Source organism: Chiloscyllium punctatum, chromosome 12, assembly GCF_047496795.1.
Source record: "Chiloscyllium punctatum isolate Juve2018m chromosome 12, sChiPun1.3, whole genome shotgun sequence".
NCBI classification, from domain to species: Eukaryota; Metazoa; Chordata; class Chondrichthyes; order Orectolobiformes; family Hemiscylliidae; genus Chiloscyllium; species Chiloscyllium punctatum.
Window position 1 is genome coordinate 28,299,767 of NC_092750.1, and position 1,153,433 is coordinate 29,453,199.

The 1,153,433-nt window shown below is 39.8% G+C and overlaps 6 protein-coding genes and 1 long non-coding RNA gene across 18 annotated transcripts; 2 read left to right on the forward strand and 5 right to left on the reverse strand.

Moving 5' to 3' along the window:
- Nucleotides 1-1,991: 1,991 nt before the first annotated feature.
- efcc1 (EF-hand and coiled-coil domain containing 1) lies at nucleotides 1,992-95,924 on the reverse strand. 2 transcript variants are annotated; one of them, XM_072582207.1, is made up of 7 exons: nucleotides 94,510-95,923; nucleotides 29,196-29,341; nucleotides 25,145-25,280; nucleotides 18,107-18,272; nucleotides 17,342-17,500; nucleotides 16,998-17,067; nucleotides 1,992-3,920 (listed from the first exon to the last, which is right to left on the reverse strand). In XM_072582207.1, exons 1-7 carry the CDS (start codon nucleotides 95,598-95,600, stop codon nucleotides 3,787-3,789), a joined length of 1,902 nt encoding a protein of 633 aa, XP_072438308.1. In that variant the 5' UTR covers nucleotides 95,601-95,923; the 3' UTR covers nucleotides 1,992-3,786. The 2 variants fall into 2 exon arrangements, with proteins under 2 accessions (XP_072438308.1, XP_072438309.1); XM_072582208.1 differs by lacking the exon at nucleotides 1,992-3,920 and adding an exon at nucleotides 3,971-4,090 and having other exon boundaries at nucleotides 94,510-95,924.
- A 12,839-nt stretch (nucleotides 95,925-108,763) lies between these two features.
- On the forward strand, nucleotides 108,764-188,659 carry cfap92 (cilia and flagella associated protein 92 (putative)). The gene is made up of 19 exons (XM_072582210.1): nucleotides 108,764-108,832; nucleotides 108,949-109,047; nucleotides 109,145-109,436; nucleotides 112,116-112,297; nucleotides 121,024-121,228; nucleotides 122,092-122,211; nucleotides 127,605-127,677; nucleotides 131,226-131,329; nucleotides 145,757-145,891; nucleotides 150,247-150,431; nucleotides 163,576-164,480; nucleotides 165,612-165,806; nucleotides 169,167-169,437; nucleotides 170,541-170,705; nucleotides 174,252-174,464; nucleotides 177,174-177,318; nucleotides 178,720-178,922; nucleotides 187,511-187,692; nucleotides 188,521-188,659. The coding sequence occupies exons 1-19, from the start codon at nucleotides 108,797-108,799 to the stop codon at nucleotides 188,633-188,635; spliced, it is 3,825 nt and encodes a 1,274-aa protein (XP_072438311.1). The 5' UTR covers nucleotides 108,764-108,796; the 3' UTR covers nucleotides 188,636-188,659.
- Nucleotides 188,660-188,818: 159 nt separating this feature from the next.
- acad9 (acyl-CoA dehydrogenase family, member 9) lies at nucleotides 188,819-239,782 on the reverse strand. The gene is made up of 18 exons (XM_072582211.1): nucleotides 239,563-239,782; nucleotides 236,669-236,762; nucleotides 232,249-232,350; nucleotides 231,976-232,082; nucleotides 230,698-230,798; nucleotides 219,154-219,232; nucleotides 217,745-217,919; nucleotides 214,460-214,533; nucleotides 207,668-207,743; nucleotides 207,027-207,097; nucleotides 203,436-203,555; nucleotides 202,681-202,809; nucleotides 201,975-202,054; nucleotides 200,058-200,184; nucleotides 198,581-198,658; nucleotides 194,533-194,661; nucleotides 190,731-190,803; nucleotides 188,819-189,035 (listed from the first exon to the last, which is right to left on the reverse strand). Exons 1-18 carry the CDS (start codon nucleotides 239,737-239,739, stop codon nucleotides 188,935-188,937), a joined length of 1,893 nt encoding a protein of 630 aa, XP_072438312.1. The 5' UTR covers nucleotides 239,740-239,782; the 3' UTR covers nucleotides 188,819-188,934.
- Nucleotides 239,783-255,426: 15,644 nt separating this feature from the next.
- On the reverse strand, nucleotides 255,427-739,752 carry iqsec1b (IQ motif and Sec7 domain ArfGEF 1b). 9 transcript variants are annotated; one of them, XM_072582212.1, is made up of 15 exons: nucleotides 739,255-739,752; nucleotides 621,159-621,188; nucleotides 343,840-344,122; nucleotides 321,234-322,516; nucleotides 296,852-297,013; nucleotides 291,705-291,827; nucleotides 284,192-284,358; nucleotides 282,031-282,170; nucleotides 276,246-276,275; nucleotides 270,090-270,215; nucleotides 265,301-265,400; nucleotides 264,982-265,143; nucleotides 264,525-264,701; nucleotides 262,651-262,700; nucleotides 255,427-259,215 (listed from the first exon to the last, which is right to left on the reverse strand). In XM_072582212.1, the coding sequence occupies exons 1-15, from the start codon at nucleotides 739,506-739,508 to the stop codon at nucleotides 258,631-258,633; spliced, it is 3,672 nt and encodes a 1,223-aa protein (XP_072438313.1). In that variant the 5' UTR covers nucleotides 739,509-739,752; the 3' UTR covers nucleotides 255,427-258,630. The 9 variants fall into 9 exon arrangements, with proteins under 9 accessions (XP_072438313.1, XP_072438322.1, XP_072438315.1 ...); XM_072582221.1 differs by lacking the exon at nucleotides 739,255-739,752 and adding an exon at nucleotides 645,209-645,225; XM_072582214.1 differs by lacking the exon at nucleotides 621,159-621,188.
- A 33,908-nt stretch (nucleotides 739,753-773,660) lies between these two features.
- On the reverse strand, nucleotides 773,661-886,203 carry nup210 (nucleoporin 210). Its single transcript, XM_072582222.1, has 40 exons — nucleotides 885,502-886,203; nucleotides 871,257-871,393; nucleotides 870,115-870,246; nucleotides 865,381-865,477; nucleotides 860,455-860,605; nucleotides 854,101-854,233; nucleotides 843,830-843,988; nucleotides 840,999-841,067; nucleotides 839,014-839,120; nucleotides 837,524-837,664; nucleotides 835,166-835,303; nucleotides 833,441-833,596; nucleotides 831,736-831,934; nucleotides 826,112-826,257; nucleotides 824,299-824,520; nucleotides 822,853-823,026; nucleotides 822,079-822,271; nucleotides 821,867-821,973; nucleotides 821,587-821,691; nucleotides 821,400-821,501; nucleotides 819,451-819,579; nucleotides 818,492-818,619; nucleotides 818,197-818,332; nucleotides 817,923-817,985; nucleotides 817,034-817,213; nucleotides 812,349-812,429; nucleotides 811,966-812,097; nucleotides 811,624-811,782; nucleotides 807,027-807,118; nucleotides 802,915-803,089; nucleotides 800,288-800,463; nucleotides 794,944-795,164; nucleotides 794,430-794,566; nucleotides 789,315-789,441; nucleotides 787,839-787,985; nucleotides 787,345-787,595; nucleotides 785,449-785,665; nucleotides 779,659-779,778; nucleotides 779,506-779,580; nucleotides 773,661-775,140 (listed from the first exon to the last, which is right to left on the reverse strand). The coding sequence occupies exons 1-40, from the start codon at nucleotides 885,657-885,659 to the stop codon at nucleotides 775,022-775,024; spliced, it is 5,691 nt and encodes a 1,896-aa protein (XP_072438323.1). The 5' UTR covers nucleotides 885,660-886,203; the 3' UTR covers nucleotides 773,661-775,021.
- A 17,495-nt stretch (nucleotides 886,204-903,698) lies between these two features.
- Nucleotides 903,699-1,026,513, forward strand: hdac11 (histone deacetylase 11). Of its 3 annotated transcripts, XM_072582223.1 has the most exons (13): nucleotides 903,702-904,163; nucleotides 910,986-911,025; nucleotides 913,039-913,107; nucleotides 913,526-913,674; nucleotides 913,991-914,091; nucleotides 948,771-948,797; nucleotides 954,271-954,387; nucleotides 972,432-972,474; nucleotides 976,022-976,098; nucleotides 983,615-983,677; nucleotides 1,003,360-1,003,456; nucleotides 1,019,754-1,019,932; nucleotides 1,021,175-1,026,513. In XM_072582223.1, exons 3-13 carry the CDS (start codon nucleotides 913,073-913,075, stop codon nucleotides 1,021,337-1,021,339), a joined length of 1,053 nt encoding a protein of 350 aa, XP_072438324.1. In that variant the 5' UTR covers nucleotides 903,702-904,163; nucleotides 910,986-911,025; nucleotides 913,039-913,072; the 3' UTR covers nucleotides 1,021,340-1,026,513. The 3 variants fall into 3 exon arrangements, with proteins under 3 accessions (XP_072438326.1, XP_072438324.1, XP_072438325.1); XM_072582225.1 differs by lacking the exon at nucleotides 983,615-983,677 and having other exon boundaries at nucleotides 903,699-904,163; XM_072582224.1 differs by lacking the exon at nucleotides 948,771-948,797 and having other exon boundaries at nucleotides 903,704-904,163.
- Nucleotides 967,462-1,007,670, reverse strand: LOC140483742 (uncharacterized). The gene is made up of 4 exons (XR_011962027.1): nucleotides 1,007,601-1,007,670; nucleotides 985,940-986,070; nucleotides 974,769-975,203; nucleotides 967,462-969,832 (listed from the first exon to the last, which is right to left on the reverse strand). It is a non-coding gene; the product is annotated as an uncharacterized lncRNA (long non-coding RNA).
- Nucleotides 1,026,514-1,153,433: the final 126,920 nt, after the last annotated feature.

The following is a 1,153,433-nucleotide window of genomic DNA, read 5'->3' on the forward strand; positions in this document are numbered from 1 at the left end:
ACAGCTCCAGGCATCGAACATGAACCAAGAGTGGTTGAGACAATAAGGCACTCAGATTACTGTTTTAACTTTTCTGTGTAGGGTGTGCAGAGCATTTGATGTGCTCATGCACATAACACAATTACTTCTAAATCAATAATAATTTAATAATTAATGCCATTGTCCCACCCTCCTCCCCAACCCCTCCCGCCCACCAACCCACAACATGCCTCGAGCTGCCTGTAATAGCGGAGCATTCTCTACAATCCTAACCCTCCCCTTTAGGTGGGACTGCTATTGGGAAGCCCATTTGCACCCTTCAGTTACTGGTTCTCTAACTTAGTTTAAATACCATGTTCTCCAATGACATTGTGCAATCTTGGTGAAGGGCCTATTTGGTACAATAGTGTCTACTGAAGGTTTCCATGAGTAATTTCTCTCATTTGCAGATTCCTATTGAACAAGTAAGTTTGAGAGTGTGCTGGCAGACTGAACTTCTTTTAAAAATGCCATTCATTCACACAGGTGGATAGAAAATCATGGAACTGAACTTGAAAGGTTAACACTGTTTCTTTCTCCACAGAGGCTGCCTGATGTGTTGAATGTTTCCAGCCAAGTTCTGTTTTACTCCCATCTGTAAAATCCAGCCCATACTTACTTAGAATCATTGAAACGCTATAGTGTGGAAGTAGGCCATTCGACCCATTTAGTCCATATTGAACCTCTAAACAGGATCACACCCAATACCTGTAACCCCACATTTACCATGACTGATCTACCTAGCCTGCACATCCCTGGAGAATATGGGACAATTTAGCATGGCCAATCCACGTAATCTGCACATTTTTGGACTGTAGGAAAAAAACTGGAGCAACCTAGACACGACAAGAATGTGCAAGCTCTACATAGGGAGTCACCTGAGGCTGGAATCAAACCTGGGTCACTGATGCTGTGAGACAGTAGTGCTAATCACTGAGCCCAATTAGTATGTATCAAAAAGTAGTCAAACATTAAAGTTAGCGTACAGAAACTGAATTTCTTCTTTGGCCCACTTACAGATCAAATGAACAGAATGCATCCTTTCCAAGCGAGAAGCCCAGACGTCAGCCTGATATTGGGTTTCAGACCATCTTAACATTATTGTTGGGAGTTGGTGGGCATATGTTGTACTTGAGAAGAAGCTCATCCACTACCAATGGATCAATTTAAAGCCACATGCCTCACAGGTAGTGACTCTGAGGTAAGTCACAGGAGTGTGGTGGGGAGTTGAAGCTATGGATAGAACAATAGGAAGATGGATGAAGGAAAGCTAGCAGCAATCTTGGCAGTGCTGCAAAGCACTCTTGCTTCTGCTGGTTTTACAACTGCCTGCAAAAAGATTACTGTGCCAAACGGCAGCTCAATATCCTAGAACGGTCCTTGTTTTAATTTCCTTTTTAGTACATGCATGGACCTTAATGCTGATCTTAGGTAGCTGGCTTATACACCTGAAAAATGAGTGAACCAAAAATGGTTTGGAAGATGCTTTGGAGCACAGGATATTGGTCTCTGAAACTGGCCTTGTGTGCATCCACATTTTGGCCGCAAAACAGGCAAACCAATGGCTATATTCTACCTAATTACTTACATTTTAGCACCTTTCTTCCTGAAGACAGGAAGAGTATAAAGTGTGGCTGTCAATAAAACATTGAAAAGAAGGAAAACATAGAAAGGGAGTTGGAAAATGAAAAGGATAACAAGCAAACAATGCTATTGACAGCATGCTGATTTTTCACAGTTACCTTATTGAGCGCAGTCACCATGACATATTGCAGCGTCTTGCATGAAATTACCTGAACTTATTCCATTGAAAATAAATCCATTTATTCTATTGTTTGGAAACTGATATTGGAGATGTCTAATGTGTCTATCATATTTCAATTGTCATTTCTGTTGTCTATGGAGACTGGATTGGGATCTTGCCACAACAACCAATACTCACTGCAAACAATAATCCAACACGACAGCGAAAATAAAAGCTGTTGCATTTATTTTAAAAGTCAAACATATAAAATAAAGAGCTTGTTATGTTCTGCCTCACTCTCAAAGTGCAAAGCAGATAATGCAGTTGGCAATGTATCTACCCATCTTCTCTGATGTGAATGTATAGCACAGACTTAATTTGTACATGTGTCTTGAGATTTGATTGGTAATGCACACAAAACAGCTGCCACTTTGCACATACAAACTACTCCCTCCAACATTCTTAAGCCTTGTCTATGTTTTCAACCCAGGACTTTCTACTTCAGATTTCCTCTTAGTTAGTACAAATCCTATAATGTACAGCCTTCACACATAGTCCTGAAGGATACTGTAGCATATTCTGGTCCAAATTCAGGACAAGCCAACTAATTGTTAGTTAATTTTCTCAATAAATGTTGGGCTTTGTGAAGGTCTGAACATATTTTTGTAAGCAATCAGGTGGACCATTCACTGTTTCATCTGGAGAACTAAACCACAAACACAGCCAAGCACCCACAAGCTTTAGTGTTAAGTAGAACCAAGCAGCCACCCTGGAGCCAGTTACAGCTATTGTTTGTTGCCAAAATAATACTGTCAGGGCAACCTGCCATGAGCTGCATTGTTTGGAGGAAGAAATTATGGCTGTGCCTTGATGCTTGGTTATTCACACCAACAGTCACAAAGCTCCCTTCATTTTTTGACAAATTCACAGCAAGCAGGGAAAAATGTCAGGAGCATCAGTGCAGTATAGAGTTGTTAAATAATTTCAGCTCCAGAGATCACATCATACTGATGTGGTGCCAATAAATTTAACTTTAGCTTGGCTACCAGAACCAATAGAAATAACTGGTAGAATCAAAATTGTGGCTTGGAGTTGCTTTATTCTGCTTATAAACTGCAAATGTTAGTTGCAGCTACTTAACAGCATCTGAAAAAGCAGGTCGTTCTGCTATAATGCATGTTTTGTTAATGTGAATTCGCTATAACACTGTTGACAAATTGAGGGCACTTTCCAAAGCACAAATGTTTAAAGTGTGTATTGGTTATAATATGATTCTGGCCCCGTAAGTTTAAATGGTGCTGCTATTATGCAATTTTCTTACAATATGGGCTTGCATGAGAATGGAACCACTGTGTTATAGTAGAACTGACTATTGCTAAATCAGAGCAATGCCATTCTTTAAACTTGTCAGATTTGTTTCCTTCCATAATATGGCAAAGGAATAAATATATATATTTATATACAATGCTGTAAAATAACAATTGGACTATTAGCAGTTACCTGATATTTAAAAAAACAAATTCCTCAGTTTTGACTGATACATGCCATAATGTACCTAGATTATGGCTGCAGCATTTCATTTCACAGCTGCCTTTCTATCCATAGTTACTTCTACTACACTGACTTATGTCACATGGCCTAATCCATTAAATCTAATGTGGCACGTTTTATGACAAATTCTACCCAACATTGAGGTCTTCCTTATTTTAATACTTCTATGGTTCACATAATACTATTGAAAGACACAAGCATTTCTGTTGAACCACTGCATTTGTCAAATGCAATTTCATGAATAAATCTTGAGTACTTGGTTCTTCAAATAGTAAAGATTATCAGTTAAGGAACTAACACCATATAGTGTCTGTCTACTGAAGCAAATTATTTTAGATGATAAGTTTAACATTGTGTTAAGTAAGGCACCACATGTCATTTTAACAAATTCGCAGAGAGTACAGGAATTATAGATATACAGGAAATGTTTGAAGTGCTCGATGATCAAAAAGGAAAAGCCAGTCTGCAGGTCATCAGCATGATATAAGCAGTGGATTCACCAGGGATTGGTGACTCTGAGCATTTTCCAAAGGCTTTCCAGACAGAAGCTCACAGGCAGCAAGTTCACGATACAGGGCATTCAATACCTCCAGGATGTGAGCTTTTCCTGCAAGAAACAACCAATTATAAGACATTTTTTGTTGAAACAGTTTATCAGTTTTCTCCCTTCGCAGATCTGCCCACCATCTGTATTATTTTCCTCACATCAGGAGACTGCTCAGGTTTTCCTTCCACAGATTTTCATAATCACAATGAAAATTCTTCCAAATTGACTGACTGTGGGGGTGGAGAAGGATGTGGTTAGATGTGAACACATAACCAAAACCAAAAAGATTTCATGGTGGGAAGAAGCCCAAGAGACAATTTTATTGAAAATTAAAATTCAAAGTTCAGGAGTTGCTTTACAACCAGCTCTTCTTTAGGTTATAATGCATCTGATTCCATGCCATGATTTATTTTAGTGGTAATGGAACAGGTACAGCATACAGCACATACAGGAAAGTCCTATAAATATCATTGACATGAACAACTAATTATCTTCGATGATTTCAATATTCCCATGTCCCTCCTTGGTCTCTATGCTCAGAATTAATTTACCCAGCTGTCCTCCATAAATCTCATGCAATTCATCTCCATGAACATTGTCCTTATCATGGCAAGCTGCTCTCGTGGTACACCACTCCTCAAATAAAGGAGATCTTGTGGTACAGTAGTAGCATCCCTACCTCTGAACTAGAAGCTCTGGGTTCAAGTCCCAGCTCTGGATGCGATGACTACAATGTGGCCAAACAAGTTAATGATCAATCTTTTTGATGTGCCCATGGCAGCCATTAAGAGAAGGAGAATTTACTGGTCACTTATGTGCTAGCCGCAATCAAATGGCCTCTTCACATTAAAGAACTGTAGGTTCAGGCTTGTCCATGAGCAAATGTCGTCTTTGTTCTGAGGGTTACCATGCAATCTAGGATATTGAACTTTTGTGAAAAGCCCCAAGTCTCCTTGACTTCCTTATTTCCTTATTTCTAGACTTTTATTTCCCTTTCAAAGGCCATCTCAAAACTTACTTTTTTGACCATAAGTTTGATAATTTCTCTTCATATGCCTTCTTTGCTTCCTGGAATTTATTGGACGTTTTTTCTACAGACATGCTAGAAATTTTTTTAATAGTCTGTTTCTTGACCAGAACGTTGTGAAAGTATTTTGCTCGTCATTAATTTGTGTTCCTGGCTCTTTAGCACCCAGTTCAGCCATGCGGTCAGATAGTGCTTTTGTTTAGCATCTCATTTGAAAGGTGACTGCCTCCAATAATGTGTTCATTCCTTGTTTCCTGCTTATCCGCGCACACTAATCTAAATTATAAACTCAATCTTTGAATATAAAAATACAATTTTCTGAGGTCAAGATGATGCCATGTACGAATAGGCAAATTATGTTATGTTTTAAATATTGGCTAGAGCATTTGCACCTACAGAAGAACCTCGATTATCCAAAGACTCGATTATCCGAATAAAATACTCCCCGCCTGTGTCGATCGGATAATCGAGGTTCCTCTGTATTCATATTATTTCACAATTAGTTCTTTGTATAATTGGAACCACGTGGATCTCGTTGACAATGAAATCCTTGATGAAGGTTGTTAACCTAGGCCAATCAGGAAGCCCTAGCTGACTAAAATAAATAGTGGATTTAAAATATTGTGGCTAAGTACAATGTGATACATTCTGAACCCTTTCAGTGATTAATGCAGCTAACATCTGAAGTTATCCGACTATACTGTTACATAATATTGCCAAGGCTTTTCTCTTGTGTCAAAATTACATATCTTTACTAGTGTTCATGTATATTTAAATTCTGCTGCTTAGATTGCATGAAAAATAAACAATTTATTGTGCATAAAACACTGTGTTCTCTTATTTATTATGATTTGGTAGTCAGCCTAAATAAAAATACTATTGAAAAAAAAATAAACAGTGGATTTGTCTTTCACTGTGTCTCAAAAAAACCCAAAAAATGTACCTAGGAGATTTACATCTATTGTCTTTCACTGCGTCTCACACATGTACACATGCAAACAAAATATAACCAGGAGATTTAGAGCCTCCTCAGTTAGAGCAAAAAAAAAGAAAAATAAATAACCAGGAGGAAAAAAAAGTGGATAATCTACTCAGTTTAGGGAACTGACTCTGAAAGAAGAAAAGAAGAATATAAACAGTAGATTTGGGGGGTGGTATGGTAGTTCAGTGGTTAGCATTGCTGTCTCACAGCACCAGGGACCTGGGTTTGATCCCAGCCTTGGGTGACTCTCTGTGTGGAGTTTGCACATTCTCCCCAAGTCTACGTGGGTTTCCTCAGGATGCTCTGGTTTCTTCCTAACAATCCAAATATATACTGGCTAGATGGATTGACCATGAGAGTTACAGGGATAGGGGTGGGTCTGCGTGGGATGCTCTGTGGAGGGGCAGTGTGGACCTGATGGGCTGAATGGCCTACTTCCACACTGCAGGGATCCTATGATTCTATTAATAAATAAATAAACAGTGGATTTAGAATCTCCTTAGTTCAGGGGTCTGACTCCAAGCTGGCTGGCCACAGCCAGTGTACTGTAGACAATTAAATAAAGGGTGACTTAGTGATGGATACCCACCGCTGTGCAGTTACTTCAGTAGTGATGGGAGAAAACAGCACATGCCTAAAGAATATTCATTTGCAATAATCATCTTGGAGTTGGGGTAAGCATTTCTGGAATCATGCCTTCATTTGGGAAGCTTGACTTGTTTGATCCTGTCGTTGAAGACTGGGCCCAGTCAAGCAGAAAGCACAATCCAAGCATTGAAGGTAGGCTTAAAGAAGATGCCTACAGCATCACTCAATACCATACCAAACTGTCCCTGTTCCTGTTCGATTATAGGACCATCCCTCACGCACAACAGAGATAGCTCCAGCAGAGTTACTGATGGGGAGAAGACTCTGTACCAGATTAAACCTAATATTCCCAGATGTGGGGCAGGGAAGGTGAAATGGCAGCTGGAACACCAATGCCCACCACATGCCTCCTCTAAGTGCGAAGGACAATTTAGGGATTAAGTTTGATGGAAATGGTCCTGTATAGGTACGAGGCAAGGTTGGTGCAAGGTCAGGTCCCATGAGTTACAAAGTTTGAGCAGGTGAGGTGGTCTTGAACAAACATGTGGATCACCTGAAAACTGTTACCTCGCAAACGGGGTAGCAGCAAAACAAATCTGCCCCCTCTGAACCAGCCCGTGTGAAAGTGGCCCAGGGTAGTCCTGTCAGTACGCAGGGCGACTGGGAGTTGGGTGGTCCATGACCAGCCTGGAGGAAAGCAGGCCTGGGGAGGGTCAGTCAGCACACATGGCGGCCAGAGACCGGAAGGCCGACAACTGTCCTGCAGGAACGCTAGCCAAGGACGGTCTGATCAGTATGTGGTATGGACGGGTGTCAGGTGTCTTTTATATAGTTATATTGGGTCTGTGTTCTATGCACTGTTTCTCATTTGATTGGACTGTCTTGTTGGTGTTTGTTACTAATATCTTTGTGATAAATGGAAGTGGGATTTGAGGTTTGTCCTCACCTCCCTGAAAACTGGTTAAACATTGGGTTTTGGCTTTGCTGCTCTTGCCCCTGTACATGGTGGTTTTTTTGTGAACTGCTGCTTTCTGTTTATTGTTAACTGTATTTCATACTGTTCAATAAAAAAAACCAGGAGATTTGGAATCTCCTCAGTTTAAGGGACTGACTCTGCACTGGCTGGGCCACAGTCAGTGTGTTACTGCTGCTTTGGGTTTCTGCTTTTTTTTGGCGAAACCTGATTCCTGAACTGGCTGAATTATATTTGTTAACTGGTATTCCTTTTTTATTGAAGACTGATTTCTAAACTGCCTGATTTACACAGTCAATGTGTTTCAGGTGTAACTCAGTTCTCATTAGGGAGCTGTTGTTTCACTGGCTGCCTGTGTTACTCTTTTACTTTTAGAAAAGGACTATGTTGATTTTGTGGTAGGGCTTAGCCCTTGCATTCTGACTTTCTTTTTTTAGTGTTTGAACTGAACCCTTGTGAAAAAATATAATCTTTCCAGGTGAGCTGGTCCTGTATGGGTAGGCCTCTGTAAAGACTGAACGCCTGTGTGTGTACTGGGTGGTGAGCAATTTTGCTGCATCCTGGAGTGGACCCAACCCCTGTGAGTTAACTGTGCCTTTAAAATGTACTGTGTTCCTGTGAGTGGGTCTGGTGCTTTGGATGGACCAAGCCTCTGTGGAGACTGAACACCTGTGAGTGCTGTGGACTCTGCCTTGGAGTGGACCAAACACTGGTATGTTAACTGCAGCTTCACAGTGTACTGTGTTCCTGTGAGTGGGCCTGGTTCTCTATGGATGGGCCAGGCCTCTAAAGAGACTGAACACCTGTGTGTGTGCTGCTAGGTGTACATTTGCTGCCTTTGGGTGTGGACTCTGTCTTCAGGTGTGACCTCTGCCTTGATACTGGAAACTGTATTGTGAGGATTTTGTGAATTCTGTTAATGGGTTTTGTAATTATTTGTCTTTGAGTGTGGGTTAGTCAGTAGGTGGGGCAACTGGGAGCTGGAGGGTCAATAACCAATGTGGGGGAAAAGCAGGCTGGGTTGTCTGTTAGTACGCAGGGTGGCTGAGGACTAGGCAGCTAACAATGTGCCTGTTTGAAAGCTGGTCAAGGGAGGGGCAGCCAGTATGTGAGCTGGTGGGGGTCAGAGGTTGATGACTAGCCTGGAGTAAAGTGGGCTGGGAGGAGCTTGTCAGTATGTAGGTTGGGCAGAGCCAGGCAACTGATAGTGTGCTCACAGAAAAGCTGGTAAAAGGCAGGCCAGTCAGTACTCAGGGAGGCTGAGCCTGGCGGCTGATGGCAGCCCGTACGCAGGGAGGCTGGGAACCAAGCAGCTGATGGCTAGTCCATAGGAAAGCTGTGGACCAGGCAAGAGGATTGGTCAGTATGCAGGGTGGCCAGGTGCTGTAAGGAAAGCAGGTTGGGGATGGTTTGGTTAGTACACGGGGCGGCCGGGAGCCGGTGGCATGCATCCGTCCTGGAGGAAAGTGGGTTGGGGAGGGTCAGTCAGCACTCAGGGCGGTCGGAGACTGGAAGGCCAACAACCAGAAAAGCTGCCCAGGGAAATCTGATCTGTACACAGGGTGACTGGGAGCTGGGTGGTTGATGACCAGCCTGGAGGAAAGCAGGCCTGGGGAGGGTCAGTCAGTAGGCAGAGTGGCCAGAGGCAGGAAGGCTAGCCAAGGACGGTCTGATCAGTATGTGGTGCGGACAGGTGTCTGATGTCTTTTTTTAATATATAGCTATATTGGGTCTGTGTTCTATGCACTGTTTCTCATTTGATTGCAATATCTTGTCTGTGTTTGTTACTGTAATCTTTGTGATAAATGGAAGTGGGATTTGAGGATTGTCCTCATCTCCCTGAAAACTGGTTGAACAGTGGAGTTTGGGGTTTGGCTTTGCTGTACTTTCCCCTGTACATAGTGTTTTTTTTCTTGAACTGCTGTTTTCTGATGTTAACTATGTAACTGTGTATTATTTTTTACTATTTCATAAAATATTAAAAAAGACTTAGTCCCCTGAACTAAAGGGATTCTGAGTTAGAATTGGCTGGCCACGGGCAATGTACTGTGTACATGTAAACAAAGGGTGACTTGGTGAGGGAAACAAATTAAACAGAGGATGGCTGGCTACAGCCAGTGGCACTGCTGGTTTTATTTCTTTGCCTTGGGAAGCTGGCTTTTCAGCTGGCTAGTTGCAACCAGTAATATGATTATTTTGGAGAAGGTGTGGGAGTGGAAGAAGCAATTTGGTGAGACTTATTCTTTGTCAGCTGTTGGGTCTGAACTTCTTACCTGCCCTATCTCGATTACTAGGCATGCACTGAACCGCAGTGGTGGGCCCAACCTCACTGAGTAGGCCGATTCGTTGTATGGGTGCTAGGCCTCCGGGTGCAGATTGTGGTGAAGTGAGGGAGCCGGATCTCCATGTGTGCCCTGCCGAGGGGAGGAGGAATTCCTGTCGGGAGGAATTCCTGTCCTGACTGAAGCAGGTTCCCATTTGGGAAGTGGATTCTGGGTCAGATGTCAGACTATGGGAGTGGACTCTGCCTCATGCATGGACTCTGCCCCTTGTGGTTTGCACTGTAACCTTATGTGTACATTGTGTTTGCGCTGTACCTTGTAGGTTGTAATTGAATCGTGTTTTCGTATGTACATTGCATTTTGTGTATCTCTGGGGAGAGTTAATTTCGCTGGGTGTGCTGGCGTGCGGGTTTCCTTTTTATGTGCTGTTTACCGGCTGTTTCTGTGTGTTTTTATTTGGAGGATTGTGATGTGGTTTATCTTGGTTCTGTGTACTGCTTTTTCTATTAGTTATAGGGGGCCTTGAGGCATTTGTTTTTTGAGACCTTGTTTCTTTGTTTTACTGTTAACTGTTAGTGTGTCATGTGTATTGTCAATTTGTACAATGCTGAATTTTAAAAAAACACACAGGATTTAGAATCTCCTCCGTCCACGGGACTGACTCCCAGCTGGCTGGTCACAGCCAGTGTGCTGTGCACAAGTAAATCAGGGGTGACTTGGTGATAGGATACCAACCTCTGAGCAGTTATTTCACTCTGCTTGGCAAATTATTACACGAAAATTCAAAGTTTAAAAAATCACAACACCAGGTTATAATCCAACAGGTTTATTTGGAAGCACTAGCTTTCGAGCTGCTGTCTCTTCAGGTAGTTGTGGAGCAGGACCATAAGAGACACAGAATTTAGAGCAAAAAGGTTTACATTGTCTTTGTGTGTGTTATGTCCCGTTCCACAACCACTTGATGAAGAGGCAGTACCTTGGTGTTGTGTAATTTTTAACTGTCCACCCCAGCCCAACACTGGCTCCTCTACATCATGAAAATTCAAGATTTGATAAGCAAGATGATGTGGCACTAAAATGACAAAATGAGCAGAGAAAGACTTAGAGGAAGCTAAAAATTAGTTGGTTGAGCTTGTATCCAGGATTTCCTTCAATCTGAGTTTCCAAACTCAGTTATCCTGAGCAGTCAATCTTCCACACTTCTTAAGGAATGTTTCAAGAACACTTTTTTTTGGCAGAAGCTAAGAAGTGATCTTTGTCTCAGGGACTGGAGATGATGATGTATGGATTGTGGAGCCTAAATAGGGTGCAGATGTGGCAAGTCCAGTGCCAGAAAAAAAAAATACACTGAAATATATTAAAAGGAAGTCTAAAGAATACAATGACATGTTATGGCTGTTTTGCATGCATTTGTTTTACAATTAAACTGGATAAACCAGCAATGGAGGACAAAGAATGGGAATGTTGTTGACCTGCTTGTCAAAACTATGGATGACAATCTCAGTAAAATCTGCTTTATGTTAACCTGAATACTTTTTAAAAAATGCCATTACATAACATCCTGTCTGACTGAATAGTTCTGCAGCTGTTTATGTACTTGAAGTAATCCTGGAATGCAAGACATAAAATCCATTAAACTTCCATTGATGTTGTGCTGCAGAACAAAAGTCTCTCCTTTTTATAGTATACGAACTGCATTCTAGGATCATGGAATCACAAAGCACAAAAGGAGGCCATTCAGTCTGCCATGCCTGTGCTGGTTGTTTGGTACAACTGCCCATCAATTTCATCGCTGCTCCTTCTTCAAGATGCTGTACTCATTTTCTCCAAGTATTTATTCAATTATCCTTTGTACGTTACTATGGAATGACTTCCACCCGTTCAGGTAATGCCTTCCAGAGCACAAATAGTTTGTGTGCTGGAATTTACTCCATCTCTGGAGATAGGCTAGGAGGCCTCACTTACAGTAGGTTGATGGTGTTGAGAGGAGACTCCAACGTTTTTATCACTAGCAGGAGCCTCAGCAACATGGACACCCATAATGCAGCCAATTAAGTGGCCTAGTATCAGTCTCCTCTCGCCCTACAGGCATTTTAGCTGTGTTGGGAGGTGCTGCCATCATGTGGTGAGACTGTTTGTTAAAGCCTGGTGTCTCCCAGTGGATTCCCAAGAATCACTTTTTATGGCTGCTTTATGGACTACAGTGGGCCTCCCTGCAGTAATGGGCCACGTTCGATGCTGTCACCGGAGGGTTGCAGTGCTCAAATCTGAGACCTGCCTGGACTTGGCATGTTGAGTAAAACAATCTTATTTGAACTGAGAGCATCTCAATATTGGGCTGCCCTCTTCCTTTTGCAGTCTCAGCTGTATCCAACTCCATTAGTGAAAAGTGTTGAGGGTGCAAAGTTCCAGCAGCCTGATTTAGGCCACTATCTCTAGAAGAGGAGCAGATCTTCTTAATTATATAGTTTTTTTTCATTGTACATCACCAGTAAAATGCCTCCCTCTGTCCCACTGCCCTCCAGCATGGTGTAAAGTTTTACTTTCAGGACTGGAAACGTGACTACCTGTCTTCTGAAAAAAATTCCAGCACTTGTGCCGAAAAATGTTTCCTCATGTCACCTCAGGTTCTTTGTCAGTTAATTTAAGTTTGTGTTCTCTGGTGACTGGCTTTTCTATCACTAGGAATAATTTTTCCTACAGTATTTATGATATCTAAATCCTTCATGATTTTAACAACTCTGCCACATGTCCTTGTATCCTGTGCTCCAAGGAGATTGACACTAAATGCTTCAGTCACTCCTCAAAACTGAAAAACCACACTTTATTTTCAAAAAAATTCATTCATGGAATGTGGTGTCGCTGGCTGGGCCAACATTTTGCCCATCCCTAGTTGCTCCTGTGAAGTTGGTGGTCAGCTGCCTTCTTGCACTGCTGCTGTCCATTTGTAGTAGAGATACCAACAATGCTGTTAGGGAGGGAGTTCCAGGCTTTTTTCTTTGCTAAGCTTATAGTAAATTATTTATGGACCCTCTCTATGGTCTTCAAATTTCCTGAAAATAAATTTACCATTTTTTTTTTTCTCAATTTGTTAATGGAATGTGAGCATCACTGCGAAGAACATCATTTGTTGCCCAGCACATTACCCTTGGGAATGTGGTGGTGAGCTGGTTTCTTGAACCAGTGCAAGTTATTTAGTGTAGGTACATAAACAGTACTGTTAGGGAATGGGTTCTAGGATTTTTCAGTGGATAAGTAAGAATTAATCACATTGTTGTGGTCACATCTAGGCCAGGTTTGGTCAAGACAATAGATTTCCTTCCTGAAATGATTTCGTAAATGAAAAGGTTTTCACGATGATCTAACAGTTAAGTTGTAACAATTACTGATTCTGACTTATTGTTCTGAATTTATTAATTAACTGGATTTAGTTTTCCAGGATGTTATGGTGGCATTTGAACTGCTGATTGTTAGTCCTCACTTCTAGATTACTCATTTGGTAATGTCATTAGACCATTTTCAGAAAATCATTTCCCAAGCCAGCATTGGGGCTCACTGGTTAGCACTGCTGTCTCAGCGCCAGAGATCTGGGTTCGGGTGACTGTCTATGTGTATGTTCTCCCCGTGTCTGTGTGAATTTCTTCCAGGTGCTCTGGTTTCCACCCACACTCCGAAGAGTGGGCCAAATGGCCTGTTTCCACACTGTAGGGATTCTATGGAACCAAGCCTATTTCCAACCTGTCATTTTCCCAGCGTTAACTCCAACTTTGGGATGTAACTCAACCCAAGGAGGTAAATGGCAGTCTTGCATAATGATGATGTAGGTATGAGTGTCATTGCCATTCTGCTTTTGGTCTTTCACTGCTGTTGGCTAACCTGGCATCATCTTAAAGGTGAGAATCTGTTGATTTATCAGGTTACTGCTTTCACGCTTACCCCCTGGATACAGGTATTAGAATGGAGGGCTTATGCCTGAAACATCAAATCTCCTGCTCCTCGGATGCTACCTGACCCGCTGTGGCTCTCCAGCACCACGCTGTTCACCCCTGGATACAGGTGCCAATCTGTGAATTCTCTTCGATTGGGACCACAGCACACTGTGTTCAAACTCCTACCAAGAAGTAGTTTTCCCCTCCTGCTACCACCGGGCCTTAATTACCCCCATCCCTCACATCCCACACCACTGGTCTCTGGTTAATTCCCTACATTCCCCACCCGAGTGCTGCTGGGTTCACTAGTTTCACCTGCACATCTACCAATGTCATTTGTTGTATCCGTTACTCCTGATGCAGTCTCCTGTACATTGGGGAGACTGGACGCCTTCCCTGCTTCAGGGAACATCTCTGGGACACTCGCACCAATCAACCACACCACCCCATGGCCCAACATGTCAACTCCCCCTCCCCCTCTCCCTCTGCTGAGGACATGCAGGTCCTGGGTCTCCTTCACCGCTGCTCCCTCACCACCCGACACCTGGAGGAAGAATGCCTCATCTTCCGCCTCAGAACACCTCCTGACCTGTCCGACCTGCCAGTCTCCCTTCCCACCTCCCTGCTCCACCCTCCCCTCTGACCTATCCCCTCCATCCCCACACCCATTCACCTATTGTACTTTGCTACCTTCTGCTGCCCCACCCCCCATTTATATCTCCACCCTGGAGGCTCCCTGCCTCCAGTTCTGATGAAGGGCTTTTATCCAAAACATCGATTTTCCTGCCCCTTGGATACTGCCTGACCTGTTGTGCTTTTCCAGTACCACTCTGATTTAATCACTAGTGTCCTGTACAATGGCCTTCCACTATTCAGGAACTGACTTCTTTTCTCAATCCTGGAAGTGCCAGCCCTGTCTAGTCCTCCCTAATCTGGTTGTCCCCTGCTTCTAGACTCTACCCTGTTACTTGACACATCGCTTAACCCTCAGGACCTTCCCCACTTCTGGTCAACTCCACTCTGGCAGGTTGATCCTCCCTTCTGTTGGCTGTCTTCCCAGTAAGGAACCTCATCACCTCAGGATATCTCCCATCCACAGCTTCCAACCTCATAGTCCAGGAACCCCGCACTGCCTGGTTCTACCTCCTTCCCAAGATTCACAAGCCTGACCACCCTGGCCGACCCATTGTCTCAGCATGCTCCTGCCCCACTGAACTCATCACTACCTACCTCAACACTGTCCTATCCCCCTAGTCCAGGAACTCCCCGCATATGTTCGAGCCTCCACCTCTTCCTAGACTTCCATTTCCCCGGCCCCCAACGCCTCATCTTCACCATGGATATCCAATCCCTCTACACCTCCATTCGCCATGACCAGGGCCTCCAAGCCCTCCATTTTTTCCTCTCCCGACGTCCCCAACAATACCCTTCCACCGACACACTCATTTGTTTGGCCAAACTGGTCCTCACCCTTAACAATTTTTCCTTCGAATCCTCCCACTTCCTCCAGACCAAAGGGGTAGCCATGGGCACACGTATGGGTCCCAGCTATGCCTGGCTCCTTTGTTGGCTACGTAGAGCAGTTGATCTTCCGTAATTACACCGGCACCACTCCCCACCTCTACCTCCGCTACATTGTGGTGCCACCTCGTGCTCCCACAAGAAGGTTGAGCAATTCACCAACTTCAACACATTCCACCCTGACCTTAAATTTACCTGGACCATCTCTGATGCCTCCCTCCCCTTCCTGGACCTCTCCATCTCCATTAATGATGACTGACTTGACACTGACATTTTTTACAAACCCACCGACTCCCACAGCTACCTGGATTATACCTCTTCCCACCCTACCTCTTGCAAAAATGCCATCCCGTATTCCCAATTCCTCCGCCTCCGCCGTATCTGGTCCCAGGAGGACTAGTTCCACCACAGAACACACCAGATGGCCTCCTTCTTTAGAGACCGCAATTTCCCTTCCCACATGGTTAAAGATGCCCTCAAATGCATCTCGTCCACATCCTGCACCTCCGCCCTCAGACTCCAACCGTAACAAGGAGAGAACACCCCTGGTGCTCACCTTCCACCCTACCAACCTTTGCATAAACCAAATCATCCGCCGACATTTCCGTCACCTCCAAAAAGACCCCACCACCAGGGATATATTTTCCTCCCCACCCCTTTTCCGCCTTCCGCCAAGACCTTTCCTTCCGTGACTACCTGATCAGGTCCACACCCCACCTCCCACCTCCCATCTCCTTCCACAGCCATCAAAGTTTTACCTGCACATCCACTAATATCATTTATTGTATCCGTTGCTCCTGATGTGGTCTCCTCTACATTGGGGAGACTGGACGCCTCCTAGCAGAGCGCTTTAGGGAACATCTCTGGGACACCCGCACCAATCAACCACACCACCCTGTGGACCAACATTTCAACTCCCCCTCCCACTCTGCCGAGGACATGCACGTCCTGGGCCTCCTTCGCTGCCTCTCCCTCACCACCAGACGCCTGGAGGAAGAACGCCTCATCTTCTGCCTCGGAACACTTCAACCCCAGGGCATCAATGTGGACTTCAACGGTTTCCTCATTTCCCCTTTTTCCCCCCCACCTCACCCTAGTTCCAAACTTCCAGCTCAGCACTGTCCCCATGACTTGTCCTACCTGCCTATCTTCTTTTCCACTTATCCACTCCACCCTCCTCCCTGACTTATCACCTTCATCACCTTCATCCCCTCCCCCACTCACCTATTGTACTCCATGCTACTTTCTCCCCACCCCCACCCTCCTCTAGCTTATCTCTCCATGCTTCAGGCTCTCTGCCTTTATTCCTGATGAATGGCTTTTGCCCGAAACATCGATTTTACTGCTCCTCAGATGCTGCCTGAACTGCTGTGCTCTTCCAGCACCACTAATCCAGATTCTAACTACATAGACTGGCTAGGAGAAAGTGAGGACTGTAGATGCTGGAGATCAGAGCTGAAAAATGTGTTGCTGAAAAGCGCAGCAGGTCAGGCAGCATCCAAGGAGCAGGAGAATCGACGTTTTGGGCATAAGCCCTTCTTCATAGACTGGCTTCCCACCTGCCTTATGGTCCAGGTTTTAATCAGATTGAGCCTATGGGTGGGGAACTAATAACGAACATCATTACAATAAAAAGCATCTGACAGAATCTTAAATGATGGGTTATCCTTGATTTTCTGATTGACTTATTTCCTATGGGACAGGTCAGTAAAAATTCTACCCATTCAGTGACTTTGATCTTTTGTCATGTCCAATAATTCAACTGCATACTCATTTAACTTATTGGAATGCATGGAGCAATCAGGGCTTGAATGGAAAATAAATTGTTAACTCACCATGTTGAGGATTACTGCAGGACTCCAAAGTGCTGAGCAAGATTTTTCCTAGCGATCTCCTTGACACATTCTAGATAAAATAAATAACATCTTATTGATTACATTGTGAAATACAAATGCATGTACTCTAACGATTTGGCTTTCAAGCATCTTTAAAATTGCTCTTAATAACATTCCACTGCATTTACTTCTACATAGGCATTTCAGTCTCTGCCTCTTCTGAAGTTTAGACGATATTAAAAACTATCAATCACGGCTAATGTGCAATTGGAAATGAGCTTCTCCTTGTTACAGGAGACTACTGCAGTAAATTACTGAAAATTGTCAGAGCATCATTCTCTTACAAGGTCACGTAGCTGCTGCAGGAGCTGTAATACATCCATCAGCTTTTCTTCAATTAGTGACAGTCGCACTCTCTCTGTCTCTAACATTTGCAGCTCCATCTGAAGCAGATCCGTCTCATCCACTTTCCGCTGTAATTCACACAGTAAGGACCCTTTCAGCTGAAAAGCGCAGATGAGAAAAAAAATATATGATTTTTAAATGAAAACAAAAATGACACAGTAGATCAGAGGATTCACTGCTTTATAACAAGGATGTTTGACAGTTTTAGGGGACAACATCAGCTACATGAGTGAATCAGAAATTCCATTCTGCTTTGGGGATTTAATGTTATAATTCACTTACTATTGAATGGAACTGTACATGAATACGATATACATTTATATGGATATTTAATTTTTATTCCCTTTCATGTCTTTTTGTTAAAATGCACCAATTAGAGCTATTTAGGAATTCCTACAATAGGGTTTAACTGCACTTCGGGACTGGCCAAGTAGCAATGGGGAATGGTGCTAGGGTTTGGCAACCGTGAGGTAGAATTCCAGGGCTTGGCAAAATAGGGGTGGAAGAACTAGGGCTGCGGGGGTTCATCCTGAAAATATTGGTAATCAAAAACATGGATATCCCTCCACAATATTAAAATGGTGCACTTGACACAATTTACATCATTGCACCACATTTACCAAGTCTTTTTCATGACTTTGACATTCACGTAATTTTAGTGGACATTAAATAAAAGCACCGCACTGTTCAGATTTTTCTTTTACCTGATCCATGCTTGTCTCCATTTGCTGGGTTTTATATTCCTTTAATTCCAGTTGCTCCTTTAATTTTGCCACTTTCTCAACCAGTTCTAGAATTGCGCTATTGCTTTCATCACTCCTTATGTTCCCAAATTCCGACAGTAGCTTTTTAATAGTCTTATCATCACAACTGTGAAAATACAACACATGAATCAAACTATGATAAGACAAAGTGTTGTGCATGCACACATATTGAAAACTGTTAATTACAAAGTGAAAGGTTGTGTGTATAATAATACAAAATAACTGTAGCTGCTGTTCATATGTTAGTACAATAGCAACTGCAAGGTAGAACAGTTTAAATGCAGGAATCCAAAAGTTGCTCTTTGAAATGCAAGGAGAAAGTGAGGACTGGAGATCAGAGCTGAAAATGTGTTGCTGGAAAAGCGCAGAAGGTCAGGCAGCATCCAAGGAGCAGGAGAATCGACGTTTCGGGCATCAGCCCTTCTTCAGGAATGAGGAAAGTGTGTCCAGCAGGCTAAGATAAAAAGTAGGGAGGAGGGACTGGGGGGTGGGTGGGACGTTGGGAATGCGATAGGTGGAGGGAGGTCAAGGTGAGGGTGATAGGCCGGAGTGGGGTGGGGGTGGAGAGGCCAGGAAGAAGATTGCAGGTTAGGAAGGCGGTGCTGAGTTTGAGGGATTTGACTGAGACAAGGTGAGGGGAGGGGAAATGAGGAAACTGGAGAAATCTGAGTTCATCCCTTGTGGTTGGAGGGTTCCCAGGCGGAAGATGAGGCGCTCTTCCTCCAACGGTCATGTTGCCATGGTCTGGCGATTGGAGGAGTCCAAGGACCTGCATGTCCTTGGTGGAATGGGAGGGGGAGTTGAAGTGTTGGGCTACGGGGTGGTTGGGTTGGTTGGTCCGGGTGTCAGAGAACACCTCTGGGACACCCGGACCAACCAACCCAACCACCCCGTAGCCCAACACTTCAACTCCCCCTCCCACTCCACCAAGGACATGCAGGTCCTAGGACGACTCCATCGCCAGACCATGGCAACACGACGGTTGGAGGAAGAGCGCCTCATCTTCCGCCTGGGAACCCTCCAACCACAAGGGATGAACTCAGATTTCTCCATTTCCTCATTTCCCCTCCCCCCACCTTGACTCAGTCAAATCCTTCAAACTCAGCACCGCCTTCCTGACCTCTCCGGCCTATCACCCTCACCTTGACCTCCCTCCACCTATCGCATTCCCAACGCCCCCCTCCTCCCTATCTTTTTATCTTAGCCTGCTGGACACACTTTCCTTATTCCTGAGGAAGGGCTGATGCCCGAAACGTCAATTCTCCTGTGCTTTGAAATGCAACACTCCCACTTACCCTGACAGAAACATGTGGCACTAACAATTGAAATGCATTGAACAGTGTGACGCTGTTGTAGTTGTGTAATACAGTCATAGATTAAAAGAGTCGTACAGTATAGAAACAAATCCCTCAGTTCAATGATGACCATAATCCCAAACTAAACTGGTCCCACCTGCCTATGCTTGGCCTATAACCTTCCAAACATTTCTTACTCGTGTATTTATCTAAATGTCTTTTAAATGTTGTAACTATACCCATATCCACCACTTCCTCGAAGTTCATTCCATACATGAACCACTCTGTTTGTTTGTTTTTTAAAAAAAACTCCTTCCTGTCTTTTTAAAAATCTTTCTCCTCTCATTTTAAAAATGTCTTCTAGTTTTGAAATCCCCCACCCTAGGGAAAGGACACCTGCCGTTTACCTTGTTCTTACCACTCATCATATTATAAACCTCTATACCCTCAGCCTCCTATGCTCCAACCTATCCACCCTTTCATTATAACTCGCCCTCCATTCCCAGCAACATCCTGGTAAATCTCTTCTGAATCCTCTCCAGCTTAATAGTACCCTTTTCTATAACAGGTTGACTAGAACTGGACACAGTACTCCTGAAAAGATCTCACGTCCTGTATAGCCTCAACATAACATCCCAACTCCAATACTGAAAGGTCTGAGCAATGAAGGCTAGCTTGCTAAATGTTTTCTTAACCCCTCTATCTATATGTGATGCAAATTTCAAAACAAATATGGACCTGAACCCCTAGGTCTCTGCTCTACACTCCTACACAAAGCCCTACTTTTAATTGTATAAGTTCTACCCTTGTTTGTTTTTGCAAAATGCAATATCTCACAATTATCCAAATTAAACTGCATCTGCCTCTCTTCAGCCCATTGACACAACTGATCAAGATCTCTTTGTAATCTTAGATAACCTTCTTTGCTGTCTACTATACTACCAATTTTGGTGTCATCCATCATAGTGATTTAGTAATACACACTAAGTGATCTCATAGTAAATGATTCTCTAGGGAAGAGTGATCATAGCACGCTAGAATTTCACATTAATGTTCTGGCGTTAAAGAAAGGAAATTAAATAGGCATGAGGACAGATCTGGCTCCAGTTGTCTGGTTGGGAAGACTAAAAGGTAGGACAGTTGAGCAGTGGTAGATGTTTAAGGAGACACTCAATTGCTCCTATAATATATTTGCAACTATAATATATTCCAGAAAAGAAGAAAGATTGTAAGAGTGGAAAAAATCAACCATGGCCAGGCAATGAAGTTAAAGATATTTTAAGACAAAAACTAAGGCATATCCTATTGCAAAGGTGAGTGGCAGGCTGGACAACTGGGAAACTGGAAGAATGATCAAAAAAAGTTTACTAAAAGAGTAACAAAAAAAAGGTAAATTATGAAAGAAAACTACATGCAAAATAAAAAAAAAACACAGATAGCAAACACTTCTATGAGTTTAAAAAAGATGGAAGAGAGTGGCTAAAGTTAATGTTGGTCCCTTGAAAGGTGAGACTAATAATAAGGAACTCTGAAAAAGCAAAGTCATTAAATCAACATTTTGCTTCAGGTTCATGGTGTAGGACATTCGTATCATCCCAATAATAGCAGGCACTCCAGAGGAAAGGAGAAACTTGGAACGATTGTCATCATTAGAGAAAATGTACTGAGCAAACTACTGGGCTTGAAGGCAAACAAGTCTCCAAGACATGATGGCTAATATCCTACGGTCTTAAAGGAAGAGGTAGCAGAGGTTGCTGATCCATTGGTTATAATATCCCAAAATTCCCTTTTATGTTGGAAATGTGCTGGTGGATTGGAAAAATGCTCACATGCCCTTATTCAAAATAGGAAGGGAGGCAGAAATGAGGAAACTATAGACTATATAGAAACTATAGTTTCATATGTTATTGGGAAATTGCTAGAATCCATTATTAAGTAATAACTGGACATTTGGAAACACAATCCATCAGTCAGCATGGTTTTATGAAGGGTAAGTCATGTTTGACAAATTTGCTTGAGATCTTTTGAAGATGTGACAAGCAAAATGGATAATGGGGATCCAGCACATGTCATAACTTGGACTAGGATGGACTTCCAGAGGGCATTTGAGAAGGTCCCCACACATAAGATCACATGGAGTTAGGGTTCATTTATTAGCTTGGATAGAAGATTGGTTAACCAACAGAAAGCAGAAAATTGGAATAAAATTGGTATTTTTGATTGGCAAAACTTAACTAGTGCAATGCCATCAGTTCAGTATTATGGTCCCAACTATTTAGAACATAGAACATAGAACAATACAGCACAGAACAGGCCCTTCGGCCCACGATGTTGTGCCGAACTTCTATCCTAGATTAAGCACCCATCCATGTACCTATCCAAATGCCGCTTAAAGGTCGCCAATGAATCTGACTCTACCACTCCCTCGGGCAGCGCATTCCATGCCCCCACCACTCTCTGGGTAAAGAACCCACCCCTGACATCTCCCCTATACCTTCCACCCTTCACCTTAAATTTATGTCCCCTTGTAACACTCTGTTGTACCCAGTCTAAATTAATGACATGCAGGGATAGAATGCACTATAGCCAAATTTACAGATGACACGAAAATAGGTGGAAAGTTTAAGTTGCAATGAATAAATAAAAAAATAATAAATTGGTATGGACATATTAGGTGAATGCTCCAAAATCTGGCAGATGAAGTTTAACATGGATAAATGTGAAATTATCCATTTTGTCCTATTATCTAAATGGAGAGAAACTTCAGAATGCTTTTGCGTAGAGGGATGGGGGTGTCCTCATGATGAATCACAGAAAACTAATATGGAAGTACAGCAGGTAATAACGAAGGCAACTTGAATTTTGGTATTTATTGCTAAAGGAATAGAGTATAAAAGTAGAGGAGTGTTGCTGCAACTCAAGGCATCCATAAGACTGCACCTGGAGTACTGCACATAGTTTTGGTCCCCTTACTTGGGGACAGATGTAGTTACATTGGAGGCAATTTAGAGGAGGTCCATTAGATTTAGTCAAGAGATGAAGGGTTTGACTTATGGATAGATATTGAATTGTTTAAACCTATGCTTGCTGGAGTTTAGAAGAATGAGAGGAGATCGAATTGAAGTATCTGAGATGCTAAATGGGATTGGTAACCTAGAAGTAGAGAATGCTCCCTCATATGGGACAATGCAGAATGAGTGGTCACAGTTTCAGGGTAAGGGGTAATAGATTTAAAACAAAGATGTGCAGAAATTACTTCTCTCAAATGATCATGAATCTACAGAGGTCACTAACCCAGAATGTGGGGGATCCTGGGACATTGAGTAAACATTTAAGGAGGATATAGACAGATTTTTAATTTAGTTACACTCTGAAGGGTTATGGACAGAAGAGAGGAGTTGAGTCAAAATGAGATCAGCCATGATTGTATTAGATGGGGGAATCAGGCTTGAGCTGAATTGCTTATTCTTGTTCCTGGTGCTCATGTTCTAAAGCTGTCATTAAATTGCAAATCTTGTCCATTTCAGTCTAAGTACCTTTTTTAATAACCTAATTGTTTATCACTGTCAAGCAAACTCTCTGGTATTCATGATAAGTTATTACAAGTGTGAAATTTCATATTTTAACTGTTTGAAATTTTAAGAAGTTAGTACTTCAATTATTTTTCTTTTCTCTTTATCTTAATCCTTTCTTTCCTTTTCTCCATTTTTTTTTTCCCCCTCTATATCTCATTTGACATTAACTTTATGCATTCTATTTTGGAATTCCATCTCTGTCCTTGGGTGGATATTTCCAATCCCTACCATAGTAAGTAAAATAGCAGAAGATGAACCCAACCAGGTGTGAAGTCAAAAGTCAGATGTGGCCAATTAACTTCTCCTTCCTCAGGTTGCTGGTTCAATTATGTTGTCAGCAGGTGATGGGAAGCCTATCTCTATGTATTTGCATCTCATTACTAACTGGTGCTTCAGAAACCAACCAACAACAAACAGGAGTGTGTCTGTCGAGTTGCATTTCTTCATTCACTTCAGTATAAGCACTTGTACTTTGTTCTTGTATTGATGTGGCTTTTAAATGAGATATGGGCTGGACCAGCATTATTACCTATCCCTAGTTACCCTTGAGACGAGTTGCCTTCCTGAACCACTGCATGTACTGTAGATACTTTTTATAGAGGGAGGTCCAGGATTTAGCAACATCCTAACAACTTCCTAATACTTTCCACAAATTACCTTAAAAATAAATAAAACTTGCAAATGACACACATTGATCCAACTTCTACTGTTTACCTCAAAAAGGACTGTAATACGGTCAGTATGTTCAAGTATCCAAGTACATTCCAGGATTTTGACTCAGTGATTCGTGCATAATATCTCAACCTGATTGGTTAAGATATGCAATTGTTATCCCACTCCAGCCTCAGATACTCCATTTCTTCCCTTACTGTTACATTATCCACTCATATATTTTCAGTAATTTTTAGGACAAAATATCATTGCAGTTAAGGGCAAATGTAACTAACAGCAGATGCTGTCTTGTCTTGTCACAGTAGATTATTGCCAATACTGAATATTTCAAGGAAGTGACATAATATGCTAAACTAACTGAAACACCTGCTCTCAAACTTTAACATACTAATCATACTGGAGCTCTGATTTGAGGTATACATTAGAAGTTGGATCAATATGTATCATTTGCAAGCTTTACTTATTCTTTCAAGGTATTTTGTAGGTAGTATCAACAAATTATCCAGATGTTGCTAAAACCTGGTCTTTCATAAAAATTATGGTTTTACACTACTTCCAGACTGATAAATAGTGATATCAAAAGCACAGTCAAAATTTGTAAAACAAACATTTATTAGCAATTTTGAAATGATTCTACTGTTTTCAATCACATTAATGTATATCTTCAGATTAAATGTTTTAATTCTTAATGTTCAGCTGACAAATTGTGAAAAATGTCCTGTTATATTCTGTGTATTGGGATCAATTAGTATTGATTTTTAAATTAGAACATAGAAGAATACAGCGCAGTACAGGCCCTTCGGCCCTCTGTTGCGCCGATCAAAGCCCACCTAACCTACACTAACCCACTATCCTCCATATACCTATCCAATGCCCGCTTAAATACACATAGAGGGAGAGTCCACCACTGCTACTGGCAGGGCATTCCATGAACTTACGACTCGCTGAGTGAAGAACCTACCCCTAACATCAGTCCTATATCTACCCCCCCTTAATTTAAAGCTATGCCCCCTTGTAATAGCTGACTCCATACGTTGAAAAAGGTTCTCACTGTCAACCCTATCTAACCCCCTAATCATCTTGTACACCTCTATCAAGTCACCCCTAAACCTTCTTTTCTCCAACGAAAACAACCCCAATTACTCACCGCTTCGTTCATTACTTTGTCTATATTAAATCACACAATGAAACGGTTCTTATCTTAAATAGGTGTTTCAGAAATCCAACCTATATTGTGTCGATATATGCATTTTACCTACAGCATTTGACAATTAGCAAAATTTAGGGTTGCATAATTTTGTTTGGAGGTAACAAAAGAAAGGTAATTACACAGATACTGAGAAGGAATTCCAGTTAAATTTCAACAATAAGTCAGCAATCTGATACCTAATGCAACTAAATAACTCAGCGTTCAATTGCCTGAAAGAGCTACTTACCCATTCCCACAGCAACAAAGCCTGGTCAGAAGTTTCTTCAATTCTTTCACCTGACTCTTCTGATCTTCAGTCCACTTCTCATCCTCTTCATCTGAGGCAGCCTGTCCTTCTACTGAACGGAATAGTTGTTCTTCAACTAGTAAATAAACAGGGAAATAAAACACTTGATTTAATCTTTTTGAATTGCAATGACATTTCAAGCCAAATAGATTGTACTAAATTTTCTGGTCATTTTCCTGCACTCTTCTTGTTTTATTCCAGCCAAGAATATCTATTCACCTATTGGTGAATAGTTTTCCAGAACAGAAGTTTCCAAAACATGCTATGAAATTTTATTAGATCTTATGCATTGTTAATTTTTGAGCTAAAAACCTTAGTTCACTACAGGTACAACATAAACAAAACTAATCAGCCTTTTCATGTGCTTAATTTGCAACTTAAAAGTAGAACAACGTAACGATTGTTCATTATCTCACCATAACAAATATCTAAACTTAGTTAAGACACAAAAGTGAATTTAATGTTCCTGATGAGCTGACTATGATATTTGGCAACAAAAAAGCAAATGTTTGAACTCTCTCATTAGTCAACACAATTGTATACACGGTTGCTGCAACACAGTTTATATGATGAAATAACCTATGCATTGAACGGTTTGAAATTGTATCTAATTCTTGTATTTTTCACTAGCTGTACACGAAACATAATTTACACATTTCTTTGGAATTTAATTATTCAAAAATGAGACATTATGAAATCAATTTCAACACCTATCTTAAATTTAGGCCAGATGTCCTGCACTTCCTACAGCATAACACTCTTGAATTCTTGTATAAACCATGCCACAGCAAGAAACCACAATGATCACTTCAGGAGACACACGGGTTGTAACCGATAGGGTACCCTTTGTTGTCCACTACTTCCCGGGAGCCAAGAAACTATGCTATGTTCTTCGCAGCCTGCAATGCATTATCGAAGAGGATGAACATCTCGCCAAGACCTTGCCTACGTCTCCATTTCTTGCCTTTAAACAACTGCCAAATCTTTAAACAGATCACTGTTCGCAGCAAACTGCCCAGCCTTCAGGACAATATCGACCACAACACCTTCAATCCTGTCATGGCAACCACTGCAAGATGTGTCAGAGTGTCAACACTGATACCACCATTACCCTTGGACACAACCCATCCTCTACACTGCAAGTACTCATGTGACTCTGTCAATGTTGTCTATCTCATATGCCCCAGGCAAGAATGTCCTGAGGCAAGTCACATTGGCAAGACCAAGCAGAGGTTACAACAACCAATCAACAGACAGGGGTGTTCCCTCCCAGTCAGGGAGCACTTCAGTGGTCAGGGACATTTGGCCTCGGATCTTCGGGTGACTATCCTCCAAGATGGACTTCAGGATAGGCAATAACGCAAAGTGGCCAAGAAGAGGCTGATAATCAAGTTCAGTACCCATTAGGATGGCCTCCACCATGATCTTGGGTTCATATCACACTATGGGTGACCCCACTACACCCCACACTGTCATGCACACGCACACATATACACTCTCTCAGTCAGTCTCCCTCTCCCACATATACATGACACACTCTCACCCTCTCAAAGGGTTATGCTACATCACACCCACACATACACACTTTACCAAGCTTTCACGTATGCAAACATACACTCTCATATGCACTCACACACAAATGCTCACTCACTCACACACTGTCTGTCTCTCATGTGCGTGCACACATTTGTATTTGCGGAATTATATTTGCAGTTCCATTCTATTGTGCATCTTTCAAGCAAAATCTATAGGCAGTCAATCCACGTAATATTTTGTAAATTCCACTTTGTGAATAGAAGCAGTCTGACTCAAGATTGGGATACAGGCAAACTCTGACCTCCACCATTTAATGCATTATCTGAGCTGAGATGTCATCTTTTGTTATAAAACATTAAGTTATCTTGAAGGTGATTGAAAAGAAGGTCTGGGATTTTCATATTAATAAACTGAAACTTGCAACCCATTCTAAATAAGGGAAGACTTAACAATCTAGGTTTGTTCAATATATAATTTGTCTCATGACACTATAAACTTTTGCTATAAATTTTGTGTCTTATGATCTTATACTCCACAATCACCTGAAGGAGCAATACTCTGCAAGCTAGTGCTTCCAAATAAACCTGTTTGACTATAACCTGGTGCTGTGATTTTTCAACTGTATAAAACAGGATTATCAATCACTAATACAGGTCCAGATGCATGCCTGCTTGTATTTAGGCTATTGGCTTGATTACTATAAACAAAAATACAGATTGAATTGTCCTAAAACTTAAAATCAGTCTTGATAGTAGTCACATGAGAAATATTCTGGCCTCTATTGCTTAATTTTCTCTGAATGGAATTGTGGCTTTTCATTTGGAACCAGGCAACAGGCAGTTTCCAGTAGTAATATTCCAGTCAACAGTAACAATCTATTTGAATGTCTAATGAATCTTTAGCACACCATAGTATAAATAAAATGTAGCCGGTCTTTTTCTTGAACATTTGTTTTTCAACTCTGCACTTCAAACAATCCTGAAGCCTTTATCCCTTTCAACTTTCCCAAGAATGAATGTTGACACTCATTCCTTTGCTATGACGTTCATTATTTTCCACTTGGTATCTTAACAATGCAAACATAATAACTAGGTTAGAGTGGTGTGGAGAGCACTGGCAATTTTTGTATTCTTATGTATGAATACATTTAGATGCATTCTTTCCTGCAAAGGTAGTACAGTCTGGTGTAATTTGAAGCATTTCTTCCTTCCCTTTAAAAATATCTTTCGCATTGAACAATGATTCCTTGCACAGAAGTTTGCTTTCTGCCCACTGTTTCAATATTGCTTCATTTCAAGACTGAGATCACAAAGTTTTAATCTCTAATAACCATTCTTCTGTAAGCACAAGATAAATTTATATCAAAGTTCAAATAAAAATTTAATTTGCCTGAAAGTTTCATTCTTATCTCTTCCACCCTTCCTTCTCATGCTGCAGTCTCTCCAGTGCTTATCAAACCAGTACGGATAAACCCCAAAATTAGGCTCACTGTATTTTTAGGGTGGAGTCTTAACTATATGACCATCAGATTCTGTATATTTTGCAAAATATACAGAAGAGTCTGAATACACACAGACTTCACAAGGTGGCAGTCAAGTTGTTATGTGCCAGATATAGTATCATGTTGAAGAAATGTTAACTATGAAAGCAGCTGCACTTGCCAAAAAATCTGTTAAATTTGATAGAATGATGCTCACCATGGTAACTGAATTTGCAGATTTTGAATGTTAGATTTGTGCACATAAAATGTAGTGAAAAATGGGCAGACAACACAAATATGATCATTCTTTTGACTCTTTCACAGAGCTAAACACTTATTTAGCTCCCAACATATTGGTCTGATGACTTGTTTTTTCTTTGTACTGAAGTGAGCACAGCAGATCTTTTCAGGGGAGATGACTACCAATCAAATTGTGGCAAATAGCCAGGCAGTATCATTACTTCATTGTTATTCAGGGTGTCTGGTTAAATTACAAATGCAAGCTAGCATCTTGATTTGAGAACACCCACAATAGAGCAAACAAAGAGAAGCCATCTCCCTGGAATCAGGCGCTTGAAACATCACTCCAACACAAAAAAACCTGGATAATATGCATTCTCCAAGTATTGAATAATGTTTGAAATTTGGCCAACAGTTTAAGGCAACCTGTCTGAACTTGCTTTTATTGTCAAACTTTACATTACCCAAAGCAGATTATAAGATTTACTCTCCCAGGCTTGGGTCTAATTCTGGCTCAGCCTCATTGTATGAACGTTTTCTCCTCCTGAATGTGAGATTAGGAACATCTTTTTAAATGGCCACAGCTAAGAAAAAGCACTGAAATATTAAAACTAAACATAATGATAAATCATAATCAAACATGGAAAACGGATTGGAAGAAATAGAAATATGTGACAGCACAATGAATGTTAGTTTCCGAAACAAATATCACTTTTTTTTTAAAATTGTTCTTACCATTGTAAGCTGATGTTTCTGTATCACCTGTTGGGGATCGTCGTTCCTGGTGCACAGGCACACAACCCATCCACTCATAGACTGCAAGAGGGGGCCTCCGTTCTGAAGCATTTGCCTGCAGAAATTGAAGCTTCCGGACCTCTGATCTGCAAGAGAAAGAAAACCGAAATTAAAAATAAGCAAAATTCTTTAAGTTTATTCTGGTTATTTTGTGAGGTCTTTGGGACATCTCTACCCTTCATTGGGCTTTAAAAACTTACATTTATGGAAACACCAAACTCTAGTAACTATGCTAAAGAAGAGTTGGCAAATAGCATTGAACTTCCCTTAATTCACAACGTTGTCATTTTTACTATCATGAAATACTGCCTTCTAAATGACTCGTCTGGTTTTTCGATTATTTTGGTAGACTTTTGTTAAAATGACATTGTTATTGCTGGGTATAACAATTAGACCCTAAAGTTAAAGTAAAAAGCAAACTGTCTGTTGATAATCAGCACTGATTGCTAAGATGTTTGTTGAAACTCCCGTTTCATTCGATGAAAAGTCAACTAATTTCACACCATGGCATACAAAAATTCTTACCAAGAACACATCACATAAACAGGAAAAGATTAACTGCTATTGAACCAACTTATTGTTATTGATATCCAAGAAATGCACACTATTGTAATGATCTAAACTGATGAGAACACTGGACAAAATCACTCCGCTCAGTGAAACCTGTCTTGAAACCATAAATTTTATTTTGCAACTTGGTTACTGTGGTGATCAGTCACTGAGCATCTTTGCACAAGGCTATCAAAGTACTTTTGACAAAAGTACATATGGCTATTTCTGTGTAATAACCTTATGTATAGAGACAACATTTTGGAAAGATCTTAACATAAATAGCAAAAAAAGTCAACGATTTTTCCCAGCATTATCCTGTTAAAGATGCTCACCATCCATGAAGTACCTCTCCTATCTTCACTTAAATTTCTTACTCCTCAGACAAAGTCATGAGTGTTTCCTTTCAGCACATGCAGCAGAAGCGATTCTCTCCATGAGACAGATGCATGTTAACTCATTTGACTTTTTCCAATTAATTCTAATAAACAAAGGGCTGCTTTAAAAAAAAAGTTTTGTTTCAGCTCTGAGCTGAAGACTGCCAAAACTTGCTATCCGTCTGCTGATAGGATATTTTCTTCAGAACTCTACCTGCTTGTGGCCCTTGGCTCCTCTTCTCTGTCTGACACACCAAGGCCAACAATTTGTGTGAACACGTTCGCGTTTCTGATTATGTTTGAAGTCCTATTTTAAATTGAACCCACCAACTGAATATCAACACTAAAACTCTGGTCACATTGCTTTATTCTTCCATGGGATGTAGGCATCACTGGCAAGGCAGGCTTGTGTTGTTTGGAGCTCAGTGGTTTGCTAGACCATTTCCGAGCGCAATTAAGAGTCAACTACTTCCCTAAAGGACATGAGTTAACCAGATTTTACAATAATTCATAGTTGTCATGATCAGAAATACTGAAACTACCTTGCATTTCCAAAGTTATAAATACCGCATATACTTGTATATCGGTTGAAGACTGTTTTTTGAGCTGAAATTAGGGGGTCGACTAATACGTGAGGTACTGTTGTTGACAGGATGAAATTCATGCTTGGTATGAGTCACAAATGAACAAACAAAAGCCAGATCTCTCTCTAAAATAATAAACACCAAAAAGAATGGGCATTATTGAATATTTATCTATAAAATAACTGTCTCCATTCTGCCTGCTATGGTAGAATGGTACAGTAGTTCCTTTCGTACCTTCAGGGAATATGTTCCAAAACCTACTGCGGAAGCCAGAAAACACAGGAAGGGTGCAAACCCTTTCATTTGAATGGGAAATCTACAATCCCGGCAGCCTCCTGGTCCTGGTTCTGGAATGTTCCAGAAGAATCTCAATTATCCAGCATTCAATTATCTGGATATTGGATTATCCATTGCAATGTCCCAATGCTTGGCTAAGCTATGGCATTTGATTATCCGGAATTTGATTAACTGAACGAAATACTCCCCGCCCACATTCTTCAGATAATCGAGGTTCCTCTGTAATATGTTTGGGTTGTGGTAAACTGCAGAAACTGACTCCATGTATATGACAATCGCCCTACTGTTGTACCTTTACAGTAATTCTGAAAACCTGGAGAGGAGCGAAATTGCTGGCGGACCAGTGGACCTGGAATGGATTGGTACAGCCAGCAGACTGGAAAGCCGAAGCAGAGTGCAACAGGCAGGCACACTGACTCAAATGTTGATCTGTGACTGTAAAGAACTAGGGTCGACTTATACACAAGATTGACCTATATGTGAGTATATATGGGTATGAATTAATATATCACCAGTTATTGTGGTGCGAATTAAATTCATGTCGCCACAGTATTAGTCTGATCCTATAGATTACTAGCCCAATAATGCTACCACTATATCATCTTCCACTACACTTTCTATGTTGATTAAACCCAACATTAACCCCCTAATTTTTTTTTTGTTTTCTGTTTTACCTTCTAATTCATCATTCTGAAAAAAATTATGTCTCGCCTTTAATCTTTTTTGCTGGTGGATTTTGTACCAATACTATTTTAATTACATTACACAAAGTACTTTGCATTTCAAGTCAATCAAGCTTTCGATCCAACATCCTAATGAATAGAAAGCAGCAAAGAAATCCTCCCTACATTGAGAATTGCTCTAGGGAATAGTCAGAAGAGATAATCCTTTAATAATAAAGACGAAGTTTGTGGGATGTATGACATAGAAATAAAATGAAAATGAGAAAAATTACCATGCAATGCTTTCACTCATCCTCCATTATTGTAGCTGTCAGTGTATTAACTATTGTTAGTGGGAGGAGGGGAGGGAAATTCACCAGTAAAGTTGAACAACTGAGGCCAAAAGAGTGTCGCATTAATAAGCCAATGTTAGAAATAATCCTGTGGAAAATTTGGAAGAGTTTGATTTGGAACTAATTGAAGGATAAAGATGTTGGAAGCTCACACTTTTAACTAAAGCAGTACAGAAAAATGGTGAATTTAGAACATTCCAGCTCCTCCACTTGAACCTTTAAAGGTCAGTCCAACTGTTTGATTTCTAAAGGGAAATATCAATGCTGTGTGTTTCTAAAAAGGACAGTTACAGAAAAGAAAATTGATAGCAAAATGCTCAGAAAAAGATGGTGCAACAGAAAAATGTGATAAATACTGAGGAAAAGAACATTGCCAATGGACATTTAAAAGTAAAATGAGATAAGGTGTAACAAAATCACGAGAACCCAACAGTACTGTATTGAAAGTGTGCATCTCACATTGAACCTTCCCTCCACATGCCTTTTGCATTTTTGTAACAGTGGTGATAATTATGCTCCAGTATCAAACCTATCACCCCTGTACTTTACAAATTGAGACTTTAGATGAACATCAAAACTACCAAGTCAGAATTTATTCTAAAATTAATTGAATGCCACCACAGGCATAACACAAATATTTAGGATATTGGAACATACTCAACTGATTGAACTTCTTTAGTCCTTAGCAATTTTAAGCTATCCATTCTTTCATTATGCATTTTCACTTACTTGTAGATATTTAAGAAGAAGAAACGGCCAAAGACTTTGAATATTTAAAAGGAAGTGGGAAGAAAAACTAAATATCAGGTTTGTGAAATTTACACGTGGATCCAAAATCTATCAATGCTTCCAAATATTGGTTAATTCTGTCACATAGTTTAGAAATATCAGCCACTTAAAATTACCCAAGCATTCCTCCTTTTGATATAAATCCCATTGTTAAGCACCTGGCAGAGCACAACTAGTGTTAACTGACATTTCGACTGTTTTCTTGAGTGAGCTACAGAACAAATTTAAACATGTCAAAAAGTGGCAGATAAACTCTTCCATAAAAACACTCCTCAAATAATCCAGTTCAACTGTTAACAAAGCCAGTGGCAGCAGTAAGGATAAAATCCATGCGGCAATATCAGGACCTCATTTTGATGACATTCAGAACTGCTGGAGATCCTGATAATATGTCTGAACTTAAGCAGTGTGAAGTGAAGTCACCATAGTGAGAGACAAACATCTCTCATTCCTTTGTGCAATAAAAGTAAGCTGCTTTAGACTTTGAAAAATATGTCAGAGTATGAAAGAGTGTAAAGTGATGGCTTCTGAAATATTACCCATGACTAATTGTATTTTAATTAATGCTCTTCAGACTGTATCAGGGCTTGAAGCAGCAAAGTAACAGCCAAATACTAAGTTAACCAATATTCTTCACTGTAGTTACAGCAATTCATTCTCGAATAAATAATTCCTTTTTCTTGTTATGGAAAATGAGAACTAACTTACAGTATTTAACAGGAACCATACAGCAACATTTTACTGAATAATTTAAAAACTCTGATGGATTATTACCCTCTTAATCTTAGGAAATGATCTTAGGTATAATGTTTGCAAATAAAAAATAAATCTACAACAACTGAATTGCATGTTGTCCCTTGACCTTGCTACATGGTTGAATCCATTGGTTAAAATGAGTCTAAAATAAAGCTATTTCTTGAATTATTTCCCTTCGTCTAAAGTGCAAACAAAGTCTACAGCTTCAAAGTTCAGCTGATATCAATATAAAAGTTTATAAAAGTTCATCTATATTTCATGGGAAAATTACTTCAGCTGATAAATTTCATAGGCTTAGAGCATTATGGTAATTTCATCACAATTATCACAAAGTTGACATTTGGTTCTGAAGGTTTGGAATTCTCAATCCAATTTCTACTGGTTGTAGATCACAAGTAGGTCACAAGAATTGATCATGCACAGGACAGAAACTCATTCAGTATTCTCCCAATTTGGGAATGTTTATTGCCAAACAGCCCCAAACCCTGCAACTAATGATAGCGTAATTTTGAAACCGGAGAGCCTAAATTGGATTTCATTTTAAAATGACAATCCGTCTGGATCTTCAACATTTTGGACCTTTACTCCTAAAATACTGGCAATTCTTAGTTTGATTCCACATCAGATTTCAATATTGTGTAAGTGAATGTACTTTGAATAGGTTAGAATCAGAATTCTGTTGATTTTTTTAAAAAGCCTTTGAGTTTATTGAATTATGACCATATGAATTCAGAGTTCATCATTTTGAATTTGATGAATTTACTTGGGTTTACAAGGATGCAATATTTTATGTAGCTTTTTCTTTCTCAATGGAATTATGAGGTACTCAGAAACAATATTTTTTATTCACTCCAATATAAAGGGTTAAAAATAAAGGTTGATTGTCAATCATCATCATCTGCCCCCTCTAGCTTTCTTTTTCCTTGTTAGACTTCAATGTTAAGCTCCACAAGCTGCAAACCACACACTCTGTCATACCCTGTGAGATATCCACTATAATATAATCGATTTTCATCTCGCATTCATTGATTCCAATCAGTCTTTCCTGATTGCTCCTGGTAATGTAACTGCTTGTGCAACTTCCATCTTGCAGAACTATTCCATTTGGCATTTTTGAAAATTTATTGAAACATTGATTTTTCAATATCCACTAAAAATGGACAAGATATGAACTGGTAAGAACTTCGAAAATCTACTTTTGTGGCTTTCCTTCAGTCACCTTAACCCAAGACTGCTAAATATTTAAGTTAATTTTCTAATATTCTGTGTTAGAGGTAATGAAATCTTCCATATAAATTCCTCACATCGCTGTTTGACTTTTGAAAAGTAATCTACCAACTGAAATCCCAGTGAGAAAATGTATAGCTTTTACCACTGGTGCATGAAGATAATGTCAAATAGATGAAAATAGACAGTGATTGGACATTCACTTTTCACATCAGAAGATTTAATAGGAGAGGGAATTCCAAGGCAGCGGCGATACATGCTGAAGCATCAGAGGTAATGCTAGAAAGCGCTCAGATACTGGCAGCATAATAAGGCAAGTGAAGTCAATGAGGAAAGCAGATGGTAGAAATAGTTTCATCAATACGTTTGAGAGCTTTTGGAAAAACTGAACTCAAATTAACCTTCAGGATTATTCAGAAAATGTACCACAATCTACATAGAGATCAATAACTTTAAGTAAAAAAATTCAAGTTTCCAACTAATAGTTGAAAGAATAACATGACAAGATTTCACATTTTAAGACTATGACTGTAATACCAGACTAAATATCGCCATTGACTAATATTTTTGCAAACCATAGATACAAAGTTTTCCCTTTTATGTTAAGCACAATCAGGGGAAAAAAAAATTTAACTGGAATACTTTACATTGTTCTTTAATAGACATATTAGTTCTCCCAGGAAAATGTCCAAGACAACTTTTAGCTCCTGAAGATTTATTTCAGTTCTTTAACTTTCGCAGTTCAGTGATTTCTAACCCAATAACTGTCTTTCACTCAGAGTATTACTGGAGTTTCTCCTTCTAATGCAAACTAGGCAAATCTTTCAGCCTTCTTTTAACTTTTCAGAAATTTTGTCTTTCCAAACCAAGTGCAGGATACCACCACTCATGAACCATAGAGACTTGCGTCATCCAGCTGCTTCCTCAGTCAGACACTAGCAGACTAACCAGTCCATAATATTCATTGATATTTTCAGAAAGCCTTTAACTGTATATCACAATGATCCCTCCCCATCTGAAAGCCTATTGACTCAGTGAAGTAAATCACTTGAGTCTTATATCCAGGTAGAGATGATAATTAGCTCTCCTTGTGACCTCAATCTCTCAACACTGAAGTAAACAGAGTTTAAGTAACTTGGCATTCTCAATACTTTTCTGGTACTTTGAAGGCGGATAGTCCACGTCCTGTTAGCAGACAGGCTGCTGCCATTGTCTCCACATATAATCACTTTGTTTTACTGTTAAGACTTTGCAATCTGTCCCCCTTTAATCTCCAGCAATCAAACAACTAGATTGCCAGGCAGACTTTGACACAAGTCAAATGGCTTCTTCGTTTAACTCCAAATTTGAAGATACAGTCACAAAACATCGTAATCGTATAAACCTCAATAATTATTTATTATTTAATTATTAATATTAAATTTGCTAGGAAGAACAATGAGGATCAATTAAAATAAAGGTGAAGTGAGCAACTTCTGTTGAAAAACTGGCAATAGTTCACCAAGTATGGCATCAAGGAGCCTTAGCAAAACTGAAGTCAATGCGACTGGGGAAAACTCATCACAGGTTGGAGTCCTGCCAACACAAAGGAGTGATTGTGGTTTTTACAGACTGATCATCAGAGCCCCAAGATATTGTTGAATGAGTTACAGCAAGCTACAATGCCACATCAGAGACTGGGAATTTGTTGGTGAGTAACTCACCTTATGGTCCTTTGACTTGCAAAGCCTACTCAATATTCACACACCAGTTCAAAGTATTATGATGTATTCTCCACTTGTCTGGATGTTTACAGTTTCAAAAAATATGGAAAAAACTTGTCAGACAAGACAAAGTAATCTGTTTGATCAGTAATCTGTTTGATCAGCACCCTATTCACCACCACAAATGTTCAATCCTTTCAACGCCATTGTGGCAGCAATATGTATTATTCGTTCAATGCACTGAATCAAAACAACATCAAGGCTCCTTTGAGAGCACCTTCAAAACCTTCAATTGTTATCACCTGGAAGGACAAGGGCAGCAGACACAAGAACATCACCACATACTAGTTCCTCTCCAAGTCACACACCATCACACACAGCCTGCCTTCATTGGCAATGACTTAAAACCTTGGAATATACCAAGTGACCTGCAGCATTCAAAAAAATGGCTCACCACCATCTTCTCCAGGGCAATTAGGAATAGGCACCAAATGTTAACATTGTTAGCGATGATCACATCCTATTAAATAAATAAAAAGGATATGACTCTAATAAAGATGCTGGAGCAGAGGGATCTGAGGTCTATTTGCACAAATTATTGAAGGTGGCAGAGCAGGTTGAGAAAGCAGTTAATAAGGCATACGAGATCCTTGGCTTTGTAAATAAAGGCACAAAATAGAAAGCAAGGAAATAATAGCATTTGTGAAGAATTGATTCAGATTCAGCTGGAGCATTGTGCCTAATTCTGGATAGCATACTTCAAGGATGTAAATGGTGGAGAGGGTGCAGTGAAGTTTCATGAAAAAGTTAGAGAAGCTGGGGCTGTTCTCCTGAGAGAAAAGAATGAGAAGAGACCTTCAAAACAATGAGGGGTAAGGCCACAATATATAGTGAAAAACTTTCCGTTAATGGAAGAGTTGAGAACCAGGGGACACTAATTTCAGGTGAATGACAAAAGAACCAAAGGCAACACAAGGAGAAGCATTTTCACTAAGAAAGTAGTTAGTCTCAGGCAGTGCCTTCTAGGTTCTATGGTGGAAGCATTCAATAATGGCCTACAAAAAGAAACTAGATCACTATTCGAAGTGATAGAATGTGCAAAGCTAAAGGGAAAAGGGTGGGGGAATGGCACAAATTGAATTGTTGTTGCAGAGAGCCAGCATGTAACAAATCTATGATTACTTTTAAACTGTTTTTAACTGTGTTATACAGTGAAATCACAATGAGTCAAAATTGAATAATTGGTTCTGTTGAAGTGATCAGCCATTTCAGCTGGCAGAATAGGAAATTTTAAGGATGTCTGAGGTAATCTGAAGTTTTGGACTAGTAACTCTGAATTAGCCAAACTCTCACTATTTTGTGATGTGACCATATAAACTCACTGGTTGGAATTAGACCATGCTGCAGCATAAAATCATAGCAAACCATAATTTGACATCAAGATCTTTCTTCAAGAGAAGGTTGCTGACCATTTAAGAATCCAATGAATGCCCACTTGCTCACCTCTCTGTCTCCCTCACTGAAGCTGCAAATTTATGGAGATGTTCCAGGATTTTGTACTAGAACATGAAATGCAGAAAAGACGTTTGACAGTACAAGAAAACCAGGGACAGTATTGTACTTGTCTGAAGACAACACATTGAACAGAAAAGATTACTGAGTTTTTCCAGAGGGAGCTTTGAAACATTTTCAATAGCATTTACTGCAAAAGGTCAAGCCATTGTAAGGTGTAAACAATTTGAAAAATAATGAAATTTTTGGCACACTACTGAATCACTAAACCTTGCCTAATATTGACTCAGTATCATATTTTTTTGCTGAATTTTCATAGAGGGTTTCTCTTGATGAGACCTAGTGCAAGAAAACTTACTAGCATCCCAAATGTGTCTCATTATCATTACACCACACCCCTAAGGTGCTCCACTTGTCCAATGCTTGTCTGATTCTCCCACTCTCTCTTGTTGGGGCAACCCAGGATTGACAATATATTTAAAAGCTTGTTGTGCACTGTTATTTGTTGGCAGTCTGGAGGTGCTCTGCACTGTTCATGATGTTTGCCTCAGATTTAGCAGATACAAGGAAACTCGTGTTTGGTTTTGTGGTTAGGGAGCTGGAGGACTGGGTGGAGGTGTAGTGCAAAAGGTGGGGAGGGGAGCATCCTTGTCCCCCGGGACCAGCAGCAGAGTCCATGGAACCAGGCCCTGCCAGCCTGGTCCTAGGTTACCACCCAAATCAGTGCAATTTCAATCACCTGAAAGAAATGACCTTCTCCATTCCAACAGGGCAAGTGCCACTATTTTTTGTTTCTGTAACCTAACACTGTGTCTAGCTTTGCTGCTGTATCCAACTCCTACTAACACTCATGGTCTACTACTCACACTACTACATGCAATGTCTTCCCTCATTCACTCTCACCTACCCAGTCTAATAATCCTGCACGCCCTTTGCTTTGCCTCCACACACCACCTTTCTGCACCTCCAACAACACCAAAAGCTGTGTTAGCCATATTTACCTTACTCAATCCCTCTCTTTGTCTGATTCTAGGAGAAAATGGTTCTTAGGTGGGAGAGAAAGTACCAAGATTCTTGGTGCCCAACATTCAGCTTCTCACTCCATACAAAGAGGATCCTGACCATGTCTGTCCCAAGTGGCCAACTGGTCATGCTCTAGCTCCAATATTAACACCAGAGGTTGCTCTTGATTTACTCTGCTGGGAACTCCTGACTGAATGGTATCTCCCCTAGACTTGGTTAAGCATACTCCCCTTAGGCTTTGAGACTTTGCCATTTGGCATATGCTAATGCATTTGCAGTGTGTTTGGCATGAATGCAGCTGGCCTATGTTGGAGGTGTAAATCTGGCATAGCATGGTGTGGTACAACAAAATGTCCACCCTTCACTGATGATCACTGACGTGTAACAAGCTGTCTGGTTTTATGTCAGTGCAAAAAGGCAAGGCAAGATCGCTTTTAAGTTCTAGCTGAGGGGGCAAAGTGCAAAGAGGCAGGGCAAAACAGAAGTGTTGTCAGCATTTAGACTCAATGTGAGTGAGTGTTAAGAGTCCAAGTGAGGATGCTTGAGTTGCATCCTGGTCCAATCTATAAGATGGATTCCACCCTATGCACAGTGTCCTGACAGCAGTGTTGTAATGAGAGATGCTGGTGTATTCGGAAGTATAGTACTGACATCCTAACTGGTACTACAAGTGGATTGGAGATGTGCCATGATGGTTGGCATTTTATCAGATGCCAAGGCTGTGGACATGAGCTAAATATAACTGCTTACCATGCAGTGTGCCCTGAGATGCTGATACCTGGTGTTCAATGTGGAGCTTCATGTGGATGTTCTCTGAAATGATCTGCAAGTTGGTGTCCTGTCGATGTAGAAGGAGACCACATCGGGTGCAACGGATACAGTAGAGGACAGTTGTGAAAGTACAGGTAAATTTCTGTCGGATATGGAAGGACCTTTTGGGGCCTTGGATGGAGGTGAGGGGGGAGATATGGGCACAGGTTTCGCACAAATTGCGGTGGCAGTGGAAGGTGCTGATTGGGTGTGGTCTGTCGGGGGTGGGGTGGGGAAGAGAGGTGCATGGATCTGACAAGGAAGTCGCGGAGGGAATCATCTCTATGAAATGCTGATGGGGTGGGGAGGGAAATATATCCCCAGTGGTGGGATGTGTTTGAAGGTGGTGGAAGTGGCGGAAGATGATATATGGAGGTTGGTGGGGTGGAGGGTGAGGACTGAGGGAGTTCTGTCCTTGTTGCTTTGGGAGGAGTGGGATTCAAGGATGGAGGTGCGGAAGATGAAGGAGATGTTTTGGAGGGCATTGTTGACCACTTGGGAGGGGAAATTGTGGTCTTTGAAGTAGGTGGCCATCTGGGATGTTCTATGGTGGAATTGGTCATCCTGGAAACAGATGTGGGAGATGTGGAGGAGTTGGGAATGAGAAGTAGTGTTTTTGCAGGAGGTGGGGTTTGAGGAGGTGCAGTCAGTGGGTTTGTAGTAGATGTCCGTGGTTAGTCAGTTGCTGGAAATGGAGATGGAGAGGTCCAGGAAGGTGTCTGAAATAGTCCAGGTGAATTTAAGGTCAGGGTGACAGATGTTCATGAAGTTGATGAACTGTTTAACCTCTTCATGGGAACATGAGGTACTGCTGAAACAGTCATCGATGTAGGGGGAGAAAAGGTGAGGGATGGTACCGGTGTAGCTGCGGAAGATGGACTGTTCCACGTACCCAATAAAGAGGCAGGCATAGCAGGGGTCCATGCATGTCTATGGCTACCTCTTTGATTTGGAGGAAGTGGGATGCTTGGAAGGAGTCGTCGTCGTCGTTGACCAGTTCGGCCTTGCAAATAAGGGTGTCAGTGAAAGGGTATTGGTTGGGACAGCATGACAGGAAGTAATGAAGGGCTTGGAGGCCTTCATCTTGGCAGATAGATGGCACCATGTGCCTTTGGCTTACTCAGTAGCCTCCTGTGTGGAAACTCATCAAAGGCATTCTTGAAGTCCAGGTAGATCATATCCATTGGTTCTGCTCATTACTTGCTCAACGAATTCTTGCAGATTTCTCAAGCATGATCTCCCCATGCTGACTTTTCTCTATTTTAACCATACACTTCCAAATATTCAGAAATCTCATCGTTAACAATGGATTCTAGGATCTTACCCACAACTGAGTTTAGTCTAATTGGTCTTTAATTTTCCATTTTTGCCTTACTCCCTTTTTAAACATGTTAGGTGTCATGTTAGCATTTTCCAGTTCTCTGGGACCTTCCCTGACTCTGGTAATTCCTGAAAGATCACCACTAACACCTCCACTATCTCTTCAGTTATCTCCCTTTGAATCTGGGGTGTAGTCCATCTGGTGCAGGTGATTTATCCACCTTCAGGCCATTCAGTTTTTTGAGCACCTTCTCCTTGTTGATTGCCAACATACTCAGCTCTGCCCCCTCACTCTTTTGAATTTTTGGGATATTATTTGTATCTTCCACCATGAAGACTGACGCAAAGTAATTATTAAGTTCCTCAGCCATTTCCTTCTTCCCCACTACTATCTCTCCAGCATTATTTTACAGCAGCCCAATGTCCACTTCTGCCTCTCTTTTGTCCTTTTATATATTGAAAGAAACTCTTCTTTTCATTTTTATATTACTGGCTAGCTTACCCTCCTATTTAATCTTCTCCCTCTTTATTTTATCGTTGCCCTCTGTTGGTCTTTGTAAGCTTCCCAATCCTCTGGTTCCCCATTGCCCTTTGCGAAATTATATGCTTTCTCTTTTGCTTTTATGCTATCCCTGACTTCCCTAGTCAGCCACTGTTGCCTCATCCTCCCTGTACCATGCCTCTTTTTCCTTGGGATGAATCTCTGTTGTGTTTCCTGAATTACTCCCAGAAATTTCTGCTAGTGCTGTTATAATTGTCTTTCCTGCGAGGCTTCTCTCCCTGTCAATTCTACCCACCCACTCCCTCATGTCCCTGTAAATGCTTTTATTCAGTGGAATACCCTTACCTCTGATTTCTATCTTCTCCTTCTCAAACTGCAGAATAAATTTAATCGTATTATGACCACTGCCTCCTAAGGGTTCCTTCACCTTAAGTTCCCTTTATCAAGTCTGCCTCAAAGCACAACACTAAATCCAGTATTGTCTGTCCCCTACTGGGCTCCATCACAAGCTGCTCCAAAAGGCCATCTCGTAGATATTCCACAAATTCCTTTTCTTGCAATCCACTACCAACCTAATTCTCCTAGTCCACCTGCATATTGAAATCCTCAATGATTACTGTAACTTTGCCTTTCCTACGCAGCTTTTCTATCTCCTGATGTGTCTTGCACCCCAGCTCCTGACTATGATTTAGAGGCCTGTACATAACTCCAACTATGGTTTTTTTCACCTTTACAGTTCCTCAATTCTACTACACAGGTTCTACACCATCTGACTCTACTTTGTTTCTTATTATTGATTTTCATTTGTTACGAATAAGGCAATCCTACCCTTCTGCCCACCTGCCTATCTTTTTGATGGGATGTATATTCTTGAATATTCAGATCCCAATCCTGATCCCCTTGAAGCCATTTCTCCATGATGCCCACCATGTCTGTGCCATAAACTCATTTACATTATTCCTTATACCTAATTTTTGATCCTAGTCTCTCCTACTTGTGGAAACATTTTTTTTTCCACATCCATTCTATCCAGGCCTCCTAAGTATTCCATAAGTTTCAACCAGATCCCTCTCTTCCTTCTAAATCCCATTGAGTACAGACTGAGTCCTCAATTGATCCTTATATGACATGCCCTTCACCCCTCCCGTGTTAATCCATGAAAACCACCTTGGGACCCCCACCAACACCAGCACATTCTTCCTTAGATATGAGGTCCTAAACTACTCACCATATTCCAAATGTAGTCTGACCAGAGCCTTGTGCAGCCTCAGCAGAATGTATTTACTGTTTATTCTAGCCTTCTTGGAATGAATGGTAACATTGGATTTGCCTTCTTAATTGCCAACTGAACCGGCATATTAACCTTAAGTGAATCCCAAACTAGGACTCCCAAGTCCCTTTGCATTTCAAATATTTGAACCCTTTCTTGTTTTAGAAAATAGTGTACACCTCTATTCTGCCTAGCTCACACCTTCCCACATTGTACTCCATCTGTCACTTCTTTGCCCACTGTACTGGCCTGTCAAGTCCTTCTGCAGCTTCCCTACTTCCTCAACACTGTCTCTCCACCTATCTGCAAACATAACAACAATGCCTTCAATTCCTTCACCCAGATTGTTAAGTGTGAAGTGAATAGTTATAATCTCAACACTGACTTCTGTTTAACTCCACTAGTCATCAGTTGGCATTCTGAAACAGACTCCTTTATCCCTACTCTGCCCTCTGCCAGTCAGCCAATCCTCTATCCATGCCAGCACCTTGCCCCTAACACCATGGGCTTTTATCTCTTTTAGCAGCCTCCAGTATAGCACCTTGTCAAAGATGTCTGGAAATCCAAATCAACCATGTCTACTGGCTCTTTTTCAGCCAACTCACTTGGTAACTCCTTAAATAGTTCTATTAAATTTGTCAGGCATGACCTCCTCCTGATGAAGCTATGCTAACTCAGCCCTACTTTATCATGCACTTCCAAGTTCTCTGTAATCTCACCTTAATAATGGATTCCAAAATCTTATCAAAGACCAAGGTCTGACTAACTGGCTTATAGCTCCTATCTTCTGTCTCCCTCCTATCTTAAACAGAAGCATTACATTAGCCATTTGAGCTGTTTACCATGCTTATTGAAAATTCATACAAGTTAACTGATAAAACTATAAAGATCAAAGCCATCCAGCTGCAAAAAGAAAATCATAGGTTTTACGGTCAGCAGGAAGGATTTAGTAACCTCTGTGGTGAGGGCCTTTTCTTTCCCACTGTTGGTTTGAACTTGGAATCAAGTCAAAGGGATCTATAGGCAGCATCATGACATGTAACCAACCACACAGAAGTATTCTCACATGCAGCAAACCAGGAAGTAAAAAAAAACAAACGTTATCCTGCACTTTGAATGATGTTTTAAAGAGAATGAACAGATGATTGGAAAATTGACTGGGATTAAAGCAAAAACTGAAATTAAGTTTTCTTTGTGTAAAAACTTAAGAAGTAGTTAGATTTCAAAAATTTGAGAAATTTGACATAATATAGTAGAATTTTGAAGCCATTGAGGCTGCATTGGAGCAATTATAAACTGAAATGCCTTTAAAACCCAGCTACACCTAATATATCAATCTGTAACTCCTTCAAAGGTTTCTACATTGTGACTAACAGCAAAAAAAGGGTTAGCTTTCATCAGTTCAATGATTAATTGATTGCAGTCTGGTGGGCTTCAGCAGTGCATTCTGAAGAAAAACCATGAATAATGACTGCAATTTCTGAATTTTCATGTTTAACTCCACATTTGTGGACTCCATAAATACTTGTCAGTTTGACAAGAGTGCAGAGAGTGAACAATAACAGTTTTGCTGTCATTACTGCTGCAGAATATAGGTCACATGTTTTACTTTGATGCATTGATTACCCCGACGATGCAGTCTCTGTGAACCTGTAAAATACACTATCTCACAACAAAAGTAACAATACCTCTTTGGGATTGACAGTGGCACTTCTGTAGCAAGAGCAAGTTTGAAAATCTGATGACAATGGTTCAGTTTATTTCAGTGTGAATATCTGGGTTTGCTTTTATTTTCGGGAAGAGTAATGAATCAAACCAATGTTAGTTCTGCTTGGGGACTTCCACACCTAAGAAAACATGTAACTTGGCATGCGTTAGATCTTGTGCATGCACCACCGCATTTTTGAAATTTCCTTAAAATTTTAAAATAGAAACCTGTAGACACAGCCAATGCTTGTTCTAAAATATGTAATGGGACATGTACACTACAGTATTCTTTTTTAAAAAATCCAAAATGTGGATTACTCTATTCAAGTTCAACTGAATTCAGAAAGCTTAATTTGGGTAACAAAGTAATCGTAATGTTTATTGAACTGCAATAATCCCTTTTTCATGATCTGTCTCAAAAACACTGAGCCAGACCTATGAACCTCCGGTGGCTTGTTAATCACTGTTTCCGCGTGACCGAATATAACTCCTTAATTCAATTCTATAACATTTAGAATTCAAACTTTGAGAAATACTATTTTAAAGCATGCATTTTGGAAACATGAAAGAAAATAAAATAGTTGATTAAAAGAAGTTTGAAAACTGAGGCAGTTTCTTGCAATATTAAATTTTAATCTCCTGTTTTAAATATTAATGCTGCCCTTCCTAATGTTTTTATTATCTACATGGAAAGAAGGGCACTGTTGCCATTATTCTTTCACTCTTGGTACTAATTCAATTACTGTAAGAGCTGGATTTGGTGTTCACGATGCTATGATCCCTTTCCTTGCGATTGCTTAGTTGTAGAATATTCATCTTGTGTTCAGTTACCTATCGTGAGGACTTCAGACTACAGAATTATTATGGTGCATTGGTCAAATTATTATTTGGTCAATTATTATATCTGCTGTTATGAGGGTGCCATATTGGTATCAGGGCTGCTCTTTACATACTGTCACTAGGATTTTCTGGCTGACAGGTGCCTGCATGGACTTCAGGGAAGATCTCCCTCCGCTAAAAGATTGAGACATGATTGCACATGCAGTGTGTTGGTCACGTGAGCTACTGGCACATGGTGCAGGTATGAGATTGATGTAGCACACTGCCGTACAGCAGGATGCATGCCTCCTTGTTTGAGGACTGTTGACCAGCAAGGCAAGTTGCCACAAAGTGTGGCACTGGAAAAGCACTGCAAGTCAGGCAGCATTCGAGGAGCAGGAGAATAGACATAAACCCGCCATCAGAAATGAGAAGGACTAATGCCCGAAATGTCGATTCTCCTTGCCCTCCGATGCTGCCTGACCTGTTGCGCTTTTCCAGTGTTACACTTTTTTCGACTCTGACCTCCAGCATCTGCAGTTCTTACTTTCTCCCAGCAAGGCAGGCTGCCTTGCCTGGCTTTGGAGCTACGTTAATTGGCTTGATAATGAATGGATGGCGCAAGCATGCAGGTAGGTGCTAAGAGAGCTAGCGCTAAAAGAGCAAGTGAGAAATTTTGAGATGCAGCCTAATCTATTCCGTGAGCTGGGTGCCTGTCCATGCACAAAGTGTTCCTGACGCAGCATTTCCAATGCTAGTTGCCAATGCACCCTCCAGTGCAAGTCTGTGCTTCCTAGTGGATAGAGAGGTACCATGATAGTTGCGAGTTGTTAGCAAAAGCTGAACACAAATATCTGTAGCTGAGGGAGTGATGCAGTGGGTCCCATGTATCCTGTCCTGAGTAACATGGAGGTCCTATGGAGCAAACCGTGAGGTGAACTTTCCAGATAACCTTTCAGAATTCTATGTTGAAATTTCTCAATGTCCAGCTTGGTAAGAGAGGAGACTCAATATTAATGAGGTGAATTGAGGTGAAGATGCAAACAAACAATCATTTTTCTTAACTTGCAACTCGCCACCCCGATCTGAAACTCATCATGCTGCTCGGAAAATCCACGAAATATGCAGCAAGATTTGCTTCACTGGATGTCCTGGCCAATTCTGCCATAGCCCATGTTGTTCGGGCCACTGTAAGATTCTACCCGTCTGATCTGTCCAGACATCTACCTGATTTTGAACACTTTCACCAAATTTCCACTCCGCCTTCTCCTCTTCAATGAAAATGATTTTTGCTTTTCCAATCTATTCTGATAACTAGATTTCCCCAAGCTTGGTTGGCTGAATTTTGTGTAGCTTTACTGGTTGACCAGACAGACAGTAGTAAATTGAACTGGAGGGTTGTTTTGGGTTAACAGATGGATGAAATTAGTTTTTGCTTAGGTAACAATGTTGGAATATTACAACAATGAAACACCAATAAATAGTAATAAAGCTTATGAAGTAAGCACATGTCTCAAGGCGCTTCACAGTAGTGTAATCTGACAAAAGTTTACACTAGCTAAGGAAGATATTAGAAGCAGTAACCAAATGCTTGGTTAATGAGGTATGCTTTAATGAGGGTGTAAAGGACTAAGAGAGAGCTAGAGATGGTAACACATTTAGGGAGGGAATTCCAAAGCTTATACAGCTAAAGGCAGAGGCCTCTCTATGCTAAATGGCTTAGTTTTATACAGAATTAGTTTAAGAATTAAGATAGGTGGACGATAGCTAGTGATAAGGAAGCCGGGAGACTGCAGAAGGACTTGGACAGGCTCGGAGAGTGAGCAGAGAAGTGGCAGAGGGAATACAGTGTGGGATAGTGTGAGCTCATGCTCTTTGGTAGGAAGAATAGAGGAGTAAACTATCTTCTAAATGGGGAAAGGCTTCAGAAATCCGAAGCACAAACTGACTTAGGGATCCTAGTTCAGGATTCTCAAGGTTAATATGCAGATTTGATTAGCAGTTAAGAAGGCAAATATAATGTTAGCATTCATTTCAAGAGGGCTAGATTGCAACAGGAGAGATGTACTACTGAGGCTGTATAAGGGTCTCGTCAGACTACATTTAGAATATTTAGAGGAGTTTAGGGCCCTATATCTAAGTAAGGATGCGCTGGCTTTGGGAGGAATCCAAAGGAGGTTTACAAGAATGCAGGACTTGTCATATGGGGAGTGATTGAGGACTATGAGTCTGTACTCAAGGGATTTTAAAAGGATGAGTGGGGGATCTGATTGAAACTTACAGAATACTTAGGGCCTGAATAGAGTGGACATGGAGAAGATGTTTCCACTGATAGGGGGGAACAACACTTTGGAACTGAGATGGGGATGAATTTCTTCAGCTAGAGTGCGGTTAATCTGTGCAGCTTATTGCTGCAGAAGCCTGTGGAGGCCGAGTAATTGAATATATTAAAGGTAGAGACACATAGTTTCTTGATTGGTAAGGGAATCAAGGGTTACAGGGCGAAAGCAGGAGAATGTGGTTGAGAAACATCTCAGTCGTAATTGAATGGTGGAGCAGACTCGATGGGCTGAATAGCCTAATTCTGCTCCTTATGGTCTTATGGAACAGCCAAGTTAAACTCACTCGATACTGTATGTAAAGAAATAATGCAAATAAAATCTTTCAATGCAAAACATGGGCATGTTTGTAACTGAGCATTTTTCATTGATTAGAGTAAAAGGTGTTACAATGTATATTTGAGCATTTGCTTCACATTTCCTTTTCTCTAAGTACAGTATCCTAAGTTATTTGAGGATCCCTTATGCATATGTTATGCTGTGATTTTACTATTATCAGGATGAGGATGTAGGTCCCAAGTCTAAATCAGTTGAAATGGAGAATAACTTCCATGAAACGGTTGCCATTCTGAACCACATGCTAGCTGTCCAGCCAACTAAGCTAAGCCACCACTCCCCTTTTGATGTTGAATGACCATACAACCTTGAGGAAAGATACAACAGCATGCTTTAAAAAGCTCTTCAATAAATTTTTTGTAGGGACATATCAACATTCTGATTAATTTTTCCTTCACTTTTTTCCTTCAGGTTGCTTATGCAATTAGTCTGTCACATATGTAATCAGTTTAAGCATAATTGCTTTGTTTGCCCGACTCATAGGATTCAGCTTATCTGCTATCCACTAGCAGTCAGAAATGCTGCAGGCATCCAACTGTGGGCCTCCTGTCACAAGTACTTCCATAGCAATCTTCAATAATGAGCCTGCTGATTTCACTTCACTGGAACAGTATTGTTACTTTTAATCTATACGTGGAGAATGAATAAAGCAATTGAATATCTGTGAGGAAATTACGAAAAGGTGTATTGTAGTATTAGATATTAAAATTTTATATCTATGTATTAGTTTACAAAATTTATCAAGTTAATATTAACCTTAAAGTTCTGCAGAAACAACATTAGCAAAATTAGATATACAACATTCTGATTCATGAACTGAGCAAAACATCTTAAAATTAGATGGACCAGGAAGCAGGATTTCAGCAATTTAGATTTATCACTAATGGATTTCTTTGAGGAGATGAGATATTGTGTGGGTTAAATTCTTAAATGGGGTGCATGTGAACTCTCAGTAAGCGTTTGGTCTATCTGGGTGGACTGTCCACCGTATATAGAACCTGTCCAATTTGCACTTTACTGATTTTAACGGTTATGAAAATTGTGCAGGTTACCATTCCACCTAGATGGCAAAAGCAAAAATCTAAATGATGTCTTTGAATGCCACATTTCAAAGTAAAATTGGGGTTGTGTGCTTCAAGCTTTCATATACTAAACTATAATAAGCTCAGTATTTAAAAATGATCAGGTATGAGAAATGTTCAATTTAGCCACAATTAGCTTCAATCTGCTAATTGTAAATTCCAAACTGTGTAGCCTGCAGTATTTCCATACATCTGCCAAAGTTAGAGTTCAGACAAATCCTCAGTCTCTGGGACAAGCTGGCAAATATAGTACTTGCAATGTGTGTAGTGACCACAAATGAAATCACTTGGGAAAGAGAGAAGACAATAAAGCAGCATCTTTCTGTTTCCTCAAGCTGAAGACTAATTACAATTGACTAAGATGCTTAGCTATTCCTTGAAATAGTTTAACTGCTAATTATGGTAACCATAGTGAAATACTTTGGTAATGCACAGTAGAGAAAGTGTAAAGCATTTGTATAGTTTCTCTGAAAATATGTCATGGTCAGAATAATTTGTATTTTCAGGCACTGTCTCTGGTGGAAACGTCAGTGGGGAAAATAATTATAATCTATATTTTCCTACTGAGTTCACATTTATAAATAACTAACTTAGATAAATGTGCTTCTGAGAGAATGAGGATCATTATACTGTATCTCAGCATATTTCTTTAAAAGGGTCTCACAAATTCCTCTTTGTACATAATCTGCCATAGAATGGCAGAATTGTTTGGCCCATCGTATCTGTGCTGGCTGTACTAATATATCACATCAAATTATCAGTATCGAATGCTTTTTGAGCAGAAATCTCCTTCAATGAAATAGTTAGAAAACTGAAGCCATTACTTTCAGTTTACACTCCAAACTATTCCCTAACTATTGACTCCCTTCTTCAGTAACAGGGTCAGATCAAGCCAGTCTGTTCACAACCTTGGTATCGCATTTGATCCAACCTCCTATTCTTCCATCTCATAATCACCTTCTGTATCTCGAAAACATCATGTGACTTCACCTTGTCTCAACTCATCTATCACTGAAATCATCATCTATGCCTTTGGTTACAAATACTCTTGACTATTACAGTGCACTCCTCATTGATCACTAACATTTTAACCACTGTAACTTGGAGGACATCCAACATTCTGCTGCACAAAATCACAGTAAGTCCTATTCCTTTATAATTAATTTGCTTGTTGACATTCATTGGTTGACAGTGGAGCAATGTCTTGATATTAAAATTCTCATGCTTGTTTACAAATGCTTCCATGGCTGTGTTCTTCCCTGTCTCCACAATCCTCTCCAATCAACAACCCTTGATTGCCGAGGCTTCAAGCTCTGGAATACAATCCCTACACCTCTGGACCTCCAACTTTTTTTTTTCTGTCTCCTTTAAGACCCTTCTTAAAAGCTGCCACTTTGTAGGTCATATGACAAACCATTCAATCAATCTCCTTATGCACCTTGATTTATAGGTAGTTTTCTAATGCTCCTGCAAAGTGCCTTGGGATGTTTCATCACATTAAGGATCAAATATAAATATAACTTATCATTCTTGTTGTTATTGTTTGGTGATAACAGTGATTATTCATAGCAATCTCATTTCCTTGGGTGATTTTGGAGAAAAAGGTTGAACACCTGCAGTTGAATTCCAGGCAGAAGATGGAGTCCCAATGTCTCCATAGCCACATTAATAAACGGGGCACACATTTTACTTAGTCAAAGGATTAACAAATGGGGTGGCTGCTTTTAAAAGGAGGTTGACCAACTACACTTCAGGACCCTGAGCCTGGAGGAAACATGCTTTAAAACTCCTGGGTTTGGAAGCACTAAAATGAAGAGTTGTTGTATAAGCCATATGGACACATGCAATTCAAATGCAAAATAAATCAGCCCCACTAATGACAGCAAAAATGAGCTGTATTCTCAGTCCTATGTTCATAATTTTTACTTCCTATGGTGGTATTCTGGTCTCCTCCAGGAAAAGAGGTATTACAGTGACAGTTAGAATTGCTTATCTCATAAACCAGCCACTTTTCTTAATTCATTCACGAGATGTGTGCATTATTAGGTAGGCCAGCACTTCCTATCACTTATCAGTAATTGCCTGTGTCTTCTCGAACTGCTGCAGTACATGTGCTGAAATTAGACCCAGTGTTGTTAAGGAGGGTATTTCAGGATTTTTACCTAGCCAAAGTAAAGGAAAGTAGATATAGTACCAAGTAAGTATGGTGTGTGGCTTGGAGGGAAAGTCATAGATGGTGGCGTCCCCATGATCTGCTGACTTTTGACTTCTGGATAGTACAAATGATGGGTTTGGAGGTTCAGCTGTCTAAGGAGCCTTGGTGAGTTCGTGCAGTGCATGTTGTAGGTGGTATACCCTGCTGCCACTGTACATATGATATGAAGGAAATGAATGTTGAAGGTGGTGGGATATGTCAAACACATTGTATTGTTCTAGATGGTGTCAAATTTCTTGAGTATTGTTGGAGCTTCAGTCATTCAGGCAAGTGAAGAGTATTCCATCAGACACCTGACTTATGCTTTGTAAATGGAGAACAGGATTTGAGGATTGTCAGGGAAATCTCAGCCTCTGATCTGCTCTTGTAGCCACTGTATTTATGTGGCTGGCCCATTTCAATTACTGTTCAATAGTTACCCCAAGAATGTTGATAGTGGGAGATTCAGTGATGGCAATGCCATTGAATGTGAAGGGGCAATGGTTAGATTCTCTCTTGCTGGAGATGTCATTGCCTGATCTTCTGTAGCGCCAATGTTACTTGTCACTTCTCAACCCAAGTCAGAATCTTGACCAGGTCTTGCCGAAGTTGACCTAAGACTGCTTTAGTATCTGAATGTTAACCAATGTTGCTGAATATTGTAAAATCATTAGGGAACGTCATTATCTTTGGTCTTATTATGGAGTGAAAGTCATTGATGAAGCAGGTGAAGACAGTTCTGCCTAGGGCATTCCCCTGAGGAACTCTAGCAGAGATGATCTGGAAGAGAGAGGATTCACCTCCAACAACCACAAACATATTTCTTTGAGCCAGGTATAATTTCAACCCAGACAGGTTTCCTCTGATTACCATTAACTTCAGGTTTGTTAGGACTCATCAAGTGCTGCCCTGAGCTCAAGGGCAGTCATTCTTACATCTGTCTTGACTTCAGCTCTTTTGATCATGGTTGAACCAATTGTAATGAGGTCAGTAGAGTGGGCTTGGTGGGATCGAATGGAGCTGTAAGTAAGGAGGCCATTGTTGGGTAAGTGTCTCTTGATAGCAATGTTGACAACACCATCTATCACTTTGTTGAACATTGAGAACAGACTGATGTGATGCTAATTGATCAGTACGGAGTTTTCCTACCTTTTGTGGGCAATTTTCCCCATTGGCAAGTAGATAACAATGTTGTAGATGTACTGAAATAGCTTGGCTCGGGATAGTTGTGGAGCACGTGTATTCAATACTATTGCTGGGATGTTGTCAAGACTCTCAGCCTTTCCAGTATCCAGGGCTTTCTGCCATTTCTTAATATATCGCAGAATGAATCAATTTGGCTGAAGTTTGGTATCACTGATGCTGGGGATCTCTGGAGAAGCCAATGTGAATTGTCCCTGTGGCATTTTTGACTGAAGATCCTTGCAAATGCTTCAGCTTTGTCATTTGCACTGATGTAGCATCATCTCCACGTTTTTTTTTCAGCAGCTGTTAACATGATTGGAGCATTATATTGATTATTCTAACATTTTAGGGTGTAGGTTTGCTCGCTGAGCTGTAGGTTTGATATCCAGGCGTTTCATTACCTGGCTAGGTAACATCATCAGTGGCGACCTCCAAGTGAAGTGAGGCTGTTGTCTCCTGCTTTCTATTTATATCTTTCTCCTGAATGGGGTTCCTGGGGTTTGTGGTGATGTCATTTCCTGTTTGTTTTCTGAGGGGTTGATAGGTGGCATCTAGATCTATGTGTTTGTTTATGGCGTTGTGGTTGGAGTGCCAGGCCTCTAGGCAACCACAATGCCATAAACAAACACATAGATCTAGATGCCATCTATCTACCCCTCAGAAAATGAACAGGAAATGACATCACCAAAAACCCCAGGAACCCCTTACAGGAGAAAGATATAAATAGAAAGCAGGAGACAACAGCTTCACTTCACTTAGAGGTCGCCACTGATGATGATACCTAGCCAGGTAATGAAACATCTGGATATCAAACCTACAGCTCAGCGAGCAAACCTACACCCTAAAACTCAACCTGAGCTACAAACCTTCACAAACCTTGTTCTAACATTTGTTCACAATCACAATTTCATGCTTTCATAGTTGATCACATTGGATCCAATGTCAGTCCAAGGATATTTGTCTTGATTCTGGTGGGATTGGAGGGAGGTCAGGAGTGACACCATCCCAGGATAATTTTCTAGGACTGGAAGAGCTCCTGCTTCTCCAGGCCAGATGGAAATAATTTATAACTTCTTCTAAGGCTTCATGTATAACCAGTGAAACTGGTCAAAAATTGCACAGTTGACCAGTTTTCTCTGAATATATGTCCCATTGAGATATAGGATTTGAAGATCAAAGTGCCAATTTACTAAAAGAGCTAAGCAGTTCATCTGCTGGGCCGTTGTTCTCTCTAAGAAATGTGGTTGATTATTGTTGGTGTTAATAGTTGTTTGTCCACTAACCCAGCTTTGACACTGTTATCTCCTGTTAAGATGTGCAGATTAGGTGAACTGGCCATGCTAAATTGCCCATAGTGTCCAGGAATATGTAGTGCATTAGTCAGGGGAAAGGTAGAGTAATAGCGTAAGGGAATGGGCCTGGTTGGGTTACTCTTCGGAGGGTCAGTGTGGACTTGTTGGGCTAAATGGCCTGTTTCCACACTGTAGGGATTCTATGATGATTGAAAGCTAATTCTAGCAAGTTTAAATTCATCCTTCCACTTTGACCCAATTTCTAGCCATTTGGACAATGAGGGAGAAGGAATGGTGGTAGATTTAAAGGGAAACAATGTGTTGGGGCGAATGGCCTGTTTCTGAGATGCACATGCTGGAGGTACTCGATCAAAAGAAAGGGTGGGGGTTAGCCGTCCCCACACAAGGTAAGTTTAAAAGATTTTTACAAATTCTCACATTTCTATTATGTTCTGGTTCAATGATCAAGGTGCAAAGCAATCTTGAAGTCACTTGACACTCTGTAGAATTTTAATTGGCTGGAGGGGAGACTTCAGATCCTCACTCAAAAGTAAGTGCCACCTCAGAGGGATGGCCAGTCATCTGATGGCGAACAATTCTGTAGTCCCAGAAACTGTCAGCCGAGGTGGTTTTTGCTGGGACTCCAAGCAATCCCACCAGACTAAGTGCTGGGGCCTGATAAACTTGGGGTCTCACAGTGGGAGCAGGAGGGGAGCCCAAGCGGATGGATGAAGATGGCTTGGGATGGCAATGCCAGACACACAGAGCACCTGGAAACAGGGCTGATCCTTTGGTGATCTGGAAAGAGGGTGACTGATTGGGGCATCCTTCCCTCCTGAGGCCTAAGTATGCATCTTCCCATGCCGGAGTTCTTGCAGTTGGCCTTGCATTTTAAGGCAGGTAGAAGTCTGCCCTTAAATGGCCAATGATTGCACACTAAAGGACCTCAGCTGAGATAAGGTAGACACTCCACCTCCAGAGTTTGTCCACTGCCCCTTCCTCCCTAACTCTGTAAAACAGCAAACCACTGGGGATTCAGAAAATATAAAATTGATCATAGCTGTATTTGGAAGACTTTTTTTTTCTGAAAGCTTTGGAGAACCTGGAATTTACACAAAGCTTGGAATAATATATTTATTAAAGGGAATTACGAGTTTAATTTTCCTTCAAATTTTAATTAAATGGGTTTCAGGTCTTCTTAAATGATAGAACCATCCGTGTTGGAGAGAACTTTTATTGAGAATATCGAATCACAGACCATTTTAACTGTAGTCCTATCAAGCTTGACAAAAGAAAATATAATTAACAGCATATTATAATGTGGAATGTAACCATGACAAACTCAACAGGATTCTGAGCAAAGCGTTGCTTTAATAATTGACCCATGCAGTGTATTATTTAATTTTCTACAACCTTATATTCAGCAGGAACAGTTTGGGTTTTACTTGCCTGGATATTAACGTGTTGAGCTAATGTGTACAATGTTCCATATCTTCCTAGTTACATTTAAATATTCCATAAACAGATGCATAATTTGGATAACAGAAGCACAGTTCATGTGACTGCCAAATAAACTTGAAAGGTATTTGAAATCCTCTTCCTGAGCCCTCCACATGTATTATCTTTTACATCAAAGACAGTCAACAATAAACAGCTTGATATTTTACACTTTTTTTTGGGTGGCATCAAAATTCGAGAGTGCAAAAAATCTAAAAGAATTCTTGCCATCCACCACTCTTCACTCCAGCATGTGAGGTTCATTTATACTTTTGTAAGCCAAGAGAACAAAATTTAGCAGGAGCATACAATCGATTGCATAGTACCTTTCAGAGTCTGGCATGATTGCCAGCTCTTTCTTCACATTTATTTCATTACCACAGGCTCAGGATCCTTTCTAGAGAGCAGCAGAAGCTTTGTATAAACTCTCTCTTATTATCAGAAACTGAAAGGCTCTGCCCTCCTTTTGCGGCCCTTCAAACATACAGCTCTGTGTAATAAAACAAGAAACAAATGGCCGAGTGTTTCAGAATCCTCCAGATGGCATCCCCTTTTACCTCTCCAAAACTGCGCCTCTCTTGTTTTGGATAGAGAGCATGTTTTTCATCAGTCACTTTGACTGTTTGATTTAAACACTGCTGCTCTGCATCAAGAAAAAGCCTGCCGAAATGAAAGGGAGAAAAGGTGGCAGTGCACTGGCCTCTGCTTTCTCAGTAATGATCCAAACTGGTTTTTTTCCCTTGCTAACATCTCTCCCCTAACCACCCCCACTCCAGCAGGACTAGTCCCTTAATCCCTTTGTTAAGGATGAACTCAAACTCTGGGAGAAAATCAGCTATCAGTTGAGGGAGGATTTTCCAGATGCTAAAGGCATTTTTTTATGTGCTCACATCAAAGTAATGAAGTTATTGCAGAGTTCTTTCTCTCAGTGAATTTTAAAATATGCTGCTCCAGTAATAATAAAACCATTAGAAAGCATTAGATTTTCTTAGATTTCCTTTTTCTGTTCCTTATTGGAAAATAGATGCTCAATTAACTTACTTAGAGAACTACTTAGCAGCACAGTTCTAGCAATTGCTGTTTTCTCTTAATCACATGCATATTCTCTTCGAACTCAAAGAGGAGGTGCACAATATCTGCCATATCATGGAATGATATGAATCAAGGTGCCTTCCTCAACAATGGCAACGCACAATTCTAGACGACCTCTGACTACAAGATATTCTTACCCACAAACTATTATGAAAGGCTGAATCACATGTAGTTGATAAACTTGAGTGTCACTTAACCCTTGACATAATGGAAACCACCTCTTGTATAATGCCTTCCAGCAAGTTCCTTATAACCTGTCAAGCTGACAGATATATGATTCTTCAGAAGTGTTTATTTTCCTTCTCAAATAAAAGGAACTGTATGAATCTTTCTGCAATCAATTGGAATGTCCACAGCCTAATTGTTCTGTGCAGGTAATATTTATTCATTATGTAATCCATTTCCATTTTTTTTTGCAGAACTGCACACAAAGGCATTACTTATCAGTGAGTAAGGTCTGTGCTTGGAAGATGGAAGCTATGACTTGATTATGTTTTTTGAAGTGGTCAACTAGGAATGATAATTACACTGATTTTGTATACCTCTGGAGTTATTTACCCTAAATAGTGGGAAACAAGCATAATCAGTTCAGTCCCTACTTTACATCTGATTTTGAGGTTACTTCACTGCCATGTACTCCTACAGCTTAATGCCAGACTTAACAATACTTCACTACTGAGTGTGTAGGCTAATGGCACCTTAGGGGAAATGATTGTGCGTTGGTAATATTACTATACCAGTAATGCAAAGCCTTGTACTAATACCACAGCCATCTTCCTATGTGGTAGGTGTAACACTAACCAGCAGAAAATTTGTAGCCAATGCCTATTGATTTCAGTTTTTCTAGGGCTCCTTGACCCCACATTTGGTTGAATGTGGTCTTGCTGTCAAGGCTGTCATTCAAATTTATCTCGAGAATTCAGGTCTTTGGTCCATATTTGAATCAAAGGTGTAATGAGGTAAGGAGCGGAGTAGTCCTGATGGAACCCAAAATGGGCAACACGGAGCAGGTGCTCCTTGATAGGAGTGTCGATGACACCTCCCATCACTTTACTGATGATTAAGTGTAGACTGATGGGGTGGTAATTGGCTGGGTTGGATTGGTCCTGCTTTGTCCATACAGGAAATACCTTGGCAATTTCCCACATTTGTTGGGTGGATATCAGTGTAGTAACTGTATTTGAAGAGCTTGGCTCGGGAAGTGGCAAGTTGTGGAGCACAAGTTTTCAGTACTATTGCTGGAATGTTGTCAGGGCCCACAACCTTTGCAGTATGCAGTGCCACCAACAGTTTCTTGATATTGAATGGAGTGAATCAAATTGACTGAACACTGGTAACTATGATGCTGGGGACCACTGGAGGAGGCCAAGATGGATTATCCACCCAGCACTTCTGGCTTAAGATTGATTAAAAGCTTCAGCCTTACTTTTTGCACTGATCTGTGGGCTCTTCTATCATTTGAGGATGGGAATATTTATGGAACCTCTTCCTCCAGTGAGTTGTTTAATTATCCACTACCATTCACACTGGATGTAGAACGACTGCAAAGTTTAGATCTGATCTATTAGTTGTGAGATCACTTAACTCTATCACTTCCTCTTTATTTGTTTAGCATGCAAGAAATTCGAGTAGGTTGACAACTCTAAGCTTCCTTCCCAGCACCCGCACTACTTGGAACCGTTTCACCAATTCTTTACTCAAAATGTGGAAATCTTTCCTTGACAGTACTGTGGGCATATGTATATCTCAAGGACTTCAGCAATTCAGGAATGTAGCCTCCCAGAACCTTTTCAGGGGAACTTCGAGATGGACAAGAAATAATAGCCTTATCAGCAACACCATTGTACCATAAGTAAATAAAAATAGCAGTTATATTTAGCATTGTAATCAGCTTCAAGGGTCTTAATCCAAGCTAAGATAACTTCTGCAGTTACTTCTCCTGTTAAGAGTCTGGTTCCCTGTCTTTCCACAGCAGAACAGTTTTAAACATCCGAATGGAGCTATCAAACAGATTTGATATTAATCCAGATAAACAGATGTTAGGGGAGATGACCAAAAGCTTGGCCAATGAGGTAGGTTTGAAGCTGCATCTTAATGTAAAAAAATGAGCTAGATGTTCAGAAGCAAAAAGTTTCAAGGTATAAATTCCAGAATTTCGAGCCTAAGCAGTGGCTTTCACTCCCAGGGCAAGTAAATTAATGGATGCGCAAACAGCCAAAATTGGAGCAGCTCTCGTAACAACAACAACAACAACAACAACAACAACTCAAAAAACAGAAGGGAAGTAGAGGGCTTGGTGATGTGGTATAAAGAGAAAAATCTCTCTAACGTTAGCAAAACTAAAGAACTGATCACTGACTTCAGAAAGAGAGGAGGAGAACATGCCCCCATCTACATCAATGGTGCTGAGGTTGCGGCAGTGAACAGCATCAAGATCCTCAGAGTGAGGATAACCGCCAACTTGTCTTGGACTTCCCACACAGATGCGACTGTCAAGAAGGCATAAAAATGCCTCTTCTTCCTCAGGTGGCTCAGGAAATTTAGCGTGTCCATAAGGATCTTCACCAACCTCTGTAGATGCACCATTAAAAGGACACTGTCCGAGTGCCTAATGGCCTGGTTTGCAGACTGCTCTGCCCAGGACCGGAAGAAACGACAGAAGGTTACGTGCACAGCCCAGACCGTCACGGAACCTTCCATCCACACACTCCATTTACTTGGCTCGCTGCCATGGAAAAGCTGCCAACACCATCAAAGACCTGTTGCACCCCAGTAATGTTCTTCTACAACCTCTTTCGTCAGGCACTAGATATAGAAACCTGCTCACAAGCACCAGCAGGTTCTGAAACAGCTTCTTCCTGGCCATTAACAGACTGATGAATGGACTCACTAGCCTCAGATAAAGCTGATCTTGCTAATGTTAATCTCACCTAGCGCATTCTCTGTTCAATTTAACCTGTATGCTTCTGTCTGTCAAGTCTTTTTGATCTGTACATCCTTGCTTACTGCCTATACTGCTTGTAAACACAACTTTTCATTGTACACATGACAATAAATCATGCAATCTATTACTGAGTGTAAAACAAATGACCTTTTTAGATCATTCTCCATAATCTTTATTATCAGCACTCTGGTAAGTCCCTTAAATCAACAGAGCAATTTTAGAACATTTCTGAATTGCAACGTACCTGAAATAACGCTGTGCAACTACTACATTTATCAGCTATCCTTTTTTTCATAATGCGCAAACATTCTGAATAATAGCTTCAGATATTCTAAAATTTTTTTTGCTGATGTAATTTCTTACGATGTAATTTCAATATTAAATATTTTGATAGTATGACTATTATCATTGTGTGGGCTTACATATGTTTTCAATAGAAGTACATAATTATAAATTGGAATCAGAAAGAAGTTAACACAGTTTTGTTTGGCTTATTGCCAGGATGAAGAGAGGGTAACGTAAGGACACTTAAGCCTCTGCCAAATATTTATAAGGGCTTCAACAGCTTGCCCTTTATTCTTACTAACTTAAATTAAGGAGACACCATTTAAGCATTGAAACAATAGAACAAGAAAATTTCCCCAGAAGTTGGGAAATTTACGTCTAATTAAAATCTGCAATATAACTTTCTGCAGAATTTGAATAGTTATTACTTTCGGGATGAGCCTAATCATTCTAAAGTTGAAAGAAAGTGAATAATCATTTTGGAAAGAAAGGAGGTTCATAGGACTATTTCTCATTTGATTACCTTTCCCACCATCAACAGACTCATTTCATAAGCCCAAATGATGAGCATAATTTATAACATTTAGTTAGTGTACCAGGACTGATTTCAAGCAGTCAAAATGACCTGAACTTTTCTCCCTATGAGCTTGTAGGGACTGAATGTTCTTTATATCTTACTCTGTAAATATGTGATTTGAGGAATAGCATCAAAGTTCTCAATCCATTTTCCTTCATCCATCACAGCTCCTCTCTCTCCTGGAAGCATTGCCTGAATTATAGCAGTAAGCCTTGGATAGTTGCATCAATGGCTCAAACTATGACAAAACATTGGTCAAGATTCTTGTACCAACTTTCTTGCTCTCTAATGCTCTATCAAGCCTTTACTGTGCCTGGGCCATTGTGTCAAGCTAAACCAAGGTCTTCAGTGGATGATTCACAAGAGTGTTAGGGGCTCTCAGCCAATGTTCCCTCTAGGCTGAATAGCAATCCAAAGGTTCCTGCAGAAGCTGCACACAAGTTGGTCCTTTATGTCATCGCAAATGCATGATCATGGAAAAAAAACCATAAAGGTTCCATGCACTTAAAGAAAAGGACAATACACTACAAAAAAGAAGCTAGACAGCACATTGTTCTTAGCCTATTTAAGATTCCTTCTCCCTTCCCTGGCACCGCAGCAAAGTTCTTACTGCAGCATCACCTTCGTTTCTCTAAGGGATAATGCTGAGCTACTCCCTTGCTGGCAGGATTCCTGCTAGGAATCATTCAGAAATATCTGATGAATCCCCTACCCCCAAACTTGGAAACTGGTAAGTGATCAAGCCAGTTTATGGAACTCCCATTTAAATCAGGCTGTGGTAGACTCTTTAAAGTCCAATTCTAGTGTATCTCTCTACTCCATTAAACTGCTCGGATTCATTTTAAAAAAGCGCTTTACAACAGCGATTGAGATGTCTGTCATTTTTAGATTCCCATTCTGCTAACTTTACGTTGTCTCCTCCTGTCTATTAATCCATCTATAAGGCTGATAAAAAGAATCCCAGCGACTGACTGAATTCAAGCATGGCTCACAATTTGGGTAGAGACTTGATATAGTGATTCTCCTGAAAATATTAGATAATCACTACATATTAACAGCATTTCATTTACATGTGTTTCAACACTGACATCCAAGCACAGTTTCAAAGGTTGATTTAAAGATCCACCATTAAACATGTGTCACAGTTATAGGGTTTTTGCAAACTGTACAGATGACTGCAGCTGTCAGATGACAGAGTAAAAATATAGAAAAAGAGCAGTAAATAGGGTCAAAGGTAGACAAAATAGTAAAACAACACAATTAATACCTTTTCACTTGAATGCACATGTATTCAGAACTAAATAAATGAACTAATGGCACACAGAAGTTAATGGATAAAATCTTAGAGCTATTATAGAGCAAAAGTTACAAGGAGGTCAATGCTGGAACTAAATGTTCAGGGACATGTGACTTTTCAAAAAAATAGGCAGGAGGGAAAAGATGGTGGGGTAACTTTGTTAGTACAGCCTCTGGTGCATGGTGCCATGCAAGTGGGAGGAGGAAAAAGGAAGGTAGTAGTGGCAGGGGTCAGTACAATTAGGGGGATAGACACAGTTCACTGTACCAGTGCGCATTAATCCCAAAGGCTGTATTGCCAACCAGTTCCAGGAATAAGGACATCTTCTTGTGGTGGAGAGTAACTTGGAGAAGGGAGAGAATCCATTTGGCATCATCCAAGTTGGCACTAATGAAATTGATAGGACTAGAAAGGAGATTATACTGAAAGAATTTGAACAGTTGGGAGCTAAATTGTAAAGCAAAATCCCCAAGGTAATAATCTCTGTGTTACTGCCTGAGTTACAGGTAAATTAGCACAAGGTAAATAAGGTCATAGAGTCAAATATGTAGTTCACAGATTGGTGTAGATGGAATAGGTTTTATTGTATGCTGCACTGGCACCAATACTGGGGTAAAAGGCTGCTGTTCCAGTGGGACCAGGACTCATTTGAATAGTGCTCTGGCTAATTGAATAACTGCAGAGAGGGCTTTAAACTGATGGGTGGAGGAAGTGTAGGCTTAAAAAACAAAAGGATATGGCAACATTGTAGGGTAACTATTTGGATAACAACACCCAAAGTGACAGAGGAAAGGACAGAGTAAAAATAAAGAAAACAGCAGTAAATAGGGTCAAAGATAGACAAAATAGTAAAATAACACAATTAATACCGTTTCACTTGAATGTACATATAGTCAGAACAAACTAAATGAACTAACAGTACACAGATAGAGGTTAATAGATAAAATCTTAGAGCTATTACAGAGCAAAAGTTACAAGGAGGTCAATACTGGAACTAAACGTTCAGGGATATGTGACTTTTCAAAAGAACAGGCAGGAGGGAAAAGATGGTGGGGTAACTGTGAGTATGGGATTGAATAAGAATGAGACCAATAAATGGTCTTGGATAGGAATATATAAAATCCAAATGGATGATGGTAAGAAGTCACAAGGGAAAAAAAGACTGTAGTTTAGAGGGTTCCTAACACGGTGGGACAGAAAATAAACGAGGAGATAAGGAGGGCATGTAAAAAACACAGTACATTAAGCATGGATGACTTTAATCTTCATGTAGATTAGGAAAGTCAAATTGGGACAGTTAGGCATAAGGAATAATTCATAGTATAATTTGAACAGTTTCTTGGAACAATATATTGTAGATCTAACCAGAGGTGAGGCTATTTGGGTCGTAATGTGCAATAAGTGATCTCTGAGTAAAAACCCCCAAAAACAAGAATCCTATCATGAGATTGAGAAGCATGGATCAAAAATCCTATCATGAGATTGAGAAGCATGGGTCAAAAATAACTGTGTGCTAAACTTAAATAAGGTTAATTACAAAGTAATGAGCGAAGAGTTAGCTGGAATGCACTGGGAAAGGAGTTTAGCAGCAAAGACAGTGGCAGAAATAGCGGCAGAATTTTAAGAAACGAGTTCACGCCTCACATCAAAGTCAATTTCCAGTTAGAAAAAAGATTCTAGGAAAGGGATAAACAATTGTGGTTAACCAAGGAAGTTAAAGCTAACATCAAATTGAAACTAAAAATGTACAAGGAAAGATTAGTGGTAAACCAGAGGATTAGAAAAATTTGAAAAACCAAAATAATTGACTAAAACGGGGGGAAGAAAATAAAGTTTACAAGTAACATTGCAAGTAATAACAGGACAGACAGCAAGAGTTTTTAAAAATATATAAAAAGGCAGAAGCTAAAGTTAACCCAGGTCCCTTAGCAAATAGAGCTTGGGAAATAATAAAGGCAAACCAAGAAATGACAGAGGAGTTCAATAAGGCTGCATCTGCTGACACCCTAGAGGATGTGCTGCAGTAGTGAAATATCCAAATTAAATTAGAATAAAGAGTGTTATAAATCAGGCAAATGCATAAAAAAACATTCAAAAAATTAATGAAAAATTATACAATTGAAGTGAACAAACTATTAAAGAAAATAAATATTCTTAAAAATCAGTTTTATATTCATATAAAGTCTTTTTAAAAAAAACAAAGCAAGCATGTGCAGTCAGAATTCATCATTGTACCGTTGGGTGCAGGCACATAGAAACACATAGGTACTCAGTTTAGATCTGATCAAAATTAATCTGATGTAACCAGGACCTTGTAGCAGGACACACAACACAATGGGGTGTCTTCATTGTGAAAATGAGACTTTGTCCCCACAGGGACTGATCAGTGATCAGCTTTCTATTTAGTGATAAGTAAATATGTGAGGACCGATCACATTTTTTTCTCTCGTTACCTCTTTCACAACTTCCCACAGGCCCAAAGTGGTAGATATGTTCTTCAGCACCCGCCCAGTTTGGGCTGCATTGGTAGTCAGCCACTCTTGGTGATGAATAGTAAAATCTCTCAACCAGTACACATTTGTGTTTTTGCTACCCTCAGCACTCCTGCCAACGCATGTTCAAAATGGAAGAACACTGATCATTCATCAGCTCGGAGAGGTAGTAATCAGCAGGAGGTGTGTTCTGATGCCATAAGAGTGCATGGGATCTGCAGTCAATGTTGAAGACTCCAACTTCAACTGTCACATACTATATTAATGAGCCATCATCTCTGGTGAAATTGTGATTATCTGATTAAAACAATTCAAGATTGACATTATTAAGTAGTAGAATATTCCCTACGATGTGTTAAACATATGGATTAATGCAAAAAAAAGCCTTTCCAAGATGTTTTGCAACAGTCTGGCTGAAAATTGATCACCAAGAAATTAGTATTATAATGAGCTTGTTTGCTTTGGCAGACCTGCACCATTAGCCCAGATACAAAGAATTTGACTGAGAGTCAGATACTGAATTGTGAAATGTGTAACACAACGGATTACAAAGTCCCAGATTATTGATTTATTCTCATTCTTTTATCGTTCCTCACCATTGTGGTTTTCTTCCTCGGGATTGTCAAGCACATAAATAATCAGACCGGAATCATTTCTTCCCCAATATTCTGATCAATCTTTAGTCGCACAGAATTGATTTTTAAAAAAGTTTAATTATATAAGATGCTTAACTCACTGTTTGCCTACGTGGAAAATAGTAAGAATATTTTCTACTTTATCTGTTTGGTTAGTAATCTGGAAAGGTACATTACTCAATTGTTATACAATCCATTTGATTTTCTTACCATTCCAATCAAAGCAATGTCATTACCTGACTAATCATGATGTTGAAAGTTTATTTGGCAGCATCCCAAAAAAAACTATGTTACTGCATTAAAGAAGGCATGACAGGGTGGTGACGAGCTGGCATTGTGGATTTTGCCACACTGATTCTACCCCTAACCCTATCGCATGCAGAGATGCCATCAACTATTTCAACATACCCTGAAAAGCAAATGGTATGTGGACCTTAATTCAAGACAATTTGAATGTAGCAGCAAAGATATCTTGCTTCAATTGCATAGAAAACTGCTCAGTCTGCATCTGGAGAACCATGTGCAGTTTTGGTCTTGTAATGGAAAATTAACAAATTTAACGTTTACTATGAAATCTGAAAGAGAGTGCCTTTCTAAATTTAATGGTGTGCTGAGCTGTTCAAACAATACTTCGCTGAGTTCTGCAGCCAGGAGACAGCTTGGCTTTGTTTGAATTCAATGTGACCTTGCGACAGTCGAATTCAGCGAAAGCTGAGGAAAGCATAAAAACAGTTATGTTCATGACCAGGGGATGAGAAAATAACAACTTGGGTTTTCCCAGTCTTTGCCCTTGAGAGCGTGATAAGAATAGTATAAGAAGAGTATCTGAATCATACTCAGGTGCCTCTTACATGAGGCATCTGGCCGAATGTATTGGGTCAGTTCTGCAGAATCTCTCCAAAAGCTTTTTTCTTTGCTCTTGCTAACAGTTGAGTCAAGTCGATTTAATTTCCACGACCATCTCCTTGCCGAAGGAAAGATATACTTGCTTTAGAGAGTGCAACAGAGGTTCATCAGATAAGATTCCTGGGATGGTGGGATTATTGTAAAGAGATGGAAAAAATTGGGCATGTATCCTCAAAAGAATGAGACACAACCTCATAGCAACTTGCTGAATTCTTAAAGTGATAGACGGAGTTGATGCAGAAGCAAGATTTCCCTGGCTGTCCGGTCTAACTAGGGGATGCAGCCTCAGAATAAAAGGAAAGCCATTTAGGACTGCGATGGGGAGGAACTTCTTCACTCAGAGGGTGGAATTCTTTACCCCAGAGAGTTGTTGATGATCAGTCAATAAGTTAATCACAGAGAGTGATAGATTATTAGTTACTAATGATATCAAGAGCTTTGGGAATGGAATAGGAAGATAGCACTAAGATAGATAATCAGCCATGATTTAAAATGATGTGGAATGGTGGAGCAGGCTCAAGGAGCTGAATGGCCTACTCGTGCTTCAGTGCTCCTAAAACCTACCTGAGAAAACCACAATAAACTGCTGCCTTGGTGTTTGAGTCAGTAAATGCCAAGTTCTACCTGTTGTATGTATGCTGCAGCATCTATGCAGTCTCATGAGATTGCTTTTGTGTAGCAACAGCAGCTTTCAGCTATGATCTGAAATTGGGCAACCCTTTCTTTTTTTTAATAGAAATGCTTTAATGTTACCCTATGGAAAGGTACAGGGGTATGGCACAGTGGGCAACCTTTTGTTTTGTGCAGCAACATTTCTCCAAACTTTTTTGACATTATGATGAGTGGTGGTTATTCCAGCTCCATCCATCTAATTGGTAAAGTTCTGTTGTTGTTGCTGTTTTATAAATACATGATTTGACTAAATCAAGCGCATGCTATTTACGTATCTGCAAATCTAATGTGTAACTAATGCTAACCATTAAAAAGTGTGATAAACAACACAAGTCAGACATATTTGATAGAATTTTTGAGGGCGGCAGGGGGCTTGATGTTCTCCATCAAAACAGGCAGTACCCTACTATCCCGATCTCCAGGAGCCCCAAGGGAATTGATGGCAGGAACCAAGGCTCCCAGCTCCACTGGGAACATCCAAAACAGGATTTTCCTTAGGAGGGTGGAAATCCCACTTCCAAGGGCTACTAGCCAATCAAAGGCTGTTGGCTCTCCATTTCTGGCAAAGATACTGACAGCTCTCAGCTGCCCCCTGGATCCCAACACCAGGTCCCTCAGTCAGGCACAGAGTGCTTTTCAACAAGGGTTCTTCCCACCATCAAAGCAGCTGTTGGAAAGGGCTTTCATTTCTCACTTAAGTTGCTCAAATTACCACCTAATTAGAAAAGCTGTTTGCATGTTTTCCAATTCTGGATTTAATAGAACATAGAACATAGAACAGTACAGCACAGAACAGGCCCTTCAGCCCACGATGTTGTGCCGACCATTGATCCTCATGTATGGACCCTCAAATTTCTGTGACCATATGCATGTCCAGCAGTCTCTTAAATGTTCCCAATGACCTTGCTTCCACAACTGCTGCTGGCAACGCATTCCATGTTCTCACAACTCTCTGTGTAAAGAACCCGCCTCTGACATCCCCTCTATACATTCCTCCAACCAGCTTAAAACTATGACCCCTTGTGTTAGCCATTTCTGCCCTGGGAAATAGTCTCTGGCTATCGACTCTATCTATGCCTCTCATTATCTTGTATACCTCAATTAGGTCCCCTCTCCTCCTCCTTTTCTCCAATGAAAAAGGTCCGAGCTCAGTCAACCTCTCTTCATAAGATAAGCCCTCCAGTCCAGGCAGCATCCTGGTAAACCTCCTCTGAACCCTCTCCAAAGCATCCACATCTTTCCTATAATAGGGCAACCAGAACTGGATGCAGTATTCTAAGTGCGGTCTAACCAAAGTTTTATAGAGCTGCAACAAGATCTCATGACTCTTAAACTCAATCCCCCTGTTAATGAAAGCCAAAACACCATATGCTTTCTTGACAACCCTATCCACTTGGGTGGCCATTTTAAGGGATCTATGTACCTGCACACCAAGATCCCTCTGTTCCTCCACACTGCCAAGAATCATATCCTTAATCCTGTACTCAGCAATTGGGAGGAAGGAAGGGGAAAGCTGGCATGGTCTTCACCACACTCTTCAATACACTCTCCCAGCATCCCCAGACCTCCAGACTTGTCTGGGTTTGATAGGTAATTCTGTTCATCAATTTTAAAAGGTAAGCTCACAGACAAAATGTTTTTTAAAAATTGCATCTTTCTTTTCCTGTAATTGTCATATGTGACTCTTGTTTCTATTCCACCACGAGCTGGAATTTCTGTAGCTTCACTATAGCACCAGGAGGATAATGGGGTCAGCATGTTGACCCAACAGTGGCTACATCCAAAACAATTACAACACTTAAAAGGCATCTGGATGAGTATATGAATAGAAAGTGTTTAGAGGGATATGGGCCAAGTACTGGCAAATGGGACTAGATTAATTTAGGTTGCCTGGTTGGTGTGTACAAGTTGGACCAAAGGGTCTGTTTCCGTGCTGTACATCTCTATGGCTCTATGACTCTATAACAAGTACATGATCTTTAGTATAAAACAGTAACTCTCGATACCATTTGTGAAAGTGCAATCACGTCCACTCCACTGATCGTCAGGAAAATCAGAATGATGTTTACGTTGTCAAATATGGGAAAAGGGCTTTTTGACACTTCTTTTTATAAATGCTTAAAAGAGTGTTCAATTTCCAACCCCGGGCTCTTTCCTGAAGGCAATCAATCATTTGGCAAAGGTGGCATTAGGCACCCTGCCACTTTGGTAATTTATGTTCACCTTTTTGACTGTAGTAAAAATTATCTGGTGGAATTTCTGATGGTAATGATGTTAAACTGGGAGCAGTTTGAGTGGGAGACATGAAACTCCCCACTGGAACTTACCATTGACAAAAATAGAACCAGGGAGTCAGAATAAGTATCACACTCTAAGTTCATGCCACTCCTTGAAATCCACACCCTTTTCTCAATACAACCAGATTTAAGTCACTCATACATCCTTTTAGATTCAGGACTTTAGAGATCCTGCTTTGTCGTGTGTTTTCTTTGCTAGCAGCATGTTGCCACACACATTTCACATTGTTTTTCTTTTCTACAATCTTATTATTCCCTCTTACTACTGTGATTTGATTAGAGTTGCAATTGAGACAGATGCAAGTGTTGCTCCAAATGACTTTGTTTAAACAAGCATGCAGACATTGATAAAGTTGGATGCTGCCTGAACTGCTGTGCTCTTCCAGCACCACTAATCCAGTAATTGATAAAGTTGTGACTTTCACTGATTTCATGCTGAGACAACTTTCCTATCAGTTATGCTGCAGGATTATCTTCATACATATCATTAGAAAGTAGCACTTGATGAAATTCTCTTTTAGGAACAGGTATGAAAGGTAGTCCTGACTCATGACTTGCTCAAGGTTTATCACATCCTACAGCTAACCGATCAACTTTCAAGGCACTCACTCACAAATAACCAGCTCACACCATTAAATGAAGAATGTTGGATGACATATGAGGTAACCTGGAGCATGGGCTGGAACAGTAAAGAGAAGAAATATGCCAAGGATGAAGAAGAACTAGGAATGATTAAATCCATCTGTAACTAGCTTGAAAACTGCTGCAGCCAAAGCATGATGTAATAAACAAAACCAGTTCTCAAATGTAAGCACTGAAAGACTGATAGGCTAAACTTCCAGCTCTAGTTTACATTTTCTTCAAACAATTACTTCATGCTTAAACAGATATTTCTTTTGGAGTGCCTCAAGGATATATCGAACCCTACATTTATCAGCAAACAGCTGTGTTATAATCTCTGTGAGGTTTAATCTAGTGTGGCACTATCTCAACATTATTTCAGGCTACTTTGTTTTTCAGGACATTCTCATGATAATTCCTTCTCCAAAGTGCAATAAATCTCAGGAGCTATTGGGTTTGGTGATTTTCTCAATGACAATGCATATTTGCATTTGTTTGCATTCGCAGATGGTATTCTGACAAACTCTTGTGAGGAATCATGGGTTTTACAATGACAAACAGCACTGGTCTGTGAGAGAATTCCAAATTAGGAAAATGAGTGGAATTTATTTGGAACTCTTGATACTTTTACATTCATTCCTGACCACTCAGTTTAGCAAAGTTCTTAGTTTATTAAACCATCCATATACAAAATGAGCATCTTTCTTCTCAGTTGCTTAGTATCACTGCTTTAACTAAAATTCAGTCTAGTCTTTTGTTCATTTTATAATTTATCGCTTTTTTGTAAACCATCAACTTTCGCTTTTGTTTTAATATGGATTTAAGAGTTCAGGTAGGATAAAACTATAAAGAAAAATCAAATTTGACCTTGGTGTTAGCAGGAGCACTGACAAATGTATAATGAGAAATTGCAAGGAAGAGTGATTGAAAACTACAACAAAGAATGAGGGCATAGCCTTTTTGCTGCCATTGCCAGAGAGCAGAGTTGAACTCTGGTTCAATGAAGAGTATAAAACCGTATGCCAAGTGCAGCACCATGAATATTCAAAAGTGAAACTGTTGAAGTTACAGCATAGGTTTCAATATGAGCTAAATAGTGGAAAAGTGAGCAAGGGGATGTGATGGATGGCAATTATAGGAAGAGGGGAAAGACTCCGATATAGTCACATAGATGGAAAGGTAAGAGACGTAGGCAGCTAGTGCATGAGTCTTCTGTGGCTGTCCCCATTTCAAACAGGTACGCTGTTTTGGAAGATGTAGGGGGGTGATGGATTCTCAGGGGAACTTAGCACGAACAGCCAAGTTTCTGGTATTGAGACTGGCCCTAATGTAATGAGAGGTACGACAGGTTCTAAGCGATCGATTGTGTTAGGCAACTCTCTCTAGTCTGAGGTACAGACAAAATGTTTCTGTAGCTAGTAGTGAAAATCAGAATGGTGTGCTTCTCTGGTGCCAGGATCAAGGAAGTCTCCGGGAGGGTGCAGAATGTTCTCAAGGGGGAGAGGGGCCAGCAGGAGGTCATTGTACACAATGGAACCAACAACATAGGAAGGAAAAAGGTTGAGATTCTGAAGGGAGATTACAGAGTTAGGCAGGAATTTCAAAAGGAGGTCCTCGAGAGTAGTTGGGAGCCAGGGAGATAGTGAGAAAGAGATCAATCTGAGACTGGTACAGTTGAGCAAAGAAGTGAGTCAAACAGTCTGAGCAGGCAGGAGCGAAGCAGAGAACAAGGTAGGACTGATAAATTAAACTGCATTTATTTCAATGCAAGAGGCCTAACAGGGAAGGCAGATGAACTCAGGGCATGGTTAGGAAGATGGGACTGGAATATCATAGAAATTACAGAAACGTGGCTCAGGGATGGACAGGGCTGGCAGCTTAATGTTCCAGGATACAAATGCTACAGGAAGGACAGAAAGTGAGGCAAGAGAGGAGGGGGAGTGGCGTTTTTGATAAGGAATAGCATTATAGCTGTGCGGAGGGAGGATATTCCCAAAAATACATCCAGAGACGTTATTTGGGTGGAACTGAGAAATAAGAAAGGGATGATCACTTTATAGGGATTGCATTATAGCCCCCCTAATAGTCAGAGGGAAATTGAGAAACAAATTTGTAAGGAGATCTCAATTATCTGTAAGAATAATAGGGTGGTTAAGGTAGGGGATTTTAACTTTCCAAACATAGACTGGGGCTGCCTTTATGTTAAGGATTCGGATGGAGAGGAATTTGTTAAGGGTGTACAAGAAAATTTTCTGATTCAGTATGTGGATGTACCTACAAGAGAAAGTGCAAAGCTTGACTTACTCTTGAGTAATAAGGCAGGGCAGGTGACTGAGTTGTCAGTGGGGGAGTTCTAAATTGGAGAAAGGCCAATTTTGACGGTATTAGGCAAGAACTTTCAAAAGCTAATTGGGCACAGATGGTCACAAAGGGACGGCTGGAAAATGGGAAGCCTTCAGAAATGAGATAACGAGAGTCCAGAGAAAGTATATTCCTGTTGTGGTGAAAGGAAATGCTGGTAGGTATAGGGAATGCTGGATGACTAAAGAAATTTGGGGTTTGGTGAAGAAAAGGAAGGAAGCATATGTCAGGTATAGACAGGATAGATCGACTGAATCCTTAGAAGAGTATAAAGGCAGTAGGAGTATACTTAAGAGCGAATTCAGGAGGGCAAAAAGGGGACATGAGATAGATTTCGCAAATAGAGTTAAGGAGAATCCAAAGGGTTTTTACAAATATATTGAGGACAAAAAGGTAACTAGGGCGAGAATAGGGCCCCTCAAGATCAGCAAGGCCACCTTTGTGTGGAACTGCAGGAGACGGGAGAGAGATACTAAATGAGTATTTTGCATCAGTATTTACTGTGGAAAAGGACATGGAAGATAATGGAATGTAGGGAAATAGATGGTGACATCTTGAAAAATGTCCATATTACAGAGGAGGAAGTGCTGGATGTCTTGAAAAGCATTAAAGTGGAAAAATCCCCAGGACCTGATCAGGTGATTCCTGAAGAAGGGCTTATGCCCGAAACGTCGATTCTCCTGTTCCTGACCTGCTGTGCTTTTCCAGCAACACATTTTCAGCCCTGATCAGGTGTACCCTAGAACTCTGTGGGAAGCTAGAGAAGTGATTGCTGGGCCTCTTACAGGGATATTTGTATCATCAATAGTCACAGGTGAGGTGCTAGACGACTTGAGGTTGGTAACATGGTGCCACTGTTTAAGAAAGGTGGCGGACAAGCCAGGGAACTATAGACTGGTGAGCCTGATGTCAGTGGTGGGCAAGTTGTTGGAGGGAATCCTGAGGGACAGGATGCATATGTATTTGGAAAGGCAAGGACTGATTAGGGATAAGCAACATGGCTTTGTGTGTGGGAAATTATATCTTTCAAACATGATTGAGTTTTTTAAATAAGTAACAAAGAGGATTGATGAGGGCAGAGCAGTAGATGTGATCTGTATGGAATTCAGTAAGGTGTTCGAGACGGTTCTTGTGGGAGACTGGTGTGCAAGGTTAGATCTCATGGAATACAGGGAGAATTTGCCATTTGGATACAGAACTGGCTCATAGTCAGAAGACATAGAGTGGTGGTGGAGGGTTGTTTTTCAGACTGGAGGCCTGTGACCAATAGGGTCGGTGCTGGGTCCACTACTTTTCATCATTTATATAAACGATTTGGATATGAACATAAGAGGTACAGTTAATAAGTTTGCTGATGACACCAAAATTGGAGATATAGTGGACAGCAAAGAAGGTTATCTCAGATTGTAATGGGATCTAGATCAGAAGTAGTGACCATAATACAATAAGCTTCAATCTGCAATTTGAGAGGGAGAGGGTACAATCGGAAGTGACAATATTTCTGTTGAACAAAGGGAACTATGGAGCTATGAAGGAGGAGCTAGCCAAAGTTCAATGGTGCAATACTTTAGCAGGGATGACAGTGGAGGAACAATGGCGGATATTTCTGTGTATAATGCAGACGTTGCAGATCAGTTCATTCCAAAAAGGAAGAAAGATCCTAGGAGGAGGCATGGTTGGCCGTGGCTGACGCGGAGTTTAAGAAACATATAAAGTTAAAAGAGAAAAGGTATAACATAGCAAAGATGAAAACGGAGGACTGGGAAGCTTATAAAGAACAACAGAGGATTACTAAGAAGGAAATATGCAGAGAAAAAATGAGGTATGAAGGTAAATTGGCCAATAATATAAAGGAGAATAGTAAAAGTTTTTTTAGGTATGTGAAAGGCAAAAAAAAGTTAAGACTAAAATTGGGCCCTTGAAGACAGAAACAGGGGAATATATTATGGGGAACAAAGAAATGGCAGAAGAATTGAATTTGTACTTCAGATCTGTGTTCACTGGGGAAGACACAAGTAATCTCCCTGAGGTAACAGTGGCTGAAGGACCTGAACTTAAGGGAATTTCTATTTGCTAGGAATTGGTGTTGGAAAGACTGTTAGGTCTGAAGGTTGATAAGTCCCCGGGGCCTGATGGTCTACATCCCAGGGTACTGAAGGAGGTGGCTCGAGAAATCGTGGATGTGTTGGTGATTATTTTCCAGAGTTCGATAGATTCGGGATCAGTTCCTGCGGATTGGAGGGTGGCTAATGTTGTACCACTTTTTAAGGAGGATGCGAGAGAGAAAACAGGAAGTTATAGACCAGTTAGTCTGACCTCAGTGGTGGGAAAGATGCTGGAGTCTATTATAAAGGATGAAATTATGACACATCTGGATAGTAACAATAGGGTAGGTCAGAGTCAGCATGGATTTATGAAGGGGAAAGCATGCTTGACTAATCTTCTGGAATTTTTTGAGGATGTAACTCTGAAGATGGATGAGGGAGATCCAGTGGATGTAGTGTACCTGGACTTTCAGAGAGCTTTTGATAAGGTCCCACATAGGAGGTTAGTGAGCAAAATTAGGGCACATGGTATTGGGGGCAAAGTATTAACTTGGATTGAAAGTTGGTTGGCTGATAAGAAGCAAAGAGTAGTGATAAACTGCTCCATTTTGGAATGGCAGGCAGTGACCAGTGGGGTACCGCAGGGATCAGTGCTGGGACCGCAGCTTTTTACAATATATGTTAATGATATAGAAGATGGTATCAGCAATAACATTCGCAAATTTGCTGATGATACTAAGCTGGGTGGCAGGGTGAAATGTGATGAGGATGTTAGGAGATTATAGGGTGACCTGGACAAGTTAGGTGAGTGGTCAGACGCATGGCAGATGCAGTTTAATGTGGATAAATGTATGGTTAGTCACTTTGGTGGCAAGAACAGGAAGGCAGATTACTACCTCAATGGCATCATTTTAGGTAAAGGGGCAGTACAGAGAGATCTGGGTGTTCATGTACACCACTCAATGAAGGTAAGCATGCAGGTACAGCAGGTAGTGAAGAAGGCTAATAGCATGCTGGCCTTCATAACAAGAGGGATTGACTATAGAAGCAAAGAGGTTCTTCTGCAGCTGTACAGGGCCCTGGTGAGACCGCACCTGGAGTACTGTGTGCAGTTCTGGTCTCCAAATTTGAGGAAAGACATTCTGGCTATTGAGGGAGTGCAGCGTAGGTTCACGAGGTCAATTCCTGGAATGGCAGGATTACCTTACGCTGAAAGACTGGAGCGTCTGGGCTTGTATACCCTTGAGTTTAGAAGACTGAGAGGGGATCTGATTGAGACATACAAGATTATTAAAGGATTGGACACTCTGGAGGCAGGAAACATGTTTCCGCTGATGGGTGAGTGCCGAACCAGAGGACACAGCTTAAAATAAGGGGTAGGCCATTTAGGACAGAGATGAGGAGAAATTTCTTCACCCAGAGAGTGGTGGCTGTGTGGAATGCTCTGCCCCAGCGGACAGTGGAGGCCCAGTCTCTGGATTCATTTAAGAAAGAGTTGGATAGAGCTCTTAAGGATTGTGGAATCAAGGGTTATGGAGATAAGGCAAGAACAGGATATTGATTAAGGATGATAAGCCATTATCATATTGAATGGTGGTGCAGGCTCGAAGGGCAGAATAGCCTACTCCTGCACCTATTGTCTATCGATGGGCCAATGGGCTGAGGAGTGGCCAGAGAGAAAAATGGCTATGATGACAGTTAATTATGTCAGTTTTAGAACATCACTACAGGGGCTCCTCAGGTCAAAAGTTTGAATCTTTGGCAATAATTGCAGTATTCAGTTTCATCAGCAACTCCTTAGATAAAGCACACTGCACCCACATGCACCTACGTATTGTTAGTAATCAAGACTGGAAGATAGCAAATGTCCTCTTGTTCAAGAGAGGAAGTAGAGACAAACCTTGTATATATAGACCAATGAGCCTTACTTTGGTTGTGGGTAAAGTGTTGGAAAAGGATATAAGAGGTAGAATTTAGAATCATTGAGAAAGGAATAAGCTGATTAGGCATAGTCAACATGGTGTTGTGAAGGGTGGGTAATGCCTCACAAACCTTATTGATTTCTTTGAGAAGGTGACCAAACAGGTAGATGAGGGTAAAACAGTTGATGAGGTGCAAATGGATTTCAGTAAGGTGTTTTATAATGTTCCCCATGGTAGGCTATTGCATAAAATACAGAGACATGGGATTGAGGGTGATTTAGCTGCTTGGATCAGAAATTGGCTAGCTGAAATAAGACCGAGGTTGGTGGTTAATGGGAAATGTTCATCTTGTAGTTCAGTTACTAGTGGTGTACCACGAAGATCTGTTTTGAAGCCACTGATGTTTGTCATTTCAATAAATGACCTGGATGAGGATGTAGGAGGATGGGTTAGTAAATTTGTGGATGACACTAAGGTTGGTGGAGTTGTGGATAGTGCTGAAGGATGTTGCAGGTTACAGAGGGACATAGATAAGCTGCAGAGCTGGACTGAGAGGTGGCAAATGGATTCTGATGTGGAAAAGCGTGAGGTGATTCACTTTGGAAGGAGCAACAGAAATAGAGAGTACTCGGCTAATGGTAAGATTCTTGGTAGTGTAGATGGGCAGAGACATCTCAGTGTCCCTGAAAGTTGGCACCCAGGTTGATAGGGTTATTAAGAAGGCATATGATGTTTTAGCTTTTATTGGTAGTGGGATTGGGTTTCTGAGCTTGAGGTCATGTTGCAGCTGTACAAATCAGCAGCCACATTTGGAGTATTGCATACAGTTCTGGCCACCACATTATTGGAAGGATGTGGAAGCTTTGCAAAGGGTTCAGAGGAAATTTTCTAGGGTGTTGCCTGGTATGGGTGTGACATTTTATGAGGAAAGGCTGAGGGACTTGAGACTGTTTTCATTAGAGAGAAGAAGGTTGAGAGGTGACTTAATTGAGACTTTTAAGATAACCAGAGAGTTAGATAGGGTGGACAGTAAGACCGTTTTCCCTCAGATGGTGTTGGTGAGCACAAGGGACATGGTTTTAAATTGAGGGATGATAAATATAGGACAGATGTCAGAGGTAGTTTCTTTACTCAGAGAGTAGTAGGGGCATGGAATACCCTGCCTGCAACAGTAGTGGACTCACCAACCTTAAAGGCATTTATATGGTCATTGGATAAATAAATGGATGATAATGGAATAGTGTAGGTTAGATGGGCTTCAGATTGCTTTCACAGGTTGGCGCAACATCAAGGGCCTGTACTGGGCTATAATGTTCTATGTTCTAAGTTTGCATTGGACAACAGGTAACAATTAAACCATATAAGTGCCGTACAATGATACTCTTTAATACAAGATTGTCTAAACACCTAGCAATAGCATTCGATGACATTATTATTGATGAATCCTCCATAATCAACATCCTGAGTATTAACATTAATCTGAAACTTAACTAAATCACCACATAAATACTTTGACTACAAGAGATTGGTAATGTGTGTTACTCACCCCTTTCCATCTTCAAGGCCCAAATCAAATGTATGATGGAATGCTCTCAATTTTCCTGTACAAATGCAGCTCAAAAACACTCAAGAAGCTTAACAGTTTACAAACTAAATAAGACCATTTCATAAGCATTCAATGCATCACCTGAAATCCATCTTAAACACCCACCAACAGCATACTGAGAAGTGCCTCCCAAACCCAGCATCTTTACCATCGAGAAGGGGAAGGATAGCAAGAATATGGGAACACTTTTATTTACATGTTCCCCTCCAAGAAATACATCATCCTAACTTGGAATTATACCAACATTCCTTTACTGCTGCCAATGGCACAGTCCTGGAATTCCCTTCTTCACAACAACTCTTGGGGCTCCTGCACTACATGGATTGCAGCATTTCAAAAAGACAGCTCATCATCACTTTTCATGCACATTTATACTTATCTTGCCAGTGAAACCTACATGCTTTGACTGAATTGAAGAAAGTCCCATTGATGGGCAAAATAAATTTATAATCCAAGTACAATTATATACTTACAATTAAATCCTTTACAAAGATATCTTCAAAGGGAAAAATGTTTCCTTCTGAGTTCAGAAAATAGAGACGCAGGTAGGTAGGCCAGTGAAGAAGGTGCTTGGTATGTTTTCCTTTATTGGTCAGAGTATTGAGTACAGGAGTTGGGAGGTCATATCAAGATCCCTGTATTTTGAAATACATCTAACATATGTTCAGTAACACAAATATTTGGCATTCTGTAGTCTGTTGGGACCGATGATCTCATTAAAATTGTGATATCATTGTGCATAATATGTATTTAACCTGAGTCAGCACTGTCCAATATAATATAGGTACTTTTAAAACTATTCTTATTAACATATACATGGCAATTAAATACAAGCACTGGTGAGAACAAATGCCTCTCTATCATTTTTCAATTTGAACTTTTCACCATTTTTATCTGCCTTCAAACCATGAACTCCCAAAGTGGCACAATTGTCACCAGGATCATGTCACAGTTCTGCAAAAATTAAAATGTTACAGGTTCAGGTTTTTGTGTTCTGAGTTGAATTGAATGAGCTTAATTTATGCAATATTGCATGAGCATGGAATCAAATGAAGACAGAATCATTCATTGCTGTTAAGTCCTTCATTGTTAAACGTACCATCAGGATCAACTCTCTGGGATCAAACCTTAAGATAAAGTGACTGGAATAGAGCCCATTTTGTATACTGTATATAAATTAAGTGATTCTACACAACTTAAAATGCTTTTGTTTATTCTCAAACTTCTGTAATTATCATATAAATCTTCCTATGCAACTTACTTCAAATAATTGCATTAATTTAAATTTCCATCTATGTTTGCATCATTTACTGTGTTTCATATTCATTTCTTTTCTGACCAACATAATCCTCATTTCTAATAATATTTAAAATATACCATAATAATACTCTCATCATTACACTAATGTGTTCGTAGGATTCTGTGAGCAACTCCATTGTGAATCATTACTTTTACAAGAAGAATCAGTATCTCTTGAAGAAGTTGTACACATGAGACATTATCATTTGTCAAAAGAAGGCACTGGTTAATGTTTCTGTACTATCATTATTGATAAAATGGCAGGGCAGGGACTGCCCAGTTAAAGGGCTCAACTAAAATGATGACAACCTTGACACCGCAAGAACTGGGTAGCATGTACTACAATTGCATTTTAATCATGTTAACATTCCATTCCTTTCTAGCGGTGGGAATAAAGACCAGTCCCCATGTCTCAAAGCTGGCCGTGGACTAAATAATATTGCAGTTACCTTCATACTGGAATAGGTTTTTCTCTTCAACCAATTATTAGGGGAGCTGATCATTCGTTTTACAAAACAATCTAACTTTCAAACCATTTGACTGGAATTCATGGAAAATTGATTTGTTTTTTCACATTCAGGAAGTCATTCATAACAGATTTAGACAGTAATTAGTGTGATACCCTTTTTAAATAATTTGAATAATGTTGATGATTTTAAGCCACATGAACTATTAGACATTTCCACTCTATGTTTATAAGACTGTGATAGTGCAACTGCCTTACTGGATTTTACTGGCATATACAGCACTAACTATGCAATTACATCAGATTGTAGACATGATACTTTAAAGCAGTAAGACAGTATGAAAGATCTTATGACAGTAAAGGTGTACTTTTTCACCCTTTCTGTCAAGCTAAAATATTCACTTAAAAGGTATCAGTATTTGGTGGAAGTATTCCTAGTAGTTTTTTTTCTGTTTGTGTCAAAGCAGATAAACAGCTAATTCAACTCTTTTTGCCTTTTTCTGTTAAGTGGTGATAGCAGTAAGAGATTTAAAATAAGTTTTAGTGAAAACAAGTATGTGATATAAAGCTGTCATTGTCATTTAGTTGATCTAAATAACATAACAATATTTCTTCATTCCAAGTTGAAAATAGCTTGTCTGAATGAATCACTGAATGTAAAACTTTTGAGGAAAGCGACAGTGAACTACTAAAACCTTACGACTGTGAATACAACGGACCATTATGACAACAAGAAACCGTGCACCATGAAAACATTCAATCACAATCACAATTACGAGGGAACAAAATAAAGTTTGCTTCAAAGTGTTTCCCACAGAGGGTCACTGGATATCATCTATCTGCCACAAGGCCACAGATGTGGGTGCGTGGAAGTGTCCTTCTCCATAATGATGGCCTGGCATTGTGGCCACAAATAATTAAAACTTTTCATTTACATCTTCCCAGAGTGGCAGTTCTGCTCTTTGCAATGGCAGTGTGCTCCTCTCTCTGTGGGGCTGCTGGCAAGACATTGCTGCAGACCTTTGACTGGACTAGCTGTGGTATGTGTTCTACCCAGTGTCCTTAATTAAACTGTGCTTCTGAAGGTGGCTTTCTCAAATTGGCTGCTTCCGGTTAGATTGTACAGATCAACATCCAAGTGTCACTAGCAGGACCAGGATATGCTTTTGGACCTGAATTCTCACGCAGACCTTTTGCCCTCTATTTGAAGTCATAGTTCATGTCAGCAAAAATTGTGCCGAAACATGACTAAAGCCTCTGCATAAAACAAAAGAGTATGTCATAAAATGATAGAAAAGAATAATGTTGAAAAGGTAGTCTAGCCTTGGGTTCAGATAGAGTCATACAGTACAGAAACATATCCTTCAGTCCAACTGGTCCATGCTAATTATTTTCCCAAACTAAACTAGTCCCATCTGCCTGCGCTTGGCCTATGTCCCCCCAAACATTTTTTATTTGTGTACTTATCTAAATGTCTTTTATAACTGTACCCAGATCTACCACTTCCTCTGGAGGCTCGTTCCACCCATGAACTACTCTGTTAAAACCATTGCCCCTCATGTTCTTTTATAAATCTTTCTCCTCTCTGCTTAAAAATATGATGCCTAGACTTGAAATTCCCCACCCTAGAGAAAAGACACTTGCCATTCACCTTATCTTTAATTTTATAAATGTCTGTAAGGTCAACCCTCAACCTCCTATGCTCCAGTGAAAAAAATGGTTATAATTTTGAATCTGTGAAGAATCTTACATGCGATTATTTCTGGTACTAATGCCCATCTTTAACATTCCCTCAGGATTAAGGATGACTTGTTTTGATTCCAGACTGATTAAATTTTGAGGTGGCTGATATGTCCAATGTGTGATGTACACACGCTGGTCAGTCACTCTTTGGATAGTCAGGTAAATAAGTTAATGGATTGTTTGTGTAATCCCTTCAATTCTTTGACTTTGCCTCTGAGTTCTCAATGAGGGCTTTTGACATGTATAGTGCCTTCCAGAATAAACCTTGTCCATTTTGGTCAATCACAAAGCAAGTCGATAGGGATGCCTGAACTTTGGATTTGATCTGGATTCCGAGCATTTCCCTGAACCATTTTCATTATGCTCCTGGATGTCTGCTCCCACAAGTTCTGAATAGATCAACTGCAGATTATTTGGAAATCAATGATCATCCTTACTTCCACCTCCCTTCTTGGCAACAAGTTATAAAAGTATTTCTAGATTCCTCCTACATCATGTCCTCAAAGCCATACATCTGTGTCCCCAACTCCATGCACTATCAGCTAATGGGCACAGATTTTCTTTGTCCAAATTGATTTATACCTTGTTGATGGTGAAAAGGCTCTTAGGAGTTAGGGAGTGAGTTACTCACTTCAGAATTCACAGCTACTTATTGCATGGTATCTTGTGGTTGGTCCACTAAAGCTTCTGTTCAAAGGTGACCCCTTCCACTATGTTATTTATGATGGCAGCAGCAATGACAATGCCATTGTATGTCAAGAATAAATGGTTAGTTAGCATCTTCATCAAGAGGAAAAAACTAAGTGTCCGGCACTTGTTTCATGCAAATGTCAGTTCTCATTTATCTGCCCAAGCATAAATGTTGTCCAAATCTTGCTTCAGAAGATAAAAATTGTTTCAATATCTGAAAAGTCATAACAGAAACTGAACACTGGACAATCACCAGAGATGGTTTCATGGGCTTTGATGAACCAGTTGAAGATTTTGGCCGAGGACACTATCCTGAGGGAACTCAGGTGCAATGTATGACTTCCTGAACTAGCAGTAATGTAGCCACTAAAGCAAACTTAAGAGTCCTCCTGTTCCTCAGTAGCAAAGTAAACACAAGTTGTAGCACAACAAGCATTGTATCCATTACCTGAGATAGCTTCTTGTGCAGTACAGAATATGATATCATAGAATCCCTACAATGTGGAGGTAGGCCATTCAGCCAATTGAGTCCACACCAACCCTCTGAAGAGCATTCCACAAACCTTCACTCCCACTAAACACCCCCCCCCACCACTTCCCCAATCCTGCATTTCCCATGGCTATCACACCTACCACCCTGCATATCCCTGGACTCTCCAATTTAGCATGACCGATCCACCCAACCTGAACACCTTAGGACTGTGGAAGAAAACTGGAGCACCCGGAGAAAACCTACGCAGACACAGGGATAGAATCGAACCCGGTTCCCTGTCGTTGTGAGGCAGTAGTGCTAACCACTGAGTCACCGTGGTGTTCTGCAGATGTGCCCACTGGAACCTTGCAAAGAGATGATGGCAAAACGTTTCAGGTCTATAGTGACTTTAACTCCCACTAACAATGTTGGTTACTGATTTTCGTCATTTATATAATTGATTTGGATGTGACTGTAGAAGGTATCGTTAGTAAGTTTGAAGATGACATCAAAATTGGTGGTGGAATGCACAGCAAAGACAAAGGTTACCTCCGAGTACAATGGGATCTTGATCAGACAGATCAATAGGCTGAGGAGTGGCATGTGGAGTGTAATTTAGATAAATGTGAGGTGCTGCATTTTGGAAAGGCAGATCAGGTCAGGACTTATGCACTTAATGGTAAGGTCCTGGAAACTGTTGCTGAACAAAGAGACCTTGGAATGCAGGGTCATAGTTCTTTAAAAGTGGAGTCACAGCGAAGAAGGTATTTGGAATGGTAGCCTTTATTAGCCAATGCATTGAGTATAGGAGTTGGGAGGGCATATTATGGCTGTACAGGACATTGGTTAGACCATTATTGGAATAATGCATGCAATTTTGGTCTCCTTACTATAGGAAGGATGTTGTGAAACTTGATAGGGTTCAGAAAAGTTTTACAAGGATGTTGCAAGATTGGATTTGAGCTACAAGGACAGGTAGATTAGACTGAGGCTATTTTCCCTGAAGCATCAGAGACAGAGGGGTGACCTTATAAAGGTTTATAAAATCATGCGGGTCATGGATACAGCAAACAGACAAGGTCTTTTCCTGAGCTTGGTAAATCCAAAACTAGAGGGCATAGGTTTAAGGTGAGAGGGGGAAAGACTTAAAGGGGAAACCTTTTCATGCAGATGGTAATGTGTGTATGGAACGAGCTGCTGAAGTGTTGGGAGGCTGATACAATCTTCTAGGAGAAAGTGAGGACAGCAGATGCTGGAGATCAGAGCTGAAAATGTGTTGCTGGAAAAGTGCAGGAGGTCAGGCAGCATCCAAGGAGCAGGAGAATTGACGTTTCGGGCATGAGTCTGAAGAAGGGCTCTCAAAGTTGATCTCTCATACAGGCCTTCTCACACAATTCAAATCATGTGCTAATTAAATAGGGATGGTGACTGATTCTTAAAGGGTTCCTGGCACACAGCATATTTTCTTTCTTCAACCACTCCATATGTACCTATATGCTCCCTCCATGCAGGTTAAAATTCCTTCTTCCTCATTCTATACAGCTTAAAAAGTGATTCAAAAGGTAACTATGCGGTAACCAGGCCTTAATGCTAATTAAAATAGCCATGGGAAATTGAACAGATATAGGAAGAATATATAATATGCCTTCATTGATGTTACATTGAGAATTGTTCAGTTGCATAGCTTTTGGAGATGTAAAATAAAGAGAAATATACAATGACTTATTTTGAATACTTGTTGCTATGAGACAGCAGAGAAAGTCTTATCTAGTAGACACACCATATAATGACAGATAAAGGAAGTGTCTGGTGATTGATGGTATTTCTCATTCTGTATAGAATCTGGTCCTCTGCACTGAATAGAAAGATCCGGCAATGCGCCACAGCTATTGTGTCCCTGTGAATTACCATGAACACAGTGAATGCTTCCAGGCAGGAGAAAGACAATCATTTAATAAGATATTATCCTAAGTCTTCCAACCACCATAACTATTGGACTTCTCAAAACAGGTCTTGATTGAAATACAATGTACAAAAAAGAAATGATCAAATTTATTGCCAATAATTATTTTCACAAGTTGCATGAGTTTTATTTTTAAATATTATGTATAAGACACAGAGGACTGCCAATTTACAGTATGCACAAGGAATGGGTTCTAAAGTTAGTTCAAATATATTTGTTGCTTTTCCATTCCTCACTAATATTTTCTATCTACCTGCATATTGCACAGGGATTTTTTAAAGTTAATTGTATAACTTTTTCCTTCTTTCCAATACAGACCATAATACAGTGGTACTGTTCAATGTTATTGTTTCTTCAAACCCTCAATTGCCAAACAGAGTCACTGAAGACCTCATGGCTTTTCCGGCAATCATTTTGGAATGGCTACAGAGCTGCAGCGAACTTTTAATAGATCAGTTGTACAATTGTAGGTCTGTGTGGGGATATTTTCCTCACATTTTACTGGTACTGATGCCTTATTTATAAAACTCGGTGTTCAGGGAAAATGTTTACATTCTTTGTAGTTTTTCATACACAGAAAAGGAAATTGCCTGCTGAAGTCACTTTGTTGTGACATAAACAATGGAAATGTGTTTGCTGCAGCTACTGGTGAGTGAAATAGATGAAAAGGCAACTCATCAAATGCTTTACATTTCACATCTCAGTTTAGGACAATTTATTAAAAAAAAGAAGTAAATCATTGGCGTGACAGATATATTTGGGATTATTAGCACTGGATTTGCCCAGCAACGATCGCAGTCAACATAGGAAGTAAAAGGGACCAAGAAATAAGTAGCCATTGGCTTAAAAATGAACAGACATATCTTTTTAGTTTAGTGAAATCTTTATTAAATTAGGATTTAATTAGCTTTAAAATTTTCATTAGTATTTTGTAAATTGTTAGGGGAAGAAATACATTAGCATCATTAAATTGACACAAACTTTGTGCAGAAAGGGTGTCTTTAAATTTCGTTGCCAGGCATAAAGCAGGTAATAGTGATCTGAGAAAAATTAGCTCAACCAATGTTTTTTCTATTGAACCCTAAACACTCATTAGCATATTTAAGAGTATCTAAGTCAGACCACCAGATACCTAAACACAAAAACCTTTATAAATATGGTGGTGACCTTAATATATCTGCAGAATGCCTGCAGAATATTACAGGCTGTTAGGAATGTAGGACAATAACTGCATAGGATATAAGAGCCGGTGCAGGCCACTGGACCCCTTGGTCTTGCTCTGCCATTCAACTAGATCATTGCTTCTACTTCAATACCATTTTCCTGTACTATCCTCATATCCCTTGATGCCTTTTATGTGAAGCAATCCATCAATGTCTGTCTTGATTATAATCAATGACTGAGCTTCCACAGCCATCTGGGCCAGAGAATTTCAAAGATTCATTGCCCTTTTTAATAAAGTAATTCCTCCTCATTGCATTCCTAAATAACCTATCCCTTATTTTCAGACACTGTCCTTTGGTTGTCGGGTCCAAGCCAGGGGTGACATCCTTCCTGCAGCTACCCTGTAAGAAATTTGCAAGCTTCAACTATCTTATATCTTATTATTCTAAACTAAGGATAGTGGGTTGATTTGAAGAGCACCAATGATGATAAATTTATTTTAGTTTACCTTGGCACTTGGAAACGCTACTATTCATTGAAGGTTTTATTGCAGTTCAGCAAGTAATCCGACTTCACAGAGAAGGTGATTACATTGCTATGCTTTGTAAATATCACACCTGTCAACATTTTGACACATTTGTAGACTTCAGACTGCTTTGGTAGATTTCCCATGCTGTGGCTTGCAAGGATCCACAGATATAAAGATTTAAAGCATTACTTGGAGAGGACTATCATGAAATGGGAGTTATTTGTAGAGGTAGCAAAAGTGTCTTCTCATATGCCAGGCCTATAAATGAGTAGCAGATGTCAACATAATGCATTAGATATTGCCTCATCCATATTTGATTTTAACCCATAATTTTTTATCTTCCACGTTTAGAATTCTGCTGCCTATATCCTAACTTATGCCAAATTCCAATGACTCATTACCATTATGTGCTGGCAATTTGTTTATGTTGTGCACACATGTTAATTCACAGATGTTGACTTCTGTGTGGTCTGTACAGGAATGTTCAGGTTGATGCAAAAAGAACTCTGTGGGAAGCAAGGAAGAGATTGCTGAGCCCCTTGTGAGATATTTGTATCATCGATAGCCATGTGTGAGGTTGGAGGTTGGCTAACCTTGTTTTACTATTTAAGAAAGGTAGTAAGGAAATGCCAGGGAACTATACGCCGGTGAGCCTAATATTGGTGGTGGCCAAGTTGTTAGAGGGAATGCTGAGGGACAGGATTTACATGTATTTGAAAAGGCAAGGATTGATTAGGGACAGTCAACATGGCCTTTTGCATGGGAAATTGTGTCTCACTAACTTGATTGAGTTTTTTGAAGAAATAACAAAGAGGATTGATGGTGGTAGAGCCGTGGATGTGATCTATATAGACTTCAGTAAGGCGTTCGGCAAGGTTCCTCATAGTAAGCTGGTTAGTAAGGTTAGATCACTCAAAATAAAGGGAGAACTAGCTACTTGGATACAGAACTGGTTCAAAGGAGACAGAGGGTGGTGGTGGAGGGTGCTTTTCAGACTGGAGGCCTCTGACCAGCAGTGTGTCATAAGCATCGGTGCTGGGTCCACTGCTTTTAGTTACTTATATAAATGATTTGGATGTGAACATAGAAGGTATGGTTAGTAAGTTTGCAGATGACACTAAAATTGGAGCTGTAATGGACTGTGAAGAAGGAACCCTCAGAGGACAACAGGGTCTGATCAAATGGGCCAATGGCCAAGGAGTGGCAAGTGGATTCTAATGGGAATAAATGTGATTTGCTGCATTTTAGAAAGGCAAATCAGGGCATGACTTATATACTTAATGGTAAGGTGCTAGGAAATCTTGCTGAACAAAGAGACCTTGGAGTGCAGGTTCATAGTTCCGTGAAAGTGGAGTTACAGGTAGATAGGATAGTGAAGACGACATGTAGTATACCAGCCTTTATTGGTCAGTGCATTGAGCATCGAAGTCGGAAGGTCATGTTGCAGCTGTAAAGGATATTGGTGAGACCACTATTGAAGTACTGAATGCAATTCTGGTCTACTTCCTATCAGAAGGATGTTGTGAAACTTGAAAGGTTTCAGAAAAGATTTACAGGGTTGAAGGGTATGAGCTATAGGGAGAGGCAGAATAGACTGGGACTATTTTCTCTAGAGCATTGGAGGCTGAGGGGTGACTTTACAGAGGTTTATAAAAATCATGAGGGGATGCATAGAATAAATAGACAAGATCTTTTCCCCAGTGTGAGGGAGCCCAAAACGAGAGGGCATAGGTTTTAGGTGAGGGAGAAAAATACAAAAGGGACCTAAGGGGCAACCTTTTCACACAGAGGGTGGTGCATGTATGGAATGAGCTGCCAGAGGAAGTGGGGGAGACCAGTGCAACTTATAACATTTAAAAGGCATCTGGATGGGTATGTGAATAGGAAGGGTTTAGAAGGATATGGGCCAAATAGAGTCATAGAGATGTACAGCATGGAAACAGACTCTTTGGTCCAACTCGTCCGTGCCAACCAGATGTCCCAACCCAATCTAGTTCCACCTGCCAGCACCCAGCCCATATCACTCCAACCCTTTCTATTCATACACCTATCCAGATGTCTTTTAAATTTGCATTTGTACTAGCCTCCACCATTTCCTCTGGCAACTCATTCCATACACGTACCACCCTCTGCATGAAAAACGCTTCCCCTCTCATCCGAAACTTATGCCCTCTAGTTCTCGACTCCTCCACCCCAGGGTTGAGAGTGTAGTGCTGTAAAAGCACAGCAGATCAGGCAGCATCCAAAGGCCCTTCATCAGGAAAGGCTTATGCCCAAAACGCCGATTTGGCTGCTCCTTAGATGCTGCCTGAGCTGTTGTGCTTTTCCAGTACAATACTCTCGATTCTGAGCTCCAGCATCTGCAGTCCTCACTTTCTCCTGCCCCACCCCAGGGAAAAGACTTTGTCTATTTATCCTATTCATGCCCCTCATATTTATCCTATTCATGCCCCTCATGATTTTATAAACCTCTATAAAGTCACTCCTCAGCCTCCGACGCTCAAGGGAAAACAACCCCAGCCTATTTGACCTCTCCCTATAGCTCAAATTCTCCAACCATGGCAACATCCTTGTAAATCTTTTCTGAATCCTTCCAAGTTTCACAACATCTTTCCAATAGGAAGGAGACCAGAATTGCACGCAATATTCCAAAAGTGGCCTAACGAATCTCCTGTACAGCTGCAACATAACCTTCCAACTCCTGTACTCAATATTCTGACCAATAAAGGAAAACATACCAAATACCGCCTTCACTATTCTATCTACCTGCCACTCTACTTTCAAGAAGCTATGAACCTGCACTCCAAGGTCTCTTTCTTCAGCAACACTCCCTAGGACCTCCCCAAATAAGTGAATAAGTCCTGCTAAGATTTGCTTTCCCAAATGCAGCACCTCACATTTATCTAAATTAAGCTCCATCTGCCACTCCCCAGCCCACTGGCCCATCTGATCAAGAAACTGTAGTAATCTGAGGTACCTTCGTCGCTGTCCACTACACCTTCAATTTTGGTGTCATCTGCAAACTTACTAACTGTATCTCTTATGCTCACATCCAAATCATTTACATAAATGACAATAATAGTGGACCCAGCATCAATTCTTGTGGCACTCCACTGGTCACAGACCTCCAGTCTGAAAAACAACTCTCCACCACCACCCTCTGTCTTCTACTTTTGAACCAGTTCTGTATTCAAGTGGCTCGTTCTCCCTGTATTCCATGAGATCTAACCTTGCTAATCAGTCTTCCATGAGGACCTTCTCGAACACCTTAATGAAGTCCATACAGATCACGTCTACTGCTCTGCCTTCATCAATCCTCTTTGTTACTTCTTTAAAAAACTCAATCATGTTTGAAAGACATAATTTCCCAAGCACAAAGCAAAATCATGTTGACTATCCCTAATCAGTTCTTGCCTTTCCAAATACATGTACATCCTGTCCCTCAGGATTCCCTCCAACAACTTGCCCACTGGTCTATAGTTTCCTGGCTTTTCCTTACCACCCTTCTTAAACAGTGGCACCACGTTAGCCAACCTCCAGTCTTCCAGCATCTCATCTGTGACTACTGATGATATGCATATCTCAGCAGGGGGCTCAGCAATCACTTTCCTAGCTTCCCATAGAGTTCTAGGGTACACCTGATCAGGCTCTGGGGATTTATCCAGTTTTATGTGTTTCATGACATCCAGCACTTCCTCCTCTGTAATATGGACATTTTTCAAGATGTCACCACCTATTTTCCTATATTCTATATCTTCCATGGCCTTTTTCACAGTAAATACTGATGCAAAATACTAATTTAGAATCTCGCTCATCTCCTGCGGCTCCACACAAAGGCTGCCTTGCTGATCTTTGAGGGGCCCTATTCTCTCCCTTTTGTCCTTAATTATTTGTAAAAATCCTTTGGATTCTCCTTAACTCTATTTGCCAAAGTTTGATTAGATTAGATTAGATTCCCTACAGTGTGGAAACAGGCCCTTCAGCCCAACAAGTCCACACCGACCCTCTGAAGAGCACCCCACCGAGACCCATTCCTCTACATTCACCCTTTACTAATACACCTAACACTATGGGCAATTTAGCATGGCCAATTCACCTAACCTGCACATCTTTGGACTGTGGGAGGAAACCGGAGCACCCGGAGGAAACCCACGCAGACACTGGGAGAATGTGCAAACTCCACACAGACAGTTATCTCATGTCCCCTTTTTGCCCTCCTGATTTCCTTCTTAAGTATACACCTACTGCCTTAAACGCTTCTAAGGATTCACGCTATCTATCCTGTTTATACCTGACCTGTGTTTCTTTCTTTTTCTTAACCAAACTCTCAATTTCTTTAGTCATCAAGCATTCCCTATACCTACCAGCCTTTCCTTTCACCCTAACAGGAATATACTTTTTCTGGACTCTCGTTATCTCATTTCTGAAGGCTTCCCATTTTCCAGCCGTCCCTTTACCTGCGAACATCTGCCCCAAATCATCTTTTGAAAGTTCTGGATTAGTGGTGCTAGAAGAGCACAGCAGTTCAGGCAGCATCCAAGGAGCAGCGAAATTGACGTTTCGGGCAAAACCCCTTCATGAGGAATAAAGGCAGAGAGCCTGAAGCGTGGAGAGATAAGCTAAAGGAGGGTGGGGGTAGGGAGAAAGTAGCATAGAGTAAGCAAATGTGGCTGTGGTACCGAGTTTGTTTCACAACATGGTTGAAGAGCTTCAGGGCAGAGGAAATGACCTGGGAGTTGCAGTGGGAGAGGGACTCCCTGATATTCTTGTAGAGAGAAGAGGAAAACTTCTTCAAGGCAGGCATCCTTGCAAGAGGATTCGCAGTAGGGTTAAAATCAACTAGGTAAAATCAATGACTGCAGATGCTGGAAACCAGATTCTGGATTAGTGGTGCTGGAAGAGCACAGCAGTTCAGGCAGCTTGCCTAATACCATCAAAATTAGCCTTTCTCCAATTTAGAACTTCATCTTTTAGATCCAGTCGATCTTTTTCCATCACTATTTTAAAACTAATAGAATTATGGTCATTAACCCCAAAGTGCTCCCCCAGTGACACCTCAGTCACCTGCCCTGCCTTAATTCCCAAGAGTAGGTCAAGTTTTGCACCTTCTCTCATAGGTACATTCACATACTGAATCAGAAAATGTTCTTGTACACACTAAAGAAATTCCTCTCCATCTAAACCCTTAACACTATGGCAGTCCCAGTCTATGTTTGGAAAGTTAAATCCTCTACCATAACTACCAAAACTTCCCTGGATGTATTTCCAGGAATATCCTCCCTCAGTAAGGCTGTATGCCATCCCTTATCAAAACATCACTCCCCCTCCTCTCTTGCCTTCCTTTCCATTCTGCCTGTAGCATTTGTATCCTGGAACATTAAGCTGCCAGTCCTGTCCATCCCTGAGCCATGTTTCTGTAATTTCTATGATATCCCAGTCCCATGTTCCTAACCATGCCCTGAGTTCATCTGCCTTCCCTGTTCGACCTCTTGAATTGAAATAAATGCAGTTCAATTTATCAGTCCTACCTTGTTCCCTGTTTTGTTCCTGCCTGTTCCAACTGTTTGACTTGCTGCTTTTCTCAACTGTACCAGTCACAGATTGTGCTGGCAAATGGGACTAGATTTACATAGGATATCTCGTCAGCATGGACTATTTGGACCAAAGGGTCTGTTTCCAGACTGAACGTCTCTTTGGCTGTATGATACTAAAGTGGCACAATCTAGCAGGGCGATTGTCCATCACACGAGTTCATTGACATAAAAACAGAAATTGCTGGAAAAACTGGCAGCATCTATTGAGAGAAAGTGGAATTCATGTTTCACGTCTAATGACTCTCCTTCAGAACAGAATTATCCAGCAATTTCTGTTTTTGTTTCAGATTTCCACTATCCACAGTTCTTTGTTTTATTTCATTGATATATATTGGCTTCCAGGGAACCAATGCCTCATTTTAAAATTCTCATTCATGTTTCAGATCTGTCCAAAATCTGATTCTTTGTATCTCTAAATCTTCTTTCAGCCTTACAACCAAGATATCAAGAATCCAATTCTGGCCTCACAAAGCATGTCCAATAACAACCATGGTTTCAGTTGCCCAGCTAAGTTATAGAATTACCTCTCAAAACCTCTTGGTCTCGCTGTCTATTTTCTGCTTTTATGAAACTCCTTAAAACTTACCTCTTTGATTCAGCTTTTCCCCATTTTCCTTATGTGGCTGATGTCACATTTAGTTTGACAATGCCCCAGTGAAATGCCTTGTAATGTTTTTACTGTATGAGAGATCCTATATAAAATACAATTTGTTGATATTGTGCTCTGAGCTTTTCCTTTGCTGCCACTTAATTATAGCAACAATTAATTTACTACGACCAAGAGGTCATAACAGAAATGGTGCCCTCACAGCAACAAAAACTAATGGATGGAACAAAATCCTGTTAAACATCAATGTCTGTTGATAAAATGTCATTGTGTAGAACTTACACAGCTGTTGACAGGATCTGCCAGTGCTGTTTTGGTTAACATTGATGAAAATCCCAGAAAAATAGCATAAAAGCTATTGACATTATTTTTCTTGAGTTTTTACCAACTTCAGCTAAAGTAATGACAGAACATGAGAAAAACTCCTACAGAACTTCCAATAATTGTATCTAGATCAGAAACAGAATGGGATCAAAGATGGATCTTGGGATACTCCTGAGATTACACTAAAGGTCAGAAAAGACACCACTGGGGGAAATTCATTGTCAATGACCAGACAGGTGAGCTGGAAAGCAGGCAAGGCCAGTCTCATTTAGGTGTACAATGGAAGAGGAACATTCGAGGAGGATGAAGTGGTCAAATACTGCAGAGTGGGTGGAAAATGGGAGGGGAAATACCCATTTGGTCATACATATTTCAGTGCTCAGGCATGACAAAATCTAATTGATGGAATGAAATATGAAATTACAAGAAGGATGAGAACAGATTTGGGACTGTGGTGCTGGAAAAGCACAGCAGGTCAAGCAGCATCCGAGAAACAGGAAAATTGACATTTCAGGCAAAAGCCCTTCATCAGGAATTGTCCAGCACCACACACTCGACTCAAAACTCCAGCATCTGCGGTCCTCACTTTTGCCCAGGTTTGGGAGGTGACAATACCTTCTGTAATTTTGGACAAGAATGAGAGATTGGGGATGGAGTGTAGGCTTGCAGAGGCATAGAGGGGAATATGATGTGTTGTGGATGCACAGCAATGGGAGTTGGACACATTCATAATTTCCTCTACCATGAGGTCAGGGAAATAAATGATTTGCTGGGAATGTAAAGGGAACAGGATGAGGATATCAAGGGTGATATCAAAATAGAAAGAGGTACAGAAGAGAATCTGGAGAGATAGGTTCAGGGTTAAGCAGATGATGCAAGCAGGTGGAGGGTGTAGTTGCATGAAGCTTTGTTTAGTGTGCAAAGGAATGTAGCAGAGACAATTGAATGAAGATTCCATACATAGGATCAGAAGAGGTCCATAAGCTCTTGCTATTGAAAGGTGCACCTTGAAGGCCATTGCTGGCACTGGGTAAACGGATATAGAATTTATAGGATATCAAAACTTGCAAACAATACAGCCTATTGTGGGCGGCACGGTGGCACAGTGGTTAGCACTGCTGCCTCACAGCGCCAGAGACCCGGGTTCATTTCCCGCCTCAGGCGACTAACTGTGTGGAGTTTGTACATTCTCCCTGTGTCTGCGTGGGTTTCCTCCGGGTGCAACGGTTTCCTCCCACAGTCCAAAAATGTGCAGGTCAGGTGAATTGGCCACGCTAAAATTGCCTGTAGTGTTAGATGTAGGGGTAAATATAGGGGAAGGGGTATGGGTGGGTGCGCTTCAGCGGGTCGGTGTGGACTTGTTGGGCCGAAGGGCCTGTTTCCACACTGTAAGTAATCTAATCTAAATCTATACTGTTGCAAATGTTTAAAAAGTAGAAAATGCAATTGCATGAGAGAGGTGACATAATAGGTTCAATTGTTTCATGCAGTTATAGTCATACAGCATGGAAATAGACCCTTTGGTCCAACTCATCAATACTGACCCGGTTTCTCAAACTAAACTAGTCCCTCCCAACAGTTCCTCCACATGTACCTGTCCAAATGTCTTTAATTGTACCGGTCTCTACCACTCCCTCTAGCAGTTCACTCCGTACAAGCACCACCTTCTGTGTGAAAAAGTTGCCCCTCGGGTCCCTTTTAGACCTTCCCCCTCTCACCTTAAACCTATGCCCTCTATTTTTGGACTCCCCTACCCTAGGGAAAAAACTTGGCTATTCAGCTTATCTATGCTCCTCCCTATTTTATAAATCTCGATAAGGTCACCTCTCAACCTCCTAAACTGGGGCGGGGGTGGTGAGGGGGGAATCCCAGCCTGTCCAGCCTCGCTTTATAACTCAAACCCTCCAGTCCTGATAGCATCCTTGTAAATCTTTCCTGCACCCTTTCCAGTTTAGTAACATCCGTGTTACAACAGGGCGACTACAACTGCACATTACTCCAAAAGCAGCCTCACCAATGTCCTGTACAGCCGGAAAGAGACATCCCAACTTCAATGTCTCAGAATTTCGTTCTAAAGCGCGAACTGGAACATTTCCAATATTAATTTACGATTGCATCAGGAAGTTTTACTTAATGTATATAATCTGTTGTTGGCATCTTACCTTTCAATGACAGATTCGCTTTGATAGCTAATACGAGGTAAAAACAATGACTGCAGATGCTGGAAACCAGATTCTGGATTAGTGGTGCTGGAAGAGCACAGTAGTTCAGGCAGCACCCAAGGAGCAGCGAAATCGACGTTTCGGGCAAAAGCCCTTCATCAGGATTTAGCCTGACGAAGGGCTTTTGCCCGAAACGTCGATTTCACTTGATAGCTAATACGTTTGGTGGTTGTTCAGTGCAAATCTTAAATGGATAAATTAAAATGGGTCATGGTACGATGGTATCCTTTATCACGAATCCTACCTGTAATATTGCAGCTCTGAATCCAATTGTGCCACACTCCTCTGTAGCAATGGAACTTGTTTCGCTGTGGTCTCCAGACCTTTCACTTTCTCGAGGCTCCCCAACAAGGCTTGGCGCGCCTGTTCGACCCTTTTCCTCATCTGCAGCTGCTCCTTCCTCAGGTTCCTGTTGCACTCCTCCAGCTTCAGCAGAGCTTCCTGCGACCTGCTCAGCTCCCTCTCCACCTCCTGGCTGAAGCGGATCGCCTCTTCGATCTGCCCGTCCCTGGAGCTGCGGATCAGCTCGATCTCCCTGAGGACACTCCGCAGGCCCTTGTGCTGCTGCTGCTGCTGCTGCTGGCGGGCGGCTCGCCCGGTGCTGCTGGTGGCCGCCCTGCTCCACGCCAGGAAGCAGTGCTGGGACGGGTGGCTGGCGTGGCTCTTCCACAGGCCGACCTGGAGGGCGAGCGAGCGGGCGTCGCTGCTCTGCAGGGCGGCCCTCATATCCTCCACCAGCTCCCGCAGGCTCTCGTTCTCCAGCTCCAGCTTGGCGATCTTGTCCTCCGCAGCTTCCAGGGCCACTATGTCCTCGTAGCATTCCCGGCTGCAGGAAGCGTGCTGCTTCCCGGAGAGCCCCCTGGGCTGGCCCGGGGACGGCCCGGGGCTTCTCTTGCGGCGCCTGAGCGGACTCCTCAGCCGGATCTGGGTCTCGATGTGCTGGCTCTCTTTGGCCACCAGCAGCCGGCCCGTCTCGTACTGGCAGCCGGCCCTGCTGCTGAAGTGGCCGCACAGTCTGGCGTGGAACTGCCTGAAGCTGAGCTCCCGGGGCACCTGCTCCAGGGTCCCCGCGCCCTCCTCGGGATCCGAGCCCTCGTCCAGCCCCAGGATCTCGCACAGGGTCCGGAAGTCCTCCCCGGGGATCCTGCCCTCTCCCTCGCAGTCCAGGTGGTGGAAGATCTCCTGCAGGTACTGGTCCAGCCCGGTGGCCAGCACGATGATCTCGTTCTCCACCCCCCGGTCCAGGCCGTAGTGGTAAGCCAGCGCGCTGACGATCCATTGGGTCCGCCGCGCCGGGCACCTGTAGGGATCGCAACTCTCCGGCCTCTCCATCATCTCCACAACCCAACCTCTCCAACAAAGAACACACACACACACAGAGACACTCACTAAAGTTCACAACCCCCTCCTCCCCCCTCCCCCTCTCAGCCGTTCAGGGGGTCGGGGTCGAGCTGGAGTTTAAAGGCACAGGGTGAGAGGCACTGTTCCCATCACCCATGGTGGTGAGTTGTGCAGAAGATGCGCTCCCAGCTCGGGCGACTCTTGTGACTGGGACTGGAGTTGCCCGATGCTCTGAGTTTTCAGCGTTCGCTCATTCGCGCTCTCTCCGCTGCAATTGGAAGCGATTATCAAAATAAAAGTGCACGCGTTCTGTGTGACGCCAGCCAGGGGAGAGGGAGGGAAGGAGGAGGAGGAGGAGAGGTGGGGGGTGGGGGGCGGGGAGAGAAGGGGATGGGGAGGGGATCCAGGATGAAGGGCCAAAGCTTGGTTCGAGATTTCTGATGCTTTGCTTTAATCCTCTCCTTAGCAGAAACGCCCCCGGTGGACCCGTGGCTCTGTAAACGCACACGTTTGCCGGTGGACGGTGTCGAAGCCGCCTCCTCGATTCTCTGACCACTTCACGGCACACCCGCCCTGGGCACTCATAAAAGAGAAATCGCAGAACCAGACGATAGTTGCGGTGGAGCGAAGTGGCCATTCGGCCAGTCGTGTCTATGTCGGTCCACTCTCCCGCCTGTCCGCTGTAACGTGACAAATCATTCCTTTTCTGGCTATCACCCAATTCCCTTTTCGAAGAGTCCACACTATCAGGAAGTGCATCCGAGATTTAAACACTGTGTGAGAAGAGATTTTCTCATTGCCATTGTTTCTTTTTGTCCATTACCTTAAATCTGTACCCCCTGCCTCTCAATCATCTACCACTAGGAACAGCTTCTCCGTATCTAATACCATATAGCAAGCCCTCAGATAACAATCTAGTTATCTTCCTTTAGATGGATTAACGATAAGTGAATCAAATTTCCCCAATTTAAAAGGTTTAGTTGTGTTCTGTAGGTCCTTTCCAATCAGAAAAAAACATTAAAACTTTATAATCTGCAATTTTAAATTCTGTACATTGCTAAATTGTTGCATTCATAAATTACAAAGCTTAAAAGTACAATAAAACATTCAACTGTTTGCCTTCAACTCCTGCTCGCTGCCTCTCCCACATGAGATCATACCAGAGTGATCGCTGACCCTTCGATTGGCTGACCTATCAACTCCATGACCCTCCTGTTGGGTTCCCTGTTGGCTGACTTTTCTGCTCAACACTTCTCTCTCCCCCACTGTGAGCGAGGGTGATGACTGGCTTGGAGGCAGGAAACAAACAATGGAGTCAGAACAGCTTGGGGTTAGTAGGGTACTGGGGGTGGGCCACAAACAAGTGGTAATCAGAAGATCAGGGTGCAGGAGAGGCCAACCTAAAATTTAAAAAGTTCTGAGGGAGGGTCAGTGGACCCGAGACTTTGATTTCTCTGCATAAATGCTGCCAGAACTGCTGAGCTTTTCCAGCAATTTCTGTTTTTGTTTTCAATCTAAAATTTGTCTGTCATGGCATGTCACCTTTAGGATTTGCTGCAAATGTTAACTTGTCTTTTTTTTCAATCTTACATTTCTGGTCTTTTTTTTGAAAAAAGGTAGTTTGGGAGTATGGACATTACTGGCATGGCAAACATTTATTGTCCATAGGTCATCACCCCCACATAAAACTGTGCACCTTCTTAAATGTGCTCCAACTGTACTGCTAGGTAGGGAGTGTGAGGAAAACTAAGGTGAGGACTGGAGATGCTGGAGGTTAGAGTCAAGAGTGTGGTGCTGGAAAAGCACAGCAGGTCAGGCAGCACCTGAGGTGCAGGAAAATCTACGTTTCAGGTAAAAACCCTTCATCAGGAATGAGGCTGGGTGCCTCGGGGGTGGAGAGATAAGTGGGAGGGGTGTTGGGCTGGGGGCAAGGTAGCTGGGAGTGTGATAGGTGGGGTGAATGATGATAGGTCAGAGGGGAGGGTGGAGCAGACAGGTGGGAAGAGAGATGGACAGGTCATGAGTGCGGTGCTGAGCTGGGGGTTGAAACTGGGATAAGGTTGGGGAAGGGAAATGAGGAATCTAGTGAAATCCACATTGATGCCATGGGGTTGGCAGGTCCCAAGGCAGAAGATGAGGCGTTCTTCCTCCAGGCGTCGGGCGGTTTTGGAGTGGTGATAGAGGAGGCCCAGGACCTGCATGTCCTTGGCAGAATGGGAGGGGAAGTTGAAATGTACAGCCACAGGCATTGGGTTGGTTGATGCGGGTGTCCCAGAGAATTTTACTCGGGGCAGATGACAAGGAATGTTGCTATCTGGTTGATGTATGAATTGAAGGGGAACTTAGAGATTATGATGGTATTGACATAAATATTGTCATAAATGTCTCTCCAGGGAGTAGGCTTCACAGGTTTGGGAGGTGATGGCTCAGAAATTTTGGTGAGTTGCTACAGTGCATTGTGGAGATGCTAAGGAGCCAAGATGAAGTGAGTGGACAGCATATTGATCAATAGGGCTGATTTGTCTTGAATGGTTGCATTTCATAAGTTTTAATAGTGGTACATTCATCCAGGCAGTATTCCAGACTTTCCTTAAAAGTAGTGCAGTGGCTTTGGAAAGTGATTATCTTAGCCAAAAGGTGCAGAATGTTCAGCCCCTAGCCTTCTCTGATGGAAACAAAGGATGGGAAATAATGCAATTTAAAGAAATAGTAAATTGGGGTGAAAATGCAAACAGTTTAATCTAACATATGTAAATGAATAACACAAACACCAAATCCAAATTTTCTGGTCTGAAGATAGTTAGAGACTGAACATACAACCCAAGATATACATTGAGACCCTCATAAATCACAAAACATTGATTCTGCAGGAATTGCCCAGGAAGTTTGAACTTTTCACAATCTTTGCTCCCCAAAACCCTGCAAAAAGTCTCCAAAACTAAGTTTGGGTCAGAATCTGTGGACAATTCCAATTAAGGGACAGGCTCCGTTCTCAGTTCTCAATAAATAGAAAGCAGGAATCATCAACAGTGCTTCGCCCAGAGGCCCACTGAAGATGTTACCTAGTATGGTGACAAAACATCTGGAAATGAACCTTCCAGCTCAGCGAACAAACTTACATCCAGAGTCTCAACCTGAGCTACAAATCTTCTCAAAACTTGCTCAGTTCTCAGCAGCTGAGAATGAGAGCACAAAATGCTGTCTACCTGCCCAATGTCAGAGTTCATGGACATCATCTTCAGGCTGGAGAGGAATGTCTGGTGGAATTCAGTTGTCATATCCACATAAGTACTAACAACATAGGATTTGAAAAGAGATTCCACTGAGTGAGTATAAGTAGCAAAGATGCTAAAGTAAAATGCAGAATCACGAATATAATAACGTCTGGATTACTACTTGAAGCACAAGCAGATTTGAATCAGGTAGATAACGTGATTGCATCCCCAAACCCCCTTCCCCTCAGTCTTGTTTGTGTGGGTTTGCTTTGAGCAGAGCTGACCAATTTTTTGCAAATAACAGCTACCATTAACACCTACTCCTCATCAATGTTCCTTAATCTACACTGTTCATTTATATCCATCTCCATTACCAATAGCACTGTTTTTGCCTTTTGCTCTAGGCTCTTTATCCCATCTGTTCCACTTGCTTTGCCTCACCACTTATATTTTTTTTTAAACAGAATAAGAACCATCACTTTTTCAGCACCCACCTCAGTTCTGAAAAGGGTCATATTGGACTTGAAATGTTAACTCATTGCTGCTATTCACTATACATGCAAATGATTTGAATGTTAGGATGAAATGTAACATTTCCAGGTTTGCTGATAACATAAAACTAGGTAGGAAAATAAGAAAATAAAAAAATAAGAATCGGATACAAACGTGCTTCCAGGGATTTAGATGGGTTAACTGAGTAGGCAACAACATGGTGGATGGAACAGTATGTGGAAACTTCGATAGGAAGAACAGAAATGCAGGGTATTTCTTAAATGGTGAGAGATTGAGAAATGTTGATTGTGTATTCTTGTGTATTCTTGTTCCTAAGTTACTGAAAGCTAATATGCAGGTGCTGCAAATGGTATGTTAGCCTTTATTGAAAAAGGATTTGAGTACAGGAGTAAAGATATCTTGCTGTAGTTGTCTTGAACCTTGTTGAAAGCACACTAGCATGTTTTGTGCTGTTTTGGTCTCCTTAGCAAAGGAAGGATACAATTCCCAAAGAGGAAAGGAAACAAAGGTTCATCAGACTGATCCCGGGGATGATGGAATTGCTCTATGAGTAGATATTTTTTTAAAAATTGGACATATATCCCCTAAAGCTTGGAAAAATGTGAGGTGATCTCATTGAAGCATACAAAATTCCTATAGGGATTGTTAAGAAGAAAGGATGTCTCCCTTGGCTGGGTGTCTAAAATCAGAGACATAGTCTCAGAATAAGAGGTAGGAATGGGATGAGAAGAAATGTTTTCACTCAGAGGGTGGTGTATTTTTGGAATGGTTTGCTCCAGAGGGCTTTGGTAGTTTAGCTGTTGAGTGTATTCAAAACATGGATTGGTAGATTTCTAGATATCTATTAAAGATATTGAGGGATATGGGGATATTGTGGAAAATTATATTTAGACAGAAAATGAGCCATTATCTAATTGAATGGCAGTGTAGGTTTGAGTGGTCAAATGGTTTGCTCCCACTTCTATTTCATATCTTTGTGTTTACCTTCCTGAATCGTTACTCAAGAAATGATAAATGGAAAAATCCTAGTCTAACTCCTGGATAACTGACCCTTTCCCCTTATACTTCCACCACCCCCATCCAACCAACTCCTCTCTGACCTGATCTGATTAGTCCCAACATGACAACCCTTCTCAACCCATATGCCCACCTCACACAGCTGCCACCCTACCCACTTATCCACCCACCCAGTCCTCTTAGTCACCCACACATTCATTCATTCACTTAGCTATTGTCTCATATAATCATCATGAATACAATGAAAAACTATTTTAATGCTCCCAATTTTTTTTTTGACGTGTTGATTAACATTTACCAGAATATGGCAGCTTGTGCCAAAAAATGGGGCATGGCTTAAATTCCTGAATGATCCTGCACCATGAGGAAGTAGTTCAATTTAATTCATGCTCAGCATCTCCAAAGGACATGGGATTAGGAGACATAGCCAAAAATGTGGCATGCAGTCATAGTGCAAAAGATAGGGATGGAGTGGTAAGTGAGTGCCATCAATTAGAAGACTTAGGCCAAGAAAATCCAAATTCTGTTCTTCCCTCAGTCACAGCAGATTTGTTCATTGTTCAATTTATTTGATAGAAACGTCAGCACCATCTGTCCATGGGCATGTTTTGAAGGACAATGTGGTCTAGTTATGGACAATGTAGAACTTGAATAATTAATGTTGATAATTCATTTGTGAATGCATTTTTTTTTAAAACAGACAATATATAAAGTAACAAACAAATAATGATTTGGAGGTGCCAGTGTTGGACTAGGGTGTACAAAGGTAAAAATCATCAGGTCAACCACCTGATGAAGGAGCAGCGCTCTAAAAGCTGGTGCTTCCAAATAAACCTGTTGGACTATAACCTGGTGTTGTGTGATTTTAAACAAATAAACAAGGTCTAATGAAAGGCCAAATATGGGAGGTTAAGGTTGATAATACTAGTGGGTCTTCAAATATTATACTTAATACTTTTTCTATCTTTAATTGGAAGTTCCTGATTACATGAGCTTGCACTTTAAGTCCCTTTCACTTTTAATGAACAATACAGCTTTCATTCATAAGCTAGTTACAATATACTCCTAGGGAAACTCAACACCCACACACAATATAAAGCAGGACGGGCAGCATATCAATCTTTAAAAAAACTCCTGCAATAACCAGTAAGACATAACATTTCATAGAATTCCAGTAGAAATATATATTTTGAGATTCATTCTGTTCATTAAGAGACTACTTTAAAGCAATTTGCATAAAAACAGTTAGCAGAGCAGCTGGAGCAGTCAACTCCAGCACTACGTGATTGACCTTACACACAGCAGGCTAGAGAAGAGTTGTTCTGGCCACCTCCTCCCTCCCTCTGCCATAAACATGCCAGAATAAATTTCTCATGAGCACCTGCAATTTCCACCAGAGTTATATGGCAATAAAGAAACAAGGCATTTTAGAAAACATTTGGCCTTTTGTGGAGCTGTTTCATGAACCATCTGCCTGCTTTTAAACCTTGTTAAATTGAATAAATGGCGCAATATATCCATCAGCATGAACTGTGAGAGGATCCAAATCCAATTTTGTGCATATACTGCATGAAACAAACCCTTAAAGGGGTATGGTTGTGGGGGTGGGGTGAGGGGAGGGGTCAATTATTGCTCACACCAGCATTAGTAGGGCAACAAGGACCTGATGGATTCAATTGGTTTTCCGTTAATGTTGATGCTGTGCCTGCTGTCACTTTTAATATAGAAATCAGATCATCGAATCTACGGAGGATCCCTTTCTAATTTTAACACAGAACTGGTTGAGATGTGCATCCCATCTGATCTGATTAGTTTTTATCAGCAAGTGAGCTTATGAGGCTGCCAAAATGTAATTTTGTGATTAACTTTTTGGGGCTAGACTCAGGAGTACATAAAAGGTCTGTGCTACCAAAGTCTACATTTCCCCACTTGTCTGTCAGAAACATCCTCCTCACTTCCCTTGTTGCCAGTTGGGCATGCTCCACCAATGCCCCCCCTCCCCCGCACACACACACAGACACAGACAGACACACACACACACACACACACACACAGTCTCTCTCTCTCTCTCTCACTCATATCTAAAAATCACAGGTATTGGTAGAGCTCAGGTTTTTAAATGCTGCTTTGTAGCTTCTTCTTTGAACAGGAAGGACAGAGATTCTTTTCTAAGCAGGAGGTGACCAAATAGATAAATATCATGAACACTGTTTGACGATGTGGCTGCGAGTAAATAGAAATTTTACAAAACCTGATGAGGGCTGTTAATATGAGATTCACAATTTTCATTTGTCTTGCTCTCTGCTGAGTTTAACCTCATATGTAGTGGTAGCACTTAAATGTCTTCCCCTTCCTTCCTTTCAGTTTCCTCCAATCATAATAGCACACTTGTCTGAATTCCTATACTACTCACAGTTACATCCTCTGCTTTGCTCAATCTGTGTCATTTTTCATCCAAGATCCAGATTATTCTAGAGTTGAAAAATGTGATGTTGGAAAAACACAGCAGGCCAGGCAGCATCCGAGGAGCAGGATGCTGCCTGGTTTGCTGTGTTTTTCCAGCATCACATTTTTCAACTCTGGTGTCCAGCATCTGTAGTCCTCACTTTCTTCCAGATTATTCTATCCTAATATGCATATATTGCCGAAAGCTACTTACAACACGCCATCTACTTCTTGGAGAAATAGCTGAGACACAATACCAGGGAGCAACCATGGACAGAAGGACAACCACTATTGCCCACCTGGTCTACATTGGAGGAAGGGTGCTAATTATTGTAGATGGAAGCATATGAGGCTGTTTGATGTCAGTTAAGGTTGAAAGATTCATTCTGTCTATAATGATATTTTCTGTTGTTTTATATGCACTCTCCACTAGGGCTTTATGAATCAGTGTCTCTCAAATTTTCAGCTTTAAAAAAAAATCGACCTTCCTGGAATTGGAACCAACATTTTAGTTTCAGTAGCATTCATTTAGTTAGTAAGATGCAATTGTAATATGGGATAATTATTAACCCAGGTATTCCTCAATGTGGAGATCCGACTAGGGGCACGCTTTGAAAATTACAACAAGGTAAAATGCAAATGCCTCCATGATTAAAGGAAATTGATTTACATATTGGAAACATAACATTTTATGTGTAATCAAAAAGGCTTGTTAGTACTTTTTAAATGCATTTAGATGCCCTTAAAGCTCCAGAATTGAGCCACTTTATACAGTGATAATGGTGGGAAATGGGGTTAAGAGAGCAAATCCTGTTATCGAAGGTGCTTTAGTCACTGGGGACTCCATAATTAGGGGGACAGATAAGAGATTTTGTGGGAACGAGGGAGACTCATGGTTGGTGTGTTTCCTCCCAGGTGCCAGGGTCATGATGTCTTTGATCATGTTTTCGGGATCCTTGAGGGAGAGGAGGAGCAGCCCCAAGTTGTGGTCTACATAGGCACCAACGACATAGGTAGGAAGACAGATGAGGATTTAAGGCAGAAATTCGGGGAGCTAGGGTGGAAGCTTAGAGCTAGGACAATCAGAGTTGTTATCTCTGGTTTGTTGCCCATGCAACATGCTAGCGAGGCGAGGAATAGAGAGAGAGAGAAGTTGAACACGTGCCTACAGGGATGGTGCAGGAGGGAAGCTTTTGGATTCCTGGATAATTGGGCTCTTTCTGGGATAGGTGGGACCTCTACAAACAGGATGGTCTTCACCTGAACCAGACGAGTACCAATATCCTGGGTAGCAATTTGCTAATTCACTTCGGGTGGATTTAAACTAATTCCACAGGGGATGGGGCCCTAAATTGTAGATCGAGTATACAAGAGGATGAGAGTAGTGAGCTCAGAAATAAGGTTTCAAGGATGAAAGAGGGCACCAGCAAGCAAGAAGTTGGTTTGAAGTGTGGCTACATCAACACCAGGAGCATCTGGAATAAGGTGGGTGATCTGGCAGCATGGGTTGGGACCTGGGATTTCGATGTTGTAGCCATTTCAGAAACATGGGTACAGCAAGGACAGGAATGGTTGGTGCAGGTTCCGGAATTTAGATGTTTCAGTAAGAACAGAGAAGATAGTAAAAGAGTGGAAGGGGTGTGGCATTGTTAATGAAGGACAGTATCACAGTGGCAGAAAGGATGTTTGATGAGGACTCATTTACTGAGGTAGTATGGGCTAAGATTAGACACAGGAAAGAAGAGGTCACCCTGTTGGGAGTTTTCTATAGGCCTCCGAATAGTTCCAGAGATGTAGAGGAAAGGATAGCAAAAATGATTCTCGATAGGAGCAAAAGTGACAGGGTAGTTGTTACAGGGCTGAATATTGACTGGGAATACTATAGTTTAAGCACTTTAGATGGGTCAGTTTTTGTCCAATGTGTGCAGGAGGGTTTCCTGAAACAATATGTAGACAGGTCAACAGAGGGTGATGCCACATTAGATTTGGTACTGGGTAATGAACACAGCCAAGTGTTAGATTTGGAGATAGGGTGATAGTGACCACAGTTTGGTTATGTTTACTTTAGCGATGGAAACGGATAGGTATATACTGCAGGGAAAGAGATATAGTTGGGGGAAAGGCGATTACAGCGCGATTAGGCAAGATTTAGGATGCATAGGACGGGGAAGGAAACTGAAGGGGATGGGCACAATTGAAATGTGGAGCTTATTCAAGGAACAGCTATTGTCAGGCAGGGAGGAAGTTGTTGAGTGTGGGAGCCGTGGTTTACTAAGGAAGTTGAATCTCTTGTTAAGAGGAAGAAGGCGGCATATGTTGGGATGAGATGTGAAGGTCAGTTAGGGCACTTGAGAATTACACGTTAGCCAGAAAAGACCTAAAGTAAGAGTTAGGAAGAGCCAGGAGGGGAGATGAGATTCAAAGTTTGGGAGAAGATTTGTAGCTCGGAAGCAGCAGAGACAGGCTACTATAAATGCTGGAGGAAACAGCACAGAAGCGCTTCACAGGAGGCTCCCAAGCACTGAGGATGTCACCTAGACAGGGGATGAAACGTTTGCAAGACAAATTCCCAGCTCGGCGAACAGAACCACAACGGGGAGATGAGAAGTCGTTGGCAGATAGGACCAAGGAAAAACCTAAAGCTTTCTATAGGTATATCAAGAATTAAAAAATGACTAGAGTAAGATTAGAGCCAGTTCAGGATAGTAGTGGAAAGTTGTACATGGAGTCAGAGGAGATGGGGAGGCTCTAAATGAGTACTATTTGTCAGTATTCGCACTAGAAAGAGACAATGTTGTCGAGGAGAATACTGAGATACAGGCTCCTAGACTAGATAGGATTGAGATTCACAAATAGGTGTTAGCAATTCTGGAAAGTGTAAAAATAGATAAGTCCCCTGGGCCAGATGGGGATTTATCCCAGGATTCTTTGGGAAGTCAAGGAGGAGATTATTAAGCCTTTGGTTGCAATCTTTATGTCATCATTGTCTACAGGAATAGTGCCAGAAGACTGGAAGATAGCAAATGTTGTTCCCTTGTTCAAGAAGGAGAGTAGAGACAACCCTGGAAATTATAGGCCAGTGAACATAACTTAAATTGTGGGTAAAGTATTGGAAAAGGTTATAAGAGAGAGAGGATTTATAATAATCTGGAAAGGAATAAGTTGATTAGGGATAGTCAATACAGTTTGTGAAGGGTAGGTTGTGCTTCACAAACCTTATTGAGTTCTTTGTGTAGTCACAGGTGGATGAGGGTAAAACAGTTGATCTGGTGTACAGAGGAAGCTCGATTATCCGAATATCAATTTTACGAATTTCAGATTATCCGAAGGTGATCTCAAGGTGCCAAGAGAAACATTACATCAAAGAGCTGTTTCAATCCTGACCATGTCTTTTGTTTACAGGTACAATGTTTAAAAACTAACTTGGCTCACTGAAATGCTGCCACGAACAATCCTGGACAGTCCAGGCACTGTCTCTACATGACTGACCTCCTGCCCTCTCTCTTCTCTCCCCACCTACCCCACACTTTCCCTGGAGTTCGACATAGGGGTGAACCGTAAAGCCCCCTTCCCCAGATAATCTCTCCAACATTGTCCTGCACAGGGCAGAGGTGGAATGTGTCAAAAAGTTAGCAGTAAAAGTTGTGTGCGTGTGTGCTATTTGGAGACTTACCCCACAAAGGCAGCAGCAGTCTGACTGTTGGTGTCCAGTCTGGCTGCCCGGGGTGGGGGCGTGGATGGGGTCAGACAGTGGGTGGAGGTGAACGGTGGGGTGATATAAGGGCAGACAGGTTTGGGGCCGGGCGGGATGGGAGCGGATGGGTTGGGGTTGGGGGGGGGGGGCGGAGTCTCGCACACAGTGAGCTGCTGCCTAGTCTCCTGAAAGGGAGCAGACTTGACAGAAAACTCTGAGCCGCAAAGAAAATCAATTAACCAAATAATCAATTATCCGAATGAAATAGTGCTTGTCCGTCTCATTTGGAAAATCGAGGTTCCTCTGTATATGGATTTCAGTAAGGCGTTTGATAAGGTTCCCTGTGGTAGGCTATTGCACAAAATATGGTGGCATGGGATTGAGGGTGATTTTGTGTTTTGAATCAGAAATTGGCTAGCTGAAAGAAGACAGAGGGTGGTGGTTGATGGGAAATGTTCTTCCTGGAGTTCAGTTACTAGTGGTCTGTTTGGGTCCACTACTGCTTGTCATTATTATATATGACCTGGTTGAGGGCGTAGAAGGATGGGTTGGTAAATTTGCAGATGACACTAAGGTTGTTGGAGTTGTGGGTAGTGTGGAAGGATGTTGCAGGTTACAGTGAGACATTGATAAGCTGCAGAGCTGGGCTGAGAGGTGGCAAATGGTGTTTAATGCGGAGAAGTGTGAGGTGATTCACTTTGCAAGGAATAACAGGAATGCAGAATACAGGGCTAATGGTAAGATTTTTGGTAGTGTAGATGAGCAGAGCGATCTCAGTGTCCATGTACATAGATCCCTGAAAGTTGCCACCAGGTTGATAGGGTTGTTAAGAACGCATATGGTTTGTTAGTGTTTCTTAGTAAACGGATTGAGTTTCAGAACCAAGAGGTCATGCTGCAGCTGTACATAACTCTGGTGCGGCTGCACTTGGAGTATTGTATACAGTTCCGATCACCGTATTATAGGAAGTATGTGGAAGCTTTGGAAAGGGTTCAGAGGAGATCTTCTAGGATTTTGCTTGGTATGGAGGGAAGGTCTTATGAGGAAAGGCTGAGGGACATGAGGCTGTTTTTGTTGGAGAGAAAAAGGTTGATAGGTGACTTAATTAAGACATATAAGATGATCAGAAGGTTAGATAGGGTGGACGGTGAGATAATGATGGCTAGCGTGAGGGGACATAGATTTAGATTGAGGGGTGATAGATATTGGACAGATGTCAGAGGTAGTTTCTTTACTCAGAGAGCATGGAATGCACTGCCTGCAACAGTAGTAGACTCGCCAACTTTAAGGGCATTTAAATGGTCATTGGATAGTCATATGGACGAAAAATGGAATTGTGTAGGTTAGATGGGCTTCAGATTGGTTTCACAGGTCAGCGCAACATTGAGGGCTGAAAGGCCTGTACTGTGCTGTAATGTTCTGTGTTCAGCTTTGTCAGGTTAAAATGGGATATTACTCAGAATCTTCAATTCCAAAATGACACCAAATTAGTATTGTATGCTTGGCAGTTTACTTTATAACATGCCCCAAAACTTTGCAATTTTGGAGGGGGGGTGGGGTGTCCAACCATAACATGAAATATTGGCATTGATGATCTGAATTTCATGTTGATAATTCCTGATTGTTAATATAAATGTGTGAGTTTTCTTCATATTTATTCATAGGATGTGGACATCACTGGCTGGACCAGCACTCATTGCCATTGCTAGGCAGTGATAGCTGAACAGTCAGTGGAGAAGGAACAAGAGTGGATGGGGAAAAAAAATCAAGAATGAGTGGGGGATGATGATGCTGAGAATTTCCCCATTCAGATACACTAACAGTTACAAATAAGGGACAAGACTAGGCCACTCAACCTGCCTGTTCTGCCATTCAATGAGATCATGGCAGATCTGATTTTAACCTCAACTCTACATTCCTGCATATCCCCAACAGCCTTCTATCCCCATAGTCACCAAAAACCTACCAATGCCTTAAAACAAAACTAAAAGATTCTGCATAAACAAACAGAATGACCAGAGAGTTTTTTTTTAACCAAACAGTGAATCAGTTGGGCCACATTAGAAAGTAGCACACTGTCGGTGTGTTATCCTTCAGGTTAAAGCCTGGCCGCGCTAAGTCTCACATGGATGCAGGTATTTATTTCACCTGTCACCTCAGTCAGCGGAAGGATATTGGATGTGGCGCTCGGCGGTTCGGCGTAGAATGATGCGGCCTGTTGCTACGCGACGGGAAGTTGCAAATGTGAAACTTTGGCATGAGGTTGAGCTGAGTGGAGAGGGAGGGAAAAGGTTGCAGTGGCCGGAATGGTGGTTTTGGCAGGAGGAGGAGAACAAGGGACAGTGAGCTGCAAGTGAATCCTATCTTCCTGTGCTATTTCTCTCAGATTGATTCGTGCTGTTTCAGTTCTTGCTTTAATTTGACTTTAAAAATAACCCTCTTGTTTAAACTCTTTCAGCCCTCCCACTCCCAGCGATTTAAAAGTAATAGTGAAGGTCTCGGTCTTAATTCACCAGTTCTCAGAATGGAAATGCAGAGCCCGGGCGGAGCACACAGTGTAAGTGCTAGTCAAGAAACCCTGAACTGACAGTGGGGTGAGTGCTGCCCCTTGAGTGTTCAGTAACCTTTCCACCTTTTCCATCATTCTTCCACAGGACGATTCTGACGAAGCAGTGGACGACCTTCTCAACACCGAGCACGACAGTGACGCCCCGACAGTCGATGGAGACCTTGTAAGCCGGGTCAGTGACACGGGAGAGAGGACACCAGAGCTTGATCTGAGCGAAGTCGCCAGCTCGGAAGACTTCGGCCAAACTGCCCTACCAAGGAGCACAGAGCTCAGCATGGCGTTGGCCGAGGCTCAGGGCAGCTCACATGACAAGAAGTACCCTGTTGCCTCGCCTCTTGTCAAATTCACTGTGACCCTGACGCTGGCCATTCCGGAAGGTAAGGTGACTCAAAGTCACTTAAACAGGGAGAATACTACAATATCAATCGCAATTTAAAACACGTTTACTGTTGATCGCTTATCGCCGTAAAATATATAAAAAAGTTACTTATTAAAACTTTTTTTTTGTAATTCATATATTTACAGTCATTTAGAATTTTTGAAAAAGTTGAGTGGGAGTAATCTGGCTGCAAAAATCAGGGACTCCCAGATTCACCTGCAGTGACTTTCTATTTCCTCTCTGTTATTAGAGCTCCAGCTTTATGTCTGAAAGCAAATTGTTTTAATAGTTAGTAGTAGGAAAAACTTTTTGACCCGATTAAGAATTAGCTGACAGAATCACATAATTCATATCTGTTTTCTGAAAATGTCACGGTTTGGTTATGATCTTATTGTGCTTCACAGCTCCTTCATTTGTCTGCTTTGTTCAAAATGCCAGTACTCCCTTATCCTGTTGAATCTTTTAATTTTAATGGGAGGCAATGTTACAGAAAGGATAAAAATAACTAGAAGTTACCATTGTTGCTATTAGTAAACAAATATTTAAATAAAGTTCTCTTTCTGCTATTTTAATGAAGGCATCTTATAATAGCAAAACAGGTTTTGCTAATGTTGCCAACTATATCTTTTCAGAGTGCAAAATAAACATCTGATGAAAACAAGCACAAATGCACATCCATATCACAGTGCAGCAGACACAGAATTATTGGTTATGCTGTGATTTGAAAAACAAAAATGGACTAAATTTAGCACTTACTTGTGATGACTGCTAAATTTATATTTTGTATTTTATATCTGTAGAATTGGGAGAAGGCAACAATGTTTGTATGTGAATATTCCACCATGCATCTCTAATTTCATTAGTGATAATAATGTATTTAAATTATTTTTATTCAGACAATGACATTTGTACCATCTGAAAATGCCTTGATATGGAGATCCTGATATTGGACTGGTGTGGACAAGGTCAGAAGTCACACGACACCAGGTTATAAGCCAACAGGTGTATTTGAAATCACAAGCTTTCAGAGCGCTGACATCATCTGACAAAAGAGCAGCACTCCAAAAGTTTGAGATTTCAAATAAACCTTTTGGACTATGGAACGGATCGTGGAATCCCCACAGTGTGGAAACAGGCCATTTGACCCAACAAGTCCACACTGAACCTCAGAAGGGTAATTCACCCAGATCTGTTCCCCTATCCTATTACTCCACAACATTGACACCGAACAAATGCACCTGACCTACACATCCCTGAACACTATGGCCAATTCACCTAACCTACACATCTTTGGACTGTGGGAGGAAGCCGAAGCACCTTGAGGGAACCCACGCAGACACCGGGAGAATGTGCAAACTCCATACAGACAGTTGCCCGCGGCTGGAATTAAACCCAGGTCCCTGGTGCTGTGAGGCAGCAGTGCTAACCATTGAGCCATAATCTGGTGTTGTGTATCTTCTAACCTTGAAAATGCCTCTAGGGAGAAAAAAACCTAATCTGTGTGGCCTTATTTATAAATTTATCCTTTGATTTCAATTGTGTTTATGAACAGTGTGTCTATAGTTTCATAACAAGTTTTGAGAAGATTTGTAGCTCAAGTTGAAGTTCTGGATGTAGGTTTGCTCGCTGAGCTAGAAAGTTCATTTCCAGATGTTTTGTCATTCTACTGGGTAACCTCTTCAGTGGGCTTTCTGGTACTTTTGATAATTCCTGCTTTCTATTTATATGTTTGGGTTTCTTTGGGTTGGTGATGTCATTTCCTGTAGTGATCTCATTTCCTGTTCTTTTTCTCAGGAGGTGGTAGATGGGGTCTAATTTGATGTGTTTGTTGACAGAGTTCTGGTTGGAATGCCATGGTTCTAGGAATTCTTGTGCATGTCTCTATTTGGCTAGTTCTAGGATGGACGTGTTGTCCCAGTTGAAGTGGTGTTCTTTCTTATCTGTATGTAAGGATACTAGTGAGAGAAGGTCATGTTGTCTTGTGGGTAGTTGATGTTCATGTATCCTGGTGGCTAATTTTCTGCCTGTTTGTCCACTGTAGTGTGGTCTGTATAGGCAACAAGCAAAACTAATGTAATTTACAAAATACCATACAAGAACTGTGACAAACAGGCAGAAAATTAGCTACCAGGCTACATGAACTAGCTACAAAACAACATGACCCTCTCTCACTAGTATCTCTTACATACAGATAAGGAAGGACACCACTTCGACCGGGACAACACATCCATCCTAGGACAAGCCAAACAGAGAGACACATGAAAATTCCGAGAAGCATGACATTCCAACCAGAACTCGATCAACAAACACATTGAGTTAGACCCCTCATCAACCACCCCCTGAGAAAAAGAGCAAGAAATGACATCACCAACCCAAAGAAACCCAAACTCAGAAAGCAGAAATCATCAGTGTTTCGCCTGGAGGCCCACTGAAGATGTTAACTGGTCGGGTGATGAAACGTCTGGAAATGAACCTTCCAGCTCAACAAGCAAGCCTACATCCATAGTTTCATGAATTAGCAGCTACTATATACAAAAATCTCAGTAGCAACCATACATGTGTCACTAAGCTCTGTTGTGGTTTATGTTGTTTAACTTTTGATATTTGAAGCACAACATGGTTTGTGGTAGTAATTGTCTTTGGCAGCTTTTAATTTTATGGAACACATATTTCCTAGGTTTTGAGGGTGGCAGAAGGAAATCACTCAAAAAGTCCAAATCAATGAGGTCACTGGAAGCAACAAAGCCCCTCAAATATTATCACATCGAATGGACTCTTCTTCCAAATGGTGAAGTAACAAAACTAGATATAGTGACCTTTGCAACAGCTGCAAAAGCCTATGTGGGAAATGACAGCCAGGTAGGGCTTTTTTAGAAGTCAAATAAGTGTTATCAATTCAGGAAGAATGCACGGTGCATATGAGTGAAAGCTAGAATTCCATGTTCATTTTATCCTCCTGAAGAAGTTTGAAATCTTTAGAAAAGATCCAAGATCTCTACACTTTACTGGCTACATGCTCATTTTCATAGCTCCTCATGCTTAATACCATTGTCAGTCCACTAACTTCTGCTGGCTGCTAGCCCTTTCTAGGTCTTTTCAATCTGTAACTCCAACTACCCAGTTCTTCTTTCCCATTTTGGTGTCATAGAGTTATACAGCATGGAAATAGATAGTTCAGTCCAACTCATCTGTGCCACCCAGATTCTAACTGATCTAGTCTTATTTGCCAACATTTGGCCCACATCCTCTAAACCCATCCTATTCATCTACCCAACCAGATGCCTTTTAAATGTTGAATTGTACCAGCCTCCTCCTCCCACCTCTGCAACTCATTCCATATGTGCACCATCCTCTGTGTGGAAAAGGTTGCTCCACAGGTCTCTCTTAAATTTTTCCCCTCTCACCTTAAATTATGCCCTATAGTTTTGTGGTGGGTCAGCCCATTCTTAATAATTGCTTCCTCTTGTCATAGTCTGCTACAATGTAAGACATCAGGTACTCTGTCCCTTTATTAGATAATATTTATAACTTCATAACACAAGAACATAAGAAATGGGAGCAGGACTAGATCATGATGGCAAGTCAAGCCTACTTTGCCATTCAGTATAATTATAAAACCATAAGAAATAGGAACATGGGTTTGGCCACATGAACCCATTCCATTATTAAATAGGAACATTCATTGCACCCAATTTTTCACCGTTTCTCCATAATGCTTGACTCCCCTACTGATCTAGAATCTATCTATCTCAGCCTTAAATATACACAAAGACTCTGCCACCACAGCTCTCTGTGGCAAAGTATTCCAAAGACTCTCAACTCTCTGACAGAATAAATTTCTCCTTGTCTTAAATATTTCTTCCATTTTCATGAGCCTATGCCCTATGGTCCTTGACTATCTCACATGGAGAAACGTCCTCCCAGCATTTATCCTGTTAAGTCCTTAAGAATCCTGTATGTTTCAATTAGATCATCTCTCATTCACCTAAACTCCAGTGAGTAGAGTCCCCCCTTTTTCAACCTGTTCCTTACAAGGGATCATCCTCATAAACCTTCTCTGATCTGCCTCCAGTGGAATAATATCTTTCCTTGAGGGAACAAAACTGTTCATAGTACTCCAGAAGTGGTCTCACCAGTACCTTGTACAGTTACATTAAGACTTAGTCATAGAGATGTACAGCATGGAAACAGACCTTTTGGTCCAACTCGACCATGCTGACCAGATATCCTAAAGCAATCTAGTCCCACCTGCCAGCACCCAGCCCATATCCCTCCAAACCCCTCCTATTCATATACCCATCCAAATGCCTTTTAAATGTTGCAATTGTACTAGCCTACACCACTTCCTCTGGCAGCTCATTCCATACATGTTCCACCCTCTGCATGAAAAAGTTGCACCTTAGGTCTCTTTTATATCTTTCCCCTCTCACCCTAAACCTGTGCCCTCCAGTTCTGGATTCCCCGACCCCAGAGAAAATACTTTGTCTATTTATCCTATCCATGCCCCTCGTAATTTTGTTAACCTCTATAATGTCACCCCTCAGCCTCCGACGCTCCAGAGAAAACAGCCCGAGCCTATTCAACATCTCCCTATAGCTCAAATCCTCCAACCCTGGCAACATCCTTGTAAATCATTTCTGAACCCACTCCAGTTTCACAACATCTTTCCAATAGGAAGGAGACCAGAACTACACTTAATACTCCAACAGTAGCCTAACTAAGATCCTGTACATCCGCAACATGACCTCCCAACTCCTGTACACACTATTCTGACCAATAAAGATAGTCTTCTTCACTATCCCATCTACCTGTGACTCCACTTTCAAGGAGCTATGAACCTGCACTCCAAGGTCTCTTTGTTCAGCAACACTCCCTAGGACCTTACCATTTAAGTGTATAAGCCCTGCTAAGATTTGCTTTCCCAAAATGCAGCACCTCGCATTTATCTAAATTAAACTCCATCTGCCACTTCTCAGCCCATTGGCCAATCTGATCAAGATCCCGTTGTAATCTGAGGTAACATTCTTTTCTGTCCACTACACCTCCAATATCTTCTTACTCTTATACTCCAAGATCATGTTTTAACGCCACCTTCTTACCCACTCTTTATATCATGATCCCTATCAGTAGAGAAAGATACAAATTGTCAAATTGAATCCCAGCTATTTCCAGCATTATGAAATATTTCCAGTTATGACCTCCCCCGACTAACCACAATTAATATAGGCTCCCAGAACCCCTTTCCCATATAGATCTTCCTGTCACTGAGAAGTATACCCATCTCTCAAACAAAAACCAACAGCTTGTCCTCCCCTGCCACCAACCCTATCACCAGGGTGCTGAGCCAAGAAGCTCACAGCCACTGGTATTCAACAAATTGATATCCTTTGAAGACTTGAATAACACACTTGCTACCATGTTATCTCTAAACTGAGCAGCTGAACAGTATTCCAGATATTTCTGTACCGACTGAACACAAGTCATCCCCATTGATACAGTAGTCCCCCCGTACCTGTAGGGGATACATTCTAAAATCTACCGCGGATGCCTGAAACCGTGGATAGTAGCGAATTGATTTATTTAAATGGGAAATTTACCTCCCTGGCAGCCTCCTGGTTCTGGAATGTTCCCTTGTAATATGTTCAGGCTGTGGTAAATCGTGGTTACTGGACCCATGGATGTAGTGGTCACCCTGTATATCATTTGTGCGTGGCTGCACAAAAGAATTCAAAGAACCCACTCACTTAAATAGGCTGTGCATGGGGGGATCTAAGATGGCGGCGATCTGAGAAGATCACACTGCAGAGCTTCGCATTGCAGCAGGAGCAGGACGGTCCTTTAACCCACCCAACCCAGGCCATCAGGATTTCTTGGGGTGTTGGAAAGATTGTGGAGCCCCAAGAAACATTTAAAAACTGACTTACCTGTATTTTCAGAAGTCCAGAAATGCCTAAAAAGGGAGGAGGAGCATCCGAGGCCAGGTCTGCAGCTCAGCCTGCAGCAGCCTTGGAGCCAATTACTGTCCAGGACCTGGACAACCAGCTCTCGAAATCTCGCAAGATGTTGGGGAAACAGATTGAAGATAAGCTGGCTCCAGTCTCTCTCATGCTGCAGAAGCATGAGCAGCAGCTGGGAGACCTGGAGAAGAGGATGGATGAGGTGGAGCACAGGGTCACAGTGGTGGAAGCTGATGCCAGTTCATTCAAGGATGAGATCCAAGCCCTGAAGATGTAGGTTCGTAATTTGCGTGACCAAGTGGATGATCTTGAAAACAGGGGCAGGAGAAAAAACATTCGGATCATCGGTCTGCCTAAGGATAAGGAAGGTGAGCGGCCTGCAGAATTTGTTGAAGATTGGCTTCCGAAATTCCTTGACTTGGAGACTGGCATGAGAGGATTGAAGGTAGAGAGGGCTCACCGGATCGCAGCACAGCGGTCAGGTCTGTGTCAACACCCTCGTCCTTTCCTGGTGCAGTTCCATCATTACCGGGATAAGGAGAGAGTCATGGAGGCTTCCAGACTCCAGGGGAAGGATCCAAAGGCCCTAATTTACGAGGGATCTAAGATCATGTTTTTTCAGGACTTTTCAGCTGCGGTGATCCAGAAACGAAAATTGTATGATGGTGTCAAGAGAAGACTGAAGGAGCTTGGGATTCAGTACATCAGTACTCCCTGAGATATCCGGCAGTGCTTCGGATCATCTTAGATGGATCCATGCATCTTTTTGACACATCGGAGAAGGCAAGAGACTTTGTGGACAAACTAACCTAATTTAAACAATTGTAGTATGTATAAATATTGTTGCTTGGGTATATGTTTATCATTCTGTGAAAGAAATGGAGGAAATAACGGTTGGAGCTTTGTTTTTCCCTTTTTTACCTCTATTGATAATAATTTGATTCAAACTATGTCTGGCGGTGGTTAAGATGTACATTTTAAATTTCTAAGTTAGGACATACCAAAGGATGAGTGGGGTATTTATTCCCCTTTTTTTTAAATGAAAGAATTTATTTTATTCATATTGATATTCTGTGGGGTGTTTATTCTTTTTAGCTTGTGCTTGCGATGCGGCTCTAGCTGGGAGAAGTGAAGGTGGTTGAGATGGTTAGATGTCTATTTATGGGCAGTTTGGGACAGGTAGTTGCCCCCTCCGGGCAGGGGTGAGTTCCCCTACTCAGCGCTATTGGCGCTTTATATGTTGGTTTGTTTTCTGGTTTTTGTTGTTTTTTATTTAATAATTTCGTATGTTTGTTAAATGTAGTGGTTTCAGTTTATGTAGTTTTTATATTTGGTGGACCATGTGACACTAAGGCTCAGTAATTTGTGGTTTGGTTTCCTCCTCTCTGGAACTTAAATGTAATTGCAGAAGATTATGGCTAATGATTTGATTAAATGGTGTACCTGGAATATCAAGGGAAGTCACTCACCAATTAAGAGGAAGAAGGTATTCTTGAGTCTTAGAAAGGAGAAGGTGGATATTGCTGTGTACAGGAGACACATTTGGATGACAAGGAGCATCTGAAATTACAGCAGAATGGCTTTGACCGAGTTTATTTTTCATCATTTAATACCAGAAGTAGGGGAGTGACTATATTGGTTAGGAAAAATCTCTCATTTAAATTGTTGGAATGTGTTAAGGACACATACGGGAGGTTTGTAATTCTTAAAGCCTTGATAAATGGGGAAGAATATGACATTTTAAATGTTTATTGTCCCCCAGCTCATCCTCTTAAATTCTTGGTAGATGCGTTTTCTAAACTGATAAGTCTCAAGTCTCAGCACATCATTATAGGGGGAGATTTTAACTGCCTCATGGACCCCACAGTAGACAGGTTGCCTAAAGGTCCCTTGATACCCTCTGCACAAACTAAACAGTTATTGGGTCTGTGTGGGGAATTAGGGTTGGTGGACGTCTGGAGGTGTCTCCACCCTACAGGTAGGGATTTCACGTTTTTCTCCAATCCGCATAGATGTCACACGAAGATTGATTTTTTTTTTCTGACCCCCTGCGGTAACCCTGGATCTGGTGGTATCCTGTACGATTGGTAATATTGCCATCTCCGATCATGCTCCAGTGTACCTCATGGTTACAATTAAGGATGTTACAGTGGATTCAAGGTACTGGCGAATGGACCCCTTTATTCTCATGGACAGTAAGTTTGTGCAGTATTTCTCTAGGGAATTTTGGGCATTCCTAGACATCAACATAGGCTTGGTTGATAGCTAATCTGTTCTCTGGGAAACTGTCAAAGCTTATGCCAGAGGATTAGTTATTTCATATTCCAACAGTAAGAAGCAGCAGAAGGGTGAGCAGCAACGTCTCTTTGAAGCATTGTTGAAGGCAGCCGAGAAGGCCTATTTTGACAGACCCTCGTTGGTCAAACTACAGAGGATTACGGCACTGCGGTCTACACTAAATTCCATGCTCATGCAGACGGCAAAGAAGGAGCTGGCTTTTGCAAAGCAAAGGTTTTACGAGCAGGTGACAAGCCAGGCAAATACTTAGCATACCTTGCCAGAAGGAGAAGTGCCGCACAAACCATTACAACGATTAGGGAAGGGACTGGGAACCTAACATGTGATTCTAAAAAGATTAATGTGGCGTTCCAGAGATTCTACTCTAAGTTATATCAGTCTGAGAATTGTGAGGAGGGGCAGGTCAAAATGGAATCCTTTTTTAGAGATCTGAATCTCCCGGGTGTGATTCCCGAACAACAGTCCTTTCTCAATGCCCCATTATCAGAGCAAGAAGTGCAGGAAGCTGTGAGGCAGCTTCAGAGTGGAAAGGCAGCCGGTCCCAGTGAATTCTATAAGGAATTTATAAGTATACTGTCAGGCCCGATGCTGAATATGTTTAATGATTCATACAGTCATGTTTGTCTCCCACCATCTCTGAGAGAGGCCAATATTTTACTTGTCCTTAAAAAGGGGAAGGATCCGGAAGACTGTGCTTCATACAGGCCCATCTCACTCTTAAATATGGACTTTAAGATCCTCTCTAAGGCTCTTGCATTAAGGCTGGAGACTGTGTTACCCTCTATTATTAAAGAGGATTAGACGGGCTTCATAAAGGGTTGCAGATCCTCCAATAACATTCAGAGGCTGCTTAACATAATTCAAGCATGCCAACAGCAGTCAATACAGGGATTGGTGATTTCTTTAGATGCAGAGAAGGCATTTGACCGAGTTGAGTGGCCGTACCTTTTCTATATTTTGTACCGGTTTAGTCTGGGCAAAGTTTTCATAAGATGGATAAAGGTTCTCTACAGTGTACCTCTCACTGCAGTCATCACCAACGGGCTACGATCAAACAATTTTAATATTTCTAGGGGCAGCCGGCAGGGCTGTCCCCTTTCACCATTACTTTTTACGTTGGTGATTGAACCGTTGGCAGAGGCCATTCATGGGGATCTCAATATGTCAGCTTCAGAAGTGGGGTCAAAATTACATAAGATCTTGCTGTATGCAGATGATGTTCTAATTTTCTTGACAAATCCAGCAGTTTCAGTGCCTTGCCTGGTACGATGCATTCACACGTTTGGCGCTTTTTCGGGGTATAAGATTAATTTTGCTAAATCAGAGGCTATGCCTATGGGGTGGTCATACGAAAGAGTTGGCTCTTGAGAGGGACTATCGATTCCCATTTAGGTGGTCATGGAGGTTTTGTGTATTTGGGTATATTCATTACTCCTTCCGGAGTAGACCTTCCGGACATTAAGAATTACCAATTAAGCTCACTTTTGACCTAATAAGTGATTGGGTTTGTGGGGACCCTCCTTCAATATGGCCAGATATTGAAGTCTCCCAGGCAAGGTGCCCCCTTAGCAGTTTGCTGCTTTTGTACAAAGTGAGGACAGTTAGGGAATATTGCCATAATCCAATAGTCATCAATACTGTTAAAGCATGGAGGGCAATTTGGCAGAGGGAAGTAATATTGGCAAAATATCGTTGTTTACACCTTTAGTGGGTATGTCAAGTTTTCAGGAGAAAGTGAGTACGGCAGATGCTGGAGATTAGCGCTGAAAATGTGTTGCTGGAAATGCGCAGCAGGTCAGGCAGCATCAAAGGAGCAGGAGAATCGACGATTCGGGCATGAGCCTGAAGAAGGACTCATGCCCGAAATGTCAATTCTCCTGCTCCTTAGATGCTGCCTGATCTGCTGCACTTTTCCAGCAACACATTTTCAGCTCATGTCGAGTTTTCAACCAGGTATGATAGCTTCAGGATTTAAATGTTGGGAAGCTAGGGGTATATCTTGCATGGGTGATTTATTTGAGGGAAATGTAATGATGTCCTTCAGTCAGTTAATACGGAAGTACGAGTTACCTAATAGAGACCTCTTTCATTTTTTTCAAGTTAGGGATTTTATTTTAAAAAAACACACTTTTGACTGATCCCTACAAATCTGACATAGAAAGAGGGGGTACTAAGGGCTAAGAGTACACTCTCTGTCAGTACTCTATATCACCAATTGGGGGGTGCCACCTCAGATGAGTCTGATCGACTCTGCAAGATGTGGGAAAGAGAGCTGGGTATTGAAGTTTCTTCAGAGGCATGGGAGGATATTTGAGAGAATCCAAGGAAGTTATCAATTTGCAATAGGACCCATGCTTTACAGTTGAAGATTCCCCACAGGGTCCACTTAGCCTCAGACTGTTTGTCAAAATTTAAACCAGGGATATCTTTTGCATGTCCCAAGTGCAAGGTCTGTACGGGTACTCTTACCCATTGTCTTTGGTCTTGTGACAGGCTTCAAACATATTGGAGCGCTGTGGTGGGTGCAATGGAGAGGATTTTAAGTGTAGGGTTGGAGAAGGACCCTATTTTGCTGCTTTTGGGCCTACCCATTGCATTTCCTACAGATTTGCATAAGGAAAAACTTTTCAGTATTCTTACGTTCTGTGCAAGGAAGAATATCTTGCTAGGTTGGATATCAGAAAACCCCCCAGGCCTGTCGGGTTGGCGGAAGATTGTTATGAAGCATATTCCCTTGGATTTTCTCACAAATATGGTACACCACAAAACTGAGAATTTTTACAAGACATGGCAACCCTTTTTGAAATACCTGGACACAGATTTATCTGCCACACTAACAAGGGCTTTTATATCACCGTAATGATTGTGTTTCATGAGTCCAATATCCAGGGAGGTGGAACTGTGAATATGAGTGTTTTCTTTGGCTGGGCTGAGTTATTACTATTTATTTGTTTGTTGTTAGGTATTTATTTAGTTAGTTAAATAGCTAGTTTAGGTTTTTTAATTTTATACTTTTCTACATATGTTTATACATTCGTATAGGAGGGTGGGTTGGGGAATTCTTTTTATTATTTGGGTTTAGTTTTGTACTATTTTTGTACTGTTTTGAATTGCATTGTTTTGTATTTGTTGTAATATTTAAAAATCTACTTTTTCTTAATAAAAATATTTTATAAAAACACCAAAAAAAAGGCTGTGCATACCATAACAAAATAGGGAGCATTTCCCCATCTATCCATTATCGTCAAAAAGTTACAAATGTATGCATTTTTACTATGAGATACAATTAAGGTATATTTAAACTGATTCCTTTCACTGCAACATATGTAGGTTCTGAAGTCATGGTATGATGGTGAACAAATGTGGTTGGTCTTCAGTCATAGTGTGGAGCTGCCAGTTACTAAAGAAATACTGTTAAAACTTAGCTCTTATGTGATGACACTTCATATATGGGACAGCAAGGATAGAGTGAGCTCCAAGGCAAAGTTTGATCGGCCCAAGGCTTTACGTCTTTTCATGGAGAGCAAAAATATGGGTGAGTAGGAGGCTGCGAGATGTTCTCCTGTTTGAACATGTCCAAATTCTAATTAATGAAAGAAGTGCAGATGCTGGAAATCAGAAGCCAAAGCAGAAATTGCTGGAAAAACTCAGCATGTCCAGCAGCATCTGTGGTGAGAAAGCAGAATTAATGTTTTGGGTCCAGTGACCTTCCTTCAGAACTACAACTAAACGTTAATTCTACTTTTCCCCCCTTAGGTACTGCCAGATCTGCTGAGTTTTTCCAGCAATTTCTGTTTTGTTTCTAATGTATAATTATCTGTTTTTAATGGGAGACTACATTTGACAAAAAACTTAAATCATTGAATACAAAAAAATGTAATTTGCTTTAATAGAGCCAATGTTAATATGTGAATGCTATAATTAATATGTGCTGGATCTAGTAGTCCATTTTAATTTCTAAATACCTGAACTTACAGGATTCTAGTGAGGTGGTTGGGTTTTACAAAAAGAAATAGACTGGATCTTAACACTGTCAAAGATAAAATATCTTTTGTTAGCTAATGTTCCATTGCAATTAACAAAATGGGTGAAAAATAACTTTGGTTGTCCAGTAGATAGGCTCAGCAACATATTTTGCTTTAAAGTGAAAATTGTTTCTTAGCTGTGCCTTCAAAGTAATCACAATATCGAGGGCTAAGAATTCACTCGAAAACATCAGTTAGATTTTGCATTTCTCATTTACTCTCCTTACATGGAAAACAAAATTCTGTTTCATATCTTAATAGAAAATTTGTCAGGGCAAGAATTGTCATAAGGTGTACTTTGGTAAATGAACAAGGCACTCATTATCACAACACCACAATAATGATAATAACTGATTAATCTTTCTTTTGGCAGATGAAGAAAAACATTTGGTTCAGGAGCAGTTAAAACTGTTAAAAGACAGTCCTCTCTTGACAACCTATAAAGAAACTCATGATATACACCCTGAAGATCTCTCTGAAAAGCTTGGAGAAGGTAAGAATCAGATGATAGTGTCATGGTTGATGCTGGATGGTGTACTTAAACGAAATGAAAGGGCTAGGAAAGCCCAGCATATATCAAAATATCCCTTTAGCCCATGGAAATAGCAAGGCTTTTTTTTAAAGGTAGGATTATGGTGTTTTTCTTTTGCAACTCAATGAACTGTTAGGTAACATTTCATTTTCCTTTTCTTAAAAAAAAGATTCTCAGTATGTAAGTTAGCTTGCTCAGCTTGAAGGTTTGTTTTCAAATGTTTTGTCACCATGCTAGGTAACATCATCAGTGAGTGTCTCCGGTGAAGCACTTAAAGAAATAAGTCAATTTTACATAAGATCTCTTGTGACCACAGGATAGCTCAAGTAGTTTGCACCATATGGAATACTTTTGACATGTCGTCACTACTTTATTGTAGGTAAATACAACAGACAAAAGACACATACTAAGATCCCACGACAGCAATGATTTTATTGGTGGTGAGTGAGTGCTAGTTTGCTAGAGCACCAGGAGATTAGATAAGATTAAATTCCTGGAAACAGGTCCTTTAGCCCAACAAGTCCACGTCAACCCTCCAAAGAGTATCCCACCCACACCCATTTCCTTCTGACTAATGCACCTAACACTATGGGCAATTTAGCATGGCCAGTTCACTTGACCTGCACATCTTTGGATTGTGGGAGAAAACCAGACCACCCGGAGGAAACCCACGTAGATTAGGGGAGAATGTGCAAACTCCACACAGACAGTTACCCACACAGACACTGTGTCACCCTGTTCTTTTGATAAGTGCCATAGGATTTTACATATTCACCTAAGAGGGAAGAATTTGTTACAATTTATCTCTTACATTTCTGGTCAGCCAAATAGCCATACAGGAAATGAGTGGTAGACCATAACTGGATACTCTTGGGAATGGTTCCTAGTAAACAGGAGAAAGAGGAAGCCAGCAATTTGAATGGATGGGAGAGATGGAGGTGTCAGCTACAATTGCAATGTGGGCTGGCTGGTACTTGAAGATTGGGAAATGGATGACATCTGCTGGAGGTGGAAAGTGAGGACATCGGAGTCAAGAGGGGACCAAGCAGTTATCGTGGCAGTGGGAAGAGGGAGGCTGCAATTGTTCGAGGAGTGGCTTCAAGATGCTGGGAAGAGCACTACAAAATATTTTGGCCCACAATGTAAAATGCCATTAATTTGTCAAGCCAGTAGCTCTTACTTCCCATTCCCTGTCAAGCTTCTTAAGCCCATATAAATAAACCAATAAATTGAACAGTGTGTCCCCTTTTAAATATATCAACTACACCTTCCTCCTCTCCATGACAGAATACATGGACACCATGAAATACACTGTTGTGAAAATGGATAGGTTGATTTTTGTGTTGCACTTAAAATTTTTAACACTACCCACCGTGGAGAGATTACCATCAAGGCAAATAAGTCTGTTTATTAAAAACCCTAAGTTTGAGCATTCAAGAGGAAGTGCCTCACATTTTGCTGGTTATACCCTACATTTGGTATTTCAAACCTTTTCAAGCTTAAGGATGGTTTTAACGATTGAGATTTCGAGTTGATATTGGAGACAAAAGAAAATCTCATAACCAATGTTATTAAGGGATTCTGGAAAGTAGATTTTGGTAGTTATAAACTACATTGGCAAAGTTAGGATTAATTGAAAATGAACAAACACAGTTACCACCTGACTTAAAATACGTATTGCATTTTTTGATCATTCATGAGTTGTGGGCATTACTGGTTTGGTGAGCATTTAAAGTTTATCCTTAATTGTGCAGAGGGCAGTTAAGACTCAACAATATTGCTGTGGGTCTGGAGTTACAAGTACACCAGATTAGGTAAGGTTGGCAGATACCTTTTCTTCAAGAACATTAATGAACTGATGGTTGCTTATGACAATTGATAGTAAGTTCATAATTCCAGATTTTTATTGAATTCAAATTGCACAATCTACTATGGTGGGATTCAGACACATGTTTCCAGAACATTAGTATTGGTTTCTGGAGTATTAGTCCCCTGCTAATATCCCTATGCCACATTCCTGCATTACTTAAACATATACAATTCCACAATCATCATCTTTGAATCTTGGGATGAAGTGCAGAAGATGTGGTTTTCTCCTATCCAGAGGGAACAAGAAAGGTGGTGAGAAAGGGAGATATTGGGCAAGTTGGTAACAGCAACACTCCTGTACATGCCACACTAGCAATTAAGTTCTGGGTAAGAAGGTCCATGGGCAATTTTCTTGATTTACCATCAATTAAGTCCTTTAGTACTCAATGGCCACTTAAAAGTCTCAGCTTGTCATCTTTCCAGTCACCTACCTCCCCCTGCAGACAGGAAACGGTGGTAGTTAAAGGACATCTTCAGTTAGTCATCATTAGGACAATTGGAAGCACAGATGGCAGGCAAGGGCATGGCGTCTGAAGCCACTCTTATCTCCAACATCGCTGACCGTCTCCTCACTTCCCTAGCAATACCCCCCCCCCCACCTCCAAGAAGAACAGTGGCATTCAGCTTCTCACCATTGGATTCCCTGAGGAGTAGGCCTCAACCAGTAGATTTTAGGACCTTGAAGAGAGGCTGGCAACCAGAATCTCCAGTGTTGAAGGCTGTGATAGGGTGAGATACATTCCTTCGTCTGCCCATCAGTGTGATTGTGACTTCTCTGACCAGTGGGAGTGGCATGTTAGCTACCACCCAACATGCTTTCTCCCACACTTAGGTGAAATTTTGCTGTTTTGTTTCTAACAAATCTTCTTTCCAATGTCTGTTCCAGGCGCAGTTGCTCTCAAAGTTTTTTTTTTAAATCTTCGATCTCTGTTACACTAATACACATTCAGAATGGGAACTCTTCCAGAAAAGGAAATTATTGGAATCAGAATACTTTAGCTCCTTATTTGACATTATCTTTCATAGTTTAAAAAGGGACTAGAAAATAAGGGCACTAACCTAAGATTGTCAAACCTTTTGGATTGTCCCCTGTTTTCCAGAAATTGGAGGTTAATCTTCAATACTATTCCAAGCAACTGTGAGAAAAAATTGGGACAGTGAAAAAGTTACTTTTCCTTAAAGAAAGGCCTTAAACAATTATGATTAGTTTAAAAATATCAGAAAAAGAAGGTATATTACTGGGCAGAGTACTTGGAATTGTAAGTTCATGTGATGAAACCTCCAAGGATCTCCAACCAGACCTAATACTGATTTGTAATCTGAAAAGCAATTACACTTAATGAGCTTGACAAGCATTTACAGAAATTGTCTTAATGAAAGAGAATTTCTGCAGCTCATATCTTGATTGTCTGCTGCACATTTGGCAAATTTGCAGAAACTTTGGACAAGTATGTTTTTCACAGAATGTCCAGCATGAATTGGGAGAACCTCTTCAAACATTCACAGGTTTTGTGTGTGCAAGTGTATAGAGCTCTGCTTTTAGTAGTGGAATAATAAATTGTGTTATGTGAAATTCTACACCTATTGCTAGAATGTGGTGGAAAGAATCCCTACATTGCTTGATTCACCACATTTCACAATGAGCAAAAGCAATAGGAGATCCATCCATTAGACACCTTATTTTCTCTCTCTCTCTCTCCATGTTGTGTTTTTGTTGTCTGAGAGTTTCTTATGCCATGAAGTCATATCGGGCAAGGCAAGGAGCTAGGGCCCAAAAACTATTTCAAACATCACTGGGATTGAACCTGTTATGTTGGCATTATTCTGCACCACACAGCAGCTATCAAATCCAGGTGTTGTCATTTTTAAGGCTCTGATACTGTGCCCAGTGCATCATTATGGAAGAGCCAATGTTGCATGGGCTGTCAGAAGATGCTGAGGAAATCATGGTCTGTCATTACTTGTACAGCATTAGGTTAGGAGGACAATCTGGACAGGGACCATTGGATGTGACAGACGATTGTGTAAGAACAAGACATTAGGAGATTGTATGGATGTGGATTGGAGGCCAGAGGAGGGGAGAGATGAGAGGATGGGCATGACAGAGACTCAGGATGGCAGTAAAGTGGTAGGAGCACTCCTGCTACCCTTTACAAGATGGCATTCAGAGCTGGCTGCAACAGGAGCAGCTGGCATCCCTGCAGATACCCTAAGAAGTGTGCAGAGCTACCAAATTCATGTAAAGTTCTGAAAGGATTTAAAGCTAGATAATAATTGTAGCAGGAAACCTGACTTTTCGACCATGAGATTGGATTTCCTGATGCTTTGAGACATTATCATTAAGTAGTGAGGGAAAATATTGAGCAAATAAAGTTATTTCAAAGATTTAATACTGTGGTTTGAGGTGACACCTTTTTATCCATCTCAAAATATGCTGGTTAAAAACATTTATGGAACTAAAACCTATAGTAAAATAATCTGAGTAAAGATTGGAATATTTATAGTGTTGCCTTTCTTACATTGTAAATCTTGAAAAAGATTTCCTTCTCAACCCTTCCCTTGTTTCAGAAAACTTGGTTGTGGATTTTGAATACTTAATTTGAGATGTTGTTTTGAACTTCTAAATTTTGAGCTTTTCTTTTTTTGGTGAAAGTGGAAGCTCAACATGCAACAGAATTATTGCTAATATTATTTGCTCTGTATTTGCTTTTATTGTCACATTGCAGACAGTATGCTCTAGCTGAGTCATTTACCTGTCAGTATTATTTCTGTGTTAGTCTGTGTGTAGAAACCATAGTGGTTTTTTTCCTCATGTCTCCGCATTTAATATAAGGTGTCTTACTGAACTATTACCTTCTCTAGTACCAGCATGCACCAGGATTCCCCATCAACTGCTTCAAAGCCCAAACATGCTGTTTGGGCATGCACTGTTAAACTCAATGACCTGCTCTTCCAGTAACTTAAAAATGTAGGACTCCCTACATTGCTGTCAATTTCCAGTTTTCCACTTGCTGCTAAACCTCAAGATTCCAATTCTTCTTCATATCTTTGAATATTTCTGAAGCCTAGGCTAAGTCCAAGTGCTTCCAAATGTCAGTAATTCCCCCAGTGCAGTAGATCTATGCCCCTCACAGAGAAGTGACAAACCCACATTACCGCTCCATCCAACCCCGCCCCATTAAGTGGTATCAGATATTCAAGGCTCAGCCTGACTGACTGCTTCTTAACCTCAGACCTTTTCTTCCAGATTCCCTCTTTGAGCATTCCCAGATGGCAGCTCTCTCTGCTGATGTTCTAAAAATACTGCCTTCGTTCTTCTGATGCCTTCTGGTTCTTTGTATAGCCTCTGTCCTCAGGCCTAAACATCCTTCAGCTTTTCTATGACAGCCTGTATCTGATAGCTGTTGTTAATCATGTTATTTTGAACACTTTTTTTTTAAGTGTATTGATTCTTTTTTCCTTCTTCTTTCTGTGATGCTACACAGGTCCTGTCACCTCATCAGACCAAGCCAATCTTGAGCATTTAGAATCTGCTGGTCATGTTCAAGAACAACAAAGGTAAACTAGCCATTCACTTTCTTTAAAGACTATTGTTAAATGTGTATTGGACAATAAAGACACCAAAGACCAATTTCTTTATCCCCATGAAAAAATAATCAAATATTGAAATGAACTTTGTTTGTCTTACAGACAGTTGCACCGTGTTTTACTACCACAGTACTTTGGGCTTGGCTTTAGATGTTTTACACTCACAGGGTGGGATTTGATAGGCCCTATAAGGATCTTGCCCACAGATCATGGAGCCAGTGGGGAACCTCTATTAGTTTCATGAAGGAGGCCCAAAGGTATAAAGTGCCCACTATGAGGCCTTCCCTGAGATTCAGGATCCTGATGGCACACATTCTGCACAGTGAGAGTAACTGGTCACTCCAAGCTTCTTATTGTTGTCAGTACCTTTGGGACTGGTGTCAATTGCCAACAGTGCATCCACCAAATGAGTGAGTGTGGAATTAGAACCATACGAGAGGTTGGGGTAAAGAAGTTGAGGTCCAGCCAAGAGGTGGTTTCCAGTGACCGTCTTCTCCACTGATTAGTGATCAGATACCATGAATGTTGTAAAGTGCCTGATAACAAGGGGCACTACCTGGGAAGCTGGTGGCAACTTGTGGCCTGCAAGAGGCTTGAGAAAGCTGTATGACCTCAGCTAAACAATGAGTTAGTACCGAATTGCAGTATGCTCTGGGATAATTGGTTCATTAATTAACAGACTACCACCAGTAGCCAGGAATCCTATGTCAGCACCCTCTGTCCTCCAACTTAATCAGACAAAGATTTACTGTTGCCAGGAGACTGATGCAGTGCCTGTCCCACGATTAGCTGGCACTGACAGCATTGTTCTCACCAAAGATAACTGGATTAAATTATATCGTTATAGTTGAACTGTCAAAATGATGGGCTGACAAACTGTAATTTATGCTCAGAGAATATTAATTGTAAATTGATGTCAGTACTCACTAAGTAACAGGAGGGAGTTTTCAAACAGGGACTGTTACCAAAAGACACAAGAACAAACATCAACTATATTCAAAATGTGACACATGTAGTGATTGTAACAAGGTCGGCCAGATAGAACTCATAAAATAGGAGATCTCTGATTGGGGCTGTTAAGTTGCCTCAATCAGGAGCCCTGGCTGAGGGATAAGTACAGATGTGTCAGAGTTTCTGTTCACTCTAAGAAGTGGCTCTGAGGATGCTGGATCAGTGTCAAAGACCCTCCACATATAAATAAAAGATGACTTGATGATGAGATACTGTCCCCTATGAGCTATATCAACATAAAATCTGATGTGTGTTTCTGTACTATAACTGGTACCTGGATATAGATTCTTTATTATTTTCTTAAATGAACTATGTCGAAGTTAGTTTTTATGTGATGCTTGGAGGTGTATGCAGAAAAAAATTCTCAGCCTCAATGATTCAAATGATGATTTGAAAAGGCCATTTCACTGAATATGCCTCAGCACCAAATATCATCATATCCCTTGGATGCCTGGGAAGCATCCAAAGTTCGCTTAATGTTTGAGATTAATGTTTTGCTGAATGACAAATATGTACTGATGGTGTGGAGCCTCCGCTGCTGGCTGAATGTATTGGAAATTCATAGGTGGGTTGTCAAGTGCTTATTGCCATTCTGCTAAAGCACTGCCAAAGTTATGACTGGAGCTTACTGTAATGGCCAAGCAGTTTCAGAATCAATATGTTAAAGAATTTGCTAAAGACAACCCAGAATATTTTTTTAAAAAGTATGAGTTGATAGAACTCATTTCTTAATGCTTTGTGTTATAGCCCAGAACTCAACTTCCAGTAATACCAGCGAGATTTTCTCTGAAGGCTTTTATACAAGAATGTAAGAATATGAGAGCCTGCGTTGACCCTGCAGCCTTGTTTGCCATTCTAGATTGTGGTTGATCATCTACCTGTAGCGTTTATTTCTACCTGTAATATGGAGACCCACCACATTGAATTTTGCCTCTAACTTTCCTCCTTGCTCCCAAGTGCTAACATTACACTTAATGGTCTTGTGCACTCCCCTCTGTGGAGGGCACGATGATGGTCATGCCTATCAATCTCTCTCCAGGAGCCTAATATGCCTCCGATACTATTTCATATTTCACCCTTAGAGCTTGATTATTCTTCCCTAACCATCCTTGTCTCTTCAATGTGTGGCTCTGCTCCACACCCACCACCTTTTGGCAATAAGCCTCCCTTTGCATCTAGAGTCTACCTTGCTCCCTCCTTAGTGATCAATGCATGAAAATCCAGGATTGCGTTTGTCCTAGACGTCTGACTGACTTCAACAAACCGACTCTAAATATATTGACCAGACCCTCAGTCTGTTATTGCAGCTTCCTGACTGATGATTCCCCTAACTGCTTGTGATTGCCCTAAAGAACTGATTGTTGGCAATTCCCTGGATTGTAGTTGGACGTAGCCCCTGGCCCATATCGAGAAATTAGCTTGGCCAAGCCCTTGGTCTATGTGCATACTGTGCTTGTGATTTATGGTCTGAGATCTACTTTCTGACATGGCCATTAATTTGCATAGTATGTTTGCTACTCAGGCAGTCGGAACATGCCATAGGTTTTAGATTGATATTACATTATATTGAACACGGTGTTCTATTTTTCCTGTCCATTACTTGAGCAGTCCCTTTCATTTACGTATTCTGGGACCTGCCCTATGTTTTGGTTACGCATCGTGCATGACCAGAAGTTGCATGTATCAGTATGGCATCTGTTGAACATCCCATGGAGCATGCCACAAAATTCAAAGCTCTAATGCCAACTGTAAATTCTGCCAAAAAGCTAAATAATATTGTTTGTGCCTTTACGAATACTTAAAGTAATTGTTCAGAATATTTGCAGGAATTGTGCCAGGACTTTTATGTAGACCATCTGAAATAACTTATGATCAGCTTCTCGCTTAACTCATGATGTCAGGAGCTGTGATGTGTTTCATGGTGGTCTTCACATTAATTTAGTGGTCCATTCCTTCTGAACTCATTTTTGCCACTGTGGCAGTTTGATGTTCTGTCGTTCAGCTTTCAGGAAGCAGATGGCCATGCATTTTTTTTTTGTGCTAAGCATAAGTAGGAAGGCAAGTGTGCCTGTGTTAAGCAATGACATTGTTAAGGTCCAGTTGTATGGTTTTTCCTATTATTCAGCAGAGGACAGACATTTAATATGTAATATCTACTGTTTGAGATTTGTCGCAACATTGCCGCAAATTATATAAGACCGGTTGTTATAGAAGCTGTCTGAATTAGTAATAGGCTATACTTTTTCAAAAGAAGAGTAATTGACCTCTTAAAAATGTCCCAATTAATCCCAGCCCTGATATTCTGGCTTCAAAGGAAGCCTTTTTTGATATTTAGCTTAACTGTCTGACACAAATTTGTTTCTAATGTCCAATATAATGTGCAATAGTTAATTGAAGCATCATGGCAGTGTGCAATAAATATTCAACAAAGTAGTTCATCTCCAATAAATAAACGTATATTGAATTTTAGTAAGTTCATACAGTTTGTCATATGATTGCTTATTTAGTGAGGAAGAACCATGTGCACACCTCAGACAAAATAAACTAATGAAGAAAAAAAAGACTTTAACATCATCTGCAAAAGGAGTTTCTCTCAAAACAGAAACAGAAGGTAAGTGAAGGTAATATCATGTCATTTAAGTTAATTTGAAAGAAGACTCTGGGTAATTTTCATCTCGAACAGGGAGTGGATGGAAGATGAACAGGGTGATAGTGACCACTGCTGAGAGGAGTCAGCAAGGGAGAAATCTGCATTTCTGCATCCCTTCATAGTTTCAGGTAACCTGCTGATGTAGAACAAGTTCCCCATATGCATCTTCGAAAAGTGTGGCGCTGGAAAAAGCACAGCAGGTCAGAAAACATCGAAGCATCAGAATAAAGGGCTTATGCCTGAAATGTCCACCCCCCCACTCCGCCGCTCCTCAGATGCTGCCTGACTTGCTGTGCTTTTTCCAGCACTACACTTTTCGACTCTAACACTCCAACACCTGCAGTCTTCATGTGCATCTTGGCAAATAAGAGATGGAAAATGTTTGTTGTCATAGGTCTTAACAAGTAAAAGAGGGGTTGTTTGTGACTAAACCAGAAAAAAAGTGCCGTGGATCTGAAGGGAACATTCTTTGTGTTCAGCATGCTTTCCAAGATGACTGCAAGATTTTCAGATACAGCCTGGGAGATTCTGTGAAGTTGTGTAAGCACAAGAAAGCTGAATCTCTTTCAAGCAGATGGTTGGTGGACAGTATGGAAAATTAGTGTGTATATGACATAAGAAGCAATTAGCAGTTTGTCCAGGATCTGACTGCAGAGATGGACAATATTTAATAACTTTACCAGGTTATTAAAACCTCCAAGGTAGAACTTCCTTACCTCCTGAACAACCCTGGAGAAGTCTCCCTTTGCCTTGACCCTTTCAAACCTCAATTCAGTTGCTTTCTGCTCTGATTTCGTGCTTCAAATGCCACTACTACCACCACAATGTCTTCTCCTATTCCGCTCCACACAGTGCTTCTTCCTATTATCATTTACACTATAGTAATTAGGTTCATGTATGTCAAAAACACTTGGCTAGGGCACTTTCATTCTCCTTGCGCAAGAATCTGATACCCTAAAGGGAGGTCAACAAACAGTATAGGAGGAGGCCCTGCCAAATATCAAGCATTCACTAAAAGACCACCATCAGCATAATTGCAAGACACAGTTTTCACCATTGAATATAGGGAAACTGAAAGGACCTTTCCTTCATATTCTCTTCTGTTTAACACTTTCAGATCCATACAAAATGCAACAGTCTGGTAATACATTGACCTGCTATTGCTTTTCCTTTTCACAGAATCCCTACAGTGTAGAAGCAAGACATTAAGTCCATACTGATTCTCCAAAGAGCATGCCCCCTTCCCCCCCCCCCCCCCCCCCAGCCCCCAACGCCCAGGCTCACCATGCTACACTTTCCCTCTAACCCTGCATTCCCCATTGCTAATCCACCTAGCCTGCACATCCCTGGACATTATGGGCAATTAACCATGGCCAATCCATCTAACTTGCACATCTTAGAATAGCTTAAGAATATTCAAACAAGCACTAGGGTCTTGCACCAGGATGAGGAATACCTGGTGGGCATTTCTGTAAGTCAGTAGAAGCTGGGTTTTCAAATGTACAATTGACCCGCACTCATTCAAAGTGATACAAGCACCATGCAAATATTACGCAACCTGCAGTTCATGATTGTAGCATGGAGCCCAATAGTAATTGTACCACTGAGTGTTACTGCATGCCTTGGTTGGGGTTCCAGGGGGGGTTTTGTGTAAGGCTAGTACCAGTTAATGCTGTTCAGCACTATTTAGATTTAAAAACATACAGCACCTATTCTGGTTATGGTCAACATTGTAAATATGGATATTCAAGTTCCAACGTCTGATTTATTTTAATTGTTTATGGGGTGTGGGCTTTTCAAGCTAGGTGAGTATTTACTGCCCTTCCCTAATTACCCTGGAGAAGGTGGGGACGAGGTGCCTCCTTGAACCACTGCAGTCCTTGAATGTAAGGATACTGGCAATGTTGTAACGAAGGGATTTCCAGGATATAGACCCAGTAACAATGTGTGAATGGCAATATAGTTCTACATCAGAATGGCATGTGACTTGAAGAGAATCTTGCAAGTGGTGATGTTCCTATGCATCTGCTTCTCCTTGTCCTTCTAGGTTGTACAGGTCTTGGTTTTGGAATTTTAATATGATACCTTTGTGGACTAAAGTGATTTTTAAAGAGGACAAATGCAACATTCTTGTAAATTTGCTTTGTACTCTCTCCTGAGCAATTGTGTTCTTGTAATTGTACACATAATTCCAGCTGTGGCCTAACCATTGTTTTATCAGTTTCAGTGTTGCATCCCTGATTTTATATTTTGTTTCATCCAATAAAGGAAGCATTCCATAAACTTTGTTTAACTACCTGTCCTGCTATCTTCAGGGCTTTTGGGAATGCACTCAAAGGTCCCTCACTACCTCTACCCATCTCAACATCCTCCTGTTTATTATGTATTCCATAGCTTTGTTTGTCCTCCCAAATGCATTTCCAAACACTTCTCTGGATTAAATTCCATTTGTCATTTTTCCATCTACTCAACCAAGCCATTGATGTCATTCTGGAGTTGACAGCTATTCTCTTCACTAGCAACTACATCACCAATTTTTGTGTAATGTGTATGTTTCCCAGTTGAGTCTCCTATATTTACATCAAAATTATTAATATACACAACAAACAGCACAAGACCCAACACTGACCCCTACTGAATGCCATCAGAAGTTCCTTTTCGTGCACAAATAAATTCACTACCAAATACCCTTCTTGTCCTGTCACTAGCCCAACTTCCAACATTCCTATATTCCATGGACTTTTATTTTTCTGACCCATTTGCCATGTGGGATCTTGCCAAATGCCTTACTAAAACCTTTTGCAACATCCCCTGCACTTCTATCATTCCTCTTTGCTAATTCCTCAAAAAATTCAATTACTTTCCCTTAACAAAACCGTACTGACTATCCCTCATGAATTCAGCCCTAAGTCTCTTTCAGTATTGATTCCAATGATTTACTCATTACTGAAGACAGACTGACCAGCCTATAATTGTGTGGCTTTTCCCTTGCACCCTTCGTAGAGAATAGTCGAAAATTTGCAGATTCTGCATTCTTCCCACAGATACTGACAGACCTGCTGAGTTTTTCCAGCAATTTCTGGTTTTGATATAGAAGCAGAAATTAGGCCAATTGTAATATCCAGTCTGCTCTGCCATTCAATCGTAGCTGATCAGTTTCTCGACCTCATTCTCCCACTTTCTCCCCATAACTTTGATCCCATTGGCAATCAAGAACCTATATTTGTCTTGAATGTACTCAATGACTTGGCATCCACAGCCTTCTGTGGCAATAACTTTTATAGATTCACCACACTCTGGCTGAAGAAGTTTCTCCTTGTCTTTGTTCTAAAGGATCTTGCCTTTACTCAAATGCTGTGCCCACGGATCCTAGTCTCTTCCTGTTAATGGAAACCCCTTCCAATGTCCACTGCGTCCAGGCCATTTGGTATTCTAAGTTTCAATTAGATCCTCCTTCATGCTTCTAAATTCCATCGAGGATAGACCCAGAGTCCTCAAACATTCCTCACGTGTTAAACCTTTCATTTCTGGGATTTTTATCAAATCTCCTCTGGATCTGTCCCAGGGCCACTACCTCCTTCCAGAGATATGGGACCTAAAATAGTTCACAATACTCTAAATGTGGTCTGACCAGAGCCTTCTAAAACCTCAGAAGTACATCCCTGCTTTTATATTCTAGTCTTCTCGAAATAAATGTCAACATTATATTTTTCTTCCTAACTACTGACTCAACCTGCAAGTTTACCTTAAGAGAATCCTGGACTATGGCTCCTAACTCCCTTTGCACTTCAGAAATCTGAATTTTCTCCCCATTTAGAAAATAGTCTATGCCTTTATTTTTCCTGCCAAAGTGCATAACCACATCGTATACCATCTGCCATTTTTATTTTGCTCCCTCTCCTTACCTATCTAAATCTTTCTGCAGCCTCCCTGCCGCCTCAATACTACCTGTCACTCCACCAGTCTTTGTATCATCTGCAAACTTAGCCAGAATGTCTTCAATTCCTTCATCTAGATCAGTAATTCATAAAATGAAAAGTTGTGGTCCCAACATTGACTCTGCAGAACACCACTAGTCACCAGCTGCCATCCTGAGAAGGACTCTTTTATCCACACTGTCTGCTTTCTGCCAGACTGCCAATCCTCTATCCACACCACTCCCTTGCCTTTAACAATATGGGCCCTTATCTTACTCAGCAGCCTCCTTTGCAGCACACTCAGTGAAGCTGGAATTGAATGATTAGTGTCCTAATAGTGGGCGAAAGGAGACCGTCAGCATTATCTGGAAAAGTGAGTTGAGGAAGTCACTGAGTGACACTCTGCACCATATTTCTTTAGTAAGCAGAGAGAAACAGAATGAGTTTGAAACATATCAAAAACATATTAAAACAATCAAAAATCACAACAAGCACATTCATTGATTGTGGATCAGGAGGACAGAGGGCTCCCCTGAGACAAGCAGTCAGCAGCACACAATTGTACAGTCTTAAAATCAAAGCAGGTTCCGAGTATAGACTAAGTAGTGCTTCAGATAAGGCCCTTAGTATATGTTTAATATTCTTTAAACTAGAAGAAATAAGTGCTCTTTCCTTCTGTCAGCCAAAGGCTAACTTGGAACATTGGAGGTGACTTTATCTTTGCATCTAGTTTCTCAATTTTTCCAAAGTCAAATTACATCTCATATACCTGTAATTGGTGTTGTTTGAGTTTTAAACACTGGTCTTGGATTTAATCATGTCACTGAAAATTAACATTGAAATCTTATCATATTAAGATCATTCCCAAAGAGTTCTTTACAGTATACTTACTAATTGTTTCTATTGCAATATTTTGTCTAAAGTCGCCTGTACCCTGGTTGGTCACTCATAATGTTGCTCAGAAAATAATGGTCTCAAATGCATTCCATAAATTTGTTACAGTATTGTAGCTTACAAGACAAATTCAATTTCAGAAAGGACTTAGTGGCACTGTTAGAAAATGGCAAGTAAATGTAATAATTATCTATATTCCCCTGTAGCTGTTGGCCATGAATTCATCCATTTTTAAAGTCAAGAAAGAAGTGAGTGACAGTTGTAATTCATGAAAAATCTCTATAGGCAACATGAAAAATATCTTAAAAATCTTCAATAGTTTCTATATAATGGCAACATAGTAACTGCTGAGTTCAAAGAGATATTAATCATCAAAAATGCAAAGTAAAATGCAAGCTTCTACAAAACAAATATATAAGACAAGATGAAAAAGGAATGTGTAGAGAGGAAATAGCTTTCTTTTATTACTTTATTGTAGTTGGGATCTGAAAAGCTGAAACTCTGAGAAGAACATGTTGCATTACTTGGATAAAGAAATCCTTGTGGCATTTGGAAATTGGCCAGCAGCAATAAATGAACTGTGCTGTTTAACAATGCACACATCCTCATTTTTATGTCAAACCTGCCACAGACAATTGAAACATCTTGCTAAAAGAGAAAACCAGTTGTTGTAGAAACTTAACTAATCCCCTCAAGGAAAGATTCTATTAGAAAACAACATGATCTCAACAAATGCAAAAATACTAACTGGAAGCCAATGAGAGATGATGTTGATCATAGCCTTGCCAATTCTCAACACAAAATCATTCATATTACTATTTTTGTGCCTTGACTTTAGTTGAAACACTGGTTTCATTTTTTTTTGACTGACAGATTTGCACTGTGACATATGATAGTTTATCAAACTAAAGTCTAACAGATGTTAAAATAATCACCTTAGTGAGTTTAGGGGACAGAGATTTGCTTTGTTTCCCAAAGCTCACACTATTTCCTGTTTGTTATCTTTTACCAATCTCCACATTTCACAAGTAAGCAAATTAAGTACAATTAAGAAAAAGACCAACTACAAGTATAAAGCTAATTTTATTTCTAGGATTGACAAAACAACTTATATGGGGTCTCTACACTGCTAAAATGTCCCAAGGGGAATTACTGGCGTGTTATAAAACACATTATTACACCATGCTACAAAAGGAGATATTAAGTAAAGCTTAATTTGCTCCTGTTTAGTCAAAGAGGTAGGTTTTAAGGTGTATCTTAAAGAAAAAAAAATCAAGATCGAGAGCTAGTGAGCTATAGGAAGGGAATTTTAGAGCTGAAGTTCTATGCAACTAAAGGACACAAAGGTTTAGTATCAGAATTAGAAAGTGCAGAGTTCTTGAGGTTATGGAGTTGCAGGAAATTTAATAATTAGAGAAGGATTAGACTACAAGCAGATTTTAAACAAGGATGTGAATTTTAAAGTTAAGCTGTCCCTTTCAGGGAATCACAGTAAGTCAGCAAGCAACAGGATGAACATGACTTGGTGGAAGTTAAGATATGAGCAGCAGAGTTTTGGACAACCTCAAGTTTATGGAGGGTAGAGTGTGGAAGAGCAGCCAGGATTGCCTTGAAATGGTCCATACTGGAAGTAACAAAGACATCAGTGAAGGTTACGGCAGGAGTAAAATCAGGTGAGGAGGCGGAAATAGACAGTCTTAGTGATATAGTGAATCATCTCAGTGATCAGAAACTCATTTCAGGGACCAAGTTTGTGAACAGATTGGTTCCACATGAATAAAGTGCAGAATAGTTATGAATACATACCTCGAATATTGTTCAAAACAGATACATTTGTTGAAGCTTTTCATCTGGCATTCATCAGAATATTCATAAGTTTTCTTTTAATTTAAAGAGGGCAGGTTGATGCTGGTTGGTCAAAACAGTATCCTGAGAAATGACCCTATTTTCATAAACTGAAATGGGTGCAGTTGTGTATTTGTTAATTCTTTCTATAATAAATAGGGTCCTGTGTTATTATATAGCTTCCAGTATGTGAAAGTGTGCCACACTGTGTTAACGTGCCTGATTTAAAATTAAACAAAGCTCGGCAGTTAATTGTCAGTCATCATCTAGTCGGTGCATTCCATATGGCAATCCCTCTGTCAATTAGAGCCCATTTCCAATGAATCCGCTGTCGTTTTACATTCAGGATAAAATGTTGTTCTCCTTTCCATTGTTGTTATTACAAGCATCTTGATGAGTGCAAGTTGGAAATCTTCAAGAAAAATGCCCTTTTTCATCAAAACTGGAAAGTATTGAATTTACTCCCATCATGTGAAGTCTGCTTCAAATCATAAAGACTTATGGCACAGAAATCGGATTGGTCCTCCCTAGTTGTGCTGTTTTCCTCTTTTAAAAAATTATATCTAATTCACTTTTGAAAATTGAATCCGATACCTTGTTGATTTGTGGAGTCCGTCTTCTGTTTTTACTTATATTACTATTTGACAGTGTAGAAAGTCAGGGGTATGCATTTGGTTTGAAATTTATATCCATGTGAAACCCGAACCCAAGCTCTAAAATTTGGAAAGTTGTACGTCTTTCTTGATGCTCAAAGTAGGAGAGCCGGAACCATTCAGAGTTCTTCCTTTAGTTCTTGCAAGTATCAGCTATACTTAGCTTGACAGGTTAAAGATTTAGGCAATTTAAATGAAAGAAACTGTAAAGATTAAAGGAAACAGTAGCTGCATTTTAAGTGAATAGAACAAAGGATTATTTTGGAATTGACCATGACCATTAGAACAATCAGAATGCTGAGTTTATATGCTACTGCCTGTAACACATTTCCAGAAATCTATTTTTAAAATACACTTTCAAATTTCTTATCTTTAAGTAATCATTACCATCCTAGTTCTGTCTTTGTATACTACCACAAAGTGGTTGTGTTTCATTCTGGATCCCACAATTTTCTCTATCACTTTTCTTATCACCTGATAATGTGGAAAATTTGTCCAGAAATGGTCTGTCCACGAAGGGCAGGATAAATCCAACTTGGATTTGCAACCCATTAGTCTACTCTTAATCATCAGTAAAATGATGGATGAACTCATCAGTTGTGCTATCAAGCAGCATGTGATAAGTTTTCTATAGGTATGTTAGGAATAAAAGAATGACTAGGGTAGGAATAGGTCCAATCAAGGATAGTAATGGGAAGTTGCGTGTGGAGGCTGAAGAGATTGGGGAGGCACTGAATGAATACTTTTCGTCAGTATTCACACAGGAACAGGACATTGTTGTCGATATGAATACTGAGGCACGAATAAGTAGAATGGATGGCTTTGAGATATGTAGAGAAGAGGTGTTGGAAATTCTGGCAAGGGTGAAAATAGATAAGTCCCCTGGGCCTGATGGCATTTATCCTAGGATTCTCTGGGAAGCAAGGGAGGAGATTGCAGAGCCATTGACCTTGATTTTTGTGTCCTCTTTGTCTACAGGAGTAGTGCCAGAGGACTGGAGGCTAGCAAACGTGGTTCCCTTGTTCAAGAAGGGGAGTAGGGATAATCCTAGTAACTATAGGCCAGTGAGTCTCACTTCTGTTGTGGGCAAAGTCTTAGAGAGAATTGTAAGGGATAGGATTTATGCACATCTGGATAAGAATAATGTGATCAAGGATAGCATGGTTTTGTGAAGGGCAGGTCGTGCCTCACAAACCTTATTGAATTCTTTGAGAAGGTGACTAAGGAGGTAGATGAGGGGAAAGCGGTAGATGTGGTGTATATGGATTTTAGTAAGGCGTTTGATAAGGTCCCCCATGGTAGGCTACTGCAGAAAATAGAGATATGGCATTGAGGGTGAGTTGGAGGTTTGGATTAGGAATTGGCTGGCTGGAAGAAGACAGAGGGTAGTAGTTGATGGCAAAGGTTCATCTTGGAGTGCCGTCACTAGCGGTGTTCCGCAAGGCTCTGTTTTGGGACCATTGCTGTTGGTCATTTTTATAAATGACCTGGAGGAAGGGTTAGAAGGTTGGGTGAGCAAGTTTGCGGATAATACAAAAGTCGGAGGAGTTGTAGACAGTGAGGAAGGATGTAGCAGGTTACAGCGGGATATAGAGAAGCTGCAGAGCTGGGCAGAAAGGTGGCAAATGGAGTTCAATGTAGCTAAGTGTGAGGTGATTCACTTTGGTAAGAGTAATAAAAAGATGGGGTACTGGGCTAATGGTCGGATACTTGGTAGTGTGGAAGAGCAGAGGGATCTTGGTGTCCATGTACACAGATCTCTGAAAGTTGCCACCCAGATAAATAGTGCAGTGAAGAAGGCATATGGCGTACTGGCTTTTATTGGTAGAGGAATTGAGTTCCGGAGTCCTGAGGTCATGCTGCAGTTGTATAAGACTCTGGTGCGGCCGCATCTGGAATATTGTGTGCAGTTTTGGTCGCCATACTATAGGAAGGATGTGGAGGCACTGGAACGGGTGCAGAGGAAGTTTACCAGGATGTTGCCTGGTATGGTAGGAAGATCCTATGAGGAAAGGCTGAGGCACTTGGGGTTGTTTTCATTGGAGAAAAGAAGGTTTAGGGGTGACTTGATAGAAGTGTACAAGATGATTAGGGGGTTAGATAGGGTTGACAGTGAGAACCTTTTTCCACGTATGGAGTCAGCTATTACAAGGGGGCATAGCTTTAAATTAAGGGGGGGTAGATATAGGACTGATGTTAGGGGTAGGTTCTTCACTCAGCGAGTCGTAAGTTCATGGAATGCCCTGCCAGTAGCAGTAGTGGACTCTCCCTCTTTATGGGTATTTAAGCGGGCATTGGATAGGTATATGGAGGATAGTGGGTTAGTGTAGGTTAGGTGGGCTTTGATCGGCGCAACATCGAGGGCCGAAGGGCCTGTACTGCGCTGTATTCTTCTATGTTCTATGTTCTAAAATGTTCACAGAGGATTGGTTTGGGTTCCATCAGGACCATAAACTCCAGGCTAAAATAACTGAACTTCAAAAGGGAGATGAAAGCAACTGTCCTTGACATCAAAGCAGCATTGGACAGTGTGTGGCATCAAGAAAGTTTTAGCAAAACTGGAATCAAAGGAAATCTGGTTTGGGGGGATGGGGATGCAGTGGGGGGTGGGGTAACTTGTCTAATGGCTGGAAGTGAAAAGAAAGATGGTTGTGGTTGTTGGAAGGCAGTCAATTCAGAAGCAGGACATTGCTGCAGGAGTTCCTCAGTATGGTATCCTTGGCCCAAAGATCCTCAAATGGAAAAGCACGTCTTGGATTTTTCTGAGGAGCATTGCAGATGGAGGCTGTCCCTGGCCAGTGCAGTCACACTGTGACAGCGCTCTCAATACCATCACCATCCTTAACATTTTCCCCTTTCAGGTTCACAAGCGTTAGGGACATTGCCCAGATCCTTCAATCTAGGAATTGCAGTTGCATCATACAGGACATCTCTCATGGATGTGAATCTCTGCAATTTGAAGCAGCAGTCAGCCTATATTGTGTTGACACCATCATAAACTGCACTCATGCAGCTAACAGGACTACAGAGGATCAGGCAACAGCATATGTGAACAGGAAAGTTTTCTGTCACCAACGTTCAGATGGTGTGGGATCATCATTGAAGGATACTGCAATTTGGCACCAGTTTCACAGTCATTCTGGGATACTCATTCACCCAGCAACGTCAGAGGATAGCGAACAAGGGAGATCCCCACCAAACCTGATTGATAACACCTCTCCACTACCATGCAAATGAATTACAGATACAGTGCAACACTTTTTTTCTCCCCTACTCTATAAAGTAAAGGGAACATAGAACATAGAACATTACAGCGCAGTACAGGCCCTTCGGCCCTCGATGTTGCGCCACCCTGTCATACTAATCTGAAGCCCATCCCACCTACACTCTTCCATGTACGTACATATGCCTGTCTAATAACGACTTAAATGCACTTAAACTTGGTGAATCTACGACTGTTGCAGGCAAAGCATTCCATACCCTTGCTACTCTCCGAGTAAAGAAACTACCTCTGACATCTGTTTTATACCTATCTCCCCTCACTTTAAAGTTATGTCCCCTTGTGTTTACCGTCCCAATACTTGGAAAAAGGCTTTCCCTGTCCACCCTATCTAACCCTCTGATTAGCTTGTATGTCTCTATTAAGTCACCTCTCAACCTTCTTCTCTCTAACGAGAACAGCCTCAAGGCCCTCAGCCTTTCCTCATAAGACATTCCTTCCATACCAGGCAACATCCTGGTACCCTTTCCAAAGCTTCCACATTCTTCTTATAATGCGGTGAACAGAACTGTACAGAATACTCCAAGTGTGGCTGTACCAGAACTTTGTACAGCTGCAGCATAACCTCCTGGTTCCAGAACTCAATCCCCTATTAATAAAGGCCAAAACACTGTATGCCTTCAAAGTTTGGGAGAAGATTTGTAGCTCAGGTGCTCGTTGTGGTTCTGTTCGCCGAGCTGGGAATTTGTCTTGCAAATGTTTCGTTCCCTGTCTAGGTGACATCCTCAGTGCTTGGGAGCCTCCTGTGAAGCGCTTCTGTGCTGTTTCCTCCGGCATTTATTGTGGCCTGTCTCTGCCGCTTCCGGTTGTCAGTTCGAGCTGTCCGCTGTAGTGGCCGGTATATTGGGTGCAGGTCGATGTGTTTGTTGATAGAGTCTGTGGATGAGTGCCAACAAACACAATCAACAAACACATCGACCTGCACCCAATATACCGGCCACTACAGCGGACAGCTCGAACTGACAACCGGAAGCGGCAGAGACAGGCCACAATAAATGCCGGAGGAAACAGCACAGAAGCGCTTCACAGGAGGCTCCCAAGCACTGAGGATGTCACCTCGACAGGGGACGAAACGTTTGCAAGACAAATTCCCAGCTCGGCGAACAGAACCACAACAACTGTATGCCTTCTTAACAACCCTGTCAATCTGGGTGGCAACTTTCAGGGATCTGTGTACATGGACACCGAGATCTCTCTGCTCATCTGCACTACCAAGAATCTTACTATTAGCCCAGTACTTTGCATTCCGATTACTCCGTCCAAAGTGTATCACCTCACATTTGTCCACATTAAACTCCATTTGCCACCTTTCTGCCCAGCTCTGCATCCTATCTATGTCTCTCTGCAACCTACTACATCCTTTGTCACTATCCACAACTCCAACAATCTTAAGTGTCATCCCCAAATTTACTAACCCACCCTTCTAAGCCCTCATCCAGGTCATTTATAAAAATGATGAACAGCAGTGGACCCAACACTGACCCTTGCGGTACGCCGCTAGTAACTGGACACCAAGATGAACATGTTCCATCAACTACAACCCTCTGTTTTCTTTCAACAAGCCAAATACTGATCCAAACTGCTATGTCTCCCACAATCCCATTCCTCTGCATTTTGTATAATAGCCTACTGTGGAGAACCTTATCAAACGCCTTATCAAACATATACACCACATCAACCGGTTTACTCTCATCTACCTGTTTGGTCACTTTGTCAAAAAACTCAATAAGATTCGTTAGGCACGACCTACCCTTCACAAAAACATGCTGACTGTCCCTGATCAGATTATTCTTTTCAGATGGTTATAATCAGATGGTTATAAATCCTATCCCTTATAACCTTTTCCACCACTTTACTAACAACTGAAGTGAGACTCACTGGTCTGTAATTACCAGGGTTGTCTTTACTACCCTTTTTGAACAAGGGAACCACATTTGCTATCCTCCAGTCCTCGGGCACTATTCCTGTAGACAATGGTGATTTGAAGATCAATGCCAAAGGCTCGGCAGTCTCTTCCCTTGCTTCCCAGAGGATCCTAGGATAGATCCCATCCGGCCCAGGGGACTTGTCTGCAGTATTTCTAGTACCTCGTCCTTGTGAACCTCAATCTCTTCTAGTCTAGATGCAAGTATCACTGTATCTTCCTCGCCAACATTTTCATTTTCTATAGTGAACACTGTCCAAAAATATTTACTTAGTGCTTCCCCTATCTCCTCTGACTCCACACAAAACTTCCCACTATTATCCTTGATTGGCCCTAATTTAACACTTGTCATTCTTTTATTCCTGACATACCTATGGAACGCCTTAGGGTTAACACTGATCCTATCCGCCAATAACTTCTCATGTCCCCTCCTGGCTCTTCTGAGCTCTCTCTTTTTAGGACTTTCCTGACTTCCTTGTAACCCTCAAGCGCCCTAACTGAGTTTTCACATTTTGTCCTAACATAAGCCGCCTTCTTTTTCTTGACCAGGGATTCCACTTCCTTAGTAAACCACAGCTCACACATTCTATATCTTCCTCCCTGCCTGACAGGTACATACATATCTAGGACACACAGGAGCTTTTCCTTGAATAAGCTCCACATTTTTAATGTGCTCATCCCCTGCAGTTTCCTTCCCCATTCTACGCTTCCTAAATCTTTTCTAACTGGATCGTAATTTCCCTTCCCCCAGCTGTAACTCTTGCTCGGTGGAGTACACCTATCCCTTTCCATCGCTAAAGTAAACCTGACAGAATTGTGATTGCTGTCTCCAAAGTGCTCACCTACTTACAAATCTAACATCTGGCCAGGCTCGTTACCCAGCACTAAATCTAAAGTGGCTTTGCCCTTTGTTGGCCTGTCTACATACTGTGTCAGGAAGCCCTCCTGCACAAACTGGACAAAAACTGACCCATCTATAGTACTCGTACTGTAGTGATCCCAGTCAATATTTGGATAGTTGAAGTCCCCCATGACAACTACCCTGCCTCTCTCACTTCTATCGAGAATCATCTTTGCTATCCTTTCCTCTACATCTCTGGGACTATTCGAAGGCCTATAGAAAACTCCCAGCATGGTGACTTCTCCTTTCCTGTTTCTAACCTCAGCCCATACTACCTCAGTTAACGAGTCCCCAAACATCTTTTCTACAACTGTAATATTGTTCCTGATCAACAATACTACACCTCCCTCTCTTTTAGCATCTTCTCTGTTCTTACTGAAACATCTGAATCCCAGAACCTGCAACAGCCATTCCGATCCCTGCTCTATCCATGTCTCCGTAATGGCCACAACATCGGAGTCCCAGGTACCAACTCACGCTGCCAGTTCACCCACTTTATTTCGGATGCTCCTCGCGTTGAAATATACAGACTTCAAACCAGGTTCTCGCTTGCCAGTGCCAGATACTTGATTATGGAACTCCCTACTCTCATCCTCTTCTGTACCTGTCCTACAATTTTGGTTCCCATCCCCCTGCTGTATTAGTTTAAATCCACCTTAACAGCTTTAGTGAATTTCCCACCCAGGATATTGGTACCCGTCTGGTTTAGATGAAGACCATCCTGCTTGTAGAGGTCCCACCTACCCCAGAAAGAGCTCCAATTACCTAAAAACCCAAAACCCTCCCTCCAGTACCATTCCTGTAGTCACGTATTCAACTCCTTTCTCACCCTATTCCTCACATCACTAGAATAGTTGACACCGAAAATATTTTTCTCTGTTGTTCCCTTTAATAAATGAGTAAGTTTTTAAAATTATTCTAAAGTAGTCTAGGAAAGGCATATCGTGATTCTAACTGAACCTAACCATGGCCAGATGTCATTGCAGCTGAATCAAAAACAAAGTCCAAAAGCAAGATTTTACATGAAGCACCCAAGAAGCCAAGTCAGAAAAAGAAAATGCTGGAAAAATATACCTCAATAAAGCTGGATATGAGGCTTCTTCTTGCAGGTGAGTGACCACTGGTAATCATACAGTAATCATATAATAGAACAGATATGTTATTAAAATTCTAACTTCCCTGTAGCTTTAAAGCTTATGCAGTTGACAGTCTCCTTTGTTGTCTTCTGGTTTCTGTCATTGCCTTATTTTGAAGGAGAACATTTTCTTCTAACTAACTAAAATTACTGTTTTTATTCATCATTTATTGTTTATTTTTCTCTGTAGGATTTGTGCATTATGTGGAATAGTTCTAGTATTTGTTTATGGTGGATATTAGTTATGATTTTATGCTGAAGATGAGATAATTATTTCTATATTTTAACTTCATGGTTTTGAAAAATATGCAATGGAGAACTTTGGACCTGTATTATAATAACAATTATTACCATATCTTATTTATTCATCCTCCTTGGAGCTGCCAAATGTTTTTTGGGGAAGTGCATTATTTTTGTTGAATGGCACTAATTTCAAATCTATTAATGTCAAAATGCTGCCTTTATGATCTGCTGGAGTTCTTCTCATTTGAACTGGAATAAAAATACAGATTTTTATCAAAAAGAATGCACGAGCATTATCCCACATCCTGTGACAAATTAGCAACACATGTTACACTTCCTAAATTCTTTAGCATTACTTTAAAGATTTAATTATCCTTATTTGGAGGCTGTGTTTACAGCTTGACTTTGATGTCTTCTGCGGGAGGTAAGGATGGAAAGTTTTAATAACTGCTTGCAGACTAGTACCAGACCTGGCCTGTCTCCTTGACAGCTTTCTTTTGATGTAGACGTTTACTAATTGCCACAGCCATTAACCTTGAGAAAACTTCTCTTGTGAAAACAATGTTATATACCTAAAAGGAATCTGACTTATCTCAATATGGTAACTATTTAACTGGCCTAAAATAACTAGAAAGTATGTCTAAGCAGGTATATATACAGGACTGAATTTTAATTCTGAGATGGGAACAGAATAAATCATGCATCGGGAGTAGCAGTAGCTGATTTAACAGCTAAAACTCATTAATAAACCGTTTGATGACTTTGGGGACATGTGGCCGATATGCTAATGTCTGCTTGGCTTTTAAAACTAGACAACATGAAGTTATTACTGTGGACCCAGGGCACTATTGCAGGTTCAAGGTAGGTATTCTGGGAAGAGAATCTCAGGTGACAGAAAGAAGTTTAGGTCACAGAGTCCCAATGCTTTATTGTGGAGAAACATAGGAGAACTCCAGCAATTCCTGAACTACAATAGTGCCACAAACACAAGTTTGACTTCACCAAACTTTTTTTGTTCTGGCATGGCATCTGTCCCAATGAGTTTTCCTACTGCTGCTTCCTTGTTCTGGTTAAAATAGCAGATCATGCTGTGATGACATCATTGAAGCTCCTACATATTTGAAAAGTATCCCATCAGCTCAAGGAAGGTGTCCTTTTCATCTATAGTTAACAATTGGAGCTAACCAGACCCAAGATGGACTCTTCATGATCACTTTTCCTAAAGTAGGAGAACACTTGGCATGTACACTGTTTGTGAGGTATTGATAAATAGATGTCATATTCTGATAGTACCTTTAATAACCTAACTTCCTTCCAATTTTATCTCCCCTTCCCACCCCCACATTCTTCCAAGGAACAAAGAAGTATTCTTTATAAGTAATTAATTGCATCTTAGCAAAAAAGGTTGAGGAGAGGGTATTAATTGGCAAACTCTGGGCAAATAATCAAGTAGTTCGAAAAAAAAGCATATAAAACATAATGTTTTAAGAAGACTTAAGAAGCTGTTCCTTTAGATTAGATTCCCTAAAGTATGGAAACAGGCCCTTGGGCCCAACAAGTCCACACCGACCCTCCAAAGAGTGACCCACCCATACCCATTCTCCTACCCTGTATTTACCCCTGAGTAATGCACCTAACACTATGGGCAATTTAGTATGGCCAATTCACTTGACCTGCATATCTTTGGATCGTGGGAGCAAAGCCACACATGACATAGGGAGAACGTGCAAACGCCACGCAGCCAGTTCCCCGAAGTGGGAATCAAACCAGGGTCTCTGGCACTGTGAGACAGCAGTGCTAACCACTGAGCCACCCATGCTGCTCCTAAATTCAGGATCGCACATGACACTATTAATTTTGTACGAGTGTGATTAATGCTCAGCAAGTAGAAATAATGAAGCAGATTTTCTGCTGGTCAGACAGTCATTATCCTAATGTCCATGGGAATTAGAGTCATAGACATGTACACAGAAACACACCCTTCGGTCCAGCTCGACCATACCAACCAGATAGCCAAACCTAATTTAGTCCCATTTGCCAGCACTTGGCCCATATCCCTCCAAATCCTTCCTTTTCGTATACCAGCCCGGATGGCTTTTAAATGTTGTAATTGTGCCAGCCTGCATCACCATTTTGAGCAGCTCATTCTGTACACACACTACCCTCTTCTGGGGTAGAAAAGATAATTTCAAATGGGGTGTGTTTCAGCTGAACTGGAAAGGAACCAATATCATGGTGGGGATATTTCATCATTCTGTTTTGGGAGCCTGTAAACTATTAGGAGGCATTCATAAGTATCAGTGAAAATAAGAAGACAGCTGAGGTTGGTTCTGAATCAGAAAAGAGCAAGTGAATTAGAAAAGACAGATGAGCAAATCAGAGAACAAGGTAACTCTGAAGAATTAGACTGCACTTATTTCAATGCAATGGGATCTTGCAAGTCAGGCTGATGGATTCAGGGCATGTGTTGGAACATGGGACTGGGACATAATAGCTATTACAGAAACTTGGCTGAGGGAAGATCAGTACTAGATTAGTGGTGCTGGAAGAGCACAGCAGTTCAGGCAGCATCCAACGAGCAACGAAATCGACATTTCGGGCAAAAGCCCTTCATCAGGAAAAGAGCTTTTGCCTGAAACGTCGATTTCGTTGCTCGTTGGATGCTGCCTGAACTGCTGTGCTCTTCCAACACCACTAATCCAGTATTTGCTTTCCAGCATCTGCAGTCATTGTTTTTACCTAAGGGAAGATCAGGACTATCAGCTCAATGTTCCAGATTTTCAATGCTATGGGAAGTGTTACAGAACAAGGTAAACCCTCCTGCTTAACTTAACACAGAAAAGATTTCCCATGCAGTAGTCTGAAAATTTGAGAGGCCAAGAACTAATTAAAGTAAAAATTAACAAATTTATTTCTTAAAGTGTAACAGAGAATAGTTAACTAACAACTATTTACAGCTCCTTCCTCTAACCTATCTTTTACCTTCCCCTTCTACAATACTAGTCCGATAAAACCCCTGATTAAGATTTACCAAAAATTCAAATTTCAAAATGAGCCAGCAATCGAATCTTCTCTTTGGGTCTTTCTCTGTCTCCTTTTCTTCTTCTTCAGAATTATGTTTCATCGGTCACTGATCGATAAAGGCACCTTTTGAGAGATAGTCTGCAGGCAGCCTGTACGTGTGGTGGCTTGGCAATTCTCTCTCAACTGTTCAGTTTTTCCCGGTCTTCAATATACTAATTTCAAACTTGATTGGAGTTTAGTATTTTTCAGGGTATGATTTAAACTGATTGGCCTAATTTGAACTTGTTTTGTCATCTCCAGACCACCAGCTACCCTAGCTGCTCGTTATATCTTATTCAGAACACTTGGTGCTGTCAGGTTGTTCTGCTAGCTTTTAACTCTTAAAGATACAGTATATCCACATCTTCACAGGATAAAAATCAAGGCAAGAGAGGAGGGAGAGTGGCATTTTTGATAAAGGAAAACATTACCACTGTAATTAGAAAGGATATTTCTGAGGAATTGTCTAGTGAAAATATGAGTTGAAATAAGAAAAGGATCAACACTTTGATGGGATTTTAGTATAGGCTCCCCAATAATCAAAGGGAAATTGAGAAACAAATTTGTAGAGAGATTGCAGATATATTTAAGAATAATAGGGTTGTAATAGTAGGGGATTTTAATTTTCCAAACATCGCCTGGATTAAATGTTTGCATGGCAAGGAATTTGTTAAATGTGTTGAAGGAAATCTTCTTTATCAATGTGTAAATATTCCTACTAGAGAAGGAGCAAAACTTGACCACTTCCTGGGAAATTAAGGCAGGGCAGGTGACTGAAATGTTAATAGAAAATTCATGCAAGGAGAGGTAAAGGGAATAAAACCACTCCTGAATTGTTTTAGCAAAGAACGAGCTGATACTGGATTGGTAAAATATCCTACTTCTTTATTGTAAGCTTTATACCTTTACTTAAATGAAAGTCTCACTATTCAACAACAGCAAGAGCTAAATGACTGTAATTCACTGCTTATCCTTCCATCCTACACTTGCTTTTGATAACAATTCTCCTCATTGCACCACCAGGACATAAATCAGTCACAAATAAAATTGATGACAGAATGCCTGGAATACGGGATGCTATTTTCACAGTATCAGTGGATAATTCACTCATGTCTGAGGAAATGGAGAGGGAATTGAATCCAATGGTCATTCGTATTATTTCTGCCAGCTCAATGCCATCGACTCCTGTCCCAATCCATGTGCTAGAGGTAAGCTTGACTGTTCACTTTTTTAAAAATTGAGCTTAAGGTAACAGTAGAAAGAAAGACACATTGGAATTTCACTGGATTGCAATGGGAAGAGGGTGGGCTGAATGGGACTAGCAGAGAGCTGGCACAGGAAGATAAGCTTTTTCTGGAGACTACATGTGAACGCAGGTCTAAAGTAGTATATTCACAGCATTTTAAAGTGATACATATCATCTTTGTCATCATTATTATTGCATGATGTTGAGCTTCACAATATTGCACCCCGGGATAAAAAATATAAATTAATGTACTTATCCCCTCAAATAATAAATCATTCATGAAGAGTTTGAATGTCAAGTGAAATTTCTTGGAGAGTTTACATTGAAAGGATTAATGTCTATATGTTATGCAAAGAATGACCATATAGTGCCAGAAATTCCTGTACTCTAGTTGTGGATTTATGGAGTACTGACAATTCTGGCAAAGTTGGCATTTTTTCAGTAGAATTTCAGAAAGTTCTGCTTGTTTTACAAAGTAAACGTCTAAGTCAAACAATCAAAGTGTAAAAGATCTGACTAGTCATAAATGTTGATGTAAGGCAGTATATCAAAATTATTTAGATGTCCAAATATTGCTTTCATCAATTTGGCTTTAACAATTCAGCTTGCTGTAATCTACTTTAAATATTTAAGGCTAAGGTGTTCCATTTTAAATTTAAAGTAAGAGAGCAAGTACTTCCGATGGCATCATAACAGCCAAGGCCGAGAGCAAGATGAAATTGTTATCTGTATGATTGAGATGCTGCACAAGTGCCTGCATTGAGGAACCACAATGTGCTAGAGAACCAGAAGTCTATGCCACTGTTGGAACCTTCTAGAGTCAAGGATTGAGATGCCATCTTCGCTTACAAGCTGGGAGCATTTCAGGGGCTGTGGTGATTATCTCCAGTGATAACTGAGAATCCTAATGCCTTTGCTGCGAAATTTCTTGCACCAAGGGGTAAGAAATGAACAGGTGGCTCTCATGAAGATAGTGTTACTGACTTCCCGAATGCACTTAAGTTTTAAGGACTGTAAAACACTATAGAGGTTTACAATAGCTCCTGGATAAAGTCCACTGGCAAACAAGTCAAGGAGATGGCCACATTGTTCTCATGACTACAGGTCCTCATCCATGAGCTGCCATAAATGTGACACAATGGCTCAGGATATCCTGAATTTTACTCAAGTTCTCACTCATTTACACCTGAGCCTGTAGATCATGTTTCATAGAATGACCTACCTTCATTTCACAAAAGAGCCTCCCTTTGATGTGGTGGCTCTTGTCCTGCTGCTTTCCCTTCTGCAGACTGTGCAGTAGCTAGTAGCAGCTGTTGCCCCTGTTCTCAATGTTATCCTCTGTGGTAGTTCCTTCACGCAGTATGATTGCAACACTGACTGTTAAGTCGACCTCTGCCATGCTTCATTCATTTTCAGCACATCTAGGAGAACAGTAAGTGTAAGGCTGGAGTCTTAGTAAAAGGATGTTTTTTAGCCTTGATATCCTTCCCCATGAAACTCCAGGTTATGTCCTCACAGAGATTTGTCTTGCCTCTGACCAAGGCCTCAAGCAGCACATGCTTCATGTGATTCTGCATTACCTTGGTTCTTCAAAGGGCAGCTCCTTACCATCAATATTCCAGAGCTTGGAATCATCAGACACTGCAGCATTACTGTCCTGCCTGACAGTACCTGTTTTCTTGTAGGTTAGTCGTCTTGACCTCATGTAAGGTGAACTGAGGAAGTGTCAGTGTGGCCGTGACACGAAACAGCTGCCAAGGGGATTCCCTCTACCAAACCTACAATAGCAGTCTTCTCTTAGCACCCTTTGACATGTGTGTGTGTGGGTATGGCAGATTCTGTGTAATGGCTTGAAATCAAGAGACTGTGTGCCTTGGCCAACAGAGAAGATGAGTTTTTTTTTAAATCAATGTGCCTTGCTCCATTGTCTCTTGTTGAGCTGAGAAATCAGAGCTATCAATCAGGCCACAATGTACACTGTGTCTGCTTTCTGGAATTAGGCTAGAATCAGGTTTGTGAGGGCGCAGGTTTCTTTCAACGAGAGAAGCAGAATCTTCAGAGAAAAGAGATATGCAAAAACCACAGTGCAGTTCAGCAGCCTCCAAAACATATGGGCAGAAAAAAGGTTGACCAGTGGCCGAGAAGTTAGGAAGAGTTCCAGAAATAGGAAGCTTTATGTTATCAAAAAGGAAGCCTTTCTATAAGATTGTTGAATGCATGGACTTACAGAACATGTGTTGAGGAGTAAGTGAACTGTGGTTAGCAGTTTGTTTAAATGTCTCAAGAAATACATTAACTAAGCAAGATAACATTGAGTAACTGCACAAGTTTTCCTATAAAGCCATGCCGACAGAACAAAGCAATTTAAAGTGGAAACAGGGCACTGCTTCATTGAGATATCGGTATCTGTAAGATTGTTCAGGGTAAAAGGGTTGTACCTTTCTTTCTGATATTTGTCATAAGAGCATTGCAAAAGTTTTTACATAGTGTAAATAGTATGTTTTTTTTATATTTGTGTGTAATATATTTTTATATTCTTTTGTGAAAAGTGTACTGGCAGCCTCTTGTGAAAATGTTCACTGACCACCACGGTAAATAAGTTGCAAAACTAAAATTATGGACTGTCAAGCCATGTTTTACTCTGAAATGACTTATCCAGTACTACCATCTGATGGGATCATAACAGCCTTGACTCTCTCTACCTCATCCTCGATATCCCTGGGTTAGGGTCACAGGCTCTCCATTGATAACAAAAAGTGCAGATATGTTCCTATGTAACTCACCTATGTACAAGATTGGACACATTAGTGAACAAAGAAAAATGGGGTCTAGGACCAACCATGAGTAGATGGATCCATGTGTAGTGGATCGGGAGAAAATAAGAATGAAGCGTATTTCAAAGGTCTCCTCATCATATTTCAAATCGTCAGGTATAATTTCCAAACTCATCTCCTTCCCTCCTACTGCCCCAACATCATTACAAAGTGGCTAGCATTCAAGAGAACCTTGTTTAATGAGAATATGTTCATAACTATTTTCATTGCAAACAATGACAATAGAATAATTTGTATCATTATGGTGGAGTTTTGATGTCCGAAATGGAATTCAACAAACGTTTTAGAATCTTTATTTTAAACTCTGCTATCCTGATCTGTTATGACATCTGTCACTGCTCTCCTCACCTCTCATCAAACCCTCTGGAATCCGAGAACAATACAGAACACAGTAAAGAAAAATTGGTGCTCTACTCTATGTAACTCTGCCAGCCTCTACTGTCTGATCAACAATCCAATTTTAATAACTTGATATAGATGCAATAGAATTTGTGAACTAAATAAACCTCATTGTCAGTGCTATAAAGGTGTTTGATCAGAATGTTAAGCATTTAACTTAGGTGAATTCATCCCTGTGTTAGTGACAAATTTGACTGTTGTTATGACCATGGCTAGAGGCAGGCACTATTTTGTTCTAGTCTGTCTACTCCATAAACCTAATATTTTTAATACAGTTTTCAATATGATCAGTCATACACTTTCTTTACATTAGACTTAAAAAAGTCACCATCCAGGTTTCTTTAATAAACCCTTGACTATTAATTTATTATAAAATAAATATATTTGAGATGCAAAAAACTCAAGCTTATATGTTTATGATATAAAAATTTAAATGTTTATCCCTCTAAATAACCCAAAATGCAAACATATGCACATACCAAGTTAAGGAAAATAAAATGGATCTCCCTTTGCAGAAATTTATTTAACAAAACACTTTAGGCCAATAAATCTTGAGGGCAAAAATAATAAGGTGTGAACAGTTGAGATGGCTATCAGAATGGCACCTGGCATGCAGGTGTCAGTCAACTTACTTAGGTAGTTATCTCTGGGATCTCCTCCATGTTCTACATTAGAAGAATCAGGCTTCACAATGGAATTTTCCAGAAATAGAAAAGCTGATATGGGGCGCTTTTTTATTTCAGCAAGTGTCCCCTCCAACTGAAAATCCAAACAAGCTTCAAGCCTGGAAAACACCACAATCTGAACAGTTATAAAACCCAGGCATCAAAACAGTCAGCTCTTACTACTGAAGTGAGCTCGAACAATCACGGCCAGCAATCATCTGGAACCTCATAAAAGCAAAGTTCCAGTATGACTTTTCATTGCCCTTTTTAAAACAAAATCTAAGTTTCTCCACAATGGTTCAAACTCAAGTGCACACAAATGATTAAGCATGAAACTGTGACAAGCTCTCACCATGAACCTATTGTATGAAATATACAAGTTTTAATGTACCAGGTAAGCATCATTTCTTTTTAAATCCAGAAGGTAGATCCTTTGAAACTACATAAAAGGAATTCCTTTTCTTGCAATTGTTATTGTTTTATCTGATGATTATAATGAACAGGTTTTTATATTTTGTTTACTGCCATGTCGGTCACTTAAAATATTCACAAGAGGCTACTTGTAACAAAAGAATATAAAGAGTTTTTCATACACGAGAATGTTGCTGGTGGGCCAGCATTTATTGTCCATTCTTAGTTGCCCTAGTAAATATGGTGACGAGCTGCCTTGGTGAACTGTCATGTGCTGTAGGTAGATGAATAATTCCTTTAGGGAGGGAGTTCCAGGGTTTTGACCTAATGATGCTGAAGAAACAGTGGTATATTTCCAAGTCAGGATGGTATGTGTCTTAGAGGGGAACGACAACTGATGGTGCTTCATGTATCTGCTCCCCATGTCCCTCTAGATGGAAGTAATCGTGATTTGGAAAGTGCTCGATGATGTATTGAAACCCTGATGAACATCGGCAGTGCATCTTTTAGATGATACAGTCTGCTGCTGCTGCTGAGCTTCAGTGGTGAAGGCAGTGGCTGTTTGTAGATGTAGTGCCAGACAAGTGGGCTGCTTTGTCCTGAATGGTGTCAAGCTTCTCGAGTGATGTTGGAGCTGCACTCATCAGGGAAAGAGGGCAGTTTTCTATTGCACATTTGACTTGTGCCTTGTAGATGGTGGAAAAATATTGGGGATTCAGGAAGTGAGTTACTTGCTGCAGGATTCCTAGCCTCTGATCATATTCTTTTAGCCATGTTTTCATATGACTAGTCCAGTTTCATTTCTGGTAATGCCCAGGGTATTGATACCGGGGATTATATGATGGTATAATCATTTAATTATACACAAAATAAAAAAGAAACACTATAAATCCAGAACAAAAACCTTACAAACAATCAAACCTCAGTGAATGGTCACCCCAAGTTTAAGCAAGGTTAGAGTGGTGCTGCAAAAGCACAGCACGTCAGGCAGCATCTGAGGAGCAGGAAAATTGACATTTCGGGTAAAAGCCCTTCAACAGGAAACCCCCAAGTTTAAACTACTTGTTCAGCTAGAACAGCTATAATTGTTTTCTTTTTGGCAAATTTATGCAGTCACTCAATGCGTTTTTTTCTGTAGTTAGTATCTTTTCTTGAATACCTTTTTTAAAAAAACTACTAACTCTGCTGACTTACTACTTAACATGCTCCTTGTCCACATGTCGTCTTCATCCTTGTAGGGTGTCTTCCTTTCTGACATCTCGCTGATCTTGTGTTTCTTCCAGTTTTTCTCTTATTAACTCCTAAGCCACCTAGGATTTATCAGCCAACACAGCTTGGAAACTGTAAATAACAGGACCTCTGTTGTTAAGATGTCTTCTTTCTGAATGAACCTGCACACTGCTTGATTTCTTCTGAATTGTTTTGATTTTGACTGTTACTGGACACCTGTCATTAGGCAGCAACAGTATATTTTCCACTTTCCTGTCATGTATTTTGTAATGCAATGAACTGTGCCCTTCAAGGGATTAATTACCTCCTTTCAATTTATTTTAGCAATGCAAGTCTCCAGGTATCCTAGATAACTCCAGAATCAAACCTTAAATGAAATTTAACAAAAATGCCTTTCCCTCCTTAACCCACAAAACTGAAGAAAGCAACTGAATTGCAAATCTCTCCTCTTATAATTCACCTCACCCTTTAAATGTAATCCAGTTTATGGAGCTGGACTGCTTCTCATCTTTCCTACAGGAAGCCAATGTTTCAAATGAGTTAATGAGCATGTTTTTCTCAGGGTGATGTGTCATTTTACTTTTATCAACACATATAATACCAATGTATGCTACAACGCCGCCTTCTATCAAATGTCAAATCCTTAGCTTGACCCGAGAGACAATCAAATGAAACTCTCACTTTAGAAAACGTTTCTTTGATTTCGGTGTCTCGCCTCAGTTATGTGGAAGAAAACATCTGACCTGGAGATACTCCTGCAGATTTAAGTTCAGCTACTCAAATTTTCCACACCCAGAACTACACACTACAGCCCCTTGTGCTGCCATTCTTATGATCACTTGTTATAATTGCTATTTTTATTTGCCTAAATCTCTGATCAACAACTTTGCTTTACAGATAGCCCTGAATTCTCATTCTACCTAAGTTTCTACTTTTTAATATTCTGTTCTCACCTCACATTCTTGTACTACTGATGCACACTCATCATTTTATGTTGCTAACAAATTAGGTCACAAACCAATTTTAGCTGCTCAGCAACCCAATTACATTGTAGATTGACTAACACTCATTGAGTGATGAATAATTATTTGCTGTCTGTTAACTACCAATTCACAATTTAAATATGAATTTCTTTTGGAAAGTGAGCAAACACACATAAATGACATGCAGTGAGATTTAACCCTTCATAATTGAGTGAGTGGACAATTAGAATTGAAATTATTCAGATTGGAGCAAAAGCAGTTGAAAGGACTTTGACCCTCAGACTGCAGGCCCCTTTATGTATGACACACAATAATTGAATTGGCGAAATCCTGAAGAAAATTAAATAACCAAAACCAGATGCAGTAAATTAGAAAGACATGGTGGATCAACTGGCCCCTCCTTCTCTAATTTTATTTGGTGATTATTTCTATGTAAGTTAATGTACATTTTGCTAATGAGAAAAAAATACATAAAATTTGGGTAATTTATTTCTACTTTTTCTGCAAGACTTTGTTCATATATGATTAAATAGAATAGACTTCTAGTCCTGATATACAGTGAGGAAACTTTACATGAAATATTTCTTCCCCAATTTACAGTGTAGCCAATTTTTTATCGTACAAAACATTTCAATCATAATTATTATGTGAAAGAGACATTTTAACCTCTTGATTTACCTAATTTATTAAATAGCAATGTAACAGGAAATCCAGGCATATGGACATCCCAAATATTCATTCAAAAGCTAAAGCTGGGATTCTTTATTCCTCTGGCATCAGATTGGTATAATCATTATAAACCAATTAAGGCCAAAACCAGGAGGATAGAATATTTACATTTGGTCAAGCTTATGATTGTATACTTTGGCTGTGGAATTATTTGTCTCTGTCACTTACTCTCTTGTTCTGCCCCCCAGCATGACAAAGACACGATTTCCTTGAGGGAGTATTTTCTGAGAATACCCATTGGTATTCTTCCTCACTGACATCGCCTCCTGCTGATGGCTCCCCCTGCAGCATAAATTACTTATTTCTCCTCTTTCAGGAACATATTCTCTTATTAAATGAATAAACATAGTTTTTTTTGTTGATTTCTGCTTTGTTTGTCGAATAATCTATATACTGGATGATATCTGCCATTACCGTCTGCTCAGAATATCTCCTAGGCTGCAATTCTGCTCGAGGAAATATAACACAGAGATCCAAATATGATGAGACTTACACTTGCTAACATTTACTCAGCAATGTTCCCAGGATTTTCCAAAGAGTCCTCATATGGTTATTCATGCCTAATTTCTGGCCCATTCAAGGCCTGGTGCTGGGAGCTCTGCAAATGTTGAGAGGGAATACACTTGGCTCATCTCGACAGTTTCTGTTTTTGAGAAGCAACAGCTGAATTTAAAAGAAAAAAAACTGCTAAAAGGCTATAATTATTTTAGAAATATATCTCAGACTGGAAAGTAGCACATAAAAGCCAGTTGCCACTAAATCAAAGGTGGACTATTGGGCAAGTATTAGAGCACCTAGAATGTCCATGACTGCTGGTGGCATGCAAGAGCTTCAGATGAGTTTGGAGTGATGATGTTTGCCTTGTCTAGCATTTGAACGCACCTTCCCTAATAGACAATACAACAGAAAGCTTCGTAAAAAATAATCACAGCTAGGTGGTACAATACCTGCATTATACTTCATGAGTTGAATGGCATGTTTTATGTTGTAATATTCTAATATTAAGAATACTGACAGTTGTGTTGTACCATTCACAAACTCAATGCATCCTAAAGTGCTTAGGATCAAAGAATCGCAGAACATATACAGTATGGAAGGATGATGTGGAGAAGCTGGTGTTGGACTGGGGTGAACAAAGTTAAAAATCACACAACACTAGGTAATAGTCCAACAGATTTATTTGGAAGCACTAGTTTTTAGAGCGTTGCTGCTTCTTCAGGTAGCTGTGGAGCAGGACCATAAGATACAGAACTTCTAACAAAAGGTTAGAGTCTTGCAACTGAAACCTAGATTGCTGTTAAGTCCTTCATCCTTTAGAATTAGTTGTGGATTTTGGTTCATTAATACATACATCCCAGAACTTCTTTTAAGTCACGTTCTCAAGATAACTTAAGGTTTTATTAAAAAAAAAGACACCTCAGCTCAGAGGTTAGTGTCTGTCTGTACCTTGTGCCTAACAGCATAGAAGGAGGTCATTGAGCCCATGATGTCCATGCTTGCACTTTGTAAAAGTAGTTTCACTCCTGTGTTTCCTCTTTTGTGTATTCAACTTCTTTTACATTTGAAGTGCAGTGTCTGTTAAAAAATGTAGGAAATATTGCAGGCATTTTTTCACACAACAAGGTCCCTCGATTAACAACAAGACAATGACCACTTCATCTATTTTTTTGTGTTGGTTGAGAGATAAATATTGGTCAGCATACTCCTGTGTTCTTCTTCAAAACAGTGCTGTAGAATATTTTACATCCACCTGAGAGGCTAGACAGAACCTTAGTAGGATGTCTCCTCTGAAAGATTGTATCTCTGTGTGTCATTCCCTAGATGACTAGTTTGCAATACAGCTTGGCACCGACAGCGTGCATTCAATTCCTGCACTAGCTGAGGTTACCACGAAGGACTTTGCTTCTCCAAATATCCACTCACCTGAAGCATGGTGATGCTCAGTTTAAATACCACTAATCATCTCTATCTAATGAGAGAGAAGCCCTATAGTCTGCTAGGAGTACGCTGACTTTGTGTTTAGTGGGAAAGAAAATAAGTGTTCAAAGTTTGTGAGAAGATTTGTAGCTCAGGTGCTTGTTGTTGTGGTTCTGTTCGCCGAGCTGGGAATTTGTGTTGCAGATGTTTCGTTCCCCTGTCTAGGTGACATCCTCAGTGCTTGGGAGCCTCCTGTGAAGTGCTTCTGTGATCTTTCCTCCGGAATTTGTAGTGGTTTGAATCTGCCGCTTCCGGTTGTCAGTTGCAGTGGTCGGTATATTGGGTCCAGATCGATGTGCTTATTGATTGAATCTGTGGATGAGTGCCATGCCTCTAGGAATTCCCTGGCTGTTCTCTGTTTGGCTTGTCCTATAATAGTAGTGTTGTCCCAGTCGAATTCATGTTGCTTGTCATCTGTGTGTGTGGCTACTAAGGATAGCTGGTCGTGTCGTTTCGTGGCTAGTTGGTGTTCATGGATGTGGATTCAATCAATAAGCACATTGATCTGGACCCAATATACCGACCACTGGAACTGACAACCGGAAGCGGCAGATTCAAACCACTACAAATGCCGGAGGAAAGATCACAGAAGTGCTCTCCAGCTGCCAGTAATTCAAAGAATTATTCCATATTCCAATTATTATTGATTAAATCCAATCTTCGAGATATCTGTTATTGTTAACAATTGAATACAGTAGGTTCCTCAATGGATATTTTATTGATAATGTAGGCAGAAGGTCACTTACAATCCCCAGGAGAGCCATCATCTTTGGTGAGTTTCACAGACTTGCTATCTCGACTCAATAGGGTCAGCATGCAGGGGTTTCAGGGATTTGGATTCAACAAAAACTGTCTTTTAAAATGAGTTGAACCATTGAGTTCAAAATTAGTATTTGATATAGACATGTCTTCTTCACATTTGGGTTCATTTATGTTCCATATATGGACAAGCTTGTACTGTATTTGGAAATACAATACAATTTTGCTTGTTAGGATCACAGTTTACTGCACCAAGGCATATAAATAGGCATAACCTTCAGGAAACCAACAGCAGCAAAGAATAAGGAAAATGCAAGTCCACAAATCTCCTTTTGCTTAAAAGCTGCTATTCTAATATAGGAAGATAATTCCACACAAGAGCCAGCATTCAACACTGAAAGCATGTTGATAATTAAAAGCAGTGCAGGGATGTCGCCAGTGTCAAACAAAATATCATTGAAAAACATTATTGCTGGGAGTTTCTTCATTTTTCCTTAATTAACCCCCTGTCCCCGCAGCTGTCAAATCATGTACCAACCAGCTAGTATTAACAAGCCAGCTTCTCAGTCTGACAAGTGCCTCACCAGGGATGTCTTCATCCTGCCTGAAGCCAACAGCCACGAGGAGCTCGAGAGAGTTGTTGGGAGGCCATCTTTACCAACACTAAGGAGAAGCTAAGCATTTTTTCTGCAGGGGATAGCGAGGAATGAGGTGTAACTGGGAATAGGTTTGGGAGCTTTGCAGCAAAGGCAGGGGTAGGTTTCACTGACAGCCCCCCCACCTCCACCCCAAAACCCAAAGTGTGTCCCTAATTACCCTCAGATTGAGGCAAATCAAGGTCACCCTACCACCCCCCCAGCGGGCTGCCCTGTCTTCCCCCTCAGGAAATCGGCCACTTTTCTCATCTGCTGGGAAGGCAGGCATCTGGACATTGAGGGGAATGAAACCCTTAATGGTTATTAGTGAGCGCTTACGGACTTTAATTGGTGGCAGATCGCTGTGGACCTTGCCGAGATTACAGAGATAGTGAGAAAAGGGAGGTATCTCGCTGGCGTGAACTTTGTTATTTTCCCTTTCAGCCTCCTCCCCACTAGAAAGGGAAAATTCCTGCCCTGTGCATCAGGCATGATCCAAGGATTGCATAACCATCAGATATTCAAACTGAACATGTCACAACCCAAAGTACTGAGCATCCTGCTCCAAGGCACAGTGGCTTAGCACTGCTGTCTCACAGCGCCAAGGACCCAGGTTAGATTCCTGCCTTGGGCGACTGTCTGTTTGCACATTTTCCCTGTATCTGCATGGGTTTCCTTCCACAATCCAAAGATGTGTAGGTTAGATGAATTGGCCATGCTAACTTGCTCATAGTATTCAGGGATGTGTAGGTTAGGTGCATTATTCGGGGGAAATGTAGAGGAATAGGGTAGTGGACTAGGTCTGGGTGGGTAACTGTTCGGAAGGTTGGTGTGGACTTGTTGGGCCTAATAGCCTGTTTCCACACTGTGGGGATTCTATTCTACAACATTGGAGAAAAAATAGTTCCCAGTACATTAAAACCTTATCTCCTATGTGCCATATTACCACATATTGAATATGAAGCTGCAATATTTTGATTTACAGTTTTGACTTATAGCTCTTCCTTGTTTGTGGAGAAGAAATTTAATAGCTTCACAGAAAAGAGATAAAAATTTGCTGTCTAATCAACTGCTTCTTAGGACCGAAAGATATGACTGTGATTTGTGCTGGAGCTGTATGATTTGAGGATTTGCTGATGTGAACGATCTTACAGCAGCCTAGGTATTGATCCTTGAATTGAAAATGCTAGTTTCACAGCTCCATACCTGTTAATGTACAATCTCTACTTTTGGCAACAGATGCAGTGTCCGTTATTAGCAATGAAATTTTAATAGAAGGGAAACACAACAAAAAAAAAAGTTTGTGAAGTGTTTTAAAGTTTCCATTAAATGGCAACAGTAGCGGGCAATACTAAATTTACTGCAACTGCATGGTATATATGAATCATAGGCCTCAGACTATTTAAGAGCTTTACTACTAGGGATTCCCTTGGGCCTACTCTAGAGAGATCAAGGGAATGCCCAGCACAATGTTCTCCTAAACAAATGGAAAACGATACTAGACTTTATAGATAAAACATTTAAACTCGGGTTTTTCTTTAAAGAGGCCATAGCTAATCCTGCTAAACTACTTACCAGAAAGTTTAACTTTGTACTAAACTCATGCAAATTTAGTTCTATTGATCTTAGGTCCTGGGAAACCATAAAATCTGTTGTACTTCTGCCTCACTGGCAGAAATACTGAAAAATATACACTTAGGCATTTAGAGTGACTTTCCTCATCAATATTAATAATGCACTCTTGGGTTGTTCATTTCAACATTCATTCTTAAATGCTATCCTATAGATAGCAAGAATGGGGAAAACTAATTTCATTCTTATTTAATCTAGTTTCTTGTGCTGAGAATAAACCGGACAATAAGCTTGTGGCAAGGTAACTCCAGAAATATTTACACAGTGTAAATGGTTTAAAATGATAGCCTGATAAAATGGAAGCTTCTCTCAGAAGGTGGTGCTGGATAATGTGAGAGTGTAAAATCAGATCACTAAGTTCATCTATTAAAGAAGAGGTAAAAGATAAAAAAGGTCAATTACTTACAATTTCTATTTATGCCAATGGAATAATCTAGATTGACATAAAATTTTAAAATTGGATGTAGATAAATTCATTTTAAAAAAGTGAGGATTGGTAGGAATTTGAAATGTTTGATTTGGTATTTTGGGATTTTGTAAATAGGCAGAATGTTAGTTATCTTGTACTTGAAGGTAAATTTATGAAATGAATTTTCCCAAATTAAAAAAGATAAAGGAAATCGTAAAACTAGTTCAGTACAAAGTAATTACACATTCAGAACAATAGATCTAATATTTTAAGGATTTCATTATTCTAGCATAGTTAGTATTTTTAAAAATCTTTTTGTAGCTATGGGTGCTTTACTTGTGATTTTACACCAGCATCTACGTGTATATCTTCTAAAAATTTAAATCTTGACAATAGTATGAGAAATACAATCTCTAATTTTCTAATTTTTTTTTTTCCCCAAGGAAAAATGTGGCCCTGTGTACTGTCAGTATCAATTCTATGACATGCCCTGTCATCGGACAAAAGCTAGAGGGCATGGGTCAGAGATTTCTTTTAAGGATGTGAATGTGATTCTAACAGGGACCATCAAACCAGATAAACTCAAAGAGTATCTACTTGGCCCTCCACTAGAGATAGAGATTCATGACCGTGACAGAAGATTGGTGCTCCAGTCCGAACCACCAGCATTGTTTGGAACTGAGGCAGAAGATATTAAACTGAGCAATGTCAGTCTTGCTAGCAGTAAGCGAACTGTCCATGATCCTTTCACAACTACAAATAAATCTTGGGATCCTTATGGCATTGCGAAGCTGGCCTTCTCTGACCTTGTATATGGTGAAAAGTGCTTGAATCTTGCTGTATCTATACAAAACAGTACTACACCAGATCCAACCGGTTACAAAACAGATGGATTGGATGGACGTATTGTAAATGTTTCAGGAGCTATTGATGTTCCAGATGAATGCCCGTTACCTAAAGGAGATTATTTGGAATCAAACTCTGTGCTTAATATAAGAATTGAATTAGCTTATCCATTAATGGGAACCACAGATGTACCACTTGAAACTGGGGAGTGCCAATTTGGTCGCATTATTTACATTTTTGACTATAAAAATACAAAATTTCTTAATGAATTGCTGGGAACAATTAATTCAGTTAATTCTGCAGCACTTTGCCTGGATAGTTTCTCAAATGATGGAAGTGAAGCAGCTGATACAGTACTTAAAGTGGAGCCTGAACTAAAAGAGAGCTCCATACAGGATATTTTGACAGGTTTTCACTTAATGGATGGAAAAATGCATCTCTTTGTTTTGGAGGGACTGCGAAATGAAGGGCTCAGGAAATTGTGGAAAAATGTACCAATCAGGTGAGATGATCCAGTGCAACAAAATGATATTTTACAAAAACAAAGTAACTAAAAATGTCTGCTTAAACTATATGGCAGATTGGCAAAGGGAAAGGCTGCTGACAAAGTGAAATTAAATCAGGAAAGAGACAAAGGTTGAAACACTAATGCATCTTAAACAAACTTTTCAAAAAACAGTAAAATACCATAATTATGGTACCAAGCTACAGGAGCCATTCCCAGACAAAGCATTCCCAACTTTCTATGGTATTTGTCAATGAATATCTAATAGCTAGTGTGACATTTCACTTTCTGATTTTCTGTAGAATGTCAATTCACTATTCTTAATTATCACCAAAAAAGGAAAGGGAGGTGCTGACAATCTGCTTAACATTTGGATTATGGTCAAACAGGATTGGTTGGTGTTGATAAGATGAAAAAGATAGTGTACAACATCCTCTGAATTAAGAGAGACCTCCATGTTCTGGGGTGTAAAGCAATCTTTTCATAAAGTAAATTGAGTTTACTGCTCTTTAACAGTGAGGAAAAGCCTGATCCATATTAAAGCAACAATACCCAGAAAATTACAGTCGTGGACAACTCTTCAAAAGTGAGCACGTAGCAATAAATATAAGAGAATTCTGAGAAAAAGTTGTAATTTTACAAAACCTTTAGTATCAGTAGTCCGAGACACACTCACAGTGAATAACAGCCTTTTATCCACCATGCTTAGTGGAAATGAAAATGGATCCCTGTATAAAGCAGGATGTCAATAAGCACATTTTACCAGGATCAATTTCACCCTTTTTTTAAAAAGAAAATTATATGTCACAGATTATAAATGATTTATGTATACCGGATCAAAGAAAGTTATCCCAAAAGTATACCACTATTGATAGTGAATAGTAATCAAGTAAGAAATTAAGTACCAAATATACTTATTTGTGTAAAATTGTGTACTGATAATCTGACATCCACATACATTCCCATTTACAAAATATTACCTCCTGTTGTGAGAGTGATTAAATTTCTCAATGAAATTTCCACCATCATGGTTATGGAAGGAACCAGTCAAATTACTTATGCGGCCCCTCTGCTTAAGAATCCATTTGTAAGAAATAATCTTTCTCTTTATATTTATACTTTTTTTAGATCTGTGGCTCCTGAAGAAGAAAGGATTAAGATTCTATACAATAGTAACTTCAGTTTTCATCAGAGGTTGTATGCAAACATGGACGATAATGTTTATCATCTTCATCTCCGTGAGCCAGTGCATGATATTATAAAGCAACCTTTGCTGTATATTAGGGATATGACTCCCCAGGATTGCTTTCAGGCATTGTGTAGGTGAGATCTTGCTTAGAGGATTCCAGTAATTGAAAAGTTGCGTTTAATGAGTAATCTGAATGAGATCATCAACATTTTATATTTTCTTTCTTTCGTAAGGACTTCATTCTTGGACAGTGTGTGATAGCACTTCTGGGTATTAAAAAACTTTAAAAAAAGGAAAACAAAAATGTCTTCATTTTTGTCCACTCTTAAACTATCTCTCTGCAATGTAGCTGTTAACCTGCAAGAGAAATTGGAGATAATAACTTCTTGGAATATTATTACTTCATCCAGCTTTGAAATTTTATTTTATGTGTTAATGTGAGATGGGAGTTGCTGACTGGGTCAACATTTATTGCCCATCCCTAATTGCTCTTGAGATGATGTAGTGAAATGTTCAGAGGTCATTGCAGGATTTTGACTGAGCTACAGCGAAGGAGCAGCAACATATTTCCAAGTCAGGATAGCGTGTGAGTTGAAGGGGGACTTGCAAATAGTAGTGTTGCCATGTGCAAGAAAGGCCTCAGGCATCTTATCAACTAACTTGGAGGAGTGGTGAGAAGAATGAGGGTGAGGGTGAGAGTTTGTGCCTCCCCCTCTTCTCTTTCCTCTCCCCCCACCATTCTCATGGCCCTCTCCACACCAATAACAATTACAACCTCCCAATCCCATGCTATTCACAATAGCACCCCTCCCCACACATTTGTCCAGCATGTACTGTTTAAACCCAAACCCATTTAAATACACAAATCTAAATGACGCTGTTATGAAGGTGTAAGGGGTCCTGTACCTTTGAGAATTAAAAGCCAGCACAACTACCTGACAGCACCAAGTACTCTGAACACGATATAACATAACATTTTGGTCCATTAGCTAAGGTTGCCTGGAGACAAAAACAAATTCAAATTAGACCAATCAGTTTAAATTGTACCCCCAAAAAACAAACTTCAATCAAGTTTGACTTGAGCATATTGATAATCTTAAAAGCCAGTGACACAATCCGATGCTTTGGGGGTATAAAACCGGGAAAAATTGAGCAGTTGGGAGAGAAAGACCAAAAATGACTAACAGATGTAGGCTGCTAGTCAGAACTCTCTGAGAGGTCCCTGACTAGAGGAGTTTGCACAGAGAAAAACACAGACCTGGAGAGAAACTGTACAGAGGAAGATATAATGAGAAGATTCGACCGCTGGCTGGTTTTGAAATTAGAATTTTTCAGTAAATCTTAATCGGGGGTTTTTATTGGATTATAATTATAGAAGGGAAAGTAAGGAAGAGGAAGGAGTTGGAAATAGTTGTTGGTTAATTATTCTCTGCTAAACGTCAAGAAATAAAGTTGTTCATAGTTCTTGGCCTCTTGGATTTTCACAGATTACTGCACGGGATAAATCTTTTCTGTGTTGCTGGTTTAAATTAAGCAGGAGGGTTTACCCAGTGTCGTAACAATGCACAGCATACAACAGCATACGTACACAATGGTGACATGACTAACATTTAATGTCTGTTGGGTAATGCCTCATGTAGCGAAAGAACAGAAGTTATTGTATTGCTAAATCACAGGCACACATATGGTCCAAAACCAATAATTTGGGTTGGTTAAACCAGCAACTGTATTTCAATTGTTATACTCTAAGTGGAGTTGAATGTAATTAGTTGGTAGTAAGGAACTTGATTGTTGCTAAAAGGAGATACAAGCTTTCCCTTTTGCACTCATCAGGACTAATACCAAAGAAAGCAAATTTTAAAAGGGAATATCAGTTTATTTTACATGCAAAGAGGATGATAATTGGGACTATGGTAGGTGTGGAGATCCAACAAGAACTGTTAACTGTCACTCTAAGTTAGCCAATTAAACTCAGACCAGGAAGGCAGACTTGACTGTTCAGGGCATTGATATGGGGAATGCTGTAGTCATTGGCAATATCCATAATCCTTGCTTCAATTGAAAAAATTCATTTTGGCAATGTAGAAAATTATCCTGTCTGTGAATATGTGCCAAGCAATATGTTGCAGCCATATTTGCAGCCAGAATATGCAAGTATAGCACAGCCAATGACAGTGAAGGCTGATGGGGCCATGTATTTCTCCACATGTATCTCTTTCCAGGCTAGAACAAGTGACATTTCCAACAAGCTCTAATGCAAGCACAGCTGAATGTATATCATTCTCTCCTGCCACTGATACAGATCATCAGATCTGGGGGAATTTGCCATTTAATTTTTCTAGTGTTTTCCCTCTACTGGTATTAATTACTCTAAGTTCTTAAGGCTTATCCAATAGTTTTGGTATAGGTTTCATGTATTTGACTGTAAAGCCAGATGCAAAGTTTGTGTTTAATACCTCTGCCACTTGTGATTTGTATCATTTGAGCCTCTAACAGATCAATATACTTTTGCTACTTCATTTCTTTTTACACACTTGGAGAAGTTCTTACAATTTGTTCTTGCAAGTTTAGTGTCATTTTTTTAAATCAACTTTTTGGTCATGCTTTTCTGGTTTATAAGATTCACCCAATTTGATGCTGTTGTACTTATTTATTCAGACACAATGTCTCCTTTTCCTACAGTTTTTATCTCTCAGTAGGATGCATTTTTCATTAAGAATATGACATTATTTCTTTAAATGAGTCATTGCTCACCTCTCTATCTTTTAATCTAGTTTCCCCAATCAATCTTAGTCAACTCATTCCACATTTTTCTATAGCTGACTTAATTTGACTCTTCAGATTTAAGTGTGTTGCTCTCAAAGTTAACTTTTTAACAATTCATTTATGGGATGTATGTGTCAGTATTAACGTCAGTATCATTGTACATCTTTTAAATATAAAACTCTATAATACTATGATCATAACTCCTAGAGGCTGATAGCACTGTTGATCACACCTTCCATTACCTTGTGGCTGAATGAAGGGTGGGGATGGTGAATCAAGCAGTGCATGAGACTAGTAGGTCAGTTGGTATAAAGATACATTCACAGGCCTTATTTGTGTGACATCATTGAACATCTTGATGCACTGCATCTAAATGTTGAGTCTTTTTATGGAGTGAGAAGTGGTTCAAAGGCAGAATAATATGACTTTGAACATAAAATAGATTACATTAAAAAAGGACAGCAAATTTCCCTTACAGTCTATTATCTCGCTGTTTGAGGTAATATACATAATTCAAAGGTGTAAAAATTTATGATGCCCAATTTAGGTGTCTCAAACTATGAATGACAGTATAAACTACTTATAATAGAGTGCCACCGTGCACTTAAGGCAGCAGCAGAGCATATTGATGCTTCCATGTCGAAGGCAGGCTCTGCTGGGTTTTTTTTTTGCATAATATACCAACTGCACCAGTTAATTTATGATTTAGACATTGCTTTGTTTCTTAGACTTCAACATATGTGCTCTGCCAAAAAGTTGAGACAAGTCGTGCAGGCTGACCTCTTCCCAGCTGCAGACATGCTAAAAATACTGAGTCGTGAGTTTGGAATCCCAGCCTCTGAAACAGGCCCACTTACGACCAAGACTGTGCCATCCATCACAACTGAACCTGCTTCCAAACTTAAACCCACGAAACGGGCGCCCTATTCTCTACTGGACATTTACAATGAAAAATATTTACAGAGGAAAAGGGATCAAATTTTCCCAGATCATGTTCAGGTATGAGGCAAAATTGAAGTTTGCATAGAGACAAACAGAATATTCCAAATATGTGTGAAAAAGATAAAATATAGAATTTTCCTACTGTCTTTGCTGTACTGTCCAGTATTATATCTGAGGTTAAATCTAGGTGAAATGTCTGATGCGACATTCATGTCTTTATTTATGGGGTTGTGAAAATTAGGAATGATCTACCATACACAGGTGTGGAAACTCAGTTGTTGAATAGATTTAACAGAGCTAGATTTAACATCTAAGAAATCAGCTAATATGGGGAGTAAGCAGGAAGGCAGCTGTAAGGCGGTTGATAACCCACGATCATACTGAATGCTACGATAGCCTCAAAGATTTACTTTTGCTTCTATTTCTTGTGTTGTATTCTTATTTTAGATATAGAATGTGGTGAGCCTGTGGTTATTCGTTAACACAGAAAGCAGTTGAGGCCAAAACATTTTACAATTTCAAGATTGAGTTTGATATAATACCTGGGGCTAAAGAGAACTGAGTTATGGTAGAAAAGCAGGACCAGACTACTGACTTGGATGATTAGCCATGATCATTGGGAATGGCAGAGCAGACTCAAAGGCCAAATGGCCTAATCCTGCTCCTACTTTTGCTGATTCTATTATCACGATCAAGACGCAAAGGCCCAAGTTTTCACTGTTAGGTTGTGAATAAGATGCTGCAAAGTTAAACATGGATGTAATAAACAGAAACTGAAGCTGGGCCTTACTGGTAATAAGTGAATCCATTCACAGTGGTAATTCAATCAAGTGAGAAAAAAACAAGTAATACCAATTTACACTTTGCTACCACTTGAATAGGAAACATTTTGGACAACACAAAGTTAGCATCAAGCCCATTGTCCTAATATTCAAAGGAGCACTTGTCATTGACTGCAACTACCTATTATTTAGTGAAAGCAAATGCACTTCTATGATTTTAGGCTGCAGAAGCCTCAGATTTCAGATATTACAAGACATTCTGTTTCAAATGAGTTATAGGTTTTGCCTAGGAAGGTAAAATAGTTTCAAGTGCGAACCTTCCCACTTTTTCAAATGCAACAAAAAATAATTTTGGCACAAAATATTCTATTGTTGTAGGCTAACATTGATGCAGTTTCCCAGGCTAACAAAACGCTGAAGAAACCCAAGCTAGGAACAATTACGGCGGTGTATCCTGAAGGCAAAGCAGTGCATATTTACTCCAGTCAGACCTTGAACTCTGCTCAGCGGGCAAAGGAACTGCTGCACCAAGAAATAGCTAAGGTGGGGAATCAACTTATTTGACACAAGTTATACCCTGGTAATTTTCTCATTTGCAAATTAATAATTTAATAACTTAGCATTTGTTACAATGAAGGAATTTATATCAAGAATTAAAACTAAACAGCAATGGAAGTTAGCAAACTTAAACATGGGAACAGTAGTTTCAAGAGACAGGCAGTTGGTGCATACATCTCTCAAAATCATTTTCTAAGCTCTGTGTCTGCATGAGTTAATGCAATCTATCGAGTCACTGAGCCATCAAGATCAGAAAATGTTGACCTGGATTGATTTGAGCAATAAGGTTAATTGAGTGTTAGCTGTTGACTTAATTTATAAATTGCACTCTGTTGGATGCCAGAACGTATTTAGATATGGTACCCAATCCTGTACAAAAATACATCTTTGACATGAAGAATAACCACTTCGATGGGGTCCCAAAGAGCCAGCAGAGAATTAAATGCCTACCATATCAAGGCTAAACATTTTTGTTTGCAAGTAACAGACCTTAAATAATTTAGGCTCAGAACCTGTTGCAGGTGTTAAAACAGAGTTCCTCTCTAAGGCGAGTGAATAGAATCAGAGTCATAGAGATGTACAGCATGGAAACAGACCCTTCGGTCTAACCCGTCCATGCCAACCAGATAGCCCAACCCAATCTAGTCCCACCTGCCAGCACCCGGCCCATATCCCTCTAAACCCTTCTTATTCATATACCCATCCAGATGCCTTTTAAATGTTGCAATTATACCAGCCTCCACCACTTCCTCTGGCAGCTCATTCCAAACACGTCCCACCCTCTGCGTGAAAAAGTTGCCCCTTAGGTCTCTTTTATATCTTTCCCCTCTAGTTCTGGACTCCCCAACCCCAGGGAAAAGACTTTGCCTATTTACCCTATCCATGCCCCTCATAATTTTGTAAACTTCTTTAAGGTCACCCCTCAGACTCCGACGCTCCAGGGAAAACAGCCCCAGCCTGTTCAGCCTCTCCCTATAGCTCAAATCCTCCAACCCTGGCAACATCCTTGTAAATCTTTTCTGAACCCTTTCAAGTTTCACATCTTTCCAATAGGAAGGAGACCAGAATTGCACGCAATATTCTAAGAGTGGCCTAACCAATGTCCTGTACAGCCGCAACATGACCTCCCAACTCCTGTACTCAATACTCTGACCAATAAAGGAAAGCATACCAAACGCCGCCTTCACTATTCTATCTACCTGCGACTCCACTTTCAAGGAGCTATGAACCTGCACTCGAAGGTTTCTTTGTTCAGCAACACTCCCTAGGACCTTACCATTAAGTGTATAAGTCCTGCTAAGATTTGCTTTCCCAAAATGCAGCACCTCACATTTATCTGAATTAAACTCCATCTGCCACTTCTCAGCCCATTGGCTTATCTGGTCAAGACCCTGTTGTAATCTGAGGTAACCCTCTTTGCTGTCCACTACACCTCCAATTTTGGTGTCATCTGCAAACTTACTAACTGTACCTCTTACGCATACTTGACAACCCAAAGATCCCCAGTAGGCTGCTGACAAGTTGCAGTTTTAAGCTCCTTCTTACCTGTGGTTCCACCAGAGAAAACTGTGTGTTAGTATACAACATGTGGAGGAACAAGACCGAGGATAATGAGGAATTCCATCAGGTGATGTGAAGGTACCTTTTACCAGTTCAGTTTGTAAGGGTTCAGATTTCATTGTCATCCATCCCATCTGCACAGAAAACCCTGGTGTACATTATTCTTTCTGTCTGTCCCAGCCCATCTCAATTGAGGAATATTTCAAATTCAAAGTCCAGAAAAGATTCAGGTCCAGATTTGGATTTCATTTGAAGACCCTCCACTTTAGTTTGATCGCAGAGAGTTCAATACAATAAACATTGTGTGGCTGAGGCTGTTAGTTCTCTTACACTAATTAATGACTTAATGCTTGTTTGATGTTGAACTGAATATTTTGGAAAATACTGAAAATATTCCAAGGCTTACATTGCAATTTTCTTTCAAAGTCTTCATGCAACTTTTCCAATTCCCTTTGCAACAAAATCTACTTTTAAAATAAGATAGTTTTTAAAACTAATTTCTACTGGAAAACACTCTCATGGATTCTATTTATTTTAAATGTGAGGCCATATCAGAATTGATTCAATAAGTCAACTTAACTGAACAAAGCATGAGAATTGTTATAGAGAATAAGACAAGTATCACATTTAATAACAAATGTGCATTATTCTTATACTGTAAGCTGTAGATTTTTCTCTCTTCCTTTCCCTCCCCCCAAAAAAAAGATACATTCATGATTAACCATTCTACAGTCTGTATGACAGACAATGGAAAATTGGACAAAGTATATATTTTTCCTGTGTGTGCATCTTTTCACTGTTCCACCACAGATCATTTATATTAAGCTGTACATGCAGACTTGAACAGCAGGAATTGAAATAACATTGTTGACAAAAGATGAATCAATGAGATGGGAAGTTAATTATAGTAGATAATGTTGTACATGTTATGAGTGATTTTCATCTCACTGCAGCCATTTTTCTACATCAAAGCAACAGTGTCAGGTGAACTATTGAATCTATAATTCACTTTCCATTCAAGTACTGCCTAATGCAATTATTGAATCTGCTCTTACTTAGATGTCTCGCACATTGTTCAAGACAGGCAGGTTGCAATTTTTAAAAGTTAAGGTTTAGTCTTATGCTGAGCCAGCATCATTCTGCACATTTTAGTGGAATTAGTGGGTGGCACAATGGTGAGCACTGCTGCCTCACAGCCCCAGAGACCTGGGTTCAATTCCCGCCTCAGGTGACTGACTGTGTGGAGTTTGCACATTCTCCCCGTGTCTGCGTGGGTTTCCTCCGGGTGCTCTGGTTTCCTCCCAGTCCAGAATGTGCAGGTTAGGTGAATTGACAATGCTAAATTGCCTGTGGTGTTAGGTGAAGAGGGGAATGGGTCTGGGTGGGTTGTGCTTCGGCGGGTTGGTGTGCACTTGTTAGGCCAAGGGGCCTGTTTCCACACTGTGGGTAATCCAATCTAAATGTGGATTGGCTTAAACAAAATGTTAGGAATAACTGTAAGCCAGTCCAGCAGGATTTGAGATAAGCATTTGTAAATGTGTTTTGTGGTGCCAATAGGAATACGCAAATCTGCTCTCGGCCCCACAAAGATCATTTGGCCAGTGACCAGTCCCTCCTTTGCCACTCCATACAGGATCTGTGCCAGATTGGCTCTAGACCAACCATTGGATTTATTGTCTTTCCTTTTGCCCATCAGCACTCCTTTAGCTGCGTGCCTTTATTTTTATTAAGCCTGATCACAAACAACATATGGTACATGGTATGGTCAGCCTGTTATTCACTCAAGATGAAAAATCACCTTATAACCTTTAATACAAGAACAAGCATGCACTAATGTTTTCTAATCGTTACACATACACAATCAATGTAAGAGTCAAACATGTTTATTTCTGAACATGTACATATATAAGAAAAGTTTTTTAATATCCTGTAACAAATTAATTTCCATTGTAAATATCTTTTCTCCCTTAGAAGCAAAACAGCTACTTTACATACAATCCAGAATTTTTGTCAGCATTGGTGGCTCCTGTGGATCCAGAAACTGAGAAAAAGAAAGCAAAGGAAAAGTCAAAGGCAGCTTGGCTAACCTTTGAAGGATTCAGGTTTTATGAATTCAAAAGCAGTCTAGAGTCTAATGAACACCCAAAAAAACCTGATAAAGCACGGATATGCGACCTTCAGAAGGTGACGTCAAAGTTCTGATCTTTCAGTAACTGCATTTTCAGCTCCAGTGTAAAAGTAGTTTGTTAATGAAATGAACATTTACAAAGTATGAGTAATAATTGTCAACTCCCAAGGCTTTTGTAAAAGCAGAATAGTATACCTTGTAAAGTATTGAGAGGTCTAACAGGGGAAGAATTTGCACATTGATGGTAGATTCCAGGGAGGGCTGAGGTACAAAGGGATCTTGCTGTACAAGTCCAAAGTGTCAGGTAAAGAAGGCCTCCGAGATGCTTACCTGCTCCTATATTCTTCACCTCACTTAATGAAGGCAAGTCTAATATCGGTTAGGTTGTAGATGGAATACTCTGTGTAGTTCTAGTTGCCATATGGTCAGAAGGACCAGATTGCATTGGAGAGTGTGCAGAGGATATTAACTGAGCTGTTGCCTCGGATGAAATGTCTCAGTTATAAGGAGAGACTGGAAAGGCTGGGTTTGTTTTCCTTGGAGCAGAGAAAGCTGGGGTCGGAAGGAGGTGGCAATGGCAGGGACATCTGATTGAAGTATATAAGATTGTGAAAGGCACAGATGATATAGATCATGAGAATTCTTTCCCTATAGCAAATGTGACTAAGACTGGTGGGCAAAGGTTTAGGTGAGGACTAAGTAGTTTAGAGGATATCTGAGCAAAAATGTTTTCACACAGATGGTAGTGGAAATATAGAACACACTGCCCGAGGGGGCTCTGCAGGCAGGCAGGTATTCTTGCAACTTTTTAAGAAGCATTAAAATAAGCACTTAAAATGCCAGAGCATAGTAGGCTATGGACCAAGTGCAGGTGAATGGGATTTGTATAGCTTGGTGTTTGTTGGTTAGCATAGTCATGGTAAGCTGAAGGGCCTGTTTCTACACTGGATGACTATTTTACAGGACAAATAATCATTCCACAACTAATCAAGCCACTTTTGAGATATGAGGGAAGTAATATGTGTGAACAATGAATTTTCTCATGATTTTTCATTAAATTCCAAAGATTGGTAATGTAAGGTAATTTATTGTGACCGCAAGATTTGATATATGACTATCATTTCACTTATATGGGACATGTAATTTACACCATTAAAAACAAGAAAATAAATATTTCAGTCAATTGTGTTAGAACTCTCCTATTATATATAAACAAATTTTATATGTGCATGGAAGGAATGATTAAAATCCTGCAAATTGTGACATGCATAAAATTGAGTGTTCTATATTGGATGGAGAAGAAATGCAGATAGAATCTACTCAGTTTTAAATGCTGCTTCAAATCTTGTCATGTCGGTGTCCTCCCTTATAGAACAGTCAGCAACAATACAATAGATAACCCCTGCCTATTTCAGATAGCCCTGCAATGTTTTCTTGTTCAATAAATGAACCAATTCCCTTTTGAAAACTAACTCCATTTCCACTGTACCATCAGGCACTGCATTCCTGACTGTAACCAACTGTTTCATGAAAACAAATCTTCCTCTCGTTGCCATTGTTTCTTTTGCCCGTTACTTTAAATCTGTGCCTTTTCGATCCTTCCAACAGGAATAAATTCCCCTTATCTAATTTGTCCACTCATGATTTCAAACATCTCTATCAAATCTCCTCTCAATTTTCTCCCAATGAGTCCCAACTTATGCAATCTTTTTATTCACTGTACTCTTGTATAGCTTTTGTGCATCCTCTCTAATGCTGTCACATTTTTCCTAAAGTGCAGCTTACTGACTTCAATGTAATACACCAGTTGAGGCCAAACCAGACTTTTGTACAGCTTTAACATAGCTTCCTTGCCTTTGTGCTCTGTGCCTACAACCTGTACATGGAAAACCAAAAGGGAAAGGAAATATTATTGGATTGGAAGACATGATCGTAATAAGACATAAGTTACAGAAACATTAATTGGAAAAAGATATTTAAGAAAGCTTTACAAGCAGTATTCAGTCATTGACAGGTTTGAGAGCTTATTTCCAATGATTAGTGAACTGTTAATAAATTAAACCAAGATTCACGGTGGCACAGTGGTTAGCACTGCTGCCTCACAGCACCAGAGACCTGGGTTCAATTCCCACCTCAGGCAACTGTCTGTGTGGAGTTTGCACATTCTCCCAGTGTCTGCGTGGGTTTCCTCCAGGTGCTCCGGTTTCCTCCCACAGTCCAAAAATGCGCAGGTTAGGTGAATTGGCTATGCTAAATGGCCTGTAGTGTTAGGTGTAGGGGAATGAGTCTGGGTGGGTTGCTCTTTGGAGGGTCGGTGTGGACTTGTTGGGCCAAAGGGCCTGTTTCTACATTGTAAGTAATCTAAATCCACAATCTAGTGCTTTAAGTATAAAGGAAATAAATTTTTTTTCAAGCAGGGTTTTCAAAAAAATTATGGAACAAGTGATGTTATAGCCTAGTCAATTATGACATTTTTGGGAGGAAATTAGATAAACACTTGAAGAACAAATACACTAAAGGTAATTGTGATAAGGTGCTAGCACAGACATTGTAGGCCATATGACTGCCTTCTTTGTCTGAGTCAGCAGAACTGCAGATCGCCTGGACCAGGCTATGGCTCATTTTAGTCATTTCAGTTAGATCTCAGGATGTATGCAGTCTATCCTTGGTCCTCCTTTCTAAATGTATATCCAGTACACCACATGGAAGTCATTTGCATATCACTTCCTTATTCCTGTTGATGGTTTGAACACTTTTTCTTTTAGGCCTGGAAGGAGCATATTCTGTATGGTAACCTATTTAAACCAATCCTACCACGTGGCAGATGGAAATGGAGTGAAAGACACAAAGATTTTGAATTATACAAGAAGTTAACTTATGCACCACCCCCCATCAGTGTTCATTTGGCAGGTATGTGTTTTAGATATCAACAATAATCTCAGGAAAAAATCTGCACCGTCAGATTTTAAATATTTAAGCACTGCTATGCTTTTTTGTATTTCTTGAGTTAAGTTCCACAAATGGAAATAAGATTTTTAAAAACTTATATTAAAAAAAAAACTTAAAATTAGTTTGTAGGTGTACAATGCCTAATTGGGGCAGCACAGTGGCTCAGTGGTTAGCACTGCTGCCTCACAGCTACAATGACTCAGGTTTGATTCCAAGTCTCGGGTAACTGTCTGTGTGGAGTTTGCACATTCCCCTCTCTCCCCCACCCCACCATTTTACATAAACTATAATAATAGTGGATCCATTCAAGTGTTTGAGGCTCTTCAGTTGTTCAATGAGACTATGCCAATCTGTATCCTGACTACATTTAATCTGCCTTGATTCCTTATTTTTAAAATAATCTTGTCTCGCAAGAAAACATCAATTTCACATTTAAAATTATTAATTGACCTAGCATCTGTTATTTTCTGTAGAAGAGAATTCTACATTTAAGCAGAGTTTACATGCTTTCTTAACATGTCTCCTGCATGGCTAGGCTCTACATTTAACATTATGTCTCTTTGTTCTGAACTCCCACAATAGTAGTAAAAAGTTTGATTTTGTTTATCAGACTTCCCATGAGTTACTGGCTAAATTTGACTGGGAAATAGCTTTTATGACCATAAAATGGATATGGTTGCAGAATGAGAAAATAATAAATGCTAGGTTTTATAAAATGTGTTCTATAAAAATCATACCTAAGATCATTAAACTTTGCATCTGACAACCAAAATTGCAGGCATTTAAATAAAAATGACTGACTTACTAGAACTTAATGAATTTACAACTGATACCTGAAAAATGGGATTTTATATTGTAGTTTTTCTCAGTAAAAGCAGCCATTTCAATGTAAATCCGTACTGAATTATTGTTCAAGGAAAATTATAACAGAAGAATGCCAAAGCATTTAAGCATACCTGTAAGTTTGAATACAGCAAGTCCTAAGTCCATTTTCCTAATGGAATATTCTCATGCCAAATTAAAATAATTCATGGTACACTATCGAACTTGAGCATTTAACCATCTACGTGCAGTTCATTGAACTGTCAGCTTTATTTTCCAATAACTTTCGCATTTTTATGCTATTTTGCAATTATAAATATCTTGCATTCTATGAAGTGTGAGAAACATTAGTTCCTTCCACTTTATGCTTTTCTCAAGTGATTTTATATATATATATCTTAGTGGTAGCAAATGTCCAAGTGCTGAAGACATCATGATTGTACGAGAAAGCAGCTGTTTCATTTACGTCTGGTATTTTCATACAGAATGGTAGTTATACCTTCAATGAAAAAGAACACTGTACAAAATTTTATATTTCAGGCGATACTTTAAAAGCTGAACAACTTGAAAGTATTTACAAAGATTATGAGGACTGGCGTTCAAAACTTTTAGTAAGCAAAATCAAGAACAAATGTTGCAGTTTTACCAAAACGTTTGAGTTAGAGACAACTGGGCCAGAAGCAAACAAACAAGTAGACAAGTCCGTGATATCCTCTGTCAAACAACCCATCTCTATTCTAAAGGTACTGTATATACAGTTTATATATAAGCATCATTTTTTTGAAAGAACTGTACCCAAACTATTAAATTGCTTGTTCTCTTACTAAGTTGTTTGTAAGTACAGTTAAGATTGCCTTTCAAACCATTAGATAGTCCACGTGCACCAAAATCTTAAAATTTACATCCAAGAGTTACTGTGATAACAAGCTAATCAATTAAGGAAAAAGGTCAGCTGGTGTTCCATCCCCTCTCCTGCCATTCATCTGTCACTGAACATGGTGCAGTGATATTGTAATGCTTTCATGTCAAATGCCAATATTTTGTTCAAACAGTTTCCACAAAATGAACAGCTTTCCACACATACTTTACCAAATCATTAACTCTCAGCAAACATAGATAATTAATCTGTGAACTGAAAACTGCTAAAAATGCTGTTGGTAAGTATGTGTGAACTTATAGTAATACATGTTCATAAACTCCAGCCCTGAAGTTAACCAAAGATGTTCAGGTTAAGTGAATTGGCAATGTTAAATTGCCCGTACTGTTAGGTGAAGGGGTAAATGTAGGGGAATAGGTCTGGGAGGGTTTACTTAGATTAGATTACTTACACTGTGGAAACAGGCCCTTTGGCCCAACAAGTTCACACCGACCCACCGAAGCGCAACCCACCCATACCCCTACTTTTACCCCTTCACCTAACATTATGGGCAATTTAGCATGGCCAATTCACCTAACCTGCACATCTTTGGACTGTGGGAGGAAACCAGCGCACCCGGAGGAAACCTACGCATACACACGGAGAATGTGCAAACTCCACGCAGTCAGTCGCCCGAGGCAGGAATTGAACCTGGGTCTCTGGTGCTGTGAGGCAGCAGTGCTAACCCTTATGCCACCGTGCCGCCCAAAAGGGTTGCTCTTCGCAGGGTCGGTGTGGACCTGTTGGGCCGAAGGGCCTGTTTCCAAACTAAGTAATGTAATGCAATTTTTCTCTGGTTAGATTAGATTACATTACATAAAATGATGTAAGGTTACAAGCTGAGCTTTTATCCTGCTAAGTCAATGCAAAACGTATTCTGATCTCCTCTTAACCAACTCACCCTGTTTTAAATATTTACCAGTTTTAGAACATGGAACAATACAGTGCAGTACAGGCCCTTCAGCCCTCGATGTTGCGCCAATCTGTGAAAGTCCATCTAACCTACACTATTCCATTATCATCTATATGTTTATCCAATGACCATTGAAATGCCCTTAAAGTTGGCGAGTCTACTACTGTTGCAGGCATGGCATTTCACACCCTTACTACTCTAAGTAAAGAATCTACCTTTAACGTCTGTCCTATATCTATCATCCCTCAGTTTAGAGCTATATCCCCCCGAGCTAGCCATCACAATCTGAGGAAAAAGGGTGGACAGTGAGAGCCTATCTAATCCTCTGATCATCTGGTATGACTCTATTAAGTCACTTTTTAACTTTTTTCTGTCTAATGAAAACCTCAGCCTTTCCTCTTGAGACCTTTCCTCCATACCAGGCAGCATCCTGGTAAATCTCCTGTACACACTTTCCAATGCTTCCACGTCATTCCGAAAATGTGGCGACCACAACTGTTTTCCATAAAAAGGACAGAATGATCTCTGTGCCAAACACTCATTAGTTGTACCTACTTAAAACAATAAGAGACAACGTTTTCACGCAAATGGTGGGAAGTGTATGGAATGAGCTGCCAGAGGAAGTAGTGGACCCTGGTACAATTACAACATTTAAAAGGCATCTGGACGGGTATATCAAAAGCAAGGGTTTAGAGGGATAGGCCAAGTACTGGCAAATGGGACTAAGTTAATTTAGGATATCTGGTTGTTCTGGACAAGTTGGACCAAAGGGTCTGTTTCCATGCTGTACATCTCTATGACTGTATAATTGAGGAAAGAAAATTTGTTTGCTAATGGGAATAACTATTTTCAGTAAAGGGAGAAAGTGCTTTTTTTTTGTCAAACTCATTCCATATTATTGCATGTCATAAAATTAAAAATTGATTGGGTGGGAAGGAAACCATAACAACTATGCGTGATGAAGAGAACATGCTTTGGTTCTATGGTAAGTCAGAAGGTGGTAACTTTCAGATGGATGTAAAAGATTTCATGGCACATTTGAAGTGTCAAGATCTTTTGGTACCACTGTCAGCTCAATGAATTATTTGATCAACCACTTAATTGTTGTTTGCAAACCTTGCTGTTTATAATTTGACTGTCATGTTTCCCTACAACACATTCATATAGATATTCTTAGATATGGTTCATAATGTAAATATGATTCCAGCCTAACATTTGGTTGATCTTGGTTTATCCACCTAGAAATTCTGTAGTGCTTCATCACTCACCAAGGTGGCCAATTGTTTGTTTTAAATTCCCACATTTATTAGCAATAACAATAACATTAGTAAATTTGCTGATGATACTAAGCTGGGCGGCAGGGTGAAATGTGATGAGGATGTTAGGAGATTACAGGGTGACCTGGACAAGTTAGGTGAGTGGTCAGATGCAGTTTATTCATGTTGGTGGCAAGAACAGGAAGGCAGATTACTACCTAAATGGAATCAATTTAGGTAAAGGGGCAGTACAGAGAGATCTTGTACACCAGTCAATGAAGGCAAGCATGCAGGTACAGCAGGTACAAGAAGGCTAATAGCATGCTGGCCTTCAGAACAGGAGGGATTGAGTATAGAAGCAAAGAGGTTCTTCTGCAGCTGTACAGGGCCCTGGTAAGACCACACCTGGAGTACTGTGTGCAGTTCTGGTCTCCAAATTTGAGGAAAGACATTCTGGCTATTGAGGGAGTGCAGCGTAGGTTTACGAGGTCAATTCCTGGAATGGCAGGATTACCTTACGCTGAAAGACTGGAGCGACTGGGCTTGCATACCCTTGAGTTTAGAAGACTGAGAGGGGATCTGATTGAGACATAAGATTATTAAAGGTTTGGACACTCTGGCGGCAGGAAACATGTTTCCGCTGATGGGTGAGTGCCGAACCAGAGGACATAGTTTAAAAATACGGGGTAGACCATTTAGAACAAAGATGAGGAGAAACATCTTCACCCAGAGAGTGGCGGCTGTGTGGAATGCTCTGCCCCAGAGGGTAGTGGAGGCCCAGTTTCATTTAAGAAAGAGTTGGATAGAGCTCTCAAGGATAATGGAATCAAGAGTTATGGAGATAAGGTAGGATCAGGATACTGATTAAGGATGATCAGCCATGATCATGTTGAATGGTGGTGCAGGCTCGAAGGGCAGAATGGCCTACTCCTGCACCTATTGTCTATTTTTCCTTGCTCTTGTGTTTGAGAATTAATGCAAATCTGCTGTTTACACAAAGTCCTAAAATTTTACTGATTTGAACCTGTGTCATTTTTGTATTTCTCAGTTTTCAAAATATTGCTCCATATTTTGTGTCAATATAGTCAATTCCTTAAACCAAGAATACAGTCTCCAAGCCAAATTACCTATGTTAAGATTAGAGTTGCGGTCTGATATGATACTTTTTATGATTCAGAGCTAAGTCTATATATTTCAACATTCTATTCACTTTGTTGATTTTTATATTACATAACTGGACTTTTTAAAATTTGTCCATATTAGCCATTGTTTGGTTAAACTCATTAGTTTGTAAGCTGCTTCTTCACAATTAATTGCCTCACTGAGATGACAGTTTCTAAATTCAATGTTTGGACAAGTTTGAAACTTGTCCAAACAATTCTTGTGATGCTGCCTTAAACAGCAGTGTAACTAGACTAACAAATGTACCTTTCTGTTTATCAACAAAATTCTTCATTTTAACTCAATCTTGCAATGATTATAGGGTAGTAACCTGGCATGATTTACTTTGACAAGTCTTTAATGGCAATCTTGGCATACCTAATTTGATCAATTTAGTCTATTGTAGATTTTATTTCCTCAAAAAAATTATGTTGGTCAAGTCAACTCCATAACTTTTGGTATCAGTGCAAAATTATTGCATGTTTAGTTGCATGTATCAATTTTGTCACTGTTTTTGAAAATGTACTTCACAGTCAGTTTCCAGTGTACATGGAGTTTCTCAGTGTTCATTCAATTTCATTATGATTACCAAGCTCTCATAAATCTATTGGTATCTTAGTACTCTGGGATGAATAGTATTGATCTTAGGTCTTCAATTAATATTGATCCCTTTTAACTAATCTTCAATTCCAACTAACTTAAACTGAAGCTGTTAATTGTAGTTGGGTTAATGCCGTTTCAATTATACATCACTCAGATTTCCTTGAAATATCTAGAACAATATCAGTTACTATATCAATTATTTTATGCCTATCTTTTCACTCCATGCTACCTTTGGTTGGTTTTCAATTCTGCCTCTACTGCAATTATAGAACTGATAAGACTGTCTTGGTGGTGTTCTATATTTATTCTAGATCTACATGCTTATGTAACAACTCTCATATTGATGCTCATCCATATATTAATCACAGTAACATTTTCAAATTTCTGCCCTCAGATTTATTCTGAAATAACTTGAGTGATGGTTTGTTTGTACTATTAATCCTATTTATCTAACAGGTTCAGCCTTGATCCTGCACCAACTGTTCCACTCTTCACAGTACAAAAGTTCCTTGATATTTGAACATGTAACAGCCACACTTGCTGACTCCAAGAAGCATTTGTATTAGCATCAATGTCTTATAGTTACAAATATTACCAAATACCAATTAGATACTATTTTAATGAAGGAACATATCTGGTCACAAGGAAAAAAAACATAAAATGAATGTAACCTTAATATTAAATTTTAAAAGTTTAGTATCCTGTACATGTGCAGTAATCAGCATGTGGATAAAAAATACCAATTAAACATACAATTTTAACAAATAAGTATATTATGAAAATGATATTCTACAATGGTAATTCAAGTACAATTTTTCTTTTAATGTTCACTGGTCATTTTAATATTATGCACATTCATTGGTGTCAGCAAACAGATCTCAATGTATGTTATATATTTCTCATCTTAAGCATTTCTTTGCTCTAATCATTTGTATTTTAAATAAGACTATTTAGAACTTGACCATTTTAGGATTGCCTACACTAATGAGTTGAATAATATCTATTTGCTGTTATTTCGGTCATTCACCACTGTCAAACCAAGATATATATTGCCTCTTAAAATGTTTTAAACATGCTTCACGAGACAGTCATAATGCATTATAATTGCTAAATGAGATTCATTTACTTTGATTCTCCCATAGTTAGTTGACTAAAATCATAATACTGTTCCAATTTCACACTTCATTTTTAATGTTTAGTGGTTCTCAGACGTAACCCAAACCCATTTAAAAATGTCTGACCACAGCAGCTTATTGCTATCTTCATTGATAGTCATAGGTGAGGTGCCGGAAGACTGGAGGTTGGCAAACATGGTGCCACTGATTAAGAAGGGTGGTAAGGACAAGCTAGGGAACTATAGACCAGTGAGCCTGACCTCAGTGGTGGGCAAGTTGTTGGAGGGAATCCTGAGGGACAGGATGTACACGTATTTGGAAAGGCAAGGACTGATTCGGGATAGTCAACATGGCTTTATGCGTGGGAAATCATGTCTCACAAACTTGATTTGAGTTTTTTGATGAAGTAACAAAGATGATTGATGAGGGCAGAGCAGTAGATGTGATCTATATGGACTTCAGTCAGGCGTTCAACAAGGTTCCATCTGATGGAATATAGGGAGAACTAGCCATTTGGATACAGAGCTGGCTCAAAGGTAGAAGACACGAGGGTTGTGGTGGTGGAGGGTTGTTTTTCAGCATGAAAAATGACTTTTTGTCATTTACATAAATGATTTGGATGCGAGCATAAGAGGTACAGTTTATAAGTTTGCAGATGACACCAAAATTGGAGGTGTAGTGGACAGCAAAGAGGGTTACCTCAGATTACAACAGGATCTGGTCCAGATCGGCCAATGGGCTGAGAAGTGGCAGATGGAGTTTAATTCAGATAAATGCGAGGTGCTGCATTTTGGGAAAGCAAACCTTAGCAGGACTTATACACTTAATGGTAAGGTCCTAGGGAGTGTTGGTTCATAACTCCTTGAAAGTGGAGTTGCAGGTAGATAGGATAGTGAAGAAGGCGTTTGGTATGCTTTCCTTTATTGGTCAGAGTATTGAGTACAGGAGTTGGGAGGTCATGTTGCGGCTGTACAGGACATTGGTTAGGCCACTCTTAGAATATTGCGTGCATTTCTGGTCTCCTTCCTATCGGAAAGATGTTGTGAAACTTGAAAGGGTTCAGAAAAGATTTACAAGGATGTTGCCAGGGTTGGAGGATCTGAGCTACAGGGAGAGGCTGAAGAGGCTGGAGCTGTTTTCCCTGGAGCGTCAGAGGCTGAGGGGTGACCTTATAGAGGTTTACAAAGTTATGAGGGGCATGGATAGGATAAATAGACAGTCTTTTCCCTGGGGTCGGGGAGTCCAGAACTAGAGGGCATAGGTTTAGGATGAGAGGGGGAAGATATAAAAGAGACCCAAGGGGCAATTTTTTCACACAGAAGGTGTTATGTGTATGGAATGAGCTGCCAGAGGATGTGGTAGAGGATGTGGTAGAGGCTGGTACAATTGCAACATTTAAGAGGCATTTGGATGGATATATGAATAGGAAGGGTTTGGAGGGATATGGGTCTGGTGCTGGCAGGTGGGACTAGATTGGGTTGGGATATCTGGTCGGGGTGTGGACGGGTTGGACCGAAAGGTCTGTTTCCATGGTGTACATCTCTATGACTGCATTGTGTTGAAAAATATAGGGTTATGATATATCCTTTTTGTACATTAGTCTGAGAAATATCGACCTTGTTTTATTACCATTCTTGCGCTTCAGCAAACTGTGTCATTAAGGAACTAAAACAACAGTCTTTATTTCAGCTAATCTCTACCTTGTCTTTGGTTCTCAATTGAGATTAGTTAGATGAAATATGCAAATTGAAAAACTTTTTGCTCATCTTTCTAATGCTTTTAAAAGTTTGTCTAATTAGAATAATCTGATATACAATGATTAAGCTAACTCAATGACAAGAGTTTCTTTATGTTCTTCATTCATGGACTGTGGACATTGTCAACAAAGCCATTTCTTGCCTATCCCCAAGTGCTGTTTGAGTGGTTTGCACAGCTTTTTAGAGTTAACCACTTCCACCCTCTCTGGTAGGCACTGGTTACCTGCTATTTCAGAAATTACTAGCACTGCATCTACTGGCATTTAACTATTTGAAAGTTAATAAAATCATTTTTTTTTTACACACAATGTAAGACAGCAGTGGGTATTTTTAAAAATTTGTATAAAGATCAGAAAAGCAGCTGCAAATTCAGGCCAGTTGTGGCTACTTTTTCACATTCATAATTTGTGCAGTTTTTTCCCCACAAAGCTAAACCTTCCCCAGACTCCCTTCTGCACTAATTATATACTTGTCTATTTCCAGTGTGTTGTTTCCCTTCATGCTTTCTCTAAGCCCACCTCATTAACTGGAGTGACCCATTGGCTTCCATACTCCATTGCCAGCAAATTACAGACCAACATTCCTCCCTGGTCTTCACTGTTAGCTTATGCGAGCTTGATAATTCTGAAGGCAGTAGTATTCATTTACAATCTCCTCAAAATAACTTGATTCCTAATTCTGTATACACTACATTGTCATCTCTCGCAGCTGTCAAATATTTGGAAATATCACTGAGTCAGGATGTTTAATACCATCAGACTCCACACACACAAATAGGTTGATTAGAAAATACCTACTGTACCTGACTGTAACCTTTCACTATTCCAAGATGGACTTCCGACCCTTTATACTAATCACAAATGTTATCTAAATTCAGCAACATTTGTTGTAGCAGATTTCCACACTGCTTCAGCCCATCTGAAACTCATCCATTTTGTTTTATCTTCAGGTTCCATAACTTCAACGATGTCCTAGCTGGCCTCCAAGCCTCCACATTTCATAATCAGCTTATCCAAAATTCTCTTGCCTGTATCCTGTTCTTGGCATAAATATCACTCACCCAACTAATTCCCAGGAAACAAATTTAAAGTGACAATACTTGTGATTAAATTATTATAATCTTCCCCTTCACTGAGGCTTAATCCTGTTTCAAACTGACTATTGTACTCTTCCATTCCTGGTTCTGACCATTTCGATTTGCCTTCCCTTCTATCTCACCATTGTCTCTTCCGCTGCCGAAGTGTTACGATTGAATATTCCCCCATATTCTCCTCCAAAAACCAATTTCTATATTCCAACTGTTGCTCACACTTCCTGATATTTCCCATTTGGCTTCCTTAGTGTTTTTTCCTTATGTTCAAACTGTTTCATAGAAGCAAATTGTACATTATCAATCATTATTGATAATGATGAACATAGAGGTTTAACAAGACAAACAACATATTAAATTCTGGATACTGAAATGTGGAACACACATTGAGAAATGTAAAGACTTCCGGAAATGTTCCCCCGAGCATAGAACTGCTAATGCATGCAGCATTTCTTTTAAAAAATGGACTTAAATCGATTTTGCCTTCAATTTTATGATTAATGTATTATTTTTGCCCTAGCAAATAACTTACTCAGATGTTGGAGATTTGCTAAACTATAAAGCCCCACAACAACCAGAAGTCACTAAAGGATTTGCCCCTGGTTTAACTGTTAACCGTAGCTGGAAAATAAACGCAAATATAATTCCTCGGTACGACATGGAGCACAAAAAGTTCGCTGATCTCAAAGGAAATGATTTCAAGTAAGAGAACCATGACTATAATACTGACGCTTTGGTAAAATTGATTTGAAACTTTATAATAATAATTACAAAATTAATTGGCTTAACTTTTGAAAGTTACATGTAATTCATGCAACCGCATTAATGGTAAGGCACTTAGTGAGGAGCTGAAACTCAGAACAACAGCTATAACATTGCACGCTAACAGGAGCAATTTCTGATTAAGCAATTGCCTATAGAAGAGGCAATGGGAAAACAGAGTAAAATATCAGTTTTTAAATAAATATTATTTCAGGGGATATGAACATCACTTGGTCAGTTTTGTTCATCCTTGGTTATTATAAAAGTGGTGCTCAGCTACAACCACTGCAGTCCACTTTGTGGAAGCATTGCTGTTAAGAAAGACGTTCCAGGATTTTGGTCCAGAGTAAAAGGAACTTCAAATTCTTCAAAGCTGGGATTTAATGAACTCTGCTGGCAGCCTCTTGGGAAACAGATAGGTACATTAGTTAATTGATCAGAGCTTCCCACTAATTGGTCTTAAATATCAGCAGAGGCCAACAGTTTATAATCAGTGAACAAAGCAAAGATCCATATAACCAGAGAGAAAGTTTTTATCCTCAGTAAATGTAAGATAGTTTAACACTGGTCTCGGATCCAAAGGTGTTACGTTATGAGCTCAGACGCTGTCACTTCATTTCAGTTTCCTACTAGTCTAATTTCCCAATTTAGCGAATAGTCTTAATCCCTGGATGAAGCCTGTAATGATTTCTTTAGCTTACACTAATGCCATACTTCATTGATTTTGTATAGTTCATATTAACCCATTTTTACACTGTCTTTCTTCAGTGTATATTGCAATAAACACACGTGTATTTACAATCCTAAACTCAATCCACGCAATGAGGAAATGGAGAAGACCCACCTGTTCCAAACAAACAAGCCTGCGACAGAAGTACTCTAATCCACTCCAAAAACAGAAATGGACATACAGCTGACCTGATCATTTATGACTGTTTTTGTACATTTCATTGGTAAAACTGATATCTGCTGCATTTGAATATTGAGCCGTGATGAATTTTCAATCATTTTTACCACTGAAGTAATTTTTTTTAGAATTGCTTTAAACTTGTTAATACAAGTGCTGAATGATTGAAAAACAATTTATAAAGTATTTCATAATTTTACAGTTGAATTATAGTTTTAGTGCTTGCCATTAATATCCATATTGTATGCACACGTAAAAATTTAGAGTCATATGTTCTAAAACGTTCGGTCAAGTGGATGTGAGCAGATATATGATCTCTTATCCAGCACTTGCTGTGCTATTTTCTTAATGCTGTCGTCAAGATTTTCGGAAGAATCTAAATGATAAAATAAAAAAATTGCAAATATATTAGGGAGAAATGCAGGTAATTCCAGCTTATGTTACAATTGATAACATTATCATCTTCAAAAATTATCCAATTGAATGGTACTGCACTTGACTGGTTCCATTCTTATCTAATTGTAGCTAGAGAATCACCACAAGTGGCTTATTTTCCCTTCACATACATTTATATTTAGCATTCATCAACAAGGTACTATTGGACCCCTCCTATTTCTCATCGACATCTACTTGACAATATCATCTGAAAATGCAACAACTTCCATATATACGCGATGACACCCAACTCTACATTGCTCCCAACATTTGACACTCTCTCTAAATTACCAGACTACTTAACTAAAATCCAACACTTATCCATCATCAATAATTTTACCCCTCTCTGGCACCTTTGAGGCTGAACCAGACTGTCTGCAACCTGAGTGTTATATTTAACCTTCGTTTTAGTGCAGATCTGTTTTTGGAGATTTACCCAAGACCCACCTAATTCCAACTACGTATTACTGACATTTCATCAACTAATGATGATGACGTTTTCATCCATGTCATTACTAACACTAGTCTTGATTATTCTAACTCACTTGGCCCATCTCCCACATTCTACCTTCCTTCAATTAAGGCAACCCTGCCTGTGACTTAGTGTAAGTACAGTGCTGTTCACTTGTCACACAGTACTCACTGAATGACTTGGATCTCAGGTAAACAGTGCCTCGATTTTGAAGTTTTGTTTTTCAAACTCTTTCATGGCCTGGCCCCTCCTCATAACTGTTACCTTCTAGATCCTCACAATCTTCCCGACATCATTATCTCTCCACCTGTCAAAAACTGTATTTCCTATCATCATAAGAATGGTTCACTGCAATTCATGTTCTTGTGCATAGTCTCTGATGGCATCTAATTTACATCTGGTGTGTTCTATAAGAGCTTCATTAATTCATATATTGCAGATGCTTTAACCTGTAATCCAATGCAATGATGCCAAAATCATGGCACCCAGTGCTGGCTGGATACACAACAGTAGCCAGCTACATTTTCACAGTGTGTCCCTATTTGGATTGGTATTCTGCTGCAGAGATTGAGAACACAATAGGTCATTCTATAATTTACCAATGACTGTTTCTGATAACAAGGATCTAATATATAATTGCTATGAGAAGAAATATGACACTTCAGATTCCTCTGCCAGGGAGGTGGTTGTTTTTAATTGGGCAGAATAGGAAGGAATGAAAAGAATGCTTTGCATTTCAAGTAATTCTCCACATCTTTTCATCTTTATATAATTCACAATGAAATGATTGATTTTAATGTTCATTATTACTACTTTTCACCTTTAATAGTTCTCCAGCTGATGTAAGTGATGGAAGCTAGATAACTTGTGCAGAATAAATGCTTAGTTAATTCATCCTACAGTACAGTTACACTGGATACTTCATGCACAAGGGACACCAGCCACAAATCAGCCTCTCAAAATCTGGATTATTTTATTTTCTGTTAAAATGGGATATTAGTTTTACATTGTTTAAACTTTGTAATTGGAAATATCCTAAGTTATATTACCACAGATTACAGATTTTAGTTTCAGAACAAAATGCCAAGGTCTGTTTTATGCACATGAAATAGACAGTCAGTTCTTAGCAGCAACTGCCATCAATTAATTAATGAAATAACTCACTTTTCTGTAACTGAGCCAAGAGGTAATTATTCCGGAAATAGGCCTCAGAGCAAAAGGTGTTGGCAAGTAAAACCTGGTGAGAGAAACAGAGAACATCTGGAAAAGCCTTCAGGAAATAATGTCAAACCAAAAAGGAAGCAGATGCTGTCTGTATCTCTATTACTCCTGTGGAAAGCATGCTTTCAAAAATGAAAAAAGCATATGATTCAACAGAGATACTGAATTCAACTCCTGCAGCCACTGTAAACTAAATATTGAACAAACGTGTTTAAAATTTATTAATGAAAAAATTTGCATAATATTTGGAAAGAACTGGATAGTAACTTCAATTTGAATCAGCATTGTGACAGAAACTATATTTATGGCTGGTAAGTATAACTGTGATGAATGCTTTAACTGATCCTTTGTAATTTTACATCTATTATCAATCTCCAGAAAATTAGGATCTGTTTTATTTTGTGACTTGCCCACTTATTTAATAAATCTACTGTACCCGCTTCTATATCCTCAATCTTCCCAACATTATCTCTCCACCTGTCAAATTGTATTTCCTATCATCATAAAAATGGTTCACTGCAGTTCATGTTCTTGAGCATAGTCTCTGATGGCATCTAATTTACATAATGTGTGTTTATTAAATAAAAACAATTCTTCAAAATATTTAATTTTAGGAATCAGTATAGGTGGTGATTTACTTTGCAAGTTTGATTGGACACAAGTACAGTTTGCAATCATTTGAATAAATTAAAATTATTATTTGGAAGTCCTACAAATTCTAACATGCATAACTGTTCAAACGTAAGAAGGACTATATTGAATTATGGATAAAATTTCCACCATTTATTTGACAGAAAATCAACCAGGCATTTAAAATTAACTGAAGTAAACTAACAGTTTAAAAGCACAAAACATAACGGGAGGACTTTGTAGGCTTTAGAAAAAAAGTCATTATCAGCTCACTTACCTAGTTGGAGTATTAAAAAGAAACTGAAACCTTGTTAAAGTTTTAGTCTGGTATTCATCAGGACAATTTGCAAGAAATAACAATAGGGAAATATTTATACTGCATGAGAGAAGTGTAATTTTTGACTGGCAGGCGGAATTTGATTTGTAAAGATGTTACTTTGCAGAATGCACCAGTAATGATGACTGACAGTAAACTGCCAAGCTCTGTTTAAGCTTTAAACCCAGGCTGGTTGACTGATTAGTTTCTCAGGGCAATCTTTAACCAATCAGAAAATGGTTGTCACTATTTTGTCCAGTACAATGTGAATTGGGCCATCTGCATTAATACAGAGGAACCTTGATTATCCAAACGACATGGACGAAAAGTATTTAATCAGATAATCGAATGAAGTATTGCTTGCAATTTTGGTCTCCTTGAGAAAGGATGTACTGGCACTAGAGGGGAGTGCAGAGGAGGTTCACTAGGTTGATTCTGAAGTTGAGGGAGTTGGCTTATGAGGAGAGACTGAGTAGAGTGGGATTATATTCATTGGGATTTAGAAGAATGAGATGGGATCCTATAGAAATATATTAAATTATGAAGGGAAAAGATAAGATCGAAGCAGGGAGGGTCATTTCCACTGGTGAGTGAAACTGTAACAGCCTCAAAATTAGTGGGAACGAGTTTGGACTGAATTCAGGAGGAACTTCTTCACCCAAAAGGTTGTGAATCTGTGGAACTCCCTGCTCAGTGAAGTAGTTGAGGCTTCATCACTTAATGTTTTTAAAGCTAAGATAGATAATCTTTTGAACAGCAAAGGAATTAAGGCTTATAGTGAGAGAAAGGGTAAATGGAGCTGAGGCCACAAAAAGATCAGCCATGAATGGCAGAGCAAACTTGAAGGGCCAGATGGCCTTCCTGCTCCTGGTTCTTACATTCTTAGCATTTGAATTTGAAAAAGTAGCCCACTGAATAACTACCAAGTCAGAGGCATCTTGGGATTGGTCCATTTCATACAAATGAATAAGAAAACTCAATAATCGGTCATCCAGATCACAGCAAACGTGATGTAGAGGATTAAAAAGAAAAGTATCATTTGGAACATGTATAACTGGTGAATAATAATTGACTAAATTATAATAAACATCAGTTTCATAAAGGAAGAATTAATAATTGACAGCAATGATTTGGCAAGAACAGCAAAGATTAGGAGGATGTACTTTTGGTTCCAAAAATATGGTATATTTTAATGCGGCTGTACAGGACATTGGTTAGGCCACTGTTGGAATATTGCGTGCAATTCTGGTCTCCTTCCTAGCAGAAAGATGTTGTGAAACTTGAAAGGGCTCAGAAAAGATTTACAAGGATGTTGCCAGGGTTGGAGGATTTGTGCTATAGGGAGAGGCTGAACAGGTGGGGCTCGTTTCCCTGGAGCGTCGGAGGCGGAGGAGTGACCTTATAGAGGTTTACAAAATTATGAGGGGCATGGATAGGGTAAATGGACAAAGTCTTTTCCCTAGGGTTGGAGAGTCCAGAACTAGAGGGCTTAGGTTTAGGGTGAGAGGGGAAAGATATAAAAGAGACCTAAGGGGCAACTTTTTCACACACAGGATGGTACGTGTACACAACAAGTTGCCAGAGGAAGTGGTGGAGGCTGGTACAATTGTAACATTTAAGAGGCGTTTGGATGTGTATATGAATAGGAAGGTTTTGGAGGGATATGGGCCGGGTGCTGGCAGATGAGACTAGATTGGGTTGGGATAGCTGGTCGGCATGGACGGGTCAGATTGAAGGGTCTGTTTCCATGCTGTATATCTCTACGACTCTTATGTGCCACATAGGCAATTGCAGGAACTGAATGAAATAAATGGAACATAGTCATTGTTAAATCAAGATTATTTTTTGGGCTACAATAATGCTATTGTGTAGGAATGTGGGGCAGTGGGTGTTCCTCCTACTATAAACTCTTCAAAAAAAAAGTTTTATATCTGGAATTCTATTCCTGCCTCCCCCATTGCCACACTGAATTGCAATCTTTTGCCTGCCCAGTTGGGGGACACACTGAGCAGAAGCCAGGAATTATTGTATGTAACTTAAAGAAACAAAACATTGAACAATTTATCCCAGGTTAGCTGCCTGTTCACCCCCCAGAAACCATTTAGACATAGAAGCAGATTTAAAACCAGGTTACTTTTAGGCAGATAATTGTCAAATTAAGAATGGAAGAGAAATTCAAAAGGGACCTACATAAAGGAAATACACTTAGAATGACAGATCTAAAAATGCTTATAATGAAAAAAGTGAATTTTTTTGGCCCAATATGTTCACAGTGTTTTAATTTTCCTCCATGCCCTCACTTCCCTGTGACTTCATTATTTCTTCCCTCATTAATTTTAAAAAATTAATTTCACAACCCATTTAATCTTTGGTAGGTCATAAACTGGCCATAATTAAAAGATTTTGAATTGGAACAACAATGAAAATAAGTCCCAATTAAATTTCACAGCAACAGACCATCTGTAATAATCAGATATGATTGCTGGCTTAATGTGAACTTTATAGACAACGGCTTTCCTTCTCCCACAAGACTTAATCTAGCTGCATTCAGCAACCGTTGAAAACAGAGAAAAGATTCCTTTTTACATTTAATTTTTCAAAACTTCTTTTCATTTTATTCTTGAAGACCATCTTGCTCAAAGTAAAATGCTACACAATTAGTGCATATTGCAATTTTAAATATTTAAAATGCTTCATGAAAATAAGGTTTTGGTGTCAGAATTTCAGAAATTGAATATAATTCAGATGGTCTCTGTGATTTAAAGTGACTGACTTTCATTGAATATAGTATGGACCTACCTCATGGTCATGATTGCGAAGTCCAATGCTGATAGAACGACTAGCTCTCGAGATAACTGCCGTCATGGCATAAATGTTAATGAGAACATCAGCCACTCTCTTCACTACCAATTGCTCTTCTACTATTGTCTGAAGAGGAAGAGGCACAATGTTTTTGAGAAACTTCAACAGAAATGTAGCAAAGGTTTACTCACTTCAGTCTCTTAATGTAGTTTGGTTAAATATGAAAAGAATTCAAAAAGTACAGTATGAAAAGCAAACATTTTGCTTTTTCCCCATAATTAATTATTCTTTATGTTTATGCAACATGTTCTACTATTCAAATCAGATAGTCCATACACAGGCATAGAGTCAAATTACTTTGTTAGCTTAACAACAAACAAAATTCCCTAAGATGGACACGTGAGTAAAAGAAAGGCCAAAGCTCTCCAAATTACTGTGATAAAGAAGCATTTTTTAAACTAGATCAGACTTTGTAGTCTATCTCTTAACCACTTCTCATGCTGCCATGACATAGGCCATGTGAGGAGACTATAACTAGACACGGCATTGTAGATAATGTCAAAGCAAAATATTATACAGGAAGACTAGTTTTTGTATTATATTGATTGGATCATCCTAGCTATGCATCCCATTTCATATGCTTTTGCTATTGCTATAGTCAATTATAATAAAACTAGATAGAATCATAGGTGATACATTCACAAACAAAACAAATTGCTGCAGGAACACTGAAGGTCTGGCAGCAGCAGTTGTTCAGAGAAAACTGTCTTTGGGACATTCTTCCAGAAAAGGTGATGGGAGCAGGCTCACAATGTTTTTAAGGTAACGAACAAAGAAAATCATAGCACAGGCCCTTCGACCCTCCAAGCCTGCGATGATGCAGATCCTCTATCTAAACCTATGACCTATTTTCTAAGGGTCTGTATCCTTTTGCTGCTCGTCCATTCATTTATCTGTCTAGATGCATCTTAAATGACATCATGCCTACCTCTATCACATCTGTTGGCAAAGCATATCAGGCACCGACCACCCTCGGTGCAAAGATAGCCTAGGATAACAAAAATCTATGAGGCTAGGGGTTATGATTGATTGCAATTCTGTGATGATGCCCACTTCGGAGTTTTGATCCTTTTGAAATCTATCTTGTGTAGCATGCTGATACTGCTATACAACATACATGATGGAAGGCACCCTCAACTTGAAGATGAGACTTTGTCTCCACAAGGATGTGTGGTAGTTACTCCTGCTAATAAGGAGATGCATAGAAGAATCTGTGTCAAGTACGTTGGTCAGGATGTCCAAAGATGTGCAGGTTAGGTGGACTGGCCTTGCTAAATCGCGCAATGTTGAGGGATAGTGCGGCGGTGGGTTTGGGTAGACTACTCTTCAGAGGGTCAGTATGGACTCAAGGCGTTGAATGGCCTACTTCCCACTGTAGGGGATTCTCTTCTTTGGATGGGGTCACAAATGCTTTTCCCAAGATTATTACTTCAGTGCTTGCTGCAGACCATGCAGCAGTTATGCCCTTTAACTCTCATCTAGCTTGGTCAATAGCAGAGTGACCAAGCCAAACTCAGTGATGGCCATTGATACACCCTAACCAGAGCAAATTCTATGCCTTTGCCACACTCTGTTGTTTTCAACTCGTGTTCAACTTGGAATATTCAAAATTCATCAGCCAGGAGGGCTGGCAGATGGGAATGATCAAGACATTTCCTTGAACAGTTTAATCTGATGAAATGAGACTTCATAAGATCCTGAGTCAATGTTGAGGACTCCAGGGCAACTTCTTCCTATCACTGGGTCACTACCTCTGATAATTTTGTCCTGTTGTTGGGACAGAATGCATCCAAGTGCAATATGCCTTTCTCCCCAGAGGATTCCCTTGTTGCAACAGTATAAACCTTTCAATAAGCTTGTTTAGGTCAGTTTCCAAATGATCTTCATCTTCTACAAGTAGCAGTGTTATGTGTCCATGTAAAGGTGTTCTTTATGTCATAAGGCCATGGCATGCACTCACATAAAGCACAAGAACCATGAGCAGCAATGAAGACTGCAATAATGCCAAAGCAAATGGAATCAGCCAAACAGGTAAGATCTATGTTCTCCACAATAAATGTGCTTCATCTCAATTTATGTTGCACAAAACCATGTTTACAACTCCTGGTGTTGAACCTTGACACATGACTAGTTGTGGTCTGGCAAATTCTCCAGTCTTGAAGCTGCTTGATGATGGAAGTACATCGCCACATTTTTTCCTTCTCGTTCATAATTGCTTAGTAAGAGTACAAATTGTTATCATTCATAAACATCCAGGCAGCTCCCCCCAACACCCAGAACCAGATTATTACAGATTGTAAAGATCATTACTGGGCCACTTTTTCAGGATGCAATACTTGTAAATAGAGAATCTATTGGTTTATACACATTTTATAATACTTTATACTACACACAACCAGACCCTTCATGATGTTCCCTAATTTGTTACAGTTCCAGACAGGAAATCCCAAAGTATAAATTTTCTGGCTAAGATCAGATGGACTGAAACTCCTTTATGCACCACCGCCCAACCCCCACACAACAGCCAGCCCTAGTTAGTTGCAGTGTAGATAATTTAAAAAAGATCCCTTCCCCTGTGGCTGCATTTCTCCCAGATGCAATGATTTTCAGCTTTAAAAGAAACTAATTTAACTAAGACAAAGTCTTTTCCCTGGGGTGGGGGAGTTCAGAAGTAGAGGGCATAGGTTTAGGGTGAGAGGGGAAAGATATAAAAAAAGAGACCTACGGGGCAACTTTTTCACGCAGAGGATGATAAGTGTATGGAATGAGCTGCCAGAGAAAGTGGTGGAGGCTAGTACAATTGCAACATTTAAAAGGCATCTGGATGGGAATACGAATAGGAAGGGTTTGGAGGGATATGGGCCGGATGCTGGCAGGTAGGACTAGATTGGGTTGGGATATCTGGTCGTCATGGAGAAGTTGGACTGAAGAGTTTGTTTCCGTGCTGTACATCTCTATGACAAGGAGTTTCTGGTTTATTTCAATCATTGAGTCTAATGTCTGCGCACTCTCTTTTTGGTTGTGGCTTTACTACTAGTTTCTCTTTTTTATCATTTGCTCCTTGCAAATAGTCTGCCCTGAACTGGTCAGTTTCTCATTCAATTTGCCCTACACTTGCTGCTTTCTTTTCAGGAATTGTTCTCTTAAACAAGACCTAAGTGAACAAAAAATGAAGTCCAGTATTTCACACAATTGAACTGGACTGTATAATTCAGCTCTCATCTGTAAATTCTTACACTTATATTTAAAATCAAATGTGTAATTATAAATTGTGGTCACTACATTGTGGCCCTCAAGAACAAATCTTTCATTCCCAAAACAGGTTGATAAATATTTTTTCTTAAGTTACCCATCCCAACAAGAGCGAACTTTGAGCACTAAACAATTGAACTGGACATACTGCAAACCAAAATATATATCAAAATAATAATGCCGCATGGTAAAATAGGTAAGGACAGCAAGGGCCATTTCTCACATTTCATTCATAACTTCACTTCTGAGACAATTTTCCTGTAAAGATATTCATTCTTTGTGAAGGTATTTTCTCTTTATTAAAAAAAAGTGCTCTCTGGTTATTCTCAAAGAAAATAAACGCACTTTATGTATGTGCTTGAATGTGAAATTTTATATATATATTTATATATATATTTTAATATCTGTGTACTCTCTCTGTCCAGACAATTTTACTTTTTAAAAAAACTGATCGCTTTTTAAAAGTAAACTCTCTCAACTGTAAGTGCTTACACTTATATTTAAAATAAAATATGTAAATACAGATTGTGGTCACTACATTGTGGCCCTCAAGAACAAATCTTTCATGCCCAAAACAGGTTTATAAATTTTTTTTTTAAAGTTACCCATCCCAACAAGAGTAAAAGACTGCATTTATTCAATGAATTGTATACTGTATCATTTAATAACATAAAATGTTTTACTCCCACATAAACATGGCTTTGCTCTTAAATAACAGCCATGTCCTAATTACCTTGCCATATCTGTACAATGTGTTTTCCACTGTGCTTCCCAGATAATACACATTCTCTTCCAATTTTTTGGCACTGTCCTGTAGGAAAAAAATTCAAGTATTTCCTTTAATATATGTTCACAATTTTACTGTCTCTATCACCTTTAATCACAAAAAGGATGGTATGCCAAACATTTGGAAAACACTGTTTGGTTGCAATGACATGACACTGTATCCATGACATTGCACTGCTATCTCTTTCCATCTAATGGTTGTCAGTTTTGTAAACAGGCTTAATACAACATATTTTATCGAACACCTTTCAGAATTCCACACACACACACACACACACACACACACACACACACACACATTAGCTGCACTGTTCTTCTGGGTGGTAGATCAAGTTCAATCAAGTTGGCGAGAAATGACTTGATCTTAACAGAACGTAACCATGTGAAAAATAAATCAGATAACCCAAATTCTGCAATATAGTTCATCTTATTACTAAAATAGGCGGTGCCTGCCTGATTCCAAATACCGTTACTTCCTTTGAGACAGCTGGGTACCCACATGTGGAAACTAATTGGCATACATGGAAGACTTCAAATCAACGCTCACACAAGGAACTTCTATTTACGCAAAACAGGGGAATCTTCAAAAAGAACTGATTTATAATATTGCGTGTTGTCACGGAATAATATTGCAGACCATCACAGGACATACAGGAGGTAAACAAAAACCTTCCCAAAAATTGCCAGTGTCTCTGCCATGTATCCAAATCAAAAATGTTTAGATGCAGGTTAGCAATAGCCAGGGCATTGCCTGTAACTTTTAAAATATAGTAGCTTATATTTTTAACCAACTACATGATGGAAATTTACTATTAGCATCATGGAAGGGGTGATGTAGGGCAGGTTGTAATGTTCCAGCATAATCCTGCCTCGCAGACAATGGCTGACAAAGTTGTATCACCAGGCACTCTGCCTTTATGTTACCTGAAATGAATATGAAAATGACTGTTGCACCTAAGGAAACAATGCAAGTAGGGGAGCTTTGGTTAGTATATGAGCCTGAAAGTTAGCATTTGGAATACATTCAAGATTTGGTGGAGGTACATTCAATCATGGCTTTCAAAGGGGAAAGCCAAGAGAAAGAAAACAATTGCAGGGAAATGGAAAAAGGTTTGAGGAGTATCTGAACTGTTTTTTAAGCAACACAGCAGAGGCACAAGAGGTCACATGGTCTCCTCCTGCGCTGTAAACATTCTGTGAAACTATGTGAAGTTCAAGTTCAAAATACAGTCACTCGTCATCAGCTGGTTTATCTGACTGCACATGAGAATCTTTGACGGTGATCTGTGTGCTTCTCTCAAGATGCTGAGTAACTACTGAATATTGGTTCTATTAATTATTGAGATGACAAATGGAAAATTATAGTCTAAAACTGATTTGTCTTGGAATAAGACCAGTAATAGTAATTTTATAGCGACAAGTACCTCCAAACTGGGGTGCACGACACCATTTTTGCCAGTGAGACCATAATCCACTTCTTTGAAAAAGGTACTTCCTAATCTTTTTCCTAAAAGTTCCAACACTACTCCAACGTTTCCTCTCTTCATCGCTCTGAAAGGAACCACAAAAACTGTGACAAAATGTTCAACAGAGATGAATCGAATTTCAAATGCCAATAAATTTCAAGTTATACTGTTACACATGTAACAGACAGTGCACAAGGACCTTGCAAACTGGATGACTATAAAATGGAATGGGATGGATGATGAATAAATTAATCTTGTCCAGTGCTGCTGGTTGAGGAATTATGTTTGCTTTTTTTTTGGTTTGGGTGGGGGGGGGGGGGGGGGGGGGGGAAAGTCTGGCATAACGGTTTTAAAAATTAGTGGTACCCCTCTATCAGCAAGGGGAAAGAGTTTTTTTCTCTCTAAGAAGGTTGCTGAGTTTGCGTACTTCTATTTCCCAGAGAGCACTGGGAGGCTGGGTCATTGAAGGCCGAGTTAGATAGATTTTTGATCAGCAATGAACTCAAGAGTTATGTCAGACAGGAAAGGGAAGTTGAGGTCACAATCAGACCAGCTATGATCTTATCAAATGGCAGAGTATGCTTGAGCTGCTCACAATTGTGTTCTTGTGCATCAAATATCAAGGTAGGAATGCTTTTAAATTCTGTATTAACGCTTCACTCTCAGCCTTCTGAATAGAAGGCCAAAGTGTTTATTGTTAATTTTATCCCAAAAGTAACAACTTCATTAAAACTTCAAATATGATGGTGCAATTACTGGAATCCAAAGTTATTAACTAAACAGTTCAGGGCATTAATCTATAGTAAAGAGAAATATGTACAATTTTGTTAATTTTAAGTTTGTGGTTGGCTTCTTGTTTTAAGCATACAGTCCATTATACTATTCTGTAACTTAGAAACATGGTAAAGCAGTTAACTACATTAAGTGGTCATCTTATATCACTTATGGTCTTTCACTTTAATCAATAATAATGCAACTGCGCATCAGGGAGGTAGGTACTTAAACAAAATTCTTTTTCAACAACTTTTAAAATAGGACATCAAGTGTTTCTACAATGGGTCGAAAAAATCTAAGAGAAAGGAAATTTTCACACTTATCAAAAATAGATATGAAAGAACACACTCCTCTTTGTAGGCAGCAGCTCCTTCAGCCCACTATCCAATGACACAGTATACATGTTCAATGTATTTAAGATATTGGAAATACTGAACTTCCTCAATCCATGCAGGTCTCAAAATAATGAAATGAAAACTTCAAGTATTAGCCCATTTACCCTAAATTCCTTACTTTAGCATCCTTACACTTTCATTTGATATAGATTTCCTGAATTCTTAATGGAACTGTCATCCAAGAACTGCACCAACACCATTCAACACTTTCACAAAATTTTTAATCTTTGTTACACGATCATATTTTGCAAATTATTATAATAAAGTTGCATTTTTGGCTTCTGTTAGGTCCAAAATTCAACCTCCACTGTGTTTTATTATTGTAAATCTTAATCTGGCCCTTTTCCAGGAATTTCACTTTATTTCGTGATTTCCACCAGTTTGAATGTTCATCAATGCTGCAATTATAGATTAAACACATCTTGAATCAGCTTCAATTTCCTTTTTTCAGAGAAATTGGTAAAATTAATTAAACTTTTATGGTTAAAATTAGTATAATAAGCTGCACCAGCACTAGGATCAAGGTTCAGTAAACGAGAGTCAAAGGTCTGTGCAACATTATTCATAGTTGTCTCAATATTAAGGTAAGTGCAACAAATTCTGCACTGCCAATTCTCAGTATCTGGGCAAGCATGGATTAGTTTTGGGATGTAGTTGAAAAGGAGAATCTTTAAGTCAAAGCAAAAATTACTTAAGGCCCACATACTTTATTTTCTCGGTAAGGACCTTTCCTGCATGCTGCAAACCAGTCAAGGCTACATACATCCGGAGAATTTCATTAGTCCCCTGCAATACATGGAAAAAATGAAATCGATACATTCAAAGATCATAGAAGCAGCCCAATAAAATGTTATAAATAGCTGTTACAAGATACATTTTGTACTTCAACTAGTAGAAAACAATTACAAATTTTAATTGTTCACCTATTTCATAATCCATTATATAGTTTGTATAATCCAAATCTATTCCCAGAGTGGTCAGCTTTCGGCAATTTGACAGTGCTATCAAATACTTCAGCCATGCTGCTGATCACACTGAGTGATGCTTATATTAATTTCTGTTATTGTTTAACGTGCACATCATGCCATTCCAGAGATTTATATTTTCATCAACATCACATTTACTGAAATTCAGATTTAGCAATATGTATGTGAAATATTAACCTCCACTAATCTGACAAAACACAAAGACCGGGCTCTATGGCATCACTGCTCCAAATGTTATGTGATACACAAAGACTTTGAATGGCACATGCCACTTTCAACAAGGTTGGTACAGCACCCTATGTTAGGAAGGACAGTACCATGGACCACCATGTGTGTGCCAAGATGTTAGGAGTGGTCAGGTCTTGCTGTCAATGTCATTTCAGCTGATTTGATGCACATAATGATAACTAGGGCCATTTAGCTTACCTCAAAAATTAGAAGAATTCGGCTATCCCTGAGCATTCGCTCATAGGGGTAATCTTTCATATAGCCAAGGCCTCCCAGAATTTGCAGAGCCTCACTGATGCATATCCAGGCACCCTCAGAACTGTAAATCTGACCAAAGTACTGACTCAGTTAGGAATCATCCAAATTAAGACACACTGTGTACATGGTTATGAAACTAGTTACACGTAGCAGCAAAAAATGTAAGTTTTCTTTTTAAAGTTGTTGGAGTTTAACAACATTTGGGAGAAGTTGTAATTATAATAAAAAAGAACAAAGTTACAATGATGGTCCTTTGTGGCTCAATTATCAGTTTGTGATGTATGTAATATAAAACAGCAACACCATAATACAGTATTTTGTTATCAATAGCTGAAAAAAATGTCATGTTCTGTGACTGGCCACTGACAACAAAATGGTAGGAAAGCAATATTTTTCCCTAACTCCCAACCTGTGCTTGGGGTCTGCAAAGGTTCATTTTAATCACATCCACAGTTGTTCAATCCATATAGTTCGTATTTTGACATTACGTGCTGTTGACATTTTACAGGTCTCCACATTATATCTGGTTATTGACATGGTAAAACTATATACAAAGGTATGCACATCTAAACTAATCCGTAAATAAAATAACATTTTTATATAACTTGCTCCCCTTCCTGCTCAAATGTCACAAATCACAAATGGAACAATTTAAACATGTTTCATAAACATAATGTCAAATTTGAGTTCACTACCTTCACCATGGCTGCTTCCACAGAACAATCTGGCTCTCCTGGACGGTCCATCATTCCTGCAGTCAAGTAAGCCATGCTCTCCATTACGTATGCTTGCACTGCCATCAGAGTAAACTTCTCCTAAAAGAAACCCCAACTGTACGATACATGAAAACTGCCTTGTAAACTGACTCATATCATCTGCTGACAACCAAAACACACTTCCTACTGCTGAAAATGGCAATACATTACACAACTTCAATCACGGACTCAGTAGTTAGCTTAAAAATTCAAACAAATGACTCAAGAACTGCAGGTGTTTGAGAATTGCTGAAAAAAGGCACATTTTGCAATCGCTTTCCTGTCAAAGTTCTGAAAAAGTGTCACAGGACTCAAAACGTTCACGCTAATTTCTCTTCACAGATGATGCCAGACCTGCTGAGTTTCTTCAGCAGTTTGTTATTGTTTGTTTCAATTTCATAATATTGTTAAATGTATTGTAACCAGATATCTCAATCCCAAGATGACTAAAAGAGTTCAGAGTTTTGATGCATATTGTGGAATGATTCAAATGTATTGATGAGAAATAAATTAAATCATCTTAAACAGCCATTGACTACAGGTCTCTAGTCTGCCTACACAAATCATGCAAAGTAATTAATGAGTTGGCAAATAGTTTGAGGTTCTGGGATATAAAAGGTACTGAACAAATGCAAGATCGTTTTTTTCATCTCTAAAAATTTAGACAGAAGGATGACTTGAGGAGCACTAAAAAGGAGAGTCTAATGACTTCCTTTTAAGTGAATAAGATCTATGCAAGTGAAAGAATCAAGGAAGGATAAAATGACAATTAGGGAATATGCTTTTGGCCTGGTCTGGATACATTAAAATATAAGTGTATATTGCCCACTAGATCTTGGATAAGTCAAGTGATGTTTTGGGGTGATTTTGGGATAGTGTAGGGGGATGAGCTGAGAATAGTTCACAGGCGGCACAACATCAAGGGCCTGTTCTGCGCTGTATTGTTCTATGTTTTCAATTTGTATTTTGTTGCAGTTAATCTGACTTACTCTGCAAAGATATCTGGAACTTCTAGGATTTTGACCCAGCGACAATAAAGGCATGGTGATTTAGTTTCAAGTCAGGATGGTGAGAGGCTTGAAAGGAAACCTGCAAATGGTGTTATCCCAGTGTGAGTGCTATCTTTGCCCTTCTAGGAGGTAGAGAAGTTGCAGGACTGAAAGATGTTTAAAGAATCACAGCAACTTATTACGATCATATCTTACAGATGGCATACTCTGCTAACTCTGTATGTCAGTGATAGTGATTGAATGTTTAAGGCAGCGAAGGGGATAGTGATCAAACAAACTGCTGTATCCTTGAGCTTTAGTGTTCTCAGAGATGCACTCATCCACACAGCAGAGAGAATAACATCACAGAAATTGGGCTGGCTTTGCGAATCAGGCAGTGTGTTACTTGCTGTAGAAGCCACAATCAAATAATTTGCTGATCAATAGACATGCGTGACAGTAAGAAGCTTGGTAATGATACTGCCGAATACTACTCTTACATGCTCAGTTTTAAGTTGAAGGTCTGGTCTGAATATATGTCTCATTTAGTATAATGAGAATGCCAGAAAACAATGAAGGATGGTCTCAATGTGTGAAGGGGGTCTTGGTTTTCACAAGGATGGTGTAGTGTATAATTTAAGCAATACTGTATATGAACAGAGGTATCAGTGACAGATAGCTTTGAGAAGATTAAGCAGGTTTTCCCCATTTCTGATTCGCTCAGCATCTGATATAAAACCTGTCTGACAGGTCCTTTGGGAACCTTCCAGTTTCATTAGTTCTAGTACATTATACATTTGTGTAAGTTTACACAATTTAAAAAAGTAGTAAGAAACTATCCATAGGACAGAGTGTATGGTTGCTGGGTTGAAATCCTGGAACTTCCTTTCAAACTGCACTTTGTAACTTGCTAACAGTGTTGTTTAGGTTGACCTGAAGGATTGCAGTGGTTCAACAAGGTAACACTCTGACACCTTATCAAGAACAATTAGGGATGGTAATAAGTGCCAGCAAGACCATATCCCATGAAAAGATGGGGGAAAAAAATGTTTATGCTAAAAAGCCACAGGAAACATGCGACAATGCAAGTAAGCTAGCTGTGTGTCAGGATGCCCAAGACTGTAGGGAGGCTGTGGAGAAGGTAGCACTGACAGGGACTATTTGCGGACACAGAGATGGGCTCAAGTGCGTATACTTCAACGCAAGGAGTATCAGAAATAAGGTGGGTGAACTTAAGGCATGGATCGGTACCTGGTAGGGTTCTTGGTCAGGTGGAGGAACAGAGGGATCTTGGGGTCTATGTACATAGATCTTTGAAGGTTGCCACTCAGGTGGATAGAGTTTGTCAGAAGGCCTATGGAGTATTATCGTTCATTAGCAGAGGGATTGAATTCAAGAGTCGTGAAGTGATGTTGCAGCTGTACAGGACTTTGGTTAGGCCACAGTTGGAGTACTGTGTGCAGTTCTGGTTGCCTCACTTTAGGAAAGATGTGGAAGCTTTGGAGAGGGTGCAGAGAAGATTTACCAGGATGTTGCCTGGAATGGAGAGTAGGTCGTACGAGGATAGGTTGAGAGTTCTCGGCCTTTTCTCGTTGGAACGGCGAAGGATGAGGGGTGACTTGATAGAGGTTTATAAGATGATCAGAGGAATAGATAGAGTATACAGTCAGAAACTTTTCCCCCGGGTACAACAGAGTGTTACAAGGGGACATAAATTTAAGGTGAAGGGTGGAAAGTATAGGGGAGATGTCAGGGGTGGGTTCTTTACCCAGAGAGTGGTGGGGGCATGGAATGCGCTGCCCGTGGGAGTGGTAGAGTCAGAATCATTGGCGACCTTTAAGCGGCATTTGGATAGGTACATGGATGGGTGCTTAATCTAGGTTAGAAGTTCGGCACAACATCGTGGGCCGAAGGGCCTGTTCTGTGCTGTATTGTTCTATGTTCTATGTTCTAATGTACAGCTACATTAACAACTTTCATAAAATAGTAAATAATAAGAAAACAATATTTATGTAATGGAAAATTAACATTTATTGTGAAATCTATAAAAGCATAGGGAAATAAAGAAGTAAGGACCTGACTGAAACTAGGGGCAAGTATTGCAGACAGACAGAAAAAACGTAAAGGCAAACAGACTTAACATCAGACTTACAAGGCCGTTAAACCGACCTAACAGCAGACTTACAAGGCCGTTAAACTATCATATCAACGGTCAAGGAATGAGAAAAACAACTCCATATATGGAAAGGAACTCGAATGCTCCTGGTCCCTGACCTCGAGGTGTTGAGAAGCAGCGAATTATAGTATAAAGGGAATATGTGAAAGCTATCGGGCGCCTTTTACATGAATCGTCTTGCCAATGTATCGGGTTCCTTTGCAGGGGTCTAAAATAAACTTTTTCTTTGCTCTTGCTAGCATTTGAGTCGAGTCAATTTAATTTCCATGACAATTTACAAAAAGTTTTAATTGCAAAAGTTTTAGTTTGTTAAGCAACCAGTCATACAAAGCAATGATTTACAAAAATAGCAGAATGAAAATGTACCTGAATCAGCCCAAACTCACTCAATTTTCTGTCAAATTGTTTGCGGGTACAAGCATACTCTGCTGTCATCTCTACAAAAAGCAAGAAAAACAAAATGAAGACTTTAAAATTTATATATTGCATTTCTCAGAATTACTGCACCATCTTGTAACTAAATTACAATCACGACGATGTAAACTAAAGGAGTAGCACAGCATGATCCCAATAAGCTGAGTGACCAGTTAATTTATTTTTAGAAGATATAGATCAGGAAACTGGTAAAACTCTTTGTTCTTCTTTGAATAGCACCATGGGATGCTCAACTTCTCCCCAGCTAACAATAATGATTTTACTTGAATCCCATTTAAAAGGACTATTTTTATTATACGGTAAAATAGCCCTCTGTTTATGGTACGAACAGATGAACTAGTGGAATAAGTAGCTCAGTAGCCTTGTTCAGGACTAATGCTTAAAATCTTGAAAGTTAAAATAAAGCACTGCAATAATCTGTCTGTCAGCTAGGAATAGGCAATGGGTGGTCACGTCAGTGTTAAACTTAAAAAAAATCACAAATTCTGCAGTAGGACCCAGATGTGGTTCAAGTTGATGCTAATTCAGATTTTGGTCTGTATATTATGAAGATTTATTTTTTGTAATCTCACCAATAAGTTTTTTAATCATTCCTGCAGATGCACTCCCCATGCTAAATCGTCCACTATTCAAGATCCTCATGGCCACCTGGAAAAGAATAGAAGAATTTGTTTTGTGTAAGGCATAATATTAATTCATTTATTTTCACGGGTGAGTCATTTATTCAATATTTAACATGAACAAACAATTTGTTTGGATGAACTACATACAAAAACATTTTATGTAGTCACCTATGCACTCCTTCCTACCACTGGGTCACTACCTCTGATAATTTTGTCCTGTTGTTGGGACAGAATGTATCCAGGTGCAATATGCCTTTCTCCCCTTGTTGCAACAGTATAAACCTTTCAATAAGCTTGTTTAGGTCAGTTTCTAAATGATCTTCATCTTCTACAAGTAGCAGTGTTATGTGCCCATGTAAAGGTGATCTTTATGTCATAAGGCCATGGCATGCACTCACATAAAGCACAAGAATCATGAGCAGCAATGAAGACTGCAATAATGCCAAAGCAAATGGAATCAGCCAAACAGGTAAGATCTATGTTCTCCACAATAAATGTGCTTCATCTCAACTTATGTTGCACAAAACCATGTTTACAACTCCTGGCGTTGAACCTTGACACATGACTAGCTGTGGTCTGGCAAATTCTCCAGTCTTGAAGCTGCTTGATGATGGAAGTACATTGCCACATTTTTTTTCCTTCTCGTTCATAATTGCTTAGTAGAAGTGCAAATTGTTATCATTCATAAATGTCCAGGCAGCTCCCCCCAATACATTAAGGATTTACTCCTAATATCAGGACACAGCTTGTAGGGAGCAGACAAAAAAAAAAAGTGGGGTTGAGGGGTCAGCCATGATCTTCTCAAATTCTGAAGCAAGCTGAAGTGATTGAATGTTTTACTCTTGATTCTCATGCTCACCCAAACACAGCTTTGAAGCAGACCAGCGAGCAGTACACCAATCTCCCAGTGTTTCTGATAAAGGCAGACTCTGCCCAAATACAGACTCCGTGACATACAGTCTCCTGTTTTGCAGATGGGATGATGGTATGCAACAACAGCATGAGGGAAAACCAGAGGATAGGTGGAGGACTAGGTCATATCATTTCCTCAGAGTGAAGGGGGAAATGGTCTTCTATGATCAGGAGTGCATTGAAGCCAGTGGTATCTTGCATGATTTTAAGTTGCTGCCTTATAAATCTTCCCCAGAGTCCCAATTCTCACCCTAAAGTATATCATGCAATGAAACTACAGATGGGAGTCACTGAATTTCTGATCTCCTCCTCACTCCTTTTCTGTTTTGATAGCTAAGAACTTCCAGCTGCTCAGTTCTTCCAAAAACAAGGCAAGGTGAAAGAGGAGAATCATAGACAGAAATCTGACCATCCCCTCAACCACCAGCTGAGATATTGGTATGGAACTGATTTTACAGCATTATGTAGGATTTGGGACCAGCTAGTGGTGTAATCATCAGGTTCAATGGGTTGCAACTAGGATGACGGAAGGGTTAGCTCGTATGTAACCTCCCTATAGAGAGAAGTTAACACCAGTTCTGCTGCAAGGAAATTAAATGATGACGTCACAAAGTTGAACATGTACAACAAGATACTTGGCAGGTTTGAAACAAAACTAAAACAGAGCCTCTTGAGATCTTGTTCCTGGCTCATTCCAATCGAGGACTCATGTTCCTAGAAGATCCTGCTGTGTGTGCTTCCTAAAGAGAGCCCTCCTTCCACTTTTCACCTCTTCCTGTGCATGATCTGCTCTTATTACACAGCAAGTGACTCTGCAACTGCTACTCCATACACATGGAAGAATATGTTTCACACGCCTCCAGCAACTCACCTCTGTGCTTCCACCAACTTTCTTTGCAGAATACCACTAAAACAAAAGCAGTTCAGGGCAAGTTATTGAATGGCCAAGCCTAGGGCTCATTTATATTGGGGGCTCTTGTGGCATAGTGGCAGCATCCCTGCCTTAAGCCAAGGGACCTAGTTCAAGTCTCTTTAATAACTCTGTATTAATGTGAATACCTCTGAACAGAATATTTAGAAATACCTAAGACCCATCTTTAAAATGTCTGTGGTGCAGTATCCGTACCTCTGAAACAGGAGGCCTGTGTTTAAAGTCCCAGCTCCTCCATAGGTTGCACAGTAACATCTCTGAACAAGAGTATTAGAAGATATCCAAGGCCCATCTATTCTGCTGATATTTTCTGTTTTAAGAGTGAATAAGGCAAGAGATCTCTACAATCTTACTGGCTGATTTTTTTAAATGTTTGTGAAGTCAAATTGTTGGGTTTTCAAACTCTTTGATTTATGCAGACAACATGAGCTGACTGACATGGGAATCAGTCTCCTATGCTACAAACACAGTGCAATGTTTTCTACACAACTGAATTTCACTTCCACAATGTTATCCCATATTCATTTGCTGTGGCTGCTGCCTTTATTGCTCACAACATGCTGGATGATAATGTGGAAATCTGATCCACAATGTGCATTAAAAAAGGAAAGGTATCCACACTTTCAAAGCATTTACCACCCCTGAGCTTGCTCAACCTGGGATAACATACAATGGATTTCTATCAATGAGAACACGATCACCTGTGGAATTGGTCAGCTGAGCCAGAATTACCCCACTGTCAGGGAATGAATTAGAAGAAAAGGAAGTTCCTGTTGAGTAGCAATTGAAAGGGTTTTGTTTATTAAATGCATGAAATGATTTGTTTTTCTCTTTTTATTGGTATGTTCGATACAGAACATACAAAAACAGTATCAAATAGCTACCATAAATCAACAACCCTGGATTGTTTCCTGAACTCCCACTTACCGTCTATTGGTGGTATCTGAGTAGAGGAGTGACATGATGGGTTAATAACTTTATTTAGAAGGTTTTATTTTAAAAAATTATTATTGTGGAACAGAAAAGTAATATGGTTAGACAAGTGATAAATCAGATGCACATACAGGAGCAAGAGATCAACATTTTAGAACATAGCACTGAGAAGCAAATTCTGCATGTTACCATTTTATTACAAAAATGTCAAGATAAATGCAGAATAAAAATCATGAGAGGATTAAATAATGAGACAATGGAGAACTAAATAATGAGAAAATCAGGCAGACATAAAGCAGTCTATCTTTTAAATTTGTTTTCTGAGCAGCACCAAAAGAGTATTGTATTAAGAATTGTTTGCAGTCTGTTTTTTTTTCCAACTAAGAGCGGGAACCCAGAAGTCGTCAACAGGGATTTCTGGGAAGGTAAGAAGTTTGAGTGGAGAAGGATGCCAGGGTCCGAGATGTCTCGGACTGTGTTTCAGGATCCATAAGAGGGAGGGTGTGTAGCCAGAAGTCGTGGTGCACATTGGCACCAACAACATAGGTAGGAAGAGGGGTGGGGAGGTCATTCAGGAGCTCAGGGAGTTAGGCTGGAAGCTAAAAGCTAGGATGGACAGAGTCGTCATCTCTGGGTTATTGCTGGTGCCACGTGACAGTGAGGCAAGTAATAGGGAGAGTGCGTAGTTGAACACGTGACTGCAAGAATGGTGTAGGAGGGAGGACTTCAGGTATTTGGACAATTGGACTGCTTTCTGGGGAAAGTGGGACCTGTACAAGCAGGACGGGTTGCACCTGAACCAGAAGGGCACCAACATCCTGGGAGGTAGGTTTGCTACCACTATTCGGGGGGCGGGGGGGGTTTAAAACTAATTTGGCAGGGGGATGGGATCCGGATTTGTAGTCCAGCAAGTAGGTTAGCTGTTTTTTCAGGATGTCCAAGAATTTAGGGAGGCTGTGGAGAAGGTAGCACTGACAGGGAATACTTGCGGACACAGAGATGGGCTCAAGTGTGTATACTTCAACGCAAGGAGTATCAGAAATAAGGTGGGTGAACTTAAGGCATGGATCGGTACCTGGGACTACGATGTTGTGGCCATCACGGAAATGTGGATAGAAGAGGGACAGGAATGGCTGTTGGAGATTCCTGGTTACAAATGTTTCAGTAAAATGGGGGGTGGGGGGGCGGGGGCTGGTGGCGTTGCTAATTAGAAATGGTATAATGGCTGCAGAAAGGCAGTTCGAGGGGGATCTGCCTTTGGAGGTAGTATGGGCTGAAGTCAGAAATAGGAAAGGAGCAGTCATCTTGTTGGGTGTTTACTATAGGCCCCCCAATAGCAGCAGAGATGCGGAGAAACAGATTGGGAAACAGATTATGGAAAGGTGCAGAAGCCACAGAGTAGTTGTCATGGACAACTTCAACTTCCCAAATATTGATTGGAAGCTCTTTAGATCAAGTAGATTGGATGGGGCGGTGTTTGTGCAATGTGTCCAGGAAGCTTTTCTAACTCAGTATGTAGATTGTCTGATCAGAGGGGAGGCCATATTGGATTTGGTACTTGGCAACGAACCAGAACAAGTGATGGACTTGTTAGTGGGTGAGCATTTTGGTGATGGTGACCACAATTCTGTGACTTTCACCTTGGTTATGGAGAGAGATAGGTGCATGCAACAGGGTAGGTTTTACAATTGGGGGAAGGGTAAATACGATGCTGTAAGACAGGATCTGAGGAGTATAAATTGGGAGCACAGGCTGTCAGGGAAGGATGTCGTTGAAATGTGGAACTTTTTCAAGGCACAGATATGACGTGTCCTTGATATGTATGTACCTGTCAGGCAAGAGAGAGATGGTCGTGTGAGGGAACCTTGGTTGACGAGGGAGGTTGAATGTCTTGTAAGGAGGAGGAAGGAGGCTTACATAAGGCTGAGGAAACAAGGTTCAGACAGAGCGTTGGAGGGATACAGGATAGCCAGGAGGGAGCTGAAGAAAGGAATTAGGAGAGCTAAGAGAGGGCATGAAAAATCTTTGGCGGATAGGATCAAGGATAACCCCAAGGCCTTTTATGCGTATGCGACAAACATGAGAATGACGAGAACGAGGGTAGGTCCTATCAAGGACAGTAGTGGGAGACTGTCGGAAGAGATAGGAGAGGTCTTGAATGAGTACTTTTCTTCAGTATTTACAAATGAGAGGGACCGTACTGTTGAAGAGGAGAGTACGAAACAGACTGGTAAGCTAGAGGAGATACTTGTTAGGAAGGAACAAGTGTTGGGCATTTTGAAAAACTTGAGATAGACAAGTCCCCTGGGCCTGACGGGATATATCCTAGGATTATGTGGGAAGCAAGAGAGGAAATTGCAGAACCGTTGGCAATGATCTTTTCGTCTTCACTGTCAATGGGCGTGGTGCCAGGGGACTGGAGAGTGGCGAATGTTGTGCCCCTGTTCAAAAAAGAGAATAGGGATAACCCCGGGAATTACAGGCCAGTTAGTCTTACTTCAGTGGTAGGCAAAAGTAATGGAAAGGGTACTGAGGGATAGGCTTTATGAGTATCTGGAAAGACACTGCTTGATTAGAGACAGCCAACATGGATTTGTGAGGAGTAGGTCTTGCCTTACATAGTCTTATTGAATTCTTTGAGGAGGTGACCAAGCATGTGGATGAGGGTAGAGCAGTGCATGTAGTGTACATGGATTTTAGTAAGGCATTTGATAAGGTTCCCCATGATAGGCTTATGCGGAAAGTCAGAAGGCATGGGGTAGTGGGAAGTTTGGCCAGTTGGATAGAGAACTGGCTAACCGGTCGAAGTCAGAGTGGTGGTAAATGGTAAATATTCAGCCTGGAGCCCAGTTACAAGTGGAGGTTCGTAGGGATCAGTTCTGGGTCCTCTGCTGTTTGTAATTTTTATTAAGGACTTGGAAGAGGGAGTCGAAGGATGGGTCAGTAAATTTGCAGACGATACGAAGATTGGTGGAGTTGTGGATAGTGAGAAGGGCTGTTGTCGGCTGCAAAGGGACTTAGATATGATGCAGAGCTGGGCTGAGGAGTGGCAGATGGAGTTCAACCCTGTCAAGTGCAAGGTTGCCCATTTTGGAAGGACAAATAAGAATGCGGAATACAGGGGTAACGGTAGGGTTCTTAGTAAGTTGGAGGAGCAGAGGGATCTTGGGATCTATGTTCATAAATCTTTGAAAGTTGCCACTCAGGTGGATAGAGCTAGTAAGGCGGCCTATGGTGTATTAGCGTTCATTAGCAGAGGGATTGAATTCAAGAGTCGTGAGGTGATGTTGCAGCTGTATAGAACCTTGGTAAGGCCACATTTGAAGTACTGTGTGCAGTTCTGGTCGCCTCATTTTAGGAAAGATGTGGAAGATTTGCAGAGGAGATTTACCAGGATGTTGCCTGGAATGGAGAATAGGTCGTACGACGGTAGGTTGAGAGTGCTAGATCTTTTCTCATTGGAACAGCGAAGGTTGAGGGGTGACTTGATAGAGGTTTATAAGATGATCAGAGGAATAGATAGAGTAGACAGTCAGACACTTTTTCCTCGGGTACAACAGAGTGTTACAAGGGGACATAAATTTAAGGTGAAGGGTGGAAGGTATAGGGGGATGTCAGGGGTAGGTTCTTTACCCAGAGAGTGGTGGGGGCATGGAATGTGCTGCCCGTGGGAGGGGAAAATTCAGAATCATTGGTGACCTTTAAGTGGCAATTGGATAGGTACATGGATGGGTGCTTAAGCTAGGACAAATGTTCGGCACAGCATCGTGGGCCGAAGGGCCTGCTCTGTGCTGCATTGTTCTATGTTCTAATTATCACAATTTACTCAACTGAGCATTACTCATTCCAAAAACGTACAACTCCTTTACGCTGCAATAAAAGTCCAACTATTATTTTGTCACTAAATAGGCAGTTTAAAATTAATATTTTGCATGTGTAATGTAAAGTGAATCCTTCCAATGTACCTTAAATCCACCACCAACCTCCCCCAAGACATTTTCTACTGGCACTTTGGTATTCTCAAAATGAACTTCACATGCTGAAAAAGTGAAAAAAAGGCAATTAGCATTTTGCAGAATGAAGAATATAATTTTTAATTTAATACACACCATACTTGTGATGCTTACTGAAATAATTAAAACATTTGCAGTTGGCAAATGTTTGCATCCATTTTCCACTTTTTTTAACCACAAATTAAGGGCCACAGAGAGAAAAGAAATGAAAATAATCCGAGACTTTGTTCGGAATGCTTATCGCAAGTGTATGAGCTGGATGAGAAGCAGTGGTATGGCATGCTCTTACCCGGAATGTTTGGTGAAGAGTAGAGCTGGTGCCAACCACGACACAGTTATAACATTTTACAGAGTAAACATCATAAGCCTCTAACTCAACCTGGTTAAAACATTAACTATTTCAATAAATATTAGATTACACTCTTTCCAAACATGATATTGGATGCATCCACCCTAACTCTCATTTCCTTTTTAGTCTACTTCTCCATTCTTCAACTTAAGTGGTTGAAGAAAATAGCACCCCACCCCCCCAACTCTGAGGCACCTAGCCTCATTCCTGATGAAGGGCTTTTGCCCAAAACGTCGATTTTCTCGGATGCTGCCTGATCTGCTGTGCTTGTCCAGCACCACTCTAATCTTGACTCTGATCTCCAGCATCTGCAGTACTCACTTTCGCCTAAGAAAGTAGACAGTTGGCTGCCCCATTCACTCAAGTCTAAAATTTAGTTTTCTTGTTGTACTGCCATAATGAGATATTTTCAGCAATTTGCTCCACAAACAAAATGTAAAAGCCTGGTACATGTGGAATATGTTTCCTGAACAGCAGATGTCACTAGTTGGCCTGCTAAAGCATCTTACAGCCCTTTCATTATTTTTAATTACTTGACCAACAGGGGGTTCTGACCATTTATTCTTAGTTAAAATTAGTTCAATGAAAAATGCACATGCAAGTAGTTGTAGATAATTCGTTTTCGTAAAAATTACAGTTCATAGAGTCATAGAGATGTACAGCACGGAAACAGACCCTTGGTCCAACCCGTCCACATCGACCAGACATCCCAACCCAATCCAGTCCCACCTGCCAGCACTTGGCCCATATGCCCCAAACCCCTCCCACTCATATACCCATCCAAATGCCTTTTAAATGTTGCAATTTTACCAGCCTCCACCACTTCCTCTGGCAATTCATTCCATACACATACCACTCTCTACGTGAAAAAGTTTCCCCTTAGGTTTCTTTTATATTTTTCCCCTCTCACCCTAAACCTATGCCCTCTAGTTCTGGACTCCCTGACCCCAGGGAAAAGACTTTGTCCATTTACCCTATCCATGCCCCTCAATTTTGTAAACCTCTATAAGGTCACCCCTCAGCCTCCGACGCTCCAGGGAAAACAGCCCCAGCCTGTTCAGCCTCTCCCAATAGCTCAATCGTCCAACCCTGGCAACATCCTTGTAAATCTTTTCTGAACCCTTTCAAGTTTCACAACATCTTTCCAATAGGAAGGAGACCAGAATTGCACGCAATATCCCAACAGTGGCCATAATGAGATACTGTACAGCCGCAATATGACCTCCCAACTCCTGTACTCAATACTCTGACCAATAAAGGAAAGCATACCAAACGCCTTCTTCACTATCCTATCTACCTGCGACTCCACTTTCAAGGAGCTATGAACCTGCAGTCCAAGGTCTCTTTGTTCAGTAACACTCCCTAGGACCTTACCATTAAGGTGTATAAGTCCTGCTAAGATTTGCTTTCCCAAAATGCAGCACCTCGCACTTATCGGAATTAAACTCCATCTGCCACTTCTCAGCCCATTGGCCCATCTAGTCCAGATCCTATTGTAATCTGAAGTAACCCTCTTTGCTGTCCACAACACATCCAATTTTGGTGTCATCTGAAAACTTACTAACTGTACCTCTTCTGCTCGCATTCAAATCATTTATGTAAATGACAAAAAGTAGAGGGCCCAGCACCGATCCTTGTGGCACTCCACTGGTTACAGGCCTCCAGTCTGAAAAACAACCCTCCACCACCACCTTCTGTCTTCTACCTTTGTGCCAGCTCTGTATCCAAATGGCTAGTTCTCCCTGTATTCCATGAGATCAAACCTTGCTAATTCGTCTCCCATAGGGAACCTTGTCGAACGTCTTACTGAAGTCCATGTAGATCACATCTGCTGCACTGCCCTCACCAATCCTCTCTTTGTTATTTCTTCAAAAAACTTAATCAAGTTGTGAGACATGATTTCCCACGCACAAAACCATGTTGACTATCCCTAATCAGTCCTTGCCTTTCCAAATACATGTACATCCTGTCCCTCAGGATTCCCTCCAACAACTTGCCCACCGATGTCAGGCTCACTGGTTTATAGTTCCCTGGTTTGTCTTTACTGCCCTTCTTAAACAGTGGCACCACGTTTGCCAACCTCCAGCCTTCCGGCACCTCACCCGTGACTATCGATGATCCAAATATCTCAGCAAGAGGCCCAGCAATCACTTCTCGAGCTTCCCACAGAGTTCTCAGGTACACCTACAGTCAGAGTCATAGAGACGTACAGCATGGAAACAGACCCTTCGGTCCAATCTGTCCACACTGACCAGATATCCCAACCCAATCTAGTCCCACCTGCCAGCACCCGGCCCATATCCCTCCGAACCCTTCCTATTCATATACCCATCCAAATGCCTCTTAAATGTTGCATTAAACCTTGTTAATTATTTTAAAACACAAATGATGTAATGTAAATATTCTAATACACTGTTAAAAGTGAGAAGTTGTGAGAAATACCTACATCTCAGGATATAATCTTTGCCAAATGGAAACCTTATTCTTATCTCTAGATTTCTCCAGCATTCCTGAAACATGATTCCAGCTTTACTCTTAGAATTTCCCTGAACATTCAGTGTGATTTGGAAGAAAAAAAATGTATTTTAAACATTCTCCCTCACCATCCGGTGATTTAATTCTTGTAAAAAGGAAAGCTTTGAAAATATATGTGAAAAAACCTATTTAGAACAAAGCAGTTTTTGCAAAAACTTTCCTATTTGAACAATTTCCTTTGATAGTCATAGCAAGAATTTATCAGCTAAAACTTGGTCTTCACAACTCAACCAAAGGTAAAAGCACAATAAACTTACGCAAGATACAGGAAACCAAAGTTCAGATTTTCAAATTCTTTATATGACAGCTAGAAAATTAAAAAAGTGTGCATTACAGCATTATGAGTGCCTTACTGTTAGATCCACGGATTCCGAGTTTGTCTTCTGGTTTCCCACTGGTAATTCCACCAAAATCTCTCTCCACCAAAAAAGCCGTGATCTTGTCCTTACTTGTACCATCTTTATCAATCACTTTTGTTCGTGCAAACACTGTGAAAATTTCTGCTATTCCACCATTTGATATCCATATCTGCAGCAGAAGCCAATGGACAACCATCAGGAATAAGAAAAATGGCTGCTGCTTCTCCCCCATCCTGACATCAACTGATTCCACTACCATCCCATCTTACATTGTCAGCTTAATTCTTTTGATAGCACCCTTGCCTCAGGATCAGAAAATATTGGGTTAAGCCTTTCTGGAGGAACTGACAACATAATCCAAACAAGTATGCCTGGCTCCTTCGATCAGATATTCTTTTATGTACTGAACTTCAATATTCAGTTGCATTGGTCAAAGTGAAACAGAAGACATTGTACAGTTTGAACGGAGCCTGAATTGTGTTCCACGACAGTTGTCCCCCCAGCCTCTCACATTCATTTCCAAACACTCATCGGTTGCATCCTAAGCTCCCCCCTTTTAAAATTGCGCCTTGGACATGTATCAATGTCTGCCTTTCTAATTAATATGCAGAATATTTATACACAATATGAAATTCTAATTAGAAATGTATTTTTTTTTAAACTTTAGGCAAAAATTTAAATTGAAGGTTCACATTTCCTACCAACAAAATAGAAGTAATAGTTAGGAACTTTCTACTTGCCTTTTTAAAAAAAAGTAGTTAGAATAGATATAGCTGATCATTATTTCAGTTTTGTTTGGACCCTTTTTCTTGTATTTTAAATTTAAATACCAATTATTTCCAAAACTATGAAAACCCTGTTCATACTCCAGGTAATGAGATTAATCCCTCACAAGTCAATGGATGGCCAAGAGGAGGAGATAGTGTTTAGAATTTTTCCCCACCACATCTGCAGTTCAATTAGGAAAGCCTAATGAGACCAGCTAACCTTAACTGACAATAGATCAAACCAAGGACTTTAATCTGTATGGCTCAATTATTAATTCTTTTTAATTACCTGACCAACAGGGGGCTCTTACCATTTATTCTAAGTTAAAATTAGTTCAATGAAAATTATGACACACACCAGAACTGCAGTCCACATTGCATAATGTTAATCTAAATACACAAAATATAATGGATTACTTATTATGTAACAATGGGAATGGAGTTTGTAAACTATTTTCAATGTAGAAAGATACAGAACATAGCTCTGTATTTTAACCTTTCATGAAAGAATAAACACACAGAAGAACATTATATACAAGTACTTCAGCATTTAGTATTTGGTTGATTCTTGGGTCTAACAATAAATTTAAAGACACAAATTTAGGATTGTCAAGATTATTTGTGCATTGGATTCACCTTTGAACCACTGAGCAAATAGTGTCGTCTGTCATCACTGAGAGTTGCCTTGGTCTGAATCGATGCTGCATCACTTCCACTGGAAAAACATGAATGAATACTTGTGACAGGTGTTAAAGAGCAGACATTGCCTATATTATTTATGCATGGTTACATTCAGCATGCATTTGCTTTCCCCAACTGGAACTAAAATTCATATATTACATGAGCCTGCCTCTGGCTAACCATCCATACCTATAGAGGTGATTCTACATATACAAGCTAGCACAAAGCTGACTCCTGATTTCTGTATGAGGTAGATAAAAACCATATCGACAAACATTGTAACTCAAAAGTAAAATTATTTATTACATAATGTAAAGTTTTGCCAAAGCAAAATAAATCCAGATTAAATAGGAATATACTTTTCTAAGTAACACTGAAATAAAATAAAATGTTGAATAAACAGCAAACTTACAAAGGGTCTTTAATGAAAAAAGAAAAAATCCACATAAAACTGCATTCCATAATGCTCACGGTCAATTATATGTCTAAGTGTTGTCACTATTGTTTCATAGGAAGATAGAGCAGCCAATATACGCTTGACAACAGAGTCAAAGAGGTGTACAGCATGGAAACAGACCCTTAGGTCCAACTTGTCCATGCTGACCAGATATCCCAACCCAATCTAGTCCCACCTGCTCGCGACAAGCCCATATCCCTTCAAACCCTTCCTACTCATATACCCATCCAGATGCCGTTTAATTGTTGCAATTGTACCAGCCTCCACCACTTCCTGTGGCAGCTCATTCCATACACGTACCATCCTCTGCGTGAAATAGTTGCTCCTTGGGTCTCTCTTATATCTTTCCCCTCTCACCCTCAACCTATGCCCTCTCGTTCTGCACTCCCCCACTCTAGAGAAAAGACATTGTCTATTTGTTGTATCCAGTGCAGTGCTAATCTCGGCTACGTGCTCAAATCCTGCACCTTACACTAAAAATGGCACATTGTTGTAGCATCTGCTTGGTCTCACCAATGGATGAATGGACACCGTGCAACAATCGCCAGGCAGAGGCTGATAGCCAAGTTCGGACGGTCTCAACCGGGACCTTGGGTTCAAATCACACTACAGGTGTCTCCACTACAAAATACACTCTCTCACACACACACTGAGACCCTCTCATTCATACACACACCCCACACTCGCACCCATACATACATCCTCACACAGGTTTATACTGTAACACTTATGGGCACACATTCTACCAAGCACAGAAAACACACTCTCTCCCACGCCTACTCACACATGCATTCTCTCTCCCTCACACACACAGGTCAATGGGGTGCATGTGCATTTCCAGATACATTCTTCTTTTGCTCAAAAAACACACAACTTGCAGGCAGTCAATCCATAGAACATTTTATGAATTCCTGCTTTGAAAATAGAACCAGTCTGACTCAAGATTGGGATACAGACAGATTCTAACCTCACACATTTAATACGTTGTCTGATAGGAGATGAAGTAGAATCATAGAGATATAAAGTGCAGAAACAGACCCTTCGGTCCAATTCATCCATGCCGACCAGATATCCTAAATAAATCTAGTTCCATTTGCCAGCATTTGGTCCATATACCTCTAAAACCTTCCTATTCATATAGCCATCAAGATGCCTTTTAAATGTTGTAATTGTACCAACTTTCAGCACTTCCTCTGGTAGCTCATTCCATACATGCACCACTCTCTGCATGCAAAGGTTGCCCCTTACATTTCTTTCAAATCTTTCCCCTCTCACCTTAAACCCACGCTCTCTAGTTTTGGATTCCCACACCCCTGTAATAAAAGGCTTGTCTATTAACCCTATCCATGCCCCTCGTCATTTTATAAACCTCTGATGCTCCAAGGAAAATAGCCCTAGACTATTTAGCTTCTTCCTAAAGCTCAAACCCTCCAACCTTGGCAACATCCTTGTTAATCGTTTCTGAATTCTTTCAAGTTTCACAAAATCCTTCCTATAGCAGGGAGATCAAAATTGCGTGCAGCTATACCACCAGTGGCCCAACCAATGTACTGTGACAGAATGTCACCATTTATTTTTAATAAAACCTAAGTTATCTCAAGAATGTGTCTTAAAAGAAGTTCTGGGATTTACACATTAATGAATTAAAACCTGCAACCCAGTCTAAAAGATGAAAAGACTTAACAGCAATCTTGGTTTGTTCAATATATAGTTTTAATTGCACAACACTGATCTTGTGCTATAAACAAGGATGTTTGGCATGCAGTTAACCCAAGTTGACACCCATTTGATGGGTGTCACTCAGAGGCGGTGTGTGTGTGTGTGTGTGTGTGTGCGCGCGTGTGCGTGTGCGTGTTGGTGGGGGGGGGTGGCCCTGCATGGCAGCCTCAATTCTGTTTCAAGGCCCACTTTACTCAGACTCACAGACTCACTTTTTGGTCCAACTTATCTGCGCCAACCAGATAGCCCCAACCCAATCTAGTCCTACCTGCTAGCACCTGGCCAATATCCCTTCAAACCCTTCCTATTCACATTCCTAGTGCTGCAATCATACTAGCGTCTACCACTTCCTCTGTCAGCTCATTCCATATATGTACCACCCTCTATGGAAAAGTTGCCCCTTAGGTCTCTTGTCTAACTTTCCCCTCTCACCCTAAACCTATGCCCTCTAGTTCTGGACTCTCCCCACCCCATGAAAGAGACTTTGTCTATTTATCCTATCCATGCCCCTCATGATTTTATAAACCTCTATAAAGGTCATCCCTCAACTTCCGACACTCCAGGAAAAACAGCCCTAGCCTGTTCAACGTCTACCTACAGCTCAAATCCTCCAACCCTGGCAACATCCTTGTAAATCTTTTCTGAACCCTTTCAAGTTTCACAACATCCTTCCGATAGGAAGATGACCAGATTTGCACACAATATTCCAAAAGTGGCCTAACCAAGGTCTTGTACAGCCTCAACACGACCTCCCAACTCCTGTACTCAATACTCTGACCAATAAAGGAAAGCATACCAAACACCGCCTTCATTTGGCTCGGAATATGTGTAGTTCCTGAGGACCAGAGGAAGACTTTCTGCTCGAGTGTTGTAGGTTCACCGCAGCAGACGTGTGCTGGCGGGGGAAGATACCACGGGGATTGTGTTGCGAGTCGTCAGAGCTGCTGGAGACCATTGCTGGATCGTGATTGGACGCTGGAGGATCATTTGGTTGTGCTGACCTGCTCTTGGTGGATCTTCATGCTGGCTTCGGCCTAACGCCATTTCAGGGACCAGCCAACCTCTGAGCTATGGCCTCAGCAGCCACTCGCTGCCCGGGCCAGGGCATTCAGAACACAGTCAGGGTGACTGTGAAGAAGGTGGAGGAGCACACACCGGTGGATCGGACGGTGTTTGTGAAGAAAGTTCTGCTGGAGTGTTGCGGGCTTGCAGCTGCGGACGAGGAGAGGGCGGATCCTGTCGAGCGGTTCCCTGAGCAGACTGTCAAAGCCATTTGGCAGAATGCCTCATCACCAGAACTTTCCAACAAGCACCAAGACGTGGCTTGGCTGGTGGTGAGAAGGGCTCTGCCTGTGAGATCCTTTATGCACGCCCGGACTCTCTGCCGCACTGCACGCTGCCCTCAAAGTGGCTGCGGGGGGGACGAGACTGTCACACACCTCCTTCTGGAATGTGCCTATGCAGAGGAAGTCTGGAGAGGAATGCAGTGGTGCTTGTCGAGGTTCGTCCCGAGCAGCGCCGTGACGCAGGACTCCATGCTCTACGGCCTGTTCCCTGGGACTCACACCGAGACGAACATTAACTGCGCCTGGAGGATCATCAACTCGGTGAAGGACGCTCTCTGGGCGGTCCGAAACCTGTTGATCTTCCAGCTGAAGGAGTTGACCCCGACCGAGTGTTGCAGACTGGCACATTCCAAGGTCCAAGACTACGTGTTGAGGGACGCGCTGAAGCTTGGGGCAGCTGCCGCCAAGGCGCGGTGGGGAAAGTCCACCGTGTAAGATCGGCCTGCCTAAAGAAGAACAGGGGGCCCATGCGGACGTTTTTTGGGCTCTGCTGATGCCTCAGCCAAATATATGCATAAGATTGAGAAATGCACAGACCTGTATATGACATTGATAAATTCGAATCTGTGTTTGTAAATGTGGACGTATGTATGTCATGACCAAATGTACAGACCATCAAATCATTTTATGAATAAAGTATATTTTTGAAATAAAAAAAAACACCGCCCTCATTATCCTATCTACCTGCAACTCCACTTTCAAGGAGCTATGAACCTGCACTCCAAGGTCTCCTTGTTCAGCAACACTCCCTAGGACCTTACCATTAAGTTTATAAGTCCTGCTAAGATTTGTTTCTGAAATAAACTCCATCTGCCACTTCTCAGCCCATTGGCCCATCTGATGAAGTGTGAGAGTCTGCTCCTCTGGTAAGATTTTTTATAATTTCATGAAACAGTCACTTATTCTGAAATTTGAAAAATTCAGAATTCCCAAAAACCAGCTGGTCCTGAACATTTCGGATAAAGGATTTTGCATCTGTGCTTCCAAATAAACCTGTTTGGACTATAACCTCGTGCCATGAGATTTTTAACTTTGTCCACCCCAGTCCATTACCTATATTTCCACATTACACTAAACATGACTAAGAAACTTGAGAATCTGCTATCAATGAACAACAACAAAATGAATAATTTGAAAAAAATAAATACGTAGAAGAACATGATTTAAAATTACCGAAAACAACAAATCTGGAGAACATAGTGGGTTAGCCAGCGTCCATGGAGAGACAGCAAGCTAACGTTTCAAGTCTAAATGACTCTTCATCAGAACTGAAGTGTGGAGGGGACAGCATTTATGCTATTGTTTGGTGTGGGGGGGTGGGGGTAGTGGGTGTAGGGTACTAGTGGAGAAAAGATGTTGATAGTTCAGATTGAGTGATTGGAATGTGAGAATGATCTGAACTATCAACATCTTTTCTCCATCAGCACCTACAAACACTACCTCCGCCCCTCCTAAACGGTAGCATAAATGCTGTCCCCCCCTCCACATTTCAGTTTAGTTCTGAGGAGTCATCATTTGGAATCGAAACATTAGCTTGGTCTCTCCATGAATGCTGTCTGACCCACTGTGATGTCCAGCATTTGTTGCTTTCAGTAGATTCCAGCATGTGCAGTAATTTGTTCCTATTATTTTGCTTTGTTCCCAGGATTTAAAATGACCAATAATTGCATATAAGATATGGCAAAGTATCAATGATTCAGCTGCTAAGGCTAACTAATATCAGTGGGCAAATTACATTAGTTAAGATTTGGAATTCCATTTTAAAGAAACTGAAACTAAAATGTTTGACCACCAACGGTGCGAGTATCAAATTATTTTTTGAAAGGAATCTTGAAACCTGTCTATCCCATAATAACATGTAGACTTTTAAATGCCCTTTGAAATGGATTTGCAAGTTATTTACTAACATCAAACTGCTACAAAGTTTATTGAACATGTTGAGATGTGCCTTAGAATTTGTTGCGTAATGTTTCTTTTGAAAGCAAGTGTTGTTAACTTAGAGCTGAGCTGTCTGCTGAGCCCAAAAGCTTTGTTTTTTTAAACTCTGGAACTATAGAAGCAGCATGAAGGGGTGGGGTCAAGCTCCCAAAGTACCAGGATTTTAGTTTTAACTTTCAGCAGTTGCTGGGATCTTGAAGTCGAATGTGGAAGCTGCATTTCCCCTCTCTGTTCCAGCTAAAAGCTTGGGTTCTCTTCCTGCTGCTAGAATTGCAAGTGAGACAATCTATTTTAATGAATTTGCATTTGTCAAGGATGCATTTAATGTATGTTACTATATTGGAACAGTTGCTATTTAGTAGTTAAATAATCTATTATTCTATTAAGTTTTCCAAGAATGTTATGTCATTCCAATTCTCCTTTCTTTTGTTTTATTTTTACACTACAGTTAAAATACAAGTGTGTTTTGCTTCAAGCCTGGTAGTTTGATCAATCAAATTGCATCCAGGACACTTGCCTTTAAAAATAAGAAAAAGTTGGGGTCTAGGCTATATTTGAATGGGGTTTGATCTGGTCCACAACAATGTGAAAGGGTAGCTGCCATCTCTTTTTTTTAAGAAAAGGCAAATAACTCTGCACAATAAATGTCAGTGATGCCACTATCTGAGCAACAAATTGAGATAATTAAGATTTGCTATAAATACCATACCATTTCTAAAAGCTTATTCTGGAAGTAACACATTTCAAATGCAAAATTTAAAGTTTCCATGAAACAGAACAGTTGGTGAATGTTGTAACTAGTCATTTCATGAGATGGTAAAATGCCAACAGACCAAAGCAGGTCAATCATACTACAAAATCTTTATTCTAACTTCATCAGCCTAGTCTTTGTTGTCGGGTTATGATGACAACGATCAATATTTTAGGTTAGAGGTGCATCTTTGGTGTGTTCCGCAGTAAATGCTGCCAAATATACTTACGGCAACCAATTTTCAATACTGGTTGAAGACAGAATCAGCTTAGTTATGAATCTTATAGTAAACTGTTCACTGACTTTAATATAAAGCTCAAGAACAACTAAAAATGCATTAATAAATTGCTCCGATAGAGGTGAAATAAGGAAGTGCTAATAAAATAAATCATAAGCAGAAGCGAGGATGAGAGTAATGAGTGGGAATGTCTGCATGGCCAGCACTTGATTAAGAAATGTAAGTATCCAATGAATAAAAGCTCAGATGTTATGTTCTAATACAAGTGGTAAACAATTTTAAGTTCCAAAGATGAGTCATACCATGGTCAAAACATTAACCCTGTTCCTAACTCCACAGATAGTGCCAGACCTTCTGAGTTTCTTTTTTTATCATTCATTCATGGAATGTGGGTATCACTGGCTGGCCATCACTTATTGTCTGTCCCTAATTGTTCTTGAGAAGGTAATGGTGAGCCCCCTTCTTTAACTGCCATAGACCATGTGGTATTGGTAGACTCAATGCTGTTAGAGAGTGTTTTGGAAGATTCTGACCCAGTGACAGTGAAGGAACGGTAGTATTTTCCTCGTCTGGATGATGAGTGGATTGAAGGGGAACTTGCAAGTGGTAGTGTTCACATGTATTTGCAACCCTTGTCCTTCTAGATGGAAGTGGTCACGAAGTTGCAAGATGCGAAGGCTCTTTGGCGAGTTTCTGCATCTTGTATAAATGTATACACTCCTGCTGAGTGTCAATAGTGAAGAAAGTAGATGCTTGTAGATGTGGTGTCAAGCAAGCAGACTACTTTGTCCTGAATTCTATCAAGCTTGATTGTTGTTGGATATGCACTCATCTTGGCATAGGGGGAATATTCCATTACAGTCCTCCGTTGTGCCTTGTAGATGTCGGCTTTGGGGAGTCAGGAAATGAGGTACTCACTGCAGGATTTTCCAGCATTCTCTGTGGCTGTAACCATTTTAAAACTTAAAGGCTATGCACCCGAAAAACTTATAGCTCTACAGAATGTCTCTGACAGGAAGTAATAGGAAGGAAAAGTTCATTATAAAACATATAAAGAGAAACTTGGGTTAATACCTAATTCATATTTAAGTACGCTGTTGTGAGTTAGAACCTAATTACACAGATGCTGATACAGATAGTCCTGTTAAAGAAGGCTTTTAGCTATCAGCTAGGTAACAAAATGAAAAATAGAATGGCAAAGGCTATGTGTATCAAATGTTGATAGAGAGCATTTTATTAACTACACAGTGATCACTGTTTGCCCTTGAATTGAGAGATTAATAACAGTGTCAGTCAAACCTGGAAGACAACATAGAACGGTGCAGCATAGAAAAATCCACTGTGCCAATATTTGAAATCGCCGCAATCAATCCCACTTGTCTTTTCCACACATCCTTGTAAACTGTTTCCCTTCATGCTTTCAGCCAACGCCCTTTTGAAAGATATTCTACCATCTTTTCAGCCATTGCATTCTAGATTATAACAACTCACCATGAGAAACTGTCTTCCCTAATATTAAAAATCACACAATACCAGGTTATAGCCCAACAGGTTTATTTGGAAGTACTAGCTTTCAGAGGGCTGCTCCTTCATCAGGTAACTACTGGGGTAGCATCAGAAGATGCAGAATTTATAGCAAAATATCACAGTGTCATGTAATTAAAACTATATATTGAACAAACCTACATTGCTGTTAAGTCTTTCAGCTTTTAGACTGGGTTGCAGGTTTCAGTTCATTAATATGAAAATCCCAGAACTTCTTTCAAATCATATTCAAGATAACTTAAGGTTTTATAAAAACAAGAGTGACATCTCAGTTCAGACAACGTATTAAAAGGTGGGAGGTTACAGTCTGTCTGTATCCGAATCTGGAGTCAGACTGGTTCTATTTCCAAAGTAGGAATTTATAATTGCTTTATGGATTGTCTGCCTGTAGGTTGCTGGCTTTTTGAGCAGAATATATCTGCAAATATAAATTCGTCCCACAGACTGGTGTGTGTGTGCGTGCGCGCGTGTGAATGCGAGGGGGAGTAATTCTGAGTGCGAGTGTATGTTTGTGCGCGTGCTTGGTAAAGTGTGTGCATGAGTGAGATGGAGTATAAGCCTGTGAAAGGATGTGCGTGTGCGTCCCTCAGAGAGAGCGTGAGAGTATGTCAGAGTGTGAGTGCATGCGTGTGAGAGAGTGTATAGTGTATTGAGGTCACCTGCAGTGTGATGTGAACCCAAGGTTCCAGCCATTCTCATGGGTACCAAACTTGGCAATCAGCCTCTGCTCAGCACCCTCCTACAACTCATCCACTTCATCCTGGACTACAACATTTTCATCTTTGACAACCAGTTCTTCATCCCGACACACGGAACAGCCATGGGGACCAAATCTGCAATCCAATATGCCAACATTTTCATGCACTAGTTCAAACAAGACTTCTTTGCAGCATGGGATGTCCAACCAGCACTATACATCAGATATATTGATGACATTTTCTTCCTCTGGACTCATGGTAAGGAGTCACTGAAACAACTGCACAGTGATATTAACAAGTTTCATCCACCATCAGACTTACCATGGACTACTCATTCTTCAACATAGGCATCTCCATCAAGTACAGTCACCTCAGTACCTCACTCTACCAAAAACACACTGATAACCTCATGATGCTGCACTTCTTTAGCTTCCACCCTAAACATATTAAAACAGCCAAGCCCTCCGTGTAACAGAATCTGTTCAGATGAGGAGAAACACAAAAGACACCCTCATGAGAGCAGGGTACGATGCTCAACTCAATCGATCGCCAGTTCCGACATGCCACAGCAAGAACCCGGCCTCCTCAGGAGACAGAGACGGGATGCATCTGATAGGATACCCTTCATTGTCCAGTATTTCCCAGGAGCAGAGAAACTACACCACGTTCTTCACAGTCTGTAACGTATTATCGATAAGGATGAGAACCTTGCCAAGACCCTCTCTATATTTCCACTTCTCGCCTTTAAACAACTGTCAAATCTTAAACAGACCATTGTTGGCAGCAAACTGCCCAGCCTTCAGGACAACGTTGACCACAACTCCATACAACCCTGGCGAGACCAAGCAGACGCTATAACAATGCACAACAAATCGCCAGCCAGGGGTATTCCCACCCAGTCAGGGAACACCTCAGTGGTCAGGAACATTCGGCCTCAGATCCTCGGGTGACCATCTTAAAGATGGATGTCGGGATATGCAACAACGCAGAGTGGCTGAGCAGCCGAGCAGAAGCTGATAGCCAAGTTTGGTACCCATGAAGATGGCCTCAACAAGGACCTTGGGTTGACATCACACTACAGGTGACCCCACTACACTATACACTCTCTCACACACAAGCCACAAGCACATATACACTCACACTCTTACATACTCTCACACTCATGCAGACCCTCTTTCATACACACACACTCTCAGACACACACCCCCACAGGCTTATACTTCATCACACTTATGCACACACTCTACCAAGCATGCACACATGCAACACACACTGTCCCACATGCATGCATGCACATGCGCACACTTAAGTCTGTGCAGTGAATTTGCATTTGCAGAATTGTATTTGTTGAGACATTATATTTTTGATCAAAAAGCAAACAACCTGCAGGTAGTCAATCCATAGAACATTTTATAAAATCTTACTTTGAAAATAGAACCAGTCTGACTCCAGATTGGGATACAGACAAGAACGTGACTCACAAGTAGTTCTAAGATTTACATAGTAATGAACTGAAAGCTGCAACCCAGTCTAAAAGATGAAAGACATAACAGCAATCTATTGTTTTAATTATGTGATACTGTGACCTGTTGCTATAAATACTGTACCTTATGACGCTGCCCTACTAGTTACCTGCTGAAGGAGCAGCCCTCTGAAAGCTAGTACGTCCAAATAAACCGGTTGGACTATAACCTGGCATTGTGATTTTTAACTTTGTCTGCACCAGTCCAACAACGGCACCTCCACATCTTCCCTAATATTGCCACTGGTTCTTTTGTCAATTTTAGAAGGTCAAAACAAAAATGTGGAGTCTATTATTGGGCACAGTGTAACACCACAAAACTTTGCATATGCTTTAGAGAAAACCATAATTGCACTGTTGCAATAACAATTCTGTACATTTAACATGACCTGTATTCCCTGCTTTTAGATTGCCTTTTTACTTTGTATTAAATAACTGGCCTCTAAATATGTTGCGTAAATGCTGTTTGAATAAACATTTAAGTAATTTGATGAATACATCAAAATAAGTGAAAAACAATGAAAAAACAAAAATCTAAAGTTTGAGCTTATCAAAACAGTTACTAAAGAAGAAATGACCAAAATTAACCGCAGGCTAGCAGAAGTATACAAAGGTAACAATATGTATCTCAGAATAGGCTTTCAAACTTGAGTCTCTCTACCCCAAAAAGATTCACAAGATCACCTCAGGGGTTAACTGAAGTCATTAGATTACAGAATATTTCTACTATTCCTGACATAAAAACACTTGGGTGTAAAGTTTTGTTTTTGAGTCAGGTACATTTCAGGGTCCCAAATCCACACTACAGTGGTACCTGATGGAATGTTCAAGACTAATTGATGACAAGCAGGATTCCCTAAATGCACACGAGACAAGCAAGAATGATGTTCCAACTGAACAATCATAATGCTTTCAAGCACAGGGTTGGGGAGAAGCATACCACAATACCAGTATTTCTCTTGAACAAACCTGTAATACGTACACCATATTCTGTTGTAACAATACAGTGAAATAAAGTCTGATAAATATCCCTACTCATACGATTACTCGTTATATGTACATTTTAAGGCCTGAGGCTACAATCACGACATTTGCATATTAAAAGACAGTGACACATCTTGGTGGTAACAATTTAATTTTTCACAGTTCATATTAGCAGAACACATCAAAACTTTACTTTGTAATATACTACATATTACACATCTTAAAAGATTAAAATAAATCCTGAGAGAAAAGGAATCTAACCCCTTTAATGGTTGATTGATCCTGTGAGTTCCCTTCTTACCTTCCTGGCTCTGTGAGACAAAAAGCTGCAACATGTTCTCCAGTTGCTAGTTTAGGTAGATACTTGGCTTTTTGTTCATCAGTGCCAACAATTAGAATTCCCTAAATAAATGCAAAAATAAACAAGGATCAGTTTCTGCTACACTTGTTAATTGAAACCACATATATTCAGAGAATATCTCGATCACTTATTTGATGGCATGTAGCTGTAGTCTCTATCACAGTGATATCATCTTTTTGACAATAAATATGTGTCCAAAATAGATCAGGGAGAAAGTGAGGACTGCAGATGCTGGAGATCAGAGCTGAAAATGTGTTGCTGGAAAAGCGCAGCAGGTCAGGCAGCTTCTTTTTAACGTGGCTGAAGAGCTTCTGTGGAGAGGAGATGACCTGGGATGTGCAGTGAGAAGGGCTGATGCCCGAAACGTCGATTCTCCTGTTCCTTGGATGCTGCCTGACCTGCTGCGCTTTTCCAGCAACACATTTTCAGCTCCAAAACAGATCACACCAGCTTGGACAGATTAGACAAACTTGATCTTTTTTCACTTGAACGTCAAAGGATGAGGAAGAGACCTGATAGAAATTTACAAACTTGAGAGGGGCATGGGTAGAATGGATAGCTTATTACACTATTGGTGCCACAGGAATACATCAAGCTATGTTTATTCAGGAATACCAAACTAAGAGTTCAAATACTGAGTCATAGGTCATAAGAGTTATACAGCAGAGAAACAGGCCCTTAGGTCCAACCAAGTCATGCCGAACATAATTCCAACCTAGTCCCACCTACCTAATCCTGACCCACATCCCTACAAACCTTTCCTAGTCATGTACTTCTCCAAATGTCTTTTAAATATTGTAATTGTACCCACATTCATCACTTGCGCAGGACGTTTATTGCACATGTAAACTATTCGCTGTGTAAAAAATTTGCCCCTCATGCCTTTTTTTAAAAATCTCTCTCACCTTAAATATGTTACCCCTAGTCTTGAAATTCCCCCATCCTAGGGGGGAAAAAATACACCTGGCTGAAAGAAACCACACAATTGTTGGAGAAATTAAATTAACACTTAGCAACATTTCTTTCAATTTCAACTTTATATGTTAATTCAATATCCAAAACATTTGTCAGCAAGTCAAAACCAATGCCAACAACACCACAACAACATTATTTTAGAAGATTTTCTTTAATGGAAGGAGACAGTTATTAGTCTTTTTGTCAATTCAAATCAACAGTTTACAATGTACTCAGTGAAAAATATCACAAATATTTCAATACCTTCAGTCCAATAGATTGATGAGCTGCTAGGGTAACAGCTATTGACCCATCCAAAGAAGTGATCTCACCAATTCGTGCATACATGGTGTTTGATAGACCGAGGCCACCTGCAGACAACATCCATCAACAGATTAACACAATTACTATATTTTGATGCCAAAACTCAAATGAGTGGTCAAAAGAACTATTTTATGTTAGGCATTGTTATGTGCAATGTTTTCATATACAAGGTTTGACATCAATGATTCTATCCTTCAATATTTACATACTCACCATACTCTACAGGAACCTGTTGTCCAAACAGACCCAGCTCTTTGAGTCCTTTCATAGTCCCTGGTGGAATTCTTGCATGTATATCAATGCTTTTTGAATCAACTAAAAAGAAAAACATCAATTCAAAACATTTATCTGAACATCTTTTAACAAATAAGATATGTGCCACTGTTTGTTAATTAATTTTACCTCAAAATGAAAAGGTAAACAGTGTTTCTGTTCTGATGTGTTAGTGTCTTGCTGATATTGGCATAATCCGCACAAAAGAGCAAGGAATTACAAACATAAATTAGATCCAGTGCACATGAAATATCAGTTCATAAAAACATAAATCAATCATTCTAAAAGCAGACCCCAAACTTAGGAGGAATCAACCCTCATGGGGAGTTTCCCCTGAGGAAGCTTTAAAACTTTTGTGTGCAAAGACATTCGTTTTTTTACGAGCTTTTTTGTGCAATTTTGTTTCTCATTAAAAAGCCGATTCCTGTACCCAAATATAACCAAACAGCTCTTCATATATTTTTAAAAATTATTTTCAGTAATTTAAAATTAAGTTACTTATGGATGATAGACTGATGTGAAAAGTTCTCATTTTTAAGTGTATTAATCACAGCACACCAAGTTATTAATCTCCAACAGATTAAGATATATACCATAAAACAAGATTTAGTAACTGAATTTTAAAAGTACCGAGCATGATTTGATCTCAGAAAATAAGGTGCTTCTCAAAACTGATACAATTTGCACAGAGGGCAATATTTGCATTCAAAACACGATGTCAATATCCATATCTCAAATCAGACTTATATAAACATCAATATTGGCATTTTCTCATCTGTTATATGAATCAACCCTCTTAACGATGAGGAAGAAAAACACTGGATAATAAAAAGGTAACCGATCAAAAAAGCCAGTGTACCAAATGTCATAATTCATATGACAAAACTCTGTTTTCTCCTATTTTCACTGACATGTTTCAGCAGTCCAAACCTGTTTTTATATTCCTTAGTTTTTAAGAAATATTGTTTTAACCTTGTAATAAAGGGCATCATTATAAGGTTTATATAATCAGCATCCAAATGAAATTCCTGTCCACTATCTGGCAATTAAGATTGCCATGACTACACACATGAAATAGGTGATTTTACCTCTGCACCATGTATCTGGAGGTCACTTACAGCAAAAGACAATTAAAGGTGTAAGCAATTATTACTATTACTTAAGGAGATAGACTTCTTATTCCTGAACTAAAACAAATTGAATAATCTTTTTACAAAGCAGAAATCAATAAAAAGTACTAAAATATACTTAGCTCCTAAAATTAACCAAACTTTAAGGCATGACAAGGGAAATTCAATTGTGACTTTCAAAGGGAGCTGATATAATTATCTAAAGATTAATTATTTGCAAGGTTCCAGGCAATGGACCAAGTCATTGATGTGCTCTTCCACAAAGCTTCAGTAGGCATGCAGGTTGAATTGCCTCCTGTGTGTGCTGTAACCATGTTATTATTCTACTTTCTAATGCCTGGATGATTATTTTCATTGCAATATTAATTTTTCTCGATAATTACACATATTTTTGTTATCAATACTTTTCTAGTCTCATTACTTAATGTTCAAATATTTTAGTCATCACTCAAATGCCTTGGCTCAAAAGAAAAAAAAAGATATATCTTGTATGTAATGACTTTGTACAGTTTATAACACCATTCTACCTCTGTGTACATACAGACAATAATGCATTACCCTCTTTACATAAATTATCACGCTGCTTTTAAAAGTGATTTTTTTTTTGCCAACTTTACTGGACATATAATACATTCTAAATCGCAAAATGTAACTGTCAAGCAAAGGAATCCTAACAATGTTACTCTAGTTAAGGTAGAGGATCACGGAAATCAATCACTTAAACCATTTTGGACAAAGTACAGAATTGGAAGTTGCCATTTTCCATGTTATGCCCGTGCCAACTCTTTGCAGGAGCTATCAGATTGCTCTTTCCCCATTTCCATTTCCACACAATTCTACCCACCCCCCGCCCAAGAAAGTGGCCAATTCCCTTTCAAACATCACTTCTCAACTTGTCTACACCACCCTCCTAGGTAGATCTTTTTCTGATCAACTCAGGGGATATGGACCACTGGCATGGCAATAATTTATTGACCATCTCTAACTGCCCTCAAAAAAGAATTCATTTGATGTGGGCACTTTGACAATATTGTTAGAGAAAGAATTCAGGATTTAACCCCCTGACAATGGCAACATTTTCCCAAGTCAGGGCAGTGAGTGGTTTGAAGAACATATTGGTTATGGTGTTCCCATTTATCCGCTGCCTTTGCTCTTCTAAACAGGGATAGGTAAAGGGTTTGGAAGGCCCTGACAAAGGAGTGTTAGTGAATTTCTGCAATGGTTCTGGGAGATGGCACACACTATTGTTACTTGAGCACTGGTGGTTGAGGGAGTGAATGCTTATGTGGATCAAGCTGGCTTTGTTCCAGTAATGTCAAGCATCTTTAGTGTTACTGTACTTATCCAAAGTAGTGGAGAATATTCATCACACTCTGGACTTGTGCTTTGTATATGGTGCACAATGAGAATGAGAAGGTGCTTTACTTGCTGCAGGATTCCTAATCTCCGACTTGCTCTTGTAGCCACAATATTTATATAGCTAATCCAGTTCAATTGTGGGTCAATGATAATTCCCTGGATGTTGATCGTGGAGGATTCAGTGATTGAATGCGAAGGGGTGACAGCTTGATTATGTCTTCTTGTTGATGCTCATTGCTGGACACTTGTGTGGCTTAAACGTGACTTGCCACTTGTTAGACAAAGCCTGGATATTGAGGCATTTGAACATGGACAGCTTCAAAATCCAAGAAATTACAAGTCGTGCAATACATTGTACAATCATTGGCAAACATTCCCATTTCTGACATTATGAAGGACGGAAGCTCATTGATGAAGTAGGTTGGACTTGTGAGGGTCAATCAATTCCCAAACCATTTCCCTTTGATCTATTTTTGATTCCAAACAACAGAGAGTTTTACCCATTGACTCTGGTCTTGCTAGAACTCCCTGTGCAATACTCAGTCAAATGCAGCGTTAGTGTCAAGAGTAGTCACTCTCATCTCATGCCGGGAATCCAGTTCTTTAGTCTATCTTTGAATTAAACCTGTAAAGAAATTTGGAATCAAGTAGCCCCAACAGAACTGAAATAGAGTACCAGTGAGCAGTCTATTGCCAAGAAAGTGCTGCTTGATTACACTGTTCATGACCTCTTCCACTAGTTTACAAGAGTAGACCACTGGGGTGTTGGTTGACTGAGTTGAATTAGTCCTGCTTTCTGTGCACAGAATATAACAGAGTAATTTTTCAGAGTGCCAGGGAGATGAATGCTGTGGCTGTAGTCTTCAGTACTACGGCCAGAATGTCACCAGGGTTCACAGACTTTGCAGTGTCCAGTGTCTTCAGCTTTTTCGTGATAGAGCAGGTGAAAACTAGCACCTGTGATGCTGGAGGTCTTTGCCAATTCTGGTTGAAAATTATTGTAAATATTTTGCCTTTATCTTTTGCATTGACGCACTGGAGTCCCTATCATGTGTAACTTTTCACAAGAACAGCCAAGATGGAAAGGTGGGATAGCTGTATTGGCACTAGATGGAATATGCACAACAGCAAGAAATGATTCTACATCAAAAGATTTAGAATTCACAAGGTGGAGGTAAGAAATAGCAGGCAGAAGACGACATGGTTGGGAGTGTACTTTCAGGCCCTAAGACAGAATAAATCAAGAGATGGTACATTAATCATAGGTGACAGTGACCTTCATTTAGATTGGGAAAAACAACTTGATAGAGGTAGCCAAATAAAGAACTCTATATGCAGGACAGTTTTCTCAAACAACATACTGGTGGATCCAAGGAAGGAGCAAGCTATTTTGATAATGAGGCGGGTTTAATACATTGTTTCTCAGTAAGAGATCTAAAAAACAGTAACCAGAACATGGTAGACGTTAGCATTCAATTTGACAGAGAGAAACTTGGAATGGAAACAACTACACTAAACTTCAATAAAGGGTCATTACAAAGAAATGAGGGCTGAGTTGGTTGGAACAGTCTGAGAAAGGCATTTGGCAGAAAATAGTCGATGAACAATGGCAAATATTTAAGAAACTTGTTCATGATGCAAAAATATACCCCAGTTAGGAACAGGATAAGCCAAACCATTGTTAACCAAGGAAGTTAAGGTCAGTATCAAATTCAAAGAATAAATATATAATGTGGCAAAGATTTGTGGTAAGGCAGCAAATTTGGAAAGTTTTAAAAGCATCAAAAAATTAACAGAGGGAGAAAATGACTGGAGGGCAATCTTAACTACTACATAAATTTATGCAAATAATATTAGGCAGAACAACACACCCTCTTCATTGAAAAATTTTTCCACAGGTGCAACAAGTTGATTAATCTCTTCCAATTCTTCATTACTGATCTCTGGATAAGGAAAAACTTCTTTCTGGAAAAAAAAACATACAACCCGAAATCCTTTATAATAAATGATATATTTTAATAATCAATTTAAAACAATGCTTTTCCCTCTTCAGTGTACTGTAGCATTTGACCCAAAGATGAGCTTCCAACCACATATTTAAACTATCACAAAGATTGGCTATTTCTAACTCTGAAGCATTGCACAACATTGCCCTTCAGCTGATGTGCTGCTGAAACCTTCAACCAGATCATCTTTACCTCCAGATTAGACTATTCCAATGCATTCCGTGCTGGACTCCCCTTTCCACCATCCGCAAATTTAAGCTCAAATAAATAAAATTACCCATATCCTAACATGTAACAAGGTCACATTCATCCAACACTCATGCTTGCTAACCTAGACCAACTGTAACATTGGGGAGACTGGACGCCTCCTCGCAGAGCACTTCAGGGAACATCTCCGGGACACCCGCACCAATCAACCCCACCGCCCTGTGGCCCAACATTTCAACTCCCCCTCCCACTCTGCCTAGGACATGCAGGTCCTGGACCTCCTCCACCGCCACTCCCTCACCACCTGACGCCTGGAGGAAGAATGCCTCAGAACACTTCAACCCCAGGGCATCAATGTGGACTTCAACAGTTTCCACATTTCCCCTCCTCCCACTTTACCTCAGTTCCAACCTTCCAGCTCAGCACTGTCCACATGACCTGTCCTACCTGCCAATCTCCCTTCCCACCTATCCACACCACCCTCCCCTCTGACCTATCACCTCCATCCCCACCCCCATTCACCTATTGTACACTTTGCTACCTTCTACCCAGCCCCAGCCCACCCTCATTTAACTCTCCACCCTGGAGGCTCCTCACCTCATTCCTGATGAAGCGCTTTTGCCAGAGACGTCGATTTTCCTGCTCCTCGGATGCTGCCTGACCTGCTGTGCTTTCCAGCACCACTCTGATCTAAACTCTGGTTTCCAGCATCTGCAGTCCTCACTTTTGCCCAACTGTTAGATAAGAACAGCCCACTTGGAAAACTCATCCTGCTCTCAAGGTCTTGCCTCTCCCTACCTCTATAATCTCCTCCAGTCAACAACCCTCAGATACATGTGGTCTTCCAGTTGTAGTCCCTCAGATCTCAGGTTCTTGACATAGCAGTGGCTTTGATTGCTCAGACTGTAAAGCTTTGAAATTCTCTCTCCACACTTCCCCACTGTAATAATCTTTTTCCTCCTTTAAGAAATTCCATAAACCTCAATCACCTAGCATTACGCAATCTTGAATATTATTTGATTCAATACCATACCTTGTTTAATAATGCTCACATGAAGCATTTTCTAATGTCTTACTATGTTAAAGGTCAATATATAGAAGCCACATCCCATCGTACTATCCTAAAAGCACTTCTGGTGTCCTGGGCAATAGTTATCCTGCAACCAATATCCTTAAGATAGATGATATAATCATTATGCTATCTTTACTCCTTATGTTATTGCTATCACATTGATTTTGCAAATTGTTTGCTATTTCCTGTATTGTAACAGTGGCTACATCTCAAAACTACTTGATATCAAACACACAATACAACAGAAACGTTTATAGGGAGCACCTAGGTTCTAGCAATGTCCTTTCAGAAGATCTAATACAATATGGGATCTATCAATTCTTGGCTTATTTCCCCTTCCCATCTCTGTAAACAACAGAGAGACCCATTTGCAATTTTCCAATTCTGGGACACCATTCAAGTGTGTAAAGAATTATTACAGGCCAGGGGACAGCAATTCAGTCCTTTGTAATCTGCACCAGCTCTCTGAATTTGTAATTCAAATCAGTGCTGTGAAACACCCCCCGCCCCTCAACACCCTCATCTCCTTCGCCCGACCCCCCCCCCCCCCAACACCCTCATCTCCTTCGCCCGACCCCCCCCCCCAACACCCTCATCTCCTTCGCCCCCCCCAACACCCTCATCTCCTTCGCCCGACCCCCCCCCCAACACCCTCATCTCCTTCGCCCGACCCCCCCCCCAACACCCTCATCTCCTTCGCCCGACCCCCCCCCAACACCCTCATCTCCTTCGCCCGACCCCCCCCCCAACACCCTCATCTCCTTCGCCCGACCCCCCCCCCAACACCCTCATCTCCTTCGCCCGACCCCCCCCCCAACACCCTCCTCTCCTTCGCCCGACCCCCCCCCAACACCCTCCTCTCCTTCGCCCGACCCCCCCCCAACACCCTCCTCTCCTTCGCCCGACCCCCCCCCAACACCCTCCTCTCCTTCGCCCGACCCCCCCCCAACACCCTCCTCTCCTTCGCCCGACCCCCCCCCAACACCCTCCTCTCCTTCGCCCGACCCCCCCCCCAACACCCTCCTCTCCTTCGCCCGACCCCCCCCCCAACACCCTCATCTCCTTCGCCCGACCCCCCCCCAACACCCTCATCTCCTTCGCCCGACCCCCCCCCCCAACACCCTCATCTCCTTCGCCCGACCCCCCCCCCAACACCCTCATCTCCTTCGCCCGACCCCCCCCCAACACCCTCATCTCCTTCGCCCGACCCCCCCCCCCAACACCCTCATCTCCTTCGCCCGACCCCCCCCCCAACACCCTCATCTCCTTCGCCCGACCCCCCCCCCCAACACCCTCATCTCCTTCGCCCGACCCCCCCCCCAACACCCTCATCTCCTTCGCCCGACCCCCCCCCCCCAACACCCTCATCTCCTTCGCCCGACCCCCCCCCCCAACACCCTCGTCTCCTTCGCCCGACCCCCCCCCCCCCCAACACCCTCAACTCTCCCCAACCCCCGAGCATCCCTCCCCGGTCACCAACCTGGTTGATCTTCCCCAGAAGCAGTTCCTTGGCGTAAGCCAGGCTCCGGCCACCAGACCTGAAGCCGCGGCGATGACGGTAGATAGGGAGCAGCCTCCCGGTGCCGCCACACTCCCGTAAGCGTGAGGCCGAGAGCAGGCGGCAGACGGACACACGGAATGACAGCGCTGCGTTCATCCTGCCCTCAAACTGCCGCCTGGCCTGTGACCTCTGACCTCTCAGCCCGCAGCGACCGTCGCGCGGGGTTGACGTCATAAAGGCCGGGACCGCCCTGCCGCTAGGGGGCAGCCGCTTGCCAACCGGGGACTCAGGCCCTCAGGCCACAAGGTACATGTGGGTTAACTCAGTGTCAGCAAATAGTCACCAAAACCATCCTGTTCTTTCTGAGGGTATCACTGTAAAACCTCACACAAAGGAAATTTGCAAACTTCTCCTGCCAGTCATACAGGCCTCAAGCCGTATACACGGTTAGCACAGCTGCCTCACAGCACCAGGGTCTCAGGTTCGATTCCAGCCCCTGGGGCGACTGTCGGTGTGGAGTTTGCACATTCTCCCCACGTCTGCATGGGTTTCCTCCGGTTTCCTCCGGGTACTCCGGTTTCCTCCCCCAAGGACGTGCAGGTCCTGGGCCTCCTCCATTGCCAAACCCTTACCATCCAACACCTGGAGAAAGAACCCCTCATCTTCTGCCTCTGGACCCTCTAACCCCATGGCATCAATGTGGATTTCACGAGTTTCCTCATTTCCCCTCTCTCCCCCCCCCCCCCCCCCCAACCTTATCCCAGGTCCAACTTTCCAACTCAGCATCATCTTCTTGACCTGTCCATCTTCCTTCCCACCTATCCATTCTACCCTCCTCTCTGACCTATCACCTTCACCCCCACCTTCATCTACCTATTGCACTCTCAGCAACTTCCCCCCAGCAACTCCTCCCCCCCCCCCCCCCCCCCCACAACACACACACACACACACACACACATTATCTCTCAGCCACTTGGCCCACAAGCTTCATCCCTCATGCCCAAAATGTTGATTCTCCTGGTCCTTATATGCTGCCCCAAATTCACTTCACAAGACCATCAGAACACAGACAAGACACCAGAAGGAGGTCAGGAACCAGACAAAAACCTCCAAAAGGAACAGTTGACCTGTACTTGTAAGCCCTGGGACAAATATATAAATTGCTGGAAAAGTTCAGCAGGTCTGGCAGCGTCAGTGGAGAGAAATTAGTTAATGTTTCGGGTCCAGTGACCTTTCCTCAGAACTGATGGCATCTAGGATGGGTGGGTGCTAAGGAGTATGTAGATGGAGTTGGAGCCCAAGGAGAGAGAGAACAACAATTCGACAAAGGAATAGATAATGATTAATCTAGGAGAATAAGGACTAGCTAGAGGAGTTTGGGTTTAGGTCAGGATCTCCTCCAAATTATTCTACCTGCCTTCAGGTAATGATGCCACAGGCACACTTAAGTAAAACCAGTTAATACATTTATAATTCCTGTGACTACAAATGTTAGAACTAAGATTTCTCCAAGATTGACAGTGTATCTTTTGCAATGTGTACATTTCGGCAGGAAGAACAAAACAAGCACTTTATCGAAGTGGTGAGAGTTTGCAAAGTTGGGTGCCCTTGTGCATGAGTTGCACAAATTTAGTATGCAGGTACAGAAAGTAATTAAGAAAGCTAATCGAATGCCATTATTTATTGCAAAGGGTATTGAATAGAAAGTGTGGAGGTTATGCTTCAGTTATATCGGGCACCAGTGAGACTTTACTCAAGAGTATTGGTAACCTTAATTTAAGAAAGGATGTAACTCCATTGGAGGCAGTTCAGAGGTTTACAGAAGAATACCTGGAATGGGTGGGTTGTCAAATAAGGAAAGGTTGGACAGCTTAGGCTTGTATTCACAAGAGGCAACTTGATTGAAATATACACAATCTTGAGGAGTCTTGACAGGGTACATGTGGAGAAGAGGTTTCTTATGGGAGTATCTTTAAAAATCAGGGGTTGCTAATTTAAAACAGAAATGAGACAAAAAAAAATCAAAGGGTTGAGAAGGTTGTGGAAGCAGAGTTTTTGAATGTTTTGAAGGTAGAGTTAGATTTTTGTGAAACAACATAGTAAAGGGTTATTTGGGATAGGTAAGATGATCTTACTGAACAGTGGAACAAGCTCAAAGTGATGAGTGGCTGAATGGCCTACTCTTGTTCCTGATAGTTGCTGTTCTTACAAGCTCAGTTCATGATTTAAAATCCTATTTATTTAAAAAAAACAACCAAAATTTTACAATGACATGGGGCCTCCAGCAATCGATGTAAAGGTGTGAAAGTGCACGAAACGAAGGAGTCAAGTGGTCCTGCCCTGGAGGAAAGTGTGTCAGAAAAGAAACTTCATGAGAAAGGGGGAGCAGGCAAAGGATTTCCTCACCAAATGTGAACTTAGTTCCATGTAAATACTCTGCTTTCCTAGTTTAACGTTAATTTCCCTACATGTTGACAATGATCAGATTTTATGATCTTCAGGCTGCCTCATTGCTTACATGATGACGACATTGAGTGTTACGACCTGGCGATTATGACTAAAGATGGCTGTGCACTAAAGATTCTTTGCCATCAGATTCCACGATAATATTAGAAGTTTAGGACGACCTGCCAAAATCTTTGGTGTGATTTGTTTTTGCATTTTCGTAAAAGAAAATTAGAAATTAGAATAGAATGCGGTAATGAGGCCCTTTAAGCCTCTTTTAAGTTCTGCCATTCAACAAGATCATGACTGATTTTCTACAATTTCTTCACTGTCTCACGCTATCTGCATATTCCTCGCCTCCCTTAGTCAAAGGGTGATAAGTTTTTGGATGCTAAGATATATTCAATGACTGAGCAATCACAAAACTTTGAAGATTTATGAGCCTCTGACTGATAAGAAAACTTCTTTTCATCTCAGTCCCAAATGTGCAACCTTCATTGTGACTGTGACCCCCAGCTCCAGACTACTTTTCCAAAATAACTTTGGTCATGTAAAATACTTAGTTTTTTGAATAAAGTTGACATTACATAAGGTACCAACCAAATTGTTTCCTTCCAATATCACTAACAATTAGAACATAGAAGAATACAGCGCAGTACAGGCCCTTTGGCCCGATGTTGCGCCGATTCAAGCCCACCTAACCTACACTGGCCCACTATCATCCAATGCCCGCTTAAATGCCCATAAAGAGGGAGAGTCCACCACTGCTACTGGCAGGGCATTCCATGAACTCACAACCCGCTGAGTAAAGAATCTACCCCTAACATCTGTCCTATACCTACCACCCCTTAATTTAAAGCTATGCCCCCTTGTAATAGCTGACTCCATATGTGGAAAAAGGTTCTCACTATCAACCCTATCTAAACCCCTAATCATCTTGTACACCTCTATCAAGTCACCCCTAAATCTTCTTTTCTCCAATGAGAACAGCCCCAAGTGCCTCAGCCTTTCCTCATACGATCTTCCTACCATACCAGGCAACATCCTGGTAAACCTCCTCTGCACCCGTTCCAGTGCCTCCACATCCTTCCTATAGTATGGCGACCAAAACTGCACACAATACTCCAGATGAGGCCGCACCAGAGTCTTATACAACTGCAACATGACCTCAGGACTCCGGAACTCAATTCCTCTACCAATAAAAGCCAGTACGCCATATGCCTTCTTCACCGCACTATTTACCTGGGTGGCAAATTTCAAAGATCTGTGTACATGGACACCAAGATCTCTCTGCTCATCCACACTACCAAGTATCCGACCATTAGCCCAGTACCCCATCTTTTTGTTACTCTTACCAAAGTGAATCACCTCACACTTAGCTACATTGAACTCCATTTGCCACCTTTCTGCCCAGTTCTGCAGCTTATCTATATCCCGCTGTAACCTGCCACATTCTTCCTCACTGTCAACAACTCCTCCGACTTTTGTATCATCCGCAAACTTGCTCACCCAACCTTCTAACCCCTCCTCCAGGTCATTTATAAAAATGACAAACAGCAATGGTCCCAAAACAGATCCTTGCGGAACACCGCTAGTAACGGCACTCCAAGATGAACCTTTACCATCAACTACTACCCTCTGTCTTCTTCCAGCCAGCCAATTCCTAATCCAAACCTCCAACTCACCCTCAATGCCATACCTCTGTATTTTTTGCAGTAGCCTACCATGGGGAACCTTATCAAATGCTTTACTAAAATCCATATACACCACATCTACCACTTTCCCCTCGTCCACCTCCTTAGTAACTTTCTCAAAGAATTCAATAAGGTTTGTGAGGCACGACCTGCCCTTCACAAAACCATGCTGACTATCCTTGATCACATTATTCCTATCCAGATGTTCATAAATCCTATCCCTTACAATTCTAAGACTTTGCTCACAACAGAAGTGAAACTCACCAGCCTATAGTTACTAGGGTTATCCCGACTCCCCTTCTTGAACAAGGGAACCACATTTGCTAGCCTCCAGTCTTCTGGCACTATTCCTGTAGACAACGAGGACATAAAAATCAAGGCCAATGGCTCTGCAATCTCCTCCCTTGCTTCCCAGAGAATCCTAGGATAAATGCCATCAGGCCCAGGGGACTTATCTATTTTCACCCTTTCCAGTATTCCCCGGACCTCTTCCCTACATACCTCAAAGCCATCCATTCTACTTAATTGTTGCCGATGTGAATACTGAGTCACAATGTCTTGTTCCTGAGTGAACACTGGCAAAAAGTATTCATTCAGTGTCTCCCCAATCTCTTCAGCCTCCACACGCAACTTCTCACTACTATCCTTGACTGGACCTATTCCGACCCTAGTCATTCTTTTATTCCTGACATACCTATCGAAAGCCTTAGGTTTTTCCCTAATACTACCAACTAAGGACCTTTCATGTCCCCTCCTTGCTTCTCTTAGCTCTCTCTTCAGGTCCTTCCTGGCTACCTTATAACTCTCAATTGCCCCAATTAAACCTTCACACCTCATCTTTACATAGGCCGCCCTCTTCCATTTAACAAGGGATTCCAATTCCTTATTAAACCACGCCTCCCTCACACGACCCTTTCCTCCCTGCCTGACAGGTACATACTTATCAAGGACACTCAATAGTTGCTCCTTGAACAAGCTCCACATATCAATTACGCACTTGCCTTGAAGCCTGCTTTTCCAAGCCACGCATCCTAAGTCATGCCTCACCGCATCATAATTTCCCTGCCCCCAGCTGTAACTCTTACCCTGCAGTGCACACTTATCTCTCCATCACTAAAGTAAAAGTCACCAAATTATGGTCACTGTCCCCAAAGTGCTCACCTACCTCTAAATCCAGAACCAAATCCAGTATGGCCTCACCTCTTGTTGGCCTATCTACATATTGTGTCAGGAAACCCTCCTGCACACATTGGACAAACACCGACCCATCTAACGAACTTGAGCTACAGCTGTCCCAATCAATATCAGGAAAGTTAAAGTCCCCCATAACAACCACCCTATTACTTTCACTCTTCTCCTGAATCATCCTCACAATCCTTTCTTCTACATTTCTAGGACTATTAGGAAGCCTGTAAAAGACTCCTAACAGGGTGACCTCACCTTTCCTATTCCTAACCTCAGCCCAAACTACCTCAGATGGCGAGTCTTCATCCATTGTCCTTTCCACCGCTGTAATTATCTCTTTGACAAGCAATGCCACACCTCCCCCTCTTTTACCCCCACTTCTGACCCTACTAAAACATTTAAACCCTGGAACCTGCAATAGCCATTCCTGTCTCTGCTGTACCCATGACTCCGTAATAGCGACAACATCGAAGTCCCAGGTACCAACCCACGCTGCAAGTTCACCTACCTTATTTCGTATACTTCTTGCATTGAAGTATACACACTTCAAGCCACTTTCCTGTTTACAGGCACCCTCCTTTGAGATTGATGCCATGTTCCTAACCTCCCTACACTCCAGGTCCTGCACCCTAAAGCTACAGTCTAGGTTCCCATGCCCCTGCAGAGTTAGTTTAAAGCCCCCTCAAGAGCACTAGCAAATCTCCCGCCAAGGATACTGGTGCCCCTCAGGTTCAGGTGTAGACCATCCTGTTTATAGAGGTCTTCCCCAGAAAGAACCCCAGTTATCCAAATACCGGAATCCCTCCCTCCCGCACCATCCCTGTAGCCACGCATTTAACTGTTCTCTTTCCCTATTCCTCGACTCTCTATCACGTGGCACGGGTAACAAACCAGAGACAACTCTGTTCGTTCTAACTCTGAGCTTCCAACCTAGCTCCCTGAAAGCCTGCCTAACATCCTCAGCCCTCCTCCTACCTATGTCATTGGTGCCAATGTGGACCACGACTTCGGGCTGCTCCCACTCCCCCTTAAGGACCTGGAAAACACGATCAGAGACATCACATACCCTTGCACTTGGGAGGCAACATACCAAACGTGAGTCTCTCTCGCCTCCACAAAACCGCCTATCTGTGCCCCGAACTATCGAGTCCCCAATTACTATTGCTCTGCTCTTCTCCAATTGCAGTTAATATTTGAAAGATTCATTATGTCAGACATAAAAGCAAAGGGGTTTTACACAGGATCCAGTCCATCTCTGAACCTGAGCTGAAAGACTTTAGACAGTGATCATTGAAGGTGTAGTGGACAGCGAAGAAGGTTACCTCAGATTACAACAGATCTTGATCAGATGGGCCAATGGGCTGAAAAATGGCAGATGGAGTTTAATTTAGATAAATGCGATGTAATGCATTTTGGGAAAGCAAATCTTAGCAGGACTTATACACTTAATGGTGAAGTCCTAGGGAGTGTCGCTGAACAAAGAGACCTTGGAGTGCAGGTTCATAGCTCCTTGAAAGTGGAGTCGCAGGTCGATAGGATAGTTAAGGCGGCATTTGGTATGCTTTCCTTTATTGGTCACAATATTGAGTCCAGGAGTTGGGAGTTCATGTGGCTGTACAGGACATTGATTAGGCCACTGTTATGTTGTGAAACTTGAAAGGGTTCAGAAAAGATTTACAAGGATATTGTCAGGGTTGGAGGACTTAAGCTATAGGGAGAGGTTGAATAGATTAGGCCTGTTTTCCCTGGAATGTCAGAGGTTGAGGGGTGACCTTACAGAGGTTCACAAATTCATGAGAGGCACGGATAGGATAAATAGACAAAGTCTCTTCCGTGGGGTGGGGGGAATCCAGAACTAGAGGGCATGGGTTTAGGGTGAGAGGGGAAAGATATAAAAGGTGGGACTAAATTGGATTGGGATATCTGATCGGCATGGTCGAGTTGGACCGAGGGGTCTGTTTCTGTGCTGTACATCTCTATGACTCCAACTATTTAGATGCGCACTTGCAATACAAAGGCATATGGCATATGAGTCAAGTGCTAGAAAATGAGATTAGAATAGTTAGGTTATTTTGACTAATGCAGACTGAATAGGCCAAAAGGGCCTTTTTCCTTGCCCCAGACCCCTATGACTTTATTTTGAAAAAGCAGCTTGTAAGAACCTCCACAACCCACAGGGGGAGATTAGAAAAAGGTGAAGGTGGAGGCCGAGGTAGGAGAAATTATCATGGCATTAGTAAAGATGTTAAATAAACATGCTATGTTTTCTTCACAGCAGAAGACAAATAGAAACAAATACTGTGAATCGACAATCTAACTAGAATGAGGAATTTATAATTATCAGTGGTGCAAAAGGTACTGGAGAAACTTATGGAACTGTTAATACCAACAAAGCTCTTAATGCCTAATTCCCAGGAGTAAAACAAAAGCCTGCAGAAGTAATAAGTGCATTAGCTGAGATCTCCCAAAATTGCTTAGTTCTGTAAAAGTGTCATTAATTAGAAGACAGCAAAAGAAGCATTACTATTCTCGAATGGAGGGAGAGAGAAAATGGCAAATAAAAAGCCAGTTAGCCCAATATTTCTCAAGATAGAACTGTTGGAATAAATTAAGGGCATACTGTGGAAAATTGTTTGAATTGGTAGAATCAACATTGTTTTTTTTAAGAAACAATATTTGACAAATCTATTAAAAATCATTGAGGATGTAACGAGAAGGGTAAATGAAAAGAAAACAATGGATGCAGTATATTTGAATTTTCAAAAAGGTGTTTAATAAAGTTTAACATAAAAGGTATTGTTGCACATGCTAAAGGTTTGAGATGATTACAGCATGGACATAGGATACCATAGGACAGTAATCAGGGAGTAGGAATAAAGAAGTTACATAAAGACATTGGTGAAGGGACCAAGTGTGACATATTAAAGGGGTGAACATTATGATAAGCAATATTTGTCTGACATAGTGCTTTGTATAATTTTGGTCTCCTTATCGAAGGAAAGACATATAATACTTGTCTTAGAGAAAAATCACCGGAAATTCTCCAAAACACGTGGAATGTTGCGGTTGATCTGTGCAGAGATCAAATCAGATGAACTTAAATCTCTTCAGATTTAGAAGGATCAAAATTGATCCAATTAAATAGTGTAAAATTCGAAGGTGGCTTGACAGAGTAAATCTGTGAAAAAGAGGGAACATTATATCAGGATGATTAAATTACTCTTTTGGACTGAGATGAGAATTTCTTTCATTTAAAGTAGTTGCAAATCTTTGGAATTCTCTACCCCAGGGGCTTAGTTGTTGAGCATATTCAAGGCAGAAATTAATAGATTTTTGACTCCAGAGGATATAGAAAATGGAGTTTAGATCAAGGGTCAGCCATGCTCATTAAATGACAAAGCAGGCTTGATGTGCCAAGTGGCCCACTCCTGCACCCATTCCTCAAGAGTAAAGAGTATAAGACTGTTCAACGTTTATTAAAACATTTAACCTCTGTTTTTAAACCATCCCACTTGATGAGAGCAATGGCACTACAGATCTGAAGTTGCCATTATTGGGTACATATTGCAGGCATGAGAAATCATTATGAGAATTAAGACACAAATGTTCTTCAAATCAACCTAAAGGGCAGAATTGAAAGATTTGAAAGCTGCAGAACGGGAAGTTTTAATAGCAATGTTTGCAATGACATTATGCAATTGTTTCAACTTTTGACAATGCACACTATTTTTCAGAATTGCTGACAGTCAGGTGGGGGATTCTCAGCTATCGTGCATAGCCATAGAGAGCTCTTCACGTGTAAGTAGATAGAGTCATAGAGATGTACAGCATGGAAACAGACCCTTCAGTCCATACTAATCCATGTCGGCCAGATATCCCAACCCAATCTTGTCCCACATACCAGCACCCGGCCCATATCGCTCCAAACCCTTCCTATTCATATACCCATCCAAATGCCTTTTAAATGTTGCAATTGTACCAGCCTCCACCACTTCCTTTGGCAGCTCATTCCATACACTTACCACCCTTTGTGAGAAAACGTTGCACCTTAAGTCTCTTTTATATCTTTCCCCTCTCACCATAAACCTATGCCCTCTAGTTCTGGACTCCCCGACCCCAGGGAAAAGACTTTGTCTATTTAGCCTATCCATGCTCCTCATGATTTTGTGAACTTATATAAGGTGACCCCTCAGCCTCCGATGCTCCAGGGAAAACAGCCCCAGCCTATTCAGCCTCTCCCTATAGCTCAAATCCTCCAACCCTGGCAACACCCTTGTACATCTATTCTGAACCCTTTCAAGTTTCACAACATCCTTCCGATAGGAATACCAGAATTGCACGCAATATTCCAACAGTGGCTTAACCAATGTCCTGTACAGCCACAACACGACCTCCCAACTACTGTACTCAATACTCTAACCAATAAAGGAAAGTATACCAACCACCTTCTTCACTATCCTATCTACCTGCATCACTTTCAAGGAGCTATGAACCTGCACTCGAAGGTTTCTTTGTTCAGCAACACTCCCTAGGACCTTACCATTAAGTGTATAAATCCTGCTAAGATTTGCTTTCCCAAAATGCAGCACCTCACATTTATCTGAATTGAACTCCATCTGCCACTTCTCAGCCCATTGGCCCATCTGATCAAGATCCCATTGTAATTTGAGGTAACCTTCTTTGCTGTCCGCTACACCTCCAATTTTGGTGTCATCTGCAAACTTACTAACTGTACCTCTTGTGCTCACATCCAAATCATTTAGGTAAATGAGAAAATGTAGTGGACCCAGCACTGATCCTTGCGGCACTCCACTGGTCACATGACTCCAGTCTGAAAAACAACTCTCCACCACCACCCTCTGTCTTCTACCTTTGAGGCAGGTGTGTATCCAAATGGCTAGTTCTCCCTGTATTCCGTGAGATTGAACCTTGCTAACCAGTCTTTCATGGGGAACCTTGTCGAACACCTTATGAAGTCTATATACGTTACATCGACCGCTCTGCCCTCATCGATCCTCTTTGTTAAGTCTTCAAAAAACCTGATTAAGTTTGTGAGACATTATTTCCCCATGCACAAAGCCATGTTGATTATCCCTAATCAGTCCTTGCCTTTCCAAATACATGTACATCCTGTCCCTCAGGATTCCCTCCAACAACTTGCCCACCACTGACATCAGGTGCACTGGTCTATAGATCCCTGGCGTGTCCTTACCACCCTTCTTAAACAGTGGCACCACGTTAGCCAACCTCCAGTCTTCTGGCACCTCACCTGTGACTATCGATGATACAAATATCTCAGCAAGAGGCCCAGCAATCACTTCTCCAGGTTCCCACAGAGGTCTTGGATACACCTGATCAGGTTCTGGGGATTTATCCACTTTTAACAGTTAAAACATCCAGCACTTCCTCCTCTGTAATATGGACATTTTTCAAGATGTCACCATCTATTTCCCTCCAGTCTATACCTTCCATATCCTTTTCCACAGTAAATACTGATGCAAAATACTCATTTAGTATCTACCCCATTTTCTGCAGCTCCACACAAAGGCTGATCCTTGAGGGGCCCTATTCTCTCCCTAATTACCCTTTTGTCCTTAATGTATTTGTAAAAAGCCCTTTGGATTCTCCTTAATTCTATTTGCCAAAGCTATCTCATGTCCCCTTTTTCCCCTCCTGATTTCCCTCTTAAGTATACTCCTACTTCCTTTATACACTTCCAAGGATTCACTCGATCTATCCTGTCTATACCTTACATATGCTTCTTTTTCTTAACCAAACCCTCAATTTCTTTAATCATCCAGCATTCCCTATACATACCAGCCTTTCCTTTCTCCCTAACAGGAATATACTTTCTCTGGATTCTCGTTATCTCATTCCTGAAGGCTTCCCATTTTCCAAACGTCCCTTTACCTGCGAACATCTGCCCCCAATCAGCTTTTGAAAGTTCTTGCCAAATACCACCAAAATTAGCCTTTCTCCAATTTAGAACTTCAACTTTTCGATCTGGTCTATCCTTTTCCATCACTATTTTAAATCTCATGGAATTATGGTCGCTGGCCCCAAAGTGCTCCCACACTGACACCTCAGTCACCTGCCCTGTCTTATTTCCCAAGAGTAGGTCAAGTTTTGTACCTTCTCTAGTAGGTACATCCACATACTGAATCAGAAAATTGTCTTGTACGCACTTAAGAAATTCCTCTCCATCCAAACCCTTAACACTATGGCAATCCCAGTCTATGTCTGGAAAGTTAAAGTCCCCTACCATAACCACCTTAGTATTCTTACAGATAGCTGAGACCTCCTTACAAGTTTGTTTCTCAATTTCCCTGTGACTATTAGAGGGTCTATAATACAATCCCAATAAGGTGATCATTCCTTTCTTATTTGTCAGGTCTACCAAAATAACTCCCCTGGGTGTATTTCCAGGAATATCCTCCCTCAGTACAGCTGTAATGCTATCCCTTATCAAATACGCCACTCCCCCTCCTTTCTTGCGTCCCTTTCTATCCTTCTTGTTGCATTTGTATTCTGGAACATTAAGCTGCCAGTCCTGCCCATCTCTGAGCCATGTTTCTGTAATTGCTATGATATCCCAGTCCCATGTTCCTAATCATGCCCGGAGTTCATCTGCCTTCCCTGTTAGGCCCCTTGCATTGAAATAAATGCAGTTTAATTTATTAGTCCTACCTTGTCCCTGACTGTATGACTCTCTGTTCTCAACTGTACCAGTCTCAGAGAGATCTCTTTCTTCACTACCTCCCAGTGTCCCACACCCCACCTTACTAGTTTAAATCCTCCCAAGCAGCTCTAGCTAATCTCCCTGCCAGTATATTAGTCCCTTTCCAATTTAGGTGCAATCCGTCCTTCTTGTACAGGTCACTTCTACCCCAAAAGAGATTCCAATGATCAAAATCTCTTCAGTTTTAAATTATATTCATTGTAGATAGAAATCTAACACAATTAATAATGTTTAGAAGGTCTACCTCTGAGAACGTGCATTACACAATGTTTTGGAGAAAGATAAAATGACTGAACAGATGTGGTGTTGTATTAAATGCATGAAAAGATACTTGGTGTCATATTGGAGCAATGTCCTCCCACTTATATGCTAATCAATTTTTCTCTTCACCAAGACCTCAAACAGCACATCCATTTGAATTTGTTTTAATGTTATTTTCAGAATGTGCGCTTTGGATTCAAGGGAAACGTTTATTGGCCATTTCTGAGAAATGGATTTACCAGGTCACTCAAGAATAGCCTTGAGGCAACCATGTTAAGGGCATCACAGGTCAGACAACTGCTGACCTTCGTTCGAAAGAATCTAATGAACTTTTTTTTTAAAAAAGGAGAAACTAACAGCTTTTACTCATGCTGTACATGATTCATAAAACTGATTTCACATATTAAAACTGCCATGTTGGGATTTGAATTCATTCTCAGTAATGTAACTACATGTACCTGCATATCAAATGATGATCAAATGATGACCAAATGTTAAACAGACTAATTTTGCATCCAGTAGAAAGCTGTGCAAATTGAAGTTCCTTTTCACATTTTGCCTTTCAACTGAAAGTGCCAGAATAACAAGTGGCTTACATTTTACTTTCAATCTTTGACTCCATTTTAAAATCATGACACTTGTACAAATTTCATTAGGTAGCAGTTTTAATACAATGAACACAATTTCTACAATTTACTGCCATGTTCTTATTTAAATGAATTATTAAGATTTCTTTTAGCAAGTTCACATATTCATCTTGTTTTTAGTTAACTCTATTTGTCTTTCATTGTAGTTTCACACATGCAGGATACTCAACCATACTTTACATTAACACAATATCATATTTAAGAATGTGATCTCAACAGATGTTTGGAGAGGAGATTCTTACACCTCAGCCCACAGTTGTTACTTCAAGATTAACACTTCGTTACGATTTTCCAAGTTTCAGATTAATCTTTGAAAGAAAGTTAAAAGCCTTCCTTCCAGAATATTACCGTATTTTAAATAGTTTTGATTGGACTATTCACTACAATTGGACCATTTGGTTAGTATGGTTTACATGTCTCCAACATAATCAGTGGCATTTTAATTGCATTTATTTCCCTTTAGCCCAAACAAATTAGGTAACCAAGTGCAAATCTGAGAAAATATCTGTAGAAAGGAGGCGGTTCAGTACATCAAACACACTCTTCAAATTATGCTTTCTTTTAATGTGATCTGGAAGAAAAAAGGATGAAAATCTGCAGCACTGCCAATGCATTTCCATTTTAAGTCGAGTAGATGCCAGAAAGAGTCAGAAATTATACCAGGGTCCAGTCTATATTTTAGAAACATGAATTACAGGGTTAGACAATGGGGACACTCAATGACTGGAGTTCCCATGGCCCTGGCTTCCCATCAGTTGGCACATAAATCAAACCAAGTCATCAAATCATGCGTGATGGATCCACTTGGGAGGTGGAGTTATGATTTTGTCTTGCTTCATCAAAGTTATTCCATTGGGCAGTGGAAGATTATTTTTAATACACCATACTTGCACTCAGTGCAATAAAATACGTATCAGCTTTCAGGGCATTGTTACCATGGCAATTAAGGAAATACTTGCTGTGGTCACGATGTATATCTTCAGTTGACACCTCTCACGCAACCTCAGATTTAAGGCTGACTATGTTACATAAATCACCAGTACAGAACCTGTGATGTTGTATATGACTCAGCTTAGGCCAAGTGTTATTCACAACAGCAGAGTATTGATTTACAGATTTATTCTCAACTTGAATAAGCTGTAATTTATTTCAGTTAAACATCAAGATCAGAGCCATAAGAATTAAGAATAAGTATTTCAGCCTACTTTGTGTCTCCTGTTACCAGTTTTGGGTCCAAACCACTGACTGTGTTAATATCGAAAAAAAACTTTAAAAACTGGATGGACAGATGCTAACAGACACTTAGAATGTTGGAGAAACCCAGCAAGTCTGGCAGCATTTGCAGAGTGAGAAACTGTTAATTTTTCCAGTCCAATATGACGGCACAGTGGGTTATGGTTAGCACTGGTTGGCTCTGGGTTTGATTCCACCCTCAGGTGACTGTCTGTGTAAGTTGACAAATTCTCCCCGTGTCTGTGCAGGTTTCCTCTGGGTGCTCTCGTTTCCTCCCACAGTCCAAAGATGTGCAAGTTAGGTGGAGTGGTTATGCTGGATTGGCCATGCTAAATTGCCCACAATGTCTAGGGATGAGCAGGCTAGGTGGATTAGCCATGGGAAATGCAGGGTTAAGTGTTTGGGGTTGAGGGGGAGTGCGAAGGTCTGGGTGGGATGCTCTTTGGAGGGTTGGTGTGGATTTGGGTCAAATGTGCTCCCACACTGTAAGTATTCTTATTCAGAACTGATGCTAATGTGGCTTTATAACTTACACCAGATGAGCTGCTAATCAAAGCAGCCCAAGTTATTTTTAAACTCTCAGAGATTCCGTAAGCCTGTTTTATTTATAGTTAACAGAGCTAAAAAGTTTCATAAACTTCAGAATAAGCAGTCCTTATCTGCAAATCAAGAGCACTGATATTTACTTTATTAATTCATGATTCCCACATTGTGGATCAGGAAAAAAAAAGAGATCTGTTTGAACTCAACACTAACTTCAAACAGCCTCAAATTGAGGTTTCCTTCCTATATGAATAAATCTCTGCCCATTCCCCTTCACCAAAAACTGGAACAATTGGAAATGGGAGTTGGACTTGTGTGTAAATGTCTCAATTGACATTTTTAAGTGGTCTTCTGAGTCTTCACTACTTTGCAAAATTCTTGCCCTTGACTCAAAGGGCTGTACATATTAGAATAATTAAAATAACCCGATAGCAAGACAGTCAAGTATACAGCTTTGTAGAAATTCCAAACTGTACAAAAATTACGTATGTTTTAGATAGCCATAGAGTATATAGCACAGAAACAGACCCTTTTGTCTGACTCATCTGAGCTGACCAGATATCCTAAATAAATCTCGTCCCATTTGCCAGCATTTGGCTCATATCATTCTAAACTCTTCGTATTCATGTACCCATTCAAATTCCTTTTAAATGTAATTGTACCAGGTCCACCACTTCCTCTGGCAGTTCATTCCATACATGCACCAAACTCTGCACGAAAAGGTTGCCCCTTAGGTCCCTTTTATATCTTTCGCCTCTCTAGTTCTGGACACTCCCATCCTGGGGAAAAGACCTTGTCTATTTACCCTATCCATGCCCCTCATGACTACATAAACTTCTATAAGGTCAGCCCTCAGTCTCTGACACTCTAGGGAAAACAGCCCCAGCCTAGTCGGCATCTCCCTATAGCTCAAACCCTCCAACCCCGGCAACATCCTTGTACATCTTTTCTGAACCCTTTCAAGTTTCACAACATCGTTCCTGTAGCAGGGAGACCAGAATTGCAAGCAGTTAGATAAATATTAGAGTTTGAAATCAAGCAACTTAAAATATTGTATATTTCAAAATTTCAAGAAAACCATTAAATAAAAAAAACATCAAGTTTAATCTTGTATGGTTTATTTTGCGTTCTCCACATTATCACAGTCATAGTTTGACATGGATAGGGCTGTGTACTACTTACAATTATAATGCATAATAAAATGAAAGCACTCCTCTCTCCTTCCATACAAAATGGATCATGAGCCTTGGAGAACAATTACAATGCATGAATAGTTGAAAGCATCTGAAAATTAACAGTCTGTTTTCAAGTACTCATCACTTGCAATAAGCTAACAATTTGGTATGGGCTGCCACAGATGTATAACAGACCTAAGCATTATGGTAGATTAGAAACAGAAGGAATGCAACCCAAATTATTGGGTATATTTGTAATAGTAATTTACACACTATATACAAATTAAAGGATTGCCGATTCATTAGCCCCACCTCTTGTTTAATTGCCTACTCCTCTCCCCATTTCTCCCCTTGAGATATGGCATTCCATTCCAAGTATGTACACAATTGCTTCTTTATAGTTGCAGGCAGAATTGGCTTTGCCAAATGATATTGTACAATGAGTACAAACCTAAATGCATGCTGGATTGTAGCAACACAGCTTTTACATGAGACAGTAATCTAACATTAAGATTTTCACTTTGTATTTGGTGACTTTCATTCAGTTTGTTGTTACAAGAAACAAGCAGCTACTGCAGCATGCAGTGCACGATGGGAAAAAATCTGACATCAGATGATTGCATTTTTTTCTTTTTTTAGAAGCAATACAATACTTGTACACTAATATTAAAGTGATCTTATCCAAAAAATTACATTGTCATACATTTCATTCTTAACTTAAAAAAATCAAATACAAATACACATTATTTGATTTATTCCAGAAAAGATCAGGTCTGCAAGATAAAGTGGGTGAATTACAGGCCACAGTGTATTCCTGTTGATCTGGCATCATCTGGTAGAAATTATTTGCATAAGCCAAACATATATGCTAAAGATCCAACATCTTGATGAAAGTCTAAATGCCATGTGTTTGAACTTGTGTACACATCAGCACTCACAAAACATGCAGAGCTAAACATTAACTTGGACAAACTGATTATACAGATGCTTAAGCATTGGAAATAAAAAGAATCCACACTATTCCCAATTTAATACATTTTTATTTACAATGAAAATTTGTGGTCATTTCAAACAATTTATGCACAGTATATGTAACAGACAAAAGTCTTCCTGAAGGAGCTATTGTGCAGTTTATATAGGTCCTGGACCTTGAAACTAACCCTTCCCACCACCACTATCATCTCAAATGGCAACCAGATCTTTTTTGGAACAGGTTTGGGATTACAATTGGACTATACTTATAAAGAGGTATGAAGAAACAGTCTAAGTATTTTAATATGAGATCACCCTACTTCAACTATATTTAATGTCAACACTGAAACTTTGCAAATATACAGTATGTAGAGTGTAGCCTCATCATATTAACATTAAATGTCATGCAAGATAGCCTGCTTCATCGAAAGCGCTTTGTTCTTTATACTGTAAGGAACAGAATCCCAGGAATCAGTCTGATTCCAAGAGATAAGACTTCACGATCTATGATATTCAAGAATGATTAAATTAATAAACCTGACATTTATTCTCACTTCAGTACATAATTATAAGAAAATATTGCACATTAAAGAAACTCAACTTAAAAAAAAGGCTAAACTCTATCTGCTGTATTTGCTCACTATGGCAGCTAACAAAGTGCTCAGTTCATAAGTTTGCTGGTATTCATGTTTGGTGAATTTGTTGTCAGAATAAAAAATATTAGTCTGAGCTCATCTTCTATGTCAGAATGGTCCAAGCCAGAAGTGTTCCTTCAGTTTTAGCAGACCCCTCACATTGTCACTGAATATATTATTTTGCAAGCTGTTCACTTCAACAGTGTGTCTGCTGCAATAATTAGATTTTATTTGGTATCACCAATCCTTTTTTGAAATATAGGGACCATATTTTAAATTTCATAAAACAAGTATAGTAGTGATGTGAGAGAGATGTACTCAGCCTGCTGAGTGCAATGTACTTTGAAGCAAAAATATATATTTATCTCCTGAAAATTATCTCAAAAAAGAAAGGAATTTTATCCTTCAAAATTTTAATGCTTTATCCTGCTAATTACTTGAGGTGGGCTTATTAATATTCATGTGTGCGCAAATGAACATGGAATTCTGTTTATACTGAACTCTCATTTGTAAATGGATGAAATAAATCTGGATCTATTCCAAATGTTATCCCTTCATTTTTCCCACCTGATAAGCAATTATTATTGGAATAAAGGATGCCAAAACAGATGATTAAATACCATTTCAATAGCAAACTGCACCAAATTTCACAGTTAGCTCACTATACTAATTTCAATACTGATAAGTCAAATAGGCTTTCATTTTTCTATTAAAATATGCATGTTATACACAAAGCAGGTCTTGATTAAAATAGCATGTGATGATATAGTTGGCACACTTAAAGATTACAATTGATGTGTTTGTTGTTACTGGGGGCTAAAGTTGAATAAATACTGGAATAGTTTAAAATGGTCAGAATTCCACAACTTCATTTTTATGTTTCAGTGCTAAAATATAACTGAACCTACACTTTTCCTTTAAACTTGAGGCATGTTTTGCAGCTTCAGGGTGCTAAGCAACACTTTTCATATGCAATTCATTATTTTTTAAATGATCAAAAACAGAATTCAAACAAACTATAACAACCTTCTATCCACAAAAAGGGTTTCAGCAATTGTTAAAAACCAGTGTGATGAAGCAAGTTAGATTAGAATCCACATCATATTCCTTTCTTACAGACTCCTATATCTGAACTAACAGAAAAGCCATCAGGCAATACTCCAAGGGAAAGAAAAAAAAAGCCGTAACATCTGCTCGAAGTCCAAGAGCAAAAGCACTGAATGGCAAGCAGCACAGTAGGCTCCCAGCTTGCCTCAAGCAAGGCAAAAAAGAAATCAAGGAAAATTTTCCACTGAACGCCTGGAGGGATGAATCCAATTACAGTACTTTCTAACATTACACTGGGAATGTAAATTATGTTACTGATGGGTTGCTATATAAAGCACACAGTAGTAATTCGACCGATTAAAATTAAGAAGTCAGATTTACCTTTTGCTGCATTTAAGTGTTTTCATAAGAGTTAGTGCAGCTTCTTTGTAATATGATAAGTGTTCAATGTTCTAAGTTCTACCTTTCCACCTAGACTATTGTGCTGATGCCACTTGTGTGTTTGGTCTTGCCACTGGTAGCAGAAGGGGGTTGTTGGCCATGGAGATGTTGAGGATGCTGTGAGTGAGTAGGATGCTGGGGATGGGGAGTGGGTACAGAGGCGTGAGCTGCATGCGGGTGTTGTTGCACATAGGGAGCATGTTGGGAATGCGAAGTGTGTTGGGAATGCTGTATGTGTTGGTGATGCTGATGAGGGAGCTGAGCATGTTGAGGTGGGTGGTAGTGGTGATGATGATGATAAGGAGGTGGGAGGGGCTGGGTCTGTTGCATATGACAGAACTGGGAGTGAATTGAGTGCAACTGCTGCGTCTGTACTTCTGTCTGGCCTGGGTGATGCACAACAGAGGAATGTTGCTGATGTGGTGGATATTGAAGTTGCTGAGATGACCCTGGTGTGGAATAAGCCTGGGAAGAGGATTTCCCTCTTTTACTACCAAACAAAGAACCAAGCAGTGATGATGAATTTGACAATGTCTGGTGAGGACGGATTGGACACTCTCCTCGTGTAGATGTGGTGGCTCTTCGACGTGCATGAGGGCTGTTAATGACTGACCCCTAGGATGAGAAAGAATAACATGTTATTTATTGAATTAAGCTTGTGAAAATTAATTTAAACTAATATTAAGAGAAAATGTTGCTGTATATTTTTATGGATCAAACAACATTCAAAGACCAAACAATCATTATAGTAATTTGATCCCTACTTCAATGAACTATGAAAGAACATTTCTGCACTGTATCATGAGTTTTTTTTCCACAATTTAAAGTTTATAATGAGATGGGTTTTTGAATAAATGAAAAATCTCTCAGGAGTGTAAACATCCAATGTATATTATGTTCTTTAATTAATGCATTTAACAGATGAATCCAAAAGATGTATAATCCCTCACCATAATTCTTTACGGACACAGGATTTGTACTTTTCCAACTTAAATCTTCATTTTCAATTTGGGTATTTTTAACATAATTTGCAGAATCCATTAAAACTCGGCATCTGAAGTGGGTGCTAGTTTACATTCACCTCAAAGTTACAATGTATCTGCAAATAACATACAAGCCTGGGTAACCTAGAGTCAGGTCCTATGAAAATTGCATTGAGTGAACATAAATTCCTGACTATGATTGAAGAAAATATTTTCATCCATGATATTGATAGAGTCTTGTGAATAAAACAAGAACATTTAGGTGGCATCCTGAGTTTCATCATTTTCTTTCATGTTTCAATCTTCAAATCTATGATTTTGCAAATACAGTTATTTATCCACTTCTTTGCAATCAGAAATTAGGAAGTAGGATTCATTGCTAGCCCACATTTTGCTTGGACAACATGTATGTGTATGTTTCACAGGAGCTGGGAGATAGTTGATTTTTTTTTCTTTAACAAGATATCAACCACAGAATAAGGGAACTTTACGTGCAAAACCTGCAAGTTACCCACTTGTAATCTAAAGATTGATAGGTCAGGATGGTTTGAAAATTAATCAGATTAAGAAACCCTAAACTTCATGAGGTCAGTGTAATGATGAAATAAAATTACATCTTTTTCACCAAAATTGGAAAACAGCTCTGATCTAACAACTTAGCCTTTCAACTGGAGACAAGAATTCACCCTGCTTGGAATTTGTTCATCATGAATCATTCCACTTTTCGAAAGAATTTTTGAAGTTGAATGATTATTTTTTCAATTAGGATTAAGTTATTATCATTTCATATCTGGGTAGTAATCAGTCAAAGTTCAGTAATTGAGAGTCATGAAACTTCAATACCAAAGCAGTCTGTTCAATAACTACTCAGTGAATCTCCACAGATACGTACTAGAGTGTGATAATATATTGTCATCAATCTTAGAGTCAGAGATTCAGTACAGAAACTGACCCTTTGTTCCAACCAGTCCATGCTGAACATAATCCCAAACTAAACTAGTCCCAACTATCTTCTCCTGGTCCATATCCCTCCAAAACTTTCCTATTCACGTAGCTATCCAAATGATCTTTACAAAACTTTTGTTTAAAACTTAGTTTCTTAGTATGTGTCCAACTTCAACATGGTGAGGGACATGATATTGCTCGAGTTAGAGCTTTTCAAATGAAAAAGAAAGATACTGGATACTAAAACTATTCTGTTTATCAAATTATGACAATTTAATTAGAGAATGCATTGTGGTTTTGGCTGGATACACACTACTACCAGATAATTAGGCATAATGTTCATATCTACAAGGATCATATCTACAAGAAATTCAAATCTTTGTTATCAGAACAAAACAGCCACCATGCTATTCAGATTAGAAGTTAAACAAAAGCAAAATTTTAGGTATTAAATTTTTGTCCATAGGGTAAACAAAGAGAAGCTACAACCACAGTTTTCAGTAATATACTTTTCCATACTCCAGTATTCTGTAAGATTTAAGATCTGAAATATGTTCTTCATATTAGCACAAATTATTTTTCAATTACATCTCAATGAGCAGCAGCACCACCCCTCCTCCAATTAACAGACTGATCTGAAAATATCTCTTGCTAATTGTACACTTTTGTTATGTAGTTATCTTCCATCTTTGTCTCCAAACATTTCCGGATTAAGGCAGGAGAGCAGGGGGATCTGACTAGTTACATTTTCCAGTGTGTTTGTTGACTGTCTCTCTTCCCAAATGGAGACAGGAGTCATGCTTAAGTGACCAACTTTTTCGCTTCCACCAGAACACAATTATTGTTTCCTTCCATGACGGAGATTTGCAGAAGTGTTACGAAATAATCTCCAGATGCTAAATGTGAATGTCCACAGTTAGATGTGGAGCTATTGGCTGCATGCCAAGAAAATATATAAATGCAATGTTTTCTGAATCTTGATTAAAGGGCATTCAGACACAAAATTCTTTGATGTCACACACCGTTGTTATTACATTTGCTGTGATGAAATATATTTTTAGAAAAGGATATATCTGGTGCATGACAGACTCTTAGTAAATTCTGTGTCACTCACTGTCTCAAAATTCAGTAGTTATCATGGTGAATATGTTAGTTTCTTTTTCAACTCTTCCACAACACAAACAGTCACTTAAATAAAAAAAGAACCCAAATACTTTGCTTTACTTTTGACAACCTATTTTATGCATACAGTCTAATTGTTCACTTCAGAAACTTTGTAGAAACAAGACCAAAGGACTGGACATACCATACCGGGGCACAAGTCAGTTACAAATAAAAACATTTCCAAAACCACCTTTGAGAATTTACAAGACATATCACAACAAAGACACTTGCACAGACAATAATCAGTGAAGACATCAAGAAAAAAAGGTTTTGATATAAATCATTTTCAATGCAGAATTACTGATAATTGTGTGTTAAAATAGCAAGTCTACTAATTTTAATGCCATTACATTTTAAGCATGCATGGGCAATAAATGAACTTGGAGCAGGAAGGTGTGGGTGAATGCTTGGATAATGAATGAGTTTTCATGAAATCCACAATCAGTTCATCTACTCTATCCAGTTTTTCTATGCGTTTCCAAACAATGCTTTCAACTGAAGCACAATGGTGCTTTAACAAAAAAAGGTAACAACTTAAGAACTCAAAACCTTGACTGAGAATCTTAAGTGTTATTCTGCAAACTGATAGCCAACAAAAAAAGGAGAAAGTTTAAGTGCAGCTCATATAAAGCAAAATAATAAACTGAATCCATGTTTCAGTGTCACAACATGGCATATATTAGTTTATTCAGCATTTCACATGCTGATGATTTCAAAAGCTTCAGATTCATCGCTGCCAGCAAAACCACATTCAGCTTATTCCATCAACAATGGTGTGCCTTAACAAGAAGCCTGACTATGCGCGCGAGCATTAGGTATACATGGCAAGCAATTCACACATGCATAGTCTACGTGGCAGGCAGGTTACTTGTTGGGAAGAAAGCAAAAGGATGCAAAACAAATGATTTTCAAAATATACATTATACATCCAGCTACAGATCAATTACTTCCTACTTACTTCCATATTGCTGTCTAGCGATCCTGCACTGCTGCGGCGCCCACGCTTGCCTGCCCAGGACATGCAATACCAAAGATTAGAAACTGAGAATTAACCCAGGGGCCACATCTTTGCACCCAATGCACATTAAAGGGTCTCTCTGCATACAGTACAAGCTGAGCACATCTAATTGGGAATTAGCAGGCAAACATGGAGGAAACTGAACAGCATATTATCAGGGATGGCTGCAGGCTGTCTAAGTATTGAAAAGAACCTAAAAGTAACAATGAATCATTGTTACATCTCATTGTTGATTGAGAAAACTTAGCATTTTTAAATGAAATTGTTCAAACAATTAATGCTATAGTTTTAGAAATTTTTTGTTTAGAATTCATACAAATAAGGGTGTATATTGTATAAAAATATACTGCAGACATTAAAAAGAAAAAAAGAAAACATCAGCAACATGGGTAATGCCATTTTATTTCCATGGAAGCTACATAAATGATGAGCTTTACCAGCACTTGTGGATAAGTAGAGGCAACAGAATGAAAACATCACTAAACTCTTCCTTAATGTAATCTCGCACTAATTTTCTTCAAAGCAGCATCCATTGATTTATGAAAAACTGGACCTCTAGTGGATTTCATTTTTCTACTCTGGGAAAAATAAATGTTGACTAAGAAACCTGCAGAAACGAGGTCAAATGGTGAAAGATGACAGTCTCTTCAACAGAGGTCCAAATCCCATCTTGTAACCAATGACCTTGCCTAAAATAAGCATGTTTTACTGAAATGTAGGATGTGTAGGGCTGAACATTTTATGTTAATGCTTTGACAAACATCAGAAGTGTTTGAATATTTCTGAAAATGACTTTTTCATTTTTAAAAAAGGGGTTAGAGATCCTGGACTAATTTGGGAAAAGTAGCCACTTCAGAATTTAATAAATCAACACCTTTAAGAGAATAAGTGTATATATCACATGAGAAATAATTGTGTAACAACCATAATTAACATCAACTATAAAAGAGAAGAAACAAATAGACTTGAGACCAAACATGACTCAGCAAGCGCAACAACTAAACAGTTTCCTGGTTATCACTTGATTTTGGACTGCATTACACATTGCCAAACCCCACATTAAACAAAAAAAATACACTTGGAAATGGTTGAACATATACTTGATTCAAGCACATAACACAGAATTTCTACACAGGACCATTTCATCCTAAATGTAATCCATTCCAGGCAGAGCATATCCTGACTGACTAGATCCCACAACTTACTAAACTGACAACAGGCAAATTGCAGATAATATTTCTGATCACTTCAGTGACTTGTAAATCAGAATCACTAAATAATTTCATGTAAAATACATATCCTGAAAGTCTGATTAAGATTAGACAACATGTACATCTAAGATTATCATCCAACACTACTAAATTCAAATGTTTTCTTCTGATCAAAGTTCAATTTTCCAAATGAATATGCACTTAAAGTAACAACAGTTAATAGCATGCAAGTACTGATTATTAATTAGACCAAGCCCATTTATTTCACAAAATACAATAATATTCTTTGGTGTCACAAAACTGGAGGAACAGCAATTTTGCTGAAGATTAAAAAGCCTACATTTGACATTAATAAAGTTAACACACAAAGTTCAAACATTGAAAATTAGGAAATAAACTAGATAGTTATTGGAATGAATCCTAGAACAGATTGCAAATACATATTCTGTATGTGACTTGCTACAAAATTGAAAAATTTATTCAGTGATGGTAATGACCTTCAACATTCATTAGACTACAGACCAGTCTTTGATTTCACCAGAATAAGCAACAGCATAGGTATATTTACAACACAAAGATCACAATTAATATCTAGCTTCTTACCTGCTTCTGAGAGGTCCCTGAGGGAACTACTTAGTGCGGTCCTCTTTAACCCTTCCCCAGTGGTATAACTGTCATCCAGACTGGTCCTGCTTATTGTGCCAATACCAGGTTCCTTTTTCAGGCCTGAACTTTGAGAGATACTTGGGCGTACAATTCCTTTCTGCTTTTCTAGTTCAGCTGAAGGTAAAATGTTGGATTATATTTCCTTATAGTGCATGATCAGAATGGACAATTGTGCCAGATTAATACAAGTGATGCCAATGAAAATGATTGTTTTAGTTTTGCAAACTTTCTGTTTCAGTAGACCTTTCAATATTAAAATACGTTATTTTTAGCAAAATGATGAATTCAAAAGTCAAGACAGAGTCGCAATTTGAAACTTGAAATGAATTAATTCAAATCTATTGTAGCTCACACTTCCAAGTAAAACAAAAGTTAACTCTGAATTTGTACTTACATTCTATTCTGTATTTTTCCATCTCTTGAACTTCAGCAATAGACTCACGTAGATCATCAGTGAATTTTTTGCGATCTTGTGGGTTGGGGGCATTGAAATTAATCAGGACTTTGATGTCAGCACCTGAAATAGCTGAAGTAAGTCGGATCCCATTTGGATAATCTAAGATACACAAAGGAATACTTCGCATGTTAAAAACTGTATTTATTGCCATAAATAAGTCATCATTGGCAAAGAGATAAAATCTTCTCGAAAGCTTTATTAATGTTTAATGTTTAAGGTATTTGAAAAAAGCAGATAAAGTTACTTAAATCCTTACATTGATTTTCAAAGAGAAGAACTTGTATCCCATACAAGGAAAATGACTGCCGGAAGCTGTATGTCACTGAATTTTTCTTCTTTTGAAATATCTTTGTAACCTGGACAAATAAAGTTTAAAGTTATCATCTGATCACATTGAAATTAAATAACCATCATGATTTAAATGTGGCAATGGCATGTTGGCTATTGAATGGCAGTCTCAGATTCTCAACTCATTCAATAAACCAAGGATGTCATAATTTTAAACTTTTATCTGTGTTGACCTTTAGAAGTCCTCAACTATTTGGAAAGATATTAGTCAGTAATTTTAAACAATGTCCTCATTTCATGTTTGCATGCACCTTAACAATGCTACTCCACAATGATTCATTAACAGATTGGGCTTGCATGATCACAAACTCCTGCTTATGATGAAGCTTCCCATTTTCATCAAATCTCAAAGAAAATCAATGTCAAAAATTCAGTTAATTATGGTACAACACTGAAAGCAGTAGAGAGTAGTCATGCAAATCTCCAGCAATCAATGTATGTCTCGAAATTGACATGTACAGAAATTTGGAAATTAATGAAGTTTGTAAACCGTATCACCAAATGTATTGCAAATTGAATTTCCTACAATGCTAAACTGGCTCTAAGATTTGAATCCTAACAGATAAACCTCTAAAACAGTGTAACTGCAAACCATAATCTTCATAATAAAGGTTAGCAAACGATTGCATTTTCAGATAGAGTCTCTGAAATAGATATTTTTGTGATAACAATTTTTAAAAATTCTTGAAAACATCTTTTGAAAATAAAAATTGATAAATCAAAGATAAAGTAAGATGCTCAGCTACAAAGTGCATGCACTCATTTTTAAGAATGAAAATGTACCCTAAAGAGGTTATGAATCCAAATAAGATGCAAAATGTCAATATAAGTAGTTAAAGTTAAAAACAAGCAAAATGAAAAGACAATCAAGTCCAAAAAGAGACAGGGTAAACTTATACTGAGCCTCTGAAAAGTCAAAGGAAAGACATCAATGAAGAATGTACAAACAATTCCAAGACTCTTTACTTTAAGAGCCCTGCTACTTATATCACCATGCACTGTGTAATGCTGTGCATGCAAAAGACCCCAACTGACAGAGTTTTAATCTAAATCTACTGTGAATATAAAGTACTACTCGCATTGAAAAGTCACAAGCAGTGCTATGGCAGTAAAAGCTCTGAATGCATGACAATTTCCCCTTTTAATATAATGCACTTAAAATGCCCAATTTTAAATGTTTAGAGTTTCCATAAGAGGCCTGGTAAGTGTAGGGAAAGTTTGTGTCCTATAATGGAGGAATAAAAAAGAAATGTCATTGAAAAAAAAAAGTTTTGTTCTACATAAACACATTCTTCATCTATCTTAACTGGCAGAGATCTCACCTCAGAGTAAAAACCTGTGGGTTTAACCTTATTTCAGAACTAACAGCACAATGTCTAATTCAATGTAGAATTGCGCAGCCATCTTTTGGATATCTGTTCCTATGATTTGGTCAATACAAGAAATACTCCAGGAAAAAGGGCGCTGAAGGAATGTTAGCTTAAATTCCTGTATTGACAAACACCATCAGAGACAGATTACCTTGCCGTCTCTGCAAACTTACTGCAGTATTTGCATACATAATATTGACTACAGTGCCAATAAAATTCATTGTTGTGAAACAGATTGGAGTGTTCTGAAGAAATCAAAACGCATTCCAGAAATCTACATTCTTTTCTTCTGTTTGATCCCCAAGGTTTATTTAGAAGCAGATTATTCTGAACAGGATTTTTACATTCTGTTGATTACTCAATGAGGTGAAAAGGTACTGAGAAGTGGAACACTGTATGCAATAATGTAATCAGGCACTGAGTGTACATGCTCTACCATATTAGACAAAAATCAGAGCAAATCTAATCTTCAAAAGTTGGGCAAAACATTCTAATACCTCATCTGACATTTTGACTAAAAATGGCATTCAGCAACCAGTTAAGTTGTCATAAGCATCCCACCTGGAGAATAATGATATTCATTGCTTGTATTGAAAGTGATTTTTATTGTTAATATGCAAGTATATCATAGCAAATCTTTCATGCACACAAAGTATTGAATGGAGTTCTTAAAGGCTGAAGTGTACTTCCTTAAAATGTGAATTGGAAGGCCATTTAAATTATGGATGTATAGGGAATGAGAATGCAGATTAGCCTTGCTTTCAGTGAATAGACCAGTCTAGAGGGCTAAATGATGTACTCCTGGTTCTGATATTCCTCATCTAATTTCCTTGTTTAAATTCTATTTCACATTTTAATATCTTATTTTATAGTAGATCTTAGATGTTCTTACTTCTGAAACAGGTATGATGATTGAGGTTATTTTTAGAATAAAAAATTATACAATCATCAGAAATGATGTATGAAAAGATGGAATGATTTATTTTCATAGCATTATATGCCACTTAGTGAAAGAAAATTTTGAAAAAAAATTAAACATCTAGAGGAAATGACTCTTCCATGTTTCTCTTTATGGAACTTTGTTTTTATTCTGTCTCAAAAAATGCAAAATTAATTAACAAAATAATGGGTGTTGTAAAGAATAATGATCAACTTAAATGTGTCTTAGTCACTGATTTTTGATCAGAAGTGTTCAAGTAATATGGAAATAATATGGATACAAAACTGGCCTGTAGGAGTTTCTCAGCATAACTGACACAAATTAGTTAAAATAATCAAAACGCAGTTTAAAAAATAAAGTCAGAATAGTGGTAACTATAACATGCAATGGGAATTTGAAATTTCCAGAATGTGAAATGGTTAAAAATCTAATTCCAATAATTTGATAGCAAATATCCAAATTTTTTTTAAATGGATGAAATAACATAGCACACACTGGTTGGCCTTTACAAATGTATGCAACCTGTTGTGGGTATCCAGCTATTACACTGCTTTTTAAAACACTCAACTAAAAATGCATTAGATGTGACATTATTATTGGGATAGATTTAATTACTGTTATTTAACAGAGCAATTAGTTAATTGCCACCTGCAATTAACATTGCAAACGCCTAAATTGCAAAATTATTTTAATAAATAACTACTAATCATAAACAAATCTCGAGCAAAGCAGATAATTTACATTTTGCCTGAGTGTGAAAACATGTCTCTTTAAAACCATTGCTTTGATTAACTTGAATTGTGTAAAATCAATGGTAGTGAAAGGGGGGAGAAAAAAAGGCATTTCTCACTGTTATCTAAGGAACATTTAACACTAAAACATTCTCATCCTCCTTTTACTTGTATGTACATTTCAATAGCAGATAACCATGTTCCAAGAATCCTCTCACTTTACTTTTAGTATTTGATATTTATGTAACAGGGCTAATTCGTGACATTTTGGTACGGAATCCTTGGGTGAAGAGTGAACACAGTATGATGAATTTTATTTCAGGTTTGATGATGATATGGTTAAATCTGAAGTTAGGATCTCAAAATTTAAACAAAACCAATTTTTTTAGTCTGAGATTCGAGTTGGGTACAGTATATCATTAATCAATGTGTACAATGAAAATGAGGAATTGTGAATAAACGGTAGGAAGAAACAAGTCATTTTGAATTGGTAGGTTTCAGCTTTCACATGGATCAATGTTTGGCCCTTTGCTAGTTATCCGCTTAGCTACATCTCTGACAAATTTTTACTGAAGATACAAACCACGATGAGGAAGTGAGTGGAGATGATGCCACAAAGCATCTGCTGATGGATATAGGTGAGTTAATTGAATTAGCAAAAATAATGTGAGAACTGTAAAACTGTCCACTTTGTAGGAAGAATGGAAAAACAATGTTTTTAAAAAGCTCAGAGTCTCAGGAATGTTAATATTCAGAAAGATTTGAATATCTTTAGACATTAATCATAGACTGTTAACCCGATGGCACAGCAAGCAAACGGGAAAGCAATTTGTGTATGAGGCTCCATTGCAAGGACCTTAAAAATTAGCAATGGGCCATTGATGACAAATTTGTTATCTATTTCAAATGTCTACTGTAAGTTTCAATGTGCATAAATATGTTCAGTTATTTGTTGACAATAGATTTGAAAAACTATTTACTAATCCTTGATGTTCAATTAACAGGTTTTGAACACAAAACAGGATGTAGCTGAGAAAGTTTCACTCATTGATGAAGATAATTTCTTCATCCTAATAATTAAACAGCATTAAATTACTACAATAGCAGAGGAATGTCCATGTCAGACAACACAGGTTTGCCAGAATGAGAATCACAGAATCCCTACAGTGCGGAAGCAGGTCATTTGACCATTCGAGTCTACACCAATCCTCTGATGAGCATCCCTCTGACACACCCCATACTCCATCTCTGTAACACTGCACTTTCCATGTTTAATTCACCTAGCCTGCACATCCCCGGACACTATGGACAATTTAGCATTGCCAGTCCACCTAACTTGAACATCTTTGGCATGTTGGAAGAAACCAGAGCACCTAGAGGAAACCCACACAGACACTGGGAGAATGTGCAAACTCCACATAGACGGTTGCCTAGGAATTGAACCCAGATCCCTGGTGCTGTGAGGCAACAGTGCTAACAACTGACCATCTTGCCACCTCGAGGTGTCAGAATTATGTGAGTGCGAAAATAAATTAAAATGAACTGTACTAAGGAACAGTTGTGTGATAAGGAGGAGTGATATGCTGACAAATCTCTGTTTAAGGTAACTTTCAGCATCCGATTAAACCTTTTTAGTGAAGGTAAATGACTACATACCACAAGAAGGTCATTAAATAGAAATATTTCTCGTTGATGTAAGCCAAGTTTTTGAGGCTTATTGGGATCTGGAACTTCAAATAATCGGCAGTAGCAGACTAACCGTCGATGGGGTAGGGAAAGTACCTGAAATGGCAAAGGTCAGATCAATACCACTTGTATCATTAAAAATACTAATCCCATGTAGGTGATCATCAAAAGATTAACTGCATTTTTAATAATGCTTTATTTTAAGAAATTTATCAAGGTTCTACAATTTATTTAAAAATCAAATGTTCAACAGCTGGGAAAAGCCTTTCATGTACAAATTTATTGACTAGATTTATAAATGATCACAAAATATAGTAGCACAAACCATGTTAACTTTCAAGAGCATTTCTTTCTTACCAATACTTGACTTTATGCAGAAATGTTTTTCTCTTTCCACAACTGATGTTATGTTGAAAAAAAAAATTACTAATTAAATGCATCTTTCACATTCTTTAAAGAAGTTTGACACCCTTAATGTTTGGAAAATTATAATGCCATCAAGTGGATATCTATTCCTTTAATTCTGCATAATGTACAAGAAAATCTTGTTATACTGTTGTCTACAAATACTTCTTTCTGGTGTGTTTTCTTGAGTCTTGGCCTAGAGGATGGGACCCTGAGCAATTGTAAATTTTAAATTGAAACATTTCAAAGCCATACCAAGTGATGAACATAGAACAGTGTAACACAGTAGAGGCCTTTCAGCCATCGATGTTGTGCAGGCCTTTTATCCTACTCTAAGATCAGACTAACCTACATACTCTTCATAGTACTATCTTCTATGTGTCTGTCCAGGAGTCGCTTAAATGCCCGTAATGTATCTGACAAAGATAAATTAAATGAAGCTGTTTTGTATCCCTCTTCTATGTTCAATACTCAAGGATCACCCTGGATTCCTGGATTTTTAAGGTAAAATGTTGAAGCAATGTCAATTCCTTTCTCGCATGCAGATATAAAACATCCCATGGTATTATTTGAAGAATTTGACCTGATTTCTGGCAAATATTTCACCCTCAACCAATGCAAACATACTATCTGTTTATTACACCAGGTTAGGCAGCATCTGAGGAGCAGGAGAATTGACGCTTTGGGCATAAGTCCCACTCTTGACTCTGATCCCCAGCATCTGCAGTCCTCACTTTCTCCTATCTGTTTACCTCGATTACCCCTCTTTGTTTGAGCCTGCTATACTGAAATAGGCTGTCATATCTCCAACATTACTGTTAATTGAATCAATGCTTAAAAATTGATACGGTACCAAAACGTAAAAAGTCTTTCCTCAAAGAGAGTCTCTTGACTTGTTCACAGTCCTTATCTCTCCCTCAGTCTGAGTTGTTCCCACTTATGTACAGTGGACTAATACCCATTACATGCTACATTCACTTCTGATGTGAACAACAACAATAACTACACCTTAAAAGTACTTTGGCTACAAAGTGTGTTTGTCCAGATGTCACCATGCTTTCCAGATTAAAGTCTGCTCTTTCTTTTACAATCCTCTTAAATCCACCTCCTGTCCTTCTTCCACCTTCACCACAACAAATGAGGTGCTCACTGTCTTTTTTTTATAAAAGGCACTGAGAATAAACCAACTGTTCAGCTGCCAGAGGCCCTCCTTTTCCTTTGCCCACCTGCCAAACTTCTCCTAAAGTTCCTCCTGTCAGTCCTACCCTTGAAATGGCATCTTTTTCTGGAGCATTTTTTGTATGAGACTGACCTGTTCCAACATCTGTGCTCCCACCATACTGCTGACCACTCCTTTCCCCTTCTGGTCTGCTAGCATTGGTATCAGGTACTATAATCATCTCCTTTAAATCTACCATCGTTGCTCTCCTGTAAAATGCCACACCTCACATCTCTCATTTTTGGAAACTGCAGGTGCAACTTGCAACCTCATTTCCTCTCATGTCCTCGAAATCTTGTCATCTCTCAAACCTGTCTGTCTTCCTGCCAATTCCATTTTTGATCCCCTATCTTCCTTGCTACAGCACAGTAAATCAGACAGTGACTTTCAGTGGCTGCAAATGTACAGTAAACTACTAAAATCTGCAAGATGTTCTGAGTTGCCCTGATCCTCTAAAAAGCTACAACGTAATGGCATCCCACTGAAAGACTGGCCATTGAAATGCTTAGAACAGCACAAGGGTACTGTACCTAACTGATGAAAATTCACTCAACTTGCAAGATAAATTTGTCCAATTCAGTGCAAATAATTCTTTTATGGTATGACAGGTTTTAATTCCTACTAAACAATGCCTCCGACACTGAAAATCAACTTTCAGTTGTGGATTCTCATTCCTTCAGATTTTAATTGTTAGATATTTAAAAAACTTAATGTTCCTTTATCTCTTTTATAGGTCTCCTAATCTCACAAATCTGATTGGTCAAGAAGTGGCAAATTAGGTACAACAAATACCTTATGCTGCCTATTGACTGCTAATCACAAACTCTGGACCAAAGCATTTTTAGCAAGTCCAACATTTCGGTGAGGCTCTGAGGGAGTGCTGTGTTGTTGGGAGTGCATTCTTTTGAATAAGATGTGAAACCAAGGCCCCAAGTGTCTGTTCATTTGGATGTAACCAACTTTGAAGGTGAGCAAGGGAGGTATCTCAATGTCCTGGCAAAAACCTATTCCTCACTCCACATCACAAAAACAAATTATCTGGTTATGTAGTTGCTGTTTATGGGAGTACGCTGTTCATATTTTGACATTTTTTTTCAACGTTTCTTATATCAAGAAAGTGAGTACTGTAAAGCACTTTGAGGTATCCAGTGGTCATGAACGAAGTGATATAATTCTAAATTTTCCTTCACAACACTATTTCAGCAATTCAAGTGGGCAGTAGCAGATCACATTTTTACTGAATCCAATGCTGAATACTAAATATATCCTTGCTAGTGTTAACCAGATATGATGGACAATTTAGAAAACATAGAAGCATGCCAACTAGAAGGGGGGGGGGTCATACTGGACCTTGTGAGCCTGGTCAGGTGACTGACATTTCAGTGGGAGAGCATTTTGGAAACAATGATCATAACTCCTTCAGTTTTAAGAAAGTCACAAACAAGGATAGGTCAGGCTCTTGTAGGAAGATACTAAATTGGGGGAACGCAAATTTTAGTAGATTAGATTAGTTACAGTGTGGAAACAGACCCTTTAGCCCAACAAACCCACACCAACCTATTCCCCTCTTCACCTAACACTATGGGCAATTTAGCATGGCCAATTCACCTGACCTGCACATCTTTGGACTGTGGGAAGAAATCCAAGCACCTGGAGGAAACCCACACAGACACTGGGAGAATGTACAAACTCTGCACAGACAATTTGTGGGCAGCACGGTGGCACAGTGGTTAGCACTGCTGCCTCACAACGCCAGAGACCCGGGTCCAATTCCCGCCTCAGGCGACTGACTGTGTGGAGTTTGCACGTTCTCACAGTGTCTGCGAGGGTTTCCTCCGGGTGCTCCGGTTTCCTCCCACAGTTCAAATATGTGCAGGTCAGGCAAAATTGACCATGCTAAATTGCCCGTAGTGTTAGGTAAGGGGTAAATGTAGGGGTATGGGTGGGTTGCGCTTCGGCGGGTCGGTGTGGACTTGTTGGGCCGAAGGGCCTGTTTCCACACTGTAATGTAACCTAATCAAATTGCCAGAGGTAGGAATTGAACCCAGGTCATTGGCGCTGTGAGGCAGCAGTGCTAACTACTAAGCCACTGTGCCACCCCACACAATTATGTCAGTATTAGGCAGGAGCTAGGGAGTGTTAGTTGGGAAGAGCTGTTATCAGGCTAATTCACATTTGACATGTAGGAATTGTTTAAAGACCTGCTGATGAGAGTTCAAGACTGGTATGTTCCAGTGAGGAGGAAGAAAAAGAAGGGCAAGGTAAGGGACCCTTGGATGAGGGAGGATGTGAATTTAGTTAAAAGAAAAGCAGCAGCATATGTAAGGTTTAGGACGCTAAAATCGGACAGGGCCCACGAGGAATACAAGGAAAGGGGGAAAGTACTCGAGCAGGGAATGAGGAGAGCAAGAAGGGGTCCGTGAAATTATCTTGACAAGTAGGGTTAACGGCATCAATAGATATATTAATAACAAGAGGATAACTAGGGATGAGAAAGGACTACTCAAGGATAGAGGAAGAAACTTGTGCTTGGAGGCAGAAGATGTGGGCAAGAGCCTAAATGAGTACTTTGCATCAGTATTCACCCCGGAGGAGGATATGGAGGAGATGAGATTTGTTTGGAGCATGCTAAAATGCGAGGGCATTTTGAGATCAAGTAGTAAGTGGTGTTGGATCTCTTGAACAGCAAGAATGTGGATAAGTCCCCAGGGCTGGATGGTCTCTACCCCAGGTTTATAATGACGAGGAGAAAGTGAGGAGTGCAGGTGCTGGAGATCAGAGTAAAATTTTCCAGAGTTACTTTTCAATTCTTCCCCAGATTACTGAAAGAGGCAAGAGGGGAGACTACTAGGGTAACCACGATCTTTGTATTCTCGCTAGCCACTGGAGAGGTCCTGCAGTACTGGCGGGTAACCAATGTTGTTTCTTTGTTTGAGTGGAAATAGGATAATCCAGGAAACCATGGACAAATGAATCTCACATTTGTGATTGGATAGCCATTGGAGGGAATTCTTAGGAATAGGATTTATAAACATTTGGAAAAGCATGGCCTAATTAGGGATAGTCAGCATGGCTTTGTGTAGGACAGGTCATATCTTCCTAACTCGATTGAATTTTCCAAGGTGGTGACAAAAGTGATCAATGAGGGTAGAGCAGTGGATGTTGTTTACATGGATTTGAGGAAGGCTTTCAATAAAGTCCCTCATGGTAAGCTCATCCAGAACATTACAATGCATGGCATCCATGGTGGCTTGGCTGCTTGGATTCAAAATTGGCTTTTCCTAGAAAATAGAGGGTGCTCATAGAAGGGTGCTTTTCAGGCTGAAGGTCCATGACTCGTGGTATTCCACAGGGATACATACTGGGACCTCTGCTGTTTTTGATATATATAAGTGACTTAGATGAAAATGTAGATGGGTGGGTTAGTAACTTTGCAGATAATACAAAGACTGGTGGAGCTGTGGATAGTGTAGACACTTTTCAAAGGATATAGGGGGATATAGATCAGTCGCAGATATGGGTAGAGAAATGGCAGATGGAGTTTGATCCGTGTAAGTGTGAGGTGCTGCACTTTGGGAGATCAAATGTTAAGAAAAAGTATACAGTTATTGACAGGACCCTGTACAGTACTGATATACAGAAGGATCTTGGTGTTCCATAACTCTGAAAATAGCCACACAAGTGGATAGGGTGGCAAAGGAGGTGTACAGCATACTTGTCTTTATTGGTCAGGGAATCGAGTACAAGAGTCAGGATGTCATGTTGCTGTTTTAGAAGACTTTGGTTAGGCCACACTTAGAATATTGCTTTCAATTCTGATTACCACATTATAGAAAGGGTGCAGAAGAGGTTTATCAGGATGCTGCTGGATTAGAGGGCATAAGCTATAAGGAAAGGCTAGAAAAACCCAGGTTGTTTTCTCTTGAGCGGCAGAGGCTGAAGGAAGACTTGATAGAAGTCTATGAAATTATGAGGTGCATTGACACGGTTGACGATCAGAATCTTTTCCCCCAGAGTTGAAATATCTAATAAAAAGGTCTTGCACTGAATGTGAGAAGGGGAAAATTCAAAGGAGTTGTGAGGGGCAAGTTTTGTTTTTTTTTTAAAAAGTACAGTGGTAGGAGTATCGAATGCGCTGCCGGGTTGGTGGTTGAGACAGATATGATAATGGCATTTATGCGACTTTTAGATAAGTATAAGAATACGCAAGGAATGGAGGGAAATGGACCAAGAGCACGTAGAAGGGATTAGTTTCATTTGGTGTCACGCTCGGCACAACACTGTGGGCCAAAGGCTCGTTCCTGTGCTGTACTGTCTATGTCCAGTGTAAATTTTAAACATCCCTGAAAATCAACATTTTAGTTATCACATTCTCAGTAGACAAACCCGAACACAGTTCCTGTTCTTCCTTAAGTGATAAGTTATGGTACATTCAAATAGATTTTCTATGCTGCACACAATTTCAAAGAAAATTAATCATCAAAGTGAAAAGAAATACCTACACAACCAAGTCCATGATGTAGAGATCCAATCTACAAAGGAAATATATATATAGTTTATTGAATGTCAAAGAGAAACAGAAACTTTCACATCACAACATTGTAAACATATTGTGCTTTAAGATCAAATTGAATTTAAATATATAGAAACAGGCCACATATTACAGATTTGTGCACTGGTTGCAGTTTAGCCTTACTGAATTGAACATTTAAGATTATATACTCCAAGCTTATCACAACACTTCTTTTGTGTTTTGTACAATTTCCCTCTCCCAACGATGATACTTAGGACAAAGTAGCTGTCCCAAAATTTACACTCTTTGGCTAAGAATCCAAGAGAACCCTTAATCATGTTTTCCTGCTATGTAATGAGAACTAGTTCAAACATTTTTGAACATACATTTTTTCACTTTGATTTTTATACTAAACTACACTTTTAAAATTATTAATAATTTACCCCAGGCAAAGGCAGTCAAAAGGTGACTTAGTGGAAGCATTGTGGTTTGGACCTGCATTGACCAGTTTAGGATACTTGTTGGCATGAATGGGTTGGACAGGATGGTCTGTTTCCATGTTGTATTACTTTATAATCAAGTGTTTTTGTTGGTCAAAAACATGTCGAAGCAATCAATTGGTCAATACAAAAAGTAAACTTCAATAGTGGTCCATAAATATGAATGTCGAGAGTGGGGTGCTGGAAAAGCACAGGAGGTCAGGCAGCATCCGAGGAGCAGGAGATTTTATGTTGCCGGCAAGAGCCCTTCATCTGGAATGAGGCTTGTGAACCAAGGGGGTGGAGAGATAAATGAGAGTGGGGTGGGGCTGGGGGTAGGGGGAAGGTAGCTGAGAATGCAATAGGTAGACGGAGGTGGTGATCGGTTGGAGAGGAGGGTGGGCAGATAGGTGGGAAGGAAGATGGAGGTCATGAGGGTGGTGCTGAGCTGAAAAGTTGGAACGAGGATAAGGTGATGGAATTGATCTATTCAAATGAAAGCTAGGCAATGACTAAGGTCAATCAATTTCCAAAGACCTTGCTGTGCAAGTACAGGTAGTTCTCCTATAACGCCATAGCTGCATTCCAGGAAAACCTCATTTAATAGAAAAATCTCTTAATAGAAATAATGGGGCCAATGGGAAAAGTGGGTTAGGGGCAGGCCAGCAAAAAACACTCACTCAAAAATCACCCAAATGTCTAATGCAAAATATAGCACAGTCTGATTGAAGGTTGAAATCATATTTATTAATGAAACCAAAGTAAATTTAACACAGTAAATTTAAAGAATGGCAGCTGATATTACACATGAGCAGAATGGTGTAGAGACTTTGGCATAAGCGCAAAATAGCACTAAGACTTGCACCAATATCGAGCATGTATGGACATGCTAAGTGCAGAATGCTAAGAATTTGGGCACATGTGCAAAATGGTGTGGAGATTTCATTGTGCATGTCGGCACGTATGCAGAATGAAGTGAGTGAACTGATTCCTGCTGAAATCACACTATTGCCAATGGAGGTAATTGCTCTCCAAATACCATTCCCTAATTCTTCAGCGACATTTTAGCCAAATTGCACTGCCAAAATGCATGTTATCCCAGAACTACCTGTATAAGAAAGGATTCCTTGAACATATGGATCATAGAGATTTTTATGTACTGCACTAATTGATGCCACAGTACATGAGACACATACTTGGCTCTAAACAAAGTGTAATGGTAAAGCTAGAGTGCTTTAATACTACAATACCACTGTCTCAGATACATATCAGGTCTTGCCTACAATGAATAAACACTTCCACCAATAAAGATGGTCACTTGAACTTTGTTTTGTTATTTGGGAAAGGGACAGAAGTAGTTAATTGCCTCCTGATAATTGGCTCTATTTCTGACAAGTGTTTGGAAAGAACTTTTACATATACTAGCTGATCAAATCTATATTAGCCTCAAGAACTAAATTAGGCAATTCAACAGATACTGTGGGTCTAAAATGACCAACGGGTTTATTTACGTTATAACCCATGCCTGTTTAGTTAACAATTAATATGCAGAATAACCTAACAGACTGTGGCAGAAGATTTACTGAAGGATACTATGCTCAAACTAAATCAATACTTTGGTATCCCAAGTAGTTTGACAAACTTGGCACATCCAAAGGAGGTTTTATTTCATGTATTCCAAGACCTCAGTAAAGGCCTCTTCAAATGCTGCAGAAATTTCTATACCGAATGTTTCATTACTGTTGCTTTAAAATGGATTTGTTCCAGAATTTGAAATAAAACCAGTCAGGCCTGAACAAAGAACACAATGCATTTGTATAATTCATATTCATGCACAGTAAGAATACCTGATTAAGATCGGTCTGTCTCTTATATGTTCTTAAACACCAAAGAACACAACAGAACTACTTTGCTAGCATGACAAAATGATGCACAACAACTGAAAGAAGCCCAATTGAATCAAGTTGATCACATCATGCTCAACATCCTGAGGCTTGAGAATAGAAGAAAGAGTGGAACTTGGGAGAACACACTGGAGTTCAGGGATTAATGTCTCACCCCTTTTGTCATCATTTTTCATTACCTAACTCACTCTTTAAACATTCCAGTGCATTGCCATGAGACACCTCATTAGCAATGTAACCTCTATCTGATTGCAAGTCTTCACCAGCATATGTAACTTTCAATGAAACAGGAGCTGTCTAGATTCTAGCCCTGCTAAAGCTATCAGTAAACTCAACCTCCTACATTACTCATCCTTTTTGTAATGGCTACAAGCACAAATATATTGCATGAACATGCTTTTAATGTGTCAAGCACTGTATAATCAGTCACGTTGATACCACATGGAATGAATCGAATTGGTGAATGATGATGATCGGAGCTTCAGGAGGGGCTCAAGAAAGATCATTCGAAGGGCCTGTTTCCACACTGTAGGGAATCTAATCTAATCTAATCACCAGTTCTGACTTCAGCCTTGCCTTTCACATTTGTGTGGTAAGGTCCACCACCATTGAGTTAGATGTTATTCATGGACCCTTTGTTAACAGCCTAATTGTCTATCACATGACTGCATAGGGCAGAACTACAGAGTTTTGCCCTGATCAATTTGTTTGTTTACATCTGGTGTTAGTAGCAGCAGCAAACAATGATAAGGAGGACATGCCAGGCCATAGACTATAGGTTATGGAGATGTACAATTTTGCTGTTGCTAATAGCCCATAGCAACACATATATGCTCAAATTCAAGCTATAAGATTTGCTCTTAATCTCATTTAGCACAGTAGGAATACAGGATTCAGTCTCTACACAGAGAACATAGTGGTCACTTTGACTGATGGTGTCATGGACACATGCATCCCCAGTAATTAATGATGAGGTCAAGTAGGTTACTTACCCAGGCTAATTCCTACTGTTGGCTATAATGTCATTAATGACCACTGAGTAGATGTGGTAGTTCACTGAAAATTACCCCAACAAGAGCTTGCGATATTGGTTGGAATATAATTACAGCAGAAACACCTTCCTGATGATTATGGTCTGACTCTCCCTTTACTATTGGAAGGCCATCAACTCCTCTGCTAAGTGCTCCGAATGTTGGCATTGTGAACCATGCAACTGATTCCAGTGATCTTGACAATCTTCTTGGGGTGTAATACGAAACATCTCAAATCTACTTTGAGTTGTCGATAATATGTTCAATAATGATAATTATTGTAGTTACAAAGACTTGCCACACACTGACTCTACTGCGGTTATAATCCATTGCTGATCTTAGAATCAGATAATCATCACACAAACAGGTGATTTGCCTCTCATAACTAACTTTTTTAAAAAAACACAAGCTACATAAATCACAATGGTGATAATTTGCAATTAATTTAAGACCATAAGACATAGGAGGGGAAGTAAGGCCATTCGGCCCATCGAGTCCACTCCGCCATTCAATCATGGCTGATGGGTATTTCAACTCCAATTACCCGCATTCTCCCCGTAGCCCTTAATTCCTTGTGACAAAGAATTTATCAATCTCTGCCTTGAAGACATTTAGCATCCCGGCCTCCACTGCACTCTGCGGGAAAGAATTCCATAGGCCCACCACTCTCTGGCTCAAGAAATGTCTCCGCATTTCTGTTTTGAATTTACCCCCTCTAAATCTAAGGCTGTGTCCACGGGTTCTAGTCTCCTCGCCTAACGGAAACAGTTTCCTAGCGTCCACCCTTTCCAAGCCATGTATTATCTTGTAAGTTTCTATTAGATCTCCCCTTAATCTTCTAAACTCCAATGAACACAATCCCAGGATCCTCAGCCATTCCTCATATGTTAGACCTACCATTCCAGGGATCATCCGTGTGAATCTCCGCTGGACACGTTCCAGTGCCAGTATGTCCTTCCTGAGGTGTGGGGACCAAAACTGGACACAGTACTCCAAATGGGGCCTAACCAGAGCTTTATAAAGTCTTAGTAGTACATCTCTGCTTTTATATTCCAACCCTCTTGAGATAAGAGACAACATTGCATTCGCTTTCTTAATCACGAACTCAACCTGCATGTTTACCTTTAGAGAATCCTCGACTAGCACTCCCAGATCCCTTTGTACTTTGGCTTTATGAATTTTCTCACCATTTAGAAAGTAGTTCATGCTTGTATTCTTTTTTCCAAAGTGCAAGACCTCACATTTGCTCACATTGAATTCCATCAGCCATTTCCTGGACCACTCTCCCAAACTGTCTAGATCCTTCTGCAGCCTCCCCACTTCCTCAGTACTACCTGCCTGTCCACCTAACTTCATATCATTGGCAAACTTCACTAGAATCCCCCCAGTCCCTTCATCCAGATCATTAATATATAATGTGAACTGTTATAACAATAGAACAATAGAAATAGAATAACAATTGAAATCAATATTTCTATTGATTTTCTGTTAAAATGTGGCTTCTGACAATTTTAATCAAAAGCACTCTAGGGCATCTGAAAAGTAATATAAAACACACAATGGGCAGACAGAGTAATCACCTTCCAATTTCTCAGCCCTAACTAAACATTCCCGTACAGTGCCACAAGCCATGGTAATTGGAAAATCAGCTTATAGAAGCTTGCATTTTAGCAGTGTTTTTCTCCAGTTTAATTAACTTAATGTATGCACCATTATAAGTTTAATGAGACAGCAAATCTTTTGTGTGTTAACAAGCTTAAAATGAATAAAACTTTAAAATGTTAGGTCTGACCAATGCTTTATTTGTGCAGCTCTGCACCTTCTCAGAATTTTCAAACAATGTTTAGTAAGTTGCTACAAAGATTTTCAGATTTGAATTTTAAGAATCTGTTTGCAGATTGCTCTTGGTAACATTTTACTGCTTCTTGTACTTTTGCTACAACTTAAAGCAACTTTTAACTGCCTATGATAAAGAATCATTCTGCTAAAGAAGCAATTTCATGATCAATTTTAAATATTTTTTGCATACTTTATACAAAATAATTTTGCAACTACACGTATGAGCTAATCATTTCCATATTTAACTGACCACAACAGCCTTAATGCAGACATTCTATGGCAGGTTAGTAATCACTATTAAACCATTTGGGAATAGTCTTTGACTGAAAATTACCTCAAGATTTTCTCTAAAATCAAACCATTTGCAGAACAATGTGCTGATACAGTGGAACATTTACAGGTTAAAGCCCAACACCCACGGTTCAGGCCTGCACCAAAAATATTTTACGTTCATGTCATCACTTCTCCAAACTCACGAATAACTTTATACTTTGTCATACTTTGTCTGTATATGAACTTACTGGTTTCTTGCCTACAATCAACTTCTCAACCTTCTGAACCTGGGAGACATGATCCTCATTCGTCTTCAGTTCCCTTTTGCGGATTCGTTCATAAATTCCCGTAAGCATTTCTCGAGGGATGTCTTCTCCATCATCCACCCCTGCAGAACAATAATCCTGGTTAGTCTCCTGCAAATATCTACTTTTGTTCCTGTACTGAAAAGTCATCATCTGAAAATGATAGAAGGTACATTTGTACAGATCAAACTTTGCTGTAACAATTGTATATACATTAGAATCATAAAAAAAGCTCAAACATCTCAATATAGTATCCATGTAATGTTTCCATTACAACTGCAGCAATATAAACAGGAAGAGGGGTTAAGGATTCCGCAAAAGCACACAATCCAGATTTCCTTACAGCTGTGCAATGAACTAGCTGGAAAGAACATATGTTTGGTTGAACAATGTCAATAGTCTTAGGCTTGGCTGCTGCAGTTTCTGTGGGCAAGCTAGTATTGACTGTCAAGATATTGAAAGTGATGAGCACCTGAGCATCTGTACATCACCAAAAAACAAGATGTCTTAAAACAAATAACAAACAAAAATTCTGCCACTCCATTAAGTTCATAAGTAACATTATTACTTTTAAGACTATTCATTGTTTTCACAAAGATTTTGCTGCAGTCCTAATTCTAACAACACGGAAATGGTTATTATCAGTGTTACAAAGCATTCTTAGAATCTTGTAACAGCCATTCTAATTTTTAAAAATTCTTTAAAATGCTTTTTAAAAATTCTTTCATTTGATGTAAACAGACCTGGCAAAGCCTGCATTTGTTGTCCATCTGACATAGATTCACTCTTGGAAAGCAAGTTGCAGGGCTTGACCCAGAGAAAGAACTGCAACAGTTCCAAGTCAGGATTCTTGGTGACTTGGAGGAGATATTTCACGTGTTGGTGCTCTCACCTCTTTGCTCCCCCTGTTCTTCAAGCTGGTACAGGACACATGTTTGGAAGGTGCTGTGAAAGAAGGCTTGACAAGTTGCTGCAGAGCATCCAGCATATGGTACACGGTGCTGTCAGCATGAACAAAAATCGAAGGCTCCTTTTTGTGTTGATTTTTTAAAAGATTCACTGCATTTTTCTCCTTCCTTTTATTTATTCAGTTTCTTACTGTTCAACACCATCCCAGGCTTTCATATTCACTGCTCTAAATCGTTCCATCATCCAACTCCTTGAATCTCAAAATATTTGCCAACCACAGCCTGAAAGATCTCATTCTAACCACTTCACCCTTAGTTTGTCTGCACATTTTGACTATTTGCAAAAGTCAGCATATAGTATGTAATATGTCAGTATCTTTGCAATTCCCCCTTCCTCCTAAACTAAAAGTGAGCTAAATATCTAACAATGACATATCCTTTCAGTACTTCAACTTTAAGACGCTGAATTTATTTCTCTGCGTGCCCAATACACATTCATAAACTCAACTGCAACATGATATAAACATATTTAACAAATTACATCAAAATTAAACAATGATAACTTGCCTTTCTTTAAGCTGAATAAAGAGGAGAATAGAAGGCACAGAAAGTGAACAAAATCCAGTTTAAACTGGGGATTACCTTTGTTTTTTAAAAGAAATTGATTCATTGATTCAGCTTGTGTCCACTGTGCTAGAGCTATACATTATTTAGTCTACTTTAATATTGTTGTTTTAATTTGAATTGCAAGAGATCAGGTTTTATGTTCATGCTGCTAAATTTGTTTTCTGTACCAGGCTTATAAATACTAGTAATAATGGATTTACAGAAGACAGATTTGGCAGCAAAAACACCAGCAGCCAGTTGACAGACTTGAGAGTCTGAATTAAAACAATGGTTTAAAGACAATTCCAGAATGACTGGGTAATCTTTATCTTGCACTCATATTTGCTAATTCTACAGACAAGATATTAATATCTATCCTCCATTTTCTACATTATGTAACAAACGCGGACCATGTTCCTCAGACATGTATTTTAGTTATACAGGTTTAAAATGATGTAATTTCTGTGCTGCATTATAATTGTCACTTTAAAAATAGTTTTTCATGGTTCAGAATAGGGATAATTTGCATGAAAAAAATGCTGTATTCAAGAAAATCTCAGTTCAGCAGAAAGATCTTTAGTCACACTAACCTCGCAAATTCTTGACAAAATCCTCCAATTTCATTTTCCGTTCTGGTTTCACATTGGGACTGTACATATCGGTGTTCAACAAAATGATTGCAAAGGCTAGGATGAAGATGGTATCAGGATTTCGGAACTGTCGCACAACCCCTGAATTGCAGATACAGTATCTTTGGCTACAAGAGAAGGAGAAAAAGATATTGCACATACTATAATATTATGTCAATAGAGAGGTAACATCAGTAGTTGAATGAGAACTTCTCTAAAGTATTAATCTCTTACCAAACAGTTGCCTTACTCATGCCTTCCTTCAGACTCAGCCACCCACACTCATCTCTGCCATCTCCAATCAGTTCCAAATCTCTCAGCCTTTCCTTCACTTGGCATCTAACAAGCAGCCGCCTCCTCTTCCTCTTTTCCCCAAATTGGCCCTGAGAAACATCTGTCCTATCTAATATGGGAGCCCAGCTAGGTTTGGGAATTTAGGAGTAGGCCTGGAGCAAGTAGGGAATATATACCTCTTCCTCCAGCCTTGTTACTGGTGGAGACTCCCTCTTCTTGCATCTCTTCTGGATTTTTCTCCTTGACTCTCATATATGTTGCAAGATTGCTGACAGCACAGCTGAAAGGCCCCTGCTCTGTGTCCAATGAAGGGAATGGCTCTAAACAGTTTCCCTCCTAACTGCTCCTCCATTAGCTCCGCCTCAAGAGAAGCAGTGAGAACCTGTGGCTGGAAGGGTTGGAGCAGCCAGTGGGGGAGAGATAGAATCTATGAATGGAGGAGGTGCTTTTTCTCCCCAAACTTACTGTTCCTCCAATCACAGCTCTACAGTCACTTCCTGTATTTTTTAATCTCAGTATTTTATTATTATTTTTACTTTTGGTGTTGAAGCTGTCAAACTAGAACAACTTTACTACAGAATATACCTGTGACAGCTACTGTTGAAGGTTTACCTTCCCCTTTTCCCCTTGACCCCATAAATGGTATGACACCTGATGAAGGGGGCAGTGATTTACATAAACACCAGATAACTGGGATTAAGAAACAAGTGTCTGAAGAAAGAATGGAGGGTTGGGGGAAAGAGGTTGTTAGTACATCCGAAATCCTGAATAAGTTCAGCTGATGATATTAACTTTTATGGAATGGCATGAAACTTGTTTGCAGTCAAACTTTAACAGTCTTTAAGTCCAAGTCTGGCTACCTTGAATCCATGTAAGCCTGTAAGGTGAATAATGTGGTATAACTGTGTTATTGCTAAAGGAACTCAACAAACAAAGCTTGCATTATGATGCTCTAAATAAGATTAGTTATTAAGTTAAAGCTACTGTTAAAGTCAAGTTTTAAAAAATTCAACAATGGGCTGAAGGCATCACTGGCTAGGTCAATATTTATTGCCCATTCCTAATTGCCCAGAAGGCATTTAAGAGTCAACCACATTGTTGTAAGTCTGGAGTCACATGGAGGCCAGAACAGATACGGATGGTAGATTCCTTCCCTAAAGGACATTAGTGAACCAGATGGGTTTTCCAACAATTGACAATGGATTCATTGAATTCAAATTCCACCATCTGCCATGGCAGGATTTGAACCAAGGACATTACCTTGGTCTGCAGATTAACAGTCCAGTGATAATGCCACTGGGTCATCTCCTCCCCATACACCATATGTGCTAGCTGTGTGGTAACAAAGGTCAGCAGAAATGAGATTATTGTCTCAGTAGTCATTGAAGGGCTGCCGAACAGGGTACAACCTACATAAGAGGGTATATGAATAGGAAGGGTTTGGAGGGATATGGGCCAGGTGCTGGCAGGTGGGACTAGATTGGGTTGGGATATCTGGTCAGCATGGACGGGTTGGACCGAAGGGTCTGTTTCCAAGCTGTATATCTCTATGACTCTATAAGATCAAAATATTTGAGGAGGCTGCCAAGAGACAACAGGCCAACTGCTGTGCCTCAAGAAGGCAACTTCGGACTTCCAATGCCGATCACAATGGGAAGCAAGCACTGCATGGGACGTAAAAATATTGTGCCTGACATGATAGCTGGTTAGCTTAGGAGGAAGTTGGCAATAAATTTCTTAGAGATCAGAGAAGAGACCCAATTGTTTCCAGGTAACTTTGCACATACGGATGCTAGCTAGCTCACAATGGAGCAGTCATCAACTATTTGGAAACTGAAAGGAGAGAAGTGATCTCACCCGTCATTCCAAACTCAGGAAATTTGAAACTTGGATGTATGAGTACAAGTCTTACAAGTATATGATTCTTTTTGCGAGCCTAATCAAAAGTGCACAAACAATAATTTTAGTGTCATGAGTTGTGGATATCCAGAGTAAATAAAAAAAAAGGGGTTAGTAACATGCAAAGTGTGTTATTTCAGTAGAATACAACTCTGCCCTTAAGAAAGTTCACCTTTACGGATTCTATGTGCTGTGTGCATACAATGTTGTGACTTTGCCTGGAGACACACAGCAGTCTAGTTGCCAAGTTGTTCAATACACAGAAATCAGTTGGTTTGTTGTAATGTCTGTTTCGTAACTTGTAATAGGTTTCGCTGTTTCATGAACCCATCCCTAATAAGCAAATCATTATTAGGGGCCATCATCAACATGGCAGGAATGAACAGTAGTGGAATAACATCACACTGATGAAGTCATCATAATGGCACAATCAACCAGCATGTTAATCCATTGGTACACAGATGCTCAACATTCATCAATTATGCTAAATGCATGAGACAACCCTCAATGTCTTTGTTCATTACAGCATCATGTACTGAAAAACTGGGTAAGCATACAATTCCCTCACAAAACTTCAGTTTAACTAATTTCAGAAAGGAAAGTGATCAGGATGTGTGTCAGAACAAGCAAGTGAAGGTCAAAAACACATTATCACAATGTCCTCAAAATTCCCTTGTTGAAATTCAGACAGAATTTGGAAAGTTTAATCTGCATGCAGAGCTATGCTTTCTAGATTTGGGTGTGTCTGATACATTAAATTAAACTATTAAGATTCACTGAGCAACTGGGGACAAAAATCTACACAGACTGACCACATTAGGATTAACAGCCAAACAGCTAAAGATGCCCAAAAAAAAGAACCTTATTAGATGATCATTTCAGAGTCAGATTAACTTTCCATATTTATTAAATACAATGCATAATATTTAGACATAAACCTTTGCATTCATAGACCATATCAGCAGCAAATACAGAGAAAAGGTCTCATGAATTTTCAGTTGAAGAGTTAACAAATAGCACTGTTGAGTTGATGATCACATTCATCCCCATGGAACATATCCTGAAAGATTTTTTAGACAAACCTAAAACTCAAAAGGTATGGAAGTATGGATGCAAGTACAAAGCAATCCTTATAGGTTGACAAAACTAACAGGTCCTGAGCAACTCTACAGTTAAAACAAATCACTAGAGCACACAAATATAGTAAGACATGCACGAAGGAAATGCCCAGTATTCAATCAAATTTGCAAGGCATGTGGGCTAAGGTGGCCACCGGCAGAAGCAATGCACTAGAGCAAAGGCTGTGCGGCTACAAAGAACCGTGCACCAAATCAAATGCACCACATGTAAAGAACATTGCACAGTTATAACAAAGACCTTGTTATTTCAGCAAAAATGTCTAAATTAAATGATCAACAAACCAGAAAGTGACAGCATACATGACAAGACAAAGAGTGAGAAGCACATCTCTCACATGGTCAGTCTCATAGAAATCATCAATTTTATCACACCATTCCAACTGTTTGCAAAAATTCAATTATCCATTTTCAGGCAACTGGCAACTATTTGTTATTGGCTAAGATTAACACAGGGTAAGTTCTATGATATTAGAATTTTTTTTTACAACCTTCCCACATGAAGAAAGCAATGAATGCAAACCATTTAGCAAACAACTATTCAGCATTTCATGTGCAGGATTGCAATGCTGGAGTGCAAGTACTATCAATCTATCAGGACATTGCAGATGTTAGACATCAAAGACATGCTGTATCAACAAATGCAATTGTACCAGCATGATGTGACCTCATACTTGCTGCAATCAAAGGAATCAAACATCAGAGATGAAATAGAAACTGCAGCGGACTATTCAAGAAACACTTGCAGAGCTAAATATAAAAAGAGCAGAACACTTCACCTTCTTCTGAATTACTGGAACTAAAATCTCAGCTGTCTACTATGGAGAAAAAAAATGCAAGTTCAAAGGAAAAAAGCTGAACTAATAGCGGAGAACAAATCCAAACTTGAAAGGACTATTGCCGCAATGAAATCCTTAGGCGATATTTCTGCTCAAGTCACAAAGCTAGATGTAGGGCTGAAAAAGAAAGAAAGGAAGCAGGATGGACAAGCTCTGCATCATGAATTCAAATGAAAAGATTGTTGGTTTACAGGAAGGGCTGGTGGAATCCCCATCTAAAACATATCAGGCTTAGCAGGAATTGCTACAATAATATTGGCTTGCACTCGTAACAATGCAGGAGAAAATGACAACCCTGCAAGATCAGATGGAGATGCATTCAACCAGGAGTTGTAAATCACTCATGAGACAGTCCTTTCAGAAATACAGGAAAGTAATGACACTCTATTGAAGGAACTCAAGAAGCCACTGAAACAGCAAGTAAGGAGATCCAGGCTTCAAAAGAAAACCAAAATCCAAAAAACATTGAGAAGGCTGGACAATTATTACAGAAGAAACGATACACCAGACAGAGAGAAGGCTACAACAACTTGGACAGAATTAGAAGGATTCAGGATGTAAGACCAGAAGCTTTAACATGAGCTAGAAATATAAAGGAATAAATCTATAAATTCCAAGTGGCAACAACTTGAGGAAAACCCAGAAAAAGTGCTTAGTTGCCATATCTCAGGACAAACAAATTCTGGAACAGCAAATGCAGTCAATGAAATGAAAAACTGACAGCCCAAAAATGGATGACAGACAACATGAATGGTGACCTCCAATCAATGCCACCATCATGAGATCGGATGTGTCAACAACTCTATATTTGAGACCAACAAGCTTGCTTGTTACTGCAAATGGTTTAACTTTCATTTGGAAAGGAGAGGGTGTTGTAAGTGTTCTTTGCCTTTAAGACAGCCTATTTTTAAAAGGACTCCATGTGCTGTGTGTATACAATATTGTGACTCTGCCTGACTGTGAGTCTGCACAGAAAACAGTTGGTTGCTTTAATTTCTGCCTCAGAATCTGTAGCATGCTTTGCAGTTTTAGAAAAAACAAACCAACCTACAGGGATAATCAATCCTTGTTAATCAACCGATTATCAAAATATTAACACGACAGCTACAATGAGGAGAACTACTTCATTACAGTAAAAGATCACGGTGTTGCATATATGTGCATGAAATTGTTTGCATGTTATTTAAAACAAAAAGGAAAAGTAGGAAAAGATAAGAAAAAAACCTTGGATTTACACCTGGAGGTTATCCCAAAACACTATCTACTGAATAAGGTTACAGTGTAAGGAATGCCAAATTCAAAGAGTTTAAAAGTAAGGAGAATTTTGTTAAAAATTCCGACAAGAGGATTCAGGGAACTTTCGTAGGGTAGGATGTGACAGTGATGGTCAAGTGGGACTGTGGTGTTAGATAATTCATGAGCAACATATGTTCTGAATAATCTGAAATTCATAGAGGGAAGAAGGTGGGAGGCTGGCCAGTAGGATTAGATCAATCAAGTCAGGGTGGGGAAGCAAAGATAATAGTTTCATTAAGAAAAGGGCTTTGTAAGAAGAGGACAGGGTGAAGCGCAACTGAAAAGAGTTATGACGAGTAGACAGGTAGAACTGCACATGTGGAATGGATGCGCTGGTAGAAGGCATGACTAGAATCGAATAAAACTTAAGACGGGGACAGGGAAGTTTCAAAATGGGTAAGCTTGGACGGGTGTCAAAAGACAATCGGCAAGAAGCATCTATTATAATAAAAAATACAATAAGAACACGGCAATTAATAGATCAAGTGGACTGTAACTTCAATCAGATTTTGAGAAAATGTTCCAAGGTCTCTCGTGGTACTGTGGTAGTGTACATATCTCTGGATCAGGAATCACAGGTTCAAGTCCCATCTGTTCCAGAAGTCAGTAATAACATCTTTGAACAGATTATCTTGACAGAATGCTCTGCATTTTAGTCCAAAAAACCCACAGCAGTTCTTTTTGGATTGTTGGTCAGACCAAAACCTAACTGATGTACTAGAAATGTTATTATGACACTGACTTCGTAAAAACAATACTTCAAGTTAATCAACACAGTATTTCATAATTTTTAAAAATTTCCTCCTCTTGGTTTTGATTTTCAAGACAAGAGATCTGTCTGCTGTTTGCACACACAGGGTTCTTTGTGGTGCCGCTATGTACACATTGCAGGATGAGGTGGATAATCTAGAAGGTTGCAGCCAAATGGAAACTTCACAACTGAAAATCGTTTGAGTCAAAGATGTGAAGTTGAGATGTAGTCTGAAAAAAATAACTTGCTATGAATTCTCTTTCAAGACACTGGAACCTACCTGTTTAATAGCTTAAATGTTCTGAAGCTCCTTGTCCCAGAGATCACTTATCCCCACTTCTGACAGGTGTAAATTATACAATCTTAATCCCCAAGGTCATTTTACACATTTAAAATCTTATTGAACAATGGCATCTGGCACTTTGTTAACAGAAAGCAGAGAGGTAAATATTTTGCTGTTTTTCCCTCTCTTGCCCCTGACCCCACTCTCTCCCCCACTCCCCAATGCAGATAAAGGTGAAAGCAAAACTTCACACATAACATGTTGCAATAAAACATGCGTTCACAACACCAACCTCAAGAATTGAGATATCCCTAAGTAATTTGTTTTGTCTGGATTTGTTGTGAAAATGCACTCCTGGATAGGAATTTCCCAGAGTTGTAAATCTAACCTTTATAAATCACTCACTCCGCCTCAATGTCTTGTTAACTCTGCACAACACATATCAGACAGGATGGGAGGGTTTTCAAAACGATACAGGAAATATCTGAAAAAATGTTTCCGGAGATGTTGGACTTTGATTCCATGGATAGCTGGTGCTATTCTCTTTAGATAGAGGAAGGTTGTAAGACATTTGGTAAAGGTGTTCAAAATTATGAGAGATGGATAGTGAAAAACTTCCTACTGATCTAAGGATTAAGAACAAATTGACACCAATTTAAGGTTGTGCTGTGTTTTTGCCAATCGCATGAGAAAAAGCTTTTTCATGCAGTGAGTGATTAGGATCATAAATGCACTGCAGGAAAGTCAACTGTGACTTGGAAAAGGAATGGAATTATTATCTGAAACAAATCAAAAAGCAGAGCTACAGGAAAAGGACAGGGTGTTAGACTAGCAGAGTTGCTTTTGCAGGAAGCAACATTGTTTTTTAAACGCTGAGTTACTTAGTCATAAAGGAAAGAAAACTTGTCAACTATTACCTGCATTAGGTACTCAAGAATGATTTATCAACAACCACGTAGACCATGAACTACAATACCTGAAAGCCTCGATGAGACGTTCTACTTTCTGTGCCTCTCCTTGGACCCGAATGTGTGCCTGGAACTTTCTAAGAGCTTCATCTAATTCCATGCCTGAAAAGTCCATCTCGTCAACAACACAACTGAAATAAAACAAATATCAGTGATTAATTGGCATGATTTAAGGTATTCTAGTATTTAGAGTGCAGAAAAATGCTTCTTCTAAACAATTTTTATAAACATTTTTTGCTACTCTCCTTGGAGCAAAATAACTTAAGCTTGTGACTTCGTTAACCACCATTTTGAATGAGCACGATGACTGCTCTCCATTAAGTTGCAGTTGGGGCCTAAGATTAAATAATTCTGTGGCTACATAAACAATCTTGGAATCATGCCCACCACACTTTTCTTCACTAAATAGTTTGTATAAAATGATAAAGTTGCTTGGATTTCACTTAATAATACAGATGCCCTAAATCCTTTTAAGTCTTTTTCAGTCCTCAAGATCTCTCAAAGGTCAACTCAGTGACCAAGGTTTAGGTCAACCTTCCAAATATTTTGGTCTACTTTCTTCACATGGTTGTGAAGCAAAGAATATTAGAGTCATCAGGCCTTAAAAGCGAGCAAAGGCATGATGTGAACTATATCTTCTCACTTGACTGATCTTTTTACAGAAAACTTGGAAGCATCTGTGTCTGTTCAACTTCCTTAATACTTCAAGTCAATGACATTCCTAATAAGTTTTGAAAAGTCTTTGGATGTAGTATAACCAATATAATGGGAAACCTTTGATAAAGTTCCATACCAAAGGCTATTTCAAATATTTAAAATGATGGAAGCCAATGTAAAACTGTGAAATATTTGCATAGAAATAGTTTGGGCTTGTTGCAGAAGTGATATGGGGTTGCAGGAATTTAGACTCCTTCTGAGAATTTATTGAAAGAGGGATGACCTATATCAACTTCAAGCAAGAAAAAAAATTAACATTAAAGTCTACTTTACATTTTCATCTTTTCAGCACACTTTTATAACTACTAAAGTGACATGCCAACTAAATGCAAACAATAATTTCAGCAATGGGCTTACATATCTAAATCATAAAAAGAATCAAAAACATATTAGGTGACTCCACCTAGCAGATGAATAATTTCCACAATCCCCGTGGTGCTCTGTGTTGTTTTGATTCTTATTTTGGTCTACTTATGATTATTCTGTATTGTATCATTGAGCAACATCGCAAAATCAATGAATTTAGGTAAGAACAGTTCCTCAGTTGTGAAATTAGAGACAAGTAGATCAGCCATTTTTAACACTGGCTCTGGTTTATATCAGCAGGTAATGGTCAGAAATACTATGTGCTTTCAGGTGTGTAGCCTACAAAAAAAATTTGATAAATGAAATGCAATTTTAAGGGTGTAGTAAATACTAATTAGGACATGATTATAACACCATGAGCTACTCCTTAACCAGATTATAAACAGGATTGTGAATATGTTTTGCTTCAGGTACTGTCACATGCAATGAAAAGGGAGTGCAGTTACATTTCACATCCTAAGAACTTTTTCATTATTTCAGAATCTTCTTATGACAAGTTTAAATTTGCTATTTTTCTGCCAAGAGACCAGAATCTATTTTCCTTGTAGTTGTCTGGAAACTGCCAGTATGTAAACATGTTTTGTTTGCATATGATTATATTTTGATCAGAAACTCATTAATATAAGCAACTCGATCAAAGTAAAAATTCAATACAACCAAATGTTTTGTGCTGCAAAAAAAAACACTGGAGTCGGAAGTGTATGTTGAAACAAGATGACAAACTTATCTATGCCATTATTTATTTGGCTTATACTCCAGTGACTAATCAATGGCCTCAGAGCACAGCTGTTAGCATCTTCAGATGACTAACAGCTTTATTTCATTATGAAAATGTGTATCTTCTCTCATTCCATATTGTACACAGATAATTGGAAGGTGTATCTCCTTCAAATCTGTCGCAACTCTCCAGTTCTTCTGGGCCTACTGACATAGGTGTACACATCAGGAAAGTGATTTATAGATTAATCCTTATATTCAAGTTTTTCTTATAGTCAGTTATCAGTTAGGTCAGGAGAGATAACTAGTATTTGTACTTTAAAAAAAATGTTTATACTTAAGAAATGAAAGTTACTTTTCCAAAACAAGGTCAGCCGTATTGTTATTACTCAACTTCCTTTTTGACAGATCAGCTTAATAGCCAAATATGAATTTATGGGCAACTCTGCATAGAGTCACAGAGGTGTACAGCATGGAAACAGATCCTTCAGTCCAATTTGTCCATGCCAACCAGATATCCTAATTTAATCTAGTCCCATTTGCCAGCACTTGGCCTGTATATCTCTAAACCCTTCCTATTCATATGCCCACCCAGATGCCTTTTAAATGCTGTAATTGTACCAGTTTCCACCACAGACAACTAACATTAGTATTCTTTCTTGAAAAGGAAGGCAAAGACAGCAAGAAGCAGCATTCAAAATGCATTTCAGTTGCATTTGCAGCTGTCAGGGAGTAGATGACTGGTTAAGCATTTCAAAGAACAAATGGAAGAGAGACATTAAAGCATCAAGAAATTGCAGTGATTGCTAAACCAAATCATTTAGATTGTTCCTTGAAAATCAAAACTGTAACATCTGGCCCAGGGGTCTAATATATGGGACATTTAACCCAGGAAAGATCTCATTATTTTGTTTTTGGACTAAAACTTGCAAAAGATGGTTTCTTTTATTATTCAAGGGATATGGGTGTCGGTGTCTTGGCCAGTATTTTATTGCCCATCCCTAACTGCTTGGGGGTAATAAACAGTCAAATTCATTGTTGTAGGTCTGGAGTCACATGTAGGCCAGATTAGGTAAGCTTCCCTCCCAAAGGACATTAATAAACCAGATGCATTCCTATGACAAATGACAATGTTTTCATGGTCATAATTATGCTCTTAATTTGTTATTTAATTTAAATTTCACCATCTGCCCTGACAGGATTTGAATCCAGGCCCCAGAACATTTCCTGATTCTTTGAATTAATAGTCAAGCGCTAATACCACAAGGTTATTGCCTCCACCCGAAGAAGCTGTGTAAGGTGTTTGCATCTTTAAAAACAAGTTAATAGAATGCATTGAGAGTTGCATATACAATGTTGCCTTATTTAGGCAATGAGGGAGAATTCCAGACAAGTGTACGCTAGTGATGGGGTCAGGAGAGCTCATTATAACAGCAGCCTCCTAACTGGATGTTAGGCAGGTGACGAACACAGCAGGAACATCTAGCCTAAGAAGAGAAAGCATCCACGGCTCCTTATCTCCTTAGTAGAAATGATATAGTTAAAGGAAATCACAATCAGCTGGTTATTCTCCTTTGCTTTTTCCTCTATGAGCTGCACCCTCTTAAATCCCCTTTGAAAAGTCAGGGAGATACTGTATCTTCAAAGACACTGAAAAGGTAAATCGTCAACCAATGAATAAAAGCCTGAGAATTGGCATACTCATTGTTATAACTTAGAGGCAAAGTGCCAAATCAAATCTACCTGATCTAATTAAGTTCTATGATTTAAACCCAATCTTCTTTGATTCTAATCTCCACGCACACAGACTGTCTATCTGTCTGTCTCAGTTAAAGGATAAATTAAAGAAAAATGAAAGAAATAATTGGCCACATAATTAAGCAGTTTCCACCATCCAGAATATCATAGGCACATGGGATTGTACTTTGTTTGGTTTCTGAAGATACCAGTTAATACAAATAGCTTCTAGTAGGGTGAGAGGAATATTCAGTCAATTCTTATAACTGGGATTCTATTCTCCCAACGTTGATCAAGTTGACAACGGGAGGATAACCTGACAGCAATCAACCTCCATAAGATAGCTTTAGTAGTCACAATCCTTCTGACAAAATACACAGTTCAAAACTTGGTTTCGCTTTGTGCTTTTTTTCAATGTTGGTTAGACTGCTTGGCACTCACCACCCTGTGATGGCCCCTGTTAATATTTAAACATCTGCTATCTGTTTGTGGATGTTCTGTTCTGGAGATGCATTATGCTCTGTCATCTTTGAACAAGAATCAGCCTGCAATTAACTTACAGGTGTGATGTACCAATAAATCAGTTTGTATGCTGTCCTACTTAAAAAAAAGAGCAAGCTGCTGCTCACATTTCAAAGGTTACCTTCAGACCTCAGCTTTCAGTTCACAGCTACAAATCAATATGATAGAAATAAAGAAAAATATAGCGAAGGTTCTGAAAATATCAGCAGCAGAATCAGAAGGAACCAAAAAAAAAATCTATGTCAATGATCTGGACTGGCAGTTAAACACCCAAGGATTTACAACTTATCAAAAAGACAGGGAGGTGGGCAGAGGGGGCGCAGGGTTGCCTTGTTAGCTAAGAATGAAATTAAATCTATGACACTGAATGACATTGGGTCAGATGACGTGGAGCCTGTGTGGGTGGAGTTGAGGAACCACAAAGGCAAAAAAAAACATAATGGGAGTTACATACAGACCTCCAAACAGTGATCAGGACCAGTGGCACAAGATGTACCAAGAAATAGATAGGGCATGTCAGAAAGGCAAGGTCACAGTGGTCATTGGGGGCTTCACTATGTAGGTGGACTGGGTGAATAATGTTGCTGGTGATCTAAAGAAAGGGAGTTCTTGGAATGCTTACAGAATGGCTTTTTGGAACAGCTTGTGATGGAGCTCACAAGGAAGCAGGCTATTCTGGACTTAGTGCTATCAAATGAGCCAGACTTTATAAAAGATCTTAAAGTAAGGGAATGCTCAGGAGGCAGCAATCATAATGTGGTAGATTTCAGTTTGCAGTGTGAAAGAGAGAAGGCAAAATCAGATGTAATGGCGTTACAGTTAAATAAAGGTAATTACAGGGGTATGAGGGATTAACTGACAAAGATCGACTGGAAGCAGAGCTGAGTGGAGAAGTCAGTAGAGCAACAGTGGCAGGAGTTTCTGGGTGTTCACCGAGTTGGATGCAATATTCCCAATGCACTGCTCTCTTAACTGTTCCTTAATGGCCATAAACTTGACTACTTTGCTCTGAGGTTTACCTCCAAAATAGTAAAATATAGAAAACTGGGTAACTTCAGAATAGTGAAAATTGTGATTTCTTTTGCGCGATACTTACTCAAGTACATCTCTGTTGAACTGCTTCTGCCGATTGCCTAAAAACTCGCCAATCATCTGCCTGCTGAGACCTTTCCGCTGGAGGAGGAAGTGAGCAATACCAACAGGTGTATCAGGAACAAAGCCACGCTCAATCAGATACTGCACACCTTTCTCAGGCTTTCTATGCAAAGAAATGAAAGTCAGTTAGATATTTCCAAAAATGATGTGCTGTGAAATATATATCTTGAAACAAAATATTTATTGTTGTACAATAGGATTGCATATACAGAATTTCAGAAAAAAAATTATGTTGAAAGACCATCATCATCATCAAGTACCTTTAAACTACACATTCTGACTTAGACATGCACCAGCAATATTGGGTAAAAACCTTGGAATTCTCTACATATCAACATTGTAAAAGCTCTGTAAAAAGGCAATCCTTTCTCAGCAGAAAGGATTGGCAACCAATGCCAATATTATATTCATTGAGAACTGATACACCATTCTGGAAGCAGAGTCACACAGCACACAAACAGACCTTTCAGTCCAACTCATCCACATTGATCAGGCATCCCAATCTGACCTAGTCCCATTTGCCAGCATTTGGCTCAGATCTCTCTAAACTCTTTCCATTCATATACCCATCCAAATGCCTTTTAAATGCTGTAATTGTACCAGCCTCCATCACTTCCTCTGGCAGTTCATTCCATACACACACCACCCTCTGTGTGAAAATGTTTCCCCTTGGGTCCTTTTTAAGGTGGTTCATACTGCTTCCTCACTGCACCAAGGACATCCGTTTGATTCCAGTCTTGACATGTGTAGAGTTTAAATGTTCCCATATCTGCGTGGGCTTCCTCCAGGTGTTCTGGTTTCCTTTCATGGTCCAAAGATATGCAAGTTAGGTGGATTGGCTACTGTACAATGCAGAGTTAAGGTGAAGTTTTGGGTTGGGTGCGATGCTCTGAGGGTCAGTACAGATTCAATGCATGGAATGGCCTCTTTTTGGACTGGCCACCAAATCACCATGTTTTTTTTTGTTTTGTTTTGAACTATCAGTAATCACTCAGGAAGCTCATTCTTGGGCAATGCAAACCATCAAAAGGATGGGGGAAATGGGTTAAGGAGATCAGGAAGGGATTAAATAAAAATGGAGTCAGAAATAAAATCATAACACTTAGGAGCAGAAATGAGGCCATTCAGACAATCAAGTCTGCTTTGTCAAACAATCACTGGTAAGTTTCTCGTCCACATTCTCCTGCCTTCTCCACGTAACCCTGGTTTCCCTTGACAATCTCAGTCTTAAATACACTTGAGCCTTCTGTGGCAATGGAGCTGAAATGCAACCAAAAAAATACAATGTTTTCAAATAACTAAAGAGGGGGTGCAATTGTCCAAAACCAAAATAAACATGGTCCACGGATTCCATATCATCACAAAATGAATAGCTAGCTGGGTGAACCTGAACCACCACAATATGTGGTTATTGACATTCTAACTTTAGTTTTCTTTTTCTAAGTGGTTTTTGGTTTTATGCATATTCATCACTCTGGGAGCAGATTTGTTTGCAATCTTTTGTGTAACATGATAATGATAACTGCAATATAAATAATGAAGTTGAGCTCAGAATATATTGGCAGCAGTTTGATGTGCAATTGAACTAGCCATTTAAAAGCAAAAAGACAGCAGCTTTCAGTCAGAACCTTTAAGCAACAAAATACCTGGTGCTGTATGAGCTTACACTGTTTTGCAACTCAATTTATATGTCTAAGTACTTCCCCAGTACTCCCCATACACATTCATGGCAGTGACTCAATTATGAATGGAACAACAATAATACAATTCTATTTGTTAACAAAGTCTCTCTTCAAAACAAAATCAGTACAAAATGTACTTTGGAATAAATATCACTTGCCCTACCCTTCCTTCTTATTCATTGCAGTATCATAAAGGTATTAACAGAACACCATTTGATATGCCACTGCTCCTGGTTGTTGATTGGAAAGCTTCTGACAAAACTCCATGAGCTCAGTGATCTAATTTCTAAAGTTATGCTGCTTTCAGTATCACAACTTCAAATTCTTCTGAATGGAATTCAGTGCAAAATGTCTCAATTTGAGAAAAGAGTAAAAGAAAAAGTGAAAAACCACAGTTTGTGGACTTTTCTTCTATTAAAATAAGATTTCAGGTCAGGTCTTGAGAGCATATCTATCTATAAATGGACTTTAAATTGTTTCAGGAAGCTATTTGCCTTGTCATGTCTATGCTGATTCTCTGCTGAAGCAACTCTGCTAGGTCACTCACCCTTCCCCATAGCCCTTCTCGCTTCAGATACTTACGTAATTTCCTTTTGAAAACCAAGATTCAATCTGTATTTCACATTTTCAGTGAATGTATTCAAGATTCACTAACGCTCCTTAGATAACACCTTCCAAACATGTGATCAGTACCATCTAGAAGGACCAGAGCAGCGATTACATGGGACTAGCACCACCTGCAAGTTCCCCACCATCCTGTCTTAGAAATATATTGCAGTTCCTTTAGGATCACTGGGGCAAAATTCTGGAGCTCCATTGTGGCTAAAATTACAGCAAATGGACTGCACCAGTTCAAGGCGGCGGTTCACCACAACATTCCCAAAGTCAACCCGAGCTGAAGAATTAATGCCTGCCCAGCCAGTAACATGTGCATCCCATGAATGAAGAGAAAAAATGACCAATTGCTGCAAAAAAAATGTTGTCTTTGCTTGTTTTGTCATTTATCTCAATGAGAACTGTTTCTTTCTTTACACTCTTTTCCCTCATGATTTTGAGCACTTCTTTCAAGTCTCCTCTCAAACTTCACCAATTTAACCATATAACTGAAATTCTTCATATCTGGAACCAATCATGTAAATATTCTCTGCACCTTTTCAATTACCTTCACATTCTTCCGAAAGTGTGTTACCAGCACAAGACACAGCAGATATGGCTAAAGCAATGTTGTGTACTGTAACTTCTTTGCTTTTGAGATTTGCTGTGGCTAATTCTTAAGCCCAGGATCCCACATATCTAATTAACTACTTTCATATCCTACACTGCCACTTTCAATAATTTGTGTACTTAGAACAAGCCTCCTCCATCCCCTTAAGAGTTGACTTTTTAAAAAAATATTGTTTGTCCTCATGCTTTCTATCAGCACATATTGTTTCTCTGCTTTAAATTTCACCAAACACAAGTAAAGCAACTGTAAGATCTACTGAATTCCATCATAGTCCTTCTCACAGATAACAATTCTTCCAAATTGTGTGTCAACTGTAAATTTTGAAATGGTGCCCTGCATATCTAAGTCATCAATATAGATCAATTAAAGCCATGGCCGGTGGGTTGAGTGACAGCTCACCATTATTTTCTGCCTCTGCCCAGAGGCTGAAAACAAAATTCCTATAGTTATTTTTCAACCTATTCAGATATATTATTAAAAATCACACAACACCAGGTTATAGTCCAACAGGTTTATTTGAAAGTAACTAGCTTTCAGAGTGCTGCTCCGTCAACATAGCTACCTGATGACGGAGCAGCTCTCTGAAAGCCAATATTTCCAAATAAACCTATTGGACTACAACCTGATGTTGTGCGATTTTTAACTTTGTCCATCCCTCTCTAACACCGGCACGTCCACATCACAGGTATTTTATTGTTATGAAGATGTGGGTGTACTGTATTTTTGAGAGAGTTAAAAGCTAGCAGAACTACCTGACAGCACCAAGCGTTCTCAGTAAGGTCACAATGTAACACTTGGTCAAAAGCTAGATTAGCTGGTTGCCTGGAAATGACAAAACAGATTTGAATTAGGCCAATCAGTTTAATTTGTACCCTGAAAAATATCAAATGCCAAACAAGTTTGAATTTAGTACATTAACAATCTTAAAAGCCAATGACACAATCCGATACTTTGGGGATACAAGACCGCCGGAAATTGAACAGTTGCCACGCCACCAGCACATAGAGACTGCCCGAAAAATAGCTCTCTTAATAGCTCTTTATCAATCCGTGACCTGTGAAGCATAATCCCTAAGAAGGAAGATCCAAATAAAAGAGATGACAGCTGGCTGGTTTTGAAAACTTGAATTTTTGGTAAATCTGAATTGGGGGGTGGGGGTTAACTGGACTAGTATTGTAGAAGGGGAAGGTAAAAGATAGGTTAGAGGAAGGAATTGTAAATAGTTGTTAGTTAATTATTCTCTGTTACACTTTAAGAAATAAAGTTATTAATCTTTACTGTAAGTAGTTCTTAGCTTCTCGAATTTTCACAGATTACTGCATGGGCTAAATCTTTTCTGTGCTACTGGTTTAGATTAAGCAGGAGGGCTCACCCAGTGTCGAAACTTATGAACACTTCTAGAGCAAGTAGGACTTGAACCCATACATTCTAACAACTAGCATATGCATTTTCCTTGTTTAAATCTTACTATTTATCTCTTACATTATTTGGGGAGCACTGTTCTCTTTTATCTTACCTTTAATATAAAGAAAAACATGGAGAGATTCAATTTGGCAGGAGAAACGATAAGCCATGGCCTGTTCCAAGCTGACTGAAATCTACCTTCTGCCACTTGGAACTTTTAGGACCATCATAAATTTGATCTTGTAAATTTGAGCTATGCAAATTTTCCAGCTTCTTTTGCCTTCACAAACTCTAAACTGCTCTTAAGTTTCATCCACATGCCTTGCAATAAGTAATATCATCAGTGTTTTCTCCGCTTAAAGTGTAGGTTTATCAGCATTCATTCCTTTTGATTTACCAACTCACGAGCTGCAATTTGCACCTCGGTCAAAACTGCAGTGGCCTCCTGTGATGGACATCCAGTAAATTGAATAGTCTATCTACATCGCAACAGGACAAGCTTTGGGATGGTCTCAAGTAAAAATTTAAAATAATGATTTTACCTTTAACTCAACTCTGACTATTGTTATCCAAATGAGAAAATTATTTTTCAACAGAATGCAATTACAGTATCTGCATACTTCCTGGATATAAGAAGGTACATGTTTACAAAGCTCGCTCTAACTTAACTTCATCTCAAAAATTTAGTTAAATATTACTTTAATATTTTATTGAAGGATAAACCTTCAATAGATGCTAGATAGAAGATTCTTTGATAAAACAAAATCAGAGGCGCATAGCTCCTTGAAAGTGGAGTCACAGATAGATAGGATAGTGAAGAAAGCTTTTGCTATACTTGCCTTTATACTCAGAGCACTGAGTATACGAATTGGAGGTCATGTTGTGGTTGTATAGGACATTGGTTAGTACATTTTTGGAACAGTGTGCGCAATTCTGGTCTCCCTGCCAGAGGAAATATGACCTGAAATTTGAAAGGGTTCAGAAAAGATTCACAAGCAGGTTGCCAGGATTGGAGGGTTTGAGTTATAGGAAGAGCCTGAATAGGCTGTGGCTATTTTCTGTGGAACATTGGAGGCTGAGGGGTGACCTTACAGATGTTTGTGAAATCATGAGAGGCATGGATAGGGTAGATAGACAAGGTCTTATCTCAGGGGTGGGGGAGTCCAAAACTAGAGGTTACAGGTTTAAAGTGGGAGGAGAAAAATTTAAAAGAGACCCAAGGGGCAACGTTTTCATGCAGAGGGTGGTGCATGCGTGCAATGAGCTGCTAGAGGAAGTGGTGGAATTTAGTACAATTACAACATTTAAAAAGGCATCTGGATGGGTATACAAATAGGAAGGATTTAGTGGGATATGGGCCAAATTCTGGCAGATACGACTAGATCAATTTAGGTTATCTGGTCAGCGTGAACGAGTTGGACTGAAGGGTCTGTTTCCATGCTGTACACCTCTATGGCTCTATGCTGCAGTCACTGGAAACCTGAAATAAAAGCAGAAAGTGCTGGAGGAGCTCAGGAGGTCAGACAACATTGGAGAGAAGAACAAAGTTAACATTGAGTCCAATATTTGGAGATGCCGGTGTTGGACTGTACAAAGTTAAAAATCACACAACACCAGGTTAGAGCTCAACAGGTATAAGTAGAAGCGCTACTCCTTTATCAGGTGGTTGTGGAGTACACAATTGTAAGACAGAATTTTTCACAAAAGTTTACAGTGCGACATAACTGAAATTATATATTGAAAAATACCTTGATTGTTTGTTAAGTCTCTCATCTGTTAGAATGACCATGTTAGTTTCACTTCTTTCATATGTAAATCTCAAAACTATTTTTAAAAGTTACATTCACAGGTTAACTTTAACAATTGGAGTCAGTCCAGATAATGTGTTGAAGTGTTAGCCCCGTGTTCTGTTACACACTCCTATACACACACACAGACATTCACACACGCCTACAGACACACACACACTCCCACACTCACATATGCACCCTCTCTCAGACTTAGACCCTTTTACACTCTCACACAGATATTCACTCTCTCACAGACACTCAAGCCTCCACCCCAGACACTCAGACACGCACACTCCCACACTCATACATATACCCTTTCACATACTTAGACCCCTTTACACTCGCATACATATACACTCTCTCTCTCAGACACTCACAAACCCCTACCCCAGACACACACACCCGCATACATACACAAACACACATGTTTGTGGGGTGAATTTGTACTTGCAGAGTTACATTGTACTTTGCTCAAAAACTGCATGAATCCATGCAAGATTCTGTTATTTCATTTTTTAGATTAGAATCTGTCTAAACACTCTGGCTCAGACAACAGAACACAGGGGGCTAACACCTTCAACACATTATCTGGACTGACTGCAATTGTTAAAGTTAACCTGTGAATGTAACTTTTAAAAATAGTTGTGATTTGCATATGAAAGAAGTGAAACTAACATGGTTATTCTAACAGATGGTAAACTTAAACAATCAAGGTATTTTTTAATGTATAATTTCAGTTACATCACACTGTAAACTTATTCGAAAAATTGTGTCTTACTATTGTGTACTCCACAACCACCTGAAGGAGCAGCGCCCTGAAAGCTAGTGCTTCCAATTAAACCTGTTGGACCATAACCTGGTGTCATGTGATTTGTAACTTTGAGTCCAATATGACTTTCTTCGGAGCAGAAAGCCTTTGCTTTTTATTGTTTGTGCGACTTCACCACTATTCTGATAAAATATAAACAAGTAATTTGTCAACTATAATTAACTGTAATTAAATGCGGGTCTATTTGAATTGCAGTCATATCAGGGTTTGTTAATTTTACTAGACATTTCCATTTAATGCTTTAACCTTTACCAGAAAAGTCATATTCTGGAACATATGATTTATGAACTAAATATTTGCAACATCTGTGAATGGTTTGGATTTGAAATGATCTAAGTGTGGTGGAGGCAGACTCAATCATGGCCTTCAAAACAGAATTGGATTATCTGAAGGAAGAAAAAAAATGCAGGGATTTGGGGAAAAGGTGGGGTTGTGGCACTCAATTGCTCTTGCAAAGAGTTGGCACAGATGCAATGAGCTGACTGACCACCTACTGCGCTTCGACCATTCTGTGATTCTCTGTACCCCTCTTAAAACAGAGCCCATTATTTCATTACAGATTTGCCTGCCAGCATTGATTCAAATTTACCTGGGCCAAATCCAGTTTTCACCTCATGTGAATTGGTTTCTCTCAATTAACTTTTTGTTAAAACACTCTGTTTTTTAATTAAACCATGATCATGGTCCTCCAAAGATTCCCCGACTGACATTTGATTCACTGGACTCAGCTTGCTCCCCAGAACCAGATAATGTTGGCTTCCTTGTTGATGTGGAAATGACAATCTTGAAAATTCTCCTGAACAAACTTCTGCAAAATGAAAGACTGGAATCAGCACAGCAGTGCCTCCAAACATAACGACGATGGCAAAATGTACTTCACAAAACAAACAAATTAAGTAAAATTACATATGAATTTCTACTGCCTGAATTTCACAGTTTATGACTAAATTCATCAAGTTGATATGTTATGCCTTAAATGTTCAGAATGGGGGAATGGGGAAGAAAATGATCCTGTTTGATTCCTATAATCATTTGTTTTTGAATCAAAACTGTGAAGAACATTATCTTGACAGGCTGAAAAAGTGCCTATGCCTGGTACCTGTACTACTCTCTCTCAGAATAATAAAAGTAAATGGACTTTGCATTTCCAAATAATGTCAAAATCACACAACACCAAGTTATAGTCCAACAGGTTTAATTGGAAACATTAGCTTTCAAAGTGCCACTCCTTCATCAGGTGGTTGTGTTTCCAGGTGCTTCCAATTAAACCTGTTGGTCTATAACCTGGTGTTGTTTGCTTTTTAACTTCATACACCCCAGTCCAACACCGGCATCTCCAAATCAAATAATGTAATTTGCCTTCTTTCCATTCCAACCCAAAGAGAACACCTATTATTCACTTTCCCTCAGGCCTCTTTCAATACTGCTTTATAACTGGGCAGGACATAAGTCTAGATTTAAAGAGAGTCATAGAATTTTTTTTAAAAGCAGTCAGCAAGGCCCTTCAGCCCATTGTGCATCAAACATCAATTCATTCTAATCACATTTTCCTGCACTTGGCCTGTAGCCTTATATGCTTATATACTGTATTGTTCACTCAAAATGTTTCATTCTTCTTTGTAGCAAAGCACCCCACCTGCACCCTCCATAAAAAATAGGTCAGCTGCCATATGAAACTCAGCATGGGAATGCTACATGTTGGATATATTAGGGAATGGAAAGATGCAGTACTGAACAGAAGTATTGGTTAATAGAAGACAAACGTTGCTCCTTTCAATTTAGAGTCTTTGCATAATTGCAAAGTGACTATCATAAAGTGGGCAGAATCTTTAGTGGATTCCCAAATGACTGTCTCGAACAGCCTGTTACTTTCGCCAAAACAAAAAAAATGACTTGATTTACAACAAAGGGACTTCAATACCAATACTGGTCACAAATCTATTACTTTCTGAAATCAATAGCATGCAGAGGCAACTGCAGAATAGCTCCCTTATTAAAAAATAAACTTGAAGTGCAGAGGTGTGATCAGGAGCAGGTTCATGACCAGTATGTTTTTGACTTGTTCTGTGGAATGAAATGGGTCAAGTAGATCAAGTGGCAGTAAGGGGACATTTAGGCGATCGTGCCCATACCTTCATAATAATTAGATTAGCAATGGAAAAGAAACAGAAACAATCCAGAATAGAAATAAATAATTGAAAGAGATCAATTTCAATGGGTGACAATAAATCTGGCCCAGATAAACTGGAGTCAGATATTGGCAAACAAAATTATAATGGTAGAGTACATTGCAAATTGGAAAATGAATGCAGAAGTTGAAGTTTAAAGATTTTTAACTGGACATGTTGTCACTTCTGACAGATCATCTCAGATGTACAATTGATACAACAGAGAGGGGCTGAATGAGGAGGGAGGAATTTTATGCCATAGGGTGCTAATTCTCTTCAAACTAAGGGGTTTTGGGGGGGGGCGGGATTGTGATTTACTTCGTGGTTGGTCTGGGTGATCACCCTCATTGAGATGTGCAGCGTCTGAATTGAGATGATCAGCATTTAAAATAGGAAACACACGTTAGATTTATTGCTTAAAATAGAGACATGCTATCAGTATTTCATCTTGCACTCAGCAGGACAGACACAAGAACACCAATTTCAAAGGAAGTAATTTGTACTGCATGAGAAAAGATGCCGATTGGATGATGTGTTGCCATGACAATGCACCAGTGAGTACATGGATTTATTTTCATTTTAAAAAGTCACCATGTGGGGTTGAGGCAGTCTGTTGGCATAACTGCAGTGATATAGATTCACATCCTACATGTCAACGAGGTATGCCATAGCATGGTCCAACTGGTTCATTAAAATTAAGAAGGCATTCAATGCCTGGTTACACTCCTTTGTTTGCAGAGATAAAATCTGGAGTATGAATATGTGCAGCTTCTAGCAATGATGAATGAGTTGCACCATCAGCAAAACTGGTTATATTAAATTGGCTGTCAGTGTAACGTTTTACACTTGAGACGGATTGTCATTCTTGTTCAGCAAGCTTTGCCCATCGACCATTAGGTATTATTCTGTGTTTTGTATGTATGGGTTGGCCACGAATAGTCAGTACTCTGCCTATTGTGAATTCCAAAGGGACAAAGTCAATATATGGACAGCTTGTTCAAGATAAAGTAATGTCCTATTGCATTCTTTATCATCTATGACTGGTTCTCTAGATAAATTAGCCATATGGTCAAGTGAATTCCGAGATCCAGATGTGTTGCCAGTCTCTTAATCTATATTAATTAAACTTAGTAACTTGTGCAGTTGATTCAGTTTTAATTACACTATATACTGTATGCCGAAATAGATGGGAATTTTCTTCTAGGGCCAGTTTGATGGGATGACCGCAAATCTACAATTTGCATGCTTTTTGAACTTAATTTGCAATTTGGATTTAATTTCCATATGCAGTTTAATGGGCTCCATTCCACACACAAATTCATGTTAAACGTGCAGCATTCTAGCAAGCACCCTTTTCAGGGGGCTGCTGGAAAGGTAGGTTTCCCATTTAAATTTTTACCTCATGGAATTAGCGGCCTCCACTTTCAGCAGCAGCAGGAGCAGTGACAGCAAGGAGCAGGGGGCTACAAGCTAGGTAAATGTTTCCTCTTATAGACTTACCTCGTGAATAGGCAGAGCAAAGGCTCAACAGGAGTGGACGTGGACACAAGAATTGCTGGGCACAGGAAATGATATATTTGGGCTGTGGCTAAACCAGAGACACTATACATGTGGTTTCTCCCACACATCATCTTCCTCTAACCAAAAAAAAACCGCGTGTGGAGGATTGGTAAGGTAAATATTTTTTCCATTTATTCAATCTCTCTTGGTAATTTTGGGCAAAGGGGATGGAGGCTAGGGCATTTGCATGCTCCTCTTGCAGAATGTGGGAGGTAAGGGTCCCCACTGGAGTCCCTGCTAACTTCATCTGTGAGAAGTGCATGCAACTGCAGCTCCTCACAGACCGCGTTAGAGAACTGGAGCCGGATGAACTTTGGATCATTCAAGAGGCAGAGGGGTTGATAGGTGTGACAACCTCCCTCTCTAAGTTACAGGACAAAAGTAACTGGGTGACCATCAGGAGAGGAAAAGGGAATAGCAGGGAGCCCCTCTGGCCATTCCCCTCTATAATATGTATACCATTTTGGATATTGTTGGGGAAAGCCACAATGGCCAGGTCTCTAGCACTGAGCCTGGCTCTGTGGCTCAGAAGGGAAGTGGAGAATAGGACAGCAATATTGATAGGGGACTCAATTGTGCGAGGGACAGACAGGATATTCGATGGTTGTGAGAGAGACTCCCATATGGTGTGTTGCCTCCTGGGTGCCAGGGTCAGGGATGTCTCAGATCTCATCTATAGCATTCTTAAGGGGGAGGGAGAGCAGCCAGAAGTTGTGGTACACACCAGTAATTATGACATAGGTAGGGAAAGGGAGGAAGACCTGAAAACAGAATGTAGGGAGTTAGGTTGGAAGCTAGAAGGCAGGACGAGCAGAGTAGTAACCTCAGGATTGCTACCGGTGCCACATGCTAGTGAAGCTAGGAATAGGGAGTGAGTGCAGATGAACATGTGGTTGCAGGGCTCATGTAGGAGGGAGGGCTTCAGATACATGGATCATTGGGATACTTTCTGGGGAAGATGGGCTGCACCTGAACTGGAGGGGTTCCAATACCCGGGACAAGTGGTTTGCTAGAGCTCTTCAGGAGGGTTTAAACTAGATTGACCTGGGGTGGGTGGAATGGGGTTGGGAACTTGAGCTACAGATCAGATGATACAGTAGGTAGTGAACAGCTGGATACAATCTGTGAAGAGGGATAGGCACTTGATGGGACAAAGGTACAGTTAGTGTGATGGGTTGAAGTGTGTCTATTTTAATGCAAATAGTACCAGGAATAAGGGTGACGGACTCAGAACATGGATCAGCATTTGGAACTATGATGTTGTAGCCATTATAGAGAGTTTGATATCACCGGGGCAGGAATGGTTGTTGGATGTTCCAGGATTGAGATATTTCAAAAGGAATAGGGGAGAAAGTAAATAATAAAACAAAAGGTGGAGGAGTGGCATTGCTAATCAGGGATAGTATCACAGCTGCAAAAAGCGAGATCAGAGGAGGGTTTGTGTCTACAGAGTCAGTATGGATGGAAGTCAGAAACAGGAAAGGAGCAGTTACTTTATTGGGTGTTTTCTACAGAGCCCCCAGTAGCAACAGAGACATGGAGCAGCAGGTTAGGAGGCAAGTTTTGGAATTGTGTAGAACTAATAGGGTTGTTGCCATGGATGACTTTAACTTCCCTAATATTGATTGGAACCTCCTTAGTGCAAATAGTTTGTATGGAGCAGTTTTTGTCAGGTGGGTCTGGCAAGTGCCAATATTTAGATAGGCTGATGAGAGGGGATGCCATGTTGGATTTGGTGCTTGGCAATGAACCATGCCAGATGTCAGATTTCTCTCAGTGGGAAACATATCACAGATAGTGATCACAACTCCATGATTTTTACAATACTTATGGAGAGGGATAGAGGTATGGGGAAGGGGGAATTACAATGCTATTAGGCAGGAAATGTGGAGCATAAGTTAGATATAGCAGTTTAGATCAGTAATTGGCTTGCTGAAAGAAAACAGAGGGTGGTGATTGATGGGAAATGTTCATCCTGGAGTCCAGTTACTAGTGGTGTACCGCAAGGGTCGGTGTTGGGTCCACTGCTGTTCCTCATTTTTATAAACGACCTGGATGAGGGCGTAGAAGGGTGGGTTAGTAAATTTGCAGACGACACTGGAGTTATGAATAGTTACGAAGGACATTGTAGGTTACAGAGAGACATAGATAAGCTGCAGAGCTGGGCTGAGAGGTGGCAAATGGAGTTGATTCACTTTGGTCAGAGTAACCGGAACGCAAAGTACAAGGCTAATGGTAAGACTCTTGGTAGTGTAGGTGAGCAGAGAGATCTCAGTGTCCAGGTACACAGATCCTTGAAAGTTGCCACTCAGGTTTACAGGGTTGTTAAGGTGGCATACAGTGTTTTAGCTTTTGTTAATAGAGGGATCAAGTTCCGGAACCATGAGGTTATGCTACAGCTGTACAAAACTCTGGTGCAGCTGCATTATAAGAAGGTTCTAGTCACTGCATTATAAGGAGGATGTGGAAGCTTTGGAAAGGGTGCGGAGGAGATTTACTGGGATGTTGCCTGGTATGGAGGGAAGGTCTTACGAGGAAAGGCTGACGAACTTGAGGCTGTTTTCGTTGGAGAGAAGGTTGAGAGGTGACCTAATAGAGACATATAAAACAATCAATCAATCAGAGGGTTAGATATGGGGGACAAGGAGAGCCTTTTTCCAAGTATGGTGACGGTGAGCACGAGGGGGCATAGCTTTAGATTGAGGGGTGATAGATATAGGACAGATGTCAGAGGAGTTTCTTTACTCAGAATAGTAAGGATATGGAATGCTTTGCCTGCAATGGTAGGAGATTCGCCAACTTTAAGTACATTTAAGTTGTCATTGGACAAGCATATGGACGTACATGGAATAGTGTAGGTTAGATGAGCATCAGATTAGTATGACAGGTTGGTAACACAGAGAGCCGAAGGGCTTGTACTGAGCTGTAATGTTCTATATTCTATGTTCTCAGGGAAATTTACAACAAAAGTGTGGATTCTGTTTAGGAAGCACCTGCTGATAATGCTGGACAGGTTTGTCTCACTGACAAGGGAAGTGGAATGTCCAGTCAAGTGAAAGAAGGAAGCTTACTTACGGGTGAGGTAGCAAGGAAGAGACAGGGCTTTAGAGGGTTACAAAAGTAGTCAGGAAGGAAATGAAGAATGGACTTAGGAGAGGTAAAGAGGCATGAAAAAGCTTTAGCGGGTATGATTAAGGAAAACTCTAAAGGTATTCTACACTTCTGTGAGGAACAAGACGATAGCCAGAGTGAGGGCAAGGCCAATCAGGGAAAATGGAAGGAACATGCGCCTGGAGTCAGAGGAAGTAGGGGAGATCCTTAATGAATACTTTGCTTCAATGTACACTACTGAGGGGGATCTTTATGTTTTTGAGGACAGTGTGAAACAGATTGATAAGCGAGAACAGGTTGATGTTAGGAAGGAAGATGTGCTGAAAATTTTGAAAAACATAAGGATAGATAAATCCCCTTGCTAGAAGGGATGTACCCTAGGTTACTACACAAAGCGAGGGAACAGATTGCTGAGCCTTTGGCAATTATCTTTGCATCCTCACTGTCCACTGGAGTACTGCCAGATGATTGGAGGGTGGCAAATGTTATTCCCTTGGTAAAGGAAGGGAATAGGAATAATCCTGGGAATTATAGACAAGTCAGTCTTGCGTCAGTGGTGGGCAAAGTATTGAAGAGGATTCTGAGAGACAGATTTATGATTACATGGAGAACCATAGTTTGATTACAGATAGTCAGTATTTCTTTGAGAGGGGCAGGGCATTCCACACAAGCCTTGCTGAATCCTTTGAGGATGTGACAAGACATGTTGATAAAGGTAGAGCAGTGGATGTGGTATTTACGGATGTTAGCAAGGCGTTTGATAAGGTTGTTATGGTAGGCTCATTCAGAAAGTAAGGAGGCATGGGATGCAGAGAAACCGGCTTGTCTGGATACAGAATTGGCTGGCCCATAAAAGAAAGAGGGTTGTGGTAGATGGAAAGTATTCAGCTTGGAACTCGGTGACCAGTGGTGTTCTGCAGGGATTGGTTCTGGGACCTCTGCTCTTTTCTAAAAGACTTGGATAAGAAAGTGGAAGGGTGGGTTAGTACATTTGCAGATGACATGAAGGTTAGTGGAGTTGTGGATAGTGTAGAGGGCTGATGTATGTTGCAACAGGACATTGACAGGATACTGAACTGGGCTGAGAAGTGGCAGATGGATTTCAACCTGGAAAACTGAAGTAATTCACTTTGGAAGGTCGAATTTGAATGTGGAATAGAGGGTTGAAGGCAGGATTCTTGGCAGTGTGGAGGAACAGAGGAATCTTTGGGACCATGTCCATAGATCCCTCAAAGCTGCCACCCAAGTTGGTAGGGTTGTTAAGAAAGAATATGTTGGCTTTCATTAGCAGGGGGATTAAGGTTGAGAGCTGCAAGGTTATGCTCTGGTTAGACCACACTCTGAATATTGTGTCGCCTCATTATACGAAACATGTGGACGCTTCAGAGGGAGCGAACACGAGAGAGCGAGCGAGAGTGAGCATGAGAGAGAGAGTGAGAGAGCGAGCGAGCGAGAAAAAGAGCGCGGGAGCGAGCGAGAGCGGGAGCGAGCGAGAGCGGGAGAAAAAGAGAGCGGGAGAAAAAGAGAGCGGGAGAAAAAGAGAGCGGGAGAAAAAGAGAGCGGGAGAAAAAGAGAGCGGGAGAAAAATGGAGAGAGGGAGAAAAAGGAGAGAGGGAGAAAAAGGAGAGAGGGAGAAAAAGGAGAGAGGGAGAAAAAGGAGAGAGGGAGAAAAAGGAGAGAGGGAGAAAAAGGAGAGAGGGAGAAAAAGGAGAGAGGGGGAAAAAGGAGAGAGGGGGAAAAAGGAGAGAGGGGGAAAGGCGGGGGGGGGGGGGGAGGAGAGGGGGCTGGCTGATGCGATTGAGTGGCACATCACTTTGGATGTTCACATTAGGGAGAGGTCTGATTGTAATCACTCAGCCTATACTTGCAAAACTTAGAACATAATGTCTAACAGTTATGCAGAGGGTGGTTTGTAAATTGAATGAACTGCCAGAACAAGTGGTAGATGCACCTACAGTTACGTTTAAAAGACATTTGGATAGGTACATGAATAGGAAAGGTTTAGAGGGATATTGGCCAAATGCAGGCGAGTGGGACTAGTTAATTTGGGAAACGTGGTCAGCATGGACAAGTTAGATTGAAAGGTCTGTCTCCGTGCGATATGACTGTGATTGTAATTAGTGATTCCATGATTAAGCATCACTTGCTGAACAATCCTGAGCATGCTAAAACAATGACACTGATAACCAACTTAAGATAATCAGTCAGACTTGCAATATAAATTGTCTTAGGTTTGCGAGAAGTTACATACTAAAAATTGGATTCTGGGTAATCCAAGATGGAGGTTGGGAAAAATTTCTGGCTGTAATAGGCTGCTCCTTTTGAAGTATTTTAGGTGTTGGAGGTGATTTCCTCTAATTCCAGGAGCAGCAATTACTGTTTTATATGCTGTTGCATTATTTTTCCAATGTTCCAAAACAAAGACAAACCAACAGCAGTTTTAAAAGGGAGAAGAGCAGACACAGGAAGCACATGATGAGGACAGTGCAGGAGAGAGAGCGCGCGCGTGAGAGAGAGAGAGCGAGGCTGCACAGTTACCGCCTTTGCTGTTTGAATTCGTGTATCGTTGGACATCGGAGTGCATCTGGGAAAATGAACAAACAGTGAACTTCACAACTAATCTTGGAAGTACTGTTGGGCGAAGTTCACAGCACAGAATCAGATAAGTTAATCGTTGTTTTAAGTCTGTCCAAGAGAAAGGCTGCTGTAGTGAGTATAGTGGATTCTTTCTTGATTGTGTGTTTTTGGAGATAAGTCTCTTGATTAAACTTAAAATATAAGCCATAACTATTAATTTAACCTAGGGCAGTGTTTTGTAGAGGAATAAGACGGTGTTATTTTCTGGGTCTGTAGATTGTGAAGGAGCAAAAATGGCCTTTGCAATGATATGTACTTCTTGTCAGATGTGGGAGATAAAGAGAGTTTAAGGATTACTGCGTATTTATCTGCGATAAATGTTGGACGCGAATCTTAGCACATTGAGTGGATCGGTTGGAGAGACAGATAGAAGCGATGAGGAATTTGCAACAGCAACAGTATGTGATGGATGGCAGTTATAGGAAGGGGTGGGGGGAGGGGGGGCGTGGAGTCTCAAACAGTCACATAGATGGTTTAAGTCCAGGAAGGGAGAGAGGGAGGTCGGCAAATAGGGCAGGAGTCTTTTGTAGATTTACCCATTTCAAACAGGTATGCTGTTTTGGAAATTGTAGGGGGTGATGGATTCTCAGGGGACCGTAGCACGAACAGCCAAGTTTCTGGTATTGAGACTGGCTCTAATGCAACGAGGGGTACGTCGGCTTCCAAGAGATCAATTGTGTTAGGGGATTCTGTAGTCCGAGGTACAGACAGACGTTTCTGTGGCCAGCAGAGAAAAAGCAGAATGGTGTGTTGTTTCCCTGGTGCCAGGATCAAGGAGGTCTCAGAGAGGGTGCAGAATGTTCTCACGGGGGAGAGGGGCCAGCAAGAGGTTATCGTCCACATTGGAGCCAACGATATAGGAAGGGAAAAGGTTGAGATTCTGAAGGGAGATTACAGAGAGTTAGGCAGAAAATTAAAAAGGAGGTCCTCAAGGGTAGTAATATCTGGATTACTCCCAGTGCTACGAGCTAGGGAGGGCAGGAATAGGAGGATAGAGCAGATGAATGCATGGCTGAGGAGCTGGTGTGTGGGAGAAGGATTCACATTTTTGGATCATTGGAATCTCTTTTGGGGAAGAAGTGACCTGTACAAGAAGGACGGATTGCACCTAAATTGGAAAGGGACTAATATACTGGCAGGGAAATTGGCTAGAGCTGCTAGGGAGGATTTAAACTAGTAAGGTGAGGTTGGGGGGGTTGGGACCCAGGGAGATAGTGAGGAAAGAGATCGATCTGAGACGGGTACAGCTGAGAACAGAAGTGAGTCAAACACTCAGGGCAGGTTGGGACAAGGTAGGACTAATAAATTAAACTGCATGTATTTCAATGCAAGGGGTCTAACAGGGAAGGCAGATGAATTCAGGGCATGGTTAGGAACATGGGACTGGGATATCATAGCAATTACAGAAACATGGCTCAGGGATGGGCAGGACTGGCAGCATAATGTTCCAGGATACAAATGCTACAGGAAGGATAGAAAGGGAGGCAAGAGAGGAGGGGGAGTGGAGTTGTTGATAAGGGATAGCATTACAGCTGTACTGAGGGAGGATATTCCCGGAAATACATCCAGGGGAGCTATTTTGGTAGACCTGACAAATAAGAAAGGGGTGATCACCTTATTGGGATTGTATTAGACTCCTTAGTAATCACAGGGAAATTGAGAAACAAACTTGCAAGGAGATCTCAGCTATCTGTAAGAATAATAGGGTAGTTATGGTAGGGGATTTTAACTTTCCAAACATCGACTGGGACTGCCATAGTGTTAAAGGTTTAGATGGAGAGGAATTTCTTAAGTGTGTACAAGACAATTTTCTGATTCAGTATGTGGATGTACCTACTAGAGAAGGTCAAAATTTGACCTACTCTTGGGAAATAAGGCAGGGCAGGTGACTGAGGTGTCAGAGTGGGAGCACTTTGGGGCCAGCGTCCATAATTCTATTAATTTTAAATTAGTGATGGAAAAGGATAGACCAGATCTAAAAGTTCAAGTTCTAAATTGGAGAAAGGCCAATTTTGACGGTATTAGGCAAGAACTTTCAGAAGCTGATTGGAGGCAGATGTTCGCAGGTAAAGGGAAGGCTGGAAAATGGGAAGCCTTCAGAAATGAGATAACAAGAATCCAGAGAAAGTATATTCCTGTCAGGGTGAAAGGGAAGGCTGGTAACTATAAGGAATGCTGGATGACTAAAGAAATTGAGGGTTTGATGAAGAAAAAGAAGGAAGCATATATCAGGTATAGACAGGAAAGATCGAGTGAATCCTTAGAAGAGTATAAAGAAAGTAGGAGTATACTTAAGAGGGAAATCAGGAGGGCAAAAAGGGGACATGAGATAGCTTTGGCAAATAGAATTAAGGAGAATCCAAAGGGTTTTTACAAATATATTTAGGACAAAAGGGTAACTAGGGAGAGAATAGGGCCCCTCAAAGATCAGCAAGGCGGCCTTTGTGTGGAGCCACAGAAAATGGGGGAGATACTAAATGAACATTTCACGTCAGTATTTACTGTGGAAAAGGATATGGAAGATATAGACTGTAGGGAAATAGATGGTGACATCTTGAAAAATGTCCAGATTACAGAGGAGGAAGTGCTGGATGTCTTGAAATGGTTAAAAGTGGATGAATCCTCAGGACCTGATCAGGTGTACCCGAGAACTCTGTGGGAAGCTAGGGAAGTGATTGCTGGGCCTCTTGCTGAGATACTTGTATCATCGATAGTCACAGGTGAGGTGCCGGAAGACTGGAGGTGGGCAAATGTGGTGCCACTGTTTAAGAAGGGTGGTAAGGACAAGCCAGGGAACTATAGACCAGTGAACCTGACCGCGGTGGTGAGCAAGTTGTTGGAGGGAATCCTGAGGGACAGGATGTACATATATTTGGAAAGGCAAGGACTGATTTGGGATAGTCAAAATGGCTTTGTGCGTGGGAAATCATGTCTCACAAACTTGATTTGAGTTTTTTGAAGAAGTAACAAAGAGAATCGATGAGGGCAGAGCAGTAGATGTGATCTATATGGACTTCAGTAAGGCGTTCGACAAGGTTCCCCATGGGAGACTGATTAGCAAGGTTACATCTCATGGAATACAGGGAGAACTAGCCATTTGGATACAGAACTGGCTCAAAGGTAGAAGACAGAGGGTGGTGGTGGAGGGTTGTTTTTCAGACTGAGGCCTGTGACCAGTGGAGTGCCACAAGGATCAGCGCTGGGCCCTCTACTTTTTGTCATTTACATAAATGATTTGGATGAGAGCACAAGAGGTATAGTTAGTAAGTTTGCAGATGACACCAAAATTGGAGGTGTAGTGGACAGCGAAGAGGGTTACCTCAGATTACAACAGGATCTGAAACAAATGGGCCAATAGGCTGAGAAGTGGCAGATGGAGTTTAATTCAGATAAATGCGAGGTGCTGCATTTTGGGAAAGCAAATCTTAGCAGGACTTATACACGTAATGGTAAGGTCCTAGGGAGTGTTACTGAACAAAGAGACCTTGGAGTGCAGGTTCATAGCTCCTTGAAAGTGGAGTCGCAGGTAGATAGGATAGTGAAGGCGGTGGTTGGTATGCTTTCCTTTATTGGTCAGAGTATTGAGTACAGGAGTTGGGAGGTCATGTTGCGGCTGTACCGGACATTGGTTAGGCCACTGTTGGAATATTGCGTGCAATTTTGGTCTCCTTCCTATCGGAATGATGTTGTGAAATTTGAAAGGGTTCAGAAAAGATTTACAAGAATGTTGCCAGGGTTGGAGGATCGGAGTTACAGGGAGAGGCTGAACAGGCTGGGGCTGTTTTCCCTGGAGCGTCGGAGGCTGAGGGGTGACCTTATAGAGGTTTACAAAATTATGAGGGGCATGGATAGGATAAATAGACAAAAGTCTTTTCCCTGGGGTCAGGGAGTCCAGAACTAGAGGGCATAGGTTTAGAGTGAGAGGGGGAAAGATATAAAAGACACCTAAGGGGCAACTTTTTCACGCAGAGGTGGTACGTATTTGGAATGAGCTGCCAGAGGATGTGGTGGAGGCTGGTACAATTACAAAATTTAAGAAGCATTTGGATGTGTATATGAATAGGAAGGGGTTGGAGGGATATGAGCTGGGTGCAGGCAGGTGGGACTAGATTGGGTTGGGATATCTGGTCGGCATGGACGGGTTGGACCGAAGGGTCTGTTTCCGTGCTGTACATCTATGACACTAAGCACTGTTCTTTGCCAGCAGAAAAAGCATGCCCAGGCACTGCACCCTTTCTAATTAAATTAAGTAGCTTGGAGACGTACATGTGCAATGCCAAGGCATACAAGGCTCTGGGCCAAGTGCTAGAAAATAGTTTGAGAATGGTTAAGCGGTTGCTTTAGTCTGGCATAGACTCGAATGAGCTGAAGGGCTTTTTTTCTTTGCCATAGAATTTTATGAGAAATAGTCTTATGACTGAAAGCTTGAGAGACAAGAGCTGACTAGTGCTTTCTCCCCAACCATGCTTCTTTCAGAGCTGACTGGTCAATCAGCCAGCACCCTTTCTGATAAAGTATACTGAAGTAGGTCATCTTACTCTGATAATGACCATACAAGATTTTTAAAAGACCACCAGCATGACTCTGCTTTCAGCAATATTCAAATTCTATACTATATTAGACTCAATTCATTTACAGAGAGCAAAACAAAGGGAACAAAAGATGAGCTAAGCAGAGATTTACAGAAAGGTGGAAACAGAGAAACAAGTTGTAAAATGTTTTCTCTCCAATACCAATTAAATTGTGTGAGAGTGTCATTCCACACAAAGTTAAATTCTTAGTGGTGAAGACTTTGTCTGGCAGTTATGATGACTAATCGCATCATTAAAAAGTCACTGACAATAGAATACACAACCCAAACATTTTCTGGATTAAGTATTACAGCTTCAAGTGCTAACTTGGGTTCAAATGTCAAATCTATTGATAATGTACTGCAATAGTATCTGTGGAGATATTTAGTAATTCAATTTTAATTTCCAAATTTCTTTATTTTTTGCACTTGAGTGCTCCAAAGATAGCCGTGCAGAGTACTTAATAATGGTGACATTAACAGTCCTGCCTTTGCATATGTTAGAAGCACCAACTCCTTGCAACAGGCATCAGACATTATTTAGATATTGGTTTAGCAATTAGCAGAATAATTTGGAAAAAAATATGGAGAAAAGGTCACAGACTTGTAAATAAAATAATCAAATTGCCACACAAGTTAAATTGTGGTATAGCAAAATGCCATGCAAAGACAAGCTATTGTGGACCTTCTTACACATCACACATCAGAGTAGATGTTTATGAAGTCCATTGGGGAAAATGATTCTCTTTTCTTCCATACAGTGATTTAAAAGGTTACTTGTACTGCCTAACTGTAGTGAGTAAAGCTATCATGTGACAACTGGAAAACCAGATGGTTGATTGTCCTGTTCTGTGCCTGGCCCCCTCTTTCTCCAAGAGATCCAATCACAAGCAATTGCATTGTCTTTTAAGCATGGGATGGACGTGTTATTGGCTTGCAACATACTTGTTCTCTCTCACATTTTTTGTTGTAGTTTCCATCAGGTCCATTGATTCCTTCTGGTTTACAGTTGGTGGAGCTTTATGAATCATGGGTTACATTGTCTATTTTGCTCTAGTTATATCAATCAATATGTTATGACATCAGGCATCTTAACTTTAAGATTCGTTAACTCACTTATCCTGACTATATACAAATGTTCTGTTTGCAACAAAAGGAGGAAAAATAAATCAGCAAGGGCATAAGCAGGAAGAGACTGGAACTGAAAGATATAGATGGAGGTTTTAGCAGCTACGAGGCAAATTTAGTTGCCATCAATATGGTTGTTGTCTCTGTAAAAGTCTTATTCATGGAAGTTTTTTTCCGTCTGGTAATGGAACCCAATTACTTTGTGTTAAATATTGAAATGAGACAATAATATTGTCAAACACTTTCTTATTAAGAATGGTTTGAGCCATTTCACATTCAATCACTTATCCTTATTATACTTTAATGCTTTTAAAATCCTTTTATTAACCTTATTATTAGTTTTAAGTTACATAGATGGATGGAGGAGATGCTTTTGATCTTCTGTGCATCTCATATAAACCTACTAACAGCAGTCAACAGCACACACTCACTAAACTCTCCAACCACACAAAGTCATTAATTTCTTGAATTCATACATCTGGAACACTTATTGCTGATTTTATTGTGACCAAAGTGGTATCAAACACAGGCCAGTTCCATTTCTAGAATTTTCAGGTAAAAGAAAATGCACTTCATTTAATTTGATTTATTGAATGCACCAGCATTTGGACATCTAATTTAAAAGACAAAAATAACTTTCTATTAAGTTTTCATAATGTGATACAATAAAAGAAAGACATCTAAACATCATGACCACCACAAGCAAGTAATGGGATAAAGATCCCAATTTGTTTGCTCAGTTACCAATAATTTCTATCACGTCAGTGCATGTGACTTTTTCATGCTTACTTTTGTACAAGTTGGCACAGAAGTTTATGATGATTAATTCCTGATCTTGAATTTGCCATTATCATGAGAGCTAAACCTAGTGAATTCACTTAGTTTGGGCCAACCAGAAAAATAAATATAACTAGAAGAACCTAAATTAGACAAAATATCACAGTTGTATTCTGCCAACACAATAGGACATTCTCTTCACACACACTGCAATGAAATTTATTTCTTTTCTAGCACAACAGATGGATTGCAAACCAAAAACGTGTTTACGAAATAAAGGAGGATGCATATAACAGGCAATAGGTCACTGAAATAGAAAAAGCAAAGATTAATCCTTTGGATATTTCCATGAGGAAATTAGAGTTTTAAAATTTCCAAGATAATCTTTACTGTTTTTTTTCTTCCCATGATCAAGAAAGTGAAATCTGCAGCCTTAGCTCAACAGTTTTACAAAATTCTTCTTCCAATATCAATGAAATTGAGTTTTATACTTAACCAAACAGTTTGAGCTTCTCAGCTTTTAGAAAGGTCTTCCCACCAAATGCAATACAAAGCTCTTGTCTTGAATTTCACTCAATTAGTGAGTTCTCAATTAATATTAAAAATATTTTGAAAAATATTTATGTTTTTTCTAAAAACAAATAGCCTTCCAGCATCTTTAAATACTATTATATATCTATAAACTTCATTAGAGCTTAACTGCTTTCATACAATTCTTTAAATAATTAAGTGTCTTAGAGCTCAATTCTCATAAATCACTTCAGTGGAAATGTATGAATTATGAAAGAAACATGGATTGGGATTAATATTTATGGAAATCCACCACCTTCACTGAAAGATTAATGAACTGCCTGGAACTTCATGTTTACTTATTTATAGAGACAAACCCAAAAGAAGAGTAATTGTGACAAAACTAAACGCCTCTTTAATACTCGGTGGATTTGTGACTTTTGCAAATCTACCACATCCTAAGGTCTGTACCCGGCAAAGAATTTGAGATGGGGGGGGGGGGGGGGGGGGGGGGGAGGGGGAGGGTGGTTGGAAGGGAGAAAAAGAGGATCAACTTGACGTTGGCTACTGCCCTACACAACAATTAGGAGGGTAGCCCCGATAAGGCAAGGTCCAGGCTTGCACCCTTCCTCTAGGATGTCAATGAGCAGGATTTTAACACACTAACAATTTTCTTCTGATTTTTAATAAAATGAATTAAAGGACACTAAAATGGTGAGACACTATTCGGTAATTTACAAATTATTTTCCTTTACTTTTAAAAGAAATCAATAAATCCCACAATACTAAGGATATGGACCATGTGATGATGTCTTTGCCATTTGACAAAAAAAATTGCAAGGCAGCACTAATGTTAGCTTTAATGTTTACAGCCCAACATTAAAACCTAAACATAGTTGTCAACACACAGATGAATGAAAATTTCTACATACTTATTGAAGAGGTTTAGGCCAATCCGGTAGTGACGTTTTCTTATGATATCATTGCTAAATGCAGGAGAATCCCAGCTGTTTCGGGTTTCCTTGTGGTACGTTTGTTTGCTCAAGGTTTGCTCTCGCAAACTGTCTCTGGAAGAGGACTCAGAGCTACAGTTTATTGTATCGTTGGAGTTTGAAGTGCTATTGATACTATCATTATCCCCATCAGAGAAATCAGACTCTGACTTGCTTTGCCGATTTGCTGAGCCGTTAATAGCCAAGTGGCTGTCAATCTGTCGTGGTCGATGGCGAGCAGGTTCCTCATCACGGTGGAACACTCTTGTGGGTACAGAATGTGGGATATGCTTGGGACTTGCCCGTTGGCTATTGGGGCTCTGCTCATAAGCATTTTGCCTCTTTAGTGAGCCTCTCTCTGAACGGTCACTTAAATCGACTGAACTATCACTGGGGGGCTCGATAGTTAGTAAAGGGAGATGATCAACACGAAGTCTCGATTCCTGACACTCTAAAGAAGGGGTGCTCCTGCAGCTGGTGTCTGTGTCTGGTTTATCATCCCGGTGAGTCATGGACCAGTATTCCTGGCCAGAGTTCACTGATCGAAGCCGGAACTCTGACTCTGTGCTGGATGGTCTGTCCACAGATTGTAGTGAAACAGGAAGTGGAGGAGAAAGTTCTTCTTCATCAATGTACAGGGTGACATCGCTATAGGAAGCGGACATTTCATCCAATTTTCTGCGTTCAGCATCACGTGTGGATTTAGCATACGATAGACTATCCACCTCTTCCTCTTTTTGTAAGGTTTCTTTGTAACGTTTGCTCTGATCAGCAGGTTGCCCATCATCTGTGTGTAAGCTACGGCAATTGAGTGCATCATCAATCGATTCTGCAAGTGATTTTACTTGCCTCGAGAAAGCATCTTCAAGCTCAGTTATTGCATCTGCAAAATCATTATTTGCAGCAGGAGATTTGATCACTGCTGTGCCTCCCACATCTCCACAGTCAGACTGAACAATAGTTCCCACTTTTCCTGCATCATCAGTCATAGACATCTGTTTCCCTTCAAAAAACGAGCTGTGGACTTTCTCAGGTCCTTCAAAAGAAAACTGCATTCTCATGTTGGACAGAACGATGCGCCTGGACATGCGATTCTCAGACATAGAACTTCGAAGTCTTTCAAAGTTTTTGTTCATTTGATATTGGCGGAATGCTGTCTGAATGGTTCGAGCAGCATGTCTGGTTATGAAACGTCCTCCGTATTTACGTTCTAGCATCTCCACCTAAAAAGGAAATCAATAATTAGACCAAGCCAGACAGGAACTCGATGTTTGGAGGGGAATTTGAAGGTGGTGGGAACACCACCATCTTCAAGTTCCCCTCCAAGCCATCCAACATCCTGACTTGGAAATATATCACAGTTCCTTCATTATCACTGGGTCCAGATCCTGGAATTCCCTGCCTCATGAGAGTGTGGGTCAACCCACAGCACGTGGACTGCAACGATTCAAGAAAGCAGCTCACCACCACCTTCTCAAGGGCAATGATGGACAGACAATAAATGCTGACCAGGCAGTGAGGCCCACATCTCACAAAATGAATTAAAAAAAACTTGATACAATTTTGTTTAGTTTAAAATTGCTTAATTCCTTCATGTGTAACACAACAATAGGATGAAACTTTAATATAGAATCAAAATAATTATTTCTCAGTTGCTAACCTGTACTCTAAATAAACAGTATTCAAATAAAGATTAGGACAATACTTAGAAATAAAAATTTAAAATATAATATGATTGCAATTGTCATTGTTAACAAGAGTTTTCAATTACATAGATTTTATCTGCCATAGATAAACCCAACATTTCTCATGAAATAATGCTCATTATTTGTGTAAGCTATTCTAGATGTTTTTGAATAAATAACTATTTTCTAAAAAAAAGTATACGTTTACATACAGTTTCTTCTAAGGATGGTATGCCACACAGAAGTAATGCATTAGATTTTGGATCTGAATGGGACAGAGAGCAATTCATCAAAAGCTTTCGTAGATAACCCCCTTTTAGCATTCGACTCAGTGCCAACCTCACTTTTGTCCAACACACCCACTCCATCTTGTTATGTTCCCTCATTCAACATTGTCTATTTCTGCCTGCTTTACTCATTCCTTTGACTGAAATCTTAGTGTTTTCATTAATTTAGTACTTTACTTGTAAAATATTATCTGCCGGTTTCCTGATAAATACTCAACAAGCTTTAACTCATCCAACAATAAAAAAGACTACCTCTTCACTTGCCCCATATCTCAGGTTTCCTCCATCTCCAGATTCTCCAAAGCTAGATTAATTCCATTTATCCCTGCATAACAGTTTCAAAATTCATGGTCGCATCTACCCTTCCAATTTCTCCAAATTATCTTAGCAACCTCTGCTACTCTGTTGCAAGTGGAAGGGAGGAGTATTTAAATGTCAATGGGATAATAATAACAAGTCAAAAACATGACAAAAAATTGGTCCAGTTGAGCCACAAATGGTTACAGCTGAGCCTTTACCAGCACCTGTTATCAACAGAATGGGAGTATTGGTTATGATGCAAATTTGTAGATGCCACTACTGAGACAGGAAAGCTGTAAAGTAGGAAATGAAAAGTTGATTGAGGTTTCTCCTGAACTTCACTAGAACAGTACAACAGGCCATGGACAGAGGGATCAGAGCAGGAGCATAGTTGAAAATGAAACTGATTAGTGACCAGAAACCATCAGACTTGTGGACCAAATAGAGATGTTCAGCTAAATGATCACTCAATCTACAGTTAGTTACCCCAGTGTAAAGATGATTTAATTGTATTTAGTGAATGCAGTGTACCACTAGGGAAACAGCTCAAGTAAATCGGTGGCTCATATGGAAGAAACGGCTGCATGGTGGGGAGTGAGTATAAGAACAGGAACACAAGCTCCTGCACTTGCATGAGGAGGGACAGGTAGAAGGGAAGTAGGCACTGGCGTGATGAAATACTAAACTGAAGTAATAAAGAATAAAAATATTATCAGAATGCTAAAGCAGGATCATGTTTTTGGCAGTGGGCATCACACATGAAGTGTCAGAAATGAGGCAGGATGGTCAGATTAAAAGAGAAGCATGGAGGGGTGGTAGGTAAGGAGAAATTTGACTTTATAGTGAGGAAGGAGGGAGAGGAAGGGGTGAGAGCAGAAATTGCCACAGTTAAGGACCTTAAATCACCCATTGTGAAGTGGAATGCCCAGTTAAGAAAAAATAATTTTGGAAGCATTAATACCTGGGAGAATGGAATGGAGTCTTTACAGGAAGCAGTGAGAGAAGTATGATAAATCTGGCAGAGGGAGTAGTTGGTGCAAATCCTAGCCCCTAACACAGATAGAGGTTAAATAAATAATGAGCTGCAAAAGGACAATGTGAAGCTGATAGTACAGTGAATTAGGAAAGAAGTTGATGCATTTCTCCAGTTTGGGGTGACAGCAGGCAGCCATGCACCAGAAAGGTTTTACAAGAGACAAGAGCTGATTTGGGCTAGAATAAAGAATAGTTCACATAGCTCACAAAAAAGGGCAGGCAAACCTATGACCTATAGGAGATGCAAAAGAATGGAATTAAAGCAGCCATATGATTCAAGAACAACTTCAGCTTGTTGCAAGAAAAAGTTGGTCAGCAGGAACTATTTGGGCCTCCATATAGCCCCAAGTAGCAGTGGGGCTGCAGGTCACATGATGGACGATGGATAACGGAAGTGTAGATGAACTAGATGCCAATGTGAAAAGGTGACAATTGGGACCAGGAAACTAAATATTTTAACGTGATGGAAAGTATCACAAGAACCATGGTAATTTCATGTAGTAGACTTTGACAGAGATGAAATGAATTGAAATAATTCTGTATCAATCTTATAACCATCCCTAGTATTCCAGAGCAATTTCAAAGACTATCCCTATTTAGTGCTGTAGCAATTAAAGTTATTTTCCATTTCCAAATCACTCATTGTCACAGGAACATATTGACATGCTAATGAGGCTAAAAATACACATTTATCATGCTAAGATTATGCATGACAAGTTCACATAACAGCCTGGTGTGCAATTTTAGAGCTAGAAAATCCTCATATTTTAGCTACCAAATATTAATATACAACCAATTAATAAAAACATTTTCTCCTCCTTCTCTGCACCCCATTTACTACTGAGCTGTTCATAAAGTTAATATTTATTTCAAAATTGCACTTAGTTGGCTTCATTCTTCATGCAATAATTACGTTTATGGGATATTAAAAAGCCAAAATTTACTTGAAAGACTGGGAAATGCCTCTGTTCATGACTCAAGCCTAACATTCATTGCTAATTTTGAAGAGCCTCAGGCAATACAGAGTTAGATACTTGCTGGAAACACATTATATTTTTAAAACATCTTGATTCCGGGATCACCAAATATCGTAGCCTCAGCAGTGTTTAATATTAAATCAGTATATGATGCATATAATGGCATGAGTATGTTGTGGATGTGTTTCACATTAATGCCATTTCATACTGTCATTTGTTGTGCTTGTGACAAGCAAACCTGGTGCTTTAATGTGCCTTTATAGTTCTGATAAAAATTTTGTTTCACATTTTACATAAAATTAATTTTTGAATAAGTTGCAATGAAATTATGGAATAAATATCACAGAATATAAACCTTCAACAAAGTGCAAAAACTGCTTTGGTTGAATATGGAAGCACTACGAAATCAAGACAATGCCTAGATTTGAAAGTTAAATTGGCTGAACACTAATCAGTGGACCCTCATTATTAAAGCAAATGGAGTGAGGTTGGGCAGAAAGAATAGAGAATTAAATGACCAAATGATCATGTTTGGGCTTCTACAGTTATTGGACTTACATGAGCAAACAAGGCTGACTGGTCACATTAAAGATGACTCCAAACTAGCAAAGTAAACTGTAATGGGGATAACAATGCAGCAAGTGAGGGCAAAAGAATTTAAAGTGCCTACAAAATTCGTGTGTGAGAAAACGTATACATTAGATGTGTATCAATGGGATGAGGCAGAGACTGCCTACAGCAAACTGGACAAATCAGTCAATGGGATTTAAGTGAATTACCTCTACATCGAAAGCATTCTATGAGCTAAAAAGACAGTCATGAACAATAAAAAAAAGTGACACGCTTATAAAACTAAAAGAAAAAGCTGAAGCATACAAAAATGTAAACCATTCCACTGATTCTAAAGATACAATGACCAGCAAATGAGAAAGAAACTAATTGGCTTGGCACTAAACACCAAGGTCAGGATGACAATGAAGAGACCAAGAGGAGTATGAAGCAGGTCAGGATGACCAAGAAGCAGACTGGAATAAGTGTTTATTGTTATTTATTCAAGTAAACATGCTCCCCTTATCCAATTCCCCTTGAGCAGGTGGTGCCTTCTCAAATTGTTGTAATCCTTGGCATAACTTGGATGAAGTGTAGATGGGTGGGTTAGTACCTTACATACTTGGGTAAAAGTCAAATTTTTCAGACATTGTTAGAGGTTCAATTTATAGTTTTGAGGGGCTGAAATTCATGCTGAAGTTCAAAATACCATATTATTAGCAGAAGTCTATTTGATTACACAATTAATCCCAGGGAAAGAAGAAAAACACAATGAATCACGATTTACTGGCAGGAAATTTTATTTTTACATACCGGTACGAAACTTTAACATGTCAAAGATTCATTGAAATCCTGCAAAAGTCACACTGTTCAACATTGTCATGGCCTGGGTATAATGGCACACTTAAATCCCCGTCAAATTCTTTTTTTTCCGTCCCAGTTACTCTTGTATGCTATGAACCTTAGCACATTAACAAATTTGTCAAGAACTAAAGATCTATGTAGCTAATATACCTCACTTTTATTCCGAGATAATGGCACAATTAAAATGATTAACTTTTTCACGATAGTAACTTTTGGATTATATAGTGAACAAAGTGTGATAATACCAATAGGCTTAGTCCCTGTATGAATGAATGAATCAAATTAATCAAAATGTGCTGTAGTATACCAAGTGGGCTAAGTAGAATTATGAATAAATGAAGAGAGATGCAATATAGTAAACAAAGAGCGATGAGTAGAATTACTGGTATGAATGAACGAATGCAATTTCATTTAAATGGGTTAATGGGAACATGCAGTTTCCTTTCTAAGAGGTTTATAATGCGATATAGTAGGGTTGACTTTTACATGAGATCAATTTTCACATGAGTATATACAGTAAATTTGCAAGTATCGATCGAATTGTGGATAGTGTCAAGGGCTACAGCAGGATCTGGATGGAGAAATGCCAGATGGAGTTTAATCCACCTAAGTGCAATGTGCTACACTTTGGGAGATCAAATGTTAAGGAAACGTTAATGGCAGGACTCTGAACAGCACTGATGTACAGAGGGATCTTGGGGGTTCAAGTTCATAGCTCTCAAAGTATCCACACAGGTAGACAGGGTGGTAAAGGCGGCAATATGGCATGCTAGTCTTTATTGGTCAGAAAATTGAGTACAAGATGATTAGGGGGTTAGATAGGGTTGACAGTGAGAACCTTTTTCCGCGTATGGAGTCAGCTATTACAAGGGGGCATAGCTTTAAATTAAGGGGGGGTAGATATAGGACTGATGTTAGGGGTAGGTTCTTCACTCAGCGAGTCGTAAGATCATGGAATGCCCTGCCAGTAGCAGTAGTGGACTCTCCCTCTTTATGGGTATTTAAGCGGGCATTGGATAGGTATATGGAGGATAGTGGGTTAGTGTAGGTTAGGTGGGCTTTGATCGGCGCAACATCGAGGGCCGAAGGGCCTGTACTGCGCTGTATTGTTCTATGTTCTATGTTCTATGTACAAGAGTCAGGATGTCATATTGCAGCTTCATAAGACTTTGGTTAGACCACATTAAGAATACTGCATTTAATTCTAATTGCCACATTACAGTAAGGATGTGGAGGCTTTGGAGAGAGTGGAGAAGAGGTTTATCAGGATGCTGCCAGGTTTAGAGGGAAGAGAGACAAAAATCTGCAACTGCCGGAATCCAAGGTGGACAAACAGGAAGCTGGGAGAACACAGTAAGCCAGGCAGCATCAGGAGGTGGAGAAGTTGACATTTTGGCTGTAACCCTTCTTCAGGACTTGGGTGGGTGTAAGGGGAGCTGTAGATAAAGGAGGTGCAAGGGCAAGGTGAAGACAGATAGAGGGTACAGACCCGGTTGGTCAATGGAAGGGATGAATCCAGTAGGTGGTTGAGAGGAATGGATGGAGGATGAGAAGGGAAGTTATTTGAAATTTGAAGAACTCAAGTGTTGACTCTTCTGGGCTGTAGGCTGCCTAGGCAAAAGATGAGGTGTTGTTCCTCCAATTTGCAGTGTGGCTTGCTGTGGCAATGGAAGATGCCAAGGATGATCAAGTCAGAAATGGAGTGGAAGGGGAATTAAAATGGGTGGTGACTGGGAGGTCAGGGCAGCTCCTGTAGGCCCAGCTGAGATGCTCGGTAAAACGTTCCCTTAGTTTATGTTTGGTCTCTCCAATGTAGAGAAGACCACACTGGGAACATCAGATACAGTAAACTAGGTTGCAGGAGAGGGAGGTGAACCTTTGTCTCACCTGGAAGGGCTGTTTGGGGTGCAAGATGGAGGTGAAGGGGCTGGTGTTATAAGGAGAGGCTAGAAATACTTGAGTTGTTTTCTCTGGACCAGTGAATGCTAAGGGGAGACTTAATAGCAGTCTATAAAATTATGAAGTGCATAGATGGGGAAAAAAGATTCTGATCATCAACCCTAAGAGTTGAAATGTCCAATACTAGGGCCATGCATTTAAGGTGGTAAGGGGAAAACTCAAAAGGACAGGTGAGGCGCAAGTTTTTTAAAATATATACACGTGATAGGAAAGACAGGGAAGTGGGAGGGTGGCAATATTGACAAAGAAGATGAAACATTGGAGACAGAAGTCCAGAAGGATGAAGGACAGAATCAATCTGGACTAGTCAAATGTAATGCATTTGGGTAAGGTTAAAAAGACAAGGGATTAACTATGAATGGCAAGACATTGGGGAGGTCAGAAGATTAGACCTCTCACGTTTATAGGGCAAGTAGATAAAGTGACTATAAAGGCATATGCAATAGTTGCTTTAATTAGACAAGGCATAGAATACACTATCAAGGAAGAAATATATGCTGGTCAGGCCTCAACTGAAGTACTTTGTAATGTTCTGGTCATCATATTATATGAAGGATGTGACTGGACCAGATATGTTGCAAAAGAGATTTATAAAAATACTGGAGGATCCGAGCTAATGACAAAAACAGTGAACAGGCGGAGGTGTTTTTTCTTGAGGGGGGTCTTAGGAGAGAGAGGTGTGCAAGATTAAGAATAGATAGGGAAGGTAGGAAAGTGCTTTTGTTATTACTAAATGGGGCACAGCTTTCTACCTCTTACTTTAAATCTAAGGGGAGAACTCAGGAGAGATTGTTAACTCAGTGGTGAGAGACTAGTACTCACTGCCTGAAAGGCAAACTCCCAATGTTAAAACAGTATTTAGATATTAACTTGCATTACCATAATCCCCAGGACTATGGGCCAATAAGTGGAAAATAGGTTAAGTGCAGTCAGATCTTTGTTGACCAGTATGGACTCAATGGGCCAAATGGCCTCCTTCTGGGCTGTAAACAACTGAGAATCTTCTTGGTTACAGCCAAGGAACAAAAAGTTGAATTTATTCTCGGTGTAAGTTATAAGACAAATTAATGGGAAACATGTAGGGGAACAAACTTGCACAGTGATTATGAAAAGGTGCAGGAATTAAAGTTTCATTAGAATAGGGTGATTCAATATCCAAAAACACAGACAATTGAAAGTGTCAGACAACGACAGGAATCTGTTCAGTTACATTTTCCACAGCAGTATGTTCCCTACTGAATAAGAAAAAAGATACTACACCTCCATGGTGAATAAGACTTGGTGACAAAGGAACAGATTGTACTCTCGGTGGGCAATTTCAATGTCCACGACCAAAATGGCTCAGCAGCAGCACTACTGATAGAGCCAACTGAATTCTAAAGGGCATACAGCTACTAGACTGGGTCTATGGGAGGTGGTGACTGAAACAACAATACAAAAGAAAACCAGAAAAATAAGCTTGATCTCATAACAATGTGCCTGCCATAGATACAACTATCCATGACAGTATTGGTAAGACTTAGGGTTAGGGTTATGACCATCCACAGATTTTCAGGAAAAACTTCTGTTTCCCATTGAAACTACCTTGGATGATGTTGTGTGGCATTATCACCAATGCAAACTGGACAGACTTCAAACTCAACTCACAACTGGACATCTATGAGGTGCTAAAAGCCAACAACAACAGAACTATACTCCAGCACAATGAACCACCTCATGGCCTGGCATATATCCCCTCAACCATTAGCATTAGCCAAGTTTAAAAAAAAACAATTCAAGAGCAGCACCAGGTGCCAGAAAAATGAGGTGTCACCTGGGAACATACTGCTGTGGAAAATGAACAGATTCCTGTCATTCTCCGACACTTTCAATTGTCCGAGTCTGTGTTTTTGGATATTAAATCACCCTATTCTAATGAAACTTTAATTCCTGCACCTTTTCGTAATTACTGTGAAAGTTGGACTCCTTGCTTGCAAAACAACATAAGCACAAAAGTGACAACCAATGGATCGGATCAAACAACTCACTGAACGAGGTGCCTCCCCAATCTGATGCCACCCAGCTTCACTTCCATCAGGGCCACCCAATACCTGACCTCACTACAGCTTTGGTTCAAATATGAACAAAAGAACTTAACTCCAAAGATGAGAGGTGAGTGACTACCCTTGACATCAAGGCCACATTTGATAGAGTGTGGGATCAAGGATCCCTAGAAAGACATCAGTCAATTGGAATCTGGGGCAAACTCTCTGTTGATTGGAGTCATTCCTGACCAAAATGAAGATGGTTGTGGTTGTTAGGGATCAGTCACTTCAGCTCCAGGACATCGCTGAAGACAACTCACAGGATAGTGTTCAAGGCCCAAACATCATCAGCTGCTTCACCAATGATCTTTCCTTCATCTTAAGATCAGAGCGGGGATGGTCATGGATGATTGCACAATGTTCAAAATCATTCACAAATTCTCAGATACCGAAGCAGTCAGTATTCAAATGCAGCAAGACCAGAAAGATATTGAAGCTAGGGCTTTCAAGTGGTTAAGCTGAAAATGTGTTACTGGAAAAAAAGCATCAGGTCAGGCAGCATACAAGGAGCAGGAGATTCGACGTTTCGGGCATGAGCCCTTCCTCAGGAACGAGGAAAGTGTGCCAAGCAGGCTAAGATAAAAGGTAGGGAGGAGGGACTTGGGGGAGGGGCGTTTGAAATGCGATAGGTGGAAGGAGGTTAAGGTGAGGGTGTTAGGCCGGAGTGGGGTTGGGGGCAGAGGGGTCAGGAAGAAGATTGCAGGTTAGGAAGGTGGTGCTGAGTTCGAGGGTTGGGACTGAGACAAGATGGGAGGAGGGGAAATGATGAAACTGGCGAAATCGGAGTTCATCCCTTGTGGTTGGAGGGTTCCTAGGCGGAAGATGAGGCGCTCTTCCTCCAGGCGTCGTATTGCTATGGTCTGGCGATGGAGGAGTCCAAGGACCTGCATGTCCTTGGTGGAGTGGGAGGGGGAGTTGAAGTGTTGAGCCACGGTGGTTGGGTTGGTTGGTCCGGGTGTCTGAAACGTTCCGCAAGTAGGCGGTCTGTCTCCCCAATATAGAGGAGGCCAACATAGGGAGCAGCAGATGCAGTAAATGATGTGTGGGGAGGTGCAGGTGAATTTGTGGTGGATATGGAAAAATCCCTTGGGGCCTTGGAGGGAAGTAAAGGGGGGAATGTGAGCGCAAGTTTTGCATTTCTTGCGGTTTCCAACATCTGCAGTCCTCACTTTCTCCTGTCAAATGGTTAACACCACTTTCACCACACAAATACCAGGCAATGACCATCTCCAACAAGAGAGCATCTAACCATCATGCCTTGCCATCAGTGGCGTTACCATCACTGAATCCCCCACTATCAACATCCTGGGAGGTTACCATTGACCAGAAACTCAACTGAATTTGCCAAATAGACAATAGGTGCAGCAGTAGGCCATTCTGCCCTTCGTTATGATCATGGCTAATCATCCTCAAATCAGTATCCTGTTCCTGCCTTATCCCCATAACCCTTGATTCCACTATCCTTAAGAGCTCTATCTAACTCTTTCTTGAAAGTATCCAGAGACTTAGCCTCTACAGCCTTCTGGGGCAGAGCATTCCACACACACACACACTACTCTCTGGATGAAGAAGTTTCTCCTCAACTCTGTTCTAAATGGCCTACCCCTTATTTTTAAACTATGTCCTCTGACTCGGGACTCATCCCTCAGCGGAAACATGTTTCCTGCCTCCAGAGTGTCCAATCCTTTAATAATTTTATATGTCTCAATCAGATCCCCTCTCAGCCTTCTAAACTCAAGGGTATACAAGCCAGGACGTTCCAATCTTTCAACGTAAGATAGTCCCACCATTCCAGGAATTGACCTCATGAACCTATGCTGCACTCCCTCAATAGCCAGAATGTCTTTCCTCAAATTTGGAGACCAAAACTGCACACAATATTCCAGGTGCCATCTCACCAGGACCTTGTACAGCTGCAGAAGAACCTCTTTGCTTCTATACTCAATCCCTCTTGTTATGAAGGCCAGCATGCCATTAGCTTTCTTCATTGCCTGCTGTACCTGCATGCTTGCTTTCATTGACCTGATGTACAAGAACACCCAGATCTCACTGTACTGCCCCTTTACCTAACTTGACTCCATTTAGGTAGTAATCTGCCTTCCTGTTCTTGCCAAAGTGGATAACCACACATTTATCCACATTAAACTGCATTTGCCATGCATCTGTCCACTCACCTAGCCTGTCCAGGTCACCCTACAACCTCCTAACATCCTCCTCACATTTCACCCTGCCACCCAGCTTTGTATCATCAGAAAATTGGCTAATATTACTTTTAATACCATCATCTATATCATTAATGTATATTGTAAAAAGCTGTGGTCCCAGCACTGATCCCTGCGGTACCCCACTGGTCACCGCCTGCCATTCCGAAAGGGAGCTGTTTATCACTACTCTTTGATTCCTGTCAGCCAACCAATTTTCAATCCAAGTCAGTATTTTGCCCCCAGTACCATGCGCCCTAATTCTGCTCACTAACCTCCTTTGTGGGACTTTATCAAAGGCTTTCTGAAAGTCCAGGTACACTACATCCCTTGTCCATCTTCAGAGTTACATCTTCAAAACATTCCAGAAGATTAGTCAAGCATAAATCCATGCTGACTCTGACCTATCCTGTTACTGCTATACAGATGTGTCATTATTTCATCCTTTATAATAGACTCCAGCATCTTTCCCACCACTGAGGTTAGACTAACTGGTCTATAATTCCCTGCTTTCTTTCTCCCTCCTTTCTTAAAAGATGGGACACTTTGCCACGCTCCAATCTGCAGGAACTGATCCTGAATCTATAGAACATTGGAAAATGATCACCACTGAATCCACGATTTCTAGGGCCACCTCCTTCAGTACCCTGGGATGTAGACCATCAGGTCCCGGGGACTCATCAGCCTTCAGACCTAACAGTCTCTCCAATGCCATTTCCTGGCAAATATAAATTCCCATCAGTTCAGGTCCTTCAGCCACTATTACCTCTGGGAGATTGCTTGGGTCTTCCCCAGTGAACACAGATCTGAAGTACCAATTCAACTCTTCTACCATTTCTTTGTTCCCTGTAATATATTCACTCATTTCTATTTTCAATGGCCCAAATAAATACAATGGCTACACAGCAGACGACAGACTAGGAATACTGCAACAAGTATCTCACCTCGTGACTCCCCCAGAGCCTTTCAACCATCAATACAGCACAGGAGTGTGATGCAACATTCCCCAATTTCCCAGATCAGTGCAATTTCAAGAACACTCAAGAAGCCTGATACCATCCAGGATAAAGCAGTCCACCTGATTGGGACCTCATCCACAAATATCTGCTCCCTCCAGTAACTGACACTGACAGTATTGATTGTGTGCACCATCCTCAAGATACATTGCAGAAATTCATTTTGGCTCCTTTTAGACAGCACCTTGCAAATCCACCATCTAGAAGGACAAAGACAGCAGGCATATTGCAATGTTACCACCTACAATCTCCTCTTCAAGCCACTCACCATCCTGCCTTGGAAATATATCGCCATTATTTTGTACGACTGGGTAAAAATGCTGGAATTCCCTTCCTAACAACATTGTGACACTGCACATGTCCAAGATGGCACCACCACCTTCGCAAGAGCAGTGTGGGAAAGGTCATCAATACTGGTCCAGCTACTGAAGTCCACAACTGATGAATACATTTCTAAAAACTATGTGAATGAGTTGGACTATATGGATCAAGTCAGAGTCCAGATTTGGCAAATCCAGTTGAGTTTGTCATTGGACCAGCTTTCACCACCTTCTCTGGCAGCTCATTCATACACACATCATGCGCTGTGTGAAATATTGCCCCTTAGGTCCTTTTTATATCTTTCCCCTCTCACCTTAACCTATGCTCTCTAGTTTTGCACTCCTCTACCATGGGAAAAAGATTCTGCTATTCACCCTATCCATGTCCTTCATGATTTTATAAACCTCGAATGTCACCCCTCAGCCTCCAACAGTCCAGGGAAAATAGCCTCGGCCTATTCTGCCTCTCTCTATAGTTCCAACATCTTTCCAACAGCAGGGAGACCAGAATGAAACACAGTATTCCAGAAGTGGCCTAAGCAATGTCCCGTACATCCGCTACATGACATCCCAACTCCTATATTCAATACATTGACCAATAAAGACAACTGTATCAAATGCCACCATTACTAACCTGTTTACCTCAGACTCCACTTTCAAGGAACTATGAACCTGCACCCCAAGGTCTCTTTATTCTGCAATTCTTCCCTGCACGCTAGCAGTAAATGTGCAAGCCTTGCCCTGATATACCTTATCAAAAATGCAACATGTATCTAAATTAAACTCCATCTGCCATCTCATAGGAGCAAATCAGCCCATCTGATCAAGGTCCCATTGTACTCTGAGATAACTTTCTTAATTGTCCACTACACCACCAATTTTGGTGTCATCTGCAAACTTAATAAGCATTCCTCCTATATTTACATCCAAGTCATTATGGACCCAGCAGAGAGCTTTGTGCACACCACTTGTCCCAGGCCTCCAATCTGACAAACCTCGAATGAGTTGGTCTATGTGGATCAAGTCAGAGTCCAGCTTTGGCAAATTCAGTTAAGTTTGTCATTGTACCAGCTTTCACCACCTTCTCTGGCAACTCATTCATACACACATCATGCTCTGTATGAAATGTTGCCCCTTAGGTCCCTTTTATATCTTTCCCCTCTCACTTTAACCTGCCTCCATCATCACCCTTTGTCTCATACCTTCAAGCCAATTTTGTATCCAATTGGCTCACTCTCTCTATATTCCATGTAATCTAACCTTGTTAACCAGTCTACAATGCAGAACCTTGTTGAACACCTTACTGAAGTCCACATAGACAATGTCCACTGCTCTACCTTCAATCGTCTTCGTCACTTCTTCAAAAATACCCAACCAAGTTAATGAGACATGATTACCCATGCACAACACAACAAGACTACCCCAATCAGTCCTGGTCTTGCCAAATACATGTAGATCCTGTCCCTCAGAATTACCTCCAATAAAACTCACTCACCACGGACGTCAGTCTCACTGGTCTACAGTTCCCTGGCTCTTCTTTACCACCTTTCCTAAATAATGGCACCACATTAGCCATCCTGCATTCTTCTGGCACTTCACTGTCTAGTCAGTATGAAAACATTTAAGGGGCATTGATTAAAGCACAAGTAATCTACAGGAAAGAATAACTAACAACAGGAAAGCCAACTTTAATGGGATAAGAATGGATCAGTGTCCGATAAATTGCAATCTTAAGTTGGCAGGAGGTAGTTCAAGCACGAGCAAGATATATTATCATGAAGAATAAAGGTAGGGCAAACAAATCCAGAAATTCCTGGGTGACAAGATAGACATATTAAGTAGTTGAAAAAAATGCACTCTGACAGGTGTCAGATGGTTATAATATGTCAGAGGACCAGGTTGAACATAAAAGGTTCTGGGAAAGTGAAAAAGCAAATAAGAGAAGCACAGTTAAGACAATCAACAGTTACAGGAAAAAAGTAGGGGTATCATCCATGATCAAATGTCGGAACAGACTCAAATGGGCCAAATAACCTAATTCCGCTCCTATATCTTACACTCTTATGGAGAATATATGGAAACAGACGCACAATTAACATAATAGGAAATCTAAATGTCTTCAAGAACATATAATAGTCAAAGTGCGGTAACACAAGTGTAACCCATTTTTGTGCAAAAGGGAAATTTATGCATGGAAGCAGGGGCATAACTGTGGTATTTTAAATGAATTGTTTACATTTGAATTTATGAGGGAAGATGATCCTGCCCTGGTCATAGTGGAACAGAAGTAATTCAGACACTTGAATGGCTTAAAATTGACAAGGGGGAGCTCGGAGCTAAAAGAGTGATCCTTAATTTTAAAACAGTGTCTCTCAGTTCTGGACTCAAACAAAAGAGTAAACATCCTTTCAATGTAGACCATGTCAATAGTATTCAAGATATTGTACACTTCAATTAAATTCCTCATTCTTTTAAACTCCAGGAGAAACAAGCCCAGCACTAGATTGGGTTGGGATATCTGGTCAGCATGGATGAGGTGGACCGAAGGGTCTGTTTCTGTCCTGTACATCTCTATGATTCTATGACTCACGTCCAACCAATCCCAATAAGACAAATCACTCATTTCTGGTATCAAAAATCATCAAAAGAACTGCAGATGCTGGAAGTAAGAAACAAAAATAAAAATTGCCGAATACAGCTCAGCAGATCTGTCAGCATCTGTGGAGAGAAAGCAATTAACTTTCGGGTCCAGTGGCCCTTCTTCAGAACGGGTTCGGACACTGGATCCAAAACGTGAACTCCGCTTTCTCTCCACAGATGCTTCCACACCTCCTGAGTGTTTCCAGCAATTTCTGTTTTTGTGTCATTCCAGGTACTAGTCTGGTAAACCTGCTCTGAACCATTCAATATATTTACCTTCTTCCTTCAACGAAAAAACCAACACTACGCTTAGAATTGAGGAAGATTTCTATTAAGTGCAAGAGTAAGTTTCTTTTTCTTTCCAACAGCAGTTGGAATGGGAGGAGCGACAGCAAGGACCAGAGGCCTGATGGGAAGGTAAATTTTGGGAGATATAAAAGGTTTACCTCATGAATAAGCGGAGCGCACACAGAGCAGGAAGGGACACGGGACTGCTGGGCAAATGAAACTTTATATTTGGGTGGTTGCTTTACCTGAAACACTATTCAGAGTCTGTCCCTGTTGCTCAGAAGGGAAGGGGGAAGAGGAGCAGAACATTAGTCATTGGGGACTCCATAGTTAGGGGGGCAGATAGGAGGTTCTGTGGGAATGAAAGCGACTTACGGTCGGTGTGTTGCCTCGAGGTGCCAGGGTTCATGTTGTCTCTGATCATGTTTTTGGGATCCTTGAAGGGAGCAGCCCCAAGTCATGGTCCACATAGGGACCAACGACATAGATAGGAAGAGAGAGATGGGGATTTAAAGCAGAAGTTCAGGGAGCTAGAGTGGAAGCTTAGAGCTAGAACAAAGAGTTGTTATCTGTAGTTTGTTGCCCGTGCTTCATGCTAGCAAGGTGAGGAATAGGGAAACAGAGGAGTTGAACTTGTGGATAGAGAGCTGGTGCAGGAGGAAGGGTTTTGGATTCCTGGATAATTGGGGCTCTTTCTTGGGTAGGTGGGAACCTCTACAAACAGGATGGCGTTCACCCGAACCAGAAGGGTACCAATATCCTGGGGTGGGGGGGGTGGGAGGAATATTTGCTAGTGCTCTTCAGGAGGAGGATGGGAACCGAAATTGTAGTTCAAGTATACGGGAGGATGAGAGTAGTGAAGTCGTAAGTAAGATTTCAAGATCGCAAGAAGGCACCGGCAGGCAAGATGTTGGTTTGAAGTGTGTCTACTTCAATGGCAGGAGCATCCAGAATAAGGTGGGTGAACTTGTAGCATGGGAGGTACCTGGGATTTCAATGTTGTGGCCATTTCAGAGACATGGGTAGAGTAGGAACAGGAATGGTTATTGCAGGTTCCAGGATTTAGATGTTTCAATAGTAACAGAGAAGATGTTAAAAGAAAGGATGGTGTGGCACTGTTAGTCAAGGACAATCTTACAGCTGCAGAAAGGATATTTGAGGACTCATCTACGGAGGTAGTATGCGCTGAGATTCAAAACAGGAAAGGAGAGGTCACTCTGTTGGGAGTTTTCTGCAGGCCTCCGAATAATTCCAGAGAAGTAGAGGATAGGACAGCAAAGATGATCCTCAATAGGAGCGAGAGTGACAGGATAGATGTTATGGGGGACATCAACTTTCCAAATATTGACTGAGAATACTATAGTTCAAGTACTTTAAATGAGTCAGTTTTTGTCCAATATGTGCAGGAGGGTTTTCTGACATAGTATGTAGACAGGTCAACAAGGGGTGAGGCCACATTAGATTTGGTACTGGGTAATGAACCGGCCATGTGTTAGATTTGAAGGTTGGGGAGCACTTTGTTGATAGTGACCACAATTCAGTTATGTTTACTTTAGTGATGGAAAGGGATAGGTATATACCGCAGGGCAAGATTTCTAGCTCGGGGAAAAACAATTACGATGCGATTAGGCAAGATTTAGGATGCAGAGGATGGGGAAGGAAACTGCAAGGGATGGGCAAATTGAAATGTGGAGCTTATTCAAAGACCAGCTACTGTGGGCCCTTTATAAGTATGTACCTGTCAGGCAAGCAGGAAGTGTTGAGCGCGGGAGCCGTGGTTTACTAAGGAAGTGGAATCTCTTGTCAAGACAAAGAAGGCAACTTACGTGAGGATGAGATGTGATGGCTCAATTAGGACACTTGAGAGTTACAAGTTAGCCAGGAAAGACCTAAAGGGAGAACTAAGAGGAGACAGGAGAGGATGTGAGAGGTCATTGGTGGATAGGATCAAGGAAAACCCTAAAGGCTTTTTATAGCTATATCAGGAATAAAAGAATGACTAGAGTAGGATTAGGACCAATCGAGCATAGTAGTGGGAAGTTGTGCTTGGAGTCAGAGGAGATAGGGGAAGTGCTAAATGAATATTTTTCCTCATATTCACATTAGAAAAAGACAATGTGGTTGAGGAGAATACTGAGATACAGGCTACTAGACTAGGTGGGATTGAGGTTCATAAGGTGGTGATGTTAGCAATTCCAGAGTGTAAAAATAGATGTCTCCTGGGCCAATGGGATTTATCCTAGGATTCTCTGGGAAACCAGGGGTGAGATTGCTGAGCCTTTGGCTTCGATCTTTATGTCACCATGGTCTACAGAAACAGTGCCAGGAGGAGGATAGCAAATGTTGCCTCTTGTTCAAGAAGGGGAATAGAGACAACCCTGGAAGTTATAGACCTGTGAGCCTTACTTTGGTTGTGGGTAAAGTGCTGGAAAAGGTTATAAGAGATAGGATTTATAATCATCCCTGGAAAGAAATAAGTTGTTTAACGATAGTCAACATAGGATTTTGTGAAGAGTAAGTCATGCCTCTCAAATCTTAGAGTTCTTTGAGAAGGTGACCAAATAGGTGGATGAGGGTAAAGCAGTGTATGGTCTATATGGATTTCAGTAAGGCATTTGATAAGGTTTTCCGCGGTAGGCTATTGCACAAAATAGAGGCTTGGGATTGTGGGTGATTCAGAAATTGGCTAGCTGAGAAAAGGCAGATGGTGGTGGTTGATGGGAAATATTCATCCTGGAATTCAGTTACTAGTGGGGTACTGCATGGATCTGTTTTTAGGCTACTGTTGTTTGTCATTTTTATAAGTGACCTGGATGAAGACGTAAAAGGTTGATAGAGTTGTGGATAGTGACGAAGAATGTTGTGGGTTACACAGAGACGTAGATAAGCTGCTGAGCTGGGCTGAGATTTGGCAAATGGAGTTTAATGTGGAAAAGTGTGAGGTGATTCACTTGTGGAAGGAGTAACAGGAATGTAGAGTACAAGGCTAATGGTAAGATTCTTGGTAGTGTAGTGTAGATATCAGCGAGATCTCGGTGTCCAGGTATATAGATTCGTGAAAGTTGCCACCCAGGTTGATAGGGTTATTAAAACGACATAGTGTTTTAGCTTTTATTGGTAAAGGGACTGAGTTTCAGAACCATAAAATCATGCTGCAGCTGTACAAAACTCTGATGAGGCTACATTTGGAGTATTGCGATAAGTTCTAGTCACCACATTATAGGAAAGATGTCGAAGCTTTGGAAAGGGTTCAGAGGAGATTTACTAGGATGTTGCCTGGCATGGACGGTCTAACGAGGAAAGTCTGAGGGACTTGAGGCTGTTTTCGTTAGAGAGAAGGTTGACAGGTGATTTAATTGAGACATATAAAATAGTAAAGAGAGTTAGATAGTGTGGACAATGAGAGCCTTTTTCCTTGGATGGCGATGGCTAACATGAGGAGACACAGCTTTAAATTGAGGGGTGATAGATATAGGACAGATGTCAGAGATAGTTTCTTTTTTCAGAGCGCAGTCGGGGCATGGAGTGCATTGTCTGCAACAATAGACTTACCAACTTTCAGGGCATTTAAATGGTCATCGGATAGGCATATGGACGAGAACAGTATAGGTTAGATGGGCTTCAGATTGGTTCCACACAGCGAGAGCTGAAGGGCCTGTACTATGCTGTAATGTTCTATGTTCTATGTTCTATGCTATTACCAGTTAATAATAACTATTACTTATCTGGAGAGTTAAGTAACTTTTCATGGAAAAATGAATGATTTTTTTTATTCATCTTGGCTATTTGGTTTACTTGAAACCATTCCTCTTCCCCACACTTCTCAACTTCTCCAGCTTATGGAGACAATCTTGTTCTTTTCTTCCTCAATAACCCTAGTTCATGGTCATTATTTTTCTACCCCTCATGAAAATGATTAGATTACAAAATGAAAAGATGCAAAGTTGATGCAAAGCAACAACACAGAAAAACAGCGACACAAAGCTAAATGGGTGGCCTTAATAAAATGAATTAGCTCTGGTACAGTAGAGACATTCCTGAGATGTAAAAAGGAACAGCATGAGACACTAGGGCTCCTTGGATGACTAATAATTATACAGTTGAAATGAGAATCAAAAAGGAGAAAGTCAGAAGTTACACGACCTATTATAGTCAAACAGGTTAATTGAAAATCACAACCTTTCAAAGTGCTGCTTCTTCATCACTTCACCTGACAAAGCAGCAATGCTCCAAAAGCTTGTGATTTCCAATAAATCTGTTGGACTACAACCTAGTATCATGTGACTTCTGACTTTGTCCACCCCAGTCCAACACTAGCATCTCCACATCATGCTACTCAAAAATGAGACACAAAATCGCAAGGGTGAAGATATAGAAAGGAGGAGGTCAAATAATAAATGTCAGAATATATTAACATCTAAATATAAAAGTGAATCTAAATGTCCTTCAAAAGGCAAATAGTGAAGTACTCAAAGATTGACCAATATTGTGAAAATATAGGTCGATGACATAATATCAAGGGACAGCTTAAGAAAAAAAAGCAGAAGTTAAAGTTAAAGAAGTGTTCAAGTCAAGATGATTTGAGATAAGTGTAGAAATCACCGAGGATTACCTGTTGTAGATTGCAGAGGCAAAGGCAATAAAAAAAGAAATATCTCAGAGGTGGGATTGTGTTGGATGGAATAGCAGGAACAAAGGATTTTGAGGAGGAGAAATGGATGAACTAAGGAAAAGTGCTCATGAAAAGATGATAAATGTGAGGTGCTGCATTTTGGGAAAGCAAATCTTAGCAGGACTCATACACATAATGGCAAGATCCTAGGGAATGTTGCTGAACAAAGAGACCTTGGAATGCAGGTACATAGCTCTTTGAAAGTGGAGTCGCAGGTAGATAGGATAGTGAAGGCGGCGTTTGGTATGCTTTCCTTTATTGGTCAGAGTATTGAGTACAGGAGTTGAGAGGTCATGTTGCAGCTGTACAGGACATTGGTTAGGCCACTGTTGGAATATTGCATGCAGTTCTGGTCTCCTTTCTGAACGGAAAGATGTTGTGAAATTTGAAAGGGTTCAGAAAAGATTTACAAGGATGTTGCCAGGTTTGGAAGATTTGAGCTATAGGGAGAGGCTGAACAGGTTGGGGCTGTTTTCCCTGGAGCGTCAGAGGCTGAGGGGTGACCTTATAGAGGTTTACAAAATTATGAGGGGTATGGATAGGGTAAATAGATCAAGTCTTTTCCATTCGGACGGGGAGTCCAGAACTAGAGGGCATAGGTTTAGGGCGAGAGGAGAAAGATATAAAAGCGACCTAAGTGGCAACCTTTTCACGCAGAGGATGGTACGTGTATGGAATGAGCTGCCAGAGGAAGTGGTGGAGGCTGGTACAATTGCAACATTTAAGAGGCATTGGATGGGTATATGAATAGGAAGGGTTTGGAGGGATATGGGCCGGGTGCTGGCAGGTGGGACTAGATTGGGTTGGGATATCTGGTCGGCATGGACGGGTTGGACCGAAGGGTCTGTTTCCATGCTGTGACTCTATGACTCTATGATATCAAAAGAGAAGGGACCATGAGATAATCTGGTAATAATGGCTACACCATCATCACCACAATGCTTTGTGCAGGACAGATAGAAGAAAATATCATTTCAAGTGATTCCAGTAAGGGATAAAGTTGCTATTTATGAGAACACTGGAATAGGGGTCTGCCATTCAGTTCAGAGGGTGTTCTGGCTTCATCTGCATTGACATTCCATCTACCTAATACATTTTTACCATCAAATAGAGATTTGAAATTTTCAACTGACCTAGGCTCAACAGCATTTTAGCTACCTTTATGTGGCAAAATGCTTCTTTATATCATCCCAAATTTAAGGTCATCACCTATGTTCTCTATCCTCTTTATTTGCTCCAGCAAATCCTTTCATCAGCTTAAACACCTGAATTACATCTCCCTTTAATCTTCTACCCGTTAAGGGAATGTGTGTTTACACTAATGTCAGGATTTCCAAAACAATGGTCTGCAATAATGCTGTGGATAGCAAGGGCTTATTTTGCTTGTGTACAGATGTTCTGAGGGGATTTTTGGAGGCAGGAGACCATTGTTCTCCAGTAAATGTTTTAGGTTTACTGGTGACAGTTACAATCAGAAATAAAAGAACTCTTTTAAGACAAAAAGAATAATGTGATTTCAAAGTAGCAACTTGTCTCCTTCCATACACTTACTTGTTGCATGATATTCACCTTGCTATATTATAACTTTCTATAAACTCATAATTGATCAATTTGACTTACACATTGGCATATATGCAGACAGAAAAGCAACATGTTACATGATCATTACCTGTTTATCCTGCAGATCTGAGGAGAGCTCATAGCTTTCTGACAGAGACCTGGAGCGCTTGATTGCGTCTTCCTCTGCTTGCTTTCGTAGTATGGAGGTGGAATGTTGAAGCTTGGGCCGCCTAGGACGCTGATGACCAGGTGAGGCAGGGAATGATACCAAAGAGGAACCATCAAATTGATCAGGACTGGCAATAGCACTATGAGTTATTGGACCCTGGCTATAGTTTGAAGGGCTGTCAAGAGAGGTGCCCGTCTCACTTCCTGGAGCATCACCCTCCACACTAGAAGAAAGGAAAATAATTCAGATCAGCAACAGATAGATAATGGCTTGTAACCATTTACAGATCTAAATGTTTGACAAAAACAATGGCATGTACTGAAGTAAACAGAAGTGTCCAAAGATAGTTAATACAAATTCACATGCACCAGTAAGCTATTAAATATAGTTCAAAGTACACATTACACATTGTTTGCAAGGTAGCCAACTGAATTGAGGCAGTCATTTCAGTTGGATAGTTTGGTGGAATCTGTAAATTCAGTGTAAACCAAACTCATTTTGCTGAAAGAAAATTTAAAATGAACCACTTCCCTGCCTTCATAATGATCCAACATTCTTTCCTTAATCGACAGTGATCAACAAAGTTTAAAAATATACAACTACCTTCACATTTGCAGCATTCTTCATTAATAATCTTTGAAAAATAATTTAAAAGATCATATTAGATGATTGGATGTAATCATTGCAACCATTTTTGACAAGTGAAACAATCCTGTGAAAGACAGGAAATGCTGAACTCATCCTGCATGCACATTTCTTCCATTGCTTCTCTGACCTTTGGAGCAATGGCAAAGCATTTATCTTTTACGGTATGCATGAGCGCTTCCAGAATACAGTTCAACCAGATAGGAGACACAATTCAGGTCTACCATTAAAAAATTGAATGCATTGTGATTCAAACATATCCTAAGTAAATTTATAAAACTAAAAAGCAAAGTGAAAATGAGCAAATGCAAGTCAGGTAAAGCATTCTACATCATCATTACTTTGTTAAAGAATATAGGTTGATAGCTATTCTACAGGAAAAACAAATTTCAGTTACAGAAGTGTACTTAATATTTTGTAACTTGTATTTCAACAGCTTCAAAAAGGAGCAATGTTAAGATCTGCAGCCTTTATGAATAATGACAGATGTACTTCTAAATCCTCACTTAAATGGTGACTATCATTTCAAAGAATTCTCCAGCAGAAACTCTAACTACAAAACAAAATAAAAGCAATATTTTTATTGACTTAAGAAACTACACAATTCAAAGTTCTTGAAGTGTTCATACCAAAAGTTAAGCAATAGCAATTCCTATACTAACCTACATACAGCAGTACAAAAGTTTCTATCAGTAAAGCATAATTTGAATTTAAAATGATCTCCCATGGCATTGTTCAACTTTGGCTCAGAAACTGGAGGGGAGTTTTGATATTTAGCACTGTCCCATACAGACTATGAAAAGAGCTTTTAATGCATTGCTTAACCATACATTCCAGATTGTGCTTAAACTCATTTGTTCTTCAATCCCAAATTTATCCAAAAAAGTTTCCCTTTTTGTCTCAGTTACTTACACGATCACGAAATATTTTAGTTTTCCACATTACACTGCATCTGCAATAAGTGCTAAAATCTACAGTAAATATCCTAATTCTGACCTGTTGTGAACAGCAGACTAACTCTGCAGTGCAAATACTTTAATTCAAAACTTTTTTTTGCTTCAACTATTTGGGTCTTAGGGAAATGTTCTACACGGCTGTCATTCGCTGTTCTGGATATTGTTTGTTACAGGAGGAGTGGATGCAAATGTAAACAGAAAGAAAATCTACCATTTTATCTTAAATTTGTGGGAAGAACACAAGTAGTACATTATATTGGGAGTTCTAAGCATTTTGAAGTGTTCTAGGCAGTGTACATGAAGGTAACACCCAAAGTATTTTAATCCTATTCAGTGCAAGAGCTTGTACCCAAAGTCACATTCTGATTAGAATCCTAAATTATTTCATTCATAATGAATAAACCATGGACTTGCTTAGTCATTTAATACAAGAGATCAATTATTCAGTACAGAGTTGACAAGCTTTTCATTGCACATCAAGAATTCAGATCAGCTGTTTCATATAGTCTCAAGTTTTTAAAATACAATTTGGGAAAGTGGGGTGGCAGAGGCAGTGGGGTCTGGAGTGGAGAAAAAGGACAAAATGTAGAGAAAGAGGTGAACCACTGAACAGTAATTTTCAGATAAAGTTTCATATTTACAGATATGAGCCAGAGTTACCAAAAACCTGTCACGTAATAGAATAATTTCCTTCACTTTAGATTAAATCTATCAATTCAAAATAAGGACCACGATCTAAATCTGATTTTGTTAGATACAAAAAAAATCGTACTTTCTTAACAAATCATATCAACTCAAATCAGTCAAATAGAAGTTTTGTTTGCCATTGAGAAATTGCAGACTATATTTAAACAGGCCGCAGTCACATGACTTTGGCCAGGATTGATACTAAACGGCTGGCAGTCACATAAACAGGGAAACAAAAAAAAATGTTTGTTTGAAAAAAACACTAAGGAATTTTAAACAGCTTTGAAGGATGTTTCTTCACTATTTATTCTTATGCAATAAGAACTCTTCCTCCAACAGATGCATGACAATGGCACAGATGTTTTGTTACTGCACCAGCAACCTCGAGGCCCAAACCAGTAAATCCAAAGTTCAAGATCAGCCTTGGGACATTCAATGTCAATATTTTACAAAGCTTGAGAATGAAGCTTTGGCTTCAATAAAAATAATAACAATCAGCGTTGAAGCCCAAATGGATCATTAATGTCCTTCAAGGCAAAAACCCTGTATTTGGAGAGTAATTCCATTCCAATGTAATTGTGTTTTACCTGCCCTCTGAAACTTTTTCTCCCATTCTCATTTCTGTGGGTTGAGCCATGGGTCTCCACAGGATCATCCACACTTATGAGCAAAGTGTGGCAGTGGTTTGCCATTTCCTTCTACAAGATGGCTAACCAGGAAAGTCTCTCTCTCTCTTACTCACTGCCATCTGGCATGTTGGAAGAATTTACAGGCTAATAATGAATTTGTTTGGTCACATTACAAACACACCTTCCATTTCCAACAAGCCCTGGCATCAGACTCATGTCGAGAATGTCTAGTCCAGAGGTCGGGACATTACTATAACATTCCACTTTGAAGCTACAGGTGTATTGGAACTTCTCACAGAACTTCAAGATTGCCCAAAATGATTTGTTCAGGACAACTTTAGATCAGTAATAAACCTCAGCTTTTCCAATAAAACCTACACTTGGGAAATGAAGGAATATAAATGAACTGGCATCTAATCAGACTACAGACTACATCAGTGGTTCGAGCACTCTGAATGCATAGACTCGGCATAGGAATATGCCCCTGAAAGTCCCATATTACCAAAGAAAATTCATGCTTGGGATTGGCCGCAGGGTGGTGGCGTCGGCGGTGATTTGGAGGCCGGGACTGGAGTTGGAAGCAGTGGAATGAAAGTCAGTGCTGCGGGGCTGACTCACTCATTGCAGATGGGGGAGGCTGCAGTGGGGGAGACCAGAACTACTTGAGTGACAGGGGCTGCACTGAAGGCCTGAGGATGATGTGGGAGGTGCAACAGATGGGGAGCCCTGCTGGGATGATGGGTGGCTGGGTGAAAAGGGTGACAGGTGGTGATATACATTTGCCCTTAAATGCTTGTCATTTGGCTTTTAATCTTTCCAACACTGGGAACAGTTCACTTTACATTTTAAAAAGTTGAAATAACTTATGAGCTTTGTGATACCTTTGTTACAGACTCCTCTTATTTATGGTTAATTTTCTATCCAACAGGATAGTGTTCACTGGGAAAGCTGTAAACCACTCCCACCAAAATTTCCTTCACATTTCTTATTTAATTCTTATCTACATTCATGTTGTTTCCACTTCCGGCTGTTCTAAGCCAGAACTTGCTTCACGACTATTTGTATGACATTCTTCATCAACTTTCACTCCCTTCAAAACTGACACAGTAGCACTATCTACAAGCATTGCAATAAATGACCAAGGCTCTTTAGGCAACATCTTCTAAACTGCAACTTCTACCACCTCAAAGGACAAGGGCAACACCTAGAAATCCCCTCCAATCCACACATTCTGATTTGGAACAAAATTGCCATTCCTTCACCGTCACTGGGTCAAAATCATGGAACACTCTGCAAAGGTACTGTGAGTGTACCTACAACTGAAGAACTGCAGCGGTTCAAGACACTTCATCACCTCCTTCCCCAGGTAATTAGTGATAGATAAGAAATGCTGGCCGAGGAAACAATATTCATGTCCTGTGTATGAAGGAAATAATGTTCATACATTTAGGTAAAGCATCTCCGATTTCAACTTATCATTTTTTCCAGTTAAACCTTATCCAACATTGTATCATTACTGTTAAAGTTCTTGCCCTTTCAGTTTACTCCAAATCATTCCACCCTTCCGTGGATCTGGCCTTTCCAGTGTAGATTTATATGCTTCCATCGCTTGAATCTTCCTCACAGCATACTTTTATTTTTTTAAAAATCTTCTCCATGCAACTTTAGTATTACACTGGAAGTTTATTCATTGAAATAAATGCAGATCCTTCAAACAAAATGCAATTTTCAAGAGTTGGTAAACAGGGCTTCATTTTAGCACTTCAGCAAATATTCTGGATGTAAAGAAACATGAGCTACACAAATCCTTCTAATCTTTTCTACCTAGTGCACTAGGTACCATCGATCGCAGATATTTATTTGACATGTCCAGTCAAAATAATTTCTCCCCAACACTTCAGACTTTAAAAAATGGCACAGTTACATTGAATCTGCGATACTAAGAATTGTTCTATTGAGTTCCATAATTGGCAGGACTTGGAATTAATGTCCCCAAGCAATGTCAGAATGAGTACTCAAGAAATCAAATGATCACTGTTAATGCATTCTGTTCCGAAGTTAATATATTTATTTTTACATTTATTTCCTTTTCCCAATTTCATCCTTCACTTGTTTGCAGGTATCAATGTTTAACAATCCCCTCATACTTTACCCATACATTGGAAATCAGTAATTATCTCAGTAAAGTCAATCGTATTCTTAGGTCATATCCATGTATGGCCATGGAAGTTGGCATTGAGAGTGAATTGAAATAGGGACATGGGAAACAGGCCAGAAGAAAAGTTAGTCTGTTGAAGCAGACCAAATCCTTTCATTGCAGAGATTAAGTTAGCATAGGACACAGATTCCTTCCAGTTTACATTACTCAATTTAATCTCCAGATAATGCATTAATCCATTCGTACGTTACAGAATATTTTCAATAGATAAACCAACAATTTAGAAAAATATCCTACTGGGTAATGGCAAAAGCTCTAAACACAAAACAACCTGAGTTACTTCACTTAGTGGCAACAAAATTGCATTAGTCCTTTTTTCCACCCCTACCCCCCACCATAATGGTATTAGTCATCCAAATTCTGTACCATTTCTTGTGAGTGAGATTAGACCTGATCAATCAGTGTATACATTGTGCAATGGAGGGGACACGCTTTAGTTGTCATTCTCTATTTGAACAGCTTTTTGGATTTCCTAGACTTACACAGTCCATAAACAAACAAGGTCATTTGAACATCCAGAAATGGTAAATACTTTTGACAATCAGTTCCCAAGGAACGAAGCATGGTTTGACTGTAAAATGTCACTGACTCCTAAAAATAGGACTTGTTTAAAATCATTTGCATGCTTTGTTGTAAAGATAATTGGCAAAAAATGAAAAATCCAAAATGTTGACTTAAGACAGGAAGTAAAGTATGAAGTTCTTAGTTCCTAGTTTCATGCACTACAATCAAAACAGGAATAATGGAGCAAATTCCAGAGCAATAGGAACAAATACTCCAATTGCTAAAAATAAAAAACGCAATCTCACCTGCTGAACCTGTGGGCTTGCCTAAACATGCTGCAGATTAGCTCTTGATTTAACTAGGTGTAAATGATACTATACTTGATAATCCATAAAGCCAGTCAAATCTGTGTCTGAGATTGTTACAAAACGGAAAGCCTTTGGAATGCATTCTGAAATTTAAAATGCCAACCTGCCACAGATTCTGTTAAAAATGAGTGCAAGAACGCATCCACTTAAGCAATTGTGAAAAGATTGATCTTTCCCACAGCTGAGACAAGTGAATACAATACAGTATTTGTTCTAATGTCATTTCTTGCTGCTTCTTTCTTTGAAAGCCTGAGTCTTCAGCTGTTCAGAACTACCAATCAGAATGGAGTGCGACATAGGATGACATAGCCTGCAGATAAAATCCAGTCTTTTTTTAAAAAAAGTGTTTATGCTTCATGGGAACTCAAGCACATCCTGCAATTTCACTGCTGTTTCTCTTATCATGAGTTTCATTATCTGCTTGATTCATTTTACCTTCCGAACACACACACACACACACACAATAATAGCTAAAAAAAGGAAAGCCTCTGCAGTAATAGCATTTTACTCAAAGTGAATGCAGACAAATGCTTAAACAGTTCAAATATGCAAGGAATTTCAAAAGCATTTCTGACAAGATAAAATTGACATCCCGATGTCAACACTATCATTGAATTTGGATTGCCTTTGCATCTGAATATTGAGCTCATTTGATTCCTCACATACACAAACAGTCCAGTATTTCTCTCAAGTGTTAACTTGAGCTCCATTTTTCCTGTAGTCCTCAAGCAGTAGAGCACTGATATATTGTATGACAGATTATTATATTATAAATCTCTGAATGACAGAAACGTGTTGCAATAATCTACATTCTGATATTTACATAAAGTGTACATTATCATTGATCCTCATTAACAAATATCGTTGCTGTTTGTGTTACAACACAAGCCCCCATATTTCTCTTTAGCATGAGATAAACATACACGTGATTAGGAGGATGATCCTGCTTGACCATTCAGTTATAAATGATCAAAAGTGAAATTCAAACCTGAAGGAAAAATTTGTGGTAGAAACACAAGGGAAAACCTGGAAGTGAACTGAAGGCTTCAGTACAGCACTTTTCCTGAAGCAATTCATAGAAAAGGCGGGATTGTGTTTCTCTGCATATGTGGAATTTAGCATCATGAATGAAGATTCTGTCCAACAAGGAAAATTCAAATTTATAGCAATAAAAACAAAACCAATGCTGCTTTTTAAAAAAAAAACGCCTGAAGCAAACACTTGTACAACTGTACAGAAAGTCAAATTCAGGGACTTTACAAAAAATCAAATTACACTGGAACACAGAGGACCACAAAAAGCAGAACTAATCACATCTAATGAAGCAAACAACTTTGTCCACTATTAAGGAGTAAGATGCAACCACTATATAACTGCTATCTCCACAGATTACCAGGTGCATAGCAATCTCATTGCTAAACTGATGAAAGTAGACCATTAAACAGTGAACATTGGAGTGTGATCTCTGAAAGAGCAAAATCATCCAGCTTCCACCAACCCAGAAGATAATTTTAGAACCTTAATCTGATAAGCATTTCACCATATCTGAACATAATCATGCTTTCCTGAATTGGAAGCATTTATAGGGCTTTGTTTGATTATGAACCCAAGAGCACCTTCATAAAATCTGCAAATCAAATATACCACAAATCAGAAAATGCTTTAATTGAGAAATCCCCTAGGTGCCTTAAATGCAATTTATGCATAATTAGCATAGACTGAAAAGGTCTTAGAAGCCACTACTCGTCTTATGGAGCTTTACAGACATAAATACAAAGTCTCATTATAATATGATGTGAGTATTTCTAAAGACTATTTTTTGATGCAAAATGTCAATATAGAAATAGTGCACAGATAAATCTTAAAGTATGCATGATCAGTGCTTCTTTGTTAGCTCTACTACTTGACTTCTTACTGATAATAATATGGGTTGTGGATATTGCCATATTTGCTTCAAGTACGTACTGACAAGTTGAAAATTATCCATTGCATAAAATGTTCCAATACAGCTTTCCCCACCTATTTCCAGGAAGCACAGACAGCAAATTTTTTACAAAGCTAACAATTTTTTTTACATTCAATTGTGTTTCAGTTACCATTTCTAACCAAAAATTAAGCAATATCTAACTTGAACCTGGCTGCAAAAATATGTATGATTACATGTATTTTTAAAATTGAAATTGTATGCACTTTTTAAACAATAAAACATCCATTTACAAATCTTCTTCAGAAAAAGTACAGCTTTTTAATGAATTCAAGTTTTCCTAATCATTTCAATCCTAATTTGAGGATTTGTTAATATCATGAAGTAAAATGCTTACCTACTATCCAATTCAAGCTCCAGGAAAGACTGTGTTCTCTCAGATGTACAATGTAAACACCACATGGTTATAACAGTCAGTATAAGTGGGTACCCCATGGTGTTAACAAAACCTCAGTTTGGCTAAACATTGTAACACACAATAATGGTGCAACATGGCACGTATGGAGAAATTGCATGAATGCTCCAACAGAACTCAGGAGATTTGAGCAGCTCAGGATACAATCTTGTTTCAGCATCAGAATGAAATTCAACAGGACTTAGAGAAGGAAATGACTGGTCTGCTTGGGAGTGGTTGATTGATCGAGTTAATCAACGTGATTTGTTAAAAGCTTTTCCCAGGGAGGTATTTGCCACGAGAAGGCAATGCTGTAATCATATTTGATGCAGATTGTCAGTGCAAACAGCAATACAACTGGGAGACGGTCCATGTGATGTTGTGTAGGCAGCTCTATTAATAGATGTTTTCAGACAGATAAATGTTGAACTCTGTCTTTACCAATTTATTGATACTGATCAGCTCTGCAACTGAAGTTGCCTGCATTTGAGAGAGATTCATCTCCTTATTGATGAGGCTTATTAACTCTTTCAAGAATGTATACACTGAAGTTGCAGTCACATATCTGAAGATATATATTATTTAATCTCATATTAATACTTCAATCTAACAATAAATTTAAAAGGAAATTATGTAAATAGTGAAAAAAATCAAACCAATGGATCTTTAATGGGTCAAGGTCTTCATGATGAATGCATATTCAATATTACAGAGAAGGAAGTGCTGGATATCTTGAAACGCATAAAGGTGGATAAATCCCCAGAACCTGATCAGGTGTACTCTAGAACTCTCTGGGAAGCTAGAGAAGTGATTGCTGGGCCTCTTGCTGAGATATTTGTATCATCAATAGTCACAAGTGAGGAGCCAGAAGACTGGAGATTGGCTAACGTGGTGCCACTATTTAAGAATGGTAAGGACAAACCAGGGAACTATAGGTCAGTGAGCCCGACAGTGATGGGCAAGTTGTTGGAGCGAATCCTGAGGGACTGGATTTACATGTATTTGGGAAGGCAAGGTCTGAATAGGAATAGTCAACATGGCTTTGTGCTTGGGAAATCATGTCTCACAAACTTGATTGAGCTTTTTGAAGAAGTAACAAAGAGGATCGATGAGGGCAGAACGGTAGATGTGATCTATATGGACTTCAGTAAGGCGTTCGACAAGGTTCCCCTTGGCAGACTGATTAGCAACGTTAGATCTCATGGAATACAGGGAGAACTAGCCATTTGGATACAGAACTGGCTCAAAGTTGGAAGACAGAGGGTGGTGGTAGAGGGTTGTTTTTCCAGACTGGAGGCCTGTGACCAGTGGAGTGCCACAAGGATCGGTGCTAGGTCCTCTACCTTTTGTCATTTATATAAATGATTTGGATGTGAGCATAAGAGGTATGGTTAGTAAGTTTGCAGATGACACCAAAATTGGAGGTGTGGTAGACAGTGAAGAGGGTTACCTCAGATTACAACAGGATCTTGATCAGAGGGGCCAATGGGCTGAGAAATGGCAGATGGAGTTTAATTCAGAAAAATGCAAGGTGCTGCATTTTGGGAAAGCAAATCTTAGCAGGACCTATATACTTAATGGTAAGTTCCTAAGGAGTGTTGCTGAACAAAGAGACCATGGAGTGCAGGTTCACAACTCCTTGAAAGTGGAGTCGCAGGTATATAGGATAGTGAAGGCAGCGTTTGGTATGCATTCCTTTATTGGTCAGAGTATTGAGTACAGGAGTTGGGAGGTCACGTTGCAGCTGTACAGGACATTGGTTCGACTGCTGTTGGAATATTGCATGCAATTCTGGTCTTCTTCCTATTGGAAAGATGTTGTGAAACTTGAAAGGGTTCAGAAAAGATCTACAAGGATGTTGCCAGGGTTGGAGGAGTTGAGCTATGAGGAGAGGCTGAACAGGCTGAGGTTGTTTTCCCTGGAGCGTCGGAGCTGAGGGGTGACCTTATAGAGGTTTACAAAATTATGAGGGGCATGGATAGGATAAATAGACAAAAGTCTTTTCCCTGGGGTCAGGGAGTCCAGAGCTGGAGGGCATAGGTTTAGGGTGAGAGGGGAGAGGGGAAAGATATAAAAGAGACCTAAGGGGCAACTTTTCACACAGAGGGTGGTACGTGAATGGAATGAACTGGTGGAGGCTGGTAAAATTGCAACATTTAAAAGGCATTTGGATGGGTATATAAATAGGAAGGGTTTGGAGGGATCTGGGCCAGGTGCTAGAGGGTGGGACGAGACTGGGTTGGGATATTTGGTTGGCATGGGTGAAGTCTCTATACCACAACATTGTTACAATTAGGTGTTGAAAGATTTTTAACCAATTCACTTTTTGACAATTTGTTAGATTGCTTATATATATTTTTCAGATATTATGGATTGAATGGTCTCATTTTGAGTTCCAACATTCTGATTTGATGAAGCTGGTGCACCTTTTAAATTAAGCTTTGAAAAAACCTTTAGTACTATATTGGCATCCAGAGGTATTGGAGCATTGTTCAAATATTAATCTCTTGATGCATAGTACTATTGTTCCTACTTCTGGATGAGGACTCCCACCTGCTCCAGGTGTGTCATAATAATATGTCTGAATGGGTTAATTTAAATGTTCTCTAACTCAAGCATTTTTAAGAGTAACCAAGTGATAAAGAAAATAAGGTAGTCACTTTAAGCCTGTTATAACCAGGTGTTTTTGGTCACCCCGCTGACTGAAATAATGCAACAGCCCATTATGTTTAGGTCTCCATGATAATGAGGAAGCAAGCATCTGCAGAATCCCTACTTGTTTTGATGCATTTCATTTGAAGCGCATACACTTCTTGTAGAAACAGCAAGCAATACTCCATTAATTATTGGCTTGTAACATTACACAAGATTGATTTCAAAGAATTCTGGGATTCCTGGAATCCTTCACCACTTAAGACATCAACATACCAATTCAACCTCATTCTTGAACATTTAACACCAATATGAATCCAATTTGAACTATTCACCTCCTCTCCAAGTAATTCGGTGGCGACAGACAACTGAAGAGGATAGGTTGAGTACTCAATTCTAGACAGTGGGTTCTAGGAGCCTCTCAACAGCATGAATAGGGTACAACTCTAAATTTGTTATAGAAATTTCAGAACTATAACTGATCCAGTTAAGATAGTTAAAAGCTAGCTAATACAGTAACTCACCACACTGCTTTCTGCTGTGGTTGAGCGAGATAAAAAACTTGAAAACAGGCAGACTGAGAATAGTGGACATTTCTAGTCACAATACTACAAAAGTAATTGTTAAGATTCAGGAAAAAAAAATGCAAAATTTATTTATAAAGTTGACACCAAAACAGCATGCAGGACTGGAGCTCTTTTCTATACAGAGAGAACATAGAAGCCTAGCCATTGACGCTTACATTCAATTTACAAATTAAGAAAGAATGTGACTTGATCACAATATTCAAAATTATAGCTATGTTTTAATAGGACAGGTGCAGAGTAGAGGTTTCTGCTTTTTTGTAGCAGGTGTTTCCAAACCGAGATGCCATAATAATGTGATTGCACAATAAATCCATTAGCTAACTCAGGAAAATCTGCATCAAATGATGAGAATGTAGATCTCTCTATTATGACAAACAGCACAGCATTTAAGGGAAAGCTAGATAATAGCAGGAGGGTGAAGGATTAGAAAAGAAAAGCTTGATGTAAATTGGCACTCGAGTGAAGATTCAGATCATACATCTCGTAAATTATTAATTTTGACAATCTAATTTTCTGGTCAATTGCTCTGCAACAACAATTTAACATTCTGCAAATGCACTTTTTTTATTTTTAAAAGGCATGGAATTCATGAAAAAAAATACTTTGCATCAAGAGTTAAAAAAGAATCAATGCAACTTCTTATAACTCCATCATGCTCAATTATAGTGATGGTAATAAATAAACAAACCAAAAGAACTTGGATGCTGGAAATCAGAAACAAAAAACAAACTGCTGCAAAAACTCAGCAGGTCTGGCAGGATGTTTGTGGAGAGTAAGCCGAGGTAACATTTTGGGTTCAGTGACCCATATTCAGAACTGAACACGTATACAGGAGCCTAGACAAGTGATCTTATTGCAACATACTGGATTCTTAAGCGACTTAACAGAGTAAACACAGAGCACGTTTCCCTCCATGGGGGAGAACAGGACCATAGGGCATAGTCCCAGAATAAAAATATGCTGATTTAAGACTAAGATGAGGAGAAATTTCTTTGCTTAGAGGGTTGAAGGTCTTTGAAACTCCTTGCTACAGTGAGCTGTGGGGAAGCATCCTTGCGCGTATTTAAGGCTGAGATAGATAGATCCTTGATCAGTAGGTGAATCAGGGGTTATGGAGAAGGGCAGGAAAAGTAAAAGGGCAGAAATAGGATCCGATTAAATGGCGGAGCAGGTTCAAGTTGCTGAACAGCTTGCTCCTGTGTCGATTTCATACAAAGTACAAAAGGCAGTCAGTTGTGGTTATTGGAGGGCAGACATCTCAGCTCCAGGACAAGGCTGCAAGAGTTTCTCAGCAAGTGAACATGGTCCAACCATTGCTTCATCAATGTCCTTTCATCATCATCAGAAGGGTTGTTTGCTAATGGTTACACAATTTTCAGCAGCAACCACAACTCCTCAGACATTGAAGCAATCCATGTTGAACTGCAACAACTGGGCCAATATCCAGGTTTGAATGGGCAGGAGGCAAGTAAACTTATTTTTCCACACATGCCAGGTAATGACTATCTCTAGCAAGGGATAATCTATCCATTACTCCTTGACATTCAATGGCATTACCACCACTGGATCACGAAGCCTCAACATCCTGGAAGTAATAATTGATCAGAAAACAAACTGGACTAGCACATAGTTTCAGCCTGCTTTCCAACATAGAATTTAAGATACTGCAGTGAAGAATGCTTATTTTAGTATGAAAGTTAAAATCAACAGCAAAAAGGTTTCTTACAGACTTAAAACTAACATCAGAAGTCAATATATAACTATGTAGTTCTCCTGTTGGACAAAAAAATAACTTTAAACAATAAAGAGTGATCTGTTAAACTACAGCAGCTCATCTGTGAGCAGTGGTCAGTTGGTTCCACTATTTTGTCTCCTTCAATTAGGTACCAGAGCCGGTGTGACATAATTTCTACTGATTTGGGGCAAGCGTTTCAGACTGGAACCTCCTACTACAGGCCTTCATAGCTTAAAAGGTCCAGACACACACACTGAACAAAACTTTTTAAAGAGGCTACGACTTGGAGGCCACAACAGTGAAAAATAAAATAGAAGCAAAAGAAAGAATAAAAAAGGTCAGAACAGTGAATCAAGCCAAGAAAGGAACAAACGAGGCTTGCAACCCAAAAGCCATATAACGTCAACCAAAACAAAAATGAAAGGGAGGCATTTGACTATGGATTGGGAAGTGAGTGACATCTTCATCAAACTACAGCTACTTAAGCAACATGAGAAGTTTTATTTCACAGGTCTTAAGAGAAAGTTTCAAAATATTACTTGCCATCAGCAAGTGGGGCTTTCACCATATGAACGCATCCAGTCCTTTTCAGGTCAACGAAGGTCCAGGCAAGACCTGGAGAGTACTTCAGGACTAGGTAAGATACAAATCAACTTCTGGGTTGACAGACACCAACATGTTGTTTAGACAGAAACCCTAAGAGTCTACTGACAACTTAGTCATCAGGTGCCACAGCGAGAGGCATGAGCGTGATTTATTTCATGAAGAACTTGAGGCTAATCAGATTGGTAACCACTGTGATCAAAGCTCACCAAAAATATCTTCTCACCATGGAAAATGGGTCATGCCATTGATGCCCTGCTTCAAGATGGACACCAGCACAATGCCACTGTGTCAGATTAACCTCAATTGCTTGCTTTGGGTGCAGACAACGCTGTGGTCAAAGTGCACCAAACCAGCAAGATGCTGGGGAAAAGGTTCTGTTGGAAAGAAATAGTACGATAGAAAGGAATTTAAACTGGAACAAGGAAAAGGTATGTATGGCAAAGCAATGGTCTGGAGCAAAGGCCAAGTATAAAAAGAGATAACAGTAATAAACACACAAAACTTAAAGGTGGTTACCGTAGGAACATTACACATAAAACAGGAACAATGAAAAATTACATACTGAACTTCGTTTGCAATGAAGAGTACTAAAAAGACAGAACTGAAAACAACTGGATTAAAGAATCAGATATCACTGGGATAACATACATAATTGCAGCTATGATTGCCAATATAATATTGTATACAAGCTATTTAAAAGGAATATTTAACATACAAGATACAATTTAAAAACATAACTGCAATCGTCAGGGATGACAACTGCTCACAAAAAGATTTCTTTCTGACCCATTGCATGGAAGGAAGCACTAACAGGAAGTGATACAGAGTAATAAGGGAAGCAAACCTCACATCTAACTGTAACAATAAAGTATAAATTAGTTAATTGAAAGTGATGTGGTTTCATACAAGTAGTAAAGGAATAGAATGGAGAAAACTATGCAGGATGGGGAACTAAGCAAGGGGAAACAAGAAAATACTTGCTAAGGAGGTAGGACAACACAAATTGAAAGAGAGATCAAGAGTGTTTTAGAGAAATATATTTCATTAAAAATAACTAAGCAGGAATGAGATCTTGTGGACAAAAGGAAGAATAAAATGATAATATTGAACAAAAGGAACATTAAGGAAACAATAATAATGAACAAGTCAAACAGCAGTAGGGGAGCTATCGCTAACTTCATGACCAATATTGTGCCTTCAATTATCTTATCAAAAGAGATTGTCTTGTCATTACTACTTTGCTTTTAAGTAGCTTTTAGTGTGCAAATTGATTCTCATGTTTTCCACATTACAATGATAAATTGACAGTGTATTTCATTAGCTATAAAATACTTTATGATATCCATCAATCAGAGAGGGCACTATATAACTCCAAATTTTTCCTTACCTTTTAAAAAAAATTCAATGTATTGAACTGCTTTTGGCAGAGACAATTCCACATACTAACCACTGAAGTGATTATTATTTCCAAACCACTCAAATCAATGATTTGTAATTAGCTGAGATCCACAAAACATGTGCTGTCAAATTAGTATCCTCTTTGCAACAGTAATTATTTGAACATAGGACTTCTAGTAATTCTTTTGAATAGAATCAAAACTTTTTACCCTAGGAAAAGATACATAAAGTTGCTGTGTGTTAAAAGTCTTAGAGTTATAAATATATATTTTGTCAAGAGTCTGGCCTTACGATTTTTTATATTCAAAGTTTTCTCCAGAGTTGAAAAGACAAGGTTACTTAATGGGACTGTTATTCGAGTAATCAATGCTAGTTCCTTGAAGTTTGTTGGTACATTTTCAGCATTGATCATCGAAGAAAACAGCTTTCAAACTTCCAATCTTATTCCAATGCATTACTAAGAAATAAAATAAAAATCACAGAAATTGCTATTAAGATGAAAACAAAACAAAATTTTGCAAGCTAAGATTTTGTGCCCAAAGCAATTTCAAAAACACTTCACTAGCAAGAAAAGAAAATCAGATGGCAACCCAAGTTGGAATTTGTAATTGCAGATGGCAGCCAAAGAACAAAAAAGTGGCCGATATACCATTAATAAATAAATGCTCCAAAATGCACATAACCATTCTCAAAACAAATTTAGACATTTAACATTTCACTGTTGCATACTGATCAACTGAAGAGTAAACATCACAACAGCACATGTGGCTACTGACGAAATTTCATTAACACAATTATTTACTAAGTGTTTGACATCTTATATCTTAAAATATTTTATAAACATAGGAGAGCTTTAAACAAATTAAAAGCAAACCAGTCTCTTCAATTTCACCACTCTTGTATTCTGTATTACGCTTGACTCATAACTTCTGGTAGTTTCTCTTTACTTCTTGAACAATGGAGAGAAGTGACTTGTTAGCAGCTTTGAAGTAAAGTGGAACAAAACCCCTGGACCAACTACAATTAGACCTTTGATTTTATAATATAATGAATGGACAACGATAGAATGCCATAATTGCACTGGAGCACAAGTGTTCAACACCATTCAATTAGATAATTGCTAATGAATTTTGAAAACTTAACGACCTGATTTAGTTGCAAAAGCCTGTAAACCTGACATTAATCACAATTGAACCAAGAACAAAGAGAGAACAAAGTTCAACACAAGAACAAGCCCTTTGGCCGACCATGTCTGCACCGACACAATGCCTTTCTAAACTTAAACCTTTTGCCTCTATGCAGTCCACATCCCTCTATTCCTTGCCTGTACATGTAACTGTCAAGATGCCTCTTAAACGTTGCTATTGTATTGACCTTCACTGCCTTCTCTGACACTGCATTCCAGGCACTTCCACTCTTTAAAAAAAACTTGCCCCTCACATCATCTTTAAAATTGCCCCCTTTACTCAACCTATATCTCCTAGCAATTTTGACATTGAAAAAAGACTGATTTTCTAATCTATTCACGCCTCTCAATTTTGTAAACATCTATCAGGGCATCCTTCAACTTTCAAGTGAAAACAAATCAAGTTTGTTTAATCGTTCCTCGTAGCTAATACCTTCCAAGCCAGGCAACATCTTGGTAAATCATTTCTGTGCCATCTCCAAAGCTCCCATTATCCTTCTGGTTGAGTAGCAACCAGAAATGTGCAAAATATTCCAAATATGGCCTAACTAAATTTGCATCAAGATGCAACAATACTTGCCACTTTTTATACTCTATACCCCAAATGAAGGCAGTAAGCCCGTCATATGCCTTCTTGACCACATTAAATTCTGAACATCTCAATTGATCTACCATCAGCAGCTTTTTAGGGAAGATAAGTTTCCAAATTTCTGCTACTTTTTTGGGAAGAGATCTGTTTTGACATCACTCTAGCCTGAATTTGAAGGCTGAGATGCTTGTTCTGGCCATCACACAAGAACAAATAAATTATTTCTATTCGCCAAAACAAAACCTGTAATTATCTGGAATGGTTCAATTAGATCTGATTAATTCTTTATATTAAGGGAATACAAGCCTGGTTTATACATTCAATCCTCATTATTCAACATTTTCAGCTGTTAGCATTCTGATAACTACATACTGCTCCACTTTAAGCTCAATATATCCTTTTCAGAGCTGCCCTACATTGCCTGAGTTTAGTGCTGTCAATTGTACTCCAGATGGGCTCTCACCAGAACTGCATACAAAGCCAACTTCTCCGCCAACTCTCTTCAGATAAAGGTCAAAATTCAAGTAGTTTATTTTGCACCTGCCTCCAGCTTTTTACGGACTTGAATGTTTAAATATTTCCTTCTCCACCATTCCCATCTTCTTGATTTAAAAATATCCTGTCCTTCTGTGACTTCTTTTTGCACTCTTCTGGTTGTGCCTAACAGGGACAAAAGCTACAGCAATGAGGAAGAGTCAAATAGTTTGTATAATGCAGCAATAACCAATGAGCAATCAGTTCATGATCAATTTAAATCAAATCAATTGGAGGCTGGGTGCCCTTCCCCTGTTGAAACCTTTTCCACTTTATGGGATTAGGAGGGTGCAACAGTTGGACCTTTGAGCTTGGATATAAATATATATACTAGTGCCAGTCAAATTACCATCAAATTGACTGATGTTTTAATCTTCCTCCCTAGATACATTCAGTCGATATTTTTTTTTAAAAACAACATGTCCAAAATGTAATCCAACAGAGTGCACCAGAAGTTTGGACAAGATGCAATGTCTTTTTTGGAGTGGATACAGCACACATCACACTGTAGTGACTGGCACTATGCAATCAAATTAGGCAGCCATGTAGTTTTAAATAATTTCCAATTATGATCTTGAACCAAAATTACATCTATCTCATTGCACTTCCACTTAAGTTATTCTGTCCACTTTTACTAATATTTCTCTCCATGCTTTCAGCTTCATCTTCCATTTGATTGCTTGGATTAAGTTCTTCAAGTTCTCTTGGTATGCAATAGTTGAATCATTGGATTTTTATCTCCTCCGATGGAGCAATTAAAATGTTGCTGCTTTTAAGTCTCAATAGATACAACAGAATTACAAATATGATTAGCAGCTGACTCTTATACTCTTCCTGACATTATATACTATCCTATAACTTGGGTTTACACTTCCACATCTCCACAAGCTTACTAGTTATCTCTGAAACTGAAGTTTCCTTTCTCATAAGAAGCACATCTTTCCCTTGCAGCATTTCTACTCTCCATAAATCCAACATTTGAACATAATCATCTTGTAATACTGAAGCTAGCTCCCAAGAGATGGAATTTGAGCAGATGTTTTGCCAGAATACACTCTTTCAGCAGCTAATCATCACAACTATGCATCTGACCCAAATCAACCTTTAGCAATATAATTGGAAAGCCACTAGTTACTTACTGATTTATTTTATCTTCTCTTTTATCGTTTCCAAATTTTGTGTCGTATACCATTATCCTTGCTCTGTCATTTTGAGGTGACTCATTAATACAATGAGCAAAATTGCATTTATTCATTAAATTGCAAAACTACTTTGAATTTAAAAAAAAAGTCATGGATGAGCAGACAAAAAAAAATGAAGTGGAATTCTTCTGTATAGTGACAATAACTTCCACGAATTAATGGAGCATTTGAAGCATAAACAGTCCAACTAAAAATGACCTTGTATTAAAAGGTCATCTCTTACTTACACCATTCACTTTGAACAGAGGAAATACAGACCCAAAAAGCTAAAGGTCTTTGTTCGTTTTGAAGTTCCAGTTAAATGTCATTAATGGTAGTTTACCTGTGTTTTTAAAAAATGAAATTGAACAATAATGTCAAGCAGAATAAGCTAATCAATTGGTGTCATATGCCCCTCAGATAGATCTGTTAGGAATACAACTTATTCCTATTAAAGCGGGAAGCCTACTGTGAGATTCAGTGATGGTCTACTGTGGTGGTCATGTAACAAGTATTACAACACTTTCGTCAAATGTTACAGTTCCAATTGTGGATGCAAAGTAAAATCATAACATTCTCTAAAATATGAACTTCTCTCTGCATTTCTTTATTCTTTACATTGTCTTACTATTGTAGGAAATTTCTCTAACTACTCTTGTTGTAGCTCCAAAATTAATAAGGGCAAATGCTTAGTGTGAAATTGATCTGCAACAGGTTAGAAGAGATGTTCCATGACATCCAGGTGCACCCACTTGCAAGGGTTGTAGCATTAAAACAGTGGAAACCTTAGCTATACATGAAAAGTTAAAACATGGGAACAAGCGATTTTGTTCAACCAGTTCTGTAATTCTATATGCAAGCAAATAGTCCTAATCCCGGTTTCTGTTTTCCCCCTTTCCTTCACTCATCTGTCAATATTCAAGTTTAGATTGGATAGACCCTTCACTGTATGTAATTACTTTTGCTCTCCGTTCAAAACGCCTTGCATTTGATCATGTGACCATGGTCACTCATTATTTGTTGAATAATTGACAATCTGCTAGGTATCTATCCAGTGCCAGCCTTTCAAGATTTCAATTACCAATAATTTGGTGTTCTAACAAGTATTTCAGTTTTTGATGGGATTTCTTTGTATTTTTTCATACCAGGCAGCATTCTAATAAGGTTATGCCGTAAGATCATGCGAGCCTGAACACTTCCAAACTAATGACCACTACTATCATAGAATGATGAGTACAAATGCATGGGAACAGCACCAGATTCCCCTCCACGTATGCTGACTTGGTACTATAATGTAATTTGTTCATGGTCACTGGGTCAAATTCCTAATACTGCCTTCTTAAAAGCAAGCCAAGGAAGCAGCACTCCACCAGCTTCTCCATGGTAATTAGGGATGGGCAAGAAATGTTAGAATGGGTCATCACTGGCTAGGTTATTAACAAATTAAAAACATCGCTATAATCATCAACAGATTAGAATTCCCTAAAAACATTGGAAAGATGGATGATGGATCTTTCACAGAGGTCCAATGAAAACATGTACAAAATATAAATAAATGGTTCTCTTTCTAACAGTTATATTTGCCAGAATGTTACCAAACATGTGGTCGTGAATGTCAGTTATTTAATTAATGCAAAATTCAGTATTTATATTTAAGGTTATTCATGGTCATCCACATATACCTGTCCTGTATTACTTTACAAAATTTAATTAGATCTCATTGTCACATGCAGACATAATAAATAAAGTGATTTGCTTTCAACCAGAAAACCAAAGCTCTGGCAATTCAGATAACTCGCATTTACCAGATAAAATGACTGTAGGAGAAAGTCTAAATGTTTTCTAGCTGAACATTCAGAACAATAAAGTCATCAAAACTTTGTACCATTCATGACGCCATTATTTCTTCTGGCTCATTGAAACCGATAGCATAAATCTCACTGCACTGCTTGAATCTGAATTCAACACTTCAAGCACCACCAAAATCACTTCTACGTACAATAAAATAGTTTTCCTCACCATCATTGAGCGACTTATCTAAGAGTATTCTGACTTCATAAAATACCTTACTTTCTCCAAATTCTACTCCGTGTCCTTCCAGTGTCAAATGTTCAAGATTTCAATTTTCCAAACTCTCAATTTGTTAGAATCATATATGTTAAAGTCATGGTCCTTTGGTCCATCGCATTTGTATGCCCAAAATCCACTACTACCTACACTAGTCCCATTTTCTGGCACTGGGTCCACAACCTTGAAGGTTATGACATTTCAAGTGTTGATCCAAGTACTTTTTATAGGTTGTGAGGTTATTTGCTTCAACTACCTTCCAAACACTCAGCACCCTCTGGATACAAAATGATTTCCTCAAATCCCGTCCTACCTTTCACTTTTAAAGTGTGCCCCCTTGTTTTTGGCCCTTTGATTAAGGGGAATGATTGTTTTCCAACTACTCTTTCCACACCCCTCAATTTTATATACCTCTATCAGGTCCACCCTCAACTTTCTCTGGTGCAAAGACAACAACTTGAGCCTTATAGAGCTTCTCTCCTAGTTAAGATGGTTTCCTTTATTAGAAGGTGCAATATAAATTTTGTAGTCAAGGCAGGAACAGATCACGCACCCTAATGCTAGTCCTGTCACAGGTCTCCGATGCCCAAGCTAAGCATAATTGCCACACCCCTGTCTAGAGCTAGTAGGCTTATTGGACCCTATTGTGGGCCCTAGCTGTGGAAGGGAGAAAGACTTGTAAAGAATATGTTTAAACTGAATTTGACTTGATACATTTTTACAATAAAGGAGTAAATATTTCATTAATCAGTCAACTTTTGAATTTATACAACGTAGTACAGTATGTTCTATTGTATAATCACGGGCCTTTAGTAGCAGATAATTTGACATTTAAACATATGCCCTTAAGAACAGGCTTGATGCTATTACATGAAGTCGTCGTTATATTTATACCAGTTGTAAATTGTATCTTTCAGAAGTGAGATGATACAATCTAAAAATAATTACAATGTTGTCAGCATTTCCAATTAATTGAAAAAAAATTAATTTTCTATTACAATACAAACATAGCCAAGCCTACACTGAGATAATAACTTTTTTCCAAGATATCAGGCAAGCACAGTATTATTTTGTTCTGTTAGTCTCGACAGGAAACAAACTGCAGCATAATTAATGCAATTAAATCCACATTGGCAAAAACAAACAAACAAAAGCAAATTAGCTTTCCTTCTTTTCCACTTCAAGGGAATAAAATCAGATAGATCCAATGCATACAACTATTTTGCAGGTAAGGCTCTGCCCTTTAATTATGCTTGGAGGCTGTTCAACCACTATTAACCTGTCATATAGACACAGCTTTCCATAATGCATCTTCCTTTGTCTACTTTCAGATGATCTTTTAACACACTTCACGAAATCAAGCAATTTAAAAACTTTAGCCTTATTGACAGTGACAGTTTTTAAATGTGACCACAATGGAACTTTTAATGTAAATACTAAGGTTATACCACACAATTCATCAGGAAAAAGACATACATCACAAAGATTACGCTGATGACAACTGTGGGCACTTGTGGTGCTCCTATCACTTAGTGTAACATTTGGATGTTGAACTGGCGGCATGTGGTTTTGGTCTGTACATATCAGGATGTTAATGATTAACTCGTGTTTCTGAAGCCATGTTGTTTTGAAACCAGATGAAAGGGATGGTAATGGGAATTTGATTGCACTGAGTGAATTGTATATATAAAGTTGCACCAAACTACTAGCTATATCTGAACTAACTATGCATTTAATTCACAAAAAGTATGAATTAATCCCATTCTTTGATAGGTTACAGCACAAACCAACCAAAGACCATCTAGTGCACAAATAGGATATGCTGGTATTGAGTTGCTGCCATAAACTGCCAAATGGCATATTGTAAATAAACCAAGAATACAAGTATTTGAGTTAGAGTGCAATTGATGTTCCCAAGTATTTTACCCTCTTTTATAAAGCTTATTTTTAGATGTCTTTCGAACAAGTATCTGAGTACGTGAAAAAGCTATTTATGTGGGAAGACAGCAAATAAGAAAAAATCCAATTCAAAATTTAATATGGTATATTTTTCCATCTTAAGAAAGTTTATTCAATTAATTAAATCTATCATATTTATTGCTCTTCAAACAAGCAGGAAACTCCATTTTCTTTCAGGAAAAAAGTCAAAATTACACAATCTGGATTAGCAGAGAGACAGACAAAGACAGAGAAAGAGAGAGAGAGCGGGGGGGGGGGAAGAGGGGGAAGAGAGAGAGAGAGGGAGGGAGAGACACACACAGATATACACAGACAGAGGGAGAGACATACACAGATGGACGATTGGTGGTGTTTAACCTGAGGGACATCATGCCTCAGCTGATTCACGAAATTGAGAAAAAAATCCATATTATGAAGGATGCTCTAAGTATAAAGTGACTTGAGTATTTCTTCAGTTCTGCATCCAAGTATTAGACTAGATTACCTGTTTCAGCCCTAGAACAGAAATTCAAATCACAATCTTCTCACCAAGATGACCGCAGTTTCCCCAAGAGACATTTGTTTGATTACCAAGCATACAAACCGAGCTAACAATTGGCTGAGCACAGGGTTTCACAATCAAACATTTCATACCCTAAAACAAACAAATTGAAAAGAAAACAAAAAAAAATTGTAAAAGGCAGGTAAGTGGGACTTTATGAACTCATCTTGCAGTAATCAAGCACAGACATGATGGGCTGAATGGCATTCTTCTGTACTTTTATGGTGTTAATATGACATTGAAATGTGATTATGAAATGTGGTTAAAAAGGTCGTATTAAAAATGAGAAAGTGTTCACATGCCATTTAAAAATGACTAGCTGAATTATTTCCACATTGTAGCATCTTTACTTGAACATCCCAAAACCAAAATATTCAATTTACAGCGGTCTAGTTTGATTTCAGTTACCAATTTAAGTCTGCTGTATAAACCTCAGATTACGTGCAATCAATTGCTCCCGTTAGTGGATTGTATGTCCCTAAGAAGTCACATTGTTTTGCTATCAAATATTTATGATAACATAGTCTGAGCATATAACAATGTGATCAAAATCAGGCACCTTTTGCACAATTCTCCATGTGCCTCTCCTATGTGAACTGAGAAAACACCTGTTTAGGTCAAGGCCAGTTTTGAACAATTATACTGCTTCAACTCACAACAGGTGAACTTACTCATGTTTGCAGCAAACTGCATAATAACAAGCATGCACTGTTTCTTGACATCAATAGTTATCTGGTTTGAGTTAAACAAAATTTTTAATTAACCTTCCTCTTTTATTTCAATAAATCATTTCCTTGATTAACTTTGTGATCTGATTTCCTTCCCTATCCAGAAACATTGGCATTGAGGAAGAGCTTAGCTCTTTTTAATTTTGTAAGACTAAATCACCAAACTAAACAAACAACAAATTACAAGCACTGTGTAATGGGCTATGGAGGACTCAGTTCTTTTAAACCAAACTGCTCAGGCATGCTATGATACATCTCTGTAGAGCAGGTGGAACATGAACTCGGGCTTCCTTGCTCAGAGGTAGGGACTCTACCACTGTACTATAGGAGCCCTTCACTTAGGGTCGAGGTATTTTTAATCAACCTGTTAAGAGACACTGCTGAAGAAAGTGAGATCTGAACCTGGGCATCACCTGCTCTCAGTCAACACAATTCGGATTTCACCATCTACAAGATGGGATTTGAATCCATGACCTCCGGAGATTACCGTGGTTTTCTGGATTACTTGTCCAGTGACATTACCACTATGCCGTTGCCTCCCCTGCTCACAATATGAAGTGAAATGTTTGCCAGACATTCCCTGCATTTTGCCTGAGATCTACCATCATGATGAGTGAGGAATTTAATGTTTAGCGACAGAAGAGTTCCATTATTGCATGCAGTCTTCAAGGGAAACTTAGATTTTATTTTTTAGTTTCAGTAGCCACGTATTGAAAGAAATTGACAGAATATTTGGCTTCAACATAAAGCTATTAAATGCAACTCTTCTACCCTCCCCCAGCTCCTAAATCCTTTCTACAAAAACAATGAACAAAAAAAAAATCACAAAATGTGACAGCATATATTGTCACATTATACAAGTCCAATGAAAATATCAACCAACCATTTAGGCAGTTACAGTCCTGTAATCAGATGCTTGCTTTTTTACCCTCTGCCTGCAGTCATTGTTAAAAGTTCACTCTAATTCATTATATGTCAGCATGTTCATGTGCTGATGAGATCATTTTTAAAAACCTGCAGCATCAGGTTTCTGCTTTGCTGAAAATAATGCAGCAATGAAGCAGGCAAAAAGTTCAATCTCAAATGATCAAAATGTATGTGTCATTCTGCTATTTCAATGGAAGATAATCCTGGTGATTTAACTTTAGCAAATTTTAGGATTAAGAATTCAACAAAACAGTTTTGAATTTAAAACAAAACTGCAAACCAGTTAACAATACTGCAGAAGAATTATTGTTGTGGAAGACAATAAAAGCAATAAGCTCGGAAGCAGTATTTCAGTTTTATGCCAAAATGGTACGATCAGTTCTTCAAATTCACTTTGGAATTACAGCAGAATTTAATTTACATTTATCGCTTGTTTTAATTGAAGTACTAATCAGAGGGTAACAGAGCATTAAACTAGACTTGTGGCTGCATAAGTTAGACTTCCATCTGAAAGTGTTCGAATTTGCAATAAACAAAACTACAAAATAGATTTCTCTGTTATTTTGCTTGGTTTAGAGCAACATCTTGGTTGAGCATGAATACTCCCCAGCAGGGTGACCTAAAGTACATTGATTGTGTTGATGGAGATGTCCGCAGGGACACACAATCAGAATTGTGCTGACTTAACAGTACAGCACTGTGGATGTGAAACAGCACAAAAGAAATAAAGGTGAAAAATAAAGTGCATTCCACTTTTGAAAACTGGTAATATAGGAAGAAATATGTATCCTTTAATCCTGCTCAATTTCACAGAAACCATTATATCTCTTGCTTCTTTATCTAGAAGATAAAGTTTAGCTATGAATCAAAACATTTAACGAAAATAATCCAAGAGGAGTGATTTATTAATGCCACACACACTACTCCTTTGAGCAATAAACAGCTATCACTTCACACAGTTCCTCAGATCCTTTCTCATTCATACATAGCAAACATTCACATTTCCTGCATCATAGATAAAATACATTACGTGTTCACATCAAGTGCAAAAATGGCATCACACCAAGCTATCCCGAGTTGTGAATCACTCATCACTTAATCAAGAGAATCAGCAGTCATAAAGGGATGGGAGGAGGCTGAGCCACCTACCATCATTCCTTCTGGAACTACAAGCCCATCTTCATTCACGCACCACTTTGATCCCTTGCTGATCAGCAGCTCCCTTTATTGCCCACGTGACATGGAGAGAGATGCGGAACTACAGTTATCGCATTGGCCCTGGGGTCCTTCATCTGAGGAATGGCTTACTGTTGGTCAAGAGCCTGACTGGCACTCAATTCAGTGTACTTCTGCAGAGACAATGACAGAGGTCTTCATGGTTCTCTGGGTGGTGGTCCCATTATTTAGTCATAAAGCAGGCACTTTGGTCCAATTCATTCATGCTGACCAGATATCCTAAATTAATCTAGTTCCATTTGTCAGCATTTGCCCTGTTTCCCTCAAAACTCTATTCATATACCCATTCAGATACATTTCAAATATTATACCTGTACCAGCCTCCACCTCTTCCTCTGTCAGCTCATTCCATACAACTACCACCCTCTGCATGCTCCTTCAGTCCCATTTTAAGCTTTCCTCCTTCACCTTAAACCTGTGCCTTCTAGATTTGGACTCCCATACCCCAGGGAAAAGACCTTGACTGTTCACCCTATTCATGCCCCTCATGATTTTAAAAACATTTACAAGGTCACCCCTCAGCCTCCGAAACTCCAGGGAAAAAAAAGCCCCAACCTATTCAACCTTTCCCCATAGCTCAAGCCCTCTAACCCTGGCAAAATTTTTGTAAATTTTTTCTGATCCCTTTCAAGTTTCACAAAATCCTTCCTACAGCGAGGAAACCAGAATTGAATGCAGTATTACAAAAGTTGCCTAACCAATGTCCTATTCAACTATAACATGACCTCCCAACTCCTCAATATTCGGATTAAATTCTGCCCAACTAGACACTTTGGTACCTCTGTCTTTATGACCAAGGACAAAATAACCTTTATAAACTGACAGCATCATCACACTGGACAAGATCTTTTCCCAGGGTGGGGGGAGTCCAAAACCAGAGGGCATAGCTTTAAGGTGAGAGGGATAAGATTTAAAAGGGACCTAAGGGGCAGTTATTTCACACAAAGCTGCCAGAGGAAGTGGCTGGTAAAATTACAATATTTAAAAGGCATCTGAATGGGTATATGAATAGGAAGGGTTGAAAGGGATATGGGCCAATTGCTGGCAAGTGGGACTAGATTTATTTGTGATAGCTGGTCGGCATGGATGATTTGGATCAAAAGGCCTGCTGCATGACCAAAGGTATGTTTCAATGCTGTATAGTTCTCTGACTCTATGTAATAAAACAGAGAAAAACTGAAATGAGACAAACATCCAATGAGAAAAGGCTTTTCTATTTTCATAGAGTGCATTATCAGAGTTTATAGTATCATCAATGAGCCGACACGATAACGTAGTCAGTATATTGCCAAAGTTATAAATATCTGAATTTTTTTTTGCAGAAGAGTTTTTCAATCTGACAGTAAACAGAAGGGGGTCAAGTGACCTGTTCTGAAGATGAGCCCAGTTGGTTGAATTGTAACAGATCAAGTGGGTGCCAGGTTGTTTTACTGCAAGATGCCTACACGTGGCATCAATGACAGCAGCGTGTGCGCTACCATGGATTGATTGTGGGTCTCTAAATTTCCTGAAGAATGCGAGAAAGTTGGGTTGTAAACAGTTGCACTTTAAAGTATCCAATTAGTGCGTTCTGGCCTTTCAAGGGTAGCTAACCAGCATTTATACCTGAATACAAGGTTAAAATTATTCACATTACAATGAAAATGGAATCTCAGAACAAATGAATTCTTAAGATTTCTCTGAACACACTCAGTCAGTCAGTCAGCCAGACATCATCTGGGAGACAGATGAGCTGGATGCCAAAACACTCAGGTACTATACTAGGATTGTAAAAAGTAAAATTAATAGGGAGTTAAAATAAGGCTGAAGATTTGCCTAGTTTTCATATAAAGGAAAAGTCTCCTCCAGCAATAATTGTGACATGCAAGACAGTTCGAGAAGAAAGAAGTTCCAGGCTGGGAAGACGCAAAAAAAAAAGGAAGCAAATTCCTCAGGAGCTAAGAATCATTTTGAACTTATTCTGGGAGAATTTAACATCTGCTTAAAAGGCAGTGTAATGTTAACTGGTGAAGAGTTTTTTTGGCTGTACTGAGAATACGATCAGGGTGGACGAGTGGGAATACATCCTGTGTTTCAAAGTTTTAACGATTTATTACAGTAACTGTCTCAAAATGTGATATCTTCATACGTCAACTTCTAAGAACTAACCAATACTTATTTCTTCTTAAAATTTGAGTCAGAGTCAGCATACTACGTCTATGCTGACAAACAAACACCTAAACTACACTAATCCCATTTATTTGTACTTGGTCCATAGCCTACTGTGCCCTGACTTTAAGTGCTCATCTTGATGCTTTTTAAAATGTTGAGAGTTTCTGCCTCCACCACCCTCTCAGGCAACACATTCTATCCACTACCCTCTGGGTGAAAAAGTTCATTCTCATATCTTCTCTCAACCACTTGCTCATTTTAAACTTATGCACTTTGGTCTTGGGCACATCGGCCATGGAAACAAGATTCTCATGATCTGCTGTCAATGCCTCCCATAATTTTTTGAATCTCAATCAGATCTCCCATCAGCCTCCTTGGTTCCATAGAAAATGGACATTCACATTTAAGTTGTAGGGGTGCCAGCGTGGTACAATTGCTGGTAACAGGCTTCCAATTACAAAAACAATGCCCAACCAACCTCCTCCTATTGTAAAGCCAATTTTGGATTCACTTTGTCAACTTGCCTTAGATCCCATGAGGTTTATCTTTTATACCAAACTTCTACATGGGACCTCATCAAAGGCCTTACTGAAGTCCATGTAAATCACATCAACTGCACTACCATCAATATATTTACTCACCTTTCCAAAATATACATTTAAATTAGTCAGACAGGATCTCCCTCTTACAAATCTGTGCTGACTACCCCTGATAATCCCTGCCTCTTTAAATATTGATTAATCCTGTCCTACAAAATGGTTTCCAATAATTTTCATACCAACATGAAACTGGTCTGTGGTTACCTCGCTAATCCCTGCTGCCCTTCATGAATAAAGGAACCACATTAGCTATTCTCCAGTCATCTGGCATTTTACGTGGGGCTAGCGAGGTATTAAATATCTTTATCAGGAGCCCAATAATCTCTTCCCTTGCTTCCCCTAGCAGTCTTGGATACATCCCATCAGGCCCTGGGGATTTGTGCAACTGTATGCCCGTTAAAACAGAAATTTGGGATCCTCTTCTACCAAAAAGGTGTGGATACTGGTTAATCTGTGCTTTTAGGATTGAGATCAATAGATTGTTGCTTAGAAGAGAAATGAAGTTAAGGCAGATGAATGGAAGTACATCATTCAAGGTCAAACTGAACATATGAGCAAGTGTTCATTCCTATATATGCAATAAAATAAATCACATCATTGTTGTTAACCTGACCATCTCTGCCAACATTCTAGCCCATGTCTGTTTAACAGGAAACACTATTCTAAGACAAGCATACAGTATGCAACAAGTCAAACGCTGGATTTAAGTCTTGAGGACAAACAAATAGGCTTTACATCATGATCTGAGTTTTAACACACAAAACAGGACTAGGCCATTCAGACCATCAAGACTGTCCACCACAACATATGCTCAAACACCCGACTGTCTTTTACTCGCCCATCCCCATATCCCTATACACCACTGGTGATCAAAAAGCTATCAATCTCTACCTTAAGCAAACTCAAAGATGAAACTTTCCCATCCCTCTACGGTAGAAAATTCTAGAGGTGGACAACTTGGAGTAAAATAGTTTCTCACATTGGTCCTCAGAGACATATTTTTAAAACGTGCCTCCTGGATTTAAATTATGTAACTAGGGGAATTACATTCCCTGCATCTACCCTGTTTATTCCTTGAAGTATTTCATAAGTTTCGATTAGATTACCTTTCAGTTCAAAACACTACAAAATACAAGCCCAGTTTGCTCAATCACCCTTCATAGACAACCTGCTATCCAGGAAACAAGGCGGGTGAACCTTTGCTACACTCCCCCATCTATGACAATACCTTATTGCATAGAGGTATTATTTCAGAATAAATTCTAGATGAGTGTTAAACAGGGGCATTGCATACAAAAGTCTACACAATAGTATGATCTACATATACGCAAATGCTGAAGTGGGTTCAGTTAAGTAGAGTGATCAATGCGGCATTCCAAGCAAGGGACTGTTATGAGTAACCTAGGAGGTAGAATGCTTCATTAGCTAAACAGATTTAACTTTTAACTTTGCCTCAGGTTCACCTACAATTTCTCACTTAGTCTGAACAATGCCATTTAATTCCTGTTGTTAGTATATCTTATATTTTCTTTCAAAGAGTTTTCACATTGTGGCGTAAGCCCACTATTGTCAGTAAGGGATAGAGTGTAGGTAAGGAAAATCTGGAGACATTAGTTTATTGCAAGTGGCAGACCTGAGCCTAAGGTGTTCCACCATTTCGTTATTTCACGTAACTGGTGGCAACTGTATTTTGGTGGATATGGGGCTGGGAAAGGGGTGGTAGGGGGTGTATATGAACTTCCACAAGAAGTGGTGGATGCAGATACAGTTACAACATTTAAAAGACGTTTGAACAGATACATGAATAGGAAAGGTTTAAGAGGGGTTTGGGCCAAACACAGGCAAATGAGACTAATTTATTTTGGGAAACCTGGTCGGCATGGACGAGTTGGACCGAAGAGTCAGTTCCGTTCTGTAGGAGGTTAAAAATGTGTTGCTGGAAAAGCGCAGCAGCTCAGGCAGCAAAGGAACAGGAGAATCGACGTTTCGGGCATAAGCCCTTCCTGTAAAGGGAGGAGGAGAGCTTCTTCAAGGAAGGCATCCTTGCAAGAGGATTCGCAGTAGGTTAAAATCAACTAGGAGAAAGTGAGGACTGCAGATGCTGGAGATCAGAGCTTAAAAATATGTTGCTGGAAAAGCGCAGGTCAGGCAGTATTCTGTATGACTCCATAATTATACTTACTATTGAATTCAAATCAGTCATGCTCTCCTGGATGGTCTCTCAAAAACTTTTCAAGGTAATCCATTTGGTTTTTAAAACCCACTATGCTTTTAGAGATACAGTCCAGGATTTTGACTCAACAACACAAAGAATAAAGATATATTTCCACATGAGGATGGCACATGGCTCAGAAAGGCATTTGCAGGTGGTGATGTTCCCATGTCCTTGCTGCTCTTGTCCTTCTGGATGAGGGTAGTTTGAATGATGTCGAATCTACCACTGCTAGCATCTTGGAAACTGAACTGGGCCAATTATATAAATACTATGGCTACAAGAGCCAGAGGCTAGAATTCCTGCAGCAGCTAAATCACTTCCTGACTCCCCAAAGTCTGTCTGCAAAGCACAAGTCAGGAGTGTGGTGGAATATTCCCCACCTACCTGGATGAATGCAGCTCTAACATTTCAGAAACTTGACATCATCCAGGACAAAGCAACCTGTTTGATTGGCACCACATCCACACAATAATGGATACCGTCTGTTAGGTCCACTGCAAAGTTAGACGGCATCTTCCAAACTCAAAAACCACTGTCACCTAGAAGGTGAAGAGCTGTAGATACCCCTGGAACCCACCACCTGCAATTTCCCTTCCTATCCCCTCCCCAGCTGACATGGAAATATATTGTCATTCCTGCAGTGTTGCTGAGTCAAATTCCCTCCCTAAAAACATTGTGGAAATACCTGTACCAAATGCATTGCAATGCCTCCAGAAGGTAGCTCACCACAGCCTTCACAGGAGCATCTACGAATGGGTAATGAAAGCTGGCCCAGCCAGCAAAGCCCACATCCCATTAATATATATATTAAAAAAAAATCAATCCCTACCTTGATACTCAAATCTCTCAATTTTGAAATTCAAGATGCTACATGGCTTGTGAATTAGTCTCTGAAAGGATCTTATTGTTTATTGATACAAGCAGCCTCCCAGGTTTCTTTATCTTCGTACACATTTTGGAACAGGGCCATACCTCTATATTAGCTAATCCTATCCCTTCTGCCCAACCTGGTCAGTTCACATTTCTCCATATTTAATGACATCAGCCACTTGCCTACCCATTCAATAAGCATGTCAATAAGTCATCCATCCATTCACCACAGTGGTTGGTGAAACTTAAATTCAGTTAATACAATCTGGAATTGAAAACCAGCCTGAGTGGTAATGGTCCTGATGCTATTATTGTTTGTTGTAAAGGCCCATCAGGTTCACTCATGCTGTTTACAGAAGGAGATCTGCTTTCCATGCCCAGTCTGCCCTACATTTGACTCTAGGCTCACAACAATGTGATCGACTCCCAACTGTTATTTGTAGTGGTCAAGGAAGCTACTCAGTTCGAAGGCAATTAGAGATGGGGAACAAAAGTAGACTTTGCCAATGACATTCACATTCCACAAAATCAAAGAAACCGTACAGTATAAACACTGAAGCATCACCTTGGGCAGGGAACAGCTCACCAAGGTTCCTGAAAGAATATGTTCAAAAGGTTCATCTCTAATACACATAAGGGCAACAGGTACACAAGATCACCACCAACTGCTAGTGCCCTCCAAGCTACTTGCCATCCTAATTTGGAAGTGCAACACTGTTTCTTCACATTCGCCAGGTCAGAATCCTGAAACTCCCTCCCTATCCACACTGCAAGCGTACCTACAGCGTATGGATTGCCACAGTTCAATAACACAGCTTGCTACCATCTTCTAAAGAGCAATTGGGATGGACAGTAAGTACTATCTGTCCTAGTTAATTACACCTAAACCCTTGAATAAAACAAGTAAAATAGTAAATTGCATTGCATACCTGCTAAGGTCAGCTGATCATAGCTTAAATCTGCAAGGATCTGATAATTTCTTCCTCATGCTGCCAAGATTTTAAGACTTCCAGAAGTAAACTTACATAATAAATTAACGGGGAAAAAAAAAGACGAAAAGAAGTAACCCTGAACTGAGACCGGGAAGCAAATATCATTATCATACTTTGAATTATCTGTACATAGGTTTCAAGCAAACAGATTTATGAACTTGTGTACATGAAAAAAATCAAAATAATTGCACTACATGCAACATTCATATGGGTAAGTACTCTTAAATTATTTGGGAAAGGACAGAAATTGGTATTTTAATAGGTTGTAGCTTTCAAATTGTAGATAAGGTTCCAAATGCTGTTCTCACAGACATGTACCATTCATCGAAAAATGTGAAAATATACAGTAATGTTCTAACAGGAAGCATTTAATCAGTATGAAATGAAGAATTAAATTATCCCAATGATATGGAAGGATTAAAGACAGCAGAGAACAGAGTCTTCCATTGTGCTCACTGTCGTGTAATATAATATCGCCTTCCTTGAGTTCAGATTATAAGTGTAACTCACATTCCTAACAGTTCGCACACTGGTATTAATAAAAGTCTGTTTGCTGTTTTATAGCCAGAAAAACATTTGTTACTTCAATTTGAATGAAATTTATGCAGATTACCCAATAAATATATCATTTACTGAAACAAAACCACAACACTTTTAACAAGCACATAACATTAGTTCATACTGTGTCTTGCCTTGCAGAATATAAAGTTTTCATTACCAAACATTAGAAAAATGTGTTTTGCCTAAGGATGATTGGGTAAAGATTACTTCACAGGGTGTTATCAACAGCTCCAAGTACAATAACCGCTGATGAGGAGGACAGATTTAAACAAAAGAAAAGCTGTTCTGATTAAATTACTTCAACTACTTAAGACCTGCTCGAATAAAGATTTTTTTTCCAAGGGGCGAGGCACAACATGATTATACAAGAACATTTCAGTGGTTGTGGAACAAAACTTCAACCACACAAACTTAACACTGGCTTCAACATCAAATCTTAATTTTGAAAAAACTAAACAAAATACAATTTGGCTCCTCAGTAATGTATCTGGACAACCTGCATGGTTTAATGAAATGTCGTACATTTGTACATCTTGTTATTACACAGTATCCTTTGGATTGACAATGACTTGCTTGCAACCTGGTCTGATGGACTCCAAAGGTGCAATTTGCTGACTCTGCTGCATGACGTTTCAGGCAGACGAGATACATGGATGTTTTGTGCACTCCCACTAATGCATCACCTTAAGAATGCTTGTGCCTGCTGAAGTCTGGAGAGATTTTCAGTGCCTTCGAGATTGAGACTTCTCTGCTTTGGTGAGTCTCAGGTAGGGACTCACATAAGTTAGCTTATGTTTGATTGCTGAGATAATTTGAGAACATCTCCAAAGCAAAGCATTTTTGCTGTCCTTACCCAAGGCTCCAGGAATGACCAAGTTTAAGTGTACAGCAATTGTTTCATGACTGTGGTATCAGTAGGCAAACAATGCATCACACTCAGCAGAGCTGATCTTCTGTGATTACTGCCTCAATTCTGAGCATGCTGGCTTGGGAGATGCTATTGTTTGACTACCTTTCTTGCCACTGAATTTGAAGAATCTCATGAAGGCATTATTTGTGGCACATCTCCAGGGTATGGAGGGATATGGGCCTGGTGCTGGCTAGTGGGACTAGATTGAGTTGGGATATCGGGTCAGTATGGACGGGTTGGACCGAAGGGTCTGTTTCCATGCTGTACATCTCTATGACTCTGACGTGCTTTCTGTAGACTGTCCAAGTTTCTGAACCATATGAAAACATGGGGATCACAGCAGCCAGTAAATTATAAATTTGTAGCTTCAGATTTGAGATGCTGGACCTTAACTATTCTTCCTCAGTCAGACAAATGCTGCCACAGTAGATGAACTTTGTCATGTCAGTCTACCCACGTTTAAAGGAGGTCCCCAAGATATGAAAAGTCGTAGCATATTATGATTCGGCTCCAGACACACACTCATTGCGTCGCTCTCACTGAAAGAAGGGAATTAGTTTTAAAATCCCCACTGTGATGATACTATGGCTTTAAGAGCCATATTTTGCCCTTTCTTTTGAAAATGAAGAAAGGTTAAGACAGAGGTGAAGGGTGGTCGGCTCAAAGCCAATTAAGTAAACCGCTTATGAGGCCTTGGGATTTTTTTAATTAAAAAAGGTTGGTACAATAGAAGCAGCTTGAATGGGTGGTGTCAAGCACCCACAACCAGAATTTTTAGATTAGATTACTTACAATGTGGAAAAAGGCCCTTTGGCCCAACAAGTCCACACCGACCTGCTGAAGCGTAACCCACCCAGACCCATTCCCCTACATTTACCCCTTCATCTAACAGTTTTAGCTTTCAGGAATTGCTAGAGCATTGAAGTGGGAATGTGGGAGCTTATTCTCTCTCTGATACAGCTAAAAACTGGGCTCTCTTGTTGCTAAAATTGCATGCGAGACCAGCAGGAGGCTGCAAGAACACAGCAAGTCAGGCAGCATCAGGAATGGAGAAGTCAACGTTTCAGGGTGTAACCATACTTCAGGACTGTGGTGGGTGTAAGAGGAGCTGCAGTTAAGGGGAGTTGGGGATGGTGGTGTGGTCAGGATAGGTGAACACTGGTAGAGGGTACAACCTGGTTGGTCAATGAGGGGAATGAATCAGGTTGGTAGCTGGAAGAAAAGATCGATCAGAGGAATGAGAGGGAGGTGGAGGGGCTGGAAAGGGAGGTTATTTGAAACAAGGAGAATTCAATGTTGACTTCTCAGAGCCATAGGGTGTGTTCTTCTAGCCTTCTAATTGTCTACCTTGAATTCCAGAATCTGCAGTTTTTTTGCCTCTAACCAAAATTGCATGTGAAACAATGTATTCTCCTGAATTTGCCTACACCAGTGTGTTTATGGGATATCAGAATATTGGAACAGTTAATTAGCAGTAGTTAATATTATTTTGCTAAGTGTTTTGATATAATTAAGCCAATTATTTTATTTTGTCTGCATTTTTAACTGTAGTCTTAAAAAAAAAGTGTGTTTTGCTTAAAGTCGAGTAGCTTGACAAATCAACTTGTGCCTGGAACTCAATGCCTTACACTTACCATTAAAATAGGAAAATGTTAGAGTCTAGGCTATCTTCTTAACATATTTTGAGGAGATGTTGACTGGTCTATACATAGTTTCTCTTTTTCAAGAGCAAAGTATTCCTATAAACACTGCTGTACAATCTCAGCCTCTCCACTTTTTCAATTTTAAGATGCTTCCCATTGAAGATGCCTCTTTGATTAACATTTTGGTCACCTATCCTTGGCTTGTCAATTTTCACCTGATAATGCATTAGGAGCACCTTCAGATATATTAATTGATTAAAACAGCATTTCGCGAGGATCCTTCAGGTAGTTGGCAGACTGATTCAAACTGCACATCACTGATACGCAAAACCATAACTGAGGCCATTCAAAAGGACAGGCCAAGACTCTTGGCTCACACCACTTGCATGACATTGTACACCAAGACTGGTTCCCATATCTGTGATATCAGTCATAAGTGCAACAAACAAATGTAGTTTTATAGTATTAATGCAACTGTTGACCTCCATTTACTGGTACATGCTCATTTGTAGTATTAATGCCTACAGCTACTTCATAATGAATATTAATTTCGTAAAAACATGCACATAAATTATGAAGTAACAAACAATATATTGTTTCCCCAGATTCTCAGTTTTGATAATTGCCTTTTGCAGTGATGATTGAAAGTGGATGAGATAGCACAATTAGATGGCCTGTAGGGTCTTTTATCCCACATGGTTGGAGAACCACTATGCTGAGAACATTATAAATGTGCACTGTTTTAATAACAATGAAAATAATGTCAACTGTCGTGCATTTATACGGAGGGTTGATAGGTTTAATCCACTCAGCAGCCAACACAAAACAGCACATGCAAAAATTCTGAATCAGACAATTCATCACGATTAGGGAGACAGATTCAAAGTAAGTGGCTTTAGTACAATACTTTGATACTACAGCTGTGTAGGCCATATTGAAGACTTAATTACAATAAAGGTAATCAGAAACAGATTATATAGGTTATATACTGCAAAATATTTCCTTTGAGAGGTGACGAATATACCAAACATTTGCTGATTCAGTAAAGATTGAAATGGTAAGCTATCATTTTCTACAGGACTGTTTTTGCTTTTCAGTATAACAGAGATGAAACCAAAATATGAATATTTAACAATTTCAAGGAGTTTTACAGCTAGGTGATTATAGATGTGATCTCAAAAAGCATTTCACTACACTGGACAATGGAAACCTGGAAGTCACCTCACAAAATGCTGTTGAAGATTTCAAAACAGAGGCAGATGGACTTTTTTTTATTACTAAGGATATTGAGGATTATTCAACCAACGAAGATCCATCATGTTAATGTACAGTTCAGCCATTATCTAACAATGAGTTTAATGGGTTGAATGGTCCCTCATATTCCTATGATTTTATCATGGTTTAGCATAACTTGACCTGTAAATAAGCTGATCACTGAAAGAAAAGACTCAATTTTGGATGCATCAGTTAGAAAACGATCATGCTCTCAAATCCTGCCATTAAAATATTCAAAAAATGACTTTCTTACCTTTCAATTATCCATGAAGATTGCATATAGAGTTAATCTTATTGCCTGCTTCCTAATCACGTCAACAATCAGTATAATGACTGTGAAACCAATAATCCTTATTTCAAAATATACATCACCAGTGAACATTGCATTAACTTTGCACAGAACCGACACAGTGTGACATCGTGGTTATGACAGCCAGTTTTCTATTACATCACAATGACTGTGCTCCTGAAACCACCAAAATCGGGGCAGGTTGCATAACTCCACTCAAACATTCTGGGGAGTATAGTTTACAGAGATCTGGAGAAACTAAAGTATATCTCACCAGCTTCTAAGCCTTTATGGTTTAGCGTTCATCTCTAACCTATCCATACCTTCATCATTAACTCTGATTCTTCTGTTAATAACCAACCACACCTCTCCTCCCACTTGACCAAACCCATTACTCTCAACATCAAATGACATCTTATTCTCCTAATTTAGGCAATTACAATAACTTAAATACAAGTTTATTGAAAATAAAAGCTCAAAAGCTCAATTGTTTAAGTGATAATTTACCATTTTCCAAACCAGTTTCATTTAAAACAGAAGACTTTCCCATACTCAAAACATAGTATCCAATTTAGAGTAGGAAAACATCAACAGAGTAATTTATCTTCAAATGAACACTTCTGCAAAGTGTTCAAATAAAACCCACGGTGGCTCAGTGGCTAGCACTGCTGCCTGACAATGCCAGAGAACCGGGCTCAATTCTAACCTCTGAAGACTTGTGTGGAGTTTGCATATTCTCGTCATGCCTGCATAGGTGTTCTTTGGGTGCTCCGGTTTCCTCCCAAAGATGTGCAGGTTCAGTGAATTTGCCATACCAAGTTGCCCAAAGTGCTCAGGGATGTGTAGTTTAGGTACATTATTCGGGGGTAAATATAGGATAATAGGGTAAGGGAATGAGTCTGGGTGGGTTATTCTTCGGAAGGTCGGTGTGGACATCTTGGGCTGAAGGGCCTGTTTCCAATTTTTAATAGAGCTTTGTTTGCTTAGTAATTTATTTAGAATGAAAAAAGACCTTCTGTTCCTTCAGACAGTAAAATATCCACTCCTCTGAGAGTTACTGTCACACCTCCTTAGAGGACAATTTCTGAATTAACATTTAAAACACAGTCTTTCTACTTAAAATGTTGAGTGAATGCTGGGTCAAAGCCTTCTAGTTCTTTATATACTCAACTTAGCTGTGCAGCCAAATCAGTGTTTCAGGAATCTGCTGTGATCCAACATTACTGAACCTTTCCAATGATACATAAATATCATGAGAATTAAAAATCGTATTTTCATCACAGTACCTGCTCTACAGAGTGTTTGAATAAAGAATAACATTAAAACACCAGAAATCATTTCTTGAGTAAAAATCTACAAAGTAAAAAACATAACTCTATTGCCAAACATATCAACGTTTAAATAAATGTTGTTTCAAATGCACAGCATTCTGGCTGATCCAACTGAAGTACTGCCGAATGCGCTGGCTCATTGAAATGCAAGGCCAAACTTCAAGCCTGAGCCGAATCGCTGAGAAAGGCCAGAATATGAAAGATCTGTACAAATATACGATAGAAACCAGCATTTTTCAAGCTTAAACTAAGGGAAGAAAGAGGTCCATGTTGAGAAGTCAAGGATATTTAATATTTAGTCAGTAAATCCTTCAAGTGTAACAATGAAAATCAGACCAAGACCTAGATCACATCTAATTAAAAGCCAAGTTTAAGTTTGCAAGCAACTCTTCACACAAACTACAACCAACATGAGGGACTTTGGGTAAAGCAAAGAAACAGATGATAATCTTAAAAAGCCACAGATTATGATGTGTGTTAAAGACTTCGTGTGAAAGATATCTTCTTCATTTCTAAAGGGGGGGGTTTGCACCAAGGCTCATGTGACAGTCACAGTGCCTTGTGCCTAGCTTGGGAGGATCAGAGAATTAATGAATTGAAAAATATAGTAGAGAGTAATACATTTTCCAAATTCATAATCAGCTATCATTTACATGAAAATACTGCATCAGCTTTTCAGTTTTCACATTTTCTCCACATTGAATAAATCAGTTACAAATATTTCAACTGCATTTCACCAAGGTAATTACATATGCCATGTCATCAAATTCTAAAGCCTTTCAAAGTCTATATACTATGGCTTAATGTTCTAATTATAAAATAATCCGAGGTCCCTAATTGAATCTTTTAAAGAGATCTCTCATTCAAAGTTGAAGTATTCAAAAAAAACTCAATTGTCTGTACTTGTTTCCCAGATGCAGAACAATGCAATTTGTTTATAAACATAGCGAGAGCAATTGAGGAAATATGTTCAAATGTACCATTCTATAAAATTATCTAATGACTGGGCAGACAGAGCCCCAACGGACTTTCTGTTAAATCTGTAGAGAAAGCGCCGACACCCTTATTGAAAAAAAGAACAAATGGAGGAGTTTCTCAAAATTTACAGAGAGAAGCAGTTAAAGAGAAATTTACACAAAACATAAAGTCAAAGTTGACTTCAGTCTACATCATACCAGAGACCTCTTTCATGCAAAAAAAAAGGCAATTTCAAAGCCATATCCAAAACATCAACTTGAAAACATTTTTATTGATATCTTCAATTCCTAACAGGTTAAAGTCAAAGAAATAATTAAGATTCTTATCTCACACATTTCATGTAATGTGTAGGAGCAGCACAACAAACATGAAAAGATTTTCATAATTTCAAATATTTAGGCTGGTTTGATGTTGACCCACACCATAGCTTTAATTGGCCGAAGCTATTACAAATGTTTCAGTTCTGCAGCTACTAAAACACTAACAACAATAATTTAATTTAGAAATCCTCAGGTCAATTAGCTATGGAATTGGAATAAATTCAAAGTATAAGCTTTGACATCCTCATTTTCCCCCCCCCATCAACATACTTAACGAAACGTACGATGATTATAATTCACTCACAAAGTAACCAGATGACCTTGTCTATATCAAATTTATTCAGATTTACTATTTTAAAACCTGATATTGAAAAAAAAATCTCTGGCTCAATTAAAACTTTCTGTACAAATCAGGTTTATTAAAAGTTTGACTACAACATTGACAGGACACAAATGACTTCAGCCAACTGATGCTGGGTTTACTAAATTTTATCATTCCCTGTAAATTCAGTGACAGCTGCTCTTCTTACAGGGAAATATGGGCATTGCATATCAAATCTCTGAATTGAAGTACTAAGAAAAGTAACCATGACATCTTCAAGGTTCACCTCATCTCTAAAGCAGCATTCCAACTTACATCAACCAAACTGCCCTATATCTGCACCTTCCATTTCATTCCTGCATTATATTCCACAATGAATTAAAGGCTATTTCAAGGAAGTCTACTAATAATACTAATGTTGTCTTATACCGCTATAAACAAACACTAATAAAGTAGAAGCTTCTATAGACAGTGCTTATTCATCAGACTACTACTATGACTGCAGTCACTTGCTGCACTGCATAATTCACCTACCTCTGACTTCATGCCTTTGCAGACCATGAATAAATAAAAAAATACAGCTGAAGCTGTCAAGGATCCGGATGCAGTGGAATGGCAGTAATTGTGTGGCCCGGAGGAAAATGAAGCTGTACAGTGCCTCGTTGTGGAGCTCAGGGCAGACCTAAATCCAGTAATCAGGATTTACTGATCAGCAAAATCATAAAACGTCGATGTGATGGGCCGTATTTTGTGGCTCTCTGTATACAGCAGCTTCCATGATCTCGTGTAACCTAATGCAAACTCCTCCGATAATTGCTTCTGTTAAACAATCAGCTTTCAAGGTCACTGCCTGCTAAGCTCCAGTTATAAATCAGAAACACGCAAATAGTCATTGAATTTGAACATCACATGTACAAGAACATAACACACAAATAGCCACAGCTATTGTCTGTCTAAGTAGTCTAAAAATATACCAGTACCCATCGATCTCTAGACTGCAGGTGAAAGTGATCAGTTACCAGGCTGCAATGCCAAGGTATGTAATAAGGTCAGTAGCAATGACATTTCGCACATCAAACTCACAAAGCATGCCTTGATGAATCAGGCAAGACTTTATTTCATGTTTCTATTGCCAGGATATTAGAAACTGAATTACTTTTCTATAGTCTCACTGTCTGCACTTCAAAAGAAAATACAATTAAAACGATGATCCCATTTTCTGACAAAATTCTGTTGAAGGTATTTTGTTTAATAACCTTATAACCATTTGTACGCCTCAAGAGGATCCAAGTATCCTTCTCCAGTTTCAGAAATAAAACAGGTAGCTGTGCAGTAATTGTTCCAAATGTCAGGAACGTAATAGGAAAATGCAATGATTAAAAAAAAAGTAATAAATCATTGCTCTCAAATGGAGCACTCTGAACTGAACTCTCCCTCACATTTAGATGTTGAAAGGAAAGGTGCATAGAGCCTTAATTTTAAACATGCCAGCAAATTCCTGATGGACACTATTTTCCCCTGGGGTGAGAAATATGGTAGATTGTGGCCCAAAGCGCACATAGTAAGTGTCAGCACAAATCCAAATTTCTTTGACAGTGGCAATGTCTTTGAGGCAAGTAGGTTCCAAAAGCCTGAGAGAGCTGAACCTTGGACAAGGCCTTCTGTGGAATTCAAATCTTTTGAAATGTGTACTTTTAAAAGCTCTTGGTGACTTTAAACATCCCAATTCAACGGTGTATGGTGATTCAGTTAATGTTGTCAATGTAGCGATTCATCATAACGGTTCCATACTTACAAGGTTATTGGCCAGTAAATTGGTTCACACTGTCAGTGTCCACAGGCATTAGAGTATTTTATCCGATGGATGAAGTGTTCTTCTGCATCCAACATTATAATAAATATAATTCAAATGTGACATCCAGATGCGATGTACAATGATAATGAAGTCAAGAGATCTTTAGACTTTAAAGAAACCGAACAGGTCCTAGACTACTTTAACTTTTCGGTTCAGGATTAATGGAGTTTCAATTAAACAGTTGACTGGGGATCATTTGATCAACTTCAAACAATTTATTGTATTAATGTTCGCACAGGCTTTGTATTCACCTGTGCAATGTACTTCCACTATGAATGTATGGCTGAGCTCCAAACCCTTCTGATGGATCTAGCATGGCAGACATAGTTTATACAGTGTGGAGGGAACTGTTTGCTATGTTTTAATGTAGTTTATACAGCTAATAGGATTAAATATGTTGGACATTCTGGAATTGTTTTGACAAGAAGCATTTGAGATGAGAGGTTACTTTCTCAAGGGGATTCTAAATGATGGCACTTAAATGAAACTTCCAAGAGGGATTTTCCCACAAGAAAAAAGTGAATTTATTTTTCTCTATTTCTTCAGCATTTGAAAGTTTTAAAAATTATTACATGGCTCATGAGTTTTGCACATTGGAAACAAGGAGAATATGCATTGAGAACGTATGAACAATGTGAGAGGATATGGACAATGTGGATCAGCAAGGGCCGAAAGGTTTTACAGCCATGTAGTGAACTGCACTGATCCCCCAATGAAGAGTGGTATGGCTTCTAATCTCTCCATGCCATGATAAAAATTCCATAACTTGTCAAAACAGAAAATTTAAAAAAAAGTGATTTTATAGTTTCAGCCTTAATTCTATTATGATGCCTCAGGCTCCATTTTATTTTCTGTAAAATTGTTAAAAATAAAAGATAAAACCTGCCCATTATTTCCCCTGGTTTGTTGTCTGATAATTCTTCAATGTGATTAGCTGCTTAACCTTGATTTCATCACTGTTGCTAAATACCAAATGTCCTACATAATTTCTACCAGAGCAAAATTAATATCAGGAAAGTTGAAACCTATGCCAGAGCTTATCAGATTTTTGTAGACAGCCTTTTATGATGAGCATCATTGCTTTACTGCTGACCACAAAATCCAGATCCATAAGTTATTTATTTGTATTTCAAGAGCGTTTTAGCAATTTACCATGCTATAATTGGATTAACAAGCCATGGGGAAAGTGAATTTAGTCTATCATTCCCACTGGCCCCAAATTTAACACTGAAATTAATAATCAATTGTTTCAGTTGGAGTATGCTTAAAGGAAGAGATTAACAAAACTATAAATGTTAAGAGAATCTGAATTGACACAAAATGTGAACGTTTTGCAAACATTGTTTTGACGGTACTGGCACTAAAATAACAAGTTAATGTTTTTAGATATAAATTCTTTATTGACTTAATAACTAGCATATATCCCAAAATAATCAACAAGTCAAGTAGGATATACAATATACCCAGGCAAACAGTTCAAATTACTTAAAACAAAAATGTACATTTAGAATTCTGAAACAAAAACAGAAATTGCTGGACAGATCCAGCAGATTTGGCAGCATCTTTGGAGAGAAAATAAAAGTTAATATTTTGGGTGCAGTGACTCTTCACAGAACAGAAGAGGGGTCACTAGATTCAAAAATTATCTTTGCTTTCTCTTTACACATGCTGCCAGACTTGCTGAGTTTCTTCAGTAATCGGTTTTCACATTATTTATTTCGCAAGCATTTGGCCAATACCAATGAATAGCAGACTTCCACAATACGTTTACATTGCAGAAGACTATCTTTTCAAGCAGTAGCCAGTTTGTACTTATTTAGTTTTATAGGACTATTTCAAATGCATGTAAACTGAGAGAAAAGTGATCTTCCACACAGGTTTCATCACATTTACCTGAGAACATAGGTGCATTTCAAGTCTTTTCCTGTGACCAGTATTTGTCAATATTACATCAATAAATAATATTTGCATTCATTGGCTTTGCCTGTGATATATATAAGCAATGAATGCATCAATACGGTACTTGTTTCTGAAACACTAGACATTGAAGAAACTATAACACTGTAGTAACATCTGAGATGCAGACTGCAGTGCATCCTGTAGACAGTAGACACTTGACTCAATTTTCCTGCTCCTCGGATGCTGCCTGACCTGCTATGTTTTTCCAGCACCACTCTAATCTTGACTCTAATCTCCAGCATCTGCAGTACTCACTTTCGCCTAGTAGAGACTTGCCACTTTGGTGTTGCAAGGAGTAAATGTTGAAAGGTGATGGATTTGTCAATTAAGCTGGTTGCTTTGTCCTGAATGGATTTAAGCTTTGAATGTTATTGAAACTGTACCCATCCAGGCAAATGTTGAGTATCCTATCGCACTCCTGACTTGTGCCTGCTAAAATGGTGAACAGCCATTGGGAGACCAGAGGTGAACTGCTTGCTATCGAAGAGTGCGTGTTGAGTGTCCCTGATGAAGAGCTTGTGTCAAAATGTCGACTCTCCTGCTCCTCTGATGCTGCCTGACCAGCTGTGCTTTTCCAGCACCACACTCTTTGACTCTAGATTTCCAGCATCTGCAGTTCTCACTTTCTCCTAGCTTGCTGCAGACATTTTAGTCTCTAATCTCCTTGTGCAGCTGCATTATTTCTAGGCTGGTGTAGTTCAGCTTCTGGTCGATGATAATCACCAAGTTATGGAATCTGGGGATTCAGCAATGCTGATGCCATTCAATGTCAAGGGGTGATGTTTAGACTATTTTTTTTTAGAAAAAAAGAGATGGCCATTGCCCTGCATGAATGTTACTTGCCATTTATCAGCCGAAGCCTGGATGTTGTCCAGATTGTATAGAATAGACTGCTCCAATATCTGAAGAGTTGTGGACAGTGTTGAACACTGTTCAATGATATTTTCACATTCCCACTTCTGATCTTGTGATTTTAGTATCAAAGTTTTTATATTTATAGTCCATTTGTAATAAAGACCAACATTCCATTTGCCTGCTTAACTATTTGCTATGCTGAATACCAACTTTGTGATCTATGCACCAGGACACCCACATTCTTCAGTGTTACTGCATTCTGTAGTCTCTCTTCGGTTAAATAATATATTGCTCTACTTTTCTTCACTTAGAAATTGATAACCTCAGATTTTCCCACAATACGCTTCACCTGCCAAGGTTTTGTCCATACACTTAACCACCCTAATCCTTTGTACCTGTGTCCTAAAATTTATTTTCTACCTATCCTCATGTTGTCAGCAAATTTGGCTACAATGTATTATTCCTTTATTCAAGCCATTAATGTTCATTTTAATTTATTAAGATTCCAGTAGTGATCCTTGTAATACTCCAATGGTTATATAGTTTACTAGACATTTATCCTGATGCTGTTTCCCGTCAGTCAGCCAATTCCTTAGCCACACTAATATATCCCTCAGGATATCTTCCCCCTATCAAATGTCTTTTGAAATTACAAATACACCAATAGATTTCCTTTCACCCCCACACATTTGTTACACCATTGAAGTATTCAAATAAATTTGTCAACCGTGTTTGCCTCTTCATAAAACCATGAATTTCTCCAAGCCCTGCTACCACCACTTTAACACTGGATTCCAGTATTTTCTAACATTAGGCTAACTGGTCTACAGTTTGTTTTCAATTTCCCTGAAAATGTATTTCAGGTCAGCCTGCTGTGAAGGAGATGGGAGAAACAACATGAAGAATGTACACATGAAGAATCAGCAGGCAATGAGAAAGTGAAGGTAGATGGTGATAAATAGTGCAGTACCAGGGAGGGAGATCAAAGTGGTCAAAAGGCAACAGGGATTGAGAATAGGAGGAGATCAAGAGAAGTCATAAGGAGAGTGCAGTTGACAAAGTTACCAAGGAAAGACAAGCATGAAGATGTGAGTGAGAAATAACAGGGAATAAGTAGGGAAAGAGATTAAAGTAATGAGGAGAGAGGGAGAATGATCAGTGGTGGAGGGAGGGGACAACAAATGTAGTTGAGCAACTGTATATGGGACTGAGACAGAGACATCATTTTGTGGGAATTTGTCTTCTATGCTTTCATTTCTGTCACTGCCTACAACCCCACCCCTCCACCCCAGCTTCACCATGACCCCCACCCCTGTCAAAAGTCACCCCAAACACCTCAACACCAAATAGTTTTCGCAACAATGGCCCTCATTATTACTCCAAGTTATATAAGGTTATGCTGATAATTCTGACCAATTAACATATTAGGTGCTGAGCCATGAACCAGAAAAGTCAGAGATAAATTTAGTGAGGTGTGTAAAATAGTCTCTCCATTATCATGAAACAATAATGTTTTTGATAAACATCATTTCCCATCAATTTATTGCTGTCAAATATTACTTTGTAGTCTGATAAAATAAAACCTGAATTATAGCACCATCTATACGTGAGCAAGAGTTTTGATGAAAAGGATGGAAATGCTGATTTCATCTTTTTGTTTATAAAACTTTTTTGTAAATGAGTACAGTCCATCATAAGATTTTAGCTTCAGGATATAGTGAACTCCAGAAAGCACTTTTTGCCAATATTAAGATCATTTTTACTAGAAGACTGAAAAGCACGTGCGCTTGCTGGAACTGTAATGGCAAACTCAGCCTTTATACATTTTTTTAGGCCAGAGGGTGGTTTGCTTCATTAAACATGCGACCATTATCTTCAGCTATTTTTGATATGGCTTTAACTCTGCATTGCAAGACCCTGTCTGTTCTAAGATGATAAAAATTCCAAACATCATGATTATTTATTACTCTGCACAAATGCATCATGCAAATTTCTGGAGTTAAATTAAAAAATGGCACCAAGAAATAAGAAATAGAATAACTGTATCCACATTTTTATTAATGCAAATGGAGATTGGAATATACTTCCAAAAATAAAAACTGTAAATGTAAAGTAACGATTTTATAGTAGCAATATTAAAATATTCAAATCTTAATAATTTCTAGGGAAAATGCATTAACTTAATATACAATCACAGTTTACCCAACCCTCAATTTATTTTACTTTCTTGAAACTAACCTCACCATATCATTGTTTATCAGCCAATTGTTACTCAAGATTTAGGACCTAAATGCTGTTTCAAGTATCCAGCATAAATGTTTTGCAAAAGCAAGGCCACATCAAAAATTTCTTTTAAAAAGCAGTTAATCATTCCCAATGAAGGAAAACATCTTGATTCATGAAGTACTTAACTGGTAAATTGAACACATCTACAAAATAAAGTATGAAACTTCGAATTATGGCCTTTATTTTTCTATTGTTAGCGTGATTCAGAGTGCTCTTTGTCTCACATATTCTACATCTTGCTCAATGGATGATCTCAAAGCAAAATCGCTTTTCATTTACTCCCAAGGACAGATAACATTAACAAGACCAATGACATACAATGGTATTCATCCTGAAAGGTGGAACAAAGGGAAAATCCACCAGCTGGGCCAAAACCCAGACAGACCCTTCTGGAAAAACAGCTATCAGCATTGTAAAAATTAAATGCTTTTGTGAATCTGCTCATTATGTGGAGGCTAAAGAATGGACTGAGCATCTGCAGACCCACACTCATCACATTTTGATTGATGATAATTAGGAAATAATAAATTGAGTAAATAAGATCATCTGCTGAATGTGACTCTTGCTGCAACACAATTACTACTACAGGTCAGCTCAATGAAGCAAATTCAGCATAGATTCTACTTCAGTGTGCAAATGAATGCTGTAGTCCATTTTTCCTCAAGCCATGGAATATTTTCAGCAGAATGGCATATGATGTAAGCCATAGGCAAATACATAAATGCATCAACACACATTTTAAGGAATAAATAAAAGCAAAATCTGATGAAAGTTTGTAATAAAGGATAAAATGCTGACAACACATGGTTTACAACAGTTCATGTGCATACCCTGAAACTAGTGTGCTAGATAAAAACATCAGAACCAGTCCTTTGTTGTTAAACTTACTAACCGACTTGTGCATACTTACAGTGTATTCTATTTTAATGCTGGTTCTAGACTTTTATAGAATGGGTTCAGATCTCCCAATCTTCAGCATCCTACTTTTGCCTCATTTCCACAATGTCTCTAAATTTTTCTAATTTCTCTAAATAGTCTCCCCTTCTGCACCATTGCCTGCATCCTGTAAGACAACTGACCCAGTGAGGTTAATTACTTCCACACTTGCTCCTTCTCTAGCCTTCAACAGAGATGAACTGCAGAAAAACTCCATACCATGGGAAAATGTTACTATTTGTACTGCACAGCTGGCACGAAAAATTATTCAGAGGGGATATTGTACAGTATCCATCTCACAGGGAAATTCTTTTTAAAAGATGTCTCTGATCGGAGCAAACAAGTAAACTACCAATTCCTCACTTTGCTGCTTCGAGTTACTGCTTTTTGTTTCTTTTTATTCTTTCATGAGATGTGATTGTCACTAGCACTACCATTTATTTCCAGCATTTGTTTCCCATCTCCAATTGTCTTCAAGTGGCTTGCTAGCCTATTTCTGTTGGAATTTTAGAGCTAACCATATTGCCCATGTGGACTCATATATAGGTCATACCAGGCAAGGATGGCAGATTTCCTTTCCTAAATGATATTTGAAAACCAGATAGGATTTTCTTTTACAAAAGATCGATTATAGCATCAGATATGATGAACCACATTTACATTCAAAATCTATTAACCAAATTCAAAATTCTACTAGTTACTGTGGCGGGATTTGAAATCATGTCCCCACAGTAGTTGGCTGGCTTTCTGGATAACCAATACAGTGACAATACCATTGCACCACCATCACCTGTTGGAACATTTATCATAAATGGCAAGCCATTCTTGTCGGTCTCCCTCACTTTCAAAAGGTCTTAATACATGCAATCTCTTTTTGACTTCATTTCAAATACAGGGAATTCCTTTCAATTTTTTTTTCATTTTAGCAGAACAGCACCATTATTAGAAATGTTACCCTCCAGAGTGGCATCTTGGCGCTCCCATTATTTAACAGCACAAATTAAAGTAAAACAGTTCAAGGTCGTGGGTAACGCTGGCTAAGCTAGCATTCATTGCCAATGCCCTGGAGAAGATGGTGAGATGCCTTCATGTATCCTATAGGCTGCTGTGGTTCAGGTACATCCATAGTGCAGTTATGAAAAGTGTTCCTGGCTTGTGATCCATGAGGATGGCATACAGTTTGGAAGGGATGTTTTATTAAACAAAAATTTCATCATCTGCCATGGTGGGGCTCAAACCCATGTTCCCAGACCATTAAAACTAGAGCTCTGGACTGCTAGTACAGTGGCAATATCATTACATCAATCCCTCCCTGAAAAATGCACATATTAGTAGATAATGTGACCACGCATTCTGCTTACAGAATTGGGATTTATTCCAACAGTGTTTTGCACAATCTGCTAATACAAACCCACAGCTTGGATTTGTTCACATCAGTGTGAATTTCCACCAGAAAGAAGAACTGGATCAGTTTCAAACATGTATTTATCATAGTGAAGTCATAATTACGGTTCTGACATGCCAGTTACACAGGGGTGATAAGGTCATCACGACATGGGTTGGAACAGCTACATCAATCATTCTGCTGAACAGAAAGGTGGCGGCGACCTGGAAGCAATGAGCACCATATGTTTATTTTTCTCCCCCAATCCCTGCAGCTATTATTAAAGATGCTACAGAGTAACAGATGAGGAAGCTGATAAAATAAATCAAGTAAAGACAGAAATGCAACTCCAGGCTAAGACTGATCCCAGTAAAACAAACTTCCCACTTTACCAGTTTGTGTTCCATATTAGAATAAAAAGAGTACTGTAATTCTATTTCTTTTAAGAATGAGAAATGAAGTGAAAATTAAAATAATTAATCTGCCCACCTGCCCCAGTCGATTGATGAGGCTTCCAGCAGTTATACGACAGTTTTCCATTTCCATGATGGGAATGCTTCTGTGACATCCTAGCCCACACTAATTTGGATGAATCAATAAGCTTCAACACCATTGGATAATTGGAACAATCGTTATTATGGAACAACATAGTCATTTTACAAACCATCTGGGTATCAAATAACCAATCCTTCGAGGAGAGCAGTCCTGTTGGAATTTATTCTATGCTTTATACAGTATAAATGATTAAAACAACTTTTAGGGCCTCAGATATTGCTGCATCAATGCCTGTGGGAATGTTTGTCTTGCCAAAGAAAGTTGTAATTTTTGCTCTCTTCTGAGTCAGAGTCAATCAGAACACATGCACAGTTAAACAATTCAATTGTGTGCACTGGTGCACGTATGTATACCAATGTGCACATGTTCTCATGGGATTGCATGATTGTGTAAATCATGGAATTAAGCTTACACTAACAAACCCATAAAAGTTACAAAAATGGAGGAGAGCTTTTGTTGTCAAATTACACTCTGAAATGATCACATCGGTGTAAGGCACATGTATTAGCATCAAAAAGATTAATATCAACCAATATAATACATTAAAAGTCAGGCCTTATGCCTTGCTGTTCTAAAATAAATTCTGAAGGTTTCTGACAACTATGTGGGCACTAGCTGCAATGGACCCAGGTCAGCTGAAAAATAAAAAAAAAATACTGGTTTCTCATTTCAGCTCCAAATAGCACGCCGAACCTCAAACTAATGTCAAAAACCTTTTTTGCACAAATGAATTCAAACTACTAAGTTTGAAGCACAATGTTTAAGTTATTTGTTTAAAAGATAAAAATAGATTGTTACAGCATTGCCAGAGATTTTCTTTCCATGGGACAATTCTAAAGAGCAGAAAGTTACTACTTATAACTGCAGTAAGCCTGTGATCGGGATTGAATGCTGGGCGATCACAAACAGAAAGAGGACAGAAATGATTGTTGGCACATCAGATAATTGAACATGTTTGCAGGACAATAAGGTCTCTTACGTACATTCCCAAGCAGTTAGCAAACCTTTCAGGAATTATTTTGAAAAATGTAGTTTTAAAAAGGTATTTTAAGGTACTTGTCCAGGAAAGGACGTGGTAAGAGCATTCTTACTATTCTTAAGCCATCAATTTAAAATCCATAACATTATGGATTATGGGTGGGCGGCACGGTGGCACAGTGGTTAGCACTGCTGCCTCACAGCGCCAGAGACCCAGGTTCAATTCCCGCCTCAGGCGACTGTCTGTGTGGAGTTTGCACATTCTCCCCGTGTCTGCGTGGGTTTCCTTCGGGTACTCCGGTTTCCTCCCACACTCCAAAGATGTGCAGGTCAGGTGAATTGGCCATGCTAAATTGCCTGTAGTGTTAGGTAACGGGTTGCGCTTCGGCGGGGCGGTGTGGATTTGTTGGGCCGAAGGGCCTGTTTCCACACTGTAAGTAATCTAATCTAAGTAATCTAATCTAATCTAATTATGTTGCAAAGTATAATATTCAAGTGGAGCATTGTAGCTTGCTTCAACAACATTAAATATTGCTCAGGCCCTGTCTGGATCTTTGGAAAGAAAACTGCTGGATTAATTCCAGTACTTGGTTTCTTCAGCTGAAGCAACATACTCATGAATCAGAGAGTGAAAATACAACTTGGTGTAACACATGGATCTGGATTTCTATTTCCAGGATCTACAAATATGATGATCAGATCAAAAAGCAGGCAATTTCTCAAGGAAATAAGTAACATGCAGTTTTCTGTTTTGTTTGTTAAAGCAGTTCTCTGCACCTATAGCTTATGCCTTGAAGTTGGATGACATGCATTCTACAAGCAAAAAGATTTTAGCATATAAACCAAGATTAGACTCAGTTACGGACTGGCTTCACATCACTACTTGCATTAACAATTCTAGCATTAAAGAGAGGGAAAAAAAAGCTTCACCGTTATGGTTTATTAAACCTGCTGAGGCAGGTTATGGGAGATCCAAAGAACAGGTGGAACCTCAACACAGGTGGAACTTCAATATAGGTCTTCTGATCCAGAGGTAGGGATATTTATAACTGGGTCATTGAAACTGCCACTAGCCCAATAAACCAATCAACTTTTTATCAAGCTCAGCCGCACTTTGACCTTCAATTATTGCATGCTCAAACAGTGGTTTATAATGTTCGTCATGACCATCAGGTATCAGTTTACTTGGTTTCAAAAGTGAAGGCAATCTACCAAACACTGGTTTTCAAAACAGTTCGCTGTCTCATTACTATAACAGCATCAACCAGACTGTAATGGTAAAATGTGGAACATCAATTGTGATTTCCATCATCTGATTTCAACATCTGGGGACACCATGGGCTGAAACAATTTTTGAAAAGGCAAAAAAGACACTGCCAAACTTGGTCATAGCGATCAGTTAACCATCAGCTAACAAGAAACGGCCTGAGCTGAAATTTACGTAAGACATTATTACTGCAGTTTGATCTTTATGGATGTGCCTCCTTTATTACGGGATGAGGGATGACCTGAAAATTATGCAGCTGAAAAAAAAAATGAAGCCTGACACAGAAATATAGAGATGGGCTGTATTTCAAGCATATTTTAACAGAGCAAAAGATTTGTAATAGCAAAACTTGAAGTCAAGTTTTTCCTCGGTTTTCTATTGGTCTCTCAAAAGGCAAAACCTGGTGATAAAACTAAGTGGAGAAACATCTATTTACAGACCGTTCAAAAATATTTAGAAATTTCACTGTTGCAGAGGCTACAGACACTAATTAAACAGCCATTGTTCTCAAAAAAAGCTTACATCAATGACTCTAAGGAATTTTAAAAGTGCATCTTCTTTGATCTTTCTGGAATATACTAGACACTCTCCCTTTAAAAAAAACCTTCATAATTGTGCTTAATGTGTTTTATTATTTTCTTAGGGCTAGTAAATAATAAAATTTCTTTCTCAGGAAACACTTTTATTCAGTTTCTTAATTCTGAAATAGCGTACTATGTTTTAATTGAACTGCGTAAAACCGCAAGCTAAAAAGAAATAAAATCTTTGCTCTCATCAACTAAGATGATTAAAAAGAGAGCCAATTCACCCCTCATCTGGTTATAATTCAAATAAATCAAGTAGTGAAGAAGGTTTCTAAAATCTTGGGAGAATATTTTCAGAAAAAGTGCTGTTTCTCAGACAAACGGCTGATAATGTTTCTGTGAAACAACTGAAATCTATGCCTTGTTTTACTGCAAGCAGAATAGATGCACAGTGCTAATTTCATAGATCAAAATCCATCAAAAATCAATTTCACAACTTCATATTATCAAACTTGTAATTGCTTGTCCCTAGAAAAAGGCAAAATTGGGCATTGCCAGACTTTACCCTTATGATTTGATTGAAATATTTCTGTATCTGCACATGACCAGTATTCAATGCATTTAAAAGAAAAACAGTGGCCAAAACAGAAATGGATTCAACATACAGTATCCAGATTTTGTGAATACCTTTTAAGTCAATAGCTCCAATCTTGAAAACTTTAGATGGCCTAATAGCTAAATGTATGACCAATAAAAGGACTGTTGCCAACATTACGCTATGTGACCCATCCAGTTTATCCTGTGCTTTCACCACTGCTCCTGGAAACTCATTCTCAGTCATCACTTCCTGCAGGAAGAACATTATAATAATTGGATCTGTTCGTTTGATCCTGTCTAATCAGCAGTTCAATTTTAACTTGCATTACACATTAATCTGTCACACAAGGTACAGACTTATAAAGATCAATTCAATTCTTCTTCAAAAGCTAGTTTCATTTTATAACTCATCCCTAAGACAAAAGGATCATCGTGGTGGCTTTTGCATTTGAATACTTTCCCAACTTCTCAACAACCAGAACTATCAATCACATTCAAAACGTGGTCTGAGCAAATCTCCATGTAGCTTGATCACAACTTCCTCTGGTCTGAAATTGCTCAGAAATTCTGCTTCATGGTCCATTCTGCAGAAATGTGTTTTGAAGGAATGCAACTGCACCTACGTTTAACCATGTTTTGCCAGAGTGCAGAATAGTTTGTTTTTCAATTCATTAAATAGTTGAGTATTAAAACAAACATAATGTCAAATAAGTTGCTTTGCATTTTCACACATTACTCTCCAATCTATTGTTTGGGGGTCCCATCGTATTCCTCCCTCCAGAACCAATGAAGATGGTGTCAGGAAGGTGGATGGATGGCCTTCACCCCCCATTGCCAAGTGAGTCCCCTACTCTGGCAATTAATGCTCACTTAAAGGCTTCATTCTCCCAATTCTGATACTGAATCAGCTGCAGATATTGGGTTCGCTATTTCAGAAGCATAATAAACAAATCTGTGGGAGCTTACCTCACACAGGCACTGAATGTTTTTGAACAGGCAACCCTGCTTTGGAAATAGAGGGACACTGGTGACAGGAGAAAGTGAGGATTGCAGATGTTGGGGATCAGAGTCAAGAGTGCAGTGCTAGAAAAGCACAGGAGGACAGGCAGCATCGGAGGAGCAGGAGAGTCGATGTTTCAGGCATAAGCTCTTCATCAGGTCCGAGTGACAGTCAGCCTTTGTTGTCAAACCTCCTTCCCCATAATACCCTCCCACGACTCCCTCATTGCTATTGCCCTCCCACCATTAGCTATGGCCTGGGATTCAGTGATCCCTCAGGTGTGTGTCACAGTGGGTATAGCCGCCACCTTCCTCTTGTGCCTATGATCCCAGGGAAGACCGGTCACTTTCCACTGAAGTTTCTGATTGGGATTTAATACAAAATTACTTATCCAAAAGAAGAGTGACCAAGTTCTTGTTGGCTCTCCAGTCATCAGGTGAGTCCCCTATCATCTCTATTCAGCATCACCTCAAAGTTCAGTTTCTCTTGAGCTATTTTTCTTTATTTTAATGATCAGATATAATCAAATTATATCATATCATTACTGATGATAGCAAGATGTGAAAGGTACATGATCAAAAGAATAGACAAAGAACTATAAATGCTTCAAGATGATGAGAAATATTAGGATGTGGATTTTTTTTTATTGCACATTTCTAAATCTCTATACCTGATCAATAAAATACTACACAGGGAATTAAGTTCAAATGTAACATTAAAGTGTATAACTTCACAAAAAAACAAAATTCAATCTCCACATTAAAAATCAAACCCTTATCTTAGATACTATGATCTTTAAGCTCTTTGCAGCAAAATATCAACATTTATTGTAATTTAAGAGGGAGAAAAAGTGGATTATAGAAGTGTCTCTGTCATACATGCTCATAACATGCAAAAGGCAAAAAACGGAAACAATTCAGGACCAACATGAATAGAAGCCATTCCATAATCAATGTGACATGCTTATGTAGGCAGACTTCATTTCGCGTTTCAACACAGGAATGTGTTATAAATTTCTCAGGTTTTATTTTGGATAGTTCATTTATTTAACTGGGTTGTATTACAACTGCATTTAATTATTCGGGCATCTACAGGACAAAAAGAAAGTCCTTTGGTCCATTGAATCCATGCTGGTCAAAACAACTGCATAACTATTCTCATCCCATTTTCCAGCAGTTTGCCTTGAATGCTTTGGCATTGCAAGTGCAAATCTAAATACCTGCACTTCTGAAATGTTGAGGACTTCTGCCTCTACCATCCACACAGACAGTGGGTTCCAGACCCCACCACCCTCAGAAAAATTTATTTCTTCACATCCCCTCCAATCTATGCCCCTTGGTCACTGATCCTTGACCAAGGGGAAAGGTTTCTTCCTGTCTATGCTCCACAAAATGTATACATCTCAATCATATCTCACTTCAGTCTCATCTACTCAAAGGAAAGCAACCAAAGATGTGCAGGTTAGGTGAACTGGCCATGCTAAATTGTCCATAGTGTTAGGTGTAGGGGAATGGGTCTGGGTGGGTTGCTCTTCGGAGGGTCAGTGTGGACTTGTTGGGCTGAAGGGTTTGTTTCCACACTGTAGGGAATCTAATCAATCCAATCTCTCTTCTTCTCAGCCCACTTAACATCCTAGTAAACCTCTTCCTCACCCTCTCTGATGCAATCACATCCTTCCTTAAAATATGGATTCCAGAATCTCTCACAACACTCCAGGTGCAGTCTGACCAATGTTTTACATGATTCTGGCATCAGCACACTACTCTTAAACTTTATGCCTCAGCTAATAAAAACAAGAATCCCATATACCTTAATTTATTTATCTCTCTTGTTACCTTAAGGGGACCATTGGGCATCAGGTATTCCCTTGCCCTATCTGTCTTGCACAAGTGCATCGCCTCATATTCATCTGGATTGATTTCAATTTGCCACTAATCAACTCATCCGACCAGCCTGCCTATATCCTCCTGTAATCTAAAGCTATCTTGCTATCTTCACTGTTCACCATCACATCATTTTTCATATCATCTGCAAACTCTATCAACCCTCTGACATTCAAGTCTAAATTGTTCATATATGTCGCAAGAACCCCAATAATCCTGACAGAACTCCATTGGGATACAGGTTTCCAGACACAAACACACTCCCGAGTGTTTTTGCTTCCTGCCACTTAGCTAATTCCGTATTCAATTTGCCAAATTTCCTTCAATCACATGGGCTCTTTTTTTTCCAAAACACTTGCTTTCACAAACTTTTCCAAGGCAAGTCATTCTTTAAAAATGAAACGTGTCAATTATTGCCAACTTCCATTTCTCCAATAAAGACAGTGGCGCAGCTTTTCATTGATCTGCTGCTGCATCTGCCAATGGTGCACTTGAGTACACTGATTTCAGGACAATAAAGCAGTGGCAACATACATCCAACTCTGGATGTGGTACAATTTGAAGGGGACACTGGTGCTTGCATTGTCATTGCACTCTCTCACACAGAAGTCAGAAAATAGAGGATCAAACTTGGTGAGTTACTCAATGCCACATAGAATAAAAAGCAAATAGGTGCTGTTAAAAACTGCAGCAACTTATTTTATAATTGTACTCATTAGGAGTTAGAGATTGGCAAGTAGAACTTCATCTGGTGCCATCTCAACGGGAATTTGTTTCCAAATGGAAAATACAAATGAAATAAAATCTCCTAATCCTTTTTCTGCCTGTAAGGAGGTACTTACTATGTTTGTTGCCAGCTGTACATATTCATGGACAAGAAATGCAACACAAATGGAACTTATGGCACAGCCTTCCAGCAAAAATAATCTTTTTATTGTCAGGAATTTCTCAGCAATGTTTGAGCAGCAATTTCTGCTTTGGAAATACTTTCCATTGCCCTAGTAACTTGCAATCCATATTGCAAAAGGTAACAACAAATTCATCAGAGTCCTACCAGACCACAGGATGGAGATAGAGCTGGGGTGGGGACCGAACGAGGGAAAGAGTGGGTGAGAGAGCAGTGAAGAGAGGGAGAAAGCAAGAGACACAACTGGTGGTGGCTTAGCCCGAGAGTTACTGTGTCTCAGAAGGCTGGGTGGAGTGGTGGTGGTGGTGGTGGGGGTGGTAGAGGGGTGCGGGGGTTTGATGTGTAAGGTTGGGAAGGAGAGTCCTTCATGGTGGTGTGAGAATTGAACCCACACTGTTGGCATCACTCTGCATTGTAAACCAGCTGAGTGGCCAGCTGAGCTAACAGACTCCACCAAGCAATATTGGTCCTGAGATTACAAAGCAAGAAGCATCAGAGCACACTGAACATAGTTCAGAGATTGAGCCCTTTCAACAACATGACTTCTAAACACCAAGGATCTGTGGATCTGATCACTGGGTTATCAGTAAACTACTCACATTTCAGAATAGCCGGGCCTCATCACACACTTCTGTAATTTTTTTTAAAAGTGGTTGGAGTTACTCAGCGACTTGACCAAGATAATCACAAAAACAGATTATCTGGTTTTCATCATTCTTACAGCAATTTGTGGGATCTTGCAAGTTTAAAATGTTTACCACATTTCCCACAGTACAACATGGACAATGCATCAAAAGTACTTCATTGGACGTCAAGCTCTTTGGGAAGTCCTTGGGTTAGCAAAATCTTTTTATCAACCTTTTCATGATGTTGCCAGAGTAAGGGAAAACAGAAGTAATGACTTCTATCAGTAGTAGGGAAAAGGCTAGAACCCATCAAAACATGCAATAAATGGACACTTCAATAAAAATGATTTGATTGGGCATATTCAGCCTGGGTTTTGAAATGGGAAATAGTACAGAGGAACCTTAATTATCCAGCATTTGATCATCCAAAAGTCAGATTATCCAACAAGATCGCAATGTCCTGATGCTCAGCTAAACTGTAATCCAGCATTTGATTATCTGGAATTTGACTAACTGAATGAAATACTCCCTGCCCACATCCTTTTGATAATCAAGGGCAAATTTTAAGTTTTTTTGCGGATGCTACTAACAAAATATATAACGGTGAGGCAACGGATATATCACATTAGTATTTCCAGAAGGATTTTGAAAAGATTCTCGGTGGCCCGGTGGCTCTGCGGTTAGTACTGCACTCTCTCAGTGCCAGGGACCAGGTTCAATTCCAGTCTAAGGCGATTGTCTGTATGGAGTTTGTACATTGCCCCAGTGTCTGCATGGGTTTCCTCTGTGTACACTGGTTTCCTCCCACAATCCAAAGATGTGCAGGTCAGGTGGATTGGCCATGCTAAATTGCCCACAGTGTTAGGTGCATTAGTCAGGGGTAAATGGGTCTGGGTGGGTTACTCTACAAGGGGTCAATTGGGCCAAATGGCCTGTTTTCACACTGGAGGGAACTTAATCCAATTGATAGGGCAGAAACAGGTGAAATGCTTCACCTGGTTGGGGAGTTTAGAACTACAGGATAGAACTTAAAAATAAGAGGGATGCCATTTAGGATCAAGGTGTGAAGAATTTTGTTTTACTCCGATTGATGAAGCTTTGAAATTCACTACCACAGGATTGTGGAAGTTCAGCCTTGGAGTATATTTAAGATAGAGGTTGATAACTTATTTATCAATGATGGAGATAAATGGGTGCAAAAAACATTGAAGTGTTGGATTAGTCATGATAGTATTAAATGGCAGACATGAAAGATGGTCTACCCCTGTTCCTATGTTAGGCTACTCTAAACTAGTTTATAGCCAATTAATTTTAAAGGTAAAAATCACAACACCAGACTATAGTCCAACAGGTTTAATTGGAAGCACTAGCTTTCAGAGCACCGCTCCTTCATCAGGTGATTGTGGAGTACATAATTGTAAGACACAGAATTTATAGCAAAAGCTTACAGTGCGATATAACTGAAATTATTATTGAAATATACCTTGATTGTTTGTTAAGTCTCTCATCTGTTAGAATGATCATGTCAGTCTCACTTCTTTCATACACAAATCACAAAATTTTTTTTATAAATACATTCGCAGCTTCACTTTAACAATTGGTGTCAGCCAGATAACGTGAAGATGTTCAGCCCCCTGTGTTTTGTTGTCTGTGCCATAATGTTTACACTGACTCTAATCTAAAAAAATCAGTTGAGAGTGTCTTGCATGGATTCATGCAGTTTTTGAGCAAAGTACAAATTCACCCCACAAACGTATATGTGTAGTGTACATGCATGTGCGTATGTATCTGAGAGAGTGTAAAGGGGTCGAGGTCTGTGAGAGGGTACACGTGGGAGCGTGGGGGAGTGGGACATGCCCCACACACTCCCATATGCACCCTCTCACAGACTTAGACCCCTTTATACACATACATCTCTCTCAGACACTCACAACTACCCCCCCCCCCCCCCCCCACCACCACACACACAAAATATACATATACGTTTGTGGGGTGTATTTGTACTTTCAGAGTTACATTGTACTTTGCTCAAAAACTGCATGAATCCATGTAAGATTCTGTTAACTCATTTTTTTTAAGATTAGAGTCAGTCTAAACATTATGGCACAGACAACAGAACACAGGGGGCAAACACATTCAACACATTATCTGGGCTGACACCAATTGTGAAAGTTAACTTGAGGACGCAATATTTTTTAAAAATAAAGTTGTGATTTACATATGAAAGAAGTGAAACTAACATGGTCATTCTAATAGATGAGAGACTTAACAAACAATCAAGGTATTTTTCAATATATAATTTCAGTGATATCACACTGCAAATCTTTGCTATAAATTCTGTGTCTTAAAATTGTGTACTTCACAATGACCTGAAGGAGCAGTGCTCCAAAAGCTAGTGCTTCCAATTAAACCTGTTGCAATATAATCTGGTGTTGTGAGATTTTTAACTTTGTAAACCCCAGTCCAACACCGGCATCTCCAAAACATAATTTTAAAGTGTTACTTATTTTCTTTTGAGTGAGCTAATAGCTGTGTAGTTGGTGGTTTTGTTTGAGAGATACCAGAAGTTGGTTAGGATACCAGAAGTTCCTCAGTGTCAAGTAATACCATGGGATCACTTACATCCACATGAACACTTACATCCACGTGAACAGGTAGCTATGGCTTCATTTCAGCTTTTCAACCAAATGTCAGTACCCTCCTGAAATGTAGTGATGCCTTAACTGCTGACTCATCATTCCACGCCTGGGGTGATCACAACACTGGGATTCACCTGAAAGTCAGCCACTGAGTCAACCTGACTTACAAGAGGAGGTAATTCATTACAGGCAGATGCTAGGCGGTTATTGGTTGTCAAAAACATTTATCCCTCTATTACACTGTTCAAATTGACATCTGAATCTACATCTCGCACTATAGTATCATTGTTAGCAGTTCATTCTATTTGACATACAAAATCAATTGGGATTCACTGCCCTGAGATCCTAAATCCAGTTTCAATAAAATTAAAATGGAAAAAATGCAATGGTGTCCAATTCACTTCAAAAAGGTTATTCTAGAAATTGTGTCAGTTATAGAACAGGTGGCTGGATTAAAATTTAACAGCAAAACTAACTCGTGATGACTTCTGTTCAGTCTGAACTGCAACTTTGTCTCAAAAACACATAGCAATCATGATATTGTACTTCTGCTGCAAACTGACAATTTGCTGTTAACACTAAGCAGCTTGAATATGGAGGCAAGGTGACTGACAATGGAGTTGCTTTGCACAAACATGTGGTGCAATTGGATCTCAGCATCAGTATTAGGTCACATCAGATGTCCTAACTTAAACCCTGTAACATTATTCAGTGCTGTCAAAGTACAATACCATCTTTCAACACAGATGGACAGTGATCCTCTTGTTCATTGCAGATAATCACAGCGGTCACAGAAATGAAGGGAAAACCAGAAGAAAAATAATAGAAATCATTTCAAAGACTAGTTTTAGAACAAAGAAAATTGATCAGACAACTGATTAAATAGAATGTAATGAAGAACAAAATACAACCACATCTTTCTGCAATTCTTATTTTGCAGTTTCTGCAATGATTGTATGTAACCACGAAGAGCACAAACCTTGTGACTTTGGAGATGATAATGTAATTCAGGAATAAAAGGAAGCTAATACTCTATTGCTTAAAATACAACTCAATGATAGCATATATTTATGTAGACCCTTTCATGTAATATAACACTAAGCTGCTTGACAGATTTCAGATTACAAGGATGACCATACAATCCTCTACTCTAGATTCATCAATTGTCACTTTTTATAGTTAAACAATACACAGCAATAGAATGCCCAAAACATTCAATATGGATATGACAATATTTTGTTATACTGTGTTATATTGTATGATCGCAGGATTCTATGAATCCGTGAGAAATCCATTGATACATTTTTACAACATTATATTACTTTCTGAATATCTAATACCATATGACAAGCAAAATGCATAATCAATTGTCCAAATTTTCAATTATCCAAACAAGGATAAAGAGTATGTTTGTATAAGGTAGACAAAAGCGGTAATTATTTTTATATACAAAATTGTTCAACTATATTGAGTAAATTCATCTACCCACATGAAAGTGCCAACCTAAGAATGGACAGATGATACATATATGGCAAAGCTGTCCTTAAGTAAAAGGATTACAATGGCTCAGTTATTGCTGTCTGCATAACAATAGGCTAATGAAAAATTACATTAATATCAAAGTTTGGGAGAAAAATTACATTAATCAGTTATTTAAATAGTACTGTAAATTCGTTTGATAGTTGCATTGTAAAATGCCATTACCCAGAAATTGCTGTCTAAGCTGTGCTACACACTAAAACTGTGTCTTTGATTAGCATTTAATTGTTGTACCTGCATAATAGCTATGACTAAAATGTTAAGTCTGTGTGTTACAAGTACAAGTTACTTTTTAAAAGTGTGACAAATCTCTGAAAATCCAGTTATTGGCTGTAACTAACTATTACAAATTTTTTCAAGTATTAGTATCAAGTTTCAAAACACTGATTATTTTTCTACATTGTACTTTTCCTTCCTAGCTTTAACTGCCCCTAAATCCAAATAGTCTTTCCCTCTGCTTCCTGGGCCTGATTTGACACTTTCTAATGTTCTCTTAATTGTTCATTGTTCCTGTTTATTTCTCAGTCTTTACATCCAAAAGGTTAGGGAGGTGCACAACTCTCTGAAGGTCCTGTGCCCCTCACTTGCACTTTCACCAACTTCTCATTCAAAAATACTAAAAAGTCCAGCTGTGAGAATGAATATACGTCTACCTTACCATTAACATATGTCTCACATCATCAAAACGGGGCAAATATGTTTCAGTAAAAATACACAAGAGAACATCCAATGTTGTAAATTAGAATACAGAAGCACAGGAAAATAGTTTATGTTTTACACTGAAGAGGGAGATGGCACAGGGCAGGGTGATACTAGGCACACGGACACACAAGATGGCTGCTGAGCTATCAGTTGGCCAACTTGACACACAAGATGGTTGCCGGATCACAATATGGAGTGAAACAGCAGAGCAGATACAGACACTACTTGGGGCCACGAGAATGCCAGCACAACGCACTCACAACCCAGTTGATTAGTTTAAGACTGGTGAGGGAGAGAATACACAAGTAACGAACACTGCCTGTGGAAGTGTCTGGGTCCAGCCAACACCTCTCACAGAAATGCTAACAGCTTGATACAGACTATGCGATATGGTAGTAGCCAGGGCTGTAGTAACCATCCTTGTTAGGAAGAGCAATTAGCACCCATTACTAGAGCAATGGATTTCCGTGCAGACACTGAAACGAACAATGTCTACGCTGAAATTGACAATGACCACCTGGAAATTAACAAAGGCTGCGTTGGAACTGACAGACCGTATCGAAACTATCTATGATTCTGCAAATGATTGCCACAAACAAACCATGTTACAAAGGCAATAACCTCATCAGTGACCTATTGTACCACAGGATGTACAGAAGAAGTTTCTTCACCAGAGCTCAGGGTCGAGAGAAGACTCGCAGCTGATCACTGTGCTGTAATGTCTCCCTAGAGTTCCAGTATTTTCTTGTGCAATAAACTGTCATCGAACCCCAATTCTGACTCAGACAGGTGTTTTTCCCTACAACAAAATATTGCTAATACTAATGTACATGGAAATAAACATGTATTTAGAAGTAACAGAAAATGAGCCATGAGGTAGCTTGAAATACACTGATGTGAAAAAAAATCTTATCAGCCATTTTTAGTTTTCTGTTTCTGCAATCACAGCTATATTTTTTACAGTGGGCTATTTTAGTTGCCTCCTACCTTCATCTCAGACAAACCCCAGATTTGCTCATTACTGTATGTTAAAAACTTGAACATGTAGGGACAGCGTACAGTTTAATTATTTCCAAAAACTTCTGCTCTTCAAAATACCTAATCATTCCTTGGAAACACACGTCACAGGTGTACAACAGAACAAATGATACCCTAAACAAACAGAACCATGCAATCAAGTAAACAAGGAGGAACACAGTAGTAACCAACCAGAAAAAGTTTCCAATTTCACCATTACTTCATTTACTTCATTGAGCCAGCCAAAAGCAAAAGCCATGAATTCAATCCAAAAGTGATTTAGTTTGCTAGCTGCACACTATTACTAGACAAAGTAATAAAAATTGGAGCAGTTCTGCTGTTTGGAATAAGTACTTTGCATGCTCTAGACATTCTTTCAGGAGGACATCATCATAAAGCATTTGTTTCAGACTCATTCCTTTTTTACTTCAGACTGCACTTATTAGGGAGATATATGTGGCATCTTTAAAAGGCAATTTTTAATTACATTGATCACTGAATTCAGTGAGTTCTTGACAATTCCAAAAGTTAGAGTTGATAGCTAATGTCACACTCTTTCCTTTAGCTAATGCTGCTCAAGTATCCATTACAAAGTTCATGTATGTTGACTTCCCACTAGTATGATATCAGATTTGTTGGCTCGTTTCCCATTTCTATTTCAGGATGTACTGTTCTCAAGTTCAGCTATTCCACTGATACAAAACAATCTACATCAATGCTGATTAAAAGTTGATTGCCAGATTCTTACCTCATGAATACATACATTAAAAATTAACTAAATATCCAAAGTCCTTGACTGCTGACCTGAATATTCATTGTAAAAACTGAAAGAGATCCTGTGACTGAATATCAATGTTACAACCATACCTGGCTTCCTTAAAACAAGGTTCAGTTGCTCAAATACTCACTAACATAACATTACTACCAATGGAGTTGCTGCACAATAGTGATTGCGTTGAGTCCATCTTGGTCTTTCCAATTTAATTCCAATCCAGATATTAAAGTAGTATACACTGTAGTGCAATCAAGGCCCAAAATTCTAATTTCATCACAAATCCTATGTTTGTTGACTATGCCTCATTAGTTTGCAGGCTGTGGATTCAAATCCACTCCAGGTCTTGAGCTCAAAATTCAAGGCTAACACTGCATTTAGAAAGTGATGCACTTTCAGAGGTGTCGTCTCTCAGCAAACAGTCATGAAACTAAGGTTCAATTTTTCCTTTCTAATCAGGTTAAAAGCCCTCATAGCACTAATTTGGAACATACAAGGGGATTGACCTCCGAGCTCTACATAATATATCTCACTTGACTAACATCATAAAAACAGATGTGATCGTTACCACATTTCTTTATGTGGAAGCTTGCTGTGCATTAATTGGTTGTTGTGATGCTTAAGATTATGAGGAGGAGGTGCAGGCGTCAGTGGGGTGGACAAAGTTAAAGATCACACTACACCAGGTCATAATCCTGAAGGTTTATCTGGAAGTACCAGCTCTCGGAGCACTACTCCTTCAACAGGTAGCGAGTATGGCAGGATCATAAAACACAGAAATTACAGCACCAGATCATAGCGCAATACAACTGATATGATATATTGAACAAACGTAGAATGCTGTTAATTCTTTCATCTTTTAGAATGGGTTGCAGATTAATTCATTAATACGTAAATCTCAGAACTGCTTTCAAGTCACCTTCCTGAGATTACTTAAGGTTTTATAATAAAAGGTGAAATCTCTACTCAAACAATTTATTAAAGGTGTGAGGTTTGAGTCTGTCTATATTCCAATCTTGAATCAGACTGGTTCTATTTCCAAAGCAGGAATTCATAAAATGTCACATGAATTGACTGTCTCCAGATTGCGTGCTTTTTTAGCAAAATAGAATATATCTGCAAATACAATTCTGCAAATGCAAATTCACCCCATAGACTTATATAGGTGTGTACGTGCATGCAAAAGAGAGAGAGGGGGAGGGGGAGGTGGAGGGGGGGGGGTGGGAGAGAGAGAGATGGTTGGGGGGGGGGGGGGGGGGGGGGGGAAGGGGAAGAGAGCGCCTATGTGCGCAAAATGCATTGTCCGAGCTAAGATATCACTTTTTAAATACAACACCTTGAGCTATCTCAGGAATGACTTGAAAGTAGTTCTGGGATTTACATATTAATGAACCAAAACCTACAACCAATTCTAAATGATGAAAGACTTAGCAGCAATCTACTTTTGTTCAATATGTATTGTATCAGTTGCATCACACTATGATCTTGTGCTATAAATTCTGTCTTACAATCCTGCCTCAATAGCTACCTGATGAAGGAGCAGCACTCCGAAAGCTAGTACTTGCAAATAGACCTGTTGGACTATAACCTGGCGCTGTGTGATTTTTAATTGAAGATGAAGACAGTAACTGCTTTTCAAAGTACTTCATTGGCTGTAAAGTGCTTTGGAACACTGGTTGTGGAAGGTACTTTCTAAATGTTTTTGCATACTCTCAGAGGCAACTTAATCTTGGTTAAAAGTTTTCATTGCCCAAACACTAACTGGCCTAGATTCATTTCTTAATGTTTAAAGAGGAACAATTTAATTGTTCCACATGAATTTTCACAAAGGAAACAAAAAAATGTTTCAGCAGTGGGAGGTAAAAAAATTCTACAAGCAAAGTCAGGTAAAAGGACTACTCTGACTACTTCTCGTACTCTCAGATTTTTAATTTACTATGTTCTTTATGCATCTATAGAAGAATGGAATTGCTTTTTGCTGACATCATCATTCCAGCTTCCACCTTTTTGCAATTGTTGGCACTAACTTTAATTTTGCCAGTGCTGAAATTAAACTTCATTTCCATTTCAACTACAGTGTGACACTTGCATGAAGAAGCCAACAATCAGGACATGGGGTTTATGATAAAAAAGATGCGGAGTCTACTGCAATAAGACCATAAGACATAGGAGTGGAAGTAAGGCCATTCGGCCCATCGAGTCCACTCCGCCATTCAATCATGGCTGATGCCCATTTCAGCTCCACTTGCCCGCATTCTCCCCGTAGCCCTTAATCCCTCTAGACAACAAGAACCTATCAATCTCGGCCTTGAAGACATTTAGCGTCCCGGCTTCCACTGCACTCCGTGGCAATGAATTCCACAGGCCCACCACTCTCTGGCTGAAGAAATGTCTCCGCATTTCCGTTCTGAAATGACCCCCTCTAATTCTAAGGCTGTGTCCACAGGTCCTAGTCTCCTCGCCTAACAGAAACAATTTTCTAGCATCCACCTTTTCAAAGCCATGTATTATTTTGTACGTCTCTATTAGATCTCCCCTTAATCTTCTAAACTCCAACGAATACAATCCCAGTATCCTCAGCCATTCCTCATATGCTAGACCTGTCATTCCAGGGATCATCCGTGTGAATCTCCGCTGGACACGTTCCAGTGCCAGTATGTCCTTCCTGAGGTGTGGGGACCAAAACTGGGCACATTACTCCAAATGGGGCCTAACCAGAGCTTTATAAAGTCTTAGTAGTACATCTCTGCTTTTATATTCCAACCCTCTTGAGATAAGAGACAACATTGCATTCGCTTTCTTAATCACGGACTCAACCTGCATGTTTACCTTTAGAGAATCCTCGACTAGCACTCCCAGATCCCTTTGTGCTTTGGCTTTATTAATTTTCTCACCATTTAGAAAGTAGTCCATGCTTTTATTCTTTTTGCCAAAGTGCAAGACCTCGCACTTGCTCACGTTAAATTCCATCAGCCATTTCCTGGACCACTCTCCCAACCTGTCTAGATCCTTCTGTAGCCTCCCCACTTCCTCAGTACTACCTGCCTGTCCACCTAACTTCGTATCATCGACAAACTTCACTAGAATGCCCCCAGTTCCCTCATCCAAATCATTAATATATAATGTGAACAGCTGTGGCCCCAGCACCGAACCCTGCGGGACACCGCTCGTCACCGGCTGCCATTCTGAAAAAGAACCTTTTATCCCAACTCTCTGCCTTCTGTTAGATAGCCAATCCTCAATCCATCCCAGCAGCTCACCTCGAACACCATGGGCCCTCACCTTGCTCAGCAGCCTCCCGTGTCAAAGGCCTTTTGAAAGTCCAGATAGACCACATCCACTGGGTTTCCCTGGTCTAACCTACTTGTTACCCCTCCAAAAAATTCCAACAGGTTTGTCAGGCATGACCTCCCTTTATTAAATCCATGTTGACTTGTTCTAATCAGACTCTGCTCTTCCAAGAATTTAGAAACCTCATCCTTAATGATGGATTCTAGAATTTTACCAACAACCGAGGTTAAGCTGATTGGCCTATAATTTTCCATCTTTTGCCTTGATCCTTTCTTGAACAAGGGGGTTACTACAGCCATCTTCCAATCATCCGGGACCTTTCCTGACTCCAGTGACTCTTGAAAGATCTCAACCAATGCCTCTGCTATTTCCTCAGCAACCTCTCTCAGAACTCTAGGGTGTATCCCATCGGGGCCAGGAGATTTATCAATTTTAAGACTTTTTAACTTTTCTAGCACTATCTCTTTTGTAATGGCAACCATACTCAACTCAGCCCCGTGACACCCTTTAATTTTTGGGATATTACTCATGTCTTCCACTGTGAAAACTGACGCAAAGTACTTGTTAAGTTCTCCTGCTATTTCCTTATCTCCCATCACTAGGCTCCCTGCATCAGTTTGAAGTGGCCCAATGTCTACTTTTGCCTGTCGTTTGTTTCTTATGTACTGAAAGAAACTTTTACTATTATTTCTAATATTACTGGCTAGCCTACTTTCATATTTGATCCTCTCATTTCTTATTACACGCTTTGTTATCCTCTGTTGGCTTTTGTATCCTTCCCAATCTTCTGATTTCCCGCTGTTCTTAGCCACTTTATAGGATCTCTCTTTTTCTTTAATACATTTCCTGACTTCCTTTGTCAGCCAAGGTTGTCTAATCCCTCCCCGGTTAATCTTTCTTTTCTTGGGAATGAACCTCTGTACAGTGTCCTCAATTATACCTACAAACTCCTGCCATTTTTGCTCTAGTGTCTTCCCGGTTAGCCTCTGCTTCCAGTCTATTTTAGTCAGTTCCTCTCTCATGCCTTCATAATTACCTTTATTCAACTGTAACACCATTACATCAGATTTTGCCTTCTCCCTTTCAAACTCCAGACTGAACTCTACCATATTATGGTCACTACTTCCTAAGGGTTCCCTTACTTTAAGATCTTTTATCGAGTCTGGTTCATTGCAAAGCACTAGGTCCAGAATAGCCTGCTCTCTTGTGGGCTCCATGACAAGCTGTTCCAAAAAGCCATCCTGTATGCATTCCATGAATTCCCTTTCTTTAGATCCACTAGCAACATTATTTACCCAGTCCACCTGCATATTGAAGTCACCCATGATCAATGTAACCTTGCCTTTCTGACATGCCTTCTCTATTTCCCGGTACATGTTGCATCCCTGGTCCTGACCACTGTTAGGAGGTCTGTACACAACTCCAATTATGTTTTTTTTGCCTTTGTGGTTCCTCAATTCCACCCACACAGACTCCACATCATCCGACGCTATGTCATTCAATACCATAGATTTAATTTTGTTCTTAACTAACAAGGCAACCCCACCCCCTCTCCCACCTCTCTGTCTTTTCGATAAGTTGAAAAACCATGGAGGTTTAACTGCCAGTCCTGACTCCCCTGTAACCAAGTCTCTGTGATGCCTACTACATCATAATCATTCACTATTATCTGTGCCATTAGTTCATCGGCTTTGTTATGAATGCTACGAGCATTCAGGTAAAGTGCCTTAATGCTAACTTCCTTATCATTAGAGATGTTGGAAGTCATATGTCCTAAGTTATCCTTGCTTTTTTCTGCATTCTCAGTCTGCCTAAATTCTGCAGTCACCAAGTTCTCAAACTACATTCTTTCAATGATGTGAAATATAATAGACAGCTATATAAAAAAGCCCATTTCAACTAGATGTGCATACCCCAACATGTTTTATTATTTCTTGTGGGCTAAATTTCTGCCATTCTTTTCAGATATGAATAGGACACCAAATGGTTCACCAAAAACAAAGGACTGCTCTCTTTTCAATAAAGACTGGTTACAGAGTATTATTGACACTGCTTAGGAATAGGTTGCCTGTCTTCTCTCCTGTGGGATGAAATGAAAAAGAATTGATTACAGAAATAAACATTATATAAAACTGAATTCCTAAAGTGCTGTTAAACTTGCATCCCTAACTCTCTCTCACAACACAAGTCAATGAAAATTATCCTTCTAACATCACAACTTCTTTTGGTGACAGCTTTCACTGAATGCAGTGAGAATCTTGGTTCTGTGCGAAAGATGTGAGACAAATGGAAAAAATGGAATCAAATAGCTGTACTCAATGGAGATCTTTTCCTCAACATCAGCAGTATTACTCACTGTGGTTTCCAGGAGACTGGAAACAAATGTTAAGTCCTTGCAGAAAAACCCATGTTTTCGGATTCACATCTAAATAGGGTTGATTCATTTTACTTGTCATGGCATTCCAACCTCCCACTCTGCACCTTTTGCTATCAAACAAGCTCCATAAACCCTATGAAACTCTGGGAAAATCTAAATTAAATTGGAAAACTACTGCTGAGTCCAGAAGATTTCCCAGTTCTGCCAGGAAACTTGCTGTCAGTTTCAGGAAATGACATGACCTTTTCCCCCCAAGTTTCTAAGCCAACTGAACTGTAAATTTGCTTTGTCAAATGGAATGAATTCCCCCAAAATCCTTTTTTTCTCCCCCTGTGAGAGACCTGAAAGCAGAATCTATTTCAGCAATCGTGAAAACCTTTTATTTGCATTTTCTTACTGGTGCACAATACTGAAGCCAATTGTCATGGCCCAAAAAAACAAGAATTAAATTGCATACTTTCTTGTACAGCCCTGTATCATTGTGGACAGTAATACACCAAGGAAGCAATAAAGAACAAATTTCACACATCGCGGTCAGGCTCAAACTATAAGCAGTGTGTTCAAAACTTTTTACATTAAAAGCTCAATCGTTTTATACTTGCCAGCAACCATTTACACTGTGTCTGCTTCATTTTATAAATGATCAGTCTGATTTTCCAATGGAAAATAAAACATGCAAGACCATTCAAATTCTTGAATGACACAGAATTCAGCCACACTAAAAGATAAAAGGACATAAAGGTTGACGTACCTGATGGTCCTCACAGAGATACAGTATTTCCACATTAGATTCCACATTGTATTGACATCACCAATTTGAACGTTTTATTCTCACAGACTGTGGAGTTTTACAGTTGCAGCAAAGAGCTGCCTTCAGGAGCAAGGCAAATTATTTCCTGGTGCAGCCAGTTAATGACTCACAGGCTTGAAACAATTTCCACAAGAACTTATTTAGGGAAAACGTACTAACATTTCAAGGAAACTGCATTAAAAGTTTCTTTGCTCAGCTTCTTGTTGTACTTGCAACATTGATTTGTTTTCCTGATTGTTGATCCTGAAACTGAAAATGTATGACGCTCACAAATTTACCAAGTAAGGTAAAAGTCCAAACAGTCTGATGAGGTTTGACAGTCGAGTTCACCATTGGGTAATGCTGGCTGTCTGTGGGGCCCCTTAATATTACTTACCAGATGACAGCAAGGATTTAACAATACACCCTTAATCATCTGGTGGGGACTGTTTAAACTCCCAGCTGCCTGAAGTATTTCCAACTTGTCTAGTACAATAAAACAGTACATATGCAGCCAGTGATGAATAGATCAGAGTTTTTGCATAACACATTTGACAAGAAATTGTAAACTGAGGTTTCAGAGATTATTTTCAGCAGTCATACTACTTGAAGATCATATAATTTCATAACTCACAAATTAAAATTTTTAGAGAATTATATACCCAAATCTGGAAGCATTTTACTCAACAATTTTTCTCATGAAGTTTAGGTAATAATACTGCAAAACACGGAATGGATTTAAGTTAATGTAACTTCTAGCAAATGCATCAGATCAGATTGCCTGAGTACATATATTTCATTGAGTGTTAGATTTCATATCACTTAAACTGAAAATTTCTGAAGGATGCTTCCTCTGGCATTGTTGGGGGTGTTTGCGCCCTGGTTCCAGATACCACCCCCAAAGTTGCAGAGCAACTGTATTTAAAATACAGAAGAAATGGGCTGTGGAATTGAGAATATTCAAGACAGACCAATCAATTATGAGATAACACTGACTTCAAACAATAAAGGGGGATTAACATCAAAAATTGGCATTCTGCATATCATGACTCATCAGCTATGTCAGAATGAGCTCAAGGGGCAGAATGGCCTATTCCTATTTCTATGTTCCTCTTTCACAAATATGGCAATTCTAACAGTCCCCTGAAGCCCAAATGATGGGGATTTTTTTTTCCAAATAAGAGTTTTATGCCGTCAAGACTCCTATGACACCATATCCTCAATGCTAACCCACGACTGTGTTCCTCTCCATCCCTCCCAGGAGGCAAATCATACCTGCTATGCCATTTCCAAAGCTAGCTACCCAGTTTCCACATGAGACAATGTCAGGTGCTATGTGGAAATAAATAAAACAAACTTTTTACAATCTAATATAGTCAACACAAACGTTTAATGAAAAAAACTTTCCCATTTAGAAACCAATTCCAAAACATTTACACCTCATGGTTGACCAGGCTGAATAGTCTTTCACTCAAACTCCACAAAGACAGCTAATCCTTTAACAGCTTCACTAAACAGTAAATAAAACTGAACTCAGAAACCCCCATGGAATTAATTGTAGCTTTTGAAGCCAAGCATTTCATATTTATGAAAGAAAATAATTCTTAAGAACAAAATAGTCCTTAGAGAAATGTCAAGGTTCCTTGCCACCATTTGAGACCACCTACACTATTTTATTAATTCATGTTTCCCACAAAGTGGATTAAAACCCTGGATCAGTCAAAATGGGGTCTTTCTGAATTCAGCGCTGAGTTCAAATGATCTTGTTGAGTTCAGGTTTTCCTCCTGAACGAATTACGCCTTGCCTATTTCCTCTATTGCCAAAAACTTGCATTTGTCAGAATGTGTGCACGCATGTTTGGGATGTGGAGTGGGATGGGCAGTGGAAGAGAGGAGGGGCAGGTGAATTATGCATCCAGGCCTCAAATGTCATTTTCAAGTATCAAATCTGTCCCTGCATTCTGAAGGCATGTTCATGTTATTGCAGTCAATCACTCCTCCATCTGAAAAATAAATGGTACTAGTCTCACCGCCAGATTTTGACAGCACTAAATGCACTACCGTTCAAAAATTCATTCATTTAAATAAGCTATTTAAATTTCAATGAAGACTCATTTCTTCTTTGTGAGGTTCACAATAGGCAATGCTATATTTCTGAGTTGGTGAGTACCAGTTGCTGTACCCAAAAATATAGGCACATTAGCCCTTTCATGCAAATTTAATAAATCAGTCAGAACATACTTTCATACAGAAGATTAATATAAATCCAGCTATAGTAATTCAAAAGATATCTACAGATTTAGACATTATTAGCAGTAGGAGAAGAGATAGTTATGTCCATTCACTTTTGAGAACTATGGAGCTCAAAATGGTTGTTTAGTTTTAATTCATTCATGTAATTTTGGGTTCACTGATTCGACCAGCATTTATTGCCTATCCTGAGTTGCTCTTCAGAAGGCGGTGAGCAGCCTTCTTGAACTGCTGCAGTCCAGTGCTGCTGGGGAAGGAGTCTGAGGATTTTGACCCAACAATACTGAACAAAATATGTATTCTAAGTCAGGATGGTGAATGGCTTGGAGGGGGACTTGTAGGTTGCTGTCTTCCCTTGCATCCGTTGCCCTCATCCCTCCAGATGGAGTGAGTTTGAGTGTGCTGAGGGGCTTTGGTGAAATTCTGCTATGAATCTTGCAGATAATCACAGTTGCTACTGGTGTCATTGATGGAGGGACTAAATGTTTCTGGATGCAGTGCCAGTCAAGTGGGCTGCATTGTACTGGATGGTGACAAGTTTCCCAGAGTGTTATTGGAGCCGCATTCATCCGGGCAAGTTAGGAGCATTCCATCTCACTCCTGACTTATGCCTTGCAGATGATGGCCAGGGTTCGGAGAGGTCAGGAAGCAAGTTACTCACTGCAAGATTCCCAGCCTCTGATCTACTCTTGTAGCCACAGTATGTATATAACTAGTCCAGTTCAGTTTCTGGTCGATCGTAACCCTAGGATGTTGATAGTAGAGAAGTCAGTGATGGTGACATTATTGCAAGTCAAGAGTCTTGGTGGAGATGGTCACAGACTGGTATTTGTATAGTGTGAATGTCAATTTCCAATTGTCAGCCCAAGCTTGGATATCATTCAGGTCCTGTTGCATTTGGAGGACTGTCTCAATATCTGAGGAATCACAGATGGTGCTGAATATTGTACGATCAGCGGACATCCTCAACTCTCATGGAGGGAATGGTCATTGATGGAGTAACAGAAGATGTTGGGTTGAGGATACTGACCTGAAGAACTCTTGCAGAGATGTCTAACAGCTGAGATGACTGACCTCCAACCACCACAACCATCATCCTTTGTACCAGACATGACTCCAAAAGGAGAACTTTCTCTTTGATTTCCATTAACTCGAGTTTTACTGAAGCTTCTCAATGCCACACCATTTGAGTGAAAGACTATTCAGCCTGGTCAACCATGAGGTGTAAATGTTTTGGAAGTGGTTTCTAAATGGGAAAGTTTTTTCATTTAACATTTGAGTGTTGACTATATTATATTAGTCAAGTATAGCTTTGATATCAAGGGCTTTCACTCTCAACTCACTTCTGGAATTCAGCTGATTTGTCCATGTTTCTACCAAGGCTGTATTGCAATCAGGAGCAGAGGGTCTTAGTTGGAACCTGAACTGAGCATCAGTGAGCAGGCTGTTGCTAAGCAAGTGTTCTTTGATGGCACTGATGACGACAGTTCCCATCACTTTACTGACGATCAAACTGGGGCACTAATTGGTTTTCTTTAATGCATATAAGATAGACTGGATAATTTTCCACATTGTCAGGTATATGTCAATGTTGCAGCTGTAGTGGAATAACTTGGCTAGGCATCAGCCTGCTTGGAGTACTAGTCTTCAGTATTATTGCAGGAATGCTGTTAAGGCCCTTAGACTTTGGCAGTATTCATTGCTTCCAACGGTTTTGAATATTGTATAGCTTGAAACAAATTCTGAAGACTGTCATCCATGATACTGGGACCTTTGGAGGAGGCAGAGATGGTCAACCACTCCGCATTTCTGGCTGAACATTGTTGCAAATTCTTCAACCTCATCTTTTGTTCTTATGTGTCAGTCCCTCTTATTATCGAAGACAGGAGGTTTGTGGATCCACCTCTTCCAGTCAGTTGTTTAGCTGTCCACAACCATTCACAACTGGATGTAGTAGGATTGCAGTGGTTAAAGCTAATCCATTCATTGTGAAATACTTTTGTCCTGTTCATCACTTGTTCCTTATGCCAACTGGTAGACAAGTAGTTCTGTTTTGCAGGTTCACCTTGTTGACACCTCATATTTAGGTACACCTGGTCACGTTCCTGGCATGCCTTCCCTGTACTCTTCATTGTGCATTTATTCTGGTGTCAAAGTCTTTGTATAATTGTATTTTTCTGATTGACCTGACACTACTAATGACACTGCCCTTTCTTATAGATTTCCATTATAATCATTAGGATATTAGAATTCTACAAAAATGATTTCCAAGGCATGATCATAGTTAATTGTTGTAACAATTCTTTGCCTTTGAATTCAACCAAGGACAGGACATTTCACTGACAAGAATAAGTACACAAATAGAACCTTATGAATAATGACATCACTATAAAATATGAATTACTTTTTGACCAATTCAACTGCAAATACATTTTATAGCAATGACAAGTAGATTAAAAGACATCTTTAAAAGGTACTACTGCAAGTCAACATCCAATTAAGACGTACTTAATCAACTTGGACACCAGTACTTAAAATACAGGCTTTGAGTTAGCAAAAATATTAAAAGATGAAATTCTTGAGAATTTTTCTGAACCTAGGCTTGCCAAAGGAACTTGACAATTTAGTTTACGAGATTTGCAAATGTTGCCATGATCTTTTTTTATATCACTATTTCCAGGTCAATTAACATATTTCAAGTGTTTGGAAGCAAACAATTGCTATTTTCAAGCTTGCCAAAATCTAATTCTGGATGAAGTCACTCTTGAAGTTTCAAGAAATACAAGAGTAAACTGAATTAACAGGTAACAGTTTGTTGTGTTTATGTCCTGTTTGGAGTCTTTTGAAGTGAAGTGTTCTGATACTAATTTTTACAGGATTTAGAAGAAATTTGCTAATAAAGTATTTCAGTTTATGGGATGATCCAAAGCATTCATTCAGAAAAGGGGGGGGGGGGGAAGAGAGATAGAATATTTCCTTTGAAGAGTTATCAAAAGTAGCTAGGAATGTGGAGTAATCAGATCAGCCATGATCTCAATGAATTGTAGAGCAGGCTCAAGGGGCCAAGTAGCCTGTTCCTGCTCAGCCTAATGTGTGTGTGTTCTCAGCAACACTCGTTGTTATACAGATAAATGCAATAGTCAACTTGCTTTTAAGCAAGATCCCAAAAATGAACAAATTAATACATGACCAGACAAAGTTTCTGATAGTGCTGGTTGAGGAAAGAACCTTTTCACTCAGGCTCATCTCCTTTTTTGTGCAAAATTTCCATGGATTGTCTTCATGCAAGTACTTTTACCATATAAAAATTATCTATATCTAAGTTTTTGCTGCAGCTGAGCAACAACTGGCAAAATATGTTAATATCTCCAATGAGAACATATGCACACAGTGTTCAGTGTTCAAAGTTCATTTTGGCTCATGTATGCTAACACTAGTCATGATTCACACTGAAATTAGTAGATTGCCACTGGAGATGATAGAACATGTGTTAGGAATACCAGCTCTCACATCCCCACTTGCAGTATGTCCTTCTTGTCACTTTGACAACATGGCATGGACAAAAACCATGAGGTTTTGAGACTCTGCAATGCTTCCAGCTCTTCACATCCTGTGCACAGCAGTGGTAGGGTCCAAAGCAATACTTTGCAGGTGTTGATGTGACTTGGTTCAGGCTGTGATACTTTAGGGATAACATTTAATTTTAAGATAATTTGCATTGCTGGACTTTTGAAATCTTCTCAAGACGACCCAAGGGCCCAAGAACTTCATACTCATCATGACATGGGATCCTTCATGTTTATCTGAGTTAGCAGATAGCCTTTCAATTTTGTGTAGCACCGGTAATGCATTGCACATCAGCTCTGCAAGAAAAGATCTGCCCAGATTTTACGCTTGTGATTTGAAGCCGAGAGTAACAGAAAAGGTCACACAGAGCAACGACCAAGCTTTTTGTTTTTGTTTCATTTGTTGGATGTGGACTTGGCTGGCCAGGCCAGCATTTAATACCCATGGAGTTGGTGTGGTCAGCCTCTGCCTTGAACCACTGCAGTCTATATCCTCTAAGTGCACCCACAGCTCTGTTGAGTTTCAAGATTTTGATCTCTACAGAAAGCTATATGTTGTGATGATTATGCAAGGTATAAATTTATATTTTATTCCTAAGCAAGCCTTAAGAGATAACTACAATATGGGGATTTTCTTTCCTATACTCAATTTCCTGGAGGTTGGCATCTGCCTTTGTTCAACATGCCCTATTGAGGGTGAAAAGGAAAGGCTGGTAGGTGTTAGGAATGCTGGATGACTAAAGAAATTGAGCATTTGGTTAAGAAAAAGGAGGAAGCAGGTGTCAGGTATAGACAGAGATTGAGTGAATCCTTACAAGAGTATAAAGGCTGTAAGAGTATACTTAAGAGGGAAATCAGGAAGGCAAAAGGGGGACATGAGATAGCTTTGGCAAATAGAATTAAAGAGAATCCAAAGGTATTTTTACAAACATATTAAAGACAAAAGGGTAACTAGAGAGAGAATAGGGCCCATCAAAGATCAGCATGGAAACAGACCCTTTGTGTTGAGCTGCAGAAAATGGGGGAAGATACTAAACGAGTATTTTGCATCAGTGTTTACTGTGGAAAAGGTTATGGAAGATATAGAATGTTGGGAAATAGATGGAGACATCTTGAAAAATGTCCACATTACAGAGGAGGAAGTGCAGGATGTCTTGAAACGCATCAAAGTGGATAAATCCCCAGGACCTGATCAGGTGTACCCTAGAACTCTGTGGGAAGCTAGGGAAGTGATTGCTGGACCTCTTGCTGAGAGATTTGTATCATCGATAGTCACAGATGAGGTGTCAGGAGACTGGAGGTTGGCTAACCTGGTGCTGCTGTTTAAGGACAAGCCAGAGAACTATACACGGTGGGCCTGATGTCGGTGGTGGGCAAGGAGAATCCAAAGGGTTTTACAAACATATTAATGACAAAAGGATAACTAGGGAGAGAATAGGTGATGGAGGGTTGTTTTTCAGACTGGAGACCTGTGACCAATGGAGTGCCACAAGGATCGATGCTGGGTCCACTACTTTTCATCATTTATATAAATGATGTGGATGTGAGCATAAGAGGTATAGTTAGTAAGTTTGCAGATGACGCCAAAATTGGAGGTGTAATGGACAGCAAAGAAGGTTACCTCTGATTACAACAGGTTCTTGATCAGATAGGCCAATGGGCTGAGAAGTGGTAGCTGGAGTTTAATTCAGATAAATGTGAGATGCTGCATTTTGGGAAAGCAAATCTGAGCAGGACTTATACACTTAATGGTAAGGTCCGAGGGAGTGTTGCTGAACAAAGACCTTGGAGTGCAGATTCATAGCTCCTTGAAAGTAGAGTCGCAGGTAGATAGGAAGGCAGTTGTTATGCTTTCCTTTCTTAGTCAGAGTATTGAGTACAGGAGTTGGGAGGTCATGTTGCAGCTGTACAGGGCATTGGTTAGGCCACTGTTGGAATATTGCGTGCAATTCTGGTCTCCTTCCTATTGGAAAGATGTTGTGAAACTTGAAAGGGTTTAGAAAAGATTTACAAGGATGTTGCCAAGGTTGGAGGATTTGAGCTATAGGGAGGTTGAATAGGCTGGGGCGGTTCTCGCTGGAGCATCAGAGGCTAGGGGGTGACTTTATAGAGATTTATAAAATCATGAGGGGCATGGATAAGATAAATAAACAAAGTCTTTTCCCTAGGGTGGAGAGTTCACAACTAGAGGGCATAAGCTTAGGGTGAGAGGGGAAAGATATAAAAGAGACCAAAGGGGCAACTTTTTCATGCAGAGGGTGGTACGTGTATGGAATGAGCTGCCAGAGGAAGTGGTGGAGGCTGGTACAATTGCAACATTTAAGTGGCATTTGGATGGTATATGAATAGGAAGGGTTTGGGCCAGGTGTTGGCAGGTGGGACTAGATTGGGTTGGGATATTTGGTCGGAATGAATGAGTTGGACTGAAGGGTCTGTTTCCATGCTGTACATCTCTATGACTCTATGACCTTCCCAATGCCAGAGTTTCTAATGATGAATGTTCTAATATCATTCAAACTTATTCAAAGCAGGTGAAAATTTATCCATTTCTTGAGTTTCAGTAATCATGACATTGACAAGAAGCTAAGTGCAACTGGCCCCTCACAACACCACAAAATGGCCATGGACCAACTACAATTCTTTCGAGCCTGTGGATATGCTGATTCCCTATTCTATCTCACCTGAATTATGAATTATATGCACTGAATGGCTTGAGAAAAATATTCAAAGGCAAATCAAATACTATTGCAGAATTTTAAAAAATCACATCAACAATATTCCATCAAGGAGATTTGAACAGACTGCTTCTCGTCAATGTTCAACATATTGGAGCTCTGATGATAGTTCATTTACCCAAAATGTTAACTCCAATCCTTACCACTGATACTGGAAATACTCAGGTTTTACAGCATCTTTTTTAAATTTCAAAACACTATTCAATTGAGGGTTGGAGGATTTGAGCTATCGGGAGAGGCTGAACAGGCTGGGGCTGTTTTCCCTGGAGCGTCAGAGGCTGAGGGGTGACCTTATAGAGGTTTACAAAATTATGAGGGGCATGGGTAGGGTAAATAGGCAACGTCTTTTCCCTGTGGTCGGGGAGTCCAAAACTAGAGAGCATAGGTTTAGGGTGAGAGGGGAAAGATATAAAAGAGACCTAAGGGGCAACTTTTTCATACAGAGGGTGGTACATGTATGCAATGAGCTGCCAGAGGAAGTGGTGGAGGCTGGTACAATTGCAACATTTAAAAGGCATTTGGATGGGTATATGAATAGGAAGGGTTTGGAGGGATATGGGCCGGGTGCTGGCAGGTGGGACTAGATTGGGTTGGGATATCTGATCGGCATGGACAGGTTGGACCGAAGGGTCTGCTTCCATGCTGTACATCTCTATGACTCTATAATTAAATATTAGATTTAAGTTTGTTCCAAACTGAAACTAAGTTTAACATGAGGGAACAAGTACAAGTTTCAGCATTCCAAACCACCTAAGATTTTCCAGACTCCACTCTCAAAAGGTCACTAACTGTCACAACCTCTCCATAAAATGTCTAGGTGGTTATTGAACAATCGTTAATCATCATTGCATGAGCCAAAGAACACCACCTAGTCAGCACATCTACCCATCAGATCAGGATGGTAGCAGGTTTGGCTGCTGGTCTGTGTTTAACAGCCTTTGAACTGCTGTCGTCATGAGTTTTCATAGTCTTAGTCAAGGGGAGCTCAGTGATTGCCTGGTACTTTTGGTTTAAACCTTTATATGGCTAAACTAACAATATAGTCAGGTGTTTTGCTTGGCCTGGTATGAAAAGTAGCTCCCTCTCCAACACAAAGATCAGGTGGTGACCTCACGAGCTAGTTTAATTTTTTCTCCAGGCACTGCCAGGTAAAATAAAATAGCCTTAACACAAAGGCTGCCAAATTTGTAGAAAAACTTCCCATTTCTCACACTATTTGAATAGCAACTCTTCCCAATTAAAATGACTTATATTGAGATCAGTGTATAACAATCCTAAAGTCATGCACAGTGCAATAGTTATCAAGACAGTACAGAGGAGACTGGATAACCTCCAGTGAGATATATGAAGGAAAATGGAAAAGGAGAAAATTACAGCCACCTATTACACATTCTACATTTATGGGCCAGAATTTTCCAATACTGTGCTCATCAGTCGACTGGTATCCCTCTAGTTAAGTAAATGAGTGGAAAAATGCCATACTGGTAAGCTCAGAAGCAAAGATTTTCCGATTATAATGTTCAAGAATATTATTAATACTCTGAACATATGACTTCATCTCAGCACATCGGTATGTTAAGTAATGGAATACTTTAGTTTTTTAAAAATCTGTTCCTTTAGTTTGGGGCAATTATTAAACAATTCAGGTTTCTGCAAAACCATTCAAGTGTGCTAGTTTTTGTCAATATCACCACCTATTAAAAAGGGAAAGGAACAAATACATATCAATAACTTAGATTTGTGTAGGACACTTAACATAATGAAACACCCCAAAGATGTTTCCCAGAAACATGATAAAACATAGTATGATATTGAGCCAAGTTCAGAGATATTAGATCAGCTGACCAAAAGCTCAGTGAACAAGGGACTTAAGAATGGACTTAAAAAGATGAGAGAGAAGTACTAAGGCAGTGGAATGGAGGGGGAATCAAAGATCATGATGTCCCAGCATGGCCCAGAAAAGCAACAATTACAATTGGTAATGTACGAGATATCAGAATTAAAGAGAGTTGAGGGAATGGAGGAGATAGCAAGATTGAGAGGGCAAGGCCATGGAGGGATTTGAAAACAAGGATGCGATTTTTAAAGTCAAGGTGTTACATTACTGGGAGGCAACAAATTAGTAAGCACAAGGATGATGATGAACAGAAACTTAGTGCAAGTAAAAACATACGCAGCAGAAGTTGAGATGACTAAGGCTACAGAGGGAGACTGTGGGAGACCAGCTGGGTCTGAGTTCGAAGAATTGAGTTTAGAGGGACAAGCAGAATTGAGGGTTTCAGCAGTGGATGGGCTGAAATGGATGAAGTTGAGTAATGTTGTGCAGAGAGAAGGGGCTCAAGTGGCCAAATAGGGCTGAATGGACTGTTTCTGTGGAATATATTCAATGTAATTCCATGTGCAAAAGCAGAGCACATAGTTGCACTGATTTCACCAAATAATGGAATGACAAATTCCTTAGAGTGCAGATATCATTTAGCCTTTATAGCTCATTAAACAGTTTTACTAAGTGCCAGAAGTTAAAAATTGATCAAACTTAACAATTTGCAACAAGAAATGTTCAAGTTTGATTTTAAAAATTGCTCTATCATTTCGAGAAGAACATCAAACAACTCAAGAGGAAACTAAGCGACTGCTAATAACGAGTTATGACAACATTCTGGGGCTGTGTGACTCTTATTTGTTCAGCTTCAAACAGTACACCAGAGAATTCTTTGATAGGGTCAAAGGCACTGGATCAAAGGCATCATCAAAACAAACCACTTTCAATTTTTCTTTGAAAACATGAATTTTAAAATTAAAACTGGCATAAAGTTGCAGGCTAATATAATTTCTATTTTTCAAACACAAAAATGTAGATGTAATGCTCACACAGAGAATAGGATAGGTTGGGGAAGCAGATAGCTGTCTCGAATCTCAAAAAAACTAAGCAAGCCTGGCTTGCTATGTTCTTACAGCCTCCTGCTTGTCTACTTTGGATTCTAACATTCTGCAGTTTTTTTGTCTCTAACTTGAATTCCTAAAGGGCTCACCTTACATTTATCTGCATTCAACTCCATTTGCCACCTCTCAGCCCAATTCTGCAGTTTATCAAAGTCCCTCTGCAATCTGCAACATTCATCCACACTGTCTACTACTCCACCAACTTTCGTGACATTTGCAAACTTACTAACCCATCCACCTATACCTGCATCCAAATCATTTATAAAAATGACAAACAGCCATGGTCCCAAAACACATCCTTGTGGCACACCACTAGTAACCGAATTCAGGCTAAATATTTTCCATCAACCATCACTCGCTGCCTTCTTACAGAAAGCCAGCTCCTAATCCAAACTGCTAGGTCACCCTCAATCCCATGCCTCTGCATTTTCTCCAAAAGCCTACCATGTGGAACCTTATCAAAGGCTTTACTGAAGTCCATGTACACCACATCAACTGCCCTACCCTCATCCACCTGCTTGGTCCCCATCTCAAAAAAACTCAACGGAGGTTTGTGAGATATGACCTGCCCTTGACGAAACCATGTTGACTATCTGCAATCAAATTGTTGCTTGCTAGATTATTTATAAATCCTCGCTCTTATTATCCTTTCCAAAACTTTTCCTTAAATAGATGTAAGGCTCACTGGTCTATAATTACCCGGATCATCTCTACTGCCCTTCTTGAACTAGGACACAACATTTTCAATCCTCATCAGTGAGCGTGTCTTTGTTTAGCCTGTCCCAAGATAAATGTATTGCCCCAGTCAAACTGGTGCCTCTCTCCATCTGTGTATATGGATGAGTAATATTTGGTCATGTCTTTTGGTGGCTAGTTGGTGCTCATGTATCCTGGTGGTTAGTTTCCTACCCGTCTATCCAATGTAACGTTTGTTTTATTGTAATGTAACATGGACTACCATTGTGCCTCAGGACCGGAGTAGTTTGGTCGTCATTTCTGAGATGTCCTTAATGTATGGCAGGATGGCTTGAGTTTCTGGGTGTGTTGTCTCTTCTTGTATAGGTCTGTTGTGTAGAAATCAGCAGATTGCACTTATCGGACACCTGTTGTTCCTGAATACATTGTACAGGTGTTTTTCTTCGGCTTCTCTTAGTTCCTGGGTGCTGCAGTTAAACAAACTGTAGTTAAATGAGCCACAATACACTGCAGCACCCAGGAACTAAGATGATGACCAGACTACTCCTGCCACTAGGCATCATGGTAGCCCATAAGCCTATCACCACAATGAAACAACTCCTGATGAATTTAAAGTATCCCATACCAATAAGCAGAACGAATGTTGTACCCAAAATGTCTTCCAAGGACTGCAACAAACATTACATTAGATGGATGGGCAAGAAGCTAGCCAACAGGAGACATGAGCACCAACTAGCCACCAAAAGACATAACCAACTATCACTCGAATCCATACACACTGATGAAGAGGGACACTAGTTTGACTGGGACAGACTAAACGAAGATACACACTGGAATTCCTAGAGGCCTGGCATTCAAACTAAAATTCCATTGACAAACATATTGATCTGGACCCCATTTACTGAACTCTCAGAAAAAGAACCGGAAGTGATACCACCCACCACAACACACAAATAGAAAGTGGGACAGAATTCCAGCACTTCATTGGAGGCTCACTGATGTGACCTAGCATAATAACAGAACGTCCGAGAACAAATCTACCAGCTCAGTGATCGAATTTATAATGCGAAATTGAGGACTACAGGTGCGCGGGATCAGAGTCAAGTTTAGTGTGGTGCTGGAAAAGCATAGCAGGTCGGGCAGCATTTGAGGAGTAGGAAAATCGATGTTTCCAGCAGAAGCCCTTTATCAGGATGCTGCCTGACCTGCTGTGCTTTTCCAGCATCACTCTAATCTTGACTCTGATCAAACTTACAACCTGAATGACAGTTATATTGAATATAGAAGTAAAAATTTCCTTAAAGTGACTGATTAATTGCAGAAGCTTGAAACCAGACAGTTTCTAGCTTAATTCCGTCTCTAGTGGCTTAATCAGGAAACCACTAAATACAATTTAGACACATGGCTGTCATTACAGTTTTTAGGTAGTGTTTCTGCATAAACTAAACACACACATAACTTGTGACTATTGTAGATGAGATAAGATGCTCCAGAGTAAATATTGCAAGAATACATTATTAAAAATGTCACAAATGAAATATTTGATTTAGTAAATTACTCCTGGATAGTTTTATAACATGGCACTAAAAATGAAATTTGGAATGGCACTGGGGGACGAAACAGTTTATATGAAATGGACATTGAGATTGACAAAAAAAAATTATACTTAACATATTAACAGCTGTCAAAAAAGATGAATAAAGTATAAAACTCAAAAATAGCAATATACTGTTTACTCTTAGTTACCACAGTGCCAATCAGATCAGACATGGTTCTATATTTTCCATTAGCATTAAAATCATAGTAACAGTAACTGTTTGTGCCCAGCTAAGTGAGATTCTATGCAAAACAGTACAAAGTTAACTGGACCAGTTATTTTAACATTGAACTTGCAGTTCCTATTTACAGTACTTAAAAATATTCAGAAAGAACATCCAGTTTTAAATAGGTTCACATTGATTTCTACATACATTGTTTGATATGCTTTCAAAACAGATCAAATATATTTTGCTGCAACAATTATGGATGACCAGGGAAGGCTGAAATGAATGGAGTAGTGCAAATAAATTTGAAACATTTAATTTATACCATAAATACATCAGATGCTGAAAACCAGAAATGATGGAAGCACTCAACATCTCTGACAGTAATCTGTTGAGATGAACAGTGTTAACAAGCAGGATTTGTCTTCCCTAAAGATTTTGCACCCCCTGTAAGGCTCAAATATGGGCCAGAGGACTGCACTGCGGGAGAAAGTCACACCATCGTGATTTTTCCCAGTTTAGTCAAGTAAACAGTCAGAGGACAGGCTTGCTATCCAATTAACAAGAAGTTTTCAGAGCCACTGGGCCAGAGACCTTCCAGCCCGAAAGCAGCAACCAGATGTTTTTAAAGCAAAGTGAAGGAGATAGCACTTAAAAAACAAAGTGATGCCAGAAACCAAAAAGGAGGCTGGAAGTGCAAAATATCAGTCACCTACTTTCATGCCTGTACAGCCTGGGCTCAAAAGCTACCCAAAGGCATCAGAAACAACCAGGAAGAGTTCTTGAAATGCTTGAAACAGAAAAGGAAGATAGGTGTTACTCTAAAGTTAAAGCAACATATAGGAACCAAAAGCTGGCTTATTCATGAAGAACTGAAATGTGAAGCCTACCAGTACTGCTGCACACATCAGCTGTGCAACATTAAAGAAAGGAAACAATGGCAGTGAACCCAGTAACATGAGCTGGGTCAAACGAGAAGCTGAAAATGACTGCACAACCAGGAGTACCGCAAGCAGGAATGGAGGGCACTCTAGATTGGCGGGAGTGAATGTAAACGGCAATGAACATCTTTAGAGCTGGGATGCTTGCTAGGTACTTTTACAGGACACTTGTGATCAGGAAACTTGCTATTAAAGTCGAAATGGAGACTAACAGGTTATAATCAAGGCATTTCTGCCCACTATAGCACAGGATGAAAACAGTCACTGGTGAATCTTGTGATTATCAACACCTTAATACAAACTATGTCACAGGGTTCAGTCTTGGAACTACATTCAGGATGCTCTGATGCTTCTTGCTGTCATAAGGTCAGTACAATATTGGTTGGGATTTGGATTTGGTTAGCCTAGCTGGCTGGACAGCTTGTTTGTGATGCAGAGTGATGCCAACAGCATAAGTTCAATGTTTGCAATGGCTGACAGTACTACAAAGAACTCTCTTTCTCAACCTCTCACCACTAATCATCTCTCCCTGATGGCCTGGTAAGATTACTGACTTTACTTTTTACCTAGGTAAAAATAATGACTGCAGATGCTGGAAACCAGATTTTGGATTAGTGGTGCTGGAAGAGCACAGCAGTTCAGGCAGCATCCGAGGAGCAGCAAAATCGACGTTTCGGGCAAAAGTCCTTCTTCCTGATGAAGGGCTTTTGCCCGAAACGTCGATTTTTCTGCTCCTCGGATGCTGCCTGAACTGCTGTGCTCTTCCAGCACCACTAACCCATTTACTTTTTACCTGGTTTAGTCCACATGAAATTCACACATGCGAATGCACAAGCTAGTTGCGAAGCCCTATCAGTGAATTGCTCGCTATTTATGCTCACATGAGGATTATTTAAGGAAGGAAACAAATGACTACCAGACTCAGTCATTGACTTCTGCAGTTGAAGCAAAAGTAGAAAAGAGAAAAGCAAAAGGAGAAGTGAGATGGCACAATAACATAATTACAAACTGTAAGCCGCAGGCACTGAAAATCTAAGGATATTGCCAGAATCTAATCCAGATAACACCATCAAAGGTTCACTCCACTAGATCTGAAACTTTGAATATGATCCAGCAATGCATCAATTAAGCTAATATCACAAAACAAAACACATCCTGGGTGGTCTGTCTGCCCACTCCATCTTGACAACAGTTAAGTAGTAGTAGAATCCTATTGATCTTTCAAGTTCATACAAAGAATAGTTCATGATATTTATGCTTTGGTGGGAAGAAGGAGAACTTCATGGAGAAAGAGACTTGAGACAACAGCTCAATTGTAGCCAAAGTACTTACTGCTTTTCATTAAACAAAACTAGTGAACTTACACTTTGGTTGGGAGTCTACACAATATCACAGGACAAACTCAAGTTGGCCACCTCCTTTCCCTGCTCTTCACTGTCCAGCCTATAATTAACTAATACAGAGGAAGCTTGATTATCCGGCATTCGATTATCCGGCAAGATTGCTTAGCTAAACTATGTTTTCCAGCATTCGATTATCCAGAATTTGATTATCTGAACGAAGTACTCCCGGCTTGTGTCCTTCAGATAGTAGCAGTTCTTCTAATCCTAGTTGGTTTTAATCAATCACAAAATCAATTACTCCTTTGGAGAGTGCAGTGTGAAATGTAACTATAGCTGTTTTTTGGTATTTATGAAATAAATTGCTACCATAGCAGCAAGCAATGAGGAACTTCATTGGCATTACCCTCACATTAAAAGCTATTCTTTAGAAATCAACTTACCAGATGAAATGGTAAAAAAAACTCTAATCTGAAGCTTCAAAAATATCAAGTTTCGAAGCTTACTCCAGAGATTCTTAAAATAAGGGTCTGTGACTCAGTACATTGGTGTCATTAATTTTGCTTTCTCAAATAAGTTTTCTAACAGGAATTAATTTGCCAAAAAAAGGACCAAACATTACATGGATTAGAAACATTGAACAAAATCAGAGCCAATTCTTTGCAACATCCTTTTTATTAAAGCAAGGATATAAAAGACTTTCAATTAAGCCTGTTTAGGTGTTAAGCTGTGCTCATGCTTGAATCTTATACAGCTGTAAAAGCGCATTTAATTTAATCAATTCATTCAAGTGCAAAACAGGCATAACACAACACCAAAACTGATAATTATAAATATCATTCTTTTATACAATGATTACGATTCACATCGATTGCCACTCCCCCCAACCACCAAAATTATACGATTCAAATAGTGCCTTACCTCTTATAAAATCCATGGATTGGTTGAAGACACAAGAACTGCCAATAATCCAAACAGAAAGCTTTTAATTTCAACATTTTAAAAATTGTTTTGTTCTTATTTGAGGTTGTTTTGAATAATTCCCTGCTTTGGTTTCAATGGTAGATTCACATCAGCATTAATGTGCACAAAGAAGTTCAATATTCTTCAACAATTTTCAGCTTCATTCTTCAAAATGCTAATATTTATAAGGGATGATCTTGTTTGCATTTAGACTCCTGGGTTTAAAAACTTATGACGAGGACAACAGCACATGTCTACCTTAGTTACTGGGTTTTGTAAATCAACCTTCAAAACCCACTCAACATATTAAGCAGGGCAATCAGTACCTCTTTGTCATCCGAAGTCTGTTTCTACCACACGATTTTAATCCAGGCGTGAGAAATTGCAAGTGTTCATTGTTTCCTGGATTCCTAAAGATGCATCAGCAAGTACTGAGATCTGGATAAATGCATGATCATCTTCCATTTAAAAACGAGAAATCTCAAATGCAGACTTTTTTTGCTAGGAGAATAAGAGGCTCAAATGCATTAAGTACAGTACAAATACAACTGCCTTCGTCGGACACTTGAATGCAGAACTACAGCTGCTCCATTGTCTGCCACTGACTATGAGAAATGTGGCTCTCCTAGTAACCCAGAATGACAATGAAAACAAACCTTACTCAATCAGGGTGTTAATTATGCCTTATCTAATTCCCAGTACCCTTTGCCAATCAGCTTTGAGCCGGCAAGCTAATCATCTGTACCACATGGTGCTCAGTGGGCAACCTCCCAACAGTAGGAGGTTGCAAGCTAAAGCTTTATGGATAGGCTGATGGCCGTTACTATAGCAACTGGATCATTTGGATAAAATCTGAAGTGGAGCATGGGTGACAGTTCACACTAATTCTAAAATAATGGAGTACTTGGGAGAAAAATGCAGACATGATAAGTTACTATAATAGAATGGCAATATTAGTCAAACAATTCATTTCTAGCATTAAGTTTACAAAAGAATGTGCATGATTTACATTTTCTTGTTGAACAGTCCCTGAATGTAACAAAGAGAATTACTTAAAGTTCTGCTCTAATTTTGGAGGATCTTTAGTACAATACGTAAAATAACTTCAAAGTGAAGATTCTTGAAGTTTGCCATTGAAATCACAGTCAAAATTTGATGTTTTTCAAACCACCACTGGTGTACAACATTAAGTACTTCTTCACATCAGTCGGAAAAGATGCTAAAATGTCAAACAGTAGTGGATCTGCCCTTTTGCGTTGGGAAAGTTATTAACAAGTAATCTGCAGCAAACATGGAAGAGCTCATTTAAGAGTATAATATTATTGCAACATTGTAGCATTACAAAGAGGCTCTAAAACTGGCCAGAATCGTAAACACAAGCAGGCAGACAAATGCCACTGTTTTGCTAGATTTCTATGATATTAGTGATGATCTGTAGCTTGGGTTGTGGTTGAAGTTGTTGTTGGTTCACCGAGCTGGTTAATTATCTTGCAATTGTTTTAGTCTCCCTCCTGGGTGACATCTTCAGTGCTGTGTAACCTCCGGATGAAGTGCTGTCGTGAGCTGCCCCAAATTTATACGGTTCTCTGTGGCAGGTGGTTCTATTTCCAGTTTTGTATCGTCATGGTCTTTTGATGGGGTCTACTTCAAAGCATTTGTTAATGAACCAATGAATGAATACCAGGCCTCCAGAAAATGCCAAACTTGTCTTTGTTTAGCCTGTCCTAGCATTATGACATTGTCACACCAACATTTCATCCGGGGGCTACATAGCACTGAAAATGTAAATCAGAAGTGAGACAAAACATTTGCAAGAAAATAAACAAGCTCTGTTAACTAACCAACAATTACTCCTATGATTTTTAAGTTTATTTTAAAATGTCTTCTTATGCTGCCATGGTGACTATAAAATGTGCAGTAAATGGAATGAAGTGCAAAATAAAGAATTTAACTGAAAAGTTCATCTTTCATGTCAGAGGAGATACTGTTTTTAACATAAGACCACTATAGCTTAGAACAAACTTCTAGCTTATTGCCATGAAAACCAGCTGCAACTATGTCATAATTCCCATTTTTCATCCTCTTTCTCCTTTCCCTATGCCCTCTAGTTCTGCACTCCCCCACCTTAGGGAAAAGACCTGTCTATTCACCCTATCCGTGCCCCTCGTGAGTTTACAAACCTCTAGAAGGTCACCCCTCAGCCTCTGACACTCCAGGGAAAACAGCCCTAGCCTATTCAACCTCTCCTTATAGCTCAAATCCTCCAACCCTGGCAACATCCTTGTAAATCTTTTGTGAACCTTTTCAAGTTTCACAACATCCTTCCGATAGGAAGGAGACCAGAATTGTACCAGTAGTCCAAATGTGGCCTAACCAATGTCCTGTACAGCCACCACATGGCCTCCCAACTCCTATACTCAATGCTCTGACCAATAAAGGAAAGTATACCAAATGTCTTTTTCACTATCCTATCTATCTGCAACTCTACTTTCAAGGAAGTATGAATCTGCACACTAAGGTTTCTTTGTTCAGCAATACTTTCTCGGACTTTCCCATTAAGTGTATAAGTCCTGCTCTGATTTGCTTTTCCAAAATGCAGCACCTTGCATTTATCTAAATTAAACTCTATCTGCCAATCTATTGGCCCATCTGATCAAGATCCCATTATAATCTGAGGTAACCTTTTTCGCTGTCCACTACATCTCCAATTTTGCTGTCATCTGCAAACTTACTAACTATACCTCCTATGTTCAAATGAAAATTGTTTATATAAATGAAGAAAAGTAGTGGACCCAGCACCGATCCTTGTGGCACTCCACTGGTCACAGGCCTCCAGTCTGAAAAACAACCCTCCACCACCACCCTCTGTCTTCTACCTTTGAGCCAGTTCTGTATCCAAATGGCTAGTTCTCCCTGTATTCCATGAGATCTACCTTTGAGCCAAACCAAGTCAACAGAAGTAAACTTTAAGAAATGGCAATAGGTTAAGAGGAAAGGTCAGGTATTTAGAAAAGGGAATTCTAGAAATTTGCTGTAACTAACAAAAAGTCACTGCTGCGAATTAAGTCACTAAAATCAAGCACACTCAGTCTTCCAAAATCAAGTCCAGGGACCTCAGAAGACTGTAGAAGCGGATGACGGAGGATGTTGGTGGGTGAGGGTTTGGGGGGGTGGGGGGCGGGGGGTGTTGTCGTCAAGGGAGGAAGGAGGGTTGGTCAGGTCAGAGTCAGAGTCAATTTTAAAATCTAAGCAATGTGGTGATCCATTGAACAAAATACCACTCTTCAATCAGATTTGTCAACATTCTTTATAGTAACCATGTTCCTAACCATGCTCTGAGCTCTTCTGCCTTCCCTGTTAGGCCTCTTACATTGACATAAATGCAGTTTAATTAACCATGCTCTCTGCTTTGTTCCTGCCTGCCCTGACTGTTGGATTTGCTCCTTTCCCCAACTACAGAGGAACCTCGATTATCCAAAGGGCACAGACTAGCAGTATTTCATTTGCTTAATTGAATTCCAGATAATCAAATGCGAGATAACATAGTTTAGCTGAGCATCGGGACCTTACAATCTTGCCACATAATCCGATATTTGGATAATTGAATGCCAGATAATGAAAGTTCCTCTGTAACCAGTCTCAGACTGATCTCTTTCCTCACTATCTCCCTGGATCCCACCCCCTCCACCATACGAGTTTAAATCCTCCCAAGCAGCTCTAGCAAATCTCCCTGCCAGTATGTTAGACCCTAGAGTGGAGGCGGCTAAGGGGTGACCTTAGGGAGGTTTATAAAATCATGAGGGGCATAGATAGGGTAAATAGGCAAGGTCTTTTTTCTGGGTTGCCTTGTCCAGAACTAGAAGGCATAGGTTCAGGGCGAGATGGGAAAGATATAAAAGGGACCTAAGGGGCAATGGTTTCATGAAAGAGACGAGTGCATGAATGGAATGACCTGCCAGAGGAAGTGGAGGAGGCTGGTACAATTACAGCACTTAAAAGACATTTTGATGAGTATGGCAAATGGAACTAGATGAATTTAGGATATCTGGTCAGCATGGATGGGTTGGAACCAAAGGGTCTGTTTCCATCCTGTATATCTCTGTGATTCTAATAGTCAATGACATGAATGCAGAACTCTTTCCAAATGTAAAAATGAAGTACAGTGGCAATGTGATTGCCACTCCTCTGAAAATCTAGTTCAATGCTACTTTCTGCCATCTGCCAAGTTCAGCTCACTCAGTCTCAGCGTAGTACTGAACCATTGTGGAACATAAACCAACATTCTGCCTGCAATGCATGTTAAGGTCAAACCACAATTTGGAAGAAATTTTTGAAGTTTTTTTAATGTTTTAGGTTAAAAGTCTTCTGTCTAGAAAAGCCACAGAAAAGCAATGTTTACCAATATCTGACCACTCAAAAAAGAACTGCCATTCTACATCACAGGCTTTGGCGTTCACCGACACAACTGTTCAAAAGTAATTTAGTGCACGGAATGCTTATATTGTGCCAATCATGGCATTAAACATTTTTTGTTACAATAGTCCCCCCATACCCACAGGGGATATGTTGCCCGACCTACTGTGGAAACCTGAAACCACAGATAGGAGGGAACCCATTCATTTCAATGGGAAACATACCTTCTCAGCAGCCTCCTGGTCCCTGGTTCCGAAAGGTTCCAGGTTTTATGTTGGGCCTGCAGGAAACCAAGGAAAATGATTCCGCAGTTACGGGGGTCACCCTGTACTACAGATTTGTCAGCTCAAAACTTTTCAAAGCTTGTCAACTCAAAGTTTTTCATCATATGGATGAACAAAAGGGAGTAAAAGTAGTCAGAGTGTGGTGCTGGAAAAGCACAGCCAGTCCAGCAGCATCAGAGGAGGAGGAGAGTCAATGTTTTGAACGTTAGCCCAAAACATCGATTCTCCTGCTCCTCGGATGCTGCCTGACCGGCTGTGCTTTTCCAGCACCACACTCTTCAACTCTGATCTGCAATCCTCACTTTCTCCCAAGAGGAAACAAATTAGTCAAGATTCACATCATGATGGGAAAGAGAGAGAGAGAGAGAGAGAGAGTCAGACAGACACAGAGTGAAAGAGAGCTGATTGATATTAATTTACTTAGTAGGTATTGCTTCTTTGAGCATGATGTAGAACCAACACTTGCATTTTTTTAATGTTAAATTTTAAAACTTTGTAACTAATATTCGGTATTCTGACTCAAAATAAATATGCCTGTGGGAATGAAGACAAGGCTACCAGTCAGGAGGTAGTGAGGACTGCAGATCAGAGTTGAGAGTGTGGTGCTGGAAAAGAACAGCAGGTCAGGCAGCATCCAAAGGAGCAGTAGAATAGACGTTTTGGGATTCCTGATGAAGGGCTTTTTGCCCGAAACGTCAATTTCGCTGGTCCTTGGATGCTGCCTGAACTGCTGTGCTCTTCCAGCAGCACTAATCCAGAATAAGCCCTTCAAGCCTGCTCATCCATTCAATAAGATCGTGGATGATCGGATTGCAGCTATACCCCACTTGTGAAATAAGCCCTGTATCCCCATAGTGCCGGCCTTACTTGTTAATCAAAAATTGATCTCAAGCCTTTAATATATTCAAGGACTTAAGTTGAGATGTAAAGTTATTCCCACTGCCAGGGTCGCCTGCTTTATTTTGCATTTCACTGACACCAGTATTTGCAGCCATTAATCATTTAGTACAAACTCCCATTTCACTTTGATTCTTATGAAACACTGCAAAAAAAATGCTTTTCAAAATAGTGATTCTATTTTAAGCTTTCTGACTATGGCAACATTGCAGGATCATATGGCGTTTGTGTCAAATGACTGCTGTTGATCTAAATCTCAAGGCATTCAATTTACAGAACAGCATAAGTTGAAAACATAGCATTACATTCAAATGCATTTAAGGAAACAGTTTTTTTAAACTTTAGAATTCTTAATCTTTCACAAGGTTTGAGATGATGCTTCAAGTATAACAAGTTGTCAGCTGAAAATATAAGTTGGTTCAACTGATATATCCATTGGCAAATAAACAAAAAGGAAAGAGAAGAAACCCACCAACTGTTTACTGTATAGCGAAAGTTAAAAATCACACAACACCAAGTTATAACCTAACAGGTTTATTTGGAAGCACAAGCTTTCAGAGTGCTGCTCCTTCATCAGATGGTTGTGGAGTATAAGATCGTAAGACACAGGATTTATAGCAAAAGCTTACAGCATGATGCAACTAAGATGATGTATTGAAAGAGACCTGGATTGTTTGTTAAGTCTCTCATCTTTTAGAATGATCATGCTGGTTTCAGTTTTCATTTGTAAATCCCTGAACTTTTTTCAAGTTACTTTCTCAAGCGAAGTTTAACAATAGGTGCCATGTCAGCTCAGACACTGAAAGTGTAAGGTTAAAGTCTATCTGTTTGTGCCCCAATGTTCAAACTGATTCTATTTCTAAAGAAGGTATTTACAGAATCTTACATGGATTCATGCAGTTTTTGAGCAAAATAAAATGTAATTCTGCAAGTACAAATTCACTCCACAAACTTATGTGTGCGTGCAGGGATGTAGGAGTGAGAGAGAGGAGACAGAGTGCGCGAGAGAGAGAGTGCGCGCGAGTGAGAGTGCGCGCGAGAGCGAGAGCGAGAGCGAGAGCAAGTGTGAATATATAAAGAGAGGTGTAAAGAATGTAAATGGACACCGCACAACAGTCAGCAGCCAGGAGTGTTCCCTCCCAAACATGGAATACTTCAGCAGTCCAGGACATTCAACCTTGGACCTTTGGGTGACAATCCTCCAATCCTCCTTGGGACAGACAACACCAAAGTGGCCGAGCAGAGGCTGATAGCCAAGTTTGGCCCCCCCCGTGGGCCTCAACTGGGAACTTGGGTTCATGTCACACTTCAGGTGACCCCACTACATTACACACACACACACACACACTCCCCCCACAGATGTATAACCTTTTACACTCACACCCACCCTCTCTCAGGCACTCACACATCCCCTCCCAACATACACAGCCACATGCACACATACAAAAATTTGTGGGGTGAATTTATACTTGCAAAATTACATTTTATTTTGCTCAAAAACTGCATGAATCCACGTAAGATTCTGTACATCCTTTTTTAGAAATAGAATCAGTCTGAACATTGGGGCACAAACAGACAGACTTTAACCTTACACCTTCAATGCATTATGAGAGTTCACATCATACCTATTGTTAAAGTTTGCTTGAGAATGCAACTTGAAAAAAGTTCGGGATTTATAGATGAAAGAACTTAAACCAACGTGGTCGTTCTAAAAGATGAGATACTTAAACAATCCAGGTCTTTTTCAATACATCATCTCATTTGCATCACACTGTAAACTTTTGCTATAAATTCTGTGTCTTACGATCTTACACTCCACAACCACCCGATGAAGGATCTGCATTCCAAAAGCTAGTGCTTCGATATAAACCCATTGACTATAAACTTGGTGTTGTGTGATTTTGAACTTTGTACACCCCAGTCCAACACTGGCACCTCCAAATCATGAGAAATAAAGTAGCCTCTCAAAACAGTACCATCATTCAATGAATCACAGCTAACCTGAAACTTGTGCTACACCCAACTGCTCTGGCTCCACATCCACTCTAACAAAAATCCATCAACTTCAGATTTAAAATTGATATAGCTAGCATTTAGTAAATATTTTCATGTTACATTGCTAATGCACCTGGTATTCTGCATCCTGTATCATGGATAATCTGGCTTTGATTTTTTGGTTTTGTTCTGCCATCAGTAGAAAAGGCATTTCTCTGCACCTACTTTATCAATTCAATGAAAAATCTCCAAAAACTAATCAAATCACTCCTCAACCTTCCAAGGGAATAGAGCAGAGTGTATGAAATGTCTCCTATTTCTTTAAACCTTGGTAGCATGTTGGCGATTCTGTCCTGCATTCCTTCCAAGGCCTATAGATCTCTTCTAAAGTTGAGAACTGTATACATCACTCATATACTTCTTCAAATTCCTCAATTAGGTTTTTCAATGTGATTTAGCCACAACAAATCCATGAGGGCTCTCTCTAGTCAGTTCAAATGTCTTGAGCATTCTATCTTTAACTATAGATTGCAAAAGCTTTCTTGCAACAAACATGAATAATCAGGATATAGAATGAAAGGGACACTAAATCAGACCAGTAAGCCAACAAACGAGCAAAAGAAAAGCTAACCTGGGAAGTTAGCTTACTCAACTCAAATACATTTCACCAGAATACTGACCAAGAAATGCTTAGTCAAGCTGCTATAAAGACAGTGGCCAACCACTTCCACTCCCCCTCCCACTCCACTAAAGACATGCAAATCCTGGGTCTCCTCCACCACCAAATCCAAGCCACCTTGGATCCAAGGAAGAACACCTCAACTTCGACCTTGGGACCCTCCAACCACACGGCATCAATGTTGACTTTACCAGTTTCCTCCCTTCCCCCCACTTCATCCCAGATTCAACCCTCCAACTCATCACCATCCTCTTGAACTGTCCTACCTGTCAATCTTCCTTCCCACCGATCTGCTGCATCCTTCCCTCCAACCTATCACCATCACCACCACCCCCCACCTCTACCGATCATCTTCCCACTAATTCCATTCCTCCCCAAAACTCCTGATGAAGGGCTTATGGCTCAAACGTCAATTCTCTTGCTCTTTGGACACTGCCTGACCTGCTGGGCTTTTCTAGTGCCACACTTTTCAACTCTGATCTCCAACATCTGCGGTCCTCACTTTCTCCTAATGGTTCTCCTCTACCTCTTCAGACCAAGTCAGGAAAGGAGAAGGAAGCAATCCACCCAACTACATGAGCAGTGGTTGGTATTGCCCACTCATGCAACTTGGTGCCAGAAGTGGTCATCTGAAGGTCTGCTCTAGCTGATGTATTGCGACACAAGTGATGGAGCTGACAATATTGGTTGTGTTGCAAAGATAGGTAGAAGTTTAAGACATGTCCATTATTCATCTGCTGTCAGATGCAGATGACAATGAACTTGACAGGTTTTTAATTCCTTTGATTATGGTTAAAAGCATCCTTGTGTACTTCATTTATTCAATAAACTTTGTCACATGAGTTTAATATAAACTACTGACCTTTTTTCCCACATTTTTAAACTGACCAATTATACATGTCAAAAATGAGCCATCGGTCTGAGTCAGAGTCAATCTGTCTATGGAGGGATTTTTCAAGGTTTTAAAAGGTCGGGTTATGTGCCAATGTCTATGTTACTTGCTTCCAGTTGGCATAGGAAATATGATGATCAAGTCCTCTGAGCTGTTTGTTCTCAGTTCTAAATAAGAAACATCTGGTGTTTCTTTCAGCAATGATTTCATTGTTTCATTTAAAGAGCTAACTAAATTTAAAATCTACTGTCGACGTAATCCATAGCCCCACTGTTCAAAATTTGATAATTTTTCCACCTTTAAAGCCATTAGTTTAAACCAGGCGATTATCCTAATGCACAACATAGGCATTTCATTAAAAACCTCACACCCTTCCCCAGCCATATTTTGACAGCATTTCATGCAGCTGGGTAATTGGCGTTATTATGCTGTTTTTGTCTCCAACAGCTGAGCTTCCCATTTCCTCAGGCTTTCCTTTAGATTATATCAAATGATAAACCCTCACTATGGTAAATTTGCAACTTGGACTAAGACTTTCAGTTACAACATTAAACATGCCTGGGGTTAGGGGGGTGGATATAACACCAAAACTAAAATTTAATTTATTGCATTACAGCATGATAAATTGTCAGAATAATTCTGAAAAATTGTTTATCCAGGATCAAAATGACAGCGCAACCATACTTTGCTATTTCAGAAATACCCACTCTAAAAAGTGACACAGCTACAGGTTGGTTATCTAAATTAAAAGTATCGTGCCCAGGTGGAGAATGGTCAGTAGACATTAAGTTTGTAGTTTAGGCAGAGTAAACATACAATTCATAACAGTTATTTGTTCTAAATAGTCTCTTATTAATACTAAACCTATATTCAGATTTCCGACTCACTCTGAAATAAAAATTATCAAAATCATTTTCACAAATGCACACAACATAAAATGAATTCAACAAAGTGAATTCCTGGTAACAGTGACAAATTGCTATATCCAGTCACTTTAATAATTGAACACAGCTCAACCAAAAGGTGAAGGTGAAGTTGTTGCAGTCCTACCAAACAATAGGGCTGTCCTCTCATTAGAGAGACAAATGACTGGCTGTGGTTTAACCCGAGGGTCATCACACCTCAGGCAACAGGAGAGGTGGAGAAGGCAGAGTCTTTCATGATAACCTCAACTGGGCAATAAAGTCAAAAATGTCAGCTGCTCATTTTTTTTTAATATAAATCTTGAAATTGTGCAAGTTATAGCAGATGTATAATGTCATTATCTACAATTATTTTCAATAATTTGTGCTGTCAGTATTCAATTTATTTAAAAACAAAAATGTGGTTCAATGATGGAGGAATCAATAAAATGCAGTGTGCAGTCAGTATTGGTTTGCTGATCAATAATGACCAAGACTTCAGAAACTAACAGGAAATACTGAAGTGGCTCAGCACGTGCAGCAGTATTTGAGAACCAAGAAACAGAATTAAGTGTTTTGAGTCCGAAACGACTCTTCCTTAGATCTTGAAACCAGAACTTTAGACTTGGACCCAATGTGACTAATTACTTCTCCATAGAAATTTTAAAAGAGCGATGTGGTATTGGGCTATGAGTAACCATTTATATTGTCTGTATTTCCAGCAGCCTATTTCAGGGAGGTATTGAAAGTGGTTTTAATTGTATCCACCACAAAAAACATTCAATTGGATAAACAGAATATCTTTCCATTTAGAATTTTAAAATGACAGCAGCCCATAATTTCCCGTAGATTTCTCAACATAAAGCTTATGGCAATATTGTATATAATTTCTGCATGAAAACAATTCATATTATTTATGAAAAATTTATTTTTGTGAATTACATTTTTAAATGTTATAACTCATTCCCTGCAATTTACCTTTTTGAACCAGCCTGAGGGGGCTTCACGAGACAGGTCACATGATTACAGCGAGTCAGGAGACATATTAATACTATATTGTATAGATTCTGTAAATCCATAACAAAGAAGTGCATTTTCATTTACACAGTCACACGGTTTACCCACTATGCACAGATCTATTCTCATGCGTTAGTATTCGCATGCACATTGTAATCAGCTGCGCATCTGGATGATATTTGTTCTCAAGAACTGTCATTCATATCACTTGATGGTGCTGTGACAGTCACTGTTCCATATCTATTTTGGGATGTTGTGGACCTCTAGAATTGATTAGTAGTCTGTGCAATGAAGAGTCCAAATAGATACAAGGAGTGGGCCATTTGAGCCTGCACTGCCATTTAACATGATCATGGCTGATCATCCTATTCAGTACCCTGTTCCTGATTTCACCCCATACTTTATGATCCCTTTAGTCCAAAAACTATAACTCCTTCAAAACATTTAATGTTTTGGCCTCAGCCAAACAGAATTCCACAGATTCACCATTCTCCTGGATGAAGAGCTTTCTCCTCATCTTAGTTTTTAATAGCCTATCTGGCTTCCTTAGACTATGACACTTGGTTCTTACTCCTCAGTCACTTGGAATGTCTTTATTGCATCTACTCTTTCTAGTCGTGTTAGAATTTTATAGGTTTCTGTAAGTCAGTCTGATTAACTTACACTGCCTCCCTCCACAGTCAGAACATCCAACTTCACATAAGATGACAAAACTGCATAAAATACTTTTGGTATATTCTCATCAAGCAATCTCTGCTCTGGTACTCAAATCCTGTCACTGTGAAGGCCAACATACCATTTGCTACCTTCTCTGTGTATTGAATTTACATGTTGACTTGCAGCAACTGGAGTACAAGGACTCCCAGGTCTCATTGCACCTTCTCTTTTCCCAATCTTTTGCTATTCAGATAAACTAACATTGTTTTTCCTACCAAAGTGAACAACCTCACATTTATCCTCATAGTACTTCATCTGCCCACTTGTTCAACTTGTCCAAATCACACTGAAATATTTCTGTATCCTCTTCCATCCTCCCACCCAGCATTGTACTGTCTGCGAACCTGGAGATATTACATTTAGATCCATCAGGAGTGTATATTGGGAATAGCTGTGGTCCAAGCACTGATATCTGTGGTATCCCACTAGTCACTGATTACAACTCCGTAAAAAAAGTTTATTCCTGCTTCTAGTTTCCTGTCTGACTACCATTTATCTATTCTTGTCAGATGACGACTGCCAATCCCATGCACTTTAATTTTGTGCTAATCTTTTAATTTGGACCATACTGAATATCTGAAAGTCAAAGTAAAGCACGCCCACTGCTCTCCGATCAACTCAGTTACATCCTTGAAAAACTCCATTAGACTTGTCAAGCATGGGTTCCCTTTCCTAAATCTGTGTTGATTGTACCCAACCCTGTCACTGTTTCCAAGTGCTCTATTATTAAATCTTTTGTAATGGACACTCGCATTTTACCCACTACCAATCACAGGCTAAATGGTCTATAAATCTCTGATTTCATCTTGGTCCTTTTTTAAAAAAAAGTGGAGTTACATTAGCTATCCTCAAATCCATATGACCAAGAGCCTATTAAATCTTGAAATATGATCACCAATGGAACTACTTTTGCTTGGGCCATTTCTTTAATGAAATCTGAAATGTAGGTTTTATTGTTTGGCATCTTCCCAATAGGCTACTTATAGTGAAGGTCCAGCTTGATCGGAATCTGTTTAGTTTAGTTGACTGGATTGTTGGCTTACAGAGCAGTGTTATGCCAACATCATGGGTTCAATTCCCATCACCGGTCTGAGGTTACCACGAAGAAATTACCTTCTCAACCTCTTCTCTCGCCTGAGGTCTAGTGACCCTCAGATTAAATCACCACCAGTCACTTTTCTCTAATAAGAGAGCAGCCCCTATGATATGGTAAGACTATGGTGACACAACCAGTTGTGACTACATTTACAAACAAGGTAACAACTACTTTATGAAATCTCAGGTTGCCATTTGGGCTGACTCATGAGAACATTGAAGGATTTGATCCAGGATTGCCGGATTTGAGCATTTGGCAGCCAACATTTGGCATTATTGTCAAACTGAAATTTGGCTTTCTGCTGTTTAAACTTGACGCTGTCACAAGTATATTATTGTTTCAGGCTTCTATAGTCTTTTTGTTATCATCTTTGAACTGGACTTCTTTCCATGGTTTTGGCAGGTGCGTTTCTCCACCCAAGGATTGCCATGTATATATTTATACTGGATTTTCTCAATTTCTTTATAATTTGTTTGGCAATTTTCACTATTGCCTCCGTTTTTCCATTTGATGAGCGACAATGTAGGGATGATGTATGGTGTGAAATTTACCAGTTTTTTAATGAAGTGATGAGCCCACATCATTCGGAGTGAGGGCTCTCTATTCCTTGTTACAATGTCTGGCTGAAGTGTCCTTTCAAGCAACAGTTTCAGCAGTAGCTGACGCCAGCTGGACTACTCCCAATCGTCAGAAATGTAGTTTACTGAAAAAGATAATAGATTCCCGCAAGATTTAACTTCTATCCCCAGCTTCACCCAGTCTATCTAGAATGCCATGTGCCATTAGCAGCGCTCGAGGTTGCTTAGCTTGCTACTGCCTACAAACACTGCACTGAGTTGGGCTCCTTTATTTCCTTGTTCACGTTTGGCCAGTAGAGCACTTCTTTTGCCTTCCTCAGGCTTGACTTTATGCCTTGGTGGCTGACATGAACTTGCTTTATCATGCCTCCTCTCAAAACCTGCAAACCCATTCTAAAAGATTAAAAACTTAACAACATAGAATATTAGAGATGTACAGCACGGAAACAGACCCTTTGGTCCACCTCATCCATGCCGACCAGATACCCCAACCCAATCTAGTCCCACCTGCCAGCACCCGGCCCATATCACTCCCAACCCTTCCGATTCATATACCCATCCAGTTGCCTTTTAAATGTTGCAATCATACTAGCCTCCACCATTTTCTCCGGCAGCTCATTCCATACACGTACCACCCTCTGCGTGAAAAAGTTGCCTCTTTGGTAGCTATTTGGCTGCCTGCCCTCGTAACCCCCTGCCCCCATCCCAAAAACTCATGCTCCCACCTCCCATAACCTTAAATTTTCTCATCTCTATCCTGAATGGGTGACCTTTAACTTTAAAATGGTGTCTCCTATCTAGTTCATCCTAGGTTTGTTCAATATATAATTTCAGTTGCATGACACGGTGATCTTTTGCGACAAATTCTGTGTCTTATGACTATATCCTGGCATTGTGTGATTTTAAACTCTATCTAGCATAGCATTCTTTGCAGATGCTTTGGAGCAGATAGGGTCATTTTGATAATAATGACTTCAAGTGGCTTGTGGTCAGACTTAAGTGTCACTTGGTCTTTTCCAAATAGGTATTGATGAAAATCTTGAAAGCAAAGACAAGGGCCAGGCATTCTTTCTTGATGTTAGTGCACTATCACTCCAATTATGTTTATGCCCTGGATGTTAAGTTGTCCTTGCTCCATTAGAGTCACCCAAGTCTCATCTCTCACATAGACTTTATCTCCATCACAACACTTTAACACTAGCACTGTCATCAGAAGTTGCTTGATTTTAGTGAATGCTGCTGCTTCTGTTCCTCAATATTTGAGACACCAAATACGGCACTGACATGGCATATTTGGTCACACTCCAATGACAAATTGGATGTAAATTTTGACACACATTTGCGAAATCCAACAAATTGCTGCACCGCTTTTATACTTATTGGTTGTCACATTGTTCCTACAGCTCGCTCTTTTTTGGGATCCAGGCAAAGATCTTTGGTTGTCATTACGTGATCTGTGCATTTCACTTCAGGAATCTTTATTCTTGCTCAACTTCAGATTCAGCTGGCCAACTCAGCCTAGCAGGCATGCTGGATTTTGGTAGGAAAAAGCCATTGCTGAACACATCGTGCCCACAAACCCATAAGCTAGCAGATCATCCACCATAGTTTTCACTCTAGGAAGATCACCAATTATCTCAAGTTACCTGCATTGAAATGGGCCGTGGAAGTGCCAAGCAGCACACAATCATCTGGACCTCCCAGTATCCAAATATAGTCAGAAAATATTGCTTTTGTGCAGCTTTACTTGCTTATTCGCATCCAAGGTGCTGAAGATATTTCCATTTGCAAGTTATGAAAAAACTCCTTTGATGACTCACATAGGGTAACAAGATCTTTTCAGTGCTATATTTTGATTGATACATACTCTTAGCGTTCTAAGTTGTTCACTACTGTCATGCTGCTAACCCACTCTGTCAGAAATGTCTTTTTAAAAGAATTGCTTCCTTCTTTTCTACTTTACTTTGTCTTTCAGGCTGGCTTTGAGGACAGCTGGAACATTTCTCAGTGGACAGTCTAAGATCATTATCAATGCCATTCACTTTGATAGGATATTTGCCAGGAGGACACACTAAACCTTTCAAGTTATCTTACCAACACAGCAATAGCAATAGGCCATTTGACCCTGAGTTTGTTGCACTATTCAATGAGATCATGGTTGACCTATAGCAGAACTCCACATACCTGCCTTCGGCCCTTTCCCGTTCCTACCCTTGCCAAACAAAAATTGATCTGTCAGGTTTAAAATTAACTGATTCAGCATTCATAATAATTTGTGAAAGAGAGTTACAAATATCTACCCTTTGTGTGCAGAAGTGATTCCTAACATCTCTCCTGAAAATGGTCTGGCCCCAATTCTCAGACTATGCCTCCTAATTCTAAAATCCTCAACCACATTTGTCTACCCCATCTTTTCCAGTTTTGGACAAAACATGCTTAATTTGCATAATGTCTCCCCATAACATAACCAAAGAACAAAGAAAATTTACAGCCCAGGAACAGGCCCTTCAGCCCTCCAGGCCTGTGCTGATCCAAATCCACTGTCTAAACCTATTACCCAATTCCTAAGGTTCTGTATCCCTCTGCTCCCCACCTACTGATGCAACTATCCAGATGCACCTTAAATGAGTCTATCATGCCTGCCTCTACTACCTCTGCTGGCAACTCGTTACAGACACCTACCACCCTCTGTGTAAAGTACTTTCCATGTGTATCCCCCTTAAACTTTTCTCCCTTCACCTTGAACACATGACCTCTCGTTACTGAATTCCCTCACCCTGGGATAAAGCTCACCTCTATCCACCCTGTCTATACCCTTCATGATTTGAGACCTCAGCCAGGTTCCCCCTCAAATCTCCTTTTTTATAACAAAAACAATCCTAACCAACTCACTCTCTTTTTATAGCTAGCACCTTCCATACCAGGCAACATCCTCATAAACCTCCTTTGCAGCCTCTCCAACGCGTCCACACCCCTTTGGTAATATGGCGACCAGAACTGTACTCAGTATTCTAAATGCAGCTGAACCAAAGTCTTGGACAATTTTAACATGACCTGCCAGCTCTTATACTCAATACCCTGTCCGATGAAGGCAAGCATATAATATGCCTTCTTGACTATTCTATCCACCTTTGCAGCCAGCTTCAGGGTACAATGGACCTGAATTCCAGATCTCTCTGCTCATCAACTTTGCCCAAGGCTCTTCCGTTTACAGTATAGTTCACTCCAGAATTAGACCTTCCAAAATGCATTTCCTCACATTTGCCCAGATTGAACTCCATCTGCCACTTCTCCACCCAACTCTCCAGTCCATCTATATTCTCCTGTATTCTTTGACAGTCCCTTATGCTTTCTGCTACTCCACCAATCTTAGTGTTATGAGATTAGATTAGATTACTTACAGCGTGGCAACAGGGCCTTCGGTCCAACAAGTCCACACCATCCCTCTGAAAAACAACCTACCCAGACCCATTTCCCCTACATTTACCCCTTCACCTAACACTACATGGCCAATGCATCTAACCTGCACATTTTTGGACTGTGGGAGGAAACCGGGGCACCCAGAGGAAACCCATACAGCCACGGGAACAATGTGCAAACTCTACACAGACAGTTACCTGAGGTGGGAATTGAACCCGGGTCTCTGGCACTGTGAGGCAGCAGTGCTAACCACTGTGCCACCATGCTGCCCATTATCTGCAAACTTGCTGATCTGACCACCAATGCCCTCTTCCAGATCATTTTTTATGTATGTCACAAACAACAGTGACCCTAGCACTGATCCCTCTTGAACACTACTGGTCACCTTTCTCCATTTCGAGAAATCCCTTCAACCACTACTGTCTCTCGTTGCTCAACCAGTTCTTTATCCACCTAGCTAGAACACCCTGCACACCATGTGACTTCACTTTCTCCATTAGTTTACCATGGGAACCTTATCAAGCACTTTAGTAAAGTCCAGGTGTATGACATCTACAGCCCTTCCTTCATCTATCAACTTAGTCACTTCCTCAAAGAAATTTATTAAGTTGGTAAGGCATGATCTCCCCTGCACAAAAGCATGTTGCCTATCACTGATAAGCCCATTCTTTTCCACGTATAAATAGATTCTATCCCTCAGTACCTTCTCTAGCAACTCTCCCACCACTGACGTCAGGCTCATTGGTCTGTAGTTACCTGGAATATCCCTACAACCCTTGTACAGGAGGGCAACACTAGCAACTCTTCAGTCCTCCAGCACTTCACTGGTGTTTAAGGATGTAACAAAGATCTCTGTCAGGGCCCCAGTTATTTCCTCTCTCGCCTCCCTCAGCGACCTGGGATAGATCCTATCTGGTCCTGGGGATTTGTCCAGCTTAATAACCTCTAGCCTACCCAACACTTCTTCCCTCCTAATGTCAATGTCAATGAGTAAACAAATGTCCAACTCTAATCTCAACATTCATCATATCCCTCTCCTCAGTGAACACTGATGCAAAGTAATCATTGAGATTCACACCCATTTTCTCAGGTTCGTGGGATTTCTCCTTAATTCTGCTCGCTAAAGCTATTTCATGACCCCTTTTAGCCTGCTTGATTCCTCATTTAAGATTCATCCTACTTTCCCGATATTCCCCCAAGGCCTGTTCTATTCTTAGCTGCCTGGACCTTATGTACGCTTTCCTTTTCCTCTTGGCTCATCACATGATTTTTCCTGTCATCCACAGTTCACAGATCTTGCCTTTCCTATCCCTTGTTTCAAAGGGATATGCCTATTTTGCACCATCTTCAACCTACCTTTGAAAGCCTCTCACATATCAAATGTTGACTACCCTTCAAATAGCTGCTTCCAATCCACATTTCCCAGCTCCTATTGAATTTTGATATAATTGGCCTTGGCACAGTTTAGTACTTTTCCCATAGGACCACTCATCTTTGTCTATGAGTATTCTAAAACTTACAGAATTGTGGTCACTATTCCCAAAAGGAATCCCCCACTGCAACTTCTACCACCTGCCCTGGCTCATTCCCCAACACAAGGTCCAATATGGCCCCTTACCTAGTTGGACTATTGACATACTGTTCTCGAAAACTTTCCTGAGTGTTCCTTACAAATTCTGCCCCATCCAGACCTCAGACACTAAGTGTATCCCAGCCAATGTTGGGAAAATTAAAATCTCCCATCACCACCACCCTGTTGCTCTGCATCTTTCCATAATCTGTTTTCCTATTTATGCTTCTACCTCATGCTCACCGTTGGGAGGCCTTCAGCACAGCCCCAACAATGTAACTGTACCCTGCTCATTTCTCAGCTTTACCCATAATGCCTCACTGCTCAAGACCTCCATAGTGTTCTCCTTTAGCACAGCACTAATATCATCCCTGACCAGCAATGCAACTCCTCACCCGCTTTTACTTCCCTCCCTGTCCTGTCTTAAGCATCTATATCTTGGAACAATTAGTTGCCAATCATGCCCTCCCTTCAACCAAGTCTCTGTGATTGCAATAATACTCCCAGGCACCAATCCAAGCCCAAAGCTTGTCTGCTTTCCCCACTACAGTCCTTGCATTAAAGTCTATGCGATTCACACCACTAGTTCCTTTGCATTCATCTGCTCTCTGCGTACTCTTCTGCTTGGTATTACTACCTTCTCCTTGAGGGACCTTGAAGTGCCGGTGTAATTCTTGTAAGCCTATACTACACCCCTGTCAAGGCCAATAAATTCTTCCTCAGGTGTACTGCCCAGATCTGCTCTCAGTACTTCAGGTGGGTCTAGCCAGGGTTTTGTATAGCCACATCATAACTTCTGCATCCTTGTACTCTAGTCATCTCAATATAAATTCCATCAGCTTACTTGATTTTCTGTAATTGTTCATGAACAGCCATTGTATTTAATTTCATATCATTTAGAAAGAAAGAATATTGATCTATTCTTTATCAATCCAAAATGGATAACCTCACACTTACTTATACTGAACTCCATCTGCCACAGTTTAGCCCATTCATTTAGTCTATCAATATGCCTTTGTAATTTTAAGTTATTATCCACCCAGTCTACAATGCTGACTAACATAGTCTCATCAGCCAATTTGGATACATGACTTTATATGCCATTACCCAAGTCATTAATAAATTATGAGAACAATTGAGGCCCTGAGGGATCCTTATGGGTCACCACTACCAATTTGAGAATCTATTCTCATCTCTATTTTGTCTCCTGCCAATCAACTAATTTCCCAGCCAGGTCAGTAATTTGCCTCCAGTTCTGTGGGCTGCAACTTTAGTTAACAATGTGATATTGTTAACTAAATGCCTTCAGAATGTCCACATAAATCATAACTATAGAAATTTCCCTATCAGCTACCTTAGTCACTGCTTCAAAGAATTCAATGAGGTTTGGTAGGCATGACTCACTTGTTATGAATCCATACCAGCTCTCTCTGATCGAAAATTTTCAGTTGAAGAGTTCAGTTACCCCATCTTTGAATACAGACTCCAACAACTTCTGTATCACAGATGTTAGACTAACAATTTCCCCACCACAGACATTGATGTACTCCAAGACCTGTTCTGTGGTCAATTGTTTAATGTGCTGAGACACATTGCAAACCTCGTCTGACACTTTAAGGGTCATCAGTCCAAGCTTCAGTTTTCTTCTAGGTGAGTTGAATGGCTTTTGCTTGCTGCTATCGATCTTTCAGATTCTCAGACTTGTTAATGTAGAGGGCTTTCAAACTAATTTGCATCCTCTTTAGTGAAGACATAAGTTTTATTTTCATTTTATCTGCCATTTCCTTACTACCTATATCCAACTCCATTCTAGAGGACCAACATACTTTATTTACTCTTTTCATTCTGACATTTTCAATTCTTCTAATATCTGCAGAAACTCTTGACATTTATTTTCATATTTCTAGCCAGCTTCCTCTTATCCTTTAATTCTTTGCTCCTCATTATTATTTTAGTTATTCTCAGTTGTTCTTAATATTTTGACTAATTATCTAATTCAATTTGGCTCATTTATATGCTTTTTCCTCAAGTTTGATGCTTCCCTTCTTTCTTTAATTAACCAGGAATGGTTTCGAATTTCTCTTTATAGCAAGAATGCATTTGTGCTTTAATATTTGCAATTGCCTCTAAAGCCCACTTCATTATTTTACATCATGACCAATCACCCACCTCAATGCCATTTTTCTGCTCTGCCCCAGATTCCTGGATGTTAGTTTACAGACAGAAAACTGTAGTGCATATGATCAAATGACTGAGCATCCATCACACTCTGGTGCAGAGGATTCTAAAAATTTATTACCAAATTTATTACCCAGAGTCAAGAGACCTTTGCTTATCTTGGGCAGAGGTGACAAAGATGTAATATTATTGGATGGCTAGGGACTTGGTTTTGAATCCCACCCTGGAAGATGGTTAAATTTTAATCCAGTAAAAACATGGAATTAAAAGCTAATCTGATGGTGACCACATAACCATTATGTATATAAACCCATCTGGTTCAGCCATCTGATATGACCTTAAGGGAAGGGAATCGATCATCCTTACTTGACCTGGCCTACGTACAACTCCGGATCCACAGCAACATGGTTGATGTTTACCTGCTCTCTGAGCAATTAAGAATAGACAATAAAGACAGGCACAACTAGTGATGTCTATATCCCATTAACAATGAAAAAAATTGGCTTGCTTATTATTCAGAGACTGCATTCCCTGTGTTCTAGACTCACCAGAAAAGGTAAAAATCCTTGATCCATCTGATCTGTCTAACCCTTTAAGAATATTCTAAGGTCTGTTATGGACAAGGCCAGACCCCCTCAAAACATTCCAAGAGAATAGCCCAGACCATAAGTAAACTAGTTGTTTTAAGCAGATATTCCAGGAGGGATGAATTGGTCAAACCATGTAGTTTTAAACAAAACAGAATTTGTTTACAAGATTATCAAATGAAACACAAACAAGAGAGAACAGAATAACTGAACCTATCCAAAAACCCAACAGATTATCCCAACTTAATGATGCTTTCCCAAAACTTGCAACAATCCTCATAAACACCCTTGTCATAAAAAGGTAAAAATCAAACACAGGGTCTTACAGGAGAGAAGTGAGAGAGAGAGAGAGGGGGAGAGAGAGAGAGAGAGAGAGAACCATGATGGACCTGCTTTTTTGGGTCCAGCAGCTTCACAACTGACTGCTAAAAACCAAACCAAATCAGAGTAAAGCTGAGTTGGGAGCACTGACCACTCCCCTTTCATTGTCCAAGTGCTTTTTCTCAAAAACTTAAAACATTCTCAAGTAGATCAACCGCAGACATTTTGGAGTCTTTGTCTTTGCAACCTCCTGATAAAAAAAAACAAGGACAACCTAACCTTGTTAAAGGAGCAGCAGTATCATGGTTTCAAGATGATAATTTTCATTCTTCTAAACTCTGGAGAGAATCCAAGTCCAGTGTCCTCAATCTTTCCTCACAGCAGAGGCCCACCTTTCCTGGAATTTGTCTGATTAACCTCCACAATACTTCCTCTCTGGCAAGTAGACCCTTTTAGAGTTGAGGGGAGCAAAACTGCACAATATTCCAGGTGCCATTCCAACATAATTGAACAATAATCTTCACTCCTGTACTCAAACCCTCTTGCAATGATTGTCAATATACTATTTGCCTTCTGAATTGTTACTGCACCTACAAATTAGTTTTCAGTGATTAATTAAGGAGGATACCCAGGACCCTTTGGACATTTCCAATCTCTCACCATTTTAAATACACTACACTTCTAACCCTTTTACTGAAGTGGATAACTCTGCATTTATCCAAATTGTATTATATCTGCAAACTTCTTATGCACTCATTCAATTTGTCCAAATCCCCTCAAAGCCTCTTCATATTCACCTCACAATTTGCATTCCCACTTAGTTTTGTCTCATCTACAAACTGGGAAATATTACACTTGGCCCCCATATCAAAAACATTGATAGTGATTGTAAATAGCTGGCACCCAAACAGTGATATGTGGTGCCCCACTAGTCACAGCCTGCAATGAATTCAGTTGCTGATTCTTTTTGACAAAACATTGCAGCAGCTATTTTGTGTCAAAAACATAAGCTTGTAAATTACGTGACCAACACTATTCAAAATCTATATTACATCTTCCTATTAAGAAACCATTTGAAAGCAATGATACTTTGAATCATGTGTTATAGACAATTATTTTGTTATAGGAGGAGTTCAGACGAAGTTTAGTCCTGAATCAAGCAGCAAAATTGCACTTAAATTTAGCCATCCCATTCTTAATGAGACCCACAAAATTATATTTCAGAAATAAAGACTAAAGCTCCATTGAAACATTGTTTGAAAGCCACCCACCATCCTTTGCTTCTCTGAGCAACTGGTGGTAAAATATGAATGTCATCTTCAGTTAAGTGGAAACTAAGAAGAGGTTACTCCTGCTACTTCATTTAAAAAAGGTTATTCAAATCAAATCAAGACGTGGCAAAGTAGAAATTGGGAGCTTAAAAAATCCGGTGTAGACAATGTGATATACATAATTATATAAACCACTATTGTGTTCAGGTACTGCAGAGTAAATAATCACATTCTGCGCAACAACTCCCTCTAGCTGTATACATTTTATATTTTCACTGTCTCCAATAAGACTAAACTATTGTTTAAATGTACTTGAATCCAAATTGCTATGTCAAACAAGTAGGCAGCTTCAAAAATAAACAGTTTATTCAACATTCTGAAACTCCCTTTATCCATGTCTATGCACATAAAGTATATAACTTCCCTATCTATACATGTACATTTTCAAAATATCACAAAAATGCACTTTTCAGGATTGGCAACAATTAAATGCTTCCAGTTTCTTTCACAATTCAATTGTAATATTGCTCCTACTGCTTGAAACCACAACATCTTTTGAAAATCGATGATTCTGATTGATATGTTTATCTGTTAGGGATGTCAGACAACTCCAATCAAATTCAAGCTACACTTTTCTCATCTATGGAGATTTACTGAGCCAATAATGCTACCCATCCCTCTCATAATACTCTCAGTATTAGTCTCAAAATTCACCCTTACTAATTTCTTTTCTAATAACAAGATCCTGCAAGTTCCCTTCCAAGCCCCATGCTGACTTGGAGTTGCATAATCATCATAGAATCCCGACAGTGTGGAAACAGGCCAAACATCCCAACAAGACCACAGTGACCCTCTGAAGAGTATCCCATCCAGAACCATTCCCCTACCTATTACTTTACATTTCCCCTAACTAATGCACCTAACCTACACGTCCCTGAACACTACAGGTAGTTTAGCATGACCAATTCATCTAACCTGCATATCTTTGGACTGTGGAATGAAATCAGAGTGCCTGGAGGAAACCCATGCAGACATGGGGAGAATGTACAAACTCCACACAGACAGTCACCAGAGGCTGGAATTGAACCTGGGTCCCTGGTGCTGTGAGGCAGCAGTGCTAACCACGGAGTCACCGTGCCTTAATTCCTTCATCGTTGCCCAGTCAAAATCGCGATACTTTAATCCTGACACACTGAGGTGTGCCTACTGTATGGACCACAGTAATTAAAAAGGTGGATACTCACCACCTCAAGGACAATTAAGGATGGGTAAAAATGATAGCATAGTTAGTGATTCCAACACCACACGAACGAATAAAACTCCCAGAGGTAAAACCAGTTAACAGGAAGTTGGAAGTGAATACACCGGGCATATCGGAGCTCTATTTTGAAGTATAGCAGACAGATGGGGATAGGATACATCATTTGCAAATTGTACTGTTTTTCTTCACCTTGCCAACTAGATCAGTCATACCTTGCACAGAAGTTAATTGAGCTTGAATTCACCTACTTAAATTCAGACCAATTACGTTTAATATTAAAAGTCACTTTTTCAATAATTTCTTTATTGGATCCCTTGATGTTGTTTCAAAGATTACTCACTGTGTTTTTCAATAAGCTACTGGTAAGTGTTCTCCATGTTTACTAAATTGAAGAAACAAATAGCTGGCTCCAAACTACTCAACATCTGCAGTTTGAGCAACATAGCACATTTACTTGGGGAAAACATACGTGTGTAATTGACTGATGTCAATTTTAACTGCAACCCTCCACAATACTAGCAATTCCAAGATAGATTCATTAGAGACATTTGTTGCTCATTCACATTGCTCAGATTCATATAAATGCCACCTCATGCAAGTTGCTGACAATAATCTGGTGTAAACACCTGTGTGGAAGGCAGGATTTGTTCACATCAAGATGGATTTTGAGTATTAAAATATGAGTAGGTGGGAAGAAAGAACTGTCACATGAATGAGTGAGGGAATAGAATCAGTGGAAACAATGTGCATGGGGAAAGAGGGATTTAGCAAAGAAACAACAGAACAAGTGAGTTGTACGGAAAGTACAGAGGAGAGCTGAATCTTTTAGAAAGTGGAACGACAGTAAAAAGGAGACAGTTGATAGCTATTTTAGATGGTAGAAGTAGTATGCTGCCACCAATCTTACTTTCACATAGAGTTGAAGGGTCGACTGAATTAGCAGTCATAGGAGATAGACATTAAATTTTAATGAGGAGAACCTATCGTTTTAACATTTCATGCAAAAAAATGTTTCATATAGTATTCCACAACAAATGTGAGGTGATGCATTTAGGCAAGACTAATTCTAGAGCGAATTATACAATGAAAGGAAGAGCCTTGGGAAAGGTTGATGGGCAGAGAGGTCTGGGAGTGCAGGTCCATTGTACCCTGAAGGTTGCTGCACAGGTGGATAGAGTGGTCAAGAAAGCATATAGTATGCTTGCCTTCAGTGGACAGGGTATTGAGTATAAGGGCTGGCAAGTCATGATAACATTATACGAGACATTGGTTCAGCCGCACCTAGAATACTGTGTACAGTTCTGGTCACCACATTACCAAAAGCATGTGGACGCTTTGAAGAGGGTGCAGAGAAGGTTTAAGAGGATGTTACCTGGTATGGAAGGTGTTAGCTATGAAGAGAGGTGGAGTAGGTTAGGTTTGTTTTCATTAGAAAAAAGGAGATTGAGGGGGGACCTGATTGAAGTTTACAAAATCATGAAGGGTATAGACAGGGTGGATAGAGACAAGCTTTTTCCCAGGGTGAAGGATTTAATAACGAAATGTCACACTTTCAAGGTGAGAGGTGAAAAGTTTAAGGGGATACATGCAGCAAGTATTTCACACAGAGGTTAGTGGGCATCTGGAATGGGTTGCCAGCAGAGGTGGTAGAGACTGGCATGGTCGATTCATTTAAGATGCGTCTGGACAGATGCACGAGTAGGTGGGGAGCAGAGGGATACAGATGCTTAGGAATTGGGCAACAGATTTAGAAGGTAGATTTGGATCAGCTCAGGCTTGAAGGGCTGAAGGGCCTGTTCCTGGACTGTAAATTTTCTTTGTTCTTTGTTCTCACTTCAGATACTCCATTAGTGTGACAATCTAAATTACATGTTGCACTCAAATCCTTGAATGGTGCTCAAGTTCGGTTACATTCACTGATGACATTTCTTCATTCAGGGCTGTCACTTCCATCTAACATTAAAGAGATTGAATTTTAGTTCATATTTCAATGAATTAAATCAAGTTTAAATTAAGATAAATGAACAGGATGGAAAGGGCAGTATTACGTTATTTACACAATTATAAGTTTGCATAATTTCAAAAGGAAATAATATAATCTATTTAAAGAAATATAATCGCGCATACTTCATGTATTCTTCAGATTAACTAGGATTACACAGAATATATGACACTGAAACAGGCCTTTTGGCCCAGTCAAATATTCAGCAAAACACTGAATATGACAATGACATAGCTGTGGAAGAATGATTTTTTTTTTTAAAGCTCTTTCTTGAAGTTTAGCAAAGTTTGTGTTAAAAAAGGTTTTATGAGCTCAGGGCCCCTTTCAGGCAAGGAATTAATTTTGGCATCAGCTCAAAGGGATTCTAGAGTGCACAACAAAAAAATGTCATCAAACAAGCCATACATCCAATGACTTCGAACATTTCTCTCAAAGCAAGCCAGGAAGAAAGAAACGAAAAGTTAAATAAATATTTGGAGTATAAAATCAGAACTAAAGTAAAAGTAGTATCAAACAAACTTCATTTTTAAAAATCTGATTTATCATAATCAGACATTTATTACTTCAAAATTATGGGAGTAGCTTTTCAGCAGTATGAATTTAGTACACTGCCAGAAGTCCCAAATACTCCTCAATCAACAAGGTACAAATTTTTCAAGGTCTTTTTTAAAAACCCTGTTATGACATACCTCGGGGTCTGGGGTGGGAAAGATTTAGAACATAGAACAATACAGCACAGAACAGGCCCTTCGGCCCACGATGTTGTGCCAAACTTCTAACCTAGATTAAGCACCCATCCATGTAACCCCTCATCCTTCGCCGTTCCAACAAGAAAAGGCCGAGAACTCTCAACCTATTCTCATACGACCTATTCTCCATTCCAGGCAACATCCTGGTAAATCTCCTCTGCACCCTCTCCAAAGCTTCCACATCTTTCCTAAAGTGAGGCGACCAGAACTGCACACAGTACTCCAAATGTGCCCTAACCAAAGTCCTGTACAGCTGCAACATCACTTCACGACTCTTGAATTCAATCCCTCTGCTAATGAACGATAATACTCCATAGGCCTTCTTACAAACCCTATCCACCTGAGTGGCAACTTTCAAAGATCTATGTACATAGACCCCAAGATCCCTCTGTTCCTCCACCTGACTAAGAACCCTACCATTAACCCTGTATTCCGCATTCTTATTTGTCCTTCCAAAATGGACAACCTCACACTTGGCAGGGTTGAACTCCATCTGCCACTCCTCAGCCCAGCTCTGCAACATATTTAAGTCCCTTTGCAAACGACAAATGCCCTCCTCACTGTCCACAACTCCACCTATCTTCGTATCATCTGCAAATTTACTGACCCACCCTTAGACTCCCTCATCTAAGTCATTAATAAAAATTACAAACAGCAGAGGACCCAGAACTGATCCCTGCGGAACTCCACTTGTAACCGGGCTCCAGGCTGAATATTTACCATCTACCACCACTCTCTGACTTCGACTGGTTAGCCAGTTTTCTATCCAATTGGCCAAATTTCCCTCTACCCCATGCCTCCTGACTTTCCGCATAAGCCTACCATGGGGAACCTTATCAAATGCCTTACTAAAATCCATGTACACTACATCCACTGCTCTACCCTCATCCACATGCTTGGTCACCTCCTCGAAGAATTCAATAAGACTTGTAAGGCAAGAGCGACCCTTCACAAATTTCAAGCTCGACCGTCTGGTCCAGATGTAAGGCCACAGGGATTTTAAAAAAACAAATACCATACAATTAAAAACTTTCATCAATTTAATTGTTTTGTCCAGATTTCCATCTGTTAGGTTTCAACTGTGGACCCATGGAAAAGCAGAGACTCACCAACATCAAATTTTAGATTTCTGCATTTAACTTTATAGTTGCAGATGTCAGAAACTGCTGTCAGTTTCAAAGTTACAATCATGAACAATAAAAGCTCTGCTATGCTTAACACCTGCAAATCCCTAGCTGCTGTTTTTTTTAAGTGGATATTTTAACTTACGCTTCCCTTGATGAGGTAAAAAGGAGCACAGTTTCATCAGGATTCCACTCCTTCCACTCTTAACAGTACCCTGGTTTCTTGAAAGCAGGGATGGAACAAGCCCTGTCCTCGCAATAATACCGATCTTCAGTAGATTGCAACATAAATTAGAGAAAGGGTTTGTGTACTATGCACGCACAACTACTGGATATGCAAAACACAAATAGATTCTCCTGTCCATGTCTGTTGTTGTACTCCATTCAAGCCTCATCAACTCATTTCCGATTTAGTACTACTATTGTAACCCTCTATTTCCTATTGCCCCATATGCTTGCCAGGTTTTCCCTTCACTTCTGAAGGTTGAGCCATGGATCTCCTTTTGATTGTCCCACGCCTATGGACAAAACAATGGTTTGCCATTGCCTTTGGCAAGATAGCTGACCAGGAAACACTCATATTCTTACTACCTATCAGCAAAGATGGTAGAAGGCTGATAACCAACCTATTAAACCACATTACAAATGCACCTTGTTCAATAACTTCTGATATTATACTTAAACATGGACTTTCTGGCCCACAGACTAGACAATCACTGCACAAGAGCTCTTTACATTCTTGCTACTTTTTGGGTGAAGACACTCTTTCCGAATTCCCATATGGATTTCTTGGTGTTTATCTGACATTAATCACCTTGATTTAAGCCCTTCCCTCCAAGAAACATTCTCTCCACACAGCCTATCAAAACCTTTCTTGATTTTAAAATCTTTTATAAGACCATCTCTCAATTTCCTTCAAGAAAGGAGACCCAGCTTGTCAATCCTTCCCTGACAATTAACACCTGCATTTCTTGTATCAGGCTTGTAAATTTTGTTTTCCATACTCTGTACTTTTTAATAAAATGATAACCAGAGCAGCTCAGGCTACTGCAACCAATTCAGATTTAGTCCAAATTCCCTCATTTTTAATTCTATTCCTCCAGAAATAATACCCAGTTCCTGGTTTGCTCTCACCATGGTCTTACTAACCTGTGACACAAATTTTGGTGACTGATGTATTTGTACTCCAAGATCCCTCTGCTCTACCCTACCGTGACTTACAATTTCCAAGTATTTTCTATACCTCCTTCCAAACTACCAAAATTATTCAATACATTTATGTAATAGCTACCTGCTATGGGGTGTGATCTAAGATCAACTACAACTGAATGACACATTAAATGATGGAGATGACTTCATAAACTAGACAAGTTTCCTCATGACTTATAATAACAAGAGTCGAGAGTGCAGTGTTGGAAAAGCACAGGTCAGGTAGCATCCAAGGTGCAGGAGAATCGATATTTTGGGCAAAAGCCCTTCATCAGGAATGAGGCTTGTGCACCAAGGAGGTGGAGAAATAAATGGGAGGGGGGGGGGGTGGAGCTGGGCAGAAGGTATTTGAGAGTGCGACAGGTAGTTAAAGGTGAAGGCAATGATGATAGATTGGAGAGGAGGGTGGAGCGGATAGGTGGGAAGGAAGATGGATGGGTAGGACAGGTCATGAGGGCAGTGCCGAGTTGGAAGGCCGATAAGAATCCATCCAATGTGGGTGTTGCACAGAGGAAGGCACTGCACCTAATATGTAAATATTGCTACCTATTGTAATATAAGGAACAGAGTCAAAACTTTTCAACTCGGCTCAGCACTGTCCATTTTCCTTGCCATCTATCCACTCTACCCTCCTCTCTGACCTATCACCATTACCCCACCTTCATCTACCTTCCTCACAGCCCCAAACACCTCCCATTTATCTCTTCACCCCACCTTGGCTCATATGCCCTTCATCAGGAAGGAGGCTTATGCCCAAAACATCAATTCTCCTGCTCCTCAGATGCTGCCTGACCTGCTGTGCTTTTCCAGCACCATACTCTCGACTCAGATCTCCAGCAGCTGCAGTCCTCATTTTCTCCTTATAATAACAAGATGCCATCACCTGTTATCCACTATTTAATAACACAATGCATATAGCTGTGTTCATGAAAACTCTGACGAGCACATCTTTCTCACCAAATCACACTGTTTCAATGGTTATCATATTTTGTTTCACTGCACTGAAGAAAATGAGCATAGTCCGCAAAACTAAAACATCAAATTATGACAATGAAGGCCAGTTATGAACAATACTTGAACATCCTAAATTCAATCGGTGCAAAACGGAAAGAACTTAGTGGTGAAAAACAAACCTGTCATGTTATCCGGAATTAAGTGATGAACAGATTCATGAAGGAAATAGAGCATGAAGATTATAATCTAAAAGACTATAAAAATCTCCAAAACAGAACAACTATGCTCACACAGCTGATCTTTCTTGGCATCTAAAATTCCCGATCAGGACTGTAACTGCAACAGGTTTTGAAAATGTGAGCATTAGCCCAATGTCATACATCAGCTGTGCCTCAAAAATGACCAACTGCAATCTGAAGATTTCAACCTGCAATAATTGAGGCATTAATTAAATGAAGTCAGTCAATCTACATTGTAAAATAAACTACAGCATTTGTCAATTTATCACAAATAAATATCCAAATTAAGAACAAGAGTAGGCATTTTGACTTCACAAATCTGTTGTGCAATTTGGTAAGATCATTGTTGATCTGACTGTGGCTCAGTTCCAGTTTCTTGTCTATGCTTATACTCTTCGACTCCCTCATTAGGTAAGAGTCCATATGATGTAGGTTTAGCCCACAGAAAAGTACTTCACCTAACATGTAAGTGCTGCTACCCATTGTAACATAAGAAAGTGAGTGTGGACATTGTGGTATTTAATAATTCAACATAAGACCATAAGACATATGTTTATTACAGCGAGTGATTATATAGAGTCATAGAGATGTACAGCATGGAAACAGACCCTTCGGTCCAACCCGTCCATACCAACCAGAAATCCCAACCCAATCTAGTCCCACCTGACAGCACCCGGCCCATCCCTCCAAACCCTTCCTATTCATATATCCATCCAAATGCCTCTTAAATGTTGCAATTGTACCGGCCTCCACCACTTCCTCTGGCAGCTCATTCCATACATGCACCACCCTCTGCGTGAAAAAGTTGCCCTTTAGGTCTCTTTTATATCTTTCTCCTCTCACCCTAAACCTATGCCCTCTAGTTCTGGACTCCCTGACCCCAGGGAAAAGACTGTCTATTTATCCTAACCATGCCCCTCAATTTTGTAAACCTCCATAAGGTCACCCCTCAGCCTCTGACGCTCCAGGGAAAACAGCCCCAGCTTGTTCAGCCTCTCCCTGTAGCTCAGATCCTCCAACCCTGGCAACATCCTTGTAAATCTTTTCTGAACCCTTTCAAATTTCACAACATCTTCCCGATAGGAAGGAGACCAGAATTGCACGCAATATTCTAAAAGTGGCCTAACCAATGTCCTGTACAGCTGCAACATGACCTCCCAACTCCTGTACTCAATACTCTGACCAATAAAGGAAAGCAATACAAATGCCTTCTTCACTATCCTATCTACCTGCGATTCCACTTTCAAGGAGCTACGAACCTGCACTCGAAGGTCTCTTTGTTCAGCAACACTCCCTAGGACCTTACCATTAAGTGTATAAGTCCTGCTAAGATTTGCTTTCCCAAAATGCAGCACCTCGCATTTATCTGAATTAAACTCCATCTGCCACTTCTTAGCCCATTGGCCCATCTGGTCCAGATCCTGTTGTAAATTTGAGGTAACCCTTTTCGCTGTCCACTACACCTCCAATTTTGGTGTCTTTTGCAAACTTACTAACTGTACCTCTTATGCTTGCATCCAAATCATTTATGTAAAATGACAAAAAATAGAGGGCCCAGCTCCGATCCTTGTGGCACTCCAAAGGTCACAGGCCTCCAGTCTGAAAAACAACCCTCCACCACCACCCGTTGTCTTCTACCTTTGAGCCAGTTCTGTATCCAAATGTTTAGTTCTCCTTGTATTCCATGAGATCTAACCTTGCTAATCAGTCTCCCATGGGGAACCTTGTCGAACGCCTTACTGAAATCCAAATAGATCACATCTACTGCTCTGCCCTCAATCTTCTTTGTTCCTTTTTCAAAAAAACTCAATCAAGTTTGGGAGATATGATTTCCCACGCACAAAGCCATGTTGACTATCCCAAATCAGTCCCTGCCTTTCCAAATACATGTACATCCTGTCCCTCAGGATTCCCTCCAACAACTTGCCCACCACTGAGGTCAGCCTCACTGGTTTATAGTTCCCTGGTTTGTCTTTACCACCCTTCTTAAACAGTGGCACCACGTTTGCCCACCTCCAGTCTTCCTGCACCTCACCTGTGACTATCGATGATACAAGTATCTCAGCAAGAGGCCCAGCAATCACTTCTCTAGCTTCCCACAGAGTTCTCGGGTACACCTGATCAGGTCCTGGGGATTTATCCACCTTTAACCGTTTCAAGACATCCAGCACCTCCTCTTCTGTAATCTGGACATTTTGCAAGATGTCACCATATATTTCCCTACAGTTTATATCTTCCATATCCTTTTCCACAGTAAATACTGATGCAAAATATTCATTTAGTATCTCCCCTATTTTCTGTGGCTCCACACAAAGGCCGCATTGCTGATCTTTGAGGGGCATATTGTCTCCCTAGTACCCTATACAACATATTCACAAGCATATTTAAAGTTGAGTTATGAGGTTCCACAGAGCAGCATGCTGTCAATAGTACGTCATGCTGCAAATGAACCCCAGCATCAGAGACCTTTATATCGTCAGGTCCCAGATGCAATGATATTATCATGAGAATGTCTCTTAAAAAGTGAGCTGACAGCACTCTTAAAACTATTCATTACCCCTTCTACACTGAAGAGTTCCAAAAAAAAATCTCTTCCTATTTCCATAAAAGATTAAAGCTCTTAAACTTGTTCGCTGTTGATTTTTAGAATTCGTATTTTAAACCTCTTTGTAAGGTTTAAAGCACATATATACACACACATGTACGCACAGAAACCCGATAACGTAAAGGCAAAAATAACATTTTTCTACCCAAATATTCCTAAGTGTTATAAATCACAAAGACCAAATGGCAATTTAAATACCTGCTTTTATTCATGTTCCCTATCTTCCATCCATACTTCTGCAGTTTGGGAAATGCAATAGGCAATCTAATTTTCCATCTCTTTCCCTGTTCCTCCAGGTTGCTTTAGTTAATTTCAAAGCACTGCATGATTAGAAATACAACAAACCAAATGGTTTGCTGCCATGCTTGCATTACAATGCAAATTAGCATTATAGTGGAAAAGGCAAGAAAATAGCTTCACTGCAATTTCCCATCAAATACAATCAAATATTAAAAGCTACCCGTTCGATTTCTTTTCTTTTGTATTTTAGCTCATTTAGGAAGTCAGTTTCTTTTCACTTTCCAACAGCCTTCCATCAAACGCCCAGGAAAACTAGAGACAAATGATTTAAACTGTCAAGTCCATGTCAGTTCTCAGTCAGAAGAGCAAATGCTGACTTATTCCTTTGCTCTGACTCCCTAGTCATGCAGGCTTATTTTTCCTTCAAGTATTGTCAGGATATCTTCATCAGCCTGTTAATAAAGTGACAGTCATGCCAGCATTATCAATAAATTATGAAAATGCGATTTAGTACCAAAGCCTTCTGACAAACATGCAGCTCAGCATGGATGCTAATATATCTGTTTTTTTCAATTAAGTCTTTTAACTTATCCACAATTAAACCAAGAGGATTTCCCAAGTGAACAGGATCAAAATAAGGTAGCTTAATGTACAAACATAACAGTTGGCATTATGGAGATGAAAGGACAGGACAGGAAGGGAGGGGAGAAAGCACTTTGGCCTGGATTTTACAACAGGAACAATGGATACGCCGCCAGCACGTGTTTGAAACAAACCCAGACACACTGCGCTTTGCTCCGCTATTCCATCAGATGCACTATACCATTACCCATTCAAGATACTTAGCCTTCGTATAAAAGTGTGAAGTTGAAACTTTGTATTACCTAATGATTAAGTACTACGAGATGATGAAGGCTTGTCCATCAGTGTTTAAGTGCATTTTAAAATCTATACTATCAAGAAACCTCAGACTAATAACTTGTGCTTAAAAATTTTGAAAACATTCCTTTCGATAAAAAATCATTACCTCCATAGTGCCAGGGTTCAGGTTGTTACAGAATAGTTGCAGGACAATTTTCTGGGGGAGGGCGATCAGCCAGATGTTGTGGTCCACAATGACACCAACAATACAGGAAGGAAAGGGGATGTGGTTCTATAGTCTGAACTTTGGGATTTAAGAAGAAAATTAGCCAGAACCACCACAAAGTAGTAATCTCTGGGTTACTCCCTGTACCCCACACTAGTGAGTACAGAAATAGGAGATAAAACTGATGAACATATGCCTGGAGAGATAGTGGAGAAGGGAGAGCTTCTGTCTAGGATTCCTAGGACTGGCTCTGGAGATGGCTTCTGTACAAAGAAGGATGGGTTGCACCTGGATAATATCAGGTCACATTTCCTTGTAGGGTTTTTTTTAGTGCTTTTGGGGAGGTTGTAACTCAATTCTGCAAGGCTATAGGAACCAGGAGAGAGTTCGAGGTGCAGATTGTTGTGACGTTGTGGCAATATCATAGAACTGATGAGGGGAGGGTGTTCAGGAAATATAGGAAGACAAACACCGGAGTGGTAGTTTTGGTTCAGGACAGCATTGCAATGTTGGAGAAAGAGGATGTCTCACGAGATTCAGGAGAGAGTAGGTTTGGCTAAGGTATAATTATATTGCTCAGCATAGTTATTAGCGAGAGGATATCGAGGAACAAATCTGAAAGAAAATTACACAAAGACGCAGACATTATATAACAGTTACAATGAGGGACTTTAATTATCTGTATTTAGGCTGGAATAGTGGTAGTATATTGCATCATAAGGTTTAAGATAGTGGAAAAGGAAAATGGGCAATCCAGATCGAGAATACTTAACAGAGAGAGCAGCTACCAAAAGGACAGAGAGCTCAAATACAGTGAAGGTAAATTTCCTCAAGAGGGAAAATGAAGGGCAAACAAATCTAGTGGTTCATGGACGAAAGGCATGAGGTTGAAAATACAATTCAGAATGAAGTTGAATACAAAACATTCAGAAGGAAAGTGAAAGAGCAAATAAAATCAAAAGAAGGAAAATAAAAAATATTGGTTTAGTCATAGAAGCCAAAGGCTAATTGTGGAGGGTTTTTTTCTAACTGGAGGAATGTTTGTCTTCATCAGTCAGGGCAGTGAGCATCAAAGTTGACAAGCCATGTTGAGCTGCATACAACTTCAGTTCAGCCACATTTGAAGTAGTGCGTGTGTAGTTCAGGTCACCAATCTGTAGGAAAGATGTGGAGGCTTTGGAGAGGGTGCAAAAAAGGTTTACCAGGATGTTGCCTGGATTGGAGTGCATTAGCTTTAATGAGAGGTTGGATAAATTTGGATTTTTTTTGCTAGAGGGTCAAAGGCTGAGGGGTGACCTGATATAACTATGTAAAATTATAAGAGGCATAGTCAGGGTGGATAGTTGGAGTCTTTTGCCCAGCTTGAAAAGTCAAACACTAGGAGACATAAGCTTAGGGTTAGATGGGCAAGTTTGAGAGAGTTGTGCAGGGCACGTTCTTTACACAAAAGGTGATAAGTGCCTGGAAAGAGCTGGTCAGGTAAGGTGGTAGAAGCAAATACAATAGTAAAGTTTAAGAAACATTGAGATAGACATAGGAATAGGGAAGAGGGGAATGTGGATCATCTGCAGGTAGATGGAATTATTTTAGAATGGTATGATTGTCAGCACAACTGTGGTCTGCTGAAAGGCCAGTTACTGTGCTGTACTGTTCTATGCCCTATACAAGGGGAATCCCAAGGTCTTCTACAGGCACATATACAGTAAGAGGGTAGTAAAAGGAGTAGTGCCAAATTGGGACCAAGGAGGAGATTTATGCCTGGGGTCCAAGGGCATTGCTCAGATACGAAATTAATTTTAAACTAGGAAGCTTATGTTATAATAAAAGAAGAAAGATAACATTTCAAAAGTGACAAGGTGGCGATATTGAATAAACTGTTAGTTGACAAGGCATCAGACCAGATGGAATGCATCCAAGGATATTGAAGGAAGTCAAACTTGAAATTGAAGAGGGAGTACCCACTGTCTGTCAGTCTTCCTTTGACTCAGTGCTGGTGCCAAAAGGCTAGAGAATTGAGAACACTATGCCTGGTTAGAAAACAAATTGTAACATAAGCCTAGCAATTACAGATCAGTTGGCTTAACTAGGGTATTGGAGAAACTTTTACAACAATAATACAAGATTAATTCATAGTCATATGGACAGGAATGGATTTATTAGAGACAATCAGTATGGATTTCTTTAGGAAAAGTCCTGTTCAACTAACTTGCAGGAGCGCTTTGAAACAGTACTGGAGAGAGTTGATGTGGTGTACATGGACTTCCAAATAGCATCTGACACCATGCCACAGAACAGACTTGTGAGGTCATAGCTTGTCAAATAAAGGGAGACTTTCGAAAATTGGATACAAAATTGGGTGTGTGGTAGGAAGCAGACAGCAATGGTTAATGGATATTTTTCAGAGTTGGAGAAAGGTGTGCAGTGGAGTACCCCTGTGTACTGGGAGCCTTAGTTTTCCTGCTTTATACGGATTTATCTAAATCTTGTAGCACAGAGGACAATTTCCAAGTTTGTAGATGACAACATTTGAAGACATTATGAACGGAGGATGACGACATTTGGAACTTCAAAGGAAATTGATAAGTTGATGAAGTAAGCTGACAGGTGACAGATGATGTTCAGTGCAGAGAAGTGCAAGAGGACACATTTTGAGAAAACAGGGCATGGAGAGACAGTACAAATGGTACTATTCCAAAGGATGCACAGAAGCAGAGAGACTTTGTTGCATATATACCTACATCATTACACCTAGCAGGATAGGTGGAGAGAGTGGATAATAAAGCATTACTTGCTGTATCTGCATACTAACTTTTATGGCCTATGCACTTGAATAACTGGATCCCATTGGCTACAGAATTCTGAAGTACATTCTCCATTTAATATTCTGCTTTTGTATTCTTCTTCTCAAAGTGAAAATTTTAAGTATAACTTGAGAAAATGTCATTTGCCAGATTTTTGTGGACTCACTCAACCTGTCTGCAACCTCCCTAGGTCCTTGTCCCAACATAACTTCCTACCCAGCGTTGTCTCATCTGCCAATTTCACTACAATGACTTCATTCCTCTCATCCAAGTCATTAATGTAAACTGTAAAATCCTGAGTTCCCAAAGCAAACCCTTACACAATCATGTGCAGTTAAACTTGAGAATCTGTCAGAGATATCCAGCCCCTTCACAGGTTATGTTGCATTAGTCATTGCAAATGGACATGACACTCAGGTACCTACTCAGTTCCCTACTCAAGATGCCCATAAACTCTTCAATAATAGAACTGGTGCACTCAGGAACAAGTGAATATTTAGTGGTGTTATAAAGATAATTATTACTGTTACCTTTCACCTCTCTTGCTCCTTGATGCTCCTAGTCACTACCAATTGTGCTCAGCAACCCTCTCTTGACACCTTGCTCTGAGCAAAGACTCATGAGATGAGCAGAAAGAAAAAGGAAGTGTAGCATTGAGTTGCAGAGGTAAGTCTCAAGACAGAGAGGCAGTGCAAAGGTGGGACGGTAAGGAGGAAAGTCAGGAGGGTAGAGGAGGGTCAGAACAAATAAATTCAAAATGACTAATTGTTCACTTGACTCTACAATTGCATTGCAAAATGAAATAAAAATAAATGCCTGATGCTAAATGAAAATATGGGACTTATTAAAAAAAAGTCAATACGGTAGTGGAATAACTTAAAACTATTTGACTTAAACAAGGACTCAATGTATTTACAGAATCAAAGGCATAGTAATCATAGAAGCTATGATTACTAAACCAGTAATTACAGAACTAACATTTTGAGCAATTTCTGATATCTCTATGATGTCAAATACTTCTGCAATACATTTGGATATATTGATAAGGGGTATTGCAATATAGGTTTACCACAATTATATGTATACTCCAAGGTTTAAATTACAAGGAGACGCTGTAATAAACTGAAGCTGTGTCCCTTGGAATTTAGATTTAAGGAGTGTTTTGATCAAGGTTTTCAACATATTAAAGTGAACAGATAGAGTGGATAGCAACTATTTCAGCTCCATAATAACACAGACTAGACAGCATAATCTAACAATTAGAACCAGAACTTTCAGTGAATTTAGGGAACACTCCTACACACCAAACAACAGAACATAAAACATTTTTCAAACAACTATTGATGCCTGATGAATTATTCAATTTTAATCTGCAATTGATAAGTTTTTGTTAATGAAATATATGAGAGAATGTCCAGTACTTCCAAGGAGCAGAGAAGCGACATCATGTTCTTCGCAGCCTGCAACACATTATCAATGAGAATAAAGGCCTCACCAAGACTTTTCCTATGCCTCCACTTCTTGCCTTTAAACAACCACCAAATCTTGAACAGACCATTGTTTGCAGCAAACTGCCCAGCCTTCAGGACATCGACCACAACACCATACAACCCTGTCATGTCAACCACTGCAAGACATGTCAATGTCGACTTGGATACCACCATTACACCTGGGGATACCACCCACAATATACATGGCAGCTACTCATGTGACTCAGCCAACATTGTCTGTCTATCTCATATCTTGCAGGCAAGGATGCCTTTCGGCATGGTACATTGGTGAGACCAAGCAGATGCTACGACAACAGATGAATGGTCACTGTGCAACAAATGGTCAGACAGAGATATTCTTTCCCAGTGAGGGAACACTTCAAAAGGTCAGGGATATTCAGCCTTGGATCTTCGGGTGGCCATCCTCCAAAGCAGACTTCGGGATATGCAACAACACAGAGTGGCCGAGCAGAGGCTGATAGCCAAGTTCGGTACCTATGGGGATGGCCTCAACTGGGACCTGTCACACTACAGGTGACCCCACTACACTATACACTCACTCACTCTCACATACACTTACACACATGCAGACCCTCCCTCATACACATGCTCTCTGACACACAGACACATCCACATTCACCCTCTCTCAGATTTGTACTGTCACACTCATGCACACACTACTAAATGTGCAAACTCTCTCTCCCTCTCATGCACGTGCTCACACACATACGCATGTCTATGGGGTGAATTTGCATTTGCAGATTGTATTTATAGATACATTCTATTTTTGTTCAAAAATCACACAACCGGCAGGTGGGGAGTCGATCCATATAACATTTTATAAATTCCGACTTTGGAAATAGAACTAGTCTAACTCAAGACTGGGATACAGACCGGGTCCAACCTCATGCCTTTAATGCATTGGCTGAGCTGAGATGTCACTTTTATTTTTAATAAAACCTTAAGTTATTTTGAAAATATATGACTTAAAAAGTAAATGTGATCTATATGGACTTCAATAAGGCAATCGACAAGGCTCCCCATGGGAGACTGATTAGCAAGGTTAGATCTCATGGAATACAGGGAGAACTAGCCATTTGGATACAGAACTGGCCTCAAAGGTAGAAGACAGAGGGTGGTGGTGGAGGGTTGTTTTTCAGACTGGAGGCATGTGTCCAGTGGAGTGCCACAAAGATCGGTGTTGGGCCCTCTACTTTTTGTCATTTACATAAATGATTTGGATGCGAGCATAAGAGGTACAGAACAAAGAGACCTTGGAATGCAGGTTCATAGCTCCTTGAAAGTAGAGTCACAGGTAGATAGGATAGTGAAGGCGGCGTTTGGTATGCTTGCCTTTATTGGTCAGAGTATTGAGTACAGGAGTTGGGAGGTCATGTTACGGCTGAACAGGACATTGGTTAGGCCACTGTTGGAATATTGCGTGCAATTCTGGTCTCCTTCCTATCGGAAAGATGTTGTGAAACTTGAAAGGTTCAGAAATGATTTACAAGGATGTTGCCAGGGTTAGAGGATCTGAGCTACAGGAAGAGGCTGAACAGGCTGGGGCTGTTTTCCCTGGACCGTCGGAAGCTGAGGGGTGAACTTATAAAGGTTTACAAAATTATGAGGGGCATGGATAGGATAAATAGACAACGTCTTTTCCCTGGGGTCAGGGAGTGCAGAACTAGGGGGCATAGGTTTAGGGTGAGAGGGGAAAGATATAAAAGAGACCTAAGGGGCAACTTTTTCACACAGAGGGTGGTATGTGTATGGAATGAGCTGCCAGAGGATGTGGAGGAGGCTGGTACAATTGCAACATTTAAGAGGCATTTGGATGGGCATATGAATAGGAAGGGTTTGTAGGGATATGGGCCCGGTGGGACTAGGTTGGGTTGGGATATCTGGTTGGCATGGACAGATTGGACCGAATGGTCCGTTTCCATGCTATGACTCTAAGTAGTTCTGGGATTTATACAGCAACAAATTTAAAACTTGCAACCCAGTCTAAAAGATGAAAGACATAACAGCAAACTAGGTTTGTTCAATATATTGCTTTAATTGTATGACACTGAACTTTTGCTATAAATTCTGCATTTTAGGATCCTGCCCCATAATTACCTGATGGAGCAGCGCTCTGAAAGCTAGTATATTGGACTATAACCTGGGTGTTGTGATTTTTAAACTTAGTCCACCGCAGTACAGCATCGGCTCCTCCACATCATATATTAAAAGATACAGGCCAAAATGGGTATGTGGAGTTAGAATACAGATCAACCACAATCTTACTTAATACTGAAAGGGGCTTGAGGGGCTTAATGGCCTCCTTCTGTTTCTATTAGTGTTCAATAATTATTTTCTTTCCAAAATCCAGAACAATAGGTATATTTTCACCAAGTACAATAAAGCAGATTGCTTCATGCTTAGCCGGGATCTAAGGAGCTAAAGATCATTTTTAATTTCTTTTAAAAAATAGCAGATGAATAGCATACTTTAAAAATAAAACAAATCCATATCCATTAGGATGTAACCTATTATGTGAATCTTTGTTGTGGAAGGTGAAGTATCTCAAGTGACCCAAAACCTTTTAATTTCTGGGCAGGATTATTACTCAATTGATTTTGAATTTACTGTTTTATTACTACAGAGAAATAAAAAGGCATCTCCAAGTTATCTTTCATTCAATTTCAAGTCAGGCAGCCAATAAAAGATATTCTGAGATGTATGAAATGCCTTATAGATGGCAGTTTGTTAATCACCAGAGAAAAATTAAAAATTACATAATTCAAAAGTCTCAATGTAAAGCAAAGTGTAATACATAATTAGACCTCAGGTGCACTTTGTCTTTGATCCAGCACTTCACCACTCCCATAGCCATTGCTCTCAAGGACCTACAGAATGTTCTCACTTGACTAAGATATATGAAGTGTAGAATGTCCAGGCTTTGAACAAAAAATGTCAGATTACCGGTTAGCGCAATCACATGATCTTCCTGAATTCAGGAGGCAGTTCACCAGGATATTGTCAGACAGTTCTGGCCATGGCACATTTTAAGGGTGAAGTTCAACCTCCTCAGCTTTTCTTTAAAAAAACAAATGTGTTTCAGTTGCGCTAGACAGCCACATGAACACGAAGTTTTTTTTTGTTAACCATCCATGTCTCTTTGGTACATCTATCAGTGATGACTTCAAAGGAACTGTTGAATTTCAAATAAATACTGAGAAATGTGTGTCAAAATTGATAAGCACAAAATACATTTAAATGCATGTCCAACTCTTAACAGCACAAAATGATATGTAGATTTGAATTGATGCTTTGGTGCCTCTGCAGATATCTAATCTTGATGGCATCTGGTTTGAAAGCATGTGTAATTTCACATTGGAAAAATTTTGTGAATAACCTTGATTCATCCTCACATGCACCAGGACAGAAAGGTCAACACATGTGGGTGGCACGGTGGCACAGTGGTTAGCACTGCTGCCTCACAGCGCCAGAGACCCGGGTTCAATTCCCGCCTCAGGCGACTGACTGTGTGGAGTTTGCACGTTCTCCCCGTGTCTGCGTGGGTTTCCTCCGGGTGCTCCGGTTTCCTCCCACACTCCAAAGATGTGCAGGTCAGGTGAATTTGCCATGCTAAATTGCCCGTAGTGTTAGGTAAGGGGTAGATGTAGATGTAGGGGTATGGGTGGGTTATGCTTCGGCGGGGCGGTGTGGACTTGTTGGGCCGAAGGGCCTGTTTCCACACTGTAAGTAATCTAATCTAATCTAAAAGTAATCTAATCTAATCTAATTTCTATGGAGCACACATAGAATGCTTTTAGAAAGAAACTTAAGTATAGATAGCTTGAAAGAAAATATACCACAGATTCAACACAAACACCAACGTATCTGAACAAAAACAATTCAAGTAGGCTGACATTACTGAATAGTCACCACCAGCTACATCTGTAAAACTTTCTGGTGACCTGGAACAAGTAGTAAATGGTTTTGACTTTTATTCCAGTGAATTTTATTTCCTGTGAGAGTACAAAAATATATTTTCTTCTCTACCATGTTTTCTCCTTTTCTTTCTCTGTTCTATTTCTAAACTTCTGGCCTCGGTGCTGACCCAGCAATTTGGCCCGCCCCAGCTGTGGTGGTCGCTCAGCCCAGCATGGCAGTGTCTCGGCCTGGTGTCTCAGCGTTCATGATGGCTTCTTGGCCTGGAATGGTGGTATCTTGGCATGCGAGTGGGTCCTTTCTGAAGGCAGGAGGAGGAAATCGGGACGTGGCAGCTTCAGCAGGAGCAGTAGCATTGAGGCCCAACACAGCCAGAGTGAGTGAACAGGAAGGTGCCCTCATATCTATAGCGGCATTGTCAGAACATGAGCTAAATCAGAGGACTCAATGATTGTTGAACTTTCAACCTTATTCCTTTACTTTTCTTGTTTATATTAAGAATGACTTTAATGTTAACGATTACCTTATTTCTTTGTGTTTTTACTTATTCAATGAAGGTAATGCTTAACTTTTTAAACTTTGTTTCTTTTAACTACTTTGTACATCAGTTGGCACCATGCAGGGCATAATTATATACTTTCTGTTGTACTTCTTTACTTGAATACGTGATAATAAAATCTAAATCTATATCTAGTTGTGTCCTATAATACTATTAGATTTAATAAAATAAAGTGACACACAATTGAACTCAGTGGAAAAGCAATCAAAGGGTAGGGGGAGAATGTTGGAACAGGGTAGAGTTGGGTGAACAGCCATGATCATATTGAATGGCAGAACCAGACTGATGGGCCAAATGGCCACCTATTCTTATTTTCTACATTCCTATATTTATAGCAGGCATCTCCACTGAATACACATCTTGAAAATGTTCATATTACAGAGGAGGAAGTGCTGGATGCCTTGAAACGCATAAAAGTGGATAAATCCCTAGGACCTGATCAGGTGGACCCTACAACTCTTTGGGAAGCTAGAGAAGTGATTGCTGGGCCCTTTACTGAGATATTTATATCATCGATAGTCACCGGGGAGGTCCTGGAAGACTGAAAGTTGGCTAACTTGGTGCAAGCCAGGGAACTGTAGACCAGTGAGCCTGGCGTCGGTGGTAGGCAAGGTGTTGGAGGGAATCCTGAGGGACAGGATATACATGTATTTGGAAAGGCAAGGACTGATTAGGGATAGATAACATGGCTTTGTGCATGGGAAATCATGCCTCTACTTTGAAGAACTAACAAAGAGGATTGATGAGGGCAGAGCAGTGGACGTGATCCATATGGACTTCAGTAAGGCATTCGACAAGGTTCCCCATGGGAGACTGATTAGCGAGGTTAGATCCCATGGAATACAAGGAGAACTACACATTTGGATACAGAACTGGCTCAAAAAGGTAGAAGACAGAGGGTCGTGGAGGAGGATTGTTTTTCAGACTGGAGGCCTGTGACCTGTGGAGTGCCACAAGGATCGGTGCTGGGCCCTCTACTTTTTGTCATTTACATAAATGATTTGGATGTGAGCAAAGAGGTATAGTTAGTAAGTTTGCAGATGACACCAAAATTGGAGGTGTAGTTGACAGCGAAGAGGGTTACCTTAGATTACAACAGGATCTAGACCAGATGGGCCAATGGGCTGAGAAATGGCAGATGAAGTTTAATTCAGATAAATGCGAGGTGCTGCATTTTGGGAAAGCAAATCTTAGCAGGACTTATACACTTAATGGTAAGGTCCTAGGGAGTGTTGCTGAACAAAGAGACCTTGGAGTGCAGGTTCTTGAAAGTGGAGTCGCTGGTAGATAAGATAGCGAACGCGTTTGGTATGCTTTTGTTTATTGGTCAAGAGTACTGAGTACAAGAGTTGGGAGGCCATGTTGCAGCTGTACAGGACATTGGCTAGGCCACTTTTGGAATATTGCATGCAATTCTGGTCTCCTTCCTATTAGAAAATTAAAAAGGGTTCAAAAAATATTTACAAGGATATTGCCAGGGTTGGAGGATTTAATTTATAAGGAGGTTGAATAGGCAGAGGCTGTTTTCCCTGGTATGTTAGAGGCTGAGGGGTGATCTCAGAGGTTTACAAAATCATGGTGGGCATGGATAGGACAAATGAGGGGGTCCAGAACTAGAGGGCATAGGTTTAGGGGGAGAGTGAAATGATATAAAAGATACCTAAAGGGCAACTTTTTCACACAGAGGGTGGTATACGCATGGAATGAGTTGCCAGAGGAAGTAGTGGAGGCCAGCGTAATTGCAATATTTAAAAAAGGCATCTGGATGGGGATATGAATAGGAAGGGTTTGGAGGGATATGGGCCAGGTGCTGGCAGGCGTACTAGATTGGGTTGGAATATCTGGTCAGCATGGGTGGGTTGGACTAAAGGGTCTGTTTTTGTGCTGTACATCTCTATGACTTTATAAGTGATTGTTATTACTAAAAAGACCTCCTAACTTGGAGTTATGGTAAAAAAAAATCCAAAAAAACTAACTCTCGAGCAAGTCATCATTCTGAAACACTACTTTCAGGCTGTTTCCTGTTCATTTCAGATTTCCAGCTTCCACAACTTTTGACTTACAAGCTGGCAAGTTATACCATTTGTATATAATGTAGTACAGAGATACATTTTTAAAAAAAATGTAGTCAGCATATTTGGTTTCAATGGCAAATATCTCTCAGTTGCTTATGCCCTCAAACTACTATCTAATGTTTGGACAGCATCTGGTTCCACTGACAGAATTATTTCATGCATTCACTAACCTCTATTTCAGTAACTGAATCTGATCTATTCATACTCCGCCCTCACAGGTCCCTTAGCTCTAAATGGGATTCAACTTCGCCATTTGTGAAGAATATTTAGGTTTTCTCTCAGCCAACTCTTCTGTAGATAAAACAACTCCTGACTTTTCAATCTTAAGACATCACTGGCTTCATATTGGATTAGCTTGGGTGCACTTCTTTGCACTACCTCTTGCAGTTATTTTGGAAGAACATTAATTACCCCAAATTCTTTCTGATTTTACACCTAACAAATCATTTATATCTGAATTGGTATTGTAATTTTTTTTTACACCTTGATTAGCCCTTAGCTTTCTAAATTAAACTAATTAGAAACAAGTTTATGCAGCCTATCTTAAATGTTACCCTTTTGGTCTCTGCTATACCCTTTCCACAACTAATATTGCCTCATTAATGTACGGTTTCCGATTGCAGTCGTTCAAATTAGGTTTGATCAATTTTTCTGTAACTGAAGCATTACATCCATTCACATTTTGAACTCCAATTCCCCTGAAATAAAGGTCAATGTTCCATTCAACTTTACTTTAAAAGATGTACTATTGCACCAGATTTGAACAATGCATAGCACATCTCCTTTGCTCCCCATCTTTCCCTATTAACAACGCATTCAGATTGCTCATTTTTGAATCTCTGGTATGGTATTTTGTACTGAACACATTATTAGTTCAATGCCAAGTGATTAGTTCATTTGTGATGACTACATTGATAATCAACTTGCATGTGACCGTCTAATACTATAACCAGAGATTTCAGTCACACATTTAATTGTTTTCTTGATGTCCCTTTACTGATTCACAAAGCAAGCAGAAATAAAACAGAGAGCTTGTTATGATTGGAATGCATCCTACTAAATCAGCTGCTTCGTGCAAGATGACCAAAGAGTTGATTCTGCACATAAACAGAATAGATGTGTGAAGAACAGTAATGTAGACACCTTACTAAATGTTTGACATCATGATTTTAAAAAAAACTCAAGGAATAAGCTCAATTATTTTGGTTGCTGATCAAAAAAAGGATAAATTATTTTTGCTACCATTAAGTGCTTTCATTGTCCCAATGAAAAAAGATTTATCAGTGGGAAGACTTTATGGAATTTTCACCATGAAAGTAAGGCTCATGTAATGATCACAAAAATTGATGTGTTTGTTATACTTTTCATAGACACACTCAAACACAATGTTGTAATGTTCTGTTTTCACAGGTACAGTGCAATTAGTACAAATAAGTACACCATTAATAAAGGCCATAAGGAAAAACTCCAGCCAAGAGATGATTTGTTAATTGAATGCTTAAAATATTCCACAAGATTGATTATTGTACAGTAATATATACATTTCATTTGTATTATGGCTTCTTCAAATTATTGATATGTGAAACGAAACTGGCACTTCTGATGTGCCACTCAACTTTAAGAATTTCCTTTCAATTCAGACTTAAAAATCAACTAGAGACATTTAGAAAGAAAACTGCAAAATTATTAGCAATCAATACCAAAAGCTTACCTTAACAAGGTCACTTAATGGTCAGAATAGACAGCAACAAATATGAATAGATCCTTTCGGTGTGTAAAATGTGGTCCTTGCCATCAAAGTTAAATGCATATGAAAAATTTACAATGGAGGCTACTTAAATATTTCAGGTGTAACATGATTCATGAAGCACAGTCTTGATTGGGTTTCAGGATTAATCTCGTTAATAGAACTAATTGTAGGTCTAGAAATGAAACTGCAGCTGTAACAGAACAAGAGTTGCTCATTTTCATCCTTGTTTGAAGATATTTCACAATTATTAGAAAGGTTTAAAATGTCAATGGCAGGCACAGTTGTATAATGGCACCACTGGCATTGCAAATAATTTGTTTTCAGATTGAAATCTTATAACTCAAGTATTGTTAAAATATCACAGTATTATTGTAGAGCTAGAATATTGTATGAAGATCCTCTGATCATTTGGGAAGCAATAATAATCCCTTCAATCAGTTTTGCTGAACAATTGGTTAAAAACTGCTCATGCAGGACAAAGAATCTTTAAGTTGATGAGAAGGCAAAATATTCAGGAGATAAGATGGTTAGTGCATTGAAACAATCCTCATGTACTTGCAAGGTCTGGGGTGAAATTTTAAACAAACAGTCTTCTATCCATGGGTTTGAAGACAGGGATTTACATAAAATGCAACACTATGACCAGAGAAAGGGTGTGTTTCAACTCAGGTGGGTAGCCAGTCAGCTCCAATTAAAACCTGAACTTGCCTTCATCAGTCTGAAGTCTGGACCTTCCTAGCCACCTCTTCTTGGGTATTTCTGTTGTCCCAGCTGTGCTCGTTGCTCAAATCTGGAAATCCTGGAAGATCTCCAAGGTAGGACTTCGTCCCCACGTGGGGGCAGAAGTCTTGAATTTAGGTAATGCATGTTCTGTGGATTATTTAAATGGCTTCATGGCAGCCAGGAACTGTAGGGATGTGTTCCCGTTTTCTCCCCAGGTAGCAGGGCAGTAATCTGGCAACTGAAAAATCCTGTCCCGAGAGTTCAAGTCTGGACCAATGAAGGGAAGTGCATGCTGTCACATGACAACAGAAATTAAAGTGAAAAAATATCTGCTCAGTCCAACTTGAAAACCATACAAATATTTTTTGTAAAGCATTAAGTACTAAAGAGTAACCTTGCTCAGAAAAACAAGTATTTTTCTCTGACCCCATAAATGCTAGCCTCTGTGAACTTGACTGGCTAATTCATTAACTCCCATGCAAAATCATGGAACAAATATTATCTCTTGCTTCATTTACAGATACTACCACTAAGGATTATGTCTCAGAGTTTTCATGATCTTCAAAATAATCAAGGCTGACAATCAAGCGCAGTATTAAATGCACAGCTGGAGATGCTGTGCTCTGAACCCTCAGGTGGCTATTAAAAATTTCACAACACCACTTTAAAGTACAGTGGAGTTATCCCCAGTGTCTTAACCAATAGCTAATCTTCAATCAATAGCACAGAAAGAGATTATTTCACCATCTGTCATTTTGTTGTTTACAGGAGCCGACGGTTTACAAATTTGCTAAGCGAAGCTCACTTACTGCACCAATACAGAGTACCGATGGAGAAACAATGTTGATAGTTCAGATTAAGTGATCGGAATTTGAGAACAGCAGAACAATGGTGTGCCTCCTACTACACACCTCTCTGCAGAGGCTCAATGCCAGCTCTTAGATACTTCTTCCTCTGCCCCCAGACTATGACCCCATATCTGAACATCAAGCCATTGTTGCCAGGACCGTCAGTGACCTCCGTACTTCTTCAGATCTTCCTCCGCACCGCTTCTAACCCAATAGTCTCCCCACCCAGACAGCCCACTTCTACCTCCTTCCCAAAATCTGCAAATCAAACTACCCTGGTAGGCCCATTGTATTAGCCTAGTTCCTACCCCACAGAGCTCATTACCTCCTACCTTGACTCCATCCTCACTCAACTTGTCCACTTACATCCATGATTCCTCTGATGCCCTCCACCATATTGACAATTTCCAGTTCCCTGGCACTAACTACTTCCTGTTCACCATGAATGTCCAATCCCTCTATACCTCCATTCCCCGCCAGGATGGTCTGACAGCACTTGGCTTCTTCCTCGACCAGAGGCCTGTACACTCCCCAGCCACCACTATTCTCCTCCGTCTGGCTAAACTTATTCTCTCACTGAACAACTTAACCTTTAATTTGACTCATTTCTGCCAAGTCAAGGGAGTGGCTATGAGCACCCACATGGGTCCCAGTTCCACCTGCCTCTTTATGGTGCATGTGTTACAATCCTTGTTCCAGTTTTACACTGGCCCCCTCTTACAACTCTTTTCTTGATACACTGATGACTCCTTTGGTGTCGCTTCATGCTCCTGCCATGACCTTGAAAACTTTGTTCATTTTGCACCCTTTTATAACTTTCACATTGCCCATTTCCCACACTCCCCTTCCTTTCCATGAACTGTCTCTCTATTTCAAGTAATAAACCTGGGCGGCACAATAACTTAGTGGTTAGCACTGCTGCCTCGCAGTTCCAGGGATTCGGGTTCGGTTCCCATCTCTGGCGACTATCCGTGTAGAGTATGCACATTCTCCCTGTGTCTGCATGGATTTTCTCCCATAATCCAAAGATGTGCAGGTTAGTTGAATTGGCCATGCTAAATTGCCCATAGTGTTCATGGATGTGAAGTTAGGTGCATTAGTCAGGGGTAAATGTCGTGCAGTAGGGTAGGGGAATGGGTCTGGGTGGGTCACTCTTTAGAGGGTTAGTGTGGACTTGTTGGACCTAGTGGTCTGTTTCCACACTGTAGGGATTCTATTAAACTGTCTACTGCCATCCACTACAAAGCCACTGACTCCCATAGCTACCTTCACTACAGCTTGTCACACCCATGTCCTGCAAGGATCCCATCCCATTCTCTCAGTTCCTTTGCCTACATTGCATCTACGTTCGGATGATGTCACCTTCTAAAACAGCGCTGCTAAGATGGCTTGCTCCTTCCATAACTACGGTTTCCCACCTACTGTGGTTGACAGGGGCCTCAAACGCCTTGAACCCATGACCTGTGCTTCTGCCCTTGCCCCTTCCCATCACTCACCAGTGTGATCGGGTTCCCCTTGTCTTCACTTTTCATCCCACCAGCCTCTGTACTCAAAGGATTGTTCGCCACCATTTCCGAAAACTCCAGCAGAATGCCACCACCTAACACATTTTCCCCTCTCTGCCCATCTGCATTTCGCAGGGTTCATTCCTTCTTGCACACCCTAGTTTATTCCACAACCACCAATCTCCTCCTCATGGCACCTTCCCATGTAACCGCAGAAGGTGCAACAACTGCCCCTTCACCACCTCCCTGCTCACCATCCAAGGGCTTAAACAGTCTTTCCAGGTGAAGCAGAATTTCATCTGTACCTCCTCAATCTTGTGTATTTTATTTACTGCACCCAATGTGGCCTACTCTGCATTGGGTAAACCAAATGCAGACTGGGTGACCACTTTGCAAGACAACTCTGGTCTATGCATGAGCATGATGCTGTAGCCGGTTATTTTAACAGCACCCTGCTCACGTCCCCACACGTCTGTCCTTGGCATGCTGCAGTGTTTCAGTGAAACATGGCGCAAACTGGAGGAACAACATCTCATCTTCAGACTAGGCACTTGACACCCTTCTGGACTTAATATGGAGTTTAACACCTTCAAATTGTGAACCAACTCCCATTTCCACTCTTTCTTTTAGTCTGTTACATTCTCATCATGTCTCTTCTCCCCTGCCCCTCATTCCAGTGGGACTGTCTGTCCTTTCAAGTCTGGCAGGAGACACACCATTGTTCTGCCATTCTCACAATCCGATCACTTAACGTGAATTATCAAAGTCTTTTCTCCAACAGCACCCTAAACTCACTATCCCCAAACTATAGCATACCCTCCAAACACCACTTCAGTTCTGAAGCAGAGCCATCTCGATGCTTAATGTTAGCTTGCTCTCTCCATGGATGCCGTCTGTGATCTCCAGCATTTGCTGTTTCCAACAAAGATTCCAGCATCTGCGGTAATTTGCTCCTACATTGACTGTAAGGTACTTTAGGGATGGTTAGTTGTCATAAAAGACACACTGTATATGCAAGTTAGCCTTCACTTTTTAAGAAATGCATAACAAATGTAAATACCATGTCATCTGCATCTTAAAACAATCAAGTGGGGTCAGGGCTCCAACCCTCATGCTTTCAACATTATTCTTGGACAGCTTCAGCACCAGCCTGAAATATAGCATTTCCAGGAAATTTTCAACTGAGATTGGTAGCTGTCCCCTCCATCCTGCAGAGCACTTTATCCTCCTAAGAATACCAAATGGGACACTGTTTACTTCTTAAATATGACATAACATCTCCAAGGATATCACAGAAGTCCAAAAAACGCACCAAACCTTCTCAGGAGTTAGGAAAGAACCAAAAACTTCAAAATTGATTTTGCAGATATTTTAAAAAGGTTTGAACCAGAATGTAAGGCCTACACAACCAAAGCTTTTAAAGTGGGGAGGGGGTATTAATGAAGCCCGCAAGAGCTTGAACAGTGATGGTACTGTGGAAAACATCTATGTGAAAGACTGCAAGATAGGGTATATGGGTATTAAAATCAAGAACAGAATCTAAACGTTAGAATTTTGGCTGTTTAGTATTGAGGTTGGGAACATAAGGAGAATGTTAGAAAATAGACAGAGGGGACCAAGGTATTGATAAGGATTCTGATTGCAGTGCAAAGGTGGTGAAATTTTGTGAAGATTGAATAAGCCAATATCAGTACCCTTGCTAGTTCAGAAGATACCTTTCAATCAGAGTTCGACTGATCTTGCCCTGTCACCCAGGAACCCACCATTAGCAGTTTTAAGGCATAACAAAAGGAGGGTATCAAGTTAGAGCAAAGCAACAGCCTACAGTATGTATTGTTACCTTTCTGTTTAGTCAAAGCTTGCAAACTTGGGGGTAAGGAAGAAAGATAGATGCTCTACAAAGGAATTTTTGGAATTGAAGAAACTGAAAACATTGTATATTTTAAATGCCTTTGAAGCAAGAAAGACCAAAAATGATCAAACAAAGGTCGATTCAATAAGGCTCTGCCATACAAAAGTTATTTTGTACAAATTTCACTGTTAGTAACTGTACCTATTCCCTTGCTGAAGTAAGCTATTAAATACTGCGTTAGTACAAGTATTTAAGGACATGGAAAATCCAACTAGGATTTTTGAGGGGAATTAAGGAAGCTTTCTTGATCTGCTCAACTTCACTTCTTATGAAATGGAAGATCTTTACAAAAGATCATTGCATTTTCACCCTCTTTCTTTTCTGCATATTATTTCCTCCCAAATGCATTTGTATTGCTGCATTAACCTAGATTATCCTCAACCAATTAACTAATGCAATTCTGTGGTGCAGTAGAGTAATAGATTACAATCAGCATTGTCCTCAACCACTCTGTAGCTTTTACAGCATCCACTTCCAAAGTCTTTCCTTTGTTCAGCTTTATGGCAGTTATGCTCTTATCTAACTAATTGTAGCTAAAGCAACTCCAGCATTGGCTTCTGCTTCAGCTCAGTTATCTTCACAGCTCTCCAAGAATCAATAGTTCTTCCTTTCCTAGTCCTAAATGCCATTTATTGATGACACAAACTAGCAACATGGGTCTACTTTCCACATGTTCTAGATGACACATCTACAACTGTTCATCACTACAACTGCCTTCGTACTGCCCTTTGTAAACTGCCTGATCATATTTCCAACCTTGGAAAGATCTATAAACTTCTTCAGCTAAACAAAAAAGATGCCTGCTGCCATTATCCTCAAACGACCACCACAAATTTTGCATCTTTACAAATGACTCCTGCTCCATTCTTGCCATTTTCTCAGATTGAAGATGACTAATCTGAACATGTGGATTCCAACAGATGCCCAAATTAACGTCATATCACACATCCTCTCCGTCACAAACATTACATACTGCAATCTGTATAATATCACCAATTTTCCCAATATCTCTGCCAATCTACCACTGAAACCCACACTAATTTGTTTGTTCAGATACATTTATTCAAAAGCTTTCCTGGATTAGCTTCTCACCTTCAACACCACCTCATTTAAATCGGCTACTCAATTTCCATTCTGTATAAAAACACAGCACTCCTCTTCCTTGGTTTATTAATCTACTTTGTCCATGGAGATTCCAAGGCCTGGAGTTCAGAATCTTCAACTTCATGCATTAATATCTTAATAGTTTAATTTCTCCCTATCCCCAATGTTTCCTTTTGCCCTACTACAGATATAAAAATAGATAAATGGAGTGAGGCACAGATCAACTGAGATCTAATGGGAGGGCCGAACAAGCTTAAATGGTCTACTCTTGTTCTGGTGTCCTGGCTCTGGCCTTCTCTACACCTTTACAGTGTTAATTCCATCACTCTATCTTAAGTTACTAGGGACCCACACTTTGGGAATTACTCTGTAAAGCCTTCCAGACTTTCCTCTATTAATGGCTTTTTAGATTTTATAATGTTTCCAAAGCTGCCTTTTGACCAACACTGAAAAGGAATACTGCAACTTCGATGACTTTGTAGGGTGTATATGGACCAAACAACCTAATTCTGCTCCTCCCTCATGGTCTATAGTGTACTGTTAACAGAAATGCAATAGATATTATGCCCCATCATTTATATAATTGAGAGATCTTTTTCAGCTGGAATCATTCTGTGACTACTACTTGAAAAGCTCAAACTCCTGTAATCCATTTGGTGATTTACTGATCATTATTCCATATCTTTCGTGAGTTTCCCTCAAGGTCCCAAGGAGAGAAGCAAACATAGGATCTATAACTCCAACATATAAAATGAAGGGAAGAGATAAACTGTTGAACCAGTGGGCTTACTGGATGAATTATTCTAACAAAATTCTCCACGTTTTTGCTCCCTTGCTCAAGTTAGTTTTACAACAAGACTACTTGTCCACTGTGATACACTATGATTCAAATAACTACAGAGGTTAAGTTAAAAAACGCAACCCCTGTATCACATTTGCAAAATACATCACGATACACAAGGTAGTTAATAATATGCATTTTAGCTCTGATTTGGAGATGCCGGTGTTGGACTGGAGTGAAAAAAAGTTAAAAATCCCACAACACCAGATTATAGTCCAACAGGTTTAATTGGAAGCACTAGCTTTCAGAGCACTGCTCCTTCATCAGGTGGTTGTGAAGAAGCAGCGCTCCGAAAGCTGGTGCTTCCAAATAAACCTGTTGGACTATAACCTGGTGTTGAGAGATTTTTAGCATTCATTCCAATGCAATACAGATCACCTAATCTTTACATTCCACAGCTTAAAATTTATAATCACAAATTTTGAGGGAATGGAAGAAGCAGATCCAGGCCAATTCTTGGCAGCTAGATCATTCCAAACGATTGAAATAAACAGCAATTTTGACAAGTGTTGGCGATCAATCTGCAAACCATGATGGAGCATCACTTACTACAGCGATAGAAACAATAGCTGGAAATAAGTGTAAGCCAATATCTGTTACTCTTGCAGCAACTTAAAACTATACTATGCTTGGAATTCATTTTACATCAGCAAACCAAAATTAGATGCCCCAAATGTGTGCAAAGACAATGATGGCATTTTAATGGGAATCTGTGAACCTTCTACTACCATGTTCTTTGGATTATCAGAATAGCAAATACATTTTCGGGAGCTGCAACAGTAGGTGGTGAAGGCATCCATAGAAATAATCTCAGGCACACTGAAATCAGTTGAGGACTTCAAAGCTTGTATGATGATTGTGCAATGAGAACAAATTACATGTTTAATGATGATCTCATCCCATCTACATCTTCAGAATATTCCATTGCTCCTCAAATCAGCTTTCCAATTCCAGAAACCATTAACTGAAATGTGATGAACTTTGTCTTAAATGTACTTTTTAAAAAAATGAGGTATGACTTCAAATCATTAATATAGGTGTGGTGGTAGGGAAACTTACATAACTTTTCCCTGTATTTTTACATGAAATATACACTTGAATAAAATTCTAAATGAAATGTCTTAATGAACTTGGTAGAATAGCTGCATCATTACCCTAATGAAGTGCAATCACAGTGAGAATCTGAAAAACGCGAATAAAGAAATTGTTCTATGACTTTGTACATCAAATACTACAGATCAAAAAAGTCAGTAATTTATCTAGAAAAATGTTTTAGTCACTTAAGCCATTTTCTTCAGACTTCCAGATTCAAAGAATTTCAGCAATTACCACTAAAGTTAACACTGAAGATTTAACACATTGCTTAATTTCTTCAATGAAAATCACATCATTTAAAATCAAATAACAGCAGTTCTCATTTCTAAAGCCTTCACAAAGTTATAACTCTCATTAAAAATGAGGCCATTCATTTGACAAGAGATACAAAATATCATACAATGAACACACTTACACTGTCACACTCTAAAAGAAACCAACACTAAAAGGCAACATGCAAAAGTGCCACAGTGAACCCATCTGTCTTCAAATGTCAAGTAAGAACCCACACGCAAGGCTCCTGTTATGCAGCACACCAGATTCCAGTTTGAGAGCATATTAGAATTGAGGCAAAGTACTGATTACATGCCAGCTTTAGTTGTAGAACCCACAGTCTTGCAAAAGGAAAACTTATCAGAAGTTCTGCACCCAGCAAACTTGAAAATGCAATGTAGTTAGTGAAATTAAAAATTTGACTCAACACATGATAAAATAGACTAGTGCATCTAGGCAAATCTTACCACCTGGAAACTTTTCGGATATTGAGAACAGAAGGTCTGCCTGCTGAGATCTTACTGAAGGAAGCCAATTATATCTAAGAAACTGCCTTTAAGAGTACCATCCAAATAATGATAGTAGGTAGAATTTCTCTTGCTATTTGCTCCACTTGAAGACTTGTGGAAATATGCAGAATGCCTATCAGAAAATTGATGAGGTTATGAAAATAATTTGTAGTCACATTTTCTAGGCCAACATTGTAAAATAAAGACAGACAGACCCACCACAGAATAGAGACAGAAAGCCCAGTGTCACAAGTAGTTTTTTATTAAATTAGATTAGATTAGATTAGATTACTTACAGTGTGGAAACAGGCCTTTCGGCCCAACAAGTCCACACCGACCTGCCGAAGCAACCCAGCCAGACCATTCCCCTACATTTACCCCTTCACCTAACACTACGGGTAATTTAACATGGCCAATCCACCTCATCTGCACATTTTTTTGGACTGTGGGAGGAAACCGGTGCACCCAGAGGAAACCCACGCAGACATGGGGAGAATGTGCAAACTCCATATAGACAGTTGCCCAAGACTGGAAATGAACCTGGGACCCTGGTGCTGAGGCAGCAGTGCTAACCACTGAGCCACCGTGCTTATGATCTTAGTTCCAGGATGGAATGGGGATAAATCAAAGGCTTTACTGGAACCCCAGATTCCCTCCAGGGATCTGCCAGGCTCCACTCAAAGGGGTGAGAAATCGGAGAGAGATGGTGGCTGCTCCATCCTTCATTAGATTCAAGCAGCTTCCTCAGCTTGATCTGGTGGCCTGTTAACTTTGCCATTAATTGACTGGTTGCTACTGATTCCTGAAGGAGGAATGCCCGAAACGTCGATTCTCCTGTTCCTTTGATGCTGCCTGACCTGCTGCACTTTTCCAGCAACACATTTAAGCTCTGGTTGCTACTGATGGACAGGTATCCATTTCAATGGTTTACCTTCTTCAAGCAAATTTGCCCAGAGACAGAAACATGTCAGACCACGAACCTAACCTGATCAGGACATTGTAGATTTTCATCCTGAATCACCATGGGTTGATGGCGATTCCATCCATTGTCTGGAACGTCACACAAAGTAGTACTGGAATTCAACCTTTGTAAGGGAAATCACATCTTATTGTGGGAGCAAAGAAGAATAGAGAAACTGATATAATGTAAACTTATTGTGTACATCTGGAGTATGATTTACAAATTCAAACCTAAATGGAAATTTACCTTATAAGCAAATCTCAAATCTGACAAAGGTATGCAACACATCTTTATTTCTTGAGAGCTCAAACAGGGCTGTATCAGAAATATCTGACATCTTCACACTGCCAACTATTGAACATTCTTAGCATTTTGGCTGCAATGCTAATTGTTATTAATTTGCTAGACCCTACTCTGCTAAACTTAAAAACAAGTTGATATACAGAGGTAACATTGACTTTAAAATAGGATTCTAGTTGCAACGATTTTTCTTAGCAATTATCCTTCATCACTTTCTATAGTAGCATTGAATATCTGAAGTTTAAAAGATTTCACCATTTCACACTGATGGTCTTGTAAGATAGAAGTAATTTATACGATGAGTCAACTTGTCAGACTTCACACAATGAAAAATTTCTGTTTCCATTGTGCCTTTAATATAATAAAATGTCCCTCAGCACTTGACAGAAACATTAGAAAACAATTTAAAATTGAACCACAAGCAACCGTAACAAAATTCTAAAGTTTTATTTTAATAGCGTCTGACAGACACAAAGCAAAGAAATCCTCCTGCTGATTACCACACACCGTCCTCTCACAGGTGACTAATCAGTACTCCATGTCAAACAACACTTGAAGGAAGGAGTGAGTGGGGCAAGGGCACAAAAAATGACTCTGGGTGGGGGACTTCAATGTCCACCACCAAAAGTGACACAGCAGCAGCACTACTGATTGAGCTGATTGTGTCCAAAAGGACATGGCTGCTAGACTGGATTTGCAGCAGATGATAAAGAAACCAACAAGATAGAAAACAACATGCTTGACCTCATCCTGAATCTGCTGATTGCAGATCATCCATCCATGACACCATCAGTAGGGAGTGACCATAACACAATCCTTGTGGACACAATGTCCGCCTTCATTGGGCAGCACAGTGGCACAGTGGTTAGCACTGCTGTCTCATAGCGCCAGAGACCCGGGTTCAATTCCCACCTCAGGCGACTGACTGTGTAGAGTTTGCACATTCTCCCAGTGTCTGCGTGGGTTTCCTCCGGGTGCTCCAGTTTCCTCCCACAGTCCAAAGATGTGAAGGTCAGGTGAATTGGCTATGCTAAATTGCCCGTAGTGTTAGGTGAAGGGGTAAATGTATGTGGGTTGCACTTCGGCTGGTCGGTGTGGACTTGTTAAGCCGAAGGGCCAGTTTCCACGCTATAAGTAACCGAATCTAATCTAAAAATATCCTCCACTGTGTTTTGCACCGTCTTTGTGGGACAGATATTGAACAGATCTAGCAACTCAAGACTGGGCATCCATGAAGCGCACTGGGTATTAACAGCCATAGAATTGTCCTCCAGTACAATCTGCAACCTCACGGCCCAGTGTAGCCCCCACTCAACTATGAACAACAAGCTGGGGATCAGACCAAAGCCCCCTCAAAACATATCAAGTAGATAGCATAGACCCAAAGTTTAATCTTATTTAAAGGCAAGTGTAAGGTGATCTGATTCAATTGGCCAAACAAAAAAAAATTGGCATAACTTTAATTCTATCGAAATACTTAAAATAATATTATTAATCTACTCATCAGCTGTTCCAATACAGCAGCATCCCATAAACACATACTTGTTCAAGGTAAATTCAGTAAAAGAGGTTTCTGACTCGGCATCTCCTCCAGTTCAGGAGAAGGAACACTGACAGAATGAATCTCATGGTTTTTGCAAAAGCAGAGAGAGATCTGGATCTAGCAGCTGCAACTCCACAACCCCAACATCAACAACTGAAAGCAAAAACTGAAACTCTGGTTCTGTGTGACTGACTCCATCCACTCATGCTTTTCCCTCATTTAAAACCCTAAACTGTTTACTGTTTTCCATGCAGACACCTTGGCACCAGATTTACGACACGTGTCTCCAAGAGAAACAGGACAGAACAAATCCGTCCTAAAAGGCATATCTCGTCTCAATTCACTCCATGTCTTATCAAGAAACAGTTGGAGGTACTGGATACTGCAAAGGCTATGGGACCAGACAACATTCTGGCAACAGTACTGAAGATTTGTGCTCCAGAACTTGCTGCTCATTAGCCATGCTCTTCCAGTACAGTTACAACACTGGCATCTACCTGACAATGTGGAAAATTGCCCAAGTATGCCCAGTACACAAAAAGCAGGAAAAATCCAACCCAATCAATTACCGTCCCATCAGTATACTCTCAATCATCAGTAAAGTGATGGAAGATGTCAACACTACTATCAAGCAGCATTTGTGCAGCAATATCTGCTCACTGACACCCAATCTGGTTTCACCAGGACCACTCAGCTCCTGACCTCATTAGAGTCTTGGCTCAAAGATGGACAAAAGAGTTGAATTCCAGATGGCAGGTGACAGCAACATCAAGCCCTTGACATCAATGCTGAATTTAACTGAGCATGGCTTCAAAGAGCTGTAAAACTGGAATCAGTAGGTATCTGGAGTTTCTGCTCATTTGAGTCATATGTAGCACACAGGAAAATGGTTGTAGCTGTTCAAGGTCAGTTATCTCAGCACCAGGAGTTTCTTAGGACAGTGTCTTCAGCCCAACCATCTTCAATTACCTTCCTTCCAATAAGGTCAGATGTAGCGATGTTTGCAGATGATTGCGCTATGTTCAAAATAGTTCATGAATTCTCAGAGAAACAATCAATGTTCAAATGCAACAAGGTCTGAACAATATCCAGGCTTGGGCTGACAAGTGGCAAGTAACATTCATGACACACAAATGCCAGGCAATGATCATCTCAAAGAAGAGACAATCTGACCAACGTCCCCCAACGTTTAATGATGTCACCAGCATTGAATCCTCAGTTATCAACATCCTGGGGACTAATCATTGACTAGAAATTCAACTGGATTCACCACATAAACAGTGGCTACAAGAATAGGTCAGAGATAAGGAATACTGCATTGAATAATTCATCTCCTGACTCCCAAAGTCTGTCCACCATTTACAAGGAATCTGATGGGATACTCACTACTTGCTGAATTGAGAGCAGCTCCAACATATCAAGTTTAACAGGACATCCAGGATAAAGCAGCCCAGTTGATTGGCACCACTTCCACAAGCATTCATTCCTTTCAATACCAACACTCATTAGCAGAGTGCATACCATCCATGAGAAGCACTACAGAAATTCATCAAAAGGTCCTTGGACATCACCTTCCAAACCCACACCACTTTCATTTACAAAGACAAGGGCAGCAGATACACGGGAACACCACCATCCACAAGTTCCCTTCCAAGCCACTCACCATTCTTACTTGGAAATATATAACCACCCCTTCACTGTCACCAGGTCAAAATTCTGTAGTTTCATCCAAGGGTGTTATTGGTCAACCTACAGGACACGGACGGCAATAGTTCAAGACAACAGCTTGCCACCATCCTCTCAAGGGCAATTAGGGACAGGCAGTAAATGCTGGCCAGGCAGTGACACCCATGTCCCATTAGCGAATAAAAAAAGGGAGGAAAGTGAGAATGGAGGGGCACTATTCTTGCAACATTGTGGAGGTGGACAGGTCTAAATCTGGATCCAAGTACGACACAAAGAGTGAGAACATACTGGTTTAGTGTTTCCATTCACAGAGAGGATGGGAATTAGTAGCTATAGTTAGGATTTTGGAACAAGAATTGAAAACAATAGCTTCAGTTTTGCCAATATTTAATTGGAGAAAGTTTCTGCTCACCTCCTACTGGATCATGAGTCATATCATAGCTACAACAGAGGAGTCAAGAGAGATGGAAAGGGGATAGAACTGATTTAATCATACATGTGAAAAACAGCATTCTACTTTCACATGAGAACCTGAGGGGCAGCATGGAAACAACAAATATAGATAAGGAGAAGGATAGACCCTTGGGATATGACAGGTAACACAGAGAGAGTGGGAACTGATACTCTGACCACAATTGAATTTACAGCTAGCAGTTCCTACCCATTCTTAAATGCCCCTTGTTCTGACCAGCTTGCTAGTGGCATTTCAGAGGGCAATTAAGAGTCAACTAAATCGCTGATTCTCTGGAGACACACATGCGTCAAACCACTTTAGGATGACAAATTTCATTCCCTGAAGGGCATTAGTGAAACTAGATGGGGTTTTTTTTTACGTCAAATTGCCAATAGCTACATGATCTTCCAATTGAATAGCTACATGAGCTTTTAATTGAATTCAAATCTACTATTGATCTGGGGTTCTGAATTACTAGTCCAGTGATATGACCACTATGCAACTGTCATTATGAATGTGGGTAATCCTGTCAGTGGCTGCAGAAAGGTGGGAAAGATGAAGAGGAATAGCTTACCATTGACACACTCACAAACGATGTCAGAAGTTTTGTTTTGGAGGTGCCAGTGTTGGACTGGAGTGTAAAAAGTTAAAAATCACAAACCAGGTTATAGTCCAACAGGTTTATTTGGAAGCACTAGCTTTTGGAGCGCTGATCCTTCATCAGGTGGTTGTGGAGTATAAGATCATAGGACACAGAATTTATTAAAAGTTTACAGTGTGATGTAATTGAAATTATATATTGAAAAATATCTGGATTGTTCGTTAAGTCTCTCATCTTTTAGAATGGGCATGTTTGTTTCAGTAACAGTACATTCCAGAACTTTCTTAAAGTTACATTCTCAAGTGAACTTTAAGCAATTTTGTGGTTGCTGTAAAAGAAGATCTATCCTGCCCTGATTGGATAGCTTCAAACATGGAGCTCTGGGTAAGAGGAGTGGTGCCAACATTCAAGAAAAAAAAAGGGAGATTATGCAGGAAATGGCAAGGAATGTCAAGACCCGTTTTCCTGGGTAGCAGTGTTTTGAGAGAAGCTTTGAAAAAGGAGAGGAAGAACACCTGAAGATATAGAACTGTTAATAATATTGGCTAACATGGGAGCCAGCAAGGGTAGTCAAAGATGACGTTTACTACAGTTTCATATGTATGCAGTTTCAAATGGTTTAAATGAAAAAGTATATAAATAATGACAAATTACAATAATCTTTAATAAATGCAAATATACAATGTCTTAAATACTATTCAATAAAGTATAGAATCGCATTTTTTTTCAGAAGTGCTGATTTAACATTGAGGTGATAGTTTAATAGAATTGCATAAAAACCAGTGGATTTTGATGAAAGATTGTTAACAGATTTTTTTTAAAAAACTGTCCCCTAAAAGGAAGCAAAGTGCTCAAAAGATCAAGGTAGGCTAAAGGACTACACCTGTGAAAGTAGTTAATTATACCTTGATAGTTGGATTCATGTTTTATAGAATCAGTCAAGAGGAAGAAAGTGTACCTGAGTGTGTACATACTCAAGTGATTCAACATCACTTCAATTCAAGAAGCTTCAAACCTCTTGGAGCTGAAGAAGATTGACTGAACACAATTATGCATATCAGCAGCATTTTTTTCTTGCAAACTGCAGCTACAAATTCTGTATTCCCTGACATCATCACACTATCACAAGGTTGGCATTCTTTCATGACCCTGCTCTCTATAAACTAATCATTGACAATTTATTGGCAATTACCATTAAATGCATCATACTTGCAAAGATATTCCACTTTGATCTTGGATAAGTAATCTCTATGCGCAGTGAAAGATAATCAATTTAAATGGCAGACACACCTTACAATTTCTCATATTTAGCATTTCTTCTCCATATTCAATACTGGTATATATAGAATACCAGCACATACATAGGCACAACAATAGCTTACAAATCAGTAATGAAGACATTGTTCAAAAGATTTATCTAGTTTTCCAGGAAATTAGTTTTTGATCATCAGTAAGCCATAAAATTCTGACTTGGCCGAGATTCAAATTCCTGGATGCACAATATTTCTTGAGTTATGCATTTTTTTTTTACCAGTCAAGTTAAAAACGCATGACAGCTTCTTGATTAAAGAATATTCTGTTTCCCCTACTGGTCAAGATTATTTGATCCCTCTGGTTATAAATTTTTAAAAATCGTCGAGTATTTTTCAAATATATACAAGATTATTTGATGTCAAGTTATATTATGCAAATTGACATTCTCACTCTTGGCTGTATGTTTATGTATTAGTCAAAATGTTTTGCATAGAACCACTTAGTTAGACAGCCCCCTTTGAAATTTTGCTTTGATGTCAAATCGCATTATTACAGTACACCTGGTTGCAACCATCTTGTACGCTACCTTGAACATTAAAATATTTGCAAGCATATCTAGCATAAGTGGAAAACAAAATGTCCATTACACCATTAAGTAGAGGCCAGTTGCTGTAAATGTTTAAAATCACTGAAAAGGGCTCCCATTCATCAGATGACCTTTTCATTCATCTTTTAATGCTATTACCCATTTACCATTTAAAACACAACCTGTCATTTGCTGCAGAAATATGTGGGATAACAGTGTACTTACAAATGACAATGTCTACGGGCCATTTTGAAGCTTTGTCACCTTGATAATCAAATAAAAAGCAGAGCTGGTTGATTGGGTTATTTCCAAAAACTAATCACTGGACTTCTACATTTCTTCCAGCTCAGTTAAAGAGAGAGTCAACCTATACAGTGAAGAAAGGATTGATGCAAACAGCAGACAACCGTACCAGCTGAACACAGCACTGGGTAAAATATGAAATATTTTAGTTAAAGATTGCTGTTCTGTTGCACATTTCAAGTCATTTAAAATTCTCCTTCTTAAACAAAATCATCATTTAATTTAGAATAATCAAATATCTTCAAATGCAGTCACATATTAAGCTATTTTCCACCTCTGTTTAACCAAAGTAGTCTAGTCCAAAATAGTGACTGTTGATTGGTGTTTCATCACCATGGAAACCAGCATTATCTGCTGAGGCAAATCCTAGTCCCTTTTGACACTGGCAAATCAATTTGATAGGCACCTACTACGTAACAAGTGTTGATGTAGTTTAGTTTTGTTTTAACAATTTGATAATTCGCAAGGCAGAAAAAAAATTGCATTTTAAAAATGCTTAAGATTTTAATTACAGCAATTATTTCTGTTAATTACAAAAGCTTCCAAATTTAGTATGAAAAAACAATATTAGAACCCATATTTACAGGCATTTATTTGCTTAAAATTGCTTTGGTTTAATTCAATGTGGCTTTTTAAAAAACTTAATAATGCATGAGCAGTTATTTCTCAAATCATAGCTACCCTGATTCCCAATAGCTTCTAAAATCAAATCCAAAATATTCAACAAAATCATAAAGTAATAAAGTGTGTCCATTACAGCATATTGATGTACAATATAATCAAATTTTCCTATTTTCTTAAACTCTTTAAATATTCAATTAGTAAACTAAATTTTCAACATAGATTGGAACTGCAATTGTAATGTCAGATTCAATCCTCACTTTGTATTGACTCAGGTGATCATAGTTTGGGTGTCAGAAATGGTGTTATATCTAATAACAAAGAGAGTCAAAAAAATTTCCAAAGCAAGTAGGTATGCAAGCAGCCTAGATCTTCAAAAATTAGGTATTTCCAATCCTTAAGATTTTGACTTGGAAAACAAAAACATCTAATGCATATATATTGAGATGGTACCTAACTAGTTCCTTCCCCAGTTTATTGAATATTCAATGTAACTAGTTCTCATTTGAATATAATCTGACTAGTTACAGCATAAAAATGGAACTCAAGAGTCCTTGTGTAGTAGTGTTCCTGTCCTAACTCAGACAGAAAGCCCTGGTTCAAGTTTCACCTGTTTGAGAGGTGTGTAATAATATTTCTGAGCAACTTGCACGGTGACACAGTGGTTAGCACTGCTACCTCACAGCAGAGACCTGGGTTCAATTCCCACCTCAGACAACTGTCTGTGGGGAGTTTGCACGTTCTCCCAGTGTCTGCGTGGGTTTCCTCAGGTTTCCTCCCACAGTCCAAAATTGAGCAGGTTAGGTGAATTGGCCATGCTAAATTGCCCGTAGTGTTAGGTGAAGGGGTAAATGTAGGTGAATAGGTCTGGGTGGGTTGCTCTTTGGAGGGTCGGTGTGGACTTGTTGGGCCAAAGGGCCTGTTTCCATACGGTGAGTAATCTAATTACAAATATATGTGCACAAACAGAAATCAAATCCGGAGATACTATTATTGCATCAAGTGTCAGCAGATGCTCAAAACATGCAAAACATCTAGTTCAATTTGTTGAGGAGGGATGATAATGGAAATGAAAAGAATTACCTATGGATCCAGAGTGTGATTGCTACGGTTCTGAATCTACAGTGACTCAATGAATTTGATGTACTTTTTATTGGATGCTGAAGGCAATGTATTTGACAGTTTTAAAACGTGGTTAATGAGATTGTGGTTAAAGAAACCTTTCAGCTACTGATTGATTCAATAAACCATGCCACATTTAGGAATTGTTTTGATACATTTTGTTCACAGATCAAAACAGCAACCACCCACATCCATACTGGCAGTTCACCTTGAGTGTATAATGCAACCTCATGTTCTTGGGAGGTTTTTGAGGCTTCTAAAATCAACTTACAAGTTTAGTCTATGGTAAGCCTGAAAATGCGATCGGATGCACAAAGTAATTTGAAAAAGCAGGCCACGAATAAAAATGTAATGGCTTAGCATTAGAAACACCATAGGAAAGGAATGTGATAGCAGGAATAGGCCATTTAGTCCTATGAATCTGCTCCTGCATTCGTGATCATGACTGGTCATCTACGTTAATTTCAAATTTCCACTTGATGTCATTATTTACTAGAAACCAGTTTGTCCTGGATTCAAATATTCAGTTCTTTGGGTCAGAGAATTCCACAGATTCCCCACCTTCTGAGTCTTCCTCACCTCAGTCTCAAATCGCAGACTAGCAGCATAAATTCAAATTCCACTAATTACAATTTGAATCCAACTTCCCAGTTCATTTAATTGGTCCTCTGAATTGGTCTCCAGTGGGTTTGCCACTATGCATCAACTCAACTAACATACACTCAATCACTACAATTTATTGAATGGACATTGAGGGATCACAAGAATAGACTGAAAGCTACAATGCAAGTTGAAAACAGAAGCAATTAAAAAAAAACATGCATTGTTAGATTACAATGATACGTCAGCTCTAAGCTTTCTGCAGTACTTTGAATACCCCTTGACTGTGATTGAATTGAATGTTTCAAATGTGAGAAATTAACTCCACAGCTGACTTCATTCACTTTATAGTCAAGATAGAGGGGTCACTCTTCAGCCATGACTTTACACTGTACTCAAGGCCTGTCTGTACTCAAGTGTAAAGAATTCCTTTGAACCCTTCAAAGTTTAACAGAGACATTTTTCGAACGATGCAACCAATATTGATTTGACCAACATCACTGAAGTATTTAGCGATTGATCTCATTACAATTTGAATGGTAATGGTGTGTACAAATTGATTGCCACGAATTCCTATTTTACCAGTGACTACCTCCAAGTAGTACTTCAGCAGTTGTGGGCTTCTTAAATAGGGTTAAGATCATGGAAAGTACTTCACACAAGGTAAGTTCTCTCCTAACATCCATGTGTGAAAGGTCAGAAAACTGTCTTGTTTCCATTTGAAGTTCTGCATACTCATATCAAAAATGTATGTGCTAAAGTTTCTAGATTCATTGTGCTGAAACAACAAGAATTTTAAATTTGGTATAAGGTGTAGTTTTCACAGATGTAACTGTAATAGATGTGCTAATAGAGAACAAATATCATCACTTGCTTGGTGTAAATTTCATAAGGAAATGTAACAGAGATTGAAGTGCTAAAAATCGCTGATGCCTATTTGTAATTTGTTTCCATAGTATGTCTACTCTTAATGAATTTAAAGGGTCACAATCAAATTTTCAAAATAAATGTGCTAATTTTTAAGAAGTTCAGCCCACTGGGTCAGAATTTTCAAGGAGTGACAAGTTACTTTCTTAAGAAAAATAAGGAAACGCTCTACACTTCTCAAAAGGACATTCTGATCATGCAGAATTGCGGTATATTCCTTAAAGTTAATTATGTCCTCATAGTACAAAATAATCAGGTGAAGGCTCCTTCTTCAGAATAGTTGTTGTAGTATTCTGTGGTTTAAAATGCCCAACATCACAATCAGCCTCTTATACAGCTTCTGTGAAAGGGTAAGTGCATGTATGTTAACTGAGAGTTTAAGGTGGACAGAGTACCAGGTTACAAAGTAGAAGGGTGCCAGGTGAATGACCAAGTATTTAGGGTAGGTTGGTATGAATGGGGTTATGTGGTCCTGCATGGAGGGACAAATATCAGTGGGGGTGGGGGCAGTTAGTTGAATAATTATCAAGGAGTTAGACTATAGAGTTTTCAAAATTATTCAACTTTTCCCAAGGAACTATTAACTGCAGCAGAAGCCTCAGTTAGCCAATTTAATTGGATAGTTTTGAAGAGTTCCAGGCACAGGGGATCAGAATATTCAATTTCCCAGGAAATCCCTTTGGATTTCACTACATGTGGGATTTCAGGGGGTCCTAACACGCAACTCGCATCTGAGCGGAGAAAAAACTATTTGGCCATGAAAAGTCTGGGCTATAATTTCTTCAAACCATTTTTCTTCAACTCCATAATAGTCATTGTGAAAAGTCAGATTCAAAAATCAGTGCACCATACATGATGTGCTTTCTTCACTGAAGCAAACTTGTCATCTGAGAATGTGCTTGTACTCAAACAAACAAAAGCATCCAATGTTCAAGATAAAATGAAACCAGACTCCAATTTACATGATTCAAAAATGAGAAGGATGTCTCAACAATACTGGATCAATCATGAGAACAATAAAATTGTTCTGGGTAAAGTTAATGTTGATTACCTTCAACTCTTTCAGGAAAGCAAATACACTGTTTGCAAGCTACATTTGTATTATTGTTAAGTCCCAAGGTGCTGGATGACATTTATCTCCGATATGGGGTCATGACAAATTGATAATTTGTCAGATAGTTCGGAACACATACTGTGATGCTTTCTCATTTGCATTTGAATACTGGGGGCTGAGGGGAGGAGCTAAGAAAACATTTACCTGTATTTGCCATTGTTAAAAAGGTAGTGATAGCTACATGTTTTGTTGGCAAAAAACTACCATTAAATGGCCCTGAATAAAGATCACAGTTGGTTGAGAAAATGATATTGAGCAATACATAAAGTAATGCAGCAACTTTAATACACCAACCAGTTTCAATTTTTGATTTGGCTATGATCATCTCCTGTAAGAGGCAAATAAGCCTTCCAGAATGCTCACACCAAAAACAGAAAATTTAGGACAATGCAGTGCTCCAATTTCATAAATACTTGACTCTAAATATGAAACACAAGATGATGTATTGGGGCACGGAGAACAATTAAACAGTGTAATAGGTTGTTCCATCAATATACATCCAATGAAATGAGTTCAGCTTGGTTGGGATCAAGCATGTCCAAATTAGAATGCTGCAAATTCAAGTTTTATTTTGAATGCGATTTACACAAATTCCATTTCAGTAACAAAAGTACACAATCATAAGCAGGTCCTGGATACTTTTAACAGATATGGATTGAAAAACACACTGCTGCTCATGAATATTTATTTACTTACGTACAGAGAAACTGTTCAGCAGAAATCCATTATAACCTTTTCTTTTAACCTCCGATTCTTTGTTCTGTGTGAGTGGATTCTTCAAAAGCTTCTTTTATTAAAGATATCAATCTCTAACAGTGTTCCAGGCTCATTTTGGGGAAGTGAGAGATGTATGCTTTCCAATATTTTCTCCTTAAACAAAAGCACATTGGCAAACTGGGATGCCTGTTTTACTACATCTAGTAGCTAAGTTGTGACATGGTCAATGACTTGCATGGAAAAGCAGTGAAAACTGAACAAAGGGGAGTTGATCCAAAAGTCATAGAGAGATAGACAAACTGAAAATGTTCATTCTCTTACTTACCTTACGTTAGAAAACAGTGCTGTGCCAAATTAGTTGTGCCATCTTTTGGATAAGCATGAAATAGAAATCCCACATCAGTGCACAGGTTGAATTAAAAGAATCCATAACATTGTTCAAAGAAGAGCAGGGAGTTCTTGTGCTATACAGGTCAATATTCCATGCCAGTCTCAACAAAAAGTTAAACTAATCATTCAATTTGCTTACTACTTCTGAATCCCTGAGTGCTCAACAATGGTAGCTATTGTTTGCTAGAGGCCAACCATGTACTTCAAAAGCAATGCTTTCACCAAATTCTAAAGAAAAAAAAACTAGTTCTTCAGCAAACAAGGCACACGTGAGCATAATTTCCTGATGAAGTCCTGATTGTTTTCAACTGAAGCCATTTGAAAAATGCACTGAGGCAAATCATAGAAAACACTGGTTTATTTAAAATCAATGTTCCAGGATACAAATGCTACAGGAAGGATAGAAAGGGAGGCAAGAGAGGAGGGGGAGTGGCATTTTTGATAAGAGATAGCATTACAGCTGTGCTGAGGGAGGATATTCCCAGAAATACATCTAGGGAAGTTATTTGGGTGGAACTGAGAAATAAGAAAGTGATGATCACCTTATTGGGATTGTATTATAGACCCTCTAATAGAGAGAGGGAAATTGAGAAACAAACTTGTAAGGAGATCTCAGCTATCTGTAAGAATATGGTAGGGGATTTTAACTTTCCAAACATCGACTGGGACTGCCATAGTATTAAAGGTTTAGATGGAGAGGAATTTCTTAAGTGCATACAAGACAATGTTCTGATTCAGTATGTGGATGTACCTACTAGAGAAGGTCAAAACTTGACCTACTCTTGAGAAATAAGGCAGGGCAGGTGACAGAGGTGTCAGTGGGGGAGCACTTTGGGGCCAGCGTCCATAATTCTATTAATTTTAAAATAGTGACGGAAAAGGATAGACCAGATCTAAAAGTTGAAGTTCTAAATTGCAGAAAGGCCAATTTTGACGGTATTAGGCAAGAAAGTTGATTGGAGGCAGATGTTTGCAGGTAAAGGGACGGCTGGAAATGGGAAGCCTTCAGAAATGAGATAACGAGAATCCAGAGAAAGTATATTCCTGTCAGGGTGAAAGGAAAGGCTGGTAGGTATAGAGAATGCTGGATGACTAAAGAAATTGAGGGTTTGGTTAAGAAAAAGAAGGAAGCACTTGTCAGGTATAGACAGGATAGATCGAGTGATCGAGTATAAAGGAAGTTGGAGTATACTTAAGAGGGAAATCAGGAGGGCAAAAAGGGGACATGAGATAGCTTTGGCAAATAAAATTAAGGAGAATCCAAAGGGTTTTTACAAATATATTAAGGCCAAAAGGGTAACTAGGGAGAGAATAGGGCCCCTCAATGGCAAGGTGGCCTTTGTGTGGAGCCTCAAAGTGAGGGAGATACAAAATGAATATTTTGCATCAGTATTTACTGTGGAAAAGGATATGGAAGATAAATACTGTAGGGAAATAGATGGTGATATCTTGCAAAATGTCCAGATTACAGAAGGAGAAGTGCTGGATGTCTTGAAACGGGTAAAGGTGGATAAATCCCCAGGACCTAATCTTGTGTACCCGAGAACTCTGTGGGTAGATTAGATTAGATTACTTATAGCGTGAAAACAGGCCCTTCGGCCCAACAAGTCCACACCAACCCACCGAAGTGCACCCACCCACACCCATTCCCCTACAACTAACACTACGGGCAATTTAGCATGGCCAATTCACCTAACCTGCACATTTTTGGACTGTGGGAAGAAACCGGAGCACCTGGAGGAAACCCACGCAGACACTGGGAAAAATGTGCAAATTCCACACAGTCAATCGCCTGAGGTGGGAATTGAACCCGGGTCTCTGGCTCTGTGAGGCAGCACTGCTAACCACTGTGCCGCCCACTAAGCTAGAGAAGTGATTGCTGGGCCTCTTGCGGAGATATTTGGATCATCGATAGTCACAGGTGAGGTGCCGGAAGACTGGAGGTTGGCAAACGTGATGCCACTGTTTAAGAAGGGCGGTAAAGACAAACCAGGGAACTATAGACCAGTGAGGCTGACCTCTGTGTGGGCAAGTTGTTGAAGGGAATCTTGAGGGACAGGTTGTACATGTATTTGGAAAGGCAAGACGGATTAGGGATAGTCAACATGGCTTTGGGCATGGGAAATCATGCCTCACAAACTTGATTGAGTTTTTTGAAGAAGTAACAAGAGGATTGATGAGGGCAGAGCAGTAGATGTGATCTATATGGGCTTCAGTAAGGCGTTTGACAAGGTTCCCCAGGGGAGACTGATTAGTAAGGGTTGATTTCATGGAATACAGGGAGAACTAGCCATTTGGATACAGAACTGGCTCAAAGGTTCTGGTGGAGGGTTGTTTTTCAGACTGGAGGCCTGTGACCAGTGGAGTGCCACAAGGATCGGTGCAGGGTCTAGTACTTTTTGTCATTTACATAAATGATTTGGATGTGAGCGAAGAGGTATAGTTAGTAAGTTTGCAGATGACACCAAAATTGGAGGTGTAGTGGACAGTGAAGAGGGTTACCTCAGATTACAACAGGATCTGGACCAGATGGGCCAATGGGCTGAGAAATGGAAGATGGAGTTTAATTCAGATAAATGCGAGGTGCTGCATTTTGGGAAAGCAAATCTTAGCAGGACTTATACACTTAATGGTTATGTCCGAGGGAGTGTTGCTGAACAAAGAGACCTTGGAATGCAGGTTCATAGCTCCTTGAAAGTGGAGTCACAGGTGGATAGGATAGTGAAGGTGGCGTTTGGTATGTTTTCCTTTCTTGGTCAGAGTATTGAGTACAGGAGTTGGGAGATCATGTTGCAGCTGTACAGGACATTGGTTAGGCCACTGTTGGAATATTGCGTGCAATTCTGGTCTCCTTCCTATTGGGAAGATGTTGTGAAACTTGAAAGGGTTCAGAAAAGATTTACAAGGTTGTTGCCAGGGTTGGAGGATTTGAGCTATAGGGAGAGGCTGAACAGGCTGGGGCTGTTTTCCCTACAGCGTTGGAGATTAAGGGGTGACCTTATAGAGGTTTACAAAATTATGAGGGGCATGGATAGGGTAAATAGGCAAAGTCTTTTCCCTGGGGTCAGGGAGTCCAGAACTAGAGGGCATAGGTTTAGGGTGAGAGGGAAAGATATGAAAGAGACCTAAGGGGCAACCTTTTCACGCAGAAGGTAGTAAGTGTATGGAATGAGCTACCAGAGGAAGTGGTGGAGGCTAGGACAATTGCAATATTTAAGAGGCATTTGGATGGGTATATGAATAGGAAGGGTTTGGAGGGATATGGGCCGGGTGCTGGCAGGTGGCACTAGATTGGGTTGGGATATCTGGTCAGCATAGATGGGTTGGACCGAAGGGTCTATTTCCATGCTGTACATCTCTACGACTCTAATTCTGTATGAGAGTAAATAACATGTTGCGCTGGCAACTGGTGCGAATTTGGATGATCACAGATAGCTTTTAACACGAACCATTTACCAAATCAATGGAAGTGCCAGGCATCCCACTACTCTACTCTGAAAAATCAAAACTGATACAACCAAATGATCATTGAAGAATCTGAAATTTAACCTTTGCATGATATACAATGATATCATAATCTAATTAGCCTTTATTTTTATTTTACTAGTTGACTCTGGAATGAATTATAATGACTTATTTTACTTGTATATCAAAGCAGCATTTACTGACATGATTTTCAATAAACCAAGAACCTACCCTCCTCGCATCTGAATGCTTAACATTTCCAGGCAAAAGAATGCCAAGAGTGGAATCATATTTATATAAATAGAATAATATTTCCTAAATGCATTCAGCAACTTCCATCACAAGGCACCCATTCTATGTGAATGCTGTCCTCCATACATAGGAAGGTCTCTTTCAGAAGTTATGCCCCAGTTCTAAAATTATTTGGTTCGGCAAGGAGGAAAATTGCTTGCAGATTTACATGTTACTCATGTCTAAAAGTAGTATAATAATATATCTTGCTTAAACTTTTCACTGCTCTAATACAGAACATAAGGAATGCCTAATATTCTTTGGATTCTCTCGTTTGGTATCAAATAAATATAAGACAATTAAGGAGATGCATAGTTACCATAAATTAGAAACCCTTTTTCAAGTGACAAACAAATTTGGGTGACATAGTAGCTCAGTGGTTAGCACTGCTGCCTCACAGCACCAGGGACCCGGGTTTGATTCCAGCCTCGAGTGACTGTCTGCATGGAGTTTACACATCCTTCCAGTGTCTGCATGAGTTTCCTCTGGGTGTTCTAGTTTCCTCCCACAGTCCAAAGATGTGCAGGTCAGGTGAATTGGCTATGCTAAATTGCCCATAGTGCTCAGGGATTTGTAGGTTAGGTCCATTAGTCAGGGGTAAATCTGAGGAATGGGTCTAGGTAGATTACTCTTTGAAGGGCCGGTGTGGACTTAGAGATGTACAGCATGGAAACAGACCCTTCAGTCCAACCCATCCATGTCGACCAGATATCCCAACCCAATCTAGTCCCACCTGCCAGTACCCAGCCCAGATCCCTCCAAACCCTTCCTATTCATATACCCATCCAAATGCCTCTTAAATGTTGCAATTGTACCAGCCTCCACCACTTCCTCTGGTAGCTCATTCCATACACGTACCATCCTCTGCATGAAAAAGTTGCCCCTTAGCTCAGATCCTCCAACCCTGGCAACATCCTTGTAAATCTTTTCTGAACCCTTTCAAGTTTCACAACATCCTTCCGATAGGAAGGAGACAGAATTGCATGCAATATTCCAACAGTGGCCTAACCAATGTCCTGTCCAGCCGCAACATGACCTCCCAACTCCTGTACTCAATACTCTGACCAATAAAGGAAAGCATACCAAACACCTTCTTCACTATCCTATCTACCTGCGACTCCACTTTCAAGGAGCTATGAACCTGCACTCCAAGGTCTCTTTGTTCAGCAACACTCCCTCGGACCTTACCATTAAGTGTCAAACCTGGGTCCCTGACGCTGTGAGGCAGCAGTGCTAACCACTGAGCTACTGTGTCACCCAAATTTGTTTGTCACTTGAAAAAGGGTTTCTAATTTATGGTAACTATGCATATCATTAATTGTCTTGTATTAATTTGATACCAAATGAGAGAATCCAAAGATCATTAGGCATTCCTTATGTTCTGTATTAGAGGCCTGTTTCTACACTGTAGGGATTCTATTATTCTTTAAAACTAGGATTCCACCTGCATACAATTGTATCTAGACGTGCAATTAAAATTAGATATGCTTTTGTTGTTGATGTACTGAGTTATTTCAGTTCGGTTATTTTGCATTTCAAAACAAACTGTACCTTTTCATCCTTTACCTTCGTCTCATTTTGTGAATTGTTTTTGGAGAGAATTTGATTGCTTTCAATGAATTTTGTTTAAAGCTCCTTTAAAGGAATGTGCTACACATTAAATTGGCCCTTGCCCTTATAAGACATGAAAGCCTCCAACATGCATCATGAACTGATTTGTGATCACGTAGTTAAGACACTGAAGCTATGGTCGATGTCCTTTACAGTTGTTGCACACAGAACAGTAGAATCTTGAGCAACTGTTGACACTGGTCAACAGAATTGGAAAGAAAATATAGTTAGATTTATAATTTAAACTATTGGACTATAAAAGTATTGATCCCTTTGAGTCAGAAGATAGCTTCTTCAAATCCTTCTGCATGTAATCCCATACTAGAGCTGCCTTCTTTTAGATGGGATATGAAAGTGCCAGTGTTGGACGAGGGTGGACAAAAGTTAAAAATCACACATCATCAGGTTATAGTCTAACAGGTTTATTTGGAAGTACTAGCTTTCAGAGTGCTGCTCCTTCATCAGTTTGCTGAGGAGCAGGATCATAACACACCGAAATTTATAGCAAAAGATCAGTGTCATGCAACTGAAGCAATATATTGAACAAACCTAGATTGCTGTTAAGTCTTTCGTGTTTTAGACTCGGTTGCAGGTTTTGGTTCATTAATATGTAAATCCCATAACGTCTTTCAAGTCACATTCTCGAGATAACAAGGTGTTATAAAAAGGTGACATCTCAGCCTCAGAATGTATTAAAAGGTCTGAGTAGGCGGCACGGTGGCACAGTGGTTAGCACTGCTGCCTCACAGCACCAGGGTTCAATTCCCAACTCAGACGACTGACTGTGTGGAGTTTGCACATTCTCTGTGTCTGCGTGGGTTTCCTCCGGGTGCTCCAGTTTCCTCCCACAGTCCTAAGATGTGCAGGCCAGGTGAATTGACCATGTTAAATTGCCCGTAGTGATAGGTAAAGGGGTAAATGTAGGGGAATGGGTAGGTTGCGTTTCGGCGGGTCACTTTGGACTTGTTGGGCCGAAGGGCCTGTTTCCGCACTAAATAATTTTATCTAATCTAATCTGAGTCTGTCTGTATTCCAACCTTGAACTAGACTAATTCTATTTCCAAAGTAGGAATTTATTAAACATTACATGGATAGACTGCCTGCAATTGCAGAATTGTAATTGCAGATACATTCTATCTTGTTCAAAATGCACACAATCTGCTGACAGTTAATTTATGTAGCATTTTATAAATTCCTACTTAGGAAATAGAACCATACTGGCTCAAGATTGAGATACAGACAGACTCTAACCTCACACCTTTAATGCGTTACCCCAAGCTGAGATGTCACTTTTTAAAAAATAAAATCTTAAGTTATCTCAAGAATGTGACCTGAAAGAATTTCTGGGATTTTCATATTAATGAATTGAAACCTATAACCCATTCTAAAAGATGGAAGGCTTAACAGCAATCTAGGTTTGTTGAATATATCATTTCAGTTGTATGACACTGTGGTGTTTTGTTATAAATTCTGTGTCTTCTGATCCTGCTCCACACTTTCCTGATGAAGGAGCAGCGCTCTGAAAGCCGTACTTCCAAATAAACCTGTTGGACTATAACCAGGTGTTGTGTCTCGTAGATGAAGCATTCAACCTCCATTAAAGAAAAGCTTTAGTTGTATTGCACAACCTCAGGACATTATAAATCATTCTACAGCTTTAGAACCGCAGTCATTATTGTAGGGCACACAGCAAACTCCTACAAACAGCAGTGTGTTTTTGCCCATCTCTTTTGTGGGTTGGTGGTTGAAGGAGAAGTACTGGCAAGATCAGTTCTCTGTTCGTCTTTCAAACAATACTACAGGATTGACCTTTACATCCATGAGGGGGGCCAAGCAGGCCATCAATTTAACTCCTCAGCCAAAGACAAATCAATGCTTCAGCATTCCACAATATGGAAGTGTCAGCTTAGATTTTACAGTCATGTTTCCGGAATGGGGCTTAGACGTTGGACATTAGGTGGATTGGCCTTGCTAAATTGCCCAGAGTGTCCAGGGATAGCAGGCTAGGTAGAATAGCCATGGGAAATGCAGGGTTACAGGTATGTGAGAGAGAGGGTGGTGGTGGGAAGGGGGGGGGCTGCCCTTCGAAGAGTTGGTGTGGACTAAATGGCCTGTTTTCACACAGTAGAGATTCTATGATTATATGAAATGACTAGACCAGCTTTGCACAGAAATTCACCATCACTATGACATATTTTCAGAAGCTCCACAGCCCATTCTGAAAACAAGCAGCAGCAACAATCATTCTACACTATCAGCAAGTGCTAATTTAATACATTGTGGCAGACTTTGCCTTTCCAGAATTTTCTTGTTCCAACATTAAAAGTGCAGCATATAATCTCATCTGGCTTTAAGATTCTGGATCTGCTTTCTCAGCTTCCTCAGACAGGAGGATGTCAGTTATTTAGCAGAGACAAGTCAATCTTTACACATAAATGTATATTAATTCACAACACACATTGCGAATGCTAACGTCCATCATCCAATTGACAAAGTTTTAATCTATTTCAAATTAAAAGATGCATGTGTGGACCCGATCAACTGGTTCATCACCTTGTCATAATCTGGTAGAATAGGTTGACTGTCTTTTATTGAACACTTGATTTTTCAATAACTATATGAGAGTTCTCCCTACTGTGAATGTTATATTTGTGTATAATTGATGCAAATGACAGGCAGTAGCCAGAGATGCACATGCGCATCTTTTAATTTGAAACAGATTAAACTTTGTTGATTAGATGATGCAAGTTAACGTTCGCAATGTGTATTGTTAAGTAATAAACATTTAAGTGTAAAGATAGATTACCATTTACTTTTTAGCTACATTTTATGGAAAATAGTGCAGTTCCCCAGCTAATATTAATCCCACAAACAGTAATGAAAAGATTATCGAAGTATCACATTGCAGCTTCTGGGTACTTCCGTAGCACAAGTTGGTTTTCACAGAACAGCATAATGCAGGAACAGGTCCTGAAGCCGACTATGTCTGTGCTAACTATGATGCCATATCCATCTGCTCCCTGCCTGCTCATGTGCCTGTCTAAATGCCTCTTAAATGTTTCTATCATATCTGCTTCTACCACCTCTCCTAGCTGCGCGTTCTAAGTACTTACCACCCACTGTGTAAAACAACTTTACTCACCTTCTTTAATCTTTCTCCTTAAACTTGTACCCCTTAGCATATTGACATTTCTACCCCACAAAAAAAAAGACTGCATCTATCCACGCCTCTCAAGGATTTATGTACTTCTGTCAGATCGTCCCTCAGCCTCCGATGCTCTCGCGAAAACAAGCCAAGTTTGTTCAACATCCCTTTATAGCTAATACACTCCAATCCAGCTAACAGCCTGGTAAACCACCTTTGCATCCTCTCCAAAGCCTCCGCATTATTCTTATAGCTTGTAGTCCTCAGCAAACTCTAACACTCACCAAAGCTTGCATGTTGACCTCACAGCCCCTCTTGAGCTTGCCTCCCTTTTATATGCTGCCATCTTTCTGATATTACAATGGCAACTATACTTCTCAAGTACTTTATTGCTAGAGAAGGGTCGAGACAACCTGAAGTTAAATTGTGCAGAAATTCAAGTGCTCTTTTCCATCTGTAGATCAGTAGCAATTAGCTTGAGAAGTGTTACATGATGAGGGTAAAATCAATCATCATTGCCTCACTACAAACAGGAAACCTTGGGGAGTGGGGGTGGGTTGAAAATAAAGAATTTCCAATGGGGTAGAATTACATCATTGCCTTAATTATTACTAACTAATTTTAGTATTCATTGGCTCCAACACTCTCTCAAAAGAACCATTGCTGGCAAACTGCCAATAAGTCTTGAATATGATAGAGGACCATATTTCCTTCCTACAAGAAATAATTTGGTCATTACAGAACACACGAAAGCAACAAAGTGATGTTAATTCATACTATAATTTTTAAGATGATAATTTTACATTTCTTTTGGAGCTCTCCTAGAACATTGTATGCATTATACATTTCAGTAAAGCACCTTTTACACAACTATCACGATCAAAACCCTGGAGTACAATCGACATTTCTAACCTGTGAATCCAACTTTTGTTTTTCTTTTTAACAAAAAAGGGCTGACAGACAAAAAATAGCTGTGGATATAAATCAAGCGACTGTCTGGAGACAGACTAACTGTTGGAATATTACACTTAAAAATACAACGGATTGGAGTGCTGACATGTTAGGAAAGGCACAGTCAAAGAACTGTTCCCAGATTGCTGCTGAATTGCAGGTATAAAAATTGCCTCACTAAATTCCAGAAGCCAACCAGCTAGCAATCCAGGAAAAATGTAACTAGACAACAGGAAGCTCTGTCACCTGAATGTTGGAACTCAGTCATGGTCAGAGAGAATCAGAACAACTTGCAAAGTTAAGAAATTTGGAATTGACTATTTAAAGGCCATCATCATTGCTAGGGGTAACCTCCACTGCAAAACATCATAACATTCAACTACAGTCATGTTCTGCTATTACATATGTTTCTTTAAAGCAAATTGGCGATAACGCAATTGAGGATATTAAACCATCATTTGTAGGAGGAGGAAGTGAGGACCGCAGATGCTGGAGATCAGAGTCAAAAAGTGCGAGACTGGAAAAGTACAGCAGGTCAAGCAGCATCCGAGGAGTAGGACAGTCGACATTTCGGGCATATGCCCATCAGGAATTACTTATGCCCGAAAATTGATTCTTCTGCTCCTCTGACGCTGCCCGATCTGCTGTGCTTTTCCAGTCCCACAATTTTTGACTCATTATTTGTAGAACTCGAACTTTCCTTATCTGTATTGGCTATAACGTGATTTCCAGTCCCATTTGTTTAAACGGTGCTGCTATTATACAATTTTCTTCTAATGTGGGAAAGGAACTATCAAGTTATATCGGAACAGACTGTATCTACTGTTAGCAAACATTTCAGAGATTGATCCAGTGAGGTTTCCTTTTTATTTTTTTGAAGTAACCTCTTATTTCCCATCTGTGCATGTTGAATTACTAATTCTTCTCTCACATTTAGTAATTAATTAATTAATTAGTTAACTACTAAATTACGCAGAGTGTGGTAAGGGTGTGGAATGCCCTAACTGCTAATGTAGTCAACTCAGCCACATGACGGAGGAGATTTAAACAATCTCTTAGACAAGCACATGGATGATTTTGGGATAGTGTAGGGGGACAAGCTGAGAATAGTTCACAGGCCAGTGCAACATCGAGGGCCGAAGGGCCTGTTCTGCGCTGTATTGTTCTATGTTCTATAAACTTACTATTTCTAACTTAAACAAGCCTGGTTAAATTGGCTGCTTTCAAAGCATTTGGGTCATATGACAATGCATCCCTCCTCATCCAGGTGGTTAACAATTTGGAATATTCAGTCTGGAACACTAATAAACTGTGGAACATCCCCTGGGATGTGGAGATAACACTATTGTTAACATTTCAGCAAGATACTTTAAGATATTAGAGATGAAAACTCTATTTTAATTCCTATTATAATTCTACTCTAAAAGCAAAAACATTGAGCACATTTTAATCCTGAAATGGATAGCTTCGAATTAGTTACAGAAACTGCCACAGCTTTTGTAACAATAGGATTCCCAAAACTTTCAATTAATTCCTTGAAAGACCACACATTTGGCAGGCGACCAGAAGAACTTGTGAAATTCTAACAGGATTTGTGTTTTGACTGAATTCAGCATAATCTATTACGCACCAGAATAAAACCTACGCAGTAAACTGCTTGTGTCATATCTTGTGAATTAGACGTCAATTTGAATTCTTGAATATTGTAGGAAATTTGCAAATTCTACACAATTGGGATGAAGAACAGACCTATCTTCCCCTAGAGCTGATGCTTGCTTTTAGCAAATCAATTCATTGTTTCAGAGAGATTTTATTAAAGATGGATTTTGAGGCAAGATGAATGGAAAAATATAGGGCTTTAGGAATGAAGTTATTAGCATTAAGACAAGCTACAAATGATAATATAGCAATGGAAAATAGGCCAGAGTCAGAGGATTTGGGGTTGGGTACTATGCTGTGCCAGGCTAATAACAACCATAAGGAGAAGCAAAGACATGTTAAATATGAAACACAGTGAACCAAACCAATGTAGTGAAGAAAAGTGGGTTTTTGAGGGGAGATGATGCATGTGATGGGGCATGAGCAGGATCATTTCCATGTGCTCATGTTTGTGAAAGTTTTTGAGAGACCATCCAGGAGAGCATGACTGATTTGAATTCAATAGTAAGTATAATTATGGAGTCATACAGAATGCTGCCTGACCTGCTGCGCTTTTCCAGCAACACATTTTAAACTTCTGATCTACAGCATCTGCAGTCCTCACTTTCTCCTAGCTGATTTTAACCTACTGCGAATCCTCTTGCAAGGATGCCTTCCTTGAAGAAGCTCTCCTCCTCCCTTTACAAGACGGGCTTATGCCCGAAACGTCGATTCACCTGTTCCTTTGATGCTGCCTGAGCTGCTGCGCTTTTCCAGCAACACATTTTTAACCTCCTACAGAACAGAACTGACTCTTCGGTCCAACTCGTCCATGCCGACCGGGTTTCCCAAAATAAATTAGTCTCATTTGCCTGTGTTTGGCCCATACCCCTCTTAAACCTTTCCTATTCATGTATCTGTTCAAACATCTTTTAAATGTTGTAACTGTATCTGCATCTATCACTTCTTATGGAAGTTCATTTACATCCCCCACACCTACTCCCTCCCCCCCACCAACCTCTCTGTGTTTGGGTATTTGACCATATATAGGGCTGTGATAGACAATGTTACAAGTGGAATTAGATAATCTGTGACAAGGTGGAAAACTCAGTTTCAGATTGAGCAGGATATATTAAGAAAAGAGAGAGAAATTGAATCAGTGGATAGGGTACATTATTTGTGGTGCAGCAAAATCCATAGTTTTGGGTCTTTCATTACCAGAAAGTTAATTACAGTTCTTTTAAGACTGAATATTCAAGTAATTCAAACAGTCTGAAAATTAGGATGGTGAAATGATCAAAGGAATAGCAAGAGGTGAAGCTGGATGTAATCAGCGCACCAGAAGGTGACCTCATGTCTGATGAAAATATTGCCAAGGAAATATGTTTTCTGCAGGTTTGAATAACATGCAATTAGAAGTACTCACAGTCAAGAAAGAAAGAGGTGGAGTTATTAAAATGACAAAGTTGCTCCATCTAGGGATGGAACCGATTTACTGCAGAATCGTTGCTCTCAAGTTTCACAATGTCTTCCAAATCTCAGTATGTTCTTGTCTTTATTTGCAGCTGTAATTGTATAACCTTTTGTAAAATTTATCAACCAACTTTCTTTACCTGCTTTCATTTTCCATCATGAATTTTGAAATAAACTTGGTTCAGAATTGGCTAAATAACTTTGCTGGCTCGCAAATGCATGTCAAATAAATTTATTTAATTTAGAAAAGCTAAGTTTCCAGCAATTAACTTTAATCTATACAAAGCGCATTTCTTTAATATTAGATTACAAGACATTAGTCAGGAAATACATTCAATATTTGGATAACTTTCCAAATGATTTTGATTAGACGGACAGATTTGAGCTAAGTGGAATATCATTAACTTATGCACTAAGATTACAAAGAAATTAAAACACTTCCATGTAACCTCAGATCTCCTTCAACCTTTTTATCTTAGGTTCAGAAGGTTACCTGAGGAGGTGAAACATTACCTATATTAGACCTTGCAATGTAGAACAATACCTGCTTATACAAATTTTCTTTTAAATAAATAAAAAGTTCAAAAACATTTCCATGCAGTGAAACAAGTTCCTTTAGTTTCTCCAATCTGTAGGTACAAAAGCTGAAGGATACTTAGGCATTTGTTACTTAGACTTTTGGTGCAACTGCAGCTTTCATTGAAAATTGAACAACTTACATGAGCATTGTTAAAAAAAATTGCGAAGACGTATACACAAGCTTGACGCTTCCATAATGCCCACTCCATTTCTCTCATTAACAGACTAATGCAGTCAATGTCATTTATAAATCATACATGAGACAGCACATGCAGAGATAGAGCACTCAGATTTATGTGCAGTCCACATAACATATGACACTAACTTTCATCTAAGTCATTCAAAGCCCAGAACTTCTTCAGGTGGGATTCCAGCTCCTTTTTTTCAAGAATTTAGCCACTAATTCTCATCTAACAGCAGCTCCTAAACAGAGTTCCATAGGCACACTATTCACCAAAATGACACACTACTGCAAAACTTCTCAGCTCTGCTCACGTGTCTAGTCATGTGATTCAAAATTAAAACCTTTGACCCTCAATAACAGCTCCCAGTTCTGTACAGCTTGTTCTGGTCAATAGTTCACATTAGCCTGCTTGGTGTCTCATCCCTGGATTCCTAGACCAGACATTCCAGTGTCCCCTCACGGGCTGGGCAACGTGCAGAGTGAAAAAACAAACTGTAAACATCTTTCCTCTTCCTTCTCTCCAACTATTTTTGGATTTCACACCCTCTTCCCCCTCCCCATCTCCAGAGGGAACAACAACCTTGCTATTCATGGAAAGTCACGGAACCTTAAGTGTTAACTCTGCTTTCTCTCCACAGATGTGGCCAGGCCTGATGAACTTCTCCAGCAATTTCCATTTTCATTTCAGATTTCTAGCATCTACAATTCTTCGTTTTTCTTGCTATTACATAATCATTCCCATGACGATCCACAGAGAATCACACCATGGGCTAAAAGACCAATTATATACCTCTGCCACCTTCACACAACCTGCTTGTGCCTATTCTGTACGCAATGGTATAGGACAGCAACATACCGCCTTCTGATGAATTTCCCTCGGGCAGACAGAGTTTGAAATCAGTTACATATCTAAGGCCTCAATTAAAAGCCACTTTCACATGGGAACACAAGTATCCCACCATCGCACTGGCCACCCACTGAGTGAGGACATCAGCAATGCATTTGAAGTGTCTCACAGTAGAAGCTCCAAGCTGCATAGAACTCAAGTCTTGTTATCATTTGCCAGCAGCAACTTTCAATACTCTTTTATCCCCAGAGGCTATGACATTGCAGCCAGTACATGAAGCCTGATGTCTTCACTACTGCCCCGCTTCCCATAATGGCAGCTGTGTATCTCCAAATAAAAATATCTCCAGTGTGCCATAATAATTCTTGCGAAAGGTTCCTCAGCAGCACCCACAATGCAAAGATGGCCAGTGACCATTCCTTCAGGCCTCACTGAAACTGTGGGACTCTGTTGCCTTCCCTGATTGGATAGGCCTCCACGTGAACAGTTTGTTAATTTAGGGTGGGGTGGGGAAAGAGATAATAGACCAGGAGTGGGCAATTAATTCTTCCAAGGGGCCACATGAGAAACCAGAGTTGTGTTGGAGGGCCAAACCAACAATAAGTTGAACATAATTCTGCTCAGTATTAATTTTCTCCCATTGTAAAAAGTACTAAATTATATTGTTTTGCACTGAAACTTATAATCAAAAGAATATTCTGTCACAATAAAGATATGAAATTGTGGAGTAGGTCAAATATAGAAGAAATAAACAGTAAAAACAATAATTTCAGTATTTCATTTTATTTTTAAGATGCTAATCTCACAAGCCAATAATGAAAAGTTGTTTCATTATTGTTCAGTATTACAAACAACTCTATACAAAAAGTGTTTGATGTTTTTCAGTTCATTTTACTTGTTTAGTGAGAAAAATCTAGTCTGTTTTGGGCTTGAACAAGTGACTGAAATCTGGTTGAATGTCTGAGGTGGATACGCAAAGGACAGCTGAGAGGTGATCATCAGTGATAGAGGATCTGTATTTGGATTTGTTGAACTTCATCACTGAGAATGTCTGTTTGCATATATAGGTAAATCCAAAGAGGACTAGAATCTTCTGAGCATGCCTCCTCATGTGTAGAAAGTTCTCCTCTTTGAGGAAAGAGGAAAAATCAAACAGTGAGATTGACCTAAAGTACTCTGCCAGAAGTGTGTCAGACTGCAGGTCAATGAGTTCAAGCTGAACGTCACTAGGTGCATTCTCTACATTGCATATAAATGGGGGAAAAAATCATGTGCATTTCATTCTAAACCATTTTAAAGTCTTGAAATCGCCTTGAAAATTCACCATGCAGTGCTTCTAACATAAATGAGTACCTATGGAGGTGATCAGCTGAAGGTGCGGCTTCCTTCAGTGTCAGCAAGTGGGTGAGAATGTTGTCCTCCATTTGGCTCGAGAGAAGCTGCAATTTTCTCATACAAGCCTTCACCAAGTTCTACATTTCATGCAAAAAAAGGCCCATGCACTGCAGTTTCACATTTAGCTCAATCATAAGTGCAGTCACATCAACAGCAAAGCCAAGGTCTACAATCCAGACTGCATCTGAAAGCTGTGGAATGCCATTCCTTTTCTTCACACAGAAAATCTTGAATCTCTTCTCTCAGGTCCCATACACTATTCAGCATTTTGCCCAGGCTGAGCCACCTGACAGCTGTGTGGCAGCCTATGTCACGATGTTCAGTCTCATTTTCCTCCAAACATGCAACAAACTGCCTGTGGCTCAAAGCTCTTGCCTTGATGAAGTTAACTATTTTAGTTACATCATCAACCACATGGTTAATTTTTAAAACTGACTTATACAACACTTCCTGATATATAATACAATAACAGAAATTGGTATTTTTGCACTTTATCCTGCATTCTCTTTAAGAGTCCAACATCTTTACCCGTTAGATTTGGACAACCATCCGTTGTCACACCCGCCAGCTTTTCCCATTTTAGTCCCAACGTGTCCAAACATGCATTTACCTCCATGAACAAATCATTACCAGTTGTTGTTCCTTTCATTGACTGCATGGCTGCCAGCTCCTCCATGATTTTAAAGTCTGTAGTTATGCCAGGTACAAAAATGAGTAGCTGGGCTGTGTCACTTATGTCACAGCTCTCATCCAAAGCCAAGGAAAAAAAAGTCAAAGGTTGACTGCTCTGTGCTGCAGCTGAAGCTCCAGATTTCTCACGATGTCCCCAATCCTTCTTGTTACAGTGCGTTGGGAGAGAGGCATATTTTCAAATGCCTCCTTTTTCTCCAGGCATATTAGTTCTGCAGAGTCCAACAAGCACTCCTTAATAAACTCACCATCAGAAAACTGTTTATTGTTTCTGGTGATTTTGTGGGATATGACATAACTTGTCTTGGTGTGAGCTGACATTGAGGGCTAGCCAGCAAGCATCACTTTTAGCTGTTCACGCACGCACATACACGCGCATGTGCGTCCATACATAAAATAAAAAAGCATCCTTTTCAAAACAAAATCAACACCGTTGTATTGCGTGCATGGTGTAAATATTTTTATGTTCTAATTTAAGATTGACCTCATGCAGGCCGGACAGGAACGACCAAAGAACCATATGGCCTGGGAGCTGTAAAATGCCCAGGTCTGCAATAGACAGAGCATCAGGATGTAGCTCACAAATTCAACCTGTGATGAACAAATGTAATTACTGCTCCATTGAAGGTCTATTTTAGACTGAGATTAAGGAGAAAATTAATAGTTGTCTGAGTAGTCAAGAATAAATCAGAAAATACACTTTCACCAGGAATGGGGCTGTACTCAAATCAGTTGGAAAGAAGAACATTGGGAAAGATGGTCAAAATTCCCCAAATTCCCAAATATCTGGCTGAATTAAAAGCTTAACCAATAGTTGTAACCAGAATCAAAACATAAGTAAGAACGTAAACATTAATGTTTGAACTTGCAGACACTGCAGATGACTTTTTGTTTGGTTGCTTGTTTTATTGTAGACTGATAACGCAAACATAATTGTCCCATACCTTGATAATTCAAGTTTATTTGTAGCTTGGTCTCAGCGTGGAAGATTTTCAGAAATGACATTCATGAATCAACTGTCATTGCTGAAAGAAGATATGAACAATGCTATTTTGGACTCAACCACTGCCTGCTAATTTGCCAAAAATCACAAAAATCTCAAGCTCCATAGTCAAAGGTAGCCAAAAGCAGAAAATTCATTTATTCTAGTTGCAGAATATTTCAGGATTTGAGCATTATACTAAAATTAACTCAAAATATCTATTAGTGCCTCTTCCCCTCCAAACACTTATCTGATCATTGATATTGAACACATTATTTCCATTATCCAATTAACTTACAAACATTACTAAATCACTTCCCTAGCATAATTAGCTTGAACACTAGGTATAAACAACTCAAGTACAAACATCATATTAGGTAATGCCTAAAGCACAGATAACAACCAAACGGTAGTTTTATTCAGATTTAGAAGCACATTATTAGCTACATTCACCACTGTTTTCCTTGCTGCTCCACCATGAACCTTCAATTAAAAAAAATTAAACAAATGTGTGTGTTGCCCAAATTGCCTTGGAACTGAATGGCTTATTAGGCAATTGCACAGAGGACAGAGCATAAGCAACAGTTAACCACATTGTTGCGGCTCAGGACTCACATGTAGATCATACCAAAGATTGGCGGATCTCCTTCCCGAAATGACATTAGTGAACCAGATGAGTTTTTATACAAAATGATCATAGTTTTCATTCTTATCATAATTGAAACTAGCTTTATCCTACCTAAAATTCACCTCCTGCCACGGTAGGATTGAAACCTCTATTCAGAGCATGAGCCTGGGTCTCTAGATTACTATGTCAGTGACATTAATACAATACCACCAAGGAATTTCCTCCTTAAGTCTCTTATTTCCTCTAAAGATATTCAATATGTTTCTTCATACTCAGTACTTTGACCAAGTTTTTGATAGTCTGATATCACTGTGGCTTGGTTCCAAATTTTGCTCTAAGAAAAATATCAAGATACATGATATGGTATCATATTAAAGATGTTGTATAAATGCAAGTTTTGCCCAGCACAGGGAAATTAACTAAGGACTTCAGAGTAAATCTTTCCTGTCTTAAACCTCCATAAAATTAATCAATTTTACTAAGTATTAGCAAACCAGTAAAAGAACTTCACAACATTAGAGTCATACATCATGGAAACAGATGCTTCGGTCCAATATGGGGTGGCACAATGGCTCAGTGGTTAGCACTGAGGCCTCACAGCAGCAGGGTCCCAGGTTAGATTCTGGCCTCGGGTGACTAGCTGTGTGGAGTTTGCACATTCTCCCTGTGTCTGCGTGGGTTTCCTCCGGATGCTTCAGTTTCCTCCCACAGTCCAAAGATGTGGTCAGTTGAATTGGCCATGCTAAATTGCCCGTAGTGTGAGGTGCATTGGTTAGAGTGAAATGGGTCTGGGTGGGTTACTCTTCAGAGGGTCGATGTTGACTGGTTGGGCCGAAGGGCCTGTTTCCACACTGTCAGGAATCTAATCTAATCTAAACAAGCACATACCGATCATGTTGCCAAACTAAACTAGCCCCACTTGCTTGCCTTTGGCCCACATCCCTCCAAACCTTTCCAATTAATAAACTTACCCAAATGTCTTTTAAACTGTACCTGCATCCACCACTTCCTCTAGCAGTTCATTCCATATATGAAGCAGTATAAAAAAGCTGCCCTTCAAGTTCTTTTTTAAAACTTTCGCCTTTCATCTTCAGAAAAAAAAAGGCCCCCATAGTTTTGAACTCCCTCACCCTATGGAAAAGAATATTCACCTTATCAATGCCCCTCATGATTTTATAAACCACCAAGGTCACCCCTCAACTTCCTATGCTTCAGTCTTATCCAGCTATCTATGCTCATCCAGCCTCTTTCGAGACCTCAAATTCCCAAATCTGGCAACATCCTAGTTAATCTTTTCTGAACCTCTCCAGTTTAATAACATCCTTCCTATAACAGTACGACCAGAACTGCACACAATTCTGCAGAGGCGGCCTCACCAACATCTTGTACAACCCCAACATGACATCCCAACTTCTACATTTAAAAGGTCTGAGCAATAAAGGCAAGCGTGCTGTCTTCTTAACCACCTTGACTACCTATGATGTATACTTCAAAAGAATTATAGAACTGAAGCCTAAGGTGTCTTAATTCTGTAACACTGCCCAGGCCCCTAACTTTAATTGTATAAGTCCTGCCCTTGTTTGGCTTTACCAAAATGTAATTCTTCACATTCAACCAAATTAAACTCTATCCTACACTCCTTAACCCTTGACCCTTGACCCAATTGATCAGATGTCTCTGTAACCTTCGATACCTTTCTTCACTGTCCACTGTACCAACAATTTTGATACATCCCCAAAAACGCACTAAAAAAAATTAAGCATGTATGGCATTATTCCATTGTAATAGCATTTGAAATATTCCACTGACTTTTCAATTCCTTTCTACTGGCTCTCTATAGCCAGTAATACCAGAGCCACAACTTTATTTTATTTATTGTAGTCACACGTACCGAAGAACAATGTAAAGCTTTGATTGCAAGCAGTACAGCCAGATCATAATAAGCAAGAATATATGGATCATAGGGTGCTTAGATTGAGACATACTGGTTACGCTGCAAAGGAGGTGTACAAACAAGATCAACATTATTTGAAGAAAGAGTCCAGTCATCGTCTAATAACAGTAGGGAAGTAAGCAGTCTTCCTGGCAGACCTAGTTTAGGTAAAACATTGCCCGAGCTAAAAGCCAGAGAGAAAGAATTAGAAACATTTAGAAATTGGAGAAAAGAATGTGGCAAGAAAGGAAATAAGGGGAAAGAGAGAGATTCAAAAGGAGGAAAATTAGGCAATAGAGCAATGTTATGATGTACCTTGAAGCAGCATAATTGAACCAACTAGAAATAAAGAGCTCCGATGATAAGTGGCACATGGACTGGAGAAAGACATTAGTCTAGAAGTCAGCACTAGCACAGAGATCGACAAGGAGATAGAGATTTATCAAGTATTCCTGGGATAAAATGATGAGAAAATAGAGAAGCTGATCAACATGGGGAAGTTGTTACAATGACAGTTCAGTGTTGTGAGATACTAGGGCATTTTTACCCCTTAGTTCTAAAACTTGTTCAGTAAAAGAGGACTGCCACAAACACAAAATAACTACTAGTATAAATTCAAAGGCTGGTTGGCAAAATTTCTTTGAAAAACCAATGGAACATAATCAATAAAGGTATTGAAGAAGCTTTGAACAGACTGGCCAGTGATGTCTTGTGACTACAAAAATAGTGAAGGGCTACTCAACAGCAAGTAAACCTCCACTTAATCCCAGACTTTTTTCCTAACTAGGGACACAATTTTATTCCTGTTGAAGAATTCAAAAGGACAGGGATAAAGCCAGTTCCAACTGTTGAGAAGGGTCTCTGGACAAGAAACGTTAACTCTGCTATCTCTCCACAGGTGCTGCTTGACCTGCTGAGTTTTTCCAAACAACCGGTGTACATTAGTATAACTGAATGTCCTCAAGTGTATCAGCCAGAGTGTAAATGTTAGGGTGCTATGAAGCTCACAGTCAAAGAACGATTCCTTATTCGCCTGTATTGTAGATAGAGACAAGTGATAGATGATTTCGGTGTGAGCATAAGATTTACAGTTAATAAGTCTGCAGATGACACCAAAATTGGAGGTGTAGTGGACAGCAAAGAAGGTTACCTCGGATTACAATAGGATCTTGACCACATGGGCCAATGGGCAGAGAAATGGCAGAGGGAGTTTAATTCAGATAAAAGTAAGGTGCTGCATTTTGGGAAAGCAAATCTTTGGAGGGCTTATACACTTAATGGTAAGGTCCGAGGGAGTGTTGCTGAAGAAAGTGTCCTTGGAGTGCAGGTTCATAGCTCCTTGAAAGTGGAGTCACAGGTAGATAGGATAGTGAAGGTGGTGTTTGGTATGCTTTCCTTTATTGGTCAGAGTATTGAGTACAGGAGTTGGGAGGTCATGTTGCAGCTGTACAGGACATTGGTTAGGCCACTGTTGGAATATTGCGTGCAATTCTGGTCTCCTTCCTATCGGAAGGATGTTGTGAAACTTGAAAGGGTTCAGAAAAGATTTACAAGGATGTTGCCAGGGTTGGAGGATTTGAGCGATAGGGAGAGGCCAAACAGACTAGGGCAGTTTTCCCTAGAGCTTCAGAAGCTGAGGGGTGACCTTATGGAGGTTTATAAAATCATGAGGGCCATGGATAGGATAAATAGACAGTCATTTCCCTGGGGTCAGGGAGTCCAGAACTAGAGGGGGTAGGTTTAGGGTGACAGGGGAAAGATATAAAAGAGACCTAAGGGGCAACGTTTTCACACAGAGGGTGGTATGTGTATGGAATCAACTGCCAGAGGATGTGGTGGAGGCTGGTACAATTGCAACATTCAAGAGGCATTTGGATGGGCATATGAATAGGAAGGGTTTGGAGGGATATGGGCTGGGTGCTGGCAGGTGGGACTAGATTGGGTTGGGATATCTGGTGGGCATGGACGGGTGGGAGATGTTTCCATGCTGTACATCTCTATGACTATAAGTCAGTTACTAGCAGGCATGCAAAAAGGAAGGAGGACTTGTTATATCAGTCTGAATGCTGGAATTTGATCATGTTGGATCAAAACCGTTGAATTTCAGCCAACCTGCAAAACTGAGCATTGGGAAACCAACTGATCAAATTACCAATGTGTTGGTACCAACACCTTTCACTGCAACTGCCGAAACATACAACATCTGTTCTTCATGAACACAGATTTCTAAAGGTCACTCTGCTAAAACGCACATTTTGTAAATGCGATTCACTATACATGGTCGACGAATTGGGGACACTGTTTCTATAGTGCAAAGTTTTAAAGCATGTATCGGTTCTAACACAATTCTGGCCCCATTAGTTTAAATGACATTGCTATTATGTGGTTTTCTTCTAACACAGGGTTGTACGCGAACAGAATATCATGGCACAATAGATGAATTTTTATTAGACACCTCTTATTGCTAATTTGTGCATGTATGTTGCCTTAGTCTTTTCTTTGCACATCCTGTAATTAATAAAATCACTCTTGTTGATTCAAGAAAGCTTCGTTAAACTGGCACCTTTGAAATGTGTTCACTTGTAATCAAGTGAAGGGTGGGCCCCAGCTGGCAGGTGGTCATGCTGGAGAATAACATCCTCTGAGGGCAGAATCTGAAGTCCCAAGGATCAGCAGCCAGAAGTGGCAGTAGCCCAAAGACACTAATTTGCCCGAAATGTCGATTTCGCTGCTCGTTGGATGCTGCCTGAACTGCTGTGCTCTTCCAGCACCACTAATCCAGTAACGAATTTGCAGTACAGGTTCCAACTGTCTGGGCAGAAGAGAATCAACCAACCTCCCACTTTCACCCTCGCCCCAACTTGGAAATCAAGAAGCCCAGAGGTACAAGAAATACCCTTCGTAGTTTGGATGACAAGATGAATGGCCACAAGCATTTGACAGGAGCAATGTTTGTGTCTTTTTTGTGCTTCAAATTCAGTAATAATCACAAATCGATTTTGCCAAGAGTAGAAAACAAAAAAGTTCAGCATCACTAACTCTTGGTGAACACAAAGCACCTTTGCTCAATGGTTCAACAACCAAGTCTGCCATTCAGCAGATGCAAGATCAGGAGTTGAGCTGCCCATGATTTCTTTGTGCATCTCTCTCTCTCTCTCTCAAGTGTTGGACCACTGTCAACTGGTGTGAAAAGTTAACTTCTTTAAATTGGGTTCTTTTATGAACGTACTTATTGGTTTGATGTTGCTAAGGCAAAGGATCACTCTGCAGGAACTTTGGTGCATTCCATGTGTTTTAACCAGACAGAAATACATTCTGATGCAGTATAGCAATAGATTCTGATTATGAAGATACTGCAAATTAAGCAAAATAGTTAAAATATTGCAATCTATCCTGACACTAGAAATGACTTGCGTTAAGAAAACAACCAGGAAAAAAAGTCTGCCCCTATTTGTCAAGTCTAACTGCTACAGATTTGATTCAAGAGCTATACTATTAGATTTTGAGGTAAGAGACATGCAATAAAACCATCTTGAATTCTGTTATTCGAGGTGCAGCACTGTTCATCAGTCACAGTAAAAGTAACATGTTCAGGTTGTAATTCCTCAGGCAATGGGACAAAGTGCACATTGGCTTTTGATCCATTTTCACATTGTTTCAGAAAGTTAGAATCCACTTGTAATCACACATGATCGGAGATGATTGCTATGGAGAATTACGTATTTCCTGCACCTGAGAATTTCCCATTTCAGGGGAAATTCAAGTTTTAAGGCAATTACAATTTTGAGGGGAAAAGTAGTACAAGTCATTTATTTTGTGTGCAATAAAATAAAAAAAAGATACACAATGTTAATGGCTGGGTTATATTTTTAAACTACAGGCTCACCAACATTATACATAATTCTTCCATACTAGTGGAGCATCATACCATACATTATCAAGTATATCAGAAAATGTTGCATACCCAGACAGAGAGATGAAGAAAATCCCATCAAGAGAAATACAATTGGGTTAAAAGTATAACAAAATCAGAAAATAAACTCATTTAAGCTTGACTGATCAGTTTGTCAGGATTATTATTTTTGGGAGCATAACAATATCATAGAGCTAAAGGCTAAGCTGCTGTTGTATGGCATGGGAAGGGGATGAGACAGAACATAGAATGGGAGTGGGGGAGTGGTATTTGTTACTCGAATACATATGCCTCTAATGGCAGATGTTGTGGACCAGACCCCATCAAAATATTTTAACAAGGTAGCCTACACCCTAATGTTTTCTTATTTTAAAAGCAAATGTAAACGTCTGTGTTCCAGATGCAATTTGACTGGTCAAACTACTTATCATTGAGCAAAACCCAATTTACTCAAACACTACAGTAAAACACAACAAATGAAGAACTTAGAATAACTTATCTCTAATAGATACAGTAACTATTACTGTTTACATGTTCCAATATTGTAACATCTCAAACACACCTTTTGGCAAAACAGCAAAATCAGAAATCAGATTTCCTTACATGTAACCCCTGTAGTAGGAAAAGAAACCCCAGCTTCTAGCTGTAACTCAGTGTAAAATAAGGCTTCCACTTCAAAACTCCGGCAGCTTCTGCTGATATCAAAAAAATTAAAACCTAGAAACCCTGTTCTGAGAGCGCACTCAGCTAGGCTGCTTCTATTGTTCCAACTTTAAAAAGAAACCCAAAACCTCACAAGCTGTTTATATTACTACATACTGAACGAAAGGTGATTAGCAATCTCTCTCAAGAGAAACCAGACAAAATACACCTTTAAAGCCATAACATCACCACCACACAGGCAAGAAGAATTTCAAAACTATCCGATTTCGCAGCAAAACTCCAGTGGACAGAAAGCCAGAGATTTTGTAAAGATCTTTTCTGGATGTGAACAAATGTTGTAAGGAACCTGCATTTTACATTCCAACAATTCCTTAGCCTAATACATTCTCAGAATTATAAAAAGGTAATACTGAGCAAATTTAAGTTTTTTTTATAAAGTTGTTTGCAAGCCTTAAATTTTCTAGATTGGCAGAAAGGCCTGTAGTACAACCCCTAAGATGTTTTGATTTTGAATTTGGAATTGCTCAGGTTATTAAAAACACACCTGTTGTTCTTTCCTACATTTTTGTCATGATGCACCTTCACAGGGCTAAGTCAGCAACGGTATCCCCTTGATGCAGAATATTCATCAACTGAAGCTGAAATCTTCCAACATCCAAATTTCCAGCTTAATTTCCAAATCAAGCCCTTGTCAGACAATCACACCATTTGGGGTTAAAATTTGGATGCTGACATGTCCAACAGTAAATAACCAATATTAGAATTAGGTTCAGCAATTTGCTTTTCATAGTTGTACTTTTTTTTTGCTACATTTCGATATCTTTAAGTAGCTTATACAGTCTTCAAAAAGGTGGAGGAAAATGGCAGCTGAAAACAGTACAAGATACTTGAGGGATTCAGCTCATTGTGTGCTGTCAACTCGCTCCACTTCACTGGATTTAAAATAATTGATTGTGGAGTTTCAATTGTTATGAATTAGAAGCTTTTTTCTTAACAGCAAAGGAACTTGTCCAATTTCTTTGTATTTATGCCAATAATAATATTTTGCTTATGTATGTATGATGTTAATCACGCATTTGTGCATTGTGACACCACAGGGTATGCTAAAAAACAGCTTGCAATTTGATTGATCGATAATCAAAACCAATACTCATCAAGCAATCTGCCAGTGTCTTTCCATAACCAGCCTGCAGATGGAGCTCCAAAAACACGGTTTGATAAATTAAAATGAAAATAGAAATTTCCCTCACCTTCCCTCCACGTCCCTGGAAATCAAGAGATACCCGAGATTTTTTTAAAACTTGGGCATGTTACTTTTGATGGTCACAATTCACAAGATGATATAAATCAACTATGTCTCAAAACTTCTGCTTTTATTCTGAACCAGCGTTTCACTGGCACGTGACAACAAATATCAGATTCTGTGCTTTTCCTTAAGACATTATATTTGAATTTATAACCAATAAGCTCATTCTTATGGACTACATTAGGTTACTGACTTCAAAGCTCATTGCTTTAGAAAATGCATTTTTCAAAAAATCCCCAGTGTACACAGGTGCAGAAAGAATTCAATTGTGTGCCTTAGTACTAAAATCTATTAAAATAAGTAAACAATTTCTGGTGGTCTATGTACGCTAAATTCAGACAGCTTACAAAATGTATAACAACGTCTACAAAAATATAAGCATTTAATTCCTAAAATTCAACAATGGAGTTGATAAATTTTAAAATTAAGCTTGCAACTAATTCAATGATTTTGAGTCATTAAAGAAATGATTAAATAATCTAATCATTTGTACCAGATATTGATACCCAAACTTTACTGTGTATCAATTATTTTTAATTAAACTTTGCAAAACCCCAGATTATCATACCACCATCTTATGGCCAGGAGAGGGAAGAGATCCTAATTTTCAAAGGTGTCAGAAATCAGAGCACAGCATTAAGAGCAACGGGGAGGTGATAGCCTTTTGGTATTATCACTAGACCATTAATCCAGGAGCTCAGGTAAGGTTCTGGGAACCAGTTTTTAAATGGTGGAATTTGAATTAAATAAAATAAATTTGGAATTAAGAGTTTAGTGATGATTGTGAAACTGTTTCGACTGATAGAAAAACCCACCTGGTTCACTAATGTCCTTTTGGGAAGGAAACAATCATCCTTATCTGTCTGGTCTACTTGTGACTCCAGGCATACAGCAATAGTGGTTTACCCTTAAGTGCCCTCTTTTGCTGACCTAGCCAGTGATGCCCATATCCCAGTAATTAATAAAAAGTTCTAATGAATGAAAGGTCAGCACAAACTATTTTAAAATGCATTTGTAATTTCACTTTTTTCTACACGTACAAATACATGATAAATAGACATTGTATAGGTTACAGTACAATATGTTCCAGAGGTTAATAGGAGTAATTAAACTAAATGTGTAGTCATGGCTGCTTTCTGGTTTTTCTAAGAATCAAGCTTTCAGCAGACATCCAAAATATAATGTCATTAATAAGTGAGAAAAAGCAAGCTGACATTGAGAAATTTTGCACATGCAGTTACACGAGAATGTCTTTGACAGGCAGTTTGCACAAAAGCAGTGAGCAGGAACACCGTGCCAATGGATTCTGCAATTGTTTTTCGACCATCTAGCCCTTGAAATTGGAAATTGTTTTTACACAAACATTTAACAAGGTTATGCAAAACAATTAGGGCAACATTTGCATGGGCTTTAAAATAACAAATTAATTGATAGTGTCATCTGAACTATGAAGCACATAAAATGTATTATTATATGCTCAGGACTGATTTCTTTCCATTCAGCATCAAAGAATCATCAGTTTCAAACAAATAAAACTTATTCAGAAATTGCTGAATACACAGTAGTGGCCATTTGTTCACCTATGGACAGATGATTCTGTCAATGATTTCATCTTCACTAAACTATATATGCTCTGCACTGAACCTTAACAGGATACTGAACGATAACTAGACAGCTGAAGAACACTGATAGACAACACTATATGGGTTCTTGAATATTATTTAAAGGACTTTAAAAATACAAAGCAGAGAATACAAGTTGACAAGTTGCTTTTTTTTTTACTTCCATTACATCAAACTTAAATGGAATCTCCTGCAGCTATACCTTTTCAAGTAGTCAGTTTGCAGACAGCTTGAATATTCTTGACAAAATACATAGTCAAAACCTTGAAAATTGTCCTGAATAGTGCAAGATGTAAAACTTCAACAAAGCGTGACTTTTTCAGCAATAACCATATTGGGTTATTAAGCTCAAAATGCTCTCATTACTCATTCACAATTGTCGTAACTGAGGGTTACAAAAAGAAAGTACATGAGGTCCATCTATTTTGTCTATTGAATACAAGGTTCTCATCTTAATAATAAATATTAATTTACAGTCACTCAATTATCTCTTACCTGTGGCATTCACTAACAATGTGCCAAGTGCATGAATCAAAATTGACTAACTATAAACAAAAACCCGGTTGTTGAACTAACACATTCACATTTTCTTGCTATCAGTTTAACATGCAGTTGGAAGGCATTTAACAACTGCAACCAATTACAGTGTATTCGAGTGTATTCCACAATGCTGTTCAAGTGCATTTAGATAGCTCAATGCTAATGGCACATTACAGTAAGTACACACCTTTAAAGCAAGGGGTCTTATGATTTGCTGCTAATGCTCCTATTTCTGGGCCAGAATGCTTGTGTTCAAGTCACACATAGTTACAAGTGTGTCAGAACACAAGTTGATTACAAATATTAAAGAAGTACACATCTTCATAGCATGCCAAAGATATTAAGTTGATTGGACAGCTATGTTTGTTAATGCCACCTCAAGTTCCTTTACATTAGGACATTTCTATTTGTAAATATTCTTCAAAGCCGTGGAATTTCCTCCAAAACAAAATTACAGTATAAACAGAGTATGGGCTATTGAGCATCATTATAAAGAAAGGAAAGAAACAATTCAGAATGCTGTAGGGTGATGCTTCAACTTTACAGGGAAATGTACAGTTGACCCCATACAATCTCGGTTTTCAATCGGATAATCACAGGTTTCTATTTTCTGTCTCTCTAACAAGTTGCATGATCTTCAAACCATTGAACCTCAAAATTACAACAGCTGCATATTTTTGGTTTAAAATTCTGTCATGCTTACTCCATAACCTCTTAGCACGCTTGTAATAAATTGAGGAGGAAAGTGATTCACTGCTATAACTATCAGTGAGAGCATCGATGGTGTTCAGGAGAGAGACTTAAATCAATGGAACATTAGCTTTTCTCTTCTATTACAACAAAATGATCTGTCACAGGAATTTCCAACAAAAATGAAAGGAACTTCTCACTGGGAAAGTGACAGATTAACAGACTACTTTAACAAAGGTGAAGCTGGAGTGCAAGAACATTCAGTGCTGCTTTAACAAGACTCTCACTGGTATATGCAGAATGCACTTGCATGACTACAGAATGGCACCTTCAGAGAGGATACTTGGGCCCAGGACCTGCAGTGTCAATGGTGATCATAACATGAAAGATGTGCATCGGGATTCTTCTGAAGTCCTGACGCACTCAATACAAAACATAGTGAGTGGTTTAAACTTCCAATGGTAATTGCTTCGAGTCTGGAACTCAAAAAATGCCCCCAACTCAGATCAAATTAGAGATGTCAGGGGATACTTGCTTATTGGCCTTAATAGATAAGTAAGGTAGAGGAAATGTAACTTCTGACTAACCACAAAACTGATATTCTCATGCCTTCAACAGCTGCCCCAACTTATCCCCTCACACCCACCTGCAATGATTCCTTTCACACTCATTCATCATTGTCCCTTATTCACTTGGCTTACCTGCTTAATTTTTCTTGTCAAAGCAGCATTGAACCTTTAAACCAAAGCATACAGTGTGTTATGGCTGGAAACAAAACAGGGGCATGGTTTGGCCTGAAACACTGATCCTGTGCTGTGCTCAAAGCTTCCTGAACAGGTACGCTCCATACTCCTGAAAAGGTGTTAATCAGACACTCAAACTAAAACCATGGAACCTCCAGGACAGGGTAAGATTGGAGGAATGGAGTGGCAACCTGACGATTATTACCACTTCCTTGATGATTCAGCCGGTTAGATAATGATGATGTTTTACAAATAGAGATATTTCTCAATATCTTAAACCATGTTATAATTCTTAGTATTCCACTTCTCTACCATTTAAAAATAAGGAAAATATTTAACTACAAACCATTTGAGACTAGAGTTGCACTACCCAGAAATAAACTTCTAAATAGACATAGTGAAAGGAAAATGGCCTTATTGTTTAGAATCTTATTATGCATAAAATGTATTCTAATAACTTTTAAGAAAGGGTATGTTGGTCACATTTTTGCTGGCAAATTCTAGGAGGAATTAATAATTCAGATTAATTTATTAATCCTTGTTTAAACTCTATAAACATCTGAGTAGGTGGTACCAGATTACTCACTGCTCCCTTACTGTGAAGATACTGAAATATTTTTATATCTGCAGCTATCATTTTGTTTCCCTATAACTCTGCTGCTGCAAATCAAACGTGTTTTTAAAAAAAAGTTTCCAATTGTTTATATGACAATCCTCCTGAGCACTATTCACTGTTTAGAGATTTAATTTTATTAATTGAATGAGTGTGTTTCTGAACAGACCAACATTTATTGCCAGTCTTTAATCATACTTGAGAACATGGTGAGGCACTGAGCTTTCTTCCTTGAACTGCTGCAGTAGAGTGGGGTCAGGAGATATACTCACATTGCTATCAGGAAGGGTGTTCTATGATTTTGACCCAGGGATAGATAGGGAATTGATACATAGGGCTTAATTTTCCTTGATTAATTAGGTACCCATTCTCTCAGCGCCCATTTCACAACATCATGCAACAGGAAAGAGAGAAATGGGAGTTCCTGCTTTGACTTTGCTGGTACCACATTTAAAGCCGAGCTACACACCATTTTAGATGCTGCAAGCCACAGAACCATCCTTCACACTGCGGTCCTGCACTGTTGCCCTGAAAGAAGTGGCCCAAGGGAGCAAATTAGCCTCTTGATTTGCTGACAGAGGCCTTGTGGTGCTGGTGGTTGGGGTGGAGGAGAGGAAGGCAGTTCCACAAGTACTGACAAGCAAATGAGGCCACATCAACAGGCCCAGACAGCCTTGATGGAGGTAGTGGCCCCAGTCAGTGCTGTGTGTCTGGTGAAATGCAATGCACAGCACTGCAGCCAGATGGTCAATGATATTCTGCACTTGACAAATGTAAGTAGCACCATTTTCTCTTTGCCACCTCACACTGTAAATGCATTAGAGTTCAGAACAGGCTTACTAGATTGATACATGGAATGAGCAGGCTGTCTTGCGAGGAAAGGTTGGATAGACCAGGCTTGTTTTCACTGGAGATTAGAAGAGTGATAGGTGACTTGATGGAGTTGTACGGGATCTTGAATAGCCTTAACAAGGTCAAAGTTGAAATGTTTCCTCTTCTGGGTGAGTCCAGAACTGAAGGGCTGAATATTTCAAATGAGTGGTGCCCTTTTTTAAGGCAGAGATCAGGAGAACATTTTCTTTAAGAGCACTGTGCAACTTTGGAATTGGAACTTTGGAAGGCAAAGGCAGATTGATTTCATTGCCTAACAAAGATCGAAGGTTATTGGATAACAAAGATGGGGACATGAAATTCAAAAGGCAAACTTATCAACCACAATCATGTCATCAGTCACAAGGAGCTAATTGGTCTACTTGTGCAATTAATGTGCATGTTTTTATGTTCTCAAAAGGGCCACCACTGACATAAAACATGTCCACTGCACACTGTTCTCACTGAAGCTCATGGACCACAACTCTCACAAATGCAAGGATGTAATACACAACAGTTCTCATGCAACTCACCCTCCCAAATGTCTAATCCTTCCGGCCCTCTACACTTCTTATTCATCTCTATGTTCGGACTGGTGACCTGCATGACTGAACATGTATTTAGCTTATGAGATGCAAATGTATGGAAATAAGATAGTCACTACTCATTTGCAATCGAGTTACTTTACCGTTTTAAACATTAATCAGTGCAATTTTTGTATTTCCTTACTTATTGTCTTAAGCCTTCTCTCTGTCTTCTGTGGTCAAGTCAATACAATCCTTATTTTCAGGACTGCATTTATTCTTTATACTTTTTAAATAGCAAAATAAGCCTCAATAAAGCTGGGAGGTGGATAAGTCTCGGGGCCAGTCTTTCATGATTCAGAATCCATTGGAATGGACCAGATTCTTCACCTCTGGACCTTGTGCAAAATCTTGAACATTTAAACATTCAAATTAGGAGAAGAGTAAGGCCAGTTGGCCCTTCAAGTGCAGTAAAACAAAATCAAACAAAGCCTCACTGTTCTAAACTCCAGTAAAAACAAACCCAGCCTGTTCGATACTATCTCAAGACAACCTGTTCATTCCTGATGTCAGTTTGATAAACTTCCTTGGAATTGCCTCCAATGTATTTACACCATTTCTTAAAACAGGAAATCAAAACTACACACAGTATTCAAAATATGCTCACACCAAAGCCCTGAATAACTGAAACAAAATATCTTTACACTCATGTTCATTCCCCTTATAAGAAAGGATATTATTCAATAAGGCTTATTTATTTGCTGCACTTGCATACCAACTTTTTATGAAAACATGCATGAGAATACCTAGAATCCTCTCTATCTTGGAATTCTGCAGTCCTTCTATGTTTCGTGAGATACTCTGGATTTTTATTCTTTCTGCCCATGTGAACTATTTCACATTTTTCCACATCATACTCGATTAGCCATTTGTCTGCCAAACTACTTAACCTACCCTAACTATACCAATGTACATCCTTACTGTGCCATCTTCACAACATAGCTTTTCAGTTATCTTTGTCACCTGCAAATTAACTTCTATGCCTTCAACTACATTTGTTTAAAGCCATTTATATAAAATTAGAAAACATTGACAATAGCCAGCACAGATGCCTATAGGTTCTACTTCATCCTATCAATGTGAATAGGATCCATTCACGCATACACATTTCGACCAACCAACCTTGTATCCATGCTAGCATGTTATCCCTACATCAGAGATTTGCACTTTGTGCAATAACTTTTGACAAACACCTCAGCAAATGCCTTCCAGAAATTCAAGTACAGTACAGTGGTCTTTCTTTTATCCGTGTCCATATTACTCCTGCAAAGAATTCCAATACACTGTTAATGTATGGTTTCCCTTTCACAAAACCATGCTGGACGTTTCGTGAAAGAATTGTTCCAAGTTCTCAGTTATAACCTCCTTAAATGATCAATACTAACATCCTCTCCATGATAGACATCAAGCTAAGTAGTTTGTGGTCTTCCTCCTTTCTTGACTAGAGGATTACCTTTGCTACTTTCCAGCCTGATGGAACCTTTATAAAATCTAATGAACAGTGGAAAATTAAAACCAGCACATTGATTACCTCATTAGCCACCTCTGGTAAGTGTGGAGGATGAAACTTCAGGATCTGCAGACTTAGGAACCGAAGCTCCTGAAAGCCTTCGGAAGGTAAATTTGTGGTTGAAGGGGACGTCTTCACAGGAAGGAAGATATTAGCACCTATATTGGCCTGTACTTGGACAGTGCAAACAGGTTACAATGCTTAGAACAGATACGTCCAAACTGAAGCGCATCACAATGATGATTGTAGTAAGCAGGTGGGCAAATGAGGTGTTGCATTAAATGCAAACATCGAGAAATTCAAGATAATAATGAAAGCAAAATTCTGCAGATGCTGGAAGTTTGAAGTAAAAAATAATGCACTGAAACAATCCAGCACATGTGGCAGCATCTGTGAAGAGTGAAGCAGAGCTAACATTTCAAGTTCAGTATGAGTTCAGAACTGAACAGTCATATTGGTCTTAAACCATTAACTTTCTCTTTCCACAGACGCTACCAGACTTGCTGAGTTGTTCCAGCACATTTTGATTTCATATGAGAATTTTGAAGAGTTGTGAATGAAGAGCTGCATCTGTTGCTGAAAGGAGACCATGCACGCCCACAGACAGATCTTAGTCTCCATCATGGTCAGACTGCAGAGAGGGAAGTAACTGCTAAAACAGTGCATTGCCAACTCAAAAGGATCATACATTGTGCTTCCATGTCATTTTCAAAAGGGTAGTTGCAGAGATATGATGAATTGTGCTGCTGAATACTACAAGAAATTGAACATAGGAAATAGGAGTAGGAGTAAACCATACTGTTGGCCATGCTGTTCACTCTGCCATTCTATGCAACTTTTAGCTTCAACTCCAACTCCACTTTCCCACATGGTCCCCATGTTCCTCAATCCATTGTCCATCTTAGTCTTAAATATATTCAGTAATGGAGCATGCACAATTCTTTGCGGTAAAAGACTCACAACTGAGTTAATAATTTCCTCCTTATGCCTTTCACACAGATTGTGCCCACCATGTTTTAAATGCCCCAGCCAGGCGAGACATTTTGTTTACAGTCAAGTTCCTTCAGAATTCTATATACTTTAATGCAATCACCTCAGACTCTTACAAAACCCCAAGAACATACATGCAATTTTATCGGCCTCTCAACATGGAGCAACCCTCTCAGCTCAGGGACCAATAGCGAATTTCCATTGTATATGCAGATCCGGGAATTCCTTTCTCACTTTTAACCTTTGCTGACTACCTCAAGTGCAAATATTTACTTTATTAAATATGGAGATCTAAACTGCATGCTGTATATAACTTTTGAATCCAAAGTCTTGCATAAATATAGCAAATCTCCCCTATTCTTGTACTGTTATTTGATTGCAAAGATTAACATGGTATTTTCCCTCCTAATTGTTAGCTGTATTTGGAAGATAAACTATTCATTTGGGATGTAAGGTTATTTTCCCACATCCTACAATTTGGTCAGCCCGTGACACCCACATCCAATGAAAGAATTTTAAAAATATACTTCATTTTCCATGCTGTTGCTTATCCACTTAACCTAAAATTCTCTGTAGAGGGCATCCTCCTCGCAGCTTGCATTCCCACCTAGCTTACTATAAACTCTAACTAGTCACATCACTCCCTTTGTCTCAGGCATTAATACAGATTTTAAAAAGCTGAGGCCCCAGCATTGATTCCTGCAACACTTCAGAAGTTAGTCTGCCAACTTAAAAATGTCATATTTATCCCTGCTCTTTGCTTCCATTAACCAAATCTGTATCCATGCTAATTAATTACCTCCAAACCTGTAAGCCCTTTCGTGGTGTGTTAACATTTTCTGTTAATGGCACCTTATCAAATTCCTTTTAAAAATACAATTATATTCCATCTTTTGATTTCCATTTATCTATTCTACTAATTAAATCAAAAAATTAATATGTGATTTTATTTTGTAACACTATATTGACTTGCCTTCATTTATTTATTCACAAGATGAGAGCATAGCAGTTTAGGCCAGCACATATAACCTCACTGATTTGATAAGTCAGTGTCAGTCACAATTCAATTGCTGCAATTCTTGGGGTGTAAGGGTGGTTATGAAGACAATTCCAGGACTTTAACCCAGTGACAGTGAAAGTACAGCAATATAGTTATAAATCAGGATGGTATGGGGCTTGGAAGGGAACTTTCAGGTAATGCTGCTCCTATGCTTTTACGGTTATGAATTTGGACGGTGCTATCAAAGCAAACTTGCTGAGTTGCTACAGGACATCTTGTGAATGGTGAACATGATTGTCATTGTGAGATGGTAGACAGAATGAATGTTCATGGATCTGGTACCAACCAAGTAGATATCTTTCTCCTAGATGGTGACAAGCTTTAGGCCAGTGGAGAGTATTCCATTACACTCCTGACTTATGCCTTGTAGATGGCTGACATGCTTTGGGGAAAACAGGAAGATAGTTACTTGGTGCAGATTGCCAGCATATAATCTGACCCAATATTTATACGGCTGGTCTAGTTCAGTTTCTGGTCAAAGGTAACAATTTTAAAAAGTGGGAATTGAGGTCAGCTAAAGAGGTATTAGCTGACTTAAGCCATGGAATTACAATGAAACTTCATAAACTTTAACTCAACCACATAAGGAACAATATCTAAAACTGGACACATTGGATATAAATGCCCTAGAAAAGGTGCAGAAGAGATTTCCTGAAAAAAGTTCAAGAGAAAAGTGTTGTTGGTTATGTGAACAGATTAAAATAGAACATGCCCAACTTCTCTTGATGATGGTCAAACGTTGGAGTACTGTGCAGAGTTCTGGTTGCCTTGTTGTAGGAAGATTATTATTAAACTGGAGTGGGTTTAGGATGTTACAGGGACTGGAGGTCTGAGTTATAAAGATAGGCTCGGATTTTTTTTCACTGGCACATAGGAGGTTGAGAGGTTTAAAAAAAAAATCATGAGGTACATAGATAAGGTGAATAGCAAAACGTCTTTTCCCAAGGGGGAAGGCAGGGTGGAGCTCAAAACGAGAGGGCATATTATTAAGATGAGAGGGGAACAATTTAAAGAGCACCCGAGGGATAACTTTTTCACAATGGGTGGTTCGTATATGGAATGAACTGCCAGTGGTGTTACAGGTACAGTTACAACATTTAAAAGACATTTGGACAGGTACAGGAATAGGAAAACGTATAAAGGGATACGGGCCAAAACAGGCAAGTGGGACTAATTTCATCTGGGAAATGTAGTCGGCATGTTCTCTTGGACTAAAGGCTGCTTCCGTGCTGTATGACTAATGGTTCAGTGGTCTAGACAGCAAATAGAAACTATTCACAATAACAGGACAGCCAAGAACCACAGATTCGGAAAAGGAACAAAATCGATATATGAGGGGAGGCCTGAAGACGCAGTGACTGGTTACAATGTTAAATTGACAGGCTGACAGAGTGGAGGAAGCTGATCCAAATGTGGCTTTCAAGAAGAAATTGAAAAGAAAATGGCTTTGCTACAAACAAATGGGAAGAAAGTGGGATTAACTGGATTGTTCTAACAGAGAACAGGCATGTGTTTGCTGGATTAAATGGTCTCATTCTATGCTAAATAATTATATAATTCTGGGAGGATGGAGCTAACTAAAAACCACATGCATTGGCTGACAATGTAGAATACATGCTTTATGGCAATAATGTTGTTATGCAGGCTTGGATATACCTAATCACTAGGCCCAGACTTATTGGACAAGTAGCAGTGCTCGGAATACACAGGATGGGTGGCAAATTAATCTACCAGAGAGAAAAACATAATCATGTGTGAGATGGGAGAAGAGTGAACCTTCAGGTTGGAACTTTGAAAATCAGAGGAGAGCTCCTCACTTACATTTATTGTTGGATGGCAAAAACACAGGAGGGAAACAGCCTAAGATTGGGGGATTAAGAAAGTATGTGGCAATGGGGACCACAAGGGTGTGGGGGCACAAGTGCAGGAGCAGAACAGATATAGAGGCTGAAAGGGATGGGGAAGGAGATGGGGTGGCCTCAAGTGGGTTTGAGAGGAGACAGAAGCTGCAACAAAAAAAGGACGTGATATCTTAAAACTTGATAACTCTAACCAGGAGCCAGTGAAACTTGAAATCACAATCACAGAATTGTTTCTCCACAGGTGGTGGCAATTTGGCCCATCATACTGCCCCCAGTTCTGTGCTGATAAATCCTTGCAAATGAATATGGAAAATCTAGTTAAAGAAACTTTACTATATCAGAAGCAGCCATATGGGAGGAGAGAGTAGTGGATACTATTGTAATGAACACTGGAGTAATTGCTACATATAAAACGCAAGATTTATATTTGAGATGCAGTGTGGAGGTTTAACCAAGTTAAAATCTTCCCACTCTGTACATGTGTGTGATGAAAGCACATTAGCTGCAATCTCACCAATCGAAAGATGTGCAGGTTAGGTGGCTTGGTCATGCTAAATTGCCCATGTCCAGGGATGTTCAGGCTAGGTGGATTAGCCATGGGAAATGCAGGGTTACAGGGATAGGGCCTGGTGGCTGCTCTTTGGAGGGTCTGTTTGGGCTTGATGGATTGAATGGTCTGTATCCACACTGTAGGGATTCTATGACTGTATGGCAATTGCTTTTTGTATATCTTTTGTTGCTAACTTATACCTGTTGTCTGCTAAAGCACAGTGGTATCTCAGACATGGTAATAGGTTTCCATACATGGTTCACCAGTTACACTCAAACATTAATTGTTCTTTTTCCTCAAAATGGACGACAGCTGGTTCTGCAATAACATGCATTTCATCAATGCAAATTGGCTATAACATGATTGGTAATTAGAGGATGCTGTTTCTAAAGCATGAATGTTTAAATCATGTTGGTGATAACTCTATTGCATTGCCAACACTTTAAACCCTATTTTTAATTGCGATTTTTATATAGCACATGGTCACATAAGAACACAACCATTGCATGCTTGCGCTAGCTACCTGCATTCTACATTTATGCATGGCAAACTGCATATAACAGAATTCAGCCCTTGGCAATTTAGTTTATTCCCCAAATAGTTGCTGCTTTCCCCAATTGCTCATAATAGAACTTTGAGATTATTTCCTTTATTCAAATAATTTATGCAAGTAAAGAATTGGAGGTCACAAGAAAAATACTTGAACCATATTATCAAGCTATCATTGCTTCAAACTTTTTATTGCTTCATACCTACATTTAGATGAACAAATTAGATCATCTATGAAGCAGTGTCGCAGCACAAAATAAGTCAGCAGTTAATCTAGTCAACAAGTAGAATAATTATTACTCTTCAGGGAGAGAAATATTAGCAAGGGCTGAAGAAGTAAACCATCTAAATAACATACAATGTTTGCTTACAGATGCTGCAGTGTAACCACAGGAAGAAATTTTCTTAAACAAATCAAAATTTTAATTGTTTAAATGTATAATTACCAGTTTTTAATATTAAGATGATACAAAAGCTGAAACAACAATCAGGCCAAATAGAATACATGGAGAGGAAGAGAAGAGGAAAATAAAACTAGCAAAGACAGTTATCAGCTGAAAATGGCAGTTTCATAAAACAGTACCAAACAAACATGACCTGCTCGCTAATTTATATGCCAGTAGAAAGAGGCGGAGTTAGCCAGAAGCTCAGGGAAATCAGACAGTACTCAACATCAGTGTTTACTGATGAAAAAGATGCTGACAAAGTATTAACAGAAAAAGGGATAAAGAAAGTAATGGAAGAGAAAATTAGTAGGAAGAGGTACTTCAATGGCTAGTTTTTCTTAATGTGGATATGTCACTTGGTCTGAATGGCTTGCATCCCAGTTTGCTAAGGAAAATTGGATTGGAGATAATAGAAAGGGCAGTCGTCATCTTTCAAATCAACCCCAAGATATGGGGATGGTATTAGTGGAATGGACATTGGCAAGTGTGACACCCTTATTCAAGAAAGATGTTCCTAGTATAAACAGGTTTATCAATTTAATATTAGTTGCAGGAAAGGTTTTAGAATCAATAATGGTGGGAGGACTCGGGGAAGAAAGTTTAATGAGTGCTTACAAGGTTTCAGTTAATCAAGAAAAGTAAGCCTGGATTTATTCTAGGCAGATCACACTTGACTAATTTAACTGCATTTTTCATTAAGGAAAGGGAAGGATGAAGAAGGGAATGTACTTTAAGAAAGCCATTTGACAACATACCATATTAAAACCTGGTTATCAAAAATGGAGCCTTACAGAATTGGATGCAGAGTTTCATTTTGGATAATAAATTGGCTCAAGGACAGAAAAAATATATCCCCCCCCCCAGATTGGAGGGTATAGGCAGTGGTATTCCCCAGAGGTTAATGTAAGAACTTGGAGATGTGGCACACAATGACAATGTTATTAATCAATTGAACAAAGATACAAAAAGGCTCGCAGAATTGGCAGTCTTGTAAAAGACGAAATTTAGTACAGAAAACGAAGTACATTTTAGCAGAAAGAATAGGGACAAACAACAGCAAAGTAATAGCATAGTTCTAAAAAGATATACTTAATAGCAGGATCGGAGGACACGTTTCCATGGAATCTTTAACATGACAGAACCTTATAAAGGTTTATAAAATCATGAGGGACATGGATAAGATAAATAGACAAGGCTTTTCCCTGGTGGGGGGTGGAGTCCAGAACTAGAGGGCATAGGTTAAGGTGGACAGGGGAAAGATATAAAAGGGCCCTAAGGGGCAACATTTTCACACAGAGGGTGGTGCACGTACGGACTGAGTTGCCAGAGGATGTGGCGAAGGCTGATACAATTAGAGCATTTAAAAGGCATTTGGATGGTTATATGAATAGGAAGGGTTGAGAGGAATATGGGCCAAATGCTACCACATGGGATTAGAGTAGGTTAGGATATCTGGTCAGCATGGACAAGTTGGACTGAAGCGTCTGTTTCCATGCTGTACATCTCTACGACTCTAAGGACATATTGAGAAAGCAATTCGCAAAGGATGTATGATCTTGGGATTTATAAATGAAGATATTAGAGCACAAATGCAGAGAAGTTATGCTCAAAACTCAGAACTCGACTTAGGCTTCAAGTAGAATTTTGCATCCTGGTATGGTCATCGCATCTCAGGAAGAATGCGAGGGTTCTGGGGAGATATTGATTTACTAGAATGGTTCCAGAAAGGAAAGACTCGTATAGAAGGCTGAATTGGGGACGGTGAGACTGTTTTCCTTGGAGCAAAGCAGATAAAGAGGTAACTTGATAATGGTGTACCAGATTCGTTGACAGTACAATGACAAGGGCATAAAAGTTTAAGCTTTCGGGCAAGAAACACATGAGGGATGAAAAGGGAAAAAAGAATCATTGATACAGCTTGGAGTAATGAACTGGAGGTTTGTTAGCTAGAAGTAGAAATGATGAATGATTTCAAAAGAAACTTGTATGGGTACTTGAGAGAAATCAATGTGCTAACCTACAAGAATTATGCAGTGCAATTGGGCTAACTGAATTACTGTACAGAACTAGCATGTCCCTGAATGACTTCATGACAAGTAGGAAAATATTCCGTAGCTCAGTGCTAAGACGGAGAGTCACTGACTCTTTTTGCAAAGTAAGGATTGTTGATCTGATAGTCTCTGTAGTTTGGAAATGCATTGCAGGAGTAGCTCAGACATAATCTGGTGATCACGTTCAACTGTTTCTGTCAGAAAGGGTAGAGTTGTTGAGTTTATGCCCAAAATGTTGATTCTCCTGCTCCTCAGATGCTGCCTGACCTGCTGTGCTCCTCCCAGTATCTCACACACACACACACACACACACACACACTACTCTGAACTCCAGCATCTGCAGTCCTCACTTTCTCCTAAAAACGTATATCCTACCATTTCATAAATGAAGAATCATTATGCCACTAATGACATTGTTTTGGATGAGTCATTAACTGCCCAGGAATTCCAGTGCGATTTTTCTATTTGAGCATTACAGTGCAGCCAAGAGCAAAATCTCACATTAGACTTGTATTCCTGATGAAGGGCTTTTGCCCGAAAAGTCGATTTTACTGCTCCTCGGATGCTACCTGAACTGCTGTGCTTTTCCAGCACCATTCTAATCTAAACCCCTTGAATGTAAATCATTCTGTGTGATGGATGACTGGTTTAAAAAGTAACCTTCAAGTTTTGTATTGTCAACATCATCCATGGTGTTAATTAGTTAGCAGACAGTTTAGTGCTAGCAATGCTGTGAAACAAAACAAATGCACAACTTTCATTCATTGCCTTTCATGAATTTGAGATTCTGTGAAGTGGTAGCCTTTTCTCTTGGCAGGACTCAAAATTATGGATTTATCCCAAAAGCAAATCTGTTATAAAAGAATATAAACCCTTTCTAAATGACTGTGCTGTTTCAAATGAAAACTATTTAAATTGATTTCCGACATGCTGGTCGCTGAAGCTGGACATTTCAATGTACAATCTTAAAGTTTGTTTTTTTTTTGAAAGTTTAGCATTTACAAATATACATCCAGGTGCCTGAAGAATCTATTGAGTGAATATTTGCAGATAAAGTAGAAATACCATTATGAATAAAATCTGATAAAAGCTGATATTGATAAAAATAAAATTAATTGAATCTGAAATGCAATGAGGTGAACCAAAACAATTCTGAGGCATGGTTTATCTGCAGTTAACAAACCTGGTTTATTGTGCTTATAGAATCTTAAGTTTGAAAATGCAATTCAGTTCTTGAAGTTTATTGCCAAAAGATGTGCATCATTGAAAATATGTATTATTGTCATTGAGAACAAGTAATTGAGGAACTATTTTTAAACCCATTACATTCATTAGCATTTACTTTTAATTACAAATTATGACTAACCAAGCTCTGAAGTACTAAGGAGTTGTACTCATGCTTTGCAAATGTTTGAAGAACAAAATAGATGTGACCTTCATGAGCTATGGGGAGATTCTTAAAAATCCTTACTTAACTCATTCATACCTTCAGCTAATTATGCCTTGCAAACAAATACAGTCTTTTTTCCTGATTAGCTTTGTTAATGCATTTCCAGAGAGACTGAATCTGTCAATCAACTGGTACCATGCAAGGTATTCTGCTTGCACAATGTAGAAGTCAAAATTAGCATTCTGTTCCAACTCATTTGCTTCTTCAATTAAATTAGTTTGACTAGTCTTGTCAGAGTAAAATCAAATGAGTTCTACTGGGTTTTAAATTTCTAGTGTCACATTTTCAGCTATCTTAACATTAACATTATGTAAAGGTTCCACGAAGCAAAATATTCTTATGAATCCTGTACCAAGGATGAAAATTGCAACTTAAACTGGAGCCTTGGCTACATTTTTATAATCGAGAACATGTTGCTGGGAAACACAGCAGGTCAGGCAGCATCCAAGGAGCAGGAGAATTGACATTTCAGGCAAAGGCCCTTTATCAGGAATGAGGCTCGTGGGCCGGGCTGAGAGATAAATGGGAGGGGTGGGGTGGGTAGCTGAGAAAGTGAAAGGTGGATGAAGGTGAGGGAGACAGTGATGGGCGGGGGGTGGAGGGAAAGAGTGATGGACAGGTCTGGAGGGCGTGTCGAGTTGGAGGCTTGGGCCTGGGAGAATTTTGGGGGGAGGGAAATGAGGAAGTTGTTGAAATCCACATTTATCCTGTGTGGTTACAGGGTCCCAAGACAGAATATGAGGTATTCTTCCTCCAGGTGTCAGGTGGCAATGGTTTGGTGTTGGAAGCAGCCCAGGACCTGCATGTCCTTGTCGGAGTGGGAGGAGGAGTTGAAGTGCTCAGCCACAGAGCAGTGGGGTTGGTTGGTGCAAGTTTCCCAGAGATGTTCCTGCAAGAAAGCGTCCCCGTATGGGTGGCATGGTGGCACCCATGGTTAGCACTGCTGCCTCACATCACCAGAGACCCGGATTCAATTCCCGCCTCGGGCAACTGTCTGTATGGAGTTTGCACATTCTCCCTGTGGCTGCATGGGTTTCCTCCGGATGCTCTGGTTTCCTCCCGCAGTCCAAAAATGTGCAGGCAAGGTGAATTGGCCATGCTAAATGGCCTGTAGTGTTATGTGAAGGGGTAAATGTAGGGAAATGAGTCTGGGCGGGTTGCTCTTCAGAAGGTCGGTGTGGACTGTAAGTAATCTAATCTAATCCCTGATGTATAGGAGACCACACCGGGTGCAATGGATGCAGTAGATGACATTGGGAGAGGTACAAGTAAATTTCTGATGAATGTGGAAGGATTCCTTGGACAGAGGTGAGGGGAGTGGTGTGGGTGTAGGGTTTACACTTCCTGCAGCGGCAGGGAAAGGTGCGGGGGTGGTGGGGGAATGGACCTGATGAGGAAATGGTCTCACCAGAATGCTGATAGTGGCAGGGAGGGACATATGTCTTTGGTGGTGGGGTCAGTTTGGAGATGGAGGAAATGACAGAGGATGATGCAATGTATATTGCCTCCTTGGAAATGTAGATAACATTAGGAAACAAAGCTGAGATAAATCCACAGAGGCCTGTATCCCATCATGTCACCATTTATTTATACGTGGACATTCTTTGACAATAATCCAGCTTCCTCAGACCAAACAGAACTTCTGACCCTCCTGTATATATCAGTCAGCCAGCCAATCAAATCAAGACAGCCAGCCAGCCAGCCAGCCAATCAATCAATCAAATCAAATCAGCCAGTCAGCCAGCCCATCTATCAATCTATCTTCGTGGTGGTGGAAATCGAATAAAGATTTGTGCACCTTGTGTCTTTCACTGTGTCTCACACCTGCGCACACACACACCATGAAAAAGGAAAAAAAAAACCAGGAACTTGCCCTTTGATGTGAAGGGCACTGCAAAGAAAAAAAATCAATCTATCAATCAATCAGCCCGTCGGCCCACCAGTCCATCGGTCTGCCAGTCAGTCCGTCTGCCAGTCCACCAGTCAATCAATCAGTCGGCCAGCCCGACAGTCAGCCAGTCCACCAGTCAATCAGCCAGCCAGCCCGACAGTCAGCCAGCCCACCAGTCAATCAATCAGCCAGCCAGCCAGACAGACAGTCAGCCAGCCCACCAGTCAAATCAGTCAGCCAGCCCGACAGTCAGCCAGCCCACCAGTCAATCAATCAGCCAGCCAGCCCGACAGTCAGCCAGCCCACCAGTCAAGTCAGTCAGCCAGCCAGCCAGCCAGCCCGCCAGACTGTCCGCCCGCCAGTCAGTCCATCCGTCCGCCAGTCAGCCCTCCCTGATAGGACTAGATTAATAGCCCCAATCAACGAAATAATTTTAGGGCGTCCATCTGGCTGACCTTATTACCATCATTACTAAAGCAACAGACATGTAGGTAGACACAGACTGGTGGGTATAACTTAAAGAAATCTGAAATTATACAATTTGGTGTGACAACAGGTAGAGTCAACACAAACTAAATAGTACAAATCCTAAAAGTCTATGAGTGGAGTGATCTGTGGTGTACCAGAACAAAACCTTTGATGATGAGAGAAGCAGCCGGAGATCAGTTAAAAAGAGGCACACAGTACAAAAGCACGGAAATTATGCTAATCATTTATAAGTCACCAGTTAAGCTTCAAGTGGATTACAGCCCATTGCTGCCCCAAACTCTCATGATTTCCAATCAAGCTACTTATTTACCTTCTACAATTTCAAGTAATTGAACATAGCATTTGAGATTTTATTAGATAAAACTGTAGTCACCACTAAAATACAACAACTTACTTTACACTTCCTACATGAAAGCATGAGCAGGAAACACTCCCAAAGACCTTTCCCAATAGTTGTCAGCTATCCCGTCTTGGAAGAGAGTTTTCTAGAATGGGTGATTAGATTAGATTCCCTTCAGTGTGGAAGCAAACCATATGGTCAAACAAGTCCACACCATCCCTCCGAATAGTAAGCCACCCAGTCCTCTAACTAATGCATCTCTCAAAACTCACTGAAACTAATGCGCCTAATGCTCTGAGCAATTTAGCATGGCCAATTCACCTGACTGCACATCTTTGTATTGTGGGAGGAAACTGGAGCACCTGGAGGAAACCCACGCAGATACGGGGAGAATGTATAAACTCCACACAGACAGTTGCCAGATGCTGGAATCAAACCCAGGTCTCTGGCACTGCCAGGCAGCAGTGCTAACCACTGGGCCACCGTGGCATGCCATTAGCCTCATCGAAACTGTCCACATTTATGTAGGTGACATACACACACATATGTTGTGGTTTCCATAGTCTAGGAACGATCAGTCTGCTATTTGTAAAGCATGAGAATTACCTAGATGATACATTTCCTGAATACAGAGGTGCAGGAAAACAAGAGAGAAAAACAGAGGAAAATAAGTGGTTCAGTTTCTGACAAGTCCCATTTCTTCTTGGATCTAAATCTATCCTTTGCTATCCAAATGATCACACCACGTTATTGAAATACTACTCATGAACAGCTGAACATAAATTTCCATCCTCATGGATAATCAGCATCAATTTATTTCACATGGCAGCAACAGTTGGAGTCCAAGGGATCAGAGATGAAATTTGGTTCCACATGGCACTTGCTCATAATTTTTATATCTGCATAAACATAACAGTTACAACTTATCCAGCATATAAGACCAGGAATACAGAATCATTCATCAACCCTTAAAAGATCAACAAGGCCACATACGTGTGGAATCACAGCAGATAACCAAGTATTTTGCAATGTTTACTGTGGAGAAGGATAATGGAAGATGAAGAACATGGGGAAAAAATAGCAACATCTTGAAAAATGTCCATATTACAGAGGTGGTGGCGCTGGATCACTTAAACACAAAAAGGTGGATAAATTCATGGGACCTGATCAGATGTATCCTAGAACTCCGTGGGAAGCTAGGGAAGTGATTGCTTGGCCCTTTGTTGAGATATTTGTATTATTGAAAGCCACAGGTGAGGTACTAGAGGACTGGAGGCTGGGTAACGTGGTGCCACTATTGAAGAAAGGTGGTAAGGAGAAGCCAGAGAACTATCGACCGATGAGGGCAAGTTGTTGGAGGGAATTCTGAGGGACAGGCTTTACATATATTTGGAAAGGTAAGGACTGATTAAGAATAGTCAACATGGTTTCATGCATGGGAAACAGTGTCTCACTAACTTAAATAAGGAAGAGGATCAATGAGGCAGAGCAGTGGACGTGATCTGTATGGACTTCAGTAGACTTTGACAAGGCTCCTCACAGTACACTGGTTAGCAAGGTTAAATCACATGGAATACCGGGAAAACTAACCGGAGCACCCAGAGGAAACCCACGCAGACACGGGGAGAATGTGCAAACTCCACACAGAGTCGCCTGAGATGGGAATTGAACCCCAGTCTCTGGCACTGTGAGACTGCAGTGCTAACCACTGTGCCACCGACTGGATGAAACTTGAAAACTTGAAGTGTTGAATAAATAAACAATGGCATCTTCAATTTCTCATGCATCAGGATCTAGCCTATCATACCAGTTGATCTTTTACATGAGGTATTTGCTTTATGCAACTACTTGATATGCACATTCCTGATAAAGGGCTTATGCCCGAAATGTTGACTCTTCTGCTCCTCACATGCTGCCATGCTTTTCCAGCAGCACTCTTTTTGACTAGTTGCTTTATGCTCTTCTCTATTGGCACAAATAAACAGGAAATGCCACCCCTCTGAAATGATTCCTTGGCTGCACAAACCAAGTGCACTCATTTAATTTACATGGGACCTGGTTCCACCTGATCAATGCCCCATGTTTTAACATGAAGTCCTCAACCTATGTCCAGAGTGGCTTGTCCAGTTTCACCCCAATAATGTTGGGAGAATGAGTCATTTTATCAGTTCTATCTTACTTGTGCCATAGGATGATGTTTTTGAATGAGGCAGGGATACAAACCGTACTAAGATGGAGTGAGTACATAGGAGACTTCTAACAAAATTAACATTTTTCCACCTTAACGTTGTGATCAGCAACTTTCCCAACCATTGAGTACAACGCTGTGACGTCCCAGTATTCCTGGTCAGCAGGGAGCACTTCAAATGGTAGAGATACCTGCTTCGTTATATGAATGACCTGGCTCCTGGTAGGAAGTCAGTACTGAAGACGACCATGGTTGGAAATCTCACTTCATTATATTTCTGGAGATAGGTTGCTGTAAAACATGAGTTGGCTGCCAAGCAGATTTTTTGTTTGCTGTCCACATATAAATGTGCCTGTCTGTCTGTGAGCCTGTCTGCATCATCTACCCATTGTAAAAACAATTCTCATGACTGAAATCTGTACAAACTTAAATAAACTGGCATCCATTGCCAAAATGGTGAAGGTGAGAATTATCTCCAAATTTAACTCTCAATGATCTGTATTCATCAGTACCAGAGAAATATATTCCACAATAAAGTGCTAATTCTCCAGTCTGAATTTAAAACAGCAGAATCCTATCCTATCAAATTTCAAGAATCAACACATGGTCCATGTCCAAGTGCTTCTAACAGCTTTACTATTATATTCTTCCTTAAATCAGAGAAATAAATATTGATGGACTAGTTGGACTAAAGGGTCTGTTTCTGTGCTGTGTGACTATGACTCTTTAGTGGTAGAATAGGAAGATTCGTGTGTGTACATGATATATGTAGTGCAAAGTCAAAAGGAACAAAATGCCTGCTCCATCTACATGCAATTTGAATAAACTAATTTTAAATAGCATTAGTAAGAAAAAAAAGCATTTAGTGAAATAGTAGAAGTTACGCTGAAAGTCAAATAAAGCAGCAGTACTTCAAAAACATACTCCTCATTAAAAGTGCCAATGACTAGAACAACCCAGTGAGTGAATTTTTTTGACTCAGGCAAGGACTATTCCCAAATGTACCATCAGCATCAATGAACAGATGCCAGTAGAGATAGTTTCACTTGGGAAATGACTACGGTAATCTGAAATGTCAATAATCGTTCAGAAATGAGGGGAGAACAACTACCCTTGACATCAAGGCAGCATTTGACCGAAATGGAATCAATGGGAATCAGGAGTAGAACTCTCCAATATGTGGAGCCATCTCTCGCACAAAGGAATTTTTTTTTTGTTGGAAGTCAGTCACCTTAGTCCCAAGGACATCACAGCAAGAGTTCCTCAAGGTAGCACCCAAGGCCCAACTATCTTCAGCTGCTTCAAGCTTCTCTCTATAAGAAGGGAGAAGTGATAATTTGCTGTGCTATGATAATTCTTAGCCATCGTTGGCTTCTCCTGATTGCAGAATGCTGATTGCACCTACTTATCCATAAGTGCAACCAACCAATCACAAATCAGCAGACTTAGTGAACAGAAAACAAATCTACTCTTCAATATTCAAATAATTTGTGACCACAGCAGCCAAGTTTTGCATGCCCAAATTTCCAAATTATAGGTGCGCAGTTCCCCAACAAATGATGCTATCAACATTCACCCTCATTGTTGATGATGAGGAATACCGATATTTGACAACTGTTTTGTAGAAAATGCTCCATATCATTCACATGATTGCCCTTTTTCCATTTCTATTAGGACAATAACACTACAGATGTTAGGATAGCGCAACTGAATACCCATTTACAATAGTGCAGATTGCACACAATAGGGTGAGCACCCATGCCACAAATGCACCCTTGTTATTTTTTTCCTCCTCTCCCTCCCAAATCTAGGTGTGTATTTGGATGGACACGCTGTACTGTAGTATTGAGCTTCCATATTCATGTGACCTCTGTCACGGAGCGCTCTTTACCAGCAATCACTATACAAGCAATTGCAATAAAGACACTAATACATTTGGAATCATTGAACATCTAACAGAGCACAGAAGAGTGCATAGAAACACACCTAACAATAGAGGAATGAAAAGTTCTGAACTGCTGAAAGCTGCTAAAAGCTACTGCATGCCACTGAAAATAAAAGCATGTTAATGTGAATTAATGGATGAATCATGTACAAAGGCTATAGACTTTCCTCTGCCAGTTTTGGTAGAAGTGAAAAGCAACATTAAACAGAATTGTTCGTTTTTTTCTCCCCAGTAGAAAAGTTAAGATCACAATGAATTTAACTAACAGGTCAGAGCAGCCATGAGTACATTCTAGCACTTTCTATGCACAGTGTAACCACAAACCGGAAGACGCAATGCTTGGGCTAAGAAAAAGACATATCATTGCCTTTGTTAGTGAACATTTTCATCAACACCTACTTGGAGGTGGTAAAGTGACAATTGAGTCCATTCAAGAGTTACTTCAAACTATTTTCTGCTATTATCTGCTCCAAAGCATCTGAAAAAATACTGCTTCAGTTACTGAGATGTCAAGTGAACTTGACATACAAGAGGAAGGATGCACATTGATAATATGCTGTCAAGAGCATGAAGAAAGTAGAGGTAGCTACAATATATACACATAAATCCTTGAAGGGAGAAACATACCTTTGGAAGGCTTGGACAATAGCCCAATACAAATATCATGTGGCACACAAATTATTATTGTGGCATTGTGAGGCAGAGCTGGGCTGAGGAGTGGCAGATGGAGTTCAACCCTGTCAAGTGTGAGGTTGCCCATTTTGAAAGGACAAATAAGAATGCGGAATACAGGATTAATAGTAGGGTTCTTAGTAAGGTGGAGGAGCAGAGGGATCTTGGGGTCTATGTTCATAGATCTTTGAAAGTTGCCATTCAGGTGGCTAGAGCTTGTAAGAAGGCCTATGGTGTGTTCGCGTTCATTAGTAGAGGGATTGAATTCAAGAGTCGTGAGGTGATGTTGCAGCTGTACAGGACCTTGGTTAGGCCACATTTGGAGTACTGTGTGCAGTTCTAGTCGCCTCACTTTAGGAAAGTTGTGGAAGCTTTGGAGAGGGTGCAGAGAAGATTTACCAGGATGTTGCCTGGAATGGAGAATAGGTTGTACGAGGATAGGTTGAGAGTGCTAGGCCTTTTCTCATTGGAATGGCAAAGGATGAGGGGTGACTTGATAGAAGCTTATAAGATGATCAGAGGAATAGATAGAGTAGACAGTCAGAAACTTTTTCCCCAGGTACAACAGAGTGTTACAAGGGGACATAAATTTAAATTTAAGGTGAAGGGTGGAAGGTATGGGGGCGGGGGTGTGTTGGGGGGGGGGGGGGGGGGTGGAGGGGGGAAGAGGCGGATGTCAGGGGTAGGTTCTTTACCCAGAGAGTGGTGGGGGCATGGAATGCGCTGCCTGTGGGAGTGGCAGAGTCAGAATCATTGGCGACCTTTAAGCCGCAATTGGATAGGTACATGGATGGGTGCTTAAGCTAGGACAAATGTTCAGCACAACATCGTGGGCCGGAGGGCCTGTTCTGTGCTGTATTGTTCTATGTTCTATGTTCTATGGTCTTGAAATATTATGCCAGACCTTTTGAAGCAAAAGATACTACTGCTCACTCACCATGTGAACACCAAATTAACCTGCGCAATGTCACCCTCACATAAATAAGCAGCTGAAAAGCACAAAAGTGTGCAATAACATGACTCAGTCATGGGCCAATGTCATCCAATGTAGTCAATGTCATACATGAACTTCAAAGTGGAAAATTCTGTCCAGTCGCAGTATGGAAGTACAACTATGTTACATGCCAGTGAAGCTGGCCACTTTAGAGTGGCCTATTTACAGTGCATAATTTTGAAATACTTCTGAAGTCTGACTAAATGCTATACCATCTGTTCAATATTTTAACTGCTGAAAATCCATTTTTCACATTCTATAAAGTGAGAATACGTCATATAATCTGTCAGGTACACAGAATACTCAAGAGAAAGTAAGTTGAAAGAACTGGCTCCAGGCTGCAGTATGTTAGTACAATACCTGGATTATTTGTAATCCAGATTATTATTTCTAATATAAACCACCAGATGTATGATTTTGTTTCTTTACCTTCATTTTTCTCAAAGTTACCTTCTTCAGTAATGCATTTAAGCTTACATGGTTAACCTTCAAATAATCAGCAAATTTATTGTAAAAGCTTCTCAGATGAACCAAGTAGGCAGATCAACTATCAAGTTGTCAACCAGTAGTGAGAAATAATTTGCAAGGCATTTAGTTATCTCTTGTACCTGTTATGCTGCAAGGCATTATGTTTTAATATGTCATATTTCTGTTTGCAAGTAAAGTATAACCAGCTGTAGTGTGGAATTCATTTTATGATGGGAACATGCAGCATGGAGGACAGAGTGAAAGCGGATTTGTGGGATGAAGGCATAACTGGTCAAGAATGGCTGATCAGGTTAGGCTTCTGTTCATTAGAAATCAGGAGAAAGAGGGTGATCTTATTGAAATATACAAGATTTTGATCAGGTTTGACAGAGTAGACATTGACAAGATGTTGCCACTAGTGGGAAATCTTGAATGAGGGAAGGTCATTTAATGAATCAGGGGACATTCAACTGAACATGAGATCTGATGGAATTGTTTCCCCTAAACAATAGTGAGTATCTGTAACTCCTAACCTGAGTGTCTGTAACTCCTAACCTGAGCGTCTGTAACTCCTAACCTGAGCGTCTGTAACTCCTAACCTGAGCGTCTGTAACTCCTAACCTGAGTGTCTGTAACTCCTAACCTGAGCGTCTGTAACTCCTAACCTGAGTGTCTGTAACTCCTAACCTGAGTATCTGTAACTCCTAACCTGAGTGTCTGTAACTCCTAACCTGAGCGTCTGTAACTCCTAACCTGAGTGTCTGTAACTCCTAACCTGAGTGTCTGTAACTCCTAACCTGAGCGTCTGTAACTCCTAACCTGAGCGTCTGTAACTCCTAACCTGAGTGTCTGTAACTCCTAACCTGAGTATCTGTAACTCCTAACCTGAGTATCTGTAACTCCTAACCTGAGTGTCTGTAACTCCTAACCTGAGTATCTGTAACTCCTAACCTGAGCATCTGTAACTCCTAACCTGAGCATCTGTAACTCCTAACCCGAGTATCGGTAACTCCTAACCCGAGTATCGGTAACTCCTAACCCGAGTATCTGTAACTCCTAACCTGAGTATCTGTAACTCCTAACCTGAGCATCTGTAACTCCTAACCTGAGCATCTGTAACTCCTAACCTGAGTATCTGTAACTCCTAACCTGAGTATCTGTAACTCCTAACCTGAGTGTGTTGTGGAATCCAGATCACAAAACTTTCACGGAGGGTGTAGATAGATTTTTGAAATAAAAGGAGCTGAGCGCTGTTGGGAATGAGCTCAAGAGGCGCCCTGGGACAGAGCAGAAATAATGTTATAAATGGCAGGGCAGACTGAATGTGCTATTTCTTCTGTTCTTCAGCAAAAGACTTCTGACTGAAGATATTGCGGGGGCTGATATTGAATTTCTTTTAGAATACAGATGGTTTTAACTGAACAGGGATACAGATGTGTCAGGATGTGTCATTAAGGCAGTGGCCCAATTAATTGCAGAACTAAACTCTCAGTTGTGGAGAGCAATTAGTGTAGAAATTGCCTTGCTGGCTTTCTTCCTGCTTCATCCATTGCTTGCGTGCAGCTAGAGAGCATTCGCTTTTCTCTACCAAGAGCAGGGCTACAAGCAGTAATCCTGCATAGCCACAGTGGGATTGATAAGTCAATGAAACCCAATCAGATGATCCAATTTGAGGTATTGCCTTACATGTCAAAGGACTATGAAAGGGGTAGAAACCCATAACCCAAAAGGATAAAGAAAATTATTGTAGATGCTGGGAGATCTGCAACAAACAGGATGCTGGAGATACTCCAGTCTGACAGCATCTGTGAAAGGGAAAAAAAAGTATTCACAATTTGAATCTGGGATGACTATCCTTGGAAATGGACCCATAAAGATATAAAATTGATGTTGCTAGGCTTGTACAATTTGGGCAATCTCAAGTCATCATATGGAATGACTTGCTCAATGACCTAACCACTTGGGGATGAACTCTTGTTTACAGATCTTCAAAGCAACTGGTGTTTTAAGTGTGTACTATATTGTGGGTTCATACAAACTTTAATTTGTGTTATTGATACCTGGAGAGCAATTTATTTGGCTGGTGGCAGTGGGACTTTGATGCAGAGTGAAAACAAAAAAGGTAGGGGAGCCCAGGAATGGTTTCCCTGACTGGAGCAAAAAAAAAGTGTGCATTTCTGAGAGGAATTGCACATTTCCTCTTGGTTGTTTTTGTGTAGGTGATGTTAATGTCTGTACGCTCTGAAGCTTCTATGCAGTCTTAACATCAATGGGCATGCCACTATCTATACTTAGACTCCAGGAAGCAGTTATAAAATATTGTTATAAAACCAGAATCCAAAACAGACTTTGTCCCCCAAGAACACTGAACACATCAGATATAAAGCTGCCTGTCAACTCAAGAAATAAGCAGTCATATGAGGTTTTCATAGCTAGACCAAAAACAAATCAAAACTCCTGGCCTGTTTTATACACTGACTGCCTTATGTAGCTTTTCTGAGAATGAGAAGTGCTGATTCTGTTTAAAAATTCAGTGAAAGAATAAATGAAAATCCATATTTAATAAACATATATTGTAATATTTGGCGGAGTGTATTTTGCTGGTTACCATTTAATTACTATTTGCTCATAGACTTGCCAGCTTCCAGAAATCTGCTTGCTGTAGTTGATTATAAAGGCAAAGAGATTTATTTTGTATGGCATGGAGAGGTAATTTAATAAAAGTCAAGGAGGCAATGGGTCAACACTGCCCAAAAGAAGCAATGCCATGTACATGAATCTGGAGGAATATTCAATGAATGATATTTGAAGAAATGGACATTTGACAGAACAACAACGATTTAAAGCAACTTTCCACACATGAAGGCATGACACAGGGCATGTGGAAGTCAGAGATGATATAAAAGTTGATTGGAATGTCACTATACTCAACACAAGATGACCAAATAAAACTTTCAAAATTTCAGCAGTGAGTGATTAAATTGTTTGAGGACAATAAGAAACCAAAACGAATCTCTCAAAGTCACAGCCATTCAAAAGTTTTAGCAGGTGGTGGTGTTACAAGTAGAATCTAGTTCTAGAACACTGCTGCAGTGTCAATGCTGCTGTCAAAGTACATCACCTAGTGAATGCATGCTTTTCTTCTTTCAAAAGAACAAACTCACAACAGAAGGCAGAGAGCACAGATGGGCAAATTGCACGCGGCAGGTCAATTCCTTTTATAAGGTTGATAATGAAAGTCAATGGCTAGAAGGCAGTGCACAGCATGGGTAAGCAAAAGCTTAGCCAAGGACATGTTCTTTGCACAACAATGTTCTTCAGCACGTGTGTAGCTACAACTCAGATATAACTCCAACAGGAAAATGTCTAACTGCGTATTTATGTTTATACGTCAAGTTTCGATATGCTAGACCACTAGGCCATAATTCTAAGCCGTGTCAGTAAACTCACCATAGTCTCCAATGCAAATTGAAGGCAGCAACTGATGTCACAAAAGCACTCTTCTGCACTTTATTGATTTAGAGTAAGATACCAGCCAATGAGCCATAGAATCCCAAGAAATTACAAGCAAGCAGATGGCTGCAACGCATACTGTGAAATAATTCCATTCCTTAATTTAAAGAAAGGAGATTTTTCTACTAATAGCCTGACCTTTGAAGATCTGTGTCTCTAACCCTCAAAATCTGACATGAATTGTTGAAAACTCATTGTTACCTGGCAAGAATCACTCCTATCAATCACACTATCATCTGATCTCCATGTAACAAAGATAAAATTTATTAGAATAGTTATTATTGCAGCCAATTGACTAAAGGTTGTAAGGCTCATCCTGTATCACTTCCCAGAAATTCAACGGTTATAAGATATTCCCAATGTGATGACACCTATGATAGTTCATTAACTCAAACTCTAGGCTTACCACAAACAAATAAAACTTTCCTCTCTATGGCTGCAAGTATTTTAAATTGTAAGGCAACTTCTCCAACTGCGCTTTCTCAACCTTGTTTGAAAATGTAATGAATGGGGTTCAATATGGTCACTCCAGCTGCAATCAAGTTTCTTTAATACCACTCCAACCAAAATAATGTCTGTAATTTGTCAAAAATCATTTGTAAGATCTTGTGCTTTCAGACACAAACTTCTTCAGAGCACCAAGAATGCTCATCTTTTATTCTTCATTCTTTTTTTCCATGCTAATCTATCACAGGAACAAAAATTAGGCCATTCAGCCCCTTCAACCACTTTCACAATGAGATCAGGCTGATCTGTAACAACTCCATCAACCATCTTGATTCAATATCATTTAATATCTATCTCAGAATTAAAAATTACTAAATGAACTAGCATCTACTGCTTTGTATTGGAGAGTCTGACATTTTTGGGAGAAGATTTGTAGATCGGGTGCTCGTTGTTGTGGTTTTGTTCGTTGAGCTGGGAATTTGTGTTGCAGACGTTTCGTCCCCTGTCTAGGTGACATCCTCAGTGCTTGGGAGCCTCCTGTGAAGCGCTTCTGTGCTGTTTCCTCCGGCACGAAACATTTGCAAGACAAATTCCCAGCTCGGTGAACAGAACCACAACATTTCTATTCCCTTCTGCATGCAGAATTTTCTAACTTTTCCTAATTATCTCAGGTTACATCTTCCTACTAGATTCCTTGATCATTGGAAAGATGTTTCCCTCAAATCTTATCAAGCAATTTTTTTCCAATCCTAAAATCAATCTCAGCAGTCAATATTAGATGGGAATACAAGCATAGTTTATGTAACCTCTCTGCATAACCCAATTTTTGGAGCCTTGATTACATTCTGTTGAATTGCTATATTCTTTCGAAGACCAATATATCCCAAGGTGAATGAAAATATCATTACATAATATCACAACAAAACAGGCCAACAGCAAATTTAAACCCAAGTACAACTTCAACACTAAAATCTAGTTGACATTTCTACATTATATGCAAGTACCAGGCGTACTGTTTCATCAGATAAGACATTACATGGAGGTTCAGACTGCCCATAGGTAAATGCAAAATATTCCATTTCATTTTTAGGAGTTCAGGGAACTTGATTTCCAGCCAGCATTTATCCAACATTCAGAATTAGTTGGTCAATTATCTCATTGCTGTTTGAGACACCTTGGGGTATGCAAATTGCACACTGCATACCTATATACATGACAACAATTCAAATATATTCTACTTGCTGCAAACTAGTTTGGACAGGTTCTCTCTCCCAGAGTTGGGAGGTCATGTTGTGGCTGGACAGGGCATGGATTAGGCCACTTTTGGAATTTGAGTGCAATTCTGGTCTCCCTCCTATAGGAAGGATGCTGTGAAACTTGAAAGGGTTCAGAAAAAAACTACAAGGATGTTGCCAGGTTTGGGCTATAGGCAGAGGCTGAATACACTGGGGCTGTTTTCCCTGGAGCAGAGGCTGAAGGCTGACCTTATAGAGGTTTACAAAATCACGAAGGATGTGGATAAGATAAATAGACAAGGTCTTTTCCCTGTAGTGGGGAAGCCCAGAATGATATGGCATAGGTTTAGAGTGAGAGGGGAAAAAAATTTTAAAAAGGGACCCAATGGGCAACCTTTGCACACAAAGGGTGGTGCATGTGTGGAATGAGCTGCTACAGCAAGTGGACGAGCCTGGTACAATTACAATATTTAAAAGGTGTCTGGATGGGTACATGAATAGGAAGCGTTTAGAGGGATATGGACCAAGTGCTGGCAAATGGGACTAAATTAATTTAGGATATCTGATTGGCATGGATGATTTGGACTGAAGGATCTGTTTCCGTGCCGCACAGCTCTATGATGATTTATTTCCAAAACAAAAGAAAAGGGATTGTTTCAGTACCAGTAAGGTTATCCAAACAACAGGAAGGGCAACAAGCTTTCCCTTGGTTTCCAGGCATCCAAGGTTAATGAATACCTAATCTCCTGCACTGTTGGATATATTACGTGATTAAAATTTTACAATGCCTTAGTTAGAGTCCTAGAGTCAGAGCCTTACAGAATGGTGACAGGCTCTTTGGCACAAACTGGTCGTTGCCGACCAAAATGTCCATCCACACTAACCCCATTTCCCAAGGCCCATATCCTTCTAATCTTTTCCTACCCATGATTTTGAGGGCTGGTGTTGGACTGGGGAGTAAAAAGTGAAAAATCACAACACCACGTTATAGTCCAAAAGATTTATTCGGAAGCACTAGCTTTCAGTGCACTGCTCCTTCATCAGGTGGCTGTGGAGTACAAAATCATAACAAACAGAATTTATAGCACATGTTTAGTGTGATGCAACTGAAATTACATATTGAAAAAGGCTTGGATTGTCTGTTAAATCTCATCTTTTAGAATGACCATGTTGGTTTCAGTTCTTTCATATGTAAATCCCAGAACATTTTTTTGTAAAAGGTTACATTCTCAAGTGAACTTTTACAATAGGTGCCATGCCAGCTCAAATAACACAATGAAAGTGTGAGTTGTCCCATGTGAGGCTGTCTGTGCCATAATGTTCAGAGTGATGCTATTTCAAAAAAAAAGGGATTTACAGAATCTTACATGGATTTATGCAGTTGAGTAGAATAAAATGTAATGCCGCAAGTACAAATTCACCCCACAAACTTGTGTGTGTGTGTGCCTGTCTCTCTATGTTGGGGGGGGGACAATATGAGTGGCCATGAGACTGTGAATGTATGTGTGTGAGAGACAGTGTAAAGGGGTACAAGTCTGTGAGAGGGTGCATGTGTGGGTACACACATGAGCGAGAGAGTGGGGTCACCTGCAGTGTGACATGAACCCAAAAATCCCAATTGAGGCCAGCCCCTGGTACTGAACTTGGTTAGTGAGCAAATTTAGGGCGCATGGTATTGGGAGCAAAGTACTAACTTGGATTGAAAGTTGGTTGGCTGATAGGAAACAAAGTAGTGATAAATAGCTCCATTTCGGAATGGCAGGCAGTGACCAGTGGGGTACTGCAGGGATCAGTACGGGGACCGCAGCTTTTTACAACATATGTTAATGATATAGAAGATGGTATTAGTAATAACATTAGCAATTTTGCTGATGATACTAAGCTAAATAGCAGGGCAAAATATGAAGAGGATGTTAGGAGATTACAGGGTGACCTGGACAAGTTAGGCGAGGGGCCAGTGGATGGCAGATGCAGTTTAATGTGGATAAATGAATGGTTAGTCACTTTGGTGGCAAGGAAGGCAGATTACTACCTAAATGGAATCAATTTAGGTAAAGGGGCAGTACAGAGAGATCTGGGTGTTCATGTACACCAGTCAATGAAGGTAAGCATGCAGGTACAGCAGGTAGTGAAGGAGGCTCATAGCATGCTGGCCTTCATAACAAGAGGGATTGAGTATAGAAGCAAAGAGGTTCTTCTGCAGCTGTAAAGGGCCCTGGTGAGACCACACCTGGAGTACTGTGTGTAGTTCTCGTCTCCAAATTTGAGGAAAGACATTCTGGCTATTAAGGGAGTGCAGCGTAGGTTCAAGAGGTCAATTCCTGGAATGGCGGGATTACCTTACACTGAAAGACTGCAGCGACTGGGCTTGTATACCCTTGAGTTTAGAAGACTGAGAGGGGATCTGATTGAGACATAAGATTATTAAAGGATTGGACACTCTGGAGGCAGGAAACATGTTTCCGCTGATGGGTGAGTGCCAAACCAGAGGACACAGCTTAAAAATACGGGGTAGACCATTTAGGACAGAGATGAGGAGAAACATCTTCACCCAGAGAGTGGTGGCTGTGTGGAATGCTCTGCCCCAGAGGGCAGTGGAGGCCCAGTCTCTGGATTCATTTAAGAAAGAATTGGATAGAGCTCTCGAGGATAGTGGAATCAAGGGTTATGGAGATAAGGCAGGAACAGGATACTGATTAAGGATGATCAGCCATGATCATATTGAATGGTGGTGCAGGCTCGAAGTGCAGAATGGCTTACTCCTGCACCTATTTCTATTGTCTATCAGCCTCTGCTCGGCCACTTTGCATTGTTGCCTATTCTGATGTCCGCCTTGGAAGATTGTCACCCGAAGGTCCGAGGTCAAATGCCCCAGACCACTGAAGTGTTTGCCGACTGAAGTGTTCCCTCCCAATCAGCAAACACTTCAGCAGTCTGGGACATTCGACCTCAGACCTTCGGGTGATCATCCTCCAAGGCGGACTTCAGGATAGGCAACAATGCAAAGTGGCTGAGCAGAGGCTGATAACCAAGTTCGGTATCATGGGGCTGGCCTCAGTTGGGACCTTGTGTTCATACACATACACACTTATACCCCGTTACACTCTCACTCACACTCAAAACTACCGCCCCCAACCCCACACACACGAACACAAGTTTGTGGGGCGAATTTGTACTTGCAGAATTACATTTTATTTTACTCAAAAACTTCATGAATCCATCTAAGATTCTGTAAATTCCTTTTTTAGAAATACAATCAGTCTGAACATTGGGGCACAGAAGACTCACACAGGGCATCTCACACCTCCAATGAGCTAACATGGCACTTATTATTAAAGTTCACTTGAGAATGTAACTTTTTTAAAAATGTTCTGGGATTTACTTAAGAACTGAAACCAACATGGGCATTCTAAAAGATGAGACACTTAACGAACAATCCAGATCTTTTTCAATATATCATCTCAGCTGCATCACACTGTAAACTTTTGCTATAAATTCTGTGTCCTACAATCTTATATTCCACAACCACCTGAAGGAGCAGCACTCCAAAAGCTAGAACTTCCAAATAAATATTTTTGAATATAACCTGGTGTTGTGGCATTTTTAACTTTCCTATCCATGTATTTGTCCAAATGCCTTTTAAATGTTGTTAATGTACCCACCTCAGCCACTTCCACTGGCAGCTCATTCCTTGTGCGTACCACCCGGTGTAAAAAATACTGCCTCTCAGGTTCCCTTTTATTCGTTCCCCTCGAACCTTAAGCTGATGCCCTTTAGTGCTTGACTCCCCAACCCTGGGACAAAGACTGAGTGCACTCATTCTATCCATGCCTTTCATGATCTTATGCACTTCTATAAAGGGCACACTCCCCTCTGTCTCCTACATCTCGAAAGAAAAAGAAACTCCTAGCTTGTCCAGCCTTTCCTAAAACTCAGACCTTTGAGTCCTGGCAATAGCCTTGTAATTTTTTTCTGCACATTTTGCAGTCTAATAACATCCTTCCCATAGCAAGGTGACCAAAACTGAACACAACATTACAAGTCCCTCACCAAAGTCCTGTACAGCTGCAACATAACATCCCAACTTCTACACTTAAAATTCAAATAACTGAACTAGAACAAAAATATAGCAATGTCAATATCCTTACACACAAATGCAGTTCCAAAAAGTAACCATTAAGTTAAACAAATAGTTGTTTTATGATTAGTGGAGTGTTCAATCAACAACCTTAGAAGCAGTTCAGGGAAATTTAACTCTGGATGGGGGCTCTGTCTTCTGAGGACAGGTTGAGCATGGTGGGTCTATACTTAATGAAGTTTCGAAGTTGAAAAGTGACCATATTTAAATAAGTTTCAAATGGAATTGGACAAGGTATGTGCTTAGAAGATTTCTTTTCCCCACCCTTGTGGGAGAATTTAAAACTAGGGGTTAAACATTAAAAATTAGTGACCTTCCACTTAAGACAGAGTCAGAGTCAGAGTCACAGAGATGTACAGCACAGAAACAGACCTTTCTGTCCAACTTGCCCATGCCGAACAGATATCTCAACCCAAACTATTCCCACTTGCCAGCACCTGGCCCATATCCCTCCAGATAAATTTCGGTTCTGAGTATTATTAATGTTTGGAATTTTCTTCCCCAAGAGAGCAACGGCAGCTAGGTTGATGAACATGTTCAAGGTTGAGTTAAAGAAGATTTTCTTTGACAAAGTAAAGATTTTTGAGGATTGGCCAAGAAAATGAAGTTTTAGACCACAACTAAATTAGTACTAACATAATGAGTAGCACTGTAGGCTATGATGTTTGAAATCTTTTCCCACAGACAAACTTTCAAAATCCAAATGTTTTCAAGTCCTGATAAATGGATTCACTCTCAGATCTTGATGGGATGGTTGCTTGGAATTCTTCCTTATAAATGTATCAAATTATCCAATTATATTTCTACTTCTTATGTTCTTAAAAAAAAACCTCATCAGTTGTTCATCTTTTCTAAATAACATAGTTAGACTTTTTTAAAAAGGGGTATCCTTGTCACGTTTGATTTATTAGTAGACCTGTCACTCGGAGGAAAGAGGATTCCTACTTTGGTTTCATAACTCACATTTTAAAATTTTTAGTGCACATTGAAATATTTTGATTGTCGTTCAGTTAACTGAATTTCAAGTTCATAGGGGTATCAATCAAGAATTCCAGGACAGTTTCACAAACTGCATAATCTATGTATTACAATGTTTATCTTTACTGTATTTCAGTTTGAGGGTTTCAAATATTGGACAGATACTGCACTTAAAATTTCCAGTCAAGATGCAAACATTTCAAAAGATTCCTCGTGTACCTAATCAATGAAATGAAAACTTCTGCCAACTGTTATTGTTTTCAGTAACATGAGTATTTGTATACACAAGCTACAGTTCAGTGCAATGCAACACTATGGAAAAACAATCGCAATTTTCTGTATTGATCTAAATGAATATAAATGCTGTAGTAAAACATTTTTCTTCATAATCTTATAACTTCACTGCAATAATGGAAAAATATACAGAAAGAACAGATTGCTGAATTATGTGAAAGATGCCCTGAGGCAGAAAACATTTTTGTTGAGAAAAAAAGCCCCACAAAGTAGAAATATTTGATGAAACAGCCTAGCGTGTAGTCTCCCAGCACCAGTCCACAGCTTATGCCAGAATGAAATCTATGTTATCTAAAACTGTTAATACTATAATGACATGTATATAGGTCACCACCAAAATTGAGCTACTCTCTCTCTCTCCAAGAAAAGTAACTCCCTTAAAGTCTGCACATGTACCTCAAGTTCTTACATTAAAAAACCGAATTAGTACAGTTATCTTTGATTGCATAGATAATTTAACCAATTTTAAAAATGACTGAAAGTATACAAATTAAGTGTGTTTCAAGATAGACAGATAATTTATCAACCTCAAGCTTAGCACTGAATCAAGTGGTATCACAGAAGATCGGTTGGGCAGTTGAATTGGTGAGTTGGCCCAATCGGTCATTTCACAGTGCTTGAAAACATTTTTTTTTTAAAACAGTAGCATTTACAAATGCAAAAAGTGCAACACAGTGAATTGGACTGTAATGATTAAATAAAGAATTTTATATTCAGAGTATAATTAATGAGCTGACTTCTCCACATCTGAACTTTCAACAGATGATGTTTCTTTATTCTAGATAATGTCAATAAGGCTCTGTTGGAGAACCTTGCGCAAACAACAAGTTAGTGTGAACAAAATATTTCACAGAGTCACCTTGGAGTCTAAAGGGGTTGAGGGACATGGAGGTGACAGACATTTATAAAGGAGTGAGGCAAAACAGTGCCAGGTCATGATAAGATTAAATAATCCCTGACTGGGCAAAGACAACATTAATGACATTAATCTATGACCTAGAATGGGCAACTGGTCCTCATGTTTGTATGAAACAAGATTAGATTTCAGAAAAATTCATCTCAAGTGCTTAAATTGGAATCTGTTCAGACGGTCCATGTGTATACCTTTCACACAGCTCGTCTGATTTTTAGCCTGGTCCTGCTGGCAACTTTCACCATTCCTCCTTAGATCATGTGTAACAATGTAACCAACAATAAACACATAAGGCAACATCAGCAAAGTAACAAAGATAATTCAAGAAATCTATCCGCCCCAAACAGTTTACATCTCACCAGTTCCTTCAAATAATGCTATCCCATTGTCAATCTACACAAAACACTGCACCAACTTTAAACTTACAGCTAAATCAAATACAAATTAAAAACAAATCTGAAATTGAACTCGTGAAAAGATGTGGCAGGAGTAGCAGTAATGTCAATGGACTGGTAATCAAGAGGCCCAGGCTAATACTCTTGTAACATGGAATAAAATCCCACAATGGAAACTGGTGAAATTTAACTTAATACATCTGGAATGTAAAGCTAATCTCAGCAATGGTGACCATGATAACTATCATTAAAAATAATTGCTTCACTAATTCCCTCCAGAAAAGGAAATCTGTTCTCTTTAGCTAGCCTGGCCTATAGGACTCAAAATTGTAAATCACCTTACACCTTGTACATGGCAGGTACTCATGTGACTCAGCCAACGTTGTCTATCTTATACGTTGCAGGCAAGGATGCCCTGCGGCATGGTACATTGGGGAAACCGAGCAAAGGCTACGACAATGGATGAATGGGCACCGCACAATAATCAACAGACAGGAGTGTTCTCTCCCAGTTGGGGAACAGTTCAGTGGTCCAGGACATTCGACCTTGGACCTTCGGGTGATCATCTTCCAAGGTGGACTTCGGGACAGGCAACAGCTAAAAGTGGCCGAGCTGAGGCTGATAGCTAAGTTCAGTACCCATAGGGAGGGCCTCAACCAGGACCTTGGGTTTATGCCACATTACAGGTGACCACCATTGCACTATGCGCACACACACACACACTTTGTGGGGTGAATTTGTACTTGCAGGGTTACATTGTACTTTGCTCAAAAACTGCATGCATTCATGTAAAACTCCGTTATCTTACTTTTTAGATTAGAATCAATCTAAACATCATGGCATAGACAGAGAACACAAGGGGCTGACACCCTCAACATATTGTCTAGCTATCACCCATTGTTAACAGCTGACCTAAGAATGTAACTTTAAAAAAAAGGTTTTGTGATTTACACATGAAAGAAGTGAAACTATCATGGTATTCAAACAGATGAAAGACTTAACAATCAATTTTTCAATGTATAATTTCAGTTACATCATACTGTAAATTTTTGCTGTAAATTCTGTGTATTAGGATTGAGCCCTCCACTATCACCTGATGAAGGAGCGACACTCCGAAAGCTAGTGTGCTTCCAATTAAACCTGTTGGACTATAACCTGGCGTTGTATGATTTTTAACTTTGTATACTCCAGTCCAACACAGACATCTCCAAACCAGCAAATTTCATTCTGGATACTGAGGATTGATTTCTTCCTCAAGATGTGGCAAAGCATTCAGGCTCAACACAGGTTAGTTCAACATGTTGAGCAAGTGCTTCACATTTTGTTAGAATCATCTGTGCACATATTGTTTGGACGCTCAGTTAGGTTGAATGGAATGTGTAGAAGCTGTTTGGTCTCTGTGGGTTCTGTCTGGAGGAAAGCAGTATATTAGGCAAATTAACTCTTTTCATTTGGCACTGTATAATAGACACTACTGCAATTTCAGACACTGCTTGCTATATGCAATGTGACAAACTTCTCTCTCAAGCAGCAGTCAGCTTCTAATTGACAAAAACAAAGACAGGAAATATAGATGGGAACATTTGATAAGCTGAGGAGGACATGAAATTTGCAATACTTTAAACCAAGGAGATAGAGTAACTTTCCTCCCAATTCTGAACACCCCACCTTATGAGTGGGCACATGCGTGCTTTGCACTTCCCTTTTAGTGTCAAAAAGTATGGTGTTAGAGAAAGAACAGCAGATCAGGCAGCATCCGAGGAGCAGGAGAGTTAATGTTTTGGGCATAAGCCCTTCATCAGGAACTCTCCTGCTCCTCAGATGCTGCCTGACCCACTGTGCTTTGTCTTCAACACCTCACCTTTCGACTCTGACTTTCCAGCATCTGCAGTCCTCACTTTCTCCTACTTCCCTGTAAGGATTCAATACAAACCAAGTACAAGAAAGTATGCAAACTTAACAGCAAGAGGCCCTATGTGGCTTATTAAAATTATTGACAGCAAATGCCATATCTGCCCCTTAGTTTAAAACCCATTGTTAAAAGTGGCAGTAATTCCCAGAAACACAATCAAAAATGCAAGATACTGCCTGAACTGAACACAAAAAAATTAGGAAACAAGGGACTACTTTTCCTGAACAACAACAGTTTCAATAGCCTTATTAATTGCTCAGTAGGCTGGTCCTAATGATTCTCATTAAATGTTTGTGTTGCTTGATACAAAGAACAAAACAGCACAGGAACAGGTTCTTTGGCCCTCCAAGTCTGTGCAGCCACATTTTGCTAAAACTGCCTTCACTTACAGGATCCAAATGCCTCTATTCTCGTCCTATTCATGTACTGGCCCAGGTCCTTCTTGAATGCTGTTATTGTCTACTTCCACTTCCTCTAGCAATGCTTTGCAGGCACACACCACCAGCTTTTGTGTGAAAAAAATTGTCTCACATCTCAAACTCAACCCAAACTGCTCCCCCCCCACTCCTTGTACCTATGTCCCCTACTAACCGACCTCTCCACCCTGGGAAAAAGCCTCAACTTTCCACTCCATCCATGTCACACACGATCTTTTAAAACTTCTATCAGGTCGTCCCTCAATCTCCTGTGTTCCAGTGAAAACAAGCCCAGTCTATCCAACCTTCCTTCATAGCTAAAAGCTCCCATACCTGGCAATATCCTGATCAACTTTTTCTGTACCCTCTCCAAAGCATCCTTCTGGTTATGTGGTGACCAGAACTGGACACAATATTCCAAGTGTGGGCTATATGAAGTTCTGTAAAGGTGCAGCACAACTTCTCTATTCTTATACTCAATGCCCCTTAGGATGAAGGCAAGCAAGCATAGACCCTTTTTATTAAAAGATACCTGGTCTGCACCTCAGTAATGTGTGGATGTGCACACCCGGACCCCTCTGTATTAGTACTCCTAAGGGTTGTGCTACTTGTTGCATAATTTCCACCTGGACTTGTCCTTCCAAATGCATTAAGTCACATTTGTCCAGATTAAACACAACTGCCATTTTTCTCCCCATGCCTCCAATAGATCTTTATCCTGCTGTATCCTCTGATAATTCTCACTATCCACAATTCCGCCAAACTTTTTACAGTTCACAAATTTACTAGTTCGACCAGCTATGTTTTCCTCCAAATCACTTACGTAGACCACGAACTGAGGTCCCAGCTATGATCCCCATGAAACATTACTAATCACAGCCCTCCATTCCGAAAAACATCCTTCCACCACAATCCTCTATAACTAATCCAAAATGCCAGCTCACTTCTGATACCATGTGACCTTATCTTTTGTACCAGTCTGCCATGAGGGAGCTTGTCAAAGGCTTTACTGAAGTCCATCAACTGCTGTTTCCTCAATCATCTTCATCTTCTCATCAAAAACTTGATGAAGTTAGTGAGGCATGACCTCCCCCACACAAAACAATGCTTCGAAGTCCATTTACCTGTGTATAGATCTTGTTCTTTCACACAGGATTTCCAATAATTTCCCTACCACTGACAGCGGACTCACAGGCCTGCAATTTCCTAAATTATCCCTGCTAACCTTCTTAAATACGGAACAAGATTTCCTATTCTCCAGTCCTCTGGGACCTCATGTGTGGCCAAAGGGGATACAACAATGTTTGTCAGTGCTCCAGCAATTTGTTCCTTTGCCACCTTCAATATTCTGGGATAGATCCCATCAGGATCTGGAGACTTGTCTACCTTAACATTTTTTTAAAGACAGACAACACTGCTTCCTTTTTAATAGCAACTTGACTTAGAAATTCAACACTCCCTTCCTTGAGATCATCCTCCACCAATTCTCTCTCTCTGGTGAATACTGACACAAAGTATTTGTTTAGGACCTCGCCTACCTATTCTGGCTCCACACACAGATTCCTTCCTTTGTCCTTGCATGGACAAATCCTTTTCCTAGCTACCCTCTGGCTTTTTATACTTATAAAAACCTTGGGATTCTGCTTAATCCTGTTTGCTAATGACTTTTCATGACCCCTTTTAGCCTTTCTACTTCCTTAAGTCTTTTCCTACTTTCCTTACATACTTCAAGGGCTTCATCAGACCTTACATATGCTAGATGAGTTGACTGAACTCTCAAACCAATGATCAAGAATGCCATGTTGATAGGTTGAACAACAAATAGAGCCTCTCCATTTCAAGCTTAGGTATGTCTATTAGGAATTAATAACTTGCCTGCTGTGTGCATATGTGGATGTAAAGCACACATGAAGAAATAGACAGTGGATTATTTCGTACTGCAGACATTTTCTCATCTGAAGCTGCTTGATATCTTGCGTCTCTCAAAATAAAACCAAATCAAACAATTTTTAGGTGATGATGGCAGCTCTTACTAGCCTGAACATGAGCCATGGTCAGATGAGGCCTCTGCAATAGTGACATTGCAACTTGACGGATATTTAAAATAATCAGACTTCAGAAGGGGCATTAGGATGCTTAGCTCAATTTGTCTTGTTAAATTGATTCTTGAAATGTAAATATCAATTGCCTTACCTTGCCAAAAGGACTAGATGTGTTTTTATGGCAATGATAGATCAGTGGTCTCATTTATTAGCCTGGCATTTTCCAGCTGCTGTTGAGGAGAGTTGAACCCACGTCCCTAGGGGATTAGTCTTGGGCTCAGATAACATTACCATGAGGCCACCACATCCTACTAACAAATGGCATCCAGAGAGTTTTTTTTAAAACTCGAGACTCCAATTGGTCTTTAGGATGGCATTTTCCCAATCTTCTTTGACCCAATCTACGAGAATCTTAGAATGCATGTAGTGGAAAAGCAGGAGGTGTTTTATCATGAAATCACAGTAGCTATCAAACATTAATGCAAATACCTAATGCTCAATTTCAAATAAAGCATCATCTATCCAGTTGCACTTTTCAGAAAGCAAAAATGGGTTAATCACACTTAAATTATCTTCATTGGGTAAAATTTTGACTTTGCAACTGTTACATTTTGACCAAATTTGCAAAATGCATTCAAAGCTGACTGACAGGGATTAAAAGCTTAGGACTTGACCATCTGTGACACAGAGGAAAAAATTAATTTCATCAACTTGCCAAAAACTGTGAAGTTAGGGTTGAATGTAACTGTGGATTTACTTAAAAGTTTTTTTTAAACCAGGATTATTAAAGATGTAACGGATTCCAAATAGTAACTTGACCTGCAAACCCCTTCTAATTTTCAGTAGAATACTCCAAATTTGATTCAGGTGGAAGAAAAATTCTAACCTTTTAATTAGATAATTTGCAATTAGTTATATGAAATTTGGTATCCATTAAAGCACTCATTATATAGAACAGTTACAAATATGTTTTGAAAAAAAGATGTTTGATAATTTTATGAAACAAAAATGAACTGGTCAAAGATGTCTAGACAGATTTGATCAGCTTCTGCAAACAAAATGATCCATGTATCAACATGGATACAAGATATTCTGAAAGAAATTCTTCAGAAACTGTTATTGTAGTTCCATGATTCATTTATTTCACCTTTTCATGAGCTGTGCCTTAGTTAGTTCTTTCTGCTATTATGTGTGTTTCGTCAATGAGAATTGACTGTAACATGATTGATAAATAGGAGAACGCTGTTTGTAAAATGCAAACTTTGCATACATGCATTGGTTACTAAGAGATTCCATTCCCAACACTAAGTGTTGCAGAGTACGTAGGAACAAAACGTTTACACCAAGAGAGTCCGAGTTAACATCACTTGTTCAGTTGACTCACGTGCTTTGTTGTAAAGTGCTTTTTGTCATCAAGAATGCTATTGAGAATATTGTGGTGGCCTGGGGTGATATCAGTAAGGATTGCTTGCATGGAGTTTGGCAGAAGCTTCTTCCAGATTGTATTCATGATTTTAAAGGCTTTGAGCCATTAAAAGAGTTCCCAAAAATCAAAGACCATTGTGTTGCTCTTGCAAAGCAAGTTGGATTTTGAAGGAATGAGGACGTAGAGGAGCTGCTTGAGTCCCATTATGAAGACGTCTTTACAGCTGATCTACAAGAACTTGTTGCTGAGGGGGAAATGGAAGCTGGAGATGGAGATGAAGATGATGAAATCCTGGATGCAGCATCAAAAGAGCTTTCCATTTCTCTTGTCTTCTGTCCCGAGGAAAGCTTAGAAGCAGCTGCAGCTCTTAGAAGACAATGCTTACAATGCAAAATGCAGCAGGATCGCAACTCGTGGAATAAAGTCTTATTTGGCACCCTATGAACAGCTTCTTTATGAAAGAAGAAAAATGACAAAGCAGCAAAAAGGAGATTTTTTTTAAGCCAACCCGCAAGAAACACAGTCAGAAGACAATGAACCACAGCCGCCTACTTCTGGATTAACTATTTTTTGTGCTAATCCTGCAATCACAACTGTAACTGAAGATGATGACTATCCTCAGCCCCGTCTTAATAATTCAGCAACCTCAAAACAGCTGTTCCCTGCCCCTCAATCAAATTATCCTCAAATGTTTCAAGATAAAGTGTTAAATTTACTGTATTGTTGCATTATTAGATATAAATTTAACATTTAAACTGTGTTATCCTTTGTGTTAGGCTAACTACTATATTTGGTTTGAATATTTGAGCAATATTTCTGGTGGTCTGCCCTAACCCTATTTTTTCCCATTAGCCTGGTATTTTTACTGCATGATTTTCTGTAGCATGAGGGAACACAAGAAAGCAACTATCACATTATAGCAGAAAGTACCGTACTTCCTTTCTTTCTTCTAGTCAGTTCTGTGAAACATCCATAACAAAGTTCAGGATACTGCTTTATGACACAAAAACATTTCACTCATTTATTTAATTAAATGACCTTTTAAAAACAGTTTAGTTTGTAAAATGTTGACCTATTTGGATCATCTAAATATCCACATGCCTAATATACAAAGAAAACATAACTCTTTACCCAATTAGAATTTCCAGTTGGTTATATAACATCCTTAATTTCAACTGACTTGAAACAGCGGAGTTGAATTCAGCAGAATTCTGGGAAAAAAAAGTTGGTAAGTTTATTACTGTCATTATATCCTGACTATAATTTCAAATAATGAGTCATCATTAATATTTAGTAAAGGTTAAAGGAAACATCAAGTTATTTTATGTAGCTCAGCTTCCTCAAATTTCATGATACAGTATTAATATTTTTCTAATCCACTCTAAAAAGTGGTTAATTCCCTAATGCATTGTTACAGAATGATTACAAATGCTGCATGATTCACCACAGTGACCTACAGATTTCATCACAACACTACTTGCATTTTTCACCCAGCTCTTTGGTACCTCCTAGCATTGAGGCAAAGAATAGCAATGCTAAAGGTCACATCTGGCCATCTTCTGTCATGAAACAGAAGGGGGAAGGAAAGGCAAAAACAGAAGACAAAAAATTGTCAAAATAAACAAGAGTACTCCATGAGCAATAACTATTGCTCATAAATGTATGAAGTAACTAATGGGCCTATAGTTTCACAACAAGTTTGCCTTGGAAACCAATATTTCACTGACTGGTTGGTTTGTTGTTCAGTTAAACCCTGCATCCTCCATTTGTCTAATATACTCGTGACCAATGTGAAGCGTTACAAACTACAGCATTATGGAAAACATATCTGTGGTTTCACTACCATATTGGCTGCTTCTGCTTTTATTTATTATTGAACAATGCAAAAGAAATTCACAATGATGAATTCAAGAGTTACAACTTTCTTTCAGATTTGCAAGGATGGTGGCACTGTATTTGAAATTGTGGAAGGTTTTGGTAGACTAAATACAGGAGAACATTTCCATTTGTAGGAGGAGTGTAACTGAGGCCTTGAAATAGAGGATAGCCACCACAAAATATCTGAGGGAATGCAAAAGAACCTACTTCACCAAAGGAGTAATGAAAATGTGGATCTCGCTAACACATGGAGTGTTTGAAGCCTGTAGAGTCGATATTGTCTAACTCCCTCTTAACAGCAAAAAAAGGGAATAACAAGTTACACACACTCTTGAGGAAAGATGGGAAGAGACTCAAGTAGAGAATAATCAAAGATATGCGCAGATTGGACCAAATGGCCCATTTCTCTTCCAGTTAATCCTTTGTAAGCATCTCAGACATATGTACTAATCGAACTGTTGGACAAGTGACAATTGAAGCTCAATGCAGAGAAATGAGATGATTAATTTTGGTTTAAAAAAAATGGATGTACAGTATAAAGGGCGCAACTCTAAAAATATTACAGGAGCAGAGACACCTGGGTGCATGTGTGAATAGGAGAAAGTGAGGACTGCAGATTCTGGAGATCAGAGCCGAAAAGCATGGCACTGGAAAAGCACAGGCAGCATCCAAGGAGCAGGAGAATAGACGTTTCAGGCATAAGCCCTTCATCAGGAATGTTCATGAAGAGCTTATGCCCAAAATATCGATTCTCCTGTTCCTCAGATGCTGCCTGATGTGCTTTTCCAGCACCATACTTTTGACTGTGTTTATGTGAATAAGCAAGTAAAGGTGGTAGGATAGGTTGAGACACTAGTTAATAAAGCATACAATATTATATCGACAAGAGTGTTGAGTACAATAGCAAGCTACATTGAACATGCTTGAGACACTATTCTGGATTAGTGGTGCTGGAAGAGCACAGCAGTTCAGGCAGCATCCAAGTAGCTTCGAAATCGACGTTTCGGGCAAAAGCCCTTCATCAGCCCTTGATTCCTGATGAAGGGCTTTTGCCCGAAACGTCGATTTCAAAGCTACTTGGATGCTGCCTGAACTGCTGTGCTCTTCCAGCACCACTAATCCAGAATGTGGTTTCCAGCATCTGCAGTCATTGTTTTTACCTGCTTGAGACACTAGTTCAGCCACACTTTAGAAAGAAAATGAATACACTGGAAACAGTGCAGAACAAATGTACAAAATGGATCCAAGGATGAGGAACTTCACCTGTGAAGATAGACTGGAGAAGTTACGAATACTTTCCTTGAAGAGAAAGAGTGGGTAGCACTTTTCGAAATCATGGGAGCACATGATAGGGTAGTTAGGGAGAAACTGTTTCCACTCATTAAAAAGATAAAGAGAAGGGCACAGATTTAAAATAAGTGGCAATTTTTCAATGTATAATTTCAGTTACATCACATTGCAAATCTTTGCTATAAATTCTGTGTTACGATCGAGCCCTCCACAATCACCTGATGAAGGAGCGTCACTCCAAAAGCTAATGTGCTTCCAATTAAACCTGTTGGACCATAACCTGGTGTTGTGTGATTTTTAACTTGGTACACCCCAGTCCAACACCGGCATCTCCAAATTCAAAAAGGTCAGAAGTTATAGTCAAACTATCCAAACTACCTGACTGATGAAGTCTAGATAAGATAAAACATTCACCAGATTTCAGTACATTAGGAAATAACTGTTTACATTCTCTCCTTGCTACTAGCAGATTTGCTGCCCACAAATCTGTATATTCATGAGTTCAACCTCAAACCCCATCTTGTTTCTTTTTTCCCCTGCAATGATTCATCCAGACTGTGCAATTCTTCTCTGCAGACAACAGTTACATGGTATTGGTATCTTTTCTGTTGCCTGTATGAAGTTTGTGCCCCTATACCCCATGGATGAGGATTTAGTGTACTACAAACAAATTTACTTTTAATCAAAATCGCTAAAGAAATTTTGAATTTAAACTCTATCCCTTAAATTTTTCCCTTGATAAATAAAGAGACAAGAAATACACCTGAAGAGTGAAAAAAAGTGAACTGAAGTACTTGGGAAGCAGTTTGATATTAGCAATCTCAATCACGCAATTTGATGAATTGCTTAGTTTTACTTCCTTTTGATCCTTTGATGGTGACAAAAGACTGTTTACACATTGATATTTGTCTTTCATTTACTGTTTGAGAGTTCATGCTTTCAATACCTTCTTTTACTCCTCCTTCTATAGAAGTTTGAATAGAAAGGGGAGTGGAAGCTATCTATTACACAGAGCCAGAGAGCATGCATGCTACAGAAAGGGAGAGCGCCAGAGAGACTGAGTGAGACATACAGCAATCCGCAGAGCGAGAGGGAGACTTGGGGACAGACAGACACTGAAATCGTTGATGCTTTCTTTTTGCTAGCTGGACGTTTATGTTGCACTGGCCACACACAAGCTATGGTCATTTTGGTTCTGTTCTGTTCTGCTTCACTATTCCACAAAAAGGCAACATAGAGTCAGAGATGTACAGCATGGAAACAGACCCTTCGGTCCAACCCATCCATGCCGACCAGATATCCGAACCCAATCTAGTCCCACCTGCCAGCACCCGGCCCATATCCCTCCAAACCCTTCCTATTCATATACCCACCCAAATGCCTCTTAAATGTTGCAATTGTTCCAGCCTCCACCACATCCTCTGGCAGCTCATTCCATACACGTACCATCCTCTTCGTGAAAAAGTTGCCCCTTGGGTTTCTTTTATATCTTTCCCCTCTCACCCTAAACCTATGCCCTCTAGTTCTGGACTCCCCGACCCCAGGGAAAAGTCTTTGCCTATTTACCCTATCCATGCCCCTCATAATTTTGTAAACCTCTATAAGGTCACCCCTCAGCCTCCGATGCTCCAGGGAAAACAGCTCCAGCCTGTTCAGCCTCTCCTTGTAGCTCAAATCCTCCAATCCTGGCAACATCCTTGTAAATCTTTTCTGAACATTTTCAAGTTTCACAACACCTTTCCGATAGGAAGGAGACCAGAATTGCATGCAATATTCCAACAGTGGCCTAACCAATGTCCTGTACAGCTACAACATGACCTCCCAAACTCCTGTACTCAATACTCTGACCAATAAAGGAAAGCATACCAAGTGCCTTCTTCACTATCCTATCTACCTGTGACTCCACTTTCAAGGAGCTATGAACCTGCACTCCAAGGTCTCTTTGTTCAGCGACACTCCCTAGGACCTTAGCATTAAGTGTATAAGTCCTGCTAAGATTTACTTTCCCAAAATGCAGCACCTCACATTTATCTGAATTAAACTCCATCTGCCACTTCTCAGCCCATTGGCCCATCTGGTCCAGATCCTGTTGTAATCTGAGGTAACCCTCTTCACTGTCCACTACACCTCCAATTTTGGTGTCATCTGCAAACTTACTAACTGTACCTCTTATGCTCGCATCCAAATCATTTATGTAAATGACAAAAAGTAGAGGGCCCAGCACCTCACAATACACAATGTGTTCCAGTAAACATGATTTTTTTAGAAATTTCAGCTCTTTCCACAGGCTCCTTGATTTAAAACTTTTTTAAAAAATTAAGACCACAGTCCAAAAGTAAAGGAAACTAAACAAAACGTGTGATCTTTACACCATTTAGTTGGAAATGCAATTGTCTCAATGAGCCCAAAAGTTCATTTATACCCAATTGCTGCTCTGCATTTAAACAAGTAACCTGCACCCCTGAAAACTAAAGATGTTGCTACGTTAAGGTTTCAAAGCTTGACTAATTGCGCTTTTGACTAGCTGACGAGAACCACTGCTCTCAAATAATTTTAGGTGCTCATAATGGTCAAGGGTTTAAAATGGCTCTTCAAAAAAAAACTTTAGAAATGAACTACACTTCAATCATGCTTTTCTCGCATACATTTGAAGTCATTATTCTTGGAATGAACTTGACCAAAGAATGTCTGAAAAATAAACACACAAGTCCAGTATATGGAATTTTTGACATTTACAAGGGTTTTATTCTAAATTTACAGTTTAGCACAAATGCCAGTTTCAACTTTTTCCTACTGGACTCTTGCCCTGTCCAGAAGCCAACTCACCACTGTGGAGAAACTTGCCTCTTTTGTTTTTAAACTACATATTAGATGCATTATGACACACACTGGAGCAGTTAGGACTTGAACCCTCTGGTTTCACTGTGTCATTAGCTTCCCCTAAGCAACCACCAGTTTATCAAAATGAACTACCAATTAAAGAACGCAGCTCTTGTTTTTGATTCATTTTCTAATCAACTGTTCAGACTTTGAATAACACCCCTCTGGAGCAGATGGGGATTGAAACTTGACCTTCTGCTCCACGAGGGACACCACCACTGTCACAACAGCCCTTAAGAACACAGCTTTTTTTAAAGAAGATGTTTTGAATTAATCAGTTCAGACATGTTATGATATACCTCAAGAGTAGGGGGACTTCAATCCTGGCCTCCTGGCTCAGAGGTAGGGACATTATCACTGTACCTCAAGAACTCCAAATACCTGGAAAATCACTCTTCTTTCATCAGCAAGAGCTCGGGTGTAAACAGTTGCACACTCTAAGGTTTGATGCAATGACCAAATTCGACACTCCAGTGCAAGCACAGAAGAACATGCCTAAATTCAAGAGGCACTGTTTTTAGATAAGGTGTTAAACAAAGGTCACATCTGTCTGTTTGGGTCCATACAAGTGTTAACATGACAATTTGAAAGAGCAAATTTTACCTGCTGCCCAGGCCAACCTTCATTCCTCAGTGAAAATCAAGTTGTTATCACATTGTTGTTTATGAAAACTGACTATATGCACATTAGCTGCCATATGCCCTATATTACACCAGTTATTACACTTCAAATTTAGCTCTGTCTGAAAGTGCATTGCAGTCCAAGTGCTGTAAGTATTTGGTAGGTCTAACAGAATCTATTGAGGGAGAAATGAGAGTGTTAACATTGATTTGAATATCATTAATTTTTAAAACTGGACTGAAGCTAAAAATATGGTGGGTTTTATGCTGCTGAAAGTAGGGTGAGGAAGGAAGAATAGAATGAATGAAAGGACTGGGTAAGGTAGTGGGCAAAACAGAAAAAGAAAAATCAGGCAACAAAAGCAAAGTGAACAGCAACAGTTATAATAAAGAAATAAGTTTTCACCCAGAGTCTGCATAAATGGCAGAATAATGATCAGAAACTAAAATAAATCTTGTTGCAAACTCTCAGCAGATCTGGCAGCATCTAGGGAGAGAAAGCAGAGTTAACATTTCAGGTCCAGTAGCCCTTCAGTTTCTCTCCACATGTTGCCATACCTGCTAAGTTTTTCCAGCAATTTCTGCTTTTTCTTTTCGATATCTATTATCCATAGTTGTATTTTTTTTAAAATAATGATCAATTCTGACAAAAGATCACTGGACTTGAAACTTTTTCTCTCAAAAGATGCTGCCAGACCTGTGAGCTTCGCCAGTAGACTGCTTTCAGACAGTTATTCATTACAAAAACAATCAAGTGTGAACCAAGATGCAAACTCTTGCCTTCTTAAAATCTGCAGTTTCAGAAGCTAGTGTCCCACTGCACCTAAGCACCAAGAAACTAACATAACTTTACCATTATGAGGCAATTTTGTAAAATGCAATATTTTAAAAGTATTTGAGGTAATGTCCATATGCCGATTAGAGATATAAAGGCTTTTCAGAGTCATGATGGCATTTAATTATGCACATTTCATGGCTATTAATGATCATAACATAACACTCAATTTGACTTAAGTGATTATCTGAAGATTAGTGAAAATTATTAAGAAAATAAATGCATGATGGAAGAGATTTTAAACTTTATTATTGGCCAATTGCCTAAGCAAAGATCATCCAGTGTCAAACATGAATTGTTTGGAACTGAAATTTGCAAACCTTATTGCATATGACGATCTAAGGTTCCCCAATTCATTCCAATTCTAGATAGAAAAAACAAAAAAAAAACTTTGTTGAGCTAATCCATGGCCATTATGTTGGGTAATACCAGTGACATTGACAAGTGAGTCGTCAATTTCATGGTTCTTGGCTTTGCAGGTTAGCTGTAATTCTTTGGAACTGTTTCCTTTAGATGGCATCTGATCTTCAGTATTTAAATGAACTTTATTTGAAGAAAGGAACATTTTAGCTGTAGTGCAGCATTTCTAATGACTGCCATCAAGTTATGGCCTTCACAGTGTACTAGTTCACCAACACACATATCATAGGTTGCAGCTGGTTTTTAAACCATGTGTTGTACAGTTCTGGAAGGGTAACAAACAAATATGCCTTCCAATTTATTTCCATATTCTGGAATATAACTCAAGTGACATTTCTCTTCTGAGAACAGATATTTGATTGCTTTGCATTTCTGATATTTGAAGACTTCCTTTAAGCTTCCTTAGCGTCCTATAACGTGCGACATTCCAACCAGAACAAATTTGTGGTTTTAGATGATCACAAAGTGCAAACACTAAAACAGCTTTGCAGACATATGGTTGGTTTTCATAAACAATATCAGTAACTCGTCTCCTTCAAACGTCCTGCTAAACAGTCAGTGCTTAACTCTGGCCATACACTCAATGGAACAATAGGTTTTACCAAGTTGAGATGTCATTGACTGCAAGCTGATCTGTGGAAGATTTTATCTCCCTTTGACAGGGGTAAAGGGACAATGGATGAGGGCATTTACAATGGACTTTGTAAAGCCTTTGACACAGTTCCACATGGTTGACTAATTAGTAAAGTTAGGTTACATAGGATTCATTGCCAACTGGATTCAAAACTGATTTAACAGCAGGAGACACACTGCGATGGTGGAGGGCTGTTTTTCGGACTGGAGCCCTCTGACCAGGGATGTTCCACGGGATCAGTGCTGGGGCCACTGTTGTTTGTCATTTATATAAGCGATTCAGATGAGAATATAGGAAGTATGTTTAGTAAGCTTGCGGATGCACTAAAATTGGTGGTACAGTGTACAGTGCAGAAGGTTATCTAAAGATTACAAAGAGATTACAAAGAGATTTTGATCAATTGAGTCAATGGGCTGAGAAGTGGCAGATGGAGTTTAATTTGGATAAATGTGAGGCACTGTTCAAACAAACATGTGCAAGACTTATACAGTTAATGGTCGGGCATTGGATGGTATTGTAGAACAGAGACACTTAAGGGTTTATGTACATAATTCTTTGAAATTTGTATCACAGGTAGGCAAGGTGGTTAAGGAGGCTTCTGGCGTGCTTGCCTTTACTGCTCAGACAGGGGTTAGGACCATCATGTTGAGGTTGTACACATGTTGAAGCCATAGTTCTGGTCATCCTGCTGGGAAGGATATTATTAAACTGAAGGGGGTTCAGAAAACATTTGCCAGGATGTTGCTGGGATTGGAAGGTTTGAGTTATAAAAATAGACTGGATAGGCTGGGATAGTTACATTGGAGCGTAGGAGGTTGAGGTGACCTTACTGATGGTTAAAATAGATGGTTATAATAGATAAGCTGAATAGCAAGGATCTTTGTCACTAGGGTTCTGAGGTTCAAAAAGTGAGAGGACAACCATTTAAAAGGGACAGGAGGGCCAACTTTTTTTTTAAACTCACAAAGTGGTTAGTGTGTGGAATGAGTTGCCAGAGGAAGAGGTGGATGCAGGTACAGTTACAACATTTAAAAGACATTTGGGTAAGTACGTGAATAGGAAAAGTTTGAAGGGATATGAGCCAAATGCAGGCAAATGGGACTAGTTGACATTTTATTTTATGCCAGTACAAAAACAGACTGCTTAAATGTTTGAATAAAAAATACCCCCTGTTGTTTTAAAATACTCCATGACAGGAGGTTCACACAGAATCATTCGACAACCATTCCATTCCATGCTTAAAAGTCATATCATCTAGACTCAGCTTACACCATCTTTGTTTGAAAAAGAAATTTCTTGCCCAAAAAAAGGTCAATACATCCATAGGCGATCTGGACGTATGATCCATGGTCATGGCAACACAGAACATCTAAATGATATTTTAGAGATACGAACAGCATGCATAATTGTTATTTCAGGGTTTATAAATAATACAGTAAAAATCATGACTGTTACTACATAATACATGCACTGTTCTACATTGTAATCTTCTTTCAATCCCACCAGAACTTTTAGTACTTCAAGCTTCCACGAAAGAGAAGAGGATGAGAAAAACAAATCTTTACTCACCCGTCACCCAAGCCCCCTACTGTAATCTAAAGACGGAGTTTGATCATTGCAGATTCTGCAAAGTGACAACTAGTCAACAGTAACCCTTCGACAACCAAACATCAATACCCATTTCTCAATCATGCACGCACACATCACAGCAACACCCAAATATTGCAAAATTTGGTACTGCTAATAAAAAATGTCTCTTACTTCATTTTATCTCTTACTTCAGTTCATAAGAAATATAAAAGTGAGGGAAAACAACATTTACACGGGGAGGGGAATATGGATTGGTTAGCATGTGGACTCTGATTGATAGAAGCATTACCTCAGAGGATGTACTAGTTAAGTGATGACTGACAGTTAACCTAGAAGAAAGCAGCATCCAAGGAGCAGGAGAATTGACGTTTCAAGCAAAAGCCCTTCATCAGGACTAAGGTTTGTGGCACAAGGAGCTGAGAGATAAATGGGAGGGGGGTGTGGGACTGGGAGGAAGGTAGCTGGGAACACATTGGGTGAATGAAGGTGGGGATGAGGATGAAAGGTCGGAAGGGAAGATGGAGTGGATCGGTGGGAAGGAAGATAGACAATTAAGACCACTCGAGGGCGGTGCTGAGTTGGAAAGTTGGATCTAGGATAAGGTAGGGGGAGAGGAAATGAGAAAACTGGTGAAAATCCACATTGATCCCGTATGGTTGGGACCGCTCTCCTGAGAGGTCTTACCTGTCCATCGTCCTACCCACCTATCCGTTCCACCGTCCTCTCTGACCTATCACTTCACCCGTACCTTGACTTACCTATCACATTCCCAGCTACCTTCCCCCTCAGCCTCATCCCATTTACCTCTCAGCCCCCTTGGATCAAAAGCCTCATTCCTGATGAAGGTCTTATGCTCAAAATGTTGATTCGCCTGACAGTTAACTGCCAAGATGTGCTAAAATTTTAAATGAGACAAGTTGACTCTGATTAGTTAAGTTATTGTCATGAGAAATGAACCAAAGAATGGTTGCCATCTATTAGATGAAATGAATATACACATCTATGAATCTTGTATGTACGCAAGTTAAATATATTATTACACAGGAACCCAAGTACACCATATTACATGCCCAACTCTCAATCTCAAATAGAATTAGTCAGCTGGGATGAACTGTTCCCTTACAAATAAAGGAAATGCAACTACACAAGGTATCACTGTTGTAAATGTTAATGAAGAAATAAAAATCATTAGAGGGTCACATTTTTGTGTGACTCTTGTTTTTGTTGGGAGGGGGTGGCGGAATGCTCACTTGCATGAAACATAATAAAGGTTAAAAAGAGAAAGCTGGATTGTATGTTAAATGATATTTTCTTTAAACTGGAAAATAATGGAAAAAGTTTGTAAATGTCATATTGTGTCAAGAAACAATAAAAATGTAGTGAAATTTAATAACTGAACAAAGGCTTCGTATCTTAATACACGAAGTGTTCACGATAAAAGGTGGATGTACCAACAGCACAGTTTAAGGGTAATTAATGTGATCTCATAGCCAGTATGGAAACATGGCTACAAGGAGCTCAAAACTCAGAACTTAACACTTAAGAACTTAACATATTTAACCTTTCAGACAGGCAAGGTGGTTAGAAAAGCTGATGAAGTAGCACTGTTAATAAGAAATGAAATGAGGACAATTGAGAGAAATAATCCAGTCTCTGTTTGGTGGAGTTAAAAACAAACAACCAAGGAAAGACATTGGTAGGAATAATTTACAGATGGCTAAATAGTAGCTACCCTGTGGGAAAGGCTATAAATCAACAAGTAATAGGAGGCTGAAAAAAAAGTGGAGCAATAATTACAGGCGACTTTAAATCTTCATGTTGATTGGGTTAATCAAACTGGAACAGGCAACTATGACAACAAATTCATAAAATGCATTAGGATAGCTTCCTAGAGCAATATTTTATGGCGCCAATCAGGGAGCAGCCTATCTTGGATCTGCTGATGTTTAAGTTAAAGGGCATTACAATAAAATGAGGTTAGAGTTAGCTAAAGTGAATTGGGCAGATATATTAACAGGAATGTTAGTAAGGGAGTAGTGGCAGTATTATTAAGGGGTAATTCGTGACTGTCAGCAAAAAGTGCATCATACGAAGGAGGAAAGATTCTAAGAGGGATAAATCAACCACGTTTAACCAATGAAATTAAGGAGTGCATTGACTTGAAAGAAAAAGCATCTAAAGGAGGTCAAAGTCAGTGATAGTTCTGAAGACTGGGATAAATTCAGCATCCAAAAGAAGGACTAAAAAGATAACAAGGACAGAAATCAAATTACAAGGGCAAACTAGCAAAGAATATAAAAACTGACAATGAGACCTTCTTGAAATGTGTGAAAATGAATAGAGGATTCAAAATGAACAAGGGCCCCTGAGAAAAATGAATCTGGGGAGACAGCTTTGGGGAACAAGGAAATGGCAGGGGAATTAAATAAATATCCTGCATCATTCTTGATGGTGGAAGATACTTTGAGAATTCTAATGATACTAAAAAAATACAGGAACGAAATTAAGTGCTATTACCAACACTAACGTAGTAATACTGGGCAAACTAATGGGGCTAAAGGCAGACAAATCCTCTGGCCTTGGTGGCTTGTATCAAAAGATCCTAAAAAAGGTAACAAAAGAGATGCATTGCTTATAAAAGAGGACTGGAAAACTGCTAATGTGACATTTCTGTTCAAAAAAAGGAGGGATACAAAATACAGGTAACTCTATATTGATTAGCCCAAAAACCAATGGCTGGAAAAAAAAAGTGATGGAATCAATTAAGGAAGTAACAGCAAAATTTTTGGAAAGTTGTACTCCAATCAAGCAGAGTCAGCATGGCTTTATGAAAGGGAAATCATATCTGACTAACCTACTTGGGGCTGTTGAGGAAGTCTCAACCAAAATGGATAGAGAGGAACCAATAGGTGTGTTGTAGTTGGACTTCCAGAGGTGTTTAACAAGCTACAACACAAAAGGTAACTCTCAAACGATATGGATCGAGAACTAGCTGATGGAGAAAAAAGCTAGTGAGGATAAGAGGCTCCTTTTCAGTTTGGCAACCTTTGACGAGTGGGATTCCACCAGGGTCAGTGTTGGGACTGTTTACAATATATATTCAGGACTTGGAGTAAAAGAGGCGGCAAGTCTTCCTGCACCTGTACAAGGTGCTGGTAAGACCACTTCTTGAGTACTATAAGCAGCTTCAGCCCCCTTATTTCAAAAAGGGCATAATTTCATTCGAGACAGTTCAGTGAAGATTCACTCAGATGTCCCCTGGCATGAGGGTGGATTGTGAGCAAAGGCTAAACAGGCTGGGACTCAAAATTGGAGCTTAGATGAATGAGAGGGATCTCATGGAAGCAGACAGGATTCTTTCGGGTAAATGCTCAGAGGATGTTTCCCCTTATGACAGAGTGTAGGGCTAGAGGACACAATCTCAGAATAAAAAGAGATATCAATAGGAGGAATTTCTGCTCTCAGAGGGTTAAGTGTCTTTGGAACTCTGCCACAGAGAGCTTTGTGGGCAGACTCCTTGTTTATGTTTAAGGCTGAGTTAGATAGACTCTTGATCAGGAGAGGATGTCTGATCAGCTGTGTTCCTATTGAATGGTAGAGCAGGCCTGAGGGGGTGAATAGCCTACTCCTGTTTCTATTTCTTATAGTCTTATAGTAAAATCAAAGGCTTTACTGTTAAGTAATTAGAGGTAGTAGACCATTAAAAAGTACAAGCCTTACTGAATCTTTGCTTTTTAAACTAGAAAATTTACACCAATAAAAAAAAAGGGAGGATATTAACAAAATCACAGAAGACCAACAAAAGCAAGTATCAACCATAACAGTCTCATTGAATAGACTTTTGCAGTACTACAAGGGAAGATCTGATTTTAAAAAAAAAGAACATTTGTGTTTTTGCTGATTAGGAAAATTCCTTTCCACTCCACAAAATAACTAAATTTCTTCTAATATTCCTTTAGAACACCAAGAGGTTCCATTCATTTTTTCTCCTTTATGTTTGCTGAAAAAGATTTTTGGTAAACAGTAACATTACTGTCACATGTACCAAGGTACAGTGAAAAGTGTTGTCTTATGTGATTTACAGCCAGCTTGTACTGTGCAGAGGTAACAGAACAGAGTATACAGTGTTAGAGCTGCTGAAAAGGTGGATAGAGATCAAAATTAACATTAAGGTCCATTCTAAAGTCTGATAACAGATGGAAGAAGCTGTTCTTGACTCTATTCATACATGTATTCGAACTTTTATACATTCTTCTCTACCAAAGAAATGGAATAGAATATGACTGGGATGGGAGCGGTCTTGATCATGTGTTCACTGCTTTCCTGATTCAGCGGTAAGTATAGATAAAGTCAATGGATTGGAGGTTGGTTTGTGTGATGGACTGGGCTATGTTCAGAACTCTGCAGTTTCTTTTGGTTTTTTGCCATTCCTCACCGTGATGCCTCCAAATAAGATGTTTTCTAAGGTGCATCTGTAAAAATTTGTAAGTGTCTTTATGGACATTGAATTTCCTGAGCCTGAGGAGGTAGAGGCATTGTTGAGCTTTCTTAACAGTGTCAGCATGGAGGGAGCAGGACAGATTGTTGGCTATCGTCACTCCCAGGAACTTGATGCGTGACCATCTTCACCTCAGCACCATTGATGCTTACACTCCGCTCCACTCTGCTTACTGAAGTTAATGACCAGCTTCTTCATTTTGGAGATAGTCTTCTTTAGTGAAATAGTGTAAAGAAGACTATCTCCTTTGAGATCCAACCTAAAATAGTATTGTCGTCAGCAAACTTAGAAATGGAACTAATGTCGAATTTGGCCTCACAGTCACACTGGTGTATGTGAAGCAGAGTCGGTGGCTGAGTATTCAGCCTTGCAGGGCACTAGTGTTGTGGATTATCATGGAGGAGGTGTTGCTGCCTACCCTTACTGACTGCAGTCTGTATGTCAGGAAGTTGAGAATCCAGTTACGGGCCGGGGGGGGGGGGGGGGGGCAGAAAAAGAGCATACACATATGAATTTATATATTTTTGTACATAATAAAACATTCATTTCAGTTACTGATTTGAGAACCTCTAAACTGCTGTGCAGTACCTCAATGGCAAAAACAGCCTCTTAAAAGGTACTTCAGTTCAGGCACACATCATCCAAATCAATAGCACCATTCTAAGTCCAAAATATTATGCACCAATCCAAGGTGCAACCATTAAACCTTCACTTACATTAAGATTCAGCACAACTTAAAAGAAACATTTCTTCAACCTTAGACGACATAATTATACGAGATGACCATTCACAACTGGAATATTAATGTCTTCAATTGCAATCTTCCATGCTGTACAAGCTCAAACTTATCAGACTTAAGTTAGGTAGTTAGTTCTAAGATGCCTGTTATGTTTTATCTCAATCATTTGCAACATCCAAGCTCTCTGCCCTCCTTCTATAATCAAATACAACCTCCAATGCACATTACCTTTGTTGCCTGCAATAAAAATAACAGTATTGAATATTAAGTTACCAATGTGAATTGCCATGATGGCTCAACTAAAGTTGTCCTCATCTCCACTGAATCTTACAATACCAAACTTCTAAATGCTCCATCGCTGTTTCAAGAACATACGCTTCATGCGCAATTGAGTGTCAAAAGTAACTCTTAATCAAAGAGCACAAATTGTGTGTTGAATGGAAAAGTACAATTTTAGGCTTGTATACAACTTCAGCAGCAAATCACATTCCATAAATGTCTAGAGATATGAGCAATTTATTATGTGTGCATTCTTTATCTGCAAATTTTAAACAGCTAACAATCTGACACCTATTAATGTGAAATCTGTTTGGACAGTTTGTTCTCTGCATTTTCAAAGTTTTCAGCCAGTTTATATGAATGAATAGTAAACAAATCTGAAAGTGACCTGGTAAAATTGATTTTAATTCATTTTCAAAGGTCTACATTAAACTCATTTTAGAAAATCATTATCGAGTCAAACGAGATCATAAGGATAATGCCTTCTTTCCAGTTGTGAACAGTTTGCTTTGAGACAATGCTGAATCTGGAGGATCAATAACAAGGAATAGCCATCCATCTCAGAGTGTGCTGCAAAGTGAGTAACAAGGGATTGGTGGGCCATTATTTACAGTATCTGATTTTCTATTTAACAGTATGGATTGGAATATCAAGCACTTTGCATAATGGGTGGCCAATCTGATAACACATATTTTCCCCACCACTCAAGATGGATTTTTACCTTCAAGTCTTTATAATTTTGACAGCTGTGCTGAAATCAAATTTAAGATGAATTACAAAGAGAGCCTCATATAGATCAAAAGATACATATAAACAAATATCGTACTGTCTGCACAAATACATTTTACTTTCAACTTTTCGGATGTGTAACATTACAACATTGTTTCACAAACACAACAAGTAGGTGGTCAATCATTCAGTTTCTAAAGACTTAATGAATGCTGAAATGTACCTAAACATCTTCTCCACTCTGGCTTGGTTAATCACTGCACCATGCTAATAAGATCTAATCTAAAAGCATAGGTCTGTGATTCAGCTCAAGTGTCTCTTTTGGATAAATAAGCAATTCAGCACAAGAACACAAATTGGATCCATTTGCAATGATTTACATCTAACGATCTTTGGAAGCAGGACAAATCATTTGAGTCACACTGTGATATTTTCTTCCTTATAGGCTTGGATCCTAATTCTTTCTTTTATTTTCTGTAATGCCTGAAATTCAACGATGACTTTACAAGCAAGACAATTTTCCAGTAACAATCTCTTCATATATTCTGCCATTAAAAAAATGTTATTCTTCTCTCCCTGCCAACATACATTCAACAGCAGGAACAAAAGGAAATTGCTGTCTGGCGCATTTGCCAAAGAATGAAACAGCAGGCAGAAGTTGTGGAAATCCAGCTCAAATTAACTCTCAGATTTCCTTTTGTTTTCCCCACTCAGTGAGCCAAATACATGCATGTTCAGAATATCTTCATTGAAATTACATTCAAGTTTTTAAACTCAGCATATAAATATATATTAAATCATTGCTTATGCACGAGGGAATATCCATCCATGTGTTTTTTTTAGATTAGATTACTCACAGTGTGGAAACAGACCCTTCGGCCCAACAAGTCCACACCGACCCGCCAAAGCGCAACCCACCCATACACCTACATTTACCCCTTAGCTAACACTATGGGCAATTTAGCATGGCCAATTCACCTGACCTGCACATTTTTCTTTGGATTATTGTTTATAGTGGTTTTGTCAGTCATGGACACTTTATACCACCACCAACAGGACAATATTGCAAAGCTGCTCCAATATTCAGTATTGTCGCAAAGTTGACAGGTGGTACACAGATTGCATTATTCTGTGCATCATTTTGATTGGAAACCCAACCAGATATTGTGACCCAAGTGTTAACAGAAGGATGATCTTCCATAAACATTGGGCCAGACTTTCCAGGAAGTGGCGTTTTAACAGATTGCCACACATGCCTTCTTAAAGAAAGCAAGCAGAGACGTCCGCATTTCTGAAAGGAGAATCTGCTTGGGCGGCAGGTGGATTGCGTGGGAAACCTGGAGGCAGCAGTGAAAAAATGGGGTGGGGAGAACAGAGTCACAGATTGACAAAAACATTGAAGCTTTCTGGCAAAGGAAGAAATCAAGTCCAATAGAGGAGAGCTATATCAGGTTTGGAGGACTGCATGTTCGCATGTGTCAATTCAGGATGCCAGATATGTAAACAATTGCAGTGAAAGGGCTATTATTTCACTGAATTTCATTGGAACCATCTAAAATCTCCAGTTTTTATGTACACAGTATGTTCCAAGGACACTGAATTGCCCTCTGGGCAAAGCCTATTTCCTGGACAATTCCTTTGGAGTCTGCTATGATGTCAATTCCACAAGGTGGAACTCCCATTTGCAACTCCCATTTACGCTCATCATGGCTGGCTGGCCAGCAGAAAATCTGCCCCACTGTACATTTGCCAAGTTATATAGATCAGCATAATAGTCTGGGTCATGTGCAGCATAAAAAGCATTAAGTGCAATTGACAGCTGGGCACCCTATAAATTAGTGGAACTGCTTTCAATTCCCAAAATGAATATTGCACTGTGCAACAATGTGTTTTACTCATGTCATGGTCATGAATAAAGATTGGCTCAGAAGTTAAATGGTTTTCCCATCTGTAAATTATACAGAGGTAAGATTCCATCAATCTAGAAACTGCAGGATTTATCACATTCACATCTGCTGACTGTGCTTTTGCTGTGTCATCCTTATGTACCCATCTCACTCCTTTCTACATTTATTAAGGAGAGGACCATCTGTGCTGTGCCAACAAGTGCACTCAAAATAACATTCGGCTTAGTGAGTGCTGCAAGGCAGTTACATAATGATGAACTCTTTATTAAAGGGTAAATCTGAGAAAATTCAGTGAAGCTCACGCACACAGTAGCTTGGACATTAATTTCACAGTACAGTGGTTGTCATTCGCCTGACCTTGCATAAAATGGTTATAACACATGAGGTGGTCTACAAGCCTGCTGCACCTGCATTGGCCTTCTACTGAAGCAATTCATCCACTGCGTTACCTTGCAAATTTTCCCTTTGCAGATAATGATCCAATATCCTGTGAAAGCTTCATTGGTCTCTATATCCACCATCCTCTCAGGCGGTGCTCAGATTTAAACCTCTTGCTGCAAGAAAAGGTTTGCCTCATGTCACATTGGGGAGGCAATGGCATAATGTAGTAATGTTAGACTATTAAGGTGGAGCCCCAGGTAATTCACTGGGGACCTGGACTCATATCCTGACATGGCAGATGGCAAAATTTGAATTCAATATATTAAAAACAAAGTTTATGATGACCATGAAACCAGTGCCAATTGTCAGAGAAAAATATCACCTGGTTCACTAATGCCCTTCAGGGAAGGAAACTGCCAGCCTTACCTGGTCTGACTACACGTGACTCCAAACTCACAGCAATGTAGGTGTCGCTGAACTGCCCTCTGTGCAATTAGGGATGGGCAATAAATGCTGCTCATACCCTGCAAATGAATTAAAAACAAAACTCTACTTGCCAATTACCTTAATTCTGCGTCTTCTGATTCTCAATACCCAGCAGCACAGTTTCTCTCCATATACTGTGTGTACTTTAGATGATTTTGAGCATTATCAAACCTCCTATCCAAGGAAATTCCCTCTGTAACTGAAATTTCTCATCTCTAGCAACATACTTATGCCCGTTTTGGCACCCTCTCTAATGCTTTCGTATCCCTTCTCAAGTGTGATGTCCAGAAATAGACTCAATAATCTAGTTCCGGCCAATGTCTTATAAAGGTTTTACAACTTCCTTGCTCTTGTACTCTATGCCTCTCAATGTGTCTTGGAACTTGTATGCTTTATTTACTGCACTCTCAACACGTCCTGCCACCATGAATAATTTATGCATAGGTCTTTTTGTTCCTTTTCATCGTGAAGAATTGTACTCTACGACATATTGCCCATCTGCTGTTGTCTTATCAAATTGAATCACTCTCACTTTTCTCTATTAAAAATCAATGTTTGTATCCTTCTCCTAGTTGATAATACAACTGTGAAAGACATAACTATTTCTGGCCACTCAGTCAATTTCATATCCATGTTATAGCTCATTTAATTTGAGCATTTTGTCAATGTGTACAAGAGAACCACATACCCACATCAATTCTTTCAGTTATCTCAAAGAAAAACTCCAAAGGTTCATCTTTGCTTTTTAATCCAAAGGTTACTTCCTTCCAAACTTTTTTCGTATTCCCAAAATAATTTTGGCAAAGTCTTCAAACACTTATGTGCAACTTCACAGAATCATTGTAAAATGATTACTGAGATTTATCTAATTACTTGGAATCATGAGCAAACCTTCTGTTTCCTTTCAGGTTCAAATGCTGCTGCATTGGTCACCAAAAGAAATCTACATCCAGCAAGTGCTAGATCTGTTCCAGTATAAACCATAAACTTGCTTTTTACAATAGGCATCAGATACAACAATGATGAAAACAGTCCTATCAACCCTCAAAGTCTTCTATACTAATATCTGGGAGCTCGTGCCAAAACTGTGAGCTGCCCCAGTTTGACACAGTCATACTCTCAGAATCATACCTTACAGGTAATGTCCCATATGTCACCATCTCCATCCGTGAATATGTCCTGTCCACCTGGTAGGTCAGGCCCAACGGTATACACATAGTCAGGAGGGAGTTGCCTTGGCAGTCATCAACATTAACTCGAGAAAGTGGTTTGACTTCTTGACCACTATCATCCACGTGCAGCTGCTACTAATGACAAGGTTTGACAGGGTATGACAATAGGTTTTCTAGGCAGGATGATGTGCAATACTAATAGGCACCTGAGTTTTCTCATGAGTTTGTTGGTCATCCTCTGGGTTTAGGTGCTTAACTTAGAAGGAATTGTAAAATGACCTTTGATGACATGAGAGCGAGCAACCTTTGGATGATGCACATGCAGCAAGAAAACACAGTGAGGGAAATAAATGTGGGAGCTGATTAAACTCATTGCTGTACTGGATGGCGTCAAAATTCTTTTAACGTCCATTCATATGATAATTGAACACCCTGCTTAACATAACCCATAATCATAACTCAATCTGAAGGCTCAGACCAATGAAATTCACCTGATTCCTAATCTGGCAGCCTGCAAGAGGCAATAGGGAGGGACTTTCAGAGCTTGAAGCCATGACAATTGAAGGCCCAGCCATCAATTGAGGTGGAGTTATTGTTGGAAATACACAAAAAAAATCAGAATTTGAGCACCAACATCTGGAAGATTGAGGGGCTGGGATACCACAGTGTTAGGGTCAGTCAAGGTCATGGATAGATTTGAAAATAAAGATAAGAATTTTTGAAGTTAAGACATTGCTTGACCAGGAGCTGATGTAGGGGTGATAAGTACAGGACTTGCTAAGAGATCCAACCTTCCAACTCAGCACTGCCCTCTTGACCTGCCCTACCTGTCCATCTTCCTTCTCAGCTATTCACCCCACCCTCCTCTACAACCTATCACCTTCACCCTCATCTACCTATTGCATCCTCAGCTATCTTCCCCCACAGCCCCATCCCTTCCATTTATCTCTCAGCCCCCTTTTGCCGCTCCTTCCCCATTCCGGATGAAGGGCTTATGCATGAAAAGTCAGTTCTCCTGCTCCTCGGGTGCTGCCTGACCAGCTGTGCTTTTCCAGCACCACACTCTTCGACTCTGATCTCCAGCATCTGTAGTCCTCACTTTCTCCCTTGCTGAGAGTTAAGACTCGACTCTTCAGGAGGACCAAAAAAAGTTATTGAAACCTAGGCTGTGTATAAACTGCCAATAATTATTTGGAATCAAAATCAACTTCAGTTATGGACACTATAAAAGGCAAATGCAGATGGAACAGAACTAATCATCCTTCTCCCAACATGCATTTTTAAAAATCTACATAACGAACTTACATAAAATTAAAGTTACAGAGAATAATAAGTCAATTCAAAAGAATGCAACAGCCTGGTAATATCATATGTACGCAGCTGATAATGTTTTCTTCATTGCTGTTCCACCAAGTAATTTCCATCGGTTCTGGCTCATTGTTCTTCTGTCCATTTAAATTGCTATATAAGTTTTGCCATCGGGAAAATTTTAAAAGCGGCATTATTCAGGCTTTTCAGGTGTCCTGCTTTGCCTTTGCAGTAACAGCAGGATCTCTGGCCTTGAAGCGATAATTAAGATGCTCATTACAAAGCACAGCATTGTTAAATCTTCCTGATGAAACCTCCTACGGCTAATCACTTTCTGGCAGGTATCACCAAATGGCAGTCTATTACTGAGAAACAAATTCCAGCCAGAGCTTGTTTTTTTTTAATATATATTTCTCAAGAGACCAAATCTTGATGGCACCTTCAGTGCTTCACCACCCTAAAGAAGTGCCAATTCTCTGGATGTTTGACAAGTGAAAGGTTATTCAATTACAGAAGCTAACACAGTTGATCCTGATGCCATACCATCAGACATGCATATTTTCTAGCAGGGGTCACTGGACAATGAGCTGGATTTGAAATAGGATAATTTTCCTTTCCTTGTCAGGAAGTCAGAAGCCATTACAGCTCCCCAGAAGTACAACCCTGCTGAGCTCAACTCTTGCAGCACTAACTTGTGATGAATCATGCAACCTTTGAGTTTGCTACACTTTGCAAACTCTCAGGAAAATTTAACACATTTGAAATGTTTAATCGTTTGGAAGTCATTATTATCAGAAAGCATAATTCTAACAATATGCCTATGCACAGGAAACAATTTTACAGTACGTATTACTTTAGTTACTTTGAGAATATTTGAACATATGAAGGAAATCTTTTATTTAGTTCTGAATTGCTCTACTTCTTCAGCCAAATATTCTACCTCCCGCCACAAATATGAAAATACTGGAATTAGCTGCTGTGGATTTACATAAAAGCAAAGCAAGTATGGTAGGGTCTACATTTATTCCATTAGTTATCTGAAGTCCACAAACCATGGGTCAGAGCAGTCAAGAAAGAGTCAACAAACTCAGAACAGAGTACAATTTAGCATAGATGACCTCATTATATCAAACGAGACCATGGAATAAATCAGATTGAGATCAATTAAAATCAACTTACATCCATTTAAAAATCTACATGAACATTCAAGCTTTGTTTGAATAGTTACTCAACAAATCAACTCACCTATCTAGAATCGTCAGAGCACTTGCATTCACCAATACAAAACTATCTATAGGTTACCAAGAATACATACTGATTGCCAGCTAGATGAAAGTTATTATTCATTATGCAATGAAAGAAAGTCCATAAACTATTCAGCTTCATTCATGCTCAACATAAACTTGACTACATTTGAGAGTTCTGACCTACTACTTTAAAACTTGTTTCAAATTGTGACAACCAGTTTAATTATAGAAACAAAACTTTGCAGTTACTAGAAGGGGAATTAGGTGCCTGAAATTTGTTTTACTATAAAAAACGAGGGAGTGGGGAAGGACATTAGTAAGGATGCAAGAGTGTACCAGTGGAGAGACTTCAGAGGAGAATAGAACTGGATGCAAAAGGACAAGGTACCAAGGTTATGGTTACATAGGATGCGACTTTGACAAGAACCACTATGATACAGTGGCCAGTCAGAAACTTGATTGGAGCATTTCATTTGTATAGCTCAGAGAAAAAAGTAGCACAAATTTGGCAAACAATGAAATAAAAGGACTATGGAAAGGGAGGTGGGAGATGGGCCAATAGTTCACAAATCTAGTGGTACAGTGAAACAAATTGCTCATCTTATCCTAAGGATGCTTGGAGGAGAGTGTATCAAGTGAGGGGGAGAGCAGAGACACAAAAAGAGAGGAGCTGGAAGATCATAGGGGAATTTGAATGAATGACATTATGGGGCAAATTTCCCAAAATCTGTGTTCTCCATAAATGTTTAACCTTCAAGATGGTTAAGACAGTTGAGACAAGTGGGACTTAAACCTAACCTAGTGCGTTCGAGACAAGGATACTCCCACTGCACCACAAGAACCCTTCTGCATTCTTTCTCAATTTTAAGCAATTCACTTCAGTTAAACAAGTGATAATCACATCTCTAATGTAAGATTTAGAGATCAAAAATATGGAAGAATACAAAGATGTTTCCACAATTGATTAAAAACAAAAATCAAGATATAGAAATTTCCTTGCAGATTCATCTAATGGCCTTGAACCCTGTGCATCTATTGTCATCCAAATATGTCGCTAGCACATAGAACTGGAAATTCAGTATTGCACAGAATTTGATGCTCAGCGCCTTTTGAGTGATTATTCAATATGGAGTGTAATGTGCAGTATAGTTCAACATTACCAAGCACTTACTCCCTCCACCATTCATGCACAGTAGCAGCAGTGTGTACTATCTACATGAAGCAATGCACAAATTCATCAATACCTTCAGACAGCACCCTCCAAACCCACGATCACATCCATCAAGAAAGTCAAGGGCAGCAGATTATGGAAACACCACCGCAAGTTCCCCTCCAAGCCACTCACCATCCTGCCTTAGAAATGTATTTCTGTTCCTTCATTGTCACTGGGCCAAAATCCTGGAATTCCTTCCCTAATGGCATTGTGGGTCAGCCCAAAGCAGGTGAACTGCAATGCTTCAACAAGGCAGCTCACCACCACCTTCTCAAGAGCAAAGGATAGGCAATAAATGATGGCCAGCCAGCAATACCTGTCTTTCATTAATGATTTAAGAAAAAACTGCAATACATTAATATTTTCAGAATTCTTTTCAAGTTAGAGATCACAACTGTAATAACTAGGATTGCTTTGAACATTATGCCAAGGTTTGAAAGGATTAAAAGCCATATGGAAATTCATTGAAATAGTTACATTACACCATTGATGAGACTGTTAAAGAAGATTATTTGTTTGAAACACTTTGGACCAGTACTCATCCAGCATCAACAACTATACTGCTGACACCCAGTTTAATGTACACATTAGTCAAATGTTTTCTACAACAAAACCCTTGCTATATTATTATACCAAACAAATCATTAGGAATCGAGAGTTCTGCTGAAAAAGCACAGTAGGTCGGGCAGCATCTGAGGAGCAGGAGAGTCGACGTTTCGGGCAAAAGCCCTTCATCAGGAATGAGACTGTGAGGTGAGGGGGTGAGGAGATAAATGGGAGGGATTGGGGCTGGGGGAAATGTAACTGTGTGCAATAGATAGATGGAGAGGAGTTAATGTGATAGGTCAGAGGGGAGGGTGGAGAGGGAGATGGACAGGTCATGACAGTGGTGCCTTTAGGGCCTTGGATGGAGGGGAGGGGGGCTGTGGGTGCAAGATTTGCAATTCTTGTGATGGCAGGGGCAGGAGGCAGGAGGGGAGGGTGGGTTGGTAGCAGGGGCAGGGGGAAACATGGAGGAATTGCAAAACCTGTGACCACACCTCCCCCCTCATTTCTGTCCAAGGCACCAAAGGAGCCTTCTACATCCATCAGAATTTCACCTGCATGTCCACACATCATTTAATGTATCCATTGCTCCCGGTGCAGTCTTCTTTACATTGGGGAGACAGGACGCCTACTGGCAAAGCGCTTCAGCGAACATCTGCGGGACACCCACACCAACCAACCCCGTGGCCGAACACTTCAACTCCCCGTCCCACTCCACCAAGGGCTTGCAGGTCCTGGGCCTCCTCCATCGCCACCTGACGCCTAGAGGAAGAACTCATCATCTTCCGCCTCAGGACCCTCTAACCCCATGGCACCAATGTGGATTTCATCAGTTTCCTCATTTTCCCCTCCCCCCACCTTATCCCAGATCCAACCTTCCAGCTCAGCACCGCCCTCATGACATGTCCTACCTGCCTATCTTCCTTTCCACATACCCACGTGTTCCTCCCATCTGACCGATCACCATTACCCCCACGTCCATCTACCTATCGCACTCTCAGCTACATTCCCCCTCAGCCCCACCCATTTATCTCACCACCCCCTTGGCTCACAGCCTCATTTCTGATGAAGGGCTTTTGCCCGAAGCATCAATTTTCCTGGTCTTCAGATGTGGCCGACCTGCTGTGCTTTTCCAGCATCTGCACTCCTCACGTTCGCCTAAATCATTAGGAATATCTGTGTAACAATGGTTTGAGATATCTGTCCCACACAAAACACCGATTAGCTGTACATGATCCCCACCTTCACTTACCATGTGTCAACTTGCATGCAGCAACTGTAACAAGTTATGAAATTTGCATTTACTACTGTAAATATTTTAAAACTTTTGCTTTAGGTACTTTTTATAGTATGTAGCTTCAGTCTTACTTTGCACTCTTGACTTACACCTCTCTTGTAAAGGAATTTGCAAATATTAGCCTGTACCTAACAGGAGAAAACAATGCAAACATAGCATGTTAACATTATGATCATTTTTCTCTATACTTACCATTGATACTGATTAGCTTATCTCAATTTTCCAAGACTTGCCAATATAAAACTGTACTTCAAGCACAAATTTTGTAATACAAAGAAACTGACAAGACACTAGACTCAAAATTCTCATTTCTCTAATTTCTATCTCTTGTTCTAGAGCCATCTCTAGCCAGTTTCAGATCTGAACAACAGTTGCAACTATTCCCAATATTTCACCAGCCAATGAAAGATTTTGACAAAAAAAATGCGGGAGTTCTCCTAACCAAGTTTTTTCAAATATCACCACTACCATTTACCAGGTCTGATTTCTTTATGTAATTTAATTATAAAGTTGTTCACTCAATAAAGCGAACAGCACAATGCCAATTTACTCTAAGTTTAGTGGAAGTGGAACATTTTCTTATACCTCTGACACTAGATTATGGTTTCAATGGCCATTACAAGAATTAAAGAACATTATGTAAACTTAGACACACACTGCTCATAAGGGTATAACTGTCACGAAGGGCAAGTATAAAACAAAAAGGTCTTGACTGCCAGTTAAATTTTAGTGGACAATAAATATTCTGGATTTTTTTTAAAATCCTCCAGCTATCTTGCCCATCACTTTATTCAAAAGATGTTGAACCACAGGGACATTGCTGTGCATCATTTGAATGTTAACATCATTACATTTCATTTTTGGGCATTGTCCAATATTTTGAAGCACTAAGTAAAAATTGCCTAGCTCTTTCAACTCTCCCTTCAAGTTGTAAGATTCCTCCCATCCACCCCACCCCCAACTTGATGCCAACACTCCCCTCACTCTAGTTACGATCACTTGTGTCTGCTACATGCAGGATTGATGCCTGATGAAGGGCTTTTGCCCGAAACATTGATTTTCCTGCTCCACGGATGCTACCTGACCTGCTGTGCTTTTCCAGCACCACTCTAACCTTGACTCTAATTGGCAGCATCCGCGGCACCCACTTTCGCTTATATGCGGAATTGGCTGAACGTTTAAGGAATTTGGAACAGCAAGGGAATGAGTATGATGGAGTGGGAAGAGGACTGGTGAAGTACTGATTTTGTAAAAGAATTTTTGCTGAAAATGGTAAGTATGTTTCAAATACAACTGGCGACTACATATGGCTCATCCAATTCAACTAGTCACAAAAGATTCGCTAATTACAATTTAGAACTAATAAGAGCTCAAGTCAGCATGCAAGCAAGCAATGGAGATGAAAACAAATCTGCTGACAGTGTTTAAAGAAGCATTGCATGGATAACCAGTACACTGAAGCAAAATTAATTGAAGCTCCCCTAATTTGAATTCATAATTTGGCTGAAAGCCAGGGTGTCTGCTGTGCTCTGATTTCCTCAATTCTGCTGGATCCTTTTCATCTTCCTAAACTTTGATGGTCCATGCCAACTCTGCTGTCCTATCTCCAAAAGACTCTCGTAAGCATAACTTCTGATGGTCTACTCGGTACCATCCAAATATTTTTCCCTGATGTCCACATACTACCCTCTGTTAGGCAATAAGATTTTGTTTTAGGAAAAGGACAGTTCTATTCCTGTTGTTACATTATTGACAACTTAGACCTTTTGGTCAATATAAAACAGCAAACTAGAAAGGAATCTCAAAAGAAGGAATGCAGATATTACAAATAAATCCTTCGCAAATACATTAAATAGCTTACCACTTTTCACACTAAACGATTTCTATATCATTGATAATTTGCCAATATAAGCAACTGAATTATAAATGCAAGTAACAACTTACATATGATATCCTAAAATTGCCAAAATACATGACTGTGTGACATTAAAATACAAATACAATGGATATCTCAAACCATAATTCTAGCGAGGTAATAAGACTTCCCTTGTGAATTCTGAATGTTTAGTTTATGAAGTTAAGGGTAATGTACTTTTTGACTAATAGTAAATACCATTAAGGAAAGCCTCTCCTAATTATTGCTCATTTTGTTTGGCATACAATCCAGTCAGATACAAGTGCCAATGATAAAAGGCAGCTTATGATCAAATCTGTAATAACTCTAGTAGATACAACTAATTTATGCCTACCTGACCACCATAAAATAAACTGTAGTTACATAGTGAGCAGCTTTAAGTTATTCATGCAATTTAAAAGGAGATATGCTAATCTTGATACCTTCAATATGAAGATGCCAGCGTTGGGGACTGGGGTGGACAAAGTCAGAAGTCACACAAAGTTATAGTCCAATAGGTTTAGGTTGTACGTTTGCTCGATGAGCTGGTACATTTGTTCTCAGATGTTTCGTCACCATGCTAGGTAACATCATCAGGGTGCCTCCAATGAAGCACTTCCCTGCTTGCTATTTATCTGTCTTGGTCTGTTGTGGTGGCGTGATCACTTCCAGTTCTTTTTCTCAGAGGTTGGGGTCCAAGTCAATGTGTTTGTCGATGGAGTTCCGGTTTGAATGCCAGGGCTCTAGGATTTCCTGTGCTTGTCTTTGCTTAGCCTGTCCCAGTCGAACTGGTGTCCCTCTTCATCTGTGTGTATGGACACTAGTGATAGTTGGTCACGTCTTTTGGTGACTAGTTGGTGCTCATGTATCCTGGTGGCTAGTTTCCTGCCTTGTCTGTCCAATGTAATGTTTGTTGCAGTCCTTGCAGGGTATTTTCTATATGAAGTTCATTCTGCTCGTTGTTGGTACGGGGTCTTTTAAGTACATCAAGAGATGTTTCATTGTGGTGGTAGGTTTGTGGGCTGCCATGATGCCTAGTGCATTGTTTTTTGCGAGAACATGAACTTTTTTTCATAGAAACAGAAAAATTACAGTATGAGAAAGGACATTTGACCCTCTACATGAAAACTGGAAGACAGTAATCCAGCCAGCCTAATCCTTGTTGTGGCTCTTTATCTAGAGTCTTGTGAATTAATATAGTTCAAAGACATATCTTTTTAAAATGTCAGGGTTTGCTGTTTCTACCATCCTTAATGGCAGTGAGGTTCAGATGCTCATCACCTTTTGGGTGAAAAGGCTTCCCATTCAATCTCCACAAGATACTTTCTAATTAACCTATTCAGAAGTTATTACACAATTCTGGAGAAGGCACGACTTGAACAAGGGCCTCAGCTACAAATCATTATTTTCATATTGTTGCAATTTAACTTAACTAAAGTTTTACCTTGAAACACCAAAATTGTGTTCACAACTTCGACATCTCCCGAAATGTAGATGAAATGGGTAATCAGCAGCACATGAAAGTACCTCTGAAAATCAAGTGTTGGTGCTAAATCATTCCTAAATTTTCCTTCAAAATTTTAAAATAAATTCCCAACCTAACTCAGTTTTTTTTGTGTTTTTACAACCGTGTTGAGAAGTCGCTGACAACCCATTCATAAATGGGTTCTTTGCTAACCGTCAGCCTTACTGCAGTTATGAAAACAGCTAAAGTGGTCTGCACCAAGATTTATAACTCAACAGGATAACAAATTACAGCAGTATAAACAATTTTACATAAACCACAATTTGCTTTGGATCTGTCAGTCAATTAAGGTAGTTTACATTGCTCCAATTCAATTTAGAAATGAAAACTTAACTGCCTTAAATTGAAATTAGCTGAAAATTGAGCTAAATCTATCCCCCAGCTTGTATTCGGATTAAAAAAAAAGATATTTTTGCATAATTTGGCTTTCAGGGATGAAAAATGATCTTGGTATTTCAAGCACAATTAAAATAGCAAAACATCATTTCAAGTTTGAATGATTTATTTTCCCTTCACAAATTAATTGTTTTCCTTAAATCCTCTTGGCTTGATCTGGACAAAGTTTTTAAATATATAGGAACATCATTATCAAATTCATACAGGGAATAATAGCCAACATGCAGGATAGTGAAGTCCCACTGATGTATCCCCAGTAATTGTGCATGTTGCAAATGTTCAAACTAGTTGTCCTGCTAAAAAAGTAATCTTTATGTGCAAAGCCATCCCTTTACAAGCTTATGTAAGGTTGACACCTCAACAGAGAAAGCACTGGGCCAACATTTATGGTCAAGAAGCTGAAGGAAAGAGGACCCAATGTTAATTATATAAGAACTGGACAATTTAAGCTTGAAAAGAAATATGTCCATTCTGATATCATGTGTAATCTTAATGACTTGCTAAATAACAGACACTGGGAATTACATAGGTATGGAGTCACATTGCTTCAGTTTTCAATTGGATATTTTAAAAACTTATTAAATTGTTTGCTTTTTTAAAAATCTCTAAATCCAGTCTTGGATTTCTATTCCTTCTTTCACTTCAGGGCATTAACATGACATTTGACATGAAATGTGATGAGTACAATCCAGTTGCTTGAATGAATGCAGCTCCAACAATATTCAAGAAACTTAACACCAAACGTAGTAAGCACCCAGTCCCCATGCTTGAACATTACACATGATAATAAGTTTCTATTCTATTCATTCTCTCCACCACCAAGGAAATGTATTGCAATAATTCATCAAGGTTTCTTTGACAGCACTTTCCAAATTTATGACCTCTACCATCTTGAAGTACAAAGGTGGAATGGATGGGAACAACACTGTCTACCATTTCCCTTTGAATCACACACCATTCTGAAATACATTGCCCCTTCAAAAATTCACCAAATCCCCCTCTAACTGCACTATGGGTCAATATAGACTGCTCAGATTCAAAGCTCATTACCAACTTTGCCAAGACAATTAAAGAGATGGGCAATAAGCAATAGTCTTGTCAGCAGCACTGACATCCACTGAACAAAAACATAGAAAGTACAGATTTAGCATTCATATCCCAATAAATATTGCACTTAACATAATAATGTTACACAAACTGGTAATAACATCTCTTCACATTAGAAAAACACATTTTCTGACAAACAGTAAGCATTATAAAGAAAACTACTAGAAATACAACCCAAATTTTGTATAAAGTGCATGCTTTTATTATGAACGGGGAGGGATGCTAGGATGGTTCCCCCTTTTTCTGCCTCAACTGACTGGAGACAAATGTGTTTCAGAGTATCTTAACCCCTTAAAGTCCTACAGCTTAAACAAAAGACAGATTTTCTTGTTAGTTTACAAGACTTTTATGCCTTAACGCCTGAATTTATTTGTTGTAGTACCCACTCACAGCTACACAGTCAAAGAAAAAGTGATTGCAAAACTGCAATACACATCTGGGTTTTAAAAGTCCAAACCAAAAAAAAATCACTGTTGTTCTACTTGACTCTGTCAAAACAAAAGCTTGAATCATTACAGACTTGATGATTCCCTTTTGAATCACTGAAGAAACAAAGAGAGAAGTTTCTGACAACAGATACAAGAAAGGCTTACTGCTTGCAACAGCATATTCCTGGCTTCACTCCAGTTGAAGTGTAATTGTTGCAAAGAACTGGTTTGGCTTTTCAAATCAGTAGGTAAAGGATAGCCTCAATTTGCAGGCCTGGATCTGTTTTCGCAATCTCATCTCCCAGCGCAAGGTTGCTTGCGAAATATTAATAATGAGTACTTATTACAAGTGGTTTTCTTTCATCTGACCATAGCACCTGTTTTGGTTTGTCTGCATAAATAGTCTCCAAAAACAAACACTGGCAATCAATTGTATTTCAGTTTCATACACTTACATTACACTTACACTCTCATACCTGCACTTGGAGTTCGACAGCCAAGGGGGCAAGAAACCTTTTGCAAAATCTCTTCCACAGTCATTTGGAAAAAATGGAAGCAATTAAAATGACAGAAAAAAAAACTTAGTAGTATTTTAGTATCTGGTCAATTAAATGTCCTTAAAAGTCATTTGCATTTTAATGGCACAGCTTGAAGTGTTTTGTGGAGTTGAGGTATAAAACCCATTTAATTCAAATACCTAGTTTCAAAGTTCTCAATTTATTACAACAGGATTCTCAGTTGTGAATGAAAAAACAGCATTTATAAATCAAGTATAATTTATTAAGCAAGATGTTATACATTCACCTAACAAAAGCAGTTAAAGACAGCAACAGAAGTTTGTTAGACTTCAAATTCCTAGAGTTCCTTGTATACTGCCAGCTTAAACAATGCCTTTCTTCTTCCACCTCCAGTGCAACTTTTGAACAGTTCCACTGAAATATTTTCCAGCTTTTACAGTCAAGATTAATCCATTTCATTGATTACTGGTGAGGGTCACCTAGTCTAAACCCACCTCTGCAACTGTCGTCACGTAGTCTGGAGACAAAGGCCATTCTCTTACTTCCTTCAGGCCCCTAGAATTACATTTCCTTCTAACAGATGAAGTAACCTTGGGTCGATACAGAGCTGTTGTACAAACTACATTACAGCTTCATACAAATAATACAACTTGCAGCAAACAATTCATGTAAAACACATTAACCTATTTTTCCCCATAGAGACTAAGTAAATTTTTTAAAATCATTGGAATATTTCAAGATACAGGGGTTATGTCTGACAAAAAGGTTTGATAACAGTCTATTATTAAATAATCTAATTTAAAAGAGATAGGTTCGAATCTTATATTTTTAGATGAAGAGTCAATTTCATTGAGTTTCATAGAGGCTCCGTCTCTAAAGGCTTGTGATTCGTCACTGCATCTTGCAAACCTAATAACAACCTACCCCACCCCAAAGCAGCCTTTTTGGCTGATTCGAGCTCCATTCTACTACCTGCCATTCCTGGAAGAACTTACCATTCACTGGGTAGCCCTGAAAGAGCTGTAACCCTCATACCCACACAGAATCTTCCACTGTGCTCTCAGGCAAGTATTGGCAATTTGGCATTGTCCTTCACTGGACATGTAATGGCACAGCAGCCAAAATGCCATGCTGCTCAAGACAGATTGGGCATGATTGACAGCCCCTCACACACAACTCCAAACTCTCAATCTAGTCACTGTTTAAAAACTAGACCACAGTTTATCCGTCCTTAGCTATGCTGTATCTAACAACCCTTTCAAAATCACCATTACTGTCCCCAAAGTACATTGTAGACCCACACCTAGTTATTGCCCAGTAGAGGTACAACACACAACAATTGGTGTACACACTGACCAGACAAAAATTGGACTTCTACTTCCTGGTCCTCCAAGCAGGAGAACCATATTCTTCAGCTATCCTATCATCTGCTCCATCATAATTCTCATCAATGTCTGAGCAACATCATATCTATGCTCCATATACTGCAAAGTTGCCAATAGGTGTTATGAACCATGGCAGCAATAGATAGCCTTTGCCCTCCAGTAACCAGCCTTGTAAGCATCCTGAACCCTTAAATATATTAAGGAGATATGCATACATTGTATTCTGCACTTGTATACAACCAGTTGTGCTTCCAATTCCGATTGCCCAGCTACAGCACTGACAGAGTCATAGGGAAATTAACTGATGTGATCTTACACAGATGGAATTGACCACTATCTTGATGCATTTATAGATGTACGACAGAGATCCCACACAGTCCATCTGTCTCACTAAATTCTTTCCATCCCTGAACCACAGCCATGAAACCTATCATTGTTTCCAATAGAGTCCATTTTAATACTTACGTGCCAGATGATTAAATGATTGTGAAATGTGCAGAAATTCTGTGGGAAGTGGAGACAAAGTATGGTTCACGTTTGGCAAGCATTCACCTCCAAGTCATTGCAACTAACTCCTGCATCATAGAGATGGACCAATGGCAAGGACTAATAGCATGACACTAGTCTCTGTTGATTAGCATTTGAACCCCAAACACATTCACTGTGCATAATTTGCATATTGATGATGAAATTACATGTAGCAATTAAATATTTGCAAGCAAATGTTTCATACATTTTCCTCTTTGACAGCCTAATGTCAGCTGACATGCTGCCTATGCTTTTGCCAAACAAATTGGCTTGCCTCCGCCCAATCTGAGCAATGTCCCAGTTTTTTTTCCCAGTTGAAATTAGAATCCAGAGTAGTGATGGCAGGGAACACAGCTTATAATGGACACCATCAGCACTGGACAATTCTCCCATCTTTACCTTGCACTACCCAAAGGCATGTCCACATCATAGCTACCCAAAGGGGGCAACTCAGTACCACTTTCACAAAAGGCAACTAAAGATGGCCGATAAATGTTGGCTCAGTCAAGTGAAGCCCACATTCCATAATTAAATACAGGAAAAATACTTTTAAAAGTTAGCTAAAAAAAATTACAGCAAACTAAGGGGGATTAAAAATAAAATAGGGGAGCCAATTCACCCCACGTCAACTGGTCATAAAGCACATGTCCATTTTCCACGGTTACAAATCCAAGACCACAAAAAGGTCTTGGTGTGACATTTCCTTTAAGGGGAAATATTTTAGCTATGATTTAATAGACTATATTAAAATGCTTTGTTCAATGTCTTGAGGCTCCAGTACAGAACAAATTACTATGGTGAATAAAGTTTTACATGTTGACTAAAAATGAAACTGCCTGGAAGCTGGCAACTGCTTTCAAGAATACTTGAAAGTAAAGAGGACACCAGCAGTTATGGTTGACCAGGATTTTCTCCCTCCCAATCAAGCTAAATGAATAGGAAGGTTTAGAAGGATATAGGCCAAGTGCTGGCAAAGGGAAGAGATTAGATTGGGATATCTAGTCGGCATGGAGTTGGACCAAAGTGTCTGTTTCTGTGTTGTACATCTTTATGACCATATCCTAAATTGCTTTTACTGACATAGGTCTGTAACCTCCTCAGTTTAAAGGACTTTTACGCCCCCATACTCAAGATCACTTCAATTACCATTGCGACTGCAATCAGAGAAGTCCCTATCTAAACATCCGCACTCCTCGATTCTGTAAAAACAAAAATCAAGCTCCTATGATACATTTTTCACTCCTTCGAAACTTGCTCTTCAGGCCATTTTTGACAACTCAAGCCCAGTGCCTTCAGCCTCAAACTCTTGAATGCCTGCAAATCCCCTATTGCCAAAATCTGTTAACTATAGTGGTTTTTTTCTCTTATCAGTAATCCTCTGGCAAGTTTGAATTCTAGATTTCCTCCCTCCCACACCTCTGTTCAGAGTGCAGAACCAATGCTCATGCTGGTTTAACATTTCAAGCTAATGGCTCTTCTAAATAATAGTGCTACTTATGGGAAAAGGAACATTAATAATGTGTGTTGCATGCTTTCAAGTCAAGCAACCTTTGGGAGATGTTGAATTGGCATATGGACAGAAAAGCAGTTGTGATTATTATGCATTTTGCATACAAAAGGTATAGAGACAGAGGAAGACAGAAAGAAATTGCACTTGGCGTTTGTCTAAAATGATGATCAGCACTACCCAATAGATCATTCAGGAAAATAGAACACTTCCCTGCCCCACCCCCATTCTCTAAATATAATTAGAGTAGAGAAGAAACAGCAAAGGTTCATGTTTCTTATGAAACCTCAGTCTTGGAAGAAAAATATCAATGAATTGATGTCGGAAACCTAATGGAAAATAAAGTTGAGAAGTAAAGTTAGGAAATCTTAAATCTTATGTAAACTTAACATAAACTTTATATGAGCATCATTATCCAAGGATGGCAGTAATCAAACAGAAATTGTTTTTCAAATGTGATTAATTTATTCTCTTGTAGATTCAGACAATAAATGAGTCAGTAAATTTGTGGAACGGAAAAAGAAATGCTATATAAAGAAATGAAATGCAGGAAAATTTGATACATCCTGACTGTGTTCGAGTGAAACTATTGCTGTGGATGGTGTTAAAGTAGACTCTTTGCACTGGTAATAGAAGGCTAACTGACTCAAGCAGGAACCTAAGGTACCAATTCAATCTGCCCATGAGAAGGAATAATCTCTCGTAACTTTTACATTCCATTGACCTGATCCACCTTCACATGATGGCCTCTACCAGATCAAAAATCACGTTGGTATTTTACCTCAAAAAAAAATTTACAAACAAAATGTTTGTACTTCACAAACATACTGTTAAAAAGACATCCTTTCTGTGAACCAGACTGACTTTATGGATAGCAGCACACTGTTATAACTGGAGTTGAATAGTTTGCTATGGACCCATCAGATAGACTTGCAAAAACAAAGTAACAGCACAGCACCACCTTCAGGGAAGCAAAGTAAAACATTCAATTTAAATCATGAGGCATGGAATGTAAATTCCCATCAGCAATTTCTTTCTTTCCAAGTCCTTTCCTCTTCTTTCAAAAAGGCTTATTTTATCATAATTATTCTTTCTTATTGATCACACATTCCCAGCTGAATTGCAGTTCCTAGCATCGGAGCTGAAACATAATATAGCACAAGACCGAGGTGCTTCAGACAGATTCAATAAAGAATGTCAATTAAGATTGGAAACACAGCAATTGAGTAAATAAAACATGGAGACAGGAAGACAGCTTCAAGATGGCAAAAATGGTGTACAGATGGTCACGGAGATGAGGACAAGTGAGTTTGTGTAAGACTTGTACATCTTCATGGCGAAAGTGAGGACTGCAGATGCTGGAGATCAGAGTCAAGATTAGAGTGGTACTGAAAAAGAACAGGTCAGGCAGCATCAGAGGAGCAGGAAAATCAACGTTTTGGGCAAAAGCTCTTCATCAGGAATGGCCTGAAGAAGGGTTTTTGCCTGAAACGTCGATTTTCCTACTCCTCGGATGCTGCTTGTTCTGTTGTGCTTTTCCAGCACCACTAATCTTGTATTTTCATGTTCAGTTATAAAAATACTTGGACATAGAAGACAAATGTTGACTTATTTAAGCAACGAGATTTGTATACCTAAAATGCAGGAGAATGATGATGATTCAAGACTACATGGATAGTGAAGGGGATGGGCAGGCCATCAACACATTGTTAGGATAGTCTGGAGTCAAAATATGTTGCATGGAACTGGAATCACAGCCCAGTTTAAGTATAGATGGACTTCCTTCCCTAAAGGGTATTTGGTGAACAGTTGGATTCAATTAAATCCAACAGCTTCATAGTAACTTTGATCAATAACAGCTCATTTAAAAATTCTCAAAGTGCCATTGTGAAATTTGAGCTCATGTTTCCTGCATCAAGTTAAATACCCTTGCTTTTAGTGCATTAATAATTATTATACTTTGTTACTCGATTTCTTAGTATACGGTCCTCAAATTAAATGGCAAAAAAAATTGGCCAAAATGTTTTCAAAACCGTTTTTATTTTAATCCAAATTTCTTTTCATCCTTGGTATTACTAACATATATTGTTAGTACAGCATATTAATTTTTGATTGGCAGTTTTTACTCCTGCTTCTAGGAGATGAAAATGTGACATATACTTAAGTGCACACACTCCTGCATGCTAGGTACAACTCAGATAGAATATTGCAAATCAACAAGTTGCAGTAGTATTTTTCTCCCATTTTCAATTAGGTAAACTAAATCGACATTTTGTAACATTTCCATACAATTCAAACTTACATCAGGTTGCATATTGAAGCATAATGAAAGCTAACATCCATCCCATCAATAGTTGCTGACCGAAACTGAACCATCAGATAAATGGTAATGGATAAATGTTCTCATACATCAAATATAAAAGTCCTTGGAACTTGAACATCATGATTAAATACAGGTAACAAACAAAAAAAAACTTCAGCTTTAAAGAGCTCAGTGAACTCAGATAAGCAGAGTTATTCACATTGCTGCTTTGGAATGTTGTAAAAAAAATGGAACTTTACTCATTTCCTCAAACTAGTTTTAACAGAAAGTGCATGGTTAAGTCATTGACACGCTTTTCACATGTACCCTCCTCCAGGCCCGTAAACCTTCAAGATAAAAGTGCTCTTCTAATTCTGGATTTAAAACCCCAAGAACTGTGGATGCTCGAAATCAGAATCAAAACAGAAATTGGTGGAAAATCTCAGCAGGTCTTGCAGCATCTGTGGAGAGAAAACAGTTAACATTTTGGGTCCGGTGACCCTTTGAAAAGGATTGTAGCTAGGAAAATGTCGATATATATGAAGATGGGGTGAGGGGAGGGAGAAAGAAAGAGTGAATGATTGATGGAGCCTAGAGAGAGACTGAACCAACTGGGCAGACAAAGGAATTGGTGAAGGTCTGCCAAGGTGAATGAATAGCTGCTAATAGGGATTGTTGGTAGCTGATAATACGTTATTTGTGGTAGCAGCCAACATGATGACATGACCTGGTGTGTGGGGTTTGGGGTAAAGACATGGGAAGAGGTGCTCAGGGCCTAATTGTTGAACTTTGACATTCAAAATGATTGAAGTCCTGAAGTTACAAGGTCCCCAAGCTGTAATCAAGGTGTTGTTCTTCCAGCTTGCACTGAGCTTCACTAGTGCACTATAACAAGCCTAGACAAAGTCCACATTGTGGCCTCCTCTAGATTAGTGCGGAAACAGGCCTTTTGGCCCAACAAGTCCACACCGACCCATTTCCCTCTGACTAATGCACCCAGCCTATGGGCAATTTAGCATGGCCAATTCACCTGACCCGCACATCTTTAGACTGTGGGAGGAAACCGGAGCACCTGGAGGAACTCCATGCAAACACGGGGAGAATGTGCAAACGACACACAGACAGTCGCCCAAGACTGGAATTGAACCTGGGACCCTGGTGCTGTGAGGCAGCAGTGCTAACCATTGAGCCGTGCTGCCCTATTAAAAAAAATCAAAAATTGGTTCCATTGGTTTTCTACATTGGTTAGACAAACTGCAGATTGGTTGACCACTTCGCAGAACACCTACATTCTGTCCACAAAATTGGCCCTGACATTCTTGAGTTGACTGCCATTTCAACATACCACCATGTTCCCTGGCCAATATCTCCACCTCAGGTGTGTTAGTGCCCCAAGGAAGCTCAGCACAAACTGGAACATCACCACTACATTTCCCACTTGCATTAGATTGCTGTAAAATGGGGAAGGAAATGTTTCTTAGCGAATCCAGGATTTGCATTAAGCTTTAGCTCTGACTTAAGGAGACAAGCACAAGAGATTTCCATAGTTACTGGCCAGGGGTGACCATGTAGCAATGATCAGTATCTGATGAAGAACAAGCTTAAAAGAAATCCAATTGCCCACCAGGAGTTACATCTGCAAAAGCAAGCATCAATGCATACAGCACCTTCTTAAAATTGATATCAAATATAAGGAAAGAAATAAAGACAGAAAGGACTTAATGAGTAGAATAGTATCCTTCTGTTTCATAAGTGACTATAATATTGTAATCACTGTGCAACCAAGAGCAATGTTTATTTAAGCAGCAAAACAAACTTTTGATGGGTATACAATTAATCCCATCTTATGAGCCCAACAAGAAGAGATTTTAATGAAGGGTAATTAGAGTAATAAGTGCAGCTCTACAAGGACAAAAGCAGATACTTGGGAACACCACCATATGCAACGTCCATTCCAAGCCACTCACCATCCTGACTTGGAAATATATCAATATTTTTTCAGTATCAGTGGGCCAAAGATGCTTGAGCTCCCTCCCTAACAGCTTTGCTGTTCTACCTACACCAAATGGACTGCAGCAGTTCAAGGTAGCAGCTCACTAACAATATCTCCAAGGCAACCACAGATGGGCAACAAATGCTGGCCCAGCCAGCGACAGCTACATCCCTTGAACAAAAAAAGAGAGAGGTCAGTTAAATTCTCATGTTGTGTTTTAACTTTATTATAATCATATAATGGAGAATTGGGCATTGTCAGGAGAAAGAAGTGTTAAAACTGTCTGCTTGTAATTAAATTTTAGCTTAATAAAAAGGTTGAAAGTACAACATTAGGAACACTGGATGTGTGCTTTTAGGCATATACTTAAGGACTATTGCTTAAAATATATGCTTCAAGTAATCTTTATTTTGTACTCAAGAACCTTTTTAGTGCACATCATAACACTGTGCATTAACTTTCAAATCAAGAGTTAAATTTTGTACCTTTAGAAAAGGTTTATTCAGCATCATTCCTTTTTTTTGATAATACACAAGCTCACAGTCTATTCACTTTGTTTACCTTTTTAGCTTTTAGAAAAAATAAGAACCTTTTATCACAAGTCATGTACAGTACTCTGACATTCAAAATTGAAACATATCTTTTACTATGTACTATTCTTAATTTAACTCAATGATGAAAAGGCACAAATAACATCACTACTCTAAAGATCAAGATGCTTTCTTCACATTTATTAAATATATCTGCAATTGCATAACTACATTGCATCAACCACCAGGAAAATGCAAATGAAAAGCAATTTAATCAAATCTGCAATTAGATTTGGCCCACAATAGATGATCAACAACACTATCAATTTCTGTGTATACATCAAGCCAAGTGCTCAAATTGAGGTGTTGAATGCATGAAGATTGAAGTTGGCAAATTTTACTCATCCATTGCACTCTAGGCCAAGCATATGTATTGAAAGCAGGCCAGTGTTAGATTGAACACACATAATCCAGTCGCCATTATTCCCACATTCAAATCAGGCAAGACTATTGATAAACACTGTCAAAAACAGTACTACTTATATTCCCTATCCAATCTGGCCAATTACAACATTGCCACTTACAAGTTTACTTGCTGCTTAAGTGGTTGCTCAATAGTCAAGCGCTTCAATGTCTGCAATAGATATATTAGTTCAGTTCCTCCTAAATTTCTTTGCTTTTCCCTCATTCTGAGTAGTCAGCGATTGTGCTGCCAACGTCGACCTTTCCAGAATAGATAGCTTCCTGCACTCAAGAATATTTCTGATTTCAAAATGTCCATGTATTTCACTGTCTATGCCAAACCCCAAGATTTCTTTTGCCCCCCCTCAACCTGTTATTGAACTCAGATCTCAGCTACCATATACCAAGATGTCACTGGGGTAGCTGTACGATACAGTGGATGTGCCTTGAGGTGAAATAATTTGGAAATTCACACACTCGATTACATACAATAACAGGCATCAGCTGCTCATTAAGAGCCATAATATTCCACTTTAAATACATAAGTAGGCAAATCAAGTCAGCAACCTACCTTCAATTAGTGACGGACACTGCATTCAAGGCAAAGTTAAGGGCTTTCATTGTATTGTGAATCACTATCTAATTATCGTAACTACTTTATTTAGCTGCTATTCTGAAATCAGCACCTTATATATATAAAACCTGCAATTATTTTTTTCTCTTCAGATCAAGAATGGTACAATATGTATCTGGTTTAGATCACTTTACTTATAAATTCATTTACAACCATTCTAATATTTAAAAAATTTGAAATTTTCAGAGGAGAAAATGGCTTTGCTTTAATCTCTAAGGCCACGTGTCATGATCAGATTCCAGCTTGATCAAGATACAGAAAAATTGCATAGCCCATTGGACAAAGTGGGTTTTGAATCACCCATATCGAAGACTAGAATTTCCACAAAACTTGGGTGACATGGTGGCTCAGAGGTTGACACTGCTGCCTCACTGCATCAGGGATGCAGGTTCAATTCCAGCTTCAGGTAACTGTGTGGAATTTGCACATTCTCCCCATGACCGTTTCTCTCCTCTGGGTGCTCCGGTTTCCTCCCACAGTCTAAAGATGTGCAGGTTAGGTGCATTGGCCATGCTAAATCCTCCAGTGTCCAAATAGATTGGTGAAATGCAGGATTACAGGAATAGAGGGATGGATCCAGGTGGGATGCTTTTTGGAGGATTGGTGTGAACTTGATGGGTCCACTAGCCTGTTTCCACACAGTAGGGATTCTACACCCTAGTCTCATGTTTCACAACTTTATTGAACTCTGATATCCTTAAATACACTAAGTAACCTATTTTGCAGAAGGACAAGTGGGCAAGAAATGGGTCACACTATATTGTAACTTTAGTGCTTATGTTATTGGATGATGATTGTACCAATACAAAGTAGGGAAGTAAATAATAAAGAGAAAAACAGGAGGGATGAAAGGGGAAGAGGTAAAATGTCTTACAATAAAACACTACTATACTTTTCTGCAATAACTGCAAAGGAATTGATGTTAAAGTTAAAGTAATTTAAAAATGGCTTAACATGAAACAGAGAATTATGGAATACAGAAGGAGACCATTTATGTCTTATAATTTTATCCAATCATCTAACTCAGTACCCTGTTCCCACTTTTTCCTCTTTTGATCCCTTTCGTCCTTAGAACGATATATACACTTCTTTTAAAAAAGTATTCAAATGTTTGGCCCAGTCAATAATCCACCTCCCCAACTGGATTGTCGATTTCCTGACCAACAGACTGCAGTCAGTAAAATGTCAATTTTGCTGCTCGTTGGATGCTGCCTGAACTGCTGTGCTCTTCCAGCACCACTAATCCAGTATTTGGTTTCCAGATCTGCAGTCATTGTTTTTAACCTCTGCAGTCAGTAAGGACAGGCAACAAGCCTTGACACCCATACCTGCAAGGCTGCATACTCAGCCCCCTATTATACTCTTTTGCAGACACTGCTATGGCTAAACTCCACACCAACTCCATTTCTACATTTGCTGACAACATCACGGTTGTAGATCGGATCTCAAAAAAAAACGATGAGACAGAATACAGGAATCAGATTAAGTGTTTAGCGGCATGGTGTAAAGACAACAATATCTCCATCAATGTCAGCAAAACAAAGGAGGTAGTCATTGATTTCATGAAGTGGAGTGAGGGCACACCCCTGTCTGCATCAATGATCCTGAGATGGAGTTGGTCAAGAGCATCAAGTTCCTGGGAGTGACCAATCTGTCCTGGTCCATCCAAGTTGACGTTGCGGTCAAGTACACCAGGCCTTAACTTCCTTAGGAGGCTAAAGAAATTTGGCATGTCCACAATGACTCTTACTAATTTTTATAGATGCACCACAGAAAGTATGCTATATGGATGGCAAATGATCTTCCCAAGACCACAAGGAACTACAGATACTTGTGAACACAGCCCTGTCCAACACGCAAACCAGCCTTCCATCCATTGACTTCATCTATACTTCCTGTTGAATTGGGAAAACAACTTACATAATCAAAGATCCCTGCCACCCCAGTTATGCACTCTCCCAGATGGGAGGGGATATTTTAAAAAAATGCGAGTACACATACAGACAGATTCAAGAACAGCTTCTTCCATGCTGTTATCAGAGTTGTGAATGGACCACTTCAATGTTCATGTCGATCCCTCTCTGCATCTTCTCAGCAGCTGTAACATTGTATCCTGCACTCTGTGGTTTAGTACAATCTGCCTGTTAAGCACACAAGACAATCTTTTCATTATGCCTCAGTACACATGCCAGGATAAAATTAAATCAACAGTTTCCTGTGGCAGAGAATTACACTGGCTTATAATTTGGGTGAAGAAATGTCCTTCATCTTTGTCATAAATGGCCTACCCAATATCCTTAGACTAATATTGCTAATTTGGGACTCCCCAGTCATCAAGAGTATTCCAAGCACCACAGAAAGCACAAAGCGTAGCACCGGAGACTGCATGGTAGCTCAGATAGGAGTGGGAGAAGTTAGCATATGAAAGCAAAATAGTGTGAAAGAAGAATCCTATTGCAATCATTACAGGAGTGCTTGCTGGGCCCCATGGATCATCAGAGCACTCCAGGCTGGTGTTCTTTGCTGACATCATTCAGCAGCCAACTGTCCAAGCCAACTCAGCTGACAAAATCTCAAGATGTCTGGAATTAGACAAAATCTCAAATGCATGGCACTTGTTTTTTCAATTCCTCCAAGCAATATGAATCTTATGTAAATGACCATGACTTCCCTCTGGTTAACTTTAAGCAAATATGCTTCCACTGCATCCCCACAGCATATATTCAAAATTAATTTTACCCTTTTTTAATATCAAAATGGACCTTTGTGAATGCCTTTTCAGCAAAGGCCATCAGACCATCATTTTACAGCAATAAGCAGAGTTCAATGTCAAGCTGAACTTTATTAACTGAATGTCTCAGAACTAGTCCATATCACAAATTAATTTTGTTTACAGAATTAGACTAATGGTTTTATTCCGAAGTTGTTTCCCCTCTAAACTCAACAGGTTGTATGAATTTGTTTAAATAAGGGCAAGATTAAAAGGAAACAAGCAGTTGGGTGTGTATTCACGCTCATGGTTCCTCACATACAGGAAGTTTCTAATCTCAACTGTACTAACACAGAAACAGAATAGGAGGCCTATGATTTTCCACAGGAAAGGTGGAGGGACACTGGAAACAAAATTCAACTCCAGCCCACTCAAGTTTGGAGTTGGTCAGAGCACAGTGTTGTTGATATCATTAAATAGTTTGTCTATTCCTGGTCTAATAAAAGACTAATTTATCAGAATTAAAACAAAAGGTGCAATGAGCCTATATTCATGCTTTTTACTAGGATGTTTAAGTGGAAGAATTTCAATCTTCTTTGAGGGCACATGACACGAATTGGTTATTGAGAATAAATACTCTCCTTACATTTTTAACTTAATTGTAAATACATGCAAGTTCATCATGCTTCTTGAATATTTTCCCTAAATTATGACTGTAATAGATGTACAAAAGAATAGTGTGTTACTTGGAACTGTTGCAATATGTATGAATGTTTACTATTTACAGAAAAAGTATAAGAACTCACTCATTATCACATCACATTTGCAATGAATTATACCCTCAGCAAATTACAAAATTATAGACATTTAATAAATGCTCAACAAACATAGGTAATAAATAGCTCATAATTGCTATAATAAAATTTATCTTATTGCATAGTTATTCTGTTCTACGCCATTTTCCTTCTAACTTTATGCTACCCAGCAGCTTCCTTTAGATACATAAGCTGCTGGCTTTACAGATGAAACTTGCTGGTTTTGTCGGACTAAACTGGAAAGTACACACCGATTCATCACCAAGTTTAAAGTACTTTCACCCCTTTGCTCTCATGACCATTTTTCTATGCAAAGTACAGGGAAATGAAGAGCCCGCCAAGAAAAAATACAGTTTTGAGCTTTCCTTGCAGAATCAAGACTCTGACTCAACTAGCTGTTACTTCAAGTGCATCATTTCAGAATCAGTGTGGAGAATTTCAGTTTTATTAATGTGTGCTACCAACCCAACTTGCAGAAAACATCACATCATAAATTACTTCAAAACAGATGAGTTAGACTTCAACACAAACAAAACAAGCTACATCACTTAAGAAAAACAGATTTATCTGTTTAATGAAACTGTCTTTCATACAGATTGAGCTCATATTTCTACCTCTACTGAATTGCCCAACTCCTGAAGACGGATGGGAAATGCAAGGATTTCAACCCCTAGAAAAATGCTGACAAAAAAATTATGAAACAATCATTTTTGTCCTCCACTGCTACCTTGTTTTATTACTGTGCATCACTTTCCTGATCAAACATTAGTATAACTGGGTAAAAATGTTGTTGTGCAATCTGTTCTACTATCCAAGCAGACTTGTAGATACATGATACATGCTACTGAAAATTGTGAGATCTTTTAACAGAGCATAGAAAATACAGTATTCACTTTAACTGAAAGCTTATAGTACCAAAAATGCTCATAGCACCACATTTAACTTGCTTCCCTCATCAGAAAAAACTGCAACTAGCTAGCAAGAATTGGGTATTCAATTTGTTAAGATAAGCCTTCTTCAGATATCAGTAACATTTACAAATAAATGACTTCTGTACAGTTTCAAACATTGGATCTGAGCTACAATCTGCCGCAAATCAAAGAATATTTACAGAGGGGATAAACAAATCTAGAACATCTCAGAGACAGAGTAAGATGCTGTGTGCTTAAGAAAGGTATCATGCGGCTAATAGAATTCAAACAAGACTGAATATAAAAGATTCATACGCGAGTTGGAAAAGCAAAGAGTGGGTAAAGAGAGATCGACAGCCACCCTAGAAGGGAATGTAAAAAATCTACTCCAGGCATGTAAACAGTAAAAAAAGTGTGGTCAAAATGAAGCAGATACTGATTAGGGACCAAAAAGTTATTTCCACATGGAGGCAAGGTTCATAGCTGAGGTATTAAGTTAATTTTCATTACTCTTCCATGGGATGTGGTCTTCACTGGCAAGGCAACATTGTTGCCAATCATTAATTGTTCTTGGATTTAGTGACTTGTTAGGTTATTTCAGACTACATTTAAAAGTGAACTGTTTTTGTGTGGATCTGGAGACACACATTGACCAGGCGAAAGTGAGGACTGCAAGACGCTAGAGACTAGAGTCGAGAGTGTTATGCAGGAAAAACACAGCAGGTCAGGTAGCATCTGAGGAGCAGGAGAATCAACGTTTCAGGCAAATGCCCTTCATCAGGAATGAGGCTGTGAGCCAAAAGGGGTGGTGAGATAAATGGAGGAGTGGGGGTGTCCTTGCAGAGACAGGAGAAGAACTTCAAGGTAGGCATCCTTGAAAGAGGCTTCGTAATGAGGTTAAATTCAACGCAGAGTCAGAGATGTACAGCATGGAAACAGACCCTTCGGTCCAACCCATCCATGCCGACCAGATATCCCAATTCAATCTAGTCCCACCAGCCAGCACCAGGCCCATATCCCTCCAAACCCTTCCTATTCATATACCCATCCAAATGCCTCTTAAATGTTACAATTGTACCAGCCTCCACCATTTCCTCTGGCAGCTCAATCCATACCCGTATCACCCTCTGCGTGAGAAAGTTGCCCCGTAGGTTTTTTTTATATCTTTTTCCTCTCACCCTAAACCTATGCCCGCTAGTTCTGGACTCCCCAACCCCAGGGAAAAAAGATTTTGCCTATTTATCCTATCCATGCCCCTCATAATTTTGTAAACCTCTATAAGGTCACCCCTCAGCCTCCGACGCTCCAGGGAAAACAGTCCCAGCCTGTTCAGCCTCTCCCTTTAGTTCAAATCCTCCAACCCTGGCAACATCCTTGTAAATCTTTTCTGAACCCTTTCAAGTTTCACAACATCTTTCCGAAAGGAAGGAGAGCAGAATTGCACGCAATATTCCAACAGTGGCCTAACCAATGTCCTGTACAGCCACAACATGACCTCCCAACTCCTGTACTCAATACTCTGACCAATAAAGGAAAGAGTGAGATCTAACCTTGCCATGGGGAACCTCGTTGAACGCCTTACTGAAATCCATATAGGTCACATTTACCGCTCTGCCCTCATCAATCCTCTTTGTTACTTCCTCAAAAAACTCAAATCAAGTTTGTGAGACATGATTTCCCACACACAAAGCCATGCTGAATATCCCTAATCATGTACACCCTGTCTCTCAGGATTCCCTCCAACAACTTGCCCACCGAGGTCAGGCTCACTGGTCTATAGTTCCCTGGCGTGTCCTTACCATCCTTCTTAAACAGTGGCGCCACGTTAGCCAACCTCCAGTGTTCCAGCACCTCACCTGTGACTATCGATGATACAAATATCTCAGCAAGAGGCCTAGCAATCACTTCTCTAGCTTCCTACAGAGTTCTAGGGTACACCTGATCGGGTCCTAGGGATTAATCCACCTTTATGTGTTTCAAGCCATCCAGCCCTTCCTCCTCTGTAATATGGACATTTTGCAAGATGTCACCATCTATTTCCCTATAGTCTATATCTTCCATATCCTTTTCCACAGTAAATATGGATGCAAAATACTCGTTTAATATCTCCCCCATTTTCTGTGGCTCCACACAAAGGCTGCCTTGCTGATCTTTGAGAGGCCCTATTCTCTCCCTAGTTACCCTTTTGCCCTCAGTGTATTTGTAAAATCCCTTTGGATTTTCCTTAATTCTATTTGCCAAAGCTATCTCATGTCCCCTTTTTGCCCTCCTGATTTCCCTCTCAAGTATACTCCTACTGCCTTTATACTCTTCTAAAGATTCACAGGATCTATCCTGTCTTTACCTTACATTTGCTTTCTTCTTTTTCTTAACCAAACCCTCAATTTCTTTAGTCATCCAGTATTCCCTATACCTACCAGCCTTTCTACTAGGCGAAAGTGAGGACTGCAGATACTGGAGATTAGAGTCGAGAGTGTGGTACATCGGACGAGCAGGAGAATTGACGTTTTGGGCAAAACCCCTTATTCAGGAATGAGTTTTCTTGTAGAGAGAGGAGAGATTCTTCAAGATAGGCATCCTTGGAAGAGGCTTTGCAGTGAGGTTAAAATCAACGAGGCCTCCTTCTTTAAAGGCTGCAATTTCCTCTCCCACATGGTTGATGATGCCCTCCAACACATCTTATCCACTTCCCACACCTCCACCCTCGAACCCCACCCTTTCAACTGCAAGAAGGACAGGAGCCCCTGATCCTCACCTTCCACCCACCAAACTCCACGTACATTGCATCATCCTAGTCATTTCAGCCACCTACAAACGGACACCACCACAGATATCTTTGCCTCCCCACCCATATTCACTTTCCATAAGGCCATTCCCCCAGTGACTCCCTTGTCAGGTCCACACCCTCCCACCAACCCACCCTCCCTTCCCGCCACCTTCCCCTGCCATGGGAGGAATTAAAACCTGCGCCCACACCTCCTTCCTCACCTCCGTCCAATGCTCCAAAAGGAGCCTTCCACATCCAAAGTTTGACCTGCACTTCCACACGTCACTTATGTATCCATTGCTCCCAATGCAGTCTCCTCTACAATGGGGAGACAAGATGCCTACTTGCAGAGCACTTCAGAGAACATCACCACCTGCACCAACCAACCTCACAGCCGCGTGGGCGACCACTTCAACTCCCCCTCCCACTCCGCCAAGGACATGCAAGTCCAGAGCCGCCTCCTTCACTCCCTAAAATGTGGATTTCACCAGTTTCCTCATTTTCCTTCCCCCACACCTTATCCTAGTTCCAACCTTCCAACTCGGCACTGCCCTCATGACCTGACCATCTTCCCACCTATCCACTCCACCCTCCTCTCTGACCATTACCCCGACCCCCATCTACCTGTTGCACTCTCAGCTACCTTTCCCCAGTTCCACCCCCCATTTATCTCACCACCTCCTTGGCTCACAGCCTCATTCCTGATGAAGGGTTTTGGCCTGAAACGTTGATTCTCCTGCGCCTCGGATGCTGCCTGACCTGCTGTGTTTTTCCAGCATCACACTCTCCACATGTTGGCCAGCAGATTAGTGAATTAGATGGTTTATGTTTAAAGTAACAATCAATAATGATTTTTACGATTATCATAGCTGAGACTAAACTTTTAATTCCAGATTCATCAACTGAATTCAAGCTCCTCCAGGGCTGTAATTCACATCCTCAGAGCATTAAGTTGGACCTCTGAATTTCTAGTCCAATGATACTACCGTTATGCCATCATCTCCCCCAGAACACATCATACCTGTGTGTTTGAAGGGAGAAGCTGTAAGGCCATGGTAGGACAGGAGAGTAAACAGGAGGACTGCAAATGTTCAAAACAAAAAAGGAAAATCCAGCAACTGCAAGCCAACTGGCTTGATCTCAGTGATGGGGAAGTTTCTAGAAACTGCAGTTTATGCCAAATCTGGACAGATACAGATTAATTAAAAGGAAGACCAGTGTGGGTTTGTTCAGTGCAAATCATGTTGAACTAATTCGCAGAACCTTGCAGAAATAGTAGTTGGTAACAGATCTTTCAGAGAAGAGGAAGGTTTATAAAAGAGTTTCTAAGAAACCAAAGCTAGGACTCCTGCTTTTGTTTTTTATAAAATGGCCTTGGCCTTGGTATAAGAGGTCACAGTTTCAAAATATGATGATACAAAATTAGAAGTACTACGAATAGCAAGAACGATCTATAGAAGTTTCAAGTGACTGGTAGGTTGCTAGGAAGATCAAACAAATGGAATATGAAAGTTAAAGCACAAAAAGTATGAATTTTTTTTCTTAAAAAGAACAGAGACAAAACTAAATAAAGACTTCAATTCCAAAAAACAGTGCAGGAGCAGAGCAACGTGGGTGCAAATGAGCACGAGAAACAGCAGGATAGGTAGAAAGGACACTTAACAAAGCATACAACAACCTGGAGTACACAGAGCACAAAAACAAGTTAAACCGGCCGAAGGGCCTGTTTCCACACTGCAGGGAATCTCATCTAATCAAAACACTGTCTCAGCTTCAGCTGGAGTACTATACTCTGTTCTAGGTGCTACACATTTTGGCAAGATAGGAAGGCATTACAGCATGCACCAAAATATGGCTCCAAAGATGTGGAATGTCAGACATGTGGATAGACTGGATAACGGGGAATTGTTCTCCTTGGAGAATAGAGAAGGTTGAAAGGACGTTTTATTGAGGTATTCAAAATCGCCAAGGGTTTGTACAGAATAGATAGTAGGAAATTGTTCTATAGTTGGATGAGAGAGAATCAAGAGGACACAGATTTACGGTAACTGGCTAAACAAGCACTAGGAACAAGAAAAAAAATTCATGCAGCAAGTGGTTAAGAAATAGGTTAATCAAGGTATTCAATAGGAAGTGCAACATTATCTCAAAAGGAGGACTAAAAGGCAGAAGGTGGGCAAAAGGCACGAGGTGATTGCTCCATCAGAGAGACCGCATAAACATGATGGACCTAATGGCTTCCTTCTGTTCTATAAACATATTACGATTCTGTGAACAGGCTACATGCATACAATTATCCTCTGAAATATATCAACACGCAAGTCAGGTATCAAGACATCCAAATAGTGGAATTTCCTTTCTCAAAAGTATAATCTTGTCATGACAAGTATTGACAATAGATGTATACCACCCCACATGGCCATTTCTAATTATCTACATATTTAATTTATTTTGCAAATAATTTCAAAGCAATTTCAAATCCATGAACAAGTGTCTGAAGCTCAACCATGCAACAACTCACTGCATTCTAATAAAGACTTAACTCATTTACCAAAAAAAAAAATTATTGCATTTTTGTGCAACACGGATTAATTAAGCTTCATTGCAAACTGTATTGAGGCACAAAAACGGTAACCACTAATGATTCCCATTCTCTTACATTCAAATCTGGATGCGTAATAATTCAACAGAAATTTAAAAAAAACAGAAATCAAAAGGCACAGCTTCATTTAAATGCCACATTCAAATGAGAATACCATAATATGAGTATTGGTGCTTGAACACAAACCTGACACTTCCAGAACTCTCTCCTTCATATCTGTGAAATAAAGAAAAGGTAAATTATTAGCACAAAAGTAAAACATGAAGAAAAACACACAGCTTTTCATTCAATTAGATTTGCAAAAATCAACTAATGAAGAATTTTCAAATGATGTTTGCTCAGAATTCGTTTAAAATCCAAATCCGAAATGAACTTATGAAATATTTTATGAGGCATAACTACACCCACACAAATTTAATGGAAGAGATTACTGAACATCAAAGTCAATCAAACCTGAGAACATAGTAGGAAATGTTCAAGACTTTTTTTTCTAAAAAAACAGGAACTGATTTTTGGTTTAAAATTTTCCCACCTGAAATTTGATCAATAAGCTCAATGTAAAATCATGATTGATGAGCAAATGACTTGGAAAGGCATTTGGGGTACCAACAATAAAGGCATGCAACTATTGAAGTATGACGCTGAAAAGGAGTTTACATGCATGTGTACTGTATCCTCAGCATCATCTCCTCCATGGAAATTTATGGCATGTGAAATTTTACAGCACATGAGAACAACATGTAAGTGTCAGCTTGTCACTGCAGGCCATTTGTAAAGAACACTGTCGGTGATCTCTGCATGCGAGAGGTTTTCTGCATCATTCCAGTATGTCAATGATCTTGATATGGGTATGGATAAACTCCATTTTGAATTTGCAATTCAGAGTTAGTGCTTGCAGGGGGTTGCAAAGACTTGCCTAATCTAATCTAATCTAATAGCAAAATTGCATGTTTAAATTTCAACATTATAGAAAGATTGAAAAATTAAGTAATATGTCCTTATGAACCTGGAGCAGGATTTTCCAAGGAATGTAAATCTGCATGAGCCTGCCATCTGGCCCTTTCTGTTCCCCAACATTTGAGATGGGATTCTGATCATGGCTCCTTCAGAAACATGGAGGTACAATTCCATTCTGACAGTTCTTTTGTAGAACAGAATTGTCAGAGGAAGGCATCCATTCTCCCTTTTCAAAGCTGTCAGCCACCATATTCTGAAATTTACACTGTCCCACAGCTCCTTCACCAGTTGCTGCATCATGGCAAGCACATAAAAGACAAGTGTGATATTAGGATGCCAGGGGGGCAGGTAGGTGACGTCGTTATTAGGTTAGGTGGATGTTCAGGCCCAGTGGCAAGGGGCAGGGAAGAGAGAAACTGGTGAAGGCTGGGTCCAATGGGAGCAAGATGGCTGGGAGAGAGGTCATTAGAAGTGAGAGTGTTAAGTATGAAGTCAGTTGAATAGTTACTTGGGCATTAAAATACATAGTTATCAGTCTAGCTTTTTCTAACCATCTTATCTTCATTGGAACCTTCCAAATTCTCTGATTTGAGTGAAATTGCTAGTAGAATCTTCAAATGTCATGGTACGATAGGAACCCCGATGCACACTGAAATATGACTGACTGTCCGGCCAGTGGAATATCTAGGCTCTAGTTGTGCTTTAGGTTTGAACTTATTAGTAGGCCAAACATTGTTATTTGAGGATTTGACGTGACATATTCCTTAGTGACCTCTTGAGGAGCTTTGATAATTGCTTATTCACAAAACACTACACTGAACTGCACTACTGGATTACTTCTATCATCAGCTTAGTTACCTCCTGAAAAGAGATTCCTGTACGCTTGTAAATAATTAATTGAAAAAGTAGAAGAACCATGTATAACTTCAAGCTTGATTTGCATTTTTATGTTGTGCACATTAATAAGTGGAGGCGTACTTTGTTTCATTTCAGATTTGTTCTACAGTGGTACGTGCATGTCATTTGTTGAGAATGCATTTATAATACATGAGCTCTATCCAAAGCAGTAACCGTGGTGAATGGTTGGTACATTATGAAAAAGGGTAGAATAGGGAAAACCATTACTTCACAACAGTTTAATATCACAAAGACAAACTCATACACAAGGTTAGAGAGTGTGTGCAGGTTCAGTCAGAATAAAAATATGTTGCTAGTTTAGCACTCTAAAATTCAAGACTGGGCAAAAAGTCCTGAAAGAATTAATAGAAAACATGCAGAAACAGAAAACTACTGCAAGCAGAATGCATGAGGAAAAAAAAAATCATCTATTAGCTCTGAAAATTACTTTGAAGTCATTAGGAGAAAAAAAACTTAAGAAATCAAAACAGCCATGCCAACTGAAGAAGGAATTTCAAGTGGAGACAGAATGACCTTCACTGAGCTTTCAGTATGTCAGATTGTTGAAGATAAAAATGATGAAATCCTTTCTGATATTTTTAATAAAACCATTTCAAAGAGTTGTTGTAATGTGCAATATGGTTGGTGCTTTGTCCCTCATGTCAACTCATGTCCTTTTGTTAAAGGTACACTTTAAGCTTCTTAAGTTTATTCAGTGACTGCTATTCAATTGCTACAATGGTCAAGAATACAACTAATAACGAATCAAGCCAGGCTTCACTGAGATTTAACTTGCCCAGTATTATCAAGATCAGTTTGGATAATTACAAAGTGAGGGCTTGTTGATTTTTTAAACAGATTTACACTTTCATTAAATTTTAGTACATGGAGGTACAGAACTTAAAAGGAAGATTAGTGAGAAGTATATTACATGGTATGATTTGCAGTTGAATAGCTACTCAGGCATTAAAGTACACAGTCACAGAGATGTACAGCATGGAAACAGACCCTTTGGTCCAACCTGCCCATGCTGACCAGATATCCCAACTCAATCTAGTCCCACCTGCCAGCACCCGGCATATTTAATAGTCTAACTCTGGCTTTGATTGATGCCAAAATTTTTCTAGTGTAGGAAATGTAACTAAGGCTAAAGAAAGCGTCAGTGGATAAATGTAAAATAGAAACAAAAGCAGCACATCATAAAAATGAGATGCTTGAAACAGCTACCAAGCTTTTAAAAGCAAAAAGGAGGGAAAACTGAAATAGATGCATCACCACTAGAATTAATCACGATTCAGTTACAGATGAAAATCTTTGAACTTGAAGGAAAAGTGAGATAGAAAGGGTGGAGAATGAAAAAAAAAGGGAGAGCAGGAGGAAAAAAAGATAAACTGCTGGAAACAAGATAGATTATATTGGGGGGAAAAAGGAAAAGAAAAAAAGTGGATCACGATGGAAAAGATAATTAATACAAAAAGTCTGAATTCCCAAAGACAGAGAAACCAGACCTGGCCAGCAAGAGAAACACAAAGGAACAAAGATGCTCAAATTGCCTAGAGGAGGATTTAGATTCAGATTCCCACGTGGGTTTTGATTTAACTAGAAATTGGCATAGAGTACCTAAATTTAGAAGGAAGAGTGGTAAGATACATCACTTAATTTAACAAGATTGCTGTGATGGTGAAGTGGTCAAAAGATACTTGGTAATTAATGTTATAGAGTATCCTGATAAACTGATATACGCACACACACAGCAATATTATCAGAACACCCTGCAGACAACGAAGCTGCTAAAGCGAACTCGTCAGAGCTTGTCCACGAAGTTCATTAATGAAAGGCAAGAAAATGAATCAGACACCTGCAGAACGTGCAAGAGAAAAAAGAAATGCTGTGGGATTAATGACTAAAATTACCAAAATTAAAAAATTGAGAATGTCAGGGAAATCATAATTATGCAGGAATTCCCAAATAGTATACCAGCGATCCCTGAAGGATTGTTTCCATAAGTGTCAACAACCAAACATCCAAGCAGCTGTAGCTCTGGCAGAGAAGTTAGTCCAAGTAAGGGAAGATATCAAGTTCATGATGGACAATGCCACTATTGAACTGAGTAATAGTAGCTGAAGTTCACTTATTGTAATGGCTTCAAAGCAGATGGATCACAACGATTGTAGTATGATGATGAGAAAATCAGTGCCATAACAAAGTTTGATTCAAATCAAACTAGGGGACTGTATTAAGAGAATTAGATAGACAAGCAGGATTTATACAAAAATTAAACTCCTAACAGGCATACTGTCGTGTTCGAGGGACTAAATGCCAGAGAAGTGAGTTTTTGAAACCCTGATGAACTTTACCAATGCAAAGACACGTTATTCAAAACGTTAAACGCACCAGCAATTTGTTTTCAAGAGTTAACCAACAGGCTCAGATGATTATGTAACTATGTTTTCGATGACTTGGTTGTGCAAACATAGGAGGACCACATAACAATAAATGATTAGTCTTTTCAAAAAAGCCAATTTAGCAATAAATTTGGCCAAAAATGAATTTGTGAAAGTCCAAGACGCTAGAGAGAAGGTCAATTGGCATCTCGAGCACCTGACAGCTTGAATTTTCCCACGCCCAAGACAAAACTCAAAATCCTGCAATATGTTAGCACACACTGATTTTTATCAGAGGTTGGTTCCACGTTTCAGCACTGCAGTGGCTCCTTTGGCAGGTGTGTTAAAAGAAAGCCAAATTTCAACTGACAAGGGAATGTCAGAATGTCTTTGACAGTTTGAAAGCTGCACTGGTTTAACAGCACTGAATTATGTTAATCTATTTAAACTGGCTGTTAATGACAGTGTTGATGTTGTTGCAGCATTCTTACAGGAGGGTAAGAACTAAACAGAAATATTCAAAACGTATAGAGACATGAACATTATGTATAACCAATACCATACTAAAGTGTACACTTTTAACAATTCTACAGAGACTATTATTTATATGGATCACAATCCTCACTTCTAACAACCTTCACATTATGAATGAGACAGTTTTATTGGAATTTTATGTTTAAACTACTCAAACAATCCTTCGTGCAGCTGGGAGACATCAAAGGAGATGCTTTATGAAGGGCAAATCTGAAGGAAAATGAATTGTGATCAAGATATACTGGTGAAGTGATTGTTATGGAAAGTCCTAATTATTTAGTATGAATGTTACCATCAAAATGAAAATTGTGTCAAAGAATACATATCATAAGAACTGCAATGTCCATGAAGATATTTTCATTGTCCCCTATGGGGATGTGATGAAGGTTCATGATATTATTTGGAAACATGGGTTCTAATAGAGTCGTAGAGATGTACAGCATGGAAACAGACCCTTCGGGTCCAACCTGTCCATGCTGACCAGATATTCCAACCCAATCAAGTCCCACCTGCCAGCACCCGGCCTATTTCCCTCCAAACCCTTCCTATTCATATACCCATCCAAATACCTCTAAAATGTTTTAATGGGACCAGCCTCCACCACATCCTCTGGCAGCTCATTCCATACACGTATCACCCTCTGCATGAAAAAGTTGCTTTTATATCTTTCCCCTCTCACCCTAAACCTATGCCCTCTAGTTCTGGACTCCCCGACACCAGGGAAAAGACTTTGCCTATTTACCCTATCCATGCCCCACATAATTTTGTAAACCTCTATCAGGTCACCCCTCAACCTCCGACGCTCCAGGGAAAACAGCTCCAGCCTGCTCAGCCTCTCCCAATAGCTCAATTCTTTCAACCCTGGCAACATCCTTGTAAATCTTTTCTGAACCCTTCCAAGTTTCACAACATCTTTCCAATAGGAAGGAGTCCAGAATTGCATGCAATATTCCAACAGTGGCCTAACCAATGTCCTGTACAGCTACAACATGACCTCCCAACTCCTGTACTCAATACTCTGACCAATAAAGGAAAGCATACCAAATGCCTTTTTCACTATCCTATCTACCTGCATCTCCACTTTCAAGGAGCTATGAACCTGCACTCCAAGGTCTCTTTGTTCAGCAACACTCCCTAGGACCTTACCATTAAGTGTATAAATCCTGCTAAGATTTGCTTTCCGAAAATGCAGCACCTCACATTTATCTGAATTAAACTCCATCTGCCACTTCTCAGCCCATTGGCCCATCTGGTCCAGATCCTGTTGTCAGGAGGTAACCTTCTTTGCTGTCCACTACACCTCCAATTTTGGTGTCATCTGCAAACTTACTAACTGTACCTCTTATGCTCGCATCTAAATCATTTATGTCAATGACAAAAAGGAGAGGAAACAACACCAATTCTTGTGGCACTCCACTGGTCACAGGCCTCCAGTCTGAAAAACAACCACCACCCTCGGTCTTCTACCTTTGAGCCAGTTCTGTATCCAAATGGCTAGTTGCGTTGTTTCAAGTTTAATTGGCAATTCTATATTGCACTTGTTAATAAGGGGAGGCACGTTTTCGTTTCATTTTCAATTTATTCTGACTGGTACCAGGGGATGTGAAGTTTATTGCTGAAAGCATTTTAATGAGGATATACAGCCTTGGACTAGATTGTTAGGTGAACAGTTCGGTGTATTTGGGGAAAGAAGACAAAAAAAAAGAGAAAAAAAAATTCTAGTAACAGATCAGTATCACAAAGACAGAACCATTTAGAAGGTCAGGTAGTGGGCAGTTTCAGTCAGAGCGGTGGGTTTATCAGACCCCAAACGTATCAGTAATGGGTTTTAAAAGAAGTCTTGAGATGCTCAATAGAAAATCATCCAAAAAACAGCAAGTTGCTTGAAGCGGAGTGTATGTTTGTGCTTGCTCTGAAATACTTAGACAAACAAGAAAGTTTCAGGAACCAAATGGAGTCATGCCAACTGAATAAGGAGTTCTGAAGAAGAGGCAGGATGACCTTTTTTCTGAGATATGGAGTATTAATCTTATTGTTGAGGCTAAACTGGCTGAATCTCTATTTCTGATATTTGTACTAAGTCCATTGCAAAAAGTTCTCACGTCATTTTTCCTTGCATGCAATAAACATGTACTTGTCTTAAAAGCAGTTTGACAGCCTCTTCTAAATATGTTCACTGATTAACCACCACAATACATAGATAGCAAATGTACAAATAAATGGTCCAATCAGGTGAAGTCTCACTCTTGGACCTAACTTGTTCAGTATCGTCACCTGGAATGATAACATTATCCATTGCTGAACACCATACCAGTATTTCTGTTTCTGTTTTTAAAAAAATGCAAACGTACACTGTGCTATGCCCTTAGGCAATTTTTCAAGCAAGTGTAATTAGTTTACTAACTTATAATTGCTAGATTTGGGCACTGCTCTTTTACTGAATACTGTAACTATTTGTAACCTTCAGAATATTCATATCTGACATACTATAATGCATTGTAGTATCAACCAGAGCTTCACTAATTTTCTCATTTTGCTGTCATTTAGTTCCTCGGGAATGCTATGATGCTTTGTCAGAGCAAAAACCATCGTTCCATCATTCCATGTAAAGCTGAACATCTTTTGCTGGTATGGTACAGATACACTGAAATCAAGCACATCTAATTAAGGTTAAAGTGAAGTCCCATGAATAGAGAAATCATAAGGCGAATTAATAGCAGATCGATTCAGCAAGTGACATTTCTGAATTCCCTGTTTCATTTCTGAAGAACTCTACGTGAAAATGCCTTTTGTTCCTAGAACATTTTGCTCAAAAATGTGACAAATGTGAACACCCTTTTTCTAAAAATGGACTACTTCCCATGTATTTCATAGGTCTGTCAGATCAAACTAGCACACAAGTACTTGCTGGCACACAAGTACATCAAAAGCAAAAGAAGCATCCTGCAACAGATAGTTCAACTTCAAATCATGTTTGAGCTAATATTTGCAAGGAACCAGAGACAAAAACACTTGAATTTACATATTAGTATGTCAAAATGTTTAATTACTATTTTTGAAAATATAAGCACAATTATAATTGTAATGTTTGTCTGCCTTCAAAATATCTTCACCATTCAGGAAGTGAGAATGTTAAATTCAATACCAGCACAAAATCCATGAAACTGCAATGTTGGAGGAGGGGGTGAGGATGGAATTTAATGCCCTTCTTGATAGCAAAATGCATTGGGAATACTCAAAGTCTTCTTTCCTCTGTCCTAATCAAGATTATGGCAGACAACCTGTGAACTGCTTCTTTATCACACTGCCATGGAAGGCCCTTAATACATGTAAGTGCTTCACTTACTGCAGCCGACTGGGGACTCACTACACTAAGCCTGAAAGGCAAAACCCATTAAAAAGTAGCTTGCAGATTTAAAAGGGGCCTCTTGCATTCAGTGGTGGTTGGTGTACTTAAGAAAGGCCTCACTTTCTCCCAGTGTCTAAGGGAGGGGCCTAGCAATGAGCAAGGTGGTATACGCCTGTCCTTGCTGTCAACCTTAATCCCTATATCACCCTTTTGTCTTTACTCAGCCTAGTTACTGGTCTTGCAGTCAGGTAGGGTCAGGACTGCCACTCAGAGGGTCCATGATTCTGGGAAGGCCTGCTACTGCACAGCAAGATTCCAAAAAATAAAATGGGATGACACAGGACTCTGACCATCTCTCCAGCTGGCAAGCAGAACTGTTGGCACTTGCATTAAATTCCAGCCCAATTTGTGACATCTGAAACAATCCTGATCATAGGGGTACATTGCTAGATTGTGCTGCATAAAAGCACAGGGATCTTAAGTGTAAGGTTAACATTAGGCAGTGCCTTAAACATCACCCAATGATGCTGATTATGTCCATGTGGGCTTCAGATATCTTAATTACACACCTCTGATCTTTTGTTTCTCCTTTTGTCAGTGAAAAAATTCACCAGGCTGCCATCAACTGTGTAGTTCATGACAAATGAGAGTCCTACATGTTAATGAGAGTTTCATAATCCAGGATTAAGCAATCTGTGGGCAAGTAGAAGTGACTGTGGGCAAGTAGACTGGCTAGTTCTGTGCTTTTATACAAAGTACACAAATTTTATAGGAAAGCTAAGCAAATTTATGCTTGTAATTATGATCATTAGTTATAGTGACAATGTTATGAACAGTGTGAATAGGTCAGCAGGGATTGGAATCACAACATAGGTGCTAATAAATTTTCAAATAAAACAAGATTATAATCAGATGTCCCTTTCACAGTAAGACCGGGACGGGAATATCTGCTACATAAATTAGTTTTGAGCCTTTGAGCCAAACTGCCCATTTGCCAAGGTTGGACACTTGAATCAATTTCTGATCTTGCCTTAATTCAGTTTTATGGGAGCAGTTGAAGTTGTACAGATTCTTAGCATCTCTTTTATCATGCATTCTTATTGCTGCATGCCTACGATTTTTCAAAACTTGATGTATTTCAATACTATTATGACCAAGATAAATGAGCAATGACGTACAGACTGAGCTGCTTTTTGATTGCTTTCTCGGTGTCTCTTCCCTTTGAAAGAAATCAGTTCACTTCAAAGTCTAAGCTTGTTTAGACCAACAACCCTAGACGATACCCATGTCTTAATGAATACTACCAAGAAAGATTTTAAAAATTGAATTCGCAGGTTCCATGCCTGACTCAGTTCCCATAGGAATTTAGTTGAATTTAGTACTACTGAACTAACATGAATAAGCTTTTTGACCCTGGAGTATCAAAGACCAAGGGGAGACCTTACAGAGGTTTATAAAATCACAAGGGGCATGGATAGGGTGAATAGCCAAAGGTGTTTTTCCTAAGGTGGGCAAGTCCAAAACTAGAGGGCTTGGTTTAAGATGAGAGGAGAATATTTTAAAAAAGGACCAGATGGGTAACTTTTTCACACAAAGGGTGGTGTGTGTCGGAAGGAAGCAGAGGCTGGTACAATTATAACATGTAAAAGGCACGTGGATGGGTACATGAACAGGAAAGGTTTAGAGAGCCAAACGCTGACAAACATGACTAGGTCAGATTGGGATGCCTGGTCGATGCGTAGGAGTTGAACCGGAAGGTCTATTTCCATGCTGTATGACTCAAGATATTAGAACCTGGCAGGTTTTTATGATCATCAACAGTAATTACATGTTCATCATTAGTCTAAGCTTTTATTCCAGGTTTATATTTAAATATTTACCATCTGCCACCATGATATTTGAACCCATGTACTCTGAACATTAGCCTAGCATTCTGGATTACTCAGTGACATTACTATGTCATCACTTCCTCTAAGTCCCAGGGACAAGTTGTAAGCCATGATATATGGCAACTGGATTAAAAAAAGTGATGGACAGAATCAGTCTGTCGAATACTTTCTAACTCAAATACTTTAGTTCACCCTTCATGTTGAACAAACATGGACAAAAACAGTGTTAGAAATGTAACTACCTTTATAACGCCAACCAGAACAGAGTAGATCGAGATTTGGTGATAACTCTTTGGACCTCATATTTGCTATAGCATGACCACATGAACTGTTGTGGTGTAGTAGTGTCCCTACCTCTGGATGAAGAAGCCTGGGTTTAAGTCTGACCTGCTCCAGAATCATGGCATCATATTTGATCCAGCTGATTAAACATACTACACAGTGTGACCAAGATGGCTCTTTTGTGGTGCAGGGTTAATCTTCCTACCTCCAAGCCAATGGGTCTTCAAAGTCTCTATAACAACTTCTCCCATATTAATGGAACTTGCACCTGGCTGTATTCAGCCAAAAAGACCTTATTTCACTTGAGGCAAGAGTCTCTCCTCATTGCACAAGAACATAGTTTTATTCTACTACATTTGACCAAAGAAATTGACGGATGCCTACGTTTAAAATAGATGGTAGCATCAAAACTACCTTATACAGACGGTACTTTCTTAATCCAAGCACTTCTGTCTGCACTCAGAGTGCTTCCAGATCCTACAGTGCTTCTGCCCAACTGCACCCCCATGAAACAGAAGGATTACAGGCAACAGAAAGACAAAAAAAATTGATAGCAATCGGAGTTGAACTGACAACTAAGAGAGATATCTACATTCTCTGCAATAACCACTTTTCAACTCATTTCACATTGCAGTACTTTTTAAAATACATTTTTAAAAATTTCCACACCCAGATACATAGCCTCCAGACTGACAAAAGGCCTAGCCCTAAGATTGTTGGATTATAGAGGTACAAGTGTTGTGACCAACTTGCAGAGAGCATACACAACACGAGAAGCAGCAGCAGCAGATTGCCACACATGGCGGCAAGTCATGTGGGTTTCATTTAACAGCCTCCCACAATGCTGGCAATCTTGGAGGTCTAAAGATTTCTTCAGATACAGTTTTAAGAAAGTTTGGGAGAAGATTTGTAGCTCAGGTGCTCGTTGTTGTGGTTTTGTTCGCCGAGCTGGGAATTTGTGTTGCAGATGTTTCATCCCCTGTCTAGGTAACATCCTCAGTGCTTGGGAGCCTCTTAAGAAGTGCTTCTATGATGTTTCCTCCGGCATTTATAGTGATTTGTACCTGCTGCTTCCAGTTGTCAGTTCCAGCTGTCCACTGCAGTGGCCGGTATATTGGGTCCAGGTCGATTTGCTTGTTGATTGAATCTGTGGATGATTGCCATGCCTCTAGGAATGACCAGCTATCCTTAGTAGCCACACACTCAGATGACAAGCAACATGAATTCGACTGGGACAACACTACTATTATAGGACAAGCCAAACAGAGAACAGCCAGGAAATTCCTAGAGGCATGGCACTCATCCACAGATTCAATCAATAAGCACATCGATCTGGACCCAATATACCAGCCACTGCAGCGGACAGCTAGAACTGACAACTGGAAGCGACAGATACAAATCACCATAAATGCCGGAGGAAACATCACAGCAGCGCTTCACAAGAGGCCCCCAAGCACTGAGGATGTCACCCAGACAGGGGACGAAACGTCTGCAACACAAATTCCCAGCCCGGCGAACAGAACCAAAACAGTTTTAAGAAGCCTGTTCAATGCAGAAAGTCAGTGGGCATTAATTAAAAAAAGTTAGGAAAGCAGCAACAAGAAAACACATCGGCAGGAAAAAAAAAGCAAAATTCACCACTACATTATGGGCAAGAGGATAATCAGGGAAAGAGAGACCTAAGTGGCAAACTCAGAGCTGGAAGACATCAGTGAGGATTTAAATGAATACTTTGCATCTGTAATCAATCACTTTAGAGAAGGATGACATTAGGTATATAAAATCAATAAGGATAACTTTAAGGACATCGTTGAGCAAATTACAAGCAAGAAGGCGGCGGCACTACTAGCCTCAACATTGGATAAGTTCCTATGCTACTGTGAGAGGCAAGGAAGGAATTTTCAGAGGCCTTGACATTAATTTTCAATCCTGCCAGAGAACTGGAGGACAGGCCAGGTAATATGGTACTAATATTAAAGAATGTTGGTAGGAATAAACCAGGCACTCTTGACCAGCGAGTCCAATGTTAGTGGTATGGAAACTATCAGAAACAATTCAGAGACAGAATAAATCTCCATTTGGAGAGGCAAGGATTAATTAAGGAGAGCCAATGCAATTTTTTTTTTCTTGGGAAAAGCTGGACATCATGTTTAACAAATTTGATTCAATTTATTGAATTGGTGACGAGGTGCACAGATGAAGGTAGAACAGTGTAGGTGGACCTCACAAAGGCTTTTGACAAGATCTCATATGGAAAGTGGTCATCAAGAACCCATAGCACCTAGGACATGGATCCAAAATGGACTTACCGACACAAGGCAGAGGGTGACTTTTGTGAGTGAAAATCAGTGTCGGTGATGATCACTTGAAGTGCCACAGCATTCAAAGCTACGGGCCAAGGGCTGGGAAATGCAACAAGAGTAGATCACCAAAGATCATTAGATAGCACCTTTCAAACCCACAGCCACTTCAATCTACAAGGATATGAACAACAGATAGATGGGAACACTACCTGCAATTTCTTTTCTCAAACCAAACCATTCACCATCCTGACTTGGAAACATACAGCAGTCCTTCAATGTCATCAAGTCAATACCCTGAAATTCATTCTCCAATATCATTGTGGGTCTACCTACACCAAATCAACTACAGTTGTTCAAGGCAGCAGCACATCACCATCTCAAGGGCAATGAGCATTGGGCAATAAATGCTGGCCAAAATGTGATGCCCACATCCAATGAGTGGATTTTCTTTTTAAAAAGGTGCTTGATAACCAGCATCAGCCTGATGGTCTGAAATGTCTTTCTATGCTGTACAGGTTTTTTTCAATAGTTGGAAGAACTGAACATTTAGGAATCCTAAAGAGAAGAATCTTATGGCAAGTTTATGAACATACAATCAGGAAGTAAGCCATCTGGCATCTCAGGCCTGCTTTACATTTTTATAAGATTACAGCTGACTTGACTGTAACCTCAAACCCACAGTTCCAATTACCCTGATGGCCTTTCATTCCCTTTCTTATCAAGAATCTACCAGTCTCTGCCTTTAAAAACATTCAAATATTTTTTCACCATTTTTTCAGAGAGTGTTCCAAAGACTCAAACCTTAAAAAAAAAGTTTGCCTCATCTGCTTGAAATGGGTAATTCCTTATTTCTTAAGGATGACCCTGACTTTCAGAGTCTTGGTTTAATGCAAACATCTTCATAAAGCCCATGAAATAAAGGAAAAGGCAATGAGGTCAATTCAAAATTAGATCAGTGACAGGAAACAAGAGAGAATGCAATGGTTGATGAATGTATGTCCATATGTAGTAACAACAGTGTTTGACAATAAAACATGCTTCAATTGGATGCCTGGTCAGTACGGATGAGTTAGACTTAAGGGTCTGCTTCTGTGCACTGTGACTATGATGCTATGGAAGCATCAGATCAAAATCTGAGCAAGCAGGGATAGAATGTGCATTCCCTCTCCGTTATGGATCAATGGCATGATGGGCCTCTTACAGGATACCTTTACCTGATTCGGCAAATTATGATGTTATCCCTCATAATAAAACAGTTAGACATGGGTAACTTGGTATTGAAGAATCTAACAATATTATTTCAGCTCAGGTCAGATACAAACATTAGATTCACAGACAGGAGTATCTGGGCTAGTACTAAGAGTGGAAAGGCAGGCCATATCTTCTAATCTTCCTTGGTTTTGGTGAAGTTGCCTAGTAACCACAGGCCAGTCAGTTTAAGAGTAGAATGTAGAAACAATAATCGAGGGGGAGACATGACAACAGAAACTTGGAGTATGAAATGACTCTCTACAGGCCAGTATCCTGTCACTTAGTCACCCTTTATTTATACATGAACAATCCTTGACTATAATCCTGCCACAGAGCCCTTCCTGATGAATGGCTTTTGCCCGAAACGTCGATTTTCCTGCTCCTCAGATGCTGTCTGACCTGCTGTGCTTTTCCAGCACCACTCTAATCTAGCCTCTGATTTCCAGCATCTGCAGTCCTCACTTTTGCCTCATACAGAGTCAGGCAGAGTGCCAGTATCCTTAACATCTCAACCCTTTTATGTCAGCCAGAGCTCCCAGATTGTACCAGATTAACAATCCCAATCAGAGAACTCATTCTGAAAACCAGCTGGCTGACTTTGTTACAATTACAGAGCAGGTTCAGTTAATTCAGGACAATCAGCACAATTCATTCAAGGGTAAATTGTTAATCAATCGTATTTATCAAATGCAGAGGGTGTTGTAAAAGGGAATGCAATGGATGTTGACAGTCACTTTTTTTCAAATCAATACAGACAAAGTACCACATCAAACACTGATTGAGGCTCATGGCACAAGGGTTAAGGGGGGGGGGGGGGGGAAATGGGGTTTCAGTGTCAACTTGAATGAAAACAAATTATCCAAGGGCAGAAAATAGATTCTTTTTTAAAATAGACAGCAGGGACTCAAATGGGTCAAATAAGTCTTATGAACCATAATGACACCACAACTCTCAAGTTGATCACTGTGACCGATTTGGATGAAAGTCAAATCATTTTAAATTAGCATCTGTAAAAAAAAAATGGCTATACCAGCACCACTGACCCAGAGGGAAAACAAATGGCTGACCTTAAAATTTGCACTACTTACAGAAATAAGTTACACACCTGCATAAGTATTCACTTCATCAGCAGATTCACCAATCTATACAAACATTCATTAGCTCAAGAAGGGTTCTTGTGGCACAGCTGCAGAGTCCTTATCTTTGGGTCAGAAAATCTAGATTAAAGTCCTACCTGCTGCAGAAGTGCCTCAGAACACATCTGAACAAATTTAAAATATCAATTACAGCTGTAGAATTCACTTCATACCAAGAAAGATTCTCCACAATTTTCTACTACAATCCCAGTCAACTATTTAACTAGTGACAGAACCAGTTATCCATAAATTGATGCAGTTAATTTAACTGGAATATTCTGGTTAAAATGCCATTTACTTAACACTTATAATCAACACCTTAAAGTATCCATCATGCTCAATTATAATTGGAATCAGAATAAAACTTCCATATTTTGATTTATTTTGAAATCTGAACAAAAAAATTCTCAAACATTAATGGAATATACATAGGAAATACATATTCCTGCGTAACACTAAACAGGGATTTGCATGCTGTTAGAGTTCATATTTCCTTTAGATATCTATTTCAAATAATCTAAAATCAAATTCATTCCCAGATGCTCTTTAAAATTTAAAAAATTCAAATCCCCTGTCCATTATTTTGAGTGTATAGGAAGTTGACTTCTGCAGCATTCAAATTGTGACAAGGTGATTCAGTGGAGTTATCATTTTCTCTTTCCAATACCACACCTATGCTTACTAATTGTCCATTTTTATCTCAACTGCGTTTCATTTCTAAAGAATTAACACTTCAGGAACTCACGAATTTGACAATATTATTGAGTCATCAGACCATCATCACAAAAGTATGTTTGAATAGAAGTTTTGCATGATGCTTCACAAGGGAGGTAATACTCCTTCAAGTTGGCTAAAATCTCAATGGAGGAATGAAGATAACAGTTTAAAAATACCATATAGGCATAAACGGATATTTAAAAGAGACTGCTGTTTTTTTATGATTCCCAATTGAATCAATATGTGCTGCAATGATTGGCAGAAAAACAACATCATGGCAATTTCTTAGTTAACGTAAATACTGATCAGAAAGCTATACACCAGCTACCTTCAGCTGACAAGACCTGTGAATAATTACTTTTAATTGAGTGACCAAAGAAATCTTTAAAAAAAATGCAAACACAACCAAAAACAGATCCAATGTTATTTGTAAGACTGAAAAATTGCTGACTCCTTCACAGAAAACAACTGCCTAAAGCAAGATTATGTTCTATCAAAAGCTGGTCAGTCAAAATACAAAATGTCTATTTCAGTTTGTGTCATGTCACAAACAGAACAGAATAAAAATGGTGCATTCCTTGATGGTAAACAGCAGGCAGAGTTCTAAATTGCCAAGAGACATGCTACTGCATCCACAAGAGATTTATGCAGTGCATCCACATCCTGTAACTAGACACTAGAAAGAAAGCAGCATCTACTTCTGGACTTTGACGATAGTGATGAGCTGTCACATAAATCATGCTGGAATTCATAAATAGAATTAAATGACAAGAAATACCTGCAATATTTTTATCTGAATGTGAATGGCCATTAATTTTGAACCACAAAACAACAAGAGGCGCATTTTTATTGTTCTATTTCACTCCTTTTTCCACTGTGAATTTTTTGAAATAATTAAGGAACAAGAGCAAGCAATTTTCACCTTGGCACATCGATAAATGATTCATATTTGGGATCATAACAAATGTTAAATTTCACTAAAAAAAAAATGTTTCTTCTGTGGAGGAGGTATTTGCCAAGTTGTCAGCTTGGCCTAATTGCAATTTTTGTACATACCCAACTTACTTAAAGGTCTAGGAAAAATCAGTTACAAGGGATTAATGTTGCTACTTATGTAGAAGTACAACACATGCACTGGTTGAGCTATACAGCCTTTGGACACATTTTAATTTCTATGTAAATTTGTCTTCTTTTCAGTTAGATTTGATAGCATTAAACACTACTCCCAAGAGACAGCTTATTTATTAAGTGATCAGGAAAGTTGGTTGGGCAATCTCTTCTAAAAGGCCGGCATAAACACGAAGAAAAGAAGAAAATAGCAGCAAAGTGACTAATATCTGGCTTCTAGAAGTTCTCTGGAGTGAAATCGAGATAAGAAAATCATCAGCAAAAAGGAGATCTTGTTTCAACGCAAAATATTCAATGCATATTTTAAGAAATAGCAAAAAATGTACTAGAAATTGGTGAGGCAGATAAAACAAATATAAAACTGATCTACCACTGCCAAGATCAGCCTCCATTTTACCTTCAAAGCCCAAGCGACTGCACTGTTCCCAGCAGGATGAATCAAAATCATTGCATTCATATCATCCCGACAGTGCAGAAAGGGGTCATTTGGCCCATTGAATCTGTACCAACCCTCCAAAGAACATCCCACCCACCCTATCCTCATAACCCCACATTTACCATGGCTAATCCATCTAGCCTGCACAGCCCTGGACAGTACAGGACAATTTTGCATGGCCAGCCCACCTAACCTGCACATTTTTGGACTGTGGGAGAAAACTGGAGCACCCTGAGGAAACCAATACAGACACGAGGAGAACATGCAAACTCCACATAGTCACCCAAGGCTGGAATCGAACACAGGTCCCTGGCGCTGTGAGGCAACAGTGCTAACCATTGAACTTTTAGCAGGAAATACTTCACTACATCTCTTATTAAAAGGCATTCACTAAAAACCTATTACTGCCCACATACTTAGGTTTCACTAGTGGTCACACTGGCTAGAGTTTTATTTCATCATGCAGATTGCATGAGGATCCTTTTAACTAGGGCACACATTAACCAATGTCCATTATTCTCGCAAGAGAAACTTTGGCACAAATCAGGCACGGGCAGAACTAGAACAGAGGCTACCCTTGTCAATCTACAGGAGAAAGACACTACAAAACTATGGGAAATGACCAGGTAAGCAGAGCTGGATGATTGCTGCAGCACATGAAATCTGTGTGTTTGGTTACCAGACCTATTCAGAAGTAGGTACCATTGAGTACTTTGATGCTTTATTGGCATACCAGCTGACTCAAACCATGGCACTCAGCAGATCGCAGGATTTAGCTACCTAATGCTCATGTTGCTATTAATTCAACAATATCTACAACTAAAATAAAATCAGATTATAATAGATTTCAGCAAATGAATGTCAATTCTTAATAATAAAAAAAAGAGTCACAAGCTAAGAGTGCAAGGTTTAAGGTGCAAAGCCATGGAAATGCTGCCACATAAACCAGTTGTGGCAGCAGTCAGGACAGCAGGTACAGAACTCCACATACTGCTGGTCACACAGCACTACTGACATGGAAGTGCCCATTCTGGCACTTTCCCCTGCCACCGCAGGAACTGTATAAACCTGCGCCCACACCTCCTCCCTCACCTCTATCCAAGGTCCTAAAGGAGCCTTCCACATCCAAAGTTTTACCTGCACATCCACTAATATCATTTATTGTATCCGTTGCTTCCGATGTGGTCTCCTCTACATTGGGGAGACTGGGCGCCTCCTAGCAGAGCGCCTTAGGGAACATCTCCGAGACACCCGCACCAATCAACCAAACCGCCCCGTGGCCCAACATTTCAACTCCCCCCTCCCACTCTGCCGAGGACAGGGAGGTCCTGGGCCTCCTTCACCGCCGCTCCCTCACCACCAGACGCCTGGAGGAAGAACGCCTCATCTTCCGCCTCGGAACACTTCAACCCCAGGGCATCAATGTGGACTTCAACAGCTTCCTCATTTCCCATTCCCCCACCTCATCCTAGTTTCAAACTTCCAGCTCAGCACTGTCTCCTTGACTTGTCCGGACTTGTCGAACCTGCCGATCTCCTTTTCCACCTATCCACTCCACCCTCTCCTCCTTGACCTATCACCTTCATCTCCTCCCCCACTCACCCATTGTACTCTTATGCTACTCTCTCCCCACCCCCACCCTCCTCTAGCTTATCTCTCCATGCTTCAGGCTCACTGCCTTTATTCCTGATGAAGGGCTTTTGCCCGAAACGTCGATTTCGCTGCTCGTTGGATGCTGCCTGAACTGCTGTGCTCTTCCAGCACCACTAATCCAGTATTTGCTTTCCAGCATCTGCAGTCATTGTTTTTACCTCATGGAAGTGCTTGTAGTTCACAATTGCAGTGGCATTTGGCAGGTCAACATGAGTGTAGTCAGTGACATCAGATTCAGCAGGGGAAGAGAAACGCTGTGCAAATAATAAAAAGTCTATTGTGTTTCTGGACTTCCAAAAGGTGAAGAAACAATTTGTTCATACAAACAAAGCGTTGGTCAGCTGTTCAATGCAAGGACAACTGCAGACTTGCTGATGTGAGAAAATTTCCCTATGGTATCCTAGAACAAATGGAAGAGTAGCAATTTTAGGATTAGGGACCTTGACTGACTGATGCACTGCTGTACAACTTACTGCAGCTCTTGCTGTCAAGAGATGGTGTTGCACTGACAACCTCCCTGTAAAAACAAAGTTCCCTTATACACTGGTAATTTGGTATTCTAAGGGGAAGTGTCTCAGACATTCAGCACGTTTTAGGAAGTTGAGGACACCAGTAATCTAGCTCATATCACTCCAGCTGCAATTCCATTTGTTTCATCCAAATTGTTGCTTGGGCTCCTGATCATCATCCTCTTACTGTAAAAGGATTACAAGGGAACTAAAAGCCCCTCAGCAATACAGCACACATTATTTCAATTGAACATTAGTTTGAGCAGATGCAACATTAGAGTGAACTTTCATGCAACATGTTTTGACAGTTACACTGAGCATCATGTTTGCACCAATTTATCATGAATTAACATTCAGAAAACACAAGAACAACAACTGTAAAGGCTCCTTAAGCTTTTCAATCAAATCCTACTGACAACTGTTAAAACAAAAACAGAAAATAATTTCTCAGGCAATTTCATGATTTCAGTGAGGTCAAAAACAGTGGAATCGAAGAATACTGGACAGCTGGCTGAAACTGATCACGTTCTTAGCAATCTAATTTTGCTCAACCAGAATCACAAGAAGAAATTAGAAGGTGGGTTAAGTTTATCAGGGAATGCAACTTCTTGCTTAATTTGAGTGGATGTTTGAGTTGGGGGGAGTGTCAGAACAGTGAAATGCTAACCTGGAAGTCTGTGCTCCCCACACACTGGAGTCTGCAGCAGGTAACATAATTCATCCTTACACAGCAGTCTGCCCAATTGACAGATTGGGCCTCCACTCAGGAAGCACTGGCAGGAAGCCTAAGGTCCAGGTAGTTCTGAGCTTTGGGGTATGGTACAGGAGATTGCAGTGACCAGTGACATGAGAGATCAAAGATGGAGGTGGGAGGAGTGATCAGAAAAGGTCCAGTACCTAGAGGAGTGGGATTGCAGGTCAAGGAGGCATTCGAGATCCAGCAGGTTACGTGGAAACACATTTGCCTCCTACAGCCACTTGCTCATCTTCCTCTATTTGCCAGGTTTCCTAAGCACAGGAAACCCAAGTGCCTAGAAACAGAAGCTAATGAAATAGAGTCTCATGATGTTTCAATTGCCAGCTTGCCACCTGGGTAGAGGTCAGTTGCCTCCTCCTGTTAATACCAGGAGTTTGAAGGCTGAGGTAATTATTCAGATGTTTAACATACTTGTAACCCAGCCATGCCTTTTTGGGTGGTTAAAATATCCATCTATGACACACATTTCAGAGTCTAAGGATGATGGTATTGAAAACTGTCCCACTAATTGGTCATAAAGGAGCTGGAAGAAAAAAAGCCAGACGTATAGATGACGACAGATGGTAAAAAAGGACAATTAGTTCTGACTTGATACTTTAACGCTTTCCCTCCACTGATGTTGTCAGACTGGAGTTTCTCCAGTAATTTCAGCTTTTGTTTCAAATTTCCAGCATCTGACATTTAATTTCATTAGAGGCCGATTTAATAGTTATGCTGTAAGATGGAAAGCCATTGGAAGTCAATAGAAAATAGATATACATAGGGGGAGCAGGAGAAAAACAGATCATAAAAATTGAATATTCATATCACTTAAGATTCTTCAGTCTTATAAGTTTTCTCAAATATTAAATGAGAAGATAGAAGATTACTTCAAACTCTGGGGACAGCTAATAGCTGAATCGGATAGCTTAGAAGTCAAACTAGAAATATACTGCACACAGACTAAATATATTTGCCGTATGTGCACAATTTTCCATATTTTGTCAGCCTAATAAAATGAACTTTAACTAGTGATGAAAGTCTTTTTTGACGAATCAACAGGACACTGCTTTGAAATCAATGTTTGACAATGACTGATCCACAGCCTAATTACTGGTATGTTCAACACCACGGGATATTGCATGAGGAAGACAGAGACTGATTTCAGCGTAATTAGTAATCTTGAAGCCAATCACAAAATAAAAGGATGGGCTTCACCTGTTATTGGGAAATATAGTGTACTTTGCAAGTTGGACGGTGATGGTAGGCTTAAAGTGAGCACACCCAAGACTCAATTAATCTATTCTATCACTTCACAACACAAGAAAATATGGCTAAATGGCTACTTTACCATCTTCAGGAAGAAAACCTGTTTCAGACATAGCCCCTACACCTCTAGCACTTCCTCCCCCTTTGAAAGTCCACCCCCTCACTCTCCACTGCCCACTCAAGTATGAGAAAAATTGCCACCAAGCTTCCTTTACCACTTTACTCACCAGCCCTTGTCGAGTACCTTCTCATTCTAAGTGATTTCAACTCAGCCTTCCTCTTATCCTCCTCAAGTCTCTGCATCTAATCTCTCACCATATTCATGATTATCACCTTGTACTTTAACAAAGTTTTACTGGTCTATTACAGAAATCATCTTTGATCACTTCCTTGTATCGCATTCCACATGCTTACCCCTTCTACACTTCACCCCTACCTTCTGTATCCATTTGGAAAGAACTATTCCCCTGTCCATTTCTCGCTGCATCATCTTGACTGTCTAGATTTTGACCCTTTTTTCATGCAACATTCCTCCATGCCTTTATGACCAAGGAATGTACACAATACCAAAACAGCTCTTCAAGTCACAAATGACATTCCATACAATTGTGACAATGGTAAACTATTGCTCTTTGTCCTTCCTAACTAGTTTACACCCTTTGTCCCAGCCATCCACAGTATCCTTGTCCAATGCTTCTGCATTGTCATCCAGCTCAGCGTAAACACTCATGCTTCATCGGATTTCGAGCTAATTTAAAGCCATCATCCTCAGTTGTCATTCAAGCAGATATTTGGCTATCAACAGAATCCCTCTACCTGGCAACAGTTTGAGACACCAGATTGTTTTTTTTGATGTTGTATTTAACTGGGAATATCTTCTAACCACATCTGTGCTGTCATCAAGACTTTAACATGGTTAACATTGGCCAACCTGGTTCGGCCTCAGCTGATTTGTTATACTCTCATTTTGTGGACTCAAATTTTTCAGGGCTGGACTCTCATGTCCCACTCTTTTCAAAACTGAAGTTATCCAATGCTTTGCTGCTCATGTCTTCATTTGCACTAGATTACACTCATTTATCATCTCGTGGTCACTTACTCAGATTGCCTGACTAATAGTAAATGTTTTGACTTCCAAATCCTCCATAGCCTCCCCACAAATATCTAAACTTCTGATATCAGCACTCACCTAACAGTGGTCCCAAGCATCCCCAGTTTTTACTGGTCTACAACTGGATGTACCTTTTCACTACCTAAGCCCGAAGCTCTGGAATTTCTTTACAAAACATCTTTTCTCGGAGTCCCTTATTGTCTCTGAAAACTCTCAAGACCTCTTTATCAAGTTACTGAACATCTACCTTAAAAATGCTTTATAGGGTTCAGTGCCTAAATTGGCTTTATTATGGTCCAAGAATACTTTTTTTAAATGATATTAAAGGTGCTATGTGAATGGCTGCCTTTCTAAATGGGCAGTTTAATGCTGGGCATAGTGGTTGAATGTTGCCAAATTTGCTATATTACAGTCTAGTTTAACAATGCCATAAGTGTATAGCATATTAGAATTAGTGCTATCTGACTGGTTAGTTCCCTTTAGCAATTTGTCTGGATGCTCAGACCGCAGTTGCTGTCGCCTTCACACTCACCCAGAAAAGTATTTCAAAATGCTGCTTTTTCAACTTGACCTTGTAAATACTATAGTAGCAATTAAATTTGAAATGAGTGTCAGCCAAAACTATTTCTGAAAGACGACTAATTTAGCTGGTTCCTTTTCTATTCTACCTTCTGACTATTCACAAACTAATACTTTATTCAGTTGGGAACATATGTTTTATGAAAATGATACTTTGTATGTAATGTTGATGTGGGGGGCATGGTCCGTGACGCACAGCACAAGACAAAAATATTCAAGCCTCAAAACTTGTTACATTGCTAGTTTTGATATAGTCTTCTGCCAAATAAATGAAACCATAGTACTCTCTTGTTCTACTCCATGAAATTTATTCTTTGGTCATAGTTATATTTTTGACTGCCAACTTGATTGTTAATAGGTTGCAGACAAGTAATAACTTTCTCCCACCATGGAGGTGCACAGCTACAAAAGCAGAATTGCTTTGAACATAGTCTCAGTGTCATACACTACCACCTTACCGTGCTGCCCACATATTCACGTCTATTTAAGTTTCATTCCATCTTAAGCAGTGCAATCTATCACAACTAAAACTATTTTCTTGAAAAATGATTCTTTTTCCTCTATGATGCAGCATCAGGAGCAGACATGGGAGTCATGACAGCCCTATACTTCAGAATTAAAATTTTTCAAACTACAATCAACTATCATTTTCCAGCAAAAATCTTTATTTAGCCATGAACTCAGAAGTGCTTTTTTCACTCCCCTCCCCCCCTCCTCCATCTTACGTTTGGCATCCTTGGTTTCATTTGTAGAACACAAATCATTCTTCTACTGATGACTGCTGTCAAAAGAATGCCAAACATTCTTATTGGTGTCTAAAGACACAGCAATATTTGCTACTAGTCAATGTTATACAACTAATTCTAAAAAAAGGTTCTTGCAGTATCAAAATTTCTAGTAAATTTTAATACAAAATCTATTCAGTAACTGAGCTTCTATCTGATCCATAAATACCAGTGTAAAATTAACCAAAAGAAATCATACAATGGAATGGGAATACATTAGTGATGTTAGATGGTGAAATTTTAAAAAATTAGCAAATATCTGATGCAGTTAGGTATCATACAATAGTTAAGGGACACCAAAGGTCATACACTGTGCCTGAAGACCACTTACTTCCTGAGGTGAACACTTTCTTCATGGGGGAGGTACTCCAGGTACTCAAGTCCATAAAGTGGTGACTTGTGCAGCCAAGGTTTAGGAATCACAGCCGCCACGCAGGTGAGATAACCAGCTAAACGTCACAGCAATTAACAAAGAATAAAAACACAATATGTTGTGATATTTCAAATATGCTGAACATTTCCTATCGGAAGGATGTTGTGCAACTTGCAAGGGTTCAGGAAAGATTTACAAGGATGTTGCCAGGGTTGGAGAGATTAAGCTATAGGGAGGGACTGAATAGGCTGAGGCTGTTCTCCCTGGAGCGTTGGAGGCTGAGGGATGACCTTAGAGGTTTATAAAATCATGAGGGGCATGATAGGATAAATAGACAAAGTCTCTTCCCTGTGGTTGGGAGAGGGAGGGTCCAGAACTAGAGGGTATAGGTTAGGATGAGAGCGGAAATAAATAAAAGGGATCTAAGGGGCAACTTTTTCACAGAGGGTGTATGGAATGAGCTGCCAGAGGAAGTGGTGGAGGCTGGTACAATTACAACATTTAAAAAGGCATCTGGGTGGGTTTACGAATAGAAAGGGTTTTGAGGGATATGGGCCAAGTGCTGGCAAATGGGACTTGATTCGGTTAAGATATCTGGTCAGCATGGATGACTTGGACCAAAGGGTCAGTTTCTGTGTTGTACATCTCTATGACTCTATAGTCTGGCAGCACCTGTGAACAGAGGAAAAAGTAACAGTCAAATAAGCCACTTTCACAGAATGAGTGATTTCTTTGCAGAACATCTCTGTTCAATCTGCAAGCAAGATCTTGAGTTTCTGGCTGCTTGCCATTTCAATTCGCCATCTTGCTCTCTCACTCGTATTTCTGTTGTCTGCCTGCTAGTGTTCCAGTGAAGTTAAACGGAAATGCAAGACACAGCTTTTCATCTTCCAAACAAGCATTTGCAGTCTTCTAGACTCAAAATGGAGTTCAAAGATTTAGAAAATGAATGTCTGTTTGACTTGAAAATTTCCACTGCGTTTCTCACACTCAATGTTGTCAGCCAAGGTGAACATTCCCATTAACGATGAACATTTGTACAAGGCTTCTGCAAATAGTTTTTCCTCATGTTACTTGGAGTGTTTGGGTCCTGGATAAATATTTCCCTTGGCAGGTTGTATTATTAAACCAGTTTTGCTAGTTAATCGACAGTGCCCTAACATTTTCTAGCCTTTATTCACACATCAGAATATTAAGTCCACTGTTGAAGTGATTTCAATCCTCAGACTGTTTGTCACATTTCACCTTGCAGCTAGCTCAGTTGTGTGCACCCTATTTGCCAAATCTTGAAAGTAGCAGTTCTCGGTTGCTCAGTTAAAAAAAACCTTGTTAGAAGAGGAAAAGAAATGCAGAGGTATTTCACAGCACTCTGATCAACCAACATTAAAAACATAATGGGTATCAGATGTGGGTGGACATTCACGACAATCATCTTTCTTGACCATTGCACAGATATACATCATACCAGATGAAACAGCAGTCCCATAAATTGCTGAGATTTTGTATTAGCTTTATTTTCATTCCAATCATGCTTGGCATGGAGCTGAACGTTACTGCTCCCAAATGTGTATTGCCTTTCAGTCACTACCACAAATATCAGTTTCTGCATAAGAATATTTACCTTCAGCATAATGAAAGCACCGTAATAGCATGATACAAACTTTCCTAGACTGATATTCTTTATATCCAGGAAGTCCAGCGGAGGGAATTGGATATGCTCTTCATATGAAAGCTTTGACAAAATGAGATGTGTCAATAAAAGTGTTCTTCCTAAATCAGTGCAGTCAGTCCAACTCTTTGCAGCCACATTTGGGTACACATTCACATCACATTTATAACTGAATCTCTTAGGATGGGGAAAGTCATTCTGCTACATACCTTAAAAACTCTCAACCACAAATGAAACAACTGCTAGAACACAGCCCTGTCCACCACAAGTTTGACAAGATCAGGACTGTATTTTCCTCCTACCTTACGTAAAAGATAACCCATTTCTCCTTCAAAGTGAACAATCAACCTTTAAACATTTATTTAAATTAATTTATAATCTGTTTAATAGATAAATTTTAATATGTGCAAAATGTTAACAAAACACAGCAATATCACTAAGCTAACATTTGCCAGCAGCACCAATACAAATATGCTTTGATATAGGGTTTAGTGTGGACAAATAGCAGTAATTTTAAACATCCTAAACATTTTGGTCAACTTATTGGTTAAACAAATTATTTCAGATCAAAAAATGTGAATGAATTATCATGGTATGTTGTTCCAGGTGACTATTCCAAGCTGGAATTAACACTTGGTCAATTGAGTGTTCCATTTCATGTTACACTGCTCAAATGTTTGGAACTCACCACTGATTAAAGACACATGGGGAGGAGAAATTACAGCCTGACTACAGTACCATCAGTAGTAGGGAAATACTGGAGTCTATTACATGCACGTGACAATAGGACACTTAGAAAATACCAACAGGATTAAACAAAGTCAGCATAGATTTTATGAAAGAGGAATGATGTTTTGACAAATCTATTGGAGTATTTTAAGGAAATAACCAGTTAAATAGATGGGGGAGATTCAGTGGATGTGACAGATTTGGATTCTCAAAGCTTTTGATCAATTCCCATATAAGAGGTTATTAAGCAAAATCAAAACATATGAGATTGGCTGTAGAATACTAGCATGAGTTAGGACTTGATTAGCAGACAGCAAACAATAGAAGGAATATATTGGTCTTTGAGTGGAATGTATGATTAATGCTAGTCACAATATATCAATGATCAGGACAAGTGTGTGAACGCACATGACAGATGCAATATAACATGGAGAACTGAAGTTATCCACGTCAATAGGAAAAGCAGGTGACAGTTTCAGATGCACAAAAACAGTATCCAGGTGCTCTTACAAACCGGTCACCAAAAAGCATGTAGGTGCAACAAGCAATTCGGAAGGCAAATGGTATGTTGGCCTTCATTGCAAGAAGGTTTGAGTACAGAGCAAGGAATTCTTAGTGCAGTTGCAAGTCCTGGTGAGGCCAGACTTGGTGTCGTATGTGCCATGTTGGTCTCCTTAACAAAGGAAAGATATTTAGCATAGTTAGAATACAGTGAAGGTTTGCCAGATTGATTCCTAGGACAGCAGGCTTATCATACAAGGGAAATTGTGTTGACTAGGTTGGTACTTACTGGAGTTCAAAAAAAAAATCGACAGACTGTCACTGAAGCACAAAATTCTAACAGGGCTGGACAAGTGGGTGTTGGGATGATGTTTCTGGCTAACATATCCAGATCAAAGCTCCATAATCTCAGAATACAGGATAGACCATTTCAGACTGAGATAGGGTAAAACTTCACTCAGAGGGCTGTGAACCTGAAGAATTTTCTACCAGGCAAGACTGTGGAGGCTAAATCACAGAATATATTTAAGAAACAAACAGATTTCTTGAGACTAAAAGGTATCAAGGCATGTGAAGGGACAGCAAGAAAATAGTGTTGAGATACAGCAGTGACTATGGTCATCTTTAATGTCAGTGACAACTCAAATAATCCATTTGGGCTACTTTTGCTCCTATTTTCCATGTTTCACAACACCACTACCACATCTTCGCCTGCCTTCAGTCATTGCAGGGGATGGATGTTTCTATGCCTTGCACCTATTTACTAATTAAGAATGAAATAAGGCATTGGTAACAAATTCTGATCATAGAAACAGTAATTACATTTCTGCGCATACAGCATTTTCAAAAAAGATGAACAACTATATACAATACACAGCATTCAGGTATAGCACTTGTGCAAATTTCAGCCTGATTGAATTCAACTGAATTCATGAAAACAATCATAAGTGAAGGAATACTAATCAGCAGGCAGGAATGTAAATCAAATTAAGTTTCTCAAAAAAAGTCAGAAGATGAAAAATGGATACAGTCACCGACTGCAATAAAAAGGCAAACCAACTAATTAAAAAGCTGAGCACTTACAACTAGAAATCAGGTTTAATGGATTTTTTAAAAAAAGCATCATATGCAATTTACCAGAAGACAGAGGCAATGGTTTAAAACAGACAGGCTGCTAATTGCTTAACACCTGTCACAACCTCAAGATGCCCCAAGTAAAGCTAAGATTGCCATTGTCTTACTGCATCATACTCAGAGAGAGACAATTGGTAGTAGCTTAACTGGAGGGTTACCACACACCCAGCAAGGAGGGAGCTCAAGAACGAGAGTCCTTTATGATGTCAGCATCACTATACATTTGAAACCAGCTGCCCAGCAAAGTCAGCTAACCAATCCCCTGTCCAGAGTAGCTCATGAAGTACTTTTTAAGCATAGTCACTGTTGTATTGTAGAGAACAAAGCAGACAAATTGCACATGGGAAGGTCTCTCAAACAGCAATATGAATAATAAATCAAACCAACAGACAATTCAAGAAAAGGTTTTGAAGGTTTAATATTAACCAAGAAAATGTGTCAAGGCAAATCAAAACATTATTGGCAACAACTGAGCTCAAACTGAAGAGAAATAGCAGGCGGGAATTAAAGGAGATGGAGCTAAAATGCCTGAAGGCACAGCTATTAATAAGAAGAGTAAGATTATAACAGGTGGAGTTGCACGACTATCAGAATATTACAGGCACAGAAACTTTGGGGCTAAGGCATCATGAGATTACGAATGAGATGGTAATTAAAAAGCTCATCCAATTAGGGAGGGAAGACTCCGGTTTCTATGGTCACTGCCCTTCCCCACTCATCTATGGCAGAGCTACCTACAGAAGGATGACAACCAAAAAGCCAGCTCAGAAAAGTATAAAATATTAAAGTCACGCTTTAAACACTGAGGTAGCTATACTCCAAACAATACTTCCTTGCATCTCTGTGACCAAAATGCCATGCACCTGCACTGCTCACTCACTGAAAAGCCAAACGCCAATACCTCATCACAAAATTAACTTAGAAACACCCTATCCTCTAACTCACCTTGCACGGTTGCTACCTGATGAAGGAGCAGAGCTCCGAAAGCTTGTACTTTCAAATAGACCTGTTGGACTATAATCAGGCGTTGAGAGATCTTTTAGCTTTGGAAAAAAAATATATATTTACCCAATGAGACACTGACTTGCTCCAATTCATGTTCCATCCCACCAACCTTTTACACTGGGAAAGAGCACTTTTCTACCTGTAATCTAGTGCAGCAACATACAAGTACAATCTTAAGTGTTATGACATCATAGTGAGCTGTTATGACAAGTTACATCCTTTCAACCAAAGTTAGGAAGTGCAAAGTTTGATTGGCAATTGAATTGTTGACACAGCAATTAAATACAGAGTCTTGACTTGGATCTGGTGAAATAAACTCCAAATTGGTAGGGCTCCAGGCTTAAATAATATAGAATAATCATTATGCAACAGACAAGATTACCTGTGGCATTGTTCTGTCAGTAATCTGATTTGAAGAGCAAGGATATGATATGCAGTTGCAAGTCTTTAATCAAGTCTGTCCCTTTAGAGCTGTTAGTCAGGTAAACAGACATCCTGAAGCCAGTTAGAGGATAACTGGCAAGAAAATTTCAGTACAATAGTAGATGCTATTAAGTTCAATTCTAGTCCTTCAAAGTTGGCAGGAAAATTTTTTATTTTAAAATATAAAAAAAGTTTTAACATTTGTATTAGGCAGATAGATGTAAGAGATGAAAAGGAACACAGCCAACCACAATTGCAGGTAGAAAGAGACCACTGCTTTACCACTGTCAAATTGGTGAGCGACTTGCAATTCACCATGAGTTTAAAATTTCCATCAAGACATTTGTTTGGGTTGTCTTCAAAAGTACACATGTATCTCCCTTATGGCCAACTGTAAATGAAACCAGCAGAAAGTCACCTTTAAAAAAAAATGGATTTGAATCTAAGAAATCACCAATCTTTAAACTGAATTGTTTTATCATGAAGGGAATGTAAAATTCTCATACTTCAGAAAATATGTTGAAGTTTTCCTGCTTATTTGTGAAAAACAAAGACCACAAATTTCTTCAGCAAAATAGCAGATATATTAATTACAAATCTTGAGAGCTAGCAAGATGTTGTCACTTTCATGTCCCAAATAACTTGCTATGGAATTAGTCCTCATAATTTAAGTGATTACTTCAGACAATGAATATTCATAAACCTGATCAATTGTTTTAACTGATCAAATTTATAAAATGATCAATTCCTATCTAGAAGCTGGAGCAAGTGCCATACCAACTGTAGGACCATTATGTGAACATTCACACCAATAAATTACATGCCTCATTTGTAATTGCTAAAATTGTGTTACTTTGGGTTAGTCAGACAGATACCACAAGGAGGAACATATTCAGTTGAAAAATCATGACAAATCAGCAGTTTTTCCTTTTAAAGTGCTTATATACAGTATTTTCCCTGCATCAAGAAATGATGCAATTAAAATCCATTTGGCTTAACTGCATCCCTGATAAGTAAATACAATTCTGAAGGCAACTGGGCATTCAGTGAAGAGGAACTGACTTTGTAAAGTGATAACTGCAAGCAAATAGAATCTTAAACATATAGATTAAATCTATGGCCCTGCTGCAATGTGTGAAGACAAACCAATAATTTGTTTGACACACGTAATCATATCACTGCTCTCCCACACACTTTTGCAAGGGGATTTAAAGCTTCCTGCATCTGCAAATGCACAATAGGATTAAACTGGCACTCAGAATATAGGCAGCAGCCATATCACAATTGAAAATCCTAACAGCAGCTAATAAAAGATCGATAAGTATTTTGCATAAATTTGATGATATACCAGATCAAAGTTCTTTTTATAAAAATTATGAACCAGGGCCTTAAAGTTTTAACAAAATTGACAAGGAGAAAAACAGAAAAATTTTGCTAAATTCTTCCGTTCGTAACTACAAAAAAAAGATTAATAATGAATTATAAATCCAGGAATGCTACAAAAGATAAAGCAGTTCTTATTGAAAAAGCAATACCTCAAACCCATTCATGCAGCTAAGAAAATCCAACAGGAAGGAGAGAAGCTACACTGATTGGGAAGGTAAGCACATCTAATAGGAAAGGTACTATTTTGGGTCAGAAGTCTCACTTTAATGAAGTGAAAAAACCATGAACCCAACAGCAAAAGGAAGTACCACAGTCAATTCTTGGTTCTGTCAAAATTGCAAATTCTAGTTCATGTTGAAGATTCAGACATAAATTTTGAGCAAGTGGTCACATAAGAATATCTCCAGGAGTTTGAAATTTGAAAGGATTCCAAGCAAGATAGCATTATATTCACATCTTTTACATCACTTCCTTTCACAGAAAAGATTATTTAGCAAAAATGCTGTTCAGGAGTCATGGTGGTTGTGCTGTTTACAACCCTTCCATTCAATTGGTAGATTGCAAAGAATAAATTTTGATGAGTTATAACTATCATATACTTATCATAATGATATAGAATACGCATAGAAATAGACCACAGCCCAAATGTTCAATGCTAGTGGCTATGCCTGCTCTCATTGTAACTGATCTGCACACCCTTCTACTTCATCTTATTTATCGGTTGATGGCATTGGGGTATTGCTGGGGAGGCTAGTATTTACTGCCCATCCCTAATTACCTTAGCAAAGTGATAGTGAGCAACCTTTTTGAATTGTACCAGTCAACTTGGTGTAGGAATATTCAATGTTGTCCAGTTTAACTCTCCCAGGATGTAATCGCAGTTTAATTCAACCATGTGGCTGTCTAGGTCATTTCCAAGGATATTTAAGGATTAACAATATTGTTGAATGTCTTAAGTCACATGTAGGCCAGACTTCCTTCCCCCAACAGCAGGTGGATTTGCACAACAATCAAATGTGATCTCACCCTGTTTGATCAATCACCTTCCTTACATCACAACATCAGAAGTGGGGAAATTTGCAGATGTTCAGCACCACTTGCTACTCCTCAGATATTGAGCAAGTCCATAACTGCAAAACCAGATAATATCCAGACTTGAGCTGAGAAGTGGTGAGTGGCATTCCACACAAACAAGTGCCAGGCAATTACCATCTCCATGGTGAGAATCTAATCATCTTCATTTAATATTCAAGAAGTTTAACCATCATTGAATCCCTCATGATCAGCATCCTAGGATGTATCATTGACCAGAAATTGAACTAGACTAGTCATTGACTATAGCTGCAAGAGCAGGTCAGAGGTTAGGATTCCCCAAAAAGTGAACAACACTTTGATTCCCCAAAACCTATCCACCACCGACAAGACACAAGTCAGGAGTGTGATGGAACATTGTTCACTTGCCTGGGCAAATGCAACTCCAATCACGCCTGAGAAGCTTGAAACCATCCAGGACAAAAGACGTCCAATTTATTAATACCACATCCACAAACATCCACTGCCTCCATCACGGAGGAGATGCATTGTAGTAATTCACTAAAGATCTTTAGACACCACCTTCCAAACCCAATGATCATTTCCATCTGGAAGGACATGGGCGGCAGGTTCATGGGAACACTCCGACCTTTCAAGTCACTCATTGTCCTGACTTGGAAATATATCGCTGTTCTTTTGTCATCACTGGGTTAAAATCCGACAACTCATCCCTAACTGCACTTGGGTGCAACTACATAACATGGACTGTACTGGTTCAAAACTGCAGCTAACCACCTTTGCAGCTGGCAATGCACACATCCCGAAATGCATGAGAAGTGCTAGGTCAAATTATATTAACTCAACTCTTGCAAATTCTATGCATTTAGTTACAACGTAATATAATAAAACAGTATTAAGATACTCAGTAGTGCAGTGATTTGAATATACAGCTAATCCCAAAAGTCTACAACTAACATGTCAAGCAGCATCCATGGAGAAAAGCTGAGGGAATGTTTTCCATAGATACCCTTGCTTCAAAAATCTGATTAAATGAGCTTTCAACTTGAAAATGCTGTTTTTACTTCCAAAACTTGGAAATAAAATTTCTCTGCTAATGGTAATACTTCTACACAAAATTAAACAGAATCATCCTTATTCTTGCTGGATGCCAAGCAGATACACAAGTGGTTATTGAACACAATTCTAGCAACAATGCTGATGTATATATATAACCACTGGAACATTAAAGAACCAAAGTCTGCATCCTTTGAAAGAGATGGTCTTGTGTGGTTAGAGTTTCAAAGGAGGCTCCCAAGCACTGAGGATGTCACCTAGACAGGGGACGAAACATTTGCAAGAGAAATTCCCAGCTCGGCGAACAGAACCACAACAATGAGCACCCAAGCTACAAATCATCTCCCAAACTTTGAAGAGTTTGTCAATACGTAGTACAATTTCAGCATTGTTATTATTGCTGGTGAAATGAAAGCAGGAATTAAAATAATTTAATCTTTTTATATATAGTAACATAATTCAGCTGTTTCCAGGATATCTGCACTTGCGGCTATTTTTTTTATGGATGGGAGTCTGCTTGCCTTAATTTAAATGAGAATATCAGTTCTAAGATGGCTGACCAAAATATAGCTCATTTTTAAGTTTATCTTGATGACATCAGTCCAAAATATATCCAGCTGTGGTCTGATATTAAAGCCAGGTGAGATGAAGAGCTGTGAAAGTCAGAGGTGGGGCCTTCCCTGAGCCATTGCTGCATGGTTAACATATTTAAGCCCATTCAAATCTCATTTCTTGGAAGATCAAAATTCCTAGATTTTTCACCATTTATATAAATGATTTGGATGTGAGCACAAGAGGTACAGTTAGTAAGTTTGCAGATGACACCAAAATTGGAGGTGTAGTGGACAGCAAAGAAGGTTGCCTCAGATTACAACAGGATCTGGACCAGATGGGCCAATGGGCTGAGAAGTGGCAGATGGAGTTTAATTCCGATAAATGAGAGGTGCGGTATTTTGGGAAAGCAAATCTTATCAATAAGTGTATAAGTCCTGCTAAGGTCCTAGGGAGTGTTGCTGAACAGAGACACCTTGGAGTGCAGGTTCATAGCTCCTTGAAAGTGGAGTCACAGGTAGATAGGACAGTGAAGGCAGCATTTGGTATGCTTTTCTTTATTGGTCAGAGTATTGAGTACAGGAGTTGCAAGGTCATGTTGCGGCTATACAGGACATTGGTTAGGCCACTGTTGGAATATTGTGTGCAATTCTGCTCTCCTTCCTATCGGAAAGATGTTGTGAAACTTGAAAGGGTTCAGAAAAGATTTACAGGGATGTTGCCAGGGTTGGAGGATTTGAGCTTTCGGGAGAGGCTGAACAGGCTGGGGCTGTTTTCCCTGGAGCATCAGAGGCTGAGGGGTGACCTTATAGAAACTTACAAAATTATGATAGGGTAAATAGGCAAAGTCTTTTCCCTGGGGTCAGGGAGTCCAGAACTAGAGGGCATAGGTTTAGGGTGAGAGGGGAAAGATATAAAAGAGACCTAAGGGGCAATCTTTTCATGCAGAGGGTGGTACGTGTATGGAATGAGCTGTCAGAGGAAATGGTGGAGGCTGGTACAATTGCAACATTTAAGAAGCATTTGGATAGGTATATGAATAGGAAGGGTTTGGAGGGATATGGGCCAGGTGCTGGCAGGTGGGACTAGATTGGGTTGGGATATCTAGTCAGCATGGATGGGTTGGACCGAAGGGTCTGTTTCCATGCTGTACATCTCTATGACTGTAAATATTTGAACTTACTAACTATGCATCTACCTAAGAGCCATTCACAGGTATTGGCAGACAGAGGTTCTTTATCAAAAATAGGTTACTACTGTAGATACTATCACAGCTGCATGTTGCCAGCCATATCTCCATTCGTCCTTGGCTTCAGGTCATCTGCAATGACCCATGCGCCCCCACCATGGCCCCACTGCTTGAACAAACAGCAGTGTAATAACAACTGATTGCAAGTAACTCCTTTTAATTATAGTACAGTAATTTTCAAAACATGTCTATCCCATGTAGTCTGCAAGACCATAAGACACAGGATCAGAAATTAGGCCATTCGGCCCAGAGTCTGTTCTGCCATTCAATCATGGCTATTAAGTTTCTCAACGCAATTCTTCCTGTAATCTTTGATGCCCTGCACAATCATGAACCTATCTTCTCTATTTTAAATATACTCAATGACCTGGCCTCAACAACCTTACGTGGCAATGAATTCCATAGATTCACCACTCTCTGGCTGAAGATGGTTCACGGCTCACCGAGCATTGCAGAAGAGTCCACAGGTGCCAACTGGACCTCCCAGTCACCGCTCATTTCAATTCCCCCAACCACTCCCTTTCCGACATGATCATCCTTGGCATCCTCCATTGCCAAAACAAACCACAGCGCCAATTGGAGAAACAACACCTTATCTTCCACCTGGGCAGCCTACAGCCTGAAGGACTCAACATAGAGTTCTCCACTTTCAAATAACCTCCCTCCCCATCGCCCAACTCTTTTCCCAACCCCTCCCCCTCCCTGCCACCAACCAAATCCATTCCTCCCATTGCTACCGGTCTTCTCCAACCCCTACTTCACCACCCTAGCCCCACCTCCCCCTTTATCTGCAGCTCCACCTCCCCCACATTTCCCCCCCCCCCACCCATCCCCAGTCCAGAAGAAGGGTTACAACTGAAACGTCAACTTCTCCACCTCCTGATGCTGCCTGGCTTGCTGTGTTCTTCCAGTCTCCTGCCTGTCTACTCCATTTTAGATTCCAGCATCTGCAATTTTGTTGTCTCTATCTGAAGAAGTTTCTCCTCATCTTTGTTCTAAAAGGTCTTCCCTTTAAGGCAATGCCCCCTGGTCCTAGTCTCTCCTATCAATAGAAACACTTTCCCCATATTCATTCTGTGCAGGCCATTCAGTATTCTGCAAGTTTCAATTAGATCCCACCCCTCCTCCCCATCCTTCAAAACTCCATTGAACATAGTCTCAGTCCTTCTTTTCATTCCTGGGATCATTCTCATGAACCTTACCTGGACCCAATCGAGGACCAGTGCATCCTCCCAGAGATATCAGGCCCATAATTGCTCACAATATTTAAAATGTATTCTGAAGAAAGCCTTATAACACTTTGGAAGTACGTCTCTGCTTTTATGTTTTACTCCTCTCAAAATAAATGCCAACATTGTGTTTGCCATCCTATCAATTCAACCTGCAAGTTTACCTTAAAAGAATCCTGGATTAGGATTCTCAAGTCCCTTTGCAATTCAGACTTCTGAATTTCCTCCCCATTTAGAAAATAGTTCATGCCTCTATTCTTCCTACCAACATCTTGTACAGCCGCAACATGGCATCTCAGCTCCTATATTCAATGCACTGACAAATAAAGGCAAGCACACCAAACACCTTCTTCACTATTCTGCCGACCTTCAAGGAACTATGAACCTGCATTCCAAGGTCTCTGTTCAGCAACACTCCCCAGGACCTTACCATTAAAAAGGTGTATACATCTTGCTCTGATTTGCCTTCCCAAAATGCAGCACCTCACATTTATCTAAATTAAACTCCATCTGCCACTTCTTGGCCCATTGGTCCATCTGATCAAAATCCTGTTGCACTCCGAGGCAAGCTTCTTGGCTGTCCACTACGCCATAAAGTTTGGTGTCATCTACAAACTTACTAGCCATACCTAGTATGTTCACATCCAAATCATTTATATAAATGATAAAAAGCCACTAATCCTTGTGGCATATTGCTGGTCACAAGCCTCCAGCCCAAAAAGTAACCTTCTGTCTCCTACTTCCGAGCCAGTTACATATCCAAATGGCTAATTCTGTATTCTATGCGATTTAATCTCATGAACCAGTCTATCATGCGCAACCTTGTCAAACACCTTACTGAAGTCCACACGGACCACGTCCACCACTCTACCTTCATCAATCCTTTTCATCACTTTCTCAAAAAACTCCAAGTTGGTGAGACACGATTTCTCACACACAAAGCCATGCTGAGTAAATCAGTACTTGCTTTTCCAAATAAACGTCAATCCTGTCCCTCTAGCAACTTGTACACCACTGATGTCAGGCTGACTGGTCTATAGTTCCCTGACTTTTTCATGCAACCTTTCTGCAATACTGGAACAATGTTAGCCAACCTCCAGTCCTCTGGCACCTCACTTGTGGCTATCGACGATACAAATATCTCAGCAAGGGGCCCAGCAATCGTGATTAGGTAAATCAGTTTTCATTGGTTGGATTGGTGGTATACATAATTGGCCAAGGTAATGTTAATTCCCCTACCTCTAGCCGAGATCATGTAATCCAACACCCAACTTCAAGGAACAATCTTCAGGAAGTCATCCAAAACCTCATGATTCTCATCTCTTTTCAGCAACAGGATAGAAGAGTTCACATAAAGCAGCTTATGACATACTAGACACATTTGACAACAATAACAGGAAAAGAAATTGCTGGAAAAGTTCAGCAGGTCTGGCAGCACCTGTACAGAGAAGTCAGAGTTAATGTTTCAAGTTTAGCGACCCTTCCTCCGAACTCTTGACAACAAACATTCAATGCAGGCCCTCATGAGCGGGGCTTTGAAACCAGAGAAAATTTGACAACAATTCATGGTATATCACTTGTCAAGAGATTATTCTTTCTGCAAACTACTTGTCCCCACAAGTGTCAAATCTATTTCTCAAGTCAGAGTGTCAGTTACACACAGCATGGAAACAAACCTTTTGGTCCAACTTGCCCATGCCAAACAGATATCCTAAACTTGTCTAGTCCCATTCTTGGATCCATCACACTGAAACTTGTGGAAGGTTTCTTCAGGCCAAGAAGAATTTTCTAAATTTAATGTAAACTGTTTGAACACATCTATTAAATGGATTACTGCCAACAATAACAAACGAGCAGGAAAACAAACTGGTACCATTGAAGCTTTGCACAATAAATATAGTTTAATCCTTGGTCTTTCATTAACAATGGTAGTAACATGCTTTAATATTCATTTCCATCCATTACAGTGCTTGTGAAGAGCTGGAGGCACCTGTTATTTGCTTAACAATCAAACCACATCTATATTAAAAAAAAAATCAAAATACTTAGAAAAGAATAAACTTAAATCAAGAACAGAAAAGTCTGGAAACCTCAGCAGGTCAAGTTGCATCAATGGAGGGAGAAACAGGATATATTCCGTTGTGGGGTGTGGAGGGGGGCGCACAAAAAGCAGCAGCATCTCTATGCAATTGACGTCTCGGCATCAGCCCTTCAGCAGCAGGGCTAATACCCGAAACATCGTTTCTCCTGCTTCTCGGATGCTACCTGACCTGCTGTGCTTTTCCAGCACCATACTCTAGACTCTGATCTCCAGCACCTGCAGTCCTCACTTTCTCCTCCAACTCTGTGCAAGCCATCTCCAGTAATGGCATCTTCGGAGGCAAGTTGACCATTGTAGAAAATTCAGTAAAGATAAACATCAAGTAATTTTGACATGATTTGGAGGTGCTGGTGTTGGACTGGGGTGGACAAAGTTAAAAGTCACATAACACTAGGTTATAGTCCAAAGATTTATTTGGAAGCACTAGCTTTCAAAGGGTTGTTCCTTCATCATTTCTGCATTACTGTTATTTGAAAACTATTGCTGATGGGTTACAACCCAGTGGGGTAATGCCCTGTAAAATCAAGCCCCATTATTTCTGAAGTTCAACCAAATGTTAAAGTTTTCTTAAAAAACAAGGACCCACCACAACTAATTGACCTAACTTTCAGGCCAGGTTGATAGAAAGCATGGAACAGATTTCAGTATTAAACAAGAATTGTACTATACAAAAACAGAAATCGCTGACAATACTCAGCAGGTCTGGCACTGTGTGTGCAGTGGGTGGGTGGAGGGGGGTGCAGCTTGGGGGAGACGAGAAGGAGAGAGAAGCAGAGTGAACGCTTCAAGTCCAGTGAAACTTAATCAGAACTGTTCTGAAGCATCCTCCACAGACGCTGCCAGAACTACTGAGTTTTTGCCAGCAATTTGTTTTTGTTTTGCTCTCCAGCGTCCACACTTCTGTTTATTTTAATTATAAGTAATTAGACTGCAGCTACAGGGAAACAGATATAACCACTAACTAAAACTCTAAATCCTTTATAAACTGCTTCCTTACAAAACGCACAGTCAAGTCGGTGAAAATAGATTCCTGGTGGAAGTAGACAAAACTGGAAGGTTAGTGATCTTTGTTTACTGATTCCAAATCCAGAGATGATCCTAATTTGGCTCGTCAAGTCCTTGGTGTTCAGTCATCTTTCTCTGGAAGTGACTACTGGCTCATTCACTTGGAAAATATAGCACTGATCAGTCAATTCAAAAGTCACAGTTCATAGCAACCGCTGCATGTCTTCAAGAGAAGAGAAAAGAGTTTTTTTCAAAATTGCTGAGAATAGGTAATGTCAACTGGAGAGAACAGAACACCATTGCACCTTTTTGCTGTCTGTCTCTCTGCAAACTTATTTCCAGTTCCAACCTGCTCAGTTAGCCTCAGAACCAATGAGCTTCACTTATAAGCATTTCCTAAACCCCTGATAATGTGCACATTGCAGGAACACAGCCACAACTATATAAACGTTTACAGTTGCATCAAATTTCTTGCAGAGAAATTATGCAGTCATCCCGACAAGCCCATTTTAAAACTGTTCTCTCTCGTTGCAGTCCCGTTTTTAAAATAGAAAAAGTGTGATATGGCCCTTACTCAAATCAATGACAATGAGAAAGGTCACAAATTAACTGTTTCTCTTGTCACAGATGTTGCCAGGCCAGCTTAGTGTTTCCCTAATTTTCTATTCTGTATTGAAAATCAATTGATTGAACTTGAAAATATTGCTAGTAGCTCAAGCACCCAGACAACAATATTGTATGAAACAAACAATGCAATTCCTCGGCAAAATTATTGTACAAAACATTTCTGTATTCATTCTGCACCAATTCGAGTCGTTCAAAGATAATGAATGGTGTTTGAAATGAAATATCTGAAAATATTCTCTCAAGCATCACAGTTTCCACACTGTAGAGAATCTAATAAATATGAACTACAGGTTTAAAAGTAGTAGTTAGCCAAAACATTTTCTGTAGATAGGAAAGTTAAATAATAGCGTGAAACATTAAGAATAAATTATTAGCAGGAAATACAACAAATCTAACTCAGAACTTTACAACTAACACAGAAACACCAAATTGTTCAAAAGGTGGTAACTGGGACAACTCTTGTGAGCATTAACAACAGAATCTTTGGAGTTACTGTATTCACGCTGCTTCTATAGAAGCGCTGCAATATTCAACAATGGCAACCTAGAAAAAATAAAATACACAAATTCTGTATAGTGGGTATATTGGGAAGAGGGAAGAAAGGGAAAGTTGATTTTACCTACAGTTAAATAAAATAAGTGAACTCATCACACATGATTTATACTGGTTACTGAAAGACAATTAAGTAGCATCTTTCAGAGTCATGGCATGTAAAATGATATGCAACCAATTAAGCACTTTTGAAATTTAGAAAAATGAAGCTAATTTACACACAGAAAGCTACAAAAAGACAAACATCAGTCATGGCTGGATCATTTTTTACTAATACCTCAAAAAGTGTACTCCTGCATTCCTTCAAAGTAGTGCCCTGGGATCTTTATCAATCACCTGAAAGGGTAGACAGGGCTCAATTTAACATCTCATCTGAAAACTGCACCTCTGACTGTTTCATATTCTCAAAGTCAATCCAAAAACATCAACACAATTTCACAGAATTAGAAATAGGGCATGGAACCTCTGAAACAATATGGATCTGAGCTGCCATCAGAAGAACCAGGAGGTTCTTGGCATTTCCATTCTTTGAAAAGGCCCACTCAAGCGCTTGAGCCAGTAGGAAACAAACATTCATCTGGATCAAGGGGGCAGTCTACCTGCCAACAGTTGCTAACTATCTAAGTGCCAGTACCTCCTATACAAAATGGCGCCAGCAAGCAGGCAAGGACTGCTGTTGGTATTACACCCATTCAAGTTGTCACAATCTTGGAGTGACCCAGTCACAAGTAAGTGACAACGGATAGGTGATTACAGGATGGTGGTCAGCAGCAAGGGCATAGAGTGGCTTTATGTGTCAAACACCACCCAACCCCTTTCCCAGGGCCTGGTCCTTCAAACACCAATTGCCTTTGAATAAAAGACCATCTGGAATCACAAAGTTTACATACCACTGCTGTGAGTAAAGAACCCACATCATCAATAAAATGATAGAAGTGGTCATCAACGGTGCAATCAAGCAGCATCTGCTCACCATTAACCTTCCCACTGATGCCAGGGCCACTCAGCTCCTGACCTCCAACAGCCACAACCATCTTCCTCTGTGCCTGGTATGACTCTAACCAGTGGAAGGTTGCCCCCAATATCCAATGATTCCAGTTTTTCTAGGACACCTTGATGCCACGCTTTGAAGACAGCCTTGATGTCAAGGTGTTACCATCACAATCCCCTCATGATCAACATCCTAGGGTTACCATTGACCAGAAACTCAACTGGACTCACCACATGAACATTGGCTGCAAGAGCATGTCAGAGGCTAAGAATACTGCAGTGAGTAATTCACTTCCTGATCCCCAAAGCCGGTCCACCACCTACAGTGCAGAAGCCATGTGTGGGGTGAAATACTCCCCACTTTCCTGGATGGATGAAATTCCAATGATACAAGAACCTCAACACCATCCAGACCAAAAGCATCCCGCTTGACTGGTTCCACATCCACTCCCTCCTCCACTAACATTTAGCAGCAGCAGTGTGTTATTCACAACATGCACGACAGAAATTCAACAAAGCTCCTGAGTCAGCAACTTCCAAACCCACAACCACTTCCATCTAGAAGGACAGGGGGAATAGATACATGGGAACACCTGTAAGGTTCCCCTCCAAGCTACTCACCATTCTGATGTAGAAGTATATCGCCATTCCTTCACTGTCGCTGGGTCAGAATCCTGGAATTCCCTACTTAAGGGCATTGTGGAACTACCTATAGCACATTGACTATTAGCAGTTCAAGGAGGCAACTCACTAGCACCTTCAAGCTCACGCAATAAGTGCTGGCCAGCCGGCAATGTTCACGTCCTACGAATGAAATATAAACGCTCAGTCTGTTGAAGATGGTTGTTGGATAGATGCCAGACAATGAGTCTGATGAATCACTCTGCACTATACAACAGGTTAACAATGTCTAGTATATAGGTGATAAACAATTTGAGATTCTTAGAATGATGACTGAGGAAGCATCATGACACTCAGAAGAGTCAGAGCTTTGTGCAATATTATGAGCTTCATGGACCTGTGCAAAGTGGCTCAAGATAGTGACCCAAAACAAAGCTCTCAAAAGTGACACTTACGTCGAATGATGGAATAACTCATGTCAAGAGAAGGAATGAAGCGAAGAGCCCAATGAAATTTGAAGCAATATTGATCTGGAATTCTAAATAATACATTTTATGGAAAAATCCGCTCACGTTAAATGAAGCGGATCTAAAGCTTAGGCTAGTACATTTTCAAGGTTACAAAGAGAATTGTAATGTTTCATAAGTCACTTAGCCATTAATTGTGGAACAGATCTTCAAATATTATAAAATGTTTAAAAACAGTTTTGGACAGCTTCCTGATAATTATCTCAAAGAGGATAAAAACGGGAGACCAACACAGCATCTGCAGAAGAGAGTTCTAGCTACTCTCAAGTCTAGTAAAAATAAACGCAGGGAAGGGAGGAAGTAATTCAGAATCAAAAATAACAATTCCCACAGACTGGAATATCAACATTGTGGCAGTGAAAAGACCAGGAAAACCAATAATACACAATGATGCAAAGGATCCCAAAGCTTCAGTGATCTTACTACCCCATACCAGCCACCGAAGAACTTTCACCATGACAACAGTCTTTAATGTCCTCAATGTGAAGAGTGGATACTGTCAAGTAAAGGTAGGTAGGCAGCAGTTTTCAGAATACACCACCAGTCAGTATCTAGAGAAGAGGCACTATTCTATGATAAAGGTTAATTGCACGATAGTAATTATACCTGACGTAATGTTGCTAAGACTTGGGATGCTGGTACAGATTCATCTGCTCCCTCTAAAAGCTAGAGTAGAATTCCTAGTCTCAACTCACAGTGGTATCAGTAGAATGGCTGCAGCCAAATGTAACATGACTCCTAGCCCCTTCAGAATCATTACCTTACACAAACAGCTTCGAGGAGAAAGTGAGGACTGCAGATGCTGGAGATCAGAGCTGAAAATGTGTTGCTGGAAAAGCGCAGCAGGTCAGGCAGCATCCAAGGAACAAGAGAATCGACATTTCGGGCATCAGCCCTTCCTGAAGATGCCCGAAACGTCGATTCTCCTGTTCCTTCTATGCTGTCTGACCTGCTGCGCTTTTCCAGCAACACATTTTCAGCTTACACAACAGCTCTGAGTCTTCCACAGAGCTGATGAATTCAGAGTGTCTGAGGGCTGTTAAAAAAAACCTTTATTCTATACATAAACAATATCCTGACCTCAGTGCAGAGCAGCACTTTCCTATTCTCATGCTGACCTTTCAGCATTTCTCTTTAATACTCTCAATCTCAAGTAAACTTTCAAAGCAACAACTACCAACAGTCTTCATGCCAGATTTTAAACATCAATTTTAGGTGTAGACGCTGGTCTCCTCTTAACCCAAGATGTCATGAAAACACTACCTACATTTGAAATTGGAAGTAAGAACAGAAAATTGCATAAAGACTCAGGGTATTAGGCAATATCTGTAGGAGACTAAAGGTCACTGATCTTAAATATTAAAATGTTCCTCTTTCCCACAGATACTACCAGACCCACTGAGTACATCCAGTGATTTCTGTTTTTATTTCCTCTATTTTCCTGCCTGATTTCTACCAGAACATATCAAACATTCAGAAGTTTACTTCAGGCCCTGTGCTTGAATCAGTTTTGAGTTCCTACTACGCTCACTTCTGGGTTTGCATGATGCACAACCCTTCATACCTCTCCCAACATTCTTCATTAGCTGCCTTTCTGCTAAAGTTAATTGCATTATCTGAAAACTTTGCCCCATGAATTTCATTTTGAGCATATCTTGGTTTGTTCAAATTCTTCCAAGAAAAGGCAATGAATAAAGTTTAGTACAACAGTTCTGCTAAGGAACACTTAAAATGAGAGATTAATTCTGTTCTTTGAACCTATGAACCATGTTGTGCCCTTATAGAAAAATCACCAATGAAAAACAAAACAGTATTGACAAAAACAATCCTTAGTAATAAAGACAAACATAGTCACATTTCTTAAATTAAATTTTTGAACTGATCCATATTCTTGCACTGCCTAATGACATGACATAAAAATTCTAGATTTGAAGTCTGGATCCTACTTGCACAAAAGGTTCTAGACTATTTTAAAAATTTTAAAATTAAAATGAATGGGAGATGCTTTGAAGAAATTAAACTGCAAATATTTCTGCATTTGGCATTTGTCAGTAAATGACGTATGCAGTAGCTCGTCCACGTCTCCAAGTTTCCAGTCCTCACTATCAGTTACTGACCTTGCCATAGGGTAACTGTTATGTTTCCCAACTGACAGGAAAAACATGTGGTGTGGTAGCTTCCTGTCATTAAAAAGTCCAAAAAAGAAAACAAAACAGAGGTTGGTCTTCTAGTCATTTCCACCCCCCCCCCCCCCAAAGTACACATTGAAGCAATTGACAGCTTTGTTCCAAGCATCCATTTTAATACCCGTATCATTCCCATATCCAAGCTGAATTAAAAGATTATAGCCAGTACCTCCACTCTTACATGTCAGATGCATACACAGCAAACCTAGAGAAAGAACAGAGACTTCTTTAATCTATTCCAACTATAGTTTTAATCATAGGATGCTCCTTCTGATTGAAAGGACATAGAATCCGCATTAGATTTGAACTTATGTTTGAAATGTGGCTTAAATGAAGTTAAATAATTAAGTACTAAAAATAATCCCATAAACCACTAATCTGCAAGTAAATTAAAATGAATCAAATTACAAAGCAGGCATTTACAAGATTTATGACTTTAAATGAAGTTGCAATATTCTTGAATGTATATAAAGAACAAAATTTTAGGGCAATTTAGAAATCTTGCAGCAGAATGGACAAATCAGAATTCATGTGCAATTCAGTAGCTAGTTAGATTAATTAGTTCTACTTATTTCAAAAATCTCAATGGTTCTTCTACTAACAGTATAGTCACTAAGTCGAGGAAAGTGAGTTTCATGGTATAACTGTAACAGACAAAGAATCGGCAAGGGGATTATAGATATATGGATTGAGTGGGGGAAAATCCTGACTGATGGAGTTTAAATGTCAGACCTACTGAGTTTCTCCAGCACTTGAAAAATCAGGAACAACAACAAACGCTCTTCTTCAAAATGTCTATATGTCCTTCAGTATTTGAGGTCTCTGATCCATTGTCATGACAGTAGAAAACATTGGGAGTTTGACCAGCTTATGGTCAAGAAATCATAAGACAACAGAGGAACCACAAAACTGTACAATATTTTCCTAATTGCAATTCTGTGCTGGTTGATTGGTGCAGTGTTACCACTTGGTTGCTCTCGAATAAAGAGAGGCCATTTTGACATTAAATGGGTAGTCAAGCTCATGATTAGATGATTCTTTGAAAAATGTTTATTCAGCACATAGTAAAGAATGTGGGATGATGATTAACATTATTGAAAATTTAAAACTTCTAAAACCACCAGTGATGCTTTTGAATTTGTGGTAATGTGTGCTGAAAATGGTGCCTGAACAAGAAAACATCGCTTATTAGAATAACAGCATTTGCAAATGATATGATCAGGAATAAATGTATCAAGTACTAACTTTAATATTCTTCCTAGGACAAAATTAATAGTACCATATACCATTCAAGATATCATGGTAAGCAAATTGAACATCCAAGATATGGAAAATAAATTTGATGAGAGAAAATAAAACAGTATGCCTTTGAACAAAACCTACTGTGGACAACTTTGTTGTACATCTGATTAATGTTAAGCAGAATACTGAAATTATTCTAGACAAAGTCATATTTTAAGTATTATATGTGATGGGATAATTGAGGCACAGCAGTAATCTAATTGCCAACTCTAATGGCTCAGAGTAGCAAAAGTGTACATCCTAAAAAGGTGTTAAGTTCAATCCTTAGTTTGTGCCAGTTTAGCTAATTAATTAGGAGAGGTTAGGGTTGTGTAACCAACTTCAATGCCATGACCAGGCAATTATGTTCTGATTAATCAGGGCATTATCGCGGTATGAACAGTGTTTGAAGACAACCAAGATGGCCTGCACCTTAGGATCATCAGAAATGGCTGCAGAAATAGTCAATGCATTATTTCTAAATTTCCAAAACTGCTGCGATTCTACAAACAGACAGATGAGAAAACTATGAATATTTCACCTTCATTCAAGAAAAGGAGAAAGTCAGAGTAGGAAACTCCAGGTTAGTTAGCTGAAACATCTGGCGTAAAGAAACTGAAAAAATCTATTATTAAGCTGCTTATAGCAAGACACTTTAGAAATCAATGGTGATCAGGAAGAGTCAAACCATCACTTTATGACAGTGAAATTGTATAAGCTGAGAACTTTGAGGAAGTAACAAGCAAGATGGATAAAATAGAAACCTGTAGAATATGAGGCACAGGAACTTCCAAAAAGCACAAGGTACCACATCAGGAAATTTTGGGTGGGGGTTGTGCTGGTGCAACATATCAGCATGGACAAAAGGATTGGTTAGCTGACTGGAAACAGCGTAGAGAAATATTGCTGTTTGCGGCTGGCAAGCTCTAACTTCTGGATTGTCTCAGGAATCAATGCTGGACATTCAAATAATTGCAATTTACATCAATGACTTTAATGAAGGAACAGAATGTATGGTAGCTACATTTTCCAGGAGTCCAAGATAGGAGAGGAACATGTGTGGCCAGACTGTGTGGCCAAATACCACCCCCACTTCATCTGATGACACCACCATTGTAGGTCAGATCTGAAACAATGACAGAACAGGATACAGGAAAGAGACAAATGCTTAGTGGCGTTGTGTAAAGCAAGCAAACAAAAACTCTCCATCGACAACAGCAAACTGAAGGAGCTGGCCCTTGACTTCAGGAAGCAGAGTGGACGGCACACCCACCTACATTAATGGTGCTGAGGTGGAGATGGTGGAGATCATCAAGCTCCTGGGAGTGATGATCACCAACAATCTCTCCTGGTACACCTATTTCATGATAGTCAAGGGGGGGTTTAAACTAATTTGGCAGGGGGATGGGATCCGGACTTGTAGTCCAGCAAGTAAGCTAGCTGTGTGTCAGGATGTCCAAGACTGTAGGGAGGCTGTGGAGAAGGTAGCACTGACAGGGACTACTTGCAGACACAGAGATGGGCTCAAGTGCGTATACTTCAATGCAAGGAGTATCAGAAATAAGGTGGGTGAACTTAAGGTGTGGATCGGTACCTGGGACTACGATGTTGTGGCCATCACGGAAACATGGATAGATGAGGGACAGGAATGGCTGTTGGAGGTTCCTGGTTACAGATGTTTCAGTAAGATTAGGGAGGGTGGTAAAAAAGGAGGGGGGGGTGGCATTGCTAATTAGAAATGGTATAACGGCTGCAGAAAGGAGGTTTGAGGGGGATCTGCCTCTGGAGGTAGTATGGGCTGAAGTCAGAAATAGGAAAGGTGCAGTCACCTTGTTGGGTGTTTATTATAGGCCCCCCAATAGCAGCAGAGATGTGGAGAAACAGATTGGGAAACAGATTTTGGAAAGGTGCAGAAGCCACAGGGTCGTAGTCATGGGCGACTTCAACTTCCCAAATATTGATTGGAAGCTCTTCAGATCAAGTAGATTGGATGGGGCGGTGTTTGTGCAGTGTGTCCAGGAAGCTTTTCTAACGCAGTATGTAGATTGTCCAACCAGAGGGGAGGCCATATTGGATTTGGTACTCGGTAATGAACCGGGACAAGTGGTGGGCTTGTTAGTGGGTGAACATTTTGGTGATGGTGATCACAATTCTGTGACTTTCACCTTGGTTATGGAGAGAGATAGGTGCGCACAACAAGGAAGTTTTTACAATCGGGGGAAGGGAAATTACGATGCTGTAAGACAGGATTTGAGGAGCATACGTTGGGAGCATAGGCTGTCAGGGAAGGATGTGGTGGAAATGTGGAACTTTTTCAAGGAGCAGATACGACGTGTCCTTGATATGTATGTACCGGTCAGGCAGGAAAGAAATGGTCGTGTGAGGGAGCCTTGGTTGACGAGGGAGGTTGAATGTCTAGTAAAGAGGAAGAAGGAGGCTTACATAAGGTTGAGGAAACAAGGTTCAGACAGAGCAGTGGAGGGATACAGGATAGCCAGAAGGGACCTGAAGAAAGGGATTAGGAGAGCTAAGAGAGGGCATGAAAAATCCCTGGCGGATAGGATCAAGGATAACCCCAAGGCATTCTATGCGTATGTGAGAAACCTGAGAATGACGAGAACGAGGGTAGGTCCGATCAAGGACAGTGGTGGGAGACTGTGTATTGAGTTGGAAGAGATAGGAGAGGTCTTGAACAAGTACCTCTCTTCAGTATTTACGAACGAGAGGGACCGTATTGTTGAAGAGGAGAGTGTGAAACGGACTGATAAGCTAGAAGAGATACCTGTTAGGAAGGAAGATGTGTTGGACATTTTGAACAACTTGAGGATAGACAAGTCCCCCGGGCCTGACGGGATATATCCTAGGATTATGTGGGAAGCAAGAGAGGAAATTGCAGTACCGTTGGCAATGATCTTCTCGTCTTCACTGGCAACTGGGGTGGTACCAGGGGACTGGAGAGTAGCGAATGTTGTGCCCCTGTTCAAAAAAGGGAATAGGGATAACCCCGGGAATTACAGGCCAGTTAGTCTTACTTCTGTGGTAGGCAAAGTAATGGAAAGGGTACTGAGGGATAGGATTTACGAGTATCTGGAAAGACACTGCTTGATTAGGGACAGCCAGCACGGATTTGTGAAGGGTAGGTCTTGCCTTACAAGTCTTATTGAATTCTTCGAGGAGGTGACCAAGCATGTGGATGAGGGTAGAGCAGTGGATGTAGTGTACATGGATTTTAGTAAGGCATTTGATAAGGTTCCCCATGGTAGGCTTATGCGGAAAGTCAGGAGGCATGGGATAGAGGGAAATTTGGCCAATTGGATAGAAAACTGGCTAACCGGTCGAAGTCAGAGAGTGGTGGTAGATGGTAAATATTCAACATGGAGTCCAGTTACAAGTGGAGTTCCGCAGGGATCAGTTCTGGGTCCTCTGCTGTTTGTAATTTTTATTAATGACTTAGATGAGGGAGTCGAAGGGTGGGTCAGTAAATTTGCAGATGATACAAAGATAGGTGGAGTTGTGGACAGTGAGGAGGGCTGTTGTCGGCTGCAGAGGGACTTAGATATGATGCAGAGCTGGGCTGAGGAATGGCAGATGGAGTTCAACCCTGCCAAGTGTGAGGTTGTCCATTTTGGAAGAACAAATAAGAATGCGGAATACAGGGTTAATGGTAGGGTTCTTGGTCAGGTGGAGGAACAGAGGGATCTTGGGGTCTATGTACATAGATCTTTGAAGGTTGCCACGCAGGTGGATAGAGTTTGTAAGAAGGCCTATGGAGTATTATCGTTCATTAGCAGAGGGATTGAATTCAAGAGTCGTGAAGTGATGTTGCAGCTGTACAGGACTTTGGTTAGGCCACATTTGGAGTACTGTGTGCAGTTCTGGTCGCCTCACTTTAGGAAAGATGTGGAAGCTTTGGAGAGGGTGCAGAGAAGATTTACCAGGATGTTGCCTGGAATGGAGAATAGGTCGTACGAGGATAGGTTGAGAGTTCTCGGCCTTTTCTCGTTGGAACGGCGAAGGATGAGGGGTGACTTGATAGAGGTTTATAAGATGATAAGAGGAATAGATAGAGTAGACAGTCAGAAACTTTTCCCCCGGGTACAACAGAGTGTTACAAGGGGACATAAATTTAAGGTGAAGGGTGGAAGGTATAGGGGAGATGTCAGGGGTGGGTTCTTTACCCAGAGAGTGGTGGGGGCATGGAATGCGCTGCCCGTGGGAGTGGTAGAGTCAGATTCATTGGCGACCTTTAAGCGGCATTTGGATAGGTACATGGATGGGTGCTTAATCTAGGATAGAAGTTCGGCACAACATCGTGGGCCGAAGGGCCTGTTCTGTGCTGTATTGTTCTATGTTCTATGTTCTATGTTCTATGTTCTATGACTCTACTTCCTCAGGAGGCTAAGAAAATTCAGCATTTTCAGCAAGGATATGAGGCACCATAAGAAGCATGCTGACTGCATGGTATGGCAACTGCTTGTCTCAAGGCCGCAACAAGCTTCAGACAGTTGTGAACACAGTCCAATCCATCACACAAACAAGCCTTCCATCTAATGGTTCAACCTCATCCTGAATTACCCTGAAAACACTGAAAGTAAGGAAAGGTACTTTTTCATGTGTGTCTTTAAGAGAGATTTGTTCGACGCTGTTTCTCTTGCAGAGGGGCATTGCCACAGTGGTGCTGAAATATTTGCTTCAGAAGCAGTAGGGAAACAGCTTTGAGCTCCCGCAATATTTACTTAAAATTAGACAAAAGGAGCATGAATTGGTGGAATGAGGTTCACACAAACCCTGGATTTTAGTTTTGCTTTCATTCAGAGTTTGGAGTGGTCTGTTGAGGCTCATAGATACAGCTCTCTGCTGCAAAAAGCTGACTTGTCTGCAGCTTGATTTTTTTTGGTGTTCCTTTCTCATGGACTGAAGAGGAAATAACATGAGGGAAATCTGTTTTGCTGAATTTGCCTTTGTCAAAAGGTGTCTTTATGGGATGCTGCTATATTGAACAGTTGTTGATTCATACATAAGCAATACATTTGTTTGTTAATTATTTCAATAAGGTTATGCCAATTCTTATTTTTTTTATTTTAATTGTGTTGCAAGAAGTGTGTTTTGTTTAAAGTCTACTAGTGGGCCAATTGAAACACATCTGGAACACAGCACTTTACACTTACATTGAAATAAAATATACAAAGTTAGCTTCTAGGCTATCTGCTTGATAGATTTTGAGGGGGTTTGGTCTGATCCATAACATGCCTTCCATCAGTGTTCTGCTATGCAGTCAATTGGATTCTCAACCACATCTCTTCAAACTTCGACAGTGCTTTCAATTGAACTTATTCCAAGCTGTGCATGTTTGTGTTCTCCTTTGTTATGACATCAAGACAAATTTTTAAAAAAACATGTCAACACAGGAAAAACACAAAATTAATTTGGAAAACACAAAATTAAATTGGAAAAAATGTCCACCTTCCTTAAATTTTATTTGGGAGAAAAAGACAAATGAATACTAGATAATTTCTTGTGAAAATAATAAGTGCAGGTTCCACAGAACAAGTTTACACAAAATCAATTTCACAATTGATCCCAACACCACACAAGCTTTCAACTACCTGGTCAGTGCCATTTAGTTTATTTGCCTTTTGATACCAGAAATGGATTTTGTATAACTATTCAGTAGGTTAAATAAATGCTTGCAGAGTGAACTAGAGGGTGGGAAGATTATGACTGTATATTTAAGTTTACAATGTGGTGAGCTGAGCTAGCTAGCTTTTTTTCACTTAATTTCACCAAAGATTGTATGTAGACAGAGGGAGGGGAGGGAGGAAGAAAGGAAGATATAAATCCATATAATATCAAACACGCAGTGTTGATCGTTGAAGATGATTTTGCAGATATAAATCAAGCACCCTTATGTTAAATGTTAAATCTCATACCAAAATCAATCATGCAAATAAAATACATCATGATCCCAGATTATGTCGTCCCTGACAAGTCAAATCCCAGAGTGAAATTTGTTCCGATAGGTCATTTTAGTTTTAACAGGTGACCTCTCACAAGCATACATGATGCACAGTTTTAACAATAAAGCAACATTGTATTTTTTTCTTCATGTAATAGGATAAATCAATTCTATTACGATAACAAATTTAAATATTTCGAAACATGGCAAAATACATGTATAATCCCTTTAGTTCCAACAGCACTCCATTTCAGTACTGCAATACCATCTCTGACAGACAGGATTGGATTTATACAAAAGAATGCACAGAAACTCAGCAGGTCTGGCAACAGCTGTGGAGAGGAAAACAGTTACGTTTGGCATGACTCTTCAACTCTGGAAAAAAAAATTGTCAGACTCGAGCATCAATAGTCTCTCATTCCACAAATACTGCCTGATCTATTAAGTTTCTCCTGCAATTTCCAAGTTTGTTTCAGATTTCCAGCATCTAGAGTACTTTTGCTTTTGTTCTAAGTTGGACAAGCTGCAGCTTCAATTCCGGATTTGGAGAATCTGATTACTCTTGAGTAGTGATCAGCAAACTTCAATAAAACACAACTACGTTTAAAAGTATGTTGTATATTAATATTAAAAGTCATAAATGTCTGTATTCTAGCATCAAAATGGTATTTAAAAGAGATCATTTCACAGTGTAAGGAAACAAAACCAGTTTGTTTTGTCTGGCAAGACATTAACTAGGCCCAATTACACTGAACTAAGTACATTCAGAAAATAAATCTAATAAAATTTGAACCAGAGATGTACAAACAACTGCAGTAAAATGTTTGTGCTGAGTGATAGTGGGGGTCATGGTGGGACGGGTGGAAAACAGGAAGCTGCATAGCATGCATGTGAACAGCTGGAATACCCTTTCAGGAAGTAAATGCACCAGCAGATTAGTGCTACCAATTACTATATATTGGCAGAAGGCCTACTAGCTGCTGTGCATGAATATAACTGCAGGATAAAAAAAAATCCAAAAGCCCAATGGAGAACAGTTTCCAGGAGTAACATCAACTCATTTTCAAAGTATTAGCAATGGACATAGAATGCAAGAAAAACCCACAAGTGTCACATCACTCATGTAACCCACCTTTACTCAAATACAGATATCGTGAAAATGGGCAGCCATTCTTTATTAAACAAAAAGGTGATGACAGGGCATATTCTGGCTTTAAACATCAGGGCTTCCCATTCAATTTAGGGTCTTCTAAGCACTGCAGAGATCCCAAGTGAACCTAGCTGCACAGTAAAATATAAAATTTCAGCAAATTAGCCAGAGGAAGACAGATGTCAGAAAACAGGACAATGCCAATGAACTCAAAAGGTTGTGACATTATTAGTAAAGTTGAGAGAGCAGCTAATTACATTCATGCCAAACCTCAAAACTTAAAAATTAAACTTTTGAAACTGTAGTTTATGAGAAACTGACATCATAATGGCAACTGCCATTATAATCCTATGAAATATTAAAAAGGCACAAGTTACAAAGTGCTATAGAGAACAGTGGAACTACTACCAATGTAGTAGTTGTCCAGATTGGCCGGGGGGAGGAGGAGGAGAGGTGGGGAGTGCAACAGAGAGCGCTACAGTGCTGCAGTTCATTCAGGAAGTCAGGAGTTCCTGCAGCAATGTGCATGTCCACATCATTGTTGTAGTTTGTTGCAATTCAAAGTAAATTCAGAAAATCACTTCAAGTTTAAGGAATATGAACAACAGCCAATGCCTTTTTCTTATAGGCAAGTTCTAATAAAATTTTATAAGTATTTTTCAAAACTATAGTAACTGTCTGGAATAATGAAATTTTAGATGCAAGCTTGCTTGCTGAGTGAGAAGGTTCATTTTCAGATGTTGTGTCACCATACTAGGTGACATCATCAGAGAGCCGCCAGTGAAGTGCTTGCTTTATGGCCCACTTTCGGTTGATGTGGGCCACACTCCCAGCGCTTCACTGGAGGCTCATTGTCTATGTTACCAAGTATGGTGACGACATCTGTGAGATGGGGGAGGAGGATGGGAGAGGATTGGGGAGGGGGTGGTGTGAGTGGTGGCGGGGGGGGGGGGGGGGGAGAAAATCTGCGAAAGATAAGCATTGATTTGCGAAGTGACAGCATGTTCCTTACTTTCAGAGGTAAGGCTGATTGGAGGTGGGCCGCAGTTTGAAAGGAAAAGATTTAAGGGTTTTTTTTACAAAAAAGAACCATTACTATTATCGGTTACCATGGGAGCGAGGTGTAAGAAGAAGAAAAAGGTGGAAAGCAGCGCACTAATATGAAAAGTCCCAATATTAAGATTTCAGACATTTTAAATCAATTGCTTTGAGCAAGCAAACAGCAAAACACCTTTCTCTAACAGGTTATCAAAGAGAGGCCAATAGTTAAATATATTACAAGACAAGACAGAATAGAAAAGACACAAGTTGGAGAAATCTAGAGCATGAAGCATGGAATTTTCTGCCACAGGGAATAGTTCAGCCAGAGGCCATTGCCTTTGATAAATGTTGAAATACAGAAAATGTAATAATGTTTTGGGAATAAACAGGACTTTTTTTTTAAAAACCCATATACTTGGAATGCACCACTGGCCCACAGCACTTATTGCCCATCCTAATTGCCTTTGAGTAGATGGTATGAGCATCTTGAAATCATTGCAATCCACGGAGGAGAAATTACTTCTCTTAAATGGCTGTGAATCTGTGGAGTTCACTATCCCAGGGGACAGGGAATAAATTTAACAAGGAGACTGACACATTTTTAATTTGTAATGGGTTCAAAGATTATGGAAAATGGAGTTGAGGCAGAGATGAGATCAGCCAAGAATATATCAAATGGTGGAGCAGTCTCGATGGGCTGAACTGCATACTACTGGTCCTAGTGATATTATATGCTGTGGGTAGACCCAGAATGCTGTTAGGGAGGAGAGAGAGAGAAATGAATAAAGGACAGTAAGGAAGATCTGTGATATGACAGAAGATGGGTTTAAAATGACAAAAGAGGTGGTGATGTTAGGCTAAAAGATAATGGCAATGTCATTTCTTTTTGCCAAAAGCAGAAAAAGCTAACTAGAGGGTGTATGAATGTTGAAGAACTGCCATCTCAAAGCAAAAATAAAAGACAAAAATGGTAAAGCTAATATTATGAAGATATGGCTGTAATGTAACTTAGAGAGAGTTAAAAAGCTAGCAAAAACTACCTGACAGCACCTAGTGTTCTAAAAAAAATGTAACATTTGGTCAAACAACTCTTAATCTGGTTGCCTGAAGCCAAATTTAAATTCGGCCAATCAGTTTAAATTATACCCCAAAATAACCACCTCCAATCAAGTCTGAATTGAATATATTGACAACCTTAAAAGCCGATGCTTTGGGGGGTATAAGACTGGGGAAAATTGAACAGTTGACAGGAGAACTGCCAGCTACCAGCATGTAAAGACTGCCAGAAAAATAGCTCTCTTAAAAAAGTACCTTTATCAAATCAGTAATCTGTGAAGCAGAATCCCCAAGAAAATAAGACAGGAATATAGAGGAGAATCGAAAGCTGCCTGGTTTTGAGATAAGAAATTTTGTTTTGTAAATCTTAATTGGGAGCTTTTTCAGACTAGTATTGCGGAAGGGGAAGGTGAATGATAGGTTAGAGGAAGAAGTTGAGAGTTAATTATTCTCTGTTATACTTCAGGAAATAAATTTGTTAATTTTACTTTAATTAGCTCTTGGCCTATCGAATTTTCACAGATTGCTGAATGGGATAAATATTTTGTGTTGCTGGGTTAAGGTAAGCAGGAGGGTCGTTACACTAACCCCTGCCAAGACAATAAAAGATCCAAACCTGAAGAAATTACAGATTTAGATTGTTATACTAAAATGTTACATACAGAAAGTTGTACAATTGCCCAATAACGTTAATAATTGAAGTTGAACTTCATGCAAACACATCAGGAGGGAGAGGAAATTAGACAAATAGGTCAAGGTGGAGAATTAAAACGACAGGAAGACAGACAAAAGAATCTGAGTGGGAGGGGTCAGGCTTTGCTTTAGCTTGCTGATGGAGGTGAAAGCTTGAATTCTCTGATACTGAAGTGAAGTCTTAGAGAGGGTTCCACTTAATTTGAAAAACCAAAAAAAAAGGACAGATTATTTCTTTTCAGCGCTTCTTGGAGAGAGACCGCACATGAGAATAATAAGTGTTGTTGAATTGCTTTTGCCAAGGGTGGTGTTAATGGGATGCTGCCTAAACTGGATCGGTTGATGAGGAGCAGTTAAATATTACTCCATCTTAAGTAATTCAATAAAGTTATGCCAATTCTTTTTGGAGTATTTTAAGTGTGTTGTACGAATAAAGTGTGTTTTCGTTAAAACCTAATGGTGGACCAATTAAATAATGTCTGGAGCACAGTGTCTTACACCTGTTTTAAAAAATAAAATTAACAGCTAGGGTCATGACAAAGGGAGGAGAAGGAGGAGAGACAGAAGTAATGATAGATATGGTTGGAGTGCCCTAATGTTGGGAGATCACATTTCAGGAGAAAGACAGACAAATCTGAAACAAAATTGTGTATCAGCAGAACAGTTGAAGTGGTTGATCGAAAACATTTCTCTATGCTATCCTCCGCACAAATGCTGCTTAACCCAAATATTTCCAGTACAGTAATTCCAGTGTTTCATTTGTGTTATGATAATTAGACAGGACTCTTGTGCTGTAACCTTCTATAGTTTTAACAGAATGCCCAGTTCTAATGATATACCAAAAACAGATGTATACAGATTCTGATTTCACTATTGAATAATTTCACTGAAAAAAAAACAATTAAAATCACTATTTAACAACAAGTGTTAAACTTGCACACAAGATCTTAAATTACTGAGTTTTGTTAAATTAATTGCTTGCCTTTGCAGATCACATGACCTTGCACCCAATTATGTAATTTTAACTCCAAACCAGAAACACCCATTAAATTAACAACAGATTGCTGCTAAACAAACTTGAAGAACCTACTGTCGCTCCAGGAAAAAAAAGGTCAAAACAGATTTACAATATGAATTGTAAAATTAAACTATAAAGATTAAATACAAAGTGAGTATTGCATCCTCACTGGCAATCTCCAATTCATGCTGAAATTTGGAATTTCAATTAGATTCTAATCTTACATCTCTCAAAGAAACTTAAGGATCCTTTCTATTAACTCTCACTTCTATTAACAATGGCATCTTCCACTGGATTGACAGAAGATAAGTCTCTTCCATTTTTCTCCTGCCCCAAAACAGCTCGTCAATCACCATAAGCATGACAAAACAGGAGGCCAAAGTCATCCACAACATCAGCTTACTACAGAAATGCATCATCGGCAGCTGCAGCACATTGTACTAAACAGTAAGACGGGAATTCTTTTGCAATAATATTGCAAATGTCAAGCTTCCTATTTAATTTAACTTCAAGATGCACGGAAAGTAGGAAAATAAGATGGGGGGAATTAACTTGGACAGTTGATGTGCACTTCATAACTAGGGCGATTGTCATGGTAATACCCATAGCAGGAGGAGGAGAGGATACACAATATCTGGGCTCTTAAAGCATGAAAAGACATTTGGTCCATCATGTCTCTTTGAATCCAATTAGTGCAGGTGTGTGGAACTTTCTCCATTATCCTGTAAAATTAATTTAAATTTCATTAAAGTAAAAGTCTTCTCTCCTGCAATGACTTGAACAATCATCCTTTCCTCAACCCATCCAGGACAAGTCATGCAAATTTCAACTTTATTTTGCAATTTAATAATCAATACTCCAGACAATGTAAGATACAAAAATCACTGTCTTGCATAACCACCATTAAAATCCATTGCAAATGCTAAATAGAAAACAAAAAGCTATTTAAGGTAATAAATTTCTTACACTGGTCTGTGCAACATATACAATTTCTACCATAATCATGTTTAGTGCATCCTTCTTGCAAGTTCCAAATCAGCTCACTTCAGTAACCTATTCTAAAAAAGTTAGCAAAGTTTTTGTTATATTTAGACAAATATTTAGCATATCCAAGTCTTTGGATGACTTTTAATACAAATGTTCACTCCTATTTTGATATTTCATTCAAACAGACAAAATGGTGACAAATAATTGTGTTCAAGAGAGTATGAGAACAAGTGCATCAAGGTCCTTCAACAAAATTGAAGTCAATGGGAAATCAGAAACAGGCGAGGGATTCAACACAGGTTGCAGTCATACCCGCAATAAATGATGATATTTGGAGATCAATCATCCTAGCTCTAGATCACCACCACACAGATTTTCTCAGGGTAGTGCCCTTGGTCCTTTAGCAACTTCCTCAAATTACCTTCTTGCATAAAGGCCCAAAATCAGGATGTTCACTGGTGACTGCACAAAGTTCAATATAATTCTTGACTACTCAGATACTGAAGCATTCCATATTTACAAGCAGTAAGACCTAGACTACATTCAGGCCCTGGGCTGACAATGATGGAATTCATATGCCTCTTGAAATCAGAATCTAACCATTTTCTGATGATATTCAATGGCACTACTCTTGACCAAATTCCCAACTATCAACACCTTCAAATTTGCCATTGACCAGAAACTGACCTCGCCCAGCCCAGGTCAGAAACTTGGAATGTCACAACATGAAATGCAAAAAGAATTGAAAAACAAAACACTATTTAAATTACAAGCTCCTGCAAGACTTCATGATGCAGAGCAATCTGGATATTTTGGCAGATCAGTCACAAGTAGTTAGTATTTAGATGCAGCGAGTGATCAAGGCTGCAAATAGAATGTTGGCATTTATTACAAAGGGAATGCAATACAAGATTTTACTTCAGCTGTACAGCAACTAGGTGAGATAACATCTGGAGTGTTGCGTATAGTGGGGTTAGAGAGTCATAGAGATGTACAGCACGGAAACAGACCTTTCGGTCCAACTTACCCATGCCAATCAAATATCCCAACCTAATCTAGTCCCATTTGCCAGCACTTGGCTCATATCCCTCTGAACCCATCCAGATGCCTTTTAAATGCTGCAATTGTACCAGCCTCCCCCACTTCCTCTGGCAGCTCATCCCATACATGCATCACCCTCTGACAAAAAGTTGCCCTTAGATCTCTTTTAAATCTTTCCCCCCTCGCTTTAAACCCTCTAGTTCTGGACTCCCCGAACCCCAGAGAAAAAAAAACTTTATTTATCCTATCCATGCCCCTCATGATTTTATAAACCTCTAACGTCACCCTCAGCCTTAGATGATCCAGACAAAACAGCCATAGCTTATTCAACCTCTCCCTCTAGCTCTGGCTCAAATCCTCCAATCCTGGCAACATCCTTTTAAATCTTTTTTGAACCCTTTCAAGCTTCACAACATTCTTCCAATAGGAAAGAGACTAGAATTGGACACAATATTCCAACAGTAGCCTAACCAACATTCTGTACAGCTGCAACATGACCTCCCAACTCCTATATTCAATACTCTGACCAATAAAGGAAAGCATACCAAACACCACCTTCACTATCCTATCTACCTGCATCTCCACTTTCAAGGAGCTATGAACCTGCACTCCAAGGTCTCTTTGTTCAGCAACACTCCCTAGGACCTTACCATTAAGGTGTATAAGTCCTGCTAAGATTTGCTTTCCCAAAATACAGCACCTCATTTTTCTGAATTAAATTCCATCTGCCATTTCTCAGCCCATTGGCCCATCTGGTCCAGTTCATGTTGTAATCAGAGGTAACCTTCTTCGCTGTCCACTACACCTCCAATTTTGGTGCCATCTGCAAACTTACTAACTGTACCTCTTATGCTCACATCCAAATCATTTATATAAATGACGAAAAGTAGTGGACCCAGCACTGATCCTTGTGGCACTCCACTGGTCACAGGCCTCCAGTCTGAAAAACAACCCCCAACCACCACCCTCCATCTACCTTTGAGCTAGTTCTGTATCCAAATGGCCAGTTCTCTCTGTATTCCATGAGATCTAACCTTGCTCACCAGTCTCCCATGGGGAGCCTTGTTGAATGCCTTACTAAAGTCCACATAGTTCTCATTCACAGCTCTGCCCTCATCAATCCTCATGGCAGAAGCATTAGTTCAGACAGGGTTCGTCAACTCATCCCTAGAATGAAAAAGCTATGAAGAAAGATTGAACAGTTTGGGTCTATGACCACTCAAAGATTTCTTCCTGTTAAGATAGAGTGAGGACAGCAGTGGTACATAGAAATGTCTCCATTAGGGGAGGAGTGGAGGCTGGGAACATTGAATATCTTCAAGACTGAGTTAGATAGATTTTTGATTGGTGACAAAGTCAAGAGCTATGGATGGCCATAAATCGACCAGATCCAGATCAGTTTTCATCTTATTCGCTAGCAAATAGGCATCCAGGACCAAATGCTTACTCCTGCGCCAAGGTCCAATATCCCTATAGTTACTCATGTTCTCTACTTGCCTGGATGAGTAAAACTAAAGCACAACCTTTAGTTCCACTCCATTAAAATTACTCGCTTGATCAGTACCAAATTCAATGACTTAAAACATTCACCCCCTCCATCTCAGGACAGCATATAAGTGTAGCCACCATGACCTGAAAATTTCCTAAAGCCAAACAGTATTCTGGCTTGGAACTATTTCATAATTTCTTCATTGCTGCTCAGTCAAAATCCTGGAATTGCTGTTCCAACAGCATTTGGGTGTAAATTGCACCAGATGGATTGCAGTGTTTCAAGGCAGCAGCTCACTACTTCTCAAGAGCCGTTACCAATGGGAAACTAATGTTGGTCTGAACAGTGACACGCACGTTCTAAAGAAAATGTACAAGCTTTTGTTGAACAGATCAGTAGCCCATTTAATCTATTCTACAGCTTTCAAGTTACTTTCTAGAGGGTTACAATCAATAAACTGCAGGTCTGGCGTATAATCTACTCTACCTTCCCAGAAAGTTTGATCAAACTAGAATGACAGTGTTCTCAACAATACAACTGTGAGAATCAGTTAATTTACAGATATATTTCATTCCACTGAGTGCATCTCTTCACTATCATTCAGGATTTAGTACTAACAGACATTGAGGTAAGCAAGGTTCTAATTTTTGCCACACAAAACATTAAAACACAAAACACAATAGATTATTCTTGCTGTAGTGAAAGAACCAATCTACAGATAACTTGGTGAAATATTAAGACCATTTTTTTTGTCACAGATCAACATGTGTTTGTGTGGGTGGGAGAAAAGGGCCTATTTCTAATGAATGGTTCTCCGCTAGCAATAAAAAAAAAGCTGCAAGTGCTCAGCAGATTTCATTCTGCTAACATTGAGTTTTTCCCTTAAGCACTGAGCTTTCACTCAAAATAAAAACCACATACTGACTGATATCCAAATCACATTTTAGCAGAAGGACCAAACCCTTGACTGAAAGCTAAAATGCTGGAAATCAGAGGGTAAGGCAGTATCCATGGAGAGGAAGCAAGCTAATGTTTTGATTCAAGATGACTCTTCATCAGAGCTGATGTGAAGTGATAAGGGGGCAGCACTTATGCAATAGTTGAGTGGTGGACTTCTGGGGTGGGGTGGGGTGGGGAGGTGTGGAGGTGGAAGAAAGGATGGCAACAGTGCAGATTGAAATGATTCGACCACAAGAATGGTGTGTCTCACCAACTTGGACCGGAGGAGGAGGAGGAGGAGGAGGAGGAGGAGGGGGAGGAGGAGGAGGAGGAGGAGGAGGAGGAGGAGGAGGAGGAGGAGGAGGAGGAGGAGGAGGAGGAGGAGGAGGAGGAGGAGGAGGAGGAGGAGGAGGAGGAGGAGGAGGAGGAGGAGGAGGAGGAGGAGGAGGAGGAGGAGGAGGAGGAGGAGGAGGAGGAGGAGGAGGAGGAGGAGGAGGAGGAGGAGGAGGAGGAGGAGGAGGAGGAGGAGGAGGAGGAGGAGGAGGAGGAGGAGGAGGAGGAGGAGGAGGAGGAGGAGGAGGAGGAGGAGGAGGAGGAGGAGGAGGAGGAGGAGGAGGAGGAGGAGGAGGAGGAGGAGGAGGAGGAGGAGGAGGAGGAGGAGGAGGAGGAGGAGGAGGAGGAGGAGGAGGAGGAGGAGGAGGAGGAGGAGGAGGAGGAGGAGGAGGAGGAGGAGGAGGAGGAGGAGGAGGAGGAGGAGGAGGAGGAGGAGGAGGAGGAGGAGGAGGAGGAGGAGGAGGAGGAGGAGGAGGAGGAGGAGGAGGAGGAGGAGGAGGAGGAGGAGGAGGAGGAGGAGGAGGAGGAGGAGGAGGAGGAGGAGGAGGAGGAGGAGGAGGAGGAGGAGGAGGAGGAGGAGGAGGAGGAGGAGGAGGAGGAGGAGGAGGAGGAGGAGGAGGAGGAAAAAAAAGAGAGAAAGGAGGTGGGGGAAGAGAAAAGAGGGGAAGAGACGAGAAAGCGAGCTAGACGGAAAATGGTGACAGAGAATGTAATAAAGTAAAACTAATAAAGAGGGAAGAAATGGGAGTGAGTTACAATCTGAAGGTGGTATTGTACCAAAGTACCAAAATCTTGGTGCTTGTCCAGTTATTGGGGTGTTCAATGGCAGCAAGTTTTTTTGTATCAGAAAATTTTGGCTTCCTTGAGCACAAAGCTGCAAGCCAATTGCCTACTGTGGCAATTCCTGAAGAAGGGCTCATGCCCGAAACATCGATTCTCCTGCTCCTTGGATGCTGACTGACCTGCTGCACTTTACCAGCAACACATTTTTCAGCTCGGATCTCCAGCATCTGCAGTCTCACTTTCTCCTACTGTGGGAGAGGGGACATCTAAGTATTTTAGATGAAATGCAAACAGAACACACTGTGAATGTCGAACTGAAATATTCTTGAGGCAGAAACAGCTGGAGACACTTAGAAATCATGAATGCAGAATCAAAAAAAAGACTTACTATTTCTTTGGTTGCAAACTCCATCTCAAACAAGATTCATGTTGGACAAAACAAACATTGCAATTTTCAATATACTACAACAAGACCCCACAGAAATATCATGAAGTGAACCTACATACTAGTAAAAATTTATGATGCAACCAACACCAAGGACAGATGATTTAATCATTATCAAACTATTACTTGAGAACATGCACAGCCACCATGTTTCCAATAGTTTAAGGACACCTCATGGTTCTATTATGCATTACACTATTTTCAATGTACCATTAAAATGCGCCAACATGTAAGATCAGATTGGCTAAATGTATGAAGGAAAAGGTATGGAATGACCTACCAACAAAATGACTAAACAGATTAAACTAATTTTTTCACAAGTAACAGTTGAAGAGGAAGCTATGACATGTAAGCAGAGCAATATGTTTTTATATGACCATTTAACATAGTGGGAATTTAACAAAATGTTCCACGAAAGCCATTTCAAAGATGAATACAGAGGATCCTAGCAAATCAAGTTCAGCTGTTGCCAAATCACTATTTGCAATCCAAGTAGATTTCTGGTCATTAAAGTGATCAAAACAGCAGCCTCCAATATTAGCTTAGAAAAAGAAAAAAAGTTATTGACAAGACATCAATTAAGTAGTAAAGGGTAGGAAAGCAAAGTTCAGTTTATTTCTTCATTTGGAATTATAATTTGATAACAATGCAATGAACACCTATTCACAAAACATTAAAGGCTACAAAGACAGATTATAACGTAAAGAATTATTGGCTAATTTAAGTTTGCAAAATACAAGTCCAGAAATCCCTTCCTCACTGCTCCCACCCTGCAAAATAATTATTGTTTGGGTATTGAAAATGGTATATCTTACATGCCTGCCTTTCATATTGTAAAAGGTTAAGGGCTCATATAGTGCAGAGTCCCTACCTCTAGCCAAGAGGTCGGAGTTCAATTCCTGACTGCTCCACAGACGTGTCATAACATCTCTGAACAGTTTGATTAGAAAGTATCTATTGGCAGAATGATTTAACTGAGGTGGAAAGTAAGAGCTGAAAAGGCAACTACAATTAAAAAGAGCCTGTGCAAGAATCAAAGAACAATACAAGATTATAAAGACCAGCCCACGAAATTTTCCAACTGAAAGCTTTGAGGGATGAGGCAAGCCATATGCAGCTACAAACATAACATGCAAATCATTCAGCTGTGTGTATGACAGCCAGTTGCTTCAAAAATGGATGACAGTTATTAAAATCAAAGATGCTCCAGCAACTGTTTTCAGACATGACTAATGAGCTGAAAGCTGCTCAAAGCTTACAACTGAGCTAGAGAAGAATCTGAACAGTTGAAACCTTCAGAAAAAGACAGCTTAGATGAAGTACTAGGCTAGAAAAGACTAAGGAAAACTGTTTTGATAAAATGTTACAAACAAAGGAATAGCTTAACACAAAGGGTGGCATATTTTGGTTTGGGAATGATAATATCTATAGCATCCCATGTAAAAGAAATACTACTTACATATCCATCTAGAGTTGCAGACGAATGTAGGAACAGGAATCGTACACTCAAGCCATTCAATTAGATCATGGCTGATCTGTAGCCTTACTCAATATACCTGTCTTGGCCCATATCCCTTAATATCTTTGCCCAAATTCAAACTTAACAATTAATCCATCATCCACTGGTGTTTGTCCAAGAGAGAGTTCCAAAGTACCACAGTTTGTGTGTACAAGTGCTTCCTAACATCTCTCTGGAACAGTCTTACCCTAATTCCCAGACTATGCCCCCAGTTCTAAAATCCACAACCAATAGAAATAGTTTGTGTTTGTCTATCCTGTCCTTTCTTGTTAATATATTGGAGACTTTGATCAGATCACCCCTTAACCTTCTAAGTTCCAGAAAACAAAAAACTAGACCTATATTTGCATAATCTCTTCTCGTGACTTAACTCCCAAAGTCCAGGTGTCATACTTGTAAACCTACATTTGACAATCTTGCACAAGACAATAATTCAGGAATGAAATAAGTAAATCTTTTTACAAAAAAGACTACTGGTAGTTTGGAACTCTCTTCTACAAATGGCAACTGATGCTCGATCAATTGTGAATTTTCAAACAAAACTTAGCAAGCAAAAATCCATCAAAGATACTGCACTGTCAGATGGTCAGTCCTGAGGGAGCGCTGCACTGTCAGAAGGACAGTACAAAGCTCTGGTACGGCCACCCTTGAGTATTGTGTACAGTTCTGGTCACCGCATTATAAGGAGGAGGAAGCTTTGGAAAGGGTGCAGAGGAGATTTACTAGGACGTTGCCTGGTATGGCAGCAATGTCTTACGAGGAAAGGCTGAGGGCCTTGAGGCTGTTCTCGTTAGAGAAGAAGAAGATTGAGAGGTGACTTAATAGAGACATACAAGATAATCAGAGGGTTAGATAGGGTGGACAGGGAGAGCCTTTTTCCAAGTATGGGGGCGGCAAACATGAGGGGACACAACTTTAAAGTGAATGGAGATAGGTATAAGACAGATATCAGAGGTAGTTTCTTTACTCAGACAGTTGTAAGGATATGGAATGCTTTGCCTGCAACGATAGTAGATTCACCATGTTTAAGTGCATTTAAGTCGTCATTGGACAGGCAAATGGATGTACATGGAATAGTGTAGATGGGATGGGCTTCAGATTAGTATGACAGGGCAGCGCAACATCGAGGGCCAAAGGGCCTGTACTGCACTGTAATGTTCTATATGCTGGGGATGCAAAGCCAAAGGGGGCACGTACGAAGTTAGGTCACAAATCAACCATAATCTCTCAAAGTCAAAACAGGCTTAAGGGCTAAATGTCCGACATCTGTTCCTCTCCCATCCGACTTTTAGGACATGGAAAACATTTCTGTGGAAGTTCAAGATAAAACCAGTCACAGAAATATTAAACAAATGTTTTCTTTTTGGCTTTCATAGCTCTCACAGTGGAGGCCTCGCTTGCCTATCTTAAAACCTTTAGAAGCTGTCATGTTTGGATTAAGAGTACCTAAACAGAAAAACAAAACTAAAAATGCACGTAACACAGTGATGAGACATTTACTTCATTTTCACTTCTTGGGATTTAGAAAATCAGGGAACAATTAAAAAAATCATGACTTCAACCTAAGCAGTATGTAAATTTTGAAAGACTTGCATAAAGGAAGACCAACATTCACTTTAAAGTATAAGGCTAGATTTGAATGAAGAGTGGGGAAAGGAAGTGCAGCTTAAATGACAAGATTTTAAATGGAGTAGAGAAACATTGGAGCAGTTGCATGGACCATTAAAAATATGCAGAAGGCATGGAAGGACTTCTGTTCAGTTGTGGCTGCATTCAAACAAATTCATTCATATTTCTAAAGAAAAATGGAGGAATTTACACTGCATCTTTCCCTAGATTCCTAGTGATGAGGACCTACACAGTATGAAGAGACCCGGCAGAAGTGGAACTTTTCAGATGATCTCTGGGGGCCTTGGAAAATATTAATAGAATGCTTCCATTTGCCACACAGGCACACATGCAAGATAATAATCAAAATGACAAAGGGAAAGACGTAGATCATAGAGATGTACAGCACGGAAACCGACCCTTCAGTCCAACTTGCCCATGCCGACCAGATATCCCAACCCAATAGAGTCCCACCTGCCAGCACCCGGCTCATATCCCTCTAAACCTGGCTCTTCATATACCTATCCAGATGCTTTTTAAATGCTTCCTGTGGCAGCTCATTCCATACACGTACAACCCTCTGTGTGAAAACATTGCTGCTCAGGTCTTTTTTATATGTCCACACCTACCCCCCCCCCCACCCTAAACCTATGCCCTCCCCCACCCAAAGGAAGAGACTTTGTCTATTTATCCTATCCATGTCCCTCATGATTTTATAAACCTCTAAGGTCACCCCTCAGCCTCCAACACTTCAGGGAAAAACAGCCCTAGCCTAATCAACCTCTCCCTATAAATCAAATCCTTCAACCCTGGCAACATCCTAGTAAATCTTTTCTGAATACTTTCAGGTTTCACATCCTTCTGATAGGAAGGAGATCAGAATTGCATGCAATAGTCCAAAAGTGGCCTCACCAATGTCCTGTACAGCTGCAACATGACCTCCCAACTCCTGTACTCAGTATTCTGACCAATAAAAGAAAGCATACCAAACACCTCCTTCACTATCCTATCTACCTGCGACTCCACTTTCAAGGAGCTATGAACCTGCACTCCAAGGTCTCTTTGTTCAGCAACACCCCCTAGGACCTTACCATTAAGTGTATAAGTCCAACTAAGATTTGCTTTCCCAAAATGCAGCATCTCACATTTATCTGAATTAAACTCCATCTGCCACTTCTCAGCCCATTGGCCCATCTGTTCAAGATCCTGTTGTAATCGGAGGTAACCTTCTTCGCTGTCCACTACACCTCCAATTTTGGTATCATATGCAAACTTACTAACTATACCTCTTATGCTCACATCCAAATCATTTATATAAAATGAAAAGTAGTTGTCCCAGCACCGATCGTTGAGGCACACTACTGGTCACAGTCCTCCAGTCTGAAAAACAGCCCTCCACAACCACCCTCTGACTTCTACCTTTGTGCCAGTTGTGTATCCAAATGGCTAGTTCGCCCTGTATTCCATGAGATTTAATCTTGTCAACCAGTCTCCCATATAGATCACGTCCACCGCTCGGCCCTAGTCAATCCTCTTTGTTACTTCTTCAAAACACTCAAGTTTGAGACACATGATTTCCCATGCACAAACCCATGTTGAGTATCCCTCATCAGTCCATGCCTTTCCAAATACATGTACACCCTGGCCCTCAGGATTCCCTCTAACAACTTGCCCACCACCGATGTGAGGTTCACTGGTCTATAGTTCCCTGGCTTGTCCTTACCACCTTTCTTAAACAGTGGCACCACGTTAGCCAGCCTCCAGTCTTCCAGTACCTCACCAGTAACTATCAATGATACAAATATCTCAGCAAGGGACCCAGCAATCACTTCGCTAGCTTCTCAGAGTTCCAGGGTACACCTGATCAGGTCCTGGGGATTTATCCACCTTTAACCGTTTCAAGACATCCAGCACTTCCTCCTCTGTAATCTAGACATTTTTCAAGATGTCTCCATCTATTTCCTTACATTCTATATCTTCCACGTCCTTTTTCACAGTAAACACTGATGCAAAATATTCATTTAGTATCTGCCCCATTTTCTGTGGCTCCTTGCTGATCTTTGAGGGGTCCTATTCTCTCCCAAGTTATCCTTTTGTCCTTAATGTATTTGTAATAACCCTTTGGATTCTCCTTAATTCTATTTGCCAAAGCTATCTCATGTCCCCTTTTTGCCCTCCTGATTTCCCTCTTAAGTATACTCCTACTGCTTTTATACTCTAAAGAGTCTTTCGATCCATCTTGTCTATACCTGACATGTGCTTTGACAGACATGGTGGTAAAAATTTGAAATTTTATGTTGGATGTTGAAATTCCTTTTCTAACAAAGGAATTGTTATCCTTTTAAAAAGTAAATGAATATTAGAAGGTACAGGGAGTGTACAATAGAATGAAATTGATCACTCAACAGGACAGTAATTAGTGCAGACTTGATGGTTGCAATCTATGTCTGTGCTAGAACACTATCAAGGACAATTAGTGATGAGCCAGTGCTGCCAATGATGTTCACATCCCACGGAAAAGCAGAAAATCATTCTTTTAAGAAACGTACATTTCTGTGGATTTGAGGAAGAGCAGCTTTGGTGAACCATAAATCGTTTTACTGTTGAATTAGTTTATTAAGAAAAGTATTGTGCTGTATGCTGTGTTCTAAGTGAATAAACCCCAATCACGAAGGGCAAATCAATAATCTTACTTGTGCAGAATGGCAAAATTCAGTTAAATAACATTCATTGCAAGTTCATACTCCCAAAAGAGAGGTTAAAGGTGTGGCCAAAATGGAAGATTTGACATAAGCTAAACTCTCATCTCTTGCTTCTTTTCCATCCATCAACTTTTCCCTAATCTTGTGCACAATCCAAAAAGGGTTTTGCTGGCTTGAGGAACTTGGCTGATAATATCAGAAACTTCATTTTTTGATCATGATTTATGCAGTACTGTACTGTTGACAGGTTGAGAAAATGCTTGAGTGGAATGTGCCTTCACAGCATGCTGAAGGAAGTTTATTTTAAATGAAATCTTTTGTAAAATCAGCTTCGATGCCATCCATCCTTCATTTTCAGTAGTGATGCGGCTGACTGATGCTGTGTGGTAGGTGGGTGTGTCACTTGGCTAATCAAGTGTCTTTCCCGTTGAATGGTGCCCAATAGAACTGTGTACAAGTTCCCAACAATGTGCAGAATTCTAAGACATTGATCTGGGCACGGATTGCTTCACACCCATCAGTATTATCTTTTTACATGAACATCTGCCCCTACGAATCGGACCCTTCATGACCATCTTTTCTGGTCAAACTAGATGTATGAAATATCTAACCTTTTCAGGAGATCCATTCAAAGAAAAATGGAGATATACTTTTGAAAGGAATGCAGTTGCTCTAGGAGGTACAAAGCTGAGGGACTAGATCAGCATATCTTTAACTGCCATTGGAATCCTGTATGGTGTGACACTGGCATCGAGGCACTGATAAAGATTCTGCCTTGAAAAATAAGAAATTTGAAAACTTGGCCAACGTTTGGTAACATTTAAACAGTTATTTAATCCCTCAATATATGATTGTTACACTGAATGCAACTAATTATTCATGATGGTGAAGCGTGTCCCAGTCTAGCAAGGGTTATGCAATATAGTCTGCTTACTATATATTTAAGATCTAATTGTTGCTACAAAGTTTGGATTTCAAATCATAAGAGAACTGCCATAATACAACATTCAAATTAAATAGTTATTAATGAATTATTTATATCGTCAAATGATGTGAGCAACAAAAAAAAAAGAACCCTGTAATACTACTCCTCTCAAGTACTTATCCAATTCTCTTTCAGGAGAAACTGTTGAATTTGCACGCACCCCACTTCCAAGCATAAGATTCCAGATCATGACTACTTGAAAGAAGTTCATTCATACTAATTTGGTTCTTTCTTCATTTCATCTTAATTCTCTGTGACCCAGCTACCAAACAGTTTTGCCTTAAATTATTAATCTTTTTAGCCCCAAGGCAAGAAATCTCAGCTTCTCTAGATTCTCCATGTAATCAACTTCCTCATCTTTTGTATGATTCTAGAAAATTGCCCCTGGACCCTCTCCAATACGTTGACATCCTTTCTACAGTGTAATAACTCTGGCCAAAGTCTAAGCAGTGCTTATGAAGGGTTAAAGCCTTGTTTTTACGTTCTGTGCGTTGACTTTTATAAAGTTAAGGATCCTGTATTTTATTATCATCCATCACTGCACAAAATTCTCAGAGTACAGTTAATGTAAACTGAAGTAAAACAATAATTATTCATTTTAGAACCTAGTTCTTTTTCAAATATGTATAATCAAAAAACAGTTGGAGAAAATTGTGATTAATGTTGAAAAACAGAGACTTTGATTAAAAAGTTTAAGCAGCTCAGAGAAACAACTGCTCTACATTTTATTTCAGGTATATCAATGAGTCTTAAAAAAAGAACCCGAAATCAGACACATTCTAATGCGATTTCACTTGAACAGTGCACTGTAGCATTGCTTGCCTTAAGTAGGGGTCACCTAATCCAGCTGAATCCCAATTGCCTGCCAATCTCTTTCGTTTCCATATAAAAACCAAAGGAACTACAGATGCTGTATACCAGAAACAAAAACAGAAATTACTGGAAACATTCAGCAGGTCAACAGCATCTGAAGAGAAAAAATTATTTAGATTTGAAGTTTTGGGTTGAGTGACCCTTCCTCAAATCACAGGAGTTCTGTGGAAGAGTTATTGGACCCAAAACACTCTGATTTCTCTCCACAGATGCTGCCAGACCTGCTGAGTTTTTCCAGTAATTTCCGTTCTGTTGCCTTTGATTTGTTCTTATTTACAATGCACTATTAAACATCGTACTTCAGTGTTGCAATCATTGATACTCTTGTAAAGCTTCATTTTCAAAAGTTAAATTGTTCGCCAACATGGACATTACTTCCAGGCAGTCCAATAGAAAATGAGTTTCCTTCATGTAGTCTATACCCCAAATAACGAACACAGCAAATACAGCTAACACTCACCAGGGTCCTTCACATTCTTAAACATCCACTCTACGGATAGTATTACAAATATGCAGGAAGTTTTGCAAAGTACAGGTTGTGTGAGAAGTTAATGACTGAATTGGGAAGTGGTCTGTTACAGTCTTCTTACCTCGCTTTCCTTTCTTCCTTACAGAAGACTGACAGCTGGAACAGGAAATAAAGTCAACAATCTTGGTTCAAAATTTCCAAAAAGCAACAATCTCATGCAGACTGACACTCTGGCCCCTTTTTTGTGGGGAATATAGAGAACTCTGCATTCCAACAGGAGAATTCACGAAAGGTTTCAAAAATAAAGAGGGATACTTTTATTCTGACAGTTCTTTTGTAGCACAAAATGGTCATAGGAAGGCAAACCATGCCTTTTCAGCTGCCATATTCTAAAATTTTTCTTAAAAAAAGGTCCAGACAGCCACTTTGACAGCTGTGGTCGAACTGCAAGAGTTAGCACCTGGGGAGAGTACAGCACCTGTTAGTCAGGGTGGGTTAGAGATAGTGCGCCAGCTGGGTAAGGGAGTAGAACAGGAAGGACATGGGGGAGGGGGTGGAAAACAGGTGAGTTGAAAGCCAGGAGAGTCTGACAAGTGTAGGGTGCCAGTTGGGTAAGAGGTGAGAGATGTAGTGTGTCAGGTGAGAGAGGTGCCACCATCCTACATCATCCAAAAGGAGGTTCATACTCTCTGCCTCACATCAACGTTTCTCTAAACATTTACAGTCCTAGAGATGTACAGCGTGAAAACAGACCCTTTGGTCCAACCCATCCATGCGAACTAGATATCCCAACCCAATCTAGGTCCCACCTGCCAGCACCCAGCCCATATCCCTCCAAATCATTCCTATTCATATACCCATCCAAATGTCTCTTAAATGTTGCAATTGTACCAGCCTTCACCACTTCCTCTGGCAGCTCATTCCATACACTTACCACCCTCTGCATGAAAAAGATGCCCCTTAGGTCTCTTTTATATCTTTCCTCTTTCACCCTAAACCTATGCCCTCTAGTTCTGGACTCCCTGACCCCAGGGAAAAGACTTTGCCTATTTATCCTATCCATGCCCCTCATAATTTTGTAAACCTCCATAAAGGTCACCCCTCAGCCTCTGACGCTCCATGGAAAACTGCCCCAACCTGTTCAGCCTCTCCCTATAGCTCAAATCCTCCATCCCTGGCAACATCCTTGTAAATCTTTTCTGAACCCTTTCAAGTTTCACAACATCTTTCCAATAGGAAGGAGACCAGAATTGGACGCAATATTCCAACAGTGGCCTAACCAATGTCCTGTACAGCCGCAACATGACCTCCCAACTCCTGTACTCAATACTCTGACCAATAAAGGAAAGCATACCAAACTCCTCCTTCACTATCCTATCTACCTGCGACTCCACTTTCAAGAAACTATGAACCTGCACTCCAAGGACACTTTTTTCAACAACACTTCCAAGGACCTTACCATTAAGTATATACGTCCTGCTAAGATTTGCTTTCCCAAAATGCAGCATCTTGCATTTATCTGAATTAAACTCCATCTGCCACGTCTCAGCCCATTGGCCCATCTGGTCAAGATCCTGTTGTAATCAGAGGTAACCTCCTTTGCTGTCCACTACACCTCCAATTTTGGTGTCATCTGAAAACTTACTAACTGTACCTCTTATGCTCTCATCCAAATGATTTATGTAAATGACAAAAAGTACAGGACCCAGCACCAATCCTCAAGGCATTCCACTGGTCACAGGCCTCCAGTCTGAAAAACAACCCTCCACCACCACCCTCTGTCTTCTACCTTTGAGCCAGTTCTGTATCCAAATGGAGAGTTCTCCTTGTATTCAATGAGATCTAATCTTGCTAATCAGTCTCCCATGGGGAATCTCGTTGAACGCCTTACTGAAGTCCATAAACTTCACATCTGCTGCTCTGCCCTCACCAATCCTCTGTTACTTCTTCAAAAAACTCAATCAAGTTTGTGAGACATGATTTCCCACGCACAAAGCCACGTTGACTATCCCTAATCAGTCCTTGCCTTTCCAAATACATATAGATCCGGTCCCTCGGGATTCCCTCCAACAACTTGCCCACCACCAATATCAGGCTCACCAGTCTATAGTTCCCTGGTTTGTCTTTACTGCCCTTCTTAAACAATGGCACCACGTTTGCCAACCTCCAGTCTTCCGGCACCTCACTTGTGACTATCGATGATACAAATATCTTAGCAAGAGGCCCATCAATCACTTCTCTAGCTTCTCAGAGTTCTCGGGTACACCTGATCAGGTCCTGGGGATTTATCCTCCTTTACCCATTTCAAGACATCCAGCACTGCCTCTTCTGTAATCTGGACATTTTGCAAGGTGTCACCATCTATTTCCCTACAGTCTATATCTTCCATATCCTTTTCCACAGTAAATACTGATGCAAAATATTCATTTAGTATCTCTCCCATTTTCTGTGGCTCCACACAAAGGCCATATTTCTGATCTTTGAGAGGCCCTATTCTCTCCCTAGTTACCCTTTTGTCCTTAATATATTTGTAAAAACCCTTTGGACTCTCCTTAATTCTATTTGCCAAAGCTATCTCATGTCCCCTTTTTGCCCTCCTGATTTCCCTCTTCAGTATACTCCTACTTTCTTTATACTCTTCTAAGGATTCACTCGATCGATCTTGTCTATACCTGACATATGCTTCCTTCTTTTTCTTAACCAAACCTTCAATTTCTTTAGCCATCTAGCATTCCCTGTACCTACCAGTTTGAGGTCCTCTTCCTCACTGTCAGTCTGCTCACTGGATAGGTCATTGACCAAAAGATTTTGGAGCTTAAAGTTCAGCGGCCACCTCTCCCAGAAGTTTCATTTATCATCTTTTACCAAGGACATTTCAGTGGGGCAAGCAAGAGCTTAACCACCTTCCACCTATTTAAACTCAATTCTTTCAAATCTGAGCTTATTTTCTCCCGCAACCATAAATGCATTCCAAAAACAAAAAAAGGTCATAATGAGAAGCAGTATTAAAGGGTTAAAGCATTAAAAAAATGCAACAGGATAGGGTGCAATTTTAGCAACTTTAGAGGTGGCACGGGAACAGAATATTGTGTAGCTGCAGTTATTTAAAAAGGTGTTAAGGAGCACAATAGGGTAACATAAAAAGTACTAAGGCTCAAAAAGAAATCAAATGACGATATTGACTCACCAGTAAGCTTCCAATCATGAAGTAATTTACAGCTACCAGATTGCCAATCCCAGTAATAGCACAAAGAGGTCATGTTTGATACCACTGAACATTACAGAAGCAAATGGTTGGTAGTGCGGAACCAGTAGGAGCCAAGGTCAACCTTTCTCCTGATCTTACTCCACAGCACAATCCCACTTAAAAACACAGAAGGATCACCTCCAAATTCATATTTCTACACAACCCACCACAGTAAGAACTTTCAGAAGGAGCAAATATGAGGAGAACACAAAATAATTTTACATAGTAAGTTGTTCGGGTATGGAATACCTGGAAATGTGAAGGAATGTTCAACTAAGGAATTTAAGATGGCGTTGGATGATCATTTGGTTAGAAATAACATGCAAGGATATGGAGAAAAGCTGGAAATTGGTGTTAGATGATGCACACTTGAAGAGCTGATATAGATCAGATGGACCAAATGGCTCCTTCTGCATGCAGCACTTGCGATTCTGTGAATTCAAAATACTCCTGGCACATATTTAGTATGGCCATACTTAACGTATTCTTGAAAGAAAGTAGTGAGCGCACTAGTATGCAGCTATATTGCATTTGTTTCCCTTTCTATACATTTTATAATTATTAATGCACTGCTTTTTTGATTGCATCTCCAGAACTTATACTAAAATGTAGTTTTGGGTACAAACATTTCTTAGCTTCATTTCTCTTCATCCAGGGCTTAGCATTGCTGATGATGTCAGCCCTTACTGACCATCTCCAAGTGCCCTTGAAAAGGTGGTAGTGATCTAATGTTCCTGAAACTTGTTAGCACCTAGTAGATCAATGTCAATTACACTGCACGGAATCACAAGTATAAATTTTCATCCTTGAAGGACACGAAGGAACCAGATTGACATTTTGCAACAATCTGATAATAATGATTATTACTGAGAGGAGTTAGTTTATTACAGATTTATTAAGTGGTGGAACTTAAACTAATCTGCATTACTAGGATTTCAAGAGGGGTTACATTATACTACCTTCTCACTCAGCAGTCTTGAAACACCATTTCGAAGAAGAAACATTGAACTGAAAGTATTGACTTGGCTTTTCTCTCTTTAAGACCTGCTAAGATTCTCCAGCACTTCTGCTTTTAAATCATGGTACTGCTTTAAATAATTTCTACACAAGACAACAAACCCAAAAACGCTGCCATTATTTAATTTAATATTTTTCACCAAGCCCCATTTAAGTTCCAACTCCAATTCAAATATTCAAGATTTGGCAGACGCCTCAGTCTAAAAATAATTCAAAACACCTTTCAGGGATTTTCTATTTCCCTGAAGTTTTCATCAAAAAAAAAGTCAAATTGCTGGGCTTGTATTATTGATGATGAGGGCTGTTCAACAGACTTGTTTAAATCTGTTTTCATTTATCAGACAAGCTTAGCTGGTGCTGCTGAATTGGCATTGATTGAATGATCCATATCTTCATTTATTTCTCCAACCCCCTTCTGTTACTCCTCTCACCCAGAAAAAATATTTATGGGGATTAATGAGCAGGAAACACAGCCATTAGCAATACTAATTCCACTTTAAACATTAGGTATTCAGAATAATTTCTTTCAATTTGAGAACCAACAACTTGTGTTTAGAAAAAGTGACCACAGTTTAACAAAAAGATAGACAACGAAAATGATCCATTAGGAAATACTAGGTTTTCTATTTCAGCCTCATATTATTCCAAACTATTTCAGCAGCACTGGTCACCTTGTGGTACTTTGCACAGGCCGCTGTAAGTTGTTTGACGTAAAAAGGGCATTAGATAAGTCTAGATCCTAACTTTAACTAACATTAATACATGTGCATTTTTCAGAATGGATAACTGCATACCAGCTGATCTTTTTATCGCCCAAGTGTTCTCAGCAATTTTAACCAGTACTCGCATCACAAAAATCAGCTCTATTCAGCACAAATGAGAAGAGATTCCAAAAGTGAATAAAATCCAAAAAGCAAATTGTAAAGGTTGTACTTTGCTGAAATATTATAGGGTTTCTCCAGCTCCATAACCCTATACCTGAACATTGTGTTAATTTATTGTAATCAGTACAGTGGGTAAGAAAGTATTTTGGTAAATTTAGTGGACAAATGATTATTTTTGTCAATCCTTGCAAAAAACAAAAGGGCTCACATTGAATATCAGATTTCACACCGTGTTACTAGAAGTGGAGTGAAAAATATGTTGGTACACTGGAAACTAACATCTATGATAGGACAATCAAGGTACCAAGAAATAAGCACAAGAAAGATGGGACACACTTCTTGTAATTACTAATATGAAATGAAGGTGGCAAATTTAAAAAAAAATCTGATGAGAGCACAATTCCAAAAAACAAACTTAAAAGGTTATGGTCAAATAGTGGAGGCTGATTGATAGAAACTGAAAATATTGTAGCAAGTCACACAAAAAATACAAATGTTGAAAACCAAAATGCTGGAAACGCTCATCAGATCAGACTACTTCAATAGAGTGAAAAGGAGAGTTAACACTATCAAGGACACAAACATGAAAGTTAACTTGCCTTTTCTCTCAGTGAACACTGCCAGACTTGCAACTAATTGTACTTTATTTTAATTGAACTGAACTGAAAATAAATGTGGAATTGGACGCAAGTTTGCTTGCTGAGCTGGAAGATTCATTTTCAGACACTTCATCACCTTAGTAGATAACATCGGTGAGCCTCTGGTGAAGCGCTGGTGTCATGTCACACTTTCTATTTTGGTTTAGGTTTCCTGTGTTGATGTCATTTCTTATGGTGATGTCATTTCCTGTCTTGTCTCACAGGGTAATAGATGGGGTCCAAATTGATGTATTTTTTGATAGAGTTCCAGTTGAAATCCCATGCCTCTCGGAGTTCTTGTGCGCGTCTCCATTTGGCTTGTCCTAGGATGGATGTGTGTCCCAGTTGAAGTGGTGTCCTTTCTCATCTGTATGACAGGATACTAGTGATAGTGGGTCATTTTTGTTGCGGCTAGTTGATGTTCTTGTATCATGGTGGCTAGTTTTCTTCCTATTTGTCCAATATAGCATTTGTAACAGTTCTTGCAAGGTATTTTGTAAATGACATTCGTTTTGCTTGTTGTCTGTATAAGGTATTTTAAGCTTATAGGAAACAAGGGAGTCAATCAGTTAGGTATGATAAATAAAAACATTGCTTCACAAGGAGGTATAGAATCTCGCACTTGCAATAGCATTTTTAAAATCAATTTCTTAGTCTATTACAGAGACTCTTTGAAACTTGTTTTTTCAAATAAAAGTAACACAGATGTTATACTCATGGGTGAAGAGGCAAGATGGAAAAACTAAAAAAAAAGGATTGATTTAGTCAAATATACCTGACAATATTCAATAAAGTGAAGCGATTTTAAAGGAATTACCCAGTTTCAATTAAGATAGTCAAATGTAACATCATTAAATGTAACAAGTTGATTTGGTCCTCAATTCTTTCTTGATGACAACTCAAGTTCAAATTCTTCTAGAGGCCAGTACCCCAACACCGAGTCACCCTTAATCTACATATAACACGTCTTCACTAGAGTGTTGCCTCATACACAGTCAAGCACCAGAGCATTAGCATCCCCATGTCTGTGAGGGTTTCCTCCAGGTGCTCCGGTTTTTTCCCACCGTCCAAAAATGTGCAGGTTAGGTGAATTGGCCATGCTAAATTGCCTGTAGTGTTAGGTGAAGGGGTAAGTGCAGGTGAATGGGTTTAGTTGGGTTGTGCTTTGGCGGGTCGGTGTGGACTTGTTGGGCCGAAGGGCCTGTTTCCACACTATGTAATCTAATCTAATCTATCCCTGCCACTAAAACCCTTTCGGTCAGACAGGGCTTCCTGATTAGACCAGATTATGTCATCCAGCTGGCTGACCTTGTTACAATCAGTAGAAAGTGAGTGAAATGATAAACATAAAAATAAAAAAGGTACAATAAGAAGAGGAAAAATAAAATAACTAACTGGTAGGCTTGAGATAAGGTGAAAAACAGAAAAGATCAAAAGACAGATGAGTTAAAGAGCAAGGCCAAAGGGAGTGATATTGATGCAAAGAGGCATGTGAAAGGTAGCATCATGGTAGCCACTGTCTGAAAAAGGAGAAACAAGAATAAAAACAAAATCTGCAAAGATAAAAAAACAGAGGCATAGACTTGAAGTTTTTGTAACACAAACAGGAGTCCAGAAGGTTAAAGAGAGTGCCAGTTAAAAAAGTTGAGGTGTCTATATTGAGCTTCATTGGAAGACTACAGGAAGAGAAGGGCAGAGAGGTCAGTGTGAGCACATTTTTTTGAAAATCATACCTGAAGAAAAGAAACTAAAAACAAAATGCAAGTCAAGCTATATTTGGAACAGCAGCATTAACTTCAATCGATAAAAAAAGTTACAAATCATTTGTTTACAACATTACTTGAATTCAGAGCATGCAGAAAACTGGCGAATAGAGCAAACTATAATTTGTTCAAATCCATGATTAGAGCATTCTTAACTTTTAACTAATTTCTCAATTTCTTATGAATTTCAATATTAATGCCCAAATAAGAACATTCAGAATTGGATAATTCTAAAGTCATCTGATTTTCTATTGTCACATGTACTGAGACACAGTGGAAAGTATTGTGTTGCATGCTAACCAGACAAATCATACATCAAGGTAATATAATGGAATGCAGAATAGGGTGTTACAGCCACAGAGAAGGTGCAGAAAAAGATCAACTCTAATGAGGTACATTTAGAAGTCTGATAAAAGTGGGGAAGTTGTTCTTAAAATCTGTTAGCTTTGGAAAGCAAGGACACTCACACCAACCAACTCCACCAACTTGTGGCCAAACATTTCAACTTCCCCTTCCTGCTCTGTCAAGGACATGCAAGTCTTGGGCCTCCTCCTTAATCGTTCCCTTACCACCCACACCTGGAGGAAGAAAGCCTCATCTTCTGCCTTGGGACCCTCCAACCCCATAGCATCAATGTGGATTTTACCAGTTTTCTCATTTCCCCTCCCCCATCTTAACCCAGTTTCAACCTTCCAGCTCAGCACCAACCTCATGACTGGTCCCACCTGTCAATCTTTCTTCCCACCTATCCACTCCACCCTATCATCTTGACCCCCAACTCCATCCACCTATTGCACTCCAAACTACCTTCCCCCCCATTCCCCCAGACCCACCTCCCTCTCACTTATCTCTTCACACCAGAGGCTCCCAGCCTCATTCCTGATGAAGGGCTTTTTCCTGAAAATGCAATTTTCCTGCTCCTTGGATGCTTCCTGACCTGCTGTGCTTTTCCAGCACCACACTCTCGACTCTAACCTCCATCATCTGCAGTCCACACTTTCACCGAAAGTTTTAAAATTACCAATGCTGGAAAGCCTCAGGGAAGAGGAGCATTTAAAGTACAATCCTTCATTAAAAACTAGGTGGTGGGAATCAGAGGGCAAGCAGAAGAAGATGTCCTGTATTTGGACCTCCAGAAGGCATTTGACAAGTTACCTCACAAAAGGTTAAGTCTAAGGTAAGAGGCCACAGTATTGGAGGTAGCATTTTGGCATGGATAGAGAAATGGCTAATGGGTAGGAAAGAGTGAGTAGGGATAAAGTGGTTCTTTTTAAGATTGGCAATCTGTATCCAGTGGGGTCCTAAAGAGATAGTGTTAGGATAACAACAGTTTACAATATATAATAGTGAATTGAAAGAAGGAAGCAATGAATTGCAACCAAATTTGCAGACAACACTAAACTAGATGGAAAGGCAAGATGCCAGACGGTTACATGCCGTTTACAGAGAGATATTGATAGGTTAAGGGGGCAAAAAAGTTGGCAAATAGAACGTGTGAAAATGTGAAGATGTTCATTTTGGGAAGACAAAAGAGCAATATTAATTAAAATGGAGAAAACATGCAGAAAGCTGCAATACAAATGAAATTAAGGGTACTTGTGGAAAAAAAAGCACAAAGCCAGCACAACAGGTAATGAGGAAGGATGATGGAATGTTGACCCTTATCTCAAGGGGGTAGCAGGTTCAAAGTTGGAAAGTCGTACTGCAATGTACCTGGTGCTGATGAGATCACATCTGGAGTACTCTGACCTTTTTGATCATCTTAAAAAGGATATTACTTCATTAGAGGCAGTTCAGAGAAGATGGAGTAGGATGATCCTGCTTGCCAGGGAATGGTCTTATAAGCAAAGGCTAAATAGGTTGGGATTGTACTCACTGGAGTTTAGAAGAATGAGAGGTGGTCTCATGGAAATATACAAGATACTTAAGAGGCTTGACAGGGTTAATGCTGGAAGGATGTTTCTCCTCATGGGAGTGTCTAGGACCAGAGGGCATTGTCTCCAAATAAAAAAAAGATGCCAATATTAAACCGAGAGGAGGAAGAATTAATTCTCTCAGGAGGATCTTGTCTTTCGAACTGCTTGTCACAAAGAACCATGCGTCAGAGTCCTTATGTATATTTAAGGCTGAGAGATAAATTCTTGATCAATTGGGAAATGAAGGGATACAGGGAAAGGGCAAGAAAGTGGATGAGGAATGTTGGATCATATGGGATCCTACTGAATGGCAAAGTAGGCTTGAAGGGTTGAATGACCTACACCTATTTCTACTTCTTATGGTGGAAAGACCAACGTCTGCCTGCTTTTGTTTCCCCCTCCCTGATACGGAGCCCTGTTTAATAGGTCTGTTTCCATGCAGCATGACTGTTTGGTCCAACCAGTCCACTCCAACCATGTTCCAAAACTAAACCAGCTACATCTGCTTGCTTGGCCCATTTCCCTCCAAACCTTTCCTATTTGTGAACTTATTCAAATGGATTTTAAATTTTGTAACTCTATCTGCATCCATCACTTTCGCTGGCAGTTTATTCCAAATTTTATGACTGCAGTCTAAAATTCATCAGGATAAATTTTGTTTAACATCAATGTAAATCATTTATGAAAATTATGATTGGGCTTTTAATCATTTTAATATAAAACTTTTTTCATGGGTGCAGAGTCTTAATTAAATCCAATCGGCAAGGGATCTATTTTTTTTAAATGGTCATAAAGTGACAGGATTCCTGGGGTAGAACAGACCATAATGAGGTGGAATATTAAAAATACTGGAACCACTCAGCACACTTTTTCTCCAGTGTCTGCAGCCATGGGTGAGGGTACTGGCAAGCATAAAAACCATAAACCAAAAGAGAAAAGACCTTGTCTAATTACCCTATCCATGCCTCTCATGATGTTTTAAACCTCTATAAAAAAGGTCACCCCTCAGCATCCAATGCCCCAAGGAAAACAGCCCCAGCCTATTCAGCCTTTCCCTATAGCTCCAAGCCTTAATGTTCAAAACAATTGCTCTAAAGTATATCATGGGAGCAATTATTAAATGCGTTGCTGGAAAAGTGCAGCAGGTCAGGCAGCATTCAAGGAGCAGGAGAATCGATGTTTCAGGCAGGAGCCTTTCATTCCTGAAGAAGGGCTCATGCCCAAAATGTCGATTCTCCTGCTCCTTGGATGCTGCCTGACCTGCTGCACTTTTCCAGCAACACATTTTCAGCTCTGATCTCCAGCATCTGGAGTCCTCACTTTCTCCTAGCAATTATTAAATCACAAGCATAGACATTTCATACTTAAATCCATTATGAAAGTCTAATGCTGTCACAAGCTAATGTTTTGGAAAATGCTTCCCTGCCCATAATCAAATGGAAGGTTTTAAGTTGGGAGTCTGATATCAACATTTATGACTTTAATATTTAGTGATATGCTGGCTGCAAAGTAAATGTGCAAATTCAATTTTCGTTACTGGCGAAATATATTTGGACTTTTATTAGTGTTTCAATAACACCTAGCAGTCCAGCATGACATTCAAACATTTGAAAAGATAGGAATCAAACATTTCTGCTCCTGGTCAAGGGAAAAGCAAACCACTGCTTTCTTCAAAAGACAGAAATTATCTAAAGCCATGTAATTATTTTATTTAACTTACCACTCTAAGAGATTTAATCCTAACAATGACTCTGAAATGCAAGTTGATATTCTGGTGCAATGCTCATACTTTTCTTTAAAAAACAACTTTCTAACACTGTAGCTGTTTATAGCTTCTTATCCACTGCAGAATACTTATTTGTAAACTTCCCTGGCTTGACATTTGCTGTTATGAACTATTGCTACTGAACAATAGTGAAAAAATTACTACAAAAAAAAAACTGCAGCAACTTCTGTCACATGGCTTAGAGCCCTTCATCAATGCCAGAGATAGCAAGAACTTGGAAAAGTTGTCTTGGGATAAGTTAGTGTAAACGTATGAGTGGTAGAAATAAGCCAATTGACGTGCATGGAAATAAAATGCGAAGTTTGTCACAAGGGACATTCTCAAATTTGTTATGAAAAACGGCGATTCTTTGAAGCCATTCTGGACCTCAACATTTTTACCTTACAAATGGGAAAAGCAAGGAGATTATCCAAGCAAATAGATGCCAAGGAAGCACCACCATTTTGTATAGTTGCAGCATGACATTATGGCTCCGGAACTCAATACCTTGACCGAATAAAACCCTAACACACCGTATGCCTTCTTAACAGCACTATCAACTTGGGTGGAAACTTTCAGGGATCTATGTACATGGACTCCAAGAGCCCTCTGCACATCCACACTACCAAGAATCTTTCCATTGATCCAGTATTTTGCCTTCCTGTTATTCTTCCCAACATGAATCATTTCATATTTAGCGGCATGGAACTCCATTTAACATCTCTCAGCCCAATTCTGCAATTTATCCAAGTCCCCCTGCAACCTGCAATAGTCTTCCACACTGTCCACTACTCCACCAACTTTAGTGTCATCTGCAAACTTACTAACCCATCCACCTATGCCTGCATCCAAATCATTTATAAAAATGAAACATCCGTGGACCCAAAACAGATCCTTGTGGCACACCACTAGTAACTGGATACCAAGCGGAATATTTTCCATCAACCCACCACTTGCTGCCTTCTTACAGAAAGCCAGTTCCTAATCCAAACTGCTATATCACTCTCAATCCCATGCCTCTGCATTTTCTCCAACAGCCTACCACGTGGAACCTTACCAAAGGCTTTACTAAAGTCCATGTACACCACATCAACTGCCTTACCCTCATCCACATGCTTGGTCACCTTCTCAAAAAACTCAGGTTTGTGAGATTTGACCTACCCTTGATGAAACCACGTTGACTATCTGCAATCAAATTGTTGCTTGCCAGATGATTATTAATCCTCTGTCTCAAAATCCTTTCCAAAAAACTTTTCCTACAACAGATGCAAGGCTCACTGGTCTATAATTACCTGGGTCATCTCTACTCCCCTTCTTGAACAAGGGCACAACAATTGCAATCCTCCAGTCCTCTGGTACTAAACCTGTAGTCAAAGATCAAAGCCCAAAGATTAAGGCTCCAACATCTCCTCCCTAGCTTCCCAGAGAATACTCAGATAAATCCCATCCGGCCCAGGAGTCTTGTCTACTTTCACTCCTTCTAGAATTGATAACACCTCTTCCTTACTAACATCGATCCTTTCTCTTCCAATATCTCATATCTCATTCTTCTCCTCCTCTACAATATTCACCTCGAGTGAAAACCGATGAGAAATATTCATTTCGCACCTCTCTGATCTCCACAGGGTCCACATACAACTTCCCACTTCTGTCTTTGGCCCTATTCCTACCCTAGTCATCCTTTTATTCCTCACATATTGACAGAAAGCTTTAGGGTTCTCCTTTACTCTACCTGCTAAAGACTGCTCGTGTCCTCTCTTTGCTCTTCTTAACTCTCTCTTTAAATCTTTCCTAACTAATCTGCAACTCTCCATTGCCTCATCTGAACCATCTCATCTCATTGTCACATAAGCCTCCTTCTTCCACTTAACAAGAGATGCAATTTCTATAGTAAAACACGGTTCCCTTACCTTATTACTTCTTCCTTGCTAGACAGGGACATACCTATCAAGGACATGCAATATCTGTTCCTTAAACCAGCTTCACATTTGCATTGTCTGCATCCCCTGCATTTTGCTACTCCAGTCTATGCATCCTAGGTCTTGCCTAATCACATTATAATTGCCCTATCGATAACTCTTGCCCTGTGGCTTGTACCTATCCCTTTCCATCGTTAAATTAAACGTAACTGAATTATGGTCACTCTCCACAAAGTGCTCACCTACCACTAAATCAAACATCTGGCCTGGTTCATTACCAAGCACCAGATCCAGTGTGGCCTCCTCTCTTGTTAGCCCTTTGACATACTGTGTCAGGAAGCCTTCCAGCACACATTGGACAAAAACTGATCCATCCGATGTACTAGAGTTACAGTATTTCCAGTCAATGTTGGGGAAATTAAAGCCCCCCCATAAATGACCACTCTGTTCCTTTCACTCCTACCCAGAAAAATCTGGCCATTCCTCTCTTGCACATCCCTGGAACTCTGCGGAGGCCTGTAAGAAAACTCCCAGTGTGTACTCTCCTCTCCTGTTTCTAACCTCAGCCCACACTACCCCAGTAGATGAGTCCTCTTCAAAAGATCTTTCAGCCACTATCCTTGACTAACAAGGCCACACCTCCCCCTCTTTTACCATCTTGCTTGTTCTTAATGAAAGATCTAAACCCTGGAACCTGCAACATCCATTCCTGACCCTGCTCTATCCATGTCTCCAAAATGGCCACAACATTGCAGTCTTAGGTACCTATCCATACTGCAAGCTCACTTACCCATGCTCATTTACACAAAGCCAGTGTCATGGTATTACACAGTTCAATAGGACACTTTTAAGGAGCTGAGATTATATTTTTCTGCTTTGACCCTGCTATTTAAAACAAATCTATTTACATTGACAGTTGCAGGTGAAGTTTCATCCACTTCCCAAGAACCGGAATATAACAGGGCTGAGATCTCACCCCTCATGCGCCAAGGCTACACACATTGCAAGTGGACAGGCAGGTTGAGAAACTATTTAAAAACAGCCAAGATCTGGAGTTTTATAAATACAGAAGCAACAGCAGAGAGCATATGGCAAGCTTCAATGAAACACAGAGAATGTGAGGACTGTAGATGTTGGAGATCAGAGTTGAGAGTATGGTGCTGGAAAAGCACAGCAGATCAGGCAGCATCCAAGGAGCTGGAGAATCAAAGTTTTGGGCATAAACCCTTCATCAGGACCAGATGAGGGAGTCGCAGAGGTTGCAGATTAGTTAGGTCTCCTAGTACGCTGATAGGGCTAAAAAAGGAAACTATATCTTTGGTGGTGTGGTCCGTTTGTAGGCAGCAGAAGATGGTGCAATGTCTGCGGAGGTTGGTGGGGTGGAAGGTTAGGAGCAGGGGGTTCTGTCCTTGTTGCACTGGGAGGGGTGGGTCAAGGGCGGTGGTGCTGAGGAGATGCACTGGAAGGCATCATTTACCACTTGGCAAGGGAAATTGTGATCTTGGAAGGAGGCGGCCATTTGGGATTTTCTGAGGTAGAATTGGTCATCCTGGGATGAGATGCAGTGGAAGAATTGGGATTAAGGAATGGCGTTTTTACAAGAGGCGGGGTGGGAGGAGGTGAAGTCTAGGTAGCTGTGGGAGTCGGTGGGCTTGAAGGAGATGTCCATGGTTAGTCGGTCAGAGATGTAGAGGTGCAGGAAGGGGCGGGAGGTGTCTGAGATGTTCCAGGTGAACTGGAGGTCAGGGTAAAAAGGTGTTGGTGAAGTTGATGAACTGTTCAACCCCACATGGGAGCACAAGGTAACACCAATACAGTCATCATTTAATGAAACACCTGTTGAATTCAACTTGAGCATAACATGCAATTCTGGGCACCACATTTTTAGGAATTATGTTAAAGGAATTTAGACTTCACAAAGAAATTTCAAGAGAATGGTTTCAAAGAAGGACTACAGCTACAAGACTGCAGATGTAATGATTGCTCTCCTTTGAGAAGATGGCACAACAGTTGATAGAGATGTTCCAAATCTTGGGGTCTCTGGACAGACTAGATAGGACTAAACTGTTCCCATTAATGGAAAGGTCAAGAACCAGAGCACAGAAATTTAAAAAGTGATTGGTAACTAGAAGTGATTAGAGACAAAACGGTCAGTCAGGTGGATCTCAGAACGAGCTCCCTGATTCAGGCTATTATTCTGGCCCAATCTGAGAGCCCTGGCTAATAGATAAAAAGTGTCAGACATCCTGGTCACCCAGAGCTGGCTCAGTTTCAAGAACTTTCCTTGTGTAAATAAAGGGTAACTGGTAACAGGATAATGGCCTCTGGAGTTGTTTCAAAGCCTTTTTTTGTTTTACACAATTAGTGGTCAGGGTCTGGAATGCACTGGCTAAAATGAATGTAGATAAACCAAGGCTTCAAAAATAGGACTGGGGGACAAATATTTGAAGGAAAGGAAATAAATTGCAAGGCCGACAGGAATAACTATGTTGTTAGAGAGCCCAGCAGGTTTACAGTGAGTCAAATGGCCTTCTTTGCTGAAATTATTCTATGATGATTATTATGGTTCACGTAGGAATTAATATCAGCCAAACAGGAAAACAAAATAAGTCTTGCTGACAGGAGGAGGAACTCTGGTGAAAACTGAAATGCAGAATCATTGGGTTTGTTTTTCAAACAACAGACAAATTGGCAGGAGATAAGCTTGAAGATGAAATACATTTTGGAAATAGAGTGAGTGGCAGGAGTTATCATGAGTTTTGACTCATGGGATACTGGTGCCAATATTCAAAAGGAGCTCTTTATTTGAACCAGACTTCACTTAGACCAGTCTGGTATCAATGTCCTGGAAAAGTAAATAATTAGAGGTTTAAATAGATAAAGGCCAGGTGCCTGAAGAAAGTGATTGGAAGGGGTCAGGAAAGGGCAAATTTAAAAGCAATGAGATACTTGATAAAGTTGTTAAGCAAAGTAGTGATTTAGGGAAGAAATAGGCAGAATGTCAGTGAAGTTCAAAAGGGCATTTGTGACTAGGTGCTATCAGGAGTGATCTCAGAACCAAGTAAAGGTTCAAGAAATACTTATATGTATATAGCATTCACAACAGGAATGCAAAATGCAAACAACGAATGGATTTGATCTGATAGCTATTTAAAAAATGTTCTGAAGTTTGAGAATTCAACATTCCAGGATGTGACATTTTGAGGAGATGAGCAAAATGGAAAAGAAAGTTACCCTGACAAAAAGATAAAGAGAACAGAATGGAAGGTTTTTAAAATCAGCAAAGTAAATATATGAAAATTATTCTGGGCAAAACTGAAAAACAAAGGACATAAACTACTGGTGGGAATATGCTTATTGCTGGAGGTCTGTAAGTACTGAGAAAAGTACTTGTACATGTAAGAAGGGCAACCGTGATCATAAGGAAATGTAGTTTTCATTTAGATTACACCATTACTGCAAACAATGTTGCCTAGAGGATGAATTCATGTAATATAATCAAGGTAGTTATCTAGATCAGTATGCCAACTAAACTAGGGAGCAAGCTTGTATTCAAGCTTAAGACCTTATATTCATTCAAGCCATAGAAAAGTAGAAAGAGAAAAGAGAGCATTTAACCCATATCTACACCAGCCAAAAGCAAAAGTAGCCATCATTCTAATCCCACCTTCCAGTACCTGGAGCTTTGCAAGTTCAGCTCTTCAGGATTGAGGGTTTCTGTCTCAAACATCAAATTGAACAACGAATTCTAGAACTCCCATCATCACCCACGTGAAAAAAACCTTTTTCCTCCTCATGTCTTCTCTAATCCTTTGAACAATCGCATTAAAATCTGTATCCTTTCATTACTAACCTCTTTACCGAGGGAAAAAGATCCCTCCAGTCTTCTCTATCTAGGCCCTTCAGTCTTATACACCTAAATTATATTACCCTTTCGCCTCCTCTGTTCTCAGGAAAAATAATTAAATCTTTCCTCATAGCTGCCAATTTCAGGCCCTGGCAACATTCATGTTAATTCCCTACATTTTCCAATGTAATGAATTCCTCCTGTATAGTGATGATCAGAACTGCATACAAAACACCAGCTCTGACTGAACCAAAGTTTCATGCAGATTAAGCATTAAATCTCTGCTTTCGTATTTTACACCACTTCCAATGAAAGGAAAACATTCCATATTCACCAGCTTATCTATCAGTCCTGCCAACTCAGAGGACTTTTGAACATAGTCTGGGATCTCTGCTTTCCTCTAACCCTTTATCATCCCATCTGCTGGGTATTTGGTTGCTTGGTTTGTCCTCCCCAAAACGTATTACCTGGAGATTAATTTCTTGTGCCATTTGTCAGTCCACTTAACTAAATTGCTGAGCTCATTCAAATTGACGCATTTCCTTCCTAATAACTATATAATTAGTCATCTGCATACTTCCCAATCATGCTTCCCAAGTAGCACACTAACCACACCACACATGAACAGCCAATACAGAACAAGCTCACTGGAAATGGTCTTCAGTTTGCAAAAACACACTACTACCAATGCCTTTTGTTTTCTGTGAGAGCCAATTTATGGATCCAACAGGTATCATTCCCCAATATCCCATTCGTTTTATTTTTGAGTAGTTTGCTATGTGAAGCCTTGACAAAACTCTTACTATAATCTACTTCATTACCCTCCACAAGCCTCTTCCCTTCTTCAAAATTTCAATAAAATGATAAGACATGATCTTCCATTAAAACCTATGTTGACTATCGCTAATTAATCTAAGTGACACAGTTTTTCCTTCATCCCTCAGGATCAATTGTAATAAAATTTAGTCAAAAGTCTAATTATCTGGCTCATCTCATTGTAAACCAGTAAAATATTCACAGACTTCCAATCCTGTGGTGCCTAGATCTAGAAAGCATTAGAAAGTTACCATGGGATGTGGGCATTGGTGGAAAATATGGTGCCAAATAAGATGGCTGATTTTTTTTCCTGGATTATATCAAGCAGAGTATTGTTGGAACTGCACTCATCCAGGCAAGCAAAGTGTTACCACATGATCTCCACACTTCTGACCTCCTCTTGTTGTAGCAGTATTTATATGGTTTGATCCAGATCATTTTAATCAATGCTAATCATCCAGGATATTGGTACAGTAATGGAATTCTGCAATAATCTTAAAAAGGTCAAGAGGAGATGATCAGACACTTTTTGGTTGGACATTTGCATAACCAAGTGCAACACAATCTACTTGCAAGGAAACTAAAGAAGAAATGAAAAGGTAAAAAGCTTACAACAGCAAATTAGATGGAAATGTAAAAACATTGTAAAATATTTGTCAGGTTATGGAAAGAGAATAGCAAGGCTGAATTAGTCCATTAGAAGCAGAGACAGGAAAAATAATAAATGGTACATATTTTAAACCAATACTTTATATCTGATTTCATAGTAGATTATTCATATACCAACTTCAAAAGTAATGCATTGCCCCAAGTGACTACACAACAGCATAATAAGATCAATGACAAAGAGACATGAGGTCATATGACCAAAAAGCTTGGTCCATAAAAAGTGTAACTCAAAAAAAGGAGGAAAGGGAGGCAGTGTGGGAAAGAGGTGTAGGAGTGGAGGCAATTTTATAGCTTGGACAACCAAATGCATGGTCACCAATATTTGACTAATGGTGATAATAGAAAGAAGCAAGGCCAAGAAGCAGTTTGAAGACAGAATGACAATATGTTACAGACATTCAATATTGATCAGTGAGCACAGGAATGACACTTTGGCAAGTTAAGGCACGAACAGTGTTTTATAAAAAGAAAGAAAAAGAATTTATCAAACGTAATAGGAAACAAAGATTAAATGACAACAAATCCCATGGACTAAACAGATTACATCTTGTGCACTGGATTTGATCTTCCAAAATTTCCTAGCTGTTTCCATAGATTCGGAGATAGAAATGTAACCCTGCTTTTCAAGAAAGGAAGGACAGAAAAAAAAATCTGTATCAAGGCTGTGAATTAACATCAAATCAGTACTAGGAAAATACAAGAATCTAATAAGTATGTGATAATAGGACACTTAGAAAGCCATACTGCTATGGATAGAGATGATACCGATTTATGAAAACAAATTTGTGTTTGGCAAATCTTAAGAGTTCTTGAGATTGTAAATAATAGCATAGTTTAGGTGTAATAGGGTGATTGAGTATTTTCAGAAAGAGTTCAGAATGTGACAGGATTATTATACAAAGTTAGGGTTCATTGGATTTAAAATTGGTTAACTTACAGAAAACAGCTTAACTAATGTAGTAACGAGGGTCATTAATTGCACTTTAGCTGTTTACAAGCTATATTCAATGAGGATGAAGATATTAAATGTAATGTATCAAGGTCTGATGACAAAATTAGCTGGGAATTAAGCTGCAAGGAGGATATCAAGTGTTTCAAAAGCTACAAGCAGGAATGTAACAATCACAATATACTGTATTGGAAAATAGAACAGAAGACTTAAAATGGTGGAAGATTGGGAAATGTTGGTATTCAAAGATTGTACTTCTACCTGCTGCTTTTTGTCATTTATAGAAAATGGTTTGGATGCAAACAGAGGAGGTATAGACAGCAAATTTGCAGATGACATCAAAATTGGTGGTGTACTGGACAGCAAAATTTACCTCAGAATATAATGGTACCTTGATCAGATGGGCTAATAGGACAAGGAGTGGGAGATGAAGTTTAATCTAGATAAATGTGAGGTGCCACATTTGTAAAGGCAAATCAGGGCAGGGCTTATACACTTAATGGTAAGATCCTGGGGAGTATTACCGAAGAAAGAGACCTTTGAGTGTACGTTCATAGTTCATTCAAAATGGAGTTGCAGGTAGACATTGTAGCAAAAAGGTGGCATTTGGATATGCTTGCCTTTATTGGTCAGTGCATGGAGTATAGCAGTTGGGAGGTCATATTGTGGCTGTACAGGATGTTGGTTAGGCTACTTTTGGAATACTGCATTCATTTCAGATCTCCCTGCTATAGGAAAGATGGTGCAAAGCTTGAGAGAGTGCAGAAAAGGTTTACAAGGACATTCCTAGGTCGGAGTGCTTGAGCTACAGAAAGCAGCTGAATAGACTGGGAATACAACTCCTTGGAGCATTGGAGCTGAGGGGTATGGAGGGGTATAAACCTTACAGAGGTTTATAAAATCATGAGGGGTATGGATAGGGTGAATAGTCAAAGTATTTTCCCCAGAGTAGGGAAGTCAAAAACTGGAGGGTATAGGTTTAAAGTGAGAGGGTAAAGATTTAAAAGGGATCCAAGGGGCAACATTTTCATGCAGAGGGATGGGAGTGTATGGTGGAGGCTGGCACAATTACAACATGTAAAAGGCATCTGGATGAGTATAAGAATAGGAAGAGTTTAGAGGGATATGAGCCAAATGCTGGCAAGTGGAATTAGATTAATTCAGGATATCTGGTTAGCATGGATGAGTTAGACCAAAAGGGTCTATTGACGTGCCATACGTCTCTATATCTTTATGAGAATCACAAAGTTAAAGTTCAGGTACAGCAAGCAGTATATTCCCCTTTATTACAGAGATTGGAGGATAAGAATAATAAAAAATCTTATTGCAGATTATACTACACCAAATGGTATTGTACAAGTTTTTAGTCTCCTTTCCCAATTAGGTACTACCATCTCAAGGACAGTCAGTCCGTGGTCCAAGAACAGTCTCCCTACATTTGGGCCAGAGGTTACAGCATCTGAAACAGATGGATTAGGAAAATCCCAATGACTGGATCTTCTGAAAAGTGACAATCATAGTCAGATCTCCACATTACTTTAATAAAGAGGTCACGATGAAATCGTAGCATGCTTACTTCAAAGTTCCATTGCTAATTGATTAGAAGATATTTACAACTGTCTAAGGGAATGCAAAAGGTTTACTAGACTCATTCCTACAATGCAGAAAGTTGTCCTCCATGACCAAGTATACTAAGTCAACATTGCCTACAGTTTAGAAGAATGAGAGGCAATTGCACCAAAACCCAAAACTCAAAGAGCATGGCAGGGTGGATGACTGTAGGTTGCTCTGCATGGCTGAGAAAATCTTTTCTTCAGAAAGCTGCAATAGCTCAGTCATTGCTTATATTCAAGTCAGCATTCAAATTCAACCAGATCCAAGGGAAACAAGGGTTATACATGAAGGTGGAAACGGTGGAAGTTAGCCATCATCATTCTGAATGGCTACTCCTGTATTAAGACCCAACCATGGTCAGGAAAATGCAGTCAAACACTTCACAATGAAGCGGTTAGCCTGGAGGATTCCTTCTTGAAAGTCTTACAAATTAAGCATACAAATACACATCAAAGTTGAGTGCTCTTCATTTTTGTTTATCTCAAACCATAATCTACAAATGGAGTAGAGAAATCAAAGAATCACCAAACCTGAAATGTTTGAAATGTTAACTCTGCTTTCTCCTCACAGATACTGCCATACCTGAGAATTTCACTAGCAATTGCTGTTTTTGTTAAAGAGAATTCACCAACTTCTATTCAGTTTTAAGAAAATGTTCATAGCCAGGTCTATATTGTAGCTTTCTAATTCAACAGAAAGACATTTATTTCAATGTATTGAACACAATCTCAAAATAGGTATCTTTGGTATTACTACATTTCTCTATTCACTTGTATTACCATAGAGGATTATGACAGAAAAATCACCATCTCAATGGCTCAAGATTTTCAGGCTGTATTTGATCAGGTTTTAATACAATATGTCCAAAAGAGATTTGATAGCTAATGATCAGTTACATTCAAGTTAGCAAGGACCTCTCATGCCTCCTGTTGCCAAACGTTCTGCTAACGCAAGCTTAAAAATTAATTTTGTTAATTTCTTTCTACATCTTGCTAATGTGCAACTGAACAAGAATTTTTTTTTAACCTTTGAACTTCTCCACCTACTTTTGGTCTGTTTTCCTTAGATCAGAAGCTGTTGCCCACAGTCCAAAAGCCACTTTTAGCTCAGTTCCAAACCAAAATTGAAGAACGAATAAAATAAAGACAATGAAAAATCAGTGAGCGTTCTAACAGTTGAACTGCTACTTCAGTCCTTACCATACTGTCTGATTAGGAGCTTGCCTGGAATAACAATGACTCTCCCATCATATAATAAAAGAATATAAACTGTCAACAGGCTAAATGATGACATGAAAAACAATAACATAACACTCCACGTAAAAAGGACTTATTACAAAATAGTCATACAATTTCTCCTTGCTTTGTAGCTACGTTTAGTTCACCAAACAGTTCTGGTTACCAAGACCTGCTCCACATCTGTCTGTAAGCACACTTTATGGTGGCTACAACAAAGTCAAACTCGCCTTGACACATTGGAACAGCACTGCGTAGCCCACACAATTAGCAGAAAAATTTAAAAACAGCGAACAGCTATGTTCCAAACGAAAAGGTGGTACTGAAGAACAAAGGAAGAGGGAAAAGCAGCATTAAAAAGATGTAAGCAAAAACAAAAGGCCACAGACAGTCTCAACAGAAGACGAAGTATCGACAGAGAAGAAAAAGCATACAGACTCCAGCAAGCAAGCTGGTACAGCACAGGCAAAATGAAACCTTGGGGCAGACAAATCTCCATGGTAATCAAAACTGGCAGAACATGAGTCGTCAAACACAGCTTCAGGCAAAACCTCAGGGTAGACAGCCTAAGTAGCAAAGTCACCAAGCAGACAATGACACAGGGCAAGAGCAAAAGCAAGCAGAAAAATAGCATGTAACATACGAATTAGGAGCAGAAGGCCATTTGGCTCTTCAGGCCTGCTCTATCACTCAATATGATCTTGGTGAATCATCTCTCTCAATGCCATATTCTGGCATTCTCCCCATATTCCTTAATGCAGTTAAAATCTAAAGGATGATTTCTCTCTTACTTGAATATATTCAGTGCCTGCACAGCTTTCAATTTCGAGAATTTCACAGGTTCACTACCCTTCAAGCAAAGAGATTTATTATTTCAGTTTTAAAGTGGCTTACCCAGTATCCTGAGAATGTGACCACTCCTCTCTGCATTCTAATCTGTCCAACCTACTTTGAAATGTATAAAATTCAATCAGATGCCACCTCCATCACCTTTCATAACTCTAATGAATACAGGCCCACTCAAGCTAATTTCTCCTCATAGAACAGTTTTTGCCGTCCCTGGTATCAGCCTGGTGAACCTCCGCTGCATTCACTCGGACAACTTTATCTTTTTTAAGGGAAAGAGACCAAAAATGCACAATACTCTAGGTGTGGCCTCAACCAAGGCCCTATATAACTGCAGTAAGACCCCTCTACTTCTGAACTCTAATCATCTTCCAATGAAGGTCAATATACCATTTGCTAGTTCAACAGCTTACTGTGTCTGCCTGTCTCCTTTCATTAAGAAGGACACCCAGATCCCTATGTAATGTGAGAAACCTCAAAACAGACCACAAAGCAAGCTTCACCAAAATTTGTCAAGTTACCTCATGACAGAAAAGACCCTTTTAACACCACAGCCACCTTGGAGGACTGGGGAAGGCAAGTGAAGGTAACCAGACCCCAAAGCAGAGATTCAAGCGGAGCCACTTTCAGACAACTGAACATGACTGACTGAAACCTCAAGATCTGTAAGGCACAATCCAACCTAGAGCATCATGGACCAATAGAATTTTTTTTAAAAATTAATTTTGCAGGATGTGGACATCACTGGTTAGGCCAGCATTTATTGCCCATTCATAAATTGTCCAGAGGGCAATTGAGAGTCATCCACATTGCTGTATGTCTGGAGTCACATGAAGGCCACACGAGGCAAGGATAGCAGCTTCCTTCCCTAAAAGAACATTAGTGAGCCAGGTGGGCCTTTCCTGACAAATGACAAAGGATTCATGGTCATAATTTCAGGCATTTTATTGAATTCAAGTTCCACCATTTGTCATGTTAGGATTCAAACCGGGTCCGCAGAACATTACCTGTGTCACTGGATTAACAAAATCAGTGATAATACCACTAGGACATCACCTCCCCATTGAAAAACTGAAAAGGGTCCTCAAAGTCTGGGATTCCCACTCCAGCATCCAGCTAGAAGCTACCATAGAACAGCTCGGCAAAACACACGCACTTCTGCAAAATCCTTGAAGTAACCAAAGGCAAGGGAAGAGGCTCCTTGCAACCCACTTCTGAGGAAGGTAGGGTGCATCCAGGAGATTAAGCTTTACACCTACACAGACTGTTAATCCCTCAGGAGATCAAGACATAGCATCATAGATAGCACAAGACCCCATCAGTGCAACAGGCCACAGAAACAATCACACCACTAAAAACAGTGACAGAGGATCCCACAACAGGAGCACACCAAAAGAGCAATTATGTGAGGAAACAGCACAAAGCACCACATAGGGTCCTGGAAGATGGCCCTCAATTGTTTCTTACAAAAGAACACTTCGGCTACACCATACTCAAGGCAGACCAGGTGAAGCCTAACTGGATTCTACCAAATGACCAAAAAAAAAAGGTGTACACAAAACCATTTGTCCCATTAGCAAGATTTGTATGACACATTCCCTTGTGGGAATGTCCCTCAAAACAAAAAGGCATAGCCAATAATCATCTTTGCTCCCAAGAAAGCACACAACCAGCACGAGTCCTACCCATCCTCCAGGAGGACAGGAAGCACAGTCAGTAAAAAAAGCCTTGCCATAAGACCTGCAGTATCAATAACGAATAGAAGTGTAAAACATGTTAATGAGTGAAAAAGGAGAAAAAAAAATTAAATGATGGGGAGTTGCACATACTCAGAGCCAAGTTGAATCCCTTTGGGTGGTGTAGTTTAAAAAGGTATCAATTATGAACAGGATGAATGATGACATAGGAAGCAATGTCTGGTCACATAACTATTTGGAAGGACTTGCTCAAAGATAAATCATTCAAGAACCTCTCCCAGCTCCATTGATCACATACTGGTAACCAGAATTGTTTACTGAATTAAGACATGCTCCATGTCCCTTTCTCTGAGCACACTTACAATAACATTCAAATCTTGTCTAAATATACAGGAGCTCACCTTTAATCTTTAGTCTAAGTTACCATCATAGTTGGGCAGTATAAATTAAGTATTGCTGACACCAATCTCCTCTTCAAAAATTTGTTGCTGCAGCCCAAAATAATTCAGACCAAACAGACCTAAATTACAAGACACTTCTTTAACTACTAGAAGCAAGTTTTAACAAAGTTCAATGCAGTCAAATTAAAATGCAATACTGAGTGTCTTTACAATTCTCAGGGGCAAAAATTAAGTACATCTTAGGAATTAAATGGATGACATTTTCATGAAAAATGTGGAAACTTAGTTTGCTCAGTTGAAAACTCAATAGTTAACAACTTCAGATAGTTATAGCCAAAGTGCTAAAATCAATGCTGCAGAATATTTACTTAAGAATTATTCCAAAACATGCACAATTAACTTTAGAAAATGCACACTTTTATAGTACCTTCCAAAACATCTGACTATAATCTGCTTTTGGAAATCCAATGAGACACCTTTTGAAGAGTAATCACTGTTATAACACAAAGTGCAACAGTGAATTTACACACATTCACATGGACAGTATGAGAGCAACCAGAAAGTCTGTTTGTGGTGCTGTTTGAGTAACTACTATTGTCTGGGACAAAAGCCTTCCTCTTCTTTGAAACACTGTTGCAAGTTCTTTAACATTTAACCAAGATGACAGACAGGGTCTTAGATGAAAAGTCTTCTGAAAGTCTGCACTTCCAACTGTAAAGCACACTCTTATGCCCACAGCATCAGCTGAGACATTTCTAAACAACAGCACAACCACTAATGTATCCAGAGATTAAAAGATATACTACTTAGATGCTGTAAAGTGCAGTAATGAAATGTTTTCACAGATCTTTTAAAAATCTTTAAATAATTCCAGTTTATAAAACATAGTCAGTTCCTAAATGATTTGTTGCTTTGGATACAAAGACAACATACATTAATTTAGGCAGGCTTTCATCCTGAAACCATTCAATTCTACAGTTAGTAAAACAGTCTTAATTACCAAAGAAAAATAAAAACCATGACTGATGTATCAAAATCTCAGCAGCTATAAATCTTGTTGCAATTAGATTACTTGTAAACAAGTTGCATATCAATAGTTACTTACAAAAGTACAACTGATGAAAGATATATCTCAACTATAAACTATAGATAAGATGGCATCCAAAAAGTAGTAACTTCAAACTTTGTAAAACTTCCACAACACTATCATATTGCTGTTAAGGGTATTTTATTCATGGAAGTGATTGTGCAAAATTACATTTCACAATGTTAACAAGTTAGCTTTATAAGAACAGCTCAATTGCTGGGAAAAGAATATAAAACATTAGTCGAGATAGATGCATGGAGACAGATGTAGAGACTGTACTAATTGGGCCCGAATTGTTAACGCTGCTTTCTCTCTACAGATGCTGCCAGACCTACAGAGTTTCTCCATCAATTTCTGCTTTACTTTCTTTCAGATCTCCAGCATCTTCATTAAAATTACTGACCTTAGTTACCAAGTTAACTGCCATTGGGAAAGGTTTCCCTTCACAGACTTTCATATCTTGTTTATTTTTAAAATCACAAGATTTTGACCATGATAATGACAGAATGGCAATAAATATACATGATGCATGACAGATTGCAATTAGTGCTATTTCAAGGCACCTGGTATTTTGTCCTTTTAGATGGAAGTGGTCATGTATTTAAAAAGGCATTGCTTAAGAAATAAAGTCAAATATTTGGAAAAACCTCAGGTCAGGCAACATCTGCAGAAAGAAAGCAGAGTTACTTTTCAGGTCCAGTGACCTTCTACAGAGCAGAATTTGGTTCTGCTTTCTCTCTGCAGATACTGCCCGACCTGAGATTTTCCAGCAATTTCTGATTTCCAGCATATCTGCAGTTCTTTAGTTTATAGTTCATCATCCTGGGTAAGACTGGATCAGATCCCAAACTGGAGGTTGGGTCCCGAAGTGTCATCATAAAATGAAATTTATGGTTGCCAAAATCAGGAGCATTAACGACTGCAGAGAGTTTCCAGCTGAGTTACAATAGCGAGACTGGAGGCCTGTGACCAGTGGAGTGTCACAAGGATCGGTGCTGAGCCCTCTACTTTTTGTCATTGACATAAATGATTTGGATGCGAGCATAAGAGGTACAGTTAGTAAGTTTGCAGATGACACCAAAATTGGAGGTGTAGTGGACAGCAAAGAGGGTTACCTCAGATTACAACAGGATCTTGACCAGATGGGCCAATGGGCTGAGAAGTGGCAGATGGAGTTTAATTCAGATAATTGCGAGGTGCTGCATTTTGGGAAAGCAAATCTTAGCAGGACTTATACACTTAATGGTAAGGTCCTAGGGAGTGTTGCTGAACAAAGAGACCTTGGAGTGCAGGTTTATAGCTCCTTGAAAGTGGAGTCACAGGTAGAAGGCGTTTGGTATGCTTTCCTTTATTGGTCAGAGTATTGTGTACAGGAGTTGGGAGGTCATGTTGCGGCTATACAGGACATTGGTTAGGCCACTGTTGGAATATTGCGTGCAATTCTGGTCTCCTTCCTATCAGAAAGGTGTGAAACTTGAAAGGGTTCAGAAAAGATTTACAAGGATGTTGCCAGGGTTGGAGTATCTGAGCTACAGGGAGAGGCTGAACAGACTGGAGCTGTTTTCCCTGGAGCGTTAGAGGCTGAGGGGTGACCTTATAGAGGTTTACAAAATTATGAGAGGCATGGATAGGATAAATAGGCAAAGTCTTTTTCCTGGGGTCGGGGAGTCCAGAACTAGAGCATAGGTTTAGGGTGAGAGGGGAAAGATATAAGAGGCAACTTTTTCACGCAGAGGGTGGTATATGTATGGAATGAGCTACCAGAGGATGTGGAGGAGGCTGGTACAATTGCAACATTTAAGAGACATTTGGATGGATATATGAATAGAACATAAAACATAGAAAAACACAGCGCAGTACAGGCCCTTCGGCCCTCGATGTTGCGCCGACCGAAGCCTACCTAACCTACACTAGCCCAATAGCCTCCATATGCTTGTCCAATGCCCGCTTAAATGCCCATAAAGAGGGAGAGTCCGCCACTGCTACTGGCAGGGCATTCCATGAACTCACAACCCGCTGAGTAAAAAATCTACCCCTAACATCTGTCCTATACCTACCACCCCTTAATTTAAAGCTGTGTCCTCTAGTAACAGCTGACTTCATTCGCGGAAAAAGGTTCTCACTGTCCACCCTATCTAAACCCCTAATCATCTTGTACACCTCTATCAAATCTCCCTTAAACCTTCTTTTCTCCAATGAGAAAAGCCCCAAGTGCCTCAGCCTTTCCTCATACGATCTTCCTACCATGCCAGGCAACATCCTGGTAAACCTCCTCTGCACTCGTTCCAATGCCTCCACATCCTTCCTATAGTATGGCGACCAAAACTGCACACAATACTCCAGATGAGGCCGCACCAGAGTCTTATACAACTGCAACATGACCTCAGGACTCCGGAACTCAATTCCTCTACCAATAAAGCCCAGCCCAGTACACCATATGCCTTCTTCACAGCACTATTTACCTGGGTGGCAACTTTCAACGATCTGTGTACATGGACACCAAGATCCCTCTGCTCATCCACACTACCAAGTAGTCGACTTGGTAATCCATCTTCTTGTTACTCCTGCCAAAGTGAATGACTTCACACTTAGCTACATTGAATTCCATTTGCCACCTTACTGCCCAGCTCTGCAACTTATCTATATCCCACTGTAACCTGCCACATCCTTCTTCGCTGTCCACAGCTCCACCGACTTTCGTGTCATCCGCAAACTTGCTCACCCAGCCTTCAAGCCCCTCCTCCAGGTCATTTATAAAAATGACAAACAGCAATGGTCCCAAAACAGATCCTTGTGGAACCCCGCTAGTAACTGCACTCCAAGATGAACCTATACCATCAACTACTACCCTCTGTCTTCTTCCAGCCAGCCAATTCCTAATCCAAACTTCTAATGCACCCTCAATACCATACCTCCGTAGTTTTTGCATTAACCTGCCATGGGGTACCTTATCGAACGTCTTTCTAAAATCCATATACACCACATCTACTGCTTTCCCCTCATCTACCTCCTTAGTCACCTTCTCAAAGAATTCAATAAGGTTTGTGAGGCACGACCTGCCCTTCACAAAACCATGCTGACTATCCTTGATCACATTATTCCTATCCAGATGTTCATAAATCCTATCCCTTACAATTCTAAGACTTTGCTCACAACAGAAGTGAGACTCACTGGCCTATAGTTACTCAGGCTATCCTTGCTCCCCTTCTTGAACAAGGGGACCACATTTGCTATCCTCCAGTCTTCTGGCACTATTCCCGTAGACAACAACGACATAAAAATCAAGGCCAATGGCTCCGCTATCTCCTCCCTAGCTTCCCAGAGGATCCTAGGATAAATGCCATCAGGCCCCGGGGACTTATCTATTTTCATCCTTTCCAGTATTCCCCAGACCTCTTCCCTACATACCTCAAGGCCATCCATTCTAATCACTTGTGACTCAATATTCACATCAGCAACAGTGTCCTGTTCCTGAGTGAATACTAACGAAAAGTATTGATTTAGTGTCTCACCAATCTCCTCCACCTCCACGCACAACTTCCCACTACTATCCATGACTGGACCGATACCTACCCTAGTCATCCTTTTATTCCTGACATACCTATAGAAAGCCTTTGGGTTTTCCCTAATCCTACCAACTAAGGACTTTTCATGTCCCCTTCTCGCTGCTCCTAGCTCTCTTTAGATCCTTCCTGGCTACCTTATAACTCTCAATTGCCCCAACTGAACCTTCACGCCACATCTTTACATAGGCTGCCCTCTTCCCTTTCACAAGGGATTCCAATTCCTTATTAAACCACAGCTCCCTCACAAGACCCTTTACTCCCTGCCTGACTGGTACATACTTATCAAGGACACCCATTAGCTGTTCCTTGAACAATCTCCACATATCATTTGTGTTCTTCCCTTGAAGCCTATTTTTCCAATCCACGCATCCTAAGTCATGCCTCACCGCATTATAATTTCCCTGCCCCCAGCTATAACTGTTGCCCTGCAGTGCACACTTATCCCTCTCCATCACTAGAGTAAAAGTCACCGAGTTGCGGTCACTGCCCCCGAAGTGCTCACCTAAAATAGGAAGGGTTTGGAGGGATATGGGCTGGGTGCTGGCAGGTGGGACTAGATTGGGTTGGGATATCTGGTCGGCATGGATGGGTTGGACCGAAGGGTCTGTTTCCATGCTGTACATCTCTATGAGTCTATGACTCTTTGTTCGTGGTCTCAGCACAACAGATGGCCAGTTCTTTGGGTCTCATCCCACATGCTTCTGCCCATTCCAGCCCTCACGAATTTTGCTAAAGGATCAGAGCAATTTTCAAGCTTCAAAATAGGCAACAGTGGAGGTCAAAATTTTTGAAAAGTACTGTTGTAGATGATAAACAGTGAAGCCATGACATGGATGGAGTAAATACTTAGTTGAAGCAGACTGCATTGTCCTGCAATATGTTCAGCCTCAATGTTACTGAAATTGCACTAATTCAGATCAAGTGAAAAATATTTAATTACAATATTGATTGGCATTCTATAGTTAGTAAGGCAGCTTTGGGAGTCACTTGCCACAGATTGCCTAGCCTCTGACCTCCTCTTGTAGCCATAGTATTCATCAGTCCTCATTTTTGCCTGACTGATTTTAACCTTACTGCGAATCCTCTTGCAAGGATGCCTACCTTGAAGAAATTCTCCTCCTCTCTCTCTACAAGAATCTTAGAGAGTCTCCCTCTCTCACTGCAACCCCAGGTCACCTTCATCCCCACCCCCATCCACCTATTGTACTCTTTGCTACCTTCTCCCCAGCCCCACCCTCCTCCCATTTATCTCTCCACCCCAGAGCTCCCTGCTATCATTTCTGATGAAGGGCTTTTGCCCGAAATGTCGATATTCCTGCTCCTCGGATGCTGCCTGACCTGCTGTGCTTTTGCAGCAACACTCTAATCTAGGTTCATCTAGTTGGTCCAGTTAAGTTTCTGGTTAACAATGCTTCCTACGGTAATGATGGAGTGAGTGTACAACTCAATAATGAAAATGCCATTGATGGCCATGGGAAAACTGTTAGAGGAGATGATTATTGCCTGGTAGTTGCATTGTATGAATATTTCTTGCCACTTAATTTAAAAAGTCTGAATGATATCTAGAGGTTTCTGTAGGGGCTTTGGTCTCCAAGGAGTTACAAATGGAACTGAAATGGAGGGAAAATCATGCATTTGCATCTTTCATTCTCACACTACCATATATGTTGGAGCTAAAGCTTGAATCAGATGGTGACTCAGTAACACTGACTGATAGAGGAATGTTTATTTAAAAACTCATCTGTAAACCAGACGAACATATCTTCACCTTAGCTCTGCAGTCCATGACTTATCAAAATCAGAACACTAATATATTGCAACCAGATTAATGGGAGAAATACTGGTATAGAAATATCCATTGTTGTGGATGAAAAAGGACCTAAAGTTCAAACCAGATAGTTAGTTTTCGATTCCAAGATAGAGCTTGAAATGTTCCAGCATAATGTTGAGAAGTAATTCTCTAGGAATTTAGAAACAGCTAGGATTCCTACAGGAAATACATCAGCAGACTTAAAAACAAACAGGGGAGCTAGCATGCAAAAGACTCGATAGGAGTCTATATCCATGACTATGTAAATAACTGTTGTGCCTCTGGTATTTCATCTAACTAATCCAAAAGTATTGGAATTATTACTATTTTCTCAATCACAGTAACTCTCCAGGAATTCAAAGGAAGGTTTATTTTTGTTAGCAAGGAGAATTATGGTTGTGACTATTAGAGTACTTCAATTTACTTTTGAGAAATAAATGCCTATGTTTTGTATCCCCGCCTCTTTTTGCATCAAATGTCAAAGTTTTAAATTTCACAAACAGATCAAATGCTAAAATACCAATTTTAAAAAAGGGACCAAGAAATTACATTGCATGAGAAAAGGGTACTGTTTGGCAAGTCAACTCCAACTGGATAAAAAGTTGCTATGGAGCCTACACCATGGAACTACTGGTCTGCATATATTTGTTAATTTAGTAAAGGTGAATGCCTGGCCAAGTTTTTTCACCTGCAGAGAACAGATCCCTATGTATCACTCTCTTTTGAACCTCAGGTTCTAGTATAACAATAACATAACAATATGAACTGCAAAAGGAGGGAAATGGTCTGATCTACAGTGAAGACATAATTAATCACTTTTAGTAGAAAAATGTGCAGGGAAAGAAAGTGCTATTCATTTGCTTCATGTACAAGTTGTTTCCTTCTTGTAGGTTTTAAATGATTTAAAAGCAGATGAAAGATGCAAAATGTTTACAAATTCCTAGACATGTCTGTCATTTGATTGGTCCAAAAAAAAACTTATGCTTTGTTAGTTCCCCATTGACTTCATTCTATTTCACCTTTTCAGTATCCTGTAGAACTATTCAAATGAAGTTTCCATGTAGATGGCATGAGCTGCTCATTTTTGTAATGCTTTTTTTCTGTAGCCACATATGATTCTCAATTCATGATCATGACAGTTCATCTGAATTTCTACTGAGCCAAAAATGAGAACATGACAATATTTAGCAAACAAGAAAAAAAAGTCAAGGGAGAATGCTCTGGTTACAGGCGATTTCATGGTGCATCATAGCAGCATGTTGCATGAGGCAAAAAGGAGTCATGTATTTTCCAGGGGCTAATGATATTCATACCAGGATGAGAACACAAAAATGAACACTCATTGTGATAATTCAAATACATAAAGCAAAGTCTAACATTTATCCTTCTAGTTCTTAGCGAAAGAAAAAGGGCAGCAAAAGAATTGACCTAAATGAATAATTGAAGAATTCTTGCAAAACAAAAACCCATGTTGTGGGCATCTGGAGAACTACTTGCATACCAGTAAGTTTTTCATCAGGAATGGGATTCATTTGATAGAGTTAGAATTGGGAAGTTAGCCAACAATGTTGAAGGAGCTATTGGGAGGTCTCAAATTAATTGGGACGGAGACTGTTCTGTTTGTCTTTGAATATAGATTTTTTTTAGGGCAAGAAACCAGAGTAAAGCTGTTGCCAATTACAAAAAGGACAATTAGATTAGAGCTTTGCAATCTGAATGATTCCAGCATGAGAGATTCAGAAGGAGCAATTATTCCCTTGAAATACTTATATGCCAATGCTTGTAGAATCACATTCATATGTGGTTACAGAAAAAAGGGCATAAAAAAAATGAGCAGCTCATGGATTGTACATGAAAATTTCATTTGAAGGGTTATACAAGATACTGAAAAGATGGAATAAGACGAAGTCAAATGAGGAACATATGCAATGTAACAAAATGTATCTTGGTTTGCAAGGGGTAACTGAAACAATATCTGGGTGCAGTTGATCCTGCTTTGGTCATTACTGCCTATGACAGATTTTCAAGTAAAGGGTTGAAACAACACAAGGTACTGGTTCAAAATCAGACAATATGCAGGAATCAGCACTTGGTATACTGAAAGATTAGGATGCAAACCTGTTAAGGTTGCACAGGATAAAACAGAGTATTGTCAAATAGTATGTGCAGCTGTGCAGCATGTAGTAAACAGTTCAGTAATCTCACATTTAACAGATCAGATCAAAAGTTTCGTACATCCAATAGCAAATTAGATTACTAGATTAGGCCCTTCGGCCCAACAAGTCCACACCGACCCGCCGAAGTGCAACCCACCCAGACCCATTCCCCTACACCTAACACCACGGGCAATTTAGCATGACCAATTCACCTAACCTGTACATCTTTGGACTGTGGGAGGAAATCAGAGCACCCGGAGAAAACCCACGCAGACAAGGGGAGAATATGCAAACTTCACACACCTGAGGTGGGAATTGAACCTGGGTCTCTGGCGCTATGAGGCAGCAGTGCTAACTGGACAACTAAATAGTTAACTACAGGTGAAAGCTCAACAAACGTTCTAATCCTCAATGAAGGGGGAGTTTGCTTGTCAATGTAATTTTGGCTGCATTTGCAACCACCTCCAGGAAGAGGTGCCAAACTGGATGGTCCCCTGATGTCTCTACTTTCATCTACATCAGCCTCCAGATGAGAAAAAACAATTCACTCAACATCACCAAAATTACAAACGACACCAAAAACAGCAAAAGCTATGGGCTCTGACAACATCCCAGCTGCAGAAAAGACTTACACCCAAAATCAGACAAAACCCTCACCCAAGCTGTTCCAGCACTGTTACAACATAAGCAACTAAATAGCAAAATGGAAATTTCCTCATTTATACTTTATTCAAAGAGGCACAAATCCAAACAATTACCACACCAACTTAAGAGCAACAAAACCACCAAAAAAGTATCAAGTAATACTTACTCAGCAATAAACATTTTACAGATGTTCAATTTGTCCTCCACCCAGGTACAATCAGTTACAGATTTAGATAAAGTTTTGGTTGAAACACAGTGACAAAAGAGCAATTTCATAAGAGAATATGACTGCCATAGACATCAAGAACATATGAAATGGAAACAGTAGTGGAGCATGTGACCTCTCAAGCCTTTACCATCCTTCAAAAACATCATGGCTGATTGGAATTCGAAGCACGGACCACATTCCCATCTATCCTCATAACTTTGGATTCCTTTAATATTAGTGACAACATAGATCATCGGAGACCTAGAAAATTCAACTCAGTTGGTGTCAGAGAAGAAAATTCCTATTGATTGGAGTCTAACCCTCACACAAAAAGGGAAATTGGCTGTCGTTATTGAGTTGACTGGCCTTTCGATCCCAAGTAACTGGTGCATTTGTTCTCAGGGCAGTGCCCTCAGCCAAAATCATGTTCAGCTACTTCATTAAATGGTCTTCTCCACCCCCCCTCCCCCTCCCCAACAGAAATTGAGATGTAGGGACATCAACACATGATTGCCCAGACTTCACAACATTTCAGGTTGTAAAAACCAGGTCAGTCTAAGCTTGAATCTTAAGCGACAAGTAACATTTGCCAGTTAAGTGCTCAGTAGTCTCCAAAAGAATTGACCATCTCTTCTTGACATTCAATTGGAATGTTAAAAGATTAAATTGTACTCTCTCTAAACGTTAATGTAATGTTAAAAGGGTTAAACTGTACTGTCTTTCTCCAAGAAGTTGAACACTCTGGGAGGGGGAGAAAAAAAAAGATGAGGAATTCTGTCTCACTGACAGCATGCAGGAATTAGGATGACTATCTCTTGTAATTCACACTTCATTTGGGCGGTCATTCACTATTATTCTACTGGTATTATCAAAGTAAACTCTCATTCAGTCCCTTCCATTGCCATCCCCTTGCGAATCAAACTTGTGTGATCATCCCCCTATACTAAAGTATATCACACCTACCTTGCCCAGGGAAGGAGCAGAGCTAGAACTCATTTTTTTGCAGGGCCACTCTGAAGCTAGGACATATCACACCTACATTTTCTTGGGGAATAACGGAGTGATGAAGTAGTTTACATAATGATTCTTGAGGATTAGGGCTTTTACATTTACATTGTCTCAGGGGATGACCTCATCCTACCATTGTACCTGGGATAATAGGTTATTATGGAGGGGGGGGGGGGGGGGGGTAAGCCGGAAATGGCCAGCGTACCTGTGAGCATTACCAACTGACCTGTGTAAAGGGGCTGTGTTTCCTTTGTTTTGACTCTACTTCACACGCCTGCGAAGAGTATCAAAAGGAGGTCACCTAGCTTGTACAGACTTTAATAAACTTTAACTGTTTGCAGAAGTTGACGTGCAAATTGCATCTCATGTGTGAACACTCAGGAAAAGAACCTAACACAATGACATTACCAGTGATTCCATCAACATAAACAAAACTTGGTGTGCCATACAATTACAATAGTGATAACAAGTCAGAGATAAAAGATGCTTGTGGAAAGTAACTTCCCTCCTGATTCCCCAAAGCCTACCACAAAGCAGAAGTTACATTTTCCCATCAGTGCAACTTCAACAGTATTCAAGATGTTTGATTTCATCCAGGATAATGCAACCTGCTTGACCAATATTTCATTCACCATTTCAGTGATAGCAGTGTACTTCATGGAAAGATCCACAACACAACTTTGCCAATGCTCCTTTGACAGCACACATCACCTAGAACAGCAAGGATAGCAGATCCATGGAAGCATAGCTGCCTGTAAATTCCTTAAGGTCACACTATTCTGACTTAGAAGTACATAGCCATTCACTGGAACACCCTCCCTATGACTGCTATACATAAACCCATTCCACACAGACTGCAGTGATTCACAGTGGCTCATCAGCATTTTCAAGGACAATTTGAGATAGCCAACAAATGCTCATCTCATCAGCAATACCCACAGACCATGAATGAGTAATAAAAAGTATAAGTTGGTATTCATTAAGATTTTCCAAGTTTAACTCTTCAATATTTGCAGTAAAGCATTACATCCAGCATCTAGATAATAAGCAATTACTTTTTATTAACATTAAAAAGAATTACCTAATTAATCAAGACAAGAATACCACTTATGGTTTCTCTTCCAAAAATCAGTTTTTAAAAAAAATGTTTGGCTACACCTATTTCTCATCTCTGTGCTTCCCCTTGTCAGCATCATCCATAACCATTGCATTTCTCCCCCACATCGATTACTGGAATGAACCCAAATTTCCACTAAGTGTTGGAAAAAAAAATCATATTATCGTCCTTAGTCTCTGCTCCAAATTCAGTTCCCCAACAATTAACTCCATCGCATTCTTTGGTGAGAATCGAAGAATGAATTAGACTGTTCATAAACAGTGTCACTTTGAGCCAGTATGTAACCTCATCTATACAATTAGTGAAACTGCTTATTTCCACTCTTGCAATATTACCCAGTCTCATCTGCTGCCGCCACCCCATTCATGCCTTCATCATCTCAATACTTGATTATTCCAAATTCATTCCTGGTTTGCCTCCATCACATTCTACCTTTTGTAAATCTGGGATCATTCTAATGTGCCTTGTCCTACTCAGCTAGCACCCACGTACTCTCTGGCCTGCACTGGATCCCCATCAAGAAATTGATCATTTAGTAGAATACAAAATGTTGTTTTCAAATTCCATGACCTAAACTTTCCCTAGCTTTGTAATTTATTCCAGCAGGTAAAGTTTTGCACAGTCCTTGCCTGTTGAGAATGGCAATTTCAAGCACTGGTGGTCACATTCTTTCAGCTGCCTCAGCCCAAGTACTGGAATTACATTTAAAAACATTATATCCATATACAAATGCAGCAAGTTTCTAGTCATTCTTGATAACATATTGACTGTCAAAAAACCCAGCTCTAAAAAAGATAAATTTAATAAATGGTCATAAAATCCACCATAACTCAGTAACATTATTTTCTAATGCAAATCACATTTCAAGACTTTAACCATTTTTCCACAAGACAGAAACTAAAATTTCTAAAAACAATTACATGCATGCTTTATACAACCCAGGAACAAAACAGTAATTAAACGCCTCTGTACAATTTGATAATCCTCTAATGGCTGCAAATAATCCACCTCAGGAAATGGCATGAAAGAGTGTCATCCAATGGTGTTGGGTGGTTTGCAGTTTACACATTAAGAAAAAAGGTGCAGCATTAGATTTTGAACATGGCAATACAAACAATTCCACAGTTTTAAAAGGAAACGTCAAGGTCAGTCTGGCCTGCAAGAAAATTAGAATACTGGAGAAGTAAAAGTTATTTTAAAGTTGAACAAAGCACTAATATGCAGAAGCATTGCATGTAATTATTGTGTATCATAATCAACAAAAATAAGTTGTATTGACAGTTGAAGCATAACTGTTTATGTATGTTTGTTTGCTGTTCCCAAAAATACATCAGCATTTCAACTCAGGAACTGTCATCTTAAGCCTTCTCTCAGATCACATTCAAATAAAAATGAAACAGACTTGAGAAAACATGCAAATGACGCATTATCAACCTGCACGTCAAAATGAATACATTGTTATAATCACTTCAGTTACACCATGATCAATGCAGACATGTTCAGAGAAAGTCAACTGTTATGCAAAGCAGTGAAATGAAGATGATAGAACAGGGGACCAAAAGCTCAGCCAAAATATATGGCCAGTAGAAGGGGAATCTAAACCAGAGGACTCTGGGTTGAAGGAATGAGAGAGAGTGCTGCAAAAGACATAGTTACCAGTAAGGAGTTAAAGTAGTAGGGAAACCAAAGTTGGATGAATGTGGAATTCTCAAACAGTTATGACAAATAGGGAGGGCTATGACAATCTGATGTGAGAATGTTTAAATTATTCTGGTGGACCCAGAGGCAACAAGTCAGCAAGCAGGGAAAATATAGTGCAGATTAGGATATGGGCAGATTTTCAAATGAACTCAAACGTAAATGAGGCTCAAAGGTTAGCAGGGAGGCAATGGATGAGAATGTCAGCAGCAAATATGCTCTGGCAGGGCAGAGACAGAATGCTGCAGAAGTACAGCGAGTAGGTTCTTGTGACAAAAGGTTATGGTATTAAAAACTCAGGTGAATCAAGTAATAAAACCACAGCTGCAATAATCACTAATAAGTCCAATAAAGATTTTTTTAAAGATTAGATTAGATTCCTTACAGTATGGAAACAAGCCCTTCGGCCCAACAAGTCCACACCAACCTTTCGAAGAGTAACCCACCCAGACCCATTCCCCTAAGTTTACCCCTGATTAATGTACCTAACACTATGGTCAATTTAGCATGGCCACTTTACCTGGCCTGCACATCTTTGGATTGTGGAAGGAAACCCGAGCACCCGGAGGAAACCCACACAGACACAAGGAGGTGGGAATCGAACCGGGTCCTTGCACTGAGGCAGCAGTGCTAACCACTGAGCCACCATGCTGCCCTGACTCATTTAAATTCCATAAAAGGGCCAACTACTTTATTGATTAACATTCTTCCAAGTCCTGAATTGGTCCTTGATTACTGTATAAAGTGGCATTTAAAAGGCAATAACAGACTATGACAAGGCATGGAGTAAGATATGGGTGCTGGAAGCGGAGGACATGACAGATCAGGAAGTATGGTGAAAGTATGGGTTGAGATGGAAGAGTTCAGAATATTAAATTAACCAGAAGTTAAAAAGCTCCATTTTGGATTGCCCCATCCCAAAATATTGCAATCCATTTATTCATAGAGGTTGAGCTTCATAAATGTGAATTGATTTTCATACCTTTCAATCCAAACTATTCTAAAAAGCTAAAAAAAATTATCTTGATGATACCAAAAGACAAAAAGGTAGAGACAAAAAAAAAGAGAGAGGGGGAAAACAAGATGATAGACAATTTTCTGATTCAGTATGTGGATGTACCTGCTAGAGAAGGTGCAAAACTTGACCTACTCTGGGAAATAAGGCAGGGCAGGTGACTGAGGTGCCCATGGGGGAGCACTTTGAGTCAGCGACCATAATTCTATTCATTTTAAGATACTGATGGAAAAGGATAGACCAGAACTAAAAGTTCAAGTTCTAAATTGGAGAAAGGCCAACTTTGACGGTATTAGGCAAGAACTTTCAGAAGCTGATTGGAGGCAGATGTTTGCAGGTAAAGGGACGGCTGGAAAATGGGAAGCCTTCAAAAAATGAGATAACAAGAATCCAGAGAAAGTATATTCCTGTCAGGGTGAAAGGAAAGGCTGGTAGGTATAGAGAATGCTGGATGACTAAAGAAATTGAGGGCTTGGTAAAGAAAAAGGAGGAAGTATATGTCAGGTATAGACAGGATAGATCGAGTGAATCCTAGAAGAGTATAAAGGAAGTAGGAGTATGTTTAAGAGGGAAATCAGGAGTGCAAAAAGGGAACATGAGATAGCTTTGGCAAATAGAATTAAGGAGAATCCAAAGGGTTTTTACAAATATATTTAGGACAAAAGGGTAACTAGGGAGAGAATAGGGCCCCTCAAAGATCAGCAAGGCGGCCTTTGTGTAGAGCCACAGAAAACGGGAGAAGATACTAAACGAACAGCTTGCATCAGTATTTACTGTGGAAAAGGATATGGAAGATACAGACTGTAGGAAATATATGGTGACATCTTGCAAAACGTCCAGATTACAGAAGAGGCAGTGCTGGATGTCTTGAAACGGGTAAAGGTGGATAAATCCCCAGGACCTGATCAAGTGTACCTGAGAACTCTGTGGGAAGCTAGAGAAGTGATTGATGGGCCTCTTGCTGAGATATTTGTATCATCAATAGTCACAGGTGAGGTGCCGGAAGACTGGAGGTTGGCAAACGTGGTGCCACTGTTTAAGAAGGGCAATAAAGACAAGCCAGGGAACTATAGACCGGTGAACCTGACCTCAGTGGTGGGCATGTTGTTGGAGGGAATCCTGAGGGACAGGTTGTACATTATTTGGAAAGGCAAGGACTGATTAGGGATAGTCAACATGGCTTTGGACAGGGAAAATCAGGTCTCACAAACTTGATTGGGTTTTTTGAAGAAGTAACAAAGAGGATTGATGAGGGCAGAGCAATAGATGTGATGTGATCTATATGACTTAAGTAAGGTGTTCGACAAGGTTCCCCATGACAGACTGATTAGCAAGGTTTGATCTCATGGAATACAGGGAGAACTAGCCATTTGGATACAGAACTGGCTCAAAGGCAGAAGACAGAGGGTGGTGGTGGAGGATGGTTTTTCAGACTGGACGCCTGTCACCAATGGAGTGCCACAAGGATCCGTGCTGGGTCCTGTACTTTTTGTCATTTACATAAATCATTTGGATGTGAACATAAGAGGTACAGTTAGTAAGTTTGCAGATGATACCAAAATTGGAGGTGTAGTGGACAGCGAAGAGGGTTACCTCAGATTACAACAGGATCTTGACCAGATGGGCCAATGGGCTGAGAAGTGGCAGATGGAGTTTAATTCAGATAAATGCGAGGTGCTGCATTTTGGGAAAGCAAATCTTAGCAGGACATATACACTTAATGGTAAGGTCCTAGGGACTGTTGCTGAACAAAGAGACCTTGGAGTGCAAGTTCCTAGTTCTTTGAAAGTGGAGTCGCAGGTAGATAGGATAGTGAAGGCGGCATTTGGTATGTTTTCCTTTATTGGTCAGAGTATTGATACAAGGGTAGGGAGGTCATGTTGCAGCTGTACAGGACATTGGTGAGGCCACTGTTGGAATATTGCGTGCAATTCTGGTCTCCTTCCTATTGGAAAGATGTTGTGAAACTTGAAAGGATTCAGAAAAGATTTACAAGGATGTTGCCAGGGTTGGACGATTTGCGCTATAGGGAGAGGCTGAACAGGCTGGGGCTGTTTTCCCTGGAGCATTAGAGGCTGAGAGGTGACCTTTATGAAGGTTTACAAAATTATGAGGAGCATGGATAGGATAAATAGACAAAGTCTTTTCCCTGGGGTCAGGGAGTCCAGAACTAGACGGCATAGGTTTAGGGTAAGAGGAGAAAGATATAAAAGAGATCTATGGGGCGACCTTTTTACGCAGAGGGTGGAACGTGCAAGGAATGAGCTGCCAGAGGAAGTGGTGGAGACTGGTACAATCGCAACATTTAAGAGGCATTTGGATGGGTATATGAATAGGAAGGGTTTGGAGGGATATGGGCTGGGTGCTGGCAGGTGGGACTAGATTGGGTTGGGATATCTGGTCGACATGGATGGGTTGGACTGAAGGGTCTGTTTCTCCATGCTGTACATCTCTATGACTCTAATCATGGAGAGAGAGTTGGGCTTAAGCACAATCCAATCATTAAAATCAAATCAGAAATACATAAGGCTGCATCTATTTGCTTCTGCTACATCCAGGCTGGAATGACTACAATACCCCATGTAGCTCGAGTATTTTTGTCAGCTCACCTATCTTTCTGAGGGCAACTCAAGATCAGTAATATATGTTAGCCAAGCTAAGGAAAAAAAAAATCCACGAGCAAACAAAAAGTGTGCATGGATTAAGTAAATGCCACAAAAGTGACCTATGGATGGTAGAGAAAGGACATGATAAAAGACATTGACTAACACCGGAAAAAAATTGTAATGATCGAATTAGGGAGATAAAAGAAACACAGTCAGATCAGAGTCAGCAACCAATGCAAGTTTGAGATACAACACAAATATTTTGCACATATTGAAATTCTTACCCAAAACCCAAAGCAGTTACTAAGAAAAATCTGCAACCAAGTTGTGGTGGGAAGTAGTACTTCACAGCACTATCCTTTTTGTGCAGTTATAATGGAAATTACACTGATCAACCATTTTAGTCTCCTGTTGCTTCCAAAAAGGAAGGAAGGATAAATTTTAGCTTGTACAGTCAAAACTGAATGCTTGCACATTAGTTTGTATATAGCAAAAACATAAAGGAAACTACAGGATGTTTCTCAAAAGAATTATCTTTAGAAGGTCATTCCAATTACTTCGAAACCATTTGCCTGATGAAACAATACATATCAAAAGACCTCCAAAAGATGTTTCTCTTGATTCACCTCAATCAAAACCAGGCAGTCAAACCAGTCTGTTATCCAAATGTTTATCCTTTTCATCAATCAGAAAATTGGCTTCTTTGATTATGAAAACTCACTTTCAATAGTTACATCGAGCAATCTCTTAACTGTACATGAAACATTTTTCCTCAATATCTGTTTGCAACTGAAACAATTTAGAATACAGTACTTAACAAGTGTCAGGTCCACATTCACGAAGAGTGAAAATGACCAGACTGAACAAAAAACTAAAAAGTAACATTTAATTAGTTAACACTCCTGCAGAAAAGACTACAGCACAGAAACAGGCCTTTGGGTCTGCTGAATAAACTAGCCACTCATTCTAATCCCATTCACTAGCACCTTGTCTGTGGCTTTGCAGTTACAAGGCTTCAAACATAAATCTAGGTTCCTCTTAAATGAGTTGAAGGTTTCTTCCTCAAAAAAACTGGCCACAGAATACCAGAAACCCACCACATGCTGAATTTAAAAAAGGTTTTCCCACATCCCCTCTAATGTCCTCTAGATCTGTGCTCCTTGGTAACTGACCTCTCCATTGGGAGAAACATGTTTTCATTGTGTTGGATTGAATGGACACTCACGTTGCACACCTCAATTAAGTCACCCTTCAAACACCTATTTTCTAAAGAAAACAATCCTAATCTAACCAATTTTTCCTCAATTTGCAATTTGCAAGCCCTGCCAACACTCATTAAAATGTCATCCGTACTCTCTCGAGCAATTATCCTTCCTGCACTGTAGTAACCAGAACTGTCAGCAACCTCCAAGTTTGACCTAACTGTTGTCTTCTATATTACACATTACATGCCTATTTTAGTCTTCAATGCCTCACCTAATGAAGGAATGCCTACTTCACCACCTCATCTACCTTCATGCCACTTTCAGAGATCTGTGGACATGTACTCCAAGGTGTTTCACTTCCTTAAGGTTCTCCATATCCCTCCACTCATTATATATTTCTTTGCTTTGCCAGCCCTCTAAATACAAGACTGATTTCCATTTGCCTCTTTTCCACCCATTCATGCAAACCCAACTAACATGCTGGCTGCTTGACTTACCGTAGCATTTATTTTCATCTCTAGACACCTTCTTTATTGATTTTCTTGTCAACAAATGCAGAGGATTTCATGTTTCTGACCACAACACATCAGATGTATTCAAGAAAATACAATGCAGAAACGCTCTTAAGATTCTCTTGCCAGCTGCTTATCTTGCCCCAATTTAAAACATGCTCACATGTCAATATTTTGATAATGCAAAAACCTTGCAATGCAAGCTACAAGAGATGTTGTTGACTCAAAATCTGTTTTAAAATCAGTAATACAGCTAAAACTGCTGCTCAGGTTCTCTCCCAGTCATGGCCTGCTTTCAAAATTTGTTTAGCCTTATGGCAGTTCCTCCCTCATGCTCTCTTCTCAGCCTAGGTCAGAATGCACCTCTACAATATTTTTCGACTGGCATCCTATCTCAATGTACCCAGTTTTATATTTTAAAAAGTTCAATAAATTTAATAAGAAGTTTGACACACTGGCTAAAAAGTCCCAAAATAAGAACTGGATAGCACGTGATGGAGTACACTAATATACGACCAAAATGTGTGTGTGTCAAGAAAACGTGCATCAAGGATACATGTTAAACCAAATCTTGATTGTATATAATAAGCCAGTAAGTAGCCTGGGAACAGATTAAAGACCACAAAAAGTTTCTGGGGTAAAAGGATTGTGGAGAGAAATGGTACCCAAACTAGTTCAAATGATAAAAGGTATTATCAAAGGATAAAAGATATTAACTATTTTTTACCCCACGTGGGCCCAGACTAGTTAAGATTTTCATCACCTACAATTATTTGCTTAAGTGATCTGGTTAATGCTTGCTTGATGAGCCAAATGGCATTTTGCACATTTTGGAGAAGGGAAAGACCGCTATTAAAAATGCCATTTTTACAGAAATATGTAATAGCAAATGGGTTAGATTAATAGTCAGAATACCCATTAGCTCCTTTCATTCAATAGTTAGCCAGCTGGAAAGGTTAGCTCATTACACAATGGTTCACATTGATGACTTAAATCTACCACACGAAAAAGATGCAAGAATGTATGAACATGTCAATGGCACCATCTCCAGTCTGAGGCAAAGCTACAGATGCAGTGGTGCCAGCTGTACCAGCTGCTGGCAAACGCATCTTCCTGCCTGACAGTAGAAAGGAGCAATGCCAGTAATGGCAAAAAAAAGTCAGTGTTGGCACTCTCTAGCCTCAGGATCAGCTCATGGTGACAGTCATAATCAAGGGGGAGGGGGAATAGAAAAAAAGCAACACCACAAAAAATGACTAACGTCATATACAAATTAAAGCTCCGACCAATATCAAATCACAAAAGATGTTACATTGCAACCCAACACCACAGCAAACAAGTAATACAATGCATACAGCTTTCACAGATCAAGGCAGTCTTCCCTAATGAAAGGATATTAAAGCTAACCTTTACCTCAGGCTTTGGTTTCTTCTTATTACTTGAAGGTGGCATTCGCTACTAAGACGTTTTGATGATAAGGCACAAATGTGGTTATAATACTAGCTTTAATTTGTACTCCAGTTTCATTTCCCTACCGTCATGCATCGATTTTTGTCAGCACCGAGGGATACATGTTCTGTTTGCGCTTATGAGTGCATAGGTACCTTTGGGTTCTGTACGATCAGTTCACAAACAAAAACGGTGCTGGGGCTCAAACAAAATTCTGCATAAATTTTCTGCACGCTGGCTTTATTTAAAAGGAATTACGATTAAAAAGGGGAAAAAAGTCACTGGGAAATCAAAAAAGTTTGAAATATTATAAACATGGAAGAATGAGTGTATTGGTGTGTTTACATGAGAGTGAGAAACTAAAATTATTCCATCGTAAATCTTCAGCAGTTATGAGGTCACTGACACCTTGTTATTTCATTCGTCAAAACACAAGTGTAAATCACTCGAGCTGTTTACATTACTGAAACACATAAACCTAAAGAGTATTTCATATAAAATACGAGGGTATTCTCTACATCCGAAGGCACGAGATATCGGAAAAGTCAATGCCATTGCTCCACTTCGGAGAGTTTAGATACTAAATATATCATGGATTATGGATTAAGCAAATCGACTTATCAGAATGCCAGGAAACCACAGATGTTGACGGTTATCAGGACAGTTTCACTGAAGCGGTCTTTCCCTCAACAATATGCACCATTCTGCCAGCAAGTCCTCCCAGTACTTGAATAAAGATCGTTGCATTTTTGAAACGCTTCATGAACTACTGTAACTCTACTGTTAGGTTCGGACTTCGATATAACGCACGTTGGCTCGATTTATCGTTTCGTAACATATTAAAAGCAATCACTAATTTGATAACAGCATCACCCAGGTTCACCTAAAACGCCTGTGGTAGAAAAATGACAAATCTGTTGCTCGAAATGAAGTGATTTTGTCTTTAATCTCGTTCAAAAGGGGACAATAGTTGGGCAGCTGAGTAGAGGATCTTTAAACCGTTTGAGGAGAATTTTGACTTTAAATGTTTGGTTATTTTGGGGAAGGGGTGGGAGTGAGGAAATAGAGGTCCTGTTTTAAAGAAAAGACTGAAGCTTTTCGCGGTGGCAACAATTAGGTCCGCTTTATGGAGCTTTCCAGATCTGTAAGCATCGCTCTTAATACGCCAGTAAATGAATGAAAGCAGCAGCCATCCAACAAAATGCAGTGGCTTCACTTTCTGCAGCTGCTTCCGAAATGATAATTAAAGTCAAGAGCAATGGGTACGGTCATATGATTACTCAATTCCCGGAATCACTGCAAATGCATTTTTAAAATCAAAAACTGACACTGGAAAGAATATTCAAGACATAATTTTTTTTTAAACCTCAGCTTTTTATAGAGTCTGGTGCAGAAATTCCCTGCTTATCCCACTGCCTTACATCTGTCCCCACACAACTTGAATCAGCGCATGCTGCTCCGTTTCTGCTCATTCGCTTTATACCAGCTTCGGATAGGAGTGTAGTTTGCGTTTTGTTATTTCTGTGGCATATTGACGAAAGCCCACACTTTACAGTAAATAACGGAGGCTCCTGTTAGAACAGGGCGCCTACATTTCAGAATTACAACTTGTAACCTTAAGCAGCCCGTTAAGATGCGCAACAAAAATCGCAGCCTGGAGCCCCGGGATAACGGCTAACGCTTGGCAAATGTAACGGCATCGGTCAGGGAACCGGCAGCAGAGTATCAACAGATCTTACTTTTCGTGTTTTAAGTCCTCTTTAATTGATGCCAGAGGCGTGTAGTTGGTGCTCTGTAAGCGGCAAGTGGCCAGATGCCGTTGGTGCTCCTCTTTGAGAGAGGCGTTCTCCTTCCACAGCTCGGCCACTTGCTGCTCCAGCTCTTCGATGCGCTTCTTCTGGTTCTCCAGCAACTCTTGCTGGGTCTCGATGATCTTATTCAGCTCCTTCAGATATTCCACGGCTCGGTTGGGGTTCTCCGCCGCGCCTTCCATGGCGGAGAAGCGCCAGTCCGCTCGCAATCCGCTCAGAGGCTAACCCCGAGCAGTGAGGAAAACGCGAACCTCCTGTCCCCAGCTGCTTGCCGCCATTGTTTTTACACTGAGGGAGTGAGTGAGGAAGGGAGTGAATGAGCGGGTGGCTGGAGGTTTGGCCACAGCCGCATGCCGTCCAGCTGAGCTCAATGTTCATCACACGTACCGCCTCAACGTGCCTTCCACCAGGCACACTCCATTCAGGGGAAAACACTTAAAAGGGCAATAGCCCACCCTCGAATCGCATCTCTCAATGTGAGCCTTTCCCCACCGCCTTTAAGCTAAAATGCGAAAGGGAGGCAAAGCCTGGAAAGGATTGGGGGCAAACTTCATTTTCCTTTTGGAATCTTAATTTCTTAGTGGGTCCCACCAAACTCTGTGCTCGGGGTGAAGAACATCGCCAAGACATCGGGAGCCGAGGGAGTGAAATTCCTGCAAAACATGTTCACGTTGCAAGCTTTTGTTCTGCAAGCCATTAAATCATGCGATAATTCGATTTCATAAAATGCAACATAAAACAGTTAAGTGCAAGAGGTGTTTCACGCCAAAATTTCCGGAAAAAAAATAAATTAAAGAGCCTTTCGTGATTCCGAAAAGCTTTGTAGCCATTTAAGCAATTTTGCAATGAATTTGCACACAGCCAGCTCCCAGAAATAGCAATGAGATAAAGTTTTTCTTTAATAATGTTAGTTGTGGGATACATATTGGTCAGGATACTTAAAAGAAGGCTCTATTGCCTTCTTCTTCTGAGGCAATCCCTCTACACTTGGGATAATTTCCTTCCGGTCTGGAATTTTGGTTTCTGAGTTAACTAAGCGATCTAATAGTAGATGTGCACACCCTCCCACTGGTGGGGCTGATGGTGTTTGAACAGGAAGGTGGGTGGGTTGCTTGAGGGTTTTCACATCGTGCTTCCACTGTTTTTGCTTGGACTCCACCTGGACCAGTCAGTGATGCTTGAAATAGTTGGCACTTCCTGGGATACTTCTTATCCAGTCTGCGCAGTCTTGGAAAATAACATCCCATTTGTCAGTGGGATTGCTGCATTTTGTTCAGTGAGATTTAGAAGCCTTTAATCTGACCTTTTGGTAACCACTTGCTGTGACAAAGTTCAGAGTGGAGAGAGAAAGTTGTTTTGAAAGCCATGTGTCTGCCTTTCAGTCAGACACGACAGCTTGCCCAATCCAGCTGACTGACATCAGTGTTTTGATATCGAACTGAGGGAAGATACTGTAATGCCTATTCTGCCAATGAATTTGCAGGATTCCACAGAAACATCATTGGTGATAATTTCCTAGTGATTTGAGGTATCAGCTGTATTTTGTCCACATCTTTGATGCATACAAGAGGGCAGGTGTCACTCTGACCATGAGAGAGCAGTTAGGGTCTTTATTTAACATGTCATCTGAAGTAACATGGTGATTTCTCAATAGTGTAAGCCCTAGATTTTGTAATTAAGTCTCTGCTGAAGAACCTGAACCTATAACATTCTAATCAAAGGTAAATGTGCTACCACTGCCTTGATTAGGGCGAGGTGGGCACCAGCCAAAAATGTTTTGCAAAGAGGATAGAATGCTTTATCACAGTGGATCGTGAACAAAAAGGAATTAGATAACGTATACAAAAACGAAATAAATAGAGGAAATGGAGAAGAGCAGGTAAATGGAATTAGACTATGGTTGAAGGGCTGACATACTTTGTGTTTTTTTTGTAGTTCTACAAGTCTCTAAAAGCCAAGAATTAATTTTGGCATTTTTCACACATCACAAATATCAAGAGCATTGAAATGATTTGCAGTAAGTTTTATTTATTGATTATTTGATAACACAGAACTTAAGTATAGCTGTCAAAACTTTTCAGCTTTCTCCCATTAGGACAGATGCAAAAATAAAACGATTTAATGCATTTAGGCTGCATCAAGAAGGCAAATCAACTCTGATTGGACAACGTGTTACCATGGAGATTAGACCAGGGATCTTTTGTACCCTATGATTTTGCTTAATATAGAAAAGGCTTGATTCCTGGACAAGTCTCTGCATATAAATATACAAAGCTTCTAGCAAGTGGAACTGAGCAACCTTAATTGATAATCTTACTTTAGTTATTAGTGTAATTCTGGCACACTTATGATTGTTCAGCAAGTACTGCTCAATGATGGAATCACATTTAATATTAGCATTACTGGTTGCAGTGGTTCACGGACTCCCAGCCCAACTGCTTGTTCTGTGGTGCTGTGGAGTCCGTGGACCATGTATATATTGGGTGTGGGCGTTTGCACTCCCTTTTTGATTTTCTCAAAAACCTTCTCCTCTGCTTTTGGCTGCACTTCAGTCCCACGCTCCTGATCTTCGGGCACCCGGTACGGAGGAGGGAGGGCAGGTCCGAAGACCTCCTCGTGGGTCTGCTCCTGGGCCCGGCCAAACTGGCCATCAACAGGTCCAGGCAGCGGGCCGTGGAGGGGGTCGTTAGGGCCGACTGCCTCCCCCTCTTCCGGGGTTACGTTAGAGCCCGGGTGTCCTTGGAGAAGGAGCACGCGGTGTCCACCAACACCCTGGAGTGGTTCAGGGAGAGGTGGGCGCCGCAGGGAGTGGAGTGCATCATTTCTCCCTCCAACTCTATTTTGATTTAGTCCCTACCCTCCCCTTCACTGTTTTGATCACACAGCATTGCCCTTTGATGTGAAGGGCAGTGCTTGTCACTGGCCACTCGGGTGTTTTTCATATCTTCCTGGTGGTGGAAATTGAATAAAGATTCATGCACTTTGTGTCTTTCACTGTGTTTCACACTTGCACACACACACACCATGGGTGCTGGGGAAAAATAAGCACTACCACAGTTAGGCGGTAGTGTGGGGGTAAATAAAAAAAAGGGGAAAAAAAAGAAAGAAAAAAGAAAAAAATATTAGCATTACTTTATGAATTTACAAGTTGTGGGTTGCTTGACTACAGGCAGTACTCTGCCTTTTCAAACAGTCAAAGGTAAGTGTCTGATATAATCTGTCAGTCTTTGCAAAGTATCTTATCATCACACTGGCACTGAAACTCATGCATACATTATTCATGCAATTTTTAGGCAGAACATCTTTTTGGCTTTTGGCATGTTGTTAATGGAGAATACTACTCGTGTTGCTAGTTTCACAAGTTCTCACATTTTTGAAATACTCAATCTCCTTGTGTAATTTGAGGTAGGCTGGGCTCTTTTCGAGTCTGAAAGTAACATTTTAGGCTCATGCAGGAGTTTGTGCAACACAAAGGTAGCAATGGTCTGATCTGGGTAGCCATTGTCCTAGAGGATAACTTTGATACTCCCTTTTTTGGCATTGGCTTGGGCAATAAGCACACTTAATATTTTAAGAGTAATTTTTGCCAAATTGATGCCTGTTAAATTTAATTGTTTGTCTTTGTGTCTTGGTGATTCATTCCTGAAAATCTTAAGTATTTCCTGCTTTGACCAGGATCTTGTATTTCAATATCATTCCAGAATCAAAAACTTCATATAAAGAAGTTGACTAAGTGGAAAGTGTTTTGCTACATTGGAATTAGGAAATGATTTTGTTCACTGAACTTCTGTGTTCTGATGAAAAATCTGCTCAGTTTAGGCATTCACTTGTTTGAAACTAACTGTGTAAGTAAAAGTTAAAAACAAAATGTATCCAATCTTGAACATTTGTTCTACACTAATTAAAACTAATTAAAACATAAAGCTGTAGAAAAAAAAGGTATTGTTCATTCTACTGCCTGCAAAATAATCCCACTTCAAACCAGTAAGTTTAGTTTGGATATACTTAAAATTGTTCAAAAGCAAAATATTGTGAAAAAGTACACACTATGTTATAAAATCTTTGCAGGTCAGGCAGCTTTTGTGAAGACAACAACAGAGTTAAATTTCTTTACTCCCTCTCCCTGCTAATGTGGCCACCCTTTCCTCTGCCTCAGTACTTGTTTAAAAACTATTAAATCTCTAACGTTTTCCAGTACAAATGATTATTGTGTTCCATTCTCCATTGACAATGCCTATTCTGTTGAGTATTCCTATCACTTTCTGTACTTATTTCATAATTGTTTTAGTGGACACTTGTAAGTACATTTATACTCATGGTGCATCGCAGCTTTAAAGTTTGGTTCTTGAATTGGTCCTTCATCTGAAAGCAATGTGAAATAACCCCAAGAGTAAACTATCTCACACCATATGGGTTTTACACTACAGACATATGGCTTCAAAGAATACTTTGGAACTATTAATGTAATCTGCAGCATAGCCTGAACATTTTTAAAGCTTACTTCATGTTGATTTTACATGTGTAGAAAGTACCTATAAAAACAACGGAAGAGTGCTCTGAGTCTGCATGTATAGGTGAGCTCTGTATTCAGTGAATATTCCAATATGAATTGAAAACATAAAGTACTGGCTGCAATTTTAACTCCAGATCAGTTATGGACAACTGAGTTTTGTTTCTGACAAACAATACCAGAAAGGATCATAAATCTCATGATTTCGTGAACACTGGAGCAGCAAGCTGTGGAATATATGTGGGCCCACTAGAACTATAAACATCAGTCACCTTGAGACTGGACATTTCCCTAAATAATTTCTGACAATTATTGTTTAATCCTCTGGAAGCACTAAAAAAAATGCATTCAGCTGCCTTTAACTCTATCAAACTACATTGTTAAAAGTTGCTGGAAAAAGTCAACAGGTCTGGCAGACAAAGCAGAGTTAATGTTTTAGGTCCTGCAATCTGTCTTCCCAAATCACCAACTCTGTTTTCTTTCCACAGGTACTTGCTAGATTAGTGGAGCTTTTCCAGCATTTTTTATTCTTGTTTTTGACTTCCAGCATCTGCAGTCTTCTTTTTGTTTGCATTGTTAAATAAACCTTCGAAAACAATGCAACCTCACAATGCTTTTCCAACTGGTTTTGATAACTCTTGATAACCAAGGATGGCCTGCATACCTGAGAGTCCTTCTGAATATGTATCTTCTCGTGATACATCACTCCCAAGCACCAACCTACAAGCTGTTTTTGGTTAGAGTTTGGTGGAGTTTACACATGATGATGCAGTAATGACAAGGACTGCCTAGCAGGCAGCATAGCGGTGAAGTCCTCACCTACTGCTACTGAGAAGGACAGAGATAAGGATCTCCAACATCCAAAAATGGAAAGGAAACCATTTGCCTCATACAAACAGTTGCAAAAAGTTAGTGGAAATTTTGTCAAGGCAGTTTTGCACACATTAGTTGAAAGTTTACAGGAATATAATGTAGAAATAATAAATAATAAATAAATTATCTTGTATGCCACCAACACTCTGTAGTCTACAATACATTAGTTAGTGTGGCCACCACCAACTTGGACTGATGGGTCAATAGAAGGTTACAAGGACATAATTTCCTACATTCTGAGGCCTAGGTCTTGGCTCTGCCCTCGACAATTGGATTGTCAGCTTTCTGACAGATAGACTGCAAGGTAGACAACTGCACCTCCTCCATGAAAATACTCAACACTGGAGTCCCCCAAGGATGCATTCTCAGCCCCCTACTGTACTTCCTGTACACCTACGACTGTGTTGCCAAATTCTGAATGAACGCTATCTACAAGTTTGCCGACAACATTGCCGTGGTGGGACAGATATCAAACAACAATGAGCCAGAATACAGAAAGGAGACAGAGGGTTTAGTGACATTGTGCAATGATAACAACCTTTCTCTCAATGTTGGCAAAACTAAAGAACTGATCATTAACTTCAGAAAGAAAGGTGGAGAACATGCCCCCAATTACATTAATGGAGAGGAGGTTGAGAGCGACAGGTTTCTAGGACTGATGATAACCGATAACCTGTCCTGAATGTGCCACGTGGATGTGATGGTCAAGAAGGAACAATAACAGCTCTTCTTCCTCAGGTGGCTCAGAAAATTGGGCACATCCATAAGGACCCTCAACAACTTTTACAGATGCACCACAGAAAGCATACTGTCTGTATGGCTACTCTGCCAGGACTGTAAGAGACTACAGAAGGTTGTGTGTACAGCCCAGACCACCACGGAAGCCAACCTTCCATCCAGGCACTCATTTACTCAGCTTGTTGCCATGGACAGACTGCTAATATCATCAAAGATCCATCAAAGACCCCAGTAATGCTCTCTCACAACCTCTTCTGTCAGGAAAAAAATACAGAAGCTTGAAACCTCACACCAGCAGGTTCAATAACAGCTTCTTCCCTGCCATTATTAGCCCAATGAAGGGATTCTCTAACTTCAAATAATGCTGATCTTGTTAATGTTGTTCTTGCCTAGCACATATCCTGTACGGTGTAACCTGTGTGCCTCTGCGCAGGCTTTTGTTTCACCTTATAGATTATAACACTCATAAGCCTGTAACACTCATAAGCAAATCTTTGCACTGTACATAGGTACAAGTGACAATAAATCAAATCAAATCTTCCCTCCTGCAGAACAGTGGACAGGGTTAGTCATAGAGTCATAGAGATGTACAACATGAAAACAGACCCTTCGGTCCAACCCATCCATGCTAACCAGATATCCCAAACCCAATCTAGTCCCACCTGCCAGCACATGGCCCATACCCTTCCAAACCCATCCTATTCATATACCCATCCAAATGCCTTTTAAATGTTGCAATTGTACCAGCCTCCACCACTTCCTCTGGCAGCTCATTCCAGACACATATCACCCTCTGCATGAAAAAGTTGCCCATTAGGTCTCTTTTATATCTTTCCCCTCTCACGCTAAACCTATGCCCTCTAGTTCTGGACTCCCCCACCCCAGGGAAAAGACCTTGTCTATTTATCCTATCCATGCCCCTCATGATTTTATAAACCTCTTTAAGGTCACCCCTCAGCCTCCGACACTCCAGGGAATACAGCCCCAGCCTATTCAACGTCTCCCTTTAAATCAAAGCTTCCAACCCTGGCAACATCCTTGTAAATCTTTTCTGAACCCTTTCAAGTTTCACAACATCTTTCCAATAATGACAGTGATACACAGAATCAGCATGTGTTGATCTCTTTTAAGGATTCACTTCATTTGCTCCCTCATCACCTTCGGAAACAAAATCCATAATGGTGGCTGAAATCCAGTTATAGCTGAGCTGCTGCCATCAGCTTGTTCAAACATGCACACATTGCCAACCACAATTGCTTCAAAGGATGCCCACATACATAAAAGCACCCTTCCATCAGTTCTACTGCTGCCATTACAGAGGATTTTGAAGAGATAGAAAAATTTGCAAAATTATTGAAAAGAAACTATGGGCTGGATTTATTGCAGCCCACCTCAGAAGAAAACATGGCAGCTGAGCCTAAAATTGCAGGAGAAGCACATGTCAATCTCCTGCCAGCGGCAAAATAATTCATCTGATTAGGTTGGAGGGTGGAAGAGATTACTGTAAGATTCCTGGCTGACAGCGGTGAGCTGTGACACCCATTGTTCCTGTTCCTGCTACCATTCATTGGTCAATTAATAGTGTCTGTACAACATTCCTGGGCCTTGGGTGGCACAAAAAAAACACTTTTGGTTTTGCCAGTATACTCTAAAAGGGAGTGGGGTGGGCAGAAACGCCTCTCATTGTCAGACACTCAATGTTGCTTAACAGATATGATATAAAGATAGGGACTGTTAAAATTCACCCCTTGTTCTTGTCTTGACTCTCCTCTCTCATGACACTCAATGCATCCTTACTCACCTTTGGCTTGGAGTCCCATAATGAATGGGTCTCTGCTGTGTGCATTACTAACAACTGCTGCTTGGTGGCACTAACCTCTGATTGATCAGCAGCTCTCAGCTGTTTGATACTTGAATCACTGGACCTTTGATATTGGGAAGGGCCCAACCATTTGTGTCTGAAGTGCATTTGATTCCATCAGAACTGACAGGGGTGATTGTTGACTCGCCAACAGATGGGTGAGGACAGTGTTCATCTGACAACATCTAACTGTGGCTTGACCGCTTTGGTATTAAAATGTGAATTCACTTTACTGTAAATAAATTCATTTTCTTTTCCACATTTGGGAGTCTGTCATATGGTCTTTATACATTGCATATTTTCTGTCCACCAATATAAACGTTTGCTGAATGCCTTGACAGCTCTTAACAAAAGGAACAGTAAAGGGAAGAACTTATTTGTCACTTTTCATATAATTGAATTAAGTCGATCAATGAAAGCATACTCACCGATTCTTTTGGCTCCAAAAATCTCTGCCCTGTCAGATTTTGTTTTAGCTGTCCCTTCAACTCCAACAGTTTTGCATTGCCATTCTGTGTGGAATGCTGGGACAAGTTTCATTGAGTCCCCACAGTACTCAAGGTACTTAAGGTCAACATGTGTGACAATGTTGCTGGTAGTCACAAGACTAACATTGGAACAGATATTACTTTTCCCCTCAGCCATCCTCTGATATCCCTGGAATAGGCAGAGTTAGATAAATCACAGGAATAAAGCACTGTGGCAGCTGGCAGCAAAATTCCAACAAATTTGCATGATTCTTTGGCGATGATCATGCATTAGTTGGACATTGATGGATGACATTCTTCCTGTTGAGAAAAGCTCCTGGCTCATCCTCTGGTCCCCTGATAGCTATATGTGGGCAGTTAATGATGCCCTATGCAGTCATTGCCAGAACTCCCAGAGCTCTTTCATTCGAGCTGTTGAGAAGGTAATGTACTGATTGGTGCTGCTAAAGAAGAACTTTTCCGATCTATTTAAAGCAGCTGTGAACTGCAGATTAAAGATGCAGATGATGACTTTATAGCAGTCAGGCTATAGCCTGAGGTGAAAAACACAGGGCAATAGTGACTTTCACAGCCACTAGCAATGCATAGTAGTAGATCCTGCTGCAATAATCTTGAGAAATGTAAAACACCCTTGCTGCTGAATTTAAGCCTTCTGATACACAACTCTACTCAAGTGTCCAAAGCAATAAATCTTGGACTATAGACTCTGTGGATTGGGCAAAGGTTTCAATGGGCAGACACTTCACCTGATGTATCCTCATCTACTGCTTGCCTTTGTTTCAAAACACTGTTGCATTTCCTGCTGCCACTAATGTTGTTCCACCAACTGTTCAACCATTTCTGGAATGAGATAGCACATAAAAAGCACCAGTAGATAATACCAAAATGTTTATTTTTGGATGACTAAGGCAACAAATTTTAAAAAAACTCAAGCTCTGAAATGCATTTATCTGAAAAGCATCAAATCCTATTAACCCTTTTCTTATTCTTTCACAGCATGTGGGAATCATTAGCTTGGGCAGTATTTATTGTCCATCCCTAATTGTGCTCGAGAAGGTAGTGGTGAACCACCTTCTTGAACTGCCGAAGTTCATCTTTATTAAAGGTGAGTAGCATTGATTAAATTATCCTGCAGGTTGAGGTATTGAGATGAAAGCCTTGATTTGAACTCTGGCAACAGGGAAACACCAATTGAGCAGTGGTGTGAACTATTTTCTTTCCTTATTTTTATTCCAACACTGTTTCCTACATTAGACCAACAGTTTTAATAAGGTGGCTGGCAGTTGGAAGCGGCAATTTGCCTTGTGAACTTTAGGAAGTCAGGAACACAAGAAAATTATCCTTACCAAAAAATTAATGGCAGCCAAGGACTCAAGCAACCAATGCCACATTGAGAGTTAAGAGACAAACTAGGGCTGGGAGCCCTAAAACACTTTATGGTGAGCGGCATGTTTGATGTTGTTGTGGTTCTGTTTGCCGAGCTGGAAATTTGTGTTGCAGATATTTCGTCCCCTTTTGTAGGTGACATCCTCAGTGGTTGGGAGCCTCCTGTGATGTTTCCTCTGGCATTTATAGTGATTTGTATCTGCCGCTTCCGGTTGTCAGTTCCAGCTGTCCGCTGCAGGTCGATGTGCTTGTTGATTGAATCTGTAGATGAGTGCCATGCCTCTAGGAATTCCCTGGCTGTTCTCTGTTTGGCTTGTCCGATAATAGTAATGTTGTCCCAGTCGAACTCATGTTGCTTGTCATCTGAGTGTGTGGCTACTAAGGATAGCTGGTCATGGCGTTTCATGGCTAGTTGGTGTTCATGGATGCAGATCATTAGCTGTCTTCCTGTTTGTCCTATATAGTGTTTTGTCAGTCCTTGCATGGGATTTTGTACACTACATTGGTTTTGCGCATGCTGGGTATCGGGTCCTTTGTCCTGGTAAGTTGTTGTCTGAGAGTAGCTGTTGGTTTGTGTGCTGTTACGAGTCCTAGTGGTCGCAGTAGTCTGACTGTCAGTTCAGAAATGTTTTTGATGTATGGTAGTGCGGCTAGTCCTTTGGGTTGTGGCAAGTCCTCATTCCGTTGTCTTTCCCTTAGGCATCTGTTGATGAAATTGCGGAGGTATCTGTTTTTGGCAAATACATTGTATAGGTGTTCTTCTTCGTCTTTTTGCAGTTCTGGTGTACTGCAGTGTGTTGTGGCCCTTTTGAACAGTGTCTTGATACAACTTCTTTTGTGTGTGTTGGGGTGGTTGCTTTCGTAGTTTAGGACTTGGTCTCTGTGTGTGGCTTTCTTGTATACCTTTGTGGTGAATTCTCCGTTCGGTGTTCTCTGTACCATCACGTCTAGGAATGGGAGTTGGTTGTCCTTTTATTCCTCTCTAGTGAATCGGATTCCTGTGAGTGTGGCATTGATGATCCAGTGTGTGTTTTCTATCTCTGTGTTTTTAATGATTACAAAGGTATCATCAACGCCACATTCACAACACAAACGTCTGCAACACAAATTTCCAGCTCGGCGAACAGAACCACAACAACGAGCACCTACAAATCTTCTCCCAAACTTTGAATGCTTGATGTTTCAAGCCTACAAGAAATTTGGATAAAAGTAACATTTTAAAAATGAAGTTGCCCTCTTTTGGGCCCGACCAGTAACTTCCACCAACTTTCTTTAAAAGTTTATGCCTGAGTTATCTCAAAAAACATATTGCTGCACTGATTACATCACCTGGCTGCAACTTTTAAATTGAAACTGGGTTTTTCAAGCTGACCTTCTAAAGTCAGAGAAGCTGAGTAGAAATGGCCAATAATTGCTCTTGGCCTCTTCTTAGCCCTTCTTATTTGCCATTCTCATTAACAAGGGCAATTAAAATGAAGTCTGGAGTCAGTTGAGGAAAGAAACCAAAATTACAATGAATTTTCCCATTTTGATTCTTCAGCTGCTCAATTCCTGGCTGGTTGGTTAGGCTGACATCGTGGCTACATTGCTAAGACAGGAAGTTGCAATAAAGCATTTGATACCATGTCAAATGAAAATATCATTGTGAAAAATGAATACATCGAACCAAATCTTCAAAAAATGGATAAGCTCAGTTTTAAAAATATGTATTGCTGGCTGCAGCATTGATAATATATCCTCTTTAAAAGTACCATTTCTGGTTTCTTGACTTCATTTTGATTCATGAATACAATTCTGCTTTGTATGAACCAACCGCGGGAAGCAAGACACATCATGTCTAAGGTTTTAAAAAAGACTGATAAATGATAAAAGGCACATAAATTGTCCTGGAAATCTTTTACATTGTCTTTTTGTCATATTTTAATCTGAGTTCCAAGTAAGGAATTAGCAACCTGCCTGAGTGCTCCTCTGAGTTGATTTTTGACCTGTAACAAAGAGAATATGGCACTGGAAAAGCACAGCAGGGCAGCCAGCTTCCAAGGAGCAGGAGAGTTGACGTTTCAGGCATAAGCCCTTCATTAGGAATGTTGACTCTCCTGCTCCTTAGATGCTGCTTGACTTGCTGTACTTTTCCAGCTCCATTTGTTTTGACTCTGACTCTCCAGCATCTACAGTCCTCACTTTCTCCCAGTGGCAAAGAGAGCTGAATTATCATGAGTGTCCATTTTTAATGGTCTCTCCCACTCTTGGCTTTTAGGAAACAGTGAAACCAAATCAAATTAGTCTATCTCACAGTCAAGTACAACAAGAACGCCAATTTGGAGAAAGGGATGAACAAAAGAAAAGAACACAGGAAACTTACTTTGTAAGCTTTTGAAATCAGCACTTGCATATTGTCTCCTGGCTTTGAAGTTCAGTATTTACAGTATAAAGGAACAGTGTTAGTTCTTTATTGATAAAAAAATTATGACCATAATGCTTTCCATATCAACAAAACCCAATCTCTAGTTCTGATATGGGATTGGCTTGTGTGCCAATATAGATAGACAATCACTTGATAGACAGGGAACAAAAAGTAGGAATAAATGGTTTTTCTTTCCTGAGTTGTAGGCGGTGACAAGTAGCGTACAACAGAAATTGATGCTTGGACCCCAACTCATACAACATAAATTATTGATTTAGATGAGGGAACTAAATATAATATCATTAAGTTTGCAGGCAACATGAATCAGGGTTAGAATGTGAACAGTGAGGAGGATGCAGAGATACGTCAGTGTGATTTGGACAAGTTCGCCTTCATAGCAAGAAGATTCAAGTACAGGAGCAGAGATGTTTTGCAGCATTTGTACAGGGCCTTGGTGAGGCCAGGAATATTGTGTAAGCTTTGGTCAGGAAGAATGTTCTGGCTATGCAGAGAATGCATTGGAGATTGATCAGACTGATTCTGGAATGGCCAAACTGACATGTGAAGAGAGATAGGATCAGACACAATGATATTCACTGGAGTTCATAAGAATGAGAGAGGGGACCTCATAGAAACCTGTAAAATTCTAACAGAACTCAACAGGATAAATACAGAAAAGATGTTCCTGATGACAGGTGAGTCCAAAGCCAAAGGTCACAGTTTAGGGATACAGGATCGTCCATTTAGTGCACCAAGAAAGTGATGAACCTGTGGAATTCTCTGCAAAAGGAAGTGGTTGTGACCAAAACATTGAATATTTCTAAGATGAACAGGGTACTGAGTTGGGTGATCAGCAATGATCATATTGAGTAGCAGAGCAGGTTCAAAGGGTCAGACGGCCTACTCCTATTTTCTATGTGACTTTGCCCTTTTATAATTCACCATAGCTACAACAAGCAAAGCTAACCTGACATGTTGAATTGGTACTGGTGTTCATAACAGGAAATCATTTTTGTGCAATTTGGTTTGCTTGACATTTCTGTATTATTACCAGGTGTATTGTGTACCTATATGTCCTTAAATTTATTTGCTTTTGATGTAGCAATAAGTTGAAATTTTGACTGGGTTTAACCAAGATGTGAGTAATGTCTGATATACTGAATAAATGTTCACTGGTATCAAAAAAGTAAGGTCCACCCATCAAGAGATAAAAGATTGTTCAGGGAAGAAGCTGACCAGGATGTTCAAGTGTATGCTCTCATGCATTCCAGTTGTTCAGTTGCCTCAAAGTTGGGGTCCAGAATGCTTCTATAACAGCAGTGCATACCTACTCTTAAGTATAGCCCAAGGTTTTACCAAACATTCTTAAATATTTTAGACATAATGTAACTAGCTATTCAATACAATGTAATAAATATATTCTGTTTATCAAACTGAAACTTCCGCCAAAGACTTTGGACATCCTTCTCCATTTAGCATCAGCAACTTAGATGAATACAATGAAGAAGGAACAATGGCAGTAAATTTACCAAAGGCATTCCGGATGGTTGTCGATTACAAGATCAGTATATATTGCATTTCAGCAGCTGGTGTCTGGAAATATACCACAATGGGGCATAATATCCAGCGGGTTAGTTAGTGACCTTGGACCAGAGGCTACAACCAAATGATGATACATTATTTCACGGCTGGGGAGATAGGTTGGGTGGGTTACAGCTTTTAAAAAGAAAACACATTAAAAACAACACATGTTGTGAGGCTTTCCCCACCCAGATTGGTTGAGGAATAAGGGAAATGGTTTATGGTGAGGAACTGAAGCTCTGGCATCTTTACAACAATGTATGATTATAATGTGAAAGCGGATACATTCGTCCCATACTGTCCAGCACAGGACCATCCTATCCCGGTGGGGGAGGGAATGGTTGTTGGACTCCACAAAAATGAGAGGAACAAAACATTTAATGTATTTTACCAACTTCTACCAATACTTTCCTTGTGAGAAGCTTTTTGCAGAACCATTAATGTTACTTCTTTAGCAACGAGTCACACTATATTAAATCGGTATCCTCATTAGTTACTATCAATTTATTCCAAAACGGATATAACATGCAGTTATCCAACTGTCATTTCTTTCCACCCATTGTTATGCATATAGATTTGAACATCAGCAGTGAGGTCTGCACGGTGGAGGCTTAGTACGGGGAGACTCATGAAGCGCCCTCTGAGATCAGCGAAATTTCTCAAATTATTTTCCAAATCCCGTATCTTCAAATATTTTGAAGCATACCATGGCACTCGCTAAATGGAGCGGAAGTTATTTCTGCAGCTTAATTAGTCCAACAGTTGCTGTGATGCGAGAAAGTAATTAAGCAGAACACCTCTTGTCGGGGGTGTCACACATCCTTCCTGCCAGCAACTCAGTCCAACTTCTGATCCGATGCAATGACATGCCTTTGCTCATCCCTCCTGGTGTTGTTTGCGGTTCTGGGGCGGATTATTTTTTTTCAGTTCAGCAGGTCCGGCGTTTTCCTTCTACACCGGATGCTCTTTTAGTCGGGCATCTTGTCAATACAATAGACGGAAGGCAGAAGTTCAAACGGAAACACTGCCGAAGACTCCTTTCGAACACTTCGAGAAATGCCAAATATTGGAAAAGTGCTGACGGTTAAAGGGCAACAATTTAAACTCCGCTAATTCTCCGGCGAGATTTCACAGATTATCCGTCAGAAGTATTCAATAGCAGCCACATTTTCTTCCCGCTTTAGTCATTTAATAACAATTAAATGTTACCATTATATCACGAAGTTTTCTGTCACATAATCTGATTTGACACATATAAAACGCAAACCTGTTGAATTTCTGAAAATCTTTGAAATAAATAGTGGTCTTTTCTCACTCCCACTGTGATTGAAGCGTAATGACAGGAGACTCAACAGCTGTCCTTTTGAATACCTCTATCTAAACATATTCATTTCCTTCTATCTATTATTTGCTATTTCAAAACAAACTGTAAGAAAGAAGCGAAAAGGTTCCAAAGTCGCGTCTCTCTCTTCCGAGATGGTTAGCTTCGTCTTCATATAACCTTGATTTTCAAATCTGCCCTCCAATTTCCGAGTTTATTTTACATGATATACGTTTTGTTATATGATACTGAAAACTTAATCTGAATCATAGAGTATATTGCAGTCAAAACAGCATATGTCGAAATGCATCAACTATATTTTATATTAAGATTATAATACTTTTCATAACGTTAGTTCCAAGTTAAAACAATTATTATTAGAGACAATGCTATTGTAATTTATCGTTGCTTCAAATTCAGATAATTTACTTGTTCATTCAGTAAAATAGGACATTTTATCAATTGTTACCAAGAGTAGCACCGCGATCTTTACAAAATCAACATTCTGTAGCATTTGATAGGTTCTCACTAACATTTGTAATCAAAGGAGAGCAGAGATGTGATTTGCTGCTGCCGACATTACCACAGTGGCTACATGTCAAAATGTAGCGTTTTAAAGCGTTTCGGGGCGGCGTGAAAGTGTAAAAGTCACTCGCTGGAGGCGAATTGTATTTACCAGAAGATGGCGCATTGGCGTCTTCGATGACGAGCCAACTTTGGGAAGTGCAGATTGTTCATTGCCATTTTAAGAACGTGTTTTATGCTTATATCAATTGCTCAACCTGGTAACGGTGTTGTTCTTTTAAGGGTTAAGAATGTTTCAAGCAATTGAAATACACCATAATGACGTTACAATTATAAATGTCAACAGAGAAAAAAAAGTGCAATTTGGCTCTATCATCCAAGGCAGTAATTGTTCTCCACAGGAGCCTCCTTATTCGTCTTTTCTCCTGTGTCAAAGCTTCCTAAGATGTAAACACAGGTTTTCTACATGGCACTTTGCTCTTCATTGTATGCGAGTTGGTTTTCAGCGTCGAGAATGGGTTTCTCAGAACTCTGAAAGTGTCTCTGATCCCGAGGCTTTCTCACCATCATTCACTTTGCCTGTGATCGGGGCTCCTCCAATCACAGGTTACACCTCTCCCGCGCTTGCTGCTGATAGGCTCACTGATAAGACACAACTGTGCCAATTAGCAACAATGAACAGAGAAGGAGAAAGAGAAAGCAAGTGTTGGTCTGTGGATAGAGCAGGGTTAGCGACTGGGTCAGCGTTGTTTAATGAGCCTAAATACTGGCCTGGTGGCGGGAGGAGGCGAGAACGGCAGCAGTTAGTTCCTGGCTCCAGCTGAAATGTTGACCCACTGCAGGTTTGGCCCACAAATGGCAGTCTACTGGGTCCATACGACCTTCCAAGTTACGTTCACCGCCCTGGTGGAGCCGTGAGGTTTGGGAAGAGAGAATGCTGAGTGAGTGCAGAAAGGAATGTTGGGAAGAGGAACTGCTAAATGAGTAAATGTGGGAGGGGGATTGGAAAGACGGAGTAATGAGTGAATGGTGGAGGTGTGTTGAGAGGTGAGGCTGTTGAGTGGATGAGTGGGACAGTGTGAAGACAATGCTGGGTGAGTGAGTGTGGCGTTGGGAAAAGAAACTGCTACCTGAGTTGGGGGAGGGATGTTGGAAATGAAGGGTTCTGAGTGCGATTGAGTGCTGGGAAGAGACTCTACTGAATAAGTAATTATGTGAGGGTTGGTGAGGTCAGCGGGTTAACTGATACAGCTGTTAGCTAATAAGTGTTTTCACAATATGCTAATCACACTTAGAAATTTCATGAGTGTCTCAGTTATGACCACTATTGCTGGCTATTCTGTGTGGATCTATCAAGCTTTCACCTACTCTCATTAAAAATGCCATCTAGGTTATCAATGTTGCTAATAAATAGTGAATTGTCATGGCTCGATACAGATTCCAACTAACCAAAAAGCTGTGATCCTTTTTCAGATCTCTGCTTTCTCTCCACGGATTTTGCCAGGCCTGCAGAGTTTTTCCAGCAAGTTTTGTTTTCGTTACAGACTCCAACTTCTGTGTTTTTAAAATTATATTTCTCTAGAAATGATCCTGAGAACTTTGTTTGCATTTTTTGACACCATTAACTGGACCTCTACTTTTAATAGTTTGTGAACTTGTGCCTCCAATAATACAAACAAACTTGGAACCATCTACAAATTTTGAACTTGTACTTCTCTTTCTTCAAATTCTTTAAATAAATCATGAATAACAATTGCCAAGAACTGATCCTTGTAAACTGCTACTTCCTACCTTTTGTCAACATGAGTTATCCTTACTCTCTGTTTTCTATTTGTAGTCAGTTTATTATCCATCTGTTTCTTGTCCCCAGGCTCCCACATGTTTTGACCTTGGTCTTTAGTCTAGTCTATCATATAGCTTCTATTTGCATCAGCATATTTTCCACTCAATGATAGTTTTACAAAATATTGATGCTGCAGAAATATGGTGTAATAGGTAGACATTAACAAGGTGATCCATAGGAATGTTTTTAGCACTGAGACTAATTAGTAAACCAATTAATTTGTTTCAACTTTCTTTCGATTAATTCTTCTCCAGCAATGTTCTTAAAACTGCTCTTCAAATATTTCCTTGCAATAAAAATGATGTTGATAATTTCAGGTCATGGCGAATTTAATAAATAACTTTAATAAACTTGGATTGTAATTCTGTTTGAATCTTGCTGGTACAAAATTCTGAATAAATATTACTTAAAATTTCTGATATCATCCTTGTAAATAGACAATAGACAATAGGTGCAGGAGTAGGCCATTCTGCCCTTCGAGCCTGCACCACCATTCAATATAATCATGGCTGATCATCCTTAATCAGTATCAGTATCCTTAATCATAAATGTTTTATGTATCTTTTCCTGTCCCTCTATGTCCATTTATATGGTGACAAGAACCATGCTCATTTCTCCAATTGGAATCCAACAGATATTGAACAAAAATTTAGGATAATTTCTCTATGTTTCAACTTTATCCCTTTAGGAATAAAACTGAGTGCTTCTTTGATGTTTTTAAAGGAGTTATTAACTTCTGCCACTACTTTAACTTATTTAGAATCTTATTGTCACATTGTATATGGAAAATGATATGCATTACACTTACCTGCGTTGAAATTAATTTGTCAATTATGTACCTATTTAGCAATTTTGTTAATGTCTATCTATATTTCTGTCCTCCTCAGCATTGACTATTCACTCAATTTGACATCATTACTTATTTAGAAATGATTTATTTTGGGGATTCATGTTATAATATTGTGGGCAATGGTGCATTTGGATACCTGAACCTGTTTTCTGTTTAACAGGTTGAGGAGAGGCAGTGAGGCAACCTTTCTTTTCAAAACCACATGGTTTAAGCTAATTAATCAATTTAGTGAAACTGACATGTCTTCAGAAGATTCCAGTGATGAGGCATGTTCTGCACTGCAGTAAAACAGGAAAAGTTGAGACTGTTGGCGAGGAGGAGATTTGATAGACATTTCAAAATCATGAGAGGTCTGGACAGTGTGGGTAAGTAGAAACTTAGTAAGTACTATTTTCATAATTAACCACTCATAAATTGGTTGACAACCAGAAGCGACACTTTCAGTGTTTGCAAAATAAGCAAATACAAGATGAGAAAATAATTTCTCATACATTGAGTGATCCCAGTTTGGAGTGCATTGCCTGGAAATGTGGTGGAGGGAGGTTTAATTGAGGTATTAAAGAGAACATTCGTTCATTATTTAAATTGAAACAACGTGCAGAATTATAGGGAAAAGGCCAGACATTGGCATGACATTAAAATGCTGAGAGAACTGGTGCAAACATAATGAGTCAAATGGACTACTTCTGTAATGTTAAAACCTGGGATTCTGTGAACTGCTGGATTTGTTGGAAATCATTTGCCTGGGGTTTATGGCCTTACTCTGGCTATTGTTGGGTGTTCAGTTCAGTTACAGCCTGCTGAGAGACAGAAAACAGCTATTGCGCTCATCCTCGATCTGAGAAAATATTTTTAGAGGGTCGGCTGAGATAAATGAAACACTGATCCAGTTATTTTTCTGAAAATTCACTGGAAGAGTTGTTCTTGATAAATCCTTGTGACCTCTCTCGAATGGTCTGTGTTGGAAGATCCCATTCACAACCACCTGTGTTTAGTGACACTTGCCTCAGTGTAAGAAGACTGAAAACCATTTTGAATATTTCATCCTTATCCTATTTCCCTTCAAAAACTAACAAGTATTGACCAATGCTGTTTTTCCCCTCAGACTTAATCTCTGCAGACAAAATCTTGTTGAAGATTTGAAATAGTTTTTTTTGCATGTGTGTGTGCGCACGCTGATTATTTGACTAAAGCAAACTGATTATTTAATATTTCTGCCATTTTGGAGTGAAAGTAGAGCTGATAATGGATAGGATGTTTTTGAGTTAAGACATGGCCATAGAGTTTTAGATGGCCTCAAGTATTTGGAGTGAAGAATGTGGAAAATCAGCTAGGATTGCCTACGAATAGTTGTCTAAATACAACAAAGGCCTGATTAACTGTTGTGTGGAAAATGAGCTTAGACTGCAGCAAAGTTCGTGTGTTAATCATCTATAGGACTTTCCTTAGTAAGTACTATTTTCATAATTAAAAAAATTTACTAATGAAGGTGTGTTGACGGATCTCTCTATTCTAAACTTATTATAGATAAAAGGCATAATTGGGTAATATTGAGAAGTGGGTAAATCATTTAAATTTATGTTGTGATCAGTGGAATAGTGGACTCAAAGTGACAGAATCCTCCTCCAGTATTTGTCATCATAATGTAAATTGCGAACAGTGATTCAGTTCCCTGACACTTCAGATAGCCATCTTTCTCCCTACTCTATGTTTTCTGAATTACAACCAGCTAACCATTCTGTTACTTGTTTCCTGACTCCATCTATTCTGATTAAATGGCAGTTTATCAAAAGCCTTTTAGAAATATAGATACTTTACATCTACTTCTTTACCCCTGTGCTGCTTTCTGTTAACTTTTCAATGATTTCAATGAACTCGGTCAAGCAAAAGTTTCCTCTTTGAAGTCTCTACTGACAATGCATCATGAAATTTCCTTTCTAGATATATTTATAATCTAGCAGGATTCTGGAGCTTTTTCTATTCAATGTTAAGCTGTGTATTTTATACTTCTAGACTTTTTTATTCATTGTGTAATTGTGAGTCTGTTGTGTCTTTGCCTGAAATGCAAGTATAGAATCAGTGGTTTTGTTCTGAGTTCAGTTATGTTAATTAATTTAAACAGTTATATAATTATTAAGCTCATCTTTCAATGTTATACCCATCTGATTAATTTCTGTGTAGGTGCTGAACTGTAAATACTAAAGCAAGCTGATTATATAATATTTCTGCCATTTTGGAGTGAATGTAGAGCTGATAATGGAATGGGACATTTTTGAGTTAAGACATGGCCAACAGAGTTTTAGATGGCCTCAAGTATTTGGAGTGAAGAATGTGGAAAATCAGCTAGGATTGCCTACGAATAGTTGTCTAAATACAACAAAGGCCTGATTAGGTGCTGTGTAGAAAACGAGCTTAGACTGCAGCAAAGTTAGGCAGTGTCACAGAGGTGGAAATAGGTAGTCATTATTATGCCAGAAATTACGGTTGGAAGTTCAGCTCAGGATCAGATATGACACTCAGATTGTGAAAAGGCCTGATTTAATTTCAGACTTTGCCAGCAAGGTGATAGAACAATAGTTAGCTAACTGAGTTTCGAGAAGGAACTAAAACAATGGCTTCAGTCTTCCCAACATTTAATTGAGAAACATTGGAGTGGATTTGGGAGGTGACAACGCAATCAATGACTTTTGAAGACGAAAATAACAATGGAGATGGACAAGGACAGTGGGATTAAGGGTTTTTATGACTGTTTGGTTGATGATGGAAGTATAAAGGGCAGAGGGACCATGACTGAAGAAAGAACCATTTACAATATTGGTTAACATGGAGACCAGGTCGGGAAGTTGGGTGATCATCAGTTCAATGGGAATGGGATTGAGGCAGCAGGAGAGATTGGTCCAATGGATAGGACAAACTGAAAGAAGGCATGTGGAGAGAAAAACTAGAGAAATGTACAAGTACAGGGCAAGGCAGGAATGTATATTAAAATGAGTTTGTCCAAGCATTTTAATGAAATGAAGGAAATGGCACAGACAGTTGGTTGTACTACCTCAATCCCAGTGCCAAAGTAATGCATAAGGTCCTTAAATATGTTATTGGAAAGAAAAAAAGTTTACAAGGATGGTTTCATGTGGAGAAAACCAAATCATGGATATCTCTGCATTCCAGGCTGACTCTGGAATAGCAAGCAAGGGTCTGATAGTGTCTCAAGTTGTTCAGTCAGATTTGCAAGATAAATGGCTATCCTGACTGTTCTTTTATTACTAAATGCTGATAGAATGTTTGACTATTTAGTTCAGGAAACCTGTTGACTGTGCCTGTGTAATTGTTTTTAATTTTGCCTCCATTCTTTGGTACTCTCACTTGTTATTATTCCCCAACCACGTGCTTTGTGTTTAACTCTTCATTCTTTCCCTTATTTTTATTCAACCATATTAGAAGTCACACGACACAAAGTTATAGTCCAACAGGTTTATTTGAAATCACAAGCTTTCGGAGCCCTGCTGTTGGTCTATAACCTGGTGTCATGTGACTTCTGATATTGTCCACCCCAGTCCAACACCGGCACCTCCACATTACTCAACCATGGCATCTAATATAGTGCTTAAAGGAATCTATTTTTCCTGAACTCTGAACTATCTTTGTATTTGGAGTGATCATCTCCTGGAACATGTGATTCAGGAAATACTATGCATACTGCAGTTCATATGGGATACAGAAATTGCAGGCAAAGACCACATCTTCCATACAATTTCCATCCTGTTATGTCCTGGCCAGAAAAGAACTTGATTATCTGTCTGCTTTTTACAGAAAGTCGGTACTCCTTAACAAGTCCAACTTCAACAAAAAAAATCAAAGCTGCAAATTAAGCTATCTCATTCATACTGGGTACTGAGCCCAGATCTTTTTAATTATCTAATTGTGTGGGATTGATTGCTTAGTTTTGACAAAACAGTCAATAATTCCTCCTACATATAAACCTTTATTTCATTGTAACATTTTTTGACAATTATTTTTCTATTTTAATGAATGGCCAGCTATTTTTAAGAATGTGTAAATGTCTAATCATGTACTTGTTGCACATGAATCACACCTCCTCCAGCAGCATTGATATTATCACCTTATTGACGTCAGTGCAGACACTGAGAACATCCGCTGAAGATTAGAAAGATCACTCAAAATTCATTTTGTGTTTTTAGATTGTAATTCAAAGCAATGACATGTAATAATCAATGCAGCATTTTTTTTATTATGGCTGTGATTTTAAATATATCTTCACAAGTATTATCAAGGTATATCTGAATTGGATTTCCATATATTACTACTTTACCATTATGAATATGTTTCAATAGTAATTAGGAAGTAGGATCATAGAGGAATTGTTAAGGTAAGGGTCACAGAATGTTCCTTTTTAAATAATAAGAGTTTGCTCTGAAATTTGAATTTTGCACCAGCAAGGGGTCAAATACATGTGAGCATCACTTTAGAATTAAAGAGCAATTGTCCCTTTTTTCTGAAAGTAGTGAGAATATACACATTCAGTAAAACTAGGTTCTGTTTTTATACCTAAATGATTCACTTATCAACGTTAAGCAGGTGTGGCAGCATTTATCGAGAGAAGTCAGAGTTAATGAGATTCTGAGGAACGGTTACTCAACCTGAAACATTAATTCTGATTTCTTTCCACAAATGGTGCCACACCTGCTGAGCTTTTCCAACAATTTCTGTTTTTGTTTCTCATTTACAGCATTTGCAGTAGTTTTGCTTTTTAATTACCTACCAATGTTAATTTGATAACCTCAAAATTAATCATAAAGGAACACTATAGATCACAATCTGATAGCGAGTTTTGAGAAGATTTGTAGCTCAGGTTGAGGTTCTGGATGTAGGTTTGCTGACTGAGCTGGAAGGTTCATTTTCAGATGTTTCATCACCATACTAGGTAATGTCTTCAGTGAACCTCTGAGTGAAGTACTGGTGGTCTAGCCCGCTTTCTATTTATATGTTTATGTTTCCTAGACTTGGTGATGTCATTTCCTACAGCAACATCATTTCCTGTGGTGATGCCATTTCCTGTTCTTTTTCTCAGGGCGTGGTAAATAGAATCCAAATCAATGTGTTTGTTTGTAATGTTCCGGTTGGAATGCCATGCTTTGAGGAATTCTTGTGCATGCCTCTGTTTTGCTTGACCTACGATGGATGGGTTGTCCCAGTCGAAGTGTTGTCCTTCCTCCTCTGTATGTAAGGATAGTGAGACAAACAGGCAGAAAACTAGCCACCAGGATATATGAACATCAACTAACCATAAAAAGACATGACCCTCTCTTACTAGTATCCCTACATACAGATGAGGAAGGACACCACTTTGACTTGGACAACACATCCATCTGAGGACAAGTCAAACAGAGACGTGCATGAGAATTCCTAGAAGCATGGCATTCCAGCCGGAACTCTATCAACAAACACATTGACTTGGATCCCATTTATCACCTCCTGAGAAAAAGAACAGGAAATGATGTCACAACAGGAAATGGCATCAGCGATCCTAGGAAATTTAGTAATAGAAATCTGGCTAAACCACCAGTGCTTCATTTGGATGCTCACTGAAGATGTTATCCAGTATGGTGACGAAAATCTTAAAATTTACTCTATGTCTCATTACTAACTAAGCAGACATGTAGCAATGAAGAAAATAGTCTTCTGTTTTTGAATTTTGATTTGTTTGTTCAAACAGTCACAGCTTCCAATCTAATGTTATTGAATCTGCTCAGACATCAAATAATTTTGTTGTGCTTCTTTAATAGTATGAACTTTCATAACACGTACTAATTTAGTATATGAGTTGTGCTGCAAAAAGATATGTTGCAAATGCAATATGAGACAACTCAGATGCTAATATTTTTCATGTTTATCTGTTAGCTGTAAATCAAAGCCAACATATTGCTTTTAAAATGGGACTTATAAGTGTCATCTGCATGTATGGATTATGACTTTTACAGCACCTTTTTGGATAACAGATAATTCAATGATACTCCATGAGATGCAATTTCAGATCAATTTTTTGTATCTGACTAAAGTGATAATTCAGTGCCAATAGCTTACTGCTCCAATCAATTTTTTTAATGGCTTGGCTTTTCTGAACTGCATCACAGTGCTCTTGGGGTTGAACTGTCATATTGGGCACCAGAAGTGGAGTTGGGTATTAAAAGTGAGTAGCCACCCTTTGTCTATGAAGATGCCTTGTTACAGATGTAGAACAATTTCACCCTTATTTGGTAATAAGCACCTCACTGACCCAGTGGTTGAGGTTTCAGATTATCTATATGGAGTAAGTGGTTTAATGATCTGACCTACCCTTCCAACATGTGTTAATGGCCTGGATTTACACTCACTGCTGCTGTCAGAGTGTTCACCAATAATTAATTATAAATTTCTAAAAACACACTTGAACCTTGTTCAAAATGTAGCTTTTTCAAGCATTGTTACTAGCAAGAACAACAGTGCAAAAAGTCAAAATTCACATTGGTTCAGAGATATCTAATTGATTCCAACATGCAAAAACCTTAACGTACAGCATGTAGATGAACTGGGAATCACTGACATCAACCTTTGGATGCCCATGTTTAACCTTACATATGTGAACATTTGAGGTTGCCATGGAGTTGTAATGTGGAACACTGACAGTTGTGCCATAATTAAAACTGTAAATCCAGGCTAATGATAAAAGCTGACCATCCAGTTTCTCCCTGCCTCTTCTGGTCCTCTCAGCCACAATTGTGAACTCAATCTGACTCTAATGTAGGTGAAACTGAAGTGGCCTGTGCCCCCTTTACATTTTTGAATCAGTGGGATACTGATAAAGGAACAATTTGTTTTGTAGTTGTTTTATTCTGCTAACTGAATTCAGTTCTATATTTTGCCATGGAATTTAAACTTACAACATTTGAGAGGATAACTATTACACTACTGCATGCAATGACTAAATCTTTGTAATTTAGTTTAGCCAATCTCAGACTATAGGTGGAATTAGCTCTGACTAACATGGTATTGGTCTGTCTTGGACATATCTTGCTATCCCCACCACTCTCCATTGGATCTCTTTTGGAGATTGAACAAGTTGGTTCCTCTGGAGCTAAAATAACAGAATACTTGTCTCTTATCCAACATGGTAGTCTGAAATTCTGTCTGTAATACTGAGTACATAACTACAAGTTTGTTATACTTGTGCATAAAAAAGTTATATTTTCAGCAAACCAGATTTAATAAAAATCATTCCTTTGGATGAAAGAAAAAGGATCCCTACAATTATGTTAAATTTGTCTTTTCGAAATTGCAAAATTTCAAATGTCAGACACAAGGTATTTTTCATCAACAAAACTGATATTATTAAAAGTATTGAATTTGGATGAAAGCAAAATTAAATAATCATGAATAATATTTATCACTTATCAGCTTTTTTCCAACTGAAATTAACTCTAATTATTTTCCACTTTACTAGCACATCATCCTTTACTTATGTAGAAGCAATTTAAATCAATGACATGTCACACTTCAGCTGGATCCCAAATAAATGCCAAAAATTAATTAGGTCTTCTAAACTGTAACAGAAATGGAAACTATGAAGTGAAAGGGGGAAAAAGATTGATGAGGTGAAGGTGAGAGAAAGATTGAGATTAGAAGCAGAATTGATTACTTTTTCCAATTCTGGACAAGAGCAGAATACAGTACTAATGATGTAATCACTGTACTGGAGAAAGAGTTGTGGGAAATGGCATGAGTTGGACTGGAATGAGGGATATTCCAAATAGCCCGGAACGAAACAGGCATAACTGGGTCTCTTGCAGGTAACATGGCCATATTATATTCTTGGAGACACTGAAATGAGATAGGCAAATATTTTCAAAGTAAGAATGAGGGAGTAGAGAAATGAAGGCAGACATTATCTTGTAGACAGATGACAACAGCACCATCTCTGTCAACAGATTTGATGGCAAAGTCAGGTTAGAAGTGCAGCTGAAGGAAACAGGTTAGAGTGGGTGAGGGGAGCAGAGAAATCAAGGCAGCCATTGTCACACTGACTGTTCTTGACAAGGAGATCGAGTCCATGTAAGAGGTCAGAGAGAGAGGGGTCTAGGTGGAGGGAGAAGGGTGAAGGAGTTCGTGGAGCACAGAGATAATTTACACCCAAAGAAGTGAGCGCAGAGGTGAAGGTGACAAAAGAAAAATTTAAGTTTGTCATGCTGTGCCCAGAATTCATATACTCTTACTCCTTATTTCTCCTGAATTGCATTCAGAATTTGAATGGAATTTATTCAGAGAAATATTTTAGCCTTTCTCTGTCTCTGCATTTCTCTTTATTTTATCTTCTCTGTCATATGTCTTTGAAATCATAATGTTTGCTTCAGAGGTGAAACCCATTAGCATTGACCTTTTGTAACTTAACAAAACACAACAATAGTGAGATAGTTAATTAGCTTCAAAATACTGCCAGTACTTTTTGTGTGTAAATTCAACTGACATTAACATAAAAACTATCATTGTTCCTCCCACCACTCAGTTTAATACAGTAACGTGCATTTCTATGTCAATAATTTAGAATAAAAATAACTTTGCAACACTAAAATCACATGATAGTTAATGCTGAACCAAAGATATATTCAGATCGAAAAATTAAAGTGTGGAAAAAAAGTGATGGTATTTATGGAGATTCCTGGAGGAAGCTACATACATTTGGGAAAGAAATTCCAGATCTTTCCCAATCTTTGGGGCGGCACGGTGGCACAGTGGTTAGCACTGCTGCCTCACAGTGCCAGAGACCTGGGTTCAATTCCCGCCTCAGGCGACTGACTGTGTGGAGTTTGCACATTCTCCCCGTGTCTGCGTGGGTTTCCTCCGGGTGCTCCGGTTTCCTCCCACACTCCAAAGATGTGCAGGTCAGGTGAATTGGCCATGCTAAATTGCCCGTAGTGTTAGGTAAGGGGTAGATGTAGGGGTATGGGTGGGTTGCGCTTCGGCGGGGCGGTGTGGACTTGATGGGCCGAAGGGCCTGTTTCCACACTGTAAGTAATCTAATCTAATCTTTATGTCCAGATGACTGAAGGCATGGCCACCTCACATGGCTTTAAGGCACTGGGAAGTACAAGAGGCTATAGTTGGAGAAATGTGTCATTCTTAAAAAAGATGTTGTGCTTGAGAAATTTTGAGCTACATTAACACCAATTTAAAAATCTCATCCATACATTTAATTCCTTCAAAATATCACAGTTTTAACTCTTTAAAGATATGGGAATAAGGCTTATCAGCCTTGGTGCCATATATGTCAGCTTTAGATGAGCTAATCCTTATGTGTTGTGGTGACTGGGAGGTTAAACTGGAGATTACTGAAGTAATATAGCCTGGTTTTGGCAGAAGTTAGGCTGAAGTGAGGGAATAATGGGTATAAAAGAAAATGGTTTAAGGAGAGATATGTGATTTGAAACACGACTTAGGGTTATCAAGAATACTGAACTTGCTCACAACCTGGCATCGCCTTGGACAGCAACCATGGAGGATTATGGAATTGTTGATAATATAATTGAATTTGTGCCAGAGGCTGACAACATTGGCTTGGTTCTTTACAATGTTGAACTGGTAACTCATCCAGGAACAGGCATCAGACAAATCAGACAGAAATAGTCAGAAGGTTATGGAGATATTGGATTGGATGTCATTAAAAAGTTGTGGAATCTGACCCATTGGCTTTTGTTTGCAAGAATTATTGACATAAAAGCCAGAACAGGACCTGGCAACTTCTGGTGGCTGCTTTCTTCTCCATCTTGGCCATAGCCACTAATATCTTGGGGCACACTCCCCTTGGGAAGTGGTCGCACATACCCCACATCCCTGAATGTTGGCATTCAACATGTACCAGCCTCACGCCATGCATCTAATCCACTTACGCTACATTAAAGTACATAAATATTTCTCAGTAATGCACGTGTGCCTATCATTGCAATGCTCCTGCAAAGACATTGAGACCCAGCTCACAGATTGGTCCAGGCTGTTTCTCAGGTCTGTTCACTTGCTTTCTAAGTGCTCACTTACTTTGTGCCTTTCTGTCTTGCTTTGTCTTATGTTTTACCCACTCATTCAGAACAGGCTGACAGTGTTTCGGGTTTGCCTTGCCTTTTAGTGCTGGCACAAAGCCAGGCAGCATTGTTGTGATTGCCAGCAGTCATCAATCAACGGGTTGGCTATGTTGCTGTGTAGCACAATGCTACATCAGCCTAACACTTGCACCATTTGCCAGCAGCTTACACAGCAAACACACTGCATGATTCAAACAAATGACCACATCACAAAGTTGAAGGAGAGCAGTCCTCAGTCAAGACAGATATCCTTCACATAGGATGTCCTAGCACAGTAAGTCAAAGGCCGTGTCTGATCAGTTCAGGTGCTTGGAAACAGTCAGCTACTCAGGGTGACCAGGATTGTATCTCTCTCCTCTTACTGGATGTGGACGCAAATGTTGGGCACTCCACCACCTGACTTTGGTGGTACAGTTGTTAGATTTGGTGTAGGTGGAGGAAAGGTGGTCAAGCTTCCTGAAGATGTGAGTAGCCAACGCATTCAGCATACAGGGTTAGGGGTTGGGATGGGTGAGAGTGAGTGAGGGAAACTGTTGTATGCAATAGTGAGAGTGGTAGAACTTCTTTGTTGATCTTGTGCGAAAGAGCATGTTGCTCCTGCGCCCCACCCTGTCTACTAAGATCTCCAGATCCCTGTCCATATAGCAGAGCAGAAACTTAACTATGATCCTGGTTCTGGCAGATAAAGGTAAGAATAAGGAATAAGCCTTTTAGGACTGAGATCAGGAGATACATCTTCACCCAGAGAGTGGTAAGCCTGTGGAATTCACTTCCAGAAAGTAGTTGACGCCAAAAGTAGTTGGGCGGCACGGTGGCACAGTGGTTAGCACTTCTGCCTCACAGCGCCAGAGACCGGGGTTCAATTCCCACCTCAGGTGACTGTCTGTGTGGAGTTTACACGTTCTCCCCGTGTCTGCGTGGGTTTCCTCCGGGTGCTCCGGTTTCCTCCCACAGTCCAAAGATGTGCCAGTCAGGTGAATTGGCTATGCTAAATTGTCCATAGTGTTAGGTAAGGGGTAAATGTGGGGGTATGGGTGGGTTGCGCTTCGGCGGGGCAGTGTGGACTTGTTGGGCCGAAGGGCCTGTTTCCACACTGTAAGTAATCTAATCTAAAAACATTGTTTTCAAGGAGGAGTTAGCTTTGTGGCTAAAGGGATCATGGGATATGGAGAGGGAAAGTTAAGGATATTGAGTTCAATGATCAGCCACTATCATGTGGAATGGTGGGGGAAAATGGCATGAACCCTGTAGGGCATCTCTGGACTAACTGCGCTTGTCTGGGAGTGCTCGACAGCCTTGTAAAAATGGCATTGGCCAGGGATCCTGAGATATAATGGGACATCTTAGCAGTGGTGAGCTTTTCCAGCTACGATGAGAATCAGGCTAACATTGAAACAAAGGATGCCTTGGGGCATCATGAAAATATACATGTTGTTAAAGGAAGATTTGGGACAATTAAGAATAAGATTGTTTGGGCTTGCAGACAGAAATCCTCTCAAACTCAGCACAAATGACAGCCACTTCTGGTATGGTTCAAACTATCAATTTCAGATGTTATCACCAAGGAAAAGCATATACATAAGGAAGCGAGGACAGCATCAAGTACAGATCTTCGAATCCAGAGACGAAGCACCATTTTTAATATACAAGTATAACAAATACACATTGCACAGCTGTATCCTCTGTACATGGTTGTAAAAATGATTGCATTTTGGAAATATTATGACCGAATTCTAATCTGTAAATAAATCCTGAATTTAGATTGTTAACATGAAAATATTAAACTTATCACAGGAGGAAATGGTATCAAGTTCAAAGGTTTAGGTCAATTCATGAAGAGACTAGGACACTAAGTTTGGTATTAAAACTGGGCATGGTTGTGGGGGAAATCTATCCTTGGCCCTCTCCTTTTCCCAAACTCTATGCTGCTTTTTGGTGATAGCATGGGTTGGGGGAGGGGTTCTGTAAAGGTTTGTGTAAAGGTTTAAATAAAGGCATATTCAGTTACTGATGAGGTGGTCAGTACAGTTGCATTAATAACAGTGTTTGTTAGCATACATCTCTTCTATCTTGAAGATTGTGATGGGCAAAACAAAAATAAACTTTTAGTATTTTATTCATGAAGATGCCAAAGGATTTCATAGTCAGTGATGTATCACAACTGGTGCAATGTCAGGAAATATGGCAACCAGATTGCACACAGTAGGGTCCTACAAACAGCAATTTAAAAAAAAAAGTCAAGAGAGTCTATTTCTGGTGGTTTTGTTTGGGGATATATATTGACGAATTCCCTACCCTCTGCAGAGTGCATCATGGGTTGTCCTGTATCCTTTTGAGCAAACTAGTGTCTCAAATTAACATCTCATCTGCAAGTTAACACCTGACAATGCAGGACTTCACTGAAGAGTCAGCTTAAATTACACGTGAATGTTAATAACTAGGCAAACCAATAGAAACATGACGTAGTTCAGTTGCTGGGGAAAAACACATGCAAGGAAAGAGATAGAGATCTCTCAATGAGGATGTTAATAATTAATAATCAAATTTGCTTCACGAGTGCAGAGAAATGGATGGTATGACACCCATAATCACTTAATTTGTCAATATTTAAATGATCTGTGATTTAACAGTTCTGTGAATTAACACGAGGGTGCACAAGTTTAGGAAATACCAATTAAAAGCATAGAAGACAAAAACAAACAGATGAATTGTGAAAATAATTTGATTCCTCAGTTAAGGATAAAAGGAATATGTTCAGAGATATATTGATGAGCATACTGAATAAATAATTTACAAGAGTATTGGATAAAAGATAAAAGACTAAACTAAATGAATTACCCACACAGGCTAAAGTGAAATTAAAAGGATGAGTGGAAAATAAGCCATCGGGGAAATGCAAAGTTTTACAGCTTGCTAAAGAGCTCGAAGGGGAGAATGGAAAACGTTTGCAGTCTTAGAGCTGCAAAGGCTGAAAATAAGAACATCTTTCTGTACTACAATAAAGGAGGGTGAGGAGATGGCATGATACTTAAAGTGTGAATATTAGGAACAAATGGAGAATGCATATTTCCAACATTGGAGCATCAGAGGCAGAGGGGTGACCTTATGGAGGTTTATAAAATCATGAGGGGCATGGATAGGATAAATAGACAAAGTCTTTTCCCTGGGTGGGGGAGTCCAGAACGAGAGGGCATGGGTTTAGCAGGAGAGTAGATAGGTATAAAAGAGACCTAAGGGGCAACTTTTTCACACAGAGGGTGGTGTGTGTGTGGGAAGGGAAGAATAGGCTGTCAGAGGAAGTGGTGGAAGCTAGTACAATTAAAAGGCATCTGGATGGGTATATGAATAGGAAGAATTTGGAGGGATATGGGCCGGGTGCTGGCAGGTGGGACTAAGTTAGATTGGGATATCTGGTCGGTATGGATGAGTTGGACCGAAGGGTCTGTTTCCATGCTGTACATCTCTAATGACTCTATGTTTCTTAGAATATCCATGAGCTAACGGACTTTCCTTAACATTGATAAAGACAGACTTTCCACCTTTCACATTAGTGGAATGTATTTTCCCACAGGTTCAAAGCAAATTCAAAGGGCAAATGGTATTTTTTCAATGATAAGGAGAGAGACAAGGAATGAGAAATTTGAAATATTGACAATTTACAGAGTCAGCAAATACAAAGGAGATCCACTTTCAAATTAAACTACTGAAGTATCTAATTTTAAAAAAGACAATAAATCTGATCTGGGTAATGATAAGCCCATTGGGATTACTTTAATAAGGAAAATATGGATATATTAAACAGTGTTAACTTTGGAAACAGCATGCGCAAGGATAAAGTTGAGTTAGAGGAATCCGCTTGTACATCAGAAATGGCCGATGATATTTTGTACAAATAAATGCAAGGTACTGTATATTGTCTTATATAGTGGATGGTGTAAAACTGATGAAATACAACATTGACAAAGAGTAAAAGTACGCTTGATGCTCAATTTATCAAGGGTTTGTGAAAAATAATATAGAACATTGATTTGAATTGCTCCATGCTCAGGTAATGGAGCAAAAGGGTGCCATATTAAAGTAATCCTGGTTAGATTTGCACAAATTTAAATCAGCAAAAGCAATTATAAAAGAATCTAGATAGACAACACTGGAATCAGGATGTCATCAAGAAGCAGCAGCAAGCAAGCATATCCAATGACAGTTATCAAAATGACTATAGTTAGTTACTACTGGCGAAAAAAAAAAGATCCTTTGAAACAGTGAATTGCATTTATGTACCACCTTTAATCAGGATTCTCCTGAAGGGAGAAGCCAAAAATGTTGTTTCTTTTGCTCTTCAGATGCTGCCTGACGTACTGTGCTTTTTCCAGCGTCACACTTTAGATGCTGGACAAGTCAGAGTCAATAAAGTCCTCACTATCTCCTAATGTTAAGGGAAATGTAACAGCAATGTAGAATTACATTAGAGGCAAGAGAAAAACTAGGAAAAGTGTAGAGACCAAAGTGTGTGGATCAAGATAACGTGAGGTTTTAGATAAATATTTTGTACTTGTAGTCACGATAGAGGATAGTGTAGGTATAGAAATCAGGGAGAGGGGAGGTATTAGCAATTTTACCAAGTTTAACAGTGGATAAATATCCAGGCCCAAATAAGTTGTATCCCACGGGTATTTAGAGTTCTGCATTTTTCACATGAAAGTGAGGAATGTCAGTTAGGCATGTTTCAATTGAAGGGCAGAACAGGCATGAAAGGCCTACTCCTATCATTATTTCTTATGGATGTATGCTCTGGGAGACATTAGATGAGAATGCAGGGGCTCTGCCATTAATTTACAAACCCTCACAGAAAACTGGAGCAGCAGAGGACTGAATGATATGTAAAATGGGACCATTATTCAAAGAAATAGGGGTGGTAGGGGTAAACCAAGAACCTACAAGCTTGTGAATATAACATCTGTGATTGGAAAGCTATTGGAAAAATATTCAGAGGGAAGAATTAATCTTCATTTGGAAAGGCAAGGATCAAAGATAATCAGCAAGGCTTTGTCAGACAGATCACAAATTTGATTTGATTTTGAGATAGTAACTAGATTGGTGTGTGAGGGTAGTGCAGTTGATGTAGTCTATGTGGTTCAGTAAGGCATTTGACAAATTGGATCCAAAATTGACTTAGTGGCAGGAAGCAAAGAATCATGGAGAAGATAATGGTCAAATTCTGTTTTTGCGATTGGAAGCCAAAGTCCAGTGGCACACTGTAGGGCTCAATGCTGGATCTCTTATTATTTGTAGCGTGCAGCAAAGATTTAGACATTAATGTAGGAGGTATGATCACAGATGGCACAAAAATTGGAAGTGTGACAGAGAGGAGAAAAGCTTTAGACCATATGTTATTGCAGACAGACTGGTTTATTGCCCAAACAGTGGTAAATGGAATTCAATCCTGAAAAGTTGAAATTGTGTTTTTTGGAAAGCTAATAAGGTAAAGAAGTACATGTTGATTGGTGGGAAAGGAAGTACAGGGGAATCTTTTTGTGCATGTCCTTAGACCCTTAAAAGGTAGCAGGACAGGCAGGTAAGGTTATTAAGGTAGGAGCAAATTACTGCAGATGCTGGAATCTGTACTGAAAACAAAACTTGCTGGAAATCACAGCGGGTCAGGCAGCATTCAGGGAGAGAGCCCGAGCTAACGTTGAGTTTCGATGACTCTTCATTGAGTCCTTGAGTGTTTAACACTCCCAAGTGAATGTCCCAACAGCAAGTAACCTACAAGTGATTGATATGCATATATTCAACTAAACAAATTACTGAAAAAGCACATCAAGAAAAATGCCCATTGTAACATTTATTTGACATTTTTTAAAAAAAAGCACAGTGTACCACAACAGAAAAAAAATACATTAGTAGTTTCACTACAGTATCTCCTTATCAGTCTTGTGTTAGTGGTTTTTAAGGCATGCCAGTGATACAACTTAAAATCAGATTCACATGAACAGGTAAATTGGGTAAATTAAATTATCCATTATGCTAAGTATGGTCTTTTCAAGTAAACTTAGCATTTAAGATATGGTGCATAATCTTCACATTGTACTTATCACGTTACAACTACAAGCACAATTTTGGTTCAGCTACTGTGCTGAGGTATTATGTCAGTCATAGAAAAGCAAAACTTTACATTTTTACAAGAAGGACCATAATCGACTGTCTGAAAGAACAAATGAATGGATACATTAAATTCACAATGGTTGTATATTTCTCAAATCATACATATTAAAAGTTTCCATTCACCAAGTTTAAAGATTCTTGCTCTTCTCTGCAATAACAAAAGATAAAAACCACAAAATCATAATTTAAAAAAAAACACAACTTTAAACATTACCAAATAAAAATGTTGCTCTTCTTTATCCGTACAATTTCACAAAACTACAATTTAGCTGCTTGGAAGCAAATATTACAAAATATGCAAATACTTCTATTTTTGAAAATAAACAACTTCAAAATATGGTCAAATATAAAAGGTTTCTGGTCCTTGCACAGCGAAGAAAATCCAAATTCACACTGCAAAATTCCATAACTATTAGCTGCAAAGCATACTTATTTTGAATTCCAATGTTTACTACAAAAGGTGAATTGGTCAGAATTATTAAACACATTCATCCATCACAAGGTTATTTTTTTCTATGAGGATATTCACATTTTTAAGAAATCATTCATTTCAACATTGAGACACAAAACTTCTTAATGGCTCAAAAAGTATTTTTTGTAACAGGGAATTGTGCCATGCAGAACAGTTAATTACTGGTCTTTGTTCAGTTATCTGTTCGAAGCCTTAATATCACTGGTTGGTCTCAGCACTCCTCAGTTGAACAGAAAGGAATTAACTGGCTGCTGCACCACAACCCTTCTTCAAGTCCTTGTGCATAAGCATCAGGTCAGGGCAACACACCATATTGTTATGATGTCCCTATTATTGAACATCGTGCTGACACAATCATTCGAGCATCGTGAGCTATGCAGGATACACAACATTGAACAGCACTTGTGCAAACATACAGGAACAGGGGGTCAGATGTCTTCAGGAGGTAGGGATTCAAACAAATTTAGAAAGCAGAAATCAAGGCACTATAGTTGAGAAGTATTAATAACAGATGCTCCTGAGCTGCACTGGGCAGTCGTTTTTGCTCTCCCCTATCAAGGGCTTCCTGAGGATCCATTGGATGGATAATCTGTACTCCATAATCGATTCCGTGGACTACCTTTACCACAGGAGTGCATGCTTGTATTAAAAGGAGTAGGAGATGGGGAAAACCCTAGAGAATCAATAAAATTATAATGTTAATAGAGGTAATTATAATTAATAATTATAATTAGAATTTGTAAAGGTACTTATATTCAACTGGCTCATGTGTTCAATAGTGACCTTACATATGGCTTATAAATGGGCAGACAAAAAAGAAAAGGACATGGTGTGCTTCACCATTTCTGCAATGTTTAGAGATTAACATATTATTTATCTGGGAAAACTGATTTCCAATACAGCTTATGCTCAAACATCGACTCTCCTGCCCCTCGGATACTGCCTGACTGGCCGTGCTTTTCTCGTGCCACACTATTTGATTCTGATTTCCAATACAGCACAGTTGAGGCTGATAAAAAAATGTTCTTGCTAGCAGCTGCAAAATTAACATGGAAAATAAGTTTCAACTCAATCACAGATTCACAGCAAAACAAGATGATCAACTTGAAGTTAAGTGGTATATAATGCAAGGATTCAAATTGTTCTAGCAGAAGAGTGAATAGCACTTCCAAGGTGGAGATAAAAGTGGAGCAGCTTTTCATGCCCTGGGTGCTACATCATGATGGAAATTAACACTGAACCTTTTTCGAGAGAGACAAAAGTGCAGAATGGAATCTAGCCCTCCCCACAATGCCTGCATGGGCAACAACATATAATATCCTGGTCAGAATAAAGTCAAAACAAAAATCCTCATAAATCTCAATGTATTGAAAGGCAAGACCTTTCACCAAGATATTGGCACTGGCAACCATACTAGGGAAAGTGGATTAGGATAGTCTAACCCTGAACCAGGCTGTGGTCACTGTTCTTGTGAGCAACATTCCTGGAAAGTAGATAGGAGTTTAAATTGAATAGTATGGACAAGGGATCAAATTTGTGAAGGTTCGGTAAATCAAAGAGACGACGCATGGCTAGAGAGAAAAGTATTAATATGAGAAATAAAAGAACGTGGCAGGAAGAGATTGAAAGTACACATGCAGGGGTAAATAAGGCTAGTTGTTTCAAAAATAAAATAACAAAACTATATGCTCTGAAGGCAAACTGAACTCAAAACAAAAACAGATGAACTGAGTGCAAATGTATCTGAATATTGAAAGATACATGATATTTAGAAAAAGGGTAGAAGCTGGAAAATGGTGGATAGATGGATCTATTAATTAATGATGGTATTAGCACATTATTGAGGAATGACCCAAGTTCAAAAAACAAGGACATAAGAGCATCTTAGAGAAATTATAAAGCAAAATCCCTATTGGGAGGTTTTTTTGTGCTTTAACAGTAACCACAGAGGTAGACAGAATTCAGAGAAAAAAATAATAAGAGCACATCAGCTAAGGCCGTAATCATGGGAGATTTTAATCCATAGATGGATAGGAAAAATCAGATTGGCAAAGGTATCTTAGATGAGAAGTATATAATGTTTTCAGGGTAGTTTCTTAGAAGCGTACATTCTGAAGCCCACTTGAGAGTAGGCAATACTACAGCTTGCATTGTGCAATTATATACAATTAATTTACGACTCATGTGAAGATGCCGCTAGGTGGCAGGAAACTGCAGGTCAATTACTTCTATATTTTCATATTACTGATAATATTGCAGGGCACTTACAAGTTTGAAGTTATCAGGCAGCATCAATATGCTTTTGTAAAAGTAAAATCATTTAACCAATTTATTGGGAGTTCTTTGAAGAAGGAATGTGTTGTGGATAAAGGGAAATTATATGACTTAGATTTCCAAAAGACACTGATAAAGAGACACAACAAAGGTGACTGCAGAAAATACAAGCTCATGGTAAGCATAAATGGTTAACTTTCTGGGTATGGTGTAGTGAGTGGTGTGTCACAGCGATGATTACTGGGGTTTCAAGTGTTTACAATTTATGTGAATATCTTCAATGAAGATACTCAGTGCCAAATCTGTAAATGACACAAAGATAGTTCAAAAAAAGTAAATGGAGAGATTGATCATGTGGGAAAATTGAAATTGACCACTTTGGTAGATAGAATAAAAAAGAAACATTACCAAAAATGGTGAGAGATTGCAGAGGGATCAGCATTCCTTGCATATAAATTACAAAAGTCAAATAATTTGGAAGTTCAAGTTTTCCGTATTAACAGGATGTGAGCTTTGCTGGCTTGGTCAGCACTTATTGTTCATTCTTAATTGCCCACAGGGTAGTTATGAGTCAACCATGTTTCTGTATACCTGGAACCTTATATAGGCCAGACCAGGTAAGGATGGCAGATTTCCTTCTCTGAAAAGACATTAGGGAACCTGAAGGGTTTTTATGACAATCGATCATTGCCAAAGGTCACCACTTGAATAAAAAAAAAGCTAGCTAGATGTAATTGAATTTAAATTTCATCACCTGCCATGGTGGGATTTAAACCAGGTTCCCAGAACATTAGTCCGGAGGTTCTGGATTACTTGTCCAGTGACATTACCATCACCCCACCATATCATAAGCAGAATGCACTGTTTATTGTAAGCATAAGTGAATACAAAAATAGTGTGGTTATGCTTCAGTTGTAGAGATCATACCTGGAATATTGTGTTAACTTGCCACAGTACCAGAGGACTATAGGGCTGCTCTCACCTTAAAGAGAGGACTGGTGGCAGTTTAACCCAAGTGAGACCACAACTCAGGCGATGGGCGAAGTTGAAAAGGTGAATCCTTCACGGCAGTCTCAGTTGGTACAGGAACTGAACCTGTGCTTTTGGTGTCACTCTGCATCACATACCAGTATTCAACCTACAGAAGTATCTGATCTCTTATCTAGTCTCTTTATTTAAGAAATGATGAAATGCATTGGAAGCAGAAAAAAGATTTATTAAATTGATAATCCTACAATGGCAGATTGTTTAATGAAGAAAAATTAGGCAGACTAGACTTATATCCACTCAAAGTGTGATGGAAGCATGAGATTTTGACTGGGTGGGTGTGGAGAATGTTTCTTTTCATGAAAGCATCTACAAATACAGATCACTGTTTAAAATAAGTGGTCACCCAATTAAGACAAATGAGAAGAAATGTTTTCTCACAAAGGGTCTGTGAATTTAGAACCCTCTTCCTCAAAAGCTGGTGGAAGCAGTGTCTTTGAATATTGAAAGACAGAACTTGATAGATTCTTACAATGGGGTAAAAAGGTATGAGTAAGCAAGAATGCATCTTTGAGTTTTCAATGAGATCAACATTTTATTCAGTGTCTTGAGCAGGTTTGAGGAGCTGAGTGGTCTATTCCTGCTGCGCATTTCCTCCTCAAAAGGCAGTGGAAGCAGTGTCCTTGAATATGTTTAAGGCAGAGACAAATGTCTTGATAAACAATGGAGTGAAAGTGTTTTTGTCAGGGATAGGCAAGGATCTGGAGTAATCAGATCTGCCATTATCTGACTGAATAGTAGACAGGTTCAAATGGCCTACTCTTGCTATGGATTTGCTTACATTTTTCTATATCAAGGTTTCTTTCATTGAGGGCTAATCAACCATCTACTCTTGGCTAAGGAATCACACTTAAAAGTCTCGACTTTTTCCAACTGAATTCCAGTCTATAAATAAAAGCAGAATTTTTCATTCATAAAAATATTTTTAACCAATAGTGCCCAAGAATCAACCCTGCATGGAACTCTGCAAGTGCTAAAAATGCAAAAAAAAAATTTGCTCACAAGGTAGGAAGTAAAATCACATAATTCTTCATAAAATTTGAGTGGTGAGTTATAATTAGTTCTTAAATACTTACAGCCAGAGTCAAAAGTATGTTTTGTAATATACATTTTCTTATGGAAATTGTAGATCAATAAAAAGTAACAAATTGATTTTAAAACTATTCCATATAAAATGAAGAAATTTCTGCCCATCTTAGTCATCTTAATTTGGCCGGCATGGTGGCTCAGTGGTTAGCTCTCCTGCCTCACAGCACCAAGGTCCCAGATTTGATTCCAGCCTCTGGTGACTGTGTGGAGTTTGCACATTCTCCAAGTGTCTGCGTGGGCTTCCTCCGGGTGCTCTGGTTTCCTCCCACAGTCCAAAGATGTGGGGGTCAGGTGAATTGGACATGCTAAATTGCCCATAGTGTTGTTAGGTGTTGTTAGGAGGGAAATGGGTCTGGGTGGGTTACTCTTCGGGGTGTTGGTGTGGACTGATTGGGCTGAAGGGCCTGTTTCCACACTGTAGGGAATCTAATCTAATCTAATCTAATCTAATCAGCTCAAGGTTGAGAATTTAAGGCAGTGCTCAACATCCAATTCTTTCAGATTTAACAATTCTCATAGCAAGAATCTGATCTGTTAATTAAATGGTTGCCTAATATAAATTTCATACATGTACAGAAACCTTTGCTCATAAACATACATGAATAAGAAGCATGTTGACATTATTTACCTCCACGAGGTGTGGTCCGAGTAATAAAAGTTGAGTGATGTGTTGGCTCCTGTGGTGAGAAGAATGCATGATAGGCTGCAAATGAAAATAAACAGTTATAATAAGTATTGTAAAATCATATCACAAACCTTTCTTCAAGCTAGCAGTACTTACCAATAATCATAACAGCAGTCGCAGCAAGCAATGCAAATAGTGTGAAGAACATAACTTGGTAAGACTGAATGAATTGCTGGAAGAAACCAACACCTTCCCAGTGAGTTGCTGTGCCATCAGCTGAGAAAGGACAAAACAAAGTTAAAAATTAAATTGCACTTCTTTGCCACTTTGTGACACTAAATTAAATGATGAAATTCACAGATTCTGAAACATTTTCATTGAAAACATTTAAAGTTTTGTTTTAGTTATTGTAGTGCACTTAGAAGGACTCCACTGTTGAAAGCAATGCAATGTGGTACTAAATCAAAATGGATTCTTATCAACAAGATAGTAATGATAATTCTATGGTTGCTAGCCACTGTTGTCTCATTCCAACTTTTTAATGCATAGTCTATGCAAATTAAGCAATTTAACTGGAAAATCAGGAACAAAAAAGTAACAATTTCTCAAAAATAAACAGGACCATAAAATTGGCTGAAGGATCTATTTATGTTTTTGTATTGCACTGTGTAAAATGAAAGGTCCAATTGTCCAGTTGATGAACCTATTGGAAAATGAAAGTAACAGACTGTAGAAGGAATTGTTGAGGAGGAATTATGGTGGGGTGCCCATAGTTTCCGGACACAGGATGCACAGGTTAGTTCTCAGCACTGAAATGTATAACTCAGCAATTGATTAGGTGATCAGCTTGGAAAAACAAGTCAAGACGTGGTGGGGTTCATGTGACTAAGGATTGTAAATGGAAAAGCCAAATACAAGGCAATAAATGACAGCAAAATTTGGCAGGTGAAGTTTAGTCAAAACATTTGCCTGATAGGTCATGACAGCGCCTGCTTTATATCAAAACAGGACTAACGGCAAAGGCTCAGTAGTATCTCTCCAACAACGTGCAAATTAGATAGCAAAGAGTCAACCTTGAAGACCAACACATTGTAAATTGGAATAATTTCCTAAGTGGAAGAGTGCTGCATTAAAGCTGGTTGGTCAGCCTAAGTCCCATCAATGCAATATATCAAGAGGGAATCTTGCCAAACAATTTAGAGAACAATGAATATAGCAAGTGCCTAGGACTGAATAGTAATACAAAGGAAAAATAAATTAGGCTCCAATTCATTGCTTCAGCACAAACTCTGAAGGACTCACTTCACTCTCCATGTTCATCTACATACTCTTGATACCCACAGCCACAAATCAACATTCTAAATGTACAGTCTGAAATGATGCTACATTTTGAACAGTTGCTTTGGTTCATCATAGTTTTATACTTTTGGCTCCTGAAGAAGCTCCAAGATAGCTAAGGTTTAGTGTTTCCTGGAAAGGCAACATGGTAATGTTCCTATAAAAGGAGCCAAGAAATTTAATTTCTGCAAAACCTTGGTGAGAAAACCAGTAAATTTCACTCAATCCCACTTTTGTGGTCAAAACAGAGGAGGGGGTGGATGCTCCAACCAGGGCTCTTCCATTCCTTCTGTTTATTTCCGGTTTCCTTCTCTTTCTCCCCTCTTTTTGGTGTTTTCCCCAATGCAGGGTGGGTTGGAAGCATGGGGGACAGACAGTGGGCCAGGGGCCCCGAGAGGAATGGGGTGGTTGTTGGACTGGGGGATCGATGCGGGTGGTCAGTGACTTGTGAGCCTGGCCAGGCCACATGTGGAATCCCCTGCGCTGATCTACTACAGGGCCTTTAAGGAAAAGATGCTTATCTTTTTAACATTGGCATTTTTTACTAACTTATAATATGAATAACTAAGGGTCATTTTCTTTTCTCTCCTTTATTTTCCTATTTTGTATCTGAGATTTGTACCGAGTTACTTTGTACCTAATTTGGAGCCATGTAGGGTGACAATGTCATTTTTTTTTACTGTATTCTGTACTTATGTACACATGACAATAAAAGATATTCTATTCAATTCAGCAAATTCAGGCTCCATTTATCTGAAGGGAAAAAAATCAATTGCAATCCTTCACTGAGAACTCTGATACCAGAAAAAAAAGATGACTGAAGTTACTTAGCATAAAATCATCATAGATTTCCTACGGTGGGGAAGCAGGCCATTTGGCCCACTAGCCCACACCAAACCTCCCATTCCCTCCACCCTATTCATGTAACCCTGTGTATCCCATGGTTAATTCACGTAGACTGCATATCCCTGGACACTATGGGCAATTTAGACAATAGACAATAGACAATAGATGCAGGAGTAGGCCATTCTGCCCTTCGAGCCTGCACCGCCATTCAATATGATCATGGCTGATCATTCCTAATCAGTATCCTGTTCCAGCCTTATCTCCATACCCCTTGATTCCATTATCCTTGAGAGCTCTATCCAATTCTTTCTTAAAAGAATCCAGAGACTGGGCCTCCACTGCCCTCTGGGGCAGAGCATTCCACACAGCCGCCACTCTCTGGGTGAAGTAGTTTCTCCTCATCTCTGTCCTAAATGGTCTACCCCGTATTTTTAAGTTGTGTCCTCTGGTTCGGCACTCCCCCATCAACGGAAATATGTTCCCTCCTGCCAGAGTGTCCAGTCCTTTCATAAGCCTATACGTTTCAATAGGTTTCACAACATCCTTCCTATAACAGGGAGAACAGAACTGCACATGGTATTCCAGAACTGGCCTAACCAATGTCTTGGACAGCTACAACATGACCTCCCCAACCTAACACTCAATGCACTGACCAATAAAGGCAAGCATACCAAACATCTTGTTCATTATCCTATCTACTTGTGACTCCACTTTTAACAAACTATGAATTTAGCATGACCAATCCACCTAGGATGCACATCTTTGGAATGTGGGAGGAAACCACGCAGACACTGGGAGAATGTGCAAACTCCTACACAGTCACCAAGGGTGGAATCGAACCCAAATTCCTGGTGCTGAGAGGCAGTGGTGCTGAGCAATGAACTAGGTAGATAAACCCTCAGGCTGGTCTTCAAGGGGAGAGTCACTGGACAACAGCTAACATTACATCATTAACCAATAGTAGAAGAGATAAGCCAGGAAACCATCAGCAAAAAAGAGTGAAACATCAGGGGTAGTGAAACTTTAAGAAACAATGCGAGTTACACAATTATTCTCCACTTGGAAAGTACTGAGTTCATCAAATATTGTCAGTTAGCCTCAATCAAAAACAGACGTTGCAGAGGAGATTCACCAAGATGTTGCTGGAGTCATTCAGCTATGGAGAGATTAAACAGACTGTGTTGTTTTCCTCAGAACAAGGGTTGGATGAGGAGAGGGCACCTGATTGAGGTGTACAAAGTTTGGAAGGGCAAAACCCAGGCTACAGTTTTCAGGTAAAGAGCAGGTGGTTTACAGGGAATGAGAAAAACTTCTTTCACCCAGAAAATAGTAGGTATCTGGATCTCTGCCTGAAAATAGTGGTAGGGTAGCACGGTGGCACAGTGGTTAGCACTGCTGCCTCACAGCACCAGAGACCTGGGTTCAATTCCCGCCTCTGACGACTGACTGTGTGGAGTTTGCACATTCTCCCTGTGTCTGCGTGGGTTTCCTCCGGGTACTCCGGTTTCCTCCCACAGTCCAAAGATGTGGAGGTCAGGTAAACTGGCCAAGCTAAATTGCCCGTAGTGTTAGATAAAGGGTAAATGTAGGGGTATGGGTGGGTTGCGCTTTGGCGGGGCGGTGTGGACTTGTTAGGCCAAAGCGCCTGTTTCCACACTGTAAGTAATCTAATCTAAACAAGACTCATTAAATCATTTATGCAGTATTTGGATGACTTGAAATGCCATAGCACACAAAGGCTATGGACCAAAGTGCAGGAAAATGGGATTAGAATAGAAAGATGCTGGATGACCGCTTGTGGACACAACAGGATGAAATCCACCCCCCACAGAGTTGTTAAAAACTCTGATAATCTATTTTTGTGGTATACAGACAGTTGCAAGCTTACTAACTTTATGGTCCCAACTGTCCTCCTGAGGCCAAGTATGAAGCTCACTATTAAGCAACAGTAATCAGCTGAATGCACAGCTTGAATAAATTGGCTTTTTCAAGTTATTGCAGGTCTTCCCTTTAGTTTTTGCTCCTATATCTATTAATGTTTCATTACTTGTTCATCCACATCATTAGCCAAGAAAGGAAATTCTAGGAGTTTGAACTGTTAGTCTTGAAAGCTGGCAATGTTCAGCTAAGACAAAGTAGTGGAACATAATCCATTATCTTTCTCTATAAAGAGGCCAATAACAGGTTAAAGCAGTTGTTAGGCAATCTATTTTCATTTAACAGTTTGGTACCATAGTGAAAACTGATTAAATCATCTTTAGCAGAGGAATTTATGTTCTAGGACAATGGACTATACAATGGCAAAAAATATTTAACTAACCTATTTTTTATAAAACATGCTGTATCACACACGTATATAACTAGTGACTAATTTTTTGGCAATGATGTGATTGAGTGAGGAAGGATCCTGGTAATTCTGTGCACAGAACAGTAAAGATTTACAAACAATTCAGAGAATGCATAGCCAAATCACATGGGGCACTGGGCTGTACTAACAGGCCATTCAGTATAAAGGCAATCATTGTAATTACACAGGTTATTTGCGGAACCTAAAGCAGAGAGTTTTGGTTAGTTAACATGACAGGAGATGAGATTTTGTGGTCTTGGTGATGGTTGCTAGAGTTACAAAAATCATATTCAACTTAAAAAAAATTTAGTTACACAAGTGGATTTGATATCACAGACTTCGAAGAGACCTTAAAAAAGGTACAGAAAACTGGCAGATTTCATGCATACTGATTGATATTTCACTTTGATAGACTGTGGGAGACCAAGAGACATGTATTTAAACTACGCAGAAGTAGGAACAAGATAGAGTGGAAAGTTCCTTCTTGCCCAGAGTAGTGAATCTTGAGAATGATTTACCAATTTGTGTAGACGCAGGGTTGCTTCTTGACTGGGGCAGAGAACACATTATATGAAATGTAACAGTGGTCACCAAGGTTGAAATATAGATTAGATTACTTACAGTGTGGAAACAGGCCCTTCGGCCCAACAAGTCCACACCGCCCCGCCGAAGCGTAACCCACCCATACCCCTACATCTACATCTACCCCTTACCTAACACTACGGGCAATTTAGTATGGCCAATTCACCTGACCTGCACATCTTTGGACTGTGGGAGGAAACCGGAGCACCCGGAGGAAACCCACGCAGACACGGGGCGAACGTGCAAACTCCACACAGTCAGTCGCCTGAGGCGGGAAATGAACCTGGGTCTCAGGCGCTGTGAGGCAGCAGTGCTAACCACTGTGCCACCGTGCTGCCCACTGGTCTCAGTAGCCCAGGGAGTATAGGCGGAATCTTAGAGTTTTTCCCCCATTTATTGGTTTGGAATTTAGCTTTCACTCTCGTAGTGGATTTCTTACTTAGGAGAGGGTTAATTTTTAGGTGGCTGGGAGACACACGGGGAAGGGGGTATCCAGTCCAGATTCCTATTCGTATGAGAGACACTTAAGCTAGCTGATCCAATACTGGCAGTCGTTTATCATCAGAATAACTGTGCTTCTTGCTGATGAACAAAAGGCTTAGAAGGTTGGAAGTGCCCTCTAGAGTGTGTGTGCCTGGTTCTTATTTTCCTAAATTGTCTTAGTCTTGTGTTTTCTCATATAATAAAGCATACATTTCAAAATTGGTAGAATAATTCTGAGAAACTGTCTGGCTTGTCTTTAACATTCTGTAAAATCAGCCTCTGTCAGAGTACTGCACTTATAAACTAAATTATATATTTATTCTATAGAAGATCAAAATATATAAGCATACGTTGAGCTTCTGTACTTTTATCAGCAGCGTGCAGGATTTTCACTGGAACAGAGAGAAACTGGTCTGTCAATGAATTGGTAATAACAAGAGTAGTTGATAGTGGTCCCTGATTTATTAGTCTAGTATCAGACAAGGTTACTGTAAATTTGATGTAACTTTGTAATCCATATGATTTTTCCTTTTCTTGAATGATAATGAGGGGTGATCCTGGTTTAACCTGAGGGAGAAAAGAGAATACTCCGAAGTCATCTTTAATAAGTAGATTACACATTCTATAGACTAGGTACAGATGGCAACATCTATACAATAACAATTTCTACAAGTATGAAGCTGAAAAGCAAACCTGTACTTGTTTACAATAGAAACTGATGGCAGCTATACAAACTCAAATCAGCAGGTCAAACATTTTGCACATTTAGGGCTGGATTTCCAACCTCCCACTTCATTTTATGGGTCAATTACTTTCTAGATATCTCAGGAGAGGGGCAACTCAGAAACATGGTGCTGTAACCTCTTTTGGACATCTGTGGAATGGGCTGAAGTTGATAATTATATGTGCAACTCAAAGTGGTACAGAAATCAGACAAGAATATTGCCCAAGGACAATAAAGGGGCAGGAATGTGACTTATTCAAGAAATCCCATATCACTGCTGTTAGCTGTCTCTCGGTTTCAGGTTGATGTCTATTCTGGGTTGCAGATTCCTGCCATAGTTCTTCACATGGCTGAATAGACAATTCTTGACCAGACCTTGCCTCAAGATAGTGGGATCTGGACTGCAGCATTTGTATCCTTTATTTCTTTTCTGCTTTTGCTCTATCATAAATGCATCCACACTCGAAGAAGGAACCATCAAGTAGCCATTTCAAACAGCTATTAGAACCTCCTCTCAGTTATCATCAATCCTGCTCCAATTAAAGGACAGCTTTAGAGTGTCTTTTTACCATTTTCTTTACCCTCCCTTAATGTAGGAGTGTTTCTTCACTGGTTTGAGAATAGAGAAAACAGGACCTGCCAGGGAGAATCTGTCCAAGTATTTGGACACAGCATCCAGCCCATCATCATTGATTTGGCAGGAATTTTGCTTTAAAATGGTTGTAGAACCAGCTTCAAGAAAAATACTAGTTTTAGTTCAGTGGTCTTCCCATTGACAGAGTGTGGTGGAAGCCTTCTTGTGTAATTACTTCAGGGCTTTTATGTGGACAAGGACACAAGCCAGATCTTACTGCAGTACAGGAGAGTTTGACAACAACTTATCTGTGCAGTTAGCACATTTGGAGCTGTACACCAGGACTTCATGGATCACCACCTCGACATGGAGGAGTGGGCTGGTTTGCTCTAACAATCCCTTGATTGATGCCGTTGAGAGCTTCTGGTAGCAAGGGTCAGAAAAGACACCCAATATGTTCTCAATATCAGAATAAGTGAACAAACATGCTCACCAGCTGCACAAGAGAAAGACTTCCAATTTGGCACAGAAGGAAAATCATGGCCTTGCCTGGCTATGTGGTAGGACTCAATAGTTTCACCTGGACCTTCACATATTTCAGTCTCCAATGCTCAAGTTTATTATGGGCAGGTATTAAAAACTCCTTCAATGTCAATTTTGCTGCCACTGGGACAAAGTTACTTCATGGTACAAAGAAACCTCAAACTTTAGGACTTCAGGAAAACACAGTATAAAAAAAGATGGGTGCTGAGTTAACCATTATTTGTTAGTTAATATCTTGTCTCCAGAGCCAAATAAGTGCACTGAGACACATGGAAAAATGCAACAAAAGCTTAAAGAATCTCTGTAGTTCTGCATACTGATGATAGATGTTTAGCAAAGTCACAATTAACAAGGGTCGAAAATGCATACACTTATAAATATATAATTTATACACCAGTTTCTTACTTCTAAATTCCCAAGAATTTCAGGAGTTCCAAACACTGTGAGCTCAGCAACTGCATACAGGTTGCTCAAAAGGATCGCAGACTGATCAGTATAAAAACCAGGTAAAAATGGAATGTTCGCACCAATTTGTTCTCCGTTGAAATGAGCACCAAGTATTGAAGCTTTCACAATGATGGATGTTTTGGCTTTGCTAAGTACTTTCAGTTGGTGATCAGTCAATTTCTGCATTGTAATAGAGCAAGTATAATGTCCTAACAAGGAAAGAAAACTATTATTCAAGTGCAACTGCTACAAAAAAAAACAAATTTCTTGTCACAACCAATGAAATCCAAAGCATAAAATAAAGATAGAAAGTTAATGCCAAAACTATCTGAAAATAAACCTCAAATTAGATATTATTCCATAAGCCAGTCAAAAACCCTGGCTTTCATAACATAAATCCTATTTGTTGAATGTGCTAATAAGCTACTTACATTAAAAATGGAATTAAATACCTGCATATGTATCAAATCCTGTTTTAACATGAAACAAATCTTCAGCTGGGATTTCTATTGCACCATTGTTGAAATGCAAGTTGCAAGTGACACTGGATTCAGGATGCATTTCATCAATTGTTTCAACATGTGCAGCTGTACAGGCTCCTGAAACAGAACAAAACATACATTTAAAATGATTCAGACTAAAGATGACCCATTTTAACATTTCACGATATTTGGTAACTCATTTATTTGTGAAAAATCTTAATATTGTAGAGTCATAGAGGTCTACAGCATGGAAACAGGTTCTTCGGCCCAGCTTGCCCATTCCACCCAGTCTTCATAAATTAAACGAGCCCCATTTGCCTGCATTTGGACTATACCCCATTCATGTACCTGTTTAAATTGTACTCACTTCCACTACTCCTGTTCCAGACAGTCACCACAATTGGAGAGAAGATTGCCACTCTGGACCCTTTTATATCTCTCCCTTCCCACTTTAAACATATGCCCTCTTGTTTTAGATTCCCTTACCATGGGGAAAAGCTGTTGGCTATCTACCTTATCTATGCCTCTCATGATTTTACAAACTTCAATTATATCACCTCTTAAGTCTCCTGTGATCCTTGGGAAAAAGTCCCAGCCTATCTCCTTATAACTCAAAGCTTCCAGTCCAGTAGCATCCTAGTAAATCTTTTCTGCACTTTGTAGTTTAATAATATTCATTCATTGTAGCTAATCCCGCAATGTCAAATTTGAAGAACACCTGCTGTTCCCACTTGAGTTCTCCAACAAGACTATCCTCCTCCAATACCTCTCCCACAGCCAGTCAGTTGAGTGACACTACACTCCTGATTCTATTCCTGAATATCAAATAGCCACCAGAGAATAATCTGCAAAGGCATCTCTTTCTGCCCTTGTGTCCAGCAAGAATGTAGCTTGGCCTCTCGGTTTCATCTGTGCCTACCTAGTGGTAATATCAGATAACACAGTTTGCACGTGGCAACAATGATAGCTGGCTCACCAGTATCTCTCAAACCTCCTACTTTCTTGAAAGCGGCAGACTGGATACACAGAAATGTGCTCAGTTAAAATAGTAGAAAGAATGAAAATGTTTCATACCCAACACAAGCTGCTTTGCTTAGTGTATCCTCCAATCCTTCTCTTAGCAAATGATCTAAGACTGTTCAGAATCTTGGTTCCATATTTAACCTATACATGTTCACTATCTCCAAACCTCAGCTTGAAATTTTCATCCATGCCTTTGTTATGTCTAGGCTTAATTATTTCAATGAACTGGAGGTCAACCACCCACATGCAAGTAGTTAATCTTGGTGAACAGGGAAACTTTAGTAACACTCTTCCTTTAGCCCACGAATTGCGACTTTCGTTTTAAACCTAATCTATCGGTACAGTAGCTAGGTGGTCATTAAGATTGGAAACCAAGGCAGACTGATGTATAAAGTTCTCATCCACTACAAAAATTAATATTACCTTTCAAATTAGTGCTGCTGTCTCCTACGGTAACAGATACCTTGAATGGAGGAGTAGTAGATTGGCTTGTTAGAAGAGAATCACCCTGCACCAGCGCAACAGTCTTCCAGGCACTCTTAACCACCAGCTGGAAAACAGATCAACATGTAGCTAAATTAAAACTTATGAATGCATGAGAAAAAGGAAAACGTCTAAGTTATTGGCTCTTTGAGACTTTATTATCTCCAACACCATCGTGCCTGATATTCAACTATAACTCTTCCTTCCCAAGAGATGTCAGGAAGCATTTCTACACACAAAAAGTGGTAGAGGCTTGGAACTCTTTTGCACAAACAGCAGCTGATGCTAGATCAGGTTAGTTTTAAATCTGAGATGGATAATGTTGCGCTAAGCAAAAGGATATGGGTCAAAGCCAGATATATAGAATTAGGCCATAAATCGGCTATGATCCCATTGAATGGCAGAGCAGGTTTGAGGGGCTGAATGGCCTACTTATGTTTCTATCACTACATACTCAAATATTAAAAATCTACCAATTTTGGACTGGAACATACTCCACAACAAGGCCACTACAGATCTCCATATTCAAGAATTCTTAAAAGTTCATAACTTTGAATGAGAAAATATATCTGCATTTCAGTCCTAAATGTCTGCTCCTTTATTCTAAAACTGACTCCCTAGACAGGGCAAGATCCTTCCAACGTCTATTGAGCCCCTTAAAAATATTACAAAGACTTCATGAAACTACCGTATATTCTATACAGCTACCCATATTCCTATCCTTATTAGGATAATGCCGTCATGTCACAAATTAGTCGAGAGCGGGGCCGGGCAGCCCTGGGTGGTCGGAGGGCAAGAGCAGACATGGGAGCAGGCAGCTGGCAGGAGCAGGAGCAGGCAGCCAAGGGAAGTCAGCGGGAGCAGGAACAGGCAGCCTGGGGCAGCCAGTGGGAGCAGGAACAGGAGCAGCCCAGGGAGGCAGCAAGGGTGAGATTGAGCCTAGAGAGGGGTAGGGTTGAGTCCTTGTGAGGAGTGCAAGCCCAAAGAAGGACTATAAAGGTTTGACTTTTAAAACTTTGTTTTCTTTATTTTTTGGCTTCATATAAAGATTCTATATCCTAGGTACCTTTGTAGTTAAAATGGTGCTGTAAGTGGCAACTTGTAAACTTTCCACAGTACTCATGTGAGTACCTGGGACAATAAACCCAATTCAATTTAATTTATATATGCTGCATGCATCTGTCAAAGCCAAAATATTCTTCCTTGGGTAAACAGACCAAAATTGTGTCCATTGTAAAGTCACCAAGAACTAATCTAATTACAACACTGCCTTTTATCTTATACCTAAATCCCTTTGTAATAAAGCTAGTGTGGAACTTCCTTTCTAATCATTAACCTTAAAATGTTAACTTGCAAATATGGCCATGTACAAGAACACAGAGCTCCATAATAAATTGGCAAAGTAAAAAAATATTCTTTTCTATTTCCCTCTAAAGTAAATACTCCCACATGTCCTCACTGACGATCCTGTGGCTTTGAGAGGTGTTCTGTCCTGTTTCACTTGCAGAGGAGCGTTGTCACAATGGTGCCAAAATATACTTTTCAAACAGATAGCTGGTAAACTGCTTTGTGTTCTCTCTGGGTGTGTTTTTTTAAAAAAGAATGACAAAAGAATCATGGGTCAGGCTTTCACAGACCATGACTTTTAGTTTTGTTTTCAGTTTGTTGTGTAGGTTTGTGCTGGCTGCTGGAGTGAAAAGCTCAAGTTCTCTCCTGCTAGAGTGAAGTTTTAGATAGAGGCTTTCCTTTAAGAATCAAAAAAATGGTAGTTTTGTTTTCTATGTTTCTTTCTACTGGATTAGAGAGACAGCATGTGAGAACAATAACTATGTTGCTAAATTTCTTTGCCAAGGGTGTTTATGGGATGCTACCTATACTGGCACAATTGATGATGAGTAGTCTTCAATCCAGATCAACAGATTATCTCCACTCTCATGAACATATAATCATTCCTTGCTTGGCACCTTATTAGATGCATTTTTAATTTAAGTTCATAACCAATTACAACCAAGGCAAGTCGAGTAGATTTTCAGATATAGGGATATATCTAAAAAATATATATAGTAAGATAACTATATACTTTTTCATAGCTACAGTACAAATATGTCCAACATATATATTTGAAGAAGTTGTGTTTTATAACAAAGAAGCTGAGAGAGCCATTGGAGAACTGAACAATATAAGTTATGGTCTTAAGTATTAAAAACAATCTTCATGCACATTTTCAGACTAGAACTTTAATCACACAATACGACTAATGTTTTGTCAACATTGTTCTATCACTTCAATTATCTTTTGTTGCCTTTCTGTCCTGATATTCTAACTATTTAAAATATAGTTTGCCACTGGTTTTGCTGGTCATAGAACATGGCTGGTTCCAGTGTTGGGTTTATGAAGAGGCAAGTGCAGGAATTATATCTTTAAGATTTTATAATCAAAATTGATTCCTGTTGAACAACAGAAGGTCAGAGAAATTCAGAACTTAAATGTTATACTAAGTGACAAACTAGCTGCTTGCAAATTTTTGAACTGGAAGAATGATTCCACATGTGACAAGCATAAAATTATGAAAAAAGCTTACAATTTACAAGACATAGAACAACCAGATGTTTTGGTAGTGGATTTTTAAAAAAATTGCTGGAAAACTAAATATGCTTTAAAAGAATAGCAGAAATACTGCTGGTTATATTTCTCTATTCGACAACTTTAAGATAGCAGACTTATCGCTCTCCATCAAAGTATATATACACACAAAGCAAATACATGCTAAATAAATGGATAGTTGAGGTGTGCAGGTTAAAGGGCAGTGATCTATTTAGCTATGATCTATATCAAAGGAGAATGTTTTAAGGAGCCATAGAATTATTTCATTCACTGAACATTAGCCCACTCAAATTAATGCAAACAAATTACATTAAAAAGGACTCTTGTTAAAAGTCAGAAAGGAAGCCAATTTGGTAATGATCATCAATCATACTCTAAATGCAATTTGCCAGTTTGATCGAATCTTCAGTATTTTGAAGCTTTAAAATTGCAATTCAAGCTAAATTTTATTGGTATTAAATAGATTGTTAATGAGGTCAATGCTAAGGTACAACATATAAGCCCAAAGTTTCCAGCAGTAATGGTGGCGAAAATGTTAAAATTTGCCATCATTACTCCACGAACAGTAATAGTACATCTTGGGTTTCCACGTGCACAGAATGGACATGGAAATCCAAAAGTTACTAATGATTCCAAGCTTGTCAAGAGGTTGGACTGACAAAGACACCATCCACCTGTAAAAGACTGTAATATATGAAACAAAATTATTGATGAGAAATTTTTATGGTATTTGATTTGCAGTCAAAACCATTTTAAAAATTACATTTAGTTGAATAAGGTGCAACCTCATCATTACAGCTAAATTCCCTCAGTGGTCTGAACAGTTAATGCCAACTACTTCAATGTCAAGCTTCTTCACAAATATTTTATTTTATGAAAGCTTATTGTATCTTGTGTTACTCCAATAATCCGTTTCAATTTAAAATTTCAGAAATTGAAAGTGAAGGATATCAAGCCTTTTTAACTTCTTGTTTTGTTGTAAGCGCATATTATTTTCTCTGCATTAAGATAGCCTCAATTCCGTGCAGGATTGAAAGTGCCACTGGGGAAGGTTAACCACATCACAGTTTCCTTGATTTTTATGAACAGATTTCTTTGACGTCTGTGGCAAGCATCTTTACTTTGCTGCTAACCACAAAAGTCCCAACTGCAGCTTTGGTAACCTACCACAAGAATTTCTATACATTAAAAAGGATTAATGGAAGACTGATCTCAGGATGTTCCAGCTCTTAAGTGACTAATACAAGGATCAAGCAAATCCAATGTGTTGGAGATAGGATTAAGGGAAATCATACTTGATATGTTTTGAGTCAGAAAAATTCCCTCTCCTTATAAGATAGTCATTACACAGTACACTCTATGACAAAGTAACTGATTTGGAATCAATTAGCAAGGAGGAAAATTAAGGATTACATAATGTTTGTATTGATTTATTGACAAGTTAGTCAAGAAAATTAGAAGTTTTGCAAATTAGAGGAAGAATAATTAGACAAGGAGGGACATTCACAACAAACACTGACTTTGATATTTTGTATAGCGCCCAAAACACTTCAGGATATTGAAGAACCTTGGAAGTGTACCCAGTAGAGTCATACAACATGGAACAGACTCTTCGGTCCAACTAATCCATGCTGACCAAGTCGCCAACAAAACTAGTTCCACTTTCCTACATTTGGTCCACATTACTCTAAACCTTTCCTGTTCATGTATTTCTCCAAACAACTTTAAAATGTTCTAACTGCACCTATACTCACCACTTCCTTTGGCAATTCATTCCATTAATTATTGTATAAATAGAATGCGCTTGAGTATATGACTGTCTTTTTCACTCCACTTGATTGGATACATTTTTGCTAAGTAAACTCTCTGTTCCAGTTATGTGTGGCTGAACTCAGTTGGAAGTTCCACACACAGTTATCCACCATCTCAAGATGCAAAAAGGTTCTGTATAAAATTATACATTTTTTTTAGATTAGATTAGATTCCCTACAGTGTGGAAGCAGGCCCTTCAGCCCAACAAGTCCACACCGACCCTCCGAAGAGTAACCCACCCAGACCCATTTCCCTTTGCCTAATACTCCTAATGCTACGGGCAATTTAGCATGGCTAATTCACCTAGCCTGCACTTCTTTGGACTGTGGGAGGAAACTGGAGCACCTGGAGGAAACCCATGCATACACTGGGAGAATGTACAAACTCCACACAGACAGTCACCCAAGGCTGGAATCGAACCTGGGTCCCTGGCCCTGTGAGGCAGCAGTGCTAACCACTGAGCCACCGTGCTGGAACTTCACAAGTAGGGTATTGAAATATGCTTCCGATTGAATAGTTGAGAATACACCAACTGTTTCAACAAAAATAAGCAACCTATAAAAGATGGTCAAAACAAAGCAAAACTCATTCTCAGCAAGTGTTCCTTGTCACCAAAAGGTACGGTTTTTTTTATTTTACCTCTTTGTAGGTTTTGAGATGTCCTGGTACTTCATAAAATACAGTGACAGATCCAGAATCTCTTGCAACTGCTGTGCCAGTCTTTGGGTTAATCTGAAGAACGTTACTGGAAGATGAACTCCAAACTCCAAACTGAACTGCAGATACAGACAAAAATCTGATTTTCATCATGTAAATTAGATTAGATTACAGTGTGGAAACAGGCCCTTCGGCCCAAGAAGTCCACACCAACCCGCCGAAGCGCAACCCACCCGTACTCCTACATTTACCCCTTACCTAACACAACAGGCAATTTAGCATGGCCAATTCACCTGACCTGTACATCTTTGGACTATGGGAGGAAACCAACACAGGCACGGGGAGAACGTGCAAACTCCACACAGTCAGTCGCCTGAGGTGGGAATTGAACCCGGGTCTCTGGCGCTGTGAGGCAGCAGTGCTAACCACTGTGCTGCCCATCTGTACTTGCATATTAAGTATACACATGATCTCAAACAGTGTGTAATGCACTTACCTTCTTGATTAACTAGATTACTGCTGAAACAGATTACATCACCGACCACAATTTCTTCCAGCAAGTTAGGATAGATGAAATGTTCAACAGGCAGAGGAATATAATCTGCTATTCCAGTATGCTCGGTATCCCAGACTCTCAGCAAAGTGAGCCCCACATTCACAGTCCTTATTATAAAGGTATTATTACTGGCTCCTTTCCCAATTTGCAGCAGATCATCCCTTCAGAAATCAAAATCATAAGAAAAAATACAATGAAATTAATACATTCTATTTGTATTTTGTCCTTTCCATTGTGTTCAATAAAAATGATGTAACATCTGTGTGCATCTTCCTCTCAGCTGTGTCATTTTCAATTTTGGAGGTATTAAATTTAATTTTCTCATCTAACTCATTGACATATACTGTGAATAGTTGGAGTCTAGGCACTGATCCCTGCTGTACCCCACAAGTCTCTGCTTCTCATTTGGGATAACACTGGTTTATCTCTACTCTTTGTTTCCTGCCTACCAACCAGTTCTCCATTCATCCTAACACTCTACTCCTATTTCCAGATGTTTGAATTTTACATGCTAATCACTTACTTGGGACTTTATTTAGAGTTTCAGAAGGCTTTCAATAAAGCACATCCACTTCCTCCCCCTTACTAACTTTACTAGTTACATCAAAGATTTCCAGTAGATTTGTCGAGAATGATTTCCCTTTGGAAATCCATGTTGATTTTGTCTGATCCTGTCACTGTTTTCCCAAGAGCTCAACTATTAAATATTTTCTAATGGACTCTAGCAGTTATTGCACTACCAACATAATGCTGACTAGTTTTAAATGCTTAGTTTTTTCTCTACCTAACTTTTATTTTAAAAAGGGAGGGATTACATTAACTACACTTCAATTTGTAAGAACTGTTCCAGTGTCTAAAGAATCTTGTATAATGACCAATGTATCCACTATTTCTAGAACCAATTCCTTAAGGACTCTGGAATATAGATTATCAGGCCTTCAACCATATCAATTTCCCAACACCACTTCTCTAATACAGATTTTCTTCAGTTCCTCCATCTCATTAAAACTTGTGGTTTTCAATGTTTGTTGCCATGTTGTCTGTTCCCCTTGGTGAATACAGAATCAAAGTATTATTTAGAACGCCAACCAATATAAATTCCCCTCTGACTGCAAGGACCTACATTTGCCTTTATTTTTTTTTCTTCTCATACCTAGAAATGTTTGCAGTCAGTTTTTATGACCCCAACGCTTCCTCTTGTACTCTATTTTCCTTTTGTTAAATCAATCCTTTGTCCTCATCTACTGAATTCTGAACAGCTCCCACTCCTTGGGTTTGTCACTTTTACTTGCCAATTTGTATGCCTCTTCCTCTGATTCAATACTGTCCCGTTTTACTTTTGTAACAAAAATTAACAATTAAAGTTCACCCATGTGTTCTTCGAAGGTTTGCCATTGTCTTTCAGCTGTCATCCCTTTAAATAACTTCTCCAATCTATCATAGCCAACTCACACCTTGTACCATTGATTTAGAATCAGAACTCTAGTTTCAGAAACAAAACTACACCAGTCTCCATTTTGATGAGGAATTCTACCATATCAAGGCCAAAGAGCCTGGCACAGTTAGATAGCCAATTATTGTATTCCTTTCTCATTACATAGTACTCAATCTAGGATTGCCTGTTCTCTAGTTGGTTCCTCAACTTATTGACCCAGAGAAGCATTCCACATACACTCCAGGAATTCTTCCTCTATGATATTGTTACACATTTGATTTGCCCAATCTATCATGCAGAGCAAAGTAACCCATAACTACAGTTTTTTTTTAATTGCATGCATTTCTACTTTCCGGTTTACTGCCATTGCCAACATCCCCACCCTGCCATGTTTGTGGATCTAAGTCAGTCTAAGACAAGAAACCAATTAACAAAACAGGTCTTCAATAGATATCATCTGCGATAGAATAACTAAATATAGTCAGGGAATTGCAGAGAAGTCAGACAGGAAGATACTGATGGTTAGGAACATAACTGGTTTACTGTAAACTAAATGATTCATAACTGGCCACAGAGCAAATGGGTTCCATTCTTCTACACTGTCCTCTCTTGTAGAGGTTAGACACTGCTGCCTCAGATTGTGCCAGATCCCAGCATCAATAATACCATCCACTTCCAATACTCTAATATCATGTTTATTCCTGCTGGAACTGAAGACTACAATGCACGCTTCCCTCACTCCTTGCCTAATATCCATGACCAAACCATGATCAAAAACTAGAACACAGATCTCCCAACATGCACACTGATCCTCAGAACAGTCTAGTAACCCCTCACGTCAAACATCATGCCAAATCTTTTGGATTCCAAGAGCTCTATTCCCACTGATAATGGATCTCATTATCACAGATAAGGAACTCCAACATTTTTGGCATAGAACTAACTCAGTCGTATCTCTAAAGAACATAGCTGCTAGACTGGGCCTGCAACAAGTGGTGAAGTAAATAGTGAATGGGGAAACATGCTTAACCTCCTCCTCAATCTGCTTGCCACTGATGCATCTGTCCATGACAGTAAGAATGATTTCCACACAATCCTTGTGGATGACAAAGTTGCACCTTCACACTGAGAATACCCTCCATCAAGCTATGTGACCCTATCACTATGTTAAATGATAAAGACTTTGAACAGATCCAGCAATTCAAGACTGGGGCATCCATGAAGTGTTGGAAACAGCAGCAGCAGAGCGATAATCTGCAACCTCACGCCAAGCAAATTCCTCACTTTACCGTTACAATCAAGCTACAGAATCGACCCTAGTTCAATAAGAATGCAGGCGGGCATGCCATGAACAGTACAAAGGATACCTTAAATTGAGGTGTCAACCTGGTGAAGCTACCAAATAGGACTACTTGCTTGCCAAACAGCATGAACAGCAAGTGACAGAGTCACGTGAGCCCAGAATCAATTGATCAAATTCAAGCTCTGCAGACCTGCCACATCCAGTCATGATTAGTGGTAAACAATTAAACAGTTCACTGGAGGAGGCGCCACAGATATCCCTGTTCTCAATGATGCAAGAGCCCAATACATCAGTACCAATAAGAAGGATGAAGCATTCATAATAATCATCAGGTAGAAGTGCCGTGCGAATGAATCTTGCCCTCTTCCAGGAGGTCCCCCACAACACAGACACCAGTCTTCAGCCAAATGGATTCACTCCACATGACATCAAGAAAAGGCACTGGACACTGCAAAAGCTATGGGACCCGGCAACATTCCACTAATAAGACTGAAGATTCATGCTCCAGAAGGAGCTGCACTCTAGGTAACTTGCTCCAATACAGCTACAGCTATGGCAAGTACCTGACAATAGAGAAATCTATTGCAGTAATTACATAAGCATGGGATCGAGGGTGATTTAGCGGTTTAGATCAGGAATTGGCTCAGTATAAGAAGATAGAGGGTGGTGGTTGATGGGAAATGTTCATCCTGGAGTGCAGTTCCTTGTGCTGTACCACAATGATCTGTTTTGGGGCCGTTTCTGTGTGTCATTTTTATAAATGACCTGGATGAGGGCATTGAAGGATGGGTCAGTAAATTTGTGGATGACACTAAAGGTCGGTGGAGTTGTGGATAGTGCTGAAGGACATTGCAGGTTACAGAGGGACATAGGTAAGCTGCAGAGTTGGGCTGAGAGGTGAAAAATGGATTTTAATGCAGAATAGTGTGAGGTGATTCATTTTGGAAGGAGTCACAGGAATATAGAGTACTGGGCTAACGGTAAGATTCTTGGTATTGTAATAAACGGAGAGATAAGATGAGATTAGATTACTTACATTGTGGAAACAGGCCCTTCGGTCCAACAAGTCCACACTGACCCTCCGAAGAGCAACCCACCCAGACCTATTCCCCTACATTTACCCCTTCACCTAACACTACAGGCAATTTAGCATGGCCAATTCACCTAACCTGCACATTTTTGGACTGTGGGAGGAAACCGGAGCACCCAGAGGGGGCCCGCACAGACACGGGGAGAATGTGCAAACTCCACACAGTCAGTTGCCTAAGGCAGGAATTGAACCCGGGTCTCTGGTGCTGTGAGGCAGCAGTGCTAACCACTGTGCCAGAAGTCGGGCTGTTCACTGATGATTGTACAGTGTTCAGACCATTTGCGACTCTTCAGATAATGAAACAATCCATTTAAAAACGCAGCTAGACTTGGATAATATGCAGGTTTGGGCTGAAATTTGGCAAGATTTGTGCCATACAATTGCCAGGCAACAACCATCTGCAGTAAGAGACAATCTGATCATTTCCCCATAACACTCAATGATATTACCATCAAAAAATCCCACATTATCAACATCTTGGGGGTTGCAATTGGCCAGAAATTGAACTGGACTAGCCGTACAAAAAGCAGTTAAAAGAGCAGGTCAGAGGCTAGGGATCCTAGTGAGTAACTCACCTCTTGACTCCACAAAGCCCTTCCAACCAATTACACGACAAGTCAGAAATGTGATGAAATAGTTCGGTTACCTGGATGGGTGCAGCTCCAACAACACTGAGTTTTACACCATCCCAGAAAAAAAAATCCAGAAACATCCATTCCCTCCATCATTGACATTCAGCCACCATCTACAAGAGGTGCTGCAGAAATTCACCAAAGTCGCTTACTCAGCACTTTATAACCACTTCTACTTAGAAGGAACGACAACAGCTACAGGGGAACACCATCAATTCCAAACTCCCCTCCAACCAGAAGAAAATATGCTGCCCTTGGGTCAAAAGCCTGGAATTCTCATCCTAACAGCATTGTGGCTCTACCCACAGCACAAGGACTGCAATGGTTCAAGGCAATAACTTATCACCATCCTCTAAAGGACAATTAATGAGGGGAAATAAATACTGACCTAACCAGCGACACCCTCATTCTATGAGTGAATACAATAAAAGTCCCTGGAACTTTTACTTTGAAAGAAGCCAGACCCCCATCTCAATAGCAAAAGACTCTCCATTGCTTGCATGGCCAATCCTGACACTGTTGTGCTGGTGCCCCAGTAATATTACTTCTTATAAAATCTTTGACTCATCACGAGCAACATCATGAGAAATTTAACAGCCTCCCAGAACAATACATTAAACATAGACACAACACAAAATGTGATTTAATCCAACTTCACCCAAAAGCACAAATAGGTTACATACTAAACCTATGGTTAACACTGGATTTATTTATGACTGAAGTTCTGAAAGAAGTTAAATTTTAAAATACATAAGCACCACAGATGCTTATGTGTTTTGGTTAATTTAAACTTGGATAACCAGTAATGACTATCATTTGCTTACCTGTTCATAGCATAGTTTATTATTGTATTCTGCGCATGGAAAATGTCACCAGAATGGTCATGGAAATGAACAGTCAGAGTCAGAGTTATGCCAACAGGAATGGCTGATGGAAGTTCCTTGTTAAACGTATGTATTACTGGACTTGTATGGATTCTCAGGTAAGAAACAGGTGCAACCTATACAGATGAAAACCATAGAAAACAGTGAGAAGAGAGGCTCTTGTGGCACATTAGTAGTGTCCCTAACTCCAAGCTAGAAGACCCAGGTTCAGGTCCCTCCTGTTTCAGGAGATGGATAATGACCTTCCTGAACAGGTTGACAAGAAAATCTCTGAAAAAGTGAACACTTTACGCAATGCCACAATTTCATTTGTCATCATACTACTGAAAGTAAAACTAAACTTTGGATCAGCAAAATGAAGTTATAGACTTCAACAACAAAAAGCTATTTAAAAAGGTAAAAACAATGACTGCAGATGCTGGAAACCAGATTCTGGATTAGTGGTGCTGGAAGAACACAGCAATTCAGGCAGCATCCGAGGTGCAGTAAAATCGACGTTTCGGGCAAAAGCCCTTCATCAGGAGTACAGGCGGAGAGCCTGAAGGTTATCTCTCCATCCTTCAGGCTCTCTGCCTGAAGGATGGAGAGATAACCTTCAGGCTCTCCGCCTGTACTCCTGATGAAGGGCTTTTGCCCGAAACGGCGATTTTACTGCTCCTCGGATGCTGCCTGAACTGCTGTGTTCTTCCAGAACCACTAATCCAGAACAAAAGCTATTTGCCTAATTTCTAAAACTTCTTTCACTTCAAAAGCAGTCTAAACCCAAATGCCCCTTTCCCTTCATCCCCCAAAAATATATTACATTTATTTTAATATCCAAACAAACATCTGGGTCAGCCTTAGAATCAGAACACAGGCTTTGTTTGTGAAAAGCTAAACTAACTAGTTTCAGGTATTTTGGATCCTGAATCATTTGTGAAATCGAAACTTGTGATAAAGTTTGAGATTCTGGAATCTGACATACTGCTTTTAAAAATATTACCAGCAGGTCTTCCCATAGCTTTGCATGTTGTTATAAAAAACACCATCGCACAAATATTGTATCATGTAGCACTGTCAACCTATTCTTTAGGCAATTTTCGCCTAAGTGCACCAGAGATCAAATTTAAGCACAATTACTATTCATTTTTCTGTGGCAGCCATTTTTGCCATTCTTTAAATTTACAATCTGAGGACATCTTTCACAGCCTCAAGGAGTTCCAAATCTTATCATAGCCAATGCAGGAAAAATTCTGCCCACAATTTGGTTGCTGCAATGTTCTCAAAAATAACAATGAGATAAATGACCACAAAATTTGTTTCAGTGATGCAAATTGATGAAAATGCCAGCTTGGACACCAAGGTCAGCCAGAAAGAATAGGTGGCAATAGGAAACAGTAATTTGAAACTGCGGGGCCCCTAGCAGAGGTATTTAGATAATTGATGGCCATGGGTGAGGTGCCAGAAGACCTGAGGCTGGCTAACATTTTGCCATTATTTAAGAAAAGCTGCAAGGAAAGGCCAGGCAATTACAGACTGATGAGCCTGACATTCATGATGGTTAAGTTGCTGGTAGGGATTCTGAGGGACTAGATGTACAAGGATTTGAAAAGACAAGACTGATTAGGGACAGTCCGCATGGCTTTAGGAGAAATTGGGTCTCACAAACTTGGTTGAATTTTTAAGTGATGAGTCAGAACAAAGATGGAGACAGAGCAAGTGGTTATCCAAGTTTAGAATGAGATCTTCATAACAGATGGTGTTTCATTTAGATAAATGAGAGATGTTGCATTTTGGTAAGATAAACCAGAGTGGGACTGACATAGATAATGGTAGGGCCCTGGGAAGTGTTGTCAAACAGACACATCTAGGGGTGCATGGTACATAGTTCCTTGAAGATAGTATCACAGGTAGACAGGGTGGTGAAAGCAGCGTTTAACATACTTGTCTTTATTGGTCAGAACACAGAGTAAAGGAGTTGGGATGCTATGTTACAAATGCACAAAACATTGGTGAGGCCACATTTGGAGTACTACATACAATTCTGGAACTCCTGCTATAGGAAGAGTGCAAAAAAGATTTACAAGTATGGTACTAAGACTGGAGATTTTGAATTATAAGGAGAGGCTGGATAGGCTGGTACATTTTTTCCCTTTGAGTGTCAGAGGCTGATGGGTGATCTTAGAGGTTTATAAAATCACGAGGGCCGTCTTTTCCCCAGGGTATTGGAGTCCAAAACTAGAGGGGAAGGATTTAAAAATGGAACAGAGGGGCAACCTCTTTACAAAGAGGGTGGTGCTTATGTGGAATGAACTGCCAGAGGAAGTAGTAAAGGGGAGTATAATTACAACATTTAAAGACATTTAAAGGGGAATAGTTCAGTTTTGCAAATCTGGTTGGCATGGATGCATTGGCTGAAGGGTCTGTTTCCATGCTGTATGGCTATATAACTAATTTTCCATTGCAAAATTGTGAAGATAATCATTGCCTCAATTTTGAAAGACTTTAGAGTAGAATCTATAAAAATATTTCTCAAAAAATAAAGTTATTAAAAATGATTCAGTTTGTACATTTAATATTAAACTTACTTTAACAGCAACTATGATTGTCTGGTTTATTCCAAACTGCTCTTCAGAGATCACTTCAATTGTTGAAATCCCTGTTATCGGACCAGATGTCAGAAGTCCATTTTCACCCATTTGTACCACAGGAGTTTTTTCCAAAGAATCTTGTACTCGATAACTGAGAGAGGCCACACCATCTCTGCCAATCAAAAAACATTGATGTGAGAAATTGAAAATAATTCCAAGTTGCTAAACAAAAGATGATATTTTTTAATTGCGAAGTAATAGCAAACTTCCCCTTTAAATATTAATCAGCTGTTGCTATTCATCCATGATAATGCACATTTTCTTCAGTGAAAAGAGACACAGAATTGGAAGTGGTACAGGTACATGGTTTTGGAAACTCAGAACTGTTACGGTGCAAAATCAGACCAGTGCGTCTGTGCTAGTTGAGCATTTCAACTATGTGCCAATCTCCTGCCTTTTGCTCGTAATTCTTCACTTTATTCAAATAGAAACCATCAGCCTATGCCCTCAAATATTTTTAGCATACTTTGAAAGGACTTGAAAGAACAAGGAAGTCAGTAGCTGGTGACAGATGGAAACGATCTGTGTGTTTAGCGCAAAGTCCAGACTTTGGGGATTTCGGTTTGTTTTGTCAGCACTGCACTCAAGCAATAGATCTGCGGCTCAGTCTGTCTCTAGACATAAATGTAACCTAGAAATATTTTTCTGAGGAAGATAATTAAGTGTGGGCTGACAATCCCTCCAATCAATAATGCAGCTTTATCTGGAAGTAGCAAACGATACATTGCATTGCTTTAACAAGTGCAGTTCACCAATCTGGTCATGGGCCTCACCACCTCATCAGCCTTTCTTCTTGACAAGTTGAATCTCATATCTGCTACTCCATCGTTTTCCAATGATCTTTCATATTGGTACTGAAACAAATCTAAATTCTAAATCTAAATTCCTTTCTTCTGAATACGAATGAACCAACTTACTTGAAATACTGAAAGTGTTGCACATATAATCGTTGAAGCGCCAAGGTATGTATTTACCTTATGTAGGGCAAATGTCATCCAATAGTTGAACACAGTCAGTCAATGAAAACAACTATGCGCTGACCCCAGTAGCTTCCTGTATACCCAAACCATCACTGGAAAATGTACGTGTGTACACTTAAACCACATACAGCATTCACTAAACCTTCAGTAATTGGAGCATTCTTAGGGCACACTTTGGCAATTTTTTTCTGAATGACCAATGTAGGTGTTCATAAACAACACAAAAATAGAAGTTGCTGGAAAAGCTCAGCAGGTCTGGCAGCATCTGTGAAGAGAAATCAGAGTTAACACTTCTGGTCCAGTGATCTTTACTCAACCTTTGAACAGGTTCCTATTCCATGTTATTAAATCCTGACAAAATTGATTTGTAACTTTCCTATTTTCAATAACTCAGTTTATCAGCTGCTTTGTCGTCTCATTTCTTGTTGCTCAGGCCAATTTAAATTTTTGATTTTATGTTTGCACTGGTCAAAAGTGCACTCTGTTGGCTTTTTTCTGTAGCATGGATGTTTCTAGCATCACTAGGCTTAGACTTTTACAAATTCAATCTCTGCACAGAATGCCAGCTATGTATAGCAATGTACAGGTATCTGTTCCACACAGATTGCAGCAGTTCAAGGGGTGAACTACCATTATTTTCTTAATAGCAATCACATTTGAATATTAAACATTTTTCTTGTTATATCTAAATCCAGTGAATGATTAAAAAAGCATTGATACTGATCACTGAATTGTTTCTTTTTTTTAAAATGAAGAATTTAGGATCGGAAGTAAGCCATTCAGCCCTTTGAGCCAGCTGCACCATTCAAGATGATTGTGCTGACCTGTGTTATAAGTCCATATGCCTGTCTTGGGGCCCATATCCCTTGATATCCTTGCCTAACAAAAAATTGTCTATCTCAGATTTAAATCCAACGATTTACATAGCACTGACTGCCATTTGAACGAGAAAATTCCAAACTGCCACTAAACTTTGAGCATAGAAGTGCTTGCAAACATCTCTCTTAAATGCCCTGGCCCTAATTCTTAAGCCATGCTCCCAGTTCGGGAATCTTCAAATAGTGGAAATAGTTTATCAACCCTGTTAATATCCTGAAAATATCAATTGGATCACCCCTTAAACCTTCTAAATTCCATAGACTAAAGGTCTAATTTGTCTAATCTCGTCTCATAATTCAACTCCTGAAGTATCATCTTTATAAAGCTGTGTTGAACTCCTACCAGGGCCAAAACATCCTTCCTAAGGTATGGTGCCCAGATCTGCTCACAGTACTTAAAGTGATGACTAACTAATGTTTTATATAACTGCAGCATAACATCTGCACCCCTATACTGCAGCCTTTTAGAAATGAAGGCCAACATTTTATTAGCCTTCTTGACCTGGGAAAGGTAGACTAGATAACCTCCCCTACAATATATTGCAAAAGGCAGACTTGTGTTTTTTTTCTAAACAAGGGTCACTACTTGTTACATCTCCGTTCTTATAGGATGAACCAATCATTCGCTTTTCATTATATTGTGTTAACCAACTTCAAGGTGTCTGTTTTATGCAGTAACAGACACCAAAATATTCCTCCCTTCCAAAGAATAATTACACAAAGTTACCTACACTGAAATATTCACTCTAGACAAAAGTGCCTCCTGAAAGATTTGACTATTTTCACCTTGGTTTAAAATTTAATACTGTAATGGATTCTTACATATCTACTTGCTTAAGGTTTATAGCCAGAAGATTAATCTGATTAGTGATTCCAAGTGCTATTTGCCGGTTAGGCTCAAGAAAACACAGACCTTTTCTTTTAAAAAAAAGGATAGCAAACCGAAAATAACAATTTTAATAAAAGTTAGACAAATGTCGAAACAGTAACAACCCATGTAGCTCCAGTTCTGAAGTGAAAGATTATTGACACAAAGCACTGGTCCTCCTTCTCTCCACAGATGCTGCCTGGCCTGAGTACTTCCAACATTCTGCACCTTTATTTAATATTTTCTGTATGTATCATATTCTGCTTTTATAGCCCAAGTAGTAGTTGTAACTCTTTGAAAAGGAGTTCTCTTCCCACTGTGAAGCTTTTTTTAAAAAAAAATGAGGTAGATTAAGATTTAGATTTGGAAAAATGACAACAACAGAAACAATAGACAATTTCACAACAGCAAAACCTTTTAGTAAGATAAAGCGCATTCAAGAGGCAATCTTCAGCAAATCCACGTAAATAGATAAAATTGAATCCATAAATAGTTGCTAAAGGCCATCATCCATGTGTACTAATTGTTGTAAGTGAAAAGATTTGGTAAAATAGTTACTTTTATTTCACAAAGTAAATTATTGGAAGTTAAAAAACAAGTTGAGTCTGAAAGGAAGTGATCTGGCAATGTTATAGTTTCTTCAAGGATTACGCAATAAAGTTTGAGGCCTGTCTCTAAGTGATGAACGTTTTACTACCATTGCATGGGGAAGTTTTGATCTCTTTTTGACTGTGATCATAACTGAAGCAGAAAATTCACACACTGTACGAGCATTTTATGAATTGTAATAGAAGTTTCAGGCAGGAAAGCTCAAAAGCCCAAGAACAAAAAGAGCTCAAAAGAAAAATTTTTTTTAGCTATTATATTTGAATGTAAATTGAACTAATTGAACAAAATAACCGAGATCTTAATTAATGCATGGCATATTTACCTCAATGTAAGGAAAAAGCACAAATAATTTGAAATAATTTCATTTCATCTAATGTGAACTTTGCTGTCAAAGAGATGCAAGTCAAACATCCTCAAAATACAAAATCATCTGGTTCAGGTTAAAGGGGTTTCTGTTGTAACATCCCAGGTCCTGCTCTCTCACAAGTTCACGCAGCAACATGAAACAATTTCCATACAAGTGACACATTCAGACAGGATACAAGAACAACTTGTATCATACCAGATCCAAATGAATGTTGATGGCAACTCTTCAACTAATATTTTGTGAAGGAAATGGATTGCTACTCTACAATTTCTCCCCCTACTCTGCTGACTGTTGGACATTTAGATCATACAGAAATAATTACTACTTTGTTAGTACTTAAACCTTACCGATTTGTTTGAAGTTTCAGGAAAGAGTTTGGCGACATTAGTATCTGCTCTGCTTCAACTTTAGGGTTGAGTAATTGCAATTTTTCAAACACCTGTGAAGTTAAAGCAATTTTTAAAAAAATTGATAGCACTGTAATATCTAAAATCTCAAGTAACTCATAGCGTGAAATACTGTGAAAGGAGGAATTGAATGAGCAGCACAGACAGACAAAGTAGAAACAAGACAGAACAGCAATGTGAAAAATATTAGGGAAAAATGGCAAGCAAACAAAGAAACGAACCTGACACAGTGCTCAGGCTTCACCATCACGTACCCCTTTCCCACCAAAAGAACACAATTTTCCACTGCTCAGTGTCTTCTACAATTATATATTCAATTTTCCATTGAACTTCTTGAACACTGAACATTCACTTTCTAAATAAAGCTATGATTTGGTACTTTATTGAATGAATTTTCTCAGTCCATTAAAATCTGCTATGCAACCTTCATTAACTAGATTTGTCACTTCAAATAATTCAAAATGGTACTGAAGGCACAATGTGTTTTTAGCAAATCCATCTCAATTGCCACAGAGTAAACTAGCCTAACAAATGGGAATTAATTGTGTCCACGATAGTGTTCTCTGAAGAGAAGCTCATAGGGGAGGACCCCACATCAGGCAATCGGTATCACCTAGACAGAAGAGTAGTCCAACAGCTTGATCAAACAGAGACTGAAAATAGAGAGAGAGAGAGAGAGAGAGAGAGAGAGAGAGAGACCTCCTGAAGTTGGCTTTTTGAAAAGTTCATTTATGGGGTATGAGCATTGCTAGCTGGCCAACATTTATTGCCTGTTGCTAGTTGCCTCTGAAGACAATTTGTAGCAATTGACAACTGAATGGCTTATGATGCCATTTGAGAGGGCAACTGAGAGCCTTGTTAGGGTTTGGAGTCACGTGCAGGTCAGACCAGGTAAGGATGGCAGATTTCCTTCCCTGAAGGACACTAATGAACCAGATGGGTTTTTCACCAACAAATTCACAGATGTTTAATTGATTCAAGTTCTACCATGACAAGATTTGAATCCCAGAACATTAGCTGAGTGTCTGGATTAATAATCTAGCAACAATGCCACTAGGTTATCACCTCCCTTACTTCAATACAGAAAAGAAGCTGATTAGAGAGTATTGTTAAGTTTTATTACAACATTAGAAAGAATAAATTCTTTTTTCAAATGTTAGGAGTTTAGCTTGGCCAGGTGATGTGTACCTTCTGCATTGAGACAGATGGGCCATGGACACAGTATGTGTCCCAGATGAACATTCATTTTAAAGAATCTCTCAGCTGTGAGGAGGGATGATACAGTAAATGAAGCATCAAATGAGACCATTCAGATTTTGCTCCAAAACCACAAGAATTACACATATTCCAAAAACTGGGAGAGAGTTCTTAAGTTCATCAGTTAAAAGGAGCAGAATTAGACCATTCAGGCCATCAAAATCTGCTCTGCCATTTGACCAGGGCTGATATGCTCCCCACCCCATTTTCCTGCCTTTTTTCCATATCCCTTCAACCCACTACCAATTAAAAATCTGTCTAACTCCTCCTTAAATTTACTCACTGTCCCAACAACCACTACACTTTGGGGTAGCGAATTCCACAGATTCACAACCCTTTGGGAGAAGTAGTTTCTCCTCAACTCTGGTTTAAATTTGCTACCCCTTATCCTAAGACTATGACCTCCCATCCTAGAATGCCTCACAAAAGGAATCATCCGCTCCACGTCTATTTTATCCACACCTTTTGTCAGCATGAATACCTCAATTTGATTTCCCCTCATTCTTTTAAATTCCAGAGGGTATAAGCCTAAACGGTTCAATTTCTCTTCATATGACAAACCCCCTCCCTCTCTCAGATCAGTGTAGTGAACCTCCCCTGAACTGCCTCCAAAGCCACCAAATCTTTCCACAAAGAGGAACATAGATAGGCACATCGAATGCAAAAATAAATCTGGAAAAATATTTGGTGACTTCAATTACACAATTTTGAATTGGGAGATAGAGTGTGTGAAAGGCAGAGGGGACAAAATTCTTTAAATGTGTTCAAGAGAACTTTTATAGCCAGCTTATACAAGCCCAACAACAGAAAGCACAATTCCAGATTAATTTTAAGGAAATGAAGCTGGACAGGAACACGAAAAGAAATGGGTGACCATTTGGAAGATGGCAATCATAATACAGTTCGATTTAGTATCATTATGGAAAAGGATAAAGATAGAACAGGAGTAAAAATTCTAAAGTGGGGGAAGGCAAATTTAACAAATCTGAGCGATGACCTGCCAAACCTGGACTGGTTATAGCTGCTTGAAGGAAAGTCAGTGGAAATCATTGTGATCTTTCTCATTCAAGAGAGGACAGTATAGACCTATATCTACAAAGAGAACGGTACTGCCAAATCTAGAATCTCTGGTTATCCAGAAGCATACAGGTAAGGTAAAGCGGGAGGGAAAAAATAAAAACACATAGCAATGAAAATCTCAAAAAAATTGATACTTTAGGAAGCTTGGAGTATAGGAGATACAGGAGTAAGGAAAGAAATTAGGCAAGTAAACAGGATACAAAAAGATATTTACAAGGAAAATTAAGGAAAATCTGAAAGATTATTCATCAGTATATTAGGAACAAAAGCATAACTGGGAAAAGGGTTGGACCTTGATGCACAAGGTAAATTGTGGATGAACGCAGATGTTATTGGCAGAGTTCTTAATGAATACCTTGTCTCTGTCTCCACAAAACCAAGTGATAATGTTGACATTTTGTCAAAGTAGTGTGAAATATTAGCCAAATAGGAATGATGAGAAAGGAAGTACTGGAGGATGTGACCTCCTCAAAGTTGGATAAGTCATCAGGGCTGGATGAATTGTATCCTACACTGTTAAAGCCAGGGAGGAAATAGCAGATGCACCAAGGATCATTTTCAATCCTTATGAATACAGGAGAAGTACCAGAGAATTGGAGGTCAGTAGAAATTGTATGGTTATTCAAAAATGTAAGCGATATGCCAAATAATGGTAGGAGAAAGTGAGGACTGCAGATGCTGGAGATCAGAGTTGAGAATGCGGTGCTGGAAAAGCACAGGTGGTCAGGCAGCATCCCAGGAGCAGGAGAAACGATGTTTCAGGCAAAAGCCCTTCAACAAAATTCAAGCTCTTGCCCAAAATGTCAATCCACCTGCTCCTCGGATGCTGCCTGGCCTGCTGTGCTTTTCCAGCACTCCACTCTCAACAAATAATTAAAGGCCACTCAGTCTGACCTCAATGGTTAGCAGGTTGCTGGAGTTAATATTGAGAGATAGGATTAAGTGCTATTAGGAGAGGTTAAACATAAATCAGGGATAGTCAGTGTGGTTTAGTTAAGATAATCTCTCATTAACTCAATTGAAATGTTTGAGGAAGTAGTGAGTACAATTGATAAGGGTAATATCATGACTGTTTCTAGATGCGTTGAACAAGATTCCACATGGCAGACTGCAGGTATTGTAAGTTCCTGCAACTGTACCACCTCTCTGATCATGCATTTGTCTCTAGTACCTTGTTTTTGTACTTAATAGCACATGGCATTGAGAGCAATCCAGAGATGATCATCTTTTGAGGCTCTGTTCTTTAATATATTTTAGTCTAATTGCTAGAACTCTGCCTGATGGAACTTAACCCTACTACTTTGTTCATTAGCTCTAATGTGAAATACAGATGGCCCATTTCACCTCATGCAATAGTCTGCATTTTTCAGCTGGTGCATTCTGTCCTGGTACCAGAGAGGCAACAAATATTCAAGAATGCCATCTGTAGCTGCAGAACTCCTTCTCCTAGTATCAAATGACTTGTCATTATATAGAGGTTTATAAAATCATAAGGGACATGAATAGGGTAAATTGTGAAGGTCTTTTCCCTGCATTGGGGAAAACCAGAACTAGAGGCATAGGGTTAGGGTGAGAGGAAAAGATTTAAAAGGGACCTAAAGGGGCAAATTTTTTCATGTAGAGAGTGGTGTCCAGATGTAATGAGCTGCCAGAGTGTAATGGAGGCTGGGACAACTGCAGTATTTAAAAGGCATCTGCATGGGTCTATGAATAGGAAGGGTTCAGAAGGATATGGGCCAAATGGGACAAGATTAGTATAGGATATCTGGCTGGCATGGACGAGTTGGACTGAAGGGTCCATGCTGTACATCTCTATGACTAACTGGATTATTTCAATAGCTATCTATCACTTGTAAGTAACTAACACAATCTTAAATGTTTTGTGGCAAGCTGGTGATTAATTTAAATTAATATGAGGTTTCTCAGAGCTTCCTGCCTCTATAATCTTAGGGTAACTTGCTTTTTGAAAAGCTAACATCTGTAAACAATTCATTTAGGATGCATGGTTTTTCCTCTATATACAAGTCAACAAAATTTGATGGTGTGTAGCACTTTGCAGCAAAACATCCTCCAGTTTGGTTATCACTTGCCTTCTATTCCTGCTTCATTTTAAGAATACACTTTGTCTTCCTTCACTGTTTGCATGACATGACATGAATAGTAATGACAAAAAAAAGTGACAAGTAGATTGAAGCAGTACCTGAATCTGCATTTCATCAGATAACTCTCTGGCATTATTTTCAAATTGTCCACCTGCTGGATCTGTAGCTTTTACAATTACTTTCAATCCAGTTCTGCCTTTCATTTGACTATACACAAACATTGCAAAGTTGTTACTTGCTGGAAGTTGAAAAGATGCCTAGAAACACAAAATAAAATTATGAAATTCTACATAAACAAGCCAAAGTAAGAAAATAAAAGCAATGTTTCAATGTATGAGTGTACATTTCTTGAAGATTATATTCAGTTGCTTATACATACCTGTTTAAATAACATATAGAGATTACAGATATATACATAAAGTAACAATCGCTCAGTTTACCTCAGAATGCCTGGTCTCAAGGTCAATAATGTCCCTTTTTGTGACGGACCAATGAAATGTTAGTCCTGGAATTGCATTACCAAATGCGAATGGTGTCTGGTTGCTTGTAATTCCCATTACATAGACAGGCATCTGTGAATGAAGAAAATTAATCAGAACTGATGTGACATCAATCACTGTTATCAAACTCAAACAGAGTGCATATGTCGACAACTGAATGGATCACTGAAGTTTCATTATTCTGAATTTATCAACTTGTTGCCTGTACGCATTAAGATTCAAGATAATAAAAGGGTAAAAATGCATAGGTAAATGACTCTAACAAACTTATTCAAGGATCCAGAGGAATTCTGTTTTTTTTAAAACTGAGAACATAGAATTACCAGAGTGCCAGTCTTCATTCTTGTAATGGGTCCATGTATTCTCACGGCTTTAAGCTGAACCACTTCTACTTCTACTTCATCCTTTAAGGAAATAAAAAAAGGTTATATATTATAGACCTATATGAGTGGTCAAACAAACTTTTATTCCTAACAGTGATCAGCTTTGTGGTCGTGTGTTTGCAAAGGTCTTCATTAAAACAAAGCACTATTGCCAAATCCTCACCTGCATGATTGACTTCAGGTTAGAAAGAATTTACAATACAGTAGCAATACTTTACAGCAATAACCTATCCAAGATCAGAAATGTCTGTTGCATTGATTGTAACACTGAAATATCAATCATATATTACATAAAATAGCAGGAACCAGTTACCTCAGTTGGCTGGACAGCTGGTTTGCGGTGCAGATGATGCCAACATGGCAATTTCAACTCCAGTACTAGCTGAGGTTACCATGAAGGCACTGTCTTCTCAAGCTTGCCCCTCACTTGAGGTGTGGTTATATTCAGGAGGAGCTCTGTGGTGACTTTACCTTACTTATAAATCATAGCAGTGTAAAGTCAAACAAGACTCAGTTCAGTTCATACTACGTGACTACTCCCTATGAAGTCTTTTCACGGTCGTTTTAAAGAAGAAACTATCCTTATCTGCCGTTTTATTGCATCTCTTTTGTTGTCTACTTCAGTTAAAGACTTAGTGATATGGTGACCATAGTTAGAACTATCTGAACTGTATAAAGATGTTGGTGCTTGGCAATTCTACAGTCATTGGTAGAGCAACAAAAGGGCAATTTAAAATTTAGGTCAAGCATCTTCCAACTAAATTGTATTTCCCTGCAGTTTACTACAGGATGGACCCACTGTTACAGACAGCAAACATCAATACTGGAGATTCTAGAATGGACTACAGATGACAGTACTAACAAATAGGTTCTGGTGATAGCTATCCAGCAGAATAAAATCAGTACATTGGTTCAGAAAAATAGTATGAGATAGTTTCAACCTTTTACAACTGTGTATTATTGAGTAAAAAACAAAATCAAATGGTATTATTATGTGGCAGAAGAAATATCATCACAATGAAAATCAAAAAATCTCCTTTACGTGTGCCTTCATTAAATAGCCTCTACTGACAATAGATGTGCGTACAAAACATTAAATTAGGCTCTGATAAAAAGTGTTTACATTTGTATAATATTTTTCATAATTAAAGCAGCTCAAAGTCTTTACCAGAAGTTAGTTACTTTTAGTGTGGTCTTTTTCAATCCAAATGCAACAGGCATCAACTTGACAAATTAATGCTAGCCAGAATTAGTTGAACACTCCAACTCTTTTTCAGATAATGCTCAAGGAATATTTTATATGCATCCAATTGAGGCAGAACCTCAATTTAACACCTTAACAGAAAGACAGCACACATCTAGTAATGCAGTAGTCCATTAGTACTACACTTTAAGCTTAAATTATATGCTCAAGCCTGCAATAGGCCTGACTCCATAACCTCGTGACTTACTCGCAAACAGGTTATCATTTGAACACTTGATAACTGCATGAAAATAAATTCAACACAAAGTAAACAATAATGCCAATATAATTGACTTCATTGTTTAAAAAAAATCAGATAGAAATCACTGCAAACAAAATTAAAAGTAATGTATGTGTTCTGATATTGTCCATTATTTTTAACTTCAAAGGTCAAAGCAAACATAATTGTACACAAAGGATCTCGATTGATGCTTATTCACAAAACTGAGAATTTGGTTAACCATATTAATTTTGAGGTGGGAGTTGGAGGGGTACTGGGAAACAGTGCCTCTCTTCTCCATATCAGAAACATCCCAGCAATATATGTTAAGGACAGGAGAATCAGGCAGTTAACGGCCAACGTCAAGAAAACAGACCTCGGGTGCACTGTTTTGCCAGTTGATAGCTGGTTTTGGTGAATTTGTTCAGAGCAGTCAAATTGGAAGAGGGTGAAGGAAACCAATTCCCTGATCAAATCTTCAAAGTGAAGAAAGGGTGTTCACAACAAAAGGTAAAGCTTCAATAAAGTTAAATATAGAAAATAGTTAAACAACGACCAATAATAAATCAGTTTTGATTTGATTGATTCATCTGGATGAGACTGAAGGGCAGCATATTAAGTAGCAGCTAGACATAACTACCATGCATGAAGAAGCAGAGCATCACTCAAATTTTCAAGCAGGGTAAAGAATGACCATCAGAATTACAACTTTGACAAGAGAACTTTCAGAAGATTTAGCAGCATGCAAGGAAGCCCAGAATGTGCGGATTGTTTGGTACAGCAATGAACTTTTTCAAACAAAAACCATACTTAAGGCAATTATTTAAAGCCCTGTTGGAAAACAAGTTTTGTCTGTCATATTTGTGCAAAGTACATGGGCTGAAGTTTGATATTCTCAAGTAAAGGCGATTCCAACTCTTCAGGACAGTAAGTTATATTGAAATAAGTTGATCTTTGCCTCATTTTACTTCCATGTGTAAATTGGCGTACAGATGCTCATTTTATATACACAGCTGTAACTTCCTCTAACTAGTCACATTACTACCCATATCACTTTTCAAAGTGACATATGTTTCATTCTCAACATTGCAGATGTTTCAACATCTCTACCCCAGAAAGAGAATTTCAAGTTATTGTTTGGTCTCCTCAGGCTTACATATTTGTATATTAGTTTATGCAAACTGCCATGACAAGTTATTTTACTTATTCTATCATCACCGCTTTTGAATTGTATAGTTATCACTGCTTTTGGATTGTATAGTCATCACTTTACTATTTAATCTACCAATCTTGCATCCTTTCCTAAATCTTCTCATACGTTTTCTACACCTTCCACCTTCCCTGTCTGTGTTGATAAATTTGTCGTCTTTAAATATTGCTAGCTGATGAAAAAAATCATTAATCTGAAGCACTAACCCTGCTTCCCTTCCACAGCTGTTGCTTGTTAAACTTCTCTAGGCATCTGCAGTACTTCGATTTTCTTAAAAGGTTAGAAGTGAATCAGCTATGTAAAATACAAATTTATTTAAATTTAGGAAAATTATGCCTCCATACATAGAAACCTGCGATAAAATCCTGAATACGTGCAATACAATTACAGAGGTGATAATGTAAAAGACTTTTTTCAGAAAAAAAAAGGTACCACTTTGGATGCAATTCATAATATGCATTAACTGCATATGAGAAGCCACAGATATATGTTTCAATGTACCCAGCTTTGACAAGTCAAGAGTGAATTATAAATCACCACAAATGTACTGAGAATTACACTTCAATTAATTGTTCATTATATATTCAGTCTATATCACAATTAAATTATAGATTATAGACATCGGTTGAGAAAGCAAATACCCAAACGAATTGTGGAAAGCTAAGTATAGTGCCTAGATGGGCAAAAAGGCATTTGTCAAAATCCATATGAAAAGGTTAACCTCAAAGCATTAGGGATCCAGGAAGTTACCTGAAGCAAAGTAAACAATTGAAACTTGAAGCAGGAATTGTCAAGAGGTTGCAAAATGAGGGGAATGAGTGGGATGTCAAATTACTTTAATTCACACAGTCAATAACTGAGGGGCAATGAAAGGATTTTTAAAATACTACACATGAAATACGTACATGAACAGACAAAAGACAAATTCAATTCTCATGATACATGGAAAGAAAGAAATGGATGACATGCATTCTTCAAGGCTGAAATAAGCAAGAAAGATGTAGAAAAAATCCTAAAAGACATAACTATTATCATTTATATGTTCAACTAAAATGCCTAACAAAATAATAGAAAACAAATTGCAAAAAAAAAATCAAATGGTTCTCATGATCAGGGTTTTATACATTATACACTGTTTCCATGTCTTGCTCATGACAAACAGAAAAGCTATTGAACAAACCAGATGGTGCAGGAGAGAGTCAATGGGCTGATAGCTGGCTCTGTACAAGAGAATCTGAACTATGAGGAAACATTGGAGAAACATTTCTTTCCAGTGAGGAAGCATTCATACTTCAAGACCATGTCACAAGAGTGAAGTGTATGAAAGTAGTAACTGTGAAATATAATTTATTGCAACAGTAAGACAAATGGGGCATCATAGCAAGCAAATGTCGAACTGATGATCCAAACTAACCCTTTCAATGAACCTTCTCTGCCTGTGTAATCAACAGAGGGAACAGATTTCACGATTAGGTAGTGGAGGTGAAAAGCATTGAGCAAACAAGATATCATAATGTAGTGCTTTTGTGGACAAAAGAAGGGTTCTAGCCGAAATGATCTATTTTATGATATAATCATGAATTGTTTTGGGCGAAATGTTAACACTTCTTCTGGATAATTTGTTACGGTGGTAAAATAAAAAGGTTATTTAATAGCTATTACAAGAGACATAAAAATGAATAGAAAACCTGAAAGTGTCAATCAATTTAAAAATTAAATCACTTCATAAAAATTAGGGTTTCAGCTGTGGTATATATTTACAGAAGTGAGAGATTCCATACAAATTTCTACATTAACATACTCTGAAACAGTGCATAGCTTGTACAGGAATTCTCATATTTTAGTGTAGAAGACATCAGACATATAAATAAAAGATATTACTGATTATTGTTAAATGGAAAAAAAATTAAAGTAAAATACATTTAAGGTACAGATTTCTATTTTTCTCTTACCTGAGAAATCACTACTATTTTTCCACTTTCAGCATCAACAGCTTGAACTACACCAGTCACTTTGCCATTTCCAACTGTGAGCCCCTTTACATGCCCAGTGTTATTTACAGTGGCAAGGTTTTCATCATTTATAGAAAACAGGATGTTAGACTGTGGCTGTGGACCTCCTTCAGAAGTAATCTACAATACAGTAGTGTTAAAATTAGCATTCTAATTTTTAAAAATGCTTTTTAACATTCAAAATTTTGCTCCTCAAAATCAGAAGTACTTCCATAGATTTTTGTTCTCAAAGCTTGGTGACAAAAGTTCTCAGAGCAACAGTAACCGGAGCAGATTTTGCATCTTATTAGTTTGCTACTCAGCAATAGAAGAATGAGAGTAGGAAAATTGGAAAAAAAAAGTTATTTTCAACTACTATTTGACATCGCTGATGGAGTGACAGAAAATCTTTTGAAGGTCAACTATCAGTAATTCTGACTGCTCAAACCAGCACTACATTGCGTATTGGTCTGGGCTTGTACTGCTTTCCTGTACATCAAATATTGTACTATTAAACTAACCAATGTGAACAAGTTGTAATGTTTTGGTACTGAGACAGAGAAACAGCACATTTTATCTAACATGGACACATTCCAATTTTGGGATTGATATAATATTGATTTAATTGCTGAAGCAAAAACACAATGAAACCAGCTTTGGATGTTGTTTTAACAACAGATTCATCATTTTTCTTTAACCAAAGCAATACAAAATTCAGGCATTATTTTGATAGTGCAAGTGCCAGTTGATTTTAGGAAATTGAATTTAACATCTTCCAAAAGATGAATAGTAATTACCTAAGCACAATTTTTCAATTACCAAAAACAAATCTCATCCTGACACAACATACCTGCATCATTGCACCCACAATGAGTGTTACTTTTTTTGGAATCAATCGAAAGGGATGAAATACCTATAGAATAGAACAAAGTCAAAATGAAATTCAAACTAATTTAGTTTTAAATTGAGATACCAGAAATTCCAACCACTCCCTCTCTTTCCCTCACCCTAATTTTTCAACTTAAGATTACATTTTGACAGTTCTGTACATTTTTTTTAAAACAACTGTGATAACGAAGTGTCTTTAATTATTCACATTACTTGAGGAAATATGCTCAACTTACTTCAACTTGCTGAGGTGCAGAACTTAGCTTTCTCCCATCCTTATTCATTACAGTTGCTGTCAAACTGGTCTGCCCTATTGCTTTACCCTGAACTGTAAAACTAGCAGTGTAATCATCAAGGAGTTCATCAAGTGGCCTAAAACAGAAAGCATACATTCAAGAAATAAACTATAACAAATCAAGTCTTTAAAATTATGAAGGATGAAAAATGAGTTCGCAACTCAGTGACATCTGTAGAGCCTGGTCTCGAATCCAAAAGCTGATTACTTTTACAAATCTGAAAAAGGTTACTTACTCTATTGAAACTATTTGAGAAGCTGCTTTCAGCTTTAAATTCATGAATTTGAAGTACTTGGAAAAGAAAGGTTTTCTCAAATAATCCAATACTCGCACATAGGCTTTAACTGTGTTTCCAATCTCCACCTGTGGAAGACAAAATTATGACAGCATTTTGTATTAAAGACTTAAATACCCATTACAATCTCATTTTGCTCTGTATGGTCATCCCTTTTGTCACTGACGCTTTCACCTTCTACATAATCAGAAGCCTTTCCTAATACACTTTTACAACTCTTCTTCCTCTGCTTTGCACTTAAAACCTGTTATATTACAGTTTTCCGATACCTATTTATTGCCAACATTATTTCACATTTCAGAACCTGTACTATTTTCATTTCAATTTAATGGTCTGATCACTCTCTATAATCTTTAATGTTCCTCCACTTACAAATGAACCTAATTTTTCACCTGGAAGTTTGTCTCAGCTATTTGCAATAGTGAAATACCACATTTTCAAAGTGCAAATTATATAAACAAACTTCTCCAAATAGCTTTCCTAACCTCCTGAATAATGTTAACTTTTTACTATCTCCAGAAACAGGTAAAACTGGTATTCTCCAATCTAACCCAGCAAAATCTTTGATATTTCAAAAGACACTATTAAATCTATTTTAGCCTTTATGTGCCAGTGAGACTAATTTTAATATCATATTTTCTTCCCATAACTGTAGCTATCTTTATCATCTTGTTGAATGCATGTGTTATAACCTCCTTGGCTTTAATGCCCCATCAATAAGGAGTTGACCAAACTTGTACCTTGACTGTGCTTTACCAATTCTGCAAATTGAAGCTTGTTTGTGTTTATTATCTTCACTTATAAAACTTATTGCTCAATTGTCTTTTATATTGTCCACTTATCTGCATTTAAGAAAAATAAAACAAAAAAAACTTAATCGTTAATATCCTTTAACCAACCTTATCCACAACTCGTACATATAACTCCAGTATGTCAGACACATGTACTTCAGCTTTAGCAGGCCCCAAAAAAGCAAGGCACAAATCATGGACTAAAACAGTCAACATTCCTGGATGAATTGGCAGTACCTATAAAAGACAGAAAATAATAATTTTGTAGCTGAAAAGTCTTAGAAACAATATGCAGGTCATGATTCCACCAATCATACTGGTGGAATAACAAATACTGGTGGTGTCCTCCATTGCCAACTTTTCCAGAGCATGTAGGATGAGTGAGAAGATGCCATACTTGCATGGGCCAGGCAACGATCCATGTCTTCGGGGGAATAAATTCTGTTCACTATTTGGAGACCATGGTGTCTTTGTCACCAAAATGGCAAGGGGGAGAAAACAAAATGACTTTATCTTTTCTAGTTGGTCCTGCCTCAACGATCATCAGTCCTGTGCTAAAAGGATTCCTTTTAATTGTGCCTTAACATTTTCTTGAAGATTCAAGATAGTCTCATTGTGCAGACCCTTCCATCAGCGCAATCTCAATTTGACGTTTTAAATCATCCAAAGAAGAATCTAATGAAAGTCAGAAGGTATGGTCATTTCTAGCATTGGAAATTACTGACCTCATCACCTACAATCGCAATTTGCATTGCTATTTGGAGTACGAAGGCTTTGCTCTCAAACAAAATCACAGGAAACTCCTGCCCCTGTTCAGAATTTAACATATCCACATTCTTGCACAGCTACTGGCCAAGTCACACAGTCATGTTGTCAATGCGAAATAAATAACAATTTAAAACAATTTTAGGTCAAAATGAAACTGTACCCAAGAATGAGGTGTGAAAAAATTACCCAATACCCAATGATTTTTTTGTCGCACCACTACACAGGAATAAATTGTATGCACAGACCAAAATGCAGTTGAATAAGTATTTTTAATCCATATCCACAGATGTTACTTTAAAATCTAGTAGAATTAAGAATTTGTAATACTTCTCTTCTAAAAATAAGTTTCATATATATTTGGCAATATTGCAATGTCATTTCGTAATTTTAGCACGGGTGAGTTCACGAGTTTTCATTTTGCTTTCCTGTATCCTAATTGGTCCTATGTAAGTTGCCTGCTTAAACTTCAAAGGTCTTACTGATCTGATAAGCTATTAAGCAGGAAAAAAAAACATAGCCCTCCTTTCAGTAGCTACGTGTTTACGATTGCCTCACTTTGCTTGAATTCAAAAAGGCAAAAGTGAGGACTGCAGATGCTGGAAACTAGAATTTAGATCAGAGTGGTGCTGGAAAAGCACAGCAGGTCAGGCAGCATCCAAGGAGCAGGAAAATCTAGGTTTCGGGCAAAAGCCCTTCATCAGGAATAGAGAATTTGCAACTTAAAATGGAACTGTTTTGCATTGCTCAGGACCCAAAAGAAGTAGAAATTCTTATTGTGTTAAATGCACACATTTCTGGCAGGCCTGTAGCTGTTGGCTACATGCATATCAGAATCTGTACTGAAACTAAAATTATTGGCTACGTTGTCGATACAACAGAGGATGGGGTGGAGAGGGTAAGAAGAGCTGGTGGAGGGGAGGGGAATGTAATTCTACATTGTTAAGAGAAAGTGTTTTTCAGGATTTTATTAGTGCAAGACAAGAAAGAAAAAGACTACTTAGCTTATGAGGGTACTGCACTTTCCTCCAAATGCTTTAAAAACTACGGTTTGTACGAGCTGTACAATTATCATTACACTAATCTTTAAAACAAATTTTACCAAGAATTTTCAATTCCTGGACAACTCCGCAGTGATGTTCATAAAATTAACAATCCAAACTTATAAACATTTCACATAACTTTGATCACTGCATCCTAGCTAACCAGTACTTTCAGGACTACTGAGCCAAGAATAGACAGGAACTTCTCCCATCCCCCATGTAGTGTCGTATAAGTAATGATTGACTCACCTGAGCAATTCCTTGCGCCTCCTGGTAGTTGATCCTCGCTAGATTTGTTGCAGTTGTATTAATGAAAAAGTATCCTGATCCTTCCTTGAGTGAAAGCTCTGCCTTTTAGCCAGAAAAAAATTGAAAGCTCTTAATTAAAGAAAATAAATCTTATTTGACCACATATCTAAAAAAAGCACATAATTACCTTAACATTGGGATGGTTGTAAATTGTGACATTGTCAGGAATAACTTTGACATCTTCCACAAGCAACAACTCAATTGTAGCAGATACAGGTATCAATGGTTCATACTATTATAAAAGAAAGCATCAATAAAATTAGAATACTAATTAGTCATAATTTTTAACTTCTAACTGGACAATAAGTAAACAATGACAATACAGTATGAGGGTTTAAACTACTCATTAAAAAAACTCAGTCATTCAAGTCAGCACGGAGTTGTTTTACCCGAACTACTTAACATACCACAGATTTAACTTTAGCTGCATTCAAATGTTCCTGCTGATAGCCTGTTGCAGTTGCAGTGATAGATGTAGTCCCTGATTCACGATGAACCAGCACAGTTTGCAAACCTGATTTAAAAAAGTTAAAGTAAAATGCATTGTCCAAGTAAACAAACTATTGCAATTCAGTAAGCAATATACGGTATACTAACAAACTTTTAATCATGTCAATACCATGTTGTTTCTTTTGTCCATTTCCATGATCTTTTTCATTCATTTGCATTGGCATACTTAGTTCAATGCTGGCTAGGGAAAGTTTTGATGATTCCCAAATAATGGTAAGGGAGGAAAAGTTATCAAATCTACGTCCTTGCTGATCGTATGCTTCCAAATCGAGGACGGGGTTACGATAGTTTGACACAGGAACCTAGAAGATAAAAAATATTACAGCGCATTTTGAATATTCTCTTTTCAAACAAATTGAAATTAAAAGATCCAATATAAAAAGTAAAAGTCCTATTAAGTGCATTGACTTGACATGTGTAGCAATTGCAGTGGCATAATGGTATTGTGACTTGACTAGCAATCCAAAACCTATGAACATGCATTTGAATCCTGCCATGTGGATGGTGAAATTTCAGTTCAATAAAATATCTTAAAATGAAAAAGCTGACTCAAATGACCAAAGATCCACAGTTGTTTATTATAAAAATCTAATATTCCTTAGTGAAGGAGCTGACATCCTTCCTTGACCTGGCCTACATGCGACTCCACTCAGCAGTGTGGCCAAGTCTTAACTGCCCTTTGAGAAATTAGGAATGGGCAATTAACTCGAGCCTAGCCAGTCACACCCCTTATCCCAGGAATTAAATAAAAAGAAAAGAAAAAAAAAACCAAGTGTATAAAATATCTGATTGGAACATGATAACCACTTTAGAAATACAAAACAAAATATTGCAATAGAAACAGTCATTTTTCAATTTTAGAGCACATCAAATTAAGACTTACAACTTGTTTATTTTGTTGAAGCAAAGGACATGATAAATCCAGTTGAGGATTCAAGTATATCGGAGCCAAAGTTAGCCTAGATGGGGGAGCACAAATAAACTTGACAACAGCTGGTTCCACTGCAGGGAAAGTGTTCTTTAAACTAGGTTTGTTCCCCACTGTCAAAGCCAACACCTAAGGGAAGAGAGAGTACACATGATACATAGTTTAGAGTGACAAACATCAATTAATGGATCTGACATATTCTTTGAAATCAGGAGGGAAATGATAGATTTTCTTAAATCAAAGATAGCAAAAAATTATGACATTACACAGATCTATTAAACTCAGCATTCTTAATATATACTGATTTTTCTTGTATTTGGTCATGAGATGTGAACATTGCTGAAAAAGGTAGTTTAATTCTTACTCTGAACAGTTCTCAAGAAAGTAGCAGTTAGGTGTTTTCTTGAATCAGATTGTATGTCAATTAAAACCACTGTGCCACTAGGAAGGGAGCTCTATGGTTTTGACCCAGCCAAACGAGAGAGAAAAGGGTGCACATCATAAAACATTCTGACATGAAAGTTAGTCACTTTTTGGAAATATGCACGTGGTTTCCATAAGATTTCCCAGAATAGGGAATTCAACCTAATTTTTCCACTGTGGTGTTTTTGCTATGTTAGAATCTCATCCTATCTTTACTTAAATCTACGACTTTATGCACTCTGAAGATGACTTAAGATGGTCTTTCCCTTGTTCTTCTACATAACAGACATTGCAAGTTTCAAGGCTTTTGTTAAAGGACCATTTACCAAGTTACGATAGTGCATCTTCATACAACATACATTGCTTTCACTGTGCATTAATACTGTGAGAGAGGAAATGAATTATTAGCTTGTAGACAGGGTATCTGTCCTTTTGCTGATCTTTGGGCTGTGTTGAGCTGCTCTCATCTAAGTAAAAGAATATCTATTATTCTCCCAATTGTACCTTGAAGATAGTGGACAGACATTGGAATAAGGAAGGAGATTAATGCACTACAGAATTCCCAGCAACTGATGTGTTTTTGCAGCCAGAGCATGTTTTGGTTCAGTTACATTTCTGGTGAATGGCAACACCCCAGGACGTGATGGTGTAGTTTTATTAATTGTAATTGCCATGGGTTGTAATATTGTTTTCTGTGGAAGGTCGTAACCCCCAACACACAAATGCACTGCAATGTTACTTGCCAATCATAAGTCCAAGCCTGTATGCTGTGTTAGGACAGTACCCTGAAGAATCCAGAGGAATGTCCATTGTACTAGTGAGGATTCTAAATGTTGTAGGGCATTCCCTCAAAAAATAAGTGCAAAAAAAGTTGATACAGTCAACATATTATTGTACAATTTTAAGCAGGTACAGAGGAAACTGCTGTAAAGCTTTTTAGTCTCGTAATACAAGATACAGAGAAAGGTTGTTTCTTACCTGTTCTCCCAGTGCTGTACAGGTAGCTCTCACTACGTGCTTAGGTTGATTTCTAAATGCTGGGGAGCTAACCAGGTGAAGAATAATACTTCCTTCATTTTCAGCTGTAAGATCTCTAAAGAACTTTGAGGGCTCCAAGACCCAGGGCATGGGACCTCCTTCAAATAGCATATCCTTCGAGGATCCCAAAGTTACCAAGGCAACAGATACTGGATCAACAGCCTGAAATTTTTGTTAAAAAATGGACAGATAAAAGATGTTATGAGTTATCACTACTTCAAACTCAGATTTTCTGAAAATTAGTAATGTGAATGCAAATTATGTTTTTGTGCTGTAATTTTATTTTAATGCATTTTTATTTTAAAACCATGGTTTATGAATGGCAGCTAATGCAGAAATACAAGTCATTTGTATATTCATATAATTACACAATTTGCAAAAAAAAAAACAAATTAATGCTCAATCTGGCAGAGCTAACTTCTAAATATGGCAAGTAAGTATAATTAACAAAGGTCAGTCAAACTTATCTTCCACGACAGAAGTGCTACATAAAAGACATGTTGATACAAATAGTTTTCCAAAGCATTTTACAACATTGCAGGTGGTGATTTTTCATGATATTCTTAATTTACGATGGATTAGAGAGCCCCTTGAAAACTCCACAGTTATGGAAACTGCAAAATTTCCACATGACCATCAATCCCCATTGTGAGCATCATTTCAGACCCATTAGACTGTTCAGAATCTTGATGTCTTGGTTATTGACAAACGAGGTATCTAACTCCATACCCTGATCCTTACTCAAGACTGCCCACTTCCAATTCTCCAACAGTGATTACACCCCTCCTCACTACAGCCTATCTGCCCCTGAAAAAACAAACTTCAGCTTAGTCACTTCCAGAAACAATTAATATAACACTCTCCATCGGTTCTCATTCTCCATCATCTACCTCTGCAACTTACAATCCATTCCTTAAGGTTTTGAAATGTGTGGTTTAATTTTAATCTTTCCATGGCTTCACCTTTGTGGGCGGCACGGTGGCACAGTGGTTAGCACTGCTGCCTCACAGCACCAGAGACCCGGGTTCAATTCCCGCCTCAGGCGACTCTCTGTGTGGAGTTTGCACATTCTCCCTGTGTCTGCGTGGGTTTCCTTCGGGTGCTCCAGTTTCCTCCCACAATTCAAAAATGTGCAGGTTAGGTGAATTGGCCAAGCTAAATTGTCCGTAGTCTTGGGTGAAGGGGTAAATGTAGGAGTATGGGTCTGGTGGTATATGCTTCGGCGGGTCGGTGTGGACTTGTTGGGCCGAAGGGCCTGTATCCACACTAAGTAATCTAATCTAATCTTACTCCCAACTCTAACTTGCTCCACCTCGAGAACCTTAACCTCATCTCTAACCTACTGTACCTCCATATCTCTTCCAAACTTAGTGTCCCTGACTCGTGTCTGATGAACCTCTGTTATTGGCAGCAGTGTCCTGAACCTTGCAATACTATACTTCAGAACTCCCCCTGCAGCTTCAATTGCACTAATTCTTGCTTCTTTGTTGTCACAATCCTGCTTAAAAATAAAGCTTTTCATTTTTAAACTTCTCCCTCTCTCAACTCCTTTTTAACTGGATGACAGTTTTCCTTGCACCTTGGGGGAATATTACAACTTGATAAACAAAAGCAAGATGTGTAAATTTACACAAATAGCAACACCAAAATAGCAACTGTGGAGAGACATAAGGTTATGATGATTTTTACAGAACAGACACAGTTGAGGGGGCTATGCACAGCCATAAATAAACTTTTTATTATTAATACTTACTTTGAGAGGCACATATGCAACAATAGTGATGGAAGTTGTAAGGTACACATGACCGTGACTGTAGCTAACCACAAGAGTTGTGTAACCCTGAGCCTCAGCTTGAACTCTTATTCCACTACAGTGTTTGGGGCCTGGCTCCAGTCGCCCTGGTAACAAACAAATTTAATAAATATAGCCTTTACAAAAATCATGAATGTAGCCATTCAACCTTGTGAGATGCTGTAAAATAATACATCTAATAATTTGTATTATTATTTGGCTTTGAGTGTCGAACAAACAGAACACATTTCCTTTTGATCCCAAGTAAACTCTTGCCATTTAAGAACATAGGAATATTCAAACTTATTTGCTCCATAGAGATACACACGTCACTTCATGATAGATGGTATCATCATTTAAACAGTAGAAAACTTGTAATGAGAATTTTCTATCCTGCCATAAATTTCCTACAATGCGAAACTGTAAAAAGCAGATAGATTTGTCCTGATTGAAAATAAGTCATTATAATATACACATCCATCTTGGTTAAACAGGTATGCACAAACTAAACTGAAATGAGCCCAATGACTCAATTTACTGGACATTAATAGCAGGAGTTAATCTAAAACATACACTATATTCTACATCAGTAATGCTGCTTCACAAATTTACCTATGAACTTTATGATGCATGTTTCAAAAATTACATTTAATTGGTATTAACCAACAAAGGTAAAGAAACTTTATGTGCACTGTCTTTAAAAATGCATCATCCCCTCCTGATGACTGAAATCAATATTTTCTCCTCCACACGGAAATCCTAAAGCTCTCTGGTAGCGTATGAATTTATAGATACCAAGCATTTTACCCAAACCAAAAGTCTTTGAGAAACCCTGAAAAAAACCCAATGAGCTATTTCAATGGGATTGTTGATTAGAGAAAGAAAAACAAAAGGGCATAACTGACGTCAAACCCAAGGAATGAATAGGTCAACTGTTCCTTCATATTGGTTGAAATCAGCTACTTTGTGGTGACTATAAATTAAAGCTAGGACCTTCCTGCCTTGCAATGCTCAATTGCCCGCTAACTAAACTTCCTTACGCTCAACAAAACAGCTTTCATTTGAAGACATGTTGTCACTATATGGCATTTTACTTTGCCATTAAGAAAAGCGACGTCATTTAAAACTAATCCCAAAAAGAAACTTGCATTCAGAGTTCAAGTTTTCCACTACAATGCTGAGTTCTATAATAAAAACAAAAGATCGAGATGACATTGACAAGAATGATTCCTAAGTTGATGAATATCTGCTGCTCCAAAAGCAGCAAGGATCTTGGGGTTACTTACTTCTCAGGGCAAACATTAAAGAAACTATGTCCCTTTTGTCTGCTTATTTCCAGAGATACAAATATACGATTTAATTTGCTTCAGTCTAGGCCTCACAATTACACCTCATTCTAGATGATCAAAAGAACAATAGAAGCAGAAATTACATTTTGTGCAGCCTGTTACAAAATAAGTAAAAGGCTACATCAATGCCCCTACTTATTAACTTTTCCAGTTTTGTAAATTGTATTGGGGACACAAATTTAAACAATGTGAGATTAAGATTGGACATAAGCTTCTTTCGAAGAGTTGTGAACCTCTGTAATACATTTGGGCTGACGTGGTGACTGTGAATTTTGTGTGTCTTCAAGGCTCAGATATTTAAAACTCTTGCAATAAAGGGCAATATACCATTTGCCTTCCTAAGTGTTTGCAACACTTGCTTGTTTTTAAATACTCGCTCATCAGATCTGGCCTTTTTGGCATTTACTGCCAGAAGGCAGTTAAGAATTAACTACATTGCTGTGGATTTAGAGTCACATATACATGACACCAGATAAGGATGACAAATTTCCTTCCCTAAAGAACATTAGTGACTTTTATAACTGATAAAAATTACATAGTCATCATTAGGTTCATGTTTTATTCAAGATTTTTACCAAATACAATTTTCACCATTTACCATGGTGGGATTTGAATCCATGTTCCCATAACATTAGCCTCGGGCTAATATTACTCGTCTAGAGTCATAGTTATGTACAGCATGGAAACAGACTGTTCGGTCCAATTTCATGCCAACCAGATATCCCAACCCAATCTAGTCCCACCTGCCAGCACCCGCCCCATATCTATCCAAACTCTTCTATTCATATACCCAGCCAGATGGCTTTTCAATGTTGCAAATGTACTAGCCTCCACCACTTCCTCTGGCAGCTCATTACACACACACACACTTTGCGTGAAAACATTGCCCCTTAGGTCTCTTTTATATCTTTTCCCTCTCACCCTAAACCTATGCCCTCTAGTTCTGGACTCCACCACGCCAAGAAAAAGAACTTGTCTATTTACCCTACCCATGCCCCTCATGATTTTATAAATCTCTAAAGGTCCACCCCTTGGCCTCCGACGCCTCAGGGAAAACAGCTTTTCTGAACCTTTTCAAGTTTCACAACATCCTTCCGATAGGAAGGAGACCAGAATTGCATGCAATATTCTAACAGTGGCCTAAACAATATCCTGTACAGCTGCAACATGACCTCCCAACTCCTGTACTCAATACTCTGACCAATAAAGGAAAGCATACCAAACACCACCTTCACTATCCTATCTACCTGCGACTCCACTTTCAAGGAGCTAGTTACTATTATCACAACATTGCTACCTCCCTGCAACTAGATCAGCTATGAATTTGTTGAATGGTAGAGCAGGCTCGAGGGGTTGAAAGGCTTACTTCCTGCTTATACTCCTAAGCATGTAATACACTTCCAACCAACCATTATTTGACTTTTCATTCACCATAACATTTGTGTGGCTATTGATTTATTCAAGTGCAGCCTCATCTCAATGTTTGATGCGCTAGTCCCTAATAAAGCCATTATGCATTCTCAGCTTGGTTACTCCCCAGCTACGCCCCTCACCCCAGACTCCTTAGCCTCGATGACTTGCATTATCATCCTAAAAGAAATAGTTACAGAGCTAGCTGAGGCACTGGTTGTAATTTCCTTCACAATCCAAGAACATTTTTGGAAAAATGAGGATTGAAAGCTGCCAAATGTGAGATCTCTATTCAAAAAGTGGACAGCAGCAAAAAGCAGGCCCAATGGCAGGCCTATTGTTGGAAAAGTGTGGGTAGAGAGTGTTGCAGTGGATTTTCAGAAGGTATACAAGGCACCTCACAAAAGGTTAAGGCATTAGGGTGCATGCTGTCGGTGGTTTTATACTGGCATGGATAGAGAACTAGTTAAAGTGACAGGGGAACAAGTGGTTCTGTTTAGGTTAGCGAGCTGTAGCCAGTGGGTTCCACAGAGGATCAGTTCTGGGTTAACAGTTTACAATATACATCAGTGACCTGGAAGGAGGATGCAAATCAACTAGCCAAATTTGTAGACCACACTAAAACAGGTGGAAAGGGTTGTTGCATCCAAGATGCAACTTACTCTTACAGAGAGATATTGATCAGTTAAACAAAGGGCAAAAAGTCTGCAAATAAAATGTGGGAAAATGTGAAGTTATTCACTTGGAATGGAGAAAAAAAAAGAAAATATTATTTAAATATCAAAAAGCTGCAGAAAGCTGGAATACAAAAAAGGACTTGGGAAAACTTGTGCATGAAACACAAAGCTCGCACACATATGCAGCAGGTAATAAAGGAAGACTAATGGAATGGTGGTCCTTATTTCAAGGAGGAACGGAGTACGAGAGTAGGGATGTTTCTATGCAAATGCACAAGACCACTTCTGGAGCACTCAGCAATTTTTGTCACCTTATCTAAAGATAGATATCATTTCATTGGAGGGAGTTCAGAATGATTCCAAGTATAGAGGGAATGCCTTGTGAGCAAAAGCTAAACAAGTTGGAACTCTATTTACTGGAATGTAGAAGAATGAAAGGTGATCTTATTGAGACATATAAAATTCTTAAAGGGCTTGATCCGCCAAGTGCTGGGCGGATGCTTCCCCTCATGGGAGTGTCTCAGACCAGAGGGCATCGCCTCAGAATGAAGCAGCACCAATTTAAGATCAAGGAGGAATTTCTTTGCTCAGAGGACTGAATATGTTTGGAACTCCTTCCACAGGGAGCTATGTGGCAGAATCCTTGTGTATATTTAAAGCTGAGACGGATTGAGTTTTGATTATTGGAGGAATCAAGGGTTACAGTGGAATGGATAGGAAAGTGGATGCAAGGAAAGTGGGATCGTATTGAATGGCACAGCAGACCCAATTGGCCAAAAGGCCTACTCCTGTCTCTACGCCTTAAGGTCTTATCTAAGAATCACACAAGCTTAATGGATGTGGGAGGCAACACTTTCAGCCACTCACAACTAGATCTGGCTGGACCACATAGAAATATGACTGAAACCACCTCTTATCTACAAAAACTGCTTAAAATTTCCAATCCACTTTGACTGCAAAGAAAACCCTGCTTTTTTTTCTACTGCAAATTATCTTAATACCTACCCACACAACATGCGCAAGGAATTCATGCATTACTTTATCACTAAAACAAAGATCACCCTACCAACTTCTGGACAAATCCAACTTGTCTGCAGCCTTCAATATATGGTTGACTGTGACATCTTCCTCCAAACCACTCCTTGGAGCTCGATGAGATTGCTTTCACCTTGTTCCACTCTCATCTAACTGTGGCTATATAAATCACCTGAAATAGCTCTCTTCCATTTTCAACATGATAGCCTCAGTATCCCTCAACACATTATATTCCTCATCTACATTCTGCCTTGTTAATATAAGAAAGCACAGCTTTCATTTTCAAAGTTATGATATCCAGCCTACCTCATCGTGATCTCTCAACTGGTTTGTTTGTTTGTTATTAAATTAATACACTGTTTACATGTCATGCAACATAGAATATGAGCAAAAACCCCTCCAATTGAACATTAGAAAGATTGAAGCCATTTCTTTCAGTGCCTTTCCCAAATGCTTTTTTGCTTCTAATGCCATTCCTAACCCACACAACAGTCTGAGATCACCAACTCACCTGCTGAAATATTCTACCATGCTTGCATTACCTCTAAACCTAATCAATGAAGCCATGGCCAGCCTCCCACATTTCATGCAATAAACACTTGCAATCACCCATAACTCTTTACTCTTGCCAAATCCTCTTTTTCTAATCACCTATGATCACTGAATTACATTGGCACTCAGTCAAGAAAGTTCTCACCCTTGCTTTAAAATCCACACCCTTTCCCGATTCGGAAATCATTTCCACCTTTACAGATCCTGGTGCTCATTTAATTCTGGCCTCTAAGGTCTCAACTGCTCTATCACTGATGTGCACACCTTCAGTTGCCTCGGCCTAAAACCATGAAATCATGAGCTGACCTCTTGAATCAAGCTTTTGGTCAGCTGACTTAACATTTTATGTAGTTTGTTGTCATATTTTATCACAAAGTGTCTCTGAAGTGTCTTGAGACATACTATATTGAGAGTGCTACATAAGATATCATTGCTGTGAAGTATTTCAAGCCTAATCCCCAACTGTGTTGAAAATTTGTTGTTAAGTTGCCTGAAAAATATCTAAACAGGTATTAGTACGATTCTTTCATTATTTTAACATTATAGCAATGCTTCTCATTACCTTCTACAGTTTTGAAAATACCGTGATTCTCAATTTCCACCACAAGATCAAAATGGGAGCAGTCAGTTAACATAACTTTTTCTTCTGTCTCCTCATTCATAAGACCATAAATTTTGAGTGGTAAATCCAATATTTGCCCAACGCGAGCTTCTACTTGGCAAGGTATAAACTCCATCTGGATTGGCTCAATTACATAAACCTCAAAAGAGAAACAGCATTAAAACTGCATTAAAAACTGAAATCAAAAACATCACAACTAAAAACTATCAAAGTTATTAGCAATTAAAACACTGAACTTTAAAAAAAATACAGCAGAAGATTAAATACTTATCTGGAACTCAGCTCATATTTGAATAGTGCCATAGACTTTTATACAGTCACCAAGCAATCAGAAAATTTCTGTTTAAATATCACAGCCCAAAGATGATATATCCAATATATTATTTCCTCAATATGTACTCTTAGCAAGACAAGTGGGAAATGGAAATTGGACTCAATTCCTTCTGACTCAACACGGATTATTTGATGTAATGAAAATTTAATTTTACACATCAATAAAACAAAACTGGTGATCATTATTTTCACACAAATATTCAGTTTGCATTTTATTGAACTCACTTATGTTGGTGCCACTCGCACTTTGATCAAACAAAAGTCTGATACCTGATCTAAAAGAAGTGTCAAATCATGTACTAACCAGAGCAAACCTCCTAATTTTTGTAAGTTTCAATTGTTATTCATCACAATGTTCAGGCCGGTGGTTTGATGAAGTTGCATACTTTCGTCATTTAGAAGAAAGCCATTTTGCAGGAGGACCCAAACAATCAACGTAACTTGGCAATGTGATAAAATTTCTAATAGTCTGATTACATTTATCCAAGAAATTTTGATTAAACAATGAGAACCAAGACAACAAGCTAATTTCGCAATACTTTGAACTGAGTTTTACGTAAAGAAACAGTTCAAGGTGATGAAAAAACTTGATGTAAGGTTTTACTTTTTTTTTGTGTAAAAGGGTCTGTGCAAGCCTGGGCAAAATCTTACACCATAGAGTATTTTTACAGAACAATGTGCAGTACACCTCAATATAAATACCTACTTATTACCCCACATTAGAGGAGGCTTTTAGAAAACTGAAGTGTAAAAAATTCCTTCATTATTAAAGGCACATATCTTGTTATCAGTTCATTACATTTCCATCAGTTCAGACTTTTATTGCCAGCCTACACTAAAATAAATAGAAGTAACATCGCTTCCTCTAAAGTAGTGTTGGGGCTGTGAAAACATTGTTTGAGTAAAGTGATGCACAAACTGGAGAAGCTTTATTAAGATGAAGTTTGAACTAGGAAGTGTCAGAGTAGTTAACCTGACAGTAACCTAACAATACAGAGAAGCAGATCGAGACAATGGATTGAAACTTTAATATATAAGCGTTCGTATAAAGTTTCAAATATCAGTGAAAATCTGAGGGGATCAGGTTTTGCACTTTTGAAAGAAAGGGTCATACTTCTAGTTGAGCATAATTAAGACCCATGTTATTAAGAATTTATTTACACTGGCACCTGCTTTTGCAGCAAAAGCAAACACTGTATTGCTTAAATTTTCTAAAATCAAAAAGTAATTTTCTCAAAACAAACATTTTATATTTCATAATTTCTCAAAAGTTCACAAGCAAAAAGATTTAGAAATTGTAAAAACATTCTACCATCATTTGTCCATAGTGCAATGGATTTTGAACATCATGTGCTTGTATTACACTTATTCCGATATCACTTCCAGTTGTCATAATCCCTTTAACTGTCACTGTTGCCACAGCCTGGTTTGATGATGACCAGGTAAAATTTCCACTCCCACCTTTGGCCTGTGCAGGAATAAATATATAATGTAATTAAGATATATTATAACAGTAATCATGTTCAGAAGAATCTCATCTTACTATGTCCTGAATTGTATACTGAATACTTTGCAAGAACTTTTGGAATGCTACATTACATATACACTATTTTGTTTGAACAAAGTCATCAGGACATTCTAGTCTTGGCCCAAACACACAAAGAGCTAAATTCTGGACTACCCTTCAAAGGGATTCAATCAACTACAGCACAAAGGTGTTCTGTAAAATTTAAGTCAATTGGGATCATGGCGAAACTCTCTAGTGCCAGATGCTTGACAAAGCAAATGGTTATAATTGTTGGAGGCTAATCATTTCAATAGAATTCATCAGACAGTCTGCTAGGCCAAAACTACTTTCAGTTGCTTCAGTGGTCTTTCTTCACCATATGGTTAGAACAGAAGTTAGAATGTTCATCCATAATTGCAGTGTTCAGCCTCATTCAGAATCAAGTAGTTCAAACTTTTATCAGCAAGGTCTGGACAACGTCCACATTTGGGCAAATGAATGGAAAATGGGATTTGCAGTAAGTCTCAGACAATGATCACCTCCAAGTTTAGGGCATCTCTCTGCTTTTCCCAGAAATTCAAATAGCATGGTCATAAGACTCCCCCTAATAACATCCTTGGCTCACCATGGACCAGAAACCCAACTAGACCAGTCACATCTCACAATGGAATCTACAGAAGGGCAAAGTCCAAAACAAGTGCACAATTAAACAATAAATAACTAACATGAGAGTCTTCTGAGAAAGTTAAGTTCCACTGTCTTTTACCAAATCCAATCAAAAAAAGCCTCAAATACACAGATACCTTTATTAAGTTAATGTACTCTACATTGTATAGCCCTCAGTTGTGTTCTAACATGGTGGTGGAACCCAGCAGCATGGTATCCCACTGTATAGGATGGTTGAATTGTCTATTATTTTCACCTGATCTTTATTCTAATTTGCCTGTGTCCTAGCTGCTCAAGGGAAACAATTCCACTTCGAGATTGGCACGAGCAAGACAACCTGGAGAACATTGATTTCTTAGTGTGATGGACATGCCACATTTCATGAGCTTTACTTTCACCAAATCCTTTAACCTTAATCTTGGCTAACCTTGGAACCTGTATCCAAGTTTAGATAGTGAATACATTATGTCTTAGAGAGGTTACTATTATGCATCTGTACTACATGCCCATGCCATTTAAATGAAGCTCTGAAGAGGAATACTTCAATACCAGATATTTCTGCTGTTCAAAGCACATCCATTTGACCTTACATTTAATGCCCATGATGTCCTGAAATATCTTGGGAAAATGAACAATGATGAGCATGCTTTGGCAATTCTATTTACTACCTCAGAATTAATGCAGACATTTCAGTTGGTTAAGTTTCCAAAAGCAAGCTATGTTAAACAAAAACAATTTCATTTTGCGAGGAACAAAATAAACTCAATTGATTTCTACCTGTAGCATAGGACTTTCTTACATTGAGAATTATTCTGCATGCAATGAATATCAAAAAATACATTACGTTAACAGTATAAAATGCACCTTTATTGCATACTGATAAGTTCCAGCTATTTGCTGCCAAGGAAATGTCAAAATACTTGGTGTGAGGACTATTGGATTATAAATTTCGACTTCCTGTTGGTTCTGCACAGGGACAGGCAGGGAATATGTTATTCCATCCTAAAAGTTAAAATAAAACATTGTTCATAATTATGCTAATATATATTCAATCTTGAAATAACAGTAAAAGCAATTTCAGAGAGAAGGGCAAGTAAAGAAACAGGTGTAAAGTATTTTTAAAATTTATTTAATGAACGAAACCAAAAAACCACTATAGTGTATTGTAGTTTACCACATTACTTTAACACATGGCTATGTTCTCACTGATGTACAAGCAGACTTTGAGAAATTTATTCAAAAGAAACTTAGTGCACAACAGCCTCAACACTATTACTGAACTTTCAGCAAATCAAGGTCTTAATAAAGACCCTTTGAATTTCAGTCTTCAAAATCGATGCCCTGTTTAAAAAGAACACACTAATGTTTCCAATATTTCATACACTTGTTCATAACAATTTTTAAAAAACTCATGCCCTTCATACAGATAAAATACCCACACAAATTTGAAGATTACTTATACTTGCTTCCTTTTGGCTACTTTGCGTATGTAGTTAAGAACACAGTCACAGACTCAGATGTACAGCTACAAAGTCCCCAAGCAGAAAATGAGGTGCTGTTCTTCCAGCTGGCACTGAGTTTTGTGGGAACACTGCAGTAAGCCTGAGATACAGATGTCAGCCAGGGAACAGGGTGGTGTATTAGAGTGGCAGACAACTAGAAGCTCGATTATTTTGCAGACAGAATGGATGCTGCCTGACCTGCTGCGCTTTTGCAACAACACATTTTCAACTCTGATCTTCAGCATCTGCAGTCCTCACTTTCTCCTAAGGACAAGGGGAACCCCATTGCAGGAGGAAAGAGAGGGGGCGAGGGTGTAAGCTTGGGAGATGGGTTGACCCAGGTGACAGCCCTGTCGCCAATGGTTCTGGGGAATCCTCAGTTGAGGAAGGCGGCGGATATTTTGTAGGCTCGCTTGTCGAAGCTGGCCTCATCAGAATACATTCAATAGCGATGGAGAAACTGGGAGAATGGAATGGAGAGTTTACAGGAAGCAAGGTGCAAGGATGTACAGTCCAGGTAGCTGTGGGAGTCAGAGTACTTGTAGTGGATATTAGTGGCCAGTCTATCCCCAGAAATGGAAACAGATATGTTGAAAAAGGGTAAGGAGGAGTCAGAAGGAGACTTAGGAGAAAGTGAGGGCAGGGTGGAAATTAGAAACAAAAAAAAAAATCAATAAAATCTTTTCCAATTCTGAACTGGAGAAGAAAGCAACACAGATATCACAAATCTATTAAAGAAATAATGGTGGGGGCCAGAATAGAACTGAAACAAGGAATGTTCCATGTACTCCCTAAAGGGATAGGCATAACAGGGCCCATGTGTGTACCCATGGCCACTCTGACCTGAAGAAAATGAGTTAAAAGAGAAGTTGTTGAGGGGGAGGACGAGCTTGACCAAGCGGTGGAGGGTGGTGATGGGTGGGGATAGTTCAGGCCTTTGCTCCAGGAAGAAGCAGAGAGCCCTATCACCATCCCGGTGGGGGATGGACATTTAAAGGGACTGTATGTCCATGGTAAAGAGGTGGTGGCTGGAGACTGCAAACTGCAAAAAAAAGGCATAAACCATTCGAGAAATCGTGGACATATGTGGGCAGGGACTGAATCAGGAGAGAAAAGACGGAGTTGGAGTCAAGGTAGAAAGGGATGAGTTCTGTGGGGCATGAGTAGACAGAAATAATGCATCTTCCTGGGCAGTCCTCTTTGGGGTTTTCGAAAGGAGGGGTAAGTGAGCTGTGCGTTTATCCTTTATCACATCCCCCCCACCCCTCCCACCCCCCAACCCTATCTTCTGCATATAGGCCAACATTTTCCTAGCCACCCACAGCTCTGAGGAAGGGTCACCTGACCCAAAACATTAACTTTGATTTCTCTGTACAGGTGCTGCCAGACCTGCTGAGGAAGGGTCCAGCAACTTCTGATTTTGTTTCTGATTTACAGCATCCACAGTTCTTTTGGTTTTTATTTGCGAATTACAAATCCTGCTCCAAAACTGAAATTTTAAAAAACCGGTTGTCAAACGTTATGAAAACATTTTGCTGTGTAGTTTGGAGGTCGGATTGTCAAATAATTAGCCAGGAAGTAAATGTTTCATGTGATTAATTGAAGAGAACACAAAATAAACTCTAACCAGCTAAAGCACAATAGATTCAGCATAATTCCTCATTGCTAAAGAAAAGCTTGGCATTACGTGGGCAGGGGTTACAAGACAAAAGAAACTGACCTGAGAAACCACACTGGTTAAAGCAGCATCAATTATTGTTTGACCTTTCTTCAGTGCTTTTATACGATGATATGATCCATTCACAGACGTCTCCAGTATTTCAAAATACTCTTTCGGGATTTCGGTATTAATTCGGATCTCCTATGTTATCACAAAGAAATGGCTTGGCATAAAAACTTAAACGCAAATATGAACAATGTACATACATGCAATGCTTTAAAATGACCATAAACTGATTGAAACATATTTTTTTTTAAAAGTGTGAATTTACAAAATGGAACTCTGACACAAAAATAACACTTCTTACAGAGTCTGGTAATGTAGGGCACCTCAACTATCTGTTATAATGCTTTCTCTGCTACTCCACCAAGTCAATGTTCTTTAAGTTATTTCTCAAATAATCTGAATAACAAATATTTAATAGAAAGTAATATGAAAAATTCCAAATAAATAAGTGGAGGATGGGCACAGTTCAAGAATTAGTCTGAAAATATCTCTCTGCTCTAATTTTATTTTGCTGGTTTATATTAGGTCATTTTACTTACAGAAATAATACCTTAAAACTGAAACAGATCTTCAAAACCCTTTCCTCACCTTTTTGATGTTTACAATTCTGGAGGAGAAAGATTGTTTCAAAAATAAATTGGTTTCAAATTTCCTTTCAAAATATATGGAGTAGTATTTGATCAGCATTTGACAAAACAATCCTGGCCTGAGTGAGGCATACAGCTATTAACATGCAATCCAAGCAGCGGCTTTTCATGAGGCAGAGATCCCTCTATATTTGGCAGGATGATTTTGAACTTGTTTCATGAAAAGTGGCCTTTAATTACATCTCCATTCACACATTACTCATTTAACTTATCACACAATCTAGTAATTTATAGTACAAAAACTATAAAGCACATAATTTCTTGAAGACTGACTATTAAATGCCTTCTCTGAATTTCAATAAGTAAAAGTGCAAGGTCTCATGCTTCCGGTGATTTGAATAAGGCAAATTTAAAAATAATAAAAAGTGTTGCTGGTTTCATTAGTTGCCAAATTCCCTCACTGTGCCATTATAAACTTAAGATTCCAGGTCATAAAGAGAGGTGAGGAGTGTAAGGAAACGTCTGTCTATCTAATCAGGCACGCTGCAGGGTGCCTTGCTCCAATAAATGGTAAACCTTGGCACTTCAAAAAAAGACACATTTTTGAGAGAAAGAACAATAATTTACACATTGTCTAAATGTTGCAATTTTCTCGATTCTCACTTTTACTTTCCAGTTTACCTATTTATAAACATGTTTTAAAGTGTGATCCAATTACCAAATTACTCTGCAGTGTCATTAGTTAGAAAGAATATTGGAAAAATGTGCAGCAACTTACACTTCTTTCAACAAACACTACGGTCACTTAAAAAAAATGCTGGCACATTTGATTTTACAGTTTTTTTTAAAGAAAGTTATCTACTCATTATGCAAGTAGATTTATAGTGTAATACTTACATCTGATAAATATAGTTTGTTACTTTCTTTATCATACACTTCAATGGTTAGACCATACACTTTGCCAGTCTCCAAAATCCATCTGTCGCCAGGGTGAACTGTAAAACCTATAACAAAAAAGTTCTCATCGTCAATACAATAGTTTTATCAGCAGAGATCCAAATGAGTGGACTGCTGCATAATGAGAAATTCACAAAATACTTCCACTTTAAAATTTTGCCTTCTTAAATATAAACATAGGATCTTGCCAATATCTATCAAAATCCTTGGTCCTAAGTTCTATTGGTTTCCTTGACTGACAACCAGAGATTGTTTTCATTTCACTATGAGTACTGCTGGCTGGTTGTGAACATCAATACCATGCCAAATGAAGTTCCTAAACTGAGTCATGAAAAGCTTCCCCCCCCCCCCCGACTTTACAAAATATCAGACTATGCTGAACCTGCTCCACCATACAATAAGACAAAGTCGAAACTGACTGCATGCCAAGATCTGCATCCCTGTCTACCCTGATAAACTTTTACCTTGTTGCTCAATCTTTGCTTTATCTCTATTTAAAACTCTGAATTTGTCTAGAAGAGGAAGCATGTTCACCACATCTTCCTTGTCAAGACCCCTCACAGAATCTTACATGTTCAAAATCATTAGTTATTTTATCTTTATTCTGCTGGCAGAAAAAGAAACTGCAACAAGCCAACTTGTATCCATAATCACAGTTTACTGTAATTTCTTTTTTGCTGCTGTGCGGACATTAAAGATCCATTTATAGAAGAATCCATTCATTGGCACAGAGTGCACTGAGTTTCTCAATGGCACAGTTCATTACCTTTATTTATGGGTATCTTTAACAGGTAACTCCTGAATTATCAATTTAACAATTTAATCTTCAGTAAAATTATTTGCTAAATTAGTTTAAACATGCATTTATTGAAATCAGTACTGAATATTATGGTATTATAGACTGGTGTGTTTCTTTATTGAAGGAATGTACTTCTTTGAAGTATGATTCAGATAGTTTAGTTGAACTGAATTTTTGATATGATAGGGTTCTCAGAATTAAGAAATGGATGGAATAGAAATAGAATCTTGCACCCGCAAAAGGATTGATCAACTGTCCTCAACAACTTATTGACTTCTTTAGACCACTACAACAAAACTTCAGCAACTATTTCATTCACAAGGTTGTTACAAAGTCTTTGGCTAAGCCTATCTATCAATGACATACATTATCACAGGCTGGAGCATCCTGTTTCTGACACATATCTGGTCCATTTCCAAGGCAAACACAGAAAAAAAAAGTCATACTATGAAAAAAAATGTAATAGTTGAATGATTACATGAATACGCACACATGCAAACTCTGCTTAAGCAAACAAACTATAGTACATTTCTCTTAACTTTCCTCTGAGTAGCTACAGGAAAGCAATTGCTCAGAATTGGAGAAGAGAACAAGATTATGGTTTCGTAATAAGGCTACGGATTCTATGAAGCCATGTTGCTTTCTTGGCTAGCAGAAGGATGTCAAAGAATACAATGCAATAATAAAGAATTATTCACTTAAGTGTTGCTTTATTCCAACTTTTTAAAAGCGTAATTCAACCTTAGTATTAATAAAAAGGTTAAAAAATATTACAAGAGCAAAAATGCACATGTAAATGCTTATCACATTTTGTCTCAAAAACAACTGCAGTATCACTTAACAACAACAAAAATGGACAAAGATCAATTTCACTGTGAGGTTAAAGACGAATTAAGACAGACTATTTGAGCTTCTGCACACTGCTAAGCACAGCCGTTCTCCTGAGAAAAAGCCCTACTCACAAAGACAGAACTCCCAAAATATATTTATTGTTTAAAAACATTTTACATCTGCGAGAATCCCAAATAACCAATAGAATAAATTTACAATACATCTTCAAAATCTAATGAAAGTGTGCACTCTCAATCAACAGATATTTTACCAATAAGTTATTTCAAATACTAACCTAGGTAACGTGGCTCAACAACATAAATTGTGCAGTTTGGCAACCGGGATACACCTTGCATACGAATACCTAAGTAATTTGTTAAGGTCAAGTAAGTTTAAAACTGAATCTATTCTCAACATAAAAATATTCTTAAATTTATTAGAATAGAAGCAGTGAAACAGAATGAGGAAAAGCAGAAGATTAGCACTAGGTAATTATGCTTGAAGAGCCAGTGCAGGCAAAAATGAACCAAATCATCTCTTTCTGTGCCCTAACAATTTCTATATTTTAATGGAGATTTCAAACAATCACCAAGTTCATGAATATTATACAATTACCACAACGTATTGTAGCCAATCTTACAGAAAGGAAACAATACTTTATGGAAAGATTTTGCCGACCAGTTCCAAACCTCAGTCCAAACTTGCTGAAATGAGAAAAGGTTTAAAAGCCAAAGCATCTGTTACATCTTATTTTGCACACCTAAGGTTGTTTTCAAATTCTTTTGGGGTTTCTAGCAATTGTAATGCTTTAAGTCAATCAAAAAAAAATAGGGGTAGGTGCAATTCTAATAGCCCTAATTTAAAAAAAAAAATGAACTGCACTTTGCTGTCACATCGTAGCGAAGCAATGATCCTTCCTCTTGAACTCGGAAAGAGAGTTGCAAATGAAGATCCAGTGATCATTGTAGTAGGTTTGATTTTGCCCTTAGGTGAAGGGGACCATCAGGTGTTGAACAGCTGTGATGTCAACTAACATAGTAAGCAGCGAGTGAAGTATTCTCATAAACAGCAAGCTAAAGAGTTAAAAGTACTTTTAATTGAAGTTTAAAATTTTTAGATAGTTAAATAAATGATTGAATTAAGTGGAAGCTAAAATAAAGATAAAACAAAATGTTTAAAAATTAACAGGAAAATCAACATTTAAAATGAATCATAAGGAGAAATCTAATATTCTATGAATGGAAAATCAGCTTCTCAGGCCAGTAATTAAAATGAAATTAATGCACAGTTTAAAAAAAAACAAAGCCCATTCAAGACAAGTGCAGTTTTATTTTAAGAAAGATTCAGTACAAGATTGGAAGTTCTCATCAATTCATAGGTTTTTCTCAGTGACAGTATGCCATGGAGATTATAATCATATCCTTATAGAACTGTAAAATTATTTACAGCAATTTCTGCAGTACTATGGGCATCTGTGGACTACACATGTTGCTGTCAGATTCAGTGAAATAATGAGGTCTAAGAACCTTGAACATTTAGCATTGCTGGCAATAAGATTGTTCTCAGGTTCTTGAATTCTTGCAATTACCAGTCCTCTCCAGAAGCAGACGATACCACCACAGAACAAAGATTAGTGCATCATTTAAATCATGCAATAGCCAAGGACAAACTATAACAGAATCCAACGGCAAATTATATATATATATAGAGCCAGTGAGACACAGGATGGCAAATAATTTTTGATGACGCTTACAGAATCTCTCGTGTAGGAGCAGGTCATTAGGCCCATCGAGTCTACACTGCCCCTCTAAACAGCACCCTACCCATGCCCATCCCCCTACCATATCTCTGTAACCCTGCATTTCAAATGGCTAATCCACCTGACATACATATCCATGGACAGTTCGGCAATTTAGAATGCCCAATCCATCTAACCATGGCAACATTACTGCAGGCATGCAAGGAACCTGAAATAAAACATTTCATACATATCTCAAAATTATATTTTGAATCTTAAGAGGAAAGAAAAATAGATATGTGCCATCTTTCCTTCTTGCCCTCCAATGTTAAATTTTATACTGACCAGTCCAATGAGGACGACTAACTGGAGCAACACGATCCAACATCTGGTATCCTGTTTTATAGATACCAGAATTTCAACCAAAGAAGGATTTTCTGAGCTATTTTCTTTAACTTTAAAAACAAATACAAAGAGGACATTCTTGTTCAATATTAGAAGGTCGAACCAGAGACATGCTAGTCAGAGTCAGCCCTTCAATTTAGAAGTCAGAACTAATTTTTGAAGGACAATGGGTTGTTAGAAGCTCTGCTGAGCACAGTTGAATAATGTTTTGAAAAATGAAACCACATGCAAGGTGTGAGTTGAAGTTTGCAGAGGAATAGCTCCAATGAACCAAGAAAGATATTGACCCCTGGGAATTAGTTGAAGTTCAAAATTAACATTAGACAAAGGTGAAATGATAATGTACGAGTTTAGAAACTCAAACACTTGTTTTTTTTGAAAATAATCTCATTCAAGATATTGTGAACCACGAAGACTGACATCTCAAACAGGTGCTGTATAGAGTCCACTTTACTAAATAAAGTGAAAACAACCAACTTCCAAGCACATACATCCTTATGAAAAGTACATAGGTGGATATTGTTGAAATGAGAGCGCGTTCAAGTTCAACAAGCACATTATACTGTAGTTTCAAACTGAATATTAAATATAGTAATATTTTTTATAATTCCTAAATAAATTTATCTTCTGCTTTATTATTGAAAATGCTACTCAGTTGCATTAGAGAGATTAAATGCACAAATCAGTATCACATCTGCAGTTATCTGCTGCCCATCGAGGATGAGAATATTTTGTATGCAGAACACAAACATGCAGAATAAGCAATGAGTAAAGATCTATTAGCTGTAAACATGCTGAAGTTGTAAAAACTATGCAAATACTGCTCTCTGCATAATAGTTTCATCAAATCTTTGCCATGTCACAAAAGCATATTCGCTGTAGCTTTATATTGGGTTAATATCATACAATTAGCATGATGTTAGTATTGAACGTGCTGTGCTATTTAGCTTCTGCAAAATGCCAATCAAAACAACAAAGGATACTTTTATGCATCAGCACCAGGTTTGTTTGCCCTTGCTGCAGTGCAGTTACCGTTGATGTGGCTTGCGTTAGTTTTCCCACAGGGTGATTTGCATGTCCCCCTGGACTTACTATGCTATTCTGCAGTTCTAATTCATACTGGTCAGAAGGCATCATTAATTCTGGAAAAGAAAAAACGAAACATCAGTAGGTAAATTTTAAATTGCAATGAATTAAAACTTGAAACTGAAGTTTGCTGTAACAACCAGACAAAAAGATACTTTCATTATACTGGAATTCTGTTCAAATTATTAAAGTCACATGTTTGGCGAGTTAAGATAAGCTTGGGTTTTCAATATTTAAAAAAAAAATTTCACTCATGCACAGATGTGAGGGAGTTTCTGTCAAGCACTGCCTGCTTATTGAGATGTGACCGGGATGCTAAAGTGGTTTCTCAATCCTAGGTATTGACCAAAGTAATTGTGATTCATATCATACTGAATGATGCTTAATTTAGAGAAAATCACCACCTTTCGAATTTGGATGTTAAAATAGAGGTAGGTGAGTGTTGATTACTTTTAACAGGAAAGTTTAACCTTTACTTCTGAGGGAAGTGTTCTTCTAAAACGGATTTAAATTCAGCATTTCACCAGAGAGCAGGTGACTGTGGATCGATGATAGTAAATGAAAAGACATTTTATACGGTTGGGTTTAAACACAGTTGAATAAACATGCAAAATAATGAGTGGTGATGCATATTGACAGGTAGAACACAAAGACAATTCTAAAAAAGGTGCAAGAGCAGAAAGACCTGGGTCTGTACTGAATGTATCAGTGAAGGTAGCAGGACAGATGAAAACAGCAGTTAATAAAACAATATTCTCCACATACATATTTGTTAATCAGCACATACATTATAAGAGCACAGAGATAATGTTGAACTTGTATAAGACACTGTTTGACCTCAGTTGGAGTACTACGTAGAGTATCGAATGCCACACTGAAAGATGTGTGCGCACTGGAGAGAGTACAGAAGCAATTTACAAAAATGGTTTCAGGAATATGGACCTTCAGTTGAGGACAGGTCAAAGAAGTTAGAAATATTCTTTTTAAATAGAAGAAAGAAAAGGATGGTTAGATTCAACATTAGAAGTTTTTGATTTTTGACGACTTGTATGGACACAATAGGTTACAAGGATGTTGCCAGGTTTGGAGGATTTGAGCTACTGGGGGGAAAGAGGGGAGGCTGAACAGGCTGGGGCTGTTTTCCCTGGAGCGACGGAGGCTGAGGGGTGACATTATAGAGGTTTACAAAATTATGAGGGGCATGGATAGAATAAATAGGCAAAGTCTTTTCCCTGGGGTCAGGGAGTCCAAAACTAGAAGGCATAGGTGTAGGGTGAGGGGGGAAAAGATATAAAACATCATAAGGGGCAACTTTTTCACGCAGAGGGTGGTACACATTTTAGATTAGACAGATTACTTACAGTATGGAAACAGGCCCTTCGGCCCAACAAGTCCGCACCAACCCACCGAAACGCAACCCACCCACACCCATTCCCCTCTATTTACCACTTAACCGAACACAATGGTGTAATTTAGCATGGCCAATTCACCTAACCTGCACATTTTTGGACTGTGGGAGGAAACCGGATCACCCGGAGGAAACTCATGCAGACTCGAGGAGAATGTGCAAACTCCACACAGACAGTTGCCTGAGGCAGGAATTGAACCTGGGTCTCTAGTGCTGAGAGGCAGCAGTGCTAACCACTGTGCTACCGTGCCGCCCACATGTATGGAATAAGCTGCCAGAAAAAAAAGTGGTGGAGGCTGGTACAATTGCAACATTTAAAAGACATTTGGATGGGTATATGAATAGGAAGGGTTGGGAGGGATATGGCCAGGTACTGGCAGGTGGGACTAGATTGGGTTGGGATATCTGGTCGACATGGATGGGTTGGACCGAAGGGTCTGTTTCCATGCTGTACATCTCTATGACTCTAAGTAGCCTCTTTCTACGCTGTAAAACCTCTGACTAAAAAGCCAAATGACAATCTAATAGAGGTTTTTGCAACTATGATTGGTAATTAATTGAAGTCTGTGGCCTTGTGTGTGAGAGTGCGTGAAAGCGCGTGTGTGTGTGTGTGTGTGTGTGTGTGTGTGTGTGTGTGTGTGTGTGTGTGTGTGTGTGTGTGTGTGTGTGGAGGGAGAAAGAGGGTTGTAGTTGGGTAGGAAATAAGCACAATAAATATCAAAAGTACAATATCACTAGAGATGAAGTACAAGGGAAACTCGTTGGACTAATGACTGGGTTACTTTCCAGGATATTAAGGTAAGTAGCTACAGAGATAGTGGTCACACTGGTAATAATTTTGCAAGAGTCTTTACATTCTGAAAAACTGCTAGTGTAAGGCTTATTCAATGATGAGACCACAAAACCAGATAACTGTAAACTGGCCAGCTTATCAGTTAGAGGGAAAATCTTAGGATCTATAATAAAAGGATTCTGGATGCAAGTTTGCTCACCGAGTTGGAAGGTTAATTTGCAGATGTTTAGTCACTGTACTAGGTAACATCATCAGTCAGCCTCTGGTGAAGCGCTAATGTTATGACCTGCTTTCTATTTGTGTGTTTAGGGTTCCTTGGATTGGTGTTGGCACTTCCTGTGGTGATGTCACTTCCCGTTCTTTTTCTCAGAGGGTGATAACTGGAGTCCAAGTCAATATGTTTGTTGATAGAGTTCCAGTTGGAATGCCATGCTTCTTGGAATTCTTGTGCATGTCTGTTTGGCTTGTCCTAGGATGGATGTGTTGTCCCAGTCAAAGTGATGTTCTTCCTCATTTGTATGTAAGGATACTGGGTCATGTCTTTTTTGTGGTTAGTTGATGTTCATGTATCCTGGTGGCTAGTTTTCTGCCTGTTTGTCCAATGTAAGTTATATAGTCAGAGAGTCATAGAGATGTACAGCATGGAAAGTTGAATAACATAGGACATAATCTCAGAATTATGTGTTGTCCATTTAAAACCGAGATGAGAAGGATTTCTTCTGTCACAGGGTACTGAATCAGTGGAATTTTTTTTATTGCAGAGGGCTGTTCAGTCAGGGTCATTAAGCAAATTTAAGGTTGAGACACGTATTTAAATCAGAAAGGGAATCAAAAGGTCACAAAGCAAGAAAATGTAGTTAGATCAGCCATGTCATGGAAAAGAACAGCAGACACAAACGGACCAAATGGCCCACATCTGCTCCCATGTCATAATTGTGAAAAACTGTACTTCATAAAAATCCATTAACTTGATTCAGTATTTCTGTATCAACTTACATCTGTCTTTCTAAGAATCAACTATGTGACTCTTCGAACTTTTCAATATTGAATTGCATCTTTTGTGTTTCAGTGACAAGAATTAGACAGGATTCTGGGTAATCCAAGATGGAGGTTGGGAAAAATTTCTGGCTGTAATAGGCTGCTCCTTTTGAGGTATTTTAGGTGTTGGAGGTGATTTCCTCAAATTCCAGGAGCAGCCAATTACTGTTTTATATGCTGTTGCATTGTTTTGGAACTTTAGAGAAGAAAAGTCAAAACAACAGCATTTTACAAAGGCAAGCACATGGTCAGTGTGAGAGCTAGAGAGAGGGAGAAAGAAACTCACACTGCTCCCTGACACAGCAGTGAACCTGCACAGTTACTGCCTTTGCTGTTGAATTCAAGAATCGCTGGACATCAGAGTGTGTCTAGGAACATTAACAAACAGTGAAATTCACAACTGATCTTGGAGGAACCTGATTGGGAGTGGTCACAGCACAGTCAGATAAGTGACTAGTTTTAAGTGTGGCCCTGGGGCCTTGTTGAACATTTGCGTTGGTGAGTAGAGTGGGTTCTTTCTTGATTATATGCTCTATTGAGATATGTCTCTTGATTAAACTTAAAAATATAAGCCGTAAGTATTAAGTTAGCCTGGAGCAGTGTTTTGTAGAGGAATAAGACAGTGCTATTTTCTGGGTCTGTAGATTGTGAAGGAGCAAAAATAGCCTTTAGTAGAGTAAGATGCTGTTCTTGTCGGATGTGGGAGTTTAGGGAGCGTTTATGTGTTACTGAGGATTATATCTGCAATAAATGCTGTTGGTGGTGAATCCAATCAGATTGGATGGATCGGTTGAAGAGACAATTAGAGGTAATGATAAATTTACAAGAGCAAAGGAGTGTGATGGATGGCAGTTATAGGAAGGGAGAAAGATTTCAGATACAGTCACATAGATGGGTTAACTCCAGAAAAGTAAGGAAGGTAGTGCAGGAGTCTTCTGTGGCTATCCCCATTTCAAGTTTGTTGCTTTAGAAAATGTAGGGGGATATTGATTCGCAGTGGAATGTAGCATGAACAGACAACTTTCTGGTATTGAGACTGGCTCTAATGCAACGAGGGGTACGTCAGGTTCCTAGAGATCAATTGTGTTAGGGGATTCTCCAGTCCAAGGTACAGACAGACGTTTCTGTGGCCAGCAGAGAAAAATCAGAACGGTGTGTTGCTTCCCTGGTGCCAGGATCAAGGATGTCTCAGACAGGGTGCATAATATTCTCAAGGGGGAGCGGGGCCAGCAGGAGGTCATTATACACATTGGAACCAATGACATAGGAAGGGAAAAGGAGGAGATTCTGGAGGAGATTCTGAAGGGAAAATATATAGAGTGTTAAGCAGCAATTTTAAAAAAAAGGAGGTCCTTGTGAGTAGTAATATCTGGATTACTCCCGGTGCTGCAAGCTAGTGAGAACAAGAATAGGAGGATAGAGCAGAAGAATGAATGGCTGAGGAGCTGGTGTATGGGAGAAGGAGTCACATTTTTGGATCATTGGAATCTCTTTTGGGGTAGAAGTGACCTGTACAAGGAGGAGAGGTTGCACTTGGAAGGGGACAAATATTCTGGTAGGAAGATTTGCTAGAGCTGCTCAGGAGGATTTAGACTAGTAAAAGGACAGGGGGACCCAGGGAGATAGTGAGGAAAGAGATCAATCTGAAACTGGTACAGTTGAGAAAAGAGTCAAACAATCAGGACAGGCAGGGACAAAGCAGTGAACAAGGTAGGACTGATAAATTAAACTGCATTTATTTCAATGCAAGAAGCCTAACAGGGAAGGCAGATGAACTCAGGGCATGGTTCGGAACATGGGACTGGGATATCATAGCAATTATAGAAATGTGGCTCAAGGATGGACAGGACTGGCAGCTTAATGTTCCTGGATATAAATGCTACAGGAAGGATAGAAAGGGAAGCGAGAGAGGACGGGGAGTGGCTTTTTTGATAAGGGATAGCATTACAGCTGTACGAAGGGAGGATATTCCCGAAAATACATCCAAGGAAGTTATTTGGGTTGAACTGAGAAATAAGAAAGGGATGATCACGTTATTGGGATTGTATTATAGACCTCCTAATAGTCAGCAGAAAATTGAGAAACAAATTTGTAAGGCGATCTGTAACAATAGCAAGTTCGTGATGGTAGGGGATTTTAACTTTACAAACATATTCTGGGACTGCCATTGTGTTAACAGTTTCGATGGAGAGGAACTTGTTATGTACAGGAAACTTTTCTGATTCAGTATGTGGATGTACCTACTAGAGAAGGTGCAAAACTTGACCTACTCTTGGGAAATAAGGCAGGGCAGGTGACTGAAGTGTCAACAGTGGAGCAGTTTGGAGCCAGTGACCATAATTCTATGGAAAAGAATAGACCAGATCGATCAGTTGAAGTTCTAAATTGGAGAAAGGCGAATTTTGACAGTATTAGGCAAGGACTTTCAAAAGCTGATAGGGGGCACATGTTCGCAGGTAAAGGGACGGCTGGAAAATGGGAAGCCTTCAGAAAGGAGATAACGAGAATCTAGAGACAATACATTCCTGTTACAGTGAAAGAAGAGGCTGGTAGGTGTAGGGAATGCTGGATGACTAAAAAAATTGAGGGTTTGCTTAAGAAAAAGCAGCAAGCATATGTCAGGTATAGACAAGATAGATCGAGAGAATCCTTAAAAGAGTACAACGGTAGTGGGAGTATACTTAAGAGGGAAATCAGGAGGGCAAAAAGGGGACATGAGATAGCTTTGGCAATTAGAGTTAAGGAGAATCCAAAAGGCTTTTACAAATACATTAAGGACAAAAGGTAACTAGGGAGATCAGTAAGGTTGCCTTTGTGTGGAGCCGCAGGAGATGGGGGAAATACTAAACGAGTATTTTGCATCAGTGTTTACCATGGAAAAACACATGGATGATATTCAATGTGGGGAAATAGAGGGAGACATCTTCAAAAATGTCCACATTACAGAGGAGGAAGTGCTAGATGTCCTGAAACACATAAAAGTGGATAAATCCCCAGGACCTGATCAGGTGTACCCTAGAACTCTGTGGGAAGCTACAGAAGTGACTGGTTAGCAAGGTTAGATCTCATGGCATATAGGGAGAACTGGTCATTTGGATACAGAACCGGCTGAAAATGTAGAAGACAGAGGATGGTGATGGAGGGTTGCTTTTCAGATTGGAGGTCTGTAACCAGTGGAGTGCCACAAGGATCAGTTCTGGGTCCACTGCTTTTCATCATTTATGTAAATGATTTGGATGTGAGTACAAGAGGTATAGTTAGTAAGTTTGACATGACACCAAAATTGGAGGTGTAGAGGACAGGGAAGAAGGTTACCCCAGAATACAACGGGATCTTGATCAGATGGGCCAATGAACTGAGGAGTGGCAGATGGAGTTTAATTTAGATAAATGCGAGGTGTTGCATTTTGGGAAAGCAAATCTTAGCAGGACTTATACACTTAATGGTAAGGTCCTAGGGAGTGTTGCTGAACAAAGAGACCTTCGAGTGCAGGTTCAGAGCTCCTTGAAAGTGGAGTCACAGGTAGATGGGATAGTGAAGAAAGCATTTGGTATGCTTTCTTTTATCGGTCAGAGTATTGAGTACAGGAGTTGGGAGGTCATGTTGCGGCAGTACAGGACACTGGTGAGGCTACTGTTGGAAGATTGTGTGCAATTCTGGTCTCCTTCCTATCAGAAGAATTTTGTGAAACTTGAAAAAGTTTGGGGCATGGATCGGGTAAATAGGCAAAGTCTTTTCCCTGGGGTTGGGGAGTCCAGAACTAGAGGGCATAGGTTTAGGGCGAGAGGGGAAAGATATAAAAGAGACCTAAGGGGCAACTTTATCACGCAGAGGGTGGTACTTGTATGGAATGAGCTGCCAGAGGAAGTGGTGGAGGCTGGTACAATTGCAACATTTAAAAGGCATCTGGATGAGTATATGTATAGGAAGGGTTTGGAAGGATATGTGCTGGTTGCTGGCAGTTGGGACTAGAATGTGTTGGGCTATCTGGTCAGCATGGACGAGTTGGATCGAAGGGTCTGTTTCTGTGCTATACATCTCAATGACTCTATGACACTATTTCAGAATTGATGAATTGTCTCTGGAATACCAATTTTCAAACTTAAATATCAAGAATAGTTCAAGAGAATAGGAACATTTTCGAAACAACTCAGACAATTTCAGGGAATGTCAGAAGATCCTCCCTCAAACAAAGTTTGATTACTGCAGAACAAAATGTTTAGGTGGAATACAGAAAGCAAAAGCAGCAACACAAGAACTGACTGTACAGGTTTCTATCAGCATGTTAAGGGAAAAGGATTCGTAAAAACGAATGTAGTTCCTTTACAGTCAGAAGTGGGGGAATTTCTATCAGGGAACAAAAGAAATGGTTGACAAGCTAAATTCTACTCCATTTGTGACTTCACGATGAAAGATACAATTAACATACCAGAAACGATTGGGAATACAGGGTTAGTGAAAGAGAGAAACTGAAGGAAATCTGTATTACTAAGAAATTGATAGGAATGAAGGCTGATAATTCCCAGCATCTGATTATTGATATCCCAGAGTAGAGGAACCTAGATTATCCGAAGGACACGGACAGAGAGTATTTAATTCAGTTTATCAAATTCTGGATAATCACATACCTGATAACAGTCTAGCTGAGCACTGGGACATTAGATTAGGAGTAGATTACCTACAGTGTGGAAACAGGCCCTTCGGCCCCACCAAGTCCACACTGACCCTCCGAAGAGTAACCCACCCAGACCCATTTCCCTCTGACTAATGCACCTAACACTATGGACAATTTAGCATGGCCAATCCACCTGCCCTGCACATCTTTGGACTGTGGGAGGAAACCAGAGCACTCAGAGGAAACCCACGCAGACACGGGGAGAATGTACAACTCCACACCGACAATAGCCCATGGCTGGAATCGAACCTGGGACCCTGGTGCTGTGAGGCAGCAGTGTTAACCACTGAGCCACCGTGCAGCTCGTCATGCCAGATAATCTGATATTCAGATAATCGAATACCACATAAATCGAGATTCCTCTGTACACAGGAAGTCGTCCGAGAAATAATGGATGCATTGGTGGTCATCTTCCAAGATACTTTAAACTCAGGAACAGCTCCTCCTGATTGGAAGGTAGCTAAATGTAACCCCAATATTTAAAAAGGAAAGCAAAGAGAAAACAGAGAATCATAGACTAGCAAGTCTAGCATGATCAGGGATATTGTAGTTGAGTGTTTAGAAAACAAATGCTCGAATCAGACACAGTCAGCACAGATTTACAAAGGGAAATCATGCTTGATAAATTTATTGCAATTCTTCAGGATTTCACTTGTAGAGTTGACCAGGAGAGCCAGTAAATGTATTTATTAAAAATTAATTCATTGGATGGGAATGTTGTCAACTTTTATTGCCCATCCCTAATTGCCCACAGAGCAGTTAACAGTCTGGAGTCACATGTAGGCCAGACTAGGTAAGTATGGCAGTTTCCTTCCTTAAAAGAAAATTAGTGAACCAGATGGGGTTTTCCTGACAATCAGCAACAATTTCATAGTCATCAGTAGACAGTTATTTCCAGATTATTATTGAATTCAAATTCCACTATCTGCTGTGGCAGCTTTAAAACACAAGTCCCCAGAACATTACCTGGTCTCTGGATTATTGGTCTAGTGACAATAACACTAAGCCATTGCCCACCCATTTGGACTTTCAGAAGGCATACAGCAAAAGTCCCACACAAGAGATTAATGTATAAAATTAAAGTGAATGGAATTTGGGGTAGGGGAGGGTGAGGGGGAATGGAGGGAGGGGCAGTATATTGAAATGGCTAGAAAATAGGCTGGAATACTGGAAACAAATAATATAAATAAATGGTTCTTTTTCTGAATGGCAGGCAGTAATAAGTGGGGCATAGCTGCTATTCACAATATATGTAATGATTTAGATGAGGGAACTAAATGTAATATCTCAAAATTTGCAGATGACACAAAGCAGAGTGAAAGGATCAGTCATGAGGAGGATGGAAAGGTGTTGCAGTGTGATTTGGACAGACTGAGTGAATGGGTAAGCATCAGAGAAGTAGTGCAATATAGGTAAATGAGAAGTTATTCATTTTGATAGCAAAGAAAGGAAGGCAGATTATTATTTGAATGGCTGCAAATTGAGAGAGGGGACACCAGTCACTGAAAGTAGGCGTGCAGGCAGTAAAGGCAGCAAACTGTACTTTGGCCTCCACAGTGAGAGATTAAAGTACAAGAACAAGAACGTCTTGCTATAATTAGGGAGGCCACTGCCGGAATAGTGCACGCACTGCTGGTCCCCTTACTGAACAAAGGATGTTCTCACCACGGCTATAGCGCAGCACTCATTTACCAAAATTGTTTCCTGGGATGGCAGAACTGACAACTGAGTCAGTTAAGATGATATTCACTTCAGCTTACGTGAATGAGGGGGTAATCTCAGATATGTATACATTTCTCATAGGATGAAACCTGTGTGCATGTGTGTCCTGAATCAGAGGTCACACTTTAAAAAGGATAAAAGAGTAGAGAGGAGGAGAATTTTTTTCATTAAAGACATTCTAATTTCTAGGCCTCAACTATAATGCTTTCCAAAAAGGACGGCGAGAGAGAGAGAGAGAGAGAGAGAGAGAGGGGGAGAGAGAGATATTAGGGAACTGAGCTCGATGATGAGCTCTGATTATTGAACAGCGGAAAAGACTTAAAAGGCCTACGCCTGCCCTTAACTTGTACTTTTTTTAAAAAAGCTTGGATGACAAAGAATCAAGCATGTCTTTTGGTTCTGGTTAATGAAAGCTATATTTAAATGGTGATCTTATGGCTAGAATGTTATAGACTATAAATGTCTTCATGCATGCAGATTTTACCTTCACAGTTACTCAGGTCTTAAAAAGTACATTGTTTAAAAGACAAACCTGTGATCTTCCCTTGTCTTATTTTCTGCACCCGATAACGAATAGAAGTGCCCACCATCAAATAAATGTCATAAGCTGGATTCAGCATAATATTTTCAAGGATAAGTAGCCGTACTTCTGCAGCTGGCACATTCTTGCAAAAAAGGAATGACAGAATGAAAGTTTTAAAACTACTTATAAAATAATTAAAAATACTTATCAAATATCAAAGTGCAATATTTTGCCAAGTAACAGGATTTGTAAATAAGTCACGAATTACATTGCATAAATGCACAAGTAGTTACTGCTGTGAAAATATAATTTATCAAACCTTTAGCACATCCTTTTGAAAATTATGCATAACCATTGCAGCAACTTACAACAATAAGAATCTACTCCAAGGAAAAATAACGAACCCTAAATGATAGCAAACTGTTGAAAATAATTTCTTCATATCTAGTATTGCACCATGGAGATACTTTTTCTTCATATTTGCTTTAAATTCTACAAATGTCAAGAGGTCAATTTTGTGCTCATTTAAAACCAATGACAGTAACTCATTTTCTGACTAAAGATCTTCTCCATTATTGGGCAAAATAAAAGTCTACACATTCCAAAATCACAAAAAGAAAACTTGTCTACACAGGTAGATTGAGCATTTAACTTCACTGCATTCAGAAAAATTGCAATCTGCAACATAATTTCTCTGGTGATAGCAATTTCTGTTCATTTTTGAGCCTTCTGACAATATATCATCCTGGACACTGTTGCAGGAATTGTTCAGGGTAGTGTCCAAGGTACAACTATTTAGATCTGATTGATCAATGGCCTTCATCCATCATAAAGATCAAAAGCAAGGATGGCTGTCAATGATTGTACAACATTCAGCATAATTTGTAACATCTCAAATACTGAAAAAGCCAATGTCCAAATGCAGCAAAATTGGCAACATCGAGACTTGAGCAGACAAGTGGTAAGTGACAATCACACCGCACAAGTGCTAGGCAACGACCATCTCCCATGAAAGAATCTACCTACTTTGATTTGACATTCAATGGCATTACCACAGCTGAATCCCCCACTATTGACATCCTGGGTTTACCATTTTATAAAGTGAACTGCTATGGGGACACTGTTGCTACAAGATATGGTCAGGGGATGGGAGATTTATAGAATGCAACTCATCTGCTGACTCCCTAAAGCAAATACAGTATCTACAAGACAAGTCAGGAGTTTGATAGAATGCTCTCCAATTGCCTGGATGAGCTTGTACCATTTACAGAACATACAACAACAAATCAAAGCTCTTTTGACAGCATATTCCAAACTTATGATTTCGATTATCCAGAAGGACAAGGCTAGCTCATCTATGGGGAAACCAAAACCGTATGGCATGTCGCCTGGTGGGGAATTTAGGGCCACAAGAGTGCAACCTCGTGAGGAATATAAACACAGACAATAAGAGCTTTTCTTTAGAGAGAGATCAAAGTGAACATAAATTCCTAGAAAATGGATCTGGGGAGACAGTATTGGGAAACAAGGAATTGGCAAAGGTGTTAAACAGATATCTTGCATCTAATTTTATGACAGAAGATACTTTAATCATTCTATTAATACTAAAGGGGAGGAATAAAGTACCATCAGCATCACTGAAGTGCTGATTAATGGTTAGCACTGTTTTCTCAGCGCCATGGACCCAGGTTCAATTCCAGCCTCAGGGGTCTGTCTGGTGGAGACTGCACATTGGTGGGTTTCCGCCAGGTGCTCTAGTTTCCTCCCACAGTCCGAAGATGTGGGGGGTGAGTGGATAGGCCATGCTAACTTGCCCACAGTGCCCAGGGATGTGCAGGTGGATTAGCCAGGGGAAATTCAGGGTTACAGGGATAGTGTAAGGGGGTCAAGTCTGGGGGAGATATTTTTCACAGAGTTGGTTTGTATTTGATGGGCCAAATAGTATGCTTCTATGCCACAGGAATTCCAGTAATACTGGACAAGACTAACAGGGCTAAAGACAGATAAATCCCCTGGCGCTGATGCGTCCTAAAAAGGAGGTCACTACAGCGATAGTGGATGAACTGGTTGCACTTTTCCAAAAATTGTTGAAGTATCAGGAGACTGGAAAATTGCTAATGTGACACCCTACTCAAGATGGGGAGAGGTTAAGAAGCGGGTAACTGTAAGCTGATCAGCCTAACATCTATTGTTAGAATTAATTATTAAGGAAACAACAGCAGTAAGGTGGGGAGGCAATGGCTGAGAAGCATAATTGCTAGACTATTAATCCAGAAACTCAGCTAATGTTCTGGAACCCAGATTTCAATTCCAATATGACAGATATTGGAACTTTATTTTATTGAACTTAAGATCTGCCATCCTCACCTGGTCTGGCCTACATAAGATTCCAAACCCCAAGCAATGTGGTTGACTCTCAACTGCCCTCTGAAATAGCTGAGCAAGCCATTTAGTTGTTTCATTCACTGTGAAATCTCAAAGATATGAAATTGGACAAACCACCTGACAATAGAAAGACAATGACAGCTCTGTTAGACCTGCAAAGTCTTCCTTACTGACTTGAGGCTGGAGCTGAAATTGGGAGAGCTGTCTCACAGACTCATCAAACAACAGCCTGACAGAGACATACTCATGGAATCATACCTGACAATGTCCCAGACACCATCCTTGGATATGTCCTGTCAGTCGTGCTGGTGGGACTACAGGTGGTGACACAGTGGTCCACTGTTGGGAGGGAGTTGCTCAAGGAGTCCTCAACATTAACTCTGTACCCATCAAGTCACATGGCTTCAGGTTAAACATTGGCAAGGAAGCCTCCTGCTAATTATCACACACTGTCCTCCCTTGGTTGCTGAGTAAGTTCTCCTTCATGTTGAGGACAACTTGGAGGAAGCATGAGGGTGGTAGGGGAGCAAAATGTAGTCTGGGTGGGTGATTTCAAAGTCTACCACCAAAAGTGGCTCAGCAGCACAACTAGTGATTGAGTAGGTCAGGTCCTAAAGAATATAACTGTTTGAATGGGTCTGCAGCAGCTGGTGAGGGAACCAACAAGTGGGATGAACATACTTAACCTCAGCCTTTCCAATGTCAGCTAAAAATGCATCAGTCCCTGACAATTTCGGTAAGAGTGACCACTGCACAATCTTTAGGAGGCAAAGTCCCTTCTTCACATTGAGAATACCCTCCAATATATTGTGTGCCACTATCACTGTGCTAACAGGAACCAACTTCAAACAGATCTAGCAACTCAAGAGTGGGTAGCCATGAGGCACTGTGAGCTAACAGCAGCATAGAATTGAACTGCAGCACACAATCTGCAACCTCATGGCCCACATATCCCCTACTCAATCATTACCATTAAGCCAGGATATCAACCCTGGTTTAATACTGCACGCAGGAGAGGGCATGCCAGGAGCATTACCAGATATGAACAAGCCTGACCACCCTGGCCAACCCATTGTTTCAGCATGCTCCTGCCCCACTGAACTCATCTCCACCTACCTCGGCACTGTCCTATCCCCCCTAGTCCAGGAACTCCCCACATACGTTCAAGACACCACCCACGCCCTCCACCTCCTCCAAGACTTCCGTTTCCCCGGCCCCCAACACCTCATCTTCACCATGGATATCCAATCCCTCTACATCTCCATCTGCCATGACCAGGGCCTCCAAGCCCTCCGTTTTTTCCTCTCCAGACGTCCCCAACAGTACCCTTCCACTGACACTCTCATACGTTTGGCCGAACTGGTCCTCACCCTTAACAATTTCTCCTTCGAATCCTCCCACTTCCTCCAGACCAAAGGGGTAGTCATGGGCAATCGTTGGGGCCCCAGCTATGCCTGTCTCTTTGTTGGCTGCGGAGAGCAGTTGATCTTCCGTAATTACACCGGCACCACTACCCACCTCTTCCTCCGCTACATTGATGACTGCATCGGCGCCACCTCGTGCTCCCGCGAGGAGGTTAAGCGATTCATCAACTTCACCAACACATTCCACCCTGACCTTAAATTTACCTGGACCATCTGTCACCTCCCTCCCCTTCCTGGACCTCTCCATCTCCATTACTGACGACTGACTTGACACTGACATTTTTTACAAACCCACCGACTCCCACAGCTACCTAGATTACACCTCTTCCCACTCTACCTCCTGCAAAAATGCCATCCCGTATTCCCAATTTCTCCGCCTCTGCTGAATCTTCTCCCAGGAGGACCAGTTCCACCACAGAACACACCTCCTTCTTTAGAGACCACAATTTCCCTTCCCACGTGGTTAAAGATGCCCTCCAACGCATCTCGTCCACATCCCGCACCTCCGCCCTCAGACCCCACTCCTCCAACCGTAACAAGGACAGAACGCCCCTAGTGCTCACCTTCCACCCTACCAACCTTCGCATAAACCAAATCATCCGCCGACATTTCCGCCACCTCCAAACAGACCCCACCACCAGGAATATATTTCCCTCCCCACCCCTTTCCGCCTTCCGCAAAGACTGTTCCCTCCGTGACTACCTGGTCAGGTCCACACCCCCCTATAACCCACCCTCCAATCCTGGCACTTTCCCCTGCCACCACAGGAACTGTAAAACCTGCGCCCACACCTCCTCCCTCACCTCAATCCAAAGCCCTAAAGGAGCCTTCCACATCCATCAACGTTTTACTTGCACATCCACTAATATAATTTATTGTATCCATTGCTCACAATGCGGTCTCGTCTACATTGGGGAGACTGGGCGCCTCCCAGCAGAGCGCTTTAGGGAACATCTCCGGGACACCCATACCAAATCAACCACACCGCCCCATGGCCCAACATTTCAACTCCCCCTCCCACTCTGCCAAGGACATGCAGGTCCTGGGCCTCCTTCACCGCTACTCCCTCACCACCAGACGCCTGGAGGAAGAACGCCTCATCTTCCGCCTCGGAACACTTCAACCCCAGGGCATCAATGTGGACTTCAACAGCTTCCTCATTTCCCCTTCCCCCACCTCACCCTAGTTCTAAACTTCCAGCTCAGCACTGTCCCCATGACTTGTCCGGACTTTTCCTACCTGCCTATCAGGTGGTTGTGGAGTTTAAGATTAGAGGACACAGAATTTATAGCAAAAGTTTACAGTGTGATGTAACTGAAACTACCGGAATACACAATAAACAGGAATATACTGAGAGGGGTAGATAAAGTGGAAAATCTTTATTTGCAAGTACAAAGATCCCTAAAAGGTAACAGTACTAGTAGATAAGGTTGTAAATTTGGCACATGGCATGCTCTCCTTCATTGGCAGAGGTACAGAATACAAAAATAGGGATACAATGATGAAACTGTACAAGTTATTGGTGAGGCCAGAACTGCAGTACTGTGTGAACTCTGGTCACTACATTACAGGAAGGGTGAAATCGCTCTGGATAGTGTGCAGATTAATTAGAATTGGGCTGGAGAATTGGAGGACAGAGGAGAGATTGAAGAGACGTTTTCTTTGGAACAGAGAATGCTGAGGGGTGACATGATCGATACATACAAAATCGTGATTAGATATTCTTTTTGTAGAGAGTTGTTAAAAAAAGAAATAGGGTCATAGATTCAGGCTAAGTGGCAGAAGGAGTACAGGGGACATGAGGAACAAAATGTCTGACCCTAAACTCTAGCATAAAATACCTGGATATGCACCTTAGGTGTTGTATGCTGTTGTGCACTGGACTGTGCGCAGGAAAATAGGATTAAAAAGGTGGATCCTTCGATCAGCATGGACAAAATAGGCCAAATAGCCCTTTTCTGTGCTGTATTACTTCTATGGTTTCTATGTGTCACTGGACCTGAAATGTTAACTCTGCTTTCTCTCCACTGATACTGCCAAACCTGCTGAGGGTTTTCAGCAATTTCTTTTATTGCCACAAAAACTTATAGACCTAACAGTACTTTCACCATCACTGAGATTAAAAGTGATTATTGTAAAGTGAAACATGCAGTGTTGCACGCTTAAGTTTTAGTGAAAGACCAAGGAGCTGGGATCATAAAGATTTTGGGACCAAAAACCTCCGAAATCAGATGCACTGAATTCAATGTTTTTAAAGCTGACTCTTTCCCAAAAGATGAGCGATTAAATGGTTATATCCGGTATACTATGCAAGAAAATATGCATCAGAATGGTGCTATTAGCTACGTGTTACAGACTTAACTCTGGAAAATGTGAATTCGGGCCTTTACAGACACAAAGGTTGACAAACTAGATTAAAAAAAAAAGATAATTATTGGGACAAAATGGTTTAGTATCAAAGGAAGTTCTGAATACATTGGTTGCCCAATTCTCACACCAGACACAAAACTTCCAAGAATGGAAGCAATTTATAAAATGATAAATAATAAATTACCTTGTAAATTGCTTCTTGTATTTTTCCTTTCAACTTTGAATTTCCAGTCTTCATTCCTGACACCAAAATTGTATCTCCTTGTTTGCCATGTTTCTCCATCTCTGATATGTAAGTAGGTGGTGTGTAGGTAGATTCAGAAAATTTAAGTATCCTACAACAAAAATTTCTATTACTGACAAAAACATTATTTCTCTTCAATGAAGGACTCAAGGCAGGCCAACTCAAAGTTTTCATAACTTCTGAGTCACAAATACAAAATATGTAGATCATAACGATTGCCTCCTATCACCACACTGTTTCTATTTCTGATACTGGATAATAACTGAAGGCTTAGTTCTAGATTCTGAAACCTGCTTCTCAATTAATGATTTGGTGGTCAAGTTTTCCATAATGCATTTAAAAATGTAACAAAAGGGAAGGGGAAATGCATCTAAGGAGAGTTAAGCCAACCCATGTTGGAATAAAAAACATTTTCAAGAGCTAAAATATCTGGTGATTCCTGTTTAAAGATTCCATAAAACATCACAATCTTTATGCACTAATGCATAAAGTATTTAGTGAAGTCACAAATATTAAAACCTTGACAATTAAATGTCATACAAAGGAAATTAGTGAACATTAATCACCAAGACGTTAAGTGGAAAATAAATATAGTGCACACAACCCACTAAGTAATTCCAACAGAATTAATTAACACTTTCTTAAAAACATGGGTAAATATTAATTTGTATAAATCTATTTTGCTCCATTTAGCAATCTCCTAACAATGGCAATTATCATGCACTTATAGAAGAACCAAAATGAAGTACTATTCTACGATGGGTATTCTTAAATGTGTAGCAGGATAGGTTTCAGGATGGATTCACAAAATAGCAGGGAAAAAATGAAAAGTGATTATTGTAAAGCGAAACATCCAGTGTTTTAACTGTCCTTAAATTTTAACTTAAAAATTATTGTCAATAGTCTGGTTGCTCGAAAGCTTTCCATAAATTGATAGTTTATCAATTCTAAGCATTTTCTGTTTACTCTATCTCATTCGCCAATATTCAGAAGTATGAAGCAAAAGAATCACTTAAATTTAATAGAAACATGTAGAGGAAGAAGAAAGAAAAGTCAGTTTGACATTCATTCATTCCATTTGAAACTGGAATCATGTTAAAACAGCTCTATGACTGGACTCCAATTTTAAGGGGGAAATCACGCTTTATGCATGTACAACAGAAAAACAGAACTCTGACAGCAACGATGAACTATGGTGTGCTAAACATTTATTTGGCATGGAAGCAGAGGTTGGCAATTAACACATGTCTTGATGATAAGTGCTAGATCAGACTGAAGTGCAGAACTGGCTGCAACAGTTCCTGATGCAACAACTGTCCTTTAAACCAGATAAGGCATTGGGATAAGCTGATAGAGGTCATAGTAATAACACTATGTTGCATGAAGGATGAAATTATTCTGCATGCAGTTTTATCTGAGCTTATGTGGAGACCATTCACGGGTAGTATGAATATGAACACTTTAAAGTAAACATTATGAAGATAAACAGCTAAGGGAATAAGTTCTGGCAGTTCCTTCACACTCATTTCTTAAAAAGAAAATCCATTGCCCCCATTTCAGCTTTGATAATTTCAGCAAGGAGTTGCAATCTTAGTCATTTCATCCTTCCTTAAGCTCAATGAATGAATTTGCATGAGGCAAGACTTGTTAAATCCAATGGTAAGCTCTAGCTGTGACAATCCAGTGGGGAACAGCATAATGCTACATCACAATTTAGAACGTGTGTGTCAAGGCTCCACAGATACATAAACTCTGCTGGATCAAAGCAATAGTTTAGATCAACAAATTCAAACAACCTTTGCAGGAAAATCTTACACAAAAGATTTTTCACTTATCAGTGTCAATTGCTTTACGACTGATGTAGTTGACAGGGGAAAAATAATTACATGTGGTAAACAACATGTCCAAAGACATGGTGAAACTTGCGCCACATTGATTTGTTCAAGTACAAGGATAGCATAATTTTTCTTGATCACTGATTTTAAACTCTGCATAACCTCTTCAGATCTGGTTAAAAAAGTATTCACATTTATGTGCCATCACCTTTAATACAACATTCAAAAGATTAAATAGCCATAAGTGGTTCAGCTACTTTAAAAGGTTTCTTCACAATATTACATTTGCTCTACTACAATGATGTCACTGATGAAACAGCAACATAAGGATTTTAACATGACAAGGAGTGGGTATGGAGAGGATCCTGAGACAAACAGAATCAGAACTCGTCTCCTTGGAGGTAATTGGAATTGTTCTTGCTCTACCAGAGAGAGGGGAGCTGTCTGTTAAAGGAGTCTCTGAAGAATGAGATCAAGGCAGAATCCCAGGATGAAATTAGGATCAGCACACAGATTTTCAGGTTTGAGACTTTTTTTAAAACATAGAAAATTAGACATAAGGTGTCACTGGAAAACAGCCTTAAACACACCAGGAGTTGAATACTTGCACAAGAGGGGAGAGTTCAAAAATATTCAAGAGTTACACTGCATGGTCAACTCAAGTTCATTGGGACCAAGTGCCAAGTGTGGACTGAGTAACAACTTTTGTAACAAGACAGGTGAGAATTTCTACTGCCCAGGTTTACAGTAAAAATAGTTTCTAAAAAAAAAGTTTATAGAGAGTGCATGAGGTAGGGTCCCTGGAACTTATTAAATAGACTTTGAACTAGATGAAGTAAATGGAAAGAGATAGATGGTATATGTGTGAAAATGGAATTGAGAGTCATTCTGTGACCATGTGTGCAAGAAGTTTCTGATTGCAGATTCTGGACATCCAAGCTTCAGCCCTGAAGCAGCAGCAGTGGAGTACGCATTGAGACCTTTGTGCATTGTACATAGTGAGATGGTCACATTGCAGCTAAAGAGGACACAGGCTGAAAGGGAATGAATGACTCCCAAGCAGTGTAAAAGCACCAGGCAAATAATGCAGGAATGCCCCAAGGCCACCTCTAACAGATTTTCTATTTTGAATATTGCTGGGGAGAGGGTTTCTCAAGAGAAAGTAGCAAGAGCCAAGTCCATTGCAATGACAGTGGCTCAGCTTCTTGGGGCCATTTCTGAGAAAGATGGCAGATTCCAATCTGGAGAGTGTGCACCTCAGCAGGACTAGAATTAAGAAACTCAAGGGCATTTGCGAATACTGTGGGGGAGGGTTTAAACTAGAGTAGCAGGGGGATGGAAACTGGAGTGGATAGACAAGGAAGGAAGGAAACAAAATTAGAAAAGTAGAAAGCAAAAGTCAAAAAGGCAGAGGAAAAAGGGGCTGGAGTACAAAAAGAGAAATGCAAAAATGTCAAAAAGGTAGGTTAAAAGCTATTATATCTAATTGGATGGAACATTTGTAATTTAACAGATGATTTAGCACAGCAAATAACTAAATGGATGATCAAAGATATTAACTGGACTTCTAAGGGTATCCAATCTTTAGGAAGAACAGCAAAATGCGAAAGGAGGTTGGGCACTGTTGTTAGTGAAAGCTTAAATCAGTGCAATAGTGAGAAAAAATATTGGCACTGAAAATATAGAACTGAATCAATCTTGGTAAGGGTACAAAGCAAAGAGGGAACAGAAATATTAGTTCAAGCGGTCAACAGACCTTTGAATAGCTGTGTCAAGGTAGGGAATGGCATTAAACAGGCAATTCGAGATGCATACAACAAGGAGGCTACAGTAATCAAGAGTGCTTTTAAACTATATTAGACTGAGCAAACTATATTAGCAAAAATACCACAGCGGTTAAATTCCTGGAAGTAGAAGATTTTTTTAAAAATTTAAAGTGAGGAACCAACTTAGGAACAGACTATCCTACATCTTGTTTTCTCCCATGGGAAGGGGTTACTTGATGTGACAATGGGCGATCAACATGCATAGCAAGATTTCAAGTATTGCAAACAGATATTGAATATGAAAAGAGAATAGGCCATTTGGCCCCTTGAGCTCGCTTTACTATTTAGCAAGATCTAAATGTAACGTAAAATCCACAATCCAGCACATCCCTGATAACATTTCACCCCAAGCTCACAAAATGTTCTGCTTCTACTGTGTTATCAGGAAGAGTTCCTAAGACTCATGACCCTCTGAGAAAGGTCAAGACTCCTTAGGATAAGAGTTATATTTGAAAACTGGTTATTGGAAGTAAATACTTTATTTCAATTTGTTATAAATCAGGATGAAGGGCTTTTGCCCAAAACACCAATTTTCCTTCTCCTCGGATGCTGCCTGACCTGCTGTACTTTTCCTGCACCTCACTCTTGACTCTAATCTCCAGCATCTGCAGTCTTCACTTTCGCCAACTTCATTAACAGACAGGCAGTGCACATGCAGCAGTTAATAGTTAAGATCTAACCGTATGCATTGGAGACGGTGTTTCTTTGCCTGAAAGGAAATTAACATGAAAGGTGGCCCTAGAATGGCAAGTTTGTCATACACGAGGAATTGGATTGACTGGGGTTTAATTTACTCGTTAAGAATGAGGGGGAGTCTCATTGAACGTATAACATTGTAACAGGATTAGACAGACTGGATGCAAGGATGATGTTTTCTCTGGCTGGGGAGGCCAAAACAATGGGTCACAGTTTCAGAATAGATGGTAGGCCATTTCAGTCTGATGAGAAGAAATTTCTTCACTCAAAAGGTGATGAACCTGTTGAATTCTTTATCATAGAAGTTTGTGGAGGTGAAGTCAATAAATATACTTTAAGAAATAGATACATTTCTGAAGGCTGAAAGTTTCAAGGAATATGGGAATAAAGTACGAATATGCTGTTGAGATAAGGGATCAGCATTGGTAATGTTGAATGTCGGAACACGGTTGATGGGCTGAATGGTCTATTTCTGCGCCTTTTCTTTATTTTTAAAGCCATATACCTACCGCAATGCATTGTGGGAGTCTGCATATCCAGCAGCTTCTGTATCTTTCACTATATTCCATTCAAACACTAATCCGGCCAATGTGCTGAATGTATTGCCTGTGAAAGAGATAGAAAGACAGCATAAGCAAAGTGTTAGCAGCACAAATTAATTTGCAACAGTCACTAGGTGATTGTATTTGTAATCATTTCAGAAGATCGAGACAGAAAGCCCAAATGAAAGCCAGTATCAAAGAACTTTAGGTTTCCTAAATTGAACAAAACATCTTGTGTGAGAAATACTTTTAATGACTTGAGGTGCAGTGCTTGCCAAGAATGTGAGTCAATTTGCAAAATACAGTGTAACTTTGCTAGTTAGCAGTATAGGGCATATTATGTCAGTCAATACAGGGTATCTCTTTTTTTTCAAAGCTGAAATATTCAGTGAACTGAGCTGATTTTCCCACTGTGCAACATTCCCACATTGGCCAGGACTTCTCCACATCTGAAATCGTACATCTTTAAAACATGCACACCTTCATTAGAAAGATTTGTAAAGAAAGCAATCCCTAAAGTATTGGCAAAAGTTTCAATCTTTTGTGCACGAATGAAATATTGGTAGAACACAATTACAAAATGCAATTAGAACAATTGCAATGACTCTACAATCCAAAAATACATAATTAGCATGACTAGATGTCTACTGGCTAAATGCTTTCATGCAAACGGATTTCAAATTTTCAAACAATTATAGATTGATATTGCACCGCACTGTACTACAAAAAAATGACTGAATGGGTGATCAACATGCATAGCAAGATTTCAAGTTATTCAAACAGATATTGAATATGAAAAGAAAATAGGCCAGTTGGCCCCTTGAGCTTGCTCTACTATTTAGCAAGATCATCTCACCCTGCTTTTCACCATTTCTCATAAGTACTCTTCACATTATCCTCTTCCCTCCCAGTTTATTGAAGCAATTGTCTTAACAGACTTTATCACCACTGTTGCTCTTAAATTCTTGCTGTGCCTTCATAACTCAGAATCCAGCTACACTGGAAACTTGTGCCCCAAAAATGCAATTTCAAAGTGGCCCTCCTCGAGTTGATTGCCTTGAAGTAGGACTTTGCCTCATTTGGTACATTCACTTCCCAGTGTGGCAATAAACCAAATCTCTCTCATGACTAATTTTTGGGAGTTTTCTCAACTCAAATCAGGGCCACAGGAATGTAGCCACTATAACTGACTCAAGTGTGATTATTAAAGAGAAGAGAGAAGAGGGAAGAGGAAGAAACCCCATAGCAGCAGGAGCAAATAGCTCCAAGTAAAATTATATGTGAAGGAAACAAAAGTGCTAGATCACAGGGTTGCACAAGCAATGAGCAAGAAGGGAATCTTTTGTTTGTCATTTCCCGCTGCCTAATTTGTTAAATGTATGCTTTGATGAAGTCTCCATGGACACAAAAAAGTTGTTTTAATAATGCACTAAAAGGCAGTAAGATTTTTTAAAAAAGCATATCTTAGAGTCTCTAAATAGATCACCTGTTTAAAGAACTGACAGACCTCTGGTTTACTTCATTTCAGCAAATCCTTTTTGCCTAAATTTCACTCTTCGCAGGAATCAATAAAAGATCAGTTTGCTTTGGGTTGGGAAATGCTTACCTTTACACAAGTGCAATTCAAATACAAATCTACAAGATGACATTTAAATACAGTGAACTTCATATCAGCAATTTCAACTGTAAATTCAGGCGTTTCTCCATTGATAAGCTTCTTATACAGTACAAGTACTTTCTCGTATTTGTAATACGAGTCACGGTGGCAGTGAAAATGTCATTAAGCCAACAATCCAGAGGCTAGGGCTGGAGCTTTGGGACACGAGTTCATGGAATATCAGGTGGGGGAGAAATAAAAAGGCTGGAATACACCATTGCTAAAACACCAGTGAGTCTCAAATTATATTGCTACAATTTCCTAGCAATTACATAAAATCATTCAACTGATATGTTTGAAATCAAACATGATTTTCACAATGCTACACATTGTAGTCTAATGTCTTTTTTGGGAATCAACTTATTTCTCTTTAAATCTTGATGGCAATCAAGACTTTATTCATTCAGGTGATGTGAGGAGCACTGTCAAGGCCAGCATTTATTACCAATCCTCAATTTCCTTTATGGAAGTAGTGATAAGCTGCTTTCTTGAAATGGCACAATCCATGGAGATATAATGGTCCAATTGGCCTCCTTTTGCTTCTCTGTTGCTGGGCAGGTATACCTACAATGTTGATGAAGGGGAATGCCAAGATTTTGACACAGCAGCAGTGAATGTACAGCAGCACAGTTCCAGGTCAAAATGCTCTGTGGCTTGGAGGGGAAATTACAGGTGATGTTCCCATATATCTGGTGCTTTCAAATTTATTGGTGGTAGAGGCCACACATTTTGAAGGTGCAAAGGAGCCATGCTGTGTTGCTGCAGAGCATCTTGTAATAGTAAGCATTGTTGCTACTGTGTGTAGTGTGAAGGGACTGAATACTCAAACTGGTGTGGATAGGGTGTGAATCAAGCAGGTTGCTTTGAACTGGGTGATGTTGAGGCTTCTCAACAGTTTAATCTGCAACTGGCAAAACTAGACTAATCATATTGTGAATTAAGAAAGATGAACTTCAGGAGAAACACCATGACTAAACTACAGCAGCAAATTTTAGAGTGAACATAAATAACAGCATGGGCTTTTAATTGGATTTTGATGAATCAGAAGAAATGCAGAGATAGGGCAAGGAGAAGCGAACAGGGACACTAGCTCAAGTAGGGGATAGTGATGTATGGTAACTGGACCACAAAAACAGAGCCATGCAACCATAAGGATTAGTCTTTGAGTTGTGCAAAGATAGATTTTTTTTTTTTTTTTTTGAGTTATTCATTTTGTGGGATGTGGGCATCGCTGGCTGGCCAGCATTTATTGCCTGTCCCTAATTTGCCCTTGAGAAGATGGTGGTGAGCTGCCTTCTTGAATTGCTGCAGTCCATCTGCTGTGGGTTGACCCACAATGCCATTAGAGAGGGAATTGCAGGATGTTAACCAGCGACAGAGAAGGCATGTCAATATATTTCTAAATCAGGATGGAGGGGAACTTGAAGATTTATTTGTAAAAAAAAAAAGAGAGGATGGGTACTGTTCCTATACCTATTATATTTACCAGGTGTGAATACTCTGGTCATTTCCATTTTCGGTCATGCTGCAACCGCTTGTTCATTCAGGTTATCTTCACTCAACTTCTACAATGTTTTTCTGGGAGAAAGGTGGATCGCCACACAGTGGTAGTGCAATCTTTCAAAGCAATTTTTGCAGCCTTTTAATTTTCTTGCTCCTGATATTTGGTTGGTTGCAGACAACAGGCACAGATTCTAAGTATTCTGAGTGATTGAGTGGTCTCCTCTGAACTGGAGAGATGAAATGCAGTCTGGTTGAATGCTTTGCAGAATACCTATATTCTGTCTGCAAAAGTCACCCCAACCTTCCGGTTGCCTGCTACTTCAACTTAGTGTGTTCCCTGACCAACAAGTCTGACTTGGGCTTGCTACATTGTTCTAGCGTAGTTCAGTACAGACTAAAAGAACACCTCATCTTCCGCTTAGGAATTCAGCAACATTCTGAATTCCATATTGAGTTCAACAATTATAGGGTCTGAACACCTTCACCCATCTCCTTACTCCAACCCCACAGATCAGGACTGGTCACCACATGGATTGTTCCCACAAGTAACCCATTGTCAGCCATTAATAGTCCACATTTGCAGCTATTGATTCTCCCAGGCTGATCTTTTACCCATTTCTTTTGTCTATCTACTGTTTTTCCTCTCCATCTGGGCTCTCTATCTCCATCTATCATTTACTCTTTTCCCGCCCCCTTCTCTATACCAAGCTTTTCCCAGTTACAATCTGGTCTGAAGGGTCACTGGACCCAAAGCATTAATTCAGCAAGTCTGGCAGTATCTGTGGAGAGAAAGAGTTTTTCCAGCAATTTCTGTTTTTGAATGTTTATAGTTGGCCATGCAGCAATACCATCATTTGTGGTCTATCCCTAATAATCCACAAGTTGTCTCACACACTGAAAGGCCATTGGATGGAAGACAAGAATTGTACATGGGTTAAAAAAAAAAATAGCTTCACTGTATGAAGACCAGGGACATTGATCAATTTTTTTTCTTGATTCAGCTACTGAACTATTTGTTCACCCACATGCAAGTGAAAGCCAGTGCTTATATATGCAAACACAAGTAGATAAAATTCACAAAGCAAACATTTTTGAAGTATTTGGAATTTAGATTTTGTAAAGACCATTTATACCCACTCCTGAAGCCCTCTACAATGGTTGTAGTAACACATTTTCATGGAGTACAAACTGATAAGTTTTGAAAGTGACATTTTTCCCGACTATTGCAGTAGTCATGTTTTCTGCTTTTACAAGATGCAGCAATGTGTTCACTTTTGAAAATTCACTGCTCTGAAAGTCCCCATGAAAGTTTAACTGAAAGCAAATTACTGCAAATACTGGAGATTAACAAAATAGAAAAAGTGCTGTGGAAACTCAGCAGATCAGGCAGCATATGTAGAGAGAGAAACAGGCTTCTGAACTTTTCCAGCACTTTGCCAAAAATATAACATTAAGGACATTACTATTGTACTACATGAACCCTACTCTAGAATTTATATCTGTTCAAAATTTCAGTGCTGGTTGCTTATGAAATTATGTACCTTCTGCATCCAAAGCTCGAATTCTCAATTTTAGTGGAGAATCTTCCAAGTAAAGTTCACGAGTTGTAGACACAATTTCAATCTCGCTGATGACATCAACGATTGCATCACACCGTAATACTCGCCCAATTGCTATTAGAGGAGAAAAATTGGAAATTTAGACACAAGAGGAATCAAGGACAAGTAAATTTTAAAAATCAATACTTCACAAATACTAACAATCACTAGACTCGTCATTACATCCATGAAGGGTCTTTGAACTGGAAACAATTTAAAAACGCTGCCTATTTTAAAAAACAGATATGTTTAGATAGCTTTTACATGGAACAGCGAGCCTCTTCCCCAGTCTTTTTTTTTGACATTTAGAAGCTTATTAGGGGAAATGTTTTGTCTCTTTTTAAGTGCTTGTCATGATTCGATCATTTCTCATCTGTAACATTCAGATCAGTTGTATATCCCCAGTTTCTCATCTACTGGAGGTAGAAAAACCACTCGCAGTGAATGAGGATCTTCACGCACCAAAGAAAATAAAAGAACTGAGGATGCTGTTCAGTTGAGCCTGAAACAATCACAGCAAAGTTCTTCATGTGTAGGAAGATGGCAAGTTGCAAATTACAATGAATTCAAGTTACAAGTTATTAAAAGGTACAACTTAAAATACAATATCAAGCAATTAAAACACCAAATGTGTGAAGAATATAAATAAAAACCTCGTGTTGTAAGGTTCAAGCAGCATTGGTTCACGCCAGTAAAAAGTTGAACAAATTTTAAATTGTCAACTGTACTTTCAAAATCAAGCAGAGAGAAGTTAAAACACACAAATGTGACAGGTCCAAGCCAAACCTTGTTGAATTACATAGAAATCTTACACTGCTTGAAATGAGGTGTAACACATACATCTGCTGGACAAGAAATTGTAATGGCTAATCAAATATTTAAAACTTCAGTACAATCCCTATCATAAAATTTGTTCGTGTCATACATTGAGCTGGAAATACAGAACATTTTCAAATCTTATTATTCGGCATAGAATTTTAGACTAAGCTTACACAATGACAAAGAGATTAAAAACAAAAGTATAACGTTATTGCACAATAGATTTTAGCATTCAGAACTCTGGCATTTGAGCAGAAATATCATACCTATTTCTTCGGCAAAGATAATACTGGTGAGACGTGCTGGTTGAGATGCATGTGCCAAAACAACTGCGCTCTGTGAACACTGTCGATCATTTGGATTTATTGGTTCAATACTTGCAACCTCTGGCCTTGTTGACCACCTGGGCAAAAAAAGGAGAAACATTCATATCTTCCCCTTGATACTGTAATTAAACTGAAAACAGAATGTAGACAGCAGCACCAATTTGCTATATAACTGTCAGGTTATGAAATTGCATAAATTTCATATTCAACTTCATCAACAATCAAATCAGCAAGGTAAAGTAACTTACTTTGCTTGGAAGAGGAAGGAGAAGCTATATAATTCACTCTGATGGAATTCTTTTTCTGATTAGTCAAAACTTTTCACACCCAAAGCTTTCGAGTGGTAGAAGCATTCATAACAATATTGTGGAGACATATTCCCCTTTTGAAAGCATATGATACACTGCCCAATTGGAAAGTGGCACTGAAGGCAATTTTAAAAAAAATTGAAGTCAAGGTTTGTGATTAATATGAAGTGCAATCAGAAAGCAAACATATCAACAGCTGTATGGTTAAACAGTACAAATTCTTCCATAAACTCCTGAATCATTCTTTCACCACAAGGGGAGAAGTTTTAATAATAGCCCACGTCATTGTTAAAACAATACATTTAGTCTTCCAAATAAAAACCAAAAGAACCGTGGATGCTGTAAATCAGAAGCAAAAACAGAAGTTGCTGGAAAAGCTCAGCAGGTCTGGCAGCATGTGAAGAGAAATCAAAGTTAACATTTCGGGTCCGGTGACCCTTCCTCATAACAGACCTTTCGTCTTCTCTTTACCATATCCGTAATGATGTCTTGCTTTGTTTGCTATTGAGATTTTGGAATATTTCATCCCATCACAAAAACCTGGGGCCTGACAAATTGTGCCATAATAAAAAGGTTTAATCTTAAACAAATAAGATTACTTCCATCCAGTTTGAAAGGTTAAGAGTGAATCTTAAAGTTCCAATTTTGTATGCGATTACAATGCATTTAAAGCACAGAAACAGGCCAAGCGGCACAAAAGGTGTTTTATGCTAGACACACAACCTCTTCTTACTCTTTATCTAATCCCATCAAAATATCTTCTAATCCCTTCTGTCACATTTATTTCTGATTTGCTCTCAAATATACAAATTTGACAATTGGTTCTTGTTGCAAAAAGTTCATTCTAATCACTTTCTGCATAATGTTTCTTCAGTTTTTCCCATTTCATTTAAAGATGTCTTAAATTTATCTCCACTACACCCCCGCCAATAGAAATCTTAAAATACCTACAACACTCCATTCAATTTCAGTTGTGGGCTCCTACTCTCTGGATAGGCCCAGCCTATTCAATTTTATCCTATACATTTTTCTGATTTGTTGCTAACTCATGATTTTTTTGTTTGTTTACAACTTCACCAATGCCTCATCTATATCTTTATTCTAAAATGGCGGCCCGAACTTTTGACAGTTATTTTACACTTCAATGCAAGTTCTCTGCTTTACAATTCTATTTTGCTTTTGAAAATAACATCCTAGTTAATCTGCAACATTTGTACTAATTTGTACATTGTATCCCCACATATCATTTCCTCATTCTTCTCAGTAAAACATATCACTTCATATTAATCCATATCAAAGCTCATTCACCAATTATATATCCTTTCTGTAAATTCAAAATCTTCCTCTAGTTTGCTCCACATCCCCATGTTAACAACACTATCAAATTTGATGCAGTCATACAATTTCTGAAATTGGCAAATCGAATTCCCAGGTACAGATCATTTATGCAAATATTGAACAATGGTCTCAATATCACTTGTTTCCACTTCCCTTGGCTTGCCAGTTTGAGGAACTATTTTTTCTTCAAAAATATTCTTTACATAAAAAGTATATTACTGTTCAAAAATGGCATTAGAAAAAGAGCAATATGAATATTTTCTTATCAACCAGTGCATGAGGTGTTGCATTATACTTGCCACTGCAGGGAATATTCATAACATCTGTTTGCATTTCATGTCAAGCATTCTCGGTGTATACGATCTGTAGGGTATCTCTTTTTAAAAAAGGAGACATTCCATCCCCTCATTCTAATTTGTCAAGTGTATTTTAGACAACAGCCTTCCTTTACTGAGCTTTTGCAGTGAGTGTCATAACCTTTAGTGCATTCCTCAGAGTATAGTATTGCACCTTAGAATGTGTCAGTGTACAAGACAGGACAGCTTTTTGTACTGAAGTGCAATGTGTTTGGGCAGACCAATGAATTTCTTGCACAGAGGTGATTGTCTCCCAGTAACTTCTTGTGCACAGCCATAACAGTCTGATCAGAGCTGTTCCTCACCACAATTGTCCAGAGGTCAAAATACAGAGGCAGGAAGACTATAAGGATCCAGCACACCTGGCAGGCAAGGCGCTTCTAATAGCCACCAGCATGTGCTTGGTTAGTTATTTGAAAATTTGGACAATAAGACAATCTACCCAAGGACCTGATGCACTTGCAGTCAAAGGTACTTTTTGCACAAACATTTTCATGAGGATCAGACAGCATTGCAAAATCTAAATGAGTGTTTGCAGTCAGAGTAACTGACTATAAGTCCTGTGCTTTAATAATTAAAATAATCATGCAGCATACAAAATAGCTGCCAAAAACTTTAATATCTTTATCTAATAAAAGCTGCACTTACATTTTCATGAGCTCAGGAATCAATCTTTTTATAAACAGCAAGGAAGCACTTTTGAATTGCACAGTGTGTTATAACTATGTTAGAGATGAATAACTACCGAAACTATCACTTACAAATTTCAGTTTTGTCTATTTACAGAATCAGTACAGTGTAGAACGAGACTATTCTGCCGATTGGGTCTACACCAGCTCTGAACATTTTAACTTGGTGCCAATTGCCTGCCTCTACCCCTAATCCCGCACTTTGTTTCTATTTAGTTAAGCGTCAAATGCCCTCTTGGATGCTTCAACTGAATCTGCCTCCAACACCATTTCAGCTAGCACCCGCTTGTTGTGAATTGCTAATGTCCCTATCCTAGGATCGGGAGGCCCGGATCCAATTCTCACCTGCCCCAGAGTCCATGATAGCAACTCTGAACAGATCAATAAAAATACTCTTTTTTTTTCCATTCAGTATGTTCAAGATCCTAGATGACTCTTCATCAGAACTGAAGTGTGGAGGGGACAGCATTTATGCTATAGTTTTTTTCTGGAAGGGGGCAGTGGGCAGAGGGTGCTGATGGAGAAAATATTTTGATTGTTGATCGAATTGTGAGAATGGCAGAACAATGGTGTGTCTCCTGCCAGACTTGAAAGGACAGACAGTCCTACAAGGATGGGGAGGAGGGGAGGACACGACAAGCTAAAAAGAAGGAAGATTTGGAATTAACATATTAAAGAACAGAAACTAGCAAAGTCATTCTAAAAAACGAAAAACTTAATCTAGGTTTGTTCAATATATCATTTCAGTGGCATGACAGTAATCTTTTGGTATAAATTCTGTGTCTTATGGTCCTGCTTCACAATCACCTGATGAAGGAACAGCACTTCGTAAGTAGTGCCTCCAAATAAACCTGTTGGACTATAACCAGATGTTGTGTGATTTTTAAGCCAAAAGAAAGGAAAGAAATGGGAGTTAGTTCACATTACGAAGGTGTTGGAAGTCCAGAAAGCTGTAAAACGCATAGTCTAAAGATGAGATGTTGTCCTCCCAGTTTGCGCTGTGATTCACTGGAACACTGCAGTATGCAGAGGACAGACATGTGGGCATGCAACCACGATGCGGTCTTAAAATAACTGGCTATGGGAAGGACGGGGTCCTCCTTGAGCACAGACTCAGCAAAGCAGACACCCCAGTCTGCATTCCATCCATCACATATTGAAAGTGATTTTTAAAAAACATTTTACTGATTTTTAACTTTTTTTCCCACAAGTGGGAGTTTGTATGTATAAACAGGATATACAGAATCATTCTCAACCATCTTGAAACTCCACTCAATACAAACCTTCCCCCTGCATTTCAAATTAACATGATTGTACAGTAATTCAAATTTATGCCCTCTGATCTTTGATTTATTTTCCAAGCGAAATAGGTCAATCCTATCCAAGAAAATCTAGGCTCTCAATTCTATGTTTCTCACTTAAATATTTCCTCCGTCTCATTTGTTCAAAGAGAACAAATTCGAGACTGTCCAAATGTTCCTCATAGCTGAAGCAACTTCCACCACTTCCAGCAACTTCCCTCAAATCTTTTCTGTATCCTCTCTTGCATAACTACATCCTTCCTCGAACTATGACCAGAAACACAAAACTCTAGTTTCTGTTTAACAGGTGTTTAACATAGCATAATTTCACTATTCTTGTAGTCTGTGATTCAGTAACATATCCTTATACTTTCAAAATCATCTACCAGACTATCTCTTTTAAAAATATATTCACTGGCTAGACCTGCAAATGTTGCCCACCTGATTGCCCTGAGGGCAGTTAAGAGTCACCCACATGGCTATGGGGCTGGAGTCACATGTAGGCCAGAGCACGCAAGGATGCTGGTTTCCTTCCGTAAAAGGACATTAGTGAACCAGATGAATTTTTCCAGACAATCAACAATGGATTCCTCGTCGTCATTAGACTTTCAATTCCTGATTTGTATTGAATTCTAATTCCAGCATCTGTCATGACAGGATTCAAACCTGTTCCCTAGATTACTACTTGGGTCCCTGGATTAGCAGCTGAAAATGTGTTGCTAGAAAAGTACAGCAGGTCAAGCAGCATCCACGGAGCAGGAGAATCGACGTTTCGGGCATAAGCCCTTCTTCAGGAATGAGGAAAGTGTATCCAGCAGGCTAAGATAAAAGGTAGGGAGGAGGGACTTGGGGGAGGGGCGTTGGAAATGCGATAGGTGGAAGGAGGTCAAGGTGAGGGTGATAGGCCGGAGTGGGGTGGGGGCGGAGAGGTCAGGAAGAAGATTGCAGGTTAGGAAGGTGGTGCTGAGTTCGAGGTATTTGACTGAGACAAGGTGGGGGGAGGGGAAATGAGGAAACTGGAGAAATCGGGGTTCATCCCTTGTGGTTGGAGGGTTCCTAGGCGGAGGATGAGGCGCTCTTCCTCCAACCGTCGTGTCGCTATGGTCTGGCGATGGAGGAGTCCAAGCATCTGCATGTCCTTGGTGGAGTGGGAGGGGGAGTTGAAGTGTTGAGCTACGAGGTGGTTGGGTTGGTTGGTCCAGGTGTCCCAGAGGTGTTCTCTGAAACGTTCTGCCTAGGAACCCTCCAACCACAAGGGATGAACTCAGATTTCTCCAGTTTCCTCATTTCCCCTCCCCCCACCTTGTCTCAGTCAAATCCCTCGAACTCAGCACCGCCTTCCTAACCTGCAATCTTCTTCCTGACCTCTCCGCCCCCACCCCACTCCGGCCTATCACCCTCACCTTGACCTCCTTCCACCTATCGCATTTCCAACACCCCTCCCCCAAGTCCCTCCTCCCTACCTTTTATCTTCGCCTGCTGGACACACTTTCCTCATTCCTGAAGAAGGGCTTATGCCAGAAATGTCGATTCTCCTGTTCCTTGGATGCTGCCTGACCTGCTGTGCTTTTCCAGCAACACATTTTCAGCTCTGATCTCCAGCATCTGCAGTCCTCATTTTCTCCCTGGATTAGCAGTCCAGCAATAATACACTAGACCAATACTCAAGGGGAGGCAAAGTGGATTATCAAGTACCTTTGAACATTAAGGTCCCTCCACTTCTCTACACTTAGTCATAGAAACATATAGCACAGAAACAGACCCTTCAGTCCAAATCATCTGTGTTGACCAGATATCCTAAACAAAATTATCCCATTTGCCAGCATTTGGCCCAAATCCCACTAAATCCTCTATTTCTATATCATCCAGATGACTTTTAAATGCTGTAATTGTACCAGCCTTCACCACATCTTCTGGCAGCTCTTTCCATACATGCACCACCGTCTGCATAAAAATGTTACCCCTCAGGTCTCTTAAATCTTTCTTCTCACCTTAAATCTATGACCTCCAGCTTTGGATTCCCCCACCTCAAGGAAAAGAACTTGTATATTTACCTTCATGATTTTATAAACCTCTATAAGGTCACCCCTCAGCCTCCAATGCTCCAGGAAAGATAGCCCCAGTCTATTTAGCCTCTCTCTATAGCTCAAACCTTGCAACCCTGGTAACATCCTTGCAAATCTTTTCTGAACCTTTTCAAGTTTCATAATATTCTTCCTACAGCAGGTAGGCCAGAATTGCACACAATATTCCAATAGTGGCCAAACCAATGTCCTGTACAGCCACATAACCTCCCAACTCGTATATTCAATGTACTGACCAATAAAGCCATGCATACCAAAAGCCTTCTTCACTATCTTACCTACCTGCGACTCCACTCTCAAGGAACTTTGAACCTGCACTCCAAGGTCTCTTTGTTCAGCAACACTCCTCAGAACCTTACCACTAAACGTAGAAGCCTTACCCTAATTTGCCTTTCCAAAATACAAAACCTCATTTACCTAAATTAAACTCCATCTGCCACTCCTCGGCCCATTGGCTCATCTGATCAAGATCAAGCGATACTTTGATAGAACCTTCTTTGCTGTCCACTATACATCCAATTTTGGTGTCATCTGCAAACTTACTACCGATACTTCCTATGTTCACATCCAAATCATTTACATAGATATTGACCCAGCACCAATCCTTGTGGCACACCACTAGTCACAGACCTCCAGTCTGAAAAGACCTCCAACATCACCATCCATCTTGTAACATTGAGCCAGTTCTGTAACCAAATAGCTATTGCTCCCTCTATTCAGTGTGATCTAACCTTGCTAACCAGACTACTGTGAGAAACCTTGTTAAAACACCTTACTGAAGTCCATAGAGATCACGTCCACCACTCTGCCCTCATCAACCATAGAATCCCTACAGTATGGAAGTAGGCCATTTGGCCCATCAAGTCCACGCTGACCCACCAAAAGAGAAAATCCCATCCAGACCACTGCCCCCACTCTATCCCCATAACCATGTATTTCCCAAGGCTAACCCATCTATCCGGCACATCCCTGGACAATATGTGGAACTTATTATAGCCAATTCACCTAACCTGCACATCCTTCAACTGTGGGAGGAAACCAGAATAGCTGGAGAAAACCCACACAACACAGGGAGAACATGCAAAGCCCACACAAGTGGTCACCAGAGGCTACAATCGAACCAGGGTCCTTGGTGCTATGAGGCAGCAGAGCTAACCGCTGAACCATCATGCCACTTTTTATCCCTCCTTGATATCTCACCAGTTGCCATGCTTGCTCTCCTTGACAATTCCATGACTTCTCCAAATAACGATGGCACTCAATCTTACTACAACCTACAGCTTTCTTCCTCACAAATGAGCTACACAGCTAACTTACACCCTTTGGAGGGTTGGTGAAGACAAATGGGGAAAATGGCCTCCATCTGTACTGTAAGGAATGTATGATTCTATATTTATTGTAACCAAAATAAAAATTTAAATATAATAATAATAATAATAATAATAATAATAATACTTACTGACCCATGTACTGTAAAATTATTGATCCAAATACTGCTGCAGCAAGTAAAATATTCTTCACATTTGAAGATGTCAATATCATGTACTATATACCAACAGGGACTGTACACATTTTACATCAAAAGACCCTGTCATCAACCTGTACATAATGTGATTTTTTTTCTGAATTTGCCAAGTCTTTAATGACTTGGCCTATCCCTTCATTCCTTTTTCAACAATGTTATTAATTCTCCAGCATAATGCTCATGGCCAGTGTTTTGTAACATGATGTTCAGAATTTTCTTGAAATTTCCTACCTTGCTTAAAAGAATAGAATCCATCCTATTTGGGTCTGTTGATTTATTTATATATTCAAAGATGCTAAATCTCTCAGTATTTACTCTATGTTTACACCAATCCAATATTTCATCCTTCTCAACCATAACTGCAACATCTGCCTTTGTCGTGACGATAATCACAACATTTAAAACCAACGTCCTTATTTCCTGCCTCCCAAAAAAAAAGCCCGCCGAAAACCTTAACACCCCTGCCCCCAACATGACTTCATGCTTCCTATTCTTCCAAATTAATTAACACCCCACCAGCCAACTCAAAAAAGAAGTCCAGCTCCTTCTATAATTCACATTTTAACTCCCACTCCTTCATTTTATATTCTGCCATGGTTCAGTAGATGAACATTGTTTTCCTTGTCCTTTTACTGCCTTATTGCTGGGAATTAATTTAATGTCTCTCAGCACTGGTACTGTCCCTAACTTCATTTCCTTAAACTCTAATGTACTCTTAAAAAACAGTTGGCACACTTCAATATAATCATGAATGACAGTGTTTTATTTTATGAAAAATACTGAGAACACTACATTAACATTTTCGTGCAAAACAAAAACCGAATTAGTAGAGAATGTAGTAAATTTGAATGTGCCATATCAGATATTATTTGGAAAGCAGCCATGGGCTTCAGGCATTACTATTTACTACAGTAATCTCATTAAATTGTTAGTAAGCAACATAGATCATTTTTCTACAAACAATTTGTCTGAAAATGTCCTCCCCCATGAATTGTGAGCATGCAATTAGTTCTCAACAACACTGACATCCATTACTGGTCTCAGCAAACAGGGACTTAATTAAAATAACCATAGAAGATATCCAGATTAATTGTGTTAAAAGAAAATCACTCAGTTGTAAAAAATTTGACCTACGTTTAAATGTGAAATTATGATACAGCTCTGATTATCTGAATGTACATATTCAGGTTCGATGTGATAATCATCAGAATCTCTGACAAATTAGATCGCTTCTTTTCATCTTCATTTGATCTTTCGTTGCACCTTCTCTGTAGCTACATTCTGTTTAATTACCCTGGCGTACTTATACAAAGTGTGACTGGTCTGGTTAGAATGCAATCCAATACTTTCTGCTGTATCTTAGTACATATGACAATAAATTAAACAAAATTCTGAAAATCCTGTAACTCAATTTGTATCGAATTATGGGAAAATAAGGACAAACTAATAGCTCTCACATACATACGGACTTGGAGTGAAAAGCATCAAAATCCTATAACAGTTACAGCTGGTAGTGGTGGTGGTGGTGGTGGGGGGGGGGGGGGGGGGGGGCAGATGATTCACCATGTCCATACCAGCTCTACACAAGAGGAACTCAATTAACCCCACTCCTAAAAGCTTTTGTGGGGCTGTTCACAAACATTTTCCTCTTCGGTTAATTGTTCATTCCCTTTAGAATGTCCCACCACCATACTTTTCAATAGTCAACTCAAGGTCCTTGCCAATCACTGTACACAAAAGGTTTTTTTTCCTCTCCTGTCACTCCTCCGATTCTTTCCCCATCATCTTAAATCAGCGCCATCTAGTTCTTGACACCTCTCTCAATAGAACAATTTGTTGCCATCTACTTGTCTGTATCCACAACATCTCTTTCAAATCTTCTCTCAACCTACTTTCTTTCTTCTCCCCCCCAGAACAGTCCAACTTTGCAAACCCATCCATACAACTGAAACTTTCAACCTTTTCTTAAATCAATAAATCTTGCTTCACACATCCAAAAGACTAGTTTAAGAAACTCCTGGTGCCCTTTTCCCAAAACCATTCTTTTCTAATCAACTGAACTGTCACTTTCCATATGCCTTCATTCTGTGTTCAGCTTGTGAGTCAAGATGAGATTTATACATATTTTAATTTATTTTACAGTTTGTATTTTGAACTAGTGGCATGAATGTTTTGACTTGTGGACAAGGAGTTTAATTATTAACTTGTTAGTATTTTGGAGCCATTTCTTTTTAAAGGTGATATTTGTTTGCATTGGAAGAGTTTTACAAGCAGACAGTCTAAACATTGAAGAGCATGAACTTGCTTTAGGTGAGAAACCTGTAGCTTGAGAAGCTCTTGTCTGTTCAGTTTGTAGAATCCTCATAGAAGTTAGATGCATGAAATTGTTTCTCTTAGAAAAAACAGTTGTTTCAGAAAAGTTAGGAAATGGACTACCTCAATGTAAGGATTTCAATTTCAAAAGTTCCAGACCAGGAGGATTCAGTTTTAAACTAAAATTTGAGAAAGCTCAGACATGTGAATACTCAAGGAAAAGACTGTCAAACTCTGAAGACAAAAAAATTGACAGAAACAGTTAATTCAAAACCATAAGTGTGAAAGGAAAGAATTTTCTCTGGTGTTTAATGACATTAGGATAGATCTGTCAGATTGTGTTGGATATAAATAGCTTGCTCCATTCTATTTTACCTTCATTTCTTTTACACAATAATCTTCTGTTTTATTGTTAAAACCAAACCTGCAGCTTTGTGCGTCATATTTCACAAACAGAAGTCTCATCAAGTAAACTGGAAACAAAATATGACCAATCAAGGTAATTTCAGCCTTGGATCTGACTTGTCCAGGAATCAAATCAGGTGAGATCATGATGTTTTTATTAAAAATATGCATAAACATGTGAAAATATGAAGAGGAGAATTTGAGAAATCCAGTAATTTCTACATAAAGATATCTGCTATTGCTTTCAAATTTATGTTGGCTCCCTACAATCCTATATATACACAAAAAGATATAACTACAGAACATCTGGCTACATCTGTGGAAGAAAACACTTCTCACCACAGATGCTGCCAAATCTGTTGAGTTTCTCCAGCAATTTCTGACTTTGTTTCAGATTTAGTTCTTGTTTCCTTGCTATAGGAAAGATGGTGTTAAACTTGAATGGGTTCAGAAAACATTTACATGGATGTTGCCAGGATAGAAAGGCTTGAGCAACAGGGAGAGACTGAATAAGCTGTTTTTTTTTCCTCTGAAGTGATAGAGGCTGAGGGGCGACCTTGTAGACGTTTATAAAATCATGAAGGGCATGGATAGCCAAGGGCTTTTTCCCAGGGTAGTGGAGACTAAAGCTAGATGGCATATGTTTAAGGGGTGAGGAGAAAGTTCAAAAAGGATCTGAGCAACAACATCTGCACACAGGAGGGTGTTGTGTGTATGGAATGAGCTGCCAGAGGTGATGGTGGAGGTGGATATAATTATAACATTCAAAAGGCATTAGATGGGTCTATGAATAGGAAGGATTTAGAGGGATATGGGCTAAATGCTGACAAATGGGACTAGATCAATTTAGGATATGTGGTCAGTGTGGACAAGTTGAACTGAAGGGTCTGTTTCCATGCTGTATGACTGTGACTCTATAACTGCAGAACACACTGGAAACACATAACAGGTTACAAATTGGAATTTAAACGAATTCATATTGCAATACTATTATTTCAAAATAAAAAAACTTTCATGTTATTACTCTTTGGATACAAAAGACAAAATTCTTATTGGTTTTTGTCAGGACAGATGCTGAATGTTTCCGATGACACGAATCTAGGACCAGGGTTCATAATCCCAGAAATAAAAGATTACAATCTCAGAATACAGGGATAAATGTTTAAGCCCAAGAATAACATTATTTACTCATAAGACAGTTGATTTTTGGAATTCTACATTCCAGGAAGCTGTTCGTGCTCTAAGTATATAAATAGAGTAAATAATAGATTCTTTGGTATAACAGAAAATAAGAATTGGGGAAATAACACAAGCCAGTGAAGTTCAAGTAAACCAGCCATCACTATATCAAACAAGGGACAAGCTCAACAGGTTGATTCTTGCTCTATTTTCCATGTGATGTTGACTATAGAACATAGAACAATACAGCACAGAACAGGCCCTTCAGCCCACGATGTTGTGCCGAACATTTGTCCTAGCTTAAGCACCCATCCATGTACCTATCCAACTGCCGCTTAAAGGTCGCCAATGATTCTGACTCTGCCACTCCCACAGGCAGCGCATTCCATGCCCCCACCACTCTCTGGGTAAAGAACCTGACATCCCCCCATACCTTCCACCCTTCACCTTAAATTTATGTCCCCTTGTAACACTCTGTTGTACCCGGGGAAAAAGTTTCTGACTGTCTACTCTATTCCCCTGATCATCTTACAAACCTCTATCAAGTCACCCCTCATCCTTCGCCGTTCCAATGAGAAAAGGCCTAGCACTCTCAACCTATCCTCGTACAACCTATTCTCCATTCCAGGCAACATCCTGGTAAATCTTCTCTGCACCGTCTCCAAAGTTTCCACATCTTTCCTAAAGTAAGGCGACTAGAACTGCACACAGTACTCCAAATGTGCCCTAACCAAGGTCCTGTACAGCTGCAACATCACATCTCGACTCTTGAATTCAATCCCTCTGCTAATGAACGCTAATACACCATAGGCCCTTCTTACAAGCTCTACCCACCTGAGTGTCAACTTTCAAAGATCTATGAACATAGACCCCAAGATCCCTCTGCTCCTCCACCTTACTAAGAACCCTACCGTTAACCCTGTATTCCGCATTCTTATTTGTCCTTCCAAAATGGACAACCTCACACTTGACAGGGTTGAACTCTATCTGCCACTCCTCAGCCCAGCTCTGCATCATATCTAAGTCTCTTTGCAGCCGACAACAGCCCTCCTCACTATCCACAACTCCACCAATCTTCATATCATCTGCAAATTTACTGACCCACCCTTCGACTCCCTCTTCCAAGTCATTAATAAAAATTACAAACAGCAGAGGACCCAGAACTGATCCCTGCGGAACTCCACTTGTAACTGGGCTCCAGGCTGAATATTTACCCTCTACCACCACTCTCTGATTTCGACCGGTTAGCCAGTTTTCTATCCAACTGGCCAAATTTCCCTCTATCCCCTGCCTCCTGACTTTCCGCATAAGCCTACCATGGGGAACCTTATCAAATGTCTTACTAAAATCCATGTACACTACATCCACTGCTCGGTCACCTCCTCAAAGAATTCAATAAAGACTTGTAAGGCAAGACCTACCCTTCACAAATCCGTGCTGACTGTCCCTAATCAAGCAGTGTCTTTCCAGATACTCATAAATCCTATCCCTCAGTACTCTTTCCATTACTTTCTTCAAGTCTGCTTTCCAGTACCTCAAAATATTTCTACTTCAACGATCATAACATGTTTTCCAATTGAGTGCCAAAAGTCAAATTCTGACTGTGGTCCCCTTCTCCACAAGGACAGCTTACTTACACGTTCTTTAATGTACTTACAGTACCATTTCAGGCCAGAATCAGGAGTGTGAGATGCAAGTTTTGCACATATACTTAACTGAAGAATAAAAATGTGTTACCTGGGCCCAAGCTTCCTGCTTCTTATAGGAAGTGTCATTCAACTTTGTAACTGATGCACAAATGGATTTGTGCTGCACTTACAGTGACTCACAAATAAAAGCAATTAGTACTTATATCAGTCAGAAGGATAAGCCTTTAACATATTGGCCCACGATATATTTTACTTACACTTACAACATAAAACCAACGATCAAATTTAAGAACACCGTGTTTCCCTTTCTTAGGAACATAATAACAGGCTATTCAGACGATCATACTTATTCTGACAGTGAGATCAAGTCATTCCCCCACTGATCCACTTTAGGATTACCATTCTTAATACCACTTCATAAGGAAAGTTATTAAATTTTTTCAACTGACCCGCAGGCAATAACAATGTTTCTTCAGAACGGGAAGTAGGTTGAGAGAAGAGGCTCCAGATTTGTTAAGGGGTCGTGTTTTCGCGTAGCATGAACGGATTAAAGCAAAAATCATGAAACCCCTATAATCTGCTCAAATTGGCCTAATTTTCAAGGAACATAGTGGCAAGAGCTTGCTTTAAAAAGGGGGCGCTCAGTAGGTTTTGGAACTATAACAGTAAACTGTGTACCCACTGTCAGTCAAACGTTAGGCGCCAATTCCACGTAAAGGTCAAAACTGGAACATTTACACGCTCTCATACATATTGAGCAGAAAACATAGACAGGCCTACTGGGTAACCGATACATATTTACCACGATCCACTCAGTAAAACAGAAGCCGGCAGATCAATTGATATTAATGGGGCGTGTAGTTAAGAAATGTCGTACAATCTTTAAGTGAAGCACCCACTACACGTGCATTCAATGGAAGCGACTGCACTGAAAGACAATTCAGCCAGCAACTATTTAATGTACTCATTACGGAAAATGGGCAAGAAGAGAGCGCGAACAGATTTTAATAAAATTGATTATTGCTTGATCACGCTTACCATTTATAACATCCTTCCGCTGCTTCTAGTGTAAAGTTGACCGTTGTGCTTCTTGCATAGGGGAGCAACACTTTGGGAATGTTCAGTTTTGAGGCTTCGGAATAAAAACTTATACAGTTTGCCAGAATAAAAATCCAGTTGTTAAAGTAGATACCCATATTCTGCTTCGTCACCGTTCAAAAAGATAAGGGCAAATACGTCAAAAAGATAGTCGTCGCATTGAGTTAAAATTCGAATTTAAGCTTGATACAAGACTCGGGTTTTATAATCAAACAAATTATTAATTTCACAACCTGAGGGCCCAGTGTAAGAAAGGCTGTACTCATAGAGAAGTGAGAAGCCGAGCGGACATGTTGCAGTTTCAGGGATACAATGTAACCATGTGTATCTAACCCGCCGGGGTTATTCTGATACTGGGCACACTGCCGCTGACACACAAGTTTCACTGAGCAGCTGTAAAGCGTGGGACGCATATGGAGATTTTGAAAAATAGGGACAAAGCCGAACGATTGTCCAGCGCCTCCTGAACCAAACTACGTACCCGGCCCTCCACCACCACGCTGCAAATAACCTCCCCCCAACTCTGATTCCTACCCTCTTTAATATATCTGCAAAATACGACTCCACACAAGAACTACCCGCCTTTTCCTACGATTTGATATACATTTCTCCACCCACACGAAAGCTTGTCAGAGACTCAAACTAGCGCATGCGCGAGGAAATGACCATCCATTAACCCACTCGCTGCTGGATGAACAGCGATTCGGATTTCCCCCTCTTTATCCTCTGTCATGTAAGAGATGAAAGCCTAGAGGGCCACGATTTGACGTGATAAAATGAGGACATGCTGTGCTACTTCCCCACCCCGACTCGAAGCTATCATTCTTTGGAATCTCTTAGAGACCCAGTTTAAAAGCTTCCTGACTACACAAATCTTAGCTTATTTCAGTTTATAATAACTAAACTGCAGAAGAGACTTGGTCTCTGTGCTCGTTAACTTGCGAGTTTTTGGCCATTAAAATAACAGGTGCAAAATTGAAAAACATTGACGAAACAATTTTATCTTCATTTCATCTTTTGTATCTTTTTACTCGATAATTTGGATGATATTGATACTGGGGAAAAGAGAACCCGTCAAATTGATACCTGTCTCGTTGCTGCAGACTACTACATGGTGTAACAGACAAAAATAACAGAAGATTAAAGGAACACTGAGTGGACAAAGAAGTACATAAGATCATAAAAAAGGTGGAATACAGGGCCATTCCTTCCATCGGAACTACTCCACCACATGATAAGCTGATGTTTGATCTAATTGTGGCCTTATTTCACTTTCCTGCTTATATTTCACAACACTTCCTTCTCGAATAAAAAATTGTCTAGTTCATGCTTGAATTGATTCAATGGCCCTGCTTCCACTCTGTGAAAAAGAATTATAAAAACTAACAATGGGCTGAGAGAAGAAAATTCCTCTTAACTCAACGATGGAATAATGCTTACTTTTAAACTGTGTTCTTTTGTTCCAGGTTTCTCAAACATCCTTCCAGCATCGAGCAGTCAATCATTGAGTCCAACTTAGGTGGAGCTCCTTGATGCCACACTTTGTCCAATACTGCTTTGATGTCAAGGGTACGAACCTCACTTTCATTCTTGAGTTTAGCTCTTCTGTCCATATTTGGACCAAGACTGTAATGAGTTCAGGAACAGAGTAAGCATGCTGAACCCAATCCGAGCGTCAATGAACGGGTTATTGTTGAGTAAGATAAAACAAAGTACCTCAGATGCTAGAAATCAAAAACAAAACGAGAAATTCCTGGAGAAACTCAGCAGATCTAGCAGCATCTGTGGAGAGAAAACAGAGGCATTGTTTCTAGTCTAGTGGCCCATCTTCAAAACTATTGCTGAGTAAATGCTGCTCGATAGCATGGTCAATGACACCTTCCAACACATTGTGACGATTGAGAGTAGATTGATGTAGCAATAATTGACAAGGTGGATTTGTCCTGCATTTAATGACAGTACTTACCCAAACTACCTTTTACATTTTTACATTGCTGGATAGGTCCTAGTGTTATAACCTGATACACCTTGGTTAGGGGCAAACTAGTTTTGAACCACATTCTGCAATACTCTTGTGGAGTGTTTTCAGGGCCTAAAGTCTTTACAGTATCCAGTTCCTTCAGCCATTTCTTGATATCATGTGGATTGAATTGATGTTGCTTGATATTGATAATACTGACGTCTTCAGGAGGAGGCAATAATGCATCAGCAGCTTGGTGCTTCTGTTTGAAGATCCATGAAAATGCTTCAGCCTTGTCTCTTGCACTGATCGGCTGGGCTCTCCCAAGTTGAAGATGGGAATATCCATGGAGCCTCCTCCTCCAGTGAATTGTTTAAATGTCCATTCCTGGCTAGATGAAGCTGCACTACAGAGATTGGATCATATTCATTGTGTATGGGATTGTATAGCCCTGTCTATTGCATGCTGCTTGCACTGCTTCACATGCAAGTAGGCCTGTGCTGTAGTTTCACCAAAATACCACTTCAGATTTCGGCATGGTTGGTGCTGCTCCTGGCACGCTCTCCTACAGTCTTCAATGAATGAGGGCTGATCCACTGGCTTGGTAAAAGTAGAGTGGTGTCATACAGGGACTTGAGGTTATTGATTCTGGCTGAATACTTTCCTGCTGCTGATGGCCTCAAACACTTCTTGGATGCTAAGTCATAAATGGCTGATATGTTTGAAATCTATCCCACTCAGTACAATCGTCATGCCACACAAAATGATGGGGGTTATCCTGAATGTGAAAGTGAGATTTTGACTCCTCAAAAACTGTGCTTTGTTCACTCTTGCTGATACTATTATGGACAGATGCATTTGGTACAGATAAATTGGTTGGGGTGAGGTCAATTACACTTTTCCACTCTGGTTGGTTCCCTCACTATCTGGCTCCTTGTCCTTTCTAGCATCAGTGTTCTCTGGGACTTGCCCAGTTTGGTCAATTGTATTGCTGCTGACTATTCTTGGTGAGGGGCATTGAAGTTCTCATTCAGAATATATTGTTTGTCCTTACTATCTTTGAATGCTTTCTTAAGTGTTCCATTAAAACATTTTCTGTGGAGGATAAAAGTTAACATTTCAGATTGATTATCTTTGGTCAGAAGATAGAGGAATGAATTTTGCAGTCAGTGACAAAGCAATGATACTTGCTGATGAACATTAAGAAATTTGTCCAAAAATAATTCTGTGGTTTCTTTTTTGTTACTTCCTTGTTGCAGTTTAAATCTGGCATGGTACCAAAGGATTTCTTGGTCTGCAACATTTCCTTTGATAAATGTTCCTATGGCCCAACCTAGAGCATTTCTACTATTGTATCTTTAAATACAAAATTGTTATTAATGAATATTGACATCAGAAAATGTAGGAGTTATTGGGAACAGATTACTAAAAGCTTGGTCAAGGAGTTAGGTTCAAAAGAACATCGTCAAAGAGGTTAAGGCAGCAAAGCAGAGGTGTAATGAGCAAATCTAATACACTGGGTCCTAGGCAGCTCCATGCACTGTGACCAGGGCCTCCAAGCCCTCCATTTCTTCCTCTCCCGACGTCCGCAACAGTACCCTTCCACTGACACTCTCATTCGTTTGGCTGAACTGGTCCTCACCCTTAAAAATTTCTCTTTCAAATCCTTCCACTTTCTCCAGACCAAAGGGGTAGCCGTGGGCACCCATATGGGCCCCAGCAATGCCTGTCTCTTTGTTGGCTACATAGAACAGTCCATCTTCCATAGTTACACCGGCACCACTCCCCACCGCTTCCTCCGCTACATTGATGACTGCATCGGCGCCACCTCGTGCTCCTGTGAGGAGGTTAAGCAGTTCATCAACTTCACCAATGCTTTCCACCCCAACCTTAAATTCACCTGGACCATCTCTGACACCTCCCTCCCCTTCCTGGACCTCTCCATCTCCATTAATGATGGCTGACTTGACACTGACATTTTTTACAAACCCACTGACTCCCACAGCTACCTGGATTTCACCTCTTCCCACCCTACCTCCTGCAAAAATGCCATCCCATATTCCCAATTCCTATACCTCCGCCATATCTGCTCCCAGGAGGACCAGTTCCACCTCAGAACACACCAGATGGCCTCCTTCTTTAGAGATCGCACTTTCCCTTCCCACGTGATTCAGGATGCACTCCAAAGCATCTCATCCATATCCCACACCTCCGCCCTCAAACACTACCCCTCCAACCGTAACAAGGACAGAAGCCCCCGGGTCCTCACTTTCCATCCTACCAATCTTCGCATTAACTGCATTATCCGCTGACATTTCCACCACCTCCAAACAGACCCCGCCACCAGAGATATATTTCCCTCCCCACCCTTTTCTGCTTTCTACAAAGACCGTTCTCTCCGTGACTACCTGGTCAGGTGCACGACCCCCAACAACCCACCCTCCCATCCTGGCACCCTCCCCGCCACTGCAGGAATTGCAAAACCTGTGCCCACACCTCCTCCCTCACCATCATCCAAGGCCACAAAGGAGCCTACCACATCCATCAAAGTTTCACCTATATCCGTTGTGGTCTCCTCTATATTGGGGAGAATGGATGCCTCTTCACGGAGCGCTTCAGGGAACATTTCCGGGACACCCGCACCAATCAACCCCACCGCCCCGTGGCCCAACACTTCAACTCCCCGTCCCACTCTGCTGAGGACATGCAGGTCCTGGGCCTCCTCCACTGTCGCTCCCTCACCACTCGACGCCTGGAGGTAGAACGCCTCATCTTCCGCCTCAGAACACTTCAACCCCAGGGCATCGATATGGACTTCAACAGTTTCCTCATTTCCCCTCCCCTTGACCTTATTCCAGTTCCAACCTTCCAGCTCAGCACTGACCTCATGACCTGTCCTACCTGCCAATCTCCCTTCCCATCTATCCGCTCCACCCTCCCCTCTGACTTATCACCTTCATCCCCACCCCCATTCACCTATTGTACTCTTTGCTACCTTCTTCCCTGCCCCTCCCCCATTTATCTCTCCACCCTGGAGGCTCCCTGATGAAGGGCTTTTGCCCGAAACGTTGATTTTCCTGCTCCTCGGATGCTGCCTGACCTGCTGTGATTTTTCTGCACCAGTCTAATCTAAAGCACATGGAAATTGCAAATGCACAAAAATCCAGAAATGGAGAAGCACAAAGATGTTGTAAGTCTGAGCAAGGTTACAGAAATAAGAATATGGAGGCTATGAAGAGTTTTAAAAACATGGATGAGAAGTTTAAAATTTATCCTACCTCCAATACCCCCGATGTCATTATTCTATATGTTACTCCCTTTCTTCAAACCCCCTCTTCTAATGGACATATAACCTGTTATTATGATTTCTTTGCCATAAATTCCTGACACTTAAATTCACACCTTGATTCTATTGATAACTGTGATCTGTTTTCAAAAACTGTCCATATCCCTATTTTTCCAAATGTATTCCAAAAAGCATATGCTTCTACTATGTTATCTTCCCAAACCCACAAAGTAACTTCCATAATTCCTAATGATTTTAATTTTGTATCTGCTATTTCTTAATCCAGATCTGCTCTTCTGTGTCACAATGTACAGTCAAGGAGTTAATTTATATTTCACAGTTGACTCAGAATTTCCTCAAAATGAAGTTTCAGAAGACCATTTTTCTCCCTTTCCTTAACTCCACTCACTTGCTTCTGCTCAATTCCTCTTTCTAACACGTTACTAGGCTTAATTAAATTGTTTCAAACATTAGTCAATCCAAAATTGACATTTAATCTGACATTTTTTTCCAAATGACCTGTGTAACAACAAACACAGTGGTGATTAAAGTAATGGACCAGTAACCTACTGGTTCTGAATTCAAATCTCAAATGAATTTAACAATGTAATAACCTGTGAACGAGCATCAGTAAAAAAGAATAAAAGAGTCTACATTGTTGTAAATACCAAACAACTTCCTTTAGAGAAGGAAACCTACTACCCTTGTTTGCCCTACATGTGATTCTGCCAAATACTGTATTACAGAATTGTCCACATGGCAAGAGCATTGCAGGAAATGTACTCCAGACTACCTCTAGTCTGGCAGGGGAAGGATTAACAATTTACTGTATTCCTACTCACTATAAATTATCATACTTTCCTTTGAATCTTAAATAAAAACAGAAGGTGCTTCAGACACTTAGCAGGTCTGGAATCTACTGATACTTCCATTGTATTTCACTTTTTTTTATCCCATTGAATCTTTCCTGCTCGATTGGTTGCATGTGATCTCTAACAAAGAGACTTGAACTATGTGTGCAAGCAAACTGATAACAACTAGGTTACAGGTCAAAATAAGGTGCTGCAATATAACATAAATAAGGCAACTAGTTTCAATCATAGTTTTAGGATAAGGAGTAGCAGATGTAATACAGACATGAGGAAAAATTACTTCTCTCAAAGAGTTATGAACCTATGGAAATCACTACCCCAGATTGTGATGGATGCTGGTACATTGAAGACATTTAAGGAGAAAACAGATTTTTAATTAGTAATGGTTGAAAGGTTAGGGAGAGTGGGCAGGAAAATGGAGTTGAGTCTGTGATGAGATCAGCCATGATCTTATTAAATGGTGGAGCAGGCTCGCAGAATTGAATTGCCTACTCCTGCTCCTAGTTTTTATGTTATACTCTAACTACACACAGTACACACCACAGTAGTGTATTGTGTGTGGCCAAATATGGAAACACCTGCACAATTTGTTTAAAAATGTGTTAATCTTATTTCATTTATACATTACTCTTTATTTTCAACCTTTGTACTTGCATTGATACAGAGGTATAAATGAATGCTTAAACACTTAATGCAGGAAACATCTGCAATGTCTTAAAACTGCGAAGTGGATTTAATCTTGAGGGAAATATACCATCACATGACAAAAACAAAAGATATTTGTGGAATATTAAAGCTAATAAAATTGTATTTAATAGCTTTTATAATTCATAAACTTTCTTTCGGGTGAAACACTAAGGTTATAAGTCACCATAATCTTATAAGTCTGTAGGGCTGCCCTCTCATTACAGAGAAAGTGAGGACTGCAGATTCTGGAGATCAGAATCGAGAGTGCGGTGCTGGAAAAGCACAGCAGGTCAGGTGGCATCTGAGGAGCAGGAGAATCAAAGTTTCGGGCAAGAGCCCTTCATCATTCCTGATGAAGGGCTTTTGCCTGAAACCTCAATTCTCCTGCTCCTTGGTTGCTGCCTGACCTGCTATGCTTGTCCAGCATCACACTCCTGACCCTCATTAAAGAGAGGCAACTAGTGGCAATTTAATTTGTTTCAGATAAGGCGAGCGGCTGAGAAGAAGAGTCCTTCATGGTAACTTTAGCTGGTACAGGTATTGAACCCACAGTGTTGGCATCACTCTGTATCATAAACTGGCTAACTGAGCTAGCTGACTCACATAGCTAAGAACAAGTCTAAGAACTAGCATCTGTAACTGTGAATTGTGGAAACTTTTAATTTGTTTTAAAACTTTCTATGTCAAGTTTTTCTATAATTAATAATAGGAGAAAAAAAAGACTCTTTTGGCCTTTAGTTTTGCCTCCAACTGATCAGATTAGGTGACAGATTGAGCCCAGTGCAGGAGAGAGATCGAGCCCTAGTGGAGAAAGCCCAACAATGAGTGACTGCAGGCCTATGGCTAAAGAAGGACTGTAAGTTTGAACTTTTAACTTTCTTAGTTACTATTTTATACTGACAAGAACTATAATGTTGAACTTTTAATTTTTTTTTAACTTTTTAACCTAAGATTTAGTACCTAGATAACTTGTACCTAAGATGGTGCCATGAATGGTGACATTGTAACTTTTCACTGTACTCATGTATCCCTTGAGTACACCTGACAATAAAACTTAATTTTAATTCCAATTCTGCCATAATCTCATTTTGTTTTCTGACTGCTCTTATTAATTCCTAACTACAATCCTCAATGCCTACAAAACTAAATGATTCCTGTGACATAGTGTTGAAAAGTTAACAGTAGGTATGGATAGTCTGTCCATATAAAAGTCCCAAAGTAAATGTTAAAAATTATTCAATCAAAATTGGCAAATCTGCCTTAATGAGGTAACAAATTTACTGTTTTGGAAGGCATACAGAGCACTCATAACTGTGGTATTTTTAATCAAACTGATTCAGGGATATTATGACTCACCTTTGGAGCTGGTGGGTCTTGAACCTTGGATTCTTGAAGCACAGGTAGGAACACTACCAGTCTGCTGCAAGAACCCTCCTATACTGGATGTGTACTTAAATTCAGATACCAAGTATAAAGAAAATGACCAATTCTTATTTAGTATCTAGTTGATAGAAATTAATTGATACTATCTGTAGCAATTTAACTATCTCTAAATCACTCGCCTTTTGTATGTATATATGCTTAACAATGATTGCTACCCTCTATGGAGTAAAAGCCACTGTTTATCTTAGAATATTAAACATACAAAACACCCTTTTAGTTGCATCATCATTAGCAGATTCTATATATCTCTTGTTGAATGCTTATTGGAGGTCATGATGTGCAGTGGTAGCACATCTTTGATGTGATTTTTTTGTCACATGTAGAAAGTACAGTGAAAAGTTTTGTTTTGAGTGCAGAACAGACAGATCATAATATACAAGGAGATACAGACCAAAGGGTGAACAGAAGGTGGCATATAAAGTTACAGTTGCACAAGAGATGTACAAAAGCAAGATCAGCATTAGATTTGAAATTTGAGAGGTCCATTCAGAGTTAGAAATTGTAGGTTCAAATCCCACTCCAGAACTTGATGATATGGAAGATATGCTTACCATACAGATTGATTATTGACTTTTAAAATCTTTCAATGCACCAATGGAGATGGGCAGGGAGGCAGTCTGGCAGCAGGGTGGCACCCTAAGTAGTAGTGAGAAGGTTGAGGTTGACATACTAGTTAAATAGGCAAGGCAGGCAAAAGCATGGCAAGGAGTGAAAGACTGATGAACTAAACTGCATTTATTTCAACGCAAGAGGCCTGACAGGTAAGATAGATGAACTCAGGACACGGATAGGAACATGGGACTGGGATATCACAGCTATTATAGAAACATGGCTGAGGGAGGAGCAAGACTCGCAGAACAATGTTTCAGGGTACAAATGCTATAGGAAGGATAGAAAGGGAGGCAAGAGATGAGGGGCAATGGTGTTTTTGATTAGGAAAAACATCATGGCAGTACTTAGAGAGGATATTCCTGAAGGGTCATCCAGTAAACCTGTAGCGGTGGAACTGAAAAATAAGGAAGAGTGACCATTTTGTTGGGACTGTACTATCAGCCCCCCAGTAGTCAACAAGAAATTGAGGAGCAAGTATGTAGTGAGATCACAGACAGTTGTAAGAATAATAGGGTTGTAATATTAGGGGATTTTTAACTTTCCAAACATAGACAGAACTGCCATAGTGTTAAGGTGCTTGATTGAGGAGGAATTTATTAAGTGTGTTCAAGGAAACTTTCTCAATTAGTGTAAAGATGGCCCTACGAGAGAAGGGGCAAAACTTGATCTCTTTTTGGGAAAGAAGGCAGGACAAGACACTAAGGTGTTAATAGTGGAGCACTTTGTGGCAAATGATCATCATTCAATTAGTTTTAAAATAGTTACGTAAAAGTATAAGCTTGGTACACAAGTTAAAGCTCTAAACTGGGGAAAGGCCAATTTGATAGTATTAGATATGAACTTCCAAATGTGGATTGGGAGAGGCTGTTCACTGGTAGGGGGGTCACCTGTCAAGTGGGAGGCTTTCAAAAGTCAGGTAAGAAGAGTTCTGGGCCTGCATGTTCCTGAAGGGCAAGGCTAGCAGGCACAGGGAAGACTGCATGATTAGAGATATTGAGACTCCGGTCAAGTAAAAGAAGGAGGTGTATGTCAAATATAGACATCTGGGATCAAGTGAATTCCTTGAGGAGTACAGTGGGTGTAGGAGTTAACTTAAGAGGGAAATAAGGAGGGAAAAAAGAGGAAATGAGATAGCTTTGGTAGAAAGAGTAAAAGAGAATTCAAAGAGATTCTACAAGTATATTAAGGGCAACAGAGTTACCAGGGAGAGAGGAGAATCCCTTAAATATCAATAAGGCCATCTATGGTTAAACCACAGAATTCTAAATAAATATTTTGCATCAGTACTTACTGTGGAGAAAGATATGGAAGCTAGGGAATTTGTGGAAATAAATAGTGATATCTTGAAAAGTGTTCGCATTACAGAAGAGAAGGTACTGGAGGTAAATGCATAAAATTAGAGAAATCTCTAAGACCTGACCAAGTATATCCCAGGACATTGTGGGAAGGGAGGCAAGAAATTGCGGACCACTGAGATATTTGTATCATCAACAGCCATGTATGAGGTGCCGGATGACTGGAGGGTCTAATGTTGTGCCATTATTTAAGAAAGGTGATAGTACAGGAGTTGGGACATTATGTTATGGCTGTACAAGACATTGGGAAGGTCATATTTGCTGTACTGCATACAATTTTGGTCACTCTGCGTTAGAAAGGATGTTATTAAACTAGAAAAGATGCAAAAAGGATTTACAAGGAAGTTACCAAGACTGGGAGGTTTGAGTTATAAGGAGAGCTGGTTAGGGTGGGACTTTTCTCCCTGGAGTGTAGGAGGCTGAGGAGTGACCTTAAAGCAGTTTATATAATCATAAGGGCATAGATAAGGTGAATAGTCAAAGTCTTTTCCTGAGGTTAGGGGAATCCAAAACTGTAGGGTGAGAGGGAAAGATTTAAAAGATATCAGAGGAGGAACTTTTTCACACAGAGCGTGGTGCTTATATAGAACAAGCTAACAGAGGAAGTGGTAGAGAAAGGTAAAATTACAATATTTAAAAGACATTTGGACAGTACATAGATAGGAAAGGTTTTGAGAGATATAGGCCAAACTCAGGCAAACAGAACTAGTCCAGTTTCAATACCTGGTCAGCATGGATGAGTTGGACTGAAGGACCTGCTTCTGTGCAGTATGACTCTATGACTGTTTGACTGAACGAATCAGTCTTTTGGTCATCCATGATTGATGCAGTGTGACACCTCTCAAATTATAGCTTCTGGTGACAGATTAGTGACCCATTCCAGAAAAACGTTATTATGGAAACAAAAACAAGCCTTACTGAGATAAGGGGAAAAAATCCTTATCGATTTTCTGAAACATTTCCTCATCAGAAGTAAGGAATATGAATCATTTGGATAACAATAGCTCCATAAAGAATTATTTTAGTAAGCAAATGTGGCTTACATTAAGACCCATGTACTTTGACAACAAAAGTAACTGCAACTTTGACATTTATATGTGTCTTTTGTCACAATATTATTGGTTGGAAAACTTTTGAAGGGAAGTATTATTGAGATTTAACAGAATAATTGTAATGTATCCAGCAAAGAGATGATTGTCCTCCACTCCAGGATTTAAATTAAAGGAGTCCATGAGCACACAAGTAATGTTAATTCTGCTGGTCACTGTTTGCTAAGTGCACCTATGATGTGCTTTCATATCTAACTGAGGAAGCATTTGTGGGAAGAATTTGCTATGCCTTTAATTATTTTTTTCCATCTAAGTGGTGGTATTACAGATCTTTCAATAAAGAGTTTGGTTGCTGTTAAATGGTTCTACTTTTAAGACAAGCTCTTTTAAACTTATTACAATAGGAATAGTGTATATATATTAAACTATAGCAGCATTAAAATATGTCTTATAAATATTTTAATTTATGTTAATTAAGATGTTACATAAAGATGACATTTGAATGTACCCATAATATGGCAAAATATCATGGTTGACTGAATGTAGTTTTATGCCAACTGCTTGTTAAAATTAGTCAGAATTGGAAACTAACATCATTTTGCTGTGCGACTAGACATTATAGACCTACATAACTCAGGAAGTGACTTTTATAACTCACCACATCCTGCCATATCATATCGAACTAGTCAAAAAATGTTTATTCCGTTGCTGATTTTGAATTATTGACTTCTTTCATTGGCTATAAAGAGGCCTTTACTTAAAAAATACTTGCACTATTTAATTAACTCAATTCTAAAAGAGAATGGAATTCATTGAAAGAGAAAGCGTAATGTAATGAGACAAGAGAGTTAAGAAACCTGAAAAATGAAGGATACACGCAGGAAATGTATAAGCTAAGATTGAAGCGGTTCCTGTCAGCTTAGAAGAAGATTTACTATAACAGGCCTGAGCTGATAAGTGGCAGTAACATTCCAGTCACATAAATACCAGGCAACAGCCATCTCCAACAACACATAATCTCATCACCTTCCCATGACATTCAATGCCATGTAAAAGCCATTACAAAAGCCCCACTTTCAAAATTTTGCGGTGACCATTGACTAGAACCAAATTGGACCAATTATATAAATACCATTGTTAGAATTCCTGCTACTTTTTCATTATTTTGTTCTTTAATCAATTTTGAATTATGAACTGGAAATGACTGGTAGAGTTTGGCACAACTTGTGTTAAGGAAAGAAGAGACCATGTAAGTTTTTTTTGTTTGTGAGACTAGGCATGTTAATTGGAGGCTGAGCTTTGATTAAAAGGTTCTAACATGCACAGATACAACTCACTTCCACCCATCCGTGGAAGAGCATTGTGTTTAAACTGATAGCAGGAATTGGTATTAACAAGATCAGTACATGGAACATGGTTCTAGTAAGTCTGAAGGAGAACCTATGTTCAAGCAGATGGCAGTTGTTGAGTGGAAGCTTCAGGGAGAGTTGATCAATATATTAGGACAGAACCACAATCAAAGTTGATGTTTTTCAACAATGTTTCTGAGAGATGGTTCTGGAAAATTGAAGAGGCTTTGGAAGATCAAGATTTGAAAGCTCACTACATAATCTGATATATCACCTTCCAGAAATCCAAACAGAGGAAAGCTGATTTAGACATATTGCTGCCTTTGCCTGAATGAACTGAGAAGGAGACCCTGATCAATGTTTCAGGGAAAACAGCCCAGGAATCCACATGTATGCCTATGAGCAATGGAGAAGAAAGGACATTTAAGTAATCTGGCCAGTTTTGTTACTTTCTTTTGTTTATCCCTTAACCGTGTTGGTTTGTCTGTCAGTCTGTGGCTAGAAACAAATGCTTTGGATTTAAAGCACAGACGTTAACCTGCTTTACCCAGCTGTTTAATTTTCTCTCTGCTAATGTTAATTTGTATTGAACAAATGTGTAAATCTTTTGTTTAAGATGAAAAACTGGTGTTTGGAAAGGGAGTATTCATAAAGTCTGGGATTGGTTCTTCAAAAATCTGGTTAGTGACTATTTGGGGATCTTTGATAGTTTAAGTTTACTGTGTTGTGATTATAAAAGTAGAAATGTTGCTTTGGTTCAGTTGTCCATTTCCACGTCACTATGGCTACAAGGATAGGTCAGGGGATGGGAATCCTGCAGTGACTAACTCACCTCCTGCATTCCCAAAGTCTGTCCACTATCTACAAGGGACAACTCAGAAGTATAATGGAATACTGTCCGTGCCTGGATAAGTGCAGCTCCGTTTATATTCAAGACGCTTCACTGAATCCAGAAGGATGCAGCCTGCTTGATTGGCATCCCATCTATCACCTTAAATATTAATTCCATCCATGACCTTTGCACAGTGGCAATAGTATGTGGCGTTTACATGATGCAGCATAGCACCAAAACTTCTTTGGCAGCACCTTTCATCTTGCAAACTCTATCACATACAAGGGCACAGGTAGCAGAAGTAATTTCCTGCAATTTCCTATCCAAATCACACCATTCTTGGAAATATTTTATTCACAGAATCCCCACAGTGTGGAAACAGTCCTTTCGGTCCAACATGTCCACACTGACCCTCCAAATAGTAACCCACACAGACCCATTCCCCGAACTTATTAATCTACATTTACCCCAACTAATGCACCTAACCTATACATCCCTGAACACTATGGGTAATTTAACATGACCAATTCACCTAACCTTCTCAGCTTTGGACTGTGGGACCAAACCAGAGCACATGAAGGAAACCTACACATACATGGGGAGAACATGCAAACTCCACACAGACAGTCGCCCGATGCTGCAATCGAACCCTGGCACTGTGATGTGCACCAGTGCTAACTACTGACCACCATGCCACCCTAAATCATAGAATCCCTACAGTGTGGAAGCAGGCCATTTGACCCAACAAGTCCTCACCAAACCTTAAAAGAGTATCTCACCCAGAGTATTGGTTTACATTTCCCCTGACCAATACACTTAACCCACACATCCCTAAACACTATGGGCAATTTAGCATGGTCGGTTCACCTAACCTGCGCATCTTTGGACTGTGGGATGAAACCAGGCAACCTAGAGGAAGCCCACACAGACATGGGGAGAAAGTGCAAACTCATTCGCCAGAGGCTGGAATTGAACCCGGCGCTATGAGTCAGCAGTGCTAACCACTGAGCCACCAGGCTGCCCTGCCTGTCACTCGGTCAAGATCTTGGCACTCCCTTCCTAACCGCACTGTCTGTGCCCCTACAGCACTTGGACTGCAGCAAATTAATAAGGCAACACACAACCATCTTTTCAAGAGTAATTTAGGATTGGAATAAATGTCGGTTTAATCCGTGAATCCAACATCCTGTGAAAGAATTTTTAAAAGACTGTTTTCAGCGGAACTAAGAAGTAAACAAAAATTCTTCTTTCACATCAACAAGTGTCGAAAATATTTATCTCTGGACTGGTTGTCTTTCAATTAGAAGCAGTGTGTAGAAACCATTGACAGTTATCAACAATCTTTGACTAAGGATAAGTTGTTGTGAATTGGCGTACACAATTATAAGCATTCCTCAAAAATAACATACATTTTGAGAACTGACGTAATTCCCATAAATAGTCTTTCTGCTGAAACATGTTTCTCTACACCTGAAGAACATAATCTACATTCAATGAGCATGGCTGTATGCATTTTAGATTAGATCAAATTCCCTAAAGTGCGGAAATAGGCCCTTCGGCCCAACATGTCCACACCAACCTTCTGAAGAGTAACCCACCAGTCCCATTTCCCTCTGACAAATGCACCTAACACTATGGGCAATTTAGCATGGCCAATCCACCTGACCTGCACATCTTTGGACTGTGGGAGGAAATCGAAGTGCCCGGAGGAAACCCACACAGACACGGGGAGAATGTGCAAACTCCACACAGACAGTTGCCCGAGGCTGGAAACAAACCTGGGACCCTGGTGCTGTGAGGCAGCAGTGCTAACCACTGAGCCACCGTGCCACTCTTTTCCTTTCTTAAAAAAAATTACACCATTATTTTTAAAAAATATAAAAGAACATTTCAAAGACATTTGGATAAGTACATGAATAGGAAAAGTTTGGAGAGATATGGGCTAGGAGCAGGCAGGTAGAACTGGTTAAGTTTGTGATTATGTTCATCATAGACTGGTTGGAACGAAGGGTTTATTTCTGTGCTGTATGACTCTTTCACCCTGAACAATTTAAGAATTAATTCACCATAACATCTTCCAAGGATACTTCATGATTTACATTGATAATTTTCATGATTTTGAGCAAGGTAACTACTTAAGTGAGACATGCTTTGGCGATGCCGGTGTTGGACCGGGGTGTACAAAGTTAAAAATCACACAACTTGTGTGCTCGTGTGCTTCCAATTAAACCTGTTGGACTATAACCTTGTATTGTCTGATTTTTAACTAAGTGTGACATGATATTGTAAATCTAACAAAGGGAAGACTTTTGGATACTTTGCTCCTCTATTTAATGTACATCCTTTATCTAGGTTTTCAAGAGAGTTTTTGTCTGCAAAGGATGCCAGTGCGAGACACATCCAGATTTATCGTGGATTTTAAGTCACAGAAAAGGTCAGCCGGCTCCCAATGTGAGTAGAAAGACTAAACTTTAAGAGAGACAAGCAAGTCATTTATTCTAGACTTGATGGTTTGCTCTAGAATGTCAGGTTTCTCAAACTTGTTTATAAAAATGCCTATTCCTAATCAACTTCCTTTGTATTACATAAAATGGACTGAATGTTTGCTACTGAGGTGGGTAGCTTGATTTGGGAAATGTTATTATTTGGTAAATCAGTCTTCACGTAAAAAGTCAGTATTACGATCCTGGCTGGTGGTAACATTGAACAAGTTAAAGTCCCAAGTGAACTTGAATTAATAAACCAGAGATTTTATTTTTGGAATCTATTTACTGTCATGGTTTACTGAACATAATTTGTTTACTGAACGTTTTCACAAGAGACTGCCAATGTATTTTTCAAGGACCATCAAAGTCTTTTAGGCAAAGAAAAACTAATTACACAATATAAGAACAATTTGAAATGATCTTCTCACAAATATCAAAAATAAAGATTCAACCCTTTTACTGTCACCGACAATCATACAGACCCTTGAATGTCAGTAAAGAGTCATGCTGTTTCTTTGTTTAGTTGGTATGGCTGTACTTGGTCACTTTATGGTAAGCGTTTGCATTCACTCAATGTTATCTTCTTTAGCTAATATCCCTTAATGAGATCCTCAAAAAAACTAACGTAGCTCACTTACTCCTTAACATTTAATCCTTGAAGTCATGCAATCACTAGTCTTGTGGAATGTCTTCCTTTCTAACACATGAAAACCTTCTGTTTCTAGAGCTTTCCTTTGATTAACATCGGCGCCACTTGGGACTTCTGTTCTTCTGAAATAGAATCTGCTGAGGAAAAATCACCCATTATGAAAATTGCTTTCAAAAATTCTGCTATTCTCGAAATCCTATAAGAGTTACAATGTGGCCAAGACAGAGACTACCAGCCAATTCCAGAAAACAGTACACATATATACGTATAGATCATTGTCTAGAAATACTTTGCTTGGACAATGCTCTCTGATGTAGAGGGATCTGGGTATCCAAGTGTCTGAATTGCAAAAGGCTAGTAAACAGCTCTAGCAAGTAGTTAGCAAAGCTAATAAGAACAAAGACCAAGAACAATACAACATAGGAACAGGTTCTTCAGCCCTCCAAGCCTGCACGGATGCATTTTGTCCTTCTGTAGTAAAACCTAATAGAATTTAATTTAATAATTTCATTTATTGTGAGGAGAATTCAACATAAAATCAGGGAGGAGATGCAGGATAATGGTAAGACCACATACAGAATACTTTGTACAGTATTGTCTCTTTGGTTTAACTGATTTAGATCTGTTTTTATTTGGAAAGATTGGCCAGGTTAGGCTTAGATCCATCTAAGTTAAGAAGAGTAAGAGGCAGTTTGACTGAAACATACAAAATCCTGAATGGTGTTGACAGGGTGACTGTGAAGAGGATGTTTCCTCTTGGTAAAGAATCTTGAATTGGAGGTGAATATGGTTTGCCCATTTCAGAAAGAGATGGGGCAACTTTGTTTTCTGTTTGGATATCTCATCCTCAAAAGGCTTGGGGGTAGCACGATGGCTCACAGCGCCAATATTTGATTCCAGCCTCGGACGACTGTGCGTGTGTGGAGTTTGCACATTCTCCCACTATCTAGATGGATTTCCTCCAGGTGCTCCAGTTTCCTCCCAGAGTCCAAAGACGTGCAGGTTAGATAAAGTGGTTATGGGAAATGCAGGGTTACAGGGATAGGATAGTGGGCTGGGACTGGGTGGGATGCTCTTTGGAGGATGGGTATAGACTCGATGAACCGAATGGCCTGCTTCCGACAGTAGGGATTTTTTGATTTTATGAAAAAGCTTGTGGAAACATAGTGACTGGATATTTTTTAAAGCAGAGGTGTAAAGCTAGGGGGTAAAAATGCAGAGTACATGTTATTAAATAGATCCAGGAGCCAATCACTCTCGCTCACTAGTAACTGGTTATGTTTGTGTGCGAGTAGTTTCAGAGTGAAATGACTAACAGTGCGGTAGCAGCAACATCAATCAAGAGGCAATCGGTTTACTCTGAACAGGAAGGTGGGTCGGAAGAACGAAACTCGGGTGGAGTGAAGGGGAGCATTGCTCCTCGACAGAGTGGGCCGAACGGCCTCCCTCGCTGCTGTATCTGGGGTTTGACGTGCTGCCTTCGACTTACATCCGTGAATGAAAAACAAACCGCACTTGCGTTCTGATAGCTCCGGCATTTTGCTGAAAGGTGTTTCTTTCTCCCTCCCTCAGCAAACATGCCTGGGCGCCCTGAGTCAGCAGGGGGCCGAGCTTTGCCAGGGGCCGATCGGGTTAGAGATCAGAGAGCAGCAGCAGCAATAGCAGCGCCCCGGAGCCGCCGCTGGCCTTTTGCTGACGTTCAACTCTGCGCACAATCGGCGTGAGGCCGTACGTGATGAGGGAGCGCAGCGACTGCCCGCAGCTTACTGACAGCAGAGCCTAAACCTTCAGGGCTTCAACAGCCCGAGGATGGCCCTTCAAAGGTGATACTCTGGAAACGCAAGTGTTCAGGGCGTACGTTCCTCTGCTCTCGCAGAGGGAGACGCGAAGCAGGAAGCTGGAGTGAAGCCGCAGTTTCCCAGGGCTCTCTCCCCTCTGAAATCTGAAGATCGTCAGGCCCCAAGAGCCGAGTTCCTGCACTTGCGAGAGGGTCTTGTGATTGTCAGCGCGCACTGTTGACAGGTACATTCTCCACTTCACAGCCACTTGGGTTTCACCTGGAAGTATTCTGAGACCAATCCCTCTACAGTAATGTAAATCGCCAATGTTATTTCAGGCACTGGACGAAAACGTTCACTTGTAAACAGAGGTTGCGTTTTGCAATTCATTTCTGGATGTGTAGTTTATGTTGCATGTTTTGGAAAACCACCTGTAGCATTTATGAAGGGCCCGATTGAATAAACTTTTAGTTTCTACAAGAAATAGAAAGAATAGGCTGGAGCCTACTCAGCCATTCACAATGACCATTGACCGATCTGATCGTGGCCTCATCTTCACTTTGTTCCTACTTTCCCCATACCCTTGACTCCCATACAATTTGAAGAATACATCTATCTTGAATGTAGATTGAGCTTAGCCTGCACAGCTCCCACGGGAATTACAAAGATCCAGGACCTTTTGGCAAAATAAACTCCTCCTTTCCATATCAAATGGGCGATCTTTCATTCTGAAAGTATGCCACGTAGTTCTCGACCCCGATGAGAGGATGTTTTCTCTCAGATACTGGATTAGTGGTGCTGGAAGAGCACAGCAGTTCAGGCAGCATCCAACGAGCAGCGAAATCAACTTTTCGGGCAAAAGCCCTTCATCAGGAATTTTTACCTTGTTTTCTCTCAATGTCTACTGTTTCAAGTCACCACAAAATATTATGTTTCAAGATCATCACATCCTTCTAAACATCATATTGACCTAACCTGACCAACTTTTTCTTATCTAGCAGTTCATTCACTCCAGGAACCAATCTGAATGGAGTGTATCTTTGTGAATTACAAAATATGCTTTGATGCCTGTCTCATATTACCTTGTTAGCTTATTCCTCTATTCCACTTTAGCCACTCTCTTTTTGCCTTTGTACTTGCCCCCTTTAAGTTAAAGACCATTTCAGAGCAAATTTCTCAATCTCAGATTAATGTGACATTTTAATGATATGATTACTCTTACGTATAGAATCCCTAACCAAAAAAAAAATCATTTTCATTACATTTTGCAAGATCTAAATAACCTATCACCTGGTTTGGTTTAGTTCTGACATTTTATTCTAAGAAACTGCTCCTGATGTGCACTGAGAACATAGCCTCAAGACTATTTTTGCTGACTTGATGTATTATATCTATTTTGAAGATTAAGGTCACTCATGTTTATTACAATACTGTACCTTTCTCTACTGTACCATTATTGGCATTTGGCTAAAAGGTGATAAAAACTGGACTGCGTCTTTGGAAGTGCTTGAAGTTTTGTGACAGAAGGAACAGAAAGTTCAGTTCTTTTTGTAAAGTATTGAAGAAATGGTAAGGGAACCAAGTGTCTAGTAGGAATAATGCACCAGCCCCCATTATTCTTTAATTCATATTTGTACTACAGTGTATCTACTGTCTGCGGGCTGATGCATTATTCCCACTAGACACTTGGTTCCCTTATCATTTCTTCACTACTTTACAAAAAGAACTGAACTTTCTGTTCCTTCTGTCACAAAACTTCAAGCACTTCCAAAGACGCAGTCCAGTTTTTGACACCTTTTTAGCTAAGTGCCAATAGTGGTTATTTGATCATAACCATTAATTCATCCATTTTGTTACAAATGCTGAGTGCACTGAAATTTAAGAGCCTTTAATTTTGTCTTTTTGATACTTTTGCTCTGACTGTCTTTCTGGTTTCCTCTTATGTTTGTACACTCTGTTCCTTCATGTCACACTCTAGTCATCATTACCATGTTGCTACAAAATATTATTGCCTTGGCCTTTCTCTTCAACTTTAAGTTTCCCCTTCTCCATCTCCTCTCCTGACTATGTTTTGTACTACTTTTTTGTTATCAGCTCATAATTTAGCTAACGTTTATAAGTTAGTTATAGCTCAAGAAGAAGAAGACCAGGAAACAATGTTTCTTTTGTAAATATAATGAATCTAGGGCTGATCATATAGCGTTTGTGTAACATTTGAGATGACAGTAGTAGCAGTACTGGGACAAGAGGAGTTCTAGTACTGGGAAATGCAGAACATATAGGGTTGTTGAATTTCTTTTAACAATTGTGGGAGAAGGTGTAGGTGTGGAGAGTAGGTTTTGTAGCACTAAGAAAGAGGTGGCGTGACAGCAATAGGCAGAACAAAATGTATTATCTGTACTTTCTGAACAGATGAGATTATAGAAAATACTAAAACCATTTAACATGCTCTTTAAGACCTTCCTCTTAACAACCTCTTGGTCATGTGTGTGTTCTATGGCTCAGTGTCAGATTTTGTTTGTTAAGCTGCTGTGAAATCCCTCTTTAGTCCGTTGATTATTTTAAAGATGCTCTAAGTGCAAGTCGTTGACTCATCTTAAAAATCATAGTTGTTTCAGTAGAAAGGAGTTTCGTGAAGTGAGCAGACTGTAGACACACTATAGAATTAAGGACAGGAAGGGGGATACAAGACTAAACTCTTGGCCTCAAAGCATGATGGAAGCAGATTTACTTTTAACTTTTCTAAATTAAGTAGATGAAGACTTGAAGGGAAACAATTTTACGACTTTTAGAAAACAGTAGGGAAAGTGAGGCAAATTGGTTAGCTCTTTCAAAGACCTGGTAAAGGCAAAATGCATTAAACACCTTCTCAGTGTGCAGCATGATCTTTGTGTTTTCTACAGACTTCTAAATAATAGTGATGTAGTGGGAATCCAGATAAGTGGAAACATGTCTCTGTGGCATATAGAGTCGGACAGTATGGAAATGGACCCTTTGGTCCCACCAGTCCATGCTGACCATAATCCCAAACTAGACTAGTCCCATCTGCCTGCTCCTGGCTCACATCTCTCCAAATCTTTCCTATTCATGAATCTATCCAAATGTCTTTTGAACATTGTAATTGTACCCACATCCACCACATCCTCAGGAGTTTCAGTCCCCTCTCTGTGCAAACAAAAATGCCACTTATGTCTTCTTTAAATCACTCTCCTCTCACCTTAAAAATATGCCCCCAAGTCTTGAAGTTATATAATTGGTATTTTAAATTTCCACATTCACTTGGAGAAGCAAAGTTGCTCAAGTCATAATTACAAATACTTGTGACAGGGTTCTGTAAGAGTTCATTAGAATTGAATTTGATGGAGTGTAATGAAGTAATCCAAATTATTAAGGAGCAGAAGTATGCCATTTAGCCAGTCAGGCCTGTTTTCTACCATTTAATATGATGGTCATTGATCTGACTGTAGCATAAAATCCACATTCTGACATACCCCTTTCAAAATAAGGCAGGGCAGGTGACTGAGGGGTCAGTGGGGGAGCACTTTGGGGCCAGTGACCATAATTCTATTAGATTTAAAATAGTAATGGAAAAGGAAAGAGCAGGTCTAAAAGTTGAAGTTCTAAATTAGAGAAAGGGCAATTTTGAGGGTATTAGGCAAGAGCTTTCAAAAGCTGATTGGGGGCAGATGTTCGCCGGTAAAGGGCCGGCTGGAAAATGGGAAGCCTTCAGTAATGAGATACGGGAATCCAGAGAGAGTATATTCCTGTTAGGGTGAAAGGGAAGGCTGGTAGGTATAGGGAATGCTGGATTACTAAAGAAATTGAGGGTTTGGTTTAAAAAAAGAAGGAAGCATATGTAAGGTATAGATGGGATAGATCGAGTGAAGAGTATAAAGGCAGTAGGAGTATACTTAAGAAGGAAATCAGGAGGGCAAAAAGGGGACATAAGATAGCTTTGGCAAATAGAGTTAAGGAGAATCCAAAGGGTTTTTACAAATACATTAAGGACAAAAGGATATCTAGGGAGAGAATAGGGCCCCTCAAAGATCAGCAAGGCAGCCTTTGTGTGGAGCAGCAGAAAATGGGAGAGAGACTAAACGAGTATCTTGCATCAGTATTTACTTTGGAAAAAGATATGAAAGATATAGAAAGTAGTGAAATAGATGGTGACACCTTGCATAAATGTCCATATTACAGAGGAGTAAGTAAGGGTCTGTTTCCATGCTGTACATCTCTGACACTATGACTCTATGTCTTTGCTTTCCAGAAATCAATCTACCTCTGCCTTAAAAAAATTCTAAGACTGTGCTTCTACACCGAGACTTTTTTTTTTGTCTCATTTCTGTTTTAAATTGGCGAGCCACAATTTCTAAACAGTTATCCATAGGACTAGATTCTTCCATAGAGGAAACTTTCTCTCTACATCTACACTGTTAAGACTCCACAGGATCTTGTACACTGAAATCAAGTGACTTCTTACTCTGCCAAACTAAAATTTTTATGAAACTGCTTCCAATGCATTTTTATCCTTCCATAAATAAGCTGACCATACTATATACAGAAATACAAACTCACTCTCATCAGTTCCCCATATAACTGAAGTTGGACCTCCCTATTTTTGTAATCACCTGTCCTTGCCATAATTGATAACATTCTATTAGTGGTCTTAGCTACTTTTTGTATTTGCATATCAGCTTTTTGCAGTCGTGCACTAGGATGCTCAGATTCTTCAGCATTTCCGAGCTCTGCAAACTTCTACCATTTAGAAGAAATGCTTCTTTTTCGTTATTCCTTCTGAAAACAACAATTTCACATTTTCTCACATTATACCCCAATTTTCCTAACATTTCCCCAGTAGCTTTGTCCTTTTCACAATTAACCTTTCTACATATGCTTGTGTTATCAGCAAATTTGACAAATATACTTTCCATCACTTCTTCGAAATAATTGTAAATAGTTGATTTCCCAGCAAATAATCCCTGTGACACATCATTCATTACATCTTGCCAGCCAGAAAAAGACCCATTTATGAATACTATCTGCTTCCAGTTAAGTGGCAAATCTTTTATCTGTGCCAGCGTGCTAACTCATACACTGTGAGTGTTTATTATCGGTCAGTAAGCGTTGATGTGGCACCTTACCAAGTGCATTCGGACAATACAAATCCAGTACATTTTAAACTTTAGATGTGGGATGTGGGTATTGTTGGCTGACCAGCATTTATTGCCCATTCCTATTTGCCCTGGAGAAGCTGGTGGTAAGTTGCCTTTCTTCTTAAACCATTGCAGTCTATGTGCTGTAGGTAGGCACACAATGCAGTTAGGGAGAGAATTCCTAAGATTTTCAAAAGCAGTGAAGGAACAACAATATATTTCTAGGTTGGAATGGTGAGTGGCTTGGAGGGGAACTTGAAAATGGTGGTGTTCTCAAATTATCTGTTGCCTTTGTCCTTCAAGATGGAAGTGGTTATGGGTTTAGAAGGTGTGTCTAAGGATTGTTGTCAAATTTCTGGAATGCGTCTTGTAGATAATACATGCTGCTGCTACTAGGCATCAGTGGTGAAGTGATTCAATATTTGGATGTGGTGCCAAGCAAGTGGGCTGCTTTGTCCTGGATGGTGTCAAACTTCTTCAGTATTGTTGGAGCTGCATCCATCCAGGCAAGTGAGTGTTATTCCATCACACTCTCAACTTGTGCCTTGTAAATGGTGGATGGTTTGGCATTAGGAAGTGAATTATTCACTGCACCATACCTAGCTTCTGACCAGTTCTTGTAGTCACATCGAAAACCAAGTTGCAGATTTAACTAATTCAATTTGAAGGATATAGACTGACCATAATAATCTGGCTGAACTGTCAACTGAAAAGATCACAGAAAACATTTTCTGAAAAGATCTTCATTGAGTAATGTTGTTACATTATTGTAGTTGAGTGACCACGAATGAGCTGCCAGAGGAAGTGGTGGAAGCTGGTACGATTACAACATTTAAAAGGCATCTGGATGGGTATATGAATAGGAGTGGTTTAGAAGGATAATGGTCAAGTGCTGACAAATGGGACTAGATTAATTTCAGGTATCTGGTCGGCATGGATGAGTTGGACCAAAGGGTCTGTTTCAGTGCTGTACATCTCTATGACTCTAAATGAGTTGGAAATCTTCAAGTAAACACTGCAATTAAGTCATTAGCAATCAGAAGACAAATTTAAGGACTAAGAGTAATCAAAATTAAGATTATTTCTAATGTGTTGTTCAAGATATCAGTTTGGAACTTGGACTTTTTGAAAAAAATAATTATATCTTCCAATTTTTAAAAATGTATATTGACTTTGCATGCACCTTTTAATTTGCTTATTGGAAAATCAGTTAAGGTTGATTTGTTTTCGAAGAAGTTTTGTAGTTTCTCATTAGCAGTTTTCTACTGTTCATTTAACATTTGGCTCTTTACTTAATGTTATTTTTATTGATCCAATCAACAAAGTATTAAAGTGAAATATTGGAACCAACAAATTAAATGAATGATATCAGAGCTACAGAATTTAATGTGCAACAATAAGAACCTCAGAATTACTTGCATCTGGCCCTCATATCAAATAAATCCTATTTGTAACAGTGGAGGAGAGAAATTCAGCCAAATAACTGAACAACACTCATAATTTAATTAAATACTTAATGTAATAAGAATTGGATCAATAACTGATTGTATTAACTACCTATTAGAGACCCATCACTGTTGCCCAGTATGATATGTATTTTGCTCTGTATCTACTGTGAAACTTGCAAATTCTTTTATAGTACAGAGTAATGGGCACAATTATGGAATTCAAACTAGTAAATAAATCCAATGTTCCCACAATAATTTAATAGTGTAGATTATTGACACTAATATATCATACATTACAAAATGTATTGCATGTCTTTAACTTTCAAGAAGTAATGCAAAAGGAGATTGTTTCATATTTCTGATCTGTATAATATGCTGTCACTCACTTCAAGTAGCTCAACTGTGTAACACTTATATCATACTTCTCAATTGTTCTTAATCAAAAACAACTTTATTCTATTTCAGCCCTGAAGTGCATTTTCTTAAGAGTTGTGGTAGACCATGGGTAAGTTTAAAATAAATCAAAACATTGCTCATAGTTCATAGTGTGAGTGTGAAAAAGTACAGTCTTGTTAAGAATACAGACAACCTCCAACAGATGATTCATCTGTCAATCAAACAAAGAAGGGTTTTGTTTAGTAGTCTGTCATCTAAATGGAAACATTATTTATTTCAATTATATGCAATGATACTTTTATATCTTTAAGAGAACATATACTGATATCGTTTTGCATGGAGTAATTAATGTACTTGTCCAGTGCAATATAATGCATACTCTGACACGCTGTGTTTATCAGTGTCAAACCAAAAATAGACAGTTCTGTTAGGTTTGACTTTATAAAATCCCCTATAAGGGATAGAAAGCAATTGAGAATATGTTGAGCAGGGGTGAAGAAGGGAGAGAGGTTCATGCAGTTAGAAAGGGAAACTTAACAAATAATTAATATTGGAGGATGCAGGAAAGGGAAATGCTTTGGAGTTGCTCATAAGAGAGAAGCAGTCTGTGTCTTTCTAAGGTCTATTTCCCTCATTATCTAATGATGCAGTGAAAGAACAAGTGAATGGATATGACCATAAAGCATGAGTGATAGCAAAAATATGCATGATTTATACAAATACAGAAACTTCTGAAGTGCCTCACAACCAATGAACTAATTCTGATGTGTCATCGCCATGACACCTCAGAATTAGACAAGTATGTCAGCTAATTTTCTGTTTGTTTTTATTGTTAGGAGTCACTTGAGGGGACAGTGGTTGAGGGTTGTAACAGAAAAGTGAGGAGGGAGGATGTCTGTTTAGTTTTAATGATTGAGCTATCGCAATAACGTGGATGAGCAGGTTTCTTTCCTGGCTGTCATTTTTGAATGTTTATGTTTACTTGTAGGGATGTCTCAACAGCAGTGCAAATTTGATCAGATAATGTTATTTTGGTTTTTGTAATGGGTGAATTTATGAAAGGATATTAGGGGAACTGCTTTGTTCTTCTTTGAAGGAAGTGAAGGGATCTTTTACTGTGTTGTTTAAAATCATTCTCAAAGGGTAAGGGAAAACTAGGGAGGCAAAATAATTACTTAGAGTCATGGAGATGTACAGCACGGAAACAGACCCTTCGCTCCAACCCGTCCATGCCGACCAGATATCTCAGCCCAATCTAGTCCCACCTGCCGGCACCTGGCCCATATCGCTCCAAACCCTTCCTATTCATATACCCATCTAAATGCCTCTTAAATGTTGCAATTGTACCAGCCTCCACCACTTCCTCTGGCAGCTCATTCCATACACGTACCACCCTCTGTGTGAAAAAGTTGCCCCTTAGGTTTCTTTTATATCTTTCCCCTCTCACCCTAAACCTATGGACTCCCTGAGCCCAGGGAAAGGACTTTGTCTATTTATCCTATCCATGCTCCTCATAATTTTGTAAACCTCTATAAGATCACCCTCAGCCTCCGATACTCCAGGGAAAACAGGCCCAGCCTGTTCAGCCTCTCCCTATAGCTCAAATCCTCCAATCCTGGCAACATCCTTGTAAATCTTTTCTGAACCCTTTCAAGTTTCACGACATCTTTCCGATAGGAAGGAGACCAGAACTGCACGCAATATTCCAACAGTGGCCTAACCAATGTCCCGTACAGCCGCAACGTGACCTCCCAAGTCCTGTACTCAATACTCTGACCAATAAAGGAAAGCATACCAAACAACTTCTTCACTATCTTAACTACCTGTGACTCCATTTTCAAGGTGCTATGAACCTGCACTCCAACGTGTCTTAGTTCAGCAACACTCCCTAACACTCATTTACCATTAAGTGTATAAGTCCTGCTAAGATTTGCTTTCCCAAAATGCAGCACCTTGCATTATCTGAATTAAACTCCATCTGCCACTTCTCAGCCCATTGGCCCATCTGGTCAAGATCCTGCTGTGAACAATGTGAGAAAAGATCGACATCAAACTATTTTGTTTGATTGAGAAAAGATTGTAGAAATTGTGATGAAAGCTTAAATTGTTATGTCTTCTGCAGGACTAATAGCCTAAAAGAACATGTAAGAAAGAAGATGTCAGAACAAAAAAGCAGAAACAAAGGCAAACTGTAAGTTGCAGATATTTTTTCATTTTCTAGATCAATTTCTATTATTATATATTTCACTGGAATATGAATAAGGTTAAATGTAGTATTGATATTGCCTTTACAACATTATACAAAATAGTAACACTACAGCCTATACAACATAACTTTACTGTGAGCTCTATGTGAGATGCAGTTTCTTAGCTAGCTACCCAGGACAACAACATGAGTACAACCTTTTGAGCTCTCTGTTTCTCAACTTCATTTTGGAGGGAGAGGGATTTGACTGTTTGCGCTTTTTTTTTATTTTGCTGTTCAGTAAACTCTGAATGTTTGTGGTTAGCACATAAGAATGTGAGCACACTTGTTTAACCGGAATTGACATGATGATCTTTGTTGTTCTCCTTTTTAAAATTCTTTAAATACTTGATTGTATTTCAAGGCTACATAATACCAACCTATACATTGATCTTCTATCAACACAATGGCCTATAGTATATTCTTCTGACTATAATATCTCATTTCTGGGCCTGGAAAAGCTTCATCCTTTTGATTCGGGAAAGTGGGGGAAAATTGTCCACTTTTTAAAAGGTATGTCGTTTTTTTAAAAAATTCTTTATATTTTGATTATTTTAACTGATTTTATGGGTGAAAGAAATTTTAATTAACTAGTTTGCTCATGCATGGTGTTTTATTTGTGTAAACTGTTTTGCAGAAATATTGTTTCTGTGCCAGAGCATAGGAATTTCAATGTTCATAAGTCTAGGTGTTTACTGTTCTCAAATCCTAGAGGAGGGAGTGTAGAATTTAAGAGATCTAGAGACCAGTTCAATTTTAAGAAAATGTTTTGGTCAAAATAGTAGTTTTGAAAGGGAAATTATCACTATGACTTTTTTTTTACTTGTAGAAGAGAAATTAATAAGTGACGAGACCATCGTGAAAGCCCAAGAAGCACAGGAAGATGACTTATTGGTAGTGCACACAAGGCGCTATCTCAATAAACTGAAGGTGATTTTTTTCTCATTTGTTTTCTTTGGGTTTTCTTATCTATGGATGGATGCAACTCAGTCTCTTGAATGAATCTGTAGCAATCAAGTTTGTTGAATTATATGGTGATCATATACCAAAACCTTTAAAATATTGTTAGTTTACATCAATTGAGATGTTACATATTTATAGAGGTTCAGTTTTCTAAAAGGTGTACTTTTTGTGCTCTGTTTTTATTCTGCCTTAAAGTTTACAGAATACCAAAAGAGTCTAGACTCTGAAAAATAAAATCTACCATAGAAAACCTTTTACTTCTGGTCAGTATTGTCCTTAATCCAAAAATGAAATCAATTTTGCATTTTTATTTTATACTTTAAAAGAAGCTTTACAGAAGCATAACACTTCCAACAAGCAGAGGTTAATATTAATTGCTTGTTTTTTTTTCCTCTCTAAACCTTTTTAAAATAAGTATCATTCATCTCTGCACACCCCCTCCTGTGTTTGATGTCCAATTTTTATTCAATACGTACATTCCATTTGCTCTGTATAATAAATCAATGACACATTGACCTACCGTTAGAGGTGGAAATCAAAGTCATAAGGAAAAAATTTGTAATTAAATTAATCAGAGGTTTTCTTTGGATATAAAATTATGCTTTACAATTGTCTTGATTTATTTTAAATGTAAACAATATTAACATGTGTATTATCGACTCATTCTGGTGATACTGTGACTTTTTTTAACCACTGTGCTACTTTTAGGTATCTCTTTGAAACAAATTATTTGTGTTAATTGTGTGTGCTATCAATACATTTTCTGCTGTTTCAAAATAAAATAGGCAATTTCACTTTAAATCTGGTACAAATCATGTTTGGCATATGTCTCATCAGTATACTAGAGCTTAACCATAAAGCTACATCATGTGTAAATACCTAGATAGGAGCATAATGAGAGACATCTCCAGCTCATAAGATCTGTTGCTGCTTTCTGGTAACCTGCTATTTTCAGCCTGCTGTTAATTCTTCTGTCATTGGTTCCCTCACCTTCTTCCAATTCACTTTTCAGTGAATTTTTCCACATGAAATAAAAGCTATAAGAAATAATTGAGGGGAAACGTAAATGCCCAAGTAAGATAATTGCAGAATTGTTACAGTGCAGAGGAGACCATTCAGTCCATTGTGTCTGCATTGACTGTCTGGGCATGTTGCCTTTGTGCCACTTTCCGGCTTTGTCCTCATATCCCTGCATTTTGTTTATTTTTAAACAATTATTTAATGCCCACAAGCATGCCTCAATTGAACTGCTTCTATGAAACTTCCAGGCAACACATTCCAGAACCCAACCATTCATTGTGTATAAAAGCTTCTATTTACTCTTTGTTTTTTGATTATTTTGCAAAATACTTTAAAAATTTCCCTCTGGTTCTTGGTTTGTTTGAATGGGAACAGAAATAAGTTTACAAAACAAGCCAAATAAATGAAAGTCCATTTGTAGGCCTCAAAAAACTGTGTTTGAAAAGAAATCACAATTGCCATGGATACAAAAATGCAAGTTAATTATTGGCTTCAGATAAACAAACCAAAAAAAAATGTTAAAATCACGGTTCACATCACAGTAATACATTTCTCTAATTAGCAGACAGAATATAGCCAGTGTAATGGATACTTCTCTGCCTTAATTTTTGTTGCAAGCTAGATATAAGACAGGTTCATCTTATATCAAAACTGGTGAACAGAGTGTAGATTTTAGTCAATTGACAATGACAATGGAGATTTGACTTGAATCTGGCTGCAATTACTTTGCTTATGAGTTACTAATATAATACTTTCTATTCATTCAGGGAATGTGGGCATTGCTGACTGGCCAGTGTTTATTGCTTGACCCAAGTTGCTCTTGAAAAGATGGTGGTGAGCTTCCTTCTGGAACCACTGCATTCCATTTGTAGGTAAACCCACAATGATGATAGAGAGGGAGTTTCAAGATGTTGACACAGCAATAGCAAAGGACAGCAATATATTTCCATGTCAGGATGGTGAATGACATGGAGGTGAATTTACAAGAGGCAATGTTCTCTTGTAACTTGCTATCAGTATCCTAGCTGGCAGTAGTCATGGGTTTGGAAAGTACTGTTAAAGGAGCCTTGATGAATTTCATTTAAAAAATTGTGAATTTCTGCAGTGTATCTTATAGATAGTGCACATTGCTGCTACTGAGCAATGATGGTTGCTGGATGTGGTGCTAATCAGTTGGGCTGCTTTGTCCTGGATGGTGTCAAGCTTTGAGTGTTGTTGGAGCAGCACCTATCCAGGCAAGTGTTTGGTGTTCACTCATGTTTCTTTTCAGATTGTCATTAGGTTTTGGGAGATGAGTTACTGTTTGCATGATTCCTAACCTTTAACCGGTTTTTGTAGCTGCAGTAGTTAGATGGCTGATCCAGTTTAGTTTCTGGTCAATGGTAACCTCCAGGTTGTTGATATGGGGAAGTCAGTGGTGATAATGCCACTAAATGTCTTGGGGCAATGGTCAAATTCTCATTGCCTGATATTTATGTGCTGTAAATATTACTTGCCACTTGTCAATGCAAACTTGGATATTTTGCAGCTTTTACTTAGTCATAGAGTCATAGAGAAGTACAGCATGGAAACAGACCCTTTGGTCCAACCTGTCCATGCCGACCAGATATCCCAATCCAATCTAGTCCCACCTGCCAGCACCCGGCCCATATCCCTCCAAACCCTTCCTATTCATATACACATCCAAATGCCTCTTAAATGTTGCAATTGTACCAGCCTCCACCACATCCTCTGGCACTCATTCCATAAACGTACCACTCTCTGCGTGAAAAAGCTGTCCCTTAGGTCTCTTTTATATCTTTCCCCTCTCACCCTAAACCTATGCCCTCTAGTTCTGGATTCCCCAACCCCAGGGAAAAGACTTTGTCTATTTATCCTATCCATGCCCCTCATAATTTTATAAATCTCTATAAGGTCACCCCTCAGCCTCCGATGCTCCAGGGAAGACAGCTTCAGCCTGTTCAGCCTCTCCCTGTAGCTCAGATCCTCCAACCCTGGCAACATCCTTGTAAATATTTTCTGAACCCTTTCAAGTTTCACAACATCTTTCCGATAGAAAGGAGACCAGAATTGCACGCAATAGGGCTGCTTCATCAGTATCTGAGCTGTAAATGGTGCTCAACATTGCACAAACATCAGCAAACCTCCCCACTTCTGATGGGGGGAAGGTCATTTGAAGTAACTGAAGAACTCAGGGCTTTTGTGGCACAGTGGCAGTGTCCTGCCTCTGAGCCAGACAGCCACGTTTACATCCCATCTGCTCCAGAGGTATGTTAATAATGTCTCTGAACAGGTTGGTTAGAAAATATCTCACCTGAGGAACTCCTGCAAAAATGACTTGCCTTTGCTTATGCTAGGCCTGACTCTGGACAGTGGAGAGTCTGTCCCCTGATTATCATTGACTCTATTTTTGCTTTGGTCCCTGATGCCAGGTAGTCAGTCTCCTCTCACCTCTGGAATTCACCTCATCTGTTCATATTTGAATTAAAGTTGCAATGAGGTCAGCCCTGGCAGAGCCCAAACTGAGTGTCACTGAGCAGATTATCACTAAGTAGGTGCTGCTTGACAGCATTGTTGATACTGCCTTCCATCACTTTACTGATGATTTGAGTAGACTGGGGCAGTAGTTTGTTGGGTTGGATTTGTCCTTTTTTTTTCTGTGCACAATAGCTCTGGTCAATTTTCCACATTGTTGGGTGTTGCCAGTTTTGAAGCTGTTTTTTATAACAGTTTGGCTGAAGGTATGGCAGTTCAGGAACACATACCTGCTGTACTAGGCTGGAATATTGTCAAGGTCTGTAGCCTTTATAGTATCCAGCATGTCCAGCCATTTTTTGATTATATAGAATGAATTAAATTGGTTGAAGACTGCCATCTGTGATATGAGGGACCTCAGAAAGAGGCTGAGGTGGATCACATATTTGGCAATATTGACTAGTTAATAAAATCAGTTATTGATTTAATAGAAAGGAGAGGTTTTATATGCACGTGGTTATATGCAATGATTTTACATGTATGTTTCTTAGGCTAGCACCGACTGGCAGTAAAATTAATAAATGCAAAATTCTGTAAACGCTGGAGATATGAAATACAAACTGGAGAAACACTTGAAGAAGAGTCAAAGTAAGACTCAAAATGTTAACTCTGTTTCTCTCTCCACGGATTTTGTCAGACCTGCTGAATTTCTCCAACATCTTCTCATTTCATTATAATGTATTAAAAACTGACTATAATTACACTATTTCAGTAAGACACGAGCATTATTCTAATTTCTCTGTTTTTAAGAAAAAAATCACTGCACTCCATTCCCCCCCTCAGAGGGCTTTTGATGTGATTATTCTTGGTAAGGTGTCCATTTTGTAAACGCGAGAACAAACCATGAAATTACACAGGGGATTCTACCATTGTGCCTGTTTCTGTCTATTCATTCTTTCTTGGACAAATTTTGTGAGCTCAGTCCGTGGGTGGCTTAAGACTGGTCCTCTTATGTAGTATTAACATTTGAAGAATCGCTTGAAATAGTTTCTCTTCCAATTGCAATACTATTAGTTGTAGCAATCCTTCCAAGAATATACCTTAGAAAAGTCCTATTTCACATTTATGTGCTGTCCCTTGACATCATTATCTGAAGCTGTACTTGTGATAAAAGGATACTAATAATAGGTGACTTTAATTGATATATAAACTGGAAATGTTTCAGCGTTTTGAACATTTAAAAAGGAGGGTGGAAAAAGAGGAGGGGGTGTAACATTGCTAATGAGAATGCATCACATCTACACAAACAAAGCTGTCTACTCAGTCAGTATGGGTGAAAGTTAGGAACAGCAAGGGCCTTGGGGGTTTTCTACAGACCCCTAAGAGCAGTAGGGAGATTGAACAACTCATAGGCCGGCAGATTTTGGAAAAATGCAGAGGTAGCAGGGTTGTTGTTATGGGTGACTTCAACCTTTCCAATATTGACTGGAACCTCCTTCATGCAGATGGTTTGGATGGAGCCGTTCTGTCAGGTGTGTTCAGGAGAGTTTCCTTAATCAGTATGTAGACAGGCCGACGAAGGGAGAGGCCATTTTGGATTTGGTGCTCGGCAATGAGCCAGGACAGGTGTTCGATCTCGCAGTGGGGAGAACACTTTGGTGACAGTGACTACAACTGCCTCACATTTACCATAGCCTTGGAGAGGGAAAGGAGCAGTTACCGAGGGAAGGTATTTAATTCGGGAAAAGGAAATTATGACACTATCGGACAGGGGTTGGGAAGTACAGATTGAAGGCAATTATTCTACAGAAAGGGCACAACAGACATGCGAAGACTGTTTAAGGAGCAGTTGTTGCAAGTGATGCACAAATTTGTTCCTCTGAGACAGGCAAGAAGGGGTAAGATTAAGGAGCCTTGGATAACGAGAATAGGGGAGCTTCTTGTCAAAAGGAAGAAGGCAGTTTATGTAAGATGGAGGAAGCAAGGATTGAGCACAGCTTTAGAGGATTAAAAGCGTACTAGAAAGGAGCTCAGTAAGGACTGAGGAGTGCCAGGAGGAGGCACGAGAAAGGCTTGGCTGGAAGAATTAGGGAGAATCCAAAGGCATTTTACTCATACGTGAGGAATAAGAAAATGATCAGCGAGAAGGTAGGACAGGTCAGGGATAGCGTAGGGAACTTCTGTGTGGAGTCTGAGCAGATAGGGGAAGTCCTAAATGAGTTTTTTTTTGCTTCGGTTTTCACTAAGGAAAGGGACCTTGTGGTGAATGAGAACTTTGAGGAGCTGGGAAACTGGCTTGATCAGTTCAAGATTGATGAAGTTGATGTGCTGGAAATTTTGGCAAACATTAATATTGAAAAGTCCTCAGGGCCAGGCCAGATTTATCCTCGGTTGCTCCGGGAAGTGAGAAAGGAGGTTGCTAAGCTGCTGGCGAAGATCTTTGCTTCCTCACTCTCCATGGGAGTCGTCCCGGAGGATTGGAAGGAGGCAAATATTGTCCCTCTTTTCAAGAAGGGGAATAGGGAAATTCTTGGCAATTACAGACCAGTCAGTCTTATGTCTGTGGTCAGCAAGATTTTGGAAAGAATTCTGAGGGATAGGATTTATGACTATTTGGAAAAACATAGCGTGATTAAAGGCAGTCAGCATGGCCTTGTGAGGGGCAGTTCATGCCTCATAAATCTTATTGAGTTCTTTGAGGAGGTGACAAGACAGGTCGATGAAAGTTGAGCAGTGTACATGGACTTCAGCAAGGCATTTGATAGGGTTCTGCATGGTAGGCTCATTCATAAAGTCAGGAAGTATGGGATACAGAGAGATTTGGCTATCTGGATTCATTGGTTGGCTGACAGAAGGCAGAGAGTGGTTGTCGATAGAAAGTATTCTGCCTGGAAGTCAGTGGTGAGTGGTGTCCTTCAGGGCTCTGTTCTTAGGCCTCTGCTCTTTGTACATTTTATATATGACTTGGATGAGGAGGTTGAGGGGTGGGTTAGTAAATTTGCAGATCAACAAAGGTTGGAGGTGCCGTTGATAGTATCAAGGGCTATTGCAGGCTGCAGCGCGACATAGACATGATGCAGAGCTGGGCTGAGAAATGGCAGCTGGAGTTCAACCTGGATAAATGCGAAGTGATGCATTTTGGAAGGTCAAACTTGAATGCTGAATATAGGATTAAAAACAGGATTCTTGGCAGTGTGGGGGAACAGAGGGATCTTGGTGTTCTAGTGTGTAGATCCCTCAATGTTGCCACCCAAGTGGATTAGGTTGTTAAGAACACATATGGTGTTTTGGCTTGCATTAACAGGGGGATCGAGTTTAAGAGTGTGAGGTTTTGCTGCAGCTCTACAAAACCCTGGTGAGACCACACTTGGAATATTGTGTCCAGTTTTGGTTGCTCTATTATAGGAAAGATACAGAGAGCTTTGGAGAGAGTGTAAAGAAGGTTTACTAGGATGCTGCCTGGACTGGAGGGCTTGTCTTATGAAGAAAGGTTGACTAAGCTCAGACTTTTCTCTCTGGAGAGAAGGAGGAAGAGAGGTAACCTGATCGTGGTGTACAAGGTCCTTTCCCCAGCCAGAGTCCTTTCCCCAGGGCAGAAGTGACAGGCACGAGGATTCATAGCTTTAAGATATTAGGAGGAAGATATAGAGAAGACTTAAGAGGTCGGTTCTTTACGCAGAGAGTTGTGAATGCATAGAATGCGTTGCCAGCAGTGGTGGTGGATGCAGAGTCATTGGGAACATTTAAGTGACTGCTGGACATGCACATGGACAACAGTGAATTGAGGGATACATAGGTTAGGTTATTTTATTTTAGATTAGGAATAATCCTTGGCACAACATCGTAGGCTGAAGGTAAAAACAATGACTGCAGATGCTGAAAACCAAATACTGGATTAGTGGTGCTGGAAGAGCACAGCAGTTCAGGCAGCATCCAACGAGCAGCAAAATCGACGTTTCAGGCAAAAGCCCTTCATCAGGAATAAAGGCAGTGAGCCTGAAGCATGGAGAGAGAAGCTAGAGGAGGGTGGGGGTGGGGAGAGAGTAGCATAGAGTATAATGGGTGAGTGGGGAAGGAGATGAAGGTGATAGGTCAAGGAGGAGAGGGTGGAGTGGATAGGTGGAAAAGAAGATAGGCAGGTCGGACAAGTCAAGGAGACAGTAACTGAGCTGAAAGTTTGAAACTAGGATGAGGTGGGGGAAGGGGAAATGAGGAAGCTGTTGAAGTCCACATTGATGCCCTGGGGTTGAAGTGTTCCGAGGCGGAAGATGAGGCGTTCTTCCTCCAGGCGTCTGGTGGTGAAGGAGCGGCGGTGAAGGAGGTCCAGGACCTCCATGTCCTCGGCAGAGTGGGAGGGGGAGTTGAAATGTTGGGCCACGGGGCGGTTTGGTTGATTGGTGCGGGTGTCTCGGAGATGTTCCCTAAAGCGCTCTGCTAGGAGGCGCCCAGTCTCCCCAATGTAGAGGAGACCACATCGGGAGCAACGGATACAATAAATGATATTGGTGGATATGCAGGTGAAACTTTGATGGATGTGGAAGGCTCCTTTAGGGCCTTGGATAGTGGTGAGGGAGGAGGTGTGGGCACACGTTTTACAGTTCCTGCGGTGGCAGGGGAAAGTGCCAGAATGGGAGGGTGGGTCGTAGGGGGGTGTGGACCTGACCAGATAGTCACGGAGGGAACAGTCTTTGCGGAAGGCGGAAAGGGGTGGGGAGGGAAATATATCCCTGGTGGTGGGGTCTTTTTGGAGGTGGCGGAAATGTCGGCGGATGATTTGGTTGATGCGAAGGTTTGTAGGGTGGAAGGTGAGCACCAGGGGCATTCTGTCCTTGTTACGGTTGGAGGGGTGGGGTCTGAGGGCGGAGGTGCGGGCTGTGGACGAGATGCGTTGGAGAGCATCTTTAACCACGTGGGAAGGGAAATTGCGGTCTCTAAAGAAGGAGGCCATCTGGTGTGTCGTAGGCTGAAGGGCCAGTCCTGTGCTGTACTTTTCCATGTTCTATGTTCTAAAAATCAGATTTCCAATAGTAGCCTGGATGAAGAGTTCCAAGAGTGCTTTTTAGAGAGTTTCTTAGAATAACACATTCTGGAACTGACAGAAAGCAGTGATGGTGTAGTGTAGGTAGATTTAACAACCTCAGGGTAAAGATATCAGTAGGTCACAGCAGCCACAATATCAATGAATTTTCCATCCACAATTAAAGTGGTATTTCAGAATACTTGAATGTAATCCTACTTTTCAAACAAAAGACTAAAGAGAAGACCTTTAGTTCACTAAAGAAGCTCAGGAAAGCATAAAATCTCAAGAAAAGGCATGTACCTATGCAAAACTAAGTGACAGATTAGCTGGGAAACCAATTCATATCTTTTTGAGATATATACACATTATTATCCCTGAACAATGTGCTTTTCAACAGGAGCTTCTGAAATCCAATCTACTGTGGGCAATGAGACTTTATAGAGCTACTCAGTGACACACAAGACAGTTACAGCACCTGTATCATTATTTGAGAGTAAAATTAGGAAAACTGAGCACAGACAGGAATTAAACTTAATTTATCTCTGTGGCACATTAGACAATATCATTTCCGGTGTACGCCAGAAAATTCACAACTGTGCTAAGGTTTTGTTCTTGTGTGATTAAAAAGACTGAAACAGTATTTCATTGCAATTATTTTTTTCTCAGCAAATGATCTGCAAACGAAAGGAAGCATTACAGTACAATGTTTTCATATCAATTATAATATTAAATGCACTTTTTATTCTAAGTGACATGTCTTGAAACCAAAAGTTAATGCTTTTGGTTCCCATTATGAAAACAGACTGATCCAACTGCAAATTGAACACCAGGATTGTGTATTCTCATTTGTTTCTGCTCAGTTATTTGCTTAACGCCAAATATTAAATTTGCCATGACCTGTGATATTGGATAGTGACTTGGATTGTAATTTTTGCAAGTTTTTGCTTTTAAAAAATGCCATGATACATTTAAGGATGCCTGGTGCAGTTTGATTTAGACCATAAGACCATAAGTCATAGGAGTGGAAGTAAGGCCATTCAGCCCATTGAGTCCACTCCGCCATTTAATCATGGCTGATGGACATTTCAACTCCACTTACCCATACTCTGCCCGTAGTCCTTAATTCCTTGCGAGATCAACAATTTATCAATCTCAGCCTTGAAGACATTTATCATCCTGGCCTCCACTGCGCACCGTGGCAATGAATTCCACAGGCCCACACTCTCTGGCTGAAGAAATGTCTCCTCATTTCCATTCTAAATTAATCCACCCTCCACCACCCCCCCACCCCCAATTCTAAGGCTATGCCTATGTCCTAGTATCCCCACCTAACGGAAACAACCTCCTAGTGTCCACTCTTTTAAGCCATGCATTATCTTCTAAGTTCCTACTAGATCTCCCATCAACCTTCTAAACTCTAATGAATACATTGTATTCATTGAGGATCCTCAGCCGTTCATCGTTTGTTAAGCCCACCATTCCAAGGATCATCCATGTGAATCTCCTTTGGACACGCTCCAACGCTAGTATGTCCTTCCTGAAATGTGGGGCCCAAAATTGGACAACTAAAGCTTTTATATTCCAACCCACTTGAGACAAATTACAACATTATGTTTGCTTTCTTAATCACTGACTCCACCTGCAAGTTAACCTTTAGACAATCCTGGACTAGCACTCCCAGATCCCTTTGTACTTTGGCTTTATGAATCTTCTCACCGTTTAGAAAATAGTCCATGCCTGTATTCTTTTTTCCAAAGTGCAAGACCTCGCATTTGCTCACATTGAATATCATCAGCCACTTCCTAGACCACTCTCTTAAACGGTCTAAATCTTTCTGCAAGGAGAAAGTGAGGACTGCAGATGCTGGAGATCAGAGCTCAAAATGTGTTGCTGGAAAAGCGCAGCAGGTCAGGCAGCACCCAAGGAACAGGAGAATCGACGTTTCGGGCATCAGCCCTTCTTCAGGAATCTTTCTGCAGCCTTCCCATCTCCTCAGTACTACTTGCCTATCCACATAACTTCGTATCATCGGCAGACTTTGCTAGAATGCCACCAGTCCCTTCATCCAGATCATTAATGTATAAAGTGAACAGCTGCAGCCCCAACACTGAACCCTGCGGGACACTACTTGTCACTGGCTGCCATTCCAAAAAAGAGCCTTTTATCCTAACTCTCCACATTCTGTCAGACAGCCAATCCTCAATCCATGCCAGTAGCTCACCTTGAACACCATGGGCCCTCACCTTACTCAGCAGCCTTCCATAAAGCACCTTATCAAAGGCCTTTTGGAAGTCTAGATAGATAACATCCACTGGGTTTCCCTGGTCTAATCTACTTGTACCTCTTCAAAGAATTCTAACAGGTTTGGCAGGCATGAGCTCCCCTTACTAAATCCATGCTGACTTGTTCTCATCCAACCCACTGCACTTCCAAGAATTTAGAAATCTCGTCCTTAACGATGGATTCTAGAATTTTACAAACAATTGAGGTTAGGCTAATCGGCCTATAATTTTCCATCTTTTGCCCTGACCCTTTCTTGAACAAGGGGGTTACAACAGCGATTTTCCAATCATGGGACTTTCCCCTACTCCAATGATTTTTGAAAGATCACAACCAACGCCACCGCTATTTCCTCAGCCACTTCCCTCAGAACTCTCGAATGTAGCCCATCGGGGCCAGGGGATTTATCAATTTTTTTAGACCTTTCAGCTTTTCTAGCACTTACTCATTTGTATTGGCTACCATACTCAACTCTGTCCCCTGACTCTCCTTAATTATTGGGATATCACTCATGTCTTCCACTGTGAAGACTGATGCAAAGTACTTATTAAGTTCTTTGGCTATTGTCTTATCTCCCAGCACTAGCCTTCCTGCATCAGTTTGGAGCAGCCCAATGTCTGCTTTGGCCTGTCGTTTGTTTCTTATGTATCGAAAGAAACTTTTACTATCATTTCTAATATTACTGGCTTTAATGTTACTGGATTTAAAATTGCAGTGAGTGGGTTTGTCAAAAAGGAAAACAATTTAATACATGTCAAGTTGACCACTTGTGAGTAAATTTTTTTTCCCCAAAAATGAAATTGTTTGTACCTCCTGAATGGATGAAATGTCTTGAGAGTCTTGTTCATATGATTGTATTTTGCCTGACATTCTTGCAATCTTCGTTGTATTTTTATAGGCTGTCTCATATAATTTGTGGTGCTTGAACAGCATTTAAAATAACAGATGTTGATTTATTTTAACATGATTAGTTTAATTGAAAACTGGCTTGGCAAGAGAAAAGGAAATGATGATTGATAAATTGAGGAGTATTTGTCTGACCATTGGAATTATGCATAAATTGCATAAGAGGACGGAAAGCATTTCTATTAATATTGTTAAATTTGCTGAGACATTCAAGATGGCATTGGTTGGTTATTTGGATAGTGTTATGGGGAAAATCACCAGTCTTGGACTCTTGAGTCAGAGCTTATGGTAAAAAGAAATATTGGAGCTCTGGGGAGAGAAAGACACCAACAGCACAGTGGTCAGCTGTGCGTCTTCTCTCGATCCGGAGCACATGTCAAGATACCTTTATATATCTTGTGATGCAATAGGTCAATCATGAGGTTATTGTCTTTGTAACATGATTTGTTTATGGCAACCATTACAGAATAATTGATAGTTTCAATAGTCATTGTCAGTTCCCAGCGCAGCCTTTGTTAATTTCAGCACGGTCGTTGTCAGTTTCAATGCAGACATTGTCAGTTTCAATGTCTGCGCGGAAGTCCATTGCTGTAGTAATGGACGCTAATCACTCTTCCTGAGAAAGATAATCCTGGACCAGCACTCCCAGATCCCTTTGTACTGTAGCCTTGGCTATTAGCACTTTGTTTTGAGTTCGTATCAAGCTGTTAGCATTTCTATCAAAGGTGTTGGCTGGACCTAAACACTTTGGCGGGCAGTATATGTTACTCATGTGTGTTCTCTCCCCTCCCTGCCTTAAACTAATCAACTAGGTTGTGAGTGCATTGTGCTGGTGGGCCCAGGCAGTGTCTGTGTTTACACTGCTATCTCTCTCCATATTGTGGTCCGGCGGCCATCTTATGTGTGTCTAGTGTACCTTGTGCATCTGTGTGCCTCGTGTCACCCTGCCCCGTGCCATCTCCCACTTCACTCCCCACTTTGTGGTCAAGGAGGCGACTTCGGAGATCTCCTGCAGTCCACCCAATTTACATGGAGAGGTACGTCATCTCTAGGAGCTCCTCCTCCTGAAGGATATCACAGAGTGCCAATTTCATTGGTGGCTCTTCTGTGTTGACACTCGTTGCTGGTACAGTTCTCGTCAGTAGTGCCTTAAAGCAGAACTTTAAATAACCGAGGCCCACGCAGAGTACCAGCATGAGTGCAATGAGGAGAACTATGCCTTGTGCCAAATAGGGTCCCCAAGATTTGCCTATCGACCAATTTAACCAGCTGTCTGTGATTGTGGCTCCCTGTCAAAAATTATCGAGCTGGTCTCGGATATTCTGTAATGTTATAGGAGGCATCACGGTGGCACAGTGGTTAGCACTGCTGCCTCACAGCGCCAGAGACCTGGCTTCAATTCCCGACTCAGGCGACTCTCTGTGTGGAGTTTGCACGTACTCCCCGTGTCTGCGTGGGTTTCCTCCGGGTGCTCCGGTTTCCTCCCATAGTCCAAAAATGTGCAGGTTAGGTGAATTGGTCATGCTAAATTGCCCTTAGTGTTAGGTGCAGGGGTAAATGTAGGGAAATGGGTCTGGGTGGGTTACGTTTCGGCGGGTCGGTGTGGACTTGTTGGGCCGAAGGGCCTGTTTCCAGACTGTAAGTAATCTAATCTAATCTAATCAGTAACATGGGTGATACAATTGTCACCAATAATTGTAGAAACTCTCCCGTGCTGCGCTAATTGATAATCCACTGTGTAACGTGCCTGTCGTGTGTAGAGTCTGAGTTCAGCCAGCTCTGTATTAATTGCTTCCAGAGCTTTTGAGATACTATTTTCTAAGATAGTCAGGTCACGTACAAGGTAATTTCAGTTTTTAGCACTGACAACCCCTGCAGCACCCCAAACGATGGAGATCCCAAGAATCCATATCCCAATGATAGCCCCAAAGTGATGGGGACTTGCCAGTCAGCACAGAACTCCTGACTGATGGAGCAGGTCACTATCCTTCTCCGAACACCTCCCCCCCCTCTGGGGCACAATACAGTAAGGAGTGCAATTGTACCGACTGCGAGCAGGTTTAGGAGATGAGGGGTGTCTGTCGCATAAGTCCCCTTAAGTAGAAAAACAAATCCCTTTGCCACTCGGTAACATACATTATCCTGTCCTTCCATCTGTCTGTCCACCCACGTTGCCCTGATCCCCCGGGTGCCCCCCAGCTGGTGAGTATCGATCGGGTACGTCCATGTGACAGAGCTGACATGGGTGCCATTGCACTGACCACATATGAATTGTCTGCCCGCAGTCACATTCAAGCATGCCTGCTCACTGCAGGTGCAAGTAAACTGTCCCCTGGTGACTGTACAATGCTGTTATGTGTACTACGTCTGGGCGCATGAGTCGTTTTAGGGAACCAGGGCATAAACGCATCCCCATCCCTGCCCTGTGAAACAGAGTGGGTAATTAACATGTTTTTTTTGAAACAAAGTCATTTTTAATACTTTTTTTAAAGAAAGGTACAGGCCATAATTATACAGTACATCCAGACAATTACCAATCAATTAATGAAATAACTTTATTGACAGCAACTCAGGCCAATGATATTTCTTGGGAACCAACTTTGTTTTCCAATACTCAAGTCACTCATCTCACGAACTGAGTTTTTGCACCTGCACTTGAAGGTCAGTTAGGATATCCGGTAATGTCTTTTTTTTTATAGATATTCTTATTAGAAATTTAACATTTTTACAAGTTTACAAAAATAAACAAAACTCTCAAGTACAAACATTGATATACAATTAAATCTTAAATATATAATAACAAAAATTTAACAAAAGAAAAATACTGAGAAAAATAAACAAAACTCAACTAACTACTAATCTAACCTACAACTAACCAGAGTGTATATTTAAGTCTCTTACATTATTCAAATAAGAGAAAGAAAAAAAACAGCGGATAACATAGAAATTGGGTAGTGAGATACATGCTCGGAATGTGTTAACATCAAATGTAACAAAACCCATATTCCTGCGGGATTCCTCTCCCAAAGGGCCCCGGACCAGCCAGGTTCGTAATTTCAATTAAATAAAAGCCCTTGTTAGGATAGCCGAAATATCTGTATTCATATAATTCAAGAAGGGCTGCCATATTTTATAAAATAATTCGGTCTTTCGGTGCACCATATTTGTAAGGAAGTCAAGGGGAATACATTCCATAATTAATCTGTGCCAATTTGAAAGTCCAGGGGGGCCCTCAGCCACCCAGTTTACCAAAATATTTTTCCTTGCACAGAAAGAGAGAATAGGAAATAGTCTCTTCCCATGCATATCCAGGGAGGGTAAGTTCAAAAAGCCCAAAAGAAAAGATACAAGGTCCACTTTAATTTCCATTCCTAAAATTTCTGTCAGGGTACTTGCTACTTTAGTCCAGTATCTACGAATCTTATGACAGGTCCATAGACAATGTACAAGAGTGCCCATCTCTATTTTACATTTGGGACACATTGGAGATGCCCCTGCCTTAAATTTTGCCAATCGATCCGGTGCTATATGGGCCCTATGAAGTATCTTCAGCTGGATAGCCTGAGTTCTGTTACAGATGGTGATTCTTCTGGCGTTTTCCCAAATGTCATTCCACGTTTCTATGGAGATTTCTAGTCCCAATTCCTGATCCCATGTTTTAAGCAGATTGTCCATATCTCCTGATACTTCATCATGTAGTAAATGATAAATAGTACTGATGGAGGATACCCCCATTGGTCATATTACTCTACATTCTCTATCTGATTTATAAAGACTATCTAATAACATAGTCTTCTTCTGTATATAGTCTCGCATTTGGAAGTATTGATTGAGGTCTTTATTAGGTAATCCGAATTTCTGATGCAGCTGTTCAAAAGACATCAAGACCCCATCTTTAAATAGGTCCCCTAGACATGAGATACCCCTGGATCTCCAGAGTTTAAAAGTGGCGCCTGTAAACCCCGGTTGGAATCCCCATGCTCCCACTATTGGCGCATAGGGGGATGTTTTATGTGAGTTGCCCTCATTTTGCCGCATTATATTCCAAGCTTTAATTGTATTTAGTATTACAGAGTTTTTACAGTAATCCGTAATGATTTTCCTCTTGTCTGAAAATAAAAGGTTAATAAGTGGGCTTTTTACTTGAGAAGTCTTGATGTCCAGCCAGATTGATTGTGGATCAAACAAGACCCAATCAGCTATGTAACTTAATAAGGAACTTAACTGATATTTCCTAAAGTCTGAGAAGTCCAATCCTCCCCTTGCCTGTGGAAGCTGTAGCTTCTTCACCTTAATGAGGGTCCGTCTATGATTCCAGATAAAGGAACCCAACCAGCCATATAACTTATGTAGTGCCAGCCTCGGCAGCATCACCGGAAGCATTCTCATAGGGTATAGGAGACGGGGCAGGGCATTCATTTTAATTAGTGCTATTCTACCCAGCCAGGAAATTGGAAGGTCTCCCCATCGCTGGAGGCCCTGCCTCATCCTTTCCAGTAAATGCACAAAGTTAGCCTTGTATAACTGACCAAATACTGGGGTAATAAAAATGCCTAAATATAAGAAACCCTCCAGGGACCAACGAAAGGGAAAATGGGATCCAGCCAGTAAGTGGGTATCATAGCAAGGCCACCCATTGGCATAGCCTCCGATTTTGAGAAATTAATTTTATAGCCTGAGAGTGTGCTAAATGTATTAATAACTTGGATTAAGTGAGGTAAGGACATCAGAGGATTACTGAGGAATAGAAGAACTTCATCTGCATACAGGGTAATTTTATGTTTACCTGTACTAATCCTCGGGGCCATTACATTAGGATCAGCTTGTATAGCTTCTGCTAGTGGCTCAATTATTAACGTAAATAACAATGGCGAGAGAGGACATCCCTGACGGCAGCCCCTACCCACAGTGAAGCTATCCGAACCTAATGCATTGGTAATCACAACTGCTTTGGGATCACTATACAATGTTGAGACCCATTTGGTAAACACCTTTCCAACGCCAAACCTTTCCAATGTGTAAAACAAATATGACCATTCAACCCTATCAAATGCCTTTTCCACTTCTAATGAAACTACTACTCCTGGTATCTTTCCCTGATGGCAGGCTTGAATCATATTCAAAACCCTTCTAATATTATTGGATGATCTACGGCCCTTAATAAACCCCGTCTGATCCTCCTTTATGATATATGGCAGTACCCTTTCTAGTCTCAATGCTAACGTTTTAGAAAGGATTTTAAAATCTGCATTTAGCAAGGATATTGGTCTATATGACGTACAATCTTCTGGATCCTTTCCTTTTTTAAGGATAAGAGAGATATTTGCCTCTTTCAGCGAAGGCGGGAGACAGCCCTGACTATATGCATAGTTATACATGTCCATAAGTGGACCAGCCAATATTTCTGTAAATTCTTTATAGAATTTAGCTTGAAAACCATCTGGGCCAGGTGCCTTACCGCTCTGAAGTTGCCTGATTGCATCAAGTATTTCTTGGACTGTTAGGGGAGCATTTAAAACCGATACCTGTTCCGGAGTTAGGCCCAGAAAGGTCAAATTTTTAATAGATGATTGCATCCTCCTAGTCCTGTCTTCACAATCCTGCGATTTATATAAATCAGAATAAAATTTTCTAAAGATTGCATTAATCTTTTTATGATCATGAGTCAAAATACCCGTACTTTCCTTGATAGACGTGATAGTTTGAGGGGCTTTTTTCTCCTTTGCAAGAAATGCTAAGTATCTACCCAGTTTGTCGCCAAATTCATATAACCTTTGTTTTGCAAATAATATTTCCCGCTAAGCCGTTTGGGTAAGCGTGGTGTTTAGAGCTGTCCTAAGAGCCGTAATCCTTTGCAATTTGATAATAGAAGGTCTATCAGCGAATGCTGTTTCAGCTGCTTTTAAGCGAGTTTCGAGGAGACGCTGTTGTTCTCCCTTTAATTTTTTCTGGGTCGCTGAGTAGGAGATGATCAAACCTCGCGCGTAAGCTTTGATCTCCCACATCATTGATGGGTTGCTAGGCATACCTAAATTAATATCTAAAAAAGTTTTAAATTCTTGAGAGAAGTACTTTACAAATTTACTGTTTTTCATTAGGAAGGGGTTCATACGCCAATGCCGAGGGGATGTCCCATTATTCCTTGCCTTGGTTTCCATATAAACAGCAGCATGGTCGGAAATTACTGTACTACCTATTTTACAGGATGATATGGAATTTAAAAAAATCGAGGGGGCAAAGAACATATCAATTCTGGTATGGCATTTATGTGGATTGGAGTAAAAAGAAAAATCTCTGTCCTGTGGATGAAGACATCTCCATACATCTACTAATCCTAATTCTTTGTTCAGATCCACCAATTGTCTAGATCTGGGTGATACTTCTGCAGTACTCTTGGGAATCTGATCTATTTCCAGATCCATAATACAATTAAAGTCTTCCCCTATAATTGTATGACGGGCACCAAGAGCCATCAATTTTGAGAAGTCTTCCGTTATAAATTTAAAGGGGTGTGCCGGGGGGCAGTACAAATTTAAAATCCCATATTCTTCTCCATTTATAAGGGCTTTAATCAGAATGTATTGTCCAGATTCGTCTTTTATCTGATTTAGGATTTTGAAAGGGAAATTCTTCGGAATAAGAATAACAACTCCCCTACATTTTGAGCTAAAAGAAGAAGAAAAGGCCTGATCAAATCCACCCTGTCGTAATTTCAAGTGTTCTTTATCTGACAGATGTGTCTCCTGTAGGAGAGCTATATCAACTCTTTCCTTCTTAAGATTGGATAATATTTTCTTCCTTTTGACTGGCGAATTACTCCCCTTGACATTCCAGGTGCACCACTTAACCGACTGATCAACCATAATCATCCAGGCAAATCCGAGACCCCTCAGGAGGGGAAACCCTATCCAAAACATCCCGAGCATTGAGCATATAAAATTCACAAAAATAAAGGCTCTCTAATACACTCACTACAATATAACAAAAAAACTATTTCTAAATAATAAAAAAATATAAAACGTATTTGAATGGAGATTTTCCCCCTTGTTCCCAGGGGGTGTCACTTCCTTTCCAAAGGTCCATCGTATCCTCTCCCAACCAATGCCCCACCCTTGACCCAGGTGCTCCTCAATAGAATGAGGAGAATTCAGATATAACACAAAGCTAGAGTTAACAGTGAGCACCCTACCCCCCCAACCCCCCCCCCCACCCACACCTGGATATATTTGGTAATGTTAATACCATGTATAAACATATATAACTATAAAATTACAACCTCAGCAAATAATAATTAAATATAATAATACAAAATAGCAAGGGAAAAACAACCCCGCTCCTAGAGACAGAGGTAAAATAGAATAAGGTAACCACCTCCCCCCACCAACATTAACTAAACCCCCCCGGCTTTATATATATATATACATACACACACACACATATATATATATATATATATACATACATACATAGTTAAATAGAGAACAAATAAATAAATCCCTCTTCCCACCCCCCAAGATAATATTAAACAGTAAGGTAAGAAAAAAGAAAAAAAGGGGGGGGGTATAAACCGGAGTAGGGAAGGCAAACCAACATCCATTGTCTCTTCCAATTTATCTAAGAGAGTCCAAAAATTCCTTAGCCTTTTCTGGCAATCCGAAGTTATACACGGATCCTTCATGGTTAAAGCGTAGTGTCGCTGGGTAGCGTAAGGAGTATTGAATATTTAAGTCCCTTAAACACTTCTTCGCCTCATCGAATGCCTTCCTCTTTCGGACCAGAGCTGGGGAAAAGTCCTGGAATAACATGATCTTGGATCCTTTATAGATCATGGCTTGGGAATCTTTTCCAAGATTTCTAGAGGCTTCTAGGAGTATCTGCCTCTCCCTATAGCTCTGCAGCCAGAACAGGACCGGGCGAGGGCGCTGGTTCAAGCCGGGCCCACGTATTGCAACCCGGTAGGCCCATTCCACCCTTACCTGGCCCGATTCAGCTTCCAAATTTAAAAGCTGTGGCAGCCACTGTGGCAGCTAAAGGTCGTCAATATAATAGAGAATCTCGCTGTTCGAGAGTCTGACCTGATCCACGACCGATTGCGCTGTAGTTTCGGAGATTGCGGCCTTTAGCTCCGCCCCTCAGACTCGGCGCTCGATTTCTTTAATGTCTCGGTCGTGCTTTTGCAGCGCGGCAGAGAGTGAGTCCCATCGACTTCAGGATTCTTCAATGAAAGCGTCGATCTTCGCATCGAGTTTAGAGATCATTTCCACGAGGCTCGCCACCATAGGTAAGTCCCCCGGGGTGGCTGCGGACGCCTCTGCTGCAGCTGGAGAGGGTGGCGGTTCCTGCTTGCTGAGAGCTTCGGGCTCCCTTCCCTTTAGTCATTTTTGCTTAAGATTAAATTGTTTAAATTCAACACTGAGCAACTAATTAAACAATTATTTTAAATGATTTGGTGAGTGTGGTGGGGGTGGGTGACCCACTTTGCCCAAGTCTTGGGAGGAGCACTGTAGACTCAGACTTGCTGGGTCACCGCCATCTTGGATCCCCCATGTTTTAAATGGGTCTTCCCTTCCCTAGGATGGGGGGCCCGGCCCCATGTGATGGTGGTCCTGTCCACCTGTACACATCGACCCTGGAGTCCCCATTTGTAATTTCCTGTCTGCCCCTAACACGGCGCTCCCAGAGATGTCCACTGTGTACAGGTTGTGAGAGGTCCACACCAGGATGGTCACAAATAGGGATTCCACTGATCACACCAATGAATAGCAGACAGTTCGGTTCCCATGTAAACTTAGGCGGGTTTTATAGAAGAGGTTATCCTCAAATCCTTCCGATAGTTGTGACTCTTGAACACAGTGAAATATATAGAGGTATATACATTTTGCAGTTAAAATAAAGTTATCAGTCAAAGTCTTTGCTTGTGTCAGGAGATGCAGTTGTGCTTCTGTGCAGTTTGATCTGTTGTGCTTGCGGTACTCTCCCTGGGATGACCGTCTTGTCTGTCACTCCTGTCTGCACCTGGGGAATGGTCAATGACATTAATTTAGTCACAGGAGTTTTTAAACAGTTTTAGTCGGGTCCAGTGCTTCCATGTGCCTTTTCCTTTAATATCTATACAGGCACAGGTGTCCCCAGTTATTACCAAGTCGTATGGCCCATTCCATTTTGGGGCAAAGTCTGGGTTGTCAGGCAATACTCACACCAGGACATGGCTTCCTGCTGCTAGGACCTCAGGGAAGATTGGGTTCCCCTGCCTTTTCCTTTTTGTCTTGTTTATCAATTACAGATTTCCGCATCCCTTTCAATTGGGCGCTTAATTCTATCACATATTGCCTAATTTTGTCTTTCAGTGGACCCACATCGGTGCCACCTGTGATGATTGTCTCTGGTAACTGCATTGCTCGCCCTTTCATTAATTCATATGGTGTTAGCCCGGTTGCCAGATTAGTGCTGGCTCTTAATCTCATTAGTCTGGCCCTTCAGCCCATGTCATGCCTGAGGTTTGCATAGCCTTAGCGAAAGGATTTTTGAGCATTCTATTTGTTCTCTCTACCATCCCTGAGCTCTGAGGTGATCGGAAATGTGAAAGTTTTGTCTAATGCCACGTAATTGACCTTGCCTGTAACATGTGTTCCTTGGTTGGCATCGATCTGGAGGGATACCCCCCACCTCAGGATTACCTCCTCCGCTAATATTCTGGCTACAGTGGTCGCAGTGCAGCGCTTGGTCAGGAATGCCTCTACCCACCGTGTGAATTGGTCTATGATGACCAGGCAGCACGTTTTCCCATGGGAAGGTGATAGTGGCCCTGTGAAATCCACCTGAAGATGTTCCTGGGGTCCCCTAGGTCTGGGCTGGTGTCCCATCTTAACTGTTATGGGCCTCCTTGGGTTATGTTGTGCACACACCATGTCTCTGCAGCAGTCCCTGGCCATGTCTCTTCCCATTCCCTTCCACCACCACTCTCTCCCTAGGCTTGCTATCATGGCCTCTCTACCTGTGTGGGAGAGCCCATGGTCCAGTTCGACCAATGTGTTCTGTATACACACTGGTGCTACCACCTTATCTGCTCACCTCCAGATATTATCCACCTCTTTGAATGCCCCCTGTAATTTCCATTGCGCTCTCTCTTCCTACAGGGTATCCTCCTGTAGCTGCTGAATTTGGATAGCGTCTTTTGCTAATTCAATAGTGGCCATTGCAGCCATGTCAATGGCTTCTTGTTCTAGGGCTTTCTGAGCTGCTTGGTCTGCTGCCTGGTTTCCTTTGAATTTTAGCCAACCTGCACTCCTTTTTGCTGGCTCCTTTTGATGGGCTTTTACTTTTATTACTGTCGCCTCTTTTGGCTGTTCACTGGCACGCAATAGTGCCCGAATTCTTAATTATTGTCTGATAGGGGATCTCCCCATAGTGGTGAACCCTCTTCCACCCCATGCCACCATGTAGTCATGGACTACACTGAAAACATATTGACTGTCTGTATATATATTCATGGTTTTTTGCTAGGTCAGTGCTTTGGTGAGTGCTCAGTTCTGCCAACTGTACGGACTGACTTCCATCAACCCTTCTGGACATAACTGTTACTAATTTATCATTTACCACAGCCCATCCTGTTCGGGGTGACCCTGCTATGTATTTTTGTGACCTGTCCACAAAGAGGGTCTCATTGGCTGTACCTAGGGGGGTATCTTTTGCTTGCCCCCTATCTTCATCCCCATCTATATCACCACAGCTGTGCGGTTCCCCTGTCTAGAATTACCTTAACTGGATTTTCTCTCGTATCCCTAACTAATACCACAGACTGACTTGGGTGTAAAAGAACTGCCTCCCACTTTGCCCTTCTCGCAGACGGCCCTCAGTTTCCCTGTGTTTAGCATCTTTACTAAGGTGGGTTTAGTGTGGAGGATGACATTCCCTGTCATTACTATGGGCTCGCTAATCCTAACGGCCCAAGCAGCACAGTCTAAGGCTGCTATGCACCTGGGCAACCTGGTGACCACTGGCCCTTCTGTAGTTGAGTAGTTTCCTACAGGCCTTCTCCTGCTACCGTGGTCTTGGGTGATCACTGTGGAGTAAAATTCTCCCTCATCATTACAGTGGATGTGAAAACCCTTGCTGGGATCTGGCAGCCCTATCCTGGGGGCTGATATCAGCCGAGTTTTAAGCTGACTGTATGTCTCCTCCTGTTCTGGCCCCAAGGTTACAGCTTCCAAGACTTGTCTCCTTTAGTTAATCTCTGGATCAGTTCGGCCAATTTTGCGAACTCGGGTATAAAGCTCCGACTGTAGTTGAATAGCCCCATGACCTTTCTGACTCCCCTGACAGTGACAAGTCGTGGCATCTGTTGGATCGCCTTCTTGCGGTCGTTGGGCATTTCTTTGAATCCCTGGGATATAAGGTGTCCCAGGTATAAGACTTGTGTTTTGCCAATTTGAGCCTTTGTGGGGCTGACTTTTAAACCTGCGGTTGCCAATTAATGCAATACTAGACATAAAGCTTCCAGGTGTCCTGGCCTGGACTCTAAGGCAATTAGGATATCATCTACATATTAGAGGGCAGTACTACCTTCTGGTAAATCTATTCTCTTCAGAATGTCGCTCATCACTCTGTGAAAAACTAGTGGGGCTGTGCGGAACCCTTGTGGCAGGAGAGTCCATGTATATGTCTGTCTCTTACTGTAAAAGCGAATTTATTCTGGGACTCAGGGTGTAACGGGATAGACCAGAAACCATTGGCTATGTCTATCTTGTGCTCAGGGGCCAAGCCATTTAAAATGGTGGAGGGGTCCGCTACAATGGGGTGCAATTTGGGGGTGACCTTAATTAGTCCTGTAATCAGCCAGGACAGGTGTCAGATCTTGTGGTGGGAGAACACTTTGGTGACGGAGATCACAACTGCCTCACATTTACCATCGCCTTAGAAAGGGAAAGGAGCAGTTACCGAGGGAAGATATTTAATTGGGGAAAAATAAATTATGACGCTATCAGACAGGAGTTGGGAAGTACAGACTGGGAGCAATTGTCCCACAGAAAGGGCACAGCAGACATGTGGAGACTATTTAAGGAGCAGTTGTTGCTAGTGATGCACAAATTTGTTCCTCTGAGACAGGTAAGAAGGGGTAAGATTAAGGAACCTTGGATGATGAGAACTGAGGAGCTTCTCGTCAAAAGGAAGAAGGCAGCTTACATAAGGTGGAGGAAGCAAGGATCTAGCACAACTTTAGAGGATTACAGGCTTGCTAGAAAGGAGCTCAGAAATGGACTGAGGAGAACCAGGAAGGGGGACAAAAAAGGCTTGGCAAGAAGGATTAGGGAGAACCCAAAGGCATTTTACTCATACGTGAGGAATAAGAGAATGATTAGGGAGAAGGTACGGCCAATCAGGGACAGTGGAGGGAACCTGTGCATGGAGCCTGAGCAGACAGGGGAAGCTCTAAATGAGTGTTTTGCTTTGGTTTTCACTAAGGAAAGGGACCTTGTGAATGAAAACTTTGAGGAGCTGGGATACAGTCTTGACCAGATCAAGATAGATGAAGTTGATGTGCTGGAAAATTTGACAAACATTAAGATTGATAAGTCCCCAGAGCCAGTCCAGATTTATCCTCGGCTGCTCCGGGAAGCAAGAAAGGAGGTTGCTAAGCCGCTGGCGAAGATCTTTGCCTCCTCACTCTTCAGGGAGTCGTACCGGAGGATTGAAGGGAGGCGAATGTTGTTCCTCTTTTCAAGAAGGGTAATAGGGAAATCCCTGGCAATTACAGACCAGTCAGTCTTACGTCTGTGGTCAGCAAAGTTTTGGAAAGAATTCTGAAGGATAGGATTTATGACTATTTGGCAAAGCATAGTGTGATTAAAGGCGATCAGCATGGCTTTGTGAGGGGCAGGTCATGCCTCACAAATTTTATTGAGTTCTTTGAGGAGGTGACGAGACATGTTGATAAGGGTCAAACAGTGGATGTGGTATATATGAACTTCAGCAAGGCATTTGAAAAGGTTCCCCATGGTAGGCTCATTCATAAAGTCAGAAAGTATGGGATACAGGGCAATTTGGCTGTCTGGATTCAGAATTGGCTGGCAGACAGAAGGCAGAGAGTGGTTGTAGATGGAAAGTATTCTGCCTGGAGGTCAGTGATGAGTGGAGTCCCGCAGGGCTCTGTTCTTGGGCCTCTGCCTTTGTAGTTTATATAAATGACTTGGATGAGGAGGTTGAGGGATGGGTTAGTAAATTTGCAGATGACACAAAGGTTGGAGGTGTCATCGATAGTATAGTGGGCTATTGCAGGCTGTGGTGCGATATGGACAGGATGCAGAGCTGGGCTGAGAAATGGCAGATGAAGTTCAACCTGGATAAATGCGAAGTGATGCATTTTGGAAGTTGAAATTGAATGCTGAATATAGGATTAAAGACAAGATTCTTGGCAGTGTGGAGGAACAGAGGGATCTGGGTATGCAAGTACATAGATCCCTCAAAGTTGCCACCCAAGTGGATTGAGTTGTTAAGAAAGCAATATGGTGTTTTGGCTTTCATTAACGGGGGATCGAGTGTAAGAGCCACGAGGTTTTGCTACAGCTCTACAAGTCCCTGGTGAGGCCACACTGGGAGTATTGTGTCCAGTTCTGGTTGTCCTACTATAGGAAAGATACAGAGGCTTTGGACAGGGTGCAATGAAGGTTTACCAGGATGCTGCCTGGATTGGAGGGCTTGCCTTATGAAGAAAGGTTGAATAAGCTCGACTTTTCTCTCTAGAGAGAAGGAGGAAGAGAGGAGAACTGATTGAGGTATACAAAATAATGAGTGGAATAGATAGAGTCAATAGCCAGAGACTTTTCCCCAGGGCAGGATTGACTGATATGAGGGGTATTAGGAGAAAAGTATAGAAGAGATGTCAGAGGTAGGTTCTTTATGCAGAGAGTTGTGAATGCATGGAATACATTGACAGCGGTGGTGGTGACATTTAAGTCATTGGGGACATTTAAGTAACTGGTGGACATGCATATGGAAAGCAGCGAGTTGAGGGGTGCATAGGTTGAGTTATTATATTTTACATTAGGATTAAACCTCGGCACAACATCTGTGCTGTACTTTTCTGTGTTCTATAATCAATGGTGAGCCTGTAGCTCCCATCAGGCTTTATAATTGGCCATGTTGGGGAATTAGTTGTACTTGTGGTGCTTTCAGGATTCCCTGCATCACTAGTCCTTGCACTATCTCCACAACTGCTTGTTCTGCATCGGGTTTTATTGGGTATTGCTGATGGGGCTTATGCTCTGGTCCGCGAACCCTTATCGGGTCTATGTTAACTAGACCTGTATCTAACTTTGTTTCTGTCCAGGCTATGGAGATGGAGGCGAAGATGGCTCTGAATTCCTCCCTTTTCGAGGTTCCAGTCCCTACTGGTTACTGTAGCCACTTTAATAGTTTCAAGGTGATTTGTAAGTTTCCCAATCTCAGTCTTCAGACCGTACTGTCTGGGCCAAATCAATTTCCCTTTTGCACAATCGATTAGAACATGATATTCTTTCATGAGATCATTGACAATTATGGTGCCCTTGTTATCTTGGCATAGATAGGATTTCATGGGGTACTTTTGCTTAGGTAAGCTGGTGTTTTATCTCCTCCTGCCCCAGTTAAGTGAATCATTTTATTTGTGTGGGTAAAGGGGTAAGTTTGTAATCGATACAGCTGCTTCTGTGTCTACTAACATTTCACATTTCCTCCCTCCTATTACCTTGAGCATGTAAGTTCTCCCCTCTTCCTTGCCCTCATGAATGGGGGCAGCTAGTTGTCAGCTGTGCTGACTTCTGGACGTCCACGGTTCCACAGTGTTCCGGGTGGTGTTTGGGGGTCCGACAGCTACCTACCTCCACTTGTCTGCTGGGCAAGCTGCCCAGACCAGCTGGTGTATGTTCCTCAGGTGTAGCTGGTGCCTTACCCATACACTAAGCAGCTCTTCCCAGCACTTAGTGTTTGCATTCTGGGGCTGTAATTTGCCCAGGGAGGCCATAATCTCTGCCTCTCCCCTGGGGTGAAGGGTTTATAATTTGCTTTGGGTTGTGATTCTGTCCCTCTTCTGGTAACGGGTGTTAAGTTATACTCTTGCACTGTTTGTCCAACAGAGGGAGCAGTTGGAGGGTTTCGTTGGAGGGGAAAGTGTCAATTTCTCTATCCACTTGTATTCTTTCTAATGTGAATCCTAGATCCTTTATCCTGTCCTCCAGCTTTTTAACTTGTTCTTGGTCCTTTCTCCACCTACACATGGAGGATCTCACTTGTTCAATTAGGCTGGCTAATTGGTATACTAATGTTACTCATATCTTTTTAGTTTTATTCCGTTTCTGCTTATCTATCCACTTTCTCTGTTGTACTAATGTCTGGGATGGATCCTAACCAATTTTCTTCATTTGATCTGTCAATTCTTGTCTGTCTGCCTTGTATTTCTCAATAAGGGAACCTGCAGTATCCCCCTCCAAACTTTGATCTGCCATTAGCAGATTGTGTACCCCCGGATACCACCAACAGTAAAGTGTTCCTAACCAGTGGGGACTTCTCTACCCCCAGCCAATATACTGTCCCAGCACCGTCCATATGGCCATAGCAGCCTCCTAGCAAGGTGTGCTCTTTACCGGTGGTACTCTTTACCCTCCTGGCCACCTCTACTGATCCAATGCCTCCCGATAGGCCCAGAAACCTACCTCTAGCCCGATGTGTTCTCTACCAGTGGGACACTTTACCCTCCTATTTACCGCCACTATTCAAGCTCTATCATTCTCTACGGACTGACAGGATATCATGGTTACTTACATTGTCCACGATCTCCCCCTTGGTAACGACTGAAGTTTGGCTCTTGGTCACAGTGATCAGCTCCTCTTCCTCACCACATTGGAAATTACAAGTACCCAACTTTTAACTTAAACTCTAACTGGGCTCTGTGTTGTTTGCCTCTGCAGAGTCCAATGTTACCTTACTTTGCCACTTGTGCTTCACAACTCGTAGTGCCCTTGGCGCTTCAATTCCCACTTCAAATCCCAACTTTCGTTGGGGGGGGGAGAAACGGTTTCCCCTCTTAACAACCAATTTAGGGCAGGGCTTTTGAGACAGGCATGACGGCTTTTGAGACAGGCATGACCTTGTCCTCTAGCTGTTTCAGCACAAGCAGCAGGTTCTTACAACAATTAGTACAGTTAAACACTTATTCTCCACAGACGTGCACTTAATTTCTTTTTGACTCAATATTTGTAGCAAATCAGACATTACAATTGGTATACCTTTTAAACTGTGTCCTTGGTCTGGTCTGACTCTTCCCGTTTGCAGGTACAAATTGGTTCTTATCCTGGTCTCCCAATCGTGGCCTTCGATCAGGGACCAGTAATAGGAACCCTGCTGACAGTGCCAATTCTTATGGGGAAAATCACCAGCCTTGGAATCAGAGTCAGGGTTCAATTACAGAGCTTATTGTACAAGGAAATACCGGAGCTCCGGGAGAGAGAAAGACACCAACAGCACAGTGGTCAGCTGTGATTCTTCTCTCAACCCGGAGCACGTCAAGATACTTTTATGCATCTTGTGATACAATTGGTCAGTGTTGAGATTATTGTCTTTGTAACATGATTTATTTATGGCAATCATTGTAGAATCATTTCGATACAGTCATTGCCAGTTCAAGCGCAGCCTTTGTTAGGGTGCTAATTGCTCTTCCTGAGAAGGACGATTACTGTAGCTCTGGCTATTAGCACTTTGTATTGAGTCTGTATCCAGCTGTTAGCATTTCTATCAAAGGTGTTGGCGGGCAATGTATGTTACTCATGTATATTCTCTTTCTCCACTCACCTCAAACGAATCAACTAGGTTGTGAGTGCATCGTGCTGGCATTCTGGTGGCCCCAGGCAGTGTTTATATTTGCTCTGCTGTCTGTCTCCATGTTGTGATCCGGCTGCCATCTTGTGTCAAGTGGCTGGCTGACGGCTCAGTGGCTATCTTGTATGTCTGTGTGCCTAGTGTCACTCTGCCCTGTGCCATCTCCCACTTCAACAGAAACAGAGAAAAGCTATTGAGGGAAAAGCATGAGATTGGCACGAAGGAATGATGCCTGTTTGAAGAGCTGGTATAGGGCATATGGGCTGAATGATTCCCTTATGCACCATTACAGTTGTGATTCTAATGTAGTTGGGACTTTCAAAGCCATTTTCATCTTGATTGCTCTCACCATGTATACTCTTGTCTCTCAATCAAGAATGGTGTAACTTCAGTAAGCAACCATCTCCAGTGATAAAGCATTCTTGGCTGCTTTTAAAGTAAATCTGTAGAAAATGTTGGCATGTTGTTTTGCATGAGTAGTATTTGAGTTTTAATTTTTTCACCTTCAGAAAATTTCAAAGGGCTGGATCTTACATTCCTTTGGAAAGTCTGAGTTGTATTGAGCTTTTTTTTAATTTTGGAGGAGCTGTTACCCAAAGTCTGGGAGGTTCTGTCGGCAAATCTTCCCAACCTGTCTCATCAATTACTTATTGTGTCCCTGAGTGGTTTCTCACGTCCAATTTCCATCCATCATAGTCTGTGTTGTTCCTGGAGCAACTCGCCACTCCGATATCCCAGAACTGATTGGCAGCTCCAGTACAAAACATGTTGTGTACCCTTACAAACACTGACAAGTTGGAGCTACCCTGCATGGTTCCTGATATTTGCCCCAGACATGGCCAGCAGGGGGAGTTGGTATGCTGCCTTGTGGGCAGGGTCCTGGAGGTCCTCTGGATGAGAGAGTGCACAGATGGGGCTTCCTTTTTTTTCTCTCTCCCAGGATCAGAAATGGAGATCATGTCACCAGACCATGCTGGCCTTGGTTGCCACAAGATTAAAACCATGTCTGCCATCTGGAGGAATGCACAGTCGTGTAGGAAAATGATCAGTCTCCTTCTCTGCTCTGCCAGGGAAAGTCCCATCATTTGTTCAACACTTCACACTCTGTCAGGACTCTCACAAGACTCTTGCTTGATATTGCCTGCATAATTTTTCCTCACTTGCTGTCACCTGTCCAAACCCACAGCATAACTAACCCTGCCTGCCCTTTGTGCTGTCCACTTACTCGCTTGCAGCACCTCTCCACTTGCACAAAAAGGAACCAACTGTGCCACCCAACATCATCTTCTGTAATGCCTGCCTCTCTGTTATTTCAGGAGCGAAACAGTCTGCACTAGGGTAGAGAGAGTCAAGACAGGTTGTGTGATGCCTGACATTTGGTTCCTCACTGTGACTCTATGCCTGGAACACCAGAGTGAGAGCTATCCTCCTTTACCTGGCTTTGCGTCTGCGTAAAATGACTTTGAAAGACAATAGTACTATGAGCCTGACCCCTCTGGCTGAGGGAGCGCTGCCTGCAATTCAGGCCAAGTTCATGCAAGGCAGGGCGAGCATCCAGATAGACTTAGACTTAGAGTGAATGAGCACCTGGAAATTCAGCCTGGGTCGGTCCGTGAGCCAGGTGCATGTCCCTGGGCACGCAGTGTCCTTTCAGCAGCATTACAATGATAGTCACTGGTGCAGCCAGAAATGCAGGGCATCCTGTAAATGAGTCGGAAGTGAGGCATTCTAGAGGCTGGCAGATGCTAATGTCCTTGGATGTGGGGTGCTTGTGGCTGGTGCCCTTGGAGCATGCTTATGAGATGTTACAGCTTGGTTTCCAACATGGAGGTCATTTGCAGCAAGTGGCAATCTAAATCTGCCAGGTACTTGCTCTGCTTTTGTGGTCTAGTTTTTCTGAAGTTACACTTGTTCGGTGATTGGTGGCTGAATATTAAGAGCAAGTTGGGTGTTAACAAGGTGTTTCACAAACCATAGTAACAGTCATAGAGATTTACAGCATGGAAACAGACTCCTCAGTCCAACACGTCCATGCTAACCAGATATATGAAATGAATCTAGTCCCATTTTCCAGCACTTGGCCCATATCCCTCTAAAGTCATCCAGATCCCTTTTAAATGTTGTGTGTAATTGCCTCCACTATCTCCTCTGTCAGTTCATTCCGTATGTGCACTAGCCTGTGCCTGAAAACATTGTCCCTTCGGTCCCTTTTAAATTTTTCATGGTCAAATTTCTTCCATGGTTCACAGCCTTAAAAGTTGAAAAACAGCAAGTGGTTGAGCCAAGCTTGTCTTTCTCCGTTGCAGACTAATTGTGCAAGTTAGGCTTCAAAAATGTTTGCCGTGGGAGAAAAGCTATTTTCTCTTGGAACAAGACTTAAAATAAATTGTCACAACATGTGTGTATTGGTATCATGGTCAGTTTCAGTTAACATACTTCAGATGTCAACTCCCTGCCTTTGACTCCTTTCTGGGCTTTCATAGACGCTATCATCATCCATAGTGTCCATGTTTGAATGAGCCATGTGATTGATAATTTGCTTGCTAGATGAGAAGTTAATTGCTTTTCCAGTGACTGTCCAGAAGGAGGAAGATAGAGCTCAAGAGTTCTGAAAGTATGTTGAATTCCCAAAAACCAGGGATTAAATTCTTCCACTTGTGTTGAAAGTGTGGTGGTAAGTGGGCTTCATGGCATCTGATCCATCATGCACTGGGGCAAATGTTCTCCTGCAACTCTTCCATTGTTTGACTGAATTTATTATGTAACTGAGCTGCTGGCTATGAGTCCTTGTGAGATCTTCTGACTTGCCTGTGTGAAACATAACGTCTAGCTGCACATCAATTCAGATGTTGCAATTCAGGAATTGCGGATCTCAGCTGCAGTGTTTCACCCTAACAATGTTGCAAAAGAAAGGCAAGCTCATTCCCTAATCCCAGGAGGTGCTGGTAGAATGGCGGTCAGTGTTTTTAACCTGCTGACTGCCAACAGAGACTGCACCTACAAACCCAGCCAGACTGGACATGAGCAGCAGAACGAGTCAGTGCTGTGTCCCACGTGGAAAGAGATGCCGAGTATTGTAGAAAGAAGGTCAACGAAACACTGTGCTCCCCAGGAGTAAGGGCATAATCCTTTCTCTGCCACTCACTGTAACTCTTCTATTGCATACCCATCTCCCCAAGGTTCATGAAGTAAAACTCTCAGTATAGCATTTGTGATGTCCTTTCAATGGCTCTCACCTATCTCATCCTCTGATGTTACTAACCATTTCCGCCCTAACTTCGTACTCACCAAGGACACCTATCTATTCTCCTGCTCGTGAATATGGCTAACTGCTCTTACATCCGCACCATCCTTTGTCACATTATAGCATAACTTGGCCTGTAACTGGGCTGAGAGTCCCAGGTCCGGTGGTGTGGGGGTGGCAGACATCCAGTTTCTCACATCTCACAAGGAGAAAATAATAAATCTGGCTGAGGAAGAGTAGAACCACTCATGGTGATGTGGAATCTCACTGGACAACCAACCCAGTAATCTTCATTTTGCTTTGTTGCACTGCTCTCTCATTGACTGCCAGTGTTGACTCACTCTTGCACTAGATTTCATGGATTTTGTAAACAAAAAAACCCTGTTTGTGGGATGTGGACGTTGCTAGTTAATCCAACATTTATTGTATGTCACTCATAACCCTGGAAAAAATGGTGGTGAACTGCCATCTTGAAGAGTGAAAGTGTACTAATAAGTGCTGGTGGTAAGAGCTTTCACCATACATTTGTACACGATGGCATGAAAAAACAATAACTATAGCCATTGAGGTGATGGCAAGGTCCTACAGACAACATAAAAATTTCTTTTAGCCTTGCAAGTAAGTTGCAAAGTTGGCATTTTCTTGTTCATTCACTCATTTTGCCTTGCTACCCTCAACTGTATGCAAGGAAGAAGATCTCTGTTTACAATTGTTTGGTGGAATAATACCTCCACAATGGTATTAGAAAGTCTTACAGTTTTTGTTGAAACTAGTGTTGCCTGCTGTTACATAATTTTTGCTTGCCTCTGTTTCCTACAAAGTTACATCCACTTACTGCAAAACAGTGCAGGCTTTACACTTCTGGCCTGCTGCTGGATTTCCTGTATCTTTGGCAAGCTACAGCCTGGGGGCTTATCTTCTGTTGGCAGCTCAGGGGAATTTTACCACCAGAACTTCATAGGTATGCACACCTGACTTCTGTCCTGGATCAGCTGCCCACTGCCTGCCTAATTTACTGCCATGAAAATCTCCTTAATATATCTGGTTAACGTTGAGATACCTTTTAAATTAGGAATATACTTTATGGGCCTGGCTTTGATTGTGAAATATATTTTAATGGGTATTGAGCATTAGCAACAATATATTTGGCATACTGTCTTGCCTTTTTTTTGTTTAACATGATTATTGGAAACGCAAGACTGTGACCGAACTGAGCTAGTTTTGTTTGAGGAATAAAGAAGCACTTGAACAATCTTTAGTTTAAAAGGAAATTTAAATTCTGATGAATATTCAAGAATTAGACTTAAAAATATAAAACCAATCAACAATGAATATATTGTACATTGAGTATTATGATACCTGTGTTATTTGTGGACCATTCTCAGTTGAAAGTTGAGATACATGTCACAATGGGAGAAAGTGAGGACTGCAGATGCTGGAGAGTGTGAGTTGAGAGTGTGGCACTGGAAATGCAGAACAGGTCAGGCAGCATCCGAGGAGCAGGAGAATGGAAGTTTCAGGCATAAGCCCTTCATCAGGAATAGGCTACTCTCCTACTCCTCAGATACTGCCTGACCTGCTGGGCTTTTCCAGCGCCACATACATGTCACAGTAGTTGTTTGAAGATCCTTATTGATGAGAAGCCTGTGTTTGCCAGGATTGTCAGTTTAGATTTTGTTAATCCTAAAACTCATAGTAACCTTTGCTATATAATGACTCTTTGGTTTTATATTACTTACAATTTTCAGCTTCAGTGTGTAAAACATTCTAAATGGGAAATATTACAAAATATTGATGCTAAATTATTTATTTTCATCATGATACTGATGATCAGTAATTTCTTCATGTTCTTTAAGTGACAAACTCAACAAATTCCTTCTCAGTTGTAACTGAAATTGTTTCTCCTGCTATTGTACAAACTAAGAAATTGGTTCTTTTTCTAAAAATTGTATTAATCTAATGCCCACAGTGTTAAGTTCAAATTGATCACCATTATGCCAATTTTTTTACTGTCTCATTTTTTTACTGTAATGCTGACATCTGGATTACCTACCGTGTTGTAGAAATTCCACTTTATTCTCCCAAATTACTTCACTCTGTGCACACTATCAATTTGATCTTGACAACTGCTTTCTGAGTGCATTACAGTTCACCAGTTCCCTATTAGATAGCATACTTCAAAATTTAAATCATTGTAAATGTCCGCAAATTAAAGACTTGCTTCCATATTTTATTAAAGAATTCTCTCTCATTTATTGTGAGCTAAGCGCATTATGTGGCAAGTCTGTTATTTTCTATTCTTTAGATTTGAGAATATATATCTATAATTAATTTTCAGTAAGCTGCAATTATCCGTCCACCTGATTCCCAAAAACAATAATGCAATTTCTTGTATTTTGTAGGTGTGTACTTTTGTGCTTGCTTTTTTTTTTGTTTTCAAAATGCTTTCTTGCAAACTACACAATGTATTATTATAGTTGGTTTTATTTTAATTCCATATTATTGCACTTATTATTGTTTGCAAATTCAAACAACTTCTATAATTCATAATGAAGTATAATGTGGGTTCTTTTTGACATGGTTTGCACTTTTTAACGATTGCTTCCAAAGTAATTTTGCTTTGAGTAAATGGCATGAAATGCCTCTGGTTTAATCTCTCAATATATAATCTCAAAATATTTAAATAAATATTTTAATTATTTTAGTGCTATATTTGTAATTTTTAGCATGATGGAAATTTTCTTCATCATGTGTGATCTGTTGGAAATACTGTTCTGGCACCTAAAATGAATTTCTTCATTGTTACATCCATTTATATTCTGTGAACATATTTTCTTTTCTTTCTGCAAACAGAACCATTTCTTGGAAGGCTTACAAGAGGTATCCAAGTAAATCTTCTTGTGCTTCTGCTGTGTACTTGCTTGTGAAAATTCATTCAAAAGCTAGACTAAAATTGTGATCTTCAGTTAACATTTTCTTTTGCCTGCAGTAATCAGTAGTGATTAAAGTGAAATTGTTTTGCACAAGTTTTTTTGTGTTTCAGTATTAAGTAAAAATTGAATTTTGTTTTTTAGTAATGATTTAAATTCACAATTTTGTTTAAGTGGAATGGGCCCAAATTGTTCACTCTCCCACTAGAAATGCAAAACTGGCTTTTTGTTTCCATGGGTGAATAAAGTTGTTTTCCTACCTGTTCAATACATCTAATGCCTGATTTTTGGATTCAAGTACAAAAGTGCATCTCAAAGGGCATTTTGAAGCTGTTTAGGAAGGAATTTATCACTGTTGGCTTCCTTCACAAAACTTTCCAATTACTCCAGAGTTTTAGCATATTTTAAAATCAAATTCCCAGGTGGTTTGTTTAATTTTTGTCCCAGTGGTCATGGGAAACTGAACATATCTGGGGGGAAAGAAATATTTTGTTTCACTACAGATTATTCTTATTTATGCACAAATTTAGGAATAACTACTTGGGGGTGGGGTGGGATGGGGGGGGGGGGGGCAGGGTGGGAGGGGAGGAGGAATTGTTCCATGAATAATTGACTTGACAATCTTCAAGTATTCATGCTTCTTCCTAGTATTGATGTAAATAGTTGAAAAATTGCAAACTTGTTGCCACTTGTTTTGCAATTGCAATATGTGTAGGCTCTATTAAGCAGCTAGTATTTCCTCCTTGCATGTGGAGGGGGAGGGTAATTTGACATTTTTATGTTTTATCCCAATGTGTATGTTGATTATTTTGCTTACTGTATGTGCTTACAGAACGCTTATTGTTTGTGTATATGTTTTGTGTTCACAGACATTTAAAAGCAGAATTTTAATTCCATTTTTAATGGAAAAGTATAATGTATAGAATGATAACTTCCAACATTATGCACACTACTTCGTATTATGAAAATATATTCATGCTGTTTCAGAAGCAGGTCACATGCTTTAATCTAATGACTATGTTGAACTTTATGTCTACATTATATGACAATAAAGGAATGTAGTAAATGGAACTTTTTTAAGGATGGAAGGGGAAAGCATTAATATGGAGGCTATTCAATTAATTCAAGGTAACAAATGACTTGCTACAATGCTGTTATTGTTATCTCTTGTAAAGAATTTATTACATATCTCATTTTACAATTGTGGACAGGAAATTGATCCCTTCCCTCATGTGACACTTGGCTGTATATTCTGTTCCTGAATAGCTTGTACCGCTTTGGTTTGGTCCAATATTTTATGCTCTGATGTTGCTGATTTTGATAAAAAAGAACTGATTTGTCTTTTGGGTTGCAATAAATCTGGTTATTGGTTAATTGGGTTTGTGCGATTTGCTGACATGACAAATGAAATTAGCGGTGAAAAGTGGTATGCATCCAAAACCACCAGTTGTTTATTTCAAAATTATTTGGAAAGCATGAAATTTGTGGTGGATCTATTGATCCCTGAAAGCTAACAGCTAAAATGATGTGGAAATGTAACAGCTAAGGTACTATGCAGAATTAAATTAATTATTTGGATTTTTATTCAAAGTCAAATGTTGAAGCAGATGTGATTAACGACAGCTAGATGATGGCATGTCTGCTATGAGGTACAAAGCTTTCTCATCAGTCATAGCAAACGGGAAGTATCTGGGAGATACCTGGAGTTGTTCAACCAACAGTTTCAAATGTTGATTGTGAATGAACCATTAAGCAAAAAGCCTTTTTAAAGACATTATTGTCAAAGGTCCTGGTATTTTTGAAAGATTAAATTCTGCTTTGATTCAGCCAGCAGCTTCAATTGCAGTGTTTTGAGTGGTTCTGCTTTCTGCACTTGCAGATTTGTGTTTATTCTATGAAACATAATTGCTATTTCATTATATAGCATTTATGGAGCAAGTGTCTTTTCTAGCTCTGAGGTTCTCTAATTAATTACATTTTTTTTGGCTTTTCTTCCTTCCATGTAAATGTTACTGTTTCCAGATGTCCAGTATCATTCTGGTTTAGTCTAACAGGTGGCATTGTTCAAAGCAATATTAATGCAGCAAACTTGAAGAGACAGAAGGAGCTTGATAATGGGGTTCTTAGTTTCTGTAAGAGCTATGGCAGAGCAGCTCCAAGAACTGAGGAAATTTCTACATGACACAAGTAATAGTTTGTCACCTATGTTACCATTTCCCAGAAAAGGATGTTCTACCGTAATGGCATTTGCCTGAAGATACACCACTACTATGGTATAAATTTCCAGCAAATCTTAACCCAGTATTTGTAGACTCTTCCTATGATTCTTTTGATGGGGATCAATCAAGGTTTCGTTTAATGCCGAAGCATATTTCTAACTATGTCAATTTTTATTTTCTTTGGGGACAAATAATATGTGCCATTGACAAATAGAGCCTATATGTATTCTGCTGGAATGAAATTTTGAGGAATGAAAAGGAAATTCTTTGCTGTATCAGGTTTGAAAAGGAGTTCTTTAAGTTATTTGTACCTACCAAGATAATTAGACTTCATATAACTGTAGTACAGATTGGCACTACAAAGCACCTGTGTACAAGACTAGTTTATTTTGTTTCCTTGTGGAGTATAAATTTAACCCATGTGCTAACTTGTAAGAGTTATCCATAAGACTGTAACGTACAAGAGCAGAATGACGCCACTCAGTCCACTGAATCTGCTTCACCATTCAATCATGGCTGGTTTGTTTCTCAACCCCATTCTTTTGCCTTCTTTCTGTAACCATTGAACCCCTTACTAATCAAGAACGTACTTCTGTCTGTCTTAAATGTACTCAATGACTTGGCCTCCAAAGCAACTTCTAGGTGACTAATGTCTTCCTCGTCTCAGTTGTAAAGAGTCCTCCCTTCACACTGAGGCTGTGCCCATGAGTCCTAGTCTTTCCCACTAGTGAAGTCATCTTCTCCACATCCACTCTATCCAGGCCTCTCAATATTCTGTAAATTGCAATCACTCACCCTTCTAAACTTCATTGAGTACAGACTCCGAGTCCTCAACTGCTCCTCATATGATAAGCTTTTCACCCCCGGGATCATTCTTGTAAATCACCTCTGGACTGCCTTCAATGCTAGCACATTCTTTCTTAGATTGGGGATCCACAACGGTTCACAATATTGCAATACTGTCTGACCAGAATCTAATTTAGCATCAAGAGTATATCTCTCTGTTGTGTTCTAGCTCTTTTGAAATTAATGCTAACATTGCGTTTGTCTTCCTAACTGCCAACTGAATCTGCAAGTTAACCTTAAGACAATCCTGATTTAGGACTCCTAAATCGCTGTGTGCTTCAGATTTCCGAAGCCATTCCACATTTGGAAAGCAGTCTGTGCCTCTATTCTTCCTACCAAAGCATATAAACTCACATTCTCCCCATTTGTATTCCATCTGCCACTTCTTTGCCCACTCTTAAGTCCCTCTGCTGCCTCCACACTACCACAACACTTCTGCCACCTATTTCTGCATCATTTGCAAACTTAGCATCAATATCTTCAGTTCCTTTGTCCAGATTATTAATGTATAATGTGAATAGTTTTGATTCCAACACTGACCTCTGTGGAACTCCATGAGTCACTGCCTGTCTACCTGAAAAAGGCCCCTTTATTCCCACTCTGCCTTTTGCTAGTCAGCTGATTCTCTTCCAATGCCAGTGCCTTGCCCCAATACCATGAGTTCTCATCTTATTTAACTTCCTGTAAACCCAAATAGACATGTCTATTGGCTCTCCTTTATCTAATTTGTTCAGTATCACCTCAAAGAATTTTTTCAGATTTATTCGGCATGACCTCCTCTTGATGAAACTGTGCCAGCTCAGTCCTATTTTACCATTACTTCCAAGTGCTCCACAATCTCATCCTTAATAATGGACTATAAAATCTGACTAATTACCTAGTTCAGGCTAACTAACCTATAGTTTCCACTTCTTGTCTACCTCTCTACTTAAACAGGGACTTTACATTAGCTATTTTCCAATTGTCTGGGACTCTCTCTAACTTCACTGATTCCTGAAAGATCACCAACAATGCCACTATAATCTTGTTAGCTGTCTCCTTCAGAACTCTGGGGTATAGTACATCTGTTTTGGGTGGTTTAGCAATCTTCAGACCTTTTTCAGCTTCCCCAGCACCTTCTCTTTAGTGGTGTCCACTACACTCCCCTCTACCTCCTGACTTGCTTGAAGTTTCGGTGTCTCTCATTGGGGAAACTGATAAAAAGTTCTTCCATCATTTCTTTCTTCCCTACTACTACTTCTCCAGCCTCAATTTCCACAGGTCCAATGTCTACTCTTTATTTATCGCTGATCCTTTTAATATATCTTTAAAAAGGTTTTGGTCTTTTATATTACTCGCTAGCTTACCATCATAATTCACCTTCTTTCTTCCCACTCCCACCTCACCCCCACCCCCATTTAGTTATCCTCTGTTGGATTTAAAGGTTTCCCAATCCTCTGGCTTCCTACTAATCTTCACCACATTGTATGCTTTTCCTTTTTGCTTTCTTGCTGCCCATGACTTCCCTTCTCAGCCATGGTTGCGTCGTCCTGCCCTTAGTGTATTTCTCTTCCTTGGGATGAATTTCTGCTGTGCCTCCTGAATTACTCCCAGAAACTCTTGCCGTTGCTGCTGCAGAATCTTTCCTGTTAGGCTCCCCACCAACTCTGGCCAGCTCTTCCCTCATGTCTTTATAGTTACTTTTACTCCATTGTAATACTGTTACATTTGATTCCAGCTTTTCCAGCTTGAACCGCAGTGTGAATTCTATCATGTTATGGTCACTGCCCACTAGGGGTCCCTTCAACTTCCTAATTAAGTTGTCCCCATTACACATCACGAAATCCAGAATTGCCTGTTCCCTAGTGGGCTGTACCACAAGTTGCTCCAAAAGAAATCTATACACTCCACATTTTTCTTTTCTAGGGGATCGGATTTTTCAAGTTGTCCACGATTTTGTAATAAGGCCTTCCTTAATGCCTTTTCTATCTCCTGATTTATTTTCTTCCATACACCTGACCACTGCTAGGAAGCCTGTACATATCTCCCATCAGGGTCGTCTTTCCTTTGCAGTTCCTCAACTCTACCCACACGGTTTGACATCTTCAGACTCTATATCGCTTTTTTCTTAGGATTTCATCATCTCTTTCTTTTCATAATTTCTGAAAATAACTTCTCACTGAAATATGTTTTTTTGCATCTGGTACAATTTTAAATGAATGTACTTTGAGAAAATCATTCAAGCAAAGTTTTGACTTTCTAAAATTTAGAATTGTATTTCACTCTTTTTGGCTTCTGCAACAATTTTGTTTTCCCAAGGTATGAAATGTGTTTACTTGTAATACATCATTTAACCTTCTCTGTATCTTTCTTCCACAGTGGTCATTTATAGTTGCTACTATTACAGAGATACTGCCTGTGGCATTCCTCCCTAACTTCATCATCCAGAGAAAAGTACTAAGACCTTTCAGGACACAGACTGGGGGAACAATTATGGTAAGTAAATTGCTATATTTGAAAATTATCATGCATTCTGATTTAATAGTATTTTAAAATTAATTGTTAATTAATTAAAAGTATTCTGCCTGTGTGTGTGTGTTTGTGTGAGAATTTGATCACTTCATTCAGCATAAGTGATTGGAAATGTCTCATTTAAGTCTTAAATATTCAATGACTGATTCTTCAAATGTTAGACAGTATTTAAATCTTAGTGTGTTCAGCTGCAATTTTTAAAAATTGTGCATCATTAGTTCCACGTAGTGAAAGATTCTGTCCTGCTGGTAAATTATTTAATGCCTTAAAGTATAATTTGTGTTAGAAAATGCAGTTATTGCTCAAATCTTAAGAAATGTTTTATTATCATGTCGCTCAAGAGAAAAGGTTGGAATGTATGAGAACTAATGCATTTGTATTAATTGACTTTGTACATGGACTAAATAAGCTATTCTGTATTCTCAAAAAATAATGCAGCATTTTGGTCAAATTGTCCTGCAAGATTGGATGCTAACTTTTAAAGAAAACAATTGATTCCTAAATTTTTGGTCTGTAGTTCACGTAACCTCTACATGAATGTGGCTGAGTCCACTCTGCCCTCCCTTCCTAACTCATACTTTTGAGGGTCATAGCCACTTGAACTGTCTGCACCTGCAAACATGAAGGGGTGAACAGGAATCTAGTCCTTGACTTCCTTCTTTAGAAAAGGACAGGTGGTGTATGAAAGACTGAGCTTGAAGTCAGATCCTGAGAACAATAATTTTTTTTTAATGCTTGCCACATTTGCAAGTCAAAGTGAATTTAATCTGGACCCTATAGTGAACATGCTTATTGTCAGTCATATATCTTTGAGAGCACTCTAAAATAGATTCAAGTTCATGGAAGTAGTCAGCTTGTTGCCTTATATTCACTGTAGTGTTCATCAATCTGTCCCTCCAAAAAAAGAGATTGCAGTATTCAGCACATATAACAAGACTTTTTGATCATGCAGTGCTAAGGGTCAGAGGTTGTATGGCCTGGAATTTGGGTGGTAGAGATAAAATCTTAATAACTCTCCACTGTCAGGAAAGACCAGTGATCTTGAACTTCATACCTGATGTAAACATTTTAAATTTTTTATGACATAGCCTTTGACATTTATATTAAATATTAAGAAGGATTTCAGTGTGAACGTATTTTGAATCCTTATACTGCCTGTTAAGTTGCCAGGTTTGAGACTGGGCTCAGAAGGAAGGCAGACTCTGAAGGTCCTGGCATTATTGCAGCAAAATCACATTCTCATTTGCTGTTTGTTTTTACAGCACAACAATCCTGTTTCAGATGTGACCATGAGTTCAAAATAGTTTCTGTTTCAAAATTTCTGAATATTTAAGGAAGAAATTTAGCTGTTGTTTGAGATTGAAGATTTAGCTTGTTTCTTTGTGAATAATTACTCAGCTGTGGAATTACTGTTTTGTAAAATGTGAGACTACTTTAAAAAAAACAGCAGTTTGCCTTCATCAAGTAATTGTAATTAATTCTATAATGGGGCTTTATACTGGAAATGTTTAACAGAGTGTGCAGTCTTAGTCTCTAATACTATAGTCACTAGATTGTAAAAGGAAATGTATTTTCTCAAATTGCCAAATATTCTAAATCAATGGATGTAGTCATGGTCTGACTTGCATTGTTGCATCTTTCATATTTGACTGGCTAGAATCAACCTGAAGATAAACACAATGTGAATTTGTATTTCTGTGTACAGCAGTTCTATTTTAACTTCAGACAACTCTAGTTTAATGGCACGGTAATTAAATACAATGGATAGCACTACATTTTTCAGAGAGAAGTAAACAACTGATCCATTTAATCTAACTACCAGATTCCCAAAGGATTACTAACTGAATACAATTGCAAATCTAACCATTGTGAATGCCATTTCCACACACAGCAGAAAAATCTATTTCGCTGCTTCCAATTTGCTCTTTTTTAACTAATCATTGATTAGTATTATCTTTTCAAATTTCTGTGGGTCCAAGATGGTCTTCTCATTGCATTTCCATATAGTCTAGTGTTGTTAATTTGAGTGCTCTGCATTCTTTCCAATCACGTAACTTAAAAAAAAAGCTGACACCAAAGCTGGATGAAGTATTTATGCTTTGGTCTCATCGAAGCAAGATGTAATTCTAAAATTGCTACTGTTAACCTTCCTAGCTTCTAAGCTGGTACAGCTGTCACTCAACTACTGGGATGCCTTTGTGCTACTTATTGCTAAATGTTTTCAGTGATATCATAAGTATTTCAGTTTCTGCTTTTTGTTATTAAAGAAGTATATCACACTTTTAAAGCTTGATTTTATGCATTGACTAAAAAGAAAATATTTTAATTGGTGTATAATGAAGAAATTGTATCTTTGACGATGTTCCAGAATTGTGACATTATCATTGGCCTCTGGTCTCAAAATGATTGTATTCAATTAGATAAAGTAAAATAAAAGTTTCATTAAATTTAATCTTTTAAAATTTATTTAAATTAGTATGTGTGCATTTATAATCTACGATTTAATTGAACATTTTAGCAATTATAGAACATCTGTAGGAGCATATCATATGGAACAAAATGTCTTTTAAAATATAAGCGGGAAGTGCTGGGGAAACCCAGCAAGTTTGGCATCATCTCTGGAGAGAGAAACAAAGTTACTGTATCAAGTCTGATATGATTCTTCTTCAGGACTTTTGTGGAATAGTCAAGTAAGAGTTGAAAGATTCATGCTGATTCTCTCCAGAGATGTTGCCAGAGTTTCCAAGCACTTTCTGTTCTTATTTTAGATCTCCAGAATCTACATTACTTTTTGTTTCATTTGATTATTTTGCCAGTGTAACAATATAGCAAATAAAGGGTGACATGGTGATGGGACACCAGCCACCATGAAATAGTTTCAATTACTACATAGTGCAAACATCTATTGACGTTCTGTGTATATTGTATGATTCAACAATATTATTCCAATAATGCTGCTTTTGATCACTGCGCTTTAATCTTTGTAATTGGAGATGTATTTTACCTTTAAACCTCAAGAGGCTTTTAAGCTAAAAGCTTTAGTAGCAGCCCTTTTCCAAGTCTACCACTGGAGATAAAATGGATCAAGATTTTAGAAGTTTTTCTGTATATGTGAATCTGTAGGTCTCCAATTTATTTGCAGTAATATCCAAATAAAAGTTGTTAGGTGAGTTACCAGTAATTCATAACTCTGACTTTTTTGACTTTCATAAGCCATGTTAATATTGCACTGATTTGAGGACTTATAAGAAAAGAGACTTTTTGTTGGCAAAGGTTTTCATTCTTGTATTCGTCAAGGTATTTTGCAAGAATACAATTCCAAGGGAAAACCTACAATTTCACAGAATACAGTTGAACATGTGGTTAAAGAGCTGAAGTAGTGTGGAGGGCTTCAGATATATGGATCACTGGGATGTCTTCCAGGGAAGAGGACGTTGTACCTAAACTGGATGGGCACCAATATTCTGTCAGGGAGGTTTGATACTGTCACTTGAGAGGGCTACTAATGTGGCAGCGACATAGGAACCAGAGCAACAGGTCAGTAAGTATAGAGACTAAGGAAGAGCTTAAGACCAAGACGTATATATTTAAGAGGAAGAAGAGTCAGGGAGAACTTACTGAGCTCAGTGGAACTAGAAGCTTGGACTTTATTTATTTCAATACAGGAAGTATAACAGATAAGATGGATAAACCTAGAGCCCGTATTAATGCATGCAGATATGATGTTGTTGCTATCACAGAGACATGGTAGGCACCTTAATGTTCCGGAATATCAATGTTTTGGACAAGACCGAGGAGGAAGTAAAAAAGGTGGGCCAGTTGCATTACTGATTAGGGAGCATGTCACAGCTGTGTTGAGGGAGCATACCCTGAAGAGATCTTGCAGTGAGGCATTATGGGTAGAGCATAGGTATAGGAATAGGAAGAGGGCATTCACAATGCAGGGATTGTACTACAGACCTCTCAGCTGCCAGCAGAAGATAGAGCAAGAGATACGTAGTCAGATTCTTGAAGAATATGGACATAACAGGGTTGTTGTGGTGGATGATTTTAACTTGCCCCATAATGACGGGAGCTCCCTTGAATGTTGTGTATTTGGATGGGGAGCACTTTATTAGGTGTGTCCAGGAGAGTTTTTTTTTGCAAGTGTATGCAGATAGGCCAACAAGTGAGGGGGGGGGGGCATTATTGGATCTGGTATTGGGAAATGAGCTGGGCCAGATGGTCAAAGTTTTGGTGAGGGTGGGGGAGCATTTTGGGAATAATGATCATAATTCCCTATTAACGAGTTTTGAGAAGATTTGTAGCTCAGGTCGGGGTTCTGGATGTATGTTTGCTCACTGAAAATGAACCTTCCAGCTTAGCAAGCAAACCTACATCCATAATTCCCTACATTTTTGGATACTTACAGATAAGGACAAGAGTGGATCTTGGATGAAGGTGTTAAATAGGGGGAAGGCCAACAATAACTGAATCAGGCAAGACTTAGAGAATGTGGATTGGGAGCAACAGAGGCTAAATCCACATCTGACATGTGGGAGTCTTTCAAACATCATGATTAGAGTGCAGGACTAGCATGTTCCTGTGAAAATGAAGGACAGGCATAAGAATTGTAATGAGGTCAGTCAGGTAGACATCATAGTTCCCTGATTGGACTAGCTTAACAGCCTCAATCAGGGAGCCCTGGCTGACAGACAGAAACAGGAGTGTCAGTGGCTCTGTGCACTCTGAGAGCTGGCTCTGAGGAGGCCAGATCAGTGTCAAAGTCTTTCCACGTGTAAGTAAAGGGTAATTTTGTGATAGAAACCAACCTCTCCTGAATTATTTCAACAGGAATGGCAGGATTCAGGAATCTTGGATGATGGGAAATGATCAACTTAGTCAAAAAAAGGAAGCATATCTAAGATCTAGGTACTTAAAACAGACTGAGTCATTTGAAGAATATAGAGAAAGTAGGAAGGAGCTCAAATGGGGAGTTAGGGCTAAAAGGGGCTATGAAATGTCCTTGGCCAGAAGAATCCCAAGGCATTATTAGAAGCAAGAGGGTAATTGGGGAAAGAGTAGGTCCACTCAAGGAGGTTATGTGTGAAGCCAGAGGAAATGTGTAAAATCATTAATGAGCACTTTACATTGGTATTCATCAAAGTCACAATTGCAACATTTGAGAGGAATTTGGATGGGTATATGAATAGGAAGGATTTGGAGGGATATGGGCCGGGTGCTGGCAGGTGGGACTTGATTGGGTTGGGATATCTGGTTGGCATGGACAAGTTGGACGGAAGGGTCTGTTTCCATGCTGTACATCTCTATGACTCTATGATAGGGATGTGAGAGATGTTGAGGTTAAAGAAAGGTTTATGAATACTCTTTGGCAGGTCAACATTAAGAAGGTGGAATTGTTTGGTGTCTTGAAATGTATTAAGGTTGACAAGTCCCCAGGGCCAGAGGGGATCTATCCCAGTTTACTGTGGGAGGTGAGGGAGGAAATAACTGGAGACTTAACAGATATCCCTACATCCTCTTTGGTCTCCGGGGAATAGAGAATGATTAGTATTGTTCCTTTGTTTAAGAAGGGAAACCGAAATTATCCAGGTAATTACAGGCCGAAGACGGTAGTGGTGTCTGGAATGCAGTGCCAGTGGAGGTGTTGGAAGTAGGTTTGTTATCAAGATACACCTTAATTGGGAGGCAAACAGAGGGATAGAAACTGCTTATGGGAAATAATAGTGGGTCTAAATCAGGATTGGGCATTGGTGCAGGCTTGGTAGTTTTTCCTGTACTATATTGTACTGTGTTCACTGCATGAGAGGAGCGTGGTGATTAGTTGGCAAGTAGACTCTGATTGATAAAGGTGTTGTCATGGAGACCAGCTAATTGGCAACCTTTTGAAACTTGAAACCAGGCAGGTTGACTCTGATTGGTCAGGGCATTGCCCTAAGAAATGAACCAGTGAATAGTTGTCACCAATTTTGTTGAGTTGGAACAGGTGCCGTGAGTATACGTGTTCTTTCTAACGGCAAAGAAGAGGGCTCTGTGTATTAATGTATGTAGCTTTCAACACATACAAGAGTGCCACGCTGTGTCTGAAATCTGATATGATTCTCCAAGCTTTGTGATGTTTGAGCTACAGATCTGGCATCAAGCACACTGAAATTCATACATCACATTATTTACTTGTCCGATTGACAGAATGGCTGTTACGTTTGACCACCCTTCATATCTGTACTGCATAGTAGCAGTGGGAAGCAGTTAAGTTTCGCCTGTTGTTTCCAAAGGCTGGCAGATCATGTCAAGCATTAGTACTTTCAGCTGTTTGCAATTAGTAAGGTACTGACCATACCCAACCAGTCCATGTTTGCAACACTGTTTTATATTTAGATTTAATTCTGTAATTAAGTAACATATTCTGAATAATTTTAATTGCATGAGGAATTTCATTGACAGCTAATTTAGAATTGTCACTTGCCTGTATTATAAGCTATATATACACGGCACCCTGATCTCCGCAGACTGAAGACACGCATGCACTACATCGGTTTCAACTCAACGAAACAGGTGACAGCCACTTACTGGTTCATTTCTCAGGGCAATTTCCACACCAATCTTAGTCAAATGTTGACAAGGTTTGATTGTTTAATTGTTTGATCAGCACCAATGGTGATACCTCGACCACTTGTCTGTCAAGCAGCACTCTCATGCAGTACACATGATTTATTTTTCCCCTTGAATTTGCAAGATTGTGAATTGTTCTGATGAGTAAAAGGTGCCGAGCTTTGAAAACAATGCCTTTTCACAGCAATTCAAATCTGTGCCACCAAGCAACCACTTGCACTAATTGTTAAAAGGCACAGAAGATATTTAGTTTCAGCCTCATCCTGGGTTGTCTAATTAGACACTGGAGCAGTCTAAATATTGCTGAACCTGTTGAACCAGAATTTTCTTTGCTTCTCAAGGTCACATTACACTCAGTTAAAGGAGTGGCACAGAATTTGAGCAAGGTAAAAACAATAACTGCAGATGCCGGAAACCAAATTCTGGATTAGTGGTGCTGGAAGAGCACAGCAGTTCAGGCAGCATCAAACGAGCAGTGAAATCGATGTTTCGGGCAAAAGCCCTTCATTAGGACAAAAGGCAGTGAGCCTGAAGTGTGGAGAGATAAGCTAGAGGAGGGTGGGGGTGGAGGAAGATGAGGCGTTCTTCCTCCAGGCGTCTGGTGGTGAGGGAGCTCAATGTGGACTTTAACAGCTTCCTCATTTCCCCTTCCCCCACCTCATCCTAGTTTCAAACTTCCAGCTCAGCACTGTCCCCTTGACTTGTCCAGACTTATCCGACTTGCCTAGCTCCTTTTCCACCTATCCACTCCACCGTCCCCTCCTTGACCTATCACCTTCATCTCCTCCCCCACTCACCCATCGAACTCTATGCTAATCTCTCCCCACCCTCACCCTCCTCTAGCTTATCTCTCCACGCTTCAGGCTCACTGCCTTTATTCCCGATGAAGGGCTTTTGCCCGAAACATCGATTTCACTGCTTGTTGGATGCTGCCTGAACTGCTGTGCTCTTCCAGCACCACTAATCCAGAACAGAATTTGAGCAGGCAAGGTGTACACTATTATTGTTTTCATATCAGAGCGATAACTTCAGTACTTCAAATAATAAATTTCAATTGCATTTAAAATGGAAAATAGCTGTATGTTTTGACAGTACTGGTCCTGGGCAGAGTAGAAGTGAGGTGTTAGGATACCTTTATCCTCAATTATGCCTAGAGATTGGATATGAAATGAGTTAATCTGGGAGTCTGTAGTATCACCTTTGGATGGATGAAGTCACTTGGAAGCAGACCTTACATTGGCAAGGAAACCTCTTGCTTATTGCCGCCTAATTGCCTGTCTTCACTGATATGTCAGCACTCCTCCATGTTCATTATTACTTGGATGAAACACTGACAGTACTAAGAGAATGAGCCCAAAATGGGGAACTTCAATATTTATCACCGAAAGTGGCTTTGTTTGTTCACCAGTCCTGAATGACTTAACAATTCTCTAGGCAGATGGCATTTGCTGAAAGAAACAATAAGAAGGAAGAACTTTCCCTTGACAGTTTATCTGTTATCTATAAATCTGTCTATGACTTTTGGATACCCTCAATTGTGTAGTCCTATCATGCTAACTGGGATAGATTCAGAATAGATTTCACAGTTTAATATTGGGCATTCATAAATTACTGTTGATTATCAGAATTGTATTCAATCACAATTTGCATTTGCTTTCTTTAATTCGATGCAGAGTGAAATTGCTGACAAGACCAGTATTTGTTGCTCATCTCTAATTGGTGTTAGATTTGATTTATTGTCACATCTACCTGAGTACAGTTAAAAGCTTTGTTTGCGAGCAGTACAGACAGATCATAATAAGCAAAGAAATACAGATCATAGGGTGAAAAAAACTAGGACAGAGTGAGGCATACAGGTTTCACTGAATAGGATGTGTGCAAGGTAAGACCAACATTTACAAGATCAACATTATTTGAAGTTAGATAATCCATTCAGCAGTCTAACAACAGCAGGGAAGAAGCTGTTCTTCAACCTGCAGGTGCATGTGTGTTCAAGCCTCTGTATCTTCTGCCTGACGGAAGAGGTTGTAGGAGAGCATTACCTCAGAGTGAGTTGGGTCGGTGATGATGGCAACCTTTCCGTAACAAAGAGAGGGGTAAATGGAGTTCATGGATGGAAGGTTGGTTTCTGTGATGGTCTGGGCTGTGCACACAACCTTCTGTAGTTTCTTACAGCCCTGGATAGAACAGTTGCTGTACTAGGCCATCATGCACCCAAACAGTCTGCTTTTTATGGTGCCTCTGTAAACGTTGCTAAGAGTACCTATGGACATACCAAATTTCCTGATCTGCCAGAGGAAGAGGAGGTGTTGTTGTGCCTTCTTGACTGTTGCATCTATTTTGAGAAGGTTGTGGTGAGCCCCTGTAGTCCATGTGGTGTACAGAGACATACACACAACTATTAAGAAACAAGTTCCCAGAGTTTGACCCTGTGACAGTGAAGAAATGACAACATAGTTCCAAGTTAAGATGGTTGTGGCTTGGAGAGGAACCTACAGGTAGTGTTGTTTTCATATATCTGTTGACCTTGTCCTTCTAGATCTTGAGGTCACCAGGTTTGGAAGGCATTGTCAAAAGAGCCTTTGTGAGTTGCTGCAGTGTGCCTGATATATGCTTCTCCTTGGTGGACAGAATGCTAATCAAGCTGGTTGCTTTGACAAAATGTTGTTGAGCTGCTTCATTGCTGTTTAGAGCTATATTCATCCAAGTAAGTGGGGAATATTCTATCACTCTGCTAACATGTGCCTCATCGGGGTTGGTCAAGGTTGACAAAGGCAAGAAATTAGTTATTTACTATAGTGACCTGTTCTTGTCGCTAAACTATTTATAATTGTGATCCAGTTAAGTTTCTGTTCAATAGTAGCCCCTAGCATATTAACAGTATGGGATTCAATTACGTTAGCACTATTGAATATTAAACTCAACACCATCCCACCCAAAGCTGCTCACTTGATTTGTGTGATTAGCCATGTGCTTTGGGAAAAGTAAGTATATTTCTTTTGTCCAATGTACCCCTAATGCTGATGTGAAGTCAAGAGTGTTCTGAAAGAAGAGTAATTGGCTTCCTGTTAATGTAATTAAATTCAAATAAATGTCAATTTGACATGAATTTATAAAGAGAAGCTAAGAAGCAAATGGTAAAGAAGAAGCTAATTACATTAGGGTTGGGTCATTCTGTGTTTTCTGTTAAGCAGTTTACCATATTCATGAAATGAGTACATGAGCAATGTTCTCTCCAAGTGCAACAGTTTTCTGTTGGTTCATCTTCAAGCAGATCCTGGTCTGAAAGCAGTTATGAAAATAATGGTGACTGTGTGTTATATCGTTGAAAAATACAGAGAACTAAAGAAAGGAACAACAAGAGATTACAGATAGGACAAGACCCGTTGCTGCTGTTTGTGTTACTGGAGCCTAACGGGCTGACAGAGGTCAGAGAAGAGCCTCTGTGTAGATTCTGTGGCATCAGAACTATTGTGAATCAAGTGAGAGTACATTTCTAGATGTGTGTCTTGCCAGAGGTAACTTTTTTATTCCCAGTGAGTTGTGCAGGTAGAGCTGATGGTAACTGAAGGGCCAAAACAATTGAATGGGAAGTGAGAAATCCTACACAGTAGAGGCAGAGTTGAAAAGGCTGTATGATTGCAACTAACGGCACGTTTGTGTGTGATGTAATGTGAGTGTTTGTAACTACATGAGTTGTAACTTTCTTCTATTGACTGAATAAAAATGATATTTATCTCTTTTAGGCTAAATCTTCCCAGGTGAGGCAATCACTGTTGGATTGTCACTCAGCCCCTACTTTATTGACCAACAAGAAAACTCTACATTTTTGGCAGGAACTTCTGAATCTAGCCTCTTCCAAAATGTGGAGTGGTTTTTGTCAGAGATCATTTTTTTATCATGCTGGATTGATTTGTTTTTAGGGTAGGGTGGGCAGAGACCAGTCAGATCCTAATTTTATGTACTCGCTGTGGTTTTCGGATACGTTTTCATTCACAAACGGCAGAACTTTTGGGCAGTTTTTAAAAAGCTTTCTAGAGTGTGAGTGAATTTTCATGCGTGGGTTTGGTGAGTGATGTGGTCAAGTAGGGAGCAGTCAGTAGGTCAGATGGGTGATCCAGAGTGGTTCAGAGAGTTGGCAAGGTGAGAGGGGAGTGGTTGGTTGCATACATACATGTTCTGGGTGATTATCCAAATAAGTAGGTCATATGACTTTCAAGTCTCAGACTTTAGCTCTGAGCCACTCAAGGGTTTGGTATTTGCTCATTGGAGATTTAAACTTCCCAGGTATCTCCTGGACAATCATTGTGTAGTACATCTGATCTCTGATTATCTGAACGCTATCTGGGCCTTTGTTTGAAGTATCCTTCAACTGTTAGTTAATGTTTAAGTTATGTTGATTTAAGTTTGATTTGTTAAAGAAAAATGTAGTAATGAAAGCCTTCGCCAATAGTTTTCCTTCCATTTGCATTGTGAGAAAACTTTATATAAAGAAAGGCTATCAGTCTCTCCAGGAATTGGCACCCCATCCACCAACTTAAAGATTCATTCCCTCCACAAAGTGGCTGCAGTCTATACTATCCAGAAGAAGCACTGTAGAAACTTGTCAAATGTCCTTTGGCAGCAGCCTCCAAACCCTAAATCTGCAAGTGACGAGGATTGACTTTACATATTCCCTTTGTATGCAGTTATCCTTGACTCCCTAGATTTTGCTGAAGAGAAGATTGTTTTTTTCATTGGGAGTTGTTGTGGTTTTGCACATGAAATCTGTTTGTTGCGGTTCATAGGGATTTCTTTTAAAAAGGATTCTTTAGGGTAAATACTGTAGTTTCTTTGTTTGGTGTAGAAAGAACTGTCGAGTTTGTCCAGCCTAAGTCTGACTCAGCTTCCAAATTATTGGCTGATTCATTGATGATCATAAACATGATTCAAAGCTGCCTTTGTAAACTTGTCATATTGTAATTATACATTCTACTCAGTGACTGGCTTGTGTGACACCAGTGATCCTGAGTAGGATGGAAGTGATTGGGTAGTTAGGCCTTAAGTCTACACTTGACAATGAAGCTGCAGCACCTTCACTGATGCAAGAATGTAACTTAAAATGTGGTAAATGTATACCATTTCAACGCAGACATACGAGTTCATATAGGAAAAGTTAAAAGGAAATACCAAATGCAGAGTGTTTAATATTCCAAACACATTGGTGCTCTGCATTAATTTACAAGGTTGTAATTTCTTTGAGCTTTCAAGTGATGAAAAGGAAGGTGAAGCTTGTCATATCAACTATAAGTTTGAGAGATAAAGAAAATAACTCCTACATACCTGTCATATTTTCTAATATATACTTGAAGATCTACTGTGTACATGCTGGTTTGGAGGATAAGACCTGTCAGGAATTTGTAAGTGATGCCCTGTTGGAATTGCTGACAGTCATATTGTCTGCTTGGACTATGTGCTGCAGGACTGTATAATGTTTTCAGCCACAGTTGTATTGTGTCATTGAATATTGCTAGCATCCTATTTAATATCCAGATGATAAAATAAACCATGAATCGTGTCATGCAAGTAAAGTAATACGTGGAAAGGTGAGATTGCAATGCAGCTGAGCTGCATAGAACAGGACAGCACAAGAGCAGTTTCTTGGCCAATCAATCTGTCTTGGCATTTGTGCTCCACTTGAAACCATGACTGTCTTTCCTCATCTAACTTTCTATCAGTCTGACCCTCTGTTCCTTTCCCTCTCATTTTCACTTTTTAGTAAACCCTTTTGCTTTACTGTGTTTCTGTGAACCAATTTGGGAATTTTTTTTCTCCCTTTTCAAAGGTGCTGTGTAAATGTGAGTTATTTTTGTTGATTTCATGTCTGTCAATCTTTTCCAAAAGTTTTTGTCATGCCACTTGGCAACTTTTTTACCTTCAGCCCATCAGTATCATTTGTCAAGCTCCGGCATTTCAATACTATGCTAGTCTGGTTTGCTATTTCATACCCCATCACTCACCAAACTGGTTACAGCCTCTACTACACTATTATATTGCAATTTGTCTTTCCTAGCTTTCTATGCATATTATTTATTTCTGTTATCTACAGCTATGTTGTTTGTTCTCTTCCCTTTCAAATTAATTAAAATTAACCCCCTCCCAAACCCCACCATCTGCACTTTCTCCTGCATTAAACAAATTAGTTAATTGTGTTTGTTCAAATTGGGTATGGAAAGAATAGCAGTATGTTAAGGATTAATCTATTAGGCCTGAATAAAATGTTAAACTTATCGTTTTAAAATTAGTTGGAGGTGATCGATATAGAAATTTAGAGTAAGGAGCTGAAGCTATGCAGGATAATGATGACATAAGAAATGGTTAGCAAGCATCTAATTTTTTATTTGGTAATTATCCAGAACCTTTATTAAAAACTGAATATATGCCTTGCAAGAAATAAGGAAATACTGGGGGCTGCTTTGAGGCAAGCATTAGTGCCTCATTTCGTCAGGAGTCAGATTTTGCCAGATCCAGATATCAAAGTGAAATGAGAGGTGTGCCTGGAACGTTCACAATCAGAGAAGCAATTGCTAACTGTGCTGAGCAGATTCTTGAACCACCTCTTCTTGAGCTGCTGATCAGAATTAGCATTTAATTTTGACTGAAATGCTTACGTTCTGTGTCCAGTTACAAATTGACATTGCTTTTCCCTGATGTTGTGGGTTTGGTACATTCAAATGCAAGATTATGCCACCCAGAAAGCGTAAGTCACATTGTCATACTTCAGAAAGTCACTGACTGCTTGGCAAAAAAAAAGACATCTTGGACTGGACTGAGCAAGGCAGCAACTTGTTGTAAGACCTTTCCACATCAGTTTTCATATGTTTGTAAAGTAGATCTGTTTTGGTAAAATCTGACTTCATTTCTTGCAACATTTGCACAAACTGTTGATGATTTAGAGTGCTAGCCGAATAAAGCTGACTATTTTGACAACTGCATGTTAAATATTGAAGCTTCTCTTCCTGGCCGTTAAATCACAGAAATAATTTTGGTGTGCAATTCAGAGAGCAAAGCCAACCATCACCATGAAAAGTGTTTACAGTCAAATGCTGCTTAAGCAGATTCTTGCCAATCATTGGCCAATCATTACAGATGCACCAACCCTTCAGATTTTGAAGCTAAATTTGAACCTCCATTTGCCATGTGGCTGATTCACTGCATGTGACATGGCGAATGCTGGAGGAACCTGGGAAGAGGTAGATTTATCTGAGCACTATATCTCCAAAGACATGGATAGGACCAGAGCTGGAAAAAGTGCAGTGATCTGACCTGGCAGTCAAGTCAACCAAGTCTGAGCAAAAGGTAATGGGAACCCATGCTGAATCAATGCGTATCTTTCCTTCGAGTTGCTGCCTCCTATCAAAGTATGCTTCAGTTCTGTTTCCTGTTATTTTAAAAGGAAAGACTTGTTTAAAAATTTGGGCTTGTGTCTCAAAAGCAGGTGACAACTAATAGTTGTTCTTTCAGAACAGGCTCAGTCCAGATGTTTTTAACTGCCCTGGTCTGTATCCAGAAGCCAGTGTGGTGACCATCTGTGTTCACCTGGAAAGGTAGAATTTTAAAATGGGCAATAATTGAATGAGGCAGAAGCATGTCCCAATTTAGGATTGGTTGCGGTGCCCGCCAAATTCCCTGATGAAGCAGGGCAAGTAGTAAAGCCTCCAAAAACAAACTTGTTGTTTGATGTGTGTACTGCTGTCAATTAACTGTGTATCTTCGATATTGCCTTTATTGTCTCGGTGTGGCAAATTGGCACATAATGTACATGAATGTATTGCGCCTTTCAAATTAGTTGACTATGTGAAGAGGGAGCCAAAACCCACAGTGCCTTGACTGTGACATATTCTGCTATTGGTGGCTTGAATGCAGCATAGTGAGCCATTTCCTTGTTTCCCAAGGCTACATCTAAGGATGGACAGCTGCATCATTCTAATCCTTTTGCCACCTTCTTACAGAGCTGTAAAAGTTTAGAACATCAATGAGAGGGAGTGACAGGAGAATAACCATGAGGAGGTGGAGTAGCCTAGGGAAGAAGGCTTTAACCATGCCCATGCTGCACTGTACAGGTGCAGAAGAGGAGACCAGGTGCTCCCTTGCTCAGGTGAGAGTGCAGCCTCCTCATTTACACTGTGCCACTCCCACTTAACAGAACTAGTATTGACCTCAGTAACCACTTAGCTTTGACAAGTCAAGGGGCCAACGAGTTTCAGGAGAGGCGTTGGAATGAAAATTGCGACAGAAGAGTCAGCAGTGGTCAAGAACTGAAGAGGACTTCAAGAATCTGCAGATGAGAAAAAGGAAGCATGAGATTGTAATAAGACATAACTGACTTTGAGATTGATCACCTGTCCTTTGCACTTTTTGACTGTTTTTGTTCACTGGTGGTTTCCAGGGATGATTGTACAGAAAGGGTGCCTTTTATCAGAAGGCTGTTTTCAGGACTTTTGGAATTTGGTTGAAATCTCAACAGTCAAGCTGAAGATGGTAGCTCTTCCCCTGAAGTCTGTGATATTCTTGGACTAGGGTGCTTTGTAAAGACAACCTCTTCTTCCTGTTTCTTCTCACTGAGATTCCTTATTGTTGAACTCTATCACATTGAAATGGGGTTTTACTCCTTTCTGTAGTTCTTGCATCAAGGTCTCTGGTCTTGACCTTTAATTTCATAGCCGGGCAACATCACAAGGTTCTATGAAGCTGAACTAGAGGTACTGGAAACTTGAAACAAAAGCAGAGTTCTGGGTAAACTCAGGTCTGATAGCATCTGTGGAGAGAAAAACAACATTACTGTTTTGAGTCCAGTGTCTCTCTGATAAGGGTTGCCACTCCAAGTAGAAAATAATTCTCTCCTTCAGAATTTTCTTCCCATAGTTTTCCTGCCATTGATGTGGGACTCAGTGGTCTGTGGTTCCCTGGCTAATTTCTACCACCCTTCTTGGAAAAATGGAACCATATTGGCTGTCTCCCAATCCTTTGGCACCTCCTCTGTGGCCAGAGAAGAAATAAAAAACTTAGGGTCAGAGTACCTGTAGTTTCTTCCCTTCCCACAGTGAACTGGAATACCACTCATTCAGATCTGGGAATTTGTCAATTTTTAATGTTTGCCTAAGTTTCAATACCTCCTGATTCCTGATATCAATCTGTTGTAGGATCTCCGAGTCCCTCTCCCTGAATTCTGTGCATACATCCTTACTCTTTCAACATGTTACCAATATTCTCCAGCTCCACGTACAGATTTCCACCTTGTTCTGAATGGGTCCTACCCTTTCCCTGGTTATCCTCTTCCTCTTAATATACTTGTAGAATTTTAGGATTCTCCATAATGTTGCCTATTTTTAGAACATAGAACATTACAGCGCATTGCAGGCTCTTCAGCCCTCAATGTGCGCCAACCTATGAAACCAATTTGAAGCCCATCTAACCTGAATTATTCCATTTTCATCCATATGTTTATCCAATGACCATTTAAATGCCCTTAAATTTAGCGAGTCGTCTACTGTTGCAGGCAGGGCATTCCATGCCCCACCACTGTCTGAGTAAAGAAACAACCTCTGACATCTGTCCTACATCTATTGCATGCCACTTTGCTCTCTGAATTGCTTTCTTAAGTAACCTCCTGCACTTTATATACTCTACCACTAAGGCCTCTGATTTGTTCCCTTTGCTAAAAGTCTGTTTTCCTTCTTATCCAGTTGTGACTTTTACTGGACATCCATGGGTTTTCTGGGCTTGTTGCACCTACATTTCACCCTGAAAGGAACACTGTGGATCTCTAATCTTTTTGAATACCCCTTAACTGTTCTGCTGTAGATTTTCCCACAAGTAGCTGAGTCTTTGTCAGAAGGCATCCTGATGGGAGAAAGTGAGGACTGCAGATATGGGAGATCAGAGCTGAGAGTGTGGCACTGGGTAAAGCACAGGTCAGGCAGCATCTGAGAAGCAGGAGAATCGACTTTTCGGGCATAAGCCCATTCCTGATGAAGGGCTTATGCCTGAAACGTCGATTCTCCTGCTCCTCAGATGCTACCTGACCACCTGTGCTTTTCCAGCACCAAACTCTCGACAGAGTCCTGATGGGGTCTGCATCAGACAAACAAAGGATTTTCTCAAACCAGATGTAAGCCATAGGCTTAATTCCATGTAAACATTGTGACTTCCTTGTTCAGCTTTAATTTCCCTTCATGTTTGTAATGACCTGATGCCAGTGGTATGAAGAATTTCTGCTTTGTGATCTTTGAGCTGCACATGTGTTCAATTATCATGTTATACTTCAGTTTGGAAATTGCCATCCAAGGCGTCCTGAACGTGATCCTTATTGAATCTTGGGTTTTTGTTATTACAAATGATGGTTAAACAAAAGCAATACTGGCAAATTTGAAGTTAGGTTATTAATTTATACAAAGTAAAATGGGTTGGAGGGATTGGTGTGTGATCTAACATTTTAGATTGATATAGATTTGGAAAAAAAAATGTACATTCTGTGAATTCCTGTCAAGCAGTAACAGTTGGGTAATGTGTTCAGATCAGCTGAATTCTCATGGGTAGTGTTCAAGCTCATGAAACATTATTCACCATACTGCAGAATGTAATATAAAGTTCCAGTTAATTTTGCATTATTTCAAAGTAATTTATATTTTTAGGAAAGACTAGTTTTTGATCTAAGTGTTCACTGATGTTTGTTATGTCATGTTAGGCACTGGCCTATCACAATTAATTGGTCAAATGAAACTGACACTTGGGGGCCCGATGCTATGGCCTGTTCTCCAGGAAGGGGATGCTCATCCTCTGGACCACTCCTTCCACTAGGACCTCCAGGTCCCTATCAGAGAATCCCAGCATCACCTACCCCTTCTTCGATATCTTCTGACTGACTGCCCATCACTGAGCCCATCACCTGACTGCCAAGTATCCCTGAAATACAACTGCTGACAGGGAACATTCAGTGAATGGTGAGTTGTTCCAGGAACGGCACATGATAAGTTGGAACTAGAGTTTGATGAATGCAGGTAGGAATGGGTTAGGTAGTTACCGAGGCAAGTTATGTAAATTATAAGATCGTGTCTGGCCTTGCAGAGACAAACCTTCCAAAAAAAACTTGACAGAACTGACACTTGGTCAAAAAAAAACTTGAGATTCTACACTCTAGTTCAATGATAGACTCTAATTTCTTCCTGAGAAGTATTCTTTTGAATGCATGTCTGAAATCATTTACTTGAAATTATGTTGCTTTTAGTGTTAATAGATAGCAGTCTATTTTGAGAGTATACATTATATCAATCATTCTGTAAATTATATTGTTTCTATAAACTTGTATTTCAGTTTTGAATCATTTGACTTATGCAAGTTTTGTTTCTAATGCTTAGGCTGGAAAACTTGCTATTGACAGAGGATGGGCAATCAATGTTGGTAGGTAGCAGAAACTACTTTTCCATAAAGATTTGTGGGCCATGTACAGATAACTACTGCTAATGTGACAGTGGAATATTTTTATAGTCAATCAATCGGCTAGCTGAAGATGCAGGTAAAGTGTTTGAGATTTATAGCCATAGTAGAGCCATTAATATTAGGATACACTTTGCTTTTTCATTGCAAATTATTTTCAATAAACTTTACTACTGTTTGTAAGTCAGTTTGCTAAGTTTTACAAGCAGTCTTCTTCACCAGCTTCACTGTAAAATCTGTAAGGGCTCGCCTCTAAATTTAATGGTAATTAATTTGGATCTCAATTTTAGACCGATTTGAGATAGCCAACCTGAAGGATTACTAGTCCTGAATTGTTATAACACCCATTTCAGGTACACACACATTGTCACATATTTTACAGAATTTAGGAAGTTAATCATAACAAGTACAAAAGAAGTAATACTTAATAAAGGAGTGATGTTTTGGTAAATCTACTCCAGAATCCCAGTTTGCAATACTGGTTTCTTGTTCTATTTTGTTGCCTTAATCTTTCCTTTCCTTAGTCCTTTTTGTGCACCAAACAATTCATTGTCAATCTCATATTGGCTAAGTAGTGTTTTCTTGGGTTGGTTGATTGGTTTCTTTCAAAGTAAATATAAAACCATAGAAAATAGGAATAGGAGTAAGCCTTTCTGCCATTCAAGTCTGCTCCATTATTAGATTTGATCATGGCTGGCCACCCAACTACTTAGTTGCTGTTTTCACTCTATATCCTTTGATCCCATTTAGCCCAAAGAACTATATCTGATGCTTCTTGTAAACATTCAATGTTTTGGCCTTTAAATGTTTTCTGTGACAACAAACTCCACAGGCTCAGCACTCTGTGTGAAGACATTTCTCCTTTATCTCATTTGAAAATGGCCTACTTGATTGGTCCTTAACTGTGACCTCTGGTTCTGGATTCCTCAGTCATCAGGAACATCCTCCTGCATTTATGCTGTCTGCTCCTGTTAGAATTTTATAGGTTTTTGAGATTCCCCTCCTGCCAGTTCTTCTAAATTCTAGTCCTAACAAATTCAGTCTTTCTTCTATGTCAGTCCTGCCATCTCAGGAATCAGTTTGGTAAACCTTCACTACACTCTCTTCATAGCCAGAAAATTCTTCCTCCAATAAGGAGACCAAAACTGTACAACATTCTGCAGTTGTGGTCTCACCAAGCCCCTGTATATTTTTACCAAGACATCTCTGCTGCTGTATTTTAAATCCTTTTTTTGTGAAGGCCAAAAACCCACTTGCATTTTTCAATGCCTGCCTCACCTGCATGGATATTTTCAACAACTGGTGTACAAATCATCCAGGTTTCATTGCACCTCCCCCTTTTCCAATGTGTTCCCATTCAGATAATCTGCCTTCTTGTTTTTGCTACTAAACTGGATAACCTTACATTTAGCCACGTTGTAGTCTTTCTGCAATGCTTTTGCGCACTCACTCAACTTGTCCAGATCTCACTGAGACATCCCTGCATCCTCCTCTCAATTCAATCTGCTAGCCAGAGTTTCTGTCATCTGCAAACTTGGCAATATTGTATTTAACTCACTCATCCAAATCATTAATATATATTCTGAATAGTTGGGGTCCAAGCACTGATCACTGTGTTACCCTATGAGACTCTAGGTGTTTGTCAGAAAAAGGCCGTTTATTCCTACTCTGTTTCCTACCTGCCTACCACTTCTCTGTCCATGTCAGTACACTACCCCCATCCCATGAGTTTTAATTTTACATGTAATTTTCTTATGAGGTACATTGTTGAAATCTTTCTGAAAATTGAAGGAAACAACATCTATATGCTCCCTCTTATCAACTCTCCTATTTGCATCCTCTCAAATTTCCAGTGGACTTGTCAATCATAATTTCCCTTTTATAAGTCCATGTTGACTGTCTGATCCTCTCACCATATTATCAAGTGCTTTTCTATCAATTTTTTTATAATGGACTCTAGCATCTTCCCCCTACTGAAGTCAGGCTAACTGGTCAAGAGTCATAGAAATGTACAGCGTAGAAACAGAGCCTTTTGTCCAATTCATCCAGATATCCCAAATTAATATAGTCGCATTTATCAGCATTTGGCCCATATCTGCCTAAACCCTTCCTGTTCATATACCCATCCAGGTGCATTTTAAATGTTGTAATTGTTCCAGTCTCCACCACCTCCTCCAGAAGTAATTCCATGCATGCACCACACTTTTTTTGTGTGAAAATGTTGCTCCTTAGGTCCCTTTTAAAATTTTTCCCCTCACCTTAAACCGTGTCTTCTACTTTTGGATTCTGTCATCACAGGGAAAAGATCTTGGCTCAGTGGTTATCACTCCTGCCTCACAGCATGAGGTTCCCAGATTTGATTCCAGCCTCGGGCGAGTGTCTGTGTGGAGTTTGCACATTCTCCCCGTGTCTGCGTGGGTTTCCTCCCACAGTCCAAAGATGTGCAGGTCAGGTGAATTGGCTATGCTAAATTGCCATAGTTTTAGGTGCATTTAGTCAGGGCGAAGTGGGTCTGGGTGGGTTACTCTTCGGAGGGTCAGTGTAGACTTGTTGAGCCAAAGGGGTAAAAACAATGACTGCAGATGCTGGAAACTAGATTCTGGATTAGTGGTGCTGGAAGAGCACAGCAGTCAGGCAGCATCCAAGTAGCTTCGAAATCAACGTTCTTGTTGGGCCAAAGGGCCTGTTTCCAACTGTAGGGAATATAATCAAAGATCTCATCTTTATCATATCCATGCCCCTCATGATTTTATAAACCTCTATAAGGTCACCCCTCAGCCTCCGACACTCTAGGGAAAACAGCCCAGGCCTATTCAGCCTCTCCCTGTAGCTCAAACATTCCAACCCTGGCAACATCCTTGCAAACTTTTTCTGAACTCTCTCAAGTTCAAAAGGGAGACCAGAATTGAATGCAGTATTCTTAAAGTGGCCTAACCAATGTCCTGCACAGCTGCAACATGACCTGCCAACTCCTGTACTCATGTGCTGACCAATAAAAGCAAGCATGCCAAATGCCGCCTTCACTATCTTGTGTACATGCAATTCTACTTTCAGGGAACTATGAATGTGCACTCAAAGGTCTCTTTGTTCAGCAACACTCTCCAGGAACTCACCATTTAAGTGTATAAGTCCTGCACTAATTTGCCTTTCCAAAATGCAACACCTTACATTTATCTAAATTAAACCCAATCTACCAATTCTCAGCCCATTGGCTCATCTGATCAAGGTTCCATTGTACTCTGAGATAATCTTGTTCACTGTCTACACACCACAAATTTTGATGTCGTTTGCAAACTTATTAACTATTCCTCACATATTCACAATCAAATCATCCTTTAAAAAAAATTTCATAATACCACAATGTTAATAGGTTTATTCAATATTCATATTATTTAAATTTTATATCCAGTAATTTCAGTTGTTAAATGTAAACTTACATGGACTACTGTTCCTTACAATTACTAAATTCATATTTAAAGCTTCACAGTAATCATTGATTTTCTTCTGTCAGGTGGTGGCTTTCATCATTGCTCAAGTGAACAAGGAGGGGGCTTTTGTGCTTATGCTGACATAACTTTGGCAATTAAGGTGAGAATGTACAATAAATGAAAGTGAAATTTTGAAACTTGTCAGATGTGATTAGAACTCTTGGTGTTTCTCATTATTTTTGTGAAAAAAAAACAAATGAACTGATATTTGATTGTATGACCTGGCCTGGAAGTTAATTGCAGATTGACTCTTGTTCAAAGAATACTGTAGATGCTTTGGCTTCACAGATGCATTTATGCTCAAGCTTTGGTGAATGTTTACAAATCAAAACAGAGAAGTCACTCTCAACCACGTCGACAAAGACACTGTTGAACCAAGCAAAGATGAACAAAAATGTGATTTTTTTTCGTCAAAAGGATTGTGGCTGTGAAAGTTTCAGGACTAAGGTTTGATTCCTCTCTGTTTATCCTCCCAATATCTCCTTATTGAAAGTTCAGAGACTAGAATCCCACTGATTAAGAATTAAGGGTACAGTCCATAGAGTCTACTGGAGTTTTGAGAAGATTTGTAGCTCAGGTTAATGTTTTGGATGTAGGTTTGCTCGCTGAGCTGGAAGGTTCATTTCCAGACGGTTCGTCACCCCCACTAGGTAACATCTTCAGTGGGCCTCAAGTGAAGCATTGCTGATAATTCCTGCTTTCTATTTATATGTTTGGGTTTCTTTTGATGTTGGTGATGTCATTTCTGGTGTGAAGTCACTTCCGGTACCTTTTCTCAGGGGGTGGTAGATGGGGTCTAACTCGATGTGTTCGTTGATAGAGTTCCAGTTGGAATGCCATGCTTCTAGGAATTCTCGTGCATGTCTTTGTTTGGCTTGTCCTAGGATGGATGTGTTGTCCCAGTCAAAGTGGTGTCCTTCCTCATTTGTATGTAAGGATACTAGTGAGGGAGGATCATGTCTTTTTGTGGCAAGTTCATGTATCCTGGTAGCTAGTTTTCTGCCTGTTTGCCCAATATAGTGTATGTTACAGTCCTTGCACAGTAAATGACATTAGTTTTGCTTGTTGTCTATATAGGGTCTTTCAAGTTCATTAGCTGCTGTTTTCATGTGTTGGTGGGTTTGTGGGCTAGCATGATGCCAAGAGGTCTGAGTGGTCTAGCAGTAATTTCTGATATGTCTTTGATGTAGGAGAGAGTGGCTAGGTTTCTGGTTGTGTTTTGTCTGCTTGTTTAAGTTTGTTGCTGAGAAATCAGAGGACTGTGTTCATTGGGTACTCATTCTTTTTGAATATATGGTATAGATGATTTTCCTCTGCTCTGCATAGTTTTTCTGTGGTGCAGTGTGTGTTGGCTCGTTGAAATAATGTTCTGATGCAGCTTTGTTTGTGGGTGTTGGGATGATTGCTTCTGTAATTCACTATTTGGTCTGTATGCGTTGTTTTCCTGTAGATGCTGGTTTGAAGTTGCCCATTGGCAATTTGTTGTTGCTTTCCTCCTCTTTAGTGAATTTTATGCCAATAAGGGTATTATTGATGGTCTTGAAGATTTCCTCTAATTTATTTCATTTATTGATGACAAAGGTGTCATCCACGTAGCGGACCCCAAGTTTGGGTTGGATGGTTGGCAGAGCGCTTTATTCAAGTCTCTGCATCACTGCCTCTGCTAAGAACCCTGATATTGGAGATCCCATGGGTGTTCCATTGGTTTGTCTGTAGGTTTTGTTGAAGGTGAAGTGTGTGGTAAGGCATAGGTACACTAGCTTGATGATACTGTCCTTGTTGATGAAGTTAGTGGTGTTAGTGTATGTGTTTTTGGGTCGTCTAATAGTGTAATCAGTGTTTCCTTGGCCAGGTTAATGTTGATTGATGTAAGCAGGGCTATTAAATCAAAGGAGACCATTATTTCATCCTCTTTTATCTTAGTGTCTTTGATGGTCTTCAGGAATTCTTGGGTGGAGTGCATGGAGTGGTGTAAGTCTTTTACTAATTGTTTTAGTCTTTGGTGTAGCTCCTTGGCCAGTCTGGAAGTTGGTGTTCCAGGTAGTGAGACTGTGGGTCTGAGGGGGGCCCTTGGTATATGAAGTTTGGGTAATCCGTGGAAGCGTCGTATGTTGGATCCCTCTGGTTTCATTTTTGACTACATTATAAAAGCGAACGCACTACTTACAGATGCCAACACTTACCAACAAGTGGCAATAGACTCAACCCTACCACTAGAGAACTGAATCATAGCCCTACTCAAAAAACTTCAGAAATAGAACATAGAAGAATACAGCGTAGTACAGGCCCTTCGGCCCTCGATGTTGCGCCGATCAAAGCCCACCTAACCTACACTAACCCACTATCCTCCATATACCTATCCAATGCCTGCTTAAATACCCATAAAGAGGGAGAGTCCACCACTGCTACTGGCAGGGCATTCCATGAACTTACGACTCGCTGAGTGAAGAACCTACCCCTAACATCAGTCCTATATCTACCCCCCCTTAATTTAAAGCTATGCCCCCTTGTAATAGCTGACTCCATACGTGGAAAAAGGTTCTCACTGTCAACCCTATCTAACCCCCTAATCATCTTGTACACCTCTATCAAGTCACTCCTAAACCTTCTTTTCTCCAATGAAAACAACCCCAAGTGCCTCAGCCTTTCCTCATAGGATCTTCCTACCATACCAGGCAACATCCTAGTAAACTTCCTCTGCACCCGTTCCAGTGCCTCCACATCCTTCCTATAGTATGGCGACCAAAACTGCACACAATATTCCAGATGCGGCCGCACCAGAGTCTTATACAACTGCAGCATGACCTCAGGACTCCGGAACTCAATTCCTCTACCAATAAAAGCCAGTACGCCATATGCCTTCTTCACTGCACTAGAATCTGGAGAAATAAATAAGACTGACTTCCAAAAAATGAAACCGGACTGATCCAACACACCACGCTTCTATGGATTACCCAAAATTCACAAACCGGCCAGTGACATCTGTTTTATTTTTCCTTTAATTTACCCCTTAACTATGTATGTCTGTGTGAGTGGGGATGAGAATCAAAGAAGATTGGCTTTAAATCATAATTAGATTACCTTGTTGTCTAACTTTGCTCAGCTAAAGCTAATTTGTTGATAATAAATTGCTAATTCCTTTCCTTAAGCTATAAACTTGGTAGCTGTTACGGTTATTCAAAATCTGGTTAGAATCCATTGGGGCAATCTTGACGATCATTGACTACTTTAATTTTACTGTGTTGCTAATTTAAGGGATTGGCTGTCTGTCTCCATATTGTAACAATACAATGAAACAAAATGTGAAAACTAATTATATTTATAAGATACAACTTATTACCTATATTTAGTTATAATTATCAAAAACAATTTTGCAGTCATTACAAAATGAATGATAATTCTTTTTAACCATTAAATTCTCAATTGTAACAGCCCAAGGGAAGAATGTCTTCCTCAATTGTATTATTTTAGCATTCTATTTTGCTGAAATGAAACGAATACTGTAATAAAATAAAACTAATTGTAATACACCAATTACTTCATTCTTGTAATACCAAGCACCTATCAAGGAAAACATTTCAAAACCTCTTATATGTAAACCATTTTAACGGCTTACATCCTTCATATCCTGTCATCTCTATTTCCCTCTAATAAGCTGTTTATCACTGCAAAGCAAATTTGAGGGAACTTTTCAATCAACAATGAGCTGTCTTCTAAATGTTATCATTTGCAACACACTAAGGTTAAATTGTGCTTACCTTCTTGCATTACAATGTAAAAATTTTTTGTTTTAAGGTATTAGCCTATGGATTAATGTGAGTGATGCTATCATACGTGCTTAATCCATTTGCATTGCATTCCTGTCTTCTGTGTTAATATAAATGCTAAAATATTCAGTGAACAACAGTATGTTTCTGCTAAAACTATGAAGTGGGGAATGAGATTCATTAATTTCCAGTCTTGCTTAAATGTGCTATCAGCACACGTGTGTCTGGATATATAATAAGAAATTATCTGAATCTTGTCAGTCCTACTGGATGATTGCCACTTTAGGACAGCATTTTATCTTGTAATATCACCTTTTTCACAATTCCATATATGCATTCAGTTCAGATTTATGCACAATGTTTGCTGATCATTCCACTGTATATGCATGAGTGTTCTGCAGTTCGCATGCCTGCTTTGTACATCCCCTCCATTATTTTATAAGGATATTGGTGAAATTAATGTATTTTGCTCAAGGATGTATGTGATGAGAAAGGCAACCTGGTCACTTTTTCTCAGAAACCCAGGCAAAAGCCTATGCTCTCATTAGATTCCTCTCAATATATTACAGTCATTTATGGAGGTGATAGTGGAGCTGTATTATTGCTGGACTATTATTCCAGGTGATGTTCTGGGTACACAGGTTTGAATTCCATCTCGGCAGATTGTGGAATTTGATTTCAGTAGAAATCTGGAACTAAAGGTCTAGTAATGACCATGAAACCATTGTTGATTATCAGGAAAAGCCCATCTGGTTCACTAATGTCCTTTAGGGAAGGAAATTGTTATCCTGCCCTGGTCTAGCCTATATGTGTCTCCAGACCCACAGCAATGTGGTTGACTCTTAACTGCTCTCTGGAATGGGTAGTAAATGCTGGCCTAACCAGTGACGTCTTCACCCATGGAATGTATTTTAAAAAAAAATTTCATTTGCAGTTGTCCTATCCAGAAGTCAATTCCTTCTGTTGATTACATTCTGTTTTTGAGAACTTTTGCAGTCCTCATTATCCCCTTGACCCTATTTGATGGTTTAATGATCTATAATAGTGTTCTTTTTTAATCTTTATGGTCTACTTAATTATCCTGTCATTCCCTTTGATCAAAGATATGGCAGCTTGCATTTTCCCAATCTTTTTGTGTAACATTGTCCTTCCCATTGGGCAATTTCCCAATCTTATCTCACCTGAGTTTTGAATCTTCCTTGCAGCTTAGTGATAGTGATAGCACAGTCTAGTATGGAGGTCTAACTAGAGTCTGGCCTGACAGAGTGGCCCCATGATTGCTATTGGAGCAGCTTTTTAATTCCAGATTTTTAAAAAAATCACATTTTGGTAATGATTTTGGGATTCAAACACGTCCCGAACACATTAATCTGGATTTCTGGATTACTAGTTAAGTGACATTACCTCTATTCCACCACCTCCTTATATTTTAATAGCTTGCTCCATAATGTTTGTTTCTGTTCAAACATTACATCATGGTCAAATATTTTCAAATGCTTTTAAATTTGCTTGTGTGGTGACAGGCACTTGCATTTTAACTTTTATGATGCACTCTCCCTGCTGCTCCAAGTTTTTGTTAGACCGTTTCTGTGTACTTCACATGTGTTTCCATGTTTCATTTTCATTTATTCACAGCATGAAGGCATCACTGGCTAGGCCAGTATTTATTTCCCATCCCAGGGGGGAGTTCAGAGTCAACCACATTGCTCTATTGAAAGCAAGTCACCTGTGTTTGTGAGTGTGTGGAAAATGTAGAGTTTCCTCATATTAATTAGCAATGATGGGCTGAAAATTTATGGAAGACATGGACTGCTTGCGCCCCCGTAGAAAAAGTAGCCTATAAGCTGGCTGATCCATTGGATACCTGCCCTGTGGCCGAAACATGTTGTGGGTGGGCTGAAGTACCTAATTGTGAGACTTTCACCCCTCCCTGGGAGGTCCTTCCACCCTCAGGTGCTGCTGGGTAATCTGGATGCAGCTCCAACAGCACCAGAAGCTCTGTAGTGGTTGCTGCTGGTACTACAGCCAGACATTTGAGGAGGTTCCATTGAACTTGACCTAAAATAAATCTGAAGGATAGGGTCAGAGAGAGTTTGGATTAGTTGGAGAGGGGTTTAAGAGTTCTATATGCGTTTTGCAGAGCAGACAGGTGGCAGGGGAGGGGGGGAGTATTATTTTCAGAGGAGCTGCCCTGATGTGCAAAGGGCCTGTAGACAATATTCCTCCACTTTCCTCCTACAGTTCTATATGCTACTACTTTTAGTAAATGCCCATCTGTATGTGCAAATCATATTTTGGAATGGGCAGCAATATTATCAGGCTCAGTTGAAATTTTAGCAAGCTTTTCTGTCCCTTAAGTATTAACTTGTATATGGTGATGGTCTATACCTCCTCCCACCCTGCCCCCTGTAAAAATGCCATCCCATATTCCCAATCTCTGTCGCATCTGCTCCCAGGAGGACCAGTTCCAATACTGTACAACCCAGATGGCCTCCTTCTTCAAAGACCGCAATTTCCCCCCAGACGTGATCGACGATGCCCTCCACCGCATCTCCTCAACTTCCCACTCCTCCGCACTTGAGCCCTGCCCCTCCAACCGCCACTAGGACAGAACCCCACTGGTCCTCACCTACCACCCCACCAACCTCCATATACAGCGTGTCATCCGCCGTCATTTCCGCCACCTCCAAACAGACCCCACCACCAGGGATATATTTCCCTTCCCTCCCCTATCAGCGTTCCGAAAAGACCACTCCCTCCGTGACTCCCTCGTCAGGTCCACACCCCCCACCAACCCAACCTCCACTCCCGGCACCTTCCCCTGCAACCGCAAGAAATGCAAAACTTGCGCCTATACCTCCCCCCTTACTTCCCTCCAAGGCCCCAAGGGGGCCTTCACAATATCCATCACAAATTCACCTGCACCTCCACACACATCATTTATTGCATCCGCTGCACCCGATATGGCCTCCTCTACATTGAGGAGACAGGCCGCCTACTTGTGGAACATTTCAGAGAACACCTCTGGGACACCCGGACTAACCAACCCAACCACCCCGTGGCTCAACACTTCAACTCCCCCTCCCACTCCACCGAGGACATGCAGGTCCTTGGACTCCTCCATCGCCAGACCATAGCAACATGACAGTTGGAGGAAGAACGCCTCATCTTCCGCTTAGGAACCCTCCAACCACAAGGGATGAACTCAGATTTCTCCAGTTTCCTCATTTCCCCTCCCCCCACCTTGTCTCAGTCAAATCCCTCGAACTCAGCACCACCTTCCTAACTTGCAATCTTTTTCCTGACCTCTTCGCCCCCCACCCCCACTCCGGCCTATCACCCTCACCTTAACCTCCTTCCACCTATCGCATTTCCAACGCCCCTCCCCCAAGTCTCTCCTCTCTACCTTTTATCTTAGCCTGCTTGGCACACCTTCCTCATTCCTGAAGAAGGGCTCATGCCAAAAACATTGATTCTCCTGCTCCTTGGATGCTGCCTGTCCTGCTGCGCTTTTCCAGCAACACATTTTCAGCTCTGATCTCCAGCATCCGCAGTCCTCACTTTCTCCTATGGTGATGGTCTGCCAATTTGGGGATGCAAGATTGGGCACCCCGTTAATATTATATGGCCACCTGCCAAAATGCCTTGTGGGTGGTGATACATGTAATATCCAGCCCGATATCTATCTCGCTGATCCACAGTGCCCAGTACTCCTTGTTTAAATTTTCTCTTTTCTACTTTGTTTATTGGTTTGCTAATTATTCAGAGTTGCTGCTACTATGTGCACTAACTTGAAATGTGTAGTTATGCAGCTAATCTTGCTTTTCTTATGTTGTATTTTTGGTGCAGTTTCTGTTTGATAGAGTGGAAGGAGTGTCTAAGGCCATGATCATCGATTTGGATGCACATCAGGTATCTTCCCAAATTTTTTTTAATGTGGAAATGGAAAGCACCTTCTATTTTTCTCTCTCCTGTTTTTGAACAGAAACATGTCATTTATTTGTTGAGGTAATTTTCCTGTAAACATTACAAGTTTGATTGGAAGTCAAGTGAATAGTGCGGATAACCTGCCCATTCTTCAATAACAATGTAAAATAAATAATTTCTGATACAGCAGTTACCTTGTGAGTTGATATCAGAAAAGAATGTTTCTGATTCAGAGCCACTGTACTATAGACTATTCATGCTCTTCTTTTGCCATCATTGGGTTCCCCAGGCCAAAATGAGCATAAGATTTATTGTGTTTAATTGTTCTGGCAGTGACTGTATAGTTAAATTGATTACTTCATTTGGGAGGCATAGTGTTGTAGCTCAGATTGACTCAGTGGAGAAATTGTGGGCTTCCAAAACCGACTTAAAGACAGAAGAACCACTCTGCTTCATACCTCATTTTAATACTAGCAAGTAGCAATAGCAAACTGTTGGCACCAAATAAGCATCCAACAACAGCAAGTGGTGAACTGGCTGACAGGTTGGGTCTGTTGAGGACAGAGGTGAGATGGAGTGACAATCCAGAAGGTAGAGTTATAAAGTATATTTGTGGATCGACGGAGGATGGGAGTGGAACTCCCTACTTCTCCAGTGACCACAAAAATGAAGTACAAACAAATTTACACAGGACTGTTTTGAACTGGTCCCAGCGTTCGTTTGAAGTATTGCTGCTGAGACCATTCAATGCTTTGTATATTTAGGCAGAAAATGAGTGGCTTATGCACAGCCTGAATCTCTCAATCATGTTCTGCAGCTCTTTTCGAGCTTCAGTTTTCATATGTAAGAAACGTTATGCCTGTTTCAGGTGGATAGGCTTCATCCACATTTGTAAGCCCACGTGAATCTGACAGTAAGTGGGCTTTGGGTATTAGTGGATTTTCAATTGCTATTCATTTTTAAGGCCAGTAACAGGTGGTGGGCATGCTTTAAATCTCATTACTCTAATCAGCACCTTCCCTCTGTACTTCTAGAGGAGGTGGTGAGTTAAGAAACTTTAGACTAAAGAGAAAATGAAGTTATGAAGATGGTGGAGGTCTTAAATAAGAGCTTAAAATGTTGGAAGTGCTCAGCAAATCTGGCAGCATCTGTGAAGAGATATCATACCAAAGTATCTGCTGAGTATTTTGAGCCTTTTCTGTTTTACTGTGTGGTGAATTGTGGTCACAAATTATTTTCCTTCTATGTCAGTCAGAGTAGGTTGTGGAAGGATATGTTGAAACTTTGTTTCAGTTATTGTGGTTTTTCCCATTCTTCTAACCAAAACATAAATTGCAACTTTCTAGTATATCAGATATTGTTCACAAAAACAATGTTAAGCAGCAACACATAACGGCAACATAATGCTGAACTACAATACTGAACCAGTAAAGGATATGGAAGAACAGAGCAAAATTAGGCAGCAATTTGACCATGCCTTGAGTAACGTATTCTGTTTTGGTCAACTGAATTAAAAAAATAATATTCCAAACTTTGAGGCAATTCATTGAAAAATTACAAAGGTGATTCTCCATTTCAATTCACTAAGGATTTAGCAGTGAGATCAAAATAGAGAGGCTGACATTTTCACCTTGAAAGCAGATGGTAATTCTAGGATAGTCCTTCAAGATGAGGCACTGCATAGGTCAGCATTGACAGGAGAAGAATGTAATGAAATGTTGAGAAATAGTTTTACACTGAATTTTATATTGTGAATGATAAAACACCAACAATCCATCATCCATTTAAACGCAAACAATAATATCACATTAAATTGCAATTTAGTCAGTTGCTTTCATGTTTATTTAGTGCAATTTATTTGTTGCCTTTGGTGGGGATCAAGGATTGCTTTATTTGTGAGAGTAAATTGTACAAAGGGCAAATGAATCATTTTGCAGAATAGTTTGTTAATTTTGTAGTGACCAAATGTGAGGGGAAAGGAAAATGAAAATCTTTCTATTAACAACTTACTATACTGCAAGTTAGTAGGCAGCTGTGTTCAGTTGTGTACTAACTTTAGAGGGCCATTAGTATTAGGTATGATTCAAATAGCATTGGCATCAAGGGCAAGACATCCCTTTTGTCTGGTATTAATGCATTATTTATGCTCCCCTTGCATGTGGCATAATGCAATATCATTGGCATGCACCTGTAATGGTTAAGGGTTTGTACTTGTCACCTGAAGGCCTAAAAGAAAAACATTGATACCTTTTGTAGTAATCGTCAGCTAAGTAATGAGTAATTGATCCATCTCGACCTCCTGTGATCCCAGCGTCGTAGATACCGATCTTCGATCCATTGTATTCACTTCATAAAACATCAAGAAATGCCTTAGTGAACTGAAAAAAAAACATATTATGGGTTCAAAATAATTGAGGATTTGTGCTCCAGAACTGACTCACTCCTAACTAAGCTGTTCCTGTGCAGCTATAATACTGGCATCTAGTTGACAATATGCCCAGATATGTTCTGTGCACAAATAACAGTACAATTCTAATCAGGTCGATTACTGCTGTATCAGCTTACTCTTAGTCATCAGTGGTGATGGACGCATTCATTAAACGTGCTGTGAAATCGCATTTACCTACTCATTGGTATTCAGTTTGGGTTTAGCCAAGACTATTCAACTTTACTTCACATTACAGCCTTTTAGTTAAGTAGGGACACAGGGCTGAATCTTTAGGATGAAGGGGTGCCCTGGCATCATGGCAACATTCAAATGAGTTGGGAAAAGAAACTCCTCCAATGGTTGAAATCATGCTTTCCAGAAAAGAACATGTGATTGTTGGAGGCCAATTACCTCAGCCCTAGAACGTCACTGTTGGAATTCCTTATGCATGTGTCTTAGGCCAAACTACTTAGCTGCCACATTGATAATCTTCTCACCATCACAGAGTCAGAGAGGTTTCACAAATATTTGCTCAACGTTCACTTCCATTCGCAATTCCTTAGATACTGAAGCAGTCCATTGGCAGCAAGTAGGAAGTCTGGACAATATTCATGTTTGCACTGATAAATGGCATTTAACATTTGCACTAACAAGTGACCATCTCCAGCAACTGAGAACCCAGTCACCTCGCTAACATTTTCACTATTAAGTTCTCACTGTCGACTTTGAGGACTACAAGAAACTTGCGTTGAATAGCTGCATAAGTGCCTATGACTATGAGAGCAGATGAAAGGGGGAGTTACTTACAGTGAGTTTTCAGCCCTTAACTCAGTAAGGTTTCTCTGCCACATACAAGGATCAAGTTATGAGTGTGATGAAGTGGACTCCCTTTTGCCTGGATTGGTGTAACTACAACATTCAGCAAACTTGACATTATCCATGATAAATTAATCCATTTGATAGTTATTTCTCACACTAGCCTAATCATCAATCACTTCCAGTGCACGTTGGGTGTAAATCTTGGAACTCACTATTGAACAAGCTTTTGAAAGCAACCTGAATACATGAGCAGCCAGTTCAAGAGGATCATTGATGCCTTTGGGAATGAACAAGGGATAGAAATTAATAATGACTATTACACATTCCAAAAAAATGATTTTTAAAGACGTTTTATAGAATCCTGAAGCTAAGGTGACCATGTTGAGCCTGCTGTCTGTTTGGGGGATCCACTACACACCTTGCTGGCTAGTGTCACACCTGAGGGTCTCTTCAGGCCACTGTTCAATTGAGCAGCTCGATTTAGTTTACCTGGCTTTGGGATTGCAGCATTCCCCTTCCCATGCTGGGTGTTTGTCATGGCTGGTGTTGTTACCTTTTTCTCCCTTCTCTTCCTGCAGGATAGTGATTGGGACCAGTGGGCATCTTGTCTAAAATCATGGCTTACAGCTGTTGGGACAAGATGGAGGAACTGCTGGGTTTGTCTGGGTTGTGGGTTGAGAGTGATGGCTGTTTTTGTTCAGATGGAGCTCTGCTGCTCCCCTACATTATTCTGCTGGCTATGAGGTGAATAGGGGGAATGTTTTACCTGGTCATAGCTGGTGAATTGCTGTTTGGGATCATGGGGAAAAGAAATAAGGCCTTGTGGTGAGAGGGGTGGATTGGTTGTAACTGGAATAGACCTTGGGTGGGGCCTGCAGTATGGATAGGGCCAGGCAGCTGTGGTAGCAGGTGGCTTGGGGCTCTGTGGTCTTGTGTGTGGGGCTACTTGGTGCAGACATCTGGCAGCGAAGGTAGTCTGCAAATTGGAAGGCTGGGTCCTGGGAGCAGCTTGAAGTCTGAAACCAGAAGAGATTGTACTGAAGTGGAGTCAAATCGAATACTACCCTCAAGGTCCTGCTCTTCAGCCTCTTTCCTCACTTCCTGTAGTTACTCCACAAGACCTCATCCCTCTTCCTACCTAGGTCGCTGGTACCAATGTGCACCATGACCAACAAATGCTTTTGCACCGCAGTAAATAATGATAAAACATTCATAGGTTGTGGTACCAATGACCTAGGTAGGAAGAGGGATGAGGTCCTGTGGAGTAACTACAGGGAGTTAGTAAAGAGTCTGAAGAGCAAGACGTTGATGGTAGTAATCTCTGGGTTACGACCAGTGCTACGTGCTAGTGAGGCAAGGAATAGAAAAATAGGAGAGATGAATGTTTGGCTAAGGAGCTAGTGCAGGGGGCAGGGTTTCAGGTTCTTGGATCATTGGGATCTCTTATGGGACAGGGGTGACCTGTACAAGATGCACTGGACTGGAGGGAAACCAATATCCTTACAGGGAGGTTCACTGCGACTCAGCAGGGTTTAAACTAGAATGGCAAGGGTCTGGGAACAAGAGCAGCAGGTAGAGGGATTATAGGGAAGGTTGATGTTAGGATCAGTAAGTTAGAAAGAAAGGATATGCAAACACAGGTAACATGATAGTACTAATGGATTGAAGTGTGTTTATTTCAACACAAGGAGTATTTATAGGTAAGGCAGATGAGCTTAGAGCCTCAATCATGACATGGGACTATGCTGTTGTGGCCATTAGAGAGACTTGGTTGAGAGAGGGACAGAACTGGCTGCTCAATGTTCCAGGGATTCATTGTTTTAGATGAGGTAGAGAGGAAATTAAAAGAGGTGGAGGAGTTGCATTATTAAGCAAGGAGAATGTCTGTCTCATCTACACTCTGAGGATGTAACTGGAGGGTTCATTCATTGAGGCAATATGGGTTGAGCTCAAAAATAAGATGGGTGCAATCACTCTGACAGGATTATACTGTAGACCCGCCCAATGTCCAGTGAGACAATAAGGAACAAGCATGTAGGTAGATTATGGAAAAATGCAATAAAAACAGAGTTGTCATAGAGGCTGACTTTAACTTCCCAGTATTGACTGGGCAGAATTTGTTAAATGCATTCAAGACAGTTTCTTGAAACAGTATGTGGATAGTCCAACTATTGGACTATCTTATTGGCTAATGAGCCTGGCCAGGTGACTGACCTTAAAGTGGGAGAGCATTTTGGAAACAATGATCATAATTCCTTAATGGTTTAAGATAGCAATGAACAAGAAAAAGTCAGGACATTGTGGGAAGGTACTAAATTGGAGGAGCACAATTCACATCAGTATTAGGCAGGAGCTCGGGAATGTTAATTGGGAGGAGCTGTTATTAGGCAGGTCCACATTTGACATGTTGTAATTATTTAATGATCTGCTGATGAGAGTTCAAGACCGGCAAGTTCCAGTAAGGAGGAAGAATAAGGATGGCATGGTGAGGGACCCTTGGTTAATGAGGGAGTGAATTTAGTCAAAAGGGAAAAAGAAGCATATGTAAGGTTTAAGAAGCTAAATTCAGACAGGGCCCATGAGGAATATAAGGAAAGCAGGAAAGTACTTAAGCAAGGAATTGGGACAGCTAGAAGGGCCATGAAATGACCTTGACAAGTAATGTTAAAGGGAATCCCAAGGCATTTTACAGGTGCATTAAAGATAAGAGGATAACTAGGGAGCAGATAGGGCCCCTCAAGGGTAAAGGAGGGAATTTGAGCTTGGAGGCAGAGGATGTGGGTGAGCTCCTAAATAAGTACTTTGCATCAGTATTCACCAGGAGAAGGATATCAAAGATAGTGAGATTTATGTGAAGCATGCTAATATACTAGGGCATTTTGTGATCATGAAAGAAGTGGTGTTGGATCTTCTGAAAAGCAAGAAGGTAGGTAAGCCCCCAAGGCCCAATAGGTATCTACCTAGGTCATTGAGAGAGACAAAAGAGGAGACTACTAGGACCTTGACCAAGATCTTTGTATCCTCACTAGCCACTGGAGAGGTCCTGAAGGACCAGTGAGTAGCTAACATTGTTCCTCTGTTCAAGAGTGGAAATAGGGATAATCCAGGAAACTATAGACTGATAAGTCTCACATCAGTATTTGGGAAGCTTTCTGAGGTTTAAGATATATGTACATTTGGAAAAGCGTGGCCTATTTAGGAATAGTCAGCATGGCTTTGTGCAGGGCAGATCATATCTCATTAACTTGTTTGAATTTTTTGAGGAGTTGATGAAGATGATCAATGAAGGTAGAGCTGTGGGTTCAGTTTACATCGATTTCAGTAAGGCTTTTGATGACGTCCCTCATGGTAGGCTCATCCAGTAGATTAAGATGCATGGGATCCATGGAGACTTGGCTGCTTGGATTCAGAATTGGCTTTCCCGTTATTATGAAGTTGAAGGTATGTATTGTATCTTTGAGAGAGAGAGTGAATGCTGTTCTGAACTGAAAGCTTGCAAGCATCTGTGTGTATGAGTAAATGGCAATCCCAGAGTGTACTGGAAAATTGAAAGTATTTAACATATGGCTGTGAAATGGGTACCTGAGTTTTCGTTGCTGTTTTGACAACAATTTGAATTTAACCAGTCAGTTTAAATTATGCCCCAGGATACTAAAATGCAATTGAGTTTGAATTTATTGTTTCATCAACATCGAACCAGTGGGATGATCTGATGTTGGGGATATAAAAATATGGGCATTATGAAAATTGTTGACACAGGAACTGCCAACAACACAGATCCAAGAAATTAGGAAACACGCTCTATTAAAGGTACCTTTTATATAAAACATATTTGCAATAAAAAGAAAGAAGACAACCCAGGGAGATCTCCAGCCGGAAGAAGAAAGACATTGAAGATGATAGTGGCTGTGCGGTTTTGAAATTAAGTTGATTTAATTTTAATATGTGTCTTATTGGAACGGCATATCGCTATAGAGTTAGGGGCAGATAATAAGCATTTAAGTAAAAGGGGGGGCTTAGAGTTGTGAATAGCTGTTCAATGTTCACTTTTAGAGTTAAAAAATAAATTGATATTATTTTCTTTAAATAGAAGAATTTGGGAGTTTTCTATCAGTCATATTTTAACAGATCGCAAGACGAGGTGAGCTTTTCTGGGTGCTTGGTTTAATTAACTGCGGCACGGTGGCACAGTGGTTAGCACTGCTGCCTCACAGCGCCAGAGACCCGGGTTCAATTCCTGCCTCAGGCGACTGACTGTGTGGAGTTTGCACATTCTCCCCGTGTCTGCGTGGGTTTCCTCCGGGTGCTCTGGTTTCCTCCCACAGTCCAAAGATGTGCAGGTCAGGTGAATTGGCTATGCTAAATTGCCCGTAGTGTTAGGTAAGGGGTAGATGTATGGGTGGGTTGCGCTTCGGCGGGGCGGTATGGACTTGTTGGGCCGAAGGGCTTGTTTCCACACTGTAAGTAATCTAAAAAAAAAGTTCACTGCTGTGTTGTAAGACTGCAGAAGACAGAAGGTAGTGATGGAAGGGTGTTTTTCAGGCTGGAGATTCGTGACTAGTTCTGTTCCACAGGGATCCATACTGGGACCTCTACTGTTTGTGATGTATGTATAAATGACTTAGATGAAGATGTAGATGGGTGGGTGAGTAGGTTTGCAGATGATACAAAGATCGGTGGAGTTGTGGATAGTGTAGAAACTTGTCAAATGGTACAGTGGGATGCAGATCAATTGCAGATATGGGCAGAGAAATGGCCAATGGCATTTAATATGTATAAGTGTGAGGTGCTGCAACTTTGTAGATCAAATGTTAAGGAAAAGTATACAGATAATGGCGGGACTGTGAACAGCATTGATGTACAGAAGGATTTTGGGGTTCAAGTCCAAAGCTCCCTGAAAGTGGCCTCACAAGTAAATAGAGTGGTAATGTTAGGTTCTTTTTCTTGAGGTTCTTACACACTTGATGCAACTGCAATACGCCAACTTCTGTGAACAACCAAACTTGATTAAGCAAGTACAAGCTGTGGAGGAATCCTTAATACTCTTTGCAATGCATGTCAAGGGATCTCCCTGAACCAAGAGCAGTCCTTCCATTATACAACATTTTTATATCACAGTCAGAAATGCCCACAAGACAAGCCACAGCCACTCCCCCACAGTCACATGCCACTCAAGATGCAATGTAGTGATCACATCACCTCCAGAAACAATGTAATGTAAATCATCCCTTAATGGCCAGCTCTGTTGTGAGTTGTTTTTAAACTGTGGGGAGTAGTCAGAATTTTAATTGTAATGTTCTTATTGAATAACTAGGAAATGGCCATGCAAATGTCTCTGAATGGCAAGGAATGGGAATGTAAATTCCTTACATTCTACCTGTAAGACAGAGGCATCCCACCCTAAGATGGATACTACCATACTACCCTAGCCTTGGCACATCCAATTTCCTGCAGGTCAGCAGAGTAAATTAACCCTTTAATATCTCAGTAAGGAAGGCGTATGGATGCTTGCCTTTATGGCTGGTGAATTGAGTACAAGAGTCAGGATGTCACATCGCAGCTTTGTAAGACATTGATTAGGCTACCCTTAGAATATTGCATTCAATTCTGGTCACTACATTACAGGAAGGATTTGGATGCCTTAGAGAGGTTTACCATAATGCTGCCTGGATTGGAGGGAATGAGCTTTAAGGACAGGCTAGAAAAACTCTGGTTGTTTCCTCTTGAGTGGCAGAGGCTGAGGGGAGACTTGATAGAAAGCTATAAAATTATGAGATGCATAGATAGGGTTGATGGTCAGAATCTTTTTCCTAGAGTTGAATTGTCTAATACAAGGAGGTATGCATCTAAGGTGAGAGGGGGAATTTCAAAGTAGATGTCAGGGCAAGTATTTAACACTGAGAGTGGTAGGAGACGGAATGCACTGCTTGGGGTGGTAGTGGAGGCAGATACGATTGGCATATTTCAGGGACTTTTAGATAAGCAGAGGAATATGCAAGAATGGAGGGATATGGACCAAGAGCAGGCAGAAGGGATTAGTTTAAGTTGGTGTCATGTTTAGCACAACATTATGGGCTGAAGGGCTTGTTTTTGTGCTGTACTGTTCTATGATTCGCTCCAGGGTCAATGAGATTTCTGGCCCCAGTAACTTGCTGACCTTAAAGCCAAATATGCTATTCATGGAAATATTAAATGTGGATCCTTTGTTGAGGAGGACATCATCACGACTCACAGTGAGACCTCCAACAGCAAGAAACTTTCAGAAATTGTATCAATGGACTAATCTATAATAATATATAATAAAGAGAAATATAATAAAGAGAAAAGCGTGATGTGGTACATGTATGGAATGAGCTACCAGAGGAAGTGGTGGTAGCTGGTACAATGGCAACATTTAAAAGGCATCTGAATGGATATATGAATAGTAATGGTTTAGAGGGATATGGGCTAAGTGCTGGCAAATAGGACTAGATTAATTTAGGAAATCTGGTCGGCATTGATGAGTTGGACTGAAGGGTCTGTTTCTGTGCTATACAGCCCTATGACTCTATAATAGTGGGTGAGGTAATGGCGATGTAGAGAGGGATTGAAATGGGAGGTTTGGCTGAATTCTTAACTGACAGTGGTTGTGGTGGGTTGTAGACTTTTCCAATTATAAGTTTAGGAGTGTGTGTAAAAATGTGAATGTTATGGTAATAAATTTAGTAACAGAGAGTTCACTTCAGTAATTGTGTGTGGAAGAAATCCCACAGTAAAAGTTGGGATACTTTGTGACATCCTAGTAGGCCAGGCAAGTTGTAAATTGCTTTGGCAGTCCATGTGAAGAACATGCTGCAGATAGTTTGGGGGCTATGGTCCATATCAATTGATTTTTAGTGAGAAATCCAAACAGTCTTTTGGTAATGAATAATCTTTCCATGGTTTGGAGAGGACAAAGTTAGATCCACTTCTTTTGAGCACTTGAGTGCCCTACATGCAGGGCAAAGGCTGTTTGTTAAGGTTGTGGTTTCAGGAAATTCAGCAAGCCTTGTGGCATTGTGTATGAGGCCATCAGAAATAAATTTTAATCCAGTCAACGTGGTCACAAAAGAAAAGATTAGAAAGAAGGGAAAGGTCCAGGTAACCTTATAGATAATGATGGGAAATCTGACATTTTACATCCTTGAGGGTAATTGGCACTGATTGCACACTTTCAGAATCTGAAGAAGTCAGAAAAACTACTGAGGCGCTATGCATTTCGCATGCGCATACGTTGAACAATTAAACATCAGATTTTGACCGATTGAGGGGTTGACTGAATAGGGATTAAGTGATGCAAAGATGCAAGACACGGCAATTTTTCCACGAGGATAACACCAGAGGTTGGCACCACAGTAATAAACATGCAAAAAAATGGCCAGTGAATGGAAGAATGCCGCCATTCTAGGGAGAGGGAAACAGCATTGCAACACATAACAATTGGCTAAATGTGCGAGCTGAGAGACCAGTGATCCATGGATTGGCAAAATTAAGAAAGGATGAGGAAGGCTAAAATAAAAATGCACTTTGAGTTATTATTGTACCGAGACACAGTGAAAAGTATTATTTTGTGTGCTAACCAGACAAACCATACCTGACATAAATACATGAGGGTAATAGAACAGAATGAAGAATATACTGTTAGAGCTACAGGGAAGGTGCAGAAAAAGATCAACTCTAATATGAGAGGTCCATTGATAAGTCTGATAATAGTTGGGAAGAAGCTGCTTTTTTAAAATCTGTTGGTCCGTGATTTCAAGCTTATGTATCTTCTGCCCTATGGAAGAGGGTGAGGAGAGTATAACAAGGGAGGGAGGGGTCTTTCCTGAGGCAGTGAAACTCTGAAATTATAACTGGAATTGAGTATAGCCCTCAGAAAAGATTGCAACTTGTAAAATGAATTCTGGTCATAGGATGGGAGATCTTGTAAGAACTCAGAACGAGATAGGGTGAATAGAGGCCCAGGTTGGCAAGAATAAGGACTACGGAACAAGCTGGAAAAAAGAAGAAGCACTTATGATTGAGAACTGAGTACAGTGTTAAAAGGTACTATGGATGATGAGGCTGAGACCAAATAAAACATTTAAAGAAATTAAATTCAAAGAAATATACACTCTAGTTTCCAGCCTTTGGTGATCCAGAAGATATGTAGTTAGTCATTTTTTTGTGATGGTTTACATGCATTCTGAGCATGGCTGGTTTCATTTTTTTTCAGTGGGAAATAATAATGTCTATTGGGAAGCCATGAAAATAAAATGGTTATTGAAAGGCTGCTGAAACACTGGCACTATTTTGAAAACAATAGATAGCAAGGTGTACATGTCTAATATTCTGAAAGAAACATTATTCTCGAGGAATACGAAAAATATTTGCTCATAGTATAGTATATGAATAGTTGTTTTTTTTGGACAATGTTCATTTGACAAAACACTTTGAGATTCTACATTTTCTAGTGTGAAGGAAACATTAGAAAGAAAAAAAATTCTATATTAAAACAGATTGACATGTCACAACTTGTCAGACCATGTTGAGGCTAAAAGCGTGAGTAATTATTACTAATATTTGTAATAAGACTGTGTTGTAACTAGTTGTATAGTATGAATTAGCTTGTTTTTTTCTTCGATGTGCAATAAATTGTGATGTTCATTTGTTTAAAGTATATCGGCAGCATCTTTGAATATGTTCAATGCCTGACAATATGGCAACCAAATTACCGAAATAAAATTTATGGTTTATCAAATCAGGTTTCTCACTGAGATCTGACTTGTCCTGTACTGGCATTAGCTGAGATCATAACTGCGTATAGAAAGGAAGCACTTGTACACTCAGGGTTGAAGGAACTGTAAGACTGAGTCATCAAAAATGTTATCCAGAAGGGAAGGTATCATGGTTTCCTTCTCACTGACTGGCCTAGATTCAGATTGGCAAGGCTGACCAGAAGAAAGGCCTGCAAGGAACTAGTCACTCAGCAGGAGTTAGTTGAAAAACTATAATATATGACCTATTTTGTTAATTTCTTCTAATACACAATGCACAACATGTGCTCAGTTATCTTGCCAAATGAACCCTTCATAAGATACCTATTTGTGAAAACCTATGAATACACTCTCAGGAACACCAAATTATAAAAAAAAAGCAAATGCTGAACAATAGCCTCAAAAAAGTGAAATTGTAAAACTTAAAGAACAACTTAAGCATCCTTGAATAAAAATCTATGGCAATGATTGCTGTTTCAGAGTGACTGAATAAAGTAAAACTGTATTTTTATTCTGGAAGAATCTGGGATCATTACCAATGTTATGGAATCAGTTGTACTAATTATACCTATTTTCTGTGAGAATAAAAGCCCATACCTCTTGCCTATAATACAAAAGCAAACTTGTGATTTGCTGGTCACCCTACCCAGTATTTCATTTTTTGTAGCGCAGGAAAAAACTGATGTGCTTCTTTATTAATAGAGTTGATTTTAGAAATTTCTAAAAGGGAAATTTGAAAGCTGAATTTTCTAAGGCGTGCATTTTCTACATTTTGGTGACTACCATGATTCTGACTGCGAAACCAGATTGGAAATTTACAGGTTCTTAAATATTAAATAAAAGTCCTTGGCAATTTTTTTCCTGTTAACTCTTCTATAGGGGAGAATCTAAATTTGCCCAAGTTTAGGTCATTTAAGGCCTCCTCTTCCCCATTCAATCGAAGATATCCAACCTTGGTTGTTTTCAAAGCTGCTGTAAAAGGTTTATTTATAGAATAAGAATATTTTCAACAGCACATTCCCTAAATGTTGCTGTTCTAATATGTGTCCTTGCAGCCATTTCTGTCCTAGTACAGCTGTAAAGGTGACCAGCAGCTCTTTAAGAATTGCTGACAACCTTTTGAACCTAGTGTTCTTCGAGTGCCACTGAATTATTTAAGTGAGCTGAGCTTTCCCTTTTGTGCAATCAACTCTCTGCACTGCGGGTTTGTGTAATATTCACGATCTATTACTAGCATTCTGGTAATAACCTGTGCTCAGTACCTGGTTCACTGTTTATGTGCAGCAACATTAATCCTGTGCTGGTTCTCAGTTCTCCATTGATAATTTATTTTTGAATTGTGAGCATGTATTCAACCATCTCCATGAGACTTGTATACAGTTGAACACAATTAAACATACTAGGTTGAATTTTGTTGATGCGCAGTCGATGGAATGAGTATAAATTATGTCCAAAACATGTTTTTCCTCTCCTCGAGTTTGCACTCAAGTTGATTTTTGTGTCATCTGATGAAAAATCTGCTATGCAACCAGGCAGCGTTTTTAAGTGTTTCTTTTAAGTTCTATTTCAGAATGGTAACTTACAACACAGCTAAAACCAGATTAAATGCAAGGCATTGAGATTTAGAGAAAACAGTTTGAATGTGGGAGGTAGAATGACTGCAGACTCAGTGGGCCAAATGGCCTCCTTCTGTGCTGTAATATTCCATGATCCTTCACTAGCTAATCTAATGTCTTTCTATCTTCTATAATGTTCTCCTGGGATGAAACGTGCCCAAGATTTATTTTGCTTTACAACAGAATTGAACTTGGGTAGTCCAATATATGAGGACATTTAGAAAGATGATGTAGTTTCTTTAAACTCAAGCTGCTTCTGTAAAGGTGTTTTTTCTAAATAAGCATAATGCACAATGATATATATACCAATTTTTATATATACATAAATACCTCAAAAATATTGTGATATTCAAGGTGGATTAGTTTAGCCACAAGGTATTGCCAGCTTACATTCTGTGATACACCTATTGTTCTGTATATATGTAAAGATTACTCTCCTACAATCTGAAATGGAGCATAGCATGTTAACTCAAGCAATGTAAAATCACAGTTTGTTATGTTACAGCTCCATCATGTGGTCATGTTTTTCCTTAATTACTAAATACTGCCTGTCGTTGCTTCTTATGGATGTTTTGCTGAGTGTTGGTTAGGATTGAATAACATGAAAAAGATGGTTGGTGAAAGGGAAGTTTATTGCTATGTCACATTTCAAATGTATAAAAAAACGAAGATCAAATTGAGTCTGGGGCATTGGTTTCTTTGTCTTAACTTAATGTCAATTTGAAGTCTGAATGTTTCAATGTATTTTACTGCTGACATTGTGGACAGTGTATTAAGAACAAAATTGCAAGCATCGTTCATGGAACTTAGCATATTTTTGAAAAATAAGATGAAAGAAATCTCAAATCATTTACTTATTTAGGTTATATCTATGCTGATGTTTCTAGAACCGCAGATTTATGCTTCGCTTAGAATTTATTTTAGTTTAAAGCAATTCTTGCTGTGTTTGTGAAGAAGAATTTAAAATTGCAAGGTTTGATGAAATGTTCTCATTAGAAAATGAATCAGTTTTTAACATTAATTCCTCAAAACCATAGGAGGGGAGAGCAAAGAATGATCAGGTCTTGCAGGGTTTGCAAAATAATTTCAAATTCAGATCAGTTTAAGTTAATACACAGGGGTTTAAGTTGTCTACGACTGCAGTAGAGAAGGGGATGAAATGCAGGCAAATGCTTGAGGTGCCCTTGTTGTCTTGGCTTTGTCAGATGTTTGTGTGATTTTGTTGTGGCATCTATATCCTACCAGTGGGATGTGATTAATGAGTATTGCAAAATACCTTTACACAGCACTTTATACTGTGGTAAACACAACGAGGACGGAATTTAAGTAAGCAGTTTACTATAGTGGAAGCAATAAAGTTTTATTATGTAATAGTGCACAGATAAAATGCACACCATGCCATTAAATGGATTAGGGGGATAGACTCTCTAGGCATTAGAGGACAAGGGAAACTAATTAATTTCTGACTCCATATTCTCTTCATCACAAAGGACGTATAATTCTAGCTGCCTTGTCTACTTTCTTCTCTGCTCAATCGACCATAAGAAATAGGAACAGCAGTTGGCTTTAATGTTCCTTGAGCCTGCTGTGATATTCAGTAAGATCATGGCTGATCTTCCACCTCAAATCCACTTCCCTGCCTTACCCTGTATCCCTTAATTCCTTAAGTATGCAAGAATCCTTCATTCTATCTTGAACAAGCTCAACAGCTGAACATCCACAAGAATACTTGGTCAGACTCCTGCTGATTCACACATCCATTTCTTGCTAATCTTCAGACTTGTCTATTTCAAAACTGCCCTGGAGCCAGAATCCTATGCTCCATATGCTATAAAAGGCATTTATTTATGTCTTCTGGCTGTGTCATTTCTTATACCAAGTTTGACTCACTTATTGTACCTGGCTTTGTTGATCTCTATTAGCTCACAGTCTCCTAATGTCACCCATTTAATATTTACATTTGTTAAAGACATCCATAGATTCCCCTCTTCCTTTGTGTACACTCTACACTCCTATTTTCAGCTTTCTGTATTTGGCATTAATTTCCCTATTCATGTGAACAATTTAGGATGCCCCTAAATTTCTCTGCTGTTCGACTTCTTCAATCTTTAGAAGAATGTTGTGGGCAAACACATGCAGTTCTGCCCAAGACTTATGTTTCTTCGTTATGGGTTACATGTATAATCTCTATTATCTAGCATCCTTTATGTTGCTTGTAGTGTCACTGTACTCTTTAGAGCTGTTCTACTTGGGCCATGTAGTTTTATCGCTATAGATTGTAACTTCTGTTTCCTCACCCAGAGTAAATAATGACAACAAGTTGCAGTGACAACTTGCTCCTGTATCAGACATAAAATTAATAGAATCTCTTTCGGTCAGTGGACATTCTGTCAAATTCTAATTGATTAGATAACTATATTCCTGTCGCAATATATTGAGTATATCTTCTAATGTTGGTGAGTCTGTTGCATTAAGATTTCTTTGAGTGGTCGTTTTCTGCTCTGTAACTGTGTCCTAGGTCTGGAGGTTGCCTGTAGTTTTCCAGATACAGCATTTAAAGAACAATAACTGGACACTGCCTGCTTGTGAGGATCCCCTGTTTCAAAAAGCTGACACTGACTCTTTGTACCTGCTGTATGGCCTATTTGGCTTGCCAAGTGCATCTTAAGGTTTTTATACCTTTATGGATTTTGTTGGTCAACTGTGATAAGTTTATAATTCAGCTCCCCAAATTATCTATTATTCTTCATGCTTTTCTGCTTCCAGCATATCTGAATAGCTTTCTTCAAGATCAAATCTCATTTGGCCTGTAAAGAATCTAACAAGACTCATCAGTCCCAACAACAGTTCTGTTTGTTATAAGTTCTGATTGCAAAGCTCCGTTGTCAAAGTTTTCCACTAACCTATACAGACCATCAGAATTCTTGTACAAACTGAAGAAGAGTCACTGGACCTGAAATGCTAACTCCACTTTATTTCCACAGATGCTGCTAGCAATTTCTGTTTTTGTTTCTGACTTCCAACATCCACAGTTCTTTGGCTTCTTTTTAGTATATTTGCTTGTCTGGCCTGTGTTTTAGTATTTAAATCATTCTGTCTTTTAAAAACTTTTCTCCAAGAAGTCAGTCATGTTTGGCCCTTTTCTGAACTTAAATCTGCAAGACAATTTTATTTATTTTGCTATTTCTCCCTAATGTGGTTATGCATTATTCTTAATCTAATGCTTTTTTAATTCTACAGTATTTCAATGCTGCTTTAATCTCTTTCCCAGGTTGATTATTTCATTCTTACTTCATTATTTCAATGCTGTTTTATTTTCCTTGTCTTACAGCTTTAACTTCTGTAATATAGCAAAGCTATTTCTCAATACCACTTGATGTTTCCCAGGATTTTCGCAGTTAAAATGCAGATTTCCTGACTTCTGTGGCCAAAATAGAGGTTCACCATGTTCTGCATGCAAAGGTTTTACACTTATTTTGCGAGCAAAATGGATGATTTTTACAGCTTTCACAGTCTTGTAAACAATGTCTATCGTTCTGCACAACTTTTCCACATAAAGCCAAGTGCCCTGAGGTCTTACGAAATTCTTTCCACCTGAACCAAGTTTTAAATTTTGGATCTACTGCACTTATAATGACCTTCTTAGTCTTCTCACTGTCTTCCTCTGTTAAACTATGTTTAGACTGGTAAACTGCTCCTTTGTGTCCTTAATTCTGGCCATCGCCAAACTACCTCACTGTTTGCTGAATTTATGACCACCACTTCGCTCAGAGAATAAGGCAAAGAGTGAGGTGGTGGCTGAGGCATTGAGGGCTCTTTGAAAATGCATCTCTGAGACAACAGTTTTCTCATTAATTTCAGGAGCACCTCTTGCATCGATGTTTTAACAAAACCAACACTGACAAGTCAATTCTGTCAGACTATAATGCCCTCGGATTTCAGTGAGTTAATGTTGAATGGTTTCCACGTGTGTGTGATTCCTGCACCACGTAGTCATGGTCTTAAGAATAAATACAGCCATACTGTTCAAGTCCAGTTTTTCCCTTGTTGATCTTTCCATTAATTTATCTTCAGTTTGTTTGACTGTTCCGCTGCTGCGGCTGCCGACCATATGTATGAAGAATTCTTAATGGCGTGAAAGCTTCAAAGCTGCAAATGTCCAGTTTGCTCCTGGGTTTTTTTTGGAATGCTCATTGTTACTTTGTGGTAGGAAGCAGTGATGCCAACTGCTAGCAATTTTGTTGTATGTGCTGTGATGCCAGCCATTACTGGTTTGTAGTTGGGTAGTTTGCTGCCACCGTCTTTCCTTAACTGAGTGGAATGTGCAGTAGGTCAACATCACTGAAACAGATTAAGAGTGGACCTAAATGACAAAGGTAGTGGTTGTGGGAGATAAAAACTGGTAGCAGAGAATCTGTTCAACACTTTTCTACCTGTTACAGCCAAAGTGGCGTCATTGGAAAATAGATTGGTGGCTGGTCAGTATTTCTTCAGTGTCTTTTTTGATTGGCCAAATGATTTAAATAAGGATACATTATTATAGCTGAAGGGTATTCATCATCCGAATTAATGGATTAAGTAGAATAGAAATGGCTGAGTAAGTGATGTGTTGCACCTGTAGTACATGACCACTGGTGGACACCTATGCAATCTACATCTGCAGCAATTGTTGACTGCTTACTGAACTTCAACACAGTTGGTGAGCTCATTTTCAAGCTATGGACTCTGTGACAGATTGAGATGGATGGTGTGGGGTGGGGATTTATTTGGACACTGCTTGAGGAGGCAGTTATATCTTAGAGTAATTACATGAAATTTGGTTGATGGTAAGTTAAGGAAATGGAAGGTGTGAGCCATGATACAAGTGTTAACATCTAGAATATAGCATTGGAGGAGCCTGAGCCAGTGCTCTTACCCAATGTGTTTGATGTTCTTGTTTCTGGTATGACTAAGTAACTAATGAAGTGCCACAAGGATCAATTCTTGGAGGATGGGTAAAGTGTAATGTATCCCAATTTGCTGATGATACAAAAAATGGTTGGGAGGGCATGTCAAGATGAGGACATGGGAAGTCTGCACGTGGATATACATAGGTTGAATGGGCAAAAATTTGGCAAATGGGATTTAGTGTAGGAAAGTGTGAGGTCATGTTCTGATCAGAAGAATCAAAAGGCAAATATTATCTAAATGGCAAGACTACAGCTCAGATGTTCTCTACCCCAAAGATTTGTTGAGACTAAATGAATGCAAGTTTAAAAGAAGAGATAGATAGACATTTGAAATTTCAGAGTTGAGAGCTGTGATGAGCTCACATACAAAAAAAGTTAATGTCTGGGGAAGATTCGCGATGATCTTAGAAATGCTGGGACAGGATTGAGGGGCTGAATGGCCTATGTCTGCTGCTGTGGTCTAATGGAAGGTTTAGATCTCATCTAAACCCAGTATCCCCCTTCATGATTATGATGTCCACTCAAAGCCCCCTTCCTATATTTTTTTGATACCAACTGATGATGCCCTGCCAACCAATATTCTGCTCCTGCCCACTGTTCAGCTGCTGGCTAGTACATTGGAGGTCAGGGTAATTGACCCTTTTTCTGCCTGACCACCATTACTGCCTGCTAAACCAGGCATGGTTAAATTTGGCCCAACACTTTTGCTAAAGTTTTCGGGATATTGTAGTTATGTTAAGTGTACTGTACTTGCAAATGTAATTTGGTGTTGCCTGCTTATGTTTATACATAAAATACAGTGCAGCCAAGTAATGGCTTTATTGACAGTCATAACATTAGGATATCCAAGCAGTGCTGTAAAAGCACAATACTTACTCCAATTAAATGTAATTATAAAACAGTAGGCTAAAAACAGCTATTGCCTCTAAATGCTTCAACAAATAAGAATTCAGCCACTGTACTCTATGTCTTACATGTACTTCACCATTAAGCTGGCAAAAAAAACTTATTCAGCAATGTTTTTATGAGTTCTGAAAAGAACAATTTTCTCTTTAAAATACTCATTCATCTTTTCACTTAGGGGAATGGACATGAGAGAGATTTTATGGATGACAACAGAGTCTATATTATGGATGTTTTTAATAGATACATCTACCCAGGCGATGGATTTGCAAAGCGTAAGTCAAGTTACTGCTGTTAAATTTTGAATGTAATTAGTGTTGCATACAGTTTTATATGCAATGAACTTCTACTGGTGTAACAAGATATAAAAATAAATTGAATGGACCTTTTTGAAATTGATCTGGGATGTGTGACTTATGAATGATTGCTATGGCATGGAATTTGAAACAATGAGTTATTTGCATATTTCACATAACTGCTTAGATTCTGGTGGAACTATGCGTTGAGAAGGCATAAGAAAAATGTCAAAGTTATCTCACTTCTGTTCTGAAATCCTATAAAATATGTGCAGTACTTAAATCTTTTATCAGCTGTTACTATAAACATATCAGTTCAACTATGGAGCCTGCTTGTTTTTTTGGATTTAGGGCAATGTATTACTTAGGTTACTGTTAGAGGAAATATTTAGGACAAATTGGGTCATATGCCATGTGCTGAGAGCAAACTTCCGCACTGAACCTTGACCTGTCTAATACTAAATATTGGGTCATGAGTTTATTGTTTCACAGCAACCTTTCCTTCCCAATTGGTGGCTTGGTTTTCCTTCTAAGTCAAAGTATATGTGACATGTGTTGTAGTCTGAGACTTCACATGGTCTCGTATTCTCTGATCTAAATGTAATGATGATTCTTGGAACAGGCCAACATGGCGGTGAGGTGAGCTAATTATCAGGGAGCTAAGATGAGAAGGTGAGTTCAGACTGAAAATCAATCATTTGTGTGGCAGTGGTATGTTGGCCCCCCCCTTTCCTTCCCACACTTTTAAAAAGTTTAAAACATAAAATGGCTGCCCACTCACATTACCTACCTTTCCATGCGCTGTACTATGGATGAGGGAAGGGTAATCTTGAGCTTTCAGCAAGCTCTGTTGACTGTTAATTATTTATTTAAATATGACAGGTTTCAATTAAGGGTCAGCCCGCATGTGGATGTGAAAATGGTAGTCTGGACAACCCGCCACACTCCCCTCCCCCAACTGCACCACATTCCTAAAGTTCTTACTGAAGGTCACAACAATTTCCCAACCTCGAAATGAGGTCCCGGTGGATGAAAGTGTGTCTTGAATCTGTGCAGCAAACTTGACAGGAATATAGGTAAGCTCAGGGAAGAGATGATGCTTTCATACAGATTGATTGGGGTCCAGGGTGATGCGGAGGTTAACGAAGATTTGAAGGAAGGCACACAGTGATATTGGGAGGGTCAAGGTTGATGAGAACAACTAGGATGATGGGGAAAGGTGCAAGGTCACTGGTTGCCACTCAAGGTCGTTTACATATTTTATTGGCCAAGTCTATAAACTTAGTTGCAGCTGTCATGAGTGCAGATCCAGTGTAGGGCGGGAGAAGTAGAAAACTACATGGCTCAGAATGAAACCAATGGACACAGATTCTCCTATTGTATCACTGACTGCATTTTGCACATAGTTCACTTGATGGGTTACCTGTGGATCTCCCACACCCGATATTCCTATAACCTTAGCAGCAGTAGGAGCATATGTAAGAAAGCTGGCAAAGAGGGCAGGCTGATCAGGAGACCATCATGTGAGTTGAGCATCAGCGATAAAAGTTACAGGCCCATCAGTACATTTTCAGGGCACTGACAAACTTCCTCGAGATATCAGGAAGGGGAAGTCACAGTCTGTCCTGTGGAAAGCTGTCTGTTTTCCCTGAAGCATTGGAGGCTGAAGGGTGACATTATAGAGGTTTATAAAATTATGAAGGGCATGAATAGGGTAAATAGACAAGGTCTTTTCCCTGGGGTAGGAGAGTCCAGAACTAGAGGGCATAAGTTTAGGGTGAGAGGGGAAAGATTTACAAGGGACCTAAAGGGCAAATTTTTCATGCAAAGGGTGGTAAGTATATGGAATGAGCTGCCAGAGGAAGTGGTGGAGGTTGGTACAATTCCAACATTTAAAAGGCAAATGGATGGGTATATATTTAGGAAGGGTTTAGAGGGATATGGGCCAAGTGCTGGCAAATGGGACTGGATTAGTTTAGGATATCTGGTTGGCATGCATGAGTTGGACTAAAGGGTCTATTTCCATGCTGTTCATCTCTATGATTCTGTGTCAGATCCAGCAGCAAGACCTGCAGCCATATAGATTGGCGGAAACTGCATGTCAGTTGCCCTCTGTGATGGCAGGTGCCCCATTTTTGGCACTGGTTACTTCCAAGGCTCTACAGGCAGCCTATGAGGTACATTTTTCAGCATATTAAAGAAGTGATTATTGCCGCCTTGTGTCATGTTTACCACAGATGAAAAAGCAGGGCTGTCAGATTTTGCAGTGTTGCTCATTATCCTACATTTCTCTGGTGTACAAAGAGTAATTAACTATATTGATGTAGCTATTGGCTCTCTCTGATCAACCAGCAGCTTTTGTGAACCACAGGGACTTCCCTCATGAAACATCCACTGGTCTGTATTCCAAGGTTAGCAAATCATGCAGGGTTATACTGATTTACCAGGGAGCTCTCCTGACTCATATCTTGTGGAACTTGCAACGTCCCTAGCTTTTTCAGGCCTCTGCTTAGATTGATTGCTGGATCCTTGCTAATGAGAGCTATTCCCCTGGATTTATTAGCACCAGTGCACGGCATAATAGAACGACAATGCAGCCCCATCTGAACTAGAACTATCATCATGCAGAAAATGCCATTGACACTGCCTTAAGTCTGGAGAGACTGTATAGAATGAATTACACAAAGTGCATTGCACAATATGGCCATACCATTCCTGACATTCCTGATGAAGGGCTTATGCCCAAAACGTCGACTCTCCTGCATCTTGGGATGCTGTCTGACCTGCTGTGCTTTTCCAGGACCACATTTTTTGACTTTGAGAGTTTAATGGCCATTGAACCTTTGTGCAAACAGGTTTGCCTGCTCAATGTCTACCAAGCCCTGTTGCATTCCTCCTCTGAAACTCCTGTGAGCTAATGTTGTCTTCTACCTGGAATAGCAAGGCCAATAAACCTTGCTAAAAATACTGGTTATGGAGGACAGTTAACATACGTCAGGCTGAGATCCCAGAAACCTGTTCCATTGTTATAGGTTCTTTGGCTTCATCCAAGGCATTTCATTTGTCCCTGTGGAACATAATCTCAGATAACTGTCTTGACACTGGAAACATTGAACATTCCTCATTTCCTATGGACTGACATATTACATAGGACACAGACATGAACATTAATTATATTTAAAATTAACACAAATTATCCATTTTATCCTACATAGTAAAGGAGTTGTCTAATATTCCCCTGCCCCCTTCATTGAGTGCCAACCGTTATGCAGGCCAGGAAAGTTAAGTTCTGAGTAAGGACAATGATGCACATATGAATAAAACGAAAGCAATATAGTTGGCAATGTTTACATATTACAAAGTGAATCTTACATATACACCCATGCCACCTTTACTGTGCTTGTAAATTTAAGTTTTCTTTTTCTATCATTCTGTCTTGCAATATGTAGAGGTAAGCCTGTTGCCCCTGTGCTGGAGCAGAGGCGGACGCTTCCTGCCATATATCTGGGAGGCAATTGGGTATTTGACAGAGTGAATGAGGAGAGGCTGCTCACCCTGGGAGTGCCTTGAGGGAAAACCCCCAGGACAGTTCAGAAATGCTTTTCCTCCTTGCTCCTTGTGTCTAGATTGTGGGGACCAAGAAGAAAAGTAATTTTGTTCCATGAAAGCTGTAAGCACTGCATAATTCTTCACATGAGGATCCATAATGCCAATACCAGGCGTGAAGCATTGTGACTCTAATACATTGCTCATCCAACCTTCCTATTCGCACATGACTTCTTCGCAGTGAGTGCAAGCCAAGCTATTCACCTTGTACAACATCCCTTTTGTCCCTGATGAACATTATCAGAACTGCCTCCAGTGCCACCATATCCTTCCTCAAGTAAGGAGACCAAAACTGGACACAGTACTCTGGGTGGGGTCTCATCAACACCTTATAATTGTAACAACACTCCTTTACTTTTATAATCCAGCCCCTTGGCAATACCATATATACTCTTGTATAGGTTGAATTTTGAAGACGGTTCCCTAAATCTGAAATTAGGGGGTCGACTTATACACAAGGTATTGTTTACGAGGGGATGAATATTTATCTACAAAGTAGGTAAAATGGGAAATTTACCTTCCTGGCAGTCCCCTGGTCCCTGGTTCTGGAATGTTCCCTGTATTATGTTCCCTGTATTAAACCACAGGTAACTGAAACTGTGGAAACTGACTCAGCGGACACAGCAATTCTGAAAACCTGGCAAGGAGCATGACTGCTGGCAGACTGGAAGACACGGAACGGAGCAGGGTGGTCAGCAGACTGGAAAGCCGGAGATGAGCACAACGGGCAGGCACACTGACTCATAAATGTCCTGTAACTGTGACGAACTCAGGTCGACTTATACATGAGATATATGGAAAATACAAGACTTCTTGGCCAAAAAAAGGGACTTCTACTTGAGAATGATCTATATGTGAGTATATATGGTAAATATCAGACTCCCATTTCCCCTTATTATCTGCAGACCCACTTTCTGTGATTAAAGCACAAAGTTGCCCATATCCCTCTGCACTGACAGACTTTGAATCCATTTACCACTTAAATATGTTATGGACTAGGTCAGACCACTCAAAACATTCTTAACCAGGCAGCCCCAGACCATAACTTTGCAATTTGTTTCAGTAAGTGGACAGTGAAAATTGCCCGGAGTAAGATAGCTAAGTTGACTACTGGATTTTAAAACAGACAAACATTTATTCACAAAATTATACAATGAAGCACAAAGAACAGAATGAAGAACCCCTACAGAACTCAACCAATCCAACTAGACTTAATTATGCTGTTCGGAAATGCACAACAATCCAAATAAGCAAACTCCCTTTTAAAAACCAGTATAAATGGAACACATGTTTATAGGTTGAAGTTGAGAGGCAGAAAAGAGAGAGAGTTTCCAAACAGCTCCCGGTTAAATTGCCAACTAGTTCAAAACTGAACTAAAACCTCAGCTCAGTTCAGCGAGAGCTGACCACTCCCCTTTCATTATACAGGTCACTTTTAAAACACAACCACTTTGGCCTGAAGTCTCATCTGTTTACATATAAACCAAAGGCCTCTCAAAATGCTTTTCATCGCTGTACCAAACCAGACTGATCGGAGCCCAGCCCGGTTAGTTGTTCCTCTGAAAAAGATCAAGGACAGAGTCTCCTTGAGCAAACGACCAGCTTTTAGGGATAAAAAGGGACTAGCTTTGTGACAATTAATAATTTGTCCTTTTATTTTTCCAGCCAATTTGGACAAACTTTCAGTTATCCACATTAAACTCCATCTGCCAGATTCTGGCCCATTCTTGTATCCTGCCAATATCCATCTGTAAACTCTTTATCTCTTCATCATAGTCTGCTTTCCCACCTATTTCAGTATCATTTGCAAATTTTAAACTCAGTAGGAGACGAGCAGGAAGCTGGATGAGCACAGTAAGTGAGGCAGCATTAGGAGGTGGAGAAGTCCGAAGTTTCGGGTATAACCCTGGTTGCTGTGCTCCTCTAGCCTCCTGCTCGTCTATGCTGGATTCCAGCATCTGCAATTTTTTTTGTCTCTAACTAAAAACTGTTACACTCTGTCTCTGCAGATTATTTGCAAATCATTCATGTAGATTGTCAATTTGAAATGAGAATTTTTTTAAATCACTCAATGCAAAGTGCAAGTTTTTTGTTAACAATGAATAAGAAATACCACATTACTGCAGGTTAATTGGTTGGTGCTAATCTACTAGAAAGGTTTGCTATCTTTAATTTGAAAGTGAAACTCAGAGTCATGTTCCAGTTGAGTATGTCTCCATTAGTTAGACAAATTCTAATTTCTACATAGGATAATTTTGTCTTTTGGAAGCTGCTGTCATGGTATTGCATAGAGCTACCTCAAAGACAAGGAGCTGGTTCCATACTATATTGGGTGAATTAATGTGTAATTGTCTGACAAAGTATATCTTGCTGAAATCTGAACTTCCAATTGAATTTATAAATGGTGACGAAGAATACAAAAACTAAGTGTTTTGCTTAGCTTACATAAAACTGTTTGACTCCGATGTTCCAGAAACAGGAGAAGTACTAGGGCTTGATTTCTCCTCATGGCCCTGTTTATTGATAATCAATTATGTACTCCTTTGATGAATGAGAAAAAAAACTGAAACAGATCTATAACATAGAAAAGGCGGAGGCTCCTGATAGCAGAATTTTTTTGAGTGCTTCTTGTCAACATATGGAAACTTGAATTAATATAATTTTAGAAGCACACCACTGACATTACAGAAGAAGATCAAATTCGATCACCTGTGAATTTCTGTTTTGGTGAGGAATATTAACTCTCAAGAATAGTTGCCCATGAAGAATAAAAGAGAACATTTCCTTGGATCCAGAGTTAACAGATTTCTACTCTAAGCATTTTGTAATTGGGAAAAGGGGCAGGAAAATCTTCAAGTAATAGACAGAACAGAATGTCACTGATGTAGGTTTTGTCTCTAGCAGATTGTTTATGTTGTCCCTTGTAATGTAAGAAACTAGGTGCGGATATAATTGTATAGAAGAAACCAACAGACATTTGTTACAGTTCAATAATATGTATAAATACTGCATTCACGGGCACATCAGTGCCTGTGCTCGCATTAAGTCATTTTGTTAAAGAGAACAATATGCTTCCATTGGTGTGTAATACTTCAAGTGATCTGAGTAAAGATAAACGATGCAACATTCACATCAGGAGGCAACATACTGTAAGGCACAAATAATTTCATGAGCATGTTTCGTAACGTTTACTGACTGTGAGCCATAACACAACATCCCCCTTTTCTCATAAAGCTAGAAGTAATTATCCATGGGGTGGCACAGTGGCTCACTGTTCCCTCACAGCAACAGGGACCTGGGTTTGATTCCTGCCTCGGGTGACTGTCTATGTGGCATTTGCGTAGGTTTCCTCTGGGTGCTCCGGTTTTAGACAATAGACAATAGATGCAGGAGTAGGCCATTCAGCCCTTCGAGCCTGCACCGCCATTCAATATGATCATGGCTGATATTTTCTCCCACAGTCCAAAGATATGCAGGTTAGGTGAATTGGCATGCTAAATTGCCCATAGCATTCAGGGATCTGTAGGTTAGGTGCATTACTCAGGGGCAAATGTAGGGGAATGGGTCTGGGTGGGTTGCCCTTCAGAGGGTTGGTGTGGACTTGTCGGGCTGAAGGGCTAGTTTCCACACTGTAAGAATTCTATACTTTCTATATCAAATAGATATACATAGTTGCATAAAAAGCCTATGTCATCAATTCAAAAATACTGCATATAGTTAAAACAGAGTTTACAAATCTGCCATTTCAAAGTTCAGTGTCACTTTATGGAAGTCTGACAGCTCGTCCTGATCTGTTGATTGTAAATTCATCTAGTGGACGATTGTTTTCAGTTGCAATTGTTGACAACTTTGTCACTCAACATAACCATATGATTGTTTCATTTATGCTCTTCTTTACTCCCTACTTAATGGTTAATTGGTATGCTCTACATTTGGTCCGAACTGGAGATGTTCCATTGCAATCAATAGTGATTTAGTACTGATTTAGATCTGGGCTGGTTGCATATTCTAGAAACCACTTTATGATCATTGATTTGATGGTGCATATCATAAGTTCTGTTAGCCAGTTTTAACACGGATAATGAGACAACAATGTGATATGGGTCAGTGTTTACTTAGCAGACGTCTTAAATTTGTTCATCAGTATCCTGCGGTCTGCTGTCTCTCACTATCTGTTCTGGGATACCAATTAAACTGTTCATCGTGTCGATAATGGATATAATGTTTGTGTTGCCATGTTATCAAACAATGTGAACTTTTAGAGAAGTGATCTTTCATAAGGATTGAGTCTATGTATGTGCTGTGAATGGGTCTCTGGATGCTTTCATCTAAGGAGGAGATGCAACATTGTGTGGGACATATGTGCCCTCTAGTGCTATGTTGATACTTATTTTTAGAAAAATAAATTCAATTGACGTAACAGAAAGAAAGGAATAGAGAACTCAGAGACAGGTTTGTATAGCCTTTGGTTTTGATCGTACTTGTTACTTCAGCCTTTTTTACTTTAAATAAAACATTCTTATAGAAAATTTCTGTCATTAAAAATCTGAGACTATAATCACAAAAAATCTAGTGTGTCTTTTGGTTTCCCTATCTACAGATCTATATGGATATCTGTATTCTTGGAAGCTGATCCTGTTGATTGTCTAAAATATTCAATGTTTGAATCTGCTGTCCAATTTGTCTTCAAGTAGTTTTCAACATCTGACACTCAGATCTTGGAAGACAACCATGCCGGTGGGCTTTGCCTCCAGCAGGATATTTTCAACTGGGTAGCAATGCTTGTATTATCCATTGTAATATAAGAAACTCGGTGTGGGTAACAGGCTTTTGAAGAATCTGACAGATATTCATTACAACTCAATAATACATACAGATATGAAATTCACAGTTATATCTCTTTCAGGGCTCACTTTAAGCTATTCAGTTACAAAGAGTGGTGTGCTCCCATCAGTGCGTTGTGCTTCAAATGATATAAATTGAGATGGGCTAGGTGGTCTTTATAACATTAGGTCACATGATGTAATGCGGTACTGATATCATGAATAGGCCTCTTAAAGGTATACTGACTGTAAAGTAAAACAGTGCCTTTTAAAATGTGGTAGCCAATCCAATACTCTCTTTGTCACTGATTCTTCTGGTTGTTGCTTTAAGTCTGTGTTATTCGGCTTTCCCTGCTTTTACGACTGGAAACCATTTTTTCCTTATTTACTGTATCAAAGATCATTGTGATTTTGAATATTTATCTTAAGTATGAGTGACTATATCCATGCTGTTAGTTCTATGTTAATTTTACTTTACCAAGGTCATTCATTCCTACTTGTAATGTTCAGGGTAGTTGCTATAAGTCCAATATTAATTTAATGTTCATTTAGAACTTAACACTAATCGGGTACATTGTGGATGATTAAGCCTTCTCCAATAAATTCGCAGTTGGACATTGGGGAAATCATATACTTGATTTACTGATTTATTCAATTTGAAATTTGTAGCCATTGATGTCTAATTGCAATTTTAATTTAGTTCTTCAGTCATGTCCATACTATGCAGTACTTTTCAATTAGTTCAATTTTCTTGCGTGTAATAATTCATTTGAATGGGAGCATTTGAATCTGGGGCAAATTGAAATGATTCCACAGAGGCTGGTATCCAATCATTAAGTCACCCTTTATTTACATGTGGCAAGTCCTTGACACTGACCCAGTTCTAAGTGAACGGAACCTCTGACATGCCTGTTTATATTTGTCAATCAGGGCTCCCTGATTGGACCAGATTAACAGTTCCAATGAGGGAACTCCTTCTATGGGGTCCACCTGGCTGATCTTATTACAATCACTACACAAGTTATTTTTGTTCTGTTTGTCAGAATTATAAATGATTGGTTAAGATGAGCTTTCTTCATTGGATCTCCAGCTTTGTGTAATTGCCCTTTCACGTGATTCTCTGCTACGTGACTGAATATGCTGCAAGGATGAGGAGCTGCTAATTTTGGCATTGTATCATCCACAATTGATTATCATTTTGCTGAGACATTTCACAGCACACATTCAACAGGAGCTACCCTAGCGTAGTCCTCATTTGGACAATATCTGTGGGAGTTGGAATACTTTTCACTCTCCAATGCTGGCAAAATATTGTGGATGACTTATTAAAAGAATAGAAGTGCTGACCCTTCTTGAATTTTCTTCAGTTTCCTTCATCTTAGGAACTCTATATTACATTTTGCAACCTTGAGGTTTCACAAATCCAAATTGCTAGATGTCATTTGCAATTTTTTGATTTTTAGACTTTGTTAAATTAAATTTTCATTTTAAATGGTGAAATATTGGGTAAAATGACTGTGTGTCACCTGGATTTTCAGAGTTCGGACATTTCCTGGTTCCATGAATCTGGTTGGGAACGAGTGGTCTGGGAGTTGGATCTTTGTTCTGTGGTGATGAGGTTTCTTTGGGGTCGGTGATGCTAGTTTGGGTCCTCCTTCTAACTCCATGGCTTCTGCTATTCTGTTTGCTCCCCACCCATCGTCAATGACTTTCTACTCATCCCAATAGTCCTTTATAGCCCCCAAGCCAATTTAATTCCACCTCATACCAACCACTCACTACCCTTTATCTTTATCCCCTCCATGCCAAATCACCTGGAATAGACAGATTGGAAGACCCATGTGGACATAACCTGATACGTAGCTGATGGCATCTTTAATTCATAAAAATAATTCAGACATTGAATTTTTTTTCAACTAATCTCTTAAGTCCTTAATCCCTTTCTTTATGTAGCAGGCATTTCACTTCAGTACTTGAAACAAGTATTTCTATCTATTATCATTTGAAGTTGTCAATCAAACTGTAACTTAACAGGGACACTGAGTAATAATGGTGGGTTGTAAAATCAGTCATGCAGCACAAATAATGATAGAATTATGTTGATAAATAAAACAACATAACACCACTTTACATTTTAAAAAACTTGGCACATTTTCTAAAGTTTCAGGTCCAACAGATTTAAATCTCCTGACAGATTTTGCAGTTCTAATGAGATTTACAGTTAGAGTCATACAGCATGGAAACAGACCCTTTGGTCCAACCAGTCAAGGCTGGTTTGGAAACTAGACTAGTCCTACCTGCCTGGGCTTGGTCCCTATTCCTCAACTTTTTCGTATTCATGACATTTCTGTCTTTTTACGGCTATGTTGGTTTCTTGGTTTCTTGGCATCTTGGTATTTCCTTGGAAAGCTTTGACAATTCTTTGACGTCCCAATAGGTTTATGCACACCCATTCATGGTTACCTTTAACAATCCTATAAAAAGGATTACCTTTCCCAAAGGGAGGCTGACATTCTCCAAAGGTGTTTTGGAACTATGTTAGAGGGGGTGCTTATTACTCCAAAAGTCATCCCTGACTATGCAAATAAATCCACAAGGTACAGATATGGTTCTACTAGATCTAAACTGTACGCTTCAGACTTCAGACATCTACCTTGCCAATATCATGAATGGAAGCAGCTGCTGATTTGTTCAGGTGGCTGCCTCCAGGAAATGAGAAAGTGTAATTGACAAGCCCTGCCACCACCTACCATGTGAAATTGACAGAGGCTGGTTTCAGGGTGGAAGTTCTGACTGTGGATCTCTGGCATTTTCTTTTTCATGCAAAAATAAATTCAGGCCTCAAGTTTCGATATCTTCAACTATTATCCCTTGAATAGTGGAAAATGTAGCAGGAATAAGAGGAGGATCAAGAGCTTTTGACATTTCTATTTTGTATTTTCTGCTGAATTTTGTCCTTTTCTGCACTTCTGAATAAAGAGATTATTATTGAATTTCAAGTCAACTTAAATCAGACAGCGCAAAAGCTTTACAAGTATAAAGTGGAATCCGATCTCTGCATTCAGTAGCAGGAGTTTAATCTGCATTACCTGAACATCATTTCAATGAAAATGAAAATCAGCTGATTTCTGGCAGTGCATAGAGAGTCATAGAGATGTACAGCATGGAAACAAACCCTTTGGTCCAACCTGTCCATGCCGACCAGATATACCAACCCAATCTAGTCTCACCTGCCAGCACCCGGCCCATATCCCTCCAAACCCTTCCTATTCATATACCCATCCAAATGCCTCTTAAATGTTGCAATTGTACCAGCCTCCACCACATCCTCTGGCAGCTCATTCCATACACGTACAACCCTCTGTGTGAAAAAGTTGCCCTTAGGTCTCTTTTATATCTTTCCCCTCTCACCCTAAACCTATGTCCTCTAGTTCTGGACTCCCCGACCCCAGGGAAAAGACTTTTTCTATTTATCCTATCCATGCCCCTCATAATTTTGTAAACCTCTATAAGGTCACCCCTCAGCCTCGGACGCTCCATATTTCATAATTTTATAGACTTCTATCAAGTCTCCTCTCAGCCTCTGCTGCCCAAGAGAAAACAACCCGAGTTTTTCTAGCCTCTTCTCTAATCCAGGCAGTTTCCTGGTAAACCTCTTCTGCATCAGCTGCAAAGCTCCGCATCCTTCCTGTAATGTGGAGACCAGAATTGAATGCAATACTCTAAATGTGGCCTAACCAAAGTCTTACAAAGCTGCTATTGGGCTGAGCAAACCTACAAAAGAGATTTCCATGCCCACGCTTGCTTAACACTAGACTTTTAGCTAAAGTTACCAAGCTTCTCAAATGGAAAGGCCTCCCCTAAGTGTGACTGTGACACCCGCAGTGAAGGAATGAAGTCTCTTCTTTTTTTTATTGTACAAATTAACACGTGTTTATGGTACAAATGAACTTGAGTTTATTAAACACATCAACCCGAACAATATACTGAGGGATAATGTATTTCTATGTATCTCCAGATGGATGTTTTTGAGAGTGCCTGTGTTTATCTCTATTTCTCTGTCCGTGTGTGTTTCTGTGTCAGTGTGTCCTTTCTATGTATCTCTCTGTCAGTGTGCCTCACTATGTCTGTGTGTGTGTGTGTATGTGTGTGTGTGTGTGTGTGTGTGTGTGTTTGCGTGCGCGCGCCCGCCCAGTTCTGTCTGCAATGGCACACACTTTGAATGAATTAATTAAATGCGATGAATCAAAGTCATAATGTCTCTACCTCTCTGTACCTCTGGTGTTTTAAGTTACACGATGCCACCCTTCTCCAGATCACATCACAAGCAGCACATATTTCCCTGTGCCACTGCATCTGCTTCCTTGTCCTTCAGGGGATGCTTTCCCACTAGGCAGCAGGTAACAACTTCTTACCAATGTGTAATCGCTGGTGTCTCAAAAGGCCTTTTGAACGGAGAAATTGTTTCCCACACATGGAGCAGGGGAATGACCTCTCCCCAGAATGAATGTGTTCATGTGTCAGCACTTCACGTTTGCATTTAAAGCTCTTCTCACAATGTGGACACTTGAAAGGTCTCTCATCAGTATGAACCAGTTGGTGTGTCCTGAGGCTTATTTTTTTTCTTTTTTTAACAAAGGAAGGTTGGCTGGTAGTGATCATAATTCACTTAGAATTAGACTTATTATGGAAATTGAATAAGAGAACAGTAAGAGCTAGTGTATTGCAGAAAAGGGACGGATTTTGTTGAAGTTTTTGCCTTGAATTCATCAGGATACCTCGCAAGACTACCAATTCAAGTGAAACATTAACATTTTTTTCGTTTCTTTTTTTTCTTCTTTCACATCAAAGGGACACTCCTGTTTTTTTTTTCCCTTTTTAACTCCCACACTACCGCCTAACTGCGGTAGTGCTTATTTTTTCCCCAGCACCCATGGTGTGTGTGTGTAGGTGTGAGACACAAGGTGTACGAATCTTTATTCAATTTCCACCACCAGGAAGATAGGAAAACACCCGAGTGGCCAGATGTCCTGAGGTTTATGAAGTCTCTTCATGTTGCCCATTAATCACTCTTAATGGTCTCAATTGAACCAATTGATCACCTGTTTCCCAGCTACTCACTATTCAATCACTACTCAATTTCTGCCAGTAATCAGGCTTTCGGTTTTCTTCATTGTTGCCTTGCAGAAATAGATTTGGACCCTGCTTTTGTAGTAATCTGAAGGTATAATTGTTGCGCCATTGCTTTAATTCCAGCCTAATGGACTTTCCAACCAGGTGGTATGATATTTTCTAATGATTGTTGTTTTGAAATCCTGAGAATTTATCCTACATCATGTCAGGTATAGCTCCGAGTTAACATAGAACAACACAGCGCAGAACAGGCCCTTCGGCCCTCGATGTTGCACCAACCTGCGAACTATTCTCAGCTCGTCCCCCGACACTATCCTAAAATCATCCATTTGCTTATCGAAGGATTGTTTAAATCTCCCTAACGTGGCTGAGTTGACTACATTAGTAGGTAGAGCATTCCACGCCCTTACCACTCTCTGCATAAAGAACATGCCTCTGACATCTGTCTTAAATCTATCACCCCTCAATTTGTAGCTATGCCTTCTCGTACAAGCTGGCGTCATCATCCTAGGGAAAAGACTTTCACTGTCTACCCTATCTAATCCTCTGATCATCTTGTGTGTCTCTATCATATCCCCCCTTAGCCACCTTCTTTCCAATGAGAACAGACTCAAGTGTCTCAGCCTTTCCACATAAGACCTTCCCTCCAGACCAGGCAACATCCTGGTAAATCTCCTCTGCTCCTTTTCCAATGCTTCCACATCCTTTCTATAATGGGGCGACCAGAACTGTATACAATATTCCAAGTGTGGCCGCACCAGCATTTTGTATAGTTGCAGCATGATATTGCGGTTCCAGAACTCAGTCCCTCTACCAATGAAACCTAACACACCGTATGCCTTCTTAACAGCACTATCCACCTGGGTAGCAACTTTCAGAGATCTATGTACGTGACTCCAAGATCCCTCTGCACATCCACACTACCAAGAATCTTTCCATTGACCCAGTATTCTGCTTTCCTGTTATTCTTCCCAAAGTGCATCACCTCGCATTTAGCTGCATTGAACTCCATTTGCCACCTCCCAGCCCAATCCTGCAGCTTATCCAAGTCCCCCTGCAACCTGTAACATAATTAACAATAATAGCTTTTATGTACAAAGCACCTTTCATGCAATAAACCATCCCAAGGTGCTTCCAAAGGCATTAAAAACAAAGTATAAAGTCAATCCATCTAAGGTGATATCTGATTAGATGAGTAATTGCTTGGTTACAAAGGTAAGTTTTAAGGAATATCTTCAAAGTGAGTAGAGAGGTGAACATGTTTAAAGAGGGTATTGCAGAGCTTTAGGGCTTTGGCAGCTGCAGCTACAGCCATCAATGGGGGAACAGTTAAAATTCAAGGAGAGCAGACATTCTACAGGCCTGTAGTGCTGTAGGAGATCATAGAGATAGGGAGGTGTCAGGGCCATGGAGAGATTTGAAAACCAGGATGAAAATTTAAAAATCGAGGCATTGTTTAATCATGAGCTAACATTAGTCAGCAGGGTTTGGGTGAGAGTTAGGATGCTAGCAGTAGAGTATTGGATGATCTCAATTTTACCGAAGGTAGAATGTGGGAAGCCAGGTCTCAAAGATGAAAGATGTGGTTGAAGGTTTTGGCAAAAGAGTTGAGGCAGTGGCAGGGAGTAGCAATGATCAGTCATGGAAATAGTCACTGTCAGTGATGGTGCAGTTCTGTTTCTGAACAATCATATCTGCATCCATTATGATACCAAAGTTATGAGTGGTCTGGCTGAATTTCAAGCATTTGCCAGGGAGAAAAATGAAATCAGTGAAGAGGGACTGAGTTTGTGCTAGCAACCAAAGACAATGGCATAAGTCTTCCTGATATTTAATTGGAGGAAGTTGTCAGTCATCTAATACCACATACCAGTTGAGTGATCTGGCAATTTAGAAACAGAGGAGGGATCAAGAGAGATGATGCTGAAGTAGATGATGTTGTTATCAGCATACATCTGGGAACTGTGATTACGTTTTTGAATGCTATTACTGAGGTGCAGTATGTAGATGTGAAATAGGAAGGCATCAAAGATAGATTTTGGGAGAAACCTGGGATTGTAGTGTAGGAGTTGAAAGAACAGCCATTGGTGGTCATAGACTGGTTGTCATAGTTATGGACAAGAAGAGATCCAGAGGAATGGGTAATGGGTCAAAAGATTGTCGGAGGAGGATGGTGTTGTCATCTGTGCCAAAGAATACAGACGAGTTGGATAGTTTACCTTTGTAATCATTAAACAGGATGTCACTTATGCCTTTGTTAAGAACTGTTTGAGTTTTGGGGGACTGGCAGAAATATGATTGAAGGGAACCAAAAAATAGCAATGGACTCCATATTATATTTATGTTTGTATTCCATTGAACAAGTTCAACACAGTACTGTTTACGAAGATTGAGTATTAATTAAATGTATAGTTTGGTGTAAAATTTATTTCTGTTACATAATGTTCCTTTTTTGTTACAGTTTTTGAAACCCAGAAACCATCATGCACGTTGTGAAGTTTCTTCGCGCTAGTAATTTGTTATTGAAATATTTTTGTTTTTTTCTGTAGCATCTCTGGAAAGGATATTTACTTGAATACCATTTAAGTAAACAGTTGCAATCTGGGTTTTGATTCATGGTGGTTTGCTTCATTGTTTGAAGATTCATGTCATATCGAGTTAACTGTGTGAAGTGATTGATTACTTTAAATCATTTATTCATAAATTGTTACCAGGAGCTATCAAGTGGAAAATTGAGCTGGACTGGGACACGGAGGATTCAGAGTATCTGCAGAAAGTGGAAACACAGATGTCAAAAGCATTACAGGAAGTCACTCCAGACATCATTGTGTACAATGCAGGCACAGACATCTTAGATGGTGATCAACTGGGAGGATTGGCTATTTCACCACAGGTTTGTAAGACAATTTCAGGGTAATCCAAATGTTTGTGCTTTGCAAATGTGTTACTGAAAGTACTTCCAAAATAACTTACCTTAAATTTTAAATATCCAACCAGTTCAAAAGCAGACAAATGAAATTCAACTTTGGTGAATGCAAGTCTATCACGTTGTGGAAGACTTGAAAAAATATTTTGTTCTACCTGGTTGTCCAAGAGTTTCAGTTCTGTTGATACCTGTTCCAGAAATGTCATTAGTTTGATTAAATGGTGTTTATAATTCCTATATCAGAATTGTGAAACATTTTGCTTCAATTCTATATCTGCAATTTTTGGCTTCTTTTTCTTGTGTGATATTGAAATAAGGAGAGGAATTACTTAATTTTCTGTTAGCTCTATTTAGGTAGTAGTTTAACTCTTTGCACTTACCTGATATGTGGGACCCAGGTAGAAAACAACATTTATCATTTCAAAACGAACAATTAATTTACAGAAGAGTATTTATTACTAGCTTAAATGTGCTTACTTTAAAGCTTTTCAATTTTGAATATTTTATGTACGATTTGTAAATAAATAGAAAATATGTTCAAGATAGCTAGAAAAACTCCATTGTCCCTCTTTACTATGGAACTTTATCTGGCAATTTCTAATGTTATGTTTAATGCACCTTTTAGATTGAAATAATTAGTTCATAAACTATTCGTCTGCATCATAGAATAATAGAATAACGCTTTTTTTTAAGATTAGATTAGATTCCCCACAGTGTGGAAACAGGCCCTTCGGCCCAATAAGTCCACACCAACCCTCCGAAGTGCAACCCACCCAGTCCCATTTCCCTCTGACTATTGCACCTAACACTATGGGCAATTTAGCATGGCCAATCCACCTAACCTGCACATCTTTGAACTGTGGGAGGAAACTGGAGCACCCGGAGGAAACCCATGCAGACACGGGAGAATGTGCAAACTCCACACAGACATCGCCCGAGGCTGGAATCGAACCTGGGACCCTGGTGCTTGAAAATATCAATTTTATAGATTTTGTTTTGCCATCTTTTGAGATTTTTGTAAGAGACCCCAGTAATTACAATGGAGACATATTTACCATTCTTTAAATAAGCTGGAGATAATGTGTAATTATTTAGTACTTTCAGCTTTTATTGAGGGGAAGTTATTTAAATGTTTCATTGAAATGTCATAACTCATAATGATTAAAACAAAACTATCCTTAATATCTTCTTCAATTTTTTTTTGTCTAGGGAATCATTAAAAGAGATCAAGCAGTTTTTCAGGCAGCCCGCACGCGTAAGATACCTATCCTGATGGTGACATCTGGAGGCTACCAAAGGTCTACAGCCCGGATCATAGCTGATTCTATTCTTAACTTGCACCATTTGCAACTAATAGACCAAAAGGTGCTTTAGGTGGAATGAATGACTTTTAACACAGCTTTTCTAATACAGAAATCTGTATTAGTTGCAACATCACTGCTATCAATGCAAAGAACTTCCGTTAGTTTGGAGGAAAATCTAATTTAAATACTAAAGTAACAATGTTCTATAATCAACAAAGTTATAAATATAGATTAGATAAAGAAATGAGCAGGTTTACAACACTATTAAAGGAACATTCCTCTCTGGTGCAATAAATAATGGATTTTTAAAATTAATATATATTTACTTGGCTGTGAGAAGAATCTAAAGAAATATAAATTTGAAATAAAACATTTAGCTCAACACACTCCGATTCTTGAATGATTTACATGATAGTATTCATACAATGAAGAAACGGTGTTGTGAAGTATCGATCACTATTCTCAGCATATTCCAAATAGAAGATACGATGATTTGTATTAAATGTTGCAGCAATTGTAAGAGAAAATGAGTAACTGCAAAAATATCTTGTAAAATTGGATCAAGTTAATATAAAACCTCATGTTATTGCCCAGCAAACCAATTGTAAAGGAATGTGCCTTTAAATACAAGGTGTCTAGTTTTCAATATTCAGTCTCTAGCTGAAACGCTCTTGTGTTCTTGTATGATGGCATTATCCATAATGAGTACTGTTTTATTATGGCCTGCAGAAAGTATTTTGTACTGTAGATTAATGTAAAGCTTAATTAACTAAATGCACCATTCACATTCTTAATAGTCATGTTCTAGTAATATTAAAATTACCTTATTTTCTCACCTTTCTTTTTTTATCTGATGCCAATGGCGCAATTTATGATTAGTCAATGAAATACATTTCAGTGTGCACATAGGTCGCACTGATTTTTATTTTGAGAAAATTAGGTTTTCCTCTGTATTACTGATCCTGTTCAATTTTTTTCTCTCAGTGTTTGCACATCTGGAATGCTCAGTGTGTAAACCATCCCCCCCCCCCCCCCCCCCCCCCAACGCCCACTTCTCTGAGGTCAGGTTCCCCATTTTAGACAGGAATGAAATCGGATTTCCTTCTTTTTATCATTATTGTCTGGGAGTGAGGGATTTTGGAAGTCTGTTAAAAGTATGCCAGTTTTTGACTCTTCGTGAAGAAAATAGTAAACCTTAAGAGTTTTGAGAACAGTCTGAAAGAGGAGTGTGAAATGTTTGAAAACAATCAAATGTCACCATATGTGCTGTATTGAAATGTAAATATGTTTTCAATGCAGTCATTCAGCACATGAAACTGACCTGCAAAAGAAAGTTGACTCTTGTATGACCAGCATTGTGCAGTTGTTCACATGCATTACAGTACTTTTACAATTGATAGAGTACCATAATGTATTGAAAATAATGTAAACCAAAACATTTTTGTGTTCTAATTTATTTGGACTGGTAGATCTGGCTTTAAACAAAAATTCCTTTTAAAGCTTAAAAAAAAGTTTAACATGCACATTCCCCCCCTTGATGTTACTCTGCCTTGAAATGAGAATTGATGGTGGTTCTGTCAGTGGAGCTGGAGGCTTTCGTTATTAAAGCTGTCCGGTATTAGAGCCGTTGTTAATAGAACTGTCCATTATTAATACTTGGTGGAGGTTCACCAACTTCCGTTCAGGATGTGGCCTTTTAATCCACAAACTCTTGAAACTTTTCTGAACCTTTAAGAACAGAGTATGTCTTCGTTGTGATTTCTTGTTTGTTTACAAAATGTAATAGGCACTTTAAAGATTAATATTTTTAGCTTGGGATTATGGTCCCAAATTTGCTTTCACTGATTTCCAATTAGTTTAAGATATTTTCCATAGCTGTTGCATGGTTTCTGAGAACTGTAAATAAGTGTATGATGATGGGTGTCCATAGTTGATGCTTGAGGTAGGTGTAGAGCATGAACATGACATAAACTGGCATGAACAATGTGAAGTGGAATGGCTGTATATAGATTGCATAGGGGAATCTGAGGAGGATGGGTTTGCATCAAGCAATGTGAGTTGGCATACGTGTTGCGTAGGGCATGAGGTTTATTGGTCTGTTAAGTTATGTTGAGAGCTGGACAGTTGTGATGGAGAATCAAAGTGACCTTCTGAACTACCCACCTTCATATTATGCTCTCCACTGTAAGTTGCAAACTGCAGTGAAGATCTGATACTTTTTGCAAAAGATTAAAATTTCAAATAAAACCACATATTGGTTGGTTGTGTATTTTGCAAGCCAAGAAAATGCACAAGTTGGGTTTATCTCACCACCCTGGAGGCTTCCTGCCACTATTCCTGATGAAGGGTTTTTGCCCGAAACGTTGATTTTCCTGCTCCTCGGATGCTGCCTGGCCTGCTGTGCTTTTCCAGCACCACTCTGATCTAAACTCTGGATTTTTTTCAAGCCCAGCCAAACATTCAGCCCCTATATTCTTTTATTGAAAGTGAAGAACTTGCATTTTATTGCTAAAAGATCTAAAACCTATGGTTTGTCACAATGTGCTTTGTGAAGTTGATTTTATTGAAATACATTACATCATGAAAAGCAGCAAAGGAAAGTTGAAAAATGAAACATTGGGCAGTTGTAAATGCATGACTAATCTGCTACTAATAGTCTTCTGGTGAAAAGTAAAATCTGCCTTCCAGGTTGTACAAAGTTATGCTTAAACTGTACAGTGCCCTGGTATGACCACATCTTGCATCCACTTCAGATCGCCAGCACAAAATTGCCTGGAAATGCTAGAGAGAATAGTCAGAAGACAAGTTAGGACCATGAGGGAGGTTTGGAGAAGTTTTGAGATAGGGAGTGATTGAAAGGGGACAACTGGAGACATTTAATACAGTAAGTGAGAGAGAAACTTGCAATCTTAACTTCAAATTTATCAAGTCAATCTTAACTTCATACTTCAAAACAATGGGAAAAGGAAAGATGTGTTGTAATGAATGAAAACTTTGGTTTATAAACAGATTTTTACAAGGTTTTTATAGCCTCAGGACATTGAATAGGATTTTAGTCAATGAAATCATGTTGAAATTTACAAAAAGGTTGTCAGGAGGCTCTTTACATACAGTTGATTAGATTTCTTGTTTAGACAGAGGAGGAAACAAAGGCTGAAGTAATTTTAGAAATGTTAGAGTGTTTTGATGGTGAGATGGCAGGGTGTTGGAGAAAGATTGAAGGTTATTCCTGAATACATGTTCCAGGATTGGCCAAGTGTTGTGGCTACTTCCTTAACTATTTAATCTAATCTTCCTAAACTATCTATAAAGAAGCAAGATATAAAATTATAATGTCGACACATATCTGACTTTACTCTGCTAATGAGGAACCTCAATGTTAATACACAGTGGAAATTCAGGTACAAACTGTACATTAAAAGATTTCAATGAAGCATTGCAAATATTTTGAAATTTTCATTTATCCACTACAATAGCACCACCTCCTCCAAATTCCTTTCAAAGCCTTGCACCATCCTGACTTCAGACCATGCCATTGTACCTTCATAGTTGCTGGGTCAAAATCCTGAAACATCCTCTCTAATAACACTGTAAGTGTAGCTACCCCGCATGGATTGCTGCAGTCAAAGAAAATAGCTCACCACCATCTTCTCCATGGAATTTAGAGATGGGCAATAAATGTTAGTGATGTTGACACCCTGAGAATGAATTAATTTTAAATGACTTGATCGCTGCATTGAAGTGCTGACTGACTTTCACAATCTGATGTCTTCACAGTGAAAGTAATTTGATTTATTTTAATGCAGTTATCTAAACATGAAAGGAAACTGGGTGTTCACTTTTACACTACTGAGAAAATGCTTTTGATGCATTTAAGCAGAAGTTGGCTCATAAGGAAGAAAACGATAGGACATGTTGATAGGATGTGATTGAACAAATAGAGTGGGAAGAGGCTCCTCTGTAGTGTAAGCTCCAAATGAATGGCATATCTCTGCTGGAAATTCAGAGTAATGTTTTTGTGACTGTGGCTGTATCCAAGGGTGAATATAATATAATTTGGTGAGGAGGTCAATGTGTGTATCACTTGTTGATTTGAAAAGGCCATTAAAAAGAGGGGGAAAAGAAATAGCAACAGCTTTTTTAAAGTTTTTGCTCATCTTTTGTCAATGTAAGTCTAATAAGTGAGATTTCAACTTTGTTAGCTTAATATCCAAGTTGATTGAAACCATTTGAAGGATGTTGAATTCTAATGAAAATAAACCCATATCATTATATTTGTTTTCAAAATAAACTTTTAATGAAGAGAGATGCTAAATAGAAATATATATTTGATTTATTACTGAGATTGCAGATGTAATTCTGTTATATGAAGATGTTATCAATTGAACATTGGCCCGGATTTTGTGGTTGCAAAGACAGTGACGCTGTCAGTGTTTGCCATCATTACAAATCATGAATCTGACAGAAGCCTCTAGCGTCTGCACCTGCACAGGTAAATGCAGAAATGTTACCTTCAGTGATTGGTGTGCTGTTGAAGTCCTCACAGATGGCAATAATCAGAAAACAATGAATTGGTACAAATATCCTCTTAATATGCTGTCTTCTTGCTGTAAAATGCTTACAAATTATGCCTTGTTGAATGAAACTGAGTTTTTAAACAATATGCTAAATCACAATTATCACTTGACAACTTTCTAGCCCGGAAAATGTACATTTTTATGTGTGGAGTGTCAGATTTCTCCATTCTATTATACCAATACAGATTTAATAAAAAAAACACCACACTTTTAAAAACATTTCTTCTGGTATTTCAGCATCTCACCTGATCCCATGGTTGGCTCCAAATCTTAACTTTTCTCTTTGTACAATTTCAGAAACTACTTGACAAAACCTGCTTGTTACTTCCTGGTTTGCTGTCTGTGAGAATTCTTTAGTGTGATCGGCTGCATAGTCTGCTTAATACCAGAGACACTTGAGATTTGACACTAGAGTGAAACTAATGGTAGAAATGAAAATCTAGTAAAAGTGTAATCAAGTTCACAGAGCTCATTCGATCTTGGTAGGCAGCATTCTTCAATTTCAATAGCAAGTGTTGTTACTTCACTTCTGACCATGAAATCCAGGCCAGTATGTTTAATTTGCATGTTCTGCTATAAGTTTATTATTGTTGACTAACAGTTTCTGAATGTATTTTTGTACTACAAAAAAATTCAAACAATTCAGAATTAAAATTGAGGCAAATGATACTGAGTTGCAATATTCTTTTGAATACTAATAATTGTTTTCCTTTGTTAGGATTTTAAAGATTTGCTTGTCCGTTGATGTCTACTTTGTAAATTAACAAAATTACATGACTTTGAATATTGTTCCATTTATTATGGGGCAGTTTATTTTTGTGGTAGATTTAATCCTTTTGTAGCTGTATTTAGTTATAATTGTCATATGTTTAGAGTGTCAAGTTTATCTGTGCCATTTAAACCAACCTTGCACAACGCATCAATTCAGCTAGCTGGCATGGTACCTGGTTTGCAAAAATAACTTGTCCTAATGAAATACCCTAATCAACTAATGATCTGCAGTTGACAATTATTTATTTTATTAATTGCTGAAAAAAGATACATTGTGCTGAAGTCTTGCACTCTTCAGGACATTTTCCTCGAATATCAATTCAAAGAGAAAATCAACAGTTATACTGTACGAGAGGACTATTCTGATTGGCAAATGGACTGGTGATTGGTAGAGATATTTCAATGGAGAATGCAACCATATTTGTTGAAACTTTAATCCAGGCAAGTTGACTGTCATTGATCAAGACATTGTCTTGAGAAATGAACCAGAAAATGTCTCTCATCTATTTTGTTGAGTTAGAACAGGCACAGTGTATGGATGTCTTCTTCCTACCTAGAAAGAACAGGGCCCTGTATGTTAACATACATAATGCCTCCTGAACACTCCAGTCTGACTTACAGTTTTAAACTTTGTCAGTGTAAATATTTGCAGTGTAAATAACAAACGCTGAACAATTATAGAATCACATCTAATGTTGGACGCTGTTGTGAGTTGAGCTGATTGAGTATAGAAGTAATGTGCTTGTTATAAACAGCTGAAGAGATATGCTTCTCATTTCATGATTTGGAGGTGCCAGTGTTGGACTGGAGTGGACAAAGTTAAAAATCGCACAACACCTGGTTATAGACCAACACTAGCTTTCGGAGTACTGCTCCTTCATTGGTGACAACCACCTGATGAAGGCGCAGTGCTCTGAAAGCTATTGCTTTCAAATAAACCTGTTGGACTATAACCTGGTGTTGTATGATTTTTAACTTCTCATTTCAGTAATACGCAAGTACAGTATTACAAAAACTGTTTAATTGTTTATCAAAGGTTTTACAGATTGATTTGGCAAATAATTTGCCAAACTGGAACTTTCTGGTATATATTATCCTAGATTTAATCTGTATTTTAACCACTAACTTTATTTTTATTAATTTGTGATTTGCGTGTGTCACTGGCTCGATCAACATTTGTTGACAGTCACTACTTGCCCAGAGGGCAGTAAGAGTCAATCACAGGTGGATCACAATAGGTAAGGATGTCAGTTATCCTTCCCTGAAAGACATTATGTATTTGCCAAAGATCACAGTAGAAAACATAATAAACTTGATTTTCAAAAATCTGCAATGCCACTTGATATTTGGGTGATAATCTCATTATTTATTTTAGAAGATCCAACCTATCAATACTAAAAAATAGAAATCACAGTCCACATTATGTTGAATAATTTTTGTTGGAAATATCTGCATTTTGTCAAAATCTCAGCCAATTCTGAATCTATTCCACATGTAGCATTGACACACTCTGGTTCAAGCTGACTGGTATTATTTTGATGAGAGATTTGAGTTTTTTTAATGCATGCTTGGAATGTAAGCATTGTGGACTCATTATCATTATTTATTTGCTTATAGGGTCTGCCCATTCCTAATCATCCTTGAGTAATTGGTGGTGAGCCACAACCTTGTAGTTTAGTTTTCTTGGCTTGCTACATCATTTCAAAGGGCACTTAAATATAACCACTCTAGTGTGGGAGTAGAATCATGTGCCAAACCTATATAGATAGGAGATTTCTTATCCTGAAGGACATTAGTGACAGTGTTCACTACAATCCATTGTTAAAAATGAAATTAGGATTTAATTTCAGATTTATTAATTAACTTTAATTCTTCCAGCTGGTATGGTAGGTATTGAACTCTTGGCTGCAACACATGAGTTTGCATTAGTAGGCCACTAACAATGGCATTATGTCACAGTCCCTGGCGTTTTGCATTTTACTGCATCAGTACTTAATGTCTCTCAGTTTTGCTTTACATGTCTGTGAGGAGGGCATTTAAATTGTTTGACAAAAGCAATATGAATGAAGATAGACCACAGCCACACTCAACCACATCTCCTCCATTTCCTGCACCTCTGCCCTCAAATACCCTCCCCCCAACCACTTCTCATACCACCCCATCAATCTCTAAATCCAACGCATTATCTTCTGCCATTTTTGCCATCTGCAGTCAGACCCCACCACCAAAAAGACATTTCCTTCCCCACCCCTATCTGCTTTCCATACAGGCCTTTCACTCCACGACTTCCTCGTCAGTTCCACGCTCCCCACCAACCTCTCCTCCACACCTGGCACCTTTCCCTACAATCATAGGGAATGCAACATCTGCCCCTACGTGTCCCCACTCACCTCCATTCAAGGTCCCTAACAATCATTCCAAATCCAGCAGAGATTCGCCTGCACTAGTTCTGATCTGGTCTACTGCATCCATTGCTCCTGATGTGGTCTCCTCTACATCAGAGAGACCTATCGCAGAAGTGGGGACAGGTTCATGGAGCATCTCCGCTCTGTACACTCCAATCAGCACCACCTTCTGTTTGCCAGCCCTTCCAACTCCCCCTCCCATATCCAGTCCCTTGACGACATATCCATCCTGGGCTGCCTGCACTGTCAAAATGAGGCCACACGCAAACTGGAGGAATAACACCTTACATTCCTCCTCGGGAGCTTACAACCCAATGGCCTCAACATAGAGTTCACCAACTTCAAAAATCTCCCAACTCACAACCTCATCTGATGTCTAGTCCTCCCTGTCCTCCCTGCCTCGTTTATCTGACCTAACCTGTCCATCTTCTTTCTTTCCTCTCCACTCCACCCTTTCCACTGACTACCTATCACCATCCCACCTACCATCCATCCCCAGCTCCTCCCCCTCCCTTTATTTACCTCTGATCTCTCTTCCCCTTCCCCAGTCCTGAAAATGTTGACTTTCCTGCTCCTCCAATGCTGTCTCACCTGCTGTGCTTTTCTACCTCCACATTTTATCGAATTTGACTTGCAGCATTTGCAGTCCTTACTATCTCCTTAGATCTGAATCGATTTGTGTTTTGGGATCCAGACTAAATGTCTGTTGCTGGTGAATGTACTGAAATGTGAATTTCTGATAATCTATCCCAGAATGTAAATTTTAGACATGAACTCTTAACAATCAGTCAACTAACATGTATAATTTTTGTACTTTAATATGTCAAACATTATTTTACCTGTCATTATTCAATTTAGTGCATTTGATTTCCTGTGGATTTGATTCCTGTTTCAGATTGCACACATAAACCAGTCTGACATTACAGTACAGTACTAAACACGCTTTGTTCCTTTTGGAAATGCTCTCATTTGGATCTGAGACATAAACTGATTTCCTGTCTACTTAGTCACATGGCTGGAGTGAATATTAAAGATCCCATGTCTGAGGAAGGGAAACTCATTCGACATCTTCCTCTCAACGTTAACAAAACATTGCCAAATGTTCACTGATCTCATTGTTAGTTTTTACACCATAATGTTACAGATGTATTTATTTTCACAAATTAGAAATGTTAATTTATAGTTGAAATGTTTAACATAGCAAATCAGTTGGGTGAGACTATTGTAGTTGAGTTTTAATTGCATCATACATTACATATATGCAATGAAATGATCTATTTCTGAAAAAAAGTCCTCTAAAACCAAGCTGTCGTCCAGATATAGAAAACTTATGAAACTGCTGAAGGGTGTTGTCTACAATTTCATAAGCTGCCTCATAATGTTTTGCTGAATTAGCTTGACAACGTTGAAAGACTAATGAGCTCCATTATGAAATTCATATCCACTTATCAACTGAACAATCACCAGCAATCTGATAGTTTTTCACAACACAAACTCAAAATCTATTCTCAGTTAGGCTGCACCAATTTGTGGAAGAATAGCATCATCCTCGAGCTATAATTAACATTGCAAATTAGCTATGGCTTAATTGAAGGTACTTTGTTTTGTCCTGTAATTATAGGCAGGTTTGAATAATTAATATTCAATAACTGCTGATGAATATTTGTAGCCTATATTTAACAAATGCTAAACTATGATGATGCATGGAAAAAATGTGGTACAATTTTGATAATCAGGATAATTATTCTGTGGTAAAATGATTTTTGTATGAATCATGTACAGTAGCATCTTGTTAGCAGAAAGCAAATTAAAGTGGTATTCACGAGAGAATTTTTTGAAGCCAACAACAATTATGTCAATATCTATAGCATATTCTGATAGCAGATCGGTGGCTGCAGGTTAGATTCCAGGCAATACTTTGTTTCTTCTGCCTGTCTGGTAAAACATCAACATGATCAAAGAGTAAGTAAACAGTTTATAAATATGTAATCCCAGATAGTAAAATAAATTCAGAAGTTCTACAGAACCGTAAACACTTCAAAAGCAATTTGACAACAGTCTAGATTTATGCTTTCTTCACTGTGAGCTTACTTTCTCCAGTAGGCCTTGCACCAGTTGCAGATTTTTATTACAATTTTAGCATCATTGCTAAAGATTATCAGTAGAAATTTTATTTTTTCTTTCTGATGCTTTAGCCAAGGACAATAAGTCTGTTTCATTGATTCCTAAAGTAGTGGATAAATCTTTACAAACCTCTTTTTGAATGTTTGAAAATTTCTGTCAATTCTTTATAAAGATCTTTTACATTGACTTTTACCTTGTTAACCACTTTCTGCAGTATTTAATCCACATGAGATAATTCATTTGTCTTTGTAAAATAATTTTGCTTATCTCATCAGGATTGATTTATAATATTTTCAAACTAATTATTTAAAAATCTATAACATGAGAGATATCATTTTCAGCCAAGATTTTAACCAAGTTAACTGTGCATTTAGGAAATGCTAATCTAAACAAACACCTATATATGAATTCTATCAAGATACAGATACCGTAGGAGAACTTTATAACTAACAAGGAGTTGTGAAGAGGGTTTTCTCAATGAAAACAATAGCTAAAAAATTATGTTTCAACTTTTAGTCCTAACTATTCTGGCATGTGTTTTGTTAATTTACAACTACTTGGCACCATTTATCAACTATAATGACTTTTCATGTTTTGAAAGATAAGTCTTCTTTTTGATTTATGAAATCATTTTCTAATTAACAACTTTCATTAGTAAACCAGATCAATTGTCAAATCCTTTGCTAAATTATTTCTCTAAGTAATGTTCACCCTTTGATTTAAATCTTCTGAGTGTTGGAGGCTGAGGGGTGACAGTACAGAGTTTTATAAAATCATGAGGGGCGTGGATAGGGTAAATAGGCAAGATCTTTTCCATAGAGTGGGTGAATCCAAAACTAGAGAACACACTGTAGATTTGTATGACAATATAATAATGAAAGATAATGCAGAGATTAATAGAGCAATAGATATTTTCACTTGAACACAGAATGATGGGGAGATGGAATATATGCTTTATCCACTTATCCAGGGGAGATGGAATATAAGGTTTATCCACTTATCCAGGGGAGATGGAATATAAGGTTTATCCACTTATCCAGGGGAGATGGAATATAAGGTTTACATGCAGCTGACATTGTTATCTACAAAGTAATCTATGTTGCTCTAATCATGCAGTGAATGAATTGTTTAATTAATATTTTTACAAGAAAAATGATTTTAAGTGATCAGTTGCGTTAAAGTAGATTTAAGAGTGGGATCAGTTAGACCAAACATCCTTCCAGGTCCATAATTCAAATCTTCTAAATACACTGTATGGCCCACATTAAAGGAAGTAGGCAAATGGTTACAGGCAATGGGAGAGTAAACAAGAACGTATTTATTCCATGAGTAATAAGAGTGCAGGGGTTGATTTTCCCTAGTTGATCATTATAGCAATAGCATAAACAAGGGTAGGATGTTTTACTTTAGACTGTATTTTTAGGGAAGGCATTTATCAGTAAACATTGATCCTGTTCCCTTTCATTATGACCACATGTCAGGACCAGAAACCACATCGTTTCATAAAGATATACAACATAGAGACAGACCTTTAGGTCCAACTTGTCAATGCCAACCAGATATCATAACTGATCTAGTCCCATTTGCCAGCACTTGGCCCATAACGCTCTAAACCCTTCCTATTCATATATCCATCCAGATGCCTTTTAAATATTGTAATTGTACAAGCCTCCACCACTTCCTCTGGCAGCATGTTCCATGCGTGCATCATCCTCTCACTGAAAATATTGCCCCTTAGGTCCCTTTTAAATTTTTCCCCTCTCCCCCTAAACCTATGCCCTCTAGTTCTGACTCAGTCATCCAGGGAAAAGACTTTGCCTATTTACCGTATCCATGCCCTCATGATTTATAAACGTCCAGAAGGTCACCCCTCAGACACCGATATTCCGGGGAAAACAGTCCCAGCCTGTTCAACCTCTCCCTGTAGCTCAAATCCTCCAAACCCGGCAACATCCTTGTTAATCTTTTCTGAACCCTAAGTAATAACTGATAACATTCATAAAGGCCTTAGTTGTGGTTTAAAGATGATGTTCCATTCCCATTGTTCACACTGTGAATAATAAATTGTATTTTTATGGTTGAGGATCTTCTTTCCTTTAAAAGTTGCTCTGGGATTTTGCAATGCTACTGTACTGATCTGCTGTCAATCATGACAACAAAACGTAAATTTATGGTTAATAAATCCAGTATAAGAGTAAGAAGTACTTTTTCATGTTTGACGTGTTATCATTTAATGGCAATGAGTGAAACTTGTTTAGCTGTTCAAGACAACAAAATGCTTCTATTAATAATGCACGGGAGAGGTAATTTCAAAATGGGATCAATTTTAATATAAAAAAAGAGACTTTTTCAGAAATAGGGGAAACTATAACTGCTAGAGAACAGAACAGGCAAAAGGGAAAGAATGGTAAAAGATTTGTAAATAAGCAAAAGGAAATTGTAAGTATCCAGATAATAGAGTGCTTCTAGTCTGACCAAGAAAAAAGTATTGCTAGACTTAGTTCTGAAGATTGTACCAGACTGTTGAACAAATTACTGATGTGAGAGATGGGAGTTGGGAGGTGATGTTGCGGCTGTACAGGACATTGGTTAGGCTACTGTTGGAATATTGCGTGCAATACTGATCTCCTTCCTATCGGAAGGATGTTGTGAAACTTGAAAGGGTTCAGAAAAGATTTACTAAGGATGTTGCCAGGGTTAGAGGATTTGAGCTATAGGGAGAGGCTGAAAAGGCTAGGGCTGTTTTCCCTGGAGCGTCAGAGGCTGAGGTTTATAAAGGTTTATAGAGGTTTATAAAATCATGAAGGGCATGGATAGGATAAATAGACAAAGTATTTTCCCTGGGGTGGGGGAGTCCAGAACAAGAGGGCATAGGTTTTTGGTGAGATGAGAAAGATATAAAAAAGACCTAACGGGCAATTCTTTCACACACAGGATGGTACATGTCTGGAATGAGCTCCCAGAGGAAGTGGTGGAGGCTAGTACAATTGCAACATTTAAAAAGCATCTGGATGGGTATGGAAAGGGTTGAAGGGATATGGGCCAGGTCCTGGCAGGTGGGACTAGATTGGGTTGGAATATCTGGTTGGTATGGACAGTTGGACCGAAGGGTCTGTCACTGTGCTGCACAACTCTATGATTCTATGACTGTATAATTAATGATGAAGATTGAAATATAGTTACAAATAGGAAATAAATATGGTGCAAAAAATATGAAAAGGAAATGGCCCAGATTTTGCAATTAATATGTTGGCAACATTTGACACACAAATGCATTTAGAAGTGGAAATCCCAAAGTTATTGTCACTGATGTTTCACTCTCCACAGGGCGTGCTGTTAAAATGGCATTACATGATAATCATTAGAAATCATTGATGTATCTGTCAATTTATAAAGCAAAACTTCAGCAGACACTCAGATTTATATTGCATCCTTGATGACTTCTGAATGCCCAAAAGGGCTTTTCAATCAATTAAGTACTTTTGAGATGTAGTCCACTATTGTAATACAGGAAAAATGGAAGTCAATTTGCATACAACAAGCTCCCACAAATGTCAATGTGATAATGGCCAGAGAGACTGTGTTTTACTGATGGGCTGAATGAGAGATAAATATGTGTCAGGACATTGAGACCATTCCCCAGTTTTATTTGAAATAGTCCCATGGGAGGGCAGATGGAGAGTCCATGTCATGTATCATGTGAAAGATTGCACCACCAGAAGTGCCGTGCTCCCTCAGCACTGGACTGGAATGTCAGCCTTTTGTTCGTGTATTAATATTTTTAAAATGAACCTTTGAAAAATTGTATGTTGGTGATTGAGGGGAAACTGAGCTATCAACCGCACAACAAATCATAATCACTGCTGAATATAGCCCCTCTTATCAGGAAAGGTGATGGCCTAGAGGTTTAACTAGACTAGTAATGTTGAGACCCAAGTTATGTTTTGGCAACCTGAGGTTCAAATCTTTTCATAGCCAATGGTGGAATTTGAATTCAACAAAAATCAGAAACTAAGAGTCTAATAATGACTGTGAAACCATTGTCAATTGTCAGGAATACCCATCTGTTTCACTCATGTCCCTTAGGTAAGGAAACTACTGCCCTTACCTGGTCTGGCCTACATGTGATGCCAGACTCATAGCAATGTGGTTGACTCAGAACATCACTCTGGGCCATTAGGGATGGACAATAAATTCTGGCTTAGCCAGAATTACCAACATCCAGTGAATGAAATTCTAAGGAACTAAATTTAGGAATGTCAAAATTCTTCATTCCATGCTAAAAATCTGGTGGATTGTAAAATTAATAAAATTAGATTAGATTAGATTACTTAGTGTGGAAACAGGCCCTTCGGCCCAACAAGTCCACACCGCCCCGCTGAAGCGCAACCCACCCATACCCCTAACCTAACACTATGGGCAATTTAGCATAGCCAATTCACCTGACCTGCACATCTTTGGACTGTGGGAGGAAACCGGAGCACCCGGAGGAAACCCACGCAGACACGGAGAGAATGTGCAAACTCCATACAGTTAGTCGCCTGAGTTGGGAATTGAACCCGGGTCTCTGGCACTGTGAGGCAGCAGCGCTAACCACTGTGGCCACCGTGCCGCCCAAACTTAAATAAAACCTCACCTAATAGTCAATAAGTTTCATTTTAACCATTTGGTTATTGTGATAGTTTGAAAATACATTCATAAGAGGCTGAAATGTTTATTTCATGTATTCAAGCCAAGTAAAATATCACACCTATCTTAACTTCTTACTTTCTCGCTGAACTGATGAGGATGTAAGCATTTCAATGGTTTTTTTTTGCTCATTCACCAGACGTGATTCCTTCTTTCTCTCCATAAGGTACACATCCATCTCAGCTTCTTCCATTGATCCCAGCATCACTCTTCAGCCATATCAGTTCACTTCATGTGATATCAGGAAATGTTTGGAGTTAATGGACACCCTGACAATATTCTTGCAATTGCACTGAAGACCTGTTCTCCAGAACACTCCACATCTGTGGTGAAGCTGTTCCGGAATCGTTATTGCTCTGGCATACACTTAACAATGTGGAACATTACCTGGATATGTTCTGTATAGAAAAAGCAGGACAAATCCAACACAGATAATTTCAGCTCCATCAGTTCACTCTCGATCATCAGTAAAGTAATAGAAGGTGTTAGCAGTGCTATCAAGCAGCACCTGCTCAGCAATAACCTCCTCGCAGATGCTCAGTTTGGATTCTGCCAGGGCCACTCGGCTCCTGACCTCATTACAACCTTGGTTCAAGTACGGACAAAAGAGCTGAATTCCCGAAGTGAGGTGAAAGTGATAGCCCTTGATGCCAAGGCATCAATTGACTGAACGTGGCATCAAGGAACTCTAGCAAAATGGGAACTGGGGAAAACTCTGCTGGTGGAATCGTATCTCACACAAAGGTAGATGGTTGTGATAGCTGGAGGTCTGACATCTCAGCTCCAGAACGTCTATGTAGGAGTTGTTAAAGTACTTGTCAAGTAGCCATTTCAGTGCTGAAATTTGAAATGAACTTCTGGTAAAATTCACTCTCACCAATACACCATCAAATTTCACATTTTGTCTTTGCCACAGAAATTCCAAAATAGCTTTTATTTCTTCATTAGTTTAACGAGGCCTTGGCCTACAGGATGACCCAAATAAGTCACTTTTACTTTAGCAAATTCACTTTTAGCATGGTGAAACATTATTGTTCAAACATACTGATATGCACTTTTGATTTTAAGGTAGGGGTCCTACATGATCTATTAAAACTCTGCTATGCGGTTATTTGAAAACTGCCATTGGAATTAAATGCAAGTTTAATTTACAGTTGGGCATTCTCACTATAGACATGTATTGCGTGTTTTGAAAATTTTAACCACATTTTTGTAACCCTAACCAATAAAAAGGCATTAGTACTTTTAATCTATATTTTTCTAATACCTCAGTAAATGGCCATTGGAATGTTTTGGCAATTCATGAAATTTTATTATGATAATTCTATTCGTTTTAAAATAGTGATGGAAAAGGATAGACCAGATCTAAAAGTTGAAATTCTAAATTGGAGAAAGGCCAATTTTGACGGTATTAGGCAAGAACTTTCAAAGCTGATTGGAGGCAGATGTTCGCAGGTAAAGGGACGGCTGAAAAATGGGAAGCCTTCAGAAATGAGATAACGAGAATCCAGAGAAAGTATTTTCCTTTCAGGGTGAAAGGGAAGGCTGGTAGGTATAGGGAATGGTGAATGACTGAAGAAATTGAGGGTTTGGTTAATAAAAAGGAGGAAGCATATGTCAGGTACAGACAGGATAGATGGAGTGAATCCTTAGAAGAGTAGAAAGGAAGTAGGAGTATACTTAAGAGGGAAATCAGGAGGGCAAAAAGGGGACATGAGATAGCTTTGGCAAATAGAATTAAGGAGAATCCAAAGGGTTTTTAACAATATTAAGGACAAAAGGGTAACTAGGGAGAGAATAGGGCCCGTCAAAGATCAGCAAGGCGGCCTTTGTGTGGAGCCGCAGAAAATGGGGGAGATACTAAATGAATATTTTGCATCAGTATTTACTGTGGAAAAGGATATGGAAGATATAGACTGTAGGGAAATAGATGGTGACATCTTGCAAAATGTCCAGATTACAGAGGAGCAAGTGCTGGATGTCTTGAAACGGTTAAAGGTGGTTAAATCCCTAGGACCTGATCAGGTATACCTGAGAGCTCTGTGGGAAGCTAGAGAAGTGATTGCTGGGCCTCTTGCTGAGATATTTGTATCATCGATAGTCACAGATGAGGTGCCAGAAGACTGGAGGTTGGCAAACGTGGTGCCACTGTTTAAGAAGGGTGGTAAGGACAAGCCAGGGAACTATAGACCAGTGAGCCTGACCTCGGTGGTGGGCAAGTTGTTGGAGGGAATCCTGAGGAACAGGATGTACATGTATTTGGAAAGGCAAGGACTGATTAGGGATAGTCAACATGGCTTTATGCGTGGGAAATCATGTCTCACAAACTTGATTGAATTTTTCGAAGAAGTAACAAAGAGGATTGATGAGGGCAGAGCGGTAGATGTGATCTATATGGACTTCAGTCATGCATTCGACAAGGCTCCCCATGGGAGACTGATTAGCAGGGTTAGATCTCATGGAATACAGGGAGAACTAGCCATTTGGATACAGAACTGGCTCAAAGGTAGAAGACAGAGGGTGGTGGTGGAGGGTTGTTTTTCAGACTGGACGCCTGTGACCAGTGGAGTGCCAATAGAATCGGTGCTGGGTCCTCTACTTTTTGTCATTTACATACATAATTTGGATGCAAGCATAAGAAGTACAGTTAGTAAGTTTGCAGATGACACCAAAATTGGACAGCGAAGAGGGTTACCTCAGATTACAGCAGGATCTGGACCAGATGGGCTAATGGGCTGAGAAGTGGCAGATGGAGTTTAATTGCGATAAATGTAAGGTGCTGCATTTTGGGAAAGCAAATCTTAGCAGGACTTATACACTTATTGGTAAGGTCCTAGGGAGTGTTGCTGAACAGAGACCTTGGGGTGCAGGTTCATAGCTCCTTGAAAGTGGAGTCGCAGGTAGATAGGCTAGTGAAGAGGCATTTGGTATGCTTTCCTTTATTGGTTAGAGTATTGAGTACAGGAGTTGGGAGGTCACGTTGCGGCTATACAGGACATTGGTTCGGCCACTGTTGGAATATTGTGTGCAATTTTGGTCTCTTTCCTATCGGAAAGATGTTGTGAAACTTGAAAGTGTTCAGAAAAGATTTACAAGGATGTTGCCAGGGTTAAAGGATTTGAGCTACAGGGAGAGGCTGAACAGGCTGGGACTGTTTTGCCTGGAGCGTCAGAGACTGAGGATTAACCTTATAGAGGTTTACAAAATTATGAGGGGCATGGATAGGATAAATAGACAAAGTCTTTTCCCTGGGGTTTGGGAATCCAGAACTAGAGGGCATAAGTTTAGGGTGAGAGGGGAAAGACATAAAAGAGACCTAAGGGGCAACGTTTTCACGCAGAGGGTGGTACGTGTATGGAATGAGCTGCCAGAGGATGTTGTGGAGGCTGGTACAATTACAACACTTAAGAAGCATTTGGATGGGTATATGAATAGGAAGGGTTTGGAGGGATATGCGTCGGGTGCTGGCTGGTGGGACTAGATTGGGTTGGGATATCTGGTCGGCTTGGACAGGTTGGACCGAGGGGTCTGTTTCCGTGCTGTTCATCTCTATGACTCTATGATACTTGGATGGCACAATTAGGTAATCAACTACTGCCTGTTCTCATTGGCTGGCATTTGAGGTTTTTTTCCATTTGCTCATTAACACTTTTTTTTAAGTAATAACACACAAGTATCTGTTCTGCTTCTATTTCTGAGTAGCTTATTTGTTACAGCTGTCTCAACTGAGGATTGTTCAGTTACAGTTATATAATAAAATATGGGCTAAATATTCTCTTTACTTTCTAAGTGTTTGCTTTACTTTTCAAAAATGTTATCAGAAAACTGAATTCCACACATCTCTTTACTTTCAGGAAAGAACCTAGATGTAACATCTTAGTTTCTGTCACTTCTTTGCTGGTTGCTCTAACACCTCAGTGAGGACAATAGTTTTGAATCAATCAAGTCATTTAGGGTCATCAAGACACACAGAATGGAAACCCTTTGGTTTAACTTGTCCATGCTGACCATGTTCCCAAACTAAATGAGTCCCACCTATCTGCATTTAGCCAACATCCCTCCAGACCTTTCATATTCATGTACTTATCCAAATGTCGCTTAAATGTTGTATCTGTTCCTTCATCCATCACTTCCACTGGCAGTTTATTCCTCAGACAATTCACTCTTTAAAAAAAATACTCCTCACGTCCTTTTTAAAACTTTTTAAAACTTTCCACTCTAAGGAAAATAATCTTACTATTCATCTTATGCCCCTCTTGATTTTCTAAACATCTGTAAAGACACCCCTCAACCTCCCATGCTCAAGAGAAAAAAACCCCAGCTTCTCCAGCCTATTTTTATAACTCAAACCCTCCATTCCCAGCAATATTCTGGTCAACCTTTTCTGAACTGTCTCCAATTTAATAATATCCTTCCAATAGCAGGGCGACCAGAACTGTACACAGTACTCCAGAAGAGGCCTCACCAATGATCTTCCCAAGAATATCAATTCCTTGTATAGTGATTTGAAGTATTAGCCCAACTACAAATTCTGGACTTATTATATCACTCTTTAATCTGGTTTATACACTGGGTATAATTTCCACATATACCTCCCATTAGTATGTTTTCTTTGATTGCTCCCTCTGTAAGAAAGTTGTATCATTAGCCAGCATCAGGATTGGACTTGATCCATTGTCTGTATATATCTTTCTTAGTTTGCCACTTTGATTAGAAGAAAATGGACATAACTCTCAATTTGAATTATAATATTCAGAATCTTCTGTGGTCTGATTTTCTTTGCCTGTAGTCAAAGAAGAATTTTATTGACTGTCCCAAGTTAACTCGTTTCCCTAATAGGTTTTCAGGGAACACACCCTATACCACAGTGACAATTTTAAGATCTATTTTACTTTCTTCATACATCCTTTTCTAAGGATTTCTTTGTTGTTTTTCAATATGTATCCCATTTAATGTCCAACAATTGAATATGGACTGTCCAGGCTTATTAAAATAAAGGTATTATTACTTTCTTTATAAACTTTTTGGGTTCTAGCCTTTCTCCTTTGTTATTCTGGTGTTCTGTTTGTTCCCTAAAGCTACTAATGTTCCATCTGCAGTTTTTTGATTCCCCCAGTTTCCTTGCTGATTCCTACATGACCATTTCCCCACATACAACTCTTTGTTTGAGGTTTCATAGATGTCTTCCAGTGGTTTGTTTCTTGGATCTTTGGTATACTTGACATCATACAAGTAAGTCTTGAGGGGTACCACAATACTATACTTTTCTTTGGTGTTTTTCCATAAACATGATTTCCTCAAATTCTCACAATGTTCTCTAATATTAGTGATTGAAACCTGGATCCTCCAGCATGTTTTTTTTCCCTCTTGTAAATTCTACAAATGTCTGATTAGCTTTTTTTCTCATAATCCTAAATTTTAATTGATAAGCTTCATGGATCAGCTCATAAGCATTGATAAGTGTCCTTTTAGCAGTTTTATAAACTGGAGAATGCTCTCCTTGCAAACAGTGTACACGTCCTAGCTGTACCTGTAAAAACACTTGGAAACATCTTTTAATCACTTCAATTTTGTGTCTGTCTTTCAAATGAGGTAGAATATCTTTCTGCTCTATCTCTGTAAATTTTGCCATTAAACACAGATTTCTACTTAAATTAATTAAATCCCTTATTGGAATCAGAATCATTTTTTGAGTTACTCTCTCTTCCTTTCTCACATGCTGTTTTCAACTCCCTCCTGCTGAGCACAGGGTGGCCCATCAATATTGTTCGTAGAAGAAGCAATGCAGCCAGTCTATTCTACTGAAGACAGAATGCATCTTTAATAACTGCAAAAAAATCTTATAATGTTGGCAATGAAAATTAGAGCCAAATGTTTATCAGGGCAAAAAGAAGGGTTTGTACTGATGGATGCAAAGCTGGTGGCATTAGGGTACAGGAGGAAAGACATGATGGTACATTGATTTGATTTATTATTGTCACATATACTGAGAAAAGTATATTGTTTTGCTTGCTACCCAACTAAATCCTATTTTACACAAGCACATCAGAGTAATAGAACAGAATGCAGAATGTTACAGCTACAGAGAAGTTGTATAGAAAGATCAGCTTTCATTTATGAGAGGAATGTTCATAAGTCCCATGTTCACAAGCCCCACTCGTAACCTGATGAAGGAGCTCTCTGAAAGCTAATACTTCCAAATAAACCTGTTGGACTATAACCTGGTGTTGTGTGATTTTTAATTTTGACCACCCCAGCTCAACACTGGCACCTCCACATCACAAGTCTGATAACAGTGGACACTGCTGACGTTTTGGGAGAGATTGGTGTTTTTACACCATGTCACTAAGATGTCTATCTCTTTCCTGTACTCTCTCTCATTGTTTGAGATCTGACCCACTATGGTAGTGTCCTTAGCAAGTCTGTAAATGGAGTTAGATCTGAATTTGACCACACAGTCATGACTGTATAGGAGTCTCGTAAGGGGCTGAGTACATAGCCTTGCAGAGCACTGGTGTTGAGGATTATTGTGGACGAAGTATGTTTTTGCTGATCCTTACTGATTGCGGTCTGTGTGTCAGGAAATCAAGGATCCAGTTGAAGAGGGGATGCAGTGTCCTCTGTCTTGGAGTCTTATGTTTCTGAGACATAGGAGGCAACCGTTAGGATAAAGTGGAAATGGATGACCAGGAATCTGGACCCAGGACATGGCGGCAGTCATATAGGATGACTAATGATCTGGAACGATGGTCAATGCCATTGAATACATTGTCTCAGGACATCTCTCATTCACCTCAACATCAGTTTCTCTCACACTGATAGGTCTAGTAGAGACATTTACAGTATAAACAAGGAAGGAGGGTAACATGGAAATTTAGTAAGGAGGAAAAATGGTGATGTGATCTAGGACTAGAAACCTTCATTCCTGAAGTATGGATATGATGGAAAACTGGAGACATGGGATTTTTTTCCCTTGGATCACAGTAGCCTAGCAGTTTAAACAATGTGTGATATCACAGGAACAGGATTGTATATTCAAATAGCTTTCAGTAGGCTCCCAGAAATATTTAGATTAGATTAGTTTAGATTAGATTAGATTCCCACAGTGTGGAAACAGACCCTTCGGCCCAAACAGTCCACACCGACCCTCCGAAGAGTAACCCACCCAGACCCATTTCCCTACGACTAATTGACCTAACACTATGGGCAATTTAGCATGGCTAATTCACCTGATCTGCACATCTTTGGACTGTGGGAGGAAACCGGAGCACCCGGATATTGTTCACTTATTATAACTGAGATTCTGGTCAACTGTAAGATGATCCAATCAAACTGCTTTTACTATTCTTTGGAGAGAGAGAAAAGCTGAAAATGCTGACTAATGTACCAGTTCATATATTTGATACATACATGAATGCATTGACTCATAAATTCAGATGATCTGTACTTGCTGGCCTGGAAATAGGTAAAGTGAAAATGTAATGGAACAATAAACCTTAACCATTGCCGAAGGGGTCGAGAGCATAGTGCTGGAAAAGCACAGCAGTTCAGGCAGCATCCGAGGAGCAGGAGGATGGATGTTTCGAGCATATTGCCGATGGTTACCCATCCCATTGTATCTGTTCCTGTAGGACCCTACAACTGATAATTCTCTGCCTCACCACAGTGAGGTCCACTTCATCATTCCAATTAAGTTTGTGGACTTGAAATATTAACTCCATTTCTTCCCTACAAATGTTGTCAGATGTTGTCTATTTCGAGCATTTCTGCTTTCAATTCAACTTTATCATTGCTAGGTAGATGTGTCAATGTTTGTAAACTTGAAACATGATGGGCAGGATTGGCAGCTCAGCATTCCTGCTTCTAGGATATTCAGATGAGATATAGAAGAGCATAGGAAAGGGATCATGCATTGGTCAAAGAATCAATTATAGCAGTGAGAAGGGATGATATCTTGAAAGCATCATCAAATAAAGCCAAATGGGTTGAAACTTATTTTAAAAAAAGGGCCAAACATACTTCTGGATGTGTACTACAAGCTCCCAAACAGTTAGGGAACCCATTTGGTTCTACAGGAATCAATAGTGGTACCCTTGCCTTGTGGTATATGTGACGATTTGGTCTTAAATGCAGGGTCAGGATGTAAATAGTGAGGAAGTTAGTCATAAACTACAGGAGGATTACAACAGACTGGTCAACAGTGGAAAATGGAATTTAACACAAATACATGAGGTAATGTACTTGGGAGTGCTAACAAGACAAAATTGCACAATGAATGCTGGGGCTCTGGAAAGTACTGAAGATCAAAGGGATGTCAGTGTGCATATTCACACATCTCTGAAAATAGCAGGACAGCTAGATAAGACAGCGAAGAAGGCATATTGGATACTTATCTTTATTAGCAGAGGCATAGAATACAGCAGCAAGAAAGTTAGGCTGGAACTATACAAAGCATTGGTTAGGTCACAACTGGAGTAATATTATAGGAGGATGTGATTGCATGAGAGAGAGTGCAGAGGAAATTTACCAGGATGCTGCTAGGCTGGAGAGTCTAAGCTTTGAAGAAAAATTGGATAGGGCTGGAATCAAATTGAGAGCTGAAAAATGTGTTGCTGGAAAAGTGCAGCAGGTCAGGCAGCATCCAAGGAGCAGGAGAATCAACGTTTCGGGCATAAGCCCTTCTTCAGGAATGTGCTCCTTCAATGCTGCCTGACTTGCTGCCCTTTTCCAGCAACAGCAGTCCTCCAGCATCTGCAGTCCTCACTTTCTCCTCCTGGAATCAAATTGGTAAATTTCCTCTGCACTTTCTCAAGGAGCTTCTCATCTTTTCTCAAGTGTGGTGGTCAGATTTGAATGTAATTCTCTAGCTGTAGCCTAACTAGAGCCTTGTAAAAGTTCCAGAACTACCTGTCTGCTTTTTCTCAAATCTAGTTTGCTTTCTTAACCACTTTCTCAGTATGTTCTGTCACCTTCAAAGATTGATGCAGATGCAATTACAGGTCTTTCTATCCTGGGACAGACTTTAGAACTGTACTATTATATTACCTCTTGCTTTTGCTTCAACTTCCTATCAAAATGCATCACTTCACATTTCTCTGTATTAAATTCCATTTGTCTCTTCATCCTGTGAGCCTATGTCCTGCTGTTGTGATCAATGAACATGCTTTACCTACTTGTATACTCATGTTGCTGACAATAATGGGAAGTGCTTGGGTATCAGTTTTACTTCAGTTATGACATGGGTGCAAGTTTGTTTTTTATCTGATGTTGCAATGCTTTAGGCTATCTCCTGTAACATAAGAAATTAAGTATGGACATTGTTCCATTGTGTTAAAGAAAATAAATGACATTTATTACAGCTAAATATTATGCACAAACATTACATGCATTGGGCACATATATATCTTGTCTAAGGTTTAGTTATTAGGTTATAATAGAGCAGCAGGTAACAAACCAATACAGGGTCATGTTTCAAATGATCCAAGATAATATGAAGCATGTAACATTTATACCTTTAGGTCACATGCTGTGATACAATGAAAAGATCATGAGCATTAATCCTTAAAGTATGCTGCTTGTGAGAAAAAACAAAGATTAAAAAAAAATATCCCAAACAGGTAAACATAGTTATACACTGGCAAATGTTGTCAATTAAATAAACAGTGTTGAAAGACATTCAAACTTCAAATTTGACCACTTCAGATGTTTGACAACTCATCCTGATATGGTGATCATTACCCACCTGGAGTGGTATATGTTATTCTCCATTGAATTGGTTAACAAGTTGATTGTGTGGTTGTTGGTTGTTATTACTCAACATTATCTCACAATCAGCAAAATTGAAGGATTGTTTCTCATTTTCCTGCATAACTGATGTGTTGTACATTGATCTGAACAGGTTTTTGTTAATTTGTAATGTAAAACCATGATCAATAATGACGTGGTTGCATATTTTTGATTTTTCATTGTGCGCAAGTATTTGCATATGTGTTTCTAACTCATGCACTCCATGCATTTTTTTTTAGTAATTCACTATCTACAGTCTTGTTTATTTATGTTATTCTTTTGTGCCTTTGAAGAAAAATATCCTGTGTCATAGAATGGGTACACAACTGGTTGCCAGGCAAGGTTGATTGTATTTGAAGCAAAGGTTGGTTGAAATGTAATCCCTTCTCCATGGGTTTGTATGCGAGTGCAGTTGTTCAGTTAACCTTCAAGTAGTTTGCAAAATAACTGCTATAAATATATTGGAGTATTTTATAGACATGCACTGCTGCTACCATAGTACTAGATTTCCTCTAGAAAAATGTTTTGCTTGATTCAGCAATGCTCATGTTACTTCCTGTACCATAAGAAACCATGCATTGGATGTCATGGTAATGAAGAATCCATCAGACATTTAATATAACTCTCCAACATGTACAAACATTACTTTTCTCAGGTATCTAAGTGTCTGGACTAATATCAGCTGTTAGGTTACAACAGAGGAGCATGCCTTTAGTAGTGTCATGCTTCAAGTCATTTGAGGTAAGAAGGAGCATGAGACCTTTATACCATCAGTGATGATATCATAGTCCTGTCTCTTAAATGTATACTGGCATATTGACCATGAGACATAACACAGGATTTATATGCCGAGGCCCTATTTTAAAATGTCAGACATACAATCCAGAGTGAAAAAATGTAAACATCAAACAGCTTTACTTTGTCAGTTATGCTGCCTGATGCTATAATCTTCAGGTCAATGCCAGTAATCTTTGTAAGGGGATCAGAATTATTTTACACGTAATATTATAGGAATGCCTCCAATAAGAAAAAATTTACATAATAGAGCATGAACATTGAAATGGCAATGGCGATTTGAAGAGATTTGAAACTGAGCAGCTGCTTTGACATATTTGAGCATATTTATTGAGTTGAATTTTGCAGCAAATTGCAAAAGTCTGAGTGTACATGTATCTTCAGCATTCTATTTTTTAATAATATGAGTATTTTTTTTAAAAAGTAATCTTTTAATTAAAAAGTACATGTTCACTGGAGATACATCTTTAAAAAGTTCCAGTTTTTTTTATCTTTGCTTAATTAATGTTCATATCACATGATTTGTGCTACTCCAATGATATGTCTGCAGGTGACTAATGAAGAGATCAGCAAGGACACTTAATTACCACAATATTACCCACATACTTAATGGCATTGTTAACATATCTTGGAACATTAATCATTATTAGGAATATAAAGCACCAATTTGAGATAATTCTCTGCAAATGCACACAGTGCTGGGATGTGGTGACTCTAATTGTTTTCTCATGTGCCAATTTAAAGCAGAGCGGATGGATATACTTACTTTAGCCTCTATAATTAGGATCAAATAATTCTGCGATATCTTGAAAATTCAAAGAGAAAATGCAAAAATTAAACAGTTTTTTGCCCTTGAAGAAGGTTACTGTCCAACACGTTGCAAAGCCTTAGCAGAAAGGTGCAAGTTTGATTCCATTTGTGCTATCTATACTGATCAAAATATTCTCTATTAAAGAGCAGACCAGTTTCCATATTCAACATTTTTTTTACAGATCTTTAAAAGCAGATAATAAACAAAGCAGTCAATTCAGAATGTCAGTAATTTTGCCGTTTATTTACTGCCAACCATGTATGATTCTAACTATTGTATATTTCACTGCATTGAATCCATTTCTGGTGATTGAATGTATTTTTTTCCACTGCAATAATGATTATAAGTTGGCAGAACTAAAACCACCTGTTTCAGTGGTTTATATGGATAAATCCAATGATGCTAAATGCTACCACACTTATGTCTAAAATGTTCTGAGTGTCACACTCAGACTAGATTAGATTAGATTAGATTAGATTACTTACAGTGTGGAAATAGGCCCTTTGGCCCAACAAGTCCACACCGACCCGCCGAAGCACAACCCCTACATTTTACCCCTTCACCTAACACTACATGCAATTTAGCATGGCCAATTCACCTAACCTGCACAATTTTTTTTTGGACTGTGGGAGGAAACCCACGCAGACATGGGGAGAATATGCAAACTCCACACAGTAAATCGCCTGAGGCAGGAATTGAACTCTGGTCTCTTGCGCTGTGAGGCAACAGTGCTAACCACTGTGCAGATCTTACATTTGTTAATAGTGTATTACCAGGGCAATGTACATGCCCTATATTCCAAGATAGCAGATACATAAACAACACAGGGAGAGCAGAATTATGGCAATTTCCTCCCGGGTTGCAACTAAGCAGTCTTCAACATTTAGTGCACATGCCATTCCGTACCTTTTGCCTCATTAGGTCCTAGGTTGGTGCAAACATTCAAATGAATACCTCATACAATCCTTCAGTATTCGCTTCAGATCTTTTCTTGCCTGTCAATCATCATAGAATCATAGAATGCCTACAGTGTGGAAACAGACCATTTGCCCCAACAAGGCCACACCACACTCCAATGAGTATCCCACCCTGACCCATTACCCATACCCTATTGCACTACATTTCTCCTGACTAATGCACCTAGCCTACATATCCCTGATGTGTAGACCGTATATGGGCAATTTAGCATGACCAAGTCACCTAACCTGCACATCTTTGGACTGTGGGAGGAAACCGGAGCACCCAGAGGCAACCCACGCAGACACTGGGAGAATGTGCAATCTCCACACAGACAGTCATCCGAGGCTGGAATCAAACCCAAGTCCCTAGCACTGTGAAGCAGCAGTGTTAGCCACTGAGTCACCCTGCAGGAATAGAAAAGCTCTTCCAATATCATAGTTTGTGCATGTTCTTTGCAGTATTATACCATTTTTAAACATGTTGGTTTGCTAGATTTTGTCAACTCTTATTAATATCTATTGTAAGGGCCAAACATTTTTCCCCCTTTTGGTATTTTACTTTTATATGCATGTACAAATGAAACATGGGATGCAAGGGAGAAAAGCAGGCAACAAACCCAAACCCAAACCCAAACTAATTGCGTTAGTTTCTAATGCAATGAACAATTGTTCCAATTTGCTCTGAAGCTATAGTGAAGAGGTTGGTGAATCACAGCAAAAGACTTAAAGTCAGCACTGAGACTGACACTAGCAGAAATGTGAAAGTTAAGTCCCTGAAACTTCTGTTTATGCTCTTTCCAAAAGATATTGCCTTATTGTCTAATTTACTGCGCACATATCTGTCAAACTGGTAATCCATCAATCAGCACTGACAGTACTTTAATCTGCTCTCATGCTGAACAGAATGATGGAATTGTTCAGTGTCAGCACACTGGTATCCTGTCAAGGTCAGGAGGTTTGAGCTGTGTGCTTCTTTTTACTCACATGTAGTGGGGTCCACTAGAATTGGTGCCCTAAATCTCCTCCATGTCATAAAGTTGATTATTCCCAAACAGCAATTATTTCGTGCTCAATGTTTTTAATGACTCTAAGTAAGCAGTTTAAGGAAAATGTTTCTGCCTTATTGATTGATTATAAGTTGCGAATTGTTTTCTTTGCGTACTGCTACTTAATTCACCACATGCTGTAAACATGGGGATGAATTTTCTGGTCAACAAAGCAATAGTCCAACTCTCTGATCTCACAGGAATTTACCACAAAGGTGTGGTGATCTGTGTGTGTGTGGATTTCCCTTGACCCAATGTCAGTTCGAATCTTGTCAAATTATCCAACACTGTGATTAGAAAAGCAAGGTAATTGGCTAACCATACGAAAGTATTCTCATGGACAGCAAATCGACTTATATAAATGCATAAATTGATGGAAGAAATCAGCATCTGTAGAGACAGGAAGAGTTAATGTTTTGAACTTGATGCAACTCTTCTTTGGTCAAAGAACTCAAAATGTTGGTCCAGATCTTCCCCTCAAACTCATTTTCTGATCCTGACCAAACGAAAAAAAAGTACACTCTTCTTGCATTCTGATTTTTCTGAACAGTCTTATGATTCTTCAGAACCAACTGCGAGTGGCAAACCTCAGAGAGAGCAGCATGGAGAACCCCCCGAAGAAACCAGGACTTCTTTTGATACACTAGGAGGCATATTCTGTTAAGGAAAGATTGTAAAAGACACACAGCTTCTTGAAATGCTATGGAGAAAAGCCAAATGTGAAAGAAAAAAATTGTTCAAAGAGTTAAGGTGGGTGAAGGGAGTATGTGGCTGGCAGGTAGGGTGGTTAGTAGATTGTGTGCCAAATGAGTGGAATGTCAGGAAAGGTAATAGATAGATAGGTAAATGGTTGGGCAGGGGGGAGTAATGAGGTTAGGAAAGGTTGTCCGGTAACAGACTAAGGATGAGTAATTGGAGGGGATGGCAGTAGTTGGAAGTGAGGTCATGTTATTGATTAGGGAGTCATTGGCATATTTATCCTGGAATCACAGTATAAAGATCATATTTTTTAAAAATTCTATGTGTTGAATCATGCAGTAAAATGGGGAAAGGACCTTTTTAAAAATCAAGGCAAAAAATTACTGTATTTTTTAAATGCTAGTTCCCTGACCCTCAATGTAAATGCTGTTTATATAGCAAATGGTCAAGTAGTGGGGAAATCTAGTTACAGACAAGCTGAAGCTGTATATACATGGAGACTTGGCGAACAACAAGTATCTGATTGGTCTGTGAGCTAGTGACCAATTATCGATGACAAAGGCTTTCTGCCTGCCAACAACAGTGTGATTGGCTCCCAGAAAACTGAAACAGCTCGTGGATATGAATGTTCGGGTTAGAAGCTAATAGATCTCAGGAAGGGAAGGAACTATTTTTGCTCTGCAACAAAAGACTTCCGTCCTGAAGACATACCGTTTATTTCCTCTGATCAGTTGCTCTAAGCTGTAACTTATAAATAATAAGTTGAAGCCCTTTTATAAATGGGGACCCATCACTCTGTGCTTCTAACAGACAAGTGACAGCAGTGGAGAAAGTGCAATCAAAAATCAGATTTTTGATCAGCAAAAAAAATCATCTCAGCAAATCCTGTGAATAGGAACCACTGAATTATTTTCCCAGTCTTTCCCTCTGCCCTGAACACCAATGCTTTCTTTGTCTGTGGGTGTGTGTGTATGGAGAGTGGGTGTTTAGAAGTTGGTTAGAGTTTTAAGTTTTAGATTTATATGTTGAAAGTTCATAATTGTTTAGAATCAATTTATTTATAATAAATAGTGATTCTTAAGTACAAAAAACTAATCTGTACTTTCCATCAACCTGAGCAAAAGACAGGTAAATTAGCATATTCTGCACACTTTTTAAAGCTTTAACTTTTGCGACAATTGCGGGAAAAGCAAGGCTTGATTTCCAGCATGCTACCCCAGTGAGGTGTAACACTATGTTTTCATCTGTCGCATGTTTCCTGGGAAACCACCAGGGAAGTAGATCAGAAGTCTCTGACTTTAACCCGAAAGGTCTTTGAAAGCAGGTTTCATTGCCCAAACCTCTCAGGCTATTCCCACAGAATGTTTTCTGGAGACCAGGATATCTGAGTCGCTAACTTTATTTCTTCTCTCAACAGATGTTGCCAGATCTATTTGTGTTTTTCCAAGTGTTTTTTTAATTTCAGATTTCCAGTATTTCCAGTATTTTGCTTTTATACAAGAAACAAAATATAATATTTAATTATTCTTGAGTTTAGTGATATTTTATGAAAAGCAAAATAAATGGTTGGAAGCATTGCATGCAATGTAGGACCTAAAATTTTATTAACAAACATGTAAAAATTAACTTAAATATTTAAGCTAATTTAACTTAAATATGTTAATTGAGAAATTTGACATTCCATGGAGGAAGTAGAGTAAATAATGAGAAGTCATAGACATTCCCAAATCTTTAATCAATCTATGTCCATATACTTTGGTCAAGGCGTTGTCATAGACAATCAGAGTTGATTTGGCAATCAATTAGCATCTTGTTTCCAGTAGTAGAAATTGCTGTGCTCCTTTGAAATTTGCATTCTTGTATTGTCCTGCTAAATGCAAGTTTAAAAACTTTGCTCCAAGCCTCTCTTTTCAGTACCATTCAAATGCTTTACTAATTGATAGTCATGAGTGGGGAATATGTGATAACCATTTTAAATAGTTTTAACACATTGGCCCACTAATATGACACGACATACTATTTATCTTAATTGAATATGGGTAATATAAACTTTGTAAATCTAGCAGACTAGGAGTGGACTTTGCACCTACATGGTGTCAAGATCTCACAGACTGTGATTTATTTTTATGATCAGCCAAGACTGCTCCTGCTCAGGCTCTGCAATAGTAGCATAGTGTAGGCTGATTGGAGGCTTCAGTGGGGAGGCTGTTGGGATCAGGGCTTCCTAGGAATTGTTGTTCTAAAGCTTTTGTTCCAGAGAATTCCTAGAATTATGGCACCAAATCAGAAGGAATTCCAAGGAAATTCTGGATAATTCCATTGTGCAAGACAAAAAGATGCCCCATCCAATCTCTAAACTTTCAGCTTTACTTGCTCTTCTTTGTAAATAACATAATTTATAGAGATGTTTTTGGCTAGGTCTTGGCTGCATTTTCAGGCTTTTAGTTTTTATCTTGAGCACTTTTTAAAAACAAAATTTCGACTATAAGTAGCTTAGTTCCATTTATTCACTCACTTTTCAATCCTGATCCACCTTAAATTGACAGAAGTGTGTTTATCTTGTAATCGCTGTATTCTTCAACGACTAGCAAAATGACAGGAGTATCTAGAGGCTCATCTTTACTGCTAGCATTATCCAACACTGCGGATCTCACCATAGTTATATCGTCAGTGTCTTACCTCTCCTTTGTAAGGAAAATGAACTTAAAGTAGCCATTTCCTAAACCTAGTTTGCCAATTTAATATAGGAGAGTGGCCAAAAAAGCACCACTTCTATGAACTTCTTTGCATCCTTCTAAACTTCCAATGGAAAGCTAGAGCTAGTTGATTGTAGAGTTGCAGATGACTATGAAAGAATGGTTTATGATGGATTTAAACACTAGGGCTGGACATCAATGTCGGTCAACAGGACAGGGGCAATGGTGTAATTGATGCTAACAGTATGGGCTGAGGTTCATTTATATCAGACAAACCACAAGAACATTGCAGTAACGACCAACTGCCATCCTCTTCTCATACAATGTAAATTGTTGGTACCTCTTGCGATTTAGTAATTTTTGCAATTCTGCCCTGATGACTGCAAGATGAAAATCTTTGTCAGCATGTCACTTTCTTCAGCATTTGGACAATACTCTGGGAAGAAAAGCAACAAATGTTTAGTTATTGGCAACATAGTGAGTACAGTAACTTAAAGCTGCTTGTTTATTATGATATAATAAAGTGATGGTAATCTATTATCCAGTTGTGATTTTAACAGTATCTCCATTGACAGGCATTCAGAATAAGGCTGAGCTATAGGGAGAGGCTGAATAAGCTGATGTTATTTTTCCTGGAGCATCGGAGGCTGAAGGATGGCCTTATCGAGATGTATAAAATTATGAGGGGCATGGATAGGGTATATACACAAGGTCTTTTCCCAGGGTGGTGGGGGGGGGGAGTCCAGAACTAGAGGATGTAGGTTAGGGTGAGAGGGAAAAAAATTAAAAGGGACCTAAGGGGCAATGTTTTCATACAGAGGATGATGTATGTATGGAACAAGCTGCCAGAGGAAGTAGTGGTGGCTGGTACAATTACAATATTTAAAATGCATCTGGATGGATATATGAATAGGAAGGGTTTAAAGGGATATGGCGAAGTGCTGGCAAATGGGACTAATTTAGTTTAGGATACCTTGTCAGCATGGACAAGTTAGACTGAAGAATCTGTTTCTGTGCTGCATGTCTCTGTGGCTCTGACTCTTTTGGAGTATGTGATATAATAAGACAATGTATTGCTCTATGGTAACAGACTAAATTGATTCTATGGATTTTCCATTAGTATCTTCTTCAAGCTCAGACTTTCAAGTTTCAGACAGTTGGATCCAGACCTGTCAAATATATAAATTTATTCACCCTGGCTTCCAATTAAAAAAAATTAGAAGTCATGAATACCAACATGAGTGGTTTACTTGGTTACTTACAAGTTCAGCTCTGCAGTATCTGCTTTATGATTTGAAGTGTACAGTTTAATCTCCAAAATGGCTTCTGGGGCATATGAATGCAATTCTACTGCTCGCTCAGATAGAGACGACTTTGTTTGGATCATTAGTGCTCACACAGTGTACAATTGCTAGAAGTATGCAGAGTAGGCAGATGTCTAACTCTGATATGACTGCACATTTTGGAGCTCAATTCATCAGCTAACACTATCTGTTAAATATATGCAGAAAAGTACATGCTCAGCAGCAGGAAGGAAACCCCATCAGTGTCATTGAAATAGATTGTCAACTCTTTCCATGTTAGTTACTGGTTGATTTTCTATTAGCTCCAGTTTCAAATTTTAGAAAGAGTGTTTTTTTGGTTTCCAAATGAGTGTAAAGTTGTTGACGTTCACAGTGAGTGATGTGGCACCAGCTGAAAAACCTTGTTCTGACGTTAAGGATTCTGCATAGCCAATCACTTTTAGACATGGTGCAGTTATTTTCATATGCCTTGGTCAACAGCAGGATATAGGGTGTGGGGCACAGCTATTGCTTTCGCAAAGGGGGAAAGGGGCAGGGCCCTCGGTAATAGGCAGTTTCCATCTTGTGTTTGAGGGAGAAATTCTCCTACCTGTCCTTAAGGGATGAAAAGAAATCAATCACAATTGCAGCCTCAGAACAGGTTGACAACAGCAGGGGCAGTGGCTGTGAAGATGACCATCACCATGACCTTTTATGCACCAGGTTCTTCTGTCCAGGCAACGTTAAGGGTATGCCTGCAATATCTCCCAGTTCAACATCAAATGCAAGGTCCCTGAGGTTCTGCATTCTAAGGAAGCTGAATGCATTTAATTCCGTCATGCCAGAGAGAAGTAAACAGTGTGAACAAGGAGTGCAAACTCCCCATGGTGCCGGGTGGTATAGATGCACATATGTCATGATGTGGGTTCCACCTGTTCCAAAATTCAAAGGAACTCTGTTCCTTCATACTGCAGCTAGTGTGAAAATGTATGTAACAGCTCATTCAGGTCAGGGCGCAAAGCCTTAGCAGAAGTCATGGTTTTAGCAGTCATCTGATCCACCCTCTGGAAGCCCCCAGCATCATAGATGCCAGTCTTCAATCAGTTTGATTTGCACTATATATCAGGATATGGCAGAAATCATTGGATACTGTCAGGGCTGTAGGGTCTGACAACACTCACTGCAGACTTGTGCTCTAGACTTAGCTGGACCATTAGCCAACCTGTTCTAATACAGCTACAGTACTGGCAACAATTGTCAAATGTGGAACATTGCCCTGGTATCTCCTGGGAAAAGAAAGCAGATCAAATCCGATCTGGCCAATTCCTACCCTATCATTCTGTGTCTGAAAGTGACCGTTACTGAGGCTGCTGAGAAGAAAGCACAGTAAATCTCCAAGAAAGACACAAAGAACATCATCAAGAAGGCACCAGCAAAGGACGGCAAGAAGAGGAGAAGGTCCTGGAAAGAAATTTAGTTTATCAGTCTTTTAATCATTAGCCATCTAATGCAGGAGGTCTCTGCTGGGAGGGATGCTCTTGTAATGCAGTGATAATCTGAGCCAGGAGATCTCGGTTCCTGTCCCATCTGCTCCAGAGATGTGTAATAACATCTCTGAACAAATTGATTAGGAAATGTCTATTATCAAGCAGCACTTGCAATAGAACAACTGCTCGCTGACTTAGTCAGTGTTCTGGATCCTGGCCTTATTACAGCATTGGTCTAAACATAGAAAAAAGAGCTGAACTCAAGAGATGAGGCAAGAGTGACAACACCTAACATCAGGCACCATTTGACATCAAGGAAAATTAGCAAGTATAACATCAAGGAAAATTAGCAAAACTGGAGTCGATGTGAATCGGTGGAAAACACCCTCCTGATTGGAGTCCGAGCTAGTGTGAATGAAGTTGGTTATGGTTGTTTGAGGTCAATAATCTCTGCCCTAGGACAACTTTGCAATGCATTCTCAGAATAGTGTTCTTGTCCCAAACATTTTCAGCTGCTTCAATAATGACCTTCCCCCCATCATCAGGTCAGCAAAGGGTATGTTCACGAATGATTGTGCAATGGTCGACATCATTTATGACACTTGTGATACTAAGGTAGTCCATATCCAAATGCCATAAGGCTGATAAGTAAGATGTAACAGTCATGCTGCACAAATGGTAGGCAATGTATATCTCCAACATAAGAACTTAAAACCATTGGCCCTTGACATTCAATGGCATTACCATTGCTGAATCTCTCATTGTCAAAATCCTGTGTGTTATCATTGATCAGAAACTGAATGGGATCAGCCATTTGAATGCTGTGTCTATGAGAGCAGGCAAGAAGCTAGGAATTGTGCAGTATGGAACTCACCTCCTGACTCCTTAATGTCTGTCCACCATCCATCAAGCAGAAATCAGGAATGTGATGGAATTCTCTCCACTTGCCTCAGTAAGTGCAACTCCAATAACACCCGAAGCTTGACACCAACAAGGACAAAGCAGTTATACCCCATTCCTCACATTCAACATGAACTCCCATCATCACTGGCACACATTGACAGAATCGTGCACCATCTATGAGATGCATTGCAGTAACTCACCAAGGCTGCTCTGACAGGATCCTCCAATCACATGATCTGTACCATCTTAAAGAAGAGGACTACATACAGGGGAACCTCGATTATCTGAACGAGATGGGTGGGCATTATTTCGTTTGGATAATCGATTATTCGGTTAATCCACTAAATTCCTTTCCTCCGGGCCTCAAACCTCTTAAGGTCTGCTCCCCATTCAGGAGACTGCAGGAGTTCACTGCGCGTGGGCCTCCACCCCACCTCACCCCATCCAACATCGCTCCCCCGTCCCGCCCCCTCCAACATCGCCCACACCTACCCCCCATCCGCCTCCAACCCCGTCCAACACTGCTTCCCTGTCTGCACCTCAACCTTATCCAACACTGCCCCCCCCCCCCCACCCCGCCCCAACCCTGTGCGGACCCCCCCCGGGCAGCCAGACTGTACACCAACAACAAAACTGCTGCTGCTTCTGCAGCTGCCTTTGTGAGGTAAGTCTCCAAATACACATACACAGCCACACACACAACTTTTAACTGCAACCTTTTGACAGGTTCCACCTCTAACCTGTACAGGACAGTGTAGAGAGATTATCTACACCCCTCTGTAGAACTCTAGGGAAAGTGTGGGGAGAGAGAGAGAGGGTGAGAGGTTAGTCATTTAGAGATGGTGCCTGTTTAATCATTGTAAACCAAAGACACGATCACTGTTGGAAACACGTCTTTGATGTAATGTTTCTATCGAGACCCTGAGATCTCCTTCGGATAATCCAATTTTCGAATAATTGGTATTCAGATAATTGAGGTTCCTCTGTAATTGGGAACACTACCACCCACATGTTTCCTATAAGTCAGTCCTGACTTGACACTATGCCACTGTGTCAGTATTATAGGGATCCCTTTCAAGAGGTACCGTGAATTTCCTTACTCCACATAAATTAGCAATTCAAGAAAGCAGCTCTCCACACCACCTCAATTGGCCCAAATGACAATGCCTGCTATTCATGAATTAATGTTAAAAATTTGCATTTGAACAATCACAAGAAACCAAAGGATGACAAAAGTTTGACAAAAGTTATCTTTTGGCTCTTGACTTCAGTGAACAAACCGTTTCACCATGGGGCAGCGTGACTGCAAGGGAAGTCAGTAACAAATCTAAGACAGTAAATCATTGTCATACCAATTTGCAGTTGACCTCCAGTCCTTGGCATGTGGGTGTCTGTTTCAACCTAGTCAGTATGCTGCCCAGCCTCCTTCTCATGAGGGCATTGTCCATGCCATCAACCATAGGGTGGTCAGATGAGGAGGGGGAGGAAGCAAAGGGAAAACTCTTTTTGTTAGGCTGGCATTGGATGATTCATTTGCCTGTTACAATTATCAGACTTATAAGGTTGTTATATTTTGGGACTGTGTCTTCAAGCTAAAATGAAAGGTGCCATTTGACCAATTTTGAATTCTGCCTGACAGCAAGCTTGGTTGGTTTGCTTATTGGAGATTAGTGAGCCCAGATTATTTTACAAAAGTGCAAATTGTTTGGACCCAACCTCCACTTTGATCAGGTTAGTGTCAGGGACAGTTAACCTGGAAGGCTGATGGCAGATAAAGATCCTGCCTCCTTCTGGCCTCAATCCTGATTAAGTCTGTGGTGGGGGAATGCCCACTTCAAAGACACGCAATTGGTGATTGAAAGTCTCAGCATTAGGAAGGGGGGATGTCTGCTGAGAACTGTCCTCCTATCATTTTTGCTAACGTCCTCCTCAGCCATCTCCGTTCCTATCATCACTCACCTTTGTTTTGTAATCGAGCAATGATACAAGGTCTGTGCTATGTGTTGTATTGGCAGTGGCCACCATCCACTCCATGGTGCTGCAGTTAATAAAGCTGCTGATCTCCTTATCCCAGAGACATACCTGCTGCAGGCTTTATAAGTAACTGAGTTGAAACAAGAGTACAGGGGTCTTACACCAGCTCTCTAGTTGGCATTGACCCCGATCACTTCCATGATATTTTGCCTTTAAATGCAATGGCAGCGCACTGTACACTATGAGCGGACTGACTGAGTCTTGGAAAGGTGTTGGGAATGTTTGTTGTAAATAGTTATTATTTAAACTACATGTTTAGTTTCAAGATGAATTAGATGTGTACTCTCATAAATACATTCATCTGGATAAAAGCCCATGTGATACGTGTTGTTAGGGGTATAGAGAAAACTCATTGTGAAGATTAGTTTACAAGCATTGCTCAAATATCAGTGAATCTCACAAACAAGATAGCCTGCCAGGATCCAGGAGAGAATACAAAATAATTTTCCTTTGGTTATGAGCCCAGCTGATGATACTATGTCAGATCTCAGAATGAAACCTGGCTTCATAGAAATAAATTTAATTTTGCAGTTTGTTGATATGATTGCTAGTTAGTGTAATATTTGTGTTCACATAATGCTACAGATGTTCTTTAACAACAAAACATAAGATCATTACACAAAAGGAAAAAAAACACAGACCAAACTCTGTATATAAAGAAGACAAAAATATCATAACATTAACATTAAAATTAAGTTTCAATCTACTTCCTGTTGCCATCTGTTTTGGTGCTTAATTCCAGAGGAATAACACTGTTATTTCAGCTTTTTAGATCCTAACTGTGGTTTTATAGTTTCTTTCCCTTGGACAATCGAGCCTGTTCTCTTTTCCTCTCATGATTCCTTTCTGAGTCTGCTGGCACGAAACTTGCAATTCTGATGGTCTAAACATTTCCAGTTCTAACAACTTGAAGACTTCTTTCCAAGCTCTCCTGGCTTGGAGACTTATGGACCAGGAACCACTTCAGCTGAAGTGACTATTTCACATGATGTGAATTAAACAACGTGGTTCTTCTGTTAGAAGAGAAACTATTCTCTTCTGAATTGATCTCTGAGTTCTTCTGGACTAAAACATTAAACTTTCTGTTCTGAAGTCAAGACTAAACTAATTGCTTTACTGTAGCTACTCTACCTAACATAAACCCAATCGTGTAAACATTTTATACATTAATAGTGTTGGGGTTCTTCCACACATCCTACTGCTACAACATTCTTCTTTGGAACTGAAGTCACCGTTCAAAACTGACTTTTAAAACATAAACTTGACAGGAACTGATTTCCATCAATCTAACTTTGTTTTGAAATCTAAATCCAAAAATATATAGCTTTTCAATGCACTTTTCAAGCTCCTCTTATGGTTACGTTTTGATTTCAGTGGATTATGTATTGGCTTTACCATTCTCACTGATGCATTTATTAGGCGATGCAGTCATGAGGTAACATTTCCCTCTGTATTTAGATTGACTTATTGGGCATTCAAATTCACACAGAGACAGAATTAGAAGAATCCATCAACATCCTCAATAATTAACTGTCTATTAAATTTAAAGTGACACAATAAAGCATTCATTTCATAAAAACTGTAAGATGTTAACTGGCACTTTTTTCAATATAACTGATACAGTTCTACAAAAAACATCATGTTAAACACAGCTTCCAAACTAATGAGGCCATGACTAATGCATTTCTATCTGTCATGGCCCTGGTGGGATTCTGTACTGGCTCATAATTTCCAACTCAGCACTGCCCTCTTGAACTGTCCTATCTGAACATCTTCCTTCCCACCTATCCACTCCACCCTCCTCTCTAACCTATCACCAACACCTCCCCCCCCACCTTCATCAACTGTTGCATTCTCAGCTACCTTCCCGCCAGCACCCACCCAAATCCGCCTCCCCACCCCCCCTCACCAAATTATCTCTCAGCCCCCTTGGACCAACCCCTCATTCTTGATGAAGAGCTCATGCTCAAAATGTCGATCCTCCTGCTCCTTGGATGCTGTCTGACTGGCTGTGCTTTTCTAGCACCATACTTTTCGACTCTGATCGCCAACATCTGCAGTCCTCACTTTCTCCTCACAATTTCATAGGTCATCATAAATATAAAATATGACCAAATTAATCAGCAGGATGATTAATGCCTGACAAATGATCATTTACCGAAGTAAAAGAAGCTCATACCAGGTTTCACTAATTAAAATAAAAACATGTTGAGGAATACAAACTTAACCGCTAACCTGTGGCACAAACAGATTATTAATGTCTCTTTTGTAAACTTAAACTGTAGTTGCTTTAAACCCAAAAATACACACATATATTTATGAAAAAAGTGGATAAGCAGCAGAGGCCAACAATTTTTGAAGAGAAGTCTTAGGTGGTAAATATATAAGCCAAAAGCCTGTGGATCAGAGTTCAAACCAGGGGAGGCTGGAATGAGGCAACGTTCTCACAGTTTTATTTTAGTTTTTGGCAAGGATATCATGTTTTTGTTGACTATGGGGTGATCCTCAATTTGGGAACTGATTGGTTGGAACTAGGTCTTGGCATGTATTAGAAGTATACTTTCTTTTTGCAAAGTTTTCGAATGTTGTTACTTTACCACAGAGAGAGAGAAAAAAACCTTACTTACTGAGATGCTTTTGTAGAATGGAGTCCCAACTACTCTCTCTTCTCAGTTCTGAGTCAATTGCTAATTTAAACCAGTCCTTATGCCATTAATTTTTTGTCTCTCCAAATGTATGTAATTCATCCTTACTCATACTTTATACAAATTTTTACAATTTCTTGTCAACCTTTCTTTCAAATTCTCAATCTATTCCAATATCTTTACATGCTTAATAATATAAATACAATTATATTATCTTATCAAGTGAATTGGGCAAATTTGATAACTTCAGGTTGGATTAATAAGCTCCAATGAAATAATTTTGCATTTCAAATTTTAACATTTTCAACAGAGGTCGGGGTCTATGGTCATTGTATAAAAACATTTATGTGTGGTCTTGCTGGACATAAACTTCAAAATGTTTGGAACCAGTAACAATCTCCTTTGCCACTGTTGAGTACTTCTTCTGGTACTGTTTAATCTTTTAGAAAAGGATCTTTTTTGTTTCTGGCTCATCAGTTTAAAACAATACTGCACCACACCCCAAGTTACTAGCATCAATTGCCTTTTTAAAACATTTAGTGAGTTCAGGGGAAGGACCACACCAGTTCATGTATTAAGATTATCTTCAGCTTCTCCAAAGCCTTTTAACAATATTATCTTTGCCTGCTTTCATAATAAAGTTGCAGCTATGAGGCTGCACTTTTCCATTTATTTGAGGGATGGGAATTTTATCAGTGCCTTCACTTTTGCTGCACTTTACAGTGCTTGCATTTGCTCTCCAATGTGTCCTAGGTACATTGCCTTTTGCAAACTCACTTTTGAAAGATACATTAATAAGTCAGTTAACTGTGGCATAATCAGTGCTTAAATTAGTCTTCCAATTGTTTTATATGTTTCGCTCAAGCTTTACTAAATATTATGACAATTTTTTTTAAAAAGCTACACAATTAAGCTGTTTAGTTATGACTTGATTTATAATTTTTTTTGGAATGGAGCTGGAACATTTTAAACCCAGCAGAAGCTGATATCTCTTCAGTTCAGATGTTAATGGTATGTCTCAGTACTTGTTCAATAGATGAATGAGGCTCTTCAACACTATCAATGAGACAATACCTGTAATCAAGGAATTGGCAATGGATATGCTTTCTTTACTGAATTTACTTTTCTGTAATCTATGTGCAATCTAGGTGACACATCTGATTTAGAAACTAACACATGTTCCACAGCTTTGACTAGGGCCCATCAAGTAATTTTTTACCATGTATTAACTCTCCATTTCTACCTAGCCATGTTTTTCCTGGCTTAAATAAGAAGGCCTTTGTTTTATTGATATTGATTATCCTGCATCCATAGCATGCTTCACTAACATTGTGGATTGAAACGTAGCTCTGCAGATTTTCTGGAACTTTCTCAGTAAACTGACTGGATCATCCCATTGTCCTTCCTTTGAGTACGAGGAGGAATCTTTTAGGAGTCTGAGCGACTTGGGCTATGTCAAGGTTTACAATGTCAAATCTTGTATTTTAATTTCAGAGGTTTGTCTTGTCAAGGTAATATTTTATTTCCTGTTTGAAAACTTGCTTGGTTGTCTGTTCATTCTGTCATCTTTGCTGAAGTTTTCAGATGCCGGTGTGCTACTTTGCATGCTCTTCTGAGTCTCTCTAGAAGCAAGGACGCAACATTGAGGACTTGTCTTTATGTCTTAAAAGCTTTCCCTTGATAAGTTAATTAATCATTTATCTCATCTCATCATCCTAGATTGATTTGAATGGACTAAACCCAACAGATTCATTTTCAGAGTGTCTGAAACCAAATTTTAAAAAAATCCAAATATTTCTCCCAATCCTGGAGGTGTTTATGACAATATGATTTAAGCTTGAGAGTTTGATGGTTCCTCTCCACACCTCCCTGTGTCTGTGGATGATAATTAGTAGACTTCAAAAATTTAAATTTCTTATGGCCTGATAAATGTTAGACATAAAATTTGAACATTTATCCAACTTTATTTCTATTGATAGTTCATGATTTTAAAAAACCTGAGTCAAATTTTGCTTTTCTTAGTGTAATTGTCTTCAAATTATTAGCTTCAGGGAGTCTAGTAGTCTATAATTGTGTGGATACATTGATGTCCTGTATTTTGTTTTCAATCATGGTCCTAAATAGTCAATTATCACTCAACTAACAGTCCCTCTAGGCTGTGTGGGGTTCAGCTGATACAAGGTTCCACTGAGATATTGCACGTGCCAATTGACATGCCAACAGAAAGACTTCCGTTTTTGCACATTGGAGGTCCAAACACTGAACAAGAAAATTAGAGGGTGTTTCGCATTCTACTGAATGGTTCTTTAAAAACTGGTATTAGTATTGTAGATGTCAGCTTGAATACATTTATGGCATGTTTTACAGATCTGCACAACATCCTTACAGAGAGTCTTGGCCAGATAAAATGCCTGCTTATCAATGCATGAGGCTTCTGAATTCCTGCATATCCAGCCATAGGAATTTCACATGATACTCACAATATCAGCTTATGATATCCAGGACACTTCACTATCTGATGAACGAGCATCCACTTTTTATCTGCAGGTCTGTTACTAAAGAATAAAGGTAATTTTTACCATAGTCTTACTGGACCATAGGCCTACTCACTCATTAGAGAGACAGAAAGAGAGAGACAACTGAATGGAATGTTTCAACTTACTTATTTTAACATAACATAATATCGCTTTGGAACTCCTTCAGTCTCAGCTTTACTGTGAGCTGTCTGTGTTAACTTACCTAATCTGGATCTACTTACTGATGCTCATTAAAGGAGTCATGTTAAACATTTCTTTTGAATTATCCTGTCCTTAAAGAAAGTTTTGAATGCTTTGACATCTACTTGTGATTTACATTGATTTCTGGTGATGGATTTTATTTAGCTATTTCTCTGGTTACTATGCAAATAATCAAAAAATTACCTGTAAATTTAATTCATGAGAAATAATGCAAGAGTAGATCATTTGTTCCCTCAAGTCTGCCCCACTATTCAACAAGATCATGCCTGGACTGGTAGGCCTCAGTTTCTCTTTCATGCCAGCTTGGGAAAGGCCTCAGTATGTTCCCTGGTTTGAGAATCCTCCATTAATGGAAGCATCTGCCCAACATCTACCCTGTCAAATTCCTTCAGAATCATGTATGTTTGAATAAGGTCACCCCTTATTTTTCTAAACTCTAATGAATAAAGGCATTACATGTTTAGCCACTCTTGATAAGTCAACCCCTTCATCCCAGGAATGAGCCTGGTGAGTCTCTTTTGAATTGCCTTCAATGCCAATTATGGCCTTTTTAAATACAGGGACCAAAACTGTACACAGTAATCCAGGTGCAGCCTCATAACAAGACTCCTCTATTTTCAACTCTATCTCTCTAGCAATAAAAAATAAAATTCCACTTGCCTCCTAAATTACTTGCCGTATTTGCATCCTATCCTTTCTTCCTGACTATTCAGCTCTTCTAGCCTGCTCCACCTTCAATTCAACTCAGTATCCTGTTCCTGCTTTCTCTCCATAGCCTTTGGTTCCTTTAGTCCTAAGAACTATATCTACATATTTCTTGAATGTCTTCAATGTTTGAGCCTCAGCAGTTTCCTTTGGCAGACAATTCTGCAGGCTAAGCACTCTGAGTGAAGAAATTCTTCCTCATCTCTGTCCTAAAAGGCCTACCTAGAATCCTTAGACTGCGACCCCTGGTCTGGAATCCCTGGTCATCAAGAACATACTTGCTGCATCTATCCTGTCAAATCCTGTTAGGAGTTTATAGGTTTCTATAAGATTCTCTCCCCACACTATACTTCTAAACTCTAGCAAATATAATCCTAACTGATCCTACCAATAACGCATTTCATTACAGCAAGACTTCCTTGCTCCTGTACTCAATTCCTTTTGCTATGAAGGCCAACATACCATTTGCCTTCTTCACCACCTCCTGTACCTGCAACTTTCAGCAACTAGTGTACAAAGACACCTAGGTCTTGTTGCACCTCCCCATTTTCTAATCTATAGCCATTCAGAGAATCGTATGCCTGCCTGCTTTGCTCCTAAACTGGATAATCTCATCTTTATCTGTGTTACACTGCATCTGTCAAGTATTTGCTGCCTTACTTGTCCAAAATCACAGTGAAGCTTCTCTGCATCCTTCTCACAGGTCACTCTCCCACTGAGTTTTGTGGCATCTATAAACCTGGAGAGATGACATGTAGTTTCCTCATCTAAATCATTAATAAATATTGTGGTTATCTGGGTTCCTCCTGTACCCACGTTGTCACTGGTTACCACTAGAAAATTTGTTCCCACTCATTGTTTCTGCTCTGCCAATAGTTCTCAATCCATTTCAGTATTTGACCCCCAATCCCACATGGTTTAATGTTGCATGCTAATCTCCTATTTGTCAAAAGCCTTCTGAAAATCCAAGTAAACTGCATCAAATGATTTCCCCTTACCCACTCTACCAGCTACATCCTCAAAAGATTCAGCAGATTTGATGTTGATTAAATTGCTGTTATGTCTTTAATCACTTAGAATGGGTTGCAGGTTTTGATCTTTAATATATAAATCCCAGAACTTCTTTCAAGTCACATTCCTGAGATAACTTAAGGTTTTATTTTTAAAAAGTGACATCTCAGCTCAGGTAATGCATAAAGGTGTGAGGTTAGGGTCTGTCTGTCTAACCTTGAGTCAGACAGGTTCGATTTCCAAAGTAGGAATTTCTAAAATGTCACATGGACTGACTGCTTACAGATTGTGTGCTTTTTGAACAAAATAGAATGTATCTGCAAATGCAAATCTGCATTTTCTATAATTAACTAGCATTTTACCAACTGCCAAAGTCAAGCTAACTGATCTATATTTCACTGTTTTCTCTCTGTCTCTCTTTTTAAATAGTCACATTAGCTCTCTTGCACTCTAAAGCAACTGTTTAAGACTCTGTAGAAGTTTGGAAGCTGACCATAAGTGCATCTGCTGTTTTGAGGGCCATTTCCTTAAGTACTCAGTAATTCCTGACTAGAGGTATGTGAGCAAATGATGGTGTTTCTTCTTCAACTGTGTCTTCCTGATCTTCTTTTGTTCTGCCATCATTGCCTGGTCAGGTCGCAGTACCTTTATCTTTGTTCTTTTAAGGTTGTGTTGAAAGGAGATTTTGGAAAGTAAGAAGTATCTGATTGTCTTCTCCCTGCACACCCCTCCCAACAGCCAATAAAACAGAAGGAACTCTCATAGAAGAGGAAATTAAGATGTGAGAAGGAGGACTTGATGAAAGCAAACAATTATCTTCAAGCTTATCAGCCCCATTGCTGGCTACTTCAATATTGACAAACACTCTCCTTACCTCATCTATGAGAAACATATAGCCTGCCTGCCCTCAGGCATAGATTTCTGTCTCCGAATTATATATCTTGTCCTGCGAATGAGAGAAAATTATATGAGTAAGTGTTTTTGGGTGCCATGCTTGAAAAGATGGTAGCATGTGCAAACTGTGGGGTGTTGGGTATGTGAGGGTGAGGTGAAGTTATAAATGTTACATACGAGGAATAGTTGACAGAGATGAGTAATGGTGACGTAGTGCTTAGAGCGTGAGAGGTTGGCGGCACTGCCAGTGCAATATGCCATGTTAAGTCTGGATCATTCATTGAGGTAATTGAATTTCTTGGGGAACTGCATTCAAATTCTCAGAGCTCAACTCCTGAGGTGGATCACCATGGATATCTCACTGCCTTTTCAACATTTGTTGTAAACCCCTGGCTCTCTGTGGGTGGGCGGCATGCTTTTTGCTCTCCACGACTGCACTGAGGCATCTATCAGAGGGTTGGGGCTCAGCAACGCCACCAGGAACAATGGCCACTGCTGAGGCAGCCAGGACCACTGCTGAATTCTAGAGGTAGGCCTAGAATTTTTATACAAATTTTATACAACGTATAAAACTTCAAATGCTGGAGGAAAATGCTCCCCGAGGAAATTTTGGGGCCACTACCGAGAGGTTACTTCTTTTCAACTGGCAGCCACGCTGATGTCATGGGATACAATCCTGCATCAGAAAAATTTCCCAATGGTGGCATGTGCTTGTAGAGTTGATCTATCCTGGATTTCACAATTTTACTCGTCAGTGTTGATCAATAACATTCTGCCTCTTGTTCCTGCTTTCCTTTAAAATGTAATATTTTCGATGATATTGCCCCTCCTCGTTCTCCTTACCAAACTTTAGGATCTTGCAACTCTCTGCATCAAATTTTATTATCCATGTACTGGAGTTTTTTTAAATTAGTCTGGGTTTTACTACATTCCAACCAGAGACTGATGCTGCAAATCAAATATAAATTCTATTCTTTATATTCCTGCCCCCTTGAGATTAAGGCTAACATTTCATTAACTTGCTGTGTCTGTCCACTAGCTTTTAGTGATTTCTGAACTTGAGCTCTAACTCTCCCTGCTCCTCCTTAATTCCTAGTCTTCCACTATTTTGAAAATTCTAGGATATATCTCTTTTAAGTCCCTAAAATAGATGACATCTCACTTTCCCTCATTGAACTCTACCTGCAACCATTTTGCTATACATTTCAGTTAACAATGTTCCTTCAAAGCATACTGATACCATCCATATTTAGTGCTGTCAGCAAACTTGGTCAAATGGCTCTCTACTCCCTTCACCGAAACCATTAAATTTAGTAAAGAGCTGAGGCCCAAGCACAGATCGCAGAGGGGCACAACTTGTCACATTGTATAAACTGTATTAGGAAGTTTCTGATTCTGTCAGCATGATCTCATTTATTTGCTGTTACTCAAGTTTCAACTCTGGATGGAAACTTCCCAGGCACTGACCAATGTGGGCATTAATGAGAGAGTTGGCAAAATCTTGGGAGATGCCAGCAAGGTGCTCCTCAATGGCAAGACCAAAATGACCCATTTTCCAACCAACCTGTCCATCTTCTTTCCCACCTATCCACTCTACCCTCCTCTCCAACCTATCACCATTACCTCCACCTCCATCCACCTATCGCACTCTCAGCTACCTTCCCCCCAGCCCCACCCCCTCCCACTTAGCTCCCAGCCTCATTCCTGATGAAGCGTTTTTGCCCAAAACATCAATTCTCCTGCTCCTCGGATGCTACCTGACCAGCCCTGCTTTTCCTGCACCACACTCTTGACTCATAATCTTCAGCATCTGCACGCCTCACTTTCACCATGGTGCATCTCAGGTCTGCTTGCTTTGCTCTCTTTGTACTCACCCACTTTGCACCTGCTTAAATGCTCAAAGCATCACTGCTTTGCCTTATCTCTAGCCTTTTTGTAGTATAATGAGTGCAGACACACCAAGTATTTCCTGCCCAAAGCATGTGCAAACTCCTTGGGTTTAACTTCCACAGGGCTGAGGGTGGAAGTGGAAGGTGCAGGCACCTCTGGATTGTCCTGAGAGGAGATTTCTGGGGGAACTGTATGCGTTTACTTCTTGATCTGGGTGTCTCCTTGTGAGGAAAGGACACCTGGAGTGAAGTCGAGGTTGCCTCGTCCTACTGTCACCTGCTGCTGATGCTGAGGTCTGATGCTTGGAGCAGTGCAGTGCAGGACCATGTGTTTATCCAGCATACACTTGGAATGCTGGATGTGTATCTCCATGGCAGCCACCGGCTTGTCCATGGAGGCAACCAGACACTCCATGCCAAAGGGAACACAGTGCAAACAGTGTTGGTGCACTCCTGCAACCTTTGTGTCGTTTTGCCAAGTCCACCTTCTTCAATGTGGTTGAGTCTGCTCAAACAGTTCTATGAAGTACCTAGGGTTCTTTATCCTGGGGCTCAGGAGTTGTCCTCCAAGTACCAGTGACCTGGTGCATTACCTCCTCGATGAACTGCAGAGACTTGTTGCAACATGGTAGCCAGCAGGAGGTCTTGACTCTCTCTAGCTAACGTACCCCCCAAGGTATCAGTCTCTGAGTAGGTGAAGGGTGCAGGAGGAAGCCTTCTTGACATATCCTCTGAGGGGTCAGTGATTTCTTCCAGAGGTGAAGGGGAAGGATGTTATGCATGGCTGCCTTCTTCATAGTAGGGAGCTGTGCAGATTCCATTCTCACCCACAGGAGTTGAAAGAGAGGATCTCAAGGGCTGAATGTGGAGCACCTCACCACCAGTCCTGGCTCTTTCCACCCTATTGGTTTCTCCAAGAATGAAACTTTAGGAGGGGTTGAGAGAGGTCTGAGTGGCTGGCATAGCTGGTGCAGGTGAGGAAGGATGGTGAGGTGTCTCATGTGAATGATAGGCAGTGGAGATGCATATGTAGGGTTAATGGTTTGGGCGTGTTGGCACAGTCTGGTGTTGTGGTCTCTGGTGTCTGTCAGTCTTGGGGAAGAGGATAATCCTCCTCTGCAACATCTAATCAACTTGGATCTCAATGTCCCTGCTCCCAACGCAGGACACCAGATTTCCTTTGTCTGCCATGTCCATGTCAAATGACAGACCCCGTGAAAAGGCAGCTCCAGATTGCTGGTCTGGTGAACAATTGCCTTTTAAATATGATGCTTGGGATCTCAGGATAACCTGGCAGGAACCAGCACTTCTGCCTCTGGCGAGTATGTGAATAGGGCAAGTGGGGCTCCATAGAACAATTTTGGGAAGATAGTGTGAGAAAATGTTGTAGGCCTTGTAAGGAGAAACCTGCTATGAAACTCGACAAAAATTGACACTTAGCCAATTCCTGGTAAGCTTCAGCCCACTGGTTTCTCCATTGCGTTACTGTTTCTCTCCCTCCTGCCAGTGTGAAATTGCCAGGAAAATAAATATATTTACTTAGAGCCCCTCAAAGAATTCAGAATTTTCCATAGCTATTAGAAGTATTTTATATTCGTCTAAGTAGTGAAAATGTAATGTGTTTCCAAATATTTAAATATTTGAGGAATTAGCAGGATATATATGTACTTATGATTCCGGTCTTTAGTTGATCACCTGTTTCTATTTGTATAGCAATGGTAGACTTGGTGATTCAGAGACATGGACAATCTTAATGATGTGCTGTTTGTTGTTTTGGTTACAATAGTCAGACTAAATATCAATACAGGGGTCCCTGATTTAAGAATGTCTGGCTTATGAATGCATTCCCATCCGGGGAATTTTAAAGACTCGACAAATGGGCATTTACTGAAGTTATGAACAGCAGGTTTCTAATTTGTTCCGACTTGTATACAAATTGATTTGTAGATGGACTCCAGAACAGAACCCATTCGGGATCTGCCTGTATTGTACATTGTTCTGTTCAAGCAATGTGAACAACTATGTTGGTAGATAGAATTAGGCCAGTGTAAGACTCAAACAGTAAAGTTTTGCGATTCTGATCTGGAAAAAGTGGTTTATTGATAACTTGTTGTTCATAATGTCAGCAGTGCCAAACCTTCCTTAGCTCATAAATCCTGTAAATGTTGTATCAAATAGGCACTTCTAAAATTGCCACTACATCATTGCTTGAGCTGTCAATGGAGCACAGGCCATCGGGTGAGATAGATGCCTGCCTGCACATCTATATGATTTATTTTAAGCTGTACTCTTAATATAAATTTCATCATAACGGTTGTTCCTTTAGTTTCAAGGGAAATAGAACCCTGTAAGTTTACTGAAGTTCAGATCATTAATGTTCCAAGATAATCATTTAGACTTATCATTTAAAGTATCCAATGGAGCTCCAGGATCTCCTAAGTTATGCAATTTACAGAGTAAACCTTGGTGACAGCCCTTGAAATCTTTTGATTTAATGTATCTTCAGAAAGCTGCATACAACTGTCAGTGAGCAGGGTTACACATTTCTAAATCTTTTTCAATGCAGCTCACATTGAAGGACGTAATTTCCTGGGGCTTAATCATAAAAGAAGCTAAATGCGTCATAATTTAACACGAAACGATATCATGTAACATTCATAATTAGAAAAGAAAATGTTGTTCTGAGCATATCAGCCATGTCCAAATTCTTCAGTTGAAGAAAAGTATTGGTATAATTGTAAAATAAACATCAGATGGAATGAGATATAGATGAGCTTCATTTCCTGTCATGATTTTGCATCAATTTTTTTTTGTTATTTAAAAGCAAGTCTTACATTTTGAGCATTGCACTCATTTAGTTTTGGTTATTATTTGCTGAGAAAGTCTTTTGAATCCAATGACAGAGTAATGCTTCACTCTACTAAAGGATCTGAGGGGTGGAAGGCTGGGTATGGAAGAAAGGTTGGAAATTACACTTCTACGCAATATCTAGATGCAAAATCATACCATTCCACAACCTCTTAATTGAGAATCCTACAGTTTACAGGCCCAAGAAAAGGCAATCACAAATTGGAATTTTAAAGGTACATGGAGAAAGGTTTGTTTTCCTCGTATCATTTATTGAAACAAAACAGACAGCTGTTAAATGTTCTGTTTATAAGAGACAGGTTTACAGTCACATTGTCGAGGTTTGATGGAAAGTATTGACTTTATCAATACATAGTTTCTGAAAATATTTGAGAGTCAAACATTCATTTCAAATGTCAACACAATTTTTACGGTAGTGAAGGTGATGATTGGTTTATCAGTGTGTGTGAATTAGAGGTTAGTGGGGAAAGAGCCCTCACAATTTCCATCCATTCATTGTAATGGATATTAAATTATTAACATCTGTATCCAATTTTGTAATAAAGGCATTTGCCCTAAAAACACTTACACCCTGATGCTAAACGTGAAAATCTACGAGATCTATTCAAAATAATTCCGGTGTATATGATGATCTTCCTTGGCATACAATGTTTTAAAATATATTTAAATGAATTTTCAATTATTTTGGCCATAGAAGTGATAAATTAAGTATTCTTAGGACTTGTGGGATCTTGCAATTCAGCAGCTGTGCATCAAGAGTAGAAATAGAAAACATTGTTTGGAATGGGTGGGGAATAGAAGGGTGGGGCAGCAGACCTGGATTGTTGATTGGAGATGTGAGAATGAATAAGTATCCTGCTTCATTTGTAATCAGACAGTATTCTAAGTACGTTCAATCTGGAGCACATCTGCTTGTTCAAATGGATGGAAAAGGGCACTGCTTGGAAAAATGCAGAGAGTTCTCTCACTATATTGAAAGCTTTCTTTCCCCAAACAAACACTATATCTCAACAGTTTAAATCTTCACTATCTCATATGCTATTTCTGAGCCTTGAACTGGGTATAAAGATAGTTGTTGCATTTATCTGGATGACAGGTGACTGTACTTTGAAAAATTGTTCCATGGAAGCTCCATGAATCCTTCCTCCTCCACCGATACCAAAGTATTTAGAAACTGGAGAACTTTATCACTTAACAAGCATCATTTTTTTTTTCAAAAAATGAATTATTTGGCTATTATCAGATGGCTGTTTCCAGAGCCTTGCTGTACACAAATTGGGTACATAACACTTCAAAAGTACTGAATTAGTTGTAAAACACTTTGCAAAGTCCTTATGTTGTGAAAGGCACTTTATAATGCAGGTCTTCCTTTTAATATAAAAGCAATAATTTTTCTATCCATAAGTAGAGTACAGGTGCAATTAGATTACAGTAGGCTGAGGTTAAGTAGCCTAAATGAGTTGATGGCCTAGTGGTTTATCACTGGACTGTTAATCTAGAGACCCAGGTAATGTTCTGGGGACCCAGGTTTGAATTCTGCCATGGCAGATGGCGGAATTTGAATTCAATTTTTAAAAAATCTGGCATTAAGAATCTAATGATGACTCGATTGACAGAAAAAAACCCATCACAAATGTCCTTTAGGGAAGGAAACTGTCATCCTTACCTGGTCTGGCCTACAGCCAGGCCCACAGCCATGTGGTTGATTGTTAATAATGGGCAATAAATGCTGGCCTAGCCGGCAATGCCATCATCCTGTGAATAAATTAAAGAAAAGAAATAGGAAGCTTATCACTGACACATGCCAACTCTTACAGCTGGGCATCAAGATGTGATGAAGTATTCAGACAGCTTTGACATTGGCAGGCAATGCTAGCTTGAATTTCTATACAGTGAGATTATTCCAATTGCTAGCAAGAAATATATGCTTACCCTTAACCATTTTATCACTCAGAGTGTCTTCAGGAAGTCAAGAGGAGTGGCTGAATTAACAGAGAAGATGAAAAGGTGCATAAATCAAAGAACATCTCAACCAGCAATACGGACTGGAGTCATTTTCAATATAAAACTGCACGTGTTCCAACTAATAAGCTGGCATTGGGAGGATTGAACTGGGATAAATAGTAGTTCTGACACAATTTAAAACATTTGGAAGCTTTTTTTATTAATAGTGAGAAATGACTTGTCATCTTAAACATATGTCACTGTCACTTTTGTGCGTCTGCATGAGGCAGAATCCACATTCTCTAAGTACAGCCTTTTATGTATTGACTCTCTTCTCTTTTCAGCTACATGTTTCAAAGCCAAAAGAGTATCATATCTCTAGATGAGACCGTGGCATAAAGCTGACATGTCACCACTTGGCCTTGACATGTTAATGCTTTTTAATTGGAATGGTACTGCGAAGGTTATGATGGCTGAACTGAATCTTTAGCAGTGACCAAATTTTTCTTCTGTAGAGAATTCCTGTTAGAATATGGAACAGGCCCTTCAAGCCCACCATTGTCTGGTCTAACCATGATGCCATTTTAAACTAACCCTATCTGCCTGCACATGGTTAAAAATCACACAACACCAGGTTATAATCCAACAGGTTTATTTGGAAGCGCTATTTGCTCCTTCATTAGGTGTTGTGGAGCATAAGATCATAACACACAGAATTTATAGCAAAACATATACAGTGATATATTGAACAAACCTGGATTGTTCATGTTGCAGCTGGATAAAACTTTAGTTAGGCTACATTTGAAGTATTGTGTGCAGTTCTGGTTTCCACACTACAAAAAAGATATGGAGGCTTTGGAGACGGTGCAAATGAAATTCACCACGATGTTGCATGGATTGGAGTGTGTCAGCTATAAGGAGAGGTTGGATGCACTTGGATTGTTTTTTGCGAGTGCATCGGAGGCTGAGGGTCAACCTGATGGAAGTATATAAAATAATGAACAATCCACCTTTGTTCAATATGTCACAATATGACACTGTAATCTTTTGCTATAAATTCTGTATCTTATACTCCACAACCAACTGATGAAGGAGCAGTGCTCCGAAAACTAGTGCTTCCAAATAAACCTGTTGAACTATAACCTGGGGTTGTGTGGTTTTTAACTTTGTCTACCTGAGTCCAACACTAGCTCCTCCACATCATGCCTGCACATGGTCTGTATCCTATTCCCTGCCTATTCATGTGTTTGTCTAAACGTTGCGATCATATCTACTTCTACCACCTTCTCTAGCAATATGTGCCAGGCACCTACTTCCAGTGTGGAAAAATATTACCTCCCACATCTCCTTTAAATTTTCACCCCTCAACTTAAACCTATGCCCCTAGAATTTGACATTCCCACCCTAGGAAAAAAACTCTAATTATCTACCCTCTCCATTGCCTCTCATAATTTTATATACTTCCAACATGCTGACCCTCAGCTTCTGATGCTCGAGCAAAAACAATCCAAGTATGTCCAACCTCCCCTATAGCTAATACACTCCAATCCATGCAACCTCATAATGAATCTCATTGCATAATTAATCTCTTTTGCACCATCTCTGAAGCCTCCATATCTTTCCTGTAGTGTGGAAACCAGAACTGCACACAAGACTTCAAATGTAGCCTAACTAAAGTTTAATACAGCTGCAACGCGAGTTCCCAACTTTTATACTCACTGCCCTGACCAAGGAAGATAAACATGCCATGTGTCTTCTTTACCATATATCCACTCGTGTAGCCACTTTCAGGGAGCTATGGATTTATAAGCCAAGGTTCTACTATATTGCAATGCTCCTCAGAGATCTACCATTTACTGTAGGCATTCCTCCTACATTTGACCTCCCAAAATGGATCACCTGTTTTTCCAGGCTCTGCAGTAAATGATTCCAAACTGATCTTTACTTGGCACCTTAACAATAGGCTGTTTTCAAAATAGAGTTGGCATATTGCCAGGGTTTACTTTCTAATATAAGGCTATCAACCTCATTTTAATGACTTTACTGTCTTGATAATGCCAATAAAATCAAGTCATTATCAACTCTTTTTTGATCTGTTTATATGTGTTTAACAGTTAACCCAACACATGGATTTTATACGTGCTATAAATCTTCCAACTCAATTCATGGAGATAACTTATCTTGATACTTCCCTTTGTTAAAAAAATACACTCTGAACCAACAATGTGTGTTTTATCATTTCTACTTTTGGTAAATGGTTTGTGGCTCATTGTCTTTGAATGGAGCCTTTCGACATTCCTATGAAAACACAGCTCCACGATTAATTCTTCAGGGGTTAAACTTCATATTCTTTCACCGTAGCAATGTCTGCTTGCTGAGAGGAGAGACTGTGGAACGTAGTTTTGCTACTCAACAAGCTCTCAATTGCCCAACGTATTCGTGGAGATTAAATTCCATGTCTACCTAGTCCCCAAATCTGTTGGGCTTCATGGCTCCCAAAAAATTGCATGATAATTTGTCTCATTGACAGTCTCAATTTAGATGTCCATGACTCACTGGTAATGTAAATATGTTTAAATTGGCAATTTGCAGTGAACTGAAAAGTCTTCCAGTTACATAGTGTTACAAGCACTGCTCTATGTCAGTACTAATAAAGTTTTTTGATATTTTCATAAACATTACGAATGCTAAAACATCGGGAGAATAGGGAACTTAAAGTCAACCTTTGACAAGTTATTAAATTTCAATGTCATTGGAGATGCAACTGACTGCAAATGTAAAATCTACCCGAATAGAGCTATTACGTGTCTTTATTATTTCAGGCAATATGGTATAAAATGACAATTTTATGAGCTTGGGGAAGATTAGAAAGCAGAAGTGGAGATTGAGAATCAAAACAAATGAGGCCTGGCAACTGGAATGCTTGAATTGCAGCCAGGTTTGATTTTCCAGTCTTTGGCATTGGGTTTGCATAGTACTTTGTTAATGTTGAAGTTCAAACAGGTTGTACGGATAGCGAGGAAGGTATATTGCCATTTCTTATTTTCAGATTTTGAATCTGCCATGTAAATATGTTGTTCACAGTATGTCTTTTAATTCTGGCACTGCTTTGTAATGGTTAATATTATGGGAAAGATTTGACACATTTTTGCAGCCAACATCACTGATGCCCTCTGGGAATACAACTAAATTGATGTTAATTGGGAGAAAGAAGATGATACTTGAATTTATATATCACATCAGCATCAATGTCCTAATTCACTTTACAACCAATAGTTTACTATGGTGAATGTCCAGTGTAATAGATTGATCTAGAGACATGCTTATTGTATCAACATTACCTTCTACTGTGTAGATATGAACAAAACACTTAGTGGGATGAACCTTGGATTAAAATTTCTAATTTTAGGCTGCAACTTCTGGGAGTTTCATGGATGTTTCCCATTGTAGCTCACAGCAACCTTGTTTGAATAATCTTCTGCTGTTCACTTCATTAACTTGTATCTGGGTTCCACATCACTTCCTCGTGCAATTATACAGCAACAGAGATAGCAAGGGTTGCTGCTGCCTTGACATTGTGATCTGGCATCATATTTTAACCACAGCTATGCATTGCTTCAAGCACGAGCTGAAAATGTGTTGCTGGAAAAGCGCAGCAGGTGAGACAGGATCCAAGGAGCAGGAGAATTGACATTTCGGGTATGAGCCATTCTTCAGGAATGAGGAAAGTGTATCCAGCAGGCTAAGATAAAAGGTAGGGAGGAGGGACTTGGGGGAGGGGCGTTGGAAATGCGATAGGTGGAAGGAGGTTAAGGTGAGGGTGATAGACCGGAGTGGGGGTGGGGGCGGAGAGGTCAGGAAGAAGATTGCAGGTTAGGAAGGTGGTGCTGAGTTTAAGGGTTGGGACTGAGACAAGGTGGAGGAAGGGGAAATGAGGAAACTGGAGAAATCTGAGTTCATCCCTTGTGGTTGGAGGGTTCCTAGGTGAAAGATGAGGTGCTCTTCCTCCAGCCGTCGTTTTGCTATGGTCTGGCGATGGAGGAGTCCAAGGATCTGCATGTCCTTGGTGCAGTGGGAGGGGGAGTTGAAGTGTTGAGCCACGGGGTGGTTGGTTTGGTTGGTCCGGGTGTCCCAGAGGTGTTCTCTGAAACGTTCCGCAAGTAGGCAGCCTGTCTCCCCAATATAGAGGAGGCCATATCGGTTCAGCACCACCTTCCTAACCTGCAATCTTCTTCCTGACCTCTCCACCCCCACCCTACTCCGGCCTATCACCCTCACCTTAACCTCCTTCCATCTATCGCATTTCCAACCCCCCTTCCCAAGTCCATCCTCCCTACCTTTTATCTTCGCCTGCTGGACACACTTTTCTCATTCCTGAAGAAGGGCTGATGCCCGAAATGTCGATTATCCTGCTCCTTGGATGCTGCCTGACCTGCTGCGCTTTTCCAGCAACACATTTTCAGCTCTGATCTCCAGCATCTGCAATCCTCACTTTCTCCTCATTGCTTCAAGCACTGCAAGCCAAGAACAAACCTTCATAATCTTTGCAGATGGTATTAGGCTTGGGAGAATAGTGAATTTTGAGGATGATGCTGAACAACTTCACAGAGACTCTGACAAATTTGCCAAATGGGCAGACATCCAGCAGACGAATTTCAATGCAGAGAAATTTGAGGTAATGCATTTGGTAGAAATGGATAGTGAATACAGGCTCAATGGTCCAACTTTGAGAGGGGTACAGGAGCAGAGGGACCTCAGGTTTCATATGCATAATTCTCTGAAGGTGGCTAGATAAGTTGAAACAGTTGTTAAGAAGGCTTGTAAGATCCTTGAGTTTAAAAATAGAGGCACAGAGTATAAAAGAGAGGAAGTGATGCTACATCTCTGCTCATTAGTCAGACCACTGTTAGAGTATTTTGCTCAGTTCTGGGGACCATATTTATGGCAGAATGTTCAAGCCCTGGAAAGAGTGAAAAGGAGATTGCCTAGAATGATACCAGGAATGAGGGATTTTAGATACAAGAAAAAATGAATGAAATTGGCCATATTCACCTTGAAATAGAGAAGATTATGAATTGACATTATTGAGGTATGCAAAGTTAGAAAGAATTTTGACAGGTTAAAGAATATTCTGTTTCCACCAGTTGGTATGTCAGTAATTAAGGGGTCACCATTTCAAGAGAATTTGGAGTGAGATGAGTAGAAACTTCTTTACTCAGAGAGTTGTTAGGATTTGGAATGTACTGCCTGGGAGAGTGGTGGAGATGGATTCTATAATGAGGTTTCAAAAGAGAGCTGGACAGGGATAGACTAATTTAAGGAGCTACAGAGATGGGGCTGGAGAGTGGGACTAACTGGAGAGCTTTTTTGAGAGCTGGTGTAGTCAAGATGTACCAAATAGCCTTCTTATGCACTGTAAGATTCTATGATCCCAGAGTTTGCTACTTGACCATTGTTAGAAAGGATGTGTCCTAGTGTGGGAAGCTGGCTGAACAGGGTAGTGGAAAGGAGAGCCATTCTTTTACTTTGAACTGACAATGCACCTGACATATCATTTTAATGCTTCTGTGAGTGAATGACCTGTTTTGCCTGATTCCACACACGCACCACAAGCTTCATGTTCAGTTTCTGTTGCTATTGTCAACTCCATTAGGTTTCAGGCTCCCCACATTCCCATCTACCCTTTTACTTGACAGTCAATATCTTCAGTTGTCCCTTAGTCCTTGGTGTACTGTAATAGTGTTGCCATGGTAGTGACCTCCTGTCATTCCATTGGAGGCATGTTGGAGATGATTTGCAGAAACCCCTGTCCTGCTGATCCCTCTGCCCTCCTCTGCTGTATCAGATTCAACCCTTGTATTTATAGTTGTCCTTCCTTCACAGTCATTATTCTGTCAGTGTCACAACATGAGTGCAGTCTATTCCCATATCTGAGTTTCCCATGTTTCACGACATTGCATGGACTGCCCCAATCAGCCCCATTAACATCGTCTGCCGCAGCTCCCAGAACGGACTGTGGCTCAGCCCATAGACTGACTTGAGAGGGAAGCCCCAACAGAGCATGGCCCAACCCCACGGCTGCTGGTCCCAAAATATAGTTTGTCTCTGACCATCAGCTTAAACTAATGTACATTAAAGTCTAATTTCTATGGATATCATCAAGTCTTTAGTGCAGTGACACCAGATATCGCACCCCAGAAACAGTCCCTCTCACTCTGTGATACATTAAGTGCCAGGAGATAGTTGGAATCATTACACTGAAACTGCTCTTAGAAGGGTGAAAGTGAGTGCAGATGCCGGAGAGTGTGGTGCTGGGAAAGCACAGCAGGTCAGGCAGCATCTGAGGAGCAGAAGAATCAACAGTTTGGGCATCGATTTTCCTGCTCCTCGGATGCTGCCTGACCTGCTGTGCTTTTCCAGCACCACACCCTCGACTGTCCTTAGAAGGATCAGTGAGGTCACAGTGTTTTTGTTGTGTCAGTCAGCAAACCCACAGCACTTGCTTAATCAATGGTAATTCTCACTGCAATAAAATTGTCGCAATTATAGAATTTTCTCTGTCATCAGATGTACTTGATGGTTGATTTATTCAGGTTGTTTGGGCCTATTAAATTACAGTCCTCTGTCTTGATATTCAAATAACTGGCTTGGGGCTGAACTTGATATGTGTAACATCTAAGATTTCAACCATATTTGAGCATTGCAGTTTAACAAAGAGAACACTGAACAAAGAAGGTACAAATCGTTAACTACATTCCAAAGATTGAACTACATCTTAAAGCATTCAGTAAAATCAATGATTCAAACTGTTCACAAATTACATTTTTGATGTGTTCTATAACATTCTGCTTTTAATAGAGCACAATGATTCAAAGAAAAATATATTTACTGTAATTGCATCTTCCCTAAAGGGACTAGAGCTGTAGTGAATGGTACTTTCTGTCTGCTTGGCAAATTGGACACCAGATTTTAATGGAAAATGACAAAAACCACCACTGGTTTTTCAGAGACCTCAGTTCTCTGATAAAGACCAGCTGTTAATTGTAAATTGAAATAAAGAAAACCCTTTGGGAATCAACACTTCTTATAATTAGCATTCTTTACAAATATAATTTGGAGAAAAAGTCATGCTAAAAGGGCTAATTTTGAGACATTCCAGCTCATTCATACAAGAAAGGGGTTTCAATGAGGTTTTCTCTGGCTTCTCGTGCACGATGATGCATTGCTCTGTCATGCTGTCTTTGATGGTCCTTCTGGTCAATATGCTATTCTCATTTTCCATAATGGCTTGAAAAGCCTTGTATAAACTCTTCAAGTGAGACTGTTTCAAGTATTGGACCACTTCCAGTATTAAGGGCCATTAGCAGTTTTCTTTCAAAGAAGCCATTGGATGGATATAGGGTGTCTAATAAAGCTGAAATTATGCCTTGGTCAGTTACACCTGTATTGACAGTAGAGAAGACATGCTGAAAATAGCATTGGGAGATAGGCAAATGCAATTGTTTGAATATTATAAAATCAGAAGAGATGCCTATTTCAAAGGGATTTGACACAAAATACAATAAGGAATCTTATTATTGAAAAATATTAGATTGGAAATCATGTTTTAATGTGTTTTTCTAGGTTTTAGGATTCTGTAGGACAATAGCAACACTTGAAGCAATGGGGGAATCCACACAAAGGTTTTTTTAAACTAATGTTATAGAATCCGATTAAATAATGGTGAACATTTCCTATTTTCAGTTAAAGTGTTTTATTGAGTGAGAATTAATGACGTCTGAACCACTATGACTCAGAGCACCTATTCTTGTGCAATCTTTTACACTTCACCTTATTGTTATGCAACAGGGCTCTTTGGCATCCTTCTCATACAGTTGCCTGGCAGAAGAGACAAGGAGTCCCTGCCACTGCTGGAGTTTTCTGGTGTTCATGCAGCTGCTGCTGTATTTGCAGCCAATTTGTGCACCAATCCTCTCCAAGCCAGGAGCTGAACCTCACACTGTGATCTTGCAGCTTTTCTGAGGAAATGATCTGGAAAGGCAGGTTAGTTCCTTGGTGTGCAGTCAGGGACCTGGAGGTGCTGGGAGACGAGGTAGTAAGGAGGAAGAACTTCCTTTATTCTGCACACAGATCAGTGCTGACCCAGGTCAGTGCAATATCAAAAAAGGGAATAGGGATAACCCCGGGAATTACAGGCCAGTTAGTCTTACTTCTGTGGTAGGCAAAGTAATGGAAAGGGTACTGAGGGATAGGATTTATGAGTATCTAGAAAGACACTGCTTGATTAGGGACAGCCAGCATGGATTTGTGAGGGGTAGGTCTTGCCTTACAAGTCTTATTGAATTCTTCAAGGGGGTGACCAAGCATGTGGATGAGGGTAGAGCAGTGGATGTAGTGTACATGGATTTTAGTAAGGCATTTGATAAGGTTCCCCATGGTAGGCTTATGCGGAAAGTCAGGAGGCATGGGATAGAGGGAAATTTGGCCAATTGGATAGAAAACTGGCTAACCGGTCGAAGTCAGAGATTGGTAGTAGATGGTAAATATTCAGCCTGGAGCCCAGTTACAAGTGGAGTTCCACAGGGATCAGTTCTGGGTCCTCTGCTGTTTGTAATTTTTATTAATGACTTGGATGAGGGAGTCGAAGGGTAGGTCAGTAAATTTGCAGATGATACGAAGATTGGTGGAGTTGTGGATAGTGAGGAGGGCATTTGTTGTTTGCAAAGGGTCTTAGATATGATGCAGAGCTGGGCTGAGGAGTGGCAGATGGAGTTCAACCCTGCCAAGTGTGAGGTTGTCCATTTTGGAAGAACAAGTAAGAATGCGGAATACAGGGTTAATGGTAGGGTTCTTAGTCAGGTGGAGGAACAGAGGGATCTTGGGGTCTATGTACATAGATCTTTGAAAGTTGCCACTCAGGTGGATAGAGTTTGTAAGAAGGCCTATGGTGTATTATCGTTCATTAGCAGAGGGATTGAATTCAAGAGTCGTGAAGTGATGTTGCAGCTGTACAGGACTTTGGTTAGGCCACATTTGGAGTACTGTGTGCAGTTCTGGTCGCCTCACTTTAGGAAAGATGTGGAAGCTTTGGAGAGGGTGCAGAGAAGATTTACCAGGATGTTGCCTGGAATGGAGAATAGGTCGTACGAGGATAGGTTGAGAGTTCTCGGCCTTTTCTCGTTGGAACGGCGAAGGATGAGGGGTGACTTGATAGAGGTTTATAAGATGATCAGAGGAATAGATAGAGTAGACAGTCAGAAACTTTTTCCCTGGGTACAACAGAGTGTTACAAGGGGACATAAATTTAAGGTGAAGGGTGGAAGGTATAGGGGAGATGTCAGGGATGGGTTCTTTACTCAGAGAGTGGTGGGGGCATGGAATGCGCTGCCCGTGGGAGTGGTAGAGTCAGAATCATTGGCGACCTTTAAGCGGCATTTGGATAGGTACATGGATGGGTGCTTAATCTAGGATAGAAGTTCGGCACAACATCGTGGGCCGAAGGGCCTGTTCTGTGCTGTATTGTTCTATGTTCTATGTTCTATGTTCTATGTTCTATATCCTGGGTTAAGTGGGACGAACAGCAATACAAAAAGGTCAATGATCTTCTGTGCTCCACAAGGATGTGTCATTATTTTCTCTCCACTATATCACACTAACCCTGCTGATGCATACATTTTTCACCACGGCTAATAAACTTTCATTACTGTACGCATCCATTCCACAGCACCCATTAAACTCATCCTTTCCAAATTGCCAACCCTTCCTGCTCTCTGTGTTTTCTGCTCACTCTCTGGGCTCCTACATCATTAATATCACCAGCATTGATATATTTTAATCTGTAGATGCTTTTCTTGCAAACTTACTCACAACTAAATCCCTCTGTGATGATACTATAGCTTTAAGAGGTATATTTTGTCCTGGGTATTTTTGAAGAGAAGTTTTAAGGTAGATGTGATGAGCAGTCTGCTCAGACCCACTAGAGTGAACAGTTTATGAGGCCTTGACATTTTTTTTAAAGTTGGAAACAATAGCAGCCTAAATACACACACACAGAACCAGGATTTTCTGTTTCAGGAGCAATTGGGGAAGTAATGGCCTAGTGGCATTATTGCTGGACTGTTAATCCTGAAACCTCGGCAATATTTTTGGAACCTGGGTTCAAATCTCACTGTGGCTGATGGGGGGAGTTTGAATCCAATAAATATCTGGAATTAAGAATCTAAAGTGACATCACCCAAAGATATCAAGTGTGCAATCAGATAGATAACTGCATATTTATTCAGCAACAGAGAAGGTTAGGGACTGCAAAGATAATAAGGTCAACATGTTTTTGACATGAAACAGAAACTGTTACCAAACTAACAGCCCTCTCAAGTTAAACAATTCAAGGAAGTCTAATCCTAGCTCATTCATTCAGGAAAGGGGTTTCAATGAGGTTCTCACTGGCTTCTCATGCACATTGATGCATTGCTCTATCATGCTGTCTTTGATGGTGCTTCTGGTCAATATGCTATTCTCAGCTTCATTCTCAAATGTCCATCTCCCATTTTGCCTACCTTGGACATCCTCCCACTTTGGTTCTAGTTGTGAGGGTCAGAGCATGCCATAACAATGTGGCACACCCTTTTTAAACTATACTGCAAAGCCCCACTGAAGTAGTACAAGCATCGAAATCTAATTTAAAGGTGGTCTGTTTAACTGTGGCCCTGGTAGATCAGGTTGAAAATTGGTTTAACAGCCCTCCCAATCACTTTCCGTTGAAACCTCTTGCAGCTGGAGATGACAGTCTCCAGTCACGGTTCTGTTCATTACATGCTCCTCATAGAGGTAGACACTGTTACGACACAAGGTAAACCCTCCTGCTTACTCTAAACAATCAACACAGAAAAGATTCATCCCATGCAGTAATCTGTGAAAATTCGAGAGGCCAAGAGCTATTTAAAGTACAAATTAACAACTTTAATTCTTAAAGTATAATTAACTAACAACTATGTACAACTCCTTCCTCTGACTTATCTTTTACTTCCTCTTCTATAACAATATTCTGATAAAACCCCCGATTAAGGTTTACTGAAAAAATTCAAATTTCAAAACCACCAGCTGTTGAATCTTCTATTTTGGTCTTCCTCTCTCTTATTTTCTTCTTCTTAGGGATTATACTTCACAGGTCACGGATCGATAAAGATACCTTTAAGAGAGCTATTCTCCAGCCAGTCTGCGGATGTCATTGGCTTGGCTGTTTTCCCCACAACTGTTAAATTTTCCCCGGTCTTATATCCCCAAAGCATTGGGTTGTGTCATTGGCTTTTAAAGATTGTCAATATACTAATTTCAAACTTGATTAGAATTTGGTATTTTTCGGGGTATAAATTAGACCGATTGGCCTAATTCGAATCTGTTTTATCTTTTCCAGGCAACCAGCTCATCTAGCTTTCCGACAAAGTGTTACATTGTGACCTTATTGAGAACACTGGGTGCTGTCAGGTAGTTCTGCTAGCTGTTGAGTTTCTTAAAAGGTACAGTACACCCACATCTTCATAACAGTACCCATGGATAGAAAGGGTAGTGCAACTCTAGAGAGAGTAGATAATATAGAGGACTGTGATGCTATATTCATAAAGCTATCCATCCAATGATTTTCTCCCTAAAAATAATCATTGGGTACCTTGTAATGAAAGTATTCTGGTTACTTCCTGGATGATGGCCAATGATAAGAACAGTCTTATTTCTGCAGTCAGGTACTAACTGAACAGTAATGAAATCCACTTTTGTTCATAAATGTTATTGAGGTCTTGATGTCTGCAGTCTGCTTTCTGGTAAAAGTGCATGTCTTGTTCAATGACCTCAGAAGAAATATGATGAACAGAGTTTTCTGAATCCTTGTGAGTAGGGTTGGATTTGATGAACTTCCTTTTTCTCGAGGGGTAAAAACAATAACTGCAGATGCTGGAAAGCAAATACTGGATTAGTGGTGCTGGAAGAGCACAGCAGTTCAGGCAGCATCCAACGAGCAGCGAAATCGACGTTTCGGGCAAAAGCCCTTCATCAGGAACGTCGATTTCGCTGCTCGTTGGATGCTGCCTGAACTGCTGTGCTCTTCCAGCACCACTAATCCAGTAATTCCTTTTTCTCTAGTTTGGGCGATGGGAGCAGAGAGTGGAAGAAGTGGAGCCTGCTGGGAAGGTAAGGGTTTTTATAAAGGGACCTATCTTCACGTGCCAGCAGTCTTTTCGAGTTCAAGCAGCAGAGAGCGGAAGAAGCAGAGAGCGGAAGAAGCAGAGCATGCTGGGAAGGTAAGTGATTTTTTTTTTAGGTGGGTGCAAACTAAACCTGAGACCCTACACCGTAGGGCCTCCCTCCCACCCACCTCCTCTAACCTTAAGAAAGTCTGTAAACATGGTAAGCTTTTCAGGTTCTCTCTTTTTTTCTCTCTTCCTTGTTTAGTACTGTGTGCACTTTCAGAGTAGAGGGTTATGGATGTTAGACATGTTCCTTCTGCAGAATGTGGCAGATAAGAAACACTATACATGTCTCCACTGGCCACATCTGCATGAAGAGCACCCAACTCCAGCTCCTCGAAAACTGAGTTAGAGAACTGGAACTGGAGCAGAATGAACTGCGGATCATCCAGGAGGCTGAGGGGGAAATTGAGAGGACGTACAGGGAAGTGGTCACTCCTCAGGATAAGGACAGCTGGGTTACAGTCAGGGAGCGGAAAGGGAACTGACAGACAGAGCAGGGATCCCTTGTGGCCATTCCCCTCAGCAATAAATACACCATTTTGGAAACTCCTGGTGGAGACAGCCTACCAGGGGAAAGCCATCGTTGTCAGCTGGCACTGAGCCTGGCACGGTAGCTCAGAAAGGAAGGGGGGAAAATAGAAAAGTGCTAGTATTAGGGTACTCAATAGTTAGACGGATTGACAGGAGATTTTGTGGCCAGGAATGATTTTATGTTGCCTCCCCGGTGCCAGGGTCCAGGATGTCACCGATCGGGTTTACGGGATTCTAAAGGGGAGGGTGAGCAGCCAGAAATCGTGGTACATGTTGGCACCAATGTCATAGCCAGGAATGGGATTGAGGACCTGAAAAGTAACTTCAGAGAGCTAGGATGGAATCTGAAGAGCAGAACAAGTAGGGTAGTGTTCTCAGGTTTGCTACCGGTGCCACTAGACAGTGAGGTGAGCAACAGTCAGTGAGTGCAACTTAACACGTGGCTGCACGGCTGGTGCAGGAGGGAGGGCTTTAGATACTTAAGACCATTGGGATGCCTTCTGGGGAAGGTAGGACCTGTACATGAAGGACAGGTTGCACCTCACTGGAGGGGCACAAATGTCTTGGGTGGGAGGTTTGCTCGAGTAGTTCAGGAAGATTTAAACTAGTTTGGCAGGGGTATGGGAACCAGAACTACACATCTGAGGGGGAAAGTATTTGTAGATGAGGCTGTAGTGAATCGATCAGGGATGTTTTTCATGTGATGGGACAAAGGAATCGGTTAAAGTTTGTCTGTTTTAACGCAAGGAGTGTTAGAAATAAGAGTGACGAACTTAGAGAACATGGATCAGTACTTGGGACTATGATGTTATGGCCATAATGGAGACATGGGTTTCGCAGGGGCAGGAATGGTTGCTGGATGTTCCAGGGTTTAGAACGTTTAACAAGAGACATGGAGGGGGTGTAGCAGTGCTAATCAGAGTGTGCATCACATCTACGGAACTGAAGGTTGTCGAGGAAGGTTTGTCTACTGAGTCAGTATGGGTGGCATTTAGGAACAGCAAGGGAGCAGTCACCTCACTGGGGGTTTTCTACAGACCCCCTAATAGCAGTAGGAAGATCAAAGAAGTCATAGGCCGGCAGATTTTGCAAAGGTGCAGACGTAGCAGGATTGTTGTTATGCAGGACTTCAATTTTCCCAGTATTTATTAGAATCTCCTTGTGCAGATGGTTTGGATGGAGCCGTGTTTGTCAGGGGTGTTCAGGAGGATTTGCTGACTCAGTATGTAGACAGGCTGATAAGGAGAGAGGCCATTTTGGATTTGGTGCTCGGCAACAAGCCAGGACAGGTGTCAGATCTCGCAGTTGGAGACCACTTTGGTGACAATGACCAAAACTGCCTCACGTTTACTATAGTCATAGAGAAGGAAAGGAGCAGTTACCATGGGAAAATATTTAACGGAGGAAAAGGAAATTATGACAATATCAGACAGGACTTGGGAAGTACAGATTATGAGCAACTGTTCCACAGAAAGGGCTCAACAGACATGTGGAGACTGTTTAAGGAGCAGTTGCTGCGAGTGATGCATAAATTTGTTCCTTTGAGACAGGCAAGAAGAGGTAAGATTAAGGAGTCTTGGATGACGAGAACAGGCAAGCTTCTCATCACAAGGAAGGTGGCAGCTTATGCAAGGTGGAGGAACAAGGGTCTAGCACAGATTTAGAGGATTTCAGGCTTGCTAGAGAGGAGCTCAAAAATGGACGTGGAGAGCCAGGAGGGGGCACGAAAATGGCTTGGCAGGAAGGATTAGGGAGAACCCAAAGGCATTTTACTCAAATGTGAGGAATAAGAAAATGGTCAGGAAAAAGATAGGGCTGGTCAGGGATAGCGTAGAGAATTTTTGCATGGAGCCTGAGCAGATAGGGAAGCCCTAAATGAGGTTTATGCTGCGGTTTTCACTCAGAAAAGGGACCTTGTTGTGAATGAGGACTTTGAGGAGCAGGGAAACAAGCTTGAATAGATCGCAATTGAGGAAGTTGATGTGCAGGAAATTTTGGCAAATACGTTAAGATTGATAAGTCCCCAGGGCCAGTCCAGATTTATCCTAGGTTGCTCCAGGAACCGAGAAAAGAGGTTGCTAGGCCACTGGTGAAGGTCTATGCTTTCTCACTCGCCACGGGAGTCGTACTGGAGGACTGGAGATAGGTAAATGTTGTTCCTCTTTTCAGGAAGGGGAAATGGGGAATTGCTGACAATTACAGACCAGTCAGTCTTACGACTGTGGTCAGCAAGGTTTTGGAAAGAATTGAGGGATAGGATTTATGATTATTTGGAAAAGCATAGAATGATTAAAGGCAGTCAGCATGGCTTTGTGAGGGGCAGATTGTGCCTCACAAACCTTATTGAGTTCTTTGAGGAGGTGTCGAGACAGATCGACAACGGTAGATCAGTAGATGTGGTGTATATGGACTCCAGCAAGCTTTTTGATAAGGTTCCCCACCATAGGCTCATTCATAAAGTAAGGAGGTATGGAATACAGAGAAATTTAGCTGTCTGGATTCAGAATTGGTTGGCTGACAGAAGGCAGAGAGTGGATGTAGATGAAAAGTATTCTGCCTGGAGGTCAGTGGTGAGTAGCATCCCACAGGGCTCTGCTCTTGGGCCTCTGCTCTTTGTAGTTTTTAATAAATGACTTGGATGAGGAGGTTGAGCAGTGGGTTAGTAAATTTGCTGATGACACAAAGGTTGGAGGTGCTGTTGATAGTATAAAGGGCTATTGCAGGCTGCAGTGTGACATTGACAGTATGCAGAGCTGGGCTGAGAAATGGCAGATGTAGTTCAACCTGGATAAATGTGAAGTGATGCATTTTGGAAGGTCGAACTTGAATGCTGAATATAGGATTAAAGGTAGGATTCTTGGCAGTGTGGAGAAACAGAGGAATCTAGGTGTTCTAGCGCATAGATCCCTCAAAAGTTGCCACCCAAGTGGATAGGGTTGATAAGAAAGCATATGGTGTTTTGGCTTTCATTAACAGGGGGAATTGAGTGTAAGAGCCGCGAGGTTTTGCTGCAGCTCTACAAAACCCTGGTGAGACCACACTTGGAATATTGTGTCCAGTTCTGGTCACCCTATTAAAGGAAAGATGTGGAAGCTTTGGAGAGATTTACCAGGGTGCTGCCTGGATTGGAGGGCTTGCCTTATGAGGAGCGTTTGACTGAGCTTGGATGTTTCTCTCTGAAGAGAAAGAGGAAGAGAGGTGACCTGATTGAGGTGTATAAGGTAATGAGATATGGATAGAGTTGATAGCCAGAGACTTTTCCCCAGGGCAGGGTTGACTGCCACGATGGGTTATAAGGTATAGAGGAGACGTCAGGTAAGTTCTTTACGCAGAGAGTTGTGAGCACATGGAATGCATTGCCAGCGGTAGTGGTGGAAGTAGAGTCACTAGGGACATTTAAACAACTGCTGGACATGCACACGGACAGCAGTGAATTGAGGGGAGTGTATGTTGTTTTAGATTACGACTAATCCTCAGGACAACATCGTGGGCTGAAGGGCCTGTACTGTGCTGTACTTTTCTATGCCATGCCCAATACTAGCAAAAGGACTCCGAAGGCAATATCTGAGACAATGCATGTCCTCTTGCTGCTGTCCTTCCAACTGTTTCATCCTGTAGTCAGGGTAAACTTTCCTTTCATTATTGATGCATTCTCTAGGACAACACCAATAGATGCTCCTTTCCAAGTGCCATCACAGTCAGGGACCAAAAAATCTAGAAAAGGGAAAATTATTTTTAAATGGCAGAAATCTAAAAGAAAACCAGGGAAATAATGGTGGATCTATTGGATTGAAATGCTTCCATTCCCGATTTGTTCTGAGATGGAGATAAATGATTTATTGACTGTATAAGTTGCTGTCTCCTGTGAAATAGTACGCAGGCTGTCACAACACTGTTTGGTATTGAACTGATTTTGATCTGAAGAAGTCAGTTTGCATGTTTGTGGGACTGGTGAAATCGCTCAAGTATCACACTTGATCACACAGCACGTATTTCAATGTTATACCAATTACAATAAGAGACTCCATTAATCAGATTATTTCCTTTTAAAAGACAACCTTCTACCCACAAAGATTTTAATCTTGAATAGGATGGCTGCAATTTATCATAAGGTTTTAGTTTGCAGCTAGTGAAAATTGATGAATAAATAAAAAGTTGGACTAAAGGAAGCCATTTGATGAGATATATTTTGACTGGCTATGTCGTGCATATTGAAAAGTGATATTAAAGTGAAGGACTTCAGGAATTAAATGGTGTAAATTATATAGAAAGAAAGTATTTGTATTCATAAAATACCTTTCATGATCTCAGACATTGCAGAGGGCCTTGCAGCCAGTTAGGTATTTTGAATTCTAATCACCATTGTTGTGTACAAGTTACAAATTTTAAAGAAAACTCAAGAAGAATCAATCCAATTAAAAATTAAATAGTACTGTCATTTCTCTAATGATAGATAAACTGTGCATGGTTGGCCTGAACCATACAGACCTGAATAATCCAGGTTTCTTCAGTCAATGGAATAATGGCATGGGTACTACAAAACACCCTCAACACCCAGTATTAGGAAAGGGATTGTTCCTGCCTGTGATTGTTGTTCAGTGACCCTGCTCAGGTGTAATCATGTGGCTGTGAAGTGAATTTCAGCTTTGGCTGTGACATCCTTCATGCAGGCTCATGTGTGAATGACACATTTAGAGAACATGCTGTGATCTGTTAGATTGCATTCAGCAGCACTGAGGACCTTCAAAGGAGGAGGAGAGAATCTGAAATAACATGTATATTGGCCAAGGGCACAAATGTGTAGTAACTACATTAGTCCTAAATTCTGGATTATTGGTTTACTAATAATCCAATGGGTTTTGGGTTTCAATCCCATTGTGGCAATTTGCAAATTTGAGTTCAGTATTTTTAAAACCAGTCCCCCACTGAGAATATAGAAATGTGAAGCTCATCTGAACAACTGGCTGATATTTATTTAAGTGACTACTGGTTTATTCACATACTTGAATTAAATATACCGTCCGTACCGGGGTGAGTTATTCTTTAATGTAATAAGTTGTAATGTAGCTACCAGCCATTCAAACAAATGTACCCCAACCTCCTCAGAGCAACTATCACTATCCCTGTCAGTGATACCCATGAAATTAAAATACATTTTATTCAACCTACCCCATCTCACAGGGGATGAATAGGATCAGATTGAAAGTTGGTTTAATAGCCCTCTCAATCACTTTCCATTGAAACATATTGCAGCTGAAGGTGACAGTGTCCAGTCACTGTTCTGCTCATTAGATGTTCCTCAAAGAGGGAGGTTAAAATGGATAGAGAAGGTAGTGCAACTCAAGAGAGTATAGAGGACTGTGATGCTATATTCATAAAGCTATTCACCCAATGATTTTCTCCCTTCAAATAATCAAGGTACCTACCTTGTAATGAAGGTATTCTGGTTACTTCCTGGATAATGTCTATTTATGCAGTCAGGTACTAACTGACCAGTGATGAAATTCACTTTTGCTCATCAAGGTCTTGATGTCCACAGTCTGCTTTCTGGTGAAAGTGCATGTCTTATTCAATGACCCTAAAAAGAAATATGATGAAACCCAGCAATTGCCACTTCCACTTGACATGCGTGCACTTCAGACTGCCTGGTATTGCAGCCGTTTGCAGGGTGGCTTGGAAAACTGTGGTAACATGAACATTAACAGTATGGAAAGCAGGAGTCGTAGGTGAGATTTAATACTGAGCATCACTCACTCTGCAGTTGGTAACACCATTCTGTGGCAGCCGGTCTTTTACAGAAAAGCTGACCAAAATAATTCCTGCTTTATGCGTCCATCAGCAAAAGCTGCAGAATACTCCCAGTGAGAATATAAAAATGTGAAGCTTGGTCTGAACAACTGGGCAGTGGGAATGTTTAAAGCTTTCATACGAGTTCAATATCGGTGCTGACAAACCCAGTCTATATCTGTTAATGCCAATGTTATGGATTCTGTCTCAACTAAACTTGTGAAATTGAATGTTTAAATATTACAGTTACGAGGACAATATATGCCGATAAGCAGCATCCTTCTGCTTTCCTGCTCATGGAATTAGTAGGTTGTAGCCAGAAGCAAGGGCAAGTGATTACTCTCAATGGCCACCCTTCTGCCCACTGAACATGACCTCAAACATGAGCTGAGTGTCTTTGATTAAGCACCTTCCCCACTCCGAATACACATCCGCACACATAAAAATGGGACTGGTTGATCAGCTACAGATCGCTCTGACCCAAATGTAATTTAAGTGGAGTTAGGAAGGCAGCTAAAAGGAATAAAATCTTGTGCAGATTAGGATTGAGTTAGCAGTGGTTTTCTTGGGAGTTCAAAGCAATACAATGAAGCATATAGCTTTGGTTGGCCATCGCTGTTTCCTCATTCTCCACCAGCTGTCGTCTTCTTGGACTCGATTGAGAATTTTCTCCTTGTATATAGAGTGAGGAGCCTGAGGACATTGAAAGTGAGCCAACAGTCGAGACTAAGAATCGATATGGGTACTGTTGGACAGTAAGTCCTGACTAGCACAGACAATGCTCATCTATTTGTGAAAGTTAGGTCACTCGAAGATATACAGAAATAAAAACTGGTGGAAATACTGGTGGTCACATGCTATGTGGCTTAGTTGGCAGATCACCTACCACCATTAAATGAGACACCTCCATTAAAAAAAGAGAGAGAGAGACCAGAGGTATTCCTTCAAAACAAAAATAATGTTTCAAATGACCAAGGTTCAAGGAGCTTATTTATATCAAATGACAATTTGTTAAGACTGATACGGGAACAATTGTTAATATGCTGTCTAATCATCGCATGGCTGAACAAACCAGCAAATGGTTGAAACTACATGGACCATACAGAACAACTCTTTAGATTAAAAGGTCTTACAAATAGCACTGCAACACAACTAGCATATACAACAGTTGAAAATGTGTATCTGATTCACAGTCAATATTACTTGCTTATTAAATATCCAAATATTCATGGATTCATCATCCTTTTGAGAACAGGAATTCAACGAGAGCGGAGGGAACTTTTGGTTCAGAAACAAACTACTGTCAACAAAAAAAAGAGAACAACAGTTTATTGTAATTTGCATGTATGAAAATACAGCGAGATATATACAAGTTGCCACAGTTTGGCACCATTTTAATTACAGAAATTATATTTAAAAAATAGAGAAAATGTTAGGACAAATTTTATCTTTTGTACCCTCCATGGCAATCTAGATTTATGGAGTGGTTACGTGATGTTGCTACTGAAGCCACCCCAAAGCAAGGATTTCCAGACCAGACCCACCACGCTGCCACTGCCACCATAGCAAGGAGGGACAGACCAGACCCGCCAAGTCTCCGATGCTGAAGCTGGCTGCTCAAGCTACTGCCACTTCATTCCCTGCCTGAAGCCTCAACAGTTCTGTCATAGCTTCGAGGAAACTTGGGACCAGCAGGATGAAAGGACCGACCCAGCCAACAATGAAGCCTTTGATTAAGTAGTGGCCACAAGGCACAGACATCTGGATCTATAGCATTTCCACTACTGCAGGCCCTTGCAAACACCTTCCTCCATCACCACTGCAGAAAAGAAGTGAACTTTGACACAAAAAGGGCAATGAAGAAACAAAAAAAAACATAAGAGTAATTGTTACATTGAATTCTGCTAAAAGTCCAGGAAACACAAATAGATGAGTGGATCTTGGTGTGATTGTATTGCTGAAAAAAGACAAACATTGCCAAAGCTTTTCATTTTGCAGTCAAGTTCTGTACTACCAAGCAGTTACTATTGAGATTACTGTGTGGCCTTAAAAAGTACACAGTTTCATACTCTCAATAATAAAGAGCCAAGAGACTTTACAAGACTAGTGTACATGTTCAAACCTCTGTCTTCTAAAAACAGAGCAGTTCATGTGAATGAGTGCTGAGTGTGCAGAAAACTTCCAGTAACATGACTGAGGAAGTGAAGAATTCTAGTTCAGCAGTTAAACAACCACAGTGACTGAAGGTCACTTGAAGTAAAAAAGTTTGTATACTTCAATGCAGATGTAGCAACAGATTAAAAGTCAAGATTGACTTCAACAAGTAGAAACTCAATTGAAGTTAGTGTAAACTACACCAATTATTTCTTGTCATGTAAAACAAGTGCCTCTTCTGTTAAAACTCACTTGTGACCTATCATCTACCGCAGATAAGTAAATGAGTCCAAAAAGCCACTGAGGAATTTGATAGCTTTTGGAAGACAAATGATCATTTCCGAGCAAGGATGTATCATTGGCATCAGCAAGTTGTACAAAAATTGAAGAAGTGCACTCTGGGAGTCACTGGATTAGTACAAAAATTCAGATTACTGGTTTGTATATTTGAAACAATTGAGCACAGTGAATTGGTTCTAACTAGTGTTCAGTTCTTGGAGAAGGAGACTGCTGAATCAGATGTCTGCTTCCTGAGAAAACAGTCATACCTTTCAGCATTCATGGAACAAATGAGGCATTCCATTGTGACACAAAGAATAGAGTTGATGATTACCAGATTTCAAATTAGTGCAGATACCAGCTGCAGATGAATGCCATGAAAGGAATAAAGACAAGCACAATGGTGATGAAAGCAGAAATGCTAAACCCAATTAAATCGATTGAAAATGTAAGTTGATGTGTTAGATGGAACTAAAGTGTTATAATTTTGCAGTGAATTGCCCAGAGCAAAAAGGGTCTTTGAATTCATTCATATTGTTCTGACAGAAAAAAAGAAGCTCCACTCGTCACAGGCGTTTTAATCCTATGCTGGATATCAGGAGTTAAGGACTCCTTTAAATTATACTGTATTAGTGCAAATACCTCCGTGGTATTTGGGGTAGATTGCCAAAATGTTATCTTGATTCACTAAGTACTGGTGATTGATGCAAGGCTAAGGAATCTGAAAGTATTAAGAACATAAGAACTAGAAGCAGGAGTAGGCAATGCAGCCCCTCAAGCCTCCTCCATTCACTGTGATCATAGCTAATCTCATCTTGGCCTCAACTCCGGTTTTCTGCCTGCTCTCTATAACCCTTCAACCCATCATTCATTAAAAATCTAACTCCTCCTGAAATTTACTCAATGTCCCAGCATCCACCATACTCTGGGTGGAAGAATTTTACAGATTCACAACCCTTTGAGTGATATAATTTCTCATTTATTTTAAATCTACTACCCTTTATCCTTAACTATGATCTTGTGTTCTAGATTGCACCACATGTGGAAACATCTTTTCTACCTTTCCTTTGTCAGCCTATGACTAATGATAACACTTTGAGGTTTTCAGGTATGGTAATTTCATGCATATTAGCTGCAATAAACCATTTGTAAATATTGATACAGTCTCGAGAGAGATAACCATCTTGTTGAGTAAACCTTAACGTACAAAGACAGAAATTAAACATGACAGAGCACAGTAAGGCAGTGGAGGCTATTTTGTAATCAGAATATTATTATAATCCTTTAACAAACGATGTTTCTCACAGTGTAAGTCAAGATTAATGGCATCAACCAAAAAGAGAACAAAGAAAATGGTCTTCAGGTTGCATAAGCAATTTGCTCACCTAAACTATCCAGAGTTAAAACTCATACTAAAAGATGCAGATGTATTTCGAGGAGTATACAAAGTTAAAGATGAGTGAGAAATGTAAAACATTTAAGTATTGAAGGTTACCAACATATCGTATTATAAGTATTCCATTGGGACATTGATTTAATAAGGAACCTTCATGGATCTAAAGATGTGGGACAAATAGATCTTTTTAAATCATCAATTTATAGGCCAAGATGATATAATACAGGATTAGTGTAGGAAGAACAAAAATGTTATTACAGATTAAAATTATGGAAAATTGGATTTAGGAAACAAAGGTTTAATAAAGACGAATTTCCTTTGAATTTGTTCTCAGTGGTTTAATGGGTAAATTTGTGAAGCTTTTCATTATGTAAACATGCTTTGATCTTGGATCTTTGATAGTACACAGGAGTTCTCCCTACCCTCATTATCCAGGGGTTATGGATGGGAAAGTTAAGACATAAATCATTGTTTCCACTTTGAACACCATCCAGCAACCTCTGTTGGAATTTGCTTTGTGTATATTGGATGAGGACTGAATAACCATGCTAACGTTCAGTGACTCATCCTCCATAGACAATGGCAAGCTTATTAAATCTGGTCTTTGGAACAACAGAGGAGTTAACTAGCCTGCAAGGCGGTGTCCTTTCAAACTTGGTCTTCTTCATCTCAACCTTGATTATTTTACTGCTCCTTCCTGTAACATTTAGAGGTAGATGCAGCAAAAATTATCACTTGAACATTCAGTATGTTTACTGTTGAAAAAGTTGAATCTCTAGGATTGTGACTAGACAGCCAAGGTTCTTGAAAACAAAAGACAAACTAACTTTCATTTTTTTCCATAATAATCATGTGGATGTTGTGGTTAGGCCTGTACTTATTGCCCTTCCCTAATTGCCCAGAGGTCAGCTAAGAATCAACTGCATTGCAATGGCCTGGAGTCACATGGACTAGCAATTTCCTTTCCTAATTTGTGTTGGTGAACCATAGATTTTTACAGCGATTTTCTTCATGTTATCATTAGAATCTTAATTCAAATTTTTTATTGAATTCACATTCCTCCATCTGCAGTGGTAGAGGTATGAAGATGTGGGTGTACTTTAGGAGAATTAAAAGCAGCAGAACTATCGGCCATAGCACCAAGTGTTCTCAATAAAGGTAACAACGTAATACTACTCTATTAGCCGGTTGCCTGGAAATGAAAACAAATTTGAATTTGGTCAATCAGTTTAAGTTTACCCTGAAAAATACCAAACTCCAATCCAGTTTGAATTTGTTATGTTAAAACAATGACACAATCCGATGCTTTAGGAACACAGGACTGGGGAAAATTGAACAGTTGAGAGGAGAACTGCTAAGCCCTTGCACATAAACATACTGTTTGAAAAATAATTCTCTTAAAAAGGTACCTTTTTGATCAGTAACCTGTGATGCAGAAATTTCTAAGAAGAAGCAAAGATCGCACAGGAAGATCTAAATAGAAGCCTGGCTTTGAGATAAGTGTTATTTTGTAAATCTTGATTGGAGTTTTATTGGACTAGTATGATAGAAGGGAAGGTAAAAGATAGGTTAGAGTAAGGACTTGTACATAGTTGTTAGTTAATTATTCTGTTATACTTTAAGAAGTAAAGTTGTTAATTTTTACTTTAAATAGTTCTTGGCCACTTGAATGTTTACAGTTTACTGCATGGGATCATTCTTCTGTGTTGCTGGTTTTAAATTAAGCAGGTGGGTTTACCCTGTGTTACAACAGTAGGATTTGAACAGACATCACCAGAATATTATCTGTGTCTCTGGATTAATAGTCACGTGATAATACCACAGGCCAAAACCTTTCCAATTATCCTTATTATCCCCATGATCAAGAAATCAACTGCCTAAAGATTGCTCAAATGAGGGTTCATTGATAATACCTGTGGGAAATAGGACTGAAATAACCACAGAGGCTGATATTCCATCATCAAGTCAACTTTATTTACTTGTGTACAATACACTGGCTATGGCCAGCCAGCTTCAAGTTGAGCCCCTGAATTGGGGAGATTCTAATCTTCTGGTTAAAACAAAGAAAATTTACAGATCAGGAACAGGCCCTTCGGCCCTCCAAGCCTGAGCCAATCCACTGTCTAAATCTATCGCCCAATTCCTAAGGATCTGCATCCGTCTGCTCCCCACCTACTTATGCATCTGTCCAGATGCACCTTAAATAAATCTACTGTGCCTGCCTCTACAACCTCTGCTGGCAACTCATTCCAGGCACCTACCACACTCTGTGTAAAGTACTTTCCTCATGTAATTTTAAAAATTTTTGTTTTTGCCAAATCCCCTTGTTACATTAGTCAGTGCGGCTTTCCTGCTTGCTTGGGGTTGCTAACCTGGCCAATGACCTGGTTCCAATCACTACATTCCTCCCCTACTAAGTCCGGGGATGTAGGCCTGGTCTTTGGCTTGTAGCTTTTCCTGCGACGTGTTTGTCCCAAATCTGGTTCCTCTGATTTAGACTGACCGAGGTGGTATGGACTGTTGACTGTAACCCACCTTGGGAGCGTTTCCTCCTTCGCTTCCAGCTGTAACAATATCAAGGCTGCATCCAGCTCAGACTTGGAGGTTTCCTCAACACTAGGCGGAGGGGGAGCCTACAGTTTCAAACAGGCCTTCTGGCTATTCTGAGGGGCCAGGTATGTTTTGTTCCTGCCCTGTAGGTCACAGCATTCAGGTGATCCACATGTTTGTCGATGTCTGTATCACCTCCCTGAACTTAAGTGACAAGACCTGACCTCATATCAGCCTCACCTCATACAGGGCCATTTTCATAGTTCTGGCACTAAACTTCCTTCCTTCACTAGAGGCAACATGAGGCTGGCATTGGCATTCCTGCTGCTGTTTCACCCTCTCACTGGGAATATCTCCCCATTGGAGACTCCACTGGAGCTATTCCTGTTATTGAGAGGGGTGATCCTATAATCAACCAGGAACTGGAAAAGTTTGTCAGAGTCATGGAGATGTACAGCATGGAAACAGACCCTTTGGTCCAACCAGTCCATGCCGACCAGATATCCCAACTCAATCTAGTCCCACCTACCAGCACCCGGCCCATAGCCCTCCAAACCCTTCCTATTCCCATCCAAATGCCCTTTAAATGTTGCAATTGTACCAGCCTCCACCATATCCTCTAGCAGCTCATTCCATACATGTGCCACCCTGTGTGTGAAAAAGTTGCCCCGTAGGTCTCTTATATCTTTCCCCTCTCAACTAAACCTTTGCCCTTTAGTTCTGGACTCCCCAACCCCAGGGAAAAGACTTTGCCTAATTACCCTATCCATGCCCCTCAATTTTGTGAACTTCTGTAAAGGTCTCCCCTCAGCCTCCAATGCTCTGGAAAAACAGTCCCAGCCTGTTCAGCCTCTCCCTATAGCTCAAATCCTCCAACCCTGGCAACATCCTTGTAAATCTTTTCTGAACCCTTTCAAGTTTTACAACATCTTTCCGATAGGAAGGAGACTAGATTTGCACGCAATATTCCAACAGTGGCCTAACCAATGTCCTGTACAGCCGCAACATGACCTCTCAACTCCTGTACTCAATACTCTGACCAATAAAGGAAAGCATACCAAACGCCTTCTTCACTATCCTATCTACCTGCAACTCCACTTTCAAGGAGCTACGAACCTGCACTCCAAGGTCTCGTTGTTCAGCAACACTCCCCAGGACCTTACCATTAAGTGTATATGTCCTGCTAAGATTTGCTTTCCCAAAATATAGCATCTTGCATTTATCTGAATTAAACTCCATCTGCCACTTTACAGCCCATTGGCCCCTCGGAACAAGATCCTGTTGTAATCTGAGGTAACCACCTTCGCTGTCCATTGCATCTCCAATTTTGGTGTTATCTGCAAACTTACTAACTGTACCTCTTATGCTTGCACCCAAATCATTTATGTAAATGACAAAAGTAGAGGACCCAGCACCGATCCTTGTGGCACTCCACTGGTCGCAGGTCTTCAGTCTGAAAAACAACCCTCCACCACCACCCTCTGTCTTCTACCTTTGAGCCAGTTCTGTATCCAAATGGCTAGTTCACCCTGTCTTCCATGAGAGCTAACCTTGCTAATCAGTCTCCCATGGGGAACCTTGACCCACACAAAGACCGCCTTGCTGATCTTTGAGGGGCCCTATTATTTCCTTGTTACCCTTTTGTCCATAATGTGTTTGTAAAAACCTTTTGGATTCTCCTTAACTCTATTTGCCAAAGCTATTTCATGTCCTCTTTTTGCCCTCCTGATTTCCCTCTTAAGTATACTTCTACTGCCATTATACTCCAAGGATTCACTCGATCTATCCTGTCTATACGTTACATATGCTTCCTTCTTTTTCTTAACCAAACCTTCAATTTCTTTAGTCATCCAGCATTCCCTATACCTACCAGCCTTTCCTTTCTCCCTAATAGGAATATACTCTCTCTGGATTCACGTTGTCTCGTTTCTGAAGGCTTCCCATTTTCCAGCTGTCCCTTTATCGGTGAACATCTGGCCTTCTTCCAATTTAGAACTTTAACTTTTATATCTTGTCTATCCTTTTCCATCACTATTTAAGATCTAATAGAATTATGGTCGCTGGCCCCAAAGTGCTCCCCCACTGGCACCTCACTCACCTGTCCGCCTTATTTTCCAAGAGTAGGTCAGATTTTGCACCTTCTCCACTAGATACATCCACATACTGAATCAGAAAGTTTTCTTGTACACACTTAACTTCCTCTCCATCTAAACCCTTAACACTATGGCAGTGTCAGTCTATGTTTGGAAAGTTAACCATAACCACTCTATTATTCTTACAGATAGCTGAGATCTCCTTACAAGTTTGTTTCTCAATTTCCCTCTGACTTATTAGGGGGGGTATATAATGCAATCCCAATAAGGCGATCATCCCTTTCTTATTTCTCAGTTCCACCCAAATAACTTCCCTGGATGTATTTCCGGGAATATCCTCCTTCAGCACAGCTGTAATGCTATCCCTCATCAACAACGCCACTCCCCCTCCTCTCTTGCCTCCCTTTCTATCCTTCCTGTACCCTTTGTATCCTGGAACATTAAGCTGCCAGTCCTGCCCATCCCTGAGCCATGTTTCTGTAATTGCTATGGTATCCCAGTCCCATGTTCCTAACCATGACCTGAGTTCATCTGCCTTCTTTGTTTGGCCCCTTGCACTGAAATAAATGCAGTTTAATTTATTAGTCCTACCTTGTCCCTGCCTGTTTGACTCACTTCTGTTCTTAACTGTTCCGGTCTCAGATTGATCTCTTTCCTCTCTCTCTCCCTGGGTCCCTCCCTTTACTAGTTTAAATCCTCCTGAGCAACTCTAGCAAATCTCCCCGCCAGTATATTAGTCCCCTTCCAATTTAGGTGTAAACCGTCCTTCTTGTACAGGTCACTTCTACCCCAAAAGAGATTCCAATGGTCCAAAAATGTGAATCCTTCTCCCATACATTCATCTGCTCTATCCTCCTATTCCTGCCCTCACTAGCTTGTAATGCTCTAGACTGCTTCTTTAAGCCAGTCCTCAACATTTCGACCACTCTTTCCACAAGAGCAGTAGACAACGAATGGCAGGGGGTTGTCAGAGAGTCAGAGATGTACAGCATGGAAAGAGACCCTTTGGTCCAACTTGTCCATGTCGAACAGATATCCCAACCCAAACTAGTCCCACCTGCCAGAACCCAGCCCATATCCCTCCAAACCCTTCCTATTCATATACCCATCCAGATGCTTTTTAAATGTTGCAATTGTACCAGCCTCCACCACTTCCTCTGTCGGCTAATTCCATACACGCACCACCCTCTGCGTGGAAACTTTGCCGTTTAATTCACCTTTATATCTTTTCCCTCTCATGCTAAACCCATACCCTCTAGTTCTGGACTCCCCGATCCCTGACTTTGTCTATTTACCCTATCCAAGCCCCTCATAATTTTGTAAACTAAGGTCACCCCTCAGCCTCCGACACTCCAGGGAAAACAGCCCCAGCCTGTTCAGCCTCTCCCAATACCTCAAATCCTCCAAGACCTGGCAACATTCTTGAAAGGGTTCAGAAAAGATTAACAAGTTTCACAATATCCGATAGGAAGGAGATCAGAATTGCACACAATATTCCAACAGCGGCCTAACTAACGTCCTGTACAGCTGTAACATGACCTTCCAGCTCCTGTACTCAATACTCACCAATAAAAGAAAGCATACCAAACGCCTTCTTCACTATCCTATCTAACCATGACTTCACTTTCAAGCAGTTATGATCCTACACTCCAAGGTGTCTTTGTTCAGCAACACTCCCGAAGACCTTACCATTAAGTGTATAAGTCCAACTAAGATTTGCTTTCCCAAAATGCAGCACCTCGCATTTATCTAAATTAATCTCCATCTAACTCTCTTCAGCCCATTGGCTCCTCTGATCAAAATCCTGTTGTTAACAGAGTTAACCTTCTTCACTGACAACTATATCTCAATTTTGGTGTCAACTGCAAAGCTACTAACTATACCTCTGATGCTCACATCCAACTCATTTACATAAATGACAAAAAGTAGAGGGCCAGCACTGATCCTTGTGGCACTCCACTGGTCACAGGCCTCCAGTCTGAAAAACAACCCTCCATCACCACCCTTGGTCTTCTACTTTTGAGCCAGTTCTGTATCCAAGTGGCTAGTTCTCCCTGTATTCCATGAGATCTAACCTTGCTAACCAGTCTCCTGTGGGGAACCTTGTCGATCACCTTACTGAAGTCCATATAGATCACATCTACCACTCTGCCCTCATCAAGCCTCTTTGTTACTTCTTCAAAAACTCAATCAAGTTTGAGAGACATCATTTCCCAAACAAAGCCACGTTGACTGTCCCTAATCAGTCCTTGCCTTTCCAAATACATGTACGTCCTCTCCATCAGCATTCCCTCCAACAACTTGCCCACCACCGAGGTCAGGCTCACGGATCTATAGTTCCTTGGCTTGCCCTTACCACCTTTCTTAAACAGTGGCACCACGTTGTGCCGAATGCCATTTGACTTTTAGGATATGTTTGAGTTCCCTGCTGGTAAATGTCCCCTTGTCTGTGACCAATACTTTCAGGAGTCCTTTAATCACAAACAATGATCTTAGCTTCTCAAATATCATCCCTGAGTTTGCTATATGGACTTCATGCACATCCAACCATTTTGAATGGGTGTCTACTATGACCAGAAACATTGAGCCAAAGGAAGGACCGGCACAGTCTACGTAACTGAGTCCAGGTTTACCTGGGCATTCCTATGAATGTGGGGGAGCTATTGGAACAATGTTTGTTGTTAGCATTCTAGGCAATGCCCCACCAATGCAACTATGTTAACATCGAACCCTGGCCATCAGACTGCTTCTTGGTAGCATCTTCATCTTGGAAACCTCTGGATGATCCTGGAGGAATTCAGCCAGCACCTGGTGGTGACCTTTACTCTGGACAATCACCCTTGCTCTCTACAGCAATATGCAATTCTTTACGGTGATCCGGTCTAAGGGTGTAGAAAAGTTTCAATCCGGATTCCGATGGCCCTTCTGTTTCCCCCATTACCATCAACTGTTAGCTTTGCTAGGACAGGATATTTTTGTGTCTACAGTGGGATATTGTCAGCAGTGACCAGAAGGATGTCCAGGAAGTTTAAAAAGTTGCCAGTGGAAGGTGGCTCAAGGCATCTACATTAGCCACTTGGGCTGCCTAGATGATGTTCTAACTTGTACATGCTGAGAATAAGGGCCCACTGGAAGCACTGTCTTGTCTTCCTTCAGTAGCTGCAACAGGGATTTGTAATCTGTTACTATGACAAATTCCTGTCTATAAAAGTATTGGTCGAACTTACACCAAAGATGACTGCCAAACCTTCCTTGTCTATCTGGGCATGTGTGTGTTAAGTGTGTTAAAAGTCAAGGAAGCATATGGTGTTGGGTGTGCCACCAGTGAGCCAATACTACCCTGCTACCATACCGGGAGGCATCACATATCAGCACTACTTTGCTTCGAATTGTAATGGGCCAATACCTTGGATGATAATAGCTGCTTTTTCATTTCCCTAAAGGCTGCTTCTCGGCTACACAAACATTTCAAAAGCTGATCCTTTTTTAATAGCAGGTGTGAGGGCACCAAGATGGAGGCCAGGTTACATTTGAATTTTCCATACGCATTCACTAACCCAAGGAAAGACCTAGGGTCCAGTATAGACGTGGGAGTCAGGGCTCCTTTGATGGCCCTCGCTTTATCCTCCAATGGGTGTAACCCAGTTTTGTCGACTCTGTAACCTAAGTAGGTCACTTGGAACATATCTTATCCTTCTAAGGCATATGCTTGGCTGGGAGAAACTTAAGCACAATATCCAAGTTCTCCACATTGTCCTTACTGGTCATCCCTGATATAAATTTGTCATCTGGATAAATGGATAGCCCTTGTAAAAATGTTCTCCATGGTTTGCTGGAAAAGTGCACACACTAATGACACCCCAAATGGCAGTCTTGTATATTGGTTATGGGTGTTAATTGTTGTGTACTTTTGGCACTCCTGATCCAGTTGCAATTGCAGGTAGCCATGAATTACATCCAATTTTATAAGGGTAGCCACCCCACCAATTTTGCATACAAGTCCTCCATGTGAGGGATCATGTATTTATCGAGTGGTTTACCATTTGCTTAAAATTCCCACAAAAGGGGAACTCAGCCATTAGGCTTCACAATCCGTATACCAGTGTTGCCCATTCCACAAACTGCATTGGTTTGATGGTTCCTTCATTCTCTAGCCTCTGATTTTTTTTTGATTAGATTAGATTACTTACAGTGTGGAAACAGGCCCTTTGGCCCAACAAGTCCACACCGACCTGCCAAAGCGCAACCCACCCAGACCCATTCCCCTACATTTATCCGTTCAGCTAACACTACAGGCAATTTAGCATGGCCAATTCACCTAACCTGCACATTTTTTAAACTGTGGGAGGAAACCCACGCAGACACGGGGAGAATGTGCAAACTCCACACGGTCAGTCGCCTGAGGCGGGAGTTGAACCCAGGTCTCTGGTGCTGTGAGGCAGCAGTGTTCACCACTGTGCCACAATGCTGCCCACCTCTACTTTTTATGCAAGACAAATGGCATCAAGTTGGCCTTGCAAAATTATGGAATTGCTTCCTGGTCAACATGTAAAGTGGCTTTGGCCCCTTTAATAGTCTCAACCCCTTCCTGAACAACGCCTGGATATTTCACTTGGACTTCAATGAAGCAGCCATTTTCTAATTGCAAAATGTTGAGCCAATCTGAGCGAATCTTTCTCAACTAATTTTGTCCCAATAGGCTTGGGCCAGAGCCTTTTACAACCATCAGTGGTAACTGTATCAACTGCTTCTCCTAGGCGACCAGAACTGAAATCATACCCTTAATCTGGAACAGTTCCCAGTGTATGATCCCAGTGTGGCTGAGGTCTTGCACAAACCTAAGTGTTGGAGACCAGAGTGAATCTTGTTAAAGACAGGTTCTGCAACGAAAGATATAGCTGCACTGGTATCAGCCTCCATGGGAGCTGGGTGACCATTAACCAACATTAATTTTAATTGGTCCAGATTTGGATGTCGCTAAGCAATTTAGTTGTTCCATCACACTTGTAGGGGTCTTTCCAGGGTGTGCACTCTCTTGGATATGAGCCTATAAGTTTTCTTACTCAAATCAGACCTTGTAGGACTTCTTTGCTGTCTCAAGTCTGCAGTAACTACAATGGCTTGCTGTCCCATAGAATAGAATATTACAGTACAGTACAGGCAGTTTGGTCCTCAATGTTGCGCTGACCTGTGAAATACATCTGAAGTCCATCTAACCTACACAATTCCATTACCATCCATATGTTTATGGAATGACTATTTAAATGCCCGTAAAGTTGGCAAGTCAACTACTGTTGCAGGCATGGCATTCCACACATACTACTGACTAAAGAACCTACCTCTGACATCTGTCCTATATCTATCACCCCTCAATTTAAAGCTATGTCCCCTCATGCTGGCCATCACCATCCGATGAAAAAGGCTCTCACTGTTCACCCTATCTAAACCTCTGACCATCTTGTATGTCTCTATTAAGTCACCTCTCATCCTTCTCGAATGAAAATAGCCTCAAATCCTCCAACCTTTTCTCATAAGACCTTCCCTCTATCCCAGGCAACATCCTGGTAAAGTTCCTCTGCACCTTTCCCAATGCTTCCATGTCCTTCCTATAATGTGGTGACCAGAACTGTACACAATACACCAAGTGCAGCCGCACCAGAGTGTTTTGGACAGCTGCAACATTACCTCATGACTGAAACTCAATCCCTCTACCAATAAAACCAACACACTGTACTTAGTGTGTTAACATTGTACACAGCCTTCTTAACAACTCTATCAACCTGGGCGGCAACATTCAGAGATCTATGCACATGGACACAGATCTCTCTGTTCATCCAAACTGCCACGAATCTTATCAATAGCTCAGTATTCTGCATTCCTGTTACTCCTTCCAAAGTAAATCACCTCACACTTCTCGCATTAAACTCCATTTGACACGGCTCAGCCCAGTTCTGCAACTTATCCATGTCCCTCTGTAACCTACAGCATCCTTCGGTACTATCCACAATTCCATCGACCTTAGTGTCATCTGCAAATTTACTAACCCATCCTTCTATGCCCTCATCCAGGTCATTTTCATAAATGATCACAGCAGTGGCCCCAAAACAGATCCTTGCGATACACCACTAGTAACTGAACATAAGGTTGAACATTTCCCATCAACATCCAACCTGTCTTCTTTCAGCTAGCCAATTTCTGATCCAAACCACTAAATCACCCTCAATCCCATGCCCCTGTATTTTCTGCAGTAGCCTACATGGGGAACCTTATCAAACACTTTACTGAAACCCATATACACCATATCAAACAGCTTTACTCTCATCCACCTGTTTGCTCACCTTCAAAGATTTGTGAGGCTCGACCTATCCTTAAAACAGTGTTGATGATCCCTAATCAAATTATTCTTTTCTAAATGATCATAAATCCTCTTATAAACTTTTCTAACACTTTACCCACAACAGAAGTAAGGCTCACTGGTCTATAATTACTAGGGTTGTCTCTACTCCCCCTCCTCGAACAGGGGACAACATTTGCTATCCTCCTGTCTTCTGGCACCGTTCATATAGGCAATGAAGACAAAGACCAAAGCCAAAAAGGTTCTGTAATCCCTTGCCTAACTTCCCAGAGAACCGTAGGATAAATCCCATCCAGCCCAAGAGACTTATCTATTTTCACACTTTCCAGAATTGCTAACATGCCCTCCTTATGAACCTCAATCCTGTCTGTATCTCCATATACTCTGACAATATTGTCTTTTTCCAGTGTGAATACTGACAAAAGATATTCATTTAGCACCTCTCCTATCTCCTTGCACTCCATGCACAGCTTCTTATTACTGTCCTACTGGTCCAGATCCTGAAGAACTTTTAGCCACCTGGCCAAGGCTCAGCTTTAGATTACTTACTGTGTGGAAACAGGCTTTTCGGCCCAACAAGTCCACACCAACCTGCCGAAGCGCAACCCACCCATTCCCCTACATTTACCCCTTTACCTAACACTACGGGCAATTTAGCATGGCCAATTTACCTGGCCTGCATATCTTTGGACTGTGGGAAGAAACCAGAGCACCTGGAGGAAATCCACACAGACACGGGGAGAATGTGCAAACTCCACACAGTCAGTCGCCTGAGTTGGGAATTGAACCCGGGTCTCTGGCGCTGAGAGGCAGCAGTGCTAACCACTGTGCCACCGTGCCACCCACAAACTTTGTTGTGGTGTTCTGCTGTGGGCTGGCCTAGGGTCCCTCTGCTCAGGATATGCCTTGTGTGAGGGTCTGCAATTGCCTACACCAGCTCAGTTGGCAAGGTGCAGAAGTACACTTCCATTAGGATGCCCTGTAGCTCCAAAGCTCCACTTACTACATTTTCTAATGACAACACTAGTTGTAGTGCCTGCTTGAAGTTCGGTTCAGTAGTTGGTGCTTCTGCATTGTTACATTAATCCCACCTATCAAGCAGTCTCTCAGCATCTCATTCAGGGTTAACCCAAAATCATATGCTTCTGCCAGTCATCTCAACCATGAGAAAAATCCCAATACGGATTCCCCTGGTTCTCTAACAGCTGAATAAAACAGATAGCATCTCAATTACAGACAGTTTGGGTCGCACTATTCTATAACCAACTCAGTCAACTTTTGGAAGGTTTTAGTGTATTTGGTGCCTCTGGGGAAGTTAAGTCCCTTATAACGGAGAATTCTTGTGGGCCTGCAGCAGTCAGAAGGATTGCTCATTGCTTTTCATCTGCCCCAATGTGATTTGCCCAGAAAATATCAGATTCTTTCTGCATACTTGGCCCAATCTCCAAAACCAGGGTCAAATAAGTCAAGCTTCCCAAATAAAGGCATGATGCCAGACATACTTACCCCAACTCAAAAGGTGACTGTTGCAAGTAAATGTTCTTCAGGCACATACTGAATTCTCCATTGAAATAACTGCACAGTACTCTGGCTGTGGCCAGCCAACTTGGAGTCAGTCCCCAAACCGAGGAGATTCTCATCTCCTGGTTGTATATTTCTTTTGAAAAAAATATATAGCTCCATTAAAAGAAAAAAAAAGCCCCCACCACACCACAGGTGGTGGCCAGCCAACCCACAAACCAGGAACCTAGGTAAACTCTCACCTAGTTTTATTTTAAATTCATAGTTATACAAAATACAATAGTAACAATACACAAGAGAAATAGGGACACAACCATAAAGTGCCTGAAGGCTCAAAAACAAACACTACATAAAACATATAGAATTTTCACACAAATCATTGTCCTTTTAAAAAGACACCACAATGACAGAAGTCCAGAGAAGAGTCAATTTCAGGCCCTAAGGACGAAGTTTACAGCAAGCAAAAGCCCACAATATACAATTGCAAACACTTTACACATCACCTGCACCTAGGCACAAAGAAAACAGTCTTCAAAACACAACATAGTCAAAAATAGCATTCAACGATGAAAAACATTGAGTACATAACTCAACTCCCCCTGACACCCTCCAGTTCCCACATACCTCCTGACACCAGTCCACACTGCATATTGATCAGACCATCCTTGGCTAGCTTTCCTGCAGGACAGTCAGCCTTTCGGTCTTCAGCTGCCTTGCTGACCTGGTTATATTTCTTATTATTTTAATAAACAAGACAGTTTACATGACAGTTAACATTAAAAGCTGTATACAGAGAAACAGCAATTTGCAAGGGAGAAGAGTGGCAAAGCCAAGCCCCAAACCCTAGATTCGAACAGTTTCAGGGAGATGAGGACAAACCTCAAATCCCACTTTCAGTCATCACAAAACAGTAACAAATACATATTAGGCATGTCCAGTTAGATAAGAAACGGTGTATAGAATACAGACACACACACCCCCACCCCAGCAAGCCACCCGTCCCTCCCACTTTCAGGCCATTCAAAGGCAGCCCGCTTCTACGCCCCTTCCAGTTCGTGGTCCACCCTGACATCTTCTGGCCATCTCTAGGACAGGCCGCCCTGGTACCTGCCCAGGGTTTCAGCACTGAGGATGGCCTACCTGCCCTCTGGCTCTGTCTGCCCTTACATGCCATCTGACTCTCACCCACCCTGACACCACCCAGCTTGTGGGTGGCCCTGACACACCATCCAGCCTCTTCTAGAACATCCTGTTCCATTTCCTGGGGTGACTGAGCAGAGGGCAGCCCAGAGGCCTTCAGACCTCGGCCGTTCTGACACACCTTCTGGCCAATTTTAGGACAGCCTGTCTTGATCACCCCTTCTTGGGACGACAGCGCTCAGAACGGCCTACCACTCTCCTTTCAGGCTTTCAGGACAGCCTTTCAGGACAGCCTGTCCATCTTCCAGTGCACAGGACAGCCTTCCCTCCCTCTGGCTCTCGCGATGACAGTTTTTGAGACAACCCAAGAGCCTCCCAGCTCATAGCGAGGCCTGCCAGACCCAGGGACACAAGACAGTACAGGTTATAAACCCAATAAGCAGCAAGACAGTCAATTACCAACAAACAGAGTCCTTTCTGGTACACAGAGTCCATTACCATAAACAGTTCTCTTCAAAATGCAAAGTCCACAACCAAAGGCAGAGACCACTCCAGTATCCAGAGTCCACTCCTGAAGGCAGCAAACACAGGTCTTCAGTTTCCATAGAGGTTTGGTTTATCCACACAGAACCAGGCCCACTCACAGGACACAGCAAATGCTCACCTCCCAGCACACACAGATGTTCAGTTTTTACAGAGGCCTACCAACAGGAGCAGCTCATCTGAAAAGATGTATTTTCTCACAAGGGCTCAGTTCAACCACCAAAAAAAACATGAAAACACACATAAAAAACAAAGAAAACCAGAGTGCAAGGACGAAGCCCAGCCATAAAATCAACAGAGTCCTTTTCTCAAAGCAAAAGATAAAAGAATAAATACAGGCTGTTCCCAACCATTAAAACAATGGTTCCTTAACAAGGGCTGAATTACACCTGAAACACATTGACTGTGTAGACCAGGCAGTTTAAAAATCAGTTCTTGATAAAAAAGGAATACCAGTTAACAAAACTGGTTAAATAATATAGCCAGTTCAGGGTTTAGGAATGTGGGGTGTGCATTTACTGCCTTCAGGAGTGGACTCTATCCTCGGTTGTGGACTATTTCTGGCAATGGATTCTGCAGTTGGGAGTGGACTATTTCTGACAATGCACTTTGTATACTGGGAATGGACTCCACATTTTGAAGAACTTTTTATAGTAATGGTTGTTGGGGTGGGTCTGTATTCTATCCACTGTCTTGTATGTATTTGTTACTGCTATTTTTGTGATGACTGAAAGTAGGATTTGAGGTTTGTCCTCATTTCCCTGAAAACTAAAACAATGGAGGTTAGGTCTGGCTTTGCTGTTCCTCTCCCTTGTAAATTGCTGTGTCTCTGTATACTGCTGTTAATTGTTTGTAAACTGAACTGTTTAATAAAATTTTTAAAAACAATTTCAAATCTCCTCTGAGAGAACTAACTCCGTGCTGGCTGGGCCACAGTCAGTGTGTTACTACTGCTTTTGGTTTGCTTCTATTTGGGAGAATATGATCCCAAACTGGCTGGTTTACAAAACCAGTTTTGTTAACTGGTATTCCTCTTTTATTGAGGACTGATTGACTGTAAATCAAGCAGTTTAGCAAAACTGGTTTTGTAAACCAGCCAGTTTGGGATCATATTCTCCCAAATAGAAGCAAACTAACAGCAGTAGTAACACACTGACTGTGGCCCAGCCAGCACGGAGTTAGTTCTCTCAGAGGAGATTTGAAATTGTTTTTAAAAATTTTATTAAACAGTTCAGTTTACAAACAATTAACATTAACAGCAGTATACAGAGAGACAGCAATTTACAAGGGAGAGGAACAGCAAAGCCAGACCTAACCTCCATTGTTTTAGTTTTCAGGGAAATGAGGACAAACCTCAAATCCTACTTTCAGTCATCACAAAAATAGCAGTAACAAATACATACAAGACAGTCCAATTAAATAAGAAACAGTGCATAGAATACAGACCCACCCCCAACAACCATTACTATAAAAAGTTCTTCAAAATGTGGAGTCCATTCCCAGTATACAAAGTGCATTGTCAGAAAGAGTCCACTCCTGAAGGCAGTAAATGTACACCCCACATTCCCAAACCCTGAACTGGCTGTATTATTTAACCAGTTTTGTTAACTGGTATTCCTTTTTTATCAAGGACTGATTTTTAAACTGCCTGGTCTACACAGCCAATGTGTTTCAGGTGTAACTCAATTCTCATTAGGGAACTGTTGTTTACTGGCTGGTTACAGCCTGTGTTACTCTTTTCCTTTGAGAAAAGGAGAATTTGACTTTGTGGCCACGTTCAATCTCCATAGAGGACCAGGCCCACTCTCAGGAACACAGTATATTGTAAAGGTTCAGTTAACTCACAGGAGTTTGGTGCACTCCCAAAGGCAGAGTCCAGGATGCAGCAAATGTTTACCTCTCAGCACTCATACAGGTGTTCCGTCTTTCCAGAGGCCTAGTCACTGGAACAACTCATCTGGAAAGGTGTGTTTTCTCACAGGGGCTTAGCCCAAACACCAGACAAAAAAGTGAAAACACATACAAAAATGAAAGAAAACCAAGCCCTGCCACAAAATCAACATTGTCGTGATGTGTGTGTGCAGGTGTCAGACACAGTGAAAGACAACTGGTGTACAAAACTTTATTCATTTTCCACCACTAAGAAGAAAGGAAACATCCAACTGGCCAGTGACAAGCAGTACCCTTCTCATCAAGGGACAATGCTGTGTGGTCAAAAAAGTGAAGTGGAGGGCAGGGATTAAATCAAAATAGAGTTGGAGGAGGAAATAAAACACTCCACTCCCTGAACAGCTCAAGGGAGTTGGCAGAGACCGCATGCTCTTTCTTCAGGGACCCCCTGGGCTTGGACGTAACCACGGAAGAAGGGCAGGCAATCGGCCATAATGACCCCCTCTACAATCTCCTGAATTTTTTGCAGTGGGAGCAGACCCAGGCTGCATCTGCAGCAGTGTTGGGGGTAGCTGTTTGTCAGCTGAGCACAGCTCCAAAATAAAGGAAAAGAAACCAAATGCAACAACAAAAAAAGAAAACCAAAAGAACAAATGTCTTACTGAACACTGGGGCATGGATAAGGTGAATAGCCAAGATATTTTTCCCCAGAATAGGAGAGTCCATAGAAGTCATAGGTTTAAGGTGAGAGGAGAAAGATTTAAAAGGGACCTAATGGGCAAGTTTTTCACATAGAGGGTGGTGAGCTGCCAAACGAAGTGGAGCCATCTAGTGAGAAGCCTTAGGTACTACTTCTTGTGTACGTCAAGCATCAATGTCCTAATAACAGCTTCGGTAAAAATGGCAATTTGCAACACCAACAAAACTTTAAGCTTTTCTAAACAGCGTCCAGATTCCACTCCCATGTCAGGACCAAAGGGTGATGAGTCTCACGCTCCAGACCCTTCTCTTGCAGCAGTGAGAAGGTTTCTTCAATCTCCATGTGATTGCTGAAATGGTATGTTGACGTAGTGGTAGGAAAAGAAAGGTTAATGAAGGTTGAAGCCAGATTTGTGTTATAGATGTTAACTTCCTGCTTTTGGGTAAGGTTACCATGAAGGACTTTCCTTCTCAACCTCTTCCCTCACTTGCGTCTTGGCGACCCTCAGGTTAAACCACCACCGGTTTGCATTTATCTAATGAGAGGGCAGTCTTATGGCTGGTAGGATTACAGCGACTTCAGCTGCACAAAATAACATTTGACACAAATATAGCACTTTCTCCTGTGGTCTCTTTCAATGCATTGGATGATGCATAATTTAAGTATAACATTGTTTTGTTTTTGTAGGTTGTTCTGATGAGCTCAAGATGAAAAACTTTAATAGACTGTATATTTTTTCAGTAATGCTCCTCACTGTGACCCTACTTGGAGTGCTGTAAGTGGACCTGGGAAGAACCCTCCCGTTATGAGGGATATTTTGACCCTGGAGGGTGTTACTTGGACTTCAGTGGTTAAGATAAGAGGAGAGATTAGACAAATAAGGCCTTTATTCTCTAGAATTTAGAAGGTTAAGCGGTGGTCCAAGCAAGGTTTTCAAGATATTAACAGGATAGATAAAGATAAATAATGTCCATTGGGTGAAAATCCTTGAACCAGGGTCAAATCCAAGAAGTAGGGCCTGGCTATTCAGGAGACATGTTAGAAAACATTGTTAGACACAAAGAGCTGTGGAGGTTTTGAACTCTCTTTCTCAAATAATGGTTTATGCTAATTCAACTGTTAAATTTAAAACTGAGGTAGGTTTTTTTTTATTTAGCAAAGGAATCAAGGAATATAGGCTCAAGGCAGGCATATAGAGTTAGGCCACATATCAGCCTTGATCTTATTGAATAGCAGAGAAGACTCAAGGTGCTGAATGGTCCATTCCTAGTCCGATGTTCCTTAGGCTTCTGACAATATACTTTTTTCTTACAAATGACGTTTAGGGTTGATGATCACCTCAGACACTGACTTTGTAGCAAGACAAAGAACACTTTGTCTTTCATTCACTGCCCTTGTCTGGGAGGAACATAACCACTGAAAAGTGGGAACACAAGCCATAAGATTTGGTGTTTGAAGTCAATTAGCATATTTTAGTTCCTCTACATCACAGCGATAGCAGAGTGCCCTTTGCAAACAAAAGTTTGAGACTCAGTAATTCCCATGTAATCATGCATAACTCCACACTGATGCTCCAGCCAGCAAAACTGAACTGGTGGTTGTTGATGCTAAGTGAATGAATTTATGCCAAACAAAATAGATTAAAGTTTTAAATTTCTAAACCAAGCAATTCCTTGGTGGCAGGAATATCTCTATACAATAGTTGGACCGGTGTTTAGATATGTCAAGGCAAAGTCATGGATCATCAAAATAGATTCTCTCAAGCCTGTTAGCTGTATTTCACTACTGCCCTTGTTTCTTCAACATTCTCATCATCAGAATTGGCTCCCTCAGCATCTCAACCAGTCTCCCCTTCTTCTGTAATAGGTTTGTTATGTGCCAAACATCACCTTATTAGTACTAAAGCAATGGCAATGTTCTGTGTAGACTGCAGAATTTTCCATGTACAAAGCTAGCCCATTTAAGTTATTTCCCCCCCCATAATATTTTTTATGGACATGTAGGCAACAAATCATGCCACAGAAGGAGTAATGATGTAACCTGTACGGACAACTGATATTATAGACACAAGGGGTCCAGCCACAAAACTGTCTCCTCCCAGATTACTCAAAATCAACTGTTACTCTTAATAGAAAGTATGAACCAGACTCCTTGTCTCCTCGCTTCTCAAACACTTTTAGTCTGGACAATGGATGTTTTTTTAGATTGATGTGACACTCTCACAAATGTCACTGTTATGGCAAAGTGACATAAAGGGAAGAAGTATTAAAAATGTCACAGGCAGAGAACAACTCCTGCTAAATGATACAAAACCTAATCATTAATTCTGTGAATTTTACATAAAATTGTGCATCTGGAAACTAAATTCTGCCATTTTAAAGGTATTGGCACAATTTGCTGTCCAAATGTGTAGTATTGCACAAAATGTCTCAGAAAAAAAGAAAATGCTAGTTTTTGAATGTTAATTATTTTTCCTGACTTAGTTCCTATTTTGCTCTTACAGGCTTCCCTCAATATACCAACTTGCAGAAAGATTCCAGGCAACACTACAAACTGCCTTTCAGCATTAATCTCCATAACCTTGGGGAATATTTGCTGGGTGAATGTCTACATTCTCAAAATGCCACTCTTACTGAGCCTACTATCATTCAGTTTGTCTCTTTGATATATGTCACATGCACAGACCTAAGACCAGTGCTTTTTTCTGCCCCCTCATGTCTGATTTGACTTTAGTCATTTGACTTGGATTTTGCTTAAAATTGCTAACTTCTTATTGAGACTGGTGGCATGAGAACAAGGCTTCCCACACTTCATCTGCAGCTCTGTGCAAATGTTTGTAACTGATGTAGTTGTGAATAATATTAAAATACACATTATGGTGTTTAGATTTTAACATGAATGCAGTCTCTACAGATTTTTCACTTTGAATATTTACACTTTCATGAACACTTAGTCATTCAATTGTTTTACCAAGTAAATTCTGAAAAGCTGGGACTAAATTGTAAATATTTTATCTTTTATCTATAGCAAACGCCATTCTATAAAACTGACAATTTTACTTCCACATGAGCACTTCTCTCAATTTTCTTTTCTCTGATTTTCAAGGTCTGGGTCGCTTTGGCAATTTTCACCTCAATATATAGATAATTTCATGAGAGCATTTTCTTCTTGAGCATTTCTGACTTGCATTGTACATTTATCTGTTGGAAATACTGACTTTTGCTCATGAGGTGTTCTAAGGGAACTAATCAATATTAGGTTCTTTATCCAAGCCTGTACTCTTTTGTACAAATCACACAAATCAGTAGCTGCCAGTTATTTGAAAATGAGGAAAAACACAATTTAAAACAAACTTGTAGATATTACCAGTAGATTTGCAGTGTATTTCGTAGCATGTGGAGGCGTTTCCACCATACTCAAATCTGACCTCAGCTGCACTGTCTGAATAATAGTGGCACATAATGGTACGCAACCGGGCACCTCTTTCAGCTGATAAAAAAGCAGTACTGGCTCAGTATTTCAAATAGGCGCATCCACATTCTCAAATGAAGGTTAGCATGTGACAGCAGAGACAAAGGCCATTATATACGTTACTAAATTTGTCCTTTCATTTACTTCATCTGCTCTGAATGAATTTATATATTACTGCACTAAGTTAAGATTATCCTCAAATATAATAAAAATGGGGGGAGAAAGAAGTAAACAAAAACTTTACAAATGTGTGCACTTTACTAATCCTTTATCAATTTCTCTGCTCTTCCTCAAACTGATAATACAGCTGTTGTTCTACAGCAATTAGTAGACCGTTATCATTTCTGCTTCTGTCATGCTATACATGTGAGTTTAGTCCATTAGTGTCAGTAGTTTAAAAATAGCATGGTCAAACAATTTGTCTAAGATTTGTGCATACACGCTTTAACCAGTTGTTACCAACCCCCAGTAACACATGACAATGAAGCTTCAGCACTTGCGCCAGGAGCAGCAGCAGGTAGCAACAGTGAGGGACAGCACTGAGCATGGCAACTGGAGCAATTGAATGGACCACCTCTGGAAGAAAGGATGCCTATGGGGCAGGATCAGACAGACAGGCAGACAGGCAAATGATTTGTTCTCAACCAGATGTAAGCCACAGGCTTAACCTTATATCAATATGACATGATTATATAGATATTATTTAGCCTTAATTTCCTTTCATGTTTATAATGATCTGATGCAAGTGGAATAAAGAGTTCCTGCTCACGATCTTTAGGCTGTCCATGTGTTCAACTTTCAAGTTGTACAGTGGATTACATGGAGAAGTGGAGAATCTAAAAGCTACATAGGAGCATAAGAATAAGAGTAGGCCATTCAGCCCCTTAAGCCTGGTCTGCAATTCAGTGATACCGCGGCTAATCTGTGGCCTAACTTCAGTTATCTGCTTTTGGCCCATATCTTCTAAAACCTTTTCTTAACAGAAATTTATCTATCTCAGATTTAAAATTACCAACTTATCTAGCACCAACAACCATTTGTGGAAAAACATCTCAAACTACTACCATCCTTTATGTGTAGAAGTGCTAGAATCTCCAAATAATGAAAGTAGTTTATCTTTATTACTCTATCTTTTCCTGTTAACATCTGAAGACTTTGCTCAGATCACCTCTTAACTCTCTAAATTCTTGAGATCAACTGTATCCCAAAGTACTGTCCAAGCTGTGATCAGCTAATTGAACAGAGGCCAAGGATGGTACACGAACATTCTAATTGGTATTATTCTATGTCATAATCCATGCATTTCAATCTGGGGATATCTAAGATGTAGCCTATACATCTAAGATAATCACCAGTAAATCCAACAAATAACTCGGAAACATTTTTGACTAGAAAATATTGAGAGTAAGGAACTTTCTATCAAATAGAGTAGTTAAGGCAGATAACATTGTACTGATATCATAAATGCATGAGGAGAAAGGAATTGACAGAGATGAGGAAATAGTCTGACAAGCAGGGATGGGACGAAGCTGATTTGGACCATAAATGCTGGCATGGACCAATAGCTTGCTTCTATTCTGTAAATTCAATTTGATGCAATAATCAATTGGGAAAATTTCCTGCTATATGTTTTTATTCAGACTTTAGTTAAAATATATAAGTGTATATATAGGCAAATCATTCCATTGTTCTAAACATCACAATTTATACTTGTTTCTGCAGAACTACTGAAGGTGAAAATCATTTTTCAAGTCACTGTAACTCTTGTATAGAAATTCTATTTAATTCTGCGGAATTGGTATAATTTATTTTCTATGCTCATAAAGATTATTTTGAGTCCTTTCTGAAACTGCATTTTGTCATGTATATAAATGATTTGAATGTGAATATAGGAGGTATGGTTAGTAAATTTGCAGATGATGCCAAAGTTGGACATTGAAGGAGGTTATCTCTGAATATAATGGGGCCTTTATAGATGGGCTAATGGGCCAAGGAGTTGCAGATGGACTTTAATTTAGACAAATATGAGGTGTTGCATTTTGCTAACACAAACCAGGGCAGGACTTACACAGTTAATGGTAGGGCCCTGGGGAATCTTGCCAAACAAGGAGAACTAGGTATGCAGATATATAGTTCCTTTAAAGTGGAGTCACAGGTAGGCAGGAAATGCAAAGAGGTGTTTGGCATGCTTGCCTTCGTTAGTCAGTGTATTGTGTATAGGAGTTGGGACTTCATGTTGCAGCTGCACAGGCCATTGATGAGCCACTTTTAGAATACTGCATTCAGTAATGATCTCCCTGCAAAAGGAAATATACTGTTAAACTTGAAAAGGGTTCAGAAAAAATTGACAAGGGTTGGAGGGTTTGAGCTATAGGGAGAACCTGAATAGGCTGAGGCCGTTTTCCCTGGAGCACTGGAGCTGAGGGATGAGCTTATAGAGGTTTTTAAAATCATGAGGGGCATGGATAGGATAAGTAGCCAAAGTCTTTTTCCCTGGGTAGGAGAGCCCAAATCTCAAGGGCATAGCTTTAAGGTGAGAGGAGCAAGATTTTTAATGGAGCCGAGGGGCAGGTTTTTCATACAGAGGGTGGTGTGTGCATGGAATGAACTACCAGATGTGTTGGTGGAGGCTGGTGCAGTACAATATTTAAAATGCATCTGGTTGAGTACATGAATAGGAAAGATTTAAAGGGATATGGGCCAAATGCTGGTAAATGGAAGTGGGACAGATTAGGATGTCTGGTCGGCACAGATGAGTTGGGCAGAATGGTCTGTTTCTGTGCTGTATAACACTGTGACTCTATAACTTTATTTTGTAATCCATAAGTGAAACTGTAAAACTCTATTTCTATTTTATACAGCTTTGATGCATTTTAATAATTTTTAATTAGAATAAATTGAATAAATATTTATTGACTTTCTGGTGACTTTTTTTTCCTTTCTAAACCTTCACATAAGCTTTGACACTATGGTTCTTATGTGACTTCAAACCACAACTACTGACTTTGTTCCTGGCACCTGTGCTGTCTGATTTAACTCTAGGTGTTACACTGTTACTGCATTTCATACAAAATGCATGCTATCCCACATAGCAAGAGTCCACGTGATGAAATTCATTTAAATGTCTGCCCTCTAACATAGCTTTTCCTTCATTTTATAAATTGTGGTTAATTGCAATCTGACTCCTTAGGCTGATTTTTCTTGACCCATTGGGCTCAGACAGGGAGATGAGAGGACTGGCAATAAATGAGGTTGTCATGTGGTAGTTCCTGTTTTTCCACACATGCACCTTCGGAAGGAGTCGTGATTTGCAACTGGGGGGGAGATCACTGCTGCTGGGTCGATCCATAAAGCAATAGGTGCTATATAAGATGACCCGCCCCTGCCATTCCACAGCCTGAGTAGAAAATTACATGGTGAATTGCCAGTGGCATAGTTACCCACTGGTCAGGCAATTGAGTCACTTAATGGCTCAATCTCTGGGTTGTTGCCGGTGCCACGTGACAGAGAGGCAAAGAATAGGGAGAGAGTGCAGTTGAACACGTGGCTGCAAGGATGGTGTAGGAGGGAGGGCTTCAGATATTTGGACAATTGGACTGCATTCTGGGGAAGGTGGGACCTGTATAAACAGGACGGGTTGCACCTGAACCAGAAGGGCACCAATATCCTGGGGGGTAGGTTTGCTAGCACTCTTCGGGGGGGTTTAAACTAATTTGGCAGGGGGATGGGATCCGGACTTGTAGTCCAGCAAGTAAGCTAGCTGTGTGTCAGGATGTCCAAGACTGTAGGGAGGCTGTGGAGAAGGTAGCACTGACAGGGACTACTTACGGACACAGAGATGGGCTCAAGTGCGTATACTTCAATGCAAGGAGTATCAGAAATAAGGTGGGTGAACTTAAGGCATGGATCGGTACCTGGGACTACGATGTTGTAGCCATCACGGAAACATGGATAGATGAGGGACAGGAATGGCTGTTGGAGGTTCCTGGTTACAGATGTTTCAGTAAGATTAGGGAGGGTGGTAAAAAAGGAGGGGGGGTGGCATTGCTAATTAGAAATGGTATAACGGCTGCAGAAAGGAAGTTTGAGGGAGATCTGCCTCTGGAGGTAGTATGGGCTGAAGTCAGAAATAGGAAAGGTGCAGTCACCTTGTTGGGTGTTTATTATAGGCCCCCCAATAGCAGCAAAGATGTGGAGAAACAGATTGGGAAACAGATTTTGGAAAGGTGCAGAAGCCACAGGGTCGTAGTCATGGGCGACTTCAACTTCCCAAATATTGATTGGAAGCTCTTTAGATCAAGTAGATTGGATGGGGCGGTGTTTGTGCAGTGTGTCCAGGAAGCTTTTCTAACGCAGTATGTAGATTGTCCAACCAGAGGGGAGGCCATATTGGATTTGGTACTCGGTAACGAACCGGGACAAGTGGTGGGCTTGTTAGTGGGTGAACATTTTGGTGATGGCGACCACAATTCTGTCACTTTCACCTTGGTTATGGAGAGGGATAGGTGCACACAACAAGGAAGTTTTTACAATTGGGGGAAGGGAAATTACGATGCTGTAAGACAGGATTTGAGGAGCATACGTTGGGAGCATAGGCTGTCAGGGAAGGATGTGGTGGAAATGTGGGACTTTTTCAAGGAGCAGATACGACGTGTCCTTGATATGTATGTACCGATCAGGCAGGAAAGAAATGGTCGTGTGAGGGAGCCTTGGTTGACGAGGGAGGTTGAATGTCTAGTAAAGAGGAAGAAGGAGGCTTACATAAGGTTGAGGAAACAAGGTTCAGACAGAGCAGTGGAGGGATACAGGATAGCCAGAAGGGACCTGAAGAAAGGGATTAGGAGAGCTAAGAGAGGGCATGAAAAATCCCTGGCGGATAGGATCAAGGATAACCCCAAGGCATTCTATGCGTATGTGAGAAACCTGAGAATGACGAGAACGAGGGTAGGTCCGATCAAGGACAGTGGTGGGAGACTGTGTATTGAGTCGGAAGAGATAGGAGAGGTCTTGAACAAGTACTTCTCTTCAGTATTTACGAACGAGAGGGACTGTATTGTTGAAGAGGAGAGTGTGAAACGGACTGATAAGCTAGAAGAGATATCTGTTAGGAAGGAAGATGTGTTGGACATTTTGAACAACTTGAGGATAGACAAGTCCCCCGGGCCTGACGGGATATATCCTAGGATTATGTGGGAAGCAAGAGAGGAAATTGCAGTACCGTTGGCAATGATCTTCTCGTCTTCACTGGCAACGGGGGTGGTACCAGGGGACTGGAGAGTAGCGAATGTTGTGCCCCTGTTCAAAAAAGGGAATAGGGATAACCCCGGGAATTACAGGCCAGTTAGTCTTACTTCTGTGGTAGGCAAAGTAATGGAAAGGGTACTGAGGGATAGGATTTACGAGTATCTGGAACGGCACTGCTTGATTAGGGACAGCCAGCACGGATTTGTGAAGGGTAGGTCTTGCCTTACAAGTCTTATTGAATTCTTCGAGGAGGTGACCAAGCATGTGGATGAGGGTAGAGCAGTGGATGTAGTGTACATGGATTTTAGTAAGGCATTTGATAAGGTTCCCCATGGTAGGCTTATGCGGAAAGTCAGGAGGCATGGGATAGAGGGAAATTTGGCCAATTGGATAGAAAACTGGCTAACCGGTCGAAGTCAGAGAGTGGTGGTAGATGGTAAATATTCAGCATGGAGTCCAGTTACAAGTGGAGTTCCGCAGGGATCAGTTCTGGGCCCTCTGCTGTTTGTAATTTTTATTAATGACTTGATGAGGGAGTCGAAGGGTGGGTCAGTAAATTTGCAGATGATACAAAGATAGGTGGAGTTGTGGACAGTGAGGAGGGCTGTTGTCGGCTGCAGAGGGACTTAGATATGATGCAGAGCTGGGCTGAGGAGTGGCAGATGGAGTTCAACCCTGCCAAGTGTGAAGTTGTCCATTTTGGAAGAACAAATAAGAATGCGGAATACAGGGTTAATGGTAGGGTTCTTGGTCAGGTGGAGGAACAGAGGGATCTTGGGGTCTATGTACATAGATCTTTGAAGGTTGCCACTCAGGTGGATAGAGTTTGTAAGAAGGCCTATGGAGTATTATCGTTCATTAGCAGAGGGATTGAATTCAAGAGTCGTGAGGTGATGTTGCAGCTGTACAGGACTTTGGTTAGGCCACATTTGGAGTACTGTGTGCAGTTCTGGTCGCCTCACTTTAGGAAAGATGTGGAAGCTTTGGAGAGGGTGCAGAGAAGATTTACCAGGATGTTGCCTGGAATGGAGAGTAGGTCATACGAGGATAGGTTGAGAGTTCTCGGCCTTTTCTCGTTGGAACGGCGAAGGATGAGGGGTGACTTGATAGAGGTTTATAAGATGATCAGAGGAATAGATAGAGTAGACAGTCAGAAACTTTTTCCCCGGGTACAACAGAGTGTTACAAGGGGACATAAATTTAAGGTGAAGGGTGGAAGGTATAGGGGAGATGTCAGGGGTGGGTTCTTCACCCAGAGAGTGGTGGGGGCATGGAATGCGCTGCCCGTGGGAGTGGTAGAGTCAGATTCATTGGCGACCTTTAAGCGGCATTTGGATAGGTACATGGATGGGTGCTTAATCTAGGATAGAAGTTCGGCACAACATCGTGGGCCGAAGGGCCTGTTCTGTGCTGTATTGTTCTATGTCTATGTCTATGTCTAAACATCACTTCTCAAAAATGGTTGCATTTTGCCCGTATCTGGAGGGCTGGCATGGTAGGGCAACTGCCGAAATGAATCCTAGTGTCCAGGATAAAAGGCGGGCAGGGATGTGCTTCTTTCATGGATGCCCTGTGGGTCATGGATGGACCCTGCATGCAAGGTTGCCCCACATACGAAGCACCCCAACCAAATCCATCCCACCTCTCATCCCTGAGGCATGACTTTCTTGCCCTGACTTCCTCAATCAGTTTGTATGTCTTTGAGGTGTCTCTGCAATTAGATGCCATCTTTCTGATGGTGCAGTCAGACGTGGCAGCTGAAGCTACAAGGTGGACAGCCCTCTGTTTGAACTCTTGCAAGAGGGCTGGCTGCCTCAATGGGACAGTGCCCTCAGTGACAGATTGTCAATTGGCTGCTGCTAGAAGGATCTTGCCACAGAGAACCTCACCACTCACCAAGGCAGGTCGATGCCTGCTTTTGCCCCTGGTAAACATCAGCTTCTCTGGAAAAAATTAGACCCATATTTGAGTATGTTTTTACAAGCCCATTTTGTTTTTACATGACAGCCCAAATAATGTTCAGCTTAATGATCTGCTTTTACCTTTTGCAACACATCAATTCTCTATCCTATAAATCTAAGCAATATATTTTAATGACATGATGTGTTCTTAATTCCACATTCAATTAAATGCATGCATAATGTAATGATTTGGACATGGCGGTCTTGGATTGGGATGGACAAAGTTAAAAATAACACAACACCAGGTTATAGTCCAACAGATTTATTTGGAAACACGAGCTTTCAGACCGCTCCAAAAGCTAATGCTTCCAAATTAACCTGTTGGACTATAACCTGGTGTTGTGTGATTTTTAACTTTGTGTAAAGTAAGAGACTGCAGTAATATGTATGCTGTCGCTAGCCATTTTATTTCCAAATTCACTACAATTACAATATTTCATGCACAGAGAGGTGTAATTTAATAGGTATACTTATTGATAAATGCAGTTTAGCAACAAATTGACTAGACATCAGAAAGAAGAAAATAATTAAGATTAACTGTGAATTAGAGGTGCTTTTAGGGAAGAGGGCCTGCGATGTGTGCTCCACATAATTTTAAATTAATCATGTGATTGGGGTTAAACCTATAAATTTTTTCCAAGTTCCCTGCAGCAGAACATTTCAGATTGAGGTTCTTTTTGTGTTGCTTTCCTCGCTTAGCTTGGAACCTTCTTTCAATCTCTTGCTGTGTATTTTTTTCTGTGTTGGTACTGATTAAAACTATGACAGGCAATACTAGCTTCTTGAAGAACTATTGTGCAAAGGAAGCTTTTAGGATTCACTAATGACATGCCATAGAATTGTTAACTCTTACATATCTTTATGTTTTCTTAAAATGGTGCAAACAATAAATTCCTAATTCAAGTGAGTTGGCATTCAGCATATTTGAACAAAGCCTGAAATTTCTACAAACTTAAAAAGCAGGAAATCCTTTGATTGTGAAATAAATGATTGAAGTGTCTTTCACTGATCTTAATTGCCATTGTGCATTACTTATAGCACTTCAGTTAACATGTTCTTATCAGTTATTTTCTCTGTTAAAGTAACAGAAACTGATTGTTTTGTGTTGGGTTAATGTATGTGTTAAGATAAGCAGATTGGACAACAACAAATAAATAGGATATTATTTGCCTTTTTGAATGCATTCTCATCCAGCCCTACTAAATCCAATAACTTGTGCTTGGCCAGTCTGCTCTAAATGCCTGTAAAAGTGTGTCTTTTAGTTTATACTGCATCTCCTTATTCTTCTTACCACATAAATCAATTCATTTCTTTGAATTCCAGCTGTCACATGTCAGCCATTTCCACCAGCCACTCGATGTCCTCGTCAAGTTTTTCACTATTGTCCTCACTCTTCCCAATACTTCCAAATTTAAGTCAGAAGCTGCCCTTCACTAACTCTTCAGAGAAATTGACATGCTCAGTATTTTTTTTAAGTTAATATGTTTGAAAGGTTGAAGACAAAGAAGCCATTAAAATGGCTGCTACTAATTACATCACCTTTGGCATATGAGCTACAGACAGCCTCAAATCTCAGATACACAGGGAACAAAATAAGGGCATGCAAAGTTATTGGGGAACTTGCAAATCTTTTTCTTACACATTCCATTTCACAAAAGGGAAGATTGAAATTCGATTTGTGGTAAAAAGGAAGTGCAAATTCTTCTTTATCACAGTGACTCTCCCCAATCTAAACTAGACTAGCAGATGTCAGCAGTGTTCACCCAGAACACAGGGTGTGGAATCAACACGAACACCATTCATTACTAGGAAGGGACATTAAAATTTTGAAAAGCTATATAGAGAGAGCATTCTTTGTTTAGAAGGTGGGCTAAGTGCTGTTTGCAGAGAAATTTATCAGAAGCTATCAGAATCATTGGTTCAATCAAACTGTGATCCAGACTCAGAAATGAGAACAGGCAACCAAAGAATGTAATCTGTTCCAGTTTAAATTTTGTCTGAGAATCAGACTCCTGGACATTTCACTACAAGAAACTTCACAATCTACAACAAATGTTTCACTTTGCAAGACCTTCTCTTTAAATCTTCAAAATCATTCAAGAAGACATGGGCCTGCCAGGTGAGAGAACAAAGATTGTCCATCAGAGACTGAAGTAACTAATCCATAAATGTATGTCACCTTTATCTGTATCTAAACCTTATGTATGTATACAACACAATATGTGTGACATTCCACTTGATTTGCAGTAAATGTGTGAATCTATTCTTAGTTTTGCAACAGTTTGGTGTTGATTTACTTAACTGTGATAGGCATTCTCAAGAGTAAGAAAACCACACCTCTATCTACATAAAACAAGCTGATCATGGGAAACAAGAGAACCCTTATATGATTTCAATGACAAAATCAAACTGGTGTGCATGCAAAACCAGCCCTAACAAGCTTCACAATTACTTTCAGTGATTTGTTTATTCATAATCCCAGATCTCTTTGGTCAGCTACCTCATTTAGATCTGTGTTTTGTAAGAAATATGTGACTTAATTTTTCCCCCCAAAAAACAGGACTATATTCACTGGAGTTTCGAAGATTTGGGATGGGGGGGGATGGGGGGGGGGGGGTGGGGGTGGCAGTGGTGGATCTCAAAGAAGCATATAAAATTCTAACAGTATAGGACAGGGTAAACACAGGAAGGATGTTAATGGTGGCAGTGGAGCCCAGAACAATTTAAGGATAAAGGGTAGGCCAATTAGGACTGAGATGGGGATAATTTTCTTCATCCATGGATTAGTGGGCTGTGGAATTCTCTATCACAGACACCGAGGCTAAACATTGAATGTTTTCAATAAGTTGTTAGATTTCGTACTAAGAGCAAAAGATATCAAAAGGTATAGAGAGAAAGTGGAGCAGAGTACTGAGTGGGATGATTAGCATGACCCTATTGAATGGCAGTGCAGGCTGGGATGGCCGAATGACCTACTCCTGCTCCTGTTTTCTCTGCTTTTGTGTAAAATGTAATGCCTTACACTGATTTGAAATTAATTTGACAATTTCATGCTCCTTCTTCAACTGTATTCGTGTTCTCCTATAAATTGTTTCAATTCTCTTTGGTATTGATCATTCGCTGAATTGTTTTGGGGTCATCTGAAAATTTAAAAATTGTGTTTTTAATCCTGAAGTTCTAAATCATTAATGTAAGTTAGGGATGTGGCTCAGGGATGGACAGGTCTGGCAGCTTCCAGGGTATGGATGCTATTAGAAGGATTTAAAGGGGGGGGGGGCAAGAGAGGAGGGGGGGGGGGGTGGCGTTTTCAATTATGGATAACGTTATGGCTCTTTTTAGGGAGGACATTTGTGTGAATGCATCCAAGGAAGTTATTTGGGGGAAACTGAGAACTAGGAAAGGGCTGATCACCTTATTAGGAATGTAATATAGACAGAGTCGAAAAGGAAATGCACAGCAGGTCAGGCAGCACCCAAAGATCAGAAGAGTTGACGTTTTGGGCATAAGTCTTTCATCAGGAATGTGGAGGGGGATGAGAGGTGAATTGGGGGTTGGGGGTGTGGTTGGGGGTAGGTATCTAGGAAAGCGATTGGTGGATGTAGGTGGGGGGTAATTGAGATAGGTGAGTGGGGAGGGTGGAGTGGATAGGTGGGAAGAAAGATGGACAGATAGGACAGGTCAAGAGGGCGGTGATGAGTTGGAGGGTTGGATCTTGGATGAGATGAGGGAAGGAGAGATTTGGAAACTAGTGAAGTGGATGTTGATGCCGTGTGGTTGACACATCCACTTCACTAGTTTCCAAATCTCCCCTCCCCCCATCTCATCCCAGATCCAACCCTTCAACTCAGCACCACCCCCTTGAGTTATCCTACCTGTCCATCTTCCTTCAACCTACCCAGTCTACCCTCCTCACCGACCTATCACAATTACTCCCCACCTATATCCAACTATTGCCTTCCCAGTCACCTTCCCCCCAGCCACACCCCCAACCCCCCGATTCACCTCTCATCCCCTTCCCTCTCCTCATTCCTGATGAAGGACTTATGCTGAAATATTGACTGTCCTGATCCTCGGATTCTCCCTGAACTGCTGTGCTTTTCCAGCACCACCATTTTTGATTCTGACATTTCTAGCATCTGCAGTCCTCGCTTTCTTCTATGTACTATGGACACCCCAATAGTCAGTGGGAAATTGAGAAACAAATTTCTAATGGCATCTCAGTTATCTATAAGAATAATAGGGATTTTATAATGGTTGATTTTAACTTACCAAACATAGACTGGGACCGCCAGAGTGTTACAGGCTTGGATGGAGAGGAATTTGTTAAATGCGTGTAAGAAAATGTTCTGATTCAGTATGTGGATGTACCTACTAGAGAAGGTGCAAACCTTGACCTACTCTTGGGAAATAAGGCAGGGCAGGTGACTGAAGTGTCAGTGGGGGAGCACTTTGGGGGAGGTGACCATCATTCTATTAGTTATAAAATAGTGATGGAAAAGGATAGACCGGGTCTAAAATTTAAATTTCTAAATTGCAGAAAGGTCAATTTTGGTGGTACTAGGCAAGAACTTTCAAAAGTTGACTGGGGGGGAGATATTTGCAGGTAAAGGGACAGCTGGAAAATGGGAAGCCTTCAAAAATGAGACAATGTGAGTCCAGAGGCAGTATGTTCTTGTTAGGGTGAAGGACAAGCCTGATAGGTGTAGAGAACGCTGGATGACTAGAGAAATTCAAGTTTGATCAAGAATAAGAAGGAAATATATGTCAGGTATAGAAAGCAGAAATCAAGTGATTCCCTGGAAGAGTATAAAGACAGTAGGAGTATACTTAAGAGGGAAAAAGGGGTAAATGAGATAGCTTTGGCAAATAAGGTTCAGGAGAATCCAAAGGGATTTTGCATTAAGGGCAAAATGATAACGAGGGAGAGAGTAGAGCCCCTTAAAGATCAGTAAGACCAACTACGTGTGGAGATGAGGGAGATACTAAACGAGTATTTTGCATCAGTGTTAACTGTGGAGAAGGATATTGAAGATGGAGAATGTGGGGAAATAAATAGTGGCCTCTTGAAAAATGTCCTTTTCAGAGGAGGAGGTACTCAATATCTTAAAATGCATAAAAGTGGATAGATCCACGGGACATGATCAGGTGTACCCTAGGACTCTGTGGGAATCTCAGGAAGTGCTGAGATATTTGTATCATTGTTAACCACAGGCGAGGTGCTGGAAGACTGGAGGTTTAGCTAACATGGTGCCACTATTTAGAAAGGTGGCAAGGAAAAGCCAGTGAATATAAACTGGTGAGCCTGACATTGGTGGTGGGTAGGCTGTTGGAGGGAATTCTGAGGGACAGAATTTACATGTATTTGGAAGGGTTAGGACTGATTAGGGATAGTCAACACGGCTTTGTGCATGAAAAATCATGTCTTACGAATTTGATTGAGTTTTTTGAAGAAGTAACAAAGAAGATTGATGAGGGCTGGAGTAATGAACATGATCTATATGGACTTCAGTAAGGCGTTCAGCAAGGTTCCTCACTGTAAACTGGTTAGCAAGATTAGGCCACATGGAATACAGGGAGAACTAACAATTTGGATACAGAACTGGCTCGAAGATAGAAGACAGAGTGTGGTGGACAGTGAAGAAGGTTACCTCAGGGTACAATGGAATCTTGATCATATGGGCCAATGGAAAGGATTCCTGATGAAGGGCTTATGCCCGAACCGTTGATTCTCCTGCTCCTCAGATGCTGCCTGACCTGCTGTGCTTTGCCAGCGCTACACTCTCAACAGATGGGCCAATGGGCCAATGAGTGGCAGATGGAGTTTAATGTAGATAAATGTGAATTGCTGCGTTTTGGAAAGGCAAATCAGAGCAGGGCTTATACACTTCATGATAAATGAGGAGTGTTGCCGAACAAAAACATCTTGGAGTGCAGGTTCATAGTTTGTTGAGAGTGGAGTCACAGGTAGATAAAATAGTTGAAAGGGCTCAAAAAAGATTTACAAGGATGTTGCCAGGGTTTGAGGGTTTGAGCTATCGGGAGAGACTGAATAGATTCGGGTTATTTTCCCTGGAGCATCGAAGGCTGATGAATGACGTAAAAGAGGTTTGTAAAATCCTGAGGGGCATGTATAAGGTAAGTAGACAAGATCTGGTCTCCAGGATGAGCGAGTCCAAAACTGGAGGGCATAATTTTAAGGTGAGAGGGGAAATATTTAAAAGAGACCCAAAGGGCAACGCTTTCATGCAGAGGGTGGTTCATGTAAGGACTGAGCTGCCAGAGGAAGTGGTGGAGGTGGCTACAATTACAACATCTAAAAGGTATCTGGATGTGTACATTAATAGGAAGGGTTTAGAAGGATATTGGCCAAATGCTGGCAAATGGGACTAGATTAATTTCAGACATTGGTTGGTGTGGATGAGTTGGAACAAAGGATCAGTTATCATTGAATCTGAATCTGCTGCTTTTTCCAGATCACGTAACTCTAAGTTGAAGGCAACAATGCTCTCAGCACTGATCTCTGTGGGTCTCTGTTCTCCACATTATGAATGGCTGATCTTTACCCATTTCTCTCCGCTTTCTGTCTTGCGGGTACTTACTTTTCCAATCATGCGTATATATTTATAACAACAATACTTTATGTGAAAAACATGTGTCTGGCATCAAGATAACTGTACTTTCTGTTTTCATATCGGGATTCTAATTTAAAGAGTAGTCAAATCTTTTGTTATTCAATTAGATTAAAAATCTTAGAGCTCCCTCGTTCAAAGATATTCACCAATGAGGATATACAGTAAAGAAGGTGGTTAAATTGAAGAAAGACTTGATCTCATTGGCAGAATGTAGACAATTCTGGACTTTCTGCTTTGTGTTATGAAATTACTTGGGCTCAGCACAATGGAGCATTTGGCCTGCTTTGGTGAGGCCATATCACTTTTTCATGAGTTCAGTCAACAATCTCAGAAATAAACAGAAACCTGGTAAAATGGACAGATATCTTATGTTGTCTGGAAAACCAATGACTTGTGCTATATATAGAACCATACATACAGCATTTTACCTGTGCTAATTAACAAATAGCTACCCAAATAGTCTTACTCCTCTGCTGTTTAATTCTATCCCTCTAAACCTTACTGCAATTGCATTTGCAAGTTGTCACTGAACCTGAATCTACTGCTCTTTCCAGATCACAACAACTTACATTATAAATCTTTTTGTAATCTTATATGTATTTGTATGTTCTCATTTACTCAGTTATATTTGTTTAAAGTTAAAAATCACACAACACCAGGTTATGGTCCACTATAAATATATAGCAACTATAAATTCTGTGTTTTACAATTGTGTACTCCACAACCATCTGATGAAGGAGCAGCGCTCTGAAAACTAGTGCTTCCAATTAAACCTGTTGGACTATAACCCCTGGTGTTGTGTGATTTTTAACTTTGTACACCCCACTCCAACACCGGCATCTCCAAATCAGTTATATTGTGTGTAAGATGTATGTGTATTTTTAACCTTCAAAGTGAGTGTCCCTATTAAATAATTTCAGCAGCTAGTTTGTTGGATAATAATAAAGGTTATATAATTTCATTCATTTACCCTGAAATAGTGCAATGTTTCTCTCACTCATCTTACACTCACATTTACACACACAAATGTTGGTTACAGATAAATGTGATATACTGTTTTGTTATAACTATTTGTTATAATTATTTCAGTTCCTTTTGTGGCAAACCTATAGTTTCTTAGATGAAGTGAATACTTTAAAGTTTAAGTGAATGCTTTATAGAGTGATGCAAGGTCCCTTGCAGTCAAATTTCGAGGAGGTTGGATCTCAGGTGAATTTGTTGAAAAAGTTGAGGGAGTCCACTTTGTTAGGAGCACTCACTTATGAGGTAATGCTATTTATTACTTTTGCTGCTTAGATGACTTGCTTTATGGCTTTCGATGGTACATTTCATCCACAAACTGCTTCTTATTGATTTAAAAATAGACAACAAAAATGGGAGGTTCCCTCTCTGTTTAACTTCCACAAGTTCAAAGTCCTTTTTTTAAAAATAAAGTGTGGTGTGTGCATGTTGATTACACTTCTCATGTTGTTGCTTAACAATCTGAGGTTCACCATTCTAGATTGGTTGAGCGAAATCATGATAATACAAGATTGATAGGACCCATTCATATCCATCTTGCACACATCACATTTGATGTTCCCTTTTGTCAAAGATAAAACAGAGTCAGGTCAAGAATTCAACTTGATGATCCATCTTTAAACAAAGACATGTATGAATTTCTTAGTTAGCCGTGAATTATGAATTCACAGCAGACTTAGGACTCTATGACAAATACCAAAGGTCATATGATTTGTAGTGACCATTTTAATAGTCAATTGTTTCCAGTTTTAAAAGTATTAAATGAAAGTACATAATATATTCTGGCATAGGACAGAAGAAATTGTGTCAATATATCTTCTGACATGCTAAATTATTTCTGTGTATCAGCAGCTATCTACTAAAAATGCATTATTGTAAATCTCTCTTCACAGACATTTCTCTTTTTGTTCATGAATTGATTTAGTCATAAATCAGCGCAGAAGTTTACAACTGCAAAATTCTGAAAATTAATTTGGAAGATCCTCACAATCTTTGAGTAAGTAAATAGAATACATATTGTGGCTTGTCTGCAGGTATTTTGCACAGCTCTGTTTCAGTAGCCAAAAGTAGCCACAGCATTAGTTTCCACATGAACTTTGACTTGATCTCTACCTCTCTTTCCATCTTTGACATATTGCATTAAACCTATCTCATTCAGCGACCTTTTGGCCTCCTGCTCATCCTCTTTAGCATGAAAGTTGGCTCCAAAGTGCCATTTATTTGTTTTATTAGGCCATGGGTGATTTATAAATGCAAATTGTTGTTGTTGTTGTTGATGATGGAAACTCTGGCCTGAATTGATCATGTTTCAAAGTCTTATCTTCTAAACTCCTAAGGTTAAATCAAATGATATTTTGGCTAAGTGTCGAGTTTCACGAAATATTTCTCTTTGCGAGGACTAGCAAATTTTCTTGCACTATCTTCCCAAACTAATCTCATTAAACATCTACCCTACTCTACAGTGATGCTCTCATCTGATACTAGCCCAGGTCATCCACCAACAGTAGCCAGAAGAAGTCACCAATGCCTGGATATCCAGAATGAGCTTACATCCCTGGTGACGTTGCCATCCTTAAAATGCCTTTGTGCATCCAGACAAACACCGCATGGTTCCTGGCATGTACCAGATAGGACCAAAAAGGGAAAATCAGCATGCCACATTGTGTACAGGAATCTGGAGGTCATGGTGCAGAGGAGGGAAATCCTCTTCTCGCAGGACATTCAGAGCAAGTTTGTAATACCAGTCCTTTCCAACTCAGTTCCACAGTTGCCAGCAAGGTCAATGCAGGCTCAGCTATCTAGAGGAATGCCCAGCTGTGTCAGAAAATGATCAATGTGTTTCTTGGATTTACTGGGTAAGTGCAACTGTGCACTCTGTCTATCTCTACTACTGCACACATCTCCCAGCAAGTCTCATGCTCTACCACTCTCACTACTGCAGGCCAAATCTTCCCTCACTTACTGCTTCCTACCTCAACCTCCACATTACTAACCCTGCATGGCCTGTGTCCTGCCACACAGAAGACCTCACTACCTTTCCTCAGACTAACAGCTGTGCCACCCATTTACATTTCTCTTAATCCCTCTACTCAATCCCTCTACTGGTGATGTCTAGCTGTTGTGCAAGATGCACTGCAAGAACTCATCAAAGTTTCTTGGACCGCACTTGCCGATCTAACAACCTTTACTGCATCAAAGGATAAGGAGACAGGTGCTTGGTAACACCACCATCTGCAAATTTCCCTCCAAGTCCTATACCATCCCGACTTGGAATAGATCCCTGTTACTGTATTCTCACAGGGTCAAACCTTCCTCACAAACAGTACTGTGGATGTAACTACACCGCACATACTATAGTAGTTCATGGCAACAGCTCACAGAACCATAATAAATAGGTAGGCCATTTAGCCTTTTAAGTCAATCTGCCAATCATTATGAGTATGGGCTGATCATCCAACTCAATAGCTTGCTCCTGCTTTTTCCCCATATCCTTTGATCCTTTTCGAAATGTGGGAGCAATTTGCACAGGCTCACCACACCCTAGCTGAAGGTGTTTTTCCACATCTCAGTCCTAAATGACTTATTCTGTATCCTTAGATTGTGACCCCTGTAACGGGACTCCCTGCCATCGGGGACTGCCTTCCTGCACTTACCCTATATGGTCTCTTTGAATTTTATAGGTTTCTGTAAGATCGCCCCTCATTTTTCTGAACTCCAGTAAATATTATTCTACATGATTCAACCTCAGCTCAGACGTCAGTTCTGGCATCCCAGGAATTTGTCTGGTGAACCTTTGCTGCACTCCCTCTACAGCAAGAACATCCTTTCTCAGATAAAGAGACCAAAAATACACATAATATTCCATATGTGGTCTCACCAAAGCCCTGTATAATTGCAGCTAGACATCCCCACTCCTGTGCTTGTATCCTTTAGCTATAGCACCAATGTACATTTGCTCACATTACCATCTCGGTACCATCCTTATCTTCAGTGATTGGAGTGTGAGGACACTGAGGCCTTGTTGCATATTCCCTCTCTTAATTTATAGCCAATCAGATATTAATCAGCCTTATTTTTTGATACTAAAGTGGAAAAGCTCACATTTATCCACATCATGCTGCATCTGCCATGCATTTGCCCAATCACTCAGCCTGTCCAAATCACACTGAGGCATTTCTGCATTCTCTTCACAGCTCACCCTCCCACTCAGCACTGTATCATCTGCAAGGTTGCAGAACATTTAGTTCCCTCATCTAAATCATTAATATATATTGTAAATAGCTGGGCTCCTTCACTGATCCCTGTTGTACCCCACTAGTCACTGCTTGCCATTCAGAAAAAGACCTATTTATTCCTACTTTTGCTTTACTATCTGCCAACCGGTTTTTCTATCCATCTCAATCCACTCCATCAATCCAAAATGCTTTAATTTTACACATTAATCTAGGACTTTTTCAAAAGTTTTCTGAAGTCAAAATAAACCATATTCACTGGCTTCCCCTCTTCAAATTTGCTCGTTATCACATTGAAGAATTCAAGTGGGTTTGTCAATCATGATTTCCCTTTCATGACTCTATACTGACTGTGTCTAATCCTGCCACTTTTTTCCAAGCGTTCAGCTACTAAATCTTTTATAATGGACTAGCATTTTCCCCACTAACGACGTCAGGCTGACTGGTCTATAATTCCCGGCTTTCCGTCTCCCCTCTATCCTAAATAAAAGGATTACATTAGCCACCTTCCATTAGCTCATGATCACTTTCTCAAGGGCAATTATGGGTGGGCAAAATGTGATATGTATATAATTTATGACCGCTTTATAAAGGACATGAATTGCAGTGGATAAAATGTTTGACTTACTGCCAGTTTCTCAAGCACATTTACAATGGACAATCATTCCTGGTCCCGTCAGTGATACCCACAATTCATGGACAAATGAAAATGGACCAATTTGTATAGCAATTCATTGATTTGAATGGAAGTTACACCAGTGTTGTGTCATTAACAAACTTGGCACACAACTTGGATTTATGATGGTTTACATGAGCACTGTGAGAAAAGTTTTCACTTCATCTTAGCATCAGAGTAAGCAAGTTTTAATTCAGAACAGAAGTCTTTTCATGTGAACCAAATAACCAATTGCTACATTTTCCCAAATCACATTGTACTAATTTTAGTAGATTTGAATTGTATGTTAATCCATTGGTTCTGTTTCTCATTGAAGAACTCTTTGTCTTTCATCGTCTGAAAAATGTGCTGACATTTCTTTAATATGTAACATATTTTATTGACAACATACATGCAAGAACGTTTGGTTAGAAGTACTGACAACTTCTTAAAAAAAATGTGTAGGCATCTTTCTTGAGTAGAAAAAGCTGTGATTACTCTCCCCACAACTAAACATTTTACATGTAGAAAGATTTCAAATGTGGTCACACCAACTCCAACTCAACAGAAAGAAAATTGAAATGCAGATTTTCTGAAGATCACGCCAGCTCGTTTTTCACCACTGGGAGCTTCATATTAGATTGCGAAACAAGATAAACCACAATTCTTAAATAAAAAAGGCCGGGCTGATTTTAACCCTAGCCACCTAGCAGAAATTGAGAGAGCAGATAAAATCAGGCATTTTAATTACTCGGTCAGAATTTGATTTCAACCATCATTTCCAATATTATCTAGAAGATCTCTACTGACCAATGATGCACCATATAAATAGAAAGCTGCAGGAAAAAATGGAAAATGATATCCTATCTCATCCTATTTTAACAAAGTAAATTATCCGAAGGAGTATTCTGTATTTTACAGAAGTACTGTAAGAAAGAATGCATATAGCACTAACCTATGTAAGGACGTATTGGTCAGATGACTAAAAAGCTAGTCAAAGAAGTAGATTTTAAAGAGTGCCATGAAGGAGGAAAGTGAGATAGAAAGGGGAAGGTTGCAAAAAAGGAATACTTGAATTTAGGGCCTTGAAGCCATAGCCATCAATGTGGGGGAATACACATTTGGGGTATATAAGAAGCCAGGATCGGATTAATTCAGACACTTGGAAGATTGTAAGGTTGGAGGAGATTTCAGACATAGGCAGGGGCAAGGCCATGGAGGAACTTGAAAACAAAGATGAGAATTTTAATATAAAGACCTTGCTTAATTTGGAGCTGATATAGGTGAGCTAGAGATGTAGAGAACATGGTTTGTTGTGCACTAGGTCATAGCAACAGGGCTTTTGGTGACCTCAAGTTTGTAGAGAGTAGAATGTGGGAGGCCAGCCAGAGGTGTATTGGAATAATTAATTCAGCTAATTGAAATAACTCGACAGAGGCTGGTATTCTGTAACCAAGGCACTCTTTATTTGCACGTGGAAAGACCTTGACTCTGATCCAGCTTCCTCTGAGCTAGCTCTCAGAGTGAACAGAACCTTGGTAACTCCTGTTTATATCTGTCAGCTAGGGCTCCCTGATTGGACCATATTTACAGCCATATATGAGGTTCACCTGGCTGACCTTATTATGATTAGTACATCCCTCTGCCTCTCAGTCTGATAACATCCAGTTCTTTTTTTTTTACAGCTCCTCCTGGGTCATTTTAGCACTGGGTCAGATTCCTCCAACTCTGCGTCTGATATGGCGGTCTGGAACACATTGTAGCTCGCCTCTTATGCCGGAGTGTCTCGGAAGAAATTCATTCTCCCCTTCAGGGAGCAAAGCCATCAAGGAGGTGACATTCACTGTGTTTATCTCAAAGTCCAAGATATCTTCAACACTTGACAGAAAGGGAGAACCCATGGGTTCTGGAACAGTCAGAAAGGTTGTTGAGGAGCCAGGCATGTTTTGCTCCTGCACCGTTTGTGGGTTTGCAGCTTTTATATGGTCCATGTGCTCGTTCAGGACTGTCGCACCTCCCAATAATTTATATGTCACTGGATCTGACCTCATGTCAACCATGCCCACCCATGGAGGGCCATCCCTGTGATTCCTATACCAAACTTCATCCCTTGAAGTAAAATAACTCTCTCGCTTAGCAGCGTCTTGTTTTCCTGATGCCAGTTCACCACCCCCCACCCTGCCGCCCCTCCCCCACCCAGATTTAACCTGTTGAGGAGTATTCTACCCATTAGAATCTCTACTGGAGTTATCCCTGTAGTTGCATGAGGGGTAGTCCTATAATCAATTAGGAACCGGGACAATCTAGTGAAGCTATAGGCAATTTCTTTAAGCCTACCTTTGGACTGCTCTTTCTGCCAGACCATTGGATGATGGATGTACGGAGCTGTCCTGCTATAACAAATACTATTTGACTTTAGGAAATACTCAAATTCCCGGCTGGTAAACAATGGCCCATTATCTGTGACCATCACTATCAGGAATTTGAATGTTGCAAAAGATGTTCACAATTTTTCTATCATTGTCCCATGTTTGACAAATGAACTGTATGCCATCCAGCCATGTTGAGTAGGCAACCATAATAACTAAGAACGTCAAATCAATGAAAGGAACCTGCATAGTCAACATGAAACCAAGTTCAGGGTTTAACAGGCATGACGATGCTAATCCTTTAACAAGGTTATGTTGCTCGTGTTTTTTTTAAGACAGATCATAAAAGACACAGACTCCAAAAAGTCTGAGTTGAAGGGTTTTAGGGCTGATTTGATTATAGCTAACAGATACTGCCTCAGGCAAAAGGCTTTTAAATTTAAAAAAAACTTGTATCATGAAAGGGGAATGGCTAGTTCTCCCAGTTCAGCTTTTCTCTGGTTTGATTTGGTTTTAGCACAGTTGTGTTCTGAAGCTGCTGGACCCAAAGAAGCAGATCCAGGCTGGTACTCTCTCTCTCTCTCTGATTTCTCTCCTGTAAAACCCTGGGTTTGATTTTACCTTTGGTGCCGAGGAGTGTTTATGCGGATTGTTGCAAGTATTGGGAACAGCAGCGTTAAATTGGGATGATCTGTTGGGTTATCAGATAGGTTATGTTATTCAGTATTCTGTTCTCCTTTGTTTGTGTTTCATTGGTAATCTTGTAAATAAATTCTGTTTTGTTTAAAACTAAGTGATTTGACCAGTGACATCACTTCTGAAATATTCACTTTACAGCTGCCAAAAATAACTAGCAAAGTTAGGGTCTGGGCTACTTTCTTGAAATGTTTTGAGGGGGTCTGGCCTGGTCCATTTCACCAGCCATTCCCACAAATGTGGGGGAGATACTGGCGGTAGTTTATGTCCTTATTGGCACTCTGGGTACAGCCCACCAATGCACCTCTGTCTGCCTCTACTCCTGCTCATCAAGCATAAGGTCTCACTAACATCTTCATTTTGGAAATGCCTGAATGACTCTCGTGGAGTTCAGCCAGTTATCTGGCAGCGACATTTGCTCAGGACAATTACACTTGCTTCCCCCGCCCCTCCCTCACCCTATGGTGGTCTGCCTGTCCGGGTCCAAAAATATTTCAATTTTGGTCATGATGGCCCTTTGGTTACTCCCAACCCCACCCAGTTGTTTCATTTTGCCTGAACTGGATCTTACTTGCCCAAAATTTGATATTGTCAGTTGAATTTCTGCACCTCTTTTAAATATTCTAAGTGGCTTGTCCCTCAAATGTTTGAACAGTGTAGATAAAGATAAGCTATTTCCATTGGTTAGAGATTCCAAGAGGCATAATTTGAGAATTAGGGTCAGACCATTCAAAAGAGATTTAGGAATCACTTAAACACATGAAGGGTGGTAGATGTTTGGACTTCTCTTCCACACATGACAATGGATGCGAGATAGTTTGGACTTCTCTTCCACACATGACAATGGATGTGAGATAATTCCACGGGGGGGAGGCGGTGGCGGTGGGGGTGCTTCAAGACATGATTATTTGGGGAAATTTTAGTAGCCATTTGCTCAAATGCAGGTTAAATAAGGAAAGCTAGCATGGATTTAGACTCTAAAGGGACCAAGGGCTATGGTGAAATAGCAGGAGTACAGTTGAGATCGAGGACCAAAAATAATGGTATTGAATGGGAAGGCAGGATTGATGCATTGAATAGCTTATTCCTGCTCCTATTTTCTATGTTTTCTATTTGTAAAGGGGAAAGAGCAACAACCTAGTGGAGTTCTTGATGAAGTAATACAGATAATTGATGAGTTTGATGTGCTGTCAATGGACTGCCAAAAGGCATTTAATAAAATACAAATCAACAGACTTGTGGGCAAAGTTGTAGCTTGTAGAATAAAAGAAAAGTAGCAATATAATTACAAAATTAGCTGAGTAAAAGGAAACAATGAGTGGTGGTGGATGTTTTTCAGATTGGAGGAAGATTTGGATTGGCGCTGCACACGAGTCAGAGTCAAAATTTTAATTGATGTTAGTAACCTTCATACTGGTCTACCGAGTGAAATTTCAAAATCTGGGGATAATACAAAACTAGAAAACATTGTGAAGTGTAAGGAGGACATTGTAGAACTTCAGTAGGAGATGGACAGGTTAGTCGAATCAGCAGACATCTGGCAGATGAGGTCAAAACAGAGAAATGTGAAGTGATTGATTTTGATAGAAAAAGCACAGAGTGACAACATATAATAAAGGGTGCAGTTATAAAGTGTGTGCTGAAACTTCAGGACCTAGATAAGTAATAAAACAAAAACTGCGGTTACTAGAAATTTGAAACAAAAGCAAAATGCTGAAGAAACCCAGCAGGTCTGGCAGCATCTGTAGAGAGAAACATAGAACTGACATTTTGAAAGCCATGATTCTTTGTCAGAACACTGATCATCGGATATAGGACCTAGATGAACACCCCTCCCGCTCTCCAATCAACCCCACCACCTTGTGGCCCAACATTTCTACTCCCCCTCCCACTCTGCAGAGACATGCAGATCCTGTGCCTCCTCCACTGCCGCTCCCTCACCAGCTGATGCCTGGAGGAAGAACACCACATGTTCCGTCTCGGAACACTTCAACCCCAGGACATTAATGTGGACTTCACCAGTTTCCTCATTTCCCCTCCCCCCACCTTACCCCAGTTCCAACCTTTCAGCTCAGCATCATCCTCATGACCTGTTCTACCTGCCAATCTCCCTTCCCTCTGACCTATCACCTACATCCCCATCCCCATTCACCTATTGTACTCTTTGCTACTTTCTCCCCAGCAAACCCACCCCCCCATTTATCTCCCCACCCTGGAGGTTCCTGCCTCTAATCCTGATGAAGGGCTTTCGCCCAAAATGTCGATTTTCCTGCTCCTCTGATGCTGCCTGACCTGCTGTGCTTTTCCAGCACCACTCTAATCTAAACTCTGGTTTCCAGCATCTGTAGTCCTCACTTTTGCCTATATGCATAAATTATTGCAGGTGACAGGATAGATTCAGAGTGGTCAATAATGAATACAGAATTTGAGGCTTTATGAATAGGAACATCAGGTAGGAAAAGAAGTTAAGTTAAAACTGTATGAAACACTGGTGCAACCTCAACTGAAGTATTCCGTTTAGGGAAGATGAGTACTAAGGCATTAGTGTACAGAAAAGACTCATGGGAGTTGTTCCAGAGATGAGGAACTTCAGTTACAAAGATTAGAGAAGGATGCGAATTTATTTGATGCAATCTAAGAAGTCTGGACAGGATCAATAAGAATAAAATTATTTCCATTGGTGCAAGGACAGAGAACAAAAGAACACAGATTTAAATTAATTGGCAAAAGGAATAATAGTAACATGAGAAAAAATATCTTGACAGCACGAGTGGTTAGAATCTTAAATGCAATACTTGATAGTGTGGCGGAGGCATTCAAAAAGTAATTGGATTCTTCTCTGAAAATGAAGAGTGTGCAGGGCTGCAAAGTGAACTTAGGGGAGTTAACTTGCTCCAGTGGAGAGCCAGTGTGGACATAACGGACTGGTTGGCTATTTTGTGTGCAGTTATCTCTCATGCTTTTGTGTAACTGATTGTGATAATTCTTTTCTGCATCAATAGAAGCCTGAGATGGTTTTAATGATATTCCTTGATGTTGGATTAAAATTTCCACAAATGTTTTACAGTTATTTTTTGACTTTACTATTCCCCATTTGAAATAAATGTACAATTTCATTCCTTGTGTACCTTTTCTCATAAAACCCTAACCGGACCATTGCACTGAAATCAATGTATTGATACGTTCATATAAAAAAGGAAACCTGATTGCATCTCAGTTGAAGCCTGTGTGTTGAAGCTGGTGTGACTTGTTGCCAGATTCATGAATGGATAGAGCACATCCACCAAATTAAATAGATAAAACTTTTCTTATAGTACCAATAGTCCTCCACACTTCCCAAAGAAAGTCATGGCTTCCTCACATCCAGGATTCCCATTACCTTTCAGGACCTTTCTGAAGCATTATGACTGCCACTTAGGCCCAAGAAGTCTGTGATATTTAAATAACCCGGTGACTAAAAATACCTTATGGCCTAATCTAGACTGGAAGAACACAGCAAGCCAGGCAGCATCAGGAGGTGGAGAAGTCAATATTTTGGGTATAACCCTTTTTCAGGATTAATCTTGAAAACCTAAGACTTGCTTGTGGTTAAAACTGATCCAATAAGGTAAAGGTGCCAGAGTCCTACTGGACCATAGCTTATAACTGTCATGTGAGAAAGAGAGAGAGGGAGAGAGAGAGAGAGAGATGACTGGTGCTGGTGTAACCTGAGGGTTGCCATGCCTCAGGTGACAGGAGAAGTTGAGAAGGAAAATCCTTCATGGTGAGCTCAGCTAATATAGGAATTGAACCAATACTGTTGGTATCACTCTACATCATAAAAGAACCATCCAGCCAACTGAGCTAACTAATTCCCGTTGAGCCAATGGTGTAAATCAAAATGATAAATCACATGCAAATCCCACCAATAAGAATTGTAGCTCTGACTTCTAGCATGCCTGTGTGCTGCAATGATGGATGAAAGTTTAATGTAGTTTCCTGTATCACTGTAGCACCAGAAAGTTTAACAGTATTATGATTTTTGAAGGCCATTTTGTTTAGATATTTCAAGTGGTATTGATGAAGAATATTCATTTGCAAAGATGACAAATGTTACCACTCCCTGTTTCCAGTCAGAATCTGAGGACTTAATTGCAAAATATATTAATGGCCTGTGGTCTTAAATCAGGGAACACTGGTCATTACATTTCAAACTTAAGTGAACTCCTTTCTTCAAACACTGGGTTGGTTTTCCTATCATGCTGTAAGTCACATACCACAGACAAGGTCATCTCTTTCTTTCCAGGTCATTGAAGGAGAAATGTTCTATCGATCTCAGTGCTTTAGTTGCACACAGTGCTTTGTAAACAAGTGAAAGCTCCATTTCAAAAGGATTTTTTAACTTAGACGTAAAACATGTACAAAGATTGTTCAGAATTGCAGACTCTGGGTAAATTCAGCATACACAAAAGACATGATTACAAAGCTATAATCTAATTAGTAGGCTTAGAAATTATGAGGAATTTGACTAAGTAGATTAATAATTGTCATACAGATCCAAGATAAAGTTACAGACTTGAAATTGTATATTGTATTGCTCACTATTATAATTGACGTATTTTCACTTTAATGTGCCAATTTATATTTGCTATTTGTTGAAGCAGATAGCGTCATTGTAACGTGAAACTTTTAGAAATACTAAGGACTGTCAAAGCGCTTTCTATATTTCTAAATGAATGGCAATAATGAGAGTGCTAATTAATGTGATTACAGGAAAATATTTAAATGCAGTGCCATTCTTGCAGGCTTGCCGTGAAATCAACAGGAATCTCTATATTCAGGATGTAATTCTGTAAAATATGTTTTTTTGTAAGTTTTATATGTATTTGTACATGTGTATTTATTGTTTATCTCGTAATTAAAAGTATGATTTTGTTTGCTGTTGCAATTTGTGAAAATATTTCTCAGAAACAAAATGAACAAAAGCAGAAAGCCAGTTATGGAATTTAATTGTATACTGGGATTCAAAGCAATTTTCAAACAATTTAGCCCCTTCTTCCAGTCATGAGAAACCGTCTGCAGTAGATCCATAACTCCTTCAGTTCCACACTGGACTCTGTTGCTGCTTCGGAGCCTATTCTATTTGCTGTTTGGCTCTTACTTTTTCTGGTGCATAATTTTTTTTCAATGATAAGAGTTATGCTGTGAGGAAGGGTCACTGGACCCGAAATGTTAACTCTGATTTCTCTCCGCAGATGCTGCAAGACTTGTTGAGCTTTTCCAGCAATTTCTGTTTCTGTTCCTGATTTCCAGTATCTGCAGTTCTTACATTTTTATAAGAGCTAAGATGCCCAGCCATCACGTTATCAGTTATTTGCACTGTCACGGTGACATTCCCCATGGCTGCCAATTCCACTCAGAAGGGACTTTAATTTACAATTGATATGTCAGATATTAAGGCATATCATATTGACTGTTTTAATTTAAATTGTAAATGGCAGGTATTTTAGAGTCATAGAGGCATACATCACAGAGGCATACATCGATCCAACTTGACACTGCCGACCAGGTTTCCTAAACTGTACTAGTCCCATTTGCTTGGATATCCCAATAAATCTTTCCTATCCATGCACATGTCCAAATGTCTTTTAAATTTTGTAATTTTACTTGCCTCTACCATTTCCTTTGGCAGCTGCACCTGCTGTGTGAAAATGTAGCCCCTCAGATTTCTTTTAAATCTTTCCTCTCTCAACTTAAACCTGTGTCCTCGAGTTTTGAACTTGCCTATCCTAGGGAAAAGATCTTGGCTTTTCACCTTATCTATGCCCGTTATGATTTTATAAACCTCTATCACGTCACCCTCAGCCTCCTACACCTCCCAGCCTATCCAGCCTTTTCTTATAATTTAAACCTTCCTGTCTCAGTAACGTCCTTGTCAATCTTTTTTGCACTCATTCCAATTTAATAGTGTCCATCCTATAGCAGGGAGATGAGAAGTGTACACAATATTCATTAATCTCAAAATGGCGGCAGCGGAGAAAGCAGCCTCTGGGCTCCTGTACCTGGGCATGTCCTCTTTGCGTTTTTTTTCTGTTTCTTTTTCCTTCTTCATCTTTTTTTCTGAAATGTACCTGATGAAGAGAGCTTGGAAAGATGGCAACAATGGGCTCCGGAGACATGGCAGTGTCTTCATAGGCAGCTTGGCTTCAGAGATGGTTGGTCAAAGATGGTCGGTTAGATGTGAAACCTGGAGTGGAACCCTTGCTTCTGCATGGAGTGGGACTCTGGCAGTGGCGTGGCATGGGCTGGAAAGCCTGGACTGGGACTCTGGCATCGGCATGGCATGTGCTCAGAAGCTGGGACTGGGACTCTGACAGTGGCATGGTGTGGGCTGGGAAGCCGGGAGTTGGTCTGTAGCAGCAGAGAAGGAAAAGCTGCTGTCTTTTTTTATTATTTTATTCTGAGTTAATGTGAATGGCGCTTATGTATGGTGATGGTACACACTGTTCACTGTATTGTATATTGAATACACGTTACAATAAATGATTCAATGCAAATACTCCAAATGTGTCCTTACTAATGTCTTGTACAGCCGTAGCATGACATTCCAACTTCTATGCGAATGCTCTAACTGATAAAGGAAACTGTGCCAAAGACCTTCCTCAATCTTCTTCAATCTAAACAATTGGTCTGTTCCGGTGTAAGACATTTCCTTCTGATAAATGTGTGAAGTGTTGTTCTCTCATTAATGACTGTGCAAATAAAGACTGCATCAGACTATAACTGTAATGTAATGTTGTCATTTATCTCAAGAGGGTTGGAATGTGAAAGCAGCGATGTACTACTGAGAAATTATAAAGCTCTAGTTAGGCCCCATTTAGAATACTGTGTCCAGATTTGGGCCCTGCACCTCAGGAAGGACACACTGGCACTGGAGCGTGCCCAGCGGAGATTCACACAGATGATCCCTGGAATGGTTGGCCTAACATATGATGAACGGCTGAGGATCCTCGGATTATATTCATTCGAGTTTAGAAGGTTGAGAGGAGATCTAATAGAAACTTAGAAAGGGTGGACGCTGGGAAATTGTTTCTGTCAGGTGGGGATACTAGGACTTGTGAGCACAGCCTTAGAATTAGAGAAGGGTCAATTTAGAACAGAAATGAAGAGACATTTCTTCAGCTGGAGAGCGGCGGACCTGGAATTCATGGCCACAGAGCGTAGTGGAGGCCGAGATGTTAAATGTCTTCAAGGCAGAGATTGATAAATTCTTAATCTTGCAAGGAATTAAGGGATATAGGGAGAGTGCTGATAAATGCCATTCAAATGCTCATCAGCCATGATTGAATGGTAGAGTGGACTCAATGGGCTGAATGGCCTTACTTCCACTCCTATTTCTTATGGTCTAATGGAACAAAAAGAAAAATTGCCAGAGAAACTAATCAGGTCTGGCAACATCTGTGAAGAGAAAAACAGAGTTAGCATTTTGAGTCCAGTGACTTTTCATCAGAACTGAAGGCAGCTGAGAACTGGTCATATATGTGCTCATGAAGGGTGTAAGGGAAAGATGGGTGTTTGTGGTTTGAGGAAGGAGTGAGTCAAAAAGCTGGAAACAATGCCCAGAGAGGGAAAGTGAGAGAGAGAGAGAGAGAGAGAGAGAGGGGTGGGGGGGGGGGGGGGGGGGGGGGCGGGGGGAAACAGACAAAGTTATTGCTCATGATAAACCAGAAGAGTGATAAATGTTGGGTGTTAACAGGATGTGTGAATTGTTGAAATTACCCACTATTTCCCAGCTACTCTCAATTCTGATGAAGGGTCACTGGACTCAGAACATTAACACTGTTTCCACTCCACTAATCCTGCCAGACCTGCTAAGTTTGTCCACTGCTTTCTGTAATGATTATGATGAGGTCAGCCAGATGGACCTCCTAAAATATGAGTCCACTGATTGGGGCTGTTAATCTGGTCCAATCAGGGAGTCCTGGCTGACAGATATAAACAGGAGTGTTCTCCACCAACACTCTGGAGTTGTTCAAGGAGAGGTGGGCGCTGCAGGGAGTGGAGTGCATCATTTCTCCCTCCAACTCTATTTTGATTTAGTCCCTACCCTCCCCTTCACTGTTTTGATCACACAGCATTGCCCTGTGGTTTGAAGGGCAGTGCTTGTCACTGGCCACTCGGGTGTTTTTCCTATCTTCCTGGTGGTGGAAATTGAATAAAGATTCGCGCACTTTGTGTCTTTCACTGTGTCTCACATCTACACACACACACCCTGGGTGCTGGGGAAAAAATAAGCACTACCACAGTTAGGCGGTAGTGTGGGGGTTAAATTAAAAAAAAAGATAAACAGTAGTGTTTAGAGCCCGGGTGTCCTTGGAGAAGGAGCACGCGGTATTCACCAACACCCTGGAGTCATTCAAGGAGAGGTGCGCACCGCAGGGAGTGGAGTGCATCATTTCTCCCTCCAACTCTATTTTGATTTAGTCCCTACCCTCCCCTTCACTGTTTTGATCACACAGCATTGCCCTTTGATGTGAAGGGCAGTGCTTGTCACTGGCCACTCCAGGTGTTTTCCTATCTTCTTGGTGGTGGAAATTGAATAAAGATTTGTGCACCTTGTGTCTCTCACTGTGTCTCACACCTGCAAACACACAACATGGGTGCTGGGGAAAAAATAAGCACCACCGCAGTTAGGTGGTAGTGTGGGGGTTAAAAAAAAAGGAAAAAAAAATAACCAGAAGACCATTGCCCTTTGATGTGAAGGGCACTGCTTGTCACTGGCCACTTGGGTGTTTTCCCTTTTGAAAAAAAAATAAACCGGAGTGTCTCCACCAACACCCTGGAGTTGTTCAGGGAGAGGTGGGCACCACAGGGAGTGGAGTGCATTATTTCCCCCTCTAACTCTATTTTGATTTAATCCCTGCCCTCCCTTCACTGTTTGATCATGCAGCATTGCCCTTTGATGTCACTGGCCACTTGGGTGTTTCTTTTCTTCCTGGTGGTGGAAACTGAATACAGATTCGTGCATCTTGTGTCTTTCACTGTGTCTCACACCTGCACACACACAGCATGGTGGGGGGTGGGGGGGGGGGGGGGGGTGGAAACAGAGGTGTCAGAGGTTCTGCCGACTGTGAGAGCTGGCCCTGAGGAAGCCAGTCCAGGGTTAAGGACTCTTCACATGTAAATAAAAGGTGATTTGGTGATGTGATACCCAATCTCTGTGGAGTTAATTCACTTTCTGTTTTTGTTTCTGGTCTCCAGCATCCGCAGTTCTTTGTTTTACTGTGACTGTTGTGGTTTGTCCATACACGAATTCTACAGTAAGAGTGCTAATGCTGCCTGAACCTGGAATCAGAGCCAACCAAGCGTGAGAGAAAAGAGAAGTAACCTTTCCCAGTGGAGCCAGTTTAAGTCTTGAAACCTGAGTTTTCTTATAAAAATTTAGTGAATCCAATCTACTTTGCATTAATCTTCTCAGTCGCAAGGGCATAGTGTCACTGCAGAGAGATTACATTCATTATTTCTGATCTTAGCTGTGACTATTTCAATTATGTGCTTTTACATATTTCACGACAACTTAATATACTCCACTCCTGAAGCACTCACTGTAGATGGGAAGGAAAAAAATACTTGCTGCAATGACTTGCCATGGTACCAATGTCTTCTAAAGGAGAGTCACTGGACTTGAAACATGAGCTCTGACTTCTCTTCACAGATGCTGACAGACCTGGTGGGTTTCTCCAGCAATTCCTGCTTTTGTCTGTTTCAGGTCTCCCATCTCTGGAGTTCTTTGTTTTTTTTTGTCAGCTCAGTGCTTGAGTACTATTAAAGAAACGTGGCTCACTTTAGAAATAGTGGTTTTTGCGACAGTGATTATTCAACTATCTGGAGCAAAAGGGAAACTCTGATGTTTTAAGTCCTCAGATGATTTTAATTTTGCATTACTACAAGGGGGAAATTAGTAGGATTGATGTCATATTTATGTAAATCTTTAATTTATGTAGTAAGTTTGTGACAGGTATGTTATGTGCTTACCATGAAATGCTTTGCAACTTCCCACTGTTCATCATGGGATGAGGACCTGACCAACTTTCCCATTTATCAAGGTTGTAACAGTTTCAGCAATTTTGGATTCTAAACTTGGACTAATAGTGGTTCATTTTGACTTGTGTAGAAGTGGAAAGTATGTGACAGTGAATTAGTAGCCTGTTTCACATTTTATCTCTATTAATCTAAGAAATAATACCTTATACGTCATTTTAAACATTATTAGGGATTCTGCCTATGTACAGTTTAATTGATTGCTCAATTTATATCTTTACAAGTCTCAGGGTAATTTTAGACACATTACACTCTGGCGATTCCCTTGCTCTCTCACCAGACTATTTGTAATCTTGGCATCCTGTTCGACTCTAGGCTGAGGCTTCAACTACATGTCAATAACTTAAACCACTTATTTACATCACTGCATCATTGCCTTCCCCAGTGCCCACATCAATCCTCCACTGATGAAACCACACTTTAGTTTATTCCATATTTAGACAATTTTAATGCTTTCCTTGCCAATCTGCCATCCTGTACATCCTATAAACTCTAACTTGTACATGCCCTGTCCAGCATTGTAGTCCACGTCTTCATACTTCCATCACTCCCAGTATCTCAAAGAATCCTATTTAAATCCTTGTCCTTGTCAGTGACCTTGCATCACTTTTAGCTCTGAGCACCCCATTCTCCTGATTTCGTCCATGTGTCCCCTATCTCTCACCCCAACATCATTGTTATCTGACAATATTTTCAGAGCTTCTGTTGACTTTGTACCCTTTTAGGAATTCCCTCCTTCAATATTGTTACACATCATCTCTCTCTTCACCTTTGAAAGTATCCACTAAACCCACATCTTTGTGTAGACTTTTAGTTACTCCTTCTATACTCTCCCTCCCTACCTGACTTCTGTTTTCCTTTTGTTTAGATTCTAATGTTAATCATGGTAAATCTACTGTAAATAGATTAAAGGTTTTACCTTATCTTATTGTTCTCCTATTTCTTAAACATTGGAGCAGCATTTGAATATATTCACTTCAAAATTAACAATAAACTTATAATATTTGTAAGATGAAATGGATAATTATGGCATAATGGATCAAGTAATGCTGTTTTGACATTGTGATTGGATATGTAACTTTTAGTCAGCCACATTTCTGTTTAGTATTTCGGGTGACTTATGTAGCCATGAATATATAATATAGTAAGGCGCATTTTTGTGACCTATCTCTTTTTCGCGTGTAGCTCTCAAATTTACTAGTGCATACAACAAGGTAAAAACAATGATTGCAGATGCTGGAAACCAGATTTGGATTAGTGATGCTGGAAGAGCACAGCAGTTCAGGCAGCATCCGAGGAGCAGCATACAACACACATCCTCCATTATAATGTTTAGACTTCAAAGATGTTGATCAAGATGAGCATCCTTTATGCTTATGCTTCCAGGGATAAAAAAAGGCACTGGAATTTATATTAGGAAACAGTGTTGTTCAAATTTCCCTATAGCTCGTGAAAGAGATCAAAATACTGCACCTTTATGTTTTTCTGTCCGACTGTTGGGATTTGCCGTTTTTGACCAGGTATCCCTTTAAACAGAATTTATTGATGAACTTTTAATGCAAGCACACACCTCCATTTGGCAACTGTCCACTCTAGTATGTTTGAAGTTAGAAAGATCCAGTCCAGGGAACTTCAGATGAAGCATCGCGTGCTCTGAGGTGTCAGTTGCTGGAATATTCAACACCAGGCCCTCAAGCAAAACGTTGATTTGGATTGTGACATTGAACAAAAATTACTGATTAAAGCTATCATCAGTCATACAGCATAGTAATCAACTAAAACATTAAACCAGAATTTTATGTTTTGGGCTCTTTCCCAGTGCTCTTTATTCACTTTATTCATGTTTACTACAAAAGGCAGCTTGACCAGACTTGTTTATCTTATGAGCCGTGGTTTTACATTATTCTTAAAATAATGCCCCAGGATAAAAAAAAAATCAAAACTGGTACCATTGGGTTCTACACATGAAACATAGTGAAACTGCCCATCCATTCCTAGAAATAAATAAAGATTAGAATAGCAGATTACAATAGCAGACTATAATAATAGGCAGGAAGAGACACAGAAATGGGATAAATCAGGTAATAAAATGACACAAATAAAAATATCAAATCTTCCTGAATTGTCATTGTTCCTTTTCTGTAGCGAGTGCTTAAAATTCCATTGATGGATTTTAGTTTGTGTTTATGTTATTCTGGACTTCTTTCTCACCACAAATGCTTGGAAGTTGGATTGAATCATGTGAACTGAAAGAATGGCAAAAGACTGCAGGAATCAAATTGATCTTAGCAGTACTTGACACCCCAGTTCAAAAGAGTCTTCTCTTTGAAGATCACAATCCCTCTTATCAGACAGGTAAGCCAATTTACTTCTGTATGCCTGACAGATGCAACAAGAACATTCTTGTGTGAGAAGATGTTTTTTAAAATCATAGGAAAGTTACAAAATTAACAGCTACTTTGAGAAGGGGGGACTAATTAAGGAAAGCCAGAATGGAGATTTGTTCAAGGCAAATCATATTGACCTAATTATGATTGAGGTTTCTTGATGAGATAACAGAAAGAGTAGATTAACGTAATGCGATTGACAAGATGTATATGGACTGCCAAAAGGGGCTTTGATAGGCAGCCAGAAAATTGAAGCCCATGGAATAAAAGGGAATGTGGCCACATGGATATAAAGTTGGCTGAGTGACAGGAAACAGAGTAATGGTATACAGTTGTTTATCAGACTGCAATAAAGTGTAAAGTGGTGTTCCCCACAATGATCAATTCTTGATATATATTACTGTTTCAAACATGCAGGTGACACAAAACAAGGCAGCTGTGAGACTCAAAAGGACATGACAAGCTGGTGGAATGAATAAAGCAGATGGTAGATGAAACTTAATGTTGAGAAGTATGAAGTGACATATTTTAGTAGGAGGAATGAGAAAAGGGAATATAAACTATAAAATATAAAAGATACAATTCTAAAAGACATGCAGAGACAGAGGAATCCGTGTGTATGCTTTCACAAATCATTGAAGTTATCAGGGCAAATTGAAAAGTTATTTAACAAGGCATTGCGGAATCCTGGGTTTTATACTCTGTGGCAGTGAGAACAAAGAATAAGCAAGTTATGATACAGTTTTGTAAAACACTCGTTCAGCTTCAGGTAGAGTATTGTATCTAATTCAGGGTACTACACTTTAGGAAGGATGTGAAGGCTTTTGAAAAAATACAGAAAAGATTCACAAGAATGCTTCTAGAAGATGAGGACTTCAGTTATGTTGATAGTTTGGAGAAGCTGGGGATTATTCTCTCTAATGAAAAGCAGGTTGAGAGAAAATTTGATAGAGGCATTCAAAATCTAAATGGAATAGGTAGACAAAAACTTCTTTTTGGCTAAGGGTTTTGAACCAGGTGCTGCAGGAAAAGGGAACAAAATGGGATTAGCTGAATTCTTCTTGCAGAGAACTGGTACCAACTCTACAGGCTGAAGGGCCTCCATTAGTTCTGTGATCTTTCTATAGATTAATTAAATATCATGAATTTAATCCTAACTGACCACAGTCTCATCTCAGAGTGTTGCCATTGTATGCAGAAACATTTTAACAAATGGTGTTGTTTGACCAATCAGATGTAGGACTGGAAGAGCTGAGAGACGGGTTGAGGAGAACAAGCGTGATAATGAGCCATGGCCATTGTGAGAGTGTATACAATAACTCAGGACTTGAATAGGACCATTTCAATCTTGTTGATGGATAGAAACTTAGATTAGATTAGATTAGATTACTTACAGTGTGGAAACAGGCCCTTCGGCCCAACAAGTCCACACCGCCCCGCCGAAGCGTAACCCACCCATACCCCTACATCTATATCTACCCCTTGCCTAACACTACGGGCAATTTAGCATGGCCAATTCACCTGACCTGCACATCTTTGGACTGTGGGAGGAAACCGGAGCACCCGGAGGAAACCCACGCAGACACGGGGAGAATGTGCAAACTCCACACAGTCAGTCGCCTGAGGCGGGAATTGAACCCGGGTCTCCAGCGCTGTGAGGCAGCAGTGCTAACCACCGTGCCACCGTGCCGCCAAACATGGAGGAGAAAATTGTTTAGGCCTGTACATTATCAGTGTGCTTTGAGCCAGAAGCTACTGTCCCATCAATTGTCTGAAACAGAGTCTTGGATCTTATCAGATAATTCTGGTAAACTGCAGGCACCAATCAGGTATTCAAATGCAGATCACTGGTTTTGTGGATACTTGGGCCAGCTGTTATGAAACAATGGCTCTTAGCTAGACCCTAAGGGAGTTGGGAAGGAGGATTGGGGACAAGAGAAGAAAGATAAGGTAAAGTAACACATATTAGTGCTGTGGAGTCAAAAGATTCTGTGTGGTCCCATCACTCCACCTTGGCTGCATATTAAGGTGTTAAAATTCAAAATGTACCATTTTATTGATGCCCACCCCTCCCCCCACAATACACAGGCAGTAAAACCCAAAATACTGAGGAGAGTATACCAAGAAAACAGTTACCTCAGTCCTGCTGAATAGTTGGCAAGCCATTATTATTACAGTCGAGGGATCAAACATTAGTTCAGAGCAGCCACCAGAATATTTTCCAGCACCACTCTAATCCAGAGGATGCTGCCTGAACTGCTGTGCTTTTCTAGTCCCACTCTAATCCAGAAGCTGGTTTCCAGCATCTGCAGTCATTGTTTTTACCTCATTGATTTTAACCCTACTGCGAATCCTCTTGCAAGGATGCCTGCCTTGAAGAAGTTTTCCTCCTCTCTCTACAAGAATCTCAGGGAGTTCCTCTCCCACTGCAACTCCCAGGTCATTTCCTCTGCCCTGAAGCTGTCCTGAAACCATGTCCTGAAACAGACTCGATGCTACTTTCTTCCCACCCCTACCCTCCATTCATTTATCTCTCCACCCTGCAGGCTCTCTGCCTCTATTCCTGATGAAGGGCTTTTGCCCGAAACGTTGATTTTCTTGCTCCTCGGATGCTGCCTGAAGTGCTCTGCTTTTCCAGCATCACTCTAATGCAGAACCTGATTTCCAGCACCTGCAGTCATTGTTTTTATCTGTCTACAACTGAGCCAATCTGGTGTTAGTTGTACTTCCAGCATTGTTCAAATTGGGACACCTCCCTGAAATTGTGGTCTTTGTTTCTGCTAAAAACTACCACACCCAAGGAAGGGGTTGAGCTCCGAAAGCTTTCAATTTCAAATAAACCTGTTGGAGTACAACTTGGTGTCATTTGATTTTTGACTCTGGCCACCCCAGACCAACTCTGGCATCTCCACATCACCTCAAAATAGGCATAGCAATGTTCACTTTCAGCCCTGTGGTGTTGTGAGAAAGAGAGACATAGATTTTGGGAGGTGGCAACATTTTCAGGGGCTTTGAAAAGGAAAAGAATATTGAAGATGGACAGTCATTTAATAAAGTTAAAGGTAGTGTTACCTATCTTGAAAGGAAGGGAAAACTACTTGAGCCAAGGAAATATTTACAACTCACTAGCAAGAACCAGTGGGCACTTACCTTCAGCAGTTTAGCTGATACAGACTTCCCAAGATTCGGGACATACATAAAACAAATAAAAAACAGGCTACTGATGAGGCACATGGCTTCTTTGTCATGCCTTTCAAGTGGGCGGCACGGTGGCACAGTGGTTAGCACTGCTGCCTCACAGCGCCGGAGACCCGGGTTCAATTCCCGCCCCAGGCGACTGACTGTGTGGAGTTTGCACGTTCTCCCTGTGTCTGTGTGGGTTTCCTCCGGGTGCTCCGGTTTCCTCCCACAATCCAAAAATGAGCAGGTCAGGTGAATTGGCTATACTAAATTGCCCGTAGTGTTAGGTAAGGGGT

What these genes read in the sequence shown, in the direction of transcription:
- nup210 (XM_072582222.1), bottom strand. Translation starts at nt 885,659, where the DNA reads ATGGGTATCTACTTTAACAACTGGATTTTTATTCTGGCAAACTGTATA. An exon ending in TGTTGAGCCACGTTACCTAG is followed by an intron (nt 839,121 to 840,998) that starts GTTAGTATTTGA and finishes TTTTTGTTATAG; the next exon opens with GTTTTACAGTTCACCCTGGC. An exon ending in TAATCTAGTTAATCAAGAAG is followed by an intron (nt 794,567 to 794,943) that starts GTAAGTGCATTA and finishes CTGTATCTGCAG; the next exon opens with TTCAGTTTGGAGTTTGGAGT.
- iqsec1b (XM_072582212.1), bottom strand. Translation starts at nt 739,508, where the DNA reads ATGGAAGGCGCGGCGGAGAACCCCAACCGAGCCGTGGAATATCTGAAG. An exon ending in TGATTGTAGGCAAGAAACCA is followed by an intron (nt 276,276 to 282,030) that starts GTAAGTTCATAT and finishes TTTCCTTTGTAG; the next exon opens with ATTGGATCTCTACATCATGG. An exon ending in CGCTAGACAGCAATATGGAA is followed by an intron (nt 259,216 to 262,650) that starts GTAAGTAGGAAG and finishes TTCTCATCCTAG; the next exon opens with GGGTCAGTCATTAACAGCCC.
- efcc1 (XM_072582207.1), bottom strand. Translation starts at nt 95,600, where the DNA reads ATGATGGAGAGGCCGGAGAGTTGCGATCCCTACAGGTGCCCGGCGCGG. An exon ending in CTTTGTTGCTGTGGGAATGG is followed by an intron (nt 18,273 to 25,144) that starts GTAAGTAGCTCT and finishes GTATTTTCACAG; the next exon opens with TTGTGATGATAAGACTATTA. An exon ending in TGCAGCAGCTACGTGACCTT is followed by an intron (nt 17,068 to 17,341) that starts GTAAGAGAATGA and finishes TATTTTATCTAG; the next exon opens with AATGTGTCAAGGAGATCGCT.
- hdac11 (XM_072582223.1), top strand. Translation starts at nt 913,073, where the DNA reads ATGTCAGAACAAAAAAGCAGAAACAAAGGCAAACT. An exon ending in AGGATGGGCAATCAATGTTG is followed by an intron (nt 972,475 to 976,021) that starts GTAGGTAGCAGA and finishes TTCTTCTGTCAG; the next exon opens with GTGGTGGCTTTCATCATTGC. An exon ending in ACATAACTTTGGCAATTAAG is followed by an intron (nt 976,099 to 983,614) that starts GTGAGAATGTAC and finishes TTTTTGGTGCAG; the next exon opens with TTTCTGTTTGATAGAGTGGA.
- acad9 (XM_072582211.1), bottom strand. Translation starts at nt 239,739, where the DNA reads ATGAACGCAGCGCTGTCATTCCGTGTGTCCGTCTGCCGCCTGCTCTCG. An exon ending in CGGAATCCGTGGATCTAACA is followed by an intron (nt 214,534 to 217,744) that starts GTAAGGCACTCA and finishes TCACTTTTTCAG; the next exon opens with CATGTGAAGTTCATTTTGAG. An exon ending in CATTGTACAGATATGGCAAG is followed by an intron (nt 194,662 to 198,580) that starts GTAATTAGGACA and finishes CTTCCTCTTCAG; the next exon opens with ACAATAGTAGAAGAGCAATT.
- cfap92 (XM_072582210.1), top strand. Translation starts at nt 108,797, where the DNA reads ATGGTGGTTTTGGCAGGAGGAGGAGAACAAGGGACA. An exon ending in GCCCGGGCGGAGCACACAGT is followed by an intron (nt 109,048 to 109,144) that starts GTAAGTGCTAGT and finishes ATTCTTCCACAG; the next exon opens with GACGATTCTGACGAAGCAGT. An exon ending in TGGAAAAATGTACCAATCAG is followed by an intron (nt 164,481 to 165,611) that starts GTGAGATGATCC and finishes TACTTTTTTTAG; the next exon opens with ATCTGTGGCTCCTGAAGAAG.